The sequence below is a fragment of the Schistocerca americana genome, chromosome 9 (assembly GCF_021461395.2).
Source record: "Schistocerca americana isolate TAMUIC-IGC-003095 chromosome 9, iqSchAmer2.1, whole genome shotgun sequence".
Taxonomy (NCBI): Eukaryota; Metazoa; Arthropoda; class Insecta; order Orthoptera; family Acrididae; genus Schistocerca; species Schistocerca americana.
This window is the reverse complement of record NC_060127.1, coordinates 194,217,203-195,355,861: the sequence shown is the minus strand read 5'-3', so window position 1 is coordinate 195,355,861 and position 1,138,659 is coordinate 194,217,203. Positions and strand designations below refer to the sequence as shown.

General features: G+C 44.8%; 1 protein-coding gene, 1 long non-coding RNA gene and 1 pseudogene across 2 annotated transcripts; all 3 read left to right on the top strand.

The window, feature by feature from the left end:
• Positions 1-57,515: 57,515 nt before the first annotated feature.
• LOC124551179 (UTP--glucose-1-phosphate uridylyltransferase-like) lies at positions 57,516-146,837 on the top strand. Its single transcript, XM_047126168.1, has 11 exons — positions 57,516-57,627; positions 96,211-96,447; positions 96,730-96,912; positions 103,444-103,649; positions 103,734-103,809; positions 115,220-115,363; positions 117,753-117,891; positions 122,494-122,631; positions 133,442-133,608; positions 137,081-137,185; positions 146,309-146,837. The coding sequence occupies exons 1-11, from the start codon at positions 57,607-57,609 to the stop codon at positions 146,414-146,416; spliced, it is 1,524 nt and encodes a 507-aa protein (XP_046982124.1). The 5' UTR covers positions 57,516-57,606; the 3' UTR covers positions 146,417-146,837.
• A 115,459-nt stretch (positions 146,838-262,296) lies between these two features.
• Positions 262,297-262,414, top strand: LOC124551388 (annotated as a pseudogene).
• A 131,619-nt stretch (positions 262,415-394,033) lies between these two features.
• LOC124551318 lies at positions 394,034-927,089 on the top strand. The gene is made up of 3 exons (XR_006967813.1): positions 394,034-394,298; positions 769,630-769,667; positions 927,039-927,089. It is a non-coding gene; the product is annotated as an uncharacterized LOC124551318 (long non-coding RNA).
• Positions 927,090-1,138,659: the final 211,570 nt, after the last annotated feature.

Genomic DNA, 1,138,659 nt, shown 5'->3' with positions numbered 1-1,138,659 from the left:
ATTAGCAAATGCATTTAATTTTATTTTATAATACCAATACTGTAACAAAGCTGGAAACCAGATATCAAATGAAATAAGCAACTATGTACAAAGTAAAGCATAAAAATATCATTCAATAGTCATGTGGCATTTCATAAGTTAGTAGAAATTCTCTCAACTCTCGTAGAAAGACGCTTGTCATAATCAGGTGTGCAGATGTAAGTATCTTTCAAAGTAATGAGCCTCTGAAAGGCACACATTAATGGCTTTTTTCCAGGCGACTGTCGTGCAGCTGGGTGCTTACAGTGACCTACCTTCCTACCGAAATATTTACGACATCAGTTTCCGCTACAATGACAGTTTGATACAAATAAAATTTCACAGGTCGAAATATTTGCGTTACAAATCTGTGGAAACAAAATCCTATGAATATAACAGTGTCCAAATAATTTCGGCGGCATTCTGATACATTCACGCATTTACACAAATTTCATAACTCTTAAAGTACGATTATTGGTTTCCAACATCCTTTTTCACAAATCAGAGTCCCTAACCACTACTCATTATTCCTTACCTTATTACACATATACATATTCGTCGACACTTCTTCAATATTTCATCATAATAAATACATAGCATAATCAAATTCCTCATATAGCATCAGCTTATTCATCATAAACATACCTCAACACTATAATACACATTGTCATCGTAATAATATCATAAAAACTCAGCCAAATCTCAAAAACATCGTAGCTTCCTCCAATAATTTCAAAACCTAAAAAAAATTCTCTGCTCATGTCAAAAGTGTCATCTACCTCAAACGTACTTTGAAAATCATGATCCCATACCAAATACATCATTCAAAGCTCTCATAGCATCACAATGGTTCTGAAAAAATATGAACATTTCACAAAGTACAGACAAAATACAATTTCATAAGTGTGAAGTTATCGAACTGTGCAATTGCGTAAACATGTCACTGATGTCGTAAAAAAAATGTTTGATTCTCTGTTAAATAATCAGGTAGCTGTGTATTTTGTGTTGGAGAAATATGGTACCGATGTGTAAAGTTGTATAAGCAAATACCATATTAGCTTGGGCTCCTTGTGCTTGCCACACACATGGTACACAAAGTAAGCGTGTACCCCCCTGAGGATTAATGTAATTATACCCTCAGGTGTTAAAGATTACAGCTATGGAATGAAATGTATCACGGAAAACCTTTGTATCATTGTACTTCAAATATCTTTAAAAATAAATGTTTTAAGTACAAAATTAATCACTCAAATACGTGTACTGTAGCGCTAAACTGTGTGTCTTGTTGTAAGATAATCTCTGTGGAAGTGTCGTAGTTATCGTCCTCCAAAAGCTAAGTTCTGCAGAAGTCAATGTACTTACCTCATGATAAACAAAAGTGCAATGCTTTGCATATAGATATCTTAGTTATTACGCTTATTGCCGTGATGAAGAAAGTACTGTGCTGTAACGTATTGTTGTGCTATGGAAAAGGCTGTCTCATTATAGCTATACCACAAAAGTTACTACTAAAACATGTTTTACTTTCCAGAATAATTCAGAAAAACTGTGCAGATATAAAACAGAAACACAGCAAAAGCAATATTGTAAATTGTCACTCATTAGTAGTGTCGTGATAAAATCGTGTAGCTGTCACATAAACTATCCACTGTGTCATCTGGTATCTCACAGAAAGTACTTTAAATCCAGAATGTATTTTCAAGTAAACCAAAATGTTGCATTAAAATCTCATTAGCAGTACTGGTAAATGTTCTAAGGATGTGAGCCTTATAGTTGTTATGTAATCGTGCAACTAACAAGCAAGAATGTACAAATAACAACACTGTGTCGTCTGTTCACTATAACAATGCATTCGTAATTTCTGTTTAAATAAGTTCTCTTGGTTCTTGACTGGATATTTAACTTCAAACATTGTTGCATGTTGACAGATTGTAAGTCTGACAAAGCATACTAGTAATGTAAAGTGAAAAGTTATATGGCAAAGACAAAGTTAAAAAGCAGATTATCTTTCAATAAACGGTTTTACATGTGAAATGTGGTGTAAACCTTTACTCTTCCTAGTACGCAGAGTTTCAACTTCAACGCAATTATCATGTGGTATACGTCGGATTCTGTAAGGTCCATTGTAAACTAGAAAGAATTTGTGACTCAAATGTTTCTTCTTATGTGACAATGAATGAGCTTTAATGAGAACTTTCTGACCAATATATAATTTCTTTGCATTTGCTTTACCGTGTAGTTTTCTCCTTTTGTCTGCTGCAGATTTTATATTGTTAATAGCCATATCAATTATGTCTTTGTGTCGAAGTTTACGTGTATTCGGGAAAGGTACAAGCTCTCTGATTCTATTTGGTGGTTCTTCATTCTTCAGTACAAGAGTAGGTGGTAAAGCAGTGGAGTCATGAGGCATTTCATTCAGCATGTTTTGAAATATCTGTCCCAATGCTGATGCTTTCTGTGACAATAAAGTCTGCAAAGCTTATTGATTTCTTTCATAATCCGTTCGGAGGGGTTACAATGTGGTGAGTACAATGAAATAAAAACAGGTTTGATTTTATGATTCCGAAGCATGCGTGACCAAACAGCAGATCTGAATTGCGGTCCGTTATCTGAAATGGCTTTAACAACGTGGCCAACTTCACGTAAGAAATTTTTTACAAAGGCGTTTGATACAGACCGTCCAGTGGCTTTACGTAATGGAGTGAAAGAAACAAATTTTGAAGTAAGTTCAACAGCGACTAGAACGTACAAAAATCCATTCGATGTTCTGACAAGGGGTCCCAAGAGATCAACAGCAGCAAATTCTTTTAATTTAGAAGGAATGATAGGAAACAACGGAGCACGATGTGAGATAGTAGATGGTTTCGCCTTTTGACAAAGTTTACAAATAGACAAGACTCTTCGAATTCTCTTTTCCATATTGTTAAAATAACAAGTCGTCCGAAGAATATGATAACATTTTCGTGGGCCAAAATGTGCATAGCTGAAATGAATGTACCAAATGAGCTTATTAACAGAATCTTCAGGAATGCAAAGTACCCATAGCTTGTCATCAACAGTGCAGCGTTTGAACAGTATGTTGTTTCTAACCAGATAACAATGCCGAATCTGTGTGTGTGTGTCTTTTCATGCCATTTGCTTCTGATGTCTTTCCAAATCGGATCTTTATCTTGTTCATGAGCAATGGCCTTTAAGGATGTGGAGATGAAGTTTTCAAAGGTGACTTTCTGAATGTAAAGAATACTGAAATTTTTCTCGAGGTTGCCTTCTGTGTTACTTTTCTCAAGCTCAGCCGGTGCGCGTGACAGTGCGTCCGCAACAATGTTCTCCTTGCCGGGAATGTAGACTATTTTGAAGTGGAATTCTTGCAGAAACAATGCCCAACGTTTTAACCTGTCATGATTTAATTTTGAAGGCATAAGAAATTGTAATGCACGATGATCACTGTATACTTTTACGTGCTTACCTCAAAGAAAGAAACGGAATTTGTTAAATGCCCAAACGATAGCTAAAGCTTCTAATTCAGTAATGGAATAATTTTTTTCAGATTTTGTTAGCACTTGGCTAGCAAAAGCAATGGTTTTCTGAACAGTAGTGTCATTTTCTGTGGCTTCTGGAAATAAATGGGCACCAAGACCGACTTTAGAAGAATCCGTGCTAAGGAAGAAATCTTGTGGCAGATCCCGATGAGCTAGTATTGGCGCGTTAAGTAGCGATTCTTTGAAAGAATTGAATTCCAACTGTGCTTGTTCGTCCCAGTTCCAAATAGTATTTTTTCCAGTGAGAGAATAAATTTTTGGTGTAACTAGAATTTGCATATTCAGAAAACGACGGTAAAAATTTACGAGACCTAGAAAACTGCGGACTTGTTTTTTTTTGGATGGAACGAGAATGGCTCTGATTGCTTCTGACTTTTCAGGATCCGGCTGAATGCCTTCAGAAGAAATAATATGTCCCAAAAACTTCACCTTTGTCCTACCGAATTCAGACTTTTCCAAGTTAACTGTAATTTCAGATTCGGCAAAAATATGTAACACGCTGTTGAGGATGCGATTGTGTTGTTCCCATGAGGCTTCTGCTATCAGAATATCGTCCACATATAAGGTGATGTGACGTTTTAAGAACTCAGGTAATATGGAATTTAGCCCGTGAATGAATGCTGCCGAAGAAATGTTCAAACCAAAAGGAAGTTTCCGAAACTGATAACAATCGCCGAAACAAAGGAAAGCTGTGTATTTTCTACATTCTGGATGAAGTTCGATCTGATAAAAGCTGGATCTGAGATCAATAGAAGATAACACTTTTACACCATTAAAATTTTGAAGAAGTTCTTCTAACGTTTGCGGCCTGTCTGTTTCAGGAATGATGATAGTATTGATTTGTCTCGAATCCAAGACAAGTCTGATCGATCCATTTTTCTTCTCAACAACATGTAATGGATTGTTGTATGAGCTTACTGCAGGCTCAATAGTGCCCTCATCAAGCACAGATTGTACTTCTGTTCTAACACGGTCCCTATAATGCGCTGGAATTACGTATGGTCTAACACAAAATTTAGTATGCTCACGAACACGAAATTGGTACTGAAATCCCTTGATTGTTCCTGTTTTGTAAGTAAAAACTGTGGAATGTGCTTGTAAAATCTCAAAAAGGTCTTGCCTATCAGTGGCATTACAATTCTCAATTGTTTGAATTTTATTCTGAATTAACTCATTACTATCAAATGCGCCGTCGATATCATTCCTGTCAGTACTTGCAGAGTGATTGTTAGTGTCAAGTTCCGTCGAAAATTCCGAACTGTTGTCTAACAGGAGGTAAAGCCGATTAATTTCTTTGTCATGGTTTGAGAGCCAATCTTCAAATTTCAAAGCTATTGACTTACCTTCTTTCTCTAAATTTATTTCAGCATCATGAAAGTTTAAGATTGCTTTGTATTCATTAAAAAAGTCTACTCCCAATATAATTTCCGTCGACAATAATTGAACAATAAGAAAGTTCATAGAGAAGCAGTGGCTATCACAAAAGAATTCTAAGTTTGTTTGTTGGCGTACATCTACACTTTTTCCAACGATTGCACCTTGTAATTTAATCTTACATAACGGAAGTGTGGGGCAATTGTTCGATTTGTTGCATTTGCTAAAGGCTGTTTCACTAATTACTGAAATGAGACTGCCAGAGTCAAGTACTGCCGTAAATTTTACGTCATTTACTGTAATGTGAATCACAGGATATGCAATGTTGTTATGTTTTACGTCGTGTTCCTGGAGTAAGATGTCCCTAATGTCTTCCATTTTTACGTAATTACTAGCTACGGCAGCTGCGTCGTCAGTTTCAGAAGTCCGTTTTGTAGCTGCCAGCGGTATGAGTCATTGCCTATCGTCTCTTTGTTGGCGCGCGTCGTTGTTGGGATTTGGAGACCTAACTTCTACAAATTCACCTTGTCGAGAGGGCCCTGCCCTGTTTAAATCCCACCAGTTCTGATGCAATTCAGGTCTGTCGTTACGATCATATCGTCTGTCGTCATGTCGGTAGATTCCATAGTTTCTTTCTTGTCTGTCACGTGGGGGAGAATTTCTCCCTGAATCGCAATTGGGCGCTCGACCATTGCGTCTAAAGTTATTCTGTCTCCCTTGATAATAATTATTTTGGTTCCCATATTGTCTGTTTCTCTGATTGTCTCTGTGATAGTCACTACTGTGGAGAGGTGATCTTTCCCTGTAATTATTACTACTCTGCCAACAGTTGTCATACAGGTGGTGTCTGTTTTGGTCACGATTTGTGTTGTGAGAATAGCCTTGTCGTGTCCAGTTAATTATTTCTCTCATCGCGGAATTGTGACGGATGTGACCTGTAATTGTTGTGTTCCTGTTTCCACGTTCCGTGATCGACAGTGTCAATATTCAATTCTTGTAACAGCCCCTGAAAAGCTTCAATGTCATCTTTGCAACGTCCTGCCAAAATAATATGTCGTAAATGTTCAGGTAGTTTGATTAAGCAAATGCGGATGAGTTCTGAGGGGCTGTGTGGGTTTGATAGGTACTGATTCTTGTGCAACATGTCTTCAAAATATTTCACAAGACTGGAAAATTCAGGTTGTTCGAAATGTTTCATCATTACGATGCTACGTTTTACTCAGTCTTGTATAGCTTGAGACCAATACGCTGAGAGGAAGGCATGATAAAATTCTCCTTCAATGTGGCAATCGTGAATGACAAATCGCATTCTTACAGCAGGTTCATTCTCTAAATAGCCACACATAAATTCTAATCTGTGCTTCGTTACTCGAACTACTGCAATACAGCGAGCGCCACTACCGCCAGCTAAATAAAAGATTCAAACTACTGAAGGCACTAACTACTGATAGGCATAGTTAGCAAATGAAAGATTTTGATAGACAACAAACAATGTATTTACCTTAATAGTATTCAAAAGCCATTATATACATAGCAGTTCATGACATCCAGTCTTACAAATTTCAAAACTCCGCCATTTCTCTCCCCACATCCACCACTGCTGGCGGCTCACCTCCAACTGCACAACGCTACAATGGCCAACAACAATGCTAGCCAGCCACAGACTGCACACAGCACAGCCAGTGATTTTCATACAGAGCGCTACGTGGCGTTACCAATACAAAAACTTGAACAGCCTACTTACAACGCAAAGATTACGCGTACGCTACGTCACCGTACACATATGAGTCATCGCCCTCTGGCCGTTGCGCAACGTCGGTGCAGCCGTCCAGGTGAGTCGGTTACGTACACACACACACACACACACACACACACACACACACTTATAACTACTTAAACCTAACGAATGTAAGGACATTACACACACCCATGCTCGAGGCAGAATTCGAGCCTGCGACTGGAGCGGTCGCGCGGTTCCAGACTGTAGCGCCTAGAACCGCTCGGCCACCCCGGCCCGCACAATGTTTACAAATACAGTTTGCTTAGTGATCAAATATACTTTGATTTGTTTCTTTAATGGTCTTTAAAGCTTTAAAGGACACATACACACATACACACACACACACACACACACACACACACACACACAATGTTTACAATTACAGTTTTCTCTGCGTGTGTACAAGAAGTTAAAGTTTGCATAAAGTAATATTTGAATGCTGTCAACGCTTGCTTTCTTTGGGATTGGAATTATTATATTCTTCTTGAAGTCTGAAGGTATTTTGCCTGTCTCATACGTCTTGCCCACCAGATGGAAGAGTTTTGTCATGGCTGGCTCACCCAAGGCTATCGGTAGTTCTATCGGAATGTTGTCTACTCCCGGGACCCTGTCTCCACTTAGGTCTTTTAGTGCTCTGTCAAATTCCTCACGCAGTATCATATCTCCCATTTCATCTTAATCTACGTCCTCTTCCATTTCCATAATATTGCCTTCAAGTACACCACCGTTGTACACACTATATACTCCTTCCACCTTTCTGCTTACCCTTCCTTGCTTAGGACTGGTTTTCCATCTGCGCTCTTGATATTCATACAAGTGCTTCTCCTTATTCTGAAGGCCTCTTTCAGTTTCCTTTATGCAGCATCTATCTTACCACTAGTAATATACGCCTCTACATCGTTACATTTCTCCTCTAGCCATTCCTGCTTAGTCATTTTGCATTTCCTGTCGATCTCATTTAGACGTTTGTATTCCCTTTCACCTGCCTCATTTATTGTATTTTTTTTATATTTTCTCCTTTCATCGATTAAATTCAATATCTCTTGTGTTAGCCATGTACTTCTACTAGCCCTCATCTTTCTACGTACTTGGTCCTCCGTTGCCTTCACTATTTCGTCTCTCAAAGCCACCCATTCTTCTTCTACTGCTCTTGTCAGCCGTTCCCTAATGCTCCCTCTGAAACTCTGTACTGGCTCTTTTAGTTTATACAGGTCCTACCTCCTTAAATTCCAGCCATTTTGCAGTTTCTTCGCTTTTAATCTGCAGTTCATAACCAATAAAATGTGTTCAGAGTCCACATCTGTCCCTGGAAATGCCTTACAAATTAAAACCTGGTTCCGAAATCTCTGTCTTACCATTATATAATCAATCTGAAACCTTCCAGTGTCTCCAGGTCTCTTCCACGTATATAACCTTCTTTCTGTAACGCTATTGTTCAAATATTCTCTCCTTGTCTGAACTGTGAAATTAATTCGTAGCACTTTAAGCCATATTCGATGTACGCATTTTTTTTGTGTTTTGAGAAATGCTAATCTTGCTAACTCAAAAGTTTTCATTTCTTCTCTTTGAAGTTTAATGCCCTTTTCAAATGTCTCCTTTTTTGCCTATACTATTTGCTGAATGTACAGATACAGTATCATAGAAGATAGATTTGTTGGTATATCAACGCGGATTGTTCAACGTGCCTACGAAGCTCTAAAATTGACAGGAATTTCTGTTGTCAGTGAACGCAGATCCGTTTCAACGAGTTTTCGGGCGAACATTGCGAAGAGATATTCGTTTTATAAACAAAAACTGTCTTTTCTTGCTGCAGCGTATTTTATTTCCTTTAGACGTGTCTTGCATTTTACTTTAATGCATCTTCAGTGGGACAGTTCTTGGAATCGGCGTTTCTTCTGATCTGATCACATGCTGGAGGTGGCACTTTAACTGGACTTACGAAAAATAAGCACGTTTTCATATTCCGAATTTTTTTCTTGACAATTTTCGTATTGTGAATTTTAAAATTTTCCCGGCGAATTGACTGTTCAAACATATTTCGGGCTTCCAGCCGGTCGTCGTTCAATGCTTCGCACGATATTTCAACTGGGCGCCTGCCAGTCATCTTCAGGTGAGCCGTCGCAGACATCTACGACGGCTCACCTGAAGATGACTGGCAGGCGCCCAGTTGAAATATCGTGCGAAGCATTGAACGACGACCGGCTGCAAGCCCGAAGTTTGAACAATTTTCATATTGTTTGCCCTTATTGCTTTGGAGCACTAATAGTCTTCTGTCACTAGTAGTAGATATTTCAGTAAAATTTGTGATTTGAAGTCGTAACTTCTGTAAGTTCCGAACTCACAGCATTAATTTCGTTACACAAATTCTCTTTACTAAATGCGACTGACTTTTCGTCACTGCCAGTAGTTATGTTACGAATTTTGTCTACTTCATTGTTCAATTCGTTGCACTAGATCCTTACGTCGTTAACCATTATACTCATCGATTTTTGTCCTTTTTGCTTATATTATTGATTTTAATGATCTCATCATTTTGCTGCTGTGTTTTCGCAAGAGCTTTACTAAGCAGTTCAGTTATTTGCTTTCATTTTTTTTTTCAACGTGGGTCCGAAATTCTTGGGTTTCCGTTTCGATTTCTTCGCGTTTGACTTTACATCCCTCTCTGAGCTGATCATGTTCTTCATCGAACATCTCAGTAAGTTCGGATCGCAAATTATTGACAGTAAATGTTAACGTGTTCAATTTAGTTTTGATTTTCTCCTGAATTTCTTTGTTTTCCTCTCATATTTCTTTGTTTTCCTCCCGAACAGTTTGTAATTGCCTTTGTGATTCTTTCATTTTGTCGTCCATCATTAATTACATTTCCCCTATTACCTGAGTAGAGACGTTGTTACTAATAGTAGCGGTCCCCTTTTGTTGAGTAGCCAACGGCGTTGAACTAAGCTTGTGCAGATGTTTTCAATAAGCATCAAGTTGAAGAGAGATGCAAGCTGCGATGGCTGATGAGCATCATCGTCCTGCCCGTTGAATGTATTCTAGGTGGGCAGTTATCACTAAAGGATTTGGCAACCTCCATCAAGCACACTTAATTCACATGACTGCATATTCGAAATGGAATTCTGCTTATAAATATTTATTAACAGTGCATGAGGGCTTAATTAAAATACAATAAAAATAATTTTAGTGGCCCTGAGTAGTATTAGTACGCAATCTGACTGCATAAAATAACAATAAAGAATGAAAGGAAATTTCCGTTAACACAATTGATTAATTAAGTCCCCTGCAACTATAAAAGCTACGAAACAACAAAGCACATGTGTAACTGTTCTGTGTGTGGTAGTGTGGTTCAATGTAGATGTATCTGGCACGGTTCTTCCTCAATACGACAAGAAATTTTAAGCACCATTTACAATGAACTAATTGAAAAACCAGAAATACTGTAATTGCACATAGAAATCAGAATTACAAGTCTAATACACGAACAAGAGCCAGACGCTTTGTTGACTGAACCTGTGAGCAAGACGCATAATTATTTAGGAAATTTGAAATAAAAAATTATTTGTTACCTCCATATATATTGACGAAAAATACACTGTGATCATATGTACATTACACCAACCGAACAGCATCAACTCTCTCGGCCAGCAGAAGAACAACTGCACACGACATGCTCTCAACTAGTACTGCTCTCGACATCCTCTCAACAAGCACTGCCCACGGCAACCTCTGAACTACTACTGTTCTCGACATTCTCTGAACTACTACTGCCCCAGTGGAGGCGGCAGAATAATACTCTTTGGCGCAATCTCTGGCGCTGTGACTCAGTGTAGCCACCTTTCAACAGTGGTTGATGTTTATTCCAGTTGCGGTGTTGCAGTTGCAAACGCGCTTTAAAAAAGTTACACAGGAAGCAGGCGGGTTCCAGTACACTTTTTACAAACTGATCTTGGGAAATAATTTTACAATACTAGTTTCAAAAGTTAATGCAACATCTCAGAATCAATCATTAGTCCACTTTTTCAAATATGGAAGCTTCCGTAGTCGAACGTTTCAGCAGAACTCTCAAGAGTCCTATGTTCAGAAAATTTACTGCTCAGGGCTATTACAAATTGATTAATACTGTACAAGGATTCGTAAAGCAATATACTCACACCAAACACAGGACAATTAAAATGCAGCCAGCGAAGGTGTATAATAAAATCAAAATGATCGATCCACAGCCCTTCGAAACTTAAAATTGGCGATTATGTCAGTCTTACCAAACAGAAGACACTCTTTGACAAAGGATACACTGCAAATTTGTCAACGGAAATTTTCAGAATCAGCAAACTGGGTAGACTGGACGTTAAGTTAGTTAATTTCCCAGTACAAATGCAGGAAACAGGACTTGGCTTGAACGTTAACTGAATATTCCACTATTCATTGCAGCACAGTCAAATCAACGTGTAAGTAAAAACAGAAGTCAAATAGCAAAAGAAATGACAACATCTGCACACCTTGTAAAGAGAGCTCTGGGAAGAATTAAAGTGGTTGGATTGAGCGTTGTTTTTGTTTGTGATGGTTGTATGGAAGTTGTCAGTCCATCGATTTACCTGATGATACTGCGTTTACGTGTTATATTTGTGTAAATGTTAGTAGCAGTGACACCGATGCTTAAAATATATGAAAACTGCATTAACTGAACATTAACAATGACAAAGAAAATTTTCACGGAATTACGTATGAAGTGTCGCAAGATCACGTGTGCCATAACAAAATCAGATAACATGCTCACTTTGTTTACTACATTTTATACCTTCAACACTTTTTCATTTCTTAAATATTGTTTGTCATTGGTGAGTAGAGCAATGTATTTGCCTCTTACATGTAAAATATACAATTTGAGCCGTGGCGCCATTAAGTTAGTAGACTGTTCTGTCTGGCGCCACTAGCTCAAGAGTAGTATGGACTATCCCTCTTGGTGCCCCATTGCCAATACCTATGAGGAAGAGTTAGTATCTGTGGGTTGTATCCTTAGAAGGTCTTTTCTTGCCCTTGTATGTACGGGTTCGTTGGCCCGAGAAAAGTAGGGACCAAGTTTGGGGATTGGCGGTAGCGTCGCGACAAGAGGTGGTCACGAGGTCCGAGTGGCCGAAGCCACGAGCTGCGCAAGGAGGGCCTGCGCAGAACGGGGATACCGGAGTACTTCACCGGGGTGGTCACTTTAATCTACCCTCGATATCTTCATCTGGGCGGTGACTTTAATTTACCCTCGATATCTTCATCTGGGTGGTGACTTTAATTTACCCTCGATATCTTCATCTGGGTGTTGACTTTAATCTACCCTCAATATCTTCATCTGGGTGGTGACTTTAATTTACCCTCGATATCTTCATCTGGGTGGTGACTTTAATCTATCCTCGATATCTTCATCTGGGTGGTGACTTTAATTTACCCTCGATATCTTCATCTGGGTGGTGACTTTAATCTACCCTCGATATCTTCATCTGGGTGGTGACTTTAATTTACCCTCGATATCTTCATCTGGGTGGTGACTTTAATCTACCCTCGATATCTTCATCTGGGTGGTGACTTTAATTTACCCTCGATATCTTCATCTGGGTGGTGACTTTAATCTACCCTCGATATCTTCATCTGGGTGGTGACTTTAATTTACCCTCGATATCTTCATCTGGGTGGTGACTCTAATCTACCCTCGATATCTTCATCTGGCTGGTGACTTTAATCTACCCTCGATATCTTCATCTGGGTGGTGACTTTAATTTACCCTCGATATCTTCATCTGGGTGGTGACTTTAATTTACCCTCGATATCTTCATCTGGGTGGTGACTTTAATTTACCCTCGATATCTTCATCTGGGTGGTGACTAATTTACCCTCGATATCTTCACCGGGATGGTGACTTTAATTTACTCTCGATATGTTGGCAATAATACATGTTTAATTCCGGAGGTACGTATAAAATAACATCCGAAATTGTGCGAAACGCATTCTCTGAAAATTATTTCGAGCAGTTAGTTCATGAGCCCATGCGAATAGTGAACGGTTGTGAAAACACACTTGACCTCTTAGCAACAAATAATCCTGAGGTAATAACGAGCATCAAAACGGGTATAGTGATTAGTGAACACACGGTTGTCGTAGCGAGATTGAATATTGTAACCCCAAATCCTACAAAGATAAACGAAAAATATATCTATTCAAAAAAGCAGACAAAAATTCACTTGACGCCTTCCTGAGAGACAATCTCAACTCCTCCCAAATTAATAAGTCTAGACCAGATGTGGCTTGAGATAGTATCGGCAGCAATTGAGAGATTTATACCAAATAAATTAACAAGCAATGGAGCTGATCCTCCTTGGTACACAAGACGGGTCAGAACACTGTTGCAGAAACAAAGAAACAAACATGCCAAATTTAAACAGACGCAAAATCCCCAAGATTGGCGATCTTTTACAGAAGTTCGAAAATTAGCGTGGACTTCAATGCGAGATGCTTATAACAGTTTCCACAACGAATCTTTGTCTCTAAACCCGGCAGAAAATCCAAAGAGATTCTGGTCATATGTGAAGTATGTCAGCGGCAAGAAACAATCAATGCATCCTCTGCACGATAGCAATGGAGATACTATCGAAGACAATGCTGCCAAAGCGGAGTTATTAAACACAGCCTGCCGAAATGCCTTCAAAAAAGAAAGACGAAGTAAATATTCCAGAATTAGAATCAAGAACAGCTGCAAACATTAGTAACGTAGAAGGAAATATCATCGGAGTAGTGAAGCAACTTAAATCACTTAATAGAAGCAAGTCTTCTGGTGCAGACTGTATACCAATTTGGTTCCTTTCAGAGTATGCTGATGCATTAGGTCCATACTTCACAATCATATACAAACGTTCGCTCAACGGAAGATCCGTACCCAAGGACTGTAAAGTTGCACGGGTCACACCAATATTCAAGAAAGGTAGTACGAGTAATCCACTTAATTACACGCCCATATCATTAACGTCGATATGCAGCAGGATTCTGGAAGATATATTGTGTTCGAACGTTATGAATTACCTCGAAGAAAACGTTCTATTGACACACAGTCAACATGGGTTTAAGAAAACATCGTGCTTGTGACACACAACTAGCTCTTTATTCGCACGAAGTGTTGAGTGCTATTGACAAGGGATTGCAGATCAATTCCGTATTTCAGGATTTCCAGAAGGCTTCTGACACTGTACCACACAAGCGGCATATAGTAAAATTCCGTGCTTATTGAATATCGTCTCAGGTATGTGACTGCATTTGCGACTTCCTTTCAGAGAGGTCACAGTTCGTAGTAATTGACGGAAAGTCATCGCGTAAAACAGAAGTGATTTCTGGCGTTCCCCAAGGTAGTGTTATAGGCCGTCTTTTGTTCCTTATCTATATAAACGATTTTCGAGGCAATCTGAACAGCCATCTTAGGTTGTTTGCAGATGACACTGTCGTTTATCGACTAATAAAGTCATCAGAAGATCCAAACAAATTGCAAAACGATTTAGAAAAGATATGTGAATGGTGCGAAAAGTGACAGTTGACCCTAAATAACGAAAAGTGTGAGGTCATCGATATGAGACCTGAAAGGAATCCGTTAAACTTCGGGTACACGATAAACCGGTCAAATATAAAGGACGTAAATTCAACTAGATACTTAGAATTACAATTGCGAACAACTTAAATTGGAAGGAACATGGGCGACCATCCGGTCTGCTGAGCGTTGTTCGCAAGCGGGGTGCACTCAGCCCTTGTGAGGCAAACTGAGGAGCTGCTTGACTGAGAAGTGGCGGCTCCGGTCTCGGAAACTGACAGGCGGCCGGGAGAGCGCTGTACTGACCACATGCCCCTCCATATCCGTATGCAGTGACGCCTATGGCCTGAGGACGACACGGCGGCCGGTCAGTTCCGTTGAGCTTTCATGGCCTGGTCGGGTGAAGTTTAGTTTTTTTGTTTAAACTGGAAGGAACACATAGAATGTGTTGTTGGGAAGGCTACACAAAGACTGCGTTTTATTGGCTGGGCACTTAGAAAATGTAACAGATCTACTAAGGAGATTGCTTACACTACGCTTCTCTGTCCTCTTTTAGAATGCCGCTGGGTGGCGTGGGATCCTTACCAGATAGCAGTGACGGAGTACATCGAAAAAGTTCAAAGAAGGGCAGCATGTTTTGATTAGCGCGAAATATGGGTGAGAGTGTTACTGAAATGATACAGGATTTGGGCTGGACATCATTAAAAGAAAGGAGTTTTTCGTTGCGAGGGAATGTTCTCACGAAATTCCAATCACCAAGTTTCTCCTCCGCATGCGAAAATATTCTATTGACACAGAGCTACATAGGGAGAAACAATCACCACAATAAAATAAGGGAAATCAGAGCTCGTACGGAAAGATATAGGTGTTCGTTCTTTCCGCGCGCTATACTAGATTGGAATAATAGTGAATTCTGAAGGTGGTTCGATGAACCCTCTGCCAGGCACTTAAATGTGATTTGCAGAGTATCCGTGCAGATGTAGATGTAGATGGAATGTGGAATAGATAGCTTCAAGAGGATCATACATCCACGTAGAAACCGAGCCGCCCTACGGGGCTAGCACCTGAGAGAAGAGAGATATTGTTTGGTCAGCCGTGCAACATTGTATATCCACGTCACGTGTCATTAGTCCGGGAATGGGCTTGTTTTCAGCAAGGCAAGTATTCAGATGGAGGTTGTGATGACGTATGCAGCGCCACAAACTGTCATCACGGTGGCCACACTAGTGGCTGCACTCAGAGGGAGGGCCACCGACACTGGTGCACCCAGCGGCAGCACCAGACAACGGGACTGGCGCCACGTCGCTTTTGAGGTGAGCCGCGGTCCTGTGTTCCAAATCATGAGACACGCGTACGTGGAGTCTCCAGCGGGAGCCAAGATTGCCAGGTTGCATTCGTTGCCATCATATGGGGCCAGCAACTGGTGTGATGGTACGGGGTGCCATTCAATACACAACACAACGACCTGTCGTTCACATAGCCACTATTCCGACAGCAGACATTACATTTTTGGCATGTTAAGGTCAGTGGCTGTGCTCTATATTCGAGGTCTTTGTGACTTAATATTTCAACAAGTTAACACCAGACCACATGTGGGCCATGCTGTCTTTGCCAACTTACACGCAGGGGTGTTCGACTGTTGACCTGTCCAGAATATTCTCTAGGTCTATCACCCACAGAAAACTTCTGACCACGGGATGCTGAGAGAAACTCTGCCATAGCGATGAAGTAGGACATACCAGAAGCTCTCATCCAGGCTCAGTTCCACTCAGTACCGAGCTGTCATTGGAGGCGTTGTTACTGACAGAAGTGGCAGCTCTGTGTAGTAAACTTTGCACCCCATATATACAGGGTGTACATTAATAAAACCGACAAGCTGCAGGGACACATTCCTGACTGGAAATGAAGGGCAAGAGATCCTATGAACACGTGTCCAGTAGTGCAAGTTTCCCACAGCAGATGGCACTAATGAATAACAGTTGATAGTTATTCTGACCACATGACGTGTGTTCCTTGTGTGTTGCAGGCTGTGTGATTGACGCAGCAAACTGTAAGTCACAGAATGGTCTGATACTCATGTCGGGAAGAAGCCGAGATGGTGTTTGTGTATGGCCTAGTACATAAAGTGGTCGAATGGCAGCATGGCTATACCAAAACAAGCATCCTCACAGACACCAACTACGTCACGCAAGATTTCAACCCCTATTTGGGTTTTTGTGTGATCGTGGGTCCTTTCAGATAAACGTGCAGGGAAGCAGGGGACTGTGCATACACCAGATTTTGAGGACTGGGTTCTACAGGACATTGAGACGAACCATAGTATAAGCTCCAGATAAGTGGCCCGCCAACATGGTGTAACTCGAACTACGATAATTTTTATCCCGCTATGAAATGAAATGGAACCTCAGCCCATCATTCCTGGCTGGTGGGCCGTGTGGTGGGCGACAGTGATGCCTGTATCCCATCGCTGTCCAACGTCAACTCTGGAATCTCTCTGCAGGTTTGCCTTCAGTGACGAGTCTCGATTCGAATCGACACTCGAAGACCAGCCAACACGCAGCTGGAGATGCCACGGACAGCGCTGGGATCCCAACCCGTCTGTCGCCCTCCGTGCAGCCCGACAACCAGGAGTGATGGTCTGCGGTGCTATTCCCTGTCACAGCAGGTCGTCTTTGGTTGTCATCCACGGCAGTCTTCACCCTTACAGCACAGTGGTACATCGAACACATCGATTGCCCATTTTGTTGCCCTCCATGGCAAGCCAGCCTGAGCTTACTTCTCAGCAACATAACGCGCGCTTGCACATGACCTGAGTTTCTAGTGTTTATCTTCGTGCTTGCCAAACTGTACCTCGGCCAGCAAGGTCGCCGGATTTCTCCATAATTGATAACGTCTGTAGCATTATGGGCAGCGCTTTCCAACCATCTCGGGATTCTGACCACCTAACGCACTCTTTGGACAGAGTGTGGCGGTATTCCTCAGGAGGCCTTCCAACAACCCTATCAGTCAGTGCAAAGCCGAGTAACTGCTTGCAATAAGGGCTAGAGGTGCAGCAACGCTATATTGACTTGTCCAATTTGTGGAGCTCTTTCTGTTGAACGAATCATTCAATTTTTCTGAAATTCTAATCATTTACAACACATCTTCCGATTTCCAACCCATTCCGATAATTCCTCCCTGGTGCGTCATTTTCTTTTTGTCTAAGATATTCATCCTATAATCATGTATATGTACATACACACAAGACTGAAAATAGTGGAAACAGATACATTGAAAAAAGCCACTGCTCCTTCTCCCACATCACTCAGCTACTGGTTTTATCTAAGCTGCTGGGAAGGTGTATTCCGTTAACACAACTTCGAATCAAAGTGATGTAATCTATGAAATAAACAACTCAGTATGTTTTGCTGTTACGGGTAACTCCATGGATTCAAAGTAAATTGGGAAATCACCATGCGTGAGGTGATGAGGTCATCATTGGACACAGTGTTCGAAGTGACCCTCACGGGCGTCTAAGCATGTGTGAACATGATGCAGCAGCGATTGAAGCACACATAAGAAAATGTGACAACCTGCAACTGAATGGTATCACTGGCAACAGTGTCTGCTCCTCAGAGATGGACTCCACATAGACAATTGATTTCTGGTGTCACCACAGGAAGAAGTCTAAGGCCTGGGGGTCCACCGATTAGTGAGGCCATGTGCCTGGACAACCTCGTCCAGTTCATCATCTGCGGTAGGTGATATGATGTCCCCATTACGAAATACGGAAGTGATTTAGAACATTATCATGTAGCACCCATGTTACCGTTAGTACCACCAAGGGTAGGTCATCCAGCAGAGGAGGCAGTGTCTCCAGAGGAAGCATGCGTATGGAGTTAAAACACTAGTACAGACAGGATATTCACAATTGCCTGGTATGTTCCAATGAGTGCTTTCAATTACTCAAACCTGCACTGCCGAAGACTTTTTATTCCCATCTTCAAGTGGGTGTACCTCCCTTGAAGAGCTTTTCAAGCCAAATGCTCATTTGATTTTTTAGCGCATTATCCTCTCACGAATTGTTTCCTGCAGCTTGTCATCATTTAGCAAAATCACTTTACGTAAATAAAGTGCAAGCACCGCTTGTTTCAAAATGAATATACGGGTTTTTAAGGCCTTTCAGAATTTATTACATTCAACCAACGAACATGAATAATACACACATAAAAAAAGCTTTACATCACCCCTGTTCCCAGAACGCCTGAAGATAGATGTTGATTGTGGATATTGTGTCATAGACACAGTCCCTTTGACTGTTCAGAGATGTCACTAAACCAACCCAAAGATGTAAACAACCATGCATGAGCAACGCCTATTAGACCTAGGAGGTCAGAGAGCCGATCAGTTCGAGTCATTCCACCGGGAAGGAGGTACACTGCTCGTGTTGTCTGTAGTTCAACCATGCCTAGGCGGTCAATATCGCGGTTCGAACACATCCGCATTGTTACTTTGTGCCAGAAAGGGTACTCAACAAGGGAAGGCGTGTCGGAGTGAACCGAAGGGATGTCGTTCAGACATGGAGGAGATACAGAGGGAAAAGAACTATCGATGGCATGCCTGGTTCACGCCGCAGAATGGCTACTACTGCGGTGGATGACCGCTACTTACGGATTATGGCTCGGAGGAACCGTGACAGCAACGCCACCATGTTGAATATTGGTTTTCGTGCAGCCACAGGACGTCGTGTTACGACTCAAACTGTGCGCAATAGGCTGCATGAAGCACAACTTCATGGCGAGGTCCATCTTTGCAACCAGGACACCATGCAGGGCCGTACAGACGGGCCCAACAACATGCCGAATGGACCGCTCAGGATTGGCATCACGTTCTTTTCACCGATGAGTGTCGCATATGCGTTGACGCGTTTGGAGGCAACCTGGTCAGGCTGAACGCCTTAGACACAGTGTCCAGCGAGTGTAGCAAGGTGGAGGTTCCCTGCTGTTTCGGGCGGCTTTATGTGGGGCCGACGTACGTGGCTGGTGGTCATGCAAGGCGCCATAACGGCTGTACGATACGTAAATGCCGTCCTCCGACCGATAGTGCAACCATATCGGCAGTATATTGGCGAGGCATTCGTCTTCATGGACGACAATTTGGGCCGCATCATGCACATCTTGTGAATGACTTCCTTCAGGATAACGACATCGCTCGACTGGAGTGGCCAGCATGTTCTCCAGACATGAACCCTATCGAACATGCCTGGGACAGATTGAAAAGGACTGTTTATGGACGACGTAACCCACCGATCTACCCCGAATCGCCGTTGAGAAGTGGGACAATCTGGACCAACAGTGCCTTGATGAACTTGTGGGTAATATGCCACGACGAATACAGGCATGCATCAATGCAAGAGGAGGTGCTACTGCGTATTAGAGGTACCGGTGTGTACAGCAATCTGGACCACCACCTCTGAAGGTCCCGCTGTATGGTGGTACAACATGGAATGTGTGGTTTTCATGAGCAATAAAAAGGGCGGAAATGATGTTTATGTTGATCTCTATTCCCATTTTTTGTACAAGTTTCAGAAGTCTCGGGACCGGGGTGATGCAAAACGTTTTTTGATTTGTGTACATCATACAAAAGATCAACTCAAATATATATATATATATATATATATATATATATATATATATATATATATATATTACGATGGTTTAGTGTGAGCACCGTTCGTCACACGGCTCAGCTGAGACGGCAGTCGTGTTCTTCCCAAACCTTGACCAGTGTGCCTGCTGGAGGAATTGTTGCAAAAACTGCTTTAGTCTTGTTTCTTAATTTTTATTTGTATTTGTAGATGAACACACATTAATGAGGATTAATAGCCATCCGAAACAAACCGAAATAAATTATTTGGCTGTGAATATCAACGCGTCACCTTTGTTAGGTGCAGACATACTATCTGTTAATGTCGTAAGGGAACCTGTGCCGCTTATCGCGAGCGCTCGCCTTAACGGCTTAGGATGCCTGTGCACCGCTCCCAGACCCGCCCACACTTCCCCAAGTCACACTGTCCACATCCCGAGCCGAAGTGGTTAAGGCGATCGCTTGCAATAAGCGGGAGATCCAGGTTGGACTTCCGGTCCCACACAAATTTTCATACACCACTAGTTGTCATCTGTGCTGCCAGCACTTTCTAACGGAGGACCAGGAAGCCCTGCTTGTGCATGTGCAAAGGAATATAAACAAAACTGTTTGGGTTGCTCTTTCATCTGATGCACCGAATGCAATTAATGGTACGTATGTTAAAACCCGTATAGTCATTTTGAAACAACTGGTATATCATGAAGTAGCAGTCACATTGAGTATGATCTGAATGTGAGGCGCCGGAAACCCACTTCTGTGAGGAACGTACAGAGAGAAGCGCATCGCAACGGCCGACGACGAGTCGTCTCTCTATGCTGGCACTTCGACGCTGGGCTCAGCGACTCGCGTGGGACCGACGACGTAGTCACTGGACGGTGGAACAGGGCCGGCGGGGAGCACAGTCCGATGAAGCCTTGTTTCGCTTGTATGGAACTGATGGTTGCGTGGCAGTGCGCCGTATGCTCCGTGAAGCTGTGGACGGTGCGTGCCACCAAGGCTGTGTTCAGGGAAGAGGTGGCTCGACTGTGTTCACAGACTTACTGCAGGGCCCCATCGTACGGCTGCAGGGACTAACTGCAACTACATACAGGGTGTTTCAAAAATGACCGGTATATTTGAAACGGCAATAAAAACTAAACGAGCAGCGGTAGAAATACACCGTTTGTGGCAATATGCTTGGGACAACAGTACATTTTCAGGCAGACAAACTTTCGAAATTACAGTAGTTACAATTTTCAACAACAGATGGCGCTGCAAGTGATGTGAAAGATGTAGAAGAAAACGCAGTCTGTGGGTGGGCTATTCTGTACGTCGTCTTTCTGCTGTAAGCGTGTGCTGTTCATAACGTGCAAGTGTGCTGTAGACAACATGGTTTATTCCTTAGAACAGAGGATTTTTCTGGTGTTGGAATTCCACCGCCTAGAACACAGTGTTGTTGCAACAAGACGAAGTTTTCAACGGAGGTTTAATGTAACCAAAGGACCGAAAAGCGATACAATAAAGGATCTGTTTGAAAAATTTCAACGGACTGGGAACGTGACGGATGAACGTGCTGGGAAGGTAGGGCGACCGCGTACGGCAACCACAGACGGCAACGCACAGCAAGTGCAGCAGGTGATCCGACAGCGGCCTCGGGTTTCCGTTCGCCGTGTTGCAGCTGCGGTCCAAATGACGCCAACGTCCACGTATCGTCTCATGCGCCAGAGTTTACACCTCTATCCGTACAAAATTCAAACGCGGCAACCCCTTAGCGCCGCTACCATTGCTGCACGAGAGACCTTCGCTAACGATATAGTGCACAGGATTGATGACGGCGATATGCATGTGGGCAGCATTTGGTTTACTGACGAAGCTTATTTTTATCTGGACGGCTTCGTCAATAAACAGAACTGGCGCATATGGGGAACCGAAAAGCCCCATGTTGCAGTCCCATCGTCCCTGCATCCTCAAAAAGTACTGGTCTGGGCCGCCATTTCTACCAAAGGAATCATTGGCCCATTTTTCAGATCCGAAACGATTACTGCATCACGCTATCTGGACATTCTTCGTGAATTTGTGGCGGTACAAACTGCCTTAGACGACACTGCGAACACCTCGTGGTTTATGCAAGATGGTGCCCAGCCACATCGCACGGCCGACGTCTTTAATTTCCTGAATGAATATTTCGATGATCGTGTGATTGCTTTGGGCTATCCGAAACATACAGGAGGCGGCGTGGATTGGCCTCCCTATTCGCCAGACATGACCCCCTGTGACTTCTTTCTGTGGGGACACTTGAAAGACCAGGTGTACCGCCAGAATCCAGAAACAATTGAACAGCTGAAGCAGTACATCTCATCTGCATGTGAAGCCATTCCGCCAGACACGTTGTTAAAGGTTTCGGGTAATTTCATTCAGAGACTACGCCATATTATTGCTACGCATGGTGGATATGTGGAAAATATCGTACTATAGTTTTTGCCAGACCGCAGCGCCATCTGTTGTTGACAATTGTAACTACTGTAATTTCGAAAGTTTGTCTGCCTGAAAATGTACTGTTGTCCCAAGCATATTGCAACAAACGGTGTATTTCTATCGCCGCTCGTTTAGTTTTTATTGCCGTTTCAAATATACCGGTCATTTTTGAAACACCCTGTAGGTTGCGTGGACTTTTGCAGACCACCCACATTCCTCTCTCCTCTGACGGAGATTTCATGTTTCAATGGGACAAGGAGGCATGTCGTGTCGCTTTGTTGTGACGTTTGGCTTTGTGAACACTCCACTGAATTCACACCTACGGCTTCAATCACATATAACCCGAACATAATCCGTTCGAACATTTATGAGGACGATGTCGATATTCGTGTTCGTTCGATGAACCCAGCACTGAATTCACAAGAAAAAGAATGGACGATGCGTGGAGAAGTACCTCTCAAGAACGATTTCACTACCTAGCAAAAGCCACGCCTTGTCGCGCAACTGCGGTTTTGAAGGCCCGCTGTTAGCATCACGACCAATAGAGGTGAGGATTGATGCCCGAAGTCATGGAGTTTGTGAGTTCCACCCAAATTCTAGTGAAGACATTTAGATTTTTACATGTTCTCCAAATCATCAGCCTTCTGGCATGATGCGTCCCGCCACGGAATTCTCGCATATTGAAATTGAACGGCCTTGGCTGCCCGTGTCATAAATTAGTACGTGACGAAACTCTTCTCCTTCAGCTCAGGGTAGCACTTGCGCAGCGCCGTGCATCTTGAATTGTTTGTTGGATGTATTCCAACCTCTGGTCTCCGCTACCCTTTTTACCCTCTACAGGTCCCCCTCCTATCACGGAGGTTATTGTATGGTGTTGCAACACGTGCCCTATCAACCTGTCACTTTATCTCGTCAGCCTCCTCCTTTTCCTCCTTTCTGCGCCAATTCTGCGGAGGACGTCGTCGCTCCATATCTTATCAGGCCACCTAATTTTCGACATCACTGTTTTCATAGCAGCACTTTGGTGCAGGGTGACAACCGAAGGGATCTTACTCTAAAACGAAATAGCACTCTATAGCATCATTCCTGGCTGGCAGGTCGTAAGGCGAGCGAGAGACAGGTTGGTACCCCAACAATTCAGGGAGCGCCTCCAGACACGTCGCGGACCTGCATTCTCACTGACTGGAGTAGAGTTGTCTTCAGTGCCGAGCCGCACTTCCAGATGAGCTGCGATGACCAGCCAAGTTGTCTCTGGAGATGCCTCGACAGCGGTGGGGTACCGGCGTGAGTGACGCCCGCCATACAGGCCGATAACCACTCACGGTCTGGGGCGGCACTGCTTTTCATAGCAGGACCCCTTCGGTTGTCATCCGCGGCACCGTTACAGGACAGTGACACGCCGAGTATATTCTAGATCCCGTCTTATTGCTCCTCGTGGAAAGCCATCCCGGACCTACTTTCCAGCAACGTAATTCCCGCCTGCACGCAGCCAAAGTTTCCACCGCTTGTCCTCGTGCTTGCTTAACCCTAACTTGGGCGGTAATTTCGCCAGACCTCTCCCCAGCTGAGAGCGTTTGCACCATTGTGTGCTAACCAGCTCGGGTTTTTGACGATCTAACGCGCCAGTTGGACAGAATTTCGCACTATATCCTTGAGGAGGACATGCAACAGCTCTGTCGATTAACGCCAAACCGAATAACTGCTCGCGTAACTGCGAAAGGTGGATCAGTGCGTTATTGATTTGCTCAGTTTGTGAAGCACTTTCTCTTGAATAAATCGTCCAATTTTTGATGAAGTTGTATTCATTTGTTTCTCTGTACATGTACATCAGATCTGCGGATTTCCGTCCCATTCGGATAATTCGTTGGTGGTGCATTGACTCTTTGTTTCTTACAGTGTATTTCCAACCTTTTCAATATTATTACATAACCTCTCAATCTCACCCATACATGTTTCATACTATTGCACATAAGAAAATATTGCACAATATTATCGACTTTCGGTGGAGCACTTTACCTTGTCTCATTCCATATAACTGTGCCGACCGCGCGGATGAAACTGGAAAGGGCAAAGAATATGAAGAAGAAAAAGAAGAAGACGAAGACGAGGAGGACGGTGTTTGTCAGCTGCCAGAAGTCGCGGCCCGGCGTCCTTCAGAGAGCACTGCAGTTAGGAAATGGTGCAGATTCACCTGCTGGTCGCCCCTGCTATCGACAAGAAATCGCACACGGTTCGTGAGTCCAGATCGTGCGGTCAGACAACGGAATGCTCAGAAAGGCAAGACAGAAAGGAGAGGGAAGCCCGACCGAGGAGAAAACCGCACAAGTACGATTAGTAGTCCCGCTCTGAGGCTTCCGTACAAACTTAATTATGCGCATATACAGTTCATCTACGAGTTTCATTCAAATGAGACCTGGTCAGCGCGTCTACCTTCGCCTTACACGTAAGGCGGCACCACGTAACTGCGGGTATGGTGTCGCCATCTATTGGTGGAGGGACTGACGCGTGTGCACCGTTTGATGTTGCATAGCGCCAGTGTGGTTTCACGCCGAAGTCACACAAGTTGTCGCCCACTACCGAGCATGCAGGGGAGTAAGCGAGAACAACGAGGAGTGATCCGATTTTTGGCGGCGGAGAGAGTTGGAGGCCTCGAAATGTATCGACGGATGAAGGCTGCGTACTGTGGGTACAGCCTGAGACGTTCGAGTGTTCTGGAGTGGCGCAAACGGTTCCTCGAGGGTCGCGAATCATTGGGCAGACTCATCGTGTCGTCTGGCCGGAAATGGTTGCGGAAGTGAATACTTTAGTCTCGGACACCCGCAGATACAACCGCGGACGAGATCCACCGGTTTCTTGGTATTAACGTGGGCACCGCCCACACCATAATGCATCGACATTGGAACTTGCAGCAATGAACGACACTGCAGCAGTTTCGGTGGGAAACGTTGGAACATCCGACATACAGTCCCGACCTCTCAAAGTGTGACTTCCATGTGTTCGTACCTCTAAAACAAGCTATTCGCGGACATCGATTCGCAACGGACGACGAAGTGTGCGAGTGGGTCCAGGCCTGGATCCGACAGTAGCCTACTGGCTTCTTCGAGGATGGAATCAACCGGCTAGTGTCGCAGTGGGATAAATGTGCCAACAGTTCTGGTGACTATTTTTGAGTATGTGTATTGTGTATAACCACATTTTTGACTTAATAAAACCGTTACCGTTACTTTACACTAGTGACCGGGTTGCATTTGAATGCCTCTTATATGTTTTTTATCAGTGAGTTTGCGACTATCAAATTTTGTGACATAAATGGCCGTATCTTTTGATCTCATTGAGTTAGAAGCTTAGCTGTTCTACACTGTAGGTAGGTGGTAAGTTGCTATGGGACCAAACTGCTGAGGTCATCGGTCCCTACATAATCTAAGTTAAACTAACTTAACGCTAAGGACAACACACACACCCATGCCCGAGGGGGGAGCCCCGCGAACAGTGGCATGGCGCCTCAGACCACGCGGCTGCTTTACACGGCCAGTGCACCGTAGCCCTTAGTACTTAACATAAATTTCAACTTTATACATCTACGTGCTCCTGATAAAAAAAACGGTCTCAACAGACCGACTGACAGACGCACAACTAAATGGTCCCATAAAGGTTCTGTGTTTACCTTCAATAACTACAGAAAGACTGACATCTCGAACGTAGCCTGAAACGACGGGCAAAGGAACTCGCACTCACTCGTTTATGCGCTCACATGGCCACAGTCTGCACAACTTTGATTACAATTGTAGCGGTAAGTAAAGTACTGATAATGGTGAGTGAACATTGCCATTTTAATATTTCCATTGGTGTCCGGTGTCCTTCTGCGACTATATTACTTTCGTAAAATGAAGAACAACAGCCCTGAGTCACAATTGTGATTTTATTTCAATATACGACGTATTTTGGGCCTTGGGGCCTCATTTACAGATTCCTTTACAGTCTACATTGATTTCGTTTCTCCAAATTTAGGTTAATTCTGGTCCTGGTAAGATTGCATTCGTATATTACAGACAGACGCAATGTAAAAATCAGCTTACAATACTAAGACAAGTCAGTAAAGAACTTTCTGTTTACAGTAGTGGATACATTGTTTTGAAGTACAATATGAACAGACATTTTTGTTTGCGTACATATATACACTGTCCAATATACAGCATCTTTGTGAACACGAGTGAAAACAAGCCGAAGATTTTCAAATGTCAAGATGCTGCATTTCTACAAACACAGTTGTTATTATTTCAAAGAAGATACAGAGCTACATCTACATATATACTCCGCTAGCCACCAAGCGGCGTGTGGCGGAGGGGACAATTCGTGCCATAGTCATATTCCCCACCCCCCTCTGTTCCACTCGCGGATCGCGCGAGGGAAAAACGACTGTCTGAACGCCTCAGTAAGAGCTCTTATTTCCCTTATCTTTGAATGATGATCATTACGCGATTTTAAAGTTGGTGGTAATTATATATGCTCTACATCCTCGGTGAAGATTGGATTTCGGAATTTAGAGAGCAGCCCCTTCTGTTTGGCGCGTCATCTATCTGCAAGTGTGTCCACTTCAAACTTTCTATGAGATCTGTAACGCTCTCGCGATGGCTAAATGTACCAGTCACGGATCTTGCCGCTCTTCTTTGGACCTTCTCAATCTCTTGAATCAGACCCAACTGGTTAGAGTCCCATACAGATACAATACAACTGGACGAACTAACGTATTTTAAGCTGTTTCCTTTGTTGAAGAACCGCATCGCTTCAGGATTCTACCAATAAACCGCAATCTAGAGTTCGCCTTACCCGTTACTTGTGTAATCTGATCATTCGATTTGAGATCATTTCGAATAGTCACACCCAGATACTTGACTGATGTTACCGCTTCCAAAGACTGATCATTTGTTTTGTACTCATACATTAATGGGGATTTTCGCCTTGTTATATGCAGTAGATTACACTTACTAATATTGAGAGGTAACTGCCAGTCATTACACCACACATTTATTTTCTGCAAATCCTCATTGATTTGTTCACAACTTCCGTGTGATACTACTTTCCTGTAGACTACAGCATCATCGGCAAACAGTCTAAGGGCGCTGTCAATACCACCAACCGGATCGTTTATGTAAATCGTAAAAAGCAGAGGTCCTATTACGCTGCCCTGGGGCACACCTGAAGTTACTCTTGTTTCTGCTGAAGTTACCCCGTTCAGGACGACATACTGCTCTCTGTCTGTTAGAAAACTTTCTGTCCAACCGCATATCTCATTGGATAGACCGTAAGCGCGCACTTTTTGTAGCAAGCGACAGTGCGGAAGTGAGTCGAACGCCTTTCGAAAGTCGCGAAATATGACATCAACCTGGGAGCCGGTATCTAGAGACTGTTGTATATCATGCACAAAGAGGGCCAGTTGTGTCTCGCATGACCGGTTTCCTAAAACCGTGCTGGTTTCTGCTGGTGAGCTTGAGTCTAGAAAGGTCATGATGTCTGAACACAAAATATGATCCATGATTCTACAACAAATCGATGTCAGTGAAAATGGCCGGTAATTACGTGCATTCGATTTTCTTCCCTTTTTATAGATTGCTATGACCTGGGCCTTCTTCTAGTCCCGTGGAACTTTCCGCCGTTCCGGTGATCTCTGATAGATGACGGATAACAATGGTGCTGTATTTGTAGCATAGTCAACATAAAATCTTACGGGGATACCGTCTGGGCCAGATGCCTTTCTGGTGTCTAAGGATCTTAACTGTTTTACAATCCCAGATACACTAAACACTATGTCAGCCATCCTTTCGTTTGTTCGATAATTGAAAGGGGGAATGGTGCAGCAGTCCTCTATCATACACAAGTTTTTGAAACCTAGGTTTAGAATTTCGGCCTTCTGTTTATCATCATCGGTTACATTACACGTACTGTCAGCAAGAGAAGGTATTGAATTATTTGTAGCGTTCATAGATTTTACGTACGAACAAAAATTTTTCGGGTTATTTTTAGAATCTGAAGATACAGTATTGCTTTCAAATACGTTAAAAGAGTCTCTCATCGTCCTTCTGGTAGCTGCTTTCATTTCGCATAATTTCTGTTTGTCAGCGGGGCAGTGACTACGTTTAAAACGACAGTGCAAAATTTTCTGCTTTCTCAGCAACTTCCTAATATGTTTGTTGTACCAAGTTGGATCCTTTCCCTCCCCTTTTGCTAGGCACATACTTCCTAGCACGTGGTGAACAATACCTTTAAATTCCGACCAAAGATGCTCAATATCTTTGCCTCCCGCGGTGAATTTTCTTTTCTTTTTTTTTTTTTTTTTTTTTTTTGCAAATTCCACTGACATAGAAGCCACAACGACATTATGGTCGCTAATGCCTTCTTTAGATTAACTTCCTCAAAAAGATCAGGTCTGTTTGTCGCCAAGATGTCTAGTACGTTCCCATCTCGAGTTGGTTTTCTAACCAATTGGTCAAGGTTGTACGTTGAGAGGGTTCCTAGAATAATTTCACACGAATCTTTGCTTCTGCTCCCTGTGATAAACGTGTAATTGTCTCAGTCAAATGGTTCAAATGGCTCTGAGCACTATGCGACTTAACTTCTGAGGTCATCAGTCGCCTAGAACTTACAAATACTTAAACCTAACTAACCTAAGAACATCACACACACCCATGCCCGAAGCAGGATTCGAAGCTGCGACCGTAGCGGTCGCTCGGCTCCAGACTGTAGCGCCTAGAACCGCACGGCCACTACGGCCGGCTTCAGTCAATGGATGCTAGATTAAAGTCTCCACCTATAACTAATGGATAATTTGGATATTTTCTTCCTATCTCCCTATGTACTCAAGACTTTCCCTGAAACGTTTTGCGACGTTTGTTGCGGATGCTGGTGGTCTATAAAAACATCCTAATACAATGGTCAATCCTTGCCTGATTGACAGCTTTATCCAGACTATTTCACAGTCCGACATAGTATCGATCTCATTTATGTTTAAACAGCTTTTAACTGCAACAAACACACCACCTTCTATAGCATCAGTCCTATCCTTCCTAAACATTGTCTAATCAGAGTTCACGCTGTTAAACTGGCTGTTAAATTATTGATTATTAACTGTTAAATTATTGATTATACAATGATATCATTCATGAATTAAAGATTTGCTAATATGTCAAATGTGGCTATATATAATCATATGGTTTCAGTGCTAAGCACTTGTTTATTCGGGAAAAAATGACCTTTTAAAATTGCTGACAGAACCGTGGCTGCTAAACTCTGTTTGTTCATTCTGCATGTTTTCATCAAAATCATCACATCATCCAAACAAACACAAGGTTCAAATGGCCCTGTGCACTATGGGACTTAACATCTGAGGTCATCAGTCCCCTAGAACTTATAAATACTTAAACCTAACTAACCTAACAACATCACACACATCCATGCCCGAGGCCGGATTCAAAGCTGCGACCGTAGCAGCAGCGTGGTTCCGGACTGAGGCGCCTAAACACAAGGATGCTGTATTTAGATCCACACTGGAGAGTGCACAAACATGACCTTTGAAGCCCAAAACATTAACACAAGAAACTGATACGGTGAAAGCAATTGCAATAAGTAATGTTTATTCAGACAACCCAGTTGACGAACTATGCAACAAAATTTAGGCCAACCACACTAATGGAAGCAATAGAGGAATAACAACTAACACAGCACTTATCTTCACGAGCATTGTCTATTTAGGCATAGAATCACAAAAAACTTCCAAGTTATTCGGAAACAGCAGTATTAAAATACCCTCTCCACAGACAACAAACATGGCGACCGCTTATCTCACACAGAAAACACAAATACCCCACTAACGGAATGCAGTAGAATATATAAATAACAATCCAACAGTTGCCCTGTATTTTACATTGACAAAACAAGGAGAACTTCCCATACACATTACATGCTTTGGATACACGTTGCATGCTTTTAAACTGCATCACAAATCCATAATATCTAACTGCGTACACCTTAATGGACACAGAGTAAGTGACAACCACATTAACCAAAGTGTACTCCACACATAAAAAACATGGTAAAAAACTGTATTACTAGCACAATTTGAAGTAATGTTGCGCAAAGAAAAATATTCTGAATACACACTAATGAACAAATGCTGTGTAGCAGGAACAGCTTTATCAGAAGTTTTAAAAGTTCATTTTTTTCTTAAATAAACAAATGCTTCACAGCCACATTAGACAGATACACAAATATTAGTTTTGTAAATTATATCTATGTATGAAACTTCCTGGCAAATTAAAACCGTGTGCCAGACCGAGACTCGAATTCGGGACCTATGTATATATCTATATATAATTATAACAGCTTTATATCCACTTCGAAATGCAGCATCTTTACGAATGAAATTATTTGACTTGTACAGTATTTAAAAATCTACAAATGAGCTTTATAGTGGAAACTATTTACATGTACATAAACATTCTACTCATGTTGTTGTTGTTGTGGTCTTCAGTCCAGAGACTGGTTTGATGCAGCTCTCCATGCTACTCTATCCTGTGCAACCCCCTTCACCTCTGAGTAACTACTGCAACTTTCATTCTTCTGAATCTGCTTAGCGTAGTCATCTCTTGGCCACTCTCCATGATTTTTACCCTCCATCCTTCCCTCTAGTACTAAATTGGTGATTCCTTAATGCCTCAGAATGTATCCTACCAACGATCCCTTCATCTAGTCAAGTTACGCCACAAATTCATCATCTCCCCAATTCTATTCAGTACCTCCTCATTAGTTACGTGATCTACCCATCTAATCTTCAGCATTCTGCTGTAGCACTACATTTCAAAAGCTTATATTCTCTTCTTGTCTAAATTATTTATCGCCCATGTTTCACTTCCATACATGGCTACACTCCATACAAATACTTTCAGAAACGACTTCCTGACACTTAAATCTACACTCGATGTTAACAAATTTCTCTTCTTTAGAAACGCATTCCTTGCCATTGCCAGTCTATATTTTACGTCCTTTCTGCTTCAACCCTCATCAGTTATTTTGCTTTCCAAATAGCAGATCTCATTTACTACTTTAAGTGTATCACTTCCTAGTCTAATTCGCTCAGCATCACCTGATTTAATTTGACTTCATTCCATTATCCTCATTTTGCTTTTGCTGATATTCATCGTATATTCTCCTTTCAAGACACTGGCCATTCCATTCAACTGCTCTTCCAAGTCCTTTGCTGTCTCTGAAAGAATTACAATGTTGGTGGCAAGCCTCAAAGTTTTTCTTCCTTCTCCATGGATTTTAATTTCTACTCTATATTTCTTTTCTTTTGTTTCCTTTACTGCTTGCTCAATATACAGAGCGAACAACACTGGGGATAGGCTAAAACCCTGTCTCACTCCCTTCCCGACCACTGCTTCTCTTTAATGCCTTTCGACTCGTTTAACCGACATCTGGTTTCTGTACAAATTGTAAATAGCCTTTCGCTCCCTGTATTTGACTCCTGCCACCTTCAGAATTTGTAGGAGAGCTTTCTCTAAGTCTACAAATGCTAGAAACGTAAGTGTGCCTTTCCTTATTTTGCAGCCGTGACTTATTAAAATGATAGTTCGGTAATTTCCACACCTGTCGACACTTGCTCTCTTTGGGATTGGAATTATTATATTCTTTTTAAAGTCTGAGGGTATTTCGCCTGTCTGATACAGCTTGCTCACCAGATGATAGAGTTTTGTCAGGACTTGCTTTCCCAAGGCTGTCCGTAGTTCTAATGGAATGTTGTCTAATCCCGGGACTTTGTTTCGACTTAGGTCTTTCAGCGCTCTGTCAAACTCTTCACGCAGTATCATATTCCCATTTCATCTTCCTCTACGTCCTCTTCCATTTCCATTATACTGTCCTCAAGTACATCGCTCTTGTATAGGCTCTCTATATACTCCTTCCACCTTTCTGCTTTCCCTTCTATGCTTAGAACTGGTTTACCATCTGAGCTCTTGCTATTCATACAAGTGGTTCTCTTTTCTCCAAAGGTCTCTTTAATTTTCTTGTAGGCAGTATCTATCTTCCCCCTAGTGATATAGACCTCTACATCCTTACATTAGTCCTCTAGCCATCCCTTCTTAGCCATTTTGCACTTTCTGCCTATCTCATTTTTGAGACGTTTGTATTCCTTTTTGCTGCTTCATTTACTGCATTTTTATATTTTCTCCTTTCATCTATTAAATTCAATAACTCTTCTGTTACTCAAGTATTTCTACCTACCTTCGTCTTTTTACCTACTTGATCCTCTGCTGCCTTCACTATTTCACCTCTCGAAACTACCCATCTCCGTAAATTCCCACGTTTTTGCAGTTTCTTCAGTCTTAATCTACAGCTCATAACCTAACCTAACATAACCTAACCAATAGATTGTGGTCACAGTCCACATATGCCCCTGGACATGTCTTACGACTTAAAACCTGGTACCTAAATCTCTGTCTTACCATTATATAATGTATCTGACCCCCCCCCCCCCCCTTAAACCATGGACCTTGCCGTTGAGGGGGAGCTTGCATGCCTGAACGACACAGATAGCTGTACTGTAGGTGCAACCCCAATGGAGGGGTATCTCTTGAGAGGCCAGACAAACGTGTGATTCCTCAAGAGGGGCAGCAGCCTTTTCAGTAGTCGCAGGGGCAACAGAATGGATGGTTGACTGATCTGGCCTTGTAACACTAACCAAAACGGCCTTGCTGTAAACGGCTGAAAGCCGTAATTTTTCCCGAGGGCATGCAGCTTTACTGTATGGTTAAATGATGATGGCGTCCTCTTGGGTAAAATATTCCGGAGGTAAAATAGTCCCCCATTCGGATCTCCGGGTGGGGACTACCAAGGAGGACGTCGTTATCAGGAGAAAGAAAACTGGCGTTCTACAGATCGGAGCGTGGAATGTCAGATCCCTTAATCGGGCAGGTAGGTTAGGAAATTTAAAAAGGGAAATGGGTAAGTTAAGGTTAGATATAGTGGGAATCAGTGAAGTTCGGTGGCAGGAGGAACAAGACTTTTGGTCAGGCGAACACAGGGTTATAAATACAAAATCAAATAGGGGTAATGCAGGCGTAGGTTTAATAATAAATAAAAAAATAGGAGTGCGGTTAAGCTACTACAAACAGCATAGTGAACGCATTATTGTGGCCAAGATAGACACATAGCCCACGCCTACTACAGTAGTACAAGTTTAGATACCAACTAGCTCTGCAGATGATGAAGTTGATGAAATGTATGATGAGATAAAAGAAATTATTCAGGTAGTGAGGGGAGACGAAATTTAATAGTCATGGGTGACTGGAATTCGACAGTAAGAAAAGGAAGAGAAGGAAACGTAGTAGGTGAAAATGGATTAGGGCTAAGAAATGAAAGAGGACGCCGCCTGGTAGAATTTTGCACAGAGCATAAATTAATCAAGAATCATGAAAGAAGGTTGTATACATGGAAGAACCCTGGTGATACTGGAAGGTTTCAGATAGATTATATAATGGTAAGACAGACATTTAGGAACCAGGTTTTAAATTGTAAGACATTTCCAGGGGCAGATGTGGACTCTGACCGCAATTATTGGTTATGAACTGTAGATTAAAACTGGAGAAACTGCAAAAAGGTGGAAATTTAAGGAGATGGGACCTGGATAAACTGAAAGAACCAGAGGTTGTACAGAGTTTCAGGGAGAGCATAAGGGAACGATTGACAGGAATGGGGGAAAGAAATACAGTAGAAGAAGAATGGGTAGCTTTGAGGAATGAAATAGTGAAGGCAGCAGAGGATCAAGTAGGTGGGTAACAGAAGAGATACTGAATTTAACTGATGAAAAGAGAAAATACAAAAATGCAGTAGGTGAAGCAGGCAAAACGGAATACAAACGTCTCAATAATGAGACCGACAGGAAGTGCAAAATGGCTAAGCAGGGATGACTAGAGGACAAATGTAAGGATCTCACGATGGGTAAGATAGATACTGCCTACAGGAAAATTAAAGAGACCTTTGGAGGAAAGAGAAGCACTTGCATGAATATAAAGAGCTCAGATGGAAATCCAGTTCTAAGCAAATAAGGGAAAGAAGAAAGTGGAAGGAGTATATAGAAGGTCTATACAAGGGCGATGCACTTGAGGACAATATTATGGAAATGGAAGAGGATGTAGATGAAGATGAAATGGGAGATATGATACTGCGTGAAGAGTTTGACAGAGCACTGAAAGACCTAAGTCGAAACAAGGCCCCGGGAGTAGTCAACATTCCATTAGAACTACTGACAGCCTTGGGGGAGCAAGTCCTGACAAAACTCTACCATCTGGTGAGCAAGACGTATGAGACAGGCGAAATACCCTCAGACTTCAATAAGAATATAATAATTCAAATCCCAAAGCAAGCAGGTGTTGACAGATGTGAAAATTACCGAACTATCAGTTTAATAAGCCACAGCTGCAAAATACTAACACGAATTCTTTACAGACGAATGGAAAAACTGGTAGACGCCAAACTCGGGGAAGAACAGTTTGGATTCCGTAGAAATGTTGGAACACGTGAGGCAATACTCACCCTACCACTTATCTTAGAAGAATGATTAAGGCAAGGCAAACTTGCGTTTATAGCATTTGTAGACTTAGAGAAAGCTTTTGACAATGTTGACTCGAATACTCTCTTTCAAATTCGCACGGGTAGCATACAGGAAGCGAAAGGCTGTTCACAATTTGTTCAGAAAGCAGATGGCAGTTATTAGAGTCGAGGGACATGAAAGGGAAGCAGTGGTCGGGGAGAGAGTGAGACATGGTTGTAGCCTCTCCCCGATGTTATTCAATCTGTATATTGAGCAAGCAGTGAAGGAAACAAAAGAAAAGTTCGGGGTAGGTATTAAAATCCATGGAGAAGAAATAGAAACTTTGAGGTTCGCCGATAACATTGTAATTCTGTCAGAGACAGTAAAGGACTTGGAAGAACAGTTTAACGGAATGGACAGTGTCTTGAAATGAGGGTATAAGAGGAACATTAACAAAAGCAAAACGAGGATAATGGAATGTAGTCGAATTAAGTCGGGTGATGCTGAGGAAATTAGATTAGGAAATGAGACACTTAAAGTAGTAAAGGACTTTTGCTATTTGGGGTGTAAAATAACTGATGATGGTCGAAGTAGAGAAGATATAAAATGTAGACTGGCAATGGCAAGGAAATCGGTTCTGAAGAAGAGAAATTTGTTAACATCGAGTATTGATTTAAGTGTAAGGAAGTCGTTTCTGAAAGTATTTGTATGAAGTGTAGCCATGTATGGAAGTGAAACATGGACGATAAATAGTTTAGACAAGAAGAAAATAGAAGCTTTTGAAATGTGGTGCTACACAAGAATGCTGAAGATTAGATGGGTAGATCACATGAATAATGAGAAGGTATTGAATAGAATTGGGGAGAAGAGGAATTTGTGGCACAACTTGAGTAGAAGAAGGGATCGGTTGGTAGGACATGTTTTGAGGCATCAAGGGATAACCAATTTAGTACTGGAGGGTAGCGTGGAGGGTAAAAAGCGTAGAGGGAGACCAAGAGATGAATACACTAAGCAGATTCAGAATGATGTAGGCTGCAGTAGGTAGTGGGAGATGAAGCAGCTTGCACAGGATAGAGTAGCATGGAGAGCTGCATCAAACCAGTCTGAGGACTACAGACCACAACAATAACAACAATGTATCTGAAACCTTCCAGTGCCGTTGCCGCCTAGAGAGCTGCTGGGACAACTGTGGGGCATTGTCACAAAGGCTCCCAGATTACTCCTCTTTCCCAGTGAGATGAAATTTGTGAGTGCTATCAAGCAAAACGTTGTTTTGAGTGATGAGGCCACATACACGTTAAATGATTCAATTAATCGTCACAACTGCACTTACTTGGCACCTGAGAATCGTCACCTTACAGTGGAACACATGTTAACCTACCGGGAGTTACATGTGGTGTGGGTTATCAGTAATTGGTTAGACTGGACCTTTCGTTTCTGAGCATGCAATGACTGGTGAAAATTAGCTGAACTAACTATAGGAATATGTCATGCCACACATCGAAGAGATGTTTCGGGGTGGGGAATAATTTTTCCCAGCGGAATGTGTAACAAACCATGTGGTATTTTCTTTAAATATTTGAATCTTTTATTTTTTCTTAATTTTATAAATTTTTAAATTTCTTATTTTTTGTTCTTAAAAGTTTTATTCTTGCTTGTTTATTCACTTTTTCTTTGTACAGGGTCCGGCATAAAAAACTCCCCGATTACAAAGTAACGTGCAGCGGACAGTAGAAGGAGCAGAGTGGTGGGGGGTGCGTCGTTAAGTAGCTGCCTATGTGCCGTTTTCAGTGTACGCCATGGCGTGGTCTGGTGAACATCGTGTCTTCGTAGTGGAAGATTTTATTCAAAATGGCGAATCACCTATTAATACTCAACGTGCTTTTCGCGTTCGCTTTGCGCTCGGACTACGGGACCCTGTTCCCGATAAGAAAACAATTTATTCTTGGGTTGCTAACTTTCGTGAGACAGGTTCCGCATTAAAAAGGAAACCACCTGGACGACCACGGACTGCAACAGGCCCCGGAAATGTTGATGCAGTTAGAGCTTCAGTTCAATAATCTCCTCGACGATCCGCTAAAAAGCATGTGGCAGCATTACGGATATCTGATCGAAGTGTGAGAAGAATCTTGCATCGAGATCTTAAAATGCATCCTTACAAAATTGTAACTACGCAGGAACTGAGTGAACGAGACTGTGGTGTCCGTGTAAGTTTGTGCCAAGACCTTCTTCGGAACATTCGTCCCAACGATATTGTGATTTTTTCTGATGAAGCACACTTTCACCTTGCCGGAACAGTGAACAGCCAAAATTGCAGGTACTGGTGTGAACACAATCCCCAAGAACTTCATCAACGACCACTTCATAGCCCTAAAGTAACAGTATGGTGTGCTGTTTACAATTCCGGAGTGATCGGTCCTTACTTTGTCGAAGAAAATGACAGGAATTTAACCGTCAACAGTGAACGCTATTGTGCCATGCTCCGCGACTTTCTCCAACCGCAACTAAGGGAGCTTTTTGGTGAAATAGAGAACGTGTGGTTCCAGGAAGATGGTGCTACAGCCCACACAGCGCGGCAGTCACTGGCATTGGTGAAGGAAATGTTTCCTGGACATGTGATCTCGTTGCGTGGAGACATTGGCTGGCCCCCACGATCGCCGGACTTAACGCCCTGTGATTTCTTTCTTTGGGGCTATTTAAAAGCAAAAGTTTATGAACAACGTCCACAATCTTTACGAGCCCTGAAAGAAGCAATTACACAAGAGGTTGAAGCTATTCCACCTGAAATGACTCAAAGAGTAATGAATAACTTCAGGGAAAGACTCAAACAGTGTGTCGACAGTGCAGGAAGCCATTTAAGGGATGTTTTATTTAAAAAGTATGACCATAAGAGTATTTTCTAAAATGGCATAATATGTACTTTTATTTAGTATAAATAAAATTGTTCTACCTTATTTGGTTTTGTTTTTATTAGCTTTCCCTAAAGGGGAGGTTTTTCTGCCGGACCTTGTATTATATGTAAGTTTTGTTAAACTCAATGTTCTTTTTGCAGTAATTTGATTTAAATATCAAGTGATTATGGATTTAGCAATTGATTTAGTATCGGCATAATTCATGCCAGCAGTCATGGTTTCACGTTTGATACAAGTGAATATTATTGGTTAAAACAGTTGTTTATATTTTTAGGGTTAAAATATAAATTTGTAAGGTGAAATGTTAAAATTGATTTGTAGCTCTTTTTATGAATCTGTGAAATTTATATAATAAACTAGATACCCTATTATTTTAAATGTTAATTATATTTACCAGGTACTATTAGTTAAGGTCTTTAAACCCAAAGAATTTGGCGGTATCTCATTCCATTCAGAGGAACCTACCCCGTGATTGATAATACACGATTTACTCTACTTAATTTATTTGTTTGTACACTCCTGGAAATTGAAATAAGAACACCGTGAATTCATTGTCCCAGGAAGGGGAAACTTTATTGACACATTCCTGGGGTCAGATACATCACATGATCACACTGACAGAACCACAGGCACATAGACACAGGCAACAGAGCATGCACAATGTCGGCACTAGTACAGTGTATATCCACCTTTCGCAGCAATGCAGGCTGCTATTCTCCCATGGAGACGATCGTAGAGATGCTGGATGTAGTCCTGTGGAACGGCTTGCCATGCCATTTCCACCTGGCGCCTCAGTTGGACCAGCGTTCGTGCTGGACGTGCAGACCGCGTGAGACGACGCTTCATCCAGTCCCAAACATGCTCAATGGGGGACAGATCCGGAGATCTTGCTGGCCAGGGTAGTTGACTTACACCTTCTAGAGCACGTTGGGTGGCACGGGATACATGCGGACGTGCATTGTCCTGTTGGAACAGCAAGTTCCCTTGCCGGTCTAGGAATGGTAGAACGATGGGTTCGATGACGGTTTGGATGTACCGTGCACTATTCAGTGTCCACTCGACGATCACCAGTGGTGTACGGCCAGTGTAGGAGATCGCTCCCCACACCATGATGCCGGGTGTTGGCCCTGTGTGCCTCGGTCGTATGCAGTCCTGATTGTGGCGCTCACCTGCACGGCGCCAAACACGCATACGACCATCATTGGCACCAAGGCAGAAGCGACTCTCATCGCTGAAGACGACACGTCTCCATTCGTCCCTCCATTCACGCCTGTCGCGACACCACTGGAGGCGGGCTGCACGATGTTGGGGCGTGAGCGGAAGACGGCCTAACGGTGTGTGGGACCGTAGCCCAGCTACATGGAGACGGTTGCGAATGGTCCTCGCCGATACCCCAGGAGCAACAGTGTCCCTAATTTGCTAGGAAGTGGCGGTGCGGTCCCCTACGGCACTGCGTAGGATCCTACGGTCTTGGCGTGCATCCGTGCGTCGCTGCGGTCCGGTCCCAGGTCGACGGGCACGTGCACCTTCTGCCGACCACTGGCGACAACATCGATGTACTGTGGAGACCTCACGCCCCACGTGTTGAGCAATTCGGCGGTACGTCCACCCGGCCTCCCGCATGCCCACCATACGCCCTCGCTCAAAGCCCGTCAACTGCACATACGGTTCACGTCCACGCTGTCGCGGCATGCTACCAGTGTTAAAGACTGCGATGGAGCTCCGTATGCCACGGCAAACTGGCTGACACTGACGGCGGCGGTGCACAAATGCTGCGCAGCTAGCGCCAGTCGACGGCCAACACCGCGGTTCCTGGTGTGTCCGCTGTGCCGTGCGTGTGATCATTGCTTGTACAGCCCTCTCGCAGTGTCTGGAGCAAGTATGGTGGGTCTGACACACCGGTGTCAATGTGTTCTTTTTTCCATTTCCAGGAGTGTATATCTCCATTATCAGAGAATCTTTTTAGAGTTATAATTCTCAAGATTTATAATTATAAAATATTTCAGGTCAAGGTGCAGCTTATAGTTAAGAGGAGGTGGGTTACAATAGATTTTTGTTTATGATGGATTTGATGGTTAAATACTGATAATGAATGTGGATTTGATAGTAATTTAATTTATTTAATTTAACTGATATTGGCTCTGAGGTGTGTACACATCGCCCTTCGCTCTCATTATTGATTATTCTATTTTTATTATCTTAAGGTAGCTTCAATTTAGATGAGATAAGTCGTAACATAGTAGATGTACTGGAAAGTGTATCTAGGAAGAGGTTCAAGATATAACTTATTAGTAAAGTGTTTCACTTACACTGAAAATTTTTCTGTGCAAATCAGGATATCTTGGTTATTTATTTTATTATATTTATTTTTTGTTTATTTAATTATTTAATATAAATAATTTTGTTGAATTTTGTCTTAGTACATTTTATAGAATTGATTTTTTAAATTATAGTTTATTGGTAATGTAAGTGTATTATGAAATATAATTTTAAATTTTTTAAAGTAGATTTTATTTATTGTACCTTTTGTATCAGGGTTTATCAAAATTTTAGTATTTATCTTACTTGTCTCGATTTGGGTTGATTTATAAATAATTTATAGTTAATTTATCATAATTATTATTCAATTATTTATAGAAATGAGATGTTAATCGTTTCCTAAGATATCTAGTTTCTTAAAAAAAAAATTAGCTTTTTGAAGTTAATTGTTTTTATTTCATTTTTTAAGTATAAATATTAACTTATTTATTCTTTAAGGGATAAGCTTTGAAGTTAATAACCTATAATTTGTTTTATAAAAATATAATAGTAAGCTTTAAACCAGCTACCTTTAAGATTACGTTTTAGTTCATTATTTTTTATTTTGATTTTATAAGTATTTAAGGTTTTTTATTAAGATTATTAATTTAATTTTTGACTTTTTGTAATAATGATAGAATTAGTATATTTATTTGTATAAAATTTTTACCTTGTAAACTTATTATAAGGAACTAGGCAAAATTGAGTTCCGCCTGTTTATCAAAAACGTGTCCTCTTGAAAATACATTGAGGTCTGGCCTGCTCACTGAGCCAATTTTTAAAGAGCCGCAGTATTTTGACCGTGCAAAGGTAGCATAATCATTAGTCTCTTAATTAGTGGCTGGAATGAATGGCTTGACGAGAAATCAACTGTCTCTTAATAAATTTTTGAATTTAACTTTTGAGTCAAAAGGCTTAAATTCTTCTTTAGGACGAGAAGACCCTATAGAGCTTAACATTTTACTTTTATAAAGTTTTTTGTTTGTCTTTCTATATTTAATGATGATGTTTTGTTGGGGTGACATAAAGAATAAATAAACTCTTCATTATTATATCATTGATTTATGTTTGTTGTTTTGATCCATAATTTATGATCATAAGATTAAGTTACCTTAGGGATAACAGCGTAATTGTTTTTGAGAGCTCATATCGACAAAGCAGATTGCGACCTCGATGTTGGATTAAGAAAAATTTTGGGTGCAGGAGCCCAGTAATTAGGTCTGTTCGACCTTTAAATTCTTACATGATCTGAGTTCAGACCGGCGTGAGCCAGGTCGGTTTCTATCCTAAGACTATTAATCCATATTAGCACGAAAGGACCATATTATATTATTTTATATTAATTAATTTACAATTTTGAGAGATTAATGTGTTGAATTTAGAATTCATTTATATAGATTTTTTCTACAAACAGTACTGATACTTTATGATTTATTTATGTTTATTTTAAATTTTCTTTTATTAGTTAGTTGTGTTTTAATTAGTGTTGCTTTTCTAACTTTATTGGAGTGTAAGGTTTTAGGTTATATTCAGATTCATAAGGGTCCAAATAAGGTAGGATTTGTAGGAATTCCACAAGCCTTTAGTGATGCTATTAAGTTGATTTGTAAGGAGCAGCCAATTCCTATTATATCTAATTATTTACTTTATTATTTTTCTCCTGTTTTTAATTTAATAATTTCTATGGCTGTTTGAGTAACTTTCCCTTACTTAACTTATATATGTTCTTTTTCTTGTGGGTTTTTGTTTTTTTATGTTGCACTAGATTAGGTGTTTATACCGTTATGATTGCTGGTTGATCTTCTAATTCAAACTATTCCTTATTAGGTTCTTTTGACTTTGCCGAAGGTGACTCTGAATTAGTTTCAGGTTTTAATATTGAATATGGTGCAGGTGCTTTTACTTTAATATTTTTAGCTGAGTATACTAGAATTGTTTTTATAAGAATATTATTAGCTTTAATTTTTTAGGAGGTGATTTTTATTCTTTTATATTTTTTATTAAGCTTGCTATTATATCCTTTTGCTTTATTTGAGTTCGGGGTACATTACCACGGTTCCATTATGATAAGCTAATATACTTAGCTTGAAAAAGTTTTTTACTTTTATCTTTAAATTTTTTTATTTTTGTTTCTTGGTTTAAAGCTTTTATTTATCTCATTTATTTAGTAAAATTTTTTAAGAAAAGTTAATAGAAGAGTTAAACTTCCAGTTTTATGTTTTCAAAACATATGCTTTTCCTAAACTATCATTTTTTAATTAGCTTATCTCATGCGTTTGCAACATGGACATTAATTAAAAAGTATGTAAAGTAGATAATTGTTAAAATTTGCCCTGTTATAATGTAAGGTTCTTCAACAGATCGTTCACCGATTCATGTTAATAAGCATACAACAACTAGTATGATTCAGAATAAAATCTGATTAATAGGATAGAATTGGATACCTCGGAACAGTGTTTTATTATAAAATGGTAAAATTATTAAGATTGTAATTGATAAGAATAATGCAATAACACCTCCTAACTTATTAGGAATTGATCGTAGAATTGCATTTGCAAATAAGAAATATTATTCTGGTTGAATATGAACCGGTGTTACTAATGGATTAGCAGGTACGAAATTATCTGTATCTCCTAGGAGGTAAGGATTAATTAAGCATAACATAATTAATAATGATGTTATTAATACGAATGTAATAGAATCCTTGAAAGTAAAGTATGGGTGAAATGGAATTTTTTCACTATCTCTGTTTAGTCCTAGGGGGTTATTAGACCCTGTTTGGTGAAGAAAGAATAAGTGAATTGCAGCTATAGCTGGAATAATAAATGGTAATAAAAAATGGAATGTGAAAAATCGATTTAATGTTGCGTTACCAACGGCAAATCCCCCTCATACCCACTGAACTAAATCTGTTCCTAAACATGGAATTGCTGATAATAAATTAGTTATTACCGTTGCACCTCAAAATGATATTTGACCTCAAGGTAAAACATATCCTATAAATGCAGTTGCTATAACTAAGAATAGAATTACTGTACCAATTATTCAGGTGTGTATGTATATATAAGATCCATAGTAAATTCCTCGTCCTACATGCAAATAAATACAAATAAAAAATATAGATGCTCCATTTGCATGTAAAGTTCGAATAATTCAACCATTATTTACGTGTTGACAGATGTGTACTACACTACTAAATTCTATTTCAATATTTGATGTATAATGTATAGCTAAAAATAGTCCAGTTACGATTTGAATTACCAAGCATAACCCTAGGAGGGACCCAAAATTTCATCAAAATGAAATATTTGTTGGTGCATAACTAAAGAGTTATTAATAATTTTAATTAAAGGATGTTTTAATTGTAAGGGTTTATTCATTAGCAAATTATCTTATTTTACGAATAGGCCCCTGGTTAATATTAGTGATTTTTACTACTGCTAATGGTACTAAAAATAAATAAATTATTATTATTATTGTAATAATAAATGTTGGTCTATTATATAATTTTTCTAAAGATATTGTTATTTCTTGATAATTAATTGAATTATCAATATTTATATTTTCAGTGTTTTTGAAAAAGTCTATAAATATTGTTATATCTAGGATAATTAATGTTGATATAATAAATACTTATATTTTTAAGGTAATAATTATGGTAATTGATTGAGATTGAAATATTTCCTTTGATGCAATTCTTGTAATATAAATAAATAGAACTAATATACCACCAAGAAACGTTAAAAATAAAATATATGATAATCAATATCTTTCCATTATTGTTCCTGTTATTAATCCAACTAAAAAAGTTTGTAGGATAATGAAAAGCATTATTGATATTGGGTGTCTTAATTTAATAAAATTAATATTCGTTACATTTGATAGTAATATAATTATTATTTTTATCCTTTCAGGGGTTAGTTTATTTAAAATATCGGTTTTGGGGACCAATGATGGAAGCTTTTCCACCTCTGAAGTTTTAAAGTGGGGGCTAGACTTAATTCCGGTTTACAAGACCAGCGTTTTTTTTCAACTGTTAAAACTAATGTTTTTATTCTCTATTTTTACTTCTTTGTTGGTTTATTTTGCTGGTGTTTATGTTTTCTCTTCTAAACGTAAACATTTATTGATGGTTCTTCTGAGATTAGAGTGTATTGTTCTTTCTTTGTTTTTCTTATTGAGTTTGATTATGATTATTTCTATCCTGTTATTTTTTTAGTTTTTTCTGTTTGTGAAGGTGCTTTAGGCCTTTCTATTTTAGTTTCAATAATTCGTTCTCATGGTAATGATTTTTGTAATTCTTTTGGACTATCTATATGTTAAAGTATTTATTTATAACTATTTTTTTATCCCTCTTTGTTTGCTGAATAATTGTTGATGGTTGGTTCATTCTTTAATGTTTCTGTCGAGTTTTGTTTTTATGATCTGTGTTTATTCATATGCAGTTTTGAATATAATTAGATATTATTTTGGTATTGATCATTTTTCTTTTAGTTTGATTTTGTTGAGTTTTTGAATTTGTTCTTTAATAATTACTGCTAGAGGTTCAGTTTACTTAAGTTCTTATCATTCTAATTTTTTTATCTTTATGGTTTTAATTTTAATGATTATGCTTTATTGTTCATTTGCTAGATTAAGTCTTCTTTCTTTTTATATTTTTTTTAGGCTAGATTGGTTCCTACTTTACTTTTGATTTTGGGTTGGGGTTATCAACCTGAACGTTTACAGGCTGGTGTTTATTTAATTTTTTATACTTTGATTGCTACATTGCCTTTATTACTGGCTTTATTTAAGGCTTATGATTTTTCTAACACTTTATATTTTCCATTACTGGTTGATTTTGCTTCTTATTATTTTATATTTTATGTGTTTATAATTTTGGCTTTTTTAGTTAAGATGCCAATATTTTTGGTTCATTTATAGCTTCCTAAGGCTCATGTAGAGGCCCCTATTTCAGGTAGAATAATTATTGCTGGTGTTTTATTGAAGTTAGGTGGTTATGGTATTTTTCGTGTTACAAAGGTTATTTCTTATTTGGGTTTAAAGTTTAATTATTTTTGATTATCTTTAGGTTTGTCTGGTGGGGTTACTGTTAGATTTATTTGTTTTCGTCAGGTTGATTTAAAGTCTTTAATTGCATATTCTTCTGTTGCTCATATAAGAACGGTTATTGGTGGATTGATAACTATAAATTGGTGAGGTTGTATAGGTTCTCTTTCCTTAATGGTTGGTCATGGTTTATGTTCTTCTGGATTGTTTTGTTTATCTAATATTATTTATGAACACTTAGGTAGACGAAGATTGTTAATTAACAAGGGTATAATTAATTTAATTTTGTGGTGATTCCTTTTGAGATCCTCAAATATAGCTGCTCCTCCCTCATTAAATTTGGGAGGTGAACTTTGATTACTAAATAGAATTATGTCTTGATCTTCTTTTAGATTTTTTGCTTTAATTTTTTTATCTTTTTTTAGAGCTGTTTCTACTTTATATATATATCCTTATTCTCAGCATGGTAATTATTATTCTGGGGTTTATACTTGTTCTCTTGGTTATTTTCGTGAATATCATCTTTTACTTTTATATTGATTGCCTTTAAATATTCTTTGTTTAAAGGGTGAATATTTCTTTGTTTAATTTGCTTAAGTATTTTAATTAAAAATATTGTTTTGTGGAATCAATGATATGAAGTTTTTCATCTTAGGCTGTGAATTTATTTTCTATTTGTTCTTTGAGTTTTTTCTTTATTCTTTTCTAGAACTAATAATTGATTATAGAGTTTTTGTTGAGTGGGAACTTTTTAATTTAAATGGTTCTATGTTTGTTATAACTTTATTCTTGGATTGAATGTCTCTTATTTTTATATCTTTCGTTATATATATTTCTTCTTTGGTTATTTATTATAGAGAGGTTTATATATCAGGTGAAAAGAATATAAATCGTTTTATTATTATTGTTCTAATATTTATTCTTTCTATAGGGTTTTTAATTCTTAATCCTAATTTGATTAGAATTTTGTTAGTCTGAGATGGTTTAGGTTTGGTTTCTTATTGTTTAGTTATTTATTACCAAAATGTGAAATCTTATAGTGCTGGCATACTAACTGCACTTTCTAATCGTATTGGTGATTATGCTATTTTAATTTCTATTGCTTGAATATTAAATTTTGGTGGTTGGAATTATATTTATTATTATGATTTTATTTCTAACTCTTTTGAAATAAAGCTTATTACTATATTAATTGTTTTGGCAGCTATGACTAAGAGAGCTCAAATTCCCTTATCTTCTTGACTTCCTGCAGCTATGGCTACCCCTACTCCTGTTTCTGCTTTGGTTTATTCTTCTACTCTTGTTACTGCTGGAGTTTATTTATTAATTCGTTTCAGACCAATATTAGATACTTATAATTGTGGTCGATTTTTACTTTTGATTGGTTGTATAACTATATTTATGTCTGGATTGGGGGCTAATATTGAATTTGATTTGAAGAAGATTATTGCTCTTTCTACTTTAAGACAACTTGGTTTAATAATAAGAATTTTGGCTATAGGTTATCCAAAACTTGCATTTTTTTCATTTATTAGCTCATCATTTATTTAAGGCGTTATTATTTATGTGTGTAGGTTCAATAATTCATAATTTAAAGGATTCTCAGGATATTCGTTTTATGGGCTCAATTGTTGATTTTATACCTTTAACTTCTGTTTGTTTTAATGTTTCTAATTTGTCTTTCTGTGGTATACCTTTTTTGACAGGTTTTTATTCAAAGGACTTAATTCTTGAAATGGTTTGTTTAAGATGAATTAATTGTTTAATTTTTTTCTTTATTTTTTTCTACTGGTTTAACTGCTTCTTATTCTTTTCGTTTATCTAATTATTCAATATCTGGGGATAATAATTTTTATTCTAGATTTTCGTTTGATGATAAGGGTTAATATATTTCGTTTGGTATAATTGGTTTATTGTTTGTTGCTGTTTTTGGTGGTAGTCTTTTGTCTTGGTTAATTTTTCCTATTCCTCATGTGATTGCTTTGCCTTATTATTTAAAGTTTTTAACTATTACAGTAGTTGTTTTAGGTGCTTATTTGGGTTACCTTATTTCTAAGTTTGATTTTTCTCATGACTTATTTTCTTTAAGTATGCTTTCATTTGTTAGATTTGCTGGTACTATATGGTTCACACCTTTTCTTTGAACTAAATTTGTTAGATATATTCCTTTAAAGCTAGGTTATTATTCGTCTAAATCATTTGATTGTGGTTGAGGTGAATTATTTGGTGGTCAAGGTTTATATAGACTTTTTATTTATTTAATTAGATATATTTAGGGTTGATATGATTGTAATTTTAAGATTTATCTTTTAACTTTTATTTTTTGAATATTTATTTTAGTGATATTATTTTTCGTTTACTTAAATAGCTTATAATTAGAGCATGACACTGAAGATGTTAAGGAAGTATTTTTACTTTAAGGTATTTGTAAATATAGATATAGTATTTTTACAGTGAAAATGTAATGTTTTATTTAAACTATATACATTTTAGAAATGTTAACGGAGTTTAACTGCTAATATAAAAAGTTAGCAGCATTCATATTGGCTTTACATTTCCTTAATTGGAACTTTATAGTTCAATTATATTATTAACAGTAATATGCCTCTTTTTGGCTTCAATTAATGAGAATAAGGGTATTTTATTTACCAATCTTCCAGGTCGAAACTGACTGCAATATTTCGCTTCTTATTCCATTTACGGTTGATTGATTATATCAATACTTTTTGAATGCAACCCAAATGTTATTCTGATCATTGTAAGGCTCCTTGATTTCATTCATGGTATAGTCCTCCTAATAGGACTAGAATAAAAAATATTGTTGATAATGTTCAGATTATAATGTCTGAGGTTTTGAAAATAATTACAATTGGAAGAATTGGTGCAATTTCTACGTCAAAAATTAAAAAAATTACTGCAATTAGGAAAAATCGTAGGGAGAATGGTCTTCATGCTGATCTTTTTGGATCAAAACCACATTCAAACGGGGATCTTTCTTCTCAATCATTGATTAATTTCTTTGATAACGTTGTTGCAAGGATTATAAGAATTATTGGAATAATAAATCTAATAAAAACTCTTGTAGATAGAATTAGGATTGTTTTTCTTGATTTATATCAAGCTTTCTGATTGGAAGTCACATGTACTATTTATACTAGAAAAACAATTATCTACCTCATCAATAAATAGAGATGTATAAGAATAATCATACTATGTCTATGAAGTGCCAGTATCATGCTGCTGCTTCAAATCCAAAGTGGTGTCTTGGCGAGAATTGATTTATTCAGTGTTGAAGTAGACATGTTGTGAAGAAGATTGTTCCAATAATTACGTGGAGAACATGGAACCCTGTTGCAACAAAGAATGTTGATCCATAAACTGCATCTGCAATAGTAAAAGGTGCTTCTCAATATTCGTACGCTTGAAGTATTGTGAAATATAGTCCTAATAATACTGTAAAAATAGTCCTTGTAATGCTTGAGTATGGTTAGATTCTATTAAACTATGATGTGCTCATGTTATGGTTACTCCTGAGGCTAAAAGAATAGCTATATTAAGTAATGGAATTTGTATAGGATTAAAAGGTTGAATTCCTATTGGGCTTCATAATATTCCTAGTTCAATTGTTGGTGCTAGTCTTCTTCTGAAGAAGGCTCAGAAGAAAGAAACGAAGAATAATACTTCTGATGCAATAAATAGGATTATTCCTCATCATAATCCAAATGATACAAACCCTGTATGTAGTTCTTGATATGTTCCTTCTTGAACTACATCTCGTCATCATTCAATTATAGTTAGTAAGGTAATTCCGAATCCAATTATAAATAAGTTGATGTTGAATAGGTGGAATCATTTTGCTAATCCTGATAGTAGAACTATTGCTCTAATTGCTCCTGTTAGTGGTCAAGGTCTATAGTCTACTAAGTGGAATGGGTGATTTGAGTGAATTGTTAACATAGGTTAGTATACTTCTCTAGAATATAAAGTTCTTAGAATTGAGAAAACATAAGCTTGAATTATTGCCACTGCTGATTCTAGAATTAATAGAAGTATTTGTCCAATAATTAGTAGTGAGATTAGGTTTATTGCTATAGATGTTCCTGTATTTCCTAGTAAGGTTAACAGTAAATGTCCTGCAATTATATTTGCTGCTAGTCGTACTGCTAGTGTACCAGGTCGAATGACATTTCTAATTGTTTCAGTTAATACTATGAATGATATTAATGCAGGTGGTGTTCCTTGTGAAACAAGATGTGTAAATATATGATTAGTATGATTAATTCATCCAAATAATATGAATCTTAATCATATAGGTAGGGCGATTGCAAATGTTAATGCTGAATGTCTTGTTCTAGTAAAGATGTAAAGAAAATAATCCTATGAAATTATTAAATAGTATTATAATAAAAATTGAGATAAAGATGAATGTTGTCCCATTATCCTCTTGTGTTTTTGTTCACATCCTCCGAATTTTTATTTTTTATTTCTTTTTTTTTCATGAAGATATCGTCAATACGATCATTTACACGGAATGTACACAGCAATTAAAGATTTCGAATATTGATTCAGGGCTTATGCAAATTATGTCTGTTATTTATTACATTCTTTGGTTCACTAGAATCCATTAGTGTGACTAGGTTACCTAAAAACTGTGCTAATTACAAATACAAGTAATACAAAACATCCTTCTCATCATTCTTATGTAAACATACTCATAAGATAAAGTAGATAAAAAAAATCAAGAAAAGGACTGTAGCATTTACACAGCTAATATTGAACATATGTTAGCATCTTTTGCATTCATTTAATTCCAGAGTAAGAAAATGGTACAAATGGCTCTGAGCACTATGGTACTTAACTTCTGAGGTCATCAGTCCCCTAGAACTTAGAACTACTTAAACCTAAATAACCTAAGGACATTACACACATCCATGTCCGAGGCAGGATCCGAACCTGCGACCGTAGTGGTCGCGCGGTTCCAGACTGTAGCGCCTAGAACTGCTCGGTCATACCGGCCGGTTAATTCCAGAGTAATTAGAATTCATAACTAAAACATTGTTACTGGAATAAAATCCTATATTGAGGCAAACTAGTAGGAATAATTCAATAGAATTTATTGTTGTATCTTATAGTCCTTTTTAAAACGAATCTCCCTGTACTGTTAATGTACTCAGAAATATGGATTTTTAATTGTAGCTTAATGAAATACAGCAAACAACAGAAGCTAACTTTAGTTTTATAATTGCGATCTTATAAAAGAGGTTCCTTGGAAGCTGTAGGAAGTCGTCTATGGAAGGTTTTGATGCGAGTAATTTCTGTGCCCAAAATTACTGAAAAATGTATGCAGACGTGTTAATCCAAATTACAAGTTGTAAAACGTGCCGAGATTCATCTAAATTTCGCATTCTGGAGATCGTTCCGTAATTTAACGACTATTCTGAGTGATTAATTGGAGATTGAAAGTGTGATTATTATTATGGTTTTTGCCAGACTTCAGTTCCCTGCACTGTGGCAACAGAACTGGACTGTGAACTGCGTTGTTTCCAAATTATACTTGCTGTGCACAGCGTGTTTGTTATGATGTGACTGTCTACTTGCAAGGACAGTGACTTGAGAAGTTGAATCAGTGCCTTTGTTAGTTATACCAAGTGTAGGAGTATGAAACCGGAAGTTGCCTGTAGATGGTGCTGGCCGTTAGTACAGAGCCCGTGAGACCGCGTCTGCAGCGCCATCTGCTTCCTGTAACGGCTGACGACGAATGCCAACACACAGCAACCCAAGTTCCACACATCGGTATCTGCTTCAAACCCGTAAACATGTCGAGTTTCTAGCATACGAACTACGATTTGCGGACAGCAGTGGTTTTCTGTTGTCATTTGGAGGAAACTGCTGCTGAATCGCATCGAACGCTTGTCGAAGCTTTCGGTGAAATGCTGTTGGGAAAACACAGTGTTTCGAGTCGTTCAAAAAATTCAGAAGTGGTGACTTCGACATGAGAAACGACGTGTGCGGGAAACCACTGAGTAAGTTCGAAGACTACAAATTGCCGGCCTTATGTGGTGAAGACGATACTCAGACTCAGCTGGAACTCGCGGAACAATTGACTGTGACGCAGAAAGCTGTTTCACTTCCGTTGAAAGCTATGGGAAAGAAGACAGCAAGCAAATCGGAAGACTGCATGTGAAATGCTCGCCAGATTCAAAAGAAACTCGTTTCTCCATCGAATAGTGACAGGTAATGCAAAATGGATATATTTTGAGAATCCTAAGCGTCGTAAATCATGGTTGAATCCAGGCAGACCTTCGACATCGACTGGAAGACAAAATCGCTTTGGGAAGAAGTCAATACTTTGTGATTTGGTGGCATCTGAAGGGTGTCATATATTACGAGCTGCTAAAACCAGATGAAACCGTTAACAATGATTGGTATTAACAGCAAATGATCGATTTAAACCGAGTGTTACGTGAAAATCGAACGGAGTATGAAAAAGGCGAGACGAAGTCACATTGCTCCACGACAACGCTCCGTCTCACACAGCAAAATGGGTCAGAGGAGCGGTCGAGGCGTTCAGTTGGGAAATACTAGGGCGTGCGGCTTATTCTCCAGAGGTGGCTCCGTCCGATTATCATCTATTTGCATCACTGGGACGCGCTGTCGCTGAACAACGCTTCAGTTCGTATGAAAATGTACGAAAATGGCTCGCAGAGTGATTCGCTTGAAAAAAAAAAAAGTGTTTTTTTGGCGTGGCATTCATAGCCTGCCGGAGAGGTGGGAGATATATATATATAAATAACAATGGAGATTATTTTGGATAAAATGAGTTTCAAACTATAGACGTGTAATTATTGCAACCAAATTCCGGTTTGATACTTCTGCACTTGGTATGTTTGCCACACATCAACTTTGGTGCCACTTCTGTAAAAGGTTAATGCTCTGGAACAATCATATTATAAGAGATGTAGTATATTCTTAGCTGTTTATAAAGAATAATAAACGAGACTCGATCTGACCATAAACTGTAAGCGACTCGACATCAAAGTGCAGTTACAGTGTTTCAACCACAAACGTGGTAAAGGCATCATTTGAAATAGCCTACTTTCGAGAATCACTTTTCAGCCAGATTTGCAGGAAGCGTAGAACTGGAGGCATATTAGCACAGGTGAATACGGTTACGTTGCGTCCGGAGCACCTCCCAACTCCGATGGCGACTTAAGGGCCTAACTTGACGAACGCGTGCCAGTCAGATCGTTAGGCGATGCAGAGCACCCTCCACGCTCACCAGACTTCACCCTTGTGGAGTTTTTGTCTATGAGGACATGTGGTTACAGCACAGGACCAGCTACAGTCAATGAGATGAAAGCAGTCATTGAAAACGAATACGCCAAAATACCGAGTGCGTTATCAGCTGCGTGTGGCTCACAGTGGCCAACAATTTGAACACTTTCGATAAATGGATGGTTTCTGAATTTGTTGACATCATTCTGAATTTTGAAATTTTTCCGTGTTTTAATAAATGTTAGTGCTACAGTGATAAAAAGAGTCTCTTTTTTTGGAGACACACCGTATGTAAGGAAACTGGCCGAGTGCGAATAGGGCTGGTGCACTTAGGGTTTTGAACTACCTTAATCACGTATACACGGGTTCCGTCCGGTCGGGGATCCGAGCACCTCGACGATGTTTGCCTGTTATCGACACTGGTACTGGCGAGACATCAGTCCCAGCGATTGCGAGAATTGCGACAATGTTCTAGTTTCAAGTTTGATGTCGGATAACAAATAACAACAGAAATAATTGTTCTCGTGTGATGTAATTATAAGGTAACAAGTCTCCGATTTGTCTCCTTCACTTGTACTGTGAAACTTTTCTTCTTGCCCAATTTCGTGATTTCTACGTCAATCGTAAGTGCCTATAGGATTTAACGAGTGAGTTTATTAGTTCTTGAGGGTATTTTTGGTCTGTCGTTGCAACTAAAAAAATGCGTGATTTTTTCGTCAGAGGCGTTTCGTTTCATTGAGGTAAAGCATAATCAGTGGTGGTGATTTTTCGGCTGATTTATCGCTTACGTCGGGAAATGCGGTATGCTAGCACATCGAAGTTTTTCTGTTTTTGGCGCCAATAATTTTCGTCCAATTTTTAGATGCAGTGGTGTGCATAAAAGTGTGGTGTGAGAAACGCGTCTGATGAAAAAATGACGCATTTTTGTAGTTTCAGCGACAGACCAAAAATGGCCTCAAGGATTATAAAGCAACTACGGACACTGTGGACACACAAATGAAGAGTTTGTTAGTATCGAAATGGCTCAAAATGGCTCGGAGCACTATGGGACTTAACATCTGCGGTCATCAGTCCCCTAGAACTTGGAACTACTTAAACCTAACTAACCTAAGGACATCACACACATCCATGCCCGAGGCAAGATTCGAACCTGCGACCGTAGCAGTTGCGTGGTTCCGGACTGAGCGCCTAGAACCGCTAGACCACCGCGGCCGGCAGTATCGAAATATGTGACTTAAATGGCCGTATCTTTCGGTTATACTGACTTAGATGTCACCGCCAGGTGACTGTAGACCTCGGTATGTGACGTAGATTTCAAAGCGATGCGTCTACCCGTTCCCAGGAAAGGTGGGGTTAACTTAGGGACGGACAGATACACAGATAGAAACGGCAGGGAAGATTTTATTTCGTGTGATTTAATAAAAAATTCACAATTTTCAGATTTTATCGTTTCGTTATAGCGTGAAACCTCGCTTCTTGCCAAATTTCACGGTTCCAGGTAAACGGGAATTATCCTGTAGGTTCTGGTGAGATTTGACGAGAGCAAAGTACGTGACGTACTAAAGTCGTGGGATACGCATATGCACATATACTGATTCTGGTAGTACCACGCACACAAGCTACCAAAGGGCGGTGCAGTGGCTGAGCAATCACTTGTCGTCAGGTCATTCGTGGGAGAAGGTTCTGGACGCGGTTGACACTGCATGACGGCGATTAACGGACGTCCAACGCGGAATGGTAATTGAAACTAGACGCATGGGGCACTCCATTTCGGAAGTCGTTACGGAGTGCAGTATCCCGGTATGGGCAGTGTGGACAGTGTGCTGAGAAGGGAACCTCCCCATCGCACCCCCCTCAGATTTAGATATAAGTTGGCACACTGGATACGCCTTGGAAATCTGAAAGATCAATCGAGAAAACAGGAAGAAGTTGTGTGGAACTATGAAAAAATAAGCAAAATATACAAACTGAGTAGTCCATGCGCAAGATAGGCAACATCAAGGTTATTGGAGCTCAGGAGCGCCGTGGTCCTGTGGTTAGCATGAGCAGCTGCGGATCGAGAGGTCCTTGGTTCAAGTCTCCCCTCCAGTGAAAAGTTTACTATCTTTATTTTCGCAAAGTTATGATCTGTCCGTTCGTTCATTGACGACTCTGTTCACCGTAAGAAGTTTAGTGTGTGTGTTTTGCGACCGCACCACAAAACCGTGCGATTAGTAGACGAAAGGACGTGCCTCTCCAATGGGAACCGAAAACATTTGATTGCAGGGTCATAGGAAAATCGATTCCTCCACAGGAAAACACGTTTGATATATTCTATACGACACTGGTGACGGCGTGTGCGTCACATGACAGGAATATGTTGTCGACCCACCTAACTTGCACACTTGGCGAATGGGTAAAAAGAGTCTTCTACCTTACCCGATTTCGGTGTTCTTGTCGATGTGATAATCACTCCCAAAAAAAGTGTTGAAAACATAAGAGTTTGTCACATAAACTGAAAAAAAGAAATTAAAGTTTTCACTGGAGGGAAGATTTGAACCAAGGACTTCTCGGCCCGCAGCTGCTCACGCTAACCGCGGGACCACGGCGCTTCTGAGCTCAAATTATCCTTGATATTGCCTATCTTGCACATGGACTACTGAGTTTGTATATTTTGCTTATTTTTTCGTAGTTGCACACAACTTCTTCGTGTTTTCTCGATTGATCTGTGTTCAGTTTTTCAAGGCCTATCCACTGTGCCAACTTATAACTAAATCTGAGGGGGGTACGATGGGCAGGTTCCCTTGTGAGAATGCGACATTTCGAGCCCTGCCTCCCACCACTGACAAAGCAGCGCCCGACAGCCGTCGAGCAGCCGCCGGGAGCAGCGGTGTCTGCTGACAGACGAGCAGCACTGCGCGGAGTAACCGCAGAAACTGATGTGAAACCTACGACTGACGCATCCGCCAGAACAGTGCGGCGAAAATGGTGTTAATAGGCTACGGCAGGAGACGGCCGACTCGTGTGCCTTTGCTGACAGCACGACACCTCCTGGGCTGGAGACCACATCGTTTGCACGCTGGACGTTACCCGGTCAGATGAGTACCGGTTTCAGTTGGTAAGAGCTGATGGCAGGGTTCGAGTGTGGCACAGACCGACAAGGCCGTGGTCCTAAGTTGTGAATAATGCACTGTGCGAGTTGGTGGCGTCTCGGTAATGGTGGGGGCTGTGGGACTGCGTCCTACGGTCAACTGAGCGGATCATTGACTGGAAGTGGTTATGTTCGGCTACTTGGAGACCATTTGCATTCATCCATTGACTCGGTGTTCGCAAAAAACGATGGGAATTTTATGACAAAGTGCCACGTCAGCGGGCCACAATCGTTCCCTGATGGTTTCGAGAACATTCCGGACAAATCGAACGAATGATTTGACCACCCAGATAGCCGGACGTGAATCACATCGAATATTTAGGGGACGTAATGGAGAGGTCAGTAGGTGCACGAGACCCTGCACCGGCAACACTCCCGCAGTTACGGGCGACTATAGAGGCAGCAGAGCTGAGCATTTCTGCAGCGCGCTTCCGACAACTTGCCGAGCCCGTGCTACATCGAGTTGGCGTTCTACGCCGGGCAAGAGGCGGTCCGACAAGATATTAGGAGCTGTCTTAGCACTTTTGTCACCTCAGCGTAAACGTCCATATCTTTTCATTCTATTGACTTTGCTTCACTTTTTTACATCAACGAGGGACCGCAGACGTTAATATGTGACTTACAAGGGAACCTCCCCATCGCACCCCCCTCAGATTTAGTTATAAGTTGGCATAGTGGATAGGCCTTGAAAAACTGAACACAGATCAATCGAGAAAACAGGAAGAACTAGTGTGGAACTATGAAAAAAATAATCAAAATGTACAAACTGAGTAGTCCATGCGCAAGATAGGCAAAATCAAGGATAGTGTGAGTACACGAGCGCCGTGGTCCCGTGGTTAGCGTAAGCAGCTGCGGAACGTTGGGTCCTTGGTTCAAGTCTTCCCTGGAGTAAAAATTTTATTTTCGCAACGTTATGATCTGTCCGATCGTTCATTGACGTCTCTGTTCACTGTAATAAGTTTAGTGTCTGTGGTTTGCGACCGCACCACAAAACCGTGCGATTAGTAGACGAAAGGACGTGCCTCTAAAATGGGAACCGAAAACATTTGATCGCAAGGTCATAGGTCAACCGATTCCTCCACAGGAAAACACGTCTGATATATTCTATACGACACTGGTGACGGCATGTGCGTCACATGACAGGAATATGTTGTCGACCCACCTAACTTGTACACTTGGCGGATGGGTAAAAGGATTCTTCTACCTTGCCCGATTTAGGTTTTCTTGTCGATGTGATAATCACTCCCAAAAAAGTGATGAAAACGTAAGACTTTGTCACATAAACTGAAAATAAAAAATTAAAATTTTCGCTCCAGGGCTTGAACCAAGGACCTTTCATTCCGCAGTTTCGCACGCTAAGCCTGAGACCACGGCGCTTCTTCGTTCTCTTTTCTTTATGTTGCCTATCTTACACATGGACTATTCAGTTTGTATATTTTGCTTATCTTTTTCATAGTTCCACACAACTTCTTCCTGTTTTCTCGACTCATCTGTGTTCAGTTTTTCAAGGCCTATCCACTGTGCCAACTTATGACTAAATCTGAGGGGGGTGCGATGGGGAGGTTCCCTTGTTAGATGACAATACGTTACGTCTAGCCGTTCGCAAGAGGAAGGGTCGTGAACAGTCGGACAGACAGGCAGACAGACAAGGAAGTTCTGGGGATGGAGTTAGGGAGCCGTACAGAAGGCCTTATTTGAAGCCTCGAGACCTGGACCACGCGACTGGGGGGACCTGCGGGCGGCGGCGACGCGCCAGCCAGCATCACGCCGCCCAGATAGCGGCGCGCGTGGAGCGCCGGCGGACCGCGGTCCAGCCGACGAGTGGTAACTGCGTGAGGCGGGCCGCGCCGCCGCCGCGGCCGACCTTCGGCCGCGCTGATAGCGGAGGGCAGCGCGGGATCTGCCGGCAGATGGCGGAGGATTAGCGCGCCGTGGCGGCCGCGTGACGTCGCCCAGACATATAAGCGGCCGCCGCGGGCGCGCGCCGGCAGTCGCCAGCCGAGGAGCCGCAGCAGCCATGGACTACTTGCTGAACAGGGTGAGTCGCGGGGCCGCAACGCGCAGCGCGAAGCCGAGTCACCGCTGTGGCGTGGCGTCTGCGAGGGAGAGAGAGAACGATCGGTGGTCATCGGGCTCTCGGAATAACGTCTCTGCGTCGTAAACTGGAGGTCGCAGGTTGGCGTCCAGATTTGGTCTTTGGCGTCGCTTTGGAATGCGCCATTACTTCGTGTGTGTGTGTTTGTGTGTGTGTGTTCCCCCTAAATAAACGTACCGGACGAAAAGATTAGTCTGCCCCAGCAACCACGCTTACGCCAGTTAACACTGCCCCTCACCTAGGGGAGAGTTGCCTAACCTGTACCACTTTTTAGATTTTATTTGTGGCTGTCTCCACTCGGACACGTCTTGCAGTGACTGAGTCTGGTTACACGATAAAGGAACAAAAGAGATAGCAGACGTTTCTAAAGTGTATAGGAACTGTATATGCGTCCTAATTTCCTTCTCTCCCGTGTTCCTGCCCACCCTCTACTCCCCTTCAGTTTGGGAGAATAAACATCGCATCTCACTGACAGTATTCCACCCATTACCGAGTCCATCAGCACGTGTATGAAATACACTAACAGACGACTTACAATGTGCAAATACACAAGGACCAGAAAGGAGAGGGGTTTGTGCAGTCCCTTTCACTGCTTTATTATTAATTCTCGCAGTGCCCGACGTCCAATCGAGGCTCTTGATCCACTCGAACACAGTACCGAGATTTTATTTTGTCACTCTTACGCCCCCGGTAGCTGAATGGTCAGCGTGACGGATTGTCAATCGTCTGGGCCCGGGTTCGATTCCCTGCTGGGTCGCGGAATTTTCTCCGCCCTGGGACTGGGTGTTGTGTCATCCCATCATCCTCATCAACTGCAGGTCGCCGAAGTGACGTCAAATTAAAAGACCGGCACCCGGCGAACGGCCTGCCCGACGGGGGCCCCTACCCTTACGATGAAATAAGTAAAATTTCTTCACTAGCTCTACCTGGCCACGTCTTGCTCTGGCTCAGTCTGGTTAAACTGAAAAGAGAGAACTCAGGGAGCTCGCGTATCTAATACGTGTGGAAACTGGACACACGCTGTGACCTCCTCCTGCCCTCTGCACGTCCCTCCCCCTCTCCCTTCGTCCATCCCCCCTTCCTCCTCTGTCTCTCTCCATCTTCTCCTGCTCCCCACTCCATCTCCTTCTGCCCCCCCCCCCTCAACCCCTCCTTTCAGTCCTGGATTTTATTTTATAAATTAAGATTCTGTACAAGTAGTCTATTGTTAACTAAATCTGTCAAGAACAATTCGAGACTTTTGGTAATGGTGCTCCAGAAGATATAAAAAAAAACAGCCCGTGACCCGCGTATTTGAATGCAACGTTGTGTCAACGTTTCAAAGCAATCAATGAAGATCTTCCTGAAACTCAAGATTTTGAACAAACGAACATTTACGTTTTTGTTTACATACATACAAAATCGTTTAAGCAAGTCCATCCTCAACTGCAGGACGTTGTTATTGGTATCTGATACAAAGAATGGCTTTGTATAAGCTACTTGTCACCGAACATCATCTCTTCACATATATGATCTTCCGATTCGTTTCAGCTCCGTTCAGGAACACTTTGTTCAAATGTGTGTGAATTCATAAGGGACCAAACGGCTGACGTAATCGGTGCCTAGACTTACACAGTACTTAAACTTATGCTGAGAACAACACACATACACACACACACAGACACGAGGGAGGACTCGAACTTGCGGGGGGAGGGGCCGTGACATGGCGCCTCCGGCCGCGCGGCCACTGCGGGCGGCAGGAACACTTCACAGCGCCCAAAAATTTTAAATACCCATTTGCATTTTTCTTTTCAGTATGCCCTTGAACTGTTGACTTAGATACATTTCATATGCGTGCACATTCACTTAATCCGTGGTCCCCATTGAGATATAGTGTTATAGGTAAATGCTCCACTTTCAATAACACCTTTCTGTGGCCATACCGTGAAAAAAAATTGTTTAATGTATAACTCATGATAACAAACGCATTAAAAAATTTCACCACATCCTTCTTTAACGTTATCTCGGACTAATAATGGCCGGCCGCGGTGGTCTCGTGGTTGTAGGCGCTCAGTCCGGAGCCGCGCGACTGCTACGGTCGCAGGTTCGAATTCTGCCTCGGGCATGGATGTGTGTGATGTCCTTAGGTTAGTTAGGTTTAAGTAGTTCTAAGTTCTAGGGGACTCATGACCACAGATGTTAAGTCCCATAGTGCTCAGAGCCATTTGAACCATTTTTTTTTTTACTAATAATGCTAAACGCATTTTTAAAGCTCACTATACAAACAGGTTTCTTAAATTATACAGGTACAATATCGCAAAGTTACAGCAGTACATCATAGACAACATCGCCATTTTCTCTTTGTTAGTTCCCTCCGAAGAAATCACAACTACAGATTCGAGACTGTAAATTAACGTTATTTCACGTCTGTTGATCCACAAATGAAATCTTATAGCAACAAACGCGGCCTTCACGCGGCCTGTTGCTCAGTGTGCAGAACTCATGACTGACACCGTGGCTCCAAGAAGCGTGTGATTCACGCTGACTCCACTGGATGTCGGTGTACAGGAAACTGATGATCTGTTCATCGAAACTAGTTGTTCAATAAAGAAATTTTATCAGCAACTCTTGGCGGAAAATTATGGCGTTCTTCAAATATTTACGAACTGTGGGGGTGCCACCGACTTAAAGTATATTAAATCGTTCATCAACAAGTTCCGCAGCAGTTTTTATTGCCGGCTGTCTGGATTTCAGTGTGTCAGACATAGCAGAAGGGAAACTCGGGATTGTAAAGCTGAGGCCGGGTGGAGAGGCGCGGCCTGAAGTTGTGCGCCAGTAGAGTGGCGTAGCCTGTACTCGGCCCCTGACGGCACACACCGAGTTGGCTGTCGAGCTTCTACGCGCGTGTCTACACTATTAATCAGCAGTTCACACTTACGCGTTTGTCAGAAAATGCGTAGAAGCGTTCCGCTCTCGGGCAGCATGTGGGAAAAAAAGGAGCACGCAAGTCTTCCACTGCGAGCTCTGAAAATGTTCAAATGTGTGTGAAATCTTATGGGACTTGACTGCTAAGGTCATCGGTCCCTAAGCTTACACACTACACTAAATTATCCTAAGGACAAACACACACACACCTATGCCCGAGGGAGGACTCGAACCTCCGCCGGGACCAGCCGCACAGTCCAAGACTGCAGCGCCTCGGCTAATCCCGCGCGGCTGCGAGCTCTGGTTTCACACATCTTATTACAATGGTCAATTTATTACGATGATCATTTCTCCCCAGTTTTGTGGTGCTCAACAAAATCTTTTTTGCAATTGGAGGAGAAATTTGGTTATTGACATTCAGTAACAAAGATCTCGTCGCAACGAATAACTTCTTTATTTCATTGAGTACCATCCCAACTGCCTTATCATATACCTATTTTGTGATTACAGGAAATGACGTTCCTTTTTTTTAATTTTTTCAATGTCCTCCGTTAGTCATATGTGATACGGATCCCATACCGCACAGCAAAACTCCAGAAGACTAATAAGTTTAGTGTAGGCAGTTTCTTTTACATATTTGTAGCATCCCCTAAGTATTCTGCCAATAATATTCAATCTTGTGTGTATATTGTATTGTGTATTAAATCGGGAACCTAGAAACGATGGAGAGGCTTCGTCTCGCCGTAGGCCTCAGTGGTTCACAACCCCACAACAGGCCAGAGCAGCCCAACCACCCCACCACCGCCCCACACCGAAGCCAGGGTTATTGTGCGGTTTGCCCCCCCCCGTGGACGTCTCATACGAGACGAGTGTAATCCCAAATGTTTGCGAGGTACAGTAACTTACGGTGTACGCCTACGTAGAGACGACGTTTGCGCAGCAATCGCCGACATAGTGTAACTGAGGCGGAATAAGGGGAACCAGCCCGCATCGTCGAGGTAGATGGAAGGCAGCCTTAAAAACCATCCACAGGACCTCGACACTAATCCGCCGGGAGGATTCGTGCCGGGGACCGGCACGCCTTCCCGCTCGGGAAGCGGCGCGTCAGACGGCACGGGTAGCCGGGCTGGCTCTAACTCAGTCTTTAATTCGCATTCTCTACAAGGTATTATAAATGATGGATCCAGTTTAAGTTGTTCATAACTGTAATCTCTAGGTATTTAGCTGACTCGACAGCCTTTAACTTTGTATCATTTGGCGTTTAGCCGACCACACATTTTTTATTGTTTAGGATCAGCTGCCACGTTTCACACTGTAAAGATATCTTGTCTAAGTCATTTTGTAATTCGTTTCAATCTTCTGATGAAAAGACGGTAAATGGTAGAATAATCTGGAAACAAACTAACGTGGCTGCTGATTCTCCTAAATCGTTTATATAGATTACAGAAAACAGTGGGCCCTTAACGTTTCATTGGGGATCCCCAACTAAAACTTCAGTTGCAGTAGAGGGCTTCCCATCAGGCACGATGAACTATGACTTCTCTGACAGCAAATCACGAAAACCCAGTCGCGCAACTGAGACGATACTCCATTGATCCACAATTTTATTAGATACGGTTTGTAGAAGGTTGTCAGACCACTTCTCAAAATCTCGAAATATGCAATCAAGTTAAGATCCTCTGTCTATAGCTTGTTGGCATGGTATCTTTTTAGCTATACAGGAGCACAATGCACTGCTGAATTACACACCAGCCCCAATGGAGAGCGGCTGCTGATGCTCTTATGATAACGCAGACCTTTTGGAGGACATTATTCCTGGTGCGAACTTTCGGTGTAGCATTTGCCAATTGAGCCCTATAGGTAAAGGGTTTGTCAAGTGTGACACCCAAACACAATGGGTTCGGTTTTGTATGGATTATGTGTTCCATAAGACTTCAATCAAATATAGATCTGCTGTTGACAGTAAGCCTGTCTGTTATTGATACGCATGCACGAACGTTATGTTCTTGGCTCGTGTTTGCTACTACGATAGTACTGCCGCAACACTGAAACGCCAATGTCCTTTCATTTTCGTGTCTTGGTTACTAGTGAGTAGGTCATCTGTGTGAGCGAATTTAATACGTGACCGTGAAGAGTGAAAGCAATATATTGGTTTAAAGTAATGGACGTTAGTACAGAGTTCTGGGAGTGGATTCGTTGAAGTTCCTTGGTTATTGATTTCCTTAGGAACGATAGCTTGGAAATATCAAGCAATGAAGATGTTGTTCAGGAACTGACCTATATTTCTAGAGGGTACGAGTAACTTTAGAAACAGTTCTTGTCGTAAGCAGCAGTTGAATCAAGAAATACTACTAATGTTTTCAGATCTTCTTGAAAGCCTGCTTCAGTGAGAATGGTGAGGTCAGACATGAGTCTCAAAACTTTTGTTGAAGGAGGCGTTGAAAAAACATCTGGAAAGATCTGTAGTGTTTTTCTATCCCGTTACAGGTCGCGTTACCGTTTTGCAGAGAAGAGACAGAGTTATGAGAGCAAACTTTTTTTGGAGAAGACTTTCAAAAATATTCCAAAACATCCATAGTATTTCTCGATTCAACTGTACCTTACGATACCGTTTGGAGACAGAGACAGTTTTCTGTGTCTGGGATAATTGCCTCAATAAAAGCTGTATGACTGAAGACTTGATCTCAGAACTTTCACTGAAGCAGGCTTGCAAGAAGGCTTGAAAACATCCGTGGTACTTGTTGATCCAACTATGGCTTATGACACTATCTGCAGACAGGGACTGCTGCTGAAGTTAGTGAGGTCAGTGATTTGCTGCAGAACCATAGCCCATGTCAGATCTCTTCCGTATAGCGTTTGAAATTTCTTCCACAGTAAGTCCTGCCTGGACGTGTGTACACTGAGGTGACGAGAGTCCCGCGACGCCCCCCCATACCGTGCCGGAGCTCCTGTCGCCCGGCGCAGTGCAGCGACTCGACGTGCTGTGCTGCTGGGAGTGCCCTGCCCTGCCCTGCACAAGTACTCAGCCGTGCTGCCTCTGCAGCACTGCCGGTGCAGGATTTTGTGCTCGAACTGAACTCTCGATGATGTCCAAATGTTCGACACGATTAATTTCGGGCGACCTTGGTGGTGAAATCATTGGCTACAACTGTACAGAATGTTCTTCAAATCAGTTTCGAATAGTTGTGGCCTACTGACACGGCTTACTGCCAGCCATAAAAATTGCGTCGATGTTTGGGAACTTTAAGTCCATCAGTGGCTGCAGATGTCTCCAAGTAGCCGAATATAACTAGGACCCTGCTCATTGCATATAGAAACAGCCCACACCATTATGGAGCTACCACCAAGTCGCACAGGGCCTCATCCCCAAACTGGGTCCGCGGCTTCGTGGGGTCTGCGCCATTCTCGAGCCCTACCATCACGACATCGGGACTCGTCTCACCAGCTCGTTCTTTTCCAGTCGTCTAGGGTCCAACCGATACGGTCAGGAGCCCAGCAGAGGCGCTGCAGGTGATGTCGTGCTGTCAGCAAAGGCTGCCACAGCCCATTAACGCCACATTTCGCCGCACTGTCGTAAGGGATACATTCGTCATACGTCCCACATTGATTCCTGCAGTGTTGCTTCGCTTTTAGCACTGGCAACTCTACGCAAACGCTGCTGCTGCCTGTCATTAAGTGGAGGGAGTCGGCCACTGCGTTGTCCTTAGTGAGAGATGGTGCCTGAAATTTGCCATTGTCGGCATACTCTTGATAATGTGGATCTCCGCATATTGGATTGCCTAACGATTTCCGAAATGGAGTTAAACACTATTAATTCCAGCCGTGAGACCATAATCGCGTCGAAACCTGTTCACATGAATTACCTGAGTACAAAGGACAATTCCACCGACGCGCTGCTCTTTCGTACCCTGTGTACGTGATACTGCCGCCATCTGTATACGCGCACATCGCCACCCCGTGACTTTGGTCAACTCACTGTACACAGACTCCGCCTTGTTTCTTCGTGCTCAAGATGTGTCTCAAAATATTGCTTTGCTCGTCCTCCGACCAGATACGGGCTCTTTAGTTCTGCGCTGCATATAATGCAATAATTATCATTCTGGACATTTAATGTTCCAATTTGGCGGTCCCCGGTACGCTGTTGTTATCGTAGGCTCCCTTTCAAATGTTCAAATGTGTATGAAATCTTATGGGACTTAATTGCTAAGGTCATCAGTCCCCAAGCTTACACACTACTTAACCTAAATTATCCTAAGGACAAACCCACGCCCGAGAGAGGACTCGAACCTCCGCCGGGACCAGCCGCACAGTCCATGACTGCAGCGCCCCTGACCGCTCGGCTAATCCCGCGCGGCGTAGGCTGCCTTTCAGATATATCACAGTTTTTGCAGAAACGTACCTCCGTTAAAATCCTACCTTTATGTGTTAAAATGGTTTCGGCTTAAGTGCGAGACACAGGGTGTTGCCCATTCTAAATGACTGGTTGTCCTGAAGCAAAATACAAGTACGTCAAGAAAATCTTGTTTAGGTATCAGGGAACATTAACCAGTATGACTGCCTTCCCCGTGAGTTTGTTCGTTACAAGCTTGTGAGCAGCAGTACGAATTTTTTAAACAGCACCATGTATTTTTTATTCGATAATCCACTTGCTCTCCTCAAGACCTGTTCAGAAAAGTATCACCGTGTATCAGTCACGTAAACTACACGTCATTAAAAACGTAGCACAAAACAGAATCAGATTTTTACTCAGCAGTGGAGTGTGCGATGATATGAAACTTCCCGGCAGATTAAAATTGTGTGCCGGACCGAGACTCGAACTCGGGACCTTTGCCTTTCGCGGGCAAGTGCTCTCTCAAACGGTAGAGTACTTGCAAAGGTCCAGACTTCGAGTCTCGATCCGGCACACAGTTTTAATCTGCCAACACATAACAGAGTTTGACTTTCCCGCACTGGTGCACAGCGCAAATAGCCGAGGTAACGTAACTCGTCAGCTTGCTGCAGCTGACAGCAAACAAAGTGAAACACAAGGAAAAGCCACACCGATCATTCAGTCAACTGTTTTCAGTTGAAGATCTGTGTGAGTGTCAAGTACCCTGACGAAGAGAAAGTACAAATTCTACTCGTATGTGAAGAATGTAAGTTTTCATTTTCCTTGCGTTTCTATTTTTTTACTGTCAGCTCCAGCAAGTCGACGAACTACGTTTCTGCGGATACCTACACCTTGTATTAGAAGAGGAAAGTTAAAGTCAGTTCCCTGTTAGGTGTTTAATAGCGTCATGTTTACGTAAATGGTTCACTATGATACATTTTGGAACAGGTTTTGAGGAGAAGAAGTCGATTACCGAATAAAAAATATATACGGTACAATTTTTTAAAAATCACATCCTGACAACGAACATAGTCGCAAAAAGGCAGCTATGCTGATAATGGCCTCCTGAACAGCATTTGCTTCACAGATTTTCTTATTTTGCTCCTGGACAAAAATTTATTTGGGGTGCTCGAGGTAAATAAGACACCGTGTGTACATGATATCCCAAGAAAATATCGACAAATTTTAGGGACAAGTTCCTTACACAGAAATAAGTTAAAAAATGTGTAGTAAATATGGGCTGCGATATTATGAAACAGATCTCTTCTACTGCGAGGTATTTGCAAATTGTCTAGTAAACATGGGGTCCAAAATGCATACTTTAAGAGCTATGATCACTTTTTCACCTTTCCTATTGAGAAACACATCTCTTCTACCAAAGAAGTCTTCATAGCTCTTAAGGTACGCGTTTTAGAGCCCGTGTGTACTAGACGTTTTTCCCTTGTTTTGATTCATACTACTGTTGTGTAACGAGTGTTATTCGTGATATGATCTATGTTCCACTGGAGATGCTCATTCTGGCGAAAGATGTGTCTTTTATAAACATTGTACGTCGTATGAAAAATGTACTGTGCAGTGGCGTAACACGGCAGGGGCAGACCGCGGCAGCACTTGCCGCAAGCGGACGTTTATGCCTCGCTGACGACCCTTGACGGCGTCGCGAACACCTCAGAGAAAACATATTACAGTAAAGACGCTCGAGACAAATGAACGCTGTAAATCATAGATATTACGTGTGATCAGACGTATTGAATGATGTATATGAAGTTATGCGTCATTGATAATTGGATCTGTCTTCACAGTTAACGTACATAGCTGAAACAACACAGAAGATTATCGTGAGGACGTGTTCATCATTTAACAGCTGGTAATAGTGAGAGACTCTCTTACGGCAGCACCCTGGAGAATCAATTCGCTCACGGAGTAGCCAGACCGCGAGAGCAAAACAAAAAGGAGAGCAGAGAAAGGTAACCTAAGCCGCATCAAACTGACAGAACCGCCACCCACGCAGTCTTCTCTGATTAGGTCAAGCCACCACACACAACATACACGAAACACCGCACTACCTCCTCCCGCCGGCCGGTGTGGCCGGGCGGTTCTAGGCGCTTCAGTCTGGAACCGCGCGACCGCTACGGTCGCAGGTTCGAATCCTGCCTCGGGCATGGATGTGTGTGATGTCCGTAGGTTACTTAGGTTTAACTAGTTCTAAGTTCTAGGGGACTGATGACCTCAGATGTTAAGTCGCATAGTGCTCAGAGCCATCTGAACCATTTGAACCTCCGCCCGAAATACTAAAAGCAACCAGCTTGCAGTAGAAGCGATGTGTTTCATAGTATCGAAGATGAACAAGTCTTCGTATCTCTTAAGGTATGTATTTTAGAGCCCTTGTGTAACAGATATTTTTTCTTGTTTTCGTGTAAATAACCTTTCCCTAAAGTTAGTCGGCTTTTTTTTTTGACAGTTTGTATACCCCTGTCACAGAGGGAATGAAATTACAATAAATTACAATACATGAAAGAAACAAAACGCTTTCTAATATTACATACAGAAATACAGAGCCCTGAACTTGTTTTGAAGTACATGTATGGCGTTTCGGTCTGGGACAAACGCGCACGCTTAACCATCGCCGGGTCGCTCGCTACGTGACGGCGTAACTTGTATAGCGCGAATAGGCAGATAGCAGAGTGACGTAAGGAGGCCTTGTTGCGATGTTGTGTCCACTATCGAGGGGCCTTGACACGAACGAGTGCAGATTACGTAAAGTAGCCTCTCGTTTGTCCGGTTGTCAGAGGCGGACGGAGGAATCTGAACGACGTTCTGTGCGAACATTCAAAAAGTTATGTAGGTGGCGCAGCTCCGACTGCGAAACATTACCTAACCCATTCACGCTTTTTACAAGCTATAATCTGATTATCCGTCCTCTGCCAACAAAAACAAACACGTGTAGGTGGTCTTTATAAGCCTGTGTCGCGGCGTACTTTAAATGTGGACAGACTGCGCAATAGGGCGCAATAACAAGGAGGTAGTATCCTAAGTATGCGAGAACAAAGTTAGTAAGGAACAGAACTGTAAGCATCCTTCATACCACCTGCCAAACGTCGTGTAACACCTGAGAACTGTATTTATACTCGTATTTGTGGGTGTTCCTTACCATGTCTTTGAATTTTTTCTTATTTTGAAAATGGGAATACGCAGTAAATCATCAACAAACAACAAAAATGTTTTTCTTGGAGATGTGGACCGTTTATGCAACTAAATGAAAGGCTGTTTGTTCTCTGCCATAAGCGTGTCGCATGTGCATAATAGTTACATTATATAATGATTCCAGATAAGCTGCTGTATTAGAGTTTTCTGTTATTCTCTTGTTAGGTGAGAAACAAATTTTCGCAGCGCTACTTTCATAAGATTAAATTACTGTTTGGTTCTACTTACGATTTTAGGCTTTAATTATTCCACATGTGCTGCTCTGAAGTTATTTGTCCGACTTTCAGCGTTTTCGAACACATTCCAACCAAACATTTCGCTTTCTCTCTTTGACTGTGTGTTGGTTGTGTGTGTTTCATGTATATAGTGTTGACAAGTGTCTCCGTTTGTTTTTCGTTCGTCTTTTATTTATGTTGTAGTGTTTGTGTATACTACCCAATCACGGTGTCATTGTACTTGGTCTCCAATGGCCGTTATGGCAAACGTACGGCGACATGTCAATAAACGAAAACCATACCCCTTTTCTTTACTGTCGTATTCAGTGTGGAAGTAATAAAAGCTTGAAGAGCAAGTTGTCTGGTCGTTAAGACGGCAGGGCTCGTTCTGACCGGCTTGTGGTCGACTAATAGTCTGAAATCGTTTGTCATGGCTATTCTGTGTCTGCTCTAACATGACCAGTGAGTTTTTACCTTTTTTGATTTGGTCATTTACCATTGCTCAATACAAGGACTCTTTCTATCTATGTATTTAGTTTCCTACTCTGTAGGCTTTTTTTAATCTTACGGATATGAGTGCTACATGTGAAACATTGAAGACATAATTAACCTTCAAAAATTGTCACTGAACATGATGTACTGGAGGCTGGACTTGTGTAAACACAATGTCGTAGCGTTTTCCAGTCTGTTGTGGATATTGCTATCCCGACCTGAAGTACGTCACTGAGTATTCTACACAGGGAAACTGGCACGGTCTTACGTCTCAAAATTTTGAACTAATTTAAAGAAACACATGCGTGGGTAAATACGCACTGAGGTGACAGTAGTCATTGGACAGCTATGTGCACACATACAGATGGGGGTGGTATCGCGTACACAAGGTGTAAAAAGGGCAGGTGATTCGTGTGAAAATGTTCCCTACGTGATTATGGCCGCAAGACGTAAATTAACAAACTTCGAACGCGAAATGGTAGTTGGAGCTAGACGCATGGGACATTCCATTTCGGAAATCGTTAGGGAATTCAATATTTCACAATGCACAGTGCCTGGAGTCTGCCGAGAATACCACATTTCAGGCGTTACCTCTCACCACGGACAACGTAGCTGCCGACGGCCTTCACTTAACGATAGAGAGCAGCGGCGTTTGCGTAGAGTTGTCAGGGCTAGCAGGCAAGCGACTCTACGTGAAATAACCGCAGAAACCAATGTTAGTCGTACTACTAACGTATCCGGCGAAATTTGTCGTTAGTGGGCCATGGGCTACGGACTATCGGTTGAAACCTGGGCGACTCGAAAAACGTGATGTTCACATGAGTTCGAGTTCAGTCGGTAGGGTTCGAGTGTGACGCAGACCACTCGAAGGCAAGGACCCATGTTGTCAGCAAGACACTGTGCAAGCTGGTGGTGGCTGCACAATCGCGCGGGCTGCGTTTGCACGGATTGGTCTGCGTGCTCTGGTGCGACTAACTGGAAATGGCTGTGTTCGGCTACTTGGGGACCATTTACAGCCATTCACGTTCACAAACAACGATGGAATTTTTATGGATGACAATGCATCATGCCATTTCTACAGTTCTTTGCGACTGGTTTGAAGAACAATCTGGACAATTCGACGGAATGGTTTGACCAGCCAGATCGCCCAACGCGAATCCCATCGAACATTTATGGGACATAATCGGGAGGTCAGTTCGTCCACAAAATCCTGAACCGGCGACACCTCCGCAGTTACGATCGGCTGGAGCGACCGCGTCACTCTGGTGACTACAGTGTAAGTGTCCTTCATATTCCCAACGAGAGCCCGCATGAATATCTGTGAAGGGAGTCGGGGAGGAAGCAGACAGTATCCGGACAGAGGAGCAGCAAGTCATAGTTACGTCTGGTGGTGTTAAGTGACAAGGAATGTATAAGGCTTGAGTTTGGTTTTTCGTATTTATGTCAAAAGTACAGCCAATTGAACCCAGAAACCCATTGAGATTTACGTTTTCCGTCATTTCCCAAAATCGTTCCACTGCGTGGTCTAGGGCGCCTTGACACGGTTCGCGCGGCTCCCCCTCGAAGGTTCGAGTCCTCCCTCGGGCATGGATGAGTGTCTTGTCCTTAGCGTAAGTTACGTTAAGTTAGATTAAGTAGTGTGTAAGCCTAGGAACCGATGATCTCAGCAGTTTGGTCCCACAGGAATTTACCACCACTACCAAGATCCGAGTTTTCGCTCAGCCTCTAATGACTTCGCTGTCGACGGGATGTCGAAAAGTAACCCTCCTTCGTTCTTTCTTTTGAACAATTATGACAAGTACTACTGTCACTACAAACCGTCAACTTTTTATCTGTGTTGGACTCACTTCTTACAAACGCGGATTAGTAACGACGCCCAATGGAGGAAGTGAGAAACAGCAAGTAACGGTTAATCTCAAATTTGTGAGCGACGTGGTGTCAAAGCAAGAGGCAAGCGCTTTCCGCTCGAGCAGGTGTCGGCTGGGAGAGAGAGAGACATTCCAGTAAAAGAGACGAAATTTACGTCTTTAGCTGCCATCATCTTTACTCGAGATCGGAAGTCGCCCAACTTCCACTTACAACATTACACATCATGAGTACGTAGGCGTAATAACGAGAAGCGAGAAGCGAGCATTAGGAAAGGCGAGTAGAAGGTAGATTTGTTCGCAGGTGTAATCAGCCCGTACGCTTTTGCGGGCGTTTTTCAGCTGACATATCATCGCCATAAGATAGAACGTGAGATTCTGAACAGCTACCGTCCGCCAACAAGGGAATTGCGTGACGCTGAACTCTCAGAATCGCACGGAAATGTTATCAGAATATACATCGCTCATCACAAGAACTGTGGTATGAGCCAATTGCATGCAAAAGTGAGCGCCCTACCGTAAAAGCCGTTTCCATGGTCACCTGTGTCAGGTCTAAGAGAGGACCAAATTCACGCATATTTTATTGTCATGTCTTATTGCTGTACTTCCTCATGATTAAAACAGTTACGCTTCTCCGCAGTATTCTGCGTTCAAAGTGCAGGTCTGGCATTTCAGTGCAGCGGTTAAAACAGAGCGGAACAGAGTAATTTGCACATCTGAGCCGGCCGGAGTGGCCGAGCGGTTCTAGGCGCTTCTGTCTGGAACGGCGCGACAGCTACGGTCGCAGGATCGAATCCTGCCGAATCCTGCGTCGGGCATGGGTGTGTGTGACGTCCTTAGGTTAGTTAGGTTTAAGTAGTTAAGTCCCATAGAGCTCAGAGCCATTTGAACCGCTTCCTTTTTTTTTTGCATATCTGACTGAAGCCACGTTTTCATATGCATCATCATTTCTCCATTCAAATAGTCCAATATCAAACGTCGCATTAATTACATTTTGAAACGATGGTATTTTCTTTTGGTATATCAGTGTCATACCTTGCCTTTTGCCACTCGTAGCACAACATGGGGTTGTACTTCGGTGCAGAAAGTTGATTGTTTTATGCAGAGTGAAGTTTGACGATGAAATGACGATCGTGCAACTTGTGATTTCTCACACAGCAGTCTTTGAGTGTAACATCCTCAATCATAAAACTTTAATCTACATTCCAATTGTTAGCGCAGGTATAATATATCGCTATCGAATGGCGCTAAAAGACAACATTTCGTTCTGCGTGCATTTGGCTCAATAGCACTGCCTTAGGGACGAGCTATTTATGTATTCTAAGCGCTTCTGAGCGTCCTAGGTCACGTTCTTCCCTGGGAAGTTATTAAGTAGACAACGCTACGAATTTTCTGACATACACGTGCTAATAGTTACTGTATTGTGTCACGGATTTAGTTTCTGTCGAACTGTATCTACTGATCGGTAGAATGTGAGTGATATGAATGAAATTGGAGAAATCACTATCAGTCTTCCTGTCAGACAGGTAGTAGCAGTCAGCTGTTAAATCTGCTAGAGAGTTGCTCACTTGACATGTGTCTCATCGTCTAAGCAAGTAATTTAAAGAAACAAGGACAGAGGGAAACAATGATAGCGAGTAAAATATTTTAATTTGAGTTCACAGACACACACACACACACATATATATATATATATATATATATATATATATATATATATATATATATATATATAGCTCAGTCCGAACAGGCCTTGAAGTCTCAGCGGTACCGGCCGACCGCCGTGTCATCACAAGCTCACAGGCGTCATTCGTCGCGGATATGAAGGGACATGTGGTCAGCACGCCGCTCTCCCGGCCGTTGTCAGTTGTCATGACCGGAGCCGCCACTTCTCAATCAAGTACCTCCTCAATTTGCCTCACCAGGGCTTAGTGCACCCCACTTGCCAACAGCTCTCGGCAGACCGGACTGTCACCCAGCCAAGTGCTTATATATATATATATATATATATATATATATATATATATATATATATATATGCAATTTTTCTTTAGTTTTACTTCTACAATAACATATTAAAATACATGCATATCATAATGAATTACCCTCCCCAAGGTGGTCCATTGATAGTGACCGGACCAAATATCTCACCACTCACCACGAAATAAGCATCAAACGAAAAAACTACAAAGAATGAAACTCGTCTAGCTTGAAGGGAGAAACCAGATGGCGCTATGGTTGGCCCGCTAGATGGCGCTGCCATAGGTCAAACGGATAACAACTGTGTGTTTTTTTTTAATAGGAACCCCCATTTTTTATTACATATTCGTGTAGTATGTAAAGAAATATGAATGTTTTAGTTAAACCACTTTTTTCGCTCTGTAATAGATGGCGCTGTAATAGTCACAGATGTATAAGTACGTGGTATCACGCAAAATTCCGCCAGCGCGGACGGTATTTGCTTCGTGATACATTACCCGTGTTAAAATGGACCGTTTGCCAATTGTGTAAAGGGTCGATATCGTGTTGATGTATGGCTATTGTGATCAAAATGTCCAAAGGGCGTGTGCTATGTATGCTGCTCGGTATCCTGGACATCATCCAAGTGTCCGGACCGTTCGCCGGATGGTTACGTTATTTAAGGAAACAAGAAATGTTCAACCACATGTGAAACGTCAACCACGACCTGCAACAAATGATGATGCCCAAGTAGGTGTTTTAGCAGACAAATTGCGCGAGAATCGGGAATCTCAAAAACGTCGGTGTTGAGAATGCTACATCAACATCGATTGCACCTGTACCATATTTCTATGCACCAAGAATTGTATGGCGACGACTTTGAACGTCGTGTATAGTTCTGGCACTGGACACAAGAGAAATTACGGGACGATGACAGATTTTTTGCACGCGCTCTATTCAGCGACGAAGCGTCATACACCAACAGCGGTAACGTAAACCGGCATAATATGCACTATTGGGCAATGGAAAATCTACGATGGCTGCGACAAGTGGAACATCAGCGACCTTGGGAGGTTAATGTATGGTGAGGAAGGATAATTGGCCCCCATTTTATCGATGGCAATCTAAATGGTGCAACATACGCTGATTTCCTACGTAATGTTCTACCGATGTTACTACAAGATGTTTCACTGCATGACAGAATGGCGACGTACTTCAACATGATGGATGTCCGGCACATAGCTCGCGTGCGGTTGAAGCGGTACTGAATAGCATATTTCGTGACAGGTGCATTGGTCCGCATGTTCGCCGGCCTTGACCGGGCCACATATCTCACGAAATAAGCGTCAAACGAAAAAAAAAATACAAAGAACGAAACTTGTCTTGCTTGAGGGGGAAACCAGATGGCGCTATGGTTGGCCCGCTAGATGGCGCTGCCATAGGTCAAATGGATATCAATTGCGTTTTTTTATGTATATGGTAATTCACGAAGATATGCTTGTATTTTAATATGTTATTGTACAAGTAAAACCAATTAAAAAATTTCATACAAACACAGGTCCGCAAATGTTTAGTTACGGAGTTACGGCTAATAAAAGATTTTGCCTGCGCAACTTCGCTAATATGAAGCCATCGCAAAACTGTTCGAGGTTAAAGTAAAGCACGATTTCCATTTATTTTGTTGGTATTGGTCTTGTGAACCTAATAAAACATGTCCCAGACATGTATCTGCAATAGTTTTCCAGAACATCCAGAGAAGTAAAGAAGTAATTTCGTAAAATTTTTAATTTATTAACTATTTGGGCCAATTTGTCTTTTAATTTTCCAGACAATTGCACAAAGTTTTCAACAGAAGCTGTAGAGAATTTAATTTTGGAAAATTGATGATAATAACATTAACTGAAACTGTATGAATGTGTCAGATAATCTGCTTTTATGAATATCATAGCACACGTGAATTCATGTTAAACCGTTAAAAACAAAACTCGGTGTTAAGGACGTTGTACAGTGCGCGTACAGTTTCACAATACATTCAAAATAAATGTTCCAAAATGTCTCCTCCGGGTTCAATGCATTTAGCTGTACGTGTATGAACAGATTTTGTTGCTCGTTTCAGTTTCACAGGGTTGTTCTTAATTTCGTCTATTGCATTCATAATCCGAGCAAGCAATGCCTCACGTATATTGACTTTGTCCTCGTAAACTATGTCTTTCATCCATCCCCATACACAAATATCCATTGGTGTTAAATCGGGCGATCTGGGTGGCCACAGACGTGTAGCACCATGACCAATCGGGAGGACGACGGTTCAATCCCGCGTCCGGCCATCCTGATTTAGGTTTTCCGTGATTTCCCTAAATCGCTCCAGGCAAATGCCGGGATGGTTCCTTTCAAAGGGCACGGCCGACTTCCTTCCCCGTCCTTCCCTAATCCGATGAGACCGATGACCTCGCTGTCTGGTCTCCTTCCCCAAACCAACCAACCAACCAACCACCATGACCAATCCATTTATTGAGAAAATGTTCATTTAAATGTGTTGGTGAAATGTGCAGGTGCGCTGTCTTGTTGAAAATACATTTGCATTCGCGTAGCAAGTGGAACATCTTCGAGCAAGCGGGGCATTTCTTCTTGAAGGAATTGTAAGTTCGTCTTGCCAGTTAGACGTCCTGGGAAAATGAATGGTTCAATAAAGTGTGTATAGATTACACCACACCACACATTTGTGCAAAATCGCTGCTGGGAATTGCGTTGGACTATTGCATGTGGGTTTGCTTCAGAGCACATGTGCTCGTTATGTAAATTGTTAATATCATCTCGAGTAAACCGTGCCTCGTCAGTAAATAAAATGTATTTGTGTAACTGCCGATTAGTATTTAACCAGTTGCACAACTCTAAGCGAAGGGCAGGGTCACTCGGATGTAGTTGTTAATGGTAAGGATACAGGTTACTGTACTTCAGTGCACGCCGTACTTTAGACTGTGAAATGCCTAGTCGTTGAGAGATACGTCGTGTGCTGGTAGCCGGGCTACGTTGAACAGCATCCATAATATCCTCATCATCGTCTACACGTAACGAGCGACCGTACTGATTATGAACGCTAGGTAGATAACCCGTCTCCCGTAACATTCGAAATACTCCACTAATGGTTCGTGCATTCGGAATCCTCTGAGTTGGATAACGTACGCGATATTCGTTAGCTGTAGCCGGCCGTAGCATTACTATGACATTTGCCATAAATAAACACCATATCGGCATATTCCTATGTCGTAAATTTGAAAGGCATCCCTATTTCATAAATAATCTACAAACTGCAACAGTTACTATGTGGTTTCACTTATATACACGATTTTATTGTGTTCTTTCACAGAAAAATACAGAAAACGAACTCGTTTCAAGGTTAGGAAACGACTGAAACAACTCACTAACGGTTGCCAACAATGTCATAAACGTTTCTACTTTCTTAATAGAAAGTAAACAAATTCAGTTGTATAATAATCTTTGCTTTCTGGATGTACTGGAAAACTACTGCAAATACACGTCTGTCACATGTTTTATTACATTTACCAGACGAACAACCACAAAATAAATAAAAGTCGTGCTTTACTTTAACCTCGTACAGTTTTGCGATGGCTTCATATTAGCGAAGTTGCTAATTTTCAGGCATAATCTTTTATTAGCAGTAATTCCGTAACTAAACATTTGCGTACCTATGTTTATATGAAATTTTTCTTTAGTTTTACTTGTAGAACAACATATTAAAATATTTGCATTTCTTCATGAATCACCCGGTATATATATATATCGGTCCTGACTAAATCCTATGTAAGCGCTATATTAGAAAAAATCGCTTAGTACCACATCTCTTGTTGCGAGTATCGTTTAAAACGACGTATTTTTTGTTATATTTTTGAAGTATACATCGGTTATAGCATCCAATGTTCATTTTTGTTTGTTACGCATTTGGGGATTATTAACAACAATGTAAACTCCTGTTTTCTGTAGATCTTTCGTTTCAAATCGGTTTGTGTGTTAAACAGTCAATGCACCGCTTTAAAGGCGTCACAATAAAGAGGAAAGATGTAATACTGAAAAAAAGTCACACATAACGGGGGCGATTAGAAAACGGGGAATCAGTAGGCACCATCGCAAAGGTAGTGAGTGTCTGTTACTCAACGATTTCTACAATTTGGAAGTACAGAGAGAAAACGTAGCCTCTTTTCGAATAAAGTTCGTCAAAAACCAAGCGGGTGAGATCATCTGAGCACAAAGGACTTGAAGAAGTATTACTTACATGGTTCATGCGGCAAAGATAGAACAATGTGCCGATCAATAGACCTATTATTCAAACGAAAGTCAGTGAATTTGCGCGTCTGTTTAAAAATCCGAAGTTACAGTTTTTATTCATCTTGGATACGTTTCCGACCTCGCCTCGACATTATCACCGGGAAAATTGTGGTGTACACCTGATGGTGTGACAGACGAGTGGCTGACTTAAGAAGTGGCCCGTTTTCTCTGAGGGCTACAAACCAGATGATGCCTTGTTTTACAACATGACTCCAGATAAAACATTGAAATTTAAGGGTGAACGGTACTAGGTGGAAAAATGTCTAAGATAAGAATCACAGTTATGGTTTCTGCAAATAGTTATGACACGATCATGCGAAGAAAAGCTTTTTCTGATCGAAAATCAAGAAAACCTAACTTATTAAAAAGTCTCACTCTGTACCTGTCATTTATGAAAACAATGCAAGATCCTGGATGACCTGACATTTCTGAAAAGTGGTTGCCGATCTGGGACTCTCAGCTGGAATAAAAGACAAACCATTATCCTCGTCGATGATTCCCCGGCTCATGCAGTAGTCGAGAATCTGCAGCGGATAAATCCTGTGTTTTACCTCCAAACGACACTCTTATTCAACAACATACGGACCAGTGGGTTGTAAAATCTCCGAAAATGCAGTACAGGAGACTTCACGTGATGAACATGTTGCGAAAAATGGAATGAGGTAAAGAAACAGTTTTAATGTTCTTCATGCAATTTTAGTAGTATCGGAAGCATGGGAAAGTGTCACTCAAAAGATAATTGCCAATTGCTTCAAACATGCAGTATTTAGAGAGCCTCCTTCACCATCCCACAGTGAAGGCGACACGTTTCAGCAACAGGTGATGGTGAAGATGCAGATGACATTCCTCTGGCGGAATTAGTCCAAGAACTTTGTCCATCATTGTCAACTTTCGAAATAGAGGACTTGGCCCAGGTAGACAACAATCCTGCAGTCTACGCCTCAAGAAGTGAAGAAGAAATTGTAGATTATTCCACACCTGACACATGACTGGCTAGCTTGAAAATGCACAAGTTTGATTTTTTTGTTGTTAGGCGTGTTGGATATTTTCAATGTGTTTGGTATGGTACAGCACATTTGTACAACATTTTAAAGAGAAACATACGAGATAGTGTAGGTCTTTGTGTAATTTATGTACAGAATACAGTCTTTTCATCTTTATTTTGTTGATTAATTTATGTCATTCAGCAACTGGAAGGAAGTGGTGTCATTTATGACTATTATACCATACAGTACTTGAAGTAAGTTTTAACCATGCTCAACATTTCATCTCACTTATTATACCGGACTTTGTCCGACATTATCGTACAATTTTCATTGTTCCTGCTTCTTTCTTCACTCATTAAAGATTTTTACATTTGCTGGCTTGTTTTTGCTATACGTATTGCATAAACACGAGAAAAATTCCACTTCCGTCCCTCTCCATAAATACTGTAAAATATACCTCATTTATGCTACTTTTTGAAGTCTCAACTGTATGGCAGCGTAAAATTTACAGGTACGAAGATCGATAGATACGTGCAATTTTGTTTATCCGTCTGTAACTGGAGTCACCCTAAACAATCACTACCCACATTAGTACAGTGCGATATTCGGCTTAGCGATGTGTAGTGACAGGGACAGCAAAACACGGAGAATAACCGGTGTGCTCCGGCAGCGAGAGCACGGCCGTCTAGCAGCCGCACACAAGCGCTGCCCACTCGCTGCGGCAGATCTCGGTTTATTTCTTTTTTATTTACATGCCTCATTACAATATTTTCAATACTGCATGTATGTATTTGTGTGTGTGTGTGTGTGTGTGTGTGTGTGTGTGTGTGTGTGTGTGTGTGTGTGTGTGTGGAGTGTAAGCTGGATGATGATGATGATGATGATGATGAGAGAAGAGAGAGTGTGAAAGCCGACTCCTCTGGAAGAGCGCGAAGGGGGCCGCTAAGCTGAACGTCCCCGTCCGACGGACAGATCGCCACCAGCAGTGTAACGTGGCCCACTGCAGAGAGGTTTGGTTCTGAAACCACGACACTGGCGCAAAGTCTGGTGGTCAGGAACCTTACGCCACCACATCTGCCCCCCTTGACGCCCAAATACTGGCACTGGCAAATTTTCCCCCCACCAAAGCTCTAGTTTATTCTTCTTGTTTTGCTGTCGCCGTTAATACATATCACTAAGTCGGATGTTGCACTAATTTCGGACCGCTTCATCAAATGGAGACCTAAAATTTCAGTTTAAAAATAATTTGGATTTTAAAAGGAAACAAACCGACGCTTTCAGATGGCTCTGAGCACTATGGGACTTAACAACTGAGGTCATCAGTCCCCTAGAACTGAGAACTACTTAAACCTAACTGACCTAAGGACATCACACACATCCATGCCCGAGGCAGGATTCGAACCTGCTACCGCAGTGGTCGCGCGGTTCCACACTGAAGCGCCTAGAACCGCTCGGCCACAACGGCCGGCAAACCGACGCTTTGAGTCGACACTAGGCGTCGCATAGAAGACGTGATGAACGGTATTTGTTTAGCCTGACTCAAGTTACACATTGGGAAAAACACAACACTGCAAGTAAATTCCAAAACACCAGAGAAATTGCGGCTGGCGACTCTTAGGACTGACGTCCGTTATACATATGTACACATTGCAGGAAGACACACAAATGCGAGGCAGCCTGTCGCAGTGTTTTATAGAAAGCATCCACTATTCTGGATAGCTTAGCGAAACGCCGTCTTGCTACAGGATAAGGAATGAGACAAAAAAAGCACAGAAACCACAACAGAAACCTAAACGAGAATAGGTGCAGTACATAGAGAGGACGAAGAATATTTAACTGAAACGAATCAAGATATTAAGGGTTGTGTGCCAGTCAGTGTAGTCGCCGCACTGAATTCTCGCGATGAAAACGGCGCGATCTCTGGAAAGGAATCACCGTAACAGCCGCGAGTTTTCTAACGAGAAACCGGACGGCCATAACCCAGTGCTGCTGCCGGAGCGGTAGTAGACAACGCTTGCGTCCCCAAAATGGCAACTGCCACAATCCTGGTAGGTACCTGTGATGCCGAGATCAGCAACGGAACGAGGACGGGGAGGGGATCGGCGTCCTGTCTGTAGCTTCGGACGCCGCACCGCCAACAAACAGTTCCCCGCAGCGAGACAGACGGGGTGGGGTGGCCGTGGAACCGTTTCCTGTAGCCTCGGCCCGGCGGGGCAGCTCCTACCTTTGACGCTGGTCTTGGGACACCTGTTGGGGCGCTAATGCTCGGGAACGAGCAATGAGTGGTGAGGAATTTCTAAGGAAAATTCGCCATATTGTGTATTTTCTGTATGGAGAACGTATGAATGATGGGCTCCATGTGGTTCCCAAGTCGTGCAGCGACCGTAAACCATAAAATGACCAAATATGCAGCAACCGGTGGCAAAACTGGTTGCTGCATATTTGGTAATTAAATGGAGAACGAACAGATTACTTCGCCCCTTCCATTTGATCGTCCTCCATCTAGACAATCCGTCGGTGGTACTCGTTAGCTGGAGAAAATTAATCTAAATGGAAAAAAAAGATCGATTAAGCTTTGTGAGTTTTTAACTAATGATCCAGCCAGTCTGAGATTATCATCAGTAAAGCTCGCAATTCTGTCTGCGTACCGAATCTGTAGTTGTAAGTGAGAAGTTAATTTCATTGGGTTCTGCTTCCATGCGACGGGGTCCGGCCAAGACAGCCGTAGCGGCCGTCACGTGAGCTACAGTATGTGCGCTTAGGGGAAGTCTCTGCGTAACAGAACTACGGTCTACTTGGTGTGGCGCTGGAAACTGTCTCCGGTCCGCGCGCTAGGCGACTCCGACAGGGCTGCACGTCGCTCTTAACACTGCGGCGAGGCTTCTTCAAGAGAAGAGACGAAATAATTCAACTGCCGACGAGGGGCCATCGCATGTGACCACTGATACAGCGTACAATCTCCACCTACTACTATTTTTTAAGACTACATTCTGGCTACAAATGCATTTTACACTCTTAACAAGAAATTTCAAATCGTGAAAAATACAAAAAAAAAAATACCTCGCAGACGACTTACAAGTCAATCGGTAGTCGATCTCAAAATCTTGCCGAGTGTATTTCAACAGCAGAGAAAGCAACACGTGATATACTGTAAGAGGTGTAAGCGTTCGCGCCCGCACGCGCGCACACACACACACACACACACACACACACACACACACACATACACACACATACAGACACACACACACACACACACACACACACACACACACGCACACGCACACACAAACGAGGCTAACTTATCGCCCTCGGAGAAGTATGTGATAACAGCATCGTACAGATAAGGAGGCGTTCACGGCCTCGTACCTCCACGGCCAGTTAAAAACAAACGTACATGGAAAAAAGAATGTAATTTAACAAGAGATCTTTTACATTCCAAACAGCAACCTAAAACCGTACAGTTGTCAGATATATACACATATACCTTTACGCTGCAAAACCACTTTACGATGTGTGGCGGAGGGTATTTTGTGTATCACTTCGCTTCCACTCTTTCTCGTTCCAGTCGCGAATGGTACGCGGGAAGAACGATTCTTAGTAAGTGTCTGTCAGCGCCGGAATCTCTCTGATTTTATCTTCACGGTGTTTTTGCGGCCAGGCATTGTATTCATTCATCGTTCTACGTACGTACGCTCTCGGAATCTTAACAGCAAGCCACGTCGTGATGCAGAACGTCTCTCTCGCAGATTCTGGCGCCAGAGGTGGGTGAGCATCCCGTTAACTACATGAATTTGCTCTTCTTGGGTTCTTTTCCATTTCTTCTTTCAGTCCTACCTCAACGGATCCCAGATGGACGAGCAACACTCAAGTGTTGTAAGCCACCTCCTTTGTGCGCGAAGTAAACTCCCTGAAAATGGTTCCAGTGAATCTGTCTGGAGTCTGCAGTTATTTTTACGTTGTCGTTCGACTTGAAATCGCTCCGCACGCAAACTGCAAGGTATTTAATGTCTGTGAGTGCTTCCAGTGACTGTTCTGTAATCGTGTGATCATACAGTACCGTCTGTTATGTCACGTGTTGCTTTCTCTGCTGTTGAAACACACTCGGCAAGATTTTCAGATCGACTACGGTTTCCCAGCGTTGCAGCAGCATCATCCATCGAGAAGCTTCGCGAAACTTGGACGTTATCACATAGTCATGACATGAACATTTTTAAAAGTGGTGCTTCTGTAACACTCGTTTGGGGTATGCCTCGAGCTACTTCTATTATTATCTCCGTTAAGAATGAAATGCTGTGTTCGAAGAAATTTTCAACCCATTCTCAAAATTGGTCCACTATTCCGTACGCTGGAATGCCTTTTGAAAGCCGAGGGACACGGAAAGGACGTTTTGTTTGCTGACGATCAAAATGTATGGAACGAAAGGCAAATTGTTCTTCGCAGCGTCGTACCTACGTGTGAACCGTGAATTTATTTTCAAAATCTTTTCTTGAAGAATTTACTTTATTTACTAGCGATTCATCAAGAACATTAACACATTTAATCACACTAGGTGAGCGTGGAAGTAGTTCCCAGGGAGTAACTGATGAAAATGAAATTATCTTTAAAAAATGGGAATTTTATTCATAAAAGCCTTTCTAAAAACAGATTTAAAATTTCTAAGCAGAAAAGCACCCTCGAAAAATCAAGTTACAGTTTTATTTAGAGGCAGAAAGAACAGTATTGACAGTAGGAGCCTTCGGGCTGAGAAGCTTGCCGCTCCCTTTCAACACGGCCGTAGTCACGACCTCTCACAACAACCTCTGAAAGACTACACTGGTGCAAATTTGCAACACACTAGATTACTTTAAACTAAAAATTTTAACAACTCACACAAACACATTAACTATACACCCCGTTAAGAGCGATGGAAATGGTACAAACACTCACACTAAGAAATTATTTGCCACCGAAAGTTCAATTTGTTTTTAAAAGGACTCTTACGGTGGAAGGGTGGCCACTTTATAAAAATGACTATTTAAATAAAACCCATGAAATTCAGACTTACATAAAATGTACCAACATGCTCTACAATACACATATACCGCCTCGCAAGATAATAGGCAAGATAAAAACATTTCAGGAATTCGGCCTTTACACCTTAATTCTATAAATTCGTTAACACCGAATCCGACAAACATGACAGAGGCAGCTGTTAACGTATGGCAGATTGACAGGGGGATTACTGAACAACCCGAACCGCAGATTGCTCTAACCCTCCCCAACTCCACAAGGGAAAAACGGACCACCCAATTCACAAATAACCACCTTCCGGCGGGTGGGCAAACGGAGAAGAATGGTGGGACAACCCCAAACCAAAGCGACTGGTGACCTCACCAAGAAAACAAGTAGAATTTAACAAGTAAATGAAACCACATATCTCCAATCACTTAACTTCTAATAAACTGCGATTTCTGGCGAAGACCTGGCGCAGCACCCCCAACGCTCTCCCGAATCGTCCGCTGCCAGCCGCTTCAACGGACGCAGGAAGGCGCGACGATCTCCCGTCTCACGGCGTCGCAGCTCGCCCCGGCCAGACCGATGTCGTGGTTTGACTCCTGTTGCTCTCGTGTCGACCGCGAAGCCACTACCCCTCGCTATACGGCGCGGCCCGCTGGACTCACGTGGGGACCTCACATGCGCCGACGCTCAAGGCGGACTAGTCATCTCGTGTCTCAGTGCGCGACCGACCTACCGACCGATCCAACCACCAATGACCGTTGCCCGAGCAACTCGAGCAGACAGGCGGCCTAACGCGCAGACTCAGATGCAGGACCGGGCGACCACTAGCTGAGTTCTCTTACTGGCGGAGAGGCAAGGCTCTCATTTTCTGGCTGTGAATTGGGTGGTCCGTTTTTGCCTTGTGGAGTTGGGGAGGGTTAGAGCAATCTGCGGTTCGGGCTGTTCAGTAATCCCCCTGTCAATCTGCCATACGTTAATAGCTGCCTCTGTCATGTTTCTCGGATCCAAACGACAGACATACTCGCACTCCGACGACAGACAGACACTAACTCCCGCACAAATGCGAACGAGAGACAGACCAGCAACTGGTGACGAGAGACTGACCCAGCCTCATTCCGACGGGCCGACTGCTGAGCTGATAGCGCCCTTTTTATGCACGTGAACAGGCTACCTTTCCCCTTTCCCACCAGATGGAGACACCAAAGCTGCGATTGCCACAGCGGCGCCACCGCCAGAAACGGAGGGCGACTGCTTAACACAACGCGCTGCGGCGCGCTCTTCAAACAACATTTTTTTTTTTTTTTTTTTTTTTTTTACCACGGCTCAACGTGATTTAAGTCTTTTCCCGGAAGTGTTTCCCCCTTCTTAAAAATTGGACCTCCACATATACATTTTTTTTTCGGGCTCTCTGAGCAGCATAGTGACTTCTGCGCTCTGTTGTGTTCTAGAGTCGCTTTAACTGCAAAGACCCCAACTGTTAGTTGTATGTGGTTATCATCATCTGTGTTGTAATTCACAAGATTGGTTTTAAGCAGCTCCTCACACTCAAATAACCTGTGCAAGCCTCTTCCCTTCTGCATAAATACTTCAACCTATGTCCATTTGGAACTGCTTACTGTAGTCGTAGTCGAACCTTGAACCTCGCCATTCCTGTACAATTTTTTACCCTTAACTCTTCCCTACACTACCAAAAATCGGTTCCACGAATCTCAGGATCTGTCATACCGACCTCCCGCTTCTTTTAGTCAGTTGATGCCAAAGATGTTTGCGACACGGTTCACGACCTCTTGGAACCGCGAGACCGCTACGGTCGCAGGTTCGAATCCTGCCTCGGGCATCGATGTGTGTGATGTCCTTAGGTTAGTTAGGTTTAACTAGTTCTAAGTCCTAGGGGACTAATGACCTCAGCAGTTGAGTCCCATAGTGCTCAGAGCCATTTGAACCATTTTTTTTTTTTCACGGACAAGGAGAAGTTCGTTTGCTCGGAACACGCTGAAGTCGTTTCTTCAATTCCCTGATGGCAGCACAACAGACTTTAGAGTAGACCGTTGCACCGTCGGGGAGGCCATCAAGCAGAGTACCCCCTTCAGAGCCCCAGAAGAAATTCGCCAGGATTTTACCGGCTGAAGATGCGGCTTTGAACTTTTTCTTCGCACGAGAGGTGGTGTGGCGCCGCTCCTTCCGTTTCCAGTTCGAAGTGATAGATCCACGCTTCATCGCCCGTGACGATATTCGACAACAACTTTTCACGATATTAGCCTCGTAACGCGCAAGCACTTCCGCACAGGCGGTTCTTCGTTGCTCTTGATGGTCTTCTGCTGGGCGGCGAGGAAGCCGGCGGCCACACACCTCTGAGTACCCCTGTCTGTGTCTGACTGCCATCCGCCGCTCACCTCGAGTGAGAGTGTCCGTACGTTCCAGGAGTCACAGCCGTGTGCGACGTGCGACCGATCGGCACGCGGGAAATGCAACAGGTTTCTGCGAGCTTGCGGCAGTGACACACGCCTCGCCCAACGACTAACCGTGCTTTTGTTCACTACCACATCTCCGTAGACATTCTGTAAGCGCTCATAAATTGCTGCGATACGCTGGTTGTTCACCAAAATAATCTCAATGACATCTCTGTGGTTGGAACGCACCTGCGTTACAGACGCCAATTTGAAGGCTACGTGTAGCGCTACCACCTATCGGATCTTTATGAAACTATAGAGGCAAAGCGCGAATATTCCACGATCTCTGCACTTTGTGAACCGACACTGACCGAGAAGAAAATGTGTTCCCGTACTTATTGACCTCTCCTCGTACATGTATGAAATGATCTGATTTTCAAAAGTTATTCTGTAGCATTCCACTGATTAAGCTTTTTTTCCCTTTTTTTCTCTGTACTGTTTATTGTCGACTATTCACTTGTATATACTGCAGTCAAATACTCTCAGAAAATACTTCTCAACGCTAAAATTTATACTTGTCTTAAAACATTATTCTTTTCAGGAAGTGTTTTTTTGCGTATCAGTTGGTACGTTTATTTTCTCAACACTTGGGCGATCGTCCATTATTTTGCTGCAAAAATAGTATAGTCGATGCACTAATTTCAACACCTCGTTTCGTCGCCAATTCACTTAGTGTTGCCTACACTCTATTATCCTTGATTTACTTTTCGTTGAGTTCATCATACAAACTCTTTTCTAGATACTGTCCATAAAACTCAACTGATATTTCAAGTCCTTTGCTGTCTTTGACAGAATTTCAACGTCTTCGGCAAATCTCAAAATTTTTATTTCTTGTTCCTGAACTTTCCATTCCCAATTTTGTTCTTTGTTCTTTGTTTCCTTTACTACCTGCTTCGTGTACAGATTGATACCAAGGGGTGCAAACTACAACCCTGTCTCGCTCCCTTCTCAACTACTGCTTCCTTTTCGTGCAGTTCGACTGTTAATGACTGAAGTCCGGTTTCTGTACAACTTGCAGATAACCTTTCGCTCCCTGCATCTTATCGCTGATAACTTCAGATTTCATAAGAGTATGTTTCAGTTGACGTCGTCAAACACATTTTCTAAACCTATAAATGCTAGAAACCTAGTTTTGCCTTCCCGCAGATAGGCGTCTGTCAGCCGTTCCATTCTTAAATAGATAATATTTGTTATGGTTCTGTACGAAGTTTTTAACTGCTTTTCTTCATTGGCACATTGTTCATACAACCAATCATCGTATGCACAAAGCCTCATGCTCACTGGATATTTTACTATACATTTCGCTAATGATCATTTCCAAAAAATGAAAATAAGGCTAACTGATTAAAACTTGACACCATTAGAAACAACACGTAAAGTAACAGTGTCATTAGTTTAAGAAAGGGTAAAGAAAGCATTGCATCACACTAAATATCTACACTTTATGTGAGCAGTATCTCGAGATCTTATATTTACGTGGTTTAACGACAAATTAATTAAGACTCCACTGTCAGGTGGACACCAAGATTGCAGCCGATGTGGAAAGGCGAACCTCCACCTTAAGGGGCTCCGGAAAGGCTCAAAATCATGAAAAGTTCAATTTTTACTTTTTTGAGTTTTCTGAATCTGCAGACTATTACCTTTTAATAGATATGTAATTTATTCAATTCCGAAGACTACAACTATTTTTAAATTTTTTTTGAAATGTGTTCTACATGGGCGTGACCCACTGTGGCGCTGTTAAACTGCTGTCAAATGGTGTTATTATTAACGTCCGTGTTCATCAGGTACATTTTAGTGATGTGAGATAAAGTATGTGTTGTGGCTAACCTCTGATGGTTCAATATATATCGCTGGTGTGATTGTCGATTGTTTCATGTTTATTTACTCTGTCGTTATCTCGAAAATATTCGTAATTAATTCTGTTTCTTGAGTCTCTGTTTTGTTGAAGTATAATAGTGAGTAAAAGTAAAGTTATTAGAAATCCTCTGAAGGCTTTTAAGAAAAGGAGAAATGTTGGAAAGCCAAAGGTATGTGTTATTACTGTAAACAATAAAGACGATAACCAAGTGAGTGAACCTAACCTCTCAAGTACACCTGCCCATAGCAGTCAAAGTGGGAAAGAAAATACTTCACAGAAGAAGCTTGGTTCAATGAGTGAAAACTATGAATGTTTTATGGGCGAATCGGATGTGAATGAAATATTTGATATGTCGGTTCTCAAAGGAATTTTTTCAAACTGTGTAAGATGTATTCATTGTAGTGAGGTTGGTCTGGAACTCTCCATAATAAAGCACATAGGACTTGCTAGTGAAATACAACTGAAATGTGATAAGTGTTCATACATGACCACCTTTTGGAACAGTGTTGCAGTAACTGCAACTGAAGAAAATGGTAGCAAAATCTACGAACACAACAACGAGCGATGCTTGCTTTAGACAAGGAACGCCTTCGGGCTGCAGACAGGGCTCTAAAGAGTCTAGAAATACAAGCAAGAGTAAACAGGAGGATGAACAAGAGGAAGCTGGAGGAGGAGTTTGCAGAGGATGAAGATAATCCGTCCTATGGACCTGGAATGCACTAAAAAGTTAATCCAATCTCTGTCGCTCGATTCCCAAAACTTTTATTTTCTCATACTAATTACATGTTTTCTAAGGATCTTCCAAACATATTTGTTTCAAACTTTCAGTAAATGTTACACAGTACCTTCTGCATAATTTAACACAGCCTTTTTCCAAAAAACTGTATATTTTTGAATATATAAATAAAAAATTGCAAAAAAATGTTGTGAATTTTCATTACAATTGAAAAAAAAAATCATCTTTAATAACTGAACTAAAATTTTGTAAAATCCCTGTGTTAAGTTGTAGCCCATATTCCAATAAATAATCTGTAAAAAGTTCAACTTCCTACCTCAAATACTTTGTGAGGAAAGATGTAATTTATAAGCGTTATTTTAACATTGCAAGTATAGGGCGTTCCGGAGCCCCTTAAGCAAGGTCGGATAAAAATTTTTATTTGTGTACAGTAACTGGTCCGCTAGAGTAGTAAATGGGTCATGTCTCCTCCTTCATAGCACAAATCGGATACCGGAATTTTCTTCAACTGGATTGAGAACAGTTTGGTTGGAAATTTTCCATGATTTAAGCCCTTGCGCGTAATTGTTGTTTTGCAGCGTCTGTTTCTTTTCCAATTATTAAAGTACGAGTACGTAGGTAAAGCTATTTCAGGTGGCAGACGACTGCAAGTCATTCCTTTTTTAGATCCTGATCCAATCTATTTGTACCTTCCAGCCGTTTCTCGCGTTTTCGTTGGTTATTTGGCCCTGCTTTAAAATTTCGAGAAAACACTATTTTCGGAGTTTTTTTTCCACATAAATAATATGGATTTCGAAAGTAATGAGGTGTTTGTATAAGTGTATTTATTTAATAAAATATGAAACTTTTTCACAAGCAATTAAGTCCTAGCGCATAGAAAAGAACTCTATTTTTCTCTGTATGTTCGTCAATGGAAACGTATCTGTGTATGTTTTATAAGCGTGAGCTGACAAAGATTGCACTCTCTGGAAAGCAGAAAGCGAGTACATTGCCACCGGCTCTTCACATTTATCGCGAAACCTGAAGAATTCGTAACAGCCGACGACGAAATACGACGCTACGAATATGGGTCCTGTAAATTAGTTGTAGCCAACGAATGTGTGACAGAAACATCGTCAGTTAAAATGTATTAGTTATTACATAAATTGAAGGTGGAAGGGAGAGAAAGGGGAGGGGAAAGAACTGATGATATTAGCTGCATCGTGACTTTAATGCGGATTCGGCTGCGACGAGTGAAGACGTGGGGCGGGCTAGGAGTCGAACCCCGGGTCTGCTGCTCGCTCGGCACTGCGCCGTCAGGACACGGACCACCTCGGCGCGCTGCCTGGCCCACCCACACTCATCCCCAAAGCCACCTACGCGGAGGTCGAACGATATTGTGCATCTTCACTGAAGATTGCGGACGTGTAGGAAAACACAGCCTCGTGCAGGGTGAACAGGTATAAAACCGCCAAACCGTAGGGACGGATTCCTGACTGGAAATTGAGGAGAAAAGGTGCTACGAGCACGCGTCCGGAAGTGGAAGGTGCGCGTGCAACGACAACAAATCGTCCCGGAACACAGTACGGGGCTGCACAGCATCAACGTCACAACACAAGTTCAAAGCTGCCTCCGTGGGGTGCAGTGCACGCGTGCACTCTTTCGGACGTTCCGGAGTCTCAGGTGTAGTCAGTGTTGCCAACTCTAAAAAACCCGAGTCGCTAGATTCAATATCAAAAGTCGCTAGAAAGTCGCTAAAACTGATTTTACTAGGGGTGTACTGAAAATTTAGTGCTGTGAATGGTGCAATAAGCCAGTTGGGGGGGGGGGGGGGAGGGGGGGGAATAAAATATTAATAACAATTGTCTCATACGTAATTGCTATGTTGTCTTAATTAAATGACGCATCGCTTGCAACAACATACATATAAAATACGCTAACGTTTAATTAAACATGTTATCATAATTGACACAACACATAAATTGTTGTTTCAATCACAGTGTCAAATGTACTAGAAATATACAACTATATTTGTAACAAAAGAAAGCAAGAACTCAAATTAGGTTACAAAATATATATATACCGGTATGTGAGCTTTTCATCATCGTCACTCAGAAGACCGAATAACTCTTCTGTTTCATGCTCTGACAGAACTGTAATTGATGTAGAGGGTTGAACGTCGCCAGAAGATGATGTTGCAGTTCGACTGGTTTTGTCGCAAAAGAGAAACTTTTGTTCGTTCCAATAAGCTCCAATACGTGTGACGGTATGTCAAAAGATGCACAATCTTTATTTTGTTTCTTCAGCTGGTCTCTCAATATGATCAAGGCATTCATTGTCTTTAACGATAATTTGTTACGATGTTTGGTTTTTATAATGTTCATAGAACTGAATATTCTTTCTACTTCTGCATTTGAATGCTGTAGGCATAGAACAGTCATTGCTAGCTGTGAAATCAAAGAAAAAGGATTCTCCCCTGCAGCATTTTTATACTGCAAAACCTCACTCCAAAATCAAACAGTGGCGTTATTCCACCTAATGAAGTTGATATTATGCCATTCTTGCAGCATACCGTCTATGAAATCGTCACTAAAACCCAATTCTTTGGCTACATCCGCTACAGCATTATTTTTATTCACTTTTAGTGTTTCTTCGACATTCAGAATTGACATTTTTTTCAAGGTCGTAACGTTACTTGGCAGTTGAATTTCTTTTACGAGTCTCAGACTAAACTGAATGCATCTCTTCTTCAAATAAACTTTATTTTCTTCAGACAAACTTGACTCAGACAATTTCTGTTCAAACATAAAGCCAAGGTTCGGATTTGCGTACATACATTCGCTTGGAACTGGTGTTGTCAACAAATCAACAGTTGGAAAAACTATGTTTTGTCCGAGTGACTGCATGACAAATACAAGTGTATCTAGTAATTTAGTTGGGTCATTGTCTTCTCCTTCAAAAGCTTTTATTGCTATTTGTACGTCTTTTAAAGCATATTTAAGGTAAAACATGTAAAGATGATTTGAGTCCTCACAATACATCTTGTACAAAAGATCGGCAGTGTAACAATTGTCTTGAACCATGGCAAGTGAAAAATGTAGCTTTAGTTCTGCCCACTGCTCCAGAATTCTTCGTATTGCTGGTTCAATTGAAAGCCGACGTGTTGCACAGACCTTCAAAATTTTTAGTGACTGTTTTCCACAATTTATTGTCTCATAAACCTTTTTATCCTGTCCTGTCTTTTGGGTGAAATGGAGAACGAATTGCAGGTTTCCCGTACAATAAACTCTATGTTTCTAGGTATGGTATTCACTGAGGTGTGCGAAACTGCAATCTGAAGAGAGTGACAAATGCAACGGATCAATAGCAAATGCTTCAAACCATATTCTCTCTTGAGTTGTTCGAAAAGCACATTGTTTATTCCAACCATTGCAGAATCATTATCTGTGCCAATTCTTACCATATTAGCGTATGGACGGTTGAGATCCTTCAAAGAATTCACAAGAACAGCAGCCAGATTTCTTGCATCTGCAGTTTTTACTACAGCGAGTTTGAGAAATGCTGATCTAATGGTTTGGTTGTTTACGCTATGGTACCGTATAACGATACCTAGCATTTTGGATATTGTTACATCTGTGGATTCATCTATTAGTACACTGTATTTTTGGTTACCTATATTTTCAACCAATGATTGTGTAAAATATGGAGCCAAAACTTCAGTTATAATGTTAGTGCACTTTGTACCATGTAATTGCATGTTTTTAGCGCCCTCATCACTGGAAAACACCTTCTTGCACAGTATTCCTTAATTATCTACAGCTAAAATAGAACAATGTTCAGCAATAAATAAAGAATGGGCGCCTTCCGCTCTGCTTGCTATTCTAACTGTAGTTTTCGGAACAATTTTCACAGGTAAGGTGGTTTGTGTTTTTTTTTTAAATCAATTTTTTGTTTATGCTTAATAGTTTTCGTATGCTTTCTAATATCATTCAATTTAGCATAAAACTCTGTTGCACATACTTGACATCTTGCCTTGGATAAGTCTCCAACGATTGGTTTCAGTCACCCATTGAATTCAGGTTCTGCTTCCCACACATCCCGATATTTTTGAGCGTACTGCTTCTTCTTCTGCGGCAAATCCATTATGTAAGCCACCACAACACAAGTTTCACCAATTTATAATCACTGAAAATACATTAAAACTCAGGCAAACTAGAGGTCATGAAACAATCTACTCACTCGGTAACTCGATATCAGTCCTATTGTTCATTGTTTAAAAAGTAATAATGTCTGAGTTACTCCCACCGAATTGTTCTTGCGTTACCACTGCCCATGTGGTAATAATTTGACTGCTAGTTAACATTTCGAAAAATTAGAGGTTTTGATAGAAATGTATTTTATTATACTTAATATTACGTATGTTTTTTGTCAATTCGAAAAATAAAGGGAGTTGAAAAGTTGAAGAATTATAGATCGATATGCTGTCGACGATAAGAGGCTAGTGGATAATGAATAACGAATTGTTCTATAGTCAAGGTTTACTTACTCTGTAGACAATTCCCACATTCAGGTTTACTAAATGCTGAACAATACTACATGATCTGCTAAGAACAAAGTCAGTGTAGTACCCATTCTATAGTTAAAATCTTAGTTTTGTTAATGAAAATACTGGCCCAAAATAGTTTTGATTTGTACTTCAAAAGTCGTCAGTGCTCCAAAAGTCGCCAGATAAGTCGCCAAATAATTTTTGTCGCTAAAAAGTTTTTTTTGTCGCTAAGGCGAAGGCAAAAGTCGCCATTTCTAGCGACAAAGTCGCTAAATTGGCAACACTGGGTGTAGTGAATACGCTGTTGAAGGGTCCGCACAACACATTTTAAATGCCTCAGAGGTAAAAATCCAGACAGTTTAAGCCCGGTGATATAGCAGGGCTTCCGCGCCCTATCCATCGTCCGGGGAAGATGATGTTGAGGTGTCGGCGAGCTGTAGTACGGAAGTGGGGTGGTGTTTCGTGACGCAGAAACTGTACAGAGCTGCGTCGCGCCCATATCACAACAGATGTTCAAAGTGGCCACCACGGGATTCCAGGAATTTCCTCCGCAAAGGCGTTGCGGAAAACCACCGGCGCAAGTACGTCGTTGCCACGTGCCCTTGCCGACACGGAGGATTGTCTGTAGCCCACAGCTGACGATTATGCAGATTGATGATGCCAGTTGGGTAAAGAGGAATGATGACATAAATCTCATAATTGTGATGGTCTGGAGCAAAAACCATCTACAACATCCCTCTTGTAGAGGCAAATCCGCTGCTGATAATCCTTGCACTCGTTGCACGTGATAGAGGTAGCAGCGTGTGTCACGCGGGATACACATGATCGTACTTTGGCTTGCGCCGTGTCGGCGGCGCACCTGCCTGTAGCTTGTACCAGGATTCGTCTTCAATATACTGCAGAACCCGGTCCTCCAAATCTGGCGTACGCACAGTCCCTGCACGTTCGTCTTTCTGAAAGTGTTGTGTCTAGACAAGACAGCCTAGACACAATGAGAGGAAGCCGAAAGGCACGTGCTTAAACTCACGCAGGCTGGCGTGAGGTCTGAAACAGGATACGTAATGAATGCTATAAAGAAAAGTACGTAGCTTCTGGAACACTTAACTTTAATCCATAATTGTAGAACATCGCTCTTGATGATACATGCTTCACACTATTAATTATTAAAGCTATGGCGCCTTGCTAGGTCGTAGCAAATGTAGCTGAAGGCTATACTAATTATCGTCTCGGCAAAAGAGAGCGTATTTGTCAGTGAACCTTTCCTTGCAAAGTCGGCTGTCCAACAGGGGCGAGTGCTAGTAAGTCTCTCTAGACCTGCCGTGTGGTGGCGCTCGGTCTGCTATCACTGACAGTGGCGACACGCGGGTCCGACGTATACTAACGGACCGCGGCCACCTAGCAAGTGTAGTGTCTGGCGGTGACACCACAGAAATGACCTATGACAATAAAACTCCCAGAAAGGGCTTGAAATGTGTAATGTGGTTAGTGTCTGCGGGGGTACTTTTTTTGCTACCGCACGCAATGAGCACACGCCACGTGGTCAGAGGAACTTTCATTCGTCAGCGCCATCTACCGTGGCGGCGACGCATTTCCGGACTCGTGCTCGTAGGACCTGTTTTCCTGCATTTCCAGTCAGCTATGCCTCACTGCAGCTTGTCGGTTTTATTAATGTCCACCCTGTATTAGTTGAAAGAAGCTGCAATGTTCCCACCTCGGCTGTGGCTTTATTGAAACTCGTACGACTGCCAGTTTCCGGCTTGCACACCATTTCCGTATACCTTTGGTGCAAACATGTAATGTTATACGATTATTTAACAGCGAGTAAAAGAGTTCTGAGAACACTCTTAAGTAATCAGCTAGTATTACCACATTTTGGCATCAAGAGCACATGAAAATGGCCTGTAAGTCTGAAAATGGGCAATTGTCCGAGTTTCACTAAAGTAAATACGTATAAGCAATAGCCGAGATGGAAACTTTTCAATGTCTTCCTTGTAAAAGAATACGTAGTATTTTATGACTACACTACCAGTGACTCACAATCGCACTCGCTCTATTCGCACGTACATGTGGGTGTAAGAATTTGTGGGGATGCGAAATGGAAAGATACCACAGCCTCATCGTCAGCAGGGGGGCCGATCTGTAGTATTATGAACGCTGAAGAGATTTTCAACTGCCAAGATTCGTAGATATTACGGTTTTCAGCAATTCTCTATTGCCATCTTCGGATCTGTGATTAAATCATCTCCCGGCTACAGTAAGTACACAACGTGTAAAAGGCATTGGCGAAGCTGTCGTTTGCACTCTGAGGTCATTCATCCGACGCGATCATGGCCGCACGATGGGAATTGACAGGCAAGGCCTCAGGGAATCCCATATTCCGAGATCCACAGTGTCAAGAGTGTGCCAGGAATACCACACTTCGGGCATTACCTCTCACCACGGGCAACGCAGTAGCCGATACCTTGTACTTGGCGACCGAGAGCAAGGCCGTCTGCATAGAGTTGTCAGTGCTGACAGACAAGCAACACTGTGTGAAATAACTGCAGAAGTCAATGTGGGCCGTACGGCGAACGAATCCGTTAGGACAGAGTGGCGAAATCTGTGGCGTTAGTCGGCTATGGCAGCAGAGGACCGATTCGAGTGCCTTCGCCCTGACAGACGACTCTGCCTGCAGCGCCTGCCCTGGGCTCGTGACCCTGTCGACTGGACCCGGACTGCAGAAGAACCGTGGCCTGATCCAATGTAGCGCAGCCTCCACGAGGCCACGGACCCAAACTGTCAACAGGGCACTGTGCAAGCAGTAGGTGGCTCCATAAGGCTGTGGGCTGCGTTCACATGGAATGGACTGGCTCTTCTGGTCCAACCGACATGCTCACTGACTGACAATGCTTATGTTCGGCTAACTGGAGGCCATCGGTGTTCCAAAAGACCGATGCGCCATGTCAACACTTTTGCAACTGTGGACGGCCACAGAAGCAGCATGGCTCGGTATCTCTGCAGAGGACTTCCAGCGACCTGTTGAGTGCGTGCTCCATCGAGTTGCTGCAGTGGATGTCCGGCACGATATTAGGACTCAACCCATGACTTTTCTCGCCTCAGTGTATATGTGTAATTTATTTTAGTCTAACATCAGCATTCTTATGCATAACTTGCAGATACGAAAATGACAGCAACGTATTTCTGAAACCGATCAATTCAAAATGAATATTTAAATAATGTCTTGGCTTGAAGTACTCGTATTTCTTCAGATATTACAAACAGGGACCTGTTGATTCTTATGTGGAATGAAATGGAGTCCCGTTTACATTTCTCGAGTAATGCGCGGTGCTCAAGTTGAATCTATGGTATAGTGTCTGTCGAACATGAAACTTTGAACCTTCCTCTATCCAGTAACATGCGCAGTGTGTTTCCGTCTTTTATACTTTGTCTGTAATAAATAACTGAAATCTGTTCTTTCTTTTTGAACCACCGCATACCTGTGCACGTAACAGGCCTTTTCAAAGTATAATTAGTCACACTCAAGAGAGATCTGAGCTGGTTACTGACACCCGGTATCCGTGCCGATACGATTGCAAGTGTTGTGACGTTTGTTTACTTTTCTTTTTATTCGCGCAGGTTCGCGGCCACCAGAGGGTGCCGTCGGGCTCCCAGGAGTTCAAGGAGATGACCAAGAAGGACGCGCTAGTCCACTTCCAGAGCGAGCTGGAGAGGCTGCTGGAAACGGCTCCAGAGGCGCGGCGCTCCAGCTTCCGCAAGCAGTTCGATGGCTTCGAGAAACTGTTCGAGCGTTTCCTCAGCGAGGACGGACCCTCCATAGACTGGGAGAAGATCCAGAAGCTGCCGCAGGACGCTGTAAGTACTCGTCGCCCTCCCCCGACAATCTCCCCACAAGAAGTAACGTACTATAAAGCACGCCCCCCTCACCCCATCTCCATCACACAATTTGCCATTTGCCTTAGTAGGAACTTCACAGTTAAATCTAAATTTATTGATAGTGGAAGAAGTTCCTCTCAAAAGGGCGCAGCCAACATTCCTTGCCTGTCCCAGCGTCTGCTCCATGTCTATTTACATCTCAGTTGGGGGGATACTAGATCTCGGAGTTCCCTGATGCCAATAAAATGTGGCGCATTGCAGGTACGGGACTACAGCACGCTGTCGCAGCCGTCTGCTGACGTGATCCACGAGATGCTGGGCAAGCTGGTGGTGGTGAAGCTGAACGGAGGCCTGGGCACCTCCATGGGCTGCAGGGGGCCCAAGTCCGTCATCGCCGTCCGAAACGACCTCACCTTCCTGGACCTCACCGTCCAGCAGATAGAGGTGAGTCGCACACTACGTGTCCTCGTGGGCTCCCAGGGTCTCCACGTCTTTCTTCACTCCATCCATCCAGTCGTATTCTGTCACCTGAGAGGTCTACTCACTTGTGGTAGGCTTCACCATCCTTTCTTCCATCCATTCAGTTGCTCTGCCCTTTATCACGGTGTCTGGATTTCTGTGTTTTTCCTTTTCGAAATTCCATTTTCTGTCACCGACTGATCCAAAGATTTTTCTTGTTTTCGAAGATCAAAATTCTGTACTCCATCTTCTTTCTTGCTGAGCTTCGTGTTTCAGCGCCATACATTAATATCGGTCACACCGCTGATACAGTCATTTTTGGAAGGACCTCACACCAAAAGTTTTCAATAACTAAGGAAAAGCTTCTGTGATTGATTGTGTGAGTATATGGAATGTACAGTGGTTAAAGAACGGAATGAAATGGATATTTTTCCATTAATCAGTTGTTAAGTTTTGCAATCCCTTTGAAGAAAAAATCCAAAATCTTGGAAAAAGGTTCTTTTCCTAAGGAAGTAATTCATACACATAGTTATGTTTTTAGTACTGTTTTAAACTGTTTTCGTGTACTCATACATTTTCACAGTATTGTAACGCCAATCAAAGTACATAAAAAATTGTTTCATTGATCTTCCTCACAAGGGAACCTCCCCATCGTACCCCCCTAGGATTTAGTTATAAGTTGGCACAGTGGATAGGCCTTGAAAAACTAAACACAGATCAATCGAGAAAACAGGAAGAAGTTGTGTGGAACTATGAAAAATAAGCAAAATATACAAACTGAGTAGTCGATGTGCAAGATAGGCAACATCAAGACTAGTCTGAGCTCAGTAGCACCGTGGTCCTGTGGTTAGCGTGAGTAGCTGCGGAATGAGAGGTCCGTGGTTCAAGTCTTCCCTCGAGTGAAAGTTTAATTTTTTATTTTCAGTTTATGTGACAAACTCTTATGTTTTCATCACTTTTTTGGGAGTGTTTATCACATCCACAAGAAAACCTAAATCGGGCAAGGTAGAATAATCTTTTTACCCATTCGCCACATGTACAAGTTAGATGGGTCGACAACATATTCCTGTCATGTGACGCACATGCCGTCACCAGTGTCGTATAGAATATATCAGACGTGTTTTGCTGTGGAGTAATCGGTTGACCTATGACCTTGCGATCAAATGTTTTCGGTTCCCATTTTAGAGGCACGTCCTTTAATCTACTAATCGCACGGTTTGTGGTGCGGTCGCAAAACACAGACACTAAACTTATTGCAGTGAACAGAGTCGTCAATCAACGAACGGACAGATCATAACTTTGCGAAAATAAAGATAGTAAACTTTTCACTTGAAGGAAGACTTGAACCAAGGACCTCCCGTTCAGTAGCTGCTCACGCTAACCACAGGACCACGGCGCTACTGAGTTTACAATATTCTTGATGTTACCTATCTTGTGCATGGACTACTCAGTTTGTATATTTTGCATATTTTTTCATAGTTCCACACAACTTCTTTCTGTTTTCTCGATTGATCTGTGTTCAGTTTTTCAAGGCCTATCCACTGTGCCAACTTATAACTAAATCTGAGGGGGGTGCGATGGGGAGGTTCCCTTGTCAGCAGCAGCAGTGTTACGTATAGGCCATTTTGTCAAATACGTCAGAGTAATACCTAAATTCGTGCGGAATATAATCAGGTAAACGTTGAATGTCGTGCATTTTGTTCCTGCAATTAGCCACCGGTCCAGTGTAAGACTTTTTAAAATGAGGAACGACAGACACTTCCTGAAATACAAGGTCGAATGTACTCTGTAATCCTCCTATGTCTCCAAAAGCCACAACACCTAAATGTAATTTACTATGTTCAGAATGCATAAAGCAACATGTATGGAACTAGACCTTCTGGCGTTTTGGAACATGTCTGCCTTGTGATTCGTTCGACCCGTTCCTATAGCATGTTGGCTATCACCTAGAGAACTTTTACATATCTTCAATTTCTTTTAGCATTATGGTGAACTTGCAAGTTCTGAAAGCACTTGCAATCATTTCGTAATACACTATGTGATCAAAACATTCCGGACACCGCCAAAAAATACGTTTTTCATATTAGGTGCATTGTGCTGCCACCTACTGCCAGGTACTCCATATCTGCGACCTCAGTAGTCGTTATACATCGTGAGAGATCAGAATGGGTCGTTTCGCGGAACTCACAGACTTCGAACGTGGTCAGGTGATTGGGCGTCACTTGTGTCATACGTCTGTACGCGAGATTTCCACACTCCTAAACATCCCTAGGTCCACTGTTTCCAATGTGATAGTGAAGCGGAAACGTGAAGGTACACGAACAGCACAAAAACGTACACGCCGACGTCGTCTGTTGACTGACAGAGACCGCCGACAGTTGAAAAGGGTCGTAATGTGTAATAGGCAGACATCTATCCAGACCATCACACAGGAGTTCCGAGCTGTATCAGGATCCACTGCAAGTACTATGACAGTTAGGCGAGAGGTGAGAAAACGTGGACTTCATGGTCGAGCGGTTGCTCATAAGCCGCACATCACGCCGGGAAATGTCAAACCACGCCTCGCTTGGTAAGGAGCGTAAACATTGGTCGATTGAGCAGTGGAAGAACGTTGTCTGGAGTGAAGAATGACGGTACACAATGTGGCGATCCGATGGCAGGGTGTGGGTACGACGAATGGCCGATGAACGTCATCTCCTAGCGCGTGTAGTGCCAACAGTAAGATTCGGAGTTGATGGTGTTATGGAGTGGTAGTGTCTGCCATGGAGGGGGCTTTCAGCCCTTGTTGTTTTCCGTAGCACTATCACAACACAGGCCTACATTGATGTTTTAAGCACCTTCTTGCTTCCCACTGTTGAAGAGCAATTCGGGGATGGCGACTGCATCTTTCAACACGATTGAGCACGTTTTCATAATGCACGGCCTGTAACGGAGTGGTTACATGACAATAGCATCCGTGTAATGGACTGGCCTGCACAGAGTCCTGATCTGAATCCTACAGAACACCTTCGGGATGTTTTGGAACGCCGACTTCGTGCCAGGCCTCACCGACCGATATCGATACCTCTCCTCAATGCAGCACACACCGTGAAGACTGGGCTGCCATTCCCCAAGAAAGCTTCCAGCACCTGATTGAACATGCTTGCGAGAGTGGAAGCTGTCATCAAGGCTGAGAGTGGGCCATCACCATATTGAATTCCAGCATTACTGATGGAGGGCGCCAGGAACTCGCAAGTCATTTTCAGCCAGGTGTCGGGAATATTTTTGATCACATAGCGTGTTATTTCACCATACACACGCTATCAGCTCTTCTAGTTACCCGTTCCACCACAGAAAATTTCCTGTCATATACATTACACGAATGTCTAGGACTAAGAAAAAACTTTCCATTCTACCAAAATGTTTAGCGTCCACAGAAGACGCACACATTCGAGTTACATAGTACTTCTTATTTTGGCCAACGAATCACACGGAAAACAAACATAGCTCTCTGACACTTCCTGGTACATATTCTCTTACATTGCAGTACGAATTAGCACACCTCAATTTCTCCTTTCCTCTCAGTGCCTTCATGATATACATGTCTTACCCACTCATTGTTCTTCGTGGGCCTGCCGGAGTGGCCGAGCGGTTCTAGGCGCTTCAGTCTGGAACCGCGCTGCTGCTACGGTCGCAGGTTCGAATCCTGCCTCGGGCATGGATGTGTGTGATGTCCTTAGGTTAGTTAGGTTTAAGTAGTTCTAAGTTATAGGGGACCGATTACCCAAGATGTTAACTCCCATAGTGCTCAGAGCCATTTGAACCATTTTTGACATGTCATTCTTAAATTTATGTAACATACTAAAGTCTATAGTCCCTTGGCCATGTAATAAATGTAAGCTTCTAAACCATTGCAGTGAAAGGATACAGCTGTTTATGTCACTCACTCATCAAAACCTGTAGGGTACTTCCCGTGGCCTACAATTTGGCAAGAAGCAAGGCTTCGCAGTAGAAGTGCAATAAAAAAATCAGATAATTGTTAATGTGTAATTATATCGCACGAAAAAAATATTTCTTTCGTCATTTGTTATTTGACTTCAAATTTGAAATCAAAACATTGTCGGAAGTCGAGGAATTCCCGGGATCGATGTCTTGCCGTTACCAGAGTCGATAACAGGTAAAAATCGTCGAGAGTCTCGGCTGCCGGGATGGATGAAATACTGGGTGATGTTTTTCCACCGTGTACAAACTCTCGGTTCTAGGCGCTTCAGTGCGGAACCGCGCGACTGCTACGGTCGCAGGTTCGAATCCTGCCTCGGGCATGGATGTGTGTTATGTCCTTAGATTTAAGTAGTTCTAAGTTCTACGGGACTGGTGACCTCAGATGTTGAGTCCCATAGTGCTCAGAGCCATTTGAACCATTTGTACAAACTCTAGGGATTGATCGATGAGAGGTGTAATGGACGCGTGTCCGGAAATGCATGGTTTCCATGCTGGAGACCATTTATTGAATCATACGTTGTTACAGAAACTGCGGTCTAATATGTGCTGTACCATGCGGCCACAGTTATGCGTGGTTTCCTCGTAGAGGGTGGTACTGTTCCTGATACATCGTGCCGTAGCGCCCTCTCCTGCCATAGAAATTGGTAATGTTGTGTCCAATCCACTTCTCTTGCTGACTCACCTTGCAGTGCATGTGATTCAGCGTTGTACACAATGGTCCCACATTCGAATCGAGGGGTTGCCGATATGGTGTTTACCTTACAGACGGCAACGGGCGTGGGCAGCAAGGTTGTATCAGGAGACCTACCTATCCCCGCCGACAGCGACCGCAGTATTCAGTGTTTGCAACAGTGTTTCGCCGTTTGTCTGAGACAGGGTCGTTTCAGGAAGCAGGAAATCATGAAGGACGTACCCGAAGTGTTCGGACAGCAGACTCTGGAGGAAAATGTGATTAACACTGTGGAAGGTGACCGCCGTGTCAGTACCAGCCAGCTGGCCCGCCAGTACAGGGTAAGCCATACGAACCGTTTGAAGCATTCTCGAAGGCAATGGTTACTACCCGTATCTCTTACAGTGGGTGGAGGGCTTACTAGCGACAGACTTTCCACAGTGGCAGCAGTTTCGTCACTGGTTTCTTCACCAGGCAACCACGATTCCGGGATTTGTGACTTGCATCTTACTCACAGGCGAGACCAGCTTTACACGGAGTGGTACCTCCAATATCCATAACAGTCGTCTGTGGGATACCATGCAGAACCCCCACGGTGTGGTGACAGCGAATCATCAGCCTCGGTGCAGCCGGAATGTGTGGGCCGGGTAATTAGCGGCCGTATTTTGGGACCAGTCGCCTAACAGGCCGGAACCATCGGCGTTTCTGGCGGGTGACTTTTCCACTCCTGCTGGAAGAAGTGCCATTGATGATTCGAAAGGTGATGTGGCTGCTACATGACGGTGCTCCAGCCCACTTCGCCTTTAACGTCCGGACGCGTCTCAGTCGTGTCTTTCCTGGTCGATGGATCGTATGAGGAGGTCCAGTTGCACGGCCTGCTCGTTCACCGGATCTCAACCCGTGCGTCCACGCATGCTTTGAGGCACATGGAGACCGTTTTCAGCACACACTGTAACTGCGGAATACTAGGTGGGCCCGATTCACTTTCTAATGAGGCCCCCAATGAGTGGTCACTAGCAGCGGATGGTCCTGGAACTCCGAGTATGTGCGCTAGCAAGCGCGACAACGGCACCTCCCATCCGTCGTCAAACGCAGATTGTGAAGCGCCGTCACCATTCCGATGCTCCGGCGAAGCAACAGCTGTGTAATGTTGGCCACCTTGGGTTTGTTGTACACTACTGGTAGCAATTTCATAGTCTCTTCTTGTGTATCCCAAAGCGGTACGCAAGTTGTTCGCCATCCTGAAATGTCCAAAACGTAATAGAGTCTAGCCAACGACTGCCATCTAAAACGTAAACAATAATCATACTGACATTTGCACTGCCACCTCTCTCTCTCTTTGTGCAACTTGCGAACAAGCCTATATTTTTTGGTACCCTGAGTTGGAGACTTCACTGGACGTGAGGCCACTTTCTAGGATGGCCTACGGCTGTGTGTCTGAGAAGGACTGTGTGATTACTAGTGAGGCTCTAATAATTGTACCACAGTGGTCTGTATCTACCCTGCCTAAAATCGTAGTATCGATGAGCACATCTTACACCATTTGGCATAAATACAAATTCTGTATGCTTCTCTAAATTGCTCTATCAATTGATCGAATAAATGGTCTGTAGCATGGAAACCATGCATTTCCGGACATAAGTTCGTTAGACTTTTGTTGTTCCGTATCTTGTCATCGATCAACCCCTAGAGTTTGGACAAGGTGAAAAAAATCACCCTGCATAAATAATTAAGTTTTTACGAAACCCACAGTGCGCGAGTTCTACTCCCACCTGGCCAATTTTTTACATTGTTGGTACACTAACTTTTTTTTTTTTTTTTTAATTTGCTGGGCACGAGCTGAGAGTGGCCTCTTGTCTTCGCAGCACCTCAACAAGAGGTACAAGGCGAACGTGCCGCTGGTGCTGATGGACTCGTTCAACACGGACGAGGACACGCAGAAGGTGATCCGCAAGTACCGGGGGCTGCAGGTCGAGATCCACACGTTCAACCAGAGCTGCTACCCGCGCGTCAACCGCGAGTCGCTGCTGCCCATCGCCAAGACGTGCGACGTGGACGCCGACATCGACGCGTAAGCTCCGCCACTCGCCTCTGCCCGCTCGCCGTGTGGGACCAGCTGTTGCCCGCTATACTCACTGCGTTTCCTCCGTTGCAGGTGGTACCCGCCCGGTCACGGAGACTTCTACGAAAGCTTCCAGAGTTCTGGTCTCCTGCGGAAATTCATCGACCAGGTACTGTGCTCCATTCGCTATTCTGTCTGTCCCAAATATAATTTAAGCATTTCAACAACACAAATCGCATAGTGAATTCTCACACTACAGCTGACTGTGTGCTCATCTCCGACTTTTATGGCAGAATAAAACTCTGTGTGGGACGCGAAGGTAGGACAAGTCGGCAAGTTCTCTACTATTTGAGCTACCCAACTCACGACATATACAGGGTGTTTCAAAAATAACCGGTATATTTGAAACGGTAATAAAAACTAAACGAGCAGCGATAGAAATACACCGTTTGTTACAATATGCTTGGGACAACAGTACATTTTCAGGCAGACAAACTTTCGAAACTACAGTAGTTACAATTGTCAACAACAGATGGCGCTGCGGTCTGGCAAAAACTATAGTACGATATTTTCCACATATCCACCATGCGTAGCAATAATATGGCGTAGTCTCTGAATGAAATTACCCGATACCTTTGACAACGTGTCTGGCGGAATGGCTTCACATGCAGATGAGATGTACTGCTTCAGCTGTTCAATTGTTTCTGGATTCTGGCGGTACACCTGGTCTTTCAAGTGTCCCCACAGAAAGAAGTCACAGGGGTTCATGTCTGGCGAATAGGGAGGCCAATCCACGCCGCCTCCTGTATGTTTCGGATAGCCCAAAGCAATCACACGATCATCGAAATATTCATTCAGGAAATTAAAGACGTCGGCCGTGCGATGTGGCCGGGCACCATCTTGCATAAACCACGAGGTGTTCGCAGTGTCGTCTAAGGCAGTTTGTACCGCCACAAATTCACGAAGAATGTCCAGATAGCGTGATGCAGTAATCGTTTCGGATCTGAAAAATGGGCCAATGATTCCTTTGGAAGAAATGGCGGCCCAGACCAGTACTTTTTGAGGATGCAGGGACGATGGGACTGCAACATCGGGCTTTTCGGTTCCCCATATGCGCCAGTTCTGTTTATGACGAAGCCGTCCAGGTAAAAATAAGCTTCGTCAGTAAACCAAATGCTGCCCACATGCATATCGCCGTCATCAATCCTGTGCACTATATCGTTAGCAAATGTCTCTCGTGCAGCAATGGTAGCGGCGCTGAGGGGTTGCCGCGTTTGAATTTTGTATGGATAGAGGTGTAAACTCTGGCGCATGAGACGATACGTGGACGTTGGCGTCATTTGGACCGCAGCTGCAACACGGCGAACGGAAACCCGAGGCTGCTGTTGGATCACCTGCTGCACTAGCTGCGCGTTGCCCTCTGTGGTTTCCGTACGCGGTCGCCCTACCTTTCCAGCACGTTCATCCGTCACGTTCCCAGTCCGTTGAAATTTTTCAAACAGATCCTTTATTGTATCGCTTTTCGGTCCTTTGGTTACATTAAACCTCCGTTGAAAACTTCGTCTTGTTGCAACAACACTGTGTTCTAGGAGGTGGAATTCCAACACCAGAAAAATCCTCTGTTCTAAGGAATAAACCATGTTGTCCACAGGACACTTGCACGTTGTGAACAGCACACGCTTACAGCAGAAAGACGACGTACAGAATGGCGCACCCACAGACTGCGTTGTCTTCTATATCTTTCACATCACTTGCAGCGCCATCTGTTGTTGAAAATTGTAACTACTGTAATTTCGAAAGTTTGTCCGCCTGAAAATGTACTGTTGTCCCAAGCATATTGCAACAAACGGTGTATTTCTATCGCTGCTCGTTTAGTTTTTATTGCCGTTTCAAATATACCGGTCATTTTTGAAACACCCTGTACGAGCGGCGTTCAGTAAGTAGTACAACACTTTCTTCCGAAAGAAAGTTGGTTTCATTCGGGATTCCAATACAGCCCCACACTTTTTGGCCATAAAACCGCATTTTTCAACATAATCTCCGTTCAAAGCGACGGCCTTACTCAACCTTACTGGAGGAGCCTTTATTCCCACACAGCAACACTCCACTGGTCGACGTTGGAGCCAACTTCTTGCTGCGTCAGTAAGCTCCGCGTCACCCACGTACTGCTTCCCGCGGAGTGCATCGTTAACATAGCCAAAGAGATGGGGGTCGGAACGTGCGAGATCCGGGCTGTAGGGTGGATGAGGAAGAACAGTCCAATGAAGTTTTTGGTGCTTCTCTCGGAAGCGCAGCACTGCGAACGGAGACGGGCAATTGAACGGCGAGGTGTCTGTGGTCTGCCGATGACCTCGAATGATGGCGTCCGCACGTTCCAACATTGCAGGAGCCAGCGCTGTGTGCGACGACCTCGTTGTGATCATGAGAGTCGACTCGCCGTAAGACTCACCGTGCTTTTGTTCACTGCCAGGTCTCCTTAGGCATACGGCGAGCGGTATGGTTTCCAGCAAAAAGAAACCCAGTGACGGCTCTCTGCTTGGAACGCACCCCCGCTACAGACGCCGTTTTGATGGCTACGTATAGCGCCGCCATACGTCGGAGCTTCATGAAAATATAGAGGCTGACACAGGAGTAGCCCACGGCGTCCCGAAACAAATTTCTCATTCTTCCGAGCGAAACTGGCCGACGAAAAATGTGTTGCATCGCTTACTGAACGACCGTCGTATTCTCCACGTAAAGCTGTGAGATCGAATCGTGACTCGTGCTTGGGTAGCTTCTGGTACAGCACTTGCCCGCGAAAGGCAAAGGTCCCAGCTTCACATCCCCGTCCGCACGCAGTTTTTATCTCCCAGGAAAGTTTCAACACATAATTCGTTTAATAATCCTGTTACAACCGCCTTGTCCACAGTTATTTACAACACACAGTCATGGGTTTATTTATGAAGGACAAAATCATGCGTATGTCCACTACTCAGGTTTTGAAAGTAACGAATCCTTAGCACAGCACGTTGCATGACCATCTGCAACAGTTCTACTCTGAAAATCACATTTAAGTGGCTGGCAGAGGGCAGTTCTTATCAAAGTTCGCTGGGTACCATGTTAGTGCTGTCTTCGAGGATAGCGGGTGCCCGCGATTTATCGCTGTAGACACTAGTCTTTAGGGAAATCCAGAAGAAAAAATTATGGGTCGAGAGATTCGGCTATCTCGGCAGGCAAGTAGTGTTTCTGTTATGAGAATGAGCCGACCAGGAAACATCTGTTAAACAAGTGCCGTGGTGGAGCAAGCAGGAAGTGCAGTCTTCCCGAAGCCACAGTTAATTGGTTCCCACAGCCAATCATTGTCTCAGACAACTTTTTAACGTGGAGCACGGACAGTGGCAGTCGTTCTTCTGTATTTTCAAAAAGAAACGGGGCAAACACACGGTACGACATTACCGCACACCACACTGTAACACGTTGCTCGTGGAGGGGCTTTCTGTCGATAATTTCTAGCTGTTCTGCGACCCAAATACGGCAGTTCTGTTTATTGATAAAGCCACTGACGTCAAAATGAATTTCTTGCGGAAATTGGGTTGTTCTGAGGATAAGAGAAATTCATTTACAAACTGCATTCTTTTTGACAAGTCAGTAAACAATATTTGTTGGCAAATCTCAATTTTTAGGGATAAATGTGCGCAAGTCAGCTGTTAAAATTCTGTATAACGAGGATTTGGGTGTGCCAAGTTCTTAGGACAGACCACCAAGTCACTGATGTGTTGGCGTTGTCGATATTCGCACCGTCCCGCAAGGATTGTGGGCGTTCACAGCTGAGTCTGTTGGCAACATTACCAATGCCGTGGAGCTGCTACACGCAGCTTTCTGTGACGTGTTTTTATGGTGCAGTACAAACGTTAAATTTTCTATTGTATGCCAGTTTGGCTTGTACAGCGCTTAGTCCACGTCTGAAGTGGGCTACTGTTTAACTCCAGCAGCACGTTCTTTATGACTCCACCTATTTATGATTAGTTTCTAAGGTCAGAGTAACAAGCTGCAAATCCTTCTACTGGGACAGACGATTACAAACGCGCGGACGGTCGCACTTCGTCCGAAGTCGAGACGTAATAATTCTTTTTATTAACATCAGTCCTTTGACTGGTTTGATGCTGTCTTCAGTCTTTCCTTTCCTTCTGCTACCCTTCTTGATCTCCACGTAACTAATACATCCAATATTTTCTGTAAACCAAGTATTTACGCTTCCAAGGCATGCGTATCCAGGCATTGCAGCGACTACAGCCGTTCTGAAATACGCAAAATGCTTTTTTCAGTTGCGAATAGAAGCAACCACAGCTGTATAAGGGAAATACGTCAACTCCGTTCCTGCGTCACAGCCTGTGTCACTCGTACACACGGCAGGATCTTTTAGTAAGTCGCCGCCTGGTATCGCCAGATAAATACACCACTGCAGAGCCTATGATAACAAGGACGGTGCAACGTGCCTTCGGATACGCACGCTACTTTTCACTGTCTTCCTTCCCCTATGCTTGTTGCGGTGGGCCGGTCTAATGTTAAGCTGTCTCTATACAGCGTTTTCATGGACTCACTTGTTGAAGAATGCTGGTTCTGCTTTCGTGCAGCGCCGATGTCTTCTGCTAGCACCGGACGCTTCTCCGAAGATTTCACTGCTAGGAAGGGGAGATTTTCACTCTCTCGCTCTCTCACTCTCTTCTTATTTAAAAATACGCTACTCGTGGAATATCATTCAATGCACCAGAACATATTTATTTCCACTTTGTACAAAAAAACAACTAAACTTTATGACGTAAACCCACACATTACCGGGCACCCAAGACCAGTTAATTACACACTTTTGAACACAATTAGTACATAAGCTTTTATCGTGGCTGGCTATCCAGTTCAACGTCTACTAAAACAGTCACTATCTCGAGTCACACCATTTGTTTTTCAACAATACAAAGCTACGTTACTCTTTGCAGCCGGGCCGGATGCGTTTATTCTTGGCAGGTCGCGCTGAACATTTGCCAGCGCCGACGAACTATGTCTCTTCCAGTTTCGCCAGCACAAACAATAAATGGGTGCAGTATCCCATGCTCATCCTTACGCCCTGCTTTAAAGTAACACGTGTTCGAAACGGCTGGAACACAAGTGTCTCCAGAGTTTCGTAAAATTCTGGGGGCACTACAAGCTGACGGTTGTTTGTATTCGCAACTGCGAATACATTTCACATACTTCTGTCGGTTATTACACCGCGTCATTGTGAAATGCTAAAAACGTCATAGAGACGACTACTAATGGACATAATCTTGTGCACTACTCGACTGTATTAATGCGACACACGCACACGAAAACGTTATGCGAGTATGTCTGTACTGGCTAGTTTGTGACGTGAAACTCGAGGTTTGTGATAAATAGTAATAGCGCGGATAACAAATATGTTTGGACTATGTTTTGGGACATGTTTTCGTTCTTAAAACATGTTTGTAGCGGTCCTCTTCAGGGCGACTAGACTGATCCTCTGACTTATACATACCACCTTAGTTAGGTTGCCGGGTGACGACCGAGTCAGTTTTCTGAACGTTATCGGCCAATTCGTAGTAAAGTTTTGGATGGCTGCAGGGCACGCAGTCGCCTGTGTTGCTAAGCAGTAGGCTGCCACCAGCTCGTAGCCAGATCAGTGGTTTCCTGTCGCAGGACGTCGACACCGTCCTGTGCTCGTTTGCTCTCACGCTGCCCAACCCGTGTCTCGTGGAGCTGCTGGCTGGCCAACACAAGCGGCGCCACAGACTTGGATCACCGGCAGACAAGCCTTCGGCAGCTTGTAGCCACCCTCCCCGTTCGTACTGTTAGGGTCTTCAATCATTCCGGTGGCGTCTCTTGTTTAAATTGAAGAAAATAGATACCAACAGCCATAATTTTATTTAATAATATTATTTAGCTGCCAGTTTCGGAGGCTCATTGGCATCGTCTTTAGGCCCCTAAACACACAGCTATTACAGAGACCATAATATCCAACTGGTTTCTGTAGATTTCCTCTAGGTGCTCGTTGACCTTTCATACCTCTAACGAAACATTCTTAAATAAAATTATGGCTGTTGGCATCCATTTTCTTCCAGTCTTCGAGCAGTCGCAGTCCCATTCCACTTGCAAAAGATGGAGTTACACTACCGCTGCATCCAAAGACGTTGAGCAGGCTCACGCACTTATGGAAAACTGCTGGTTCGGCAGCATCCCTGACGGTGTTTGGCTACTGCCGATTTCCTGTGCTGCTACAGTCATACGTAGTCCTGTGATACAGGGATGCTAATGTGTTGAGGCCCACGAAGCTTTCTGTAGATGCTCTCTGCTCTCAAGGCGTTTACCAATTTCGACCAGAGTGCGGCCAAGTCCGTGGTGGCGAAACCGCAAAACTGTTTAGCGTACGTGAGTCAGACCCGTCAGGGCCAACACAGCAAATCAGCTGCACCCAAACATCGGCTGACACGCGGCTGAACTTGAGAGAAATCACTGTGCTAGCTCGGTAGCCGTGGATACAACTGTGGAGAAAAGTGGGCTACGAAATAATTAAACGTTCCAGCAGCGTGAACAGGGAAGATGGCTACAGGCTACGTATGGCATGGCTGCCAGCGATCCGAGCCGGGTTGGTAGCACGTGTTCGCCAACCAGCAGGTCCACGTGACCCAGGGCCAAGAGTATAAACAAGCAGCCACAAGAGAACCACCGTGCAGCACCGACGTCTCACTGTAGGGAAACGTTACCCCTTAGTACAAGCTGTTGCCTACCAGTTACCCGTCACAGGGACGTAGGCGGTACACTACCGTACCGCCAGCCATCAACAGCAATCTTTACTATGAACAGGCCAAGGCATACCAGAATGTGACGTCGGTGGCCACTTGACAACAGAAATAAGGCAGTATATAGGAGAAGTGTTTTGTACTACTTTGTAGATACCGCTAAAGAGAAGTGGGCTATAGAGTAATGCAACAGCTGTGGTTGATGGGAAGCTAGACACGAGAGGAAATGATTAGCAAACACGTAAATACAGTAAACATAAGTTTTACTTAATGTGTACTTTACTTCAAGCGTTGCGAAGAAAGCACGAACAGCAAAGTAGTCCACCTACCACAGAGAGCGTCGCGCCAGTGGGAGGCTCCTGCGTGAGCGAACAGTCGAAAGCTGACTAAGAGTAAAGAAGACTGTCGAAGACCGTGGCTGAGCTGTGAAGCTGCAGCCGGCGTGCAGCAGCAAACATCGCCGGTAGGTGGAACTGGTGAAGGCGTCGCGCGTCGGGCGTGTATCATTGGGTGCGCAAGGTCCCCACGAGACTGCTGTCAGCGTCCATTGGAACCGTGCACTTCCGTTCCTAACTGTGAGACGTCGTTGAGGGTGGTATCAATCTGTGATGCCACCAAAAGACCTTCACAAGAAACCAGCAGTTAGTCGCCCTGCAGATGACCGCCTTAAAGACGGTCGAAACGTCGGTATGTTCTTTGTGTTTCAGAGGATATCTAATACACAATATGATTTCGTTCCAGTCTTCTGTAGACTGTTTCGTGTATTCTGCTCTTTGACGCTACTAGAAGAATTTTTCACTTCTATCTTACGGTCGGTAGGAGCGGAAGTGCATTGTCCGTTGGCACAGGTAATAATGTTGTGGAAAGAGATTTTGTGTGTGCCGATGATAGTCGCAGAATTTGAAGTTATGCTAGTTCGTAGTTTCAGTGAATTGTGGACGGTTTTTTCGGTGGTCAGTAGTCAAGGTTACCAGGTTAGTTTTACTTCGAGAGTTACGCCGAAGTACTTGAGCGCTGCGTTAGGGTAGGTTTGAGCTTTGTGAATTGTGAGCGGAATAATACAATGGTGTTTGTGTTTTTGCAAGGTGGTTGGAAAGGCATCGCAGGTTACGGCAGAAGGTGAATTTTTTGAGATGAAGTTCATCATTTGTTTTTGGTTTCCTTTTTTTGCGTTCGGACATGATCAGACTGCCTCTGATACACGACATGTTACAAATTATACCGAGTAACTCTTATTTTAGTAAACAAAAGACATATTTAATCAAACATACATACACCCACGGCTCACATTCCAAGCATAGACTAGTCCAATTATGTTATAAATGTGTTAATTAAATTGCGGCGATTATGCCAAATAAAAGTAAGTCTGTCATGAAAGGGAGTTTAATTACATGCTATCTCATACGAGTTCCCTATCAGCAGATAACATAAATCTTGTCTGCACATCTCGTGCTCCTTTTGGCAGCATCAGATGACGACGCTAAAGCAGCTGCTAGTGATAAGATAAGGAACGGTCGGAAGACCACAAGCAAGTGAAAGACCAGCAGTAATTAATAGAATAACTATGTATTGAATTTTTAGAAACGCATTTAAATGCGAGGTATACTTTTTACAACAGGGGACGACATCAATCCACACTTCTGCACTATTCGTCAGATAGCAGTTCCGCTGTGGGGAATACCAGCAACAAAGGGCAAAACAGTTGCACAAGAAATAAAGATCGTCTAGAGCTTAGAGAGTCCTAACTAGCAGAATGTGAGAAGCCACCAGAGGTAACGAACATGAGATATACTGATTGACCACGAATATAAAGGACGGTAAACACAGCGGTTCTTACCTCCATCAGCATCGGTGTGCGACTTGTGCAGGCACTGCTATGTGCTGCGTAGGCAGGCCTTGGCTCCTATGAATGTGATGGCAACTGACTACCACGAACGCCAGTGGAAAAGATGCAGGTAGCAGCTGTGTAGACAGACCTTGCTTCCTATGAATATAATGCTCTACTGTCTTGGTGGGTGAGGGTTATCGACCCTAGTTTGCATCTGCAGTTTATTTTTCTCCTGTACGCCGAAAACCATTACAGATTTTAGACGGTCCCAGGAGAGAAATATTCAGTGGATGGAAACCAATGTCCGAAGCGATCATCCACCGAGGCAACAGTGCATCACGTTCATAGGATACGAGGCCTGTCTGCGCAGCAGCCAGCTCCATCTTCTCCACTGGCGACCGTGGCAATCAGTGGCGATCACAAAACAATAAACAACACTGCGAGACGTCCTTCCTTCGGCCCGTCAGCGTACAAAGTCACGTTTGCTGACGAAGGGTTGCCTACTGGCAGGAGCCAGCGCCTATAACTTCAACGCTCTGTAGCGTCATCGGATGACGTTTGCGGACAAGGGTTCCTATTCTCGATTTGTTCCTCGAGACACTCCCTACAATCTCTCAACGTTTGTCACAAAATTTATGGAAGACCTCGTATACTATTGACTTCCTTTTCAAGAGTAATATTTATATCTTATAGTTACACTTAAGCGCCAAAGAAACTGGTATAGCATCCGTAAACAGGCAGAAACGACGCTGAAGTCGGTAACGCCTATGTAAGACAAGTGTCTGGCGCAGCTGTTAGATCAGTTACCGATAGGTTATCATATTTGAATGTGGTAATATAGTCGAGCAATGGGACAGTTTCTACGAGGTACCGATGAAGTGGGGATTTTTCCCGTATGACCATTTCACGAGTGTACCGAGAATATCAGGTATCAGGTAAAATATCAAATCTCTGAGATCACTGCGGTCGGAAAAAGATCCTGGAAGGATGGGACCAACGACGATTGAAGACAATCGTTCATCATGACGGAATTGCAACCCTTCCGCAAATTGTTGCAGATTTCAGTGCTGGGCTATCAACAAGTGTCAGCGTGCGAAACATTCAACGAAACATCATCGGTATGGGCTTTTTGAGCTGAAAGCCCACTCGTGTGCCCTTGATGACTGCATGACACAAAGCTATACGCCTCGCCTGTGCCTGTCAACACCGCCATCGGACTGTTGATGACTGGAAACATGTTGCCTGGTCAGTACGGTCTCGTTTCAAACTATGTCGAGCGGATGGACGTGTATGGGTATGGAGACAACCTCATGAATCCATGGACCCTGTGTGCCAGCAGGACATTGTTCAATCTGGTGGCGGCTCTGTAATGGTGTGGGGCATGTGCAGTTGGAGTGATATGGGACCCCTGATACGTCTAGATACCACTCTGGCAGGGTGACAGATACGTAAGCATCCTGTCTGATCAGCTATATCCATTTATGTCCGTTGTGTATTCTGACGAGCAATTCCAGCAGGACAATGCAACACTCCACACGTCTGGAATTGCTATAGAGTGACTTCAGGAACATTCTGAGTTTAAACACTTCCGGTGGCCACCAAACTCCCCAGATATGAACATTATTGAGCATATCTGGGATGCTTTGCAACATTCTGTTGAGAAGAGATCTCCACCCCCTCGTACTCTTACGGATTTATGGACAGTCCTGAAGGATTCATGGTGTCATTTCCCTCCAGTACTACTTCAGATGTTGGTCAAGTCCACGCCACGTCGTGTTGTGGCACTTCTGCGTGCTCGCGGAGACTCTACACGATATCAGGCAGGTGTACCAGTTTGTTTGGCTCTTCATTGTGTAAGGGGCGAGGAAAAAGTTTCAATTCGATGGAGCACTGTCAATAATAGGTACGGCAGTCATGTGAAATGTCCAAGAACAATGAGGCAACCATCCCAGCAATGTATCAGGTTGAAGATAGCCATTTGGTAAAACGCTGTGTCGTGCTGCCTGAAGATGTCTGTCACTGCCGCTGCACATCGTCGTCCGACAGGAATAGTTGACCGTTCAAGGCCTTTCTCAAAGGACAAAAGTCATTATTGTGCGATGGGGAGAGATCAGGACTATACGGGGGGGTGGGAAGGGAGGGGAGGGGTGGGGGGAGGGGTTGCACGTTTGTCTCCAAATTGAGTTGGTAGAACTTCTGCGTGACACGACTACCGACACGGGACGTGCGCTACAGCATAAGCTTGTAGCAGCGTTCCACAACGGTGGTTGTCGATAGTCGTGGTGCGCCATATACGTGTTTCATTCTCCGGTGGATGGCTACCTGTTTTTGTCCTTCGGCAGTCAAGAAGAGAATAACACCCGTTGGTCCTGTTTCGCCGCATTTGGCAATAACGTAGCCGTAGTTCACGGCTCCGTGTTTACCGTACGCACGTAGGTAAGACAGAAACGCCAAACTAATCGCTGGCCTCCATTCGACGTGTCGCATTCCACCCATTCCTTCACTAAGGGCTGCTGCGCCTCTTCAAACCGTCACCAGGCCTGGCTGCTGGCTTTCCACTCCGGTATCCTCCCTCACGCCATTTTTCATCGCAACCACAGCACCTGACACTAAACTGGCTGTCTCCGTATTTATTTGCTCCAAGGTGAAATTTCAAATATTTATGTATGTTTCATCTTGTATGACGTTAACAAAAATGTTGAATAAATACGTCACGTCAATTTTATAGTGGACACATGTTCATCCTAGGTTCACTGTATGGTCTATCCTTGGGAATGTCTAAATTTGTTATTGTATTCGTGTAAACTGTCATGAAAAAGTGATGCTACGAAACTGTTGCAGTTCGGTGAAATGGAGATGATGTTGTGGGTCATTGCGATGGACCGCAAGGAAAGTGGTGTCGTCACGTTATTTGAGTTCATACATTCCGTACTTCAGTAATGGCAGCATTAATTGTGCTTCAGGGGCGAGAGTATTGCTTCATTTCGAACATCGACAACCTGGGAGCGACGGTGGACCTGAACATCCTCAACCTGCTGCTGCACCCTACGGACAAGACGCCGGAGTTCGTGATGGAGGTCACCGACAAGACGAAGGCGGACGTCAAGGTGAGAGCGCCTGATCGCCGCACAGTAAAGCTTCAGAGCAGAACTACCAAAATATATCAGTCTGCGTTTCTTTCCTTGCATTCTTCTCTTTCTTGTACATCCGTCTTACGTGAGGTGTAGACTAGGCAAACCCCCTCTCCCCCCCTGCCCCCGCCCACTTTCTCCTGCCCTGAGTTTCTTTATTCCGCTTAATAAGCTGCTAACTTCGTCCACCTTTAATGTCTCATATCATTTAAAGCCCTTTTCCTCACCTCTCTCTGTCCCTCACTCTATGCAGCAATCTTTCCTTTGCTAACGTTTCGGGCAAAAAATTAATTGTAGTTATGAAAAAAATATATGACGGTAGTTGTTTGCAGCTAGGGTGTCCATTTAATTATCATTTCATTTCTAGCAAAGCTGCATGGTCATCCACGGTAACCGTTCTTTCGGGAACAGATACTACCGTCATATATAGTTAAAATATGGCTTCCCCGCCATTGACCTTCTTGTGCTAACGCACACGCTATCCCCGAACTCGTACGGGGCTTGGTAGATTAATCTGCCACGAGTAATGAGTATGATGGGCAAACATCTATTAGGCGCACTACGAATGTAGTGGTGTGGACATGTTGGGAATGTGGATCTCACGAGGAGCGTGCAAGGGATAAGTCCCTGCAGTCGCACTATCCTCTGTGCCTGCGGTGGCTCAGATGGATAGAGCGTCTGCCATGTAAGCAGGAGATCCCGGGTTCGAGTTCCGGTCGGGGCACACATTTTCAACATGTCCCCAATGAAGTACATCAATGCCTGTTTGCAGCTAGGGTGTCCATTTAATTATCATTTCATATGAAAAAAAATGTTTTAAGTAAATTTAATTGTGTAATTTGAGAGTAAATTTATTTTTCCAAAGTGACTTCTTTCAGGTGAAGTGCATTTTTGACAAAAATTTCTCCAGTCTGTTTCAAGGACACATCATCGACTTGATCTCATATTTTAAGCAGATATCGGCCTCAGTAGTCAATCCCGCGTAAAAATTTTGGCCCTAATTCTGAAGTACAGCTTTTGAACTTGGGCGCGCCACGGATGTCCGCCACTCGCTCCGCCCCTCTGCATCCGCCTAGTGCCCTAGCGCCAAGTACTGCACAGCTGAGTGGCCAACGACGAGCTGCTTGTCAATTACTGTTTCTCACATTGTTACATACTCCGTTGTGTCAAAGAGCGCGGTTTCTAAGCTGCAGCTGGCGCCAGAGATCCTCTTTCCTTTAATCCCGTCTCCAGCCATCCTGATTTAGGTTTTCCGTGATTTCTCTAAATCGTTTCAGGCAAATGCCGGGATGGTTCCTTTGAAAGGGCACGGCCGATTTGCTTCCCAATCCTTCCCTAACCCGAGCTTGCGCTCCGTCTCTAATGACCTCGTTGTCGACGGGACGTTAAACACTAACCACCACCACCACCACCTCTTTCCTTTGCACACCTTTACGTTGCGATTCGCAAATTCAGCGTAAAAGAATGAAACGAATTAGCGTGTCCCTAAAGAATTGCGCAGAGTTATTTATTAACATCGGTCTTGCTCGTTATTTACTTTGGGTTTTAAAGCTAGCATTGTTAAAGTGAAGTACATTTGCAGGAGTGCACCCTTGGAAAATCATTAATTTCATTTCATAATAATTCTTCAGTCGCTTAGGTTTATTCATTTTTTATGTTGAGGCATGTGTATAGATGTCGAAAATATTGTTGAAATAACATACAATGCATGTATATCTGTTAGGCTGACATGTTACGTACTCATATTGGCTACTATTTTTCGCGCAGAATAATGCGTTTTCGAACAAGGTTTCAAAATTAATTTTGGGCGAAGTGTCCACCTGGCGCCTTCTGCTGCCTCGTCTTCAATATATTTCGAATAGGCGGGCCCCGGTTGTCACTCCACTGTACGCTACTTGGCGCCGTGGGCAGTAAGGGAACGCAGTGGGACGGAGCAAGTGGCAAGCAACCGATGCGCGCAAAATTTCCTTGATAAGTCACTGCAGGAGGAGGAGGAGATTGGTGTTAAAGGTCCCGTCGACAACGAGGGAGCATGAGCGACAACCTGGATTAGGGAAGAATGGAGAAAGAAAGTGGCCATGCCCTTTCGAAGTAATCTTCCCTGCATTTGCCTTAAGCGATTTAGAGAAATCACGGAAAACATAAATCAGGATGGCCGGGTGCGGGTTTGAACCGTCGTCGTTCCGAACGCGAGTCCAGTGTTGTAACCACTGCGCCACCTCGCTCGCTTAGTGCCCTTACATTTTACACCAAAGCATCTTCAGGTCTTCAAGGGGATGGTCCAAGCGCCTTTTCCCTACCAATGAAACAGACGTGCATATCCCTGTTGACTTCTCATTTGCACTGTGTGCACCTTTCGATGTAGGGTGGGACGCTCATCCACTACGAGGACAAGCTGCGCCTGCTTGAGATCGCCCAGGTGCCCAAGGAGCACGTGGAGGACTTCAAGTCGGTCAAGACGTTCAAGTACTTCAACACCAACAACCTGTGGGTCAAGCTCGACGGTAAGTTGCTGCACGAGTCTTGCAGTTTTTATAAGGAATATAAATCCGCCTTAGAAAAAGTCACGATTACTTTGTTTCTCTTAACAATTCATTAACTTGTGATAAAGGTGCTTCATAGTGTTTCCGAGATCAAGGAGTAACCAGAACGTTATGGGTCCCGGTTTGGCATCTCACCACTGCTTAAATTTTGAATAAAAATTATCGGCAACGGCAGCCGAAGACTTCCGTTCTGCCAACGGTCTTGTAAATGAGGGAGGAGGGGCGGACGGAGGAACAGGGCACTCTTTTGCCCTTGAGGTGGGAAGCGGCCCCTAAAAGAAGGAAGAACCACCAATGATCAACGGAATGAGGACGCAGAACGCAATGTGAACCCCTGCGTTAGACACACATAACGTGTGTCCATAGACAGGCGGCTTGTAATTGAAAAAGTGTCATCATGTCTCTCCACTGACAAAATATTCCCGACTAGTCCCTCATTCCGATTTTCGGAAGGGGTCTGCCAAGTGGGGGTGACCATGAGAGAAAGAGTGAATAACCAACCAAAGAGTAACGTTCTAGGAGTCGGGGCGTGGAATGTCAGAAGTTTGAAAGTGATAGGAAAGCAAGAAAATCTGCGACGGGAAATGCTAAGACTCAGTCTAGATATAGCGGGTGTGAGTGAAGTGAAACGGAAGGAAGATAACGATTTCTGTTCAATGAGTACATCGCAATACCAACAGCAGCAGAAAATCTTATGACGGGAGTAGGATTGTTATGGATAGGAAGTTAGAGCAGAAAGTGAGTTACTGTGAGCAGTTCAGTGATAAGGTTGTTCTTATTAGAATCGACAGTAAACCAACACTGGCAGCGATAGTTCAGGAATACATGCCGATGTTGCAGACAGGAGATTAAGAGTTGGAGAAAGTATATGAGGAATCGAAAAGGGCGATGAAAATCTAACACTCATTGGGGATAGGAAGGCGGTTGGGGGGGAAGAAATAGAACGAAGTTTTATGGAACAATACGGGCTTCGAACTAGAAATGAGAGTGGAGAAGACTAATTGAGTTCTGCAATAGATTTCAGATGCTAACACTGAATACTTTGCTCCAGAATCACAAGAGGAAAAGGTATACTTGGGAAAGGTCGGGAGATACGGGAAGATTCTAGTTATATTACAACATGATCAGGCAGTAACTCTGAAATCAGATATGGCGTACCCAACTTCAGATATAGACTCAGATCACAATTTAGCAGTGACGAAGAGTAGGATGAAGTTTAAGAGACTAGTCAGGAAAAAAAAAGTTCGAAAGAACTGGGATACGAAAGTACAGTGTAATGAAGAGATACACTTAAACTTCTCTGAGGATATAGATACCGCAATAATGAATAGCGCAACAGGCAGCTAAGCTAAAGAGGAATGGACATATCCTGAAAGGACAATCGCCGAAGTTGGAAAGCAAAACATAGTTACAAGGAATGTAACTGCGAAGAAACCATGGGTAACAGAAGAAATACTTCAGTTAATCGACGGAAGTACAAAAGTGTTCAGGAAAGTTCAGGAATACAGAAATACAAAACAGTTAGGAAATAAACGGAAAGAGCGGAGAAGCTAAGAAGAAAAGGCTGCAGTAAAAATGTGAAGAAATCGAAATGGTAGTGCGGACTGGCCTAGCACACAATAGTCAAAACAACTGAAACGTGGAACTTTGGGAAAGCAGGAAAAGGTGTGGACGGGGCTAATCAGTTAGAGTTGGTTCTACAGTAAACACATACACTATTTAAGGAAATAATTTTTAAAAACAATCATTTAAAGGAAATTGACTAGCACAAGCTACACTGACGGCTGAAGGCCTTATTAAGAAAGAATTCAAATTATTTGTCGGCTGAAGGCCACGAGCAATAGGAATAATTTAAACAAAACATTATTTTTAAACATTCGACACAATCAGACCGAATAAGAAGGGAGTGATCCACTGACAGTGCTCCAAGGATCGACCTGAGAAAAGTGCCTACAGCTGCGTAAGCTGTGAGACAGGCAGCCAAGAGCTATGCTCACATAACGGGATGGCAACTCAAACTAGGGACAGCTTAAACGCCGACCAACACACTCGCAAAATCCACCTACGATGAGACAGCCAAAAGCACGATAGAATAACAGTTATCATCGTCAAATGGCAAGTATTTAATTACACAAATTGGCTCCACCAAATCCTAGTATGCAAACAGGGTTAAGACCAAATTGCCTATTCAAAAACTGATTAGATGCACACGGAACCGCAAAAGACAATTCCACAAACAACTCAGACAATGGTAAAACAGTCACTATACAGCAACAAGACGAATTGGAAGTAGACATGAACGCTAAGAACACAGAAACGGTGGAAAGATCAGACACACGTCGTCCACTGAGACGACCGACCGAACGACCAACCATCGGTGGTTGCCAATCAAGCCAGGCAAGGGAAACGTCGGAGAATAAAACCGCCAACTGACAGCTTGATGGCATGAGGTCACTTCGACGGACACACACACAAAGTGAAAGTTGCACTACTCGAATATAACGATCCATTCAAGTTAAACTCGCTGAATCCGGACCTCGACGTGGTCGTGCACTCTCGCGACCACGTCCTTCCATCGGGCAGTGCACGTGTGTCGCCAGCTCCGTCGGCGAGTGCTGGCGCTGTCGGACCTCACTGCTGCTCCGTCCCGACTGAACTGAACTCCCACACACGACGACCCCGATATACTCGAGGTCGCTCCAGAGATAGTACCACAGTACTCGCTATCGATAAACGCCGCTGCTGCCACTCACGGACAGACAAAGCGAGCAAACGTAGTGGCGCCAGTGAACGGACTAACAAAATGAGAGGTCACAATCCGAATACACGACGCCAACCTGCCAACGGCACAAACACGAGCCAAAGCACGGCTCAACGACCTTCGATGAGGTTGAGAGCAAGGGTGGTATCAATAAGAGTGTAAGGGGAATTCCACAGTTAAATGCAGCGGAAGGAGTGGAAAGGTGGACAGACTACAAAGATGGCCTGTATGAGGGGGAGAACTTGTCCGATGACGTCATAGAAGAGATAGAGGATGCAGTATTAGAATCGGAACTTAAAACAGCTTTGCACGACTGAAGATCAAATAAGGCAGAAGGGATAGATAACATACCATCGAAACTTGTAAAATTATTGGGGAAGTGGCAACAAAATGACTATTCACGTTGGTGTGTTGAATGTACGAGTCTAGCGACATACCATCTGACTTTCGAAAAAACATCATCCACACAATTCCGAAGACAGCAAGAGCTGACAAGTGCGAGAATTATCGCACAATCAGCTTAACAGCTCATGCATCCAAGTTACTGACAAGAATAACATACGGGAGAATGGAAAAGTAAATTAAGGATGTATTAGATGACCAGTTTGGCTTCAGAAAAGGTAAAGGCACCAGAGGGACGTTCTGAGTTTGCGCTTGATAATAGAAGCAAGACTAAAAAAAATCAACACACATACAAGGCATTTTTAAAGCTGGAAAAACATTAGGCAGTATAAAATGGTGCAAGATGTTCGAAATTCTCATAAAAATAGGGGTAAGCTATAGGTAAAGATGGGCAATATGCTATACGTACAACAACCAAGAGGGAACAGTAAGACTACAAGACCAAGAAGGAAATGCTCGGATTAAAAAGGGTGTAAGACAGGGACGTAGTCTTTCGCCCTCTGTTCAGTCTATTCATCGAAGAAGCAATGACGGAAATAAAAGAGAGGCTCAAGACTGGAATTGAAAGTTAGGGTGAAAGGATATCAATGATAAGAGTCTCTGATGACATTGCTATCCTAAGTGAAAGTAAAGAAGGATTACATGATCTGCTGAATTGAACGAACAGTCTAATGAGTACAGAATATGGATTGAGAGTAAATCGAAAAAAGACGAAAGTAAAGGCAAGTAGCGGAAATGGAAACAACGAGAAACTTAACATCAGGCTTAGTGATCACGAAGTAGACATAGGCAGCAAAACAACCCATGATCGATGGAACCAAGAGGATACAAAAAGCAGTCTAGCACTGGCAAAAAGGGCATTCTTGGCCAAGAGAAGAATAACATTATCAAACGTAGACCTTAATTTGGGAAAGTTTGGAGCACAGCATTGTATTGCAGTCACACATGGACTGTGGGAAAAATGGAACAGAAGAGAATCGAAGTATTTGGGATGTGCTGTTACAGAATAATATTGAAAATTAGGTGGACTGATAAGGTCAGGAATGAGGAGGAGGGATATCTGGAATACACTGACAAAAGATGGGACAGAATGATTGGATACCTTTTAAGACGTCAAGGAATGACTTTGACGTTACGAGGAAGTTGTAGACGGTAAAAACTGTAGAAGAAGACAGAGATTGGAATACACGCACAAATTACTGTGAACATAGGTTGCAGTTCATTTCAGATGGTTGTCCTTTGAAAGTCCTCAAAGCTTTTTATATGAAAAGGTTAAATCAATTCAGACTCACGTGTACGTAATATCAGTTTCATACCTCTTACAGTTCCTTCCAGCGTATTACTTTTCTGCTAGTAACATTTATTTCCCCGCTAACGCTGTCTTTTACTTATGCACGCAGCCATCGAACGTGTCCTGGACGAGCAGACGCTCAAGATGGAAATAATCGTGAACAACAAGTCGCTGGACGGAGGGCTGAACGTTGTGCAGCTGGAGACGGCCGTGGGGGCCGCCATGAAGTGCTTTGATGGTGGTCTGGGTGAGTACAGAGCGCATTCCGTAGCAGGATCTCGCGACCACTAATCTTTACTCAGGAACTACTGCACTGTGTCTTGTTACGACTTCGTAAACTCCCTTCTGTCAGGTGGGCGACGCTTGCAGCAGAATACAGAACTCCAGTTACACATTTCGCGCACAGGTGAAAGACAGACAGTCTGTTTACTCGCTTATTGAGCCAGAAGCAAAAAGCCGATTTACACTTTCACTGACATAAACTGGCGTTTTGCTGAAGCACATAGTGTGCAGTGTCCCTCAGGGTTCTGTACTTTCACTTCCTCTTCCCTTAATAGGCCCATACCTGCATACCGGTGAATTACGACTAAGTATGCCATATACATTTGAACTGTGAATTTACTTTCAAAACCTTTTGTTAAAAATTTACTTTATTTACTAGCGATTCATCAAGAACATTACCACAGTTAATCACACTATGTGAGCGTGGAAGTAGTTGCCAGTGGGTAACTGGTGAAAACAGATAAAATTTCTTTCAACAAATGGAAATTTTATGCCTAAAAATCCTTTTTTTAAAAAGATTTAAAAATTATAATCAGAAAGCACCCTCTCAACATCAAGTTACAATTTATTCAGAGGCAGAAATAACGAATTTTGACAGTATGAGCTTTTGGGGCTGAGAACCTTGCCGCTCCCTTTTGACACCTCTGAAAGACTACACTGGTGCAAATCTGCAACACACGACATTATCTTAAACTAAAATTTTTAACAACTCACACAAGCACATAAACTATGCACCCCATAGGAGGGATGTAAATGGTACAAAACACTAACATTAAAAAAATTAACTTGCCACCGAAGGCGCAATTTGTTTTTAAAAGAAAAACTCTTACGGTGGAAGGGTGGCAACTTCATATACTAAAATGACCATTTAAATTAAAAAAACCATGAAATGCAGTCTTCCATAAAATATACAAACATGCTCTACATTACACATGTACCGCCTCTCAAGATGATAGGCAACATAAAAGCATATTTCAGGAATTCGGCCTTTACACTTCAAGCAATAAATTCGTTAACACCGAATCCGACAAACATGACAGAGGCAGCTACTAACGTATGACACACCGACAGACAGACAGACACCAACTGCCTAACAAATGCGAACGGGAGACAGACGAGTAAGCTGGGGACGAGAGACTGATCAAGGAAATAAGTAGAATTCAACAAGTAAATGAAACAACATATCACGAATCACTTAACTTCTAATAACTGCGATGTCTGGCGAAGACCTGGCGCAGCACCCCCAAAACGCTCTCCCGAACCGTCCGCTGCCAGCCGCTTCAACGGACGCAGGAAGGCGCGCCCATCTCCCGTCTCCCGGCGTCGCATCTCGCACCGGCCAGCCCGATGTCGTGTGTTGACTCCTGTTGCTCTCGTGTCGGCCGGGAAGCCACTACGCCCCGCTATACGGCGCGGTCCACTGGACTGACGTGGTGACCTCACGTGGGCCGACGCTCCAGGCGGATAAGTCATCTTGTGCCTCAGTGCGCGACCGACCAACCGATCGGTCCAACCGCCAATGCCCATTGCCCGAACAAACTCGTGCAGACTGGCGGCCTAACACATACTAGCACTCCGGACGACAGACAGACACTGACTGCCCCACACTGACCCGGCTGACCAACTGACCAGACTCAGCCAGACTGCACACACTCAGACTGACCCCCTGGCGGGCTCATAGCGCCCCTTAAATGCACGTGAACAGGCAGCCCTTCCCCTTTCCCACCAGAGGGCGACACCAAAGCTGCGATTGCCACAGCGACGCCACCGCCAGAAACGGAGGGCGACTGCTTCACACTACGCGCTGCGGCGCGCTGTTCAAAACAGCAATTTTTACCACGGCTCAACATTCAAGATGTTTGTTGACTTATTTTACCAGAGTAATCGATGCAAATTCTGAATATAATAAAGAAAATATTATTGCGATTTCCCGTCCGAAGCCTGGTTTGATGCTGCACTTCACGCTAGTCTATACTCTGCAGGCCTCTTCATCGTCGCACAACTCCTGCAACCCACACCCACTGACTCGCAGGAAACAGAAACCAACAGCCGTAAATTTGTGCAATAATCTGCTTATGCGTAATAAAAGTATTCCATTAATTTACGGCCGTTGGGTACCTGTTTTCTGCAAGTCGTCTACCAGCCGCAGCCCCATTCGTCCATTCACAGAAGATGTAATTACAAAAATTGCATCCACTGAAACTGTTTATCGCAGTCAGATCTTAGCCTCTCTCTACAATATTTAACCTCCACACTTCTCTCCATCATCAAATTAATTAGTCTGTGATGTCTTAAGATGTGTCCTATGAACTGAACCCTTCTTTTTGTCAACTTGCACCACAAATTTCTTTTCCTATAGATTCGATTTAGCACCGACTCATTAGTTATTCGACCAACCCATCTATTTTTTTTCAACATCCTTCTGCTGCACCGCATTTCAAAAGCTCTTTTTGCCTGTACCGTTTATCGTCTTTGTCTCAGATCCGTGCGAGGCTGCACTCGAGACAAATACTTTTAGAGAAGTCTTCCTAAAACTTTAATCTATTTTAGATGTTAAAATATTCCTATTTCTTATGAACATGTGTTCTTGCTGTTGTAAGTATGAATTTTATCGTCCTTAATTCTTCTCTAATGAGATATTCGGATTTGGTCCTGAAATAGTAAACCCCAACTTCTGGTTACTGTGTGTCATTTTCTTACCTAATTTCCTCATCTTTTCCTCATTTAATTCGACTACGTTTGAATACACATGTTTTACTTTTGTTGATCTTAATCTTATAACCACATCTGAAGACAATATCCACCCCGTTTTCAGCTGTACTCCCAGACAGTTGGTAGTCTCTGACTGAATTATAATATCATCAGAAAATTTCAAAGTTTTTCTTTGTTGTCCGTGAACTTCATTTCTCTTTCCAAATTTCTCTTTGGTCTCATTTTCTACTTGTTCAATTTACCTTTCCATAATCGTGATCATTTTAGAATAGTCCTAGGAAAATGAACCACATTTATATAAATAAAGTTCAGTTCTCTTTCTAAATTTTTCTATGGCCTCATTTGCTAGCTTGTTCAATGTATCTTTTCATATCACGATAATTTTACAATGATCCTGAGGAATATACGGTACATTTAAGTGAATAAAATTAATTCAGTTTCCTAATGATCTAGCATTAATTACTTGGCTTACAGCTAAAGCCAGTCACTTCCAAGTAAAGCTTGAAAGCCTGGTCTCTTTTCAACTTTAACATAATAATTCATGAGAGACCATGACGGATTTTATGCTCTGAAATGTTACCCCTTTATATTAAATCTGGCCCACATTTACGTAAACGATGTCTGACTGAGATCATTGAAGTTTCAGAGTGGCAAGACCTTAAGTAAAGTATAACGGAATAAAAGCTAGGCTTAAGCAGACTTAACCAAGACAAACCTGAAACTAGAATTCTCACTGTAGACCACACATGTCTACTGACTGTATATGAAGATAAATTGTCTGTCATAGATACAATCTGTGGAATGCAAATGGTTTTGCCTTCTGTGCCCTACGCTATCTAATAATCTGAAAAACCGCGAGCTTGTGTGGTAGCAGAAATTATTTCGATTACTCCATCACCACTGATTCGGGTCTCGAACTTCCACAGCGATCTGTATGGAGGAAATTCTTACCTAATATATTTGTAATCACTATTTAAGGCAGGCCCTTCTCCACAGCTTTCAATGCAAATAAAATGAATGGGGTATCTTTCGAGAACATTGTCCTTGTGTTAACATTTGTGGAGGTGTGGAGCACACCGAAATATTCATTAAACAAAGACCAGGGAGGAAGATTCTTAATTCCTAAGGTCCCAACTACATTAAAACGTAGTATACAGTAAGGCAACGAAAAGCGACACACCACGAAGGAATTATCTGAATGGGAAGGAAACTGATGGATGTGACGTACATGTACAGACAAACAAAGATTACAATTTCAGAAAAAAATGGTTTTATTACTCAAGAAAAGAAGCTTCACAAATTGACCAGGTTCATAATGCGTTGGTCCACTTCTAGCCCTTATGCAAGCAGTTGCTCGGTTTGCCATTGATTGACAGAGTCGTTGGATGACCTCCTAGGGAACATCGTGCCAGACTCCGTCCAAATGGTGAGTTGTGTCGTCAGGATCCCAAGCTGGTTGGAGCGCCCTGCCCACAATGCTCCAAACGTTCTCAACTGGGGACGGATCCGGCGACCTTGCTGGCTAATGGAGGGTTTGGCCAGCACGAAGACAAGACTTGGAAAATCTCGCCGTGTGCGAGAAATGCCGCCCCAGACCGTCACACCTCGTTGTCTTCGCTGGCCATCCGGGTCCACTTCAATATATCATTTTGAAAAAAATGAAGACTTTATCAGTAAACCGCGCCATTTTGTTTTGGTTCCTATGGGAGCATCCCACATTTCATATCCATTCTCGATTCAAACACGTAATCCGTAAAGAAAGCCAAGGTTTTGATGGGCTGAACACTGAACAAACACCGATAAAGGTAACCAGGAAGTCAATGTCCAAAGCAGGGTTAGTATTCAAATACACTACTGGCCATTAAAATTGCTACACCACGAAGATGACGTGCTACAGAAGCGAAATTTAATCGACAGGAAGAAGATGCTGTGATATGCAAATGATTAGCTTTTCAGAGCATTCACACAAGTTTGGCGCCGGTGGCGACACCTACAACGTGCTGACATGAAGAAAGTTTCCAACCGATTTCTCATACACAAACAGCAGTTGACCGGCGTTGCCTGGTGAAACGTTGTTGTGATGCCTCGTGTAAGGAGGAGAAATGCGTACCATCACGTTTCCGACTTTGATATAGATCGGATTGTAGCCTATCGCCATTGCGGTTTACCTTAACGCGACATTGCTGCTCGCATTGGTCGAGATCCAATGACTGTTAGCAGAATATGGAATCGTAGGGTTCAGGAGGGTAATACGGAACGCCGTGCCGGATCCCAACGGTCTCGTATCACTAGCAGTCGAGATGACAGGCATCTTATCCGCATGGCTGTAACAGATCGTGCAGACACGTCTCGATCCCTGAGTCAACAGATGGGGATGTTTGCAACAGAATAACCATCTGCACGAACAGTTCGACGACGTTTGCAGCAGCATGGACTATCAGCTCGGAGACCATGGCTGCGGTTACCCTTGACGCTGCATCACAGACAGGAGCGCCTGCGATGGTGTACGCACATTGGAAGCGTGTATTCGTCACCGCCATACTGATGTATAACCCGGCGTGATGGTATGGGGTGCCATTGGCTATACGTTTCGGTCACCTCTTGTTCGCATTGACGGCACTTTGAACAGTGGACGTTACATTTCAGATGTGTTACGACCCGTGGCTCTACCCTTCATTCGAACCCTACGAAACCCTACATTTCAGCAGGATAATGCACGACCGCATGTTGCAGCTCCTGTACGGACCTTTCTGGATGCAGAAAATGTTCGACTGGTGCGCTGGCCAGCACATTCTCCAGATCTCTCACCAATTGAAAATGTCTGGTCAATGGTGGCCGAGCAACTGGCTCGTCACAATACGCCAGTCACTACTCTTGATGAACTGTGGTATCGTGTTGAAGCTGCGTGGGGAGCTGTACCTGTACACGCCATCCAAGCTCTGTTTGACTCAATGCCCAGGCGCATCAAGGCCGTTATTACGGCCAGAGGTGGTTGTTCTGGGTACTGATTTCTCAGGATCTATGCTACCAAACTGCATGAAAATGTAATCACATGTGAGTTCTAGTGTAATATATTTGTCCAATGAATACCCGTTTATCATCGGCATTTGTTCTTGGTGTAGCAATTTTAATGGCCAGTATCGTAGAAACTAGACGTAATTTGTACGAGAGGAGTTCAATAAGTAAGGCAACACGTTCTTTTCTCTGCCAGTTTCTGTTGAGCAACGCGGGATTTGGTGTGGCAGATCGTCGAATGTTCCTACTCCAGCCTCCTTGGAGGTGCGTTTCAAGCAGAGAGCTGTCATTGCTTTTGGCGGAAAACCAGAGCATCGCAGATGTTCATAGACACTTTCAGAATGTCTGCGGAACCATGCGAGTGAACAAAAGCACAGCGAGTCGTTGGCGAGGCATGTGTCATCATCGCAACAGGTCACGCAAACAATTCCAATCTCCCACTTGCCGGCTGGTAACACACAGCTGTGGCTCCTACAGTGTTGGAACGTGTGGACAGTCTCATTCGACATGATCGACGGATGGAAATCAGATACCTCGCTGCTCAACAGGACGTCTCTGTTGGTAGTGCTGATACACTCGTCCCCCAATTGGGTTGAAATGAGCTGGTCGCACGGCATTAATAGCCAGGAGTCCCCATCTGGAAAGGTTCGGCCGCTGAGCTGCAAGTCCTTGCGTTCGGTACCACACTGGGCGACTTGCGAGTCGATGATAACGAAATGATGAACGGCCTACACAACACCTAGTTCCCGAGCAGGCAAAATCTCCGACACACTCGGGAATCGAACCCGGGCCAGCTGCACGGCAGCCAGACGCGCCGAGCACTCAGCTAAAGAGGCAGGCAGCAGCTGCGGGGCTCAGAGGTGTGTGCCCGCTGGTTTCCTCGCTGCCTAACACGAGACCGTAAACAACAACTATGGACCACCTGTGCAGAACTGCGTGTGCGTTATGTGTCTGATCGGGACAATGTTTTGCCGAACGTCGTCAGAGGAAATGAAACACGGGTTCATAACTTCGAACCGGAAACGAAAGGGCAATCCACGGAGCGGCGCCACACCATCTCCCCTTCAAGGCCACATCCTCAGCCGGTAAAGTCACAGTAGCGGTCTCCCGGAACTCTGGAGGGGTCATTGTCCTTGACGTCCTCCCATATGATGCAACAATCACTTCCGAAGTGTGTTTTCCTGCCCTCACAAAATTGAAGAAATGAGTTCTGCGTGTTTTTAGACAGAAAAATACAAACGAACTTTTCCTTCTCCACGATAATGCAAGGCCATACAAAAGTCTGTACACCTGACAAGTGCTTCCTTATCCAGGCCAAAAGGCCGGACCTCGCACCTTCCGAGTTTCATCTGTCTGACCCGATAAACGACGCACTCCACAGGAAACAGTACGTGGGTGACAGGAGGTTATTGCTGCAGCGAGACATTGACTCCGATATTCACCAGTAGAGTGGTAGCGTAAGGGCATCGCAGTCAAAGGTGATTGTGTTGAAGACTAGGGTTTTGTAGCTAAAAGGGTGGGGAATAATTGGTGTATTAGAATCCTGAGTAAAACCAACCTGCTTTCAGAAAAAAAAATGTTGCATTACCTATTGAACGCCGCTCACAGTAACTCATACGGCGTACTACACAAGAGTCACTCACAGCTGCTTGTGTAACCCTGGTGCTGTGAGCAGCCGGACCCATATGACACGCCTCTTAGACGTCTGATGGTGTTTGTCTGTCACATGCTGTAGCGCCTCCAAGCTGCTATCAATATTGGCCACCGACGGAGGTAATCAAACTCTGGTATTGTGCTATTTCAGTGTGTAGCACAACTGCAGAAACATCCCCGCAAAGAAACAAACCAAAGAATTACCCAACTTCATTTTGTCTGAGTGATGATTAAAACTTTATGACTATCCCACTTATACACTTGTGTCCAAAATTAAAGAAAGAAAAGGAAAATTTGCGTGGTTGCCTTTATTTTGCGACAAAACAGTATAAACAAGCGATAGTAAAGTAGAAACACTGTACAGAATACAGAACGCAAGCAACTGCAAGATGCATAACGGTAGATAAAAATGTCCTTCGTTTCTTCCAACTTGACGGATTAGTACACGTATTTCGACAACTGGTTAGTGTGCTCATTATGGGTGTGAGCGCCTCTAGCAGCAACACAGGCCTCACGGCGACGGGGCCTGCTGCGAATGACCTCGCCAGTCTCGTGTTGAGGCACTGGCGCCCACTCTTCCAGCAGCGCTGCTCCCAGGCCTTGGAAACTGGTCACGTGGATGCTGACGTGGTGCAACCCGCGCCCCTAGTGCATCCCAGACATGCTCTATGGCATTCAAATCGGGAGAGCGAGCAGGCCACGTAGTGCGTGCAGTATCTTCCGTTTCCAAGACAACATGAACCACCTGTGCTCTATGAGATCGAGCATTACCGTCAATCAATACGACGTCTAGGCACGCAGCACCTGGCAACAACCGCAGATGAGGTCCCAACCTCTCGTAACGATACCTAACAGCAGCTGAACCTTGTCGATTCACCTGTACAGTTTCATGAAGAATGCTTCGATTGGTCAGTATAATCCCTGCCCTTACCATCAGGGATCCTCCTCGATCTCTGTCTCTTTCCACAGTTTCTGGGCCCACAAATCGTGTTCTACGTTCCCTGCAGATGCGACTCCATCGACAATCACTCCACAGACTAAATGGGGACTCATCTGTGAAAGCGACATTGGCCCACTGTTCGACCGTCGAGGTGGGTTTTTGATGACTCCACTTTAGATGTGCCCTTCCGCGACGACGCCACTCAGGTAGACGTACGGCACACCTCCAACAGTTATTGTAGGAACCCTTCCGAACCCTTCTGCACACTGTCTGCCTCGATATAACACGTGCAGTACATGTCGCGAGCTCACATGGCACATGCCGTGGCGGTACTCTCTTGTCATTATACCCAAACAACGATCCTCTCTTTTGAAGTCACACGTGGTCGGCCCTGCCCTGGTCTTTGGAATACGGTTTCGGTCTCTATAAACTGTCGCCACATCCGAGAAACAACAGAACGATTCACATTAAGCCGCCGGGCCCCATCAGTTTGCGCCTGCCGTGCTTCCTTTCTTCCTATGGCTCTGCACCACAGAGAGTCTGTTAGGAATCTTCTCTGGGCCGTACTGCACCGCCTCTCACAGTGTACACAACTATTATCGATGTGGGGCTGCCTGGCAAACACTACCCTGTTTGACAGGTACCCTGACGTCATCGTTAGCACGGTTGCCCATTGACGGAGTCCATCTTCCGCGCAGAATACGATCCTACGGATATCTATTGACAGTTTGTATGACTATATCGTGAAGTAGACACAGGACGGGGAGATAGCTTTAATTTTGTACACCAGTGTATTTAGGATGCTGTCTCGGTACTGGCCGGCCGCGGTGGCCGTGCGGTTCTAGGCGCTGCAGTCCGGAACCGCGCTGCTGTTACGGTCGCAGGTTCGAATCCTGCCTCGGGCATTGATGGGTGTGATGTCCTTAGGTTATTTAGGTTTAAGTAGTTCTAAGTTCTAGGGGACTGATGACGTAAGACGTTAAGTCCCATAGTGCTCAGAGCCATTTTTTTTTTTTTTGCCTCAATACTGTTACGAGGGCAGTTCAATAAGTAATGCAACACATTTTTTTCTGAAACAGGGGTTGTTTTATTCAGCATTGAAATACACCAGGTTATTCCCCAATCTTTTAGCTACACAACACTATTTTTCAACGTAATCTCCATTCAATGCTACGGCCTTACGCCACCTTGAAATGAGGGCCTGTATGCCTCCACGGTACCATTCCACTGATCGATGTCGGAGCCAACGTCGTACTGCATCAATAACTTCTTGATCATCCGCGTAGTGCCTCCCACGGATTGCGTCCTTCATTGGGCCAAACATATGGAAATCCGACGGTGCGAGATCGAGGCTGTAGGGTGCATGAGGAAGAACAGTCCACTGAAGTTTTGTGAGCTCCTCTTGGGTGTGAAGACTTGTTTGAGGTCTTGCGTTGTCATGAAGAAGGAGAAGTTCGTTCAGATTTTTGTGCCTACGAACACGCTGAAGTCGTTTCTTCAATTTCTGAAGAGTAGCACAATACACTTCAGAGTTGATCGTTTGACCATGGGGAAGGACATCGAACAGAATAACCCCTTCAGCGTCCCAGAAGACTGTAACCATGACTTTACCGGCTGAGGGTATGGCTTTAAACTTTTTCTTGGTAGGGGAGTGGGTGTGGCGCCACTCCATTGATTGCCGTTTTGTTTCAGGTTCGAAGTGATGAACCCATGTTTCATCGCCTGTAACAATCTTTGACAAGAAATTGTCACCCTCAGCCACATGACGAGCAAGCAATTCCGCACAGATGGTTCTCCTTTGCTCTTTATGGTGTTCGGTTAGACAACGATGGACCCAGCGGGAACAAACCTTTGAATATCCCAACTGGTGAACAATTGTGACAGCACTACCAACACAGATGTCAAGTAGAGCTCTGAGTTGTTTGATGGTGATCCGTCGATCATCTCGAACGAGTGTGATCGCACGCTCCGCCATTGCAGGAGTCACAGCTGTGCACGGCCGGCCCGCACGCGGGAGATCAGACAGTCTTGCTTGACCTTGCGGCGATGATGACACACGCTTTGCCCAACGACTCACCGTGCTTTTGTCCACTGCCAGATCACCGTAGACATTCTGCAAGCGCCTATGAATATCTGAGATGCCCTGGTTTTCCGCCAAAAGAAACTCGATCACTGCCCGTTGTTTGCAACGCACATCCGTTACAGACGCCATTTTAACAGCTCCGTACAGCGCTGCCACCTGTCGGAAGTCAATGAAACTATACGAGACGAAGCGGGAATGTTTGAAAATATTCCACCAGAAATTTCCGGTTTTTTTCAACCAAAATTGGCCGAGAAAAAAAATGTGTTGCATTACTTATTGAACTGCCCTCGTATTTTGATAACTGTTTGTGACGTCCCGGTGTGCACCTCCCTCGCACGCAGCTGGTGACTGTCGTTGTGGTGGACGTTGCAGGCATCAACGTCCCTCGGAGCCGGTTCCTGCCGGTGAAGAAGACGTCCGACCTGCTGCTGGTGATGAGCAACCTGTACTCGCTGAGCAGCGGCTCGCTGGTGATGAGCCTGCAGCGCATGTTCCCCACCACGCCGCTGATCAAGCTGGGCGACAAGCACTTCGGAAAGGTACGTGCGGCGTTCAGCCGGCGGTGCAGCCTCTCCCTAACCTTACGGCGATTTCCTTCGTGGGGCTGACCTTATAAAACTTGGTTTATGCCAGAGCCGACACGAGGAAACAAGCAAAACGAACAGACTGCTTTCGGTCGTGTTAGCTTTCCATTCACAATTGCTTGCTTGTGTTCCTCTGGTTGTCAGTCTCTTAGCGAAGCATCAAAGGATCTTTGTGTTCTCTCTGCTTCGGCGCAAGCAGTACAGACAGCTTTCATGTGCTGCCTTGTCTACTTACATGGTCTGGAGAGCAGGTAATGTAGTGTATAATAACACACAGCGTGATTCAGGTGCCCCTACCGCTGGGTTTTATGCAACCTACTACGCCTTCAAATACCATCTGCGAGATTTTCATATTCTCTCGCTCACTACACGCAAACTACTCGTCCTACAGAAAAAAATGAACAGGACTTTTACAGGAAATTTAATGTAGTTAAATTTTGTATTGGGATGCGTTTCGCTGGAGGCTATAGTTTTCGAATAATTCGAGAGAAATGTAGAAAAAAAGACAGTCAAACGCGTCTTTCTTGAATAATTCGAAAACTGTGTTCTCTGGTGAAAACGTCTCCCAGTATAAAATTTAATTACATTAAATTAATGTAGAATTAATAGTTTGCGCGTAACGAACGAGACAATATTTGAAGGCATTGTGGGCTGCCCACAACCCAGTAATAGGGGCAGCTGAATCACATTGTATACTGCCCAAAGAAATTAAAGGGCCGCTTCTTTGAAACCCCTTCATTTCCTTCCACTGCGACCCATATGTTAGAAATTTAGCTCGAAAATGCCGACAAACTTCCTCTGTAAAGTTGCAGAAGCGTGGCGCGCTGCGACGTAATACTCGGGGTCAGCGACGCTTCGTAGAGCAAGGTACTGACATGTATTTTTGTACTTTCAACATTGCAGCACAGTCAGAAATCGTGATAATCTAATATATATGAAACTATCAGCCTCGATTGCGGTAATGAAACCAACCTTCGCCTAGGTTTCAGCCCAAATAATTGAGCCTTCTTTAGAACCTATACCTGAATCTCTAATTGCCCACTTAGTTTCACGTGAGCTCCCGAGTCCCACCGCACGGCGTCCATGGAGACGAGGCGCACACCAGAGCTTAGGTCTTGGTGTAGACTTAGTACTTATGTGACTACGCCTGTTCAGGCTGTTTTAGTTTTATTTCTAGATCATGCCCTTTTAGACAAATTATAAATTCAGGTATATCTTCTAAAGAAGGCTCAATTATTTGGACTGAAACCTAGGTGACTGTTGGTTCCATTACCGCAAAAAAATGGTTCAAATGGCTCTGAGCACTATGGGACTCAACTGCTGTGGTCATAAGTCCCCTAGAACTTAGAACTACTTAAACCTAACTAACCTAAGGACATCACACACATCCATGCCCGAGGCAGGATTCGAACCTGCGACCGTAGTGGTCGTGCGGTTCCAGACTGTAGCGCCTTTAACCGCTCGGCCACTCCGGCCGGCCCATTACCGCAATCGAGGCAGATAGTTTCTTATATATTGACACGTACACAAAAAGGCCAGAGGTCAGAAGTTCACGCGAGGTGTAAGGTGGTCTAATGGTGTCACATTAGCACCAAATTTCCCCAAAATTATGTCCAGTGGCACCGTGCAAGTGTCACAGCATGAAAAGGGCGTCATACCTTGCGTTACCCGCATGTGACCCATTCCTTGGAGCATGTGCGACGGAGTTCAGAACCGGGACCCCCTACGTCGAAATCAAGTGACTTTCTTATGGGTGGCGGAGGAAAGCATATCGGACACACTGCTCTTTACAACTGACACAAAAAGATCTCAAGAGGTGTCTAAAAGCGCATGAATGCAGTCATCCCTTTCCTTTGGACATTCACACATTTTGCGATCGAATACGACAGTTCGCAGTGCGATGTTCTTGACAACTTTTGACATTGCTGACACCTCCCAGACGATTCAACCCTCCCGAAGGACATCATGGAGCTGCAAGCGCAATGAACGTGATTGGGGTTAGATACCTCTTTAGAATGTAGAGTGACTCCAAGTTTTGCTCTAGTGTACAGGGTGAAACCTCTAGAAACCAGTCAGAACCATTCGACCAATGTGAACGCAATCCGAAGCAGAAAAGGATATTCATGCTTTTTATCGTTGCTTTTTCGCGCCCTCCAGTGGCGTATGCAAGGAGAGGAGGGAGAAAGGGTTGGGGCTACGCTATTGACACGTTCAGCTGGTAAAACACTTAACCACGTGAATAAACCGGCAGAGGGCCCCTCTAAATCCCCCTCTCACACTCAGTGCCACCCACGCAGCTACGTGGGGCACTTCTGAAATGTGTCTGTGCGGACACAGTCGTCCACCGATCTCTACGTGTCGGCGGAATAGACAACCTTTCGACAACCCTCCGAGTCACAGCCAGCCATCAGGCGCTACTGCAAACTGTTATGCGTAATTCGATTAGTTTGTGTCAACAGGATTTCGCTCCTTTGAAAATGGCGTACTGTTAAAAAGCGTGAAGATGAAATAAATTAAATAATTACTTGTGGTCAAGTGCAGAGTTTTAATATAGGTTCATCTTCTGTCTTCTAAACTTCGTAGTAGTTCTCCTGCATACTCTGCGGAATGAGCATTTTTTGAAGAAAGTATATTGTGGAGACATGGTTTAGCCACAGCCTGGCGAATTTTTTTCTACGGTATATTTTCACTCGCCAGTGGCGTGTGCACGGATTTGTAACTTCCTGGCAGATCAGATATGTGTGCATATGTGAACTTAAACCTGGGACCTTTGTCTTTTATGCGACAACGCTGTGAGTGAGATATTCTAGCACAACTCGTGACTCACCTTCACAGTCTCTCTTTCGAAAGTACATCTCCTGCCTTCCAGACTTCACAGAAGTTCTGCTACGTACCTTGTCGGAGTAGTACTTCCGGAAAGAAGGGCATTTGGGAGACATGACTTAGCTACAGTCTAGAGGATTGTTTACAAAATGAATTTCCACTCCGCAGCTGAGTGTTCGATTATTTGTAACTTTTTGGCACATTTAAAGATCGCTTATGAGTCCTTTCTTCTAGGAGTATTAGTCCAACAAAGTATTCAGAAGAACATCTGTCAAGTTTGGAAGGTAGGGGAAGGGGTACTGGCAGAACTGAACCTGTGAAGATGAGTCTTGACTGTCCTTGGACAGCTCAGTCATTGGAGTACTTGCCTGTGATAGGCAGAGATCCCAGTCTGACACACAGTGTTAATCTGCCAGGAAGTCTGAAAGCGGTGCACACTCCCCTGCAGTGCGAAAATAATAAGTACTGTAGAATAACGGAATATTTAGAATAATGAAATAATTAGAAATTTTGGCCATAGTTCAAGTCGCTTGCATTTCATAGACTGTTTCACTAGCCACATTTCAGTGGTATATCTCATCTGACACTCCCTTCGCTGTTTCAGGTGAAAGAGTTCCTCTCAAGGTTCGCCACCATACCGGACCTCATCGAGTTGGACCACTTGACAGTGTCTGGCGACGTAACGTTCGGAAGAGGCGTATCGCTCAAGGTAGAGTATGGCAGCGTTATCAGCATTCAGTTGTGACATATGTACCTGTTACATACACCAAGAGAACTGAAACGTAGCTTCAGAACATAACCAAAAATTGAAAGGGGATGGTTACCATATTTAGAGCTCACGTACGACAATGCTGAGCTTCCTGAAAGGAAAGGAGAGAAATCGTGGGTAGACTGTATCGCCGCGGAGCAACTGCACTAGTATCCGTGCGCCAACATTCCGTGACTGACGTACGTATTCTGAATCGCACCTGCCTGGATGATGTCGCACCGCCAGGACCTGCTGGCGACTACAAAAGTACACCGACGGTAGTGCACAGTGGCGCCTGCGTTACACAAGCAAGGGGGGAATTGAGTCAGTGACTAAATCTCGGAAGACCGAGGATGCTCGTGGATATGATGGAGTGTCTAGCAGGGTACTAAAGCAACGTGCCGCATACGTTAGCTCTGTACATAGCCACAGTTGTAATTTTTCCTTTAGGAATGCTCATTTACCTAGCCTATTAAGTTACTCATTAGTCAAACCGCTATACAAAAAAGAAGAAAAGGGGAGTGTAGACGATTTTAGACGTAATTCTATGCTATTGGTTCTTCACAAAATTATTGAAAAGGCTGTATACAAAAGATTGAAATTCTGTGAAACATTCTCGAGCACAACAGAAGATTATTTAGGTCGGCAACCGGGTTCGCTGTCTACTTTAGACCGCCCTCCGGCCGTGAGCTCCGTGTCCGAGCTGTTACGCGTGTCGCTCCGCACACCGCCGCCTGCTGGAAGTACGGCCACAAGATGGTCTAAATTATATATCGAAGCCGGCTGCCAACCAAAATAAACCTCTGTTGTGATCGAGAATGTTTCATTGGATTTTAACGTTTTATACCGATTGCTGTTGACGCTTCATTAATAGAGTGCTTTCTAAAATTTTGTATCTATAGCCATAAGGGTAACTGATCGCTTTAGTTCGCTGTCAAATGTAAAGCTTGTTTTAGACGTGCTTCAACAACTGAAAACGCTAATCAGAAAATATTACAGCAAAAGTTGGACCATTGTCGAATAAGAGATGCAGCTCACAACTGGTTCCTCTCATACTTTAAGAACAGACAGTAAAACATCATTCTGCACAGTAAAGAGAAAGAGTAGGAGGTGGCGACCGTTTGGAGCGGAGTTAACAGGGGAAGAAGGGGGGGGGGGGGGGGTGAAGGATGCCTCAGTAGTCAGCTCATGACATAAGCTTGGTAGTGAAGGATACTACGTGGGACATGGCTAATGTCTCAAATACTGCAGTCCAAGACATAACTTCGTGGCTTGAAGAAAGTAAATTCATGCTGAATCACAATAAGACTCAGTTTTTACAGTTTCTGAGACATAATTCATCTAAAACTGAGATTTCGATTACACAGAACTGGCGTATGATTAGCGAGTCTGAACATACCAACTCTCCCAGGTGGTGGCTGCCATGGAAAGCCCACGTACAGGATCTTGCTCAAAAACTGTATGCTGCTATATTTACCACTGTAACAGTCATTTTAGTAAGTCACTAGTCGAACAACAAAATCACTCTACTTTGCTACTTTCATTCGCTTATGACGCATGGATTTATACAGTATTATGGATTAATTCTTCCCCCAAACAAAATGTATTTTCGGCCACGAAAGGGACAGTGCGGGTACTATATGCTGTACGTTTGCGAATCTCCTTTCGATCCGCTTTCTTGACTGTGATAATTCGAACACTGACCTCTCTTTATATAATTATCTTTTTTTTTTTTTTTACAGTGAAATGAACACCGTTAGCTGCTTACAGGCGTTGACATACGCCAGATGAAATGTGTGCCCCGACTGGGACTCGAACCCGGGATCTCCTGCTTGCATGGCAGACGCTCTGTCCACCTGAGCCACCGAGGACACAGAGGATAGCGCGACTGCACGCCTTCCGCGAGACCCACATTCTCAACGTATTGTCCCGAACTACATTCGCAGTGCCCCCGCCCATTATACTCATTACTCGCGGCGCGTTGCCGATTCCCGTAAGGGTTCGGGCACTGTTTGTGCATTCGCACAGAAGAAGAAGATGGTCAAGTGGCCGGTGAGCCTTAGCTATATACATATACTAAGATGGTATCTGTTCTTTCTGGCATGTCCGAAAGAACAGGTACCATCGGTGACCAAGCAGCTCGTTAGAATGAAATTACAATGAAATGAACACCATTAGCTGCTAACAGGCGTTGACATACATCTGTCCTCTGTGTCCTCGGTGACTCAGGTGGATATAGCGTCTGCCGTGTAAGCAGGAGATCCCGGGTTCGAGTCCCGGTCGGAGCACACATTTTCATCTGTCCCCGTTGACGTATGTCAACGTCTGTAAGCAGCTAAGGGTTGTAATTTCACAGTAATTTCATTCTAACGAGCTGCATGGTCACCGATGGTATCTGTTCTTTCGGACATCTTAGTATATATATCTTTTTTTTATTAATGGTATGGCCTTATTCCGAAGAACTAGCAACTTTGAAGCGGTTAATACCGGGCAGAAATCGAATCTGTATTTGGATCACACCTCCTTGAGTCTTGTGCAGAATAACGTCCAGTATCCTGCTGCATCCAGTTCCAACAGGCTGCCACGAGAAGTATAAAATCTTAGCAATAATCCTCGCACTTTAAGTCTCTATTGAAGAACTTCTTCGTGGATCATTCATGTTCTGTCGGGGAGTTCCTGGAAAGAAACTGACCAAATTCCTGCGCTTTATTATTGATTATGCTAATGTATGCTGAGCAGATTGTCGTCTGCATAGCAGAGGCCCTGCAGAGGGTCGGTCTGCCTGCCACTGGCTGGCGTCCTCTTCACAGCCCCCCTGTGCCCTCTCCTTTCCGACTGGCGTGCGGAGCAGGTACGGCCAATGTTCGGGAAATACTTCCCACACACAGAGGAAGAAAATATACTGTATGGACATATGTCCGGAAACGCTTTGTTTTTTTTTTTTTTTTTTTTTGGGTACTTTGAAAAGAACAACTGTACATTGTCGAATGAATCATTATCAGACGTGTACCAGTGCAGAAAAATCAGCTGCTGATAGCGCCTACACACGTAGTACGTGGTTTTTATGTAGCACCCTCTACTGACGTGCTGAACGTTGCTCGTTTCATCTGATTGTCCCACGCCATCACTAGGGCTGTCCTCGAATGCTCCAAGAAGTTTCCCCATCCAGCTGAGGTGTCCTCGTACATCTACAAGTCCCCCAGTTTCGAGTAGAAGGCTTCAGCACCCCAAACTGCCCGAGGCGACCCTCAGTTTCATCACACGCCCTCCTGCCCCTCTGGTAATCGCCCGCGATACAAACACCGGATGCCACGGTCATCGCCATCCGCCGTTTCGTTCAGCAGACGGGCGTCTGTCAGCTCCGCATTTGAGTACACTTCCGTCGCACCGAACGACGAACTGAATCCGCGATTGACGCTAAGCTGTTGGTGCTATGTGCTAGGTGCTACTAGAGCAAAGAAGTTCATTGCATGTCCGCACGTGAAATGAAAACAGATGCGTGTCAACATTACCTTCCTTCAATTGAAACAACAGGCATTGGAGATGAACCTAAGAATTACAACTTACTGTATGTTCTAACCAAACGTATCCAAGAGGGTATTTCATGTAGGAAAGCATTTGATGCAATGCTGGTACGATCTCTTTCTGTGTTTTTCCCGTGATTAATGTGATTATGAAGGCAAGTACAAAATAATCTCTAAGACGGAAATAAAGCGTTTCCCGACCGATTTTAGTATAACACATTTTGTTATACTTCGTGAAGGTTTGACCGTGCCCTTTCGTTACACCCTGTATATTTTCTCTTTATTATTTTAACCTTAAGTCACCTCTTAGACATGGTAATTTTGATGTTAAAATTAACGTAGTTGTAATTAGTACCGTAGGCTGTAGTACTTTACAACTGTCTGGTTAAGAACCACGTGAAGCCATAGTTGCGGTTCTGAAGTACAGCTTGGGGAGAATAAAACCGGCTCGGAAAATAGACTCTAAGACAAAAAAACGACACACCACGAAGGAATTACCCGAATGGGACCGACATTGGTAGACGTGGCGTATATGTACACTGAAACATGTGACTACACTGTCACAACTACTGGATGTTTTATTCAAGTGAGAGAGCTTGGCAAACTGAGCAAGTCAGTGACGAGCTGGAACACCTCTGGCCCTTATGCACAGGCACTGATTAATAGAGTTGTGGAATGTCCTCGTGAGGGATATAGTGCCAGATTCCGGCCAGTTGGCGGGCTAGATCGTCAGAGTCACCATCTCGTTGGACGGCCCTACTCACAGTGCTCCAAAAGTTCTCAGCTAGGGAGAGACCCGGTGGCCGAGGTAGGGTTTCGCAGGCACGAAGACAAACGGTACAAGCTCTCGCCGTGTGCAGGGGGGCATTATCTTGCTGAAATGTAAGGTTACAATGGCTCGCCGTGAAGGGTAAGAAAACCTGATGTAGAGTGTCATCGACGTAACGGTGTGCTGCGAGCGTGCCCGCGGGCGACAACCGAAGGCTCGTACTGTGCAGATGAACGGCACCCCGGACCACCGCTGCCGGCTGCTGCGTCGTCTGGCGGGCGACGCCCACCGCCGTCCGGGACGCCTGCACACGCGCCTTCGCTGCTCGTGGCGGCTGCACTCGGAGTGGAACTCACCACTGAAGACAAGTCAGCGAGATTCAAGGCGTGTCTGCAGAAGCCGCCATACTGTCGGCCACCGAACGGCCCGGCAGCGGGCAGCGGTGGTCTGGGTCGCGGCTTACCTTCACCGCACAACCCCTTCCATTGCCCTTATAGCGCAGCAGTACGTCGACGCCCCTCTACGTCCTGCTTTGCTGCTTTTCTTGCCGAACCATCCTGGGCTTTATTTCAGCGAGACAATTCGCGCCCACACTCGACGACAGTTTTCACTGCTCGTCTTCGTACTTGTGAGACGGCCGACACCTCGGCCGGTAAGGTCGCCGCGTATCTCCCCGACTGAGAACGTTCGTATCGTTACGGGTAGGGCCCTCCAGCCGGCTCCGGATTTGGACGGTCTAACCCGCCAATTGGACAAAATGTGCCACGACATCCCTCAGGTGGATCAGTGCCGACCCGAATAGCTGCTTGCGTAAAGGTCAGAGGTGCTCCAACTTGTAAATGACTTGCTTAATTTGTGAAGCTCTTTATCATAAACTGTAATCATTTGTTTCTCTGTACATGTACACTACTGGCCATTAAAATTGCTACACCAAGAAGAAATGCAGATGATAAACGGGTATTCATTGGACAAATATATTACACTAGAACTCACATGTGCTTACATTTTCACGCAATTTGGGGAGAAATCAGTACCCAGAACAACCACCTCTGGCCGTAATAACTGCCTTGATACGCCTGGGCATTGAATGAAACAGAGCTTGGATGACGTGTACAGGTACAGCTCCCCATGCAGCTTCAACACGATACCACAGTTCATCAAAAGTAGTGAATGGCGTATTGTGACGAGCCAGTTGCTCGGCCACCATTGACCAGACGTTTTCAGTTGCTGAGAGATCTGGAGAATGTGCTGGCCAGGGCAGCAGTCGAACATTTTCTGTATCCAGAAAGGCCCGTACAGGACTTGCAACATGCGGTCGTGCATTATCTGGCTGAAATGTAGGGTTTCCCAGGGATCGAATGAAGGGTAGAGCCACGGGTCGTAACACATCTGAAATGTAACGTCCACTGTTCAAAGTGCCGTCAATGCGAACAAGAGGTGACCGAGACGTATAGCCAATGGCACCCCATACCATGCCGCCGGGTGATACGCCAGTATGGCGACGACCAATACACGCTTCCAATGTGCGTTCACCGCGATGTCGCCAAACATGGATGCGACCATCATGATGCTGTAGACAGAACCTGGATTCATCCGAAAAAATGACTTTTGCCATTCGTGCACCCAGGTTCGTAGTTGAGTACACTATCGCAGGCGCTCCTGTGATGCAGCGTCAAGGGTAACCGCAGCCATGGTCACCGAGCTGATAGTCCATGCTGCTGCAAACGTCGTCGAACTGTTCGTGCAGATGGTTGTTGTCTTGCAACGTCCCCATCTGTTGACTCAGGGATCGAGACGTGTCTGCACGATCCGTTACAGCCATGCGGATAAGATGCCTGTCATCTCGACTGCTAGTGATACGAGGCCGCTGGGATCCAGCGTGGCCTTCCATATTACCCTCCTGAACCCACCGATTCCATATTCTGCTAACAGTCATTGGATCTCGTCCAACGGGAGCAGCAATGTCGCGATACGATGAATCGCAATCGCGATAGGCTACAGTCCGAGCTTTATCAAAGTCGGAAATGTGATGGTACGCATTTCTCCTCCTTACACGAGGCATCGCAACAACGTTTCACCAGGCAACGCCGGTCAACTGCTGTTTGTATATGAGAAATCGGTTGGAAACTTTCCTCGTGTCAGGACGTTGTAGGTGTCGCCACTGGCGACAACCTTGTGTGAATGCTCTGAAAAGCTAATCATTTGCATATCACAGCATCTTCTTCCTGTCGGTTAAATTTCGCGTCTGTAGCACGTCATCTTCGTGGTGTAGCAATTTTAATGGCCAGTAGTGTAGATCTACCGATTTTTGTCCCACTGGGATAAATCTTTCGTGGTGGATCGAATTTTTTAATAAGACTGACGCGTAATTGACCCTTATTAATGAACAGCAGCTAGGCCGTCATAGAAAATGCTGGAAACCCTGATTTCGGCCCACCTGTTGTCTGCTGTCACATGTCTGCGCATGCGCACCTCTCACTTTTTATGTCCCAAGTATATCGCTGTGGCACTGCGTCTGAGTGGATGAAAAGAGCAGACGCGTTTAGTCACCAGCTGAATGCGACGCAAAATGGGGATCACGATAAAACATACATATTTAAGACATGTCAAGTTCTGTACTCAGTCCCCCATAGTAGTTCGATTCAACTCTCATTAGTTCTCGAGAAAATCGACTTTGAAATCTTCCAAGTGTGTTTAATAGGCAAAAGCAAAACTCACTCGGTTGAGAGGCCATGTTCCTCTTGGGCAAAATGCTCGCCTGCCCTGTGGGTTGATACGGTTGGATTTCCAGCTGTGATAAATTTTTAAACCAAGCTACGTGTTCTACGACCAGTGCCGTGAGCTGTAAAACACGAAGATTAAAAATATATTTGTATGGTTTTTTTAGTTTAAACAATAAAAGGCAATGTCCGGACTGTCTGACTCACTGACTCATCATAGTCGAGACCAAAACAACAGCGATAGAAACTTGAAATTTCGATAGGATGTCCACCTTATACTTTAGGCGTCATTAAAGAAGGGATTTTTCAGTATTCCGTTCCTAAGGGAGTGAAACATCGGATGAAAGACGTTGGGAAAATATGTCTCTGTTAAGGCAATTTTGAAGCTAGGACCACGAAAAATGGTATTTTTTTTCTCGATAGGAAATAATAAAAATACGTATTTCGACATTTTTGGAAATTAATCCTGTTACGAATGAAACGGCGGACAATAGGCTTTTTGAATACATGTGGCTGTTAAGACAATTTTGCAGCTAAACTACGAACACTGGGTTTTTTGAAAGCACGTCGCTATTAAAATAATTTTGAAGCTAGAACTACGAATACTGATATTTGGTTTCTTATTGAGAAATTTAAAAAATGTATCCGTTTCAGCATTTTTGGAAATTCAACCACTAAAGGAATAAAATAGTGGGTGAAAGTTTTTTTAAATTAACTCATTATTAAAGAACTACTAAAGCATTTTTAAACCTAAATCTATGACAATTTGTATTTGGCTCCTCTGTTAGAATCAGACGAATACATGTTTCACTGTTTTTGGAAGTTCAACCTCTAAGGGGGTAAAATAAGTAATGAAAAAAGAAAATATTTTGATACATTAAAAAAAATTGAAGCTAATTCTACGAAAATTTGTATTTCGCTTCTCGGTTAGATGCATAGAAACATGCGCTAGGGGAGGAAAGTTTCTATGGAAATATCACCATAAGAACGTAAAAGTCATGATTAACAAAAATCATGGACTCCGGCTACCAGAATCGCTTTTTCATCGGAAGTACAACCAGAAACACAATGTTTTTATGCCGTTAATTAGCGTGAAAGGTTTAAAAGGTGTTGCAGTTTGTGGACAAAAAAAAAATTCGATTAGACAAAAACAAAAAATCTGTGCAGAGCATGCAGTCTATGCGAGCAAAGCAGCGGGCGCGAAACTAGTCTTTTATTTTTAAAAAATCAGTACTTAACAAATTATGATTGCAATGATAACTGGCTATTGAGTTCGCTGCATGTAGTTTGAAATAAGATGCAAATTTTCCATAAAAGAGAAAATTATAGGCTTGTTAATAACCACATATTTGATGAATTTTATATTTAAATGACTAAGTTATTCGAACTGAATGAGAGAAAAAGGAGAAAAAGCGATGACCGAAACGAGGAGCCCGCTGCCAGTTCGAGCGCTGCCGGTTTTTCTTCCATCTTTAGGTATTTTACGATTCATGTAAATGCTCGCTGAACCTTCAGCTTAGTAAAAAAAAAAAAATTTTCATCGGATGGAAAATGAAAGTAAGCCACCTAGCTGGCAGCCACACTGTCTGTCGATAAAACTGCTGTGGGGGGGCTGATATTTGAGTTCCGAACTTCACGTACCAAAAATGGGAAAAATTGTAAAAATCGGATTAGCGTGTGGTCTTCTTGTTAGTGACAAAATGGCGCGTGACGCAGTTATTCTGTTACGTTCACTGACAAGAATCAAAACCTGCCTCGGCCTTATTGTGCATATTCTCCGTGCGATTCATTTATGCCACACTATTACGCGGGAATGGGTAGCGTGCTAATTAGCAGGTAGCTAGGACGTTACTCGCGTGTTCCGTGTGTGATAACAGCAATATCCCGGTATCATATTAGTTTATTATAGTAAAACACTTGGTTGGTAAAAAGCTGACAACACACCCATCATATACATGAGTATCTGTTGCATTAATCTTAAGCTACCTGCAATTCTTTTCTAGCTATGTGGATCTGTGTCCTCTCTGTGAAACAGTTACCCGCCTGATGGACGACTCTGTGTGTGTTGCAGGGCACTGTGATAATCATCGCCAACCACGGGGACAGGATCGACATCCCATCCGGCTCCGTACTGGAAAACAAGATCATTTCTGGAAATATGAGAATACTGGACCATTAAAGTGTCTCATCTAGTCGATGAAAGAATTTTGGGTTTACGAAATGTGTAACCAGGCGAGGAATTTAAGCGGTGCTCTGTCCAGGACAAATCATCTGTCATCCCGAATTTGTCTGGGAATTCCCAGAGTGATTACCGGTGAAAAAAATGGCGCGTTGTGGAATATGCAGGGTATGTGGTCAAGAGTACCTGATTATACTGTTCTCCGTATCTGACGATAAAACTCTAGTACCAAGTGGAAAAGAATTTATGGTGCGAATGTGAAACATTCTGACAAGGCTGTGTCTGTTTCCAGACAACGTTTATTGTAAAGTATCGGGATAATGAAACATGTAAACAAGTACATATAGAATGTGCAATTATAAGTGGTATTTAGATGTTTATAATCCAACGAAAGCAGAATAAAGAAAACAATTATTTTGTACTCAGATTTATAACCACAAAAGTGCCCATTCAGTGTTTCAATGACACAGATACCTTCTTTCATTTAACACGCATCTAAAATTGGAAATCGTAGGGGGAAAGATCGCGACTTTCCAGCGCAACTTCTTCAGCATACTCCAAACGAGAGGCGCGCCACCTCCTTTGACTGCGAGGGCCCGCTGTGGAACACGGCGCCACAGTTGACGCGCGTCGGTACGTGGGACACTCTGCAGACACTGAAACGCTCCATCGAGTCCAGACGCCCAGGGGCCTAGACGGACAGCATCGTTCAGTTGCACTTGGAGGATAAAGCCAGCCCAACAAGGCTGTATAGACTAGGCTGCAGAAGTTTCGTCCTTACACATTCCCCACAAAACTGCAATACCTCCCAATGCGATTTCCATGTTTTTGGAGCTCCTAAGGAAGAGCATTCGTGGTCGTCGATTTGCTTCGGACGAAGAGGCGCACGCCTGAATGGTTCCGTAGGTAAGCGCTGACATGTTTCCATGGCCGTCCTGTATCGCAGTCGGATAAATGTATTAACAGCTGTAGCAGCTACTTTTTAAATAATAAAGAGTTTACTTACGTTTTGTCTGCATCTGTCTCTGTTACATTTCACTGTCCCTTCATTATATATCGTGACGCAGGAAACGTTGACAGTAGAAAAGTGGCTTTTGCGGGCGTAAATCCTGAACAACATTTAAATATATTTATTAACTAATCCCAACAACTGCAAACCCGTACAAAAAACGGACGCAAAAGAGGAAATCAGCGCTCAGCTTAGCAAGAATTTAATATCTAACACAATAAAAGGCACGATAAAATAGCTTGCCCCTTTGTACCTCGCTAACTTCTACAATACGATGGCCAGAAGTACGAAGACGTGATGAAAAGTAATGCCGCCGAATTTTTTATTCTGTTCTCAATATCGGTTGAGGTATTTCTTGCCATTTACGTTATTCTGTCGACTTTCTTGCTTCCCTGACGCAAGTTGTAGCCCTCTGCCTGTGGAAGGCTCCAAATTTTGCAGCGTATCATCGAGCTGTATAAAGTAACTGTGTGGGTGGGTGAGAAATAGCGTGCTGTAATCGAGTTTCTGACCGCAGAAAACAGGCCTCCAGTTGAAATCCACAGCATTGTGAAAGCTGTGTACGGTTGTGCGCGACGGTGGGTTGTCCGTGCTCGTAATGAAGGGCACGCTAGTGCTAAACCTCAGCGTGTATGACGAAGGCCGGAGGGGAGGACAGCCGACGGGGTACACCGGGACGCTACGTGGGGCCCTTCTTTCAGCAGACAATGGCAGACGACACGGGAGCGCTGCGAAACCTGCACCAGTGCGAGGCCCTGGGTCCGCCTCGGCCAGTCTGCCGACTTTGGTGGTGGGGCAGCGCGACAAACAGAGGTGGCGTTGTGGCTCCGTCAAGTTAAACGAACTGGTCTCTCGTTGTGGGCAATGTGTTCGTGGCCGTGATCTCTAGGTTGAGACATAAATATGTGCACGAGTGCAGGACGCTAATAAATTTTGTTTTGTTTAAAAAACTACGAGAACTTCCACATACAAAGCTAGAGGGCGTTACTTTTTAGCACCCCCTCGTGTTACACTCGAAATAATAACACAACTGTAAAACAAGAACAAGGAGATGCCCAAAAACCAGTCTTAGCTCAGAATATCAAAAACTAAAATACACTCCTGGAAATGGAAAAAAGAACACATTGACACCGGTGTGTCAGACCCACCATACTTGCTCCGGACACTGCGAGAGGGCTGTACAAGCAATGATCACACGCACGGCACAGCGGACACACCAGGAACCGCGGTGTTGGCCGTCGAATGGCGCTAGCTGCGCAGCATTTGTGCACCGCCGCCGTCAGTGTCAGCCAGTTTGCCGTGGCATCGCAGTCTTTAACACTGGTAGCATGCCGCGACAGCGTGGACGTGAACCGTATGTGCAGTTGACGGACTTTGAGCGAGGGCGTATAGTGGGCATGCGGGAGGCCGGGTGGACGTACCGCCGAATTGCTCAACACGTGGGGCGTGAGGTCTCCACAGTACATCGATGTTGTCGCCAGTGGTCGGCGGAAGGTGCACGTGCCCGTCGACCTGGGACCGGACCGCAGCGACGCACGGATGCACGCCAAGACCGTAGGATCCTACGCAGTGCCGTAGGGGACCGCACCGCCACTTCCCAGCAAATTAGGGACACTGTTGCTCCTGGGGTATCGGCGAGGACCATTCGCAACCGTCTCCATGAAGCTGGGCTACGGTCCCGCACACCGTTAGGCCGTCTTCCGCTCACGCCCCAACATCGTGCAGCCCGCCTCCAGTGGTGTCGCGACAGGCGTGAATGGAGGGACGAATGGAGACGTGTCGTCTTCAGCGATGAGAGTCGCTTCTGCCTTGGTGCCAATGATGGTCGTATGCGTGTTTGGCGCCGTGCAGGTGAGCGCCACAATCAGGACTGCATACGACCGAGGCACACAGGGCCAACACCCGGCATCATGGTGTGGGGAGCGATCTCCTACACTGGCCGTACACCACTGGTGATCGTCGAGGGGACACTGAATAGTGCACGGTACATCCAAACCGTCATCGAACCCATCGTTCTACCATTCCTAGACCGGCAAGGGAACTTGCTGTTCCAACAGGACAATGCACGTCCGCATGTATCCCGTGCCACCCAACCTGCTCTAGAAGGTGTAAGTCAACTACCCTGGCCAGCAAGATCTCCGGATCTGTCCCCCATTGAGCATGTTTGGGACTGGATGAAGCGTCGTCTCACGCGGTCTGCACGTCCAGCACGAACGCTGGTCCAACTGAGGCGCCAGGTGGAAATGGCATGGCAAGCCGTTCCACAGGACTACATCCAGCATCTCTACGATCGTCTCCATGGGAGAATAGCAGCCTGCATTGCTGCGAAAGGTGGATATACACTGTACTAGTGCCGACATTGTGCATGCTCTGTTGCCTGTGTCTATGTGCCTGTGGTTCTGTCAGTGTGATCATGTGATGTATCTGACCCCAGGAATGTGTCAATAAAGTTTCCCCTTCCTGGGACAATGAATTCACGGTGTTCTTTTTTCAATTTCCAGGAGTGTATATCCAACCAAAAGCCTTAACTGACGCTAAGGATGTAATTAATCAACTAGAAAGCGAAATCAGCAACAGAGTACGTTCCGGTGGCCACAATAAATGGCAACAAGAAAACATCGACTACCAGCAACAAGGAGAGATTAACATTATACGATGAAATAAAATTTTCCAGCTTTAATACGGTATGATCTACGGTGGCCTTACTGTAGTTGAAGACTGTGCCCTTTGGCTAGCTTAATTTGGTCAAGCCGGGCGCACTCGCCTGCACAACAGGGTCACACCCACCACTACGTTCTCCGTCCGTCGCAGCCGGAGGCCCGCCACAGCTGAGAGCGCCACCCGCTGCTTGGGACCGGACCGCCGCCCCCGCCCGCCCCTCGCCGACCATCTGCCTGGCCACGTGCAGCCGCCACCCGCCTCCTGGTCACCTTCGCCCTGCCACCGATCCACCGAGGCTCGCCCTGAAACACACGGCAGGCCGCCTGTCCTCCGTCTACACTGGGCTGTTGTCACCGACTAATGCGCGGGGCCAGCACACCGTTCCACTCTCTAACAGCGCTCGAGAAGAGTGAAGATTTAAATCTTCCCGTGCGAACTCTGATTCGTCTTCTTTTATAGCGGCGATCATTTCTCCGTGTCAACAAAATATTATAGCGGTTGGATTCCATTGGAAGCCGTGTACTCAACGGCAGCCGCGGTAGTAACAATCTGAAGTCATCTATTATCACAAATCGATTTCAGTCACTTGTTACTATCTTCAGTACTAAAATAACACGAGATATAAAATCAGAATGAAAACCGTATTACATGTTGTTGTTGCGGTCTTCAGTCCTGAGACTGGTTTGATGCAGCTCTCCATGCTACTCTATCCTGTGCAAGCTTCTTCATCTCCCAGTACCTACTGCAACCTACATCCTTCTGAATCTGTTTAGTCTATTCATCTCATGGTTTCCCTCTTCGATTTTTACCCTCCACGCTGCCCTCCACTGCTAAATTTGTGATCCCTTGATGCCTCAGAACATGTCCTACCAACCAATCCCTTCTTCTAGTCAAGTTGCGCCACAAACTTCTCTTCTCCCAAATCCTATTCAGCACCTCCTCATTAGTTATATGATCTACCCATCTAATCTTCAGCATTCTTCTGTAGCACCACATTTCGGAAGCTTCTATTCTCTTCTTGTCCAAACTAGTTATCGTCCATGTTTCACTTCCATACATGCCTACGCTCCATACAAATACTTTCAGAAATGACTTCCTGACACTTAAATCTATACTCGATGTTAACAAATTTCTCTTCTTCAGAAACGCTTTCTTTGCCATTGCCACTCTACATTTGATATCCTCTCTACTTCGGCCGTCATCAGTTATTTTGCTCCCCAAATAGCAAAACTCCTTTACTACTTAGGTGTCTCATTTCCTAATCTAATTCCCTCAGCATCACCCGACTTAATTCGACTACATTCCATTATCCTCGTTTTGCTTTTGTTCATGTTCAACTTATACCCTCCTTTCAAGACACTGTCCATTCCGTTCAACTGCTCTTCCAGGTCCTTTGCTGTCTCTGACGGAATTACAATGTCATCGGCGAACCGTAAAGTTTTTATTTCTTCTCCATGGATTTTAATACCTACTCCGAATTTTTCTTTTGTTTCCTTCACTGCTTGCTCAATATACAGATTGAATAACATCGGGGATAGGCTACAACCCTTTCTCACTCCCTTCCCAACCACTGCTTCCCTTTCATGCCCCTCGACTCTTATAACTGTCATCTGGTTTCTGTACAAATTGTAAATACCCTTTCGCTCCCTGTATTTTAGCCCTGCCTCCTTCAGAATTTGAAAGAGAGTATTCCAGTCAACATTGTCAAAAGCTTTCTCCAAGTCTACAAATGGTAGAAACGTAGGTTTGGCTTTCCTTAATATAGCTTCTAAGATACGTCGTAGGGTCAGTATTGGCTCACGTGTCCCAATATTTCTACGGAATGCAGACTGAACTTCCCCGAGGTCGGCTTCTACCAGTTTTTCCATTCTTCTGTACAGAATTCGCGTTAGTATTTTGCATGCGTGACTTATTAAACTGATAGTTCGGTAATTTTCACATCTGTCAGCACATGCTTTCTTTGGGATTGGAATTATTATATTCTTCTTGAAGTCCGATGGTATTTCGCCTGTCTCATACATCTTCCTCACCAGATGGTAGAGTTTTGTCAGGATTGGCTCTCCCAAACTGTATTACATAAGGTAGGCGTAAGTCACATCGAGCAGCGTACATTAAAATTACGACGGATAGCGTACACCAGATATTAAAGTCTTGTGTAATAAAGTCTCGTGTAATAAAGGCACACATTACAACTCAACATGCCATCAATACAGAAGAGCGTAGGAGCTAACGAACAAATTCTAAACTAAGCTTCCAGTTTACAATATGAAACAGCAAGACTTAGTACATGGCACAGGCATCACACTGCCCTCTTTATTCAAATAACCCACTGGAGGTGATATATTTTACTGAAGAAAAGGGACCAAGATTTTATAGAATAGACCAGTAAAAACAAATTAAAAATTAAAAATGCATTCTTTCTAAAGCAGGAAATCAAGAACATAAAGGAAATAAAAATTCAGCATTAAGATAAATTATGCCCACTGACGTATTCGTAAAACCATCAACAGGCATAACAAAGATTACACGACTGTAGTTTAATTAATAACTGAAGAAGTCCAACAAGTGTAACACTTTGCACACCAACCTTTTATGTTCATATTTGTTTTTACTTCACTTGTAAGAGACGACTTGTAAACCAAAGGAGTCCAATTTGCGACTGTGGAGAAAAATACGAATAGTCAGGAGGAAGCTGAGCCAGGGCCGCACGGCCAGCCCGGCGCCACTGCGCGTGCCACTCTGCCACTGACCGCTCCGTGGCTGTTACACTCTTTGCTGCAGCCACAGCAGCAGGCAACTCCAGCGCTGGCGCCGGCGGCCGAGACAACCGGTAATACGACTGTGTCCTGAATCGCTAATTCACATTACATTACCAATAACGTGTGCAATAGTGTCAGTTGCAGCTCCGAGGAAAGTATTATGCGTAAACAAGTGTCACCCACAAAGAGGAGGAAACACATCCTGAAGTCACAATATTTATGTTGTTAAAAGCACAGTGTTCGAACAAGTGGCTATATCGAGGGGCAAAAAGAATAAAAGTGCACCACAAAGAAGAAGGAGAAACATGGTGAACAGTGACAAAAAGTTCGGAATGCAAAATCACGCTTATGTGTCGGAAATTAAGTGGTAGTGCGACCTCCAGACCAGATGAGAGGAAACGCAGATCACAGCAACGAGTACACGAAACAGTGTTCACTCACATCCTGATAACCTGTTACTCCCGTGTCAGTAATAGAAATTAGCCCTTAAGCAATAGAAACTTAAAGCTACGTGTCACTCGAAGCTTCCAGCAGTTACTGTTATTGTTTGCACGAACGAAGACTCACAACTGAAATCACTCTTACCGTACACGGTGGTCACAAACAGTCTGAAGAGGGCGTTACGCGGTACATTGTGCTGAGAAATAACTGTGTGAGATACAAGTCGCCAAACATGTTCTTCGTTTGATTTCCTAAAACTGAAAGAGCCCAATACAAAAACTGCATGCGAGACGATAGTAAGGATCGAATCTGAGCCAAAGGCTAAAAATTACGAGCTTCTCTGTTTCTGACCGTGCTGTGTAGCCACCTGAAGGAACTGCAGCGGTACGTCTAGGAAACATCACAGCAACTTGGTGAAGGTAAGGCATATGTCAGGCTTCACTCACTGTTAGATTACTTGAAATCTGCCGGCCGAAGTGGCCGTGCGGTTAAAGGCGCTGCAGTCTGGAACCGCAAGACCGCTACGGTCGCAGGTTCGAATCCTGCCTCGGGCATGGATGTCTGTGATGTCCTTAGGTTAGTTAGGTTTAACTAGTTCTGAGTTCTAGGGGACTAATGACCTCAGCAGTTGAGTCCCATAGTGCTCAGAGCCATTTGAACCATTTGAACTTGAAATCTGAAGCTCGTCTGCAAAAGAGTGCAGCATGAATAATCACAAGCTAATTTTACCGTTGGTAGAAAGAAACGACCAGAACTAGCAGACTCGCTAAGGGAATACCTAATAGCTCATGAATACCCGCTCAGAAAACACTGAGAATTAGTTTGAAAGTAAAATCTAAGAACGCCGTCAGTGTCTTTTGCACTGTTCACGTACTGACTGCGATGTTCGACGGCACTCTGCACTGACCACTCACAGAAGCCACGTGGCTGTGCTACCAAAAGATGTTCAAATGTGTGTGAAATCTTATGGGACTTAACTGCTAAGGTCATCAGTCCCTAAGCTTACACACTACTTAACCTAAATTAACCTAAGGACAAACACACACACCCATGCCCGAGGAAGGACCCGAACCTCCTCCGGGACCAGCCGCACAGTCCGTGACTGCAGCGCCCCAGACGCTGTGCTACCGGTGGAGGGTATACAGAGTGTTATGGGTCGTGGAAGACACAGCAGTCGTCGTCGTAATGCGAAAACGGAGCGATTTATCTGACGTCCAGAGGGGCGCAGTCATTAGCTTCCGGACCAATGCTGGAAGCATTTCCGATGAGGCTAAGTGTGTATAAAACTGTTCGTATGCCTCCGTGCTTAAAGTATACCGTGGATGTCAAAGTGGCGCTACCGGAAACAAGTGCCGAGGCAACTGTCCTCACACGTCATACACGACAGGGCCGAACTGCTGTGACGTCCAGACGAACCGAGGGGCTACCAACGGCGTGTCCTCAGCGAACATCGCTATGTCTAGGCCCCTGCAGCAGGCTCCTGGTTGGTGCACCGGTGCTGACGGCTGTTCATCTGCAGCCACAGCTGCAATTTGCAGGTCAGTATGGCAACTGCGAGTCCACTGAGTCGCGACTCGTGACCTTTCCAGATTAATCGCGGTTTGTGCACCGTCGAATAGGTGGTCGTTGGCGTGTACGGTGCGAAACGTCTGAAAGCGAACACCCTGCAACAATCGTCGCAAAGGACGGAGCTGGAGGACAATCCCTGGATGATTTCGTCATTCTGGAAAGCACAATGGATCAACACAAGAACGCATCTACCCTCGGGCACCACGTCCACCCCTGCATGCAGTTTGTTTCTTGCAGTGGCGATGGCAGCTACCAGCAGGACAATCGAACTTGTCACACAGCTGACAGTCTGCACTGAGACGATTATTCAAGCCGGCCGGTGTGGCCAAGCGGTTAAAGGCGCTACAGTCTGGAACCGCGTGGCCGCTACGGTCGCAGGTTCGAATCCTGCCTCGGGCATGGATGTGTGTGATGTCCTTAGGTTAGTTAGGTTTAAGTAGGTCTAAGTCCTAGGGGACTGATGACCTTAGAAGTTAAGTCCCATAGTGCTCAGAGCCATTTTTTGAACGATTATTCAACTAACGTAAATTCGTTACAAACTACGGCGTGCACACACTTCATTCAACATGTGAACGTCACTACAAATATTTGGATGTACGTTATGACATGTTCGATACGCCTGCCATCATTGGCGATGACGAGGGGGCAGACGAATAGCGAAATTCTGCATGACCCCCTGAAGCGTCGGAACAACGATGCTGTCGATGACATACTAAATGGCTGTTTTCAGCTTAGCTACGGTTTTCGGGCTATTGCCGTACAGCTTGTCTTTAAAGATAGCCCCCAGAAAACGCAGTCGCATTTGTTCAGATCCGCAAAATATGGCGGGCAATCGAGGGCTATGCCAGTGGCCTCTGGGTAGACCAAAGACGGAGTGCGGTCCCCAAAGTACTCCTCCAGGACATGAAACACTCTCCTGCTTCGATGGGGTCGATCTCCGTCTTGCATGAACCACGTCTTGTGGAAATCAGGATCACTTTGGATAATGAGGATGAAATCATCTTCCAAAACGTCCACGTACCATTCGGTAGTCACCGTGCCATCGAGGAATAGCGGACCGATTATTCTGTGACTGAACATTGCACACCATACAGTCACCCATTGAGGGTGAAGAGACTTCGTGAAATGTGTATTATCAGTCCCGTGAATCCGCCAATTTTGCTTATTGACGAACCCATGCTTTGTCGCTAAACCGAACCATACGGTGCATACTAATTCCCAACCGTGCAGTGTGAACGTCCTATCGCAAACCGTCCGCAAATTACGACGATTTAATGTCATATAGTTCAATAACGGTCACCCTGCATGTGTGTTGTTCGAAGAGCACCAGGATGACTTTGCCGTACTACCCTGGTCACCGAACTGCCGGGATTTAAACCCAGCTGAAAATCTGCTGAACCACCTCGTTCGGGCTGTCAGAGCCATGGACCCCAACCGACAGACGTGGCGCAGCCCCTGCCAGAGAGACACGTAGCTTGTACCACATGGCCACATTTTACAGTCACAGTAATGTGACCACCTGTCAGATGCCTGAATGACTACCTTCTGCCGGACACACCGCTGCGAGACGTGCAGGAAGAGTTTCGGTGAGCTTCTGGAAGTCACCGACAGGGATGTCGAGCCGAGCCGACCCCAGTGCCGTGCTCAGCTGTGCTGGATGTCTCAGCTGAGGATCCACGGTGCGGACAGCCTGATCGAGGTGGTCCCACAGGTTCTCGATTGGGTTCAAATCCGGGGAGTCTGGTGACCAGGGGAGTACGGTAAACTCATCCTGGTGCTCTTCGGTACACGCACGCACACTGCGAGCTGTGTGGCACGTTGCATTGCCCTGCTGGTAGATGCCATAGTGCTGAGGAACAGCAAACTGCATGTAGGCGTAGAGATTGTTCCCAAGAATAGATCCATATTTGTGTTGGTCCATTTTGCTTTCTAGAATGACGAGATCACGCAGAGAATGCCGTGAAATATTTCCCAGCCCAACGATCCCTGCTCCGGCCTGCACCCTTATGACGATTGTTGCAGGATCGTACGCGCCAACGTCCGTCTGTCCCGTGAAGCATAAAACGTGATTCATCTGAAGAGGCCACCTGTCGGCGGACGTCCAGTTGTAGTATTCGGGTACAAATTCCGGTCTTCCTCGGCGACGGAGAGCAGTCGGCACCGGTGCGTGTACCAGGCGCCTGCTGAGAACGCCCCTCACGCAGCAACGTTCGCAGAACGGCCGTCGGTAGCCCTCGGTTCATCTGTCGCACACCTACGAGACTGCGCTCATCTGCGCAACCCTGCGAGTGGTGCACGACAGTTGCCCCGATGCCAGTTTTCGGCAGTGCCATTTCGCCATGCGCGGTAAACTGTTACCACGGCAGCACACGGACAGTTTCCAAACTTAGACGTTTCGGATTTGCTTCCATCCTTCGCCAAAAGCCATTGATTGTGCCCTTTCAGACGTCAGATAAACCGCTCCGTTTCTGCATTACAATAACGATTGCAATGATGCCCGCATTCTCCCGACACGCTTTATATACCTTCCACTGCTAGTGCTGCCACCTGCCGTCTGCACATTGCAGTCGAACGTAGCTGCTGGTCGCATCAACGTGATTGAACTGCACCACTTCGCAATTTACAAGTACTTGTCGGAGGGTTCGTAGAACCAACTTCACACTATTTGTCTACCGTTCCACTCTCGAAAAGTGTGCAGAAAAAACCTAGACGTAAACCTTTCCATGCTAACTCTGTTACAACAGTGTAGAGGATATTCAGATGGAATTAAGGGAAAGAATCGTCGTATAAAGAGAGCACTGTGTTTTGGTATCGGCGCCCACTTCACCTTCTTCTGACTCGACACTCTCTTCTAAGTTCCCATTACGGGGCGACAGCAACGTATCTTGTTTAACAACATCTGCTCTCCATTAACAAGAACCTCCTCGTGCATACCCTCACGACCCACCACATGGATGCCTTCCTCCCGAACGAAACTTTTCTCCAGCCCCAACATACCGTACACACATCGCCCTACCTGCTTCACCACTCCGATAATCCCCTACCGATAGCACATCGTGGGGTAGCCATTGGCCACCACTGCCAGATCCCTGTTCGGATCCAACCCCTCCTTCCCGACCCCAAGGAACACCTGATCCTCAGTCTCTTCTTCCCAGCCTTATCGTTACCTGCGCTACCATCTACGTCCACCCCTCTGCCCCTATTCCCTTCGACTTCCTTTCCCATTTCTCCCATATCAATTGTACCTTCTCCTCCTACGTGACTGCTGCCGACCTCAATATCCGTAGTAGTTCCGCCGCCAGCTATGACGGTGGCATCAGTTCCTCACTACCCTCCAAGGTGACCTCCTTCCCATTCCCCAACACACCTGCCCCGAATCCAGTACCACTCCCGATGTTGTCCTGCCCTCACCCAACCTCCTAGGGCGCATCATGGTGGACGTTCTCGACCCCATAGGCAGTGACCATCTCCCTGCCCTCCTCACCAAATCAGACGGTCGTCCCCCCCCCCCCCCACCCCCAGACCCTCGCATCGACCCTCCCCTGAAACATGTACATGACTATTCCTGCGCCAACTGGGATGCCTACCAGGATACCCTCACTACCTGGATCGATAGCCACCTCCTCACCTACCACCAACCTGATGACACCCATGCCGCCTCCTCTCTCCAGCAGACCTTGTCTGAGGCCTTGGAGTCACACATCCCTACCGTCACCTTCCACCCACACCTCCCCACCTTATCCCCACAGTACATCCTCCTCCTTCATGAATTCCGCCGTCTGTACCGTGCTATTCTTCACACACAGGACCGGGACACAATACAACACAACCGGCAACTCTAACGACACATACAAAACTTGCTCGCGACAAAGAAACGCCGGAACTCACGACAGACATGCTCCCGCCTTAATGCTACCCTGCCTATTAACTCATCTAAGTACTGGTCAGCCTTCCTCTCCCTTTCCAGGTCCAACCCCCCCCCCCTACTACCCTCTCCTTCATGGTGACCACCCCTTTTCTGATAACCTTAGTAAGGCCAACCATTTTGCTTCCTACCTTTCCGATACCTTTATTACCACCCCTGACGATCTCCAGTTCGATTACTCCCTCTTCCCTGATGTCCATGATCGAACTATCGAACTGATACCTCTGCCCCTCCACTCGCTCCTGGCTTCCAGTACTTGGACAACATGCATTCAACATCCCAATCACCACTCAAGATATCATTGCTACACTACGCACGAAACGCACCACTGCTCCTGGTCACAACTGTGTTACCTACCATCACCTCTGAAAAGCTCCCGCCTCTCTCCTCTCCACCCTGGTCAGACTGTATAATGTGGCCTTGTCCACCAGATTCTACCCCGACCTGTGGAAAACCTCCCAGATCCTGATGTGCCTTAAACCCGACAAACCGCCATTCGCTGTCTCCTCCTACTGTCCCATCAGCCTTACCTCGGTCTTCAGCAAGGTCCTGGAATCCATCCTCACCCTACGCATCCTCCAGCACCTCCACCAGCACCGCCTCCTTCCATCTACCCAATGTGGCTTTCGGCCATCCTTCTCTTCCAATGACCTTCTCCTTCACCTCACTCACCTCCTCTCTGAACAGTTAAATTCCCGTCACTCTGCCATCTACCTCTCTCTCGACCTTGAGCATGCCTACAACCGTGTATGGCATTCCAGTCTCCTCTTCAACCTCCAAACCGTCGCCCTTCCTGTTAACTACGTCCGTCTGATCGCCTCCTTCCTTTCTCACCGTCCTTCCTATGTCACCATCCATAGCAGGGGTTCCTACACCTTCCACCCCTCTGCCGGTGTGTCCCAAGGTTCTGTCCTCTCCCCTCTTCTCTACCTTCTTCACACAGCAGACATGCCACTGCCTTCAGCCGTTTCATATGTCGACCCTTCGCCGAGGATATCGCACAGGAATCTTCTGATTTTTTCTTGTAGTTTCTGTAATTAGTGTAGCTATTGTTTTTTGCTAGCGCGTAATTACAGTAAAACAGTTGTGGCACGCATGTAGATTTGCGCCAAGTATTTCGCAGCTGCGCTTGCAATTAACGAGATATTATTTTCAATGCTATGTTAATGTGTTTCCTTATTTTGCTCTTCAAATTGTGCTTTTCTGTGCAATCGTGTGAAATACTGTGACAATAATGGCGTGTGAAAAACGTAATACTAGGCTCCAAAGTAAACTGAGAAATGACAGTGAAGACGAAAGCAGTGTGTTAGCGCCACCGTGTAATGAATTAACGATTGTTCAAAGCAGTAATTTGGTAATTGTGCATAGGGAAATGGAGCGGGCTGCAAATAATGGTATAGACAGTGAAACAATTAGTGAACAGGGAAGCATTATCGATCGATCGGTCGGCAACAGCTCGCCTCAGGAAACCGAAATGACAGGACACAATCTCGCAAATACTGTAGATTCAGGTTTTGGGTCCTCACCGTTTTCTCAAATAAGTCAAGACACATTTTCTGCTTATCATAATGTGAATGTTGCCGGTGTAAATTCACTGCCGAAAAGCACTGAGGAGCATGTTTCAGACACCAGTGCATTGTTATTACAATTAATACAACAAATGGGACAAAATCTTCAAAGTTAGACACAATGGAACAAAATCTTCAAAAGTTAGACACCACGCTTGAACAAACACATGAAGATATAACTACTGAGTTACATAACATCGAATCGACATGTCAAAAAGTCTGTAATGACGTAAAAACACAAATTTGTGAGCATCTGCAACCTATTTTTTCGCGGCATGAAAATGCGTTACAGAATCATGAAGCAGCCATAAAAGAACTGCAAACTATTGTTCATGAAAATCACGAAACCTTGTGGGCTAAAATTGACTCAGTTGCATCTACCGATTCGGTTACGCTACTTGCAAAAACTCAGGAAAACTTAAAGGACACAGTAGATACTCTGAAAATTGGTTCAGAAAGACACATGGAGGAAATTAGTTCATTATCAGAGAAAGTAGTCGAACTTTCGGGTCAGCTAAATAATTTATCTACGAAGGTAGATGATAATCTGAATGACACAAGACCGGTAGTCTTTAATGACACAGAAGAGTACGAACAAATTAGGAAATTCAAACAAAATCAGAATCAAATTAATACGCAACACCAAAGAGAAATCCGGGAAGTACAAATCAGTTGACACAGGTAATACGAGAATTACATATTTTAGAGGACACTCGCGCTCCAATACCGGAAGAGGGACATAGAAATACAGAACAGCCACAAAATAATAAGACAGGTCACTTCGGAAATTATGAAAGAAATTGGCAAGGTACACCGAATTTTGAGATGGAACCGCCGAAACGACGTAACAATGACCGACATGCGACTCGCCGACATGATGATTTTGACTACAAGCTGTTTATTACTACACGTAAATTCAACCTTTTCGGCAACGACATTCATCCACAAGCGTGGCTTCATCAATTCTCTCATTGTTTTCCTCCCAACTGGTCATTAGAGTACGGATTAGAATTTATGTGTAGCTACTTAGAGAATGAACCAGCTGTAAGAATGCGATCGGTCATTCACGATTGTCACAGTGAAGGAGAATTTTATCTTGCCTTCCTGTCAGCATATTGGTCTCAAGCTACACAAGACCGAGTAAAACATAGCATCACAATGATGAAACATTTCGAACAATCTGAATTTTCCAGTCTTGTCAAATATTTTGAAGACATGTTGCACAAGAATCAGTACCTGTCAAACCCTTTCAGCCCCTCAGAATTCATCCGCATTTCCTTAATCAAATTGCCTGAACATTATGACATATTATTTTGGCAGGACGTTACAAAGACGACATTGAAGCTTTTCAGGGACTGTTACAAGAATTGGAAATTGACACTGACAATTGCGGGACTCGAAAACGGGAACACAACAATTACAGGTCACATCCGTCACAATTCCGCGATGACCGAAATAATAACTGGACACGACAAGGCTATTCTTACAACGTAAAGCGTGACCAAAACAGACACCACCCATATGACAACTGTTGGCAAAGTAGTAATACTTACAGAGAAAGATTGCATTTCCACAGTAATGAATGTGACAGAGACAACCATAGAAACAGGTAATATGGGAACCAAAACAATTATTATCAAGGGAGACAGAATAACTTCAGACACAACGGTCCTCCGCGCAGTTACGACTGAGGGAGAAGTTCTCCACCACCTGACCGACAAGAAATTATTTACAGAAATTACCATCATGGCGACAGACGTTATAATCATAACTACAGACCTGAATTTCATCAGAACTGGCGAGATTCAAACAGGGCAGGGCCTTCTTGTCAAGGTGAATTTGTAGAAGTTAGGTCTCCTAATCCTAATAACGACGTGCGCCAACAAAGAGACAGACAATGACTCACACCGCAGGCAGCCACGTGCGCCGGCTGGCTCAGAGAAAAATAACATAGACGCTAACCTTGAGAAAAATTCCAGTATTCTTTACCGACGTTTACCGCATGATAATTGCGTTCAAGTTGAAACTCTGAGTACTATGAAGACTAATGGATTGCACCACATTTCACATGTAAAACCGTTTATTGAGAGTTAATCTGCTTTTTAGCTTAGTCTTTGATATATAATTTTTCACTTCACGTTACTAGTGCGCTTTGTCTGACTTAAGAAACTGTTAACTTGCAACAATGTTTTGAAGTTAACTATCCGGTCTAGAACCTAGGGAACTTATTTAGACAAGTAATTACAAATGCACTGTTATAGTGAACAGACGTACAGTATTATTGTGTGCACAATCTTGCTTGTTAGTTGCATGATAACGTAACGACTATAAGGCTTACATACTTAGAAGATATATTGCTAATGAGATTTTAATGCAACATTTTGGTTTACTTGAAAATACATTCTGGATTTAAAGTAGTTTCTGAGAGATACCAGATGATAGGGTGGTTAGTTTATGTGACAGCTGCACGATTATATCACGACGCTACTAATGAGTGACATTTTACATTCTTGCTTTTGCGGTGTATCTATTTTATATCTGCACAGTTTTTCTGTATTATTCTTGGAAGTAAAACATGTTTTAGTAGTAACTTTTGTGGTATACCTACAATGAGACACCCTTTTCCGTAGCACAACAACACGTTACAGTACAGTACTTTCTTCATCACGGCAATAAGCGTAATAACTACGATATCTATACGCAAAGCATTTCACTTTTGTTTATGATGAGGTGAATACATTGACTTCAGCAGAACTTTGCTTACAGAGGACGATAACTACGACACTTCCACAGAATTATCCTACAGCAAGACGCACATTTAGCGTTACAGGACACACATTTGGTGATTAATTTTGTACTTAAAACATTTATTTTTAAAGATTATTGAATTACAAAGATACAAAGAAAGTTTTCCGTGATACATTTCATTCCATTGCTGTAATCTGTAACACCTGAGGGTATAATTACATTAATTCTCAGGGGATACACGCTTACTTTGTGTACCATGTGTTTGGCAAGCACAAGGAGCCCTAGCTAATATGGTATTTGCTTATACAACTTTACACATCGGTACCATATTTCTCTAACACAGAATTACACAGCTATGTGATTATTTAAAAGTGAAACAAACATTTTTTTACTACATCAGTGACAGATTGTAACACTGCACTAATGCACACGATACTCTTTAAAGCCTGTACTATGGTAAGTTGATGGGCTTCACCTTATTAAAAAAGGATTTTGGTATATATGTTGACCGCGTGTACCTGAATGGAGGAAAAATCAGACTTTCACCCACTCAGTAACAACAATGATACGTCAAGCAAGTCTGAAGTGCAACTACACGTTAGGACGGACAAGAAACAACACAGCAGACGCTACCAAATTGTTAATAATACGGTCGCCAGCCTAATTAGGCACTAACTGAGTTTCTTCCCAGTACAAGTTGATGTACGTTCATACAAAACAAAACGTAATGACACTGCATAATATGGTAAATTTTAGAACCCGAAAATCTACTGAACTAATAATTTCACTTTCTGTACTAATATGAACAAGCCATAAATACACAACAATACACTATAATGTTTACTACAAACTTCGTACTGTCTACTGATCTGATTAAAATCGGGCATAGGTTACCCTAGAAATAGTACTTTCGAAATGTACATGTTGTTGTTGTTGTGGTCTTCAGTCCTGAGACTGGTTTGATGGAGCTCTCCATGCTACTCTATCCTGTGCAAGGTTCTTCATCTCCCAGTGCCTACTGCGACCTACATCCTTCTGAATCTGCTTAGTGTATTCATCTCTTGGTCTCCCTCTACGATTTTTACCCTCGACGCTGCCCTCCAATGCTAAACTTGTGATCCCTTGATGCCTCAAAACATGTCCTACCAACCGAACCCTTCTTCTAGTCAAGTTGCGCCACAAACTTCTCTTCCCCCAATCCTATTCAATACCTCCTCATTAGTTACGTGATCTACCCACCTTATCTTCAGCATTCTTCTGTAGCACCACATTTCGAAAGCTTCTATTCTCTTCTTGTCCAAACTAGTTATCGTCCATGTTTCACTTCCATACATGGCTACACTCCATACAAATGTTTTCAGAAACGACTTCCTGACACTTAAATCTATACTCGATGTTAACAAATTTCTCTTCTTCAGAAACGATTTCCTTGCCATTGCCAGTCTACATTTTCCATCCTCTCTACTTCGACCATCATCAGTTATTTTACTCCCTAAGTAGCAAAATTCCTTTACTACTTTAAGTGTCTCATTTCCTAATCTAATTCCCTCAGCATCACCCAATTTACTTTGACTACATTCCATTATCCTTGTTTTGCTTCTGTTGGTGTTCATATTATATCCCCCTTTCAAGACACTGTCCATTGCGTTCAACTGCTCTTCCAAGTCCTTTGCTGTCTCTGACAGAATTACAATGTCATCGGCGAACCTCAATGTTTTTACTTCTTCTCCATGTATTTTAATACCTACTCCGAATTTTTCTTTTGTTTCCTTTACTGCTTGCTCAATATACAGATTGAATAACATCGGGGATAGGCTACAACCCTTTCTCACTCCCTTCCCAATCACTGCTTCCCTTTCATGCCCCTCGACTCTTATAACTGTCATCTGGTTTCTGTACAAATTGTAAATACCCTTTCGCTCCCTGTATTTTATCCCTGCCACTTTCAGAATTTGAAAGAGAGTATTCCAGTTAACATTGTCAAAAGCTTTCTCTAAGTCTACAAATGCTAGAAACGTAGGTTTGCCTTTTCTTAATCTTTCTTCTAAGATAAGTCGTAAGGTTAGTATTGCCTCACGTATTCCAACATTTCTACGGAATCCAAACTGGTCTTCCCCAAGGTCCGCTTCTATCAGTTTTTCCATTCGCCTGTAAAGAATTCGCGTTAGTATTTTGCAGCTGTGGCTTATTAAACTGATTGTTCGGTAATTTTCACATCTGTCAACACCTGCTTTCTTTGGGATTGGAATTATTATATTCTTCTTGAAGTCTGAGGGTATTTCGCCTGTCTCATACATCTTGCTCACCAGATGGTAGAGTTTTGTCATGACTGGCTCTCCCAAGGCCATCAGTAGTTCTAATGGAATGTTGTCTATTCCTGGGGCCTTGTTTCGACTCAGGTCTTTCAGTGCTCTGTCAAACTCTTCACGCAGTATCTTATCTCCCATTTCGTCTTCATCTACATCCTCTTCCATTTCCATAATATTGTCCTCAAGTACATCGCCCTTGTATAAACCCTCTATATACTCCTTCCACCTTTCTGCCTTCCCTTCTTTGCTTGGAACCGGGTTGCCATCTGAGCTCTTGATATTCATACAAGTGGTTCTGTACATACAATGTCAATTTTGAAAAAGGTAAAACACTAATAAATTTTGGTTTTATATTGACTTTAGCTTTGCTGGTCAAATCAGTTCAGTACACTTCAGAATTTAAATGAATAGAAAAGAAAAAGGGGGGGGGGACCCTGAAACTGTTATGATCACTGTACTGAAATTTTTGATTATCGAAATAGTTAAGCACTCAAGATTTCCAATATATGAGTTACTACTCTTTTTGTCTTATTTCTTGCTCATTTAACTATCATTATTTTTGTCTCAGATTAACTAAACTTCATTACTAAACCAATTTCAACATTATCTTCCAACTTTGTCAGACCTTTGTTCTTTACTTATTGATTCATTAACAACAAAGTTCTTTAAACATCATTCTAACATAGATAGGTCTGCAGGTAATTATTATTAACATAAACTTTAAATCTTCATCCCGGGACACTCGGATTGCACAACATGTAGAAAGGTCCCTGTCTAGGTTAGTGATTAGGGTAATTAAATGATAGGACTGTTCTGGTAAAAGTTAAGTTGTTATTGAACAGTAAGGAACAAACGTAACACTGGTCCACATGAATACAGTACTAATAGTTTCAACCTGTTCGTATCGATGTGGCGGTTGGCGGGCGACGAGATGGCGAGGCGCAGAACACACATACAATCACAGCTATGGCTCTTGATGTATCGGCACTTTACTTCTTCACAGCGTCGCAATATTTTTCCATTTAGTGCCTATGGAATTTTGCCATGCTGTATAGTCGTCAGAAACGGCACATCCGAGGCTCAATGAAACTACGTCTTCCAGGAGAGCCTCCTCCATCCAGAACGTGTTTCTCAGACCGATGCCCAACTCCGACTACTACTGTTGAGCCCGTTATGCCGTGCCGCGCCCATGTGCATTTTCCCGCACTCGCCTGCCATCCACCTTTTACCATTCCCCTACAGACAGGGTATTCACCCGAGGTTTTGCATTCTACATATCCTAATACATTGCCTACGTATGGACCAGGCACACAATTACAACTTTAACATCTTACAACAGTTTCAACATTTCTTACATTTCCATTTTGTTATAATATTGCTTGCAATTTGACATAAACATTAATATTCATATCGAAAATTGTTTACAGTTTCTTCAACATAATGACATGAAAAGAAAAAAAAAAGAAATGAAATCAGAACATTGCTTACACTAATTTATCGAAAATCAAAAGAAAAAATTATTATATTGTTGTTGTTACAAGATGTCTACGTAATTACACAGTTGGATAACTTCACGATTTTGTCTGTACTGTGTGAGCTGTGTGAGCTGTTCACATTTTTTTGGAACCATTGTGATACTATGAGAGCTTTGAATGATGTGTTTGGTATGGGATCATGATTTTAAAGTACGTTTGAGGTTTGAGGTAGATGACACTATGGAAATGAGCAGAGAATTTTTTTTAGGTTTTGAAATTATTGCAGAAAGCTACGACGTTTTTGAGATTTGGCGGAGTTTTTATGATGTTATCATTAGGGTGGCTATGTGTATTATGCTGTTGAGGTATGTTTATGATCAATAAGCTAATGCTATATGAGGAATTTGATTATTCTATGTATTTATTATGATGAAATATTGAAGAAGTGTCTATGAATATGTATATGAGTAATAAGGTAAGGAATAATGAGTAGTGGTTAGGGACTCTGATTTCTGGAAAAGGATGTTGGGAACCAAGAATCGTACTTTAAGAATTATGAAATGTGTGTAAATGCGTGAATGTATCACAATGAAGATGAAATTTCTTTAGACACTGTTATGTTTATTGGTTTTTGTTTCTACACATTTGTAACGCAAATTCTCGACCTTTGAATTTTTTTATTGAGACTGTCACTGTAGTGCAAACTGCTGTCGTAAATATTTCGGTAAGAGAGCGAAGTGACCTTGACGTAATGCGTCTTGAGCGGCCAGCTGTGTCAGACGCCTGGAGAAAAAGCCATTAGGTGGAGAAAAAAGAGACCATTAACCACGCTACTGACATTCCTTTGTAGAAAGTATCCCAAATACGACACGCTCATTCCTTGGAAACATATGATTATATTGTGCTACTGAATTGCTTGTGAATTGATGGGAAATATTCTTAGATCTGCACACCTGATTATGACAAGTGTCTTTCTACGAGAGTTGAGAGAACTTCTACTGACTTATGAAATGCCACATGAATATTGAATGATATTGTTATGCTTTGCTTTACATAGTTGCTTATTTCATTTGATATCTGGTATCCAGCTGTGTTGCAGCATTGGTTTTATAAAATAAAATTAAATGCATTTGCTAATGTGAACACTTTCTGTCAACAGATCTAATAAATAATAATTTTATGATCCACATTCTTCTTGGAAAGGAAAGAACAATAAGAGAGGACTAATAACAGTAACTACATACATAATTTTCTTTTCAAGTACTTGGTATTTTTTTTTTTTTTTTGAGAATAAATTGTGGTGCACCACTTAAATTACATAGACATTAAGATGTGAATAGAGATTTCCCTTATCTGCATTGTTGTCTTTAGTGTACTATTTTTTCTTCTTGAGCTTTGTCATGTTTAGATATAAGTTACAGTATTTGCTGCTGCTGTTTGCCAGGCATAATGCTACTGAATTTCACTTTGTATTATCTGTTAAGCCAGTTTTACTACTAATTTATTTTTCTTGTTTGCTGTATAGTGCTTTATATTAGTTGTAATATTGCAATTGCTTTGCTAATTTAGATTTACTGCTGATTGCTTTGCCAATTTGTATTTTTTGTCGTTGCTGTTTGTGTTAATTTGTTGTGTGCTGCTTGTCCCTTAGAATATATATCTGAGCTCAGTAGATTTAAGTTAGCTTCAGAGGGGGTAGACTATATAAGAAACTAACTATGAAGAATAGCGAAAGAATGCATTGAGAAGTTATATGAAGAAGATTTGGACAAAAATGAGTGTTGTACAATGAGAAATATTTATTTTGAAAGAGGTTACGAACAGAACAGTAGTGTTTAGGGACAACAGGGTTAGATAGGATTTTTTTTTTTTTTTTTTTTTTTTTTTTTTTTTTTGCAAATGTTGAAATGAGAGGAAAGATCTATGGAATGAAGTTTTAGGTTGGACTGCAGTACCAAATGTTACACTGAAAACGAACCCTGTCCTTTTCTTTTGTGTTATTCCACTATGTGTATTTGTGTTTTTCCTGTCTTTATGTGTCTTACCTAATAAGGTTTATGTTGTAGAATTTTTCTAATACTAACCTACATTCACTACAATGAGGAATACTGTTATCCTCAAATATAATTTGCATTAATAATATGTTGTTTACTTTGTAAAGCTGTTTAGACATTATTTATTCTGTTCTGTTTTAATGCTCATGTGTGAAATTAATGTTTCTAAAACTATTCTCATTATTTTATTTATTTGCTTATGTCATAATTCCTGTAACACTGATGTGTATGTTTATTTCTATTCTTTTGTAAAGCCTGTATTACTACAAACGTTATTTGTATTGTTATGTTGTTTAATGATGTACTTTGTACCTTTGTTATGGTATTCTCATGTTATAATATTGTAATTGACACCAGTTCATCAAATTAAGTAACTTGTAAACATTCATTTCACTGCACACATTTCTGTTGGTCATAGTATATGCACAATATGTGAAAAAAAAGGACTGTTAGTGTTTGGACGTGTGTTAATAATTCAGCAAGGGGCTGATTAACAGCATTGCTGGTTCTACAGACAATTCCAAAAGCTTTGTGAGTGCATAAGTGGTGGTTTATGGACTTGCTATATTCTCCGCAAGACTCTTCGATGGTGATTGTGCACCTGCACAGTCGCAACAGATGGCTGCTGGCCGTCTCTACAAGGACTACAGTGGGTCTGCACCTCTGGTGGCCCACCAATACTGTAATCTCTAACGGGACTACAGTGGGTCTGCTCTGTGATGACCTACCTACCAATATTCTTCAACTTCGACTGACTCTGCTGTGGGTTTGCTCTGTTGTGGCCCATTGCCTGTCTGCATGTCAAGAGTCAGCATTGTCTTTCTGTTGGAAGGACAACATTACTTCTTCAAGACTGCATGGAAATCCACTACTTCTGTGTGCATTTTCTTTTACTGCTCAGACTTTGAGAAAAACATTGCGATTTTACTGTGATGAACGATCAGGACTGTCTTTATGGACTGTGAGAAAATTTTAGCTTTTGACATTGTATCAATAAGTGTGTGCATTTGATATCTTTGTTATTGTAATTATGAAAAACTTTTTCAAATCTGTATTGGCCACTGCCAAAAACAATTTTTTAAATTTTTTGTGGGGAACATGGGGACTATGTAAATAGGCTCTTTAGGTTTTTATGTTGGTAACGCCACGTAGCGCTCTATATGAAAATCACTGACTGTGCTGTGTGAAGGCTGTGGTTGGTTTGCATTGTTGGAGTATATGCTATTGTAGTGTTTGGCAGTTGGCTGTTAACAGCGCATAGCGTTGCGCAGTTGGAGGTGAGCCACCAGTAGTGGCAGATGTGGGGAGAGAAATGGCGGAGTTTTGAGAGTGGATGATCTGGACGTGTGTCCATCAGAAACAGTAAATTGCCATGAACTGCTATATATATATTATGACTTTTGAACACTATTAAGGTAAATACATTGTTTGTTCTCTATCAAAATCTTTCAATTGCTAACTATGCCTATCAGTAGTTAGTGCCTTCAGTAGTTAGAATCTTTTATTCAGCTGGCAGTAGTGGAGCTCGCTGTATTGCAGTAGTTCTAGTAACGAAGATTTTTGTGAGGTAAGTGATTTGTTAATGTTAGTCAGGGCCATTCTTTTGTAGGGATAATTGAAAGTCAGACTGCGTTGCGCTAAAAATATTGTGTGTCAGTTTAGTGTTGATCAGGATAGGTAAAGAGCGAAATGTCTGAGTACGTTCAGTTCTGCTCAGCTGTTTGAAAATCAAATAATGTAAGAGGTTCATCAGCACAGTAATTCATTAATTTTTCTAAGGGGACGTTTCAGGGGGTAAATTAAGCACCGTGTTTACGTATCCTCACTGGCAATGATACTGTGACATCTCACATGACGCATCAGTGCTGTTGTGAAGGAAAAGATAATAGGAAACATAGAGTAACAATGGCGACTGTGATGATGTCCATCGTCAATAGCATTCAGTTAATAGACGCTGAGCGGCACAGTGCTTCCATACACTGTTTAGAAATATCAAATCAGATACTTCTCTCCTAATGTTGTCTTCATATGCATTAATAATTTAAGAACCTCATTGTCCCACACACACCCCTCCAGGCTCCAACGTATAAGGAAAATTAAATTATATTCTTCCGATAAAATTAATTAATGTCTCCTCTATAAATTTCACTGAACAGTACAACCTCTGCAATCCATCACCTTTGGGGCAGGATATGGGGCAGAACGCAAAAAGGTCGAATTATCAGCAAGTACAGAAAAATACGGATTTACATTAAAATAAATAATCTCTGAACTCAAAATTGAATGCTATATGTAAGTGCATTATTTGTTCTCTGTAGTGAAAACATTGCAATAAACCGCACCAAAGCTTTATTATTACATATGGAAAAACAGAATTACTGTACAGTATGTACATAGTGTTCTGTACTATACATGCAGTACATATGTACAGTACCATAAGAATTGAAGATGGCCTATACATCAGTAAAAACTTACTTAGGAAGAAAGTCAGTTATAGACCTTAGTGTATCATATTAAATTCCAGACTTAGCTGCAGTGTTCCTCCATTTCTTGAGCCACAAAATGTCCATAAATGTTACGGCTGAGTTCTCGATGTACTGAAGTCTACGGTGTGTGAAATCCGGGTAGGGGATTCATCATCATCACCATACGTCCTCGTTCAGAGTTTCTTCACCATTTTTTTCCAAAACAGCGGCAAAAATCTGGTTGTCATCACTGGTTTCAATGTCTGTGTCACACCACTGGCAGGGACTTCAGTTGTAGAGTTTGCAGTTGTTTTGCTCGATTTCGATCTGGTCACTTTCGGACATAACTACTGGCCAAAACTTACGCCAAGATTTTCGCAGTATGACAGGTTTTAGTTCTTCCCACGACTCAGCAGTCGCATAGATAGCATCTTCGACGTTGAGGGATTTCACAGGTGCAAGTACGTTACCGATTTCTTTGGACTTTTCTAAAATTCAAAACTAGATGCGATACCACCTATTTAAGCATTTTATCACTCACTGATCCGTTGGTTGAATAAGTGAAGGAAGATAGCTCTTATGTCCTATTTCACTAACTCCTCCTCAGATGATGTGATGGTGCATTATTCGAAAGCAACACAGGACGAACAGCGACTTTTTGTTGTTGTTGTTTGTTTCAAATCCCTTTGAACAGTTGGAACGAACTCATCGAAAACTCAAGTTTTGTAAATGTAATAAACCAGCAGAAAGGTAACTCAGTAATGTTTTCGAATCCCCGAGGTTTCTCATATTGGCCAATAATGAACAGGGGAAGCCTGTGTGTACTATGAGCGATGCTGCAAGAAGCAACGATTGGCGCTTTTTGTTTGACAGCCTTTTACACGTTACGCCCGTCTCATCTATATTACAGACTTGGCAAGGCAAAAGCCCATTTTCTTGCACAGTTTCTTCAAACTTCACAGAAAACTCCTTAGCCGCTTCCGCACCAGCAGACAGTTTTTCATCAGAAATTGAAACAAACCTAAAACCTCAAGGGGTGTTCCAACGATGAATCCAGCCTTCAGTAACTGCGAACCTACTTCCGGCTTCTAGCTTTTTCTCCAAAGCTATTGCCTTTTCTTTTATAATGAGCCCAGATATCGATGTTACTCTCCTTCTTCCTTAGTGTAACTACATCTACAATGAGTCGCGAAGCAGTACATGTTTGGACTTTTTCGAAGTTTAGCGATTCTTAACAGCGTTTTCACCGTCTATCGTCACTGCACGTGTTTCAGTGTCTGCCCGATTTCTTCTCCAATCTTTTACCGTTGAAACGCCTACAATGAGTTCCTTGGCGATTTTCTGAAGTGATTCCCTTTTGTCCAGTCTTCGTAGCGCTGCTAACTTTTAATTTAATGAAAGAGTAACGTGTTTACGTTCCACTTCTGATATGTTGAAGAAGACACACAGCTGCACATTAGAGACAAAGTAAAAGAAATACATACAGTCTGTAACGAACAAAGAAAAACGATGTCGTAAAACCACCGAAAGATAGTAAGCAGTAAGAACTTCACAGTGCAGCACTGTACAAAAAAAACATGGATAACTACAGGAACAGTGCGACAGATGAGATGAGGGAGCACTAAAACGGAGAAGCGATAATAACAATTGCCGGCCGAAGTGGCCGTGCGGTTAAAGGCGCTGCAGTCTGGAACCGCAAGACCGCTACGGTCGCAGGTTCGAATCCTGCCTCGGGCATGGATGTTTGTGATGTCCTTAGGTTAGTTAGGTTTAACTAGTTCTAAGTTGTAGGGGACTAATGCCCTCAGCAGTTGAGTCCCATAGTGCTCAGAGCCATTTTTGATAATAACAATTACCTGTAAGCAACAACTACATGTAAATAACAATACAGTACGCAACAACGGCACGAGTCGAGGCAAGTTCGGCTCGAGCGAGGACCAGCCGAGGGCGTATGAGAGGGTTTCTACTGTATTCTAATCTTTGGCTTTCGATCTTCAGTAAACATTTATTGATGTTATAAGCTTTGTACATTACAAGCGAACAAGCTCATCTGATAAACTGGAAACGACTAAAACCAATTCCACTGACATTAAGTTACCGAAAAATCATAAAAGTCTCTCGAGAAAGACAGAGGTAAGATGTGATCGTTGCTCTTACTGACGAACAACCCCCGCCCTGTCGCAGCTCGCTGGCAAATACTCGACAGCGCAGCCCATCTGCAGAAGCATCCCACATTCTCCTTGTGGTCAGGGGTTACGTGAAAAGAGAAAAACGTGATTGTACAGTGACATAAAAAATATCTGTATTAACTCACCGCGTGATTACAATTAAAGTGCAGCTACTCACGGAGGTCCATTGTGGGTTGTAACTGTCGTATGGCAACGCAACTTTCGTTATTGTGGAACTGATTTACTTTGGGAAAAAAATTTGTTCTAGTTTCGGCCGCCAGACGCAAATTTGGCACTCCTCAGTGCCTCATATTGAATAACTTGTGTCGGCGGCAGTTCATAATAAAATCTACATTATGCCTTTCTCACTCCTTTGACCTTTTCTGCCCACGTATTGTTCCTAATCCATTACATGCAGAAATATTTCTGTACGTCTTCCTTGCATTCACAGTGCCAGATTTGCACTTGGTGGCGGAAACGAACTTTTTTTTCAGGGTAAGTCGGCTGTGCATTAGCACTGGCCCAGCGCCGGTAGCTGCATTTCGATTACAACCACCCGTCGTGACAGAACTCACGTCGGCGTCTGCAGGTGGCGAGTATCACCGGACAGTCGTGCAGCTTCGCAGCAGATAATGTTGCAGATAGTGGGACAAGGTCAGCGGAAACCCTCCAGTCGATCTCAGTCCGGTGACAAGAGAGAGGGCATGTAGTAGGTGGGCGACCTTCCGACGACCCAACACGGCTCACATTTTATGCCCATTAGTCAAAGTGCTGACTCGTCAGACGCAGCTACACTACCACAAATACTAGCTAGGGCATCTATGAAGCGTCAAAGGCTGTACGAAAACACGGTATCAATCGATCGTCTATGACACCTAAAGGCTGACACAGAGGAAAGGGAAATGGAAAAAGTTTTTTATTGTTATGAAGAATTTTTTAGATAAATTTAATGATGTCATCTGACAGTAAAAATGATGTAGTTTAACATTACATAAATATCTTACATGAAGATGAAATCTTTCAGGTGAGCTTGTAACAATCCGGCACTTCAGTCCGGAACCGCACTGCTGCTACGGTCGCAGGTTCGAATCCTGCCTCCAGCATGGATGTGTGTGATATCCTTAGGTTTGTTAGGTTTAGGTAGTTCTAAGTCTAGGGGACGGATGACCTCAGATGTTAAGTCCCATAGTGCTTAGAGCCGTTTCAACCATTTGTAACAAACCGGGATTTCTCTCTTTCGTAAATAAAATCGAATGATACAAGTATCTTTGAATTCATTTGTCCGGTACCACTGAAACAGCTCCTTAGAAAAATTTATGAATTACTGTGCTGATAAACCTTTCGCCAGCAAGTGTGGCCGTGCGGTTCTAGGCGCTTCAGTCTGGAACCACGTGACCGCTACGGTCGCAGGTTCGAATCCTGCCTTAGGCATGGGTGTGTTTGATGTCCTTAGGTTGGTTAGGTTTAAGTAGTTCTACGTTCTAGGGGACTGATGACCACAGATGTCAAGTCCCGTAGTGCTCAGAGCCACTTGAACCATTTTTATTTGATTTTCAAACAGCTGAGCAAAACTGAACATACTCAGACATTTCGCTCATTACTTATTCTTATCAACACTAAACTGACACACAATACTTTTAGCGCAACGCAATCTGACTTTCAATAATCGCTACAAAAGAATGGCCCTGACTAACAATAACCTATACCTTTCATGAATCACTTACCTCACAAAAATCTTCGTTACTCGAACTACTGCAATACAGCGAGCGCCACTACTGCCAGCTTAATATTGTTCAAAAGTCATAATATATATAGCAGTTCATGACATCCACTCTTACAAATTTACTCTTTCTGATGGACACACGTCCACATCAGCCGCTTTCAAAACTCCGCCATCTCTCTCCCCACATCCACCACTGCTGGCGGCTCACCTCCAACTGCGCAACGCTACGCGCTGTTCACATCCAACTGCCCATCACTACAATAGCGAATTTCCAACAATGCAAAGCAGCCAAAGGCTGCACACAGAACAGTCAGTGATTTTCATACAGAGCGCTATGTGGCATTACCATTACCACATCTGTTCGAATTGATAATTTCTCAGCTTTTGCTGGGGAACTTGGTTTATTGACGTACACTTCGCTTATTACTACTTTTCGTTTTTAAAGTTAATGAGGGCATTCAGTTTGTTTTAAATGGACGAATATTGCAGCGGCCTGGGGCGTCAAAAGCTACATTAGGTGATAGCGTTAAGTGAGGATCTGGCCAGAGCGGCAGCCCTTGGGCAAGGGCGAGTATTGGCTCACTGGGAGACTGACTGTGGCGTTCAGATACGGAATGAGTGCCAGTCGCTTCGTGCTACTCGTCCACTTGTTCTCTCTCACTGAGGCATGCCGGAGCGTAGCGCTAGTCGCGACCCACTCTTACAAGGGAACCTCCCCATCGCACCCCCCTCAGATTTAGTTACAAGTTCGCACAGTGCATAGGCCGTGAAAAACTGAACACAGATTAATCGAGAAAACAGGAAGAAGTTGTGTGGAACTATGGCCGGCCGAAGTGGCCGTGCGGTTAAAGGCGCTGCAGTCTGGAACCGCAAGACCGCTACGGTCGCAGGTTCGAATCCTGCCTCGGGCATGGATGTTTGTGATGCCCTTAGGTTAGTTAGGTTTAACTAGTTCTAAGTTCTAGGGGACTAATGACCTCAGCAGTTGAGTCCCATAGTGCTCAGAGCCATTTGAATTTTTGTGGAACTATGAATAAAATAAGCAAAATATACAAACTGAGTAGTCCATGGGCCACATAGGCAACATCATGGACAACGTGCGCTCAGTAGCGCCGTGGTCCCGTGGTAGCGTGAGCAGCTGCAAAACGAGAGGTCCTTGGTTCAAGTCTTCCATCGAATGAGAATTTTACTTTCTTTATTTTTGCATAGTTATTATCTGTCCGTTCGTTCATTGACGTCTCTGTTCACTGTAATAAGTTTAGTGTCTGTGTTTTGCAACCGCACCGCAAAACCGTGCGATTATTAGACGAAAGGACGTGCCTCTCCAATGGGAACAGAAAACATTTGATCGCAAGGTCATAGGTCAACCGATTCCTCCACAGGAAAACACGTCTGATATATTCTATACGACACTGGTGACGGCATGTGCGTCACATTACAGGAATATGTTCTCGACCCACCTAACTTGTACACTTGGCGAATGGGTAAAAAGATTCTTCTACCTTGCCCGATTTAGGTTTTCTTGTGGATGTGATAATCACTCCCAAAAAAGTGATGAAAACATAAGAGTTTGTCACATAAACCGAAAATAAAAAATTAAACTTTTCACTCGATGGAAGATTTGAATCAAGGACCTTTCGTTCCGCAGCTGCTCACGTTACAACGAGTCCACAGCGCTCCCGCGTTCCCAGTCTCCTTGATGTTGCCTATCTTCCCATGAACTACTCACTTTGTATATTTTGCTTATTTTTTCACAGTTCGACACAACTTCTTCCTGTTTTCTCAATTGATCTGTGTTCAGTTTTTCAAGGCCTATGCACTGTGCCAACTTATAACTAAATCTGAGGGGGGTGCGATGGGGAGGTTCCCTTGTTAGTACGGAAGGCGGGTGCACCACCTTGCTGCAGTGAAGAAGCCCTGAGAAGGCGAGAGGAGCGAAATGACTGATTATCGGGATCAGGTGGCATTTTACGAACCTGTGTTTCATGGGACTAGGTGGGGAGGGGGGGAGGGGCAGAAGACGAAAGTTAATTGATGCAGTGCAGCTAATTGCAAAGGTGTTCTATGAGAGGAGTGATGTCTAGAATTAGTTCATGCTGTAGGCGATGCTTCAGACGAAAAAGATGCAAATTAATTCATATGCAAATAAAATAGTTGTATTGCTCATTCTGTCTCCACGAAGAGAAATGTGTTGTGTCAAACAGGAATGGATACAGAATAATGTCAGTGTCACTTCCATGCTACAAAGAAACGCGCTGTTGCTGTGCGGTCCGCATCTCGTGGTCGTGCGGTAGCGTTCTCGCTTCCCACGCCCGGGTTCCCGGGTTCGGTTCCCGGCGGGGTCAGGGATTTTCTCTGCCTCATGATGGCTGGGTGTTGTGTGATGTCCTTAGGTTAGTCAGGTTTAAGTAGTTCTAAGTTCTAGGGGACTGATGACCATAGATGTTAAGTCCCATAGTGCTCAGAGCCATTTTTTTTGTTGCTGTGCGTTCCTTTGATCGCGGCAACCTGAGCTTGTGGGCTGACAGCCAGTTGTGTAGCTTATTATTCGTTTCTGTAAATTTTTTGAAAACCATTATAAATTTATTTTATTAATTAATCGCCATTTAGAGATTTTACTCCATCCTCACATCATGTTTTCTGGTACCCTCCTAAAAGACTTGCTAATGCCTTAAAAGTGTGTGTTGATCATCATACTTATAGCCTGCCAGTCGGGGAGTCACTATGCGGCACTGGTGCAGTCGGGTTGGAGCAGCAGTGAGGTCGGCATCGACATGGCTGTCCCGAACGTCGCCGCCACGCATCACTTGAGCCGGGCCACGGTCTTGGTGGATCGCCGGTCGGTCCTCCTACCGGACGCCACTTTTTGGCTCGCCGATCGTCCATGAGTCGGCTGTTTGTGTGTCTGTGTGCATCAACTCCCGATTTGTCTTCCTGCATGCATAGTTACTGTTGTGTCTCGTTCATCTCTTCGTGCAGTGTTTCTCTTGATTTGTGTGTGTGGTGTCACCGCCAGACACCACACTTGCTAGGTGGTAGCCTTTAAATCGGCCGCGGTCCGTTAGTATACGTCGGACCCGCGTGTCGCCACTATCAGTGATTGCAGACCGAGCGCCGCCACACGGCAGGTCTCGAGAGACTTACTAGCACTCGCCCCAGTTGTACAGCTGACTTTGCTAGCGATGGTTCACTGACAAATTACGCTCTCATTTGCCGAGACGATAGTTAGCATAGCCTTCAGCTACGTCATTTGCTACGACCTAGCAAGGCGCCATTATCATTTGCTATTTATCTTGTGATACATGTACCGTCAGACCGATGTTCACCAATTATGGATTAAAGTTAAGTATTACAGAAGCTACGTCTTTTATTTGCTAGTATAATTACTTTACCTGTTCCAGACCTCGCGCCAGCCTGCGTGAGCTTAAACGCGTGCCTTTCGGCTTCACCTCCTAGTGGCTTGGCTGTCTTGCCAAGTCACAACAGTGTGTAGTTGGCGTTATTTCCACTGACGACTATTTTAGATGTTGTCGGCATTCTGAGGGGAGTCGGTCGGTTGTTGCGGACGAGGGAAGATATCTCCGCGCAGTGCAGTCGGCTGGGGCCGCTGGCAGTCCCTACGCAGGGTCGGAGAGTGTGCGGAGCTGTCCGATCGCTACGAGCTTCGTGGTTAGCCGACTCAGGTCGTCAAAGTTGAGTAGTGGTTTCAACTACCTAAGCCACGTCTATTCATGTTGTGGTGGTTCGCTTCGGTGGTTTGCTGTTGGGGAGGTTTTCCAGTGAACAACACCGAGTGGTTCTACTGCTGATATTTAGCGGCCATGCGGGCAATTAACTATTTTGGTCGACTACGATTTGGGTGTAACAGCGGAATTTTCTGCCTAGTGGCCGTTAGTGTTCCGGTCACTAACGTAATTTCAGGCAGCGTCCTTTCCTCACCTGTTGTCGCTGTCCAACATGGTGTGTAAGTTTGACAGCTAATACATACTCCATTGTGGGTTATCACGTTTGTAACATTGCCGGTTGGGGTTCTCATGTACTGATTGACGGGAAGAAAGTTGTTGTGTCGGTCCGTGGCTGTCCCCTGGTTGGGTTCCGACGGATCAAGTATAGTTGGGCTCACCACCTGTCTCATCCAAGTGAACGAGGGCAGACCGACCTCCTTGGAGGCCTTCTGAGTGCTACCGGTGTTTAATTATCTGCTGTCAGCTATTTTAAATATTAGGCTTATGGTTATTGTTTGTTTCTTAAAATTTTGCAAATTAATTTTTAAATTTATCTTTCAAGCATAAACGCTGCGACATTCTGCCTTTAAAAATTGTGCTAATACATTTTGAAATTTGATTCTGGCCCTCAGCCATTGGTATTGCACCTTGTATGCGTTGCCTTTTGGGTTTTAAATTATTTTATTGCTATCTTAATTGGATTTTTATCTTCTTAAGATTTCTTGTTGGAGGCCTTCAGCCGTGAAAGAGCTGCTAAATTACGACAAATGACTATTAGAAGTAGAAACTGACTTCAACCCTTGGCCATTTCCACAATCCTATTGCCTGTTCTGCCCAGCGGGTTTAGCGGGCGTGCCATTAGTCTTGCACCATCCCTGCTTGTTTCAACCTCCGACATACCACAGTGCAATGACAGATTCTTCTCTGTAGGCTCCGTTACGTGCTGTAATTCCGTTGTGAATTCTGTCTGTGCCTTGCATAGTCCAGTTGAAAACTGCTGCAGTGGTTACAACATAGAGCCTAACTGTGCGAGTGCCATGTGATGAACCGATTCTGATAATGTTGACAGTTGCATTCTTGCATCATTCAAACTGTTCAGCAACGTGGGTAATAATCTTGCTACCATCGTCCTTCTCTCCAGACAGATCAATCTGTCCAACACTTTATCCCGATCGTTATTTATCGTTCCTATCGTAATCGATGTATACTATCCCAACACCGTACTTAATTTTCGTACTACTTTGGTCTTATTCAGTGCATTTCGTTCCAGTTTTGTGAACTGGGTACCGAGCCGCTAGGGTGAAAGGAATTTATGTCATTTCTGCTCTCTCTTTCGAAAACCACGCATTCGAAACAGGTAACAACACAGACCCCCTGCCTACTCAGATCTACAACAGCATCACAAGTCTCGCAAAACACACTATTTTGGTAGCCAAATTAAAAGTTTCTGGAGTGGGTGTAGCGTGGGTGCGCGTTCGTTCCCTTCTCTCGTCACTTTCCCCTTCCTCCATCCTTCCATTCCTCTTCTTCTACACTTCCTTGGTCCCTCCCCCGCTTGCGGCTTTGCTTGGATTTGTCCTGCGACTCCAAGTCCTCATTTCCACCTGCCAGTCTTCGTCAACAATTCCTGGCTCTTTTTGCCTCGTTTCGCGATGCAGACGTATTCTACACCGATGGTTCTGTGGTCAATGGACGCACTGGGTTTGCTTTCATCCACGGCGACTACGTTGAGCAGCATTCGTTGCCTTGTGGGAGCAGTGTTTTCACTGCAGAGGTGGTTGCTCTTTGTCGTGCACTCACTCACTTTTCCTCCTGCCCTGGCGACTCATTTGTCGTATGCAGTGGCTCCCTGAGTGGATTGCAAGCACTCGACCAGTGTTTTTCTCGGGGCCCTTTGGTGCGCGGTATTCAAGATGCTGTTTTTTCTCTCGCCGAGTGTGTTCGTTCAGCGACGTTTGTGTGGACCCCAGGCCACATCGGCATTCCAGGAAACGAACGTGTCGATCGGTTGGCCAAGCAGGCCACCACTTCGCCACTCCTGGAGCTTCGTCTCGTGGAAAGAGACCTCCGGTCAGCCCTAAATGGCAAGGTCAACGATGTCTGGAGCTCTGAATGGTCTGTCTTGAACACGCCAAATAAGCTCCACATGGTCAAGTCATCCACGACCGTATGGAACTTATCATTGAGGGACACGCATAGGGACTCAGTTGTTCTCTGCCGTCTTCGAATTGGACACACGCGGTTGACCCACAGCTATCTCCTTCGTCGTGAGAACCCGCCCAAGTGTCGCTGTGATGCAGGGCTGAAAGTGGTCCATCTTCTGATGCACTGCCCCCTTTTAGCCCCCTTGCGGCAGTCCTTTAATTTACCAGCTGCACTTCCTTTAATTCTAGGTGACGATGCCTCTATAGCTGACTCAGTTTTACGTTTTATCCGTGCAGCTGGGTTTTATCACTCGCTATAGTGTGGGTGCTCTCGCATGATTTCTCAGGCTACACCCACTCCAGAAACTTTTAATTGTGACATGGCTACCAAAATAGTGTCTTTTATGGTAACAAGTTGTGTTGGTACCTCTATCAATGCTTTCCAGCTAGAGGTTCTTCATTTGTAGTTGAGAGGTTGACCTTTTACCTGATCCATTAATCACTGTAGTCTGTTTTACTCTAGTCAACTATTTGCTCTGCTCCTTTTAAGTGTCCTCTATTTTGTGTTATTGCGGCGTTCATTTTAGCTCTGTACTCCTTGGTGTTCCCTCCCTCTGTGTGCAGAGGTTACGCTTTTACTGTACAGGCCTTTTACAGGTATGTCTGTTTGGAAGTGGGGACTGATGACCTCGATGTTTAGCCCCCATCAAACCCCAAAACCAACCAACCAACTTGCAGTGTGTGCAGGGCTTACTAGCGACAAACTTTCCACAATGGCAGCAGTTTTGTAACTGGTTTCTTCAAAAGGCAACCATCATTCCAGGATTTGTGTCATCCATCCTATTCACGGATGAGGCCACCATTACACTGAGAGGTATCTTCAACTTTCATAACAGTCATCTGTGGCATAGTAAGCAGAACCCCCCACGGTATGGTGACAGCGAATCGTCAGCATCCGTGCACCCGGAATGTGTGGGCCTGGATAATTGGCGATTGTATTTTGTGACCAGTCTTCCTCCCACGTCGCCTAACAGGTCGGAACTCTAAGCGTTTCTTGCAGGTGACTTTCCCTCCTCTGCTGGAAGAAGTGGCACTGATGATTCCGAGGGTTACGTGGCCGCTACATGACGGTGCTCCAGGCCACTTCTGCTTTAACGTCCGAGTGCACCTCTGTCGTGTCTTCCCCTGGTTGATGGATCAGACAAGGGGGTCGAGTTCCATAGCGTGCTCGGTCACCAGATCTCAATCCCTGCGATTGATGGTTATGGGTCCATCTCAAAAGTGTCATGTATGCAGAGCCCATTCCAGATGTGGAGACACTGGAGCAGCCGTATTCATGCTGCCTTTGACACAGTTCGGATGCAGCCTGGCCGATGTGAGCGTGTGAGTCAGAACATACTACGGCGCGTACACGCATGCGTTGAGGCATATGGAAACCATTTTCGGTACATACTGCAACTTTGGATACATGATACAGTGCCTGTTAGACTGCAGTCTCTGTAAGAATGTATGACTGTATAAATGGTCTCTAGCATGGAAACCATGCATTTCCGGACATTTCGTTAGACCTTTTTTAGTTCCGTATCCTTTTTATCGATCAGTCCCGATAGTTTGCACATGATGGAAAAAATCACCATGTATAAATTTGAAACATTTGTAGTGGTTTTGTTGCCCTCCACCAAAATCACACAAGTTCTCGGCAGTCAGTTGCTCTCTGTCCACCATGATCCACTAAAACATGGTCATTTGTTGGCTTCCATATTTCATCTGTAAAAGATAGAAAAACTAAAATATGTGGTGTGCCTTTCATTCTTCAATACGACAAGCCCTCGTGTGTCGTGAAACGCAACTATGACCAAAACAGTTGGCAGCCAGTGTCATCTACCTGGTCCTATTCCCATTCACTGTCGCTCCCTCCCAGCACTTGCAAAATTCCAACCTCTCTGCTTAAACTAGCAACTGCTTTCTGCACCTCTTCATACTCAAATTCGATAAACTTCAGCACACATCACGTTAGTCTATTGAACAGACCTTTTAATCCCAAAAATTATTTTAATGCTATGTGATCTGTAACCAGTTTAAACTTCCTACCACACAAATAACAACTAGAATATGTCACACCGCAAAGGACAGTCGACATCTCATTTTCTATGGCAGAATTATTTTGTTCTTTACTTGTTTTGATACGTACACCATATTTTTTTATGATCCACATCTTGGCTAAGAATGCATCCTGTGGTGTCACCGCCAGACACCACACTTGCTAGGTGGTAGCCTTTAAATCGGCCGCGGACCGGTAGTATACGTCCGACCCGCGTGTCGCCACTATCAGTTATTGCAGACCGAGCGCCGCCACACGGAAGGTCTAGAGAGACTTCCTAGTACTCGCCCCAGTTGTACAGCCGACTTTGCTAGCGATGGTTCACTGACAAATTACGCTCTCATTTGCCGAGACGATAGTTAGCATAGCCTTCAGCTGCGTCATTTACTACGACCTAGCAAGGCGCCATTATCATTTGCTATTTATCTTGTGATGCATGTACCGTCAGACCGATGTTCACCAATTATGGATTAAAGTTAAGTATTCCAACAGATACGTACTGTTTTTGCTCGTAAATTACTTTACCTGTTCCAGACCTCACGCCAGCCTGCGTGAGCTTAAACGCGTGCCTTTCGGCTATCACCTCGTAGTGGCTTGGCTGTCTTGCCAAGTCACAACAATTGGCGACGAGCTAAATCGCGTTTGTACTAATTCTGCCCTGACTTACTTGTGTAATGGCTTCGCCACAATCTCCAGATGTACTGTCCGAATTTTATCGCTTACAGAACCAGCAGACGCAGGCCTTATTGGATGCCCTTGAACAGCTCGTCCAGGGTCAACGCGCACTGCAAAACGATGCGGCCGCCGTCGCTCCACCGCTCCCGCAGCTACAACACGCAGTTGCACCACCTTTTCGTCCTTTTGATGCGGCACTGGAAAGCTGGACGGAGTGGTCACGCCAATTTGGATTCCATCTCGCCGCCTGCAGAATTCAAGGTAATGAGCGGCAGCCTTTTCTCCTTTCCGCCGTAGGCGTCCAGACGTACCGTGTGATAGTGAAGTTATTTCCCCGACGCGACGTAGTAACTCTGTCCTACGACGAAATTTTGTCTGCATTAGATGCATATTTCAAAGAATCAGTCAATGTAGTTGCTAAAAGGTATACCTTCTTTCGTACAAAACGTACGGCAGGTCAGACTAATAGGGAGTGGGTTGCAACATTGCAAGGCCTTACTAGGGATTATGCTTTTGAGTGTCAATGTGGCCTCCCTTATTCAGATACTATAGTACGTGATGCAATTGCACAGAACGTTGCTGATGTTCATATACGGGAACAGATTTTGAAACTAGTCAATCCCTCCCTTCAACAAGTGATGGACATATTGGATCGGCAGGACACACTTGACTTTGCTCAGGAATCATTTGAAACTTCGCCCCCTGTGTGTCAGGTTAATCGGCCCGCCGGGCGTGCTGCACGGAAGGGTAAACAGTCCTCGCGCCCAGCCGCGCCAAAGCCGCCTGGCTCTCTGCCATGTGTCCCAAGCCGGCAAGCAAATGCAGTGCTAAAATCATGCCCCCGGTGTGCTACTAGACATTTGCGTGAGAATTGACCGTCATGCCAGGCTATTTGCTTTTTCTGCAATAAAAAAGGCCATGTTCAAAGTGTTTGCCAGAAAAAGCTCAGAACAGCCACTCACAACCATTCCAGGCCCTTTGCTTCGCGCCGGAATCAGAATCGAACCCAGAATACTCAGGCTCGTGAACCTTCACCCATGGACATTCATGTAGTTCATTCCACTCCGCCCAGTGCCACTCTCTCTAACAGTGACTGTGTTCGTCCCACAAAAAGTGTGCGTCGACATCGACGGAAATCACGTCAGGTCGCAAGTGATTCTGTACCAGTGTCAGTTCATGTTGCACGAGACAGTCGCTCTTGTCGTCAACAGGACAATAAACTTTTTGTGGACTTGTCCATTAACAGCCAAGTGATACCGTTCCAGCTCGATACCAGAGCTGCAGTTTCACTGATCAATCACGACACGTACAAGCAGCTGGGCACACCTCCATTGCGTGCCGCAAATGTTAAGCTCAGTAGTTATTCAGGACAAGCAATCCCTGTGTTAGGACAGTGCAGCCTTCTTGCAACATACAAAGGACAAACAAAACTTGTGCCATTTTACGTACTTCGTTCTTCTGCTGCAGTGAACTTGTTTGGTTTGGATTTATTTCAGTTGTTTAACTTGTCTATAGTAAATCAGGTCCTATCAGTGAACCAGACTGTGCCTTCAGCCAGTGTTTCTCGTCTATGTGATGAATTTGCAGACATTTTTGCACCGGGCCTTGGTTGCGCTAAGAACTATGAAGCACATTTGGAACTGACATTTGGAACTGACAGTAAACGCGCCACCGAAATTTTTCAGAGCGCGCAATGTTCCCCACGCATTGCGTGATGAGGTCGCAAGAACATTAAACGATTTGGAATGACAAGGTGTAATTGAACGTGTGCAGGCTTCTCTCTGGGCATCACCCTTAGTAATTTTGCGAAAACCTTCCGTAAAATTGAGACTTTGCGTGGACTTCAAGACAACAGTGAATCTCCAACTAGTGACTGCAACTTTTATAGTCCGGTCTTCCTCAGTTGCGTGTAATATTACGGTATATTAATAATTTTTACTTATGGACATAACCTATAGGCACAATGACAAAAATGTAAATAAAATAGCTAACATATGTACATATTCCAGGCCACTGATGATGCCTTGCAGAAAATAAAGGCGAAACGCGTATGGCACTAAAATTGTGTTTTATTCAGTTGCTGTCAGACGGTCCATAAGTAAAAATTATTAATATACAGTAGTGACTGCAACTTTTCCTTTACCCCGCCCGGAAGATCTTTTTGACAAACTGTGCCCGGGTAAATATTTTTCGAAGTTGGACCTAGCAGATGCGTATTTGCAAATACCGGTGGACGAAGATTCCCAGCGCGTTTTGGTGGTTAACACGCATCTTGGTTTGTATCGATTCAAACGACTGCCATTCGGGTGTGCATCCGCCCCTGCATTGTTTCAGCAATATTTACAAACTGTTTGTGCGTTGGTCCCTACTGCAGCAAACTATCTGGACGATATTGTGATCTCCGGAAAGACGGAAGAAGAACATTTAGCCAATCTCAGAACTTTCTTTCAGGTCTTGCGACAAAATGGTCTTCGCTTGCGGAAGGACAAATGTGAGTTTTTTGCTCGGGACTTACCCTATCTGGGCCATGTACTCAATGCCCAAGGCATACATGCCAGTACAGAGCACCTCCGTGCCATACAAGTCTTGCCCTCGCCGCAGAATTTGAAGTAGCTACAGAGTGTGCTGGGAAAAATAAATTACTATCATAAATATGTGCGCCACGCCTCTTCCATTTCAGCTCCGCTTCATCGCTTACGCCGTAAAGGTGTTCCGTTCGTCTGGATGACGGAATGCGAACGCGCCTTTCGCCAGTTGAAATCGGCGTTGCTTTCCAATACTTGCCTTACGCCATTCGATCCCCAGAAACCCCTTTTGTTGATGGTGGATGCACCGGATTTCGGGATAGGTGCTGTGCTTGCGCACAAACATGGTTCGCACGATCGCCCTATTGCCTTCGCATCCAAATTGCTCTCGTCTGCGCAAAGGAATTATTCACAGATCGAGAAAGAAGCATTGGCTCTCGTATTTGGTGTTACAAAGTTTCATGATATCTTGTATGGTCGTCACTTTACCATCATCACAGACCACAAACCTTTGACATCGCTTTTTCATCCGAACAAGCCTGTACCTCCACGTACAGCGCAGAAATTCATTCGCTGGTCAATTTTCCTCTCGCAGTACCGCTACGATATCTTGTATCGGTCCACTACTACGCACGGAAACGCCGGTGCGTTGTCCCGTTTGCCTGTTGCTGAGGATACAGCATTCGATTCCTCCGAACTTGCTTGCATGTTCATTGATTCGGAAACCGATGACGTGGTCGAATCGTTTCCGATTGATTTTCGTCGTGTGGCTACGGCCACACCTGCCGACCCTGTCCTTGCTACCGTTCTGCGTTTTGTTGCAACGCAATGGCCCTTGTCAAAGTCCCGGATCGAGGATCCGTTGGTTCGCCGATTTTTTGCTCACATGGAGACTTTTTGTACGACGTGGTGTTTTGCTGTTGCGTTCCGATAATGATCAGTCCAGGGTCGTGGTCCCACGTTCGTTACAGTCCTCTGTCTTACGGCTTCTCCACCAAGGACATTGGGGTACAGTGCGAACGAAACAACTTGCTCGCCAGCACTGTACTTGGTTCGGAATCGATGCAGCGATTACGCAAATGTGCTCTTCTTGCATGGCGTGTGCTGAACAACAATCCGCACCACCGCGGAAATTCTTTGCATGGCCAAAAGCCACTTCCCCTTGGCAACGCTTACACATCGATTTTGCTGGTCCATTCTGGAATGCTCGATGGTTGGTTGTGGTAGATTCATTCAGTAATTTTCCTTTTGTTGTCCGGATGTCTTCCACGACGTCATCTGCCACCAACCAAGCGTTATCCGCTATCTTTTGCATTGAAGGTCTTCCACAGACTATTGTTTCCGACAATGGCCCACAATTCATGTCCGCAAAATTTCAGTCATTCTGCAAGGCCAATGGTATTCAACATCTGATGTCTGCGCTGTTTTCGCCACAGTCAAACGGTGCCGCTGAACGATTGGTCAGGACTTTCAAGTCACAGATGTTGAAGTTGAAAGAGTCTCATTCTCGGGAGGACGCGTTATTGCTCTTTTTGTCCTCTTATCGCTCTCAGCCCCGAGATGGTCGTTCGCCGGCTGAGTTGCTCCACGGTCGTCCTCATCGAACCTTGATGTCTTTGCTGCATCCGCCGCATCAGGTTCCTGTGCAGCGGCAGCCACTTGCTTTTGCCCCAGGCGACGTTGTATACTATTGCAACTATCGAGGTTCACGGCGTTGGTTCGCAGGGCGCATTCTTCGCTGCCTCGGCCACGCTATGTATCTGGTTTTGGGGGCCTCTGGTGAGGTGCGTCGGCATCTCAATCAGCTGCGCCTCTGTCGTCGCACGGGTTCTGCCGCTCCCCGTCTGCTTTCAGCGACGGTGCCGTCCGGTCAGCGCCCTGGGGACCCATCTACTGGCTCGCCTCATCCCCAGGTGTTACCGACGCTGCCTTCCATTTTGCCCTATGGCGACGCGCCGCCGCAGCCGCCTGTTCTCCCGCCGGCGACGCCCGCAGTGGACGCGTCGCTGCAACCGCCGGGCGCCTCCCTGGGTCACGCGCCGCCGATCGCTTCCCGTGACCAGCTGTCCTCCGCCATGGAACTCTTGCCCGCTCCGGACCACATGACGTCTTCGCCCGTCGGGTACCCCAACGCGATGGAGGTCGACCCTTCGGCCCCTCCTGTCTCTCTACGGGCGCATACACCGCATGTTGGCGTTCACCCTGGACTAGGTTTTCAGGCGCTTCCTAGCTCCCCTCGGACCGAATGGCAAGGTGCGGGTGGCACAGCCTCGCCTGTTGTTAGGCTCCCCACCTCGTCGCATACGTCAACATGGGGTCCTCCCCACGGCGGGCAGAAGCCTTATAACACAACCGTACGCCGATTTGCGGGGGAGGAATGTGATGTCACTGCCAGACACCACACTTGCTAGGTGGTAGCCTTTAAATCGGCCGCGGTCCGGTAGTATACGTCGGACCCGCGTGTCGTCACTATCAGTGATTGCAGACCGAGCGCTGCCACACGGCAGGTCTAGAGAGACTTCCTAGCACTCGCCCCAGTTGTACAGCCGACTTTGCTAGCGATGGTTCACTGACAAAATACGCTCTCATTTGCCGAGACGATAGTTAGCATAGCCTTCAGCTGCGTCATTTACTACGACCTAGCAAGGCGCCATTATCATTTGCTATTTATCTTGTGATGCGTGTACCGTCAGACCGATGTTCACCAATTATGGATTAAAGTTAAGTATTCCAACAGATATGTACTATTTTTGCTCGTAAATTACTTTACCTGTTCCAGACCTCACGCCAGCCTGCGTGAGCTTCAACGCGTGCCTTTCGGCTATCACCTCGTAGTGGCTTGGCTGTCTTGCCAAGTCACAACACATCCAATCAATAGATTGCTTGCATTACAGGATAAAACAAGTGGCTTTCTAAAATCAAGAAGTATCAGCACTCGACTAGATGTTAATGCCTATTTCATGTTCTGAAGTGCAGTTTCACAGTCAGTTGACCAATGATTTTTTACCACTTTTCTTAGCAAGCGATTCAATGGCACATCAATTTCGGCAAGTCCATCAACGAACTTCCTATAATAATTACAGAGCTCAAGAAACAACTGAAGCTGTTTTGTTGCCTGCGGAGGAACAAAATCATGAACTATAGAAATCAAATTTCAGTCAGCCTAGAAATCCTTCCAACTTATCGTTGTTGTTGTTGTTGTTGTTTGATGCAGCTCTCCATGCTACTTTATCCTGTTCAAGCTTCTTCATCTCCAAGTAACTGCTGCACCATACATCCTTCTGAATCTGCTTAGTGTATTCATCTCTTGGTCTCCCTCTAAGATTTTTAGCCTCCACGCTGCCCTCCAATACTAACTTGGTGATCCCTTGAGGCCTCAGAACACGTCCTACCAACCGATCCCTTCTTCTAGTCAAGTTGTGCCACAGTCCTCTTCACCCCAATTCTATTCAGTACCTCCTCATTAGTTAGCTGATACACATTTCGAAATTTTCCAGTCCCTACTTGTCCAAACTATTTATCGTCCGTGTCTCATATCCATACATGGCCACACTTAAATCTATAATCGATGTTAACAAATTTCTCTTGTTCAGGAATGCTTTTCTTGCCATTGCCAGTCTACATTTTATATCCTCTCTACTTCGACCATCATCAGTTATTTTGCTCCCTAAATAGCAAAACTCTTCTACTACTATGTCTCATTTCATAATCTAATCCCGTCAGCATCACCTGATTTAATTGGACTACATTCCATTATCCTCGTTTTGCTTTTGTTGATGTTCATCTTGCATCCTCCTTTGAAGACTCTGTCCATTCCATTCAACTGCTCTTCCACGTCATTTGCTGTCTCTGACAGAATTAAATGTCTTTGGCAAACCTCAAAGTTTTTATTTCTTCTCCATGGATTTTAATACCTACTCCGAATTTTTCTTTTGTTTCCTTTACTGCTTGCTCAGTATACAGATTGAACAACATCCCTTGACCCTTATAACTGCCATCTGGTTTCGGTACGAATTGTATATAACCTGTCGTTCCCTGTATTTGACCCCTTCCACCTTCAGAATTTGAAAGAGTGTGTTCCAGTGAACATTGTCAAAAGCTTTCTCTAACTCTACAAATGCTAGATACGTAGGTTTGCCTTTCCTTAATCTATCTTCTAACATAAGTCGTAGGGTCAGTATCGCCTCACGTGTACCAACATTTCTACGAAATCCAAAATGATCTTCCCCAGGTCGGCTTCTACCAGTGTTTCCATTCGTCTGTTAACAATTCGTGTTAGTATTTTGCAGCCGTGGCTTATTAAACTGATAGTTCGGTACTTTTCACATCTGTCGACACCTACTTTCTTTGGGATTAGAATAATTACATTCTTCTTAAAGTCTGAGGGTGTTTTGCATGTCTCATACATCTTGCTCACCAGATGGTAGAGTTTTGTCAGGGCTGGCACTCTGAAGGCTATCAGTAGTTCTAATGGAATGTCGTCTACTCCCGTATATTTGTTTCGGCTTAGGTGTTTCAGTGCTCTGTCAAACTCTTCACGCAGTATCATATCTCCCATTTCACCTTCATCTGCATCTACATGCTCTTCAAAAAAAAAAAAAAAAAAAAAAAAAAAAAAAAAAAAAAAAAAAAAAAAAAAAAAAAAAATTCAAATGTGTGTGAAATCTTATGGGTCTTAACTGCTAAGGTCATCAGTCCCTAAGCTTACACACTACTTAACCTATATTATCGTAAGGACAAACACACACACACCAAAGCCCGAGGGAGGACTCGAACCTCCACCGGGATCAGCCGCACAGTCCATGACTGCAGCGCCTGAGACCGCTCGGCTAATCCCGCGGGGCCATGCTCTTCCATTTCGATAATATTTCCCTCTAGTACTTCGCCCTTGTATAGACCCTCTATATACTCCTTCCACCTTTCTGCCTTCCCTTCTTTGCTTAGAACTGGGTTGCCATCTGAGCTCTTGATATTCATACAAGTGGTTCTCTTCTCTCCAAAGGTCTCTTTAATTTTCCTGTAGGCAGTATTTATCTTACCCCTAGTGAGATATGCCTCTACATCCTTACATTTGTCCTCTAGCTATCCCTGCTTAGCCATTTTGCACTTCCTGTCGATCTCATATTTGAGACTTTTGTATTCCTATTTGCCTGCTTCATTTACTGCATTTTTGTATTTTCTCCTTTCATATATTAAATTCAATATCTCTTCTGTTACCCAAGGATTTCTGCTAGCCCTCGTCTTTTTACCTATTTGATCCTCTGCTGCTTTCACTATTTGATGTCTCAAAGCTACCCATTCTTCTTCTACTGTATTTCTTTCCCCCGTTCTTGTCAGTCGTTCCCTAATGCTCCCTCTGCAACCTCTGGTTTTTTCGGTGTATCCAGAACCCATCTCCTTAGATTCCCACCTTTTTGCAGTTTCTTCAGTTTTAATCTACAGTCCGCATCTGCCCCTGGAAATGTCTTACAGTTTAAAACCTGATTCCTAAATCTCTGTCTTACCTTTATATAATCTATCTGAAACCTTCTAGTGTCTCCTGGCCTCTCCCACTTATACAACCGTCTTTCATGATTCTTGAACCAAGTGTTAGCTATGATTAAGTTGTGCTCTGTGTAAAATTCTACCAGACGGCTCCCTCTTTCATTCCTTACCCCCCATTCCATATTCACCTAGTACTTTTCCTTCTCTTCCTTTTATTACTGTCGAATTCCAGTCCCCTATGACTATTAAATTTTCGTCTCCCTTCATTATCTGAATAATTTCTTTTATCTCATCACACATTTCTTCAATCTCTTCATCGTTTTCGGAGCTAGTTGGCATATAAACTTGTACTGCTGTGGTAGGTGTGGGCTTCATGTCTATTTTGGCTACAATAACGCGTTTACTATGCTGTTCGTAGTATCTTACTCGCGTCCCTATTTTTATTATTCATTATTAAACCTACCCCTATTCGATTTCGTAATTATAACCCTGTATTCACTTGTCCAGAAGTCTTGTTCCTCCTGCCACAGAACTTCACTAATTCTCACCATATCTAACTTTAACCTCCCCATTTCCCTTTTTAAATTTTCTTACCTACCTGCCCGATTAAAGGATCTGACATTCCACATTCGGATCCGTAGAACGCCAGTCCCGTATCTCCTGATAACGACTTATCATATAACCTAAATAATTTATCTCTGTTGCTGCAAAGTGACTATTACCCACGCCGAGCATCAAACATGGAATATATAACCTCTCAGAACCTTGCAGCCACTTCAAATGTTCTTCCAAGTCCTTTGAAAACACTATGAGGTCATTAAGGTAAATCATGCTCAGAAATATTTACAATGATCTAAGTTGTCCAGCCTCCATTATATTGAGTTCAGTGTATGCATCTGTTATGTCCTTGCATTTAGATAATGGTAATCATAGCAGAATCAATATTTCCTCCTACCATTCAGTGATTTTTTTCAGCATGATGATGATGCTTGCCCCCCATGGACTGCCACCGTGCTCAATAATAACCATCTGCCAACTGCTGGTTAGTAAACTCTTCCATTATCCTGTATGGGTTTCTGTACACCAGAGCATTACCACGTGTTGGTATTTAAAGCTCTGTCACTGGCTTTGCAGCAATGGTTCCTCAGGATTAAACAGTTCCCGAAATTTTAACAACACAGCTTCCATAGCAGAGATATCTTTCCACATCATGTGTTTGACTTTCTTGCACTGTGCAGATGTATCAGTTGCTTGCTTGTGGCCCAAATGTCCACTTGACCTATCGAGGCATCCAAATTGTCACTCAGTAACCCTTTTAGCAGACTCACACTGTCCATGTCAAAACTAGAACACAAGAACCATGTTATCGCCATTTAATTCCATCACACATACTACAGATCTACGCACAAAGCAATGTAATCCATCCAATATCTCATTGTACTCTAACGGCTCCACAGTAGGCATCGTTTCACTTTGGAAGTCGACACCTCTCGAAGTTTATTACACGAATTAATCTTTATTGCATGCGTTTGCAGCTTATCTGCTACCACCTTTATGACATGTGAACTTCATGGCGATGTAACACACTACCAAAGGTCAGTTTTCCTGTGAAGTTTATCCAGAAAGTCAACTCCCAGGATCTGACAGTATCCCTCCCCGACATGTGGCGCTACTTCCATGTATTCCTGAAAGTTCCCCCCTCCTCTCTGAGTCCTCTTGGGGATTTGTCCCTCCTTCCAGGTCTGGTGGAGGCTAAGCAAAAATGCTGTTGCCCCAAAATCGCTTTGTGACTGAATTTGTTGGCACCTCTTTTGTGTTGTCGTCTAGGCTCCATTGTCAGGTTTCTCGTGTCTCCTCCACTGGCAGCAGCGCCGACAGCTTTGGTCCCCAGCAAGGACGTCCTCGAGTGCCACTGACCGACACGTGAGTCTCTGTGACCACTAAAAGCCTGTCTTCCGATCCAATAACAACATTCCGTCTTTGCAGTGACTCTTGGAGTACTCCGTTTTGCTGGGAATGCCACCCTACAGTTGAGGCAACGAAAGCTTACTTTAATGGCATTCACTCTGTTTCTGACAGTGACAAACATGCAGCCCACGGCACCACAACCAGACATTCATATCATTGCTTCTTAATATGTGCTGTGTGCCCACATCTATAACACTTCACAAAGGGAAAGAAAAATATCCCATTTCTTCCGCCTCTATGAGCCGCAATGTCGAGTTCCTCCAGCTGTGTGGCCACCTTGAGAACGAAAGCCAGGTTTTTTGGATTTTCCATCCTTCTCTTTCACCAGTCTGTGTTGGGTGATCATACAAGCACCTATGGTCAAAGCTGCTAGCGATGCTTTTCTTAGTGTACAAATTTAAAATAACAGAAAATAAATACACGCAACGAAAAGATTTTATAGCTGGTCCAACTTTTCTTGGGGCAATACCCCCTAGTACTGCTTGACACTCGTCGACGGAATTTGCAAATTTTCGTGGTGCTCGGTAATGTGCTCGTCATTGCTGCCAGTCTATACAATCAGACACTGAATCATGCTGCAGTAATTATTACTCAGTACTCTACTTATTGTTTTGCCTCGAACTGGGGCTTTAATTTAATTTCATGTCACTTTCATTGCTACAGATAGGTATCACATATGAACATGAGCGTCGCTTTAATGCACTCATATGAAATCTTGTAACTTCCGTTCTCATTTCCTTTGCAGCAAGTGGTCAGAATGTAGCGTGAGCTGTAAATGTAGTCAGTACTGCCAAAGATGTTCCCCGCTCATCGTTCGTCACCCTGCTGCCGCCGTGCTGCCTAACCCTCGGTTACCGACGCAAGCCTCTGACACGACTCAGTAGAAGGTGGACAAGCTCACAGCCATCTTACCGTCGAAATCAATTTTACAATACATACAGACAATCGTGCGACGATGACTGAGCACCACTATCGCCAAACAGTCAGAGACAAATAATCCTGGTTTTTGTAAAGATTAAATATATTTAAATATGGATTGAGCGACTTTCTAAAGTCGATTTGGTGAGAAGAATGGCATTTTTTCCATAGATAATAGGCCTACATGAATTTAGGGGCTCTAGCATTGTGACTTGGCTTTGCTTTTTCCATAAAAACGACCTTGGCAACAGTACTGAAGACCGTTGGTTTTGGGTTTGACTCTGTTGTGAGCGTGCTGATGTTTATTACATTTTCAGATTTACGTACGGTGTTTATTTTCATTTACTAAGTTAACATTAGGAGTGACAGGCGTGTGCAACTTGTTGTCTTCGTGAGAATAAGGCTTCCTTGATTGTGCAGGTACTGGCTCTGAGCACTATGCGACTTAACTTCTGCGGTCATCAGTCGCCTAGAACTTAGAACTAATTAAACCTATCTAACCTAAGGACATCACACACATCCATGCCCGAGGCAGGATTCGAACCTGCGACCGTAGCGGTCGCTCGGCTCCAGACTGTAGCGCCTAGATCCGCACGGCCACTCCGGCCGGCGTGCAGGTACTGCTGCTATCTGTGAATCTATCCGGCAATTCTATTATATTCTTTTTAATATGACGCAAAGGTACGAAATTTTAGAATTAATTTGGTACTTTTACTTTCGCTGCTATTTATAGCTTTCCTTACTTGTGTGAACATATTTTAGTAGGAATTTTGATTGTTTACTACTAGGATAATGTCAGGTTAGACACATAAATGTGGTGCACAGAAGCGATCCGAAAAACGTAAACGCGATAAAAAAAATTCGGTAAAGGGCTAGAGAAAATTAAAACAACTAATAGCTACCTACCTTTTATCAAAAGATAATCCATTCTCGAATGTAAGTAACCCCTTGAACGTCAGCAGAAGCAGAGACTTATTCGGAGCAAAAACATCAATTAATTGCATCTGATGTAGGCATTTGCCGCTTGTTGAAGAACAAGTAGGGTAGGTGAGGGTAAAAGTAGACGTTACTGGTTTTACTATTTTTTTTTCAAAAACTTGTAACAGTGTTATATCAGTTACATATCTACACCAGGTTTGACTTCTTGGTAACACTGTGTAAAAGTATCATCATTATCCAATTATTATTCTTCTTCTTCATGTGCCGTCTCCTCTAAGAAGGTTGGCTGTCATCATGGCAATTTCTGATCTTGATTTGGCTGATCTAAGGAGTTCTGACGTTGAACAGTTGTACCAATTTTTTAAATTGTCAATCCAGGATGTCCGTCTTCTACCCCTCGTTCTCTTCCCACAAATTTTCCCTTCTAGTATTATTTGCAATATTTTGTAATTTACTCCCCTAATAACATGGCCTAAATATTGTAGCTTCCTTACTTTAATAATTTTAATTAATTCTTTTTCCTTTCCCATTCTTCTTAGGACATCTTGATTAGTAATCCTCGACACCCAACTAATTCTAAGTATTCTTCTATATGCCCACATTTCAAAAGCTTCTAAACTGTTCATGTCCTTCTTTTTCAGTGTCCACGCTTCCATTCCGTATAATAATTTTGAGAATACATAGCATCTTAGCAACCTCATTTTTGTGTTTAAACAAATGTCTCTCGAACAGAATGCATTTTTCATCTTATTAAAGATACTTCTGGCCTGTCCTATTCTCGATTTAATTTCTTCTGAGCTTTCAATCTCCTCATTTACAATTGTTCCGAGATATTTAAATTTACGTACTTGATCGACTCTTTCCCTATTGATTGTAAGATTTTCTTGTTGGTGTGTTTTAGATATCACCATGAACTTAGTCTTGCTTACGTTAAGAGTCAAGCCAAATTCTTCACTTTTTTCTGCGACTTTGTCAAGAAGTAATTGTAAATCTTTGAGGTTTCCAGCTAGTAGTGCAGTGTCATCAGCAAACCTAACATTGTTAATGTTTAGCCCATTCACTTTAATGCCAGCTATTTCATCTGATAGAGCTGCCTGGATTATGTCTTCTGAATACATATTAAACAATAAGGGTGAGAGAACGCAACCTTGTCTCACACCCCTCTTTATTTCTATATCATTCGATAACTCATTTTCTACCTTCACGGTTGCGGTTTGATTGTAGTAGAGGTTATATATAATGCGGATGTCTTTCTTATCAAGTGTTTTCTTTTCTAACAATTCTATGAGATGATCATGACGAACTTTGTCAAATGCTTTATTATAATCCAGGAAGCACACATATAGTGGCTGGTTAACCTCCATACATCGTTGCGCTAATATGTTAAAAGCAAATTATTATTAGTGGAGTAATAAACGTTTCCCTAAAAAATAATTTTACACACTCTTATCCCCATGCTGTGGGGTAAGAGTAGACAGGTCAGGGGTAAGAGTTTTGCAGAGCGTACTCAAGAAAATAGAAAAGATTACAAATAAATATGTGGAAACATAAATTTGGACAACTTCAAAAAGTAATTATCGTATTGATCTGACAGTAACGCCGAAAAGACGTTTATCGAGGGAAATGCAGTGCTGCGCTGTTGCTTGTTCCTTCTCTGATGAACATGTTTCTGTGAACTTGCCGAGGTGCTCACTAACTTTGCCGGTTTTAAGACGTTTTCATAAGGCAGCCTCTGAAAAGCAGATAACTCTGGACTGAGTTCTCATTTTCGATAAGGCCAAGATCTTGACGGTAGAGCTGCTCAGTTAGACTTTCGATTTAATGTTCTCCATAGGTTTCTGAAAAAAAAAATGCCACTATGGAAGACGTGGTTATATTCGAAGTGTCTTTGACACGTAGGTATGTTTGCAAAAACACTACCCAATGGTAGAAAGACTACAGAAAATAAAAATTAATTCAAGTTCTCTAAGGTGACTAATGAGGCATCTGTAGTCGCAAATAAACACCAACAAAAAATGCTTGAATGTGCTAGAAGCTACTACACATGTCACAGAACAGTTTGTGTGAGAATAATTCGCAAATAGTTTCTATATGAGGTAAAAACATGCAATGCTAACTTCAACCCCAGTGGACCTGCGCACTTTTACTCCACTCCGCTATTTTCTTTTTAGACAATCTACAGCTAAAGTCATGGAGATCAAGGAGAATAATGGAAACTGATATCCGCCAGTACCGAATTTATCTTATTTCTAAGTAGATTTACTTTCGTCTAACATTCAATCAAAGCTATATAAATTTTACTTCGAAAACGTATAAAAGTGATTTAATACATGTTCTGAAAGCGACCGACCGCCACGAGGCTCCAGACAGAACTGAGGAGATGGTGAGCTATGCGCTGCCTGGTGGGGAAAGTTGTGGGGAAATTATGCTTTTGGGACCAAGTGGCTTGATGCGTACTTTTGCCACACGCGAGTTTTTATCCTCATCTACGATAAGCGAAAAAAGTCTGAGTTTGATGGATGTAGTGACTGCGACTGGAGTCAAAGTAACCCTGGGCAACTGCCGTATCCGTTTAACAACATCGACAGAGGCAGAACTGTTGACCTTCAAACAGTTCAAGACTTCGTAGACAAACCAAGTGGAAAATTAACTATGCATCACTTGTACTCCAAATGCTCCAACAACGAATCTCAAGTGAAAAGAAATTGCGTGTTGTGGAGTGTAAGCCAGAAAAACTCTTCTGTTCGCCATTTTTATTATTTCAGAATGATCCCAAAACATCTGTAACATCTGGTAAAGCTAACTAGATGAGGGAACTGACTACACGAAAACAACTTGGAAAGAGCTATACACTATTCTTCCTGATCACTAGAATAGTTATTTTCATAAAAATTATTATTGAGAATAGAGATGTTATGAAGAAAGCCTAGTAGGTAGCAGTGTGCAATCGACGTTCCAGAAACTATTGCTGAAAGAAAGAGACTTCTTACGTGGGCTGTTAAAAAGAATTTTATGTTACGATCTTTTTAACCTCAGGAAATTTGCGTTTTAGGAGAACTAGCAATCAGTAAGGAGACCAAATAATGGTGACTTCTCGGAATTAATTGAGTTATGGCAAAATATTACTCATTTAAGAGCATTTAAATTTGTTAAAAGCTGTTGAGAGGAACATCAAAAGATAACGCACTGCTACCTTGGAGAGCACAACATAAGCTTTCATAATTTAGTAGGGATAATATATTACAGAAAATCTTAGAAGACAGGCTGGGAGCTATGATTTTTTGTTTTTTTCTATTTATTTGTGATGCTACTCCCCGATTTTAACGTCCTTTCTATAACGAAGAGCAAAATAAATGGGAAATTCATAAGACGTTTCTGCAATATTTTGATTTGCAGAAAAGACAGGTGATGTAATTTTGTAATGGCATCATAGATTATTTGACTAGTAGGAAATTGATTTACAACACTGTCATGGTCAGTGCTCTGATAGTATATCAAATATGGTTGGACAAATAAAAGGTGTGCAAACACATATTAGAGACATTTATCCACTGGCAATATTTTCTCCTCATGGACCTCGTACACTAAACTTCGTAGGGATACACGTTACAAGAAGTAATGAAGCAATAGGTACAGTCATGCTCAAAGTATCCGAACGACCTGAATTGCATTTCGCCTTATTCGCATGCAAAACACATAATGCAGATGTCTAGCAGGTCCTCTAATCGCTCCTTGGTACAGTCGTTTCACTATTGAAAAGGATTCCAACAAGTCACCACTACAAAACACTGCTCTGTATCGCAATGACTTAAGATGTAAAGTAATACCACGATACTACAACTATCAGGGAACACCTTATCACAGATAAGACTGTCCTTAAGGTTTGTAAGCTCACATTTATTACAATAAATGACATACCTGAAATGTTACCTCTCCCATTATTACGTCAGATAGGTAATGCACGTAGTAAGGTCATCGTGTTCATGATTTCCTCTTCTAAGTAACATACCGTACTTATTATTTAACACAAAATGACGTTACTCTATTGTGCTATCTGTTTGTTGGAAACGTCGTGCAGCGCAAAAGAAAAGCTGTAACTGTCTTTCTCTCAGAAGTCTAGATCCGGCCATATGCATTATCTCACAGCACTGTGCAATGCGGAAGTTCTAGAGGAATTGTTGTTGACTTCTGGTGCTGCTGTAGCCACTTGTCAGCTAGTAGGATAATGGTAAACGATGCACACCGTAGATAAGAAGTCGCGAGTTCGAGTACATTCACGTGTACATTTTTTGAAACGCATTTCTGCTGTCTGCTGAAGTTATCAATCTAATGGAACTTTGAACCTAATTCCCTTCACTCCTCAACCCAAAATAGTCGCATGTGGAAAAAGGGCTAACTTCTGTGAAATTTTGTTCCTTTCAGGTTTAATAGATAGCCAGGCAGCAGATGCATCTCGAAACTTTTGTATTATGTATGGAGAGAGCGCATCGTGCCAAAATACGTCAGAAAAGTATTTTCTACAATAGCTGTCGTGTCGTAGTGGCATTTTATTCTTCTTCAAATCTTGTTTGACAGCTTTAAGTCAGAACAAGTTTTCTACGTGCATGTAATCAATAAACAGCATGTGCATTGCCAGACTGTTATACATAACATCAGAGAAGTCACTCATATCGTTGATGATTAATTTCTCTAATATGTTTACTATTGTTTTAACAACACTAAAAGAAACCTTACGAATATTGTGCACTGTATAATAAGAAATGAAATAAAACTACCCACGATAACCTTACGATGAAAGTCTGTTTTAACAAAACTGATTATCTGTAGACAAGCGTGCCTCTATCGGCACGAATTAGTAAAATGCTACTCACTTAAATTTCGATTGGGTCTGTGTGTAATTGGTATGCTGCGTCATACTCAAGAGGTATGCAAATGTGTCATTTCATAAATGAAGCTACGTATTGCTAGAAACCCAAAATTTGCTTGTCAGCAGCGGAAAGAGGCATTACCTGTTGTGCAGCATTGTAAGTTTTTCACCATTGCACTATGAGCCAAAAGAATTTTCTTGCGATTTCCTTATCGATGTTTGATCTGACTGCTTGTAGCTCTTTCACAGAAGGGATAAAAGCGTTACAGTCAGCGAGACTGGAACCAATTACCATTACAGAAGCTTTTTCACAGGTCACCACCTTACCATGGAGCTGGCCAAGAGGCATGTGTCTTGGCTTCCTCTTACGAGGTCAGTAGTGGTTAGAACTCGTAAACAGCTATTTAAAGGGCGAGATTAGTTGCGATTTCCACGTGCAACGACTTTCCTGGACTGAAAACCGTAAATTTACGATCTTTTGTTACAGCTCAAACGATAATACCTCAGATTATTCAATGGAAATGACAGGATAAATCAAGTGAACTTTGATACTTATTTCTGTGCATGCCAGGAAGTAACTCGTCGATTACACAGTTGCCAAACATACCTTGACTTGTTGCCAAACCTCAGTTACATTACCAACAGGAAGAAGGCGAACCGATGTGATCCTACAGCGGGCTGGGAAGTGACCAGAGCTGGCGTCTCAAAGAAGCAGCTGCTACGGCCTGGACTGCGTAATGCGTCTGATTCGCATTTCCGTAACTAGGTTCAGGGACTGGAGCGTAGTTACTAATAATACTCAGAACTAACTGCTAAGCATCATAAAGCAGTAACTCTCATAGTTGTTTTTATATTTTTTTCGTAAGTGTACTCAAAACTGAGAAACTCATTCACGGACGTTTTCGTGCCTTGCCGATAGTTGAGCACAACAAACAAATAAAAATTAAAAAAGAATGTGTGTGTGTGTGTGTGTGTGTGTGTGTGTGTGTGTGTGTGTGTGTGTGTGAGAGAGAGAGAGAGTGAGAGAGAGAGAGGGGGAGAGAGAGAGAGAGAGAGAGAGAGAGAGAGAGAGAGAGAGTAAAAAATTGTTGTAAAGAAATTGGATCATGTTACGGGTTCCAGCCATTACGTGGTGGTAAAGTGTGTGCACGATAGCTCAGCGTGTTCGGTCAGAGAGCTGCGTGCTCCCTGCAAAAACAAAAAAGAGTCAAGGAATCAGCGATCAACTTGAACTCATGTCTTGTGACGTGCGCCCAGATCAAATGCAACGAACTATATCGAACAAAATGAGAAAAATAGTGGTTAAGAGCAAGACTAAGAATGCAAAGGTCTCGGGTTCGATCCCTAGTTAGTCCCAAGATTTTTATGTGATACTTTACACATATTTCCCCTCGGGCAGTGTTTGTTGATGTGAAAAATGCCGAAAGCCACGTTAAACTGTAGGTTCCCCTGTTAACTGGCTAGGTAAGTTAACTCAGAGGTCGGAGGAAAGCAATGGCATACCACCTCGAACAAGACCGTGCCTATTAAAGCACTGTGGTGTTCAAACCAATGTTCTGACTGATGACTGCTTTACTTTACTATGGGTTCCAAAGTTAATGATCTTTGGGTTATTAACATTTTTGTGTTTCCATGCTGTAGCTTTGATACCAGTAAACGTAAGTAAACGGCCGAGCACTGTCACCGTTCGAGTAGTCAAGGTGGTAGATGACGATGCTGTCGACCCCATTTACAATCTTGGTCATGGCTATGTTTCGGTCGAATACCTCTACGTGCCTTTCTGTGTATTTCAAGATCTACTTCTATACACTTGGTGCCCATCCAGATTGATATCTGAGAGAACTGTATTTAGCAACATGTATCAGATATGTTTTCCAAGCAATATATCGGACAACACGACATTACAGCGAGATTTCGTTTGTGTGTTGCGCATGGTGCAAGAAATACTTGTTTTGCTTGCTTCTGTGATAGGTTTCACCCCACTGAATGGGAGCAAGCTCACGCATAGACTGTCAATAATTGGAATTACGCAATAATACACTTAAAAAGTGTAGTTTTGCTTTATGTATCGCGATGAAAATAACTGTGAATAGATTATATGCCTACTTCCTTATTACTCACGCTTCTCGATGCTTTCCTCAAAAAATAAAAATAAAGAGAAAGAGATAGAGAGAGACAGAGCAATAAAACAGAAATGTATTTAAAATACTATCTCGGTGACGCCATGTTCCTCTCGTGATGCAAAGCAAGGATAGCTGATAGGTAATATCTCGTTATACTAGCGATATGTATGGCTAAGGGTTCTTTCTTTTCTCTCTGAAAACAACCAGAACAGAATTCAGTAACAAAGTGGTAAGAACACCCATGCAGTGCGCCAATTAAACACTCAGCCTTTGTTGGTTATTTCGTTAATCGTTAACAATTGTCTGCAATGCAGTAAACATGCTTGATTACTGACTTGCTATTACTACCATTGTTATTGTTATTCGCCACCTCACAACAGCTTTCCTATCACTCATTGCTGCCGATGCACGTAACGAATTGATCAGGATGAATGGAATGTGTGATGTTTCGTCACGGAGAATATACAAATTTATCTCGGCGTCTTGTGTTCAGGGTAATATGAAAATCTCGGTAAGAAAAGACGACAACGGGATGCCGGTGATGCATGCAATAATACCCAACTATTTCTGTCGACTTAACACCATGACGATAGACAAATTGGCGTCTCAGTGTATTTTGATTATAATTCGTTAGCCTTCGCCGGCCTGTGTGACCGTGCGGTTCTAGGCGCTTCAGTCTGGAACCGCGTGACCGCTACGGTCGCAGGTTCGAATTCTGCCTCGGGCATGGATGTGTGTGACGTCCTTAGGTTAGTTAGGTTTAAGTAGTTCTAGGGGACTGACGACCACAGATGTTAAGTCCCATAGTGCTCAGAGCCATTTGAACCGTTAGCCTTCTTGCGACCTCGTTCTAATACCTCGTGGGAGCAGGCATAATATTTTGCTTTTTGAACACCGAGCAATAACACACAAAGATAGTAGATGGAAGGATACAAAGAAACAATCAGACTCATGGGTGTGCATCCAGTTCATCATTAGAAGACTAAACAAGAGGGAAACATTACGAAAGTAATGAATACATTATTTGTATAGACCTGAAGATGAAAAAGCTCAGATCTGCACAGTGCCCGCATCTGCACTTAAGTTTCTGTCTTAATGGGCATAATTTTTAGTTTCTTCTCTTCTGAATTTTCAAATGAATTGATTATTACGTGGCACAGAATAATTAGTTAACTGTATTTCTTACAGCTTCCATTCGCACCAACATTTTCCTACATTCTCGTGAAATTCATGAAATTCTACTTGTATGATCACAAGACTGCACATAGATGCAATCGACTTAGAGGCGCAAAGTGTTTGTTATCTTACTTTTCGTAATAGGTGGGCAAAGTTGATTTCCAAAGACTTTTTATTGTACTGAAATAATCTTTTGCCACAAAGTAACAAGGTAAGTGTTTTATACATATATATTTTGTGGGCAACTGTAATCGTGATGAAAGATTATACACCTGAATGTTTGACACAACTGGTAAGAGAAAAAGCTGCATATCAAACAAACCCCGCACCTCCTCTGCGTATCCTCCTATGACATGAGCACGAGACTCTCTTCGCATACCGCTACAGAGCTGTTCCTAGCACAGCTGAGAATTGGCAGCATCGTCACAAACATTTGGCAACTCTATGACAGTGCAATCACTTCCGCATATGGTACTGAATTGACTCGCTAAATTCACTTGATATTCCCTTTCCATTTGAATGACTCATGCTATATAATCCTCATGTAGACTAAGACAGTGAGACAGAAAATTCAATTTTTTGGCTAAAGAAATGCTATTCTTCACATAAGTGACAAGTTTTATTATCTTTCACGATGCGTTATGAAGCTGAGCGACCAATACCGTGATGAGAGTGGCGTGCTGGCAGCACTGTGTCTGTAGCCCCATGGTACCGCCCATGTGTCGTGTTGCAATGGCTCAGTGAGTCGTCAGTTCTAACTGTGATAGGGGCCAGCGTGTGCGAGCTTTCCTTTCTGATTTATTTTATGGAGCTGCGAATTTCCAGAAAAAATTCTGTAACGAAAGCGGAAGAAAACCTTTACACATCAAGTCCTCTTGGTAGCTAGACTCAGTAAGTTGTGTTAATGGTCATAGATCTCGGCTTTCTGGCTGCCAAGAAGCTTCACAATACAAGCGTCTCTGAAGAAATTCGAATAGACTATCAACAATACGAATTTCAGTATTGTTCTTCACGTAAGACTCACAAGCCAGGATGATAAGTATGAAGGAAATGAACCTCGTGATGACTATAGGGCCTCTATGCTAAATTTCCACAGTAGCAATTAGGAACACTCTGCAGACATTTGCTAACAGCGGCTCTAGCAATATGGGTAATTTTGTCGCCTTAAATCCAATTGAATGTTTTAAATATGATTTTTGAACAGCATTCTCTTCTCCATTAATTAATGTATGGACCTCAATACAAGCAATTTGCCTGAGTAGCTATAGAGCATGTTCTGAATGGTATTGACACAATGTTTCGCATCCATTTACCATAGAGAACCAAAGAAAGAAACCAAACACTTAAAATTGCATTTACTCTCTGTGCCTTGACTAACACATATGAATCCATGAAAAAAGTAAATTACTTGAAGAATCTCCTGTGAAAGCAAAAAGAACAGCATGTGATGCTTTAATTATAGTGCACTGGATCAGTTGTTGTTGTGGTCTTCAGTCCTGAGATTGGTTTGATGCATCTCTCCGTGCTACCCTATCCTGTGCAAGCTTCTTCATCTCCCAGTACTTATTTCAACCTACATTCTTCTGAATCTGCTTAGTGTATTCATCTCTTGGTCTCCCTCTACGATTTTTACCGTCCACGCTGCCCTCCAACGCTAAATTGGTGATCCCTTGATGCCCCAGAACATGTCCTACCAACCGATCCCTTCTTCTGGTCGAGTTGTGCCACAAACTCCACTTCTCCCCAATTCTATTAAATACTTCATTAGTTATGTGATCTACACATCTAATCTTCAGCATTCTTCTGTAGCACCATATTTCAAAAGATTCTATTCTCTTCTTGTCCAAACTATTTATCGTCCATGTCTCACTTCCATACATGGCTACACTCCATACAAATACTTTCAAAAACTACTTCCTGACACTTAAATCTATACTCAATGTTAACAAATTTCTCTTCTTCAGAAACGCTTTCCTTGCCATTGCCAGTCTACATTTTATATCTTCTCTACTTCGACCATCATCAGTTATTTTGCTCCCCAAATAGCAAAACTCATTTACTACTTTAAGTGTCTCATTTCCTAATCTAATTCCCGCAGCATCATCCGATTTAATTCGACTACATTCCATTATCCTCGTTTTGCTTTTGTTGATGTTAATCTTATATCCTCCTTTCAAGACACTGTCCATTGCGTTCAACTGCTCTTCCAAGTCCTTTGCTGTCTCTGACAGAATTACAATGTCATCGGCGAACCTCAAAGTTTTTATTTCTTCTCCATGGATTTTAATACCTACTCCGAAATTTTCTTTTGTATTCTTTACTGCTTGCTCAATATACAGATTGAATAACATCGGGGAGAGGCTACAACCCTGTCTCACTCCCTTCCCGACCACTGCTTCCCTTTCATGTCCCTTGACTCTTGTAACTGCCATCTGGATTCTGTACAAATTGTAAATAGCCTTTCGCTCTCTGTATTTTACCCCTGCCACCTTTAGAATTTGAAAGAGAGTATTCCAGTCAACATTGTCAAAAGCTTTCTCTAAGTCTACAAATGCTAGAAATGTAGGTTTGCCTTTCCTTAATCTATTTTCTAAGATAAGTCGTAGGGTCACTGGATCAGAAACAATGAAATTAATTCTGTGCCACATTGATGTATTGCATACTAGTGTAATAAAATACTCATCAAATAAAAAAACGGTTTTGTGCCTCTGTTGCTATCGAGTGTGAAACACAAATCGTAGACAGATTTCATGGGTCACCACTCAACAACATTAAAGTGTTTTACACCATCGAGAGCGAGGAGTGGAGCAGACGTTGTCGGCAGAAGGCGAGGCAGCGCAGTGCCTCAGCCCCCGCCGTTAGGCAGTGAAGGGGCCCCAGAGAACTCGGACGCATGCGGTGTTCAGAGGCAGATGGTCGGCCAAGAAATCTCCCACTAAAATATTGTTGAACCAAACTGTTATTACCAATGTGACAGAAAGTGAAATATATTGTAGATTCGCTTGAATTACACTCATAGCTTCAGCACCGAGAGGAAAGGGGCGATAAAAGTTTTGTCGACGTGTGCTTCCAACTGCCAGATGTCGTATTAGCTAGTCTCGCGTTTTACCCCAATACTACGGTCGTAGTCAAGAGTGATGTACTCAGACTGCAATCAAGACTTCCTCCGGGAAATGCCGCAGTCTACAATGTTGCCAGATCGAGCATATTGCCGAACATAGAATTCTGAGAGGAGCACGACTGTATTGTCCACCATTCGTGAACGACTCAGCGGTCAATTTTTTTATCTATGACTGTATCTGCAACACATATTGCACGCTGAAGACCCAAAAAAATTACAAAAACAAAATTAGTTTATGAGAGCAACGTTAACTATAGCGTTCGATGTATTCATAGTATTGTATACGTGTGTGTAAATGCCTTCCAGTGCCCACTCAAGGAAGACAAGGAAACACAGTCTAGCTTCAATATTATAAATACACCTCAGTTTATGGATGAACTCAGACTTAGGTTGATAATCATTTTGAATATTTAGCAGTACTGTACCCATCCGTGTTAAACTCGTTTTCAACCAGTGATTCCCACAGCTAAATGAACACTACTTGTGATATATATTAGACCAAATACTTACGCAGTGCTATCAGATGAAAAGATCAACCTGACACAAACTGTAGGAAGTTTGTTTTACAACCTTCGTACCTGGATAAAGAGCTTTTCCTATTTGAGATATCTGTTAACGTTGCTGCATAAGACGGTTTAAGAAGAAACTAAATTCCTTCAGCTACGACAATGTTTAAAGATATCGTCATAACGGCACTAAATCGTGGTTTGTGAATCGTTTACCGGCCGTACTCTGCCGCATTTCGCTGGCTGAAAGGCAAAAAGCTTTCTGACAAATATCACAGAAGCAAAAGGGTGGCAAAATGTCTCCCACTGGAAGGTCATGTTTTATTTAAATGATTACAAAATCAGGTAAAACGAACAGTGAGGTTGTCAGTAGAAGCACATTACTGTTGTCAGTATGATGTTGCACCGCCCAGGGCCTGTAATGATTAAGTGCCCGTTTAGGTCAGGCACATTGTATACAGAAGTGGAAGAGAGAGCACCACTAAATTCTACAAGCCGTATGCATTGCATACACACAGAAACTACTGTTACAGTGTACTTATGGAGCCCAGTGAGTGAATTGCGTATTTTCCTGTGAGAATGAGCACTGGCAGACAGTCTTCGCTACATTAGGTTACTTAAACTGGTGTCACTCTGAGCTACAATTTATGGTCAACGACTAAGTGTAAGGACAATGAGTCGGATGCGGGTTTTGCAACTGTGAAATACTTTCCTACATCATAGAAGCGAATATTAAATTTGAACTGATGTTGCGAAAATTTTAAACTTGGATAGATTACGAGGGGACCTTCTGGGAGGTGCATCGAGTTACGAGCTCCCACTTCGCCTGCTTGTAGTGTGGGTAGGCGTCTATCACAGCCTATAATTGTAGGTGCCAATGCGGCCACGTTTTTGAAATATTGCCTACTACTGTGGCAAGTGAGCGAGTAGCCGAGCGGAGTAAGTGTCGCCTTGCGCGTCGAGCGAGCGGGTCGTCGTCAACTTCCGCCTGTGCCGCAGCGCCGCTCGTGTCGTAGCTACCCAGTCTTGTTGGTGTATCGGCCGGAGACACATCGTAGTTGCGTAGCGGAGTTTGTTGTCGTTCTCCTCTTGGCGGCGGAGTTTTCTGCCCGCGCCATGGTGTCTGTCGAGTCTCCTAAATCTGTTCCTTTCAGTTTTCACAAGAGTACGCGTCGTGTTCAACCTGGCTCCTTTGAAATTCAAGATTGGTTGGCTGATGTTATCCGTGTTACACCTGATCAGGTAGATACTGCTTACTTTGATTCTGATTTCTATGCATTCTTTGTGCAGTTTTATGATCCCGTTCAAGTAGAAAGACTTCTCTCCCGGGTTGGTTCTAAACTGTTGTTTACACATCCCGATGGTACCGTTAGTCAAGTCCTCCTAGAAAATGCGGCACTCGAGTATACTCCGGTCAGAATTAATAACCTTCCGCCTGGAGTGGACGATTCATTTCTTAAAACGGCGTTGCTTCCGTTTGGAGTCACACGGCATATCCGATGGTAACGCTGGTCAGCACAAAATCGCTTCCAGTGTTACAATGGTATCCGGAATGTGAACATGTGCGTTAAAAAGAATATTCCTACCCACTTAACTGTAAGTGGTTACCGAATCCATGTTACGTATACATGGCAAGAAGGAACTTGTTTTCTCTGTAAAGAAAGCGGTCATCTCAGATCTGACTGCCCACGCCGTACTAGTGTTCTGACGTCTTATCAAAAACGCCTTCCTTTAACGTCAGCAGACACGGTAACTTCGCAGTCAGGTGTCAGTCGGTCTCCAGCTTTAAGAGCGATGTAGGGGCAACATCACCCCCGACTCCTCGCGGATTTCCGCCGTTACAATGACGCGTCCCAGTGCGGCCTCTGTCCACGAGGGGACGACGGCTCCTGCAGCGCACGTCAAACGCCGGCGGACTGAGGACGGTACAGATTCCGAGGACGCCCCACTCCAGTCTCGTTCTTCTGACGCGGCGTTGACAGAGGGTGCACCTTCTGGCGGCAATGCGTTGTCTACTGATGTTAATTGTGATTCCAGTATTACCAGAGAGGATGTAACTGCTTCTGTTGGCCGGCCAGAGTGGCCGAGCGGTTCTAGGCGCTTCAGTCTGGAACCGCGTGACCGCTACGGTCGCAGGTTCGAATCCTGCCTCGGGCATGGATGTGTGTGATGTAATTAGGTTAGTTAGGTTTAAGTAATTCTAAGTTCTAGGGGACTGATGACCTCAGAAGTTAAGTCCCATAGTGCTTAGAGCCATTTGAACTATTTTTTTTTTTTAAATACTGAAATGTGCGTTCACTCTGCGTCCCCCACTTCACCCGTCGACGTGACGGTTCCTGTGGGTTCCGTTGTTCCCGCAGAGACGTCGCCTGCTGGCCAGCCTTTACAGTGTTCCAGTGCAGTACCACCCCTCCTCCACGCTGAGACGGTCGAGCAACAGGATTCTCCGGGTTCTCTTCCTGATGTTCAGGAGATGCCACGTGACACCGGTACTGCATTACATGTCTCTTATGTAGCTGATGTTGCTGTTGGTCGTTCTGTGTTCCCTGATTTCCGATAAGTGCGGTGACGACGGCTCCTCTGTCAAATCGGAGAGCTTCACATGCCCCCAACCCCTCCACATAAAGAGTGTAGATTTTCACGGAGTGGTGTGAAACAGCGTTTTCAACCTGCCCGTGCCGCGGCGCGTCGTAAAAAGAAAAGCGAGGAATCCTCGGCGTCAGGTGGGGAGGACTAGCATTGTACCGTCTTTTCCCCGCCTCCGGACGTTTGGGGAGAGACGGACGTGATAGTGCTTTTTCCTTAATGTTGTTTCATTGACCTTACATATGTTAACGGATGCAGGCGTATACATTTCTACCCCTCAGTGTTAATACGATACGTCCCCAATTACGGCTTGCTGCGTTACGTCTGTTTATTTACGATTCCCAAGCTGATATCGTGTGTTTACGAGAGGTATTATTTGATGTGTTGTGTCTTCCTGGGTATTCTATGTTTTTCAATATCGCGCCTGAATATTCTACCGGTATGGCTTTGCTTTATCGAGATGGAATCCCGCTGACGGACTTCTAAACCCTAGATGATGGTTCCGGTATAGGCTGTAGTTTTTATGACCTCGCCTTAATTTTTCTTTACGCTCCGTCTGGATCCGGTCGTTCATCCGATCGCGCGCGCAGACCCCCAGTTATACATTTTGTCGTGAACTTAATGATATGGTGACGTCCTTGCACCTCCAGGATGCTTGGGTTTGCAGATATCCTTCATTGCTGCGGTTTACGTTCTTTACAGCTGCTTCAAGTAGCCGATTGGACCGCTTTTATTTATCTGCCCCCATATGTAGTCAGCTTCTATCGATTGCCAGTTTCACTGATCACTGTGCTGTTTCAATGACTTTGAAACACGTATGTTGTGTGGCGGCGATGGCGAGGCATTGCAAAGTCTCTGACCAGAGAGCTATTTGTCGTTCCTAGTCTGCGCTTGACCGCGCGAGTGTTCAGTTGCGAGGCTGTTCGAGAGTAGCAGCGCAGGTGAGATGACATAGTCTGTGGTAGTAGCGCGCGAGAGATAGTCGCAGTTGGGTGTGAGGAGTCGGCGGGCGTCGACATGGGACTCTGGTCAAGATTCAGGACGAGGTATATTATTTTTAAATAAGGTAATGAAGCAGCATTGCACTCAGCTAATAATGTATTATAATTGTAACTAATTTGTTCAAGAATCGCCCCAATAATAATTTTGTTTTCAAACCAAGCACTTTAACAAAACAAACATTTGATTGAAAGAATATTTGCCTTCCATTTCCTTAAAGAAAAATTTACTTAAGTTCAAAGAATATTTGTGATCCATTTCCTCAAAGTTATGGCGAAAAATAAGAGCAGATGCAGTTTTACTGAGGTAAGAATTTGAGTTTGATTATTGCACAGGGCCTAAGATCGACATTTCGATCTATTTGCGTTTTCATTATCATTGAATTGTGTTACATTTTTTGTGGGCAGCTTACATTAGGGTCAGATTGCTAATTTTAATTTAATTGTCATTGTCATTAAATTTATTTTGCTGGGAGGTTACACTTAGCAATATTCCCATTAACATTTTTTTAAATATTGACAAATTTAGTTGTGAGAAGGTTACACTTAGCTCTATGTCCATTTACATTTGAGTAATATCCTTTCATTATTTGCGGGGAGGTTACACTTGTTTTTTTTTTTTTTTTTTTTTTTTAACAAAATTATTATTGGGGCGATTCTTGAACAAATTAGTTACAATTATAATACATTATTAGCTGAGCGCAATGCTGCTTCATTACCTTATTTAAAAATAATATACCTCGTCCTGAATCTTGACCAGAGTCCCATGTCGACGCCCGCCGACTCCTCACACACAACTGCGACTATCTCTCGCGCGCTACTACCACAGACTATGTCATCGCACCTGCGCTGCTACTCTCGAACAGCCTCGCAACTGAACACTCGCGCGGTCAAGCGCAGACTAGGAACGACAAATAGCTCTCTGGTCAGAGACTTTGCAATGCCTCGCCATCGCCGCCACACAACATACGTGTTTCAACTTTTAACCACGTCCCGCAGCGGGTCCATCTCTCGCGCCCTTTATGGAAGCTAAACACTCTACCTCTCACGGACTCCTCTCTGGAAGGCATCGTCGCACACGTTTGGCGGCGGACAACCCAGTCCCTGACGCGTTATTCCTCACGTCTAGAATGGTGGATTACCTTTGCTAAACTCCGGGTCGAAATACACCGAAGCATTTTAGCGCTGAAAAAGCGGCTGAAATAAGTCGCACTATGGAATTTTATTATGCAGTCCTTCGCGGTCTTTACGATAATGTTCGTGGTGCCCCCTTGAGGGTCGTCTACGTCCGCCGTGTTAAGGCAAAACTTCTCCAACTCAAACGCAGGCAAATGGACGGGGTCCGACTGCGTTCCCAGCCTCGTTCAATCGTACAGGATGAGTTGACCTCTCTATCATCCTCTCCGGCTTCACAAGCGATCTCAAAGGACGTGTCTTTCTACCATTCGTTCTCTAGATGGGCGTGAGTGGTCCTCCCAATCTGATGTCATGCGTGAACTTTACCAGTACTATTTTGAGGTTTATGCTGAAGTGGATTCAGACGGTCCACCTTCTGTTGATTTCACCTCCCTCCTTGATCGTGTTGTTACACCAGCACTCCAGGAAGAGTTTTCCTCTGTATTCCATCGCTATGATATAGTGACTAATTCTCCCTCCCATAAATCACCTGGCCCCGATGGCCTTCCCAAAGAATTTTATATTGGATTTTGGCCCCTAATAGGAGATACGATAACGTCCATGACCTTCTCCCGCCCAGCTTTAAGGTTGCTAAAATTGTACTGATCCCCCAAAAGCCGGGACGTTTGCGTGTGGATCAGGTCCGCCCAATGACCCTCTTCAACTATGATTATAAAATAGTGGCACGAGCGGTCAATAGCCGACTATCGGTATTGTTGACTACCAACATCGCGAGTCATCAAAGTTGCCTTCCGGGTCGTACTCTCCTGACTCCCGTTGCTGAATGTCGAGACTTAATTTCGATTGCTTCCACCATTCCCGTGCCAAGCGCTTTGCTTTTCATTGATTTTCACCAAGCGTTTGACCGCGTCAATCAAGGATTCCTCATGCGAGTATTGACGACTGTTGGTTTTAACAATGCTGCACGACGGCTGTTCAGCTCTCTAATCACTGGTACTCGGGAATCCATTGACGTAAATGGCCGTCTTACTTTCACCATCGCGGTGTGTCAGGGCGTCCTTCAAGGGAGGCCATTACGAATGTCGCTCTACGTGCTGTTTCTGGAACCATTATTGCGAACTAAAGCTGCTCGTTTCAGTGGCTCGTCGCTGCTGGGAGATAGGTGCATATGCTGATGACGTTATGGTTCTTCTCCGTACCCATGATGATATACCACTGCTGAAGGAACTTTTGGATGCCTTTTGTCGTCTTACGGGAGCGCGGGTTAATGACCAGAAATGCGTTTACTCAGTTTGCGAGGATTTGACGCTGTTGAAATTCCATGTGCTTCACCCGATATCGATCGTTGGATGTTAAATTTACAGCTGTCCGCTAAATATGGCTACGATAAACTGGAAGTCTATGACGGATAAGATTCAGGGTGCAATCATTGAACACGAGCGTCGCTCCCTCTGACTTCTTCATAAGGTTCGGGCCATGGAAACGTATGTGTTAAGTAAGGCTTATTTTATTGCACAAATCTTTCCGTTTCCTGCGATTATGTCCCGCAAGCTGCAAAGTTTAACAGGCAGGTTTATCTGGAGCCACCCTGTATTTCGCGTGCGTTATGGGGCCGTGGCGCGGCCCCGTTTCCAGGGAGGTCTGGGCCTCCCTGACATTCAGGTTAAGGCTTCTGCCTTATTCATCCGTCGCACCGTGTTAACGTGTCAAAGCGCCTCCTCCCCCCCCCCCCCCCCCCAGTCACTTACAGCTCGCCTATATGACTGTATCCGACCGGCGCGTTTAACACCTCCAGTAGATACAGGTAGGATTAGTTATAAATTACGGCAGGTCAAAGAATTTTTTCTTGAGGTCCGTTATTTAGGAGTAAATATCCTTTCCCAAGAGAATCTCCCCCTAAAAATGCTGTTAAGCCGCTGGCCAGTTCCTTATAGTCTTCCCCCTGTGGAAGCCCTGTCGCCAGAAACGAACTGGAAGATTATTTGGTCTAACATCAGCCTCCCGATTTTCCCGATGGAAGTGGCGTCCTCGTGGTACCAAGTTGTTCATGGTATTGTACCTACCAACGTGCGACTTTTTCGCATTGGCCTCAGTATAACGGATCGCTGCAATCGTTGCCATGAAACTGATACATTATCTCATCGGTTGATTTCCTGCGGCCATGACCACTGGAGATCGCTTCCCCGACAACTGTCTTTTCTCCTCAGGACGTCGGAGGGGGCTATATCGGGGGAGATTCTCGTGCGTCCCGATTCCACCTTCTTTCCTCGATCGAAGAATTATACCGTCATGTGGCTTGTTGGCCATTATGTCCACTACGTGATGGTGAGTGGGTATGACGCAGATCCGTGTGCCTTTTCCCAATAAATGGCCACCGCACATTGGACGTGGCTCAGGATGCCCCGTCTGCGTGAATTTTTTTCTAATATGTTGTATCTTGTTTTTCATCGACAAGGCGTCGGATGAGTTGCCATGCCCCCTTTTTTATTTTTTATTTTTGTGGACACTTCTACGGATTTAGATGTTCCACGATGTAGAAGTGACGGAAGAAAGAATGCCTGAACACGTTAAAATTGACACCCCATTCCTTCTTACACGTTTTTTTCTGATTTCACCCTTTTGTTTTTGTCAAAATGACTTCTTTTGTTTTATTTTAATTGATTGCCTTCAATAAGTGTTTTGGAAAAAACGAGAATATTTTCGTTTTTTGAAGGAATACACTGCCATTTGAGTGTATATTTCGGTGTGTTTCCTGTGTCAAAAAAAAAAAAAACAGAAGCGGAATCGGCAGCGTGATAGATTGATAAATTATTGCATTTCATGGTTGGCTCGTTCATAAAAAAAAACCTGGTGCCAATATTATTTCTCTTTTTTCACTTTATTAAAATGTTTGTCTGTGTCGTGGTATTAAATAAAAAAACTGTTGCATGGAGGGTCGTGACTTAAAAACTCACCTGAACTGTAAAATTTTAATTTCTTTATTCGGTTCGAGTAAAAAAAAGTGGCAAGCGAGCGGGACTCCCGTCCAGGCGACCCTGGTTCGACACCTGTCTGTACTACTGTTGTTTCCTTTTTTTCAAATGCCTTAATTTATAATTAATCGTGAAAATTCCGGAAGGAATTGATTAAAAAGAATTACAAGCCTCTATAAATCAAATTTACAAATTAAATTTCACATTTTGTTTCACTCTTTTGCGGTGTTTTTTATTTTAACAGGAAATTAACCGTAATGTATTTTCTTGAAATATTTTATTATTGTTCAATTTTTTACTTGTATTTTTAATTTTGTTCTGTTCAGGTAGGGTATAATAAAAAAATACCAACGAATGAGGGATTAAAAGTATGTTTCATTTAATGAAAAGTTAATCGATATTTCCTATATTTTGACGAGTACATTCCGACGGATGATACTTGTTACAAAAACAATCAAAAGATTTGTACTTTCGACACCACGAACATTGTCCGAATGCACATTTATTTTAGTCGCAATCGCGTCTGTATTTTCTCAAGTCCGCAGGAAACACCACTGCATTGACGTTACGGAATTCATCTTTTTGCTATGGATCTAGGTTCGCGGCACGCCAGGCTTATCTGTAACAATATTAACGATGAGCTTGTAGTATATCTGAAAATCCAAGCAAGCCATCCGAAAATTGAAAATAATGTATTATTCATGTGCCTTATCATATTTTTATATATCGGAGCCTGCAGTTGGTCATGTACCAGCGAATGGATTTTTACCATACGCTCCCTGGATGTAATTTCAATGTTGTGTTGCAATAGGTACGGAGCGTTTTGGAAGTCTTCGTTGATCCATTATGGATCGTGGGACAACGGCTGGCATGAACTTCTTGATGCAATAATTTACCAACAGCGGCATGATTTGTAGAAGTTTATTTTATGTTATGAACTTCTATGTGCTTACATTGATGCCATCTTGCAAACCGCCTCAGTCTGTGTTGCCTGGCCACCAAGAGCTGTTGCGTGTATAGCGATTTTACGACTATGACGAGTGGGGCCTGAAGATGGCATCAATGTAATGCCGAAACTGGTAGCACGTACAAGTTCATAAAATAAAATCAACTTCTACAAATCTTACAGCTGTTGGTAAATTATTGCATCAAGACGTTTTGGAAGTGGCGATTGTAATTCTTTACTTGGCGATAAAAATATGCATCTCTTGATAGACAAAACGGTGTACATCGCGGTGGTATCACTGATAGAGTACAAGTTGGTAGGCCATCTTCATTGTTAAATTTCATTTGATGCAAGTCCGTCGAGGTTTCCCCACCCCACGAGTCAACGATGTAGAGGAATTGATTATTTTCCACGTATGGTTGAATTACTTCATCCAAAAACTCGTCATACGCTGGTTTATGCAGTTTCCTGGACTTTGTCTATGTGATGTGAACGTTCTGGTATTTCTCCATATATCCGTCGACGTCTTTTCGGACTCGGGAGTCGAATGTTCGTCACTTCTTGCAGGCAAACAAATACTTCAGGCAGCAGTTTTCCAGACAATGTGATCGCATATTGCGCAGTATATGAGTGCGTCAATTTAGTTATTTGTCCCACAGCAATTTCGGTGACTTTTTCACCTTTGTGGGACAAAGTGCGCCTGCTGCTTATTTTATATTCACATCCTGTTTGAGCTGTATTTATGATATAATCAGGGTTGAATCTCGTGATTATATTGCTTGTTTGCTACTGATATTTCGTAGCGATTTCCAGAAGCTCGTCCAAAGTTTGTAAGTAGCGTGAATTAAAGGACGCTATGTGCAAGAAGCATGAAGCGCCCTTTGAATGTATCCTGATAGCTAAAAGAGCCACGCGCACTTTGAATAAGAAAATGCTACTTGACACTGAAATCAATATAAAGGATAGGGTCGCCACCAACTCTAGCCACACTACAAAGATGAGGTAGCACTGAGTTGGAAAATTACTTAATTTATTAATAAGAAAAACTCACAAAAGAACATTCATTGTAAAGCCATTGATAAAGAATGGGATGTAGTTATTAATATGATCCAGGCATTCTTCCCGTGAATCAAATATTGAGTAAAGTAAAGAGGGCGTGAACACCATGCATAAGTGCAGCCTGCAGCAAGATTCGTGAAAACACGATCTATTCCAGAGCATTTGTTTCAGATAAAAAAAGGGACACTAATCACTACACCTGTGCACATGGAAACGCTATAGATGGGCCAACAAGGAAAACTACAAGGTAAATGGCGAAGGTAACGGCGACGTAACATCGATACACAAGATAAGATTGAAGGCAAAATTATTTATTCCTTAAAACATTGATGTAGTGCATCTATACACTGCTGTTTCATGCTAACTATGTACAATTGCTTGTGAAATACTATACGTTTCATAACAGACTCGCGTGCCCACTCGGTCCGCGGAGACAATTTCTATGGACCGTGGCCAAATTTTAATCACATGAGACAAAGAAAATTCACAAATACACAAAAATTACCAAGATCCGGAAAAGATTAGAAGCATACACTCACAGTTGTAGGCACATAAACATTCACACTGAACCGAGGGCACTTCAACATATGCAACTCCTTTGTGCTGCGTTCCTCTCACGGATCAAAGTCAAGACTGCATTGGGAATCAAACTGAAAGTCTACAAAAGCCTTGCATTCCCTGCTGCAACCCAGCAAGTAAATCTTTATAAGACGAAATTCGAGACCAAAAGCTAAAAGCTCCCCTCTCTATGTGACAGCGCACCACGCGGTCAGTCCAACTCACCCTTCTTCAACTGGAGCACAGCTGTGTACGCTTCCCGTACCGGCGGCAGACTGCCTCCCGCTTATCCAGCCTCTTCCACGCTCCGCGTGGACCGGAAAACCCCAGGATGCCATTTCCGCCACCAACCTAACGCAGGTGGATTTCTCCCAAGTAGCGGAAACCTCTTTGCCGACTTGACCACTACGAGAGTTGGCAATGAAAGGTGGCTACAGGACCCTTTCATCACCCCAAACGTCCCGGAGAAGACTGTGCCGCGAATTTTCTCGCCATGCTAGGAGATTCGCCAACAGTCTTCGAAACAAACATACCCTAACGAGTAACAATTGCAACAGTAAACAGCAGCACAAAGGAGTTGATTAATCTCTTATATCCAAGTGAGCTTTATCTGACCTTAGTCAATAATTGTGACCTCATGCGGTCCGCAAAGCAAGCAGAACAAATTAAATTAAGCGTGATATACTACGCTAACATCATGTCATCTGACCTACTACGACCACAACCATGAGATATTATTTTAAAATTGCTTTAACCAACTATCAAAAGTTAACATAGAGACATAAGTGAACAGGTACATAATATCTATAAATACATAAACAAATACAATGATGCAAAATCATTATCACGAACCAAAGCAGTATCATCTGGTGCTGACATATATAAAAACATGCAAGTGAAAGTGCAAAATACAATATTCACAACAAACACAGTGATACAAAATCATTAATGAACCCAGTGGTATGACAGCTGGTAAATAATCACCTATGGAAAATAAGACATGAGTACAAAAACACATCCAGAAACCAACTCGTTGACACGGTGTCATTTTTCAGTTTCGCCACATGGTTGTTTCACTGGGTATTCTCTTTAGGTGCTGGGGTGGGCGTCTCTTCTTAAGGCGACTTGGAGGATAAGCTACTAGGGGACCACAACACTGAACTGGGGAGTTCGCAGCGGCGTTGATTGTAACGTCCTTTGTAACCCAGGTTGTTCATCCTAGACAGCACCCCGCGACGTTGCCTCGTGCCCGTTTCCACCCTCTGCGTCTATACTGTGGGATGGTTCGGCGTTGCAGATTTGCAGGACATCGCCACTTGTGGGCCCTGCCTCATCATCGAGAAGGCGGCTTGGAGGTCGTCGTCCGTGTGTTGTGGAGGAATGTGTTTTACCGACACACGCCCCCGTCTCCTGTCGTGTCAATGGGGAGACACGCGCTCTTCTGCGTCGCATCGAGGTCGACGTAAACTCGTGCGGGTGTCGGGCTTGAGACCTACTTATCACCTCTTTGCACCGTCTCAGCTGATGCGTCAGTGGTGGGACCCGCGTCCCTCCGGGCAGTGGGCGTTACCTCACCGCAGCAGCCGTCTGGACTAGCGGCGCTCAGGGATCGGCGGCCTCGCCTGGTGTGCGTCATACTTTCGCTTGTCAGATGACTAGCGCATGGGGTGGAACGCCGGCCATCAGCTGGCGCTGCCGTGGTGACACGCCTGCGGGCTCCGGTGTGAGCCTGCGCCTGGGGGAAGACCAGCATCCCCTCCCCTCTGACGGGGAAACAGCTGTGACCGCTCGCCGCATCACTGCTTCGCCGTTGATACCAGGGTTCGGCAACGCCTGCCGGTGGACCAAGCCCTGTGCTTTCTGATGCGGAGGCTCCCTAGGCGGCCTTGCACCCACTTAAGAACTGCGCTCACAGGGATCGTTACAAAATATCATGTGTACAGATTACCACAAAATCTTCGGAGTTTCTCACTCCTGATCAATACATGGAATAGTGCCCAAAATTAACTTGACAAAAAGGGCCTTCTTAACATTACTAACAAAAAAAACAATGAAGAAAATTAAATAACCAATATTCAAACAAACAAAAAATCCTTTTTATAAAATATAGTTCCAGCATTACATCTGCTGTCAATCATTCAGGGTAGATCTTCTACAAGGTTTGGTCAGGATTCGGATAGGATTTGGCGCCGCTGCTAGCTACAGACACAAAACTCTACCTGCTCCTAACTACGCTCTCACAGACAATCTACACAGCTCGTACTAGTCACCATCACCATATAGCCCGACTACAATTCCCACATATAAACAAAATATTCCTTTCAACACCAATACCCATATCGTTGTTCATTGACTGCTCCTCCAAGGTTTGCAGAACATGTTTGCTGATCTGTGAAAAATTTCCGAGACTTCTTTTCTATGGACATTGCATAATAAAAGTTATGATTAATGAGACACAGAAGGTTCATTCAAGTCACATCTGGAATGGTAAACGTTTCAATATCTATTCATCAGACTAATGCAAAAGGTCAGTGGGCATAAAATGGAAATAAAAATCATCCTATCCTATTAGCAAACGCATAAACACTTCGTCCTATAAGTACATAAAAAAATACTGTCAAAAGAAATCCATTGTCCAGGGCCATGAGTACCCAACTTACTGCTATCATAAGATACTCATAATGATTACACACTTACTCACCACATGTCCCCAGGGGTCCTCACCTACCGTCATGTTATTTTAGCTTGGAGGTAGTCGCATTGATTCTCTATTAAATATCAAGCTGCTTCAGTTTATAAGCTGTTTCCATATACATCTTCTGGGGTTTCACATCCTGGTGCCCTCAACCGTACCTAGTAGTATGTGGCGGCAAGTTACACTTTCCAAATGTCTTATAAGATGGCAACTCTGAAAATCAAACACTATTAATCTCCTTTCATAAACAAATCCTTCACCTACAAGTCACCAAGTTGCTTCATCAACATCGCAGTACATTTGAAAAGTCTCACTGAATCTTGCTCACCTAAGGGGAATAAGAACACTACAACTGTAATTTCTTAACAAGAATTACCTTACGACCATTGACTCGCCACGCCAACACACCCGATACCTTTTTAGTCGTCAAAAAACGAAAGCCATCTTACTGTTAACAGGAAACGCTTCATATGAGCCTCATGATCATTCACATTCAGACGTTTTGAAGCTGCACAACACTACTCCTTTCTGCTGAGAAGAAGAAATAACTACACACATATTGGGGGACCCTTTACAATTCATAGAAAATATAAACTTTAATTTCAATCACACCAGAGTGAATCAAAACATTGGAAAATATACACTGTAATTTTACGAAACAGAGGCGACTGGGTTTACCGCGGGCACACCAATACTGTGGCCCTCCCTCAACAAATCTTCCCTAATATCGTCTTCCTTTATTCAAATGCACATCAATATCACTGGTCCTCATTAAGTTGTCGCCAACCGAGTCAGCCGCTAGTCATTGATCCCTTTGATTAGGGTCATGTGGCGGATTGTGACGCGGGTTTGCGGGACGAATTTCAACACCCAATGGCGGACCACCCGTACTGTTTACAGCACCCCTGTTGTTGCTTGTTCGATAATTATTCTGTGGTCGGTCACGACTACCGTTCCTAGGTCCGCTATAATTACTCCAATATCTCTGCTCATTACCATATCTTCTAAACTCCCGGGGGTGTCTTTGATTTACTCTCGGCGAATGATGACGATTGGCATCGTTCGTTCTGCCCGCGTTCCGTGAGGAATCGCGACGCTGCCAACGCTCGCGCCCACTGTAACTCTGAGGCGACCCGTTACGTCTGGAGTGCCACCTGTCTCTACGGCTGCGGCTTCGCTCGCGCGGCCGCTGCTCATAGGCGCTCTGACCGTAATTCTGCGTGGTGCCATTCGCATCGCACTCAAGCTCTAAAAGGAAATTGCGAAACCCCTCTACGTCATCCTTACATCGTCCTGCAAGGATAACGTGCCGCAACTGCATTGGAAACTTTCCCAGGCAAATACGAATAATTTCTGCAGGTCCATAAGGATCGTCAAGATGTTCATTCGCCTGCAGCATGTGCTCGAACATCTGCACAGGGCTGGAGAATTTTGACCTGTTTAACTCTGGTAGCATAATGAGTCCGGGTTTTACACGACTTTGCGCTGCCACTGACCAATATATCGACAGGAAGTGTTGACGAAACTCCCCAACAGTGTAGCAATTGCGTGCAATTGACCTCATCCGCGCCGCTGGCTCACCTTCGAGGTAGCCGCACATATACTCCATCTTGTGCGCACTGGGCCACGTAGGAGGGAGGGAGAACTCGAACTGCTGTAACCAGGCCCGCGGGTGAATCCCCGTAGCCGAGTTACGGAAGACTCCAAACTTCCTCACGGTCAGAAAATGTTTAAAGTCAAATTCGTGAGTTTCCCTTGGCGAACGTTCCTGAGGGGATCCGCGCCGTTCCCACCTGGTACGAGATCCGTGATCATGACGATGATCAAATTCGCCATCGTTCCCGGAATCATCGTCGGAATAATGGCCCTTTCGTTCATTTCTTTCAACTTCATGGGCCTTTAACCCTTTTAGGTGAAGTTCTAAACGGGTCATGCGCTCACATACTCCCTCGGTAACCCCTCTTTGTTGTATTTTTATTTCACACTGTCCACGCGGACATTTCGTTATCGACCGTATTTCGTCTGCATCCGCTGATGACGAGGTAATCGTTTCCCTATTATTGTCAGACTTACGCGCCACTGCGTCTGAGATCCTGGCTATTTCTTCTCGCATCTCTCGGTGGGCCGTGTCTTGTTTTGTTTGCGTAAGCCCTTGCTCTCGCTCGAGAGCTATTATCGCCTGGCTGAGGGTTTCTACCCGCGCGCGAAGGTGGACCGGGCACTTAGCCGCAGTGTCCTCTATTCGGGACACAAGAGCCGCGTGGTCACTCTGGCATTGTTCTGCTAACGCGCGGAGATCCCTGGCGGAATTTCGTCCTACTCGGGACTCAAGAGCCGCTTGTTCACTCTGGCATTGTTCTGCTAGTATACGTATATTCCCAGCGAACCTTTCTTCTTGCTCCATCACCTGCTTGCTAATGACTTGGTGCCCCTCTTCTAAGGCGGAGATGCGTTGGTCAATGATCGCCAGTTTCTCCCCAACACCCTGTACTATTTCACTACTCAATCTTTTATTTGCTTCCTCGATATCTCTTTTATTACTGTCTAGTAATTGCCGTAGCATAGTCGGTAATGAATTTGCATCTATCGACTGATTCGAAAACACCACAGCGGGCTCAGGATGGACAACACTTGTGCTTGCGTTTTCTGCGTTTCGTTCCTGGTCGGACTCGACGTTCTGATCTCGTCCTTGTTCAGAGTTGTTGTCTGACTGGTTTTTCCGATCGCGGCTCCCTGAACAGCTACGCGTCTCCATCATAAGGATAGTTACTCCGTGCTCCAAAATACAAGAATAGTACCAAAGTCTCCTAATGGACTCACAGTCCCCACAAGGCAGCCAAGATTCACTATATTACACCGATACACGACACAGGACAAGAATCGACCCACACTTGTAACACAATGGAATACCGAATCACAATGTCTATACAGTAATACATAAACAAAATAAAACATGGAAGGAAATGCACACCAATATCCTAAATTCAAATAAATTCTGTGTTGCAGAAAGACAATATACCAATTAGCACATCCAACCGAAAATGACTAATCCTCACTGCGCATCAGAAGATCTCTGGTTTACCGAAATCCGTGAGCAGGGTAAGCCATGTGCAAGTGGCGTGAATTAAAGGACGCTATGTGCAAGAAGCATGAAGCGCCCTTTGAATGTATCCTGATAGCTAAAAGAGCCACGCGCACTTTGAATAAGAAAATGCTACTTGACACTGAAATCAATATAAAGGATAGGGTCGCCACCAACTCTAGCCACACGACAAAGATGAGGTAGCACTGAGTTGGAAAATTACTTAATTTATTAATAAGAAAAACTCACAAAAGAACATTCATTGTAAAGCCATTGATAAAGAATGGGATGTAGTTATTAATATGATCCAGGCATTCTTCCCGTGAATCAAATATTGAGTAAAGTAAAGAGGGCGTGAACACCATGCATAAGTGCAGCCTGCAGCAAGATTCGTGAAAACACGATCTATTCCAGAGCATTTGTTTCAGATAAAAAAAGGGACACTAATCACTACACCTGTGCACATGGAAACGCTATAGATGGGCCAACAAGGAAAACTACAAGGTAAATGGCGAAGGTAACGGCGACGTAACATCGATACACAAGATAAGATTGAAGGCAAAATTATTTATTCCTTAAAACATTGATGTAGTGCATCTAAAGACTGCTGTTGCATGCTAACTATGTACAATTGCTTGTGAAATACTATACGTTTCATAACAGACTCGCGTGCCCACTCGGTCCGCGGAGACAATTTCTATGGACCGTGGCCAAATTTTAATCACATGAGACAAAGAAAATTCACAAATACACAAAAATTACCAAGATCCGGAAAAGATTAGAAGCATACACTCACAGTTGTAGGCACATAAAAATTCACACTGAACTGAGGGCACTTCAACATATGCAACTCCCTTGTGCTGCGTTCCTCTCACGGATCGGAGTCAAGACTGCATTGGGAATCAAACTGAAAGTCTACAAAAGCCTTGCATTCCCTGCTGCAACCCAGCAAGTAAATCTTTATAAGACGAAATTCGAGACCAAAAGCTAAAAGCTCCCCTCTCTATGTGACAACGCGCCACGCGGTCAGTCCAACTCACCCTTCTTCAACTGGAGCACAGCTGTGTACGCTTCCCGTACCGGCGGCAGACTGCCTCCCGCTTCTCCAGCCTCTTCCACGCTCCGCGTGGACCGGAAAACCCCAGGATGCCATTTCCGCCACCAACCTAACGCAGGTGGATTTCTCCCAAGTAGCGGAAACCTCTTTGTCGACTTGCCTACTACGAGAGTTGGCAATGAAAGGTGGCTACGGGACCCTTTCAAGTTCTCTTGTCTTTCTCGCTGACATATTTTGTTACATGCCGTTGAGATATCCGATGCATCGATTTGAAGCGACGAACCCAAGATTCCGACGCTTCGAAGTCAAAATTTCCATCCAGAAATTAAAAAGCAGCAACGATTGCCTACTGTTGGAGCACCTCGATAAACCGGTCGTAAACATACGAATTGATTACTTCCAGTTTATCATTTCGCGTCCCTCCTACTGCGATTTGGAATCTCCACTTTGACAACTGGGTTTTGCTTTTCAGTAATCTCGTTGAAGGTTATTGTAACGTTTTCAATGACCACGTTGGATGAAGTTCTGCCGTCTCCACGGCCTTGTCTTCCACTGCATATGGGATTCTGGTCCGCTCATTTCCATCATCCTCTTCATTAGAATACGAAGAAATAGGTGTTATTTCTATTTTTCGTTTTTTCCGTGCATCACTTTCGTCGTGGCTTGCTTCGGAAGGACTCGCAACCTCTTCATTGTCAGAAAATAACACTTCTTGGTCCGTGAATGTCATAGTCCCGTACATGTCTAGAAATCCTTTGAACATTTCTCTGTCAATTAATGAAGATCGTTCGCTGATGTTGGAGCTCACTGATTACAGTATAAAGTTGTATTTGATAAGTAACTGCCGTAAACAATGTATTGCGTCTGTTAACTCCTGCCGTTCTTCATTGTTAGGTGGAGCCCACAAAAGACCTCCTTGGTCTTCCACCAAATGTTCAATATTGTCAAAATTGCACTCACTGACAACTCGTGAACAACTTGCACTTTGCTCCATATTAAAGGATAAACGTCTGCACACTTCAAAGCCAAGATTTCAACTGACGAGTAACGTTCATTCGGCAGTTATAACCGTTGCTACTCACGTACACAGACAGTAGAGCCCCTTTTATTCGTGGAACGGCAGGTACAAGTAGGGGAACGCTCACGGTCACGTACCATAAACAGGATTAGGCGCGACGACACGTCAACGATCTGCCAGGTATAAAATTTTCTAAGACCCTGTCCCAACATTTGTATGACGGGTTTATGACTATTTTCGAAGAAAATTTTTAACAAACTCTCTCAATTTTTAGGTAAATAGGCAAATTTATGTATGCCAGCGTTTTGATTACGGTTAATTTCCTGTTAAATTGAAAAAAACGCAAAAGATTGAAACAAAATGTGACATTCAATTTGTAATTTTGATTTATAGAGGCTTTTAATTCTATTTAATCAATTTGTTGCAAAATTTTCGTGAGTAATTATAAATTAAAACAAGCATTGGTTAAACAAAAGGGACGGGAGTCTCGCCCTCGCTTGCCAGTTCCTTTTTTTTTTTTTTCATTGTCGATCGTTGTTTTTGTGCGTTGCGGACGTCACATGACATCCGTTAAAGTTCGTTTGTTGATCCTGCCACTCAGTTTTTTTTATTACCGAGGCTAACCAGCTCTCTGACCGAACACGCTGAGCTACCGTGCTGGCAAACTCGCTCACTTGCCACAATAGTGAAACTTTTCTGTATATAAAGAGCTGCCCAAACTTTAACAGGCAACATTTCAAAAATGAGGCCGCATTGGCACCTACAATTGTGGGGTGTGATAGGTTCCTACCCACACTATAAGCAGGCGAAGTGGGGTTCATAACTCGATGCACCTCCTAGAAGGTCTCCTCGTTAGAATGAAAATCTTTGTGTTTATTGCAAAGGAAAGCAATTGATTTTCTAAAACGTTATCTGTCATACACAACTTGAAACAGGTCGACAAAATCATATGGAAGAACAGACAGCGACGTATATCGGAAGGCAGTAAGATCCCTTGGCTTTTGGTTTGGCAGTGTTCGACAGCCATTTCTAGGTGCAAGTAAATGAAGACAGGCAGCGCGTTTTTGTTATCAAATAACGTCTCCATCAATTACTTTGGTTTTAATGTAATCTACGAGTAATTGCTGATGTTTGATATTAACATGAAAAGAATTCCATATACAGGGAAATAATCTGTTCTTGGGCAACTACTTCTATACTGACCAAAAGGCATTAAATGATGTTGAAGCACATGTGTTCCAGCAGCTGTATGAAGAAAATGATAGTAATAATAACGGTAATAATCGAATTATCCGGAACTTCACACTTCACAGTGGATTTTCTCGAACTAAGAAATATGCTGAATTAATGAAAATTTAAAAATGGCTTCACATCGAGGCTATGATGCCTAGGAGAGTCTTTACATCCTGCTGACATGAGAATAGCATAATCTCTGCATCGGAAGCTTCCTTCTACTAACCCATTTAATAGACTCGCATTTTTTCCACCGTTCAATCGCAATAACAATTGTTCCGTGTTATCATACGTTTCTTTCATGTAAGATGCGTACGTAATCGGAATCTATGGTAACACGTTGCCATTATGCAGTAGCTTCACTTAAGAGTGAAGGAATCGGTGAACAATATCCACTGATCATTTTTATAGTCAATGACCACAGCTGCCATTACTCCCTGTAAATCACTGCAAAATACCAAGTTCTTCACACTTCAGAAAAATGAAAGGAATGACATAGGGCGGTTACGGAACACAGTCAGTTCCACTGTTGTAGTCTTGACACCAACAGTGCAGCATTACCTTTCGCCAATCCCGGACCTCTCAGCAGGACACGTATTTTTTTGAATCTACGTGCACTCACCGTTGCACACAAAATGAGGATGTTTCGTAGAACTGGGCTTTGAAGGTGACGGTGCAGCCAGCACCAGTGCCACTGCCGCCCCTGCCACTATGGCTGTTACGGCGTGGAGTGAAGCGCCGGCGCGCCGGTCGGGGGCGGCAGAGCAGAGAGGGGGCTGTGACAAGCAGCGCGCTGACCGGACCTCCCTCCAGCAAGACTCCAGTTTCACACGGAATCTGCAGTCTCCCCTCCACAACGGCCAAAGACCGGTCGCCTGATTCCACCTCCACGAGGCGGGGCGTACTGCCAGCGCTCCTGGTTTTACTTGACTGTACTATGTTGAGTACACCATCGCAGGTGTTCCTGTCTGACTGAGTGTCTGTGATGCAGCGTCAAGGGTAACGTCGTCGAACTGTTAGTGCAGATGATTGTACTAACTTGTATAGGCGTTTACTAAACTTCGAAAATGTATTGTTGAAGGGCAGTGCCAAGAATTCGTGCTTCAAAGTCCACATTCTTTTGGGCTAGCTGCTTTGTTAAATGTAATCCGTCCAGAAGAAACTAGTTATTAAAGCGCATTTCCGTATTTCGCTATTTGAATTTCACGTAGTGTCCACCAATATTTTTCGTTTCTTTAGATAAATATAAGTGCAATTTATCGTAGATCGCTGGAAGAACGTAAAGTACCTAGCGACTGGAAGAAAGCGCAGGTCGTTCCCATTTTCAAGAAGGGTCATAAATCAGATGCAAATAATTATAGGCCTATTTCGCTTACGTCAATCTGTTGTAGAATAATGGAACATGTTTTGTGTTCTCGTATTATGACGTTCTTAGATAATACAAATCTCCTTCATCATAACCAACATGGATTCCGCAAACAGAGATCATGTGAAACTCAGCTCGCCCTATTTGCCCAAGAAATTCACAGTGCCGTAGACACTGGCGAGCAGATTGATGCCGTATTCCTGGACTTCAGGAAGGCATTTGATACGGTTCCGCACTTACGTTTAGTGAAAAAAATACGAGCTTACGGAATATCGGACCAGGTTTGTGATTGGATTCAGGATTTCCTAGAAGAAAGAACACAACATGTCATCCTTAACGGTTCAAAATCTGCAGATGTAGAGGTAATTTCGGGAGTACCGCAGGGAAGCGTGATAGGACCTTTATTGTTTACAATATACATAAATGACTTAGTTGACAACATTGGTAGCTCCGTGAGGCTATTTGCAGATGACACGGTTGTCTACAAGAAAGTAGCAACATCAGAAGACTCGTACGTACTCCAGGAGGACCTGCAGAGGATTAATGCATGGTGCGACAGCTGGCAGCTTTCCCTAAACGTAGATAAATGTAATATAATGCGCATACATAGGGGCAGAAATCCATTCCAGTACGATTATGCCATAGGTGGTAAATCATTGGAAGCGGTAACGACCGTAAAATACTTAGGAGTTACTATCCGGAGCGATCTGAAGTGGAATGATCACATAAAACAAATAGTGGGAAAAGCAGGCGCCAGGTTGAGATTCATAGGAAGAATTCTAAGAAAATGTGACTCATCGACGAAAGAAGTAGCTTACAAAACGCTTGTTCGTCCGATTCTTGAGTATTGCTCATCAGTATGGGACCCTTACCAGGTTGGATTAATAGAAGAGATAGACATGATCCAGCGAAAAGCAGCGCGATTCGTCATGGCGACATTTAGTCAGCGCGAGAGCGTTACGGAGATGCTGAACAAGCTCCAGTGGCGGACACTTCAAGAAAGGCGTTACGCAATACGGAGAGGTTTATTATCGAAATTACGAGAGAGCACTTTCCGGGAAGAGATGGGCAACATATTACTACCGCCCACATATATCTCGCGTAATGATCACAACGAAAAGATCCGAGAAATTAGAGCAAATACGGAGACTTACAAGCAGTCGTTCTTCCCACGCACAATTCGTGAATGGAACAGGGAAGGGGGGATCAGATAGTGGTACAATAAGTACCCTCCGCCACACACCGTAAGGTGGCTCGCGGAGTATAGATGTAGATGTAGATAGATGTAAGTGTGTACTAGAAACGTACTTCTGCGCAATGTTATTCGAAAGAACAAGTTTCCGAAACTAATAAGACACATATTTTGGATATGCAATAGATACATAAGGTAATTCATAATAATGGCAACAGAGTTTGTAATGGCAGCAAATATATGTGGTTATTGTACAATGCTTTAAAACCATTCAGCAGTTTGCTGAGGACGACTGTATGGAAAATATTGACAGTTTAATAATTATTGTATCCTATTTGAGCAGCAAATGGACAAAATGTTGGAAACTTATTCTTCAGACGACTGTAAAACTCTGAAAAGTGATATCCCATGCATTGCCAAACTATGCAATAAATGTTATATCAGCCTAAGACACGGATATATTATGAACATAATGCTTGAAGTATGCGGAATAAAATCTCACAAGAACGACAGCAGACAGCAATTTTAATAAAGAAACGAAACGAACAATGAACTGTTTGCATCTGCTAAACGTTTATGTACAAAGAAATGGCCAACTCGTTACAGCACGTTAAAGTGGAAATTTCACGAACTTAAGCCTTTTTAATTGCCTACACGAAATTAAAGCCGACTCCTTCGGCAATTTTGTCACAGACATTTTATTTTGATCAATAAAAACATCACAGTAGAAACTCATGTTCGCTACACACGAAAGTTTATAAGAAAAATATTTATTTTGAGAAACAAAACGGAAAATGGGGGTGCACACTTTTGTTAAGTTACTTAATCTTCTACGCTCTTTTTGGGCTGTGCGTTTTTAAACAACTCGTGGTTAAAACCTGAAAAGAATCTGTGCAATCTGGCTGTAGTGCACTTTGCTGGTTTTGCTTGCGGACACAAAGCAGGCGAAAGTGTTTGTTTTCTGGCGGGTAAGGCAACTTGGTACACTCAAGTAAAACCAGGAGCGCTGGCAGTCGTGGAGCTGGAATCACGTGACCGGCGTGTGGCCGTTGTGGAGGGGAGACTGCAAATTCCGTGTGAAAGTTGAGTCTTGCCCTCCCTCCAGGACAGCAGCGGCCCCTGTGTGCGGGTGGAGAGGACGCGAGCGCCGCGACCCGACCGACTGACTGGTGACGGCCCAGTTCGAGAGCAGCTTCGAGGTGAGCGGCTCGGGTAGCAGCGTCAACGTTAACCACTTGGATAGCAGTTCAGGAAAGGCTTTTGTCACTTACAGATCAGCAGTCACTGCAAAGACTGATTGTTTCATATGTCGCCCTTTGCTTGCTACTCACCTGTGTAATTGCCAAATTTAGGTGTTGTATTTGATTAGCTGTAATAAAACTCATTAATAAGAGTCGTTTGATCGTTTGCCTAGGATTCCTACAGACTACGACGACAGTCAGTGGCGGGGCAGGAGCAGGCCGTGTGTCTCCGTGCCGTGTGCGACTAGTCGCGTGGCCGACGCCATGTTGGCTCCTACGTCACGGAAGAAACACTGTGTGCTGATGGAGTTGTCACACAAAAGTAACAGTCACTCACACGGTTTGATCGCTTTCGCCAGGTTGTTGGTATAGCAAAGCCCACGGGCGATCTTTTGCGGTTCAGCCACTAATGCAGATTGCAGACACAAGATATGCAACATGCGCAAGGAGCCTAGGGTTTGTCCTGGTCCCCGATTTCGCAGTCAAAGTACAGTCTGTTCGCCCTCCTCGGACACGGCGTTATTGGCCTCCTTAGCGATCCCACCGTATCGAGTCCGCAAATACAGCCGAACTGTCGGCGCCATTTACGACACGTATTGAAACTCGGCAATCACGATGACCACGCGCACTAACTATTCTTCAGTAACTCTTTCTTCCAGCAGAATACAACTCGTAACTGACAAACTACGCTTAGATGAGATATATGAAGATGGTGTCCGTTCTTTTGGAACCTGTCCGAAAGTGCAGATGCCCTTACCATTATCATACAGATAAGGCTTACCAGCCAATGATCCTCTTCAGAGCGGATGCACTCATATTGCCCGAGCTCTTACTGGAGTCGGTACACTGACTGCCGCGAGTAATGAGCATAGTGCGCAGGGCCACTACACATGTAGTGTGTGGACAGTAAGTTGAAAACGTGGGTCTCACGGGGAACGTGGCAGAGATAAGACCCTGCAGTCGCACTATCCTATCTGTCGTCGATGGCTGTCGGATAGAGCGTCTGCCATGAAAGCAGGAGATCCCGGGTTCGAGTCCCGGTCGGGTCACACATTTTCAACTGTCACCATTGATGTTTATCAACGCCTGTGAGCAGGTAATGGTCTGGATTTCATTATAATTTCATACATGAAATATGCTCCGCTCCTTCCTTCCTCTTCCCCTCTCGCTTGTCTCTACGAGCCCGGGCTAAGGACAGCGGGATTTCGAAGCGTATGTGGAAAGCGATTGACAATGAATGCCAATAGGATATAATTAGACTCAGGTCATTATTCGGACCCTCATTAGTAACTGCTTTTGCGACACTCTGGTCCTACGGTTCAAAGGAAGTGTGCAGGCAAAATGGCTGTAAAAATCCCTGGTCGAGTGAGTCAACATCACGGCAAAATGTTTACGTTTAGGAAATGGGGAGAACCAGTGACCCTGGGACCTCCGACCGCCGTTAACGTGTGTCAACAAATGTATTCGGACACACGCAGTTGTCGTGCAGCGCAGCCAGGGACAGAGTGCTGTGCGTAGCTGGAGTAACGATGGGCCGCGGAGGAAAAGAGATCGCATTCGAAGAGGGGCAGCTAATAATTTTTCGCCATGCTTGAGGGAAAAGTTGTCGTAAAATTGCTGAAATGTTCAAAATGAAGAGAAGTACACTTTCAGATATCATCAGAAGATTCCGGGAGAAAGATAGGATTGACAGTCTACTACGTACGGGACGTCCAAGAACGTTTCCTTTGCGAGAATAGTATTATATCATCGGAAAAACTCAAAAAGGACCCCAAGTTAAGTGCTCCAAAACTCACGACTGAGTTTACCAAATACACCGGAAAGGAAGTGTATACCGAAACGATACGGAGAGTGCTCAAAAGAAGTAACTTCCACGGCCGTATTGCAAGGCTGAAGACCATCATAAGTAAAATAAATCAAAGAAAGAGAAAGCTGTTTGTCAAAGAGCGTTATAGAGAGAACACCATGTGGTGGAATGACGTTTGATTTGCTGACTAGGCTAAATTTAACATATTTCAATCTGTTCGTTGTTGTTGTGGTCTTCAGTCCTGAGACTGGTTTGATGCAGCTCTCCATGCACTCTATCCTGTGCAAGCTTTTTCATCTCCCAGTACCTACTGCAACCTACATCCTTCTGAATCTGCTCAGTGTATTCATCTCTTGGTCTCCCTCTACGATTTTTACCCTCCACGCTGCCCTCCAATACTAAATTGGTGATCCCTTGATGCCTCAGAACATGTCCTACCAACCGATCCCTTCTTCTGGTCAAGTTGTGCCACAAACTTCTCTTCTCCCCAATCCTATTCAATACTTCCTCATTAGTTATGTGATCTACCCATCTAATCTTCAGCATTCTTCTGTAGCAATAATTTCAATCTGATGGAACGATAACGCTTCGACGGCGACCTAATTCTGAGCTTCAAGAGAAAAATCTCTAAGCGACTGTGAAGTATGACGGTGGACATGCATGCCGATGAATGGCGTTGATGAACTGGTTGTCGTTAAGGATAAAATCGACCAATTTCAGTACCTCAGAATACTGAGGGACAATTTGCAACGGTCAAAACATAAGGATTGGAGAACATTTTAAGATTCATAGGGACAACGCCCGAAAAATACGCCCTGGAATGTGAGGATGTGGTTATTGTTTAACTGTCGAAAGGTGCTTCATCCGCTCCGTCAGACACCAGACTTGAATGTGATTGAAACTCTTTGGGTCAAACCTGATAAAGAAATAAGGAAAACACCAGACTCCAAGGAAAGTAGCAGAAAATATCTTCTGAGTACATCTCGAAATTAGTGGAAAGAATTCCAGGTCGTCTAAAAGAAGTAATTAAATTGAAAGTATTGCCTACCAGACACTGAACTTTTGTACCCTAAGTAGAAAGAAAGGTGTCTCAATAATTGTTGTGCAATATTGGTTTTGTTTTTGTATCTTTGTTATCTCATGTTTGTATTTGCAGTGTTGTTTAGAAGTACGGTGGACATTTAGTTTTTACATTCCTTACAGGAACTTGTATTTACTTCGTACTAGTGCTTCATTATTACTGAAATCACTATTAGGAAGGGAAATAAAATACCTTATGTCTGTCTAGATAACTGCATGAGTTACTGTATAATTAACTGTGCCCCCTTTCTCTTCGGAACGAGAGCTAATTCGTGGTTTTCATCGTCGTTTTCGTTATCAGCGTGGTCGATAGAGTAGACAAAGATTTATTGATCTCAGTTACATTTCTCCCGTTGGCTAGTGTTAGCTACCCCCCTGGGATGAGAGGCTTGGGAGGCGACCACGAGTTTGTCTGGAGAGAGAAGAGACGTGACAGCTGGCAGCGCAGTGTGCTGCACCACGCAGCAGCACCAGCATTCGACCACGAAGTGCAGTGTAGACTTGGCCACTGTTTCTATGTTTCGATACAGTGTACCGATACGTGGAACTGTTTCAGTGTTTCGGAACGGCTGTGGTTCACTGTTTCGAAACAGTGGTGTTCCATTCCGCCCCTGTCTCGGATAACCGGACCAGATTCGATCTCGAGCCAGACACAGAACCCGTATCGTTGTTTCAAAATAAGGCTTTTTCAGTCCACCTGTGCTTGGAACGGACTAATTGTATCGAAACAGTGATGTTTAATTCCGCTCTGTGTCGGACGAGATTCGGGCTCGGCACAGGTACTGAAACACAACGTACCACTTAGTGAAACACTTTCAAGAGTGTCGAAATCTTTTTGACAAGCAATAGCATGAAGCTTAAGATATCCGAAAATAAAGCTTCGTTTCTAGCTGACTGTCCTATTCCGAAATGGCGTAACATCTGCTTTATAAACACTAACCAAACAATAAAACAACGCATACTATTCACATTCAAAATAATAAATATGTGAAAATCATTCACTTAAATTACACTTTTTTTATAACATACGCTTCTCTGTTCATGTACAGTAATTATATTAAGAAACGCAAGTAAGCCTACAACATTTTGAATAAAAAAGGCATAGAGTGACACTTATTAGACATATACATAAATTTGATGTAGGTATAATTGCAAGCAATCTATTTGACATATCACTGATAGTGTAATGGTGAACGGGAAGGTCTGGGAAGCATGGTGAATTTATTGTAACGGTTCGAAACACCTTGAAAGACACATATTTTTCTGTTATATTTTGTTATTTATTCGAATTATTTGCATTATTTGTCAGTCTGTAGTTACTGTGCCTATTATCCACAATGATTCCCTTTGTGTGCATGGAAATTAGCAAGATGGGTATATTACCCATACTAACGGAATGTGGGAATTCCAGTAGCATATCCGTTGTTTCTGCAGTTTGCTCCCACCTCCAGTTCCGTTCGTGGTGGTTCTCCTGTCTTCAGCTATGGCTGTCCTCAGCCAATTGAAAAATATGAAAGTCACACGACACGAAAGCAGCGCATTTGGTGCAGGAAATAAAAAACTGCCAAGACGCCTAAGTGACAGTTTCATACTTTCTGCGATATGATCAGCGTTCTCGCACCTCATTTGTGTTTATATAAACATACTTATACAGTAGACATTCAAGGTGATAAAATGTGTAGGTTTATGAGATTACAAAGCTCAAACTGTTTCACTGTTTCGAAACAGCGTATCGAAACATTACAGTGTACGGTTTCATTTGTTTCGAAACAGTTATGTGTTTCAGTTTGCCCATCTCTAGTGCAATGGGCTGCGCGCCGACACACACGCTCCTCTCCCGCCCCGCAGCCACGCGGCAGCCGGGGCTGCAGGACCTCAAAGGTGCCTGCCGCACCAGCAGGCTTCTGTGGCATTCTTGTCGTCAGCGTTCCACTGAGTGATGACTTCCGCGATCAGATGTTTTTTCTCATGTGCTACCACTGTTTGTCTTCTTACACACACACACACACACACACACACACACACACACACTCAGAATTTCGATCCCCCCAGGGGATCCACAACTCTTTTGTGGATACGTGCGTAGCGAGCACGGGACCCCGAGCTAATGTGGCCTTCCTTCCTTTCCGGGCTGCATACCTTCCCTTTCCGCATCCTTCCCCATCCGCCATCTTCGCCCCCCCCCCCTCACCTCTGGCTCTTTCCTTCCCTTTCTCCCCCTCTGGGAGTATGGTTTGTGCCTACGTCCGGAGACGGACGCTTGTAAATGTACTGCATTCTTCGCCTTCCTTGCTTGTATGTCTTCATCCTTCCTTTGTCCTTCTCTTTTCCTTACCTCTTCTCTTTACCCTTTTCTCCGCTGCGGCGTTTGAGACCCCTCTTCTTTCCTTTCCCTTTCTCTTTCTTCCTCCCTGTGCGTGTCTGAAGGCCGTCCCACGCACTTCCATGCGTAGCCGGTGACGGGGTAACGCGTAATTCCCCGCCCTGGGTAGACAGATAGGACACGTACGTACCCCCTGGTAACGGCCAGGCCCAGGGAGGGGTGATTACCCGAGCTGATACCTTCCGAAAGTGCCGGTTGGTCCCTCCGTCCGTTTGTCGGGAGGTGTGACCTGAGGTGTGAACAATCACCTAAATCGGGAGTGCCCTCAGAGAGGGCCCCCACAAGGGAGGAGCGCGCCATCGGAGACGCCGGTAATCATGGGGGATTCTTCCGCAATGGTTTACTCACCTTCCACTATGTCTGCCCACAAACGTAAGTTCACTGAGTCTCAGCCACAGTCAGTTCTTCCATCGTTGCCACAGTTCCTTCTTGTTTCTTGGTCTGACGAAGGTCACGACTTCTCCACGGTCAACCCTTTCATTATTCAGAAAGGTGTCGACGCAATTGCAGGTCCTGTAAAGTCTTGTTCCAGATTACGGAATGGCACCCTGTTGTTAGAAACAGTCAGTGCCCTCCAGGCACAAAAATTGCTGCGTACCTCTCTACTACACACCTTCCCTGTCCGGGTGGAACCGCACCGTACTTTAAATTCCTCACGTGGAGTCGTTTATACATGCTCCCTCGATGGCTTGTCTGACGAAGAAATTCAGCACTACCTGTCTGACCAGGGCGTAACGGCTGTTCATGGGGTTATGAAAAGGGTTGACACGAACATCATTCCAACCCGCACTGTCTTCTTGACATTTGACAAAGTTCAACTCCCATCGAAAATCAAAGCAGGCTATGAGATAATTTCCGTTCGCCCTTACGTCCCAAACCGTACGCGTTGCTATCGGTGTCAGCGGTTCAATCACACCAGCCAGTCCAGTTCCAATCTGGCCAAATGTGTTACGTGTGGCAAGGATGCCCATGAGGGTGCTTGTCCACCTCCATCCCCTCGCTGCATCAACTGCATGGGTGACCACGCTGCTTCCTCTCGAGATTGTCCCGTTTTTAAGGACGAAAAGCTCATCCAGGAAATTAGAGTAAAGGAAAAGGTGTCGACCATTGCTGCTCGAAAATTATTCGCCAGTCGACAGCCCACCGTGCCTCAGAAAGGAAAATACAGCACTGTCCTTGCTTCTCCTCCGCCAACAAAGGAGGCGGCCACGCAGACTTGCGACCTCACCTTTAGTGCCACGGTCGTCAGATCGGCCAGCAAAAAGATCGCCCGTTCAACCTCACCACTTTCGCCTGCCCACTCTCTGGCTCACCCTTCGTCGGGTTCTGCTAAATCTCGAGCCCAAAAGTCAGACACCAAGACTTCGAAAAAAGAGCATACTCTTGAACAGTTTTTACGTACGGCAACTTCCCAACCATCGGTTCCTCCTTCCTCTAAACATCATACTTCCAAGAAGGCTACAAAGAAACCCAGTTCCTCTCCTTCTCCACCAAGGCGTGTCCCATCTACAGCACCACCTGGCGGAAATTGCCCTCGGCCGTCTTCTGTGTCGCCGAGGCGCACTGCTGGCGGCCGATCAACCGGCCGATCGCTGGTGGCAGGAGCTGCTCCTGACCAACCTATGGATCAGGATCTTCTGCCTTCGGCTGAATGCCATTCCATGCTGTCAGTCGCAAGCTCAGAGCAGTCGTTGAGTTGACAGTGAACTTGGTCACATTCCTCCATTTTCTGTTCACCCTATGTCCATTATCCACTGGAATATCCGCGGTATTCGAGCCAATCGGGATGAATTGTCGATCCTCTTACGATCCTACTCGCCGGTCATCTTCTGTCTTCAGGAAACAAAGCTGCGTCCCCATGACCGCTTTGTTCTCCCTCATTTTCAGTCCGTCCAATATGATCTCCCCTCTGTTGAAGGCACTCCAGCACATGAAGGACTCATGATTCTTCTCCACGAAACTCTCCATTATCACCCAATCCATTTAAACACTTCCTTCCAAGCTGTCGCCGTCCGTCTTTCCCTTTCCGGATACACGTTCTCTCTTTGTACTGTATACATTCCATCGTCCACACCAATGGCACGAGCTGATCTCCTTCATCTCCTGGGCAGCTTCCACCCCCACATTTGCTGGTTGGGGACTTCAATGCCCACCACCCACTTTGGGGATCTCCACATCCTTGTCCACGTGGCTCACTATTGCTAGACGTCTTCCACCAAGCAGATCTAGTTTGCCTCAACACTGGGGTCCCTACATTTTTGTCAGCCTCCACGACAAATTTATCTCATTTGGACCTTGCGGTCGGTACTGTCCCGCTAGCTCGGCGCTTCGAATGGTTCGCCCTTGATGATACACACTCGAGTGACCACTTTCCACGTGTCCTTAGACTGCAGCCTCAACTGCCATATATGCGCCCGCGACGCTGGAAGTTTGCCCAAGCCGATTGGACACTTTTTTCGTCTCTTGCGACATTCGATGACCGTCACTTTCCCAGCGTCGACGATGAGGTCACACATATTACCGACGTTATTCTTACAGCTGCGGAACAATCAATACCACGCACCTCCGAATTGCCCCGGCGCCCCCCAGTTCCTTGGTGGAACGAGGCATGCCGTGACGCAATACGTGAGCGGCGACGTGCTCTCCGCTTTTTCCGCCACCATCCTACTTTGGCCAACTGTATCCGCTATAAGCAGTTCCGTGCGCGATGCCGTCGCGTCATCCGCGATAGCAAGAAGGCAAGCTGGAAATTCTTTATTAGCTCATTTAACACCTTCACTCCCTCCTCGGAAGTTTGGAGTCGGCTTCGACGGTTCTCAGGCGCGCCTAGTTTCTCCCCGGTCTCTGGGCTCACTGTCGCGCATGATACATTAGTGGACCCCGTCGCAATTTCTAACTCATTGGGTCAGCACTTTGCTGAGATTTCGAGCTCTTCAAATTACCCGCCAGCGTTTCTCCCAAAGAAACGTGCAGCGGAAGTGCGACCTCTTGCTTTCTCCTCTCAAAATCGCGAAAGCTACAATACTGTTTTCTCCTTGCGGGAACTCCAACATGCACTCTCTTCTTCTCGCTCCTCCGCCCCAGGACCAGATGGTATCCACGTCCAAATGTTGCTGCATTTATCAACCCATAGTCTGCGTTACCTCCTTCGCCTTTATAATCGAATTTGGACCGACAGTACTTTTCCCAAATGATGGCGGGAAGCTATCGTCGTTCCCGTTCCGAAACCTGGAAAGGACAAACATCTCCCCTCTAGCTATCGCCCCATTTCTCTCACGAGTAGTGTCTGTAAGGTTTTGGAGCGTATGGTGAATTACCGTTTAGCTTGGTGGCTGGAATCCCGCAGTCTTTTAGCACCTGCCCAATGCGGATTCCGAAAGCATCGTTCTGCAGTTGACCATCTTGTTGCTCTCTCCACAATTTTCTCCGGAAACGCCAAACGGTAGCAATATTTTTTGATCTGGAGAGAGCATACGATACCTGTTGGAGGACAGGCATCCTCCGCACACTGTTCTCTTGGGGCTTTCGAGGTCGGCTGCCCCTTTTTCTTCGCGAATTTATGGCAGAACGCACATTTAGGGTGCGGGTGAACACTACTCTCTCCCGTACTTTCTCCCAAGAAAACGGGGTACCCCAGGGCTCCGTGCTGAGTGTTGTACTGTTTGCCATTGCCATCAATCCAATTATGGATTGCCTCCTTCCTGATGTCTCGGGCTCCCTCTTTGTGGACGATTTTTCGATCTACTTCACCTCTCAACGGACCAGCCTTCTTGAACGACGTCTTCAAGGATGTCTCGATCGCCTCCACTCTTGGAGCATTGAAACCGGCTTCCGTTTTTCTCCCAGTAAGACCGTTTGTGTTAATTTTTGGCGACGTAAGGAGTTTCTTCCGCCCTCCTTACATCTAGGTCCTGTCAACCTTCCGTTTTCAAACGTCGCTAAATTCTTGGGTCTTATGTTTGACAGAAAACTGTGCTGGTCCTCCCACGTTTCCTATCTTTCGGCTCGCTGTCTGCGATCCCTCAACACCCTCTGTGTCCTGAATGGTACCTCCTGGGGAGCGGACCGAGTGGTCCTTCTCCGCCTCTATCGCGCCTTAGCGCGCTCGAAATTGGACTATGGAAGCATAGTCTACTCCTCTGCTCGGCCGTCTATTCTTCGGCGTCTCGACTCTATCCACCACCGTGGATTACGTTTAGTGTCTGGAGCTTTTTACACCAGCTCTGTGGAAAGCCTTTATGCTGAGACTGCTGAACCTCCGCTGTCCAATCGGCGAGCAGTCCTTCTGAGTCGTTATGCTAGCCACCTGTATTCCATGCCTGCTAATCCAGTCCATGACATTTTTTTCGACGCCTCCTTTGATGTAGGGTACGCAGACCACCCCTCCTCCCTACTACCACCGGGAGTCTGCTTCCGTCAACTGCTCCATTCTCTTTCCTTCCGCTTTCCTAAAACCTTCTTGACAACTTGGGGTACAGCACCGCCTTGGCTCCGTCCCCGGATCTGCCTGCTCCGTGACCTTTGTCAATTTCCCAAAGATGGTACCCCTTCACTTGTTTATTGTCGGGCATTTGCTGGTCTATGTGCACAAATAACGGATGCCACATTTATTTACACCGACAGCTCGAAAACATTGTTAGGTGTAGGGAGTGCCTATATTGTTGGCGACACCCCAATCACTTTCGGCTTCCCGACCAGTGTTTGGTTTATACTGCGGAGCTTTACGCTGTTCTCCAGGCTGTCCACTAGACCCGCCGCCATCAGCGGATACAGTACGTTATCTGCTCAGATTCTCTCAGCTCTCTCCTCAGTCTCCAAGCTCTTTATCCTGTGCACCCTCTGGTCCACCGGATTCAGGACTGTCTGCGCTTGCTCCACCTGGGGGGCGTCTCGGTGGCGTTCCTCTGGCTCCCGGGACACGTTGGTATCTGTGGAAATGAGGCTGCCGATATTGCAGCCAAGGCTGCAGTCTCTCTTCCTCGGCCAGCTATTCAATCGCTTCCCTTCGCCGATCTACGGAGCGTTCTATGTCGACGTGTTGTTCATTTATGGCACACGCATTGGTCGACACTTAGCCATAATAAATAGCGGGACATAAAAGCTCTTCCTTGTGCTTGGACCTCTTCCTCCCGAACGCGTCATCAGGAGGAGGTAATTTTAACTAGACTCCGGATAGGGCACTGTCTTTTTAGCCATCGACATCTTTTAAGCGGCGATCCTCCCCCCACTCTGTCCCCACTGCTCTCAGCTGTGGATGGTAAGACACCTTTTAACTGAGTGCCCCTATTTTAATCCGTTACGCTCCCGTCTACAGCTATCGCCTGATATATCGTCGATTTTAGCAGATGACACGCGCTCAGCCGACCGCGTTCTCAAGTTTATTACTGCCAGTGAAATGATGTCAGTCATTTGAAGCTTTTTTTGGGGACAACCAACCCCTTTCTGTAGTGGATTTTTAAGCCTTCATTCTGCTTTTAGTTTCTCCGATTTTATGACTTTCGTTCCCATTGCTGCTGGTTTTCAATTTCGGTTTTTTACTGGTTCCTAAGTCACGGACCGGGCGCTAATGACCATAGAAGTTTTGCGCCCTAAAACCAAAACAGAAAAAAAAAAAAAGATTTTCGACATTTAACAAGGTACAGCAAAATGAGTATAAATATTCAGTGAAGACGTTACCTTTATTTTTCGTGAGTGAAAACGGAAAACCCAAGACCATCGTCATCTTAATGATCATCTCTATTCGTGACCACACAGGCTTCGGTATATTCGCTGCTGTCTTCTATGCTCGATCTTGTAATCTGTTTCTATATATGGTTCGCAACGTTCTTCCAATTTTTTGGCGTTTTTCGCGTGACAGCTTAATGTATCAGCCTTTCTGTGTCTCGCAACGAAAAATTTTATTTCACTCCACGACATGTGCTTTTATTTGGGCCTAGACCAGTTCGATCGTGTTGTAATGGCAGATATATGGATGAAGACGTACAACTTTTTGGGAATGGTTCTCTGCTACCGTATCTATTACATACTGCGTGTTTTGTGGCTCCCAGAACTTTATTATTATCTCTCAAATAGCTGACAATTTCGTCTCTGCTTGTAGCAGCCGTTGGGGCCTTATTTAATTGTACAGGATGGTATGGCGCGTCATCCATTACAGAAACAGTACCAGCAGGTTCATCGATCTAAATTACATTCTCCGGATTCAGTGCTAGCAGCTCACGCGGGAAACATCTCCATGCCGGCCGGTGCGGCCGATCGGTTCTAGGCGCTTCAGTCAGGAATCGCGCGACCGCTGCGGTCGCAGGTTCGAATCCTGCCTCGGGCATGGTTGTGTGTCATGTCTTTAAGTTAGTTAGGTTTAAGTAGTTCTAAGTTCTAGGGGACTAATGACCTCAGATGCTCAGAGCCATTTGAACCATTTTGAACATCTCCATGCTTAAATGTCTCCGCATTTTTCCTGAGACCTTTTTCCACAGGAATTCAATTTTTCAAACAATGGAGAGACTTGTCATTCTGCCTGTGAACAAACCGCAGTCCGACAGTGGTGCCATCAACTTCAAAGGTGTCGAATGTTCAAATGTGTGTGAATTCGTAACGGACCAAACTGCTGAGGTCATCGGTCCCTAGACTTACACACTACTTAAACTGACTTACGCTAACACACACACACACACACACACACACACACACACACACACGCCCGAGGAAGGACTCGAACCTCCAGTAGGAGGTGCCGTAACGTGTCGAGTACTCCTTCATGTTTCAGTACGCATATATGTGTTGTCTGAGAGCACTTTCGTCGAAGTTGTCTGTTTCATTCACACGACATGATTTGCGACGCGTCACAATAACAGGGCTCCCAGCGTCTTTTATCATTTGTGGCTCTCTTTATAGTTGCTATAGAGATGTTCAAAGCCTGTCAGCCACTTCACTAACTGGTATCAAGTCCCCACCATTATCCCATTCTCTCTGAAACTGAACACGCAATATGTACAGAAATTCTCGAGCTTGAGATTTCAGCGTATCTCCTTTCCCAAAAGTCGTCTTCTCTGCACTACTGGAAACTATTTTCCACGCTCGACAGAAAACCCACAGAATTAGCGGAATGCACAAGTGCACACACCGACGAGCACAAAGGACATGGCACCGGTCTGAAAGCAAGGATCGCCTTCGCACTACGGCAACACTGGAGCATTACCACAGAAACGCAAACAATATCACACGATACGACTGGCCGTCGTGCACGCGCGAAGCACGTCTGCCAGTGCCGCGTTAACTGTCAGGAAAGAAGTCCTCACTCGCCTTACGGAATACAGGGACCCAGGAAATCTGTAGAGACCCTGCCCGGGGGTACATGAAGACGTCGGAAGGTTGTATTCTAGTCTAGTTTTTATTCCTGTCTGAATAATGAATTAGTTCTTGAATTGGAAATATTTCTGACTTTTAACTCTGAATTATTAAAGGGAACGTAAGTGAATGCTTTTACAGCCAGTTGTCAAATAGGCACCATCAAACATATCTGAAATAAATTTTGTAGGTAAGAGTAAATGTCTGTAGTTACATTTTACTACTCAGTGGGAATTTTTACCTCTTCTTTCTGCTGCTATGGTCGTACCGAACACACCCGTCGTCTCGAACACACCCACCGTAGAAATTGCTAATTGTAGACCGTGTCTGTTGTGTCGGCTACTGTGGCAGTCAGCACCGATACAAACGAGGAGCAAGTTGCGATGGTCGGTGGCAGGAATCCAAAACCGTCCGCACAAAACACTGTCTAATTAATAGGAAACTATATTTCTGTGAAGGGACGAAACAATACTTCCTGTGCTTCCTGTTCCTCCTACATGCAATTACATTGGAAATTTACACACATCAAAAAAAGTTTTGCATCACCCCGGTTCCCAGAACTCCTGAAGATAGACGTTGATATTATATCACATACACAGTCCCTTTGACTGTTCGGACATGTCATTAAACCCACACAAAGATGTAAACAACCGCATATGAGCAGCGCCTATTAGACGGAGGGGGTCCGACAGCCGATCAGTTCCAGTCATTCCACCAGGAAGGAGGTACACAGCTCGTGTTGTCTGTAGTTCAACCATGCCTAGACGGTCAATACCGCGGTTCGATCGCGTCCGCATCGTTACTTTGTGCCAAGAAGAGCTCTCAACAAGGGAAGTGTCCAGGCGTCTCGAAGTAAACCAAAGCGATGTTGTCCGGACATGGAGGAGATACAGAGAGGAGCATCTATGACATGCCTCGCTCAGGCCGCCCGAAGACTACTACTGCAGTGGATGACCGCTCCCTACGGATTATGGATCGGAGGAACCCTGACAGCAACGCCACCATGTTGAATAATCCTTTTTGTGCAGCCACAGCACGTCGTGTTAAGACTCAAACCGTGCTCAATAGGCTGCATGATGCGCAACTTCACTCCCGACGTCCATGGCGAGGTCCATCTTTGCAAACACGACGCCATGCAGCGCGGTACAAATGGGGCCAACAACATGCCGAATGGACCACTCAGAATTGGCATCACGTTCTCTTCACCGATGAGTGTCGCCTTCAACCAGACAATCGTCGGAGACGTTTTTCGAGGCAACCCGGTCAGGCTGAACGCCTTAGACACATTGCCCAGCGAGTGCAGCAAGGTGGAGGTTCCCTGCTGTTTTGGGGTGCCATTATGTGGGGCCGACGTACGCCGCTGGTGGTCATGGAAGGCGCCGTAACGGCTGTATGATACGTGAGTGCCATCCTCCGACATATAGTACAACCATATCGGCAAAATATTGACGAGGCATTCGTATCATGGACGACAGTTCGCGCCCCCATCGTGCACATCTTGTGAATGACTTCATTCAGCATAACGACATCGCTCAACTGGAGTGGCCACCATGTTCTCCAGACATGAACATGCCTGGTATAGATTGAAAAGGGCTGTTTATGGGCGATGTAGCCCACCAATCACGACGACTGCCATTGACGGGTGGGACAATCTGGACCAACAGTGCCTTGATGAAGTTGTGGATAGTATGCCACGACAGATACAGGCATGCATCAATGCAAGAGAACGAGCTACTGGGTGTTAGAGGAACTGGTGTGTACAGCAATCTGACCACCACCTCTGAAGGTCTCGCTAAAAAAAGGGCGGAAATGATCTTTATGTTGATCTCTATTACAATTTTCTGTACAGGTTCCTGAACTCTCGGAACCAAGGTGAAGTAAAACTTTTTTTGATGTGTGTATATTCGAGTAACACTCGCTGGAACCACAAGTACTTGGAAATGGTGTTTCAGGGAGTATTGTTTGAGATTAACCATGATACTGAAAATCAGAATGTAAATATGATCAGTTTTGTTAGTCGCACCTGACAGAATGTGAATAAGCTTAGCCGCGCGGGTTAGGGCGTCTTGTCACGGTTCGCGCGGCTCCCCCCGTCGGAGGTTCGAGTCCTCCCTCGGGCACGGGTGTGTGTTGTCCTTAGCGTAAGTTAGTTTAAGTTAGATTTAGTAGTGCGTAAGCTTAGGGACCGATGACCTCAGCAGTTTGATCGCATAAGATCTTCCCACAAATTTCCAAAAAATGTATAAGCTTATTCCGTAACCGGGCTTGAAGGACTCACAGTACTGCGGGCATTCCGCAAATAGCACTACTTCCTATGGGGAAATGTTACCAACGTATATCGTGATCATCAAGCACTTTTGTTTTTACTGACATGTAAACTTTTGCACAAAAGAATAACCAGATGATATCTTTTACTTCAAGAGTTCGATTTTGAGTTAATTTATATCAAAGGTGAACAGCATATTTTGGCAGATGCCCTGTCTAGACTTCTACAGGGATTGAATGAATATGCAGAATTAACAGAGCAAACATACGACTTTAGGTCTGCACTCGTGTATGATGCTACATATAGTCTCTATTATGTGAAAATGTGTAAATATGTGTCAGCTTCAAGGTGAAGATACTCAATGGGACAACTGACAAGTAGTGACGATGAAGACTTGAAGAACACATTTTAAGTTACATAACAGAGTTGTAACTGGTGTGTGTTTGTTCACCCGAAGCTTGTAGACAGTTTTATCGGGTATACACATAACTCGTGGGGTCACTATGGCGTAGCCAAGTCTGCTCAGAAAATAATGCCTTGCTGCTGTTTCCCTAACATTAGAAGTAGAGTGGAAATGTGTACTCTGTCAAACGACCAAACACTTAAACAGATCACGATTCAATGCGTTACAACCTTTTATACCTGTAAAGTTCCTTAACCTCATATTAGTCGATGTCACAGGACGTTTTCCGATCAGTGATGAATTCAGGGGATGGCCTGGGAGGGGGGGGTGATAAGTCCCCACCGGAAACTGGTAATCCCCCCCCCCCCACGAGAAATTTGTATCTATAGTTGTGGTGTGTGGTCAAACATAAAAATTATTAACCTGGTCTGTTAACTTGTACCGTTGTGACAAAATTTAAACTACGCCAGCTGCTGTTGCTAACGAAGTTTGGAGTCAACTATGGAGAAGTCGTGATGAAAAGCAGTTTTTACAAGCAAAATGAATTCAGTAACACAATAGGTGGCGGCTGGGTCCCTATAGTTTGGTTTCGTTACTTATCGGTTGGGTTTGGAACACTTAGCGTCGATTGTTCTGTTATTATTATTATTATTATTATTATTGCCAACACCAACAAATTAGCAGTTGCTGTATAATACGTGTGCGGTAAAGCTAAGCGTTGCAAGGTGTGTTGGCAAGGCCGATTGTGGAATAAGTCAGCCTTTCCCCCCCATGTCTTCCCTCACCGCACCTCCAATCGGCCTAACGTGTAAGCTAATCCCTTAGCTACGCAGCCCACCTTCGCTGCGAATATTATTCTTATCCGCCATTCGTATCTATACTTTATTTGCCCTTAGAATAAACCTGATGTCGCAAAACACGTCCCCGGGTATTGCTACAGAATTGGAAGTAGCATCTGACATTATTAAAGATTGTTTTAAATTTTTTATTGTATTACTGGGAATATTTCCAAGATATAATAGCCATATAGATTTTTCCTAATCGATGAGTCCAAAGCTCACACTAAATATTTGTGTACACTTGACAATGATTTTCGTAGTGTCAATGGGGATACACAATTTTTGCCTATAGAAGCGGTACATTCCACCATGAGTGGGACGTTTGGCAACGCTGCTCTACGAGTATAATCTAAGCTTTCATTGTTGTATAAAAACTCAATGCATTGTTGAAACTGTTGTAAGGTTGTAACAGTCAGTCGACAGGCTCTATGGAGGTGTGATGTGGTTATGTACTGTACTACGTGCAGTCTTCGTCAGTTTATGACATAAAAAGAAGTGTATTGCGAAAGACAAAGACGAGTGTGAGTCTACTGAAAGAAGTGCTAGTTATTGTGACGATGAATTGCGTAGGTCTACCAAATCTTCAGTTTCCCTTCCACAGTTTTCAAAAGATAAATGTGCTATTTCTGGCCTATCCGTAAATTGCAATTCTAAACGAAGTATTGACCGCGAGATTAAGTATCAGCAAAAATGGGAGTGTAAGTACAATTGGTTGTACTTTGATCATGAGCGGGTGGGGCTTTCTGCAAATTGTGTGAAATGCATTTAAAAAACGATATCGAAGCTCTACAGAAAACAGTAGTAGTATTCATTTCTGTACCTTTCAATAAATTTAGAAAAGCTACTGGAAGCTCGAGAAAACTAGAAAAGCACGCCAACTCAGAAAAACATGCAAGAGCTGTTGCACTTGAAAATTGTAGATTGCAGAGAGTAAACGCTCCATTTCATACACAGATATTTAAACAAAATGAAAATGAAATAGCTTTAAACCGCTAATCATTGTCATAATTAATTCGAAGTCTGTATTTCCTTAGTAAGGAAGAAATACCCCACACAACAAAATATGAACCTCTGATTCGTAAGGTAGTACTGAAAAGCGACATCAATCTTGTAAAGTGGTTAAAATTTCAGAGCGAAAGGTCCACATATCTTAGTAAGTGTACTGCGTCAGAATTGTTGGCTTGTTTGGGAGAAAGGAAAGGTTTTTATGTCTCGTTGAGTTGAAAAGCACTTCAGCTGAATCCATATTTACAGCAATTGATGCTAAACTAAAGAAAAGAAAACTTTCTTACGACAGCTTATTATCTTGTCCTTTCGACGGTGCTGCTAATTTTAGTGGTTCTATCTCAGGAGTCCGCGATCGGTTGTCAGAGAGAAAGGGCCCAAGCTGTCATACATTCACTTTAGAGCACATGTTTTGTCAATTGCTGCCACCAACTCTAGGAATAAACATCCCATTATAAAACGCTCATTACATGTTGTTAAAGACATTTACAAACTTTTTCATGGTTCTTCCAAACGAGAAAATGTTTTGCATGAAATTCAGTGTGCTTTAGAGTAACCTGTTTTAAAAATACCCGATGGTTAAGTAGGCCTACCTATCGCACAGTTCATGCTATTTTCCTAACCTACAAGACCATTATAATGGCATGTGAACATATACACAAGGATGGCGCGGATTTAACAATTTTAGCTGGAGGAATCTTGTTACAAATGATGAATTCCAATTTCATTGCAGGTTTAGTGATTTTAGACGATACGTTAAATGCAGTCTCAAACTTATGTAAAGTTTTGCAGAGACAACCACTGAAAATTTCGCAAATCCCTCTACTTGTTTCTGGAACACTGAAGACACATTGACTGTCTTTGTGACTGCAATGGAAATAGTGCAGAAAATGAAACTCTTAATCAAAATAAAAAAACTGCAGGAGGATGCAACAGAAGTTAGAGGTGTGCTATTCACGAACGTAGAGGAGCAGATTCAAGCTATGAAAGGCGCAAGGAAATTTGTTAAAAGTATGATTGATGAAATTGAGCAACGATTTGATGAAAAGGCAATAAAAGTGTTAGAACTAAGTGCATATTTTGAAAGTTTTAGAAAATTTCTAGAGATTAGTGATAATGATTGTAAAGAACTGTGCTTTATTTTGGGACTTAAAACATCGACGCTGTTGTTGCAGACCTGCAATCTTTTAGGTACGTTGTTAGTAATAATCGGCTACGAAGCACTACGGACACTCGCTGAATGTGTACTGTGCAGTCCCGTTTCGACTTGCAGTGTGGAAATGTCATTTAGTACAATGAACAGGATGATGACAAAATTAAGGAATAGGATGGGTCAGGAAACGCTCCAAGCTTGTGTGAAGATTTCAACTGAAGGGGACGACGAGTCAACAGAAAGTTTTATTGATGACGTCATCAAGAGATACGCTGTAAAATAGCCTCGACGTATTAGTTTGATGTAAATGGTGAGTTTTTTCGCAAGCAATAAAATTATTTTATTATTTAACATAATTAACTTAGGCTTAGCCTAACAGCTTAGTACTTAACCTACATATTATTTAATTATATATTAGCTATTCATGAAAAATTTTAAATATTAACAGCGCTGCTACGTCTTTAGAACACTGTCACATAAATTTTAAGCCTGTAACTTTGTCCTATTCCCCCCCCCGGGGGAAAGTGGTTGTATTCATCACTGTATTCCGATTGCCGAAAGAGGAGTTAAATATGTAAGAGCCTTGTATGATGTGTTTTCTAAATTTCTGCAAATGTATGCCACAAAACTCTAGTGGCACAACCCTTAATCAAGCCAATCATGAGAATATTTTGAGTAGCCCAGTTGGAAAAGCGGCTAAGTAAGTTTTAAAAGATTTTTGGAAAAAGCCGAAAAACGTTGTCTTGCTCTCATAGCGTTATTACAACGGTGGTTAAAGCCTCAAAAAAAAAAAAAAAAAAAAAAAAAAAAAGGAAAAAAACATAGCGACCTACATTAACACCGTCTTAGTATTTTTATGTAAAAAATTGTACTTAGCCCATTTTGCAACCGAATGGGCCATTTAGCCTCTTCTGCAACCGCTTCGGCGGCCGTAATGGAATGCAGTCGGTTGCAAAACCGGCCGAAAAATTAGTTCCGGTGTTTATCTGGCTACGTCGGTAAGAATGGTAGACTACAGTAGTATAATAAAATAATGCGAAAGGACGAAAATTAAACGAACGAAATGCTAAAATACTGTTTTATTTTAAATATTTAAACATATTGAGACCATTATATAAAAAAACTAAACATGAACTAGTACAAGGTACAATATTAATATTACTCGGATTTAATTACTGAATTCACTCTCAACACCTGACATGAAAGTGAGAAATCTTTGGAAACAAATCTTTGGAAAATGAAAGATTGCAAAGAAACGATCACAAGGTAAAATGTAGAATACAGCGTTTAAGCTGTGTTCGGGGAATCGTCGTCGTCCAAGAGCTCAAAATCAAGTCTTTCATCCCCACCGTTTTGACATTCGTCTGTTTCCATGATCTTCTGCTTCTTAGAAACATCAATGTAGAATTTGAACTGGGCCATGTCTCTCCCCAGTGTAGTTCTAAGAGCCGCTTGACGTCCATAATTTTAGCTTTTCTCAGTGGGACGCCTTTTGGAATCTCCTCAGGAAGAGTTTCTTTCGTGATACGTTTGCTTCTTTTAAGAATAGATTTCGGCTCTCTCTTTTCAAAATTGAAGAATGCTTTCGCCTTGCACAAGACATGATTTTCTGTTTGCTGTCTTCGTTATGAAAATTCTCTTCGACTTTTGAAGTGCCAGGATCAAGGAGCTTTGATGAGGTCAGTGGCGACCTTCTTCCAGTCTCTCACTTTGCAGTCGTCCGACCCCAAATGCACCACTGTGGCGAATTTTTCCATTATGCCGACGTATATGCAGGGTTTTCGATTACGCTCAATTTTGAAAATTTTCTCTCCATGTTGTTAAAAGCTCTATCAGGAGGTATAAAAGAAGGGTATAAAAGCTTTCTACGAGTAGTGGAGCAACGTACAGGAACCAGTATATCAACATCCCAATCATTGTTGTATTCTTGTTTTGCCCACCGCATCCATCCGAAAAGAGGCGTAGTTTGGTGACACCATGCAGATTGGTGTTAAGCAGTTGATGATGAAGAGGTAAAGTAATGTTATTCGACCCCTTTGCAAATTCGTTCTCCAGCCAAACATACGAGGTCACATTGTCTTTCGTCTGACTGCTCTTAGAGGAACTTCGGCAAACCGTGAAATTATATAAGTACATTTGTGTGGAATAATAAGCTGCCTGATCTGGGGCTTTTGGAAGCACTAAATTTTTCCGGCAGTCATAACTTAAAATTAGTTGACCTTCGATGTCTTCTTTCAGTCTTTCATAAAAAACATCGCTCCGAACTTTGTGACCTGATGTTCCAAATTTTTCTTTTTCATTGGCCGATTTTCCAAGGAAATCGTGCTTTTTAGGGACGAGCATGTAGAGCATGTGTCATTATAAGGTGCTCCGAAGCCAATATCAAAATTATTGCAGAATATTGTCCGGTAGTAGCCATACTTTACGTCCATATCACGATGTTTGTCACAGAACATTTCCCACATCATTTTTACATTCGATTCACTGCGCAAATATTGGCGATGTAGCATTTTTCCTCTAGAATTGTTCAATGTGTCTGACAACTATATTTTTCCTAACTTCCTACTACTTCGTTCTTCTGTCGCCACCTCTTCTTTCAGCGGTTGCAGGTGAGGAATACTTTTTTTTTTCTGGGAGCACAAACTCCGTAATAAGTTGCTTTCTTGATACTTTGTCTCCTGTAAATTAGATGTTCGAGGGGATGAGACAGCGACATGCTGTCGAATGTAATTGCTCTGCCATTGTCGGTTATTTTATTCGTAAAACGGTTATTTTATTCGTAAAATTTTTGATGGATCCGTCTTACGTCCCGTATAGTGAGTTCTTTACATTTCAGCTTTCCAGCAGAATGTTTACAGTTTGGCATCTGTGGAAACCTTTCCGACTGGTACCTACAGATAAACGAAAAATAAAATTGAAAACCAAGTAATAGTAGTTTTATGTCAATGCAATCAGAAGTTCAGTGTTTCCATTTCCAAGTACGTTGAATTTACATGAAATTTGTTCCAGAAAACGTTAGGTAATGTCATTAATTCCAACAACATTTAACCTGTAATGAATATTTGAATATTACTATAAGCAGTGGTCTTCCCTACCTCTTCCTTTTCTCGAAGTTTCGTTTCCATTGCTGTACATTCCATCTTCTCTTTCTAGAAGTAGAGTTTCTCGTGGCATCTTCCCTCTCATCAATAACGCTAATCTCAGCTCTATTGTCGTCGAGTTCGTCGAAATGCACTTCAATTGTAGAAATTTCCTCTTCATTATGCTTGTCATTTCGAACTGTGCTACAATAAAACTGCCTACAAAGTCGTTTTCAAATACGCAGTGGAACGAGTTTGCTGGCAGGTCTTTTTGTCGCATAACAACGCCTTCTCACACTTTCCTTCCTACAATGTAGCAATAGAAGCAGAAACATCTACCCTATACTGCCAACCCAAACATTTTAGTCATTGTTGTTGTTGTGGTCTTCAGTCCTGAGACTGGTTTGATGCAGCTCTCCATGCTACTCTATCCTGTGCAAGCTTTTTCATCTCCCAGTACCTACTGCAACCTACATCCTTCTGAATCTGCTTAGTGTATTCATCTCTTGGTCTCCCTCTACGATTTTTACCCTCCACGCTGCCCTCCAATACTAAATTGGTGATCCCTTGATGCCTCGGAACATGTCCTACCAACCGATCCATCATCATTGAATCATACAGTAAAGCTGCATGCCCTCGGGAAAAATTACGGCTGTAGTTTCCCCTTGCTTTCGGCCGTTCGCAGTACCAGCACAGCAAGGCCGTTTTGGTTATTGTTACAAGGCCAGATCAGTCAATCATCCAGACTGTTGCCCTTGCAACTACTGAAAAGGCTGCTGCCCCTCTTCAGGAACCACACATTTGTCTGGCCTCTCAACAGATACCCCTCCGTTGTGGTTGCACCTACGGTACGGCTATCTGTATCGCTGAGGCACGCAAGCCTCCCCACCAACGGCAAGGTCCATGGTTCATGGGGGAGGATTTTAGTCATATGCAGCTAAAAATCAGAACTTTTTAAAAAAAGTGTTACGTGTGACAAGACGATATGTCCGGTACTGCAACCGTACCCTTTTTCGGCGGCCATTATCCAGCTAAGACTGCCTCTTTTGCGACCGAAGAGGATTTGGCCGCTATTGCATCCTAACGCGTAGGAAACATAGCCGCCTTTGCACCCGCACTCGATTTTTGTATCTCATTTAGAACTGTTTTTGAAGCCTGATAGATCGTGAAAATCTGTACATGAAAGTGCATCTAACTCAATTTCCGATTTTTGGTCACATAGACGCTTTTGCAACTGGGCTACTCATTTGTGATTCTGGATAAACCAAAAGTGACTGATAATGCGACTAACTTCACAAGTGCGAAGTGGAAAGAATTTCTCAAGTCACGTAACATAAAACATATTTATATATTCAAATTCCATTCCGAGGCCAGTCCAGTACCACGGGTATTTTGAGAGTTTAACGGGTTTATATGAATTGCAATCGAGCGTACCCTGGGCAACGCCAGAGTCCTATTCAGAATGAACTGGCGGCTGATCTTTTCGCACCAGAAGTATCAGAGACATCGAATCAACGGTCCTTTTTAGGACCAGTGGTGACTATAGTATCCGTGAATATCGAAGGAATATCTCCCTGCAAGCAACAACTCTAGCGAGACATGTGCCGCACTAAGCACTGTGATGTTTTGTGTGTTCAAGAAATACTCAGGGATACCCAGCAGAGGCGTCGTTCTGTTCCTGCAATGAAACTGGTTGCTGAAAGACCTCATGCACAGTATGAAAGCGCAATCTTTATAAGACCTGATCTTGAAGTCTGTAGTGTTTGTCAGTCAGACGATAACAATATTGAAATTATTGCTATTGAGTTAAGTACCGGTACAGTCATCTCAGTATATAAATCTCCAGGAACAGATTTTCCCTTCACCCCGCCTGAAAACTTTATTACAGGGAAAGCTTCTACAGTGATTTCAACAGTCACAGCCATGTTTGGGGGTACACTCGAGAGGATCAAAACGGTGAGGCTGTCCTTTTGTGGGCTGAAACTTTCCATCTCTCCCTCCTTCATGACAGCAAACTATCTCACTCTCTCTACAGTGGACGCTGGGAACGTGGCTATAATCCGGATCTGATTTTTGTAAGTGAAAGTATTTTTCATACCTGCACTAAATCCGTCTATAAGCCCATACCGAATACACAGCATCGACCCATTATGTGTCAAGTTCTCCCACAAGTAAGACTTCAAGAAATCCCTTTCAGTCAGCTTCGCGTAGTTGTCAGTCATCTGTTTTTGTTTTGAACTGCCAGCGTCGGTTGGTCACAGACAGTGAGCTCCCTGCCGCCGTTGGGTAAGCAGCAGCCAGCAGCAAGGCGCACTCTTAACTCACTAATTTGTTACATAGTTTAATTCTTAATTTCTTCGCGTGTTTTTGGGTTCTTGCATAGTTTAATTCACAAATTTCGGGCGTATTATAGTATTTGAGAGTTGTAGCATCGCGTTTTAATACCCGTATAGTGTAAATTCGCGTCGTCGTCAGTCATCTGTTTGTTTTGAACGTCTTGTGAGATAAAAGAGGGGGAAAAAAAAATTAGGGATGGATAGGGACTGCGCCTGTTGTGTACGGATTCAGGGGAAATTGGCCACCGTCCGTAAACAGCTGGAAGCTGTGTTGGCCGTGATCGACAGGCTCCAGGCTGTTGCCCTGGGCCGCGGTGACATTGGGACACCCGAGACGAGCGCTTTGGAGCCTCTGGAACCTGTAGCATCGCCAGGGGATCTCTGATGCCACTGCGCCCTCGGATTCGGACGTCCCTGCCGGTCGACACTTGCGAACCGTGGCGGGGTCGCGAATCCCTGGGCGGAAGGCGAAAGTTGGTGCTGGCCGCAAGGCTGTACCCTTACGCCTCCGTAACAGGTTTGAGGTACTGCCCACTGCTGAAAGTACTTCTGAGCCAGCAAGGGCGGCCTCGCCTGTTGCGGCAGTGGCCGGTCCTCCTGAGAGGTCCGGACAAGCGCAGAGCGTGGGACTGCTTGCCATTGGGAGCTCCAATGTTAGGCGGGTGATGGAGCCCCTTAGGGATATGGCAGTTAAGGACTGGAAGAAAGCCAATGTGCACTCTGTGTGAATACTGGGGGAGGCGGGAGTCATCCAACATGTGGAAAGGGTTCTTCCGGATGCCATAAAGGGTACAGTGTACAGCCAACTGCAGGTGTTGGCTCATGTCGGCACTAATGACGTGTGTCGCTATGGATCGGAAGAGATTCTCTCTGGTTTCCGGCGGCTGTCTGAGTTGGTGAAGACTGCCAGTCTTGCTAGCGAGATGAAGGCAGAGCTCACCATCTGCAACATCGTCGACAAGACCGATTGCGGACCCCTGGTACAGAGCCGAGTGGAGGGTCGGAATCAGAGGCTCAGACGGTTGTGCGACCGTGTAGGTTGCAGATTCCTCGACTTGTGCCGTAAGGTGGTGGGGTTTCGGGTTCCGCTAAACAGGTCAGGTGTCCACTACACACAGGAGGCGGCTACACGGGTAGTAGGGGCTGGGTGGCGTCGATTGGGCGGTTTTTTAGGTTAGACAGCCTCGGGAAAGATCAAAAAGTGTTCCAGTCTCAAAGGGCATAGGGCAAAGAAACGACGAGAATCGACCAAGCAACAGTCGGTATTGTAGTTGTAAATTGTCGTAGCTGTGTTGGAAAAATACCAGAGCTTCAAGCGCTGATAGAAAGCACTGAAGCTGAAATCGTTATAAGAACAAAAAACTGGCTAAAGCAGGAGACAAATTCTGCCGGAATTTTTACTCAGGCGCAAACCGTGTTTAGAAAGAATAGGTTAAAGAAAGGTGGTGGTGGTGTGTTTGTGTGTGTTGGTAGTAGTTTATCTTGTAGTGAATTTAAAATAGATGGTTCCTGCGAATTACTATGTGTAGAGGTTATACTCAACAGCCGTACCAAAATAATAATTGGCTCCTTCTACCGACCCCCCGACTCAGATGATATAATAGCTGAGCGGTTCAAAGAAAACTAGAATCTCATTACAAATAAGTACCCCACTCATTCAGTCATAATTGGTGGAGACTTCAATCTATCCTCGATTTGTTGGCGAAAATACATGTTCAAAGCCGGTGGTAGACAGAAAACATCTTCTGAAATTGTCCTAAATGCTTTCTCTGAGAATTGCTTTGAACAATTAGTTCATGAGCCCACACGAATTGTAAATGGTTGCGAAAACACACTTGACCTCTTAGCCACAAATAATCCTAATCTAATAGAGAGCGTCATGACGGATACAGGGATTACTGAACTCAAGGTCATTGTAGTGAGGCTCAAAACGATATCAACCAAAACCTCTAAAAATAAACGCAAAATATATCTATTTAAAACAGCAGACAAAAATTCTCTTGATGCCTTCCTAATAGGGAGTCTCCATCCTTTCCAAGCTAATTATGTAAATGTAGGCCAGATACGGCTCAAATTCAAAGATACAGTATCGACAGCAGTAGATAGATTCATACCGCATAAGTTAATAAGAGACGGGACTGATCCACCATTGAACACAACACACGTCAGAACACTGTTGAAGAAGCAACGAAAAAAGCATGCCAAATTCAGAAGAACGCAAAATCCCCAAGACTGGCCAAGTTTCACGGAAGCTCGAAATTTAGTGCGGACGTCAATGCGAGATACTTTTAATAGGTTCCACCATTGTCTCAAAATATGGTAGAAAACCCAAAGAGATTCTGGTCGTATGTAAAGTACACCAGTGGCAAAAAACAGTCAATACCGTCACTGCGCGATAGCGACTGAAATGTTAACCGATGATGGTGCTACTAAAGCGGAGTTACTAAATATAGTTTCCTTCACGAAAGAAGACGAAGTAAATATTCCAGAATTCGAAACCAGAACAGCTGTTAGCATGAGCGACCCAAAAGAAGATATCTTAGGTGTTGCAAAGCAAATCACTTAAGAAAGGCAAGTCTTCCGGTCCAGGCGGTATACCAATCAGGTTCCTTTCAGAGAATGCAGACACAATAGCGCCTTTCTTAGCAATCATATACAACCTCTCACTTGACGAAAGGTCTGTTCCTAAAGACTGGAAAGTAGCACACATCACATCAGTATTCAATAAAGGAAATAGGAGTAACCCATTGAATTACAGACCCATATGACTGACCTCAATTTGCAGTAGGATTTTTGAGCATATACTGTACTCGAACATTATGAATCACCTTGAAGAAAGTGACTTATTGATACACAACCAACACGGATTCAGAAAATATCGTTCTTGTGCAACACAAATAGCTCTTTATTCCAATGAAGTAATGAGTGCTGTTGACAAGGGATCTCAGATCGATTCCATACGCCTAGATTTCCAGAAGGCTTTTGATACCGTTCCTCACAAGCGACTAGTTATCAAATTGCGTGCGTGTGGAGTATCGTCTCAGTTGTGTGACTGGATTCGTGATTTACTCTCATACAGGTCACAGTTCGTAGTGATAGACGGTAAATCATCGAGTAGAACAGAAATGATATCTGGCGTTCCGCAAGGTAGTGTCATATGCCCTCTGCTGTTCCTGATTTACATAAATGATCTAGGTGATAATCTGAGCAGCCTCCTTAGATTGTTTGCCGTCTAGTAAAATCATCAGACGATCAATTCCAATTACAAAATGATCTAGAGAGAATTTCTGTATGGTGCAAAAAGTGGCAATTGGCGCTAAACAAAGAAAAGTGCGAGGTCATCCACATGGGTACTAAAAGAAATCCGATAAATTTTGGGTATACGATAAATCGTACAAATCTAAGGGCTGTCAATTCGACTAAATACCTAGGAACTACAATTACGAGCAACTTAAATTGGAAAGACCACATAGATAATATTGTGGGGAGGGCGAAACAAAGACTGTGTTTTGTTGGCAGAACACTTAGAAGATGCGACAAACCCACTAAAGAGACAGCCTACATTACACTTGTCCGTCCTCTGCTGGAATACTGCTGCGCGGTGTGGGATCCTTACCAGGTAGGATTGACGGAGGACATCGAAAAAGTGCAACGAAGGGCAGCCCGTTTCCTGTTATCGCACAATTGGGGTGAGAGTGTCACTGATATGATACGCGAGTTGGGGTGGCAGTCACTGAAACAAAGGCGGTCTTCTTTGCGGCGAGATCTATTTACGAAATTTCGATCACCAACTTTCTCTTCTGAATGCGAAAATATTTTGTTGACACCCACCTACGTAGGGAGAAATGATCATCATTATAAAATAACAGAAATCAGAGCTCGAACGGAAAAATTTAGGTGTTCCTTTTTCCCACGCGCCATTCGAGAGTGGAATGGTAGAGAAGTAGTATGAAAATGGTTCGATGAACCCTCTGCCAGGCACTTAATTGTGAATTGCAGAGTAACCATGTAGATGGAAAACATATCAGAAACCATAGGAAACACCATTCCACGCCCCCCGTCCAAACACACGAAACATAAAGACTTAAATTGGAAATTGGTCTGGTCAATTTTGCAGACAAATCCATGAGTTGCGCTCCACCGCTTACATGTTTATACATGATTTAATCCCAACAGCTGCGCGACGCCACAAAATAAAGTTGACTAGTCTTTAGGCTGCACCAAAATTGCAGATCTATGGAAGTGGATATAGTTTAAATCGGCGAGACTGTTATCAACGAATGCTAATGAAATCAACAACAAGAAATTACTGTACATGGTCGTTGAAGCTTTACCAGCGTGCAAGACAAGAACACTCACCTGGTCTATATATTCTTTCCTCTACTACGTCTTTAATGAGGGAGGAGAGTCAATACGTCACTTTCAACAATACATCATTCGTGAAAAACAAGCGATTCTCACCAATCCGTGAACAAGAGAAAAGTTTTTGCCATTTATCTACCTTATCTAAAAATTACCAGGGAACAAAGCAAACCAAAGTAATGAGTCCAAAGACACCGTCGCCAAAGGCGTATCTCATATTGTCGCAGAAGAGGCTGAGTGGCATAGTTGCTGTAGTGTAGTGGCTATTATACTAGACTGTTGCATGGAGGGTCGTGAGTTCATAACTCACCTGCACTGAACAATTTTAATTTCTATATTCGGTTCGTGTACATTCCAGAAACATCCACTAATGGCAAGAATAACTGTACTGGAATGTTCTGTAGCTGTGTATATACCGTATGTGCTCTGGCGGGAGACGGTTCGCTCCGCGCTTCATGTATGTGCAAGTTCTGAATTAACCGTTAAATGAAGTTAGTGTTCGTCATTCATCTACTTACACCCTCTTCTGCGTGACAGTATGCACTACCGATGCATACCAATTTCTACATGTAAAGAATTTAATACTCTAGAATTGTAACTGTCTTGTCCTTCGGGGAAAACAAAAATCACCTTTACAAATTCCTGTGGTTTAACCACAAGTCGCAACTGCGTTCCAGTGGATCAGCGTGAGCTGATGAAGAGAGAAATTTACTTTAATTACATATATTAAAAAGTGATTCAGACGGATGCCACGTAGGTACTGCCTTGAAAGCAGGCGATCCCAGGTTCGAGTCCCGGTTGGGGCACACCTATTTTCGACTGCCCCGTTGATATTGATCAAAGCATGTAAGCAGCGTAAGGTCTGGATTTCATTGTAATTTCATTTTTCGAGAGCTGCAGGATCACCAACGGTATCATTAACCAAACGTATGTGAAGATGGTATCTGCTCTTTCGGACATGTCCGAAAGAACAGCTACCATCTTCAGACACGTTTGATTGTTTTCAAACAGTTCTTCTTCACTTTTGTCATGATCTGACTTGGGCAAAAGAAGTTCGTGTGACTGCTGTCTAGTACTGCTTTTTTCTTTTAATCGTTCACTGATAAGTTAAGCACGAATGTAACCTCCGCTGTTGTCATCTCGCAGTCCATTTTAGCGAGAGTTTTATGTTCACTTTCTTTTATGATCTCTTCAACTGCTTCAACATAAGTTTTCTTTTCCCGTGCTCACTTTCCAGCTAGGGTGGTTTCGCCGTCAAATGCGCCGCCCTCAGCTGCCTCATTTAAGCTTTTTGTATCCTTACTGTTGCGGCCGTACTCGGTTTTCTAAAAGGTTTGTCCTAAGGTCAGAATCCTTACGTCTTGCATGAGTTTTCGCACATCATCCGACGAATTTTTGCAGGCAGACAGCATTTCAGATAGCTGTGTTTGAACTGTTGTTTCCACTTGAGCTATGCTTTCATGTGCGCCTCGTAAACTACCGTGCGCCGCTGCAGGTGCCTCAACTAGACGTCCACTTCGACCTTGCCCTCTCTTACGTATTAGAAAGTTTTTTGTCTAGCTGATTGCACGTGCCGTAGTAAATGTTGTGTGTATTTTATTGGTTGCATCTATCAACTGTGTTTTCAACTTAGGACGCAAATTTTCGAAGTCGTTCGAAAGTGCCGTTACTTTGTGGTCTAAGGCACTGAAACTTTCATCTAAATTGCCGAGCTAAATAGACACGTTCGTGATTTTGTACTCAAGTCTGTACATAACTCAGAATTCAAAAAATGGTTCAAATGGCTCTGAGCACTATGGGACTTAACTTCTAAGGTCATCAGTCCCCTAGAACTTAGAACTACTTAAAACCTAAGGACATCACAAACATCCATGCCCGAAGCAGGATTCGAACCTGCGACCGTAGCAGTCGCGCGGTTCCCGACTGTAGCGCCTAGATCCGCTCGTCCACCAAGGCCGGCAACTAAGAATTCATTTATATTAATTTCTGTAAGTATTGTTCTATGATTGATACCTGCAACGATGATTGTCTAATGTGCGTGTAGCCTGAGTATGTACGTATCCGTTCTGTTCTCTCAACATCGATCTTGGACACTTTCCGACGTCTGTTGCATTGTTTTGAAAAGAGACATTTCCTGTTGAGGATTGTGAATTAACCTCATCGATTGTTAGCCATGTAACGTCATTTCGTCTGACTTTCTGTCTATTCACTGCAGTTGAGTTCAGTTGTATATTGCTTTCGATTGTGACATTGTCATCCTGTTGCGACGCATTATCAGTTTCATTGTCTAATACACGAGATAATGATTCAAAATATTCATGATCACTACCTGTTAGTCTTAATTTTCTCGGCAATAAAAGGAACGCACTGTAACTGAAGTCCGAAAGAACAGATACCATCTTCATATATAGTTGAGGCTTACCGGGCATTGACCTCCTTCTTCTGTGTGGATGCACACGTATTGCCCGAACTCTTACAGGACTCGGTAAGGTTGTCTGCCGCGAGTAATGAGTGTAATGTGCAGGGGCACAACGAATGTAGTGTGTCGACATTAAGTTGGGAATGTGAGTTGCAGTATCCTCTCTGCCATCGGTGGCTCAGATGGATGTTGGCACGGTAGCTCAGCGTGATCAGTCGGAGGGTTAGCTGCCCTCTGGAATAAAATAACTGAGTTAATGGATCAACGATCAACTTGAACAAGCGTCATGGGACGTCAGCCCCGAAGAAATACAACAAACAATATCGAACAAAATGAGATCAACGAAAAAAAAAAGCGGGATAGAGCGTCTGCCATGTAAGCAGAAGATCCTAGGTTCGAGTCCCGGTCGGGGCACACATTTTCAACTGTCCCCGTTGGTGTATATCAACGCCTGTCGGCAGCGCAGGGTCTGGACTTAATTATCATTTCACATGTATTATGTATTTTGTATTATAGTTTGTGCTCATAGCAGAATAACGACCTGAGTAGGCCTATTTTTGATATAACCCATATTGTGTGCGAGCTCAAAGTAACTTGTCTGCTAAGTATTCAGTGAAGATCCATTGTGAATAATGTACCACGTCTTCTTGAAAGAAGAGAGAGAGGGAAAAAAAAGAAAACACTGTTCTGTTGTTACTATACTTCAGCTATTGATTCGTTTTCTGTCTTAGTTTTAAGTGAAAATCAGTGGAAATATCAGCTTTCTCTTATACTGATCATCAGCCTGTAAGAATTGTATCAAGGCCATTATTTTCTGCTTATGGCTGTAGAAGTTTTTGGCACTAAGTATTATTACTGCATTTCTTTCACACAGATTACATGTAGGGCAGTTGAGCTGAAAAGTCAAAGCATTGTGAAAATGTGTGTACAGTTCTTTTGCCAGTTAATGGGCCTAACAACTGACTTGAAAGTAATTACCACAAGCAATATTGGTGCTCATCTGCTGTCATCTAAAAACTAATGCTAAACACTTCTGTGATTTATGGGAAACCGATGTCCAAGAGTACTGCATGCAGTAAGATACTGTGAACAATTTCCAAGAAATCCTGCACATAATAGCAACGGCCTTGCCACAGTGGACACACCGGTTCCCATCAGATCACCAAAGTTAAGCACTGTCGGGCGTGGCCGGCACTCGGATGGGTGACCATCCGGGCTGCCATGCACTGTTGCCATTTTTAGGTGTGCAGTCAGCCCCGTGATGCCAATTGAGGAGCTACTCGACCAAATAGTCAAAGAAAACCATCATAATGGCCGGGAGAGGGGTGTGCTGACCACATGCCCCTCCTATCCGCATCCTCATCTGAGGATGACACGGCAGTCGGATGGTCCCGATGGGCCACTTGTTGCCTGAAGACAGAGTGCTGTACATAATAAAATAAATATACTGCAAATGGTGGCTTCCAATATACTATGTGGAGTTGAAATTATCACTTGAATTTTTCATTTCTTCTAGAAGTCTGCTGGGTTAATATTGTAGCCTGAAAAACTGCAACATCATTGTCTGCAGTGATTAATGTAAATAGTTTGTTCTATAGTCCTCTAACTGAATGCTATATTTTCTTTTGATGAGTCCACATCACTGATACTGTAAACCCAAGAGGGATGATCACAAGCGGATGGCAATATTACAATTCCTAATGCTTTAAATGCTGTCCACACATTTTTTGCTGTCATGACTTCTTGAGTTCCTCTTTTACAAATGTTCAGCTTCATTCAGTTCACTACATTACAGCAGAATATTTTATTGCTTTCGTAATATTCCATATTGGAGCTTAGTCAGGAGATTGGTTTACAACTGGTTTCCAAAGCCTTAGAGCTTTAGAGAGAGTTTTGTGATGCATTTTATGCCTCTTATGAAATTATCTGCTGGGTCAAGTACAATATTTATTCAGCATAAGCAACCAGTTTGAATACTGTGCAAAACAGATACCTGAACATGCTGCTAAGGTTTTTTTTTAAAGATATTGGAATTCTTAAACTCTTTTCAGAGTATCATTACAGATAATGTTGTTATATGCAAGTCATACTTCTTGCCACTGCAGCGCAACAAACAACTGAAAAGGTGCCTTCTGAAGGGATCTTTAATGTTGTCTTTCATTGACCCCTGCTTTTGTAATACACAACTATGAAAAGCACCAAATAGCGCAAGTTAGCATTGGGAACACGGAAACCGACAAGGTAGCTGCTCAGTTTGCTTGTGTCAACCAATCACAGCACAGGACATTTTAATCAGCCAGTCATACTAGGGCAAAGTTAGGGGTCAGTCTGTCACAACAACCAGATTTTTGCTTTCACATTTGTTGGCTTCGCCAGTTCACATATAAACTGTTACCTTCCAGCTAACCTAGGCCTTGGGCTAAGCTGCGTACTGGTCTGTCACAATTGCCAGGTTGTTTAGATAAAATAGTTAAATATTTGTTGAAATAATACACTCCTGGAAATGGAAAAAAGAACACATTGACACCGGTGTGTCAGACCCACCATACTTGCTCCGGACACTGCGAGAGGGCTGTACAAGCAATGATCACACGCACGGCACAGCGGACACACCAGGAACCGCGGTGTTGGCCGTCGAATGGCGCTAGCTGCGCAGCATTTGTGCGCCGCCGCCGTCAGTGTCAGCCAGTTTGCCGTGGCATACGGAGCTCCATCGCAGTCTTTAACACTGGTAGCATGCCGCGACAGCGTGGACGTGAACCGTATGTGCAGTTGACGGACTTTGAGAGAGGGCGTATAGTGGGCATGCGGGAGGCCGGGTGGACGTACCGCCGAATTGCTCAACACGTGGGGCGTGAGGTCTCCACAGTACATCGATGTTGTCGCCAGTGGTCGGCGGAAGGTGCACGTGCCCGTCGACCTGGGACCGGACCGCAGCGACGCACGGATGCACGCCAAGACCGTAGGATCCTACGCAGTGCCGTAGGGGACCGTACCGCCATTTCCCAGCAAATTAGGGACACTGTTGCTCCTGGGGTATCGGCGAGGACCATTCGCAACCGTCTCCATGAAGCTGGGCTACGGTCCCGCACACCGTTAGGCCGTCTTCCGCTCACGCCCCAACATCGTGCAGCCCGCCTCCAGTGGTGTCGCGACAGGCGTGAATGGAGGGACGAATGGAGACGTGTCGTCTTCAGCGATGAGAGTCGCTTCTGCCTTGGTGCCAATGATGGTCGTATGCGTGTTTGGCGCCGTGCAGGTGAGCGCCACAATCAGGACTGCATACGACCGAGGCACACAGGGCCAACACCCGGCATCATGGTGTGGGGAGCGATCTCCTACACTGGCCGTACACCACTGGTGATCGTCGAGGGGACACTGAATAGTGCACGGTACATCCAAACCGTCATCGAACCCACCGTTCTACCATTCCTAGACCGGCAAGGGAACTTGCTGTTCCAACAGGACAATGCACGTCCGCATGTATCCCGTGCCACCCAACGTGCTCTAGAAGGTGTAAGTCAACTACCCTGGCCAGCACGATCTCCGGATCTGTCCCCCATTGAGCATGTTTGGGACTGGTTGAAGCGTCGTCTCACGCGGTCTGCACGTCCAGCACGAACGCTGGTCCAACTGAGGCGCCAGGTGGAAATGGCATGGCAAGCCGTTCCACAGGACTACATCCAGCATCTCTACGATCGTCTCCATGGGAGAATAGCAGCCTGCATTGCTGCGAAAGGTGGATATACACTGTACTAGTGCCGACATTGTGCATGCTCTGTTGCCTGTGTCTATGTGCCTGTGGTTCTGTCAGTGTGATCATGTGATGTATCTGACCCCAGGAATGTGTCAATAAAGTTTCCCCTTCCTGGGACAATGAATTCACGGTGTTCTTATTTCAATTTCCAGGAGTGTATAAATGTATGATGTGATTGGCTGATGAGATCACATGTCATGTGCTGTGATTGGCTGACAGAAACAAACAGAGCAGCCGCCACTTTTATTTAAGCATCTACAATGCTAAGATGCCATATTTGGTGGTTTTTTGTTTGTACTTCATACCACAAAAATATGCAGTTTCTATGATGGACTGAATTAGAGATCTCTCCAAAACATGCCATTTTCAGTGCAGTTTGTGGAGCTATGGTGGAAGAACGTGCAAGTTCTTTTGTATAAAGACCTGGATAAACTGAAAGAACCAGAGGTTGTACAGAGTTTCAGGGAGAGCATAAAGGAACAATTGAAAGGAATGGGGGAAAGAAATACAGTAGAAGAAGAATGGGTAGCTCTGAGGGATGAAGTAGTGAAGGCAGCAGACGATCAAGTAGGTAAAAAGAAGAGGGTTAGTAGAAATCCTTGGGTAACAGAAGAAATATTGAATTTAATTGATGAAAGGAGAAAATATAAAAATGCAGTAAATGAAGCAGGCAAAAAGGAATACAAACGTCTCAAAAATGAGATCGACAGGAAGTGCAAAACGGCTAAGCAGGGATGGCTAGAGGACAAATGTAAGGATGTAGAGGCTTATCTCACTAGGGGTAAGATAGATACTTCCTACAGGAAAGTTAGAGAGACCTTTGGAGATAAGAGAACCACATGTATGAACATCAAGAGCTCAGATGGAAACCCAGTTCTAAGCAAAGAAGGGAAAGCAGAAAGGTGGAAGGAGTATATACAGGGTCTATACAAGGGCGATGCACTTGAGGAAAATATTATGGAAATGGAAGAGGATGTAGATGAAGATGAAATGGGAGATACGATACTGTGTGAAGAGTTTGACAGAGCACTGAAAGACCTGAGTCGAAACAAGGCCCCCGGAGTAGACAACATTCCATTGGAACTACTGACGGCACAAAACTCTACCATCTGGTGAGCAAGATGTATGAAACAGGTGAAATACCCTCAGCCTTCAAGAAGAATATAATAATTCCAGTCCCAAAGAAAGCAGGTGTTGACAGATGTGAAAATTACCGAACTATCAGTTTAATAAGCCACAGCTGCAAAGTACTAACACGAATTCTTTACAGACGAATGGAAAAACTAGTAGAAGCCAACCTCGGGGAAGATCAGTTTGGATTCCATAGAAATACTGGAACACGTGAGGCAATACTGACCTTACGATTAAGAAAGATTAAGGAAAGGCAAACCTACGTTTCTAGCATTTGTATACTTAGAGAAAGCTTTTGATAGTGTTGACTGGAATACTCTCTTTCAAATTCTAAAGGTGGGAGGGGTAAAATACAGTGAGCGAAAGGCTATTTACAACTTGTACAGAAACCAGATGGCAGTTATAAGAGCTGCGGGACATGAAAGGGAAGCAGTGGTTGGGAAGGGAGTAAGACAGGGTTGTAGCCTCTCCCCGATGTTATTCAATCTCTATATTGAGCAAGCAGTAAAGGAAACAAAAGAAAAATTTGGAGTAGGTATTAAAATCCATGGAGAAGAAATAAAAACTTTGAGGTTCGCCGATGACATTGTAATTCTGTCAAAGACAGCAATGGACCTGGAAGAGCAGCTGAACGGAATGGACAGTGTCTTGAAAGGAGGATATAAGATGAACATCAACAAAAGCAAAACGAGGGTAATGGAATGTAGTCGAATTAAGTCAGGTGATGCTGAGAGAATTAGATTAGGAAATGAGACAGTTAAAGTAGTAAAGGAGTTTTGCTATTTGGGGAGTTAAATAACTGATGATGGACGAAGTAGAGAGGATATAAAATGTAGACTGGCAATGGCAAGGAAAGTGTTTCTGAAGAAGAGAAATTTGTTAACATCGAGTATAGATTTAAGTGTCAGGAAGTTATTTCTGAACGTATTTGTATGGAATGTGGCCATGTATGGAAGTGAAACATGGACGGTAAATAGTTTGGACAAGAAGAGAATAGAAGCTTTCGAAATGTGGTGCTACAGAAGAATGCTGAAGATTAGATGGGTAGATCACATGACTAATGAGGAAGTATTGAATAGGATTGGGGAGAAGAGAAGTTTGTGGCACAACTTGAGCAGAAGAAGGGATCAGTCAGTAGGACATGTTCTGAGCCATCAAGGGATCACCAATTTAGTATTGGAGGGCAGCGTGGAGGGTAAAAATCATAGGGGGAGACCAAGAGATGAATACACTAAGCAGATTCAGAAGGATGTAGGTTGCAGTAGGTACTGGGAGATGAAGAAGCTTGCACAGGATAGAGTAGCATGGAGAGCTGCATCAAACCAGTCTCAGGACTGAAGACCACAACAACAACAACAACAACAACAACAACAACAACAACCAGAAGTACCACGTTTGTCATTTTTGACCCATACGCAGTTTAACACAGTTTGATGTCGATAACTCCAGCTTACAGACTCTTAAATAGTTGCTGGATGCGTTTCGATGTTATTCGTGTATTGTTGGAATATATTACAACAGTTTAAGACAAAAGTAATGTGAAAGTCATAGATCGAGCAATGTTTTATATCAGTGCAACAGTCATCTTAGGTTTGACTCTATGTCATCGAAGAGTAAATGCAAGGAAAATGAGAAATTTTGCCTTGCTTCAGAAGTAGGGAATCTATTTACTGAAGCTGCACTGCATGCTACAAGCCAGGCAAGAATATGACTGTCAACAAGCATCTGTATCCTTGCAAGTGCAAGTACCCGTTCATACAGTATAAGCCGAGAAAACCTAATAAGTACGGGATAAAATACTGGTTTTTGTTTGAGGCTGACAGGCGATATTCCTGAATGGATTTTCTTACAGTGGCAAATGTGAAACTTGTGATCTGGGCAAGGGTCTTGGTTACCATGTTGTTACGAAGTTGGCACAGCCAGTTCTCAGCTGTGGTCATAACACCAGGACTGGCATTTCCACCTCCACAAAACTAGCAGATGAGCTGAAACAAAGAGGAACACATTTAGTTTGGGGTCACTCGGGGGCCTCTCCTGTGGTACAAAGTGCTGATGACGTGTTATATGCAACACACCTGTCGAGTGACAAGCTTCTCTCAGTCTACCAAAGGAAGAACTAAGAAAAGTCTTTATCTCGAGTAATATGCACACTGGATGTCATGTCAATAAGAACACTGAGAAGAAATTTCAAGAAACTGCGAAGTTTTATTGTGAAATTAAAGGTGGAGTCGATATAGTTGACCAAAACACTAGAATCTACAGTATCTTAGCTGCCAACCACCAATGACGTGTCCATGTCTTTTCAGCACTCTTGATCTTGCCTTGATCAATGCTCACACAGTTTTTAAGTTACTTATCTCTAAGATTTCCTGATGAGACTTTATCCTCAGAGTAGCAGATGAGCTTGCTGGCACCTACAAACTGCAGAGAGGAGCCAATCTGTCCTTGGAAGTAGCTAGAAATAGAAAGTGTTGTCAAATTCAGATTTCCTGAAAGAAAAAATGGAAATAAAACATCACACATATGTTTCAAGTGCAACAAATTTGTGTGCAAAAGCTGCCAAGCCAAAACTTGTGTCAAATGTTTGAACTGTGGCCCCATCCCAGGTTGGACCGTTCTGTTCACTTCTTTGTTTCTAAATGTTTCCAAATATTTATAATACTAGAGTGAAATTGTTTGTTCAATGAGCAATAAAACATGCAGAACATATTAGTCACCTGCTGAAACTAAGAAACTCTTACAAATTCTTGGTACTTACCTTAATTGTCTGCAAAAGTAAAAATACTCTTAGTGCTCATGAAACAGTATGTTTTGACTCTTTTTCAATCTTTTTATAAAGAAAAACCATCTAACATTGTTTAACTTACTTGTTTTAATGATGCTTGATGAAAATAAAAAACCAAAATTAAAGAAATATTTATTTCCGAAAATTTATTTTTGACAGTGTATTATTCATTTTAGCGACCAAATTATCGTTTGGTTACACTTTAAACAGACATCCTGAGTGTACTTTTAACATGGCGGCACCCAAAGCACCATCCAAATGGCATTAAAATGGTGGATTCCTGCTGTGGGCCAAAACTGAACCATGTGGTACCTCAAGGGATGTGGCAAAGTCCAGTACTTCTAGTGTTAATGCAATAGTTAACCGGGCCTTTCCAACTGGTGGAGGGAGGCAGCCTTAGTGCCCCTTCTAAAACCGGGGTCAGACCACATGTTGCCCAGTAGTTACCATAGTGTGGCCCTCACTAGCTGCACGGAAAATAAACTAGAACAAATGGTCAGCCCCTTAGCCGTTCCCTTTTAACCTGCCTCATCTTACAATGAGGGACACTGTTTTTAATTTTAAAAGTTCAGTGAAGATTTTGGTATCACTTTCTATATATGCCTCATGCGATTACCACAACTAAAGGCTTTTGGGGCCAAGAGTTTAAAGGCATTGAATATCTTTAAATGCCTCAGCTGAAGGACACTGGGAGCAAACCTAACATGTCCGCTTCAGTTTTACAAGATGTTTTAGTGGTCCCTCATTGTCTATAGTTGTACAGTTTGTGACTCAGCACTACTATCTTAAGATAACTTATGCTGTTCATCACGAGGAGATTCAGTTGGTGACAGGAGTGTACAGGATGAGCCCAATTCGTAGTCTCTGTATTGAGGCCGGTGAACCACTGCTTGTCATCTGACGGTGGGTCTTCACGGTGCATCACGCGCGAAGCCTACTGTCCACACCACAACTGCCAGCATTCCGTACTGTTGCTCACCCTCCACTGGACCAACTATAAACAGGCCACAAGCAATGAAGACATTCGGCACTCGTACGAGGGAAGACAATATCTCTGTCATTTGTCGCAGTTGGAGTCGTTGCCACTCTGGGTTAATAGGGAGACCCAGCATTATTTTAGATCTATCAGTGTAAAAAAAGATTTTTACCCTGCCCTCTGTTTTTGAATCAGCGTTTTCCAGAATTTTAGCTGAGCACTGTGACTGTGGTTGTTTACACTGATGGGACTGTTGTTGTTGTCTTCAGTCCTGAGACTGGTTTGATGCAGCTCTCCATGCTACTCTGACCTGTGCAAGCTTATTCATCTCCCAGTACTTACTGCAACCTACATCCTTCTGAATCTGCTTAGTGTATTCATCTCTTGGCCTCCCTCTAAGATTTTTACCCTCCACACTGCCCTCCAATGCTAAATTTGTGATCCCTTGATGCCTCGGAACATGTCCTACCAACCGGTCCCTTCTTCTTGTCAAGTTGTGCCACAAACTCCTCTTCTCCCCAATTCTATTCAATACCTCCTCATTAGTTATGTGATCTACCCATCTAATCTTCAGCATTCTTCTGTAGCACCACATTTTGAAAACTTCTATTCTCTTCTTGTCCAAACTATTTATCGTCCATGTTTCACTTCCATACATGGCTACACTCCCTACAAATACTTTCAGAAACGACTTCCTGACACTTAAATCTATACTCGATGTTAACAAATTTCTCTTCTTCAGAAACGCTTTCCTTGCCATTGCCAGTCTGCATTTTATATCCTCTCTACTTCAGCCACCATCAGTTATTTTGCTATCCAAATAGCAAAACTCTTTTACTACTTAAAGTGTCTCATTTCCTAATCTAATTCCCTCATCATCACATGACTTAATTCGACTACATTCCATTATCCTCGTTTTGCTATTGTTGATGTTCATCTTATATCCTCCTTTCAAGACACTGTCCATTCCATTCAACTGCTCTTCCAAGTCCTTTGCTGTCTCTGACAGAATTACAATGTCATTGGCGAACCTCAAGGTTTTTATTTCTTCTCCATGGATTTTAATAACTACTCCGAATTTTTCTTTTGTTTCCTTTACTGCTTGCTCAATATACAGATTGAACAACATCGGGGAGAGGCTACAGCCCTGTCTCACTCCCTTCCCAACCAGTGCTTCCCTTTCATGTCCCTCGACTCTTACAACTGCCATCTGCTTTCTGTACAAATTGTAAATAGCCTTTCGCTCCCTGTATTTTAACCCTGCCACCTTCAGAATTTGAAAGAGAGTATTCCAGTCAACATTGTCAAAAGCTTTCTCTAAGTCTACAAATGCTAAACACGTAGGTTTGCCTTTCCTTAATCTTTCTTCTAAGATAAGTCTTAAGGTCAGTATTGCCTCACGTGTTCCAGTGTTTCTACGGAATCCAAACTGATCTTCCCCGAGGTTGGCTTCTACTAGTTTTTCCATTCGTCTGTAAAGAATTCGTGTTAGTATTTTGCAGCCGTGACTTATTAAACTGATAGTTCAGTAATTTTCACACGTGTCAACACCTGCTTTCTTTGGGATTGGAATTATTATATTCTTCTTCAAGTCTGAGGGTATTTCACTCGTTTCATACATCTTGCTCACCAGATGGTAGAGTTTTGTCAGGACTGGCTCTCCCAAGGCCGTCAGTAGTTATAATGGAATGTTGTCTACTCCGGGGGCCTTGTTACGACTCAGGTCTTTCAGTGCTCTGTCAGACTCTTCACGCAGTATCGTATCTCCCATTTCATCTTCATCTACATCGTCTTCCATTTCCATAATATTGTCCTCAAGTACATGGCCCTTGTATAGACCCTCTATATACTCCTTCCACCTTTCTGCTTTCCCTTCTTTGCTTAGAACTGGGTTTCCATCTGAGCTCTTGATATTCATACAAGTGGCTCTCTTTTCTCCAAAGGTCTCTTTAATTTTCCTGTAGGCAGTATTTGTCTTAACCCTAGTGAGATAAGCCTCTACATCCTTACATTTGTCCTCTAACCATCCCTGCTTAGCCGTTTTGCACTTCCTGTCGATCTCATGTTTGAGACGTTTGTATTCCCTTTTGCCTGCTTCATTTACTTGCATTTTTATATTTTCTCCTTTCATCAATTAAATTCAATATTTCTTCTGTCACCCAAGGATTTCTACTAGCCTTTTCTTTTTACCTACTTGATCATCTGCTGCCTTCCCTACTTCATCTCTAAGAGCTACCCATTCTTCTTCTTCTGTATTTCTTTCCCCCAGTCCTGTCAATTGTTCCCTTATGCTCTCCCTGAAACTCTGTAATGCCTCTGGTTCTTTCAGTTTATCCAGGTCCCAATTGACAGGAATGGGGGAAAGAAATACAGTAGAAGAAGAATGGGTAGCTTTGAGGGATGAAGTAGTGAAGGCAGCAGAGGATCAAGTAGGTAAAAAGATGAGGGCTAGTAGAAATCCTTAGGTAACAGAAGAAATATTGAATTTAATTGATGAAAGGAGAAAATACAAAAATGCAGTAAATGAAACAGGCAAAAAGGAATACAAACTTCTCAAAAATGAGATCGACAGGAAGTGCAAAATGGCTAAGCAGGGATGGCTAGAGGACAAATGTAAGGATGTAGAGGCTTATCTCACTAGGGGTAAGATAGATACTGTCTACAGGAAAATTAGAGAGACCTTTGGAAATAAGAGAACGACTTGTATGAATATCAAGAGCTCAGATGGAAACCCAGTTCTAAGCAAAGAAGGGAAAGCAGAAAGGTGGAAGGAGTATATAGAGGGTCTATACAAGGGCCATGTACTTGAGGACAATATTATGGAAATGGAAGACGATGTAGATGAAGATGAAATGGGAGATACGATACTGCGTGAAGAGTCTGACAGAGCACTGAAAGACCTGAGTCGTAACAAGGCCCCCGGAGTAGACAACATTCCATTATAACTACTGACGGCCTTGGGAGAGCCAGTCCTGACAAAACTCTACCATCTGGTGAGCAAGATGTATGAAACAGGTGAAATACCCTCAGACTTGAAAAGAATATAATAATTCCAATCCCAAAGAAAGCAGGTGTTGACACGAGTGAAAATTACTGAACTATCAGTTTAATAAGTCACGGCTGCAAAATACTAACACGAATTCTTTACAGACGAATGGGAAAACTAGTAGAAGCCAACCTCAGGGAAGATCAGTTTGGATTCCGTAGAAATACTGGAACACGTGAGGCAATACTGACCTTAAGACTTATCTTAGAAGAAAGATTAAGGAAAGGCAAACCTACGTGTTTAGCATTTGTAGACTTAGAGAAAGCTTTTGACAATGTTGACTGGAATACTCTCTTTCAAATTCTGAAGGTGGCAGGGTTAAAATACAGGGAGCGAAAGGCTATTTACAATTTGTACAGAAAGCAGATGGCAGTTGTAAGAGTCGAGGGACATGAAAGGGAAGCACTGGTTGGGAAGGGAGTGAGACAGGGTTGTAGCCTCTCCCCGATGTTGTTCAATCTGTATATTGAGCAAGCAGTAAAGGAAACAAAAGAAAAATTCGGAGTAGTTATTAAAATCCATGGAGAAGAAATAAAAACCTTGAGGTTCGCCGATGACATTGTAATTCTGTCAAAGACAGCAAAGGACTTGGAAGAGCAGTTGAATGGAATGGACAGTGTCTTGAAAGGAGGATATAAGATGAACATCAACAAAAGCAAAACAAGGATAATGGAATGTAGTTGAATTAAGTCATGTGATGCTGAGAGAATTAGATTAGGAAGTGAGACACTTAAAGTAGTAAAGGAGTTTTGCTATTTGGGGAGCAAAGTAACTGATGATGGTCGAAGTAGAGAAGATATAAAATGTAGACTGGCAATGGCAAGGAAAGCGTTTCTGAAGAAGAGAAATTTGTTAACATCGAGCATAGATTTAAGTGTCAGGAAGTCATTTCTGAAAGTATTTGTATGGAGTGTATCCATGTATGGGAGTGAAACATGGATGATAAACAGTTTGGACGAGAAGAGAATAGAAGCTTTCGAAATGTGGTGCTACAGAAGAATGCTGAAGATTAGATGGGTAGATCACATAACTAATGAGGAAGTATTGAATAGGATTGGGGAGAAGAGAAGTTTGTGGCACAACTTGACCAGAAGAAGGAATCGGTTGGTAGGACATGTTCTGAGGCATCAAGGGACCACCAATTTAGTATTGGAGGGCAGCGTGGAGGGTAAAAATCGTAGAGGGAGACCAAGAGATGAATACACGAAGCAGATTCAGAAGGATGTAGGTTGCAGTAGGTACTGGGAGATGAAGAAGCTTGCACAGGATAGAGTAGCATGGAGAGCTGCATCAAACCAGTCTGAGGACTGAAAACCACAACAACAACAACCACCTTCTAGTATCTCCAGGATTCTTCCATGTATACAACCTTCTTTTATGATTCTTGAACCAAGTTTTAGCTATGATTAATGATGGGACTAAGCAGGATAATTCTGTCAGCTGTGCTGTATTATTTCCAGACTGTGTTGTGAAGGTTCACTTCGCTGAATTATATGTGATCTTGAGGGCACAGGAGAAGACACATTCCTGACACCCAAAGTGCCCTTCAAGCCTGGCCATTCAGGGTAAAGAAGCAGCAGATGCGGCAGTGAAGGATGGCGGTTTGGATGATACAGTTTCCAAATGTGCTGCCCTCTCTGTGCAGTTACCTCACACATCCAACAATGGAAAATCCAGGATGAAACAATATTATGAAAAGGGAAGTTGCTATCGTGTAGGCACAATTCCTTGTTCCACTATTGTAAACGTGAAGTTATAGTCTATGTATATTACTCACTCACTGCCTTGGCACCCACCTTTTGCTGTTTTGTGTGACAGTGCAAGTGAGAAAATCCCAAAATGGCTGCAGATTAAATGTTTTAATTTATGTTTTATTGCATGCTCCTCACAGCTAGTACTCTTTTTATTTGAGTATGGGCATTGACGACTCGCTGTTGAGCACCCTACACGTACCACCACCACGACTACCACCACTGTACACGACCTCCTTTATAGATTAGCAGCACATTCCTTACAATGTTCACAGTAAAACAGTCAATCAGTCGCTTTCCCTACAACCGACCATAGGTCCTTGTTCCATTGTGTCACTCTGAGCAATGTTATGCACAGATATTTAGTCAACATGAGTGTTTCATATACTGTATTCAAACATTACAGAATTGTTCTTTCTACTGATCCGCATTAACTTACATTTTATCGCATTTAGAGCAAGGTTTCATTCTTCTGAACATCCGGTCTGCCAAGCGCTGTTGGCAAGTGGGGTGCACTCAGCCCTTGTGAGGTAAACTGAGGAGCTGCTTGATTGAGAAGTAGCAGCTCTGGTCTCGTAAACGGACATACGGTCAGGGTGTGGTGCACTGACCATGTACCCCTCTGTATCCACATCCAGTGACACCGGTGTGATGAGGACGACAAGGCAGGTGGTCGGTACTGTTAGGCCTTCCGGGGTCTGTTCAGACAGTGTTAAGTTTTTTTTTTTGTTTTTTGTTTTTTTTTTTTCTTCTCTCCATTCTTCAACAAATTGCATCCTGCAACCTCCTGCAGTCACTCAAATACAACATTGTCCTGTACACTATTGTGTAATCAGCAAAGAATCACAGATTGCTGCTCACCCTGTCCTTGAGATAGTTTATGTATATGGATGACATGAGCACTCTTATCACACTTTGTCTCCCTGATAACACACTGCATTCCATTGCATAAGAAGTGTTTGAGATACTCGCAGTAGCATTTGCACCAGGGTGGAGTACAATGTGCAGCACTGCACACGAGCACGACGTGTCGCACGCGTCGAGGCTGAGGCTCGGCGGTGTTCAGTTCTTCTCAGAATACTCGGTGCAGTGTGACATATCTTTTAGCATTGCGGTGTGGTTCAGTTCCGTCGACACGATGTTCTTCGATCTGGCTGAATAGTGGTGTGGTGTAAAGGAAGTTGGCAGGCCCAGTGGCTGTCCATTTCCCTAAGCTTGCAGATGTTGAAGAAAAGCAAGTTTTGAAGTATTCACTATGGTCTTGAAAAATTCCAAGGATAGTTTCCTAAACATTGTGAAGACAGGCCTTTAAAAATGAATCAGAATGACAGAAGAGAAGATTTAGAATTCCAATATCTATTACAGAATTGCATAATTAATGGTTACCACAGATTTCTTATATAACGATGTTACATCTCTGTGCAGAAAGAATTTATAGATTTAGTTATGATGAAAGAGCAAAATATTATTCTTTTTTTCTGTACGTCAAGGACTTTGTGCTAGATTGGCAGGCACAGAGCACACAAATCATTTGATAGTACAAATAGTAAATTTTCTGAACTCGTGTGCATTATTACACTGTCAGTTACAACAGTTTTGGATGGAACTAAACTAAGACTATGGAGAATTTATATGTTACTGAAAGTATGCCAGTTAAGTCAAGGGGCATGCCTGGAGCAATTTTTTAATTTAAAACCCTCTATTGTTGAATTTATGAAGGAAAAAGGAGCAGAGACATGAAAATTAGAATATCCGGAATGGATTGTTGGAACTGCATCGAAGTGGACTTGACTACTCACTGCTCACAGTAAGACACTGCAAGGTGAGAAACAACTTATTTCTGGTTGCATGGGGATGCATTTAAAAAGAAAATCACGTTGTGCAAGGGAAAGATTCTGACAAAAAAAAGAGAGAAAAAAAGACACTGTCCATTTCCCTAAGTTTGCAGATGTTAAAGAAAATGCAACTTTTGAAGTATTCATTATGGTCTTGAAAAAATTGCAAGGATAGTTTCCTAAACGTTGTGAAGACAGTGCCAACCTTGTGTGTTTCCATGACCATGTGCCCCCCTGTGCAGATGCAAGTAGTTTCCCCTTCTCGCTAATGAGAGTTCAAGCTGTCAATGTTTCCATCAGCATAAGTGCACTGAAAGGCTTTTTTCAATAACCAAACTCAATAAGTCACAGTTTCATGGCAGCCTGAGAGCAAAAATCTGTGAAATTATTGTCTCTCTCCCTACCAGATAAAAATTGTATTGTGTCTTTGGCATGACAAAAACAATAATACTGAAAATTTGTTTTGTTTGTAATCTATGTTGCTGAGAAATGAGATATGATAGCAACTTGTATACAATAACATTGCCATCTAAATGCAGTCTGTTCACAGTTTGCCCTTCTCCTTGCTCGGTGTGACGTGACGGTGAGGGAACTATGGAGCCAGGTGAAAGAGTTGTGCACAGGTGCAAATGCACTATTCGCATGCCAAATTCTCGGTTGTCTCTGACACCCAGCAGCTCCTTAATATGGTATAGGAAGTAGGTTTATTTATTTATTTAAAGTAGCAGCTTTGCTGCTAATTTACTAGGGTGCATTTTTCAAATGTAAGGTTATAGATAATTCTAAGCAGTATAGTGATAATTTATTGAAAATATCGTTCACAGAATAAGTCAGCAGTTGCTGCCTCTCTTATTAATGGAATTTTGACTCATTTCTCTCTCTTGTAGGCTTTCCTCCTTGATGGAATCTGTGGAACATGATGAATGAATGAACTAGTGTCTGTATGTATGTATGTACTTACCAGATTCAGTATAAATCATCCCATTAAATGAGCACACCGCTAGCTTTTGAGTGCTGTATGCCAGGCAGCTGTGTGACAGCCATTTATGTAAGCCTTGGTAGTGAGATGTCATGTATGTGCCAGTAAGGTGGGTCAAAATGGAAACACGACAGACGGGAGCTGCCATTCTGTATGTGTCCATGTCCATGAAGTTGCCTAATTTGTCGGTGCGTAATACTGTCTCTACACGGAATGGTGCACCACTTGCGGCCATGTAAAACAGAATAAGAATAGTGGGTGGAAAAAGATGCTGACTGGCAGGGATGGAGACAATTTTTGTGCCTTGGCAATGACCGTCAGCTTCAAACCCAGCAGGATTTGATGCTTTTAGGTTCAAAATGGCTCAAATGGCTCTGAGCACTATGGGACTTAACATCTGAGGTCATCAGTCCCCTAGACTTAGAACTACTTAAACCTAACTAACCTAAGGACATCACACACATCCATGCCCGAGACAGGATTCGAACCTGCCACCGTAGCGGTCGCGCGGTTCCAGACTGAAGCGCCTAGAACCGCTTGGCCACACCGGGCGGTGATGCTTTTAGGGACTGCAGGTTCATCTCAACTAGTTTTCAAATGAAACTGTGTGCAGTGGATATTTGTAGTCTGGCACATAGTGGAAGACCATTGCTCACAGTGGCATGTAAAGCTGCATGTCTTCATTAGGCTAAGCAACACAGAAATCGGAAGGTGAAGGGAGACATTTAGTGTGGCCTGAAAAGCCTCTTTTTAAATTATACAACAAGTGCACAGTCTACCCAGTAAGGCACTTACCCAAAGTGTGTCAAATGGTTAGCTCATGTCACAGGTTGTCGTATGATATTTTTTTTTTTTTTTTTTTTTTTTTTTTTTTTTTTTTTTTTAGAGAGGGAGAGGGGGGAGGGGGGAGGGGGGGAGAGGGTTCTAAATTGATAAAGTGCTATCCGACATTTATCCCCTTATCGCATCTCGACTGGCCCGGTGAACTGATCGATCTTAATCCTACAGAAAATGCCTGGGGCATTTGAACAGTGGATGGAACATTGCAACTGACATCCTCACAGTTTGGTGTCCACAAGATCTCATCAAGTGGCGTCAACTGGATTTGGCATACTTGAGGAAACTTGTGGACTCTCTTCATCTTTGAATTGATGCCATTATCAAGTCTAGAAGGTGTGTCACATGGTATTAGTGTCATTTCTCTTTGGGGGGGATTAGTTTTTGGACTGTTGTTCTTATGAGCAGTAGTATCAGGATCAATAAATTGCTTTGAAGTCCATAGAGTGCTACCTTTTGTTGGATTGTTGTAATGTCTGAGACTAAGCTACTTTCTAAATATTTGCAAGTATTTATGGTATGTTTTAACAATTGGATGCCCTTATGCTCTGACCCCAAATCTTTTGTTCCACCATACAGTGTGCCCGCTTGTCTCATGCAGACTAATTGGATGTCAACAGTCTAAAGGAATAGGGCAGATATTCATCCAACAATTATATTTCACTTGCTATTAAATCTTTGTGTGCCAAGTATCAAAGTTGTTGCATGATATGCAAATGTAATGGACTGCTTTGTTCTGTGGTGTTATCTCATATCTTAGTTGGCAGGAAATAAACATGTGTAGCATTTATTATTATTAAGGTTTCTGTACTATATTGTACTACAGATTTTTCTCCAACAAGTAGTACGTGTTATACAGGTCAAATTTTTACACTGATGCAAGATCAACTATTAATTTCCTAAATCGGAGCTTTAGTTCACATGGAAGCAACTACGAATGTAGCCGCAGTTAATTTTGCACTAGACCGTGTAGCATCATGATGAGTCTGCTGCTGCTTGCTTGTTCCTGCATGTTTTGTAGGCTTAATTTCATCTAGCCATCTACTGGTATGTTTTTATCTCTATATTTTCTTGTCCTCGGAACCAATCAGAGATCTGCCTTTAGCCACCTGGTTACAAAGTAGGTTCCCAGATACGAGAGTGGCTTGAAGACCTCTTAAGCAATAGAACACAGTATATTGTCCTCGGTGGCAAGTGTTCATCAGGGTCAAGGGTATGGCCGGAAGTATCCCAGAGAAGTGTGATAGGACCACTGTTATTCTCTGTATATGTACTAAATGATCTGACGGACAGTGTCAGCAGCAATCGGTGACTATCTGTCGCTGATGCTGTGGTGTGTGGGAGGGCATCATCATTTAGTGACTCTATGAGGAGAGAAGTTGATTCAGACAAAGTTTCTAGCTGGTGTGAGGAATGGCAGCTTGCTCTAAGTGTGGAAAAATATAAGTTAATGCAGATGTGTAGGAAGAATAACCCTCTCATGTTCAAATACAGCATTAGTAGTGTACTGCTTGAAACACTCCGGGCATAATGTTGCAAAATATGACCCGGTACAAGCATGTAGCGACTGTAATAAGTGAGGTCTATGGCTGACATTAGTTTTTACATAAGTACAATTCATTTGCAAAGGAGTCCACACGTAGAACACTAGTGTGACCCATTCTTAAGCACTGCTCCCTAGGATACCCACCAGGTTGGATTAAAGGAAGGCCTCAAAGCAGTTCAGAGGTGGGCCACTCGATTTGTTACAGGTAGATTCGATTGATGTGCAAGTACTGTGGATATGCTTTGGGAACTCAAATTGGAAACCCTGGAGGGAAGGCAACATTAGTTTTGAGGAACACCACTGAGAAAATGTAGAGAACCAGCATTTGAAGCTAACTGCAGTGTACATTTAGCTTAAGGACCACAAAGATAAGTTAAGAGAAATTAGTGCTTAGATGGAGGCATATACACAGTCATTTTTATCTCACTCTTTTTCCAAGTGGAACAGGAAAGGAAATGACTATTACTGGTACGAGGTACCCTCCACCGTGCACCGTACAGTGGTTTGCAGAGCATGTATGTAGATGTAAATTTGTGTGTCTCCCAGCACCATTTCATTTGCATTACACCAATAAATGCCTCTTCTATTCCTGATCCAGAAGTGTTTGACTGTTGTAACTAGCAGAACTTATTCATCCATTCTTGGACACGATGGAGCAGCATACATCACAGTTAGTGCAGCCATATTATGGTTACCTGTACTAATGTTTTTAACCTACAATCTCTGTAATTAGAAAACATCAGCCTATTTTAGTTTATAAATCGTATTCCACTTTTTTTTTATTTTTATATATTTATTTATCTATTTTTCCCTAAGATGGACCAACTACAGACCACTTGCTAATTTCAGTTTCTTAATTCTAATTTCAGTTTCTTCCAGTGCTCTTTCATCTGTTCACTATGCTTCTTGTTTCTGTCTTCTGACCCCTCCAGACCAGTTATTTTCACACTCCTACCCTGGAGTCCTTTCATTCAACACTCTTTCCTTAAAAATTACTGTCAGTTATTTCTTCAGATTTTCTATTAGTTTTATCTAAATCTTTTTTACTTTGTGGATCCAACTTCTTGTTGATTTCTTATCCCAGAAATATTTGAAGATCTTCTTGGTTAGTCTACTGTCTTGGATTCTGTATAAATGTCAAAAAAATATCAATCTTCTTTATCTCATTACCTCTGATACGTTCTCTATATTTCACTCAATTTCGTTGTGTAATTTCCAACCTTCTGTAGTTTTTGTAGGTCTAATATTGTCTTAATGATTCACCTTAATAATAATTCTAATTTATTAATATTATAGGTTAATGCTAAACATTCACTTGGATATAGACATTCTGGCTCTACTGTTGTATTGTAATGCCTTATTTCGCATTTTTAGACAGCCATTATTTATTGTAAAGGTCTTTAGCAATACCATATGCCCATCCCATGTTATGTATCCTTATCCTTATAGTGGCATTTTTGAAACTGTTTTCTTGGATTATCACTCTAAGATATTTAAATTTATCAAACCTTCTGTATTTGGCCAATAACTGTTTTTTACAAATATTGGTGCATTTTTAATGTTCATTAAATTTCCACCCCCACCCCACTACTTGCAGAAATTCTAAAGTTGATCCAAACAGTTATTTCTTCTGAAATGTTAATATGTACTATAGCAGATATCACGTTTTCATAAGTATAGCAAAGCCATTTGTGAATGCAAGACAGTTAATTCCAGTATTTTTGTCTTCCCACTCTATTTGGTGAAAAGTTATATTCATCAGTATTTCATTCCAAATTCTCAAGTTTTTCAAGTATTTTACAGAACACAGTTAACAAGAATTAAGGATAAGCCTCAAACTGAGGTACACTTGTTTTTATTTTGAATGGCTGAGATACTTCTCTAAATTTCACACTAAATACTATCTGTTTGTGTTTCAAGAATTGTTGTTGTTACTCTTACTGTTAGATCTTCAGCCTGAAGGCTGGTTTGATGCAGCTCTTCCTGCTGCTCTATCCCATGTAAGCTTCTTCATCTCTAACTAACTGCTGCAACTTACATCCTTCTGAATCTGCATGCTGTGTTCAACTCTCGGTCTCCGTCTACAATTCCCGCTCCCCCACCACACACACACTTCCCACCAACACTAAATTGGTGGTCCCTTGACGCCTCACAACGTGTCTTATCAGTTGGTCCCTTCATTTAGTCAAGTTGTGCCACAGACTCCCCTCAGTTCTGTTCAGAACCTCCTCATTAGTTACCTGATCTGCCCACCTAATCTTCAGCAGCACAAATTATACTTGCTAGTATAGACTTTACACCAAATTCTTGAATTATTTTATCTATAGTTTCCCTGCAAACACAGTGAAACGTCTTTTTGAAATCCACAAACATTACCACAATACGATCCACAATAGTAAGAAGGGCACAGTTGATTGTAAATTTTTAAATTGTGTATTGCATATCGATTTCAGCTATTGTGTAGCTGTCTTCAGTGCTATATCAATACAAGAACATGATGAGAATTGGGCTTTAAGCAACAACTAAACCCATATTGCAATTATATCAGCTTGCACAACATAAATACATACCATATTACTTTAACATAATAGTATGCACAGAGATGAATCGGGACATGATAAGACATCAAGCAAATTGAAATGTAAAAAAACAAGTTACATAGCTACTTTCAATGTAAACTCTCTTTTAAAAACAGGAAAATTAAAACATCTTACAGATACCCTCAAACATCATAGAATACTCATAACATCACTACAAGAAACTCGATACATAGATGAAAACAATTTTGATTCCGGAGGTTTCAGAATATACAAAGGAAAGGTAGGCAAAAGAATAATGAAAAACACACCCCACCTCGGAACGGGCTTTATAATAGATAAAAGTATTTTAGACTCCATTATCAGCTTTCAATCACAATCGGAAAGACTCTCCACACTCACTTTTAAATCTGCTAATAGAGTATACACAATTGTGAATGCACATGCCCCCATAAATGAAGACAATAGGAAAAATAAGGAAAAGGTGGAACGTTTTTGGGAACAACTAGATGACGCGGTGCAAAAGATCCCAGACAAACACAACATCATACTTACGGGGGACTTCAGTGCTCAAGTAGGAAAAGAGAAGAAATACAAAAATATTGTTGGAAACTACCCAGCGCACAATAGAACTAACCAAAATGGAGTCAGATTAGTAGAACTCTGCCAAGCGCATGGCTTGATCCTGAAATCCACAGCCTTTAAGAGACTACCCAGAAAACAGAAGACATGGACCTCACCAAACCCACACTTGGGTGAATTTCAACTTGATCATGTGGCGATAAAATGGAAACACCATACAGAAATACAAAATGTCAAAGTACTCAGAGGAGCAAACTTGGATTCTGATCACTATCTTTCTAAAATAAAACTCAAAATTATCCCCAAAAGGAAAGATAGAAACAGTAAACCCAAAAGCAGAAGATACGATCCAGAAAAGATAATGAATTCGAAGGAGTTTCCCCTCGCGACTCAAGATATAAGGAACCAAAATTGGGATCAAATGAAGGAAAGCCTACTAACCAAAGCTGAACAAATAGCACCTATAACCAAAATCAAAAAACACGCATGGTGGACAGAGGAATGTGACAAACTTATTGAGCAAAGAAAGAAAGCATGGCAACAGATGCAATCTCAGAAAAATGAATATAATAGGCAAAATTTCCTGAGTGTAAGAAAACTAGTGAGTAAAAACCTCAAAAGAATTAAAAAAGCATAAGAAGATCAACTCCTTTTGCAGATCAACAAAGACTTCAACAAAAACAAGACTAGGAGCTTTTACAGAACTTTTAAACAAAAAATAACCAAGTACAGCCCACCGACACTCCAATTACAAGATAAAAATGGTAATATTGCACACAACAACAGGGATAATTGCAAAATTTTGAGGGAATATTTCAGAAACCTTCTCAACTGTAAAGAACCAATTGAAAAAATGGATTTCAGCAACTCAACTTCAACAAGTCCTAACTCAGAACCACCCACCGTCGAGGAACTACAATCAATCATTTTGAATCTCAAAAACTATAAGGCTTCGGGAGAGAACCAAATTACAGCTGAACTGTGGAAAAATGTCAATAGAAATGCCATAGAATCTCTCCAAAACATATTTGAAGAAATATGGAAAACAGAAAGAATTCCGGATGAATGGAAGATGGCCCTCATTCACCCAATTCATAAGAGGGGATCCAGAACAGACCCCAACAATTACAGAGGGATTTCGCTCCTTGACGTAACATACAAAATACTGTCTAAAGTCCTTTTGAACAGAGCAGAACCCCAGCTAGATTGTCAACTTGGAGAATACCAGGCAGGCTTCAGAAAGGGAAGATCCTGCCCAGAACAAATTCTAAACCTCAAAAATCTTATGGCCTACCAAAAATCGAGAGCAAAAGCGTATGTCATCACATTCATTGACTTTCAAAAGGCGTACGACTCCATAGACAGGGAATCTCTAATCTCCATATTAAAAGAATTGAACCTAGACAATAAAACTACAAACCTAATTAGAGAAACCATCACCAACACATACTCCAAAATTAAATTTATGGGAGAACTCTCAGACCTATTTGAGATAAAAACTGGAGTACGACAAGGTGATGGACTCTCTCCATTGTTATTTAACTGTGCCCTAGAAAAAATAGTAAGAGAATGGAACAAGAAAATCAATAGTGGAATCCGACTAGGAACAAAAAACAAAGGCATCAAGGTTAATTGCCTAGCATTTGCAGATGATATGGCCCTACTAGCTGAAACATGGGAAGAAGCCAAAGAACAGATCCTCGAATTACAGAAACAAGCAGAGAAAATAGGCCTTAAAATTTCCTTTGAAAAAACCAAAATAATCACAAATATAAAAAAGCCAATGAAATATCTTAAAGTAAGAGACCAAAAGATCGAAATTGTTAAAGAATTCAAATATCTTGGTGAATGGATTAGCTGGAACGCCCTTGAGAAAAAAGCAATAGAATTAAGAAGAAACAAAGTTGAACTAGCCTTTCAGCTTACTAAAAATACTTATAATAAAAAGTCCCTCTCATGGAATTCAAAAATAAAACATTACAACACTGTCATTAAACCAGAAGCACTATATGCAGCTGAGACATTATCTATCACTAACCATGGCCCAATTGAAAGGCTAGAGATCAAAGAAAGAAAAATATTGATAAAAATTTTAGGCCCCAAATTTCATAACGACAAACTAATTCATACCAAAAATGAAACACTCTACAAAACCACAGAAAAACTTTCGGATACAATGAGGAAAAGAAGAATTGAGTTTTATGGGCACATTCTCAGAATGAACCCAAATAGACTTACAAAAAGAATGTTTGACTACTTCAGGAATAAAAAATCCAAACCAAATTGGTTTATCCAAACAGAGAAAGACTTAAGAGAACTACACATCACAGAAAAAATGCTCACAGACAGGACCGCAAAAATGATAAGCAAAGACAGAAAAGAGGGATTCCAGCTCCAAAATAGAAAGAAAAGAACGATTGTCATCTCTGATGAGGAAAGAAAAGCAAGATCAGAAAGAATGAAGCAGTACTGGGCGAAAAGAAAGGCACAGAACACACAGAAGTGATTGATTCAACGTACCCCAAAGTTGGGTGAAACGAAGAAGAAGAAGTATGTGGTACCACTTCACATTACAGATAACAAACATCAGTTATACTGAGCTCGCTACTTACATTTCTGTACAGCTAACCTCAGCATATGATGTCGCTAATAACTAGCTTCCTCTTTACTGTGCCATTTGTGTTCCATATTTTTTTTAAGTTACGTAGAAGGTAAAATGTAATGAAAATACATAAAATTACAATGGTCTCTTTCACTACTAAAATACATTGAGTAATTATGTTAAAATGAGAGGAAGATACATCTGTAAGTGGTACTAAATAAATTATAATAATCTTTTCTTTTATAAAAACTATAACAATACTAATATTAAAAACAAGTTATGCATTATGCTTATATACACCACATGCAGAGTGTATGATTATCTGGACCAAATTGGCTTACATTATGAAAGAAACTTACGTTCCTGTCAAGTATAAACCAGTATTATGATCTCAAGGAAAGTGCAGTGTATAAAACAGCTTGTAAAATCTTATCCCTAGTTTTTCTAGAAGCTTATGTAACCTGGTTTGGAAATATAAGTAGCAAGCTCAGTTTAACTGATGTTTGTTATCTGTAAAGTCAAGTGGTACCACATGCTATTATATTATGGTAAGTCGTCATGACTTGGATATAATCGTACATAAATTTATGTTGTACAAGCTGATATAATTATGATATGGTTTTCATTGATATTTAAAGCCCAATTCTTATTATGTTCGTGTATTCATGTAGCACTGAAGGCAGCTAAACAGAGGCAAAAAATTTACAGCCAATGCTGCCCTCCCCCCTGGGGGAAACAAACCTGAAGGCTACTATAATAGCTTTTGAATTCAGTAATTCATGGCAAATAGTTAACTTAAGATAAAATATATGTTCACAACATGATCTGCTCTTCCTAAAACCAACTTGATATTCAGCTGACCAATTAGCTAGTGTTGTTTCTACTCTGTTTAGTAGAACCTTGTAAAAGTGTTTTGTATGCAAGTGGTAGCAAGGGCATTCCTCTATTGCTCTTGTAATGTTTATTATCTTTCTTAGGTACTGGTTGTATCAAAGCTGCCTTCCATTCTCCTGGGATTTTCAAATACTTAGCAGGCTATAGGGAATGACCTGCACAACCTCTACACAGATTTCATGTACTTTACATATGTTTACAAAGGAGTCAGACACAAAGATGTCTAAACATTTACGTATATTAACCACTACCTCACAATATCTCCTCTCACTCACGGCTTTCACTCTTCTCAATTCCTCTGAATATGAAACAAATGAGGCATACCATCATTATAACACAAGGCGGAAAGGTGATGTGCACTGTGAACGGAAAAATCTCTCTCTGGTGCAAAAAGGGGTAAAGTACACAAGTACTAAAATCTTCAACGCACTCCCGAGTAATATAAAGTGTCTTAAAGAAAATAAAATGCTATTCAAAAAAAAAGCTAAAGGAATTTCTATTGGAAAATGTTTCTACTCTTTAGATGAATTCTTCAACAGAGATCAGTAATTTGAGTAATAATTCAGATTATTTCCTTTGTCATTGTTATCTGTATTGTTTTTTATCACTATTGTATTTTTGTATTGTATTGTTTATTATCTTGATTATATTATTGTATTGTACCAATTCTGAATCATTCATCCACCATGTGTAATGTATCAGTATGTTTTATGTTGTATGATATCTATATTGTATCTGCTTTGACTCATTCCACATCCAAGCGTAATCACGCCATACTGGATCTATGGAATATGTATCTCAAATAAATGAAATAAATAATTATTTCCAGCACAGTTTCAGAGAATATTTAATGGCTTCATGAAAAGTGAAATTTAAAATAGAATTAAATTTTATTGGCTCACTTCTGCTAGTCTCCTGAAGAGAATGCCTAAAAAAATTCTAGTTTATTATAGTTCATGTTATTGTTGTTGCTTTGATCATCAGTTGGAAGACTGGTATGAAGCAATTCTCTATGAATATCCATACAGTAATTATACTTTATGATGTTCAATCAAAATGTGCAACTTTAGTTTATATACATATTTTAAAATTTCTCTTTTTGATGGATTCCATAATGGGATTTGTTGTTAACAATATTTATTCATGTTTTAAAATTGTCAAGAGTGGTTAATTTTTAAAAGGCTCTTGATGATTTAAACTAGCTTTTTATCTGCAGTTGTATTTGTTGTGGAATCACAGTCCTGTAGAATTTTTGACTTAACATAATATTTGCCACTGACTGCTATTTACTGCAATTTCCATGATTGCTGTTTCAATTTCAGGTCATTTTGAAGTGGTTAAAGCCGTTATGTCTGTTTTTAACCAGTGTGATGATCATTGCTGACAGGTTCAATAAGCACAAATTTACTTTAAAGAATTTTAATTCCATATGTAACATACCAGTAAAATTGGTTAATTGTGCTGGATTTATCTGCTTATTTTATGACATGTTTTTGTAATGAGATGTTTGCGACATATCATGACCTAGACCATAGAGGCTCATGTCCACTTTACACATTTTTTTAACATTGATAACTGCTGTGTGTTCAGCATATGAGTAATTTTTAGTATATTCTTAATCCAGATTTTTCTTGGATATACTGTGAAATACATACATATTTTTGTTAGTGGTGTATATATTGACTGCAGCATTATGACTTAAAAGTGACTAAATGTCAAAACTGCAGGTGTGTGAATAGTTAAAATAGTGCAGTTGCTGACGAATATGATGTCATTTAAAAATACTTTCTTTTGTTTGTTACTTCTCATGCCTATCTGTTTTTTTTTGTTTTTTTTTTCTCCTCCAGAGAATGTTGTAGTCTTCATAACGCAATCATGGGTATCTTTCTTTTAAATAACAGCAGAAATAGATCATATGTATTGTGAAACCTCCCTTTCCTGCTTCCTGACTCAGCAAGCATTTTTGTTGTTCCCTTCCTTGCTTCCCAGCTTAGCAAGCTTATCATACCAAGTAAAGTAATTGGATATATAAAAAAATCTACTCATCAAGTGGCAGTAAGAGAACACAGATATAAACATATATTGAAATTTGCAAGCTTTTGGAGTCAGTGGCTGCTTCTGCTGGCAGAAGGAAGGGGAAGGAAGAGAAGTGAAGGATAGGACTGGTGAGCTTTAGGACACGGGGAGAGTTCAGAAAATTTGCTCAAGGGAGACTTACTGGACAGGATGAGAAGGAAAGACAGATTGTGGGAGATGGCACTGGATGAGATCTGAAAACCTGAGAGCTAAAAGGTGGAAAATAGGGTAATACGCAAGACAGGCATTACTGACGTTGTATGTGAATTAATAAGAGATGAAAGCTAAGTGCATTTTATGTGGTAGAGACGGGGAATAGACAGGTCAGAATATAGAAGACTAAATGGCAGAAGTGAGAGCAGAAAGGAATAGTTGCCGAGAAGAAATGTTGAGTCGGAGAAAATTAGTGATTAAAGCCAGAACAAAGAACATGGTGTAATGCCAGTTCCCAACCTCTGAAGAACTGGTGTCCAGGGGAAGAATCGAGACAGCACATGTGGTGGAACAGGCACTGAGGTCATGACTCACATTTTGTAGTGTGTGCTCTGCAACAGGATATTGTGTGTTGCCAGTATACACCCTCTGCCTAGATACATTAATCCTAATTGATAACTTGGTGGTAGTCGTGCCGATGTAAACAGGCAAACAGTGTTTACATAACAGCTGGTACATGACATGTGTTGTTTCATAAATGGCTCTCCCTTTGATACTGTGCATTTTGCCAGTTGCAGGACTGATACAGGTGATTGTAGGAGGATACATAGGGCAAGTCATACAGTGGGTACAGTCATAAGCATAGGAGAAAAAGGGTAGTGATAAGGTGCAGAAGGAGCACAGGGTCCGACGAGGATATTGTGAAGATTGGGAGGGTGATGAAAAGCTGTGCTTGGCGTGGTGGGCAAAATGTCAGACAGAAGGGACCTCACTTCAGGGCATGATTTTTTTAGAAAGTCATAGTCTTGTTGATGTAGCTGATTAATACATTCAAGTCCTGGATAATACTGAGTGACAAGAGGAGTCATTGTAAGTTGTTTTTTGGAGGGCTCAGCAGGACCAAGATTGGATGTGATGGCCCGGGAAATCTGATTTTGACCTAGGTTCGTGGTGTAACTACATAGTGTGGAGGCTGAGATGAGAATGGACCAAGTGACATGGCACAGTGGCTGTCACACTTGACTCACATTTGGGAGGACGACAGTTCAAATCCGTATCCGGCCATCCTGATTTTGGTTTTCCTTCTCCAAACTTCCCTAATCTAATGGGAACAATAACCTCACTGTTTAGTCCCCTCCCCCAAACCGATCAGTCAACCAGCAGACTGGTGCAATTTGAAGCACAGGAAGCAGATGAGGTGGTGTATTGCTGTAAAGAATCTGCATCAGAACAAACATGTTTGCCTTGGATGCCAAGTCTGTATAGGAGGAAACATTTGTCATGGAAAGGATGGCAGCTGACAAATTTTTAGTTGGTTTAACCTCTTAATCATATTTTCCACAGCGTGTTACAGAAAATATATTTTTTATTAATGAAAAACATCCTATAATGAATGACATTACATACATAAATTCGGATGTGTGACCCATTCAGTTGATTGTGTGACAGCTCTTACATGCATCTGCAATTATTTACTCCTGTAATCTTCAGGATTCAGAGGGTGATATTTTTCTGAAGGTACTATGGTACTGTCCCCAGGCTCATAGATTCTACGCATCATTCTACATTCTGAAGGAATGTTATTTATTCCTTCTGCTTTATTTAACAGTAAGTCTTCCAATGCTCTATTGTACTCTGACTTAAATACTGGATCCCCTGTGCCTTACGTAGGACTCCTCTTTCTTATTCAGTCACATCTACAGTCAAAACCTCCTGCTCGTAGGGCTTGCATTTAATTTCACCAAAGATTTTATTGACTTTTCTACATGCTGAATCCGTCCTACAAATGACCTGGACTATGCTGCACTGGACTTTGACTAAAATATTGTGAAACTTGGAAGTCACTTTTTAGCTTCTGTGGAGCTGCAAAGTGTAATCGTGTATCTCACAAGAGTTTCCTGTACACATAAATCTTGTAGGAGCTGGATGGAACATAGTAGATGTATTTATTTTGTACCAATGGCGAGCACTTGTCACTCAACTGGGGAACTGTTGTCACTTTCAGTCTCTAACGAAGTAACATCATATCCTTCTTCACTTTCTGAGCTGCTATATTCAATGTCAAACTCAGGGTCACTATAGTAAAATTAAAGCAATAATAGCCCTCAGTTGCAAAAAATAAGTCATTTTACATAGTTTCAACACTACTATGAGTGTCTTCATCAGAAGTAAAACATTCAAACTCCCATGTCACATATAAAATAAATATCAAGTGATAAAGCTTTAGTCACAAAATTTTTGATGTAGAATACATGGAAATCAAGCTGCTATGGGCTGCTCACAGATGTCAAGCTACAGGTAGCATCAGACTATAGTAATCATTTTCTGAAAGTATTGCCTAAAGGAGAGAACCTGAAAGCATACGTTTTGTTGTCAAGTATCCCGAGTTGCATACAGTAAAAAAGCATTATCTAGTGGCAACCACCTCAACCAAAACACAAGAGCCAAGCCTGTAGTACCAGATGCTCAATAGTGGCTGAACACATAACTGTCAATTTTGAAACAGATATAAATGGGATTTTACTATTGCCACAGGTCTCTTCTTAAGTTGCCAGAGTGTACTTGCGATTTTAAGTTTCTGTCAGAATAATAAAAACAAGATAACTTGGAGCTTTAAATTAAGGGGTTAATGTGAATGGAAATGCGTGGCTGACCCCCAGTGAGGATGTCAGTGTCAAGAAAAGTGGCATGGGATTTGGAATAGGACCATAGGAAACTGATTTGGGAGAATGTGAGTCTATATGGCAAAGATGTCATCAATGTATCTACGTCAAACCACCCCCCTCCCCCTGCCACAATATCTCTCTCTCTCTCTCTCTCTCTCTCTCTCTCTCTCTCTCTCTCTCTCTCTCTTCTATTAAGTGTTCTGTAAATGCAATGACATGAGCACCATCAACCTGTCCCTTGTTTTATTGAATTTGTCTTATACTCCCTGATTCTATTCAGTGCCTCTTCATTGATTACTCAAAAAACCCATCAGTCCGTCAGATCTTCCGCTTTATTCTGTATCACCATATTTCATACACTCCTTCTTTCTGGCTTTACTGTTATTGTTCCATGTTTCACTTCTGCACAATGCAACACTCATGACAAATACCTTCAGAAAACCAGTCTGCATTTTATATCCTTGTTATTTGTTATCAGTTATTTTGCTGTTCAAATAGCAAAACTTGCCTGCTGTATTTAATGTTTCATTCCCTAATCTAATTCTCACACCATCATGTGGTTTAATGTTACTACACTCCATTATCCTGGTTTTTCTTTTGTTGAGGTTTATCTGATAACCTATTTCCAAGATACTATCAGTTCTATTCAACTGATGTTCCAAATCCTTTGCACTCTCTGACAGATTATTACAATGTTATCAGCAATCCTTAGAAGGATTTTAGTTCTTGTCCCAAAATTTCTTCTTTGAAATTGCTCCTAAGTATCTTTTGCAGTCTGCCTCCATAACTCAGTGGTCAGCATTTCTGGAGAACCCAGATTTATTTACTGGCACTGCCAGAGATTTTTTCTTAGTGGGAGAACTGGAACAAGGTGCTAATTGAGGAGCTGCTTGAGTGACCAGTAGCAGCTCAAAGTGAAGAAAGCTGACAGCAGCCGAAAGAAAAGTGTTCAACGGATGGGAGAAAAGTGTTCTGAAACCACACCCCTCAATACTGCATGTGAATGATGCCAGTGGCAGAGAATGACATGGTAGTCAGTCAATCCCAATTGGGAATGAACTTTGCTTTGCTGCTTTCCTTTGCAGCTTTCTCACTGTACATATTGAATGACAAGGGAAGGAGGGTACAACAGTGTCTCATTCCCTTCTCAACTAATGCTTCCCTCCCATGTTCTTTGACTGTTATAACTGTAATTTTATTTCTGTACAAGCTGTAGATAAACTTTAACTCCCTTTATTTTATTTCTGATGATGTCAAGATTTCAAGATTTCAAAGATTGCACTCCAGTCATCATTGTTGAAAGGTTTCTTAAATCTACAAATGCTGTAAATGTGGACATACCTTTTTTCAAACCAACTTCTAAGGTGAGTCATATGGTCATTATTGCTCACTTGTTACTGTACTTCCCCAGAAACCAAACTGATCTCCCCCCCACCAAATTTCAGTTTCCATCAGCAGTATTGTTTTTCCAGTTTTAATGATTCAGTTTTGACTCTAATCTGCTAAACATATGAAAGATTGTAATATTGGTTACAGAAAGCACCATGAAGCTGGGTTACATAACTATACAGCAGTTGCTATGAACCTGACAAATGAATATAATCACTTTGTAAGGTGTGGTGTTTGTGTGACTAAAATTTCTTTTAGTGCATCAAATTTACACTAAAGTATATTGGAGTGACACATTGGCTATCTCCATGTATCTGTTGCTTTCATCACCATGTTTTTAATTTATTTTACTCCTCCTCCTTCTTCTTCTCCTCCTCCTCCTCCTCCTTCTCCTTCTTCTTCTTCTTCTTCTTCTTCTTCCTCCTCATCTCCATCTCCTTCTGGCTAAGAACTCAAAACTTCCTACTTCAGCTTCACATGTTGCCTCCAAAATGCGTCTGTCTCGTGCTACTTCCTGCCAATTAGTTATGCTCATCCTGTTGCATATCATTTTAATTACATTTACTGATGTATTCCTTAGTCTCCTCCTTAGTCTCTCACCAAATGTCTTCCCATAAATATTTTTTAAACCATTTGATGCTCTTACATTCTCATCAGATGACCTGCCATTGACATTTCCTGCAATTTATCATGCTCATTATTTGTGCTTTTCATGATAGCATGTGGATTTTTATGTTGTCTATTCTCTTCCACCTTCACTATTCATTAACATAATGTTTTTCTCTAAACTTTGTTTTCAATTTCTTCTTACTGGTGTTGTTCAGTTTTGGTCATAGGTTAGGTCTGATCTCATGATTGTGTTGTAGAGTGTCATTTTAGTTTCCCTTGTCAGTAGTGGAGCCCCTAGAAGTTTCTGCACGGAAAAGTAGGCTCTGTCAGCATTTTGTAGTGTCACCTTCACTTCTGCTTGTCTCTGATTTTGTTGTATCTTCCTGTGTCCAAAAATTTATAAATTTGAATTCATTGAACAGTTTGTTTGCCGATTATTGGATATGATTGGTTGTCTTGTTCATTTCTACATCTTTGAACTAACATATTTTTTGTTTTCTGATCATTTACTTTTAGTCCAAGTTCGTTCTTCTGTGAGCTCCAGTAATAACTGTCTAATCTCTATTTCACTTTTTCCAGTGATCACCATATCATCTGCCTTTACTAAAACCTTAACCTTGTTTCTGTGGAAGATCCCATCAGGTACTACTTTGAGTTTCCTCACAGATGTCTTCAAGGATACATTAAGGTGAAGCATCTCTATGTCTTAGCCCAGTTTTATTTTTAAAGTGGACAGATTTTATTCAGTTTAGCAAAACCCTGATTATATTATCATCCAAGCACATTTTACAAAGATTTATGAGTTTAATTGGAAAACCTAAGTCTGTCATCAGTGACATTCCACAGGATTTTCCTGTGAATGGAGTCATGAGATTTCATAAAATCACTGAAAAGGTAATGTATTTTTTGTTGATGTTCGCATACTTTCATTTATTTACCTGATTACAAATATATTGTCAGTAGTGAATCTATTTCTGTTAAAACCATTTTGATACTCTCCAGTTATTTATTCTGCACATGGTTTCAAGTGATTTAACAATCATCATCATCATCAGTGTTCTGCCTAAAGGCAGGTTTTCACATGGTAGTTCTCCAGGCTGTCCGGTCTTCTGCCATCCTCTTCAGGTCTGCATAATTTCCTCTTCCCTTTATGTCGTCTGTCATCTTGTATCTCTTTCTTCCTCTCAGTCTTCTCCCACAAACCAATCCTTCCGAAGCATCTACTAGCAAGCACTCCCTCCCTTCTCAATGAATGTCCCAACCAGTTCTTTTTCCTTTCTCTCACCAACCCTTTCCAATACTCTTTCATTACTCACTCTTTCCATCCAGCTTATTCTCTCCATTCTCCTCCACATCCACATCTCAAATGCTTCTAACCTTTTTTCATCCTCTCGTCTCACTGTCCATGTTTTTGCCCCATATAGTGCCACACTCCAGACAAAACGTTTGCCAAGCCTTTTCCTTAGTCCTTTATCTAATTTGCCACATAAGAGTCTCCTCTTTCTGTTGAATGCCTCCTTCGCTATGGCAATTCGAGTTTTCACCTCCTGGTGACATCTCAAGTCTTCAGTTATTGTGCTTCCGAGATATTTAAATTCACTTACTTGGCTAATGGTAGACTGTCCTATTTTAATATTGGACAGTCTGCATCTTGTACTGATGACCATACTCTTTGTTTTTGCTGTGTTTATTTGCATCCCATATTCCACACAAGCTTCATTCAGATCTTTGAGCATGTTATTCACTGTCCGCTCACTTTCTGCCACTAATACCATGTCATCAGCAAATCTTATACATTCTAATCTCTTTCCACTAATACATATTCCTCTTTTCCCAGAAAGTAAGGATAAGGATAAGGATAAGGATAAGGATTAGAAATGAAATGTCAGAAGGGAGCAGCATTGGACGAGGTGTTAGACAAGGTTGTTGCCTTTCCCCACTGTCAATATTATTTTGTGAGTGATGTAAAAGTGTTTCACAAGAGCACCTAAAGAACTGGCCTCCTTCAATTTTCTTCATATTTGCAGGATGTGAAGCACAGTGCCTTCACATCACTTTCCTAAAGCTATGCAGCACAATTCTGTGTGTGTGTGTGGGGGGGGGGGGGGGGGGGGGGGGGGGGGAACCTTTTGATGTTGAAGGTTTCTGTGTGCTGTTAAATACAATTTGGCCTAATTAATACAGTCACCAATAGCTGAGTTGTAGCATAAATTTCTAGTCATTGTAAAGATGCTGCTTTGAACCACTTTGATAGAAATTATTTTCCTTTTTTATTTTATTTTAGTTCCATATTTATTAACACAGGGAAACATAAATTATCAAATAATGAATCATAATTTCTTTAGTAAAAATATTATTTTTATTTTTTTAATTAGTAACTGTATGAAAATCTGGGTACTTACAATAAATAAAAATTTGGGACAAAAACGCAAAACACTAGATAGAAAATAAAATAGCATTTTGCATGTCTGTATCAAAAATTGCTTTGCCTTCATAGAACCAGTATTAAAAAATAAGACGTTCTTTTCATTAAAAATTATTATTGAGTATTTGTTGCTTCACATTTTCGTTCGATAATGAACATAGAATTAGTGAAGTTCATAGTAATTGTAAGACTTTGCAGTCAGCTGCTGGTAGTTATGTTGATGTGAATGAAATGTTATTTACTTGACAATGCTCAGAAACTTTCAGACAGTACAGCCCTCATAAGGTCTGAGGGTTGTCATCATGAATTACTCTTGCCTAGCAGCGGTTTTGTTGTTCCTTGTTGTGGTAGCATATTGCTGTCTAGTGTAGTCCAAGGTCTAGGTTAGGTGGAATGCAATAAAGTGCTTGTGATTTGGCAAAGCCAACAAATGTGAAATCTGAAAAATGATTGTAGAAAAAGATTGACATATAGTATAGTCTGAGGTCTATGTTCATGATTTCGGTCACCTGCTTGTGTGTCTCACTTCCGAATTTGCAACAGCTTGTGTGGATGTACTTAACTTGGCACTTAATAGTGTCATAAACTTCATTTACGACACATAGAAAATTGTGAAAGAGAAGTGTGATTACCGACCGACATCTCAGTCATCACACACATACACTGGAAGCACCACACATGCTGTAATTGCGTATTTACAGCAGATGTAGTCTCTCTAAATAAATAAATAAATAAAAGAAAATAGAAAAGAATTAAATATTGAATGTTATTTGCTTCAACAGTTTTCTGATTGAGTAATTGAAGCTGGTTAATGTGTCCAGATTTGTCTAGATCTTGTGTCTAGATTTTTCAATGCTTTATATGTAGATGTAATGTTTGTGTTTTAATTATATATGTTCATTCCATAGTGAAAGGGGCATTCAAAAAGAAATGATCCAAAGTCTGGAATGTGCAAACCAGTGACAGAAGAGTAATACCATTGCGTGTGTAATGAGGTGTGGTTCCGACCAGAGTGTGGAAGTTCACAGCCCGTCGCTATAGGGCACGCGTGCACGTCACGTGACTATACAGAGCTAGCAGCACCATGCATCAATCGTCCAATGCTGCCACTTGCATTGCAAACAGTGACACGGAGGCATCAACAGAAGAGCAAAGAGGTGTTGTTCATTTTATGACAGCAGAAGGAGTAGGAGGAATGGACATTCATCGACAAATGTAACAAGTGTACGGCGAACGCTGCACGTCCCTTGCAAGGGTAAAGGCGTGGCACAAGCACTTCAGGGAAAGACGGGTGTCGACAGCCAATGATGCACAGTGTGGAGCACCACACTGCATTACCGTTGATGTTGTTCAGCTGGTGGATTCACTCATTACCCAGAATTGCTGAGTGACGGCAGTCCCCTTAAAAAAAGCTCTGAGGGGCATATAGTTCACGGCCTTGTGTCACAGTGGGACAAGTGTCTCAACAGCCAGGGTCAATACTTATAATATACAGGTACTGGTATCTGTAATTTTGACTCCGGGTCATTTCTTTTTGAACACCTCTTATAAGTTATGGAATTGCTGCTTTTTTTGCATAAATCATCATACTTTTTTAATGTTTTTGCACCTCAAGATCCGAAGTCTAGTTATCAGTAAGCATTGTATTTATGAAGCAGCTTTTTGATGTTACCAGAATGAATTTCTCTCTGCATTGTGAATGAAGAAAAAGGTCATTTTGGAAAAACTTGACTTGCTGGGACAATGTTCCTAGAATACCAATGTTTATTGAATAGCATCTGATTTATCCTCAAAATGTCATTCAGAACTGTCTTATAAATAAAAGAAACCTTTTTTCAACTGTTTCGTAGTAGGCAATACCCCACGAAATCTTTCCTGTCATCTTATTTTCTCTTTCTGTTTTTGCAAGTAGTTTCACTTTGTATTCACCTTCTCCTCTTTACCGAATCTACCATACAATTTGATCCCGCCTATATATGCTCAATACTACGTAACCCAAAAAAAATTTTCCGCTTTCAACACTACCGCTGCTATAAAATCCACCGTTTCCAGTTCACAAACAGTTCCTTTCAGCTATTAAACAGCCATTTCGGCTAGTTCTAATAACTTTCGCTTTTTTCCCATTTCCGTTTTTACCACATCACTGATCTTTTTTAGCCGCTTCCCACAGGTTTTAACGTCATTATTTCTTCTTCAGACAATAATTAGCCTCATTTTCACAATCTGCCACCACAAAACCACTCCTTTTAATACATTTACACGCAGTTTTTTCGAAATTTTCCCGAATTGCTCCACCCTTCAACGTGTTTTGGCGGCAACACAACCGCCCAACCTTTGTGCACATCGTTGTCTACCAACCCAAGTTCACCACAGGATCAACATAGCCCAGCTATAACCAACACTTTTTCGCCTTTTTTTCACACCAGATCTCCAGTTGCTTTCTAGTTCACCTTTATCTCTCCCCATATGTTTTTATTTTCATTTTCATTTCAGCCTCATGTTACACTTTCCACCTTCTAATACCATGTCACCCTCACAACATCCCCACAACGACCCCATTAAGTTTTATTTACATTCCCTCCGCAAACGTGCCTTCGCCCTAGCCAGATTACACTCCTATATTTTATTTTCTCAGGCTTGTCTGACATTTGACATTACCCCCAAACGCCTCACACTTAAAGTTCCCAACTCTGGCTGTAACCCTTCTTTCCATCAGTCTCTATACCAGTTCCAAACTGAACAATCCATTGACCTCACCCACCTAATCCTTCACCTACACATCAACTCAGCCAATGAACACACCCGTCAACTCCTATTCTTAATAAAAGTCCTCAATCTTTCCCACATCCACACCGGCTGTTCAGAGCATCCTCCTACAGGCCAACCGCAAATTAGAACAGCATGCCACCCTCCACCTCAAAAAACTATCCAATCTCCTGGTTTCCCACCTCGGGAAAGGCACCTCACTCACCCTTCACAACCTTTCCAGCAAACCTCAACCTCCTCTCATTGCACACAAGCCCAGTCTCTCCCATCTACTCAATTTCCCACTTCCAGCTCCACTCCCCCCAAAACCTCAAAATTCCAATCAACACAATCTGGAACCACAACACCCTAATTCAGTAGTTAACCTTTCCTCCAAACCTCTCTCCCAATCCGAAACCTCTGTCCTATCCAAAGGCCTCACCTTCAGGCCCACTCCCAGATTCAACCAAACAGCCCTTGTCAAAGATTTACTGTCCTACACCCGTACTCTCTGCTGGAAATATCACTTTGCCACGAACAAAAATGATCCTAACCCTACTCCTAATGATCCAACTCCCCAAGACACTATCCAAATTGAACCCTGCCTGGAACAGTTCCATCCCCCGTCACAGCGGGACCCACCTCCTCTTCCTCAAAATCATCCTCTCAAAACGTTCCATAAATTTCTGACTTCCAGCCTTGCCTCTCAATCCTTCTTAAAAAACCTTAATCCTACTCCCAACATCACCACTGCTGAAGCCCAGGCTATCCGTGATCTGAAGGCTGACCGGTCCATCGTCATCCTTCCGGCGCACAAGGTTTCCACGACCGTGGTACTTGATCGTCGGGAGTATGTGGCTGAGGGACTGCATCAGCTTTCAGACAACACTACATACAAAGTTTGCCGAGGTAATCCCATTCCTGATGTCCAGGCAGAGCTTCAAGGAATCCTCAGAACCTTAGGCCCCCTACCAAAAACTTTCACCTGACTCCATCAACCTCCTGACCCACCAACACCCCGCACCCCTACCTTCTACCTTCTTCCTAAAATTCACAAACCCAATCATCCCGGCCGTCCCATTGTAGCTGGTTACCAAGCCCCCACAGAACGTATCTCTGCCTACGTAGATCAACACCTTCAGCCCATTACATGCAGTCTCCCATCCTTCATCAAAGACACCAATCACTTTCTCGAACGCCTGGAATCCTTACCCAATCTATTACCCCCAGAAACCATCCTTGTAACCATTGATGCCACTTCCTTATACACAAATATTCCACACATCCAGGGCCTCGCTGCGATGGAGCACTTCCTTTCACGCTGATCACCTGCCACCCTACCTAAAACCTCTTTCCTCATTACCTTAGCCAGCTTCATCCTGACCCACAATTTCTTCACTTTTGAAGGCCAGACATACCAACAATTAAAGGGAACAGCCATGGGTACCAGGATGGCCCCCTCGTACGCCAACCTATTCATGGGTTGCTTAGAGGAAGCCTTCTTGGTTACCCAGGCCTGCCAACCCAAAGTTTGGTACAGATTTATTGATGACATCTTCATGATCTGGGCTCACAGTGAAGAAGAACTCCAGAATTTCCTCTCCAACCTCAACTCCTTTGGTTCCATCAGATTCACCTGGTCCTACTCCAAATCCCATGCCACTTTCCTTGACGTTGACCTCCACCTGTCCAATGGCCAGCTTTGCACGTCCGTCCACATCAAACCCACCAACAAGCAACAGTACCTCCATTATGACAGCTGCCTCCCATTCCACATCAAACGGTCCCTTCCCTACAGCCTAGGTCTTCATGGCAAACGAATCTGCTCCAGTCCGGAATCCCTGAACCACTACACCGACAACCTGAAAACAGCTTTCGCATCCCGCAACTACCCATCCGACCTGGTACAGAAGCAAATAACCAGAGCCACTTCCTCATCTCCTCAAACCCAGAACCTCCCACAGAAGAACCCCAAAAGTGCCCCACTTGTGACAGGATACTTTCCGGGACTGGATCAGACTCTGAATGTGGCTCTTCAGCAGGGATATGACTTCCTCAAATCCTGCCCTGAAATGAGATCCATCCTTCATGAAATCCTCCCCACTCCACCAAGAGTGTCTTTCCGCCGTCCACCTAACCTTCGTAACCTCTTAGTTCATCCCTATGAAATCCCCAAACCACCTTCCCTACCCTCTGGCTCCTACCCTTGTAACCACCCCCGGTGTAAAACCTGTCCCATGCACCCTCCCACCACCACCTACTCCAGTCCTGTAACCCGAAAGGTGTACACGATCAAAGGCAGAGCCACGTGTGAAAGCACCCACGTGATTTACCAACTGACCTGCCTACACTGTGAAGCTTTCTATGTGGGAATGACCAGCAACAAACTGTCCAGTCGCATGAATGGACACAGGCAGACAGTGTTTGTTGGTAATGAGGATCACCCTATGCTAAACATGCCTTGGTGCATGGCCAGCACATCTTGGCACAGTGTTACACCGTCCGGGTTATCTGGATACTTCCCACTAACACCAACCTGTCAGAACTCCGGAGATGGGAAATTGCCCTTCAGTATATCCTCTCTTCTCGTTATCCGCCAGGCCTCAATCTCTGCTAATTTCAATTTGCCGCCGCTCATACCTCACCTGTCTTTCAACAACGTCTTTGCCTCTGTACTTCCGCCTAGGCTGACATCTCTGCCCAAACTCTTTGCCTTTACAAATGTCTGCTTGTGTGTGTGTGTGTGTGTGTGTGTGTGTGTGTGTGTGTGTGTGTGTGTGTGTGTGCGCGCGCGCGAGAGTGTATACCCGTCGTTTTTTCCCCCTAAGGTAAGTCTTTCTGCTCCCGGGATTGGAATGACTCCTTACCCTCTCCCTTAAAGCCCACATCCTTTCATCTTTCCCTCTCCTTCCCTCTTTCCTGACGAAGCAACTGTTGGTTGCGAAAGCTTGAAATTTTGTTTGTGTATTTGTATGTTTTTTTATTGTGCCTATCTACCAGCACTTTCCCGTTTGGTAAGTCATGGAGTCTTTGTTTTCAATATATTTTTCCCATGTGGAATGTTTCTTTCTATTTTATTTATATCATTAATGTGAACCCAACAATTACGTTTGTTATTGTCACTGTTGCATTTCGAAATCTTTTCTGTCATCTTACTTTCTCTTTTTGTTTGTACAAGTAGTTTCACTTTGTATTCATCTTCCCTTCTTCTGTAATCTACCATACATTTTATCCTGCCTAAATATACTCAATAATACGTAATTTACTTCCAAACCATAACCTAAAAATTTTTAACGCTTTTAACATTACCGCTGCTATAAAATCCACTGTTCCCAGTTTACAAACATTTCGTGTAAACTCGTGAATACTATTTCACAGCTTCAGTTCCTTTCACCCATTAAACAACCATTTCAGCTATTTTCAACAACTTTCGTTTTATTTCCATTCCCGTGTTTTCCCACATAACCGATCATTTTTTAGCAGCTTCCCATAGGTTTAAACGTTATTATTTCTTCGTCAGACAATTGTTAGCCTCATTTTCATAATCTGCCAGCACATAACCAGTCCTTTGAATACATTTACACGCAGTTTTTTCGAACTTTTCCTGAGTTTCCCCACCCTTTAACGTGCTCTTTCCTGATGAAGCAACCGTTGGTTGCGAAAGCTTGAATTTTGTGTGTATGTTTGTGTTTGTTTGTGTGTCTATCGACCTGCCAGCGCTTTTGTTTGGTAAGTCACATCATCTTTGTTTTTATATATGTTGTTGTTGTTGTGGTCTTCAGTCCTGAGACTGGTTTGATGCAGCTCTCCATGCTACTCTATCCAGTGCAAGCTTCTTCATCTCCCAGTACCTACTGGAACCTACATCCTTCTGAATCTGCTTAGTGTATTCATCTCTTGGTCTCCCTCTACGATTTTTACCCTCCACGCTGCCCTCCACTGCTAAATTTGTGATCTCTTGATGCCTCAAAACATGTCCTACCAACCAATCCCTTCTTCTAGTCAAGTTGTGCCACAAACTTCTCTTCTCCCCAATCCTATTCAATACCTCCTCATTAGTTACGTGATCTACCCACCTTATCTTCAGCATTCTTCTGTAGCACCACATTTTGAAAGCTTCTATTCTCTTCTTGTCCAAACTAGTTATCGTCCATGTTTCACTTCCATACATGGCTACACTCCATACAAATACTTTCAGAAACGACTTCCTGACACTTAAATCTATACTCGATGTTAACAAATTTCTCTTCTTCAGAAACGCTTTCCTTGCCATTGCCAGTCTACCTTTTATATCCTCTCTACTTCGGCGATCATCAGTTATTTTACTCCCTAAATGGCAAAACTCCTTTACTACTTTAAGTGTCTCATTTCCTAATCTAATTCCCTCAGCATCACCCGATTTAATTTGACTACATTCCATTGTCCTTGTTTTGCTTGTGTTGATGTTCATCTTGTATCCTCCTTTCAAGACACTGTTCATTACATTCAACTGCTCTTCCAAGTCCTTTGCTGTCTCTGACAGAATTACAATGTCATCGGCGAACCTCAAAGTTTTTACTTCTTCTCCATGAATTTTAATACCTACTCTGAATTTTTCTTTTGTTTCCTTTACTGCTTGCTCAATATACAGATTGAATAACATCGGGGACAGGCTACAACCCTGTCTCACTCCTTTCCCAACCACTGCTTCCCTTTCATGCCCCTCGACTCTTATAACTGCCATCTGGTTTCTGTACAAATTGTAAATAGCCTTTCGCTCCCTGTATTTTACCCCTGCACCCCTGCCACATTCAGAATTTGAAAGAGAGTATTCCAGTTAACATTGTCAAAAGCTTTCTCTAAGTCTACAAATGCTAGAAACGTAGGTTTGTTTTTTCTTAATCTTTCTTCTAAGATAAGTCGTAAGGTTAGTATTGCCTCACGTGTTCCAACATTTCTAGGGAATCCAAACTGATCTTCCCCGAGGTCCACTTAAGGAGTTTTCAAGCCAGTTATGAATTCAGTTTGCCTTCAAAATGATTTTTATCCAATATTAAATGCTACATATCACTCGATAAGTGGTCAGAGATTTTATAGGGCTGAATATTTTACTGTTTTGTGCCACACCAAGGTTGAGCAATGGATTGCCAAAGTCAGTTCTCCTCTAAGTATTAGTTGAACAGATGCTGTTTTTAATTTCCGATTAGTTGTTGACAACAGACTTTGTGAGTGAGTATTAGTCGACCACAGTATTATTGCACCTAGGAGTGAGGGCACTTCAGTCGGCTTATCGCGAGTTTTTATCACAATATTGCATGAGGACACACTGAATCGTTTGATAGTACATGCACAGCTGCCTTGAGATCCTTGACAGTGTGATGTGCTTTCCTTAGTCACCAATGTACTTGCTTAATGAAACTTTTTTTTTTCTGTCTGTTATCACAAAACATGTTGGTTCTTGGAGTACCGGTTTGTCAGTCACAACCATCTTGAGATTGTCCTGTTACCAGTGCTACTATTTATAACATAACATTATTACTGTGCCTAATTTGCACACTATTTTAAATATGTGCAACAATGATAAGCTGATTTTATGTGTATTTCTGATGATGATTACAACATGTTTTAAGACAGCTTGTGATGATAGATGGAAATAAAATAACTATAGAATAGTTCTTCAGTGTGGAGTTAGCCAAGAACATAATTGGATAAGACATAGATAAATGAAAGGAGAAATAGTTAATCAACTTTTTGAGCATTTTCATGTTGAAAATCTTCTTGTTTTACATTTTACCGGTATTTCACAGTTGTTATGAATTCTTAGTCCTAGTTTTCCATTTTAATCTCTGAAGCCAATGCTTGATATTTTGTATCCCTTGAGTTTATTTTTTTCTCATTTAATTTTTTTGTACTTTTTCAAATTAAATTGTAGTTTGGTGGCTTACATTTGCTGTTTCCTTTCCTTGTTGTCTATGTTTGAGCGTTTAAATTTTTCAAATCCAAAGATGTACTTCTTAGCTGTGAACCTTATGTTTCATTTGGCCCTGTCTTCCTTTTATTCTCAACCAATTCTAATGTTTTCTTTGCAGCTGCCTGATTTGTTCTCCTGAGGAGATAGAAGACTCACATAATAAGTACAAGGGGTAGTCATAAAGTGTTAATTATTGCCTAAGAAAAATCAGTCATGAAATATGTTGACATTCTTAGTATTTCTCAAAGTATTCACTATTTGATGCAGCACAATTTTCCCAATGGTGGGTGACTCGTCACAGAACTTGGCTGTAGAAATCTACGTTTTGGCCAATCAAGAAAGGTTTCATTGTTAAAGCAATGATTATCCTGCAAATACATCAAACACGGTGTTTCTTCATTTGCGGAAATAAGAAGTCAGTGGGTGCCATACTGGGAGGTTATGGGTATGAGGTGAAAACATAGTAATCTGAAGGAACAGCCTCTGTGACATTTCAATTTACAGAATGAGTTGGGGTGTTGCCTTGCACCGCAAAAACAGCTTTCCATGACAGTTTTCCTTGACAGTATCCCTGTAAACTCACCAGTAAATCTGTGTAGTGTGCACCTTACAAGCACAATCCATTAGATATACAAAAACCTGTGAACAGTCACTTTTTTGACATTTTCATTTATTCCATTAATTAGTTTTCAAACTTTTTCAGCTTCATCTTCAGATGGTGTAGGTGGAAGTTACATGTTTATTTCCATAGCATGGTTTTGGGTACTGGCTTTGTGACAAGAATATAGATTAAAAGGCTTTGATGTATCCCCATGAGTAATGTTTGTACAGGCAGTTGTATCAAAAAATGCATTATGTTACTGCTTTGTAATTGGAACCAATGGCCTTGCGTCAATGGTAACACTGGTTCCCATCAGAACACGAGCATTAATGCTGCTGGGCTTATCTAGCACTTGGATTGGTGACCGTCCAGGATCTGCCATTTGCTTTTGGAAGTGGGGTGCACTCAGCTTTTGTGAGGCCACTCGAGTAGCTACTTGACTGAGGAGTGTTGGTTTCACTCACAAAAGCTGATAACAGCTAGGAGAGCAGTGCGCCTCCAGATGTTGTGTGTCTCAGGGGCTGGGGACCTTGGCTTCACTTCCTAGCTCACAAGGACATTACAAACCTCTTTAAAGAAACCCTCAATCTTAAGGTGTGCTGTGTGCACAGACCTAGCTTTCTGTTCTGCTCTTGTCAATGCTGCTTGCTGGGAAATGTTCGATGACTTGCATTCCAGTGACCACTTCCCTATCTGAATCCACCTCTCAGACAGACCTGACCACGAATGGAAACTACCAAAACGGATACTTAGAAGAGCAAACTGGACACTGTACAGTTAATTAACTGTTTTGGAACATCAAGGTAGTCTTCAGGACTGGGTGGATCACATTACTAATATGATGTGTCTGATGTGTCTGTCCCCGAGTCTTCAGACCAACTTTGGAGGCAACGTGTCTTACAGTGGAACAGTGGGTATATAGGATGAGTCCAATTCGTAGCCCTCTGTATTGAGGCTGGTGAACCACCATTTGTCATCTGGTAGTGGGTCCTCATAATGCATGATGTGATGTGTGAAAATCCTACTCTCCATGACACAGTCACCAGCATTCCATACTGTTGCTAGCCCTCCACTGGTACAACTATTTAGAAATAGGCACGAGCATCAAAGCCATTCGGCATTCACGTGAGGCAGGACTTAGTGGCTCTTGATGCAGACAATATTTCTGTGCTTCATCACAGTTGGGGTCATCGCCCCTCTGTGTAACACCGAGTCCTAGGATCATTTTACATGTGTCGGTGTAAAAGTAGTTTTTGCTCTGCCCTCTGTTTTTAAATCGATGTTTTACAGAATTTTAGACAAGCACTGTGATTGTGTGGTTGTTTACACTGACAGGTCTAAGCAGGATAAGTCCGTTGCCTGTGCTCTGTTATATCCAGACTGTGTCATTGAGATTCATTTATCTGGTTCATTCACAGTGTATGACGCTGAATTATATGTGATCTTGAGGGCATCAGAGAAGATGTGGTGCCTTCCTGTTACCAAATTCCTCATCTGCGCTTAAGTGCCACATGGGCTATCGATCACAGGCTGTCTGGGCTATCCAGGTGAAAAGTACCTTCAGCTGACTCATGCCATTTACAGAGGAAGGGAAAGGATGTGTCATTATGCTGGGTACCAGGACAGTGGGACATTCAAGTTAATGATCAGCAGATGCATCAGCTGAGGATGCCTGTTTCAAAGCGACAGTTTCTGAATGTGCTGCCCCTGTCTATGCAACTACATCACTACGGAAACAAAACATTGTGCATCTGTGAGAGGAGGAGCAGCTAGGGTTGGAGAGTGAGCAGCTGAGGCCCGTGAAATCAAGAACACGGCCATGGCATTCCTCTTTCCAGTCACTGTGGCGGGAGCAAATACTTTTGTCATGCCTCCAGGTTGGGTACTATCTGATGCGTGGATTCCTCCTTGGCAGGAAGACCCACTGGCATGCAGTGCTTGTGGTGTACATGTTTCTGTATGCCACATTTTAACTGAAATGTTTTATACCAAGCTACAAGGCCTGCAACTCACTTACCAGTTGATCTGCCCCCTATTTTAGCTGATGATGAATCAAATATGGTGTCTTAGGTAGGTTTGGATGTGTTCCTTGGGTGGTTGCTTCATCATTTATTTTCCAGTTGATTGTGTGGGCTCATTTGCTTGCTCCACTAGTTTAGATGTTATGTGCTTATAGTGTATGGATTTTACTTACACACTGCCTTGAGGCGTACGTCTTTTGCCGTTTTGTGTCACAGTGTAAGTGAGAGAGTCCCAGGTTGGCTGCAGATTACCTTTCCTATTTTACATATTGTTGCATGCTTTTTACAACTCATAACATTCAGTTAATTGAGTACAGGCACTGATGACCTTGTTGTTGAGTAACCTATACATATCACCACCGCATCAGTGTTTGGTGCCTCTCAGAACACTTGTTAAGGGGTAAGAACATGAAAATTGGTCAAACATACGAATTTTCAATTTTGAATCTATGTTACAGAGAATACCTTTCTGAACTGAATTATGTGTAATACATAAACATTTATTTTTGTCGCCCTAACGTTATTTGAAATATTTATGTATTAGTGATCTGACAGCCAGTTATTGGCAAGATCCTCCTGCCGAGCTCTGTAGACATAACAGAATAAACCCAAAGGCCCTGGAAGAAACTGTCAGATGTGAAGGCTATCAAAGAAACGGGAAGGCTGATAACTCCATCCAAACAGGCCGCAGAAGGTCCGACGAGCGACTGACCACCGTGCCATCCTCAGCCGATAAGCATCAGATATGAAGGGGCACGTGGCCAGCATACTGCTCTCCCGGCCATTGTCAGCTTTTGTGACTGGAGCTGCTACTTCTGAATCAACTAGCTCCTCAAATGTCCTCACAAGGACCAGGTGCATCCCGCTTGCAAATAGCGCTCAGCAGACCCAGACAGTCACCCATCCAAGTGCTAGCCAGGCCGGACAGTGCTCAACTTTGGTGATGTGATGGAAACTGGTGTTACCACTGAGGCAAGGTCATTGGCAACTGAAATAGATAAGCTTCAGACATATTATTGTATGGGCACAACAGCTAATACTGGAGATCTAAAGATGGAGGAGGCAGTGTGGGCTATTTATTTCCATAAGTTTTCCACAGAGGAGAACCCGATACCTGCATTGTGTCAAAAAGGTTTAGATTCTTTTGTTCACACTAGGACCAGATTTATGGAGGAGATAAATAACACAAATATTCCTGACCAGCAGCTGTGATGGATGTAATAAAACCTATATACAGAAACCTTGCAAATGAAACTTTCCTCTTTAAGGGTCTACAGGGTTGAACGCAGAACCAGAAAGAAAGCTTCAACCAGCGTATTTGGGAAAGGCTGCCAAAAACAGTGTTTGTGGGAGAAAATACTTTAAAAATTGGTGTGGTAGAGGCTGTTATTTGCTTCAATGATGAAACTCAACCAAGGAAATTTATTTTGGTACAGTGAAACCAGGAAACAATTGCTCTTTAGCATTGCTACTCTTTGATCAAGAATGTGTCATGAAATCTGAAAGAGACCTTCTACAAGTATCTAAAGTAAAATAATGTGAAAAAGAGTAAACAAGAAGAAGAGGAAGAAGGAGAAGAAGAAGCAGGACCAGGAACCAGAGGTGGTGAAGGCATATGATCCTGTAGCATTTTGTATGTGAATATTGCATTTAACTTTAAAGTACTTTTCTGAAAACTAATTTTTATAACTGTAGATGCACATAAAAACTGAAAGTATACTCCTATCAGACTGCAAGTTTCAGTAGTTGTTATATGTTAGAAGGTGAACCAAAACAATTATTTGTTTTGATGAAGTATTTTGAGAAATGCGTATGATTGTACCAGATAAAATTAATATTTTCAGTGCACAGTGACTTCAAAATGCTGTGACAGATTCGTTTATATTTTAATTGAGAAATATCTGGAATTTAAGTTAGATATGTATGTAACATAGGTTGAACAGAATTTTTCTTAGAGAAATATGTTAAAAGTTAAATGAATAAACAATCTTAACTACAGGTAACAACTGTTCAATTTTCTTAGTGGTAAATACCTGAGCTCCCATCTCTAAGTTCCAATTTTCACTGTTGTGGCATTAATTTTGAAAAAATATATTAAAATATATAAGATAGCAGCTGGCATCCTTACCCCCTTAAAGGCAGATCAGATTGTTTCATTTTTGATATAAGGCCACACCCTTCCAAATTACTTTTGTAGGAGATATCACAAAAATGGAGGCACTGCCTTCTTAATTTAAAGTGGGCTGAAATACAAAACTATTGACAGTTTCCAGTATTTAAATGGAGAAAGAGATTTTGACGCAACAGTCACAGAAATCAGTGGTGTAAATACAGTTGTGTGTATCTGTTGCTCTCTTAAGTGGGTACGGAGTCATTTCTCAACAAGCCTCGAACATTACTAAATAGTACACATGTAGGCAAGAAATTGACAGAACTATGTGGGATATCTACATTGATGTTCATGGGGCTAGCAGGAGAAAAGAGCTATTGCTGAGCTTAACAGATACCTTTGACTGGAAACAAACAATAACATCCCATAAAAAAAATAGAAAACCTGCTACTACTACTCTGGACCAAATATGTGTAGACACAACTTGTATTGCAAAATGTGTAAATACAAATTTCAGTGATCACAAATGGTAACCTTCTAAGGCTGTTTCCTACCCAGTCATATCGATAAAAGAACTGTGATGGCAGGAAGACTCAAGTCTCAGAGCATCGGAATATTCCAGCACTCATCAAGAGAAAGGAGGGAAAAAGTTTCTCAGACGTGTGACACAACGAAAAGTTTCGAAAGTTCCATATTATTTTCAACTATTACTTTGAAATAGTGTTCTCTCTTGAAACGTGAGTGGGGAGATGTTCGTACAAGAGCCATAAGAATCTCAAGTAACTCATTATCATTAGTCTACTGTTAATTTGAAACTTGAAAATAAATTGACAGTTTAATCTTTACTTAGCACACATTGACTCTGACTCGGACTGAGTGATGAAATGAGTGCCATTACATATAACATCAAATTAATTGGCATTGCTGTGCTTTGAGCAGTGAACCGTGTGAAGGTCTCTTTGCTGTACTTGTGATGACATCAGGTGCAGCTTGACTATTCTTGCTGTAGCATGAAGCCCAAAAGGAATACCTCAGAAAGTATAACAGAATGTGATATAAAGTAACATTGCTTCCAATTACTGATAACTGTAAGTCTTGAGATGATCTTATCTAACTTCCAACCAACTTCCCAGTAATGTGAAATCAATCATGCTTGTTCATTTATAGACAACTACAGTATAGTAGTTTCTAGTCAACCAACTAACTTTAATCAGAATTATTGCAAAGGAAACTCTTGTACCTTCTCATCTGCCACCCTTTGTAAGTGAGCAACTGTCAGCCACTTGGTCAAATAAGGTAAACTATAAAACTACACAAAACTTTGATCCTCTACTTAATAACCATCACACAGTCATCAAACATACATGTTTTCTTTCCACAGCCCACTTTTTACTTTTATTTTCATTTTTGCCAATTTTAAATTATCCAAATGTCATATGTACAAGTGGTTACACAATAATGATTAAATAATAATTTAGTTCACTTTAACTTTGCAAGCCTTTTACTCTGATTTCCATAAGCTTACATTCGCCTTAATAGCGGATTACTAAAAGAAACAGTAGGTTTATTTCTTTTCGAATAATCCTCACCACTGAAGCTGTCTACATCCACATCTAAATCTACATGCTCCGCAAACCATTATACGGTGCATATTGGAGGGTACTTAGAACCGCTACTAGTCATTTCCTCTCCCGTTCCACTCACAAATAAAGTGAAGGAAAAATAGCTGACTGAAAGCCTCCATATGAGCCTTAATTTCTTGCATCTTATCTTCACAGTCCTTAAATGAAATGTGTGTTGGCAGCAGTAGAATCATTCTGCAACTGGCCCTGAGTGCCAGTTCTCTAAATTTGAGCGTTAGTGCCCTGCAGAAGGAGCATCTTCTTCCCCGCAGGGATTCCCATTTGAGTTCATGAAGCACTTCTACAATGCATGCATACTGATTGAATCTACTGATAATGGATATCTGTTACGGATGAGTTACACTTTCCCAAAATTCTCCTACAAAACATTCCCTAGTACCAATCTGACATGCTCATTCCATTTAATATTGCTTTGCAAAGTTACACCTACATATTTAATTGAAGTGACTGTGTCTAGCTGTGCCCTACTAATGCTGAATTTGAATGTTACAGGACTGTTTTTCCCACTCATTGGCATTAATTTACATTTTTGTAAATTTAAAGAAAGCTGCCATTCCTCACACCTTCTGGAAATTTTGTGTAAGTTATCTTACATATTCCTAAAATCACTCAACAATGGCAACTTCCTGTACACCGCAGCATCAACAGCAAACAGTTATAGATTACTGCTCACCCTGTTTGGTTGGTCATTGATGTATACAGAGAATAAAAGCGGCCCTATCACACTTCCCTGGAGCACTCCTGATGACACCCTTGTCTCTATTACCTAAAAAGTCTTCAAGCCACTCACATATCTGGAAACTTAAACTGTATGCTTGAATCTTTATCAACAATCTGCAGTGGGGTACCATACCAAATGCTTTCTAGAACTCTAGGAATATAGAATCTGGCTGTTTCCCTACATCCATAGCTTGGTCCTTTTTTCTTTCATTGTAAAACAGTAATTAGTACAAAATTCTTCTTCATCCATCCATCATGAGTTAGTAAAATTGTACCACTCAACTGATTATCTGAATTGTGCAGTGTTCAACATATGAGTTCATATTTGATTGCATTTCTTAATTTAGTTATGTTTTTTATACACAGAAATAATGAAATTCAGCTTAGGATCAGTCAATCAGTTTTACTATCATTAGTGGAATGAACCAAGATATGTGGAATGCCTATTTGTCCTCTTAGTAGGTAACCCAAAAACTTTTTTCTTGTTAAACCATCAATAGTGTAAAAATAATAGTTAATGCAGCAGCCTTTTCAGTAGTTGCAGGGGCAACAGTCTGGCTGATTGACTGATCTGGCCTTGCAACACTAACCAAAACAGTCTTGCTGTGCTGGTACTGTGAACGGCTGAAAGCAAGGGGAAACTACAGCCATAATTTTTCCCGAGGGCATGCAGCTTTACTGCATGGTTAAATGATGATGGGATCCTCATGGGTAAAATAGTCCCCCTTCAGATCTCCAGGTGGGAACCACTCAGGAGGATGTCGTTAGCGGGAGAAAGAAAACTGGCATTCTACGGATCGGAGCGTGGAATGTCAGATCCCTTAATCGGGCAGGTAGGTTAGAAAATTTAAAAAGGGAAATGGATAGGTTGAAGTTAAATATAGTGGGAATTAGTGAAGTTCGCTGGCCGGAGGAACAAGACTTTTGGACAGGTGAATACAGGGTTATAAATACAAAATCAAATAGGGGTAAGGCAGGAGTAGGTTTAATAATGAATAAAAAAATAGGAGTGCGGGTAAGCTACTACAAACAGCATAGTGAACGCATTATTGTGGCCAAGATAGACACGAAGCCCATGCCTACTACAGTAGTACAAGTTTATATGCCAACTAGCTCTGCAAATGATGAAGAAATTGATGAAATGTATGGTGAGATAAAAGAAATTATTCAGGTAGGGAAGGGAGACGAAAATTTAATAGTCATGGATGACTGGAATTTGAGAGTAGGAAAAGGGAGAGAAGGAAACATTGTGGGTGAATATGGATTGGGGGAGAGAAATGAAAGAGGTTTGGTAGAATTTTGCACAGAGCATAACTTAATTATAGCTAACACTTGGTTCAAGAATCATAAAAGAAGGTTGTATACGTGGGAGAATCCTGGAGATACTAGAAGGTATCAGATAGATTATATAACGATAAGACAGAGATTTAGGAACCAGGTTTTAAATTGTAAGACATTTCCAGGGGCAGATGTGGACTCTGACCACATTCTATTGGTTATGAACTGTAGATTAAAACTGAAGAAACTGCAAAAAGGTGGGAATTTAAGGAAATGGGACCTGGATAAACTGACTAAACCAGAGGGGAGAGCATAAGAGAACAATTGACAAGAATGGGGGAAAGAAATACAGTAGAGGAAGAATGGGTAGCTTTGAGGGATGAAGTAGTGAAGGCAGCAGAGGATCAAGTAGGTAAAAAGAAAAGGCTAGTAGAAATCTTTGGGTGACAGAAGAAATATTGAATTTAATTTATGAAAGGAGAAAATATAAAAATGCAGTAAATGAAGCAGGCAAATGGGAATACAAACGTCTCAAACATGAGATCGGCAGGAAGTGCAAAACGGCTAAGCAGGGATGGTTAGAGGACAAATGCAAGGATGTAGAGGCTTATCTCACTAGGGGTAAGATAGATACTGCCTACAGGAAAATTAAAGAGACCTTTGGAGAAAAGAGCCACTTGTATGAATATCAAGAGCTCAGATGGAAACCCAGTTCTAAGCAAAGAAGGGAAAGCAGAAAGGTGGAAGGAGTATATAGAGGGTCTATACAAGGGTGATGTACTTGAGGACAATATTATGGAAATGGAAGAGGATGTAGATGAAGATGAAACGGAAGACACGATACTGCGTGAAGAGTTTAACAGAGCACTGAAAGACCTGAGTCGAAACAAGGCCCCCGGAGTAGACAACATTCCATTGGAACTACTGACGGCCTTGGGAGAGCCAGTCCTGACAAAACTCTACCATCTGGTGAGCAAGATGTATGAGACAGGTGAAATACCCTCAGGCTTCAAGAAGAATATAATAATTCCAATCCCAAAGAAAGCAGGTGTTGACAGATGTGAAAATTACCGAACTATAAGTTTAATAAGTCACGGCTGCAACATACCTACACTAATTCTTTACAGACGAATGGAAAAACCAGTAGAAGCCGACCTCGGGGCAGATAAGTTTGGATTCTGTAGAAATATTAGAACATGTGAGGCAATACTGACCCTAAGACTTATCTTAGAAGCTAGATTAAGGAAAGGCAAACCTATGTTCCTAGCATTTGTAGACTTAGAGAAAGCTTTTGACAATGTTGACTGGAATACTCTCTTTCAAATTCTGAATGTGGCAGGGGTGCAGGGGTAAAATACAGGGAGCAAAAGGCTATTTACAATTTGTACAGAAACCAGATGGCAGTTGTAAGAGTCGAGGGGCATGAAAGGGAAGCAGCGGTTGGGAAGGGAGTGAGACAGGGTTGTAGCCTGTCCCCGATGTTATTCAATCTGTATATTGAGCAAGCAGTGAAGGAAACAAAAGAAAAATTTGGAGTAGGTATTAAAATCTATGGAGAAGAAATAAAAACTTTGAGGTTCGCCGATGACATTGTAATTCTGTCAGAGACAGCAAAGGACTTGGAAGAGCAGTTGAATGGAATGGACAGTGTCTTGAAAGGAGGATAAAGATGAACATCAACAAAAGCAAAATGAGGATAATGGAATGTAGTCGAATTAAGTCGGGTGATGCTGAGGGAATTAGATTACGAAATGAGACACTTAAAGAAGTAAAGGAGTTTTGTTACTTGGGGAGCAAAATAACTGATGATGGTCGAAGTAGAGAGGATATAAAATGTAGACTGGCAATGGCAAGGAAAGCGTTTCTGAAGAAGAGAAATTTGTTAACATCGAGTATAGATTTAAGTGTCAGGAAGTCATTTCCGAAAGTATTTGTATGGTGTGTAGCCATCTATGGAAGTGAAACATGGACGATAAATAGTTTGGACAAGAAGAGAATAGAAGCTTTTGAAATGTGGTGCTACAGAAGAATGCTGAAGATTAGATGGATAGATCACATAACTAATGAGGAGGTATTGAATAGAATTGGGGAGAAGAGGAGTTTGTGGCACAACTTGACTAGAAGAAGGGATCGGTTGGTAGGACATGTTCTGAGGCATCAAGGGATCACCAGTTTAGCATTGGAGAACAGTGTGGAGGGTAAAAATCATAGAGGGAGACCAAGAGATGAATACACTAAACAGATTCAGAAGGATGTAGGCTGCAGTAGGTACTGGGAGATGAAGAAGCTTGCACAGGATAGAGTAGCATGGAGAGCTGCCTCAAACTAGTCTCAGGACTGAAGACAACAACAACACTTAATGCCTAAACATTGTTCCAGCTGGACATTGTTGCCCCATAGCATGGAATTCAAAGTGCAGAGTCTCAGGTATGGTTCATGCTCCAACAGCTCTGATAATTTATACTATCAGGGCCATTGCCTATTAAACAAACATTCCTCACTGTAAGGGATGCCTTTGAGATTCCTTACACAGTTCTAATAGGTACAGTGGCCTCAATAAGAAGCACAATCTTCTTCTCCTGCAGCTGATACTCCTACACATCCTTCATAGATAAACCACCAAACACCAGTATCACTTCAAAAGTGCTTCTTGGGTAAAATAAATAGAACGGATTGGTTCACTGCCCAATCTAATATTCTCTCTCTCTCTCTCTCTCTCTCTCTCTCTCTCTCTCTCTCTCTCTCTCTCTCTCTCTCTCTTACTTACTACAAAGTCAGGTGGCGTAGTGATTAGCACACTGGACTTGCATTCGGGAGGACAACGGTTCAAACCTGCGTTTGGCCGTCATGATTTACGTTTTCCATTATTTCCCAAAATCACTTCAGCCAACCCCTAATGGGACTCATGACCTTGCTGTTTGGTTCCCAATCCCAAATCAAACAACTAACTTACTAGTACTGTAATACATTGTTAGCAACTACATACCTTATTGCTTCACTATGAGTAAGTATAGTTTATTGTTCATGCCTGAGGTCTGCGTAATTTAAGTAAAGTTAAGTACTATGTTTAAATCTTCTAATTACAACAGTCCAAAATGTGACCCACTGCAAGCACCCAATAAGCTGTCAGAAGTACTACAGCACACTTCTTAAATCATAAATTTTGAAGAACATGATTGTGGTGCTTCATTTTACTTTAATCTGTTAAGAATGGTTGTTGAATGTCCTATTTTCATGTTCTCTTTACTGTTCCCATCCCTGTATGGAACACAAGAGTTCTAGACATAGCTTCTTCTGTGCACTATCACATCAGGGCTGTGGTTTTAAAGCGATTTTGAATTCTTGGTAAGTTTTAAAATCTAATTATAATATTCCCCATTGTATTGTGTCCCTAGTCAGAGGACTTATTACAAATCTTATTTTGTTGTAATCCATCCACATTTCAGGTAACATACCTTTAAAAGACTTCAGAAATAAAACTGGACAGTTATCCACTGATGGTGTAAATTTTGGATATTTGTGATTTAGTTCTTTACATAATCCAGCAGTAAAATCATCACACCTACTTCTTACCATTTTTGTCTTCTTACTTCTTGTTTGCATCCTCTACATCTAAATTATGTGATACCTCTTTTGTAATATTAATGCAACTGTCATTGGTATCAGTTGTTGATCCTCTGTCACCTTAAAGTGTGGTAACCAACAATGTGGAGTTATTCTCAAATGGATCCATAGGTGACTCTGTTTCATCAACAACTGATCACTGCACTTCTTTCAGAGTGGCAGAATGGGAGGCAGCCAACACATGACATCAAATAACTTGCAGGAAACAGTACACAATCCTTTGATGTGCTATTTTCCTTTCTTCCTGCAACCTCTCAGACTTGTTTCATACATACACTCCCTGATAGTAAACAGTTTTATTGTTAAGCTTCCAAATCTGACATGTGTAGTCTGTAGCACCAATGTATCTGAGGTACCACCTGTCTCTTAATACCTGGTGTCATCTATATCATCTCCTACAGGGTATTTATAAAAAAAAAAAAAACTACTTGAGCCAGTATTGGCAGAAAACTATTTACTGTATGGGTTCCTAACTTTACGGAAATGATGTGCAGATTGTGCACTGGTAGATTTGTGTTGTTAGTAGTGTTAGTATTGTGAACTGGGGTTGGGGACTAGTACAGGTACGGCGATGCAGGGTTGAAACACAAGATCGGTGTGCATTACAGCTGCAGGCAGTCAGCATGGGTCTGGACAAGATGAACATTACTTGCAATGTTGTTTTGCCAAAACAACAGCAGTAGTGCTGTTGCTCTCCGTGATTATCAATAAATTAAAGGTGTGCAGAGAGGTCCTCATTCTACACCAGGATTCGGAAGCTGGAATTAACTGGCAGTTTGAGAATAACTCATAGAAGAGGCTGAATTGTTGGAGTTACTGTTCACATCACTGTGAATACTTGATGCAATGTGCAGTCTTCAAGTGCTGCATGAGCTGTGTCGTAACAGCTGAACATTCCGCAGTCCACTGTTGTTGTGGGCAGCAGTAGAGCAATCTCTATCATGTTTCCAAGCTCTCAGTGCAGATGAAGGTGGTTGTCTCACAGAACAATCATCTGTGACCTGCAACATAAACATGATGCACAATTAACAAATGTTACCATTTCATACAGAAATTAAAATGTGTTAAAATGTGGTTAATTAATTATTTCTCATCTGAATGTCCTAAGATCACTCATTTCTCAAGGAGGCCCTCTCAAGTAGTGAAAGTTTAATTATAACCCCCCCCCCCCCGGCAGATTAAAACTGTGTGCCGGTCTGACACTCGAACTCGGGACTTTTGCCTTTCGTGGGCAAGTGCTCTACCAACTGAGCTATCCGAGCATGACTCATGCCCTGTCCTCACAGCTTTACTTCTGCCACTATCTCGTCTCCTACCTTCCAAACTTTACAGAAGCTCTCCTGTGTACCTTGCAGAACTAGCACTCCTGAAAGAAAGGAAGGTAGGAGGCAAAGTACTGGCAGAAACAAAGCTGTGAGCATGGGGCATGCGTCATGCTTGGGTAGCTCAGTTGGTATAGCACTTGCCTACAAAAGGCAAAGGTCGTGAGTTCGAGCCTCGGTCTGGCACACAGTTGTAATCTGCCAGGAGGTTTCATATCAGCACACCTTCTGCTGCAGAGTGAAAATCTCATTCTTATAACCCCCCTGTATATTACCATTGTCATCAGCTGGATAGAGGCTGTTCCTACACTTGTTCTTGTGCTGCACTCTTAAGCTTACACAGCCATGTCGCTTGTTAATCACAAGTAAGTTCTTAACGATAACATGCAAAGCTTCAAAATGACAATGCACCAATCTGTGAGTGGGCCTGCCATACAATTTTGTTGTCTTCTTGTTTTGCACTAAATAAATTTCACCACTGTCACACTTTTTCCTTTCCTGAAAGCTCATGTTGAGGAAGATAAATATTTGAACTTTACGAGGTGCTGTGGTGTCCCTCTCCTCCTCCAATGGTTTCTGTTTCAAATGAATATTCGTTTCTTGTCAAGAATGTTCTACTGAACATGTATGCACTCCCTCAGCCCCCACCCCCTCCCGCACACACAAACACACACTGTCTTTTTTATCTTCTCTCCTAGAGCCAAAAGCCCTGATATTCAGACTGTTGTGTTGGAACTGAGTGGCTTGCTCCAGCTCCCACTTCTTCCAGGCTGCTGTTGCCATTCTTTGCAGCTGCAGCTCGGGCTGTCTGTGCTACTGCAGCCCATCTTGTAGTGATGTGAAGTACTCCAAACCTACATTGTTTTTGCTCAAAACGCCAGATGTGGTAGTGGAACTCATTGTCTCACTGATTTATTATTCGGTATTGTGATTGTGCCTACAGTTGTGAATGTAGCAGAGTATTTGGCAAATCTTGGTGGTTTGTGTGGTGCAAAAATGAATTCCGACTGATTCAACCAATCAGCTAGTGTCAAAGTGTTACTTGTCTCATCAGTTTGTCTTGTGAACCAGATACCAAGTTTTCTTCTTTCATATGTATCTTGGCATTCAGTTACTTAGGAACCTGTTGTTTAATGCATATTAAAATATAGTCTTCTAAAAATCTTCTCAAATAATGATACATTGTCAGCATATGTTTTAAACAAAGTTTACATCGCTTTCTTGATGTTCTTATAATGGTGTAAAAATGTTGTGTTTTAAAGTTGCACAACTGTGGGCACTGTATTTCCATGTCACTGCTTCTAATTAGACTTGTGAACTGTTTCGATATTTCTTTTTGGTATTATTTGTTTTCTTGTCAGTAGTGATTGATTGATGTTAAAATTTTGATTAGTTCTTGTTGTTGCATTTTGCTATTGTTTATACAATCATAATTTTGATACCATGTATTATCTATGGTCTGGACATCGTTCCTTACAACAGTGTCCTCCACCAAGGGATCACCAAGTACGAGAGTCTTGGACTGAGTCAAACATTTAAGTGATGAAATGAAAACCATTACAAATGGCATCAATTTAGCTGACATTATTGTGCCTCAAGTATGCACAGGTCAGAGGTCTCCTTGCTGTACTTGTAATGACAACAGATGCAGCTTGACTACTTCCATCACCATACAAAGAACAAAAGGAATATCTCAGATGGACAAACACAACAACAGAATGTTATCTACAGTAACAGTGATGCCAAATCAAGATAGCTTTAATTCTCAAGAAGATAATGTTATCTAACTTTCAATCAGCTTCTCACTAATGCAAAATTCGTCAAACATGTTCATTTAAAGGAAACTACAATACAGGAGTTTTGGAAATCTACAATACAGGAGTTTTGGAAATCTCATACCATTCGATATACAGAAAATTCAAACATGTGGCAGAAATAACAGCTAATGATAAGCTTTTATCAGAGGGAGAAAATAAAACCACTGCAATGTAGAAAGTAATAAAGTAGGAAGGAAATAATTTAAAAAGTAAAATGTCTCCCTGAATTATGACAACAAGAGTGTTGGTGACTCCCAACAGAATCCAAATCTCTTCAAATAATATGATGCAGACGATATGAAAAATACGATAATCAATAATAACAGAGGTAGTGTAAACAACTGGAAGAACAAAGTAATTTCTTGCCTCCATACAGTCTGTATGAAACACCCCCAAATGAAATCATTCACAGAGCAAAAACCTTCAAAAATATTCTTGGAAACCAATGGTATTTCACACTTAATTATAAATAAATTTATTATTAATATTACAACAGCCTTCACAGACCTAACCAACTCATCCTTTTTGACAGGAACCTTTCCTGATTGTCTTGAAATTGCTAAAGTTGTCCTTAATTATAAAGAAGGTGACAAAGGAAATATAAAAAAACTGTAGACCACTCTCTTTATTATCAGGTTTTTCCAAAATCACTGGGAGAATCATGTTTAACAGGTTAATGAAATTTCTGAACAAGAACAAAATCCTCAGCAGCTCCCAGCACAGTTTCTGGAAAAATAAATGTACGACTAGTGCCATGCAAATTTTTTACGAAACTCTCTAGATGCAATGGAAAAATAACAAAATGCAGTTGGTTTTTTTGAGATTCAACAAAAGATCTGGTCCTTTTAGAAAAGCACCAAAAGTACTGCGTTAGAGGAACTGCATTCCAATGGTTCCCCTAATATGTAACAAATCAGAAATGGAAATTAGTGTAACTCATGAACTAAATGACATTAAAGGAACGTATTTTTTAAGATGCAGGAAAAATAAAAAAAGTTGAGTCACCAAGGATCCATCCTTTGGACTACCCTTTTTCTTCTCTGCATAAATGACCTAGACCTAAGAATTGCTTGTGGATGACACTGTCATCCTTCTTACAGAGGAAATGCAAAGACAACAACAGATAAACATAAATAAAGTTACAGACCATGTTATTGACTGGTCTGAAGGTAATAAGCTAATAATACTAATAATAAATGCATGTAAAACATTGTTTCTAAATTTCTGTATAAAGGGGGAACCCTATAACAGCTCAGTGACAACAAATTCCAGCAGAATTACACTCACTGGAAACAAAATTTTTTCGCATCTAACTTCAACTTAATTTTATATGTCATGCCACATAGCAAAAACAAATGCGACGCTAAAGGAAGTATGCTATAGCCCACACTTACTTGCACACACAACCACCTTCCATAGTGCTCGAATTGCATACTTTGCCCAGTTCCACAGCTTTGTACAGCATGGGATTATGTTCTGGGGTAGCACAGACAGATTCCTATAATAAGGAAGGATAGCAAATCAACCATCAATCACAATCCCATTTTTCAAAATTATTCTTGCATACTCAGATTTCAACTATAAATTGCCGTCTTGAGTGTAACATACTACAAAATTACAGAATCAAAACTGATTCCTTATGGACACAGAGTTGATTATGACAGATCCTGCATGCTCCTCTTTCAGAAGTCTTCGATCCTCTTATTTTCCTGCACTGGGCTAGCAAATTTTCAAATTTCTGCAGGAAGAATATGTTTCTTTCTTTAAACTTAATGGTGAAATGCAATTTTTTTGGGAACATGTATAGTAATGTTATTATTAATTAGGTCAAGATGTATGTAAACCATACTCATTCATGCACTAAGAGACTAATGAAAGATAAAGATTATGGAAGGAAGTTTTTTGAAGACAAGATATTGTAGAGAAACCTAAGATAGCCCTTAGTGATAAGTTAGAACAATTTCCTGTTCAAGGCTTTGGTTCAGCTGCCATACCTTGGCACACATATACTGGAAAGAATCATTCGATTTTCACTATACCTTCCAAGCTGAAGGAATCTGTTGGAACAGCAGGTTATGAATTGGATAAATTTAGAGAAAATTTCTGAGGTACAGATCAAATTAGATTAGATTCAGTTTTCATTCCATAGACCTGAGCCGCAACAAAGCTCCAGGAGTAGACAACATTCCATTAGAACTACTGACAGCCTTGGGAGAGCCAGTCCTGACAAAACTCTACCATCTGGTGAGCAAGATGTAAGAGACAGGCGAAATACCCTCAGACTTCAAGAAGAATATAATAATTCCAATCCCAAAGAAAGCAGGTGTTGACAGATGTGAATATTACTGAACTATCAGTTTAATAAGTCGCGGCTGCAAAATACTAATATGAATTCTTTACAGATGAATGGAAAAACTAGTAGAAGCCGACCTCGGGGAAGATCAGTTTGGATTCCATAGAAATATTGGAACATGTGAGGTAATACTGACCCTAAGACTTATCTTAGAAGCTAGATTAAGGAAAGGCAAACCTATGTTCCTAGCATTTGTAGACTTAGAGACAGCTTTTGCAATGTTGACTGGAATACTCTCTTTCAAATTCTGAAGGTGGCATGGGTAAAATACAGGGAGCAAAAAGCTATTTAAAATTTGTACAGAAACCAGATGGCAGTTATAAGAGTCGAGGGACATCAAAGGGAAGTAGTGGTTGGGAAGGGAGTGAGACAGGGTTGTAGCCTCTCCCCGATGTTATTCAATCTGTATATTGAGCAAGCAGTGAAGGAAACAAAAGAAAAATTCGGAGTAGGTATTAAAATCCATGGAGAAGAAATAAAAACTTTGAATTTCGCCGATGACATTGTAATCCTGTCAGAGACAGCAGAGGACATGGAAGAGCAGTTGAACGGAATAGATAGTGTCTTGAAAGGAGGATATAAGATGAACATCAACAAAAGCAAAACGAGGATAATGGAATGTAGTCGAATTAAGTCGGGAGATGCTGAGGGAATTAGATTAGGAAATGAGACACTTAAAGTAGTAAAGGAATTTTGCTATTTGGGGAACAAAATAACTGATGATGGTCGAAGTAGAGAGGATATAAAATGCAGACTGGCAATGGCAAGGAAAGCATTTCTGAAGAATAGAAATTTGTTAACATCGAGTATAGATTTAAGTGTCAGGAAGTTGTTTCTGAAAGTATTTGTATGGAGTGTAGCCATGTATGGAAGTAAAACATGGACGATAAATAGCTTGGACAGGAAGAGAATAGAAGCTTTCGAAATGTGGTGCTACAGAAGAATGCTGAAGATTAGATGGGTAGATCACATAACTAATGAGGAGGTATTGAATAGGATTGGGGAGAAGAGAAGTTTGTGGCACAACTTGACTAGAAGAAGGGACCGGTTGGTAGGATATGTTCCAAGACATTGAGGAATCACCAATTTAGCATTGGAGGGCAGCGTGGAGGGTAAAAATCGTAGAGGTAGACCAAGACATGAATACACTAAGCAGATTCAGAAGGACGTAGGTTGCAGTAGGTACTGGGAGATGAAGAAGCTTGCACAGGATAGAGTAGCATGGAGAGCTGCATCAAACCAGTCTCAGGACTGAAGACCACAACAACAACAGACCCAAAAAATTAGATGATTCTCGTGGGTGTGGAACATGTCAGAAAGTATAACATAAAATATTTGAATATAGTTTTATCTACTCTCATCATTTGTCAGGAGATTGTTGAAATATGTGAATATAATGCGATAAACTGGAACAGCTAATATTTACAGAATTAACACGCTGTCAGAATGAAACACTGCTATGCGTTATACCTAATCTTGACTGTTGTGACCAAGTGCTGTCAAAACTGAAATCTAACAGATATTTTTACTTAAGCTGGCTTAACAGTCTCTGTTAAGATATTCATCAATGGAGTAGAAGGAGTTGCCTATCAAAAAGTCTTTCAAGCTGTTTAAACCTTGCTTTATCTGAAACTAAGTTTTTAATGTTTGCTGGAAATTTATTGAAAATGTGTGTTCCTGAATATTGAATCCCTTTTTGGACCGAGGTAAGTGATTTTAGGTCTTTATGTAGATTGTTCTTATTCCTAGTATTGATACTATGTATTGAGCTACTGGTTGGAAATAGAGATGTATTACTTGCAACAAATTTAATTAAGGAATAAATGTACAAAGAAGCAGTGGGTAGAATACAAAGTTCCTTGAATAGGTTTCTACATGATGTTCTTGAATATACACCCCAAATGATTCTTATCACATGCTTTTGCACCCTAAAAACTTTTGCTCGGTTCAATGAGGTGCCCCAGATTATGATCCCATATGACATAATAGAATGAAAGTAAGCAAAGTATTAACAAAGAGATAGAGGGGCTGGCCAGTACTTACCTCAGCTCGGTACAGCCGATAGATACACATAAAACAGAACTGAAAATTTACATTCCTAGCTTTCGGAACAAATGTTCCTTCATCGGGGAGGAGAGAGGGGAAAGAAAGGAAAGAAGGGAAAGGAGATTCAGTTACTCACAACCCAGGTTATGAAGCAACAGGGAAAGGAAAATGGGAGGGTAGCAAGGATGGAGGCATGGTTGTCAGAGCGAAGCCAAAGATATTCTACTGTAAGTACTGTGCCAGCTTCAAACCAAAGAGGATGCATACAGAAGTAAAGAGGTATATAGTATAAAGATAAACACAACTACGTTGGATGAAAAGATGCGTGAATGGCTAAAGAGGAAAGGAAAAGAGGAGAAGACTGAAGAGTGAATGGGAGTGAGGATGTTTAATGTAGGTTCAGTCCAGGGGGATGGCGGGATGAAAGGATGTGTTGGAGTGCAAGTTCCCATCTCCGCAGTTCAGAGGGACTGGTGTTGGGTGGGAGAAGCCAAATGGCACATACGGTGTAGCAGGTTCCTAGGTCCCTAGAATTATGCTGGAGGGCATGCTCCGCCACTGGGTATTGGGCATCTCCTAGGCGGACAGTTCGTCTGTGTCCGTTCATGCGCTCAGCCAGTTTAGTTGTTGTCATGCCGATGCAAAAGGCTGTGCAGTGCAGGCATGTCAGTTGATAAATGACATATGTAGTTTCACACGTAGCCCTGCCTTGAATTGTGTGTGTTTTACCAGTAGCGGGGCTGGAGTAGGTGGTTGTGGGGGGATGCATGGGGCAGGTTTTGCAGCGGGATCGGTTACAGGGGTAGGAACCGCTGGGTAGAGAAGGTAGTCTGGGAATATTTTAGGGTTTAACAAGGATGTTACGGAGGTTAGGGGGGCGACGAAGGGCAACTCTGGGTGGTGTGGGGAGAATTTTGTCAAGGGATGATCTCATTTCAGGGGTTGACTTGAGAAAGTCATATCCCTGGCGTAGTAATTTGTTGATGTTTTCGAGGCCAGGATAATATTGAGTGACAAGGGGGATGCTTCTGTGTGGTCTGGGGGTAGGAACATTGTTGTTGGACAGGGAGGAATGTATTGCTCAGGAAATCTGTTTGTGGACAAGGTCTGCAGGATAGTTGCGGGAGAGCAAAGCACTGGTCAGGTTATTGGTGTAATTGTTGAGGGATAGGCTGTAGGGAAGGGAGCGTTTGATGTGGAAAGGATGGCAGCTATCAAAGTGAAGGTACTGTTGTTTGTTTGTGGGTTTGATATGGACAGAGGTGTGGATGTGAGCTTCAACAAGATGAAGGTCAACATCCAGGAAGGTGGCTTGGGTTTTGGAGAAGGACCAGGTGAAATTCAGATTTGAAAAGGAGTTGAGGTTATGGAGGAAATTAAGGAGTGTTTCTTCACCATGAGTCCAGACCACAAAGATGTCATCTATAAACCTATACCAGGCCAGGGGAAGCAGCTGTTGGGTCTTCAGGAAAGCCTCCTCCATGCGGCCCATGAAGAGGTTGGCATAGGGCGGAGCCATCCTGGTTCCCATGGCCGTTCCCCTGATTTGTTTGTAGGTCTGGCCTTCAAAAGTGAAGTAATTATGGGTGAGGATGTCCAAGGTCCCTCACAAGGCCTCACAACGGCTTCCATAGACTTACTCACTCCAACTGAGCCACGTACCCCTACCTTCTACCTATTACCCAAAATCCACAAAGAGAACCATCCTGGCCATCCCATTGCAGCGGGCTTCAAAGCCCCAACCGAACGTATCTCAGCTCTGGTAGACCAGCACCTACAACCTATCACCCACAGACTCCCATCCTACATCAAAGACACAAACCACTTCCTAGAACACCTCAAATCCATTCCCACTCCTCTCCCACCTGAAACCTTTCTTGTCACCATAGATGCTACATCCCTTTACACAAACATCCCACATACCCATGGTCTCTCTGCCCTTGAGCACTACCTCTCCCAACGCCCACCTGAAGATCTTCCAAAAACCTCGTTCCTTATCACACTTACCAACTCATCCTCACCCATAATTACTTCACTTTTGAAAGCCAGACCTACAAACAAATCAGGGGAACGGCCATGGGAACCAGGATGGCTCCGTCCTATGCTAACCTCTTCATGGGCCGCATGGAGGAGGCTTTCTTGAAGACCCAACAACTACTTCCCCTGGCCTAGTATAGGTTTATAGATGACATCTTTGTGGTCTGGACTCATGGTGAAGAAACACTCCTTAATTTCCTCCATAACCTCAACTCCTTTTCGAATCTGAATTTCACCTGGTCCTTCTCCAAAACCCAAGCCACCTTCCTGGATGTTGACCTTCATCTTGTTGAAGCTCACATCCACACCTCTGTCCATATCAAACCCACAAACAAACAACAGTACCTTCACTTTGATAGCTGCCATCCTTTCCACATCAAACGCGCCCTTCCCTACAGCCTAGGTATTCGTGGCAAACGTATCTGCTCCAGCGACGAATCCCTCAACAATTACACCAATAACCTGACCTCTCCCGCAACTATCCTGTAGACCTTGTCCACAAACAGATTTCCCGAGCAATGCATTCCTCCCCGTCCAACAACAATGTTCCCACCCCCAGACCACACAGAAGCATCGCCCTTGTCACTCAATATTATCCTGGCCTCGAAAACATCAACAAATTACTACACCAGGGATATGACTTTCTCAAGTCAACCCCTGAAATGAGATCATCCCTTGACAAAATTCTCTCCACACCACCCAGAGTTGCCTTTCGTCACCCCCCTAACCTCTGTAACATCCTTGTTAAACCCTACAATATTCCCAAACTACCTTCTCTACCCAGCGGTTCCTACCCCTGTAACCGACCCCGCTGCAAAACCTGCCCCATGCATCCCCCCACAACCACCTACTCCAGCCCCGCTACTGGTAAAACATACACAATTCAAGGCAGGGCTACGTGTGAAACTACACACGTCATTTATCAACTGACATGCCTGCACTGCACAGCCATTTACATCGGCATGACAACAACTAAACTGGCTGAGCGCATGAACGGACACAGACGAACTGTCCGCCTAGGAGATGCCCAATATCCAGTAGCGGAGCATGCCCTCCAGCATAATTCTAGGGACCTAGGAACCTGCTACACCGTATGTGCCATTTGGCTTCTCCCACCCAACACCAGTCCCTCTGAACTGCGGAGATGGGAACTTGCACTCCAACACATCCTTTCATCCCGCCATCCCCCTGGACTGAACCTACGTTAAACATCCTCACTCCCATTCACTCTTCAGTCTTCTCCTCTTTCCCTTTCCTCTTTAGCCATTCACGCATCTTTTCATCCAACGTAGTTGTGTTTATCTTTATACTATATACCTCTTTACTTCTGTATGCATCCTCTTTGGTTTGAAGCTGGCACAGTACTTACAGTAGAATATCTTTGACTTCGCTCTGACAACCATGCCTCCATCCTTGCTACCCTCCCATTTTCCTTTCCCTGTTGCTTCATAACCTGGGTTGTGAGTAACTGAATCTCCTTTCCCTTCTTCCCTTTCTTTCCCCTCTCTCCTCCCCGATGAAGGAACATTTGTTCCGAAAGCTAGGAATGTAAATTTTCAGTTCTGTTTTATGTGTATCTATCGGCTGTACCGAGCTGAGGTAAGTACTGGCCAGCCCCTCTATCTCTTTGTTAGTATTTGTTTCACATCTTTATATGAGATTTTCCATTAATCATTTAGTAAGCAAAGTATCCAAGTTTTTTTATATTTATATCTCCTGCATCATTCTTACTGCAAATACAGACTTGTTTAGGCACTTAAGCAATTCTATGGTATGCCCTTCCCAACTGATTCATAATCCCAGAAATTTAAACTGTCAACCTCTTTGATCTGAATGTCTTCATATGTTATGCACATACTGGAAGGAAATCTCTTACAGGTTCTGAACTGCATATAGTGGATCTTCTCAAAGTTTAATAACAGTGAATTAGCTTCAAACCACTTATTAATGTCAGTGAAAATTTGATTACCAGCTATTTGGACAGTGTTTTGAAAGGAGGGTACAAGATGAACATCAACAAAAGCAAAACAAGGATAATGGATTGTAGTCGAATTAAGTCGGGTGATGCTGAGGGAATTAGATTAGGAAATGAGACACTTAAAGTAGTAAAGGAGGTTTGCTATTTGGGGAGCAAAATAACTGATGATGGTCGAAGTAGAGGGGATATAAAATGTAGACTGGCAATGGCAAGGAAAGCGTTTCTGGAGAAGAGAAATTTGTTAACATCGAGTATAGATTTAAGTGTCAGGAAGTTGTTTCTGAAAGTATATGTATGGAGTGTGGCCATGTATGGAAGTGAAACATGGACGATAAATAGCTTGGACAAGAAGAGAATAGAAGCTTTCAAAATGTGGTGCTACAGAAAAATGCTGAAGATTTGATGGGTAGATCACATAACTAATGAGGAGGTATTGAATAGAATTGGGGAGAAGAGGAGTTTGTGCCACAACTTGACCAGAAGAAGGGGTCAGTTGGTAGAACATGTTCTGAGGCAGCGTGGAGGGTATAAATCGTAGATGGAGACCAAGAGATGAATACACTAAGCAGATTCAGAAGGATGTAGGCTGCAGTAGGTGCTGGGAGATGAAGCTTGCACAGGATAGAGTAGCGTGGAGAGCTGCATCAAACCAGTCTCAGGACTGAAGACCACAACAACAACAACTATTTGTAAATCTGTACTTGACTTGCTACTTATTGCAATGTTTGTATCATCTGCAAACAAAACAAACTTAGCATCAGGTAATGTAACATATGAGAGGTCATTAATGTATACAAGAAAAAGCACTCTTTGATTAACTTTGTTGGTATATTATCATACCCACTGGAATACTTAGATTTTAAGGATTTTATGATGGGTGCTACTTCTTTGGGAGACGAGAATGTCATTTCCATTTTACTGAAGTTATTTTTAAAGACTGTTCTCAGATAGTCCATTGCACTGTTCACCGAATCTGATAACGCCAAGCTGTCAGAAACAGAAATGAAGTACTTGTTTAAGAGATTTGAAACACTACATGTACTTCTTACCAAAGTCCCTTTTGTTTTTAGAGCTTCCTTTTTGGCCCCACCAGTCTCTTTCTTCACTATATCCCATACAGTTTTTATTTTGTTGACTGATGTAATTATCTTTTTCTCATAATAAAGCTGCTTTAATTTCTAGATTATTTGCTTCTATTTTTCTGTATTCTTTGTAATGCATTACAATTCTAGCATCGGAGCTGTTTGTAGATAGTAGATTCAGTCTCCTTTTTGTCCCACATGATATCTTTATACCTTTTGTAATGCATAGCTCATTTTTTGACTTCTGAGTGATTTGAGTTACCTTTAGGGAAAACAATTTTTAAAAAGTGGAGGTAAGTTTATTAACGAATGCTTGGTACTTTTCCATTTGTGTCAGAAGTATTGTAAACATCCATCCAGTTCATGTCTTTGTGCAGTTTCCTGAATTTCTCCATTTTTAACTTGTACTCAGATTTAATAGATACAGCGTACTGTATGTCAAGAACCTCACCTGTTTTACTGTGTCAGTTCCAGAACCTAATATACATGATGAAATATGTTCAGTAGTTAAGTGTTAATGGTTAAAACAAAAGTATATATGACATTTTATAAAAAGAAATCAAACATTATGTTCTAAATAAAATGCTTCATATTGCAGATCAAGTGAGCTTTGGTGTATTATTATTTTAATAGGATCATATTCATTACAAGCCTGCATCACTTAAGAGATTCATCTAGGTATCCACTGATGAATGTATACAGAAGCTTGTTTTAACCTTTTATGGAAACAAAATAAATTGTCCAGCTGTTGCTCCTGTTATGCAAGAGTTATACTATTACAACCGAGACTGTAAGAAATTTCCAAGCATATTTAGTGAAAGATATCAGTGTTTATGCTAACGCAAAATGGACATAGGTGCTGCTATGATATTAAGGCATAAGAAACGTAGATACATGTATCTGTGGTATAATTACTAAGATCTCAATATAAAAAGGGTCTCTGGAGGCACAGAGAAGCAAGCATAAGAAATGTGCTCGAGAAGTGAGGTATCTCACACAGAGTAAGGAATGTAGGTTTACATTTGATTTTTATCTAATTTGGGAGACAATAGAGAAGGTAGTGGATCTTGTATTCAAGATATATCATCAAACAGGCAGGTGAACAATGTTTTCCTGACAGGATATGTAGCACAGGATTTTCTGCTCTCAAAGCCTGCCTAGGTACCTATTTGACCTCGGATATATGAAACACGCTGCAACAAGTGGCTGTGACTTGAGGCAGGTCTGCCTGCATAGGGATAGACTAGGATGTTGTATAGGTTGGGCGGGTAAAAGAACACCACTTCATGAGGAGTGGGAAGGATCTGGGTTAAAATGTCCCTTGTTTCATGGTAGAATCCATCCCTATGCTACTCCCATTCCCAATTCCTTGCCAGAGCGATACGAGCCATATGGCAGACCAAGGTGCCAGACCTGCTCAATCCCCCACCCAGCCATCCTACTCCAGCTCTGTCACAGGCTTATCCTGCCCCATAAGAAGCTGGACCACCTGTGAAAGCCCGATGTCATATACCAACACTGCACAGCTTTGTATGTCAGTATAACTACCACCCAGCTGTTCACCAGGATGTCAAACTGTGGTCAAGAACAATGTTGACCACCAGGTGTCACAACATGCAGCTCAGCACAACACTCTCAATTTCAGTGGCTATTTCACAAACTGATCCATCTGGATCCTTCCCACCACCACCATCTTCTCTGAGCTACACAGATGGGAGTTATCCTTACAACACATCTTCCACTCTCATAATAGTCCTGGCCTCAATCTCAGGTAACACACTGTCACCACATCCTTCACAAGATAATTTCCCTTCCTCTGTCCGGTGGTCCGCTACCAGTTCACGTCCACACATTGACTTTAGTGTGTGCCGCTCCCAGCAGGCACTACAATCGTGCATCACGTGCCTAGGCCATATACGAAAATTGCAGACAACAGCCCCTATTATATGGGGATCAAATTTTATAACAAACTTCCGAAAAAAGTAAAAAGCTTAAGTGGAAGCTGCCTTGAAATTGCCTCGAAGGAGTTCCCCACCAATAAGTGTTTGTATAGTATTAAAGAATTCCTCTCAGAGGAGTAGAATACTTTCATTTGTATAACTAGTATTTACATGTACAAAAAAAATAGAAACATAATTTTTTATCTGTTAGACCTATTTTATATAATTGTTTCCCACAATGTTATAAGGGGAACGATCATTATGTAAACTATCCAAAACAAATCCTTGTATTTGTACATGGAGAATAAATAAATAAATAGCTGCCACCCTTTCCTCCCACGTTCCCAGTTACAAACTGGCTGCCAGCCACCCGCCCCCAGTCCCTCTCTCTGCCTCCCTCTTCCCTCTCTCTCTATCCACCCTACCTGTCACCAGCCCCAGCACAACCAGTCCACTGGCACTGCTAGTCCAGTAAAGGCATAGGCATCTGTGTGTGTGTGTGTATGTTTTCTGTGTGCATGTAATTCTGACTTTTCAAATTATAACTCTGAAAGCTAGAAAGTTTTCTTTCTCTCGTGTATTCCTCTCAACAACTCAACATATCTGCCTTTAGTTGAGCGGTGTCCTTTAATCCAAAAGTATTTACTTATGCCGTCGATAATAAACAGAAAGCTGAGGGTGAAAGAGGAGAAAGGGCAAAGAAGAATATCTTGGTTAGATAACATAAAGTAGTGGACGGGATTACCAAGTGCAGATCAAAAGAAGAGAAAGAAGTTTATAAACCACTGATATTCTCTGCACTATTGTAACTCTATTATTTTTTGCATTTACTTTAGCACCAGTTTAAATCAAAGTATTTGCCCACACATTGTATTATATGTACATAAAATCAGATAACTGTCTCTGAGCAAAGTATATAATATCTCTGAGTGAAGATCTTTGCAACATGTACCAGTTGTACACCACATGCTGGATGGTGGCAGACTAATCATGACAGTCAGTAAATATTTACATTCATAGTTAAAACTGAGTCATCTATGGTCAACTGGCAGTCACAATGGCAGCCATCCAGTGAATACCAATTACAAAGGCACACACGCTTTCACAGGAAATAACAGAGTTAATTTTTTGGTAAAACTCAGAATATAAACATTACTCATGGTGACACATTAAAGTCTTTTTATCTATCTTCCCTCACACAGCTCTTACCCAGCATCACACTATGGAAATAAACATATACACCATCTGAAAATGAGCTTGAAAAGGTTTGAAAACCAGTTGATGGAATAATTGAATATTAAAAAAAAACGTGACTGGTTGCAGTTCTGTATTTATATTCATTACACAGTGAAGGATTCTAAAACACCCATTATGGATATGTTTAATCATAGTTCATTAGCATCACACCATGGCAGTTGGATCCCCCCCCCCCCCCAATCAATAAATAAAAATAAACACATCACCTTTCTCGATGATGGATGAGTCTTCACATTTATCATCTACTTGACCTCAAGGCCATTAGGCCATCTGACATGACATAGCACATAGCAGAGCTGCAGAAACTGCTTATAAACCTAAGACTGATTCTTTAGGGGGGAACGCTGGATATAAAAACAGATACAGCTGATGACTGACAATGGATGAACTTGCTGAGAATAAGAACGTGTTTGTTATTAAAACATTTGTTTTACAGAAAATAAATAGAAAGTTTGCTTAGCAGGGCTCAAATGGGATTATGAAATGAGGTGGACTGCATTTAATCAACCAATAAAGAGAGTTTTTAACTTTATTGTGTGTACTTCTTTAGATATTGGTTTTAGTCCCTTATTGTCTTTTCTTGTTGCTTATTGAGACAAAAAGAAAGAACAACCAAAAAAGAAACACAAACAAAAGATAATGCTGAAATTGCAAACAAGTTTGTTTTTTCGTTTTTTCTTTCCCTCGGGGACACACATGTGTAATTGTGGCTTAACACTGTCTATACTCACTGCATGCTTTCTGGTGAAGTCCCCATCTAATTGGGCTCAAGTTTGACACAAACACACAATCTGTTTGTGAGACACAATAACCCCAATGTTTGTCACTCAATGTGTGGCTGGGGATACAAGGTGATTGTCTCATTGGGTCACATATACTTCCAACAAAACTTGTTGAATAATAGTATCTTCAGTTTCTGGGACAGGATCTTCCAGTATTGCTTGATGATGTTCCTCTTCCAAACACTGGGAAATGCATTATGGAGCATCAGCACAATTTGCAGCAGTTGTAACTTGATATATAACTTGGCAGTATGATCCAAGAAGAGTAGGCCAAGGAGGACCTATATTTTTGCCTGCAAAATCACCTGACCTTAATTTTCTAGATTTATCTACCTGGGGTCATCTTAAGTTAAATGTATGATACCTTTATTGATATGACTGAGGAACAGGGGTAGTAAGTTGTACAAAATTATTTAGATTTATGAGACGATCTGGGGCCATTTGAAATATTTTGTAGCTCATTGCAGAGATGAGTGCAGCATTTGGAAAAACTTCCTCACACTTGAACATGACACTTACACTAAATTCAGACAGATGGTGTACACAAATTCCATTTTGGACAGAGTGGTGATGTCAGGGAGGCCATCCTGTCACCAACTGAACACTAACAATGCCAAGACCCACGTAACACTGCCGACCCCTTCTTTTAGTCTGGTTGTGGCATGAACTCCATTTTACACTAATTTCACTCAGTACCTCATCATTAATTATTCGACCTCCCCATCTAATACTCAACAATCTCCTGTAGCACCACATTTCAGATGCTTCTATCCCTTTTCTTGTCTTAACTGTATATTGTTCACATTTCACTTCCATAAAATGCTACACTGCAGACAAATACCTTCAGAAAAGACTACCAAGAAAATTGAGGTTTATGAGAGATCTCAACAAATTTCTCTTTTTTTGGAAATTCTTCCTTTGCTACCACCAGTGAGCATTTTATATCCTCTCTACTTCACCTGTCATTAGTTATTTTGGTCCCCAAATAAAAAACTCACCTACTGCTTTTAGTATTTCATGCTAATCTAATTCCTTCAGTGTCACCTAATTTAATTCAACTACATTCTGTTGTCCTTGTGTTGCTTTTGCAATGTTGATCTTATAACCTCTTCTTGAGACATTATCAGTTCCTTTCAGTTGCCCTCCCGAGGCTCTTACTATCTCTTACAGAATTACAATCCCATCAACAGACCTTCAAATTTTTACTTGTCCTCCTTCTCGTTCAAAAGTTCTCCCTTGTTCTCTTTACAACTTACTGAAGGTCAACTTCAAGAACACTGGGTGTAAGTGATAACCTTGACCCACACTGGTCTCAGCTACTACTTCATGCTTCCTTGTCACGTAATTTGACTCTTATAAATGCAGCTTGGATTTTGTAGAAGTTGTGAATAACCTCTCACACTCTGTATTGTACCCCTGATCTCTTCAGAATTTCAGAGTGAGTATTTTGGTCAATACTATGTCCTAAATAGGCCATTGCACTTGTATTGCTTCATGTGTTTTTACATTCCCACATTCATCCAAAACATAAAACAATATTCCCAAGGTTGGTTCCTACCTGTTTTTTCCATCCTTCTGTAAATATATCTTGTCAGTATTTACCAAGCATCACTTCTTAAAGAGATATCAACAATGTAGAAAAAAGGTTGGTTCCTACCCGTTTTTTCCATCCTTCTGTAAATATATCTTGTCAGTATTTACCAAGCATCGCTTCTTAAAGAGATATCAACAATGTAGAAAAAGATAGAGTGCTACTTACCGAAAGGAAGACACACCAAGTTGGAAACACCTCACGCAAACACAATCGCCAACTTCAGCATCTCAGACCAGAATCTCGGGACTATCACTTAAAGTGAATGTCTGGTAATATTCACGCTTGACAACACCTGACTTTTTTTGTAACTACATTCTTAATGAAGTCTGAGATTATTTCCCCCCGTCTCATATATCGTCACACGAGGAGGTTCTTTTACATACTTGATACATATGCCACACATCCAGAAAATGTCAGAATTATTTGCCAGTTATAATTATGTAAATCTTTTTATTCATAGCATAATTTACATATTTCTGATGGTAAGGCTGTAAATAGTTGCACAGAAATATTTTCTTTAAGGAACTTCTGTTATTCAAAACTGCAGACTCATGAAAGCTACATGCCCTCAAAAATCTGATCCCACTAATAATTGTTTTAGGGTTAGTCTACCTCTTTTAAAAGTCCTATTTCCATGCCATATAACAAAGATCTTATATTTTATCTAAATTTGACAAGTAAAGTAATATTACTGCTAAAACTTTAAAATTCAAAACTTTGACACACCAAGTTTCGTTGACTTGTGGCCCTAATTAAAACCTGTTAGTTTTTTTAAACAATACAAATATAAAATTTGCATTTCTGGAAATTTCTTGCTGGACTTAATAGTGAGTAATCTGTAACAGGAAGACATCTCAAACTGCTAAAAGCACAGATCACTGATCAACAACTTTACGGGCTTCCACGATGGGCAATAGCAGTACAATGTGTGGACAGAGAAGAGAAGGCAAGCAGCTAGAGAAAAAGGGTTCCAGAAATGTGTTGTAATACTTAAGATGGTCCCTAATGGCACTAAAACAAAACAAAACAAAAAGCACAGAAAGGGATGTGTGTGGAAAAATGCACTCCCAAAGTTCTACTCCAGTTATTATTGCCATTTTGCTAATACATATATAAAGCTGTGGTCTAGGAGTAGCATATTTGACTGTTAATCAAAATGTCATTGACCAAGGTTTCAAACACAATCACGAGTCATCAGCATGGTGGGCAAAGGCTTCCACTATTCGGATCCACTCTTGTTCTGCCAATGGCTGTGTCCAAATGGCATAGAGCGGACAGAGGTTCAGGGACCTCCTTGCTCTTGGACTGGGAAACTGCCCCTACAAGGCAGTAGAAGTACCAACAATCAATGGCACATATATGCAGGAGACAGCGGAAGGAACTGCGTTAAAGTCACATAATGTGTGTCCAAAGGACTTGTGACCCATAATTGAAAAAAATGTCATGATGACCTTTCTACTGGCAAAAGATTCCACATTTGTCCCCTCCCCTATTCAGGTCTTCCAGAGGGACAGAGGGAACTGCCTGGGAGGGGGGAGGGGGAGGGATGAGGGAAGTTAGAAAATCTTAAAAGGAAAATACAAAGGCTCAATATAGATGTAGGAGGGCCCATTAAATGAAATGGAAAGATGCTGATGGTTTCTGATCAGCCTAATTTAGGGTGACATCAACAGCAGCACAGTGTGGTATGATGAGAGAAGGATTTGTAATGAATAATTCAGAGAGTGAGTTACTGTGAACAGTTCAGTGTTAGGGTTGTTCTCATCAGAATCAACAGAAAACTGTTGCGAACAATAGAAGTTCAGGTATACATAGTGAAACTACAAGCAGCAGATGAAATGCCGGAAGTATATGAGGTTACAGATCAGGTAATTCTGCAGGATATGAATGCATTGTAGGGGAAGGAGTAGAAGAAATAGTAGTGGAGAATATGAGATAGATAGTAGGAATGAGAGTGGGAGAAGGTTTTGTTCTGCAGTGCAATAATTTTTGGCCAGTGACAGAGAATACATTGTTCAAAAATTGCAAGAAGAGGAGGCACAATCGCAAAAGGCCTGGAGACACGGAGAGCCATCAGATAACAATGGCTAAAAGTAGACTGAAGTTTAAAACAATTGTCTGGAAGAATAAATTTACAAAGAAATGGAATACTGTAGTACTGAGAAATGATGAGATGCATTTGAAGTTCTCTGTTGCTATAGATATTGTGAATGAACACTGTAGCAACCAATTCAGTTGAATAGGAATGAACATCTCTGAAAACAGCAATCAAGAAAGTTGGACAGAGAAACATAATGACAAGGAACATAACTGCAAAGAAACCTTGGATAACATTAGAAATATTGTAAATGATTGATGAAAAAGAGGAAGTAAAAATATGTTTAAGAAGAGACAGAAGTAAAGTAATATAAGGCATTTGGAAAGAAATAATAGGAGGTGCAGAAAGGCAAGCCAAACTCAGCCAGGAAAAATGTGAAAAAATCAAAAAACAAATGAATGTTGGAAGACGGATTCAGCATATAGAAAAATCAAAATAGCTTTCATGAAATGAAAACCAAGGTTGGCAACAAAAAGAGCGCAACAGGAATTCCACTGTTTAGATACAGAGAGAGCAGACAGGTAGAAGTAGTACACTGAAGGTCTCTGCTAGAGGGAGGCCTTGTCTGATGATGTGATAGAGGAAGAAATATGTGTCAATGTGGAAGACATTGGGATCCTGTATTGGAATAAGAATTTAAATGAACATTGGCAGACTTAAGATCAAATAATGTAGAAGGTTTAGGTGAGATTCTTTTGTAATTAGCTGAGTGAGGTGGAGACCAATGGCTATTCAAGTCAGAAAAATATCATCCACACAATACTGACGGTAGCAAAGGAGGTAAGTGTAAGAACTAACCACACAATTACCTTAACGGTTCAAAAAATGGCTCTGAGCACTATGGGACTCAACTGCTGAGGTCATTAGTCCCCTAGAACTTAGAACTAGTTAAACCTAACTAACCTAAGGACATCACACACATCCATGCCCGAGGCAGGATTCGAACCTGCGACCGTAGCGGTCTTGCGGTTCCAGACTGCAGCGCCTTTAACCGCACGGCCACTTCGGCCGGCCCTTAACGGTTCATACATCCCAGTTGCTTACAAGAGTAGATACAGAAGAATGGAAAATAAATTGAGAATCTGCTAGCTGATAATCAGTTTGGCTTAAGGGAAAGTAAGGGCTCTGGAGAGGTAGTTCTGATAATAGAAGCAAAACTTGCAAAAAGTCGAGAAACATTCATAGGACTTGTCTTTCTAGAAAAAGTGTTTGACATTGCAGTATAGACTAAGATGTTTGAAAATCTGAGAAAAATAGGAGTAAGCGTTAGGGAGAGATGAGTGATATACAATATTTACAGTAATAAAGAAGAAACAATGAAAATGGAAGATGTAAGACAGGGATGTTGTCTTTCATACTATGGTTCAATCTGTAAAGCAACGAATCAGTGGCAAAAGATATCAGTAATAAAATTCACAGATGACATTGCTGTCCTCAGAAAGTGAAGAAGAATTGTGGGATGTGTTGCATGGAATGAATGGTCTAATGAGTACAGAATACCTATATGAATGTAGAAGAAACCAAAGAGAGCGTTTTCTCAGCATTAAAAGAACAATGAAGTGAATTCTGAGAACAGAGAAGAGAATGTATCTAACCACTCTGTTAGGATAAGCTGAGGTAGAGAGGCACAACAAGAGTTCATGACAATTTTTCCACTGCATCAAAAATTGGAAATGTGGAGTTCAGAGCACAATCTTTTTCAGTAGAGATAAGAATCACAACTTGATAAATGAAATGGAAAGAATTGTAGAAAGATGGAAAGAATACTTATCAGAATTCTTGAATCTCCCAAACCCTGAAGAAATTTTACTTGCAGACATCTTGGAGGAAAGGAAAGATGAGAATCAAATGATGAAGATGCAAAGACTGCAGTCAAAAGACTCAGAGACAACAACATCCCTGGGGAAGACAGAACAATAGGAGAATTAATCAATGAGGGAGATGAGACCTTCCACTTATACAGAAACTGATAAAGTTGTTATTGAAGATTGAGACATTGTCAGAAAAAATGGAAGTTGCCCATAATATGCTAGTATACAAGAAGGGAAACAAAATGTAATGCAACTGCAGGCATATCAGCTTGCTGAATGTAATCTGTAAGGTACTATCACTATCCTCAGAAAATTACAACTATTTGTAGAGAACAACATAGAGGAATACCAACCTGGCTTTGAACCAAACAAATCGACAACCACATTTAAGTCAAAGGCAATTACTAGATAAAAACCGGCAATAAGATAAAGATATCTACTTTCCGTCAATTGATTTCCAGTGTGTGTATGACAGCATCCACAGGAATAGCCTATACTATGCACTGTGTGACTTCAGAATTCCTGAGAAGCTAATGAGAATCCCACAAACTTGTGTGGATACATCAAGGCCAGCAGCGCATTTCTGAGGGGCCAGATCGTGAACATTTGAGTTTGAGACAACTCTCTCTCATCAGTTCCATTAAATGTCTCATTAGAGAAAGTAATAAGGGAATGTAGGCAACAGGTATGGACTGAAGTATAGACGGATGGTAATTTCAGATGTCTGTCACATGCATATAATATAGTCTACAAAGTGCATCAAACTATGAGTTGACAAAAATACATCAGAAAAAGGACAACTACTGATAGAAGGTTGGACTGAAGGTGAATCTAGACCAGTGTTCCCACCCTGGGGCAAATTACCCCCTGAGGGGTAAAATGAATTTTATGAGGGATAAAAACAAAAAGGTTCTTCCAGTACATCTCTCTGTAGTGACATTCAGCAGTTCACTGAGCCCACCAACCTTAAATCTGTTCTCCTCCTCCTATAAAATTTCCTTTTTTATCTCTAAGAATACAGTATGTGGTTGAAAGTGTTTCTTCAATTCCTGAACTCTCTTCTTGAGTTTCCTTACTTCTTGGTTATGGTATTCTTCTTCTAGCTGTATAATGCATTTCTGTTCTAATTCTCGTTTCTTTCTTCTACAAATTCTATCTCCCTCTTTCCTTTTATTCATGAATTCTTCTGTATTAGCTTAGTTGCCATGTTTATCATTTTCTTTCTTGCCTCATTTCTCTCTGCCACCACCTATTTACAATCTTCATCAAACAATCCTGCACTTTCCACCTTTTCTTCTGTACCTAGAACTACTTCTGCAGTTTGTTATAGAACATCTTTCATCATACTCCACTTCCTTCCATGCTTTCCATGGTCCAGATTTGTTTTGCCTCAAACTTCTTCTGCAGTCATGTTTCATATTTTTAGGATACTTCCTTGTCTTTTAATTTGGGAACATTGTACCTTCGTAGAACTTTTCTCTTTCCTGTGGATGTGTGGAGGACAGGTAAAGAAGGTACTTAAGAGGAAACCAAACATCGGATGCCACATAGGATAAGGGGCCCACACAGAGGCCTACCGGCAGCCATATTTCCCACGAACCATATTCGACCGGGACAGGAAAGGGGGAACTGACAGTGTTACACAGGGTACCCTCTGGAACGCACTGTCAGGCCGCCTGCAGAGTATAGATGTAGATGTAGATAGGGCGACAAAGGCAGCGCCAGGTGGATGACCTCTGTAGGTTCCATGTTGTTGCAAAAACATACTTGGTCTCATTGCAACAAATAATCCTGAGAAAATACGGAGCATCACGATACAGGGATTAGTGACCACAAAGTTGGTGTGACGAGACTGAAAACCATAACGTCCGAACCCATGAACGGTAAACGCAAAATATATCTATTTAAAAAAGAAGATAAAATTGGATTGACACCTTCCTTACAGTCTCTGCTCCTTCCAGTGTGGCTATGTAAGCGTAGACCAGATGTGATTTAAATGCAGAGAAATAGTGTCGACAACAATTGAGAGACATGTACCAAATAAATTAATAAGAGATGGTATTGGCCCCACATGTTTCACAGAACAGGTCAGAACACTGTCGCCAGAGAAACGGAAAAACTTGCTAAATTTAAAAGCACACAAAATCTCCATGACTGGCGAAGTTTTACAGAAGCTCAAAACTTAAATCGGACGTCAATGTGAGGTGCTTTTAATAGATCCCATAACTAAACTCTGTCTCTAAATGTAACAGAAAACCGAAAGAGATTCTTGTCGTATGTAAAGCACACCTGCAGCGAGACGCAGTCAATGCCTGTACTGCGCGATAGCAATGGTGACGTTACTGACGACGGTGTCATTAAAGCAGTTACTAAATACGTGTTTTCGAAATCTCTTCACCAACGAAGACGAAATAAACATACCAGAATTTGAGTCAATAATATCTGCCAATATGAGCAACTTAGAAGTTAATATACTCGGTGTAGCGAAGCAGCTGAAATCGCTTAATAAAGGCAAGTACGCCGATACAATAGCTCCTTACTTTGCACTCATATGCGAACATTCGCTCGTCGAAAGATTTGTACCTAAAGACTTGAAAGTTGCACAAGTCACACCAATAGCCAAGACAGGAAATTCTAGAAATCCGCGGAATACATACCTACATCAGTAACACAGATTAGCTGTAGGATTTTGCAACATACACTTGTCTTCGAACATTATGGGTTAACTCCAAAAAAACGATTTACTGACAAATAGCCAACACGGGCAAGAGAATTTCGTTCTTGTGAAACACAACTAGCTGTTTATTCTCACGAAGGAATGTTTGTTATCGATCTCGGGAGATCTCAAATTGATTTCATATTTCTAATTTCCAGAAGGCTCTTGACACCATTCCTGAGAAGAGATTTACAGTCGAATTGCTTGACTATGGAGTATAGCCTCAGTTATGTGACTGGATTCGTGATTTCCTGTCACAAAAGTCACAGTTCGTGGTAATAGACGTTAAGTCGTCGTGTAAAACAGAAGTGATATCTGGTGCGTTCCCCAGGAATATTTCATAGCCCCTCTGCTGGTCCTAATCTGAATAACCGATTTGGGAGACAATCTGAACAGACCCCTTAGACTGTTTGCAGATGATGCTGTCATCTACCATCTTGTAAAGTCATCACACGATCAAAACCAACTGCAAAATGATTAGATAAGACAGCTGTATGGCGAGTAAAGCGGCAGTTGAAAACTGCCAAGTGATCCATGTGAATACTAAATCTGCTAAATTTCAGTTACATGATGAATCGCACAAATCTAAAGTGCATAAAACCAAATAAATACTTACGGCCTAGAGTTACGTTAACTTAAACTGGAACGATCACATAGATAATGTAGTGGGGAAAGCGAACCAAAGAACCTGATTTATTGGCGGCACACACAGAAAATACAGCAATCTACTTAAGAGCCTGCTCACACTACGCCTGTGCGCCCTCTTCTGAAGTAATGCTCTGCACCCTGGGATCCACATCGATAAGATTGACGGACGAGGTCAGTTCTGTCTGTATTGTCGCGAAATATGGGAGAGTGTGCCACGGGCATGAAATTCGGATCGTACCAATTAAAACAAATGCGTTTTTCGTTGTGGCAGTATTTTATCAAGAAATTTCAATCACAACTTCGTCCTCAGGGTGTGAAAATATTCGTTTGGGGCCCACTTACAAAGGGGGGAAATAATCATCGTGATAAAATAATCGAAATCAGGCTCACGAGGAAAGATTTAAGTGTTCATTTTTCCCGCGCGCTGTTCGGGGGTGAAAATTTACAACGCTTTTAGAGAAGTGTGTGAGAATAGCGTAGTAGACCGTAGGGCAGTATCACGGTGGTCTGTTCATTTCCGGCCACTGACCCGCACACCCTGACAAGCGCAGCGCCATCACACCACACCTCTCAGATCAATTTTAATGGCAGTTTGAGAGCGGGTCGACGAAAAACATGTGGGGAAATTGCAATTGAGGCCAGATTCTCTGTCATTTCAGTTCGCAGAATTAAAGATGAGAAAAGTTGCTGCCACATGGGTCCCACAAGATCTGAGCGAAGATCAGAAGGCAGATCATAAAAGAATTGCGGAAGAATTGCTCCAACGTAATCGGAGACCGGTTTCTGGAAAGGATTGTTGCACTTGGTGAAACCTAGATACGAGATTGAGTCAGAACTGAAGTCTCAGTCGTCACAATGCAAAGGTTCCGGCTCTTCACGCCCGAAAGAATTCCGTCGCCAACAATGAAAGGTGAAACCGATGATGGTGACCTCTGCGCATGACATGTGTGGTGTCATAGCTGCAGATAGAGTGCCCAAGGTGTGGGGCGACGGCTAATGATCAAATGGCCGTTACTTTCGTATGAAAAGAATCTTAAATTGTCTGTGTGTGCTTTCCGCCTGCCTTCGCCATCTACAAGAGCCTGAAAACTGTTTTTGCTGCCAACCAGAAAGCGATAGGAAACGTACTGTGGCTGCAAGTCAAAATTACTCTTTGCGATCGGTGAAAGAAAATGTTCCTACTTGCCTTACTCAGCGGGATCTGGAATGAAGTTTTGAGTTTTAACTGATCGATATATTCTGTAAAAGTTCATACGCACAAAATTTAAGTCTGAGTCAATAATCACTAAAGTGAACTAATACACCTATCGGAAACAGCGCTATTAACTCTACAGGAAGTTCCAAGAAAAATGGTCTATCGCAAAAAGCTAATTGCTCGCCTTAAAAGTGGAAAATAATCTCGCCACTTGCCATGCGATTTGGAAATTTGCAGTAAGGTCTTATGGGACCAAACTGCTGCGATCATCGGTCCCTAAGGCTATACACTACTTACTCTAATTCAAACTAACTTACGCTATGGACATCTAGTGTTTAGTGAAAAGACAACATTCCATTTAAATGGAAAGGTGAACTGTGATAATGTAAGAATATGGGGTACGGAACGACAATATGAATCTCCAAAATTTAATGTGTTTTGTGCAGATTCATGGGAAAAGGTGAATGGTCCATTTTTCTTTGCCGAAAACACCGTTACAAAAAGCACATACACTATGTGATCGAAAGTATCCGGACACCCCCAGAAACATGTTTTCCGTATTAGGTGCATTGTGCTGCCACCTACTGCCAGGTACTCCGTATCAGAGACCTCAGTAGTCATTAGACATCGTGAGAGAGCAGAATGGGGCGCTCCACGGAACTCACAGACTTCGAAAGTGGTCAGGTGACGGCTGTCACTTGTGCATACGTCTGTACGCGAAATTTCCACTCCTAGACATCCCTAGGTCCACTGCTTCCGGTGTAATAGTGAAGTGGAAATGTGAAGGGACACGTACAGCACAAAAGCGTACAGGCCGACCTCGTCTGTTGACTGACAGAGACCACCGACAGTTGACGAGGGTCGTAATGTGTAACAGGCAGACATCTATCCAGACCATCACACAGGAACTCCAAACTGTATCAGGATCCACTGCAAGTATTATGACAGACGGGAGGTGCGAAAACTTGGTTTTCGTGGTCGAGGGCTGCTCATAAGCCACACATCCGCCGGTAAATGCCAAACGACGCCTCACTTGGTGTAAGGAGCGTAAACATGGGACAATTGAACAGTGGAAAAACGTTGTGTGGAGTGACGAATCTTGGCACACAATGTGGCGATCCGATGGCAGGGTGTGGGTATAGCGAACGCCCGGTGAACGTCATCTGCCAACGTGTGTAGTGCCAACAGTAAAATTCGGAGGCGGTGGTGTTACGGTGTGGTCGTGGTTTCCAGGAAGGGAACTTGTAACCCTTGTTGTTTTTCGTGGCACTGTCACAGTACAGGCCTACATTGATGTTTTAAGGACCTTCCTGATTCCCACTGATGAAGAGCAATTCGGGGATGGCGATTGCATCTTTCAACAGGATCGACCACCTGTTCATAATGCACGGCCTGTGGCGGAGTGGTTACACGACAGTGACATCCCTGTAATGGACTGGCGTGCACAGAATCCTGACCCGAATCCCGCAGAGCACCTTTGGGATGTTTTGGAACGCCGAATTCGTGCCAGGCCTCACCGGCCGACATCGATACCTCTTCTCAGTGCAGCACTCCGTGGAGAATGCGCTGCCATTCGAGGAAACCTTCCAGCATCTGACTGAAGGTATGCCTGAGAGAGTGGAAGCTGTCATCAAGGCTAAGGGTGGGCCATGCTGAATTCTAGCATTACCGATTGATGGCGCCACGAACTTGTAAGTCTTTTTTAGCTAGGTATCCGGATACTTTTGATCACATAGTGCATCTCGATATGCTTGATAACTTTCTTTTCCCACAGTTAGAGACTGAATTCGAAGGACTTGATTTGCCAAGAAGGTGGGGCACCGCCACTCCGGCATCTGGAAGTGCGGGAGTTTTTAAATCTAAGTCTCACTGAACGATAGATCGATCGCACTGGATCAGTGAGTCAGCCTTATATTATTGGCCCCCAAGGTCACCGGACTGACTGTATGTGATTATTTCTTGCGGGGGGTGGGGGGGGGGGGTTATAAAAGACTCTGTTTATGTGCATCCCTTACCAACAACAACTAATGGACTGAGACATGTTCGCTGCAGTGTGGGAACTACTTTCTGAGTAACTAAAGCAAATTTAACTGTATTTATATAAAAATTAAGAAGATCGTAAATTGTCAGCCGAAAGAGCTATTTATTAATACGTGTCGTAGATATAGTAACATGTGTCTAGGGTGGTTCGTACCAGGTGTTCAGTTAGGCTGTCCGCTGCCCCCCTGTATAAATATAGCCAGGGAGGCAGTGGTAAGAGCCAGTTGGCACCGTGATATCAAAATGTCGACGTCAGTCAAACGCCCGCGAGCGTTGTGTCTCGGATGACTTCAGAGCTGGGCAGACTTGAATGTGTTTTCGGTAAAAGTAGGAAGTGAACTCGCGAGGACTGTACGCCATCCTGCATCACTCAGATTTCACGGCCGCGCTGTGTAGCCGCGCAGTCTGAGGCGCCTTGTGACGGTCCGTGCGGCTGGTCCCGTCGGAGGCTCGAGTCCTCCCTCGGGCATCGGTGTGTGTGTTTGTCCTTAGGATAATTTAGGTTAAGTAGTGTGTAACCTTAGGGACTGATGACCTTAGCAGTTAAGTTCCATGAGAATTCACACACATTTGAATATTTTATGCCAAGTTTAGAGACAATGTATCTGTAAAAACTTCTTTTACAATTCTGATAGCACTTGATTCATCGCTATCAAGCTCACAGAATATTGTCTTTATCTGGGTGTAGTTGGTGCAGTAATACTCAGCAGCATTAAGCCAAGAGCTGCATCGTGTAAGAACAGGTTTCCTCGAATTTCTGCACCCGTAGCGGAGCCGTCACATAGATTTTCTTTGGGTAATTTGATCGCACCTCTTCGGCAACTCTGTGCAAGGCATGTGCAAGGCAAGTGGCGTACACCATACTGGGGTAGAGAATCTGAAGCCCTTTGGCTGCTTCAGCTGTTACAAGCAGCAAAACGTTGTCTCTCTTCACACGATCCGGCCACATTAGCTTCAGAGAGTAGTCAAACAAAATAGCAATCGCCGAATTGTTTGCTCTATCGAGAGCTTCACACGTTAGTAGGAACATATCTCCAGGGCTTAACGACGCCGTTTCACGGCTTCAGCCTCGGGAATAGAAATAAGTCGCAGAGTGCCATGTCCAGCGAATAAGATGGCTGACGAGACGTAACTGTTTTGTTTTTTGCCAAAAAATACGAACAAGCAGTGAGGTGCGAGCGGGAGCATCGTCGCGATGGAGTTTCCACGAGCGGTTTTGCCACAATTCTGGTCGTTTTCTTCGGGCTGCTTCACGCAAGGAGCGCGTAATTCCCAGGTAGTATTCCGCACTGACCGGAACTCATGACGCACCTTCCCATTGTTATCGAAGAAAACAGTGAGAACAACGTTCACGTGTGATACAACTTGTCGACGTTTTTTCGGGCTTGGCTCTTCAGGCAGATTCTATTGGGGGAATTTGGCCTCTGTTTTGACGCCACACCCGTATATCCACGTTTCGTCACCTTCTTCAGAAGTTGTGGCTCGTTGTCGGCATCATTCAGGAGTTCCTGGGCGATGTCTACGCGACGTCGTTTCGGTCTAAATTCAACAGTTTCGAAACAAACTTTGGTGCTACACGTTTCAGTTCCAAAACATCCGACAAATTTGCTTGGCATGTGCCAAAGGATATGCCAACATCATCACCAACCTCTCTGACTGTGGTTCAGCGATTTTCCACAACCATTTTGCATTTTGTTTACCTCATCCACACTTTTGTCAGCAATTGATGAGCCAGGGCCGTCGTCGTCTTCTGCGACTTCTCGACCCTGTTTGGAACGTTTACGCCACTCGTAAACTCTTGTTTCATCCATACTGGATTCACCAAAAGCCACAGTCAACATTTAAAACGCGGTGTTGCACTTCATTCCATTTTTCGAGAAAAATTTAATACAAATTCTCTGATCCACCTTTTTCGAAAGTAAAAAATCGACGAGCACTCGAAAACACGTGTAACGTTTCCGACTGTCAACAAGAAACTAAATATTCAAAACAGTTGAAAATGCAAATACTCATCAGGAACACGTGTACCAAAAAGATAAAAACAAGTTCTGAAACTAAAAAGATTCACATTATTCTTTGACCACACCTCGTACGTTAAGACATCAGAGTGTAACATCCATAGTACCAGAGGGAGATGTAGATGGCAGGCACTGTAGGGGAAGGTAGAGACAGGAATACATTCAGCATATAACTTAGGACGCATGGTGTTCGTGAGATGAAGAGTTTGGCAGGAATGGAATTCATGATGAACCGTGTCATACCAGCCAGAATAATGACCGTTAAAAAAAAGTCGATTAGTTAAATGGAGTGAATTCTTGACCTACTGTGTAAAAGTATTGCTTACACATGTTTGACAAAGAACTTTTATAAAAACCGTTTTGTAAACACTTCACTGAATTCGAAGTATAAAGAGTATGAGATGATACAGAACCTCAAGCAACCATATTACAAAGGCATGAACACGCAGTTAGAGCCGGCCGCGGTGGCCGAGCGTGTAACCTCCCCCCTCACTTATCGACCTTCATGGAGTGAAAAATTAAACCGCGTGTACCTAATGGAAATTTGGGAAAAGCAATCGTCACCGAAGTTAATCTGTCGGTAAAGAGGGAGGAAAGGGTTACATCTTAATGAAAGGAAAAATGCAAATGAAACTGGTGGAAATTAATTTTGAAAAGGGGTAAAGTTAATAAAGAAAGTAAATGTGCGGCCGTTACGTTAACAATTAACTAGCAGTAATTAGATATTTGAGATTTGGGGGAAATCACGGTCGCCAGTCCTAAGGACAATTACTATAGTAACTGAAAAAGAAAGGTTATTACACATATAATTAACACTAGAAACGTGGAAACTGAAGGTTGACACGTGTAGTGTGAAAACTGAAAGTTTGTCAGAAGTAATAAATTTCGCTACACTCTGACTTAATTTAGCAAAAGAATTAATAAAACCGGAAAATCGAAAGTTAATTTAGTGACTGAGGTTAATAGTGAGCTTTCTTGCTGAAGCACATCGAAATCCAGTAAAATACGGTTAGTCTTGGACTACCTCAACAATCATTTCAAAAGCAACTTGACTCTACGCAATTTAGAAACAAGAGATTTTACTTTGAACTTGAATTAAATGATTCTGAACTATTAACAATAGTAAAATTTAGTACGTACCAAGCTGAGCTGCAGTCACAGGTAAGCTAAAATATGCTAACAAAACTCGCACTCTAAATTTGTGCTCGTGTAACCTAAATATTGTAGCCAGCTACTGAACTTTGAAATTAAAGCAGTGAAATCTAATTATATTATTTTAATGCTGGCGTTTGAATTTCAACGACACTCGGGTTCATTTCGGAAAAGGAAGGGACCCTGCTTGGCAATGCAATTGGGACAATGAGCAACAAAGGTTCATGCTAAGTTGCTGTAATTTTGCGAGGCAAATGGAACAATTTGAAAAGCTGAGGTCTGCCATACAGTTCTGAAACTTTACGTGCTTTTAGTCTTCCTTGTTGGTTGATTGAAGGTTTGAAGCCGTCGATCGAGGAGGTGGCGACAGTCACTCATTGTCGGCCGTCGCTGTTGCAGAAGCTGGATGTTGGCGCGCCTTCTTCTCGACACGGTCACCAGGCGAAACGGGCTCTTGATGTGCGCCAGCTAATGCTTCCCGTCCGCGACACCATGTCAGAAATTATCATCGCGAGTCGAGCGCAATTACATGCTGCCAAACCCCGAAAGCGCGGCAACTCGCGGGAGCGTCACACAACACCTGCTCCATTCGCTACTCCCGCCAGACTCTTACTTGCTCTGCCCGCGCTCCACGCGGCAGAGTTAACCCTACCAAAGATCCTACACACTTTGATTCTTCACACGACCTATCGATGTAATCGTTCGATAGCAGTTTTCCCTAGGCAAGACCCAGCGTAAAAATACAAATGATATTTACGAAACAAACCAATTATACATCGACATAAATGCATAAATATATATATATACAAACAGTAAAACAATTACAATATATAAAGAGACAGAAATGTCATATATTCAGGTAACAAAAATAAGGAAAACAAATTATAGTACAATAGATGGAAATAGGAGGATATGCATTTCCGGCGTTACAAGCGGTTCTAGGCGCTCAGTCCGGAGCCGCGCGACTGCTACGGTCGCAGGTTCGAATCCTGCCTCGGGCGTGGATGTGTGTGATCTCCTTAGGTTGGTTAGGTTTAAGTAGTTCTAAGTTCTAGGGGACTGATGATCACAGATATTAAGTCCCATAGTGCTCAGAGCCATTTGAACCATTTTGAACGCAGTTAGATTTGTATCTGAAAATAGCTGCAACTGTCAACTACATTGACAAAGGCTGCAATGTGGATTATGTTAGTAAAAAATTAACGGATCCAGTATTTGGCATAGGAGTTAAAATAAATGCGTGGAACTGAAATTAATAGTAAGTTGTTGTTGTTTACAGATGTTTGATAGCAATCTGCTAGGAGTCCGCACACAGCAATTACGTTCCAAGCGCTCGTAACGAGACATATCCAGTTATAACTGCTACAACTGGTTGTCTACGACTAATCTACCATCTTATAGGCGTATCACACTGAGAACATCGGCGGAGGTTGAGAAAAAAAGTAAAAAATAAATAAAAAACAGGAAAGCACTTCAAGGTATCCGACGGCTACGAAGTCTTTCGCGACGTATATCTTGAATAAAAATCTCTCGGTGTACATGCCGCGTCAATTCAGGATAAAACTCCAAGCTTTCGACCACTACCTCCATGGTCGTCGTCAGGGCTAAAACTGACTGTCGTGAACTAGCGAGGTTCCCACTTTTATATGCCAAGGACGGCTTCTGATTGACTGGAATACGTCATAGCAACAGCGATATGGCTCGTAGTGAAGTGGTGCCCTGTACTTCCATAGATGTAGTTTCTATCCTGCGTTGCTCGCAGCGCCATCCCTTGAATTAGGAGGTAAAGTGCGGGAAGTTTTTCTCTGCGATTTTTCTTTATCCAGTGCACTCTTACAAGTGTTGCTAATTGCATAGCCGTTGTCTCTGTTAAAGTTATTATCGCTAAGTCTAATTTCTCCTGCTTCCCGGATCACAGGGTCCCAATAATTCGATGCGTGGGCTATTACTCTGGTTTCTTCAAATAAAATCTTATGCTTGTTAAGCACGCTATGTTCAGCCACCGCTGGATCTAGAGGGTTGGATCTCCTCCTTCGAAAGCGTCAGATTGCAAAGCCTGGGCTACTCTCAGGGTGGAATCTCCGTCTTCGAAGATTGTGTCTGTCTGTCTGTCCGCCCGCCCGCCGCTTGCTGCTGTAGCTGTTCGTCCGTCCGCCTGCTTGCTTGCTTTCCATCCCCGTCGCCGTAACCGCCGCCTGCTGCTCGTCCGTCTGTCCGTCGCCGTTCATCCACAATGAGCACTCCCACCTCCACTGTCATCTACACCTCCCCCTCCCCCTCTCCCACAGTCACTTCCTGGAGTGCAGCCCCTGGCCTCACTCCTTACAGCTCACCTCCCCTTCCCCCACTTACCCACTCCCCATCTCCTCCCCTGCTGTATACCCACACCTCTACATCCTTCCTCCAGCCTCCACACCCTCAACAGCTCCCACTACTACCCCCGCCCTCACGTACGCTTCTGTTGCCGCCTATGCTGCCGCCCCTCAGGCGGTCGGCTTCCCCTCTCTCACCCACCCTGTCACTCCGTCACCTGCATCCCCCGCATGCGTCACTTCGCGCCGAGCCACCGTCGCCACCACTGAACTGGCCGCTTCTCCTGGCTCCTCCACTACACCACAGGGATCTGCCACCCGCCACCTCCCTCTCCTCCCCGTCCCTCTCCCCTCCTCCCAACCTCCAGAAGCTCCCGCCACTTCCCACAAAAAGTCAACACCACCTCCCCCTCCCCCTGCCGTCTGCATGGACACCACCCCACCTCCTGCCACCCATACCTCGGTCCCCACCCTCCACATCTTTGTCCTGTCAACTCCCAATCCTAAGTTCCTCGACGCTTGTACCCTCACCGTGGAGATACGGAAGTACTTACCTGGTGCTCCCATTTCCCAACTCATTCCCTGCAGGGACTCGGTGCTTATCGAGTCCCCGTCCCCATCCTTTCACACAGACCTCCTGCGAAAACTCCCACGAGTTATGTTTGGCCCCCACGCCTCTCTGACACCCTTCCTTTCCACTTCCACTCCTCGTCAGCCCCAGCCTCCCCGTCGCCCCCCCACCTACACCGCTGTGATCACCAAGCTCAGCCCGGTGATCGCAGAGGATGAAGTGTTGGTAGAACTGAACTCCCACTCGGACTTGGAAATCCGCTCTGCCCACCGTATCCACAATGCCTCTGGTCCCACCTACCTCATGTGGGTGTTCTCTGAGTCCGCCCCATCCACTGACCATCTCCTCACCCGAGGTGCCCTGATAGAGTAGCATGGAGAGCTGCATAAAACCAGTCTCAGGACTGAAGACCACAACAACAACAACAACAACAACGTTGAGCATTAAATACCTGGTTGGATTATTTTGAACAAGAGCAGTAGATTGATTTATTTGAGATCGTTCGGAAGAAAAATTATCATTTCTGTGCATTTTTATAGTCGCGATGTAGTCATACCCGGAACAACACTAAGGGACCATAAGATTTATAGATTTTAAAAGAAATGCAACACTACACAGTTAAAAAAAAGAGCTGATTCAGAAATAATAGGAAAACGATAATGTTCCTTCTGCCTCATGCTGCGTTCGGTCCATCAGCGTGATCGTAATTTCTGGTGATGAAGTAACACAAAATAATTATCATTCAAGTAAATGAGGAGATGGAAATCATCAAGGTGAATTTACTAAAATATGCACACTTATCTTTAACACACATTTTTTAATGCTACGTACCTTTTATATTAAATTACAATAGATGACCACTGTGGTTAAATACTTTATACATAACAGTCAAAATGTCCTCTTGATGCTGTCTGTTCGTAATCAATTACAAGAAACTACATGTTTTCTTATTGGAAAAATAACAATTAGCATATTTACTGAATATTTTCACATAAATTATAAAATACCGATGCGGATCCCAGCAAGCCCGCGTCCGCCTTTCATTGAATACAAACAGAAAAGGTGAGGCGCCCAGTGCCTCATTTGTCTTGAAACAACAGAATTCTTTTTTATATAATTATTCGATACATGTACATAGAGATTTACAGGCACCGCGCAAGAACGGCAAAGATAAAGAATAATAGATTCTGTCGCTGCTATGCGATGGTCCATTTCTTTTACTTTACAAATGTTCGATAACTTCAGGCCATCAGGCGTTTACTATTGAGCGTATATTAATGTTTGTGAGGCGAAAATTACTAATATTACAATATATTTGTAAACTGTTCTGTACCGTCCTGGATATGAAAATAATAATTGTAAATCTGCTTATTTCACGAATCAAAATTACATTGCTTTACACACAGCTCCTTTCTTACGTACTGGTAATGAAAATAATAGTGATGATAATAATAACAATAATAATAATAATAATTGTAAATCTGTATTTAACGAATCAAAATAACTTTGTATACGTACGATACGTAACTCGTTTATTACATTCACGCCGGTTTCTAGATCGTATGAAGAGTGATGCGAGCACGCTACATATTACAAACCGAGCGTGTATTCATTTATCAAGTTTCCATGGGAAAACCGCAAACGCTACTGAGAGTGTAAATGATGACGATTATGAAGAACATTTTCGAAACCAGTGATCTGCAACGATTCGCAAAAGACACTTCAGCGAAAGTAATCGTCTACTTTTAGGTCACACACATCTGTCACGCCAAGGAACTTCTGCAACACAATTGTAAGAAGTTCTAAGTTTTTCTCTTCTTTTTCGTCAGTTACACTTCGTCCTGCATTGTTTGGTATCCAATAGCCTGCATATCGCTTCAATATTTTCAGCTGCAGATGAAACTTCCTGCCGAGTGTACAAATGTTTCCAGCTTGTCCAGTGTGCATGCTGCATGTGTAATAGATGTCAAGTTTTCTGGACATAAATTAATGCTTCTCAGGAGCACTAAATCTGCTTGCCAAAATTCGAAATGTGCTTTCTACTGTGTGACAACTAACAATCCACGATCCGCGGGCAGCATGTGGTCCACAACAAGCATCAGGAAGCGAGCATCTATTACGTGATTGGCAAAAAAATCCATAAAATTCCGTTTGTGTAAAGTTACGAAAATGGAATATTTTCGATTTGAAACGCCCGTCACACGACGCTATTCTCTCATTGATCCATTCCGTTTTTTTTTTTCCCCTCTCTCTGTGGTTATTGTTTGTGTGTAGCCTAGGTAGGGTAAAAAGATGGAGACTCCTGTTTTAAGGGACAAGACTTCATTGTATAACAGAGACGGAGCGGAAATGCAGAATCAGTTAAAACAACCAAACAGTGGTGACCCCATTGGAACCTAAGTTCCCTGCAGTATGCCGTTTCTAATACAGATCTGTCCGTGAGGTATCCACGTAATTTACTTTTCTCGTACACGCTACATGCAATTTCACTGGAATAGCATACTAGTTAATGAAACAATTCAATTAGAAAATTTAAGTCTTAGACAATTCGTGGTGGGATTATCTAGATCCTGGGGATAAAAATGTCCACTCAAAGTACAACTACATAAAATAAAACCTATTATGTACAGTATGCCATTTGAAGAACATCCAGCTTATAGATAAATGATGTAACTTACTTGTCTAATGAAGGTACATATTATCATTCCTGTCTTAAACGCTTGTATTGAAAATGTAATAATTTCGTATGTTCAGGTTTCGTTATAATGTCCTAATCATTTCTTTAAACACGCGCCGTGCATAAATCCAAAGTCAGTTTACATTATGTGTTCATTAAGTTATATTCAGTCAGTCAGTCCAGAATATGGTTTCATTACGTACGAACACTATGTTAGTCAGTCGGCGTGCAACATTACAAGAGTGAAGGTAGTATATTAGTTGGTAGAGTTTCATGTCGGCAGCCTGCGAAGAGTCACGACGGGGTATAGTTAGTATAGGTTACAGTTGTTGCCAAGCTGTGGTTATATACAGTCATTATGTAAACTTCAGAAAACATATACTTAGCACAGACCACGCATTGATGAGACTCACTGTTGTCTGATGGCCTGTTTACTACAAGTGCGAGTTTAACACACACAAGCTAGTTATAGTCCACCAATGGTAAGAAACGAACATAAACTTAACAGTATACTTCAACAGTACTGTGAAAAGTTATTTAAGATTTACTCATAGCATGAAACCACCACTAACCGAACAATGAGGGAAGAAGAAACGTTGTGAGATGGCTATTCATTCAGGTTAGTACTTTTACAAGCCTGAGAGTGTCCTGTGACTGTAAATGTGTTTAAACTGAAATGTAACTGTCATGGTGCATGGAAAATGATTAAAAGTATATATACACTCCTGGAAATGGAAAAAAGAACACATTGACACCGGTGTGTCAGACCCACCATACTTGCTCCGGACACTGCGAGAGGGCTGTACAAGCAATGATCACGCGCACGGCACAGCGGACACACCAGGAACCGCGGTGTTGGCCGTCGAATGGCGCTAGCTGCGCAGCATTTGTGCACCGCCGCCGTCAGTGTCAGCCAGTTTGCCGTGGCATACGGAGCTCCATCGCAGTCTTTAACACTGGTAGCATGCCGCGACAGTGTGGACGTGAACCGTATGTGCAGTTGACGGACTTTGAGCGAGGGCGTATAGTGGGCATGCGGGAGGCCGGGTGGACGTACCGCCGAATTGCTCAACACGTGGGGCGTGAGGTCTCCACAGTACATCGATGTTGTCGCCAGTGGTCGGCGGAAGGTGCACGTGCCCGTCGACCTGGGACCGGACCGCAGCGACGCACGGATGCACGCCTAGACCGTAGGATCCTACGCAGTGCCGTAGGGGACCGCACCGCCACTTCCCAGCAAATTAGGGACACTGTTGCTCCTGGGGTATCGGCGAGGACCATTCGCAACCGTCTCCATGAAGCTGGGCTACGGTCCCGCACACCGTTAGGCCGTCTTCCGCTCACGCCCCAACACCGTGCAGCCCGCCTCCAGTGGTGTCGCGACAGGCGTGAATGGAGCGACGAATGGAGACGTGTCGTCTTCAGCGATGAGAGTCGCTTCTGCCTTGGTGCCAATGATGGTCGTATGCGTGTTTGGCGCCGTGCAGGTGAGCGCCACAATCAGGACTGCATACGACCGAGGCACACAGGGCCAACACCCGGCATCATGGTGTGGGGAGCGATCTCCTACACTGGCCGTACACCACTGGTGATCGTCGAGGGGACACTGAATAGTGCACGGTACATCCAAACCGTCATCGAACCCATCGTTCTACCATTCCTAGACCGGCAAGGAAACTTGCTGTTCCAACAGGACAGTGCACGTCCGCATGTATCCCGTGCCACCCAACGTGCTCTAGAAGGTGTAAGTCAACTACCCTGGCCAGCAAGATCTCCGGATCTGTCCCCCATTGAGCATGTTTGGGACTGGATGAAGCGTCGTCTCACGCGGTCTGCACGTCCAGCACGAAGGCTGGTCCAACTGAGGCGCCAGGTGGAAATGGCATGGCAAGCCGTTCCACAGGACTACATCCAGCATCTCTACGATCGTCTCCATGGAAGAATAGCAGCCTGCATTGCTGCGAAAGGTGGATATACACTGTACTAGTGCCGACATTGTGCATGCTCTGTTGCCTGTGTCTATGTGCCTGTGGTTCTGTCAGTGTGATCATGTGATGTATCTGACCCCAGGAATGTGTCAATAAAGTTTCCCCTTCCTGGGACAATGAATTCACGGTGTTCTTATTTCAATTTCCAGGAGGAGTTTATATATATATATATATATATATATATATATATATATATATATATATATATATATATATATATTCAGACTTGTGAATTTATATCAGCCGTACGATCGTTGTGTCACAGCAGGACACATTGCCAGCATTCTTGGCAATTTTCACCAAAGTGTAGGTTTCATCTACTCTACATTAGTGCATGGAATATATACTATGTGATCAAAAGTATCCGGACACCCCCAAAAACATACGGTTTTCATATTAGGTGCATTGTGCTGCCACCTACTGCCAGGTACTCCGTATCAGAGACCTCAGTAGTCATTAGACATCCTGAGAGAGCAGAATGGGGCGCTCCACGGAACTCACGGACTTCGAACGTGGTCAGGTGATTGAGTGTCACTTGTGTCATACCTATGAACGCGAGATTTCCACACTCCTAAACATCCCTACGTCCACGAAAGCGTACAGGCCGACCTCGTCTTTTGACTGACAGAGACCGACGACAGTTGACGAGGGTCGTAATGTGTAATAGTACGAGGGTCGTAATGTGTAATAGGCATCCACTGCAAGAACTATGACAGTTAGGCCGGAGGTGAGAAAACTTGGATTTCATGGTCGAGCGGCTGCTCATAAGTCACACATCACGCCGACAAATGCCAAACGACGCCTCGGTTGGTGTAACGGGCGTAAACATTGGACGACTGAACAGTGGAAAAACGTTGTGTGGAGTGAAGAATCACGGCACACAATGTGGCGATCCGATGGCAGGGTGTGGGTATGGCGATTGCCCGGTGAACGTCATCTATCAACGTGTGTAGTGCCAACAGTAAATTCGGAAGCGGTGGTGTTATGATGTGGTCGTGTTTTTCTGGGAGGGGGCTTGCAACCCTTGTTGTTTTGCGTGGCACTGTCACAGAACGGGCCTACATTGATGTTTTAAGCACCTTCTTGCTTCCCACTGTTGAAGAGCAATTCGGGGATGGCGATTGCATCTTTCAACAGGATCGACCACCTGTTCATAACGCACGGCCTGTGGCGCAGTGGTTACACGACAATGACATCCTGTAATGGACTGGCCAGCACAGAGTCCTGACCTGAATCCTGCAGAACACTTTTGGGATGTTTTGGAACGCCGAATTCGTGCCAGGCCTCACCGGCCGACATCGATACCTCTTCTCAGTGCAGCACTCCTTGAAGAATGGGCTGCCATTCCAGGCAACCTTCCAGCATCTGACTGAAGGCATGCCTGTGAGAGTGGAAGCTGTCATCAAGGCTAAGGGTGAGCCATGCTGACTTCCAGCATTACCGATGGATAGCGCCACGAACTTGTAAGTCATTTTCAGCCAGGTGTCCCGATGCTTTTGATCACATGGTGTACGTTTGGGCAAGCATGGGCATAACTTGTAGTTACTCGGTTGTGCCACCATTGCCTCGGTTGCGTGGTCTCATTGTTTCTCGTAATTTTTGTCAGATGTATGTTCAAAACCCCATTATGTATGCTCCAAATGATGTTTTACATTTGAAAATGACGACGTAGTTCGTTGAAACCGGTACTGTAAGCCTTTCTTTCTAAGGAAAAAATTTTTGTACTGTGACTATGGCTTCACTATTGTACTCTTTTGGATTTTGTTTAGTGACCCGTTACAACCAGCACTGATATCTGATCAGTGTTGCATTAGCTGGTACTTCAGTGACTTTCACATATATCTGAGGACTTCTGCCAACGGGCTCTTGGTTGCTTGTGAGCGCCGACCTCATTACAAGCGCTAATAACTTCGTGAAGAGCAAAGAACTGGTAACCGTCCGAACAATATGACTTTATGGCTAATAAATGTATAAAAATTGCAAGGTATAGTGTGGTGTTAGGTACATTTTTTAAGCAAATACTATCAAATCTGTATTAGATTTTCAACTTTAAGAGAACAGACTGACTTGTTACCGAGGATGCGACGGAGAGTAAAGAAAATGAGGTTGTGCGCTAAATCGCCCCCAGGGACGGCCGATAGTATTGTGCAATATTATTGAAGTTCTCCCTAGACTGCACAATGATACTGTGTAGTAGTGCTGTGGTTCGGTATGTTGGATGATGAAGACGCTGCTGTGATGATAATTGCTCTACTTTGTTGCAAGCAGAATAAAAAGTAGGTGAAAAATTGGTTCAAGGAGCATTAAAGGTCACCCACGAAAACTGGTGCAGAGAAGGTTGAAGGAAAAGGAAGTTTACTATACAGGGTGAGTCACCTAACATTACCGCTGGATATATTTCCTAAACCACATCAAATACTGACGAATCGATTCCACAGACCGAACGTGAGGAGAGGGGCTAGTGTAATTGGTTAATACAAACCATAAAAAATGCACGGAAGTGTGTTTTTTAACACAAACCTACGTTTTTTTAAATGGAACCCCCTTAGTTTTGTTAGCACATCTGAACATATAAACAAATACGTAATCAGTGCCGTTTGTTGCATTGTAAAATGTTAATTGCATCCGGAGATATTGTAACCTAAAGTTGACGCTTGAGTACCACTCCTCCCCTGTTCGATAGTGTGTATCGGAGAGCACCGAATTACGTAGGCTCAAAATGGCTCTGAGCACTATGCGACTTAACTTCTGAGGTCATCAGTCACCTAGAACTTAGAACTAATTAAACCTAACTAATCTAAGGACATCACACACATCCATGCCCGAGGCAGGATTCGAACCTGCGACCGTAGCGGTCGCTCGGTTCCAGACTGTAGCGCCTAGAACCGCACGGCCACCGCGGCCGGCAATTACGTAGGGATCCAAAGGGAACGGTGATGGGCCTTAGGCACAGAAGAGACTGGAACAGCACATTACGTCCACATGCCAACACCTTTTTATCGGTCTTTTTCACTAACGCACATGTTCATTACCATGAGGGGTGAGGTACGCGTACACACGTGGCTTCCGTTTTCAATTACGGAGTGGAATAGAGTGTGTCCCGACATGTCAGGCCAATAGATGTTCAATGTGGTGGCCATCATTTGCTACACACAATTGCAATCTCTGGCGTAATGAATGTCGTACACGCCGCAGTACATCTGGTGTAATGTCGCCGCAGGCTGCCACAATACGTTGTTTCATATCCTCTGTGGTTGTAGGCACATCACGGTACACATTCTTCTTTAACGTACCCCACAGAAAGAACTCCAGAGGTGTAAGATCAGGAGAACGGGCTGGCCAATTTATGTGTATTCCACGTCCTATGAAACGCCCGTCGAACATCCTGTCAAGGGTCAGCCTAGTGTTAATTGCGGAATGTGCAGGTGCACCTTCATGCTGATACCACATACGTCGTCGCGTTTCCAGTGGGACATTTTCGAGCAACGTCGGCAGATCATTCTGTGGAAACGCGATGTATGTTGCAGCTGTTTGGGCCCCTGCAATGAAGTGTGAACCAATGAGGTGGTCGCCAATGATTCCGCACCATGCATTTACAGTCCACGGTCTCTGTCGCTCTACCTGTCTGAGCCAGCGAGGATTGTCCACGGACCAGTAATGCGTGTTCCGTAGATTCACTGCCCCGTGGTTGTGAAACCCGCTTCATCGGTAAACAGGTAGAACTGCGACGCATTCTCTGTTAATGCCCATTGACAGAATTGCACTCAATGATTAAAGTCATCACCATGTAATTGCTGATATAGCGACATATGAAACGGGTGAAAGCGGTGTATTCATCTGTGGGTTCATGGCAACAGCAGCTAACATACTAACTGCACCCGCTTCTCCTGTGACGGGCCTGTTACGGACCCGTTTGCGTGCTACGACCATACCTGTTGCATACAGTTGGCGGTAGATGTTTTGCAATGTGCGGCACGTTGGATGCTCTCTGTCCAGGTACCGTTCTGCATACACCCTGCATGCTTCAGCTGCATTTCGTAGACACTCGCCATAGATGTGTATCATCTCCGCCTTCTCAGAGTTCGAATACACCATGGTCACAGTTCCTACAACACCACACTATCACAGACGTCTGGTAACACGGTGTACTACAGTTGGTCTGCGTGCGGAGACGAATGCAGAATAACAATAACAGCCAGCGCTACATGCGGACACTGCGACAGCTAGACCAAACCACAACAGTGCACTACAGCCACACTCGTAAACGCGGTCGTCATCGTAAATATGTCCCTGCAGATGCTGCTCGCCGACCGTGGCCCGTGTTTGTTACAACACGCAACTGAACGTCGGAGGTTTCAAGCGTCAACTTTAGGTTACAATATCTCCGGATGTAATTAAGATTTTACAATGCAACAAACGGCACTGATTACGTATTTGTTTATATGTTCAGATGTGCTAACAAAACTAACGCGGTTCCATTTAAAAAAAACGTAGGTTTGTGTTAAAAAAACATACTTCCTTGCATTTTTGTATGGTTTGTATTAACCAATTACACTAGCCCCTCTCCTCACGTTCGGTCTGTGGAATCGGTTCGTCAGTATTTGATGTGGTTTACGAAATATATCCAGCGGTAACGTTAGGTGACTCACCCTGTATATTTTTTCCGTGCTGATGGTTCCATACGTTCGTGGAAGTGTTTGCCCCCACACATAGTGAGATCTGCATCACATCGCTACTCCGCATCCCCCTTACGTCGCGTGGCAGAGGGTACCCCTTACCGCTGTTAGCCATTTCCTTTCCTGTTCCACTCGCAAATGCACTGTTGTCCAAAATTAAAGCAACAGACCGCTGTTTCTCCGTGTCTATCTCAAGATATAGTCATACAAACTGTCAACACATGTCCGTACCATATTGTGCTGCACGGAAGATGGCATTCTGGTCGTCAACGGACAACCACGGCAACGATGACGTTAGGGCACCTGTCGAACGGCGTAGTGTTTGCCGCGTAGCCCCACATCCTCAACCGATGTGCACACAGTCACAGACGGTGCAATATGGCACAGAGAAGGCACTGCAGTGGAGAGCCATAGTAAGAATGGAAACAGGGCTGATGGCTTAATGTCAATCGTTCTGTTGTTTCTCCGATGTTGTGACGGTTTATACAGACCGAGACTGCATCCCGAAGGCCAGGGCAGGGCCGACCACGAGCGACCTCTGAAAGAGAGGAGCGTTATTTGGCGGTAAAGGCACGACGGTACCGCCTCGGTACTGCACGGCGACTGACATCTGACCTTGCAGCATCCACTGGACGTGTGGCATACGGTGTGCAGAAGGCTTCGCCAGAGTGGCCTTTACTGTTGGAGACCTGGTGCATGTGCACCTCTGACGCGGCTTCACAGAAGGAAGCGTCTAGAGTGGAGTCTCAACATCACACCTGGACGATTAAACAGTGGGCCAATGTGCTTTTCACAGACAAGTCTCCATTTGGTCTGGAGACCAATTCTCGGCGGAGTCGCATCTGGGGGAAACGCGTAACACGATTTCGGAACCCATACATTGTCGAAAAAGACCGATATCGAGGAATATCCACAATAGTGTTGGCAGAGATTATGTTGACCACTCGAACACGCCTTGAAGCAATTGTACGGGTGGATCAGCAAGTTTAATTGCTGTTAGGTATCGTGACGTGATCTTGGGACCGCGTGTAAGTTGTTGCGAGATGCTATGACCCAGATTTCGTACTGATGAATAATAATGTTCGACCTCATAGGACAAGGGTGGTTGTTATTCTCGCATGCATGGCGTAGGCAGCTCGCTCGCTCTATTTGAATCCCATAGACCATGTCTAGGATGGACTAGCGAGATGGGTTGCATAACGCCAGCATCCACCATCACGCTCGAAGACTTGCGAGCAACTCTGCAGTAAGAACGGGCGTTACTGCCTCAACATGAGATATATGACATCATTCACAGCATGCCCTGTCGTTGCCAATGTTGTATTGCTACCAGAGGTGGGCATACCCCATACTGAACATATTAACGAGCTGTCGGAATGGGTGTGGAAATCCGTCAAGTTGGAAACAAAGAAGAGCATTTTTGCCTACCGTTACGCATGTTACAGTTGTTTATGTTCTGTCTTCTTTACATTGTTCCTACTTGACTGTCTCCTGTTCATACCGTCACGTAGCAAAATAAGCAAAACCTTGCAAAATTTCCGTTTGTTGCTTTAATTTGGGCACCAGTGTAGAACGAGGGAAAAATGACTGCCTATATGCCTCCGTATGTGCCCCAATTTCTCGTATCTTATCGTCGTCTTCCTTACGCGCAATACATGTTGGAGTCAACAAAATCATTCTGCAGTCAGCTTCAGATGCCGGTTCTCTAAAATTTCTTACTACTGATACTCGAAGATAATGCCGCCTTCTGTCTGGGGTCTCCCATTTGAGTTCCCGAAGCATCTCCGTAACACTTGTGTGTTGTTCGGAGCTACCAGTAACAAATCTGGCAGCCCTCCTTTGAATTGCTTTGATGTCTTCCTTTAATCCGACCTGGTACGGAGCCCAAACACACGAGCAGTACTCAAGAATAGGTCGCACTAGCGTCCTATATGCGGTCTCCTTTACAGATGAACCACACTCTGCTAAAATTCTCCCAATAAACCGAAGTCCACCACTCGCTTTCCCCACCACAATCGTTGCCTGCTCGTTGCATTGCAACGCTACGCCCAGATGTTCAAAAGACGTGATTGTGTCTAGCAGGAAACTACTAATGCTGTATGCGAAAAGTAAGGGTTTGTTTTTCGTACTGATCCGCATTAACTTACATTGTTCTACATGTAGAGCTAGCTGCCATTCATCACACCAACTAGAAATTTTGTCTAAGTCATCTTGTATCCTCCTACAGTGACTCAACTTCGACACCTTACCGGACACCACAGCATCATCAGCAAACAACCGCAGATTACTGCCCACCCTGTCCGCCAAATCATTTACTTATACAGGGAATAACAACGGTTCTATCACTCCACTGGGGCACTCCTGACCACACCGCTGACGAACACTCGCCGCCGAATGGCTTGGTTCAAATGGCTCTGAGCACTATGGGACTTAACATCTGTGGTCGTCAGTCCATTAGAACTTAGAACTACTTAAACCTAACCAACCTAAGGACATCACACACATCCACGACCGAGGCAGGATTCGAACCTGCGACCGTAGCGGTAATGCGGTTCCAGACTGAAGCGCCTATAACCGCTCGGCCACACCGGCCGGCTACTCGCCGCCGAGAACAACATACTTGGTTCACCTGCTTAAGAAGTCTTTCGTGCCACTCATGTTATCTGTGAACCTATTCAAATGCTAGTACCTTCTTTAACAGCCTGCAACGGGGTAACGTGTCAAACGCTGTCTGGAAATCTAGAAATAAGGAATCTGCCTGTTGCCCTTCATCCATAGTTCGCAGTATATGTGAGTAAGGGCAAGCTCAGTTTTGCACGAGCAGTTCTTTCCAAAACCATGCTGATTCGCAGACATAAGCTTCTCGGTCTCAAGAAAATTTATCACTTTCGAACTATGTTCAAGAATTCTGCAGCAAATCAATGTTGGTGGTATTGGCCTGTAATTTTGCGAGTCCGTTTTATTGCCCTTCTTATTCACAAGGATCACCGTCGCTTTTTTTCAAGTCACTTCGGATCCTGTGCTAGGTGAGAGCTTCACAATAAATGCAGGGTAAGTAAGGGGCCAATGACGTAGGCTACTCTTGGAAGAACCGAACTGGGATTCCATCCGGACCTGGTGATTTATTTGTTTCAATACGCCAGGGATGTTTATTACTATATCGTCCACACGGGAGTCTGTTCGATGATCAAACGACGGTATGTTTGTACGACTCTCCTGTGTGAACAATTTCTGAAACGTGAAATTTAAGACTTCGGCGCTCGTTTTGCTGTCTTCAACTGCCTCGCCAGACTGGTCAACAAGTGACTGGATGGCAGCCTAAGACCCACTTAGTGACTTTACACAGGACTGCCAGGTACGACGGTGGCAGTAGTCGAATGCTTCGCGCTTAGATCTCTTCACAGGCTCAGGAATCATTGCCAACTTTTGCTTGTCATTTGCGCGTTCTCTTTTGAACCGAGAGTGCGACTTCCCACGCTTCCTCAGAGGGCACGCACCACGCACCCTCACCGCTGGAGTCTGGAGTACACAGTTTGACATACACTTCGAGAAGTGGGTTCCCGTGATTCCGCTAAATCTCTCGTTAAGCAAAATGTGGCACTGCGTCACTATCAAATGGCTCTGAGCACTATGCGACTTAACTTCTGAGGTCATAGCCGCCTAGAACTAAGAACTACTTAAACCTCACTAACCTAAGGACATCACACACATCCATGCCCGAGGCAGGATTCGAACCTGCGACCGTAGCGGTCGCTCGGCTCCAGACTGTAGCGGCTAGAACCGCACGGCCACTCCGGCCGGCGCATCACTATCACAGCGAGACTATACTACCAGTATGGGTGTAGCATTTACTGTATAACTGTTTTTGTTTTTTGGTTCTAATTATCAAAGTAATGAAGTTACAACCTATACGGAGTGCATAGCCATCACTTATCTGTGATATAATAAGTTCTTGTGTCAACAATAAAATCTAGTTATTGCGACATAACACGTCCCGAAACTGACCACCTCATTTACATAAAAAATAGCAATAATGGAGTGTTGACTGCCCCCCTCCCCCTCTCAGATAAATTTCTGGTAACGCACATATTACAATAACCGAAAACGAAGTACTACAATGAGAGACACTATTGAAACTACGACATCCTTTTACTGGTAATTCTTTTGAAGACTTAAAATGTACAAGCGCATTTCGCCTTAAAGTATTTGAGACATACTTACGGACACCTGTCATGCAACAATCATGCACTACAGCAGGCTCATCCAAGGCGCGGGCGCAAGACGGTGTAGTTCAGCGCCCCGTCCGCGACCGTGTGTCGCCAGAGAGAGAGAGAGAGAGACAGAGAAACAGCTGCAGAGCGAGTGAGACCGCGCAGCACTGCTCTGCGCTGGACTGCCCCGCGGTCAGATCTAACGTAAACAAAATATTCTATCTTAGAATTAATTTTATGTAAGGGCTACAGAGTCTCATTGTTACTGTTAGTAGTTACAAGTAAGTATTTTTGGTTATACTTCGTGCTACAATTTTTGTATCCCTTTTCAGAGTTTAGAAATCGGATCCTTAGTTTGCTGTTTTGTACGTAATGATTTTAACTAACCAAGTTTGAAAACTTATTAAAATAGAATTAAGGTTATAAAGCTCTTTAATTCTTACAGTTAACATTGTTAAAGAAGACAATTAACATTTTACTCGTTTCTCTTTTTCGAGGAAACAATTTTGTCTGGGCTTGGTACAAAATTCCGTGAGACTGCTAACCTCAAAGAATTGGTCAAATTTTTATCGCCAAGGAATGAACGGTTCTTAATTGTAGCAAGCTTTAAAAGAGAGAAAAAGCGCTCACAAATATACGTGGAACCAAACATTGAGAGAACTTTGGCCGCGTGCTTGTGCAAAAGAGACAGCTGTGGAAGACAGCTGTAAAGGTCATCCAAAGTTTTACAGATGAGAAAGCGGTCCTTCAGGCGGATATGGCACTGTAGGTCAATCAGCTCTAGTTGAAGCACTTGTGAGACGCCCTCTGCCCGAAGGGATACGGGCGAACAAATATATGTATCGGCTGGCGTTCGGGCGGTCCGCACGGCCAGCTAAGCGGCACGGCTCGGCCACTGCAGCAACGTACGAATTCGCCCGGGGCGCTGGCCGCGGGCGATCGCGGGCGCTAGCGTCCCAGGGCCACAGTTTGGACGAGCCTGCAATACAGCATTATATTCTTGTAAGTAAGGTACACACACACACAAATATGTGTATACTTTTATTCATAACTTCGCATTTTTTTTTTTTTTTTTTTTTTTTTTTTTTTTTGTAGAAAAATTCCTGAAGGCGTGTTGGCTATTCGTCAATACATCGTTTTCTTCTAGGTAAATCATAATGTTCGAATACAGTATAAGTTCCAAAATCCTACTGAAAATCGACGTTTGTGATATGGGTCTGTAATTGAGCGGATTACTCGTAATTTCTTCCTTGGGTAGGGTATTGGCGTGACTTGTGCAACTTTCCATTTGATAGGTACGGCTCTGTAGACAAGCGAGTGGGTTATATGATTGCTGTGTATGGAGCTGTTGCATCAGCATACTCTGGAAGGAACATGACAGGCATATACCCGCGACTGGAGGCCTTGCCTTTATTAAGTGATTAAAGCTTGCTCTCCTGCATCGAGTATATCTGTTTCTCTGCTAGTCATGTTGGCAGTTGTACCGACTCGAATTCTGGAATATTTATTTCGTTTCCTTTAGTGAAGAAATTTGGGAAAACCGTATGTTATCACGCAGTAAAGGTATTGATTGCGTCTTGCTGCTAGTATGCTTTACTTACGCCCACACACTCTTTGGATTTTCTGCCACATTTCGAGACGAGACAGGGTTTAGTTGTGGAAACTATTAAAAGCATTTCGCATTGACGTCCGATCCAAATTTCGAGTTTCTGTAAAACTTCCAGTCTTGGGGATTTTGCGTTCTTTTAAACTCGGCATGCTTCTTTCGTTGCATCTGCCAGAGTGTTCTGACCTGTTTTGTGAACCACATGGGGACAATATCATCTCTTATTAATTTATTTGGTACGTACCTCTCTTTGAATTTAAATCACATCTGGTCTACGCTTACATAGATTGGGAATGGAGACTGTCTCTTACGACAACACCAAGCGAATTTTTATTTGCCTTTTTAAGTAGATGTATTTTGTGTTACGGTATTCAGTCTCGCTACAACGCCCTTGTAGTCGGTAATCCCTCTATCCGTTATGATGCTTGCTATGTGTTTTATAGCAAAGAGGTCAAGTATGTTTTTGCATCAGTTTAGAACCTTCCCAGGCCGTCCATCCAGCGCTGCCTTTGCGTCCTGTCTACATCTACATCTATACTCACCTAACAGTGAGTGCCGGGTGTGTCACTTCCCCCTTTCCCTTTCTCAGTCGTGTGTGGTTCGCGGGAAGAATGATTGCAAGTAGACCTCCGTGTGAGCTCCATATCATATGGGGCATCTGATGTTTGGTTTCCCGCAAGTGCCTTCTTTACCTGACGTTCTTCTGACACGCGGGCTACATGGCCTCCCACTGGATTCTTTTGCTCTTAAGTGTCTGCAGGATTGTTACCTCAAGAGATAGATTTCCTTACTCCCCTACTGCTCCATTCTCCTTTATGTGAGATCGGTCTTCTCACTACTTTTCAAGTATAATTTTTTTTTCCTTTTCTAGTTTAGTCATGCTCCACGTTTCTGAATATTACTGTGCAGCCCCTTAAATTTCACCGTTACACGTTCAGTATTATTGCACAATAGGGAATGTTGCACCACATAATTGACTGTGTAGACTTCACTCTACAGTTGGTTCGGCGGGCCTTTTGAATGGGCGTGAGCACTCAGAGGCCAGCGGGTGGTGGCCTTTTTTATGGTCAAATTGTGCAAGTTGCTGAAAGAGGATCCATGACTGATTTCCAGTTTTTCCACTGTCACCGATTGCAATACAGATGTCTTCGAGCACTAGGCCTCCACTTGTCTTGCAGGTCTCAGTTGTTCGTAGTGAGATGTTCTACCACTTTGTTCTTGTTTTACCGCCCTGGAAGCATCTGTGCCACCTAACCATTGTGTCAAGTGATGGTACATTGTTGCCATAAACTGTCATCGACTCGGCAAGTGCGGATCAAGGGGCTGGGTAGTCATGATATCTGCCCCTCTTCTTTTCCCAAAGAACAATGTGTTCATGTTATTAAGTATATCTGTTGTGGATTGGCAAGAGAGCCAACACACGAAGTTTAGAGGAAGCCAAAAGGCACGCGTTTAAGCTCACGCAGGCTGGCGTGAGGTCTGGAACAGGACAAGGAAATTAGAACTTAGAAAAACGGACGCAGATGGTGGAATACTTAACTTTAATCCATTAATGTTGAACGTAGCTCTTGTCTGTACATTATTTACAATATCAATAGCAACTGATAATGGCGCCTTGCTAGGTCGTAGTAAATGACGTAGCTGAAGGCTATGCTAACTATCGTCTCGGCAAATGAGAGCGTAGTTTGTCAGTGAACCATCGCTAGCAAAGTCGGGTGTACAACTGGGGCGAGTGCTAGGAAGTCTCTCTAGACCTGCCGTGTGGCGGCGCTCGGTCTGCAATCACTGATAGTGGCGACACGCGGGACCGACGTATACTAACGGACCGCAGCCGATTTAAAGGCTACCACCTAGCAAGTGTGGTGTCTGGCGGTGACACCACAATATCTCTTTTCAAATTTCTGAGGCAACTTTCGGAGAACAAAGTAGTGTGAAAATCAGGAAACTCGGAAGTGGCACGGATTGTAGAAAGCTGCAAGGTATGTTTAACACCGGACGCTTGCCGTTTGCTCGACTGAGCTGCAGTCCACGTGGATGAGTTACCGCCCGACCAGCTCCAGACGACATTCCAACCAGTCATTCCCAAGGCTGAATGAACCAGGTGCTGAAAACAACATATCTGACGCGTTTTGAGAGTTACGATTTTAGGCATTTTAACTGCATCATCGCAATACATATACAGTGACGAAGAAACTCGCAAGACAGTGCCGCTGAGAATGCAAATAAGGTTTGATTTAAATACGCGCTGCAACGGTCGTAGTCCTTAGTTACCTTTGAGTTTGGACGTGGTGAGGTAATGTTTGTCAGGAATGCCTTTAAGGCGACAAAGATGCCATTATCAACACCTCACTAAATTTGAACGAGGTCGTGTAACAGGGCTACGAGAAGCCGAATTTTCCTTCAACTGTACTGCAGAAACACTTGACAGGAATGTGGTCAGTGTGTACGACTGCTGGTAGCGGTGGCCAGGAGAACGTACGGCCGCAGGAAGGCTGCGCTCCGGACGGACACGCGGGGACTGCTTACTGACAGGCGATGGTTGTGGCGAATCGTCCTGCGCCTGCAGCAGCAACTGGCACCACAGTGGCGCAACCAAGTCGGTTACTTCAAGGACAGCTCCAGACGGCCTGTAGCGTGCGTTCCACTGGCACTTCAGCGGTGCCAAAGGAGCGCTCTCTGGAGGGCACGGTGTTTTCTGATGAAAGCTGGTTCTGCCTCGGTGCCAGTGATGGCCGTATCTTGGTTTGAAGGAGACCAGCAGCGGGCTTCCGACCAGCCTACACCTGGTCTGCAGTGCGATTTCATATGACAACAGCAGCACTCCCTTGGCTACACCACCCGCCACGACTGCAAATGTTTACATCAGTCTGGTGTTTCGGCGTGTTGTGCTGCCGTCCCAGGGGGTGCTTTGCGACGGGACAGCACTCGCCCACTCGTACAGAGTGTCGGCATGTTTCCTTGGCCTGCTGTCATCAGCTGACGCCAGTCGAGTACATCGTGGGACAGCATCACCCACAAACAGCGTTAACCGTCCCTATATAAGCCGGCCAAGTGCAACAGGCATGAACCGCATCCCACAAATCGACATACGGCAGCTGTACAATACAATGCACGCTCGTTTGCACGCTCGTATTCAACATTCTGTCCGTTACAGAGGTTATTATTGTACCAGCATTTCACATTTAATTTCACCTGCGATCTTTCAATGTTAACCACTTACATACCTTACCTAAATAAATGTATTCTCAAAATTTCGTTACTCTACATTAACTAATTTTTGTTGTTGCGATTTTTTTCGTCAGTGAATTTACAAATGAAATTCGGCATAAACAGTTCATCACGATTTGGGAAGAGTAGTGATGTCTGTAGCAACAACACTAGAGGAAAAACGTGACTTTTTGTTATCCATTATTAAGACTCTCAGTGGCTCAAAAAAGAAGTTCAATATGTAGCAAGAAAACTTGTTTATCATTTTCCCAATATTTTAAAATGTCTCTCAGATATCAAAGAAACTTTTAAATTTAAGGTAAAATCATTACTTGTGGACAGCTTTTGTTCCATGGATCAATTTGTATTTAAAAGAGTGGTAGCCCGTGTACATGGCACACAATTAATTTTTGATTTTAGTTGCATGGGTAGAACTACAAAATAGTGTGTTCAATAATGTTAACTCTGATCATGTACGTATATTCTGTAAAGTGACTTATTCATTATCATTTCGAGAGATTTTACACATGTAACTAACTACCTAACTAAGTATTAGTACTATTATCTGAAGTTGCTGCCATAGTTTCCTGACATTACAGATTGTTACTCATTTACTTTCTTCTTCTTCTTCTCCTTTTCTTCTTCTTATTCTTTCGTTTTGGCCATCTTAGGGCCACGTTAATTCGCTTCAGCTTCGTTTCTTCTGGTCTTTTTTCTTTCCCAATATTCTTTCATTCTTGTACTTTGCAACCTTTTTTGTTTTTCTGTCCAAGATGATTCTGTTCTAAGTCTCGTTCTGTCCTCGAAAGCTTTGAAGGCCTGAATGTTTTATTTAAAAATCACTCTGTTGTATATCTCTGGTTCTCCTATTCTCATTTCTTCTAGATCTCTTAGTAACTCTTCGATCCGTCGTACTTTGGTTTTCTTGTTCATCAGAAATTGTGTGATTCGCCATGTTAATCTGCCCTGGTCCATTCTGGGGATGTGTCCGAAGACCATGCTCCTTTTCGTGATGACATCAGAAATTTTTTGTATCTTGGTATACAGTACCTGGTTGGCTCGGTTTCTAAATTTACCAGCTTCTGTTCTTCGAGGTCCTAATACTCTCCTGAGAATCTTTCGTTCTATCAGTTCTAGCTTCTTGATCACTACGGTTCTTGCTAATGTGAGAGCTTCTGCTGCATGTAGAGCTTCAGGGCGCATCACTGTTTGGTAGTGTTTGAGTCTTGCGTTTATGGAAGTATTCTTCTTATTGTTGGTGTTGGTGTTGATAGTTTATATGCTAAGTTCATTTTGTTTATTCCTGCTCCCATTGCTTCTTTTTCTGTCAGTCCAATGTGTACCCATTCTCCAGGGTATTTGAATACCTCCACCTTCTGAATTTTGCCTCCTTCTATTGTCATCCATCTAGGAGATGTGGTGATGTTTGTTATATATTGTGTCTTCTCGATAGAGATCTGTGGGCCTGCTTCAGCTGTGGTTTGGTTAACTGCCTCTTCTACTGACTCGGAGAAGCTCACAATATCATCCGCGAATGCTAAACAACCTACACGTACTCCTTTGTTCTTATACCCCAGTCGTATTCCGCCCAGTCCTTTCATTAGTCGTCGCTACTCTCTGATCGCCTTATCGAGTGCTCAATTACAGAGCAAAGGGGAGAGTCCGTCTCCCTGTCTTACCCTGGTTTTAATCTTAAATGCCTCCGACAGCTTTCCTCTGAACTTGACCTTGGATGTTGAGTTGCTTAGGGTCTGTTTAACCAGTTCACTGGATTTTCTGTCCAAATTTATCTCCCCTAAAATTTGGAACAGTGCTTGTCTGTCTACAGAATCATAGGCTTTCTTGAAGTCTATGAATGTAAGCGAGAACTTTTTGCTTCTCTGTTTTTGATAAGCGATTATCAGTTTTAGATTGAGGATCTGTTCTGCGCATGATGTCTTCTTTCTGAAGCCTCCTTGGTACTCATCAGTTTGTGGATTTAGTTGTTCTTCCACTCTATTTAGCAGTGCTTCTGAGAATACCTTATGGTTCACAGTACTAAAGTCCCCTGTAGTTCCCAGGTTCCGTCTTATCGCCTTACTTGTGAACAGGATGTACTAGCGCCGATGCCCAACCTTCTGGAAGCTGCTCTTCTTCCCAGATTTTTCGTAAAAATTGTGTTCGTTCTATGATCACATTCTCGTTCGCATACTTTAAGAGCTCTGCGATGATCCCGTCTTCCCCAGGTGCTTTGTTAGTTTTCAAGGTTCTTACAATGTTCTTAGCCTCTTCTGTAGTTGGTGGTTCAGAGCAACACCGACTCAAAGGAAGGCCTCGGCGCTTGTTGGTGACGTCACGTCAGCTAGGCACGGCCAACGCCAGGTCTGTTGCAGGCAGAAACGCCTGGACGTGCTTATCACTATAAATCTCTTAATTTTGGACAAAATGTTTGGTATTGTTTTGGATTCTGCAGTTTTATTTAGATGAAAGATTTTCTTACTATCGTAAAGCTACAAATGAAGATCATATCATAGTTCTGTATTACTGAATCCTGTCGAAACAACCGTAGATCAATATGAGAAGATGGTTTGCCCCACTGCAAGCTTCGGAAATTTTACATTCAAGTAACTATATTTACTTGATCCATTTTGCTATCGAAACTTACCCCAACCCCCTTACAGTGAACTCGTTTCTTTTATTTATTTTCGTTTGGCATCGTCACTGGAAATGTGAACTAATTTACATGTGTAAATGTCCAACTGTTGCCAGTTATTAGATTACAGTCGTTTTCAACGAAAGGAATTCTAAACAGGAAACAAAATAGCTTCATACATCGAAAATACTGCTGAGCTTTTTTTAAACATGCACATTAGAAAAGGTAAATATTCCCCTCTTGCAACTGAAAGGAGAAACTTCATAAGATAAAAAAAATTTTATTTGATAAAACAAGTATCTCTCTTTTGCCTCTTCTTCTGTCCCCCACCCCCTCCCCCCAACGTGTATAATCGCAAGATATTTCATTAACATTCAGTGCTCCTCACCCCATAGTCAACCGAGATACCTAAAGAAGAGCATCAATATGTTCACAGTTTCTTGTAAAAGCAACCTAGTACAAACGTAACTTCCTCACATTTACAAATAAGGTAAAGAAGTACGAATTCTGTTGCTGATGGTCCATGATGTTGTTTTTGTATGTCAATCCTTAAAACAAGTGGAAATTTAAGTTCAGGAGTACACTATTTGTTAAGAAGTGTAATGAGTTTCACAATTAACTGATTACAGGAATCTCTCAGAACAATGTGTGTTGGGCAACTACCGCTAAATGTTTCACATTTTCCTGTGTCAGAGAGGGAGACACCACCATTATGAGTATGCCTGAAACAGACCTGGCGTTCGCCGTGCCTAGCTGACGTGACGTCACCAACAAGCGCCGAGGCCTTCCTTTGAGTCGGTGTTGTTCCGAGTCGGGGTTTGGTTCTTTCTCACTGTAATTGAATGTCTCGGATGGCGCTTCACACAATGTTCAAATGTGAGCGAATTTCTAAGGGACAAAACTGCTGAAGTAATCGGTCCCTAGACTTACACACTACTTAAACTAACCTGTGCTAAGGACAACACACACACACGTGCCCCAGGGAGGACTCGAACCTCCGGCGGGAGGGGCGGCGCTTCACAATTCAGGAGATCTTCAAACTATTCCGCCAAGATCTTACTGTTCGCGTTGAGTGATGCTACCAGGTCTGGTAGGGGGTGTAAGGGGAGAAGAACACGGACATGCCGCGTACTCTTGTGAGACAGCATTATCAGCACCCGAATAATTTAATAGGGGCCTCACTAGGGGTGTCTGTTTGGCTGGAGGGTCGACTCGTGGAATACCCAGACTGGGGCATTCGGGTGCGTCAGTGGCCCCGTCTTGGACTGCGTGGTGTGCACGTCACGGCAGCCATGCTGGTCGTGAAGGATCTGGTCGACCTCGTCTGACCGTACTGTGCACCGAGCCCGTCGCAAGCCCTTCCCACCTGCGGCCTCCGTCCGAGAACAATTGACGGACTCCTTGCAACGTTTTGTGTCGTCCCACACCAATGGCCGAACACGAGCAACGGCCAGACAAAGGAGTCGGCTGCCTCTTCCAGCACGACGGCCTTTGGGGTGCAAGTGTGGACTGCTGATGAATGGCGCCAAATTACCGCCCAGCGATGAATCGCGGTCGTGCTGAACCCCGGATGATCGTCGCCGTCGCGTGTGGGACACCTCCCATTCGTCCTGTGTTTCGGCAAGGCAGAGTGGTGCTTACCCTGGCGTCGTGGATCTGTCTCCGACAGGACTTCAAGTCTGTTCCAGTACCAGTACGCATAATATCGAGGTCCACTTAGAACAATCAGCCAGCTTCCGCCAGGAATGCCGTATGACGCCCTTTCCAACCGAATGAGAGCATGCATCCAGGCGAGAGAAGGTGCAACGCCTACTGCTAAGTAGTCTCACACGGCTGAATTATTTGTAAGTTTGGCTCTATTTTGTGTTCACCTAAAGAACATCACATACCTTCTCAACCCCTGAAGTTTCATTTCGTTTCCTTCTCCCCATTTTTGGTAAGGCAGTCTAAATTTGTGACACACCTTCACTAAAAAGGGGTCGCTTTGAGAGGACAAACCTTGAAGCATCTTGGATACCTAAATGTTGTACTGGAGGGGAGTGGGGTGAGGGCGAGGCGAGTTAAAACTGAAAACTGACGCCTAGGCATGAATACACAAGCAGATTCAAGAAGATTTTGGTTGCATTACTTGTACATGATAGGCTAGTGTGGAGACTTTCATCAAAACAGTCTTAAGACTGATGATCGGAATAACAACATACTTGTTATCATCAGTACACTGTAGCTATTCTTTGATTACAATAACACTTGATCTGACGGCAGAAACATTGTGTTTCGTCGTAGTTAAAGGGTAATGGTGAAGAAAACGCCCAACACAACAAGGTGGAAGCATAAAAAAAGTAGCTGAACAGTTGTTCACTTACGAGTTCCGTGGATCGCTTCAACGACTCTTTTGTCGAAGTGATGTAGAATGAGTCGCCTTGCGAGATATGTATACATCATTAGTGATACCATTTATGGAGACATTACGTTTTTATTCGTTGCCATGCAACAACACATACTTTTTTCAACAGTACAGTATACCAGTTTTTAAACAGAACTTCGCCCTTGGAATAGGAGGAGTTGTCCAGAATAAATAATTTTATGTTAGATTTTAGCTCTCCAGCGACTGATACTTTCCAACATTCTTTGAATTGTTTGTGCAACAACGTACCATGACTGCACACAGCGGTTAGGTGACGCAGACAGCTGCAATGTAGCCATTCAAGTCCGAAAGACGATAATAAAAGATTTGTGCTCATCTCGTGTGTCAGCACAAAATAGCCGATAGCGAAATCTGAGGCAGAATAATAAACAAAAACTCATTGACGATAGCACAGACTGTTCGGGATCATGTGTGGCTGGAAACAAACAGAAAAAATGAAAATAAGCAGTGTTTGCATAAAGCGTGAATTCTCTCCAGTTTGTCGTCGCAAACACGGAAAGTTAAGAGGACCTATTACGTGTGAATGCAAAAAAATTGTTAAATCTGTAGGCTGTTGACTACAAAATCACTTGAATTAGGATGTGCACTGATACACAAACATACAGCCAGCATCAGAACAGGCAATTAATTGGCTGCCTGCACGAAATTGCCTTGTTATCGATAAGGGGAGAACACATGTAGGAAAAGTTTTCTAATTTACTTCATTCTGTTCATTTAGCCGAGCGCACTGCTGGCTTCTAGGTCGCAGACAGATCCATTGTGGCGCAATTCCAGACGACGGCCGGCGTGAAGAGGGCGCCGACCCGACCCGACAAATGGCTCTCTAGACTCATTCTCTTTCCTTTTTTCCAGTGGGTAGGGGCAGGCGAGGAGTGTTAGCACATTTGCCGATGCGATTACACTGGAAGAGGAAGATCGCACACACAGTAGAGCTCTATGTACAGACTTGGCAGAAAATCCTGAGAAATTTTGGTCTTACGTCAAACCTGTTGGTGGATCAAAACGGAATGTCCAGACACTCTGTGACCAAAATGGTACTGAAACAGAGGATGACAGACTAAAGGCCGAAATACTAAATGTCTTTTTCCAAAACTGTTTCACAGAGGAAGACTGCACTGTAGTTCCTTCTCTAGATTGTCGCACAGATGACAAAATGATAGATATCGAAATAGACGACAGAGGGATAGAGAAACAATTAAAATCGCTCAAAAAAGGCCGCTGGACCTGATGGGATACCAGTTCGATTTTACACAGAGTACGCAAGAAACTTGCGGCCCTTCTTGCAGCGGTGTACCGTAGTTCTCTGGAAGAGCGTAGCGTTCCAAAGGATTGGAAAAGGGCACAGGTCATCCCCGTTTTCAAGAAGGGACGTCGAACAGATGTGCAGAACTATAGACCCGTATCTCTAACGCCGATCAGTTGTAGGATTTTGGAACACGTATTATGTTCGAGTGTAATGACTCTTCTGGAGACTAGGAATCTACTCTGTAGGAATCAGCATGGGTTTCGAAAAAGACGATCGTGTGAAATCCAGCTAGCGCTATTCGTCTACGCGACTCAGAGGGCCATACACACGGGTTCCCAGGTAGATGCCGTGTTTCTTGACTTCCGCAAGGTGTTCGATACTGTTCCCTACACTAGTTTAATGAACAAAGTAAGAGCATATGGACTATCAGACCAATTGTGTGATTGGATTGAAGAGTTCCTAGATAACAGAACGCAGCACGTCATTCTCAATGGAGAGAAGTCTTCCGAAGTAAGAGTGATTTCAGGTGTGGCGCAGGGGAGTCTCGTAGGACTGTTGCTATTCACAATATACATAAATGACCTTGTGGATGACATCGGAAGTTCACTGAGGCTTTTTGCGGATGATGCTGTAGTATATCGAAAGGTTGTAACTGTAAATTGTACTGAAATGCAGGAGGATCTGGAACGAATTGACGTATGGTGCAGGGAATGGCAATTGAATCTCAATGCAGACAAGTGCAATGTGCTGCGAATACGTAGAAAGAAAGATCCTTTATCATTTATCTACATTATAGCAGGTCAGCAACTTGAAGCACTTATTTCCATGAATTATCTGGCAGTAGGCATTAGGAGTGATTTAAAATGGAATGACCATATAAAATTAATCGTCGGTAAAGCAGATGCCAGACTGAGATTCATTGGAAGAATCCTAAGGAAATGCAATCCGAAAACAAAGGAAGTAGGTTACAGTACACTTGTTCGCCCACTGCTTGAATACTGCTCACCAGTGTGGGATCCGTACCAGATATGGTTGGTAGAAGAGATAGAGAAGATCCAACAGAGAGCAGCGCGCTTCGTTACAAGATCATTTAGTAATCGCGAAAGCGCTACGGAGATGACAGATAAACTCCAGTGGGAGACCCTGCAGGAGAGACGCTCAGTAGCTCGGAACGGGCACGCATCGCGAACCTTCCCCGGGAATTACCGACTTGAGACTCTCACGGAGGTAACCCACAAACTCACCACAAGGCTACACAGAAACTCTAGGCATTCGCAGAACCCGTTCATTCTGAATCTGGGGAACTACGACCACAACCATAGATGGAAACATAAAAGACCAAAAGACATACTTGTAAGACATCTATGGCCAAGTACACGCAAACACAACGGTACATGTGAGCCCCCGTTAATCAGCCGCCATTACTGTATATCCAATTGGAACACACTGCCGAATAACTGGCATCACACAGGGAAGCCGTACCGTACACAACATGCAGACAAGCTCCACACCCCCCCCCCCCCCCCCACACACACAGTGAGATGATCTACGGCCAATCTCTCACTAATATATAACGATCCTGATTGTTCCAGGATTGCAGCGGCTGCAGCAAACTTGGATACATCGCCATCGCCTGCCACGGTAATGATGCATAATACCCATACTAACAAACCCAACCTTGCATGAACTATCGCATCTAGTAAGCTACTACTGCTCTTACTACCCATCCCACTGTCGCAGAGGTTTTTTTTCCGACAGCACGAGCCTTTGCACTTTTTTCCCCTCTGCTCTTCAAATCGCTACCCTCCTTCGCGTCTCGTCCACTATTTATGACCTGATGGACCGTGTTAATGCGTAGCCTTACCCAGACGCACGGACAACATCACAGCCCAGCATCCTGTGATCACGTTGGTGCGGGCGTGGAAGGGCCCCATCTCTATTTTTTGCCAACAGGGGATACAGGGCAGGTTGTCACACGTAGGGATGTTCTGATAACATCAAAGTTGAGCAGTACTCGAGTCATCTTGTGATACCACTCATATGAGCACCACAAAAGTATTGAAACCTGCTCATACCGAAGCTTTTTTTAATTTTTTATGCAAGTGAGGTAATGCTCGCTAAATATGATGTTTAACTTGACTGCCTATTTTATGTAGTCTAATAAAACGCATTAAATACTTCCATTTTTTATTAATGGTAACACTTAAACAAAAAGGTCACCTTTTGGAAGGTTTCTCAAAAACACCAATTGCTGTAAATATTGAAGAGACAAGTAGTCGGTTCATACTATCACAGAAAATGCCAGCAGGAAGAAAATGGTACAAAGTCGAGCCAGACAGCGAGTAAGGACATAGCATTGTTGTATACAGTATCAGGAAGATAATTTTTAGCACTGATCGAGGAGGTTTTATGCATGGACTACGAATTTGTGCCGTAAATTCGGAAAATACGTAAAATCGAAGTTTTACTTTATTTGTCGAAAGGCGACACTTCCCAGCACTATACTACGTTATAATTTTACTGTTGACATATTATTTTCTCAAAGCATCTTGTAACTTCGAAATTCAAAACTACAGTTACTCGTAGCTACATAGTGAATGAAATTAAATTGCTGACATAACAATTTTGTATCAGACGATACCAAAAGAGAATTGTTATAAAGTTCACGTGTGCCTTTCTCTTGTTTCATCAGGATCAGGGACACTGTTAACTTTCTGTTGTTTTCTTTTTAGAACAGTTCAGTGAGTATTGGTGTAGTTCCATAAATTGGACACATTGTCACAAAACTTCACTGTTTTAAAACATCGCTTGCACTTTGCTGTTGTGTCATTCATTTTAGTAAAATACGTCCATTTCGGCAACGCCATGGCACAATAAAGTCTAACAAAATTTTAACGAGAAGCACCCACTGCACGATTGCAAACAATCACAAACAATATGGCTGACGAGTAAATGAACCGGCCTGGGATGAAGGGCAGTGCGGGGGTGGAAGGCTGTACCATAGCGGCACTCACTCACTACTCGAATCGATTCGATACAAGAACTTTTCTTTGGGTACCAAGCAAATATAGAAAGAATGATGCAGTTGTAAAATTACTAGGTATCGAACCAAAAATATTGAATGCTTACTTTTATTTACTTTCACCGGAACACCCCTATACTGTGATCCCTGGTCATATGGGTTGGCTATCACGAGTCTCAGTTCCCAGCCGCTGGTGGTTCCTAGCGGTCTAAACTAGAACCAAAGTACGTACGAACACAGTATTCTTAGTAGGGTGTAGGCAGTTTCTAATTCCATGCGCTAGTTATATGGATTTCATTGGTGTTTTTGAGTTTTTGCGACTATAAATGTTCATTTTTTTATTTCATTTCAGGACAGTAAGGACCACGTCGAGATAACTATTCATTATCCTTTTCCTTCTTCTTCCTCCAAAACTCTTTTACTTTCTCAGAATGAGCTGACCATTTGACTCCAATCGTTTTCTTGTTTGTTTCATCTTCCTGAACACCTCAGAATTTATTTACCGTCATACTCTCTGCATGTCCATAGAGTATAATATATCTTTTTAAACCACATCCGTTATTTTAGGGCACAATGGATATATAACATTATTTGGTCTCAAAACCGATCTGTATTCTTGATTGGACGTAATATTTTTCACAAGATCCTTCTTCCTACCTTTTCCAAATCTTCTAACGTCATTTGACATCCAGATAAAAGTAGTGTTTCTGACCCATAGAGGACTTCTAGTTTTACAACTGTATTATAATGCCTCAATTTAACGGCTTCAGAAAGAAAATACTTTATCGTACAGATTTCTTACTTTCTTGTATCCTCTTTTCATTTGTTCAGTTCTGATTTTGACCGGTTTACTTTTTATGTTCATATTTGCATCCAGATATTTAAAGTTGCGTGTGTGTGTGTGTGTTTTTTTTTTGGGGGGGGGGGGGAGGGGGGTGCAATAGTTGCTTCTTAAAATTCCTCAATCATGTATTCTGTCTGTTCAAACAATATTTGTGGACATGGCTTCTCTGCTATTTCCTTCAGAAGCTCTAGTCTTTTCTTAGCGTTTTACAAGATCGTCTGTAGAGGCCAAACAATTTATTGCTTCTTTCAATCCACCCAACGTTATGTTATTAACTTTTTGTTTTTCTTCCTCTATCTTCCATTCTCTTACAACATTTTCAGCACAAAACTTAACAACAGTGGTGACGAAACTTCTCCTTGACTGACTCCTGATATAATTTGGAAGAGACTAGAACTTGTTTCAAGAAATTTAACTTTAGTCTGCGTGTTTTCGAGAGTTTGTTTAGTTATTATCCGTGCTACCCATTTATTGTGAATTCTTTTACGTTTTGATGTGGGGTCTCTCTGTCGAATCATCAACACAGTATCAGCAAAATGTCTTTATTTGACATTTTCATATACCTGATTATTTGTTTAAGGTCTAGGATATGCTATGAGACAGGATCTCTTCATTTATTGATATAATTAACTGTCATTATTTTCTCTTTATTCCGTGAAGTCTATAGCTCAACAATTATCTATTATTTTATAAGAGTGGCACAATGTTATTCTGTATAAAAAATGAAGTTAGATTCAAGGTCTTTTTCCTCAGATCAGATTTTGTCTGAAATGTCTGCTTGGAGTTGGTTGGCACAAAAATATCTGGGGTGGTTGCCACATGTGACAACATATCCCAGCAGAATTTTCGGTAGTTTCTTCGATTGTTTCAGATCAAGATACCGAGAAATCATTGAAAGAACACAAACCAGAAAGACGTTGCTCCTTACATCATGCTTGCGGCAGTGAGGAAAGTGAAAAAAAAGGAGATGATATCGATTCACAAAGACGCTTTGATTATCAGATTCCCCAGAATGGAAATGACATTGAAAAGATATTTCGGCTTTCCACCACCTTTGGTCATTTTCCAAACCGAAAAAAAGTCGGATAACAACGAGAAGGAATTAAAACAATACATTCCACAAGCTGCCGAGATTCTACTGTGCTTTAACGCAAACAAATCAAAACTTTGGCTTATGATCTCTGCGTGATAAAGTCTATTAAACGTCCTAAATCTTGAAAGGATAATTATTTTGCTGAAATGACTGCTTCCCTGATTTTTACAAATAAATCCAACGTCTTCGTTTCGGGCAGCGTATGGGAAAGGCTTAGCACGAGCTTCTAGCTTCAACAGAAGTGATGTGCAATCGTTTTTCAGTGACCTGATAACAGTTCTTTAACCTCGTGAAATTTGGAACGTGGCCGAAATGAGCGACATCGATGAAGACGCCAGACAGAACTGTTACTAACACTAACATAAAAAAAATGGATCTATTGTACAGAACGTAACAAGTGGGCACATAGACTATTCCCCCCCCCCCCCCCCCCCTCATGACCACCGTCTCACTGCACACCTTATGATGTATCATGCAGCGTAACTTGCTGTGACAGTGCGAGAGAGAGAGAGAGAGAGAGACAAAGATATTGTTTATTACTCTGTGGCGGTCAGCGCTCACATAATTATTCTTAGGATATAGAGCTTTTGTTCTTGTTAAGGGTAAATTTTTACAAGAAGAGAGCCATTCTTGTGATGTAAAAACCGACGCCATTGCGAGTTTTTGATTCATATTGTAAAATATATGTGTTTATGGAAGGAAATCAGTTAATGGAACAATAAAATATTGTTCATTTCAAGAAGGTACGTGTTATTCTACACCCAGCGTATACTTCTATTGTGATTTAATAGTAAATACCAGCTTGAGAACAGTTCCGACGGGAGCGTTCAGTTCTAGTGAAATAGTTCGATGCTTTCTTCGGAAAACAAATCACTTCATGGATCATTCCAATCCACAATTGTACCTGGACATTTCTCAGAACTGAAAGCAATCTGATTGCTATGCAACAGAGCCCCGAAGAATATTTCCCCGTACTTTGGTTACCACTTTCAGCTCAACACGGTTCTGCGGCATCTGGAGCAGGTTTCTACAACAGCGGAAGCGTGTAATCGCTATCAGTTTCACACATCGCTCTGTGTACGCTGTATGTATTTACCCACAACAGTGAACATACAGTTACACACACACATAGAAAGACAATACAACGTGGTCTGGGAAACATTTCAGTATAAAGGTCCTGTAGAGCTAAACAGTAATTAGCCTAGTAGTAGCAGTAAACAATTTTTTTTTTTCAAAGGAGCCTTTATAACCTTCACCCCCACCCTCTCTCTGTCGGCGTCCTCCTCCCCTCTCCGTCAGCCTAGTAATACCACCTACTAAATGTTTCCAAGGAGGCGCACGTAAGAGAAAAGTAAGCTATGCGCTGCACCAGAGATGCTGTTAGATGAGAGGGATGTGACTGTTGCTTTTGTTTAAGTCGCCAGAGGGGGAGGAGTCTGTGGCGTCTTGAGGAAGATAGGACGCGAAAATTTTTATCGCTCTTCCTGTTGTCACAGTTTTCTGAATAAAATTGTATTTTGAGTTAATATAAAGTTGAAGTATAACAAAGTCCCTGTCTATTTTTTTTTTTTTTTTTTTGACAAACAGTTCATCTCACCGCGTAGAAATAGAAGTTTCTTTCATTAGCCGACGCGGTCAAACAGCAACTTTAACAGCTGCTGCATTCGAGACGACCATCGCAGCAGAAAGAAGAGGTAGCATTTCCCACTGAGAAGAAAACACACCTAAGGACGTTTACTATTAAATTTCCCACAAAGTTTATTTCAGATTTGTTTGATAGTGTCTCTTCGGCAGTCCGCTGTAAAAACATTTCATTAACTTCCATTTATGACTGCATTGTTAAAAGTCATAAAACGTTTTCAACTCAAAGACTAATTCATTATACACCCAGCATGTAGTAAAAATATCTACATCTGCATGGACACTCTGCAAATCACATTTAAGTGCCTGGCAGAGGGTTCATCGAACCACCTTCACAATTCTCTATTATTCCAATCTCGCATAGCGCGCGGAAAGAATGAACCCCTATATCTTTCCGTACGAGCTCTGATTTCCCTTATTTTATCGTGGTGATCGTTCCTCCCTATGTAGGTCGATGTCAACAAAACATTTTCGCATTCGGAGGAGAAAGTGGGTGATAGGAATTTCGTGAGAAGATTCCGTCGCAACGAAAAACGCCTTTCCCTTAATCATTTCCAGCCCAAATCCTGTATCATTTCTGTAACTCTCCCATATTTCGCGATAATACAAAACGTGCTGCCATTCTTTTGACTTTTACGATTTACTCCGTGAGTCGTAACTGCAGTGTTCTTTTTAAGAGGACGGAGAAGCGTAGTGTAGGGAGTCTCCTTAGTAGATCTGTTACATTTCCTAAGCGTCCTAGTTAGCCTTCCCCAAAACATTTTATATGTGTTCCTTCGAATTTAAGTTGTTCGTAATTGTAATTCCTAGTTATTTAGTTGGATTTACCGCCTTTATATTTGACTGACTTATCGTGTAACCGAAGTTTAACGAATTCCTTTTAGCACTCATGTGGATGACCTAACACTTTTCCTTATTTAGGGTCAAATGCCAATTTTCGTACTATTCAGATATCTTTTCTAAATCTTTTTGCAATTTGTTTTGATCTTCTGATGATTTTATTGGTCGATAAAAGACAGCGTCATCTGCAAACAACCTAACACGGCTGCTCAGATTGTCTCCCAAATCGTTTATACAGATAAGGAAAAGCAAATGGTCTATAACTGTCCAGTGGGGAACGCCAGAAATCACTTCTGTTTTGCTCGATGACTTTCCGTCTATTACTACGAAATGTGACCTCTCTGACAGGAAGTCATAAACCCAGTCACATAACTGAGACGATATTCCGTAAGCACGTAATTTCACTATAAGCCGCTCGTGTGGTAGAGCGTCAAAAGCCTTCTGCAAACACAGAAATACGGAATCGATCTACAATCCCTTGTCAACAGCACTCAACACTTCGTGCGAATAAAGAGCTAGTTGTGTTTCACAAGAAAGATGTTTTCTAAATCCATGTTGACTGTTTGTCAATAGTGAAACGCCCGCTAAATCACGTATGGCTAACAGGTAATTAGGGTTGTGGAAAGGGCCAAGGAAGTTGCGGTCGGATTCATTTCACAATTGTAATTTATTATCATTTAGTTCACAAATACACTTTTGAAAGAATTAAATTTGATCCGCGGCTGAAGGCTTCCAAACAGATGCTTCAGAATAAGTTCAATTTTGAAAAGACATGAAACACACTTAAATTTACGGATAAAATAAATCGTATACATATATGAGATCAGCATGCGGAGCGGCTGAAGGCCGCATGGAATAAATCTTCAAAATTCCAAATATACTATGATGATTACTGAAGGCAGAAGGCCACAATGTTATAAGATGCTAAAAGGGCTGATGGCCCACAAGGTACACAGAAAGAGATAAACAAACGCAATAAGTTGGCTGAAGGGCGCAAGGTTAAATTATGAAAATTAAGGAAATATATACAGGGTGGTCCATTGATAGTGACCGGGCCAAATATCTCACGAAATAAGCATCAAACGAAAAAACTACAAAGAACGAAACTCGTCTAGTTTGAAGGGGGAAACCAGATGGCGCTATGGTTGGCCCGCTGGATGAAACTGCCACAGGTCAAACGGATATCAACTGCGTTTCTTTTTAAATAGAAACCCCCATTTTTATTACACATTCGTGTAGTACGTAAAGAAATATGAATGTTTTAGTTGGACCACTTTTTTCGCTTTGTGATAGATGGCGCTGTAATAGTCACAAACGTATAAGTACGTGGTATCACGTAACATTCCGCTAGTGCGGACGGTATTTGCTTCGTGATACATTACCCGTGTTAAAATGGATCGTTTACCAATTACGGAAAAGGTCTATATCGTGTTGATGTGTGGCTATTGTGATCAAAATGCCCTACGGGCGTGTGCTATGTATGCTGCTCGGTATCCTGGACGACATCATCCAAGTGTCCGGACCGTCCGCCGGATAGTTACGTTATTTAAGGAAACAGGAAGTGTTCAGCCACATGCGAAACGTCAGCCACGACCTGCAACAAATGATGATGCCCAAGTAGGTGTTGCGGCTAATCCACACGTCTGTAGCAGACAAACTGCGCGAGAATCGGGAATCTCAAAAACGTCGGTGTTGAGAATGCTACATCAACATCGATTGCACCCGTACCGTATTTCTATGCACAAGGAATTGCATGGCGACGACCTTGAATGTCGTGTACAGTTCTGCCAGTAGGCACAAGAGAAATTACGGGACGATGACAGATTTTTTGCGACGAAGCGTCATTCACCAACATGAGTAACGTAAACCGGCATAATATGCACTATTGGGCAACGGAAAATTCACGATGGCTGCGACAAGTGGAACATCAGCGGCCTTGGCGGGTTAATGTATGGTGCGGCATTATGGGAGGAAAGATAATTGGTCCCCATTTTATCGACGGCAATCTAAATGGTGCAATGTATGCTGATTTCCTACTTAATGTTCTGCCGATGTTACTACAATATGTTTCACCGCATGACAGAATGGCGATGTACTTCCAACATGATGGATGTCCGGCACATAGGTCGCGTGCGGTTGAAGCGGTATTGAATAGGCCGGTATTACACTATCAAATTTCTTTGTCCAATATCCTTGTCCAATATCTTTGTCAAAGAAATTTGATAGTGTAATAGGGACTTTGTCAAATGTCGTCCAATATTTGATCAAATCTAGGGCCTCGCTGTATATTTGATCAAAGAAACCGCTTGTCTTCTGTTCACTGCAATGTGACATGTTACCACATGGAGCGCTAGCATCGCTGCAGCGTTCTGTCGTCTGTAGTGTTTTTATAACCATTGCCGGTAAATACAATTGGTGTGTGCCGACAACTACAAAATTAATAGAGATGTCTGAAGCTGATGAGGCGCTTTACAACGTGAGGCACCCTGAATACAAAAATAGATTAAGAAGATTGGAGACTTAACCTAACCTAACATAACCCTCCTGTAGCAAGGAATCGGAGTGTTATAGTGAGCCTGTCTTCTGAAGATGTAGCAGTTCTTAAGCGAATATTGTGCTTTGTGATATGAGGATACACTTCATTGAGCACATACAGAAATGTATGCTCATCCATTCTTAAGTAATTGATGTACGACTTGACGTCTTCCACTGTAAGCTCACGTAACAAGTTTTGTTGAATGCTTTTATCGTGTCGTCGTAAAACCCACGGCTTCACCCAGATTAGATTAGTTTTTTCGTTCCATAGATCCTGATGAGGAGATCCTCGTGGATGTGGAACATGTCGATTTTTTTTAAGCTGAAATACCAATACTAATAGTATGAATAAATACATCATTTGTTTCTATTAAAAATTTCGCCAATGGAGTAGAAGGAGTTGGCCAGTAGTATGTCTTTCAGGCTCCTTTTAAACTGATCTTTATTTCTAACTAAATTTTTTATGTTTGCTGGCAAATTATTGAAGATGAGTGTTCCTGAGTAGTGGACCCCTTTTTGAACTAAAGTAAGCGCTTTTAAGTCCTTGTGCAGATCATTTTTGTTCCTGGTATTGTATGTATGAACTGAGTTGTTTGTTGGAAAAAGAGATATATTATTTACGACAAATTTCATTAAGAAGTAAATATACTGAGAGGCAGTAGTTAGTATACCCAGTTCTTTGAAGAGGTTTCTGCAGGAGGTCCGTGAATTTACTCCACAAATAATACGTATTACACGCTTTTGGACCTTGCAAACTTTTGTTTGACTTCCAGATTTACCACCAAAATATTATCCCATATGACATTATGGAATGAAAGTATGCAAGCTTTTTCATTTTTATGTTGCCTATGTCTGCTAACACTCGAATTGCAAATACAGATTTGTTAAGGCCTTTCTGCAGTTCTGTGGTGTGCTTCTCCCAACTGAATTTATTATCAAGTTGTAATCCCAGGACTTTTAAGACTGTCAACCTCGTATGTATGGTTCCATTTTTCCCCCCACTTCTTTTCCGCATGTGCACACAATACGATTGGAGTACGTAGAACTGCTGCGGTTAAATAACAAGTTGTTGTCAGCCATCCTGAACTTTGACGAAAAATTTGATGACAGTGTAATACCCCTTCTAGCGCTACATCAAAGATCTTTGTCAAATATATTGGACGGAATATTGGATCACATCTTTGATCAAATCTTTGACAAAGAAATTTGATAGTGTAATACCGGCCAAAGCATGTTTCATGACAGGTGGATTGGTCGTCGAAGCACCATACCATGGCCCGCACGTTCACCGGATCTGACGTCCCCGGATTTCTTTCTGTGGGGAAAGTTGAAGGATAATTGCTATCGTGATCCACCGACAAAGCCTGACTACATGCGTCAGCGCATTGTCAATACATGTGCGAGCATTACGGAAGGCGAACTACTCGCTGTTGAGAGGAATGTTGTTACACGTATTGCAAAATGCATTGAGGTCGACGGACATCATTTTGAGCATTTGTTGCATTAATGTGGTATTTACGGGTAAGCACGCTGTAACAGCATGCGTTCTCAGAAATGGTAACATCACAAAGGTACACGTATCACATTGGAACAACCGAAATGAAATGTTCAAACGTACCTACGTTCTGCTGGCCGTAGTGGCCGAGCGGTTCTAGGCGCTACAGTCCAGTGGAGGATGTTTGAAACACACACACATTCATTTTTACAGTATGTATGGTTAGGTGAGGGAGTGACAATATCGCATATATATATATATATATATATATATATATATATATATATATATATATATATATATATGTGTGTGTGTGTGTGTGTGTGTGTGTGTGTGTGTGTGTGTGTGTGCAGTACTTGGGGATATTCCTATACGTGGCAGATAGTTTAACGTTTTGATGATGATGATGATGATGATGATGATGATGATGATGATGTTTGGGGGAGGCGGGGGGCGCTCAACTGCGCGGTTATCAGCGCCCGCACAAATTCCCAACCTTTGCTCAGCCCAGTCTCGCCACTTTCATGAATGAGGATGAAGTTATGAGAACAACACAAACACCCAGTCATTTCGAGGCAGGTGAAAATTCCTGACCCCACCGGGAATCGAACCCGGGACCCCGTGCTCGGGAGTTCAACTTTTTGAGAACAGAATTACACCGAGGTGACCGAAGCCATGGGATAGCGATACGCACATATAGAGATGGCGGTGTCATCGCGTAGGCAAGGTACAAGAGGCCACTGGTGAGAAAGTCTCCGACGCGATTCTAGCCGCACGACGGGAAATAACAGACTTTGGACGCGGAGTGGTAGTTGGAGCTGGACGCAGGAAACATTCCATTTCAGAAATCGTTAGGGATTTTAATATTCCAATATTCCGAGATCCACAGGGTCATGAGTGTAACAAATTTCAGGCATTACCTCTCACTACGAACAATGCAGTGTCCGACGGCCTTCACTTAACGACCGAGAGCAGCGGTGTTTGCGTAGAGTCGTCAGTGCTAACAGACCAGCAACTGTGTGTGCAATAACCGCAGAAATCAATGTGAGACGTTTGACGAACGTATCCGTTAAGACACTGCGGAGAAATGTGGCGTTAACGGGCCACGGCGGCAGACGGCGTCTCGAGTGGCTTTGCTGACAGCACGACATCGCCCGCAGCGCCTCTGCTGGGCTGGCGACCACATGAGTTGGACCCTGGAAAACCGTGACCCGGTCATACGACTCCCGCTAAGCGCTGAAGGTAGGGTTCCAGAGTGGCGCAGACCCCCCGAAGCCACAGGCCGACGCTGTCAACAACGCACTGTGCGAGCTGCTGATGCCTCCGTAATCGTGTGGGCTGTGTTTACATGGAGTGGACTGAGTCCTCTGGTCCAACCGAACCAGTTATTGACCATTTCCAGCTATTCGTAGACTTTTCTCAAACATCGATTCTAACATTCTGCGTGGTGTCTGTTTGTTCTGAGTCGTGTCTCCCTACCACTTTCGCGCAACGACGCTCTGAGCATGTTTTTTAGGGAATTGACTAGTTTGAACCTGGGACCTGTTGCTGGTAAGGAGACGCCAGACCACACATGACATGTAGAGTTCAGAAGAGTTCAGTGAGACTAGCCATGATATAACCAAATACTTAATGATTTCAGCGTCAGCTCCACTGCACTCCCTGTAAAAGAATCTTAATACTAACTAAATTTAGTGGAAGGGGTTCAAGGTTTTCCTATTTTTAGTTAGCTGGTAAAATAACGCCGAAAAAGCAGTTAAGTTTATCATTGGAAATTTTATTCTACTCACAAAACATTGTTTATAAGTTACACTATTGATAAAAGGAAATATTTTAATACAGGATGATAAAAACCAACTGCGTTCAACAAAAATGTGAACGAATATTCCCTGAATGGGTTTCCAAGTTCTACAATGGATCGAAGGATGACCTATGCCATATCACATCTATAATCTAGGTTTAAATTAAGTTTCACAAAAGAGAAAACTATCAAAATGGTCTACAGTGACCCTCAATTATCTTTAATTACTTATCTAACTTGTCGTAAATTACCGTGGCTGATGTGGCTTCTCAATAATTATATAACAGAAAAATCATCGCGTTTCAGATTTTAACTTACGTATCAAATGTGAATACCATGAGCTTCAATTGACGATCGACACTAGTATTATGTAAAAAGGGGATGTAACGGATGAGACTTCTGCAGTTCTGAGTGAAGCCTTATGCGCTCAAAAATGCGGCATCGCGTGCGTTCATTACCTTGTCGGTGTCGTCAGGGGGTGGCGGGCGGCACAGCTCCACGCACCTCGCTGTCTCGGAAGCAACTCTCTCCTAACTTCTCCTTACTACAATTTACCGAAGTTGGTTTAAAAAAAAAACTATCTGGCTGTGTTTTCATCTGACCAATCAGGGTCTCAGTGTTAACCTTAAGCTCCGCCTACAAAAATTCTGTCTATCCAATGAGAAACGTTATACTTTTCGTGGTGGGGCAATGTTTTTAACGCTTGCAATGTAACAGAGACGCGAAAAAGTCTCACGCTAAAACTTGCGGCTGGTGTGGCCCTTTTAGTGTTATCGTAAGATCTATACTGTTCTTCTGGAGGGCTCTAGCTTTTAACATGGGCTGGGGGTTGGTTCAAATGGCTCTGAGCACTATGGGACTTAACAGCTGTGGTCATCAGTCCCCTAGAACTTAGAACTACTTAAACCTAACCAACCTAAGGACATCACACACATCCATGCCCGAGGCAAGATTCGAACCTGCGACCGTAGCAGTCGCGCGGTTCCGGACTGCGCGCCTAGAACCGCGAGACCACCGCGGCCGGCATGGGTTGAGGGGGGGGGGGGGGGTGGTCCTGGTGGTTGGCTGGAAACGTGGGTGTCCGTCCCTTATCGTAGGGCCTTCTAGCTTAACACGGTTCTGCTCTCGACTTCTGTTCTCGTTTCTTCCCTCGGAACTGCGTCTGTTTCACGGTGGGAAGGTATGACATGCATTTAGGCGTTCTTGTGTTAGTCTGTGGTATTCCATTTGCTCACTCGTTGATCGTATTACTTTGGTTAATTTAATGTCAGGATTTATTCGGAGCTATGTGACATACTGCCGGATTTGCTTATCATGTCAGGGTTTTCATGGAAGGTGTTGGATTTGCCTGACACCTTACACGATGGAATTTTTATGTATTACAATGCGCCGTGTCACCAGGACACAGTCGTTCGCGATTTATTTGAAAAAGATAGTAGACAATTGGAACGAGTGATCTGGCCAGCCTGCACCACAACACTTTGGCAGTTATGGGTGGCACGGCTCAGTATGACTACAGTGGACTTGAGACGACTGAACTCCGTGCCACGTGGAATTGCTGCACTAGGCCGGGAACATGGAGGTCCGACACGACATTAGCGAGCATCCCGTGACTTTTGGCACCTCAGTACACGTAGGACCCGTTAATTAAATACGTATTTGTGTAAGTAACTACAAAAACGCTTTTCCCAAAAGCTTGCGGGTGTGGTGTTAATTGGCATACCTCTAAGGATGATTTGACATAACTTGATATGGATAGGGATACTTAGGCAGAAAATAGCAAATTTCGAAAAAAAAAGCATTTTACTTTATCAAAACTCTGAGTACGAGAACTCGAAAGTGCACTGAAGTCTGAGGTGGAACGTACGAAAACCAACTGTGAACTCAAGAATTTGTGTTTGTGTAACACCTTCTGTGTAACATTCTAAACAGCTGTATCTCTATATCCAACACAAACTGAACACTATTTTATGCTTACACGTGTGTACTACCGCCCCCTGAAACATTTACTGCTAGCACATAATCTCGGCGCTCATACACAGCCGTTCCACGTGGCGTCCGCTCCTGTGCTTCCCGTCACATCTCCTACACTGCACCTCGTACGACGACATTTTGCAGGCACATTCAGCGCCGATGCGGCAGCTTTTCAAGCATCTCACTTTTTATGACGTCATATATCCTAAATTATGTGTCCTACAATTACATAATTTTGCAGTTACATTCAGTGCTGTATGTGCACGACGTCTGATAAAAATGTTGCATATGCAGTTAGTACTAAAGAAGTAATAAATTGTAGCGTCATGCCTCATGGGGTACTTTTACTGGAAGAACAGCGGAAAATCGTAAGCGATAAACATTTTTCCTTTCATCATTTTGCAGGGATTGTCAACGGAGAAATGTATCGTAAAGGTTTTACAAAACTGTCGAAAGTTGTTGCAAGTCTGTGTGTGGTCTCGTTCTCAAATACTGGATGAATGAGGTCTGGAAACTGGAGCGTTGCAAGCGATGCTTCTCTTCAGCGACACCTCCACCCCTTTGATAGGTAGGTGGTTGTTACCCCCACTGAAATTGTTACCTCACAGTAGGGCATATGTGTACCAAGTTTGGCTGAAACGGGCCGAATGCTTTTAGAGATGTGGAACACACACACACACACACGTACATAAATATATACCGCGCCGTGGCGCTCGTTACTGGCGCGCCAGTCTCTTGGATGTCCATTATCGATCCTTCGATGTTTCTTATCTTTGCTTGCCTTGTTGTTTACCGAATTCGCGGGGCGAGTGGCAGTTGACGTTTGCTCGGGCTACCTGCTGAGACGCTGCGAGGTACGAGGTGGAAGCAACCACGTATATGTGGAGTTGGTTGTACGCGGTCTGCCGGTTCAGTATGGAGGATATGAGTTGGCTGCCTGCCTGTCTGCTCTCCTGATTTTGCTCGCCGTGCCTTGCGACCGCCTAGCTTGGGTTGCAGCCTGGTGTATCCTACACGAGCCATACCGGACGTCCAGCAGAAGTTACGCAGCCTTGTGTTTCTTTAAAGAAAAGGAGCAAATGTGTAAGACCTTTTGTAACCAATTTTGGTGGCCTCTTAAGTGTGGCCTTCGCGTTTACACTGCCTTTGGGGAGAGCTAATTCTTTTAAATTTAAATATTTGGGGTTCCCTGCCCTTTATAATCTTTTGGGGGTTTTATTTGAATTTTCTCTTTGGTTAAATGTTTGCTTGTATAGCGGGAAGTGACTCCTGGTTAAAACTCGGAGAAGGTGTTTGGTGCTACTGCCGCTTCCGGCATTTGTCTCTTCAATTAAGTGTTGTCATCCGTTCGAGCGACCTGGTGTCACTCCTCGTTAATTAATGCTGCTTTATGTGTACTTAATTTTGAATTGGCCATTTGAATTAATATTTTGGAGCGCAGTATAGCACTAAGGTAACTTTACTGTATACCACCTTGTGCCCCGGTCTAGTACCTTTATTTTCAGAGGCACGAGTTAGCTCCACTACCGATTTTACTCCCTTCAAAATCTTGTCTTGTATAAGTTTGCCCCATGTGTGTCTGGGAACACAGAGATGAGCTTTAGTGTGACTTCAGTGCTAGTCAGTTAATGGAATATTCATTTTGGCTTGGCTTCCACTGAAGAGTTTGAGTGGAGCGTAGTGTGTTTGATTTGTTATTCATTTAATTACTGTAAGTTTGTTTGTTTAATGGGGAGCAAGACATTTAAAGACTGCTGACACTAACTCCCCTAGTTGCGAGGTGTTGCTAATTCGTTCTAAATGGCGTACTACTTATTCAGTGGCAAGGCTGTTGATTAGTTGGTTACTGTGAGTACAAATTCGCGCTATTTATTTGTTACCGAAATTGTTGAAGGGTCTGTGTCGTCATTGAATCTCTAGCTACGTGTTTGAGCTAAATTGATATAAACCTTACATTGCCTCCTTAAAATCTATTGCCAGCAGAAACCCTTAAGACAACTAAGTTTTGTCACTGCTTATGTTAACCTTTACTGGGAGGAATATTTCATGTAGTTAAATTTTGTCTTAAAATGTGTATTTCTCGGATGTAATAAACGAGTGATAAAAGAAGGCAAAGGGGCCTGGTCCTTCCCATTGTATCTGGTTTGTAACACGTATCATATACATTTTTATAATATGTTTGCCGCGGTTAGAGGCGCCACTAATTGCTCGGTCCCTACCGCCGGAGGTTCGAGTCCTCCCTCGGGCATGGGTGTGTGTGTTGTTCTTAGCTTAAGTTAGTTTGAAGTAGTGTGTAAGTCTAGGGACCGATGACCTCAGCAGCTTGGTCCCACAGGAATTCACACACAGTTGAACAGTATAATATGTTCGGATTCCTCGTACAACACACTGTATTCAAAGAATAAAAAGATCTTTAGCGAAATAATTTCTTATAGTATTGAAAAATTGAAGTAAAAGTGTTCTGTTAATATTATTTTCAGATTCCCTCCGGGGCTACATGCAAGGCCTGTGAGTAGCGAAACGCAGCAGCGACAACCCGTTTCGAATGCATTTTAATTGTCGCTAGCCGTAATTCTTCTGTCAAAGGTCTCCCGCCGCGAAATGAGAATCGAGATTTGGAATTACGTCACTACTGCTCCTTTTGCCTGAAGCGTGCGTGATTCCACCCTCAGGCCAGTGTCGCGAAACCAGCGTAAACGAGCCACGCAGCGCGAGACAAAAACAAAACGGAATAAAAAGAGAAGAGAAAAATACGCTGGAATGCGTTGGATTTGCAAGCGCCACACGGGCCACAGATCGTTACTCGCTCAGCGATGCGCACGCAGTACTCGCCCGCGGCGGGCAGATGGCAGCACGGTCTCCCGACGACGCCGGCCGGTCGGAGCTCAGTTGGCTGCAAACAGCGGCCGCGTGCGGGTTGAACGTCTCGGATGTGAGCAACACGCTGGCCCCACGAAGTGCTTCGCGAAAGAACGCTGGCGTAACAGAGTCGCGTGAATATCGCACGTTCCACGTCAGCCGGTGAAAGCGTAGAGTGTTTTACAGCCGCTGTCAGGTGTCATTGCTGCCATTATCAGTTGGCGGCAAATTCAAATAACTGTGTGTGCGCCGGCGTGGTGTGCGGCGCGAGTAGCTGGAGCAACACGCCGCCGGGAGAGGTCTTTGGCCGGTGAGTGGCGAATCAATATATACCGACGCTGCTGTAGTGCGTGTGGGTACGCGCTCGTAGTACTAGCCGTAGTATTTGTACTACGTAACGTACGATGCAACGCCGCATCGCAATTTAGCCCTTGGCAGTTGTGCTTGCGGTAGGGCGTCTGCTTGCTGGCTCCAGACAAATGGGGGAGGGGCCGTGCTGAAGTTGCCTCGCTGCCAGCGACGCCCAATGTCAAGGTTAATGCCAACCTGGAAGGCGACTTTCTTGAAGTTTCAACACAATGTTGCTTACTTTGTCTGTGCTGTCGTTTCTGGTTCGTGTGTTATGCTTTGTACTTCCTAATTCTATGGCATAAATTTCTTGTATTAATAATATAAGCAGTAGAAATGAAAAACGAAGTGCCATATCTGACATTCGTCAGGAGAATGAAAAAATTAATCTTTGTTTTTACATAACTGATTTGTATCAAAAAGCTTGACGAGGTATTCTAATACCACAGAATTATGCCGCTCACCCCATCACCGCCAAAAATGAGACAAATTAATAAGTAAATCTTTATTAATAACTTCTAAGCGTCATACCAGGTAAGTGACTGGTTCTAAGTGCCAATAAGATTTCTTTCGGAAGTTGCTTCTTGCAAAGAGTTAGTTTGTTTTCTTGTTTCGTGCACCTGTTTGCACAGTAAATCATAATGATGTGTAACAAGTAGTTTTACATTCATGTCGCAAATTAATTTGTAAATATAGCTACGAATCGAATATTTTTAAGTTAAAAAATATAAAATTTAGAAGGGCTATTATTATTATTACTATCATCATTAAATACACACATATGAGTTTATAATTCGTATCCACCTCCTTTTACACGTTAGAGTAGGAGGACTTTAAAGTCAATACCGCCATTAGACTGTTTTTTATTTGCAGTGTTACATTTACACGATCATGATTTCGGCTTTAAAGCGCCATTATCAAGTATTTTAATGTTGTACAGTGCCTAAGATGGCATACTGTCGTGTTTAAAATACACTTTTAAACACTTTTTCAAGGAGAAACTTTGTTCGGTTTGATTTAGAATTTTACTAAGCCATCTGTCAGACATCATATGTCCCCGGGTATGTGATCCAAAATTTTAGTTGCAGCATTGTGCATCCCTTTTTGTGCTAGAGATAACCTTAATGTGGGGTAATGAATGACATTTTTCCTTCTGATACTGTAATTATTTACATCATCGTACCTTTTGAATTGTAGTCGGTTATCTATAATAAACTTCACAGGGGAATAAATACACCGTGACACCGATTGTCCAACTCCTTAAACAGATCAGTACATGATGATCATGGGTGAGCACAACGAATTATTCTCAGTACCTTTTTGAGCTATAAATACTTTTTCTTTCTTAAAGATGAGTCGCCCAAAAAAATTGTCCCTTATGGCATTCAAATGGCTCTGAGCACTATGCGACTTAACTGCTGAGGTCATCAGTCGCCTAGAACTTAGAACTAATTAAACCTAACTAACCTAAGGACATCACACACATCCATGCCCGAGGCAGGATTCGAACCTGCGACCGTAGCGGTCACGCGGTTCCAGACTGAAGCGCCTTTAACCGCACGGCCACACCGGCCGGCCCTTATGGCATTACTGCATGAAAATACACAGGAAGAAAACAATATCCAGCCACTGTTGGTAATGCTATTTGTTCACACAATATCGCCGTTGCTGGTTTCGAGCAGACAGATTCATCTTCAGACGGCTATTCACGTTTATATTAAGTTTGTTGTTTACGTTATTTACTGATTTTTCTTGCTAACAACTAATAGAACACACCAAATTTTCGAAACCGGTTACGGGGCTATTGGTGTAAGTAAACAGCATTATTAACGATAGCCGGTTGCTGTTCTCTTCTTCGGAAGAATCAACTTTTGTTTTGCACACAGGCACGGTCTCAAAAACGTCAGTTTCGGTAAAACTTTGGGAAGAAAGTTTTTCTACCAAGTGCCATTAATATTGAGGCTCAACGCTTCACTTCCAACAAGCGAGTGCGACAATGCTACGCATTTGCTAAGTATGTGAGGGAATTGGAGATAGGTTCTAATCGCCTTCTTATCCATGTCTCTGGCCATCACCTCCTCCTCTCCATCTGTTAATCAGGCGCCAATAGCAGCTGCTGAATTAGGCTACAGGCGTTCGTAGCTTCGCTGAGCATCCCAACTACCGTGTTCTTTTCCATGGAAGGGAGCTCCAGCTCCCAAAGCAGCGATCCAGAACTAGGTTTAAAACTACTGCACGCCTCCAGAGTCTCTGTTCGGAACTCAAACTTCCTCCACTATCGCCTCTGGTTAGGGAGATATCGCATTTGCCCCCATTGCTTGAGCCCCGACCTCGAATTTGTTTCCTTTGGTCCAAAAGATTCCGTTTTCCGCCGCCTGTTCTTGGCGAACCTTGTATCCGGGTTCGTAAGTGGTTTTAACCGATGGCTCGACGGACGAACAGGCTTTGAATACACGCGTGCACGGTGCAGCGAACTCCATTCTCTGACAGATTGCCGCAGTATCTTCGCTGCTGAATTGACGACCATTAAACTAACCCATCGTTCCTGCACTGGCAAGAGTATCCAAATTTGTAGCGACCCGCGTAGCAGCCTTCAGGCTGTAGACCAATGCTACTTTCCTCACCCACAGGTTACAGCTATCGAGGACCTTGTCTCGGAACTCCATCAAGCTGAACGGCCAGTCATTTTCGATTGGACCCCCATTCGTGTTGATATTTCGAGAAACGAACGAGCTGACCAGTTGACCAAGCTGGCCACCAGGATACTGATTCTCCAAATGGAGGCCCCAGAATCGGGCTTCCGGTCGTTTATACGCCATAGATTGCCGGCAGTCTGGAACTCAGAATGGTCTGCCCTGATCTCCACAAACAAACTGAGGACAATTAAGGAGACCACGACCACGTGGTAGTCTTCCCTGCGTGCTTCTTGCAGGGAATACCCTGTCCTCTGCAGACTCTGCGTCGGCCGTAATTGGCTGACCCGAGGCCATATTCTCTGACGTGAGGATCCCCTCACTGCCGATGCGGAGCCCCCCTGATGGTGGCCCACTGAGAGTGCCCTGATTTGGCTGCTTTGAGCCGACATGTTAATCTCTCTGACACTACCTCTGGTGCTAGCAGAAGACACCGAAGCGGCTGACCAGTTGTTATTCCTTTCCATTCCGTCCCTTGCCAGCCGTCAGGAGGAAGAAATGGGCGGAGAAAGGGAAGAAGTGGGGATGGCCAGAGAATGAGGGGAGAGGGGGTGGACAGATAGAGGGGAAGGAGGAGATGAAGTAACAGAGAACTGGAATAAATACATACACGGGAAATGCCTGGTACTATGCTCGTGCTTTAATGAAATACTTCCGAAAACTTAAATTTTTATTTTCTGTTAACACGTGTCTTGCTATTGCTCCAATAAATCAAACAAAAGTAAACCGCCTTCTCTTTCGCCGACTCAGAGATCGTTGCGTCGCCACGCGATACTCTCACGCAGCCGACCTCCGTGTTGCAGGTACGCACCTACAGTCGTTTTTCTGCCCCAGACTCCACAGACCGACAGACGGAGAATGCCGATACCTCTGTAGATCTCATACAGCAGGTTGCTCCAGCTCTGCGCCCCATAGCAGGGAGTCTTTGAAGGTTGGCACTCGGCAGCTGCCGAGATGACGCCCCTTTATTTTTTCCCACCTCCCCTTTCATCGTTGTGAATCTACTCCAATGCAACGTCGGCGGCCTTAGATACAACAAGGATGAGTTACGGCTGCTCTTGGAATCACAGTGTCCACTTGTTCTCTGCCTCTAGGAAACAAAATTGCATCCTCACGATCGCTTTGACCTCTCGCAATTCTTTGCAGTCCACTTAGACCTTCCCTCCAAGAACAGCATTCCATCTCATGAAGTTGTCATGCTGCTAATCTGGGACGCCATTCGTAGTTAAAGCACCTCTCTGACTACCCGGCTTCAGGCTGTTGCAGTTCACATTTTCCTTCCCCACTTCACCTCTTGTCTTTGTACCACTTACATCCCTCCTTCATTCGGCGTCACTAGGCATATTTCCTCCAGCTACTTAGCAACTCCATCTCCTGCTCGGTGACTGTAATGCGCACCACCCCCTTTGGGGCTCTCCCAGGACCTGTGCGAGAGGTGCCCTCTCGGCTGACCTTCTCAATGAATTTAACCTCATTTGTCTTAACACGGGAGCACCCGCATTCCTTTCAGACTCCACACACTCCTATTCCCATTTGGAACTCTACTTCTGCACTGCGCAGCTTGCCCATCGCCTCGAGTGGTATGTTCTCTCTGACACGTACTCGAGCAACCATTTCCCATGTGCTATCCGTTTGCTGACCCCTATCCTACCTACATGCGTACCCAAATGGCAGCTTTCTAAGGCCGACTGGAGCCTTACTCCTCCCTGACCACCTTCGACGAACAACATTTGCCCAATTGTGATGACGAGGCAGACTTTACGAACGTTATCCTTACCACCGCAGAACATTCCATTCCCTGCACTCTGTCTTTACCTCGCCGTGTCCCTGTCCCTTGGTGGGCTGGGGCACGCCGCGACGCAGTCCACGCGCGGAGACGCGCTCTCCACGTTTTTAACCGTCATCCTACGATGGCGAACTGTATCCGTTATAAACAGTTGTGTGCACAGTGTCGTCGTGTTCTTTGGGATAGTAAAAAAGCTAGCTGGATTTCATTTGATAGATCTTTTAACAGTTCCACTCCGTCGTGCGGGTAAACCTCTGACTGTTCTCTGGGACCGAGGTCTATTCCCCACTATCCGGCCTGATAGTAGCAGATGATGTCGCAGTGGACCATATTTCTATTCCCAACGCCTTGGTCAGCTATTTTGCACAGGTTTCGAGCTCCACCCACTATTACCCTACTTTCCTCCGTCGGAAACAAGTAAAAGGGGCTAGATTCTCAGAATCGTGAGCGCTACAATGCTGCCTTTACTATGACGGAGCTAGACCACGCTGTGACTTCATCCCTGGCCGGATGATGTTCACATTCAGATGTTTAAGAACCTTTCTGTTGCGGGCAAGCACTTTCTTCTTCATATGTACAATGGCATCTGGGTAGAGAGCACATTTCCCTGATGCTGGTGTGATCGCACTGTCACACCTATACCTAAGCCCGGTAAGAACACAGACCTTCCTTCTAGCTACCGCCCCATTTCTCTCACCAGTTGTGTTTGCAAGGTGATGGAACGTGTGATTCGTGCCCGTCCGATTTGGTGGCTCGTGTCTTGCAATTTACTAACCACTGCACAATGTGGATTTCCAGCGCGCCGTTCTGCAGTTGACCATCTCGTCACTTTGTCAACCCGTATCGTGAACGTTTTTCTGCGGAAATACTACACTGTGTCCGTGTTTTTTGACTGAGAGAAATATTATGACACCTGCTGGAAGACTAGTATCCTCCGTATTCCCTACACGTGGGTCTTCTGAGGCCACACGCCCCATTTTCTTCACGAATTTTTAAAAGACCGAGTTTTCAAGGTACGTGTTGGTCCTGCCTTGTCCGACAGCTTTATCCAGGGAAACGGTTCGCTTCAGGGTTCCGCTCTGAGAGTCGTCCTGTTTGCTATCGCCATTAACTGTGTTATGGCATGTCCAGTGTCCCCCACCAGACATCTCCGGATCCCTTTTCGTGGATAATTTTGCCATCTATTGCAGTCCTCCTTGAACGGAGTCCTCAGCGTTGTCTCGATCGTCGACAAAACCGTTTGTGTGAATTTCTGGCGGCGCAATTGGTTTCTTCCACCATCTTTACATCTTGGGCCTGTTGCTCTTCCGTTCGTTGAAACTACGAAATTTCTGGGACTCGTGCTCGATAGGGAGGTTTCTCGGTCCTCCCACGTGTCTTACCTGGCCGCCCGCTGTAGGCGGTCCCTGGATGTCCTCGGTGGTACTTCCTGGGGAGCGGATCAGACCACCCTCCTCCGTTTGTATTGGTCTCTTGTCCGTTCGAAACTAGACTATGGGTTTTTCGTTTATGCATCTGCCAGTCTATCCATCTTGCGCTGTGTCAGTACAACCCACCACCGTGGTGTCCGCTTGGCCACTAGCGCCTTTTACACTAGTCCAGTTTAGAGTCTGTTTGCACAAGCTGCCGAACTACTGTTGTCAGAGCGGCGTGATTTTCTCCTCAGCAGATACGTATGCCATCTGTCTGCCACGCCTGGCTACCCATACTATGCCTCCTTCTTCGACGACTCTTTCGATTGCCGGTATGGGACGCGTCCCTCTTGTCTGTTACTTCTTCGAGTTCGCCTTCTGCTGTTACTCCGGCAGCTTAACTTGACGCTACCTGCCCCTTCTGCTGTTACTCCGGCAGCTTAACTTGACGCTACCTGCCACTTTCACAGTGGGTATGAACCCTTTATCAGCTTGGCTTCGTGTGGCGGCCTGTGTTCACCGAGGACTTAATTCACTTCCTAAAGACACTACTCCAGGCTCGCTGCAAATTTCTCGACCTTTTCCCGGAACTTTGCGATAGTGCCTAGATAGATGGCTCTCGGACTGACCGTGGTGTCGAGTGTACTTCGTCAATGGCACCGACCATTTTCGTCATCGACTTCCGGCACACTGCTCGGTATTTACAGCAGAACTCTTGGCCCTTTATGAGGCCACGCAGTACATTCGGCTTTTCAATTGCGTCAACTCTGTCAGTGCCCTGCAGAGCCTCTGCGTCCTCCCCACCGTCAGTCCCTTAGTGCAACTCTCGATGGAGCCACTGTGATGGCCTTGCGGGTTCCTGGCCGCTGACGCTGCTGCCGAGGCTGCAGTCCTCCTCCCTCGGCCCGCTGCTCACTCCATTCCTTCCGACGACCTCCGTGTTGCCGCGTGTCATCAGGTGGTGTCACTTTGGCATCACCACTGCTCTTCCTTTCATGGGAAGAAGCTCCGGGGAATTAAACCCCTACCAGCGGCTTGGTCGACCTGCTCTCGGCCTTCACGCCGCGAGGAGATCATTTCAGCTAGGTTGCGTATTGGGCACTGCCTTTTCAGCTATCGCCATTTAAGTGGTGACTCCGCAGCAGTACGTGTTCATTGTCCTCAGTTTTTGGCGGTTCGCCATTTCCTGAGCGAATGTCCTTTTTTTAACCACTTACGTTCTAATTTATGTTTGCCGTCTGAGTTATCGGCCGCTTTAGATAACGACGCGCAGGCTGTCAACCGCGTTTTACTTTTTATCCGTCCTACCAACATGGCGAAGGACATTTAATCTTTAGTTCAGGACCTCCGTCGTCTCTATGGCGTATTTTATGGACACGTCTCCTGTTTTTAGCTGTCTTCCCTTCCGCCGATTGGCCATAACGTTTACTCGCTTTTAGCTCCTTTTTCCTCTTCGTGTTTTACGGTTCTGATGTGGGCGCTTATGACTCCAGTTGTTTTTGAGCCCCAAAATAAAATAAACAAACGAAAACTACGACTGAAAATTTGGTGTCCGCACAGTGCAAAGTGCGTATGTACGTATTAAACTGAATGAACGATGGGAATTTTAACTAGTAAGAAACGACTTTTGACAAAATTTAAATGAAACCCTACATTCAAAAGTAATGCTTCAAAGCCAACTAAATCTTCGCAGAAGTATTTACGCAACATGACTTTAAGAAATAGCTTCAGGCAAGGGGAATCTCATCTTCCTATCAGAGCAATCCACACAACAATCCTGCTATCTGAGCTTCGTTACTACAATATCAGTAAAACAAAACAATGCTATGCACTTGCATGCTTATCTCAATCTCTCAACATTCCATCAAAAATCACAAATAATCTCTTTAGCTTCTCTCTCCATAATTGCATCAAAAATATTGTCACGTAGAAGAAGATGTAATTAGATGAATGGCGAACACTAACTTCACTTAACGAATGTTTCAAAAACGGTTCAAATGGCTCTGAGCACTATGGGACTTGAAATCTGAGGTCATCAGTCCCATAGAACTACTTTAATCTAAGTAACCTAAGGACATCACACACATCCATGCCCGAGGCAGGATTCGAACCTGCGACCGTAGCGGTCGCGCGGTTCCAGACTGAAGCGCCTAGAACCGCATGGCCACTGCGGCCGGCCGAAGCTTCTCACATATCTAATACTTTTAGGCATAGGAAATTCCGTTTTAGATCTCACCTTTTCTGGGTCTGGCGACGCACCTTCGTTTGACACAAGGTGTCCAAGTATTTTGATTTCTTTTGCTCCAAAGAGACACTTTCTTGGATTACGTTTCAGTCCGCCTTGTTGGAGATACTTAAGAACGGCCCTCATTCTTTTTATATGTTCATCAAATGTCTCTGAGAACACTATAATGTCATCTAAATAACAAAGACATATCGTCGACTTCAGGTGCCTTAGAAAATTATCCATCATCCTTTCAAAAGTTGCTGGTGCATTACACAAACCAAATCGTGGAAGACAGTAAACGTTCTTTTTAGTTATCTTATTAAGCTTCCTGTAATCAACACAAAAGCGCAAACTGCCATCCTTCTTCCTGACGAGGACCACTGGTGACGACCATGGGCTCTGCGGAGGCTGAATGATGTCATTCTCCATCATTTTCTCTACCTCGTTACGAATTATTCGACGTTCCGTTGCTCACACACGGTATGCTCTCTGGCTTATTGGATGATGGTCTCCAATGCTAATCCGCTGCTTCACCGTCGATTTGTCTGATTTGCTCTTCACCTGTGGATTGAAGAATTCAGAAAACTCTTGAAGAATGGCAAGTATCTTCTTCTGTTGTTCCTTAGTGAGATCTGGTGATAGTCGAGATAGAAGATCTTGTAGTGGTAGCGGTAATGTCACCCCCAGACTCGGCATGGGAGGTTTCTATGACGCTCAGCTGTTCTTCAATTAACGGCTCAGCGTTTGCTACGCACATGCGTCTTGGAAGGATCTGTGGTTCTCCGCGACAGTTGACTATCCACAGTTCATCAAATCCGTTCTTAAACGAGACGACAGAGGCATGGATGACCAAATTATTCTTCAGTGGTATGCTTCTCTTACATTCCACTACAAGATCCATGGGTTGATGCATAGCATGATACATGACAGTTACCTTTCCAGCGCTGACTGCAGAAATGATCACTTCATCCAACACACATAGTCTCCACACACTCGGATGCGCATCTTCCTTTCCACAGTATCTCATCTCGTCTAGCATAATCTTCGAGCGACCACAATCTATAATTGCCTGAGAAGGTTTCAAAAAGTCCCATCCGAGAATGACTTCATAACTACACTCTTGTAAGACGATGACTTCTAAGGGCTGTGTATGGTCATTTATAGCCACACTAACGGTACATCTTCCTGTAGGTTTTACATATTTCCCATTAGCCACCTTCAGCAGATATGTTTTGCTGTCGACGAATACGGTTTTCAAAAGAACGGTTCAAATGGCTATGAGCACTATGCGACTTAGCTTCTGAGGTCATTAGTCGCCTAGAACTTAGAACTAATTAAACCTAACTAATCTAAGTACAACACACACATCCATGCCCGAGGCAGGATTCGAACCTGCGACCGTAGCAGTCGCTCGGTTCCAGACTGTGGCGCCCAGAACCGCACGGTCACTCCGGCCGGCTACGGTTTTCTGCAACTGGTGACGGTACTTCTCCGAAATGACTGAATATGATGCTCCAGAGTCAACAAGAGCTTGGGCTGGTCGGCCATCCATGAGGATATCGACGTAGTTTCCTATCATTTTTGTAGTGATGGACGGCGGAGGATTTTTCTCTTCAGCGGCCTCACCTCCAAGGAAGGTCGCACCCTTTAGTTTTCCAGGTTGCGGCTGCTAGGTGATCGGCTGGAGCTTCTAAACGTCGATGGAGACCTCGATCGGCGTGTTGGGGAGCGTCCTCTCCAGCGGCTAGATTGCCGCAATGGTGACCTACGTCGTCCTGCACCCGTATCTTCTTGTTCATCTTCGTCGTCCCGGAGTTGGCGTCTGGTAAGAACTGTCTGCTGTCTTCTGGTGCGGGCGTCATCAAATATCCGCCGCCTTTCTCGACAATAGCGCACCACATGTCCCGGTCGTCTGCAGTGGAAACATAGTGGTTGGTTATCCTGGGTCCTCCAGACGTCAGTCTTCCTTGGTGCCCAAACAGGTTCCTCATGCGGCATTGTAGGAAAGTAACTCCGCCTGGGTCTCGACTTTTTCACCGTTTTAAAGGGAAACGAAGGACGAGAGATTGGGTTCAATGTCTGTTCCACTTCCTCCCTTATGATCTCTTGAAGCGTCTTTTTTTGTTTTTTTTTTGTTTTTCTTTTACTGACTGGTTTGATGCGGCCCGCCACGAATTCCTTTCCTGTGCTAACCTCTTCATCTCAGAGTAGCACTCGCAACCTATGTCCTCAATTATTTGCTTGACGTATTCCAATCTCTGTCTTCCTCTACAGTTTTTGCCCTCTACAGCTCCCTCTAGTACCATGGAAGTCATTCCCTCATGTCTTAGCAGATGTCCTATCATCCTGTCCCTTCTCCTTATCAGTGTTTTCCACATATTCCTTTCCTCTCCGATTCTGCGTAGAACCTCCTCATTCCTTACCTTATCAGTCCACCTAATTTTCAACATTCGTCTATAGCACCACATCTCAAATGCTTCGATTCTCTTCTGTTCCGATTTTCCCACAGCCCATGTTTCACTACCATACAATGCTGTACTCCAGACGTACATCCTCAGAAATTTCTTCCTCAAATTAAGGCCAGTATTTGATGTTAGTTGACTTCTCTTGGCCAGAAATGCTTTTTTTCCCATAGCGAGTCTGCTTTTGATGTCCTCCTTGCTCCGTCCGTCATTGGTTATTTTACTGCCTAGGTAGCAGAATTCCTTAACTTCATTGACTTCGTGACCATCAATCCTGATGTTAAGTTTCTCGCTGTTCTCATTTCTACTACTTGTCATTACCTTCGTCTTTCTCCGATTTACTCTCAAACCATACTGTGTACTCATTAGACTGTTCATTTTGTTCAGCAGATCATTTAATTCTTCTTCACTTTCACTCAGGATAGCAATGTCATCAGCGAATCGTATCATTGATATCCTTTCACCTTGTATTTTAATTCCACTCCTGGACCTTTCTTTTATTTCCATCATTGCTTCCTCGATGTACAGATTGAAGAGTAGGGGCGAAAGACTACAGCCTTGTCTTACACCCTTCTTAATACGAGCACTTCGTTCTTGATCGTCCACTCTTATTATTCCCTCTTGGTTGTTGTACATATTGTATATGACCCGTCTCTCCCTATAGCTTACCCCTACTTTTTTCAGAATCTCGAACAGCTTGCACCATTTTATATTGTCGAACGCTTTTTCCGGGTCGACAAATCCTATGAAAGTGTCTTGATTTTTCTTTAGCCTTGCTTGCATTATTAGCCGTAACGTCAGAATTGCCTCTCTCGTCCCTTTGCTTTTCCTAAAGCCAAACTGGTCGTCACCTAGCGCACTCTCAATTTTCTTTTCCATTCTTCTGTATATTATTCTTGTAAGCAGCTTCGATGCATGAGCTGTTAAGCTGATTGTGCGATAATTCTCGCACTTGTCAGCTCTTGCCGTCTTCGGAATTGCGTGGATGATGCTTTTCCGAAAGTCAGATGGTATATCGCCAGACTCATATACACTCCTGGAAATGGAAAAAAGAACACATTGACACCGGTGTGTCAGACCCACCATACTTGCTCCGGACACTGCGAGAGGGCTGTACAACCAATGATCACACGCACGGCACAGCGGACACAGCAGGAACCGCGGTGTTGGCCGTCGAATGGCGCTAGCTGCGCAGCATTTGTGCGCCGCCGCCGTCAGTGTCAGCCAGCTAGCCGTGGCATACGGAGCTCCATCGCAGTCTTTAACACTGGTAGCATGCCGCGACAGCGTGGACGTGAACCGTATGTGCAGTTGACGGACTTTGAGCGAGGGCGTATAGTGGGCATGCGGGAGGCCGGGTGGACGTACCGCCGAATTGCTCAACACGTGGGGCGTGAGGTCTCCACAGTACATCGATGTTGTCGCCAGTGGTCGGCGGAAGGTGCACGTGCCCGTCGACCTGGGACCGGACCGCAGCGACGCACGGATGCACGCCAAGACCGTAGGATCCTACGCAGTGCCGTAGGGGACCGCACCGCCACTTCCCAGCAAATTAGGGACACTGTTGCTCCTGGGGTATCGGCGAGGACCATTCGCAACCGTCTCCATGAAGCTGGACTACGGTCCCGCACACCGTTAGGCCGTCTTCCGCTCACGCCCCAACATCGTGCAGCCCGCCTCCAGTGGTGTCGCGACAGGCGTGAATGGAGGGACGAATGGAGACGTGTCGTCTTCAGCGATGAGAGTCGCTTCTGCCTTGGTGCCAATGATGGTCGTATGCGTGTTTGGCGCCGTGCAGGTGAGCGCCACAATCAGGACTGCATACGACCGAGGCACACAGGGCCAACACCCGGCATCATGGTGTGGGGAGCGATCTCCTACACTGGCCGTACACCACTGGTGATCGTCGAGGGGACACTGAATAGTGCACGGTACATCCAAACCGTCATCGAACCCATCGTTCTACCATTCCTAGACCGGCAAGGGAACTTGCTGTTCCAACAGGACAATGCACGTCCGCATGTATCCCGTGCCACCCAACGTGCTCGAGAAGGTGTAAGTCAACTACCCTGGCCAGCAAGATCTCCGGATCTGTCCCCCATTGAGCATGTTTGGGACGGGATGAGGCGTCGTCTCACGCGGTCTGCACGTCCAGCACGAACGCTGGTCCAACTGAGGCGCCAGGTGGAAATGGCATGGCAAGCCGTCCACAGCACTACATCCAGCATCTCTACGATCGTCTCCATGGGAGAATAGCAGCCTGCATTGCTGCGAAAGGTGGATATACACTGTACTAGTGCCGACATTGTGCATGCTCTGTTGCCTGTGTCTATGTGCCTGTGGTTCTGTCAGTGTGATCATGTGATGTATCTGACCCCAGGAATGTGTCAATAAAGTTTCCCCTTCCTGGGACAATGAATTCACGGTGTTCTTATTTCAATTTCCAGGAGTGCATTTTACACACCCACGTGAATAGTCGTTTTATTGCCACTTCCCCCAATGATTTTAGAAATTCTGATGGAATGTTATCTATCCCTTCTGCCTTATTTGACCGTAAGTCCTCCAAAGCTCTTTTAAATTCCGATTCTAATACTGGATCCCCTATCTCTTCTAAATCGACTCCTGTTTCTTCTTCTATCACATCAGACAAATCTTCACCCTCATAGAGGCTTTCAATGTATTCTTTCAACCTATCTGCTCTCTCCTCTGCATTTAACAATGGAATTCCCGTTGCACTCTTAATGTTACCACCGTTGCTTTTAATGTCACCAAAGGTTGTTTTGACTTTCCTGTATGCTGAGTCTGTCCTTCCGACAATCATATCTTTTTCGATGTCTTCACATTTTTCCTGCACCCATTTCGTCTTAGCTTCCCTGCACTTCCTATTTATTTCGTTCCTCAGCGACTTGTATTTCTGTATTCCTGATTTTCCCGGAACATGTTTGTTTTTCCTCCTTTCATCAATCAACTGAAGTATTTCTTCTGTTACCCATGGTTTCTTCGCAGCTGCCTTCTTTGTACGTATGTTTTCCTTCCCAACTTCTGTGATGGCCCTTTTTAGAGATGTCCATTCCTCTTCAACTGTACTGCCTACTGCGCTATTCCTTATTGCTGTATCTATAGCGTTAGAGAACTTCCAACGTATATCGTCATTCCTTAGTACTTCCGTATCCCACTTCTTTGCGTATTTATTCTTCCTGACTAATGTCTTGGACTTCAGCCTACTCTTCATCACTACTATATTGTGATCTGAGTCTACATCTGCTCCTGGGTACGCCTTACAGTCCAGTATCTGATTTCGGAATCTCTGTCTGACCATGATGTAATCTAATTGAAATCTTCCCGTATCTCCCGGCCTTTTCCAAGTATACCTCCTCCTCTTGTGATTCTTGAACTGGATATTCGTTATTACTAGCTGAAACTTGTTACAGAACTCAGTTAGTCTTTCTCCTCTTTCATTCCTTCTCCCAAGCCCATATTCTCCTGTAACCTTTTCTTCTACTCCTTCCCCTACAACTGCATTCCAGTCGCCCATGACTATTAGATTTTCATCCCCCTTTACATACTGCATTACCCTTTCAATATCCTCATACATTTTCTCTATCTGTTCATCTTCAGCTTGCGACGTCGGCATGTATACCTGAACTATCGTTGTCAGTGTTGGTCTGCTGTCGATTCTGATTAGAACAACACGGTCACTGAACTGTTCACAGTAACACACCCTCGGCCCTACCTTCCTATTCTTAACGAATCCTACACCTGTTATACCATTTTCTGCTGCTGTTGATATTACCCCATACTCATCTGATCAGAAATCCTTGTCTTCCTTCCACTTCACTTCACTGACCCCTACTATATCTAGATTGAGCCTTTGCATTTCCCTTTTCAGATTTTCTAGTTTCCCTACCACGTTCAAGCTTCTGACATTCCACGCCCCGACTCGTAGAACGTTATCCTTTCGTTGATTATGCAATCTTTTTCTGATGGTAACCTCCCCCTTGGCAGTCCCCTCCCGGAGATCCGAATGGGGGACTATTCCGGAATCTTTTGCCAATGGAGAGATCATCATGACACTTCTTCAATTACAGGCCACATGTCCTGTGGATACACGTTACGTGTCTTTAATGCAGTGGTTTCCATTGCCTTCTGCATCCTCATGTCGTTGATCATTGCTGATTCTTGCGCCTTTAGGGGCAATTTCCCACCCCTAGGACAAGAGAGTGCCCTGAACCTCTATCCGCTCCTCCGCCCTCTTTGACAAGGCCGTTGGTAGAATGAGGCTGACTTCTTATGCCGGAAGTCTTCGGCCGCCAATGCTGATTATTTATCAAAATTTAGGCAGTGGCGGGGATCAAACCCGGGACCGAAGACGTTTTGATTATGAATCAAAGACGCTACCCCTAGACCACGGGTACAAAATATAATACCGCACGACATAAACGAATGAAAATAAGCAAAGTAGACAAATTTTCGTGTCGAACCACCACTCACTTCAGATATTGTCCGAATAGTAAAAATGGGAGAATTAAGTCTTTGAACAAGATCCTGAACGTGGGCTTTCCACGACAGTTTACTATCTACCAGAACATGTAGAAATTTAAACTGTTCGGTTTCACCAATCATATGCCCATTCTGTGATTAAAACGTCGGGTTTTGTTGGACTGTGTGTTAGAAACTGTAAAAACTGAGTCTTACTGTGATTTAGCGTTCGTTTATTTTCTACAAGCCATGAACTTAGGTCATGTACTGCACTATTTGAAACCGAACCAATGTTGCACGCAACATGCTTCACTACCAAGCTAGTGTCAACAGCAAACAGAAATATTTTAGAGTTACCCGTAATATTAGAGGATTTATCATTTATATAAATAAGAAACAGGAGTGGCTCCAACACTGATCCATCCCTGGGGCAGCCCCCCCCCCTCCCCACCTACCACTTCTCTATTTGACAATACCCCACTCAAACCCCACATGACAGCCGTTATCAACACTGTGAATAATGACCTTTTGCTGCCTGTTGCTAAAGTAAGAGGTGAACCAATTGTGAGCAGCTTCCCGTATTCCGTAATGGTTCAACTTCTGGAGCAATAGTTTGTGATCAACACAATCAAATGTCTTAGTTAAATCAAAAAATATGCCAAGCATTCGAAATCTTTTGTTTAGCCCATCCAGTACCTCACAGAGAAAAGGGAATATAGCACTTTCAGTTTTTAAACGACTTCTAAAGCCGAACTGTGCATTTGATAGCAAATCGTGTGATATAAAATTATCAATTATCCTTACATACACAGCCTTTCTAATAAATTTTGCAAACATTGATGGCATAGAAATTGGTCTAAAATTATCTACATTCTCCCTTTTTATAAAGCGGCTTTAGTACTGAGTAGTTTAATCGCTCAGGAAACTGACCATTCCTAAAGGAAAAATTACAAATATGGCTAAATACAGGGCTAACATGTGCAGCACAGAACTTTAATATTCTGCTAGACACTCCATCATAGTCCGCAGCTCGTGGTCGTGCGGTAGCGTTCTCACTTCCCGCGCCCGGGTTCCCGGGTTCGATTCCCGGCGGGGTCGGGGATTTTCTCTGCCTCGTGATGACTGGGTGTTTTGTGATGTCCTTAGGTTAGTTAGGTTTAAGTAGTTCTAAGTTCTAGTGGACTGATGACCATACATGTCAAGTCCCATAGTGCTCAGAGCCACTCCATCATAACCATGGGAGTCCTTAGTCTTCAGTGATTTAATTATTGACTCAATCTCCCTCTTGTCGGTATCATAGAGGTGTATTTCAAACGTCAATCTCGGAAAGGCATTTGACAAGAAAGTTTTATGATTTCCTGTAGAAACTAAGTTTTTATTTAATTCGCCAGAAATGCCCAGAAAATGATTGTTAAATACTGTACATATATCTGATTTATCAGTAACAGAAATATTTTTACTACGAACTGACTTTTGATCGTCTGTCTCCGATAGATTGCGATGTGTTGAACATGGCTCTATCTCGGGTTTCTCGCCACGTAAACGGCGGCTCTGTCGTGGCCTGATGGGAGCCACTGTGTCGTCGATAATGTGCGCTGTCACAAGTTCCAGTACCCAGCGCCTCCACCACAATAATGTCACGTAGAAGAAGCTGTAATTACACTAATGGTCATTAAAATTGCCACACCAAGAAGAAACGCAGAAGATAAACGGGTATTCATTGGACAAATATATTATACTAGAACTGACATGTAATTACATTTTGACGCAATTTGGGTGCATAGATCCTCAGAAATCAGTACCCAGAACAACCACCTCTGACCGTAATAACAGCCTTGATACGCCTGGGCATTGAGTCAAACAGAGCTGGGATGGCGCGTACAGGTACAGCTGCCCATGCAGCTTCAACACGATACCACAGTTCATCAAGAGTAGTGACTGGCATATTGTGACGAGCCAGGAGCTCGGCGACCATTGACCTGACGTTTTCCATTGGTGAGGGATCTGGAGAATGTGCTGGCCAGGGCAGCAATCGAACATTTTCCGCATCCAGAAAGGCCCGTACAGGACTTGCAACATGCGGTCGTGCATTGTCCTGCCGAAATGTAGGGTTTTGCAGGGATCGAATGAAGGGCAGAGCCACGGGTCGTAACACATCTGCAATGTAACGTCCACTGTTCAAAGTGCCGTCAATGCGAACAAGAGGTAACCGAGATGTGTAACCAGTGGCACCCCATACCATCACGCCGGGTGATACGCCAGTATGGCGATGACGAATACACGCTTCCAATGTGCGTTCACCGCGATGTCGCCAAACACGGATGCGACCATCATGATGCTGTAAACAGAACCTGGATTCATCCGAAGAAATGACATTCTGCCATTCGTGCTCCCAGGTTCGTCGTTGAGTAAACCATCGCCGGCGCTCCTGTCTGTGATGCAGCGTCAAGAGTAACCGCAGCTATGGTCTGCGAGCTGATATTCCATGCTGCTGCAAACGTCGTCGCACTGTTCGTACAGACGGTTGTTGTCTTGCAAACGTCCCCATCTGTTGACTCAGGGATCGAGACGTGGCTGCACGATCCGTTACAGCCATGCGGATAAGATGCCTGTCACCTCGACTGCTAGTGATACGAGGCCATTGGGATCCAGCACGGCGTCCCGTATTACCCTCCTGTTCCCACCGATTCCATGTTCTTCTAACAGTCATTGGATCCCGACCAACGCGAGCAGCAATGTCGCGATACGACAAACCGCAATCGCGATAGGCTTCAATCTGACCTTTATCAGTGTTCAGATCCGGAGAATGTGGTAGTCAATCGAGGCCCATGCCAGTGGCTTCTCAGTACCCCAGAGCCAAAATGCAGTCCCCAGAGTGCTCCTCCAGGATATCAAACACTCTCTGCTTCGATGGGCTCGAGCTCCGTCTTGCAAGAACCACATCTCGTCGAAATGATGGTCACTTTGGAAAATGGGATGAAACTACCTTCACGTACCGTTTGGCAGTCACTTTGCCGTGACTGGGTATTGCATACCACGATTCGCCCGTTGAAAGTGAAGACACTTCCCGATCACGAAATGCTGATTCTCAGTCCCCCAAATGCTCCAGGTTTGCTTGTTGGCGATCCCATCCAAATGAAAGCGGGCTTCGTCGCTAAACGAAACCGTGCATTCGCATACCAATTCCCATGATGGCCCCCGTCGAACCGTGTTGTTTGAACATCCTAATGGAAACCGTTCAGAAGCTGTGACGCTTTTATGTCTTATAGTTCAATAAATGTCACACTCTATCTGCATCGTGTACACAGGACTTTGTACATGTCAAATTGAATGTGAGGTCCAAAATTCGGCGTTCTTGATTCCTGGAACGTTTGCTGAAACCAGGTTCTCCAGTGTAAAAGCTGCGGGCGACTTGGGACTGATCGAGACGTGTTCACCATCTCGAAATTTCTCACGTTCGCAGCAATTTAGCTCCAGCGCTTAGAGTTTTGTTTGCAACTCGTCGCTCCAGTTGGCGGTCTGTTGAGCTACTGCCCGTCTGGTAGAGTAGTCGGAAATCAGCAGCGGGATTATTACTTCCAGTTGCCTTGTTTCGGCGAGCTTCAGTTGTTGGAAGAAAGTTCCTTCTCGACTTCAGCCTAGGACACGATTCCTCGCCTCCAGACGTGGGTGGCCAGGCACCTTTTCCCTGTTTTTACGGTGCCGTACCTCGGTCGGTGAAAGCGCAGCGCTCAGAGGATGACTCCGTTGTCCGCCCGTCTTCTGTCTGCCTGTCCGACTGCTAAAATACTCTGTCTCAGGAACAGGTGGACGCAACAACCTGAAATTTTCACGATATACTGTAGTCTGTGGCACCTTGACGGTGTACAAATTTCGAGCTTCTAATAGAGTGGTTCCCAACCGGGAAGTAATTACCCTTGGAGGGGTAAAATTAAATTTTCTGATGGGTAAAAGCTAAAAGATTTCGTTATGTTTCAGTCACGAAACTAAATTATTTTGAAAAGATCATTACTATTATCACAATTCTGTAACACTGGAATACTAATTATATAAGTTACCAATAATTACTTCTTCTCAGTTACTAGCATCAACGCGGTGGAGTGTACAGGTTCCTTACATAGTCCACCCACTACACACATATACTCTGCTTTTTCCCGTACATCACTGATGATAAAAGTGAGATATATGCGTTGCAAATGCTAATTAGCTCGAGACAATGACTTCTCCAAGTCGGAGATAGTACCTGCAGTAGTCCAGAAATTCTTTCGCTACTCGCTTCTAAACAGATGAATTAACTGCACCACGACACAGCAGTAACTGCATAAGGGCTACTGCAGAGCTGTACACAGTTTTATTATTATTACGTATTATCAGCATCATTATTATTATCGTTAGAGTGGTTAGACCCAAAGCACTGACAGCCTGAAGTCGTCCAGTTTCTGCAGAGAAGTACGGAGTGCTGCAATGAAGTGGTTTACTAACAGTAAGTATAGTGGACACTTCTGAACTTGTTTGAATTTAAATGGGGTTGCAGTGTGCAGGTCAAGCAAGTGCAGCAGTGGACTTGCGATGTACCATGAATTTTTCGTCATACATTCTAAAGCACGCACACACACACACACACACACACACACACACATTAAATATAATTCATCTTTCATTATTTTAAAAATAAAAGTATTCCAAGAAAAGTCTGTCATTCTGCGGTTTATTTAGGTTCTAAGGTTGGTGATAATGTAGGGGTGGGAGGGAGGGGGGGGGGTGGTACTAGCTACTGTCACGTTGGACTCAGGAGTACCGGTCTAAGGAAGGTTGGGATCCACTGTTCTAAAACAGTCGTGCTCTTTGAAGTGTTTGTACCTGCGACGTACACTTTTGTAGCGATCGCATATGCAGTTTTAACAGGCAACTGTCTTGCCAATTGAAACGGCATGTTGGGATCGGATGGCGTGTTAAGTTTACCCGTACTACCGCAACAGTCTTCCCGATCCCAGTCAGTGGATCGTTAACTGTAAATTCATGGAGTTTTGTTCCAACCGCGTGTCCTCCATTGAGCAAGCCCTGTTTAGCTTTCAGGTTTCGCATCATGACAGTAGTGTTCTGCTTTAGTATTAGTACATGTGGCAGTAATCCTTACGGATATGATGAATTCTACGGGATAAAGTCACCGAGGCCACAAATCCTCTAACTGTATTCTGAAATTTTAATTGCACTTCACGCTTTATATAAGCACGTCGGCCAGTAGTGGCAAGAGGTACCCCACAGTTCCAGGCGACAATGGCAAAATGTATGTCCGTCATTTCGGAAAGTATACTCCTTTAGAAAAGTCAATTTGTACGACGGGCAGAGGTAAGCAACTACAACAGTGGTCACGGTTTTTATCTATGACAATGCTGTGTTCAAATTATTCAGTTCATAAGTACTTTAAAACAAACATAATGGTATTTGTAATTAAGATAATATCAGAAAAGAATCTCTTATTTCTTCGAGATATGAATTAAAAAACGCCTTCAGTCACAATTTCGTGTTTTATTTAGTACACGATGCGTTTCGGACCCTGTGGGTCCATATACAGGTGTAATTCGTCTTAATACATGATTTATTTGTTCTCTTGAATGAGATGAAATGCATATTCCTGTCACGAAAAGGTTTGATGTTAGGTTACGAACTTCGTAAGTCAGACGCGGAAAATATGTGTGAAATACTGGAAGAGATGAACAGTGTGAACTTAGCAAATAATCCAAGACAAGCGTCTTTAACTTTTTAGTAACGGTATCAGTTTTTTCCTCCATCGTTTTCAAGCATATCACTTCATTCAAGAGACACATTCGCAGGGACATGTTTATAAACACTTAACAGATGTTTTTGTACATTGCGTGGTCAAAGATGAATTTTTCATAGTGCTAAAAGATATAATTACTAAACAATTGACATATGCAGCAAATAAGTTTAGAATAGATCTTTACTATTACTGAAATAGCTATGGCTTGCGAAATCTGTTTCTTCATCGATTCTGGTTTTTTGATTTTGTGGAGGTACATCTCCAGTTGTTCGAATAGATTTAGGGCCTTACCATTGGCTTCATTATGTGATACTACCAGATTGTATTCTAGATTGTTGATGATATACTTTGTTTCCAACGTATGCTGTGCAATGACTGGTTTTTCAAAGTGGTTCAGTCTGAAAGCATTTACATGTTCTTGAAAACTGGTTTTGAAGTTTCTGCCTGTTTTCCCTACATAGTAGGCAGGACAACTGGGGCATGATAGCTTGTACACTCCGCTGTTGCATGTTTGTGTATTTGATTTTATGTTATGGATCAATAAGTTTTCTAATTTATGATTAGTTGAGAATGAAACTGATACATTTGTTTTTTTGAAAAGTTAGCTGTTTTTTGTGATATGGGGCCCAGGTATGGGATACTGGCGAATATTTTCTCTTCTTTCATAATGTTGTCATTCTTTGTCTTGCTTTTGATTATTTGTCTGTCTAAATTGTCAATTGTTTTGGATGTGTAGCCATTGCTAATGGCAATGCTCTTTATTGTATCTATCTAATTCTTGAGGGTGTTTCCTTCTAGATCAAGAGAATGTACTCTGTGTAGCATGGACCTAAATGCAACATGTCTCTGTGTTATGGGATGCCATGATGAGTTGTCCAGTGTTATGTCTGTGTATGTGTTTTCTGTGTATCCTGAACTTATGTTTTTGTTGATGATTGGTGAATTTAACGTCCAGGAAATTTATGCTTTTGTTGTCCTCATGTTCTGTTGTGAAATCTGTGTTTTTGTGGAAAGAATGGAATAGTTCTTCGATATCATCTTTTGTTCCATCAAATAGAAGCAAGTTATCATCAACATATCTCCAGTAATATATTATTTTACTTTTCAATCTGTTGTTTTCATTAAAGAACTTACTTTCCAGATGATTGAGAAATATGTCTGTCAGAAAAATTGTTATTGCCTATGGCAAGACCCTCATTCTGTTGGTAAACTTTCCCACTGAATGTAAAGTAATTGTGAGACAATATTAGCTGCAACACGTCCTTGACTTCATATATTTCTGCAATTGACAATTTTGTATGTGTTATTAAGTTTTCAAAAATTGTCTGTTGTTTGTTCAGTTGGTACATTTGTAAATAGGTTAGTTATATCAAAAGAGGCAACCTGGGACCTGCAGGAATGTTTATGTCTTTGATTTTAGTTGCTAATTCCTTTATGTTCTTAACTGAGTATGATTTATCAAATGTAGAGTACTGTTTCAGAATTTTGTTCAGTAATTGGGAGACTTTGGAAGCAGGTGTATTTCTAGAATTGACAGTAGGCTTCAATGGAAGTTGCGGTTTATGGGTTTTAGGTTGAACTCTGTCTTGAGGCTGTGGGATTCATTAAAATTCGTGTTTTTCTGTGAAGAGGAAATTGCATTTATTAACCATTATTTTTTATTTTGTTTTGGAATTCTATAGTTGGATCTTGCTTGAGTTCTGTTTATTATTTTCAGAAAAGAAAGTTAGTGTTTTAGTGATGCATTCATCTTTTTTCATAATTACTACAAAATTGCTTTTGTCATCTTTCAGAATCATGGCATTGTTATCATTGAGTGCTCTGAAACAAAGGCAATTAAGGCGATTCTTACGACGGGCTAAGGTGATGTTTTACGTGTGCCTTCCCAAGTGCAATGGCGGAAGAGCGGCTGATGCATATCGGAGAGCAGGTATCCCTTAAGAGTGGCATGAAAGCCAGAATAGGCAATAGCGATTACCATAATGTTATTTCTATTTTGTCGTAACGTCACGGGATCTCTTCAGCCATATACCTCACAGAGAGCTACACAATGCTGATACATGTACTACAGGACAATAAAAAACTGAAATTTTGTATCGACTATGACACAACATTGAGTTACGGTTTTATTTGTACTCTATGTGCATCTGAACAAAATGGTTCAAATGGCTCTGAGTACTATGGGACTTAACAGCTGTGGTCATCAGTCCCCTAGAACTTAGAACTACTTAAACCTAACTAACCTAAGGACATCGCACACATCCATGCCCGAGGCAGGATTCGAACCTGCGACCGTAGCAGTCGCGCGGTTCCGGACTGCGCGCCTAGAACCGCGAGACCACTATGGCATCTGAATAGATGCGAGAAATAAAGTATGGAATTGACCTTTGACCGTACGGATATCTCACATCATAATTTTTTTTCAAATCCGTTGTTTTTATCTTCTCTTATTTTTTGGCATCTACATCTATAGCTGTAACAAAAAGCTATGGCCAAACGTTTAGTTAACAAGTATTTTTGTGGACGTGGGTCCGGAAACGCTTTATTTTCCTGTTAGAATTCGGTTTCTGCAACTCTTAGACATTAATTATCTAGTTCGAAATAAAGCCTTATCCCTGAACAGCACATTTGCACTTCTTGAATGAACGATTCGCAGAAGTGCACCGGTGGAGGAAAATCAGCTACTGATAGTGGCTGCACATTCTGTGCATGGTGTGTATAGTTCCTCATGTTGTGGTCTCCAGAGGGTCGGTGGTCAAGATTACTTGTTGCAGTTAAGTGTCGCGCTTACACCGCAGGAAGAAGTGTCCCCAGTCGCGAGTAGTAAGCTCGGTGTCCCACGCTGTCAAAGACAACAATGGATAGCTTCAAAAGCCCTATCAGGCACCGTCGTTCTGGAAATCTCACCCGATACAAACGGTGAGGGCCACGATCAGTACCACGCACTGATCCGCACAGCAAATGAGCGTATTCCAACCCCCACATCTGAGTACACTTCCGTTGCGTTGTGCCCGAAAACAAGTCTGTTACGGACACTAGCCAGCTGATGGTTGCAAGATAAAAAATTTTTTCTATTAAAACATTGGGAAAAGGTCGTCTACTTTGAGAATCCAAATTTTGTGTTATGTTCTAGAAGTATTATAGGCATTACTTTACCAGTTTGAGGGATTAAATCTTTCTTTTAAGAAAGAAAGTGCATTCTACAGCAAGATTCACCTGTATTAAGGAACCAAATTTGCGTTGTGGTGGTGGTGGTTAGTGTTTATCGTCCCGTCGACAACGAGGTCATTAGAGACGGAGCGCAAGCTCGGGTTAGGGAAGGATTGGGAAGGAAATCGGCCGTGCCCTTTCAAAGGAACCATCCCGGCATTTGCCTGAAACGATTTAGGGAAATCACGGAAAACCTAAATCAGGATGGCCGGAGACGGGATTGAACCGTCGTCCTCCCGAATGCGAGTCCAGTGTGCTAATTTGCGTTGTGTTCCAAAAGCATTAAAAAAGCAATTTCCTAGCTTTAGCCATTAAGTGCAATATATGTATTCTAAATGCTTCAAAAACTTCAAGCAATGTACTCAGAGAGGTTCCTTACAGCTCAGTCAGTAAATTACGAGGGACCAGCCGGATGTGCTGTCAGGGTGCCAGCCTGCAGACGGCAGACGTCGGGCACGCGATCAGCGACGACAACGCGTCGAGTTAACACTGGCTCAGCTACGAAGCACACAAACCGCTCTTCAATAAAACGGGAGTAAGACATCGGTTTTTTGGCCCATCTCAAAAGACACTGTACACGAGAAAATGAACAGCGACAGAGCGCAGACATTAATCTCAAAACAGTTTCCTACTGAAATTATACGAGCGTGCCACAGAATGCAAGGCACCTTCCCAGGTGCAACGCACCTCCTACAGGTTACCTCAGCCGAGAATAAAAGCTCGACTAGAAAAATCAAGTTAAACACTCCAATAAGTAGCAAGCACTTCAGCAGGATTAATCAGGCAGCTATTGAGTAAAACTTGACAAAATTACAAATTACTAATGCTTCTGCACAACAATTATTACTACTACCAAGTGGAGCCACCTTCTTGATAAACAAAAGCCGAAAAGTTTAAAACAACACATATAGATCGTAACACCTTGTAAAAGAAATTAAACACCAATAACACTAAAAAGACGCAATCTAAAATGATCTCTCTGCGGTATTTACCTTTTCTAGATTAAGAGGAATTGGACTACGAGGGAGAGGGTCGAGCACACTTGACGAAAGTTCAGAAACAGACATTAGCAAAACAGGCAGCAAAAGGGACGGCGGAGAGTTGAGCACCGAGCGGTCGACAATCGCTAAACCGTTGCAGCACAGACAAAAGCCACCGGCCGGAAAGGGTGACACAGAATGCTCACCAGGAAAAGAGGTAGCGGCAAATCCCAAGCTGTATCTTCGACGAAGCTCGGCAAACAAACGGGGCAAATGTCCGGTCCAAGTACTCGTCAGGCGGTCGGAGTGCACCAGCAGCGGCTGGCGCGCCGCCAGCGCAAACACACGCTGCCGCTGGAACACGCTAACCCCAGACAAGCGCGCCGTCCGCTTTCAAGACTCCCCCCAAAACGCGAGGCCCGACCGTTCCACCGTCACTGCCACTGTTCCCCAGGTAGCCAAAGATGGTGCTCTAGTTCGCCGGGTACGAGGTATCGTGGTGCCTCCTGTTTCAGGGCGTTTCCTACGAATACGAGGAGTGGTACGAAATAGAAATGGAGCGTTTCCCGATCCTTGTTCATAGAACACGTTCTATTCCTCTATGTGCGAGGAATGTTTCCCGAAAGTTTGACCGTATCTCCTTGTTACAACTGTAAGGTTCTCATATGTTTTCTGCTATTGTAAATAATTCAGCTTTACTGTACTGGGACAAAGATGAATGAGCGCACTGCACGAGTAGTGAATAAAGTCCTCGACTCTGTGTTTAGTTTTTTCTGTGCTTGACTTGTTGGTCAGTCTGTTCTGTAGCACTGCACATTCTTATTTGGGTCATAGTGGCGTGCAGCTGACTTTTTCAAAGAATGAGAGCTGCTGGGACAAGCTACCTAGAATACTTTATAATGGGCATGGAAACTGATATAATGTTCATTTTATTTATGTGGAAGAAACGTATGTTTGTAACTTCTGTAATGAGAGAATTTTGTAATTCTTAGAGTCTTCTTATCTCAACAATCAGAGTTTGATTTGTCAAAGGCGATTCTCTTTAAAGTGATAGCCACCTCCGTGATGCGTAGTAAAGCTTTAAGGTTTTGCCATGTGTGCATTGCATCTTACGCCACACGAAGTCACAGATTGTTTCTGACAAACAAATTTACAGTAGATTATTTACTTTTACCTGCTGCATCTGCTGATTTGTATTTGCTTTCGAGCCGGCCGCTGTGGCCGAGCGGTTCTAGTAGCTTCAGTCCGGAACCGCGCTCCTGCTGCGGTCGCAGGTTCGAATCCTGCCTCGGACATGGATGTGTGTGATGTCCTTAGGATAGTTAGTTTTAAGTAGTTCTAAGTCTGGGAAGTCTAGGGGACTGATGACCTCAGATGTTAAGTCCCACAGTGCTCAGAGCCATTTGAACCTAGAGTCATCATTCAAAACTGGTTCTTGAAACTTTCCAAGTGGGTTCCATTTATTGGATTCAAAAAAAAATCCTTTCTCGATCAAGATCGCAGTTTCTTATCTTTACTATTCCTAGTTTCGCTTAAAGTTGTTAGCCATCTTCAGATTAGTAATTACACAGAAAACAGCGTATAAGGAAAAATGGTATCGTGTGAATTGCCAATAAAATAGTTCAATGATGTAAATACATACAGCATGCAAACTTTTTCGTCGTAAATTTTGTGCAAGCCGCATAGCTCATTGTCTTCTCGGCATAGTGTTGCATCTATCTTCAAGTGTCTGCCATGTCAGTTTCTTCAGCATTTCTGCGAGGCCATCCCTTTTAGACAAAGAGGGTATAAGAAGACAGAGATGGCGCTACAGACTTAAACTGGACGTTGCTTTGAAGTCGGCGCCTCCAAAACATCATCAATTTTCTGCGATTACTTCTTCTTGCACTCTACAACTGTTTTAAATAGCAAATGTTACAGTGCATTCGTGAATGACACAGGGTCAGGAATGCATTTTTAGAAGTTTTTCTGGTCTTAAATGCCTATTTTGTCCAGTAATACAACGCGTTTGGCCTCGTAAATATTTTTATAAGTTTCGAATAACCAAGAAGAGAAGTACGTGATGTCAAAAGACAGCTTTCGTAATTTAGCGTTTTTGTTAATACGGACTGACGAAACAGATGTTGGGACTGCGTTCTCTTCCCGAAAATGCTAAGAACATATTTTAGATAGCTACGTAGCCCGAAGAAAACACGCTAAGTTGCGGACAGGCGCAGTCGAAAGACACGCACATAAAGCTTTATGCCACAGCCTCCATCAGCAAAAGAAAAACACACACCATTCATACACATAGGCAAGTTACATCGTACACACATGACCGCCAATTCAAGAATCTTGAGCTGGAATGCCATTCCAGCCCAGTCGTATGGGAAAATCCCCATTACATCGCTACCTCGGAGATGCTGTGTCCTATCACTCGAGCGCTGACTATAACACCACGTTCAAACTCACTTAAATCTTGGTAACCTGCCATTGTAGCAGCGATAACCAATTTGACAACTGCGTCAGACACTTGTTGTCTTATATAGGCAGCCGGCCTCTGTGGCCGAGCGGTTCTAGGTGCTTCAGTCCGGAACCGCGCTGCTGCTACGGTCGCAGGTTCGAAGGCTGCCTCGGGCATGGATGTTTGCGATGTCCTTAGGTTAGTTAGGTTTAAGTAGTTCTAAGTTCTAGGGGACTGATGACTCAGATGTTAAGCCTCATAGTGCTTAGAGCCATATGAACAGGCGCTTCCGACTGCAGCGCCGTATTGTGCATGTTTACATATCTCCGTGTTTGAATACTCACGCGTATACCAGTTTCTTTGGCGCTTCAGTTTATTTTGCTATGTTTCGTTGGCTTCCAGTCTTCCCTTCTCACAGCGCTCACCCAGAGAGGTTTCGAATGATATTGACCGGAGTTCTAAATCAACTTACAGATATAAATCTACGACAGTAAAGGAGAGTGGAGAAGGAGGAAGAATAAGGAAATCAACCTCTTCATGCAACGACCAACGATACTATAGAAGCTGAAGAGCAAAAGAATCCAGTGGGCCAGTTGAAAGACAGGTGAGGAAAGCACGTGAGAGGAAGGCAGCCGCCAGACGCCCATAGGACGACCAGGGCGGCGATGGATGGACTATCTGGCAAAGGAGCTGCCAGCCCTGCGGACTGAAGACACCTGGAGGAACCGGGCACAGAACAGACAGAGGCGGAGGCGGAGGCAGCGCGTGGTCTGCAGGACATGTGACCACTACACGTCTGGGTATGTGTGTACAGTAAAAGCAAACAGCGCACCCACACTGCATGATACAAGAAAATATCGCTTGAACGACTCCACTTAACGATTGAAGCTTTTGGACTCTAGATTATGGTCAGACCGGTTAGTAGACTCGTAAGTGGCGCAAGCTGGCATTTTTGATTAAAACTCTTCCATGATTCCCCACAATCACAGACCCAGAATCTAACATCTGGGGCCAGTGACATGTGAGCTGTGTGGAATGAAGCGGTTTTTTAAGCTAGACAGTCTCAGAAAAGAATAAAAAGGGTTTCAGTCTCAAACGGTGCTGGTCAAACACAGGAGAAAAATATGGAAATTTGTGGAAAGTTCCTATGGGATCAAACTCCTGGGGTCATCTGTCCCTAGGCTTAGACAATACTTAATCTAACTTCAGCTTACTTACGCTAAAGACAACACACACACTCATGGCCGAGGGAGGACTCGAACCTCGGACAGGTGGAACCGTGCGCACCGTGGCAAGGCGCCGCCACAGACCTCGCGGCTACCCCACGCGGCCAAACATGCGAAGAGATTTCATGTGGAGCCACAGGTACTGCAGTAATAAACTGTCGTGGCTGTGTTGGGAAACAATGACAGTTCCAAGAGCTAATAAAAAACACTGAAGCACAAATCGTTACTGGTACTGAAAGTTGGCTAAAACCAGAGATACGTTACCCGAAATTTGACACTAGACTTAACGGTGTTCATAAAAGACAGATTTATGTACAACTGGCAGCAATTTGTTCGTTGCTCTTAGAAATAGCCTATGTTGTAGCGAAATTGAAGTAGATTGTTCCTGAAACTTCCTGGAAGATAAAAACTGTGTGCCGGACCGAGAGTCGAACTCGGGACCTTTGCCTTTCGCGGGCAAGTGCTCTCATGTGTGTGTGTCTGTGTGTGTGTGTGTGTGTGTGTGTGTGTGTGTGCGTGTGTGTGTGTGTGTGTGTGTGTGTGTGTGGTTTGAGGTTTTCGGGCGCTAAACAGCGCGGTCATCAGCGCCCAAACGCATAGAAACAGGAACACATGCAGTGAAGGGACGAAGACGGACAGCGAACAAGGAGAACGGCTAAAAGACACAGACCTAACGCAGTTACAAATCCTCACATACAGAGGCAAAACAAGAGGAGAAGAAACGCACTAAAAAAGGAAAGGAAACACAAGGAAAAGAGAACAGAAATCGAACTGAAACAAGTAGGTAATCGTGACTGGCGGACCTCTTACCTAAAGCCTGGGTGAGCCAGTCACCCAGCAGCACATTAAAATCCTCTCCCTAAAATCCGAGGCAACAAATTGGACAGGACACAAAACCGTAAGACCTTAACCACAGTCGTTGCGTCGTCTTGCAAAATAGAGGGCAAATCCGGTGGCAAGGAAACCACCGCCCTCTGGTCAGAGAACAAAGGACAGTCAAGTAAAATGTGGCGGACAGTAATCTGGACGCCACAAGCACTGCAGATTGGGGGGTCCTCCCGCCGGAGTAAAAAACGGTGCGTTAAGGGACTGTGCCCGATGCGGAGGCGAGTGAGGGGAACCTCATCCCGCCTGCACGACTGGTAGGACGTACGCCATGGCCGCGTGGTGGCCTTGACCAAACGCAGCTTATTTTCACCGACTGCCAGCCACTCCTCTTCCCATTGACGCATAACACGAAAACGCAAAAGGGAGGTAACAGTATGGAGGGGGACGGCACATTCAACAACTAGAGGGAGGGAACATGCATCTTTGGCAGCCACATCCGCCAGTTCGTTTCCCCTAATACCCACGTGCCCCGGCACCCAGCAGAAGGAAACCTCATTCCCCTGTCGTTGCAGGTGAAGCAGGGCATCATGGATGTTCTGGACGACCGTATCCGCTGGGTACAAGTGTTGCATGGTCTGAAGGGCACTCAGGGAGTCAGAACAGATGAGAAACTTAAGACTGGGATCACATCTCATCTGCTCCAATGCCCGCAAGATCGCAAACAATTCGGCATCAAAGATGGTAAACGCCGCAGGAAGCCGTAACTTGACGACTCGATCAGGGAAAACAACAGCACAACCAACAGTCCCCCTGTTTTGAGCCATCCGTAAATACTGGTACATGGTCGGGATGCTGGTTTAAAATATCGTAAAATAAGGAGGTAAAAACAAACGCAGGAGTGCAGCTCCTCCGGTGCTCTGACAAGTCTAAAAGGACGCTGGGCCTCTGGAGCAACCAGGGAGGCAGGCGGGTAAAACCCTGGAGTTGGGGTGCCACACGCTCCACACCAAGGGACTCAAGCAAATGCTTGGCACGAATCCCAAGTGGTCTCCTTCCCCTGAGACTACTGGAAAAGAGACGTTCCATAGGAGATCGGGCAACAGTAGGGTACGCAGGGGAGGTAGGACAGGCAAGGAATTGACACACCCGTCGCACCGTGAGGAGTTTCCGCCGGATGGCGAGCGGCGGTTCCCCTGCCTCAGCACACAGGCTGGGGATGGGACTGGTACGGAAGGCACCAGTGGCGAGCCTGATACCCTCATGGTGTACTGCGTCAAGAATCTTCAGATACGAAGGCCTCGCTGACCCATACACGGTACATCCATAGTCAAGACGCGACCGGACGAAAGCCCTATAAAACTACAGCAGACGCGCCCGATCTGCTCCCCAGGACCAATGGCTCAGACACTTCAAAATATTCAGTGCCTTCAGGGCCCGCACCTTGAGGTCTTTAAGGTGCGGCAACCACGACAACTTGGAATCAAAAGTGAGGCCCAGGAACCTCACAGTGTCTGTAAAAGGAAGAATGGTGTCCCTCAGACGCAATTCAGGGGAGGTAAAAGCACGTCGAGAACGATTAAAATGAACACACACACATTTGTCTGCAGAAAAGGTAAAACCGGTCTTCGCAGTCCATGCCTCTAATCGCTTTATCGTAAGCTGCAGCTGCCGACTAGCAGTGACAAGACTGGAGGAAGAACAGAAAACAGCAAAATCGTCCACAAACAAGGAGCACTGGGCAGGACTCCGGATAGTGGACGTGATACTGTTAATGGCGACGGCAAAGAGGGTGACACTTAAAACGCTTCCCTGAGGTACACCATTCTCCTGCACGTACAAATCAGATAGCACATTACCAACCCGATATCGAAAGAGGCGGCGGGAAAGAAAGGACCGAATGAAGATGGGGAGATGGCCACGAAAGCCCCACTGATGGAGTTGACTGAGGATAAGGCGGCGCCAAGTAGTGTCATACGCCTTATTAATGTCAAAGAATACACCTAGACAATGCTGGTTACGTAGGAAGGCCTGCTGGATGGCCGCCTCAAGCAGGGTCAAGTTGTCTATAGTTGAACGACATCTCCGAAAGCCACACTGAGAGTGGCTAAGGAGCTGCCTGGTCTCGAGCAGCCAAACCAGGCGACGGTTGACCATGCGTTCCAAAGTCTTCCCGACACAGCTCGTCAAAGCAATACTCCGATAACTACTGGGATGCATTCGGTCCTTCCCCGGTTTGAGGAGGGGAATCAAAATCGCCTCCCTCCACAAGTCAGGGAACGTGCAGGATGACCATATCATATTAAAACAAATCAGGAGTACTTCCTTGGATGGCAGCAACAAGTGCTGCAGCATGCTGTACAGGATTTGATCATCACAATCATCACCTGGCGCAGTATCATGAGCCACAGACAGCGCCGAATCCAGTTCCCACATTGTGAAGGGGCAGTTGTAGGGTTCAGAATTTGGAGACCGGAAGTCCAAGTGATCCCTCTCGATGGCAGTGCGGTAGCGGCAGAAATCTGGATCACAGTTAATAGTGGCAGTAAATTCGGCAAAATACAAGGCCAGTGTCTGGGCAATGTCTCTCGGCGCCGTGAGTAGACAACCCTCATGCAGCAATGCCGTGACAGGTAGTTGGCTGCGTTTCCCAGAAATCCTCCTGATGGCTTCCCATACTTTTGTAGAACTAGTGGAGCGGGAGATGGAGTTCAGGAACAATTGCCATGACCGTCGTTTGCTCTCTTTAATCACTCGCCGCGCCTTGGCCCTTGCCACCCGAAAGGCCGCAAGATTGTCAGCTGAGGGACGGCACTTGAAGCGGCGCAGAGCTGCACGGTGGGCTCGGATGGCTGAGCGGCACTCAGTGGTCCACCAAGGGACAGGGCGCCTCTTGGGATGACTTGAGGACCGTGGGATCGACAATTCAGCAGCATGGGAGATCACGGCTGTAACATGGTCGACCCATTCGTGGACGCTGGCACGGTGTTCCAAAACAGGTAAATCGCTGAAAAGTGTCCAGTCAGCTCTGCAGAGGTGCCACCTGGGCGGCACTGGTAATGCCACAGTCTCATCCAGGAGGCGAATCCAAAGGGGGAAGTGGTCACTAGAATGGAGGTCAGCGGCAACCTCCCACAGAGCAGAATCCGCGAGTGCTGGAGAGCAAAAGGAAAGGTCAATAGCTGACGACGACCCAGAAGCAGTACAGAAATGAGTAGGAGCACCAGAGTTGAGGATGCACAGTTCTTCGGATGCCATGAGGCTTTCCAGAATGCGACCCATGGGGAAAGTAGTCGTAGAGCCCCATAAGACATTATGAGCATTGAAGTCCCCCAGAAGGGGAAATGGGCGGGGGAGTTGGCTAATAAGGTCTGTGAGAGCCTCAGTCTATTGCATCCTGAGGCGGTAAGTAAACGGAACAAATTGTGAGCCTCCGCCCCACAAGAAGGTCAACTGCAACTGCTTGCAAGTCCATAACGAGAGGGAGCTCAGATGAGTGGTGCATGTCACGGACAAAAACCGCAACACCACCCTTTGCCCTTTCCCCCATCAGATCATCTTTTCGATGCACGGTATAGCCCCGTAAAGAAGGATCATCAGTGGCCCGGAAATGTCTCTTGGAGACATAAGCACAAGGGGCGCTCTCGTACAAGGAGTTGTAATTCGGCCACATGCTTCCTGAACCCATTCAGGTTCCACTGTAATATGGGAGCCAGGGATCAGGGTGGCTGTATTTTCACCCTGCCCCTGTGGTTTGGAGGAGAGCCCATACTGGCCGGAGATCTATTCCTGGGGCGAGAAGATCGCCCCCGGTCGACATCAATGTCCATCAGCTCCCATGGCGACCCAAGGGAGATGTCAGACAGTACGATGGCATCGTCATCGGACTGACCCTGACTAGTCTCCTCAGGTGGCAAAACCTTCACCTTCGGCGTCTTCGTCTTGGGGGGCTTAGAATGCAGAACCTTGTCAACAGTTGGAGCTTTACTCGCCTGGGCAGAAGGTGCCATATGGGGAGGTGCAGGAAGTACCCCAATGTCAGCAACCACGGCCTTGTCCGACGTTGTGGGGAGAGCTGCAGGTTGCAAAACAACCGCAGCAGCACAAGTGCACCGGCAAACGCAGGTATTAGTGCTGACACTAGCAACCTCCGTTTGTGTAGCAACAATGGCCAACTGTACCGGTTTCTGCAGAGTGGAAGCGAAAGATGTTGTAAACACAGGAGGCTGCATGGCCTTAAAGAACTTCTTGGCATCACCATAGGGGATGCGCTTAGATGTTTTGATCTCCTGTATCTTCCGTTCCTCGAGATAGATGGGGCAGACCCGGCTCCAGACAGGGTGACTCCCAGAGCAATTCACGCACTTCACAGGCGACGAACAATCGGCTCCTTCATGGGCAGGCTGACCACATTTACCACAAGTGGCTATCCCATTGCACCCCACCGTAGTATGCCCAAAGCGCTGACATTTAAAACAGCGCATTGGGTTGGGGAAATATGGCCGTACTGGCAAACGTAAGAACCCCGCTTTAACATGCTCTGGGAGTCTCGGGCAATTGAACGTGAGAATAAACGAGTCGGATTTGACTAGGTCGCCATCAACTCGTTTCATAATATGCTGCACGTTGACAATACCTTCGTCAGCCCACTCAGATTTCAACTCGTCCTTGGGGATATCCACCAAGTCCCTACATGTCACAACACCCTTACTATAGTTGGAGTGGAGCTCGGTCTCGATAGCGTACTCTCCGAGACAGGTTGCTTTCCTAAGAGAAGTGACTTGACGGGAACTAGAAGTTTCAACTAACAGAGTCCCATTGCGCAGACGCTTCACAGATTTCAGTGTTCCTGCAATTCCCTCAAGACCCTTGCGGATTTAAAAGGGAGAAACTCTCTCAAAGCTACCTTCCTTCCGTTTGACAATCAAACACACATTCTGGATATCAGCATGTGCTCTGTTACGACAGTCTGATAAATCTCTAATAACACCAAGCGCTGGAGGACTCCCAGCACGAAGTCGCTTTTTCGATTGGGTGTGTTTTCCTACCAGTGGCCCACCCAATCCACTGGTAGGGGGAAACGTAGAGGTCGAAGGGTCCATTGTGGTCCCACGAGCAGCTAGGGAACTAAAGGTCCGCTCAGACAGAGCCCCGCGTGCCTGAGTAAGCCTTATACAACTGGGGTGCGGCAGGTGCCCCAGAGGTTGCCCGCTTGCGACTGTTCCACCCCAACAGCCATGCATCTTATAGGCGCGCAGCACACCGTAAGATTGAGGGGTTTTTATAGAGGTGTACCTTCCTCGCAATCCAGGCGGTCAAGCCAAGATTACCATTCCCCGCAACACACAACATTCCACCGCCGCGCCATGCGGTGGTCGCTGAAGCACGTCCGGGGTTACGGTGACAGGAGACTGGCGGCGCTGACCAGTCCCCAGCTCAGGACCCCGGGGTCGCCAAGCGCGTACTCAACAAATGAATGCTGAGACCCTGGGGGGAAGTGCTCTCATTCTAGATTGTTCCTGTGAGTTAGTATGGGTACATGTTATGCCTGACAACCGGAATAAATTAATGACTTATTCCTTTTACCGACCTTGCAATTCAGGTGATACTGTTGCTGAACATTCCAAAGAAGACTTCTTTCATTTCAAATAAATACGCCATTCGTACAACTATACTTGGTGGTGACTTCAATCCTCTCTCAGTATGTTGGTGAAATGGCATTTTTAAAGTTGGTGCTAGGCATAAGACATCGTCCGAAATCTTAGTAAATGCTTTCTCCGAAAATTATTTTGAACAGCTAGTTCATGGACTCGAAGTCTGAATGGTTGCGAAAACATACTCGACTTCTTTGCTACAAATAACCCCAAGTAAGTAGGAAGCAGTATGACAGGTACAGGGATTAGTGACCACAAGGACGCTGTAGCAAGACTGAATACCAAAACACCCAAACCCATCAAAAATAAATGCAAAATACGTCTGTTAAGAAAGCAGATAGAAATTCACTTGACGCCTTCCTAAGAGACAGCCTCCATTCCTTCCGAACTATCTACGAAAATGTAGAGCAGATGTGGCTTAAATTCATAGAAATAGTGTGGACAGCAGTTGGGAGGTTTACACCAAATAAATTAATAACAGGTGGAACTGACTCCAACATGGTAGACAAAACAATTCAGAACACTGTAGCAAAAGTCACGAAAAGCACGACAAATTCAAAAGAACGCAAGACTGCAGAAGTTTTATAAAAGGTCGAACTTTAGCACGAACTTTAATGAAAGATGCTTTAAGTAGTTCCGAAAACGAAACTTTGTCTCGAAATTAGGCAGAAAATCCAACCATTCCGATCGTATGTAGATAACAACAGCGGCAGGACACAATCAATACCATCACTGCGCAACAGCGAAGATAATGTTACCGATGACAGTGTCACTAAAGCATAGTTACTAACTGCAGTTTCCCGAAATTCCTTCGCCAAAGAAGTCGAAGTAAAAACTCCAAAACTCGAATCTCGAAGTGCTGTCACCATACGTAAGTAACATACAAACAGATATCCTCAGTCTAGCAAAGCAACTTGAATCACTTAATAAAGGCAAGGCCTCCAGCCCAGATAGTATGCCAGTTAGGTTCCTTTCAGAGTATGCTCATATAATTACTCCTTATTTAACAATTGTACACAAACGATCGCTCGACGGAAGATCCGTACTTAACAACTGGAAAGTTGTTCAGGTCACACCAACACTGAAGATAGGTAGTGGGAGGAATCCGACGAATTATATACCTATTGGCTGACGTCGATTTGCACAAGGATTCTGGAACATACACTGTTTTCGAACATTATAAATTACGTCCCTTCAAACCTTTAAGACTTATTATTATGATGAGTACCGCTAATGTAAAAGATTCCGGATTAGTCCCCCAACTATCGGATCTTCAAGAAGGGACTGCTTTAGCGTCACACACACAGAAAACGATTAAAGAGGGAGACACCAGATCTCTGTACATCTGCACATGTAACTGCCGGTCACTTGTGGGTGAATACAAACTAAGCGAAACTGAAGAAGAAATGAAGAAAATAAAATGGACTGTAGTTGGTCTGCTCTGAAGTCAGGAAATGTTCTGTATCACCTCGGAGAAGATGATGGTAGAATAAAGGGTGTTGGTTTCCTAATAAATAAAGATGTAAACGACAAAGTATCAATAATGGAAGGAACATCAAGTAGAGTAGCAAAGCTTGTTATTAAACTATCAAAAAGATACAAATAGTCAAAGTATACGCTCCTACAGCAAGCTATTCCGATGATGAAGTAGAAGCATTTTACGAAGAAGTAAAAAATGCACATAACAAAGGACGAGACTGCCACTTTAAACTGGTAATTGGGGACTTAAATGCCAAGGCTGGTATCAAAAAACAGGGTGATGTCTCAGTAGGCTGCCATGGAATCGATGAGAGGAACGAAAGGGGTGAAAGGCTAGTTCAATTTGTGGAAGAAAATAAATTATTCATCATGAACACCTTTTTTAAGAAACACCATAATAGGAAATGGACATGGAGAAGCCCAAATCATGAGACCCACAATGAAATAGATTTAATCATCTCAAATCACACCAAAATAATCAAAGATGTTTCCGTTTTAAGTCAATTTAATATTGGTAGTGACCATAGACTGGTAAGGGCGAAAATTAACATTAATACTCAACAAGAACGAAGAAAACTAACATCACAGAAAAAAGAAATAATAGGTATGGATAAACGAAAGGAAAAAGGATTTTCAGTATGCCCTTCGAGTGAGATTAATAGTGTCAACAGAAGAAAATCTAGCTGAAACGACAATAGAAACTGCAAAACGAATAGGTGGTCTGACAACAATTTCTAAACAACCAGGAAAGTGAAGGGCGGAAACCAAAGCTTTACTCGTAAAAAGACGAGAGATGAAAATTAAAACTTCTTGTGACAAGATAGAATATTCAGAAATGTGTAAATGTATAAGGAAGAATATGAAAGCCGACATACAAAAATACAATAAAACCACCATAAAATTAGCATTAGAGAATAAAAGGAGCTGCAGGCAAGCTAAACAAAAGCTTATGATTCATAAAAACTAAATCATAGCAATTAGCGGTGATAATGGGCGCATTACGGAAAATGAAGAAATTCTTAAGCATATAAAGAATTTCTATAGTAAATTAGAATAGATGAACCACAAGGAAAACCTTACACAGATGATGATGAAGTCCCCGAAATCCTCCCCGAAGGAATAAGAAAAGCTATAAACGAGATGCAGAATGGCAAAGCAGGGGGTCATGACGGTCTGACAAGTGACATACTCAACCTTACAGGGGAAGAAACAGAGAAACATGTGGCTAAAATCTTTACTTCGTGTATACAGAATGGCAGCATCCCAACCTGCTGGATCAAAGCAAACATAATCTTACTATATTAGAATGGAAGTATTCACGATCTGAAGAACTACCGCCCCATTAGCTTGCTTTCTGTTATATATAAAGTGTTCACTAGAGTCCTGATAAATGGCATTAAAATGTTAGTGGAGACTGCACGGCCCATAGAACAAGCTAGATTCCGCAATAATTTCAGTTCAATTGACCATATAAACATACTGCGTGAGGTAATTAGTCGAGCTAATGAGTATGAAATGCCACTCTGCATAGCCTTCGTTGACTTCGAAACAGCCTTTGACTCTGTCAGTAACACTGGTCATATAAGCACTGGCCGAGCAAGGAGTGGAAACAAAATACATAAACATATTGTGCAAAACTTATGACACGTCTGGAGCATCTATCAACATAGGAAAAACCCAGTAAGTAAAGCAGAGCAGATCCTGTATCTGCGAAGTTATTTGTAGCAGTTTTCGATATGGCTATGTCCAAAATTATTTGGAACAACAGAGGAATATGGATAAATGGTAAAAGGCTCACCAACCCGAGATTTGCTGACGATATAGTGGTCGTAACTAACAGGAAGATGGAAACGCAGTCCTCTATAAAAGACTTAACAGATCGTTGTCAGGAATTGGACTTCAAATAAATCGTTCTAAACCAAGGTGGGCAGCTGCACGACAAGTAACACTGAACGGCAACATCCTAAACAATGTTACAGAATACGTCTATCTGGGGCAGTTAATTGACACAAAAGGGGATTTGATACCTGACATTTTTCGTCGAATTAAACTGGATTGGAGGGCTTACGGAAGGAATGCAATAGCTTTCAAATCTAACATGCCAGTCTACTTAAAGAAGACAGTTTTTGATTATTGTGTACTACCAGTTTTAACGTACGGGTGTGAAACTTGGACTTTAAATGAATTTTTCAAAAGGAAACTTAGAATTGCTCAGAGAGCTATGGAAAGGTCAACGTTAGGTCTCACTAAGAAAGATCGACGGAAAAGTGAAGACATTCGAGCAATAACAGGAGTAAAAGATATTATAGAACGGATTAACACTCTAAAATGGCAGTGGGTAGGACATATTTCACGAACAAAGGATGGAAGATGGACAAAATCAGTTTTAGAGTGGAGTCCCAGAGAAAAACGAAGACCACCAGGGAGACCACCTGATCGGTGGGATAAGGAACTCAGCAAAGTTGCGGGCTTAAAAATGTATTTAATAACTTAAAGAGGCTACATCTTGTATAGATTGAAATAGCTGAACAATAAATAAATTTCGTCGAGGAAACCGATCTGTTGATTGAAATAGCTGAACAATAAATAAATAATAAATAAATTACGTCGAGGAAACCGATCTGTTGACACACGATCAGCACGGCTTCAGATACTATCCTTCTTCTTCGCCTTTCCTGTTATGGTACTCCACTCTTACGTGGACTTTCTACATTTCTTCTTCCTTCTAGATAGTTAAAATGTTTAGCTGGCTCCAAGATTTTATTATCCAAGATTATTTTAGATCTTTAGTGTTGTCTACCCTGAAGTGCCATTTGCAATTTGAAGACACCTGCTGCAACTAATACACTTCCAGCTGAAGGTCACCTTCATTCTCTGTAATCAGAGTTAGGTCATCTACATATAAAATTACCCATAGTGTAGTGTCGATATCTGAAATAACTCCTTTTATTGAATGATTTCTTGAAGCCTTCAGCAGCCATTTTCTTTATTTCCTGTGCGATTGTACAATTTCGGCCTTAGGCCATTTCCAAGTATTTTATGGATGATTTTTTGGTAACAGATCATGTCATATGCATCGTTGCTCCTATGACATCATGTTGTGCTTATAAATTAGAGGTGTTCACGCTATTTTAGGAGCACGTTACTTTCGAGCAGTTGTTGCAAAGCTATCTTTTTGCTAATATCTATATTTATTGAAGAGTATGGAGAAATACAGCAGCCTTGTCGTACTCCTTTGTTTGTGTTCATAGACTTTGTTGTTATATTTCCCTTTTTTTGTGTCATCAGTCTTCTGACCAGTTTGATGCGGCACGCCACGAATTTCTCTCCTGTGTCGACCTCTTCATCTCAGAGTGGCATTCGGGAGGACGACGGTTCAATCCTGCGTCCGGCCATCCTGATTTAGGTTTTCCGTGATTTCCCTAAATCGCTCCAGGCAAATTCCGGGATGGCTCCTTTCAAAGGGCACGGCTGACTTCCTTCTCCGTCCTTCCCTAATCCGATGAGACCGATGACCTCGCTGCCTGGTCTCCTTCCCCAAGAACAACAACAACAATCAGAGTAGCACTTGCAAACTACGTCCTCAATTATTTGCTGGATGTATTCGAATCTGTCTTCCTCTACAGTTTTTCCCTCTACAGGTCCCTCTTGTACCATGGAAGTCATTCCCTGACGTCTGTAACAGGTGCTATCATCCTGCCCCTTCTCCTTGTCAGTGTTTTCCACATATTACTTTCCTCTTCGATTCTGCACAGAACCTCCTCATTCCTTATCTTATCGGTCCATCTAATTTCCAACCTTCGTCTGTACCACCACGTCTCAAATGCTTCGATTCTCTTCTGTTCTGTTTTTCCCACAGTCCATGTTTCAGTACTGTACGATGCTGTACTCCAGACGTGCATTCTTAAAATTTGTTCCTCAAATTAAGACCTATGTTTGACACTAGTAGACTTCTATTGGCCAGGGATGACCTTTTTGCCGTTGCCAGTCTGCTTTTGATGTCCTCTTTGCTCCGTCCGTCATTGGTTTCTGTACTGCCTAGGTAGCAGAATTTCTTAACTTCGTCTACTTCGTGACCATCATTCGTGACGTTAAGTTCCTCGCTGTTCTCATTCCTGCTGCTTCTCTTTACTTTCGTCTTTCTTCGATTTACTCTCTGTACTCATTTGATTGTTCATTCCATTCAGCAGATCATGTAATTCTTCTTCACTTTCACTCAGGGTAGTATTGTCATCAGCGAATCGTATCATTGATATCCTTTCACCTTGTATTTTAATTCCATTCCAGAACCTTTCTTTTATTTCCCATGTTTATAACAATGAACCTTTCTTTTATTTCCCATGTCGATACCAGTTTCGGTGATTGTGTAGAGACTCTTAATAGCATTTATGAGCTGAGATGGATAACCACGTTTAGCGATGATATTCCATAGCATTTTTCAATCCACATTATCGAGTGCTTTTTCAAAACCCAGAAAAGCAAGATGGGTTTCCTTACTGAACTCTCGTCTCTCTTTTATAACTTGTTGCAGTGTAAAAATACTGTCAGTAGTTGATCGTCCTTTTCTAAAACCTTATTGTTCCTCAAATATTTGCTTTTCCATTATATTTTTACGTCTTGCATTCAGGATTTTGGCATATATTTTATAGGCTGAATTTTTGTCGCCAATTTTGAAGATTGAGATTGCTTTAAAGCCAGTCTTTTGGTACTTTCTTATTCCTCCAACATTGATAATGGCAAGAAGTCTTCGATGTAGGAAGAATCGTCTATATTTCCGCGGATCCACATTAATATCATCTAAACCAGTGGCTTTTCTATTTCATGAAGGTTTTAGAGCTTGCACCAGTTGTCTCATACGAGTATCGCCCAGGGCTTTTGTGTCATTTAGTTCAGGTAGCGACTGATTTAAATCATCATCGTACCACATTTTTTTCTAGTGAGCTGTCCATTCGTTCTCTGCCATATGGTAACATACATACGATCATTTTCTTGTCTGTTGAGTGATTTCATAACTTTATAAGCGATAATCTGTCTTCCATGTAATATGAACACTGAATAAGTTCTCAACTTCCAAGATCGCTAAAAATATTTATCGGCAATTCTCTGTTGCCATCTTCGGATCTGCAAAAGACGGGGCCGAAAATGCTAGGATACGGTTACTAACATAACAGCAAGATAATTATGTCCAAAATTTACAAAACATGCAATAGCAACATACTTAGGTTCACATCGTTACACGGTCTCCTCTGTCAGTACAGTAGGTGGTTCTGTACAGTGTATGTCCTTGTCGGTGTCGTGAGCCACTCCAGACGTCGGCATGTCAGTTTTAAAATAACAGCTACGTACGCACATACTACTGCGCCGATTACAAGTGGTCGCATTCATCACCTCGTTACAACTGACGGATTGATTGATTTGGGGGAGATCATCGGTCCCATCGGATGAGGGGAGGATGGGGAAGGACATCGGCCGTTTGAAGGAAACATTCCGACATTTGCCTGAAGTGATTTAGGGAAATCACAGGATGGCCGGAAGCGGGTTTGAATCGTCGTTCTCCCGAATGCGGATCCGGTGTGCTGACCACTGCGCCAGCTTGCTCGGTGCGGCTGGCAGATCCCAGCGTAAACATTCTTATCACTGTGTAGGTACGTCAGATGGCACAGTGGTAGTACAAATCGATATCATCATCTCACATCACGTTAAGGCATGGATCTAGTATTTCATATAATTACATATGCCTAAATTATTATCATAACACATAGCGAAGTCAGTATTCTACTTATTTAAAAAACTATCTGTAAAACAAAGTGCAACATTGGTAAAAAGTAATTTATACTTAAACCTTTTTATATTATTTCTGAAATTTTCCAAAATCATTTTATAAACATTATTTTTACGAAGTTTTCCTTGTAGCTGTAACCACTTAAAAACTCAGATAACGTAAAGCTAATGGTGCCACATGTAGATAGATTTTAGTACATCCAGGAATAGCCCGATGTCTACAGGCAGAGATACGATATTTCATCAAGAATACATTCAAGGTATGTGTACCAACAGTGGAGCTACTATTCATCACAAGAAATAGAAATTCCGTCCAAGTGTCGTCGTACAATCGGTCAGCAACGACACTTTAGTGCACAGTACTCCACGACCAGCAGGCAGTCCCAGTCTGCTGCTGGCCACTCGTCAGGTCGTTTGTGTGTCCGGAGCAGAACAAGAGCGCCACCGCCACATCAGCCTGCTGCGTTCTGTCAGCCAGGGGGGAGGGGGGGGAGTACGTATAAGCTAACATAACGTTGACTGTTTTAGAGATAACTGGACCAAATTTTGTTCATATTGTCATTATGTTATTGGCTGTAACCTGGATTTTGTAATTTTTTCGTCAGGTAATTTTATCACAACTTTGCTGGATACTTTTTGAATACATACTATCACATGTGAACATTTTCTCAAGGGTTATTTAAGTTATCACTTTCAAAATGTGGTAAATCTTCCACAGTAATTACATAAACAAACCTGTGTACCCGTTCTTTTATATTACTCTTAGAACTCTCGATTCAATTCTTTAAATTTATATGTGATACACAGCAATTTCTATTTCGCAAAAATTTAAATATAGTTGGCAGTAATGCACTTTGAAAAATGTGTATACTATTTACAAAACCAGTACAAAATTTCACCTTATTATCTGCAATGGTTCAGCTGCAAATGTTCCTTTAACACTGAAAAATGGAAGTTGCAGAAAAAAACGTTATTACCATTTAAGGCAAAAACATGTATCCTAATGTTGTCCGTAACCGTACATTTGATCATTTTGGTCTTCACGTAGCTATTTTCTTCTAGTCTGATCCTTTGGCGTGTCCTTTTTGCAATACCCTTCACTGACACTTCAGTAAGTTTTCATTGAAGAAACCTGCATCAAATCCTAGTCTCATAGGGGTACTGGTTATTGTAGAGCCACCGCTATAGAACACCAGACAAGGGTGATATGAAGAAATTCTAACAACAGTAGATGAAGAAACTGTCGTCTTTGGGCGTCTCTCCTAGGTGAGGTTATTAAAGATTTCCTTTTCGTTTTGTGTTCTACCATATGTGCATTTCCTTAATAAATTGTAATGAAGCGCATCTTCAATGGGCTCGCGTCCCCATATACTCTACAGATGGTCTTCCCTGATGGCAGGAAATGATAAAATATCGCAAACAGGTATAGAGTATGTAGAAAAGGAGGCTTGTCATTGCGCGGAGGCTGAAACAAGATGGTTGTTACATCACTTGTAGCACGAATTAGACTCTGAAAATTGGATACAATGTACAACTCAGGTGGCAAAAGAGATCAACATTTTGAGCAATTTTACATGCATCGCCCCTTTAGGGATGTTGGTGTGTAATTTTGCGGGTACAATCTTTTAGCCTTCTTATAAAGGGGAATCACCTGTGTCTCCTTCCAGTCGCTTGTGACTTGCCACTGAACGAAATCTAAGTATGCGGCTAATACCAAAGGCTAGTTTCTGTAAAAACCGAACTGAGATCCCACCCGGGCCTGACGATTTATCTGTTACAAATTATTTCGGCTGCTTTTCAGTGCCAGGGATACCTGCGTAGCAGAGCAACGCTTCGCTTCTTGCACATCGAAAGTCTGGTAACTCAATCGTTTCTGGATACTGTTGCAGCAAAGAATCGGTCTGAGCCACAAGGTCTTGGCGTGTGTGTCAGAAGCCATGCAGGTCACGCACTTGTAAAGGCCAGACTATTGTCCATTGTCCCCAGAAACAATAAATGAAGGCCTGCCGCCGGTTTAGAGAGGCACTTTTTATTCATCCCTGTGCGCAGCGCACTATGAAATGATCCCTGGCTGCGCCGTGGACCATTGTTCGCATCAGATACGACACAGATGTGATCCTCCTGTAATCTGCTTATTGCGTAGCAAGCATTTTCAGCAGTCATACTCACTTATCCTGGTATGTTGCAAGGCACCACTTTTCCTCCTGATCTCAGTGGTTGTTACTAGTACATTTCTACCGCTCAGAATGTCGAGCCGTTAAATAAATCTTTTTTGAAGAATTAAGAAAAGAAGGATACCATTGATAAGATTCACTGATGCCATTGCTATCCTGAGTGAAAGTGAAGAACAGTTAAAGGGTCTGTGAATGGAATGGCCAGTCTAATGAGTACAGGGTTCTGCTGAGTGGAGTGGCCAGTCTAATGAGTACAGAATGTGGAGAGTAAACTGAGGAAAGACGGAAGTAATGAGAGGCAGTAGAAATGAGAACAGCGAGAAACTTAACATCAGGATTTGTGGCCACGAAGTAGATGAACGGAGCAAGGGGGATATAAAAATCAGACCATCACTGGCGAAAAGGGCATTCCTGGCCAATTGAAGACTACTAGTATCAAACAAAGACCTTAATTTGAGGATGAAATTTCTGAGAATGTACGTTCGGAACAGGGCATTGTATGATAGTAAAACATGGACTGTGGGAAAACCGGAAGAGAAGGGAATCTAAGCATTTGAGATGTGGTGCTGCAGAATAATGTTGAAAATTTGGTGGGCTGGTTAGGTACGGGATAAGGAGGTTGTCCGAAGAATCGGCGAGGGGAGGACTATATGGAAAACACTGTCAAAAGCGACAGAATGCTGGGACATGTGTCGAGACATTAAGGAATGACTTCCACGGTATAGAGGGTAAAAACTGTGGAGGAAGACAGATTGTGACATACCAGCAAATAATTGAGGACGTAGCTTGCAGTTGCTACTCTGAGGTGAAACGGGCCGCATGAGGCCAGTCAGAAGACTGATGACAGAACAGAGCCCATTCTGAATTATTTCGTGCGCTGCGCTACGCCTTATTTGTTAATTTTGTTCCGACGTCAGGTCCTAGCACTGCTCGCACCCGTACGGGCCGCACCGAATCAGTCAGGAGACTGATGAGTCAAGAAGAAAAGAAAATAACGAGTTGATATATTATTATTATTACTTGTAGTCGTGATTGTTGTCATACATCTACTGTACGATGCCAGAACGAGATGTGGTGATAGCAGAGGAACGTATCAAACAGAACCTGCACCACAAACTCTGACCAAAAAACGATGTCAGACGCGATTCTTACAATGACTGTGAAGGAGTTAAAATATGCTGCTTGGTTTACAGAAACATAGTCGGTACGAGTTTCTTATTTGCTGTATGCAACATGGGACTTTGGTAATGTACAAAACTGCAGCCTTCCACGTAAATTGGGAAGAACATATTAAGAGGAGCGTATTTAATTTCTCACCCCAGACATGGTGTGTGAGCACTAGTAACAGTCTCGAATAATGTTGTCTTGGAAGTTATTTGACAATGGTTAGGTGGCAACCCCTGAACGGAAACACTTGCTTTCTTGTGGTAGATTGTCAAGTGGCGGTGCCACGTAGAGACTTTGTGAAGATTAAGCTTACTTTGGAAAGTATATAGACGCAGATTTTGACTCAGCACCACGCCAACGAGTGTACGGATTGGGCAAAGAAAAGCTCCAGTGGTCCAGCAGCAAGTATTTCGTAACTGAAGCTGGAGCAGTTTACATGGCCCAGTCACAATGAGAACACTACAGCTACCACAGAGCAGAATCAATTTCCCCTCTAGCAGTGTAGAACAGTGTTCGGGTATTTACGTACATAAGCCTTACCTCCGTTGATATTATTAGTAACTCGTATCTTCTCTCGATGAAGAGTTGACGCACTTTGGGGAAAGCAAATACCCCGCTGGCATCTATATGCGTTGTGTCGTCACTGATTCATAAGGCGCGGTTTAGTGTCCGTATAACTGTGTGAAGCACCCAGCAGTTGCGTCTTGCGATGTAGTGGGGTAGACTGAGAGCAGAATCAACTGCTCGGCCTTCAACTTGCAGACCTATGAAATAGGGACGACGTACCTTCCCTCGCACTTCTACCATCCATCCCTCTCCACCTTGCTACAACTCTATTACATAATTTGGTCCTTAATACTTCTTTACGCAGTTACAAGGAACTCTGTGATTGCGAGGTCTCAAACGCCAATTATTTTTACGCCATTCGATGCCCCACGTATGTAATCAAAATGCTGCTAATGGCAACAGGGGGCGTGACTGGAGGTATCCAATGGTGAGCACAGCATGGGGCTACGAAGCATAGCTGAACTGCCTGGTCGGCGAGTAAGTCACGGCATTGCTACAGTGCTAGTCGTGTTGATACAAAGCAGAGCAATGGCACCGATAAACAAAGTAAACATCGCGTTATATCTACAACAACAGTTGCCGAAGTTGACGTTTCGTCAGAAAGGAACCCAAGGAGTTTAGCAGAGTGAGAAAGAAGAGGTGCGCGAAACATTAGTGTTTATGCAAGGTCAAGAGAGTTGTACCAAGATCAACTAACATAAATTCCTGAACGCATTCATATACAATTACGAAGGCTGTTAATCTGGATGGTAGAGTGGCTGGAAAGTTATTTATTGTGCCGCGAGAAGTTGGTGGTACTGTGCCCCTGACGGTTCTTTCTAGTGTGCTTGATCTTACAAGGGCAGGAGGGAATAATTACATCATAATAAGCAAGAGTGGCAAATGAGCGTAAGAGAACTATAGCTGTGGTGTGAGTACTGCTTTTGGCCAACAGCTGGTCAAAATAACTTGCTTTTGCTCGATTGCTAGTCTGCGTATAAAAATCGTACTCCTTTGGAGCGAAATGTCCCTCCTAAACTGTGTGTAACATTGCAGTTCATACCACCTGGAACGACTGCACTAATTCAGCCTCTGGATGTCTGTTGTGTCCATAACACATATTATCGCACTACGCCTTAGAGAACAGACAGTTTCACGATAAGCTCCACGACAGAGCATTTCGCAATCGGTTGCGTGCCTTAACAATCCACCATTTCTCATCTGCCCGTTACAACTATACAATTCTTGCATATGCTTTCTTTAAGAACGGATACCTGGCTGAACGTCTTGCACGGTTTGTAAGTCACAAGGAGCTCGCCTTCGAACTCGATGGTGCGCCATTTTTCATTCGGTGTTCATAGTGCAAGTTAATCGTTCGTTTTGAACACTTCTTGAATGTCGAAGATGTGTAATACATACACCCCATGGAAGGTTGATCTCTGCACATCCCAGCAGTCATTTTCTGTCGCCCTCCTGACACACATAGTGAGTCATTATTAGCTAATATTTTTTCTGTCATAATTGTTTACACAATGCTTTCAAATGAGCTCTACTAAAGACTGAATTCGCAACGTCGCACTCAAGCACTCAAGCAGTTCCCATATGGACGTGGTACATACACTTAAAATTTGTTCTTAATCCACTTTATTTAACAATAAATCTTAATTCTATACTATTAAAACCCTGTTTTTGGTGATGTGTGATTTTTCCATCTCCTGCAGCGCGGGAACTGTTTGCCCTAGAGAAAATCGAATTCCACCTTTTTACACGAAATTTAATGTTCAGTTTTGCGCTGTGAAACATTTTCGCTAGATACCGCGCTTTTCGAGTTACTCGAGGAAAATGCTTCTATTGCTTCGAAGTTGTTGTTTGCATTAGCTCAGTTGTTATTTCTTTACTGCCTTATTATTACATGTTTATCTATTCTGCTCTTAGCGGTCAACAAATCGTGCATAATTGGCGAGCAGTCTGTACTCGGGGCCGGTGTTTCGTGCGCCACCTTATACTCGTATTATTTCACTGCGGTCAGCCACATAACGCTACAGTTGGCTAGACGATAGGTTTTGCAGAATCACGAATTCAGTAATGAATAAAATCTCCAGGGGGGAGGCAAGTGCCCGTCTTGGCGCCTTCCATCTTCAGCCACCTATGCTACTACTTTTCAGTTTCTCATAAGAACCATATGCCATGCACAAATGAACGGTGAACGAGTAAAAATTAACGGTTCCCAAAAAAGGGCGATCACCAGCGAACTGATTCCCAAAGATAAACGAGTTTGCCCATCTCTAATGTGCTGCGCTCTAGCAGGATTTATGCCACACAAAGTCTGCTGGAGTGGCGCTGACGTAAAGCTTGTGGTCGAATAGTGAGGGCAAGCTGTGCACGCCGTCAACCGTGCACGTTGCTTATCAAATCCGAATGTATTTGGCCCATAAGGCAATAACGTCACGCCAGTTGCGCATGCGCTAAAGCTCCTTACAAAGTGCACAAGTGGAGGTGTGCTCGCGACCCTGAGTCGAGAGCAGCAATGCAGCATAGTGCGGTGGAGCTAGTGCAGCGTATTTCAGATTACCGCACCTACGTCACGTATAACAGCATTCAAAGAAGAATAACCAATGAATTCACAAGGTGTCAACAGTTAGTGTTCACATGGCCAACAAGCTCCTCAGCTGCGTACACCCCGTACCCGTTATCACGCCGAGGTAAACTCCTTGGAGTACTGGGAATCGAACAGGGGTCCTCCGCATGGCAGCCAATTGATAGTAGTCGACTTCTTTTATGGAGGAAAGCACTCTTTTCCTCGGCTAATCTGGTTACCATATTCACCTTGTGTGTCCGTCAAGCATTATTTTGCTTCATCCACTTCGTGGTCCTCTGTCTTCCTTCGGGTGCACTATCTATCTAAATTCTGTTCTCAGTAGACTCTTCTATCCGTCCAGTGTATCCTGTTTTAATTCTTCGTCACATTCACAGAGGACAGCAGTGTCGTCCGCAAATCTTATAACTGACACCGTTACAGTCAATCCCACTGCTTAACCTTCCATGTGTTCCTATCATTGCTTCTTCAATGCACCTGTTGGCTTTTACACCCTTCTTAATCTGTGCTCTACGTTCTTGGCCTACCCCCATGAACCATGGACCTTGCTGTTGGTGGGGAGGCTTGCGTGCCTCAACGATACAGATGGCCGTACCGTAGGTGCAACCACAACGGAGGGGTATCTGTTGAGAGGCCAGACAAACGTGTGGTTCGTGAAGAGGGGCAGCAGCCTTTTCAGTAGTTGCTAGGGCAACAGTCTGGATGATTGACTGATCTGGCCTTGCAACACTAACCAAAACGGCCTTGCTGTGCTGGTACTGCGAACGGCTGAAAGCAAGGGGAAACTACAGCCGTAATTTTTCCCGAGGGCATGCAGTTTTACTGTATGGTTAAATGATGATGGCGTCCTCTTGGGTAAGATATTCCGGAGGTAAAATAGTCCCCCATTCGGATCTCCGGGCGGGGACTACTCAAGAGGACGTCGTTATCAGGAGAAAGAAAACTGGCGTTCTACGGATCGGAGCGTGGAATGTCAGATCCCTTAATCGGGCAGGTAGGTTAGAAAACTTAAAAAGGGAAATGGATAGGTTAAAGTTAGATACAGTGGGAATTAGTGAACTTCGGTGGCAGGAGGAACAAGACTTTTGGACAGGTGATTACAGGGTTATAAATACAAAATCAAATAGGGGTAAAGCAGTAGTAGGTTTAATAATGAATAAAAAAAATAGGAGTGCGGGTTAGCTACTACAAACAGCATAGTGAACGCCTTATTGTGGCCAAGATAGACACGAAGCCCACGCCTACTACATTAGTACAAGTATATATGCCAACGAGCTCTGCAGATGACGAAGAAATTGATGAAATGTATGATGAGATAATAGAAATTATTCAGGTAGTGAAGGGAGACGAAAATTTAATAGTCATGGGTGACTGGAACTCGAGAGTAGGAAATGGGAGAGAAATGAAAGAGGAAGCCGTCTGGTAGAATTTTGCACAGAGCATAACTTAATCATAGCTAACACTTGGTCCAGGAATCATAAAAGAAGGCTGTATACATGGAAGAAGCCGGGAGATACTGACAGGTTTCAGATAGATTATATAATGGTAAGACAGAGATTTAGGAACCAGGTTTTAAATTGTAAGACATTTCCAGGGGCAGATGTGGACTCTGACCACAATCTATTGGTGGTTATGAACTGTAGATTAAAACTGAAGAAACTGCAAAAAGGTGGGAATTTAAGGAAATGGGACCTGGATAAACTGACTAAACCAGAGGTTGACAGAGTTTCAGGGAGAGCATAAGGGAACAATTGGCAGGAATGGGGGAAAGAAATACAGTAGAAGAAGAATGGGTAGCTCTGAGGGATGAAGTAGTGAAGGCAGCAGAGGATCAAGTAGGTAAAAGACAAAGGCTAGTAGAAATCCTTGGGTAGAAGCAGAAATATTGAATTTGATCGATGAAAGGAGAAAATATAAAAACGCAGTAAATGAAGCAGGCAAAAGGGAATGCAAACGTCTCAAAAATGAGATCGACAGGAAGTGCAGAATGGCTAAGCAGGGATGGCTAGAGGACAAATGTAAGGATGTAGAGGCTTATCTCACTAGGGGTAAGATAGATACTGCCTACAGGAAAATTAAAGAGACCTTTGGAGAAAAGAGAGCCACTTGTATGAATATCAAGAGCTCAGATGGAAACCCAGTTCCAAGCAAAGAAGGGAAAGCAGAAAGGTGGAAGGAGTCTATACAAGGGCGGCGTACTTTAGGACAATATTATGGAAATGGAAGAGGATGTAGATGAAGATGAAATGGGAGATACGATACTGCGTGAAGAGTTTGACAGAGCACTGAAAGACCTAAGTCGAAACAAGGCCCCGGGAGTAGACAGCATTCCACTGGAACTACTGACGGTTTGGGAGAGCCAGTCCTGACAAAACACTTCCATCTGGTGAGCAGGATGTATAAGACAGGCGAAAAACCCTCAGGCTTCAAGAAGAATATAATAATTCCAATCCCAAAGAAAGCAGGTGTTGACAGATGTGAAAATTACCGAACTATCAGTTTAATAAGTCACAGCTGCAAAATACTAACGCGCATTCTTTACAGACGAATGGAAAAACTGGTGGAAACCGATCTCGGCGAAGATCAGTTTGGATTCCGTAGAAATGTTGGGACACGTGAGTCAATACTGACCCTACGACTTATCTTAGAAGAAAGATTAAGGAAAGCATTTGTAGACTTAGAGAAAGCTTTTGACAATGTTGATTGGAATACTCTCTTTCAAATTCTGAAGGTGGCACGGGTAAAATACAGGGAGCGAAAGGCTATTTACAATTTGTACAGAAAGCAGGTGGCAGTTAAGAGTCGAGGGACATGAAAGGGAAGCAGCGGTTGGGAAGGGAGTGAGACAAGGTTGTTGTAGCTTGTCCCCGATGTTATTCAATCTGTATATTGAGCAAGGAGTAAAGGAAACAAAAGAAAAAATTCGGAGTAGGAATTAAAATCCATGGAGAAGAAATAAAAACTTTGAGGTTCGGCGATGAGATTGTAATTCTGTCAGAGACAGCAGAGGACTTGGAAGAGCAGCTGAACGGAATGGACAGTGTCTTGAAAGGAGGGTATAAGATGAACATCAACAAAAGCAAAACGAGGATAATGGAATGTAGTCGAATTAAGTCGGGTGATGCTGAGGGAATTAGATTAGGAAATGAGACACTTAAAGTAGTAAAGGAGTTTTGCTATTTGGGGATCAAAATAACTGATGATGGTCGAAGTAGAGAGGATATAAAATGCAGACTGGCAATGGCAAGGAAAGCGTTTCTGAAGAAGAGAAATTTGTTAACATCGAGTATAGATTTAAATGTCAGGAAGTCGATCCGAAAGTATTTGTATGGAGTGTAGCCATGTATGGAAGTGAAACGTGGACGATAACCAGTTTGGACAAGAAGAGAATAGAAGCTTTCGAAATGTGGTGCTGCAGAAGAATGCTGAAGATTAGATGGGTATATCACATAACTAATGAGGAGGTATTGAATAGAATTGGGGAGAAGAGGAGTTTGTGGCACAACTTGGCTAGAAGAAGGGATCGGTTGGTAGGACATGTTCTGAAGCATCAAGGGATCACAAATTTAGCATTGGAGGGCGGCGTGTAGGGTAAAAATCGTAGAGGGAGACCAAGAGATGAATACACTAAGCAGATTCAGAAGGATGTAGGCTGCAGTAGGTACTGGGAGATGAAGAAGCTTGCACAGGATAGAATAGCATGGAGAGCTGCATCAAACCAGGCTCAGGACTGAAGACCACAACGACAACAACGTTCTTGGTCTCCTTTCTGAGAATAGCATTTCCAACCTATGTCCTCAGTTATTTGCTGGATGTATTCTAGTCTCTTTCTTCGTCTACAGTTTTTATCCTCCGCAGCTCCCTCTAGAACCATGGAAGTTATTTCCTGACGTCGTAGCAGACGTCGTATCATCCAGTCACTTGTTCTTCTCAGTGACTGGAATACTCCTTCCTGGCCGATTCTCCGGAGAACCTCCTCATTTCTTACCTTATCAGTCCACCTAATATGCAACATTCTTCTGTAACACCACATCTCAAATGCTGTGATTCTCTTCTTTTCCAGTTTTCTGACAGTCCATGTTTCACTGCTATAAGATGCTATGCTTACATACAATGTTATATTCCCCCAATTAAGGCCTATGATTCTAGTGGAGTACTCCTGCCCAGGAGCGCCCTTTTTCCCTGTGGTAACCTGCTTTTGATTTCCTTCTAGCTGCGTCTGCCATGGATTATTTTACTGCCTACGTAGCAGAAGTCCTTAATTTCATTTACTTCGTGGTCACCAATCTTGAAGTTAAGTTTCTCGCTGTTCTCATTTCTGCTACTTCTCATTACTTTCGTCTTTGTTCAGTTTATTCTCAGTCCATTTTCTGTACTCATTAGACCGTTCATTCGGTTCAGGACATCCTGTAATTCTTCTTCACTTTTAGTGTTAATATCAATGTCATCAGCGAATCTTTTAATTTATATCCTTTAACCTTGAATCCATCCCTTGAACCTTTCTTTTATTTCCCTCATTGTTTCTTCGATATATAGGTTAAACCGTAGGGGCGAAAGACTTCAATCCTGTCTTACATCCATTTTAATCTGACCACTCCGTTCTTAGCCTTCCAGTCGTACTGTTCCGTTTTGGTTGTTGTACATATTGTAGAAAAGCTGGTAATAAGAAGGGTTGTTGGTGTCTGGCTCTGTTAACTTGAATTTCTCTATCTTCGGAATTGTGGTGTGTGTGTGTGTGTGTGTGTGTGTGTGTGTGTGTGTGTGTGTGTGTTCTCCACATTTGTCACCTGCAACCTACCCTGAACAGGACAAACTGTCCGTAACTTGTCAGTATATGATTAGTATACGTAATAGTCCCGCTCGTAGATAAAGATAAATCTACCACATACCCCTCGAATAAATAACCGTGCCCACCGGCTGAAGGAAGCACAGGTCAAACCTTTCTACAACATGAGTAACGGAAGTAATCCGCAAAATGGCCGGCCAGTATCCTTGACAGGCATTTATTGTAGAATCTTTGAACACATTCTGAGCTCAAACGTTACGAAGTACCTCGAACGAAACGACCTTTTCCATACTAACCAGCACGGATACAGAAATCAGCGATAATGTGAAACCCAACTCGCAATTTTCACACATGACGTCGTAGAAGTCTGTGATGAAGGCCGTCTCGTAGGTGCGGCATTTGACTCAGTGCCGGACCTACGCTTCTTATCGAAAAGTACGCTCGTACGGAGTATCAAGTGAAATCTGTGGCTGTGGATGCTTTGTGGATTTCTTGGTAGGAAGGACACAGCAGGTCGTCTTGCACGCAGAGTCATCGACAGATGAAGAAGTAACTTCGCGTGAACCCCAGGGAAATGTGTTGTTCATGTTCCATATCAGTGATCTGGAGGTCAATATTAACTGCTGTGTCATCCAAAGAAGACGCAGCCAGGGCAAAAGCACCACAGGCGCAGAGATACGAGCTGGTGCCGTAGAGACTCGCCTGCGCGACTTCCACCCGCGCTACGGAAGGCGCTGAGGATGAAGTTACCGACGTCACCTCGGCCAAGTGCCGGTGACCGGACGACAAAGGACAGAACTGTACTCGGAATGCACAAGAGCAGCTCTCGCCCAGGCCCGACTTGGACAGAGAACGTCGTTTAGTGAACTCTTAGAAGTGAACAGATAGTTGTAAATTGCGTTTGCTATGTACAGCGAAGTTTACCTACGATTATTTGCACTTAGCCATTAAGGGCCTTTTTTCTTATATTACAAGTAATGTTTCAGTCACAAAGATAAGTAAATCTTTTTAAGTCATTTGTGTGACTTTGTTGGAGTGCTGTAGAACCTTCGTTCTCCTATGCTGTTGCCTGACCCTGGGGCATTGCTGTGTAATAGTGGCAGGGAGAAATTGTCTTAGCGGTGTACTGCACCGGAAGCCGCTTCACGAACTCTCAAACTCGGCCTGCCATAACAACAGTGGCAACTCTTGTCTCCAAGCAGTAGCGACGAGGCCTTTACAAAACTAACGACGAGGGTTTACAAAAATTAATAGTAATCTTAGACTTTTCGCAATTGGTGCGGTAATCTACTACGAAGGAAGCTGTACAAATATTTAGTCACACCTTGATAACATTTGAAAGCTTTGCAATGTTTGGCAGCTTGCTTTAAATCTTCAATAATGTAAAATTGTGCACTTCACAAAGCGATCGAAGATAGCATCCCTTGAACGTATAATAGTGAGCGACGGTTGGAATCTGTAAACACATAGAAATACTTGGGTGTAACACTTAGTAGGGACATGAAGTGGAGCGATGGCGTAGGCTCGGCCGTGGGTACAGCAGGTATCAGGTGGCGTTATATGGCAGAATACTGGGGAAATGCAAACAGACTACAAAGGAAATTGCTTACAGACCACTCGAGCCAGCCACCCTACTATATTGCTCAAGTGTGTGGCACTCGCACCAAATAGGACAGGCGACGGATATTGAACGTATACAGAGAAGGGCAGCACGAAAGGTCACAGGTTTGTTTGATCTGTGGGAGAGTTTCACAGAGATGCTGAAAAAACTGAACTGGTAGGCACTTGAATACAGATGCAAACTATCCCCTCAAAAAGCCTACTTATTAAGTTTCGAAACCTGGGTTTATACGATGGCTTTCTGAATATACTAAAAAGCCCTATGTATCTCTCACGCAGGGAGGCATTTAAACAGTCTTCTTGCGCTCCACGCGTGAATGGAACGGGAAGTAGCCGTAATAACTTGTTCACTGGAAAGTCAGCTCTGTCAGGCACTTCACGATGGTTTGCAGAGTACAGATGTAGATGTAGAAAAATCCAAAGGTAGAAGAGATGTAGGGAAATAAGCAAAGAGATGTATTGAAATCGCAGCAGGCCATTAAGGTTAGTACTAGACAGAAAGAAGAAGCAGAAGACCAAAATAAAGAATGGCTATGTTTGCCCATCAAACTTATTTACAAAAAATGCTCTATTTAGTTCTGCAATGAGTATCTCTATCGTCAACTGTATTCGTTATTTCTCGCAGTTTTTTAGATTCATGGATATTATAAACCCCTTGGGGTCAATATCAGTTTCGTAGGCGTCGACATAAACGAAAACTGATTTTAGGAGTCGACGAGGAACCTTAGTACCTAGGCATTTTGTATCAACAGGTAAAAATTAAAAATGGCCCCTTATTCGTGATAGTCTGCTGACTTAAAGCACTGCTAATTCTCACTCTGTCTTCTCCTATTGACCTAAGTCAGAATGACAAATAACACTCTGTAGCAGCTGTTTTAAGTTAGCGGACCATTCTAAATAAGGGGGTTGATCTTAAAAGTAGGTAATTTGGCCATGGGGGTCTGAGGTAACAGTTCATTTTGGAAAAGGGGTCACTTGTCGAAAATAGTTTGGGGATCCCTGATTTAGGGGATATGCTGAGTTGCAGACAGGCGTAACAGAAAGACTGTCACAAAGTGAGCTTTCTGCCAACAATGACTTTGCCAAAATTATACGGCAGACACACACTCACGCAAACGCAACTCGCACACAGATGAATACAGCCGAGTCTAACACAGATATGAATAATAGAAAGATGATAACGATATTTGCTACAATCCAATACTGGGGTTCTAAATATCGATATATACGTGGAATCGAACAGGAATTATCAGTATTTCTATGTAATGTTCAAGAAGTCAGATTATGACATATGATTTCACATGTTATTTAAAACTATGAGAAATGGTTTAAAAAACGCACTCAAAATACGGATAATATAAATGAAACTTGTTCCCTAAAGAACTCAAAAAAGTTAATTTTTTTAGTATGTTCTACTTTTAATCTACTTCTCTGAGCAGAAATCACTTCACCGGATTTTGAAAATTGTTTTCCTTCCGGAACAGTAGTCCCTTCAACCGATAAACATGTCCTAGTTATCTGATACAGACTCGAGCTTGGTTGAGGTATTTCCCTCCCCACTGGAGGGGGTTCTCTCGCAGCTGTCCGGGGGAAGCCATCCGTAAACGCACTGATAGTTCTACAGAAGCGTCTTCAATATCTACACTTATTCTCTCTCTCTTTTTTTACCTTCCTCTTTTCGAGAATAAGATTTAAAACTTTTCTACCAACCTTATTTTCCAGTGTGAGAAGATTATCAAATACACAAAATTTCTCTAAGAACTTCAAAGGAAAAACAGTGTAGGTACCATTCTTATGTTTTAACTATTTCAATATTAAAAATTAAGTTTCTCTGTTACGAGTTACACGAAGAAATAATATTTTCTGATCATATCACCACAAAATATCAATACTGCCTGAATAAATATTGATCGAAAATATGTGTTACTTATTTCGATATCTTGTTGTCGGATATCCCAACCTTAGTCTAATGGCTAATATGTTTAAAATTAAAGCCTTGGTTCCGGCGGACCTCAAAACATTTTGAAAAAATTCAAAACTTATTAATTACTGTGTTTTGAATTTTAAGCCACTGTTAAGCAGTACATGCATTCCGATGTGCTTCAAACTCTCCTCTACCAGTATTGTAGAAAGACCGCCGCAGCCGCTCTTGGAACACATTTCAGTTTCCTCTGCCGCTTACGTTTGCTGAACATCGTGAGCTGACTGACTGGTGCGTAGGGCCTTGCAGAGTGCTCCCGTTTCACGTTTCTTCGTGGGAGGCTGAAATACGACTTCACCAGTGGCTCACGGCCTTACTGTCTTGGTGGATAGTAAAACTGTTCCATTCGACAATGATGTCATTCCAAAGACATCACTGGAGTTCACATTGAAGGTGTGGCGGTGGAACTTGAAGTCCCATACCACCCTCCGACGGTGGAAGTTCAGGTCGCAGGCAAATGTTCACTAACTACGAACTACATTACGTGTCAACAAGGCTGGTTGACGATACCCATCGAGTGGTCAACACTTTAACGCTTCGTTAGTGGCCGTAACAGTGCTATCGTTAGGCAAGTCCTTAAGGATCGTGAGAAGCACAAGGTGTCGGTGCCAGTGCCGGGGAGGCGTTGTGCCAATGTTTTGTAAGCCAGCGACCGTGTCGCTGAGGGGTTCTACTTTGGCATAGAGACGCCTTGCCGTCTCTCGCACGGACGCCTTGCCGTCTCTCGCATGGACGCCTTGAGAGTGGCCATGTCCGTTTCTCGTGAGGCTCCACCAAAGCACCTTATTCTGCAGGTGCTGGAAGATCTACGTCTGGGACGGACTAACCGTAGCCCACGCAGTGGAGCCATAGGTGAGGGGAGGCTGGACAACCATCCGGTACAGCCGAAGCTTGGTGTCGAGGTTCAGTTCCCTGCTGGTGAACATTGGGTATAACGCTTTTATCAGCTTCAGTCCTTTTTGGGTTACAGATTCTGCATGGCGATGGAAGAGCAGTTATTTATCCATCCGGACACCTAGGTATTTGGTATCAGAGGACCATGGGACCGGGACGCCTGCAGTAGTGATGTTGTGGCGGAGGATGGAGCGCCTTTTAGTGAAGTAAACTGCCCTAGTTTCGGCGGCATTGAGGGCAATCTTGTTGAAACGACACCAGATCACTGTCGCGTCCACCTTCCTCTGGAGGCGAGCAATGAGCTGGTCTGTGTTGTGGCCGGTGGTATAGAGCGCCATATAATTGGCATATTGCGCCAGGTGGCAGTGTGGGAGGACTGGCTTATCGTTGACCCCTTGAGGGGTACCCATCGACATGTGACGTAAGCTGGACCGTTGACCTTGCTGAGTAACCAGGAGAGTCCTATCATGGAGGAAATTATCCACGGTCTTCACATAGATGTCGTGGTTGATCGTCTGTTTCAGCATTTTGTACACAAGATTGTCCTGCCAGGTCCAGGAAAACCGCTGGCGTGGACGTGGTGGAGTTAAAGCCCTTGCTGATATGTCCTGTGATCCTAAGGAGTTCGGCCGACAGATGGGAAGCGAATCCAAACTGTTCTGGCCGGATTGTCCCAGCCACCGCCAGAGGCTGAGAAATGTGATGGAGGATCAAAGATTCCAGAACCTTGGCCATGGTATTCAGAAGACTAATGGGCTTGTTGTTAGCAGGGACCATAGATTCCTTTGAGGGTGTGGTGATGGCAGCTATTTTGGCCTGCTTCCACTGTGGGGGAAAAACACCAGGTGTGAGACAGCGGTTCAGGATGCTGGTAAATAAGACCAGAGGCTTGCGTGGGCGGCTGGTGGAAGTGATCGCTTAAGATGCCATTCATACTGGGAGCCGACTGCCCACGCTTCCGACGGAGGATCCGTTGGATTTCTGCCAGGGACGTAAGGTGAGGGGCGGTGAGAGGTGGTCTTTGTCCGAAAGTGGCAACGGCCGCTAGAATATCGTGTTCATCTTGGAGTTTATCAGGCGTAGGGTCCTCGATGAGCAATTGGTTTTGTTCCTCAGACGCATCGGCCAGAGTTTCTATCACACGGAGGGCATCATAAGTTAAGCCATCCACTGTGCGGATGGGATGATTGGTAATCACTACGGAGGACCACAGGGCTTGGACAAAAGCCCATTCGGATTTATGTTGGAGGAGGAAGGCGGACATCTTGTTCTCCCATCGTTCCGTTTTCCAATCGGCGAGCCGGTGGTAGGATTCGCGCTGGAGACGCTTCATGCAATACTTATCCCGAGGATCACGAAACTGCTTCCACCGCCTGCAGTTGCGGTTCTTCTGGATCTTGAGTTCGCGCAAGAGGGGAGGCAAGTCATCGAGTGGGGTTAAATCCCTTGGGACAATGGAAGTAGAGGCATTCATCGCCTTTTGGAGTTTTGTGGTTAGGTAATCAACAGCACTAACCAGATTGGCAGGCGTTGTCAAGTCGAGATGTTGACGAGTGGTGTTATTAAGGATCCCGGAAAATTTTCCTCAGTCCGTGATGATCAAGGCACAACGGACGTCTAAAGACAGAGCGACGTCGGTAAGGTGCAGGAGCACGGTGAGAGGGGTCAGTTCGTGGAGTGTTTCCCATCAAAACTGCTCCGCAATGTTCTTGAGAATGGCCACATTTAGAGCGTCCGGCTGGCAGTCAGAGCGGACTGGTATGTGGATGGGAGAGTGGGGGCCACAGGCCGAGAGCGCCAGGGAATCTTCTGGGTACAGGAGGAGTCTGCCCTTGGGATTAGCTGCGCGATAATGCTGAGGGGCATTATAGAATACTACGATGCAAAAATGTCACTGCGAGATAAAGAGAATTAGCCAAGCCAAAGTAATCAGTTACTTGTCCTCAACTAACTTTGTGTTCGTGTACGTGGCTGAATACGAGTGGTAAAAATAAAACCATATCGTGACAACATATGAGAAGATGTATTACCTTTGCCTTCAAATATGGCAGCACAATATAGAACATTCAAAAATTATTACTTGGGCTGGAGCGTCTATTTATGCATATGTACACGAAAATGAAAATGACGCCGGTGCAGAAATTGACACACATCTACACTATGCGATCAAAAGTATCCGAACACCTGGCTGAAAATGACTTACAAGTTCTTGGCGCCCTCCATCGGTAATGCTGGAATTCAAAATGGTATTGGCCCACTCTTAACCTAAATGACAGGTTCCACTCGCAAGCATACGTTCAGTCAGGTACTGGTAATTTTCTTGGGGAATGGTAACCCATTCCTCACGGTGTGCTGAGCTGAGGAGAGGTATCGATGTCGGTCGGTGAGGCCTGGCACGATGTCGGCGTTCCAAAACATCCTAAAGCTGTTCTATAGGATTTAGCTCAGGACTCTGCCCAGGCAATCGCTATCCCCGAATTGCTCTTCAACAATGGGCAGCAAGAAGGTACTTAAAACATCAATGTAGACATGTGCTGTGATAGTGCCACGCAAAACAACAAGGGGTGCAAGCCCCTTCATGAAAAACACGACCACACCATAAGACCACGGCCTGTTGGCACTACACACGCTGACAGATGATGTTCACCGGGCATTCGCCATACTCACACCCTACCATCGGATCGCTACATTCTATACCGTGATTAATCACTCCACACAACGGTTTTCCACTGTTCAATCGTCGAATGTTTCCGCTCCTTACACCAAGCGAGGCGTCTTTTGGCATTTACAGGCATGATGTGTGACTTATGAGCAGCCGCTCGATCACGAAATCCAAGTTTTCTCACCTCCCTCCTAACTGTCACAGTAATTGCAGTGGATCCTGATGCAGTTTTGAATTCGTGTGTGATGGTCTTGATAGATGTCTGCCTATTACACATTACGACCCTGCTCAATTGTCGGCGGTCTCTGTCAGTCAACAGACGAGGCCGGCCTGTACGCTTTTGTGCTGTACGTGTCCCTTCACTTTTCCACTTCACTACCACACCGGAAACAGTGGGTAGGGATGTTTCGGAATGTGGAAATTTCGCGTACAGACGTATGACACAACTGGCACCCAATCACCTGACCACGTTCGGAGTCCCTGAGTTCGGCGAAGCGCTCCAATCTGCTCTCTCATGATGTGTAATGACTACAGAGGTCGCTGATATGGAGTACCTGGCAGTGGGTGGCAGCACATTGCACCTAAACTGAAATACGTATGTTTTTGGGGGTGTCCGGATACTTTTGATCACATTGTGTATGTCGAGGTACCACATTACAAAGTGATAAAAGCTAAAATGACCTGTCGTGAATATTAATAGCTTCTTAATTTCGACGAAATTTTACTGCCCTGGTGAGACCAAAGTTTTGATCTTGAACGAATTCTTAGCGACGGTGGAAGCAAACGTAAAGAAAATGATTGGTGGGTTGTAGTGTTCGCTCCTCGCACAGTTCAAAACTTCAATTAGTTTATTCACAAAATGACGTTGTTTCGTTTTCATTGTGATGTAGAATTTTTTCTTCAAGTTCAGTAGCCACAGTTTCAGAATACTGAACGGTTGCATCTACGAATTTAATGAGATATTTACCTACCAACCCGCGCAAGTTGTGCAGTTACGTTACACCCTTTAGTTGTTAGCTGACAAACCCGGCATTACGTGGATAATCATTTTGCAAATTTTCTATTAGAAACGAAAACAAAAGATGATTTTTGTAGTAAAATATCGAATAGATTGGTATGTATTACTGAAAATACCTCTGAAATTATGGAATATTTTCCGTACGCTGCACGCAGCTGATCCGCGTGTACGACGCGGTTTTGCAGCCCCTCTTCACACGTCTGTAGGCGGCTGTGGTTTCGGCCTGCAGCCCTTTGCACTTGGCTTTCCAAAGCTGCCAAAAGCGCTACCAGGTCAAAGCGATAAAGTTGACGCGACTGTTGGGGTGTCTTAGTATTAAAGAATAAATGCATTAAAACTTGATGGATGATGCGGCATTTTTTCACATATCTCAGTGTTTATGACAACATATCTCTTGAGCTGTGTGTCGTACAGTGACGTATTTGTGTGGGTACATTCATCGGAATATATGGATACTGTCAGCGAAATATGTGCAAGTACAGATAGTAGCAAAGAGGTAATAAATTTAAACGTCATGCACAATGTGACAGTTTTTCACGCATCTCGGTTTTTATGACGTCTCATCTCCTGAAGCATGATTGGCTGGTGGTTTGTTACTCCCACACAGCGATTGTTGGCTGACCAAGATGTAATGTAACTAGAATCTTTCTGTACCTCCTCGTCGCCTTGTGATTCTTGAACAAAGTATTTCCCATTACTGGTTGAAACTTATTGCAGAACTCAAGTAGTCTTTCTCCTTTCTTCTTCCTAGTACGAAGCTCATACTTGCCCGTAACTCTCTCTTCTCTTCCTTCCCTATAGGCGCATTCCAATCCCCCCACGACTATTAGATTGTCATTTCCTTATACGTACTGAATTATCCGTTCAGTATCCCCATATACTCTCTATCTTTCGATCTTCTTCTTGCGAGGTCGATACGTATACCTGATTCTGATGAGAACGTCTGTATCACTCAATTATTCACAATAACTCACTTTCTGCCCTACTTTTCTATCCGTAAGGAATCCTACGGTTATATCGCTTTCTGCTGCTGCTGCTGCTGCTGCTGATATTATCGTATTGTCGTCTGAGCAAAAAACCTTGTCTTCTTCCCGTTTCATTTCACTTCCCTATCTGTCTGTGAACGAATATCGAGATTTGCAGTGCACCGCTGCCTCCTCTTTGTTCAAGGAATAAGCCTGGGATCTGCGTCATCTGAACGTCGAATAGACGCCTGCAAAGTGTCAGTGGGGTCTGTAAAGAATCAGACGGACAGTACTCGCAAGAGATTCGCGTCGGAAGCAAGTCGTGCAGCTAGCACAGTACGCAGATTCATCAAAATTAGTGGGGTGTGAGAAAAAGAAAGAGGCCAGAAAGGAAATGCAGAGGAGAGGAGATTAAAACAGCAAATGAGCAGCAGATGGACGGCGGAGCCGAGAGAGGGAAATGGCCCGCAGAGGCATCTGTTAGCAATTTGTCTGCCCCTTCCCACTAGCCGGGCCTGTGCGAGAGTTACTCCTGAGATGGGCCCCAATTTGGCAGCGGATTGGATTGGTGGGTAGGGATGGGGGAGGGAGGAGGCTCTGTGAGTGTGTGTGTGTGTGGCGGCGGCCCGCCGCGCTTACGTAATCCGCGGCAGGCAGGTCGCTGTCCGGCCGTTAACGCGCTTCCTTATGCGTCCCGCAGTTGCGTCCGAGCGCCGCAACACTGCGCCACTCGTACACTGAGATCTTAGCGATACGAAACCTAGAGAGAGTGAATGGGCGACATCCGTATTGGCTGACATTGCGTTTGTCAGTTAAATTAATTTTTGTTTCGGTAAATGTCTTTTGCTGCAGTCATGGCCGTGCTTCTCCACCTGCTTGTTTCATTCTATTCTACCGTAATCAACACGCATGGTAAATATCGTTGTCAATATCATGCGTCATCAGTATGATCTCCAATATTAGAATCATGATCATCACCATCATGATTGTGATCATGATCATCACCATCATGATTGTGATCATGATCATCACCATCATGATTGTGATCATGATCATCACCATCATAATCGTGATCATGATCATCATCATCAACAACAACAACAACAAGAGCGTCTATGCAGACTGAAGCGATGAATTAAAATTTGTACCAAGGCCAGGCTCCGGACCAGGATGTGCTGCTCAGTAACTGCTACGACCCCGTGCCACAGCGGCTCTGCGCAACACTCGCTACCCTGGCACGCCTCCCTCCTCAGTCCAAACGCCCATTCAGGCCTCAGCCTATTTAGTGTGCCCCCAAAACTGGAGCAGCACTGCAGAGGGTCCCCAACTGTATTGGAACAGCACTTCAGCATAGAACGAAACGGGGGATCCCGCCTGAAACTGTGGCAAATATGCTTTAATTAAATGAAACTATATGGTTCCCTAGACCTTTCCAAGTATCAGACAGATTGAGGTGACTGAGGTGAAGTTACGAATGAAGATTTTTACCGAGACTGCTTCAGTCTGCGTATACGAGGCCTGTCTAAAAACTATCCGACCTTTGGCCAGAAAAAATATTTCGAATACCGGACGGGGTTGGGACCCTAATCCCCTTCGAGGTACGCCCCTTGTGCTTGCACACACTTAGCCCACCGATCCTTCCACTGCTGGAAACACCTCGGGAAGTCTTCTTGACTTCCGTCGTCGCGTTTAAAAAAAAAATTTCACGGGATAGATAAGGATGGTTTGTTTTATTAAGGATGATAATATACAGTTACATCTCCTTGCACTTTAATGTAATTTGTTAGTGCACCATCAATCTTAACCCAAATATTAACTCTTTCATTAGCATTAACACGTCTCCTGTTCCTTGTATACAAAGAAAATGGCTTGTCAGTAACTACAATAGCTGTGCCATAATTCCTGTCCGCCTGAACTCCAATGGAACAGGTACGGTAACAAATAATGTCTCTATCGTAATAAGACTCCAAACCTAATTGAGCCTTATCACTGCCCCTTACAATAGAAATAGTTATCCAACTGTTACCAGTTACAACCTCTGTAGTTGTACAAGAAAAATGAATCGTAGCTCCTACAAAAGTAATAGGTCCATTTAGTAGCTCTTCTTGTGCTACATTATTAGGAGTAAGACTAAATGTATCCACTGTCTTGTACACAGGCAATCTTGATCTTCTTGTATATCTCCTCCTCCTGTACGGCATGGCTGTGTGCTCAGTGCGGCTGCCTCGAGTCGAATGAGCGTGCAGCTACCTGCCTAGCGGATGTTCCCACCGATAAGAACTGGGCGCGGCAGGAAGTAAGGCGCTCGAAATCCAAGATGGCGGCGCCGGAAGCTGAGTTTTCCAGCGGATCGCGCTCTGTTAAAACTAGAGCGCGATCCGCCGCGGCGCTGCGGCTGCCAGGCGAAGCTCGTACAAGGTCACCCGCCAATATGGCGGCGCACACTTCTCAAAACGGGATCCTTTCAGTAGCGTCTTCAATTTTGGAAACAGAGCCATGTCTGGAGAGTAAGGAGGTTGCCGAACGGCTGTAATTCCATGTTTGGCGAAGAAATTTTGTATGAAGTGGGATGAATGTGCGGGGGCGTTGTCGTGATGCAGTTGTCAGTTTTTCGACGTCCACATTCCTAGTCTTTTGCGCAGAACTGCGTCGCGGAGAACATCTTGATGGTAGTCCTATGTCACTGTTTGTCCTTCCGGTGCTTATTCGTGATGCACAATTCAACAACAGCTGCACTCGGAGGAGTTTGGGGCCTGCCAGGACGATGGTCTCTCTCCGCTGATGTGCGGCCACTTTTGAATCGCTTGAACCACTCCTTAATTTGTGTTACACTCACCGCATCTTCTCCAAACACCTGCTGAATCTTACGAATTGTTTTCGCTTTGAGAATCACCAAGCTTTTGACAAAATTTGATGCAGTATCTTTGCTCAACACGTCCAGTCATCTCGAGAGAATCGTTAATCCAAGGGACACGTTGTGTAGCTCGTCAGTCGGCGACAGACAGGCAGCGACAGACGCGCCGGAAGGCGGGGAGACTATTCACGCATGCGCATAAAGGTGTCGTTCACTGTGTACAGTGGCGCCGCGCTATCGTCTCTATTCTGCGCAGGAAAATCAGAGGTCAGATATTTTTTAGACAGACCTCGTCTACATCATAGCTTGAAAAGGCCTCTGGAACCTTATACACTACTGTCCCAAATTAAAGCAACGAACTGAAATTTTGCAAGCTTTTGTTTATTTCACCACAAAACAGTGAAAACAGGTGATAGTAAAGTAGAAACAATGCAAAGAACACAAAATATAAACAAGTGAAATATACGTAACAGTAGACGAAAACGTTCTTCGTTTTTTCCAAGTTAACAGATTTGCACACACATTGCGACAAGTGGTTAATGTGCTCATTGTCGGGTGTGACCAGCTCTGGCAGCAATACAGGCCTGAAAACGATGGTGCATACTGTGAGTGATGTCTGATGTTGGGGCCATTCTTCCTGCAGAGCTGCTCACAAGTTTTGGGAAGTGGTTGGTGGATACTGCCGTGATGCAGCCTGTCTCCCTAGTACAACCCAGACATGCTCGATGAGATTCAAATCGGAAGAGCGGGCAGGCGTCCACTATCTTCCGTTTGCATTGTCGTCCATCAGCACCAAGTCTGGACCCACACCACCTCGCAACGACCGCACACGAGGTCTCAAGTAGTTACAACTTGCCGATTGACCCGTAAAATTTCGTGAAGGGGTGTTCGAGTGGTCGACATAATACCTGCCCACACTGTTAAGGATCCTCCTCGATATCACTCTCTTTCCACGATTTTTGGATTCCGAAATCGTATTTCACTATTCCTCTAGACAAGAAAGCGTGGAGAATTACTCTCCAGACCAAATGGGGGCTGATCTGCGTAAAGGACATTGGCCCACTGTTGGACCATCCAGGTGGCATGTTGACGACATCAGTCTAGACGTCAACTTCCGTGGAGGCGCATCACAGGTACACACACTGACGTTCTCCGACAAGAAAGACTACCCTACCGAAGCCTTGCGTCCAGTGGACGCTGCGAGTTGCCGTGCAGGACTACGGCGTTACCGCCGACCCCTCATGGCCAAATAACAGTCCTACGTATCATACGTGGTCGCCCCTGTTCGGGAAAGAACATAACGATTCACATTATGCCTTTCGGTCACATCATATTGCGACTGTCGTGCTTCCATTCTTCTTATGGTCCTCCACCACAGAGAGTCTGGTGTCACACTCCACCGTCTGTGACTGTATACACGACGATTGTGGATGTGGGACTACCTGTCAGACACTACCCCGTTTGATAAGTGTCGTGACGTGATTGTCCATTGACCGGAATGCCATCTTCCGTGCAGAACACGATTCTACGGATATCTGTTCTACGATTATACGGTGAATTAGACACAGGACGGGGATATAGCGGGTTGTTGCTTTAATTTTGGACACGACTGTACTTTCATTTGGAACTCCGTTGAGAGGTGGCATGAGCCCCCTCTCATATTTCTATCTTACGATTCTCCTCTCTAATTGCATGCGGTGGAAAGTTGCTATTCCTTCACACGCGGACTTCCCACGCAGCGTCTCTCGTCACCCGGGTGGTCCGGTGACAGGCAGGCTCTCTGATTTTGAAAGGGTGTTAGGGAGTCGAGTGAATGCTTTCCAGACGCCGACATTGTCAAAAGACACGCCCGGAGGGGCCTGAAGTAGCGGCTGGGCTAGAGGTTCCATTACTTCGCAGAAACTTAGCGAAAACACTTTCTGGCGGGCTACCAGCGAGGCGTGGGAATGACTTGTGTACCCAGGCAGTTGTGGCGGGAAAATTCCCGCGCTTTCTGCAAAATAGTAACTGTGATTGGCTTGCTCAGGGCATAGCTCCGTGACGTAGCAAAATCAGCGCAGAAATTGGCGCCAAGAATCTCCATTGGTGGAATGGTAGTGCTCCGGCAATGGAGTGGAATTTTCCGCCGGTTTTCGAGTTGCTGATTGGAACGTTTAACCACGGCCACTGTCGTGGGGGCGGGAATGTTCGGTGTTCCGCATGTACGGGTGCTCTAGGGTAGTCGGCTCTCGTTTTTCGGTCGAGGACGTCAAAGCAACCAGCCATCGCCTCCGGTACGCCAGATCGTGTTCTGGCAGTTAAGAAGACAGTTTGGTAATGTATGTCTGCAGCACCGGCAGATAGGAATTTTCCTAGGTGATAATCAGAGCTCAGCAGAGCGCGCTGTTCGTCTTTTTCTAATTTTTTTCTGTCTTGGGTAGCAGCAATTAATGTGGGGTTAGCTGTGTGTCTCTCTTAAGATTTGAGTGGCAAGGAATTGGCTCCACATACCACTTCGTCATAAACCTCACAATCTAGTTTAGGGACAACTTCACCTTCACAGCGTTTGTTTGAGTATCCAATATGAGCCAATTTGATGTATTATAAATGTTTCATGTGTTTTTGTTTATTATTTTGTGTTTAGTCTTAATAAATCATATTGTTATTTTGGACAGAACTTTCATTCTGTTAAACGGTAGAGCAACCCATCATTTCTCACTACGTTAATGAAACCTTCCTTTATTTAACTTATTTATCAAATTAAATTATTGCAGGTGCCAAACTCTTTTCTACTCCACTTGCAGGGTTGATTACAGTCAGTTCGCGTATATTTTTTAATCCATGTGCAACAGCAAAAGTCGGAGTTAGAATAGGGGGGGCTTAGAGCATCATTTACATATGTAGATTCTAGAAGAATTTAGTGTTAAATACACTGCTTGCCCCGGCACCTCGCACCGTATTAACATCATCATCTTCCATAATCGTCATCGTCGTCACCATGATCATCGTCATCATCATCATCAATATCACTGTAATCAATATCATTATCACTGCCATCCATGATCAAGAACCTTCACTAGCACCACTACAATACGTTTATCGTGTATAAGGGGCAGTCGGATGAAAATGGGCCAGATTGAAAGAAAAGTAAGCAAACTGTTCATTATTTCAAAAGGAATCGTTATAACGGTTCACACGCCACTACGAGACAAAACGGTCAGTGACTTCATCGAGAAACGTTTTCTGTTGCCTATGGAACCGTGATCGTACCAAGGCCTTTACGTCCGAAGCAAATCAACGATCACGAATGTCTTTCTTCAGGGTTCCTAAAACATGAAAATACATCATAACTATGGAACATGTGTGAGGGCTTCACAGCTAAACTTCACTGAAGCTCGTGATCCAATCGAAACGCCGAGCAATGTTGACGGAAGGCGTCCTTCTGTTGCAGGGTAATACCTGCAGATATGTTACCGAGGTTGTTTCGAGTAACTTGCAGAAGGGGGACACCGGTTCATTGGCTTTTCCCAAGCTGGTACTGTCGTCTTGCACACACATACGTGGCAACCAACTGAAGGTGAAAACTCTGCAAGATTGTCGCCCAGTTATTTGAACACAGTTCACCCCTGCTGAGATGGACGGACGCTCTGCGTAATAGTGATGCAGAATTTATCACGTTTACGGCTCAGACGTGATAGGGTTTCTCCCTCTCCCTTCTCTCGTCATCAGCAAAGCTTAACGTGGCACTAATACTCGACTCAGACGCCAGTCACCTACAATCAGCAAGCGTGGCTATGACGGAAGACCCCCATTTTGGGTAGAAAATTGGCCATTGTTCGGGATGGTAGAAACATTTCCGCTTTCGCAAGCAAACCTACGACCTCTCGCGATCTCCTATGCAGTAGTAGCACACATTTCACTACTACAGATCCTTCTGACCGCTCCTTCAGGGCTACGATTTTATTTTTTATTTTTGGGTTTCCGGAACTCAGTCATTAAAAACGGAACTCTCGTAGGACCATAGAGAGATGTTGTCATAAACACTGAGATATGTGTCTGTCTGTCTGTCTGTCCGAATGTTAAGGACGCTGTTTCTCAGAAAAGCGCAGACGTATCAAGTTGAAAATTTCATATACGAAGTGACCTGTGGTCACTTGGCGATGAAAAAAACTTAAGCTTCTACGTAAATTTTATCAACAGATACGGAAATTTATGTAACATTCTTTGATACTCGCAGATTCACTCATCAAAGTCTATAGCGTACTTAACGTTGACCTAGAATCATGAAATTTGGCAGGAAGCTAGGTTCCACGATACAAGCAAAGGAAAAAATTTCAAAAACTGTCAGTTTGTAATTATATGACACGAAAAATTTTTTCTTGGCTATTGTAATCCGACTGCCCGTGTGTTCAGAGCCCATTTTCTTCTGAACAGGTAGACGTATGAAGCTGATGCCACGTTGACATGCGTGCGCCTTGCGGCTAGTCGCCGTGCGGCTGGAACCAGAGGCAAGCGTGTAGATTAGATTAGATTAATACTGGTTCCATGGATCATGAATACGATATTTCGTAATGATGTGGAACGAGTCAAATTTTCCAATACATGACATAATTAAGTTAATTTAACAACATACTTAAGTTAATACAACAACTTTTTTTATTTTTTGTCTTTTTTATTTTTTATTTTTTTTAATTTCTTTTATAATTTTTTTTTCTTAATTTATATCTAAAAATTCCTCTATGGAGTAGAAGGAGTTGTCATTCAGAAATTCTTTTAATTTCTTCTTAAATACTTGTTGGTTATCTGTCAGACTTTTGATACTATTTGGTAAGTGACCAAAGACTTTAGTGCCAGTATAATGCACCCTTTTCCGTGCCAAAGTTAGATTTAATCTTGAATAGTGAAGATCATCCTTTCTCCTAGAATTGTAGTTATGCACACTGCTATTACTTTTGAATTGGGTTTGGTTGTTAATAACAAATTTCATAAGAGAGTATATATACTGAGAAGCTACTGTGAATATCCCTAGATCCTTAAATAAATGTCTGCAGGATGATCTTGGGTGGACTCCAGCTATTATTCTGATTACACGCTTTTGTGCAATAAATACTTTATTCCTCAGTGATGAATTACCCTAAAATATGATGCCATATGAAAGCAATGAGTGAAAATAGGCGTAGTAAGCTAATTTACTAAGATGTTTATCACCAAAATTTGCAATGACCCTTATTGCATAAGTAGCTGAACTCAAACGTTTCAGCAGATCATCAATGTGTTTCTTCCAATTTAATCTCTCATCAATGGACACACCTAAAAATTTGGAATATTCTACCTCAGCTATATGCTTCTGATTAAGGTCTATATTTATTAATGGCGTCATACCATTCACTGTACAGAACTGTATGTACTGTGTCTTATCAAAATTCAGTGAGAGTCCGTTTACAAGGAACCACTTAGTAATTTTCTGAAAGACAGTATTGACAATTTCATCAGTTAATTCTTGTTTGTCAGGTGTGATTACTATACTTGTATCATCAGCAAAGAGAACTAACTTTGCCTCTTCATGAATATAGAATGGCAAGTCATGAATATATATTAAGAACAACAAAGGACCCAAGACTGACCCTTGTGGAACCCCATTCTTGATAGTTCCCCAGTTTGAGGAATGTGCTGATCTTTGCATATTATGAGAACTACTTATTTCAACTTTCTGCACTCTTCCAGTTAGGTACGAATTAAACCATTTGTGCACTATCCCACTCATGCCACAATACTTGAGCTTGTCTAGCAGAATTTCGTGATTTACACAATCAAAAGCCTTTGAGAGATCACAAGAAGTCCCAATGGATGATGTTCGGTTATTCAGATCATTCAAAATTTGATTGGTGAAAGCATATATGGCATTTTCTGTTGAAAAACCTTTCTGGAAACCAAACTGACATTTTGTTAGTACTTCATTTTTACAGATATGTGAAGCTACTCTTGAATACATTACGTTCTCTCTTGTATAAAGCTGTTAGAAGGGAGATTGGACGGTAATTGTTGACATCAGATCTATCCCCCTTTTTATGCAAAGGTGTAACAATAGCATATTTCAGTCTATCAGGGAAAATGCCCTGTTCCAGAGAGCTATTACACAGGTGGCTGATAATCTTACTTATCTGTTGAGAACAAGCTTTTAGTATTTTGCTGGAAATGCCATCAATTCCATGTGAGTTTTTGCTTTTAAGCAAGTTTATTATTTTCCTAATTTCAGAGGGAGAAGTGGGTGAGATTTCAATTGTATCAAATTGCATAGGTATGGCCTCTTCCATTAACAACCTAGTATCTTCTAATGAACACCTGGATCCTACTATATCCACAACATTTAGAAAATGATTATTAAAAATATTTTCAACTTCTGACTTTTTGTTCGTAAAGTTTTCATTCAATTTGATGGTAATACCGTCTTCCTGTGCTCTTGGTTGACCTGTTTCTCTTTTAATAATATTCCAAATTATTTTAATTTTATTATCAGAGTTGCTGATTTCAGACATGATACACATACTTCTGGATTTTTTAATAACTTGTCTTAATGTAACACGGTAGTTTTTATAATGTTTGATAGTTTCTGGGTCACTACTCTTTCTTACTGTCAGATACATTTCCCTTTTCCGGTTACAAGATATTTTATACCCTTAGTAAGCAATGGTTTGTTACAAGGTTTCTTACGAGTATATTTAACTATTTTCTTGGGGAAGCAGCTTTCAGATGCATTTACAAAAATGTCATGAAATAAATTATATTTTTAATTGGCATCAGGTTCACGGTACACCTCATTCCAGTCTAACTGCTGTAGGCTTTCTCTGAAATTTGCAATTGTTAAATCGTTGACTGAACGTACTACTTTGGAGGACTGTTTAGTATTGCTGAATGGAGCTATGCCATATATTGTAACTAGCTGTGCACCATGATCAGAAAGACAATTCTCAACAGGCTGAGCATTTATCTGGTTAAACTTATCTTGGTCTATAAAGAAGTTATCTATCAGTGAGCTGCTATCCTTTACCACCCGAGTAGGAAAATCAATAACGGGTGTAGGCCAGTCGTTTCGTTAATAGTCGTAGTTCTTGTGGCGTTTAGGGATTACGTTGGACACGACACGAAATTCGAATAGTCTGCAATGAAAAGCAGGGGTCATATGAGTTTGCCTTTGGTGCCTGTAAGGTTCTATATTACCACGTATCAGATGTCGCTAACATATTGAATTCTTTCTTACACTTCGGACTTGGGACGTCTGTATCTGTCTCCAATCTTGAGAAAACTGATAATATGTATCACACTCACTTCTGCCTGTGCAGCTGTTCGGAGTTACTCGTATCATCCATTATGTCTGTTAAAGATACCGAAACGAGTTTTTGGCAAACGGTAGAACACAAAGAGAAGAGTATTTTGGAATGTCGTTAATACGAGAAACTGTTATATATATTGCATCAGAAATAAGAACATTGTTTTTACAAGAGATATTTTTTTCGTTCATTGTAAATACCTACATCATTTTACATAAAATTCATCGAATGTATACTAATTAAGATAAATATAGCCATTATTTTTACGAAAATTGCATGTATTTATGTTTCTAATTACATTTTAACATGCCCTTAGAAAAGTTTATGAATTACTGTGCTGATAAACATGTTACATTATTTCATTTTCAAACAGCTGAGCAAAACTGAACGTACTCAGACATTTCGCTCTTTACCTATTCTGATCAACACTAAACTGACACAATATTTTTAGCGCAACGCAATCTGACTTTCAATAATCCCTACAAGAGAATGGCCTTGACTAACATTAACCTATACGTTTCACAAATCACTTACCTCAGAAAAATCTTGGTTACTCGAACTACTGCAATACAGCGAGCGCCACTACTGCCAGCTAAATAAAAGATTCAAACTACTGAAGGCACTAACTACTAATAGGCATAGTTAGCAAATGAAAGATTTTGATAAAGAGCACACAATGTATTTACCTTAATAGTGTTCAAAAGTCATAATATATATAGCAGTTCATGGCATCCAGTCTTACAAATTTACTGTCTCTGATGGACACACCTCCAGATCGTCCGCTCTCAAAGATCCGTCATCTCTCCCCCAACATCCACCACTGCTGGCGGCTCACCTCCAACTGCACAACGCTACGCCCTGTTAACATCCAGCTGCCCATCACTACAATAGCCAACAACAATGCAAACCAGCCACAGACTGCACACAGCACAGCCAGTGATTTTCATACAGAGCGCTACGTGGCGTTACCAACATAAAAACCTAAACAGCCTACTGACAACATGTCAAACGCAAAATTCCAGAGTTCATTGGAAAGACAAAATCTTTATTATCGATATTCTATAAAAGATCGTTACTAAATATATAATCTATCTTTATCAACATTCTTTTATATAATATCGATACTTAAGAATTTATATTTTTAACTGAAATTGGAATTTTGCGTGTGATATGTAGTTGGAAGCAACATGATGTGCATTTCTCATGAAAATAACAATTAGGTATTTGTTAAGGGGCATATATTTGAGGAATGTCATATAAAAGGATGCACGGATTCGAAAGGAACGAAGAAGAAAAGAAAAAAGGAAGACCTCACCTAGATTTGAACCGGCGATCCATGGATTATCAATTATTTACGATTCTAGAATAATACCGAATAAGCCACGCTCTCCGTTATGCATGTTCCGTTGATTTCAGAGAAAAACTTCATAGCTTATTTCCTCTAGAATCTTGGGAGCTGCATCGACCTGTTTTGAAAAACTAATTTTTGCGTTTGAACTTCACGTACAATAAACATAAAAAATTACAAAAATCCGGCTGCCAGGTGGTTTTCCTGTAAGCCACAAGCATTGCAAAGTCAAATTCGTGAAGCGGAGTGTGGCAGGTGCATGCCTCCTTCTGAACATGTGTGCATGCGGGATTCCATTCACGCCTGGAGAGACTGTAGATGTATGCTTTGCTAGCAGCAGCTGGCGCCTTTGCCGACATTATTTTGGCAAAACAACGAAGTCGCAGAAATAAGCGCAAGTGCTGCGTCGAGTGAAATCGAGGTAATACTTCGTCTTGTTCGACCACCGATAGCAGAGAAGAATACTAAACACAGGGGCGCTATACCAGTAGCCACAAGACTAGCTGTGACAGTGATTTCTGGCTACTGGTAACAATTACCACAGTTTGTTGTTCCAGTTCGAGATATCTACTAATTCGATATGCAACATAATATCAGACGTTTGTCAGGCTGTGGTGAAATCCCCAGAACGCTACTTTAACGTAGGTTGACGGCCACTTAACGTTTATTTATGTGGATAACAAACAACTTAGTTGATGCTTAATGCTTACGTTTGAGAATATGCGAAGGTTGGTGTGTGCTCGCGCCCCTGTGTGTGTGTGTGTGTGTGTGTGTGTGTGTGTGTGTGTGTGTGTGTGTGTGCGTGCGTGCGTGCGATAGCGCTCGCCCGGAAGGTGGAGACTGCCGCCCGCTGCGACGGAAGCCCCACCTCGTGGCTGCTGCTGGCACCTCCGTCGCGCAGACCCCTGTAAGACGCGGTGGAGCAGCTGCGCTCTGGATGAAACTGCCCACCTACTAGAGCAGGTCGCTGCTTCTAATCGCGTTCTTGGCAGCACCACTGGACCCCCTCAGCGGACAAGTCCGCTCGCCTGTGCAGTGCATTACCACTGCCCGCGCAGGTTTCACCGAGCGAGCCCGGCCCTTCTCGCGATAATTCGAGAGCCCTATTTCTGGTGTGACGACACGCTGCGCTCACCGGCTACGAGCAGCTGCTGCAGTACTCTGTCAGACATTCCCACAGATTTGCCCATAAAATGGTGGCGGCACTGCCCTCTCGCTCTTACCGACGTGCCAAATGAGGAAAAAAATTCCAGCCTTGGGTCATTTCGTTTAATTTCACGGTTGGTGAGATTGTATTCTGTAATTGTATAATCTGTATTCTGTAAAGTACTAAGGAATGACGAGATACGCTTGAAGTTCTCTAACGCTATAGATACAGCATTAAGGAATAGCGCAGTAGGCAGTACAGTTGAAGAGGAATGGACATCTCTAAAAAGGGCTATGACAGAAGTTGGGAAGGAAAACATAGGTACAAAGAAGGTAGCTGCGAAGAAACCATGGGTAACAGAAGAGAGACTTCAGTTGATTGATGAAAGGAGCAAGTACAAACATGTTCCGGGAAAATCAGGAATACAGAAATACAAGTCGCTGAGGAATGAAATAAATAGGAAGTGCAGGGAAGCTAAGACGAAATGGCTGCAGGAAAAATGTGAAGTCATCGAAAAAGATATGATTGTCGGAAGGACAGACTCAGCATACAGGAAAGTCAAAACAACCTTTGGTGACATTAAAAGCAACGGCGGTAACATTAAGAGTGCAACGGGAATTCCACTGTTAAATGCAGAGGAGAGAGCAGATAGGTAGAAAGAATACATTGAAAACCTCTATGAGGGTGAAGATTTGTCTGATGTGGTAGAAGAAGAAACAGGAGTCGATTTAGAAGAGATAGGGGATCCAGTATTAGAATCGGAATTTAAAAGAGCTTTGGAGGACTTACGGTCAAATAAGGCAGAAGGGATAGATAACATTCCATCAGAATTTCTAAAATCATTGGAGGAAGTGGCAACAAAACGACTATTCACGTTGATGTGTAGAATATATGAGTCTGGCGATATACCATCTGACTTTCGGAAAAGCATCATCCACACAATTCCGAAGACGGCAAGAGCTGACAAGTGCGAGAATTATCGCACAATCAGCTTAACAGCTCATGCATCGAAGCTGCTTACAAGAATAATATACAGAAGAATGGAATAGAAAATTGAGAATGCGCTAGGTGACGATCAGTTTGGCTTTAGGAAAAGCAAAGGGACGAGAGAGGCAATTCTGACGTTACGGCTAATGATGGAAGCAAGGCTAAAGAAAAATCAAGACACTTTCATAGGATTTATCGACCTGGAAAAAGCGTTCGACAATATAAAATGGTGCAAGCTGTTTCTGAAAAAAGTAGGGGTAAGCTATAGGGAGAGACGGGTCATATACAATATGTACAACAACCAAGAGGGAATAATAAGAGTGGACGATCAAGAACGAAGTGCTCGTATTAAGAAGGGTGTAAGACAAGGCTGTAGTCTTTCGCCCCTACTCTTCAATCTGTACATCGAGGAAGCAATGATGGAAATAAAAGAAAGGTTCAGGAGTGGAATTAAAATACAAGGTGAAAGGATATCAATGATACGATTCGCTGATGACATTGCTATCCTAAGTGAAAGTGAAGAAGAATTAAATGATCTGCTGAACGGAATGAACAGTCTAATGAGTACACAATATGGTTTGAGCATAAATCGGAGAAAGACGAAGGTAATGTGAAGTAGTAGAAATGAGAACAGCGAGAAACTTAACATCAGGATTGATGGTCACGAAGTCAGTGAAGTTAAGGAATTCTGCTACCTAGGCAGTAAAATAACCAATGACGGATGGACCAAGGAGGACATCAAAAGCAGACTCGCTATGGCAAAAAAGGCATTTCTGTCCAAGAGAAGTCTACTAACATCAAATACCGGCCTTAATTTGAGGAAGAAATTTCTGAGGATGTACGTCTGGAGTACAGCAATGAATGGTACTGAAACATGGACTGTGGGAAAACCGGAACAGAAGAGAATCGAAGCATTTGAGATGTGGTGCTATAGACGAATGTTGAAAATTAGGTGGACTGATGAGGTAAGGAATGAGGAGGTTCTACGCAGAATCGGAGAGGAAAGGAATATGTGGAAAACACTGATAAGGAGAAGGGATCTGCTAAGACATGAAGGAATGACTTCCATGGTAGTAGAGGGAGCTGTAGAGGGCAAAAACTGTAGAGGAAGACAGAGACTGGAATACGTCAAGCAAATAATTGAGGACGTAGGTGGCAAGTGCTACTCTGAGATGAAGAGGTTAGCACAGGAAAGGAATTCGTGGCGGGCCCCATCAAACCAGTCAGTAGACTGATGACCAAAAAAAAAAAAATTCTGTAAATTGTATACCGATTCCTTCCGTAACCAAGAAGCCTTGGCTTGTAGATCCCAAGAATCAAAAATAAACAAATAAATTTCTTTTACTTATCAATTTCTATCCGACGTTCGCTGCCAACTTATTAGATTTTTACACCAGTGTATATGAGTCAATTGTGAACGTCAGGCGGGGATGCGTATAGCAAATATTTTTTCTTGTAGTATTGACAATTTCACGTTACGTCCTAATATCCGTATCAAAGAGCACGTACTGAAAGTAGTGACTTCGTACTTTTCATGTGAAAATGTCTGTGAATTGTGTATGTGCTATCGTATTTCTAATTGTTTCTGCACCGTGTTTCCGGGATGGAAATTGAGGATGAGCCCACCATTTTTGCGAAAAAAGCGTGGAGAACCGCCTAAAAACCCGGCGCTCAGGCTGGCCGGTGAAACAGCCCGTCGGTGGTTAATACGACGCCCGGGTTCGGTCCAGGTGCTGCAAGCCAGGGCGGTGTGCCTTACGGCCACCCCACCTGCAGTCACCATTCTTTAAAAAAAAGTCGAATTCCTGTGCGCAAAACAGCTTCAAACGTCTGGGTCCTTTACAAATGAATTAATGTGTTCAGTATTTGACGTTAAGAATGTGAAACATTTGAAGTTCAAGATACTGTAGTTTTTCACGCATCTCAGTATTCATAACGTGACGTCTCCTGTACTTTGTGTTACACAGTAATACAGGGTGATTCAAAAAGATTACCACAACTTTAGGAATTTAAAACTCTGCAACGACAAAAGGCAGAGCTAAGCACTATCTGTCGGGGAATTAAGGGAGCTATAAAGTTTCATTTAGTTGTACATTTGTTCGCCATTTCAGCCAATAAAGTTTTTGGTCCCTTTATCTTCGAAGGTGCTACTGTAACTGCTCTGGAGATGTTAGAGAATTGGCTGTTCCCTCAGCTCGAACAAGAAGCACAACAATTCATATTTCAGCAGGATGGAGCGCCACCACATTGGCTCTTATCTGTCCGTAACTACCTGAACGTCAACTACCCGAGGCGATGGATCGGCCGCCAGGCAGCCCGTGACAGAGCACTTCATCACTGGCCTCCAAGAAGCCCTGATCTTACCCCCTGCGATTTTTTCTTATGGGGGTATGTTAAGGATATGGTGTTTCGGCCACCTCTCCCAGCCACCATTGATGATTTGAAACGAGAAATAACAGCAGCTATCCAAACTGTTACGCCTGATATGCTACAGAGAGTGTGGAACGAGTTGGAGTATCGGGTTGATATTGCTCGTGTGTCTGGAGGGGGCCATATTGAACATCTCTGAACTTGTTTTTGAGTGAAAAAAAAACCTTTTTAAATACTCTTTGTAATGATGTATAACAGAAGGTTATATTATGTTTCTTTCATTAAATACACATTTTTAAAGTTGTGGTATTCTTTTTGAATCACCCTGTATAATTCTGCAGCTACATTCAGTGGTATATGTGAATACTGTCTGCAGAATGCATGTCGAAGAGTGTAACCGAAGTAATAAATTAAATCGTTATGCCTGAAGAGGAAGTTTTACTGCTTGAACAGCAAAGATATAGTACGTGATAAAGTTTTTTCCTGTGTGTGTGTGTGTGTGTGTGTGTGTGTGTGTGTGTACACTGATCAAGCAAAAAATTATGACCACCGACCTACTATATAAACACGTGCAGGCGATAGCAGCGTCACCTGACGAGGGATGACTGCCAGTCAGACACACGCACGGTGCATGTAGTACCAGTGAGCGCGTCGTCCGTGTGTAGAATGGGGAAGCCGTGCGATCTATCTGAGTTTGACCGAGGGCAGAGTGTGGTGCCCAGGGGATCGGCGCGAGTTGTCGGGTGCTCGGGGAATGCCGTTGTGAGCATCTTCAACTCGTGGCGAAACGCAGGTGAAATCGCGTCCAGATGTCCTGGGGTTGGGCGGTCGCCCCTCGTTACAGATATCGGACGTCGTTGGCTGTGCAGATTAGTGAGACAGGCCAGACGGCGAACTGTGGCGGAAACAGCAGCAGACTCTAATGTTGGGCAGCGTACGAGTGTGTCTGGACACACAGAGCACCCGACACACACTGCTGACGACCGGCCCCTGGAGCCGACGGCCCGTGCTCGACTTGGGCAACTGTCTCAGATACGGGCACGTGGCCGTCGGCACTGGACATTCGCGCAGTGGCAAAGCGCTGCAGAGTCTGACGAATCCCGATACCTTCTTCATCGTGCGGATGAGAGGACGCGGATCCGTCGACTTCCAGGGAAACTGCTCCTCGACACTTGTACCGTGGGAGAGAGAGACAAGCTGGTGGCGGCGCCGTTACGATCTGGGGAAGATGGACCTGGGGGATCCGTGGGTCCAGTGGGCAAGGCACCGTGGCGATCATGTTATTCAGCAAGATAATGCACCGTGTCACAAGGCCAGCAGCGTGGTGGAGTTGTTCCAGGAACGAACGCCTCGGCGACTTCCAATTGGTCTGCCGGGCGCCCAACTCGCCAAATCTGAACCCGATCGAACACAACTGCGATGTGATTGACTGATCGTGGCGTCAGAGCTCAACGCCCCCTCCCCGGAATTTACGGGAATCAGGTGACTTGCGTGCGCAGATGTGCTGCCAACAACCTACCGGGGCGTCACTTTTCCCATACCACGACGCGTCCGCCGTTGTTAGCCGTGCCAAAGGTGGACATATGTTCCGGGTGTTGAGTGTATTTGCAGGGGGTTGGAAAATGTTTGAAAACATATTTAAAGCTTATTGCAAGTCGTTAAGTGGGTCTCATTCTCAACTACTGGATGAATGTAGTCTGCTTCGAGACACACTTTCTGAATTCAATACTTGCCGTTTTATGTAAAACTTTAACGCAAGATTATAGCCTTAATGAGTAGACTGACAGCATTTAAAATTTTTAAATTCAGTCTATAATTCTACGAAACACTGAAAATGTAATTTTTGTGACCCGTGGAAGTCGTGAGATAGGCAGCTTGCAAGATGGAATGCGTGACCTTTGAGATACCATTAGGGAATAATGTAATGGCAAGTGAATGTAAACGTCCTGCAAAATGTTCACCTATAAGCTTTACGCAATATTCTTACTGCATGCTTGTGTAGAATACTATGTCTGTGGAAACTGTTGCCGCATTGTGTCACAGTAATAGAGGGGTGGCAACAGACATTTCAAGTGGAGACGGTCTTTCTCGATCTGCTGAGTGTGGTGCAAAGTGAGCCGGGGGCCGGAGTGCGCAGTGTGCGCTTGAGGCAGGGCGCGGCGGCGGTCCGACTGCCCATTGACCCCGGTTGACACCTCGACGCGCATACTTGGCCTGATTTAGCGTCGCTGTCTGAGGCCGGGAAAACTTCCTGAGCCACCGCGACTCCATCTTCGTATGCTTTTTCCCCCTTTGGGATTCCATAGTTAAGAGCTGCAGCGCTCTTATACAGGATATCCCGAAGGGTTGAAAGTTACGTGTACGGTTGTAAGTTGTGCGCAGAAACTGCGTTTGATTGAATTTCTCGCAAACAGTCTGAACACTATCTGACTTCTAAACTTCCGATTGCAGCTCCAGATCTTGAATCGGCGTAGCTACCCCACTTCTGCACATGAACTTATTTAAGAAAATTAATTTTTATGAATGAGATTTTAATGAATCTAGAATGCATCCAGCTGTAAATTTGATTACATAAAAGAATAATTCAAGAAAATACTCACAATGACTAACAAGAGGAGGCCGCCAATTGTGAAATTCAGATTCGATTTATACTGCTCATAATAAAAGCTCATGGCCAGAGGTGTAATGTGGCAAAGCACCAAGATGCACTTCTCAGCCGTTGTCGAGAAAATCTACAGTTAAAAGAAACCGTTGCAGTGAAATACTCTCTATGATTAGTAATTTTCTACAGCGTCGTGGCGCAGCGGTAAGCGCTCGGGTTCGTAATCCGAAGGTCGCCGGATCGAATCTCGCCCTATGCAACTTTTTTTTTAGTATTTGTTTTTTGTAATTCAAATGTGTATATATACACACACACACACACACACACACACACACACACACACATATATATATATATATATATATATATATATATATATATATATACATATATATAATTCCCGGCAATCAGTTGCAACAATTATGCATATAATAAGTTGTTGAAAGTCGTTTGTCGTGGAAAAACTGGCGACTTCGAACATCATTATGTTTTCCGCAAACAAAGTTGTATTTCACAAATGTTATTAATTGTCTTCGTAATGTTTACCACGTATAGTTAACGGAAGACGTAGAAACGATATTCCGAAACGAATACGTATAGCGTAAGTCAAACGTTCGAATTAGAATAGATACCCAAGAACACAAATTTGCTGTGGCAGGTATGAAATATGAACTCCGTTACTCGCTCGTTACACTTGAAGGACAGATGTTGAATGGGCCGAAACGAGCCGCCGCATAACAGCGTAGTTGCCTGCTAACTTCGAACGAAGGTAGATGCGGTCCCTAGCGCAACTTATAACATCGTCGAAAATCAGTGCGGACGGAAGAGCTTTGGTACACCCTCTTAAAAAAAACGGAAAAATGGAAGCGGTACAATTGGAGAGCGATCCGCCTTCACCAACATGCATAAGCAATTCATTAATAGTTTATGTGTGTGTGTGTGTGTGTGTGTGTGTGTGTGTGTGTACATTTGAATTACAAAAAACTAATAATAAAAAAAGTTGCATGGCGCAAGATTCGATCCGGCGACCTTCGGATTACGAACCTGAGCGCTTACTGCTGCGCCACGACGCTGTAGAAAATTATTAATCGTAGAGTGTATTTCACCGTAACGGTTTTTTTTAACCGTCGATTTTCTCGACAATGGCTGAGAAGTGCATCTTGGTGCTTCGCCACATTACACCTCTGGCCATGAGCTTTTATTATGCGCAATATGAATCGAATCTGAATTTCACAATTGGCGGCCTCCCCTTGTAAGTGTTACTGAGCCGTGCTGTGGCTGATGTCGGCGCTGTCTGCAGGTTTCCGTCCTCTGTCGGAGGCCAGACTGTATCGTTAAGTTGGCAGGGTTGCGGTTGTTTGTCTTCTTCTTGTCTTGACTGGCTCCACTCGGTTTCGCAAGCGTTGCCTGTCCGCTAGTGGCAGCAGCGGCGTCATCGATATGTAGTAACTGTAGCCGTATCTTTGGGGTGACGTCGTCGTACTTGCGTGTCGTGTGAGTGAGCAGTTCGGTTGGGGACGCAGGAGGAGCCAGGTCTGCACGGAGCGACGGCACACCGGGACGGCTGGCGGCGCGCGCGGACTGCCGGCTGTGGTCACGCGGGTGCACGGCCTCGTCGAAACCGGATCCTGCAGGTGTTGAGTCTAGTGCATTTCAGTTCGGCTAGAGAAACCTCCACCATTGTGAAGTCTCGCGAGTCTCCAGTGAGTCGGGTTCGTGTTGCTGCTCGTAGTGTCGCCGAGGCAAAGAGGGCCTGGGGAAGGCGGATCTGATTTGCTTCCCTGGGCTTCTAATAACTGTTTGCTACCTTCAGCTTGTTGCAATGGTCAAGTTCAAGCGGCGGTATTTTCGTGCCTGGTGGCCTCTAACGCCCCAGTTACCTGCCCTGTTGGTTAGTGTATGTAACGGTTGTGTACGTTTTCTCGCTTTGCCGCTGCTGTCCGGTGAGGCGTGTACGTTTGACAGCTTTCTTGATTGTATGTTGGTTGGCGATTCTTCTACCTTGGTGGTAGTGATTCCTTTCTTGTTCAGGGCGCTCTAAGCACTGCATTCTGCAGGCGGAGTCCAGACCGCCGGTTCCGGCTATGGCGTATGTTTTTTCATCTTTGCATTTGGTTGATTGGACGTCAGGTAGCCCCACCAAGATTATTATTAGTCACTCGTTGGACTGCCACTAGTCAGTGCAACTCTTGGCTGCCTTCTCATTGCTGACCTACTCAGAGGCCGATTCCTGGATCGTCTGTGACTGGCCCTTGTGTTTTTTTTATTGTGTTATTATTTTATTATGGTATTTCCATCATATGTCTCACCTGTTTGGTGATCAGTTGCTTGTCCTTTTGAATTAACCTTTGTTATTATATTTGCTGTTTTATTGTATGTCGTTAAACTTTTTTAATAATTTTCGTTCTTGGCGTTGAAGGCCTTCAGCCGTGACTGTGGTTACTTGCCTTAAAATTCTAATTGCGACCACATTGGCTTGTTTTCAAAACATTATTTCCCGTGTATGTATTTTATGTATGTTTGTTAATTTTTTTAAAATAATTGCCATTCTTCGCGTTTAAGGCCTTCGGCCGTGAAACAATTCTTAATTTATTGCCATTAAGGCCTTCAGCTGTGAGCATGGTTACTTTTTTTAAATCCTAATTTGGTAATTCTATTTTAGCAGTGAGCTTTAAGATCTCTGGTGATTTGTCTTTATATTTTAATAACCGTAGTTGTAACTTACAACAAGTTTAAACAATTCTTAATTTATTCCCATTAAGGCCTTCAGCCGTGAAACAATTCTTAAATTGTTGCCATTATTTTAATTGGTTGTTGATTTTAAATAAATTGTGTGTGATTAAAAGGGAGGCCAACCAACAGTAACTGATTACGGCGCAGTCCACAATCGTAACCGAATCCTGCCTTCCCTGACTACCAGGTTTCAGTTACGTAATTTAAATGTACCGTAATACAAATACGCATCTGTTGAATTTAATGAAATTTCACTAATTGGAAACTGTTCGTAATATTCTATCACAAGTGTTCATTTAGGCCCTAGAATAAATTCTTAGCCGCGCGGGATTAGCCGAGGGGTCTAGGACGCTGCAGTCATGGACTGAGCGGCTGATCCCGGCGGAGGTTCGAGTCCTCCCTCGGGCATGGGTGTGTGTGTTTGTCCTTAGGATAATTTAAGCTAAGTAGTGTGTAAGCTTAGGGACTGATGAGCTTAGCAGTTAAGTCCCATAAGATTTCACACACATTTGAACATTTTTTGAACAATAAATTCTTAACTTGCTACGAATAACTTAATTCTGCTCTGGCTACACTGCCAATGATGATCTGAAATAACTGAATTTACGACAGTTTGCTTTCCTATTCTTATTTTAAGTTGCTGTTTTAGCAGATCAGTTTTTTATTGTCTTTTCAAAACGATTATTTATTCTTCACGCAAAAGTGAAATTTTACCGAACACGTTTCTTTGAAGAGAGGGGATCTGCTTTGTGAAAGATAGATATTTATAAATGACAAAAGGAAGAGCTTTGAAATTCAATCTTTTTAATGACAGAAACATGAACTGCAGCTAATACGAACAATCAGCAGTCTCCCTTTCTCCGCATTCTCATACTCGATAATGTCTGCTTCTACAAAATATTTCTACTGCAAAAATTAGTTTTCTTGTCTTCCTAATATAATATTATTCGGATAACCGAAATTGGATTACTGAGCACATGATTGATAGTTCTTCCTAGTTACCAGCACGTAGATATTACTGGACAGGATGAAATCTTTGCGGAGCATTACTTGCTGAATTCCCGCTTGCAGCTGACAACTCAGAATAAGTCGACTTTTTGTCAGGTGCTTCACAGAATCACCCTTCATCTGCAGGTTTCACACGACGGAAAATCTCAAACAGGAGTGTGCGTGCGGCACCTCCACAGACCGCCATGCGAGCTGCTCAGCACGCAGCAGCCCCTCTCCACTGCTGCGACTACTTCTACTACGGCTGCGGCTCCCGACTGTTACCTACTAGTCTGCCCGCGCTTCTCTTGATAATGCAACCTCAGCAAACCAGAGATTGTGTATCGCTCACGTGCTCGGTATGCAAAGATGCTTAAGGAAATAATATTCCGAAGAAACATATAATTTTCATATATTTGCGTACAAGTGACAATATCCCATACTATGATTTACTACTGTTTCATGTAGTGTATAAACCTTTCAGGTTAAAATTATGATAAATGTAAACGTGACTTGACCGTGTGTGTGTTTATACCCTCCCCGCTCAGTCCTCGCTGCCCCATCTGGGTTATATGACGTGGTAGTCCTCTGTTCCCCATCCGTGAAGGAGGTTTTGGTTTGGAACTGCAACGGTTCAGTAGGTTTAATAATGAAAAGTGGGAATCGCACCAACGGACTTCTGATCTTTGAGGTCAACAGACTGGAGTCCTCCCAAGACTGTACCGCCTGCCGAAGAGACTTTCAGACGCGACTCCTCTTCGCCCAATAATGAGCAACGTACGATCTCTTTCCTGTTATCTGGCCAAACATCTGCGAAATGCAGAGGATTTCAAAGGACGCATGAAGACACATAAGCTACAACCGTCGAATCTTATGGTTAGCTTTGACGTTGTATCTTTATTTACGAAAAGTACCTCTGCGGAACGCGTTACAGCTTATCAGCAGCCAGTTTGAGAAAGACATTGTGCTTACCTCAACTTGTTTCTTATTCAGTGACCAGTATTTTGAATAAGTGGACGGTGTCGCCATAGTGGCCAACTATTTTATGGAAGACTTTGAGGAAAAAGCACTGCAGTCGGCAAGTCTCAAACCTTGCTCCTTCTGGCGGGTATAAAGACGAAACATTTGTGATGTGGCCCCACGGAATAGAGACATGACCTGTGTTTCTCCGGCGCCTGAACTCGATCCATCCCAACATACAGTTCACAGTAGAAGTGGAAAAAGATGGAATTTCACCATTCCTGGACGTCATAGTCAGAAGAAATCTGTTGGTAGACTGGGACGTAGTGTGTATCGCAAACCACCTCACACGGTGCTACATTTGCAGGCCACAAGTTGTCATCACCCGGCCCAACGTGGCACTGTCTTACGTTCTGTGGTACACAGAGCGCGTGAGGTCTCAGGTGCCGACCGTCTGCCTGGTGAGCTACAGCACCTAAGAACGGTACTCCAACAGAATGACTGTTCTGATGGGCAGATACACCACGCATTCCGTTCTAAGCAAATTCAAAGCAGGGATGTAAATGAAGATACGGAGGCACCCACTGCAACAGCGTTCTTGCCCTATTTCGGCGGCATGTCTTCAAGAATAGGAAGAATCCTCAAAAGACGCGACATCAAGTGTGTTTTTCGGCCACCAGCAGTTGAGGTCAAAGACGATCTTGCCCTTAGGAAACGTGGCTTGTATAAGCTCCCGGGACAATGTCGAAAAACTTATATTGCAAAAGCGTTGCGTCGAACACCATCGTCAACCCTCCTGGGGCACAAAATAAATCAGCAGTAGCGGAGTATTGCCTGGACATGGGGCACCACTTTTCTTACGAGAACCGAGCGAGGTGGCGGAGTCATTAGCACACTGGACTCGCATTCGGGAGGCCGACGGCTCAATCCCGCGTCCGGCCATCCTGATTTAGGTTTTCCGTGATTTCCCTAAATCGCTCTAGGCAAATGCCGGGATGGTCCCTTTGAAAGGGCACGGCCGACTTCCTTCCCCGTCGTTCCCTAATCCGATGAGACTAATGACCTTGCTGTTTGGTCTCTTCCCCCAAACAACCCAACCCCCCAACCTCTTACGAGAAGGAGGAAATATTGTCGCCAGCAATAGTTTTCAGCAACTGTGTTGTTACTGAGGCCATACATAATCCGTACGGCGGACTATGTTATCAACATGGATTCAGGTTTTCAATTAAGCGCCTCCCGGAATTCAGCTGCTATTAAATCAAAATAGGGCAAACAAGAACTTCCGATTCGTGATTCGACGCAAAGCTCTGCTGATTCAACTCAGGTGCCACCGCAGAAGCGCCGTTGCCCACGGCGCACAAGCGGAAGGCCCTGCCTCCTGCCGCTGCCAGCAGGGGCCGCCAGGGGCGCCGGTCTCCTTCCTCCAGCTGCGAGCGCCTTCCCGCGCCGCCCACCCCTACTGCCTGCTCCCTGCCTGATCAACTTCGACGCTGCCGCGCGATTATCATCAGTCGCGTCTTGTAGCAGTGACAGCAGCTACTACCACCACCCGAAGATATCGAGCACTTGCATCGATGAAATACTGTGGGATTTACACAATCGATCCGGCGGCAAACCCGAGAGGAGTATTTGCAACACATCCGTCGGGAAAGCCAAAAAAGTCGCGTGTTCCCAAAATGTTCGAGAACGTTGTCAAATGTTTCCGTATCCTGTTCTGGTGAGGAAAAGTTCCATCTCAGAAGCGAATATGAGGGCGATGGCGAGACATATCTGTCAGCATACTTCTGAAAATCGATTAGAGCGAATCAAGGAAAAGTAAAAGTGATACAAAAGTGAAATAAATAAATTTGAGTTACAGAGCACTTTACGACAAATTTGTATTGCCATCCTTTACGATGAATTTCGATTTCTCCATATTCACTAAAATGATTGTATAGCCGTACCGTAGGTGCAACCACAACGGAGGGGTATCTGTTGAGAGGCCAGACAAACGTGTGGTTCCTGAAGAGGGGCAGCAGCCTTTTCAGTAGTTGCAGGGGCAACAGTCTGGACGATTGACCCATCTGGTCTTGTACAATTAATCAAAACGGCCTTGCTGTGCTGGTACTGCGATCGGCTGAAAGCAACGGGAAACTACAGCCGTAGTTTCTCCCGAGGGCATGCAGCTTTCCTGTATGGGTAAAATATTCCGGAGGTAAAATAGTCCGCCATTCGGATCTCCGTGCGGCGACTACTCAGGAGAAAGTCGTTATCAGGAGAAAGAAAACTGGCGTTCTGCGGATCGAAGAAGCGTGAAATGTCAGATCACTTAATCGGGCAGGAAGGTTAGAAAATTGAAAAAGGGAAATTGATAGGTTAAAGTTAGATATAGCGGGAATTAGTGAAGTTCGATGCAAGGAGGAACAAAACTTCTGGTCAAGTGACTGCAGGGTTATAAATACAAGATCAAATAGGGGTAATGCAGGAGTAGGTTTAATAATGAATAAAAAAATAGGAATGCAGGTAAGCTACTACAAACAACATAGTGAACGCATTATTGTATCCAGGACAGACACGAAGCCCACACCTACCCCAGTAGTACAAGTATATATGCCAACTAGCTCCGCAGATGACGAAGAGATTGAAGAAATGTATGGCGAGATAAAAGAAATTATTCAGGTAGTGAAGGAAGACGAAAATTTAATAGTCATGGGGGGACTGAAAAAAGTAGCAAAGGAAAAGTAGTAGGTGAATATAGAATGGGGGTAAGGAATGAAAGAGGAAGCCGCCTGGTAGAATTTTGCACAGAGCATAACTTATAGTTAACACTTGGTTTAAGAATCATGAAAGACAGTTGTATACGTTGAAGAGCGGTGGAGACTCTGGAAGGTTTTAGGTATTATATAATGACAGAGATTTAGGAACCAGGTTCTAAATTGTAAGACATTTCCAGGCGCAGATGTGGACTCTGACCTCAATCTATTGGTTATGAACTGTCGATTAAAACTGAAGAAACTGCAAAAAGGCGGGAATTTAAGAAGATGGGGCTTAGATAAACTGACTAAACCAGAGGTGGCAGAGAGTTTCAGAGAGGGCATTACTGACTGACTCACAAGAAGGGGGTAAAGAAATACAGTAGAAGAAGAATAGGTAGCTTTGAGAGATGAAATAATAAAGGCAGCAGAGCATCAACTAGGTAAAAAGACGAGGGCTATCCTTGGATAACAGAAGAGATACTGAATTTAATTTATGAAAGGAAAAAATATAAAAATGCAGTAAATGAAGCAGGCAAAAAGGAATACAATGAGATCGAATGGACTGCAAAATGGCTAAGCAGGGATGTCTACAGGATAAATGTAAGAACTATCACTAGTGGTAAGATAGATACTGCCTACAGGACAGTTAAAGAGATCTTTGGAGAAAAGTGAACTACTTGTTTGAATATTAAAAGATTCTCGCGCATAACACTAGTGCCCTCTCTCGGTGAAACTGCCTGCCCTAGGGGTTCCACACCATCTTATCGCTAGTTCACAGGCGAAGTACTGTTGCTATGCCGTGTTTGCATCGACCTTCTCTTCATAATTATGTTGTATAAATGGAGATTATGTTTTAACTACTGATGACGCCTTTGGCACAACTGTTTTATGTATCTCCATTGCAGGATGTGATTTTAGTAAGTGACTAAAAGTGTTGTGCTTGTAATACTTTGGTAATTTTATGGTTACTTAAGCTATAAGTGTTTTTTTTCTTTCTTTCTTCACACCCTCCATACCCTTTCCCAAGGGGCTTCTGCCAACTCCTCTCCCTGATAATGTCCTTGTCCCATCCATCTACCTCTCCTACCAGCTCTGACCCTCCCTCCCATTCCCCCCCTTTTTCCCCCGGGGCACCCTCTCTCCCACATCTCCCACTTACACCCCTCTCCCCGGGCTTCCAACACCCCCCCCCCCCCCCTCGCTCTCTCTTCTTTCACCCACTTGCTCCACCCCCCACCTTCCTGCCCTCCTACCTCTCCCTTTGACCTGGAGGCAGCCCTCCCCCCCCCCCCCCCCCTTTCGTCAGTGGTGTGAGTGCTTCACCAGTGATCATTGCCAGTGTTTTCCGTGTGTACAGTGTCTTTGTCAGTGTTTTCTACTACATTCGTGTCTCCACCTGGACGTCTTAATCTGTTTTCAACTGGTGCTACCCTTCATTACAGTGTCTTCCGTCGAATGACTTCTGATTTCTTGTGCAGTATTTACCATGTTTTTTATGTTTTCATTGCCTTCCATGTATTTATGTTGTGTCTTTTGGCTGAAGAGCACACGTAGGCCGCTGGTGGCCCGCCTCAGCTGAGGTATGAAATCGCCTCCCCCTCCCGGATGATGAACTTTGCTGTGGCATATACCCTTCCTTCCAACTGTAATCTGGCCTTGTTCCCTCCCTCCCCAGGGCCCCCTTTTCCCTCTCCCCTCCTTCTGCTAGAGCGGATTTTCCTCCTTTCCCCCCACCCGCCCTAGACCATGCACTCCATCGTCACCTCTTTCCTTTGCCCTCCCCCCCCCCTCCCGGAGACCCTGCACCCCATCATCACCTCTTTCCCTCCCACGTCTCTTCCTCCCTGGCCCTCTTCGCTGCGCTCCCCGCCCATCTCCCCTCTCTCTTCCCCACCCTCCCTTCTTACCTTCTCCCTCATCTCCTTGTGCCTGGCAGATCCTCGTTTTTTGATCATCGTCATCACGTGCCACGTCAGTGTTGTGTTTGGTGCTGTTCTCCAGTGCGTCGAGAGGTGTGATTTTAATTGTGTGCTGGCCTTGTACTTAGTGCTACTGTCAGTGATTGTTATGTGGTGATACTTTTATGCTCTGGTCATACTTCGCCTTGTGTTATTTTCATTGTCCCAGTGTGTGGTTTCTTGTGTGCGCTACTTTTTTTACGGTTTTTATCTCCATTTTACAGTCGCCCCTTCTTGTCTATTGTCTTCCATAATGCTACTCTCTTTTTTATATGTGCAACATGTTTTCTCCGTTATGTTATTTTTAAATGTCTTCTATTGTATGTTCTATGTCTTTTGGCTGAAGGGCAGGCATATGCTGCTGCCAGCCTGCCCTGATGGGGAATTGAAATAAAATAGAGAAAAAATTTCTTTCTCCGTTATAGTGCCAAGTTTTTGCTAATGAAGGTGTCTTCCTGTTCAGGTGTATTTTTGTTTCTGATGAAGGTATGTTTAGATATACCAAAACGGTGGTCAAGGATTTCAATAAATCTTTATCCTGCAACTGTTCGGCTGTTATCATTTATTGTGAAGAATTTCAATAGTTGCTGTTTCAGCCATGTTTAAAATCTTGAGATTCATTGTTACTGTCATTGCACAAATTTCAAAAATTCGGATTCCTGTTGCAGATTAACATTAAACACACTTTCCTTTGCCCATTGACAAACGCTGAGACAAAACTGAATAGGGATAAACTGACCAGAAACGGGTAGATGGGTCATTTCACAAACATAAACAAGATAAACAACCTTGCCCCTATCGTCTTGCCAAATGACTAAGTGAAAAGTTGTGACGGAACGGGTAGCCAGTCTTCTACATCGACGTTAGCGCTTGCAGACAAGGGAAGAATCTGACATGTAGGACATCGATTCTGGTCAAGTTTAGCAAGGACGATCTACACTGAAGCGCCGAAAAAATTAGTATAATGCGTATTCAAATACTGAGATAAGTAAGCAGGCTGCGCTGCGGTCGGCAACGCCTATATAAGTCAACAAGTGTCTGGGTCAGTTGTTAGATCGGTTACTGCTGCTACAATGGCAGGTTATCAAGATTCAAGTGAGTTTGAACGTGGTGTTATTGTCGGCGCACAAGCGATGGGACACAGCATCTCCGAGCGAGCGATGAAGTGGGGATTTTCGCGTAACACCATTTCACGAGTGCACCGTGAATATCAGGAATCCGGTAAAACATCAAATCTCCGACATCACTGCGGTCGGAAAAAGATCCTGCAAGACCGGGACCAACGACGACTGAAGAGAATCGTTCAACGTGACAGAAGTGTAACCGTTCCGATAATTGCTGCAGATATCAATGCTGGGCCATCAACAAGTGTCAGCGTGCGAACCATTCAACGAAACATCGTCGATATGGGCTTTCAGAGCCGAAGGCCCACTCATGTACTCTTGAAGACAGCACGACACAAAGCTCTACGCCTGGCCTGTGCCCATCAACACGACATTGGATTGTTCATGGCTGGTAACATGTTGCCTGGTCGAACGAGCCTCGTTTCAAATAGTATTGAGCGGATGGACGTGTACATGTATGGAGACAGCCTCATGAATCCGTGGACTCTGCATATCAGCAGGGGACTGTTCAAGCTGGTGGAGGCTCTGCAATGGTGCGGGGCGTGTGCAGTTGGAGTGATACGTCTAGATACGACTCTGACAGGTGACACGTAGGTAAGCATCCTACCTGATCACCTGCATCCATTGATGTCCATTGAGCATTCCGACGGACTTGGGCTGTTCCAGCATGACAATGCGACACCCCACAGGCCCAGAATTGGTACAGAGTGGCTCTAGGAACACTCTTCTGAGTTTAAACACTTCCACTGCCCACCAAACTCCCCAGACACGAATACCATTGAGCATATCTGGAATGCCTTGCAACGTGCTGTTCAGTAGACATCTCCACCCCTTGTACTCTTACGTTTTTATGGACATCCCTGCAGGATTCATAGTGTCAATTTCCTCCAGCACGACTTCAGACAATAGTCGACACCATGCCACATCGTGTCGCGGCACTTCTGCGTTCTCGCAGGGGCCCTACAGAGGTGTACCTGTGTCTTTGGCTTTTCGGTGTACTGTATAATGAAAATAAAGAGAAACGTCTTTCGGCTTTTTGCCAAACGCTCACTAGTTTTGAAATAATCGATGTCATAGTTGATGACGGAAAATTTTCAATGTTGTACATCGGAAGATCGTCTAAAAGCACATTTTATTAATATATGGAGTACAAAGTTAATAATGTTACTAATGTTTATGTGTTTTCATGCCACAGGTTGGGTATCCGACAGTCTACACATCTACCAGAGCGAGGTCGGTGGTCGAGCGGCCGAAGTATTAGACTACGAATCTGATGGTCCGTGTTCCATTCTTGATGGTGGCTTTTTCTTCCATTCGACATTCTTTTTTCGATATATCTGATAATATTTTGGTGATCAGAATACTTTTCTTTATCTTTTTTAAATAAAACATCTGGAGGTGTGTATAATGTTTTGGCAGCCATTTTCATCGTGACACACAGTACAAAAATACAGCTAAAGTAATTATTGCGTAATCGTAAGTGATCGTCTATTCATGAGCGATGTCACAATCCGTGGAGTAAGCTTAACATAGAAGGAGACAAAATATAATTTTTTCTCGCACCTTCCGCAACAAAAGCTCGTCGCATTGATATGTTTCCGGTAATTTGTTCGCGAAGAACATATCTGACTCATGTTGCTAACAACAGATCTGTGCTACATCAGTTTAGATGCGTACCAAACGTATAACAGTGTATGTTGAATGACGGGGGTGGGCAACTGGTTATGGACGAACGCACGAATTTTGACAGCATCCGCCCAGTCATGTAGTTCTGTGCTCTGCTGTGATGTCGCATGATTTTGAAGTCGTGCGATGAAACTCCCTATCTGTCCGAAAAAGTATACGTCACGCGGTTGACGTAGAGAAGTACATTCCGGTGGTCTCACTTCAACGGTGGAGGTCGGTTGAGCAGCATCATCTACGAAAGTCCTATCGTAACGTGTCAACTGGCACCTTATCATACCTCCCGGTGTTTTACTTCACAAAAAGGAAAGAAAGGTTTTTGCATTATCAGAATACTATCAGACACACCGAAAAAAATATCTAGTGAAAAAAAAAGCGACGAGCAAGAATTTACACACAAGAGCAGTTTGGTAGGCTAATGCCTTGACAGTTCGACCGCCAACGCCGCTCTGCTAGGTGTGCAGAAGGACGGCTGCCCACACTACAGCACCAACACACAAAATCCTTAAAACCGAAGACTATTAACCTTGTTGTTGTTGTTGTGGTCTTCAGTCCTGAGACTGGTTTGATGCAGCTCTCCATACTAATCTATCCTGCGCAAGCTCCTTCATCTCGCAGTACCTACTGCAACCTACATCCTTCTGAATCTGCTTAGTGTATTCATCTCTTGGTCTCCCTCTACGATTTTTACCCTCCACGCTGCCCTCCAATGCTAAATTTGTGATCCCTTGATGCCTCAGGACATATCCTACCAACCGATCCCTTCTTCTAGTCACGTTGTGCCACAACTTTCTCTTCTCCCCAATTCTATTCAATACCTCCTCATTAGTTATGTGATCTACCCATGTAATCTTCAACATTCTTCTGTAGCACCACATTTCGAAAGCTTCTATTCTCTTCTTGTCTAAAGTATTTATCATCCATGTTTCACTTCCATACATGGATACACTCCATACAAATACTTTCAGAAAATACACTTAAATCTATACCCGATGTTAACAAATTTCTCTTCTTCCGAAATGCTTTCCTTGCCATTGCCAGTCTACATTTTATATCCTCTCTACTTCGACCATCATCAGTTATTTTGCTCCCCAAATAGCAAAACTCCTTTACTACTTTAAGTGTCTCATTTCCTAATCTAATTCCCTCAGCATCAGTCGACTTAATTCGACTACATTCCATTATCCTCGTTTTGCTTTTGTTGATGTGAATCTTATATCCTCCTTTCAAGACACTGTCCATTCCGTTCAACTGCTCCTTCAAGTCCTTTGCTGTCTCTGCCAGAATTACAATGTCATCGGCGAACCTCAAAGTTTTTATTTCTTCTCCATGGATTTTAATACATACTCCAAATTTGTCTTTTGTTTCCGTTACTGCTTGCTCAATATACAGGTTGAATAACGTCGGGGAGAGGCTACAACCCTGTCTCACTCCCTTCCCAACCACTGCTTCCCCTTCATGCCCCTCGACTCTTAAAACTGCCATCTGGTTTCTGTACAAATAGTAAATAGCCTTTCGCTCCCTGTATTTTACCCCTGCCACCTTCACAATTTGAAAGAGAGTATTCCAGTCAACACTGTCAAAAGCTTTCTCCAAGTCTACAAATGCTAGAAACGTAGGTTTGCCTTTCCCTAATCTTTCTTCTAAGATAAGTCGTAAGGTCAGTATTGCCTCACGTGTTCCAACACTTCTGCGGAATCCAAACAGATCTTCCCCGAGGTCGGCTTCTACCAGTTTTTCCATTCGTCTGTAAATAATTCGCGTTAGTATTTTGCAGCTGTGACTTATTAAACTGATAGTTCTGTAATTTTCACATCTGTCAACACCTGCTTTCTTTGGGATTGAAATTATTATATTCTTCTTGAAGTCTGAGGGTATTTCGCCTGTCCCGTACATCTTGCTCACCAGATGGTAGAGTTTTGTCAGGACTGGCTCTCCCGAGGCCGTCAGTAGTTCTAATGGAATGTTGTCTACTCCCGGGGCCTTGTTTCGACTTAGGTCTTTCAGTGCTCTGTCGAACTCTTCACGTAGTATCGTATCTCCCATTTCATCTTCATCTACATGCTCTTCCATTTCCATAATATTGTCCTCAAGTACATCGCCCTTGTACAGTCCCTCTATATACTCCTTCCACCTTTCTGCTTTCCCTTCTCTGCTTAGAACTGGGATTCCATCTGAGCTCTTGATTTTCATACAGGTGACTCTCTTTTCTCCAAAGGTCTCTTTAATTTTCCTGTAGGCAGTATCTATCTTACCCCTAGTGAGATAAGCCTCTACATCCTTACATTTGTCCTCTAGCCATTCCTGCTTAGCCATTTTGCACTTCCTGTCGATCTCATTTTTGAGACGTTTGTATTCCTTTTTGCCTGCTTCATTTACTGCATTTTTATATTTTCTCCTTTAATCAATTAAATTCAATATCTCTTCTGTTACCCAAGGATTTCTACTAACCCTCGTCTTTATACCTACTTGATCCTTTGGTGCCTTCACTACTTCATCCCTCAGAGCTACCCATTCGTCTTCTGCTGTATTTCTTTCCCCCATTCCTGTCAATTGTTCCCTTATGCTGTCCCTGAATCACTGTACAACCTCTGGTTCAGTCAGTTTATCCAGGTCCCATCTCCTTAAATTCCCACCTTTTTGCATTTTCTTCAGTTTTAATCTACAGTTCATAACCAATCGAATGTCGTCAGAGTCCACATGTGTCACTGGAAATGTCTTACAATTGTAACTCTGGTTCCTAAATCTCTGTCTTACCATTATATAATCTATCTGAAACCTTCTAGAATCTCCAGGATTCTTCTATGTATACAACTTTCTACAGTTGCGAATATGGACAACCGTCAGCTGTGTAATGGAATGACGAGAATGAAAATTTATGCTGGACATGGATACATGTCGGATGGAACATCGTATCGTAATTCGTAATAACACAGGCACTGCAATATCATATCGTATCGTATTATTAACTTTGCACCCCTTATTATGTTATTAATAAATATATTGCTTTCAGGGTATCTTTCGATGTATAGCAATGAAAATATGATTTTGCGTCATTAACTTTCACCTTATTTTTTTCGAAATCTGAGGAGGGACTAGCAGAAAGACGAAACAATTATTCGTTTTTCCTTCTCAATGCAAAACTTGATGAAAATGGATGACTCACATGTGAGACCCTCCTCTTGTGAGAGGGGCAAAGCCATCAGAGAATGTTTAAAAACGCGATGTCGGACGCAGAGGTTTGAGATTTAAAAAAAAATAAATAAAATAAAATAAAAAACTCGCCAGTCACAAAATTTTCAGAGTTGGCGCACAACTGTAAGTGCGGGCACTTTAAAGCTACTTTGAGAATAATCTGAAGCCTGAACGTTTCCCACAAGATTAACGTATACGGTCAGTTTTACCTATGTGGAGCAGTAAAGAAGATATTCATATCCTGTCCCAGTCGAGCTCCTTTATCCTCTCCTTCCTCTTCGAGTCACACCACGTTCTTTTTCTTTCTATTCGTTAACTGTGTTTCATCGCGCGCCTCCTTCTCCCACGCCCGTTGCTGCTAGATCTTATAATAGAAAGCATCCGTACCTAATTTCTACCTGTTCTTGTACGAACGAATACATACTGTGTGCTGCAGTGTAGTGTCTGAGACGCTGACGATCGACAGCTGCATTCAGTTAATAATAAAGTCGCAAACTGCGGTTACGGTACGAGCACAAGGGAGAGCGGACACCGGGACAGAGGGAGACTTGGCCGCTCCTGGGAGCTCGGTCGGGTAGCCCAAGTGTTTATTTTAAGGCGGCTGCTCGCGGCCTGCAGTTCCCATCCTGTCCGGCATGAGTTCCCGTCTGTTCTGACATAACCTACACGACTGTAGGACTATCGTAGTCGCGGTTTGCGCGTTCATTCTAATCTGTGAGTGTTTTTCCATATCGGTACTACTGTAATTTTTAAGTGTGGCATGACATTCTTATCGTAATATACGTACTCAAAAACATGTAGAATACCTGGTTAGATGTAAGAGAGCGCCTAATGGCCCTTATCTTGTCAAATTACGTAAATCAATGAATAAAATACAGGAAATCTGATCAATGGTTCTGTTGCACATTGTTACACTGAATTCAGATATGTAGTCAGAATTTTTCCATCAGGTGACAGCTAAGTTTTAAAATTTGGTTTTACATTCTGTTTGACCTGTCATAGGAACCTCTATATCATATGTAGCGTTTTTATTTCCGCCGGATTTAAGGAAATGATACGCAATACCGTGCCGAAGCACCAAACGACAAGACTGCGCAGGTTCATTCGTATTTTGACTGCCGCAGGCACGTGCACACCTGTTAAGCAAATGACGATTCTGAAGATTTTTTTGAAGCCGAATAATTGCTAGTATAAGAGCCAGAGGTGGACCAAAGCGTTTACTTTACGAAGCTCTTTGTTTCCAATAAATTATCCAATTTTCTCTTAAACTGTAATCGTTTGTTTGTCTGTACACACACGTACATCAGATCTTCCAATCCCCGTTCCATTCGGATAATTCTTTCGCAGTCAATGCTAACAGAGAAGCGACACTGCGTTAAATGACGGCAGAAGTCAGTGTGGGAAGTTACGAGTGGGGGGAGTGCGGCCAAGTGTGGCTATGACGTGCTGCGGCAGCAGGCGACCGGCGAGTGTGAGCTGCCGACACCGACTCAAAGGAAGGCCTCGGCGCATGTTGGTGACACCACGTCAGCTGGCCACGGCGAAAGCCAGGTCTGTTGCAGGCAGAAACGCCTGGGCGTGCTTATCACTATAAATCTCTTCTTTTTGGACAAAATGTTTGGTATTGTTTTGGATTCTGCAGTTTTATTTAGATGAAAGATTTTCTTACTATCGTAAAGCTACAAATGAAGATCATAGTTCTATATTACCGAATCCTGTCGAAACATACGTAGATCAATATGAGAAGATGCTTTGCCCCATTGCAAGCTTCGGAAATTTTACATTCAAGTAACTATATTTACTTGATCCATTTTGTTATCGAAACTTACCCCAACCCCCTACAATTAACTCGTTTCTTTTATTTATTTTTTTATTTTCGTTTGACATCATCACTGGAAATGTGAACTAATTTACATGTGTAAATGTCCAACTGTTGCCAGTCATTAGATTACAGTCGTTCTCAACGAAAAGAATTCTAAACAGGAAACAAAATAGCATCATACATCGAAAACGTGCACATTAGAAAAGATAAATATTCCCCTCTTGCAACTGAAAGGAGAAACTTCATAAGATAAAAAAAATTTTATTTGATAAAACAAGTATCTCTCTTTTACCTCTTCTTCTGTCCCCCACCCCCTCCCCCCAACGTGTATAATCGCAAGATATTTCATTTACATTCAGTGCTCCTCACCCCATAGTCAACCGAGATACCTAAAGAAGAGCACCAATATGTTCACAGTTTCTTGTAAAAGCAACCCAGTACAAACGTAACTTCCTCAGATTTACGAATAAGGTTGCTGCTGGACCGTGAAGTTGTTTTTGTATGTCAACCCTTAAAACAGGTGGAAATTTATTCAGAAGTACACTATTTGTTAAGAAGTGTAATGAATTGCACAATTAATTGATCGCAGAAATCTCTCAGAACAATGTGTTTTGGCAACTACCCCAATAGTTTCACATTTTCCTGTGCCAGAGAGGGAGACGCCACCATTATGAGTATGCCTGCAACGGACCTGGCGTTCGCCGTGCCCAGCTGACGTGGCGCCACGAACAAGCGCCGAGGCCTTCCTTCGAGTCGGTGTTGGTGGCAGCAGGCGGCGTCGGGCGGCTGGCTGCACACGCAGCGCGGCCCAGCATGCGTGCGGGCCGGGGCACTCCGTCACTCCCTGACAGCGGCTCGTGGGGTGCACGCGGCGGCCAGCAGCAGCTGCGGCACTCACGTCAACTCACTGTCCAGGGTGGCCATCAAATAATTCTCCGCTTATACATTTTAAGAGTATCACATGTAAGCGTATCACAATTACAGGGAGATTCAAAAAGTACGCACGCGCGAGTACTGCTTTGTTGTTTTCCCACTTTCAGCCCCATATGCACAAAATGGAGCATCCTGAGCAGAAAGCGCTTTGTGTTCTGCTGTTTGCTAAGAGCTAATCCGTACTTTCATTTCAACGTGCGTTTCGTTTAAATTTTCATTGTGATCTCCCATGTGCTAATAACATCCGGCGACGGTATAGTCAATCCGAAACGACCAGATGTGTTTGTATGAAGGGTACGGTATGGGACGACCAAAAGTGTCTGGACAGGATGTGGACCGCGTCGGAGCGTCTTACTGGCCGCAAAGGGACTCTTGGACTGCCGACGCCGAAGACGAGAGTGTCGAATATTTTAAGAAAATTTAAGAAAATATTTACACATGCGTCCATACCGGTTACAGTTGGTAAATCCTTTAAAATCACATTACTACCGTGTACGTCACAACTTTCCGACCCAAGTGTTGCATTGGGAAGATGACTTTCTTGCTCCTGTGGTATTCAGTGAAGAGGCAACTATTCATCCCGGTGGAAAGGTAAATACCTATAATTTTCACATTTGAAGTTAGAACATTCTCAAACACCTGTACAGCATCAAACAGAGTCGCCAAAATTAAATGTTTTCTGTGCTGTGGCCCGACCTCAAGTGTAGGGACAATTTTTTTCGCTTAGAGGTACCTTAGCTGGACGTGTTTCGAGGACGGCTCTTTCTCCTTTTACAAGATGAATATGAAAACTTCATTAGATAACGAGATGAAACCCTCCCTATTGGCATCTCTGTACGAGAATGCTCAAACGCCCAAGTTCCTTAGTGTCGGATTGGTCGTAATGGTCAATGCGACAGGGCACTTTTCCGGTGGTCTCCACGTTTACCAGGCATCACGCTATGGTATGTTTTCTTTTTGCGCTTTGTAAAAGATCGTTTCTACTGCAGATAGTGTAAATTAAACTGTTGTAATATACCCTGTGACATTCTTTTATGGACTCTGTACTGTTCAGCGAAAATTATCCTCTGCTGGGAACTCAATACTGATTTCTAGATGGTAAGTGTAGTTAAAGAATCGAACATATCAGAAATATAGCTATTCCAGCAATAGTGAAAGACCAGTAATTGCTATTGTAGCAAAAATACAATCTGTATCTGTGAATAGTTTAATGATAGACATTATTTATAGATACGAACTTTTAGAATTTTGGGCTGTGAATCGTGGCGGCGGTTTCGACGAGAGAGAGAGAGAGAGAGAGAGAGAGAGAGAGAGCCGAGGGGGAGGGGGAAGAAGTAGTCGAAGACGCAATTAGGAGAGAAAAATAATATAACCTGACATAAAAACAAACATTTTTATAACCAGAGTGAGAACTAAGCATCTGCATTACTGTTGACTGGGAGATTATCACGCAAATTGTATATTGAAAGAAAGATCATTATGACAAACTAAGTGGACATATGACTTTTCATAACTACGACGTTATTGAATTGTGTGTTGTGTGTACCATGCAGATCAGCTTGTTCCAGAGGTGAAAAGTAGCAGTGGGCAAGAACTTTGCAAATAGTTATGTTGTGGGAATGTCCGCAGGGGGCTCTTGGCTTGGGAGTATGTGGGTGGCAACCACACGTGCCCTTAGCTAAGCCTGGCATTACTTCCACTTACTTGCGTCAGGCTTCTCCTGTTCCCTTTACTATCCGACCTCCCTCGGCCAACTCTTGGTTTCTTCGACCCCAATGGTATTAGGTTTCCGAGGCCCGAGGGTGTCTTTCACTTTCCTCTCTAGTATCTATTATCTACCCTTCGAACCAACGGCGAAGCGAGCGGAAGAAGAATCTTATACCTAAGGTTCTCTACGATCGTGGAGGCGGAAGAGGTCATGCCAGACGAACTGGCTGTAAAGGCGCCGCTCAGCCATCATTGAGCTCGCGGCAGTTCGTTGCAGTTCTGGTACCTGGAGTCACATGTCACATACATATGTGCCGTGATGAATTGTTCCAGAATCATAGTGCGTGGGTCACTTCCTCGCAAGCTGTAATCCACCTTAAACAAATTCACGCAAATAGCAATTTCTCCTGTCATTTTCTCTAAAGACCAATGGCGATGGGATAAGGACGATGGTAGCAGGCTCGGAGTGAGGCTGGAAGCTACTAGTCTAGACCTGCACATCGGCGGCAGTCGTGTGATGGTCGCCTTCCTGAGAACCCGTGACTGCTCGGGAATCCCGTCCTGCATCTGCGACTGGGCAGGCCTATTTAGGATGACCGGTGCCCACCCTGAATGGGGAAGGCCATAGAAAATGTGGGCTAAACATCGGAAGTCACACTTGAACCGGGCTGGGAATCCGCACCCAGTAGGTCTACATCTACATCTACATTTATACTCCGCAAGCCACCCAACGGTGTGTGGCGGAGGGCACTTTACGTGCCACTGTCATTACCTCCCTTTCCTGTTCCAGTCGCGTATGGTTCGCGGGAAGAACGACTGTCTGAAAGCCTCCGTGCGCGCTCTAATCTCTCTAATTTTACATTCGTGATCTCCTCGGGAGGTATAAGTAGGGGGAAGCAATATATTCGATACCTCATCCAGAAACGCACCCTCTCGAAACCTGGCGAGCAAGCTACACCGCGATGCAGAGCGCCTCTCTTGCAGAGTCTGCCACTTGAGTTTATTAAACATCTCCGTAACGCTATCACGGTTACCAAATAACCCTGTGACGAAACGCGCCGCTCTTCTTTGGATCTTCTCTATCTCCTCCGTCAGACCGATCTGGTACGGATCCCACACTGATGAGCAATACTCAAGTATAGGTCGAACGAGTGTTTTGTAAGCCACCTACTTTGTTGATGGACTACATTTTCTAAGCACTCTCCCAATGAATCTCAACCTGGTACCCGCCTTACCAACAATTAATTTTATATGATCATTCCACTTCAAATCGTTCCCCACGCATACTCCCAGATATTTTACAGAAGTAACTGCTACCAGTGTTTGTTCCACTATCATATAATCATACAATAAAGGATCCTTCTTTCTATGTATTCGCAATACATTACATTTGTCTATGTTAAGGGTCAGTTGCCACTCCCTGCACCAAGTGCCTATCCGCTGGAGATCTTCCTGCATTTCGCTACAATTTTCTAATGCTGCAACTTCTCTGTATACTACAGCATCATCCGCGAAAAGCCGCATGGAACTTCCGACACTATCTACTAGGTCATTTATATATATTGTGAAAAGCAATGGTCCCATAACACTCCCCTGTGGCACGCCAGAGGTTACTTTGACGTCTGTAGACGTCTCTCCATTGATAACAACATGCTGTGTTCTATTTGCTAAAAACTCTTCAATCCAGCCACACAGCTGGTCTGATATTCCGTAGGCTCTTACTTTGTTTATCAGGCGACAGTGCGGAACTGTATCGAACGCCTTCCGGAAGTCAAGAAAAATAGCATCTACCTGGGAGCCTATATCTAATATTTTCTGGGTCTCATGAACAAATAAAGCGAGTTGGGTCTCACACGATCGCTGTTTCCGGAATCCATGTTGATTCCTACAGAGTAGATTCTGGGTTTCCAAAAACGACATGATACTCGAGCAAAAAACATGTTCTAAAATTCTACAACAGATCGACGTCAGAGATATAGGTCTATAGTTTTGCGCATCTGCTCGACGACCCTTCTTGAAGACTGGGACTACCTGTGCTCTTTTCCAATCATTTGGAACCCTCCGTTCCTCTAGAGACTTGCGGTACACGGCTGTTAGAAGGGGGGCAAGTTCTTTCGCGTACTCTGTGTAGAATCGAATTGGTATCCCGTCAGGTCCAGTGGACTTTCCTCTATTGAGTGATTCCAGTTGCTTTTCTATTCCTTGGACACTTATTTCGATGTCAGCCATTTTTTCGTTTGTGCGAGGATTTAGAGAAGGAACTGCAGTGCGGTCTTCCTCTGTGAAACAGCTTTGGAAAAAGGTGTTTAGTATTTCAGCTTTACGCGTGTCATCCTCTGTTTCAATGCCATCATCATCCCGTAGTGTCTGGATATGCTGTTTCGAGCCACTTACTGATTTAACGTAAGACCAGAACTTCCTAGGATTTTCTGTCAAGTAGGTACATAGAATTTTACTTTCGAATTCACTGAACGCTTCACGCATAGCCCTCCTTACGCTAACTTATACTGCGGACGTAAACAAAAGAAGAATGAAATGATTATGACAATAGGGACATGGAATGTCAGGACCCTCCTGGACGAGAACAATTACAAAATAATGGCTCTGAGCACTATGGGACTTAACATCTGTGGTCATCAGTCCCCTAGAACTTAGAACTACTTAACCTAACTAACCTAAGGACATCACACACATCCATGCCCGAGGCAGGATTCGAACCTGCGACCGCGGTTCCGGACTGCGCGCTGAACAATCACAGGCCAGAGAGAAGAACCGCTCTTATCACCCAAGAACTAGCCCGTCTAGATATAGACATAGCTGCCTTGAGTGAGACAAGACTCTCAGGTGAGGGACACATTAGTGAGGTACGTTCAGGGTACACCATCTTCTGGAAGGGAAAGGATGCAGGAGAACCACGCATCCATGGTGCAGGATTTGCCGTAAAAACGAAAATAGTGAAAGATCTTCGACTTACACCTGTCTCAATTAATGAAAGACAGATGACTCTTAGAGTACCCATTGGTTCAGACAGATTCATCACCTTCGTCTCCGCATACGCTCCTACTTTAGACAGTGATGAAGACACAAAGAATCAGTTCTACCACCAACTGAACAGCACTCTCTCTAAAATACCCATTAAAGATAAATTAATTTTGCTTGGTGATTTCAATGCCAGAGTGGGAAGGGACAACCGTTTCTGGGGAAACGTCATGGGTAAACAAGGAGTCGGAAACTGCAATGCAAATGGGTTGTTACTTCTTGGTCTATGTGCTGAGCACGAGCTTTTCATCCCCAATATCCAATTCCGCTTGCCTAACCGCTATAAGACCACATGGATGCACCCACGCTCCAAACATTGGCATCTTGTAGACTACGTTATTACTCGACAGCGTGACAAGAAAGACGTTCTCATCACAAAATCAGCACTAAACATCGATGAGTGCTGGACTGACCATAGACTTTTAGTCAGCCGTTTGAGAGTACCAAAGTATCGCAAGCCACAATCCCACTTTTCAAACCCACCACGCAGAAAATTCAACATAAGCAACCTGAACAACAAAAACGTTCGCTCACACTTCCAAGACACACTGTCTGAACAAGTTAACAAAGCTCCAGCAACCACAGATGATGTCGAACAAGAATGGACCACATTAAAGAAAATCATCAAAGAAACTGCTGAGAATGTTGTTGGTTTTAGTGCACGGAAAAGAAGTGACTGGTTTGATGACAACCATGGAGAAATCCAAGCCATCATCAATGCAAAGCGGGATGCTTACCTATCCCATGCTCAAGATCCGTCCTGCGCAGAAAAGATAGCACACTTTCAGCTACTCAAGCAGAAATGTCAAAGTGAAATACGAGCAATCGAGAACAAATGGTGGCAACAGAAAGCCACAGAACTCCAAAATCTTTCCGATGCAAGGAAGCTGCGTGGCTTCTAAGCTGGTATTAAAGAGCTGTATGCACTTATCCGCTCCTCATCAGGAACACTGAAAGGTGCTGATAACTCCACCATTCTTACTGAAAGTCAGGACATCTTAAATCGTTGGAAAGAGCACTTCAGCTCACTGTTAAACCGCCCTTCTACTGCAGCTGGAGATTTTCTCAAAAATGTCCCACAACATCCTCCACAACGCTGGATGGCTGATCCTCCAACTTCTCAAGAATTTTGCAAGGCACTCAAGAGTGTGAAACCTGGGAAGGCTCCTGGACCTGACAGCGTCCCGATGGAGCTTATTGAGGGTGGCGGCTGGCCTCTAAACACGAGACTCTTCTCACTCATTCTATTAATGTGGGAAACCCGCAAGCTACCAGCTGACTTGAAGAACTCCACAATTGTCACCATCTTCAAGAAGGGCAACAGAAGCGTCTGTGGTAACTACCGGGGAATATCTCTACTCTCTGTCACTGGCAAAATTTTTGCAAGAATTCTTTTAAGTCGCCTCCAGACCCTTTCAGAGACTATACTACTTGCGTCTCAGTGCGGGTTTTGACCTTCAAGAGGGACAATTGACATGATTTTCTGTGCACGACAACTACAGGAGAAGTGCAGAGAAAAGCAAAAGCCTTTACTACTCGTTTTCTACGATCTACAAAAGGCCTTTGATACAGTTCCCAGAGAAGCCATGTGGATGGTCTTAAAACGCTTCGGCTGCCCTGAACATTTTGTTGACTTGATTGAAGCTCTCCACGATGATATGGCTGGACAGGTCCTCTGCCAGAATGAAACAACTGGTGAATTCCCAATAACAAGTGGGCTTAAACAAGGATGCGTTCTTGCACCAACATTATTTGCATTGTATCTGGCAGCTATGCTTTACGAGACATCCGTAAACAATGAAGGAATAGAACTAAAGTACAGGTTCGATGGAGGATTATTCAACCAGTCCAGACTCCATTCAAAACGGTTCACCAGTACCACTCGTGTGTCAGAGCTGCAGTATGTTGATGACAATGCTTCTCCAGCTCATTCACCTGCAGAGTTGCAGCCGTCAGTTGATTCCTTCAGGAGGGCGTACGAACGATTTGGTCTCTCCATCAATATTTCAAAGACAAAGGTGATGGCGCAGCCAACTCCTGGCTCCTCCGTTCCTGATTTCCGCATATCCATTTATGATACACCCTTAGAACAAGTGGACCATTTCCTCTACCTAGGAACCATATTGTCATCTAACTGCTCATCTGGAAAAGATGTGGTGAATAGATTACGTGCTGCCCATGTAGCATTTGGACGTCTTACAAAGCGTGTCTTCCTGAATAAAGACCTAACACTGTACACCAAACTGATGGTGTACAGAGCTGTAGTCATTTCCACCCTGCTAGATGGTTGCGAAACCTGGACGTTATATTGCTGTGATCTGAAGAAACTAGAATGCTTCAACCAACAGAAGCTAAGATATACCATGAACCTGAAATGGGATAACATCATATCCAACACGACTGTTCTTGAGAAAGCAAAAATGTATAGCATGGAAGCTCTTACCATTGGGCATCAACTCAGATGGATCGGACATGTCCAGCGGATGAAAAATGACAGACTTCCACGCCAAATGCTGTACAGCGAAGTGAGCACAGGTAAAAGGCCACGAGGTGCCCCTCTCAAGCGTTATAAGGATCAGTACAAGAAAAATCTGAAAAACTTGAGCATCGATCCGAGTAACTGGTCCACAATAGCAGAAGATCGAAGTTGCTGGTGCTCAGTTACCTAAAATGCTCTTCAAAACTTTGAGCTGCAACGTCAAGGAATGGAGAATGACAAACGCCAGAGACGTAAACTCCTCCAGGCTCAAACACGTCCTCCACCTTCCATCAGCTGTAATGTCTGTGGCCACCTGTTCCACGCTAGGATTGGATTGCTAAGCCATCAACGACACTTCGGCGCCTGAACCGTGACAAAGGAAATCTCAGGAGAGAAATGAAAACTCGGATACGAGTATCAGCAGACGACGGGGTGGTCACAGCTAGGAGACTAGATTAGTGAGACCTGGTGTTGCGATTGCGACGAGATAACAGGTACTCAATGAGTGACGGGAGGTACGAAAATGTTAGCGCACAAAGTGGCCGATGAAGTGCACAGTGTGTGTGGTAGTCTCAAAGTCTCGTCGCAACCGCCCTAACTCGGTGTACAAAGGACAAACAATGCATAGCCATTTCTAACCGTCAACGGTACACCTTTTGTCGCCATGTTGCATTATATCGCCAGAGTCTGCAGGACGAATGACTTACCCCTAGACATATATACCTCTACATCCTTACATTGGTCCTCTAGCCATCCCTGCTTAGCCATTTTGCACTTCCTGTCGATCTCTTTTATGAGACGTTTGTATTCCTTTTTGCCTGCTTCATTTACTGCATTTTTATATTTTCTCCTTTCATCAATTAAATTCAATATCTCCTCTGTTACCCATGGATTTCTACTAGCCCTCGTCTTTTTACCTACTTCATCCTCTGCTGCCTTCACTATGTCATCTCTCAATGCTACCCATTCTTCTTCTACTGTATTTCTTTCTCCCATTCCCGTCAATCGTTTCCTAATGCTCTCCCTGAAACACTCTACAATTTCCGGTTCTGTCAGTTTATCCAGGTCCCATCTCCTTAAATTCCCACCTTTTTGCAGTTTGTGCTGTTTTAATCTACAGTTCATAACCAATCGAATGTCGTCAGAATCCACATGTGTCACTAAAAATATCCTACAATTGTAACTCTGGTTCCTAAATCTCTGTCTTACCACTATGTAATCTATCTGAAACCTTCCAGTATCTCCAGGGCTGTTTCATGTATACAACTGTCTTTCATGATTTTTGAACCAAGTGTTAGCTATGATTAAGTTATGCTCTGTGCAAAAACCTACCAGGCGGCTTCGTCTTTCATTTCTTAGCCCCAATCCATATTCTCCTACTACGTTTCCTTCTCTTCCTTTCCCTACAGTCGAATTCCAGTCACCCATGACTATTAAATTTTTGTCTCCCTTCACTACCTGAATAATTTCTTTTACCTCATCATATATTTCATCAATTTCTTCTTCATCTGCAGAGCTAGTTGGCATATAAACTTGTACTACTGTAGTAGGCGTGGGTTTCGTGTCTATCTTGGCCACAATAATGCTTTCACTATGCTGTTCGTAGTAGCTTACTCGCACCCCTATTTTTTATTCCATTATTAAACCTACTGCTGCATTACCCCTATTTGATTTTGTTTTTAAAACCATGTAGTCACCTGACTAGAAGTCTTGTTCCCCCTTGCATCGAACTTCTTTAATTCCCAATATATCTAACTTTAAACTAACCATTTCCGTTTTTCAATTTTCTAACCTACCTGCCCGACTATGGGGTCTGACATTCCACGCCCCGATCTGTAGAACACCAGTTTTCATTCTCCTGATATCGATGTCCTCCTGAGTGGTCCCCGCTCACAGATCCGCATGGGGGACTATTTTACCTGCGTAATATTTTACCCACGAGGACGCCATCATCATTTAACCACACAGTAAAGCTGCGTGCGCTCGGGAAAAATTACGGCTGTAGTTTCCCCTTGCTTTCAGCCGTTCGCAGTACCAGCACAGCAAGGCCGTTTTGGTTAGTGTTACAAGGGCAGATCAGTCAATCACCCAGACTGTTGCCCCTGCAACTACTGAAAAGGCTGCTGACCCTCTTCGGGAACCACACGTTTGTCTGTGCTCTCAACAGATAGTTCCCGCACCTACGGTACGGCTATCTGTGTAGATGAGACACGCGACCCTCCACACAAACGGTAAAGTCCATGGTTCATGGGGAGATCGCTACTTAAGAATTTGTATTTGCAATGGAAACCAGAATTCTACGTGCGATGTATAATTAGAGACGAGAAAACGTGCAATTTTGTTGAAAAATTATGCATAACTTCGAGTTCACAAACATATATTTGATGAATTTCATATTTATGTGATCTAGGTATTCTGTCCGAGTAAAATATAACTACAACAAAATTCGAACTGTCACCAAAAACCATACTTGATTTTCGTTTAACGGCGCTACCTATTAGGCCACGCAGTTGTTTTGAAGAAGATCTACAATTTATTACATAGTGTTTCTCGAAAAGCGTCAGAGCTCATTTGTACCTATAAAATTGTGAGAAGCAGAAGCACAACCTTTTTCGCGTCGTTAACAGTGTTTAGCGCGTATGTGTCGCTACGAACTTTAGTCAGTATTTAAAACTAAAGTAGTTTTTGACAGTTACAATTTGATCAAAGACATTATCTACGAACATACGACTGTACTGCATTAGTCACACAAAGACGAGAGAAAAGAAAGAGTATTCACCACATAACCTCTTTAATGATAACACTCTCTTTTTATAGTATTGATGCAACTAAGCGACTGCGAGAAATAACGAATGCAGGTGACCGCACTCATATCTCATAACATTCAGCCTTGTATAGAAGACTAAATGCGGCATTTTCACCCCATTTTCTTTTTTTTTTTTTTTGTGACTGACGCGTAGACAATCTTTACTAGTTTAAACTATCACAACCTAATATTTTGTTCTGGTAAGTATTCATTCTTAGCTATTTGATTTATGAATTTAGACCATTACTAACCATTGCAAAGAGCAGAGAACCTTTTGCACATTTATTTATTGCAATTTTTTAAACGTTTTGCGTGACAGCCGGTCTTATTTATTTATTTATGCATTTCCAGTGAATTTCACACTTGACAAGTTGCCGTTAAGTGGACTGTGATGAAGAAAACCGTCAGAAACAATGCTACAAAAGTCAGAATTGAGAAATCAACAAAAGGGTCAGTAAGGTAGTTCCTATAGGGTTCAGAGTACTTTCGTCAAAGTAGAATCATAAAGAAAAGGCTTCTGCGAAACCAACAACAAGAAAACGATGTTGTTGTTGTTGTGGTCTTCCGTCCTGAGACTGGTTTGATGCAGCTCTCCATGCTACTCTATCCTGTGCAAGCTTCTTCATCCCCCAGCACCTACTGCAGCCTCCATCCTTCTGAATCTGCTTAGTGTATTCATCTCTTGGTCTCCCTCTACGATTTTTACCCTACACGCTGCCCTCCAGTACTAAATTGGTGATCCCTTGATGCCTCAGAACATGTCCTACCAACCGATCCCTTCTTCTAGTCAAGTTATGCCACAAACTCCACTTCTCCCCAATTCTAATTAATACCTCCGCATTAGTTATGTGATCTACACATCTAATCTTCAGCATTCTTCTGTAGCACCACACCTCGAAAGCTTCGAATCTCTTCTTGTCTAAACTATTTATCGTCCATGTTTCACTTCCATACATGGCTACACTGCACACAAATACTTTCAGAAACGACTTCCTAACACTTAAATCTATATTCGATGTTAACAAATTTCTCTTCTTCCGAAACGCTTTCCTTGTCATTGCCAGTCTACATTTTATATCCTCTCTGCTTCGACCATCATCAGTTATTTTGAACCCCAAATAGCAAAACTCCTTTACTAATTTGAGTGTCTCATTTCCTAATCTAGTTCCCTCAGCATCACCCAACTTAATCCGACTACATTCGATTATCCTCGTTTTGCTTTTGTTGATGTTCATCTTATACCCTCCTTTCAAGACACTGTCCATTCCGTTCAACTTCTCGTCCAAGACCTTTGCTGTCTCTGCCAGAATTACAATGTCATCGGCGAACCTCAAAGTTTTTATTTCTTCTCCATGGATTTTAATACCTACACCAAACTTTTCTTCTGTTTCCCTTACTGTTTGCTCAATATACAGATTGAATAGCATCGGGGAGAGGCTACAACCCTGTCTCACTCCCTTCCCAACCACCGCTTCCCTTTCATGTCCCTCGACTCTTTATAACTGCCACGTGCTTTCTGTACAAATTGTAAATAGCCTTTCGCTCCCTGTATTTTACCCCAGCCATCTTCAGAATTTGAAAGAGAGTATTTCAGTCAATATTGTCAAAAGCTTTCTCTAAGTCTACAAATGCTAGAAACGTAGGTTTGCCTTTCCTTAATCTATCATCTAAGGTAAGTCGTAAGGTCAACTGGTTCAAATGGTTCTGAGCACTACAGGACTCAACTGCTGAGGTCATAAGTCCTCTAGAACTTAGAACTACTTAAACCTAACTAACCTAAGGACATCACACACATCCATGCCCCCGGCAGGATTCGAACCTGCGACCGTAGCGGTCGCGCGGATACAGACTGTAGCGCCTAGAACCGCACGGCCACTCTGGCCGGCCGTAGGGTCAGAATTGCCTCACGTGTTCCAACATTTCTATGGAATCCAAACTGATCTTCCCCGAGGTCGGTTTCTACCAGTTCTTCCATTCGTCTGTAAAGAATTCGCGTTAGTATTTTGCAGCTGTGACTTATTAAACTGATAGTTCAGTAATTTTCACATCTGTCAACACTTGCTTTCTTTGGGATTGAAATTATTATATTCTTCTTGAAGTCTGAGGGAATTTCGCCTGTCTCGTACATCTTACTCACCAGATGGTAGAGTTTTGTCAGGACTGGCTCTCCCAATGCTATCAGTAGTTCTAATGGAATGTTGTCTACTCCCGGGGCCTCGTTTCGACTCAGGTCTTTCAGTACTCTGTCGAACTCTTCACGCAGTATCGTATCTCCCATTTCATCTTCATCTACATCCTCTTCCATTTCCATAATATTGTCCTCCAGAACATCACCCTTGTATAGACCCTCAATATATTCCTTCCACCTTTTTGCTTTCCCTTCTTTGCTTAGAATTGGGTTTCCATCTGAGCTCTTGATATTCATGCAAGTGGTTCTATTTTCTCCAAAGGTCTCTTTAATTTTCCTGTAGGCAGTATCTATCTAACCCCTAGTGAGGTAAGCCTCTACATCCTTACATTTGTCCTCTAGCCATCCCTGCTTAGCCATTTTGCACTTCCTGTCGATCTCATTTTTGAGACGTTTGTATTCCTTTTTGCCTGCTTCATTTACTGCATTTTAATGTTTTCGCCTTTCATCTATTTAATTCAATATTTCTCCTGTTACCCAAGGATTTCTACTAGCCCTCGTCTTTTTACCTACTTCATCCTCTGCTGCCTTCACTATGTCATCTCTCAATGCTACCCATTCTTCTTCTACTGTATTTCTTTCCCCCATTCCTGTCAATTGTTCCCTTATGCTCTCCCTGAAACACTCTACAATCTCTGGTTCTGTCAGTTTATCCAGGTCCCATCTCCTTAAATTCCCACCTTTTTGCAGTTTGTGCTGTTTTAATCTACAGTTCATAACCAATCGAATGTCGTCAGAATCCACATGTGTCACTAAAAATATCTTACAATTGTAACTCTGGTTCCTAAATCTGTCTTACCACTATGTAATCTATCTGAAACCTTCCAGTATCTCCAGGGCTGTTTCATGTATACAACTGTCTTTCATGATTTTTGAACCAAGTGTTAGCTATGATTAAGTTATGCTCTGTGCAAAATTCTACCAGGCGGCTTCGTCTTTCATTTCTTAGCCCCAATCCATATTCTCCTACTACGTTTCCTTCCTTTTCCTCCTACAGTCGAATCCCAGTCACCCATGACTATTAAATTTTTGTCTCCCTTCACTACCTGAATAATTTCTTTTACCTCATCATATATTTCATCAATTTCTTCTTCATCTGCAGAGCTAGTTGGCATATAAACTTGTACTACTGTAGTAGGCGTGGGCTTCGTGTCTATCTTGGCCACAATAATGCTTTCACTATGCTGTTCGTAGTAGCTTACTCGCACCCCTATTTTTTATTCCATTATTAAACCTACTGCTGCATTACCCCTATTTGATTTTGTTTTTAAAACCATGTAGTCACCTGACTAGAAGTCTTGTTCCCCCTTGCATCGAACTTCTTTAATTCCCAATATATCTAACTTTAAACTAACCATTTCCGTTTTTCAATTTTCTAACCTACCTGCCCGACTATGGGGTCTGACATTCCACGCCCCGATCTGTAGAACACCAGTTTTCATTCTCCTGATATCGATGTCCTCCTGAGTGGTCCCCGCTCACAGATCCGCATGGGGGACTATTTTACCTGCGTAATATTTTACCCACGAGGACGCCATCATCATTTAACCACACAGTAAAGCTGCGTGCGCTCGGGAAAAATTACGGCTGTAGTTTCCCCTTGCTTTCAGCCGTTCGCAGTACCAGCACAGCAAGGCCGTTTTGGTTAGTGTTACAAGGGCAGATCAGTCAATCACCCAGACTGTTGCCCCTGCAACTACTGAAAAGGCTGCTGACCCTCTTCGGGAACCACACGTTTGTCTGTGCTCTCAACAGATAGTTCCCGCACCTACGGTACGGCTATCTGTGTAGATGAGACACGCGACCCTCCACACAAACGGTAAAGTCCATGGTTCATGGGGAGATCGCTACTTAAGAATTTGTATTTGCAATGGAAACCAGAATTCTACGTGCGATGTATAATTAGAGACGAGAAAACGTGCAATTTTGATGAAAAATTATGCATAACTACGAGTTCACAAACATATATTTGATGAATTTCATATTTATGTGATCTAGGTATTCTGTCCGAAAAAAATATAACTACAACAAAATTCGAACTGTCACCAAAATCAATACTTGATTTTCGTTTAACGGCGCTACCGATTAGGCCACGCAGTTGTTTTGAAGAAGATCTACAATTTATTACATAGTGTTTCTCGAAAAGCGTCAGAGCTCATTTGTACCTATAAAATTTTGAGAAGCAGAAGCACAACCTTTTTCGCGTCGTTAACAGTGTTTAGCGCGTATGTGTCGCTACGAACTTTAGTCAGTATTTAAAACTAAAGTAGTTTTTGACAGTTACAATTTGATCAAAGACATTATCTACGAACATACGACTGTACTGCATTAGTCACACAAAGACGAGAGAAAAGAAAGAGTATTCACCACATAACCTCTTTAATGATAACACTCTCATTTTATAGTATTGATGCAACTAAGCGACTGCGAGAAATAACGAATGCAGGTGACCGCACTCATATCTCATAACATTCAGCCTTGTATAGAAGACTAAATGCAGCATTTTCACCCCATTTTCTTTTTTTTTTGTGACTTACGCGTAGACAATCTTTACTAGTTTAAACTATCACAACCTAATATTTTGTTCTGGTAAGTATTCATTCTTAGCTATTTGATTTATGAATTTAGACCATTACTAACCATTGCAAAGAGCAGAGAACCTTTTGCACATTTATTTATTGCAATTTTTTAAACGTTTTGCGTGACAGCAGGTCTTATTTTTTTATTTATGCATTTTCAGTGAATTTCACACTTGACAAGTTGCAGTTAAGTGGACTGTGAAGAAAAAAAAAACCGTCAGAGACAATGCTACAAAAGTCAGAATTGAGAAATCAACAAAAGGGTCAGTAAGGTAGTTCCTATAGGGTTCAGAGTACTTTCGTCAAAGTAGAATCATAAAGAAAAGGCTTTTGCGAAACCAACAACAAGAAAACGATGTTGTTGTTGTTGTGGTCTTCCGTCCTGAGACTGGTTTGATGCAGCTCTCCATGCTACTCTATCCTGTGCAAGCTTCTTCATCCCCCAGCACCTACTGCAGCCTCCATCCTTCTGAATCGGCTTTGTGTATTCATCTCTTGGTCTCCCTCTACGATTTTTACCCTACACGCTGCCCTCCAGCACTAAAGTGGTGATCCCTTGATGCCTCAGAACACGTCCTACGAACCTATCCCTTCTTCTAGTCAAGTTGTGCCACAAACTCCACTTCTCCCCAATTCTAATTAATACCTCCTCATTAGTTATGTGATCTACCCATCTAATCTTCAGCATTCTTCTGTAGCACCACACCTCGAAAGCTTCGAATCTCTTCTTGTCTAAACTACACTCCTGGAAATGGAAAAAAGAACACATTGACACCGGTGTGTCAGACCCACCAAACTTGCTCCGGACACTGCGAGAGGGCTGTACAAGCAATGATCACACGCTCGGCACAGCGGACACACCAGGAACCGCGGTGTTGGCCGTCGAATGGCGCTAGCTGCGCAGCATTTGTGCACCGCCGCCGTCAGTGTCAGCCAGTTTGCCGTGGCATACGGAGCTCCATCGCAGTCTTTAACACTGGTAGCATGCCGCGACAGCGTGGACGTGAACCGTATGTGTAGTTGACGGACTTTGAGCGAGGGCGTATAGTGGGCATGCGGGAGGCCGGGTGGACGTACCGCCGAATTGCTCAACACGTGGGGCGTGAGGTCTCCACAGTACATCGATGTTGTCGCCAGTGGTCGGCGGAAGGTGCACGTGCTCGTCGACCTGGGACTGGACCGCAGCGACGCACGGATGCACGCCAAGACCATAGGATCCTACGCAGTGCCGTAGGGGACCGCACCGCCACTTCCCAGCAAATTAGGGACACTGTTGCTCCTGGGGTATCGGCGAGGACCATTCGCAACCGTCTCCATGAAGCTGGGCTACGGTCCCGCACACCGTTAGGCCGTCTTCCGCTCACGCCCCAACATCGTGCAGCCCGCCTCCAGTGGTGTCGCGACAGGCGTGAATGGAGGGACGAATGGAGACGTGTCGTCTTCAGCGATGAGAGTCGCTTCTGCCTTGGTGCCAATGATGGTCGTATGCGTGTTTGGCGCCGTGCAGGTGAGCGCCACAATCAGGACTGCATACGACCGAGGCACACAGGGCCAACACCCGGCATCATGGTGTGGGGAGCGATCTCCAACACTGGCCGTACACCACTGGTGATCGCCGAGGGGACACTGAATAGTGCACGGTACATCCAAACCGTCATCGAACCCATCGTTCTACCATTCCTAGACCGGCAAGGGAACTTGCTGTTCCAACAGGACAATGCACGTCCGCATGTATCCCGTGCCACCCAACGTACTCTAGAAGGTGTAAGTCAACTACCCTGGCCAGCAAGATCTCCGGATCTGTCCCCCATTGAGCATGTTTGGGACTGGATGAAGCGTCGTCTCACGCGGTCTGCACGTCCAGCACGAACGCTGGTCCAACTGAGGCGCCAGGTAGAAATGGCATGGCAAGCCGCTCCACAGGACTACATCCAGCATCTCTACGATCGTCTCCATGGGAGAATAGCAGCCTGCATTGCTGCGAAAGGTGGATATACACTGTGCTAGTGCCGACATTGTGCATGCTCTGTTGCCTGTGTCTATGTGCCTGTGGTTCTGTCAGTGTGATCATGTGATGTATCTGACCCCAGGAATGTGACAATAAATTTTCCCCTTCCTGGGACAATGAATTCACGATGTTCTTATTTCAATTTCCAGGAGTGTATTTATCGAATGGCTCTGAGCACTATGGGACCTAACAGCTATGGTCATCAGTCCCCGAGAACTTAGAACTACTTAAACCTAACTAAACTAAGGACATCACACAACACCCAGTCATCACGACGCAGAGAAAATCCCTGACCCCGCCGGGAATCGAACCCGGGAACCCGGGCATGGGAGTGTATTGATCGTCCATGTTTCACTTCCATACATGGCTACACTGCACACAAATACTTTCAGAAACGACTTCCTGACACTTAAATCTATATTCGATGTTAACAAATTTCTCTTCTTCCGAAACGCTTTCCTTGTCATTGCCAGTCTACATTTTATATCCTCTCTGCTTCGACCATCATCAGTTATTTTGATCCCCAAATAGCAAAACTCCATTACTAATTTAAGTGTCTCATTTCCTAATCTAGTTCCCTCAGCGTCACCCAACTTAATCCGACTACATTCGATTATCCTCGTTTTGCTTTTGTTGATGTTCATCTTATACCCTCCTTTCAAGACACTGTCCATTCCGTTCAACTTCTCGTCCAAGACCTTTGCTGTCTCTGCCAGAATTACAATGTCATCGGCGAACCTTAAAGTTTTTATTTCTTCTCCATGGATTTTAATACGTACACCAAACTCTTCTTTTGTTTCTCTTACTGCTTGCTCAATATACAGATTGAATAGCATCGGGGAGAGGCTACAACCCTGTCTCACTCCCTTCCCAACCACCGCTTCCCTTTCATGTCCCTCGACTCTTTATAACTGCCACCTTCTTTCTGTACAAATTGTAAATAGCCTTTCGCTCCCTGTATTTTACCCCAGCCACCTTCAGAATTTGAAAGAGAGTATTTCAGTCAATATTGTCAAAAGCTTTCTCTAAGTCTACAAATGCTAGAAACGTAGGTTTGCCTTTCCTTAATCTATCATCTAAGGTAAGTCGTAAGGTCAAATGGTTCAAATGGTTCTGAGCACTACAGGACTCAACTGCTGAGGTCATAAGTCCTCTAGAACTTAGAACTACTTAAACCTAACTAACCTAAGGACATCACACACATCCATGCCCCCGGCAGGATTCGAACCTGCGACCGTAGCGGTCGCGCGGATACAGACTGTAGCGTCTAGAACCGCTCGGCCACTCTGGCCGGCTGTAGGGTCAGAATTACCTCACGTGTTCCAACATTTCTATGGAATCCAAACTGATCTTCCCCGAGGTCGGTTTCTACCAGTTTTTCCATTCGTCTGTAAAGAATTCGCGTTAGTATTTTGCAGCTGTGACTTATTAAACTGATAGTTCAGTAATTTTCACATCTGTCAACACTTGCTTACTTTGGGATTGAAATTATTATATTCTTCTTGAAGTCTGAGGGAATTTCGCCTGTCTCATACATCTTACTCACCAGATGGTAGAGTTTTGTCAGGACTGGCTCTCCCAATGCTATCAGTAGTTCTAATGGAATGTTGTCTACTCCCGGGGCCTTGTTTTGACTCAGGTCTTTCAGTACTCTGTCGAACTCTTCACGCAGTATCGTATCTCCCATTTCATCTTCATCTACATCCTCTTCCATTTCCATAATATTGTCCTCCAGAACATCGCCCTTGTATAGACCCTCAATATATTCTTCCACCTTTTTGCTTTCCCTTCTTTGCTTAGAATTGGGTTTCCATCTGAGCTCTTGATATTCGTGCAAGTGGTTCTATTTTCTCCAAAGGTCTCTTTAATTTTCCTTTAGGCAGTATCTATCTAACCCCTAGTGAGGTAAGCCTCTACATCCTTACATTTGTCCTCTAGCCATCCCTGCTTAGCCATTTTGCACTTCCTGTCGATCTCATTTATGAGACGTTTGTATTCCTTTTTGCCTGCTTCATTTACTGCGTTTTAATGTTTTCGCCATTCATCAATTTAATTCAATATTTCTCCTGTTACCCAAGGATTTCTACTAGCCCTCGTCTTTTTACCTACTTCATCCTCTGCTGCCTTCACTATGTCATCTCTCAATGCTACCCATTCTTCTTCTACTGTATTTCTTTCCCCCATTCCTGTCAATTGTTCCCTTATGCTCTCCCTGAAACACTCTACAATCTCTGGTTCTGTCAGTTTATCCAGGACCCATCTCCTTAAATTCCCACCTTTTTGCAGTTTGTGCTGTTTTAATCTACAGTTCATAACCAATCGAATGTCGTCAGAATCCACATGTCACTAAAAAATTTTACAATTGTAACTCTGGTTCCTAAATCTCTGTCTTACCACTATGTAATCTATCTGAAACCTTCTAGTGTCTCCACGGTTCTTCCATGTATACAATCTTCTTTTATGATTTTTGAACCAAGTGTTAGCTATGATTAAGTTATTCTCTGTGCAAAATTCTACCAGGCGGCTTCGTCTTTCATTTCTTAGCCCCAATCCATATTCTCCTACTACGTTTCCTTCTCTTCCTTTTCTTACAGTCGAATTCCAGTCACCCATGACTATTAAATTTTTGTCTCCCTTCACTACCTGAATAATTTCTTTTACCTCATCATATATTTCATCAATTTCTTCTTAAAAAAAAAGGTTCAAATGGCTCTGTGCACTGTGGGACTCAACTGCTGAGGTCATTAGTCCCCTGGAACTTAGGACTAGTTAAACCTAACTAACCTAAGGACATCACAAATATCCATGCCCGAGGCAGGATTCGAACCTGCAACCGTAGCCGTCTTGCGGTTCCAGAGTGCAGCGCCTTTAGCCGCACGGCCACTTCGGCCGGCTTTTCTTCTTCATCCTCAGAGCTAGTTGGCATATAAACTTGTACTACTGTAGTAGGCGTGGGCTTCGTGTCTATCTTGGCCACAATAATGCTTTCGCTATGCTGTTTGTAGTAGTTTACCCGCACTCCTAGTGAAGCAATAGCGAAGCAAATTGAACAACTTTCTACCCCGTTTTATGTGTGAAAACAAGTAGGGGTATTGTAGGACAGTGATATAAAATACGTGTCAATTAACTGCGAAATATCATGCAAATGTCCATGTTTCTGCAATTACAGGGAGAAACCAGGCTACTGCTGACTCTAGCGTGCTGTCACTTGATAAACGTCGTCTTGCACCAGCGACACATTCACACACATACTCTTGAACTAGACGAACGACTGAGAATGAAAATACCTGGTATGAAAGTTTCAGTTTCGATCCTTCTTCTTGTGCGTCCTTTAGTACAAAAAAGATGTACCCAGTAAAGGAAAATTCCAAAATTAGTACGCGATAACTGTAATCCACAATTTCGGAAAACCGAGTTTACAGAGAAACGTGGAAGAAGAACGTATTCTTTTATATAAATTATGTGTAACGTCTTAAAATTTGTATTTAATTTGAAGTGAATTGTCTGTTACATTGAAAAATACTGTATCAGCGAGTGACAGATCACGTACCTTGTGATTTAATCCACCCAGCCAGTCTGGTATGCAACGAAATTTTTAGCAGATATTGAGTGTGTGAAATTAATACTGAAGACGCCACATAGCTAAATTGTCTTCATTCCGGAACAGTTTATCATCTACTCATTGTATTGGTCTGAATTTTGCAACATGACTACACAAGCACAATACGGTACCAGGATCGTTTTGTAGAGTAATTTACGCTCTGGACATCTTTCTTTCTGTAGAATGGGTTCTCATTATAATTTGAAATTATAATTTAAAACTAATTACTCTCTGCTCACAGCATGGACGTCAGCATGAATTTTTCCAGGACGCCTCTAGACTTTAAGAACGCAAACTCGTACCGTGTGTCAAGCAAGTGATAGGTGCACTGTGTTGTGTCGACCGAAGAGAGAGATCCCAAGTTGATGTTGGTACCTAAGAGCCGTATGTGCACCTTCGACACGTATTAAAGCGGCGACGCGTCGTGTCACGGAAGCAATGAGGCAGTGGTAGGCCTCTGGAGGGAGCGGGCACCACACAAGTCACGTAATTACAGTAATTTGCGGGGAGGGGGCGGTCGGCTCTGACGCCACGTTCAATCACACCCCACAGGTATTCGATTGGGTTCAGCTCTGGCGAGTTGGGGGCAGCTCATCAATTGGAACTCGCAACTGCTTTCCTCGTACCACTCTATCACACTCCTGGCCTTGTGACAATTCGCATTATCTCGATGAAAAACGCGACGGGAATCGTGATCGTCATGAGGGGTCGTACGTGACGTGCAATCAGCGTAAAATACTCCTGGGCCGTTACCGTGCCTCGCGCGACCTGCGCTGGACGCATGCATGTCCACGTGGATGCTGCCCAGAGCTCGAGGGAGCCGCCGCCAGCTTGTCTCCGTCCCACACTACAGGTGGCGGCGAGCTGTTCCCCTGGGACGCGACGTATCCGCGTCCTCCCATCGGCACGACGAAGAAGGTGTCGGGGTTCATCAGACCCTTCAGCGCTCTGCCACTGCGCCAACGTCCAGTGTCGATTGTCACCACGCTCCCATTTCAGTCTAGTCGTCTGCGTCGTGTTGTTGACATTGGCACTTGCACGGGGCATCGGCTGTGGAGGCCCATAGTTAGGAGTGTCCGGTGCACTGCGTGTTCTGACGCACTTGTATTCTGCGTTCTTTAAAGTCTGATGTTGCATACGCTACAGTTCGCCGCCTGTCTTGTTTTACCTGTGTGCCGAACCTGTGAGGTCGGACATCCGATGGAACAACAACCTAAGGACAGCCAAGACACACAGGAATTAAAGACATTAGGTGCCAGTGGGCGCTGATTTATATTAATGGGACAGGTTGAAAATTTGTGAAGGACTCGATTTCGAACACGCGTCTCCTGCTTAATAGGCAGAGGCACTGAACACTACGAATCCGGGTGCAGTGGTCACCACAACCGCAGGGATTACTCCAACGCGCCTCCCGGCAGACGCAAATTCTCAACTCGCCCCACACCACACCACACACTGCTGCTGTATGCCCCTGGTCATTAGCCTCATTAGTGGCGGCATCATGCCGATTCGCATAACAGCCTGAGCTTAGTATGCATCCGCACTGAAGGGGTCAGTGGCCGTTTTGCCATAATTATACACATGTGATGTCTTTTCCGAAAGAATAGACACCTCGTATACACAATGTGATCAAAAGTATCCAGCTACCCCCAAAAACCTACATTTTTCATATTAGTTGCATTGTGCTGCCACCTACTGCCAGGTACTCCACATCAGCGACCTCAGTAGACATCGTGAGAGAGCAGAATGAGGCGCTCCGCGACACTCCTAAACATCCCTAGGTCCACTGTTTCCGATGTGATAGTGGAAACGTGAAGCGACACGTACAGCACAAAAGCGTACAGGCCGACCTCGTCTGTTGACTGACAGAGACCGCCGATAGTTGAAGAGGGTCGTAGTGTGTAACAGGCAGACATCTATCCAGACCATCACACAGGAATCCCGACCTGCATCAGGATCCACTGCAAGTACTGTGCCAGTTAGGCGGGAGGTGAGAAAACTTGGATTTCATTGTCAAGCGGCTGCTTATTAGCCACACATCGCGCCGGTAAATGTCAAACGCCGTCTCTTTTGGTGTAAGAAGCGTAAACATTGGACGATTGAACAGTGGAAGAATGTTGTGTGGATTGACCAATCACGGTACACCATGTGGCGATCCGATGGCAGGGTGTGGGTATGGCGAATGCCCGGTGAACGTCATCTGCCAGCGTGTGTAGCGCCAACAGTAAAATTCGGAGGAGGTGGTGTTGCGGTGTGGTCGTGTTTTTCATTCTTTGTGCCTGGCGTGGCACTATCACAGCACATTGATGTTTTAAGCACCTTCTTGCTTCCCACTTTTGGAGAGAGATTCTGGGATGGCGATTGCATCTTTTAACACGATCGAACACACGTTCACAATGGACGGCCTGTGGCGGAGTCGTTACACGACAATATCACGGACTGGCCCGCACGGAATCCTGACCTGAATTCTATAGAACACCGTTGGGATATTTTGGAACACCGACTTTGTGCTATCGATACCTCCCTTCGGTGCAGCACTCCGTGAAGAAGGGGCTGCCATTCACCGAGAAACCTTCCAGTACCTGATTAAACGCATGCCAGCGAGAGTGGAAGCTGACATCAAGGCTAAGGGTGGGCCAACATCATATTGAATTCCAGCATTACCGATGGAGGGCGCCACGAACTTTTATGTCATTTTCAGCCAGGTGTCCGCATACTTTTGATCACATAGTGTATAGAAGCCAAGAGGTTCCGTTCGCCGGCACTGTAGCAAGTCTACTTACGTCAGAGCGCAGCGCCGATCGCGCCCTGTGGACCGTGCTGTGATAGCCGACTCCGACAGCAGGCTCATCTTTGTTCAGGTAGAAGAGCGGGCCTGTTCGTGCAGTGTACTAATGTTCATAGTTAAATGGTACGCGACCGTCACGTAAGGCTGAGAATATTTCTGTGTAGAACAACTGTTTGTGACAAGAATTATAATCACTGCGACAGTCGCAGTACTATGATTCTACCAACGAAATGTTCGTCATTTTACTCCGAGACTGTATTATTCGTTAATCCGAATTCCTTTGTAGTCTTACGTATTGGTTGAATTACTCATTCATTATTTTGAGTGAAACCAGTCTGCGGGAGCAACCGGAAGATAGCGGTCGCCGCAGCCCGGCGCTCTCAGTTCTGAGCGGGAACATTCCTTCGTTTCCCTAGTGTCAAATCATCATTGTTGACTGCACTGTGTTATCGCCCGTGTTACTGCCGCAGCGATGTGTGCTTTTACTGAGTGTCAAGAAGTAGCTGCTCAGTTTTTCGTCCGTGTTTATGAATAGGCGTTTCCTGGATAGTGAACTTTGTGTCTTGCTCAGAATGCCGAAACGTTCAGTGGCGCGGGAACGAAAGAAATTATATGACTGGATAAAATATAATGAAGACAAATTGAATCCGAAGTACAGCATCTGCAAAGATGATTCGTATTATGAAACTACAGTAACTGAAGAAATTCAAAGAAAATTTAGAAATGACAAATATTTCTGGCAAAGTGCGTCACCAAACAACTGGAAAAATTGTGTTTTATATTACGGTATATTAATAATTTTTACTTATGGACCGTCTGACAGCAACTGAATAAAACACAATTTTAGTGCCATACGCGTTTCGCCTTTATTTTCTGCAAGGCATCATCAGTGGCAGGTTGCGTGGACAGTTTCTTACATATTACGCTCCCGTTGCATTTTTGGTGTTGTTCTTCTTCCTATGAGCGCCAATTTGCTGTTTTTTCCACATTCCACAGCACTATGCACTGAACGCTTGTTTTAATGCAATGTTTTGGTTTCTGTAGGTTCCTTAGTCAATGTTCGTGTAGGGTCTATAACTGCAAAGGCTGAAAAAGAATGTTACTGAAATCACTCAAACGCAGACACTGAGTGGAAAACATTCATACAGCTGGCATGTCCGCAGACTACTTTCATTCATATTTGTTTTGTAAATAAAACTGCCTTATCTTGCTGCAACTGTAATTAATTTCTCCGACAACGTTTCGTCTTTTTTTACTCTTAAGGCATCTTCAGTGAGATCTAGAACCATACAGTTTATTTTGATATGTTATTTTTAGATTGTCAACCGGCCACGTCGCTTTTTTTAAAAAAATAAGTAGATACTTACTGTGCTGGCGTAAGCTATCGGCAGCAGTCCTGTTGGTAAAGAGACTGCGAGAAGATCGATAGTAAGGACTAGGGCGGGCGAGCTATCAGGAGAGAGGTCGAAGACAAACTAAAGAGACGACACAAAACTTGCAGTTTGTTGTCATCTGTCTTTCCTCTCATCTGCTGTGGAGGTCGCACTACCACTTTACTTCTATTCCGAACTTTTTCTTTCACACTGTTCGCCATGTTACCCTTATTTTTGTGGTGTACTATTATTCCTTTGCGACTAGTTTTCGAACTAATATCTGTAACTAGCGGCCAAAGGGTAGTAGTACACTACAAAAGTAAGGGTAAGCGCTGTGAACAGCGTAAAAGAAAAAGTTCGGAATATAAAAATGTGCTTATGTTTCGGAAATGAAGGGATAGTGCGACCTCCAGAGCAGACGTGAGGAAACGCAGGCGCCATCAAACTGTAAGTAATTACTTATTTACATAAAAACGCGATGTGAGCGGTTTGATAATCGAGAATAACAAAACTGTATCGTTCTAGATCCTACTGAAAATGCCCTAGAGTGAAAAAAGACGAAACGCGTCTGAGAAAAAACAATTACAGTTGCAGCAAGAAAAGGCGGATTTACTAGCAAGACAAATATTTCTGCGCTTGCTGTGAAGGGTGGCCACGCAGACAAACTCGATACTTTCATTTAGTTGTTTCATCGCTCAGAAAAAACCGACTGACAGAAAAACACTCGACTGGCTAATCGGTTTTTAAAAGCAGTCTCTACTCGTGTACAAAATTTATTCGCTGTCACTAATCTGAAAGGTGTGAGTGCGTATAGTGCAGCCTGCCGGTCCGTCGCACGCACTTACACGCTGCGTGTGTGTGGCTGTGGCGCTCCCGTTAACCGAGCGCGGCCGCGCCGTTCACCGTTACCGAGTCCGCGTGGCGCGTGGTGGGGGAATCAGCTGTGCGGTGGCGGGGGTTCGGCCACACACACACTAACACACACGGCTCCGCGGAGACACCTCTCACCGGCGCAGAGGGAACGGCCAAGCTGAACGTCTTTTAGATCTGCTGCTTCTTCGCAATATGGAGAGATGAGAACATTGATTCTGCACAGATGTGCAGGATAACACTCGTGTCCATTTCGTATTTTTGCAAGCGATGTTGTATGTCGTCGTGAAAGTTTTAATTTTGAATACCATGTTCTTTCGAATGCATTGTTGAATCCGTGCCAAGTTTTGTCCTTTCGTCAATGGAGGTTTCCCAAACTGTCCAGCCATCAGATACCTCTTTAGTTACAATGTGCGCGGAGTCTAAACAAGGCCGTCGTGCAAAGAAATGTATTCCTTCGCTGCGGCTACACTCTGCTAATTGGCAAACAATTCCGGAATGCCCTTTGACCCAGAGAAGCTGCACTGTCCTCTTCTGTTTGCCGCACGGACGGATCATTTATTGTACATCGAAGAACTACCAGTTCGTTTTCAAGTCCCAGCGCAGATATTCTAGTTTTTCGATGGCGCTTCGCGAATCCGTTACTATCAGAACATCACTGGTACTATGCAATGCGTATCTCAGTGCCTCTCTTACTACTAGAACCTCAGCCGTATTTTGGATCTGCGAAGCTCTAGACACGCCATCCTCAGCAAACTTAGGACCAAACAAATAGGTAACGAAGGTGTGACAATCCGGACTAGGTTTCCAGATGCGTCAGTGGCTTGCAGACCTTTCAAGTAGTACAAGCCTGTACGTTGTCCTCGACGCCGATTGTTCATCGGAGACAAGGCTATTGTTAGGGGTGTAGCGCGATATTCTGACAGGACAGCTCTTATCCTCTGCGTACTGTACATAAATGATGTGACGGCCAGGATGAGCAGCAATCTGTGGCTGTTTACTGTGGTGTACGGGGAGGTGAGTGGGTGTAGCAGGATAAGGTGACTGACAGGATTTCTAGTTTTTTATTTTTATTTTGAGCTTTTCACATTACAGAGGCTTATCTCCAACATAATAATTTACTTGGATATTACAATACAAAGAATAAACGTTCTTAAACTTTATTTTCAAAATATTCCTCCAGATGTTTCGATCTTGTGTGTCCTCTTGCTGTGCGCCCATTCTCCTCGTTGTGTGCTGTACATTTTGGCGCGAGGTGGTCATAGGTCGTCCTCTTCTTCTTCTCCCCTCTGGTCCCCACTCCAGCATCAGTTTTGGTATTCTGGTTTTCTCCATTCGTCGTACATACCCGTACCACTGTAATTTCTGCCTATCCATTACGTCATATATTGTGGTGTCACCGCCAGACACCACACTTGCTAGGTGGTAGCCTTTAAATCGGCCGCGGTCCGTTAGTATACGTCGGACCCGCGTGTCGCCACTATCAGTGATTGCAGACCGAGCGCCGCCACACGGCAGGTCTAGAGAGACGTCCTAGCACTCGCCCCAGTTGTACAGCCGACTTTGCTAGCGATGGTTCACTGACAAATTACGCTCTCATTTGCCGAGACGATAGTTAGCATAGCCTTCAGCTACGTCATTTGCTACGACCTAGCAAGGCGCCATTATCATTTGCTATTTATCTTGTGATGCATGTACCTTCAGACCGATGTTCACAAATTATGGATTAAAGTTAAGTATTCCAGAAGCTCCGTACTTTTTTTACTAGACTCAACTCCTTTAACTGTTCCAGACCTCACGCCAGCCTGCGTGAGCTTAAACGCGTGCCTTTCGGCTATCTCCTAGTGGCTTGGCTGTCTGGCCAAGTCACAACATATATTCTTTCTTTTATTTCTATTCTCCTTATTATTTCGGTGTTCCTTATCTTCTCTTTCCTGGAGATTCTTGCCGATCATCTCCAGAAGTCCATCTCTAGAGCTTGTAAATTTTCAACGTGCTTCAGGTTAATTGTCCAGGTCTCTCTAATATGGATTTGTGTATTAAGTTTTTAGTTCTGCTCATTACATTCCCGCTTCATAAGACTGAGTTAAGCATCCCAATGACCTTCCGTCCGCTACTAATTCTTTTATTGACTTCTGACTCTGATTTTCCCTCGATTTCTAAAATGGATCCCAAATAATAGAAAGTGTTTATCTTTTTGATTTTCTTTCCTTCAGTGTATAGCTCGTCTGAATCATTAGTCAAGTATTCTGTTTTTTGGTAATTAATCTTCAAACCCCAAGTTTTGCACGCTACTGCTAGTTGACTGCACATGTAGTTAGCATCCTCCCCATCTTGTGCTAAGACTACTTGATCAACAGCAAACAATAAACGATGTAGGTAAACTCCATCTCTTATTTGTAATCCCATGCTATCACATTTACGAGACCATGTTCTAAGGTTAATAACTATATATGTTTTAAATAATGATGGTGACATGGGACAGCCCTGTAAAAGGCCTTTGCTTGTTTAAATTTCTGTCAAAGTTTATTACCAAGTTTCATTTGGCGAATGTTGTCTATATACATCTGTTGTATTATTTTAATCAAGGAAGGGTTTATGTTTGCCATACGTAGTGCTCTCCAAAGTAATTTTCTTGGAACATTATCATACGCTTTTTCTAGATCTATGAAAATTAATCCTACATTTTTTGATTTTTCCCTATCCTCCAAAATCTGTCGTAATGTGAAAAGATAGTCTACACATGATCTCTCAGCCCTGAAACCACATTGTTCTTCTTGGGTCCTAAATATTTTTCCAGTTTGTTTTTAATTAATTTCGCAAAAATTCTCATTAATGTGTTTGTGACACAAATTCCTCGATAGTTTGAACAAATTTTGCTATCTCCTTTCTTAAACATGCTATTAATGTTGTGGTGTCACCGCCAGACACCACACTTGCTAGGTGGTAGCCTTTAAATCGGCCGCGGTCCGTTAGTATACGGCGGACCCGCGTGTCGCCACTGTCAGTGATAGCAGACCAAGCGCCACCACACGGCAGGTCTAGAGAGACGTACTAGCACTCGCCCCAGTTGTACAGCCGACTTTGCTAGGAAAGGTTCACTGACCGATACGCTCTCATTTGCCGAGACGATAGTTAGCATAGCCTTCAGCTACGTCAATTGCTACGACCTAGCAAGGCGCCATAATCCTTTGCTATATATATTGTGGTTATAACATGTATCGTCAAGAGAGATGTTCTACAATTGTGGATTAAAGTTAAGTATTACATCATCTACATACTTTATTTGCAATTCTCGAGATATTGTCCTGTCCCAGACCTCACGCCAGTCAGCGTGTAATTAAACGCGTGCATTTCGGCCTCCTCTAGAAACACAGTGTTGGCTCTTCTGCCAACACTACAAATGTAACCTAGATTCATCTCGTTGGGTATTGAATCTCCTTCTGTCATTTTGTTGAAGAGCTGTGTTATCAGTTTCACAATTTTGTCATCACCATATTTCAGACACTCCAGATTGATATTGCCCGGTCCCGGTGATTTACCATTCCTTCCTGTTCTCAACGTCTGAAGTACTTCACTTTCTAAAATCTGGAACTCACCATCTTCATGTCCAGTTTCTTCCACTGTTCCTTCTTCTAGTTATTCTTCTCTGTCCTCATTTAATAATTTTTGGAAATACTCTTCCCACTCCTTTTGTGTTATCAGTTGGAGATTGGTTTTGCTTTTTGTATCTTGTCGAAGACCTTTTAATACTGACCATGCTTCTTTTGCTCTCCCAAATCCTAATTTGCTATTAACCTTGGCACATGTTCTTTCCCATGCTTCATTTTTTGCCATCCTTATTTTTTTCATCACTTCATTCTTCTTTTCTTTGTATATTGATCTTGTTTCTTCTGATCTATCATTCAACCACTAAAGGAACGGATTTCGTTTTTCTCTAACGAGGACCTCTAGTTCCTCTGACCACCACTCTGCTGCACGGTTGTGGTTGCTATCTTTTTTACCCAACACCTTTATTGCTATGATTTTCACATTAGTTTTTATATAGTCATATATTTCCTCCGTACTTCCTTCAAATGATTCAACCAGTTTCCTTTCCATCCTGGCCGCAAAGAGTGTTCTGATACTTTCGTCTTGTAGGCTGTCAATATTAAAAAGTAAATTTTCATCTTTCTCAGTCTTGTTCGTTTTATTTATGTTGCTTGTATCATTCCTTGCATTCGTCCATGACCAAAACGATTTCGTGATTTCGTTTTTACTAGATAGTGGTCTGATCCACACTGGCTCCTCTATAAGATCTTACGTCTACTGCCATGAAACTACTTGTTTGCCTAATGATAATATAATCTATTATAGGACGAAGTTCTTTAGTGTTCTGTTGCCAAGTATATTTATGAATGTCCTTCTGTTTGAAAAATGGATTGATAATTTTTAGATCAAATTGTTAACAAATTGCAATCAATCGTTCCCAATTGACATTATTTTCGTCCTCTCCATGTTCTCCCACTATTGTACAGGATTCTCTAATTCCTATCCTTCCATTCATGTCTTCCATAATAATCTGTTCCTTTCTTCTTGGGATTTTTTCAATAGTCTCCCTGAGGGTGGCCCAGAATGTATCTTTCTCCTTATCTTGTGTGTCGTTCCTGGGTGCATATACGCCAATAATCACAACTTCCCTAGCAAATAATGCCATTTCAACAGTTATTATGAGTTGATTGATGAATGTCCAATTTGCGATTCTCTTTTTTCCATGATTTCTTTATCATAATGAGGACTTCTGCTTTGTCTCTTACTGCTTTTGATACCCCACTCCAGATATGTAAATAATTATCCAGCTCTTCTTCTCCTTGGCCTTTCTTCTTTGTTTCAGAGAGTACGACAACATCCATGTTGAACATGTCAAGTTCTGCAGGTATTAAATTTATTTTAGTGGAAATACCTTGCACATTCCAGCATCCAAACATCATTTTCAGTTTCTCATCGGCAGTTCGTCGTTCAAAGTTTCAATGTTTCCGAGGCATATTATTAGGTTTTTTAGCATTTTTATGTTTTTATGTGAGAGCGGAGCTGGCCCACTGCACAACCCCCAAACCGGAGGACCAGGTAGTTTTTACTCAAGGTTTTCTTCCTATAGCTTTTGATAAGCCACTATCACACTACAAGGCTGCAGTTGCTTGTTTTGCTCCACCCAGGGTATTTTATTTCCCCGGTACCCACCATATCTCGTGAGCATTCCCCTATCCGCCACCTGGGGAGGCGCCGGATGGGAGACCAGCAAACTCCACTCGGGGAATTTCTAGTTGCCGTGATGAATGGCAGTTAGCTCTGAATGTAGGATAATGTAAGCTAAAGCGAAGTTGGAAAAACAATCTTGTAACATTGAAACAAATGGAAAACCAGTCCTAAACAAAGAAGGGAATGCAGAAAGGTGGAAGGAGTATATAGAAGGTCTGTACAAGGGCGATATACTCGAGGGCAATATTATGGAAATGGAAGAGGACGTAAGTGAAGATGAAATGGGAGATATGATCCTGCATGTAGAATTTGACAGAGCACTGAAAGATCTAAGTCGACACAAGGCCCTGGGAATAGACAACTTTCCATTAGAACTGCTGACAGCCTTGGGAGAGCCAGCCCTGACAAAACTCTACCATCTGGTGAGAAAGATATATGAGACAGGCGAAATACCCTCAGACTTCAAGAAGAATTAATAATTCCAATACCAAAGAAAGCAGGTGTTGACAAGTGTGAAAATTACCGAACCATCAGTTTAATAAGCCACGGCTGCAAAATACTAACACGAATTCCTTACAGACAAATGGAAAAACTAGTAGAAGCCGACCTCGGGGAAGATCAGTTTGGATTCCGTAGAAATGTTGTAACATTTGAGGCAATACTGACCCTACGACTTAACTTAGAAGATAGATTAAGGAAGGTCAAACCTACGTTTCTAGCATTTGTAGACTTAGAAAAAGCTTTTGACAATGTTGACTGGAATACTCTCTTTCAAACTCTGAAGGTGGTAAGGGTAAAATACAGGGAGCGAAAGGCTATTTACAATTTGTTCAGAAACCAGATGGCAGTTATAAGAGTCGAGGGGAATGAATGGAAAGCAGTAGTTGGGAAGGGAGTGAGACAGGGTTGTAGTCTCTCCCCGATGTTATTCAATCTGTATATTGAGCAAGCAGTAAAGGAAACAAAAGAAAAATTCAGAGTAGGAATTAAAATCCATGGAGAAGAAATAAAAACTTTGAGGTTCGCCGATGACATTATAATTCTGTCAGAGACAGCAAAGGACCTGGAAGAGTAGCTGAACGGAATGGACAGTGTCCCGAAAGGAGGATATAAGTTGAAAATCAACAAAAGCAAAACGAGGATAATGGAATGTAGTAGAATTAAAACGGGTGATCCTGAAGGAATTAGATTAGGAAATGAGATGGTTAAAGTAGTAACTGAGTTTTGCTGTTTGGTGATGGTCGAAGTAGAGAGGATATAAAATGTAGACTGGCAATGGGAAGGAAAGCGTTTCTTAAGAAGAGGAATTTGTTAACATCGAGTATAGATTTAAGCGTCAGGAAGTCGTTTCTGAAAGTATTTGTATGGAGTGTATGGAAGTGAAACGTGAACGATAAATAGTTTAGACAAGAAGAGAATGGAAGCTTTGGAAATGTGGTGATACAAAAGAATGCTAAAGATTAGATGGGTAGATCACATAAATAATGGGGAGGTATTGAATAGAATTGGGGAGAAGAGAAATTTGTGGCACAATTTAACTAGAAGACGGAATCGTTTTGTAGGACATATTGTGAGGCATGAAAGGGTCACCAATTTAGTGTTGGAGGGCAGCGTGGAGGGTAATAATTGTAGACGGAGACCAAGAGATGAATACAGCAGACAGCTTTAGAAGGATGTAGGTTGCAGTAGGTACTGGGAGATGAAGAAGCTTGCATAGGGTAGTGTAGCATGGAGAGCTGCATCAAACCAGTCTCAGGACTGAAGACCACAACAACAACGGAGGCATATAGACAATGGTTTTTTCCTCCCTCACCTATTTCCGAGTAGAACAGGAAATGAATTGTAGTGTTACAGGGTATACTCCGCTGTGCACCATACGGTGATTTGCGGAATATTTATGTAGACGTGGATGTAGGTAATCAGCACATCACATCATTCGACCAGCCGGCCAAGTGGCAACATCGTGCAGGCATAGAGAAAGGCGTCTTCCCGTGGGCAGGTGATAGGGACATGAAAAGAACGTTCTCCATCTTTCTTTCTTTTCTTCCGGTCGGTTTTAGCGCCCACTCTGCGTGCGCCCGTAACGAGGGCCTGTCTCGCCACAGTCCCAATGTGGGCCTGTCTGGGTCTCTTACTGATTTGTAAGTTCTGGCTTTGTTAGTATTTGGTCTGACGGCTTGTTCCTGTGAAAGAGGTCAGCACACTGAACTCGCGTTCGGTAGGACGATGGTTCAGATCTGTGGCTGGCTATACAGACTCGTGAGCTGAGTGATTTTCCTAAATTTCTCCAGGCAAATACTGGAATGGTGCCTTTGAAAGGGCACGGTAGATTTCCTTCCGGATCCTCGAAGCACTCTGAGGCTGTGCGCGCTCACTAATAACATGGATGTTCAGATGGCTCTGAGCACTATGGGACTTAACATCTGAGGTCATCAGTCCCCTAGAACTTAGAACTACTTAAACCTAACCAACCTAAGGACATCACACGCATCCATGCCCGAGGCAGGATTCGAACCTGCGACCGTAGCAGTCCCGCGGTTCCGGACTGCAGCGCCTAGAACCGCACGGCCACACCGGTCGGCACATGGGTGTCGACGGGATGTTAAACTGTTCGTGTATTCCTGATGAAGTGTGAAATTTAGGAAAACTGTGCCTGTATGAAGAAATAATGTTCCGCTTACACCTAACGGTTTGAAACAATCTCAACAGGTTCTGTGCTGTTTGCTGGCACACTGAGGCGGCAGAAGGCGCGGGACGCCCCCTGACGCCGCGCCGGGCCGCCTGTTGCCCGGCGCGGAGTCCACGGGTTGTTGGGAGTGCCCTGCAGAAGTAGCGAGCACTGATGCCTCTATAGCCGTCCATAATTGCGAAAGTATTGCCGGTGCACGATTTTGTGAGGAAATTGACCTCTCCATTATTTCCCACAAACGACTGAATTCAAGTCGGACGAACTGGGTGACCAAACCGAGTGCTCGACATGGCCACAATGTTCTTCAAACCAGCTGTGAACAATTGTGGCCCAGTGACTTTGCGCTTTGGAGCCACAAAATTCCATTGTTGTTTGGGAACATCAAGTCCTTAAAGGGGTGCAAATGGTCTCCAGTAAGCCGAACACAACCTTTTCCAGTCAGTGACCGTTTCAGTTGGACTAGAGGATCAATGCGTGTAAACTCAGCCCACACCATTATGGAGCCACAACCAGCTTGCACAGTACCTCGTTGACGACTTGAGCCCGTGCCTTCTTGGCGTCTGCGACACTCTAAAATCCTACCATCAGCTTTTACCGACTGAAATCGGGACTCACGTGACCGGGCCACGGTTTCCTCGTCGTCTAGGGTCCGACTGATACGGTCAGGAACCCAGCAGAGGCGCTGCAGGCGGTGTCGTGCTGTTAGCAAAGGAACTCGGGTCGGTAATCTCTTGCCGCAGCCCATTAACGCCAAATTTCGCCGCTCTGTCCTAAAGTATACGTTCTTCGTACGTTCCACACTAATGTTTGCAGTTAAATCACGCAGTGTTGATTGTCTGTTAGCACTGACAACACTACGCAAACGCCGCAGTACTCGAAGTGAAGACTGTCACCCGCTCCGTTGTCTGTGGTGAGAAGTAATACCTGAACTCTGGTTTTCTCGGTAGACTCTTGACACTCTGGATCTCGGAATAATGAACTCGCAAACAACTTCCGAAATGGAATGTCCAATGCGTGTAGCTCCGCCTCGTTCAGAGTCTGTTAATTGCCGTCGTGCGGTGGTAAGCACAGCACGTCGGAAACCTGAGTACAGACGAGTACACGTGATACTACAGCCAGCTGTCATCTGAGTGTAGTTCTGCGACTGGCGACCCCAATTACATGAAGTCGGTGTTTAAACGCTGGTATCCCCTGGTTAGAGGGTACAATAATTCAATGAACATCCTGAGGTGAGCTACCAGAGTGGTCTGGTAAACGTGGAAACAGTTTTAGCTGCCCTAGTGTCATCATAAAAGACTAGCTTGTAAAAATGTCTCTGCAGCATAACGGGAAAGAGTCAAGCCGAAGTAAACAGTGACAGACAGAACTCGGTGTACAAGGCGTGTCAGGTAAGTAACGAGACTGGTCTTCTACCTACCGATGTTTCTCTTTCGAACAACAATATTGCCCCTTTCAAAGCAGTCCCCTTCGTCAGCTGTACACTGGCCGAGTTCTTTCTCTCAGTCTAGGTAGCAGCGCTGCAAGGCTTCCACTGTTTTTTTTTCTTGTTTTTCCAGCCATCAGTCTTCTGGCATGTTTGATGCGGCCCGCCACGAATTCCTTTCCTGTGCTAACCTCTTCATCTCAGAGTACCACTTGCAACCTACGTCCTCAATTATTTGCTTGACGTATTCCAATCTCTGTCTTCCTCTACAGTTTTTGCCCTCTACAGCTCCCTCTAGTACCATGGAAGTCATTCCCTCATGTCTTAGCAGATGTCCTATCATCCTGTCCCTTCGCCTTATCAGTGTTTTCCACATATTCCTGTCCTCTCCGATTCTGCATAGAACCTCCTCATTCCTTACCTTATCAGTCCACCTAATTTTCAACATTCGTCTATAGCACCACATCTCAAATGCTTCGATTCTCTTCTTTTCCGGTTTTCCCACAGTCCATGTTTCACCACCATACAATGCTGAACTCCAGACGTACGTTCTCAGAAACTTCTTTCTCAAATTAAGGCCGATACTTGATATTAGTAGACTTCTCTTAGCCAGGAATGCCCTTTTTGCCAATGCTAATCTGCTTTTGATGTTCTCCTTGCGCCGTCCGTCATTGGTTATTTTACTGCCTAGGTAGCAAAATTCCTTAACTTCATTACTTCGTGACCATCAATCCTAATGTTGAGTTTCTTGCTGTTCTTATTTCCACTACTTCTTATTACCTTCGTCTATCTTCAGTTTATTCTCAGTCCATTTTCTGTACTCATTAGATTCTTCATTCCATTCAGCAGATCATGTAATTGTTCTTCACTTACACTCAGGGTAGCAATGTCATCAGTGAATCGTATCATTGACATCCTTTCACCCTGAATTTTAATTCCACTCCTGAACCTATCTTTTATTTCCATCATTGCTTCCTCGATGTACAGATTGAATAGTAGGGGCGACAGGCTACATCCTTGTCTTACACCCTTTTAATACGAGCACTTCGTTCTTGGTCGTCCACTCTTATTATTCCCTCTTGGCTATTGTGCATATTGTATATTACCGGTCTCTCCCTATATCTTACCCTTACGTTTTTCAGAATTTGAACATCTTGCACCATTTTACATTGTCGAACACTTTTCCCAGGTCGACAAATCCTATGAACGTGTCTTCATTTTTCTTTAGCCTTGCTTCCATTATTAGCCGTAACGTCAGAATTGCCTCTCTCGTGCCTTTACCTTTCCTAAAGCCAAACTGATCGTCACCTAGCCCATCCTCGATTTTCTTTTCCATTCTTCTGTATATTATTCTTGTAAGCAACTTGGATGCGTGAGCTATTAAGCTGACTGTGCGATAATTCTCGGACTTCTCACCTCTTGCTCTTGCTAAAAAGCAATAGTCAGAATTTGGAGCAGCTGTGCTCAAGTCAAAAGTAAAACAAAACGCCTTGGCCTTTCGCACGTCTGCCCGGCTGGGACAGCGCCGCACTGGCCGCCGCCGTGGCTCACACTGCAGTACGGGCCGCGCCGCCTTCGGGTGCGGCCAGTGACGTGCGCCCATTTCAAACACTGCAACGAAAATAATTGAAAAAAAAAAAGAAGACAGTTACTTTAAAAAAAATTAAAGAGCGTTTAATATCTATTTGAAATTGCACAGTAGTCAGATTAAGTATAATAGAGCCATATGTTAGGCTATTACGTAAAGGACAGAATGACATAGAAAAATTTTTACAAACATCCCAGAAAATATTTGCGTGAAGGTAACTTTAGCAGAGTTTAGAAGAAAATAATTTTTCGAAACCAGGTGCAGGAAAAATATAGTAAAAAACAGAGGAATTGCCGCGCGGGATTTGCCGAGCGGTCTGAGGGCGCCGCAGTCGTGGACTGTGCGGCTGGTCCCGGCGGAGGTTCGAGTCCTCCCTCGGGCATGGGTGTGTGTGTTTGTCCTTAGGATAATTAAGGTTAAGTAGTGTGTAAGCTTAGGGACTGATGACCTTAGCAGTTAAGTCACATAAGACTTCCACACCTTTTTGAAGAGAGGACTCAAAATTCCGCCAGCAATGGATTGAAACCGTTGAAAAAAAATTTGTTATGTAGTTGTAGCTGTCCATTGAGGATGAGGCCATCGTTCTTAGAAATATGCTTGAAAATATCTAGCTCCTCGAGTACATCGAGCCTATCAGCCTTCCTTTCTCTGTGTAAAATGTAAACTAGTGAGCGGTTGCTGGATAACAGCCATGTTCAGAACTGAAAGAACTCAGAATGATTACGTCGTGAAAAAGCATAGTGTTCGAACGAAGGGCTACAATTAGTGGCAAAAGAATAATAGTGCAGCGCAAAGAAGAAGGAGAAACATGGGCAACAGTGCGAAAGAAAGAGTTAGGAATACAAAATTGTGCTTATGTGTCGGAAATGAAGTGGTAGTGCGACCTCCAGACCAGATGCCAACAAACTCTAAGTGGTTACTTATTTACATAAAAAACGCGACGTGAAGTGTTTGACAATCTAAAAATAGCAAAACTGTATCGTTGTAGATCCCACTGAAGATACCTTAGAATAAGAAAAATACGAGACGCGTCTGCGAGAAATAAATTAAGCTGCACCAGCAAAAAGCGTTCTTATTTTAAAAAACAAGTATTTCTGTGCTTGCTGCGGAGGATGGCCACGCAAACAAATTTGTTATGGACACGTTAGTTCTTTTTTCGGTCTAACTCACGCGCAGCATTCAGTGCCAGCACCAAAGCCCAATTGCATCAATACGCCGTTTGTCTCTAGGCTTAAGGGTTCACGCTTCGCAACCGTAAAAGAAAACGGAAACCATGAGTGTTTCCTCAAGCTGGATCTCTGTGCCGTTCGCTATCGCTCTGCTCTGTTAGACCTCGGCGAAATTCTTCATAGCCACCTGCCCTCCTCCTTATTTGATCTTCACAACTTGCCCTCTCGCATATGGTTGATCCAACATACAGGATCGTGCACTGTACCAGTATGTTCCAAAAAGCGGCGCTTGAAAATGGGATTTTTGAGGGGGTCGTATTTCGGGTTCAAGTACTTTCTATAGGGCTTGGCCTAGCAACCATTTATATGCCTATCGGAAGAACGGATAACTATCCTACAGTACAGCGTCAAAATTTGAAAATTGCGTACTTCCGCCAGCAAGAGCAAACTGAGAAAATGTATTTGTTCTTTCGCATTAGGTGTGGTCTAGGCTGGGCCTTATGTTTATTATAAACGCACGGGTTGTTCGTGGGTGGATCTTGAGACAATCCAGAAAAACTATGATTTTTGGATACCAAAAGTACCAGTAATTTCTATTCGTCGGAAATCGTCGAATATTTTACCATATGTTGTTCAGATGATTATCTAGAATAACTTGGAAACGTTTTTCCAAATCATTATCTGTTAGCGAGATCTGGAGGTTCAAAGTTACCGTACTTACGCACGTAAAATATGCACGTAATTTCCGGTCTGAGCCGTGATTGTATTTTAAATGACGCAGTGATCGCACGGTAAGGACCCTAGGGTCGTCGCAAGCGTTGTGAGGTTAAAAAACCGTGTCTTCAGTCGCTATTAAAACTTGGCGACGCGTTGTCTGCGACCCGACGGCCAGCAACAACTTCCGCCTGCGAGCACACTCCGCGTGCTCTGCCAGGTGAAGCGCACCCGGCCAGAGGGGCCGCGAACTCAGTCGAGAGGAGGAGTTGCAGGAGCTACGGCCAGTACAGGCGGCCGGTGCCATTCAGATCAGGAGGTACTGATTAGAACTGGCGAGAAAAGTAATGTAGTGCACAATTTGACGGAAAGAAGGGCTTGCTTGGTGGGACATACGAGTATTTAGAGGCGTCGAGGAATTTTCAAGTTACTATTGAAGTTAAGTCTTGGGGTGGGGGTGGGGGGGATAAAAACTTTAGAGGGAAAATAAGGATAAACACAGTAAGCAGTTTCAAAAATGAACTTAGAGTACAGGAGTTATGCAGAGATGAAGGGGTTCGGACTGAAGAAAACATCGGCAAAAGGGACGAAATTGTAACCGACTTACTTCAGAGGCGTGGAAATACTGGAATATGAACTTGGTCGCTGTCTGTCAAGGCGCCCATGACGTTACTCTTGCCGTGTCCACGTGTATTTGATACGCCAGCAGAGCAGCTACTAGCAGTGCTCCCACGTGGCCTGTAATTATCGTATGGGAGCGAAACTTGGTGCATGTTCTAATGCCTTAATGTCGCACCGATTTACACTGGTCAAAAACGTTAGTTCCAGTTTTGGCCACCAGATGCAAATCTGGCGCTGTGATTGCAAGTAAGATGTACAGAAATGTCTGCATATGTAATGGATTAGAAACGGCACATGGGCAGAAAAGGTCAAACGAGAAAGAAAGGCATAATGTTGATTTTATTATTAACCGTCACTGACACACTTTGTTCAATATGAGCACCGGAGACGCTGACGAGATGCTGCGTCGGTAAAAAACAGCGGTTCCGGTGGAAGGTGAGCGAGGCCTTCCTGTACAGTGGCCTTCAGATCAGGTAGAGACCGAAAGTGTCCTCGGTAGACGCGTTCTTCCAGGTATCCCCAGAGCCAAAAGCCACATGGATTCAGGTCAGGTGATCTGGCAGGCTATGCATGTGGGAAACCTCTGCAGATAACATGTTCGGGGAAGGTTGCATTAAGCAGTTTTTTCACTAAGCGGACGACATGAGGTGTTGCCCCGTGCTGCATGAAAACAGTGGTTCCTACACACTTGCGCTCTTGCAAAGCAGAAATCACATGCTGTACAAGGAGGCCTCGATAACGTGCAGACGCCTGACAGGCTCTCTGTGTGTATGCCGGCCGTTGTGGCCGAGCGGTTCTAGGCGCTTCAGTCAGGAACCGCGCGACTGCTACGGTCGCAGGTTCGAATCCTGCCTCGGGCATGGATGTGTGTGATGTCCTTAGGTTAGTTAGTTTTAAGTAGTTCTAAGTTCTAAAGGACTGATGACCTCAAAAGTTAAGTCCCATAGTGCTCAGAGCCATTTGAACCATTCTCTGCGTGTATTCTCATCGAAAATTAACGGACCGAGAACAAAGGTGCTCGCGAATCCTCATCGCATGTACACAGCGAGTACACTGGCTCGTCGTGCACAAAAGGCGATTTAACAGTTATGTTTACTCATTGCGCGATGTAGTGTAAAATGTGCCTCGTCACTCCTCACAATATTGTCCGGCCACATGTCATCAACCTCTGTCTGTGCCACAAACCGAAGAGAAAATTCACGAAGTAGCTGCAGCTCACGACGTTTCGGCTGCTGCACGGTCTGGATCTGGTGCGAGTACCGTGGTCAAATAGACGGCCAGTCTTTCCGTACAGTCGACCCTGGGATGGGCACTGCACGAGCCCACCACTTGCCGGGGCGCTCGCTGCTCGGTCTGTGAAAGCAACAGCGACCTCATCTGTGACGTCCCCCGCGATAGGACGCCTTCCTCTTCCAGCTCCCACATCGATCCCAACGTGTTTGCATATTTACTAGTCATCTTCTTTAAACCTTTTAACGACGTCGGCCCTCTCCCCAGAACTGTCAGTCGGCGGTACTCTGTCAGTGCAGCACAGTAGCTGCTGCCGTTCATGTAGAACTGAAGAAACTACAGAAAGGTGGGGATATAAGTAGACGGGACTCCTATAATCTGAAAGAACCAGGGGTTGTAGAGGGTTTCAGTGGGAGCATTAGGGAACGACTGACATGAACAGGGGAAAGGTATACAGTAGAGGAAGAATGGGTAGCTATGAGAGATGAAATAGTGAAGACAGTACAGGATCAAGTACGTAAAAAGACCAAGGCTACTAGAAATCCTTGGGTAACACAAGGGATACTGAATGTAATCGATGACAGGAGAAAATACAAAAATGCAATAAATGAAGCAGGCGAAAAGGAATACAAAGGCCTAAAAAATGCCATTAACAGGAAGTGCAAATTTGCTAAGCAGAGATGGTTAGAGAACAAGTGAAAGGATTTAGAGGCATAATTATATCACTAGGGGTAAGATAGATACTGCCTACAGGAAAGTTAAAGAGACCTTTGGAGAAAAGAGAGCCGCTTCTTTGAATATCAAGAGCTGAGATGGAAAACCAGTCCTAAGCAAAGAAGGGAAAGCAGAAAGGTGGAAGGAGTATATAGAGAGTCTGTACAAGGGCTGTACTCGAGGGCAGTAAGATGGAAATGGAAGGGAACGTAGGTGAAGATGAAATGGGAAATATGGTACTGTGTGAAGAATTTGACAGAGCACTGAAAGATATGCGTCGAAACAAGGCCCTGGGAATAGACAACATTCCATTAGAACTATTGATAGCCTTGGGAGAGCCAGCCCTGACTACCATCTGGTGAGCAAGATGTATGAGGCAGACTTCAAGAAGAATATAATAATTCCAATCCCAAAGTAAGCAGGTGTTGACAGATGTGAAAATTACCGATCAGTTTGCTAAGTCACGGCTGCAAAATACTAACACGGATTCTTTTACAGAAGAATGGAGAAAGTGGCAGAGACCGACATCGGGGAAGATCAGTTTGGATTCTGGAGAAATGTTGGAACACGTGAGGCACTGCTGAGTCTACGACTTCGTATAGGAGACAGGATAAGGAAAGACAAACCTACGTTTTTAGCATTTGTAGACTGAGAGAATGCTTTTTGACAGTGTCGATTGGAATACTGTCTCTGAAATTCTAAGGTGGCAGGGGTAAAATACAGGGAGGGAAAGGCTATTTACAGTTTGTACATAACCAGATGGCAGTTATAAGAGAGGAGGGACAGGAAGAGGAAGCAGTGGTTGAGAAGGAAGTGACATAGGGTTGTAGCCCATCCCCAATGTTATTCAAAAATGTTTCAGATGGTTCTGAGCACTATGGGACTTAACATCTGAGGTCATCAGCCCTCTAGAACTTAGAAGCGGCCGGCCCTGATGTTATTCAATGTGTATATTGAGCAAGGACTAAAGGAAACAAAAGAAAAAATTGTGCTAGGAATAAAAGTCCAGGGAGAAGAATTAAAACTCTGAGATTTGCCGTGGACATTGTGTTTCTGTCAGAGACAAAGGTCTTGTAAGAGAAGTTGAACGGAATGGACAGTGTCTTGAAAGGAGGATATAAGATGAACATTAACAAAAGCAAAACGATGATAATGGAATGTAGTCGATTTAAATCAGGTGATGCTGAGGGAATTAGATTAGGGAATGAGACAATTTAAGTAGTAAGTGAGTTTTGTTTCTTGCGAAGCAAAGTAACTGGTGATAGTCGAAGTAGGGAGGATATAAAATGTAGACTGGCAACAGGATGAGAAGCATTTCTGAAGAAGAGAAATTTGTTAACATCGAGTATACATTTAAGTGCCAGGAAGTTCTTTGTGATAGTATTTGTATGGAGTACAGCCATGTATGGAAGTGAAACATGGACGATAAACAGTTTAGACAAGGAGAGAATAGAAACTACTGGAGGGAAGCGTGGGGTGGGGTGGGGGGTGGGGGTGGGGGGGTGGGGGGTAAAAATCGCAGAGGGAGACCAAGTTCTGAGGAATGCAGGTTTCAGCAGGTATCGAACATGAAGAAGATTGCACAGGATAGAGTAGAATGGAGAGCATCAAAGCAGAGTGAAGACCACAACAACAAGAATAACACATAAAACACTTTGACTAAAAGTGCACAGTATCTCTCCTCGATGGTCATACTATTCCTTTACGTTATGGTTTGTCAAATCACGGTGTTGATGTCATACCATCATGCAGGTTTGCACCTGGTGGCCACAGTTGGAACTAATTTTTTTCCAGCGTCAAACGGTTCGACGTTGACGCATTAGCCTGTCTACCAAGTTTCGCGGCCCTACAATGATGACAGCCCACACTGAACCTGTGTGAGTGGCTGTACTTTAATACACTCACCCGGTGCTGACAGCCTTCTGTTCAGTAGAACGATGTCGTACTGACGGGCGAAGCCAGGCTGCGGGGCCCGCGGTGTCGCGCCTTCTGACCCCCCCCCCCCCCCTCTCGGTGTACCCAGCGTGTGCCCTCTCCCTCCCCCCTCCCCCGTCCTCGTGTAAACAGGGCAGGCAGAGTCTGTGGCACGCGCCACGGCGGCACACGTGTTGACGCCTGCGTCCACCGCTTCAAAGGCCCCGCCCCGCCGGGAACAGCACACACCCGTGTGTGTTGACTGTACCGGCGAGCTTGAGGACTTGCTCTCGACATTGGCAGGTGTCTGGTTTCACCGTGCAACGATATTAGCTGGAGGGCACAAGTAGGAAACACAAGCGGCGGGGAAAGGTTACGAGATGACTTTCCTTTGTATTTTATTGTGGACAACAAACCTCTTGCAACTTTTCTTCCAATCCTCCTACTGATCGACTAGGACCACGTAACAAATTCAGCTCCTCTTTCTAGTTGTTTTCTATTTTTCCGTGTGTCCGTTTTCTCCCTATGTTCTTTTTTTCTTTCTTCCGACAGTGATGTTCCCCATTTCTTGAAGGACTTCTAAACTTAATCCAGTGAAAGTATATGGTTCTAGAGAACTTCCCAAGTCTCAAACATTTATGATCCATAAATGCAGACTGAAAGTAACGAATGAAAATTTGTCCTAAGACTGGGATTTGAACCCAAGTCTTCCGCTCACTATGCAGATACGCTAACCACACAGTGGCTCTGCACAACGGCACGGACTACTGGCGCACGCCTCCCTCCTCAAACGAAATTCCTAGTCGTGCCTCAGTCCACTTGGTATTAGTCCGTGCAGTTGCGCACAGCAACTCTGCCAAGGCGGTTAGCACATCTACCTAGTGAACAGGAGACCCAGCTTCGAATCCCGGCCTTGATACAAATTTTCATTCGTCGCCTCATTATGCTTGTATACGTCCGACTGTAACAACGGCGGCGCGAGACTGGTGCGTGAGCGACTGGGATGGGTGACAGTTCTGGTCCACGGCCGCACCACGGTATCGACTCTGAAGACGGCGTCACGCAGAAGACAGCCCTGCGACGAGGGCCGTGGGCCCACGTATACTACCTGGATGTAGATCTCTGATTTCAGAACACGGAACTTCAGCGTGCCGTCAGTAATGCTGTCGATATAACATCGATATACTGGGTGATCAAAAAGTCAGTATAAATTTGAAAACTTAATAAACCACGGAATAATGTAGATAGAGAGGTAAAAAGTGACACACATACTTGGAATGACATGGGGTTTTATTAGAACCAAAAGAAGACAAAGTATTACTAGACGCGTGAAAGATCTCTTGCGCGCGTCGTTTGGTGATGATCGTGTGCTCAGCCGCCACTTTCGTCATGCTTGGCCTCCCAGGTCCCCAGACTTCAGTCCGTGCGATTATTGGCTTTGGGGTTACCTGAAGTCGCAAGTGTATCGTGATCGACCGACATCTCTAGGGATGCTGAAAGACAACATCCGACTCCAATGCCTCACCATAACTCCGGACATGCTTTACAGTGCCGTTCACAACATTATTCCTCGACAACAGCTATTGTTGAAGAATGATGGTGGACATATTGAGCATTTCCTGTAAAGAACATCATCTTTGGTTCGTCTTACTTTGTTATGCTAATTATTGCTATTCTAATCAGATGAAGCGTCATCTGTCGGACATTTTTTGAACATTTGTATTTTTTTGGTTCTAATGAAACACCATGTCATTCCAAGCATGTATGTCAATTTGTACCTCTCTATCTACATTATTCCGTGGTTTATTCAGTTTTCAAATTTATACTGACATCTTGATCACCCGGTATGTATCCTACCTGCAAATGATATCGATATATACAGGCAACAAGGTTCCTACCGATATCGGAGGTGGAATGTCGAGAGCTTACGTTTTTATTATATATTACTTTTTTTCGCAATTTTCCATAACTATTTCAAATTGTTCTTTTGAAATTGTAGTAGAACATAATTTTACTTTCACTGTGTGGAGTCTTACTACTTTTTGAGCTTTCGTCCCGTCTAATCTTTATTTTTGACAGTGCGCAGAAAAGAAGTGTGAATGGAGTAACAAGAATTTCGATGCGAAGAAATAGCACATCAGTTGCTGGAAATGATGAACAGAAACCTAAATGACGAGACTGGTCTTTGCCGTGGGCGGAGGCGTATGAGGGGAAATGCTGACGTGCTCGGCGCTAAAAACAGAAACTGCACCGTTTGGCCTCACCACGTAGTTTTGACACTACAGCTGCCGGGTCGCTGGCGTTGTCAGAAATGAAAAAACAGGGAAGCCCACACGAAGAGTTCCGGACAAGTCCCGCACGTGACGAAACGGAACAAGAGACCCAACGGACATCCCTCTTTGCGCCACTTGGGTGCAGTTACCGTCGTTAGCAGAGTGTTTAGCGCGAACGTGCGTCCTTTTACTTTCCGTTCTTGCTCTAAGGGCTGCCAGCTTGTCGATGTACAGAATATCTAATAATACACTCCTGGAAATTGAAATAAGAACACCGTGAATTCATTGTCCCAGGAAGGGGAAACTTTATTGACACATTCCTGGGGTCACATACATCACATGATCACACTGACAGAACCACAGGCACATAGACACAGGCAACAGAGCATGCACAATGTCGGCACTAGTACAGTGTATATCCAACTTTCGCAGCAATGCAGGCTGCTATTCTCCCATGGAGACGATCGTAGAGATGCTGGATGTAGTCCTGTGGAACGGCTTGCCATGCCATTTCCACCTGGCGCCTCAGTTGGACCAGCGTTCGTGCTGGACGTGCAGACCGCGTGAGACGACGCTTCATCCAGTCCCAAACATGCTCAATGCGGGACAGATCCGGAGATCTTGCTGGCCAGGGTAGTTGACTTACACCTTCTAGAGCACGTTGGGTGGCACGGGATACATGCGGACGTGCATTGTCCTGTTGGAACAGCAAGTTCCCTTGCCGGTCTAGGAATGGTAGAACGATGGGTTCGATGACGGTTTGGATGTACCGTGCACTATTCAGTGTCCCCTCGACGATCACCAGTGGTGTACGGCCAGTGTAGGAGATCGCTCCACACACCATGATGCCGGGTGTTGGCCCTGTGTGCCTCGGTCGTATGCAGTCCTGATTGTGGCGCTCACCTGCACGGCGCCAAACACGCATACGACCATCATTGGGACCAAGGCAGAAGCGACTCTCATCGCTGAAGACGACACGTCTCCATTCGTCCCTCCATTCACGCCTGTCGCGACACCACTGGAGGCGGGCTGCACGATGTTGGGGCGTTAGCGGAAGACGGCCTAACGGTGTGCGGGACCGTAGCCCAGCTTCATGGAGACGGTTGCGAATGGTCCTCGCCGATACCCCAGGAGCAACAGTGTCCCTAATTTGCTGGGAAGTGGCTGTGCGGTCTCCTACGGCACTGCGTAGGATCCTACGGTCTTGGCGTGCATCCGTGCGTCGCTGCGGTCCGGTCCCAGGTCGACGGGCACGTGCACCTTCCGCCGACCACTGGCGACAACATCGATGTACTGTGGAGACCTCACGCCCCACGTGTTGAGCAATTCGGCGGTACGTCCACCCGGCCTCCCGCATGCCCACTATACGCCCTCGCTCAAGGTCCGTCAACTGCACATGCGGTTCACGTCCACGCTGTCGCGGCATGCTACCAGTGTTAAAGACTGCGATGGAGCTCCGTATGCCACGGCAAACTGGCTGACACTGACGGCGGCGGTGCACAAATGCTGCGCAGCTAGCGCCATTCGACGGCCAACAACGCGGTTCCTGGTGTGTCCGCTGTGCCGTGCGTGTGATCATTGCTTGTACAGCCCTCTCGCAGTGTCCGGAGCAAGTATGGTGGGCCTGACACACCGGTGTCAATGTGTTCTTTTTTCCATTTCCAGGAGTGTAGGTCAATACTTAAATATACAGCTCTAAAACCGGCAGTATATTTACAATGTGACCCGATATTTTTCTAGGTCAATATATCGGTACATTGTACGTCGGTTCATCGACATATCGATGTTATTAGATATATCGGTGGCATGTAATGACACATTTTTAGTTTCGATGTATCGGATTCCAGGTATTTTCAAAAATATCGACATTCCTAGCCGACAGTCCTGCATAGTGCGCCACGTTGCAGTTAGGCGAAATAATTTCCATTTGCCTATTTCTGGTTTCGAGCTTTATTCGATATATTGTGTTGATTTGGGAGCAGAATCGAAAAGTGATTTTGCGTTTTCCTGACATTTCGTGGCAACCATGTTCTAGTTACGCAAGATACGAATATGCGCCTCTTCGACTGGCGCGTTCAGACGGCTGGAGTCAGACATCGAAACAGTACGGAGACGCTTCACTGTGTAGCGCATACAAGTCAGAGCTCGTTGTCTCCACTGCGTGCGTGCCGTGGAGCGAGAGATTTGAAAGAGATCCAGTGCTGAAACTTACTTGCATCCAAACTGTATCTTTCCGGACATGGATTCTGTATCCAAATTTTGTCTGCCAAGGCCCATCTACAGCCTAAGGAGCACGTAACAGAAATTCTGAAACTCTCTGTCCAGTGGCCCAGCTGTTTTACGAAAAAAACTATTATACTGAAATTCATCCGAAACAGATACTCTGCAGCACATTATAGAATAACAGTGCTCGCTACCTTGACTTCAAGAATCTGAGTTACCGTCTCGACTTCAAGATGTTGATACAGTTTCACATAACCACACGTTTGAGATGTGAGACGCATCCACTTCAGGGCCCGGTTTCTTCTGACTTTGCTTACACAAACGAGTTATCAATGCCCTCATATATCTGGTACAGCTACGTTTCCGAGTTTTAATACTCTTAATGTTTACAAATACGTAACGTAGACGGACAAGGCTGGAAAAGACTGCGGCTCCGTTGCTCTCGTGGCCGCGCACCCTGACACGTCGCCGTGACGCAACCTTCCGAAAAGTGTCGTAATAGAAGAAATAAGATTTATTGATGAAGCAAACTTTGCGAAACGTGTCGGAATGAAAGAAATAATATTTAGAGACTCGTTACGTCGTATTTGTTATTAATTTAAACACGCCGTCATTTAAGTAAATAAATGGTCTATGTGCTTCTGTTACAGGTGAGTCATACAAGAATGTCGCCTGTTCTTCTTACGCTGCCTTGTGCCTTCGTTGGACCTTATCCTCGGTAATGTTGCACAGCTTAACTATTATTATGTCCTCAGACGTAGACCTATACACTTTAAACTGAGAAACTACAGCCAGTGGTTCTCCACGGTGTGTATTTTCTTGTTATTAAAGAGACCATTATTGTCTGCAGATGTTTGAAATCTTCTTGCACTTTGCGTTGTTAAAGATATCCACTTCTTTTGTCCGGAGCGACCCAAAGTTAAATGGCAACAACAAATCAGCTGTCGAAAAGCCGATACCGGGATGTCGTTTGCGGCATCCTGCCCACTCGTCTCTTGTGGGGAAGCTGCTTTCACGGATAGCTAAACAACAATTCAAGCAAATCACATTAATGGTTTTCATTACAATAAAGTAGATTGACAATACATTGGATTTGCAACGAGTTATGGCAAGCGATGGGCGATACGCAGATAAGCAGTGTCCCTCGACATAATCGATGTCCATGCAAGCAGCTAGTATGAGGCACAAGCCCGAGGATGGCGGCGCCTTCTACTGTGCGGCTCCTTGTGTCCTCTCCTCGTACAGGCCGGTCCTGCCGCGGCAGCGGGCTACTGGCGGACGCCGTCTCACAGCCTTCTCTGCTTTTGCGCTCTTCACCTTCGTCACGGCGCTTTCTTTACGCCGCAACATCATTCGTGCAAGGAATCTTAACGAAACGCAGTACACCTACAAGAGAGCCTCTTTAGACCGATTCGTGACTGTTCGTCAGTCTTTAAAGAATCGAAATGCCGTGTATGAAACAGCTTTAAACGTCTGATTACTTTACATATGGGTTAAAGTGCTACATATCTGACGTTAAGCATGTGAACGAGAAAACTATAGAAAAGGTTTCGGGTCATACGGGTACTTAAAGCTAGTCGGAAGACGAGAAGTGCTGTCATTATCAAATACTGGACGAGTATGATGTTGCGATGTGCCGGGGCTAGCAGTGTATGTAACACTAAATTCTTCTACAATCTACATATGTAAATGATGCTCTAAGCCCCCCCCCCCCTCTTCTAACTCCGACTGTTGCTGAACTGACTGTAATCGACCCTGCAAGTGGAGTAGGAAAGAGTTTGGCACCTGCAATAATTTAATTTGATAAATAAGTTAAATAAAGAAAAGTTTCATTTACCAAAATAATAAACAAAACACATGAAACATTTACAATACATCAAATTGGCTCAAATTGGATACTCAAATAAATGCTGTGAAGGTGAGCTTGTCCCTAAACTACATTGTGACATTTATGACGAAGTGGTATGTGGAGCCAATTCCTTGCAACTCAAATCTTAAGAGAAACACACAGCCAACCCAACATTAATTGCTGCTACAGTAGTGAGAACTCAGACAATGAACACCCAAGACAGAACAAAGTTAGAAAAGTCGAACAGGCGCGCTCTGCTGAGCTCTGATTTGCCGGTGCTGCGGACGTACATTACCAAGCTGTCTTCTTAACTGCAAGGACACGATCTGGCGTACCGGAGGCGAAGGCTGGTTGCTTCGACGTCCCGTCGTGGTGATGATAATGTCGCGAGAATAGCCCGAAACAAATTATCCTGGTCTGGTTGTTCCAGACTAAAGACTTCATAGCAATACAAATGCGCCTCTGAGGGAGACGAAGAAGGCTCGCCATACAATCACTGACGGTACAGTGATTGATTTTAACAAGCGAAGTCACACAGTACTCCGATACAGTCAACTTTAGCCAAAACTGCTCAAGACAGACAACATAGGCCGCTTGTACTCAGAACGCTCAATTGCCAACTGTACACGGAAAGTTACGTTGAAGTCGGAACTTCAGCAACTTCGTCAAACAGTTTCAATTAAATAAAAGTATATTAGACAGCCAACGGAAGGCAGGCTGTCCAGAGCAGCGAGAGCTCAGTTTTGTAACCTACTCTGACCGAAAGGCGAGAGCCGACTCCCCTGAGCACCCGTACAAACAGAACACACAACATTCCCGCCCCCACGACGGTGGCCGTGGTTAAACGTTCCAATCAGCAACTCGAAAACCGGCGGAAAATTCCACTCTATTGCCGGAGCACTACCATTCCACCAATGGAGATTCTTGGCGCCAATTTCTGCGCCGATTTTGCTACGTCACGGAGCTATGCCCTGAGCAAGCCAATCACAGTTACGATTTTGCAGAAAACGCGGGAATTTGCCCGCCCATACTGCCTGGGAACACAAGTCACTCCCATGCCTCGCTGGTAGCCCGCCAGAAAGTGTTTTCGCTAAGTTTCTGCGAAGTAACGGAATCTCTAGCCCAGCCGCTCCTTCAGGCCCCTGCAGTCGTGTCTCCGCCGCTATTATGATAATGTCGGCGTCTGGAAAGCATTCACTCGACTCCCTCACTCCCATCGGCTTAACCCTTTCAAGATCAGCGGAACCCGCCTGTCACCGGACCACCCGGGTGACGAGTGACGCTGCGTGGGAAGTCCGCGTGTGAAGGAATAGCAACTTTTCACCGCATGCAATTAGAGAGGAAAATCGAATTACTCAGAGTAAGATAGAGAGAGGGGGCTTCTGCCACCTCTCAATGTGAGTAATTTGCGCTCAGTTTTAACCAAAACCTAGTTTTTTACACATCTCAGTGTTTATGACGTCACATCTCCCGAATTATATTTCATATAATGATACAGTTTTGCAGTGGTGTATATAGTTCGTGATGTGAATGCAGTTAGTACTGAGAATAGAATAAATTGGTACGTCATGCCTAATGCTGCAGTTTTACTGCATCAACAGCCAAAAAGTCTTAAGCGATAAAATTTTTGTATTCTTCTGGGCCCACTGCGTAGTATATGTCTTTTAAGGACACTGTATAATTATAATTCCAAGTGGACTGCTGCTTTTATTTCGCAATATGTCTATTCTCATCATCAAGTTCTCTGTAAGTAAACGATATTTAGGTTCGCTACATCATTTCTAGTTTTGTGGGTACTTATCAAATGGATTTCACTACTGTACATAGAACTACTTCTGATGGTTTTGACATCCATGCAGTATCAGAGGTTCTGTCACTATCTATCTACTTCGTAGTTACATCTGCGTCTACATCTACATGGATACTCTGCAAATCACACTTAGATGCCTGGCAGAGGGTTCATCGAACCGCGTTCACAATAATTCTCTATTATTGCACTCTCGAACAGCACGCGGAGAAAGTGAACACCTTCCGTACGAGCTCTGATTTCCGTCATTTTATTATGATGATCGTCTTTCTGAATGTAGCTCGGCGTCAGGAAAATGTTTCAGCATTCAGAGGAGAAAGTCGGCACTGAAATTTCGTGGTAAGCTCCCGCCGCAACGAGAAACGCCTTTGTTTCAATGAATCCTGTATCACGTCCGTGACACTGTCCTATTTCTCGATAAAACAATGCGTGCTGCTCTTCTTTGAACTTTCTCGATGCGCTCCGTTCGTCCTGTCTGGTAAGGATCCCACATCGCGCAGCACTACTCCCAACGAGGACAGACAAACCTAATGTACGCTGGCTGTCGCTTTAGCACATCTGTTGCATCTTCAAAGTGTTCTGCCACAGTCTTTGGTTCGCACTCCCCACAACATTTTCTATGTGTTCTTTCCAATTTAAGTTGATCGTAATTCCAATTTCTAGATATTTAGTTTAATTTACGGTCTTTAGGTTTGATTGATTAACGGATTCCTTTTAGCACTTACAGTGATAACGTTACAGTTTTCATTATCTATGCTTCCGTTGGTGTCGTTGTAGTAGTAACGTTTGGTGATCACCTTATCTATTATAACTGTACGTAGTTGTCAGGTTATACTCTTTGTACAGGCATTTTCGCGACACCTTGTTTGACATATAATCGAACGTTACTGTTTTGTTACAGGCTGTACTCTTCAACATTACTGTTACGTAGACGCTGATCTTCTCGTGTCTATATGGCACTACTGGATGTCGTCATGGTAATCTATTTTCGCAGATAAATTGCTGTATAGGCTCTGTTTAGTGCTATGTACTCGTTTGTATTCAATTACAAAAGGAATTAAACATTTCTTTCTTGTTATTTACATAATATGTTATTTTTAATTTTAGTAGGTGCGTCTTTCTATCTGTATAGTTACAGTATTGTTTGTTCGAAACTTTTCCTGTGTGAATTTAGCTGTGATGTACTCCCTGGTTGTCTCGCATTATTTGTTTAATGCATCTGTTCGCTGTCGTGATTGATAATTTCAATAAAGTACTCTATGTATTGCTTGTGTTTTAGGTCGATTGGCTCGTTCAGTTCATTAGTGGTACTTTCGGTGTTATATGTAAAATTTGGAGCAAGCTGTCCAGATTTTACGTATTAAAATATAAATGTTCGGCAAAAGAGGCAAGTACACAAGGTCTCTTGCACAACTCCATTAACATATGCGAGAGTGTCAGGTGCATAGGTCTAGGTGCCGAACAGCGGAACACTGCATCACAACGTGCAGTGAGAATAATGAAACGGTCTGGAAGATACTAATTTAAAAATTATGCTTCAGATTCACTGCGCTTCCGCAACAATCCAAATTATAAACTTTGTTTTGCATTCTTTGTAGTTCTTATCGGTGAATTGCTATGCAGTACATAGTTATGGGCAGCTGTAATAACTGCATTCATTCTGAATTACCTGTAAATCCTGCAAACATACCCAAGTATATTCTAGTTCAGGTACACATGCCGACGTCGCAAGCTGGAGATGAAGAAATAGAGGAAGTATATGAGGATACTGAAAAGAGTAATACGGTACGTAAAGGGAGATGAAAATCTAATTATCATGGGGGATTGGAATGCAGTTGTAGGGGAAGATTACAGGAGAATATGAGCTTGTGACAGCCGGCCGTTGTGGCCGTGCGGTTCTAGGCGCTTCAGTCTGGAACCGCATGACCGCTACGGTCGCAGGTTCGAATCCTACCTCGGGCATGGATGTGTGTGACGTCCTTAGGTTACTTAGGTTTAAGTAGTTCTAAGTTCTAGGGGACTGATGACCACAGATGTTAAGTCCCATAGTGCTCAGAGCCATTTTTGAGCTTGGGACAAGTAATGAGAGAGGAGTTCTGTAACAAATTTGAGCTAGTAATAGTGAATACTCTGTTCAAGAATTACAAGAGGAGTAGCTATACTTGGAAAAGGCCGGGCGATACGGGAAGATTTAATTTAGTTTACATCATGACCAGACAGATATTCCGAAATCAGATACTGGATTGTAAGGCGCACCAAATAGCAGGTATAGACCCACATCGGAATGTAGTAGTGATGGAAAGTAGGCTGAAATTTGAGAGACTAGTTAGGAAGAATCAATACACAAAGAACTGGGATACGGAAGTACTAAGGAATGTTGAGATAAGCTACAAGTTCTCTAAGGCTATAGATACAGCAATAAGGAATAGCTCAGTTTGCAGTGCAGTTGAAGAGGAATGGACATCTCTAAAAAGGGCAATCATAGAAGTTGGAAAGAAAAACATAGGTGCAAAGACGGTAACGGCGAAGAAACTATGGGTAACGGAAAAGATACTTCAGTTGATTGATGATAGAGGAAAGTACAAAAATGTTCAGGGAAATTCAGGAATACAGGAACACAAGTCGCTGAGGAATTGATTAAATTGTAAGTGCACGGAAGCTAAGACGAAATGGCTGCATGAAAACTGTGAAGAAGTCGAAAAAGAAATGTCTGCCGGAATGATTGACTCAGCACATACGAAAGGCAAAACAAGCATCGGTGACATTACAATCAAGGGTGGTAACATTAAGAGTGCAATGGAATTCCGTTATTAAATGAAGATGAGACAGAAGATAGGCGGAAAGAGTCATTGAAGCCTCTATGAGGGGGAAGGTTTGTCTGGTGTAATAGAGGAAGAAACAGGAGTCGATTTAGAGGAGATAGGGGATCTAGTATTGGAACCAGAATTTAAAAGAGCTTTGGAAGACATAAGATGGAATAAGGCAGAAGAGATAGATAACATTCCACCAGAATCTCTAAAATCATTGGGGGAACTGGTAACAGAACGACTATCCACGTTGGTGTTTAGAATGTATGAGTGTGGCGACATACCATCTGACTTTCGGAGAAATGTCATCCATACAATTCTGAACACTGGAAGAGCTGACAAGTGCGAGGATTATCGTACAATCAGCTTAACAGCTCATGCATCGAAGTTATTTACAAGGATAATATACAGAAGAATGGAAAAGAAAATTGAGGATGTGTCAGATGATAATCAGTTTGGCTGTAGAAAAGTTAAAGGCAAGAGGGAGGCAGTTCTGATGTTGCTGTTGAAATGGAAGCAAGACTAAAGAAAAATCAAGACACGTTCATAGAATCTGTCTACCTGGAAAAAGCATTCGACAGTGTAAAATAGTGCAAGTTGTACGAAATCCTGAGAAAAATAGGGGTTAGCTGTAGGGAGAGACAGGTAATATACAATATGTTCAAGATCCAAGAGCGAATAAGAACGAAGTGCTCGGACTAAAAAGGGTATAAGACAGGGACGTAGCCTTTCGACCCTATCGTGCAATCTCTACTTCGAAGAAGCAATGATGGAAATAAAAGAAAGGTTCAGACGCGGAAATAAAATTCCAGGTGACGCGATTCGTTGATGACATTGCTATCCTGAGTGAAAGTGAAGAAGAATTACATGATCTGCTGAATGGAATGAACAGTCTAATGAGTACACAGTATGGTTTGAGAGTAAATAGGAGAAAGACAAAGGTAATGAAAAGTAGTAGAAATGAGAACAGCGAGAAACTTAACATCAGGATTGATGGTCACGAAGTAGATGAAGTTAAGGAATTCTGCTACCTACGCAGTAAAATAACCAATGACGGACGTAGAAAAGAGGACATCAAAAGCAGACTCGCTATGGCAAAAAAGACACTCCTGGCCAAGAGGAGTCTACTAGTATCAAATATTCGCCTTAATTTGAGGAAGAAATTTCAGAGAACATACGTCTGGAGTACAGCATTGTATGGTAGTGAAACATGGACTGTGGGAAAACCGGAACAGAAGAGAATCGAAGCATTTGAGATGTGGTGCTATGGGTGGATGTTGAAAATTAGGTGGACTGATAGGGCGGAGACTTCAGTCTACCCTCGATATGTTGGCGCAGATACGTGTTCAAAGCCGGTGGTGGACAGAACACATCTTCCGAAATTGTACTAAATGCTTCCCTGAGAATTACTTTGAACAATTAGTTCAAGAACCCACACGAATTGTAAATGGTTGCGAAAACACGCTTGACCTCTTAGCCACAAATAATCCTGATCTAATAGAGAGCGTCATGACGGGTACAGGGATTAGTGAACACAAGGTCGTTGTAGCGAGGCTCAAAACCATATCAACCAAAACCACTAAAAATAAACGCACCGAGCGAGGTGGCGCAGTGGTTAGACACTGGACTCGCATTCGGGAGGACGACGGTTCAATCCCGCGTCCGGCCATCCTGATTTAGGTTTTCCGTGATTTCCCTAAATCGCTCCAGGCAAATGCCGGGATGGTTCCTTTCAAAGGGCACGGCCGACTTCGTTCCCCGTCATCCCTAATCCGATGAGACCAATGACCTCGCTGTCTGGTCTCCTTCCCCAAACCAACCAACCTAAACGCAAAATGTATCTATTTAAAACAGCAGATAAAAAATTCGCTTGATGCCTTCCTAAGAGTGAGTCTCCATTGCTTCCAAGCTAATTATGTAAGTGCAGACCAGATATGGCTCAAATTCAAAGATGCAGTATCGACAGCAATAGATAGATTCATACCGCATAAGTTAATAAGAGACGGGACTGATCGATCATGGTACACAACACAAGTGAGGACACTGGCTAAGTTTCACGGAAGCTCGAAATTTAGTGCAGACGTCACTGCGAGATGCTTTTAATAGTTTCCACAATGAAACATTGTCTCAAAATGTGGTAGAAAACCCTAAGAGATTCTGGTGGTATGTAAAGTACACCAGTGGCAGAAACAGCCAATACCGTCACTGCGCGATAGCGATGGAAATGTTACCGATGATGGTGCCACTAAAGTGGAGTTACTGAATACAGTTTTTCGTAATTCCTTCACGAAAGAAGACGCACTAGTGGAAGGTATTTCTCTTTCTGCGTCAACATATCAAAGGTCCAGTGGTTTGGCGATTCGATCGGTGTGCTCACAAACTGTACCGGGGTAAACGAAATAAAAATAATATTTAGCAGATCTCACTGTCACAGTGTTCTGGTTAGTGTGAATGCTTCTCAACATCTTCAGAAGCAATAACAGACAAATACTAGAAATTTTTCGAATTTAAAGCTGAATATTTGTAATTTTTCTTCTTACTTAACTTTTATTCGTTGTCCATTGTTTGTTGCTGACGTTGTTGGCATGTTTGCCAGAAGGGGTGATACCCCTATTTGTAGAAGACATTGCAGGGCTCAGTTTTGTGTTACATATATCTGTAAATGAAGTGGTGACAAGATTTTTCTTTCCATGCTCCAGCCTTTGATGGACACGTTCAGTGTTATTCTTTTAAAATTACATCAAATCGACACGATGTCGACTTTGTTCACAATTCAGTTTTTATGGCTGGATCCAAAACACGTCTTACTGCCATCACAGCTCAGCGTTGCTACTGGCAACTCCCCATCAACTGGCCAGAAACGATTAAAGGTGTTAGCCTACATTTTATTAGCAGCGACTGTTGCACAGGCGAACGCAACTTTGAACAGGCTACGTTTACAATTCATTTTTGATATTCAAAGTACGATCTGGTGAACAACCGACCACAGCTGAGGAAGATGTTGACAAGATTGTGGAATCCACTTCAGTTGTAAATGGCATTTTGTTAGCACGAGTAGTTTCGGAGGCGACTGTCCCATCATACGGTTTGTGAAGTCACGAGTGAGGGACGAGTGGGCCAGTTAATCGCAACGAATGTAGCACACATACGAGGGTTGGACAAAAATATGGAAAGACCGCGAGAAATGCACGAATGCGTGCTGGAACACGGATGAAGCCAGCAGACTGCGCTGTCGCACTTGACCACGAACGGCACCCCTGCAGCGTCCTCAGTACGTCGCAAAGTGTCTGCCGTGGCCACAGCAGTGTGAGCGAACTGTGTCACAGATCAGTCAACTCGAACGTGGGCAAGTTGTCGCTGCTCGCATCGCAGACATTTCAGTAACGGCGGTAGGCCAGGTGTCGGTGTTTGGAGAGGCCTGTTCTGTTCGTACATCGCGTACACCACATCATCAACGCGGACCAACTGTGTGTCGAGTGATAGTGACGGACGGTCATTGAAGATGACTGTGACTAAAAATAAGAGGGCTATAGCTGCGAAAGCAAAAGTCATTGTAGAAGTGGACGTCACACTCGCGAACCCTGTCAGCACTAAAACAACGCGAAGGGAGCTCGACAAGTAGGGAATTGCAGGCCACGTTGGAATACCAAAGCCACTTCGTAGCAGGAAAACCTGGACTCTGGACCATTGGGAGAAGTCATTTGGTGTGGCAAGTCTTGCTGCACGCCTTTGTCGACTTCTGGCCGAGTTTACGTCCCAAGAGTGAAACATGGTGGGGCTTGGGTAATCATTTGGCAAACCTGCCGTGAAATTCCCTGGGACCCACGAGTGCTCTGTATTGCCGAGGATTACGTGACCCATCCTGTGGTACAATGTTTCTTCTCCAATCGTGGTGCGGTATTCCAGGTCCTCTGGCCCCCTGTTCACACAACAGGACTTTTTGAATTGTCGCATTGCCACTGGCTACCAAAGTCACCAGAGCGCACTATCATTGAGCCTTTGTGGTCTACTTCGGAAAGTCTGCTTCGTGATCGCTGTCCACCTACGTCATCGTTACCTCAAGTTGCCACTATAAGAATGGTCTAAGATTTTCTTGAAAACCATGCGGCACCTGTATTTATCCATTCCGAGACGACGGGAAGCTATTTCCAATGCAATCGGGTTTCCTAAATCGTATTAGGCATGCTAATGTGGTGTGTTTTTTGTGTTTCCATTTCTTGGTATGTGAGGCATTACGATGCGCAGGAACTGCCAGAGAACGGACCGTCTCGCCAGTACAGAGGGAACACGTATCATTGGGTAATTTAGTGAGTTCAAATGTTGCGATTAACTGAACCGCCCATCACAAACCCACGACTTGACAAACTATATGTTGTGTAGCACCCGATGATGGAGCAATGGTCTCCGAAACTACTCGTGCTACTAAAAATACCATTTATAACTGAAGTGGGTTTCAAAATCTTGTCAGTTTTTCATATTATTATTTCAAAACTCAGTATTAATACTGATAATAATAATAATAATAACAATAAGAAGAAGCAGAAGAATAGGCCTCCAGTATGTTCTGCCAGTCGTAAAAGGCGACGAAAAGAACAAACCACTAATAGGGCTAACCCCCCCTTTTAGTGTGATTAGTTGGTTCAGGACAGAACTAATGAAGCCTCGAACAAGCGCTGTCGTGGTCGGGGACGACGCTTGAACCCTATGCCCGTCCACAATGGTAACGACACTGCTAGCCACACGGAAAGTGATTTAAATCCAAATTGTTTTGCAGGATATCCTTCCTGCAACCACTCTAGAAGGAAAACAAAGACAGAGGATGAGATGGTCAGATGAAGTTAATCGACACCTCATGTTCTGTTATTACCAAGCAACAAACCTAGGAACCAACACAACTGGATACAGATCACAAGTATACACAACATTCATTACCAGATACCCAGAATTAAAATTTTTAACAGAACAACGACTAGCTGATCAGATCCGTGTAATAATCAAAAATAACAGGATACCCCAGTCAGAATTAGAAAACATCAAACAACAAGTACAACAAACACTGGAACAAAATAATGTGCAATCAGAAGAAGAAGAAAATACAGTAATGGACTCAAACATCCCAGAGCAAACAAACAAAGAACAACACGCATCAATTAAACAATCAGAGGAAAACGAAATCTTAAGACAGCCACCAGAACAAGCACAAATAGAACACGAAGTGACACACATGTTAGATACAGAAGAAAAAATTCAGCTGACATATATAGAATACAAAGAAACAAATGCAGACATTAGGCCATTCTTGCATAGACCACAAGTCGAAACAACAATAACAACTATCAACACAATCATACACAACAAAATAAATGAAAATACAACTGTGGAAGAGTTACAACTACTGGTTTAAATAGGAGCACTCACTACACTAAATATATACACTAGGTAGAGATCAGAACCAACCAACACACAGAAGAAACCCACAAAACCAGCATGGCAACACAGGCTACAGATCAGAATAGAAAAACTGAGAAAAGACATCGGACAGCTAACACAATTTATAAGAAATGAAATATCAGACAAAAAACGAAAAAGGTTAGGTAAAATCTCACAAAAAGAAGCGATGGAGCAATTAGGTGAAAAGAAGCAGAAACTACAAGCATTGGCCAAACGACTTAGAAGATACAAAAAATGTGAAAATAGAAGGAAACAAAACCAAACATTCAACACAAACCAAAAGAAATTTTACCAGACAATAGATAACACACACATTAAAATAGACAACCCACCAAACATAACAGACATGCAACACTTCTGGAGCAACATATGGTCAAACCCGGTATAACACAACACACATGCACGGTGGATAAAAGCAGAAACAGACACATACAAGATGATACCACAAATGCCTGAAGTGATAATTTTGCAACATGAAGTCACCTGAGCAATTAATTCTATGCACAATTGGAAAGCCCCTGGAAAAGATAAAATAGCAAATTTCTGGCTAAAGAAGTTCACCTCAACACATTCACATCTAACTAAATTATTTAACAGATACATTGCAGACCCATACATAGTCCCTGATACACTTACACAAGGAATAAATTATCTGAAACGTAAAGATCAAGCAGACACAGCAAACCCAGCAAAATATCGCCCCATAACATGCTTACCAACAATATACAAAATACTAACTTCAGTTATTACACAGGAATTAATGACACATACAACACAAAACAAAATTATAAATGAAGAACAAAAAGGCTGCTGCAAAGGAGCACGAGGATGTAAAGAGCAACTGATAATAGATGCAGAGGTGACATACCAAGCTAAAACTAAACAGAGGTCGCTGCTCTACGCATACATTGATTACCAAAAAGGTTTTGATAGTGTACCCCACTCATGGTTACTACAAATATTGGAAATATACAAAGTAGATTCTAAATTGATACAGGTCCTAAACATACTAATGAAAAATTGGAAAACCACACTTAATATCCAAATTCAAATAATATCACATCACAGCCAATACAGATTAAGTGTGGAATCTACCAAGGAGACTCATTAAGTCCTTTCTGGTTCTGCCTTGCTCTGAACCCACTACCCAACAAATAATACAAATTATGGATATAATATTACTGGAACATACCAACACAGAATCACACATTTGCTATAGATGGATGATCTAAAACTACTGGTAGCAACAAATCAACAACTCAACCAATTACTAAAGATAACAGAAGTATTCAGCAGTGATATAAATATGGCTTTTTGGAACAGATGAATGTAAGGAAAATAGCATAGTCAAGGCAAAACACACTAAACAAGAAGATTACATATTGGATAACCACAGCGACTGCATAGAAGCGATGGAAAAAACAGATGCCTATAAATATCTAGGATACAGACAAGAAATAGGAATAGATAATACAAATATTAAAGAAAAACTAAAAGAAAAGTATAGACAACGACTAACAAAAATACTGAAAATAGAATTGACAGCAAGAAACAAAAGCTAAAAATACTTATGCTATACCAATATTGACCTACTGATTTTGAGTAGTGAAACGGAGTAACACAGACCTAGAAGCACTCAATACACTTGTACGATCACAATGACACAAATATAGATTACATCACATACATTCAGCAACAGAAAGATTCACATTAAGCAGAAAGGAAGGAGGAAGGGGATTTATCGACATAAAAAACCTACATTGTTGACAGGTAGACAATTTAAGAAAATTATTTATAGAACGAGCAGAAACCAGCAAAATACACAAAGCAATCACTCACATAAATACATCGGCTACACCAGTGCAATTTCATAACCACTTCTACAACCCTTTAGATCACGTAACATCAACAGATATGAAGAAAGTAAATCGGAAAAAACACTACATGGCAAGCACCCGTATCATCTAACACAGCCACACATCGATCAAGACGCATCCAACACATGGCTAAGAAAAGGCAATATATACAGTGAGATGGAAGGATTCATGATTGCAATACAGGATCAAACAATAAACACCAGATATTACAGCAAGCATATTATTAAAGATCCCAATACAACAACAGATAAATGCAGACTTTGCAAACAACAAATAGAAACAGTAGATCACATCACAAGCGGATGTACAGTACTAGCAAATACAGAATACACCAGAAGACATGACAATGTAGCAAAAATAATATATCAACAACATGCCATACAACATAAACTAATAAAACAACTCGTTCCCACATACAAGTATGCACCACAAAATGTACTGGAGAATGATGAATACAAATTATACTGGAACATAACCATTATAACAGATAAAACAACACCATATAACAAACCTGACATACTCACCAATAAAACGAAGAAATTAACACAACTAATCGAAATATCCATACCCAATACAATAAATATACAGAAGAAAACAGGAGAAAAAATTGAAAAATACATCCAACTGGCTGAGGAAGTCAAGGACATGTGGCATCTGGATGAAGTTGACATTATACCAGTTATACTATCAACTACAGGAGTCATACCACACAATATTCACCAATACATCAACGCAATACAGCTACATCCAAACGTATATATACAACTAAAGAAATCTGTAATTATTGATAAATGTTCAATTACCCAAAAGTTCCTAAATGCAATGTAACATATAGCGTACAGTTAAAAGGAAGTCACGATTGATCAGGGTCTGCGTCACTTTCCATTTTTAACCAGACATAACGTCTGAGAAAGGAAAGAAATAATAATTATAGTAATAATAATAAAGTTGTTAGTTACACAGGTGCACAAAATATGTATGACAATTTCAGTAAAAGCAACTTTTTTTAATTTTCTTTTGTATCTGCTCATAAGTGAATAATACATAAATATCTGTGTGATTGTAATATAAAAATGAAATAATACTGTGTGAGAAATGTTATTGGATTACAAAGTGAGTTAAATGTCAATATCACATTCCTTAGCACACAACGACAGTGTACCATTTACCTGTTCGGTTACAACGTACACTAAGCCTATGAGTGAATGGCTGGCTTACCTAGCTGGAATGTCCCCGATAAGGTCGCAGTCACAGTCACATAGCCAAGCCCTCAACAGATAACTGAAAAATGTTCATTATTAATAAATTACAGCCTGTAGTTAATAGGACTCCATACCATTCTCCAGAAATTCTGCTTTCATCCTACTTTAATCTCCAAATTTTAGTTGTGAAATTTGGGAATTGGTATAGGTAAGAAATATAAATGCTATTACTAAAATGTATTCTCGGTGTGTGTGTGTCGGGGGGGGGGGGCGGGGGGGGGGGGAGGTTCCCATGATATCCCCATGATGCCCCTTTGTTTACCTCGAGAGATCAGCGCCTGCTTCGATACTGCAAATAGTTCCAAATCTATGTGTGTTGCACTAGTTGTGCAAAGATGGACGGACTTGCCCTGGATATGCTACAGTTACCAGTGTGTGGGCGGAACATTACAGGAACGCTTCTTAGTTTCGCAGTTTCCTTGAAACGTTGCTTCGTACGTCACTGGATCACTGTTAGGCGGAGAATGGTAGTTCTGGAGGGAGAAGCGGTCTTCCTACAAACTCTCGCCCTCGTGTACCACCCTTTTCTGGTCTGATTTATTTTTCCTCCCAGCCTTTTCTTTCCCCCATTCAAAAATAGCAGTGGGGAGAGTCGAGGGGGCGGTTGCTCGTGGAGATATATGACCACAGACGCCACCCTTGCCGAAACGCGTAACTCGTCATGGGGGTAGCAACAGAGAAAAATGAAATTCCCCCGGCAACTTTAGGCGTAAAAGAGGTAAGGGAAATTAGCTACACGTTTTTTGTCAATGGTACCCTCAAGAATGCAGGGACACGATAGAATCTGAAATGGTTGTCAATAAATACACTGTTGTAATAGTAATTAAAAAAAAAGTAGTGCAAGGCCAAAGGCTGATTACAGTCAGCAGGTTGTAACATAACAGGCGAAACTGTCCACCTAAAACGAAGTCATCCACAAGTCATAATGCTACTAGCCTCTCTGTGGGTAATCTGTACCGATATTTCATTTTCTATGTTCATATAATAACAATTTTATGTATTAATAATTGAAAAAGGATTTTAATAACATAATGAAAAACGGGAATGAAAGAATAAAGTAGTTGTTTTGACTAGGGATTGTTGTTCCGGTTCGTGCTATACATTAAAAATAAAAATAATTGTAACGAGAAAACACAATAGTATGTGATAGAATAAGTCAAACTGTGTATGTATTTGGTTTAAGTATTTGTATATTGTGAAAAGTGTTTGTAAACGAATGGCGGTCAGGTGTACGGATGTTAATTTGACTACAGCAGTGTGTCACGTGACAAAACGCGGGACAAGGACGCAAGTGAGGGATCGTGGTTCTTTTGTGTGCTTGGAGCCGTGCGGGTGGCGTGGGCAACAACAGCCTGGGGACACACGTTTTCATTCCGAGGCAGGATCACGCCTACAGGGTTATTCGTAAGCTATAAATTAACTGGTCGCAAATGTATATAAAAGATTACAAACGTTAAATGTCCATATGTACAGCATATAAATAACATATTTTGTTCAGAGAAAAATTCAGAAGATTTCGCTTGGCTTCACCGTTATACACATACTCGGGAACATCCCTTATGACAGTCCAGCAGTAATCTGCTAAAATAGTAGGGCTCCACTTTCTGGCTAACCTCGTCTCAAATTTAGCAATATCTTGATGAAATCGCTTCCCATGTTCATCACTTTCTGCACCACAATCTTTGGAGAAGTCAAGATGGCTATGTAAGAAATGCATTTTCAATGACATGTTGCAACCAAGTTTTTCATAAGATGACAGCATGTTCTCTACAATCACCTTGTAATTTATTGCTTGTTTGTTCCCTCAGAACTCTAAACAGACTGTCTTGAAACATTCCATGCATACTTCTCATCACCTTGTATGATTCCATCAAAAGTATGGTCTCTAAAAAGCTCTCGAGTCCGTGGGCATACAAAGATACCCTCCTTTACTTTGGCATCACTTAAGTAAGCGAGTTTTTTACTTAAGTACTTAAGTGCGTCACCATCTTTGTTCATTTCCTTAACAAAGATTTCCGTGAGACACAACTTCATGTACAAGGGTGGGTGTAGAATCGTTTTAGGGTCTACTAGAGGTTCACACTTAATGTTCTTTATACCTGACTGAAGAGGTTTTCTGGAGGGCCACTCATGTTTACTGAGATGCACGAGCTCGGTTATCCCATTCACAGGCCGCAGTACTCCGTCTTCAGGCCACAAGTGACCCATCGTGACCATCCGACCGCCGTGTCATCCTCAGTTGAGGATGCGGATAGGAGGGCTGTGTGGTCACCACACCGCTCTCCCAGTCGTTATGATGGTTTTCTGTGACCGGAGCCGCTACTATTCGGCCGAGTAGCTCCTCAATTGGCATCACGAGGCTGAGTGCACCCCGAAAATGGCAACAGTGCATGGCGGCCTGTATGGTCACCCATCAAAGTGCCGGCCACGCCCGACAGTGCTTAACTTCGGTGATCTCGCGGGAACCGGTGATCCATTGCGGCAATGCCATTGCCCCCAGTCTCAGAGAAAGCAGCAATATTTAAAATGCCCTGAAACGTCCCCTTAGAAAATTTATGAATGATTGTCCTGGTAAACCTCTTACGTTATTTGATTTTCAAACAGCTGAGCAAAACTGAACGTACTCACACATTTCGCTCTTTGCCTATTCTGATCAATACTAAACTGACACACAATATTTTTAGCGCAACGCAATCTGACTTTTAATAATCCCTACAAAAGTATGGCCCTGACTAACAATAACCTATACCTTTCATGAATCACTTACCTCACAAAAATCTTCGCTACTCTAACTACTGCAAAACAGCGAGCGCCAATACTGCCAGGTAAATAAAAGATTGAAACTACTGAAGGCACTAACTACTAATACGCATAGTTAGCAAATGAATGATTTTGCTGGAGAACAAACAATGGTATTTATCTTAATAGTGTTCAAAAGTCATAATATATATATCAGTTCATGACATCCAGTCTTACAAATTTCCTTTTTCTGACGGACGCTCGTCCGGATCGTCCGCTCTCAAAACTACCATTTCTCTCCCCACATACACCACGACTGGCGGCTCACTTCCAACTGCGCAACGCTACACGCTGTTCACATCCAACTGCCCAACACTACAATAGCAAATATTCCAACAATGCAAACCAACCACAGGCTGCACCCAGCACAGTCAGTGATTTCCATACAGAGCGCTACATGGCGTCACCAACATAAAAACCTAAACAGCCTACTTACATAGCCCCCATGCTCCCCACAAAAAAATTTACAAATTGTTTTGAGCAGTTCCCAATAATTATTTGGTAAGTTTTTTTTGTATTAGCCATAAAAATATATCAAATGCACACACTTATTGATACAATGATGGTCAAAAGCAAAAATTGTTCTCATAAAGACAGTCCTGATCATTCATCACAGTAGTAATTGCAGTTTTTTTTCTCAAAGCCTGAGCAGTAAAAGAAAATGCAAACTGAAGTAGTGGATTTCCACGCAGTCTTGAAGAAGTAGTGTTGTCCTTCCAACGGAAAGACAGTGCTGACTCTTGACATGCAGACGTGTAATGGGTCACAACAGAGCAAACCCACAGCAGAGTCAGTTGAAGTTTTGAAGAATATTGGTAGGTAGGTCGTCACAGAGCAGACCCACTGTAGTCCTGGTAGAGAGTATGGTATTGGTGGGCCACAAAAGGTGCAGACCCACTATACTCCTTGTAGAGATGGCTAGCAGCCATCCGTTGCGACTGTGCGGGTGCACAATCACCATCGAAGAGTTTTGTTGATAATATAGCAAGTCCATGAACCACCACTTGTGCTATCACAAATAAAATTTTTGGAATGTCCTTAAAAATTAGCAATGCTATTAACCAGTGCCTTGCTGAATTATCAACACAAGTGCGAGCACTAACAGTCCCCCTTTTTTTTTAACTTCTCACATATTATGCACATAGTATGACCAAGAGAAATGTGTGCAGTGAAATGAAACTTAATCTGAAGAACTAGTGTCTATACAATTAAAAATTTACGACATGAGAATACAATTACAAAGGTACAGAATACATCATTAAAGAACATAATAACACCAATAACATTTGTAGTAATACAGGCTTTACAAAAGAACAGAAATAAATATATACATCAGTGTTACAGGAATTACGACATAAGTAAATACATAAAAGATCAGAATAAGCTTCGAAACATCAACTTCATACATGAGCATTAAAACAAACCAGAATAAATAATGTCTAAACATCTTTACAAAGTAAATAACATAGTATTAGAAAAATTCTACAACATAACTCTTATCAGATATACACATAAAGACAGGAAGAACACAAATACACAAGGATACACACACATAGCAGAATAACACAAAAGGAAAGGACAGGGTTTGTTTTCAGTATGAAATTTGGCACTGCAGTATTTATTGTATATGATTTGCAAACAAAACTTTCTTTACGTCTTGGAGATCTCTCTCAGTTTATCATTATTCCCAAAAACTCCTATCTATACCTGCTTTCTGTATTCTATTCATATCCTCATGCAAAATAATTATTCTTCATTGTGCACAACTTTTTTTTTTCTGCCAAACCTTTTTTTATATAACTTCTCAATGCATTTCTTCCAATTCATCGCAACTCATTCTCTTATATAACCTACCCCTCTTAAGTTAACTTAAATCTACTGAGCTCAGAGATATATATATATATATATATATATATATATATATATATACTAAGGGACGAGGCAATGCAGCAGCACAAAACAATACAATTAACACAAACAGCAATGACAAAAAATGCAAATTGGCAAGGCAAGCAGCAGTATATCTAAATTAGCAAAGCAAATGCAACATTACAACTAATATGAGACGATGTGCAGCAACAAGAGAAATAAATCAGTAGTAAAACTGGCTTAATACAACATAAAATTCAGTAGGACAATACCTGACAGTTAGCGGCAGCAAATGCAATAACTTATACCTAAACATGACAAAGCTCAAGCAGAAAAAATACTACAGTAAAGATAGGAAATGTGTAATATCTATGTCAGATCTTAACACTAGAGTGATGCATCACAAAAACTTAGTCTGCAAAAAAAGTTACCAAATGGTACAAAAAATTATGTATGCAATTCCTGTGAAGGGAAATGTCTATTTGTGCTGCTTTTTTAAGAAAGTCGATCACAAAATTATTATTCACTGGGTCTGTAGACATAAAACGTTTCTATTAGTACATCTATTAAATTTTATTTTAACCAGTGCTGCAGTGCAACTAGAAACTAGATATTAAACAAAATGAGCAAATATGTACATAAAGCAAGACGTGAAACGTCATTCACTAGCCATATGGAATTTGATGTGGCAGTAAAGAAATCTCTCAACAAGCAAGTCAATAGACGTGAAATGTTTCTCATCATTTCATTAGGCATTTCAGTAAATCAATTATTCAAAAACAGCCTTAATCGCATTTATTATTATTATACCGCCAACCGCTTTCAACCGGACATAGGGGTCATTTGATAGTTTCCTGCCGTTATGTAGACAGGAGCGACACCACCAGCAGTCGACCATTGGTGTACATGCCCAGAAGGTGACCCCTACGTCGGGTTGAAACTGGTTGGCGGTATAATAATAATAAATGCGATTAAGACTGTTTTTGAATAAGTGATTAATCATACTAATCTCTGCTTTATCTTCACAACCATGTTGTCCAAAAATTTCAGTAAATATCAGAAATTACGAGCTCCAAAGTGTAATCATATGTTTTCAAGTATGAGTGTGTCATATTTGCGGTGCTTTCTACAAAGAAATGTCAGTAGTGAGGTTAATGGCCTCTCCTTTTTTTTGTTGTGCCTCTGAAAGGCACGGTTTCTTTTTCCCAGGCGACTGTCGCCTTGCTGGGCACCTACAGCACATTACATCAAGGTCACTTAGCTTTCTTACCGAAATATTTACGACAGCTACAGTGACAGTCTCATATAAAAAAAATTTCACAGGTCGAAAAATTACAGTAGAAATGCGTAGAAATGAAATCTCATGAATAGCAGTGTTGTGATACTCACATTCACGCATGGACACACATGTCACTCTTAAAGTATGATTCTTGGTTTCCAACATCCTTTTTCACAAACCAGAGTCCCTAACTTCTGTTCATTATTCATATACATATAAACACATAATCACATTCCTTATACAGCTTATTGATCACCTCAACAGCATAATACACATCGTCGTCGTAATAACATCATAATCATCTGCACAAATCTTCATTACTATTGCCAATTTTTCTCATGTTTATCATTATTATTTGATTTTTTTTACTGTTACTATTATTGCTTTTATCATAATTTGTATGTATAGCTCCTGTTGTAAGAATACTGCCAGTACTTACTTTATTAGGTCTTAGTCATTACTCTTTATCCATATTGTGGCTAGAGTAACCTAATTTTCTTATTTAAACTATTGTCATGATGTAACTCTGATGTGTGAAATGCTGCATGTGTGAAACACTGGTCAGATGTAAGAGAGGGCCTGATGGCCCTAATCTGATAGGGTTAAATAAATAAATAAGTAACACCTCAGTCAAATCTCAAAAACGTCGTAGTTTTCTTCAGTGGTATCAAAACCTTCCAAAAAATGCTCTCTGCTCGTTTCAGTGAAGTCATCAACCTTCAGCGTACTTCAAAAATCATGATCCCATACAAAATACATCATTCAAAGCTCTCATAGTATCACAATGGTTCTGAAAAAATATGAACAGTTCACAAAGTACAGACAAAATACAATTTCATCAGTGTGAAGTTATCTAACTATGTAATTGCGTAAACATGTGTCACTGACGTAGTAAAAAATGTTTGTCTCTCTCAGTTAAATGATCAGATAGCTGTCTGTTTTAGAGAAATATGGTACCGATGTGTAAAGTTGTATAAGCAAATACCATATTAGCTAGGGCTTCTAGCGCTTGCCACACGCATAGTACACAAAGTAGGTGTGTACCCCCTGAGGATAAATGTAATTCTACCTGCAGGTGTTACAAATTACAGCAATGGAATGAAATGTATCACGGAAAATCTTTGTATCTTTCTAATTCAAAAATCCTTAAAAATAAATGTTTTTAAGTACAAAAATTAATCACTGAAATGCGTGTCCTGTAGCGCTAAACTGTGTGTCTTGCTGTAAGATAATTCTGTGGAAGTGTCGTAGTTATCGTCCTCCGTAAGCAAAGTTCTGTAGAAGTCAATTTACTTACCTCATAACAAACAATAGAGAAATGCTTTGCTTATAGATATCGTAGTTATTACGCTTATTGCCATGATGAAGAAAGTACTGTACTGTAACGTATTGTTATACTACTGAAATGGCTGTCTCATTGTAGCTATACCACAAAGTTACTACTGAAACATGTTTTACTTTCCAGAATAATACAGAAAAACTGTGCAGATATAAAACAGATACACCGCAAAAGCAACAATGTAAATTGTGTCACACATTAGTAACGTCGTGATATAATTGTGTAGCTGTCAAAGAAACCAAATACCAAGTCATCTGTAACCTCACAGAAAGTACTTTAAATAAAGAATGTATTTTCAAGTAAACCAAAACGTTGCATTAAAATCTCGTTAGCAGTACCGGTATATGTTCTAAGTATATAAGCCTTATAGTCATTATGTAATTGTGCAACGAACAAGGAAGAACGTACACACAATAACACTGTGTTGTCTGTTCACTACAAAAATGCATTCATAATTACTGCCTGAATAAGTTCCCTAGGTTCTTGCCTTGTATAGTTGACTTCAAAACATTGTCGCGTGTAAACAGTTTCTAAGTGTGACAAAGCGTACTAGTAATGTGAAATGAAAAATTTTATGGCAAAGACTAAGTTAAAAGGCAGATCATCTCTCAATAAATGGTTTTACATGTGAAATGTGGTGCAATCCATTAGTCTTCATCGTACTCAGAGTTTCAACTTGAATGCAGTTATCATGCGGTATACGTCGGTAAAGAATGCTCAAATTTTTCTCAAGGTTAGCGTCTTATGTTATTTTTCTCTGAGCCAGCCGGCGCACGTGGCTGGCTGCGGTGCGAGTCATTGTCTGTCTCTTTGTTGGCGCGCGTCGTTACTGGGATTTGGAGACCTAACTTCCACAAATTCACCCGGTCGAGAGGGCCCTGCCCTGTTTGTATCTCGCCAGTTCTGATTAAATTCTGGTCTGTTCTTAAGATGATATCGTCTGTCGTCATGTCGGTAGTTTCTGTAATTTATTTCTTGTCGGTCATGTGGTGGAGAACTTCTCCCTGAGTCGTAACTGCGTGGTGGACCGTTGCGTCTGAAGTTATTCTGTCTCCCTTGATAATTATTTTGGTTCCCATATTGTCTGTTTCTATGGTTGTCTCTTCCTTAGTCTTTACCGCGGAGAGGTGATCTTTCCCTGTAATTATTACTACTCTGCCAACGGTTGTCATACGGGTGGTGTCTGTTTTGGTCATGATTTGCGTTGTAAGAATAGCCTTGTCGTGTCCAGTTATTATTTCTGTCATCGCGGAATTGTGACGGATGTGATCTGTAATTGTTGTGTTCCTGTTTTCGCGTCTCGCGATTGTCAGTGTCAGTTTACAGTTCTTGTAACAGTCCCTGAAAATCTTCAATGTTGTCTTTGCAACGTCCTGCCAAAATAACATGTCGTAAATGTTCAGGCAATTTGATTAAGCAAATGCGGATGAGTTCTGAGGGGCTGTATGGGTTTGACAGATACTGATTCTTATGCAACATGTCTTCAAAATATTTCACAAGACTGGAAAATTCAGATTGTTCGAAATGTTTCATCATTATGATGCTATGTTTTACGCGATCTTGAATATCTTGAGACCAATATGCTGAGAGGAAGGCATGATAAAATTCTCCTTCACTGTGACAATCGTGAATGACCGATCGCGTTCTTACAGCTGGTTCATTCTAAGAAGCCACACATAAATTCCAATCTGTGCTCTAATGACCAGTTGGGAGGAAAACAATGAGAGAATAGATGGAGCCATGCTTGTGGATGAATGTCGTTGCCAGAATTCTTAAATGTTTTGAATTTACGTGTAGTAATGAACAGCTTATAGTCAAAATCATCATGACGGCGAATCGCATGTCGGTCACTGTTACGTCGTGTCGGCGGTTCCATCTCAAAATTCGGTGTACGTTGCCAATTTCTTTCATAATTTCCGAAATGCCCTGTGTTATTATTTAGTGGCTTTTTCGTATTTCTAAGTCCCTCTTCCCGTGTTGGAGCGCGAGTCTCCTCTGAAATATGTAATTCTTGTATGACCTGTGTCAACTGATATGTAAATCTTCTATGACGTGTGTCAACTGATCTTGTACTTCCCGGATTTCTCTTTGGTACTGTGTATTGATGTGATTCTGATTTTGTTTGAATTTTCTAATTTGTTCATACTCTTCAGTGTCCGTGAAGGCTATCGGTCTTGTGTCATTCAGATCATCATCTACCTTTGTAGATAAGTCAGTGAACTGATCCGAAAGTTCGACTACTTTCTCCCATAATGAACAGATTTCCTCAGTGTGTTTTTCTGAACCAAGTTTCAGAGTGTCCATTGAACCAGTTTTAACTTGCAAGGTGTCGTGATTTTCATTAACAATAGTTTGCAGTTCCTTTATGGCTGTTTCGTGGTTCTGTAATGCATTTCCATGACGCGAAAAAGTAGGTTGAAAATGCTCACAAATTTGAGTTTTTACGTCATTACAGACTTTCGGCATTTAGATTCGAATTTAAGTCACTCAGCAGTTAAACCTTCACGTGTTTGTTCAAGCGTGGTGTCTAACTTTTGAAGATTTTGTTCCATTGTGTCTAACTTTTGAAGATTTTGTTCCATTGTGTCTAACTTTTGAAGCTTCTGTCCCATTTGTTGCATTAATTGTAATAACAATGCACTGGTGTCTGAAACATGTTCCTCAATGCTATTCGGCAGTGCATTTGAACCGGCAATATTCGCATTTTGAAAAGCAGAAAATGTATTTTGACTTATTTGAGAAAACGGTGAGGACGCATAACCTGAATCTACAGTATTTGCAAGATTGTGTCAGATTACTGAGGTGAGCTGTTGCCGACTGATCGATCGATAATGCTTCCCTGTTCACTACCTGTTTCACTGTCTACACCATTATTTGCCGCCTGGTCCATTTCCCTATGCACATTTACCAAATTACTACTTTGAACGTCTATTAATTCATTACACGGTGGCGCTGATAAGCTACGCTCGCCGTCACTATCATTTCTCAATTTACTTTGGAGCCTAGTGTTACGTTTTTGACACGCCATTATTGTCACAATATTTCACACGATAACACAGAAAAGCACAATTTGAAGAGCAAAAACAAAACACATTAACATTGCACTGAAAATAATATCTAACTAATTGCAAGCACAGCTGCGAATTTTTTTGGTGCAAATCCACATGCATGCTACAACTGTTTCACAGTACAACAGTGAAAAACTACAACATACAGTAACATCTTTGACAGTGTGGTGGTAATCCAATGAAAAAATACAAAATTGAACAGTATATATACACTCCTGGAAATTGAAATAAGAACACCGTGAATTCATTGTCCCAGGAAGGGGAAACTTTATTGACACATTCCTGGGGTCAGATACATCACATGATCACACTGACAGAACCACAGGCACATAGACACAGGCAACAGAGCATGCACAATGTCGGCACTAGTACAGTGTATATCCACCTTTCGCAGCAATGCAGGCTGCTATTCTCCCATGGAGACGATCGTAGAGATGCTGGATGTAGTCCTGTGGAACGGCTTGCCATGCCATTTCCACCTGGCGCCTCAGTTGGACCAGCGTTCGTGCTGGACGTGCAGACCGCGTGAGACGACGCTTCATCCAGTCCCAAACATGCTCAATGGGGGACAGATCCGGAGATCTTGCTGGCCAGGGTAGTTGACTTACACATTCTAGAGCACGTTGGGTGGCACGGGATACATGACCGAGCGAGGTGGCGCAGTGGTTAGACACTGGACTCGCATTCGGAAGGACGACGGTTCAATCCCGGGTCCGGCCATCCTGATTTAGGTTTTCCGTGATTTCCCTAAATCACTCCAGGCAAATGCCGAGATGGTTCCTCTGAAAGGGCACGGCCGACTTCCTTCCCCATCCTTCCCTAATCCGATGAGACCGATGACCACGCTGTCTGGTCTCCTTCCCCAAAACCAACCAACCAACCAACCAACCACGGGATACATGCGGACGTGCATTGTCCTGTTGGAAAAGCAAGTTCCCTTGCCGGTCTAGGAATGGTAGAACGATGGGTTCGATGACGGTTTGGATGTACCGTGCACTATTCAGTGTCCCCTCGACGATCACCAGTGGTGTACGGCCAGTGTAGGAGATCGCTCCCCACACCATGATGCCGGGTGTTGGCCCTGTGTGCCTCGGTCGTATGCAGTCCTGATTGTGGCGCTCACCTGCACGGCGCCAAACACGCATACGACCATCATTGGCACCAAGGCAGACGCGACTCTCATCGCTGAAGACGACACGTCTCCATTCGTCCCTCCATTCACGCCTGTCGCGACACCACTGGAGGCGGGCTGCACGATGTTGGGGCGTGAGCGGAAGACGGCCTAACGGTGTGCGGGACCGTAGCCCAGCTTCATGGAGACGGTTGCGAATGGTCCTCGCCGATACCCCAGGAGCAACAGTGTCCCTAATTTGGTGGGAAGTGGCGGTGCGGTCCCCTACGGCACTGCGTAGGATCCTACGGTCTTGGCGTGCATCCGTGCGTCGCTGCAGTCCGGTCCCAGGTCGACGGGCACGTGCACCTTCCGCCGACCACTGGCGACAACATCGATGTACTGTGGAGACCTCACGCCCCACGTGTTGAGCAATTCGGAGGTACGTCCACCCGGCCTCCCGCATGCCCACTATACGCCCTTGCTCAAAGTCCGTCAACTGCACATACGGTTCACGTCCACGCTGTCGCGGCATGCTACCAGTGTTAAAGACTGCGATGGAGCTCCGTATGCCACGGCAAACTGGCTGACACTGACGGCGGCGGTGCACAAATGCTGCGCAGCTAGCGCCATTCGACGGCCAACACTGCGGTTCCTGGTGTGTCCGCTGTGCCGTGCGTGTAATCATTGCTTGTACAGCCCTCTCGCAGTGTCCGGAGCAAGTATGGTGGGTCTGACACACCGGTGTCAATGTGTTCTTTTTTCCATTTCCAGGAGTGTAGAAAAAAAAACCTGTCCTGTCTTGGAACGGTGTGGGGACTGCGATTTATTGCCAGAACACTTACAAAATGCAGCAGGTCTACTGAAGCGACTGCTTGCACTAGCTTTGTCCGCTCTCTCTTATGGAGTGTGGGATGCGCATCAGACAGGATCGACAGAGGACATCGGAAAAGTTCAAAGAACGGTAGCTCGTTGTGTATGATCGCGAAATAAGGGAGAGAGTGTCACAGGTAAGATACGCTAATTGAGGTGTTTCTCGTTGCGGCAGGATCTGCTCGTGAAATTTTGGTCACCAACTTTCTCCTTTGATTGTGAAAAATGTTTGGCGCTTCGCGCGAGAGCACTGGCGGTCCCGCCGCGTGTTTACCGTTCCCAGCGCTCGTGTCCCTCCCTCTCCGTGTCCTCCGGCCGCCCCCAGTGCCGCCCCCGCTACGTGCTTCCTGCCTGCTGCTGTCTCGTTCTGCAGCACTGCTTAATGCAGCCAACTGACTTCCACTGTCTGCCGAGTTCCAGTAAACGCAAAATTTCTGAAAATAAATAGCCCTGAAAACAGAGGAAACCGTACACAATAAATCTGAGAAAATACCCTTCGAAATGGGAGAACCTTGCAAGAAGCGCCTGTACTAGGTGGGATAAACGCCAACGAAAAGAAATAAACTTTTAGTACTTAATAACTGCAATCAAGTGCACAATTACACCACGGTCTGTTTTGTAGTAAAAAAGCAGAGTAGCGATGAGTCGCATGGCAGCGCCCACTGTTGGACGTGGTGTGCCGTTGCCCCCCTCCGACCTTTGAGCCAGTTACAGCAGCAACTGCACTTTAACGTGGATTCCAAACCACGGTGCAACGCGTCATTTTCCACAGCGATAGCCGACCGCTGTGGCCGTGTGGTTCTAGGCGCTTCAGTCGGGAACCGCGCGGCCGCTACGATCGCAGGTTCGAATCCTGCCACTTTACCATTTTCCTCCCAAAACTTTATTTAAATAAATAAATAACAAGTAAATCACAATAACATGTGAACAACAGAATGATCCATTTCCGAACCGTTTTGCACTTTGCCACGTATCGCACTTTGGTCTTAAGTTTGGATAATTTTGGGGATACACCTTTTTTTTTTTATTTCATCAGGGTTCGTGCGTGTAAAATATCGTCAACTTTTAATGTATATTCATTGATGATGAACTGTCAGGCTTGTTTATATCTCTTAAAACTTTGCAAATTAACTTTTATTTACTTTTCTTTTTTTCCTAGTCAGTTTCAGTGAGTTAGTTTTTTTTAATACGTAATCACAAGTTTTAATAAATTTGCGAACTTTTCCGTATATTTTTGGTTGTCATTAGGTTGTATACTGTGTGGTGACATGCAGCCAGAAATCGTGTTTGCTTTTATTTTCTTCTGTCAGAATGTAGTGAATTGCATGTCCTTTGATCCAGTTCACAGCATTGCGTTTTGTGATTTGGTACGGATGGTCATTTGGGTTTACGATATCTGCCGATGTAGTATATTTGGGATCTGTAGTTTTTAAATTCGCTAGCTTCTGCCTGACAACCTGACACATTTAATTTACTTTCTTACAGACAAACTTGTGTTCTTCGCTGTCAATTAAACTACAAGACGAACACGAATGTGAGTCCAATAGACGGGCATCATAAAGTATTGAGTTGGTCGATAGTTTTCTGTTAACTGCATTATACCAGGTTGCCGTAACATTTGATGGTATATTCCGGCAACTGATATTTCTCCCGGTGGCTTTCGAATCATATGCTGGGAATTTTAATTCGGTCGCATTTTTACTTTGGTTTCCCGTCAGTTTAAGATATATTTCTTCGTCATATTCTTCTCCGGAATGTTTCTCTGTATATAGCTGAATTCGAATAAGAGTTGTTTCAGGTATGAAATCCCGGTGGATTACCTTGTACGTTTATAGGTGGGTTCATACTGGAATAATTTCGTTCAGCAAGTGAGATGTTAATCTGCTAGACGATCTTTCCCACAATTCGTACATTTTATATAGAAATAAGGCTTTAGACTTGACGCTGATTTCCACGATGGTTATTGGAACGCGTTCTGCAGGGAGAGTTTGATTACGTTTCCACGGGTTGCAGAGTGACCTAAGACCGACGTAATTCCAGTAGCCGTGTCTGTAGGAATGGGTATTATGAATTGCGGCAGTGATATTTGGCTTGGGTGCCGTCTGAAATCCGTCGAGTATCCTTGTGCTATGTTCTTGTAGACTCGCTCGTACGCTTGCGGGTTTTTCTTACCTCTAGTAGTGACGGTGTGTGTTATGTTGGATCTGTAATCGATACCTAACGTTTTCATGTGGCAGACGACCTTTAACTGTCCTGAGTTTTGCATACATCTTCCGAAACCGACATACACGATATTTGATTGTATTTAGCTTTCCTCCAGACGCCAGTTCTTACTGGCCTCGGTTTGCAGGGCCTCGTCTACATCAGTGAGCCACCGACTCAGCGCCAGTTACTGAACCAAGCAGTGTGGGAATGCGGTTAGTTTTGTGTGGATCTCAAGAAGTGGGGTCCGGACGAACAGAGCGAGCAAGTGGAAATGCAGTGACGTTTGTGCCCCTCCCCCGCAGAACGGACACGGTGGTAGCGCCTTAGGACAGTCAGGGCAGCTACACGGTCCCCGCACAAGGCGCCCTCGCCGAGGTCAGATACAGCCCTCCCACACCGAGGCACACACCCCGTTCCCCCTTTCTGCCTCGCCTCGCCTCGCCTCGCCTCGCCTCGCCCCTCCCGCCATAAAGAGGGCTTCGGGCTTTTCGTGCGTAGCGGCGCGATTGGCGTGTATCGGGTAACACACGGCAGAACAGCCCCTCCCTAGCCGACACGGCGGGTCGCGTGCCGGCGCCGCGGCTCAAGTTTTGTTCGCCCAGGACGCTGGCTGAACTCTTCCTGAGTGCCTGCTGGTCCACCGTGACTCTGGACGATTCCCAAACTAACATCCCCACAGCAGATTCTTAATTAATGCGAGACTATTACTGGGAATCTTATACTTGATTTCGCACTCTTGTTATTGTTGTGGACTGACAAGATAGCCAGTCCACAGTGACGGGTAACCGAAAGGCACGCGCTTAAACTCACGCAGGCTGGCGTGAGGTCTGAAACAGGATACGTAATGAATGCTATAAAGAAAAGTACGTAGCTTCTGGAATACTTAACTTTAATCCACAATTGGTGAACATTGGTCTTGTTACTGTACATGCTTCAGTAGGTACATAGCAAAGGATAAATGGCGCCTTGCTAGGTCGTAGCCATTGACTTAGCTGAAGGCTATGCTATCTATATTCTCGGCAAATGAGAGAGTCTCCGTCCGTGTAGTCGCTAGCAAAGTCGTCCGTACAATTGGGGCGAGTGCTAGTAAGTCTCTCTAGACCTGCCGTGTGGTGGCGCTCGGTCTGCAATCACTGATAGTGGCGACACGCGGGTCCGACGTATACTAATGGACCGCTGCCGATTTAAAGGCTACCACCTAGTAAGTGTGGTGTCTGGCGGTGACACCACAGTTATTATTATTATTATTGAGACCGGATTATATGCATTTGCATGTTGCATATGGATTTCCATATTTGGTTCGTTTTCACCGGTTATTGCATATTTTAACAAAAAACTAGTGACGCTGCATATTTTCGCTCTATGTTTACAACATTTTTAAAATTTAGACGGGCGGTCCGTAGCTCGATCTAGTTTTGACGTCTCACAGATTGACCGCGACCTAGAACTGCATACAATCGCTAACCGAGAGGACTAGCGAAATCATTACAGACCATAATTACTGAAGAGAAACAGGAACAGGCAGACAAGCCGGCCGCGGTGACCGAGCGGTTCTAGGCGCTACAGTCTGGAACCGCACGACCGCTACGGTCGCAGGTTCGAATCCCGCCTGGGGCACTGATGTGTGTGATGTCCTTAGGTTAGTTAGGTTTAAGTAGTTCTGAGTTCTAGGGGAGTGATGACCTAGGAAGTTAAGTCCCATAGTGCTCAGAGCCATTTGAACCAGGCACACAGAGTCAATGCTCCTGCGCCCGCGCCCTCGGTTAATCCCGTCCGCTGTCATACCCTACGCCTTGGCAACAAATAAAACTACGCAAGCTTTTAGTCCGGCGTCCATTATTTCAGTGTAGCTTTCTGCGTGTATACTTGTACACAGTTGAACGTGTTTACGACTTGTAGTGTGTAATGTGTTGTGCACACTGCGATTCGAAAAAAGAAACGTCGTTTCGTGGATAGCTGACCATCCTGAGACATTTACATGTATCGAAACTATTTTATATTGTGGAGTTTGCGCAAAAAACGTTTCGTCAAAAAAGAAAAGGTTCAATGTCCCCGATCGGGAACGCGTGCCGGTCCCCGTCAGGGGTCCGCCCGGCGGATGAGTGTGGAGGTCCGGTGTGCCGGCCAGCCTGTGCATGGTTTCTGAGGCGGTTTTCCACCTGCCTCGGCGAATGCGAGCTGGTTCCCCATATTCCGCCTCGGTTACACTGTGTCGGCGATTGCTGCGCGAACACACTTTCCACGTACGCGTAACCATCATTACTGTACCACGCAAACATTTGGGGTTACTTAAATATTTTCAACATGTCGCGGCGCTGTCAGCAACTGTATAAATATTAATTTTACTTTTAAAATGGCTATGCAGTGCTCGTGGCTGTCGCATCGCGGTCGCGAAGTGGGGCCGAGGCAGTTTCAGATAAGTGTTTAAAGTCTGACGATAATTTATGGATTTGTAGTTTTAGCTTGACGGTGTCCGCTATGGACAAACCGTGATTACTTTTATTCTGAAGAAGGTTGGGTTATCCCGACGGCAAGCTAGGTAAACTCTGCAGCTGAGGCTGCTGATTTCTAAAATTAAAATTAATAACTTGGGTTTCACTCGTCTGGGTGGGAAAGGGGGGGAAAGGGGGTCCACTGGAGGCCGAACCGCACAATAACCGTGGGTCCGGTGTGGGGCGGCGGTGGGGTGGGTGGACTGCTGTGGCCTGTGGTGGACCACTGAGGGCTACAGAGGGGACGAAGCCTCTCCGTCGTTTCTAGGTCCCCAGTTTAATACATACATACATGTCGACACAAGTCTTCATATCGCAGGAATGCAGAAGAAAGGACCACGACGACAACTTCTGACAACAGCAAGTTGCAGTAGCAGGGATTTGTCTAAAGGTAACCAAAAAAGTCGCTTTAACATAGATCAATGTGAAGCATTCGTTGTAAGCAATATTCCTCTCTACAAACTTACAAACCGTATCCTCAGGCCGGCGCAAATATTGCTTAAATCAAAATGTACAAGATGAATCAACATTGCGTAAAAATTACATACCGACAATTTACGTAAATTTTCTGGAAGAAATACGCAATCAACTCAAGAACAGCGTTATCTGGATTTCAGTTGACGAAAATACAGACTCTTGTGGCCGTTACATTGCACATTTAATTGTTGCTGCTATAAAATAAGAGCTTTCTTCTTCCTATTTAGCGGCCTGCAAAAAACTGCAAAAAGTAAATGAATGAGGGTATTAGAAAAATATTTCCAAAATCTTCTACAAATGAAAGGGTGCTTGTGTTTCAGTTGCTGCTCCCTATATGATCAAAGCCGAGAAAGCCTTCCAAACATTTTATTCCAATTTGATTCATGTGACGTGCTTTGCTCGTGGAGTACATCGCCTTGCTGAAGAAGAACGTTCCTCGTTTTTGAATGTAAATAAATTGAGTTCATTCACAAATAAAGTGTTTCTAAAGGCCCCTGCTTACATCAAGACCTACAAACAAAAACTACCAAATGAGGTTTTACCTCCCGAACCAGTGGTCGAAGCTGGGTTGTTTTACAGAGAACATTCCGAGGCCATTAGACGTGTAGTAAACGGCTTCGATAGTGCAGAGCCAGTGCAAGGAAGCTTTTAATGATTCCGGTATTAACACATAGCTGTGATTAGCACTTATTTTTCCCATATACCTGCAAGTATTAAAAGGCTTGAAACTCAAGGTTTGGCGTTGAATGAATCTATTTAGTTAATGAATAAAATTATTCTCAATAACCTAGGCTTTGAGCCCTTGTGCCAAATTCATAGTTTTATTAATGGACGGGTGAACTTTTACCGGAAACAATAAGTGCCAACATAGCACCCAAATGCAAATACTGCCCAATTACTTCAGTTGATATAGAATGGTCCTTTTCTGCTTCTAAAAATGTTTTGAGTGATCGAACATTTGGAACAGTACTTGGTCGTTTATGTTTACAATAGTAAAAAAATTTAAAATAAATTGTAAATGACGTCGTGGTCCAATAGTATTAATTAAAAGTTAATGCTGGTCAAAAAATTCAGGATTGTATGTTGTTTTTTAAATAAAATATTAAAGAGTTTTTGAGTGTGCCCCTCTGTGTGCGATATATCTCGAAGTTGGTACTGTACACATCGACTGTTTCGCTGCGACTAACTCGCATCGTATGCGCTTGTTACCAACAACAATAGCAAAGAAGGAACAATTCTTGAAACACGATGTGCGTCCCCATTTTGCAAATTTTTAGAAAATAATCCCAGAAAGTCCCCCTTCCTAACTTCTACCAGAAAGTATTCAGAGAACGATATCAGTGTTCTACACGTATCGATTTTTCGCGTGGCCGTCTCTCTCCCTCGTAACTGATGTGCACAGGTTCGACTATGAGATATAATGCACGCAGTAACTACCATGCTTTTTTATTTTTTGATCTTGCGTACTTCGGGAATTTTCGTGCATTTCTTAAGCATTTTTCATGCATATTTTAAGGTTTTTATAATGCAGATAATCCGGTCTCTAGTTATTATTATGATTGCGCCTGTCTTGCTCTACGCCAGTGAATCCTGCACAGAAAAAAGAGAGCCAAAAAGCAGGATGTACAGTCGGCTGAATGAATTATTAAGATCTTTACAAAATTTATAAATGCTTTAGTTTTCTGTTTCAGTTCCTTTTTTTTCTTTTTTTTTCGCCACTACCTAGACCGAGGATGGTCACATGTGAGAAACTAGTCATACTGTAAAATCATCAACAGAGACGCAGTTGCTGAGCTCTCTCGCCACCAGTACATCGACTATAGTCATTTTTAAGCTCTGTCAAAGGTCGCACGAGAAGGTATCTTATAAGAAATGAGAATATCTTCTTCTTTTTCTTCCCCAAGCATCAGACCTATTGGTCCTTTGAGACTTCTTGATCCCTCCATATCTCTTGGATCTGCCAGTTTTTGTTCTTCCTTCAGGAATGTACCCTGTTAGTTGTTTTGGAATATGTCCATCGTCCATTTGGCTATATGTTCTATTCATTTCTGTATCTCTTAAACATTTCATTTTAAGTTCTAAGTTCGTACATTCCTCCAGGTAATCTCATCTCTTAGTATTCCTCTTCTCGTTACTCGCTCGACTCTTCTCAAAAATCTCATCTCGTCTGCTACCAGTCAACTACGTGCTGCAGAGTTCATAGCGCAGAATTCACTTCCGTATGACCCAAAGGCAGTGTGCACGACTTTATAAAATTTTAGCGATGTGTCCTTTCGTGCTTTTCTTCTGAGCGTCCTTCTAACGGTGCCACTCTTCATATTGAATCTGTCAATCTTTTTTTTTTTTTAATTTAATCTTTGCCGAGATATGATATGTCACAACCGAAGAATTGGAAGAGGTTAACTGGTTTCGCCTTCTAATATAACTGCTCTGAGTTTTTGAATGTCATGGATTTGGTTTTATTTATCGATATCCTTAAATTTTGTAGCTTTGCTATTTCATATAGCACTCTCCATACCTATATTGGTTATCCTCAACCGGAATCGGTTGAGCAGAGGTAAGAATTTTGATAACATTTCTTCCTTTGAAGCTACCTTCTATCCTGAATTGTACAATCCGTTGTATCCATCACCTCACAACTTCTCCTAAATATGAATTTCAAAATATGAAGTGAAATACATTAGCGTCGTGTGACCCATTTATTAATATTTCCTTGGGCGAAATTTCCAAGTTCTAGCTGTACATTTTCTGTGTTCGTGTGTTTAAATACTGCAGATAATTTCGATCGGATGTACTCGTACTACTCTTATTTCCACTGTGTTCAATTGATCTGCCTCTGTGCACACTACTACAATTTATAAAGGCTGTGTAACTTTTTAAGTTTTAAATGTCTATCGGAATTCAAATTATAGGACAAAGTAGAAGATTATAAGGAAAATTGAGACAGCATCTTAAACGTATGAAAGAGGAGAGAATGGGAGTCATTTTTAAGAAGTATTCAATAAAAGGAGAAGTTGGAAGGCCGAGGAAAAGGTGGTTCTGAAAATGTGAAGTTGGAACAGCTAAACCTTAAAGTGAAGAAGAACAAGATTATTATTGTTCCACAAAACTTTTCGGGCGTCCAGCCACATAAATTCCTCTACTACTTCTGATATTTCGTCCGGTCATCTTCAGAGTGAGCCGAGGTGACAGAAGCTCCATCACTTCATCCGTCCTTTTAAAGCTGCGGACCGCGCTACTTAGCATGCGGCGGCCACAAATACACAAGGCGCCACAGACGTTGATCGGCGGAAAAGAGGTACAATATATGGGTGAACTTAGATGCACGGCTACACGCTCGATCCACACGGTGATATCGATGTGTCACTGCGAGCTGCACCCTTACAGAAAGCGTCCGATTCCACAATTTGTCCAGGCTGAAGCCGCTACCTCTATTCATTAAGTTCGTCGCCAATCGAATTTCAGTTTCTTGTTTCACTACTGAGTTCCGGAAAGATGAAGTCGAGGCTTAAATTTCGACGTTATCGTGAACTCTAGGCGACAATCAATTTCTGTCCATGTCTTGGCCAAACATCTCGTACGTCACGGCATCTAGAGCATCTCGTATTCGTCCCGCGAGAGTTTGCACGTGAGGAACTGATGAAGTGGACACTCGACCGTTAACGTAACCGCACAAAAAAAAGGCCAAGAGCCATTATGTCAGGTGCAAGAGGTGGTAATGCAGCTGGCCGAGCTCCACTGATCCGTCAGTCCGGAAATCTCATCCAGAAACTGGCGAACAGTAACCCCGACTGCGGAGGTGGCCCGTGTCGTTGAGGTGGAACGGCCAGGTAGACTGCTGCCGCAGTGGTAGGCCCTGTGGGAACCAACACTCCAGTAACTGTGTTTTGCGTCAAGTCACTGCATCCCTTATCCACCAGGTTCTCCGAACCCCAGGTCTGGACACAATGCCTGTTAACTTTGCCGGCGATGTGAAAAGTCATCTCATCGGAAAAAATAGACTTTATTAAAATAGCCGTTCTCAGTATCGATTCTTTCGTAAACTCAGCACGCCTGGGCCCGTCAACCGGCTGCAAAGTTTGCACGGGTGGCCCTCTGTATGCACCGAGATGCAGGCTTTTGCGTAAAACTAGCTCCACACTGCTCTGAGGTATTACTGGTGCTCTGATTTGCGCGGAATGAGGTGACGCGCTGCACGCACGGCATCAACATTGCCGTCACTCACTCCAGGTTTACCGCTTCTTGCCTTTTCACCAGCACTGTTAGTCTTTTTAAACTCTTCACACCCTTCTCTGGCGCTCGTGACATCCGGAGGATCTCTACCGTAAGCTGTCGCTGAACCGTAATAATCATCATCAGCGTTCTGCCAAAATGCAGGTTTTCACATGGTAGCTCTCCAGGCTGTCCGGTCTTCTGCCATCCTCTTTATGTCGTCTATCATCTCGCATCTCCTTCTTCCTCTCAGTCTTCTCTCACAAGCCAATCCTTCCAAACCATCTGCTAGCAAGCACTCCCTTCTCAATGAATGTCCAAACGAGTTCTTTTTTCTTCCTCTTACAGCCTTCAGCAAACATCTTCTCTCATCAGCTCTTTCCGATACTCTTTCATTACGCACTCTTTCCATCCGGCTTATTCTCTCCATTCTCCTCCACATCCACATCTCAAATGTTTCTAACCATTTTTCATCCTCTCGTCTCAGCGTCCATGTTTCTGCCCCATATAGTGCCACACTCCAGACAAAACATTTGCCAAGCCTTTTCCTTAGACCTTTATCTAATTTGCCACATAAGAGTCTCCTCTTTCTGTTGATTGCTTCCTGGTGACATCTCAAGTCTTCAATAATTGTGATTCGAAGATATTTAAATGCACTTACTTGGCTAATGGTAGATTGTCCTACTTTAATATCAGACAGTCTGCATCTTGTACTGATGACCATACTCTTTGTTTTTTGCTGTGTTTATCTGCATTCCATATTCCACACAAGCTTCATTCAGATCTTTCAGCATGTTATTCGCTGTCCGCTCACTTTCTACCACTAATACCATGTCATCAGCAAATCTTATACATTCTATCCTCTTTTCCCATCTAAGCCTTTCGCAATAATCTCTTCAAGGTATGCGTTAAACAACAGTGGGGAAAGGCAACAACCTTGTGTAACACCTCGTCCAACGCTGCTTCCTGCAGACATTTCATTTCCAATCCTTATCCTTACTTTCTGGTGTAAATGTAGATTCTGTATCAGTCGTCTCTTTTTCCAATCTACTCCTTTCCTCTTCAAGATATGCATCAGCGTGTTCCACTGAACTCTGTCAAAAGCCTTTTCTAAATCTATAAAAACAGCAAAGATTTCTCTACCTTTTTCCATATATAGTTCTTAACAGGCCAATAGCATCTCTTGTTCCTTTCTTGTTCCTTTTCCTCTTCTAAATCCGAACTGCTCCTCTGCAGTCTCTCTATCCAGCTTGCGATATATCCTTCTATTCAACACTCTCAGCTAGATTTTAGCTGCATGAGAAATTAGAGTGGTCGTCAGATACTCTTTACATTTTTTAGTGTTTCTCTTTTTCTCTGTTGGTATCGTAACTGTTGCAAGGAAGTCCTCAGACCATTCCCTTTCGTCATACATCTCGTTACAGAGGTAGACTATTTCTTTTCTTGCCTTGTTTCGCAGACTCTTCAACAGTTCTGCTGGCAAATCATCAATTCCACAAGCCTTCCTGTTCTTCGTCTCCTTCAGCGCCTTTTCTACTTCTGCTTCCAAGATGGTGAATCCCTTTCCATCTTCCGGCACATATTGCCTCTCTTCAACCTTAATTTCGCTTTGCATTTCATCCAACTTATACAGACATTCAATATATTCTTGCCATCTGTTCAGAACCTCCTGTCGTTCTTCTGCCTATTTCCATGTTATTCCTCTTTCTTTTCAGTTCAAAAAATATCTCACTAGCCAGTCTATACAACGTTTCATACTTTCCCTCTTCCTCCATTTTCTCTATTTCGTCCCATTTCTGTTTCATCCATTTTTCCCTTGCTTCTTCAGTTTCTCTTCTTAATTCATTATTCAGTTTCCTGTACCTCTTTTTGACTTCTTCAGTTTCTACACTTTTCCACTTTCTGCGCTCTTCCATCTTTTTCAACATGCTTTCTGTTATCCATTCTTTCCTGGTGCTTTGGGATACTCTAATTCCTAGTACTTCTTTGGCAGAGTCCATGAGTCCTTCCCTCATTTTTATCCACTTGTCATTAACACTTTCATCAACAGTACCTCTTTGCCATTTTTCCATAAATCTGTTCTCCAAATCTGATGCCTTTCCTACCTCTTTGAGTCTTTCTATGTTTAGTCTTTCCTTTGCTTTACCTCTCCAGACTTTTTTCAACTTCACTTGTATTTCTCCCATTACTAGGTTGTGGTCTGAATTTATATGCGCTCCTGGATAAGCTTTAGCATTCCTCAAACAGTTCGTAAACCTTTTCTGTATCAGGATGTAGTCTAACTGATATCTTTCCCTATTCAAATTTGTATCCATGTGTAACGTCTCCTTTCGTTGTGTTGAAATAATGTGTTACGCAATGCTAATGAATTTTCTTTACAGAAACTAATTAGTCGTTCACCTCTCTCATTTCTTATTCCTAATCCAAATTTTCCTACTGCATCTTCATCTCTTCCTTCACTCACCACTGCATTCCATAACGCAGGCATTTCTATTTTCTTTCTCGATGAGTCCTTGTATTTTCTCATAATATTCTTCCACTTCCTCACCCCTATGCTGGCTGATTGGCATATATACCTGTATTAACACCAAATCTTTTGAACTACTCTTCAGTCGTATCATCACCAGTCTTCCATCAATATATTGTACCTTCATTACCTTATTTTTCAATTTTTGCCCTATCAGTATTCCTACTCCGTTTTCACCACTCTTGATTTCCCCTGAGTAAAAGGGCTTATAATCTCCACTTTCTATCTCCCCATTCTCTCCTCATGTCATTTCACACAAACCGAGGGCATCTAATCTGTTCCTTTTCATCTCCTGTTTTACATTCTCTGGCTTTCTTGCTTGCAGTAGTGTCCTCAAATTCTATGTTCCAATCTTTATCTTGCTTTCCTTCACTGTCCCTTTCTTCCTTTCAAATATGTGTACTTTCAATGTGTTCCCCTCCCGGAGATCCGAATGAGGGGAAGTTTTAATTCCGGAATCTTTCACATGGAGAGACATACCATGTACTGGTTGGGAATGTAATGTGGTAGTTTCCCGTTACTTTCCACATAGGCAGCAGGATGCCCAGCGTAAAGTCAGCCGCTCACAATGAGTCAGACGCTGTCTGTAGCCGCCCCTCTGGGGTACAGTCGCGACTTGTACTCTTTTGTACCCAAAGAGGAAAGGTGCCTCTTCCGCCATCACCGCCGTACTGAAGTCCATCTTCTCCGCCTTCACCGTATCCCTAGCAAGGGGCCGTCACGAGGTACTATCACCCGGGCCAGGTGAACCAAGGTTTTTTAACGAGGTGTTACTCCTCCCCCTCCTCCTTTCTCAACCGGGCTTTGGACCGGCTATGGCGTCCGTTTTGTGTGAAACCACAAAAACAGTTTGCGCTTACTCCTGGATTGACGCCGCAGCCCTCCCAAATTACGCTACCTGCGACAAGAGCGGCAGAGAAAAGAAATCAGACGCTATCAGAGCACATGTACATCCATAAAACACGAGTTAAGCGACCAATTGCAAGAAACCGCACAGCTGGATCAAGCACAGTTTCATAGAAATAAACTTTTGTAATCAGCGAAAGTGTTCGTGCTGTGTGGACCTGGTTACGTGTAAGACTGGGCCTTACGGTCATATTTTGCCAGCATAAATAAATAAATGTGTTTATCAGTAGGGGCACAGCGCATGTTGCCGAGTGTACTTATGTACGATACTGCTACATACAAGTTTGTCGCGAACGGTTCCCTTCGAAATTCATGCGCGTTGAGACAGATTCGTTACGTATAAGAGACGTGAGGCCGAACCAGAGAGCGAAAGAGCTTATTGTGATAGCGGAGCAAATATCGGACGAGATTAACGTAATGGAAGAGCCGCGGAGGCGGGAAGCGTGCGGCAGTGGGTAGAGGCAGCGGTAAGCGCGCGAGTGCCTCCGTGGGGGCCGCAGCGGCGGCTGCCGCGCTGGCACGGCTGCCGGCCGGCGTCATGGCGTGAGCTGCGTCAACTGTCGCAGACTGCTTCGGTCTAATATCACTAATCATTTTCATTCGGTGTTCGCAGGGCGTGGAGTTCTGCACAGTTCAGTAATTTGGAGGAAGGTACTGGGAGACAGAAGCTTCAGGCGAAGCTTAGGTGTTGCGGAAATAACTCGTCTCATTCGAGAACTGACCGATAAATACGAGGACCTGGGCTCGGATCCCAGTCCACCCTATCTTTTTAGTTTTTCAAGAATTACGATTTTGCCGTGTCATTTGTGAGGTATAAAAACGTACTATACATCTACGTATATCCTCCGAAAGTCGCTCTACAGTGACTAACGGTAATTTGTACGGACGTTGGCTTATTTCTGTCCTATTCCATACGTGGTTTGAGCCGATCGGCATCCTTATCTCTCTTTGCGCGCCCTAATCTCTGTTACATTACTCTGACGATCCTTACGAGAGATACACTAATCAAAACTACTCGGACACCTCTAGCGTCTCTCTGGAGGAGTGGTCACTATTCAGAGATATCGAGGGAACGATCATTCGAAGCACGAAAGTCTAGCAAACGTGGATTCTAAATACATACCTTAAGAGCAATGAGAATTTCTTCATCTTGGATACTGCGAAACAAATCTCTCCTACTACAAGCTTTTTGCTTTCCATATTTTAGGAGAAATTAGTATAACATCAAAACAAGAAAAATATGTCTAGCAGGCATGGACTCTAAAATGCATACATTAGTAGCTATGAGCACTTGCTCAGTAGAAGAGAAGAGTTTCACGGTAACGAACAACAGAATCTCAAACTGTGGAAAGCAGTGAGCTGTTGCTCAGCATCGAAGGTGCCGGACTTACACTACAGCGGCTACACCGTACAGCTCTCACCCTTTTCGTTTCTTTTTCTTTTTTTAAACATTAACAGTCGTTACGTTCACCGTATCCTTGTTACACGTTTGTGGAACATATTGCGTTCTTCTCTTGCACCTACTATGACGTTTTGCATTTTCTGTCGGCCACAAAAGAAAATGATTTATTCAAAAATTGGTTCAAATGGCTCTGAGCACTATGGGACTTAACATCGGAGGTCATCAGTCCCCTAGAACTTAGAACTACTTAAACCTAACTTAAGGACATCACATACGTCCATGCCCGAGGCAGGATTCGAACCTGCGACCGTAGCGGTCGCGCGGTTCCAGACTGAAGCGCCTAGAACCGCTCGGCCACATCGGCCGGCTAACGATATATTCATCTGATTGTTTTTTTCCTTGTAAGTATTCGTTAACAGATTATGATTACGCAATTATTACGAATTTAGTATTCTATACTTTTCTTGATGTACATTTCTTGCTGCATTTTGTACATTTGGTAGATAACCTGTGAAGTTCGTACAAATACAAATAAAAAATAGCTGATGGTTGGAATGCGTTTTTTCAGCTTCTTTAATTGTCCGCCCCCGGTGGTTGAGTCGTCAGAGCGACAGAATGTCAATCCTAAGGGCCCGGTTCGATTCCCGGCTGGATCGGCGATTTTCTCCGCTCAGGGACTGGGTGTTGTGTTGTCCTAATCATCATCATTTCATCCCCATCGACGCGCAAGTCGCCGAAGTGGCGTCAAATCGAAAGACTTGCACCAGGCGAACGGTCTACCCGACGGGAGGCCCTAGTCACACGGCATTTATTTAGCTTCTTTAACTGATTTGAAACTAGGTACCTTCGACCGCTGGACGAGAATGGTGTCCTTGAGGTCCAAACTAACTACAAAATACACAGTCAAGCAAACATTTTGTGTTATTTACGCAGATAACGGGTTTCGACTTAACAGCAATCATCGGTTCTTGTAGAAATTGTTTTTTTCTTCCAGTGTATGACCACAAAAAATTTTCTTCGGACCTTAGATTTCGGTCGATTTTGACCTTCAGATCCGTTTCAGAAAACTAAAACCGTCTGTTTTCTTAATGAAAGTTTAAGTAATCAGTAACTCAACTTAAGTCCAAAGGTTGATATGAAGGATAGCAGTTCAGACCTTTCGAAACCATTCTTGTTTGCTTGTACCGTGCATCATCGAAAGAGTGACCTATGTGGCCTCGTAAACTGTCAATAGCTGCATTCGTACAACTTTGCTCTAAGCCGATATTTAAATACAAGCAAGCGGTCTACACTTGAAGACCGTTCGTATTTTACACACCTAACAACTGCCGAGACGGAACAATAAGACTGCAAGACCAAAACTGCTCGGATTAGAAGGGTGTAATACAGGGATGTAGTCTTTCGCCCCTACTCTCCAATACATTACAGAAGCAGCAGTGACGGCGATAAGAGGAGGGTTCAAGACGGGGATCGATACTCAGGGTGGAGCGATGCCAGCGATGAGATTCGCCGATGACACTGCTGTCCTCAGTGAAAGTGAAGAAGAGCCGTTACAGTAAGTGTCGAACGGGATGAACCGTCTACTGAGTACAGAATATGGATTGCGAATAAATCGTAGAAAGACGAAAGTAAGGAGAAGTAGCAGAAATGAGAACAGCGAGTAACTTAACGTCAGGATTGGGAATCACGAAGTAGATCAAGTTAAGGAATTCGGCTACCTTGGAAGCAAAAACACATAACGGCCGAAGCAGACTAAAACAGACAGGCTTCCCTGGCCGAAAGAAGCTTACTGGTATCAAACATTGAAATTATTGAGGACGAGCGTTTGGAGTACATCGTTGTATGGTAGTGAATCTTTGACTGTGGAAAAAAAAAGAGAAAAAATCGAATCATTTGATATAGTGGTGCTGCAGAAGGATGTTGAAAGTTAGATAGACTGATCAGTAAAGGAATGAGGAGGTTCTCCTCTAAAAAGGAACATATGGAAAACACTAAGAAGAAGAAGGGTCAGGGAGACAGGACATACGTAAGACACCAGGGAATAACGGCCATGGTTCTAGAAGAAGCTACACTCCTGGAAATTGAAATAAGAACACCGTGAATTCGTTGTCCCAGGAAGGGGAAACTTTATTGACACATTCCTGGGGTCAGATACATCACATGATCACACTGACAGAACCACAGGCACATAGACACAGGCAACAGAGCATGCACAATGTCGGCACTAGTACAGTGTATATCCACCTTTCGCAGCAATGCAGGCTGCTATTCTCCAGTGGAGACGATCGTAGAGATGCTGGATGTAGTCCTGTGGAACGGCTTGCCATGCCATTTCCACCTGGCGCCTCAGTTGGACCAGCGTTCGTGCTGGACGTGCAGACCGCGTGAGAAGACGCTTCATCCAGTCCCAAACATGCTCAATGGGGGACAGATCCGGAGATCTTGCTGGCCAGGGTAGTTGACTTACACCTTCTAGAGCACGTTGGGTGGCACGGGATACATGCGGACGTGCATTGTCCTGTTGGAACAGCAAGTTCCCTTGCCGGTCTAGGAATGGTAGAACGATGGGTTCGATGACGGTTTGGATGTACCGTGCACTATTCAGTGTCCCCTCGACGAGCACCAGTGGTGTACGGCCAGTGTAGGAGATCGCTCCCCACACCATGATGCCGGATGTTGGCCCTGTGTGCCTCGGTCGTATGCAGTCCTGATTGTGGCGCTCACCTGCACGGCGCCAAACACGGATACGACCATCATTGGCACCAAGGCAGAAGCGACTCTCATCGCTGAAGACGACACGTCTCCATTCGTCCCTCCATTCACGCCTGTCGCGACACCACTGGAGGCGGGCTGCACGATGTTGGGGCGTGAGCGGAAGACGGCCAAACGGTGTGCGGGACCGTAGCCCAGCTTCATGGAGACGGTTGCGAATGGTCCTCGCCGATACCCCAGGAGCAACAGTGTCCCTAATTTGCTGGGAAGTGGCGGTGCGGTCCCCTGCGTAGGATCCTACGGTCTTGGCGTGCATCCGTGCGTCGCTGCGGTCCGGTCCCAGGTCGACGGGCACGTGCACCTTCCGCCGACCACTGGCGACAACATCGATGTACTGTGGAGACCTCACGCCCCACGTGTTGAGCAATTCGGCGGTACGTCCACCCGGCCTCCCGCATGCCCACTATACGCCCTCGCTCAAAGTCTGTCAACTGCACATACGGTTCACGTCCACGCTGTCGCGGCATGCTACCAGTGTTAAAGACTGCGATGGAGCTCCGTATGCCACGGCAAACTGGCTGACACTGACGGCGGCGGTGCACAAATGCTGCGCAGCTAGCGCCATTCGACGGCCAACACCGCGGTTCCTGGTGTGTCCGCTGTGCCGTGCGTGTGATCATTGCTTGTACAGCCCTCTCGCAATGTCCGGAGCAAGTATGGTGGGTCTGACACACCGGTGTCAATGTGTTCTTTTTTCCATTTCCAGGAGTGTATATAGGAGAAAAGCTGTAGGGTGAAGCGGTCGTCCTTCTCTCTCTAAAGACAGAGATTTTTTCAGTAAAAGGTTATCTCAGTAAGTATCGATATGAAGGGGCCACGAATACCAAGAACTTATGGATAACTCCAATATCGTGACGAGAAAGAGATAGCTACAATGACGATAAATAAAGGATACTCTCTTTTTAGACAAAATGACGTAAACTCTGAACGATTATGTGTCAGCATTCATTTCTGAAACAATTCATTGTCAAAACTAAATTGTGGAGCTGTGGAAATCAGACCATTGAGGCGATTGACAAAGTTATTCTTTGGCGATAGCTGACCAATCAGTTCGACAAAATTCTTACTTAAAAATGAAAACGACAATGAGGAAACGATTGGCAAATAAATATCTGATTGGTTCTGCTTTGTAATAAGAAGTAAATACGAAAGAGCGCGTGACGTGTCCGGCCGTTATACCATCGAGCAATCCACCCGCAATTCTTTCGATGTGGTCACCGAAAAAATAAAGAAACATATACAAAATTATATTCATTACACAGGAAACGAGGAAGGTAAAGCGATTTTAAATATATACAATTTGTACTGAGATTACAGTATAATATATTTCGACTCGGTAACAGGAACTGCCACTTTCATGTTCACAAGTCGACATCAAACAGAAAATGTGCGGAAGGAAAAACTAAAGATTGCTAGTTTCACTTCTCAGAAAATGAACGTATACCATAGTTGCCGAATACTTTTATAGATGTGTCTCATTACTTAGAGTGTATCAAATGTATGTACACTCACTTATCCCGTTGATTCGCTCACCTAGGCTGTATAGCCTATACAGATTCTTTTCTTTAATCCAATTTCTATATTGTTTAAAAATTGCAAAACCTAAACTTTCCACGCTGATTAAGGCGGTAGAAGCGCGGTCTTTTCCGAATGTACTTCTGACCAGAAAGCGATCTGGTAGCTGGAGTCCGAGGCTTTTGTTGATCACGTCTTCTGCTTTCTTGTGGTGATACTTCTATACAAACTTTCATCCACTGACACACATTTCTTTATATTTAACCGCGAAGTGAAATAACAGTTTTCATAGATTTAGCTTTAATGTTTGTTTAATATATAGAAATATTTTCTTAAAACCTTTCATCCCTTATTTCAGACCATTAGGGATTGAATGTCCAAGAACAGTGAAATAATTTTTTTAAATTTCTAACAGAGAAGTCAAATACAAATTTTGAAAGTGCTTTAGTGGTTTTTAACAATGTGTTTTGGACTGAGTTTCTAAAAATGTTAGACACGTATTTTTTTATTTCTGACTGAGAAACCAAATACCAATTTACAGTACTTGCTTCAGAACTGCCTTAATAGCGACATATTGTCAAAAAGCCTATGTCCTTCTATTCTGAACCCCGTACCAGTGGATTTTCGAATAGTCCCTTCTTAAACGATGCTACAATACGAGATTCACACCGTCTCCAAATTTCAAGTTTCTATTAAGGTAGTAACTGTTCTTGAAAGAACAGATACCATTGATGACCGTGCAGCTTCTCTAGAATAAATTATAATTAATTGAAACCTTCAGCTGTCGACAGGTGTTGTTAATATACCTCGATGGGGACAGGTGAAAATGTGTGCCCCGACCGGGACACGAACCCGGGATCTCCTGCTTACATGGCAAACGCTCTATCCATCTTTTTTTTTTCATTTTGTTCGGTATTGTTCGTTGCGTTTGGTCTGGGCCGATGTCACAAGACATCCGTTCAGGTTGATCGTTGATTCCTTTACTCAGTTTTTTTATTACCGAGGGCAATTCCTCTGCATTTCATCCTCAGGGATCAAATTTCCAAAAATTATGAAATCCGTATTTCTTTACATCCGACAGAGGAAAAAAATACCAATTCTCGTAGGTCTAGCTTCCAAATCGCCATAACAACAACATATTTTCAAAAAACCTTTCATTCATTTAGGGCTGAAATTTTTAAAAAAATCAGTATGATATGAAACTCTCTCCAAATTTAAAGTTTCTGTCCTTAGTGGTTTGGGCTGGGCGACGTTAAGTCAGTCAGAGTCAGGACATCGCAATATATAACAATTGAAGGCGTAGGTTGCAGGTGCCACTCTGAGGTGAAGAAGTCGACACAGGAGAGGAATTCGTGGCGGGCCTCATGAAACCAGTCGCAAGACTGATGACTCAGAACGTAACCCGTGTCTGGGAAGACGGCTGCGCCCCGCCGTGTGTGTGTGTGTGTGTGTGTGTGTGTGTGTGTGTGTGTGTTGGTGGGAGCCGCAGATCAAAGGGAAGGGACAACGCCAACACGTATCGGGAGCAATACTGTGTAGCTGGGTGCCGGAAGCAATCAAACACGGCCGGCGAGGCGTTGCTTGTATAAGGCACCACGTGTTAACTTCCAGGTCGGGAAGGTTTACGCTCCGCCCCCACAGCAAGGCGGTGTGTGTAGTGTACTGCCAGAGAAGCGACGCACGCCTGCTGCATTAATGACGTGAGGAGGGCGGCGTGGCAGCGACAAGCGGGCCAGTACGAGTTCCGACGTTGTGCCGTAGTCAGCGAGGGTATCTGCGATAAGGTAGAGCCGCGCGCACCTGCTGGTACATTCGGCAGCACAGCTGGCGGTAACAGTAGCACGTGCGAAAACAATAGACGGCTTCTGGTACACTCAAGTCTGATTTAAAAATAATTGGAATTACTTTTAATTTCCTATTACTATTATTTGGCTTGGGTTTATTGAACCACTAGCATTGTCACGGTCCGTGCGGCTCCTCCCGTCGAGGTTCGAGTCCTCCCTCGGGCGTGGGTGTGTGTGTTGTCCTTAGTGTAAGATAGTTTAACTTCGATTAAGTAGTTTAGTCGCATATGAACTGACAACCTACCACTAACGAATCCTGCAATGTTTAGCAATTTCTAAATACTGTATGTGTGGTAATTGCATGCACAGCATAAATTCCTTCCTTCGCCTGTCACTCTCCTTCCCCCCCACCATCTCTCTCTCTCTCTCTCTCTCTCTCTCTCTCTCTCTCATCCTCCACCCTCTCTATGCCCATTTTCTCACCCCGTCTTTTCCATGCCCTCTTCTCTCATTGACCTTGACTCTTGCTTATTCTTATTGGAAACGAAACCTTGATTGAAATCGCTTAAAATGAATGGGAGGATTGGTATACGGGCGTTACGAGAGACGCCTCTCCAGCTGCTGGTCTGTGAGGATAGACTTCAGTGATACTATAGTGTAAATTTGCGAAATAACCTACATGTATCTTCGACAGTATAGAAGTCCGATTACATTAATTTTTACATTTATGCGGTGTAACAATGTTGCTAAATTTCAACGGCCAGGAGTCACTGAACAACGACGACAGACACACACGACGCACTGGCCTCAATCTTCGGTGAAGGACCGTGGAAGAAGACTAACAAACGTTTTCACTTTTCAGGTAACTGAATTCTCTTACAGGTGCTATTCAAACAAACTATAAGGATGAGACATAATCCCATTGCCGTTTGCGTATGCTTTCTTGTAGCGACTAAATATGCACTCGAAGCCTACAGATTTTTCAGAACTTATGTGTCGCTTCGCTTGAGGATCTTTTCCTTTGCGTAACTTAATCTAATAAGAAGGAAAAGTTGAGGAAAGCGGTCATAGACCGAACAGATTCGTCAGTCCGCATCGAGAAAAATGGTTGACTACGGGAGGAGGAGGGAGGTAGGTTAGTGTTGAACGTCCTGTCGACGGCGGGATCATTAGGGACGGAGCACGAGCTCGCATCAGGGTAGGATGGGCGAGGAAAGCAGCCATACACTTTCGAAGGAACCATCCCGGCATTTGCCTTAAGCGATACAGGGAAATGACGGGAAACCTAAATCAGGATGGTCGGAAGAGAGTTTGAAGCGTCGTCCCCCCGAATGCGAGTCCAGCGTGCAAACTATTGTGCTACCCGCATCGATGTGGTGGACTACAGAAGCAACTTTGCCACGTTACATACTTCTGTTGTTTCGAAACGTATAACAACAACAAAACTACATTACGAGGCCAAATGCTTCGTATTACTGGATCAAATACGCATTTAAGACCATAAAAACTTCTGAAAATGTCTTCCTAACACTGTTTTATTCGTGAAAGATCTGTAAAATTTACTTTTGGATTGGCGCATAAGTTTGTAGAGTTTCTCCGTAAGTTTAATAAATATAACAGACGCTCATATCAGACACTATAGCCATCAATAATATATTCTCCTTCACTATTTACCTCTGTCTGACAACGCCGGTGTAACTTTTTGATTCCACTAATGTAGAAATCATGCGGTTTTGAGGCGCATAACTTGTCGGGACATGTTCGGAGAGAATTTCTATCCGGAATGGCTGTCCCTTGAGGGTTGTTCGACAGCGAAAATCTGAGGGCGCAAGAGTGAACAAGGTGGGTGCAGAATGACTTCATAACCCAGCCCTGTACAGCTTTTTTTTTTTTTAAGTCTACCAGAATGCGGGACGGCGTTATTGCGGGGTAACATCGCTTTATGCAATATTCCTGATCGTTGTTCTTGTATTGCATCTGACAGAAGTTTCAGTTGTTGACAAAAAATGTCAGCAGTGACGCCTAACAATTGCGGATGCGTCCAGTTCTCTTTGTACGGGGAGTTGCTGCTCTGTTTAGTCTCAGCCATTCCTTTCCTTTCCGTATGTTGGCATAAAGATAAAATTTCTCGCCACCAGTGACGCTAAAGTTTAGGAATGGTCGGTGTTGTTCGCCACCCGATTGATGACGAACAGAGGTGCACATGAGGCCACCCGCTGATTTTGGCTTAGAGCATGCGGTTCCTATACACCCTGTTTTTGAACCTTCCCCATTGCATGCAAATGTCACGCAATAGTGGAGTGATTGCAGTTCATCACATTTACCTGTTCTCGAGCTCAATGACGTGGATCGTGGATAATTGTCGATTAATGCGTTTAAACGATCTTCTTCAAAGCCCGTAGGTCTCTCTGAACGTGGAGAGTCAGTAACGTCAAAACGATCCTCCTTAAAACCAGAAATTCATTTTCTTGCCGTGCTCTGTCCAGTCGCATCATCCCCATACGCGGCGCAAATGTTTCTGGCAGCCTTCGTTGCTGTCACGCCTCTATTGAAGTCGAACAGAAGAATACGTCGGAAATGTTCCTATTTCTCCATATGGCACTCCATTTTCTAGCGTCCACAGCTCCACTCACCATACCCAGATGACAAAATAACTCTCGAAGAGAGTCAGGTAAGACAATGAGGAGGGTACGTTGCATGCTGTGCATTACGCGCACATCCACTCGGCGGTAATGGTTCAAATGGCTCTGAGCACTATGGGACTTAACATCTGAGGTCATCAGTCCCCTAGAACTTAGAACAACTTAAACCTAACTAACCTAAGGACATCACACACACCCATGCCTGAGGCAGGATTCGAACCTGCGACCGCAGCGGTCGCGCGGTTCCAGATCGAAGCGCCTAGAACCTCGGCCACTGCGGCCGGCTCGGCGGTAATACGGGACAACAGCTTTAGCGGCGCATCTAACTTGGACGGCACTGGTCGTTCAGCTGGTACAGCTAGCCTGCAGTTCACACGTAAAAAGAGACGAGCAGAGGAGCAATACAGCTTCGAATGTCATTTAATTTTTAAGCAGAATGAAATAATACACTGCAAAACTCTCAGATTCTTAGACAACTAGACGGAAAACGTAACATGCTCTCGTTCTTAGCTAACATAGTATTGTAATTAAAAACAACAGTGATGAAAATTCCTGACTTGAACACAGGATAATTTTTCTGCGTAAGCTGTGCGTGACGTAAGAGAGTACTGAAGGGGTTTCATTGTATAGTTATATATTGAAGCCACTGAAGGTATCACTTAGTCAGTCGTCTGGTAATCTCTCAAGTCCTTCCATATACGAATCCGAGAAGTACATTTCTGTGCTAGAACCGTCGTCTGCGACGCTGATAACGAGGCTATCAACAACTGCATCCACGAAACCACCCAAGCGCCACATTTTTCCCTCTTCTTTACAGACGTGTTGTTCCGCACGCCGCCAGCTTTCGGCAGTGACGCGTGACAAAGCTTCGTGCCTTAGTTCAGTACGTTGGCAGCTTAAGTGTCTCGTTATTTCTGGAGACCAGACCCTTAACCTGGCTCCAGATCAGTTCCATTGGGTTCATGTTGCGGTGGTAACTTAACGACAGTGTGACCTGCCGACTTGGCAGCTTCATCAACAGCCTGTTGTAGCAATTGAACCTTAACTGCCGTAGGATCGACTTTGGCTCCCTTTTCTACCAACCAGTTTACAACATCTTGCTTTTTCCAAGAATTCTGCGGCCTACGTTCAACTTTCAAGCTGTAATAACATTACAATAATGCCGGAGGGCTTTAATATGGACAGAACATCTTTCTTTCTTTCTCGGGGCCTTTGCCCCGCTCCAACGCGGGGTCGGCTTTGTTATGACGCATGTGGCAGGGTTAGTAGCAGAGGCTGGTCGGATGCCCTTCTTGACGCCACACCGAACCCCCCCCCCCCCCTCCCCCCCCCCCCCGGAAGTCATGAAATAGTGCAAACGTTTCCAAATGTCTGTGTGTCGCGTAACTGAGGCAGAACGTGGGAACCAACCCGGTATTCACCTAGCGGGATGTAGAAAACCGCCTAAAAACCACATACAGGCTGGCCGGCATACCGGCCCGGGCCTTAATCCGCCGGGCGGATTCGATCCGGGGCCAGTGCGCCTACCCGAGTCCAGGAAGCAGCGCATTAGTGCTATGGGCTACCCTGGCGGTTATGGGCAGAACGTCTCTAAACCAGTTAAGCAACCCTTCACCATTCATTTCTTCGTGATAATCTCCTGTTTTTTTAGATTCCAAAATTAAATCACCGCCTTCCACAAAACCGCAGTTGCTACCTATATGCACAATAATTAACCTCTTTCCGTTCCCTGTCGGGTTTTTTATCCCCCGTGACAAACCTGCATCAGGAGCTTGCCTCTTAAGAGTACCTGTTGTGTCAGTCCATATCTTTTGCGTGACATGTCCCGCATTAACCCAAGTTTCATCGACGTGATAAACATTACGTTTCTCGTGTCTAAATTTGCAAATCTGACGAAGATAACGTCTCTTTCATAAAGAAATCTCACCTCTTGTCAGTTTCTACACTATTTCGTTTCCTTTTTCCAAACTGGAAACCAATGTCTCGCAGTAGTTTGTAAAATGTTGTCCTTTGTGTATTGGACAGAGTCTACTGTATTCTTTCCTTGGGTAAGTAAAATAGAGAGACGTCGAAAGAATTTCCACTACTTATACGCTGATGAGGCAAAACATTATGACCACCTACTTAAATGCGCGCTGGTCGACTTGTGGAACGCGGCTCAGCAGTGACTTTGCCTGCCATGTATTGGACAAGTACTTGGCAGGTTTCCAGAGCTTTGCGGCCACAAATGCCTACGCACAGGTAATTTACGGACGGTTGGTTTGTGGGCGCGGAGCTGCCCCCAGACTGCGTCCCAGTTGGGTTTCATCGGAGTCAGATAAGCCGACTGTGATTGCAAAGACATGAACGTGAGTTCACTATCGTGCCCCTCAAACCGTTGCAGGACGATTCTGGCCTTCAGGCACGGACACTTATCTTGCTGGAAGATGCCATCGCCGTTCGGGAAGACATCGAGGATAAGGCGTTGCACAGCCGCCGTGGTGCCTTCGACTGCTCCTCCAGGGCCCCCTGGAAGCCCGGCTGAATGCTGGTGCCGGCGGCCTGCGTCCGTGTTCACAGCAGCCGCTCGCCCGCATGACGGCGTGTCTGGACGCAGACGCAGCCGTCGGCGTTGTTTGACAATAAACGGGTTTCATCCCATCAGGCGATAAGATTCCATCGACCTGCGGTCCAACTCGATGATTCCGCGCCCACTGTAATCGTAACTGACGACATTGATGCGTCTACCCGAAAACACGCGGGGGGCCGGCAGTGCGGCCTCCAGATAGACGGGACGCTCTGCCGCTCTGCCGCCTCGCCAGCGCTGCGCTCTGCCTGCCCTGTTTCAGAGACCGGCCGAGCCGCCCGTCCCTGCGTCCTGTGATGATTTGCGGACGTCCAACTTCTCGCTGCCTACTCGCGGTTGGAGTACTCTTCGGCCACTTTCCATACACGCTCACGGCAGGAGCCGAACAGCTTCGCCGTTTCCGAGGTGCTCGCTCCCAGGCATTGGCCACAACAGTCTGCCTTTTGTCGGCCGGTTTCCGCATTCGCGCCACTTACCGTCGTTAGCGCCACCAGGGAGCGTACAGCCTCGCGGTGCGGGGCAGTCACAACGTTTTGGCTGCTCGCCATATGATCTCAGAGCGAAAGCCTCTATATAGAGCAGCGACTTCAGTACTCCGTCGTGGTTTCTTTGGTTATTTCGTTGGTGTTTAAAGTTAAGTTACACGGTTAAATCTTCAGTAGACAGCTATTGTAAGCACATAGTGCCTCAGAACATGTCCTACCAACCGATCCCTTCTTCTGGTCAAGTTGTGCCACAAACTTCTCTTCTCCCCAATCCTATTCAATGCTTCCTCATTAGTTATGTGATCTACCCATCTAATCTTCAGCATTCTTCTGTAGGACCACATTTCAAAAGCTTCTATTCTCTTCTTGTCCAAACTATTTATCTTCCATGTTTCACTTCCATACATGGCCACACTCCATACAAATACTTTCAGAAACGACTTCCTGACACTTAAATCTATACTCGATGTTAACAAATTTCTCTTCTTCAGAAACGCTTTCCTTGCCATTGCCAGTCTACATTTTATATCCTGTCTACTTCGACCATCATCAGTTATTTCTTCTCCATGGATTTTAATACCTACTCCGAATTTTTCTTTTGTTTCCTTTACTGCTTGCTCAATATACACATTGAATAACATCGGGAAAAGGCTACAACCGTGTCTCACTCCCTTCCCAACCACTGCTTCCCTTTCATGCCCCTCGACTCTTATAACTGCCATCTGGTTTCTGTACAAATTGTAAATAGCCTTCCGCTCGCTGTATTTTACCCCTGCCACCTTCAGAATTTGAAAGAGAGTATTCCAGTCAACACTGTCAAAAGCTTTCTCTATGTCTACAAATTCTAGAAACGTAGGTTTGCCTTTCCTTAATCTTTCTTCTAAGATGAGTCGTAGGGTCAGTATTGCCTCACGTGTTCCAACATTTCTACGGAATCCAAACTGATCTTCCCCGATGTGGGCTTCTACTAGTTTTTCCATTCTTCTGTAAAGAATTCGCGTTAGTATTTTGCAGCTGTGACTTATTAAACTGATAGTTCGGTAATTTTCACATCTTTCAACACCTGCTTTCTTTGGGATTGGAATTATTGTATTCTTCTTGAAGTCTGAGGGTATTTCGCCTGTCTCATACATCTTGCTCACCAGATGGTAGAGTTTTGTCAGGACTGGCTCTCACAAGGCCATCAGTAGTTCCAATGCAATGTTGTCTACTCCGGGGGCCTTGTTTCGACTCAGGTCTTTCAGTGCTCTGTCAAACTCTTCACGCAGTATCGTATCTCCCATTTCATCATCTACATCCTGCTCCATTTCCATAATATTGTCCTCAAGTACATCGCCCTTGTATAGACGCTCTATATACTCTTTCCACCTTTCTGCTTTCCCTTCTTTGCTTAGAACTGGATTTCCATCTGAGCTCTTGATATTCATACAAGTGGTTCTCTTTTCTCCAAAGGTCTCTTTAATTTTCCTGTAGGCAGTATCTATCTTACCCCTAGTGAGATAAGCCTCTACATCCTTACATTTGTCCTCTAGCCATCCCTGCTTAGCCATTCTGCACTTCCTGTCGATCTCATTTTTGAGACGTCTGTATTCCATTTTGCCTGCATTTTTGTATTTTCTCGTTTCATCAATTAAATTCAATATATCTTCTGTTACCCAAGGATTTCTACTAGCCCTCGTCTTTTTACCTACTTGATCCTCTGCTGCCTTCACTACTTCATCCCTCAAAGCTACCCATTCTTCTTCTACTGTATTTCTTTCCCTCATTCCTGTCAATTGTTCCCTTATGCTCTCTCTGAAACTCTGTACAACCTCTGGTTTTTTCAGTTTATCCAGGTCCCATCTCCTTAAATTCCCACCTTTTTGCAGTTTCTTCAGTTTTAATCTACAGTTCATAACCAATAGATTGTGGTCAGAGTCCACAATTTAAAACCTGGTTCCTAAATCTCTGTCTTACCATTAGATAATCTATCTGAAACCTGTCAGTATCTCCAGGCTTCTTCCATGTATACAGCCTTCTGTTATGATCCTTGAACCAAGTGTTAGCTATGATTAAGTTGTGCTGTGCGCAAAATTCTACCAGGCGGCTTCCTCTTTCATTTCTTAGTCCCAATTCATATTCACCTACTATGTTTCCTTCTCTCCCATTTCCTACTACCGTATTCCAGTCACCCATGACTATTAAATTTTCGTCTCACTTCACTATGTGAATAATTTCTCTTATTTCATCATACATTTCTTCAATTTCTTCGTCATCTGCAGAGCTAGTTGGCATATAAACTTGTGCTACTGTAGTAGGCGTGGGCTTCGTTTCTATCTTGGCCACAATAATGCGTTCACTATGCTGTTTGTAGTAGCTTACCCGCATTCCTATTTTCCTATTCATTATTAAACCTACTCCTGCATTACCTCTATTTGATTTTGTGTTTATAACTCTGTAGGTACCTGACCAGAAGTCTTGTTCCTCCTGGCACCGAACTTCACTAATTCCCACTATATCTAACCTTAACCTATCCATTTCCCCTTTTAAATTTTCTAAGCTACCTGCCCGATTAAGGGATCTGACATTCCACGCTCCGATCCGTAGAACGCCAGTTTTCTTTGTCCTGATAACGACATCCTCTTGAGTAGTCCCCCCCCCCCCCCCCCCCCGGAGATCCGAATGGGGGACTATTTTACCTCCGGAAGATTTTACCCAAGAGGGCGCCATCATCATTTAACCATACAGTAAAGCTGCATGCCCTCGGGAAAAATTACGGCTGTAGTTTCCCCTTGCTTTCAGCCGTTCGCAGTACCAGCACAGCAAGGCCAGATCAGTCAATCATCCAGACTGTTGCCCCTGCAACTACTGAAACGGCTGCTGCCCCTCTTCAGGAACCACACGTTTGTCTGGCGTCCCAACAGATACCCCTCCGTTGTGGCTGCACCTACGGTACGCCCATCTGTATCGCTGAGGCACGCAAGCCTCCCCACGAACGGCAAGGTCCATGGTTCATGGGGGGGGGATGGGGGGGTTGGAGTTTCCAAAGATCAAAACATATTTCAGGTATTAGGCCGTTGCACTGCAAGCAATAACTTCGTTAACACATCAAATCCGACAAACAAGACAGAGGCAGCTACTAACGTACGGTAGATTGATAGGGAGATTACCAAACAACCCGAACCGCAGGTCGCTCTATCCTGCCCCTATTCCACAAGGGAAAAACGGACCACCCAATTTATTAACAGCCACCTTCTCGCGGGTGGGCAAACGGAGAAGAACGGTGGGACGACCCCAAAGCAAAAAGGCTGGTGACCTCACCAAGAAAACAAGTAGAATTTACCAAGAGTAAATCAAACAACATATCACCAATCACTTAACTTCTAATGAACTGCGATTTCTCGAGAAGACCTGGCGCAGCACCCCCAAATCTCTCTCCCGAACCGTCCGCTGCCAGCCGCTTCAACGGACGCAGGAAGGAGCGCCGATCTCCCGTCTCACGGCGTCGCAGCTCGCACCGGCCAGACCGATGTCGTGGGTTGACTCCTGTTGCTCTCGTGACGACCACGAAGCCACTACCCCTTTCTATACGGCGCGGCCCACTGGACTCACGTGGCGACCTCACATGCGCCGACGCTCAAGACGGACCAGTCATCTTGTGTCTCAGTGTGCGACAGACCAACCGATCGATCCAACCGCCAATGACCATTGCCTGAACAAACTCGAGCAGACTGGCGGCCTAACGCGCAGACTCAGATGCAGGAACTAAACCCCGACCAGGCGACCACTCGCTGAATTCTCTTACTGGCGGAGTGGAAAGACTCTCATTTATCCGGCTTTAAAGGTTGATCCGAACGAAAGACATACTAACATTCCGGACGACAGACACAAACTAACTGCCCCACAAATCCGGACGAGAGACAGACTAGCAAGCTCGGGACGAGAGACTGACCCGAGACTGACTCCAGACTCACCCAGACTCACCGACTGGCGAGCTCATAGCGCCCCTTAAATGCACGTGAACAGGCAACCTTACCCGTTTCCCACCAGAGGGAGACACCAAAGCTGCGATTGCCACAGCGGCGCCACCGCCAGAAACGGAGGGCGACTGCTTCACACTACGCGCTCTTCAAAACAGCAATTTTTTACCCCTTCTCATCTTTATTGCTTTTCAAATTTTCTACTCAGCACAATGAAAAAAGAAAATGGCCAAACTAAACACAATAACAGTTCAGAAACAAGACCAAGGAAACGTGGAGCAGCTACGCACGGTTCAAGGAAAACATCTGTCGCTCTTTAGTTTACACGTTCTATTTAAACAACATCCGAGATTTTTCAACTAAAAAAATTCCAGGTGTTTTAAGAAGTACGCTCAAGAGCCAAAGAAACTGGTACAGCTGCCTAATATCGTGTAGAGCCCCCGCGAGCATGCAGAAGTGGCGCAACACGACGTGGCGTGGACTCGACTAACGTCTGAAGCAGTGCTGGGGGCAACTGACACCATTAATCGTGCAGGGCTGTCCATAAATCCGTAATGGTACGATGGGGTGGAGATCTCTTCTGAACAGCAAACGAAGCATCCCAGATATGGTCAATAACGTTCATGTCTGGAGAGTTTAATGGCCAGCGGAAGTGTTTAAACTCGGAAGAGTGTTCCTGGAGTCGCTCTGTAGCAAGTCTGGACGTATGGGGTGTCGTATTGTCCTGCTGGAACTGCCCAAGTGCGTCGGAATCCACAATGGACATGAGCGGGTGCTGGTGATCAGACAGGATGCTTACGTACATATCTCCTGTCAGAGGCATACCTAGACGTATCAGGGGTTCCATTACGCTCCTACTGCACACGCCTCACACCATTACAATGGCTCCACCAATTAGAACGCTGCTGACATGCAGCATCGGTGGATTCATGAGGTTGTCTCCATACCCGTACACATTCGTACGAGATTCGTGCGACCAGGCAACACGTTTCCAGTTGTCAGCAGTTGAATGTCGGTGTCGACGCGCCCGGGCGAGGTGTAAAGCTTTGTGTCGCGCAGTCGTCAAGTGTACACGACTGGATCATTCGCTCCGAAAGCCCATATAGATGATGTTTTCTTGAAAGTTTCGTACGCTGACACTGGTTGATGGCCCAGCATTGAAATCTGCAGCAACTTGCGGAAGGGTTGCACTTCTGTCACGCCGAACGATTCTCTTCAGTAGTCGTTGGTCCCGCTGTCGCAGGATCTTCTTCAGAACGCAGCGATGTCGGAGATTTCTTGTTTAACCGGATCGCTGATATTCACGGTACGCTCGCGAAATGGTTCTACGAGAAAATCCCCACTTCATCGCTACCTCGAAGATTCTGTGTCCCATTACTCGTGCGCCAGCTATAACACCAAGTTCATACTCACATGTTTGAATACGCGTGCCTATACCAGTTCCTTTGGCGCTTCAGTGTACAATTTAACTAAAAACACGTAGCATATCCCACATCCCAACTCAAGCGCGTGAGAAAGGTTTACAATTACGAGAGAGAAACGTTAATCATCAAAATGTACACTTTTCTGTCAGTTAAAAGCAACATTTTTTTTACAAAGGTTTTGACCATTTAAGAAAAACAGCTATTTAAAAGACACCGCCAACATACTTTCAAGACAAGCTTCAAATTATGTGTGATTACTTTAAAATATTAAAGTCTTCATGATTCCACCGTACCTAATAAAATCGTACCATTTCTTCCAGTTAAGAAACAACAATAAAACCGTTAAGTCTTAATCTTTTGATATAAGGAAAAACAAAATATTTGAGAGGCTCTGGCCAAAGTACTCCTTCAAGGCAAGTTTTCAGTTATATGCAGTGTGTAAGATGGCAAGAACTATGCCCCTTACATGAAGTCATTAGAGATCACCGAACTCACGTTGAGCAAACAGTAGGGCTGAACAAAATGACTGACAAGGCACAATGCATCTTGTAGAGGGTATAGTATGGGCGTATTGGAACAATTAATGTTGGGTGATGGTTTTCATGTTGTGGTGTCACCGCCAGACACCACACTTGCTAGGTGGTAGCCTTTTAAATCGGCCGCGGTCCGCTAGTATACGACGGACCCGCGTGTCGCCACTATCAGTGATTGCAGACCGAGCGCCGCCACACGGCAGGTCTAGAGAGACGTCCTAGCACTCGACCCAGTTGCACGGACGACTTAGCTAGCGATGCAACACTGACAAAGCCTCGTTTATTTGCAGAGAAGATAGTTAGCCTTCAGCTAAGTCAATGGCTACGACCTAGCAAGGCGCCATAGCAATTGATAGTTATCGTATGAAGCATGTCTCATCAAGAACGATGTATACAAGTGATGGATTAAAGTTAAGTATTCCAGCAGCTACGTACTTTTCTTTATAGCATTCATTACGTATCCTGTTTCAGACCTCACGCCATCCTGCGTGAGCTTATAGCGTGCATTTCGGCTTCCTCAAACAACACGGTGTTGGCACTTCTGCCGACACTTAATATGTAATTCACGCAACATGAAAACTTTGTGGAAATGCGTCGATTTACTGGAGGCTAGTTTATCCCAGGGAAGTATTCAGAGTTGAACGTGGCCGGGTGGCGGCGCGCGGCTGGGGAGCGGTGAAGGGAAGCGACAATAGGCAGCTTAGGGCGGCTCAAACTCTGGGTAAGCGGTAACGGGGCGCGGCCTGCAGCTGCCTTAAGATGAGTGACAGTGAGGGGGTGGTTGACCCCATGCTGGTGTACCGGGAAGCAGACGGAGAACTTGTACGCCTGTTGATAAATGTCCGTCGTCCCGTTTTCAGTGAAACATGCGAGAAAGCCGCGCAAAGCTACGGTGGAGCGGTCAACAGAGGCCGAAGTATGCGTGTTCGTGACTACAGCAACTTAATGCTGAATTCACAGTCCGTAGAATCTGAAGTAAATCAGGTGAAGAGTGACAGAATGAAATATGCCGGCCTCCGATGGGAATGTAGGACCGAGGAACTTGAACTACTCTCTCAGGAGTCAGAATTTCGGAAAAACTGGTGTTTTATGCAGATGCTAACCTTGATGGGTGGCCTGGGAGGAGCTAAATAGCAGTAGTTGAGAGGAAGGGATATTTTGTGGGAATTTGTTCACTTCCCAGAGCAGGCATTGGTTGGCACTGGGAAGCGACGCATAATTAACGCGACTTGCGCTGCAATTGGCGTAAGTGATTTTGCTGGAGGGGAAAGCTAGGCGAAGAGTGGACTGGGAGAAGTCTCCTTAGAGGTCTTCTGTTCCCAGCTTGCCTAGAGTGCGGACGTGGCGCTCTTTACTCAGCTTGCCTGAGAGAGAGTGAGCATCTCTGCAATTTAGGACAACAAACGGAACGATGGAGATATGAAGTTTTGGTTCAGCTATGTACTGAGCAAGATAGCTAGGAGTGAATAGACGAGCGCAGCCTTGCAGCACCACGAGGCCGGCCGACGTCCACACAGCGTCGCCGCCCCGCCCCGCCACGCTGAATTCGGTGATATTGCGCCCGCTCCGGCCACTGATTAATTTGTTGGATCACGTCGGCAAAGTTCCCACGAGGGTTTCATGGGCCGAGTATTGTAGAACTCTTCTCGCACTTCGCATTACACCTGGGTCAGTCGATAGGAATAAATTTTGATTTATCGCGTTTTACTCCACGTAAACGCAATTTATTCCCACTGCCTGCTAGGAGAGTCATGTAATGTGATGATTGAAGGTCGTGAGTTAAAATAAATTTGTGCTAATCGACTGCATCTGTTTTCAATCAAGTAGTTGAAATCCAAAGTCACTTTCTTAATTAATTTAATGTTCGACATTTGCATCTGGTGTTCAATAGCTGAATATAACATCAATCTGCACCCCTTTTTTAATTAAAAGGGATCAATTCTGAATCAATTAATGTCAACACTGCCACCGCAGTTCAATCAGGAGTCACAGGGCCTTGTTACTTTCTTTGCGTTATCCGATATTGCGGCAGTTTTGCACTCTCTGTTGATCTGTTAGTCAAGTAGCTGGGGTGAACACACGCCAAAACCAGATAAGTGACGGGTGGGGTGTTACACGTGCTTCACAAAAGTCGTGATTCGCTGAGAGGTCTGGCGAGCCGCCGTCCCTGGGTTGCCGCAGGTGCGGGCGTCCTTCCACCCCGTCACGCTGGCGTCGTCTTCTACAAAGCGTGGCCCCCACGCCGGCGAAGCTGGAACACACGAAGCGAACCACAGTCAATATGGAAACACCGAAGTGTCAGGGGCATGACAGGCAACGGGCAGAAACCGAGTCTCGCAACTCCTCGCGGCAGTATCGAACTCAAAACACCAAAGAGTCGTCACGGTGACCCAGAACGACCCCCGATGTGGCCGACAGATGCAAAGGTTAAACCAAACAGCCGCGCAATTTAGGTCAACTCGGAGCAGGGAGAAACTTGTAGATGTGGAGTTGATGATATACACCCGGTACCCCGAAGACATCAGGATAGAACACCGAAAAATTAATTTGATAAATATAGCGGAACTGCCAGTAAGACGACACTATCCAGGCTCATTCTTTTAGGAATTCATTTGAGCATGCAGGTGAGCCATCAGTCATTCTCAGATGCGAACAAACAAAAGACAGACAGACGAGCCACACGGCTCAGAAAACTTGAGAATATATAAAAGCTTTCGTTTCGTGGAGGTACTGTTGCACGAGTATAAAGTCGTTTTCCGAACTACCAGTTCCTGAATGAGCAACAGACAAATAAGTCTTAAGTGCAGCTAAAACTGACGGCGGGGATGAAAACAAAACGACACGTTTTCACAACGCACCTATCTGAGGAAGATAACAAAAGGGTGAAGATTAATAAAACCGACAAACAGCAGGAACGGATACTTGACTGGAAATGTAGTGAAAAGGTCGTATGAACGTGAGTCCGGAAGTGTCTCAGTGATGGCGCTGACGAATGACAGTTTCTGTGGCCACGTTCCGTGCGTTCCTCGTGAGGTGCAGGCTGTGTGGCTGACGCAGCGTGCTGTAAGCGGCAGAATGGTCCGGCGTTCACGCTGGGAACAACGTGTGTGTGTGTGTGTGTGTGTGTGTGTGTGTGTGTGCGTGCGTGCGTGCGTGTACGGGCAAGCAGAAGGAAACGGTTGAGAAGCAACACGGCTGTAGCGAAACAGACAGCAACCACGTCACACAACATTTGAAGCCCTTTTTGAGCGTTTGCGTGATCACGGGTGCTTTCAGAGCGACGAATGTGCCGGGAGGCGGCGGATTGTGCGTACACTAGGTCTGGAGGACCGGCTTCTGCAGGGTATTGAGGCGAACCCTTTTACAAGCTCCAGGCAAGAGGGCCGCCGTCATGATGTAAGTGAGAGTACGACAACCGCTACTATCGCTGTCACCTGCAATCTCACGGAGGCATTTCAGAACGTGTGTTGTGGCGTGGATGCGATGCACTTCCGTGTACTGCCTTTCGGGACACTTTGTTGTCGTTGCACGCACACCGACCATTTCCGGACACGTGTCGATAGGATCTTGTTTCCTACATTTCCAGTCAGGAATCCGTTATTGCAGTTTATCGGTTTTATTAATGTTCGTCCTCTCTCTCTCTCTCTCTCTCTCTCTCTCTCTCTCTCTCTCTCTTGTCCATTGATGGTGACCGAGCCAAATATCTCACGAAATAAGCATTAAACATGCTTATTTCGTGCGATATTTGGCCCGGTCACCATCAGTGGACCACCCTGTATATGTCGACATGGAACCCGCTTTATTGTTGTGAAAGCTTGACTCTCTGACACTGACTGGGTGAATCGGTTGGATCGTTCGTACACGGGGTATAAGCTGCAGCTGCAGATGCTGGCTCTGTGAGGACAATGGCTTCAGTGAGACTATTTCACATAGTCTTAACCTGTGCGAACGGGTAAAATCACAAAAATCCAGAGAATCGCGTTGCGTGGCAGTATTCTAATCATAATCCAGGAAGCCATAAATACTAATTTCCTAACGCATATTTTTTCTGTTAGAGCCCTTTCTTAAGGGAAAAAAGAAAAAGAAACCAGGTTTTCGTTGTGTATACGACTTTTGTTTAAAATTATTTATACAGAGGGATAATATATATGGGAAAAACAAGTTGTCTAACGGTTTAAATGCCCTGTTGTCATATTTAAAACGCACTCCAAGGACGAAAACGAAACCGCGTATGCGACTCTTTATTTGAGTATGACAAAAAAATCTTAAGTAAATCCGTTAATAACTTTTCGATATTTTGGAAAGAACGTTGCCCCTTTATACAGTGGTACACATAACGACGTATTTTATAGACGAAAGAAGTCCACTTCTTGTAGGTAACGTGCTATCAAACTGTTTATTTCGAGAATGCTTGATCCGTCAGGGTTTTTATGCTTGTAACTACTGGAATCTTGAATGGCCAAGCAGTGGATGACAAAGTACCACAAGCGCGCCGTTAAATGTGCGCCAGACGAATTATTCTTCATCTACATCCGTGCCGTAGTCTCATCTGGATACGCAAACATCCAGGAGAACCGCTGCTGAAGGCGCGCCCCGCACCACGAACGCAGCCCGGTGGGGGGCGGCGTTACGCCGTCGAGGGACGCTCACCTGGGCTGCCGTGAGGGCGTGGGGCGGTAGTCGAGGGCAGCGCGGCGGCCGTGCAGTGCGGCAGCGCCGTCTTCCAGCAGGACAACGGTCCGGGTCACGAAACCAGGGCCGCGCTCGAACGGTGTCAAGAAGCAGGCGGTGAGCTCGCCGTGTTCTGGCCGCCTGCTTCGCCTGATGTGAGCCAGATGGGAAGCAGCTCAGCGCCAGGCAGCTCCGTCCCACGGCACGGACTCGGCGAACAGAGAGATCTCTCGGAACTCAGCTCCCTCATTTCATACAATGTTGTCGGGTTCCGAGCCGCGTCACATGTTTAACCGCCCACGAGCTCTCGGCAGAGGTCTCGCCTGCTGGCTGTGGTGAGACCGCCGCTGCCCTGCCCCACCCAGGGACTCGTGCCTCGGGCCCCTCTGTTTCCGCATCAGATCCCCAGGTCTGCCGACAACGGAGCTCACGTTGATGCCGCGCCCCTTGACTTCAGGAAGGCATCCGAGACCGTCCCGCACTGCCGGCTACTGAACCAAATAAGAGGTTATCGAGTGTCGGAATATATTTGCGACTAGAGACTTCCTTGCGGACAGAACTCAACGCGTTGGCCTTAACCCTCTGAGCCCCTACGGTTTCTGCCTGAAACCACCTTTTTATTAATTCATTTAGATATCAGTGCTTTTTATGTGAAACCGCCGATGCTATTGCAATACAGAGACTTCTAGTGGTAAATGGGGTACGATGTAGCACTCACTCGAGTTATAGCTCTCAAAGCAACAGCCAGCGCGGAGACGACGACACGTGACTGTAGGAGATTCTGACATGCAGGTTCTTTTTTAATATAGTGGACACACTGAGGAAATCATTGACAGTGAAAGTGTGTGCATCTAAGTTATGGTAACGTAAATTTGAGTCTGCCTACTGCTTTTACGATAAATATCGAAATGAAACCACTGGGGGATAGTATGTAGTTGTGATGCGAAATCTGTTGAATTTTAAGCCCATTTTTGCTTGTTGGTTAGGCCTATAATTTGTTCTAGGCATTGTGGGTTCATGGAAGTTTCGGGACATCACATTTTGTGTAGGTAAAATGGCAGTTTCTTTCAAATATATTACATGTAAATGATGGTCGGTATAAAGCTGTATGTCCCAGTGCCTACAAAGTAAAAACACTTCCTTAAAACAGCTGATTGTTTACCTTTTGCGAATTTCATCTTCTATTCGTTGCAGACTGTAATAAAGAAGATTAATTGTGTGCAAAATTTTACATTTGTATTCCAAAGTGCGACCCCCTCCTTAAAAGAACTGATTGTTTACTTTTTGCCAATTTCTTCTCGTATTCATTGCATACTATCGTAATAAACTTTAATTGTATGTAAAATTGTATATTTTTGATATTGTTGGGACTCGGAGAGATGTAAAGGTAATTTCCGGAGTACCCCAAGGAAAGGTGATAGGACCGTAGCTCTTTACAATGTATGTAAATGATCTAGTAGAAAACGTTCGGAGCTCTTTAAGACTATTCGCAAATGATGCGGTTCTGTACCAGAAAATAGCGACGCCAGAAGACAGCATCGATTTGCAGAATGAGCTGCAGAGGATTGATGAACGGTCAGTCTACGGCAGTTGACCCCGACAAACAATAGATGGACATCTTGCGCACACACAGGTTAGGAAATTCACTACCGTATAACTACACTGTTGACAGCAAATTACTGGAAAAGGTATCTGCAGTAAAATACCTAGAAGTGACCACGCAGAGCGGCCTTGAAGCCTTTGACTACTGCAGAAACGCCCTCAGCGTTCCGTGCTGAGCGCGGCTTTGTTGTCCTGTGCTGTTTGCCTAATAACGTTGCTACCTGCGCTGAGAGATAGCTCTCCTGTCGCTAGGAATTACTTATCAGCCGTTTTTGAGAAAACTAATCCGCAAAAAAATGATTTTTGCGCCTCTTAGTCTCTTGTCTTTGTTCGATAAAGGACTGAAATCTTTTCTTTATCCATTATAACAGTTACTGTGCTGCATCAAATTAAGCGACGCATTGCAACTTTAAAGAGTATGGAGAGTTATAAACGCATGGCATAAACTTAGCGTATGGATGATTTTAACCCTTTACTGTATATGTAATGTAGATACAACATAGAAATTTTATTTACAATTGCGAGCAGAACAATATCTCATTTTATTCTCGACTTTTTGCTTTTCACATCCGGCGGATGGCCGCGTAAGGCGCACCCAGTTCCGTCCCTGCACATCGAGAATCATGTGATCGTAACAATCACCATACTTCACAAACGGTTCAAGATGTCGAAACGATGATAAATACTCGAATCTTTTTTTGTCCAGGGAGTGAGTAACTTCTCTGCAGCAGTGAGAGTGTTAGCGGAAAGGGATGTATAAATACATCAATAGCACTTTAAGGAAAACCCAGGGGCCGCGTTTAAACGTGTCCAAAGTGAATGGAGAGCGGCGTAGCACGACGAGTTAACTCGTGCACAGCACACAGTGGGTTGACCGGCATGACCAAATGAAACAAATAATAGGAACAGCTGATGCCAGTCTCAGAATGTCAAGCAAATGTAACTCATCCACGGCGGAATTGGCTTTTAAGGCGCTTGTTCGACCGATTATTGAGTATTGAGTACTGCTCATCAGTCGGGCTAAAGGAAGAGGTAGAGAAGATCCGACGAAGAGTGACGCGTTTCGTCACGGGGCCGCTCGGCCGGCGCGAGAGCGTTACAGCGGCAGACGGTACAAGAGAGGCGCCGGGCACCACGGAGAGAGAAAACATTCTGCAAAGAGTCCGACATTCTCGAGTGGGTCAAGGAAGGGGGAATCAGTTAACGGCAGCAGGAGTACCGTCCGCCACGGAGTCTCATGTTGTTGTTGTTGTTGTTGTGGTCTTCAGTCCTGAAACTGGTTTGATGCAGCTCTCACGGAGTCTCATGTAGATGTACATTTACGGGAATTGCGTGGCCTGTGAGTAGGCGCTCGGTGCCTCAAACCTACAGAAACGTACCGAGGATTTCCGGAATCCGTGCCACGGAGGATCGCTGCTATATCGCTTTCCAAAGACAGGCCGACACACACGTGTCCACAATACTTCGGCTCCTCATTGTATGCGCAAATGTAGATGAACCTCTCACGTATGTGGTGGAGATTATTCCCTCCGTTTCCCACGCATTCATGTTTTCCCGGAGCTACATTCGCCAGGAATTGAAGTAGTGGACGCATAGAGCCAGTTTTCTCTAATGGAGGCTGCCGCGCAATCGTGCGTCAGTGCGGACCGAAGGTAATGAAAGCTGACGCTAACAGCATAGGACCAGTCCCGCGGCTAGGCCGTGCGATAGCCCCGCGCACTCGCCAGCCTGCGGATTGCCACGTTCGTCGCAGACAGCCGGCTGTTACGTCTGACCCCAGTTACCCCTGCTCGCAGGTGCGCGACCCCGCATACGAAGCACTGATAGTACCTGTTCCGTTGTCCTGTATACACAGCGACCGCCCTTCACTGTTCGCTGAGGTACGTCTGGACTTGCAGTCGTTTCTCACGAGTAGACTGCTGATGACAGCTTGATGTTTGCTGATTGGCTGCCATTAGCAAGTTGGACACTAAAGCATAACCGACACACTCCACCCGTAAGAAGAAAAAAAAAAGCGGTTATTAGGCCGGGCTGAAAACTAATGCCTCCAAATGTTTTATGTGAAAATTCTTAACGCTTTTTAAATAAAACAAATGTTATTAACATTCTACATCTTTATTCCTCATGGCTACATATTTATTTCTCAACATAGTGAACCCGGCGGCGAACGCATTTCTCCCAACTGCTTTGTTGATACCGTCGCTGCAGAGTGTCTCGTTTTGCTGACGGCGCCACAGCCTCACCTCTGCGTGCACTGCTTCATCACTGTAAAGTGAAGCCCTCGAAGGTGTTCCGAAAACAGACAAAAATCGGATGGGATCGAAACGGGACTCTATGGATGATGATGATGATGATGATGATGATGATGATGATGATGATGACGGACGACAGTGAATGCGAGGCGCCGGACGGTTGGTCGCAGATGCCGCGCTCTGGCACTGTGCTGAAGAGGAGGCACCAAGCCTTCGAGTTCGCAACTCGAAACCCCGTTACGTTACACACTGCCGTGTTACACGCCCCTCTAGCTGCAGAGGGTCGCAGGTATGTACACATGAACCATAAGGATCTAAAAAGCTAATTTCGTTTATATGATTTGAAAAGCTTTAAGGGTTTCAACACAAAAAAATCACTTTACTCCATAGCAAGCCCTCGTTTTTATAAAGTCTGAGGTTTGCCAGTGACCTTATAATTCTGTCAGAGACGCAAACAACATTAAGTATTTTTAAGGATATAGGCAGAGTTATGGGTTTCCTTAAAAATACATTGGCTACCGACTACTATGTTCTTTTTATTTTTCACGAGGAATTACGTGAATTCCCATTTAAAAGTGCATATTTCATGTTTATTAATGACATTGTCGATGTGTGACGTTCTGCATAGTTCTGTTATCTTAACCGTAATAAATAAAAACACAGCGAATTTTTAATTAATGATCACTGTTCGTGCAGAACTAATGGCGAATCTGGAATGGAATTCTATTTACTGTTTCGTTGTGTTCGACTTGCGCTGAAACTACACATGCAATTTTCTGTGCACGGTACACAGTTACCGTTACAGCACCAAACGAACAAAAACAAAACAGTTTCAACAGCAGTCGATACAGGTAACGCTGTAGGTCACACAGGGAATGTTTATCTTAACAATCTGTATCTCTACTTGTTATATACGAGGTAAGTCCGAAAAGGAAGTACAGTTCTGAAAAAAAAACTCCTAAAACATTTTATGAAGCCAAAATTTATTCTTACAGAAAAGGGCATGAGACGTGGGACTTAGGGAAGGCAGGAAAGGGTGTGGACGGGGGCTAATCAGTTACCGTTGGTTCCACAGTACAAATGGTTCAAATGGCTCTGAGCACTATGGGACTTAACATCAGAGGTCATCAGTCCCCTAGAACTCAGAACTACTTAAGCCTAACTAACCTAAGGACATCACACACATCCATGCCCGAGGCAGGATTCGAACCTGCGATCATAGCGGTCGCGCGGTTCCGGACTGAAGCGTGTAGAACCGCTCTGACACAGCGGCCGGCTGCACAGTACACACGTACACTTTATTTAAGGAAATAATTTTTTAAAACAATAATTTTAAAAAAATTGACTGTAACACAAGCTACACTGATGGCTGAAGGCCTTATTAAGAAAGAATTCAAATTATTTGTTGGCTGAAGGACACAAGCAATAGGAATAATTAAAACAAAATATTATTTATAAACAATTGAAAGAGTGAGACCAAATAAAGAAGGGAGTGATCCACAGACAGTGCTCGAAGGATCGACCTGAGAAAAGTCCCTTCAGCTGCGTAAGCGGTGAGACTGGCAGCCAAGAGTTATGCTCACCTAACAGGATGGCAACACAAACAAGGGACAGTTTAAACGGCGATCAATCCTCTCACCAAATCGACGTAACGATGGAATAATTCAAGCGAGGACAAAGTGACAGACAGCACTGCGTCTTCAGAATCCGGTGTTTGAAAGATCGAAAGGCAGAAGGAACCACTACAACCGAGGTGGACAAAAGAAACCGCAATCCGAGCCGCAGTCAAGTAGGCTGTCGAACTACACGTGATGCCGGACAGCATCGGCAAGACGAGGGAAAAGTACACTGCCGCAAAAATGCGCTAACCTCCAGGGCAGGTAACTGGGACGTTAGCGGCCACTAGACAGTAAAATACCGCTGGTTGCACTTCACCAATAATAACACAAAATTCAAAAACTAATAATAGGCGGTAGAAGTTGGAATACTGGTGCCTGAATGTCGATACATTGTACATTATACAACGGAACAAGTGAGCCGGCACGTGTGGGACAAGCCTGCTAGATTACTGGTTGCAGTTTATCAGGATCACACACACACACCACGTTCACACAGATCACTCGCACAACAAAAGATGGCATTAAGCAGCAAGTTTTCCTACTCCACGTGTTGCTCACTGGGTCAGAGCGCGACTGGCTCACTAGTTTTGTAAATAAATTTATCAACCGTGAGCACATCTACTCCGCGATGAAAATGAGGATTCAGTTCAACCATTAGGGGGGTTTACGTGTTGGTTTACAAGGAGACGCACGTGTTGATGCAGGAAAATTTGGAATTTTCTGGTAAGTTCCTAAGGAACCGAACTACTGAGGTCATCGGTCCCTAGGCGTACACCTACTTAATCTAACTTTAGCTAAGTTACGCTTAGAACAACGCACACAGGACTCGAGCGTCCGACGGGGGCAGCCGCGCGGACCGCGGCAAGGCGGCCTTGGAGCGCGCGGCGTGCAGCAAGATATGGGCTTCTAAGTCCGTGGGACAGAAGCACAAGTCGGACGGTGAATTAAATAAAATTTAAGAGAAGCATTCCACAAAGCTTCCGAGATTCATACGTGGCACATGAAACTAACTAAAACTGTGCATCACGTGGCGAAGCCGCTCGTCCACGCCAAGTTGCAGTTAAGTGAAAGATCTCATCGAGTAAACTAACAGTTTAGTGAAATTGGTGCCGTTCCCTGACTGAACTACTTGTCTCACACTAGAGTGATTGCCGGAAACTCAAACGAAGCTAACTCTTTTAAACACTTGAGCTTGTCAATTACAGATGCTACTCAGAGCATGTTGACTTACCGGGGCCTACGCAGCAACCCGAAAGGGCTGAGAGAGCGTAAGCGGTTTCTGCCTGTACCAGCCTCATGGTCGGTGCTGACCAGTGGCCGCTAATGCGTCTCTGACCCAACGTAGCCGTATTCAGAGCTCTACACAAAGACTGGCTAAACAGCCCTTAACGTTGAACGAAACCTACAGACATGCTAGTAGACGACAGTGGAGACACGAAAGATATGACGTGATACATGATAACGAATTACACAGATACATACAGGACACAGTTATGAATTTGAAATTGAAAAAGACATTGTCCTTTGGCGTTGAAATGCCGCTTGAATATCACGCACTGTCGTCCATATTTCTCTCCAGGCATAGTCATACCGAACATATGACTCATTAAGAATTGTAGCACAACCGAAGATTGCTTTCTGAGATCAATGGAGCGGCTGATACGGAGACGTTTCAACCGTCAGTGCGGTACAATACTGTGAAACATTGAGAGAACTTCGGCGTTCAGTTCGACACAAGAGGCGCGGGATGGTCAGTGGGGCCGCTGTGCTGTTCCACGACAACGCACGCCCCCACCCTGCCGGTCTCACCCAGAACCTTGTCCAGCTATTCGGCTGGGAGCACTTCGATCGCCCGTCGTACCGCCCCGACCTCGCGCCTTCCGACTACCGCTTGTTGTCGCAGTTGAAGCGTATTTTGGAGGAAGGCGCGTTGACAGCGGTGACGACGCAGAAGAGAAAACCCTGTTCACCAGTGCCTGTCTGCACTAGCACCATCTTTCTATGAATCGGGCATAGAAAAGTTGGGTTCTCACTACGACGAATGTCTGGATAAAGGTGGCACCTATGCAGAAAAATTGTTCAAGTACTTCTTTTTATTTTCACACGAAACCTTGGTTGTACGTGTTTTTTCCCAAAATGGTACTGACGTGCATCGTATAGTTACAAGGATACACATCTTTGTATATTTTAATTTAATTACGTTATCGAGGCATCTGAAGAAATTCACTGTTTCTCTTTCCATTTTCTCATTTAATGTTTCGTCTTCATATGTTTTGTAATTTGAATCTAACCATTTCCTCCAACAGGATCCATTTTATGATTTTTAGCAGACAAAGGAGTCTGCTATAGATTTGTAAATGGGTATCCTGTATTTCGTATTTCTGTGTGTGTGTGTGTGTGTGTGTGTGTCTGTGTGTGTGTGTGTGTGTGTGTGTGTGTGTGTGTTTTGTGGGTGGAGGATGAAGTGTGCTCTGTGTATCTGACGAGGAAATCATTTCCTGCGTGTTATTTTGTATATTCCGGAATGCCAACGTAGGTATGACTACATTTTATATTATGTATTGGTTGCTTCTGAGGTTTATTAGATGTAGAGAATCCAATTTTTACTTTGCAATTTTTAAAGTTGTTTGCAGTCTTTTGTGATGCGTTGCCGGTGTATGGCATCTAGGTATACACTCGTTTTTGTCCTGGTTTTCTGTGGTGTTGTTTCGGTCTGGGTCTTTCTTTACTTGGCCTAGCACTGAGTCAAGCGCGCGACCCGTGCATTCACTGGCTCCCGACTGGCTGCATGTTTTCTTGGCTCAAGGGTGTTTTAGTTGGCAGCACTGACCTATATGCCGCTTGTTTGCAAATGTTTGGGTGGCTCAGAGTTACACGGATTGTGGTGTTGGTCATAGTCTTTTCTGCTCTGAATTTTTAATACGCGTACATTGTTGTGTCTTGTGGCATTTAGGTCCATTTTCTTCATGTTGCGCTGTAAATGTGATGTTCTGGTTCAGTCTACTTAAACAATTTAGAATGTCCACTATGCCTTTGGCATCCCCATTTACTAGCAGTAGTGTGTCATCTGTATATCTACCATAAAATGCAGTTTACGTTATGTATGTTCGTAATGATTTATGTATACTGCATTTACTAGCAGTAGTGTGTCATCTGCATATCTACCGTAAAATGCAGTTTACGTTATGTATGTTCGTAATGATTTATGTATACTGCATTTACTAGCAGTAGTGTGTCATCTGCATATCTACCGTAAAATGCAGTGTACGTTAGGTATGTTCGTAATGATTTATGTATACTGAGTATTAGGAAAAGTATTCGATGTTTTGAGAGGTGGTAGTGAGAACGAAAACAAGAAAAAATATTCAATAAATATGGGCTTAACTTAAGAGCTATGAGCGCGTGCCACCTAAGCTACTGTGAAAGCAAGTTCTTTGTTATGACGAACGACCTCCAGGTTGCTGTAAGCACAGAGTCAACAAATGAGAACAGACTCGTGTGTTAGTCTGAAACAGAAGAGCGTCTAATGTATCTGCTTGTTGTTACACACGACCTGCACTAGAGAGCCATAACTGAAGGAACAACTCAATAAGGTGTCCATTCATAGTGAGACAGGATTCTGTCCGACATCGTAGAGAAACATGCACACTCTGAAAAACTCAAAGTTGGTCACGGATGCTCTGGTAGACGCTGGTGGCGCGTTCCTGCAGTGCTCGCCCGTCATTAACGGAGCTCGAGCACAGCCCAGTTTTCAAGGGAGCAAGGCCGCGGGGGACGAGTCGGCCAGCGTACTGGACACCCCGACCAATCCGCTGTCCGTTGAACGCCTGTATGAGGTGTTCTCGGACATTTCGGAGAATATAGGCTGATGCTCCAACTACAAAAAAATGTTCAAGGGTGTGAAATCTTATGGGACTTAACTGCTGTCATCAGTCCCTAAGCTTACACACTACTTGACCTAAATTATCCTAAGGACAAACACACACGCCCATGCCCAAGGGAGGACTCGAACCTACTCCGGGATCTGCCGCACAGTCCATGATTGTAGCGCCTGTGACCGCTCGGCTAATCCCGCGCGGCTCTCCAACTACATCTTCAACCGTTTCTGGAATGGTACTTTTTCGAGCAGGACGGGAAAATCATTCGATACGCTCTGAAGATACTTTGCACCAGTCAACCAGCCTGGTAGTATGTGAGGTTCTCTGAGTGTATCGCCAATAGTTCCCGCCCACACATTTCGAAAATCGGCGCTGATGCCTTGCTTCTTGAACTGGAGTCTCACGCTGCATCCGTGGGCAGCAGTAGATGAATACTCTTTTCACCATCGTGTACGCAGTACTCAAATATGGGCTAGTCTTTTAACAGACTGTCTGTCAGCTGTGGTACCAGATATACGTGATCCCACTGCTGGATCTCTGGCTGCCTGTAAATGTTGGCACAAAATGTAAAATAGTTGTGCGTAATTTATGTGTTGCAATAAAGACAACACGACAATGCAGCACCTCAAATATCGGAAACATCAAGAATAAACGCCTTAGCCCAAGAAAACCACATCATTTCCTAAGAGCGTCGTGTAAAATACACGGTGTCCATAAAAGAATGTTCCAGTTAAAATTGTAATAGTATCAGTATGTAAGCGTTGTAGAGCATTTGCTCAAGGTCACAGAGGGTGACTGAAACAGTTTTAGATGAGCACGTAAGCCAGTACCGCTTCTTTTTTTCCCACTTGCAGTGCCACATACGTAACATTGCGGCTCCTTAGTGTAAAAAAATTTTTACTGTACAGTTTACTTAAGAATGAATCAGAAATTTCAGTTCAACGTACGTTACATTTTGATCCCCTATGTGCCAAAAAAAACCGCCAACAGTCCGGTCAGTCCGAAACGTCCGCACCGTGCGTGTGTGTAAAGAGAAAAGCGCGCGACGACCAGCAGCCTCACGTCAGAGCAGTTTACTTTTCTACTCGTAAGAAGTCTTTTCGGAAAACAAGACTTGAACTTCAGTTGTCAAAGACGACAGTGTGGAAGGTTTGAAGGAAAGTTCACATATGCGGCATACCGGTTACAGTTGGGACATGATAAGCCAGCTGACTATGGTTACGTTATGAGTCTGCAACGGAAAACGACTTTCTTGATCGTGTGGTGTTCAGTGATGAGGCAACATTTCATCTATGTGGGAAGGTAAGTAACCATAATGTTAGTATCTGGCTATCAGAACATCCCCATGAACCTCTAAAATATCAAAACATGCCCCGAAATAAAACGTTTCCTGCGCTGTGTCCCGAAGCGGAGTGTAGGGGCCCTTTTATGTTTCCTCGCTGAAGTTACCGTAACAGGGCAGGTTTATCTGGATATGTTGAAAGAAAGGCTCTTTCCTCGATCAGAACGTGAACCTGGAAACTTTATTTGGTGACAAGGTGGAGCTCCTTCTCATTAGCACCTCTTTTTACAAGAGTGGATGAACGTCCAAGTTCCTGACTGATGGACTGGCCGTAATTATCAATACGGCAGAGCTCTTTTCTGCTGGCCCCCATGTTCATCTTATCGGACCCCTTGCAATTTTTTCCCTTTGTGGCTTTATAAAAGACAGTACCTAGGTTCCGCCGCTAACTATAGACAGATGTACTACCTAAGGCGGACGTATGAAAATCTGCACCGGGCCGGGACTCGAACCTAAATGTGCCGCTCGTCGGGAGCGGTCGCCTTACCAGTTGGGCTGTCCCAGCCTGTTCCCCGTAGCGACCCAAACTCCCATATGACACAGATCTCTTCTCACAGATTATTAATTCATTTCCCGTGACTCGTACATCTCGTGACTCCCCTGTGAGAGTTTTAGAATCAAGACAACGAGAAATCGTAGACCATCATTTTCGTCACTGGGCCGTGAAGAAACAGCTAGGTGAGTGACATGTGGAAGTTTGACTCGGTCTGAGAAGCATGCTGGGCTAGCCTAAGTGGTAAGAGGACCACTCGCGATAAGCGTTATCCGGGTTCGAGTCTCAGTGAGGCAATGTAGTTCATTATTAGATACAAATATCTAACGATTTGGCAGAGCTGAGACACAGAACTGAAGACGGTTTTGCTTGCATTATTCCAGACTTGTTAACCGAAGTGTGGGAGCAGTTGGGTTTTAAATCTACTGTGTACTGTATAACTGAAGCTGCACGTACTGAACGTTAGTTAGAAAACCTAGGCTAGTTTAGGATCAGTTTCGTGTATGGTCTATTGTAAATACTGTAAATTAAAAAGTCGTAAGATATCACTGAAACTGGGTCATCCCTTTATGGACAGTCTTTACGAATAGAAATAAAGTTGTGACTGGTAGCAGCTAAGTTACTTTATAAATAAACCCATTATTTTTACAATGGCAGGCTTTCATCAGCCGTTTGTAATGGATAGAAGCAGACTATGCAGACATACCTTTGATTAATTAGTTTAAAGATTTAAGAAAAACTGTGGTAATGTCTTCAAAAAAACTATAGTGTCCTCTTGTAGCTGCTAATCCTCATCTATTGTGGGACCAACGTTGAACCGGTTTCGCGATAATGAATCGTATCTTGATATTAATCAATAACCACATACATACGAATTAGAGGTCATTAAGTGCATAAACTACTAATAGTGCAGGAAGGAGATAGAAAAGTACTCAGTTGGCTGGATTACATTACACCATTAAACCAATACGTTCTCCCAGTGTTCTATAAGCCACATATCGTGACAGCGTCAAATACAGCGGTTGCTGGAAGATCCATAAATAGTCTTACATAGTCACGGTTCACCATCGAGGCACATACTAATCTGCGCCTGAAAAATGGCCGGATGATCAGGAAAGTGTGTTATCAGAATCCTGTTAGAACGGTAGCAGCGGAGTTTTTGATGGTACCTGGAAAAACAGCTGTCTCGGTTTCGATGAGGATGTGATGACGTCGTGTGCCGATGCAGCCGCTAGTGAGTCGTAGCGGTAACTGACGCGGGTAAAGCGCCGTACCCACTGTAAGCGTGCTAGTAGGTGCTGATAGAGGGCGCGAGGGTTCTGTAAGGCGTGGTCCCTTATTTCTCGAAGGGTGGGACTCATTTTACAAGTGAAATAGACAACCGAAGGTAATTTACACAATGACAACAGCTGTTGCTCGTAGCTGGTACCATTACTAGGACTTTTAGGACACTCGAAAAATTTTGGGCAAGGTGCTTAATATTTTAGCTAATTAAAACTTAAAACTGATGAAAATGTAAATTATTGAAATTGTCTTTCGGTCCCAAAAACAAATAGTTTAACTTCGATAATTACTTTTTAAAGGAACTTTCAACTACTTAGTGTTCACGCTGCGTCGGCGCACATAGAAGAGTTATATATCTGTGAATATCCGCATCGGCGCAAGTTTTTATCGGCAGATCAATGATTATTGCGGATAAACGCAGATTTTCGCGGCCCCTGCGGACCACTGGAGGCGACTCGCGGCCGGCCGGCAGATGCACGCACGCGCGCACGCACGGCGCGCCGTGTCGTGTCGTGACTCAGCTGGGGGGATCGGGCGGGCCCAGGGGGGTCGCATTTCGCCGCTGCGCCACCCCACCCGGCCGCAGCTGGCGGGAAACCCCGCCGCTACTGCTGACTGCTGACTGCACACGCCAGGGGCTTCCACCCCCCACCCCCCACCTCCCTCTCTTGTCCTGTCCTGTCCCCAGCTACCATACCGCCACACCACGGGGCCGTCTCGTGTCCTACAGCTGGCTGGAGGGAGCTCTAACGCCAGCACTGCAGCGTATAAAGCAGCGGTCGCGGTTTGCTGTTTAATTGTCCTGCTCAGTTAAGAGGTGACCGTGATTGCATCGGACTACCCAAAGCCCTGTTATCACGAATATGCTGCAAGTATGTAGATTCATACTTTTGCATGTGTTTGCGGAATTTTGAGATTAAGATCTTTAATCGGAAAGAAAGCACTATCGATAACTGGAAGTGCGACAGAGATAACACTAACGACGTAATATATTGTTCCACAGACTCACACAATAATATGGCATAACAATAATAATAATAAGCAAATACAGAATACACCAGAAGACATGACAATGTAGCAAAAATAATACATCAACAACTTGCCATACAACATAAACTAATAAAACAACTCGTTCCCACATACAAGTATGCACCACAAAATGTACTGGAGAATGATGAATACAAATTATACTGGAACAGAACCATTATAACAGACAAAACAACGCCATATAACAAACCTGACATCATACTCACCAATAAAAAGAAGAAATTAACACAACTAATCGAAATATCCATTCCCAATACAACAAATATACAGAAGATAACAGGAGAAAAAATTGAAAAATACGTCCAACTGGCTGACGAAGTCGAGGACATGTGGTATCAGGATAAAATTGACATTATACGAATTATACTATCAAGTACAGGAGTCATACCACACAATATCTATCAGTACATCAACGCAATGCAGCTACATCCAAACGTATATATAACTACAGAAATCAGTAATTATTGATACATATTCAATTACCCGAAAGTTCCTAAATGCAACGTAACATATACCGTACAGTTAAAAGGAAGTCACACTTGATCAAGGTCCGCGTCACTTTCCATTTTTAACCAGACATAATGTCTGAGAAAGGAAAGAAATAATAATAGTAGTCACCATCATCATAATCCTCAACATTCAGTGGATGATTCGTGCAAACTACAGGGTGGCTGCAACTGAACTTCCGCTGTTTGAGAGAGCCCCCATAGGAAAGAGTTATCTTAGGACACAAACTTTCTAGAAACACTTGAGAGAACATGCGGAAGGCAAATAACGAAAAACTATTGAATGAAACACGGTTTAATTTTCACGTGCGAGTTTAACTTTTGTTAAAAGCGTATCGTGTTTACATTCCCGGCTAGAAACGTTGCTCAGTGTGACGACCATCTGCGTCCATAAATCTATTATACACTTACACTCCAGTTCCTTGCATATCATGTAATCTAACTCTCCTTCATACAATTTATAACAAGAGTTACAGTAATCAGTAATGCTGATATTGACAGTATGTCTACAGACACATCGAGTACATTGTGTAAATACTTGCATTTAAATCACAAGTCTAAGGTATAAAGAAGAAATTGAGGACTGTTAAACTTAAAACTTTGGCACACTGGAAATAAGTACACAATCCATTTGGTGTCAGTGAAAAATGTAATATATTTTGTAAAGTAAACTACAGTTCCCAAGAAAAGCGATTCGAAACATGTGTAATAAATTATAATTCTCGTAAATTTTAAATTTAAGTTGCGCAAGTATTCGTGGGGATACGGAAATCAGCCGCAACTGGCCCTAAACAGAGCACGACAGCGGTTCATCTTCCACAGCAGAACTTGGCGGCGCTTACTGACTGAAATATCCCGGCGAGTAGTCCGCGCGTGTGTCGAGGCGAGCCGTCGCTCCCAGGCGGCGTCGCGGCAATCCGCCGCTCGGGCGTGGCGAAACAGAATGTTTACATAGTTCTCCTTCTCTCACTACACGTTTTACTGTTTCTGTACTGTTCAACTCCATACAGAATGCATCACATAAACATAATAACAATATTCAGAAAGAAAACGGAATGATTTGTGCAAACAGTTCCTTAAGCCACTAACAGATGGTCTCACCTGCTGCAAGTACAGGACAATGGCGCGTCCCTCAAGGTACCTCGAACTGAATTATCAAATGAAATTATATTTTTGTGTAAGTCTGGGTTGTCACCGCTGTCTCGTATATCTTGCGCCGCAGATTGAATAGTTTTTTCACAGCTATTAAGGACATCAGTAATCCTGAAGGTATGCCGTCTATCCACAAACGACTTAAATAGACTTAGTCGTTTCAGTGATCTCTCAAATTCTTCTCACAGTATCACATTTCTCAGCTGACCTTCACTCACTTCCTCGCCGGCCGAAGTGGCCGTGCGGTTAAAGGCGCTGCAGTCTGGAACCGCAAGACCGCTACGGTCGCAGGTTCGAATCCTGCCTCGGGCATGGATGTTTGTGATGTCCTTAGGTTAGTTAGGTTTAACTAGTTCTAAGTTCTAGGGGACTAATCACCTCAGCAGTTGAGTCCCATAGTGCTCAGAGCCATTTGAACCATTTGAACCACTCACTTCCTCGTTTCCGTTACTGTAATATCCCGTTCAAGTTAATTTTGTCTGAACAGAACCCCTATCTATTCCTTTCACCTTTCAGCCTTCAGTTCTTCCCTTAGTAGGGGTTCACATGTGAACTTCTATTTATTTACACAGTTGCTTCTCTTTTCTGTAAAGATCTCTTCAATTGTCCCATCGGCGGCGTCTTTTTCGTTAGTCATTCATGCTTCTGCAGCCTTTCCTAGCCATTCCAGCTTAGCCATTTTACACTTTCTGGGAATCTCATTGCTTGGACGTTGTCTGCGTTCTTCGTCAGTTGGATTCAGTCACTAAACCCCCACACACCGAAACTTTAAAGAACTTCACTTCCAAGTACAAAAGAGTCAATGTGTTAAAAATTGGACATTAAGTATGTTTAAAGTTTAAGGTAGAAGAGGCAAAATCCTTATTATGTTTGCTTTATTAGTTTCGCGATATTCAACCATAGACTAATGAAAATGGTCCATTCTGAAGTTTCACCACATGAGCAAGAAAACGATAAACTGTTTCCCTTTCATTATCTTATACAGCTGTAAGGGAGAAAAATAGAAAAGGTTTGTAATTATGTTTGAAGTTCGTTGATTGTCGTCATTCTCCTGAATTGCGTGTTAAATGATACAGTTTTGCAAGTACATTCAGTGGTATATGTGATTGCAGTCAGCATAATGTTTCGCGAGTAGAGTTAGTGGTGTTTAAGTAACAAGTTAAAACGTCATTCCTGATGCTCGAGTTTTACTGCATCAACAGCGAACATGTAGTGAGCAACTAATTTGTTTCGTTTCTTTATTTAATGCGGGGCTGTCGTCGTTGACAAGTTTCTAAAATACACTACTGGCCATTAAAATTGCTACACCAAGAATAAATGCAGATGATAAACGGGTATTCATTGGACAGATATATTATACTAGAACTCACATGTAATTACATTTTCACGCAATTTGGGTGCATAGATCCTGAGAAATCAGTACGCAGAACAACCACCTCTGGCCCTAATAACGGCCTTGATACTCCTGGGCATTGAGTCAAACAGAGATTGGATGGCGTGTACAGCTACAGCTGCCCATGCAGCTTCAACACGATACCACAGTTCATCAAGAGTAGTGGCTCTGAGCACTATGGGACTCAACATCTTAGGTCGTAAGTCCCCTAGAAGTTAGAACTACTTAAACCTAACTAACCTAAGGACATCACACACACCCATGCCCGAGGCAGGATTCGAACCTGCGACCGTAGCAGTCCCGCGGTTCCGGACTGCAGCGCCAGAACCGCACGGCCACCGCGGCCGGCATCAAGAGTAGTGACTGGCGTATTGTGACGAGCCAGTTGCTCGGCCACGATTGACCAGGCGTTTTCAGTTGGTGGGAGATCTGGAGAATGTGCTGGCCAGGGCAGCAGTCGAACATTTTCTGTACCCAGAAACGCCTGTACAGGACCTGTAACATGCGGTCGTGCATTATCCTGCTGAAATGTAGGGTTTCGCAGGGATCGAATGAAGGGTAGAGCCACGGGTCGTAACACATCTGAAATGTAACGTCCACTGTTCAAAGTGGCGTCAATGCTAACAAGAGGTGACCGAGACGTGTAACCAATGGCACCCCATACCATCACTACAGGTGATACACCAGTATGGCGATGACGAATACACGCTTCCAATGTGCGTTCACCGCGATGTCGCCAAACATGGATGCGACCACCATGAAGCTGTAAACAGAACCTGGATTCATCCGAAAAAAGTGACATTTTGCCATTCGTGCACCCAGGTTCGTCGTTGAGTACACCATCGCAGGCGCTCCTGTCTGTGACGCAGCGTCTCCGAGCTGATAGTCCATTCTGCTGCAAACGTCGTCGAACTTCGTGCAGATGGTTGTTGCCTTGCAAACGTTGTAAGACGTTGTGGTCTCCTGAACTTCATTGCTTACATGTTCCGCCCTCACAATCATATTCCGCACATCAAGACGCTTCATTCGAACCCAAACTCGATAAGACAAAGTGAATTTTGTATGAATTCATGTAAACGATATGCAATTGACAAGTGAGCGCACTTTGGTTGAAATACTCGAGGCTGGCGTGCACACATACATTCCAGACACGACGGTCACAGAGGCTTTTAGTGAGGGAGAGAGGCCACACAACGGGACGCCAGGCCCTTCAGAGGACGACCCAGCCCATGTAGGCCGGTGACCACCAGTAGGGGACAGCGTGGGCCCAAGTGGAAAGGGGGAACGACCCCGTGTTCAGCTTAAAAGCAAATTCCGCTACATTGTGTGGGAGCGGCCAGCCTACGCATTCTTTACAGATAGCACGCAGTTTCAGAGATTTACACAGGGAGACAGCAAACGCCAAACGCCCAAGCTACAAGCTTCCGGATTGGTCGCCTTAAACGAAACGTCATTCTCCCGTTTTAGAAGAGCAATGCTGATTGGCAGACGATATTTCTGACGCCTTGAGCTGAAGGAATAATGGAAGAGACCGAAAGATATACCCCTTCACGTCTGACGTGGAGAGGCGCGGTTCCGTTGTCGCTCTTGGAGTGAGGAACAAGTCTCTCCTCAGTACTTCACTGGGAGAGCACCTCTGTCGAGAGCGAATCGAAGTGCGACTCTATATTGAGTCCTTGCGATTAAGCGTTGTTCACTGTGTTGGCCGACACACTTATTGTGCAGAGTGAACAGACAGAGTTATAATTAAATGCCTGCGAGCGAATTTTGAGTGGCATCACGGTGGACTGGTTATCTGACCGGTGTACCACGCCAATAGATAGACTAGGGGCGAATAGGAATCCTTGACTTCATCAAGGCATAGGAAGAATTTGATTGGCGAAGGTCAATCCAGGTAGAACGAGAGTTATCTTATTTGCCAGCAGCGAGCGGCGCAGACAGCAGTCATCGCAGCTTACGGTATTGTGCGCTACAGCTCTTGCGAGCCCCATATTTCCTCCACAACAGTACACTTCACTGCATTTCACACGCGACTGCCTCGACCATACCTAGCAACATTCTAAAGGATAATTATTCAAGCTGAGTAGGCACGCCTCTCAGCCATTCTGCCAAGGCAACAAGTATCTTAAACTCTGTATAGAAATTTCATTAGCGAATCCTATCCTTAAAAGGCAACTTCACATTCCGAAAAGAACCAGGATATAACTTGTTCAATTCATAACTAAAAGGGCCATTGTGATTTCTCAGAATTTTTACAAAATAAATAATAACTCTCGATAGTTTCATGTTTTTCTTACACTAACTAGCACTACACCAGTACCGAAGTATTCCACTAGTTACATAAGAAATTTTGTGAGTTTTTGTGTCATTTCCTTACAGCGGGCGACTACAGAAGATATTTATTGCTGAAAGTTTTTCAGGCATTTCTCTTTAGAACGTTAGGAGCGTCTGTCTGACTTCTGTAGTAGTGTGGAGGTGGAAATTGCATCTTGCAGGAGCCACAGGGTAAAGGGTACATCTCAGATTAATCCGTTGCGCAGAATAACAGAATAGCAGATCAGCCCCACACGCTCAGAACGTCCCCATCTGTTGAGTCAGGGATGGAGACGTGGCTGCACGATCCGTTACAGCCATGCGGATAAGATGCCTGTCATCTCGACTGCTAGTGATACGAGGCCGTTGGGATTTAGCACGGCGTTCCGTATTACCCTCCTGAACCCACCGATTCCATATTCTGCTAACAGTCATTGCATCTCGATCAACGCGAGCAGCAATGTCGCGATACGATAAACCGCAATCGCGATAGGCTACAATCCGACCTTTATCAAAGTCGGAAATGTGATGGTACGCATTTCTCCTCCTTTCACGAGGCATCACAAGAACATTTCACCAGGCAACGCCGGTCAACTGCTGTTTGTGTATAAGAAATCGGTTGGAAACTTTCCTCATGTCAGCACGTTTTAGGTGTCACCACGGGCGCCAACCTTGTGTGAATGCTCTGAAAAGCTAATCATTTGCATATCACAGCACCTTCTTCCTGTCGGTTACATTTCGGTTCACTAGCACGTCATCTTCGTGGTGTAACAATTTTAATGGCCAGTAGTGTATTTGAAATTATGTGTAAAGTTTCTCACCGGTCTCTAAATGCTCTCGTTTCCAACGAATATAGTCCGGGTAATTTGCACGGCCTGGATTACTCTGTTAGAGCAGAGCATGCCAGCATTTAAATTTTTAAATCGCCCCATAATTATTCGTAATAGTGTCAATCAGATTTTTTTTCCCTAGAAGCCCTTAGATAGGCAACATGGAACTGGTTAAATGACTGTTTTAGCCGTTTAATGATCTACATCTACGTCTATACAGCAGAAGCAACTTTACGGTGTGTGGCGGAGGGTACTTCGTGTTCTACTGCCACTTTCCTCTTACAGTCGCGGATAGTTAGCTTGATTTTCGATAGGCGTCCGTGTGGGCTGAAAGCTCTCTGATTTCTTCTTTGTGGTCTTTTCGCTTGATGTACATAGGAGAGTGCATTTTCTTTGCTAATTCATCCAGGATCGTACGCCCTGGACACTTGAACAGTAAACTACGACGTGATGCAAAACGCCTCTCTTGTAGCGGCTGCCACTGTAGCTCTGTGACCCCCCGGTGCTTACTATATGATCCTGTAACGAAACGTTGTGCTCTTCTTTGCATCTCCTCCACTTCCTCTATCAGTCCTATCTCGTACGGATTACATAATGACGCACAATATTCGAGTTTTGTAAGCCACCCCGTCGGTTGACGGACTACATTTCCCGAGGATTCTTCCAGCAAATATCAGTCTGGCATCGGCCTTCACTGCGATGAGTTTTGTGAGGTCGTTGCACTTCAAATCGCTCCGCGCGCGTCCTCCTGGATAATTTGTGGAACCACATTTGTTGATGTTCAGTGTTAATTGGCACTCCGTGAACAAAGCGTCGAACTTCAGTTCGTCCTGCATTTCGCTAAAGTTTTCTAGCGTTGCGACGTATCTCTATACAACAGCACCGTGTGAAAAGCCTCGTGGAACTTCTGCGAAGATTTACTGGTGAAGCCAAGTGTACGAGGTGTGGCTAGAAAAAAAACGGACTAGTACTGGTGAAACAATAAAACGAATGCAATAAGGCTGAAAGTCTCGTGGCCTGTCACGTGACTCTCGCTCCGCCTACTGCTCGAGTTTCATCCGCCTCCTGCACTCAGTCTGCCCGTGGCGTCTGTTTTAAGTAGTTGACGTTTTGTCTGTGCGTCGGAAAATGTTGAGTGTAGAGAAAGAACAGCGTGTTAACATCAAATTTTGTTTCAAACTAGGAAAATCTGCAAGTGAAACGTTTGTAATGTTACAACAAATGTACGGCGATGATTGTTTATCGCGAACACAAGAGTTTGAGTGATTTAAACGATTTAAAGATGGCCGCGAAGACACCAGTGATGACACTCGCACTGGCAGACCATTATCAGCAAAAACTGATGCAAACATTGAAAAAATCGGTAAACTTGTTCGACAAGATCGCCGTTTAACAATCAGAGCAGTGTCTGAGTTAACAGGAGTTGACAAGGAAAGTGTTAGGCAGATTCTTCATGAAAGTTTCAACATGAACAAAGTGTGTTCAAAAATGGCTTAAAGTGTCTCACAATTGAACAGAAGGAACGCCGAAGAATGATTTGTTCTGACATCCTGGAAAACATTGAAAGTGATCCCACCTTCTTACAAAATGTTATTACTTGTGATGAATCGTGGTTTTTTACTTACGATCCCGAAACTAAACGCCAATCGATGCATTGGAAAACTCCTGGTTCTCCACGACGAAAAAAAGCACGAATGTCAAAATCGAAATTCAAGACAATGATGATTGTTTTTTTTGACATCAAAGGGATTGTGCACATTGATTGGGTACCAGAGGGACAAACAGTGAATCAGCATTACTACATTAGCGTCCTGGCTACCCTACGTGAGCGAGCACGGAGAAAACGGAACGATTTGTGGAGAAAAAAGTCATGGATCCTTCACCAAGACAATGCCCCAGCTCACAGTCCGTTGTCAGTGAAGACGTTTTTGGCAAAACACAACATTCCCATCTTAGATCATCCACCCTACTCACCTGATTTGGCCCCCTGTGACTTTTTTCTTTTCCCTAAAGTCAAGTCAGCTTTGAAAGGAACTAGATTTGAGACTGTTGAAGCAGTAAAAGAAAAAGCGACGGAAGTAATGTATGGACTTACCGAAAATGATCTGCAGCATTGCTATGAACAGTGGAAAATTCGTATGGAGCGGTGTAGAGACCGAGGAGGAGAGTACATTGAAGGAGATAACATGAAATTGTAAATAATTGTAAATAAATGTTTTTTCCAGCATCAGTCCGGTTTTTTTCTAGCCGCACCACGTAAGTAAGGCAATGAATTCAGTCGCATGTCAACATTACCTTCGGAGAAGTGGACCCAAAACACCGGGGATGAAAGTGCGAAATTAAGGATTTGAACATCGGATGTAAAGCAAAACACTAAGGATGAAAGTGCGAAGTTAACGAGACGTGAGAATTTGAACAGCGGATGTGAGCAAGAGTTTCGTGTGGTACGCTAGTGTGTACTGTTTATGTCGAATAAATATGATACTGTAATATAGGGATAGGAGAACTAATTTTTTTTTATTTTGTGGCCGAACTCGGTGTTATTTTCTTGTCAAACTTGGTGTTATTTTTTGCCAAATTCGGTGTTAATCTTTGTCAAACTGGGTGTCATTTTTTTAATCAAACTTAGTGTCATTTTTCGCCAAACTTGGCATAATTCTTTGCCAAACTCGATATCATTTTCTGCCAAGCTCGGTGTCATTTTTGCCAAGTTCGGTGTCATTTTTGGGAAGCTCGGTGTCATTGTTGCCAAGCTGGCAGTCATTTTTTCGCTAATTAGGCGTTATTTTTTTCCAAAACTCTGTGTTATTTAGTGCCAAATTCGCTGTTACTTGTTAGCAATTCTGGTGCTTTTTTTGCCTCCTGGGCTGCTACTTTTGAAGTAAATTCATCGTTTCGCGGGCAATGAAGTGTCATTTTACAATTATACACGAACATAAGTGTTAAGGGAAAAAGAAGGCAAAACGCAGTTTCAGTAACGATTAGTCATGAATATTGCTAAACTGTGGCCCCTGAGATTTAAAATACTTCTTGCACGGGAAAGTTACAAGTTTCACGACATTTCTTAAAAATCATCGATTTCGCTAAAACCCGTCCATAAAGCATAAGACTGAGGATCGTGTATAATCTTGAAATGACATTTCATTTCCCACGCACCTAATTATGAGGTGACTTTAAAAGCACCACCACAGTTGGCAGAGAGTAGAACGTAAATTGGCTGAAAATAATAACGAAATTGGTACAAAATAACAACCAATTTGGCAAAAAAGTAATATCGAAACTGGCAAAAAAGTAACACCGAATCTGCCATATCGAAACTGCTTAGAAGTAGCACGGAAATTGCAAAAAGGTAATGCCGACTTTGGCAAGAATTCTTCCAACGCCATCCCCTTTCTCTGTCCCATTTCGTCAGCACCCACCCACCCATGCACACAGTTTTGGTGTCCCCGTCGCGTGTAACCCAGCTCGCCTGCGCCGCTGACACAGACCCGTTTTATGGGCACTCAACCTGGAGGGCGGCGCGGTGTAAAGGCGACGCCGAAGCGGGCGCCGCTTTCGTAACAAACTGGACGGCCGACGGAATGGCTGCAATAGCGCAGTCTAGGCCAGCACGAGGAGAAAAAGGACAAACTTAACTTCCAAGATTCTACTCCAGGCGGGTGTAAAATGCATGTGCGCAACGGGAAGTACTGAACGCGAAAGTGAAGATTTGGCGCTGTCTGACTACCCCCTGAAGCAGATCATAGGATCTCTTAATGGTGATCTCATCTCCTCCTTCTTGCTCTTTAACATGTAAATTACAACATAAACATAAATGAATGATTAAGGGAACTAGTAACTACAAAATGATAAATGCTGTTTCTGCTAATACATTTATTGTTGATTAAAACCCCTTTATATATTACAAATGTTTATACAGGGTGTCCGAAAAGTCCCTTTCAAATTCAAAATTTTATTACAACGGCAGTTGTTGAAATATTTTAACAACGTTTCTTTTATTGTAAAAAAAGTTTATAAAAGTTTTTTTGACATTGTTTAATAGACCTCTATATGGGCGCCTTTAGTTGCGCGAAGTACATCAAGACGGTACTCGATTTCTTGCCACGTTCGTTGTAGCATAGCGTCATCAATGGTGGCAATCGCATTACGAATCCTTTGCTTCAAGTCAGCAATGTCCCGTATCTGTGTTGTATACACAATATCTTTTAAATAACCCTATAAACAAAGTCCAAGGGATTGACATCTGGCGAACGCGGTGGTCAAGGAATTGGCCCATCGGTCCCAATCCATCTGCTTGGAAATGTTTCATTGAGGAACCGACGAACATGCAGTCCCCAATGTGATGGTCCACCATCTTGCTGCAAAATGATAGTTGGTTGTAAGTCAATCAATTGTGGGGCTACATATTCGGTCAGAAGGTCGAGGTAAACATCTGCAGTAATTGTTGACTCATTGAAAAAAAATGGACCAGTTATTCGGTTGCACATGATTCCACATCGCACATTTACTTTTGAACTATCCCAGTGAAGCTCCCTAGTCACATGGGGGTGTTCAGATCCCCAGATTCTCACATTGTTTCTGTTTAGTGTCCCAGAAATATGAAAAGTCGCCTCGTCACTGAAACAAACTCGCTTGAGGAATGCTTCATCCTCTGAAAGGCGTTCCAGCATGCTGAGTGCAAACTCTGTCCGTTTTGGCTCGTCATTTGCCTCAAGTGTCCGTAACAGTTGCACTTTGTAAGCGTACAGCCGTAGCGTCTTGTGGAGGACGTTATGCACAATTGAACGTGGTAGTTGCAACCGTCTGGCAGCAGTGCGGATGGACTTCGTAGGTGAACGAGTGAAGACGTTTAAAACGCGATCGATGGTTTCGTCGGGTGTTCTTGGTCGCCCGCTCCCCCACTCCTTCATCCAACACTGTCCCTGTGCCATGCACGGATTGAAGGTGGATCTCTTCCATACTTTGTTTTAAAGTTTCGTTGAGTCTGAACATCCGATTTTGTCTCAATAAACCAGGACACACATTGTGCCTTCTCTTGACTAGTTGCCATCTTATAGAGGTTCAGCTCCTTCCACAACAGAGGATCTGAAACAAAATTTTGGTATATATAAAAACTTCAGTAAACGGTGAATACAGTAAAAGAAATTTTTTTTAAATATTTCAACATCTGCCGTTGTAATAAAATAATGAAGTTGTAAAAGGACTTTATCGACACCGTGCATATCAATGCCCAATGGACATAAAGAGATACAAATGAATTTCCTAACTAATATGATTGGTCAATTGCCAAATCTGCCCCTTTTTATGGCTACGCTATCTAATATAAATAAAGCGAGATGGCTGACATCATCTACGTACCAAACACTAGAAGACAATACTTTCAAAGATGTGCAACCTCAGTGGAAATAAAATTTACGTGATCACAGCTGTTTAGCTTTATAGTCCAAATAAGGCGAAGCAGTTAGCAATACCACCACATGTACTACGTCCGGTGCGTCGGAGTGATGGTTCTCGTACATGTCTGCGACGATGGAAGAACTCCAGCCACAAAATAAAAAATTAAAAAAAAACCCTCATTTAAATACTAGGACGGCAGAAAGCGGTCCTCTAACTAGTGTAATCTAATACTGTCTCCTCCTCTCTGTGTTCTACAGACAAGAAACGCGAACTCCCAGCCACAAGGACGGAATTCGTGTAACGTCTCAACGTGAGTATAGGCAGAAGAACTGCTCTCAGTCACTGAATGTTGCATACTGAACGACGACTCCCTACCCAGAGGCAAAGTCCGGAATCGATAAGTTAGCAACAGTACAGTGCCTAACTGTTCTATCTATAAAATCTGATGAGAGCAAAGACAGCAAGTCCGTCTGTACCTACAAAAGGTGATACTGAGCGACCATCAGACACGGGCGCTCAGAGTGGAAGACTCTTCCTCTCTACTGTTGGCTTCCCAGCAAAGCTCGGCTCCCCTCCCTCGTAAAAGCAGAGGGCGAATCATATTCTCGAAACCACGGATTATTCTCCCTCTCTACAGATTCTTCCGAACGCCGACCAACCGTATTTTAATCTTTTGTGGTCGAACGCGGAAAGCTTGCAAGGAAATACCTCTACCCGTTAATTAGCAATTCATACAATGATACGCTTCCTCGGAAATAGCCCAGCCTGCGTGATTTCCGAGGTAACGCTTCCTCGTTCCTCTCTGCTGTGTCCAAGATTTTCAGAGTTTCTGAAGTATTATCCGGTTATCGTTCTGGCCTCGCCACAACACTGACCGGTCGCCGCTGTATTGTGCTTCAGGGCTCGGATGCCCCGACCGTCCGTCTTGGCTGCTTCCTGCGTTTAGCACGACCAACACACCTAAGCGGGCTTTTCCACCCAGGGCCTGAGGTACGCCTGCCGTTTCGTTTCCACTGGCGGTCCAACCTCTACCAGTATAGGCAATCATTCATTATGCCGTTACGATATTAAAGACATTCCATTATCTTTCATGCAATAAGCGGTAACATCTATTTACAAGGCGTACGTGACAGTTCCGGTCTTTTCTAAATATTCGTATGTACCTATCAAATGATACCTAATCCCGGTTGTAAATCACGGCAAAGTATGTAGATGAGTGCTTGTAAGGCGCGAAATTATAAACACAGTAGAAATTTTCCCTCAATGTAACCTCTTTGTTTGCTACGTTATGTTTTCGAGGTTCTTTACATTCAGTCAAAAAGTAGAAATCAGTCGCATACTCAACAAATTAGCATTGGGGGCGGATGCGGGAATCCCGCATTGGTGCAAGTGCTCGGTAAGGCTGTCTGCCGTTGTCTTCCTCCAGCCTGTCGCGAAATGCCGAGCGCGTTGTCCGTCCCGTGCCGTCGTGTCTTGTGGATGGCTACGACGGGCGCCGGTACAGTGTGGCGCTGCCTCAATTCTCAGCACAGTGACAGAGGCTGGGGACCGTACGGACGCTTACAAACACTGCTTACCCTGCACAATTCGCTGTCGAACACGTAGTAGCCTTCGCCACACAATATAGGTGGCTTGGGAAGTATTCAGGGTGGGTAAAAAGTCCTCAGTACCCCTAGTAGCAAATGCTATTTGTTTTAGAACAAGTATTTGCGAGGTGCCGGGGCTAGCAGTGTATTTAACACAAAATTCTTCTAGAATCTACATATGTAAATGATGCTCTAAGCCCCCCCCCCCCCCCCCCATTCTAACTCCGACTTTTGCTGTTGCACATGGATTAAAAAAAATACGCGAACTGACTGTAATCAACCCTGCCAGTGGAGTAGAAGAGAGTTTGGCACCTGCAATAATTTAATTTGATAAATAAGTTAAATAAACGAAGGTTTCATTAACATAGTGAGGAATGATAGGGTTGCTCTACCGATTAACAGAATGAAAGTTCTGTCCAAAATAACAACATGATTTATTAAGACTAAACACTAAATAATAAACAAAAACACATGAAACATTTATAATACATCAGATTGGCTCAAATTGGATACTCAAACAAACGCTGTGAAGGTGAAGTTGTCCCTAAACTGGATTGTGAGGTTTATGACGAAGTGGTATGTGGAGCCAATTCCTTGCCACTCAAATCTTAAGAGAGACACACAGCTAACCCAACATTAATTGCTGCTATTCAAGACAGAACGAAGTTAGAAAAAGACGAACAGGCGCGCTCTGCTGAGCTCTGACTATCACCTAGGAAAATCCCTATCTGTCGGTGCTGCGGACATACATTACCAAACTGTCTTCTAAACTGCCAGAACACGATCTGGCGTCCCGGAGGCGATGGCTGGTTGCTTCGACGTCCTCGACCGAAAGGCGAGAGCTGACTACCTAGAGCACCCGTACAGGCCGAACACACAACATTCCCGCCCCCACGACAGTGGCCGTGGTTAAACGTTCCAATCAGCAACTCGAAAACCGGCGGAAAATTCCACTCTATTGCCGGAGCACTACCATTCCACCAATGGAGATTCTTGGCGCCAATTTCTGCGCTGATTTTGCTACGTCACGGAGCTATGCCTTGAGCAAGCGAATCACAGTTACTATTTTGCAGAAAGCGCGGGAATTTTCCCGCCACAACTGCCTGGGTACACAAGTCATTCCCACGCCTCGCTGGTAGCCCTCCAGAAAGTGTTTTCGCTAAGTTTCTGCGAAGTAACGGAACATCTAGCCCAGCCGCTACTTCAGACCTCTCCGGGCGTGTCTTTTGACAATGTCGGCGTCTGCAAAGCATTCACTCGACTTCCTCACACCCGTCGGCTTAACCCTTTCCAGATCAGCGGAGCCCGCCTGTCACCGTACCACCCGGGTGACGAGAGACGCTGCGTGGGAAGTCCGCGTGTGAAGGAATAGCGACTTTTCACTGCATGCAATTAGAGAGGAAAATCGTAAGATAGAAATATGAGAGGGGGCTCATGCCACCTCTCGTATTTACTTACGCATTAAGTCCCCAGTATACAGGCACGATCCCCATCGTGCTGTGAACACATTTTCATACGCCTCCGTGTTCTTCTTGACATATTTTCGAGCATTTCCGTGTTATAGTGCGAAATGCATCCTGAACAGCATTGCGCATTTCTTTGTTTGTAACATGACGACGTGCAGATGCGTGCGCCTTGATGATCCCCATAACGAGCTGTCAGCTGTGGTGAGGTGGGGAGAGGAGTTGTCGGGTGGGAACTTGTGTCGCACATGAGCCGTGACCTGTCCGCCTTCCTGGGCGATGTTCTTTTGGCAACTCGCGCGCTGCGATAGCGTAGTGGCGGGGCGCTCCGTCTTGCTGCAGGCGCGTGCGCTCTTGGAGGCCCCTTTCCTCAAGCTGAGACATTAACCGTGTTTGTAACGTGTGTAACTATGCTGCGCCATTCACAGTCCCTTAAAAAGTACAGCTGAAGCAGATGTTGTGATGACCTATCATTGCGTTGGACGGGATCCTTTCTGACTGTGTAATAAGGATTCTCTTTGGCTCAAACGACAGTATTTCGAGCACGCGAGCTCCGATAAAAGACTCGTTCATCTGAAAACGTAACTTTGGAAGGTTCACTGCATTTCGAAATTGAGTTAACATAGCACGGCATTCTAAAACTTGCGTATTCTAGTCTGTGTGCGCGAACTCGTTAATGAACGTCGGTCGCAAAGTCTGACGTTAAGGTCTTTTTTTTTTCCTGTGTCGTTTCTCCATCGTTGTCTTTGGCATACCGGGTTCCGCAGCGCGTTTACGTGTAGACACGGCAAGAGGCGGTCCAATCGGAGCAGAGACTCCGGCAAGCGTTCCTCCTCCACCTCGAGCCTCCTCCCCCGCTGCCGCGGAGCTGAGCGTCACCTGCACAGGCTACTTCAGAGTCGAATTCCATCACACAGGCGTGAGTTCGTAACCTCTGCTACGCAGATGAGGTCTTTACATTAATTGCCCGTGGAGTGTAGAGTGTCACCAGAAGTAAAGTGACAAAAAGTAACAAGTACGAGTAATGTCATTTAACTGTACAGTCCCCGGTTCCTTTCCGACACATAATGCACCTCTACGCCTACGCTCTGCTAGCCGCCTTACGGCGTGTGGGCGAGGGTACTGCTGTCACTTCTCCCCCTTTCCTGTTCCAGTCGCAGGTAAGTCTCCGTGTGAGTCCGAATGTCTCTGATTTCACCTTCACAGTCCTTACGCGAGACAGACGCGGGAGGCAGCAACATACCGGTTGACTCACGCAGCAACGCAGGTCGCACCGTGATGCAGGACGCCTCCCTTGCAGCGCCGGCCACTCGATTTGGCCCAGAATCGCCGTGATACTTTCGCGCTTACTAAGTGGACCTGTTCTCTATTTCTTCTTTCCGTCCTATGTCGTGCGGATTCCAGAATGACGACCCGTCTTCAAATATTGGTCGAACGAGTGCTTTGTAAGCTATCTCTTTCGTGTTTGGAGTACATTTCCTGGGCGTTCTTCCACTGAAACTCTGGCATCTTCCTTAGCGGCGATTGTTTTTACCTCGTTGTTCAAATCCCTCCGTAAGCATACCCCTAGATATTTTACGGAAACAGTCGCTTTCTCTGTTCTTTCTGCAATCGTGTAATGATAAAATAATGGCTCTTTCTGCTTTACATTTGTTTATGTTATGAGGGCGAACCGCCAATCTCTGCAAAACCTTTGCTGCATTTCCCTACAATCCTCCAGCGTCGCGACTTGTCTGTAGGCAACAGCATCAGCCGAGAGAAGTGGTTCAAATCGCTCTGAGCACTATGGGACTTAACTTCTGAGGTCATGAGTCCCCTAGAACTTAGAACTACTTAAACCTAACTAACCTACGGACATCACACACATCCATTCCCGAGGCAGGATTCGAACCTGCGACCGTAGCGGTCGCGCGGTTCCAGACTGAGCCGAGAGAAGCCTCACGGAACGTCCACAAAGACATTTGTATGTAATTCCTAAAATTAAATCTAACCAGGGGTGCCACCCAAGTTACTTTTATGCGTATAGCTTTATACCCGTGTTCTCCTGCTATAAAGTATTCATTTCAGTCCCATTTTTGAACTAGAATTGGAAAGTTAAACGTAAATGAACCACTTTACAGAAAATGAAGGGAAATTATGGACTATAATGGAGTTCCATTTATCAGTGATTTTCTGTTCTAACAAATGCAAGGTGAAGCGTAATTGCGTTCCCAGTCCAGCAACGGCCCACCTTACCAGTTTGCCCAGCCGCTTAAATAAGGTAGCGCCAGCCTGCCTCTTTCAAGGTCGCCACATCCACGTTTCCTTTTGAGCTGCCAGTAAATCACCGAGGGTTCACTAGTATACCTTCCTAATTAACTTTCCACCTTATGCTCTGATCAGCAACGCCTTGATTCCTTAGTTATTGAGTACCAATTCAGAATATTTTTCTTTTTAATCACGAATGTCCGTGTCGTAACTTCTCAATTTTTATTTCTTTTCTTCTGTGCGTTATTCCAGTCAATCTCTTATAGTCGAGAAATCTCAGATTCTTAACTGATTCCTCTTGATAACAAAACCTGATATGTTTTTCGTTTATAAATCACTGATTAATAGCTGTCACATTTATTCGGCCGTGTCTCTTTCAGAAATGTAATTATCATCATATGTAGAAATGTAATGGTGGTGTATGCTGGATCGAGACTCGAACATGGGACCTCACCTATGGCGAACATTACTCATACGGACTTCTTTGTAATTTTTATTGGCCTCCTTCCTCCCCTTCAGCCCGTCCTTCCCTTCAGCCTTTCCTTGTCCTCACCAGTATTTATATTCTCGACGTGGCTGCAGACGCCATTAAAGAAAGTATTATTTTCTGCGATTCTGACCGATTATCAGCTAGACAAGTTTCAATAAACCTAATTGTTTCTTTATAAAAACGTAATTGCCTCTTGATGAAATAAAGAATTGCTTTTTCACTTAAATAACTGCCATAATTGAAATAAATGCTTCTTTTTGAAATAGTTGTGTCTTAAAAAAAATAACGTTTGTTCGTTTGTGTTCTTAAGAAAGAGTAAGTAGCATTATATTATACTGCGACTTAAAGAAGAAAAGAAAATTTATATAAAAAAACTAAACTCCGTCCAAACAGGTCTCGGAAGATCCTAACGGTACTGACCGACCGCCGTGTCATCCTCAGACCCTTGGGCGTCACTGCTCGCGGATACAGGGGTCAGCACACCGGTCTCCCGGGCATTAACAGTTTTCGCGACCGGAGCCGCTACCTCTCAGTCAAGTAGCTCCCCAGTTTGCCTCACGAGGGCTGAGTGCTCCCCGCTTGCCAATAGCGCACTGCAGACTGGACGGTCACTCATCCAAGTGCTAGCCAAGTCCGACAGCGCTTAACTGCGGTGATCTGGCGGGAACCGGTGTTGCCACTGCGTGAAATGACTCCATCAATCAAAGTGGCTTGTACGAGGGACATATCCGTTAGGGCACTGAGGCGATTTGTGGCGTCAGTGGGCTATGGTGGCAGACAGCTGAAGCGGGCGAGCAGCACACCGCCGCCTGCAGCGCCCCTTCTGGGCTCCTGACCGCATCAGTCGGACAGTAGATGACTGGAAAACCGCGGCCTGCTCAGCTGAGTCCGGATTTCAGTATGTAAGAGGTGAAGGAGGGCTTCGACTGTGGCACTGACCCCACGAAGCCCTGGACCCAGGTAGCCAACAAGCCACTGTGCAAGCCGGTGGTGGCTCCGTAGTGGTCTGGGCTGTGTTTACATTGAATGGAGTGGTTCCCCTGGTGGAACTGAATCTCTTTAGACCGTTTGCAGCCGTTTGTGGACTTCATGTTCCCAAACAACGATGGAATTTTTATAGATGACAATGGACCATGTCACTGGGCGAGAGTTGTTCGCGAATAGTTTGAAGAAGATTCTGGACAATACGAGCGAATGATTTGGCCAACATTTATGGTACATACTAGAGGCCAGTTTGTGCACATTACCTTGCACTGGTAACACTTTCGCAATTACGACGGCTCTAGAGGCAGCGTGGCTCGGTACTGCTGCAGGGGGCTGCCGACGCCTTGTTGCGCCCGCGGTACTCTCCAGAGGAGAACCGAGACGATACTAGGAGGTGCCGCAACACGATCTCCAGATGCATTACTGCCGTTTCCACGTTTTTTATGTGTTACGGTGCTGCTTTCGGTAGGAGAACTGAGCAGTTCTCGGCTTTTTCTGTAGGTCTCATTTCCTGTCGACTTTTGTTTCTTTGGGCCTTGTCCCGCTTCAAAACGGGGTCGGCCGTGTTATTAAGGATTTGGCAGTGTTGGTCGCAGTGGGTGGCCGCATGCCCTTCCTGACGCCACATCTCATTTCCCGTTGACTACGATCGGTTAAGTTTTCTGTCGGCGAGACATTCTCGCCTTCTGCTTTCCGGGGAGTTGTTTGTCGTCGCCGGCCGTACCGGCACACGTCTGCGGCATGTGTTGTTAACAGCCCCGGTCGTGCGCTCGAGCTAGTCGGTGGCCAGTAGCAGGGGCACACAACCACTGCTCGGTGGAAAAGCACGCTGCCCAGGTCGTCGGCTTTCCGTCAAAGGTAACTAGTGCACTGTAGCCAGACGCATTTATAAAAGACGGAACGTTGTTTCAATAAATCAGTCTTAACTTGCGTAACAGGCAAGGGAACTCCGTTTCATCGTGGCTTATCGCGAAATAAAATAGATGTGTGGCATAATTGGCAGGGGACCTACATGTTCGGCCGCCAACCGCAATTTTATTTTACATCACTCCGGTGACTTGCGCGTGAGGTGAAGAGGAGATGAAGTAAGTAGAAGAGCAGTAACACCCAGTTCTGAGTGAAGAGAATCTCCTACCCAGCCGGGAATCGAACCCGGGGCTCCGCAATAAAGAGATTGCGATACTATCCACTAGACCACAAGCTGTCGATATCTCTCCATAAACAGAAATATCTCGTCCAGGTTCACTTGAAACATGACTTATATGACCACAAGGAGTTTCAGAGAGGATCTCAAATACTCTTACGTGCCCAATCCTAGGCCAGCATAATTACACGATCTGAACCCCTCTTGTACACATCAATGTAAAAAAAATGATGCACCACGAAGGACGGCTGGGACGGAAATGGATAGGTGTGGCGTAAGTATACAGACAAGCAAATGATAACATTTTCTTAAAAATTAGATGGGATCTTCAAGAGAAAGAGCTTCGCAAATTAAGCAAGCAGAAAGACAACCAGTAGAAACTCTCGCTGTGTGTGGGCGGGAATTATCTTCCTGAAACGTAACCGAAAGACGGTTTTCCATGAAGGGCAACAAAACGAGGGTGGAATATCGTCCAAGTCCCGCTGAGCTGTAAGACTGTCGCGAATGGCAACGAAAGGGTTGCTGCTACGAACTGAAGTGGCGCACCAGACCGCCACTGCCAGATGTCAGGCAGTGTAGCGGCTGACAGTCAGCTTAGCATCCGCTGGTCATTAGGGCGGGCAATCTCGCTGACTCGAGTAGAAGTGTCATCAGTGATGAGTCTCGTTTCTTCCAAATGGTTCAAATGGCTGTGAGCACTATGGGACTTAACATCAGAGGTCATCAGTCCCCTAGACTTAGAACTACTTAAACCTGCCCGAGGCAGGATTCGAACTTGTGACCGTAGCGGTCGCTCGGCCACTCCGGCCGGCTCGCTTCTTCGAACTAACTGCCAGTGACCAGCGTGCTGGCCACCTGCCGTACAACCCACCGACCAGGAGTGGTCTGGGGTGCCGTTTCATTTCACAGCAGGGTCCGTGGCACCGTCACATCCCAGCGGCACGTCGCTGATGTTTTACGGCCCATTCGTGGCAAGCCATCCTGGGCTTCCATTTCAGCAAGATATTGCCCGCCCACACACGGCGAAAGTTGTCTTCGTGCTTGCTAAACCCTCCGGTCGCCCGATCTCTTTCCAATTGAGATCGTTGGGAGCATTGCGGGGGGGGGGGGGGGACTCCAACCAGCTTACGATTTGGCCGATTTAACTCTATCAATCAATAGCAAGCCGAAAAACCGCTGCTCGAATAGGGATCAGAGGTGGACCAACGCGTTATTGACGTGCTTAATTTGTGAAGCTGTTTCCCTTGAAAAAATTGTAACATCCATACCCGTTTCTTGTCTGGTGTTCGCGTGTGTTCGCCCCTGACAAACAACTTACAGGGAAATCGGGAGTGGAAATGTATGCAAGAATGCTTAACGCTAGATTTAAATCTCCCCCTGTCACCCCTAATTAATCTGCGGTGGTAGTGTTGACAATAAATCAAACCTATTTTTACTCTAAACGTGAACCATAACGAACACTTACGGTGTTCAATGACTTCAGACAATTATAGAGAAATAAATATGAAACAAAGGTGAATTCAGGGTCAATACTGAAAGTAACAGCTCTACTAATCACAATAAATTTCTTTATTATAACGTTTAGATCAATACTGAATAACAAAACGAACAATTTACAAATTATCCTCCTAACTGGCATTGGCAGTGAACTGTGACAAAATCGGTACAAGACGCGATCTCTTATAAATTGGCTGACCAACTGACATCGACACAAACGTAAACTACGAAGAACCCCTACACCCCACAGTACCGTGAAACCTCTGTGGATACAGCAATTGCCCGTGATCCAACTGTTTAACGTTACTCCTAACACAGGCCGAAGCGGGAGCCATCTCACCGTAATGTTCCTGTTGCAGCGGCGGTCTCCGACGGCGACGGCGCGGCCGTGCGGTCGGCGAGTGGGGTCTCGGAAAGTGCAGTCCTCTAGTATTCGGACAACAGACTGCTGATCGTACACTTCTCTAACTGCGACAATATTTCCGTCAGCAACGAGCTGGCGCGGCTGACGTCCTCGCAGAACGAAAGACCGAGAGGGGAGACGTCTTGGCTAACGTCCTCTCAGTACAGGAGCCCAGAACGGAAGAGAGTCGAGCAAGATCGCTCTTCACCTCTTTTCTCCCACCTCAACTTTTACCGAGCGAATCACATCACTAGAAGCTCTCAAAATACCCAGTTTGCCAGTGCCGACCAATGTACGGCCTGGGAACAGAAGTCTTCTCAACAATTCTTCCCTTTCTACAAAATTTCACAATGGCTCTGAGCACTGTGGGACTTAACATCTGACGTCATCAGTCCGCTAGAACTTAGAACAACTTAAACCTAACTAACCTAAGGACATCACACACATCCATGCCCGAGGCATGACTCGAACCTGGGACCGTAGCGGTCGCGCGGCTCCAGACTGAAGCGCCTAGAACCGCTCGGCCACACCGGCCGGCAGCAGAGTATGCGAACGGGAAAAAGGTACAGTAGAAATCGTGTGATAAAACGTGATATATTAAATATGACAAGAGGGAAAAATATAAAAATGCAGCAAATAAAGTAGGCCATGGGAAATAGAAATGTCTAAACATGACGTTGACAGAAAGTCCAAAATTGCAACGCGATTTCGCATTTGGAAAACATAGGAGAATGAAAATGACAAAGAAGAAAGGAAACTTTGCTCAAAGGAGAAGCAACTGTCAAGAACTAACGTGGCAAGCCAGAACTAAGCAAATAAGAGAAGGCTAGAGAGTGGAATGGCAAGGAAAGCGTTTCTGAATTTGTTAACATCGAGTATTGATTTAAGTGTCAGGAAGTCGTTTCTGACAGTATTTGTATGGAGTGTAGCCATGTATGGAAGTGAAACATGGACGATAAATAGTTTAGACAAGAAGAGAATAGAAGCTTTCGGAATATGGTGCTACAGAAGAATGCTGAAGATTAGATGGGTAGATCACATAACTAACGAGGAGGTATTGAATAGAATTGGGGAGAAGAAGAGCTTGTGGCACAACTTGACTAGAAGAAGGGACCGGCTGGTAGGACATGTTCTGAGGCACCAATTCAGTATTGGAGGGCAGCGTGGAGGGTAAAAATCGTAGAGGGAGACCAAGAGATGAATACACTAAACAGATTCAGAAGGATGTAGGTTGCAGTAGGTACTGGGAGATGAAGAAGCTTGCACAGGATAGAGTAGCATGGAGAGCTGCATCAAACCAGTCTCTGGACTCGAGACCACAACAACAACAGAAAGTGGAACGAATATGTAGAGAGGAGAGCGGGAGGGGGTTGTACAAACTAACATAAGCACAATGTTAGATTCCTGTGAAATATCTGAACACGCAAGGCAATACTGATCCTACCACTTAGCCAAGTAGACAGACTGAAGAACTGCGAAACTGTGTCTTTAGCATTTGCGTGTTTACAGAAAGGTTTTGACAATCTTAATTAAAACATTCTTTGAAACTCTGTAGATGTCATCGATAAAACACAGGGACACAAGATTATCTACAACTTGTACAGAAACCAAACTGCATTTCTAAGACTTCAATGACTTGAAAGGGAAGCAGTAACTGAGAAGGCAGAAGTAGAGGATATAAAATGAAGACTGTCAATAGCAAGAAAAGCGTTCTGAGGAAGAAAATTCACATCGAATATAAATTCTAATGGTTGGGTACTATTTTACAAAGGTATTTGTGCAGTGCAGGCTTGTATGCAAGTGAAACGTGGACGATGAACAGTTCTGTCAAGAAGACAATGGACGCTTTCAAAACGTGGTGATCAATAAGAATGCTGAAGATTAGATACGAGGATCGTGTAACTAACGGAATTAATAAGAGGAGAAAGAGGAAATTACGGCGAAACTTTGACTACAAGAGGGATTTGTTGACAGGATATATTATGAGGCGTCAAAGAGTGAGGACAAAGGGGTTCGGTGATAGTACTCTGATAATAAACATCTGCTCAAATGCTATTCTACTATTTTGTCTATTAATGTAAGCAGTGAATTTACTCCTCCATGCACTCCTGCACAAAACATTTAAACCAAAACTGAAATCAGCTGAACACCAAACCTTTCAACCAGTGTCTGACAACTACTGCATTCACTTTCAACTTTCTATAACTATCACTGGCTAGCCACACACACATACAAATATAAGGAGAACAGAAATAAACAGACATTAGTTTTCAGCATGTAATTCATTAGCTCGGAAACATGTACATAAACAAACCAAACAGGAAGGGACATGAGGTAAACACACTGTAGTTACGACTTCAGATCAGAGTTTTCAGTAAACTGTCTACAGCTAGTGACAAGAAAAAAGAAAGAACGTGAAAATGTGATTATGTTCCATAATCTAAGTTTCAGTTCAACCTCCTGCATGTGACTAGCTGAGGGGTAACGCAGATGTCCGCCAAAAACTCGATTCACTGTAAGTAATCATTTATTCACGTAAAAAAAGATGTGAACTGTTTTATAATCTGCAAGTATTGAGAGGCACCCACATGCCTTGCTCATACTGTGGCATCAAGCAGTCAGGCCTGCAAGATGAGTGGTCTGCCAAGCGAGTGGATTCATTCTTAATTTATCGAGTAACATGAACTCTCGTACTCACAATTTAGTTACAAATTATCCTCCTGTATGAATAATACGCAACGGAAACACGATTCTGACTATCAGTAATTTACAGAACTCTGACTGTACACTACGCACTGGCAATACCACATTTTCTTTTTGTCTTTTATTTAACGGCTTTTGTCACCACGTGGCCACCGCACTGAATATGAATGGCGCACACATTATAAATTCGGGACATTGTGACAACATACAATTCGAAGGAAAAGTCCACCAATCTTTTTCTTTTCACTATCTTATTTATTCCGATAAATTCTCTAACCTAAACACACAAATTCTACAACCTACAACAATAACACATGAGAAATTCCGCCCAGTGGGCATGGCTTTACAATGGTGAATCGCTATATTATGGTCTCGTAATTATTTTTAACGCTACAGTGCACTTTCTGGATAGGATGGTGGATCTTTTATTATACCTCACACTTCGACTCTCACAATCATCATCACTAAACTTTCCTCCAGACCGAGCGGTACCGAAGGAACAAGCATAACCCACTAATCTTTTGAAACTACCTCGCTACTCTCCCATGCAAACCACACATACCCAAATTACATGACATACACCACACTACAACATGAAATACTACACAGAGAATGGTCACAACATTATCACTTTCAGCTTTCCCACTTCAATTAATATTTATCCCAGTTTCACACGACACTGTCCCATTTCATAATTCCACTTTGCTACTATGAACTCTGGAGATATATGCACGTCTTCCTGTGCAATGCAAGCCAAGTGGCGTTGCTGGATAGACGGCCGACTCACCTTGCTTCTCTCTCAGAGTTTGAATCTAGCTTCACACGGAATCATATCACGCAAAGTAATATTAAGAACGTATTCATCACACACGCGAGTCCTCAACTGATACCATGGACGAGTACTTCTCTTTATCTTTTATCTCATACACAGGTTGAGACTCACGCAGTACTCACCACGTGGAAGTACTCGTCTCTAATTTCAAGTCCTCCACACGCCATTTCTTGAATATTTCAACTTATGGTACACACGCTATTTCTTAAATATTTCAACTTATTGTACACACGCTAGTAATTCAGCTTAGCTTAAGCACACGGAAGTATTTCAACTTATTGCTACACGTGGTTTCATTGTGACCGTTGGTCACTTCCGAAGATTACTACGATCCCATCAATATTACCTGCCTGACATTTAATTCTCCCCACAAAAGTTCCTGAAATATTCCACATGCATACCATGCCTTCACTATTTTGTCATTACGGAGCACAACTAAAACAGGTCTTAACAGCACAAGATCCAGCGGCAGAGTGCTGAAACATGGCCGTTCTTCAGGTCATCTCGCATCTCTGTCGAGGTGGGGGAAGACCATGCTACCGTATTGGTCAGCCACATTTCAGGTGCTCAAAGCTCAGGTAAATTTCATCTCTTTGGTCCCACCAAAGGTGGCAAAAGGATCGACTCAAAGATGATCATATATTCACATTCACTATCTGCGGTTAGCAGACGACCATACATTCATTCATTTCACAGATCTCACCAAACTGGATGTAGGGATTTACTTTGTGGGAGTGCACATGTGATCAATTAAATAAATAAATTGTCATTCTCTCCCACACTGGTATCTGGCTTTCTGTATTAATTGAAATTGAGTTATTTTACAAAAAAAATGTGTTGTTCTGACAAAAATAGTGAAGTATGTTGTACCTATTTTCAATGTCGGGAGGTTCTGTACCCTTTCAGTATCACATACCAAAACAAAACTGAATCATTCTAGATTCCACTGAAGATGCCTTAAAGTAAAAGGCGAAAGACGTCTTTAACCAATAAAGTACACTGGATCAAGGAAAAAAGTTTGTTACTTACCAAAGGAAATAATCAATAGCTGTAGATACTTAGCAAATAACGTCTTATGACATACCAGCAAATTAGTTTCGGTTTAACTTCTCATTCCACATGCTGAAACGTCCCCTTAGAAAATTTATGAGTCACTGTGCTGATAAACCCCTTACGTTATTTGATTTTCAAACAGCTGAGCAGAACTGAATGTACTCACATATTTCGCTCTTTGCCTATTCTGATCAACACTAAACTGACACACAATATTTTTAGCGCAACACATCTGACTTTGAAAAATCCCCTGACTAACAATGACCTATACCTTTCATGAATCACTTACCTCACAAAAATCTTCGTTACTAGATCTACTGCAATACATCGAGCGCCACTACTGCCAGCTAAATAAAAGATTCTAACTACTGAAGGCACTAACTACTGATAGGCGTAGTTAGCAAATGAAAGATTTTGATAGAGAACAAACAGTGTATTTACCTTAATAGTGTTCAAAAGTCATTATATATACAGTCTTACAAATTTACTGTCTCTGATGGACACACGTCCAGATCATCCGCTCTCAGAACTCCGCCATCAATCTCCCCACATCCACCACTGCTGGCGGCTCACCTCCAACTGCGCAATGCTACGCGCTGTTAACAGCCAACTGCCCGACACTACAATAGCGACTATTCCAACAATGCCACCCAGTCACAGACTGCACACAGCACACAGTCAGTGATTTTCATACAGAGCGCTACGTGGCGGTGGCGTTACCAATATAAAAACATAAACAGCCTACTTACAATGCTATTACATGTCGTTTAAAAAAATTCATCTATCCCTTCTGAAAAACTGTAGTTACTTTCATATCTCGGTAGATAAATAGATTTTGGATGTTATCATGCGACAAAATACATGAGTTTTTACAAGTCATCGCTTGGAAAAAAAACACGTTTCGATTTCTTGAACTGTTTACGAAATTTGCGGTTGATACAACCACATGATTTACGACGAGCAGGACAAAGTATCGGTCGCGTCGCGAGCGACCCGCGCGCGGTCACCGCACAACCCGTCCGCCGACATATCATTCAATATCTCGAGAACAGTGATAGCTATCGTTCTGCTCTCAGCTTTAAAAACAATTTCGATATGTTGGCTAAATTTCATACGCAATAATGTATTACCTAAAATGAACTGTACGCAGAGTCCACGCAATGCGTTTTTACCTCTGCACACTCATTAAAATTTCGTGTAAAGGTTTACGTAAATGCGATACAGCAAGTAACCACGACGAATAACGAAAAGAAATTCGGCCCTTTATCGAGAGAAGGTGCGCAAAAATCAAATTTTTCTACCGAATAGTTTCCCTGGAACCGGATGATAGGTACTTCGTAGCTGCCGCCGCGTCCGCGCCAGCGGTTCGGCGGAAGTTCGTGTGGCCCGGGGTTCCGTACCTGACGTCACGCTCAGCGCGTGCTGTGATTGGCGGCGCGGACCTGGAGCGCGGCGCCGGCAGCGGCAGCGGCAGCGGTTCGACATGGGCAAACGCCGACGCAGACTCCACCGCGCCACGCCGCTGACAGCGTTTCCATGGCAACCACGCCGCTGCCGCGCGGTTCAGGCTGTGGCCTTCGGCGGCTAGCCGGGGAGGTAGCTGAGCCGAGCTCTGTCTCACATACTACATCTCCTCAAAATCTTATAATTACAAAATCGCCTAATTCTCGCTGTATTACCTAGCCAGCGTGCCGATGCGTTTCCACGTAGATTTCCTACACTGTAATCGAGAGTATTACTCCCACAAACACCAACTACTCATCTACAAAACGATTGCGCCGCTGTCAGTCGTTTTTATTGAGCTAAAGTGCTCGCAAAGTGACTACAGTCACGTTAAACGGACTCATGTAAGGTGCAAGACCGTCGGCACCTTACAAAATCATCCATTTTTTCTGACATTGTAATCATTTTTTCTCTGTATATGTACGTAACATCTACCAATTTCCGTCTCAGTCAGATAATTCCTTCGTGGTACGTCGTTTTCTCAGTCATGGAGAGTACTTCCCTTAACGTGTGTAAATTTCTTAGTCACTCCTGTCTCTTCAGTTACACGACCATAATTCGCGAGTCTTTCATGAATAGCAAAATGCGCACTCGAATAATATGATGCAAAGAAATTTTAAGCTTCTCGAGAACAAAACTCGTAGAACTACTGTAAAACTATTTGTTATACCCTAGAAAAACACATGACAAAAATGAACATCTAAATCTTTCCTTACGCGCTCGAGTTTTTCTCATTTTATTACGATGGTCGTTTCTCCCTATGCATGTGCCAGCCAACACAATATTTTGACATTCGGAGGTTATAGTTGGTGTTTGAAATTTCATGAATACATCTCGCCACAGTGAAAAACGCTTTTATTATATAATTGCCAACCCAGTTTACGTATCATACTTTCGACACTCTCTCCCCCTCGCTTTGTGGTAGTAGACTACTAAACTAGCTGCACTTTTTCTACTTTTTCGAAATCATCCATCAATTCTCTTTCGTAAGGACCCCATACAGCGCAGCAATACTCCACAGGAGAACGAACAGAAACAGTGCAGTCAGTCTCCTTAGTAGATTCGTTGCATTTTCCTGCATTTTCCAAGTGTTCTCTCAATTACACGCTGTCTTTGGTTTTCCTTCCTCATAACATTTTCTGTAAGACGGTTTCAGTGTGTTATTCGTAATTGTAATCCCTACCTATCTGAATCGACAACCTTTAATTCTGTATTATTTATCGCGTAGCCTAAATTCAGCGTAATTGTTTTACTACTCACTTCAACCATGAGGACGTCACGTTTCATATTGCTCACGGACAATGCGAATCCTTTATAATTCGCTTTGATGCGATGTCTTAACGACAGCACAATCTGCCAACAGGGCAGGGCTGCTCAGATTGCGCCATAAGTCTTCTACATAGATTGAGGAAAGCGGGGGATCTAAAACACTTTTGGACAACTTCATATATCGTTTCGGTTTCATTAGATGACTTTACGTCAGTTCCTGATAGGAAATCTAGTCGCACTACTGAGACGATGCTGTATAGGCACAAAATTTTATTACATGCCAGTTACGAGAAACTGTGTGAAAAGCTTTCTGGAAATGCAGAAATATGGGACCAAGTTCAAACACTTTGTTGATAGCACTCATTCCTTCGTACGAGTAAACAGCCAGTTGCCTTTCACATGAATACTATTTTCTGAATCCTTGCTGATTATGTGGCAATAGACGGCCGTTGTGGCCGAGCGGTTCTAGGCGCTTCAGTCCGGAACCGCGCTGCTGCTACGGTCGAATCCTGCCTCGGGCATGGATGTGTGTGCTGTCCTTAGGTTAGTTAGGTCTAAGTAGTTCTCAGTCTAGGGAACTGATGACCTCAGATGTTAAGTCCCATAGTGCTCAGAGCCATTTGATCCTTTTTTTGTGTGGAAATACATCATTTTCTTCCAGATATTTCATAGTGTTGGAACGCAGTAATGTTTTAAAATCTTGCTGGAAATCGACGTCAACGATATGGGTCTATAATTGAGCAGATTGCTTCTACTCCCTTTCTTATGTATTGTAGCATCCTAAAGGCACAAGCACTCCTGGAAGAATGGATATTACGGATCACTGGGTAACCCACGGCCCAGTATGAATATTTTACTTTGGCAACGTATGTTGCTGTTATCAAACATTGTAAACTGTGTGCCTGACCGAGATTCGAACCCGGAACGTTGCAATGAGTGCACGTCGTAGTCATGGGTGGGCAGCAGGTGTACATCTAACATAGTAAGTGCATGTTAGGTATAAGTATTTACCAATCTTGTATTACCTAAATAATCCTTTCACTAGCACTGGGACGTACAGAAGTTGGACAAAAATGTAGAAACACCGTGAGAAATGCACGCTTGAACACGAACGCAGATGCTTGGCTACCTGCAGGACCACAAACGCCACCTATGCGATGTCAGTCGTTGTCAACACAGTTTTCTATTTGGTCGTGAGTGCAATATATCAGAGCTAAGTAAATTCGAATGCGGCTAAATTTTCGATGCTCGTATTGTGGCTGCTTCCGTAAGCAAAGTAGCCGATGCGTTTGATCTATCTAGGGGCGCCGTATCGAAGATTAACGCCGCATTCAAGGTGTTGTGACTTGGCAAGACAGCCAAGTCACTATGAGGTGAAGCCGAAAGGCACGCGCTTAAGCTCACGCAGGCTGGCGCGAGGTCTGGAACAGTTAAGGGAATTAATAGTAGCAAATAAAGTACGTAGTTGATGTAATACTTAACTTTAATCCATAATTGGTGTACATCGCTCTTGACGGTACATGCTTCACAAGATAAATATCAAATGATATGGCGCTTGCTAGGTCGTAGCAAATGACGTAGCTGAAGGCTATGCTAACTATCGTCTCGGCAAATGAGAGCGTATTTGTCAGTGAACCTTTCCTAGCAAAGTCAGCTGTACAACTGGGGCGAGTGCTAGGACGTCTCTGTAGACCTGCCGTGTGGCGGCGCTCGGTCTGCAATCACTGACAGTGGCGACACGCGGGTCCGACGTATACTAACGGACCGCGGCCGGTTTAAAGGCTACCACCTAGCAAGTGTGGTGTCTGGCGGTGACACCACACAAGCAAACCGGAAAAATGCGATTCCCTAAGTCACAACGTGGACTAAAGTGTGTGCCGAGTGATCGTGGCAGACGATCATTGAAGACAATTCTAAAGAAAAAAAATGAGATAACAACAGCTGCAAAAGTCGCGTTCGGGAAACCCTTGAGAACCAAAATAACAGGACCGGAGCTCCGTACATTGGGAACTGCCGGGCGAGCTGGAATTGCAACAGCAGATCGGGGTCGAAGCCATAAAACCTGCACAGTGAGCGAATGGAAGAAAGTCGTTTGATCGAATGAGTCTTGCTACAGACTGTTTCCAGTTTCTAACCGAGTTTACGTCCCAAGAGTGGAACATGGTGGGGGTTCGATCTGGGTCTGGACAGTCGTGCCGTAGCATTTCATGAGCCCCATGGTTACTCTGCAAGCTCACTCTACTGCCATTCATTATGTGACCATTTTGGCTGATCAGGTCCATTCTGCAGCACAATGTTTGTTCCCCAATGGTGATGCTACGTGGGTCTTTCAATAAGTAAGGCCCCACGTTTTTTTAAAAAAAAGCCACTAATATACATAGGCAAACGTCCCTGTTGGTGCCTCACATTTCATGTTTGTTCTGTGCGCCGAACCGTAGTACAGCGTCAAAACGACGTCTACATACGACTCTCGTTGAAAGCAGCGTGCTGTTATTGAATTCTTGTGAGCATAAAAAGAAACCGTGGTGAACATCGGTGTGTGCAGTGTATGGCGATGCTGCAGTTGATAGTAGTACAGTTGGGCGATGGGTAGGGAAAGTTGCAGCATCAGGAAATGCAGAAACACAGCTCCTGATCAGCGACGCTCGGGACGTCCTGTCACAGCCAATGCTCCAGGCGTTGCCTAATCCACCCTACACTCCAGACCTGGCACCCTCCGACTTCCATCTCTTTGGCCCGCTTAAAGATTCTCTACGGGGAACACACTTTGGAGATGACGAGAGTGTCAGTCAAGCACTGAAAACTTGGCTACCCTACAGGACGAGAGCTTCTACCAGCAGGGAATACACTCCTGGAAATTGAAATAAGAACACCGTGAATTCATTGTCCCAGGAAGGGGAAACTTTATTGACACATTCCTGGGGTCAGATACATCACATGATCACACTGACAGAACCACAGGCACATAGACACAGGCAACAGAGCATGCACAATGTCGGCACTAGTACAGTGTATATCCACCTTTCGCAGCAATGCAGGCTGCTATTCTCCCATGGAGATGATCGTAGAGATGCTGGATGTAGTCCTGTGGAACGGCTTGCCATGCCATTTCCACCTGGCGCCTCAGTTGGACCAGCGTTCGTGCTGGACGTGCAGACCGCGTGAGACGACGCTTCATCCAGTCCCAAACATGCTCAGTGGGGGACAGATCCGGAGATCTTGCTGGCCAGGGTAGTTGACCTACACCTTCTAGAACACGTTGGGTGGCACGGGATACATGCGGACGTGCATTGTCCTGTTGGAACAGCAAGTTCCCTTGCCGATCTAGGAATGGTAGAACGATGGGTTCGATGACGGTTTGGATGTACCGTGCACTATTCAGTGTCCCCTCGAAGATCACCAGTGGTGTACGGCCAGTGTAGGAGATCGCTCCCCACACCATGATGCCGGGTGTTGGCCCTGTGTGCCTCGGTCGTATGCAGTCCTGATTGTGGCGCTCACCTGCACGGCGCCAAACACGCATACGACCATCATTGGCACCAAGGCAGAAGCGACTCTCATCGCTGAAGACGACACGTCTCCATTCGTCCCTCCATTCACGCCTGTCGCGACACCACTGGAGGCGGGCTGCACGATGTTGGGGCGTGAGCGGAAGACGGCCTAACGGTGTGCGGGACCGTAGCCCAGCTTCATGGAGACGGTTGCGAATGGTCCTCGCCGATACCCCAGGAGCAACAGTGTCCCTAATTTGCTGGGAAGTGGCGGTGCGGTCCCCTACGGCACTGCGTAGGATCCTACGGTCTTGGCGTGCATCCGTGCGTCGCTGCGGTCCGGTCCCAGGTCGACGGGCACGTGCACCTTCCGCTGACCACTGGCGACAACATCGATGTACTGTGGAGACCTCACGCCCCACGTGTTGAGCAATTAGGCGGTACGTCCACCCGGCCTCCCGCATGCCCACTATACGCCCTCGCTCAAAGTCCGTCAACTGCACATACGGTTCACGTCCACGCTGTCGCGGCATGCTACCAGTGTTAAAGACTGCGATGGAGCTCCGTATGCCACGGCAAACTGGCTGACACTGACGGCGGCGGTGCACAAATGCTGCGCAGCTAGCGCCATTCGACGGCCAACACCGCGGTTCCTGGTGTGTCCGCTGTGCCGTGCGTGTGATCATTGCTTGTACAGCCCTCTCGCAGTGTCCGGAGCAAGTATGGTGGGTCTGACACACCGGTGTCAATGTGTTCTTTTTTCCATTTCCAGGAGTGTATATGCTCTTCCACAACGTTCGGGTACGGCCATAGAACGTGACGGAGACTACGTGGAAAAATAAGACATGGACAAGACATGTTGATGTATATTGTCAACAAATTCTGACTCTGAACAATAAATATGATCTCAGAAAAAAATGTGGGGCATTACTTGTTGAACGACCCTCGTGTGTTCACACAGCTCGCGTCGTCCAGCGATTGGTTTTGTGAGTCGAGAGCGAAGTGTCCCCGCCACCACAGTTAGCAGACCTCAACGTTACTGAGCCCTCTTGGTCTGCTGTAGGGAGGAGAGTGGGTGATGGCGACCCACCTGCTGCGTCGCTACCTGGACGTGCCCTTATTTCACAATCAGAATGGTACAAGATTTCACTGAGAACCACACAGGTTCTGTTCTTCCCCATTCCGAGAGGAATGGAAGCTGTTTTGAATGACAGGGGGTTTCCTGTACCGTGGTAGGCAAGGTAATGTGTTGTGTTTATAGGGTTTCCACAGTTCCCTCCACCCCCTGTATGTGTCCCACGATCAGAAATCCAGAGGGAATCTGTTGCGTGTTTGCTATGTACCAATGCCCCACTGGTAAAGGGAAGCCTGCTAATGGTTTCCAAAATTCCTACAATTACAGCTTGCACCAGAAGGTTCCTATGTCTCCAAATTCCAACGCCTTCCGTCCCTTAAAAAGGGCGAAGATGTGCAGCAGGCAGTTACGCAGCTGAACACGGCGTCTTACCCAAAGGGTACTTTCAACCTGGTGCACCGGTCGGATGATTGCCTCGGTGTTCACGGCGATTTTGTCTCATTGGCATGCCGATTGTGGGCTGTACGGCCTTCTAACGGATACGTTTTGATTGCCCTTATAGTTCCCGCTCCAGATAGGCAGCTGAATGAACAGATTTGGAAAGCGGACTACAACACGCTTTCCCGGACAATTCTTGTCAATGAATTGCAGGCGCCTGCTGCCGTTGCATGGGGGTTTAATTAATTTTTTATTATACAAATAATTTTAATTTTAGTAGCTGTATGTACGATTACGCAGTCTCGTAACCGGTTGGCCCTGACTGGTAGTAGTACGTAATCTGACTGCATAGAATAACAACAAAGAATGAAAGAAAACTTCCGTTAACACAATTAATTAATTAAGTCCCCAGCAACTACAAAACCTACGAAACAACAAAACACAAGTGTAGCTGTTCTGTGTGTGGAAGTGTGATTCAACGTACACATCTGGCACGGTTCTTCCTCAAAACGACAGATATTTTAAACACCATTTATACTGAAGTAATTAAAAAAAACCAGAAATACTATAATTGCACATAGAAACCAGAATTACACTCTAATACATGAAGCCAGATGCTTTGTTGACTGAACCTGTGACCAAGAGGCATTGTTATTTAGCACATTTGAAATAAAAAATAAAAGAATTTATTACCTTCATATATATTGACGAAAACACACTCTGATCATTACAGCATCCCCAATCCAACAATATCTGGTGTCTAGCCCATCAAAACAATATGACAACATCTGAACAAGCACTCTCCATGGGAACTTCTCAACAACGACTCCACTGCTACATCTCAACAAGCACTCTCCACTACCACATCTCAACAAGCACTGCCTACTGCTACATCTCAATAAGCACTCTCCACCACCACACCTCAACAAACACTGCCAGTGGAGGCGGCTGAATAATACTCTTTGGCGCAATCTCTGGCGCTGTGGCTCAGTGTAGCCAGCTTTCACCGTTTGCCGCGTCACGTATGGCGTCTACATTGACCAACTGCAGTTAGAAACCTGGAGAAATGGTCAGTCCACCGATGTGTGTCTGTTTTCTGTATATTTTGTAGAAAAAAAATGGCTCTGAGCACTATGGGACTGAACATCTGAGGTCATCAGTCCCCTAGAACTTAGAACTACTTAAACCTAACTAACCTAAGGACATCACACACATCCAGGCCCGAGGCAGGATTCGAATCTGCGACCGTAGCGGTCCCGCGGTTCCAGACTGAAACGCCTTATTTTGTAGATTTCGCTCACTTACTTTGTGAAACCCCGGTGGTACCTATACATCTTTTTTTTTTCATATTACTACATCTGACAACAACATTAATTAAATGTCTTTCACTCCGAAAAAATTAGTAGTGAAGGGGTTAGCATTGGCAACAAATAATTACAAATTAAATATGTTTTACTCCAGTTTCTCTCTTAATTAACACTTTTTCTCCAAGGTTGGTTTGTGATGTGATGGGTGAAACACTCTTTCGTCACTTATTGACATCAGACCACCTACTCATAACACAACTTCTACACACGAGTGAAAAAATCACAAACGACTTCAGGCGAGTGGCACAGCCTCTTCACGAGTCGCCAGCCAAACACAGAACTGACTAGCGTGGTATCTACAAAGACCTGTTCCCGCACAATGACAATACTTATAAGTATGCATTTACAGTGAAAAGTTTTGCGAAGCAGTAGCTTTTTAATTGCAGTTATTTAAACTAGCACAGAAATTTTGACAAAAATATTTTTAAAAACCTTAGAATTAGGTTCGCAAGAAGAATCCTATTGGTGATTCAAATCTTTTTCAGTTATAGAAAGGAATATTGTAGAATGCGAATGGCTTAAGCAATATCTTAGGAGACAAAATACTTTTCGAAAGAGAACTGATGTCTCAGAAGTGGAGAAAAGGAGTTGTCAACTGAAGTATGTTAAACAAAATGAAATTAAGTTTTGCCTGTGGTGTAATTAAATGCAGAAAACACACTGAAGACAGCGTAAAATCAGCATATTTCTTTAAATAAAACATTTTCAGCAAAATTGTTTACACTGTTAGAAAGACGAGACTGATAACTAAATAACGTACTGAAAAAAAAAGTTTAATGTAATACATCTTTAGTAAAATGCGACAATTTCTGGAATCTACTTAGTACACATTACGTATTTAATAGACAGTATAAAAGAAATCTTAAGTGCTAGTTGGGTCATTAGTTTCTGCTATATTTAATCTACTTGTTTATAATACAGAAAATCATGCGATGACGCAATTTTATTAAACATGCGCGTTTTACTTGACTAGAGCTGAAAATAAATCGTTGTAGTCGGTACAATAATTACTTACATGTGACCACATGTATCACGTAAGCGAGATATAAGTTACTATCGACAGTTTAACTAAACACTGGTATCGACTACTACAGTAATGTAATCAACTTCTGCTGCAATGGAAGCTTACTGCATTATCGCTGTTCACGCAATAAGACTTCAGCGTCAGGAGTGAGGTTTTGATTTGTTACTTCCTTACTACCAACTCTATTTGCGACACCTTTTGCAGACTCTTGCCATATATACCAATGAAAGTAGCTGCAAAATTATATCATTGCACGATACATAGTTTAGGAGTTACGTCCTTATGAACATTGAGATGCGTGAGGAACCAGCTTTTGTTAAAACGGAGGTGTTTTATACTTACGAGTTCCATTCGTTAAACAGTTAGGGGTGTGGTGGGGGTTAGAGGGTGGGGTACGGGTTGTATTTCAAATCTGTCAAATCGAGTATGTCCCTTTATCGTAAATAGATTTTGGTAAGAGAGATGGGGTGATTGGAGCTGATAAGATTACGTTAATTTTTAATCAAAGATGGATGTCCGTACCTCAAGGTGTCGATAGCTTTCTTTCGAGACTTTTACGATTTGGATATATTTCTCGCGATATTACTCACGAGTGTAGTAACATCGACAGTTACCGTTTCATACCGTATCTCTACGTGTCAAAGTTTAAACTGTTCCCCACGAGAATTTTTTGACGCTATTGTTCATTTGCACCACATTCACAAGCGACCACAACTGGCGAATGACGGAAGCATTGCTCGGGGAAACCCTTGTGGTTTGGCGCACCACACAGTAGGTCCCTCCCCTGCAGAGCTGCCTCAGTGACCCCACTGTGCTCAGCCGGAGGCAGTAAACGCCTTCCGGTGTGGCGAAGCCCATTGTGTGTGGGCGTGCCCGACCCGGCAAGCCAGCCCAATATCCGGGCCTTGCCGCGCCGCCCCACCCCGCCTGACCTTCCTACCGTCTTATATATCCAGCACACACACACACACACACGCTGCCTCGCCGTTACACTTAGCTGTCTGCCCGTTCCCCATAGCTCTAGTCAAACATAAGGCTCCACTTGTCTTTATTTCTACTAGAGCGGATCAAAACTGTTTTTTTTGTCGTTGATAATTTCCCGTTTGTACCACGAAAATCTGGAAAGAGCTGGTTTTTATTAAAATGTCCACAGCGGGCAGCACTCTCGCATCGGTAGGCTGGTAGTAACTGCTCTACTTTGTAGATGCTCTTTGCCTTTCGCATGCCTAATTACAGAAGTGACGCGAGAGGAACAGTTCGGCGCACTAAAATTCTGTGTTCGTTAAAACTATTCAGCCACTGGGACTTCCGGAAAGCGTACGGTGAAGATGCACTGCCTCGTGCAACAGTATTTAGGACGTCCGAAGACTTCAAAAGAAGGCAGCCATATCTGTGTTAAAAGCAAGGTGGTTCCGGTGTTCCGTCTTCCGCTGTGACTGAAGTCAACATCAACACAGCTGCCGTGGCTGTGAGGAACGCCGGATGACGTTACGTAACCTCAGCGGAGTGTTCATAGGTCTATCGCAATGTCTTTATGGTCATCTCCATGTGGCCCACGTTTGTGCCAGTTGCCTCCCACGTCCATCGGCTCCCGAAGATAAGGCTCTGCGAGTGGAGAGAAGCTTCTCCCTGCTGAAGGAGGAGGTGCGTTTCTGGTACTGACCACCACCGGCGACGAGCCGTCGCTGTGTCATTACGATCCTCAAGGACAACCAGTCAGCACAGTGCGGTTCTCCAACACCAACTTGCACCTGCAGGGAAACTGAAGGTGATGACATTTTTTGATTGTCGTGGAGTGATTTACCAGCGTGCAGTTCACCCTCAAAGTATTCCTACGCGTCCGTATTGCCTAAACTGAGGAAGAACATTGCATGCAGACCAGCACAACTTTCTCAGACTGCGTGGCGACTTCATCATGACAATGCGCGGCTTCACGTCGCAAATCGAGTCACGCAGTTTCCGGCCCGATTCGGGATTACGTGGGAGCAGCATCCGCCTTGTAGCCGCGATTCTGCAACCTGTGATTTTTCAATTCCCATCGCTAAAGGCAAAGTTTCGGGGCATTCGATCTGAGAATTTTGAAGCAATTCTGAAGAAAAGTGAGGCGGTGCTGAAGCACCAGTCAAAGAATGGCGTCTGCACCGTGTGTGCGAGGACTGGCAGAGACACTATAAGAAGTGCTTTCAACTATGGAGGGAGTACTGTGAAAAAGATCATGTAGACAATAAATGGGGTAATAAACGCGTCTGAGAAAAAAGTCAGTCTCACTCTTTATTGATCAGTCCTCGTATACCTACATCCACATCTATACTCAGCAAACCACCTCACGGTGTGTGGCGGAGGCTATTTCGTTACTTCACACTTTTCTTTTTCCAGTCGCGAATGATTCGCGAGAAGAAAGATTGCTGCTGCTCCTCGGGGGTTCAAATGGCTCTGAGCACTATGGGACTTCACTTCTAAGGTCATCAGCCCCTTAGAACTTAGAACTACTTAAACCTAACTAACCTAAGGAAATCACACACATCCATGCCCGAGGCACGATTCGAACCTGCGACCGTAGCGGTCGCGCGGTTCCAGACTGAAATTCCTAGAACCGCTCGGCCACTCCAGCCGGCGCTCCTCGGGGGCTCGAATCTCGTTTTATCTTCACGATCTTTTCGTGAGGTACCCGTAGGAGTAAGCGCTGTACTGGTCGACTCTCCCAGCAACGTACGCTCTTGCAACTTTTTTTTTTAAAAAAAAAAAAAAAAAAAAAGACCACACAGCGATGCACAACGCGCTTCCTGCACTTTCTACCACTGGAGATGACTTATCGTCTATGTGACGTTTTCGTGCTCACTAAATGAACTGTAACAAAACGCGCCGTTCTGCTTTCGTCTTGTGTTTTTCCCCTGCCAGTCCCATCTGATGCGGATCCCAGACTGCGGAGCATTATTCAAGTGTTGGTCGAACGAGTGCTTTGTAAGCTGCTCCCATTGTGATGGATTACACCTCTTAACGATCCTTCCAGTGGATCTCAGTCCGGCATCTGCCTCAACCGACGAGTAATTTTATGTCGTCGCACCCCTTCAGATCGCCCCGTGTGCGTACTCCTGCATATTTTGTGGTAACTGCTTCTAGTGACTGTTCTGCAGTCGCGTAATCACACAATAAAGGGTCTTTGATACTATCGTGGCTTTTGCTGTCTGGTCTGAGAATATCGAAGAACAAACAAACAATAATAAGTAGTGATAATAGTATGTGATCGGTTTGTACAAACTTTGCGCGCTTGACAATGGCTTTTTTCGTAAGGTCCGTTCATTGTAAGTTTGACGGTGAGTGATCTTTCTGAAAATATTTCTTTATCCGGCATCAAACATTGAAAGATTCGAAAGCTTTGGTTCGTACTGGACCTTCGATATAATTTGAAACACGGAACGTTTAGTCTTGCCGAGACGCCGTTTAATTGGAACATTAACTTGCAACATAAATGAAACCTAAGATTAAATAATATCGCTGTGTACACTAAATATTATACTAAATGAAACCACATATATATACTTACATTAATTCTGTTGCTGTGTGCAACTATGAGTACACCTAGTGAGATTACGTCTCATAGAATAATGGCAGTGTGACAAATAATTATCTGCAGCGATGGCCCATATGCGTCCGATCAGGACGGGTTCCAGCACAAAAAAGGGGCCATCTTCTCGGCAAGACAGCTGAACTGCGTAATTATTCTAGTGTTTCAGCGTTTGCACGCCACAATCGATACAACCGCTTATACTAATTAATATCTTGTGTAATTCTTTATTTATATTCTGAACTTATATCTACGGTTTTGCTATGTATCCACGCCCATCCTGTAAATGTGCCTTTAAAGGTTTTTCTCTCTACCTATTCGTAACACATTATATTTGTTTATGACGAGGATCAGTTGGCACTGACTGCACCAAGCGGGGATCCTCTGCTCTTCTCCCTGCATTTCACTACAGTTTTCTAGCGTTGCGACTTGACTGCACACAATAGCGTCATCCGCGGACGGCCTCACGCAGCTTCCGACGTTGTCAGTTACTTTTACGTCTCGAGACCCCTCTCCATTCAGAATGTCACGCTGCGCCCTGTTCGCCAGTAACTGCTGAGTCCAGTCTCCCGGCTGGTCTGGTACTCCGCACGCTCGTATTTTGTTCGTTAGGCTGCAGCGTGGACCTGCATCGGACGCCTTCCGGAAGCCGACGACGCGACACCTACCTGGGCGCCAGCAGGTACTGCTCTCCGGGTGTCTTGGACGAACACAGCGAACTTTGTTCCACACGACAATTTCGGAACCCATCTTGACTTCCACGGAGGAAATTTTCGATCTACAGAAATCTCAGAATACGCGAGCGCAAAACATGTCTATAATTCTACAAGAGACCGACTTCAGAGATACAAGCGTACAGTTCTGTGCGTCCGTTCGACGACCCTTCCTGACCTCTGCTTCCAAGATGCTACTCCAGGTGGGTGTAAAACGAATGTGCGCAACGGAAAATAATAAACGCTAAAATGAAGATTTGGCCCTGTCTTATTAGCCCCTGAAGCAGATCTTAGGATCTCTTAATTCTATAAATTACAATCTGAACATAAATGAATGATAAAGGCAACTAATCCTATGTTGTTGTTGTTGTGGTCTTCAGTCCTGAGACTTGTTTGATGCAGCTCTCCATGCTACTCTATCCTGTGCAAGCTTCTTCATCTCCCAGTACCTACTGCAACTTACATCCTTCTGAATCTGCATAGTGTATTCATCTCTTGGTCTCCCTCTACGATTTTTACCCTCCACGCTGCCCTCCAATGCTAAATTGGTGATCCCTTGATGCCTCAAAGCATGTCCTACCAACCGATCCCTTCTTCTAGTCAAGTTGTGCCACAAACGTCTCTTCTCCCCAATCCTATTCAATACCTCCTCATTAGTTACGTGATCTACCCACCTTATCTTCAGCATTCTTCTGTAGCACCACATTTCGAAAGCTTCTATTCTCTTCCTGTTCAAACTGGTTATCGTCCATGTTTCACTTCCATACGTGGCTACACTCCATACAAATACTTTCAGAAACGACTTCCTGACACTTAAATCTGTACTCAATGTTAACAAATTTCTCTTCTTCAGAAACGCTTTCCTTGCCATTGCCAGTCTACATTTTATATCTTCTCTACTTCGACCATCATCAGTTATTTTACTCCCTAAATAGCAAAACTCTTTTACTACTTTAAGTGTCTCATTTCCTAATCTAATTCCCTCAGCATCACCCGATTTAATTCGACTACATTCCATTATCATCGGTTTGCTTTTGTTGATGTTCATCTTATATCCCCCTTTCAAGACACTGTCCATTCCGTTCAACTGCTCTTCCAAGTCCTTTGCTGTCTCTGACAGAATTACAATGTCATCGGCGAACCTCAAAGTTTTTATTTCTTCTCCATGGATTTTAATACCTACTCCAAATTTTTCTCTTGTTTCCTTTACTGCTTGCTCAATATACAGATTGAATAACATCGGGGAGAGGCTACAACCCTGTCTCACTCCTTTCCCAACCACTGCTTCCATTTCATGCCCCTCGACTCTTATAACTGCCATCTGGTTTCTGTACAAATTGTAAATAGCCTTTCGCTCCCTGTATTTTACCCCTGCCACCTTCAGAATTTGAAAGAGAGTATTCCAGTTAACGTTGTCAAAAGCTTTCTCTAAGTCTACAAATGCTAGAAACGTTGGTTTGCCTTTTCTTAATCTTTCTTCTAAGATACGTCGTAAGGTTAGTATTGCCTCACGTGTTCCAACATTTCTACGGAATCCAGACTGATCTTCCCCGAGGTCGGCTTCTACCAGTTTTTCCATTCGTCTGTAAAGAATTCGCGTTAGTATTTTGCAGCTGTGACTTATTAAACTGATAGTTCGGTAATTTTCACATCTGTCAACACCTGCTAAATCATAAACGTGGTTCGTGCTTATATACTTATTTTAGATTTAAAAAAAAACCCTTTATATTACAAAGTTTACATTTCGTAAGTAAAATTACTAATCAATTGCCCAACTCTGCCCCTTATGACTGCGCGATCTAATATCAATAATGCGAAATGGCTGACATCATCTACGTACCAAACACTAGAAGACACTACTTTCAAAGATGATCTACGGTGGTGTGGAACCTCAGTGGAAATAAACTAACGTTACCACAGCTGTTTAGCTTTATAGCCCTAATAAGCCGAAGCAATTTGCGATATCAGCGTACATACTGCATCTGGTGCGTCGGCGTGCTGGTTCTCGTACACGTCTGCGTCGATGGAAGCACTCCAGCCACAAATAGTCTCCCTCTCTACAGATTCTTCCGAACGCCGACCAACAATAGTTTAGTCTTTTGTCGTCCAACGCGGAAAGTTTGCGAGGAAAAACCTCGTACAATGGTACGCTTCTGAGTAAAAATCCTTGGAAATAACCCGGGCCGGCCGCGGTGGTCTCGCGGTTCTAGGCGCTCAGTCCGGAGCCGCGCGACTGCTACGGTCGCAGGTTCGAATCCTGCCTCGGGCATGGATGTGTGTGATGTCCTTAGGTTAGTTAGGTTTAAGTAGTTCTAGGGGACTGATGACCACAGATGTTAAGTCCCATAGTGCTCAGAGCCATTTGAAATAACCCGGCCTCCGTGGTTTCCGAGGTGCCGCTTCTTCGTTCCTCTCACTTGCGTCCAGGATTTGCAGAGTTCCCGGTTATCCCTCTGGTCCTGCTACAACAGCGGCCGGCCGTCACCCTATTGTGCTCCAGAGCTCAGGTGCCAGGACGTCCGTCTAGCTACTTCCTGTTTTTAAGCAGGACCGACACGCCTGTGCGGGCCTTCCACCCAGAGCTCGAGTTCTGCCTGCCGTTTCACCTCCACTGGCGTTGCAACCTCTACTGGTATAGGCAATCATTCATTACGCCGTTCTCATAATGAAGACACTGTCACTTTTCATGCAATAAGCGTTAACAATTATTTACAAGGCGTACGTGACAATGTCAGTCTCCTTTATGTATTCACGTATACGATGTACAACGTATCACATGATACCTAATTGTGTTTGTAGATGACGGCAAAGTATGTGGATGAGTTCTTGTAAGGTGCGAAATTATATCCACCTTACATGCTTTTTGCAGTCATTGGTAAGTCTTTGCTCGTTCCGAAATCTGTGGTACACTGCTTCTGGAAGAAGTAGTGTCAGTGTCGTCCTAACCGCCGTCTGCTTCACGTCTGCTGTGCAGCGAGCTACCTTAATTTAAGTATTAACTGTATTTTTCTTACTTGTCACTTCTTCTTCAGTGTGTTTTTGCTTGTAGGAAGCTTTAATTGTCGAGTGCTAGTAATAGTGTTCCATAGATTTCGTGTTTGTTTTGAATACAGTCAGAGAGAGTCCCTTTAGTCAACAATTGTGCCAGTAGTGCTAGTGTTTGTTTTCAATACAGTCCAGAGACAGGTAGTGCTATTTTCATTGTTTTCAACAAGAATTGGCTAGCAATCGCAGTTTAGTCAATAATCAGCCGCATTTAGTGAATTAGCACTCTAGTTAAAAGTTGATTAACTCTCTTCAGTAAATTGATTACTTAGGATGGATAGGATGTGTGACTGCTGTGCACGGACGCAGGAGGAGCTGGCCACTGTTCGCGAACAGCTGAACGTTGAAAGGTGGCTACACTGAGCCACTGCGCCAGAGATTGCGCCAAAGAGTATTATTCAGCCGCCTCCACTGGCAGTGCTTGGGGATAACTCGTAGTAGTCAGTGCTTGTTGAGATGTGCTAGTGAAAAGTGCTGGTCGAGAACTCGTAGTAGGCAGTGCTTGCTGAGATGTGATACTGAAAAGTTCTTGTTGAGATGTGGTAGTAGCGAGTCGGTGTGGAAATATTGTAATGATTAGAGTGCTTTTCGTCAATATATGAAGGTAAAAGAAAAAAAAAATTCCTTTTCTTTTTATTATCTCAATGTCTTAAATAATGCGTCATTACAGGTTCAGTCAACAAAGCATCTGGCTTGTGTTCTTGCATTAGAGTGTAATTCTGGTTTTCTTGGGCAGTTATAGTATTTGTATTTTTTTTAATTACTTCAGTATAAATGATATTTAAAATTTCTTGTCTTAGTGAGGAGGAACCGTGCCAGATGTGTACGTTGAATCACACTTCCACACACAGAACAGCTACACTTGTGCTTTGTTGGCTTCGTAGGTTTTATAGTTGCTGGGGACTTAATTAATTAATTGTGTTAACAGGAAATTTTCATTTCATTCTTTGTTGTTGTTCTATGCAGTCAGATTGCGTACTAAAACTAGTCAGGGCCAACCGTTTACGACACAGCGTAATCGGACTAACAGCTACCAAAAATAAAAATTATTTTCAAATTTTAATAATTAAGCCCCCATGCAACGTGTTGATGGCAGCGGTCAGCCGTCTTCGGCTGCTGCCTCGGAGTGTAGCGGCAGTGGGGAGTCCGGTGCGTCGCAAGGTACACCCCAGGTGTTACATGCTTCACCCACTGTCCCTGCTGTCGAGACATCTTCGCGGGTACCGGGCGCGGTTGGGCCACCCTCTCCCCAAGCGGAGTGGCGGGTTCAGCGGCGTTCGCGGCGCACGAGGCGGAGGGTAAATGTGGAGGCTGGCCGTGTGGCATCGCCCGCTCTGCCTTCAGCAAGGTCCGAGCACGCACACGGGGGGAGGGGTTTATTAGTTATTGGGAGCTCCAACGTTAGGCGGGTGATGGAGCCCCTTAGGGAAATAGCGGAAAGGTCGGGGAATAAGGCCAGTGTTCACTCTGTCTGCTTGCCGGGGGGTCTCATCCGAGATGTGGAGGAGGACCTACCGGCGGCGATAGAGAGCACTGGGTGCACCCGACTGCAAATGGTTGCTCATGTCGGCACCAATGACTCCTGCCGTCTGGGTTCAGAGGTCATCCTTAGTTCGTACAGGCGGTTGGCGGAATTGGCGGAAAGCCTCGCTCGCGGGGTGGAATCAGAGCTAACTATTTGTAGTATCGTTCCCAGAACCGATCGCGGTCCTCTGGTTTGGAGCCGAGTGGAAGGCTTAAACCAGAGGCTCAGACTATTCTGCGGAGATCTCGTGGAGAAATGTAGGGTCCCCCTGAATAGGTCAGGCATGCACTACACGCCGGAAGCAGCTACAAGGGTAGCGGAGTACGTGTGGAGTGCACATGGGGGTTTTTTAGGTTAGAGAATTCCCTCCCTAGGCCCGACAAGACGCCTCCTGAGACGCGGCAAGGTAGGAGTAGGCAAAATGCAACAAGGAATAACAATATTAATGTGCTAATAGTAAACTGCAGGAGCGTCTATAGAAAGGTCCCAGAACTGCTCTCATTAATAAACGGTCACAACGCCCATATAGTGCTAGGGACAGAAAGTTGGCTGAAACCAGACGTAAACAGTAATGAAATCCTAAACTCAGATTGGAATGTATACCGCAGAGACAGGCTGGACAGTGAAGGGGGAGGCGTGTTTATAGCGATAAGAAGTGCAATAGTATCGAAGGAAATTGACGGAGATCCGAAATGTGAAATGATTTGGGTGAAAGTCACGGTTAAAGCAGGCTCAGACATGGTAATTGGATGTCTCTATAGGTCCCCTGGCTCAGCAGCTGTTGTGGCTGAGCACCTGAAGGATAATTTGGAAAATATTTCGAGTAGATTTCCCCACCATGTTATAGTTCTGGGTGGAGATTTTAATTTGCCGGATATAGACTGGGAGACTCAAACGTTCATAACGGGTGGCAGGGACACAGAATCCAGTGAAATTTTTTAAGTGCTTTATCTGAAAACTACCTTGAGCAGTTAAACAGAGAACCGACTCGTGGCGATAACATATTAGACCTTCTGGTGACAAACAGACCCGAACTATTTGAAATAGTTAACGCAGAACAGGGAATGAGCGATCATAAAGCGGTTACGGCATCGATGATTTCAGCCGTAAATAGAAATATTAAAGGTAGGAAGATTTTTCTGTTTAGCAAAAGTGACAAAAAGCAGATTACAGAGTACCTGACGGCTCAACACAAAAGTTTTGTCTCAAGTACAGATAGTGTTGAGGATCAGTGGACAAAGTTCAAAACCATCGTACAATATGCGTTAGATGAGTATGTGCCAAGCAAGATCGTAAGAGATGGAAAAGAGCCACCGTGGTACAACAACCGAGTTAGGAAACTGCTGTGGAAGCAAAGGGAACTTCACAGCAAACATAAGCATAGCCAAAGCCTTGGAGACAAACAAAAATTACGCGAAGCGAAATGTAGCATGAGTAGGGCTATGCGAGAGGCGTTCAATGAATTCGAAAGTAAAGTTCCATGTACTGACTTGGCAGAAAATCCTAGAAATTTTTGTCTTATGTCAAAGCGGTAGGTGGATCAAAACAAAATGTCCAGACACTCTGTGACCAAAATGGTACTGAAACAGAGGATGACAGACTAAAGGCCGAAATGTCTTTTTCCAAAGCTCTTTCACAGAGGAAGACTGCATTGTAGTTTCTTCTCTAGATTGTCGCACAGATGACAAAATGGTAGATATCGAAATAGACGACAGAGGGATAGAGAAACAATTAAAATCGCTCAAAAGAGGAAAGGCCGCTGGACCTGATGAGATACCAGTTCGATTTTACACAGAGTATGCGAAGGAACTTGCCCCTTTCTTGCAGCGGTGTACCGTAGGTCTCTAGAAGAGCGTAGCGTTCCAAAGGATTGGAAAAGGGCACAGGTCATCCCCGTTTTCAAGAAGGGACGTCGAACAGATGTGCAGAACTATAGATCTATATCTCTAACGTCGATCAGTTGTAGAATTTTGGAACACGTATTATGTTCGAGTATAATGGCTTTTCTGGAGACTAGAAATCTACTCTGTAGGAATCAGCATGGGTTTCGAAAAAGACGGTCGTGTGAAACCCAGCTCGCGCTATTCGTCCACGAGACTCAGAGGGCCATAGACACGGGCTCCCAGGTAGATGCCGTGTTTCTTCCTCAAGGCGTTCGATACAGTTCCCCACAGTCGTTTAATGAACAAAGTAAGAGCATATGGACTATCAGACCAATTGTGTGATTGGATTGAGGAGTTCCTAGATAACAGAACGCAGCATGTCATTCTCAATAGGGAGAAGTCTTCCGATGTAAGAGTGATTTCAGGTGTGCCGCAGGGGAGTGTCATAGGACCGTTGCTATTCACAATATACATAAATGACCTGGTGGATGACATCGGAAGTTCACTAAGGCTTTTTGCAGATAATGCTGTGGTGCATCGAGAGGTTGTAACAATGGAAAATTGTACTGAAATGCAGGAGGATCTGCGGCGAATTGACGCATGGTGCAGGGAATGGCAATTGAATCTCAATGTAGACAAGTGTAACGTGCTGCGAATACATAGAAAGATAGATCCCTTATCATTTAGCTACAATATAGCAGGTCAGCAACTGGAAGCAGTTAATTCCATAAATTATCTGGGAGTACGCATTAGGAGTGATTTAAAATGGAATGATCGTATACAGTTGATCGTCGGTAAAGCAGATGCCAGACTGAGATTCATTGGAAGAATCCTAAGGAAATGCAATCCGAAAACAAAGGAAGTAGGTTACAGTACGCTTGTTCGCCCACTGCTTGAATACCGCTCAGCAGTGTGGGATCCGTACCAGATAGGGTTGATAGAAGAGATAGAGAAGATCCAACGGAGAGCAGCGCGCTTCGTTACAGGATCATTTAGTAATCGCGAAAGCGTTACGGAGATGATAGATAAACTCCAGTGGAAGACTCTGCAGGTGAGACGCTCAGTAGCTCGGTACGGGCTTTTGTTAAAGTTTCGAGAACATACCTTCACCGAAGAGTCAAGCAGTATATTGCTCCTACGTATATCTCGCGAAGAGAGCGTGAGGATAAAATCAGAGAGATTAGAGCCCACACAGAAGCATACCGACGATCCTTCTTTCCACGAACAATACGAGACTGGAATAGAAGGGAGAAGCGATAGAGGTACTCAGGGTACCCTCCGCCACACACCGTCAGGTGGCTTGCGGAGTATGGATGTAGATGTAGATGTAAACGATATCACCCAGGGTATGTCACGAGATCATTCCCCAGACTATAACGCTCCCACCTCGTTTGCTTTCAGACTTCTCACGCCGTAAAGGCTTTCGGACATTTGTCCGATGGAGCAAAAAACGCGACTCACTTGAGAAGCCCACCAGCCGCCATTCACTGGATGTCTGGTTGTGGTACTGGCGGGCAAACTCCAGACTTGGTCGCCGATGTCCCGCAGTCAGCGTCGGTGAATGCAGCAGGGCCTGCTGCGAGGCCCGTACGCAGCAACGTCCGCTGAACCGTTGTTGAGGAGACACCTGGGCGATCAGTTGTTTACCAACTGCGCGTCTGTTCGCCCGTATACATGTCAGCATCCTGCAATCTGTGGCTCGTGGTCCACTGCAGTTGGCTCGGCGCCAGCTTTGGATAGCGCCATTTACCTATAGGCGTTCTACTTTAAGTGCGGCGGCAGGTGAACAGTTTAGAAACTTAACCGTTTCGGAAATGATTCCACGCTTGGCCCGGGAGCCAATGATCATGCCCCTCTGGACGTCAGAATTTCGTCAACGACTCTCAGTTGTACGCGTCCCCCCCCCCCCCCCCCCCTCTCCCGCGCGCCAATCCAGACACTCCATGTATACGCTCCATTGCTAATGCAGTGGTTACTGCACGTTGACGTCAAACATAGGTGGCTGGTTACGTTAATGTGACGGGACCGTGTGACATCGGATGTTGTAGCACAAAATATTAACATGTCGGAGGACGACACCGTACACACAAGACCACGCCGTTCGCATAAAACTCTCTGCATTACTATAACTTATCTCGGTGTTTCGCAAAGGTCTTTCACCGCTGACCTACATCTACCTCTACATGACTACTCTGCAGTTCACAATTAAGTGCCTGGCAGAGCATTCATCGAACACTTGCACGCAGTGACGTTTGCACGGAGCCTGGGGCCCTTGACGGGCTAACCGGCGCACTATGTAGTCCGGCAGTTGAGAAGAGGTGCGAAGTAAGAAGCATAGTATTTCTTAGGACTGTTGCGGCCTTATGATGACTGTTGTCTTAGGACGAAATTTCAAATTGACAAATTTATATTACAATATCATTTCATTTAAACGTTAAACATAAAAACACACGAGGTCGATGAATACTACTTATTACTTTCCATTAAGGGATCAACATCAGGTACTACATTTCGAGTAATGCTAATTCGAAGACACGCACTTACGCTGAAACTCTGCCACTGAGCTTCTGTGGATAGATTTCCTTTTTTTCATTGCATACAAAAGGGGGCATGTACGTGTTTAAACGTGGACACAGTCGTAGCTGCAAACTTACAAGGTCATTAAAATTTACTTTGAGGAAACGGAAGTCTACGAGAGTAATCTTGCTGTAAAACTGACCACACAATCGCCACGCAGTAGTTGTACAAGTCGTAACTGTAGCCGGGGTTCCACACCGTCAACATAACCCGAAGATCAAACCAAACGGCGCAACCCTTTGCAAGCTGAAAAACAGTGTCGTAACTTGAACTAACTGCTAATTCATTCGTTGAGTGTTCCTCCTGAAAATAAAAATTCATTTTTGTAGTAAACTGTTGGGAAAATTATTGAGGTATTTTCTCTGCCTCCATATGATGAATACTTTCCTCAGTCACGTGGCTTAAAAGCTTTTTTTCCCGGCTTCTCACTGTTCACCTTCCTAGTGTCCATAATGTTTCGCACGTAATCTATTGTGATGGTGTTGTAAACCGAATTTTTTCGTTATGTTTGAATTTTTGAGGTACATTAATAGAACACGAAGCGTATCAAGATACCATTGCATACAATAAACATACATACTAGGCATCGTGCATATGTACGTTGATGTTGACGTGTCTGAGCACTTTGAAGTTCCTAACCCGAGTATTTTCATTCCTTTAAAAACTGATACTTTCCATTTTAAGGGGAGACACCACCCTAGAACTTAAATTTTTTTTCAAAAATAATTTAGTGACTGTTTCACATCTGTGTAGTGTTTACTCTTATTTCCCAAAACGATTTGTCTGTATTCGAATTACAAGTACGACTAAAAAGTTTTGGATACGGACTGCGTAAGGGGCTCTGGCACACCGAAAGATGCCAAAGATAATTATTGATCTCTGTCACCATAAAACAGAACCATCTTTGGTCCAAACTTGGCATAACTCAAACTGGGAAAAACAAGCTGCAAGATTTCCAGGAAAAATGAAGCGACACGATTGGCAGCCAGTCACTGGAAATCAGTTACTTTTCCTGTTCACTGTGTGAATATAACTTTAGGCAATACACTCAAGTCCTGTTTAGTACAGTCAACAAGCTCCCAGGAAATAGGCTTGATATCCCACCGCTGCGCCTCCTCAAGACACTACGAGAGCTTCTGTACTGACGAAATTTAACGCTGATCTTGATATTACAAGAAGCAGCCTCGTGTAAGCAGGAAGGGAAAACATTATGCTGCCGATGAATTTTAATGCATAAGTGTCTTGTAGCAACATTTTTTTTTTTTTGATAAAATGTTAAAGTCAATTTTGCCATAAGTTTGTTTTTTATCAGAAATATTAACTAGTCTGATTGAAAGTTTTACATGAAGTAGTTTGATGTGTTTGCATGCTTCTATGCAACAATCGAAAATGTAATTTGTTTGTTATTATCATCACATTTATGTATCGATAATTAAAGAAAATTTAAGGTTGAAATATTAAATAAGCACTTAAAACAGATTACTAATATTGAAAGTTATCTACATGAATAAAAATAAGACCTGAAATACTCTGCTTGTAAGTCAGATCTGTGATAGTAAATCAATTGTCATAAAGTGAAAGCAATATGACTACGAAGTCTTTCGCGACGGAGTCCTTGCATAAAAAGTTCTCGGTTTACTTGCCGCGTCAAATTTGGATAAAATCCCAAGCTTTCGATGACTACCTCCGTCATCCTCGTCAAGGGTAAAACTGACTGTCGTGGACCGGTGAGGCTTCCGCTTTTATAAGCAGTGGACGGCTTCTCATTGGCTGGATGACGTCACGGTGAAACCGATGCGTACTGAGGTGGCGGCCTCTATATCCATAGATTTTGTTTGCACGCTTTATCCAGCGTTGCTTGCAGCGCCATCCATCGGAACAGGTGGAGAACTGCGAGGAATGTAAGAAGTCTCCCTCTGCGCTCTTTCTATATCAATTGCGCGCTTCCATGCATTGCTGAGTGCATAACCGGAATCTCTGTTGAAATTATTTTCACAGAGTCTAATTTCAACTGCTTCCCTGATGACAGAGTCCCAATAGTTTGAAGCGTGAGCAAGTAGTCTTGTTTCATCGAATAAAATCTTATATTTATTTAACAAACTGTGCTCAGCCACAGCTGATTTTTCTAGATACCTGTATTTCAGGTGACGCTGATGTTCCACACTGCGATCGACGACAGTTCTTATAGACTGGCCCACATAACTTTTGCCACACTCGCAAGGAATGCTGTAAATTCCCGGTACTCTCAGGCCAAGATTATCTTTCACGGGTCGCAGCATTTCCTTAATCTTCCTGGGTGGCCGGAAGACTGGTCTGATTCCTTGACGGCTCAGGACTCTGCCGATCTTGCTGGTCGTTGCACCGCAGAATGGTAGCCGCGCGATGTGTTGGTCCTCTTGATCTGTTCGAACAGCGTCCTTTCTTGGTTTCTTCGGCAGAGTAGATCTGATATCACGAACAGAATAACCATTTTTTGTGAATACCGTCGTCAGATGGTTAATCTCGGAGCCGAGATGATCCTTGTCCGAAATAGTCCTTGCTCTGTGTACCAAGGTGTTCAGCATAGCTCTCTTCTGAGCTGGGTGGTGAAAACTACGCGCGTTTAGATATAAATCTGGATGCGTCGGTTTTCTGTGCACAGAATGTCCGAGACGTCCATCTGATTTTCGCTCCACCAGTACATCTAAGAAGGGTAACTTTCCATCCTTCTCCACCTCCACTGTAAATCTTATGTTCTGATGTATACCATTCAAACTGCTGCAGTGCCTCATTGCCATGTGGCCAGATTAAAAATGTATCGTCAACATACCTGAAGAAGCAGGATGGACGTAAGGGAGCACTGTTCAACGCTCGTTCTTCGAAATCCTCCATGAAGAAGTTGGCTATGGCTGGTGACGGTGGCGAACCCATGGCTGTTCCGTCAATCATTCCATAATATTTTCCACCATACAAAAAATAGGTGGTCATCAAAGTGTGTCGAAATAACTTCAGTATTTCAGGAGAGAAATGAGCAGCCAACATTTTTAACGTATCTTCCACTGGAACCTTTGTAAACAAAGAGACCACATCTAGGCCGATCATGATGTCATTCGGACCTATCCTCATCTGCTTGATAATGTCAACAAACATTTTTGAGTTAGTAATATGATGGCTACAGTGGCCGACTATAGGTGCTAATAATTTGGTTAAGTATTTTGCCAACCGATATGTAGGAGACCCAATAGCACTAACAATAAGTCTCAACGGAACCCCATCCTTATGGACTTTGGGTAGACCATGTAACCTGGGTGGCCTTGGTGCTCTTGGTCGCAGATTCTTGACTAGTTCTTCTGTGAGGCCAGAGTTCTTCAATGGCTCCCCTGTCTTTTCCTACTAAGTGCTGCTGTGGGATCCCGTTTAAGAATACGGTACGTGGCATCTTCCAATAATATGGCCACTTTCTTATGATAATCGGTAGCATTGAGGATAAGTGTGGCATTCCCTTTGTCGGCTGGTAGTACAACTAACTCTTCATCCGTCCCCAACGATTTCAATGCCAGTTTCTCCACTCTGCTCACATTGGGCTTAGGAGGCTTGGCTGTTGCTAAAATCCGACTAGTTGCAAGCCTTACCTCATCTGCTGCCTCTTCAGGAAGGTGCCGAACCGCTTGTTCTACTCCACTGATAATCTCGGCCACTGGTAGCTTTTGTTGAGCGGGAGAAAAGTTCAGCCCTTACTGAGAACCGAGATGGTGGCGTCGTCAATTTCCTTGTCGGAGAAGTTGATAACAGTGCGATGTGCGTCGCTGGACCCAGAAGTTCCTTTTCCCCGGTTTAGGCGCACAAATTTATCAGCCTGTTTTGCTGTAGTCTTGCTTAAATTAGCTCGCTGATGTGCAGCCAAGGTCGTGTCTACCCATCCCCAGTCCCACGGTGACAAAACTGCAGACGAAAACAGATGGCAACTATATAAAGACCGAGCGTTGGCATCCAGTTCATACCTCGTATGATGTACCCTCTCCCTGACGATCGCATGACTTGTCTTTCGCAAAATTCTATTCACTGCAGCAGTTCGGAGGTGACGTTTGACAACTGCGAAATTTGGTACAACCTCCTTGTCACGACAACGTTGTAGAAAAGCCAGATTACTCAGCAGCTGTGGCTGTTTCCAGCGCATTGAAATCGTTGGGGACGGATGAAGAGTTAGTTGTACTACCAGCCGACAAAGGGAATGCCACACTTATCCTCAATGCTACCGATTATCATAAGAAAGTGGCCATATTATTGGAAGATGCCACGTACCGTATTCTTAAACGGGATCCCACAGCAGCACTTAGTAGGAAAAGACAGGGGAGCCATTGAAGAACTCTGGCCTCACAGAAGAACTAGTCAAGAATCTGCGACCAAGAGCACCAAGGCCACCCAGGTTACATGGTCTACCCAAAGTCCATAAGGATGGGGTTCCGTTGAGACCTATTGTTAGTGCTATTGGGTCTCCTACATATCGGTTGGCAAAATACTTAACCAAATTATTAGCACCTATAGTCGGCCACTGTAGCCATCATATTACTAACTCAAAAATGTTTGTTGACATTATCAAGCAGATGAGGATAGGTCCGAATGACATCATGATCGGCCTAGATGTGGTCTCTTTGTTTACAAAGGTTCCAGTGGAAGATACGTTAAAAATGTTGGCTGCTCATTTCTCTCCTGAAATACTGAAGTTATTTCGACACACTTTGATGACCACCTATTTTTTGTATGGTGGAAAATATTATGGAATGATTGACGGAACAGCCATGGGTTCGCCACCGTCACCAGCCATAGCCAACTTCTTCATGGAGGATTTCGAAGAACGAGCGTTGAACAGTGCTCCCTTACGTCCATCCTGCTTCTTCAGGTATGTTGACGATACATTTTTAATCTGGCCACATGGCAATGAGGCACTGCAGCAGTTTGAATGGTATACATCAGAACATAAGATTTACAGTGGAGGTGGAGAAGGATGGAAAGTTACCCTTCTTAGATGTACTGGTGGAGCGAAAATCAGATGGACGTCTCGGACATTCTGTGCACAGAAAACCGACGCATCCAGATTTATATCTAAACGCGCGTAGTTTTCACCACCCAGCTCAGAAGAGAGCTATGCTGAACACCTTGGTACACAGAGCAAGGACTATTTCGGACAAGGATCATCTCGGCTCCGAGATTAACCATCTGACGACGGTATTCACAAAAAATGGTTATTCTGTTCGTGATATCAGATCTACTCTGCCGAAGAAACCAAGAAAGGACGCTGTTCGAACAGATCAAGAGGACCAACACATCGCGCGGCTACCATTCTGCGGTGCAACGACCAGCAAGATCGGCAGAGTCCTGAGCCGTCAAGGAATCAGACCAGTCTTCCGGCCACCCAGGAAGATTAAGGAAATGCTGCGACCCGTGAAAGATAATCTTGGCCTGAGAGTACCGGGAATTTACAGCATTCCTTGCGAGTGTGGCAAAAGTTATGTGGGCCAGTCTATAAGAACTGTCGTCGATCGCAGTGTGGAACATCAGCGTCACCTGAAATACAGGTATCTAGAAAAATCAGCTGTGGCTGAGCACAGTTTGTTAAATAAACATAAGATTTTATTCGATGAAACAAGACTACTTGCTCACGCTTCAAACTATTGGGACTCTGTCATCAGGGAAGCAGTTGAAATTAGACTCTGTGAAAATAATTTCAACAGAGATTCCGGTTATGCACTCAGCAATGCATGGAAGCGCGCAATTGATATAGAAAGAGCGCAGAGGGAGACTTCTTACATTCCTCGCAGTTCTCCACCTGTTCCGATGGATGGCGCTGCAAGCAACGCTGGATATAGAGGCCGCCACCTCAGTACGCATCGGTTTCACCGTGACGTCATCCAGCCAATGAGAAGCCGTCCACTGCTTATAAAAGCGGAAGCCTCACCGGTCCACGACAGTCAGTTTTACCCCTGACGAGGATGACGGAGGTAGTCATCGAAAGCTTGGGATTTTATCCAAATTTGACGCGGCAAGTAAACCGAGAACTTTTTATGCAAAGTGAAAGCAAAGCTGGGCTGCTTTGTCATAATGAAACTAGAAGCGTTTCATATTGTACAAGTTAGCAATGTGACTGCAAGAAATTTGAACAGTATAAACTGCCTGAATAACTTCGACATGAAAGCCAGATTAATTAGTTTAGAAAAATTTTATCACAAAAACTGTCTCTGAATAAGGTAAATTTGCCCTGATTGAATAAATAAAACAATCTAAATGTTTTCTCCTTAACTTTATTCTGCGCAAATCTGGATACCGCGTTGCAGTACTGCTCTGTCTTGCGTGCCGCTATGCTAAAGCTGCAGATTACCGTATCTGCACTAGAGTCCTGATTAAGCGAGCACAAAATACGGGATGGGGCGAGCACACCCTAACTGGATAGGCTGCCCGCACTAGTTCTAGTGACCGAGCATAGAAGCCGTGACCGAATACGTAGCACGTTACTTCAAACACATTACACGTGTCATTATCCGTGTGGCACTGCAGCCAGTATGGGCTTCTTATTAGTGGTGTGTCTCTCTCTCTCTGTAATCATGCAGTGCGGGGAAGCCAGCGCAGTAACACGTAAGATTGAAACCAATGTTTACACATTGAAGAAACGGGAAGGTCTAAAAAGCCAAGTATGGAGCACATGTTTGTTGGTTGTAGACGAAAACAGTGCGTCTACTGGGTACGTATCGTGGATAAACTGCTCCACATTATTGTGTTTCCAGTCGGGAACCACTCATTTATAGAAACACAGTTGCTAGAAACCTCACAAAGATACAGGTCCTTCAGGCATACAGGCAGTAATAAGAAATAGTATTACAGCAAAGTGTGTTGCAATGTGTGCTAAAGATATGAAACCTTTTAATGCTGTTTCCGGTGAAGGTTTCAGAGAACTAGGCCGAGAATTAATACATCTAGGTGCGCATTATGGAGACGTTAACGTGGCAGATGCATGCCAAAAATATGGTTCAAATGGCTCTGAGCACTATGGGACTTAACATCTGTGGTCATCAGTCGCCTAGAACTTAGAACTACTTAAACCTAACTAACCTAAGAACATCACACACATCCATGCTCGAGGCAGGATTCGAACCTGCGACCGTAGCAGTCGCGCGGTTCCGGACTGAGCACCTAGAACCGCTAGACCACCGCGGCCGGCGATGTCATGCCACATCCGTTTACTATAAGCAGACATGTCAAAGAACAAGCTGATGCAATATGAAACAGCACAATGCCTTCTGTTATTGCGTAAGTTATTAATAAAACATGTGCTGCGACAGTTGATATGTGGACTGATTCGCATAATCAGGTGCACTATTTGACGCTGACAACACATTACATTAACACAGATTGGTTACTTGTGAACAATGTTTTATTTACAACAAAATTCCCGGACGTTAAGAAGGCGAGAGTAAATATTATAAAAGAAAGTGCTCTATGAATTTAGCTGTGTTGCGTACCCGTCCTGGGAAACGTTACTTTTGTATTAAAAGAGAGAGACAGAGATAAATACATTGTGTGTGTCTGTGTGTGTGTGTGTGTGTGTGTGTGTGTGAGAGAGAGAGAGAGAGAGAGAGAGAGAGGCGTTGGTTTTGCACAGTACAGTGCAGCGAGCCGGGGCGAGACGTCGTGCGGTGAGCGGCCATGCTCGGTTATCCGCGTGTCCGGAATCCGGACAACAGACATGGGGCGAGTACGTGGCCGAGCCGAGTCGTGTGGGGCCGGACACGGGCGGCTCGGTACCCCTGTCAACAGGCGAGCAGTGACCGGTCAAACATTGAGCGTTCCCGCACTCTAATCTGCACGTAGACACTCGAGAGGTGCAATGAGTTCTCTGTTAATTACAAATCATCCATTAAAAAGAATTGTAAGAGAAAGGCTGGTAAGAAAATGAAATACGCGCATAAATGACAAGACACCGTTTTCTTTTGTGTAATGAGAAAAATTGCTCAAAGCAGATTTTAAATGTAGGGAACTTCTCAGCATCCAAACAATGCACTTTCCTATCTCTCAGATCTAACAACTTTCAGTACAGTAACCAAGTTCGTACAATGGTACAGCAGTAGTAAAAAATAATGTCATTATTGTATTTATCTGACATTCCATTAGATTTCTTCATTCATTCACAGATCGATTTCATAGTCATGTTGATTGAACAAATGATACATTTCAATTTGAATGATAATATCGCCATAGATTCCTCATTTACACTGCTTAAAATTATCAGCTTAACTCCAACACAGCTGTACTTCGACTGTACTCGCTACCAGAGGTAAACATTGTCTGCTTTACTCGACCACAGTTACTTAACTTCTGCGACACAGCTTACCACATCGCTGCTTGCTTACAATCGATTCAGATTCGAAAAATATACGTGACACCTATCAATATTCCTCGTAATATGAATGCACGAATCGTTGAACTGTGTCTTGTCACTACCTACAACATCTGTCGTGTCAAAATTGTAGTGTGAGTACCGAAAGTTGTTTTTCAAGAATATCATTAAAATCATGTAAAACATTCAAAACTCGAAAAGTAATTAAGTTATGTTGTAAACTTCTAAACTTTACGTAATAGACACGATTTTAAAATTTGGTTGCGATCGGCAAAGTAGAAGAAAAGTTAAGTTTTTGGGTGGAGTCCAAGGCTACGCCGAGCGTGGTGATGATCATTCCTCTGCAGACAGCACGCCGTGTGTTCCTCTGCTGAGCTCCCAGCAGGCCATAATATTACGCTACGCAAAGACGTCTCGCCGACCCATTTTACCGGCGAGCCTGGTCGCATCAGCAGGACTGCTGTAGCCTGACGTGTGTTGCTAGAAACTAGTTTTAACAAATCCTGGAAGGTTGCAAAACTGCGACCAGTCATATTTTTCATTCTGGTTTGGTCATCTTCTAACGGAAGGAGGAAGTATGGATTTAACTGCATGTCATTTGCCTGCGTTTCCGCTCTAAAGATTTTGTGTCCGGTGCCTGCCTATACAGATTTTGATTCTAAGAACCTCTCAAGACTAATGCTGTGAATATTTCCTAGAAAAGCCTTGGCATTTGAGATACCCATGTCAGTCCTCATTAGGGAATATTTTACAAATTTCAATAGACATTTAGCGGACTTTGTGTAGTTTTCAGGGAGCAGCACTACAAGGTAGTCTCTTTCAGTCCATATAGAATTTATTTACAATATTTACAAGATTGCCCGCCATTAAATTAAACCACTTTTCAATATTTACAAATTTTTCTATGATTCTGACGTTCTTTTGTCATTGCAACTTCTGTATGTAGGCCACGCAAGTCAGAAATAATTTTAAGTTCCCATTAGTTTGGAATTTCTTTAAAGCCTTTGCAATCGTTTCGTCAGTCTTTATGCTGACTTTGCTTTCTTCTTTTCCCAAAAAAGTGTAAAATCAGTCGGTCGAACTTGTGGCCGTCGTGCTCTAAATCTTCTCGAAGATTTTTCGCTAGTGAATAAACGTTCGGTCGAGCTTTTGATAATACTATATTTATTCTTCGGTTCAATCCTTTTGAGACGATATTAGTGCTATGGCGCCTTCCGCAGCATTTTCACATCTCTCTTGGCATATGTTCGTAATCGAGCCTCTGGTCTGAAAAACAGGCACGAAAGTCGTGAAGGTGTTGGTTTTCAGGAGTGCTCTCCTGAATACACCGCCAACCATCGTCCCGACATCTCCAGGCGAAGATGTGCTAGGGCAGAACACATTCTTGTGTGACAGGGTATTTTGTCGTTTTCTTATAGGCTGGAACAAGGCCGCAGCACTGAATTTGTTTTCACAGACATTGAATAAAATGATAACTGCAACCAGTAATATCTGTTCCAGGAAACAAACGTAATTGATTCGACAATGGCAATTTGGAAGTCCATCGTCAGAGATGCATTGGTTTCCTCCCAAGAACTATTAAAGCCGGCGTGGAGTATAAACAACTGTCGAAGCTGCTTGCTCCAAGTCTCGAACGTTCCACTCACAAATAATGATTCGGAGTTTGATGAACATACTTTTCACTTTTCGCTGGCAAACACCAGTATTCTGTCGTTCGGGCCTCTGCTATAACGTACAAGTAAAAAAGTTTGGTCGTCTCGACGAACTGTCAGAGGTCAGCTGCATTACTGAACTCGGGCAGAAGGCCACGCACGCTACCAACTGATGCGGGGACAGTGAGTTTTGTGCAGAGACGTGCTTCGGCCCTCCCCAGAGTACGTGGCACGTAGCGGAGGGCGGCCAGTGTGTCCTACTTCTACTTCTGGAACACCCTCTCCGCTACCTGCATTCTCCCGGGCTCAACGCAGTCTCTCCCCGTACACGATTCACTCTGTGCAAGTGTCACAAACCCCGCACAACCACCTGCACGCTATACAGGAAAAAAAAAAAAAAATCCGTTCGAATGGTCAAATGGCTCTGAGCACTATGGGACTCAACTGCTGTGGTCATAAGTCCCCTAGAACTTAGAACTACTTAAACCTAACTAACCTAAGGACAGCACACAACACCCAGCCATCACGAGGCAGAGAAAATCCCTGACCCCGCCGGGAATCGAATCCGGGAACCCGGGCGTGGGAAGCGAGAACGCTACCGCACGACCACGAGATGCGGGCAAAAAAGATCAGTATTCAAGTTTTTCCGTGCGAGTTCTCATTTCTGTTATTCCATAACGATTATCGCTTCTCCCTAAGCAGGTGGACGCCAGATAAATATTGTCACACTCTGAGGAGACAGCTGATGACGGAAACTTCGTGAGAAGATGCTGCTGCAACGAAAACCGCCTTTGCTTTAGTAATCACCACCGTAACTCGCGGATCGTATCCGTGCCACTCTACCTCGAATTTCGCTATAGTAAAAAAAACGATCTGCCCTTCTTTGAACTTTTATTATCCCCTGTCAATTGTACGTGATGCGGACCCCACACCGCACAGCTGTAGTCCAGAAGGGGCCAGGCAAGCGCAGTGAAAGCATGTCATGTGTAGTTAAGTGACATTTAATTGTAACTAATAGTACCAGAGTAACGCGTGTGATAAATCTTCAATGCGCCATTGCCGCGAAACGGCATAACTTGCAAGTTTACAATACAGAAGCAACAAAATTTGGAGTCTCGAGAGCATCAAGCGAGGAACGTCACGTGATCTGACCGACCGAACGGTTTGTACAGCGGCCGGCACGCGGCCGTTGAGCGTTTAGCGTGCCGTCTCGCCGACCCGACAGCGTGGAGAAAGCAGGTTGCGGAGGTTTTCCGAACGTGCCGAACGATGTCTAGCGTGATAGATATTTTGAACGTTGAGCAACGAGGTGGAAGGAGGACACCTCTCTTCAGTACAGAGTCGCGAGACGCCACATTGCCTTTCAGTTCAGGCCTGTATATATGAGTGTGTGTATATTTGTACGATGTGTTGCAATAAAACGACGGGAAACGCCATGTCGGTGGTTAAAGAATTATTGTGACTCGCGTTTTGTGGAAGCATGCCGCTTCAAGGCGACGACATGCAATGTTCTTGATACAGCACAGTTTGTTATAGTTAAATGTCAGCTACCAACATATCTGTGTCGCTCGTTCGTGTCTCAATGGATCTAAAAATTTCTTTACTTGCCTTTGCGTTTTCTGATAGGTTCTGGTATTTTTTTTAAATAAAAGTATATTGTATAATATTGAATGTTATGTAAATATAAGCGCGCCCTCTCTCGGGAGTCCATTGTCTTTATCCACAAGGCAGTTTGCAGCAAGACGTTTTGCACTTTCTTGTTTTATGTTTGGTGCTGCTCATGTTCTGAAGATTCTACTACTGAGTAGGAACAGTGATCAAGTAAGAATGAGCTCAGACTCTTACTAAAAAGCGAGAGTGCCTTGTAACATGTCCATGGATATTGAAGTTTTTAATTGTGCACACTATAGACACAACAGTACGAGTAGCATATGGACAAGGGAGGAAATGTACGTTTTAATAGAGGACTTGTGCGCCCCTGCCTTTGGTAAACTGTGTGATTTGAGAGCCGGACACAGCCGACAACTGCGGCTGGAGCGCGTGTTCCACGTTGAGGCGCACGTACCGTGTGCACAAGTCTCGTCGCCTCTGAGTGTCCGGCGACGCCGTGAACTCGGCACGCTCAGCGTTCGCGTTCAAAGGCGCGGTCAGTGTGCCGAAGGCTTAACCATAGTGTGAAGGACAACCAAACAATTTAAAATCGGAGATGGTAAAATTATATTAAAACTGAATGAAACCCAAACCCGCAATAGTTGTTTATTGTGTTTTCAGTGTACGATGACCTGCTTCAGCCCGTGCAGGTATATCTTCAGGCCATATCTGCAAATAAAATAAGACTACACAAATAAAAGCACAAGCAGTCAGCATAACCTATCGAACAAAGTAGACAGTAAAGCGATGCACTCACAAAACTAACACTTCATGTCCCACGAATTCCAAGGTACAAGTGCGTGTAAAAACGTGTCAGTTCTTGGAAAACCCTTGGGTGAAACAGCAGACGGGCATCCGATCCGTAGCATGCATCATCAGCAATACATCTGCAAAACACAGTCAAAAGACGAGCCCAGACAGCACGTGACAGTCCACGTATGATATAATGAAACCTGTGAGCGCAAAACGTCGCAGAGTGAACGTGGTGTAAATTGAAACACAGCCCGCAGTGTCGGTAGAGTATGAAAGAGGAGAAACCTAGCATCGTCAAAACCCGCAGGAGGAACAAAGAATGAAAAGACAGAATCGTTCCATTCTTTGCACACAATTTGGACTTGCCGTTTTAATATACACTGTTTGACAATCTCTGATTTTAAATTGTTTGATTGTCCTTTGTTTCACGTACAAGGTTTTTAGCTGTGGTTGCCCGACCTACGAGGCTGTTTGTAGGTAAGTGTAATGTGCAGGCAGACGGCACAGCGACCTAGGCACATATCGTGTGTGTGCTGTAGCGCGCAGTGGCTGAGCCGCGCCCCGGGCACGCTGCCTGCCCTCTGACATCAGTCTACACACACACAGCCGGACAGACAGACAGACAGCTGCTAGGGCGGACATCTGCTGGGCGCCCGTGCCCTAAACGGCACGTGGTGCGGCGGAGGGCGCAGGGCGGAGGGCGCAGGGCGCAGGGCTGCCAGCAGCCGCCGGCACGCCGTGCCCAGGACACAGCGGCCGCCCGCCACTTCACCTCACTCCACGTGTTCTGAATGCGGCGGTCGGCGCCCCTCAACTGGACCCGCTACTAGCTGCTTTCGCTACGTATTACATTATCTGAAAGGCCGCCTAAAATGCGGTGGCGTGTTGTCTGCTTCCAGGGACAACAAATACTTGGTTTTCAATATGTCGTGCCGTTCGGAGTGGCCGTGCGTTTCTAGGCGCTACAGTCTGGAACCGACCGACCGCTACGGTCGCAGGTTCGAATCCTGCCTCGGGCATCGATGTGTCTGATGTCCTTAGGTTAGTTAGGTTTAAGCAGTTCTAAGTTCTGGGCGACTGATGACCTCAGAAGTTAAGTCTCATAGTGCTCAGAGCCATTTGAGCCGATATCTCGTGTAAAAATTGACCGAATTAAAAAATTTAACCTTTCTTGATCGAATTAATTTAAATTTCCCCTATTACTGTAAAAACTGTTGACCTCCATTTGAAATGAATACTGAGGTAGGCCGTGTTTCTAAATTTCGGTTATTTGTAGTTTTTATTTTTTATTTATTTATTTATTTTTATTTTTTATTTATTTATTTATTTATTTATTTTTTTGCGTCAGACGCTTATGTTCCGCAGGAATCGAGGAGGAATAAATGCTTCTCTAAATTTATTCTACTTCCAATCCAACGAGACATATGCGTTCGATTTAAAATAATTTTTTACTACGGTCCTGGATCTTTAAAAAGAAGAAAGTAACTACCATTATTATGTCAAATAAATTCCAAGATAGAAAGTGAGTACCATTATTATGTCACATAAATTCCAAGACAATGAGCCAGCTACAGCTTTGTGTCCTGCCCTGCAAGCGTGCCGTTACGGGTTCTGCAGACCGACTCAGCCACCGTGGACAAAGACCTGTCGCCGGCAGCAGCACACTCAAATGGTGGCTGGCGCCCTCTATGTAATTTTCTTCTGGACGTTACAACAGTGAACAGTTTCATCACGTGGAGCTGTAATAACGCAGAAAATGCGACCAACTTTGTTTCCACCTTGCTCTTGTAAGGCCGCTTTGAACTGGGAAAAATGTAAATAGAAGGGGAACACCAACATACATCATAAAAAAGGAACATATCGTGAGTTTGTGGACTTCTCCGTTTCATATCACATCGAGGGTAACAAAATAAGATTGCAGCACCGAATAAAATATCTAAATGTGAAAATTTAGACAAATATGAACAGAAGGCACAAACAGAAGTTCTCTACACACACTGACCAAAAGGTGACACCACTAACCAAATTAAAAGTGTTTTGTCAATAAATATGTTCGCCGATCTGCATACCAAACAGTGTAAAAAAGACAATAAATACCTTTGCTGAGCTTACCTGTTGCAGACAGGAAAAAATTACATAAAAGCACAAAAGACACGCAATGCACAACTGAAATAATTAAGCGATATCTCGCACATTAAGTGCAAAACATCGAGCTTGTTAGCTCCAAACAGTTAATACATTCAACACCAGGTCGCACCACCACACACATATGGGGCCTTCGCATCCCCGTGAAACCAGAGAAATAAATTTGCATGTGCGACACCCATGTCCCGCTGGTCACGAAAGGGTCATAACATATTCCTTAAGAAGTATTCTTGCCGTAAACGTTTAAAGTAAGATTATACAAGTTACACTGTAGGAAATACTGCAGGCAGCCACAAGATTTTTGGAAATAGTTTTATTGTACCGTTAGTAGTTTCGGCCCAAAGCCCATCGCCAGATCGTAGCGTTGATTTCTTGGCAAAACACTACATTTGTGTCCTAAAATATGCCAAAGGTTTTTGCGATTACGTAGTTTACGAAATGTGTTGTGTTGTTTGTAACTCATGAAATGGCTCAAATGACTCTGAGCAATATGGGACTTAACAGCTGAGGTCATCAGTCCCCTAGAACTTAGAACTACTTAAACCTAACTAAACTAAGTACATCACACGCATCCATGCCCGATGCAGGATTCGAACCTGCGACCGTAGTAGTCGTGCGGTTCCATACTGAAGCGCCTAGAACCGCTCGGCCACAGCGGCCGGCAGCTGCTACTGACTCATTATGTGCACCGTGAAGGCGACAGGAAATGAGTGTCCAGGGAGTGCAGAGACCTCTATGGGATGTACGTATTACATTTCACAGAATGGACATCGTCGACATTCAAGAAATGTTCAAAATAAACCATTAACTTGCAGTATGAACACTGAATGAAAAATGGCGTGCCAAAGTGATCACAAACGTTCGCACCATCAAGATCGAAGGGGAACTCTTTGGGAGGTACAAACCGTGTGGGAACTACAGCTAGGTATCCATACTTAAAGAACGCATATAGAATCATATTGATGTAACGGGGTCATGCAAAATGGTGGAATGTGATGGTGTGCAGCCGAATACGGAACGTGTAATTACAATGAAATAGAGACTTTTAGCTGCTTACAGGCGTTGATAAATATTAACAGGGACAGTGGAAAAAGTGTGCCCCGACCGGGAGTCGAACGCGGGATCCCCTGTTTACAGCAGACGCTCTGTCCGTCTGAGCCACCGAGGACACAGAGGATAGTGCGACTGCAGAGACTTACCTCTTGCACGCTCCCCATGGGACCCACATTCCCAACTTACTGTGCACACCCATTTGCAGTGCCCCTTTCGGACATGTCCGAAAGAGCAGATACCCTCTTCAAATATATGAGGCTAACCGGCCAACTATCTTCTTCAGTGCGGATGCAGTCACGTTGCCCGAACTCCTGCGGGAATCGGTAGGTCGACTGCTGCGAATAATGAGTATAGTGGGCAGGCGCATTACAAATGTTGTGTGTGGACAGTACGTTGGGACTTTGGGTCCCACGGGGAGCGTGCCAGAGATACGTCCCTGCAGTCGCACTATCCTCTGTGTCCTCGGTGGCTCAGACGGATAGAGTGTCTGCCATGTTAAGCAGGAGATCCTGAGTTCGAGTCTCGGTCGAGCGCACATTTTCGACGGTCCCCGTTGATGTTTATCACCGCCTGTAAGCAGCTAAAGGTCTGGTGTGGTGTCACCGCCAGACACCACACTTGCTAGGTGGTAGCCTTTAAATCGGCCGCGGTCCGGTAGTATACGTCGGACCCGCGTGTCGCCACTATCAGTGATTGCAGACCGATCGCCGCCACACGGCAGGTCTAGAGAGACTTCTTAGCACTCGCCCCAGTTGTACAGCCGACTTTGCTAGCGATGGTTCACTGACAAATTACGCTCTCATTTGCCGAGACGATAGTTAGCATAGCTTTCAGCTACGTCATTTGCTACGACCTAGCAAGGCGCCATTATCAATTGCTATTTATCTTGTGATGCATGTACCGTCAGACCGATGTTCACCAATTATGGATTAAAGTTAAGTATTCCAGAAGCTACGTACTATTTTTGCTGCTATAAGACCTTGACCTGTTCCAGACCTCACGCCAGCCTGCGTGAGCTAAACGCGTGCCCTTCGGCCTCCCGTCCTCGTGGATTGGCTGTCTTGCCAGTCCACAAAATCTGGATTTCATTGTAATTTCATTCTTCGAGAGCTACAAGATCAGCAATGGTACCTGTTCTTTCGGACATGTCCGAAAGGACAGATACCATCTTCATATAGAATACGGAATAGTCTGTCGTCTAACTTATCCTGTAAGGCGTAGATCCAGATAATGCGATAATATGTTTTATAGGCACGGAAAAACAAACATGCATTTGTCCAGTGGTTCCAGGCGGTATGTCATACACTTTTTAGGAGGGGTAGGTTGATCTAAAGGAGTATGATTTTTATACGCAGACCAGAAATCAAGCAAAAGTAAGTTATTTTGAACAGTTGTTGGCCAAAAGCAGTGGTCTTACTATAGTTGTACTTATCTTACTGCCATTTTCCCATTGTTGGTTACTGTGACGTAAATATTCCCTATTGCACTTACAAGATCACGCACACGAGAAGGAATCGTAACGGTAGAGCACCTCCAGGTTCTCGCAGCGCAATAAACACATTTCCAGCCAATTTACCATCCAGATTAACAGGCGGCATAGCATTCAGACATTTATCTTAGTTGATCTTAATAGAACTCTCTCGGTGCGTCTAATTTCCAGGATCCCTTTCATACAGATTTCCTCTTCAAATCATGGTTGGTCGGAGTTGAAAACAAATTCCTTACTGAACGATGGAATAAATTTTCGAACCGATTGCACAGTTTGCTGTGCATCGTCAAGTTGGCGCTTGGTTTGAAATTTCCTTATCTTACGTCTTGCAATTCCGTGGCTCTGTTTGAAGCCGTGCAACCATCCACTGCTTCCCTTGAAACCGCTGTAATCCACGTCGCGCGCAATCTGATTATCATAACTTAGTAGGTCACTGCCATGCACATCCCGTACGCTGTATGGAGCATCCTCGAAACGCGAAAACACCAATTTTTGTAAAAAGTGCGCCTTGTCCCCCTTGAATGTCAGTAGTTTTGTTATTCATTACACGGTCATATTGCTGGGAACGCATCCGAAATGTGTTCATAATTGTCTTTTTACTCCGCTGCGAATGATCTTCCATGTTCCCAATTATGTTCAGCATGTCCTCTTCAGACGACGACTCTCATTTACTTCGTCTCACTGGAGACAGCACCTGCGGCTTCCTGCCCAACAACTGTCTCGGACTACACGGACCGATACCTGTTTCACTGTCACCTTCACTTGTTCAGCACGTATCGCCATGTACACTGTCCGCACAGTGGAGCGTCTACGACACCACACATTCCAAAAAAATGGTTCAAATGGCTCTGAGCACTATGGGACTTAACATCTTAGGTCATCAGTCCCCTAGAACTCAGAACTACTTAAACCTAAGTAACCTAAGGACAGCACACACATCCATGCCCGAGGCAGGATTCCAACCTGCGACCGTAGCAGTCGCGCGGTTCCGGACTGAGCGCCTAGAACCGCGAGACCACCGCGGCCGGCACCACACATTCCACTGAGTCATTTTGCAGAAACGCTAATATCTCATCTGTCATTTCTTTCTCATTCTGCGAAATTCTTTGGGTTCCATTTTAACGAAATGTCAAATTCGGCAACTGTTGTCGTTGATGTAATGCAATATTTACTTTTTTCATCGTTGCCATTGCTCAGCTTTGCATCAACGCGACTAGCACTGTAGCAAAGCCGTGAGTTACTCGCCGACTAAGCTGTCGCGCTTCGGTCCGTTGCCTCGTGCTGTGCTCACCACTGGATACCTCCAGTTCCGGCCCCTGTTGCCCATTAGTGGCCAGTATTGTGGTTGCACGAGGCAATATGTGGCTCGTCGAATGGCGTTAACATTCTTTGCCTTTTGCTTGGCACTCAAACGGGTCCTTGCTAGTGCTATCAGCGCGAAGCCGGGACCAGGTCGCTAGGTTTACAGAAACTGGTCTTCTACGGAAAACAGGGAGAAACGTTTCAGAGGAGAAACATTTTCATTTTGTGTTCAAATTCGTCTGTACTAACTGTCATTACTATTATATCATTTTGCAACTTGCTGGAGACACTGAGCGTCCCTTTTGTGCCCGTGTGGAATAGTGAATATAATGTTTTTCTTCTGGTATCGTAATTATGTACATTAACCCAGTCACAAAGGGGTGCAGGCATGGAGAAAGCAAGACTGTACGGTTTGAACAGGGAGCAGAGACCCGCCCGCTCCCGGGTGAGAGTGCACTGTGTCAGCCGCTGTTGCACCTGCCCGGCTCTCCGGTCCCACACGCGACACCGTGTGTAGCGGCAGAGGCCCCCTGCAGCGCCCGGCTTGTGGTCCGGAAATAGCGAGCGTCCAGACTGCACGGCCGCTAACTTTAGCCCCGCCGGCTCCACTCAGCGCCACCGCACGCGGCCGACTGCCTCCAGCAGGCTCCGCGAATCTTGACAGCTGCGCTGGGAGCGGGTAAACACTGGCACTACCACACACACACACGGAAGGGACTGACACGTATCAGCTCTATAACATACTCACTTTATTTACTACTATCTTGGTTTGAGAATGGCCGTAGTCCTAAACCGGTCGCCGACTAAATAAACATCCATTTTAGTTGCAACTCTAGATGTCTGTTTTTACAGCCGGCCCGAGTGGCCGTGCGGTTCTAGGCGCTACAGTCTGGAGCCGAGCGACCGCTACGGTCGCAGGTTCGAATCCTGCCTCGGGCATGGATGTGTGTGATGTCCTTAGGTTAGTTAGGTTTAAGTAGTTCTAGGTCTACGAGACTGATGACCACAGATGTTAAGTCCCGTAGTGCTCAGAGCCATTTGAACCATTCGGGCATGGATGTGTGTGATGTCAGGTTAGTTAGGTTTAAGTAGTTTTAAGTTCCAGGCGACTGATGACCTCATAAGTTAAGTCGCATAGTGCTCAGAGCCATTTGAACCATTTGTCTGTTTTTCATAATAATGGTCGGCTGCCTCCTGGCTGACTATATGGCACATTTACATTACTGACAGTAAAACATTTGAAATTCTTCATGTAGTGTAATTTGAAGATATGCATCGCGCAAATCAATTTTTGAAAAGTAGCGACTAGTGCCTAATTTGTCCACGAGATCTTCTAGGCGTGGCAATGGATAAGTATCAATCGCGGTTGAGGGTTGACCGTGAACTTAAATTCAACGACCTGAAGGTTTGGGGAGCAAAACTAGTGGCCCGCTAACTAGCTTGTATGGGCGCAAAAGCTCCGATATCTTCCAATTCCTTAAGTGCAGCAGTGACTTTGTCTCGAAATGAAATAGGAACAATTCTGGCCCGGCAAAATTTCGGCCGAGTATTGTCCTTCGTGGTAATATGTGCAACAAAATTGTTAGCCTTGCCTAAACCTTTAGAATAGAGTTCAGGCAATTGTTACAGCAAGCTAGCTACAGTATTTTAGCACTGATTGCTCTGAATTTTAAAGCCAAACAGATCAAACTAATCGTATTAAAGAGTATTAAAACGAAAAGTAAATGACAATAATTAACTTTGAGAATTACATAGATATGTTGGAAGCAAAGTGCGACATACGAAATAAACAAGCGTATTCTAAGTCGCTGCTATATAAGTGCCTAATGATGAAGCTACTCCTCAACTCGCTAGTCTCCAAGTGGGCGACAACCAGTCCGGCGTGGCGCTTTTGTCCTCTTGCATAGAGGCCGCTGCTGTCGCGTTGTCGTCCTGGAAAGGGGTCGGCCAGCGTGCGATTGGCTGGCGTCTTTCCACAGCTCTCCCTGCGTGCCGCCACTTGACTTTACGCCGTAGCACTCACTGAGAGCAAACAGTTTCACTAGGAGTGCACGGCGCCATTCAACCGCGCTTCTGTAGCCTTCGAAATGTTGATACAGCTGTGTTGTGTATTCTTTCCATGTTTCCTTCGTGTCAGGAGGCGGAGGCGGCAGTGAATTCCACCTCTGTGGTGTACTGAACCGGGAACCTAGAAGCGATGGAGAGGCTTCGTCTCGCCGTAGCCCTCAGTGGTCCACAACCCCACAACAGGCCACAGCAGTCCACCCACCCCACCGCCGCCCCACGCTGAACCCGGGGTTACTGTGCGGTTCGGGCCAAGACAAGTGTAACCGCAAATGTGTGCACGGTAGAGTAATTATGGTGTACGCGTACGTGGAGACAGTTCTTGTGCAGCAATCGCCGCCGGAATAAGGGGTTCTGACCAGCATTCGCCGAAACAGATGGAAAACCGCCTTAAAAACCATGCACAGCCTGGCCGGCACACCTGGCCTCGGCACTAATTCTTCGGGCAGATTCGTGCCGGGGCCCGGCACGCCTTCCAGCTCGGGAAGCGGCGCGTTAGACCGCACGGCTAGCCGGGCGGGCATTCCTCCTGCAGCTTCTGGCGCCTTTTGCTGCTGGGCTGCTTGTGCTTGCACGAGACAAGAAACTGCTGAGAGCACTTCCACTACTTGTTCACTCTCAAAAATGAACCAAGACGCTCCTCAGCAAGTAGATGTTGTTCTCCTGGTTTACCATGATTCCTTAAAAATTTCGACTTACATTTCAACGTAATATATGCACACACACACACACACACACACACACACACACACACACACACACACACACACACACAAAAGAAGTCAATCGCAAGAATAAATTATGCTGCTCTTGTGTGCAAAGCTCTGTGTTCCACAAGGAACATATCCCATTCATGAACAGAGAATTCAGATATTAATTTATGCTACATCTAATATTAAACAGTAAAAATAACACACACACCAAAAACGTTTTGCATCACCTCGGTTCCGAGAGCTCCGGAACCTGTACAGAAAATTGGAATAAGATAACATAAACATCATTTCCGCCCTTTTTATTGCTGATAAATACCACACATTGCATGTTGTCCCACAAGGGGTGGTGGTCCAGACTGTTGTACACACCGGTACCTCTAACACCCAGTAGCATGTCCTCTTGCGTTGATGCATGTCTGTACTCGTCGTGGCATACTATTCACAAGTTCATCAAGGCACTGTTGGCCCAGATTGTCCCACTCCTCAACGGCGATTCGGCGTAGATCCCACAGAGTGGGTGGTGGGTCACGTCGTCCACAAGCAGCCGTTTTCAATCTTTAGCAGCCATGTTCGATAGGGTCCATGTCTGGAGAACATGCTGGCCTCTTTCGAATATGCTGCCGATATGGTTGCACTATCGGTCGAAGGATGTCATTCACGCATCGTACAGCCGTTACGGCGCCTTGCGTGACCACCAGCGTCGTACATCGGAAAACATAATGCCACCTCAAAACAGCAGGGAACCTCCAGCTTGCTGCACTCTCTGGACAGTGTGTCTAAGGTGTTCAACCTGACTGGTTTGCCTCCAAACACGTCTCCCACGATAATCTGGTTGAAGCACTTGCGACACTCATCGGTGAAGAGAACGTGATGCCCATTCGGCATGTTGGGCCCATCTCTACCGCGCTGCATTGTGTCGTGGTTGCAAAGATGGACCTCGCCGTGGACATCGGGAGTGAAGTTACGCATCGTGCAGCCTATTGCGCACAGTTTGAGACGTAACACGACGTTCTGTGGCTGCACGAAAAGTATTATTCAACATGGTGGCGTTGCTGTCAGGGTTCCTCCGAGCCATAATCAGTAGGTAGCGGTCATCCAACGCAGTAGCAGCCCTTGGGCGGCCTGAGCGAGGCATGTCATCGACAGTTCATGTCTCTCTGTATCTCCTCCATATCCCAACAACATCACTTTCGTTCCCTCCGAGGCGCCTGGACACTTCCCTTGTTGAGAGCCCTTTCTGGCACAAAATAACAATGTGGACGCGATGGAACCGCTGTATTCACAATCTAGGCATGGTTGAACTACAGACAACACGAGCCGTGTACCTCCTTCCTGGGGGAATGACTGGAACTCATCGGCTGTCGGACCCCCTCCGTGTAATAGGGATGGTTGTTAGATCTTTAGGCGGGTTTAGGGACATCTCTGAACAGTCAAAGGAACTGTGTCCGTGATACAATATGGACAGTCAACATCTGTCTTCAGGAGATCTGGGAGCCGGAAGGATGCAAAACTTTTTTTGATGTGTGTACATGACGTCGTTGCTGTATTTGCAGCATTAATTGCTGACAGCACATCTGAATGTAGACATATACAGATACAAAACATTACTAAATATGTCACTTCTGAATACAAAGTCTATTCAGATGATATGGAGCCCTGGCCACGATGAAAGTCTGTAAATGTTATTCATCTAGCAAACTCACAAAATGGGCTCAGTGCACGAATGTTCGAACTTAAGTACATCCTCCGCTGGCGCTCCGGAGAGCGGATGCTCACATCTCATCGCCAGCGAAATAGACGTTCGTGGCAGGCAGCGCTCTCGTGCGGCGTATCTGGTGGCGCGCGTGTTTTAGAAGTGTGGCCGGCCGGATGGCGGCTGATACTGCAGCAGTTTTGGCTGTTAAGTTGTGTACGCGCTCCTAATGGAATTAACTTTGCTCTCCACCTGAGATAGCGCTGCCTCAAAAGACGGTAACGCGTCGCTGCCTTTTTTTCTGGTGCCAACGTCATTAAAATCCCACTAACACCCGAGCATAGCATAGCATAGATTTCATCTTCTTCTTTTTTCTGAAAGTTTTCTGCTTATGCAGGTCGTTCACAGAGCCACTTCCAAGCTTCTCTCTTTCTCCCACAGTCTCTCATTCAGCATCATCCCTCACCTCGTCTCTTCCTCTAGTTCGTGCTCTTTCAATTGGTCTTCGTCCGGATTCTAACCGTTCTGTGGCTCTTCTTCGAAGTCTTTCTCGTCCCATTCTTTAAATGTGGCAATACCATTTACGTTTGTTTCTCTGCGTAGTTTCTTTTAGCGGCTTGCTCTGCAGGATGTTTCGTATTGTCTCATTGCCTCGTAGTTCGTTCATCTGTGTTTCTTGTATTCTGCTCAGATCTTTTTTTGTCCAACATTCTAGCCCATGTGCCAAAACTGGCAGGCAGTGTGACTTGTATATCATGGTATTTGCTTTGGCAGGTATTTTCCAATTTCTAAACGTGTCCAATACACGATAATAATGTGGTGTCACCGCCAGACACCACACTTGCTAGGTGGAAGCCTTTAAATCGGCCGCTGTCCGGTAGTATACTTCGGACCCGCGTGTCGCCACTATCAGTGATTGCAGACCGAGCGCCGCCACACGGCAGGTCTTGAGAGACTTCCTAGCACTCGCCCCAGTTGTACAGCCGACTTTGCTAGCGATGGTTCACTGACAAATTACGCTCTCATTTGCCGAGACGATAGTTAGCATAGCCTTCAGCTACGTCATTCGCTACGACCTAGCAAAGCGCCATTACCAGTTACTATTGATGCTGTAAAACATGTACCGTCAAGAGCGATGTTCACCATTTACGGATTAAAGTTAAGTATTCCAACAGCTACGTCCTTTTTTTGCTAAAGTCTAACTTCCTTGTCCTGTTCCAGACCTCACGCCAGCCTGCGTGAGCTAAAACGCGTGCCTTTCGGCTTCCTCTCATAGTGGGTTGGCTCTCTTGCCAATCCACAACAAATAACGCTTCAAACAATTTTAGATTCTTTTCGAATTTTCCTTCTTGATGATTCCTTTCTTGGTTACATCCTGGATACATGAAACCATCTACTTTCTTAAGAAGTTTTCCATTGCATACAATTTAATTTTTTGCCTTTTGTCGATTCTCATCTTTCACTTTCTGTTAAGCTTATTTGCGTGCTTGCTTCTTTAGTTATTCTCTGACAAGTATTTAGTTCTTCTTCCAATTTGTGTTCATTTTCTTCCCAATTCATCGCGCCATCTGTAGATGCTATAATTTTCATACCACCTGCTGTTGACTCTCGGCGGACTTTCCTGATGATGATGTTCACTACTATACTGAAGAGCGCTGGTGAGAACACACTTGCTTGCCGAACACCTCTGTCCCTCATAAACTAATCTTATTTCTTGCCGTTTATAATAACAATCTCGGGATTTTTTTTTGCATGTTTTTGATTCTCAGTTGTACTCGATTTGACAGTTCCAGTCTGTGTTGACCTTGCAACATCTCTTCTAAAAGTCTCATAAGCCCTACTTGTATCTGTGTATGCCACTACAATCTCTGTTCCAAACTCTCATTTCTTTTCCACAACCTGTCTGGATGTAATTATGCCTTCCAAGCTCCTTATCGCTTTTCACTTAATTTCCCCACTTCGTATTTCGCTTCGTTGACTCGCCAACGCGACACCATACCGCAAACCACACGCAAGTACTAGTTTCCTGTTGCCAAAGCTGGAAGGAGCCGAAATCGTTTATTTTCGCTAGCGCCTTGCGCAGCCGCGCTCCGCGCCTCAGAAGTGACTGGCAGCGCAGTTTCGAAACTTAATTTCGCTGTTTGGTGTCGTCGTCGTGTGAACCAGCTCGTCCGACGACGCCGGAAGGTGTCGCTCTGGGCGCGACTGTCGTCCCTAGTGGATCAGTTGGACCGTCAACTAATAATAACTTACGTTTTTCTTCTGCACCAAAACAATCAAGTAACTTAGTTTCTTTCTTTTGTAAGCTAGTTTTAATGTTCGACAACAGCAACTCGAAATATGCTACAGACATATAATAATAGTCGAACATGTTCTCTGGACAGTCCCCAAGTTTTTTTGTAACAGCGCATAATTTCCTACACTTCTTCGATTTGTAAAAACGACTACATTTTCGGAAGCGTTTACGTCTTCTGGAACGACGGAAGAACGTATAATGCTGCTGACGTTAAATATTTAAGTTTAGAATGATAGCTCTTCTCAGAAGGCATGGTCTCGTAGGCTGGTTGCAACACAGTTGGAGAAGATGCAGATTTTTGTCGGCAAGTGTGCCATCCAATTTTTATTTTGCCGCGACTTGATCCAACTCGATATTGCGTTTATAATACAACGGTCGGCAAAGAGAAGTAACAATATGGCCAAGACCGTACAAAATCCATAGGTTTGATGATCCTAAATCGAAAAAATACTAATTTAAAAAATATTTACCGCGACGCATCTGACCAAACCTCATTTTCAAATACATGTCAACAAATTTTACCCAACTGTATCATAGCAATATGTCTGAATTTTTGAAATGTGGTTGAATAATAGATCCAAGATACCAAAAACACGTTTTACAGACGCCTGTGGTGTAGGAGAAACCCAGGAAGCATTTGAAAAAACACATCAAACCGTTTCATAATCTGTTTTAATGCTACTTTGGGTCAAATAACGTGGAAAGAATCAGTCATTTTTCAGAAGCAAATCTTAGCTCCTTCTATTCTGAGACCGTTTTGAAAATGTGAAAAATTTTACCTATCAGCAACAGATCAGTATGTCTGCTAACTGTTGATAAAAAGTGTAGATAAAAAAAGTTGATATCAAAAGAATGTAGTGCAACACCTTACTAATCAGAGAACTTCTCTATACTCGAAAGCCATTAAAAATCGTAAAGTGTTTTAAGTCTACGTCACCAGCCAATGAATAAGTTGCAACCCTCAAATTCTAAGATGGTTAATAAACAGGTAACTCGAAACCGCCGTACTGAAGTTGAAGATTTTTTGAAAATAAGTTGCACAAAAGAAAACTGGGATAAAGTATGAAAGATACGGTTTATTAAAAGTGAAGAGTGTGAGCAGTTTTAATCAGTGTTTGACTCATCGTCAAGATCGTCGCCATTATCGTCGTCACCAAATGACTCTCCAGGTCACAACCAAGATCTTCTTCTTCTCCAAAACAAGTATAATTACAGAAAATCGCTCATTTATTTTTTAAAATCTTACATTAAAATCCTCGTGAACTATTTCTTTTTGTGGATGTTCATTCTTAATTCAAAATGACGTCACTCTTTCATGGTGGTTGGCTACCGGAGAGCCACGAAAAATTGCAACGGCCCTCGTTGCCGTACCGTTCGAAGTACGTGGGGTTTTATCTGTTAGATTTTTCGAATGTGCGGAATATATTTTGTTCGGAACGCGTACTATTCCAATTCTGTTTTACACGGTCTTAGATTACAGGCTGCAGAAGAATGTCCACTTTGCATTTTCCGTGTTTTTGTAAAACAATTTAATGTAGGCGGATCGACGTGTGTAGTAAGTGTTAAACATTAAAAGATCTTAGATTATCTCATAAAAAAAACAAGACATCAGAGGATACTCCAAGAGCACAGGAATTTTGTGGACCATACTAAAGTTCGGCTTAAATGTACATTCATAAGTCCAGATTCAGATGTAAATTTGCTTGGAGTACCAGTACTGTATTTTCTCATTTTTAGTTCTTTATTATGGCATAATACCATAGGTGTTTTTGAAAATGTGCACCTGAAATGCAGCGAACGGTGGAAACTAGACAATAGCGCAGAATTAAACACTCCGTTTTGTATAAATTGACCGCCCAGCGGGAAAGATTAATCAAAATCAAATTTATTTAGCAAACCGACAAAAAAACTTTATTGTTCTGCAGGCTCTAACATTCTGCGTGGTTTCTGCGACTGTTGTTCTATATCTTGTCTCCCTACCACTTTCGCGCAACGACGCTCTGAGCATGTTTTTTAGGGAACTGACTAGTTTGAACCTGGGACCTGTTGCTGGTAAGGAGACGTCAGACCACATATGACATGTAGAGTTCAGAAGAGTTCAGTGAGACTAGCGACGATATAACCAAATACTTAATGATTTCAGCGTCAGCTCCACTGCACTCCCTGTAAAAGGATCTTAATACTAACTAAATTTAGTGGAAGGGGTTCAAGGCTTTGCTATTTTTAGTTAGCTGGTAAAATAACGTCGAAAAAGCAGTTAAGTTTATCACTGGAAATTTTATTCTACTCACAAAACATTGTTTATGGCTCTGAGCACCATGGGACTTAACATCTATGGTCATCAGTCCCCTAGAACTTAGAACTACTTAAACCTAACTAACCTAAGGAAAGCACACAACACCCAGCCATCACGAGGCAGGGAAAATCCCTGACCCCGCCGGAAATCGAACCCGGGAACCCGGGCGTGGGAAGCGAGAACGCTACCGCACGACCACGAGATGCGGGCCAACATTGTTTATAAATTGCACTATTGATAAAAGGAAATATTTTAATACAGGATGATAAAAACCAACTGCGTTCAACAAAAATGTGAACGAATATTCCCTGAATGGGTTTCCAAGTTCTACAATGGATCGAAGGATGACCTACGCCATATCACATCTATAATCTAGGTTTAAATTAAGTTTCACAAAAGGGAAAACTATCAAAATGGTCTACAGTGACCCTCAATTCTCTTTAATTACTTATCTAACTTGTCGTAAATTACAGTGGCTGATGTGGCTTCTCAATAACTATATAACAGATAAATCACCGCGTTTCAGATTTTTACTTCATGTGGCAAATGTGAACACCATTAGCTTTAATTGACGATCGACACTAGTATTACGCAAAAAGAGCGTGTAACAGATGAGACTTCTGCAGTTCTGAGTGAAGCTTTATGCGCTGTTATGCGGCATCGGGTGCGTTCATTACCTTGTCGGTGTTCGTCAGGGGGCAGCGGGCAGCACAGCTCCGCTCACCTCGCCGTCTCGGAAGCAACTCTCTCCTAACTTCTCCTTACTACAATTTACCGAAGTTGGTTTAAAAAAACTATCTGGCTGAGTTTTCATCTGACCAATCAGGGTCTCAATGTTAACCTTAAGCTCCGCCTACAAAAATTCTGTATATCCAATGAGAAACGTTATACTTTTCGTGGTGGGGCAATGTTTTTGAAGTTTGCAACGTAACAGAGACGCGAAAAAGTCTCACGCTAAAACTTGCAGCTGGTGTGGTCCTTTTAGTGTTATCGTAAGATCTATACTGTTCTTCTGGAGGGCTCTATCTTTTAACATGGGCTGTGGGGTGGTCCTGACGTAACAGAGACGCGAAAAAGTCTCACGCTAAAATTTGCGGTTGGGGTGGCCCTTTTTGTGTTATCGTAAGATCTATACTGTTCTTCTGGAGGGCTCTAGCTTTTAACATGGGCTGGGGGGTGGTCCTAGCGGTTAGCTGGAGACGTGGGTGTCCGTCCCTTATCGTAGGGCCTTCCAGCTTAACACGGTTCTGCTCTCGGCTTCTGTTCTCGTTTCTCCCCTCGGAACTGCGTCTGTCTCACGGTGGGAAGGTATGACATGCATTTAGGCATTCTTGTGTTAGTCTGTGGTATTCCATTTGCTCACTCGTTACTCGTTTTACTTTGGTTAATTTAATGTCACGATTTATTCGGAGCTATGTGACATACTACTTGATTTGCTTATCATGTCAGGGTTTTCATGGAAGGTGTTGTAATCGGGAGAAGAATTCTTCAGAAAATTTGCACTTTTTGTTTCCTATTACCTAATAAATTGCTGTTTTGTGGGACATCAAATTAAATATAGGACACATACAAGGTGTTTCAAAAATGACCGGTATATTTGAAACGGCAATAAAAACTAAACGAGCAGCGATAGAAATACACCGTTTGTTGCAATATGCTTGGGACAACAGTACATTTTCAGGCAGACAAACTTTCGAAATTACAGTAGTTACAATTTTCAACAACAGATGGCGCTGCGGTCTGGGAAACTCTCAATTGTTTCTGGATTCTGGCGGTACACCTGGTCTTTCAAGTGTCCCCACAGAAAGAAGTCACAGGGGCTCATGTCTGGCGAATAGGGAGGCCAATTCACGCCGCCTCCTGTATGTTTCGGATAGCCCAAAGCAATCACACGATCATCGAAATATTCATTCAGGAAATTAAAGACGTCGGCCGTGCGATGTGGCCGGGCACCATCTTGCATAAACCACGAGGTGTTCGCAGTGTCGTCTAAGGCAGTCTGTACCGCCACAAATTCACGAAGAATGTCCAGATAGCGTGATGCAGTAATCGTTTCGGATCTGAAAAATGGGCCAATGATTCCTTTGGAAGAAATGGCGGCCCAGACCAGTACTTTTTGAGGATGCAGGGACGATGGGACTGCAACATGGGACTTTTCGGTTCCCCATATGCGCCAGTTCTGTTTATTGACGAAGCCGTCCAGGTAAAAATAAGCTTCGTCAGTAAACCAAATGCTGCCCACATGCATATCGCCGTCATCAATCCTGTGCACTATATCGTTAGCGAATGTCTCTCGTGCAGCAATGGTAGCGGCGCTGAGGGGTTGCCGCGTTTGAATTTTGTATGGATAGAGGTGTAAACTCTGGCGCATGAGACGATACGTGGACGTTGGCGTCATTTGGACCGCAGCTGCAACACGGCGAACGGAAACCCGAGGCCGCTGTTGGATCACCTGCTGCACTAGCTGCGCGTTGCCCTCTGTGGTTGCCGTACGCGGTCGCCCTACCTTCCCAGCACGTTGCATGGGGGCTTAATTTTTATTAAATTTGAAAATCATTTTTAATTTTGGTAGCTGTATGTCCGATAACGCTGTTTCGTAATCGGTTGGCCCTGACTAGTATTATTACGCTATCTGACTGCATAGAACAACAACAAAGAATGAAAGAAAATTTTCGTTAACACAATTAATTAATTAAGTCCCCAGCAACTATAAAACCAACGCAACAACAAGCACAAGAGTAACTGTTCTGTGTGTGTAAGTGTGATTCAACGTACACATCTGGCATGGTTCTTCTTCAATAAGACAAGAAATTTTAAATATCATTTATACTGACATGATAAAAAAAATTAGAAATACTATAATTGCGCAAGAAACCCAGAATTACACTCTAATACAAGAACACACGCCAGATGCTTTGTTGACTGAACCTGTAATGACGCATTATTTAGGACACTGAAATAATGAGAGAGAAAAGAAAAAAATTTTTTTTTTACCTTCGTTTATATTGATGAAAAGCACTCTAAACATTACAATCTCTCCACACCGACTCGCTACTACCACATCTCAACCAGAACTCTCCAATATCACATCTCAGCAAGCACTGCCTACTAGCACATCTCAAAAAAAACACTGACTTCTACGAGTTCTCCCCAAGCACTCTTCACTAGCACATCTCAACAAGCACTGACTACTACGAGTTCTGCCCACGCACTGCCTGTGGAGGCGGCTGAATAATACTCTTTGGCGCAATCTTTGGCGCAGTGGCTCAGTGTAGCCACCTTTCAACGTTCATCCGTCACGTTCCCAGTCCGTTGAAATTTTTCAAACAGATCCTTTATTGTATCGCTTTTCGGTCCTTTGATTACATTAAACCTCCGTTGAAAACTTCGTCTTGTTGCAACAACACTGTGTTCTAGGCGGTGGAATTCCAACACCAGAAAAATCCTCTGTTCTAAGGAATAAACCATGTTGTCTACAGCACACTTGCACGTTGTGAACAGCACACTCTTACAGCAGAAAGACGACGTACAGAATGGCGCACCCACAGACTGCGTTGTCTTCTATATCTTTCACATCACTTGCAGCGCCATCTGTTGTTGAAAATTGTAACTACTGTAATTTCGAAAGTTTGTCTGCCTGAAAATGTACTGTTGTCCCAAGCATATTGCAACGAACGGTGCATTTCTATCGCTGCTCGTTTAGTTTTTATTGCCGTTTCAAATATACCGGTCATTTTTGAAACACCCTGTAAGAGCAGTGAAGACAAGAGACAAGAGACAAGCAAGACAATACACATTTCTTCAAAGTCCGAGAATTTTTTTCTCTCTAATCTTGCTACAGCTTTACATGGCGTGCCTTCCTTTCTGGGAAAGGATTACCTCATCGAAGGCCGTCAAACGGTTTGCTACACGAAAAAACGAAATGTCTTTGTCTAAAACTGAAAAAGCTGTTAATACATACAGTACCCGAGACTGGAGTGGTTTCTCGATTTGATTACGTGTATTTTGTCACTGTATGTTAGATAAAATGAAGCAGGTCTGCCTAATATTGCATCAGTAGTAACACACAGACAGTTTTGGCACAAATGGTCATTTTTATAACACGACATAATATAATTGACGAAGTACCAATATCAAATGCCTATTACGTCTACTACAAGCAAAACATTTTATATTAGGAAATAGTTTCACATTTATTCACACGCTCTAGCTTCTGAAGCATGAGCTCGAAAGGTGATCGTACGAAACGTCTATGTAAATTTGGAATCGTCGTATTCTTCCATAATTTGTGTGATGTCCAGGTTTCTTCTCCATCCTAGTTCTAACAAACGATCTTCTCATCACTTAATTCTGTAACTAAACCCGGCAGTGTCAAAACTTATTCTCCGGTTAACTTCACTAACGCTGTCACAGTCACTGGTTTAGTTAGCCCGCGTTTCTACTCCGGTAGGGCTTTATTAAGTGTTCGTACAAAGCGTTTTCTGCGCTGCTCCCAGAATAGAACTATACCGGCTGCTAGCCGGGGACTGTACAAGTGGCTCTTACTAGTGTATTGGTCTGGCCAAACATTTATTAAAATTTCGTTTTCTAGGCTATACCGAGAAGTACGTAATATTTCTTACCTATTATTCTTGTTAGGTGTTTATTTCTACTCTGATAGCCTGAATATATGGATTTTCCAATAATTATAACAATGCTGATCATTCGCAAACCGTCAAGCACATTGGCGTTCACCCGTTCGGCTTTATTCCGCTCTGCTCGTATAGCCCCGTCCCCTTTTGCTGCAGCAAAGTTTATTTCTGGATGGGACGGGGATCCCCCTGGCAGACACATCATGTACACTACGTGCGCATTCAAAAATCAACTTACGATTCATTCAGAAATCAACGTAGAATTTGTTCAGAAATGTTCGAAAACCAACAGGGATACGTTTCAAAATCATACGAATAATCGATAGACCAACGTGCGCTGGATGCTAGGCGCTTTGTGAAACGAGGTCTTTTTCCTCGAGAATATGGATTTGGCGCCTCCACCCCCTGAAATTGCCAACCAGGGCAGATACTCCGGTTTGCCCACCGCCCCCTAGATCCGGGCCTGTTGCCCGTGCGTGAATCTGGCAGCTTAGGCGCGCCAGTAAAACATTTCCGGGTGGCATCTTGCTGCTGTGGCTTATACAGCTAACTGCCACACTCCTTTAGCCGGAAGTGGGGGAAGATACTGCTGATACGCGACTCTACAGCGCATGCGCATCAGGTCGCTCGCAACTGCTCAAACGAATCTCATGTAAGCAGTTGTGACGTCGCACTCATCAGAGGCAATCTGTTGTTATGAAGCACTGCATAGTCTTCCTAAAGCCTTTGACACATTTTTCTGTTGGCAGACGCTTGTATGAGCAGTGTGTTTTGTTGTATATGGCGCATCTCCTTTGCAACTTAACTTTTATTTTTTTTTCTCTCGTTCATGTTTTATTGCTCCAGTATTATGCTGCAGTTGTGAGATACAGTAATATCCTTTTGGCCGTGGCTGGCTCATGTTGTGGTGTCACCGCCAGACACCACACTTGCTAGGTGGTAGCCTTTAAATCGGCCGCGGTCCATTAGTATACGTCGGAACCGCGTGTCGCCACTGTCAGTGATAGCAGACCGAGCGCCACCACACGGCAGGTCTAGAGAGACTTCCTAGCACTCGGCCCCAGTTGTACAGCCGACTTTGCAAGGAAAGGTTCACTGACAAATACGCTCTCATTTGCCGAGACGATAGTTAGCATAGCCTTCAGCTACATTTGCTACGACCTAGCAAGGCGCCGTATTCAATTGATAATTAATATTATGAAGCATGTACCGTAACGAGAGATGTTCTACAATTGTGGATTAAAGTTAAGTATTGTGTCAACTACTTACTGTATTTGCAATTCTCAAGATATTGTCCTGTTCCAGACCTCACGCCAGTCAGCGTGTAATTAAACGCGTGCATATCGGCCTCCACTAGAAAAACGGTGTTGGCTCTTCTGCCAACACTACACATGTTATGTGCTCGATTAAACCTCCGTTGAGATTCTGTGTTGAGTGTCGTGCGGTTATCGCGATTATGCTTTTATCCTCTCCTTCCACGGGTAGCAGCAGCGGTGTGTATCGATATTCGCACCTTGGACTATCTTTGACCTGGCGCTTATACAGGGTGTTTCAAAAATGACCGGTATATTTGAAACGGCAATAAAAACTAAACGAGCAGCGATAGAAATACACCGTTTGTTGCAATATGCTTGGGATAACAGTACATTTTCAGGCGGACAAACTTTCGAAATTACAGTAGTTACAATTTTCAACAACAGATGGCGCTGCAAGTGATGTGAAAGATATAGAAGACAACGCAGTCTGTGGGTGCGCCATTCTGTACGTCGTCTTTCTGCTGTAAGCGTGTGCTGTTCACAACGTGCAAGTGTGCTGTAGACAACATGGTTTATTCCTTAGAACAGAGTATTTTTCTGGTGTTGGAATTCCACCGCCTAGAACACAGTGTTGTTGCAACAAGAAGTTTTCAACGGAGGTTTAATGTAACCAAAGGACCGAAAAGGGATACAATAAAGGATCTGTTTGAAAAATTTCAACGGACTGGGAACGTGACGGATGAATGTGCTGCAAAGGTAGGGCGACCGCATACGGCAACCACAGAGGGCAACGCCCAGCTAGTGCAGCAGGTGATCCAACAGCGGCCTCGGGTTTCCGTTCGCCGTGTTGCAGCTGCGGTCCAAATGACGCCAACGTCCACGTATCGTCTCATGCGCCAGAGTTTACACCTCTATCCATACAAAATTCAAACGCGGCAACCCCTCAGCGCCGCTACCATTGCTGCACGAGAGACATTCGCTAACGATATAGTGCACAGGATTGATGACGGCGATATGCATGTGTGCAGCATTTGGTTTACTGACGAAGCTTATTTTTACCTGGACGGCTTCGTCAATAAACAGAACTGGCGCATATGGGGAACCGAAAAGCCCCATGTTGCAGTCCCATCGTCCCTGCATCCTCAAAAAGTACTGGTCTGGGCCGCCATTTCTTCCAAAGGAATCATTGGCCCATTTTTCAGATCCGAAACGATTACTGCATCACGCTATCTGGACATTCTTCGTGAATTTGTGGCGGTACAAACTGCCTTAGACGACACTGCGAACACCTCGTGGTTTATGCAAGATGGTGCCCGGCCACATCGCACGGCCGACGTCTTTAATTTCCTGAATGAATGTTTCGATGATCGTGTGATTGCTTTGGGCTATCCGAAACATACAGGAGGCGGCGTGGATTGGCCTCCCTATTCGCCAGACATGAACCCCTGTGACTTCTTTCTGTGGCGACACTTGAAAGACCAGGTGTACCGCCAGAATCCAGAAACAATTGAACAGCTGAAGCAGTACATCTCATCTGCATGTGAAGCCATTCCGCCAGACACGTTGTCAAAGGTTTCGGGTAATTTCATTCAGAGACTACGCCATATTATTGCTACGCATGGTGGATATGTGGAAAATATCGTACTGTAGAGTTTCCCAGACCGCAGCGCCATCTGTTGTTGACAATTGTAACTACTGTAATTTCGAAAGTTTGTCTGCCTGAAAATGTACTGTTGTCCCAAGCATATTGCAACAAACGGTGTATTTCTATCGCTGCTCGTTTAGTCTTTATTGCCGTTTCAAATATACCGGTCATTTTTGAAACACCCTGTAGTTTCCGGCTGGTCGGTGTCCGACAAGTCGGTCGGTTGGCGTGGAGCAGCGAGGATTTCTCCGCGGGACGCAGTTTGGCCGGGGCCGCTGGCGGTCTCTACGCGGTGTCGGAGTGTGTGTGGGGCTGTTCCCACTGCCACGAGGTCCGTGGCTCACCGACCCTGGACACGAAAGTTGAGTTTTGATTTATTCCACCAGCAAGTCAAGATTGTTAACATTGTGTCCTTTCGAGTTCGTTGTCAGCTGTTGGGATATTCCCGCGAGCAACGACGTGGTTTTCAAGTTGAAAAGCTCTAGCTACCCTCCGGTGGTGTTTTTCTGTATATGGTTATTTGAAATGAAGTGCACCAGCGGAATGTTCTGCCTTGTGGCTGTGAACGTTCAGGTTACCTACCCCGGCCGTTGACGTAATTTTCGGGCAGTGTAGTTTCTTCATCGTGTTGTTAAGTCCAGCAAGGTGTGCGGTCTGACAGCTCCATGTGCGATCGGTTGTGGGCGCCGATGTCTTCTACGTTGAACTCCCTTGTTGTGCTCTGGCCGGGTGAAGTGGAAATTATGTTGCCGGTGGGTCCGTTTTTGAGCTGGTAATTAAGTCTCAAGGATTAAAGCTGTGTTAAAAAATGTTTTTTGGGCTCTTGTAATGTTTGATCAAATAATAAATTTGTATGTTCGAGTGTAACTGGCAGCCCCTTGTTTTGGCCCCTTTCAACAATTTAAACTACCTGTCCTGTCGTACAGGTAAAGCCGGGCGTTTCACGTTTGTTAAGAGTATTGGTTCTTACTAGTTAAAGTTACAAAAATGTAAATGAAAACTAGAACAATAAAAAATTCTAAAAGAAATACCGGGTATTTCCCGGCTTTCTTCCGAAGGAAAAAATTTCCGGGATTTTTCCCGGATCTCTCGGCTGTCCCGGGTCGTATACACCCTGCAAGCACCAAACACACTCATAACGATCCACGTTTTTGAGTGCGAACTTTTTCGAATTTCGCGCAGTGTCTCGGTTAAATGAAATACCATTAACGACCATTAATGAAATAATGGACACGTTATCGTGAAGCTGAGATATAAACCCATAAGTAACGCAAAAAAGAATTATTTCGCCGAATACTTTGTGTGAAATTATTAGAGAAAGAGTGAAGGGCGCGCGCCTCGGCTGTGCCGTCGCCGACCGGCCGGAGGGCTCAGGCAGCGGCGGCGCCGGCCTCCCCTGCCGAACAACAAGCGGACCAACAGCTCGGCCCGAGCGTCGGACGGAAGCCGGAAGCTGGCCGCCTGCGCCGACTGCGAACTCTAGCAAAATCACTCCCTATAACCACGATCGAATAAGTCGGTTGGGTCACAGAAAATGAGTACTGCCGACACAGTAAACTGTAGCAGGACAGCGGTGCTGCAAAGCGTTGGGGTCAAAATCTTGCAGGGCAATCTGGCATGCGGACCGTTAGATGAGCCACTATCCGCCGGAAATCTTTCAGGAAGCGCAAGTCGGTAAATGAGCTCTGCTTATTTGTGAACTGTCTGTTTTCCGAGAAACAAGTGCCCGAGTGTCGTATCAAGCGCCGTGCGCCTGTGCTGCAAGTTTTTGCGGGTCGTTGGCCACTGCTGCCGGTAATTGGCGTGTCCTGGAGTCAGCTATTTTTGTCGGTCCGGCGTTTGCATGCGGCCGGAGCAGCAGTAGCCATTACCCTCGTCCCGCAGGCCAGCGTGTGACGCGACGCGTTCATTAGAGCGAGTGCGGTCGTGCTGCACGCAGCGCCGCTCCACTTACACGAGGTCTCAACAGACCGTAGTCCAAGACTGACCCCGTCATTTCAGGATATCCTCTGAAAATTTAGATTGTGCTCTAATCGTCGTTCCCATTCGTAATATGTTAGGTGATATGAAACACTGGTTCACTCGTATTTCCCTAATTTATTTCAGTTCTTAAGGTACGTCTTACATTGAGCAAAATCATTTTTCGATATTGCCAATGTGAAGTTTACACCCTCTCCTGTTTGCCGTCATCAATTACTTTGCTCCCCCAGCAGCAAAACTCAATTTTTTTTTGTGGTAAGGTCTTATGGGACACAACTACTGAGGTCATCGGTCCCGAAGTTTACGCACTACTTAATCTAACTTACGCTAAGTACAACACACACACAAGTACCCAACTACCCGACGGAGGACTCGAACCTCCGACGTGGGGAGGGGGGCAGGGGGGAGCCACGTGGACCGTGAAAGGCGCCTCTGACCGTGCGGCTACCCCCCGCGGCAGGAAAAGCCGTCTACTTCGTTTTGTATCTTATTTCCTAATCCAATTTCGTTACCGTCACCAGATTTACTTCGACTACATTCTAGTATAATGTTTTCCTTTGTTGATATTCATCTTATAATCTCTTTTCGAGACATAATCACGCTGTTCAACTGATTTTGCAAGTCCTTTCCCCTCTGTGACAGAACTACAATGTCATTGGAAAGCTTTTGTTTGTTCTCCGTGACTATTGAATTCCTTCCCAAATTTACGCTGGCTTCCCTTTACTGTTTGCTCCTTGTACAGGTTGAATAACATTGGGGATAGGCTACAGCCCTGTCTGAGTCTCTTCTCAATCACTGTTTTTACGTCCGTCGACTCTTATAACTGCAGCCTGGTTTCTGTACAAGCTATAAAATAATGTTTAACTCCTTTCATTGAAACGCTGCTATTTTCAGAATTTCGAGTAGTGTACTCCAGTCGACGTTATCAAAATCCTGTCCATAAACCTACGTGAACTATAAAGGTAGTTCTGCCTTTCTTCAGCCTGTATTCTAACAGGTGGAGATTCCTAGCGGTGGGCTGGACTTCTCGAAACCATCTACATGGTGTCGTAGGTTAAGGTGCGAGGTCTCACACCCTGCAGCCGTTCACAGTGATGGGACCTCGTGTGCGAGTGTTCGATGAAAAAAGTTTCGGAATTTAGGATGGCGCTTTACAGCTTTAAAAAAGAAATATATACAGACTGGTTGCTTAGCCTCATATGCAAGACGTTGTGGGTAGAAACTCACAAGTGCTTTGAAATTTATTTTTATATCATTAGCACAATAATTTAAACTATTATTTTTATTTTGTATCAAACGTACTTTTTATTTATATATCTTGGTTACATCATTTTAGTCGTATTTTCCCTCAGTTTTTCTCCTCCTATTCTTTTTTCAGTTGGAAACTTTGTGCGTGTGAATGTGATTATTTGTATTTGCCTGTCGTAAGTTTTAAACATCTGAAAATGCCGATCTGTTGGTTAAAAAGAAAAAAGACACTCTTTGAAATAAAACTCGACCGGCGGCCGGCCGCTTCAGAGGCTAAGTCCGCGCAGATCGCGACATGGGACAAATAAACTGGCCAACTCGCTAATTCTCTACGTCCGGTTATCTGCACAATCTGGCAACTGCGGCACTTCCTCGAGGAAAACTTATCCCATGATAGAGAAACCATATGCTGATTACGCCTGTGGTCTAGCGGTAGCGTCCGTTGTTTCAGTTCACAATGTCAGTGGTACGAAAGCAGCTGGCATAAAATATTTTTATAGCCTCTTCTGTCTGAATGCTGAAGACGTGAATGTAATGGTAGCGCAGATTCAATCTATTTCGCTTTCTGACACACCGATGTCAAAATTTTATCCAGCAACCATTTTGCCGCAGATTTCCTGCAGACTGTCTTCCTCTGGACGCCGTATGCGGCAACGCTCCGGGATCCACTTGCTGGCTACCGGCGGCGGCCGTGGTGACAGCAGCGGCAGTGCACTCCCCCGTTCTCTATCGAAAGCGCCTGCTACCGCTCATCGCTTTTGATGACTTAAAACGCTTTATTATTAAATGTTGCTCCATAGAAAATTTCTACGATTTCCGTTCACGCTCGAAAGCAACGGAGACAGACGCCGTGATTAGTAGGCGGGTATTATATTACATTAATCGGCAAGAGTTGAGTATGGCCCGAAATTAATTTTATAGACTGGGACGAAATTAAACCACCTCACTACAATCGACGAATTTATAAATGCTTCATACCTCGTTTCTTTTCCTTTCAAAGTCCATTATTTGTGCAACTTTTGGTCAATGTTCAGATGTTTTCGTCAAGCCAGAGTGAGCGTATGTGGTGTAAAGTGTATTACAGTTCTTGTTTCATTCCTTGTGGTAAGTCTGTGCGATAAACTGTGTGAATACCTTGCAATGCATGCTCTGTAGCAGTGCAGGAACACTGCACATTTGGAGTTCCATGTATGGATTCATGAAGTATTTGACCTTGATCGAAAGTGATAGTTAAGATCATCAGATTTAAACCAGAAGAATTTATCGTTTTGGAGGTTTCAGAGAACGGAAAGGAATTGCTAACGCCGGTGTCAGAAAACGTCTACAGTTAAATCCTATTGCAAAAATTTAGAAGAGGGGAACTATATTAATCAACATGCGCACTTCATAAACAACCTCCTGACAAGTTAGACCTATATGACGAACAAAGCTCAAATTTATATCGTTGACAGTCGGTCTGAATCTTTTCAGGATATATTTTACTGTGAAGCACCTTGGCATTTGCAAAGCAGACATCCATGATATTAACATAATTTACTAAGTCGAAATCGGACGAAGATTGATGTTTAAAGGCATTCTTCAGATTTCGTTCAAGGAATTTTTTCTATCAGTTTACAACTCCATTAATTAAAATGGAAAATAAAAGGTTGTGTTCAGCGGTTTCCACCTGTATTGGAACTGCTATGTCATATATATATATATAGTACGAGCACCGCAACGGACAAGGGAACCTCGGAGCTAACGACCCACTGGCGGCAACAGGCGGACTATGGTCACGCTGCGATGTTGCCTGAGCCTCAAAACGCAACCTTAAAACACACAAACAGGTGTTACTTATGTGAAGAACGCCGTTCTTGGAGTCCAGAAATTAAATATACTTGCCGGCCGCGGTGGTCGTGCGGTTCTAGGCGCTGCAGTCCGGAACCGCGGGACTGCTGCGGTCGCGGGTTCGAATCCTGCCTCGGGCATGGATGTGTGTGATGTCCTTAGGTTAGTTACGTTTAAGTAGTTCTAAGTTCTAGGGGACTGATGACCTATGATGTTAAGTCCCATAGTGCTCAGAGCCAATTGAACCATTTAAATATACTTTCTTAGTGGATTATATCGTATGAGTCCTCGATGTGGAAAACGAATGTCAAGTGAATTTAGCGAGGTACTGCCGACCTACACCTGGAAGTAAATGCACTATCACAGTGTTGACAATTCTCGGCTCTCTTACGAGGCAGCTCTTCAGCGAAATGCTTGTCGTGATTGTCCGATACGGTTCTTCAGAGTGGAGACGCACGCGCACGTTTGGTTTTTATGCGGCGCTCTGCCCTTATAGTTTCTGACTTCGCCTTGTGGGCTATGTATACATTTGAGACATTCAATTATCATTAATCCAGAATGATACAAGTTTCAGCTTCCGGCGTGGAAGAAGGCTGTTGACGCCGACATTATATAATTTCAACGTAGGGAAAGCAAAACGGATGATTCAGTGTTTCTCATTCAGCATAAAGCATGTGAGAAAATTTTCCGTAACGTTGTTGTTGTTGTTGTTGATGTTGTGGTCTTCAGTCCTGAGACTGGTTTGATGTAGCTCTCCATGCTAATCTATCCTGTGCAAGCTCCTTCATCTCACAGTACCTACTGCAACCTACATCGTTCTGAATCTGCTTAGTGTATTCATCTCTTGGTCTCCCTCTACGATTTTTACCCTCCACACTGCCCTCCAATGCTAAATTTGTGATCCCTTGTGCCTCAGGACATGTCCTACCAACCGATCCCTTCTTCTAGTCAAGTTGTGCCACAAACTTCTCTTCTCCCCAATCCTATTCAATACTTCCTCATTACTTACATGATCTACCCACCTAATCTTCAACATTCTTCTGTAGCACCACATTTCGATCATCTAAAAATACAAACGAAGTAAAAATACATCGGAAGCTCATTTGAATTGAATATAATGTAAGATATCAAACGCTTTTGCACCTCGATGTCGAATGTGTCCACGTGCAATCTTTTGCTGCAACATATACAATGTCAGATTACCACGAGAATGAAGAAATATGTTGGTAGGGATGGAAGCAAGAAGACACGCACTCAACAAATATTCGATTGCTCGTGGCATTCATTTCATTTGAGATGTAAGAAGAGGTAAAGCGGGATATTACTTTCGTTAACACGGTAGATATGCCGCACATATTGATAACGAGTAAGTCTGCGTCTTCATACGTCTCCTCCTTGAAATATGTACGCTCTATTACATACTAAGTAGCCTGATCATTGTTTCAGTAATGTTACCCTCTTGTTTGACCCCGTAACGATGAACAGATTCCAAATGCATGTCTCTGCATGAAATTAGTTGTTCGAATCCTTCCTGCGTTGTTTTCTGAGTTATATTGCTTGGAATTCCTGAAGCAGACCACTGTGCCTCCTCCCCCTCCACCCCCCCCCCCCCCCACCCTCGTGGGTTAGGTCTCAAAACGAAACCGCTTTTTATCTAATGGCATAATTTATTCAGAAGACAGTATCGGCACAAGACTATCAAACGAAGCCTTCCATTTACAGTTGCAACACTCTAACCAGCAGCTGACCCAAGGGTAACCCACGGTCATGGTCCAAAATTAGCAGCTCTCGGCTACTGTGGCAAAGTCCGTCCTGCACTTTCGATTCCGCAGCATCATTTTATCGGGTAACACGGTGTAGTTCCAAAGTTGTGCCAGCATGTCTGTCCTCACACTGTCAACTTTATGTATCTCACTTCTCCTGTAGCGTTCATCAAAAATGGTTCAAATGGCTTTGAGCACTATGGGACTTAACATCTGAAGTCATCAGTCCCATAGAACTTAAAACTACTTTAACCTAACTAACCTAAGCACAACACACACATCCATGCCCGAGGCAGGATTCGAACCTGCGACCGTAGCGGTCGCGCGGTTCCCAGACGGTAGCGCCTAGAACCGCTCGGCCACTCTGGCCGGCCGATAGAGAAATAATTCCTTCATTTATTTAGGAATGGTTCGAAATGGAAGGTGTAATTTTACTATTATAAAAACTGGCCTCGATTGAGTTGATTAGTTCCAATTTTTTGATACATTACAGCCCAATAATCAATACAAATGGAATAGAATAGGAATATAACGTCTGGAAATGAGTAAGCGAGGACGTCCTTTGTCTACATATCTGCTACGAATATAGGGTATTAAAAACAAGTAGTCCATATTTCGAGAGCTGATAGGATGGACAGAAACGAGACAAACATACCCAGTAAACAAGAGCAGTCAGTCTGGAATGAATATCTTAAGAGCAATGAGCATTTCTTCACCTTTACCACTGTGAAACACATCTGTTGATCTACTTAAAACACTTCTCTTGTACTGAAGAAGTGCGTGTAGCTCTTCCGATATGCATTTTGTCTTGTTTTAGTCCGTACTACCGAATCGCAAAGTATGGAATACCACTTTCATTAACACCGTGTATATATGTATTACAGAAGCAATACAAACAACGGAACAGTTAACATTAACAGTTAAATTCAATTGCGAAAAGATACGCTGCATCACACTTGTTAACAATTTCGTAATAGTTCCATATTTAGAAACAAAATGAACAACATTTTGCAGGTATTATCCGAAAATCGAGAAAATAATAACACTGGAATGTAAGGACAACAACAAATAGTAATGGCAATGAGAAAAAGTAATAAACATATGAACACAACAATAAAAACTGATGCCGTTACAAGTATAGTACTTCAGCCACGTCAGGAGCAGAATGAGAGAGAAACAGATGCTTAACAAAAGTAAAACGAAGAACAGCGCTAGCAAACCATTTACGTTTACGAATAATGTTTTTTCAAGTAAACATACAAATCACAGAAATATAGAAACACACTGCAAAATGGATTATGTAGAGTACTCTTTTCTTTGTAAGTGAGAGATGGGATCTGAAAAAATGAAGTATGGTCCGCCTACAGGTAACAGGGTACTGAATGTAGTGGAAAATGACCAAAACAGGGTAGAAGGAGATAGAAACGAATCGCAGAGTCGTATAAGAAATAACTGTGGAGAGAAGCCTAAGAAGAGAAAAGGTAGGTAGGAAAATGAAATTTATATATATACGAGGCCTGTTCAGAAAGTAAGCTCCGATTGATTGCCAAATTGAAACCACAGTGAACATCAGAAATGTTTTACTTCTAACAATTAGCTACACCTTTCAGCTACTTCTCTACGTAGTCGCCGTTCTGACTTAGACTTTTGTCATAGCGTTGTACCAACTTTTCACTAGCCTCATCATAGATGGCAGCCGCCAGTGCTTTCCGCCAATTCTCCACGCTGGCCTACACCTCGTTGTCTGTGTCAAAATGTTGTCTTCAAAGACAGCGGTTCATGGGACCAGAGATGAAACTCAGGGGGAGACAATTGCGGACTGTATTGTGGGTAATCTAACATTTCCATTTGAAAACGATGCAGGAGCATCTTCATTGCCCCTGCAGAATGCGGCTGAGAATTGTCTTGAAGAAGAAACAGCACGACAGTTATGTAATGTTAGCTGCATAGCTTCAGGCGAAATTTCTCACCAGGCCCTCGTACTTGGCGGCAGACACTATTTTCTAGACATCTTTACGCACTCACTGCGAGCTCAGAAATGAGAAGAGCGACGTGATGCTAACTGGGGTTATACTAGAGACACTACCCAACACATCTGTGCAAAGCTTTATCGGATTTTCATAGTCGTTTCCATTTCGCGACCGATCGGAGCTTACTTTCTGAACGCCCCTCGTATATCAGTTATTTATACACGGCGTCTTCCTTACACATACAATTATGGAACGAGGCACTAAGGAAGAAACTAAGATGATGCCCGGGAAAGCTGTATTTCACGGCCATCAATGTCAAAGCAAGGTGGAGAAATCAAAATTATACAACTGACAAAGTAGAGCAGACGCTTCGATAAGAAGTAGACCTTATCAAAGTAATGAATAAATCGTAGGAAAAACCGGAAATACTCTTAATTGTTCCACACGTCCACTGTTCATACCTGCAGAAGATATATTTCACAGTCTGGGTAGGGCACTTCAGCACTTGGCTTCATAATGGGATTCAGTATGTTAATGTAGGCCTCTCCGTTGAGAATTGCCTCTGTTCTCCAGAGAGGACCTGCCCCATGAGCCGAAGTATAGCTCCATACAGCTACAGAGAACCGTCCACTTCTTTAAGATACATTGGCTGGAAGCATTGTCCTCGTGGGCGGTATACCTAACGCAAAAATCATTTGCGTCTTAATGCAAATATTCACAAATTCAGGGGTCATATTTACTCATCAGGTGAGGGACGAACTACTAAAATTATGATATAGGAAACTGTTTACATTTGTAGCAGGCACAAAATAATAAATATAAAGTCACTAACAGCATAAACTAATAAATTTATGGAGAAAATTTAGTGTGTCTCCTGAACAGGGGCGTCGCTACAGGAAGAAAATATTTTTTATCCGCAAAGATTACTCTAGTCCAGTCGAAGTGGATATATTCTGCTGCAAAAGCCATGCGGTCAATCCTCTGATAGTCGGTCAGTGGTTGCTTCGTAGCAGCTCTCCGACAATATAATCCGGCGTCTTTGTCTCCTCGCAACAGTCTTTCCGCTTCCGGGAAACTGAGATATCTCTTTCAGGCCACGGCAACTGAGGAATGGATTAGCACGTATATCCCCCAAAACACGTTGATCATCTGCTGCAGTAGACACACGGGGCCGGCCACTTCCTCCTTTCCGCCCTATATAGCCCCTTTCCTGGTATTCTTTCCACCAGCGTCTAGCTGTTCTTGCCGGTACTCCACACTTTTCTCCAGCTTCTGATGCCGAGTAGTTGCCACGCTCAATCAGTGCAACCACACGCACCCTACTCTCTCGATTCCGCTGCGACTGCATTGCGAATGTCGCTCCTGTGACGTTATCACGCGTTTTGTAAAGAGAACCATTTACAGCTCAGTGGAGAAGCAAAGACTGACAAAATGAAATATCTTTTTTCAGTTATCTGACACACAAAAATATAAACTTCGTTAAAATGCTTTGTCAAGAATCACTGTTAAGAAAGAAACGACAATCATTAGGGGAGATATTAAACGATGCTGTTGTTCATTTAGGTCAGACCACAAATAAGCAATAAAAGGTAAATGAAGGTTTCTGTCCCATTCATGTAATCCATTTGACTTGTTACTTGAGTAACATGTTGAATAAACACCGCGCCCTCTTGACACGGCCACTCGCAGCACAAAAAACACCCTTCCCATACAGCACCAGACTCGAAAGCATTCATAAAATGAGTTTTTCGAAAAGTATATAAATCACTTCTGCATCTTGTGACGTAAAACATGGGTATTATTACTGCCCACTGGTCTAGCGGTTCTAGTCGCTCAGTTCGGAATTGCACGACTGCTACGGTCGCAGGTTCGAATCCTGCCTCGGGCATGGATGTGTGTGATGTCCTTAGGTTAGTTAGGTTTAAGTAGTTCTAAGTTCTAGGGGACTGATGACCTCAGATGTTAAGTCCCATAGTGCTCACAGCCATTTGAACCTTCTTTTTACTGCCCACAGTGTTGTATTCCAAGACCTGGTGACAGCAGGCCCTTCTTCAGAAGTGGTCTTTTGTATTTTCTAGTCGCTGCTCAAATGATTTGATGCTCTAAAGCAAGTCAGAGCTTTATGGGTGTCTAATATACGGTGTGACTAACACTCGATATAACGCTTTCAGAAATCTCTGAGGCCGAAAACAATCAGAAAAGTTCGAAAACATTTCAGTGCGTCATCAAGGAATGGGCTGAAATTAAAATCAATGATGGCCGCAAGCGAAACTCTACCTAACGTGACCAGGTATTCTTTCAATTACACGTTGGAAGTAGTTCCCATATGAGTACATTGATGCTTTTGTATCAAGATCATATTTTGGTCTATCACGAACTAAATTCGACGGAAAGTGGTCCAACTTCAAGGCACTACATCAAACCCTCCCCACGCTCGCTATGGTCAGCTTGCTCCTCTTAATATTATTTTCTTTCATTCGGTCTGGTGTGTGCTGCAAATTGAAAGGCTCGTTCAGAGATTCTGAGCGCTTTTATAAGCACAATTTTCTGATTTCATCACGGTAAACATTACATATAGATGTTATTTATCTTTCCTTGGTGTATAGCCTTTAATAAAAGGGTAATGGACAGCAGTAAAATTAAGTAACGCTATGCAGAGGGTATGAGGTCAGGAAATGAGACGATGGTAGTCTTAGGCGTGGTTTCCAATGTGGGCAGCAAAATAACTGCTGCGGCAGAAGTAAGAAGGATATGAAATGTGGTCTGGAAATAGAAACAATAGCTTTATTGAAAAAGAAAACCTGCTACATCCAAAAATGAATTCAAATATCAAGGCTTGTACTCCGAAAGTATTTCTCTCCGTTTCTGCTGTTATTTGATGATGTTGGGACGCACGAACAGTGGTAATACATGGGCTTTAACCATGATACAAGTCACAGACGTGGGAATATTACTCAGAGGGTTAACAATAAGGTTTTCTGCTCTTTTTAGACATGTAGGCGTACCGCCAAGTCTGTCATTCGGACTGCATTGTATCCGCATCCGTTCGTGAAGAATTCCTGCTAAGAAAACAGAATCTTCTTGCCACTAACGTAGTCATGGACTCACGACGTCGTAAGCCCTTCTTGGAAACTGTGTTGGTATGAGAATGACATGCGGTTGTGGGACTACATTGTATCTGCTACATCCATTTAATATTTTCTTGTCATCTCGATCAAATATTGTCAATAATTATCGCAGAAGAAGTGGTTTTGAGTTAGGAAATATATTTCAGTTCAAAATGGTGCTTCATGCAAAAGGTGGTCGTACTCTTCATGTTCACGTTTGGAGCTGTATACGTCAGCTGCGATTATGGTAGGGGTAGTATTTACTACTAGGCGAACAAGGCACTGCTGCAGTAAAGTGCTCAATTTATATAACTATAGCTGTTTTTTTCATTAGTTGCAGTTTTTCTGCAGAAGCTTGATCTTATCAATTCCTTCCGCTAGTGCTCTTTTTTAAGTTCTAATGCCTAAGGGACCAAACTGCTAGGGTCATCAGACCCTAGACGTAGAAACTATTTACACTAACTTAAACCATCTTATTCGAAGGACAACACACACATCCATGCCCGGGAGAGGACTCGAACCTCCGGCAGAAGCGGCCGCGAAATCTGTGACACGTCGCACTAGACCGCGCGGCAACTGCTATTCTAAAGGTCAAAACTGTGAGACTATTCTTAACCCTCCGTATCATATGGGTTTTGAAAACCTCTCAGGATTTGCCACAGTAGTATTCTTCGCGAATGCCAATTTACAACAACAACAAAACAAGACTAAGGCGCTGAAGAGATTAGAATTATCTGTCAGGGACCCGAATTTGTGTTGTTTACATCATCTCGATGTGAAACAAGACGGTAACAGTCACTGAAGCAATAAACGAGGTATGATGTATTAACTATGTATGGTGTATTAACTATGGCAGGTATATGCTAGTGATGTATAACAAATTTCACTGAAGCTGATGAGTGTAAGTACATACAATTCTTTGGTATGTAATGTAATATAATACCCGCCTACTAATCACGGCGTCTGTCTCCGTTGCTTTCGAGCGTGAATGGAAATAGTAGAAATTTTCTATGGAGCAACATTTAATAATAAAGCGTTTTAAGTCATCAAAAGCGATGAGCGGTAGCAGGCGCTTTCGATGGAGAACGGGGGAGTGCACTGCCGCTGCTGTCACCACGGCCGCTGCCGGTAGCCAGCAAGTGGATCCCGGAGCGTTGCCGCATACGGCGTCCAGAGGAGGACAGTCTGCAGGAAATCTGCGGCAAAATGGTTGCTGGATAAAATTTTGATATCGGTGTGTCAGAAAGCGAAATAGATTGAATCTGCGCTACCATTACATTCACGTCTTCAGCATTCAGACAGAAGAGGCTATAAAAATATTTTATGCCAGCTGCTTTCGAACCACTGACATTGTGAACCGAAACAACGGACGCTACCGCTAGACCACAGGCGTAATCAGCCTATGGTTTCTCTATCATGGGATACGTTTTCCTCGAGGAAGTGCCGCAGTTGCCAGATTGTGCAGATAACCGGACGTAGAGAATTAGCGAGTTGGCCAGTTTATTTGTCCCATGTCGCGATCGGCGCGGACTTAGCCTCTGAAGCGGCCGGCCGCCGGTCGAGTTTTATGTCAAAGAGTGTACATTGGACTTGCAATGGTGTCAAAAATGTTGTTTCGTTGAAAGACGTACATTTTCTTCGATGGTAATCGTCATACAAACATTTACAATATAAATGCTGTCATTGTACTGTGAACAGAACAATGCAGATACAGTTTTAATCGATTGTAGGTATCATAAGTGAAACGAAATTCGAGCCAAATGGGGAATATAAATAATGAATACAATAACATGGACGGAAATACAGAATGATGAAACAAAATAAATTAATTCGATTTAATACATGGAAACAATTAAAATCACACGTATTGCAACGAGAAAATTTTTATAGGAGGGGAAAATGAGAGCAGTTGAAAAAGTTAATACAGTAATTAAAATGATGTGCCAAAGCTAAAGAAACAGAAAAAATACATTTAATCTAATTAATTGATTAATAATAACGATGAAACACATTTGGATGAAGATTTAAAAATAAAAGATTTCAAAGCGCTTGATGAGATTTGAACCCCCAACCTCCTGTATATGCGGCATGTGCTACAACCGTTACGCTACACAACCAACCTATAGGAGATTTTTTTTTTAACTGAGGATCATCACGCGAAATTACGAAATTTTTTTCGTCGTTTACTCAGAAGCGCGGGTTAACGAGACTGAACGGCCACAGGGTGTGTGACACCTGAGATCTCAACCTGCGTCATCATACAGATGGTTGCAAGAAATCCGTGCCACCGTTATGGACGCCTCCTTGTAAGAGCTTGCTATTGCCGCGCGTGTCTTTGGAACGCAAACTGACCTTTTCTGAGGTCGCCGTCTACCAGTTTGCCGTTCTACCTTGTACTTACTTCAGAGATAGCGTACGTGTCATCTTATCATAATCGAGACACGTGGCCGCACTTACCTAATACGCTAGCTATGCTCACCCGTAAAAGAAAAAGAAAATGTGCTGGCTCCTTCGCCGTTGCTGCCGTCCGCCGGTGGAATGCCCTGCTGCCTCTAAGGAAAAGATGGAGCACTTTCTTCTGTCATTTCCCCGCGTGAAACAGAAAAGCTAAATTTCCCACCTTATCTCACTTACGCTTCCCTCATTTCATTTCTCTCTCAGACCCACCACTCTCCTTTCCCCTTATTTTCAATTTTTCTCAGCTTCCCTCCTTGTCTCCTTCTTAGGCCCCTTCTCCCATGATACTGTCGCTAACTCTCGTAGTTTAAAAGTAAGTTGCTGTGACTTCTCCCTCTTGTACTCCAAAGCTAATGTAAACTGTTAATTTTACGGATCCGTACTGGTAAAAACGGAATGGTTGTAGGGTCACTTTGTTGTCTGTCTGTCTCTCTGGACGACTTCCAGAAACGTTTCTTTCAGGAACGGGTAGACCTATCAATGAAATTTATGTCACACACTGAGGTCTATGGTCCCCCGGCTGTTTAAGAACCATGAAATTTGGCAAAAAGGAAAGTTTCAGAGTACAATAAAATAAAAAATGCGAAAACTTAATTTTTAATTATGTCACGCGAAAAAAATGTTTCTTTTGTGATTTGTTACCCGACGTCAAACTTTAAAACAATCAGTAGTTGTGCATTCAGACAGACTGGATCGCAACGTTAAAAGTCAAACATCAGGCAAGGAATGACTTTGTTGGTCATACGACGCGTTTCGAAATTTATCCGTCGTCAGATATCTAGGAGCGATTACTGCGCGTAGATATGGCGTTTTAAGTTGTATGCGAAACGCCGTATCTACGTAAAGTAATAGCTTCTACATTTCTGATGACGGATAAATTCCGAAACCCTTAATATGAGAAATACAGTCATTTCTTGCTGATGTTTCGCTTTTATCACTGCGACCCAGTCAGCCTGAATGGGGACCGAGTGAGGTGGCGCAGTGGTTAGCATATTGGGCTCGCAATCGGGAGGACGGCGGTTCAAACCCACGTCCGGCCATCCTGATTTAGATCTTCCGTGATTTTCCTAAATCGCTTCAGGCAAATGCCGGGATGGTTCCTTTGAAAGGGCACGGCCGACTTCCTGCCTCATCCTTGAAACAACCCGAGCTTGTGCTCCGTATCTCTGTGTCGATGTGAGATTAAACCCAAATTTTTCTTCCTCCTTAAGTTTGTAAGAAGTTGCACTCGCACGTGGCCAGTTTTTTCATCTTTCTTCACTGTAGCATATACAAAATGACTTACTGTGATCTACATAGGATGGAAGATATTACATGCTTATTGTCACGAATCGAATGCAAAATATGCAGAATGCCTCATTAGATGTAAGAGACGGCCTGGTGGCCATCTTGGCAGCTTAATTGTACCGGTAACGTGGGGAGTACCTGTGCCGTAAGTGCGGAAGTGGTGTGGGGAAGCGCAGACCGGCGACTTGCGCTTAGTTTCGGACGTGCCGTGCGCTGGCCGTGCCTCCCACGCGGCGTGAGGTCGCGGCGTGCCTTATCTGTTCTGCGTTCCGCATTGGTCCGACGGGCGGCAGCTATCTCTGTGTGGCGTGGGGCCTTCGTGGAAGGCGGCGCGTGGGCTGCGGGACGGTCAAGGTAGCCGCGGAAGTCCCTGCCTGATAGCGGTCTCCACTCCACTCCACTCCACTCCGGCCCCCGCCGCTGGAGCCCAGGCCACGTCCTGTCCCGGTATCTCTGGTCGGCAGCAGGATCCGCAGAACTACTGCCTTACACTGAGGTGGCACAAGCCGCGGGACAGCGGGCCGCCTAACACCCAGCCTAGTGCTGCAGTTCCAAGCGGCGCGGACTCGACAAGCCGTTGCAAGTCCCGTGCAGAAATACTGAGCCACGATGCGTCTGTAGCCGTCCATACTTGCGAAAGCATTTTGTGCACAAACTGGTGTCTCGATTGTGTCCCATAAATGTTCGATCAGATTCACGCCGGACCATCTGGGTGGGCAAATCATTCGCTCGAATGGTCCAGAACAGCCTTCAGACAAATCGCGGACAATTGTATGCATAAAAATCCCGTCTTTGTTTGAAAACATCAAGTCAATGAATGGCTGCAAATGATCTCCAACTAGCCGAACATAACCGTTTGCTGTCAATGATCGGCTAAGTTGGACCATACAACGCAGTCCGTTCCATGTAAACACCATACCATTATGGAGCCTTCACCAAATGGTTCAAATGGCTCTGAGCACTATGGGACTTAACATCTATGGTCATCAGTCCTCTAGAACTTAGAACTACTTACACCTAACTAACCTAAGGACAGCACACAACACCCAGCCATCACGAGGCAGAGAAAATCCCTGACCCCGCCGGGAATCGAACCCGGGAACCCGGGCGTGGGAAGCGAGAACGCTACCGCACGACCACGAGATGCGGGCAGCCTTCACCAGCTTGCACATGGGACCACGAGTTCGTGGGGTCTGCGCAACGCTCGAGCCGCACCATCAGCTCTCCCCAAATGACATCAGCCTCCGTGTGACCACGCGACGGTTTCCCAGTCACCTGCTGTCCAACCGATACGGTCGCGAGCGCAGCAGAGGCTCTGCAGGCTGCCTCGTGCTGTTAGAAGAGGTCATCTGCTGCCACAGCCGCATTTTGCCGCACTGTCAAAGCGGACACGTTCGTCCTACGTTCCGCGTTGATTTGTGGGGTTATCTCAAACGGTATTGCTTCTCTGTTATTACTAACAACTCTACGCAAACGCTGCTTCTCCCGGCCGTCAACTTAAGGCCGTCGGCCAATGCGTTGTCTGTGAACACAGTTAATGCGTAAAATTTTGTATTCTTGGAACACTCTTGACGCTGTGGATCTCGGAATATTGAATTCCCTTACGATTTCCGAAATGGAAACTACCATTCCGCGTTCAAAGTCTCTCAATTTCAGTCGTACGGCCGTAATCACATCGGAGACCGTTTCATACGAATCACTGGAGTACAAACGGCAGCTCCGCCAATGCACTGCCCTTTTATACGTTGTGTACGCGATATTACCACCATCAGTATGTGTGGATATCGTTATTCCTCACCTGAGTACATATCACTCGCACGTTATCATATGAGGGTACCGTAAGGTATTCTGAACTGACGCATTTTGATCTACCTGGAATAAAACGACTTCCTCCACGGAGATCAGCCTGTGTACCTGAAACGGCCACACGTTGAACTAAACTCGTGCTCTTCACTCACGATAGCTTCACTGGCACTGATACAGGGAAACAGATGGGTTCCTCAACGTTCCCTTGTCCTTTATGAATGAAAATGCACTCAAGACTAGAGTAATATTCTACAATATTTATTATTCATTTTTCAAACCGGTTTTCGGCTTCCCCTCCAAAGTAGTTCGCTTCGGCTTCTGTACAGCGCTCAGTCGTTGTTCCCAGTCTCGGTAGGCCCTCCGACAGTCTCCAAATTATGTCCTTTTAAGACGTTCTTCAATTTCGGTAAAAGGAAAAAGACACAAGGACTCGGATTACATAAACAGGTTGGCTGGGGAGCAACAGGGACGTCTTCTGAGGCCAAAACTTCCGTGATGGCAGCGGCCGTGTGCCACGGGCCGTTGTCGAGGTGTGGCCGGCCAGCGGCGCGCGTTTGTCTGCAGGGTGCGCGCTCTTCCGTCTCACTCCATTCACCACAATCCTCACCCTTTCGAGGACATCTTCGTAAAACACTTAGTCGCCAGTTTGTTACCGAGGAGCAAATTATTTATGCGCGGTACCCCTACTGTAAAAGAATCGGCGTTGTTTTGATATTTAATTTACTCCTTCAGTTTTCTTCAGTTAAGGAAACGTTTCACGATTCTTCTAAAAAAATCAAGGATTCGTCACGGCTTAACGATTCGTGGTCATTGGCAGTCCTCTCAAGAAGATCAAGGAGCACGTTTCTTCGGTTATTCTTCTGCTCAGTTGTGAGGTTTTTCGGCACCTGTTGGCGCAAACTTCTCACACGTGCAAGACGTCGGTCAAAATTTGAGTACGGTGAAAGTGTTTTAATTTAACAACAGGACAGCCGTCATCCGTATTGTTAAACGTCGGTCTGGTGTCAGGAGAGCACGCACACGTTCGGAGTTTTCTTCGTTTCTTGAAGTTGAAGGTCTCTCTGAGCGAGGTTAATCTTCAGCTGTTCTCGGTCTTCCAAAAGTGACACCGAATAGCTTCTGCTCTAGATACGGAGTATTCCCATACACCTGTTTCAACTTTTCAAAGGTCACACTGACCGATTCCTCAAGTTTAACACAAAACTGGATGATATAACGTTGCTCTAAATTTGGCTGTTCCATTTTCGTAACAAAGAACAAAAACACAAGTGGACTATTGGCACTCTAAAAATCACGTGGTTGCTGTACCGAGCTGAAACTCGGTCTGAGCGTCTGGAACACGCCTCGTATGTTGTGCTGTGAAAGATTTTGAACAAGTGTGTCTACACAGTATCTCCATTCCCAGAAATGAAAACATTCCTACATCTAACATTAACATTTTCAAGTCTGGAAATGTAGGCACTGTGCAGATGCACTACTTTTAAATGTTTGATCCAACAAGATGTCAATGCACGACACATTTGTCTTTGTACCTGATGATGATACAACAACCAAAAACCGATTTGTGGAACAGATAACGAAGAATTGATATTGTGATCAAAGACCGGAATAAAAACATTTGACAGTATAGGATCACTGTTTGTGTGGTGTCACCGCCAGACACCACACTTGCTAGGTGGTAGCTTTAAATCGGCCGCGGTCCATTAGTACATGTCGGACCCGCCTGTCGCCACTGTCAGTGATCGCAGACCGAGCGCCACCACACGGCAGGTCTCGAGAGACTGACTAGCACTCGTCCCAGTTCTACGGACGACTTTGCTAGCGATTACACTGACGAAGCCTCGCTCATTTGCAGAGCAGATAGTTAGAATAGCCTTCAGCTAAGTCAATGGCTACGACCTAGCAAGGCGCCATTAGTAACATTGCATGTATCTACAGAGTCTCCCTTGTATCGTCAAGAACGATGTATACAAATGATGGATTAAAGTTAAGTATTCCAGAAGCTACGTACTTTTCTTTATAGCATTCATTACGTATCCTGTTTCAGACCTATCTCTAGCCTGCGTGAGTTAGCGCGTGCCTTTCAGTTACTTCCGAGTGGCGTGGCTGTCTTGTTACGCCACAACAGTTTGTATACCCGACTACGTCGCAGTTGGTGAAGATAATGAATAGTGTAGAATGTTACACCATTGTTGTGTGTCTTTTCGTTCATAATGTACGTGTAAAATATTGCACTAAGAACAGGCGGACGAGTCAATCAATGTAATTCCCATTATAGGTGCTGCCGGTGTTTACATAGAGGGAGAACCGTTCACACGTAGGAAGTCTCGTCGTTATTATGATATGAGCAGTAGTGCTGCATAAAGGCCGGGTTGGTCGGTAATCAGAAAGACGTGTTTAGAAAAATGGAATGAGTTTCTTGCTCGTGATACAGGGCGAGTCACAATATTTTGACGATTTCAAATTTGAATAACACACAAAATAATCGCGAAACAATGTCCAAGCTACAATGTTTGTCAAGCTTGCTTAAGAATTACTACATCGGACAACTGACAACCATTCACGGCTACACACTTCGAACACATGTTTCGTAGTTGCTGGATGAATTCGAGAAATTTCATCGCGAATTAGATCTTTCGACTGTTGCAAGCTTCTCTGCCGGTCGGAGCGCACACTCGCCGCGAATACTGTCGGTACAAGCGGGCTTGTAAATTGTGCGCTCAGCGAAAGCGTCTCGGGCGACTTGGCCAGGGCCTGTCCGATGTGCGAGCGGCACGTGTCCGCCCCAGCACGTGGCCAACCGGGGGGTCCGAGTTTCATTCCCGTCCGGGTCAAAGACATTCTCCGCTGGGGGACTGGGTATTTCCTTACATCCGTATAGTCGTAAGCGACAGGAAAATTATCTCCAGCACGCTACCGTCTTTCGATTGCTGGGATGCGTGAATGGGAACGACCTGGAAGCCGGTAAATTGAAATAAAGAAATGTGTGGCGTATCACGCCGTCTTCTTGCAACGTTTTCGTAACGAAACTGCTACGTTCGGCGTCCACGAGACTTCGGGCAGTTTTCCGAGGGCCGGTTGACTTTCGATTCGACACACTGGCAGTTGCACGGAAGTTTTTCTTACCTAACTCAATATTGTTCCACGAGCAGGAATTCGGCATCGCCGCTGAATCTTGAAATTTTTACGAAACTCACTTTGCACAGCACGACAGATTCGCTTTACTGAAAAACGAGAAATTCACCATCTTAGCCGGCCGCGGTGGTCTAGCGGTTCTAGGCGCTCAGTCCGGAGCCGCGAGACTGCTACGGTCGCAGGTTCGAATCCTGCCTCGGGCATGGATGTGTGTGCTGTTCTTAGGTTAGTTAGGTTTAAGTAGTTCTAAGTTCTAGGGGATTGATGACCACAGATATTGAGTCCCATAGTGCTCAGAGCCATTTGAACCATTTTTTCACCATCTTACGGCCTGTACAGGGAGTGAAACTGACAGCCGCCGCCACGGTCGCTGTCTCTTACTTTTAGCGCGCGTTACCCAGATTTCAAATATTGTAAGCATTGTGGAACACCTCGTATTACGCGTTTCACACTTGGTCACTTCAGATGTCTAGCAGCAACATGATGTATCTGGTAATAAAGGCAACAAGATTTGTAAGTAACAGTCACAATCTGTCCATTTTCAACACGATAGCCCGCCTCCTGCGCGACATGGTGTAAATAGTGGGATTCCGTTGGCTGTTCTATTGCTTTTTCCTGACAGTGTCCCAAAGATTCGGTTACTTCAGGACTCGACTCTGTTCGATGCGGATGATGCGGGATTTTGACGTTACTGGAGCAGATGTAATTTGTCACGCCTGCTGAATTTCTCGCCTACTGCGATTCCCTGAATGTCCTTCACTATCTACAGTGCTTTTACCCGAGAGAGAAGATGGTGCAGAATGTGCAGGCCGCTCTCCTACAACTACAGTGGCTGGGGAAGGAGGCGTGACAGGTCACGTGGGTGTCGCGGGGAGCGGAAGGGAGCACGTGGCGGCCGCTGTCCTCGTACAGGCTCGTGCGTCGTCAGGAAGAAGAGTGCTGGATGTTATATTGCTAGAGAAGGCCGAAAAGCACGCTATAAGCTCACGCAGGATGGCGTGAGGTCTGAAACAGGATACATAATGAATGCTATAAAGAAAAGTACGTAGCTTCTGGAATACTTAACTTTAATCCATCATTTGTATACATCGTTCTTGATGAGACATGCTTCATACGATAACTGTCAATTGCTATGGCGCCTTGCCAGGTCGTAGCCATTGACTTAGCTGAAGGCTATTCTATCTATCTTCTCTGCAAATAAACGAGGCTTCGTCAGTGTTGCATCGCTAGCTAAGTCGTCCGTACAACTGGGGCGAGTGCTAGTAAGTCTCTCGAGACCTGCCGTGTGGTGGCGCTCGGTCTGCGATCACTGACAGTGGCGACACGCGGGTCCGACATGTACTAATGGACCGCGGCCGATTTAAAGCTACCACCTAGCAAGTGTGGTGTCTGGCGGTGACACCACACTGGAAGTGACGGGCAGTAGGCTGCGTCTAGCAGACAAAGCGCAGAGTGCCGCCGTGGCAGGCGGCGCGGGGTCCTGCTCACTCGTCTTCGCACGGGCCGGCCGCCGCCCCGTGACGCGTGGGCGTGGCTTCATTCTCCAGCCAGCGAGAGGACACCCCCCCCCCCCCACCCCCCACCCAGTGTGTGGTACACGTGGCGTGCGGGTGACTGCGTTTTGTATTCACAAAAGAGGGCAGCGGCTTATTCGCCGATTGATTTGTCGTCTATTGTAACTGACAGTGAAACAAATGTGGTACGTCTTTGATGTTTTTGTGGAATGTCCGACTTGTTTCCTAAAATTTTGGAGTGACGTTTCCGATGTCTTGTCAGGGTGAGTGGCTCATCCGTGCGTTTTCTTGTAAGTGAATAACCAGCCACATATTCCTGTGAATCTGTTGGTTTGGTGCATAAGTTCGTTGCACTTTTCCATAACTTTAATAAACACAACAGATACACATAAGAGAGTCTTTAGTCGTTGCTAACATAGTCAACACAACAGATACAAGTAACAGTGCCTTTCCTCATCAATAATATATTCTCCTTCTCTGTTTACAACGGTCTCCCAACGCTGGGCTAACTTTTACGTTCCACAACTGTAGAAATCGCGTGGTTTTGAGGCAACGAACAAGCTCGGAGTCTATTTTGATCCGGATAGGACGTTCCTTGGAGGTTGTTCGATAGAGATGTAAAGAGGTGAAAATTGAGGGTGCTAGGTCAGGTCCTGAGTGACTTCCCAACCCAACTCCTGTGGCAGTGTGGTCCCTGAGAGTGCAAAAAAAAAGGTTCAAATGGCTCTGAGCACTATGGAACTTAATGTCTGAGGTCATCAGTCCCCTAGAACTTAGAACTACTTAAACCTAACTAACCTAAGGACATCACACACATCCATGGCCGAGGCAGGATTCGAACCTGCGACCGTAGCAGTCGCGCGGTTCCGGACTGAAGCGCCTAGAACCGCTCGGCCACCGCGGCAGGCTCCAAGAGTGCAGTCGTGTGTGTGTGTGTGTGTGTGTGTGTGTGTGTGTGTGTGTGTGTGTGTGTGTGTGTGTCTGTCTGTCGTCTATTGTTGCCGAAGGCCAATGGCCGAAAGCTTTAATTGTGAGAGTCCTTTTGTTGTGCCTATCCGCGACTCAGCATCTCTGCTATATGGTGAGTGGCAACTTGCCTTTTCGTAGTATTGTTTGTTACAACTCCTGTATAGTGTTTTACGTGAGTCTGGCAGACTGCGGGCGGGGGTTATTGTGGAGTGGCATCACTTCACGGAGTCATGTTGGTCATTATTCTTGGACTGCGTCTGCAAGGCGTCTCTCACTTGTCAACAACAAATATCAGCAGCAGTGGTTACACCTCGGAGAAGCAATTCGTAGTGTAGCACACCGCTGCTGACCCACCAGGTGCACAACACTTACCTTTTGTGGGTGCGGTAGGGTCTTTGTACCGGGGCCTGCTGCTTTGTTCGGTCTGAAGCATTGTTCTCTTCTCCTTATGTTAAGACAGTCACCGTGCTGTGCATATATACCCGATTTTTGAACCTTCTCGGTTGCTTGCAGATGTCACATGATGGTGGAATGATCACAGTCGATTGTATTTGCCAGTTCTCAAGTACACTGACGTGGATAACTGTGGATTAATGCGTGTAAACGATCTTCATGAAATCCTAAAGGTCTTCCTGGACGTGGAGAGTCACTAATGTCAAAACCGTCCTCCGTAACAGAGAAAAGCGTTTTGTTGCCATTCTCTGTGGGGTGGCGTTCTCCCCACACGCACCGCTGCCTCCGCTGCTGTCACCCCTGTGTTGATCTCAAACAAAAGAGTATGCCGGGAATGTTCCGATTTTTCCTCTTAGCACTCCATTTTCTAGCTTGCACAGCTCAACTCTCTATCTTTGAAGGACAAAATGACTATACGTAAATTCAAATACCAACAGTAAACTACAAACAAAAAATGACTTTAAATACACTCCTTGAAATGGAAAAAGAACACATTGACACCGGTGCGTCAGACCCACCATACTTGCTCCGGACACTGCGAGAGGGCTGTACAAGCAATGATCACACGCACGGCACAGCGGACACACCAGGAACCGCGGTGTTGGCCGTCGAATGGCGCTAGCTGCGCAGCATTTGTGCACCGCCGCCGTCAGTGTCAGCCAGTTTGCCGTGGCATACGGAGCTCCATCGCAGTCTTTAACACTGGTAGCATGCCGCGACAGCGTGGACGTGAACCGTATGTGCAGTTGACGGACTTTGAGCGAGGGCGTATAGTGGGCATGCGGGAGGCCGGGTGGACGTACCGCCGAATTGCTCAACACGTGGGGCGTGAGGTCTCCACAGTACATCGATGTTGTCGCCAGTGGTCGGCGGAAGGTGCACGTGCCCGTCGACCTGGGACCGAACCGTAGCGACGCACGGATGCACACGCCAAGACCGTAGGATCCTACGCAGTGCCGTAGGGGACCGCACCGCCACTTCCCAGCAAATTAGGGACACTGTTGCTCCTGGGGTATCGGCGAGGACCATTCGCAACCGTCTCCATGAAGCTGGGCTACGGTCCCGCACACCGTTAGGCCGTCTTCCGCTCACGCCCCAACATCGTGCAGCCCGCCTCCAGTGGTGTCGCGACAGGCGTGAATGGAGGGACGAATGGAGACGTGTCGTCTTCAGCGATGAGAGTCGCTTCTGCCTTGGTGCCAATGATGGTCGTATGCGTGTTTGGCGCCGTGCAGGTGAGCGCCACAATCAGGACTGCATACGACCGAGGCACACAGGGCCAACACCCTGCATCATGGTGTGGGGAGCGATCTCCTACACTGGCCGTACACCACTGGTGATCGTCGAGGGGACACTGAATAGTGCACGGTACATCCAAACCGTCATCGAACCAATCGTTCTACCATTCCTAGACCGGCAAGGGAACTTGCTGTTCCAACAGGACAATGCACGTCCGCATGTATCCCGTGCCACCCAACGTGCTCTAGAAGGTGTAAGTCAACTACCCTGGCCAGCAAGATCTCCGGATCTGTCCCCCATTGAGCATGTTTGGGACTGGATGAAGCGTCGTCTCACGCGGTCTGCACGTCCAGCACGAACGCTGGTCCAACTGAGGCGCCAGGTGGAAATGGCATGGCAATCCGTTCCACAGGACTACATCCAGCATCTCTACGATCGTCTCCATGGGAGAATAGCAGCTTGCATTGCTGCGAAAGGTGGATATACACTGTACTAGTGCTGACATTGTGCATGCTCTGTTGCCTGTGTCTATGTGCCTGTGGTTCTGTCAGTGTGATCATGTGATGTATCTGACCCCAGGAATGTGTCAATAAAGTTTCCCCTTCCTGGGACAATGAATTCACGGTGTTCTTATTTCAATTTCCAGGAGCGTAAATCCATAGCAACCGGAATGCAAAACAAAACGCTACGGTCTTATGCACCGACCTTCTCCTCATGTCTCATTTGTGTTTTATCCTGCAGTTCTAGGACAACTGGCCGTTTTAGAGCTATCTCACAGGATGTGAGCTGGTGCGATCGTGGAGGTGGCCGAGGTGAGACCGGCTGAAAGTGAGTCTAATTTTATCTCAGATTGCTTCTCGCTTCTTTTGTAGCATATTCTAAATTTGACCGTATTGGTCTAGAGAATTCTCTGCAGTGGTAAATAAATTGTGTGTTACGTTGAGGTGGCCGGCTGCGAGATCTCGCTACCACTACTACCAGCGCTACCGCAGCTGCTGTCATCTGCACGACTCAGGTCACGTGACTGACGTATCCGTGTGTGGGGGCGCACAGCAGAACAGACGTTGCCAGATTGCATTCGATATTATTCGGGCCTCGCACCTGGCGTGGCAGCATTTGTTGGCACGGGATAGACAATACCACCACCTCTGCTTGGCATAATCGGTAATATGGACGGCTGTCGTCAGTTTTGTGGCGCGTTACGGCCGGTGGCCGTACTGTGTCTTTGAGGTCTGCGTGACGCCATCTTCAGCGAGACAGCACAAGACTGCGCGTTGCCCGTGCAGAGGGTCGACCTGGCTACCACGTTCTGCGGACGTCTTACCCAACCACAGACTGCCCCGCCACTACTCGGCTGCCACCACTGCCACTCCTGAACTCTGCCGTACTCTTCGAGCACCGCGAAATAGTGTGCCCCAGTATGTCTGCCCAACTCAGCTGAGTTAGAGCCGTGTTTGCTCCCACAGTCGAGCAGCTCTGTTCACTAAATTTGACACCGTGTATCTCCCAAATCACCGTGTATTCTCCCAGGTGTACAGGTAATACTTCGTTATTCGCTGCACTTTGTGGTGCTGCTGTTTTGACGACTATCAGTGCAAGTTGCGGCCGTATTTTTCCCGAGCACGGCGCGCGGTGCGTTTACGGTTCGCGACTGCGACAGTCGGCTGGCCGCGTGTTGACTCAGCTGTGGACTCGCCGCGCCAGGCGGGACGAGCTGCGGCTGGGAACGCAGGTCGGCGAGGTCCGCGACTCGCGGCAACCGGTTCCCAGTCCGAGCCACCGGCCCAGACAGCTAGTGCCTCTGTGTGCTCGCGTGTGCCGGCCCCCATTCACGGGGAAACCTCCCGTCCTCAATGGAGCACTCTGGGTCACGCTCATTGCTCTCCACATCGAGCTGTTTCCCTCTAGGCGTGCCCTCCTAATCGGCAGCACGTTACGTGCTTTTGGTAGGAACGCTGCAACTTCTTCTTCATTTTAGACGACAGTAGCTTGTCCAAAAATACGAGGGGCGCTCAGTAAGTAATGCAACACATCACTTTTCTCGGCCAATTTCGGTTGACAAATTTGTCGAGAGACATCGTAGAACATTCCCGCTTCGGCTCCTGTGTTTCACGAACTTCAGGCTCGTGGCGGCGCTATGCGTAGGGTTCAAAACGGCATCTGTAACGGAGATACCATCCGTGTAGAGAGCTGTCGTTACGTTTCTCTCGGAGTAAAATGAGAGCATCGCAGGTATTCGTAGGCGCCTGCAGAATGTCTAGGCGACCTGGCACTGAATAGAAGCACGGTGAGTCGTTGAGCGAATCGGCTGTCATAATAGCAACCCGGTCGCCCAAACCCGTCCGACCTGCCGCGTGCTGGGTGGCGACACACAGCTGTGACTCCTGCCGTGTCGGAACGTGCGGGCACTCTCATTCGATGTAATCGACGCATCACAATCGAGCACCTCGCTGCTCCGCTGGACGTCTGTTGGCAGCGCTGATAGCCTCGTCCACCAGTTGGGGTACTCAAAGAGCAACTGACATCACACCGGCCCAGTGGAGGACGCGGTCCACGGTAAGCACTGTGTGATGGGGAGGTCACTGATGCAGCGAGGCGCTGGCTGCGACGTCGGCCAGTAGCGTGGCGCCGTACTGGCACACGAGCCCTCCTACCAGCAAGCTGGCGTCATCGTGAAAAACGGGTTTCTCCAGCCAAAAGACTGGGCAGTAACGTGGTATACTGGAATTCTGAATAAAACCAAGCCCCTTAAAAAAATAAAAAGTTTTGCTACTTATTGAACTCCCACCGTGTAGAACATCATATGAAATTAATTTTAATTTTAATAATGAACAGCCTCAGTTGCACCGTTTACCTAGAATTTGTCTAGGTTGTAGTCAGGATGACCCAACCTTCTTCAGAATAACAGTATCTACCGTTTGTCCATAGTGGACATCGTCAAGCTAAAACTACAAATCCATAAATTATCGTCAAACTGTAAAACTTATCTGGCACTGCCTCGGCCCCACATCTCGACCGCGTTGCGGCAGCCACGACAGCTGTACCGAGCGGCAGCCACGAGAGCTGCACTGGAACTCAATAGAATATCAGAGGCCTTCAGACAAACTTAGAACGAAATCTGTAGTAGTTAAAAATAAAGAGGGAATGTTACTGATAGACAGTGATGAGATATGTGCTCGTCCGAAAGAAAAGCTAGAAGAACTGCACTATGGAAAGGACTTCAGGAACGAAAGTAATCTAATTGAAGACATCAGTGAGTGGGAGAGAAAAGTGCATGACCCTCCAATAATAAGACTAGCATTTGAACAGGCTCCCAAAGAAGGAAAAGCAACTACTGCTGATGACATTCCTGCATACTTTTGGTAACAATAATAAGACCAGTTACTCAGTTACTCAGAGTATAAAAGGCTCCTATAAACGAGAAATCGTGCCAGAAGACTTATCACAAGGTTGAACGATTACCGTACCTGAAATAGGGAAGGCTGTTGAGTGCACCAATTACAGAACACTAAGAATATTGTCACATGCCTCCAAAATACTCATTAGTACAGGTGGAAGCGAGATAAAAGAGAACTTAGGTAAGTATATTCGAGGAGACCAATTTGGATTTAGAGGAGGCAGAGGAAGAACAGAAGCAATTTTGGCCTTGAACCTGCTGTCGCAGAGGAGTGATATCAACAGAGGAACATGTCTTACGTTCAACGATTTAGAAAAATCTTTTGACAATGTCAACTGGAAGACTGAGAAAAATGTTTTGATAATGTGAACTCGAAGTTACTCTATAAATATCAAAAAATAGGACTTGACTGTAAGGATAGAAGAACGATTAATCAACTACATCAGAACTAATGCACAAAAATAACCATCTTTAGGGTAGAGGAAGAGGTCAGGATTAGAAAAGAAAGTAGACAAGCATGACCCCCATTCTCACATTTATTTAATATGTTCCTTGAGGAAGCTATTCAGTTCATAAAGGAGAAGACGAAGGCAATAAAAGCCAATGGTGAAAGGATACATCGTATTGGATTTGCTGATAACATCGTGGTAGTTGCAGACTCTGAAAAAGAAATGAATATAATGTTGCAAGTCCTATCAGACAGCCTTAAACTGCGGGAGTAATCTCAACGCGCATGATCATTTTTCCGGCCGACTGCGGGAACATTTTGAAGCTGTAGGAGACAATATAAGATGCTGACGTTATGGATCTGGATCACTCATCGATTTAAAAAAATAAAAATAAAAAAAACAGTGGTATTGCAGGGAAATATATGAAGATTTTTTCTACGATTCATAAACTGCGGAACACTACTCTGAAATGTAAAGAACGTACTGAACAGATGTTCAGTCACTGAAACCCGAAGTTCTTGTTGAAGTCGATGTGACGACACTGTGTTGGGAGACACCTCACCAGGTGGGAGAACAGTTTCTCTCAGAGGAGGAACAGGTCTGCAGGCTAAATCGAGCAGGAGGAGGAGGAGGAGGAGGAAAAGGAGAAAGCAGACGACGACGACCGCCACCACGACCACTGCCGTGTCTGTACAATTACGACTAAACAGAGCGGAAAGATGGCCAAGCTCTCATAAATCGGAAGCCCGATTTGAACACAATAGTCCTTTACTAGGCATGGTCTAGGGGGGGGGGGGCTACAGTTTAAAGTGGAGTCCGAACCACTGTGCAACATAATTTGTCACATTAACAAACACTGCCAGAAGTGACAGAAATAATAAGAGACAGATAAAAAAATCATAGGACTGATCGACAAAGGCTTTTTGATTTGTGGTCTGGTACTGCAGCACCGAGCCCAGAGTGTAACACCGCACAATATGTAAAGAAAACTACTAATTTTTGAGTTAAGCCCTTCTAGAGCCCACGTTTTAATTTTAGTTCTTGATCTTTAATTTTCTTTCCTTTTCTTCAGGTATTCTTTCATTGCTTCTCTAACTTCCTTTTTCCCGTCTTCAGACCATTTTGTGTCGGTCACATTTTTACTTCTGCGTAGTGGAATCCTTCCAGTTTTAAAACATTTACCCTAAAAATATCTCTTCCCAGGACTTCCTTTCCTATTATGATATTTCATTCCCAGTCTTTCATACTTTCTTGAATCCAGGTCATTGTTAATTTCTTTTCCGTGTTTCTGTTTGTGACTAAGGACGGTTTAAATAATATTACATGACTGTTTACTTCATTTGCATACTAATAATTATAGCTATTACAAGTCGTATGTTTTTGTGTTGGGTAGGACCTTCCTGTGCATGCGACAAGAGCAATCCATTAATGTTCATTTTCCCCTAGGCAGGAGGTCAGGTGCTAAAGTGAGGAGTCATGGACGCAAAAAAGTTAGTCTGTACTGACAGGCGCCGGCTGGAGTGGCCGTGCGGTTCTAGGCGCTACAGTCTGGCACCGAGCGACCGCTCCGGCCGCAGGTTGGAATCCTGCCTCGGGCATGGATGTGTGTGATGTCCTTAGGTTAGTTAGGTTTAATTAGTTCTTAGGCGACTGATGACCTCAGAAGTTAAGTCGCGTAGTGCTCAGATCCATTACTGTTTGTGATGTGTTTGTGGGAAGACTGATACAGAGAGAAAACAACCGACGCACTGAAGTGTATAGATATTGAAGCACCACACTGAAAGTATCTACTCTTACACTCGTTACACACTGTATGCTTCTATGTTATGATAAATTTCGTCATTATTTCTTAAGTTCTAAAATGCTGCGTTTTTCTGACGACCTAATATTAGCCGTGCAAATCTTCTTTCTAATAGACACATCAGAAAAAGTTTTGCATCACCTCGGTTCCGAGAGTTTCAGAACCTGTACAGAAAATTGGAATAGAGATCAACATAAACATTATTCCGACCTTTTTACTACTCATGAAAAGCACACATTGCATGTTGTACCACCATGCAGAGGTGGTGGTCCAGATTGCTGTACACACCGGTACCTCTAATACCCAGTAGCACGTCCTCTTGCATTGATGCTTGCCTATATTCGTCTTAGCATACTATCCACAAGTTCATCAAGGCACTGTTGATCCAGATTGTCCCACTCCTCAACGGCGATTCGGCGTAGATCCCTCAGAGCGGTTGGTGGGTCACGTCGTCCACAAGCAGTCGTTTTCAATCTATACCAGGCATGTGCGATAGGGCCCATGTCTGGAGAACATGCTGGCCTCTCTAGCCTCGCGAATATGCTGCCGATATGGTTGTGCTATCGGTCGGAGGATGTCATTCACGCATCGTACAGCCGTTACGGCGCCTTCCATGACCACCAGCGGCGTACGTCGGCCCCACATAATGCCACGCCAAAACAGCAGGGAACCTCCAGCTTGCTGCACTCGCTGGACAGTGTGTCTAAGGCGTTCAGCCTGACTGTGTTGCCTCCAAACACGTCTCCTCCAATTGTGTGGTTGAAGGCATATGCGACACTCATCGGTGAAGAGAAGGTGATGGCAATCCTGAGCCGGCCGCGGTGGCCGTGCGGTTCTAGGCGCTGCTAACCTTAGGTTAGTTAGGTTTAAGTAGTTCTAAGTTCTAGGGGACTGATGATCTAAGATGTTAAGTCCCATAGTGCTCAGAGCCATTTGAACCATTTGGCAATCCTGAGCGGTCCATTGAATATGTTGTTGGGCCAATTTGTACCGCGCTGCATGGTGTCGCGGTTGCAGAAATGGACCTCGCCATGAACGTCGGGAGTGAAGTTGCGCATCGTGCAGCCTATTGCGCACAGTTTGAGTCGTAACACGACGTCCTGTGGCATCACGTAAAGCATTACTCAACATAGTGGCGTTGCTGTCAGAGTTCCTCCGAGCCATAATGCGTAGGTAGCGGACATCCACTGCAGTAGTAGCTCTTTGGCGGCCTGAGCGAGGCATGTCATCGACAGTTCCTGTCTGTATCTCCTCCATCTCCGAACAACATCGCTTTGGTTCCCTCCGAGGTGCCTGGACACTTTCCTTGTTGAGAGCCCTTTCTGGCACAAAGTAACAATGCGGACGCGATTGAACCACGGTATTGATCATTTAGGCATGGTTAGACTATGGACAACACGAGGCGTGTACCTCCTTCCCGGTGGAATGACTGGAACTGATCGGCTGTCTGACCCCCTCCGTCTAATAGGCGCTGCTCATGCATGGTTGTTTACATCTTTGGGCTGGCTTAGTGACATCTCTGAACAGCCAAAGGGACTGTGTCTGTGACACAATATCCACAGTTAACGTCTATTTTCAGGACTTCTGGGATCGGGGGTGATCCAAGACTTATTTTGATGTGTATATTTGTAATTTATGAAGCTGATGATGTAATACTAGAAATTCGGTAGCAAGCAGGCGATGTGGTTTCATTGCTTTATCGTATTGCTTTAACTTTCTTTACTGAGCGAGGTATCGCATTACGGAAAACGACGGCTCCAATCCACGTCCAGCTACTGCTACACACTTACCCTGCAGACCGCGCGCCGTTTCCACGCTCTGCCTGCTTCCCCTACTGTTTGTGCCCGGTTCCTCCAGGTGTTTTCAGCCCCCAGGGCTGCCGGCTCCTTTCCCCTCAAGAGATTTCCTCACCGTCTCTCTTCTGACTGGATTTTTTGCTCTTCGTCTTCTGTATCTCTGTCGGTCGTTGCTAGAACTGTTGATATTTTTAAAAATGCCGGGAATCCGATACATCGATATTAAAAAATATCACTATCGGACTTCGACTTACACAAAGGCAGTGTCGATATATCACTATAATGTCGTCGACAAATATTATCGACGTACCGGCCTATAAAAATATCGGCTGCACATTGGAAATGTATTGCCGATTGTAGAGCAGTACATTTAAGTATTGATTTATTATTAGATATTCTGTTCATCAACGAGCTAACAGTCTGATTATCTCTCTTAGTACATGAATTGGAAGGAAGAAGATGCACCTTCACGCTTGGCGATAACTACTATGCCGACCATAGTAAAATGTGTCCGATGAGTCCATCGTTCGGTTTCGTCACATATCGGATTTTCCGGAGCACTTCATGTCGACTTAACTGTTATTTTGTTTCCAAGGCCAGCGACCTAGCAGTTTGTTGGTAGTGCCGAGTGCCGATTACGTCAACATCTCCCCTCGCACGTCTCCGCCCAAAGCAAAGACCAAAGTCGTCATTTAGATTTTTGTATATCATTTTCAGCAATTATTTTTGAAGAATGCCGATGTGAAGAAATAGCACACTAGTTGCATAAATTTTTTTTTACGCAACTGGTGTGCTATTTCTTCACATCGGAAATGTTGATGTTGTTATTCCGTTCACACTGCCAATCCCCCAGAGCAATCTGACTTCTTCTTCGTGCCACCTACATTTGTTTCACACAGTCAAAGAGAGAGACTGGACGAGACGAAAACTCAAAAAGTAGTAAGATTTCTTCATACAGTGAAAGTAAAGTTATGCTCTACTATAATTTCAAAAGAACAATTTCAGATATTTTCCGAAAATGGCAAAAAAAAAAAAAAATTAATGAAAAATCATCAGTGCTCGAACTTGGTATTTCGATATCGATATATCGGTAAAAAAATTAACGGCGTCATATATAGGTATTTTCTGGAAAAATATAGATACATCGATACTTCATAAGCAGCCATAGTTGTTGCGTCGAGAGGTTTATTTCTCACTTCTTCCTCCTTCTCCTTCTCCTTTATCTAAGATCGGTCCACGTATCTCCCTCCTCACTCTTCTTTGAAATATTAACAGTTTTTACTTTTGTCGTTTAGCCATGCTCCAGGTTTCTCAACTATACAAGACTGCTGGGAATATCTCTCTGTTATAGATTCTCATCTAGTATTCGTTGATATTGATTCAGAGCTGAGCGTTTCACAAAGGGAATTTCCCAGCCTCGACGCAGTCCGAGTTTGTGCCCCTTCTGTAATGAGCTACATCTCAACGGGATATTAAGTCGCACTGTTCCTTCCATAAGTTTTTTAGATAAGCTCTTTTCGCTGTAAGTATTCCTAGTTGTACTATACGTCTCTTCCATGTTGTCTATTCTTTCGTGTAAAACAGAGTTTTCTAATTGTTTTTTCGAATTGTGTCCCACGAATATTTGGATTTTCTTTACCTTTTCTATCTGCCCAATATTTGTCACGAAAACTTTTCCAGCACTTTTTATATTTATTATAAATTTTGTTCTCCCCGCGGAGATTCTTGAGCCTTTCATGTTGGCTGTCTCCTCCAGAAGAGTGAGTTGCTCTACTGCATCTGTCAGGCTTTCAGAAAATTTGACGAAATCGTCGGTAAATGCTAGACTGTTTACTGCAGCACCTTCGCCTTCAGAGCAGGAGGGGCGATATTTTGGATTCCTCCACTGATCCACTGCAAATTCTTACAGTTTTCTCCATGACACAATTGAAAGAAGTGAAGATCCCATACACCTGTCTTTATTTTCAAAGATCGAAATTTTTCCCCCATACATGTTACTTCAGAGTTTGTCGGATTAGGTTTGCCTACTGTTTCAACTCTGTGCAGATTACTTTATGTATGGTCTCTGTATCAGCATGGAAACTTCATTCACAGTATCAGGATGTATGTTTTCCATTTCCCACTAGGTACTTGTGTGTGTGTGTGTGTGTGTGTGTGTGTGAGAGAGAGAGAGAGAGAGAGAGAGAGAGAGAGAGAGAGAGAGATCAGCATGGATGCGCCTCACGACGAGACCCCCTCCTCTGCCAGCCTTCTGCTCTCAGAGCAGCACTTGCGACGTACCTCCTCTGTTATATGCAGAATATATGCCGACCACCGTCTTCCTCTGCGGTGTTTACCCCCTAACACGTGTCCTGCCAGCTTGTCCCTTCCTTGTGACAGTGTTTTTTTCCTCGTGTTCCTTTCTTCGCCGATTCTGCGGAGAACTATGTGATTCCTTACCGTATCATTTCACGTAATTTTCAACATCTTTCTGGAGCACCACATCTCAATCGCTTCGATACTCTTCTGTTCCGGTTTTCCCACTGTCCGTGATTCGCTACCATGCATTGCTGTGCTCCAAACGTATATTCTCTGAAATTTATTCCTACAATTAAGGTCTATGTTTGAGACTGGTATCCTTCTCTGGACTAGAAAATCCGTATTTGCCAGTGTCATCCTCCCTTTTATGTCCTGTTTGCTCAGTCCGTTATGGGCTATTTTGCTTTCCGCTGCAGAGTTTTTTAACTTCACGTACTTCGTGATCAACAAATCTGATGTTAAGTATCTCGCTGTTCTCATTTATGATACTTCGAATTGCTTCTGTATTTCTTCCATTTACTCTTAAACAAACCATATTCTGTATTCACTAGAAAATTTTAAAATTGATGGTGAATCCTTCGAAGAAAACCAGTCAATGATGCTTTCAAGACCATTGGTCCCCATTTGTTCTGTTTCTGTATGTATGGCTAGATTATTTACAATACTGATGTCATCTGCAAAAAGAACTATCGTTTAAAATTGTTTTTTATCTTTTCTGTTTTGTCATCAGCCTTCTGACTGGTCTGATGCGACTCGCAGCGCTTGCAACGTACGTCTTTAAACATTTGCCGGATGTGTCCTCTCCTACGTTTTTTTATGCGGTCCCAGTTCACGCTGCTGCCCTTCCCTTCCCTTGCAGTTTGGGTGGCGGCACGGCCCTCGAGACGCCGCACTGGCCGAGCCCTTATCCGGCTGCCACCCTACCTACCTACCCACCCACCCCCCCCCCCCCCCCCCCCTGTACGAGGCAGTATATTTAGTCCGGGCCGGTCCGACACAAAGCGCCCCCGGAGATGCTCACAGGGGCGGCCGATACCGTGGCCCGGCAGCAGGTAGGAGCGGGTTGCGTGGGAGGATGCGCTCGGCATGCACGCCTACGCAAGCGCTACACCCTGCCTTGTAAGTTGTGCTCCAATCCCTGGTCACACTGAAAAGTCTGCACGTACACTCCCCCTGCCCCGGAAAACTGGGTCCCTTAGCTGTGTGAAAATCTGACAGATTCCTACAGAAAAAAAACAGCAGCCACATACTGTTAATCGCAAAGGGTGAAAACTGTTTAAACGTACAAACTCTCGCAGATTACACGGGACATAAAAATAAATATTTTCTCTTATGTCGTGTTGTCATGTGAACATTTTTTGAAACTAATAGAATGACTCTTCACTGGTTGAAAATTAATTAAATTAACACACTCTGGAAGGTTGTATGGGCCACCGAAAACACGTTTTCTAATGTGTTTTCCTGAGAGGCATCATTTTACGAGGATATCAGATCTCACTTGCAGTACACAAAAAGTGAAACAAAAATTTTTTAATTCCTTATTATCGAGAGAGAACAACATTAACACAACACAACTAAGGTTACACCGTTGGGATATGTTATGTCTAACACGGACTGCAGGAGTGTCCTTATTTTCTCCTGCTGGTGCTGGTATCCGTGCAGCTAGATCCCCTCCTAATTCAACAGCTGTAGTGTAAACAAAGTTGGATACCTTTCCTCACGCCAAAAAAATTCAGAGAAGGCGAACAACACCTCTGCCAATCCACTTTTCTAAAAACTGTCGGTTCAAGAATCGACGCACAGGACGACTAAAATGTGCCGGCGCCCCGCCGTGCGGTCTCTTGTAGCGAGTGCCACGTTATCCCACAATTCTGGCAATGCTCTGGCGAGGGAATTATCGAAATGACTACCATTTAGTGTCCTGGGTATGGTATGAGATTTCGACTATAAGGCGTACCCAGCAGCAGATATAGACTCTGGTCACAATTTAGTAGTGATGAAGAGTAGATTGAAGTTTAAGAGGTAAGTCAGGAAGAACCAATATACAAAGAGGTGGAATACAGAAGCATAAGGAATGACGAGATATGTTTGAAGTTCTCTATGGCTATACATACAGAAATAACAAATAGTTAAGTAGGCAGTACAGTTGAAGAGTAATGGACATCTCTATAAAAAAAAAGCCACTTGCAGAAGTTGAAAAGGAAAACCTAGGTATAAAGAAGGTAACTGAGTAAGAGAAGAAATACTTCATCTCTCGGATGAAAGAAGGCTTGTACAAGACTGTTCAGGGAAATTCAGGAGTACCTAAATACAAGTTGCCGAGGAATGAAATAAGTAGGAAGTCCAGGGAAGCTAAGGCGAAATGGCTGAATGGAAGATATGAAGGAATCTAAAAAGATTTGACTGTCGAAGGACTGGCTCACAATATAGGAAAGCCGAAACAACCTTTGGTGAAATAAAAGCAAAATTTGTAACATTAAGAGCGCAACGGGAATTCCTCTGTTAAATGCAGAGGAGAGAGCGAAATGGCTCAAATGGCTCTGAGCACTATAGGACTTAACATCCTAGTCCCCTAGAACTTTTTTTTGGTCATCAGTCTACTGACTGGTTTGATGCGGCCCGCCACGAATTCCTTTCCTGTGCTAACCTCTTCATCTCAGAGTAGCACTTGCAACCTACGTCCTCAATTATTTGCTTGACGTATTCCAATCTCTGTCTTCCTCTACAGTTTTTGCCCTCTACAGCTCCCTCTAGTACCATGGAAGTCATTCCCTCATGTCTTACCAGATGTCCTATCATCCTGTCCCATCTCCTTATCAGTGTTTTCCACATATTCCTTTCCTCTCCGATTCTGTGTAGAACCTCCTCATTCCTTACCTTATCAGTCCACCTAATTTTCAACATTCGTCTATAGCACCACATCTCAAATGCTTCGATTCTCTCCTGTTCCGGTTTTCCCACAGTTCATGTTTCACTACCATACAATGCTGTACTCCAGACATACATCCTCAGAAATTTCTTCCTCAAATTAAGGCCGGTATTTGATATTAGTAGACTTCTCTTGGCCAGAAATGCCTTTTTTGCCATAGCGAGTCTGCTTTTGATGTCCTCCTTGCTCCGTCCGTCATTGGTTATTTTACTGCCTAGGTAGCAGAATTCCTTAACTTCATTGACTTCGTGACCATCAATCCTGATGTTAAGTTTCTCGCTGTTCTCATTTCTACTACTTCTCATTACCTTCGTCTTTCTCCGATTTACTCTCAAACCATACTGTGTACTCATTAGACTGTTCATTCCGTTCAGCAGATCATTTAAATCTTCTTCACTTTCACTCAGCATAGCAATGTCATCAGCGAATCGTATCATTGATATCCTTTCACCTTGTATTTTAATTCCACTCCTGAACCTTTCTTTTATTTCCATCATTGCTTCCTCGATGTACAGATTGAAGAGTAGGGGCGAAAGGCTATAGCCTTGTCTTACAGCCTTCTTACTACGAGCGCTTCGTTCTTGATCGTCCACTCTTATTATTCCCTCTTGGTTGTTGTACATATTGTATATGACCCGTCTCTCCCTATAGCTTACCCCCTACTTTTTTCAGAATCTCGAACAGCTTGCACCATTTTATATTGTCGAACGCTTTTTCCAGGTCGACAAATCCTATGAAAGTGTCTTGATTTTTCTTTAGCCTCGCTTCCATTATTAGCCGTAACGTCAGAATTGCCTCTCTCGTCCCTTTACTTTTCCTAAAGCCAAACTGATCGTCACCTAGCGCATTTTCAATTTTCTTTCCCATTCTTCTGTATATTATTCTTGTAAGCAGCTTCGATGCATGAGCTGTTAAGCTGATTGTGCGATAATTCTCGCACTTGTCAGCTCTTGCTGTCTTCGGAATTGTGTGGATGATGCTTTTCCGAAAGTCAGATGGTATGTCGCCAGACTCATATATTCTACACACCAACGTGAATAGTCGTTTTGTTGCCACTTCCCGCAATGATTTTAGAAATTCTGATGGAATGTTATCTATCCCTTCTGCCTTATTTGACCGTAAGTCCTCCAAAGCTCTTTTAAATTACGATTCTAATACTGGATCCCCTAAATCGACTCCTGTTTCTTCTTCTATCACATCAGACAAATCTTCATCCTCATAGAGGCTTTCAATGTATTCTTTCCACCTATCTGCTCTCTCCTCTGCATTTAACAATGGAATTCCCGTTGCACTCTTAATGTTACCACCGTTGCTTTTAATGTCACCAAAGGTTGTTTTGACTTTCCTGTATGCTGAGTCTGTCCTTCCGACAATCATATCTTTTTCGATGTCTTCACATTTTTCCGGCAGCCATTTCGTCTTACCTTCCCTGCACTCCCTATTTATTTCATTCCTCAGCGACTTGTATTTCTGTATTCCTGATTTTCCCGGAACATGTTTGTACTTCCTCCTTTCATCAATCAACTGAAGTATTTCTTCTGTTACCCATGGTTTCTTCGCAGCTACCTTCTTTTTGCCTCTGTTTTCCTTCCCAACTTCTGTGATGGCCCTTTTTAGAGATGTCCATTCCTCTTCAACTGTACTGCCTACTGCGCTGTTCCTTATTGCTGTATCTATAGCGTTAGAGAACTTCAAACGTATCTCGTCATTCCTTAGTACTTCCGTATCCCACTTCTTTGCGTATTGACTCTTCCTGACTAATGTATTGAACTTCAGCCTACTCTTCGTCACTACTATATTGTGATCTGAGTCTATATCTGCTCCCGGGTACGCCTTACAGTCCAGTATCTGATTTCAGAATCTCTCTCTGACCATGATGTAATCTAATTGAAATCTTCCCATATCTCCCGGCGTTTTCCAAGTATACCTCCTCCTCTTGTGATTCTTGAACAGGGTATTCGCTATTCCTAGCTGAAACTTGTTACAGAACTCAATTAGTCTTTCTCCTCTGTCATTCCCTCTCTCAAGCCCATATTCTCCTGTAACCTTTTCTTCTGCTCGTTCCCCTACAACTGCATTCCAGTCGCCCATGACTGTTAGATTTTCGTCCCCCTTTACATACTGCATTACCCTTTCAATATCCTCATACACTTTATCTATCTGTTCATCTTCAGCTTGCGACGTCGGCATGTATACCTGAACTATGGTTGTCGGTGTTGGTCTGCTGTCGATTCTGATTAGAACAACCCTGTCACTGAACTGTTCACAGTAATACACCCTCTGCCCTACCTTCCTATTCATAACGAATCCTACACCTGTTATACCATTTTCTGCTGCTGTTGATCTTACCCGATACTCATCTGACCAGAAATCCTTGTCTTCCTTCCACTTCACTTCACTAACCCCTACTATATCAAGATTGAGCCTTTGCATTTCCCTATTCAGATTTTCTAGTTTCCCTACCACGTTCAAGCTTCTGACTTTCCACGCCCCGACTCGTAGAACGTTATCCTTTCGTTGATTATTCAATCTTTTTCTCATGGTAACCTCCCCCCTTGGCAGTCCCCTCCCGGAGATCCGAATGGGGGACTATTCCGGAATCTTCTGCCAATGGAGAGATCATCATGACACTTCTTCAATTACAGGCCACATGTCCTGTGGATACACGATACGTGTCTTTAATGCAGTGGTTTCCATTGCCTTCTGCATCCTCATGTCGTTGATCATTGCTGATTCTTCCGCCTTTAGGGGCAATTTCCCACCCCTAGGACAAGAGAGTGCCCTGAACCTGTATCCGCTCCTCCGCCCTCTTTGACAAGGCCGTTGGCAGAATGAGGCTGACTTCTTATGTCGGGAGTCTTCGGCCGCCAATGCTGATTATTTATCAAAATTTAGGCAGTGGCGGGGATCGAACCCGGTACCGAAGACGCTACCCCTAGACCACGGGTGCACCTAGAACTTAGAACTACTTAAACCGAACTAAGCTAAGGACATCACACACATTCATGCCCGAGACAGGATTCGAACCTGCGACCGTAGCAGCAGCGCGGTTCCGGACTGAAGCGACTAGAACCGCTCGGCCACAGCGGCGGGCGACGAGAGAGCGGATAGATGGAAAGAGTACATTGCAGGTCTCTATGAGGGGGCAGAGCTGCCTGATGTTATAGAAGAAGAAGAAGAAAAAGGAGTCGGTTTAGCAGAGATAGGGGATCCAGTATTAGAATCAGAATTTAAAAGAGTTTTGGAGGACTTAAGATCAAGTAAGGCAGAAGGAATAGATATTATTCCATCAGAATTACTAAAACCGTTCGGAGAAGTGGCAACAAAACGACTATTCCCGTTGGTGTATACAATGTATGAGACTGGCGATATACCATCCGATTTACAGAAAAATATCATCCACACAATTCCGGAGACTGCAAGAGCTGACAAGTGCGAGCATTATCACACAATCAGATTACCATTTCATGCATCCAAGTTGCTGACGAGAATGGAAAAGAAAATTGAGGATGTACTAGATAACGATCTGTTTGGCTTTAGAAAAGGTAAATACACCCGAGAGGCATTTCTGACGTTGCGGTTGATAATTGAAGCAAGACTAAAGAAAAATCAAGACACGTTCGTAGGATTTGTCGACAACGTAAAATGGTCCAAGATGAGAAAACTAGTGGTAAACTACAGGGAGAGACGTGTAATATACAATATGTACAAGAGCCAAGAGGGAATAATAAGAGTGGACGACCACGAATGAATTGCTCGGATTAAAAAGGGTGTAAGACAGGGATGTAGTCTTTCGCCCATACTGTTCAATCCGTGCATCGAAGAAGCAACGATAGAAATAAAAGAAAGGTTTAGGAGTGGAATTAAAATTCAAGGTGAAAGGATGTCAGTGATACGATTCGCTGATTACATTGCTATCCTGAGCGGAAGTGAAGAAGAATTACATTATCTGCTGAATGGAATGAACAATCTAATGAGTACAGAATATGGACTGAGAGTAAATCGAAGAGAGACGAAAGTAATGAGAAGCAGCAGAAATGAGAACAGCGAGAAACTTAAGGATTGATGGTCACGAAGTAGATGAAGTTAAGGAATTCTGCTACGTAGGCAGCATAATAACCATTTGGTTCAAATGGCTCTGAGCACTATGGGACTGAACTTCTGAGGTCATCAGTCCCCTAGAACTTAGAACAACTAAAACCTAACTAACCTAAGGACATCAGACACATCCATGCCCGAGGCAGAATTCGAATCTGCGATCGTAGAGGTCCCGCGGTTCCGGACTGTAGCGCCTAGAACCGCTCTGCCACTCTGGTCGGCCCATGTGTATCGCTTCATTAGTGAACAAGTACTGTGTTTGGTCAAGACGTACAGCTAAATGTGAATGTGAGACACCTACTGTAACTGACGAGTGAAGTATGCTCTCTATCGGTGGAACAGGAACCGTTAGAACAGCAGATCTGTCATTATAACTGAAGAGCGAATATGCGCTCTACCGGATTAAATAATGCTCACAGAAAATTATGACATTAGAGAAATATACTTGTTTTGATGTCCCGTGCAGCCACCCAGAGTCTGCCGATTTAAATAATTTTCACCCCGTAAAATGACATGCTATAAACTTGAAGAGGCTCCTGAAAATGAACGTGTCGGTTCGAAACCAGTGATTCTGCTCAAGTAATAGTGCTTGGTTGCTGTTTTTACTTTCTCTGAGTGTCCTCTTGAATGAAGATGTTGAGGATCACTTGCAGCTATCCGCCTCTAACTGAATTACGAAATGTACTGTAGTTTTTACTAGTTTATTTATTACTAGTTTCGTTTTTTTTCCAGCTCCATCTACGGAAAGTATAAACACAAACAGTAGATCTAATATCTATTCACGGCGCTTGCTTTTTCCTCTTACTTACCCAAATAGGTACTGACTTCAGAAAGTGAAACAATTCACCGCACATTAAGACCAGTGCGCTAAAAGGGTGTTACATTGTTATAAGTGAGTACATTTTCCTGGACTGCTGCGGACACAGTTCTGCTGCAGACACGGATAACAGGCGCATCACTGTGTGCTAGTGAAACGGAGCGCCAACTGGAGATGTACCGCAAAGTTGAAGTATGCGGAACAGCACGAGTCTTGTGGAAAAAACCGCCGAACTGCACACAGGGCATGTCGCGTCCAGCCGTAGTGAAGTGAACGAGGGCGATTTCTACTGTTAAGGATGGCAGACCGTTCCCGCCATTGTTCACAGCGACTTGGTGATTAAACTGAAGAATAGTGTCATGTATCTGCATGCGTAGCAGGATTCAATTAAAGATACTTGGCCTGCCACAATTACGTATAACTTACTTTTTCAAGTCCCCTCGTGTTAACACAGTTACGAAAAAAAATCCGAATGTTTAGAACAACTATTAGAACCTCTGTATGTCATAACGTTAAGTATGCACCTTACTTAGTGGTAGGGAGGGGGAGGGGAGGAAGACAAAATCGGCCGAAATCCAGAAAGGAAAATAAAATAAATTTCATAGCATAAATAGTGTCTGTTATTCAATCTGTACATTGTGCAAGCAGTAAAGGAAACCATAGAAAAATTTGGACTAGGAATTAAAGTTCAGTGAGAAGAAATAAAATCTTTGAGGTTTGCTGATGACAGTGTAATTATGTCAGGGAGAGCAAAGGAGTTGGAAGAGCAGTTGAATGGAATTAACAGTTTCTTGAAAGGAGGTATAATGCTAACACCAAAAAAACAAGACAAGGATAATGCGATGTAGTCGAATGAAATCAGATGATGCCGACGGAATTGGATTAGGAAACGAGACACTTAAAGTGTTGTGGCGTAGCAAGACAGCCACGCCACGGAAGTAGCCGAAAGGCACGCGTTTAGCAGGCAAGAGATAGGTCTGTAACAGGATACGTAATGAATGCTATAAAGAAAAGTACGTAGCTTCTGGAATACTTAACTTTAATCCATCCTTGTTGTATACATCGCTCTTGACGATACAAGACTCTTTAGATACAAGCTATGTAAGGCTAATGGCGCCTTGCTAGGTCGTAGCCATGGACTTAGCTGAAGGCTATTCTAACTATTGCTCGGCTAATGAGCAATGCTTCGTCCATGTAGTCGCTAGCAAAGTCGTCCGTACAACTGGGGCGAGTCCTATTCCGTATCTCGAGACCTGCCTTGTGGTGGCGCTCGGTCTGCGATCACACAGTGGCGACACGCGGGTCCGACATGTACTAAATGGACCGCGGCCGATTTAAAGCTACCACCTAGCAAGTGTGGTGTCTGGCGGTGACACCACATAAAGTATCAGATGAGAGTTGCTATCTGGGCAGCAAAATAACTGATGAGGCCCAAAGTAGGGAGGACATAAAATTCAGACTGACAATGGGAAGACAAGCGTTTCTGAAAAAGAGAAATTTGTTAACATCGAGTATAGGTTTAAGTTTCAAGAAATCCTTTATGAAAGTATTTGTATGGAGTTTAGCCATGTGTGGAAGTGAAATAAGGTGCTGAACAGCTTAAACAGGAAGAGAAGAGAAGTTTCTGAAATGTGCTACAGAAGAATGCTGAAGATTAGATGGGTAGATCACGTAACTAATGACGAGGGACTGAATACAATTGGGGAGAAGAGAAACCTGGGGCACGACTTGACTAGATGAAGGGATCGATGGATAGAACACATTTCGAGACATCAAGGGATGACCTATTTAGTATTGAAGGGAAGTGTGCGGGGGTAAAAATCGTAGAGGGAGACCAAGAGATGAATACAGCAAGCAGGTTCAGGAGGATGTAAGCTGCAGTGGTTACTGGGAGAAGAAGTCTCTTGGACTGGACAGAGAAGTGTGGGGGGCTGCATGACAGCAATCTTCGGACTGAAGATCGCAGCAACGACAAATAGTATCTGACTGTTGCGGATCTTTTATCAGTGATATGCTATAAAGTCACAACGTTCCTTAGTCTCTTATCGAAACAAACATGTAAATACTAAGTTTTGTAACTCATCATCAGCTGAAAAAGTTCTAAATTTCATAAAAAATCAAAGAAATAAGTGTCTTACGGAAAACCATCGTAAAAAAACCTGTGCTTTATTTGGCCGCATGTGACTTCAGAAACAATAGATGAAACTGAAAACATATCTTAGTAAAATGTAAGCAAAATCTTCGTTTATGAAAGGCACAAGAACTAAACGTGTATAATCCAAAGAGATCAAATGTCGTATGTAACTAACCTGGGGCACTTCTTCATGAAACCAATCTTTTTATTTGACAATATACAGAGGGGTCCAAAAAATGTATCCACTGTTTGCAAGTTCATAACTTGCAAACTAATTGACGGAGTTGTCTCATTTTTGGCGAAAGTGTAGCTTAAAGTCCAACTTAAAGATATTACTGTAGGTGTTCGAAATGGTCACCATTAACATCCACACACAAACGAAGCCGCCGAACTGCAGCACGAACCACTGACTGCAACGTGTTCAGTTGGATATTTGCGCATGAATGTACGATGGATTCTCGAAGTTCATCCAATGTGCGTGGCTTTTGTCGATAAACGACGTCCTTTAGTGTTCCCCACTGGTAAAAGTCCAGAGGAGTTAAGTCTGGGGAACGTGGTGGATACTCCACAGCAGCTCTACGGCCTATCCATCTTCCTGGTAGATTTTCGTCGAGATAAGCCCTAACACGGTTTTGGTAGTGGGCTGGGGCGCCGTCTTGTTGAAAGTAAACTCTTCCGTCTCCATACAAGTCTCGGATGGCAGGTAAAATGGACGTCTGAAGCTTCTGAAGGTACACCTCCCCGGTAACTGTGCCGTCATAGAAGAATGGCCCACTCAAGCCCCAGTTGGACAACCCACACCACACATTTACTCCTGGCAAATTCACGGCTTTGTCTACATGGACGTTCGGATTTTCAACGGCCCAGTAGATGCATTTGTGGCGATTTACTGTACCATTGAGTTTGAACTGTGCCTCATCAGACTACACAATCATCTCTGTAAACTCGTCATCGTTGCGCACCATGTTAGTAAACAACTCGCAGTACTCCATTCTACGATCTGGGTCGTCTTCGTTCATTGGGTGTAGCAATCGTGGGATGTAGTACTTCCTCTTTGCTCCAGTTTCACGGGCACACTGTCTCACAGACTTCTGTGGTGAGCGAGTGAATTGTTGTAACACACGACGGGAGTTAGCTGGACTTGTTAACTGTTACAGGTCGTCCAGATCGTTGTTTCTGTACATCTTTAACACAGCCTTCGGCTTCACATTTGTCTCGAAGGCGACGAATCGTTAAACGTGTCGGAGGCTCTGTTTGATACTCATTTCGCTATTGCCGTTGTATGTCATTAATGTTTTCGTATTTAAAATACCACTTCAAAACTGACTTCCTTTCATCGAATGTAAGCCTTGCGCCAGCCATGTTTAACTAGGTGCAACTAAAAACAAAACACTGACTATCTGGCGACTGTCATCTGACAAAACAAAATAACGCAATACAACGCTTGTGTGGCGATTACCGGAACTACAAACTATTACACTAACAAAGATGAGACAACTCCGTCAATTAGTTTGCCAGTTATGGAATTTTAAACTGTGGATACATTTTTCTGGACCCCTCTGTAGAACACAGTATAGCAGCACACGAAACAGGGAAGTTGACCTTCTGAAAGCAGATTTAAGAAATATCGAAGTCTAATTTTGCAAAAAACTATTAGAAAGTTATGAACAACATAAAAAATGCCCCAATGAGTGGATCTCCATAATGAATCTTGAGATCAAATCGAGAGATCAGACATTTATGGCTTTCCCTACGCATCGCCTGCATACATTTCTCGAGCTTTCCTCCACGATTCTCGAAGTCGTGCGACAGCTCCAGGCCGTTAGGGAAGTTGCTGCAGCGAATACCGCCAGTCGCGCCCTGCAACAGTGAGCTTCGTAAACCGAATGAAGTTGTCGAACAGCTGTGTGGAAGAAGTACTGTGTGACTTAAATACTGTTGTTAAGTGTAAAATGGTTCAAATGGCTCTGAGCACTATGGGACTTAACATCTGAGGTCATCAGTCCCCTAGAACGTAGAGCTACTTAACCCTGACTAACCTAAGGACATCACACACAACACACACCAGGTGTACGAGGACCAAGTGAGGGCGCACGGTAGAACGGACTTTGACTACACACAGACAGGCAGTAAATTTTATCTACACGTGAAGCAACCATGAACATACTTGAATTAAACGTGAACAGAAGCACCCTTGTAAGCGCAGAACTGCCGCGGGTTGCACTGGACTTGCAGACGGACATTCTCTGTCTGCAGGAACCCTACGCAACGACCCAGGGTAAACTAACAAACCTGCCCTGGGACGGTGCCGCAATATCTGACAGAATTGCGAGGCTGCCCTAGTCGTTTTAAACAGAAAGATAAACATTATGAAGATCTCTCAGGTGTGCAATAGTCATCCGGCCACAGCAGAGGTAGCTAAAGTTGGAGATACATGGGTGGTCGCGTCACTGTACGCACAGTATAGCGATGGTATAGAACCATATATAGAGATGATTAAGGACATAGCTCTGTACTCTAGTCATAAGAATCTAGTTATATGTGCGGACATTAACGCCAGATCCACACTATGGCACTAGGACGAACAGATCACAGGGGACGCCATACAGGAGAGACAGCTACATATAATAAATGGAGACGGACCTACACCTACCAACAGAGGAGCAGACGGATCCAGTAATAAAATCGACATTACCCTAATGAACGATAAAGCACTAGGACCGTTGTTCGCAGCTCGTGGTCGTGCGGTAGCGTTCTCGCTTCCCGGGTTCGATTCCCGGCGGGGTCAGGGATTTTCTCTGCCTCGTGATGACTGCGTGTTGAGTGATGTCCTTAGGTTAGTTAGGTTTAAGTAGTTCTAAGTTCTAGGGGACTCATGACCATAGATGTTAAGTCCCATAGTGCTCAGAGCCATTTTTTGAACTAGGACCGTTACAAAGATGGACCACTCATGACTCTTTGACTACAAGTGATCATAAAGTAATTGAAATCAAACTCACAGCAAACAATAAACCAACTAAATACAACACAACACATTTCAATTTCAAAAGGGCAAATTCGAATGGACTACAGCAAATGGTTCAACATGAAAATACACAGAACATACAGGGAAGCGTGGACTACAGGGCACATAAACTGACAGAAATAATACAAGAAGCCCAAGAATCAGCCGTACCTAAGATCACAACCAGCAAAGAACGGGAAACTCCATGGTCAGACGACCTAACCAGACTAAAAAGGGACATGACAAGAAAGCGAAGACTGTATCAGAGGACTTGGATACAAAGAGACAAACCAATAAGACTGGCTGCATACAGGGAAGCTAAATACCTTTTTAAAAAGACCTTGTTACAAACCGGACAACAACAATGGGAAAGCTACGTGGCTACACATACACAACAAAACATCTGGGGGGGAACAATACAAAATATTGACATACAAAATTAAAGACCCCATTGGCACTAGGCACGCTACGGCAGGATGATGGTACGATGACAACGGGGTGGAGAAACACAGCACAACATCTGCTGAACAACTCCCGGAGGACGTCATCGACACAGACACACAGGAACAGACTGCGCTAAGGCACAACCATACAGCACAATTACTGTCACCTGTCCCATTGCGCACGAGGGAGTTGCGGTAGCGATAAGAGAACTGAAAAATAAGAAAGCACCCGGACCGGATAGGATCCGTGCAGAGGCGCTTAAGAGGCCTGCACGACGCATCACCCTATACTTAACAGAACTATTAACCCCAAGCGCAGTCATTACACGAAAGTCAGCAGACTGAGATCCAAAATAATATAGACCAATATATCTAATAAACAGCATGGCAAAAGTCCAGGAGAGGTTACTGTGTGACGGTTTGCAGGCTCACAGAGCCCTCCTTGGACTAAACCCACACAAATTTGGATTCAGAAAAGGCAAAAGCATTGATGACGCAATTAACAGAGCACTCGAAACTACACAAAATACAGACAACACATACACCTTGGCAATTATGATAGACATTGCAGGGGCATTTGACAACCTATGGTGGCCAGCACTGTTTCTGAGGCTAGGCCAGATGGAAGTTCAAATGGTTCAAATGGCTCTGAGCACTATGCGACCCAACTGCTGAGGTCATCAGTCGCCTAGAACTTAGAACTAATTAAACCTAACTATCCTAAGGACAGCACACAACACCCAGCCATCACGAGGCAGAGAAAATCCCTGACCCCGCCGGGAATCGAACCCGGGAACCCGGGCGTGGGAAGCGAGAACGCTACCGCACGACCACGAGATGCGGGCAGATGGAAGTACCCGCAGCCCTATACAGCAGTCTATTAGACTACTGCAGGGATAGAATAGTGGAATGGTGTGTGGGAACCGGAAAGTAATAAGGAAAATTACCAAAGGTTGTCCCCAGGGTTCGATCTGTGCGCCCATCTTCTGGGACAAAATCTTCGAACCCCTTCTGCAACTGCTGGATGGGGACGATAGGACAGATGGAGTTCTCGCATATGCAGACGACCTGCATGTGGTCATCTCAGCAAACACAAGAGCCCAGCTAGATGAGAAGGTGAGTGGCACACTGCAAACAATAACACAATGGCGCGACACAAACAAGCTCAAGATAACGGACAACTCACACACTTTTGAAAGATCAATTAAGACGCAGCCCATCAGTCGAAATAGGGAAAAACAACATAAAAAGAACTAAAGTAACCCGCTACTTGGGCGTACACATAGATGAAAAACTGAACTTCCATGAACAGCAGACAAGGCAGGAAACACTGGAATTTATTCTTGCCAGCTTGTGCAGACAATACAGACTTCCTTTTTCAGTCACACGAACCTACCACTGCGCACTCTTCGAATCAGTACAAAGTTTTGCGGCCAGTACATGGGCGCACAGGGTCAACCTCGTTACAGCGGTTAGGCGAGGACGGAGAAGCCTCCTAATGCGACTGTCTGGAGCATTTGGCACGACATCGGTCGAAGCGCTGTGTGTAGTGCTTGAAATCTTCCCGATAGATACAACAATTGGGCATCGGGCCGCACTGTACTGGTTAAAGATGGGTAGACTAGACCAGGTTACTATAATAACTGGTTCACCGCTGAACAAGAAGCGGGACCTCAGAAAATGGAAAATTGATGCAAGGCAAGAAGAATGGGGCACAAGCGATAAGGGACGGAGAGTACACACATTTTTTTCCGGGTATCACGGAAACGTTAAGAATGAAACATGCCGGTCCTGGCCGAGGCATGGTGCATTTCTTGACTGGGCACGGACCTTATCCCACGCACTTGAACCGCGTGAGTCTAAGAGACACATCTACATGTACATGCGGAGGTTTGGGAACCCCCGAACACGCAGTCCTATTCTACGGGAAATACAGACAACACAGGAACACAACAGGAATACAACACTTACAAACTGAACGACACATGTACGATACCATTAGAACGCCAGAATTATGGGACGAACAAAACGTACTGACAGAAAAAATTTCACATGAATGCCATAAAGAGTACAGGCGCGAGAGACCGTACAGACGACAAACCTACACCTACACAGACGCCATAGTGTGGAGGATGAAAACCAAGACCCGACAGAAATGCACGAGTCTAAACATAATGTAGCTATTACAATAGATGACACACAACTAGACCTGTACATTATCATAGATGTAAACAGTGTCGGCGCACCGTCGCAGTTGCAACATGGAAACACGGCAGGCACTTTAAACCTGTCAATAACGTAACTATTTTAGTAGTAGCTTTAGTAATTAGTTTGGTAGTTATAGTTTAGCATAGATCTTCCTAGTTTAAAGGTAATTAAAGGTATTAGAGACTGAGGATCAATGGCTTGACGACAAATTCCGAGGCTTTCATCCTCAGTACCCCAGGGTGGCTGGACTACAAACTTCTTCCTTTCCTGTCTTCTTTCTTCTTCTTCGTTTTCAGATTTCAATTTTCTTGTAAATATTAGTTAAATGGTTTGGGAAAGATGCCAAAAGAAAAGAGAAGAAAGAAAACAAAGCAAACAAAGATAACAAAATGAAAGGAAACAAAAAATAAAAAGACAAACAAAGTATGAACAACTATGAGCCGCCTCCACGTGGCGGTACACGGGCAACGATCGGATGCGGGAGCTGGTGTAGAGGTTCTGGCCACGTCAGCGCAGCGGCTAAGTGGTCAGTAAAGACCCACCTTAAGCAGTTAGGTGGTGGGTCGTAAAATCAGGGCGGCAAGTGAAAAAAAACATTGCCCTGGTATTTATTCTGCCAATTTCACCTGTGAACGAGACGAACGGATTCCTTTCCTAGGGCGCAACTGCTTCGCGTGTGTACAACGCGATTTTGCAAACGTCTCTATGGCAACGCGTCTCCGCAGCCCTGTAGCCGGCTGGTGTTTTCGCCTGCAGCAGTTTGTGCCTCGCGGTTGAAAGCTGTCAGAAGCGCTACTTCATGTCAGGGATTACCTTGAGTCCATTGTAGGATTGTCTTAGCAGTGAAGGATAAATGCACTGAAGCTTCATCCATGATGCGGAATTTTTTCACGCTCTCAGTGTTTATGACATCGTATCTATGTGTTGTATTATGATATATTTGTGTAGGTACATTTGGCGACATATGTGGATACTGTGTCAAATACACTCAACGAAACAAAGAAAAGAAACAACACTGCTCATCGTGAAGGAATTATCCGAAAAGGACGGAAATTTGTGCATTTACAGACAAATGATTGCAATTTCAGAAAAATTGGATGATCTATTGAAGAGAAAGAGCTTCATAAATTGAGCAAGTCAATAATGCGGTGGTCCACCTCTGGCACTTCTGCATGCAGGTGTTGGTCTTCGTGCTGACTGGTAAAAGTTTTGGAAAGTACGAAGACAAGTAGTAGAAACTCTGACCGTGTGCGGTCGGGTATTATCTTGCTGAAACATAAGCTCACTATGGCTGGCCACCAAGGGCAACCAAACGGGGTGTAGAACATCGTCGACGTACCGCTGTGCTGTGCTGTGCTGTGTGAGTGCAACGGCTGACGTCAGCCAGAGGCGTTCTGCTACAGAAACAGACGGAACCTGGCGACAGGCCGGTCAGCGTCCCGGACACGTCTTCTGTGGTCACCGGGGCTCAGTTGGAAGCTGGGCTCTTCACTACAGACAATTATACTCCAATCAATGAGATTCCACTACCAAGTACTGCATCTTGCGGTACATAATATTCAATTTTCCCACAGTCCGAGTTTAGTTTTTATTCTTCTGATATCTTCAGTTCCTCTAATAAAAGGGAACAAATGCAGAGCCATTCTGCGCCTGTTACTGCGGGTAGGATATCCTCGAAGCACTGATATGTTATCTCGTTCCCGCGCGCACGTGTCCGATTGGCGCAAGATTGTGGTCGCCGCTGCAGTTTTAAACCTTAACAGTGTTGGCACGGCTAGTCAGGAAAATGGGACAAGAGACAAGAGTGGAGTAGAGTTAGAGTAACCTAGTGATGGGAGCTCCGAGAACCACAAAGTTCTCAATTCTGAAAACCGACCTCTGTTCTCGCCTCTAAGTTCTCGCTTTTTAGTTCCCTGTTCTCGTTTGTGAATTTTAATTTCTCTCTTGTTTCCAGTGTCCAAAACGAGACCAAAGTCATAGCATTTGTTTCTCTTTTGTGCATACTGCTTCTTACTACAGGAATTATCGAGTCACTGATTTGTTCACACCTTATACAGAACAGTCTAGACCGTTGTGCTCGATCACGTATTGAAATATACGATGTGTTACAGAGGATGTCGCAGGAGCAATAGCCACATTCAAGAACATGACGAGATCGGTCATTGGAAGCAAAGTAAACATGTCTAGTAAACATATCTAGTAAAAATGGAACTAAGATGCTTGCCTAAAGAGCTATGAGCACTTCAACTTTGATACTGTGAAACAAATGTCGTCTACTGCAAGCTCTTTGCTTTCCGTATTTGGAGGCGTGGTAGTATGGACCAAAACATGAAAAAAATTAATGTAAACACGGGCTCTAAAATGCATACGTCAAGGGTTATCAGTACTTGTTCATCTTCGCTACTGTGACACACCTCTCGTCTAACTCTTAAGGTATGATTTTTAGAGGCCATGATTAATGGACATTTTTTTCTTGTTTTTGTTCGTACTACCTCCTCCCAAAACATGGAAAGCGAAGAGCTTGCAGTAGAATAATTCGTTTCACACTGTCGAAAATGAAGTATTGATTACGAACTCTAAAATGTATTGATTATGAAAACAGTACTCGTAGATCTTAAGGTGTATAGTATTTTAGAGTCCTTGTTTACTAGACTTCCTTGCTTCGAGTGATCGCTCCCCGTCATATCGCTGGTTATTCACCGTTCCTCTTGGGGCACCCTGTATTTGCAATTGAAGTGAAATGAAATGACGGAATACATCAAATACGTAAAATTTTCACAAAATATTCCATTAACATTCAAAAATAATTATGAAAATTTAAGAAAGTAAAATAATCCTAAAAGAAATTGTGACGAAGATAATGAAGCTGTTGAAGCATTAATGGTCTGGATGGTGGCAACAATATGTGTTCGCAACGAAAGTACGGGGAGATACCACCAAGGAACGTAATGGCCGTTGGTTCGTGATCTACCGAAGCATAGTAAGCTATCAGCGTCTGTATTGTGGTGTAGTGTCATCGCTAATATTTATTAAACCGGAACAAATTACTTAAAATACACGCCTTCCAGAAACTACTGCTAGTAAACTTACAACTAAACGTAGTCAGCGTCGATCATTCTTCGTGCTTTACTGTTCCTGTTAATACGTAACGGTAAAACGAGTATACCACTAATACTGTAGCGCTCTATTAAACGGTGACGTAAAATTCAGATATAAAAATCATTTAGTTTGAACTGCGAAACAAACGGACGCATTCGGGCGACGCTGGGGTGTCAAGCAAAAGTCGTGACGAGCGGAATTTGTTTGGACCGCCACCAGCTACACGTTGCAAAAACAAAATTGCAAATGTCTGCTGAAACACCAGAGAAATTGCGGCTGACAACCAATAGGAGAGACATCCGGTATACAATTAACATCCTCGAACTCGATAAATTCGATTATGCCACGGTCCCCAAAAATCCTGTAGAACGAAGGTTGTTCTTTAATTTTTCATTTTTTCTGCATCATCAATATTCAGTTACTGTAAGTTTATTGAGGAGCTCTATGTAATCCATCTTCCCTTTGGTTCAGATGTCTGGTTCCACAATTGTGGAACACGAATGTTCGTCCAACCTTTATCCGTGCTCTTCCTAATTTCGTAGGCTGCTGCTTCTCCGATTTCCTGCTTCGAGACTTGTATTTTTCTTTACAGTCATCATGTCGATGACTAGTTATCTAATACTTGACGTTCAGGGCATCACATATTAAATTTGTCTTTAGAGTCGGCATTCCATATGACTTATCTTGTAATCTACATGACTATACAGGGCGATTTTTTTTCACCATGTACAAACTCTAGGAATTGATCGAAGAGGCGATACGGAAAAAAAGGTCTAATGAACTCATCTCCGGATACGCATGGTTTCCATGCTAGAGACCATTAATTCAGTCATACATTCTTACAGAGACTGCAGTCTAATACGCGCTGTATCATGTATCCTAAGTTGTAGTATGTACCGAAAATGGTTTCCATATGACTCAGTGCGTGCGTGTACGCGCCGTAGTATGTTCTGACTCACATGTCCACATCGGCCAGGCTGCATCCGAACAAAGGCAGCACGAATACGGCTGCTCCAGTGTCTCCACATCTGGAATGGGCTCTGCCTACAAGATACTTTTGAGACGGACCCGTAGTCAGCAATAACAAGGATTGGGATCTGGTGAGCGAGCAGGCCATGGAACTCGACCCCCTCATCCGCTCCATCTAACAGGGAAGAGGCGACTGAGATGTATCCGGACACTAATGGCAAAGTGGTCTGGAGCACTATCATGTAGCAGCCACGCAACCCTCCGAATCATGAATGGCCTTCTTCCAGCAGGGGAGGCAAAGTCACCTGCGAGAAACGCCGATTGTTCCGGCCAGTGGAAGGAAGACTGGTCCCAAACTACAGTGGCCAATTATCCCATCCCACACATTCCGGCTGCACCGATGCTGATGATTCGCCATCGCCATCGCCATCGCGATACCATACCATGGGGGGCTGTGCATACTCTCCCACAGTTGAGTGTTATGATAGCCGATGATACCATGCCGTGGAAAGGTGGCCTCATCTGTGAATAGCATGGAAGACACAAATCCCGACATCGTGGTGGTTGCCTGGTGAAGAAACCAGTGACAAAACTGCTCCCGATGTGGAAAGTCTGTAGGTATTAAGTCCTACACACGCTGTAAGTGATAGGGGTAGTAACAATTGTTATGGAGAACGGTTACTCTGTACTGGCGGGCCAGCTGCCTGGTACTGACACGGTGGTCGCCTTCCACAGTGTTAATCACATTTTCCTCGAAGTCTGGAATCGGAACATTTCGGGTACGTCCTTCATGATTTCTTTTCGCAGTTAGTTTCATCTACCATGGATGGTCTTTGAAACCATTAAACAAACTGTTTATCTGGTACATAGGCTTATTCTTTCTCCTTATAACCGCGCGGTCAGGGGCGCCTTGCCACGGCTCGCGCGGCTCCCCCCGTTGGAGGTTCGAGTCCTCCCTCGGGCATGGGTGTGTGTGTGTGTGTGTGTGTGTGTGTGTGGTCCTTAGCGTAAGTTAGTTTAAGTTGGATTAAGTAGTGTGTTAGCCTAGGCACCGACGAGCTCAGCAGTTTGGTCCGCTAGGAACTTAGCAAAAATTTGCAAAGTTTTTCTCCTTATAAATAAAATAAAAACAAAAATTGTATACATAGCAATTTGCTGTTTATTCTTTCTCGCTGGAGGTTTTAACAGTAAACAGGTAAGTGGTATTTATGGCTTATCGGTTTATGATTAGAATACTGCTACGGAGTCTGAACCGTCCGAAACTTTGGCGTCCTATCCGTTCTCCGATTGAAACTGTGCAAAATTCTCTCATCGAAGCTACCATCCTCAAACAGATCCAGGAGCTGGAAAAGTCTCTCTCATATCCTGTATACATGTGATGCTTAGTTCACAGCCATTCATTGTAAGCGCGTCAGTTTCCACTCGTGGTTTCGTTCGCAGTAGCAATAAACAAATTTCAGGGTCATAGAAACGGGGGCATGAGGAGATGGACAGAGAGAGGGTGTAGGAGGAGATTAGGGTATACGAGCAATTCAGAAATGAAGAAGCGTTGCCGGGTTCACAAGTCTTCCATAAAGTTCAGCGACTTTGTACGGAGCCAACACACACAGCTGTGCCGTGCGGGCACGCTTCGACATCGACAGGGCCGGCGTTTGGGCGCTGTCGGGGCCGGGAGGTGCTCCCAACGTGACGGTCGGCTGGGCCGTGTGCGTTCCTGACAGTGGCCGCCAGTATCCCAGGCCCGCTGCTCAAAGCTGCGCTTTTGGTCAGTGTGGGTTCTGCGGGACTGAGTGTCGGCTGGGACCGTGAACAATGCTCGTTGAAAAAGCTGTCCTTGCGCGATGCGCAGACTCGACTTATAGGCATCCTAATTTGCAAGGAGCCTGTGTCCACTGTGGTACCGGGTTGGGTTCCTGTCTGACAGTTTCAAGAACCGGGTGAATAGCCCTCTTTAGTTCCTGCTCCGCAGCTAACTCGTCATAACGCCTAACTGATGGCGGACGTTGGTCAAGAGGCTCTCAGCTTTACACTTCGATCTGCAAGAAATTATGGTGACCGTCCATTACCGTTTGGACGATTAAAGATTGGCGCTGCCGCTTGAGCTGTTTCAGTTTGGCCGCACTTGTAATTAAAATTTATTTTGAAATCAGGTGCTTCACGCGCAACGTTCACCTTTTTCGAGTGTATTTTAAGTGTCTACTTGTCCTGTAAATGCAAATTGTTAATCAGTAGTTCGTATGTTACAGGATAACGTGTTGTATCTGTTGTTTATACTGTGGGTCCAGCTGAAGAGGCCTGGGCACGATAAATGCCTTTACTGAGACTGTCCGTGTCTCTGGTGGCGATCGCCATCCACACTTACGTGAAGAAAGAGAAATTTCTTGGCTCTGAAACTCCCACTTTTATCGTTGTTTGAATTTGATGTTGTCAGGTTATTCCGCTTGTCTCAAATCAGTTGTCTTCCCTCGAATTATCTGCAGAAAGGCACGTGATACTATATGACTTATGGTAATTGCCTGTTAGCTGTTTTAAATATGTTTTTGAAACTTGTAATGTGGAATATGTAGGTTAATTTTATAGACTTGTGATCTGATTACACCTCTGTGCTAAGCATCTATCAAATTTTTGTAATGTAATGTTCCTCTCAGTTTCATTCAGTCATTTCTGAAATGTTTGCAATATGTACTAACAGCTGCGCTGCCGATAATTCATTCAATTAATTCCGGACGTAGCTGCACAGATTATTGTCTCGCATCATTTTCCGTGTTTTAATAAACAGGTTTGTGTTCTTAATTAGTACGTTATAAATTTGTCGCCCAGTATTCCTCCACTTAACAGCAGCTCCCTACCGTATAGCAATAAGTGCACGTAAATCTCGACACCCTACACAGTGACCTCGGCTGCCTGCTGCCCTCTATGGTGTGTAGGTGAACGACGTCACAGCCACGTCCGACCGCCTCGCCTCACTGACTGTGTTTTTTGGCCAGATGGTGTAACTGTGCTGTCGACACGCTCAAGCTGTTCCCACCGAGATAATGAACATGTGCTTTCAGTATGTGGAAAGTAACATCGCATGTAAGGTCCTTGTAGGACTACTGAAAGCCTGATGATAAGATTGTCACCTCAAACTGTACAGTGGCTAACGAAAACACTTATTGGTTCAAATGGCTCTGAGCACTATGGGACTTAACTTCTGAGGTCATCAGTCCCCTAGAACTTAGAACTACTTAAACCTAACTAACCTAAGGACGTCACACAAAACCATGCCCGAGGCAGGATTCGAACCTGCGACCGTAGCGGTCGCGCGGCTCTACACTGTAGCGCCTAGAACCGCTCGGCCACTACGGCCGGCAAACACTTATTGAAAAGAGTAGATCAGTACAGGTTTTGTTATGATGACATGCATTTACTGCACTTTCTCGACATGCCAAGAGTAGCGTCTATGGCTACCACGAAAAGATGGACTTTAGTCGCCGATTTATCACTCAAACACCTCTCGATGATCATTACACTGTATAAGAGCAGTACGTGAGCGTTAATAGATTAAACATGAGTTCACGTAAAAGTTTCTAGAGAATAGTACCGCGTCATAATGCAAAAAAAAAACTATGCTGGCCATGGTTACAGTGGTCTTCTGCGTCACCTAATGTGTTTAAGCTGAGTAAGAGTCACTTATACAAGGGCGGATTGAAGCTAAACTAAAATCGAATGGTAATTCTTCTAACCTGAACCAAAGGTAAGCACGTCGATCAGTGGATTTCGTTATTTAATTCAGTTATATTACTTTGTGTGCCCAAGAGAACGTAGTGCCGCGCGGGATTAGCCGAGCGGTCTCAGGCGCTGCAGTCATGGACTGTGCGGCTGGTCCCGGCGGAGGTTCGAGTCCTCCCTCGGGCATGGGTGTGTGTGTTTGTCCTTAGCATAATTTAGGTTTAGTAGTGTGTAAGCTTAGGGACTGATGATCTTAGCAGTTGAGTCCCATAAGATTTCACACACATTTGAACATTTGACAGTACTCACTAATCTGTTCTCGTTCTCGTCCGTAGTCGAAAGTTTTTGATGCTGCGACTGTAATGTTAAATTGGAAAGTACAGAGAATTTTTACATTAGTCGTTTTACTTGATAAGTGGGAAGTATTTTGATATTCACACATCATCTTCAGGTGGTATATATATCAAAGTAGTTAATGAAAATAAATTAGATTTACTGTATTCACTTAGGAAGCGGAAAATGAGCTTTCTGTATAGACGGACTTGTTAATGTAATGCAGTTGAATGTTTACTGTTTTGCACTCCAGAATTTTTTCCTACAATTAGATCTTCGATTTTGATCCTTTCTTCTCTTCCTTTTTCAACTGCAGAAAGATCATTTTCGACACTCACATTCATTAAGAATTGGTTGAGGAACTGTTGTGGGCAAAACAGCTTAACAGACCTTCCCTTGTTGTATGTCAATAGAGACATCATTATTAACAAAGATAAAATTATGGGTAGGTATGTTGATTGTTTTTTGTAAAAATATCTTCTATGCCAGATTTTTAACCACTCAGTGCATCAAAGAAACACAAGATTACATTCAAAACTACGGCTTTATGTGCCTGAAACTAAACTTTGAGCTACTGTAAAGATGTAATGTTCTCACTGTTTATATCGTACATCTTTGGCGATATTAGTGTCAAATACATTGTTTTGATAACATAATTCATATGGACATTGCAATTTTATTCCTGTTACGTTTGTTTCAAAACATATATTGTGAATTGCATTGAAAATGAAAATTAGAAAGAATGTTTGAACATCTATTCAAAACTTTACAATTGTTATTTTCAAAGTATAAGTGTTTAATATTTATGAACTAAACTGGGAAAAATATAACTGTCAACAAATTAAGAACTACAGTTTTAAAAGATTTTTTTTCTGCTTTCAGTTTATGTGCTTTTAATTCGCTTATCTACTGTGTTATTAAAAGTCTTACAGGTTTGTTGCCGTGTGTAAACAATAATGTAAAAGAAGTTACTCAGAAAAAGCGTGTTTACAGTTCTTAAAAATTTTAACATTATGTGAGTAGTAGGACAAGGGGGGGGGGGGGTGGCCCCACATTCAATTGTTGGCAGATGAATCCAGGATGGCGGCGATGATGTTATCCAATTTAACGGCATGTAGACTTGACAACAGCGCATGACATCATTCCAGATGGCGGATTTTGGCGGGAAGTTCGAATTTTAGCGGGAAGATAGGTCAATTGGGCTACCTCCACTAACCTAACCCTCCAGAAAAAATTTGGCGGTAAATTCAAATTCCAGCAGGATAATGCATCACACCACGAAAATGGCGGGAAATTAGAGCAATTGGACTACGTCTACTAACCTAACCACCCACCCCCTAGAAAATGGCAGGAAGTTCAAACTCCAACAGGATAATGTCTCGAAAACTGTACTTGCCTTTATTATTATCATTTATTATCATTTACTATCATATATCGTCATTTACTATTATTATTTATACCATGCACATATGTTCGCTACGCGGTTCGGAGTCCAGCTGTGTTAGTTCATACCCTGCCACCAAAGAGCGCCACCGTGACGTTATTCAAGATGGCGGATTTTGACGGGAATAATAGGCCAATTGGGCTACCTCCACTAACCTAACCACCAGAAAATTGGTGCAATATTTGAATTTTGGCGGGGAAAAAGGTCTGTTGTGCTATGTCCACTGTCCTAACCCTCCAGAAAAAATTAGCGCCAAATTCAAATTCCAACACGATAGCCGTACTTGTCTTTGTTATTAATCATTGTTATTCAGAAGACTATGTCCGGCGCTGGTATGGAGGTGGGGGCTGAGGGTGTGTGATGCAACAGTCGGACGCCCGCGGGGCGGCGGCGCGGCGCGTGTCCGGTTATAACGTGGGAGCGCGCGTGATAGAGAGCAGATGATCTTGTGTCAGTTAACTTACCGAGAGCGTTCTTTGTCGAGCGAGTCACGTGGTGGACTGGCGGTTGTGTGACGTTTGGGAAGACTCCACTCTCGGATGAACAATTTTGGCGCGAAACGGGTGGGAGGGACGAAAACACGTGGTGAACGGACAACCTACCGTTGTGACGTCAGAATCGGCAGGTTCGAACGAGCAAAACATGTTTATGCCACTGGACCAGTGGCGTGCGCACGGACTACCGCTGACCGATGACGCCAGGGGTAGCCTCTGCTGGCGATGATTTGGACTTAGTTGCAGTCTGGACCTAATGGCGAGCGCACTGGGTGTGGCCATCTCGAAGATGTGTACTAAGTCTGTTTGAGAACAAGTGATGAAGGTACTGCTTAAAATAAAGACTTCACTACTTTTTCCCTGCAAAATTAGAGGATGTGAATTACATTAGTACAAGTGCAGTTTATTATTTGACGCGATTTTGATAGTTGTTGTTGTTGTTGTGGTCTTCAGTCCTGAGACTGGTTTGATGCAGCTCTCCATGCTACCCTACCCTGTGCAAGTTTCTTCATCTCCCGGTACCTACTGCAACCTACATCCTTCTGAATCTGCTTAGTGTATTCATCTCTTGGTCTCCCTCTACGATTTTTAGCCTTTACGCTGCCCTCCAATGCTAAATTTGTGACCCCTTGATGCCTCAGAACATGTCCTACCAACCGGTCCCTTCTTCTCGTCAAGTTGTGCCACAAACTTCTCTTCTCCCCAATTCTATTCAATACCTCCTCATTAGTTATGTGATGTACCCATCTAATCTTCAGCATTCTTCTGTAGCACCAGATTTCAAAAGCTTCTATTCTCTTCCTGTCCAAACTATTTATCGTCCATGTTTCACCTCCATACATGGCTACACTCCATACAAATACTTTCAGAAACGACTTCCTGACACTTAAATCAATACTCGATGTTAACAAATTTCTCTTCTTCAGAAACGCTTTCCTTGCCATTGCCAGTCTACATTTTATATCCTCTCTACTTCGACCATCATCAGTTATTTCTTCTCCATGGATTTTAATACCTACTCCAAATTTTTTTTTTCCTTTACTGCTTGCTCAATATACAGATTGAATAACATCGGGGAAAGGCTACAACCGTGTCTCACTCCCTTCCCAACCACTGCTTCCCTTTCATGACCCTCGACTCTTATAACTGCCATCTGGTTTCTGCACAAATTGTAAATAGCCTTTCACTCCCTGTATTTTACCCCTGCCACCTTTAGAATTCGAAAGAGAGTATTCCAGTCATCATTGTCAAAAGCTTTCTCTAAGTCTACAAATGCTAGAAACATAGATTTGCCTTTCCTTAATCTTTCTTCTAAGATAAGTCGTAAGGTCAGTGTTGCCTCACGTGTTCCAATATTTCTACGGAATCCAAACTGATCTTCCCCGAGGTCGGCTTCTACCAGCTTTTCCATTCGCCTGTAAAATATTCGCGTTAGTATTTTGCAGCTGTGACTTATTAAACTGATATTTCGGTAATTTTCACATCTGTCAACACCTGCTTTCTTTGGGATTGGAATTATCATATTCTTCTTGAAGTCTGAGGGTATTTCGCCTGTCTCATACATCTTGCTCACCAGATGGTAGAGCTTCGTCAGGACTGGCTCTCCCAAGGCCGTCAGTAGTTCCAATGGAATGTAGCGTACTCCTGGGGCCTTGTTTCGACTCAGGTCTTTCAGTGCTCTGTCAAACTCTTCATGCAGTATCGTATCTCCCACTTCATCTTCATCTACTTATCTTCCCATTCTATAATATTGTCCTCAAGTACATCGCCCTTGTATACACCCTCTATATACTCCTTCCACCTTTCTGCTTTCCCTTCTTTGGTTAGGACTGGGTTTCCATCTGAGCTCTTGATTTTCATACAGGTGACTCTCTTTTCTCCAAAGGTCTCTTTAATTTTCCTGCAGGCAGTATCTATCTTACCCCTAGTGCGATAAGCCTCTACATCCTTACATTTGTCCTCTAGCCATACCTGCTTAGCCATTTTGCACTTCCTGTCGATCTCATTTTTGTATTTCTTTTTGCCTGCTTCAATTACTGCGTTTTTATGTTTCCTCCTTTCATCAATTAAATTCAATATTTCTTCTGTTATCCAAAGATTTCTACTAGCCCTCATGTTTTTACCCACTTGATCCTCTGCTGCCTTCACTACTTCATCCCTCAGAGCTACCCATTCTTCTTCTACTGTACTTCTTTCCTCCACTGCTATCAATTGTTCCCTTATGCTCTCCTTGAAACTCTGTACAACCTCTGGTTTAGTCAGTTTATCCAGGTCCCATCTCCTTAAATTCCCACCTTTTTGCAGTTTCTTCAATTTTAATCCGCAGTTCATAACCAATAGATTGTGGTCAGAGCCCACGTCTGCCCCTGGAAATGTCTTACAATTTAAAACCTGGTTCCTAAATCTCTGTCTTACCATTGTATAATCTATCTGATACCTTTTATAATCTCCGGGATTCTTCCATGTATACAACCTTCTTTTATGATTCTTGAACCAAGTGTTAGCTATGATTAAGTTATGCCCTGTGCAAAATTCTAACAGACGGCTTCCTCTTTCATTTATTAGCCCCAATCCATATTCACCTACTATGTTTCCTTCTCTCCTTTTCCCTACTCTCGAATTCCAGTCACCCATGACTATTAAATTTTCGTCTCCCTTCACTATCTGAATAATTTCTTTTATCTCATCTTACATTTCATCAATTTCTTCATCATCTGCAGAGCTAGTTAAACTTGTACTCCTGTAGTAGGCGTGGGCTTCGTGTCTATCTTGGCCACAATAATGCGTTCACTATGCTGTTTGCAGTAGCTTACCCGCACTCCTATTTTTTTATTCATTATTAAACCTACTCCTGCATTACCCCTATTTGATTTTGTATTTATATCCCTGTATTCACCTGACCAAAAGTCTTGTTCCTCCTGCCTCCGAACTTCACTAATTCCCACTATATCTAACTTTAATCTTCCTTTTTAAGTTTTCTAACCTACCTGCTCGATTAAGGGATCTGCTGACATTCCACGCTCCGATCCGTAGAACGCCAGTTTTCTTTCTCCTGATAACGACGTCCTCCTGAGTAGTCCCCACCCGGAGATCCGAATGGGGGACTATTTTACCTCCGGAATATTTTACGCAAGAGGACGCCATCATCATTTAACCATACAGTAAAGCTGCATGCCCTCGGGAAAAATTACGGCTGTGGTTTCCCCTTGCTTTCAGCCGTCCGCAGTACAACAACAGCAAGGCCGTTTTGGTTAGTGTTACAAGGCCAGATCAGTCAATCATCCAGACTGTTGCCCCTGCAACTACTGAAAAGGCTGCTGCCCCTCTTCAGGAACCACACGTTTGTCTGGCCTTTCAACAGATACCCCTCCGTTGTGGTTGCACCGACGGTACGGCCACCTGTATCGCTGAGGCACGCAAGCCTCCCCACCAGCGGCAAGGTCCATGGTTCATTGGGGGGGGGGGGGGGGGGTTTGATAGGTTATCAATTAAAAAACATAAGTGACAGTCAATGTTCGTAGGATGTGGACTATTTCGTATGTGTGATCGATTATGGTGTTGGAATTTGAGCTCGTAACAGTTTTTTTGTTATGGATGTAACGCAAACGGCTTTCTTCCCGCCGAAATCGGACATCTTGAATAAATAATAAATGGTAATAATAAATAGGACAGTTTTCGAGAGATTATCGTGTTGGAATTTGAATTTGGCGCAATTTTCTGATAGAGGTAGGCCAATAATAATAAATAACAATGATAATAAATGATAATGAATGATAATGAATAATAATGACAATAGTCAAGTACGGTTTTTCAGCCATTATTGTGTTGGAATTTGAATTTGGCGCCAATTGTTTCAGGAGGATTAGGATAGTGGACATAGCACAACTGACCTTTTTCCCCGCCAAAATTCAAATTTCGCGCCAATTTTCGGGGGGAGGGGGGGTTAGGTTGGTGGAGGTAGCCCAATTGGCCTATTTTTCCCGCCAAAATTCGCCATCTTGAATAATGTCGTGGAGGTGCTCTCTGGTGGCAGGGTATGAACTGACACAGTTGGACTCCAGTTCTCGTAGCGAACACATGTGCATGGTATAAATAATAATAATAAATGATAGTAAATGATAATAAATGATAATAATAAAGGGAAGTACAGTTTTCGAGACATTGTCCTGTTGGAGTTTGAACTTCCCGCCATTTTCTAGGGGGTGGGTGGTTAGGTTAGTGGACATAGCCCAACTGGGCTAATTTCCCGCCATTTTCGTGGTGTGATGCATCATCCTGCTGGAATTTGATTTTACTGCCAATTTTCTTCTGGGGGGGTTAGGTTAGCGGAGGTGGCCCAATTGACCTCTCTTCCCGCCAAAATTCAAACTTCCCGCTAAAAATCCGCCATCTTGGATGACGTCGTTGCCACCATCTTGGATACATCTGGCAACAATGAAATGTGGGGCCGCACCCCCACGTCCTACTACTTATGTGCTAAAATAAAACACATTTTTGCAATTGTTTGATATCTGTAAGTATCAAAACAACTTAAAATATTAGATCTGGAAAGTTATTTTCCTTAACTTCAAAGGTAGGACCGCTGGGTCTTCTTTCCCGTCCACGCAACAGCCCCCATCCACAAATGGTCATAAATCGGTCCCTGCACTTACATCCTGTCACTTAGTGGTCACCTAGCATGACATTGCGTCTTGTTGTAGTTACTTACTACTGCAGGGGGGTGCCGCTGTCTATTCCTTCTTGCACCGTGAGCCGTGGTCGGTGGTCGTCGGCGAATGACGCGCGGGTTCCGGCAGTCGTCCCGTTTGAAGCGCTACCTGCGCGCCACGGGGCTGCTGGCACCCAGCAGAGGGAAAACCTGCATCCCTCCATTCTGGTCACGTGCTTAGGGTGGTCAGTATATTTCTATGGCTTCTCTGACCTTGTGGTTTACCAAACCCGGCTGTTCGGCAAGTACACGTGTTTTGGTAAATTCTGTTTGGTTGCCACAGTCTTGCGACTATTCGGCCACTGCAGATTTCCTGCCCTGCCACAGACGAATGTAGCGCTCGTGTTCCCGTATGCGCATTATTTTTGCCTTGCCGATCTGTCTGATGCATTATTTTCCACGCTGACATTCCACTTTGTAGCTGTATCGTGTAAAGCATCTACCTTGCCCCTGACGGAGCGTAGCAGATCCTGAATCTTACGATTACTGTACACGTTAGGCTCGACTGCAACCGCCCGAAGGTGTTAACTGGTCCGGTGAATGACGTCCTTCTTATGGGGTAAGCGCGTCACTGGCTGCAGTTTGTTGATTACTCGCCTATTTCTTGTGTTCCGATGACTGTGTGAATCGATTTATGTTTGCAACCATTGGCCACGGTTGTTGTACGCAGCCTTTTGAGGTGATATGTTACGTTGTGAGAATCACTTAGGCGCTGCGTGCGGACAGCTAAGGAATGGATAACCGAGTTCTCGTGCACTGAGTGGCGGCTGGATTGGACGTGCAAAAAATCTGTCCGTATGTCGAGGCTTCAAGTATGGTCTGTGTCCTAGAGTGCCCTCCGTTTACATTTCCACGTCTAGCAATGGAATTGCTCCTTTCTTCTTTGTCTCTAGTGTGGACCCTATCTTCCCGTGCATTTTACTCATTTATTCTTGAAACCTGCGTAGCTCCGTTTCACCACGAGGCCATATAGCGACCGTATCGTACACTTATCAGAACCAACGTCATGGGCATAAAGAATCGGAACAAATTGCCACGGTCCGCGCGGCTCTCTCCGTCGGAGGTTCGAGTCACCCCTCGGGCATGAATGTGTGTGTTGTGCTTAACGTAAGTTAGTTTAAGTTAGATTAAGTAGTGTGTAAGCTTAGGGACCGATGACCTCAGCAGTTTTCCCCCATAGGCTCTTACCACAAATCTCCAAACAAAGTGCCGTTGTTTCAAAGGCCTCCATATCATATGCTAACGAGGGGGAGGGGGGGGGGGGGACGTGGAATAAGGGAGACCCCATGGCTGTCTGTTCATAGTATTTATCCTGCCATTTGCAGTTTGTTGAAGACTGAAGAGTTATGCTTCGTTGTTTGACATTCTGTTTAACACATCGCACAGCATTTCGCTGTTGAAGAATCATCGTTCCAAACCTTGACAAATGTTACCTTACACCTGTTTTGTTGAGCCGTTGAGTGTCTTTAGGAAGAGCAGAAATCGCTTGCAACAAAGTTACGAATTTTAATGATACAGTAGAACCGTCCCCTCCCCTTCACCCCTCTACCTCACTTTCATGATGGTTGTTCATTTTATTTTGCTGTTATGAAACTGTTCCTACATTTTCTTGTATCTGTTGACAGGTGGTGCCGGGTGATGGAGCCATTTGACAATCGTTGTGGTAAGTAATTGGCTCTCCTTTTCGTTTACCGTGTGCTGTCACAATTTCTAACGACAGAATCCACGTTCGTTGCATCTTCAGAAATTTTCTGTTATTATTGTGTACAGTTGACTAAATACTTCTTTGCTTCAGGCACGTTCTAATACCGATATGTAGTTTGGCACAACGCTGTTCGGATTCATACTGTCGTCAGAGGGTGTCATTCAACTGATTGTACAGTTTATTCTCTCATTACACAGCAAGTCTAAAGAGAGTTAAAGATATCCGACAGGAGCAATTACCGGTTAAAACTAGGGGAAAAGTCCCTATAACGATAGTACGGAAATGAATACTTGTTGAGGTATGGGTCAATCTGTCCTCTCATTCCCGCCTGTGGCTCATATAGAAGTAGACACTGCAGGCGGTGGTGCGTGTGGATACCACGCATCCTGACAAGTCCTTTAACCCATCGACGCAGTGAATCACGCGCTCTTTCAAATAGATCTGGCTCGGCTCGCAATGCGACACGCGTATCGTTTGCATACGTCTGTAACGCCTCAACAATGTCCACAGGTTGACATGCGACAATGCCTTTAAATGTCCACACAGACAGAAATCTAACGGATTCGTGTCCGGTGTGCGGGCTGTTAGAAACATTATTGAGAAAAAAAGAAAAAAAAAACGGGCATTTGAAGACGACTGTCGAACGATTCTACTGCGGCCAGCATACATTGAGCGCAAGTACCACGAAGATAAGGTTCGAGAAATTAGGGCTGATGCGGAGGCACGCAGACGGTAGTTTTTCCCTCGCTCTGTTGGCGAGTGGAACAGGTGGGGAAATGACTAGTAGTGCTGCAGAGTACGCTCCGCCACGCACCGTACACGGGCTTGCGGCGCACCTGTGCAGAACCACGCCACAGGACTGCCGGCCGTGAGGCGAGTGGGGCAGTGCCGCCGCAGGACGAGTCTCTGCCCCGCCCCCCTCCCCGCCCCGCCGCTACACACACCGCAGCTGCGCGGGATGTCGTAGTGTCTCACACACGTGACACTGGTTTTTCAGCGTAGTCAACGCTGTGAACAACGGTCCGAACGTTCCAACACTCGTCCACTTCCTCGACGGTAGAAGTCCGCTTCTTGGCCACGGAGCTACTGTATTCGACAAGCAATGACTGAACGCACCGTTGGAAAATCGTTTGCTCTAGCTGTTCTGCAAGCTTCCCGAAGAGATGGAAAACATCGTGGTGCAAGGTCTGGACTTCCCGGTCAGCAACACCGACGTGTGTTCGGCCTTCGTCAAATCGTTGGTTCCACATAACTGCGGCTGAACACGGCACTGCGGTTGTTCTGTGTAGCAGCAAAGTGCCATGGTAGACCTGTGCCTATGTCTGCTGGGCATTCTTTCCTTGTTTTGGTCCATGATGAAATGGTTCAAATGGCTCTGAGCACTATGGGACTTAACATCTATGGTCATCAGTCCCCTAGAACTTAGAACTACTTAAACCTAACTAACCTAAGGACATCACACACATCCATGCCCGAGGCACGATTCGAACCTGCGACCGTAGCAGTCGCGCGGCTCCGGACTGAGCGCGTAGAACCGCTAGACCACCGCGGCCGGCCATATTGATGAAGACTGGAAGTCTGTTACTGAGTTTATCAAACGGTTACGTTGAGCTACTTTTGCTCTTCGTATAATTAACGAACAAACGAATAAATCTCCTGACATATTTTACATATTTCGACTCAGTAAAGATGTACGGATTAGTTTTATGTGAAGAAAGTATTGATTGCACAAAGGCGAGTAGTAACATAAACGTGTGACCATCCGTGATCGTCATGTAGGTACCTGTTCAGGGAGTTACGCATTTGAACTAGACGATCACAATATATTGTATAGTTGCTAATGAAATTCGTCGTAAATACGCCATCACAATTTGAGAAGAACAGCGAAGTCCACACCCACAACACGAGAGGGAAAAAGACCTTTAGCACCCATTACTGAAGCTGTCAGTAGTTCGGAAAACAGTTCAGTGTACAGCAACAATAATAAAGTGTGTCACAGGCAGCAAATATAGTGTCAAATCGAAAATAAAATCACTTCTCCCACACAGCTCTTCTTATTCCATGGACGAATTTCTATTTGAAAACTGATAGCCTGTATATAAAAAGAACCTTGTTTTTTTATTACACCAATATAAGTAGTAGCACTAAAAACTGTGTGAATAAATGTTAACATTAAACATGTATAAGTATCCTTTAAGCTAACCCTTTCCACGTTATTTCGATGAAAAGATCGTTCCAATTATCTATATTTCACGTAACTAATTTTCTAAATAAATTATACTACGCTCCCTGAAAATATGGGAAGACAAGAACTTGCATTAGAAGAGATTTGTCTCAGAGCATTCAGATGCATTTTACAGACAATTTTTACCACACTATTTCCCTTCCAGTGATCGTTCCTATCTCTGAATATTGTTCATCCATCCTGGGAAACCCCAGATACTCCTCGTAATATCGTGTTCGACCTCCTTTTACCCAGCGTATTACGAGAACTCGACGTAGCACGGATTCGAAAAGTCGCTGGAATTCCTCTGCATAAGTAATGAGGTACGCTCCCTATATAGCAGTCCACAATTGCGAAGGTGTTGCCGATGCACAAGACTATGTGCACGACTGACCTCTCGACTATGTCCCATAATTGTTTGATGGGATTTACGGTGGACGATCTGGGTGGCCAAATCATTGGCTGACATTGTGCAGAATGTTCTTTAAACCGATCACAAAAAATTGTGGCAAGGTGACACGGCGCATTGTCATCCATCGTCGTTTGGAAATACAAAGTCCGCGAATGGTCTCCAGGTAGCTAAACACAACCAGGAGCCAGTCCACTCCACATAAACACGGGACACGCAGTCGTGGAGGCGCCGCTAGCTGCACGGCCTCTTGCCTGCGCCTACCGTCAGCTCTTACCGACCCCTCTTAATAGGCCGCGGCCTCTTGCCTGCGCCTACCGTCAGCTCTTACCGACCCCTCTTACCAGGCCGCGGCCTCTTGCCTGCGCCTCCCGTCAGCTCTTACCGACCCCTCTTACCAGGCCGCGGCCTCTTGCCTGCGCCTACCGTCAGCTCTTACCGACCCCTCTTACCAGGCCGCGGCCTCTTGCCTGCGCCTCCCGTCAGCTCTTACCGACCCCTCTTACCAGGCCGCGGCCTCTTGCCTGCGCCTACCGTCAGCTCTTACCGACCCCTCTTACCAGGCCGCGGCCTCTTGCCTGCGCCTACCGTCAGCTCTTACCGACCCCTCTTACCAGGCCGCGGCCTCTTGCCTGCGCCTGCCGTCAGCTCTTACCGACCCCTCTTACCAGGCCGCGGCCTCTTGCCTGCGCCTGCCGTCAGCTCTTACCGACCCCTCTTACCAGGCCGCGGCCTCTTGCCTGCACCTACCGTCAGCTCTTACCGACCCCTCTTACCAGGCCGCGGCCTCTTGTCTGCGCCTACCGTCAGCTCTTACCGACCCCTCTTACCAGCCGCGGCCTCTTGCCTGCGCCTTTCGACAGCTCTTACCGACCCCTCTTACCAGGCCGCGGCCTCTTGCCTGCACCTGCCGTCAGCTCTTACCGGCCCCTCTTACCAGGCCGCGGCCTCCTGCCTGCACCTACCGTCAGCTCTAACCGACCCCTCTTACCAGGCCACGGAATCTTGCCTGCGCCTACCGTCAGCTCTTACCGACCCCTCTTACCAGGCCGCAGCCTCTTGCCTGCGCATTTCATCAGCTCTTACCGACCCCTCTTACCAGGCCGCGGCCTCTTGTCTGCGCCTACCGTCAGCTCTTACCGACCCCTCTTACCAGTCCGCGGCCTCTTGTCTGCACCTACCGTCAGCTCTTACCGACCCCTCTTACCAGGCCGCGGCCTCTTGCCTGCGCCTTTCGTCAGCTCTTACCGACCCCTCTTACCAGGCCGCGGCCTCTTGCCTGCGCCTGCCGTCAGCTCTTACCGACCCCTCTTACCAGGCCGTGGCCTCTTGCCTGCGCCTACCGTCAGCTCTTACCGACCCCTCTTACCAGGCTGCGGCCTCTTGCCTGCGCCTGCCGTCAGCTCTTACCGACCCCTCTTACCAGGCCGCGGCCTCTTGCCTGTGCCTTTCGTCAGCTCTTACCGACCCCTCTTACCAGGCCGCGGCCTCTTGCCTGCGCCTTTCGTCAGCTCTTACCGACCCCTCTTACCAGGCCGCGGCCTCTTGCCTGCGCCTTTCGTCAGCTCTTACCGACCCCTCTTACCAGGCCGTGGCCTCTTGCCTGCGCCTACCGTCAGCTCTTACCGACCCCTCTTACCAGGCCGCGGCCTCTTGCCTGCGCCTACTGTCAGCTCTTACCGACCCCTCTTACCAGGCCGCGGCCTCTTGTCTGCGCCTACCGTCAGCTCTTACCGACCCCTCTTACCAGGCCGCGGCCTCTTGCTGCGCCTTTCGTCAGCTCTTACCGACCCCTCTTACCAGGCCGCGGCCTCTTGTCTGCGCCTACCGTCAGCTCTTACCGACCCCTCTTACCAGGCCGCGGCCTCTTGTCTGCGCCTACCGTCAGCTCTTACCGACCCCTCTTACCAGGCCACGGCCTCTTGCCTGCGCCTACCGTCAGCTCTTACCGACCCCTCTTACCAGGCCGCGGCCTCTTGCTGCGCCTTTCGTCAGCTCTTACCGACCCCTCTTACCAGGCCGCGGCCTCTTGCCTGCGCCTGCCGTCAGCTCTTACCGACCCCTCTTACCAGGCCGCGGCCTCTTGCCTGCGCCTTTCGTCAGCTCTTACCGACCCCTCTTACCAGGCCGCGGCCTCTTGCCTGCGCCTACCGTCAGCTCTTACCGACCCCTCTTACCAGGCCGCGGCCTCTTGCCTGCGCCTACCGTCAGCTCTTACCGACCCCTCTTACCAGGCCGCGGCCTCTTGCCTGCGCCTGCCGTCAGCTCTTACCGACCCCTCTTACCAGGCCGCGGCCTCTTGTCTGCGCCTACCGTCAGCTCTTACCGACCCCTCTTACCAGGCCGCGGCCTCTTGCTGCGCCTTTCGTCAGCTCTTACCGACCCCTCTTACCAGGCCGCGGCCTCTTGCCTGCGCCTTTCGTCAGCTCTTACCGACCCCTCTTACCAGGCCGCGGCCTCTTGCCTGCGCCTGCCGTCAGCTCTTACCGACCCCTCTTACCAGGCCGCGGCCTCTTGCCTGCGCCTTTCGTCAGCTCTTACCGACCCCTCTTACCAGGCCGCGGCCTGTTGCCTGCGCCTACCGTCAGCTCTTACCGACCCCTCTTACCAGGCCGCGGCCTCTTGCCTGCGCCTATTGTCAGCTCTTACCGACCCCTCTTACCAGGCCGCGGCCTCTTGTCTGCGCCTACCGTCAGCTCTTACCGACCCCTCTTACCAGGCCGCGGCCTCTTGTCTGCGCCTACCGTCAGCTCTTACCGACCCCTCTTACCAGGCCGCGGCCTCTTGCCTGCGCCTACCGTCAGCTCTTACCGACCCCTCTTACCAGGCCGCGGCCTCTTGCTGCGCCTTTCGTCAGCTCTTACCGACCCCTCTTACCAGGCCGCGGCCTCTTGCTGCGCCTTTCGTCAGCTCTTACCGACCCCTCTTACCAGGCCACGGCCTCTTGTCTGCGCCTACCGTCAGCTCTTACCGACCCCTCTTACCAGGCCGCGGCCTCTTGCCTGCGCCTTTCGTCAGCTCTTACCGACCCCTCTTACCAGGCCGTGGCCTCTCGCCTGCGCCTACCGTCAGCTCTTACCGACCCCTCTTACCAGGCCGCGGCCTCTTGCCTGCGCCTACCGTCAGCTCTTACCGACCCCTCTTACCAGGCCGCGGCCTCTTGCCTGCGCCTTTCGTCAGCTCTTACCGACCCCTCTTACCAGGCCGCGGCCTCTTGCTGCGCCTTTCGTCAGCTCTTACCGACCCCTCTTACCAGGCCGCGGCCTCTTGCCTGCGCCTGCCGTCAGCTCTTACCGACCCCTCTTACCAGGCCGCGGCCTCTTGCCTGCGCCTACCGTCAGCTCTTACCGACCCCTCTTACCAGGCCGCGGCCTCTTGCCTGCGCCTACCGTCAGCTCTTACCGACCCCTCTTACCAGGCCGCGGCCTCTTGCCTGCGCATTTCGTCAGCTCTTACCGACCCCTCTTACCAGGCCGTGGCCTCTTGTCTGCGCCTACCGTCAGCTCTTACCGACCCCTCTTACCAGGCCGCGGCCTCTTGCCTGCGCCTGCCGTCAGCTCTTACCGACCCCTCTTACCAGGCTGCGGCCTCTTGCCTGCGCCTGCCGTCAGTTCTTACCGACCCCTTTTACCAGGCCGCGGCCTCTTGCCTGCGCCTTTCGTCAGCTCTTACCGACCCCTCTTACAAGGCCGTGGCCTCTTGTCTGCGCCTACCGTCAGCTCTTACCGACCCCTCTTACCAGGCCGCGGCCTCTTGCCTGCGCCTACCGTCAGCTCTTACCGACCCCTCTTACCAGGCCGCGGCCTCTTGCCTGCGCCTACCGTCAGCTCCTACCGACCCCTCTTACCAGGCCACGGAATCTTGCCTGCGCCTGCTGTCAGCTGTTACCGTCCCCTCTTACCAGGCCGCGGCCTCTTGCCTGCGCCTACCGTCAGCTCTTACCGACCCCTCTTACCAGGCCGCGGCCTCTTGCCTGCGCTTACCGTCAGCTCTTACCGACCCCTCTTTCCAGGCCGCGGCCTCTTGCCTGCGCCTTTCGTCAGCTCTTACTGACCCCTTTTACCAGGCCGCGGCCTCTTGTCTGCGCCTACCGTCAGCTCTTACCGACCCCTCTTACCAGGCCGCGGCCTCTTGCCTGCGCCTACCGTCAGCTCTTACCGACCCCTCTTACCAGGCCGCAGCCTCTTGTCTGCGCCTGCCGTCAGCTCTTACCGACCCCTCTTACCAGGCCGCGGCCTCTTGCCTGCGCCTACCGTCAGCTCTTACCGACCCCTCTTACCAGGCCGCGGCCTCTTGCCTGCGCATTTCGTCAGCTCTTACCAACCCCTCTTACCAGGCCGCGGCCTCTTGCCTGCGCCTACCGTCAGCTCTTACCGACCCCTCTTACCAGGCCGCGGCCTCTTGTCTGCGCCTACCGTCAGCTCTTACCGACCCCTCTTACCAGGCCGCGGCCTCTTGCCTGCGCCTACCGTCAGCTCTTACCGACCCCTCTTACCAGGCCATTGCCTCTTGCCTGTGCCTGCCGTCAGCTCTTACCGACCCCTCTTACCAGGCCGCGGCCTCTTGCCTGCGCCTACCGTCAGCTCTTACCGACCCCTCTTACCAGGCCGCGGCCTCTTGCCTGCGCCTACCGTCAGCTCTTACCGACCCCTCTTACCAGGCCACGGCCTCTTGCCTGCGCATTTCGTCAGCTCTTACCGACCCCTCTTACCAGGCCGCGGCCTCTTGCCTGCGCCTACCGTCAGCTCTTACCGACCCCTCTTACCAGGCGGCGGCCTCTTGCCTGCGCCTACCGTCAGCTCTTACCGACCCCTCTTACCAGGCCATGGCCTCTTGCCTGTGCCTGCCGTCAGCTCTTACCGACCCCTCTTACAGGCCGCGGCCTCTTGCCTGCGCCTACCGTCAGCTCTTACCAACCCCTCTTACCAGGCCATGGCCTCTTGCCTGTGCCTGCCGTCAGCTCTTACCGACCCCTCTTTCCAGGCCGCGGCCTCTTGCCTGCGCATTTCGTCAGCTCTTACCGACCCCTCTTACCAGGCCGCGGCCTCTTGCCTGCGCCTACCGTCAGCTCTTACCGACCCCTCTTACCAGGCCGCGGCCTCTTGTCTGCGCCTACCGTCAGCTCTTACCGACCCCTCTTACCAGGCCGTGGCCTCTTGCCTGCGCCTACCGTCAGCTCTTACCGACCCCTCTTACCAGGCCGCGGCCTCTTGCCTGCGCATTTCGTCAGCTCTTACCGACCCCTCTTACCAGGCCGCGCCCTCTTGCCTGCGCCTAGTGTCAGCTCTTACCGACCCCTCTTACCAGGCGGCGGCCTCTTGCCTGCACCTACCGTCAGCTCTTACCGACCCCTCTTACCAGGCCGCGGCCTCTTGCCTGCGCCTACCGTCAGCTCTTACCGACCCCTCTTACCAGGCCGCGGCCTCTTGCCTGCGCCTACCGTCAGCTCTTACCGACCCCTCTTACCAGGCCGCGGCCTCTTGCCTGCACCTACCGTCAGCTCTTACCGACCCCTCTCACCAAGCCGCGCCCTCTTGCCTGCACCTACCGTCAGCTCTTACCGACCCCTCTTACCAGGCCGCGGCCTCTTGCCTGCGCCTACCGTCAGCTCTTACCGACCCCTCTTACCAAGCCGCGCCCTCTTGCCTGCAGCTACCGTCAGCTCTTACCGACCCCTCTTACCAAGCCGCACCCTCTTGCCTGCACCTACCGTCAGCTCTTACCGACCCCTCTTACCACGCCACGGAATCTTGCCTGCGCCTACCGTCAGCTCTTACCGACCCCTCTTACCAGGCCGCGGCCTTTTGCTTGCGCCTACCGTCAGCTCTTACCGACCCCTCTTACCAGGCCGCGGCCTCTTGTCTGCGCCTACCGTCAGCTCTTACCGACCCCTCTTACCAAGCCGCGGCCTCTTGCCTGCGCCTTTCGTCAGCTCTTACCGACCCCTCTTACCAGGTCGCGGCCTCTTGTCTGCGCCTACCGTCAGCTCTTACCGACCCCTCTTACCAGGCCGCAGCCTCTTGCCTGCGCCTACCGTCAGCTCTTACCGACCCCTCTTACCAGGCCGCGGCCTCTTGTCTGCGCCTACCGTCAGCTCTTACCGACCCCTCTTACCAAGCCGCGCCCTCTTGCCTGCACCTACCGTCAGCTCTTACCGACCCCTCTTACCAAGCCGCACCCTCTTGCCTGCACCTACCGTCAGCTCTTACCGACCCCTCTTACCACGCCACGGAATCTTGCCTGCGCCTACCGTCAGCTCTTACCGACCCCTCTTACCAGGCCGCGGCCTTTTGCTTGCGCCTACCGTCAGCTCTTACCGACCCCTCTTACCAGGCCGCGGCCTCTTGTCTGCGCCTACCGTCAGCTCTTACCGACCCCTCTTACCAAGCCGCGGCCTCTTGCCTGCGCCTTTCGTCAGCTCTTACCGACCCCTCTTACCAGGTCGCGGCCTCTTGTCTGCGCCTACCGTCAGCTCTTACCGACCCCTCTTACCAGGCCGCGGCCTCTTGCCTGCGCCTACCGTCAGCTCTTACCGACCCCTCTTACCAGGCCGCGGCCTCTTGTCTGCGCCTACCGTCAGCTCTTACCGATCCCTCTTACCAGGCCGCGGCCTCTTGTCTGCACCTACCGTCAGCTCTTACCGACCCCTCTTACCAGGCCGCGGCCTCTTGCCTGCGCCTTTCGTCAGCTCTTACCGACCCCTCTTACCAGGCTGCGGCCTCTTGCCTGCGCCTGCCGTCAGCTCTTACCGACCCCTCTTACCAGGCCGTGGCCTCTTGCCTGCGCCTACCGTCAGCTCTTACCGACCCCTCTTACCAGGCCGTGGCCTCTTGCCTGCGCCTGCCGTCAGCTCTTACCGACCCCTCTTACCAGGCCGCGGCCTCTTGCCTGTGCCTTTCGTCAGCTCTTACCGACCCCTCTTACCAGGCCGTGGCCTCTTGCCTGCGCCTTTCATCAGCTCTTACCGACCCCTCTTACCAGGCCGCGGCCTCTTGCCTGCGCCTTTCGTCAGCTCTTACCGACCCCTCTTACCAGGTCGCGGCCTCTTGCCTGCGCCTACCGTCAGCTCTTACCGACCCCTCTTACCAGGCCGCGGCCTCTTGCCTGCGCCTACCGTCAGCTCTTACCGACCCCTCTTACCAGGCCGCGGCCTCTTGCCTGAGCCTACCGTCAGCTCTTACCGACCCCTCTTACCAGGCCGCGGCCTCTTGCCTGCACCTTTCGTCAGCTCTTACCGACCCCTCTTACCAGGCCGCGGCCTCTTGTCTGCGCCTACCGTCAGCTCTTACCGACTCCTCTTACCAGGCCGCGGCCTCTTGCCTGCGCCTTTCGTCAGCTCTTACCGACCCCTCTTACCAGGCCGCGGCCTCTTGCCTGCGCCTTTCGTCAGCTCTTACCGACCCCTCTTACCAGGCCGCGGCCTCTTGCCTGCGCCTACCGTCAGCTCTTACCGACCCCTCTTACCAGGCCGCGGCCTCTTGTCTGCGCCTACCGTCAGCTCTTACCGACCCCTCTTACCAGGCCGCGGCCTCTTGCCTGCGCCTACCGTCAGGTCTTACCGACCCCTCTTACCAGGCCGCGGCCTCTTGCCTGCGCATTTCGTCAGCTCTTACCGACCCCTCTTACCAGGCGGCGGCCTCTTGCCTGCACCTACCGTCAGCTCTTACCGACCCCTCTTACCAGGCCGCGGCCTCTTGCCTGCGCCTACCGTCAGCTCTTACCGACCCCTCTTACCAGGCCGCGGCCTCTTGCCTGCGCCTACCGTCAGCTCTTACCGACCCCTCTTACCAGGCCGCGGCCTCTTGCCTGCACCTACCGTCAGCTCTTACCGACCCCTCTTACCAAGCCGCGCCCTCTTGCCTGCACCTACCGTCAGCTCTTACCGACCCCTCTTACCAGGCCGCGGCCTCTTGCCTGCGCCTACCGTCAGCTCTTACCGACCCCTCTTACCAAGCCGCGCCCTCTTGCCTGCACCTACCGTCAGCTCTTACCGACCCCTCTTACCAAGCCGCACCCTCTTGCCTGCACCTACCGTCAGCTCTTACCGACCCCTCTTACCACGCCACGGAATCTTGCCTGCGCCTACCGTCAGCTCTTACCGACCCCTCTTACCAGTCCGCGGCCTTTTGCTTGCGCCTACCGTCAGCTCTTACCGACCCCTCTTACCAGGCCGCGGCCTCTTGTCTGCGCCTACCGTCAGCTCTTACCGACCCCTCTTACCAAGCCGCGGCCTCTTGCCTGCGCCTTTCGTCAGCTCTTACCGACCCCTCTTACCAGGTCGCGGCCTCTTGTCTGCGCCTACCGTCAGCTCTTACCGACCCCTCTTACCAGGCCGCAGCCTCTTGCCTGCGCCTACCGTCAGCTCTTACCGACCCCTCTTACCAGGCCGCGGCCTCTTGTCTGCGCCTACCGTCAGCTCTTACCGACCCCTCTTACCAAGCCGCGCCCTCTTGCCTGCACCTACCGTCAGCTCTTACCGACCCCTCTTACCAAGCCGCACCCTCTTGCCTGCACCTACCGTCAGCTCTTACCGACCCCTCTTACCACGCCACGGAATCTTGCCTGCGCCTACCGTCAGCTCTTACCGACCCCTCTTACCAGGCCGCGGCCTTTTGCTTGCGCCTACCGTCAGCTCTTACCGACCCCTCTTACCAGGCCGCGGCCTCTTGTCTGCGCCTACCGTCAGCTCTTACCGACCCCTCTTACCAAGCCGCGGCCTCTTGCCTGCGCCTTTCGTCAGCTCTTACCGACCCCTCTTACCAGGTCGCGGCCTCTTGTCTGCGCCTACCGTCAGCTCTTACCGACCCCTCTTACCAGGCCGCGGCCTCTTGCCTGCGCCTACCGTCAGCTCTTACCGACCCCTCTTACCAGGCCGCGGCCTCTTGTCTGCGCCTACCGTCAGCTCTTACCGACCCCTCTTACCAGGCCGCGGCCTCTTGTCTGCACCTACCGTCAGCTCTTACCGACCCCTCTTACCAGGCCGCGGCCTCTTGCCTGCGCCTTTCGTCAGCTCTTACCGACCCCTCTTACCAGGCTGCGGCCTCTTGCCTGCGCCTGCCGTCAGCTCTTACCAACCCCTCTTACCAGGCCGTGGCCTCTTGCCTGCGCCTACCGTCAGCTCTTACCGACCCCTCTTACCAGGCCGCGGCCTCTTGCCTGCGCCTGCCGTCAGCTCTTACCGACCCCTCTTACCAGGCCGCGGCCTCTTGCCTGTGCCTTTCGTCAGCTCTTACCGACCCCTCTTACCAGGCCGTGGCCTCTTGCCTGCGCCTTTCATCAGCTCTTACCGACCCCTCTTACCAGGCCGCGGCCTCTTGCCTGCGCCTTTCGTCAGCTCTTACCGACCCCTCTTACCAGGTCGCGGCCTCTTGCCTGCGCCTACCGTCAGCTCTTACCGACCCCTCTTACCAGGCCGCGGCCTCTTGCCTGCGCCTACCGTCAGCTCTTACCGACCCCTCTTACCAGGCCGCGGCCTCTTGCCTGAGCCTACCGTCAGCTCTTACCGACCCCTCTTACCAGGCCGCGGCCTCTTGCCTGCGCCTTTCGTCAGCTCTTACCGACCCCTCTTACCAGGCCGCGGCCTCTTGCCTGCGCCTTTCGTCAGCTCTTACCGACCCCTCTTACCAGGCCGCGGCCTCTTGCCTGCGCCTTTCGTCAGCTCTTACCGACCCCTCTTACCAGGCCGCGGCCTCTTGCCTGCGCCTACCGTCAGCTCTTACCGACCCCTCTTACCAGGCCGCGGCCTCTTGTCTGCGCCTACCGTCAGCTCTTACCGACCCCTCTTACCAGGCCGCGGCCTCTTGCCTGCGCCTACCGTCAGCTCTTACCGACCCCTCTTACCAGGCCGCGGCCTCTTGCCTGCGCCTGCCGTCAGCTCTTACCGACCCCTCTTACCAGGCCGCGGCCTCTTGCCTGTGCCTTTCGTCAGCTCTTACCGACCCCTCTTACCAGGCCGTGGCCTCTTGCCTGCGCCTTTCATCAGCTCTTACCGACCCCTCTTACCAGGCCGCGGCCTCTTGCCTGCGCCTTTCGTCAGCTCTTACCGACCCCTCTTACCAGGTCGCGGCCTCTTGCCTGCGCCTACCGTCAGCTCTTACCGACCCCTCTTACCAGGCCGCGGCCTCTTGCCTGCGCCTACCGTCAGCTCTTACCGACCCCTCTTACCAGGCCGCGGCCTCTTGCCTGAGCCTACCATCAGCTCTTACCGACCCCTCTTACCAGGCCGCGGCCTCTTGCCTGCGCCTTTCGTCAGCTCTTACCGACCCCTCTTACCAGGCCGCGGCCTCTTGTCTGCGCCTACCGTCAGCTCTTACCGACTCCTCTTACCAGGCCGCGGCCTCTTGCCTGCGCCTTTCGTCAGCTCTTACCGACCCCTCTTACCAGGCCGCGGCCTCTTGCCTGCGCCTTTCGTCAGCTCTTACCGACCCCTCTTACCAGGCCGCGGCCTCTTGCCTGCGCCTACCGTCAGCTCTTACCGACCCCTCTTACCAGGCCGCGGCCTCTTGTCTGCGCCTACCGTCAGCTCTTACCGACCCCTCTTACCAGGCCGCGGCCTCTTGCCTGCGCCTACCGTCAGCTCTTACCGACCCCTCTTACCAGGCCGCGGCCTCTTGCCTGCGCATTTCGTCAGCTCTTACCGACCCCTCTTACCAGGCCGCGCCCTCTTGCCTGCGCCTACCGTCAGCTCTTACCGACCCCTCTTACCAGGCGGCGGCCTCTTGCCTGCACCTACCGTCAGCTCTTACCGACCCCTCTTACCAGGCCGCGGCCTCTTGCCTGCGCCTACCGTCAGCTCTTACCGACCCCTCTTACCAGGCCGCGGCCTCTTGCCTGCGCCTACCGTCAGCTCTTACCGACCCCTCTTACCAGGCCGCGGCCTCTTGCCTGCACCTACCGTCAGCTCTTACCGACCCCTCTTACCAAGCCGCGCCTTCTTGCCTGCACCTACCGTCAGCTCTTACCGACCCCTCTTACCAGGCCGCGGCCTCTTGCCTGCGCCTACCGTCAGCTCTTACCGACCCCTCTTACCAAGCCGCGCCCTCTTGCCTGCACCTACCGTCAGCTCTTACCGACCCCTCTTACCAAGCCGCACCCTCTTGCCTGCACCTACCGTCAGCTCTTACCGACCCCTCTTACCACGCCACGGAATCTTGCCTGCGCCTACCGTCAGCTCTTACCGACCCCTCTTACCAGGCCGCGGCCTTTTGCTTGCGCCTACCGTCAGCTCTTACCGACCCCTCTTACCAGGCCGCGGCCTCTTGCCTGCGCATTTCGTCAGCTCTTACCGACCCCTCTTACCAGGCGGCGGCCTCTTGCCTGCACCTACCGTCAGCTCTTACCGACCCCTCTTACCAGGCCGCGGCCTCTTGCCTGCGCCTACCGTCAGCTCTTACCGACCCCTCTTACCAGGCCGCGGCCTCTTGCCTGCGCCTACCGTCAGCTCTTACCGACCCCTCTTACCAGGCCGCGGCCTCTTGCCTGCACCTACCGTCAGCTCTTACCGACCCCTCTTACCAAGCCGCGCCCTCTTGCCTGCACCTACCGTCAGCTCTTACCGACCCCTCTTACCAGGCCGCGGCCTCTTGCCTGCGCCTACCGTCAGCTCTTACCGACCCCTCTTACCAAGCCGCGCCCTCTTGCCTGCACCTACCGTCAGCTCTTACCGACCCCTCTTACCAAGCCGCACCCTCTTGCCTGCACCTACCGTCAGCTCTTACCGACCCCTCTTACCACGCCACGGAATCTTGCCTGCGCCTACCGTCAGCTCTTACCGACCCCTCTTACCAGTCCGCGGCCTTTTGCTTGCGCCTACCGTCAGCTCTTACCGACCCCTCTTACCAGGCCGCGGCCTCTTGTCTGCGCCTACCGTCAGCTCTTACCGACCCCTCTTACCAAGCCGCGGCCTCTTGCCTGCGCCTTTCGTCAGCTCTTACCGACCCCTCTTACCAGGCCGCAGCCTCTTGCCTGCGCCTACCGTCAGCTCTTACCGACCCCTCTTACCAGGCCGCGGCCTCTTGTCTGCGCCTACCGTCAGCTCTTACCGACCCCTCTTACCAAGCCGCGCCCTCTTGCCTGCACCTACCGTCAGCTCTTACCGACCCCTCTTACCAAGCCGCACCCTCTTGCCTGCACCTACCGTCAGCTCTTACCGACCCCTCTTACCACGCCACGGAATCTTGCCTGCGCCTACCGTCAGCTCTTACCGACCCCTCTTACCAGGCCGCGGCCTTTTGCTTGCGCCTACCGTCAGCTCTTACCGACCCCTCTTACCAGGCCGCGGCCTCTTGTCTGCGCCTACCGTCAGCTCTTACCGACCCCTCTTACCAAGCCGCGGCCTCTTGCCTGCGCCTTTCGTCAGCTCTTACCGACCCCTCTTACCAGGTCGCGGCCTCTTGTCTGCGCCTACCGTCAGCTCTTACCGACCCCTCTTACCAGGCCGCGGCCTCTTGCTTGCGCCTACCGTCAGCTCTTACCGACCCCTCTTACCAGGCCGCGGCCTCTTGTCTGCGCCTACCGTCAGCTCTTACCGACCCCTCTTACCAGGCCGCGGCCTCTTGTCTGCACCTACCGTCAGCTCTTACCGACCCCTCTTACCAGGCCGCGGCCTCTTGCCTGCGCCTTTCGTCAGCTCTTACCGACCCCTCTTACCAGGCTGCGGCCTCTTGCCTGCGCCTGCCGTCAGCTCTTACCAACCCCTCTTACCAGGCCGTGGCCTCTTGCCTGCGCCTACCGTCAGCTCTTACCGACCCCTCTTACCAGGCCGCGGCCTCTTGCCTGCGCCTGCCGTCAGCTCTTACCGACCCCTCTTACCAGGCCGCGGCCTCTTGCCTGTGCCTTTCGTCAGCTCTTACCGACCCCTCTTACCAGGCCGTGGCCTCTTGCCTGCGCCTTTCATCAGCTCTTACCGACCCCTCTTACCAGGCCGCGGCCTCTTGCCTGCGCCTTTCGTCAGCTCTTACCGACCCCTCTTACCAGGTCGCGGCCTCTTGCCTGCGCCTACCGTCAGCTCTTACCGACCCCTCTTACCAGGCCGCGGCCTCTTGCCTGCGCCTACCGTCAGCTCTTACCGACCCCTCTTACCAGGCCGCGGCCTCTTGCCTGAGCCTACCGTCAGCTCTTACCGACCCCTCTTACCAGGCCGCGGCCTCTTGCCTGCGCCTTTCGTCAGCTCTTACCGACCCCTCTTACCAGGCCGCGGCCTCTTGTCTGCGCCTACCGTCAGCTCTTACCGACTCCTCTTACCAGGCCGCGGCCTCTTGCCTGCGCCTTTCGTCAGCTCTTACCGACCCCTCTTACCAGGCCGCGGCCTCTTGCCTGCGCCTTTCGTCAGCTCTTACCGACCCCTCTTACCAGGCCGCGGCCTCTTGCCTGCGCCTACCGTCAGCTCTTACCGACCCCTCTTACCAGGCCGCGGCCTCTTGTCTGCGCCTACCGTCAGCTCTTACCGACCCCTCTTACCAGGCCGCGGCCTCTTGCCTGCGCCTACCGTCAGCTCTTACCGACCCCTCTTACCAGGCCGCGGCCTCTTGCCTGCGCCTGCCGTCAGCTCTTACCGACCCCTCTTACCAGGCCGCGGCCTCTTGCCTGTGCCTTTCGTCAGCTCTTACCGACCCCTCTTACCAGGCCGTGGCCTCTTGCCTGCGCCTTTCATCAGCTCTTACCGACCCCTCTTACCAGGCCGCGGCCTCTTGCCTGCGCCTTTCGTCAGCTCTTACCGACCCCTCTTACCAGGTCGCGGCCTCTTGCCTGCGCCTACCGTCAGCTCTTACCGACCCCTCTTACCAGGCCGCGGCCTCTTGCCTGCGCCTACCGTCAGCTCTTACCGACCCCTCTTACCAGGCCGCGGCCTCTTGCCTGAGCCTACCGTCAGCTCTTACCGACCCCTCTTACCAGGCCGCGGCCTCTTGCCTGCGCCTTTCGTCAGCTCTTACCGACCCCTCTTACCAGGCCGCGGCCTCTTGTCTGCGCCTACCGTCAGCTCTTACCGACTCCTCTTACCAGGCCGCGGCCTCTTGCCTGCGCCTTTCGTCAGCTCTTACCGACCCCTCTTACCAGGCCGCGGCCTCTTGCCTGCGCCTTTCGTCAGCTCTTACCGACCCCTCTTACCAGGCCGCGGCCTCTTGCCTGCGCCTACCGTCAGCTCTTACCGACCCCTCTTACCAGGCCGCGGCCTCTTGTCTGCGCCTACCGTCAGCTCTTACCGACCCCTCTTACCAGGCCGCGGCCTCTTGCCTGCGCCTACCGTCAGCTCTTACCGACCCCTCTTACCAGGCCGCGGCCTCTTGCCTGCGCATTTCGTCAGCTCTTACCGACCCCTCTTACCAGGCCGCGCCCTCTTGCCTGCGCCTACCGTCAGCTCTTACCGACCCCTCTTACCAGGCGGCGGCCTCTTGCCTGCACCTACCGTCAGCTCTTACCGACCCCTCTTACCAGGCCGCGGCCTCTTGCCTGCGCCTACCGTCAGCTCTTACCGACCCCTCTTACCAGGCCGCGGCCTCTTGCCTGCGCCTACCGTCAGCTCTTACCGACCCCTCTTACCAGGCCGCGGCCTCTTGCCTGCACCTACCGTCAGCTCTTACCGACCCCTCTTACCAAGCCGCGCCCTCTTGCCTGCACCTACCGTCAGCTCTTACCGACCCCTCTTACCAGGCCGCGGCCTCTTGCCTGCGCCTACCGTCAGCTCTTACCGACCCCTCTTACCAAGCCGCGCCCTCTTGCCTGCACCTACCGTCAGCTCTTACCGACCCCTCTTACCAAGCCGCACCCTCTTGCCTGCACCTACCGTCAGCTCTTACCGACCCCTCTTACCACGCCACGGAATCTTGCCTGCGCCTACCGTCAGCTCTTACCGACCCCTCTTACCAGGCCGCGGCCTTTTGCTTGCGCCTACCGTCAGCTCTTACCGACCCCTCTTACCAGGCCGCGGCCTCTTGTCTGCGCCTACCGTCAGCTCTTACCGACCCCTCTTACCAAGCCGCGGCCTCTTGCCTGCGCCTTTCGTCAGCTCTTACCGACCCCTCTTACTAGGTCGCGGCCTCTTGTCTGCGCCTACCGTCAGCTCTTACCGACCCCTCTTACCAGGCCGCAGCCTCTTGCCTGCGCCTACCGTCAGCTCTTACCGACCCCTCTTACCAGGCCGCGGCCTCTTGTCTGCGCCTACCGTCAGCTCTTACCGACCCCTCTTACCAAGCCGCACCCTCTTGCCTGCACCTACCGTCAGCTCTTACCGACCCCTCTTACCAAGCCGCACCCTCTTGCCTGCACCTACCGTCAGCTCTTACCGACCCCTCTTACCACGCCACGGAATCTTGCCTGCGCCTACCGTCAGCTCTTACCGACCCCTCTTACCAGGCCGCGGCCTTTTGCTTGCGCCTACCGTCAGCTCTTACCGACCCCTCTTACCAGGCCGCGGCCTCTTGTCTGCGCCTACCGTCAGCTCTTACCGACCCCTCTTACCAGGCCGCGGCCTCTTGCCTGCGCCTACCGTCAGCTCTTACCGACCCCTCTTACCAGGCCGCGGCCTCTTGTCTGCGCCTACCGTCAGCTCTTACCGACCCCTCTTACCAGGCCGCGGCCTCTTGTCTGCGCCTACCGTCAGCTCTTACCGACCCCTCTTACCAAGCCGCGCCCTCTTGCCTGCACCTACCGTCAGCTCTTACCGACCCCTCTTACCAAGCCGCACCCTCTTGCCTGCACCTACCGTCAGCTCTTACCGACCCCTCTTACCACGCCACGGAATCTTGCCTGCGCCTACCGTCAGCTCTTACCGACCCCTCTTACCAGGCCGCGGCCTTTTGCTTGCGCCTACCGTCAGCTCTTACCGACCCCTCTTACCAGGCCGCGGCCTCTTGTCTGCGCCTACCGTCAGCTCTTACCGACCCCTCTTACCAAGCCGCGGCCTCTTGCCTGCGCCTTTCGTCAGCTCTTACCGACCCCTCTTACCAGGTCGCGGCCTCTTGTCTGCGCCTACCGTCAGCTCTTACCGACCCCTCTTACCAGGCCGCGGCCTCTTGCCTGCGCCTACCGTCAGCTCTTACCGACCCCTCTTACCAGGCCGCGGCCTCTTGTCTGCGCCTACCGTCAGCTCTTACCGACCCCTCTTACCAGGCCGCGGCCTCTTGTCTGCACCTACCGTCAGCTCTTACCGACCCCTCTTACCAGGCCGCGGCCTCTTGCCTGCGCCTTTCGTCAGCTCTTACCGACCCCTCTTACCAGGCTGCGGCCTCTTGCCTGCGCCTGCCGTCAGCTCTTACCAACCCCTCTTACCAGGCCGTGGCCTCTTGCCTGCGCCTACCGTCAGCTCTTACCGACCCCTCTTACCAGGCCGCGGCCTCTTGCCTGCGCCTGCCGTCAGCTCTTACCGACCCCTCTTACCAGGCCGCGGCCTCTTGCCTGTGCCTTTCGTCAGCTCTTACCGACCCCTCTTACCAGGCCGTGGCCTCTTGCCTGCGCCTTTCATCAGCTCTTACCGACCCCTCTTACCAGGCCGCGGCCTCTTGCCTGCGCCTTTCGTCAGCTCTTACCGACCCCTCTTACCAGGTCGCGGCCTCTTGCCTGCGCCTACCGTCAGCTCTTACCGACCCCTCTTACCAGGCCGCGGCCTCTTGCCTGCGCCTTTCGTCAGCTCTTACCGACCCCTCTTACCAGGCCGCGGCCTCTTGCCTGAGCCTACCGTCAGCTCTTACCGACCCCTCTTACCAGGCCGCGGCCTCTTGCCTGCGCCTTTCGTCAGCTCTTACCGACCCCTCTTACCAGGCCGCGGCCTCTTGTCTGCGCCTACCGTCAGCTCTTACCGACTCCTCTTACCAGGCCGCGGCCTCTTGCCTGCGCCTTTCGTCAGCTCTTACCGACCCCTCTTACCAGGCCGCGGCCTCTTGCCTTAGCCTTTCGTCAGCTCTTACCGACCCCTCTTACCAGGCCACGGCCTCTTGCCTGCGCCTACCGTCAGCTCTTACCGACCCCTCTTACCAGGCCGCGGCCTCTTGTCTGCGCCTACCGTCAGCTCTTACCGACCCCTCTTACCAGGCCGCGGCCTCTTGCCTGCGCCTACCGTCAGCTCTTACCGACCCCTCTTACCAGGCCGCGGCCTCTTGCCTGCGCCTGCCGTCAGCTCTTACCGACCCCTCTTACCAGGCCGCGGCCTCTTGCCTGTGCCTTTCGTCAGCTCTTACCGACCCCTCTTACCAGGCCGTGGCCTCTTGCCTGCGCCTTTCATCAGCTCTTACCGACCCCTCTTACCAGGCCGCGGCCTCTTGCCTGCGCCTTTCGTCAGCTCTTACCGACCCCTCTTACCAGGTCGCGGCCTCTTGCCTGCGCCTACCGTCAGCTCTTACCGACCCCTCTTACCAGGCCGCGGCCTCTTGCCTGCGCCTACCGTCAGCTCTTACCGACCCCTCTTACCAGGCCGCGGCCTCTTGCCTGAGCCTACCGTCAGCTCTTACCGACCCCTCTTACCAGGCCGCGGCCTCTTGCCTGCGCCTTTCGTCAGCTCTTACCGACCCCTCTTACCAGGCCGCGGCCTCTTGTCTGCGCCTACCGTCAGCTCTTACCGACTCCTCTTACCAGGCCGCGGCCTCTTGCCTGCGCCTTTCGTCAGCTCTTACCGACCCCTCTTACCAGGCCGCGGCCTCTTGCCTGCGCCTTTCGTCAGCTCTTACCGACCCCTCTTACCAGGCCGCGGCCTCTTGCCTGCGCCTACCGTCAGCTCTTACCGACCCCTCTTACCAGGCCGCGGCCTCTTGTCTGCGCCTACCGTCAGCTCTTACCGACCCCTCTTACCAGGCCGCGGCCTCTTGCCTGCGCCTACCGTCAGCTCTTACCGACCCCTCTTACCAGGCCGCGGCCTCTTGCCTGCGCATTTCGTCAGCTCTTACCGACCCCTCTTACCAGGCCGCGCCCTCTTGCCTGCGCCTACCGTCAGCTCTTACCGACCCCTCTTACCAGGCGGCGGCCTCTTGCCTGCACCTACCGTCAGCTCTTACCGACCCCTCTTACCAGGCCGCGGCCTCTTGCCTGCGCCTACCGTCAGCTCTTACCGACCCCTCTTACCAGGCCGCGGCCTCTTGCCTGCGCCTACCGTCAGCTCTTACCGACCCCTCTTACCAGGCCGCGGCCTCTTGCCTGCACCTACCGTCAGCTCTTACCGACCCCTCTTACCAAGCCGCGCCCTCTTGCCTGCACCTACCGTCAGCTCTTACCGACCCCTCTTACCAGGCCGCGGCCTCTTGCCTGCGCCTACCGTCAGCTCTTACCGACCCCTCTTACCAAGCCGCGCCCTCTTGCCTGCACCTACCGTCAGCTCTTACCGACCCCTCTTACCAAGCCGCACCCTCTTGCCTGCACCTACCGTCAGCTCTTACCGACCCCTCTTACCACGCCACGGAATCTTGCCTGCGCCTACCGTCAGCTCTTACCGACCCCTCTTACCAGGCCGCGGCCTTTTGCTTGCGCCTACCGTCAGCTCTTACCGACCCCTCTTACCAGGCCGCGGCCTCTTGTCTGCGCCTACCGTCAGCTCTTACCGACCCCTCTTACCAAGCCGCGGCCTCTTGCCTGCGCCTTTCGTCAGCTCTTACCGACCCCTCTTACTAGGTCGCGGCCTCTTGTCTGCGCCTACCGTCAGCTCTTACCGACCCCTCTTACCAGGCCGCAGCCTCTTGCCTGCGCCTACCGTCAGCTCTTACCGACCCCTCTTACCAGGCCGCGGCCTCTTGTCTGCGCCTACCGTCAGCTCTTACCGACCCCTCTTACCAAGCCGCGCCCTCTTGCCTGCACCTACCGTCAGCTCTTACCGACCCCTCTTACCAAGCCGCACCCTCTTGCCTGCACCTACCGTCAGCTCTTACCGACCCCTCTTACCACGCCACGGAATCTTGCCTGCGCCTACCGTCAGCTCTTACCGACCCCTCTTACCAGGCCGCGGCCTTTTGCTTGCGCCTACCGTCAGCTCTTACCGACCCCTCTTACCAGGCCGCGGCCTCTTGTCTGCGCCTACCGTCAGCTCTTACCGACCCCTCTTACCAGGCCGCGGCCTCTTGCCTGCGCCTACCGTCAGCTCTTACCGACCCCTCTTACCAGGCCGCGGCCTCTTGTCTGCGCCTACCGTCAGCTCTTACCGACCCCTCTTACCAGGCCGCGGCCTCTTGTCTGCACCTACCGTCAGCTCTTACCGACCCCTCTTACCAGGCCGCGGCCTCTTGCCTGCGCCTTTCGTCAGCTCTTACCGACCCCTCTTACCACGCTGCGGCCTCTTGCCTGCGCCTGCCGTCAGCTCTTACCGACCCCTCTTACCAGGCCGTGGCCTCTTGCCTGCGCCTACCGTCAGCTCTTACCGACCCCTCTTACCAGGCCGCGGCCTCTTGCCTGCGCCTGCCGTCAGCTCTTACCGACCCCTCTTACCAGGGCGCGGCCTCTTGCCTGTGCCTTTCGTCAGCTCTTACCGACCTCTCTTACCAGGCCGTGGCCTCTTGCCTGCGCCTTTCATCAGCTCTTACCGACCCCTCTTACCAGGCCGCGGCCTCTTGCCTGCGCCTTTCGTCAGCTCTTACCGACCCCTCTTACCAGGTCGCGGCCTCTTGCCTGCGCCTACCGTCAGCTCTTACCGACCCCTCTTACCAGGCCGCGGCCTCTTGTCTGCGCCTACCGTCAGCTCTTACCGACCCCTCTTACCAGGCCGCGGCCTCTTGCCTGAGCCTACCGTCAGCTCTTACCGACCCCTCTTACCAGGCCGCGGCCTCTTGCCTGCGCCTTTCGTCAGCTCTTACCGACCCCTCTTACCAGGCCGCGGCCTCTTGTCTGCGCCTACCGTCAGCTCTTACCGACTCCTCTTACCAGGCCGCGGCCTCTTGCCTGCGCCTTTCGTCAGCTCTTACCGACCCCTCTTACCAGGCCGCGGCCTCTTGCCTGCGCCTTTCGTCAGCTCTTACCGACCCCTCTTACCAGGTCGCGGCCTCTTGCCTGCGCCTACCGTCAGCTCTTACCGACCCCTCTTACCAGGCCGCGGCCTCTTGCCTGCGCCTTTCGTCAGCTCTTACCGACCCCTCTTACCAGGTCGCGGCCTCTTGCCTGCGCCTACCGTCAGCTCTTACCGACCCCTCTTACCAGGCCGCGGCCTCTTGTCTGCGCCTACCGTCAGCTCTTACCGACCCCTCTTACCAGGCCGCGGCCTCTTGCCTGAGCCTACCGTCAGCTCTTACCGACCCCTCTTACCAGGCCGCGGCCTCTTGCCTGCGCCTTTCGTCAGCTCTTACCGACCCCTCTTACCAGGCCGCGGCCTCTTGTCTGCGCCTACCGTCAGCTCTTACCGACTCCTCTTACCAGGCCGCGGCCTCTTGCCTGCGCCTTTCGTCAGCTCTTACCGACCCCTCTTACCAGGCCGCGGCCTCTTGCCTGCGCCTGCCGTCAGCTCTTACCGACCCCTCTTACCAGGCCGCGGCCTCTTGCCTGCGCCTACCGTCAGCTCTTACCGACCCCTCTTACCAGGCCGCGGCCTCTTGCCTGCGCCTACCGTCAGCTCTTACCGACCCCTCTTACCAGGCCGCGGCCTCTTGCCTGCGCATTTCGTCAGCTCTTACCGACCCCTCTTACCAGGCCGTGGCCTCTTGTCTGCGCCTACCGTCAGCTCTTACCGACCCCTCTTACCAGGCCGCGGTCTCTTGCCTGCGCCTGCCGTCAGCTCTTACCGACCCCTCTTACCAGGCCGCGGCCTCTTGCCTGCGCCTGCCGTCAGTTCTTACCGACCCCTTTTACCAGGCCGCGGCCTCTTGCCTGCGCCTTTCGTCAGCTCTCACCGACCCCTCTTACCAGGCCGCGGCCTCTTGTCTGCGCCTACCGTCAGCTCTTACCGACCCCTCTTACCAGGCCGCGGCCTCTTGCCTGTGCCTATCGTCAGCTCTTACCGACCCCTCTTACCAGGCCGCGGCCTCTTGCCTGCGCCTACCGTCAGCTCTTACCGACCCCTCTTACCAGGCCACGGAATCTTGCCTGCGCCTGCTGTCAGCTGTTACCGACCCCTCTTACCAGGCCGCGGCCTCTTGCCTGCGCCTACCGTCAGCTCTTACCGACCCCTCTTACCAGGCCGCGGCCTCTTGCCTGCGCTTACCGTCAGCTCTTACCGACCCCTCTTTCCAGGCCTCGGCCTCTTGCCTGCACCTTTCGTCAGCTCTTACCGACCCCTCTTACCAGGCCGCGGCCTCTTGTCTGCGCCTACCGTCAGCTCTTACCGACCCCTCTTACCAGGCCGCGGCCTCTTGCCTGCGCCTACCGTCAGCTCTTACCGACCCCTCTTACCAGGCCGCGGCCTCTTGTCTGCGCCTGCCGTCAGCTCTTACCAACCCCTCTTACCAGGCCGCGGCCTCTTGCCTGCGCCTACCGTCAGCTCTTACCGACCCCTCTTACCAGGCCGCGGCCTCTTGCCTGCGCATTTCGTCAGCTCTTACCGACCCCTCTTACCAGGCCGCGGCCTCTTGTCTGCGCCTACCGTCAGCTCTTACCGACCCCTGTTACCAGGCCGCGGCCTCTTGCCTGCGCATTTCGTCAGCTCTTACCGACCCCTCTTACCAGGCCGTGGCCTCTTGCCTGCGCCTACCGTCAGCTCTTACCGACCCCTCTTACCAGGCCGCGGCCTCTTGTCTGCGCCTACCGTCAGCTCTTACCGACCCCTCTTACCAGGCCGCGGCCTCTTGCCTGCGCCTACCGTCAGCTCTTACCGACCCCTCTTACCAGGCCATGGCCTCTTGCCTGTGCCTGCCGTCAGCTCTTACCGACCCCTCTTACCAGGCCGCGGCCTCTTGCCTGCGCCTACCGTCAGCTCTTACCGACCCCTCTTACCAGGCCGCGGCCTCTTGCCTGCGCATTTCGTCAGCTCTTACCGACCCCTCTTACCAGGCCGCGGCCTCTTGTCTGCGCCTACCGTCAGCTCTTACCGACCCCTGTTACCAGGCCGCGGCCTCTTGCCTGCGCATTTCGTCAGCTCTTACCGAACCCTCTTACCAGGCCGCGGCCTCATGCCTGCGCCTACCGTCAGCTCTTACCGACCCCTCTTACCAGGCCGCGGCCTCTTGTCTGCGCCTACCGTCAGCTCTTACCGACCCCTCTTACCAGGCCGCGGCCTCTTGCCTGCGCCTACCGTCAGCTCTTACCGACCCCTCTTACCAGGCGGCGGCCTCTTGCCTGCACCTACCGTCAGCTCTTACCGACCCCTCTTACCAGGCCGCGGCCTCTTGCCTGCGCCTACCGTCAGCTCTTACCGACCCCTCTTACCAGGCCGCGGCCTCTTGCCTGCGCTTACCGTCAGCTCTTACCGACCCCTCTTTCCAGGCCGCGGCCTCTTGCCTGCACCTTTCGTCAGCTCTTACCGACCCCTCTTACCAGGCCGCGGCCTCTTGTCTGCGCCTACCGTCAGCTCTTACCGACCCCTCTTACCAGGCCGCGGCCTCTTGCCTGCGCCTACCGTCAGCTCTTACCGACCCCTCTTACCAGGCCGCGGCCTCTTGTCTGCGCCTGCCGTCAGCTCTTACCAACCCCTCTTACCAGGCCGCGGCCTCTTGCCTGCGCCTACCGTCAGCTCTTACCGACCCCTCTTACCGGGCCGCGGCCTCTTGTCTGCGCCTACCGTCAGCTCTTACCGACCCCTGTTACCAGGCTGCGGCCTCTTGCCTGCGCATTTCGTCAGCTCTTACCGACTGCTCTTACCAGGCCGCGGCCTCTTGCCTGCGCCTACCGTCAGCTCTTACCGACCCCTCTTACCAGGCCGCGGCCTCTTGTCTGCGCCTACCGTCAGCTCTTACCGACCCCTCTTACCAGGCCGCGGCCTCTTGCCTGCGCCTACCGTCAGCTCTTACCGACCCCTCTTACCAGGCCATGGCCTCTTGCCTGTGCCTGCCGTCAGCTTTTACCGACCCCTCTTACCAGGCCGCGGCCTCTTGCCTGCGCCTACCGTCAGCTCTTACCGACCCCTCTTACCAGGCCGCGGCCTCTTGCCTGCGCATTTCGTCAGCTCTTACCGACCCCTCTTACCAGGCCGCGCCCTCTTGCCTGCGCCTACCGTCAGCTCTTACCGACCCCTCTTACCAGGCGGCGGCCTCTTGCCTGCACCTACCGTCAGCTCTTACCGACCCCTCTTACCAGGCCGCGTCCTCTTGCCTGCGCCTACCGTCAGCTCTTACCGACCCCTCTTACCAGGCCATGGCCTCTTGCCTGTGCCTGCCGTCAGCTCTTACCGACCCCTCTTACCAGGCCGCGGCCTCTTGCCTGCGCCTACCGTCAGCTCTTACCGACCCCTCTTACCAGGCCGCGGCCTCTTGCCTGCGCATTTCGTCAGCTCTTACCGACCCCTCTTACCAGGCCGCGCCCTCTTGCCTGCGCCTACCGTCAGCTCTTACCGACCCCTCTTACCAGGCGGCGGCCTCTTGCCTGCACCTACCGTCAGCTCTTACCGACCCCTCTTACCAGGCCGCGGCCTCTTGCCTGCACCTACCGTCAGCTCTTACCGACCCCTCTTACCAGGCGGCGGCCTCTTGGCTGCACCTACCGTCAGCTCTTACCGACCCCTCTTACCAGGCCGCGGCCTCTTGCCTGCGCCTACCGTCAGCTCTTACCGACCCCTCTTACCAGGCCGCGGCCTCTTGCCTGCGCCTACCGTCAGCTCTTACCGACCCCTCTTACCAGGCCGCGGCCTCTTGTCTGCGCCTGCCGTCAGCTCTTACCAACCCCTCTTACCAGGCCGCGGCCTCTTGCCTGCGCCTACCGTCAGCTCTTACCGACCCCTCTTACCAGGCCTCGGCCTCTTGCCTGCACCTACCGTCAGCTCTTACCGACCCCTCTTACCAGGCCGCGGCCTCTTGCCTGCACCTACCGTCAGCTCTTACCGACCCCTCTTACCAGGCCGCGCCCTCTTGCCTGCGCCTACCGTCAGCTCTTACCGACCCCTCTTACCAGGCGGCGGCCTCTTGCCTGCACCTACCGTCAGCTCTTACCGACCCCTCTTACCAGGCCGCGGCCTCTTGCCTGCGCCTACCGTCAGCTCTTACCGACCCCTCTTACCAGGCCGCGGCCTCTTGCCTGCACCTACCGTCAGCTCTTACCGACCCCTCTTACCAGGCCGCGGCCTCTTGCCTGCACCTACCGTCAGCTCTTACCGACCCCTCTTACCAAGCCGCGCCCTCTTGCCTGCACCTACCGTCAGCTCTTACCGACACCTGTTACCAGGCCTCGGCCTCTTGCCTGCGCCTACCGTCAGCTCTTACCGACCCCTCTTACCAGGCCGCGGGCAGGCAGCGCTCAGCCGCCACGTCACAGGCCCAGGGGGGGCACAGCCGGCCGCGCCGTGCTGAACTGCTGGCAGGCACGCTCGCGTCCGTCGTCTGCTGCCATTCCCGGTTAACGTCGAATTTCGCCTCACTGTCCTAATTCGTTTCTCGTACGTCCCACATTGATTTCTCCTGTTGTTTCGCGCAGTCTTGCTTCTCTACCAACACTGACAGACGCCGCTTCCCTCGGTCGTCAAGTGAAAGGCGTCGGCCAATGCGTCGTCGGCGGTGAGCGGTAATGTCTGAAATTCGATATTCTCGGCGCACTCCTGTCACTGCGGATCTCGGGGTATCGAATTCGCTAACGTCTAACCGCAACTACCATTTCGCGTTCGAAGTCTGTTAATTCTCGTTGTGCCGTCGTATTCGCCTCGGAAAACTTTACAAATGGCTCCGCCATTGCACTGCCCCCTTGTAGCTCGTGTACGCGATCCTACCGCCATGTATATCGCTATCCCACTACTTTCGTCATTTCATTTATATTCGAATATGAACTCATAGAGGCACGATTAGCCTTGTAGATCCGAGCTAGTTTCAGATGAGAGCCACTGATATGTCTGCGTAAGCAGAAGAAACTAACTATCAAAGTCCGAAAACAATTTATTGGACTGTTCAATTAAGTACAACAAATTCTCCAAGTATAACACCAACACAAAAGAGTGACCCGTCTTCGAATCACAACTACATACAAGAATAAGATAGAAAACAACTGAAATAATTTCCTACTAGTCTGCGCCAGAGACTTCTCCGATATACCGAGCCTAATCCAGAGATCAGCGAGAAGATCCGAGCTGGGCTGCCGGGGCGGCACCTATCCAAGTCTGCTGGCGGTCGATGAACTGCCGATGTGCACTGCACTGCAAATCTCTGGTGACATCAACCAGGAGTGAGACAGGCTAAGCAGCGAAGCTGCTGTTCCTGTGTGGACCGCAAGAACGATTTCTGGCCTCACGGGTGGCATTGGCCTATGTGAGCTGCCGCGTGGGAGCGGACGCTTCGTCAAAAGCGGCATCGGGGCTGCGGAAGAAACTACTCCCGCAGCAGATCAGGCCAGCGTGTGGTCCGCCTGTGGTGGACTTGATGTCCCAGTCCACAAATAAGACGACTGCCAGAGTGTTCGGCAGAGGCATAGAACACCCTGGCGGACTGCCTGAAGCGATCCCTCAGCAGCGCGACGCCTGCTTCCTCGTGAAGGAGCCTCGTCGAGTAACGAGGCGGCTTGTGGAGAGCGAGTCGGAGCGCCCGGTTCTGGACGCGCTGGAGCATCGCGACGTGCGAAGGAGCTGCATTCCCCCACACTATGGCGGCATACTCGAGCACTGGCCGGACAAGGGCCAAGTACACGGTCAGGCCGTGCCGAGTTGGGAGGGTGGCTGCCGATGTGCTGCCGAGCGCCGGCCTTTATAGCGCTTCGGCAGATGAGTACCTCGGAACTACGAGTATTTTCCATCACGTGGTTTGACGTGTGAAAATAGTTCCGGGATCTGCAGTGACCTCTTCCTTATGTTTACATGGGCCGGTAGTTGCCCGTGGTGGCCGCTGGTGTCTTTGCTGTGGTGTTATTGTGGTTGTTGTTGTGGCCGTTCATCAATATTGCCTATAGGTTGTGTAGTGCTTCGGTGCGCCTGCGAGGCGGGTAACCCGCGGCTGCAGGTTGTCAGTTTGGTTGCTGATACTCTAGGCGCCGTGATGTCTTGGTGGAGAAGGCCACAGCAGTCACAAAACGTCTTTCTGCGTTTTTCTACATGGCTTACAAATGAGTTTAGTGACCTCGCGTCGTCGTCATCTCTGTCTCTTCGTGCTTTGGGCGTCGTAATTTTCTGATGTGGCTGTGCCTTCCTCGGACTTTGACTCTTCTGAAAGCAGTCCGGCTGCCAAGAGGTCAGAGAGGAGGCGAATCTGCCCGTGAAATTGTAAACGCGGCCCAGCGGGCTGCAGCGGTGCCTGGTTTTTTTCTCTCGGCGTGTGGTGTGGCGTGGTGGTGTTATTGCTGCTGTGAACCGCGAAATGGAAAACGCGCCAACTACGCTGCCGGCGTTGCGAGCTGTGCAGTTTGCACCCGTGACCCTGGGCGTTATCACGAGTCTAGTAGTCTATCGAGTACGTCAAGCACGAGCATCTGGCGGTCGATTAAATTAAATGTGGTATGGTATTCTTAGCCAGGATGGTCCACAGGGCTCGTTCAGCGGCCGAGTGAAAAGGCTGTTCTGTCTGAGCACACATGGGCCCATTTTCTTGTTGATATGTGATAGCTGTGTCCTATGTGTATTTCTTGAGTGCAGGTCAATGTAAAAATGATGAACATTGTCCTTACCTTTAAAGGAAATGGGAAACGTGCACTTTTATTTGCGGTATCGCTACTGAAAGTAATGAAAAATACGGTAAATGGTGTTAACTCTTTAATACTGGAATAAATATCTACTTGAAATAAAAAATGAAGAATCATGTTTTTCAGCCAGTAACGAAGTGTTGTGAAGTAGAGGAAAGGTGCCTATTATGCGATAGTTCTCTAATATGAGACACCCCAACTGTGCTCACTTTAGGGGTTGTACTCCGTTGGAGAGTTTCTTAAACACGTCTATTGCGTGCCAGACGACGACACAGCGAGTAGGACGCCATAGTTGAGCCGGACACAGTACTTGGAGGTTGACACAAAATTTCTTGTGTTTGGAGTTTTTGCGACATCGGTGTTGAGACAGTATTTCACCTTAAAGGTTAGTGGGTATTACTGTACTCTTTTGTTGTTGTTATTTGTAATGGTATTACCTATAATTATTGGCAATTAGGTGCATTTTCCAACGAACGTTGTTAGCGAGTGCGTCATTCTTTGTGTAAGATGGCGAAATTCCTAATATGCGATAGTATGGGGATCCAAATACGCGACAGTGTCGCATATTACGATACCTGTCGCATATTGGGGGAACTCGTTCTCTCACGATTTTTTATGCGTAATTTACGCAATACTATCATGAGATAATAATATTTCATCGTTTTTTGTAGTAAAATTTTGGCAACTGCGTTTATTTTAATTCGATTACATTATCATAAACAGGGATTACTTTGACTATTCTTATGATCAGAAATTGGAATGTTTTCTGGAACTTGATGGACGGTGCACCTGCAGGATCATAATCAGCTAGTCATCCAAGTGGCTGGATACAAACTCACATTTTTAGTGGTTTGGTCATTTTCTGAGTCATGTAAAGAAAGCCATCTTCAAATGACCCTGTCATTTTGATTCTTGATGGGCATTATTCCCCACAAAGAATCTCGATGTGTTAGATAAAGCACGTTAAAACAATGTTCATATTGTGTGTTTGCCACCTCACTCAACGCATAAAATGCAGCCACTTGACGTCGGATTTATGGGGCCTTTGAAAACCTACTATGCCCAAGAGATAGAAACGTGGTTGGCAAGTAAACCAGGTCGTGTTATCACCCCATTATTAATAGCCAAGTTATTTGGGGCAGCTTACAACCGAGCAGCAACAATGGCAGCATCTGTTAATGCCTTCAGAAAAACAGGTCTCATCCCATGCAACAGAAACATCTTTCAGTTCTTTCAGTTCATCGCCGTGCTGACGCTCTTCAAGAAAGAGATGCCAAAAACGAAAATGAAACTACTGATGGTGATGGTCAAGCTGTCAGCCCGGCAGACATCAGACCTCCCCCACACATCGCAAAACCACCTGGAGTTAGTCAAATAGTCAAACATCGCCTTCGTGCTCTGCTGCGTTACTAACTTCAACTCCTTATGTGAAGCAACTGCAAGAATGTAAACAGAAGAAATCAGAGGCTGAAGCTTAGAAAGCAGCAAGAAAGTTATTAAGGGAGAAGAGTGGAAAATCTTCCAATCGTAGACCTAAAGCAGAAGAATCGTCTAGTGACTCGGCATCCGATGTCCATCTTGATGACAGTGGGGATTCAGAGAGCAGTGATGACGATGCCGCAGAGTGTCTGTTCTGTACTGGGCGCTCTTCTGAAGACAAACACGGGGAGAAGTGGGCACAGCGCACGACATGTTATCGCTGTGCTCACGAAGATTGCGGTCTCACAGACGACAGTTTTGTTTGCCCCGGATATCGTTAATATAAACCTAAGTAGTGAGAAGTGAGTGAAGGATAACATAAATGAATGAACATGTAAAAATTGTATATTTATTATGTAATTAAATAATTAAAGCAAAATATTATTACTGTCTCATATTAGGAAACCTTGATCTCATTTCCACGAAATGCCTTGTTTGTGAAGATTTAATAACTACTCTGAAAGATTGTTTATTACTGCAAATACGACAATTGTATGATAAAATTAAATAATGCAACATCTTATTACCACCATAAAAAATACAATTGCACTTACTTTTAGGTCTTTCAAATGGGTTTACAAAAGTGTGTCTCATATTAGGCACCTTTCCTCTACATCAGGTTAATTCTAAGAAATGTTGCACCTATCTGGTATATCTGGAGGAAGTCGCATATTAGCGACAAGAGGCATACCCGGAACCGACTCTGTTGGACCCCGATGCTTCGTGGATAGTAGCTCTGCCTCAGTGCTGGCTGCAGGCCTATCTCTCTTTTTGCCACGTCTTTTATCTGCTTGCAAAGTTCCTCGGCTGTTTAGGATTTAAACTGTAGTAGATCATTTCGCTTACTACCGGAATTTCGAAGCCGTCACAGTACCTCTCTGCAAGTGGCACACCAGCATGGAAATGTCAACTTGCATTCCGTGGAGCATAAAACCTCAGAGATCCACCGTTAACGAAATAAAAGCTGCAGAGTGTTAACAGTTCATTAAAACTTCTACATCGCAATAAAAACGAAATATAATCAATCAAAACACGAGATCGGATATTCATATGAATTATTGGGAACAAGTAACAAAGTATAGTATATGCACGTAAAAAGTGAATACTATTGGTTATTGAAATATTGTGGTGTTTCAAATCAACAGAAAAATTTGCGCACACTTCTTTTGATTTCCTCTCTTGTATGCGCCCACAAAGCTTCACAAACGCCTAATGATGCGTATTTTACTCGAACAGTATTTGCGAATTCACTTGCACGTGGAACTAATTTATTACACCAAAACATGATTTGCGTCACGTCACAGATACTGCAGAACAAACAAATAATTTGTTTCAGACCTGAATGTGTGTGTGTGTGTGTGTGTGTGTGTGTGTGTGTGTGTCGAGAACAAAGGCGCGAACAGTACGTGCCACTAGAAGTACGCGGAAAGGAGACGGAAGCACATGTCAAAGGTGCTGACTGACAGCTTCGCGTAGAATCTACAACAGTCGTCATTGGCTTCAAGTTCCCCTTCAGTTTCTTCTTACAAAATCCACGTTTCGACTTCCTCTGGTGGCATCTTCTTGTAGCCACGGCTAGCACGAATTTGCGATAGTTGTTCGTGGTAGTGCGGACCGTGCCACTTTTCGCCGGAGCACTTTTGTCGGGAAGCATTAGTGCTAGAGCGCTACCGACTTTGGAAGATTAGTACTGCCATCTACAGAGACTCTCACAAACTATACGACACTAGCCGATTGAACGCCTTGGAGCGAAGAACTTGTGAATTTCTGTACAACGTGAGTAAATTTTATTACGTAAATATCGAAGCTCCTTGGAATCGTACATATTAGAATTGAGAATAGCCCAAAAAATCTAAGTTCAAAGGAGATTATTCTACTTTACACTGTACATTTACATAATCTGAAAGCTTAAAAGTTACTACTGTAGTTAAGAAACTAATTGAAAAGTGGAGATCGGGTGTGTTTAGACAGTTCGATTGGGTCCACGGTCACCTACTATTTTGTATAAAAAATCCCAGGAGAAGAAACTCTATTTGAACCCAATGAATCCCAAGCAGAAAGAATTAATTGTCTGAGAGCAAGGTCTGATAAACAGAAGAAATAGCTGAAAGCAAGAACAAGGAAAAGTAATGACAGGCCCACTTCTGATGTCGCAGGCACGTTTTCACGTGGTAACTTTCCATGCTCTCCTGTCTTCTGCCATCCTCTTCAGGTCCGCGTAATTTCAGTTTCCCTTTACGTCGTCTTTCATCTTGTACATCCTCCTGCCTCCCAATCTCCTCTCACCAACTAGTCCTTCCAAACCATCTGTTAGCAAGCACCCGCGTCTCAACGAATGTCCAGTCCAGTTTTTCTTCCTTTCAGTTATAGCCCGCCGCAGTCTGCTGAATATCACGAAAACTGCCTTTGTATTTACTGTTCGACACGACGCAATTGAAAAGAAATCGAGATTGGCACCAGTGCCTCAGATGTAAAAGGTGGTCTCACAGCGATTGTGCCACAGGGAACGCATTATTATTTTTTTTTCCTTTCTGCAGGAGCACAGTCATATAGATTTTTTTTTTTTTTGAAAGAAACTCCCATCATTTGACTGTTAATTGCTCACTTATGAAATCGGTAGATGTGATCTACAGTACAGACCAACAAATAATTAGGATTTCAGAAAAACAGGACGATTTATTCGAGAGAGAGAGAGCTTCACAAACTGAGCAACTCAGTAAGCCTCGGTCCACCTCTGGGCCAAGATGGAAGTAGTTACTTGGATTGGCATTAGTAGGTAGAGTTGCTGGGTGTCCCTCCTGAGGGCTATCGTGTCAAATTCCGTCCAATCGACGCTTCAGATCGTCAGCATTCCGAGCTGGCTGGAGGGTCCTGCCCACTGTGCTCCAAATGCTCTCAGTTGAGGAAAGGTCCGGTGACGTCGCTGGCCGGGCGTACAGTTTGGCGAGTCTCGCCACTTGCGGGCGGTGCTGAAATGTAAGTCCAGGATGGCCAATAAAACGGGGCGTGGAATACCGTCCGCGTACCGCTGTGCTGTGAGGCTGCTGTGGACGCCAACCAGAGGGGGTCCTGCTGCGGAGTGAGGTGGCGCCCGAGGCGTGGCTGGCGTGCGGCGTTCAGACTGCTGTCTCCAGGTAGGTCATCGATGCTCGTCGGGGCAGTTCGAAGCGGGAATCACCGCGGAAGACAATTCTACTCCAGTCAGTTCGATTCCGGGCCGAAGACGTGAATAGAGACCCATCGGACAGCAGTGGGATATATATGAGTAGGACCTATACGCACTTTCCGGAACCCTTACGCAGTGACCACTTTTTCCAGCCTTATGGGGTGACGTGGACAGTGCGTACATGCATACACCGAAAGTCGAACACAGCCCTCCTTCGGCTGAAGCAACGCCACCGATTTCTCGTCTTGCTTTTGGTGTAAACACTTTGCTGTTCTTTCAACGATTTCTTACACATGAAAAATTTGATGGGCTGACTCCAGTTTTTTTCCTTGCACTGTTCTAAGGATATGGGTAAACTAGTCTACGTTGATCTTGTCGAAAACTTGTCGTATAGCCATTGCGGTGGGCTAGTATTAAGGTGCTGTATTCTTCTTGCCATCTACGACATGTTTGTTAAAACAATGTAGTATTTTTTCCATTCTGCCAACTGGAATGCTAACTTACATAGATCATTCACTGTAAAACAGCAAGATCATTCACCGTAAAACAGCAATATCACCTTTCCGTTTTCATATCATAATGAAGTATTTCTTGTTCGTTATTGAATACACTCCATAAGCTTTCCGTAATCTTTTTACAATCTATATTATTTTTTCGTGGAAATCTTATTTTCTACATTTTACGGGGCACCCTTTTCCTGCTGTAGAAGACGTCATTATTTACCGCTTCAGTCGCATTACCCATCGCAACGGTGTCCGACATTTGTTTCTCTGATTTCTGTACACGCTTTCAAGGCATCTCGATGCCCAAGGATCTGAACGAATACCAACTGGCTGTAGGCTAAATGTAACACACGAAGTTGGTTTTAATTACTGTATAAAGACAAATCGTTGTTCAACGTTGCTACCGAAACTTTCGAAAAGGTCGTGACCTATATACTTCAAAATGATATCAATACGTATGTGGTACATAAATGGGAAACGGGGGAGCAGGATGAGGAGGACAGAGAGAGAGGGGGAAGAGGACACGAACAGAGAGAGAGGCGAGGAGGAGGAGATTAAGGCGTGCACCCAGTTCCTGCACGTGCTTAGCTATTCAAAAGCGTTACCAAATTCGTTACTTAGTCAATCCTCCTAGTGACAGAATGACGGATGACAGTTTTCCATGTAACAGGATTAGAAGTTAGTCTGTAGTGTTACGCGTGAAACATGAAACTACCTAACCCTTCTTGGAGTAAAGAGAATAATAATGAACTGTGCCGACGAGTAGAGTTGCCACTTTTCCGGATCGGTATCGGCATTGATGGTTCACTGATGAAGCTATCAAATTGATGCAACAACAAGGAACTACTTATGTAAATTAATATGTTGTGTGAATATTTATACTTTTTATGTAAATTACACTCCTGGAAATTGAAATAAGAACACCGTGAATTCATTGTCCCAGGAAGGGGAAACTTTATTGACACACTCCTGGGGTCAGATACATCACATGATCACACTGACAGAACCACAGGCACATAGACACAGGCAACAGAGCATGCACAATGTCGGCACTAGTACAGTGTATATCCACCTTTCGCAGCAATGCAGGCTGCTACACTCCCATGGAGACGATCGTAGAGATGCTGGATGTAGTCCTGTGGAACGGCTTGCCATGCCATTTCCACCTGGCGCCTCAGTTGGACCAGCGTTCGTGCTGGACGTGCAGACCGCGTGAGACGACGCTTCATCCAGTCCCAAACATGCTCAATGGGGGACAGATCCGGAGATCTTGCTGGCCAGGGTAGTTGACTTACACCTTCTAGAGCACGTTGGGTGGCACGGGATACATGCGGACGTGCATTGTCCTGTTGGAACAGCAAGTTCCCTTGCCGGTCTAGGAATGGTAGAAAGATGGGTTCGATGACGGTTTAGATGTACCGTGCACTATCCAGTGTCCCCTCGACAATCACCAGTGGTGTACGGCCAGTGTAGGAGATCGCTGCCCACACCATGATGCCGGGTGTTGGCCCTGTGTGCCTCGGTCGTATGCAGTCCTGATTGTGGCGCTCACCTGCACGGCGCCAAACACGCATACGACCATCATTGGCACCAAGGCAGAAGCGACTCTCATCGCTGAAGACGACACGTCTCCATTCGTCCCTCCATTCACGCCTGTCGCGACACCACTGGAGGCGGGCTGCACGATGTTGGGGCGTGAGCGGAAGACAGCCTAACGGTGTGCGGGACCGTAGCCCAGCTTCATGGAGACGGTTGCGAATGGTCCTCGCCGATACCCCAGGAGCAACAGTGTCCCTAATTTGCTGGAAGTGGCGGTGCGGTCCCCTACGGCACTGCGTAGGATCCTACGGTCTTGGCGTGCATCCGTGCGTCGCTGCGGTCCGGTCCCAGGTCGACGGGCACGTGCACCTTCCGCCGACCACTGGCGACAACATCGATGTACTGTGGAGACCTCACGCCCCACGTGTTGAGCAATTCGGCAGTACGTCCACCCGGCCTCCCGCATGCCCACTATACGCCCTCACTCAAAGTCTGTCAACTGCACATACGGTTCACGTCCACGCTGTCGCGGCATGCTACCAGTGTTAAAGACTGCGATGGAGCTCCGTATGCCACGGCAAACTGGCTGACACTGACGGCGGCGGTGCACAAATGCTGCGCAGCTAGCGCCATTCGACGGCCAACACCTCGGTTCCTGGTGTGTCCGCTGTGCCGTGCGTGTGATCATTGCTTGTACAGCCCTCTCGCAGTGTCCGCAGCAAGTATGGTGGGTCTGACACACCGGTGTCAATGTGTTCTTTTTTCCATTTCCAGGAGTGTAATATGTTGTGTGAATATTTATACTGTAAAAAAGTATCATTCTACGGTGAAGTTAGGTGACAGTAATGATATAAATGACTTTCACCTTACATCAGACGACAGAAAATGAGAAGAACTTTTATTGATAAGGAACGGAAGAAGTTTCCTCTGTGAAACTCACTGACGACAGTGATGGGGTACATTAGAACTACTTTGTCCGTTTCCCCAGAGACAGCAGAACTGGCACGGCAAAAAATATGCGTTTTCCCCGTCCTGGCCCCTTCACTACATACTACCCTACATCATCCCACTGTGCTTGCTCAGTCACAATCACAAGCACTCCTAAAGCATTCTCAAACATTTTTATTCTGTATTGTAAGTGCTTCACGCATAATCTATCCTCGCTTCGATGCGATTTATCGCCATCGAGTACGATTGAGACCTGTCCGTAGGTGGGATGGCGTGTTTCAACTCGAATAATGGGGCGGCTCTGTTAATTCAGAGATGGGAGTCCGTTCTGAGTTGTACAGAAGGCAGAGGCGTGAAGCACAGTGATGACTGAGTGGAAGGTGTTGGAATGTTTTGCACTTTTTGAGAATGAATATTTTTATTTTCTTACGTCTACCAAGAGAAATGTGTCATTTACTTTCGTTCACCAGTTCATTTTATTTATTTTCTTACGTTCACCAATCATGTTTTTTGCGTGCACCTTTGATGAGAAATTGCATTAAATTTATTTTCTTATGTGTACCAATCATTTTTTTACGTGCACCTTTTACAAAAACAGACATTAGTATTCATTTTTCTTTCGTGCACCTTTTTAAAAAATATATTGTTTTGAATGAAAGTGGGTGAGTTAGACTTGAACTATTTGGAGTATGGTAGTAGTGGGTAACTGGCTCACTTTTTGGCTCAGCCGGAGGGTGAGGCAGAAAGTGAGCTACAATGCCCCTTTTGCTCCTAGTACAGTGTGGGATCTGTACCAGATGGAAGAGCAGCATATTTCGTGACAGGTACGTTTAGTAAGTGTGGAAGATGACAGAAGCGCTCAGCCATTCCAGTGGCAGACGGCGCAAGAGAAGCGTTCAGCATAACGGTGTGGTCCACTGTTAAAGTTCCGGCAGCGTACCTTTCTAGAAAAATCAACCAATATATTGCTAACTCCTTCGTAGCTTGAGGTGAGAAATCATGGGACAGCGATATGCAGATATACAGACGGCGGTAGTACAGCGTACACAAGTTATAAAGGGGCAGAGCATTTGCGGAATTGTCATTTGTTCTCAGATGATTCGTGTGAAAAGGTGTGTGACGTGTTTACGGCCGTAACAGGCGCCGGGACTCAAGACTTTGAACGCGGAATGGAAGTTAGAGGCAGACGCGGGGGAGATTCCACTTCGGAAATTGTTAGAGAGTCCGAAATTCCGCGACCCAGTGTCAAAAGTGTATCGAGAATGCTAAATTTCAGGCATCAGGTCGACGGTCCTTACTTAAGGACCGTGAGGAGCGGCATTTGCGTAGAGTTGTCAGTGCTAAGAGACAAGCAACACTACGTAAAATAACCGCATAATTTGGCGTTAATGGTCTATGGCAGCAGAGGAGTTGCAGGAGAGCGTTTGCTAACGGCACGACATCGTCTGCAGTTCGTGTTCCGGTTTCAGTCGGCAAAGACCTGACGGTAGGGTTCGAGTGTGGCGCAGACCCGACGAAGACGTGCTGCCAGGTTGTGAACAAGGCACTGCACAGGCTGGTGGACTGCGTGTTCTGCTCGGCTACTGGGAGACCGCGTGCAGCCATTCGGGGACCTCACGTTCCCAAACAACGGCGGAATTTTTATGAACGCCAATGCGCCATGTCAGTGCGCCACGGTTGCCTGCGATTGCTTTGAAGAACATTCTGGACAATTCGAACGATGGACTTGGCACCGCGGATCAGGAGACACGAATGCCATTGGAGATTTGTGAGGCATAATCGAGAGGTCGTGCACCGGCAACTCTTCCGCAACTGTGGACGCCTGTGAGGCCGCGTGGCTCGATATTTCTGTAGGGCACTTGCAACGCCCGGTAGGAGGAGGTCCGGCAGGATGTTGGAAGCAGCCCACGACTTTCGTCCCGTCAGTGTACATCTCGCACAAAGACCATTAACGTGAAATTGGAGAGATTCGAGTCCCAACGGCTAGCCAACAGTCGTAATTCCTGGGAACCCTACGCCACTTGAGCAGGAAAAGGGACGCACGAAGTACTCTCCGCTATACGGTGCAAGATGGCTTGTATTGAAATGTAGATGCAGAAGTAGAAAGTTGAGAAGATAGCCAATTTTTTTTTCTCGTGTCATTACAATGCGTCACCAAGAAGCCACGGAGAGGTACTAGTTTCGTGGACGCCTTTGCCACATCGGTGCCAACTGGAGAGTTGGCCCCGTATTCCCTCTCACCTTGCCGTGCCCTCGAGCATCTACAGGCAGTTAGTGGGCCACGGCTGCGTCCGGCGTCTCGCAACCGCTATGTTATCACGTCGGGAAGCGGTAGGCCTGGCTGGCTACCTTCCTGCGAATTTCCGGGAGCGGAGTTCCTACAGCGCAAGAAGGGACGGGGCGGCGCGCGGCCGCGTGTTGCGCTGGCGTCCGCTTCCGGGGGCGACTGTCTGCCCCCAGCTAGCTTGTCTTCTGTCACAGCAGCAACTACTACCACTATTGCACTGAGGTGACAAAAGTCACGAGATACATCCTCATATCGTGTCCGACCTCCATTTTCATGGCGTAGTGCAGAAAATCAACTCGTTCGGAAGTCGCTGGAACTCCCCTACACTAACATTGAATCACAGTGCCCCTGTAGCAGTTCATAATTATGCAAGTGTTGCGGATTTTGTACAAATTAACCTCTCGATTAAGTCCGAAAAATGTTCAATGTGATTCACGCTCCTTAAACGTTGGATGAGAGTAATGTCAGGTGATCTGGGTGGCCATATAATTCACTGGAACTGTTCAGCGTGTTCTTCAAAACAATCGCAAACAATTGTGGCCCGCTGACATGGCGCGTTGTCACCCACAAAAGTTCCGTCGTTGTTTGGGAATATAAGTCCACGAATGGCTAGACATGGTCTCCGAGTAGCCGAAATAATCATTTCCAGTTGAGGTGGACCAGAGGATCTGTCCATCCCATATAAACACAACCCACACCACGATGGAGGCACAACCAACTCCCACAGTGCCTTGCCCTCAAATTGCCTCTGTGGCTTGGTGAGGTCTGCACCACACACAAACCCTGCCGTCAACTCTGACCAGTCGAAGTCGGGGCTTCTTTGACCGGACGACGGCTAACCGATGTCGTCACGAGCCCAGGAGGGGTGCGGCAGGCGACGGCTCCATTAATAAGGAAATTTCACCGCACTGCCCTAACGGACACGTTCATCATACGTCCCACACTCATATCTGAGGACATTTTACGCAGTGTTGCTTGTCTTTTATCACTAACAACTCTACGCGAACGCCGCTCCTCTCGGTAGTTAACTTACGGCCGTAGGCCACTGCGCTGTCGGTGGTGAGTGCTAATGCGTCAGTTGTGGTGTTCTCAGCACAGTCTTGGCACTGTGCATCTCGGAAAACTGAATTACCCAACGATTTACGAAATGGAATGTCTTGTGCTCCAAGCTCCAACTACGATTCCGCATTGGAAGTCTGTCAATTGCCGTCGTGCGGCCGTAATCACGTCGGAAGTCTTTCCACTTGAATAACCTGAGGAGAGACGACAGCGCCCCTAATTAACTGCCCTTTCGTACCGTGTCTACGCAGTACCACTCCCAGGTCGCTGTCCCGTGGCCGCGAAGTTTGAGGCATCGTGTCACGTACTGTGCGGCCCCTCCTGCTGGTGGTTCGAGTCCTCCCTCGGGCACGGGTGTGTATGTCGTTCTTAGAATAATTTGGTTTAAGAAGTGTGAAAGTCTAGGAGTAGCGGGACTACACCGATGCCACCCCACATTCCATTGTTGGCGAATTTGTTCAAGATGGCGGCGATGATGTCATCCAAGATGGCGGATTTTGGCGGGAAGTTTGAATTTTGGCTGGAAGATAGCTCCACTAACCTAACCATCCAGAAAAAAAATTGGCGGGAAATACAAATTCCAGCAGGATAATGCGTCACACCACGAAAATGGCGGGAAAATGTCCAGTAACCTAACCCCCCACCCCGTAGAAAATGGCGGCAAATTCTAACAGGATAATGCACCACACTGCTCTTATCTCTATTAAGCAAAGAAAATCAAAGGAAAATAGCTCACTTGGCCTACCTCCGCTAACCTATCACCCAACCACCACCTCTTCCTATAAACTGGCACCAACTTTTAATTTTTGCCATAAACAAAATTCAATTCCCATATGTCTGCTAAGCTAAAAAAATGGCGCCAAAGGAAAGACGCTTTACTAAACTCAGTCGCCACGAATCCTAAGGATTCGTGGGAAAAGGACCTTCACATAAGATTTTATTTAAACAATCCCATGCAGTTGTGTTCACCACAAGGTCAGGACTCCAACTGACTTAGTACACATCGCCGCCACTAGAGAGCGCTCTCATCTGTGATGTAATCTAAGATGGCGACACCCAGTGTATTCATCACGAGGTCTGGACTCCAACTGACTTAGTACATATCGTCGCCACCAGAGAGCGTCACTGTGATCTCACCCAAGATGGCGACTACGACATCAATCAAGATGGCTGCACCCAGTGTATCCTCCACGTGGTGTAAGATTGTACACTTGGCCTACCTCCACCAACCTAATCCCCTACCCAAGAAAAATGTGATTCACTTGTGGTAGTGATCCTTCTCAATCAGTCATCGCCTTTAACTCAATGGAACCTCTGTCATGTTATCGAGACAGAATACGTTCCACATACTGGATAAATATCTAGCTGCGTGAGGGAGTTGCAAATACCGGTCACATACCGCGTTCCTTAGCCGAATGACTTTGAAAATTCACCGATTTTATCACGAGGTTCCATCGTGGGCTACGTGTTGGTCTGATAATACACATTCCTACGATTACTGGCTCGGTATTTGTCTGGATAAAAAACGACCTCATTCAGAGGTAATGTCGTACCTAGATTTATAAAGCAAGTATATGACTTTTAACACGGATGCTAGTGCACACCTGTAGAACGAGGAGCGCTTGTGAGAGTAACATGCAGTAGTTGTTGGGATCGTGATTTTTTTGTTTAACATGTGCTCGATTACGTCTATGACACGGTGGTATGACTCACATGATGAACATAAGAGACATGCACACCCATCGTTGATTTTCGGTCAGTATTATTTTGGTGTCGCATGCATCCAGTTATTGAGGATGTAATATTAGTATTAGTTCCGGGTGTGTGATATGTTCGCATTTCAGCATCCGGTTTATGAAGTATATCTGTTTGTGTAAACAAAATGTCTATGTGCTGTTGTAGGGAGGGTATGGATTTGACTTGTGGTACTGTGATAGTGAAGGGAAGAGTATGTCAAGTCATAAGAATCGTAGTGATATTTCTGTTTCCAGGGCAACTGCCGACAGCAGGGTGTGTTTCCAATACTTCGGTCATTGCCGAATACACTTCAGTTGAGACGGCGATCGTAAGATTTAATTGTATGTATAATGATAGAAGATATATGTGAGGATCTTTCTGGAATGCGTCCGTGTATGCAAAGTCTGTGGCGGTAGTGATTCGGGTTCCCCTGTTAATGGTAGCAGTCTACCTGTTGGAGTGTAGGAACGTATTAGAGTTAACTTTAGCATCTTCTAGGCGAATGAATAGTGAACTAATACTTAGTATGTGCTGAGCGGCTTTCGTGATCAAGTGTAACTTTGTGAAGATGGTGCGTTTGCGGTGGAGCATTATTCCCTCCCGTGGAAATTGTTTGGTCCACTGCATCTGGACATTTGGTGTCTTTATTTAGTTGAGGGAAGATCGATTGTGGAGTGTTGGAAACACCTTTGCCTGTTCTGTAGACGTGGGAAAGACCATAGTTGGTTTGTAGAGAATCTTCGGTATTCGAGAGTGCGAATATCAGTTTACTCTACTTGTTTCTAGTTAGTCAATGGTTTACAGCACGCTGCACATCGCTAAAGTTTGGTGTTTGTGGAGAACTAATTTACAGTGTATATGTTGTTCATTATGTTGCGCTAGTGATGGGGAGACTAGAGCGGTGTTCTTGATATCGAGAAGTACAGCGAAAATTGACGGTACTCGGTGATATAGTCCCTGGTTGGAGATCGGTTTGTCGGTGCAATATTCTTGCGAATATGGTTTGTATTTAACGACCTGTACACAACTTCGCGATGCTAAGTTGTCTGTGAAAATGGTGGTCAGTGTAAAATAGTTTATTACCACTGAGTGTAGCGTCTGTAGAAAGAAAGAACAGGTTGGCGGTGTATAGATTGAGGGAACTGTCCGTGCAATTTAGCAATCTTTGCAAAATAACGAGAGAGAGGCCGCGAGAAAGAAAAGGTGGATGGTGCTTCGATGGCGATGGCGTTAGTAATTCGACTGGTAAATTCGATAAGAGCAAATGAGAATGCTCGATTGATTGTGGTGGGATATAGGAGCGGTGAGAACATTTGCGTATGTTGCGAGCAGGAAGGCTATCATTTTATGTCCGGGAGGAAGACTGGATTAGACGATATTTTGGTAAACAGGTTCTGTTATGGGAAGAATTTCCGTGCATACAAGCTGAGGCACGAAGAAAGCAAGCGTTAACTATTTCTGTGATACTATACAGTCCCCTAGAGGTCGACTTGGCTCTTATTTTTTGCAAAGAGATGTGATGTAAGAATAATGTTGAAAACGTTTTAGATGGTGAGTAGTCACGCAGACGTGCTGGGTAGTTAGGTGTGGTTAAGCGTGTGTGTTTGTGTCAACACGCCCTGCCTTCAATGGCAGAGGCAAGCGGCACCTGGAGATACTGGCATATGAAAAAAATGGCTCTGAGCACTATGCGACTTAACTTCTGAGGTCATCAGTCGCCTAGAACTTAGAACTAATTAAACCTAAGGACATCACACACATCCATGCCCGAGGCAGGATTCGAACCTGCGACCGTAGCGGTCACGCGGTTCCAGACTGAAGCGCCTTTAACCGCACGGCCACACCGGCCGGCATACTGGCATATGAGATTGGGTGTGAGTGATGCTTGGAATGCAACTTTCACAGGTGTTACGTATGAATGGAAGGTGCCGCCAGCTCACGCTTGCGGAAGCCCAGCAGGGGCTGTGCACGGTTTGATATCTGAGGTATACGTCACGTATCGCTACCTCCTGTGTACTCAATGGACTGTGCTTGCGTGCGTTGATTGCATTATTTCGGGAGCGGTACTGTAGGCCTTCATATGCGCTATTTGAATAGTTTATGAGTAGTTAACTGTCTACACATCATTGTGTTGTATTATTTAGGAGCAGTTTGCAGGTCAGCGCTGAAATTATTTCCGAAAATTGGGAGTTGCTTGGCTATTTGGACTTAAATGTCTTGCATTATTTATGAGCGGTTCGCATGTCTGTAGGCTGTACGATGTGTTATTTTTGATGGTTTACAATTAGCAAGTGTGTGTGTAGAGCATTGTAAATGAGTTATGTAGGAGTGGTTTGCAGGTCTGTATGCTGTGGGACATGTCAGTGCGTGTGTTCTGTGATACATATACTCCATCCCTAAACAAAGTACATTCGTTCCTCCATCCATGGGCACAGTGCAGGCTGAGCCCTTTTACCAGAAAACCCTTGGAAGAGGTTGCGTCCTGGAGGCTTACGTTAGTGATGGTGGGCTTCGTTTGCAACAATTTTCTTAGGTTGGTGGCGGAAGTGCAAGTGACCTTTCTTTACTGCCAGAATTCAAACTCGGCGCCGGTTCCTGGGAAGAGGTGGCGGTCGGGTGGCTGAGGTTAGTACAAGTGTGCTTCCTTTGCCCCAATTTTCTTAGGTTGGTAGCGAAAGCGCAAGCGGCCTTTCTTTACTGGCAGAATTCAAACTCAGTGCCGGTTACTGGGAAGAGGTGGTGGTCTGGACATTGAAACGTAGTTGAAACTAGACATTTGAAAGTATAGTGAACACGTTTTCTTACCTATATGAGTTTTTTTTTTCTAGATCGGAATTTGAGTTGGGAACTTTGTGTTAGATTGACTTGCTGAGGTAGGTAGCTTGGCGCGAGCGATGGCTCACGCATACGCGCGTGTTTTCGCAACGATCTTGGATTAGGTAATTGGGCCGTGTGGGTTGAAGAATGAGACTTGCGTGATCAGTTAACTTAGCGAGAGCACTCTTTGTGGAGCAAGCCACGTGGTGGAGCGGCGGTTGTGTGACGTAAGGGCAGTTTCCACTGTCCGGCAAAACAACTTTGGCGCCGTCCGACCAAGGGCTGTGACTTGAGCGGTTGCTGGACCAGTGGCGCGTGCGCGGGCTACCGCCGACCAGTGGCGCCAGGGGTAGCCTCCTCTGCTGGCGATGATTTGAACTACGAGTAGGTCAACTGAAGTCCGCACCCAGTGGCGGGCGCACTGGGTGTTGCCATGTCGAAGATGTGTACAAAGTCTGTTGGACCATAAGTGATGACCGTACTGCTTGAAATAAAGACTTCAGTCCTTTTCCTACCAATCGACAGGAGGTGACTTAAGTTAGTACAAGTGTTATTTATTTGACACGATTTTCATAGCTTAGCAGCAAAAACATAACTGACAGCCAAAATTCAAACTTGGCGAGAATTTGTAGTATGAAGTGGTTAGTAGATGTGACCCAATTGCCTATTTCGGACCATTTTTACGTAGGTGTGACCGGTTGTTGTTGTTGTGGTCTTCAGTCCTGAGACTGTTTTGATGCAGCTCTCCGTGCTACCCTATCCTGTGCAAGCTTCCTCATCTCCCAGTACTTACCGCAACCTACATCCTTCTGAATCTGCTTAGTGTATTCATCTCTTGGTCTCCCTCTACGATTTTTACCCTGCACGCTGCCCTTCAATGCTAAATTTGTGATCCCTTGATGCCTCAGAACATGTCCTACTAACCGGTCCCTTCTTTTTGTCAAGTTGTGCCACATACTCCACCCCAATTCTATTCAATACTTCATCATTAGTTATCTGATCTACCCATCTAATCTTCAGCATTCTTCTGTAGCACCACATTTCGAAAGCTGCTATTCTCTTCTTGTACAAACTATTTATCGTCCATGTGTCACTTCCATACATGGCTACACTCCATACAAATACTTTCAGAAACGACTTCCTGACACTTAAATCTTTGGGATTGGAATTATTATATTCTTCTTGAAGTCTGAGAGTATTTCGCCTGTCTCATACATCTTGCTCACCAGATGGTAGAGTTTTGTCAGGACTGACTCTCCCAAGGCCGTCAGTAGTTATAATGGAATGTTGTCTACTCCCGGGGCCTTGTTTCGACTCAGGTCTTTCAGTGCTCTGTCAAACTCTTCACGCAGTATCGTATCTCCCATTTCATCTTCATCTACATCCTCTTCCATTTCCATAATATTGTCCTCAAGTACATCGCCCTTGTATAGACCCTATATATACTACTTCCACCTTTCTGCTTTCTCTTCTTTGCTTAGAACTGGGTTTCCATCTGAGCTCTTAGTATTCATACAAGTGGTTCTCTTTTCTCCAAAGGTCTCTTTAATTTTCCTGTAGGCAGTATCTATCTTACCCCTAGTGAGATAAGCCTCTACATCCTTACATTTGTCCTCTAGTCATCCCTGCTTAGCCATTTTGCACTTCCTGTCGATCTCATTTTTGAGACGTCTGTATTCCTTTTTGCCTGCTTCATTTACTGCATTTTTATATTTTCTCCTTTCATCAATTCAATATTTCTTCTGTTACCCAAGGAGTTCTACTAGCCGTCGTCTTTTTACCTACTAGATCCTCTGCTGCCTTCATCCCTCAGAGCTACCCATTCTTCTTCTACTGTACTTCTTTGCCCCATTCCTGTCAATTGTTCCCTTATGCTCTCCCTGAATCTCTGTACAACCTCTGGTTCTTTCATTTTATCCAGGTCCCATTATATAATCTATCTGATACCTTCTAGTATCTCCAGGATTCTTCCATGTATACAACCTTCTTTCATGATTCTTGAACCAAGTGTTAGCTATGATTAAGTTATGCTCTGTGCAAAACTCTACCAGACGGCTTCCTCTTTCATTCCTTAGCCCCAATCCATATTCACCTACTATGTTTCCTTCTCTCCCTTTTCCTACTCTCGATTTCCAGCCACCCATGACTATTAAATTTTCGTCTCCCTTCACTACCTTAATAATTTCTTTTATCTCATCATACATTTCTTCAATTTCTTCATCATCTGCAGAGCTAGTTGGTATATAAACTTGTACTACTGTAGTAGGCGTGGGCTTCGTGTCTATCTTGGCCACAATAATGCGTTCATTATGCTGTTTGTAGTTGCTTACCCGCATTCCTATTTTCCTATTCATTATTAAACCTACTCCTGCATTACCCCTATTTGATTTTGTGTTTTTAGCCCTGTATTCACCTGACCAAAAGTCTTGTTCCTCCTGCCACCGAACTTCGCTAATTCCCACTATATCTAAATTTAACCTATCCATTTCCCATTTTAAATTTTCTAATCTACCTGCCCGGTTAAGGGATCTGACGTTCCACGCTCCGATCCGAAGAACGCCAGTTTTCTTTTTCCTGATAACGACGTCCTCTTGAGTAGTCCCCGCCCGGAGATCCGAATGGGGGACTATTTTACCTCCAGAATATTTTACCCAAGAGGACGCCATCATCATTTATCCATACAGTAAAGCTGCATGCCCTTGGGAAAAATTACGGCTGTAGTTTCCCCTTGCTTTCAGCCGTTCGCAGTACCAGCAGAGCTAGGCCGTTTAGGTTAATGTTGCAAGGCCAGGTCAGTCAATCATCCAGACTGTTGCCCCTGCAACTACTGAAAAGGCTTTGCCCCTCTTCAGGAACCACACGTTTCTCTGGCCTCTCAACAGATACCCCTCCGTTGTGGTTGCACCTACGGCACGGCCATCTGTATCGCAGAGGCACGCAAGCCTCTGCAGCAATGGCAAGGTCCATGGTTCATGGGGAAGGTGACCGGTTATTGTGTTGGAATTCGAACTTGTGACTAATTATTTCATGGAATGTTAGGTTAGTGGACGTACCCCAATTGGCCTTCCTGCCAAATTTAAACTTCCCGCCGAAATCTGCCATCTTGAATAAAGTCATGACCTGTTGCCAAGTCTACACTACGCCATCTTGTATGACGTCAATACCGCCATATTGAATAAATTGGGCAACAATGGAATGTGGGGTGGCATCGGTGTAATCCTACTACTACTTTTGTACCGTGTGTACGCGATACCACACCCACCTGCATGTGTGCGTGCCAATGTTCTGTGGCCGGGAGGAGTGGCTGCGTGGTTTGAGGCGTCACGTCACGGACTGTGCGGCCCCTCCCACCGGAGGTTCGAGTCCTCCCTCGGGCATGGGTGTGTGTGTTGTTCTTAGAATAAGTTAGATTATGTAGTGTGTAAGTCTAGTGACCGACGACCTAAGCAGCTGGGTCCCTTAGGAATTCACACACATTTGAACATTTGCTGCCCCATGACTTGTCACCTTGTTTACTGTTACTACTTGTATTACATGAAATGTATTCCACCGTGAAGCACCAGTCCGACATATGTGTCACCCTCTGTGGAGATATTCATGAAAAGGCGGCTACTAAATCTCATCACCAGCGTCGCGTGTTGCCCCCCCCCCCCCCCCCCGCCCCGGTCCAGAAACCAGTAACTACCAGGCGGTTGTTGTTAAATTGGAGCTGCTGCTCACAGATGTCCAGTGTGGGGTGTAGTTAGCGTGTAGCAGCGAAACTTGATAGATATTCTAATGCGTGAATGCGGAACCGATTTACGCTGGAAGAAGTTAGTTCCTATTTTGGAAGCCAGGTGCAAATCTTTTACTGTGAATGCAAGAAAGACGAATAGCTGCCATTTACACAGTCTGCTTAATATGAGCACCGCAGGCGTGGACGACGGGTTGTAAAAAATGGTTCATATGGCTCTAAGCACTACGGGACTTAATATCTGAGGTCATCAGTCCCCTAGAACTTAGAACTACTGAAACCTAACTAACCTGAGGACATCTCACACATCCGTGCCCGAGGCAGGATTCGAACCTGCGACCGTAGCAGCAGCGCGGTTCCTGGCTGAAGCGCCTAGAACCGCTCGGCCACAGAGACCGGCAGATGTCTGAAGAGGCGAACCTGCCAGTATAAAAGGACGCTTCTCAGTAGAGGAGCAGTGACAGCAGATCTGGTAGGAGAGCCTGCACTGTGTGTAACCTGGGAATCAAGTCTATCAGGGACATTTCAACCCTTCCGAAGATGTCCAGGTCGGCTGCTGGTGATGTGGGCAACCGAGACCAGGCAGGCATGACGTACTAGCGGCTGGTTGGTCGATTCGGGGCAGGGAACCAAACAGCGTGGTCATCGGTCCCATCAGATTAGGGAAGGATGGGGAAGGAAGTCGGCCGTGACCTTTCAAAGGAACCATCCCGGCATTTGCGTGAAGTTATTTAGGGATATCACGAAAACCTGACGCCGGTTTGAACCGTCGTCCTCCCGAATGCGCGTCCAGTTTGCTAACCACTGCGCCATCTCGCTCGGTATGTACTATCGGACGGGGACTATCGGCCGTCGTGTATGGTGGCTGCGAAAAAAAAAGAGCCGCGTGAAATCAGCGGAGGGAATGACTGGCGAGTTCCGGACCGCTGCCAGCTGCCCAGCTAGCGCCGTGACGAAGTGTAGAGCGTCAAACAAAGAAAAGGGGGTACAGTTGCCGAGCAGCTGCTCGTAAGCCATACGTTTTGTAATCACTGCTGAACGACACTTGAGGTGGTGTAAAGGGAGACACGTTTTTGGACAGTGGGTGACTGGAAACTAGTGACTTGCAGTGATGGATCACTGCGCGCGAGCGCTAGCTTATGTCGAATGTCTAGAGGACACTACCTACCATCGTGTGCAGGGCGGCTGATGCTGCCGTGTGCTTCCGTGATTAGGGCGTGGTCCCCTTGTATGCAGAAGTATGTGAACACACTGGACAGCATTGTGCGCTGCCTCCAGCAGAGGAAAAGCGCAGGAGTGGTGATTGTTCGTGGAAGCGTGACAGTACACCTGCCAGAGAGCAGCATTCCTGAAGTGGGCGGACCTGCCCAGAGTCCCCACCTGATGCCGATGGAACACCTTTGAGATTAATGAGAACGTCGACTTCGGTCCAGACCACGGCGTCCAACACGGCTACCTTGAGGGAGGATGGATTGTCTGTCATTCCCCTACAAACATTCAGGCGGCTCTCTGGAACTGTCCCCAGCACAGTTGCAGCCGTCATAAAGGTGAAGGGTGGACAGATCCCATATCAATGTCTAGTAACAGCTGTCCGTATACTTTCGATCAGGTAGTGTAGAGTTCAGGCTCAGACCACACAAAAGGTAACATTACCAGTTTCCACCTCTCACAAGTCCTCAGCGTATACAAAAATGTGGGATAGCGAAATATTAGGATATTATACTACGGTATCAATTTCTTTAGGCTCGAATACGGCATGTATTCTTCGTGTAGTTGCGTGTAGGAATTCGTTTCGTTTCGTAATTTAATTTTTTGGTAGTTTTGTATTTCCCTTGTTTATACATATCATCTGATCGAAGAAATGATCTGATCTAACAGTTCGAAACAGATAATGACACCATTTTCGTCTGCAGTATATTTCCCATTTCATCTTCATTTTCTTCCTCTTCGGTTTTTATAATACACCTACACCGTCGTGGTGACCACCACAAAAGATCTTCTGTCACCTCCGTATCTGTTAGTTGCTAATCGAGGACTTCACGGGATACGGGTCGGTGATGTTATCGGTGCGGCTGGGTAGGATTATCCACTAATACGGTCGCATCGAGTAGATAAATTTTGGACGAAAAGCGAACGGAGGGTAGCGGTTTCAAGAGACAGGTAAAAAAAGTGCCAAGGCAAACGCCAAGGGGAGGGAAAAACCCTCTGTGACAGTATGGTCGGGTAGTAATATCGGTAGCGGTTTCTTGCTATCTGCGACAGATGGTGCAAGGCTAGGGCGGGTGTTACGTACGGGTGTCGCGCGGTACTCGGTACCGCTGACACAGCTTAGGCCGTCATAAAGAGCGTCACTCCCTTCGAGGAGGGCTTCTGCTGGGCTGGGCACCTGCTACCTCTGCTGGGCACCTGCTAACTCTTGTGGGCCAGCTGCAGCGTCTGTACCTGTGACATGCCGGGACTGCCATATAAGTGGTCGATTGCTCATAAATCGATCACTGTGTAATGGTTTTGGTTGGTTTCTTTGCGCTTAGTGTGCGATACTGTTTCCCTGCGTTTCCAGTTGGTCGGCTAGTTTGTACTTGGCAGCGCCAGTTAATTTTGTTGTGCTGCAGGGGTTCACCAGTATTTGTCATGTTTGTGGTTGGTGTTATCCATAGGTAGTTAATTGTCCATAAGTAGCATTGCCTTAAAGTTGTTTTCCCCTATATAGGGATCCGCCGTGATATTACGCCCCGCCCCCCCCTTCCGGGACGGGGATACGCTCCGGCCCCTTTTTCGGTCCTCTTATGGAGGGGCGGTGGGCTGACGAGCGTGGATGTGGTTCGTAGGCGGTTTATCATATCCAACTAGGTGAATACCGGGTCGATACCCACATCCCATATATATACGCTGCGCAAACATTTAAAAAATTTTTCCCACTTGCACACGGTATTTACTCTAGACGCAGACAGACGGGGTGCCCTGATTGCGTCCTGGTTGTGAACAGGAGACCGATGACCTCAGGCGTTTGGTCTCCTTAAATCCATAAGAAACAGCAGCAGCACTCTTATACAGACATGTATGTATTCTTTCCACCATTCAGCCTTCCTGTCTTTGCTGATTGCCTACTCGACACCTGAGCTCTTAATGTCCATACAATGTGCTTCTCATTCTCGAAACGTCTAATTTTCCTATTTGCTGAATCTATCTTTCCCATATTCAAGCGAACCTCTACAGCCTTCCGTCTTTTGTCTAGCCCCTCCTGCTTTCCACTTTGCATACCATAGTAAAATTTCATGACTTCTGCATTCCCTTTTTTTGTCTGCTTTCTTTTCCTGCGTTTCTATATTATCTCCTTTCGTCAGTTAGGTCAAATATCCTGCGTGGTATCCAAGGATTTGGACCTGGGCCTTTTCTTGTTAACTGTTTGATTTCTACTGCCTTCACTGTTTCGTCTCCCGAGGTTACCCCTTATTGTCAATCGCTGCCTAACCCTCCCTTTAAAATTCTCGACAACCGCTGGTTCTTTCAACTAAACCAGGTGTTATGTTCTTAATTTCAAACCTCTCTGTTATTTCTCGATTTCTAGTCTTCAGTTCGTAACTGAGAAAATGGTATCAGAGCGATGTATTACTCTGAAAACGCTTTGCAGTTCAAAATCAGGTTTCGAAATCTGTTTTACCATCTGCTCTCTGAAACTCTCAGGGGTCTCCATGTATCTTTCACGCATGTAACTTTTTTCATGTTTCTTAGTTGCTATTATTACAGATTTTGTAGCAGTTCACTCTAGAACGCGTTAAGAAGATGCCTAGCTATGTAAAAACAAAACAAAAAACTTCTATGTAAATAGAATGAGATTTTCACTCTGCAGCGGAGTGTGCGCTGATATTAAACTTCCTGGCAGAGTAAAACTGTGTGCCGGACCGAGACTCGAACTCGAGACCTTTGCCTTTCGCGGGCAGGTGCTTTACCAACCTTTTTTTATCACATTTTGATCGCTTTTGTTCGTTGTATCTGCCCGGGGCTGATGTCGTAAGACATCCGATTAAGTTCGGTGGTGATCGATTAATTCACTTTTTTTTTTTTATTACAGAGGGTACGTAACCCTCTGACCGAACACGCTGAGCTACCGTGCCGGCATCCAACTGAGCTACCCAAGCAAGACTCACGCCCCGTCCTCAGAGCTTTACTCCTGCCAGTACCTCGTGTCCTACCTTCCAAACGTTACAAAAGCTCTCCTGCGAACCTTGCAGTACTAGCACTCCTGAAAGAAAGGATATTGCGGAGACATGGCTTAGCCACAGCCTGGGGGATGTTTCCAGAATGAGATTTTCACCCTGCAGCGGAGTGTGCGCTGATTTGAAACTTCCTGGCAGATCTGCCAGGAATTTTCTATGTAAATAAACAATCATAGACCTTTAATGCAGGAGATTCCTATAACAGTATATTCCGGTCTAAAAAAAAAAGAAAAAAATTCGAGTAAAATGTCGAGGTTGATCGGTTGATTTGGGGGAAGGGACGAAACAGCGAGGTCATCGGTCCCGTCGGGTTAGAGGAGGACGGGGAAGAAAGTCAGCCGTGTCCTTTCACAGGAACCATCCCAGGATTCGCTTGGAGCGATTTAGGGAAATCACGCAAAACATAAATCGGGACGGCCAGGCGCAGGTTTGAACCGTCGTCCTCCCGAATGCAAGTCCAGCGTTCTAACTGTTGCGCCACTTCGATCGGTAAAATGTCGAGAACCTCACATATCGAAAAAAGCGATATCGCGAAGAAACCCGTGCATCGCAGCAAAACCCATATATCGAAATAAAACCCAGATATCGAAACAAAAACCATGTAACGAAGAAACCAAAATGTTCCAAAGTACTGACCGAAGATCTGATGCATCTAAAGATCTCATTTTTCGGAAATTTCATGTACCGGATACTTCACGTATGAAAAGATCCACGTATCGAAATTTTCTTTCACCGAAAATTCCATGTATCGTAATTTTCATGTCGTTAATTTCATCTGTCGATAATATGACATCAAATAAATTTCATCTATCGATATATATCGCCACATACCTCTGTAGTACTGGAGGAGTTACTACAGGGAGATTGGTATCTCTAATTAGGGGAGTTCTGACTTGCAGACTTAGAAAGGGGAGGTTTCCTTGACCGCTGTTCGAATTGAGTCTCCTCTACTGACACACATTCCACGTACGGATGCCGGGGGCGGTGAACTCTGCTGACGTGTGGTGTAGGGTGGCGCGTGCGAGACCCCGCCAGTGGCCAGTGCGCATGCGCGACGCGCCTGTCAGACGGACTCACGGAGGGTGCGTGGCGGAGGGGGATCGCACCGTAGCAAACTCTGCGTTGCCGGAAGCTGCGAATCAATATCCCGCAGAGGTGCTCTCTCATCTCTCCCCCTCCTCGCAATTGTACAGCCGTTCCACCCTCCTGGCAGCAACCCCTGCGCGCTCTGCACCCCTCCACCCTCCGCCACACACTGGAAGCTGCGGGGGACGCCGCCGCCGCTCAGTCTGGTCCGGGGAGGTGCGCGCTTTGGCTGCCTGCGTGCGGCAACCCTGCGACCCTGTGGAGCGCCAGCGGCGTGCGCGCGGCCGGGACAGCAGGCAAACTGCTCAGCGAGTGACTGTTCCAGCATTCGGCTCATCGCAGCGTGTGTTTCAGTACTGCCTCGTCCAAAGTACAGGATAATCACAGTGCGCTTTTGAACAAGAAGAAGGCTGCAGAAAGCTGCTCTTGAGAAGAGTCGACATACATATTACTGGAGATTTGACACCCTGTTTCGATTACGACGGATTTATCCCACTAGCACTGTCAGATAAAGTGAAGACTATATAGTGTTGGGACTGTTCCCTCTGGGGAATGACCCAGTGTGCTGTGCTGTAGGCGAAACTCTAAAATACCTGCTCCGTCGCTACTGCACTGCTTGCAAGTAAGAAATTACACGGTGAAACTGAAAGACTTTGCAAACGCTTCGTCTTCGGTGCAGGAGAAATGCGTTGCGTCGTTGCGGACTGAATCGCGTCAGTGCTTTTCTCAAACAAATCAAAACACGGCACTGTGACAGACTTTTTTTCTTCCTGCTATTTTGCTTCAGTTTGTGTGAAATTACTGTGCGTTATCGTCACCCCATGAAGATAGCATTTTTCCTAACATAACAGAATTTTCAAGGCATTCTGGCCTTTTGGTGAGCGAGATTTTGCTTAACTGCACATATGTGAAAAACTGATCTTTTAGAGGATATGAGGAAGCAATTAACAGAGAATTTGGATGTTCTGTCTGAAGACATATAAAGTCTGCTTTGGGACGTGTTTCTAAAGGGATTTAATGCAGCATCTGGCAATGGGAAAAACATAGTGTCGTCGGTAGCTGACTGCTAAACCAGAGATTTGAAGTGTATCGTCGGAAATCTGCAGTGAGAAGACGTCTGGGAAGTAGCCGCATTTGATCCTAGCAACATACGACAATGTCGGTAAGCGTACGAATATTTCAATCTGTAATATTTTATCCTGCATGATGTCTCGCTGTTACTGTTGGGATAAAATCCTCCTTTTATTTTGTATTATTAACTACGACGTATTTTCGGTTATGTAATTTACGTCGGGTGTGGCGTATAACACGTTAAATGCACGGACTTGGATTACTGCCAACTTGCTCAGCATCGTTACACACGGGTCAACGGCGCTGCCTAAGATGTGAGACGAAAAGGTGTCTCCCCATTTGTCAGTGCGTCCACGTTCTGCTTCTAAAATCGTGCGACGCTTACAAGTACACTGGCTGTGAGACTGAATTAGCAGAAAATGGAGAAGAGTTAAGATGGCAGGTGTTTTTCATAGTCTCCCCCCACTTGAGTGCATACGCGATACTGTCAGAAAAGTCGTACTTTGGAATTTTACCCAACTCGACATAAGGTTGTCCTGAATGTCTATTATGACGTCAAAGCGCTGACGCTGCATGTGAGTTTCTGCGGTGATAGGTTGGTATCCATAACATAGTCTAGTAAACCGTGACGATTTTTTCCAGAAAAGAATTGTCGGCGTTTTTCTTTGCACTCAAATCTCGGCAGCCGTCCAAGAGTCGTTTTTGCTGAGGAGTGAAGGTGTGCGAGACAAAATTTGTACATAATTTTCTCTTCATTCTGTAGAATGCCTGGAACACTTGATTTAGAGATGTTACTACATTGTGATTTGTGACATAAAGTTGATTCACTGAAGCCACACTTCCGCTACTTGACAGTGCCAGCTCACAACTGGCTACTCGAATGAGCGTTTGTTGTGTACAGTTGTTATTTCTCCACGCAGATACATGTATGCTACACGGATCCACCAACTGAACACCCACCCCCACCCTTACTCAGGCTGTAACTGACTTTACTGTGCTGATTGCTGATGTCACTCACTCATCAGGACTAAAATCATTCCCCGGAACTTGTTGGACGGACGTTGTATATGGCTTTAACGACTTACGCTTTACACTTTAGAGGGGTTGCATAGTCGGAGCTACGAAGCAGTGAACAACATGGAATAAAACGATAGTGTAATCCTAACGGAAACAGACAATGCGGCATACTGATACCATTCGAGAGATTTATCAAGGGTTTGCAACCCCTAAAAAAAATGTTGGAGGTACGCAGAATGGCAAAAATATCTATGTGTTCGAAGTAAGTTATCTCTATTGATTTTTAACTGCAAATGCTCTTGGTATAGAGTTACAAAAGTTGTAAAAAACATTTGTGAATTTTTGTGAACTAATACTGATTTATTGATGTACTTCGATTATCATCCGTCGATCACGTCGGATACGCCGGTTCCCGTGAGATTACCGAAGTTAAGCGCTGTCGGGCCTGGCCGGCACTTGGATGGGTGACCATCCGGGCCGCCATGCGCTGTTGCCATTTTTCGGGGTGCACTCAGCCTCTTGTTGCTAATTGAGGAGCTACTCGGCCGAATAGTAGCGGCTCCAGTCACAGAAAACCATCATAACGGCTGGGAGAGCGGTGTGCTGACCACACGCCCCTCCGATCCGCATCCCCAGCTGAGGAAGATACATCGGTTGGATGGTCCCGATGAGCCACTTGTGGCCTGAAGACTGAGTGCTTTATATATATACATATATACATATTATACATATTATACATATTATGTACCTGAGAGTGTAGCAAGACACTGGCGCAGTTGTTCCTCTGTCTACTGCCATTCTTATTGGATTTCTGAGAGTTTCTACCATTATGCGAGGGGCGTTAAGTAAGTAATGGAACGCACTTTTTGTCTCTGCCAATTTCAGCTTAACAAATACGGATTTTGCTGTGAGACGTCCTGCCGTTCCAAGCAGAGACCTACCATTGAGTTTCTTTTGGCAGAAAACCAGGCATCACAGATATTCATAGACGCATGCAGAATATCTACGCACACCTGGCAGTTAACAAAAGCACGGTGAGTCGTTCGGGGAGGCGCCTGTCATCAACGCAACGGGGTCGCGCAAACCTGTTGGATCTGCTGCGTGCCGGCCGGCCGCACACAGGTGTCTAATATTGGAACGTGTGGACACTCTCATCCGAAGTGATCGAAGGATCACAAACACCTCGCTGTATAACTGTGTTGCGAGTGCTGACACACTCGTCCACCAGTAGGGGCACTCAAAGGTGTGAGCCCGCCGGGTTCCTCGCCGCGCAACAGAAGACCACAAAGAACAACAGAGGCCCGTCTGTGCGGAAGGAACTGCTTACACGTGTTTCCAGGCTGATCGTGACAAACACGGGTTCATCACTTCGCTCCGCAAACAAAGCGTCAATCCGTGGAGTGACACCGTACCACTTCTCCTCCGAAGAACGAGTTCAAAGCCGTACCGTCAGCGGCAAAGCATGACGACTGTCTTCTGGGACACTGAAGGGGCTATTCTGCTTGATGTCCTCCTTCAAGGAGCGGGGAACAAGTCTGTAGTGTATTTGCTGCCCTTCGGAAATTGAAAACACGATTTCAGAGTGTTAGTCGTCACGAAAGTGCAAACGAACTTCTCCTCAATTGCAACGCAACGCCTCACACAATTCTGCGCACCCGAGTGGAGGTCACAAAACTTGTTCCTGATCCACGCTACAGACCGGCTCTCGCACTTTCCGAGTTCCATCTGTCTGGTCCAATGAAGGAGGCGTACCACGGAAAGCAGTACGTGGGTGACGTGGAGGTTGCTGGTGCAGCAAGGCGTTGATTCCGACACCGACCATCGGAGTGACACCACATCTCCCAGTAAGGTGGTGCGAGGCCGTGGCATTGAGCGGGGATTAAGGTGAAAAACATGGTTCAAATGGTTCTGAGCACTATGGGACTTAACATTTATGGTCATCAGTCCTGAAAAACATGGTTTTGCAGCCAAAGGAGTGGGGAATAATACGATGTACCTGCTTTCACAAATGACTTAGTGAACGCCACTCGCATGTAATTTATCGTACTGAATATTGTTCATCAATCTGGGCTCCTTACCAAGTAGCACTAGAGGAGGAATGGAAAAGCTCCGAGGAAGAGCGGCTCGTTTCTTCACCAGACGGAATAGGCGATGCGAGAGCGTTACGGGGGAGATCCTCATCAAACTCCGGTGGCAGACACGACAACAGAGGCGAGTGCATCTGCGGAAGTGTACTTCTGAAATTTCGAGAGCATACATTGGAAGAAGAGTAGAGCAACGTTTTACTTCCTACGTAAGTCTACAGGGTCTCGCGGCCATTGTCACTGGACGTAAAATCTTCAATGCTGTTAGCCCACGTCATATATCTTCTGTACGATCGATGTTTCGACTCCTCTGTTGCGATGTTTTACAGGATCTTCTGGCGTCCGCGGTTGACTGAACGCTCAACTGTCGACCTTGGAGACCAAAAGACCCCGAAGAAGATCCCAGCAGAGGAGTCGGAACGTCGATCGTACAGAAGATATATGACACGGCCTAACACCCTAGAAGATGGTTTTACCTTCATATTCTCGCACATGTGTCTAGCAAAATGAGCACGATGAAAAGAAGCAGAGAAATTTAAACTCATGCGGAAGTCTATTGACAGTCCGTCCTCCGACATCCTATTCGTGAATAGAGACGGGGAAGGGGGGACTACTCTACGAGATGCAGCCCACGCCATAGCGGCAAGGCCGCTGAGAGAATGGAGGAAAACGGGCGCACATTTGGGGAGGTAACGGCTGGATGCTCTGTCTGGCCATCCATATTTGAGCTTTCCGTGGTTACGCTAAATCCCTTATAGGAGATGCTGGTCTACTTCCATTCAAAACGAGATGGTTGGTTTCTCCCCCCCCCCCCCCCCCCCCCCTCTCGGATCTTCTCACCACCAAGCTTGAGTTGTGTCGCTAATGACCATGTCGTCGACGGGATGTTTAACGCGTAGTGCCCCTTCTTCATTCTGTCAACGTTCGCCGATGTTAGACTGTACTCTTTGAAAGTTCATGACACAAATTATTACGTAAACAACATAGTGGCCCACAGTGCTATTGTTACTGTAGTGTTTCTGTGGGTTGATTCCACCGACGTATTGCAGTCTTCTCAGATAAATGTGCCTGTGTACACTGTGTCCCAGAAACGTTGCGACAGACTTCGAGGAATTGTAGAGGATATCTTGAGGAACAAATCGAGAGTAGGAACCCGTGTCCGGAAACGTCATCCAACTACTTTACAGAACGCCGAATTTACACACCATTACGCCTGCCTTCGCATGCTGACGGTACATAAGAGAGACGCCTTGCAGTGCTGTCTGTTATCCAGGGATCGCCGCTGATCGCCAGTGCAGAAGCTGGAGCTCGCTGTGGCTTGTCTCCTATGAATCGGACGCTCTGTTAGTGGATTACACGAGTTTCCACCTGCAGTTCTGAAACCATCTAATATCTACAACGGTTTTCGGTGTAGAGAATAAAAATAAAATGCAGACAGAAACTCCTGTCTGAAACTGCCATCCACCAAGGCGTCATTGGATGACGTTTCTGGACATGGGTTCCTGTCCTCGAAGTGTTCCTAAAGACACCCTCTACAACTCGAAGTTCGTAGTAACATTTCTGGGACACGCTGTGTGTGTACGAGTGTGTGTGCGTGAGCGCGCATGCGTGCGTGCGTGCGCGTGCGTGCAGTAGGCAGCTCCTAAGTTCGCCTGCGAGGGGTGAAGCAACAACGGTGATTCCGCTGACTCCCCTCTGCGCCTACGGTCTATGTTATTGTTCTCTCAAGAGATATTGTCGTATCATTGGAATTCACCGTCAACCATTTTGGGTGTCGTTGTTCCCCGATTTTCTTTTATTTTTTTATATACTACCACAGTACCAAAAGAAGAATAGGCTAGTTCGATGTAATGTAAATATCAAATCCTCATTTTAAACAAATAAGTAGACAGCAAATCACGGTTTTTAATTGGATAATAGACGCAGACGGGAGAATATGACGGATACTATTGCGGACGCATCGGTGCACACAAGACTTGAAACGATGTAGAACACAAACGTCGCTCGAACCTCGTCAAGTTAGTCACGTCGACATACGGGGAGAGAGAATGACGGCGTGGGGTTTAGTAGTGGGGCGATTTGCCGCGAACTTCACTCTACCCACAATCAGTTCTTCGTCATCCGAACAAAGCGGAGCCTCTAGAAGCGCGTCATCATCTACATTCGGTATTTGACACTCAGCTCATAGCCCGCATCTCGTGGTCGTGCGGTAGCGTTCTCGCTTCCCACGCCCGGGTTCCCGGGTTCGATTCCCGGCGGGGTCAGGGATTTTCTCTGCCTCGTGATGGCTGGATGTTGTGTGCTGTCCTTAGGTTAGTTAGGTTTAAGTAGTTCTAAGTTCTAGGGGACTGATGACCATAGATGTTAAGTCCCATAGTGCTCAGAGCCATTTTTGAACTCAGCTCATAATACGACGAATGAACACAGGAAGCCACACGTAAATCGGGATTTCCACGCAGATTAAAACTGTGTGCCGGACCGAGACTCGAACTTGAGAGCTTTGGCTTTCGCGGGAAAATGCAGAGGTCCCGAGTTAGATTCTCGGTTCGGTACAGAGGTTTAATCTGCCTGGAAGTTTCGTATCAGCGCACACACTGTTGCACAGTGAAAAGTTAACTCTGGAAACATCCCCCAGACTGTAGCCAAGCCGTGTCTCCGCAAAATCCTTTATTCCAGGAGAGCGAGTGCTGCAAGTTTCGCAGGAGAAGATTGGAAGGTGGGGGTCGGGGTACTGACGGAAGTAAAGCTGTGAGGACGGGGCGTGGGTCGCGCTCGCGCAGTTCAGTCGTCACAGCACTCGGCCGCGAAGACACAGTTCGCGCCTCGGTCCGTCAAGCAGTCTTAATTTGCCTGGAAGTTTCATACCAGCTCATACTCGGGTGCAAACTTAAATTTATGCAAAATGAGTTACATCTAACGTTGCTTTGGTTAGTTTATCAAATTTGTAGCCTAGACTACCAAGTGCCGAAGTGGGTGCTAGTGAATTATTATAGCTAGAGTTGTAAAACTACCATAGGCTACGATACACTATCATAGTAAGGTAGTTTTGCTAGTAGCCTTGGTCAACTAACATCGTAACTGCGTGTGTTGCATACCAATCGAACATTACCTCATTTCGATAGCTTTGCTTGCGTATGCGACCAGTGTCTCCCCGAGAAACTGGTACCGGTGAGCCGTCTACAGATTGACTGAAGGATCGCGTAAACTACGTAGCATTTTCTTTGTTGGACACAATTATCCTGCTTTCTGTCAATTTTAACGATATTTATAGCGGAAATGAAATCGTCAGTGCTAAATTGTTCATTTGTAACGTGAAACAGAGGGATGGTGTAGCAAAAACGAAAAAGAGCAATAGAGATTTATGATGTAGTGCTCAAAAAAGATAGAATTTGAAAAACGCAAAACAAAACATCGCATCAATACTTCGTCAAGGTTATATAAACCTTGTTTGTGTTCTTCATTAACAACTATCGTACTTAGCAATAATAACAGGAAACTTTTGCCTTTCGTCATGATCAAAATCGTTCCATAAAGTATAAAATAACAACAACAATTTTATAGCTTTCTTTCTTTGTGCCTGGAAACTGTACTTGCGCCATGATTAGTTGCTTTGGTTACATAAAAGCGTGGAAGTTATGCGATCAGGTATTTTTTCATACTTACAAAACCCAGTTTATGTTTTGTAATAAAATCACCGTCATTCTGCCAGCGGCCTTGTCAAGCAGGGCGGAGGAGCGGACAGAGGTTTAGGGCACTCTGTTGTCTGTGGGATGGTAAATTGCCTCTAAAGGCGGAAGAATCAGCAGTAATCAACGGCATGAGGGTGCAGAAGGCAGTGGAACCACTGCATCAAAGACACGTAACGTGTATCCACAGGACATGTGGTCTGTAATGTGTCATGACGATCTCTCCATTAGCAAAGGATTCCGGAACAGTCCGCCATTCGGATCTCCGGCAGGGGGCTGCCAAAGTGGAGGTGACCATGAGAAACAGATTGAATAACGAACGAAAGGATGACGTTCTACGAGTCGGGGCGTGGAATGTCAGGAACTTGCACTTGATAGGAAAGCTACAGGATCTGTAAAGGGAAATGCAAAGGCTCAATCTAGATATAGTAAGGGTCGGTGAAGTGAAATGGAAAGAAGACAAGGATTTCTGATCAGATGAGTATAGGCTAATATCAACAGCAGCAGAAAATGTTATAACGGGAGTAGGATTCGTTATGAATAGGAAGTTAGGGCAGAGAGTGTCTTACTGCGAACAGTAAAGTGATAGCGTTGTTCTTACCAAATCGACAGCAAACCAACACTGACAACTATAGCTCAGGTATATATGCCGACAGCGCACGCTGAAGATCAAGATATACAGAAAGTATATGTGGATATTGAAAGGGAAACACAGTACGTAAAGTGAGATGAAAATCTAATAGTCATGGGGGACTGGAGTGCAGTTGGGGGACGAAGTAGAAGAAAAGGTGACAGGAGAATATGGTCTTGGGACAAGGAATGAGAGAGGAGAAAGACTAATTGAGTTCTGTAATAAATTTCAGATAGTAATAGCGAAAACTCTGTTCGAGATTCATAAGAGGAGAAGGTATACTTGGAGAAGGCCGGGTGATACGGGAAGATTTCAGTTAGATTACATCATGCTCAGACATGGATTTCGAAATCAGATACTGGATTGTAAGGCGTACCTAGGAGCAGATACAGACTCACATCACAATTTAGTGGTGATGAAGAGGAGGCTGAAGTTTAAGATATTAGCCAGAATGAATCAATACGGAATGTATTGGGATGCGGAAGTAGTACGGAATGACGAGCTGTGGATAAAAGAAAAAATACTTCAGTTTATCGATGAAAGACGGAAGTGCAAAAATGTTCAGAAAAATTCAGGAATACAAAAATAGAAGTCGCTGAGGAGTGAAATACGTAGGTAGTGAAGGGAAGCTAAGACGAAATGGCTGCCTCAAAAAAACTGAAGAAATCGAAAAAGAAGATAGAAGGGATCGATACCATTCGATCAGAATTTCTAAAATCATTGGGGGAAGTGGCAACAAAACGACTATTCACATTGGTATATAGAATGTATGATTCTGGCGACATATCATTTGACTTTCGGGGAAATATCATCCACATATTTCCAAAGACTGCAAGAGCTAACAGGTTCGAAAATTATCACACAATCAGCTTAAGAGGTCGTGCATTCGAGTTGCTGACAAGAATAATATACAGAAGAACGGAAAAGAAAATGACGATGTGTTATATGACGATGGCTTTAGGAAATGTAAGGGCACCAGATAGGCAATTCCGTCGTTGCGGTTGATAATGGAAGCAATACTAAAGAAAAATCCAGACACGTTCATAGGCTTTTAGTCACTATTCTCATTTCTGCTGCTTCTCATTACTTTCGTCTGCCTTCGATTTACTCTGAGTCCATATTCTGTACTCATTATACTGTAATTCTTCTTCACTTTCACCCAGGATTGCAATGTTATCAGCGAATCGTATCATTAATATGCGTTCGGCAACGTAAAATGTTGCAAGATGTTCGAAATTCTGAGAAAAATAGAGGTAAGCTATAGGGAGAAATTGGTAATATACATTATGTACAAGAGGTGAAGTGCTCGGATTAAAAAGGGTGTAAGTCAGGGGTGTAGTCTTTCGCCCCTACTGTTCAATCTGTACATCGAAGCAACAATGGTAGAAATAAAAGATAAGTTCAGGATTGGAATTAAAATTCATGGTGAAAGGTCTCTGTAATACGATTCGTTGATGACATTACTATCCTGAGTAAAAGTGAAGAGGAATTGCAGGATCTGCTGAATGGAATGAACAGTGTAATGAGTACATAATATGGATAGAGAGTAAATCGAAGAAAGATGAAAGTAATTTGGAAGCAGCAGAAATGAGAATAGAGAGAAACTTAACGTAAGGATTGATGGTCACGAAGTAGGTGAAGTTAAGGAATTCTGCTACCTAGGCAGCAAAATAACCAAAGACGGACGGAGCAAGGAGGACGTCAGAAGCAGAGTAGCACTGGCAAAAAGAGCGATCCTGGACAAGCTAAGTCTACTAGTGTCAAACGTAGGCATTAATTTGGGGAAATTTCTGAGAATGTACATTTGGAGCACGGTATGGAAACATAGACTGTGGGAAACCGGAACAGAAGAGAATCGAAGCATTTGAGATGTGGTGCTGCAGACGAATGTTGAAGATGAATCGGATGGGAAAGGAGAATGTGGAAAACACTGACAAGGATGAGGGGCAGGATGGTAGGACATCTGTTAAGACATGAGGGAATGACTGCCATGGTACTAGAGGGAGCTGCAGAGGGCAAAAACTGTAGAGGAAGACAGAGATTGTAATACATACAGCAAATAATGGTAGAATGTTGCAACGCTTGCTATGACACTAAAACATCCGATAGAGTACAGAAATATTCATGGTCCAGCGCATATTATTAGTGAATGTGTTGTCACTATCCACCGTGGCCATTGCTACGAAAAGAATAAGCCACCTACGCAGAATATCTAGTTACTCTTTGCCGATGTTGCTGTAATCTACAGGAAAGTAATATTCCACGAAAGTTGTGAACAAATAAATGAGGATTTGCAGAAAATAAATGTGTGGTGTAATGACTGGCAGTTATCTCTCAATATTAGTAAATGTAACCTACGGCGTGTAACAAGGCGAAAATCCGCATTAGTGTAAGGATACAAAATAAATGCCCAGCCTTTGGAAGTGGTAACATCCGTCAAGTATCTGGGTGTGACTATCCGAAATGATCTCAAATAGAATGATCAGATCACACAAGTAACGGGTAAGGCGAACTCTAGATTGCCGCTTATTGGTAGAATCCTGAAACGATGCAGTCCGTCAACAAAGACATTGCTTACAATACTTTAGTTCGTCCAGTCTAGAGTATTGTTCGTCTGTAAGGGACCCTTACCAGTAGGGTCTGATTCAAGAAATCGAGAAGGTCCAAAGAAGAGGAGCAAGATTCGTGACTGGTACATTTAGCCATCACGAGAGCGTTACAAATCTCATAGAAAGTTTAAAGTGGGATACACTTGCAAATAGACGATCCGCTGAACGGAAGGGGCTGCTCAATAGATTCCAAAATCCGATCTTCACCGAGGATGCAGGGCATATACACTACTGGCCATTAAAATTGCTACAACACGAAGATGACGTGCTACAGACGCGGAATTTAACCGACAGGAAGAGGATGATGTGATATGCAAATGATTAGCTTTTCAGAGCATTCACACAAGGCTGGCGCCGGTGGTGACACCTACAACGTACTGACATGAGGAAAGTTTCAAACCGACTTCTCATACACAAACAGCAGTTGACCGGCGTTGCCTGGTGAAACGTTGTTGTGATGCCTCGTGTAAGGAAGAGAAACGCGTACCATCACGTTTCCGACTTCGATGTAGATCGGATTGTAGTCTATCGCGATTGCGGTTTATCGTATTACGACAATCTGCTCGCGTTGGTCGACATACAATGACTGTTAGCAGAATATGTAATCGGTGGGTTCAGGAGGGTAATACGGAACGCCGTGCTGGTTCCCAACGGCCTCGTATCACTAGGTAATCTTATCCGCATGGCTGTAACGGATCGTGCAGCCACGTCTCGATCCTTGAGTCAACAGATGGGGACGTTTGCAAGACAACAACCATCGGCACGAACAGTTCGACGTCGTTTGCAGCAGCATGGACTATCAGGTCGGAGACCGTGGCTGCGGTTACCCTTGACGCTGCATCACAGACAGGAGCGCCTGCGATGGTGTACTCAACGACGAATCTGGGTGCACGAATGGCAAAACGCCATGTTTTCGGATGAATCCAGGTTCTGTTTACTGCATCATGATGGTCGCACCCGTGTTTGGCGACATCGCGGTGAACGCGCATTGGAAGCGTGTACTCGTCATCGCCATACTGGCGTGGTAGTGTGGGGTTCCGTTGGTCACACGTCTCGGTCACCTCTTGTTCGCATTGACGGCACTTTGAACAGTGGACATTACATTTCAGATGTGTTACGACCCGCGGCTCTACCCTTCATTCGCTACATTTCAGCAGGATAATGCACGACCGCATGTTGCAGGTCCTGTACGGGCCTTTCTGGATACAGAAAATGTTCGACTGTTGCCCTGGCCAGCACATTCTCCAGATCTCTCACCAATTGAAAACGTCTGGTCAATGGTGGTCGAGCAACTGGCTCGTCACAATACGCCAGTCACTACTGTTGATGAACTGTGGTATCGTGTTGAAGCTGCATGGGCAGCTGTATCTGTAAACGCCATAGAAGCTCTGTTTGACTCAATACCCAGTCGTATCAAGGCCGTTATTACGGCCAGAGGTGGTTGTTCTGGGTACTGATTTCTCAGGATCTATGCACCCAGATTGCGTGAAAATGTAATCACATGTCAGTTCTAGTATAATATATTTGTCCAATGGATACCCGTTTATCATCTGCATTTCTTCCTGGTGTAGCAATTTTAATGGTCAGTAGTTTATTATTACCACTAACTTTCATATCGCGCAATGATCACCATTCAGAGATAAGGGAAATTAGAGCTCGTACTGAGGCGTTCAGACAGTCTTTTTTCCCTCGCGTGACCCGCGAGTGGATGAGAGGGAGGGGGAATATGACCTTGACGCGAATAGTACCCTCCGCCACACACCGCTTGGTGGCTAGCAGAGTATATACGTAGATGTAGATGCCTATCATTTCCAAAGCCATTTATGTATGTCTTATAAAATACGTAAAGCAAATGTTTGCTTAGTAGAATGTTACACTTTCTCCTTGGCTACATATAAAATGGATCTGTCCATATTACTCAATATTTTCGAAATTATTTTGGAACCTGACGTACCAAAAATGGTTGTGCGTTGAGACTGGGAGCTAATATCGACTAATGATGAGGAACTCCGGCAGCTTGTAAGCTATTGTCGAAATGTATGATGCAGTGTTCAAATGGGTGTTTTGTTTGCGTGAAAACTGAATTTGGGTTCCCCTCCCACTTACACTTAACAGCGAGTTATAAGGGCAGCGGTACCGTTCTCGTGTACGGGAATCGTGTCAAGCACGTGAGAGCTCTACGGAGGAGCGACTGTCCCCTAACTGGAGGGTATCGTCGCAGTTTGGACTGCGCGGCCTTGTGCCACGCTGTCCATATAAGAGCACGGCAGGGCAGCGTCATATGGGCGACCTGCAGGCGGCCACACCGCCTGTTTTTGCAGCTACTGTACCAGACAGACAGGCCTTGTTAGCAGCGACCGCAACAGCAGGTGGACGCGCGGCGGAAGGGTTGCCTACACGGCAGGTGCTGCGCACGCTCCTAGTGCTGCAAGTAAAGTTGGGCTCTACCAAGGCCGCGGTTCCGCAGTTTTGTTACAGTGCATAAACGACATTGAAAAAGGATTACCGGTAATATTCGCAGCATTGGTAGGGAAATAAACATAAATGAAACTAGGAGCGACGACTTTTCTTTGTTTTATGTTTCTTTGTTTGTGTGTTGGGTTTGCACGTAATAACCACGCATCGTTCAGTGTTAGCTCATTGCGTGTTTTATATCCTTTTTTTATCCTCAACGTACGTAGTTTAGGTAGGTAAATAAAAGTTATCAGCACGCTATTAACCATAGATACGATTTAAACCTTTTCTTCTAGCACAATCACTTCCTACTCTTTAGCGCCTTCTCCTATTCCCTAACCCCTTCCCCCTCCTCCTTACCCACTTCCCCATCTATCTTACTCTCTTCCCCCCCCCCCCCCCCGATTCTCCCTCTTCCGTAACTTCTTCCCCCTCTTCCTTACCCCCATCCCTTCTTCCTTACATTACGAAAGTGCTGATAAACTCACTTCACCATGCAGATGACATCCGTTAATGGATTTACTAGCAGCAATTGAGTAATTCGAACAGGCGGATGGATAAGCGTTATTATGGTGCAACGGCAAAATCGATGCACTTGTCACATCTAAATACGAGAGCTGGAAACGAGATGGACGATCTCTATATTCGGTTTTCATCTTCTGCAAGTTCTCCGACGCCCTAACATGTTGCATCTCTGAAGCAGCTAAGACAACCTCAGTGAGGGATTAATACATTACGCTATCACCGTCCTACAAATATTTTGTGAAGTAGTTCCCTTTTGTTGTTTCTCCTTTTTTCCCTCATCCTCCTGACCGGCTAGACGTGACCCACAACGCTTTGCTGTACTGTGCTATTGTATTCAGGTCAGAGCGGGATTCACACAGATGCTACGTACAACAACTCGCTCTAGTACCTTGGAAGTTGTTATCTGACGTGGCACCACATGTGCTGTCATTGTGTCCCTTCTGTGTTAATGTTTTCCAGACATCCGTCGCCTCGTCGATTATACGGCGAACTTCCTCATTCCTCACCAGTCCCCCAAACTTCCAACATATCAATGTGGCACTACAACTCAAACACTATTCTTTCCAGTTAAGCCGCAGTCCGTGATTCACCACCATACAATGCTGTACTCTAAACGCTCATCCTCACAAATTTATTCCTCAAATTGTGCCCTAACTTTGACACTAACAGACTTCTTCTGCCCAGAAATGCCTGTGCTAATCTACTTTTTATATCATCCTTGCCACGTCCGTTATTGTTTTCTAATTTATCAGAAATTGTTCACTCCGCCTACTTCATGGTCCCTGGTTCTGATACCGAGCGAGGCAGCGCAGTGGTAAGCACACTGGACTGTCATTCCGGAGGACGACGGTTCAAACCTGCGTCCGGCCATCCTGATTCAGGTTTTCCGTGATTTCCCTAAATCGCTTCCCTACTCCGAGCTCGTGCCCCGTCTCTAGTGGCCCCGTTGCCGACGCGACGCTAAACACCAATCTCCCCCTAATCTCCCCCTCCTCCTCTTCCCTAGTTCTGATGATAAGAGTATCGCTAATCTCATTTCTGGTGCTCTTATTACACTCATCCTTCTTCGGGTTACTCACAATCCATTAGACGGTTCTTTTCGTAGAAAAGGTCCCGAAATTCTTCATCACTTTCACTGAAGATAGCCATATCGTCGACGTATCGTATCATTGGTACCCTTTTACTCTGAATTTTAGTCAGACTCCTGAAATGTGGCGAATACGTAAGGACGGTCGTAGGAAAGGCGAATGGTCGACTTCGATTTGTTAGCAGAATTTTAGGGAAGTGTGGTTCATCCGTAAAGGAGTTCGCGTCTAGAACACTAGTATGACACAGTCTTGACAGCTACCCGAGAGTTTGGGATCCTCAGCAGGTAAGACGAAATGCAGACATCGAAGCAGTTCGGAGGCGGGCTGCTAGGTTTGTTACCGATTGTTGCTCAAATAGCAAAATTCTTGTTTTGCTTTTAGTGTCTTACTTTCTAATTTATTTCCCTTAGCAACGCTTGATTTACTTAGACTACAATTTTACGTTTGTTGGTGTTCACCTTACAACCTCATTTTAAGACATAATCATTTGATTTTCCAAGACTTCTGCTGTTTGAGACAGAATCAGTGTCATTCACAAAAATGGTTGAAATGGCTCTGAGAACTATGGGACTTAACTTCTGAGGTCATCAGTCCCCTAGACTTAAAACTACTTAAACCTAACTAACCTAAGGACAGCACACACATCCATGCCCGAGGCAGGATTCGAACCTGCGACAGTAGGGGTTGCACGGTTCCAGACTGAAGCGTCTAGAACCGCTCGGCCACAGCGACCGGTCCACAATGTCATTCGCAAATGTCAAAATTTATATTTCTTTTCTCCGAATTTTAATTGACTTCCAAATGCCTGCGTTTCTTGTGCTTGCTCAGTGTACAGACTGAATAACACCAGGGATGGGCTACAATGCTGTCTCACTCCATTCTCAACTACTGCTTTCCTTGCGTGTCCTTTGACTCATAAATGCGGCCGGTTTCTGTAGAACTTGCTAATAATCTTTCACATTTTGTATTTTATCCATGCTGCCTTCAGAATTTCGGAGACTACAAAATAAGAAAAAAAACATGAATACCACGAATGGCCGATCGTAAAGATGCACTAAGGAGATGGCTGCGTGCCGGAGCTCCTGTCTCCTCCAGCGTTCGCGTGTCTTCCCGTATGTGATCTGCCTGTTGTCCACGAATCCTGGGAGCGCTTAGCCGGGGTAATAGTCCCAGGGTCGGCACCACTCGACGTGGGAGACTACCTTTTAATCTCGGTTTCGTAATCACTGCTAATCCCTGAATACTTTAAATGTCTCGGACTGCTCAGAGGAATATAGAAGGAAAAATTGCAACTACTACTAACATTAGCAAAAAATCAGAAACCCTTAGGAAAACATTCATTATTCAAAGAATAAACAGAATATCAATTGTGTAAAAACATTCTCCAATCTGTCAAAGTCATACTTCGTCATCCTGAAAGCAAGTAGATGCTTAAATCACCTACTAGAATATTGCCAAGGTTTCACTGTTGTTGTTGTGGTCTTCAGTCCAGAGACTAGTTTGATCCAACACTCGATGCTACTCTATCCTGTGCAAGTTTCTTCATCTCCCAGTACCTACTGCAACCTACATCCTTCTGAATCTGTTTAGTGACATGGACTGACGGTCACGAAGTAGATGAAGTTAAGGAAATCTGCTACCTGTGGACCAAATGAGCCACGACGGACGAAGCAAGGAGGACAACAAGAACAGACTGGCACTGGCCAGTGGAGTCCACTAGTATGAAGCAGGGGAAGAAATTGCTGAGAATTTACGTTCGAAGACCACCACTGTATGCTTGTGAACCATGGACTGCGAGAAACCGGAAAGGAAGAGAATCGTAGCATTTGAGGTGGAGTGTTACAGAGAAATGTTGGAAATTAGGTGGAGTGAGGTGGAATGATGAGGAGGTTCTCCGCAGAATCGGCGAGTAAAGGAATATGTGGAAAACACTGACAAGAAGAAGGGACAGGGTGTTCGGACATCAAGGAATAACTTCCGTGGTACTAGAGGGTAAAAACTGTAGGGGAAGACAGGGATTGGAATACACGCAGGAAATAACTGAGGACGTACATCGGAAGTCCTACTCTGAGGTGAAGAGTTTGGCACAGGAGAGGAATTCGTGGCCGGCAGTTTGAACCAGTCAGAAGAAGAAGAAGAAGAGCAAATAAATAAATAAAAACACGTCGTGTGGCACTACAGTCTGATGCAGGTCTCCATTGGGCGCCACTTCGGCGACATGTGTGTCCTTAAAACCAACGGTAACAAGTTTTCCCCTAATGGTCACCTATCCAGGTACTAGTTGGGCCCAAAGTTGCTTAATTTCGGTGATGGGGCTGGAACCGGTGGTCTTGTAAATACAAAGAAATAAAAAATCTTTACAGTAGTGCGCCGTTTTAATTATGACTAGCAGTAAGAATCATACGGCATCGACTGTCCATTAACTTCAGAATAATTCAAAAGTAAACATCATGACACACAGATCAGAAGGTTACGTGAAACTGAACATTCGATAAAATATTTCAGTATTTTCAGGCCCTAGCCGGCGCCAGTATTGTTTGCCAGCCGCGTCGTTACAACCCGTTCAAAAATGGCTCTGAGCCCTATGGGACTTAACGTCTGTGGTCACCAGTCCCCTAGAACTTAGAACTACTTAAACTTAACTAACCTAAGGGCATCACACACATCCACGCCCGAGGCAGGATTCGAACCTGCGACCGTAGCGGTCGCGCGGTTCCAGACTGTAGCGCCTAGAACCGCTCGACCACTACGGCCGGCGATCACGCCACAGTGACACCTTTTAAGATCGTGTTCTGAAATTCCCTGTCTGTACAACAACACGGTAACTGACACCAGCTGGTAATTTCTTGTCACACATACACATTCATCCAAAGACTTTAAGATTCTCGATAGCACGTATCATAAGCACGTTACGTATGTTGCTGGCACGCCAGACTTATCTGGTGTCATGTATAAAAACCGTCAGCGACCAAGTAATACATTGATGGCGTAGAAATGGACATAAAATATTCTGTACAGTACATGGCATATCATCGGACAAACTACATTATTTTAAACATCATATTAACAAAAACACATATGAGGTGCGTACAAAATTCCACAAATAATTGAAATAGAATACTGCAGAATTGCTGGCGTGCCGGCTATAAAATGGTTCAAATGGTTCTGAGGACTATGGGACTTAACTTCTGAGGTCATCAGTGCCCTAGACTTAGAAATACTTAAACCTAACTAACCTCAGGACGTCGCACAAATCCATCCCCGAGGCAGGATTCATACCTGCGACCGTAGCAGCAGCGCGGTTCCGGACAGAAGCGCCTAGAACCGCTCGGCCACAACGGCCGGCGTGCCAGGTATAACTACTGCCTTATACCGTAATGTGTCAAGTAGTATTGGAAACATCAAGTTCTTTCTGACTTAAAGTGTATGATGGTACCATAACACAAGTGCAGCAGCTTCTGAAACTTGTGTAACGAAATGTAATTCTTTATTACTGTACCGAAGACTAAGACTTTCGCTGTCTTTGAGGTAAAGTTAAGTGCGCCGTTACTAGTTCCCCAGGAGGTATTAGGGGCATTCAGCGGGAATTCTGTATGTCACGATCGGGGGTCGGAAGTCGGGGCCCTTAGCTGGAGCGCTGCCCAAGGCTAAGTTGGAACTGGAAAGTATTTTTGCGAATACCCTTGGATTCGAACGTTTCTTGACGTCGGTCCCTCAAATCGGATTGATACATTTGCCCTTCTCCATCATACCGGAAAGTTTGTAATATCATCACAGAATCACCCTGCACAACCAGCCCGTCAAAGCTTTCGCTATTCTTTTTGACTACTACCATAATCAGAATGATCTCATGTCAGTGAGCTCATTTGTTCCTGTATTCCGACATAATTGTCTACTAATTGCAGATGTTAAAGCAATGAAGTGCGTTTGGTGCGGAATAATTATGTTTTGCTGCTGGTACTAGCTTCATAAAACGCAGTTTTCATTGTACAGTTGTGGACTGTGCGTCGCCTGACATGATGGCAAATTTCGTACCACGTATTCACAACAGTACCGTTGCCGCGGGTGTAGCGGGTTCCCTGTTGACGCCATTGGCTGCCGGGATGCCCTGCCTAAAACTTCGTACAGACAGCTGGGGAGGACACACACACACACACCACACACACACACACACACACACACACACACAGGGATAGGCGCGTGCCACATCGAGGGCCTTTGTTGGCCTCAGGACAAAAGGCCAATCACCCGAGCCGAGCCTAGGGCGCGAGCCCGGGGCTGGGACATTCGCTTATTGTGGGACGCCTCCTGCTCTTTACTGTGTGTGTGTGTGTGTGTGTGTGTGTGTGTGTGTGTGTGTCGGACAACTGGGGGTGCGCGCCGGGACAATAAAAAGCCGGCTAACGGTCTCCCCTTTTCGCGGAGGGCAAATGGCCGAATTTTCTGCCCTCTTGCTAACTTCATCTGCACGAAAAATATGGCATGACTTTCCTGCGCTATCCTGGTCTATTACGGACATTTCCCAGTCGGCACTAATTTATTTTCGTCTTCCCCAGACGGGAATACTTTTTTGACGGGTATTTTCAGAGGATCGTGTTCAGCAGATACTCTCGACATGGACGTGAATATGTGGCAGGAGGGGAACCCCCTGCCGCCGATACGCGACGACTATCCCCGGCACCAGGCCGTCTGTGGGAGAAACGCGGCCACACGCATTAGCAACAGTGTACAGTAATGTGTTAATGCGGCAAGGTTTACATAACGAAGCAATGAACTGAAGCTTCTGCCAAGACCGAGATACGTATCGTTCAGTGCTAAGGTATTAATCCAGGGTTGGAGAGTTGGAGAGCAATAGTCACCATATTGGATTCAGAGGGAACGATTGTGCTCCCTGATGGCGATATAATCCAGGACAGAAAGAAGGTCAGCATCTATTGTAATGTCGTCTGTCTTTTTTATTGCATTGCAGATGTAGATTCCAACTGACAAAACAGCTATCATCAGCACGTTATAAGCAGTCATCTAGAGTGAATGTAATTATAACGACTCATATTCTAACGTAATTCAGTCGTGTACAAGCATTACTCCCATATGCTTGTATTGCAATATGTGTCGTTATAATTGCGTTCAGTCTAGATGACTACCTACAATGTACTAATGATACCTGCACTGCCAGTTCAAATCAAGGTCTGCAGGGCAATAAAGAACAGATCACGTTACAACTGGTGCTGACCTTTTTGTCCTCTGCATTACTGATACGAGTTAAGATGTGCTGAGTCGTGATTTGGAAGGGAAGGGAGACGTTGTTCGGTAACTCGTGCGGCTGCAGTGCCGGAATGAGGCAGCGGTTAGCGCGCCTGCCTAGCCAGCAGGACACCCGCACTCGAATCCTGGCCTTGGTACAAGTTTTCATGCATTGCTGCGGCCTGTATTCATTATCATAGATAAAGCTGAGCCTTAATATGTCTCTCGAACATTTAATTTCATCCGATTAATTTGTTAATCGAAACCTTACATTTTATTCGTGGCGGTACCACAGCCGTGTATACCGTGACGGACACCTCGACTGTTGTTTGCACACGTCTGTTTGACTTACTAATAGACAAAAATACTTTAGAAGTAGGACAGCCTAAAATTCGTACTTACAGATGCTGTCATGTTGTTATTTACTCGATGTTTCAGCAGCTGATATGGCAGTTCTGAAAGTGAGGGCATATGCGTGGAATAGTCATATTTTAAATGAAATATTGACTGAATACATGTACCGCTCATAATAGGAACTATTTTCATGTGTCGTCGTAAACTTGTTGCATCCCTGACATGCCTTTTTTTCTTAGCCAGCACTTGATCGCGGCCTATAAGACTGAAACTGGCCAGTCATTCGAAATTAAAGTGGATACGTGTACACGACAACTGTGACGGAACGATGACGGCGTCCTTTAAGAAGCTCTGCAGTACTCGACGTACTGTGGAGACGGCGCGTGTTGGCTTGCTGCGGTGTGTGTTGGCGGCCCCAGCCGGCTCTGCTCGGCGCTGGCCGTGCACGTGGTCCCCGGCTGTCGACGTGTTGCTCGTAGCGTTCAGCACTGGCCGGATATTCACTGTTCACTAGGAAACTATTTGTGTGACGTTAAGGTGAAAGCGTAAAACTGTTCTAGCCTTCGGCGCCACTCGAAGCGTAAATGGTTGCGGAAGCATACTTGACCTCTTAACAGCACATACTTCTGGACAAACGGGCAGTGTCACGACGAATACACGAATGTAGGGATTAGCGACCACAAGGCAGTTGCTGCTAGGCTGAATACCGTAACACCAAAAACCGTCAAAAAGAAACGCCAAGTATACCTGTTTAAAAAAGCTGATAAAAATGCTCATAACGTCTTCCGATCTGATCGTGTAACCGTAGAAAATATGTGGAATGATTTCAGGGAGATAGTATCGACGGCAATTGAAAGATATATACCAGATAAATTAATAAGTGATGGTACTGATCCTCGAGGGTACACAAGACGAAAAAAGCGTGCCAAATTTAAAAGAACACAAAATCCCCAACATTAGCAAAGTTTTGCTCAAGTTCGGAAGATAGCGCGTACTTCAATGCGAGATGCACTTAATAATTTCCACAACGAAACTCTGTCTCGGAATCTGGCAGAAAACCCAAAGAGATTCTGGTCGTACATAAAGCACACCAGCGGCAAGACGCAGTCAGTGCCTTCACTGTGCGGTAACAACGCTGAAGTCACTGATGACAGTGCCACTAAAGCAGAGTTATTAAACACGGTTTTCCGAAGCTCCTTCGAAGTACATATTCCTGAATTCCACTCGAAAACAACTGCAAAGATGAGGAACATATAAGTAGAAAAATGGTTCAAATGGCTCTTTCTTTTTTTTTCTTTTTTTTTTTTTGTAATCTTTATTATTGAACAAACGGAGAGTACATATATATATATATATATATACACAAAGCAAAAGTTCTTCAAGGTACCAGTTAAACATATACAAATGAGTGTTAGGTAAACAAATTATTAGAATAACATGAAATACAACAAATTAGAACATATCCTGTTTTCCTTTCTTTTTTTTTTTTTTGTTTTGTTTTTGTTTAAAAATTTGTATTGAACAAACTAAAAGTACATATATATTCACTATGCAAGAGTTCTTCTAGGCACCATTTAAAAATATACAAATGACTGTTAGTTAAACAAAAAAATATTAAAAAAGAAATACATTAAATACAACAAAATATAACATATTCTGTCTTCTTCCATTAAAAAAAAAAAAATTGTGTTTGTGTTTGGTCGATGCATGAGAACGTGGATAAGGGTGTTGCATCATGTGACAGGTAGGCATGGTACACCCCAACTTTGAGGGGGGTCAAGGAAGACGCTGCGGAGATAACCGGCAAAAGTTTGTCGGTAAGATGGTCTTCGGGTGAGGGTGCTATGCGCGGTCACAACTTTGTACCAGAAGTCAAGGACTGTATGCGGACCACTCCGAAAGAGATATTCTAAAGCCTGTCCTCGAAACCAGATTAGGGTATGGTGCTTAGCAAGAGGGTAGTGAAATGTCTGGGGCAACAACAGGAAATCCGGGGTTACCGTCGTTGGCGGGGCACGGAGGTAAAAGCCCACGATTCGTTGGATGAGGAGCCATACGTTTTGTTTCAGGGGGCACGTAAGACGCTGCTCGTCGGTGTCTTCAAGCTGACAGTCAGGGCAGAATGGGGAGGTGGCCAGTCCTATGCGATAAAGTCGACTATTAGTCGGGAATTTTCCATAGACTAAAACATACCAGAGTGCAGACACAGACGACGGTAAAAAGGGTGCATGCACACACCCCCAAACCGTGCGCCAGTTAATGTCAGGATGCTGTAGCACCATGGGGTCGCAAGGGTTGGACAGCATAAACAAACGATAATAATCTTTTGTACGGGGAGGACGGGTGACTGGAAGATCGGCCCGAACGTAGCTGAGTTCTACGAAACAATTGGCGACGTAGTACAATAATGGAGAAATAGGTGCCACATTGATCGGTGGATCGAGAGAAGCTGGTCGGAGGATATCTAAGAGACTGCGTGTTAAAGACGGGACCGGCTCCTGCCAGTGCCGCAACAGAGTGTGGACAAAGAGTGCAGAAGAGCGTGCCCGCACGTTGATGAGTCCGAGGCCACCTTTTGCAGGAGGCAGTGTTAGTGTTGTAGCGGACTTTGAAAAGTGCCCCTGCTGGCACGAAATATCCAAAGGCTGATTGGATGCGGCGGCCAAGGAGTAACGGCATTGGGAGGATCTGGGCGACGTGTACCAGTTTAGGGGCGACATAGATGTTGACATAGGACACACGTTGGAGTTGGTTTAAGTTACGGTGCACCTGACCACGGACATGGTGCCGAATCGACTGCAAAAGCCGCCGGTAAGCCAGGGCCACTGTGCGGTGTGTGGAGCTCGTGAATTCGATACCCAAGTAACGAAGGGTGGTACTAACTGGGAGTGGGGTCGGCACCATAGCCGGGAGGCCGCGCCCAATGTGCATCATAGTCGATTTACGGACATTAAGAATGCTACCAGAAAGACGTCCATACTGGTGGATCCATTGGATGGCGTCATTGAGTTCCGTGGAGGAGCAGGTGAGAAAGAGGAGATCGTCCGCATAAGCCCTACAGTGAAAGGTGTGGTCACGCAAAGTGAGGCCCTGCAGTCTAGAGGTAAGTCCAGTGATGAGGGGCTCAAGTGCAATGGCATATAGTAAAGTAGACATAGGGCATCCTTGACGCACAGAGCGGCGTATAGGAATCGGTCCTACAAGCCTCCCATTGACTTGTACCATCGTGACCGCGGGAAGGAGTAACCGGCGAATGGCATCGACAAAAAGCAATGGGAACCCCATACGTGTCGCCACCATGAGGAGGAATGGGTGTCGAACGCGATCAAAGGCACTCGTGAAATCGACGGATACCAGTGCTGCACGAAGGCGACAAACCGACGCCAGTGCAATGAGGTCACGACATTCTCCTAGGGCTGTTTGTAAGGTGGCCCCACAACCACGTGCAGTCTGCTCAGGTGAAAGGACCGTAGGTAAGACGGTGCGTATGCGCGCTGCTAAGAGGCGTGCATAGATTTTATAGTCTGCATTCAGTAGTGTAAGGGGGCGATATGCAGAGACATGAGACCCTCCCTTCGGTTTAGGCACCGGTAGAAGAATGCCAGTGACGAATTCAGGTGGAATTGGGAAGGACGGAGTAAAGAGTTCCTGAATCATTTCCGTCCAGCGGGGAAGCATTAACGTGGTGAACGCCCGGTAAAACTCCACTGGGAGACCATCTGGTCCGGGTGATTTGTTCTTGGCCCCTTTGTTGATCGCATCTACCACCTCTTCTGCGGTGATTGCAGACATCATGGACGTTGACTCCGCTACGGTGAGGGTCCGATCAGGGGAAGGACGGAGGTCATCAGGAATGGGCGTCGCCATCGGTTCATCATCATAAAATTGGCGATAATGTTCAGCAAAGGCGGACACGACCGCCGCCTGTGTTGTGTGGTGAACACCATCGGAGGTCGTGATGTTGGGGACGAAAAGCCGACGTCGACGACTATGGTCGGATGCGGCATGGATTGTGGATGGGGTTTCGTCGTGGAGGAGGTCTTGTCGTCGGGAACGCACCACGACACCATGCAGTCGTGCACGTTGGAGAGAGAGGAGGCGAGCTTTAGTACGTTGTCGTTCCCTGTGGGTGTCAGGTGATGGAGGGAGCGCATCGAGCTCACGGAGGACAGCGTAGTGAAAATTTGTGGTGTCTCGATGCCATGCTGCTGCTTCCTTGCCACATTGTATGAAGGCCTTTCTGATCGCAGGTTTGGCACATTTGAGCCACCAATGGAACGTGGATGTGTACTGCGGAAGGCGTCTTTCGCAAGACGCCCATGTAGTGGCAATACATTGTCGGCAGTGTGGATCATTAAGGAGGGAGGTATTAAGCTTCCAGTAACCTCTGCTGCGCCACACTGACTGAGGTGGCAGAGCCAGGGAGCAAATGACGGCGCAGTGGTCCGAAAATGCAAGGGGCCATCGTTCAGCTTGGGCGACTTCATTGCCGAGGTGAGCAGAGACATAAAACCGGTCCAGTCTGCTCGCAGAATGTGCTGTATAATGGGTAAAACCGGGGGTATTGCCATGAATTTTCTCCCAAACGTCCACTAGATGAAAATCTTCGATTAAGGTGAGCAGCGCCGGGCATGGCGAATAACCAGGTACTTGGTCCTGCGGATGGAGAACACAGTTGAAATCGCCTCCCATGATAAGGCGATCATAGCGTCCAGAAAACAGGGGCGCCACGTCATGTCCGAAGAAAGTGGACCGCTGCCGACGGTTCGTGGAGCCAGACGGAGCGTAGATATTGATGACGCGCGTGTCGAAGATGGTAACAGCCATGCCTCTTCCACAGGGAAGGATTGTCGTGTCCGTGAGTGGGATTCCTTCGCGTATGTAGAAAGCCACTCCACGCCCTGATTGATCACATGTGGACGCGTATGAGTCGTAGCCGTAGACTGGTGGTAGTGCGGCAACGCGTACTTCCTGAAGTAGGGCGACGTCAACGTCAGAGGCCCGAAGCATGTCACATAGGAGTTGCAGCTTGGGTGCAGTGCCGATCATGTTGATGTTCAGTGTGGCAAACCGGTATGTTTGTTTCAGTGGTGGTGGACGCGCATCTACCATCACCAAGGGAAGTGCCCGCATCTCGTGGTCGTGCGGTAGCGTTCTCGCTTCCCACACCCGGGTTCCCGGGTTCGATTCCCGGCGGGGTCAGGGATTTTCTCTGCCTCGTGATGGCTGGGTGTTGTGTGCTGTCCTTAGGTTAGTTAGGTTTAAGTAGTTCTAAGTTCTAGGGGACTGATGACCATAGATGTTAAGTCCCATAGTGCTCAGAGCCATTTGAACCATTTTGAACCAAGGGAAGTAAGAGGAGGGCACCGACAGGAAGTCCCGTCCCATCAGCTGCAATGCCTCGCTTTTGATGTTAACAGGCAGCCTCGTCCGGCGGAGGTAACTCATCCGGAGGAGGGGGTGTACCTTCCTCAATGTCGTCGGCCCATGCTCCTGTGCCGTGGGTCTGTCCAATGTCCATGGGAATTGCGTCGTGGTGAGAGAGATCTGGAGTTGTCGGCGGGGAGACAGGCGTCTCAACCGGCGCACCGATCGTTACATTGTGCGTGGCGACCTCCATAGTGGTCCCGTCCTGCGAAACGTCTTGTTCATCGTGAAAGTTGTCCGCCGACCTCTGCGTGGAAATGTCGGCTGCTTGGGTGTCGTCTTCGTCGTCGCGGGTGGCAACGCTCTGAGAGCCCGTGGGTGAACGGCGACGGCGTTTGCGCCTACGTGGCGAGCGTTGTTTGCGCACGTGTTCCTCAGTGTCGGACGACGGTAAGGAGGAGCGTCGACCTGGTTCGAAGGCGTCGGTGGGTACAATGAGATTGTCAAACAGGTGTTGTGAAGATGTACTGGTCTCCTCAGCGTCCGGTGCGGGAGCCTGTTCGGCGGCAAGGTTGTCAGGTGGGACGTCTGTACCGTCCGTTGGTGACTGGGACGGTGGGACGTGCCGATCGGAAAGACCGGGCGACGGACTGGACGAAACTGTAGACGTGGCAAGAGCCGCTGCGTAAGTGACCGGTAGGGCGGTCATCGTGGGTGTGACGGACGCTTCCGACAACGGGAGCTGCGCGACACGTCGTTGAATGCATTCAGACCGTAGGTGACCTTCTTTCCCGCAACCGGAACAGGTCCGAGGTTGGCCGTCGTACATTATAATGGCACGGCAGCCTCCGATACGTAGATAGGAAGGCACGTGTTTCTGCAACTCGATGCGGACCTGTCTAACGCTGTTTAAAACGGGATAGGTCTGAAATTGTACCCATCGTTCGGCAACATGTTCCAGAACGTTGCCATAGGGACGGAGCGCCTCGATGACGACGTCTGCAGGTAGTTCGAAGATCCTTATCGTCCGTGTGCCGAGACCTGCGTGATCGACGGTAACGGGTCCGACGTTGCCGTCGGAATGACAGAAGCGCAGTCCACGTTTTGCCTCTTGAAGCACCTTGTCGCACGCCGCATCGTTGATCATTTTGACGTAGACGGTACTGCTAACTATGGACAAGTGGATACCAATTAGATCCGTTGGTGGTATTTTAACTTCATCGCGTATAAATCGTTCTACCTCCAGGGCCTTGGGTCGGGCGAAGTCGGAACAAAAGTTGAAACGTAATGTCATCTTCCGATAGTTGTGCGCCATGGTGGTCTAGAAGGAAAACGGCACTTACAGCGGCCGAAGTAAACACAAACACACCGTGCGCGCCTCGCCCGCAGCGCTCTGGCGCGTGACCGCCTCGCAGCACTGCCGGCGGCAGACTGCTCTGAGCACTATGGGACTTAACATCTATGGTCATCAGTCCCCTAGAACTTAGAATTACTTAAACCTAACTAACCTAAGGACAGCACACAACACCCAGTCATCACAAGGTAGAGAAAAATCCCTCACCCCGCCGGGAATCGAACCCGGGAACCCGGGCGTGGGAAGCGAGAACGCTACCGCACGACCACGAGCTGCGGACCATGTAAGTAGACATCCTCGGTGTAACAAAGCAGCCTAAATCACTTAATAAAGCTTGTGTACCAGTCAGGTTCCTCTCAGAGTATGCTGATACAATAGCTCCATATTTAGCAATTATATAAAACCGCTCGCTCACAGAAAGAGCCGTACCTAAACACTAGAAAATTGCTCAAGTGACACCAATACCCAATAGGGAAATAGGAGTAATCTGCTAAATTACAGGCTCATAGCACTAACGCCGATTTGCAGTAGGGTTTTGAAACATATACTGTGTTCGAACATTATGAAGTACCTCGAACAAAACGATTTATTGACACATAGCACTCATTCAGAAAATATCGTTCTTACGAAAAACAAGTAGCTCTTTATATCCACGTAGTAATGATTGCTATCGATTTCCAGAAGGCTTTCGACACCGTTCCTCACAAGCGTCTTCTAACCAAACTGCGTGCCTATGGAATATCACCTCGGTTGTGTTACTGGATTCGTGATTTCCTACCAGAAAGGTCAGTTCATAGTAATAAACGGAAACTCATCGAGTAAAACAGAGGTAATATCCGGCGTTCCCCAAGGAAATGCGCAGTGGTTAGCACACTGGACTCGCATTCGGGAGGACGACGGTTCAATCCCGTCTCCAGCCATCCTAATTTAGGTTTTCCGTGATTTCCCTAAATCGTTTCAGGCAAATGCCGGGATGGTTCCTTTGAAAGGGCACGGTCGATTTCCTTCCCAATCCTTCCCTAACCCGAGCTTGCGCTCCGTCTCTAATGACCTCGTTGTCGACGGGACGTTAAACACTCACCACCACCACCAAGGAAATATTATACACCCTCTATTGTTCCTTATCTATATTAACGACATAGGAAACAATCCGAGTAGCCCCCTTTGATTGTTTGCAGATGATGCTGTCATTTACCGTCTTGTAAAGTCATGAAGTGACCTAAACGAATTGGAAAATGATTTAGATAAGAGATCTGTATGGTGCGAAAAGTGGCAATTGACCCTGAATAAAGAAAAGTGTGAAGTTATTCACATGAGTACTAAAAGAAATTCGCTAAATTTCGATTACGCGATAAGTCATACAAATCTGAAGGCTGTAAATTCAACTAAATACTTAGGGATTACAATTACAAGTAACCTAAATTGGAACGATCACATAGTTATGTTGTGGGTAGAGCAAACAAAGACTACGATTCATTGGCAGGACAGTTAGAAGGTGCAACAGGTCTACTAAAGAGACTGCTTACACCACGCTTGTCCGCCCTATTCTGGAGTATTGCTGTCCGATGTGGGATCCGCATCACGTGGGACTTACGGATGACATTCAAAAAGTTTAAAGAAGGGCGGCTCGTTTTGTATTATCGCGAAATTGGGGAGATAGTGCCACACACATGATACGTGAATTGTAATAATTAAAACAAAGGCGTTTTTCGTTGCGACGGGATCTTCTCTTAACATTTCAATCACCGGTTTTCTCCTTCGATTGCGAAAACATTCTGTTGGTACCCACTTCATAGGGAGAAATGATTATCACGATAAAATAAGAGAAACCAAGGCTTGCACAGAAAAATTTAAGTGCTCATTTTTTCCGCGCGCCGTTCGAGAGTGGACCGGTAGAGAGACATCTTACAGGCGGTTCATTGAACCCTCTGCCACGCACTGTATTGTGAATAGCAAAGTACTCAGGTAACGTATATATATACGTGTTCGATTCAAACCTCAATTGTACCTGGTATCTAGGCAGTTCGATCCTCTTCTATGGATGTCAGTGTGCCGTATCCTCCACAGAACACGACATACAATTTTTAAAGCACATGTAAGTCTTACACTGTTATTCAATGTCATATCTGTACTACCTGAGAAATAAACTGTAAATGTATAGCAGAGGATACTTTTGTTATGAGTGACTTATTATGGTGTCCACCTGCTGCGTTCAGTGATGGATTGTGGGGGGAAAACGATTATTTGCAAGTTTCGGTGTGAACTGTTACTAACTCTCGTTTTATTTTGTCTCTGTGGGATACATAGACTTTACCGCGCTGTTATTGGTTGTAATTTTCTACGTTTGTAAGATACGGGATTAAACAAGCAGGTTGCTTCTCACACAAAGCAGACGGAAATATTTTATGTGACCATAGTCCGGAATCTCCGTTTTCTCTACGTGTCTCTTCATAGTGCGTTAACCACCGGAAACACAGACTGACGCAGCCTACGAGGACACAGTGTTAAATTCTCCCTTATACGAAATCTTCAAAATGCCCTGTTGATTACCTACGGGCTGCGAAAGTGTGGGATACATTAAAAAAATGGGCGAGGGAAACGAGTTTCTCGATAGCTTCTCAGTCGTTTGGAGAATAGGGTCCCAAACAAAATTTAGAATTTAAAATTTTAAACTTCAAAAATGGTATACAAGTAAAAGCACAAGTGAACTGCCGTAGAATGTTACATGTTAAAGGTTCGAAATGAAGACGAAACAACAAGAGTATGTCAGCACAGAAGCCAGTGGGACGTTCTCGTTAGGATAAGGGGCAGGTCAGTGGGACATCGGCAACGGCATCCAGAAAGGAACAGTAGACAGGGGACAACTGAGCTGGCGGGTACTTGGTCACTGGAGCTATGCGTGATGATAGATTCAGGCGAAATGAACATGCCACATCAGAACGTGAATCACTACAATAAGTACAGCCACTTCATGCAGCAACTGGTGAACGTGGCGAATGGCATCCTGTAATAGACCGTCCTAACCAACTTGTAGCTTTTGTTGCGATGCCGGCGCAGTGGCCGAGCGGTTCTAGGCGCTTCAGTCTGGAACCGCGCAACCGCTACGGTCGCAGGTTCGAATCCTGTCTCGGGCTGGTGGTCCTTAGGTTAGTTAGGTTTAAGTAGTTCTAGGGGACTGATGACCTCAGATGTTAAGTCCCATAGTGCTCAGAGCCATTTTTTGTTGCGATTCGGCAATGGTTTTTGCAGGCCCTGTAGAACGAGTAGGTTTCCGCGTCACCATGTCCAGTAGGTGTCCAACTGGCGACAGGTCTTGTGAGCTCGATGGTCAGAACAGTGGTTGTAACCCACGAAGAGCTCCTGACGTCACATCAGCCGTATGTGGACGTGTGTTGTCCTGTTGGAAATGCACGTCGCCTTCCTGTCGAACAAATGGCATTACCGTGGGGATTACAGCCTGCTTAATGTAGCAGGCACTGGTTAGTTTACGCTGCAGAAACACCAGATGTGACGACGAGTTACAGCTGGTGCCTCCGCACAGCACGAAGCCTGGGCTGTACACGTGTGTCGCGGGCGAACGCACTCTGAATAGGCCGCATCCGGACAGAACTTGCTCCCACCACACTGCTTCACGACACCACAGTAGCCGGACTTGTCGGTGTTGTGGTAGCTTGGCCAGAGGCACACCTGCCTCAAGCCGACAGCTACCAGCGGCGCCAGATGCGTCGCGGTTCCAGCCGTGTAGTGGGCTGCAACTGCTCTCACACGGTGCCGATCTGTATATACGCCTGCACTACTCGGACGTCCAGAACCTGGTCCACGTGTTCGGGAATGTTTCACAGACCGCCGCTGAAAGCAGAGTCCCGCCATCGATGCACTGTTGCCAACTTGTGCAGCAATCCGTCCATCCAGGTACCCACAGGCTCATACTGCATACCTGTACCTATTCAGCAGTGCTACGTTCTCGTCAGTCGGCATGTTTGTATCCTAGAATGAATGTTGCGAACACTGTTCACCTCAAAACTCGGCACACTTATTGCCCGCAGAGTCAAAACAGACAGGCGTCCAGAGCGCCAGCTGATCGCCGATGGCCGTGACGAATGAGTCAGGAACACTGCAGCCTCTCAGTATACACACGGTGACACTGGACACACTCCTTCAGTGTGTTGAATTTTTTTTCCGGTAGTGTGTTAGCAGAGGCAGAAAGAGATTAAGATACACAAAACAAATGGCAAGTCCAGGATTTACAAAATAAAAGTGGCCCGGAGACACACTTGCTAGGTGGTAGCTTTAAATCGGCCGCGGTCCATTAGTACATGTCGGACCCGCGTGTCGCCACTGTCAGTGATCGCAGACCGAGCGCCACCACACGGCAGGTCTCGAGAGGGACGTACTAGCACTCTCCCCAGTCGTACGGACGACGTAGCTAGCGATGCACACTGACGAAGCCTCGCTCCTTTGCAGAGCAGATAGTTAGAATAGCCTTCAGCTAAGTCAATGGCTACGACCTAGCAAGGCGCCAATAGCCTTACATAGCTTGTATCTAAAGAGTCTCACTTGTATCGTCAAGAGCGATGTACCACAAGGATGGAGTAAAGTCAAGTATTCCAGCAGCTACGTACTTTTCTGTATAGCATTCATTACGTATCCTGTTTCAGACCTATCTCTAGCCTGCGTGAGTTTAACGCGTGCCTTTCGGTCTCCTCAAACCACACTGTGTCGGCACTTCTGTCGACACATCAGTTAAATTACACTTTCTCTACCTGATATGTCAGCCATGCAAAATGAAACATTGTGGGAACATTTATAAGGACACGCGGGGAGAGAAATAACGAATAAACCATTGAAAGAAACACATTTAAATTTCCTCCGTCTCCTATGATCACTCGTTTTTCCTGCCGGCCCTGCCATGCAGCGAAAGCTAATAATGCCCACAGTGCACCCTAAGATAAACAACCAAACTTCCACCATCCATCTGAGGTGAGGATGATATAAGTGGATTGCCTATCTTAAAGTGCATGAAATACTTTCGTTGCCAGTTTCATTTTGCAGAAACACTGTACTTACGTAGAGATGAGAAGATTAGTGCAAGATGGAAGAAGATAGAGGTCGACAGCCTCGTAAAGGGAGGACTTGAAAGAATTCTAAATTACGGTACTTCATATGGAAGTGTAAAAATGTGTTTGCGCCGCACCTCAGGTCCGAGGTCTGTTGCCTGGCAGACGTAGCGCTCTCGCCTAGCCTAGCTGTGCCAGTTGCTGGGAGGCAGAAGACGGCGCCCCTGTCAGGCCGCGCGTCGGGCGCAAGCTTCCATGCACGGCCGCCAGTTTGAGCTGGTGTTGGTCCGCTTATGGCACGACCGGGTCTGGCGACGGGAAAGGACGGGGCGCCGAGCTAATCACGTCCGAAGGCCTACCAGGTCTCCACAAAGGTTTCCAACCGCTGGAACTCAGTGCTGTCCCGTTCTTAAAACAACATACACTCACAGGGTGGTCCATTGATAGTGACCGGGCCAAATATCTCACGAAAGAAGCGTCAAACGAAAAAACTACAAAGAACGAAACTCGTCTAGCTAGAAGCGGGAAACCAGATGGCGCTATGGTTGGCCCGCTAGATGGCGCTGACACAGGTCAAACGGATATGAACTGCGTTTTTTTAGATAGGAACCCCCATTTTTTATTACATATTCGTGTAGTAGGTAAAGAAATATTAATGTTTTACTTGGACCACTTTTTTCGCTTTGTGATAGATGGCGCTGTAATAGCCACAAACATATGGCTCACAATTTTATACGGTTCCAGGCTGTCGTCGACGCAGGTGGTCGTCACTCTGAGCGGCGTTTGTAACCTCGAAGCCAGCCGTGCAAGGCAGTTAACAAATTTTACCCTCTCATGTGCAAATCAGGACTTTCTTTCAATCCTTTATTCGTTATCTCCTCCGCGTGTCCTTACAAATGTTTCCACAAAGTTTCATTGCCCTACGTTGTTGTTGTTTTTGTGGTCTGCAGTTCAGAGACTGGTTTGATGCAGCTCTCCATGCTACTCTATCCTGTGCAAGCTTCTTCATCTCCCAGTACCTACTGCAACCTACATCCTTCTAAATCTGCTTAGTGTATTCATCTCTTGGTCTCCCTCTACGATTTTTACCCTCCACGTTTCCCTCCAGTACTTAACTGATGGTCCCTTGGCGCTCAGAACGTGTCCTACCAATCGATCCGTTCCTCTAGTCAAATTCTGACACAAATTTCCCTTCTCCCCATTTCTATTCAGTACCTCTTCATTAGATACGTGATCTACCAGTCTAACCTTCCACATCCTTCTGTAGCACCACATTTCAAAATCTATTCTCATCTTGTCTGCACTGTCTATCGTCGATGTTTCACGTCCATACATGGCTACACTCCATACACATACTTTCAGAAAAGACTTCGACAATTATTTTGCCGTCCAAATAGCAAAACCCATCTGGTACTTTTAAATGTCTCATCTTCTAATCTCGCTCTCTCAACATTTAAGTCGACTACATTCCATTATTTTCCTTTTGCTCTTATTAATGTTTATCTTCAGCCCGTATTACACGATCCACCTAATCTGTACACCTACGCACCAGCGCCCCAAGCGTGCAATCTGTAACTACGTACTGCTTCACGTAGACATACACTCCTGGAAATTGAAATAAGAACACCGTGAATTCATTGTCCCAGGAAGGGGAAACTTTGACACATTCCTGGGGTCAGATACATCACATGATCACACTGACAGAACCACAGGCACGTAGACACAGGCAACAGAGCATGCACAATGTCGGCACTAGTACAGTGTATATCCACCTTTCGCAGCAATGCAGGCTGCTATTCTCCCATGGAGACGATCGTAGAGATGCTGGATGTAGTCCTGTGGAACGGCTTGGCATGCCATTTCCACCTGGCGCCTCAGTTGGACCAGCGTTCGTGCTGGACGTGCAGACCGCGTGAGACGACGCTTCATCCAGTCCCAAACATGCTCAATGGGGGACAGATCCGGAGATCTTGCTGGCCAGGGTAGTTGACTTACACCTTCTAGAGCACGTTGGGTGGCACGGGATACATGCGGACGTGCATTGTCCTGTTGGAACAGCAAGTTCCCTTGCCGGTCTAGGAATGGTAGAACGATGGGTTCGATGACGGTTTGGATGTACCGTGCACTATTCAGTGTCCCCTCGACAATCACCAGTGGTGTACGGCCAGTGTAGGAGATCGCTCCCCACACCATGATGCCGGGTGTTGGCCCTGTGTGCCTCGGTCGTATGCAGTCCTGATTGTGGCGCTCACCTGCACGGCGCCAAACACGCATACGACCATCATTGGCACCAAGGCAGAAGCGACTCTCATCGCTGAAGACGACACGTCTCCATTCGTCCCTCCATTCACGCCTGTCGCGACACCACTGGAGGCGGGCTGCACGATGTTGGGGCGTGAGCGGAAGACGGCCTAACGGTGTGCGGGACCGTAGCCCAGCTTCATGGAGACGGTTGCGAATGGTCCTCGCCGATACCCCAGGAGCAACAGTGTCCCTAATTTGCTGGGAAGTGGCGGTGCGGTCCCCTACGGCACTGCGTAGGATCCTACGGTCTTGGCGTGCATCCGTGCGTCGCTGCGGTCCGGTCCCATGTCGACAGGCACGTGCACTTTCCGCCGACCACTGGCGACAACATCGATGTACTGTGGAGACCTCACGCCCCACGTGTTGAGCAATTCGGCGGTACGTCCACCCGGCCTCCCGCATGCCCACTATACGCCCTCGCTCAAAGTCCGTCAACTGCTCATACGGTTCACGTCCACGCTGTCGCGGCATGCTACCAGTGTTAAAGACTGCAATGGAGCTCCGTACGCCACGGCAAACTGGCTGACACTGACGGCGGCGGTGCACAAATGCTGCGCAGCTAGCGCCATTCGACGGCCAACACCGCGGTTCCTGGTGTGTCCGCTGTGCGTGTGATCATTGCTTGTACAGCCCTCTCGCAGTGTCCGGAGCAAGTATGGTGGGTCTGACACACCGGTGTCAATGTGTTCTTTTTTCCATTTCCAGGAGTGTATTACACCAGCTACGCGGGATCTACCTGGCGCACATGCGCAGTAGACAGTAAGAACGCGCGAAACGCGAACAGAACACTCTGTGATATCTTGTCGTTCGTTCTACCGCGCGAAAACAAGGGGCGCCGTGTGCATTCTGGAACGTCATTCGTTTAAAGTATTTATATGAGAACAATTGTTTTTATGATTATTTGTTAAGTGATTGTTTTGTTATTCTCTTATGTAGGATACAACTGTTCCGAATTACAGAATCAACTGTTACTTTTATATACGACACTTTGTTACACACGTGTAAGTATATATACATTTATACACCAGTTTGCACATGGTGGACCCACATGTTTTTGGAGCTATTGCTCTGGCAGTGGCAGTAAATCTTATTATTAGAGCAGAACGACGACGAAAACGAAAAGCCAGACGTTGTGAAGTTCCACCCTGGCTGAAAAGAAGGAACGATAGCAGGGGATTGGATTCACTGCTTATGAAAGAACTGATGCACGAAGATCCGCAGGAACTTCGGAACTTCGTGAGGATGGACATGGCCTGTTTTGAGAAGCTGCTGTTATGGTAGAAGATGGATTTAGCAAGTGTGACACAGCTATGAGTGAGGCTGTCTCACATTCTCGAAAGTAAGAATTAAATCATAAGTTTATACGGGATGTTCAAAAAAGTCCGCAGTGCCGTATGATTTTTCGCCTGCCTGGGTTACTTCCCTTCAAGTGGACTCTCCCAACATTCCACTCTTTCGTTTATCTCAGCCAGCGTCAGTAGTATCGTACGTGTGTGTCGTTACGTCTTGACCTGAACGCTTAAGTTTAGTTACTTTGCTCGTTTGTTTCGTTTTTGTCACTGTTCAAATGCTAATCATTGAATAACGTGTGTTTTTAGTCGAACAAGTGTTCAAAGCTGGGGGGTAAATACACAGTTTCAGTGTGTCAAACATTTAATTCATTTTACCCGGAGACAACACTCCCACATCGCGATACTGCGCGAAATTTGATTTACAAATTTCGATGTGCGGGTTCAGTGACAGATGCACCGAGAAGTGGTCGTCCTAGCGTTTTGTCTGAGGATAAAGTACTCGATATTTCCGATGAAATGTCCGTGAGCCCGAACAAGTCAGTAAGAAAACTCGCCCAGGAAATCGATGTTAGTGTCGGAACGGCCCACACAGCTGTAAGGAAAAAATCAGCAAGAGCTGAAAAATACTGATCATGGCAAGAGACTGCATTATTTTTGGTTCAAAAATTTCGTTCAACAAAATGGAAGGGATATCCTTAATGAAACGTTTTTCACTGATGAGGCGTCGTTTCATTTATCCGGGTACGTGAACTCTCAAAATTCTCGTATGTGGAGTACTGCGAATCCATTGCGTATTCATGAGGAACCACTTCATTCTGTGAAAACAGGAGTTGCGATTGCAATTTCTAGCCGTCGGATTGTGGGTCCCATATTTTTCAACGAAACAATAAACGCACAACGATACTGCAGTGATATTCTGTACCCATTCATAAGAGAACTTGTGTTAAGTGAAATACTGAACGGTTATTTTCAGCAAGATGGTGCAACCGCGCATACAGCTCGCGTTTCAATGTCACTGCTTGCTGATGTTTTTGGCGATGGCATAATTTCGCAGGGACTTTGGCCTCCACGATCGCCTGACCTAACACCATCTGACTTTTTCTTCTGGAGTGCAGCGAAAGCAACTGTGTATAAAAACCGTCCAAAATCCATCGATGAATTGAAAATTGCAATATCAACTTTCACTGCTTGTGTTGCAGATGAAATGTTATAGCTTGTGTTTGGAAACTTGATTAGACGAATTGAATTGTGTATTCAGCAACAGAGGGACAGTTTCAACATTTAATGTGAAAATTTGTAGATAGAAATGAATATTCAGTAAATGAATAACTTGTATTTCACTGTGTTTCATTTCGGTATATTCACTGCGGCATACGGCACGCGCGGCTAACAATCATACGGCACTGCAGAGAGACTTTTTGAACAGCCCGTACCTTTGGTGACCATACCAGCCTAGATCACTGATAAATTACCGGTAAGCGCCCTGTTATGTTGCAGGCTGGTTGTCACATTACGTTTCCTGGCGAACGGGGAATCTTTTAAGAGTCTGGCTTTTAGCCACAGAACAGCACAGCCCACTGTTTCAGAAGTTGTTGAGGATGTATACGCTCCAATTTGCGGCACTTGAGAGAACCAATACTTAAAGATGTACTTGTGTTATTTTTTGGGGTTTTGAATAAACGGTATATAAGTGCTACTTAGAGTTTTTCAGTCCCCGTCCATCGCACTGGGCGAAACTGCACAGACTTTCTCGCCTATCACTGCCAGTATCTCTTCTCTGGCGTACTGAAATAAAGAAGTGGTGGAATCGAAACAAACATGAACTTTCGTAAGATAAGGCATTACGATAGAAATCGAAAATCAGCGTGTGGCGTTATATGCATATTACTCAGACAGAAACGATTGTGATTGTCTGAATTAAGAGGCTTAACGCCTCTTTGCTCCATTTCATTTCTACAATACGAAATAATCAATAGAAATAAAGCTTTCACACGCAGTTATTGTAGAAGAATATTTCCTGGCAGAAAAAAGGTTTTTTCTCTGTATTCATGAAAATTTACTTACTGGAAAAAAAAGGAGGAAAACCCCCAACACGAAAATCTGAAATGAGCTGCTAGCCACGAAGCAGTAAGCAAATAACAAGCAGGAAACACTGCGATTAGCCCCTTCTGCGCATGCGCGCGTTGTCACTGCGTAGTGCGCATGCGGGGATTGACGGCAGTTCAGAACTGCTCTCTACCCTGGCGCGCGGCTAATGTGTCTGCTAATTTTCGTGGTTTCACCCGCTCTACCGCTAGATGGCTGTAGTGCCAGACCAGTACGGTTCGCGGCGGATCGTCCTGAATACCCGCTGTATACCCTAACTATTCCATTCAACTGTTGTTCCAATCCTTTGCTGTCTCTCACATAATTACAGTGTCATCGGGAAACCCCAGGGCTTTTATTGCATCTCCCTTGATTTTAATCCCTACTCCAAATTTTTCCTTTGTTTCCTTTACTGCGTGTCCAATATACTGACTAACATCGGACTGAGGCTACAACACTGCCTCACTCCCTCCTCAACCACTGCTGCAATTTCGTGTCACTCGACTCTTGTAACTGCCATCTGGTTTCTGTACAAACTGTAAACAGCCTTTCGCTCCCTGTATTGTATCGGCGCCACATTCCGAATTTGAAAGAGAGTATTCCAGTCAGCATCGTCATAAGCTTTCTCTAAGTCGACAAATGCAAGAAACGTAGGTTTGCCTTTCCTTAACCTATCTGCTATGAGAAGTTGTAGTCTTAGTACTGCCTCGCGTGTTCCTACATTTCTACGGAATACAAACTGATCTTCCCCTAGGCCGGCTTCAACCACTTTTTCCATTCATCTGTAAAGAATTCGTGTTAGTATTTTGCAGCCCTGACTGATAGTTCGATAATTTTCACATCTGTAAGAACCTGCTTTATTTGTAATTGGGATTATTATATTCTTCTTGAAGTCTGAGGGTATTTCGGATGTGTCATACATCTTGCTGACCAGATGGAAGAACTTTTTCTTGGCCGGCTCTCCCAGGCCTATCATTGGCTCTAATGGAATGTTGTCTTCTTCTGGGGATTGTTTCGACTTAGGTCTTGCAATGCTTTGTCAAATACTTCATGCAGTATCATACCTCCATTCCATCTTCATCTACGTCCTCTTCCATTTTCATAATATCGCCCTCAAGTACATCGCCCTTTTATAGATCCACTATATACTCCTTGCACCTTTGTCCGTTCTTTGCTTAGGACTGGTTTCATATTCTCCAAACGTTTCTTTAATTTTCCTGTGGGCAGTATCTATCTTACCCCTAGAGATAAATGCTTCTACATCCTTACATTTGATCTCTAGCCATTCCTGGTTAGCCTTTTTTTTTTAAGTTTGTGTTCCATTTCGCCTGCTTCATTTTTTATTTTATGCTTTCATCGATTAATTTCAATATGTCTTGTGTTACCCAAGAATTACTACTAGGACTCGTCTTTTTACGTACTTGACCTCTGCTGCCTTCACTATTTCATCTCTCAAAGCTACCCTTTCTTCTTCTACTATATTCCTTTCCCCTCTTCTTGTCAGTCGTGCCCTAATTCTCCCTCTGAAACTCTACAACCTCCGATTCTTTCAGTTTATCCAAGTCCCATCTCGTTAACTTCCTACCTATTCACAGTTTCTTCAGTTTAATCTACAGTTCATAACCAATATATTGTGGTCAGAGTCCACACCTGCCCCTGGAAATGTCTTACAATGTAAAACATGGTTCCTAAATCTCTGTCTTGCCACTATATAATCAATCTGAAACCTTCCAGTGTCTCCATGTCTCTTCCATGTATTCTGTGGAATGCTGCCCAAGCGTCTTTATAGAGTGCCAAGGGAGCTGTTTTCTCGGATGGCTAGACAACAAACAAGCAAATCATATTAATGGAGTTTATTACAGTAGTTGGATTGACAATACTTAACTTTCGTTTCTACACGATGGGTCGCAAGCAGTTGGCGACATGCAAATAACCGATGTCCGTTGACAGATACAGTTTCCACGCAAGCTAATCACTCGTGTTCGTGTCGCCGGCGCCGTCAGTACCGCCGCGCTGCGGCCCTGGTAGTGCCGCTCTCCTGGCCCGCCTGCTGGTGGCGGGCTGCTAGCGTGGCCGGCGCGAGGCGGCGCGTCGCTTCCATCCTCTCCGTGCAGGGGCCGCTGTTGCCGTGGCGACGCCCTGGCCAGCGTGCCACTGACCGACGTCGCCTCACAGCCCTCCCTGCTGTTTCCTTCCTGATCTTTGCGTCGGCGCTCGTGGTTACGCCGGAACATACACAACCATCTCTCATGATTCTTGAACCAAATGTTAGCTATGATTAAGTAATGCTCGGTTCAAAATTCTACCAGGTGGCTTCCTCTTTCATTCCTTGCCCACTGTACATATCGAGCTACTAAGTTTCCGTCTCTTCCTTTTCTTACTACCAAATGCCAATCCCCCATGACTGTTTATTTTCGTCTCCCTTCACTATCTGAATAATTCCTTTTATCTCTTCATACATGTCTTCAATCTCTTCATTATCTGCGGAGCTAGTTGGCATATAAACTAGTACTACTGTGGTAGGCGTGAGCTTCGTGTCTATCTTGGTCACAATAATCCGTTCACTATGCTGTTCGCTGTAGCTTATCCGCGTTCCTATTGTTTTATTCATTATTAAGCCTAGTCCTGCATTACCCCTATTTGATTTTGTATTTATAACCCTGTATTCACCTGACCAAAAGTCTTGTACATCATGCCACCGAACTTCACTAATTCCCGCTATATCCAACTTTAGCCTATCCATTTCCCTTTTTAAAGTTTTCAACCTGCCTGCCAGATTAAGGGATCTGACATTCCACGCTCCGATCCGTAGAACGCCAGTTTTCTTTCTCCTGATAACTACATCCTCCTGAGTAGTCCCCGCCCGGAGATCCGAATGGGGGACTATTTTACCTCCGGAATATTTTACGCAAGAGGACGCCATCATCATTTAACCATACAGTAAAGTTGCATGCCCTCGGGAAAAATTACGGCTGTAGTTTCCCCTTGCTTTCAGACGTTCGCAGTAGCAGCACAGCAAGGCTGTTTTTGGTTAATGTTACAAGACCAGATCAGTCAATCATCTAGACTGTTGCCCCTGCAACTACTGAAAAGGCTGCTGCCCCTCTTCAGGAACCACATGTTTGTCTGGCCTCTCAACAGATACCCCTTCGTTGTGGTTGCACCTACGGCACGGCTATCTGTATCGCTGAGGCACGCAAGCCTCCCCACCAACGGCAAGGTCCATGGGTGAAACTGGCCTACGATCACTCGCTTTTCTTAGGGGCCGTCTCTAGCAGCGAAACTTTACTTATAACCGTCTTCTATTTCTGGATATTTTCTGTAGACTCAATCTCATGTTCACATATGATGTTTCCTATATTGATGCCTGACATGGTTCAAGTTCCAGTTATTCCTTACTATACCTCTTATTATCTGATAAATATTCCTACTGTTATCATTAAATACTGCTCACGCACTACGCTTATTGTAATATTAGCTAAGAATGTCTGGTCGCACAAACTGTGTGAGAGAAGTGTCACGTTTCTACAGCATGAAGTATTGTTCAAAACTAGAAGAACGTCCGATAATTATATCTGCGGAAACCAGTGTCCGTTGAGACACGGGACTAGGTTTGCCCTCAGCCCCATCCGTCTGTTACTCAGAAGCAGAGACTGCAGCAGGTGCCGCGTGTGATCACCACGCGTCCTCACCCATCGTCGAGTCCTTCTGCACAGACACACACGGATCCACACAGAATGCGTCACTGCCCCTTTAACGTCTGCACATTGTGGGTCGGTTGGCCATACGCCAGTGTCTCTAAACGTCCCCATAGCCAGGAATCCGACGGATTCAGTCCCTGTGAGCGGGCTGGCAATGCTACTGCTGCTCCCCGACCAATCGGCTGCCCGTGAAACGTCGGTGTGAGGTGTTCTAGTGGCGCGGGTAATTCGTCGTGCAACAGTCGGCGATGCACAACACATGTTAATCTGTTTGGAAAAGTGATGTTCAAACATTTTGCTGGTGTGGTAACGCTTTATTCTTTAATTATAAACTGTAAAGTCAATATTTGGACCATATTTGAAGGGAGTCGCTCAGGGCACTGAAGCGACCCCGGTGTTTTCACCTCCGCGAGTGCTCGCGAGTTGGGGAGTTTACCGTGCCATCTCTTGAGAATCCACCTCATCTTAAATACTTGACGTATATTTAGTTATGGTGCGAGGTAAGAGGAATTTGTCGGTTTGCGATCAGAGAGTTAGAGAAATCGATGTCATGCGGAGGCTCACACACCTGACGCATGGAACATCAACGTCTGCATCAGCATCCATGCAATTCATAGTTACGTGCCTGGCACAGGATTCAGACACCCACTTTCATAGTATTTCTCTACCATTCCACTGTCGAAGAGCAGGTGGGGAAATGCAAACTCCAAAGTATACCCTTGCGACCTCTGATTTCCGTTATTTTAGGACGATGGTGTACGATGACCATTACTTGCAGTCTCGGTGCGAAGCAACAAAATATTTCCGCTGTCGCAGGAGGAAGCTGGTTATCGAAATTTCCTGAAATGATTTCATCGCAACGAGAAACGGCTTTGTTTAATGGTTACCACCCCAACTGGTGAAACTGTCTCCCTTACTTCTCGATAGTACAAAACGAGCTACTCTTCACTGACCGTTATCGATGTCGTCCGTCAACTGGCCCTCTGTGGCTCGGCTCCCCTGCCGGACAGCGGTACTGCGACACAGAGCGGACAAGCGTTGTGTAGGCGGTCCCTTCTGTACACCTGTTGCGTCTGCTCTTAAGTACTCCACCGATATTACTCAGTCTTTGGTTCGCCTTCACGACAACGGTTACTATGTTGTCGTTCCAATATAAGCTGCTCATAACTGTAATCCCCAGTTATTTAGTTGAATCCACAACATTTAAATTTGCGTAATTTATCGTGTAACTGAAATATTTTTAGAACTTCTTTGGAGGACCTCTAATTTTTTTAATGTTTAGAGTCAGTTGCCTTTTTCGACAGATAGGAAGGGGAGAGAGAGAGAGAGAGAGAGAGAGAGAGAGAGAGAGAGAGAGAGGTACAGTACGACGCCCGTCATACGGACACTTGCGGAACACAGACGTGGATGACGTCGCGGCCCACCCGGACGGCAAAACTGTAGGGCCGGAGGCGATGGCGCAGGCAGTTAGCGCGCGTCGGCCGGCCCTGAACACTAAACACTGACTCACTCACGGTGCTTGGCGGTCGACGCGGCTGCTGGGCTACTCCGCGCCCTCCCTCCCACACGTTGTGTTCGCCGGCGATGCCACGAGGGGAGAAACCAGTTATAAATACTTCAGGTGAGTCGCAGAATCATGGTTCTCACCCACCGACACGTGTATTTCGACGCGTTTCCAAAGACCGACTTTGCCGGCCGGAGTGGCCGAGCGGTTCTAGGCGCTACAGTCTGGAACCGCGCGACCGCTACGGTCCCAGGTTCGAATCCTGCCTCGGGCATGGATGTGTGTGATGTCGTTAGGTTAGTTAGGTTTAAGTAGTTCTAAGTTCTAGGGGACTGATGACCACAGATGTTAAGTCCCATAGTGCTCAGAGCCATTTGAACCATTTTGAAAGACCGACTTTCGCTGGGTTGCGTTGTTTTGTGGGAGGAGACCAGACAGCGACGTCATCGGTCTCGTCGGATTAGGGAAGGAAGTCGGCCGTGCCCTGTTTTTGTGGTGCGCGTACTGTAAGACCTTCGGTACACACACCATCAGATTATTTGACTTGTCGCTCTAACGAAGTAGGCGAGTGTCAGCAATATGTCTCGTGGTCTTATCGTGGCGTGTTTATCTTCTGCCGTTAGGTCAGATGATAGAAATGCCACTTGCACGCTTAGGGTAGCAGATTGAAGGTGACCAACTTTAAACAGAACTTGATTAATTTTCACACACATTTATTAAAATAATAAAAAGCATAGACATTACTTAACTTGATTCTGGATGCTATTTACAATTGACAATCTGAAGTTCCTTTGGTCTTGGTACGTTAATCTTATTCTCACATATCTCTGATACTTGACAAAAGTGTCTATACATTTATCTTCATGGCTATGTACAGCAATATGATAATCTTCTTAGGTGCAGACTGAAACTTGACTATAGACTGGTACAGACTAATGCAGACAAATGCAGACTGACTGATCGGAGGTCTGTACACTCGTTTTAATACCTCGCGCGTTCATGTATCACTGCGCGAGTGTGATCCGCGAGGAGAAAAGGTTCTACGTTAGCAGCAATCTCATTGGCTGCGTTCGTTTATTAATACACGGATCGGTGGAAGCAGAATTTGGTTCGTCTCTATGACAGCGCCATCTCGTAGTGCGGAGACGGACGAGCGCTGCGCCTGCGCTGTTGTGCTTAGCGGGGCGCGCTCTAGTGGGAAAGTTGTGTACGCGCTGACTACGCGGAACTATGTACACAACAGTTTTAAAAAGTGAAGTGTAGTGAATTTTATTTTCACAGGAAAAGGATTTTCGAGTCCACCTATCCCGTAGATAAAGTATTTCGTTATTCCGTTATCTGGGTACGAACCACTGAGTAGGATATATTTTGGATTAATGGCAGTATCGTCGTAAATATTGAAATCCTTTATTTTACAGATCGATTTCGGTAACTATGTGACCATGTTGAGTGGCCGAAATCGTTCTGTAAAATAAAGGATTTCAATATTTACGACGATGCTTGGTTCAAATGGCTCTGAGCAGTATGGGACTAAACATCTGTGGTCATCAGTCCCCTAGAACTTAGAACTACTTAAACCTAGCTAACCTAGGGACATCACACACATCCATGCCCGAGGCAGGATTCGAACCTGCGACCGTAGCAGTCGGTTCTGGACTGACGCGCCTAGAACCGCTTGGCCACCACTCTCGGCTTACGACGATGCTGCCATTTATCTAAAATATATTGACAATAATATGGAATTAGACATCGTGCAGTAAGGTGTCCTCATCAGGAAACAATCTTTGAAATTTTGAAAATAGCAGTGATGCAATACAGCGACCGTAAGGTAATTTACAAATTGTACTGCGACGAGACTGAACTGCAAGAATCGAACGACATGAAAGGGAAGGCATAATTGAGAAGGAGTGAGACACTGTCCCCGATGTTGTTCAGTTTGTAAGTTGAGCCGAGCAATAAAGGAAACCAAAGACATGTATGGAAAGGCAATTATAGCTCACGAAGAAGAAATAGAGGTTTACCGATGCCGGCCGCGGTGGTCTAGCGGTTCTAGGCGTTCAGTCCGGAGCCGCGCGACTGCTACGGTCGCAGGTTCGAATCCTGCCTCGGGCTTGGATGTGTGTGATGTCCTTTGGTTAGTTAGGTTTAAGTAGTTCTAGGTTCTAGGGGACTGATGACCATAGATGTCAAGCCCCATAGTGCTCAGAGCCGTTTACCGATGACATTTGTATTTGTGTCAGACGCATCAAAGGATTGGAAGAGCAGTTGAACGGAATAGACAGTTTCTTGAAAGAGATTACATGATGAACGTGAACAAAAATGAAATACGGGTAATGGTGTGGACTGAGAAGTGAATGAGCCGGTTCTGAATGAATGAGATTAGGGTAAGAGACACTAAAAATAATCTATGACCTTTTTTATTTGCGTAGCAAAATAACTGATGATGGCCGAAGTAGACTAGAAATCGCAAGAAAAGAGCTTCTGTAAAAGTGGAATTTGTTAAAATTTAATATAAATTTCTTACAATCTAATATAAATTTAAGTTTTAAGTTATGAAGGGATTTTCCTTGTGTGTAAGTAGAGCGTCTACGATAGGTACCTCAGGCAAGAAGAAGGTAGAGTGTTTTGAAATGTAGAGCTATGGTTAGGGCGCTCGTGGAATCGCGGTCTGGGTGGGGGGTCTCGGTGCTGGGTTCCTGTTTGACCCAGAAACGTGGAGTAGCAAGTTTTTGGTTTAGTCCGGACCAGCGGCCATTTGCGTAGCCATTCGAACATCTGTCTTACTGTAGCTATCTTACAGTTTAAGCAACGCTTGAACGGCGAAACGCAGCTGGCAAATTATACGAATTGCTTAATTCCTTTGCAAAATATTTAAATTGAGTTGAAATTAATAATCAGCTAATGTCATCATTTGCATGTACAACGTTCGAATTTTATGTGCAAACACATCCAAGAAAAATATTTTTCTGGAAGGTTTTCCAAACGTGCCACTTCTATACTTCAAGCTTCTACAGATCGGTTAAAACTTCACACGAAAGTTTTTTTTCCACTAATCTGTATCCGTTGTCGAGATACGATGGTTTAAATGCGAGCCAGATGTGGCACATAAAATTCGTTCTTAAGTGAATTGAATACGTGGGAACGGCCTGAGGTGAACAAAAAAAAAGGTGTTGTTACCATAAAGTTGAAAACTCATTTTCAAAAAGATCCCTCCTTTCTCATTTTACACGCAAAAACATGTTTTTTGTGAGTATTTTTACGCGCGCTGCTTCCATGCTTCACACTTATGCGAATTGGTTGTTATTTTTTAACAAGGTAGATAAATACGTGTGATTCATGGGCGTTCTATTTTGTGAAAGTTCTATGCGTTGAAACGATATAAGCGACATAGTTAGAAACACAATAACAAAACCTATGTCGCATCAGCCAACAAAAGTCTTCATCGGTTGCCAAGCAATGGCAGTCTGATGTCAGAACTATGGTAGACTAAAACCAGAATGACAGACTCTATTATCATAGCACAAGAAAGGAGAAAATGCCCTGCAAAGAGTTAAGGGTGTGAAAGAAGGGAATTATCTTTTCGACTTAGCCGGCCACTGTGGCCGAGTGGTTCTAGGCGCTTCAGTCTGGAACCGCGCAATCGCTACGCTCGCAGATATCTAATCCTGCTTCGGGCATGGATGTGTCTGATGTCCTTAGGTTAATTGGGTTTAAGTAGTTCTAAGTTCTGGGGGACCGATGACCTCAGAAGTTAAGCCCCGTTAGTGCTTAGAGCCATTTGAGCCATTATTTTTCGACGTATCTTGATATACTTGCCTTTTTTACGAGTTAACCCTACTTCCTCAGTGCAGTGAGCTATCTTAGCTACAAGTTGGTGGCGCAACTACATCTCGTAATTTGTAGACATAAGACGCCGATGCTCTACCCAGAATCTAGAAGGTTCACCAGTCGTAGCAAACAGTATGTAATAGCAAAAGTTTTTCTTGAGGGATAAAAGTTCTGGGGGTGCATTTCTCTGCCGGCCGGGGTGGCCGAGCGGTTCTAGGCGCTACAGTTTGCAACCGCGTGACCGCTACGGTCGCAGGTTCGAATCCTGCCTCGGGCATGGGTGTGTGTTATGTCCTTAGCTTAGTTAGGTTTAAGTAGTTCTAAGTTCTACGGGACTGATGACCTCAGAAGTTAAGTCCCATAGTGCTCACAGCCATCTGAACCACTTTTTTACATTTCTCTCCAGAGGACGGTAAAACATTATTTTGATTTATGGGTGGGATCGGGGGTTTATAATTTCTCCCGAGGGGACATTTCTCCCCCAGATGCATCCCCCTGTTACATCTATGGCTAGGCGTATAACAACAAACAGACAAACATTTATGTACTTCTAGAGAGTGGAGATGCATGCACCCTAAACTTTAATGACACGTTGTGTCGTATTGCACGATGTGACAAATGCCATGTTGGATGATATGATTGCATGTGTCGTGTTATACTTCATGACATATTTATGATGTTACTTTACCTGACACGATGTATATACTCGCCTTTTTTGTGCTGTGATTGAAGCGTTTCACATTACGGTAAAATAATACTGTAGATTAGTCTGATAGAGCGAATAATAAATGGATGAGACACATCCCTGAAACATCGAGGAATCGTCAGTTTTTTAGTTGTGTGTGCGTGTGTGTTTGGTTTGTGTTTATGGAGGGGGTTTACTTACTATAGACGGAGAGGTTTTACTACAATAAGCAGGTTGCAGTGGATGTAGATTGCGGTAGTAATGAACGAAGAGGTGAAGAGCTCGCGCGGGCTAGAGTACCGTGGAGACCTGGTCTTCGCACTGAGGACTACGCCATCTGCTTGCGAGTGTCCCCTCTGAAGTCGAAGATGACACTGCTTGCTGAACAGTGAATCAGGTTCATCATTTTTATTTGCGTTCAAGGCCACTGAAACTGCGCAAAGTACTCAGAGGTGGCATTTACCTACCTTTGTACCCATGGCTCCCTTTCTCTCTACAATGTTGTTCCATTTTTCTTCTTCGGATTCTCTTTTCGATAAACTTGCCATTTCTGAATTTTGCAACTGAAGGTTTCACGGCTTTTGACATCTTATTGAGTAATTCGTGCCAATGTCAGATCACTTTTGCAGTATTATGTAAATGATTTTTACGTTAAAGTAAGCGTACCACTCACTTCAGCGGAGGCGGTGGTCTTCTCGTTGCGTTACTTATCTACGAACTGCAGCACGCCTATTGCGGGCGAAGGGCATTTAGTGAACTGTATGGATAAGCTGAACTGTTGCTTTCGAAATAACAGTGATTTCCGTCAATGTTAATTTTCGGTAACTGATGTTTTTAGCTGTGATGTGTTACAGTTTTAAATCACATGTAACGAATTCACAACCTTTATCCCTCCGCACTGCATTAACGTCGAAGTGTTCCAACTGTCTTTTATCACCTTAGCTGTTACACTGGTCACCACTGACTGAAATCGATAGTATGAGGACAACAAATTTGATCACAGACAAAAAGAAAGAAATATATACACTTCCTGGATCTGTTTCATTGGCGACTATGTTGCAGCTTGTGCACAAGATAAGTGTAAACATGCAAAATACAAAATAAAACTTCAAATATGTTAAACAGTTAATTGCTATAATTACCTCTCTATTTCGACTATCATGAGTTTGCTGTCCAAACGGTGAAGTTCATCGACTTTGAATATTTAATTTCCTAATCTATTTCCCTCAGCATCGCCTGATTTAATGCGGCTACATTCCATTATTCTCCTTTTACTTTCCTTGACGTCTTTAGCAGAATTGCGATGTCATCGACAAACCTCAAAGATTTGATTTCTTTTACGTGCACTCTAAATGTAGAGTTAGCCTTCTTCAGACTGTCTTTTAGGATAAATCGTAGGGTGAACATTATTTGGCGTGTTCCTACATTTCTCCAGAACCCAAACACCAGGAAGGTGTCTTCGTTGAACGACTGTAGCAGGATACAAGATTACTTAGACAGAATTTCTTCTTGGTATGATGAATAACAGCTTGCTTTATATTTAGAAAAATTTAAGTTGATGTGGATGAGTAGGAAAGAAAATCGTCTAACGGTAGAGTACAGCATTTGTAGGGTGGTTCTTGATTAAGTACCTCGGCGCAACGCTGCAAAGCCGTAGCCGCGTGGAGTGGAGTGGAGTGTGGGATGACCACGTCTGGTCGCTAGTAGGGAAGATGAAAGAATGGCCGACGTGGTTTGGTTGGCAGAGTTTTGGGAAGGTGCAGAGTCAGTAGAGTTCGAGTGTTTGGGATGTCCTTCACGCCATATCAAAAGGAAGACGTCGAGGCAATTCAGAGGCGTGCTCCTAGACGTGTTAGCGGTAGATCCTATCAACCACGCAAGTATTACGGAGATGCTTTATGAGCTCAAATGGGAATCCTTGGAGGGAAGACGACGTTCTTTTCGCGAGGCATTAGTAATTAAAGATAGAGGATTGGCATTTGAGGCCGACAGCAGAACGATTCCACTGACGTAACGTACATTTCGCGTAGAGACTACGAAGGTAAAATGAGAGAGATTACGGCTTGTAGACGGTTGATTTTCTCTCGCACTGTTTGCGAGTGGAGTAGAAAACGAAACGACTGGTTCGAGGTACCCTCCACCGTGAACCGTACTGTGGCATGTGGAGTATGAATGTAGACGTAGATCGGTTTCTTCCAGTCTGCCAGTCATGCCTTATATAAATGGTACTGGCGCTTTTGTAATTCTGCTACCACGCCCCATACAGTCTGGAAGCTGGCTGCGCCGTCCAGTGTGTCGTGTTGCGCTGTTCGCGCCTCTTGTGGGGCCTCAGAACTGTTTGCGGTGACCGGAAGCGACCAGGGCTGACTGCTGACTCTCCCATTAGCAAGCAGGCTCTCGTTAGCCCGCCTAGAGTGTCGTCAGCGGCAGAAAACACTGGCCTCTCCTGTTTCCTGTGCTGCTTCCGGGTCGTTAGGAAGCATCGCCTAACTACTAGCGCATTTTCCTTTGAAAAAAAAAAAGTGGTAACTACTAACCTTTATGGGAATAGCAGAGTACCTTACACAGCCATTCAGAAATCTGAACAAAAGCCGAGAAACAGCAGTTAAAATAGAGCGAGAATATCCAGAAACTTTGAAGCTACAAGGAGAGGGGGACTACAACTTCGAAAAACCGCTACAATTAATTTAAGGAGATTGCTTGTTGAAAGGAAACTGTCAGTACCGATCAGAGTAAAGACGACTGAAATTTAGCCCTTTCCTACAGTTTTTACGGACGTCAGTCGTGGACAATCGAAACGGTGGATCGCGGATCGCACGAAAATCGATCCTTTTGAAATGCAGCTTTCGGGAAGTATGCTGAGAATTTCATGGACGGAAAATATAGAGTCCAAACTACTCCAGATGCCACCAAGGTAATTTGAACAGGTCACGAGAGCAGAAGATTTACTAGAAAAAACTGTAATGCTCGGAAGGAGGTCAAAAATGTGGAGAAAACAAAGGAGAAGGTGGAAAGATGACCTCAAAGAAAGCACAGAAATGACCCTTGAAGAAATGAGCAACAGCAGTGAAATGACGGACATTGTTCGTCATATCACCAGGGGTGTTGTGCTGTTGGAAACCATTTGTCATATTGGGACGGGGGCCGGGGACTGGGTGTTTGTGCTGTCCTCATCATTTCATCGTCATCATCCTCATCATTCGCTAGACTGGACTGTGAAAAAAACTGGGACTTGGTGCGGGCGCCGATGACCGCACAGTTGAACGCCCCACAAACCAAACATCATCATCATCTCTGGCCGCAGTAATGTGTGAGGGAACTTCACAAAGTAAGCTACACATTCTTATGGCAGACCAAATAACGGATGTATTCTAGTCGTCTTTTGAAAACCAATTTATTGTCCTAGATTGCTATTAAACACAAATACTTAACTACTAGCTTCAGCGCTATGTATTATCATCATCAGATCTATAAAACCGGGCAGTGTTAGTTACATCATACAGTGCTTAAACCATTCTGTCACATGAGGACTATACAACATGCATGAAAATGTCGACGCAGTACTGTGACATGTCAGGTATAATGCCTAGACTTTCTTTATTCATACTGTATAATCCTCATATGACAAGAGTGGTACAAGCATTGTATGGTGTAACTACCACTGCCCCGTTTTATGGACCTGAGGGTGGCAAGACATATCGCCGAAACCAGTAATCCCGTAATTTTGTTCACATTGCAATCTTGGCTAATAAATTGGTATTGAAAAGAAGATTACAATACAAAATTATAAATCAGCTCTGCTCTGATTGTGTTAGGTAACCAGAAATAGCTTTTATTAAATGCTGGACTACACTTAAAAGTAACACAGATACATGACATTGTTTTTTTTAACACATCAAGTCTGTGTAAACAACGTTCGGAAAGTTGTACCAGTCATTCAGTTCCTCGACGGTAGAAACCCGCTCGTTGCTTACGGAACTGTGTGAAAGCCCTCATCGTTGGAAACTTCCTTTCCGTACAGCTGCTCTTTCAGCTTACCGAAAAGATGGAAATCGCAGGGTGGAACATCTGGATTTCCCCGTCATCATCATCTACGTCTGTGCGTCCTCGGTCACATTGTGGTCACTATCTCGCTACTGCCGCAGGCGATATTGCATTTGGTCCATATACCGGCAGGATTTCACGCTGAATCTGTGTTCAGTTTAGATGTTTTGCTCACAACAGTCGTACTTAAACTGTTCAGTACGTTACCAGCTACTGCGCCATTTGACTTCCACACTGTGACGCCCCGTGTCACACGTGTGTCTGCAAGTTCAAAAATGGTTCAAATGGCTCTGAGCACTATGGGACTCAACTGCTGAGGTCATTAGTCCCCTAGAACTTAGAACTAGTTAAACCTAACTAACCTAAGGACATCACACACATCCATGCCCGAGGCAGGATTCGAAGCTGCGACCGTAGCGGTCTCGCGGTTCCAGACTGCAGCGCCAGAACCGCGCGGCCACTTCGGCCGGCTGTCTGCAGGTGAACCGGAACGTGTGCTCTCAACCGACAGCACGCCACTCTTGCTGCGCGATGGTCTCAGGGTGCGACATTGTGTGTAACTCATTTTCCGAAGTCCTTACGTAGTTACCAGATTTCGTCATACGAGGTTCACAATCGAAGTTGTTAGCAATGCTTTGTTACAGCAACAGTTCGAACAGTATAATTAACACGACTGCATTAACGTAATCTACTGACTTTAGCTGTGTGTCAACACATTAACGTATGCCACCTGACTAGAGTTAGATTTGTAAAATGGCCAACACCGTGCTGTGTTCGCTATGTTGGGAGGCGAGGCGAGACTTGACCGTGCACGGGTGGCAGCAGTGGCACGGACTGTGTGCAATTCTGCAAAGGTGGGAATGACAAAAAGTAGAAAATGAAACGTAGTGCCGGGCGGGAAATAATTCCGAACCTGGGCTTTTTTTCCTCTCATCAGTCTTCTGACTGGTTTCATGATTTTCGTCACAAATTCTTCTCATGTGCCAAATTTTTCATCATAAATTACCACTTCCAACCTATGTCCTATATCCGTCATTTCCATGATGTATTGCAATCTCTGTCTTCCTCTAGAGTTTTTACCCTCTACAGCTCCCTCTAGCATCATGGACGTTATTCTCTGATGTCTTAACAGATCGCCTGTCGTCCTGTTCTTTCTTCCAGTCAGTGTTTTCTATATATTCCTTGTCTCGCCCATTTTGCGGAGAACCTTATCATTCCTGACATTACGAGTTCATTTAATTTTCAACATCTGCCTGTATTACAACAACTCAAATACTTCGATTCTCTTCTTTTCCCCATGTTCCACTACCACTGTGCTCGAAACGTACATTCTCAGAAATTTCTCCCTGAAATTAAAACGTATGTTTGATACCAGATGACTGCTCTTGGTGAAGAACGCTCTCTTTGTCGCTGCTAGTCTCCTTTATATGTCCTTCTCGCTCCGTCCGACGTGTGTTATTTTGCTACCTAGGTATTTTGATATACTTCGTGATCAGCAACTCTGATGTTAAGTTTCTCGCTGTTCTCATTTCTACTAATTCTTATTACTATCGTCTTTCTTCGGTTTACTGTTAATCCGGGTTCGGTGCTTATTTAGAGTGTTCATTCCGTACAACAGATCCTGTAATTTTTCTCCGTCTTTACCGAAGATAGAAATTTCATCAGGAATCGTATCACTGATATCTTTTCATCATGCATAGTAACCCCTGTCTCGAACCTTTGTTTCATTTCCATGATTGCTTTTTCAATGTGTAAACTGAACAGTAGGGGAGAAAGACTGCATCCCTACGTTACGTCCTTACTAACATTACCATTTCGTTCTTCGTCTTCTGTTCTTATCATTCCCTCTTGGTTGTACAGTTTGTATATAACTCACCTTTCCTTATAGCTTACAAGTATTTTCCTGGGAATTTGGAACGTGTTGCACTTTTTTCATTTTTGTAGGTCAACAAGCCCTACGAACGTGTCTCGATTTTTTCAAGTCTTGCTTTGATGATCAATCGCAAATTGAGAAATGCCTCTCTGGTACCTTAATTTTCCTAAAGCGAAACTGATCGTCACGCAATTGCACGTAGGCGCGAGGACGTTGAAGCGTCCGGGCGACGGCGCGGATCAGGGCCGCCCGTCCCTGGGACCGGCGGGCAGGCAGTGATTTGGGGGGGGGGGGGGGGGGGCAGCGGGGAAGCCGCAGAGCCCGACCGGCTGCAGGCTGCGTGTCGTGTCGTGTTCTCAGGTGTCGACGCGCCGGAACTGGCGGAGCTGGGGCTGCCCGTAAATCCTCCCGTCTGCCAGGACGGAACGTTACCAACGCACACGCACGGAGACGTGACGTACTATCCTAGCACAAGCGCATACAGTGTCGTGCTTAAATCCATTTGCAGCGGTATTTTTTACACCAGTAAATTGCAGTGTACACTGATGCGTCAAAGGAGGTGGATTTCGTAAATTGAGGATTTCGTAGCTTGCTCTGAGAATTTTCCTCTCACAAAATCACCTGCCAACCAAGTTTACGTTGTCTAGTGCAGATATTCTTCAATATAGTCATAGATGAAGTGATCAGTAAACGGAAAATGGTGTATAAAAATGGATTTCTTCTGGATCGTGCCCCTATAGTAAATGCAATCCCATACGGAGATGGCCTGACACTAGTAGCAGAGAATCAAGATGACCGGCAGAAAAAAAATGGTTCAAATGGGTCTGAGCACTATGGGACTTAACATCTGTGGTCATCAGTCCCCTAGAACGTAGAACTACTTAAACCTAACTAACCTAAGGACATAACACACATCCATGCCCGCATCTCCTGCTCGTGCGGTAGCGTTCTCGCTTCCCACGCCCGGGTTCCCGGATTCGATTCCCGGCGGGGTCAGGGATTTTCTCTGCCTCGTGATGGCTGGGTGTTGTGTGCTGTCCGTAGGTTAGTTAGGTTTAAGTAGTTCTAAGTTCTAGGCGTCTGATGACCATAGATGTTAAGTTCCATAGTGCTCAGAGCCATTTGAACCATTTGAACCAATGAGAACTTCAGGAACGCCATACAACATATGGACTACCATAATAGGTGATGTGCCTGATATGTGAAAGGAAGAAGAACAAGTAACTTTCCACCATCCGTGGCCTGAAAATGAAAAGTCCTGCCAGGAAGCAGCAACTTATTAGCGGGATCAGAAAATGACTGCGTTCTTTTTTTCATTGGATTGGCTAAAGGGCGTAAATGTTGAATAATTACTGGCTCTGGCTCCCTCAACGTGGAGGTGCCGGCAGGCAGGCGTGTGCCCTGTAGGGTGGACTCGATGTTTTGGCTGTGTATTTCTGAGTTCCTGGGTGATCAGCAAATCATTTCTAGCAATGTGAAGAATCCGTCAGTGCGATCCCAGGTGTTAATTAGCAGCAGGTAGCAAGCGAGTCCGCAGCTCGTGGTCGTGCAATAGCGTTCTCGCTTCCCACGCCGAAGTTCCCGGGTTCGATTCCCGGCGTGGTCAGGGATTTTCTCTGCCTCGTGATGACTGGGTGTTGTGTGAAGTCCTTAGGTTAGTTAGGTTTAAGTATTTCTAAGTTCTAGGGGACTGATAACCATAGATGTTAAGTCCCATAGTCCTCAGAGCCATTTGAACCATTTTTTTAGCAAGCGACACGAAGGTTTTACTTCTGTTGTTTGACCAGGGAGAGAGCACAATTTAGGCATTTATAATGTCACTCTCAGACGGACTTGCTCACCCATTGGTAATTAACATTCACTATCGATAAATCCTAACGTCGGCCATCATTACTTGTGCGGTGGCTCTAACTCTTCCCAAAATGTAAAATTAAAAACACCTTCAGCCTACCATGTTTTTAATCTCATTTATTTATGCGACCATTTCCGGCGTTTCACTACGTGATCTTTAGGCTCCTGTGTTAAGAGAACAGCACTAACTACAGTTTAAAATACATAATAAAAGGGTGGTGTAAAATTTAAGAAGTATAAGTTATACACAGAGCTAATATATTCTAAACATTCAACAAAACTCAAACTACACAAGATGTGACCTCAATGTCCATCATCAATTAAGGAATAAAACGAGAGAACTGTCGCACACTGTATGATATGAATAGAAAGCAGAGGACAAGATAAATCATACAACAATAAAGTGAACCACCTGATCGAATGTCAAAATTACGTGTCCGGTAGGTAACTACGATGTCACATGTTGACATACAACTAGTATGAAATGCTAATGTCAATATCCGTGAATCGCTTGCAGCAAAACAATCACAGTTGTATACTGATGAGTACAATGTGAAGCTGAAATATTTTTTATACGTTGTCGTGTAGTAGTAAAATGTAAAACCATTTATCAGATGCACGTTAATTACCTGTATCACAATGTAACATGTACTAATAAAAAGTAGAATTTACTCTTACGTCAAAATAATGTGTCAGTCACAGATTCATAAGGTACCGCCTATTAAATAATGACTTTCTAATGAAACAAATTGTGAATCTAATGTAATACACCGTAACGAATTGCCACTAAAGAGGAAGTGTTAAAATATCATAGGCAAGCGGTCGCGACCAACATTATCAGGAAGTGCGAACTCTTCTGGCAGGTAGGCGGGATATAGTGTGCTGAAGTCTAAAGAAATGTACCCGTAATAGTGACAGTATATCAAAAAAGATTCACTTGAATCAGAAAACTGAATACACGTGCCTCTATACGACACGAAGCACTTACTCAGGTAACGCAGAGGATAGTGTGACCTACGATCATAAAACAAACGAGCAAAGCGTAGTAAATACCAGATTCTGGTGTGGGGTATATAAAGGCGCGTAGGAAAGCAAAAGAATATCCATACATGTGGGACAGAACGAGTTATGTGTAATTAGCTGCGTCGTAATTTAAAAAAAATAAATGTAAGCAACACGTTACAGGTGATGGCAGTGAAGATGTACAAACGAATGTATCCAGTAGATATAAAATGCATATCTAGTTCGTATAGAATCAAGAACTCTGTAGAAACGTCTACATGCTGTCCAACAGAACAGAATGCAAGGAAAGAGTGAAGGCTGTAACGAGGGAAACCAATAGATCATTCGTTTTCCAACTACGTCATCCAGTGAACCCTAAAGCAGATAACTACGTTAGGGTGTGCGATGAAGTACGGTGAGGCGGCCAGAGTCGCGGGACGCCCCGTAACACCGTAACCTCGTGCGCGGCGTAGTGCAGCAACGTCTATAATTGCCAAAGTGTTGCAGTTGCAGGATTTTGTACACGATTGTGCGGCTTAAACGCTGGATGACACTAATGTCAGGTGATCCATTCGCTCGACTCGCCCAGATTGTTCTTCAAACGATTCGCGAACAATTGTGGCCCAGTGACACGGCCCATTGTCATCCATAAAAATCCCATCGTCGTTTGTGTGGCTAAAAATAGTCAAAAAATTGGGTCAGTTGGACCAGAAGATTGTTGTGCAACGACCAGCTTGCCACAATGTATTGTTGACAATGGCTTCGTGGGGTCTGCGCCACACTCGAACGCTACCAACTGAAATCGGGGCTCATGTTTGCAGGCCACGGTCTTCCAGTCGTGTAGGGTCGAACCCATATGGTCAGAAGCCCAGGAGAGCTGCTTCGGGCGATATCCTGCTGTTAGTGAAGGCACCCGCGTCGGTCGTCTGCTGCCATAGCCCATTAACAGCAAATTTCGCCGCACTGACTTAAGAGATACGTACGTCGTACATCTCACATCGATTTCTGTGGTTATTTAACGCGGTGTTGCTTGTCTGTTAGTACCGACAACTCTATGCAAAGACCACTGCTCTCGGTCGTTACGTGAAGGTCGTGGTGAGCCTGAAACTTGGTGTTCTAGGCACGCTCTTGACTCTGTGGATCTCGGAATACTGAATTCTCTATTTCCGAAATCCGCGTTCATAGTTTCTCAATTCCTGTCGTGCGTCCATAATCACATTGGAAACATTTTAACACGAATGAGCTGAGTACAAATGATAGCTGCGCCAGTGCACTGCCCTTTTAAACCCTTACTAAACTAAACTCGGTTCGAACAGGCCTGGGAAGGCCCAGCGGTACCGACCGGCCACCGTGTCATCCTCCGTGACAGGCGCCACAGGATGCAGATATGGAGGGGCGTGTGGTCAGCACACCGCTCTCCCGCCCGTATGTCAGTTTACGAGACCGGAGCCGCTACTCCTCGATCAAGTAGCTCCTCAGTTTTGCCTCACAAGGGCTTTGTGCACCCCGGCAGACCGGGTGGTCACCCATCCAAGTGCTAGCGCAGCCCGACAGCGCTTAACTTCGACGATCTGACGGGAACCGGTGTTAGCACTGCGGCGAGGCCGTTGGCCCTGTTATACGCTGTGTATGCGATATTAGCGCCATCTGGATGTATGCATATCGCTATCCCACGACTTCTCGCATCTCAATGTATTTCAGTCAGTAACATCGTAAGTAGGTGGTTAAAATTAGAATGTGATTGTCAAGGAATATACCAGAAACACTATGCCGGGTAGTAGTAAGGGATAAGAGGTACAAGTGAGTAATTGGAAACAACATAACATCAACTAAGAAGGGCGTTGACGCGCGAAAACAGACATCCGTGATGTACTATAAAGTCAGGTTAAGGAGCAAGGAACCCACTATATGAATACCACGTCAACAAATGTAATGTAGCAAGCATCATGGTTACAACTCAAAGAATGAAAGTAAGCCAGTGCGTAGGTCAAGGCATTGTTAACTTTACATCGTACAAGACTTGGGAAAACCGCAAGGGTACTAAAATGAAACATAAAACACGCACGATATGCCATGAATACTAGAACCGCGCGGTTGCAGTGCAACCTGGAGAGTTGACGTTGATAATGAAGAAAGACATATGTGTGAAGAAATATTCCTTTATACATCGAAGACCATTAAAACAATGTCACGTGTCGTTATACACCTGGTATAGTAAGCGAAATTGCATGAATCACAACCTACTATTATGTACGGTTCGTAAAGTTGTTTCCCATATTTTCAGTCCACATGAAAGCACTGCATAATATCAGTGTTAAGGCATAACCAGGAAGCTATGTTAATTTATGCTCATGTACAGACAAACACAGATGCAAAGAAGGATCATACTGCAATTACAAATGAAATATGGTTCAAATGGCTCTGAGCACTGTGGGACTCAACTGCTGAGGTCATTAGTCCCCTAGAACTTAGAACTAGTTAAACCTAACTAACCTAAGGACATCACAAACATCCATGCCCGAGGCAGGATTCGAACCTGCGATCGTAGCGGTCTTGCGGTTCCAGACTGCAGCGCCTTTAACCGCACGGCCACTTCGGCCGGCTACAAATGAAATAAACGATCAGAAATTTAAAAGCTCTCAAATATGTTGCACATTAGTCTGCAACTATAATTGGGAACCTACTTTATGTCTAATTTATGTAGACCAATAATAAAAGAAAGGAACTGGTTCCACAAGGCACCAACAGTGGTCATCTTATATATTCAACCTATGTGAATAAATACTTAAGACACTGACATGAACCGAAAAGGAAAGATCAGAAAACAAAATGTATCAGACCGCGAACAACCTGTATAAACAGCATACCTGTGTTGGAAAAATATTAATAATACATAAACCGTTCCAATATAGACCGGTTAAACCAGAGTAATTAAACTCATATCATCAACACGGAAATGTATTGTTGCCGAGTCAAAAAGTGCTAAACGTCAGCAAGCCCTGTGGAAACACGGGCGACGAACTAAGGAACATCTGTTAAAAGATAGGGGGAGTACGCAACATGTAAACGTGATGTCACAGTTGAGGTTGTAGTAAAAAAAAATTGGAGATTGTAGAGAAAGTGAGAATAGTTACATTGTAGAATGTCAAACGGCAAACTGAAACTCATACAATGTATTGAAAATCCTCGAAGAACAGCAAGCTTGACTATGTGAGTATCATGTGGGAACGTACGACCTCCTGTAGTATGTGCCGTGTTTTACCTGTAGACCTACGTAAACCGTCCAAAACATATAGCTATAAATTCTGAGACCATCGAAACCCAAGCCTCGGCAACACGTGTAGGCTAATATTGAGAAGGGACATAGTTGCAAATCTGAGTATTCAAAGCTTAGAATCAAAAGCGTACTCTGACCCAACAACTAAAACTGTTAGGGACTCGAGAACAGTTCGGGAGAGAGGCAAGGGAACAAAAAAAAGTCAGTTAAACATAACTTATTTGACTGTACTTAATCAAATTAGAATACAAAAAGGTGTCCGCAGCCTATACGTCAACAGTGGCGTAATGCGGCGGAACCTGGCAAAAGAGTGCTAGGTCTAGCAAGCCCCATAGACTGTAGATAAGTTCAAAAGGAAACAAACCACTGTATCTTAAGGATCTGCCTGTTGCAGCTTTGTTCCGCTTGACAGCTAGAAATAGAATTATCGTAGCGATACTCCACGTCATCAATACTCTACACCATGTTTTAGCTCCATCTAGCGGCCTGCTACGGTAATGGAGAGCGCGGATTTCAGTGTGTGCGAAAACTGCGGCCATTGTACCGACAAGAAAACGTAACTTTATTTTTTCAGGTTTATAATTAAAGGCGTTGACTGTCCTTCGTCGAATGTCTCGATAGACATGGGTTAATGGCCTTGTTCTTATCGGGATAAATATGCAGATAATTTAAAAAAAAATATATACCACTACAGTCATGCTACCTTCTGTGTAGTTGTGACTGTAACAGCGTTTAAATTTATGAACGCAGTAATTAATTTGAATGGAAAAGAAAACTCAGGATCTGTTGCATGACGTATCAGTTTGTTTTGGGGAAAGCTAAAGGCACCAGAGAGGCAGTCCGGACGTTGCATTTGATAATAAAAGCAAGACTTAAAAAGTCCAGACACGTTTATACGATTTATCGACCTTAAAAAAAGCTTTCAGCAACTAAAATGATATAAGATGCTCGAAATTCTGAGAGAAAGAGCTGTGAGCTATGAGAATGGACGGATTAATGTACGATATATACAAGAACCAACAGGGAATAACGAAGTGCTCGATTTAAAAAAGGGTGTAAGACAGGGATTTAGTCTTTCAGCCCTACTGTTTAATCTATACATTGGAGGGGCGAGATTAAAGTCAGGTTGTGAGGATATCAATAATAAGATTCGCTGATGAGAGTGATATCATTAGCGAAAGTAGGGAACAATTTCAGGACGTGTTGAATGGAATGGACAATGTAGTGCGTGTAGAATATGGATTACGAGCAAAACGAAAAAGGACGCAAGTAATGAGAAGTAGCACAAACGGGAACAGCGAAAAACTTGACATCAGTATTGGGGACTACGAAACAGACAAAATTAAGGAATTCTGTTTACCTTGGAAGCAGAATAATCCATGCCGCGGGACATCAAAAGCACACTAGCGCTGGCAAGAAGGGCATTCCGTGCCAAGAGATGTGTACTTTGAGGAAGAAATTCCAGAGAGTGTACGTCTCAAGGATAGCATTGTATGGTAGCGAAACATGGGCTCTGGGAAAACCGAAACAGCAGAGAGCCGAAGCATTTCAGATGTGATTCTACAGGAGAATGACGAAAATTGTGTGGAGTGATAAGGTAAGGAATAAGGAGGTTCTCCGCAGAATCGCTGAGAAAAGGAATACGTGGGAAAATCTGCTAAGAAGAAGGAACAGGATGGTAGGACATCTGTTAAGACGTGAGGAAATAACTTCCATGCTAATTGAGGGAGCTGTAAAGGTTACAAACTGTATGGGAAGACACAGACTGGAATATATGCAGCAAATTGGGTAGGAACTGGTGTGTAAGAGCTAGCTGTTCCGAGATGAAGAGGTTGGCGCAGGAGAGGAATTCTTGGTGGGCCGCATCTGAGCTGTCAGAGAACTGCCAGAAACACGGTGTGCTTCTGAGCGACGCCCGTGACTGGTTGCACGACAGCGCTTCGGTGCTGTGAGCTTTCGACAGTCACCATCCAGAATGGCGCCAGTGCGGCGTTTTAATGCACTGCGCTGTGGGATTGTGTAGGACGCGTGCCTTCTACCTCCTGCGGCCGATGGTCCGGAATGCTTTGTGGAGACGGCCGCCGCCGAAACCCAATGCCCGGGGGGCGGCCCACCGCCCCCGCCCCCAGCGCCCCCCACGTCTTCCGCCTGCAATCGATGGTCAGGCGGGCGGCGCGTCCACTCGGGCGCCCACCGCCCGCTCACTTATTCATCGGCCGCGCCTTCGATCGAGATGCCCAAAATTCCTCCTCGAGTTGCTTCGGACGCGCTCGCTTCCTAACTGAATATGACTTCGGTTGGGCAGTTCTGTTGCAGTAGCGAATGTTTTATGTACAACGATAATTCCATTATCGACCCTGGCTGTTAATCAGTTACTGCAGTGATACTCCGATCAGTTGTTTTCGGCTATCTGGCATTTTGAAGTGTGTACACCAGAAGAACATTGCATATTCGTCAACGCTTTAAAACAATGTTGCTGTCGTAGCTGCACACGTACGTGAACAGAAGAATTCGTAATACGTATACTGCACAGAACAGCGTTCTGGCTGGGCTGATGCGACGCTGTCTGGTTAACAGAAAGATACACCGACGAACAGCCATCACTGTCGACATGCGCTGGAGGCTTAGCACCTGACTTTTCATGTATCTATCGTCGGTGTCATTTTTGCACGTGTGTCTGTACATACAGAGTGACCCAAAAAAACATACATACTTTACGGACAGCTTTCTTATACAGAAATAAGTAAAAAGTTCCAGTAAACATGGTGTTCAAAATCCATATCTTAAGAGCTATGAGGACTTGGTCGTCTTAGCTAGTGTGAAACACATATCTGGTATTGAGCACGTGCCAGTAGCTCTTAAGGTGTGGATTTTAGAGCCCATGTTTATCAGACATTTTTTCTTTTTTCGGTCCATACCACCTTCTCCCAAAAGAGTTCGCAGCAGAAAGAGATGGGTTTCATAGTACTGGAGATGAGTACCACTTAAGCTATGCTCCTTAGAACCTTTCTTTGCTAGACAGTTTCCGTGCGGTTAAAGGCGCTGCAGTCTGGAACCGCAAGACCGCTACGGTCGCAGGTTCGGATCCTGCCTCGGGCATGAATGTTTGTGATGTCCTTAGGTTAGTTAGGTTTAACTAGTTCTAAGTTCTAGGGGACTGATGACCTCAGATGTTAAGTCCCATAGTGCTCAGAGCCATTTGAACCATTTTTTGCTGGACAGTTTCTTCTTGTTTTGGTGTAAGGAACATGTCGGTAAAGTTTCACGGTGTTTGTTTGGACACTCTGTACACATAAAAAATAGCAGGAGAATATGCTGAACGAACAGATGACGTAGCATAAGGCTTTAACAGAATTTTAGACGAGTGTTACGTAAAGCGGAACGCTGTAAATGTAACAAATAAATGCTCAGACAGTGCGCAATTACATGCGACAACTTAACATCTCGTCAAGTTTGTGAAAGTTTTAATTTCAATGCATGAAAATGTTTGATTTTAAAGTTTTGACTTCATTTTGTACAGTTCGTTAGTAAATAACATTACGTAAGCGTCGACATATTTGGTGGCGGCTATTGGGGCGGATGGTGTGTCAGGCGGCGCTGTCCCAGTTCACCAGTTCAGGGAAGAGGAGGTGGCTGTCACCTGTGTACGCCGGTGGACGCAGTGAAACAAGAGGTACTTTCAGCCCTTAATTTCCGCCACTACATCTGTCCTTAAGCGATGCTACGGCAGTACGCGAGCGCCCGGCAGCTGCTCAGGAAGTCTCCACCCTAAGCACTCGAAGAAGGTGGCACCGCGTGCGTTTCCGGCCCACACTCGCCGGCCTCGGTCCATTCCTGTAACTCTCCTCTCTGAACCGCGACGACGGCTGCCGCGTGGTCGAGAAGTGCGCCGCGCAGGTAGGCTCCGTGGCTCCGCTGAAATGTAGAGAACGCCGGCGTCCCGACCCCAGTCGACACGGAGCACCCCCAGGCCTTCTCGTCTGCGTCGCAAGCCGTTTCCTAATACGAATGTATCAGCGATCCATGTCGCGCCTTGTTTGCTTAACGCATTTGTTATACCGACAGAGTGAACCGTGACGACAATCAGTACGCCTTCTTGCATTAGCGACTCGGCTTCTTACTTCACGCAACGAGGTGACGCCGTACTTGTCGGTCGCACTGCTTTACTGACCTCCTGCTACCCAGTTCGCGCAAAGCGCTGGTGTCCTGTTTTCCGCCTGACCTGCTGACGTCACGAAACGCTGTCGTTTCGTTTCGCACTTGTTGAAACTCCCGCAAGGGACGCAAAGTGAACAAGGTCTCGCCAGCTGCGTGATACAGGGTTGATACGTAACAATACATTCATACTTGTCGTGTGTGTGTTTTCGCTCTACATCTCCTCCTAAACAACTGGACGATTTCAACAAAAATTGGTACACGTATACCTTACCGTTACGCAACAATCTCTGTGGGAGTGGGTACTAACCACCTATAAAAGGGATGGGGATGGAAAAAGAAGCGTAACCCGTGACACGTGAATTCCAAGGCTTTATTCCTCCAGTATGCGAGACTTGGAACAAACTTTATACATAATTTCAAACGTTTAAGTAAATTTTTCCCTCTCACAGTCCGTACAAAACGATGAAAGCAAAAAACTTTATCGTTCACTACTTTTCCCTTGTTCGTGCAGTAAAAGTACTGCAAGAGGCATGACGTTATGTAAGGTGGCAAGAACCATGCCCCTTAATGAAGTCATTAAAGATCACCGAACTCACGTTGAGCAAACAGTAGGGCTGAACAAAAATGACTGGTGAAGAGCGACAGAATGAAATACGCTGGCCTCCGATCGGAACGTAGAACCGAGGAATTTGAAGTACTCTCTTGGGAGTCAGAATTGCGGAAAAATTGGTGTTTTATGCAGACGCTAACCTTGATAGGTTGCCTGGGAGGTGCTAAATAGCAGAAGTTAGGAGGAAGGGATATTTTGTGGGAATTTGTTCACATCCCAGGGCAGGCATTGGTTGGCACTGGGAAGCGACGCATAATTAACGCGACTTGCGCTGCAATTGGCGTAAGTGATTTTGCTGGAAGGGAAACCGAGGCGAAGGGCGGACTGGCAGAAGTCTCCATAGAGGTCTTCTGTTCCCACCTTGCCACGAGTGCGGACGTGGCGTTCTTTACTCAGCTTGCCTGAGAGAGAGTGAGCATCTCTGCAATTTAGGACGGCAAACGGAACGATGGAGATATGAAGTTTTGGTTCAGCTATGTACTGAGCAAGATAGGTAGGAGTGAATAGACGAGCGCAGCCTTGCAGCACCACGAGGCCGGCCGACGTCCACACAGCGACGCCGCCCCGCCCCGCCCCGCCACGCTGAATTCGGTGATGTCGCGCCCACTCGGCTCGAGTTGGGCCACTGATTGATTTGTTGGATCACGTCGGCAAAGTTCCCACCAGGGTTTCATGGGCCGAGTATTGTAGAACTCTTCTCGCACTTCCCATTACGCCTGGGTCAGTCGATAGGAATAAATTTTGATTTATCGCGCTTTACTCCACGCAAACGCAATTTATTCCCACTGCCTGTTATAGTTAAATTCTTTTATCTTGGCGGCTCGCGCATGCCCGCCCAGACGCGGGAGATTGCTGCGTTGCCAGTTGCACACGACGCACGCGCCAATAGGAGCAGCAACATAGTATGGCATAGTTCGCAAGCTTACGTTTAGGGGGAGCGCGCAGTTCATGAAGTAAAGCCACCACGGCCACATTAACCCTTTCGCTGCTACAAAGACGTACTCCCTGCAATCCGCGCCGTGCGCGATTTTGTCATCATTGCATTGCGCGCTTGTGCAGACACATGGTGTTCGGACTGCTTTGACACACTTATCATTCGATTTCACAAAAACTATTTGGCCCAAAAATTTGATTTTTACACATCTTCTTGACTGATACCTTCCCCCCATAAATGACTTAATTTTGTTTCGATGTTCAACGCAGTTATTATGCAGCATTAAATACAGTAAACCATTGCACGAAATTTTGAAGAGATTGCAGAGGTAAAAGTCCATAGAGTATACTTTCCGTATGGTCGATTTTAATTGCCACAATGTTGAGAATGAAATGTGGACAAGATACCTAAATTTCATATAAAATTTACTGTATAACAATATCTCACTTAATTTATGAACCACATAGGTGTCGTATGTAATATTGAGAAATATTTCGTCTTTCGCGAATGATAAGTGTATCAAAGCAGTGGGAACACCATGTGTCTGCACAGGCGAGCAGTGCAGTGATGAAAAAATCGCGCACAGCGCGGAATGCGGGAAGCACGTGTCTGCAGCAGCGAAAGGGTTAATGAAGAGACAAAGCACTAGAAATTTCAAAGAAATTACATTCAAACGAATATAATTCGTGAAGTAAGGCACTTCGATATTTTTTTGAATAATGAAAATGTTAAGCACTGCTCAAGGTTTGAACTCATAACCTTCCGCGTAGTAGCCCAACACCTTATCCGTTGCGCTAACGTAGCTCATCTGACTAGAACACGCCATGAGGACTCTAACGCGTCACGCAAAATACTGTCAAACACTGTTGGTATGACTATGAATTACTCACGCTTCGTCGAAGTACAATAGGAAATAAACAATTACCGCTGTTCTTTATTGCGAAAAAGCGGTTCGTGAGAATGAGACAAACACCTTTCCTTGCTATCGCCTGAATTAGGAGTCTTATTGCTAGTTTGGTTTAATTAATTAATAGAATATGAAGCAATTGGTACAAACAATGCTTTTTCCAAACTTTCTATAAAAGAAAGTCAGCTATCAAGACATTGCTTTTGTTCTATTACTTTATTTATGACTGAACATTTCTAAAACTGAAGACACTCGTCCGTGCTCTGCACTGCAGTAGAGCTCTGGCAACGTCGTTTTCTGTTCATTGGCTGACTGTGTTTTGTGACGTCAGATGCGCAGAACGAACCTAAACTCGGCCGCCAACATAAATGACGCGCACTTTAGGAGAGTCATGTAATGTGGTGATTGAAGGTCGTGAGTTAAAATAAATTTGTGCTAATCGGCTGCATATGTTTTCAATCAAGTCATTGAAATCCCAAGTCACTTTCTTAATTAATTTAATGTTCAACATTTGCATCTTGTGTTCAATAGCTGAATATAACATCAATGTGCACCCCTTTTTAATTAAAAGGGATCAATTCTGAATCAATTAACGTCAACACTGCTACCGCAGTTCAATCAGGAGTCACAGGACCTTATTACTTCCTTTGCGTTATCCGATATTGCGGCAGTTTTGCACTCTCTGTTGATCTGTTAGTCAATTAGATGGGGTGAACACACGCCAAAACCAGATAAGTGACGGGTGGGGTGTTACAGTTATAATTTATTACTTCTTCACTACTAACACTATTGATGATATATTTCGCAGACGGTAACGATGTACGCCGCTGATGCACCCTGCAATGTAAGGTCATTGTACGACTCACAGTTCACGAAATGTGACGTCATAAACCTGGGGACGTTTTAACAACTGGCACATCGTGCGTGACGTTCAAACGTATTACTTCGTTGCTGCTGACTCGATATGCAGTACACTTTGCAGACAGTATCGACGTATGCCGCAGAATGTACCCAGAACATCGCATCCCACTGAACGACACACATTTCAGGAGACGTGACGCCGTAGACATCGAGCAGAACGCCAGCCGCCGCGTGGTGCGGGCGTCGACTCACAGCTGCCAGTGAATACCTGGGCAGCGCCTACTCTCTCTGCTGCTGCGGTGGTAACCTTAACCACAGCGACGAAACCTACCTGACGGTCAGGTGCTACGTGTACGTCTCAGATTCATAGGCGCCATCAGATGCCAATTTATGACTGTTCGTCGCATATCTCTGAGTAGCTGTTTCCAGTAGACTGGACAGTGACAAATCAACCACTGTAGAAAAACGTTCTGTGCGATGCATTAGAAGTCTTTGTCTTTACGTTCGTATGGTCCTAGTGTTGTTTTGAAGCGTTGACAAATATGGAACGCTGTTCTCGAGAAAGCACTTGAAAATGGCAAACTGCCGAGATCGACTGATAGTGGTACGAATGACAGTGATTATATTAACAGTCAGGGTTTCTAAGGAAATTGTCTTTCAATAAATTTGTCGCTGTTGCACCCGATACTACAAAAGTTATTGATATGTATTATGTAGGATTACAAAGTCAAGATAATAATGGCAAGAGAAACTCCTAAGTATGCACATCACCATCCAGTTTGTAATGCGGCCATCAGATTTTGATACGTCAACACTTTTCCCTACTTTTCCCAGTAAGAAATATTGACTGTTGGCTGTTCGGTTATCCAATGTCGTGCAACAGTAGATATACACATCAAAAAAAGTTTTGCGGCACCTCGGTTCCGAGAGTTCCGGAACCTGTTCTGAAAATTGGAATAGAGATCAACATAAACATCATTTCCACTCTTTTTATTGCTTATGAAAACCACACATTGCGTGTTGAACCTCCATACAGCGAGACTGGATTAATTTTTTAAATGACCGGTTTCGGGTCAACATGAACCATCCTCTGATCTGACTGTATCGGTTAAAAGAGTAAACCGTCCAACTATTAGCCAAATTTTCAATCTATGTCCGAAACATTCATTTTAAAAATTCAATCTAATCAGGACGAATAGTAAACCTGTTTTACTGTTCTACTGTCCAAAGGCCATTTTTAATGACGCCACACTGCTTCATTATACTGATGTCAGAGCGACCTTCAGGTCCCATAAGCATTAAGAAACTCTAAGACGGTCAGTAGTTAATGTCGCCTTGTAAGACACACAGTACAAAGTAAACGAATCTGAAGGTTTCACGCATATAAATACTAAAATATTATATTGCTGACCGTAGCAATGTTTGGCATTCAGGAAGAAGAAGTACAAGGAGATGAAGAAGAAGAAGAAAATGAAGATGATGATGACCTTCTACTACACGGGTACAGTTCGTGCTAGTAAAATTTCGAGATCAACATTGTAATTAAAAACAATGAGAAAGTGGCAGGCGAACGAAAGGTGAATGATGTCGATAAAGGCCTGCCTGGGAAAAGGTAGTCTGTTCTTTTCCATTCTTTTGTCCTTCGCTGCACCGAATAATTAACCCTAAGGCCCTTATTCTAGACAAGGAATCCCCTAGAGATAAGTGCTACAGCGAAACACCGCTGCCAGATGGGTTGCCGCCACATTCAGGGGCCAAGCGCTGCACATATCTTCGACCTATGTGATATCTCATGCAAACGGTGCAGTTTTACAAAGACCTGTAAAATCGTAAGGAAGACTTAGAAAAGCTGTAGAAAAGAATGGATACTGAACTTAAGGGGCCGACACAAACACTGCAAAGACGAAAATTACGTGTAAAATGCAGCGTAGTGGGTTGACTTTTAAAAAAATCAGTCTGTGGTCACGGTACACCAAAAAACTAATGCACAATCGGCGCCAGGGACCATTTTAAGGTAACTGCATACTGACTGACTGAATTGCTGCTAACTTCAACTTGATCATGTACCACCTCACCATATTTTACACACATCAAAAAAAGTTTTGGATCACCTCGGTTCCGAGAGTTTCGGAACCTGTATTGAAAATCGGAATAGAGATCAACATAAACCTCATTTACGCCGTTTTTATTGCTCATGAAAACCACACATTGCATGTTGTACCACCAGACAGTGAGACCTTCAGAGGTGGTGGTTCAGATTGCTGTACACACCGGCACCTCTAATACCCAGTAGCACGTGCTCTTGTGTTGATGCATGCCTGTATTCGTCGTGGCATACTACCCACAAGTTCATCAAGGCACTGTCGGTCCAGATTATCCCACTCCTCAACGGCGATTCGGCGTAGATTCCTCAGAGTGGTTAGTGGTCACGTCGTCCATAAACAGCCCTTTTCAATCCATTCCAGCCATGTTCGATAGGGTTCATGTCTGGAGAATATGCTGGTCACTCTAGTCGTGCGATGTCGTTATCCTGAAGGAAGTCATTCACAAGATGTGCACGATGGGGGCGCGAATTGTCATCCATGAAAACGAATGCCTCCCCAATATGCTGCCGATATGGTTGCACTATCGGTCAGAGGATGGCATTCATGTATCGTACAGCCGTTACGGCGCATTCCGCGACCACCAGCAGCGTACGTCGGCCCCACGTAATTCCACCCCGAAAAGGCAGGGATTATCCACCTTGCTGCACTCGCTGGACAGTGGGTGTAAGGCGTTCAACCTGTCCGGGTTGCCTCCAAACACGTCTCCGACGATTGTCTGGTTGAAGGCATACGCGACACTCATCCGTGAAGAGAATGCGATGCCAATTCTGAGCGGTCCATTCGGCATGTTATTGGGCCCATCTGTGCCGTGCTGCATGGTGTCGTGTTTGCAAAGTTGGACCTCGCCATGGACGTCGGGATTGAAGTTGCGCATCATGCAGCCTATTGCGCACAGTTTGAGTCGTAACACGACGTCCTATAGCTGCACGAAAAGCATTATTCAGCATGGTGGCGTTGCTGTCATTGTTCTCCGAGCTATAATCCGTAGGTAGCGGTCTTCCACTGCAGTAGTAGCCCTTGGGCGGCCTGAGCGAGGCATGTCGTAGACAGTTCCTGTCTCTCTGTATCTCTTCCGTGTCCGAACAACATCGCTTTGGTTCACTCCAAGAGTCCTGGACGCTTCCCTTGTTGAGTGCCCTTCCTGGCACAAAGTAACAATGCGGATGCGATCGAACCGCGGTATTGATCATCTAGGCATGGTTAAACTACAGACAACACGAGCCGTGTACCTCCTTGCTGGTGGAATGACGAACTGATCGGCTGTCGGACCCCCTCCGTCTAATAGGCGCTGCTCATGCATGGTTGTTGCATCTTTGAGCGGGTTTAGTGACATCTCTACAGAAGAATGCTGAAGATTAGATGGCTTGATCACACAACTATTGAGGAGGTATTGAATACAATTGGGGAGAAGAGGAGCTTGTGGCACAACTTGACAAGAAGAAGTGATCGGTTGGTAGGACATGTTCTGAGACATCGAGGGATCACCAATTTAGTATTGGAGGGCAGCGTGGAGGGTAAAAATCGTAGAGGGAGACCAAGAGATGAATACACTAAACAGATTCAGAAGGATGTAGGTTGCAGTAGGTACTGGGAGATGAAGAAGCTTGCACAGGATAGAGTAGCATGGAGAACTGCATCAAACCAGTCTCAGGACTGAAGACCACAACAACAACAGTCCGCAGCTCGTGGTCGTGCGGTAGCGTTCTCGCTTCCCACGCCCGGGTTCCCGGGTTCGATTCCCGGCGGGATTAGGGATTTTCTCTGCCTCGTGATGACTGGGTGTTGTGTGATGTCCTTAGGTTAGTTAGGTTTAAGTAGTTCTAAGTTCTAGGGGACTGATGACCATAGATGTTAAGTCCCATAGTGCTCAGAGCCATTTGAACCACAACAACAACAACAACAGAACAGTCAAAGGGACTGTGTCTGTTATACAGTATCCACAGTCAACGTCTATCTTCAGGAGCTGTGGGAACTGGGGTGATGCAAAACTTTCTTTGATGTGTGTATTTTGCCGGCCAGAGTGGCCGTGCGGTTCTAGGCGATACAGTCTGGAGTTCGAATCCTGCTTCGGGCATGGATGTGTGTGATGTCCTTAGGTTAGTTAGGTTTAATTAGTTCTAAGTTCTAGGCGACTGATGACCTCAGAAGTTAAGTCACATAGTGCTCAGAGCCATTTTTTGATGTGTGTATTTTAAGAACGCTTACTACGAGTAATGTACCCTCACGTTTGTATTTTTTCGGAATGAAATAATTCAGTGAATTCATATAATGTAATCGAGGTTTAAGGAAGTTATCATTAAGCACGCACAGAAATATAGCAAGTTGTGAGAATAACCTACTATCGGAAATATTAAGCACCTAATACAATACTGCAGGATGACTGTGATAACTTTTTGTGTACGTCATGCTATCAAATTTCTCACTCTCTCTGCCTCCGTAGAACGCAACTCGAAAGGCCCAAAGGTACCGACCAACCACCGTGTCATCCTCAGACGAAGGCGTCACTGGATACGGATATGGAAGGACACGTGGTCAGCACACCGCTCTGCCGGTCGTTGTCGGCTTTCGTGGGCGAAGCCGCTGCTTCTCATTCGAGTAGGTCCTCTGCTGGCCTCACAGGGCTGAGTGCAGCCCGCTTGCCAACAGCTCTCGGCAGACCTGTACGATCACCCATCCGAGTGTTGGCCGAGCTTAACGGGAACAAGTGTTAGACCGCGACACAAGCCGCTGGCACCAAACTACGCTATCTGCACAAACGTACCCAGTATTGACCAGAGACTGATCCACCTACATAAAAGAAAGCAGGGAGTTTGTGTTCTCATTAGAGATGGTCGGTCAGACAGCTAGGTGACTTGGAACGCCTACTAGAAACTGGATTACTCCAGCATAACTAACGCACGAGGGACATTTAAAGCTTTCTAAAACTGCCCAGGGCGCCTGTTGGTGACGTGATTGTGAAGTGGAGATGTGCAGCAAGAACTGTAACCAAAGCAACACCGTGCAGAAGTCATATACGCTGCGGAGAGTGACTGTAAAAAAGTCGCACAAAACCAGCGGGAGAAAACACTCGTGAGTTGCTAAGGGCGTAGGGAAACTACCTGCTGACAGTGAAGTACGGCAAAGGTGGTGTTACGGCGTCGCTGTGTGTTCTTCTTCGTTAAGATGTCGTTCGGCGATGGAGGTTAAGGAAACGCTACACATATCACAGCGTCGTGTGCTGTGCTCGGTAGAGCAGCGGGTCGGACACGGCCGCTGTCTGTATCAGCACGGCGCGGCACCCAGTGGTGAAGCACCAGCTGTGAGCCAGTGCTTCGCGGGCGACTACATCCCGGAGACGGACTGCCCTGTCCAGAACCCCGACCTGGACAGCGACCCCGCGCCACACCCCGCCGTCCAGCAGTACCGCCTTGCCTGGTTTCGGCTCCTTAGCCGTCGGCACGCGGGACGAGGTACAGTAGCTAACGTCGGCGTGGCGCTCTGCCAGTCTTGTGGCGTTACTTTGTGCTACCGTTATTTCGCGCTGACGAGCCGTTTACTCACGTGAAACATGACATAAGTTCTGCGCCATTTTGCCAACGAACGACCTAAAGCAGAACCTTTAGGGACCACAAACGCTCGCTACGTCACAAGTTGAAATAAAGACGCCATATTGTATTTGTCGTTTTCATTAAAAATCCATATCATTATTTATGCAATTTGTTGTAGTAAAACTACGGGAAACGTCATATTGTTGTTTAGAATTTTCGTATGTAGTTATTTTAGCGGTATAATCGCTTATTACCAGCATTATTCGTTTTAAGGCAACGGCCCATTGAAGATTCATGAAAATGTGTCATTCTTGTTAGCATTTGCTAGAATTAATGTCAGTGAATAACAATTCGGCCATTAAACCTTTTAGAATATTGTGACATAAAATACGAGGTCGCTAAAAACAATTTTGTCAGCGTAGTGCGGTTGATTGAGGCGCTACCTCGTGGAACCGTGGGTAGATCTCTCGAGGGTTGTCGCCCTGGCCACCGAGCGACGTGGCGCACACGTCAGCACACTGGAATCGCATTCGCGAGGACGACGGTTCAAACCCGCGCCTCACCAGCATGGTTTAGGTTTTCCACGGTGTCCCTACATCGCACAAGGCAAATGTCTGGACGTTTCCTTTGCAAGGACACTGCCGCTTTCCTTCCCCGACCTTGACACAATTCGAGCGTCTGTAATGACCTCGATGTCGACGGTAAACCAGATCTTCCTTCCTTCGTCTTCGTGTATACCATTTTAAAAGGTTTTAAAAGCTTGTGCTACCGTCCTATGAAATTAATAGAATTAATTTCTCCAGTATTTGATGTTACGTAAATACAAGTGTGCCAGTCTGTCAAGCTTTTTATAGCCTGATGTCCTTCCTAAGTGGACACGTGTCTTATTACACGTTCACGGATATTGAAGTTTTTATTAATGTATACCACTGAAATTCCCTGCTAAATCCGCACGACAGGACAGGTAGTGGGAATTGTGGAAAGGGGCCAAAATGAGCGGCTGTCAGTTACACTCGAACTTTACTTATTTGACCAAACATTACAGTATAAATTCTTGAACTTAGTTATCGGCTGAATACACCACAATATCTTATGCCTTAAGATCACAAACACTTTAATTAAAAAAAAAACGGCCTAAAGCCATTAACTCAAAATTCAGACGCCAAAGAGAATATTTAGAATGCAAAAGGCTTCGCGTTAAGGACGTTCTATAACTTGGCTGAAGGCCCAAAAATCTAACACTCGAAACGCAACAACGTTAATTTAAAGACGGCCGAAGGCCCATCATTTAAGACTCAAGGTAAAATTAAATAAAAAAAACACAAGGCAGAACGCCTTATCTTCAATTAGGCTGAAGGCCCCAAACAGTCTGATGCTCGAAAGACAAAGATCCTTAATTTAAAAACGACTGAAGGTCCCATGACTTAAAACTCAAGGTGAAATAAATTGAAACAACAGAGCCTTATCTTAAATTAGGCTGAAGGCCTCAAACAATCTAAGCAAGGAACTTTAATTTTAAAGCGGCTGAAGGCCCATGACTTAAAACACCACTAAAAACAATTGAACTTCAATTCAAAACCATCGGCTATGAGCCATACAAATACACACAACAGAAAATAAGAAAAGGCAGTGCAGCCATCGGCGCTTAGAAGTTTCGGGGGTCGGCCAGCACTTGAAATACTAACGATCACTTAGGTGAGACAGGCAGTCGGCCCAACCATTCTCGATCCGACGAAAATCCAACCAACAGACAGTCAACGGACCCACCGACAATGTGACTTGCGCTCCACTCCACAGCACACTTGTGGTGTCACCGCCAGACACGACACTTGCTAGGTGGTAGCCTTTAAATCGGCCGCGGTCCGTTAGTATACGTCGGACCCGCGTGTCGCCACTGTCAGTGATTGCAGACCGAGCGCTGCCACACGGCAGGTCTAGAGAGACGTCCTAGCACTCGCCCCAGTTGTACAACCGACTTTGCTAGCGATGGTTCACTGACAAATTACGCTCTCATTTGCCGAGACGATAGTTAGCATAGCCTTTAGCTACGTCATTTGCTACGACCTAGCAAGGCGCCATTAGCAGTTTATATTCAGTGTAATAATGTCTAAACAAGAGCGATGTTCTCCAATTGTGGATTAAAGTTAAGTATTCCAAGAACTACGTTCTTTTCTTTACAGGATAATTACTTTACCTTGTTCCAGACCTCACGCCAATCTGCGTGAGCTTAACGCGTGCCTTTCGGCTTCCTCCGAGTGGCTTGGCTGTCTTGCCACGCCACTACAACACTCCCGGGAGTTCAATGGAAAACGTAAAAGGCACGGACGCCCACAACCGAGCATACATTAAGCTGTCAAACTACACACCGTGCCGGACAGCGACAACACGGTGAGGGAAGGACACTTCCTGAATTTACGTCGACGGGCAGAGCAGGTAACCGGAACGTTAACGGCCACAAGGCAGAAAATTCCGCTGGTGCACTTCAATTGCAAATAACGAAATACAGAGTCCACCAGACGGTGGCTACACCTTCGCCAACTCGAACACACACACGTTGATGCTCGCGGGAATGTCACAACAGCCAACAACGATAACCGAACGGCACAATGTGAACAGTCTCGACTGGCCGGTAAATTAAATCCAAACTCAACTTTGGTGTCCAGGGTCGGTGAGCCACGGACCTCGTGGCAATGGGAACAGCCCCACACACTCCGACACTGCTAGAGACCGCCAGCGGGGCCGGCCAGACCACGCCCCGCCGAGAATTCCCCGCTGCTCCGCGCCAACCGACCGACTGCTCGCACACCAGCACGGAGACACCGCTAAAATAACTGAGCAGTCGACACCACGAGCTGCACACAGTTTCACAAACACTAGGACGAAGAACACAAGCAGTGCTGAAAGCGGCGACCGAGCGATGACAAGGCCGAACCACGAGTTGAGACACACACCGCCAACCCGTCAGCGACCGGCGAGCAAATACACGTCGTCCGGTAAGACGACCAATCGACGATCAACCGAGACCGTCCCCAGTTCAGGTCGCGTGTGCCGGCCACGGTCGGGCGAGTCACGGCTCCGCAAGGCTCGCTTCTGCTCCCCTGCCAACACACGACAACCCGCAAGTAGTAGCGGTCAGCAAAGATAACACGCCAGGGATTATATCGATAAGCGCCGCTGCTGCCGCGGCAGCTCAGTGGCACCAGTAATTGAAATTAACATAACGAGGTGGTAGTAGAGTAAAAACAGGATGTCAAATGAGATTTGGGACGAATATGAGCCACGCACGGCTCAACCACATTAAGTCGAGACCGCAAATGTGTGTTTTACTACAGCTAAAATAGGAATTCTATGAACAAACTGCATGGTTTGTGAGCCAAATAAAAGTGGTAACGCTGAGAGCGAAAAGTCACGTTAACCTACTCGTGCCGTTGGCTATCCCGTCTGCGAGCATATCGATATTAACTGCCTCGTGCCGTTTTCTGACGGTTTCAGACAGGATTGCGATGAGCCACCCCACACTATCTGCTCCATGGTTTTAGTACCTTCTACTACTTTACCTTGTGGTGTACGTTTTTTCTTCGTTCCATTTTATTTTTTTTATTTCTTATTTTTATTTTTTTCGTTGAGCCTTGCGTGCGTCAGGAAAAAGGGACTGATGACCCTGTAGTTTGGTCCCTTTATACCCCAAACCAACCAACCAACCCTCCACAGACATTGACACTGCCTCGAAAGTGTTTTTGCAGTTGAGTTGAAACCGTTACAAACGTATGGAGGATGGACACACCCCTAGTTAATGTCGGCTAATAGGTGTCCGGATATTTTTCATCAGATAGTGTGTTGCAAAATACTAACGAGAATTCTTTACAGACGAATGGAAAAACTAGTAGAAGCCGACCTCGGGGAAGATCATTTTGGATTCTGTAAAAATGTTGGAACACGTGAGGCAATACTGACCCTACGACTTATCTTGGTTCAAATGGCTCTGACCACTATGGGACTCAACTGCTGTGGTCATAAGTCCCCTAGAACTTAGAACTACTTAAACCTAACTAACCTAAGGACAGCACACAACACCCAGCCATCACGAGGCAGAGAAAATCCCTGACCCCGCCGGGAATCGAACCCGGGAACCCGGGCGTGGGAAGCGAGAACGCTACCGCACGACCACGAGATGCGGGCGACTTATCTTAGAAGCTAGATTAAGGAAGGGCAAACCTACGTTTCTAGCATTTGTAGAGTTAGAGAAAGCTTTTGACAATGTTGACTGGAATACTCTCTTCCAAATTCTGAAGGTGGCAGGGGTAAAATACAGGAAGAGAAAGGCTATTACAATTTGTACAGAAACCAGATGGCAGTTATAAGAGTCGAGGGACATGAAAGGGAAGCAGTGGTTGGGAAGGGAGTGAGACAGGGTTGTAGCCTCTCCCCGATGTTATTCAATCTTGAGCAAGCAGTGAAGGAAACAAAAGAAAAATTCGGAATAGGTATTAAAATCCATGGAGAAGAAATAAAAACTTTGACGTTCGCCGATGACATTGTAATTCCGTCAGAGACAGCAAAGGACTTGGAAGAGCAGTTGAACGGAATGGACAGTGTCTTGAAAGGACGATATAAGATGAACATCAACAAAAGCAAAACGAGGATAATGGAATGTAGTCGAATTAAGTCAGGTGATGCTGAGGGAATTAGATTGGGAAATGAGACACTTAAAGTAGTAAAGGAGTTTTGCTATTTGGGGAGCAAAATAACTGCTGACGGTCGAAGTAGAGAGGATATAAAATGTAGACTGGCAATGGCAAGGAAAGCGTTTCTGAAGAAGAGAAATTTGTTAACATCCAGTATTGATTTAAGTGTCAGGAAGTCATTTCTGAAAATATTTGTATGGAGTGTAGCCATGTATGGAAGTGAAACATGGACGATAAATAGTTTGGACAGAAAGAGAATAGAAGCTTTCGAAATGTGGTGCTACAGAAGAATGCTGAAGATTAGATGGGTAGATAACATAACTAATGAGGAGGTATTGAATAGGATTGGGGAGAAGAGAAGTTTGTGGCACAACTTGACCAGAAGAAGGGATCGGTTGGTAGGACATGTTCTGAGGCATCAAGGGATCACCAATTTAGTATTGGAGGGCAGCGTGGAGGGTAAAAATCGTAGAGGGAGACCAAGAGATGAATACACTAAGCAGATTCAGAAGGATGTAGGCTGCAGTAGGTACTGGGAGAAGAAGAAGCTTGCACAGGATAGAGTAGCATGGAGAGCTGCATCAAACCAGTCTCAGGACTGCAGACCACAACAACAACAACAGTATGTGTGTGTGTGTCGGTCTGCAGGCCGGCGACGCCAGCTGTCCAGCGCCTCCGGCCGCCCGCCTGCTGCACACAGACTCCCCCCTCGGGGCGGCCGTGCCACGCCGCTCGCCGGTCGCTGGTCCCCCACATAATTTATGCGCCGCGGTCGGACAGATTCCGCCGGCTCGCCGATGCGTGTCGCAGCCCAGAGCGGTGGCTCCGCCCACAGCTCGGCCGCACGCACCGACACGCACCTCACGTACGCACAGGCCTGCCTGCTCACCCGTCCCACAGCTGCTCATCTCGTGACCGTTGACCAGTCGCCATCGCATTACGTTTAGCAGCGGTGTTCCCGATCCGAGTGCCTCCATTACCCGCAATAACTTCCGTTCTGGCGGCACACCTCGCCTACACCCTACTCCGTCTAACACGTGGAACAGGTGAAATGTCATTCCGAACTGTCAGGCCTGGAAGTGATCACCCAGTGTCCTCCTGGAGGCCCTGACCCTGCCTAAAGCATCGAATTCATCTCCTGCTGCAGTCGTGATTCGACCTTTTCTTCACAATGACAATGAAGTCGGTAAGGTGTAATCGTAGTCCCGGACGGAAAGTGTTCTTCCGAGAGAAAGAGTACCCCAGGGAAGTGTGGTAGGACCGCTGTTCTCTTTACGCAGGGTGTCCGTAGTTAAAAGCCCACTTTCAAAATGCTGTAGATAGAGAACCACTGCTCACAATCACACCAAATTTGATCGGCGTTTTATCGACGTAGGCGAAACGTCACAGAACAAGAAACAATTTAACGAAAATTTTATCAACACTTGACGCTGTAAGCGTCGTAACTTAAAAGGGGGTCGGCTACAAATGATAAACGAATCGAAATAGTCCGCAGCTCGTGGTCGTGCGGTAGCGTTCTCGCTTCCCGCGCCCGGGTTCTCGGGTTCGATTCCCGGCGGGGTCAGGGATTTTCTCTGTCTGTGTTGTGTGATGTCCTTGGGTTAGTTAGGTTTAAGTAGTTCTAAGTTCTAGGGGACTGATGACCATAGATGTTAAGTCCCGTAGTGCTCAGAGCCATTTGAACCATTTGAATCGAAATATGACGGCTACAGTTTGAGTTCTACATCACACTATCCGTAATGTTCAGTGCGGATGACTACAGTGAAGTTCGGCAGTCAACAGTTGCGACACTGTTAGTTAGGTAAGCCCATCACCCACGGCAAGGCCGTATCACATTGAATGAGACAAATCGGTTTCTGATCGTCCTGGGGCGAAAAAACGCATAAACAGCAACACGACATCGGTCTCTAATTGTCGCGAGACTGGCACAAGACGTGCTCCATACGTTTGCGAACGTTTTCCGCCACAAGTCGAGAGTACGTTCAGAAGCCGTTGCGCAATGCGTGCCTTCACTTCCGCTACTTCCGTAATTGGAGCACTCAGATCATCGCACAGCCAGGAACCACACGAAGTAAGACTGGGTGGTCTCGACGGTCAGGCTGCACGGAAACAGGGGCTGAAAAACGCCGCTTCACTGTGCGGAGGATCACCAGCTCGGAACGACTTTGGTGCGCAAGAGAGTCTCGAGCATGTATCGGTCACAGTACAGGTAACAGCACACGCAGAGCTGATGTCCTCCAAAACATACGGCTCTACGATAATAGATACCGTCAACCTGCACCACACAGCCTCTTTTCTAGTACTACTGCTTGATGTGCCTTCTGCGGATCTGCGTATGCACATGTCCTTGGAGATAGAAATGGGCTCGGCCTCTATACGGAATGTTACGAGGCCACTCGGAGCAAGAAATTCCAGAAAGAACGTTTGTCTTTCTGGCAGGTCAACAGGAAGCAACTCTTCAAAATGGGTGATTTTGTCTGGATAGCGGTGTAGGATGTTTCGTGCCATTTTATGCACCCTTCTCGCAGGCGTGTCCAACGTTCGGATACCTCCCCTTCTTCCCCTTGCGTGGCACGTTTGCACGCTACCGCTCGACCCCTCCTGCAATGCTGTGGCCACATACTCGACTGCTTTCTTGCGCCTGCCACAGTTCACTTCGAAAGAGCCTGTCTTTTCAAACTGTCGAATAATTTTCTGCCGGCGCTCAGCAGACATCGGACCAGTTCTGTTTTTTCATACCCTTCAGCGTTCGGAGACATCCTTCGTGGAGATAGCCACGTTGAGCGTGTCGACTTTTTTTCTGGTTGGTTTGGTGCGGCCCGCCACGAATTCCTATCCTCAACCAACCTGTCCATCTGAGAGTAGGACTTGGTGTTGCTGGATGCGTTGCAGCCTGTCCTCCTCTACAGCTCCCCTCCCCCAGGGCGCCAGTAACGACACCCCTGTGCCTCTGCAAGACAAGGGGAGAAGGGGACCCTTCCCCAGGTGACCGCCTCGTTCACCGCCCAATACGACGCGCCGCCGCCAGTCACCAGTCCGTGCCTCCCAGGCGCGGCAGCGCTCCACACACAGTGTGCTGCGGCGGTGCGAGGTGGCACACGAGGCTGCAGGGAGTTCACTACTTGTTCTCGGGTGGCAGGCGCAGAAGTGAAGGCGAAGGCTGCGTTCACACTGCCGGTCGGGTCGGGCCGGGCTGACGCGTACTGGCTCGGCTCGTGCCTAGCCAGCTCAGGCCGACGTGTAGTGCATTCACACTGCGCGCCGCGCCGAGCCGGGTCGGCGAAATGGGGGAAAATCCACTTCTCCGATTTTCATGTTCTAAAAATTCTTAGCGGCATATAAGACTGCGCCACATCGTTTTATAAACTCATTTTTTCCTTAAAAGCGTTACTTACGTCGTGAAAAAAGAAAAAGTCTACTTTTCGTTTCGCGTGATTTCTTAGTTTCGTAACGCTTCCCAACCGATTTTGAAGAAAGTATGCGGCTAAAAAATCTGATTTTTGTACACGTGCTAGTGTAACATCTTAGCTTCGTATTGAATCATTTATCTTTTCATATTTCTTAACAGTCATTGTGAAATGATGCTATTTGTCAACGTTGTGCACTTGATTTACAAATCTTGTAGTGAAAAAGTTATGTAGCGGGTAGCTTACTGTTAGATGCGTTTTACACCATACACTGTTGCGAATGAAATGTAGCTAAAAGTACCAAAAAGTTTTTGAAATGATAATGACACTGATATCTGTCTCTGGTCACAAGGAATGCGAGATATTCAGTGGCGTCAGTGCCGCGTCCGCAAGCCACGGAGTTCGAGCGGTTACAGCTTGGTTTAATGTAGTCATATAATGCAGGACAGAAAAAAACTAATTACTAGTGATGAGTGGTGTAAAACTAATCACAAAAACAAACTGGAGATTTGTGATACGTTTACTGCAGAAACTGAAGCGCAATTCTGTAGTCTCGTTGTCTACTTTGACAGAAAAAATAATGGAGAGTTAATGAAACTACTGTACATCGACACAGATGTGCGTTTCATTGTTCTTTTTTTCTTCCTTGGCGGGCTGCGCTGCACTGTCAAGGTAATACCCACTCTTTGGCTAAATGGATGTCAGCTGCCGGAGGCCAAATAAATAAATTTTAAAAAATCCCCACCCTTCGACAGCTGACAAGCAAGTCAGTAGAAAACGCAGCTGCAGCCAACAGCCGCTCGCCTTTAGCTAGTCTGTCCTGTCGTGTAGAACAATGTCTTCACTCTTTTATTCGTATTGTTTTGAATCTGCTGTAACTCGTCGAGTTTTGAAGTACAGAAGAACTAGGAGGTTATGGATTCATCCCATAAATAGCGACAGACATTTAGAAGAGTTTTTTTCTTTGCATGAAGAACTTAAAAACTATCCTGAAAAATTTTATTCATATTACAGAACGAATCATAACACATTTTAGTATGTGCTGCAGAACATTCAAGACAAAATTTCGAAACAGAACACAAATTTAAATGTAAATACGGTAGATTAAATAAATGAAATAAAAGTAATTTCTCATGTATCATTATAATAAACGTAATTTTTCCTCACTGATTGTGAAATGGGAGGTAACATCTTAAAATAAAGGACGTGTGCAGTCACACTTGTGATGAACGCAGAAGGGAGACGTGTGATGCGTATAGCGAGGTTCGATCAGCCGGACGAAGTGGAAACCCACAAGCAGTCCCCTTCCAAACTCCCACCTGCCACGGGTATGGGGCGCGTCCGTGTCCTTCAGGCCGACGACATCTAACGCCGTCGGCGTCCCTGTCAGCGGCAGTAACACACTCTGGTGGCCGTTATACGCCTCACAAAGAACTGCAACTAACCGCCCACACAGCCTATGATGACGCGTCCGTGCACGTGCTTACACTGACTTCTAACTATGTCTCCTGAATACTTCACTTTTATGCCCAGGCAGTGTGTTTGCCGCATTACAGTATGCTGTGGTATGGCAGCAGAATATGCACTCCGAGACAAAAAAGCGACACACCACAAGGAAATTTTCCGAGTGGGACGGAATATGGGTAGAGGTGACATGGATGTACAGACAAACAAATGAATACCATTTCAAAAAAATTGACTTATTTATTCGAGAGAAAGAACTTGACAAATTGAGTGAGTGAGTAATGTATTCATCCACCTCCTGCTCCAGTGCAAGCAGTTATTCGGCTCGGTATTCATTGACAGAGCTACTTGATGTCCTCCACGTCCTCCTGAGTGATATAGTGCGCAGATTGCGTCTGACGGGCCCGTCAGATAGTCACAGCCCCGAGCTTGTACGAGGGCCCTGTCCATATTGCTTTCAAACGTTCTCAAGTGCTGAGATTTGGCGACCTGCCTGGGCGAGGTAGGGTTTGACAAGATGAAGACAAGCAGTAGGAATGTTCGACGTGTGTGCACGGGCATTATCTTGCTGAAATGAAAGCCCACGATGACTAACCGTGAAGGGCAACAAAGTCGATGTAACGGCTGACAACCAAAGGGGTCCTGTTATCAAATGAAACTACACTGCGCTCCTTCTTTTATGTGTGGCATTGTAGCGAGGAGGGAGCGACTGTGCCTTCCGTCTTTGGTTTCTTTACTACTAACCTGGTGTCTTGCCACTTCGGTTGTCCCTCGTCGCAGTACTAGCGCTGAGGCGCCAGATTCAATGTAGGTTTGCGCTCCTGCTGAAATGGTTTGTGTCGGGATTCCAATTGTTAAAGGTTAACAACGTTTTGTAATGTAACCGTTTTGATGAAGAAGACTTTAAAACACACGTCACAGACTTTCCAATATGGCAGCTCTTGGCTGCGCCGTTACTCTCAACACTTTACAACACCGTTATCACTTTCAGTACGCGTTATAGACCCGTGGCGTTCACTCATAATTAACACCGTCCACTTTAACTTTGTATCTTGTTTATCACTCCTGTATTTGTGGTCAGTGGTGCATTCTGCTGCTGCCACCGCCTACTCGCGACCGTCCTTTCGGAGCCGCCTCCGGTTACTCGACCGTGCATTTTGAGTGGCACCGTCTTCCCGACGCACAGTAGAGACCCCACCTTTCTCCCTCAGCCAATAGGGATACTCCACTCGTCTCCGATGCATATAGATATCGAAACTCTCAACCAGTGGGCGCTCAGATCGCTGTTGCCAGGCGGATCTGACGTCACGTTTGCGGAGAGTGTGACGGAAGTTTGTCTCGGAACACTTTCTCAGATTGTAAGATCTTACTCCCGAATAGTCGGATGTTGTCCCTACTAAGGTTGCACAACAGTGTCTCTTGTGATGTCATCGTTAATGCTCCTTGCTGACACATAATTGTCAGATGGAGATGTGTCTTCGCTGCTACAGAGCATTCCCGAGCGTTTAGATCTCGCAAAGGTTCATCATCGTGCGTAACGGTTAGCATAAACACGTGAAGGGAATGCACGGATGCATTACAAAACGGCACTCTAGACCGTCACTCCCGACTGCAGGATGGTGAGGTAGGTGAGCGTCAGCCCGGCGTGCCACCACTCTGTGGGTCGTCGGGGCTCCATTCGAAGCAGAATTCAGGAACTGCATTCGGTAGGATTCCAGGCCGAATGTGCCGGACCCCACTGCAGACGGGTTGGTCGGTGTACGGAGGTGGCGCCTGTCTGTCCTCTCGCCGGGTCGGCCGCTTCCTCGTGGACGCTGTGTCCGGCACGGTCCCCCCACTCCTGCCAGCATCGTCGAATAGTCCCATCGCTGCTGTTCAAACGTCGAGCGGTTCCACGATTACTGCAGCCGGCTTCTGTGAGCCGAACTACACGTACTACCTGAGATGCTGTGATCTACGTGTATTGTTCACGCGCCTGTCTGTGGGGATTACTGCCCAACCGCGTAAAGGGAATGAAATTGGCGAACACTTTATGCTCTGTGATCGACGTGCCCCCTGTTTACTAACCTTGCCGCCTGTGCGGTGAAATTGAGCTGCAGCGTCAAACACGCATACACTGTTCGCCACAGTGTACATTCAAATTTCCGTCTGTACCGGTACGAATATCAATTCGTGATTAGTTTGCATAACTCCTTACAGTGTACTTACAGATGTCTTTAATAACGATGACTATGCCGTAAAAGGCTTGCAAGTCGGATGCAAATGAAATATACACTACTGAATGGAAAATAATTCGTGCGCCGAAAAACAAAATATTATTCACCCGATAATTGAGTAATTGCTGAGGGAATTAATTTAGGAAATGAGACACTTAAAGTAGTAAAGGAGTTTTGCTATTTGGGGAGCAAAATAACTGATGACGGTAGAAGTAGAGAGGATATAAAATGTAGACTGGCAATGGCAAGGAAAGCGTTTCTGAAAAAGAAAAATTTGTTAACATCGAGTATAGATTTAAATGGCAGGACGTCGTTTCTTAAAGTATTTGTATGGAGTGTAGCCATGTACTGAAGTGCAACGTCGACGATAAATAGTTTAGACAAGAAGAGAATAGAAGCTTTCGAAATGTGGTGCTACAGAAGAATGCTGAAGATTACATGGGTAGATCACATAACTAATGAGGAGATATTGAACAGAATTGGGGAGAAGAGGAGCTTGTGGCACAACTTGACTAGAAGAAGGGATCGGTTGGTAGGACATGTTCTGAGGCATCAAGGGATCACCAATTTAGTATTGGAGGGCAGTGTGGAGGGTAAAAATCGTAGAGGGAGACCAAGAGATGAATACACTAAGCAGATTCAGAAGGATGTAGGTTGCAGAAAGTACTGGGAGATGAAGAAGCTTGCACAGGATAGAGCAGGGTGGAGAGCTCCATCAAACCAGTGTCTGGACTGAAGACCACAACAATAATTGAGTCAGGCGGCCTTTCGCGGCGGCGCCCTTTCGCCAGCAGTCGGTCCCTGGGGCGGAGGGAGACGTACGAACGAGTGCTGTCGTTCCGGACGCGGCCCCGGGCCCTGGTGGGCTATCGAGCGACAGCTGACTCACGGCGGCCGCCATAATCCGGGCAGCCCACCTCCTCTCACTGCCCTTCGTGATCACCAGTTCTGATGTTAAGCTTTTCGCTATTGTCAATTCAGGTACTTCTCAGTACATTCGTCTCTCTTTGATTTACTCTGTCCATATTCCGTATTCAATACACTGCTCATTCCATTCAACAGATTCTCTAAATCACCTTCTCTTCCGTTAGCAATGTGTCTACATGTATATGGATATTTTGCAAATCACACTTAGGTGCCTGGCAGAGGGTTCATCGACCCACCTTCACAATAATTCCCTACTGCTCCAATTTTGAATAGCGCACGGAAAAAACGAACACCTATATCTTCCGTGCGAGCTCTGATTTTCCTTATTTTATTATGATGTTCGTTTCTCCCTATGTAGGTCGGCGTCAACAAAACATTTTCTCATTCTGGGTTGGTAACTGAAATTTCGTGAGAATGATCCGCCGCAAAGATAAACGCCTTTGTTTTAATGATGTCCACCCCAAATCCTGTGTCACGTCCGTGACACTCTCTCCCCCATTTCGCAATAATACAAAACGTGCTGCTCTTCTTTGAATTTTGTCGATATACCCCGTTAATTCTATCTGCCAAGGATCCCAGGCTACGCGACAGTACACCAAAAGAGAACGGACAAACGTAGTGTAGGCAGTCTAGTACATCTGTTGCATCTTCTAAGTGTTCTGTAGTGTCTGATTTTGCCTTCCTGTGAGTAAAGAGCTAGTTGTATTTGACAAGAACGATGTTTTCTAAATCCGTGCTGACTTTGTGTCAATAGACAGTTTTCTTCGAGGTAATTCGTAATGTTCGATCACAATATATGTTCCAAAATCCTGGTGCATATCGACGTTAATGATACGGGCCTGTAATTTAGTGTATTGCTCCTACTATCTTTCTTCAATTTTCGTGTGACCTGTGCAATCATCCAGTCTATGGTACCGGTCTTTTGTCGAGCGAGCGGTTGTATATGATTGTTGAGTATGGAGCTATTGCACCAGCACTCTCTGAAAGGAATCTAATTTGTATACAGTCTGGACCAGAAGACTTGCTTTCATTAAATGATTTAAGTTGCTTCACTACTCCAGAGATATCTGCTTCTAAGTTACTCATGTTGGCAGCTGTTCTTGATTCGAAATCTGGAATATTTACTTCGTCTTCTTCGGTGAAGCAATTTCCTAAGGCTGTGTTTAGTAACACTGTCATCGATAGTATTTCCATTGCTATCGTGAAGAGAAAGCGTTTATTGTGTCTTGCTGATAACATTCTTTACGTACGATGAGAATTTATATCGATTTTCCGTCAGGTTTCGAGACAAAGCTTCGTTGTGGAAACTACTACAAGCATCTCGCACTGAAGTCAACGCTAAATTTGGAGCTATCAGTAATAGCAGTTTGTTCTTGGCCTTCCAGTCAAAACAAAATATACGTTGGTACAGTGGTGATTTAGCGTGAAATTTCACGGTACAATTTTGTTTTGATGAAAGCATGAAAGCCGTCTAATAACGAATTGTGTAAATTCGAAATCGATAACGGTACCATTAGAATAAAGTAACGTAAAATGAATTTGTGGATGGTTGCTCTACACCGTCATCAATTAACTGCATATAACAGCTACGATCACCAACCATGTCTCTTTTTGAGAAAACTGCTCTTTTAAATTCTGACTTTAACACTGGATACGCTATGACTTCCACTTCGACTTCAGTTTCTTCTCTTACCTGGTCAACAGACAAGTGTTCTACCTCACGAAGGCCTTCACTGTACTTTTCCGCCTATCTTAATGTTACCGCCGTTGCTTCTAATTTCGGCGAAAGTAGTTTCGACTTTTCTATATGCTGAGTCAGTCCTTCCGACCTTCATTTCGTTTTCAATCACGTTTTTCCAGCAGCCCTTTCGCTTTGGCTGCACTGCACTTCCTATTTACTTCATTCCTGAGGCATTTATATTGCTGTGTTCCTGTCTTTTCCTGAGCATTCTTGTAGTTCCTTCTTTCGTCGATCAAGTGAAGTATTTCTTCTTTTACCCACGTTTCTTCATAGTTACCTTCTTTGTACTCTTCACCTACTCTGGTGTTCTCTATAGCGATATCCACATCCTAAGCGAACTTCAAACGCGTCTCATCATGCCTCAGTACTTGAGTGCGCTACTTTCTACCACAATGATTCTTCTGGACAGTTCTCTTCATCTGAGTTTCTACCTGCACCTGGTTGCAATCAATTTATTTTGATTCGGAATCTCTGTCTGACGATGATGTGGTCCAGCTGGAATCTTTCCGTGTCTCCGGGACTTTTCAGGTGCGCCACCATCCCTTGTGCTTCTTGAATAGGGTATCCGCTGTTCACCATTTGAAGTTTATTGCAGAACATGCCCATATTCTCTCCACTGTTCCTTCCCCTACAATCGCCTTCCAATCCCCCTTGACTATTAGATTTTCATCTCACTTTACATACTGAATTACCCAGTCAGTATTCTCATGTACTTCTCTCTCTCTCTCTCTCTCTCTCTCTCTCTCTCTCTCTCTCTCTCTCTCTCGCTCCATTTTCTGCATGCGACGTAGGTATGCATATCCGAAATCTCGTTGGCGGTGTTGGTTTGGTGTCGAATCTGTAGAGAATAAAGCTATCAATCACTTGTTCGCAGTAACTGACTCTCTGCTCTATTTCCTATTCATAACGAATCGTATTTCAGTTACACCACTTTCTGCTGCTGTTGATATTGCCCTCTAGCTTCTCCATTTCACTTCACTGAGCCCACAATATGTGGGCAGAGCCTGCGTGTTACGAGCTACCGGCCACCTGCTCGCGTAAGCTGGTAGTCGCTACTGTGCATGCCGCCCCTTGCAACCAATCTCTAGAATTTCCTGTGTGTTGTTTTTCTTCGAGTACATTTGAAATTTGTACTATTTTCTTTCTTTCCTGCTCAAGCAGGGTGGTTATTTTGTCTGCTGCCATCTAACCGTTCCGTTTAAAGCTTGCCTCTCTTTTCTGCTGAAGAATATACCTAAAATGCGCCACAGTTGTTCTGTTTCTTGTCTGTAACAGTCCCACCTGTCCCAATATAAGTACGCAGCAAGTTTCGACAGGTATCCCCGTAGTTAACATGTACTTCTACATTTATATCCGCAGACCACCTTTCGGTGTTTGATGAAGAGTACTTCGTGTGGCACCGTCGCTCCGCCCTCTTCTTGTTCCAGTCGCGTATGCTCCGCATGAAGAACGACTGCTGGCAAGCCTCCATGTAGGCTCGAATCTCACTACTTTTGGCTGTATGCTATTTTCGCGAGAGAGTCGCAGGGGGTAGCGATAAATACGAGGCTACTTTCCCAGCAACGTACGCTCTCGGAGTTTTGACAGTAACCCACGCGGTGAGCAGAACGCCTCTCTTGCAGCGTCTGCCATTGGAATTGTTGAGCATCCCTGCGACGCTTTCGCGCTTACTGAATGATGAACCTGTAGCGAAACGCGCTGCTCTTCTTTGGATATTATCTACTTTCTCTGTCAGTGCTATCTGGTACGGAACCCATACTGACGAACAGTATTCCCGTATTGTTCTAACGCGTGTTTTGTGGGTGGACTACATTTCCTTGCAGTGAATCTCAGTCTGGCATCTGCCTTGCTCGCGATTAATTTTATGTGGTCGTTCCACTCATAAATCGCTCCGTACGGATGCTCCTACGTATTTTCTGGAAGTACTGCTTCCAGTGATCGTTCTGCAATCGTGCAGTCATACAATAAAGGGTCTTCTGTCTACGTATTCGCAATAAGATACATTTGTTTGTGCAGAGAGTCGGCTGTAACTCCCCGTGCCAAGCGCTGGTCCTCTGCAGGTCTTCCCGCACTTCGGTACAGTCTTCCAGCGCCGTCACTTCTCTGTACATAGGACTTCATCGAACTTTGTCAAAAGTATTTGTCCTACAACACTCCTTTGGGGCACGCCCGAAGTTAACTGTACGTCTGAAGACAGTCTCCGTTCAGAATGTCATGCTGTGTTGTGTTTTCTAGAAACTTTTCAATCCAATCACACAGGTGACCTCGTATTCCGTAGTTCGTGTTTTGTCCACTAGGCCACAGTGCGGACCTGTATCGATCGCCAAGGAACACGGTACCTACCTGGGGGCCTAGTATCTGTTCCTTTCTGGGTCTCGTGGACGAACAGAACGGGCTACATTTCACACAATCATTGTTTCCGCAACCCGTGTTGGTCCCTACAGATTTTATTTTCTGACATCAGAAATGTCATAATAAGCAGTTCTACTACATGTTCCAAAATTCTACTACATAGCGGCGTCAGAGATATAGGCCTATAATTTTGTGAGTTTGTTCGACAACTCTCTTTGGAAACGGGTATGACTTGTATTTTTTCTAATTACTAGGAACGCTTCGCTCTAGAAACCGACGGTACACTGCTGGTAGAAAAAGGGTTAAGTTATTCGGCATACTCTGCGTAGAATCGAACTTGTATCCCTTCAAGTCCTCTGTTGAGCGATTTCAATTGTTTTTCTATTCCTTGGACACTTGTTTCGATATGTCATTTTGTCATTCGTGCGACAGTTTAAAGGAGGAATTACAGTATATTCTTCCTCTGTGAAAAATTGTTTTTGTGCTTCACTTAGCATTTTCTGTCCAGTCGATAGAGAGAAATTTGCTTGCATATTCATTGAATGCTTCGTGCATTGCCCTCCTTATTGTGATTTTGGCTTCATTAAGTTTCTCTTTGTCCGTGATACTTTGCCTACTTTTAATTTTGCAGTGAAGCTCTCTTTGCTTTCGTAGCAGCTACCTAACATTGTTGTTGAATCACGGCGGGTCTTTCCCATCCCTCACGATTTTGCTCGGCACATATCGGTCTAAAGCGTATAGTACGACCTCTGTAACTGTGTCCATTGGTGGTCAACATTGCCAGTGCTGGAGATGACCTGTCAGGCGATCTGAAATCTGTCTCTTGTCGCTCTCTTGTCATACCCTTTACATGTATAATGGCCTTATGATTGTTCATTTCAGGTTTCACGCCAAGTCTAAAACTACGGGTCTGTTTGTTACCAGAAGGTGTACGATGTTATCTTCACGAGTCGGTTCGCTCAAAGCAGTTTTCGGATAAGGCACTAAGATCGATTTCATATGATTGTCTGCCCAACTGCTGGTCCTAATCACTTGACTCTCCCAATCTGCAGCTGGTAGGTTAAAATCGCCACCTATAACTACGACATGACCAGGAAATTTACGCCAAATAAACTCGAAGTTTCCCCTCAAATGTGCGGTCGCTACTGCTACTGAGGTAGGGGGTGTATAAAAGCATCCGATGACCATGGACAGCCCATATTCAGCACTGCGACACCCCCAAAACAAGTCCTACGCTGCCATCGTAATGACGACAGGAGGAAAAAAAAAGGAAATTAGGGAAAGATCTTAAAAAAGGTTCATAATGTCCCATTTACAAACATAAATCATTTTATGAAAATGATCTTAGCACATTTAGCGCAATTGTTACTTACAGAATTTAAAATAGTGTAAATTAATTACTCACAAAAGGAAACTGTTTTCTTGAAATTATAGAGGTAATGTAAAACATATCTGAAAATCCAGTGCATAAGAACTACACACATCAAAAAAAGTTTTGAATCTCCCCGGTTCCCAAAACACCTGAAGAGAGACGTTGACTGTGGATATTGTACTACAGACACAGTCCCTCTGACTGTTCAGAGATGTCGCAAACCATCCCAAAGATGTAAAGAAACATGCATGAGCAGTGCCTATTAGACGGAGGGGGTCCGACAGCCTATCAGTTCCGGTCATTCCACCGGGAAGGAGGTACACGGCTCCTGTTGTCTGTAGTTTAACCATGCGTAGACGATCAATCCGCATTGTTACTTTGTACCAGGAAGGGCTCCCAACAAGGGAAGTGTCCAGGACTCTCGGAGTGAACCAAAGCGTTGTTGTTCGGATGTGGAGGAGATACAGAGAGACAGGAACTGTCTACGACATGCCTCGCTCAGGCCGCCCTATGGCTACTAGTGCAGTGGATGACCGCTACCTAAGGATTATGGCTCGCAGGAACCCTGACAGCAACGCCACCGTGCTGAATAATGCTTTTCGTGCAGCTATAGGCCGTCGTGTTACGACTCAAACTGTGCGAAAAAGGCTGCATGATGCGCAACTTCACTCCCGACGTCCATGAGGAGGTCCATCTTTGCAACCACGACACGATGCTGCGCAGTACAGATGGGCTCAACAACATGCCGAATGGACCGCTCAGGTTTGGCATCACGTTCTCTTCATCGATATGTCGCATACAGCTTCAACCAGCCAATCGTCGGAGATGTTTGGAGGCCATCCGGTCAGGCTGAACGCCTTAGACACATTGCCCAGCGAGTGCACCAAGGTGGAGGTTCCCTGCTGTTTTGGGGTGCCATTATGTGGGGCCGACGTACGCTGCTGGTGGTCATGGAATGCGCCGTAACGGCTGTGCGATATGTGAATGCCATTCTCCGACCGATAGTGCAACCATATCGGCAGCATATTGTCGAGGCATTCGTCTTCATGGACGACAATTCACGCCCCAATCGTGCACATCTTGTGAATGACTTCCTTCAGGATAACGACATCTCTCGACGAGAGTGGCCAGCATATTCTACAGACATGAACCCTATCGAACATGCCTGCGATGGACTGAAAAGGGCTGCTTATGGACGACGTGACCACCAACCACTCTGAGGGGTCTACGCCGAATCGCCATTGAGGAGTGCGACAATCTGGATCAACAGTGCCTTGATGAACTTGTGGGTAGTATGCCACGACGAATACAGGTATGCATCAATGCAAGAGGACGTGCTACTGTGTATTAGAGGTGCCGGTGTGTACAGCAATCTGGACCACCACCTCTGAAGGTCTCACTGTATGGTGGTACAACATGCAATTTGTGGTTTTCATGAGCAATAAAAACGGCATAAATGATGTTTATGTTTATCTCTATTCCAATTTTCAATACAGGTTCCGAAACTCTCGGAACCGAGGTGATCCAAAACTTTTTTTGATGTGTGTAAAATATGGTGAGGTGGTACATGATCAAGTTGACGTCAGCAGCAATTCCGTCAGTCAGTATGCAGTTACCTTAAAATGGTCCTTGGCGCCGATTGTGCATTAGTTTTTCGGTATACCGTGACCACAGACTGATTTTTTTAAAAGTCAACCCATTTCATGTTCCCACTACGCTGCATTTTACACGTAATTTTCGTCTTTGCAGTGTTTGTGTCGGCCCCTTAAGTTCAGTATCCATTCTTTTCCACAGCTTTTCTAAGTCTTCCTTACGATTTTACAGGTCTTTGTAAAACTGCACCGTTTGCATGAGATATCACATAGGTCGAAGATATGTGCAGCGCTTGGCCCCTGAATGTGGCGGCAACCCATCTGGCAGCGTTGTTTCGCTGTAGCACTTATCTCTAGGGGATTCCTTGTCTAGAATAAGGGCCTTAGGGTTAATTATTCGGTGCAGCGAAGGACAAAAGAATGGAAAAGAACAGACTACCTTTTCCCAGGTAGCCCTTTATCGACATCATTCACCTTTCGTTCGCCTGCCACTTTCTCATTGTTTTTAATTACAATGTTGAGATCGAAACTTTACTAGCACGAACTGTACCCGTGTAGTAGAAGGTCACCATCATCATTTTCTTCTTCTTCTTCATCTCCTTGTACTTCTTCTTCCTGAATGCCAAACATTGCTACGGTCAGCAATATAATATTTAAGTATTTATATGCGTGAAACCTTCAGATTCGTTACTTTGTACTGTGTGTCTTACAAGGCGACATTAACTCCTGACCGTCTTAGAGTTTCTTAATGCTTATGGACCTGAAGGTCGCCCTGACATCAGTATAATGAAGCAGTGTGGCATCATTAAAAATGGCCTTTGGACAGTAGAACAGTAAAACAGGTTTACTATTCGTCCTGATTAGATTAAATTTTTAAAATGAATGTTTCGGACATAGATTGAAAATTTGGCTAATAGTTGGACGGTTTACTCTTGTAACCGATACAGTCAGATCAGAGGATGGTTCATGTTGACCCGAAACCGGTAATTTAAAAAATTAATCCAGTCAAGACAGGTAATAAATCTGTTGTAAAACCAGCGTTTGCAGATTTTCTCTCCAAGGACATTATGTGTATGTTTGCAAAGATAGGAAGATTCCCGAACGTTTTTAAATATATTTGGACGGTCTTAACATAGCCTCCTATAGTTGAGGGTGTAATGAAAAAAACTGGTAATTATAACATGCTGCTTCGAGTCTCGCAAGTAGCAACATTTTTAATTTTATGTAAATTCCATATTTTTAAACAAATAGAAATATTAATTAACAAATATTGAATCAATTTTTAATAACTCATTGCAGAGAAATATATTAAAATTTCTTACAGGCAAGAGAAATGCATTGTTAAATGGAGAAAAGAAACTGTGTGGGCAGTTCAGATCTGCGCCGTAGATTTTTCATTATACTTTTGGGATAAAATCGTAACAAGTGTTTCATATTAATATATAATTTAATTACCAATCTCTGTAATACAACGATTGCAGTGTAGCGTACCGGCTACTCAAGAAATAAATCACAAGTTTACACTTTCACTGACTGCTGTATGCCCGATGGTCCTGCTACGTAATCGCTTTGCGCCGTCTTCTCGTTTCGTTTTCGACGCTGCCATTGCTCTCAGATTCTGGACTTCGTAGGCTTTTTAGACTCTTTTCGTCACGAGCCTGTGATTTGACTTATGACTCTTGCGAGGCATGTTTCCTTGTTATTTTCTGTTTAATGCCAATTTTCACTTTTATTCAGGCGAATGTTTTTCTCTTAGATTGTGTCCTAGTACATGTCGGTAAGCTGTCCCAGCTGATGGCGTATCCAAGCTACACCAATTTATAGCTCTACGCGAAAGGTGATGGATTAAACCACACGCATGTGCGTACACTGCTGCGATGACGTCACAGGCCAACATACTGCGCGACAAACACCTACAGACATCGTCTATCTGTTGTGGATTCAACTATTGTTTACGCTTTGTTAGTCTCGTAGTTACTAGCGATTCAAACCTGACGGTGTTTTGTCACAAAAGAAAATTCGGCCGGCCAGCGAATGGACGTTTTCACGTGAAAATTTATTTACATCAGTAATACTGTTCGATCTCTCTATATCTCTACATCAATTTTTAAATCAGTGGGAAGATTGTCATTTCCATGTGATTAGGAATTGAAAATAAACAGATTTTATATTTATTTAAAATTGACCGATACTTGTTTACGTGTTTTTTAATAAATACTGAATTGAAGTAGAGGAAAAAAGTTAGTCACAGTTAGATTTGAACCATTGACTTTAAAGTTACAGTACGTTTATGCTACACCCTTGGTCACGTGTTCTCTCCGTTGCTGTACTGGTTATCTGTAGATGGTTGGTTGCTCGAAACAGGTCGCTAATAAAGATGCATTTCATTACCGGTGCTTGATGGTCCATAAATACGACTTTTTTCAAGTCAGAAGAGAGGCGTTGTGCCTCAAGGAAAGTCGCAATGTCAGTCAATATGCGTCTCGCGAGCTGGAAAGGAAACGTTCAGAAGAAGTAGAGGTCGTTATGAGACTTCCCGTCAGTCAGTCTGTCCACGCATCACTCACTAGTCTTACAGGAAACGGAGGAAAACGAGTGTGCTACCAAAATTCGGTTCGTACGCACGGTGGAAACGTAGATGAAGCTGTAGAAGTTAAACTGACGTAATAGATTTTTGCCTGCCACAAATGGGAAGTATACAAAAAATGCTCGTGGGTAATTTTGCCTGGAGAAGAGGAGGACAGAGAGCATACACAACGCGGCGAGCAGCTACGTATGGTGGGTAGCGTGTGTGTTAGGCGCTCAGTTGACCATGTACTAGGTGGCGGCGTACACTTCAATCTAGTGGTCCACTAGAGTCTCGCTAATCCAGCTATTCCTTGGACATATAGACACGAGATTACCGGAAGTATAGGATTATTTGAGAGTGTCTGAAATTTTGTTCAAACCCCAGAGACTGACAGCTGCCCCAAGGCATGTCGGTTTTTCCAGTTTGGTAGCTTGTTACGAACACGTTACAAGTTGTGTGTTGAATTCAGTTGCTTTTTCCTTCATTATCGGGCCTCTCATTGTAATTACTTCACTGCGTTGTTGTAAGAATCATGTATAAATAGCTACGCCCAGTTCTTCATTCTCAGTCTTTAGTTATTCGCCCAACTTTGCACTCTGCAGCAAGATCTTTCCTCGAAGAACTTCGGTTCATCTTATCTAAAATTTCGAGTTTCTGCAGAGGTCTAGTGTAACGTTCTTGTTTTTAGAAGCCATGATACTGAACTCCAAAGAAATCCATAATTCCAATCTGAATAACACTGTTTAATATAGTAATTAACAACACGGTTCCGCATGATGATCCGCCGTTGTGTAAGTCATTTCTGCTTGAGTGGCTAGAGGCCGGACTACTGCGGACCGCATCTGCGGGAGTTTAGTGTATTCCTTTACAGCTGCAGAGCTATGAAGCAAACACTAACCAAAGTAATGTGACCAGTTGCAATATTTTATCAAATCAGATTTTTTATACATATCCATGAAATGAAGTAATTTGCAGATTAAGCGAAATATTTTTGAAAAGTCATCTGTGATACAATAAAATTCTTAAGATAGGATGAAATATATGGGATGAAACAACTTGTACGGAAACTGGGCTGCCGTAAGGCTTGTAGGACATTAAACTCACAGAATATGAAACAAGCAGCTGTTGAGACGAGAGTGAGGGTTGCACCCTATTCGTGCCCCACGTTATTCAGTCTGTAGCTGTGAAGGATACCAAGGAGAAATGTAAGTTCAGTTTGAGTTTTGCCGATGACATTACCAGACTCACAAAAAGGACTTAGAACAGCATTTGAATGCAACTGATAGTTCATGTGCACCTTACAACTCATTTTAAAGACACTAATATAACACAAGGGTAAAGGAATGTTGTCGAATTAAACCAGGTAAATCAGGTGATGCTGAGAAAACTAGATTAGGAAATGGGATGCTGAAAGTAGTAATCGAGGAGATTAGTTTTTTGGGCACCAAAATAGCTGACGACAGCCGAAGTAGAGGGCGTAGTGTGTGCGTGCGTGCGATCGTGTGTGCGTGCGCTTTCGGTGCTGCCCTTGGGAGCTGCAATGGTTGTACAGTGACAGCTGTTGTGGAGATAAGAGGGTTAGAATTGGTCGCCATCACGTCTTTGCGATCACCACATCTTCTGTCTCAATCGCGGAAGTGTATTTTTCATGGGAAAAATTCGAGTTTGTTCTATAATGATCTCTAGCTTTTCTGAATATGCCCGAATGTTTCAGAATGTTCTGGAAGATTCCCGAACGTTATAGAACACAAATTGTAAACGGTGCAAAAAAAATGGTTCAAATGGCTCTGAGCCCTATGGGACTTAACTTCCGAGGTCATCAGTCCCCTAGAACTTAGAACTACTTAAACCTAACTAACCAAAGGACACCACACACATCCATGTCCGAGGCAGAATTTGACCTGTGACCGTAGCAGTCGCGCGGTTCCAAACTGAAGCGCCTAGAACCATCGGCCACCGTGGCTGGCTTTGGATCTTCTCGCTGATCTCTGGATTAGGCTTGGTATATCGGAGAAGTCTCTGGCGGAGACTAGTAGGAAATTATTTTACTTGTTTTCTATCTTATTCTTGTATCGTGGTCTAGAGGTAATGTCGTATACAGGTAATCAGAACGGTCATGATCTCGGGCTCGAACCTCGCCATTGCTTGAATTTTGAGTAAACATCATCATCAATGGCGGTGGAAGACATCTAACATAAGAAATTACCCTAGAGATGCGCGGAACGGACTGAGATTCGGGGTCCTCTTTTGCTTTTGGGAAAGGAAACAGCTTCTAAAAGGCGGAAGATACAACAATGATCAACGGCATGAGGATGCAGAATGGAATGGAAGCCCCTGCATTAAAGACACATAATGTGTGTGGTCTGTAGTTGAAAAAGTGTCACGATGATCTCTCCATTGGCAAAAGGTTCAGAAGTAGCACCCATTTGGATCTGTGGAAGGGGACTGCCAAAGGAGAGATGACCGTGAGAGAAAGACCGAATAACTAACGAGACGCGGTTCCAATGGTTCAAATGATTCTGAGCACCATGGGACTTAACATCTGAGGTCATCAGTCCCCTAGAACTTAGAACTACTTAAACCTAACTAACCTGAGGACATCACCCACATCCATGCCCGAGGCAGGATTCGAACCTGCGACCGTAGCGGTTGCGCGGTTCCAGACTGTAGCGCCTAGAACCGCTCGGCCACTCAGGCTGGCTAAACGGTGTATATCACATTGAACCGCACTCCAGAAAAATCGTCTTAACCGATGAGTTCCTGTAGCAGAGACAACGGGAGAGCTCATCGAAAACAATGCATCTGCTTATAGAGAGAAACTATGTAAACAAAGAGTGGTTGTGCAAGAACACAATTTTTGGTGACAAAAATGGCTTAGTTCAACAGACAAATCAGTGAATACGAAATATGATACAAGGGGAAGAAGTGCTTCAGTGATGAGCCAAAACGAAAACGAATTCCATTCATTTTAACTTCTGCTTTAAAACGCTCCGATTTCCGGTAAGACCGTTGATAAAACACAACGGCAGACATTCCAGTATTCGGAAGTGAATTTAAAAGAATCTTGCTTCTCTCGCGAACAAGACGCCGACGCTGAATATATTTTGAAACGGACGTCTTGATTCCCATTAGCTGCCGCCATGCTTATCCGACAGAGGACGCACTGATTCCCTTTAGTTGCCATCTTATTTCTCCTCAGCGTAAGTGTTGACTCCAATCGCTATCAACAGTACCATAACATTTCCCTTCCAATTTTACACGGACATAGGACTGTCTACATTCAGTAGGGATCGTTAAAAATAACTGAAATGACTGGATTTTCCTCCACCATGTCTGCCCGAGTTGAACTATGCAGCCCTTTATATTCGTTTGGGGTCAAACGTAAGCGATTGATTCGTGACATGCCGTCTCTGAGTCAGCGTACATAATGTCCGTATTGGTGTCACTTGCAACTGAAGACAAAGCTTCTTTATATGCTCCATTTTTTGTTGGGTAGCAAAAAAAATTCCAATGGAATTTACCTCATGAGTTATAAATGTTTGTTGGAACAGCTTAGGACAATTCATGAACGTCTCATCTGTAAGTAAATATAAATTGCTTTGGCAGGAGAAACTAAGAAAACTCCTTTAATAGACGTTCAGAAATAACAAAATTTCTCCTCTGCTTGTGTGGAAAACATTTCTCGGCAGTGTTTCAAGTAATTCTGGTAAGCTATTGTGGAGCTTGAAAATTCACGTAATCGATTGGCATTTATTGTTTTTCCATATTAGAACCAAATATTCCGTTGTGAGACAGTCAACATCAACGTTAACCGACTTGAAGTGCATAAGTTTGGAGGGGCGCTCACACAAATTTTTTTCAGCCTTGCTCTTCACAATATTGGTGTAATATATCGGAGTCGTCTTTTTCATGTCTGTGGACTAATTGCGAAGAGAAAGGAATTTTATTTCACAAAACACTACATCTTCTTCTCGTACATTTGTTTCTATCAACGTCATCGAGGAGAAACTTCTGGAAACAGAAGTTATAACCATGCGTCATCAAAAGTTTCTTGCCATTTTCACTTGTCACTGTACCTCAGTCGCCGACATACAGGGCTCAGTGACCACTCACGAGGCTGACTGTCCTGTGTGCGCCAGCCGAACATCACCGAGGATGCTGTTGCTCGGCGAACTTACCGAAAGTGGGAATCAAATCGTTCACTACTCGTGCGCAGGGCGACGTGAAACGGAAGCAGCCGGACAAGTATACCTAGCCAGATCGCGTGTTGGACTACGACAAAACAAGGCAGTAAAAAGTAAAATGGAGTTTATAACAGAACTAGGAAACCCTACAATGCTTCGCAATGGCTAAATATGCATTAGAATTGGTATATGTCCCGATATTCTCCCCACTCTCTCTGCCCATCTCCTCCTCTTCCCCCCCCCCCCTCTTTTTGTCTATCTCCCTCCCCTTCCCACGCCCTCTGTCCATATCCCTCTCTTCCCCCCTCTTTTTGTTCATCTCCATGTGACTCTCTCTGCCCATATCCTCCTCGTCTCCCTCTTTTTGTACCTCCCTCTCCACACAACTCTCTGTTCATCTCCCCCCACTTTTTGTCCTTCTCCTCCTCTTACCCCCCCTTTAATTCATATCCCTCTCCTCCCCACTCTCTCTGCCCATCTCCTCCTCCCCCCCCCCCCCCTTGTCTGCCTGCTTTGCCGAGTGCTTGCCTGCCATACAGTGGGCCTGGGTTCGATTACCGGCTGGGTTGCTGGTTTTCTCTGCTCGTGGACTGGGTATGGTGGTGTCCTCATCATCGTCTCATCATCACCGACGCGTAAGTCGCCCAATGCGGCGTCACCTGAAATACAACTTACTCATGGCGGCCGAACCTCCCCGGAAGGGGCCCCCTAGCCAACAATCACACGATCTATTTTTTTCCTCCTCCCCCCGGTCCCTCTCTCTTTTTCTCTCTCTCTCACCTTGACACTTGTTTATTGTTATTGCAAACGAAACTTAGACTGGGAATGAAATCGCTTAAAATGAATGCGTAAATCGGTTGGGCTCGTTAACATCAGGGGTAAGGGAGAGACCCGTCCATCTCCTGGGACTGTGTTTATACTAACTTAAATGACAGTATTAATCTGTGAACGAGTACGATTGCAAAATTTCGTAGTAGTATTCTACTCATAAGTCGATAATCCGCAAATACAACATTCCTCTTATCTCTTCAGACTGGCTGCGACGGAAGTAAACAAAACAGCACACTTCTGTGTGTACAGCTTTTGTTTAAAATTATACATATGCATGAAGAATGTGTGTGGGAGAAGCAATTTGTCTGATGGTTTAAATTAATGATATCTGAAATAAAACTTAGTGCGTGAAGGAAAACGAAATCGCTCATTTTCACGTTACAGCATTTTCTCTCTCAACAGAAATTCTGTACAGTATCCTAGATAGGTAGTAGAATATCGTGCACAAATTAGGTTTATTCGTCAAGAGCTTTACATGACTCGTGTTGAAATGCCTTGCACTTTATATATTTTAATTTTTTAAAGGAGTGTAGGTAGTATATAGTGTATAAATTTGATTGGCCAAGAACATTACTTGGCCTTTGCTGAGAGCATTTATATATATTAATTAAAAGAAGTTGTAGCCTATGTCCGTCGGAACGTTTATTAGAGTATCGTTCTTTTCCAGATTTTTGGTAACATCGTTAAACTGCAACTCCTCTTCATAAAGCAGTACAGATTAGTAAGTTAGATGCTATACTAGCGAGATGATCAACTGCACATTTTCTTCCAATTAAAAAGATAAGGGAAAAAAGAGAAACCGGTCATTTTCGCTTGTACTGAAAAATTTGTGGTAAGGACTATGGGACCAAACTTCTGAGGTCATCGGTCCCTAGGCTTACGCACTACTTAATCTAACTTAAACTAACTTACGCTAAGGACAACACACACACCCATGTCCGAGGGAGGACTCGAACCTCCGTCGGGGCTTGTATTGAAAGCAGATTTAAATGTTAGGCAGTATTTAAACTACTGGCCATTAAAATTGCTACACCACGAAGATTACGTGCTGCAGACGCGAAATTTAATCGACAGGAAGAAGATGCTGTGATATGCGAATAATTAGCTTTTCAGAGCATTCACACAAGGTTGCCGCCTTATGGCGACAACAACAACGTGCTGACATGAGGAAAGTTTCCAACCGATTTCTCAAACACAAACAGCAGTTGACCGGCCTTACCTGGTGAAACGCTGTTGTGATGCCTCGTGTAAGGAGGAGAAATGCGTACCATCAGGTTTCTACTTTGATAAAGGTTGGATTGTAGCCTATCGCGATTTATCGTATCGCGACATTGCTGCTCGCGTTGGTCGAGATCCAATGACTGTTAGTAGAATATGGACTCGGTGGGTTCAGGAGAGTAATACGGAACGCCGTGCTGGATCCCAAAGGCCTCGTATCACTAGCAGTCGAGATGACAGGCATCTTATCCGCATGGCTGTAACGGATCGTGCAGCCACGTCTCGATCCCTGAGTCAACAGATGGGGACGTTTGCAAGGCAACAACCATCTGCACGAACAGTTCGACGACGTTTGCAGCAGAACGGACTATGGCTTCGGTTACCCTTGATGCTGCATCACAGACAGGAGCGCCTGCGATGGTGTACTCAACGACGAATCTGGGTGCAGGAATGGCAAATCGTCATTTTTTCGGATGAATCCAGGTTCTGTTTACAGCATCATGATGGTCGCATCCGTGTTTGGCGACATCGCGGTCAACGTACATTGGAAGCGTGTATATGTCATCGCCATACTGGCGTATCACCCGGTGTGATGGTATGGGGTGCCATTGGTTACACTTCTCGGTCACTTCTTGTTCGCATTGACGGCACTTTGAACAGTGGACGTTACATTTTAGATGTGTTACGTCCCGTGGATCTACCCTTCATTCGATCCCTGCGAAACGCTACATTTCAGCAGGATAATGCACGACCGCATGTTGCAGGTCCTATACGGGCCTTTCTGGATACAGAAAATGTTCGACTGCTGCCCTGGCCAGCACATCCTCCAGATCTCTCACCAACTGAGAACGTCTGGTCAATTGTGGCCGAGCAACTGGGTCGTCACAATACACCAGTCACTACTCTTGATGAACTGTGGTATCGTGTTGAAGCTGCATGGGCAGCTATACCTGTACACGCCATCCAAGCTCTGTTTGACTCAATGGGAGGCATATCAAGGCCGTTATTACGGTCAGAGGTGGTTGTTCTGGGTACTGTTTTCTCAGGATCTATGCACCCAAATTGCGTGAAAATGTAATCACATGTCAGTTCTAGTATAATATATTTGTCCAATGAATATCCGTTTATCATCTGCATTTCTTCTTGGTATAGTAATTTTAATGGCCAGTAGTGTAATTTCTCATGACTTTAGCCTTGTTCGGAAGTGAAACGTGGACGGTTAAGAGTTAAAAGAAGAAGAGAATAGAGGCTCTTGAAATGTGGTGCCACAGGAGAACGCTGGAGTTTAGACGGATAGACCGAACAGGAGATGAGGAGGTACTGAATCGACGTGGGGAAAAACCAAATTTGTAACGCTATATGTCTGAGAGTAGAGACCAGCTTATAGGCATCGAGGAACCGTCAATTTTGCAACGGAGGGGTGTGAGTGGACAAACTGCAGAGGTAGTAAGGAGATTGATGAAGGTGTAGGGTGCCGTAGAGATGACGAGGTGGAGAGAGGGTCGCACAGGGTAGACCAGCATGGAGAGCTCGCAACAACAACAACCGCCGTGGCATTTCGCAAACAGAAATTCGTTATTCTGACACTCCTTTGTACAAATAACAAAAGCGGGGGGAGGGGAGGGGGGGGCGGGGAGCTTGAGATGTGTCGTCTGGGATCTCTCATCGTCATCATCTTCTTCTGTCTGCCCCTGTTATTCTTTTGCTTCTCACTCCTATAATCTTGTCTCTCTTTTTCCTCCGCCGCATACTCTTCTCTTTCGTCTTTCTTTTCGACATCGTCTGTACAGCGAGGTGCCGGAGAATGAAGTGCATTGCTTACACGACTTGTTTTGTTTCAGACGCGGAGGGTGAACGGCGCCCATGAGGAATCTTCCATCTTCACTATCAAGGTAAAGTACGCCGCATTTTCTGATGTCACCGCATTACGATGTTTGGGTCAATCAATCAAAATTCATTTCTTTTCATTTGTTCATTAGCAGATAACTTTTACCGCGTGTTTATCGCCCACTGCCCACTAGATGTACAGAAGTTACATATTTTATGACATACAAGGGAATTAACCGAACCTATTCTTATAAATGGCCATACTATTTACACCGTATGCAAAATCGAATTACAGAACTTATTATATACGCCGAATAATATTAAATCGTACGGAGTTCACACGAGATTGTATTACATAACAATAACAGTCTTTAACCCTGTGGCGCATACCGTCCAGTAAAGTGGGGAGCTGTTGATAGTCGCTTCTTTGGCGTTATCTATCAGACCTGAAGCTGAAAGCGCACATACTCCACCAGTGTGGGCACTCCCTGCTTGGGTAGTGCCCTGCGTCCGTTCACAGCCTCGTGAGTGAGTGAAAACGCCAGAGAAATGACCAGTACAAGACGTCAACTGCAGTGAACATCTTGCGCGACAGGTTTAATATGCTGTATAACAAAAGTACCTTCGCAGCAGTAAATATCCTTATACGTATAAAATATGCCTGCGCTAGCACACAGAGCACGTTGACAGGGAAACGTTTATTTATTTTCCAATTTTCAATTAAGATTTTTTCTATGAATTTGTCTGAAAAAGTTCTTTCACCTCATATCAACTTAGAAGGTTGTCGTTCGCTTTACTTTTGAAGACGGTCAGTTGTCATACGCTCTTTAAAGTATCACCGTCCTGAGAAGTGATGGAAGACACTTTTAAAAGAATAACTGTATTTAAGAAACACGAATCTCAGTTACACTGTGCTCGGATGAATATTCACACAACGACAGAGAACAGGAGTGTCTGCGACGTTCCACCACGAGGGACCCCAGTGTCCAGCGGGTGGCGCCGAGAACACGTGGGACGGCTGGGCTGGTGCAGACCACGACGACCTGGGCCGAGGCCAGACTGCGGCTGCTGCTCTAGATTGACTTTGCGCGGTCCGGCGGTGGCCTAAATAGTCAGGCGCTGAGGGATGCTGGCGTGGCGCTGCGATGGCACCTCACCTGGCAGTGCCCTGCCGGCAGCACTCTCCACTGTGGGAGGCACGCTGCCTGTGGCGGCGACGCGTATAGTGCGCCCAAAGTGCCGTGGCCGCTGTACTCTGTTCATCATGGGAATAAACCTGATGTAGACGAACACAAACGCGATGATTGGCCAGCAGCCGTAGCACACGTACACGGGTGTCTTTACGCTCTTTCAAGTAGGTTCCACTTATGTGTTAGGTATCTTATTACTGAGTTACGTTAAATGAAAGTTTAAGGTATTCTAATGTATCAACAGCCATCAATCTATTTTTAATCACTCTTTAGCTATGTAGTTCTCATTTCAAGAATCGTGTTCAGTCACAATCTTTGTACTGATGCGCTCCGATTGTCGCGCTGTTAACACGCAGTGTGAAAATGGCTGAGGTTGCTTCCTGCTCCGTAGTGAAACACGCGTGTGGAACCCGATTAAAAAGTACCGGGAAATGGGTTGTTCTTAGTGTTTTTCATAAATTTACTGAAAAAATCGCCTTTCAAGTTTTTCGAGCGGGACTATCCGATCACTTGAGATACAAACCCACACACAATGAATAGCGGAATCGGTAGCGTAGTAGGTCTGTGGGCATGTGCAGTTCAAGGATCGTGGTTTAATTCTCGTCTTACTCTTTTTTTTTTCATTCAGTTTGAAATACTTACACCTCGTAATTGTAAAATTCATAGATATTTTTTTATGAATAATGCACGTCCGTTTGTTCCTAATTACATATTGCACGTGTAATTCCTTTTTCCACGTCAAACATAAATTGTTCATTATCGATATTTTATGAAAGATTCCTTAAATTCAGAAAACATAACAATTTCTTTTTAGGCCAAAAATGAAAAACCAAATATTTGTTATTCGGACTACGTCCATTATTTTATACCACCGATGAAGTCTCACACGAACCAGAGGAGAAAATGCGGCGCCTGGTTGGCTTCCTGGATTCTGTTGCTGATCGACTCTTTATCAACGCAGCACATGACAGTTCCATAACTGAAATGTATTTCTCGGATTCGGATAAGGAAGGAGCTAAGAGATAGTTAATACCTTCAATGGCAACAGTATTTAACAATACGGTAAAGTCCCTGCAGTAAGCTTTTGCATCACACATAGCTCCCTCAGAAAAATTACCCTGTGTTCGGAATTTTCGTCGCTCTTGTTTGTAATTGGAATACTATGCAAGTTGAGGAGGAGAGCAAATCCTCGCTTTGCCTCTGCTCATTCAACAAGCGTGCGGTAGTGCTGCACTTCCGCCGAATATTATTTCATTATCTTTAAAAATTAAATGACATTTGAAGATATATTATTTGTCTGCTCGTGTCTTTTTACGTTTTGAACTGCAACTGCTCACTTTATTGCAGCTTAGTTGGACCAGCTGGCTGACCAATGCTGTCCGAGTTAAATGCGCCGGTGAAGCTGTTGTCTCGCATTATCGCTCAGTCTATATGTGTGTAATGCAGCATGAAACGTATCCTTACGAACGCACTTGACTGTACCGGCTACACCTTGACTTCCGCTGCACGCGAAACTAAATCCAATGAGATTCAATCGCTGAAGAATACAAGGCGTGATGTATTACGTAGGCCGGGCAAGTGGTGGGGGGTTGCTCAGACCGATGTAGGGGAATTGCCGTTCTAAACTGAGGCCTACGCTCATATTTTTGGTAAATATTAAGCGGGGCCCCTGCACGCCCTTCATGTTGACCATTCAAAAATATCTGTCACGTCTTCTTTGTATAGTATCTAAAAAGAATTCTGCGGAAATATAGCGACTTATTTTCGCGTGGTTTGTTAACCATTTGTAACTTTCAGAATAGAGTCACGATTGGGGAACTCTGAGTAAAACCTACGCATTTCACTTTTTTCCGTGTTAAAATTTGCTTCTTTTGGCAAAACACAGCGGAATTTACACAGTCTCACCTGTCTAACAGACACAATTGCGAGAGAATTGTGAAACAGTAGTTTATTAAGTTTATTAGGTGAGGAACTGAGGAAAAGTAAGGTCAGTACGTTACGGAAAAGGACATCATCGGTACAAAATGAACGCATAATGTTGTTCCAAAACCGATAACTTTTCTCGTTTCACCAGCTATCGATTGTCCGTAAAAATTACATTTTTTCATCGGAACAATCTGTAGTTATTGGAATAACATAGGAGATAATGAAGTTTTGCATAATAACGATACTGAAAAATGCTCCCCTCTTTGTGCGCCATCGTTTGCCAAAATCTCATTTGGATATCTGAAACGATTTATGAAACGTGAGGAATGTTGTGGATATTTCGCTCTCGCTTTATCGCTGGCGCTGTGCGATCGCATACGAGTGCGCTACGTCAAGTCAATTTTCTCGAGACTGGTGACAAGTAGAGACCTCCAGTGAAGTCTGTAGAAAAATTCAATATGTTAGCTAAATTTCTTACGCAGTAAGATATTATGTAATGTGCGCCAGACGCAAAATGATATCGACTCCTATTTTTCATTGCAAACTTTCCGCCCCAGGTAGCTGCATGGTCAGCACGACAGAATGTCAATCCTAATTGATGTGTCGACAGAAGTGCCGACACAGTGTTATTTTGAGGGGGCCGATATGCACGCTATAAGCTCACGCAGAATATCGTGAAGTCTGAAACAGGACGCTCAATGAATGCTATAAAGAAAAGTACGTTGCTTTTGGAATACTTAACTTTAATCCATCCTTGTTGTATACATCGTTCTTGTTGAGACATGCTTTAGACGATAATTATCAATAGCTATGTAAGGCTAATGGCGCCTTGCTAGGTCGTAGCCATGGACTTAGCTGAAGGCTATTCTAACTATCTGCTCGGCTAATGAGCGAGGCTTCGTCAGTGTAGTCGCTAGCAAAGTCGTCCGTACAGCTGGGGCGAGTGCTAGTCCGTATCTCGTGACCTGCCTGGTGGTGGCGCTCGGTCTGCGATCACACAGTGGCGACACGCGGGTCCGACTTGTACTAATGGACCGCGGCCGATTTAAAGCTACCACCTTGCAAGTGTGGTGTCTGGCGGTGACACCACACTAATGACCCGGGTTCGATTCCCGGCTGGGTCGGAGGTTTCCTCCGCTCAGGGACTGTGTGCTGTGTTGTCCTAATCGTCATTATTTCATCCCCATCGACGCGCAAGTCGCCGAAGTGGCGTCAAATCGAAAGATTTGCACCCGGCGAACGGTCTACCCGGCGGGACGCCTTAGTCGCACCACAGTCAGTCAGTCATTGCAAACTTTTTCGAATTTTGCGCAGTATCTAATTCCAGGTAAATATCACGATAAGTATGATCATTAACGAAATGATGGGCACATCATAATGAAGCTGAGACATATAGCTACAAGCAAAGCAGAAATGATTTTTTTTTTACCGAATAGTTTCTGCAAAATCGTTTGACAAAGATTGCAGCGCATGCGCGCCCATTGTGTCATCGTCCGAAAGGTGACGAACGCTCGTCGGCTACGCTCTCGGACAAACGAATGAACCCGCGCAGCTCTGTGGGCGGAAACCGGTCACTGCGCATTGGCCACCGCATCCTGCGTGAGCTGAGCTGCTGAACATCCGAGGCCGTCCGTACTTGAGAGGGATCGTGTGGTTGCTGGTGAGAGCCTGCTGGCGGGCCGGGGCGGCTGCCCGCGGAGGACACGGTTGCCGGCCACGTGTAACGCACAGCGGCGGTCTGCACTTCCAGAATCTCACCTCTTGTCTTGCACGTACGGTAATCGTGAATAGTTCCGCCGTTGTTTTCAAAAATCTCTCTCTCATGGCGCTTCAAAATTTATTATTAAGAACAGAATTTCCTCATGTATTCAAATTAGCTATCAACATTTTAAATTCTTTAAATTGTTTTAACAGGATTCCCGTGGTGCTCGTTCCTCCTCCATATGATGTGTCCCTTTGAAATTTTAAAATTCTCTTAATATGAACATCTGCTAGTCCTCTCGAAGTTGATATACAATACATGTGGCAAGATGATGCATTTGAAGTAAGGTTTGTGTGTCCCCAGTGTGAGACATTTTCATCAAAAATATATTTGAACTTGATCGGTCAGGTTTTCAGTGCGCGATTAATTAATAGTGTGCCTCCGGGAGTTCTGCTGAGCTGTTGTTTCCGCTTCGCACTGAGGAGACAAAAAGTTACGGAATAGCGATACGCACATACACACATGGCGGTGCTATCGCGTACACGAGGTGTGAAAGGGCGGTGCATTGGCGGGGCTGTCATTTGTACCCACGTGCACGATGTCGAAAGTTCCACAGACTTTCAACGCGAAATGGTAGCTGGAGCTAAGCGCATGGGGCATTCCATTTCCGAAATCGTTTGGGAATTCAGTATTCCGAGATCCGTTAGTGTCGAGTGTGTGCCGAGAACAACAGATTTCAGGCATTACCTCTCAACGTCGCACCATCTACAGCGCAGTGGCGACGACCTTCGGTCAATGGCCGACCGGGAGCAACGGCGTTTGCGTAGAGTTGTCAGTGGTGCAAAAGGGTTCAAATGGCTCTGAGCACTATGGGACTTAACTTCTGAGGTCATCAGTCCCCTAGAACTTCGAACTACTTAAACCTAACTAACCTAGGGACATCACACATATCCATGCCCGAGGCAGGATTCGTTCCGGACTGAAGCGCCTAGAACCGCTCGGCCACAGCGGCCGGCAGAGTTGTCAGTGCTAATAGACAAGCATAAATGTGGGAAATAACCGCAGTGAACAGAGTATGGCACGTATGACGGACGTAGCGGTTAGGACTGTGCGGAGAGATTGGCCGTTAATGGTTTTGTGGCAGCAGACGACCGGGGCGAGTGGCTTTGGTAACAGCGGGACACGGCCTGCTGCGCCGCTGCAGGGTACAGAGTACGTGGCCACTTCGGTGGGACCCCAGACGACTCTCAAACCGTGCCCCGGTCAGAGTTGGTGGTAGGGTCGGTGTGTGTTGCAGACTCCACGAGGCCACGAACCCAAGTTGTCAACAAGGCGCCGTGCAAGCTGTTGGTGGATCCGTAATGGAATGGACTGTGTTCACATAGATGTTCGCCTACTCGGACACCATTTGCAGCCGTACACGGACTTCATTTTCCCCAAAAACGATGGAATTTTTGTGGGTGAGAATACACCGTGTCAGCGGACGACAGCTGTTCGCGACCGACCTGAAGAACATTCTGGACAATTGAAGTGAATGATTTGGTGACCCAGATCGTCCGACACGAATCCCACAGAAAACTTACGGGACATAATCGGGAGGTGAGTTGGTGCACAAAATCCTGCAGCGGTAACACTTTTGCAGTTGTGAACGGCTGTAGAGGCAGCGCGGCGCAGTGTGTCTGCAGGGACGTGCGCCTACTCGCCGGGTTGCCGCACTGCGCCGGCCGGGACAGAGGCGTGCCGTGGCTCTCGCCGCCTCAGAGTGAGCACACCGTTCGGACGAGCGACCCAGCCGCGTGTGCTGTGACGTGTGCCCGCTGCCACGCTGTGAACTGCTGCTGGCCTCCTGCCGCTGTTCGTAGCCGAGTTCCACTCCCGACGCCCGCTGCCTCCTTTGAGGGTGTAGTGTTATTCAGAACACGTCCTGATATTCCGTGAAATGCAAATTCTGTCGGCGTTTTCCGGCTCTGATACGTGTGGTCGCCGGGGCGAGGTTTTAATGAACTGAGCGCCGGATCACGAGCCTTCTTTAAATTAAAACCTTCTCGAGTCTTTATTAGGTTTCCAGACATCTTTGTGTATATAGACTCCTTACTTACGCTGTCCCAGATATTTGGCGTCTGCACGATGACACTGGTCAAATCGCGTTTTATTTCGTGATTACAGTTTAGACGCCGGCCGGAGTGGCCGAGCGGTTAAAGGCGCTACAGTCTGGAACCGCACGACCACTACGGTCGCAGGTTCGAACAGCTCAGTCAGCCTTCGGCGGCGCAGCGGTTCGGACGGTGTTTACGTCCCTGCCGCACGTCTGCGCGAGAGGTGTTTACGTTACGTGTGTAGCGGTGTGTCGCGGTAATACATAGACCGAATCATGGCCTTGTCCTTCCGCAAATCGACACTGAAATTTAGTTTTGTTACCGAATATGCTCGACCGAAGGCTTACGAGATCGAACGTTATTTACGGGACGAGGTGAAAATCGAACCTGACGTTCTAGTTGGAATCCACTTATCTATAGTCAGCAGCGTGGTTTATGTCAAGCTTATAAATGAAGCGGCATGTGACAAACTACTACTTCGACACAGACAAGGACTTCGTTTCTGTCATTCGGACGGGAATGTTGGAGCGGTAACAGTTGAACACGCCGGCATGGGACTCAGAACGATCCGCGTCTTTGAGCTTCCATTCGAAGTGCCAGAAGAATTGGTGACAGACGCCCTGCGTCCTTACGGAACGGTCCTATCCCACGTGGCTGAAAAATGGGCGAGCTTCAAGACGTATCCTGTCCTCAATGGCGTCAGACAAATACGGATTGAACTCCGAAAACACGTCCCGTCATACTTGTACATCGCCGGTTGTAGGGCGATTGTCATTTACGACGGACAACCAAGGACGTGCTCTGGATGTGGGAAGGAGGGACACATACGTTCTGAGTGTGCTCAACGAAGGTTATTACAGCTGCCACGGGATGATCCACCCCTCACGCCGCATCCGACTGTGCTCCCCATGACTTACGTCGCCGCATTACGCGATGACGTGGGCCGCGAGACAGACGCGTACCAGAACACACAGACAGCGGCGGATCGTGGCGAGCCACAGAAAGACGACGTTGCGCTGGACCGCCTGCAGCAGTCACAGGACGCCCTCTCTTCGGTTGCGCTTGAGGCCCCTTCAGATAAGGCACTTGGAGACGTCGAAAATACGACGGCGCACGATTCTGACGTCCCCCACGAACAACTGGAGACCATGCTGACCTCTGATTCCGAGGCCCGGCAACGTAAACAGCGCTCACCAAAACGCCGGAAGAAGCGCCGCCTCACGGTGGAGAACGATCACTCTGATCTAGTAGATAATTCTGAGAAGTTTACGGGTACAGAACAGACGACCATGGATACAGAAGAACTACCTCGCGTGGATGCAACGGTGGCCAGCGGGACGGCGGCACGACCTACTGCTGACGATGCTCCAGACACAGCGAAGGAGCTCGATAGACGGCACCAGGCTACTGAGGAGGCTACGGCGCCTGCATCGCACGACAACGATGGGACACTAGGGGACTGGTCAGAAGAGCCACCCCCTTGGGGAACAGATGATGCCGGAGGAACTGCTCCCACGCACTCTCCCGGTGTAAGACCGGCAGGGTGCACGGAATAATGGCAGACTATATGAGGGGACGGCGGGGGACGTTAGTCCGACAGCAGCCTATGTACGGCAAAATTAGCGACCGTACCGTACCCTATCTACGTTGACCGCCATGCACCAAGCTTATCGGATAGGGTCTGTTAACATCAATCGCATTGGGACGCCGGTGAAAATCAAGATGCTCAGTGACATGATAAAGGCTGCGGATTTAGACATCGCACTATTGCAAGAAGTTCGGGTACTTCCCCCCTCGGACTTTTACGGTTACGACATTTACTGTTCCCCGTGTGACGAGAGAGGCGTTGGTACAGCTATACTATTAAAGGAAGGGATACGTGCAGACGAAGTAGAGTATTTGCCTTCTGCCCGTGGTACGGCCGTGACGATAGGAGGAATACGTTTGATCAACATATACGCACCGTCAGGTTCGGATAAGAGAAGGGACAGAGCAGATTTTTACGCCCATGAGGTTGCACCGTTGTTCCAGGGACGATACGATGGTTGCATACTCGGCGGAGATTTTAATTGTGTGCTTGACAGAAAGGACCAACAACCTAACTATACTACTAGCCAAGAACTTAGGGAACTGGTCAACGGGATGGAATTAGTCGATACATGGGACCTGAAGTATCGCAACCAACCAGGATATACATTTTTTACTAGCCACTCCGCGGGCCGTTTGGATCGAATCTACGTTTCAAGGGCGTTAGCAGTGTCGACGGTGGACGCAGAAATATGGCCGACAGCGTTTACAGACCACGAGGCATATATTTGTACAGTTAACCTTGATAGACAGCAGGTGTGGAGACGGAGGGGTAATTGGAAGATGAACGTCTCCCACCTGCGAGATGCAGAATGCCGACGCATGGTGGAGGACGCGTGGCATGGCTGCCTCCGTCGACGAAATTCTTTCGGTTCTATCCTGCAGTGGTGGATCGAGTGCGCGAAGCCAGCTTTACGGAGGACGTTAATAAGTTATGGGAAGGAGGTTTCTCAATGGCAGCGCACGACCACTGAGTTTTACTTTACGGCTCTCCGGGAACTGTTAGCTCAACCACCTACACCAGAACGCCAGACGGCCGTCCACCGAGTTAAGGCGAAGCTGGTACAACTTGCGACGCAGAGGATGGCAGGTACGATGATACGCGCGAGGTCGCAGGATTTCCTGCCCAACGAGGTTCCCTCGATGCATTACGTGATAAAGGAAAGACGAAGAAGACGCAGGAATTTAATACATGAGATCGATCTCGGCGATGGACGTCGTTATACAACACAAAGGGGCATAGCACAGGCGTTCACGGATCATTTTAGCAGATTCTATGCGAGCAACGGGGAGGGTCAGAGGGAGCTGGGGAACGTCCTGGAAGAGATCCCTGACGCGACGACTGTGTACGGAGAAGCAGACGGGTTATCCGAAATTACGTGTGAAGAGCTGGAAGAAGCGATTACACGAGGTGCTTGCAACAAGTCCCCAGGTCCAGATGGATTCCCGTTGGAATTTTACCGTGCCTTCGTGACCATTATGACACCGATGTGGCTATGTATGTTTAATGAGCTTCTGCGGCAAGAAGTACCGGTTCACATTCAGTTCACGGAAGGACTCATGATACCGATACCGAAGCCCCGTGGTGGAAAACGGCCTTGTGATTATCGCCCCTTGACCCTCCTTAATAGTGACTACAAGATCTTCATGCGCATCCTGGGAAGTCGTATCAAAAAGTCGCTGGAGCATCGAATACATGCCGATCAGACTTGTCTTGGCGGCATCAGTAATATCCACACAGCCTTGGGAGACTATCGTGACGTCGTCGCCCTCGCGGCTGCATGCCGCCTCCGGGGGGCGATGGTTGCTGTAGATTTCGATCATGCTTTTGATCGCGTGGATCATGTGTACCTCGCGGCGGTGATGAACAGGATGGGTGTCTCGCCGTTACTGACCAATGCTGTGATGCGGCTGTTGCACGGCGCCAGATCAGCGATGGTGGTCAACGGAGGGAGAACTGAGTATTTTACGATCTTAAGATCAGTGAGACAGGGTTGCCCCTCGTCGATCCTCCTTTATGCGATTGCCTTAGAACCGTGCCTCGCAGGCCTTCGCCGCCGTCTTACCGGGATCTCCCTACGGCATTTATCATTCAAATGCAGAGCATATGCGGATGATATTGTGTTCCTCGTACGGAATGAGAGGGAGACTCAAACAGCACTGGATTGGCTACAGACGTATGGGATGGCAGCTGGAAGTGTGGTCAACTACCGAAAATCACAATTCATGCATGTGGGGCGTGGCCTAGAACCAGGAACGGAAGGACCCTTACCTGCGGTGGAAACCCTTCGCTGTTTGGGTATCACCTTTCATAAAGAGACAGCGGGAACGGCTGCGGACAACTACCGAAGACTGTTACTCAGAGTCCGCACGGCAGTACGACTAAACGCCCTACGGTCGATGGATATGCTGCAGCGAGTGTTACTCGTCAACCTTTTTCTCGCGCCCATGATGTGCCACCTGACACACCTTATCCCCTTGACGCGTACGATGGCTATGAGGATTCAGGCGGCTTTTGGGTACTATGTGTGCCTGGGACAACTCTTTAAGGTACAGTACAACACGCTTACCCTCCCAGCGCGAGAGGGGGGCGTTGGTTTAGTGAACGTGCACGAGAAGGCGCGTGCCATGTTTATTAATACTATGCTCAAACGGTGGCGCAACAGGAACCACTCGCTTACGGGGACGATTATCGAAGAACTCGTACCAACATCGCATCTTCCTCCAGTCAGTGTCGGCCATATATCGCCCCCTTTAACGTATGTGCGCACGTTCATCGTGGAACACAGTTACGTTCGAGAGCGTTTACCGACGACCCGACAGTCGACATCGAAGGACGTGTACCATCTGCTCCTTCGACAGATCGCCCGGAATAGGGTGGAACGCAAACATCCAGCTGTTAATTGGCACGTGGTGTGGCGCACGGTCCACCACCCCCACCTACCTACATCAGTCAGATCAACATGGTACCTTGCGTCAACCGAAAATACCCTACAAATGCTAAAAAGTACGCAATACATTTGGCGGATTCGCCCTTGTGTCAGCAATGCGGCGTGCTGGATACGGACGACCATCGGCTGGTCTGCGGCGAGGCATTGGCTGTCTGGACTCTCGCAAGAAAGATAATAGCGTTCATGCGGCGCACTATCTATACAGCAGTCTCTTCTGACATAGTATTTTTTCCAGAGGAAACGTATTTTCCGCGTCATAAGACGAACGCGGTGGCGTGGATCACAGGTATGACGGTCCATTACATCTATAGAGACACACGTACGAACTTACTGAACGTCCTGGATTACTGGCAATACTTGCAAGATGGACACACAAAACTATTACGGCTACAAAAGTACAAGGCTTGGTATGCCAATTTCCTAGTAACAGTTTTTGCGGACCCGCCATATACCTGGGGTGTGCCGGGTGCGCGAAGATGAGCGGCGGTGCTGTCTTGTGAAACCGACCAAGTTAAAGTGATCGACTAAGAACACTATGCGAGTATGCGACTTGCGAAACACTCACGCTTGAACAGTTATCAAATGGATGTATTTCAAATTTTGTTTTCATATCCAAAATACTTTTCTTTAGGGTGCCGGAGGTGGCCCCACTTCGATTTTGTTGTTATTTCATGCTGCATGGTAGGACGGCAGCAAGGATCCTTCCAGAACAGTTATCATGTGACAGGATGTACTATGTTTATTTTGTGAATAATAAAGGTTTCTGTTTCTCCTACCTTCCTTCATATCAATAAATAAAAAAAAAAAAAACCCCTCACTCAAAAAAAAAAAAATAAAAATAAAAAAAAAATAAAATAAAAAATAAAAAAAAAGGTGGCCAGCGAGAAAAAAAAAAGAAAAAATAAAAAAAAAATCCTGCCTCGGGCATGGATGTGTGTGATGTCGTTAGGTTAGTTAGGTTTAAGTAGTTCTAAGTTCTAGGGGACTTATGACCACAGCAGTTGAGTCCCATAGTGCTCAGAGCCATTTTGAACCATTTTTTGAACAGTTTAGACAGTGCTCGGCGACGACTAATTAGCTTCGTTGTTTCAGTCGAGTTTGCGGCTGATGTTCTTTGCATCTGTCAGTGCAGGCAGGGAATGGCTAATGAAAATGCTTATGTTTTGCTCCTGATTATGATTCACTAAAGGGCGTAAATATTAATTCCTGGAGCGTTTCGGGATCTTGCCAAGTTGGCAGTCAGACGGCAGCCTCTGTGGATTTACTGCGGTGGTATTTCAGAAGTACGGAAGTACAGAAAGCAGATGGCAGTTATAAGAGTCGAGCGGCATGAAAGGGAAGCAGCGGTTGGAAAGGGAGTGAGACAGGGTTGTAGCCTCTCCCCGATGCTATTCAATCTGTATATTGAGCAAGCAGTAAAGGAAACAAAAGAAAAATTCGGAGTAGGAATTAAAATCCATGGAGAAGAAATTAAAACTTTGAGGTTCTCCGATGACATTGTAATTCTGTCAGAGACAGCAAAGGACCTGGAAGAACAGCTTTACGGGATGGACAGTGTCTTGAAAGGAGGATATAAGATGAACATCAACAAAAGCAAAACGAGCATAATGGAATGTAGTCGAATTAAGTGGAATGTGGTCGAATTAAGTCGGGTGATGCTGCTGGAATTAGATTAGGAAATGAGACACTTAAAGTAGTAAAGGAGTTCTGCTATTTGGGGAGCAAAATAACTGATGATGGTCGAAGTACAGAGGATATCAAATGTTGACTGGCAATGGCAAGGAAAGAATAAGAAACCATGGAAAAAACCTTGGCTTACTAAAGGAATAAAAATATCTTGTAACCACAAAAGGGAATTGTATCTAACAACACGAAAGAATAATGACCCAGAAACAGCCAAATATTATAAAAACTACTGTGCTACACTAAGAAAGGTTATTAAAAAGTCCAGAAGCATGTGCATCATGTCTGAGATTAATACCTCTGATAACAAAATTAAAACAATTTGGAAACTTCCTGCCAGATTAAAACTGTGTGCCGGACCGAGACTCGATCTCGGGACCTTTGCCTTTCGCGGGCAAGTGCTCTACCAATTGAGCTACCTAAGCACGACTCACGTCCCGACCTCACAGCTTTACTTCTACCAGTACCTCGTCTCCTACTTTTCAAACTTTACAGAAGCTCTCTGGAATTTGGAATATTATTACAAGGGAGACAGGGCAACCAAGAGTACAGGATGAGGACATCACCATCAAAGCGAATGGAAACTTGATAAACAACAAGCCGGAAGTCGAAAACATTTTGAATAATCATTTTAAATGTTGTAGAGAAAATAGGATCTAAATGTTCATTAGAAGAAGCAAGGCAGTTAATGGAAGAGGCCTTACCCACACCATTTGATAGAATTGGAATTCCACCCACCTCTCTTTCTCAAATTAGGAAAAAAATAAACTCTCTCAAGAATAAAAGCTCACTTGGAATTTGTGACATTTCCAGCAGGATAATAAAAGCTATTTCCCAAGAAGTAAATGGGATTCTTAGCCACATATGTAATAGCTCTCTGAAGCAGGGTATTTTCCCAGATAGACTGAAGTATGCCTTTGTTAAACCACTGCATAAAAAACGGGATACGTCTGATGTCAACAACTACCGCCCAATCTCTCTTCTGACTGTCTTATCGAAAATACTTGAAAAAGTAATGCATTGTAGAGTAGCTTCACACCTTTGTAAAAATAAAGTTTTAACAAAATGTCAGTTTGGTTTCCAGAAGGGTTTTTCAACGGAAAATGCTCTATATACTTTCACTGATGAAATATTAAATGCTCTGAGTAACCGGAAGTCGCCCATTGGGATTTTTTGTGATCTATCAAAGGCTTTTAATTGTGTAAATCATTGAATACTTCTAGATAAGATCAAGTACTGTGGTATGAATGGGACAGTGCTCAAATGGTTTAAATGATACCTAACTGGAAGAGTGCAGAAAGTTGAAATACGCAGTTCACATAAAAAAACTGCTGGGGAACAAATCAAGAATGGGGTGCCACAAGGTTCGGTCCTGGGTCCCCTGCTGTTCTTAATATATATTAATGACTTGCCACTCTATATTCACGAAGATGCAAAGCTGGTACTTTTTGCCGATGATACAAGTATAGCTATCACACCCACCAGACAAGAATTAACTGGTGAAATTGTAAACTATGTTTTTCAGAAAATCATTAAGTGGTTCTCTGCAAATGGGCTCTCATTAAACTTTGACAAAACACAGTATATACAGTTCCACACAGTAAATGGAATGACACCATTAATAAATATAGACTTCGATCAGAAATCGGTAGCTAAGGTAGAACATTCAAAATTTCTAGATGTATGCATTGATGAGAGGTTGAACTGGAAAAAACACACTGAAGATCTGCTGAAACGTTAGAGTTCAGCTACTTATGCTATTAGGGTCATTGCAAATTTTGGCGATATACAACTTAGCAAATTAGCTTACCATGCCTATTTTCATTCTCTGCTTTCGTATGGCATCGTATTCTGGGGTAACTCATCATTGAGTAAAAGAGTGTTCATTCCAGAAAAGCGTGTAATCAGAATAATTGCTGGGGCTCATCCAAGATCATCCTGCAGACACTTATTAAAAGAGGTAGATATCTTCACTGTAGCCTCACAACATATATATTCACTTGTGATATTTGCTATTAACAATCCGAATGAATACAGAAGTAATAGTAGTGTACATGGCTACAACACTAGGAGAAAGGATGATCTTCACTACTCAAGGTTAAATCTAACTTTGGCTCAGAAGGGGGTAAATTAAGATGCCACAAAAGTCTTTGATCACTTACCTAATAACATCAAAAGTCTGACAGATAGCCATATAGCATTTAAAAGGAAATTAAAAGAATTTCTTAATGGCAACTCCTTCTACTCATTAGATGAATTTTTGGATATAGTAAGCGGGTAATTTCCCCAACCCCCACAAAAAAATTAAAAATATTGTCATGTAATATTTTGTGTAATTTAATATCTTGTATATACGTCTTTATTAACCTGACACGTTCTTCAGTATTACGAAGTGTCATATTCATGATCTATGGAACAAGTACTAATCTAATCTAATCTTTCTGAAGAAGAGAAATTTGTTAACATCGAGTATAGATTTAAGTGTCAGGAAGTCGTTTCTGAAAGTATTTGTATGGAGTGTAGCCACGTATGGAAGTGAAAAATGGACGATAAATAGTTTGGACAGCAAGAGAATAGAAGCTTTCGAAATGTGGTGCTACAGAAGAATGCTGAAGATTAGATGGGTAGATCACATAACTAATGAGGAGGTATTGAATAGAATTGGGGAGAAGAAGAGTTTGTGGCACAACTTGACAAGAAGAAGGGACCGGTTGGTAGGACATGTTTTGAGGCATCAAGGTATCACAAATTTAGCATTGGAGGTTAGCGTGTAGGGTAAAAATCGTAGGGGGAGACCAAGAGATGAATACACTAAGCAGATTCAGAAAGATGTAGGTTGCAGTAAGTACTGGGAGATCAAGAAGCTTGCACAGGATAGAGTGGCATGGAGAGCTGCATCAAACCAGTCTCAGGACTGAAGACCACAACAACAGCCGGCCGAAGTGGCCGTGCGGTTCTAGGCGCTGCAGTCTCGAACCGCGAGATCGCTACGGTCGCAGGTTCGAATCCTGCCTCGGGCTTGGATGTGTGTGATGTCCTTAGTTAGGTTTAACTAGTTCTAAGTTCTAGGGGACTAATGACCTCAGAAGTTGAGGCCCATAGTGCTCAGAGCCATTTGAACCACAACAACAACATCATTTCAGAAGTCGGGAAAGGATGATCATTCTTGATCAGCTGAGCTATTGCCCGCAGTACGGGAAACGGAGATTCGGAGAAGCGCGTTTTTTCGGATGAGTCCATGTTCTGTTTACAGCATCATGATGGTCGCATTCGTGTTTGGCGACATCGCGGTGAACGCAGATTGGAAGCGTGTATTCGTCACCGCCATACTGGCGTATAACCCTGTGTGATGGTATGGTGTGCCATTGATTACACGTCTCGGTCACCTCTTGTTCGCATTGACGCCACTTTGAGCAGTGGACGATACATTTCAGATGTGTTACGACCCGTGGCTCTACCCTCCATTCGATCCCTGCGAAACCCTACATTTCAGCAGGATAATGCACTACCGCATGTTGCAGGTCCTGTACGGGCCTTTCTGGATAGAGAAAATGTTCGACTGCTGCCCTGGCCAGCACATTCTCCAGATCTCTCACCAATTGAAAACGTCTGGTCAATGGTGGCCGAGCAACTGGCTTGTCATAATACGCCAGTCACTACTCTTGACGAATTGTGGTATCGTGTTGAAGCTGCATGAGCAGCCGTACTTGTACACGCCATCCAAGCTCTGTTTGACTCATTGCCCAGGCGTAACAAGGCCGTTATTACGGCCAGAGGTGGTTGTTCTGCGTATTGAATTCTCAGGATGTATGCACCCAAATTGCGTGAATATGTAATCACGTGTCAGTTCTAGTATAATATATTAGTCCAATGAATAACCGTTTATCATCTGCATTTGTTCTTGGTGCAGCAGTTTTAATGGCCAATAGTGTAAATGTTTACTCGTAACCGGGTCTCAGGATAAAGCAGTTAGAAACATAAAAATTAAATTACACACACGGTATATAGCAATTGTATTGCCTCTACCTGACAGAACATAAATTAAAACGAATATAACATAAAGTACATCCCATACACGAGCATAAGATGCGTCGTCGTAGTTATTATAAGGGCCTTTGTACTGTGCGTGGCATAAGCTGTCCTCTTGGCTTGGAGAGGGTGTGCTTCAACACCTCACCTCGGTTGTGCGAAACCCAACTCGAACTTTTCACGTGACTTCCCGAAAGTCACAAATAAGGGCAATCAGTTGGATGCTTTATTTCTTTATATCCGAAAAAAAACATGCTGTTATATGGGAGCAATTGTTGTGCTCTTGCGCCTAAGACTGATCTGATGTAGCTGTCCACGCTAATCTCTTCCGTGCATGCTTCTTCATTTGAGCTTACCTAATACACTTACATCTTCTTACGGTAGTGAAGCTTTCAACAATTTTTACCCCTTCATTACCATATCGACAATTTCGTGATGTCTCAAGATGTATCCTATTATCCGATCCCTTCTTTCAGTCAAGTTGTGCAACAAATGTCTTTTTCCAGGGTAGCAGAATTCCTTAACTTCATTGACTTCGTGACCATCAATCCTGATGTTAAGTTTCTCGCTGTTCTCATTTCTGCTACTTCTCATGACCTTCGTCTTTCTCCGATTTACTCTCAAACCATACTGTGTACTCATTAGACTGTTCATTCCGTTCAGCAGATCATTTAATTCTTCTTCACTTTCATTCAGGATAGCAATGTCATCAGCGAATCGTATCATTGACATTCTTTCACCTTGTATTTTAATTCCACTCCTGAACCTTTCTTTTATTTCCATCATTGCTTCCTCGATGTACAGATTTAAGAGTAGGGGCGAAAGGCTACAGCCTTGTCTTACACCCTTCTTAATACGAGCACTTCGTTCTTGATCCTCCACTCTTATGACTCCCTCTTGGTTGTTGTACATATTGTATATGACCCGTCTCTCCCTGTAGCTTACCCCTACTTGTTCAGAATCTCGAACAGCTTGCACCATTTTATATTGTCGAACGCTTTTTCCAGGTCGACAAATCCTATGAAAGTGTCTTGATTTTTCTTTAGCCTTGCTTCCATTATCAGCCGTAACGTCAGAATTGCCGCTCTCGTCCCTTTACTTTTCCTAAAGCCAAACTGATCGTCACCTAGCGCATTCTCAATTTTCTTTTCCATTCTTCTGTATAGTATTCTTGTAAGCAGCTTCGATGCATGAGCTGTTAAGCTGATTGTGCGATAATTCTCGCACTTGTCAGCTCTTGCCGTCTTCGGAATTGTGTGGATGATGCTCTTCCGAAAGTCAGATGGTATGTCGCCAGACTTATATATTCTACACATCAACGTGAATAGTCGTTTTGTTGCCACTTCCTCCAATGATTTTAGAAATTCTGATGGAATGTTATCTATCCCATCTGCCTTATTTGACCGTAAGTCCTCCAAAGCTCTTTTAAATTCCGATTCTAATACGGGATCTCCTATCTCTTCTAAATCGACTCCTGTTTCTTCTTCTATCACATCAGACAAATCTTCACCCTCATAGAGGCTTTCAATGTATTCTTTCCACCTATCTGCTCTCTCCTCTGCATTTAACAGTGGAATTCCCGTTGCACTCTTAATGTTACCACCGTTGCTTTTAATGTCACCAAAGGTTGCTTTGACTTTCCGGTATGCTGAGTCTGTCCTTCCGACAATCATATCTTTTCGATGTCTTCACATTTTTCCTGCAGACATTTCATCTTAGTTTCCCTGCACTTCCTATTTATTTCATTCCTCAGCGACTTGTATTTCTGTATTCCTGAGTTTCCCGGACGTTTTTCTACTTCCTCCTTTCATCAATCAACTGAAGTATTTCTTCTGTTACCCATGGTTTCTTCGCAGCTACCTTCTTTGTACCTACGTTTTCCTTCCCAACTTCTGTGATGGCCCTTTTTAGAGATGTCCATTCCTCTTCAACTGTACTGCCTACTGCGCTATTCCTTATTGCTGTATCTATAGCGTTAGAGAACTTCAAACGTATCTCGTCATTCCTTGGTACTTCCGTATCCCACTGCTTTGCGTATTGATTCTTCCTGACTAATGTCTTGAACTTCAGCCTACTCTTCATCACTACTATATTGTGATCTGAGTCTGTATCTGCTCCTGGCTACGCCTTACAATCCAGTATCTGATTTCGGAATCTCTGTCTGACCATGATGTAATCTAATTGAAATCTTCCCGTATCTCCCGGCCTTTTCCAAGTATACCTCCTCCTCTTGTCATTCTTGAACAGGGTATTCGCTATTACTAGCTGAAACTTGTTACAGAACTCAATTAGTCTTTCTCCTCTTTCATTCCTCGTCCCAAGCCCATATTCTCCTGTAACCTTTTCTTCTACTTCTTCCCCTACAACTGCATTCCAGTCGCCCATGACTATTAGATTTTCGTCCCCCTTTACATACTGCATTACCCTTTCAATATCCTCATACACTTTCTCTATCTGTTCATCTTCAGCTTTCGACGTCGGCGTGTATACGTGAACTATCGTTGTCGGTGTTGGTCTGCTGTCGATTCTGATTAGAACAACCCGGTCATTGAACTGTTCACAGTAACACACCCTCTGTCCTACCTTCCTATTCATAACAAACCCTACACCTGTTATACCATTTTCTGCTGCTGTTGTTACTCATCTGACCAGAAATCCTTGTCTTCCTTCCACTTCACTTCACTGATCCCTACTATATCTAGATTGAGCCTTTGCATTTCCCTTTTCAGATTTTCTAGTTTCCCTACCACGTTCAAGCTTCTGACATTCCACGCCCCGACTCGTAGAACGTTATCCTTTCGTTGATTATTCAATCTTTTTCTCATACTAACCTCCCCCTTGGCAGTCCCCTCCCGGAGATCCGAATGGGGGACTACTCCGGAATCTTTTGCCAATGGAGAGATCATCATGACACTTCTTCAATTACAGGCCACATGTCCTGTGGATACACGTTACGTGTCTTTAATGCAGTGGTTTCCATTGCCTTCTGCATCCTCATGTCGTTGATCATTGCTGATTCTTCCGCCTTTAGGGGCAATTTCCCACCCCTAGGACAAGAAAGTGCCCTGAACCTCTATCCGCTCCTCCGCCCTCTTTGATAAAGCCGTTGGCAGAATGAGGCTGACTCCTTATGCCGGAAGTCTTCGGCCGCCAATGCTGATTATTTATCAAAATTTAAGCAGTGGCGAGGATCGATCCCGGGACCGAAGACGTTTTGATTATGAATCAAAGACGCTACCCTTTTTTTAAAAAAAAATCTCATTTTGTTCACTTTTGTTTGTCGCATCTGCTCGGGGCGGACGTCGTAAGACATCCGTTTAAGTTCGTTGTTGATCGATTAGCTCAGTTTTTTTTATTACAGAGGGCTGCTAACCCTCTTTTTTTCTTTTTTTTTTGTTTTTTTTATGCCAGCTGCTCTTTTTTTTAGACGCTACCCCTTTTTTTATTATTATTTTTTTTCCAAAAGAAAACAAAGACTCCAATTCTACTGGTTTCTCCGTCCAGTAAACAAAAATGAGTCTCCTTCGTCTTGTTGGCGAAGAAGCAATCTTTTGGAACAAAAAAAACTTTTCTTTTCCAAAGCCAAACTCAAATTTCTTTTTCCTTTAAGAACAAATTGTGAGGAATAAATAAGGAAAAGTTTTTTTTTCCAAAAGAAAACAAAGACTCCAATTCTACTGGTTTCTCGGTCCTGTAAACAAAAATGAGTCTCCTTCGTCTTGTTGGCGAAGAAGCAATCTATTGGAACAAAAAAAAGTTTCTCAAAGCCAAAATCAAACTTCTTTTTCCTTTAAGAACAAATTATGAGGAATAAATAAGGAAAAGCTTTTTAAGTCGTCGTGCGACTTGTAGTTAAAGTCCAGTTCTTACAGGAGCTCCTGAAGTGTATCCGCCTACAGCATGCCAGCTCGTCCAAACGTGTCTTCTCATGGCGTAGGCGTGAGTTCTGGGTAGCAGATCTATTCAGTTCGGCTCGGTTTACACAGTTTTCAGCTTCTCAGGGCTTGGACGTTCCAGCTACTAGGTGGGTCATCGAAAGTGCTCCGTAAGAAATTGGAAAAATATTGTTTATAGCGTGGGTTGCGTATCAGGACGCAGTGTCGTTCGTTGAGATAAGTCCAATATCCTAGCGTAGACTTGTCGCCAGAAGTAAAAAGATAGCGGATCGTGTGGCCACAGATCCAATTCACAGAGTTAGTTTTGGCGGAGGGGTAGAAAGTCTTATCGGGGTACAAAAGCATGTGGACGTCGATCTGAGCCGGTGTCTGGCGAGTAAGAAACGCCAAAATTCGCCGCGCAAGTGTCCAGACGTCTAGCGCTGTGCCACAGTGGAACCGGTGGACATCCGTGTCATCCACTCCACAGTAGGTGCAGAGGGATGAATCGGCGAGATGGATGCGGTGCAGACGATCTCGGTTAACTTGTTTGCCATTCACGGTGATGTACCACGCTGATGGAACGTCTGATTCGAGAAAACGCGCATGGATCGCCTTCCATATGTGTCGCCACACGTACTGTGGATACTTACGTTCGATGGGGTTGGACGGGCGGCACTGTTGTAACAATTCGGAGACTGTTTTCGTGAGGTACAAACGTGTAAGTGGTAAGGATCGGTAGATATAACTGAACTCCAGGAAAAATCGTTGGATGTAATAAAAGGGGGTTGGAATGGTCGATACCAGTACTGGGGCGGACAAGGAGGCCGGTGCAAAGTTGTGAAGCAGGAGGCTAGTAAGGCTCTGCGGGCGACGATGCCAAAGTTTTAGTTGGGAGCTGACGTATAGTGCCTTGACACGAGTCGGCACGTGGATGAGTCCCACCCCGCCACGATCTCGTGGCAGCGCAAGGGATTCATACTGCACCTTGAATAACATCCCCGAGCTGACGAAGGAGCCGAAAGCCATCAACAGTCGTCGCGCCAGGAGATTTGGGACTGGTAGTACTTGAGCCACGTGTGGTATACGGGAAGCATGATACATGTTCACGTATTGCGTACGTTGGATAACGTCGAGAGCTCGTAGCCGGCGATCTGCGAGATTTGTTCTGATTGTCTGTAGCAAGCGTCTACCACTGATAGTCGCTGAGCGGCGCAGGTCTGCTGTGAAATCAAGTCCAAGACACCGTATGGTGGCGGCGACACTAAGGGGGGCAGCGCATCTCTCCGGCAAGCCCTCACCAATGAGCAGGACCTTGGATTTTGACACGTTGAGGCAGCTCCCCGACGCTTCTCCGTAAGTCGCCACCCATGTCAGTGCTGCTCGTACTTCATCTTCACTGCGCAGATATAGTACTATGTCGTCTGCGTAGGCTGTACAACTAAAACGGTGGCCTTGCACAGCAGTGCCTTCCAAACGTTGGCGCATGCCCTGGAGCAGGGGTTCCAAGGCGAAAGCATACAAAATCGTGGAAAGAGGGCATCCTTGTCGTACAGATCGTGCGATGACCAGGGACGGTGTAAGACGACCATTGTACATGATTTGAGAGGTTGCACTACGCAACAGGCGCATAACCACTGTGACAATATCGCCAGGAAAACCCATATGCTGAAGAACTGTCCGTAAATAGAAGTGGTCAACACGGTCGAAAGCCTGGCTAAAGTCCAGTGAAGCCAAGGCGCCAGGGAGACGCTGATGATGCGCTAATGCTATCATGTCTCTGTAACGGCAAAGGGCCGTAAGGATGTTGTTGTCGCCTCCTAGGGAAGTCTGGTCGCATGATGTGACGTAACGTGCGACCTTCTTGAGTCGCGATGCCAGTAGCCGTGTGAATATTTTCATGTCGCTGTTGAGCAAAGTAATTGGTCGATAGTCCTGGACCCTCGATGACCCGCGCGGTTTATGTACGGGGATAATAATTCCTTCTAGAAAGGCGCTCGGGACCACTGTCATCGGTGACATCAGTTCTTGTGCGATTGCCGTCCACGTGGAAGCCAACAAATAGTGAAAACTTTTATAAAATTCGATGGGTATACCGTCAGGTCCAGGAGACCTGTTATCGGAACCCGCCTTGATAGCGTCTACCACTTCATCTGTGGTTACGTCGTCTTGGAGGTCATGCACTGCATCCTCCGGAAGAGTGTTCGTAGTAAGCTGAGCGACTTCTGTGACCAGTGCTGCAGAATGCGGTACGGCTGCGTAGAGCCCGGCAAAATGAGCATGGAGAGCACGACCGATGCTTTGTTGGGTGTCGTGCCGGCGCCCTTCCACATCAGTGAGGACTTGGATCAGAGCTCGTCGTCGTCGTTGTCTTTCCTGAAGGAGGTGGTACATCGACGGACGTTCTTGAGGGATTCGATTAGAAGCTCGAGAACGGACTACAGTGCCTTCCAAGTTACGCCGCATGATAAAGGAGATCTGCGCCTTCGTGCGATGGACCATCGACTGCCGGGCTGGCGAGAAAGGCATCGTCGTACAGTCACGTAGAATGGTGTAGTAGAAGTGCAGGGTATTAGTTTGCCACGCCTTTAATTCCTTCCCATAACTCATCAGAGTCTTCCTGAGGGTCGGCTTTGCACAGGAGAGCCACCATGATAAGGTGGAGTCATAGGCTTCTCGACGATGGTGGCAGCGTGCCCACGCTTCTTCGACCATACGGCGACAGTCTGAGGAGGTCAGGTGAGCGACATTGAGTTTCCACAGACCACGACTATGCCACACTTGCTGTCGGGCGAGAGTGACGTCACAGAGGTACGCATCATGGTCTGAAAAGGCCAAGGGCCAGACTTCCGCATGACGTGTGCCATCAGCAAGGGAGCGGGTAACGTAGATGCGATCTATGCGGCTTGACGAGTGAGAGGTGTAGAATGTATAGCCCGGTTGAATTCCGTGGAGCTTCTTCCATGTGTCAACAAGTCGGAGACGGTCGATGACCACTGAGAGAGATGCACAAGGGGAATGTCGCGGGAGTTGGTCCGCGGGCTCTTGTGTCGAGTTAAAATCCCCACCGAGTACCAAATCGTCCTGCGAACCGGTGAAGAGGGGTGTGACGCTTTCGGCAAAAAAAGTTTGTCGGTCGTGACGGCGGCCAGTGCCGGACGGAGCGTAGACATTAATAATACGCACGCCGAACAGTGTGAGGGCCATACCTCGCGCAGTGAGGAGGTAGATGACGTCCTCTGCAGGGAGTCCGTCGCGTAGCAGGATGGCGACGCCGCTACCGGTATCGGATGCGGGGGAAACATGGGCGTTGTATCCGGTGGGAACTAGGAAGTCAGCCACAAACACCTCTTGTAAGAGTGCTATATCCACATCCGCAGAGTAAATAGTGTCTCTGAACATGGCCAGTTTATGGGGGGCACGAATGGTGGCAAGATTCATCGTGGCGATACGATATTGCTGTGTACGGCCACCCTCAGTATTTGCAGAACGTGCGGTAGATGTAGCCGGCAGGTGGAGACCCGCCGGTGGTCCCGCCGTGGTGATAATTACTGGCGGGGCGCCAGCCCCAGTGTCGCCGAGGTGGACTCATGTGCAGACACGCTGGCAGTCTGTTCCACTTCTTCTTCAACGTCATCGGCCCAGGAAGCTGACGACGTGGACATGTGACGGTCACGTACTTCCGGAACGGGTGTTGTGGATTCCGGAACATGAGTGGCAGGGGGACCGCCGTCATCATTCGTTGACAACGGCGAGGACACGTCCCTGGCTGGGAGAGTAGCCGTCACAGGAGGGGCGCCTGTTGCTGCCACATCGCGTGACTGGACGCAATGTGGGAGATCACCGTCAGACATCAGGTCGACATCTCGTGGGGCCGTCTGAGAAAGGGCGTCATCGGAAGGCGTTCGTCGTCGTTTCCTGTGTTTGCGAGGCGACCGCTGTTTTCTGATGTGGCCTTCTGAATCAGAATGTGGTCGCCCGTCGTCTGACGCCGAACCCGTCTGGACAAAGGCAGACGGCGGCACGACACCGAGGTCGACGTCCATGGTTCCAACAGGAACATCGGTTTCGATCTGCAAACCGCGCGGTCCTGAAGCGAGCACTGGAGGCGACGCCGTGCTTGTGTCCTCGGCGCGTTGTACTGCGGCGGGTGGCGTTGACGATGCTGCTGGCGCAATCGAGATTGGTACGACGGGGTCCTGCGCAACCTTGGCGTAGGTGATGGGTAAGGACGTGACCGTCGAAGCCTGGGTCTCTTGACGTAACGGCGTCTGTATTAAACGGCGGTGTAAGCATTCGGAACGTACATGTCCCTCCTAGCCACATCCTGCGCACGTTCGTGGCTGTCCATCATATATGACGATGGCCCTCACACCGCCAATCAGCAGGTACGATGGGACATGTTTCGTCACCTCAATTTTTATTTGTCGGACGCCATTTAATACGGGGTAGGTCGTAAATGTTTGCCACTTCTCCGCGACGTGACCCGAGACGGTGCCATATGGTTGGAAATCGGCTATGACCACATCCTGAGGCACCTCGAACGGGAGCTCAAACACCCGCAATGTCCGGAGACCGAATCCAGCATGGGCGACCGTCACAGCTCCCATATGTCCATCAGAGTGTTTAAATTTCAGTCCGGTGGCATGACGGTGAATTATGTCATTGCAAATTTCCTCCGTCGACATCTTGATGTAGACAACACTTCCTGTGATGGAAAAATGTATGCCGATTACGTCCTGGGGTTCAAACGTAGATCCTCACGTAGGAACTGTTCGACTTCGAAAGCTCTGGGTCGTGGATGTTCGGCCTGAAACGTTACTTTGATCATTGCACGGCGGTACGAGTGCGCCATGGTGTACGTTAGTACTGGACTCCACAGACACAAACACCGCGACGCGGAAGTAAACACCGCCGAGAGCGGAGCGTCGGACGGCGCGCGGAGCAGCTCCGCACGCTAGCACGGCTGAGAGCCGACTGTCCCTCTGACCGAACACGCTGAGCTACCGTGCCGGCTACCCCTAGACCACGGGTCCAGGTTAGTTAGGTTTAATTAGTTCTACGTTCTAGGCGACTGATGACCTGAGAAGTTAAGTCGCATAGTGCTCAGAGCCACTTGAACCATTTTTGAACTGGACGGGGCGCGGTAGACTGGCGGCGCGGCCTGCGCTTTCCCCCGACTTGACGGCCACTGATTCTTTTCTTCTGAGGCCTCCTGAGGCCTCTTGAGATCCATAGCACGCATTGTGGCAGCCTCCGATGCCTTGACTTTGCCAAGAGTGTACGAAAGAGTGCGACAGTCGTTGGACGGCGTGCATTCGTGCAGGAGGGCGTAATTTTGGTCACTTTCTTCAGATAAAGGTTATAAAACGTCATCTCGACTTCTCGTTTACCTTGAGAAATCGTTGCCCTGCAGACCTGCTACCATGATGGCCGGATGGCATGTTGTGTGTCTACCCTCGGGAATGCGCGTGACACTGTCGAACGACCCCTACCACCGTACGATGTGTGAAATGTGCTCGTTATGTGAGCCATTTTACCATTCGTTTCAGATACACCCTGTATATATCCTGTGTATCCATCAAAATTTTTTAAAATTAAATAATTTTTATTTGGTAAATTACATGAAGACCGCCGTCTCCTCACGGACAAAATTTCTCTTCTTCAGAAATGTTTGTCTTGTTATTGCCGGTTTGCATTCTCTTTCCGCTGTACCTGGGCCAAACTCCGTTATTTTTATGTCCAAAAGGAAATACTTATTTTCTACATTTAGTGTTTCATTTCCTAAATTCCCTCAGTATCACCTGATTCGACTACATTCCACCAGCCTCGTTTTACTTTTGTCGATGTTCGTCTTATAATCGTACAGCTGCTCTTCTCAGCTCTTTGCAAAATTTGTGCAGAGATGAAGAGCCTTGCGGAGGAGAGACAGGGCAGCATCAACCGGTTTTCATACTGAAAACAACAGAACAGCAACATCAACAGATCCAATCTCCCAGGAGCAGTTCTCCTAATCGCATACTTCAAACAACACCGACGGAACTACGGCTTTTTATTTCCCGTTACAGAATAAAACGTTTATTTTTTAAGTGAAATTTAAAAAGAAAAGGGTTCAGAAAAAGGGTGCTCAGTGGCCTGGTATGATTCAGTGTAACGACATGTGTTAACCGGGACATCAGAACAAGGAGGAGGGCCAGCTGTACGGCAGTATGTGTAGCAGACTGTTCGGCGCCCGTGGCGAGTGGAACAGGCGTTCATCGACTCTTCGGTACCTGCTTTTGTCACCGACTGGGTCCACAGCAAGCACCGCTGGCGCGGGTCTGTTTGTCGATCGGAGTCAGTGACTGCGCTTTGTGTTCGCAACCGCCGTACAGCTGTCGGGAGTGCTGCTTTCAGAATCGTGAATTTGTTATTTCAGGCAGGCAGCCTTGTACGTAGGGAAACCACAGCAATGAGTAGTCATCTTGGGCACTAATAAACCGCTGTATTTAATCCTTTTATTATTGGATCACTACCGGTTTCGTGGCACTAAAATACATATCTTGACCTTTCTGCCCAACATTCGTTGTCCGTCAGAACAAAACACCGCTAAAACGCGGTACGTCACAGATTAAAACAGCCCAGTTCGCATTTTCCGTATAGAACGGAGAAGGGGACCCATCTATTGGAATCCGGCTGTTTTATTCTAAGACATACCGCCTAATGTTTTAGTCATATGTTCACATAAAGATGTGGCTTTTAGTGGCACGAAACCGGTAGTTATCCAATATCAAAAGGACTAAATAGAGCTGAAGTGGTTACTAATACCCGAAGATATTACTTCATGGCTGACGTACATGTATCATTGATTTGATGTACAGGAGACTTGTCAATATAAGTAACCTTACTGAGACACACACAATGTGTCAAAAAAACGTAAACTTAATCTTAGTGTACCCAAACGCCAATACAAGTTTATTACGTTACCGTAGAAAGAAAGCTTTATAATAATTAAAAAATTAGTGACTGAATAACATCGTTTTTGCGTAAGGATGGCTTGTGGTTTTAGTTTCAGGAAACCTAGTCCCATACTGTGAAAGTTTTTCACTTTTAATTTAGTATAAATTCCTGTCGCCATGTACTGAGGAATGTATGAAGTAACAACACAAAATTGTCCTTGTTTCTACTATCATACCTGTGTTGAAAGTGGTTTCCTATAAATAAATACGTATTGTCACATATAAAGATAAACAGTTCATAAATATAAATTCACAAAATAGTTAAAATACTTGGCTACCTAAATAGTGGTTGGTATGAATCCTTAGGCTCCACATTACTCGTTTTTCTAATACTAGTTCTTTTTGTAGTGCTGATATTTATTTTTTCTGCTTGCACACAGTCAAAAATTATTCTGTATCTTTTATAACTGACTCAAAGTAACTGCGATAAACTGTCGTTATATTGTCCACCTCCGTTGCTTCGGCGACTATCGTCGCTGCGAATGCAAGACTGTTCAACTTGTTTCCCAGTTAGCTTATGTGGGATCGCCACGATAAACTATTTTCGAGAGATATTCCAAGGAATTTGCAGGGTTTATTTTCAAAAATTTGACTATTTACTTTTAACGCTGGTGCAACTATTATTCTATCCTCACCACTGAGATTTCTTGCAAACACAGTGCACATACTGTGCACGCGCAATTGTACAAAGACCGTCCACCAACATTAGAGAAAAAATGATTTCGCTGTTAGGCCGCGTCACTATGAAACACTGAAACAACTACTAGGGGCGTTCGATAAGTAATGCATTTTTTTTCTCGACCAGTTTCTGTTGAAAAAATGAGGAATTTGCCGTGGGACATCGTGGAGTATTCCTGCCTAGGCCACTATGGTTCCATGAAGTCGAGACAGGTGGCGGCGCTTTACGTAGCCTTCACAATGGCGTCCGCAACACAGGTGCGTTTCACGCAGAGACCTGGCACTCAGATACTCTCGGTGCAAACAAGAGCATCGCAGATATTCATAGACACTAGCAGGGTGTCTGCGGAGACCTGGCCGTGAACAAAAGCACGTTGAGTCGTTGGGGGAGCCGTCTGTCACCATCGCAACGGGGTCGCGGAAACCGCGTGCCGGCCGGCCGCACGCAGCTCTGACTCCTGCGGTGTTGCAACGTGTGGACACTCTCACTGGAGGTGACGGACGGATCACAGTCAAACACCTCGCTGCTCAACAGGTCGTCTCTGTGGGTAGTGCTGACACATTTGTCTACCAGCGGGGGTCCTCGAAGGTGTATGCGTGCGTGTGTGTGTGTGTGTGTGTGTGTGTGTGTGTGTGTGTGTGTGTGTAGTGTGCGCCCGCTGGCTTCCTCGCCACCTAACAGAAGACCATACAGATCAACGAAGGACCACGTGTGCCGAATTGCTTTGCGTGGCACGAGGCTGATTGTGACAACGTTTTGTCGAAGATCGTCACAGGCGATGAAACGTGGGTTCATCAGTTCGAGCCGAGAACAAAACGGCAGTCCGTGGAGTGTCACCACTGCATCCCTGCTCTGGAGAAAACGTCGGAGCCGCGCCCCCAGCCAGAAAACTCATCACGACGTTCTTCTGGGACTCTGAAGGAGTTACAGCGTTTGATGTCCTTCCTCACGGTGCACCGATCAACTCCGGAGCGTATTGTGCAACCCTCAGGAAACTGAAGAAACTACTCCAGCGTGTTCGACGACAAAAAAATCCAAACGAACTTCTTGTTCGTGAGAACATAAGGCGTCACACCCGAGAGGAGCTCACACAATTTTACTGCACGGTTCTTCGGCATCCTCGCTGCAGTCCGGATACCGCATGCTGCGACTTCCACCTGCTCGGCCCAATGAAGGATGCACTCCGCGGGAAGCAGTGCGTGGATGTGGGAAGGTTGCTGCGGCAGTGGGGCGGTGCCACGGGGGTGAACAGGCCCTGCCAGTGCGGTGGCGTGGGCCACCGCATTGAGCGGAGTTTTTGTTGAAAAATACGGTTCAGCAGCCAGATCAGTGGGGAGTAATATTCTGCACTGGAATCCCGAATCAAAGCGAGCCGTTTCCACAAAAAGTGTTGCGTTACATACTGAACGCCCCTCGTATAAAGCCAACACTGCAACAGTCTTTGCAGACGTTCTCTCCAGTGCGACTCATCATCATCATCATCATCATTTAAGACTGATTATGCCTTTCAGCGTTCAGTCTGGAACATAGCCCCCCTTATACAGTTCCTCCAAGATCCCCTATTCAGTGCTAACATTGGTGCCTCTTCTGATGTTAAACCGATTACTTCAAAATCATTCTTAACCGAATCCAGGTACCTTCTCCTTGGTCTGCCCCGACTCCTCCTACCCTCTACTGCTGAACCCATGAGTCTCTTGGGTAACCTTGCTTCTCCCATGCGTGTAACATGACCCCACCATCTAAGCCTGTTCGCCCTGACTGCTATATCTATAGAGTTCATTCCCAGTTTTTCTTTGATTTCCTCATTGTGGACACCCTCCTGCCATTGTTCCCATCTACTATTACCTGCAATCATCCTAGCTACTTTCATATCCGTAACCTCAACCTTGTTGATAAGGTAACCTGAATCCACCCAGCTTTCGCTCCCGTACAACAAAGTTGGTCGAAAGATTGAACGGTGCACAGATAACTTAGTCTTGGTACTGACTTCCTTCTTGCAGAAGAGAGTAGATCGTAGCTGAGCGCTCACTGCATTAGCTTTGCTACACCTCGCTTCCAGTTCTTTCACTATGTTGCCATCCTGCGACTAAAAAGTTTTAATCGTTCTGGAAAGAACCACTGCAAAGCTGGCCCGAACTCTTTTAGTGTTGCTTAATGACGCGGTCTAACACCCGAAAAAACTGTATCCAAATCTGACACTGACCGTGAAAGCCTGCGCTCTCATGATATTAAAAATAGGTAGATAACTGTAAGAGTACCGGCAGTGGGTGTAGCCTGGAATAACAGCACTGTCCCCACCACCTGTATTACTAAATTGTTATCCCGAAACCCCCTAACAGTTTCAGGTAGATTATCCGATGGCATCCAGACGCAATAAAATTTTGATTTCCAATATTTCGCATTATTATTGACCGAATTTAAAAAGTTGAAATGCTGTTATATTCTACTCATTAAGAGGGATAATCTTATGGTAAAAGTGTAACCCAGTAAGACAAGCATTACAGTCAGATACTTGAGGCGGGCAGATTACCCAGACTGTACTCATACAGCATTTAAGGAGGAGAGCACTTTGCAACTTGCAAAAAACTTTACACATAATTTCAGACCTTCCCTAAACTTTATCTCCCGTACACGGTTAAAGTTAAATATTTAACCTATTAACTCATTTCTAAAGTAAACAGACGTTTGAAGCTGTTTCATACAGGGTGAATCACTAACTACTGCCACCTAGAATAACTCCGAAATTATGATAGCAGCTGAAAAGTTTGTGGGGCAAATGTTGCATGGTACAACGGCGCCCATTATATGACGTTGGTTTTTTGTTGCTAGGTGGGGTCGCTTCAGAGACATGAAGGTCAACGTTTTTTTTTTATTAATGGGGTGCTGTAGTTTGGTACTTATTTTTTGATAGCGGCTATCGAGACGAATCCAATGACGTGTAACCGTAAGGTCTACGAAGGTAAAAAAGGTGGCATGAACGTCCATTTACAGAAGGTGTTCGAAGTGATTATCATGAATTATGTGGTGCTCATCACATCGGCACTTATCTAAGCACATGCTCTGACAATTCTGTCTCGAATATCTTCAGATGTAGTTGGAACGTCTTTATAAACAATGTCTTTTACGAATCCCTACGAGAAAAAATCTAGAGGTGTCAGGTCTGGCGAACAAGTCGACCACGACACATCTCCTCCGCGTCCAATCCAACGATTTGGGAATTGTCTCTGCCGGACACCCATCCTGTTGATACCATATTCTGTTCCTTGTTCCTAAAGGTATTTCTATAAAAAACAGACCTAATGTTTCTTGCAGGAATGTCGTGTACTTCCTACCATTAAAATTTCCTCCGATATAATAGCGGCCTATAATTCTGTCCACCAGAATCCCAGACCAAACATTTACCGACCACGGCTTTTGGTGTGCGACTTGCCGCAGCCAACATGGATTTTCAGTTGCTCGATAATGCATGTTATGCAAAACATTTCCGTGGTTCGTGAATGTAGCCTCGTCAGTAAATGAAATCAAATTAATAAATCTGTCTCCCTCTGAATCCGAAGTTGAGCCAATCGGCAGAATTCAATGCGACGCATACATTCCGTACCAGTTAATTCTCGGTGCTGAGTGATATGGTAAGGATGATACTTAGAGCTACGCAGAACACGAACAAGAGTACTATGGCTAATGCCAGATTCCCTTGCGAACTAACACAAGGATCTCGAACCACAGTAGGAAGATTACCAATTTTCGTTTCCTCGTGAGTAACTTTCCTTTGCAGGATATGTTTCCGATGCGTTAAAGATCTAGTTGTTCTCAATTTATCACACACATATTTAAATGTACGACGTGTAGGGTGAGTACGTTGAGGATATCTTTCAGCGTGTAAGTCTCCAGCTCTCACTCAATTTCGTTGATATTCTCCGTAAATGAGAAGCATAGTGACTTGTTCTTTGAAGGAATACATCATTCACATTCTTACCGTTCCTATTAGTGTTGTATTGAGAAAACCGTCGACTGGTGTTTACATGTCAATGGCACTTTAGATGGATACGCTGTATTTGGCGAATATTTACTATCTGCACGATATACGAGAGAGAAGTGTCAGATCATGTGCTTCGATAAGCGCCGAAGTGATAAGGAATACCACTCAATCCATGAGAAGATGATTGCAGCACTCCACTGGTGCCAATGGTCATCACTTCGAACACCTTCTGTAAACGGACGTTCTTGCTACCTTTTTGACCTTCGTTGGCCTTCAAAGACCTTACTGTTACACGTCATTGGATTCGTCTCGATAGCCGCTATCAGAAAATAAGTACCAAACTATAGCATCCCATTTAAATAAAAACAAAGTTCACCATACTTCTGACGGGGCCCGACCTAGCAAGAAAAAACCAACCTCATATTATGGCCCCCGTTGTCTCATGCAACATCTGTCCCACAAACGTTTGACCTACTATCATACTTTCGGAGTTATTCTAAGCGGCAATAGTTAGTGACTCACCCTGTAGATGGGAGTTCAATTGTGTACAGTATCCGGGGGAGTTACTGTTGTATATCTCGCGTAACGGTCTTGACTCGTGAGTAAAAGATGAGATAGACTGGGACCTGAACGTACGTATATCGTCATTCGCTTTTCCCCCTCGCTACATTCTCCAGCTAAACAGCGCAGAGTGGGTTGCATTGCTACCAAGTAATGTGTACCATCCAATGTGCGATCATATTAAAAAAAATAGTCTTTCCATGATTTCTTGCTGACGTGCGTGTTTTCCTATCTGGTACTATACTTTTTTATGCATTACTTCATTTCACACACTACCTGCGCACTTAATTTTTGACCCACAGAGAACAATTGCGTACTGATCACCATTGCCTGCGGCAGCTAAATTACAGCCATATACTGGGTATACCATAATCGATGGGGCAGAGGCATACAACTGAAGTTACAAGATACTAGAAGCAAAAAGGCTAGTACACATGGGCATACCTTAAGAGCTGTAACACCGAGCGAGGTGGTGCAGTGGTTAGACACTGGACTCGCATTCGGGAGGACGACGGTTCAATCCCGCGTCCGGCCATCCTGATTTAGGTTTTCCGTGATGTCCCTAAATCACTCCAAGCAAATGCCGGGATGGTTCCTCTGAAAGGGCACGGCCGACATCCTTCCCCATCCTTCCCTAATCCGATGAGACCGATGACCACGCTGTCTGGTCTTCTTCCCCAAACAACCAAACCAAACCAAACCTAAGAGCTGTAACGAAGATGAGCAGCCAGTGCCCATAGCTGCTAAACTACGCATTTTACAACCCACTCCTTAATATAGTCTATTTTCAACTGTGTGCTTTTACGCCATTAATTACGGTATTGTCCGTAGCACGGATCTCCTGTGTTGCTGTTCTGTTAGTACCTGCAACTTTCTCGAGCGTGGGACGTGGGATGTATTTGGTATTTTATGGTAACGTATATTCAGTGTTAAGAGATAAATTCGCAATCAGTAGTCTGAATGATAGTGATGAGCACTAACTGTCAGCGCGTTTCGTTTGATATCCTGTGTTGCTGTGTGGCAGCGCCTGTTGGGAAGAATTTTATGGCGATACAGTGTCGCCTGCCGGCCGCTCCATTGTAGTTTTCACAATACTCGAGGCGAAGGGGGGGGGGGGGGGCTGTTCCGTGTCGTGGCTGCAATGCCAGTTGTGTCCTCACTTGTGGACCACTGTGCCCCTTCTTTTGGCCACTAATGCTTTTCTTTACTTGCGCTAGTCTGCTTTTCATGTCCTGCATGCACTGTCCGTCATGACTTATTTTGCTTCCTAGATGGCAGTAGTCGTTAACTCTATCTTCTTCCTGGTCACCGACTTGATGTAAAGTTTCACGCTATTTTCATTTCTGCTACGTCTCACTCCTTTTGTCTTTCTTCAGTTTACTCTCATTCCATTCAACAGTTCCTGTACTTGTTCGTCACTTCCACTGGGGATAGCGATGTCATCGGCGAACCTTATCGTTTATATCCTTTCATAATTAGTTTTAGTCACACTACTGAGATTTTATTTCCGTCATTCCGCCTTCTGGAAGAGTAAGGCCGTAAGACTGCGTGCCTTTTTAATTCGATCAGTTCCTTCTTGGTCTTCCAATCTTATTGTTCCCTCTCGATTCTTATTCATATTTATGTTACCCGTGTTTGCTAGTAGATTAGTCCTGTTATTCTCAGAATTTCCTACATCTCGCACAATTTTACGTTGTCGAACGCTTTTTCTGGGTTGACAGATCCGTCGAGTGTGTCTCGATTTCTCTTCAGTCTTGCTTCCACTGTCGAGCGCACCGTCAGAACGGCCTCTCTGGAGAGTTTACGTTTTCCAAAAGCGAAACTAATCACCACCTAACACACAATGTGTTTTCTTCCCCATTCTTCTGTATATTATTTCAGGCTGCTTGAGCTGTCAAGCGATAGTTTTCGCACTTGTCTACGGGATTATGTGGAAGAAGTTTCTCTGGCAATCTGATTGTATCTCAACAGTCTGAGTAGTCGTTCGGCTGTCACTTTCGCGCAGTGAAACTACAGAGGAATTTTGCGTGTGGCAGCAGTAAGTTTCATTCCTGACGATAAGGGTCTAGATGATGTCGGATACGTCGAATTATTTAATGCCGGCGTCGCTAGAACCCTACGACTGCCTGCTGTATCAGAAGCGGCGGTGTTGCCGCTTTCTGATGAGCGCGTGCCGTGATCGCTATCGTGCTCGAGGCTGTTATTTTCGCCGCCCCCGGAATGCCCTCCGCTCAGAGCGCTGTACGTGTGTCTGAGTTATTAGTTTCCCCCGGCCGGACTCTGGGTGCGTGCCTAACCCGCCGCAGGCGCGTGAGACACGGAGTGAGCAGTCGCTGGGCTCCACGCAGGGCCAGGGCCGGCTCGCACTCCCCACTCACACGGCTCTCGGCTGTCGGTTACTTAGTACACGTCAGTAGCAACTCTGTGCTCTCTGCAGTCAGCCGGCCGTGTAGCGATTTAACCAAATTACAGTATTTTAATCCTCAGCAAACAGAATGGAATCTGACGGTGCTGTAAAGCGGGAAGCACTGAATCGTCCTGTTATGGATCCGTGGCTGACTGTGCGGGACACGTGCTGTATTACCGTGGCATGCAGTTTTAGTCGATAATGAAAGATCAAAAAATTACAACTATCGACGTATACGATTCATTACAACTATCGACGTATACGATTCATTGTGTCCGCCCCCTGTAGCTGAGTGGTCAGAGCGACAGACTGTCAATCCAAAGGGCCCGGGTTCGTTTTCCGGCTGGGTCGGAGATTCTCTCCGCTCAGGGACTGGGTGTTGTGTTGTCCTAATCATCATCATTTCATCCCCATCGACGCGCAAGTCGCCGAAGTGGCGTGAAATTGAAAGACTTGCACCAGGCGAACGGTCTACCCGACGGGAGGCCCTCGTCACACGACATTTCATTTCATTTTTACGATTCATTGTTCCGTGCATCAAGAGGCACTTGGTGCTACATGTACAGGCATGCAGCACTTGAAGCTATTGGTGGTACAAACAGCAAATTTCTCAAGTCGCAGCTATTATTCCTGTGACAGTTGCAGCAGTTTTCGATGGAGAAGAAAAGCGATCTACTGAACATGACGAAATACGTGGAGCCAAAATACAGCAACTTTTACGAAAACCTGCAGTGAGACAACTGAGTTCCATGTACCAGATTTGTGTCTTAACTTGATAGCAAACTCACGTTCTATTACTTTTTTAAGAGCAAGGTAATCAGTTTACAATAAATTTCAATTTGCATTTGTTACTATCTTCTTACTTACAACTTTTGGATTCTAGGCAACCACATCATTACCCATTGTAGAGCACCCGAAAATGAGAAGACAACGGAAATCTTTTTACTTCATGTTCACAACCGTGTTTCACAATGCAATGTCTTTCCCATGGACAGAGCGCGTTGTGATTACGACATACGCTTATGCCTCGAGGATCGTCACTACATACTTTCAGCCAGAGCACACCAGTAATTTTCAAAGCGGATGGCGTTTTGAGAACCTTGAAGTCTTCCATCATTATCTCCTGAGTGGCCAGTTTTGAAAGATCGACAAAGGCCTAAGTAATGACATGCTTCAGTTTTAAAGGAACCATAACTTTTAACACATTCTTTCTTTTCTCGATCATTGCGAAGATCCTGTCACAAGGTGGAAAACTGTGACTCAAACATAAATACTTTTGATGTATTTTTGTAAAGTACTTCCAGCTGACGAGATAGAAATAAAGCTCTAAAAGTCTCCAGTTATTGTTCTGCTCGACACAGCGGTCAGACTATACAACCAGTTTTCGTTGCATATCTTCTTCAAGCGTCTCAAATTTAAGCAGACAGGAAACTATTTTGGCTGAACCTCTCCTTGCGACAGATTCATTCCACAAATTTACTGTGTTCTTTCCAGTACCAAAGTCATGAACCGCGAAATTATATGAGGACAGCTGTCTCTGCTAGAATACCGTGGAATGCGTCAATGCGGTACAAAGTAAAACCTGTTGTAGATCGACACGCGTAACATGTTCCTTTTAGCCATTTCCGTATCGTTTGTATGCTTAGTCTACTTTTGCATGAGGCAACTGGACCTCAAGTTCGATGTTGTACATCTCTATTTCGTCTGAAGCTTCGATCATAAGCAATCGATACATTCTGCAGACGTTGAGATCAGGATACAGACATGCTTTTGAGGATTTATTCCTGCTGTAATGGCTCATGTGCTTCGGGAAACTCGAAATGTGTTCCCGAATCAGAGCCCTGTCGTCATTTGATATGGGATGTGGCCTACTGAAATGTTTCCCTTGTCTGTCTTTTGGAGTGGTCAATTTACCTTTCAATTTACGTTGAATAGTCTGTACCCGTTGCTGTGTGATGCAGAATATGTCAAGCAATGTTTGTCGACACACTTTATGTTACTGGACTCCGTATTTGAAAGTAGCTTGTGCCCGTGAAGTATCGTCTGCCTTACTTTCCTTTCGTCTGGCTGACACTCCTACTTCACATGGATTTGGGTTGGGTTGTTTGGGGAAGGAGACCAGACAGCGAGGTCATCGGTCTCATCGTATTAGGGAAGGACGGGGAAGGAAGTCGGCCGTGCCCTTTCAAAGGAACCATCCCAGCATTTGCCTGGTGCGATTTAGGGAAATCACGGAAAACCTAAATCAGCATGGCCGGACGCGGGATTGAACCGTCGTCCTCCCGAATACGAGTCCAGTGTCTAACCACTGCGCCACCTCGCTCGGTACTTCACATGGAGTTTATCAAGTAAGTGGACTGCTCGTCACGCGTCAAGACACGATGATCTTTGTACAGCTTTAACTTAATTTCCAGGTTTGTGTCCTCGCATCGATCTTTTGAACACACTTCTGTATTGCTTACATGACGTTAAATCATGCAGTCAATATTACTACCTAACATTCGACTGAATTATCATATTTCACATTCTCCTTTAGCAATATAGCAGCGCTCAAAGTGTGTATTATATTTTTCCGTAGATGATAAAGACAGAAGTGCAGTTAAGTTTATTGGCTCTGAGCGCTATGCGACCAAACTTCTGAGGTCATCGGTCGCCTAGAACTTAGATCTAATTAAACCTAACTAACCTAAGGACATCACACACATCCATGCCCGAGGCAGGATTCGAACCTGCGACCGTAGCGGTCACTCGGCTCCAGACTATAGCGCCCAGAACCGCACGGCCACTCCGGCCGGCAGTTAAGTTTATTCATATTACATATTTTTACTGTAATTTTTTCACATAATGTACATCGTAAGACCCATGCACTCTACAAGGCACATATGCCGCTACACATATGCTACTCTGTGGACATACGCCTTTTTACAAAAACAATACAGCGCTATTCCACTCAGCTGCGATGGAGGTTGTTTCACAGGAACTACCTTTCCTTTTCGTGATGTATGTAAGAATCCAGCATCATGAAGTGTTTTTCTGTTAATATCCTGCCAGTCGTCGAAGTTAATCTTCCTTTTCCGTCCATTGTTTGCACGTTCCAAACCGTCACCTTGCTGCAGTCTGCCGTTCTTCTTCTAACACACAGCCTGTCTCTCTCCCCGCTGTCTGTTGCTGTCCTCGGATGGTAAACAAGTCAGCTGTTAGAGCAGACTGCCGTGTACAACATTACGGTATAATTATAAGTTCTGAGTGCAAACTATATGAACTGATAACTATACGTAATCACGTCTGAACAATGAATCGCCAGCCTCAGTGGCCGAGCGGTTCTAGGCGCTACAGTCTGGAACCGTGCGACCGCTACGGTCGCAGGTTCGAATCCTCCCTCGGGCATGGATGTGTGTGGTGTCCATAGGTTATTTAGGTTTAAGTAGTTCTAAGTTATAGGGGACTGATCACCTCAGAAGTTAAGTCCCATAGTGCTCAGAGCCATTTGAACTATTTTTTGAACACTGAATCTAAGCAACCCGAAACCGATAAACAAAAATTCCAGTAAGACCTTCCGTCAGTCAAACACACCACAACCGCGCGCAAGGAAGCAGTGCAGGAAGAAGTCTTCACATCTGACGCTAATCTGTAGCAAATCGCGTTTCACAGTCCACCCTCCTCTGTATCTTTCTGACTGTGCCCTGCACGCTATTCAGTCCTCTCAGGAGCACAGCCAGCGCCCCTCTCTCTGACTAGCCTCGCTTAGAATGCCTACTGCAACAGTGCTTCTGACAACCAAAGATCGCACTGCTTGTGCTCAAACCGCTGTGGCGCGACATACGGACTATCGAAAAATGTTTGCCGTACAACTACGAAATATGAAACATTCGGTGAAAATATAAAGCTGACATCACTTTCGTCGAATACCAAAAATAAAGTAAAAGCCTTAGAGACTCCACATCTTATGCATCGTGGAGATGTTTAGTGCTTAAATTCCAAAAGCGTGCGTTTCAGGAAGAGTCGGGCAGGACAACGTGTTACTTCGTTAACTCGTGTACCGCGAAATGACCGCGACGAGAGAAAGAGACGAGTCAGAGCAGTCGGAGCTCCTGCGACAGTTTGTCGGCCGCCGTTCGCGCCACGCTCGATTCGCGAGTGGAACAGAGAAAGGTGTGCTAGAAGTACCCGCCGCCACACACTGCTAGGCGACCTGCAGGCGGTATAAATGTAGACGCAAAATGCGTCCCGCGTCGGAGGCAGCTGGCTCGCAGTTCACAACTCGGGGTCAATATTTGGTCTACGGGACTGGCTGTGGGCCAGCGCGAGATAATTGCTCCGCTAATATTTGCCGACCGCAAGACTGAAGGAGAAGCGGCCCAGTCCCTGGCAAATACTGAAATACTGGCCACTGTGACGTGCGGGCGCGGCCGGCTGCCGCTGCAGGTCGCCCCTCTCACATCGTTCTGGACACCTCACTTGTGTTTACAATCTCTCTCCACCTAGACGATTGGTGGCCGGATAGTCGCAAAACTAAACACGAACGCATTTTTCTGAATCACCAAATCATACGTCAGACTTTTTCCATTTAATTTGAAATTGTATTTATTGCCATAGAATAGCAGACAAATTAAGCGACTTAACTTTTTTTAGAGTAAAAATCCATTGAATTAAGGGACATTCGTGTTGTTGACGGTGCAGTTTCAATGGTCCGCCATTTGGAAATCAAGTTTACTGTTAACGCTGCTAGGCTGAGGCACTAAGTCGTACTTTAGCCCCAGACTTAAATATGTCCAACCATTTTTTCTGCGAAACACAGTAATACATCGTTGTACGATATTAATCCTTATATATGTAAGACCACGAAGAAATTATCGGAATGGGTTGAAATCGGTAGATGTGAAGTACAAACAAATGATTACAGTCTTTAGATTAAAGTTCAGTCTTGATCACGTTATGTCTGTTTTAATGAGTAACCGGTTTCGGTTTTTTCTATAAAACCATCATCAGACCTGTGAATAAATTTTAAGAAATACTAGATACCAATCTTTAAATGAATGAAAAAGTCTAATGATGTCAAAATTTTTAACAAAATAAAATAAAATTAGTTATACCCATTGGCTCCCTTGGGTTGGTAGGTGGAGCTCTCCTTGCTGCTGTGCAGTCAACTGATGGTTATGAGTGCTGAGCACGAGCTTAAATATGCAGAGGCTCCGCCTACTTCCTGTCACACTACTTCATAACTGCCAATCAGCGTTCATAATATGACGCCATCGTCAAAGTATAAAAGTAGGAAGTACACTAATAACATATAATTGATTCATTTAAATATCTGATTAACAGATAATAGTTGTGTCTACAACTTATTTATATTTTGGATAAAAACAGTGAATTACGATGGCGTCATATTATGAACGCTGATTGGCAGTTATGAAGTAGTGTGACAGGAAGTAGGCGGAGCCTCTGCATATTTAAGCTCGTGCTCAGCACTCATAACCATCAGTTGACTGCACAGCAGCAAGGAGAGCTCCACCTACCAACCCAAGGGAGCCAATGGGTATAACTAATTTTATTTTATTTTGTTAAAAATTTTGACATCATTAGACTTTTTCATTCATTTAAAGATTGGTATCTAGTATTTCTTAAAATTTATTCACAGGTCTGATGATGGTTTTATAGAAAAACCGAAACCGGTTACTCATTAAAACAGACATAACGTGATCAAGACTGAACTTTAATCTAAATATAACAATTAATTGATCACTGTATTCCAAAAATGTTTACCAAAATTGTGCAAATGATTACAGCTTCAGAAAAATTGGATGGATGATTTATTCAAGAGGAGAAAGTACTTCACTAATTAAGCTAGTCAATAAAACGGTGGTCCTCTTCTGGCCGTTAAGCAAGCAGTTATTCGTACTGGCACTGGCACATTTGTTGCACGTCCTTCTGAGGAATATTGCGCCAAGTTCTGTTCAATTGACACCGTCAAAATTTCGAAGGCCTTGTCCATAATTCTCCAAACGTTGTCAGTTGGGGAATGATCCTACGGCCTAGCACAAGGACAAGCAGCGGAAACTCCCGCCGTGTGCGGGCGGCCGTTATCTTGCTGAAATATAGGCCCAAGATGTTTTCCCGTGAGGGTCCACAAAACGGCGTTTAAAATATCGTCTAAGAACCACTGAGCTGCAAGGCTACTACGGATAACAACCAAAGGGCTCCAGCTAAGAAATGAAGAGGCAAACCAGACTATCACACGTGGTTGTCGGGCCGTATAGTCAGGTTGGTACCCCTCACTCTCGAAGGTTTTTCCTTTGTCCTTTGGTGATATTTAGTGTGGAGTGCGTCAGAATGCCGACAAACCAGGAGAAGGCACAATATAGCAACTAATGAGCAGAATCCAAACCTGTGCGCAATTATCCAGGGTGGGAGGGCATCACCGGGACAACTAAGAGTAACGATATGGTACAAAAACTTGAGGCGTCCACTTCAAACGGAGTCTTTGACACTGACTGTGTAGAACAAATATTGAGAGAATAACGCTCTAGGGGTTTACTATAGCTGCTAATCCACCCTGTAATGTTACGCCTTTGACAGGATTTTAGATTTACCTCGATCGTGTATTAACACACTAATTCGTCACACGACTGGTCACGCACTGAAACAACACAACACGGGGAATCGAACCAACGATATTATAGTTGAGAAATAAAAGCTGTGGCCATGCCAACAAATGCGATCCCCAGCCTAATTAGGCACAAGTAACTTCAAATAAATGTACACAAACGAAGTAAATAGTCGCTCTATCAAACTTAATTTCAATTACAAATCTGTTTAGAAAATGGACACAAAAACTAGATTCACTCTACCATGCAGTATCAAAATGACTAGTCATCAGGAGAACTGCTATCTGTTTAAGTTTAGTGGCGACAGACTACGTCACATTGACCTAAACTGTGTGGTTTAGAATGTAAATGATAATGACAATTAGAGTGTGCCGCTCAAGGGAGAGAAAATACTGATAATTTGGACTTGAGGTGGCTCTAAAACTTCGGTGCCGAATGACAGCAATTTTGAAATAATTACCAACCTTTTACTAACTAATATGAACACCAATAGCTTTCATAGAATATGTGTAAACTTTTGCATACCATAGAATAAGAGTTATACTTGGGGATCCTAGGCCTGTTGTAGCTTAAGTAAGGCACTGCACATAATATTTTCGAGCCCACAAATGTTTCAAAATTAATTACTGAACTGCACATATTTTTAGACTATGTAATTACTGGCTAGACAAAAAGGGGGCGGTCTACTAGCAAACTTCTTGATCACTACTTTTCGCATTAAACAATCAGAATGAATAAAAAATAGATATACAAAATCACCGTTTACAAACTTGGGATGCAAGCAAGATCGTTGTAGGGTCTTGAACTGTTGTGGCCTAGTACTGATCTTGTAATCGCTGTTTCACTATGAAATTAAATATATTGTGGAATGATTTTAATAATAATACGAAATTACCACTTGAAATAGTAACTTCAATCATTTGTTCTTTTACTACGTATTGACGTATCAGCTTCGACCATCACCTGAAGCACTTCACACAAAGAACATTTGCAAAACAAAAAAAAAAAAAAAAAAAAAAACTATTGCTACACCAAATTCTTTTAATAAATGCAATGATTCATTGAGACACTTTCACGTGGTTTTAAGGTAAAAACATGAAACATTTCTGTAACAGGCTTAGGATTCCATCGAGGCAAATGACTGTGGTTCGTTGCAGAATGTTACGTTCTTATTATCTGAATCGTTTAGCACAACCTGGTCCATGCACGTAAGAGCGAATTCAATTGCTGCTTTGCGTGAAGGTGGTAGAAGTGGCGATCTCATGTGGCGGTGGAACGAAACTGTATGACGCAATACATGGCTCTTGAGCACGACTGCTGTGTACAATATCTTCTTGGCGTCAGAAATGTTAATCTCGGAGCAATAGTAAATTCCACGGTATAACACCAAACAGTAACATTCACTTCACTTTTTGTGTAATCCTAATCACCGAATACTCGAGGTGACACCTCACCGGAAGACGCGCACAGGTCACATGTGCCACGAGGGCTTCTCGCGTCACATCGTTGCAGAGGACATCCACCCAGCTCTTCTGTCGTGTAGTGTTACATGCAGGGGAGTGAGCGGATAGGTGAAAAGAGTGCAATGAGGGCCTCTGTTATGGGGAGGACTTAACTGATGGTGTGATGGAAAACGAAACAGGATTCGTCGGGGAAGAGGTAGGCGATATTGTATTATAACGAGAATCTAAAAGAGCATTGACTGACTTGATATAAAAAATAAGGATGAACCGGTTCATAACATTCCATCGGAATTTCTAAAACCATTGGGGTAAGTGGCCAAAACGACTGTTCACGCTGGTTCTAGAGTCGCGATAAACACTCCTGGAAATTGAAATAAGAACACCGTGAATTCATTGTCCCAGGAAGGGGAAACTTTATTGACACATTCCTGGGGTCAGATACATCACATGATCACACTGACAGACCCACAGGCACATAGACACAGGCAACAGAGCATGCACAATGTCGGCACTAGTACAGTGTATATCCACCTTTCGCAGCAATGCAGGCTGCTATTCTCCCATGGAGACGATCGTAGAGATGCTGGATGTAGTCCTGTGGAACGGCTTGCCATGCCATTTCCACCTGGCGCCTCAGTTGGACCAGCGTTCGTGCTGGACGTGCAGAACGCGTGAGACGACGCTTCATCCAGTCCCAAACATGCTCAATGGGGGACAGATCCGGAGATCTTGCTGGCCAGGGTAGTTGACTTACACCTTCTAGAGCACGTTGGGTGGCACGGGATACATGCGGACGTGCATTGTCCTGTTGGAACAGCAATTTCCCTTGCCGGTCTAGGAATGGTAGAACGATCGGTTCGATGACGGTTTGGATGTACCGTGCACTATTCAGTGTCCCCTCGACGATCACCAGTGGTGTACGGCCAGTGTAGGAGATCGCTCCCCACACCATGATGCCGGGTGTTGGCCCTGTGTGCCTCGGTCGTATGCAGTCCTGATTGTGGCGCTCACCTGCACGGCGCCAAACACGCATACGACCATCATTGGCACCAAGGCAGAAGCGACTCTCATCGCTGAAGACGACACGTCTCCATTCGTCCCTCCATTCACGCCTGTCGCGACACCACTGGAGGCGGGCTGCACGATGTTGGGGCGTGAGCGGAAGACGGCCTAACGGTGTGCGGGACCGTAGCCCAGCTTCATGGAGACGGTTACGAATGGTCCTCGCAGATACCCCAGGAGCAACAGTGTCCCTAATTTGCTGGGAAGTGGCGGTGCGGTCCCCAACGGCACTGCGTAGGATCCTACGGTCTTGGCGTGCATCCGTGCGTCGCTGCGGTCCGGTCCCAGGTCGACGGGCACGTGCACCTTCCGCCGAACACTGGCGACAACATCGATGTACTGTGGAGACCTCACGCCCCACGTGTTGAGCAATTCGGCGGTACGTCCACCCGGCCTCCCGCATGCCCACTATACGCCCTCGCTCAAAGTCCGTCAACTGCACATACGGTTCACGTCCACGCTGTCGCGGCATGCTACCAGTGTTAAAGACTGCGATGGAGCTCCGTATGCCACGGCAAACTGGCTGACAGTGACGGCGGCGGTGCACAAATGCTGCGCAGCTAGCGCCATTCGACGGCCAACACCGCGGTTCCTGGTGTGTCCGCTGTGCCGTGCGTGTGATCATTGCTTGTACAGCCCTCTCGCAGTGTCCGGAGCAAGTATGGTGGGTCTGACACACCGGTGTCAATGTGTTCTTTTTTCCATTTCCAGGAGTGTAGTATCAGACTTTCGGTAAAATTTCCTCCACACGGTTCAGACCATTCCAAGCCGATAAGTGCGTGGATTATCGTACAATCAGCTTACCAGCCCATGAATCCAACTAGCTGGCAATAATAATACACATAGGAATGGAAAGGAAAATTGAGGATCTGTTAGACGACGATCAGGTTGCCTTTCGGAAAGGGAATGGTACCAGAGAGACAGTTCTGACGTTGAGCGGTTGGTAATGGAAGCAAGACTGCAGAAAACTCAAGACACTTTCATAGGATTTGTAGACTTGGGAACAGCGTTCGACAATGTAAAATGGTGCAAGATTCCGAGGAAAATATGGGTAAGCTATATGGAAAGACCGAAGCGCCAAAGAAACTTATATACGCATGCGTATTGAAATACAGTGATATGTAAACAGACAGCATACGACGCTGCGGTCGGCAATCCGTATATAAAACAATAAGTGTCTCGCGCAGTTGTTAGATCAGTTACTGCAGCCACAACGGCGGGTTATCAAGATTTAACAGAGTTTGAACGTGGCGTTATAGTCTGCGACCGGGCGATGGTGCACAGCATCTCCGAAGTAGCGATCAACTGGGGATTTTCCCGTTCGACCATTTCACGGGTGTACCGTGAATATCAGGAATACGGTAAAACATAAAATCTCCGACGTCGCTGCGGCCGGGAAAAGATCCTGCAAGGGCAGGACCAACGACGACTGAAGGGAATCGTTCGACGTGACGGAAGTGCAACCCTTCATCAAATTGCTGCAGATTTCAATAGTGTGCCATCAACAAGTGTGAGCGTGCCTACCATTCAACGAAACGTCGTCGATATGGGCTTTCGGAGCCGAAGGCTCACTCGTGTACTCTTGATGGTTGCACGACACAATCTTTGCGCCTCGCGTGGGCCCTTCAGCACGGCCATTGGACTGTTGATGACGGAAAACATGTTGCCTGGCCACACGAATCTCGTTTCAAATTGTATCGAGCAGATGAACGTGTACGTGTATGGAGAAAACCTCACGAATCCATGGACCCTGGATGTCAGCAAGGGGACTGTTCAAGATGGTGGAGGCTCTTTAATAGTGTGAGGCGTGTGCAGTTGTAGTGATATGGGACCCCTGATACGTCTATATACGATTCTGACAGGTGACACGTACGTAAGCATCCTGTCACATCACCTGCAACCAGTTATGACCGTTGTGCATTCCAACGGACTTGAGCAATTCCAGCAGGACAATGCACCACCCCAGAAATCCAGAATTGCTACAGAGTGGCTTGAGGAACACTCTTGTGAGTTTAAACACTTCCGCTGGCCACCAAACTCCCAAGGCATGAACATTACTGAGCATATCTGGGATGCCTTGCAACGTGCTGTTCAGAAAAGATATCTACCCCCTCGTACCATCAGATTTATGGAAGGCCATGCAAGATTCATGGTGTCAGGTCCTTACAGCAGTACTTCAGACATTAGTCGAGTTCATTCCACGTCGTGCTGCGGCACTTCTGAGGGCTCGCGAGGGCCCTACACGATATTAGACAGGTCTACCAGTTTCTTTGGCTCTTGTCACAATTCGATATATAAAATGACATAGTTTCAGGAAAGACATTTACTAACAAAGGAGACTCCCCGTCGCACCACCTCAGATTGAGTGCTGAGATGGCACAGTGGATGGCCCGTCAAAACCTGCATGAAAACAGGAAAAGTTACTGAACTGTGAAAAAAGAAGCAAAATAGAAACAATGAACGGTCCAAGCACTAGATGTGCTCATTGAGCTATTAGCAAGAACCATGGCATCGCAGGTACGTGGTCACGGTGCTGAATTCGACGGGGCTGATCCGGGCTCATATATCGCTCGTGCCCTATATTTTTTTTCCAAAATTGTAAACTGCACGTCCGGTCATTGACATGTTTGTTCGCTGCATTGAAATTTGTGGCTCTGTCGTGGAGTAATGTCCGTTTGCAATAGCGAGGTGTAAGGAAGGGACCTCCTGACGTATATTCCTCCTATTTGTTCTGTCCAAGTATCACATGTAATGGCACTTGCGTTCCGTTTTGGAAGTTCTGATTCTTGAATTCCATTGTCGTAACATAGTTCTCATCCATTTATTTATTTTATTTATTTACACGTCAAGTTCCGTAGGACCAAATTGAGGAGTAAATCTCCAAGGTCATGGAACTTGTCAGTACGTGAAATTTCGACATAAAAGTAATAACAGATAAAAATAAAATATTTATAAACCCAAAAAAGGTTTAAGTAAACGCAATCAACAATACAACAAGATTCAGCTTAATTTTTCAAGGAACTCCACGATAGAATAGAAGGAGTCACCCATGAGGGAACTCTTCAGTTAAGATTTAAAAGCGCGTGGATTACTGCTAAGATTTTTGAATTCGAGTGGTAGATTATTGAAAATGGATGTTGCAGTATACTGCACACCTTTCTGCACAGGAGTTAAGGAAGTCCGATCCAAATGCAGGTTTGATTTCTGCCGAATATTAACTGAGTGGAAGCTGCTTATTCTTGGGAATAAGTAATATTGTTAACAAGAAATGACACTAAGGAATATATATATATATATTGAGAGGCCAATGTCAAAACACCGAGACTTGTGAAAAGGGGTCGACAAGAAGTTCGTGAATTTACACAACTTATTGCCCGAACCGCCCATTTCTGCGCCAAAAAATATCCTTTTAGAATGGGAAGAGTTACCCCAAAATATAATACTATACGGCATAAGCGAATGAAAATAAGCAAAGTAGACAAATTTTCGCGTTGAACTATCACTCACTTCAGATACCGTGCGAATAGTAAAAATGGCAGCACTAAGTCTCTGAACAAGATCCTGAACGTGGGCTTTCCACGACAGTTTACTATCTACCTGAACATCTAGAAATTCAAACTGTTCGGTTTCGCCAATCATATGCCCATTGCCGGCCGAAGTGGCCGTGCGGTTAAAGGCGCTGCAGTCTGGAACCGCAAGACCGCTGCGGTCGCAGGTTCGAATCCTGCCTCGGGCATGGATGTTTGTAATGTCCTTAGGTTAGTTAGGTTTAACTAGTTCTAAGTTCTAGGGGACTAATTGTGGTGTCACCGCCAGACACCATACTTGCTAGGTGGTAGCTTTAAATCGGCCGCGGTCCATTACTACATGTCGGACCCGCGTGTCGCCACTGTCAGTGATCGCAGACCGAGCGCCACCACAAGGCAGGTCTCGAGATACGGACTAGCACTCGCCCCAGTTGTACAGCCGACTTTGCTAGCGACTATACGGACGAAGACTCGCTCATTTGCAGAGCAGCTAGTTAGCATAGCCTTCAGCTAAGTCAAGGGCTACGACCTAGCAAGGCGCCATTAGCATTACATTGCATGTATCTACCGAGTCTCACTTGTATCGTCAAGAGCGATGTACAAATGATGGATTAAAGTTAAGTATTCCAGCAGCTACGTACTCTTCTTTATAGCATTCATTACGTATCCTGTTTCAGACCTCACGCCACCCTGCGTGAGTTAGCGCGTGCATCTTGGCCGCCTCTTTCTATTAGTGTACGTAGTGTTGGCAAGTCTGCCGACACTACACTAATGACCTCAGAAGTTGAGTCCCATAGTGCTCAGAGCCATTTGAACCAACCATATGCCCATTCTGTGAAATTAAAACGTCGGGTTTTGTTGAACTATGTGTTAGAAACTGTAAAAACTGAGTCCTGAGTCTCCCTGTGATTTAGCGTTAGTTTATTTTCTACAAGTCATGAACTTACGTCATGAACAGCACTATTCGAAACAGAGAGAGTGTTGCACACAACATCCTTTACTACCAAGCTAGTGTCATCAGCAAACAGAAATATTTTTGAGTTAACTGTAATACCAGAGGGCATATCATTTATATAAATAAGGAACAGGAGTGGCCCCAACACTGATCCCTGGGGCACCCCCACACCCCCCCCCCCCCCCCCAATTGACTGTACGCCTCTCAGACCCCACATCACAGCCATTATCAACGTTGTGAATACAACTTCTGGAGCAATATTTTGTGATCAACACAATTACACGCCTTAGATAAATCAAAAAATATGCCTATCGTTCGAAACCTTTTGCTTAACCCATCCAATACCTCACAGAGAAAAAAGAATATAGCATTTTCAGTTGTTAAACGACTTCTAAACCGAGCTGTACATTTGATAGCAAATCGTGTGATATAAGATGATCAATTATCCTTACATACAAAGCCTTTTCAATAACTTTAGTAAACACTGATGGCGTAGAAATAGATCTAAAATTGTCTACATTTTCCCTTTCTCCCTTTTTATAAAGCGGCTTTACTTCTGAGTACTTTAATCGTTCAGGGAACTGACCATTCCTAAAGGAAAAATTACAAATATGTCTAAATACAGGGCTAACATGTGCAGCACAGTAATATTCTGCTGGGCACTCCATCGTAACCACGAGACTCCTTAGTCTTCAGTGATTTAATTCTTGACTCAATCTCCCCCTTGTCTGTATCACAAAGTAGTATTTCAGACATCAATCTCGGAAAGACATTTGCCAAGAATGTTATATGATTCCCAGTAGAAACTAAATTTTTATTTAATTCAGCAAATGCTCAAAATATGATTGTTAAATACTGTACATATGTCTGATTCACGAGCAACAGAAATATTTTTACTAAGAACTGACTTTATATTGTCGACCTTGTGCTACTGACCAGACGCTTCCTTCACAACTGACCATATGGTTTTAATTTTATCCTGTGAATTAGCCGTTCTTTTGGCATACCACATACTCTTTGCCTTACTAATAACATTTTTAGGCACCTTACAATACTGTTTACAATGGGCTACTGTAGCTTGATTGTGACTACTTATAACATTTTGATATAAATCCCGCTTTGCTGTACATGATATCCCTATCCCACTAGTCAGCCACCTAGGCTGCCTATTGCTGCTAGTACCCCATTTAGAACGTTCTAATGAAAGGCAACTCTCAAAGGGCTAGAGAAATGTCTTAAGGAAATCATTGTATTTATCATCTCTGTCATTGGCACGATAAACATCCTGCCACTCTTGTTCCTTGACAAGGTTTAAAAACCTCTCTGTTGCTGCTGGATTAGCTTTCCTACATGGTTTGTAATAACACCCTACTGGCCATTAAAATTGCTACACCACGAAGATGACGTGCTACAGACGTGAAATTTAACCGACAGGCAGAAGATGCTGTGATATGTAAATGATTAGCTTTTCAGAGCATTCACACAAGGTTGGCGCCGGTGGCGACACCTACAACATGCTGACATGAGGAAAGTTTCCAACCGATTTCTCATACACAAACAGCAGTTGACCGGCGCTGCCTGGTGAAACGTTGATGTGATGCCTTGTGTAAGGTGGAGAAATGTGTACCATCATGTTTCCGACTCTGATAAAGGTCGGATTGTAGCCTATCGCGATTGCAGTTTATCGTATCGCAACATTGCTACTCGCGTTGGTCGAGATCCAATAACTGTTAGCAGAATATGGAATCGGTGGGTTCAGGAGGGTAATACGGAACGCCGTGCTGGATCCCAACGGCCTCGTATCACTAGCAGTCGAGATGACAGGCATGTTATCCGCATGGCTGTAACGGATCGTGCAGCCACGTCTCGATCCCTGAGGCAACATATGGGGACGTTTGCAAGACGACAACCATCTTCACGAACAGTTCGTCAACGTTTGCAGTAGCATGGACTATCAGCTCGGAGACCATGGCTTCGGTTACCCTTGACGCTGCACCACAGACAGGAGCGCCTGCGATGGTGTACTCAACGACGAACCTGGGTGCACGAATGGCAAAACGTCATGTTTTCGGGTGAATGCAGGTTCTGTTTACAGCATCATGATGGTCTCATCCGTGTTGGGTGACATCGCGTTGAATGCACATTGGAAGCTTGTATTCGTCATCGCCATACTGGCGTATCACCCGGCGTGATGGTATGGGGTGCCATTGGGTATACGTCTCGGTCACCTCTTGTTCGCATCGGCGGCACGTTGAACAGTGGACGTTACATTTCAGATGTGTAACGACCCGTGGCTCTACCCTTCATTTGATCCCTGCGAAACCCTACATATCAGCAAGATAATGCGCGACCGCATGTTGCAGGTCCTGTACGGGCCTTTCTGGATAGAGAAAATGTTCGACTGCTGCCCTGGCCAGCATATTCTCTGTATCTCTCACCAACTGAAAACGTCTGGTCAATGGTGGCCGAGCAACTGGCTCGTCACAATACGCCAGTTACTACCCTTGATGGACTGTGGTATCGTGTTGAAGCTGCATGGGCAGCTGTACCTGTAAACGCCATCCAAGCTCTGTTTGACTCAATGCCGAGGCGTATTAAGGCCGTTATTACGGCCAAAGGTGGTTGTTCTGGGTACTGATTTCTCAGGATCTATGCACCCAAATTGCTTGAAAATGTAATCACATGTCAGTTCTAGTATAATATATTTGTCCAATGAATACCCGTTTATCATATGCATTTCTTCTTGGTGTAAGAATTTTAATGGCCAGTAGTGTATGTGACATTTGTTTGAGTACAAATGCCTTTTAGTGTTAAAGTTTGTGCATCATGGTCAGACTGGCGATTCACCCTTTTACTGACAGAATGCCCATCTAGTGATGAATAGTGAATGAAAATATTATGTACGGCTGTGCTACTGTTCCCCTGCACCCTAGTTGGAGAAAACAGCCTGCATCCGTTCATATGAATTTAGGAGATCTACCAACATACTTTTTCTGGCACCATCATATACAAAATTAATATTGAAGTCACCACATGTAACTAATTTCTGGTGCTTCCTACAAAGTGAATCAAGAGCCCTCTCTAGCTTGAGCAGAAATGCTCTGAAGTTAGAATTAGGGGACCTATAAACTATTACAATTAGAAGTTTAGTTTCACTAAATTCAACTGCCCCTGCGCATCATTCAAATATCTGTTCAGTGCAGTGCCGTGATATGTCTATGGACTCAAATGGAATACTGTTTTTTACGTACATGGCCACTCCCCCACCCCACAAGGAACTCTTTGAAAAACAGCCAGCTAATATGTATCCTGCTAAAGGAATCCTCTGAACTGTCAAATTCTTTAAGTGGTGTTCCGACATACCAATAATTTCAGAGTCAACATCTTTAAGCAGTTCACTATCTCTAGTACCTCTTATATTTTGATGAAATATGCTAATTCCCTCTCTACTTGGAAACATGACGTCGTCTGAAGGTATGCCCTTAGTTAGAGGGACGTCCTTTAAGCAGGTATGCCTATCAGCTGACTTCAGTCTAAAAACGGTGCAGCTCTAATACCAATACTACAGGAATTTTTCCCTGAGTGATTCCACCAGCACCCACTGTACTGTCACCTATAAGCTTTGCCAGACTCTTTTCCTATACCTCTCGAGGTGCAGGCCATGCCTAGTGAAACCCGATCTACTAATAGACCCAACTGGCACCACTTAAATGTGACGCTGAAACAGTTGCACGAAATTCACATTAGTGTACCCAGTTTGCGTAGCTATCTTCACCAGGTCACAGCCTACATCATATTCCCCGTCTCTATGAAGATTGTTCCCTGCTCCACCCACTATCACTACCTGATCCTCCTTCGTAAAATTCCTGCATAACTCCCCAAGGCTGTCAGTCACCTGAGACAACCCTGCACTAGGCTTCACAATGATGGTGACATAGTACTCACTCCCCAACACCTCCTGCAACTGCTGGCCCACACCTCTACCGCGCGAACTACGTATCAGCACAAATTTCTTCTCGTTGTTTTCATTTCTGTGAGTGGTCTATGCTGAATCTCGCCTGCTCTCACTATTCGTCACATATACGTGACACGGTAATATATCCTTCCCACATGACTCATGTTCTATATCCAGTTGCCAAGACTACAGAAGGAGAACAGGCATGTCTATGAACGGACGGACCGTTTATAATTTTGTGAAAAAAGGAAACGACGGGGCACGAAGGGAGATTTGAATACGGATCTGCCCTTTCGCAGACTAACCCTGTAACCACATAACCACAATACCGCTGCTCTGCTGTTCGCTGAATGAGCACATCTTGAACTTTGATCGTTCACTGTTTCACAGTTCAATAAACCTTCCTGTTTTCGTGATTAATCTGTATTCTGTTTCTGACGGGTTATCCACGGGCCTACTTACCAATAAATCTGAGGCGGTTGCGATGGGAACTTTTCCTTGTAAGTATTCCCAGATTACCTCAAATTATAGAACAAGAAAAAAATATTTCCATACATTTCATGTGAAGGAAGTTATACTAGTATAATACAGCTGTTGAAGTATCGATAGTTAATATAAGAATTACAGGCGCAAACAGCATATCAACAGAGCCCCCAGAAGAGAGGAGTTTGAGCGTTTGGGATGTACTAAATGATACATTTTCTGAGAGTTGAGCAGATCGTGATCGCCCCATCGTAGGACGCTCTCACTTTTCTGCGTGGTTACGTCAACTATCGCGGATACTCAACCTCAGTCAATCACGTTGCTATCTTTCGTGCACGAACCAATGAATGAGAACTGTTGATACAGCAGTGATGACCATTATGTAGGGGGAAATCGAATATCGCCTCGGTATTCTACGTGTCACGAGCGGGGACACACATTAAAATTCTGACATAACGGAAAAAACTTTGAGAATTGTTAAAAGTTCTGATACAAACAACGATGCTCAATCTCTAATAGTTTCGCAGTTACGAATTTTTGAAATGAGAATGGAATTTTATGGACGCCCTGTATATACGTTTACTACGAGCGGGATAGGGTTTTCCCGATCTGTCTCTCCACGCCTCCTACTCTGTGGCAGTTCGACCAGAAAACTACGTCTTCACGTCATTACGCGTTGTTCTGCGGGACGTTCTCGCACGCATGCCCGCGGGCTGCCGTCCTGGCTTGCCCGTTTCGCCCTCGAGTGGGGGTTACAGCCGCCTATTGCCGCTCGGCTCGTTGCATCTCCGGCTTGCTTGTTGCCGTGTTACGTGGATGGCTGACTGAGCTAACTGCCAATCCGATTTGCCGACTCGAGCGGAAGGCAGCACCCGATTGCCAGCGAGCGCGGCCACCCAAACTACACGACGGTTAGCGGGGTTGCCTGCACTGCAGGGGAATTCTCGGCTGCAATGGTGCCGTCGCGTCGTGCTATTGTATTGTGACGAGTGGTCAGCTGCCCAACACTGTGCTGCTGATTCTGTGTAACACTCGTTGTAGACTAGCATACTCGACGCGAAAGAAGTTTCTACCTTGTTCTTAACGTATAATCCATTAAACTCAACGAAATTGGGAATTTTTTGTTGTATTTCATCACATCTCCCTCCATACCAAACTGACGATTCTTTGATGCTTCGGGATGTGTCCCATCAACCGATTCCTGTTTTCAGTGGAAAGAGTCTCGTCCCCCCCCCCCCCGGCCACCCCCGCCCCCCCCCTTCCCCATTGATCCGATACCTCCTTTCATTTCTCATCCCAGGTACCCATTTAATCCTGAGTATTCTTCTCTAACGCCACGTTTCAAAATCTCCTTTTCTCTTTTGCCGGGACTGGTTTGTTCTACACTTCTGTCCGAGGTTACGCTTCAGATAAATATCTTCAGAAAGGACTCCATAACACCGTAATTTCTATTTCATTTTGACGAATTTCCCTGTTTTTCAGAACAGATGTCCTTGCTATTGCCAGTCCACTTTCTGTTTTCTCTTTACTGTTTCTGCAGTTATTTTATTCGCCCGCCAGATGACAGAACGCATCTCAAATTCACTATCTCATTTCATAACATAATTCCTCCAGCATCGCCTGAATATAACACCGGCACGTAGCTCGTTAATGTAACGGCAGAGTGGTGACTCTACTACTCTGAGTACAAGCTACACGAGCGGAAAGTTTTGCTTAATCTCTTCTCGACAATGAAACTAACTGACCCGAATCAATAAAAAAAAAATCATGCCGAGAATAACCTTTCTCAAACCCATCATAAATTACGGGCGTGGAAGCAGTGCAGCGGCAACATTATCTATCTTCCCACTTCTAAAATCAATATTTACAAAACTACTTTTCTAGAAACCAACATCCCGTGCATCTGTTCTGTTGGTTATTTTCCCAACAGTTAAGCAGTGTGACCAACACCAGACTGTCCTTTAATACATGCGAGTGCTACACTGGCAGTGACAACCCTAGGCCTCTCGTTCCCAAAACCTCTGTGGCGTAACATGCCGAATATTGCAGGCATTTGTCTGAAAAATATCAAGTGCACAAGTGTCAAATAAGACTCATCCAATAAACAGAGAACTAACGTCACTCTCATCGGTTACCAAAACTGAGCTAGAGACTTTGCCTACACTGCACGCGTTGTCCTGACGTAGCGCCCACAGACTTGTTCGTATTTCGTCGGATGAACAAACCTTTTCACAATGACGGCAGGGGCAGTTTCGAGTGAAACGTTCCCTGGACGGCCCAAATGTGGACTCGAACAAGCGAGGTCTTCAACCATTCACTAGTCGGGAAGCACGTGTCGCATTGAAGACTAAACGTGAGGAGAAGGCTAACACCACCATCATATTTCGTGGTCGTAACTTCTTTTCTAGATGACGATTACTCCGAGCATGCAGCTCGCTACTGTGAACAGTCCCCCTATGGGCCATTGTTTCCGGCGCAACACCGGAGGGTGAGCGGACGTCCACTCGGTCACGTCTTCCCCCGCAGTGGAGGCTCTGATACCGCAGGGGCGCCACTTCGATCCTCGACGCTGCCCCACCCCTCAATTTATCCCTCTCGATACGTGCTCCAAGTGCTGAGTGCGAAGTCAGGGAGAGGACACAGGCGCCGCCACCCTTCCTATGGCAAACACTATTCTGAAAGGGAGGAAGACTAAGGTCCAGAGTTCTCTCCTGGAGGTCGTCATTGGAGACGGAGAAGAAACTCAGACTGGGTGAGGATGGAGAGAGAAATCGTTAGTGTACTTTTAAAGCAACTACGCGCCATTCCGCTTAAGCAGTTTTGGTTGACTGCAATGGCGTCCCACAGCTGTACACAAAGCCTCAACGCACAACAGATTCCTTCCAGTGGGTATGGTAAGGCAGGGGTGGCGGGGTGGAAGTGGGGGGAGGGGTGGGGGGAACGACTACTTGGGAGCGGGGGGGGGGGAGGTTGTTAAGTCAATTACTAACTGGTCTGGACCATTAAATCCTCTTCTGTGCCAACCTCTTCATCTCAGAGTACTACTTGCTCGCAGCATTGGATATTTTTGGATATTTTCCGTCTTATGGGCTGTTGAGATATATACCTTTATTCGCTATCAGTTTCGATCGACACAATCATCTTCAGGCAACGTGCATGTCTGTTGCGACACAGTGACAATAAGATACGGCATTGATTCAGGAATTATTTCTTTTTTTATAAATATAGTCACAGATCACAAATCTTTATAATAAAGATTAATAATTTCGGTCAACAATAACTATCTTCAGACTTCAACAGATGCAGTATACCTAGATATACATTGTGTCATACATACACACATGAAAAAAAGTTTTGCACCACCTCGGTTCCGAGAGTTCCGAAACCTGTACAGAAAATGGGAATAGAGATCAACATAAACATCATTTCCGCCATTTTTATTGCTCATGAAAACCACACACTGCATGTTGTACCACCATAGAGCGAGACCTTCAGGGGTGGTGGTCTAGATTGTTGTACACACCGATACCTCTAATATCCTCTTGCATTGATGCATGCCTGTATTCGTCGTGGCATACTACCCACAAGTTCATCGAGGCATTGTTGGTCCAGATTGTCCCACTCCTCAACGGCAATTTGGCGTAGATCCCTCAGAGTGGTTGGTGGTTCACGTCGTCCATAAACAGCCCTTTTCAGTCCATCCGAGGTATGTTCGATACAGTTCATGTCTTGACAACATGCTGGCCACTCTAGTCGAGCGATGTTATCCTGAAGGAAGTCATTCACAAGATGTACACGAAGGGGGTGCGAATTGTCGTCCATGAAGACGAATGCCTCGCCAACATGCTGCCGACATGGTTGCACTGTGGGTTGGAGGATGGCATTCAAGGATGGCATTCACGTATTGTACAGCCGTTACGGAGCATTCCATGACCACCAGCGGCATACGTCGCCCCGAATACAGCAGGGATCCTCAACCTTGCTGCACTCGCTGGACAGTGTGTCGAAGGCCTTCAGCCTGACCGGGTTGCCTCCAAACACGTCTCCGACGATTGTTTCCTTGAGGGCATATCTGACACTCATCGCCCATCTGTACCGCGCTGCATGGTGTCGTGGTTGCAAAGATGAACCTGTACGTCGGGAGTGAAGTTGCGCACCATGCGGACTATTGCACACAGTTTGAGTCGTAAGACGACGCCCTGTGGCTGCACGTAAAGCATTATTCAATATTGTGGCGTTGCTGTCAGGGTTCCTCCGAGTCATAATCCGTAGGTAGCGGTCATCCACTGGAATAGTAGCCCTTGGGCCGCCTGACCGAGGCATGTCATCGACAGTTCCTGTCTATCTGTATCTCCTCCACGTCCGAACAACATCGGTTTGGTTCACTTCGAGACGTCTGGACACGTCTCTTGTTGAGTGCCCTTCCTGGCGCAAAGTAACAATGCGGACGCGATCGAACCGCGGTATTGACAGTCTACGCATGGTTGAACTACAGACAACATGTAACAAGTCCGATTTATGTATCCCGCTCGATCGGGATCTGAATAGCAGCCCAAATAAATATTAATTAATGTGACCGTGTACCTAATGGGGCTGGCAATCGGATTTTGACTGCTACGGAGTTGTTACATTCCATTTTGTCCTTCTCAATGCTGTAATAATGAAATGTCTGGTGACAAGAAGAACGCCAACACAGCTTCACTAATCAAGACCTATATTCGTCTCAAAAACACAAGAAAAAGGAGACAGCCACTGCCTTCGTCATACATAATTAATTACGGCTAATCTCAGCACATGCCTCTTCGTTATTCATTATTGTCACACGCAATTCAATCACTGCAATCCAACACTGCAATCCAACACTGCAATCCGAATGATGCCGGCGCGGTAGACGCGAAACCAAAAATATCGGCACAGAAATATCACTGATCACTCTAGTAATTATACATCTTCACTTTCCCGTATTATTCTAACACAAAGGGGTTAAACTGCGGCGATGGCCACTCCCTTTGTCGGCAAACCCTTGGAATATAGCAACAGGCCTCCACACGGCTCGGCCCGCAACCTGGGAACTGACTCAACTCACACTCGCTCTCGCAACCCGACACTATCTATTGTTTGCCCTGTCGACCTGTGCCGAGTGCAAACGTATAGTAAGGGCCTACGGACCCCTTACAAACACGAGCAGTGTACCTCGTTCCTGGTGGAATGACCGGAACTGATCGGCTGTCGGACCACCTCCGTCTAATGGGCGCTGTTCATTTATGGTTGTTTACTTCTCTGGGCGGGTTTAGTGACGTCTCTGAACAGTGAAAGGGACTGTGTCTGTGATACAGTATCCACAGTCAACGTCTATCTTCACGAGTTCTGGGAACCGGGGTGATGCTGACCTTTTTTTGATGTGCGTATACAGACGCTGCAGTCATAAAAATTACCCTTGCAAGACTACCGCCTATACACGTAATGACACGATCTGTTATTACTCAGGTTTGAAGATGTTCATCGCTGACCGAAATTAATAACCTGACATAAATATTTCCGGTCTGTGACTAGATTTGTAATAAAAGAAATGTGGGGGTGTCTACCGTCCGGCTGTGCTGGCGACTCTTACAATGAAGTGTCTGAATATCTGTGAAGAACCGGCGGACCATTTTTGCTCAAGAGTCGAAACGAGAGGAGGTAGCGATGTCGGAAGCTGAGGTCTGGAGATGATGTTCTAACTCACGCCAGAGGTCTTAATGTAGCAACCCTGGGCAGACCAGTCCATCTGAGTGATGTTATTGTAAACAGTCATTGCCTCGCAGACGGTGCTTTATGACGGGATGCAACGTCATGCCGAGACAGTCATCGTCTGCCAACTGCACATCTAATGAACGCGGTGCACAGGCTGTAACATGTACTAGTACGATTCCGCATTCAGCTTCTGCTTCATCGGAGTGAGGGGGTCACGCTCTCTAACCACGAAAACTAGCGCCTCCTCTGTACTCCTGTTGGCACTGCACAGGAAGGCAGGAAACATTCTCGAGATATTCGCAAACCCCATACCCGAGCCTCGGATTTCTCAGCCGAACCGCGAGCTTGCGGCCGGCCAGTGTGTGGCGGCGCCGCTGCCCACAGCGCCAGCCAGCACCTGGAGCGCCGCCCAGCAGAGTGTTCACTGGCGAGTTGAGAGACTGAACGAGAATGTGGCTTGTTGCGATTTGTGGAAAAGGCCAGATACGGCAATGGCGTGTGTATGTGTTGGAGGATCTTCCAAGTCTGACATTTCCCAAGCCTGGCATGTGCTGAAGCGCAGTCTTCTGATTAACTGCAGTGGTGAAAATGAATAGTTCCTTCAGGCAATGGCGAATATGTCGCCTTTTAATATGTGTGAAGAGTACTTCTGCAGCAGCAACCGCACCCATGTTACGACCCACATGTGCAAGCTACGGAGCCAAATCATCTTGAAACCTCAGTGCAGTTATGTCAGTGGATTGCGTTGCAATGCGTACATAGTCACTGTCGATCATCACATAGTAAGTTCGTTTCACGTTCCGTGGATCATTTGCCAGATACATCATAATTACGTGGAATGAATCATTTTACATTCACGTCACAAATTAATTTCTAAACATGCCTCCATGCCGAACGTTTAAATTTTTTTTTTTATTATACAGACGTTAGTAATTTCTAGGCACCACCTTTTATACAAAGCAATAAAAGAAATTCTTCTACAGAATAGGAGTAGCTGCCGAGGACAAACTTTTTGAGTTTGTTTTCAAATCTTACTTTGCTGTCGGACATTTTATGCCGCTAAGTGATGAAAAGTTTTGCGTGCGGGGCTGTGCACACAACCGTATTGTGGAGTAATGAATGTAACGTTTTCTCGTATTGTACTCATATATGTCATTGTTTCTTGGTATAACAGTGAAATATTTACAACAAACTTCTTGAAGGAATGAATGTATCGTGAAGGAGTAGTCAAATGTCCAGATCATTAAACAAATATGTAGAACGTGATACTCGGTGAGGACGAGATATTATTCTTACAGCACCCGTATGACTGATGAAGACTTTGTCTTAAGTATCCCAGAACATTATCCCATATGACATCATCGAATGAAAATATGCAGAATATTTTAGCGTACTGGTTTCTCTTTCCCAACGATTTGCCATGATTCTAAGTGCAAATATGGCTAGGAGTTGCAAAACGCGCTTTTTCCAGTTACATTCTTATCAATATGGACAGCTTAAAATTTTTAGTATCCGCCCTCTATATTATTTAGTTACCGTATGCTACACTTACTGGTGTAGCACCCATAGTCATGCAGAAGTCGTTATATTGTGTCGTCCTAAAATTGACAGCGAGACATCCGAAGAAAATCACTCAACGGTATTTTCAAGAACATTGTTTACTATTTCTTGTGTGGCCGAATGTATGCTTCGATTGAGTACAATACTAGGATGATCCGTAAAAATAACTAATATTGCTTCTTATACATAGCGCAATATCATTTACATAATATGTGAAGAACAGTGGCTGATGGAACATTGACCCATGGCGAACCCCACCATATTATCTCTCTCCAGTTAGAAGAAACTCCGTTTGTTTCATTGGTTGAATTACTAATTACAACTTCCTCCGCTCTTTTGCTTGGGTATGACATTATCCATCGGTTGGGTATAGGCCTACTCTCAGTTCGATAAAAAAAATTGCCGTGAGCTAAAGTTGTTACTGTAAGGGTCATTTGTCTGAATCAGAGACTAAGTATTCATTTCCGGGCACCAATGTTCCTTAGCTAATCAGTCGTTCAGTACGCTGCACGATTTGTCTGGAACAAATATCCAGTATGCCGCATAATTTGTCCTGCGCAAATGTTTCGTAGCTAATCACTTGCACTGTATCACCGTAATTTTTCTCGCACAAATATCCCATGGTTTCTGTGTGGTTTAGTCTGCTGTGTGATTTGTCCCGCACAAACGAGCCGCGGTTAGTGAGTGGTCCACTTCTTTGCGTAATCTGTCGTGCGCAACCGTTGCCCGGCTGGCCAGTGATTCAGCGTGTTAGTCCTGCGCAAATAATCCCTGGCTAATCAGTGGTTCAGTGTCGAGCATAGTTTGTTGTGCGCAAATATTCTGTGGCTGGTCGACAGTTGAGTAAGGTGCGTAATCTGTCCCGCACTAATTTCCTCGCGGTGGTCTCGCGGTTCTAGGCGCGCAGTCCGGAACCGTGCGACTGCTGCGGTCGCAGGTTCGAATCCTGCCTCGGGCATGGATGTGTGTGCTGTCCTTAGGTTAGTTAGGTTTAAGTAGTTCTAAGTTCTAGGGGACTGATGACCACAGCAGTTGAGTCCCATAGTGCTCAGAGCCAGCCACAAATTTCCTCTGGCTAATCGGTGCTTCAGTATCGTGCATAATTTATTTTGCGCAAATGAACACTCTCTACTCAATGGTTCAGGTTGCTGCGTAATATTTTTCCCGCAAATGCCCTCTGGCTAATGAGTATTTCGGTATGGTGCATAGTTACTTTTGCATAAATGTTGGCCGGCTAATCAATGTTTCAGTACGCTTTGTAATTTGTCTCGCACAAAAAAGTCTTATCCTAATGCGTCTTGGCTTATGAATGGTTCATTACGCTGCGTAATTAGCATCACGCAAACGCTCATTTCTTATCAGTAGTTGAGTATGTTGCGTAATTTCCTCGCGCGAAATACTTGCAGGCTTATCAGTGGTTCCGTACACTTTGTAGCTTGTCTCGCACAAACGTTCCCCGGCTGACCACCGGTAGTTTGTCGCTGCCGGCACGCCCGGACACACTCGGCCCGGGCCGCCTCTGTCTCTGAGAGCCTGGCGGCCGGCCAGCTCGCCGCGCAGGTGCGTGGTGCGTGGTGCGTGAGCAAGGTCGCGGGCCGGCTGGCGACACGTGAGCGGCGCGGCCTGTGTGTGTGGGGCGCGGCTTATCGGCCGGTGCGGTGCGCTGCAGTGGGCGGGTGGGCGTGCACAACTCGGCGTTCCTGCGCGGGTCTCGGTCGCCGGTTAGTAGGACGGGGGACCCGAATTTAAAGTGCAGTGGCAGGTGGTTCAGTCACCGGTTGGGGATGAACGGGGGTCTAAACTGTCCCTGCCCTTTTTGAAGGAACCGTGTCTGCAGTTGTTGTAATTTCAGGAGTACTCGAAGGGAGTGTGACAGGGACCATCAGATTTTGCACTCGTAGCCAACCGTGCTGTGGGCTGCCAAATAAATGTACTGAGGACGCAGATCAGGTAGTTTCGAGTTTGGACTGCAAGTAGTCTACACTAAACAGTAATTCGTGAGCCGTTTTGCTTTTAAAGTATTCTACAATAGTGAATAAGCCTGTATCGTTTGTTTGGCAAGAATTTATGCCCATTCGGTAACGTATTCACACAGTTACTTCATATTTTCTGAAATACTGAATAGTTGTGGCTGCCACAACTGCCTCTGTGATGTGATGTATACCGTACTATACCCAGAAAGTCGCTGAGTATTTCAATTATTATCGAACTTCACGTAATTTGTTAAATTTTTATGCTGTATATTCCGCGTTTTAACGCTTACAAGTCCCCTAATACTGAATATGGTTTCTTTGTGACTGTTTCCAGATACTGGTAAAGGCAATCTACCGGAAATGGCAACAATATCGACTCTCACACCATCAAAATAGTTAAAAAAATAATGAAAGTCTGGAAACGCATTAGCAAAGCAATTGCCGTCGAGAACGTATTGCATCCCCTGGAACCTGCAAAGGAATAAGACGAATCGTAGTAGAAAACCGGCGCTGGCCGGAGTGGCCGTGCGGTTCTAGGCGCTACAGTCTGGAGCCGAGCGACCGCTAAAGTCGCAGGTTCGAATCCTGCTTCGGGCATGAATGTGTGTGATGTCCTTAGGTTAGTTAGGTTTAATTAGTTCTAAGTTCTAGGCGCATAGTGCTCAGAGCCATTTGAATCATTTTTTAGAAAACCAGCGTAGATTGATACGGGTGACTGAGAACGTGGAGGATGGTCGAGTGCCTGTATCTACCGGTGTTCTGCACCGAAGGTCCAGTGAAGTGGGGCTGCGGTGCCGTCGCGCTGCCAGCGATGAAACAAACACGACTAGAGTACAGACATTGGACCGTGGATGACTGACCATAATACCATTCTACTCCTTCTTTTACGATAGTTGAGATTTCCAAACGTGACCTGATTTCATTACACGTTTGCTTCTCTGACGAAACAAATATCCAAACTCTGCAAGACAAAGCGGAATTTCAGAGACGCAGCAGTCCTGAAAAGTTCCACGAAGACTAGATAGTTCAGTGACTCAAGCATCCTCTGTTAATAACGGTTTGGTCTACAAAAAGTACCAAAGGAATTGGACGCCTTCAGATTGTGAAAGGGACGGTGAAGAACAGTACAGGTGTCAGCACAGCAAACACGACTTCTTCCCCAGGCAAGGGAATGGTTTCCCGACAACAATTACACGTCGATTCACGATTCTGCAACATGCCACAAATCAATATATGTGACTGAATATTTAAATGAGAGTGGGATTCACGTTTTGTACGGGGCAGGGATCTCCCCAGATGTGAAACCAATTGAAAACATCTGGCAAGGACTCAAGGGGGAAATTGCAAAATGAGATATTTCCACGAACAAGGCTATGCTGCTGCAAGATCTTGTCAAAACGTCAATATGGAGAATTTGTAGAAGAAATGCATTATGAGTACGACCTGTAGAATGAAAGATTTGACAGTTGCCGGAGCATGACATATCAAATAGTGAACACTTCGTTCATCTTACTGATTTCAAAAAGAAAATGTGTTCTAAATATTTTTTATTTTGCTTTAAAGTACTTAAGTAAGTTCACAAAAATGTTTTCTTAGTTATACAAAACATAACATTTCACAAAAAATGGGAGAATAAAGTTGCATAATAAAACAGCCGTGTCCACTCACTGAGTATAACAATTTGGCACACGAACGTTACGTTGGTCTCTCGTTTCCCTCTATGTTCAAATGGTTCAAATGGCTCTGAGCACTATGGGACTTAACATCTGAGGTCATCAGTCCCCTAGAACTTGGAACTACTTAAACCTAACTAACCGTAGAGGTCGCGCGGTTCCAGACTGAAGCGCCTAGAACCGCTCGGTCACAGCGGCCGACCCCTCCATGTTCCTCTGTTTCCGAATTAGGCTGCTGCTATTTATTTCGCTCACAAGAAGGGTATCATTTCTATCTTTTTCTGATCTGCCTTCAGACATCTCCCGTATCACGTTATCTAGGAGGCTTCTGTCGATTTGCTTACTCGTCGTTCGTTTAATACGGTATACAGGCCACTGTTTTCCGTGACTTTAGTTGACGTTCCTTTTAATGGAAATCACGTGCGAGATTAACTTTCCTGTCGGTCCAGGACGCGTGCACGCTATTATTTGGCGTGTCTTGTGGCCGCACAGAGCAGGCGAGGGGATCGCTCGTGCTGACCAGCTCCTCCACACAAGTCGGATCAATGATTGATGTACCGTTACCGGTATGAAACGTTGTGGCCTTTAAGAATGCGAACAGCAGCCGGAAATATTGAAGAACAAGGATATGATATCCTGGGGATTTATGGATCATCCTTTCACGTTTATAAACTCTCATCTGTATGTTCTATGAGCACAGTGCACTCTCTCTCACTATTTCCTTTTTCACTTTCTCTTCTCCTTTTCCTTCTTTTTTTCTTACAATTTACCAATGTTTTGGTTGATCTGACGTCATCCACCTCATCTTATCAGAGTAAAATTTTCCTGCAGCGGAGTGTGCGCTGAAATGAAACTTCCTGGCAGACTTGAGCAGGAGAACTTCTTTGAAGTTTGGGAGGTAGGAGATGAGGTACTGGCGAAAGTAAAGCTGTGAGGACGGGTCGTGAGTCGTGCGTGAGTAGCGCAGTCGGTAGAGCACTTGCCCGCGAATGTCAAAGGCCCAGTCTCAGTTCCAGTCTCGTTCCAACACACAGTTTTAATCTGGCAGAAAGTTCCACCACATCAGTTATTTAGCAGAGGTCTTTATTTCTCAATTCCAACAACACCAAAAACATTCGATAATCTTTTTTACTTGTTCTAAATGTCTCCACTGCTGCTATTTCTAGTATACGGGGTTTTAAAGAAACTGTGATGTGTTGCTGTAGGAGGTACTATTGATCAAAATTTAGACGAAAATTTCCTATAATGCTATTTCCGAAAATGAATAGCTATATAGATATGGGCCATTGTGTCTGTTACGTGGGGCTGCACGTGCATACCATACATCCCGACACGTCGTTCAGCCCTTCTTTTTTTGATGAACCACGCACTCTTTCGAATACACTTGGCTCCCTATGGACTGCGTCACATGCATTGGTCACGACTTCCTGCACCATCGACACAATGTCGATGAGTTGGGCATACCCCAGTGCCTTCACACAGATCAGCGAGGACATTATGACCACAGACTTGCTATAGCTACAGACCCGTCCAGGCGGTGGCAGTGTCACCTGCGGAGGAATGACTGCTAGTCACACACGCCACACTGCACGGTGTATCAGTGGGTGTGCGTGTGCTGACCGTGTGTACATTGGGGATGGCGCGCGATCTATCTGAGTTCGACCGACGGCAGATAGTGATGGCTCGGAGGCTCGGCAAGAGCGTTTTGAAAATTGCACGACCTGTCGGGTATTCGAGGCGTGCTGTGGTGAGTGTCTTCAAAAAGTGGCAAAACGTCCAGACGTCGTGGGATTGGGCGGGCTCTCCTCGTTACAGACGTCGGACGTCGTAGGCTGGATAGATTGGTAAAATAGGACAGGCGGCGAACTGTGACGGAACTAACATCAGACTTTAAAAAATGTTCAAATGTGTGTAAAATCGTATGGGACTTAACTGCTAAGGTCATCAGTCCCTAAGCTTACACACTACTTATCCTAAATTATCCTAAGGACATGCCCGAGGGAGGACTCGTACCTCCGCCGGGAGCAACCGCACAGTCCATTCAGACTTTAAAGCTGGGCAGAGTACAAGTGAACACAGAGTGCACCGAATACTCGTAACGCTGGGCCTCCGCAGCTGACTATCCTTGCATGGGTCAATGTTAACACCACGACATCGGTAACTACGACTGAATGGAGCAAGTGACGTTGGCGCAGTGGCGGAGCATTGTATGATCTGACGAATCCCAAAACCTCTTCCATCATGTCGACGGGAGGGCTCGAATCGATCGCTTCCTGACAGCTGTACTGCGGGACGGAGACAAGCTGGCGGCTGCTCTGTTATGCTCTGGGGAGTATTCGGGAGTTCATACACAGGCCCAGTGAAGCTTGGGCAAGGCACCGTTACGGCCAAGGAGTATAATACACTGGTCGCAGACCACGTGCACCCCTTATGTTTCTCGGCGGCAGTGGCATTTTTCAGCAAGATAATGCGCCATGTGACAAGGCCAGGTGTGCGATGGAGTGGTTCGAGGAACACAGTGGCGGGTTCCAATTGTTGGTATGAGACTGAACGTGGTGTCGGAACTCATCATCTCCTTCCCCCGAAATTTCGGGAAGCAGGTGACGTGTGTGTGAGGTTGCGGAGCCAGCTCCTTCCAGCAGTCGACCGAGGTCTCATTGCTACCGTGACACAACGCGTCGCCGTTGTTAGCCGTGCCAGAGGTGGACATACGGGCTATTAGGCAAGTGGTTACAGTGTTCTGGGTGACCAGTGTAAGTGTTGCCATAGTCAGAAATGGAATGGATTCCGGTCGGGTGAATGGGGAGACTACGCTACCGATCCTCCTCTGCCAATAAATCGCCCACGGAAGGACACGGTCAGGTACTGTCATGCGATCTGTAGAAAACGGGGTGGTGCACCGTCGTGTATAAAGCACAGTCGCCGTTTTTCTGCAGTGGCCACGTTCTCTAATAGCGCTGGTAATTCGCCACGTAGCTTACTGCAACAGTGAGAACACCATCAGGTGTAAGCGGCAGGCATATAAAACGAGACCGACGGAAAGAAAGTAAGTAAACTGTTCATTATTTCAAAAGTAATCGCCATGCCTGTCGATACATTTATCCAGCTGTGAGACAAGACGGTCAGCGTCTTCACGGAAAAATGTTTCCGGTTGTCTCCGAAACCGTGACTGCACCCGAGCGTGAACGTCTTCGTCCGAATCGAATCGACGGCCACTAATGTCTTTCTTCAGGCTGCAAAAATATGGAAACTGCATGGGGAGAGATCGGGACTGAATGCAGGATGTGCAAGACCTTCCCAGAGAAACGTCTGCACCGTAACCGAAACAATCTTGTCAACGAGGTAGCAGCTGGAGTAGGGATTGTCCGAAGTTAATCTCCGAAGTCAGGCCGGCATTTACCAGGGTCCTACAAGAGCCAACTCGTAATAGGAGGCTGCTAGAGAGGAGACGGGGGGGGGGGGGGGCAGGGGGGGGGGGGGGTGCGCGGCGTGACGCACTCCCCGTCGCCGCCACTGTCGCCCCACCACACCGCGCTGTGGTGTGCAGGCAGGCCCTCACAACACCGGCGCACTTGTTCCTCTGTTTTCCGCCACTCTCGTCGGATTTCTGAGCGTTTCTGCCGTTATGAGAGGGGGATTCAAATAGTAGTGGAACACACTTCTTTTCTCTGCCTAATTCAGTTGAAAAAGTGTCGGTTTGTTGAGTCACATCGTGCTGTTCCAAGCAGAGACCTGTCATTGAGATTCGTTTGGTAGCAAATCAGCACATCGCACATATTCGTAGGCTTTTGCAGAATGTCTCTGCAGGCTTGGAGGTGAACAAAACCGCGGTGAGTCGTTGGGCGAGAAACGGGTTTGCAACAAGTTCCCGCAGATCTGGCCGCACACAGCTCTCACACCTGCAGTGCTGGGAAGTGCGGACACACTCATTCGAAGCCGGCGGAAGTGGCCGTGGGGTTAAAGGCGCTGCAGTCTGGAACCGCAAGACCACTACGTTCGCAGGTTCGAATCCTGCCTCGGGCGTGGATGTTTGTGATGTCCTTAGGTTAGTTAGGTTTAACTAGTTCTAAGTTCTAGGGGACTAATGACCTCAGCAGTTGAGTCCCATAGTGCTCAGAGCCATTTGATCCATTTTTGAACGCTCATTCGAGGTGACGGACAAACACCTCGCTGCTCAGCTGGACGTCTCTGCCGGTAGTGTTACTTAGAAGGCGTGCGCGCGCTGGGTTCCTCGCCACCCAACAGGAGACCGTAAAGGGCAACGGAGGACCAGCTGTGCGGAACTGCTTGCGCCTTACGAGGTTGATCGTGACAAGTTCTGTCGAACATCGACACAGGCGATGAAACAGTTCTGCACTTGGAACCGGAAACAAAGCGGCAGTCCACTGCGTGGCGCCACACGAGCTCTCCTCGGAAGAAGAAAGCTCTCTGCCTTATTGTCAGCTGGTAAAATCGTGTGAACGGACTTCTGGGACTGTCGAGGGGCTGTTCTGTTTGATGCCCTCTCTCTTGGTGCAACGAGCAACTCTGAAGGGAATAGTGCTGCCCTCGGGAAATTGAAGAAACGACTTGAGCGTGTTATTCGCCATAAAAATTGAAACGAACTTCTTCTCCAGCACAAAGCAAGGCCTCAAACGAGACTGCGCACCCGAGAGCAGCTCACAAAACTTCATCGGGCAGTTCTTCCTCGTACACACTAAACACAGATATCGCACTTTCTTATTTCCATCTGTGTGACGCAATGAAGCGTGCACTTGGTGGGAGGCAATACGTGGACGACGAGGAGGTTACTGTCGTCGCAACGTCGACCGAGAGAGTGGCAGCTGCAGGCACACAGGGCCTCCCGGTAAAGTGGCGTAAGGCTGTGGCAGCGAATGGAGGTTATGTTGAAAACTAGGGCTTCGTAGCCAAAAGTGTAGGGAATACTGTAGTGTATTGCAGTACGGAATAAAAACAACAGGCGTTGCATTACTTACTGACCGCCCCTCGTAACTCGTAACTGGTGTACCGAAATACATTAGGTGTTTTTTTTTTTTAATCGAGCCAGAAAAGCTCCGTGTTATGGCCGCGGTGGGCCGATCGGCACCTACCGACTGGCTCTGAGGTCAGCAGCCAGCCAGCACACCGCCCCCTCGCTCTCTCACCTCGGAGCCGATTCTTCTCAGTCTAGCGGCTCCTCAGGTGGCACGGCGAGGGTGGGTGCGCCCCTTCCCAGTCCTGACACGGGGAAAAGTCCTTAGCAGATCCAGGAATCGAACGGGGGTCCCCCGCATGCCAGGCAGAGACGTTCGCAACCCTTACAGTGGATTGCGTGATGGCACTCCCGTCTTTTTGCGGCTCTGGAAGGGATCGTCAGTCGCAATATTATTTCATTCGTGGCTGTAATTTTCACAATATTGCCGTACAACCGTGCAAAAAATGGTTCAAATGGCTCTGAGCACTATGGGACTTAACATCTATGGTCATCAGTCCCCTAGAACTTAGAACTACTTAAACCTAACTAACCTAAGGACATCACACACATCCATGCCCGAGGCAGGATTCGAACCTGCGACCCGTACAACCGTGCAAATACAGGGTGATTCAAAAAGAATACCACAACTTTAAAAATGTGTATTTAATGAAAGAAACATAATATAACCTTCTGTTATACATCATTACAAAGTGTATTTAAAAAGGTTTTTTTTCACTCAAAAACAAGTTCAGAGATGTTCAATATGGCCCCCTCCAAACACACGAGCAATATCAACCCGACACTCCAACTCGTTCCACACTCTCTGTAGCATATCAGGCGTAACAGTTCGGATAGCTGCTGTTATTTGTCGTTTCACATCATCAATGCTGGCTGGGAGAGGTGGCCGAAACACCATATCCTTAACATACCCCCATAAGAAAAAATCGCAGGGGGTAAGATCAGGGCTTCTTGGAGGCCAGTGATGAAGTGCTCTGTCACGGGCTGCCTGGAGGCCGATCCATCGCCTCGGGTAGTTGACGTTCAGGTTTCATAACTAACCTTTTTCGTAGGACTCTCCATACAGTTGATTGTGGAATTTGCAGCTCTCTGCTAGCTCTGCGAGTCCATTTTCCTGGGCTGCGAACAAATGCTTGCTGGATGCGTACTACATTTTCATCACTCGTTCTCGGCCGTCCAGAACTTTTCCCTTTGCACAAACACCCATTCTCTGTAAACTGTTTATACCAACGTTTAATACACCACCTATCAGGAGGTTTAACACCATACTTCGTTCGAAATGCACGCTGAACAACTGTCCTCGATTCACTTCTGCCGTACTCAATAACACAAAAAGCTTTCTGTTGAGCGGTCGCCATCTTAGCATCAACTGACGCTGACGCCTAGTCAACAGCGCCTCAAGCGAACAAATGTACAACTAAATGAAACTTTATAGCTCCCTTAATTCGCCGACAGATAGTGCTTAGCTCTGCCTTTTGTCGTTGCAGAGTTTTAGATTCCTAAAGTTGTGGTATTCTTTTTGAATCACCCTGTATAATCGCAGCGATACCCTTTGACCTAAACCATTCCGATTAACATGTGCGGTTCGTCTTTCAGAGGACCCGTAACGTTACCCTGACCTGGCGACTGTGTTTTGTACAATTTTTTCAGCTGCCGTGACAGAGACAGCCGGTGGCACGAGTCAGCCGGAGACCGACACACTCGTGCTGCCACAACATCGGTGCACGTGCACGACCACCTGCTGTGGACGTTGCCGGCCGTAGTCTGGGCTGCGCCGTAACCGGGAAGACTTGCGCAGGGGAACGTGTGATCCGATACCAGGATGATGCGACAGCTGGCTGTGCACGAAACATGGTGACACCATTTGCTATCGACAAAACAAAGGAAAAGCCAGGAATGTAGAGATCCGTCCGCAACGAGACAACAGAAGGTCCAGACTTCTGCCGTGGCCGGCAGTGTCGTGCTGCTTCCGTTCCAGGTGTGCTGGGCTGGATGTCGGAGTGGACGCTTATGAGGATAAGACTGAACGCTACGGCGACAGTATAAAACTTCTGGAGGCCAGACAGGTCGTCAACGCAAGGCGGGACACGACCAGTGCAACACCGGACCAACTGAGTTCTCTGACACGGCAGTTGTTCCATTACCCATCCTACAGCCCAGCGCACGGTTATGATTCCTCGAAGAAGGCCCTCAAAGGTCAGCACTTCACTGGGGATCAAGTGGTCTGTGATGGTGGGGAGTTCTCCATAAGAAGCCTTAGTCGTAATTCACGGTAATGTATAGGGAATCTTGTATCGCGTTGCGACACAGTACTGAACAGTGCGGATGATAGTGTGTAGATCCACTCAGAATCTCGTTGCTATGCTCCTACAACGGTGAAGTCTTTGTTTCACAATAAAATTCTGTAATTTCTCAATGACGTCTAGGTTTGATCTCAACAAGCTCTGTACAGTGGCGGCTCGTGCAAAATTTTACCAGTGTACTGGAGTATTATTATAGAAGTAAACAAATTGTGTTTCGTTATATCTTCATGATAGGCGCGATTTATTATTGTTGCGATATTAGTACTACCTTATCAACTAAGATCTTCTGTTAATGATTTCCTCTACGCTTTTTATTAACGCATTAACATGACCTAGACCACGCACCTCTCTTCCTGAATAACAAACATGAAAACCAAAAAAGTGTATTGTAAACATCACACGCGTAAACACTTTCGTACCAGATTTCCTCGTATATTCCTTTTCTTACGAGCACTGTAGCCATTTGACTTACAAGGATAGAAGTTATTGAGGAATAAAATAAAATGAATAAGAGAAGATGGCAGCAGCGAGAATTGTATCTGAGTCGGCGAATTGCCAGTCGGTGCCCTTACGAACTGTTTCACCGTTCCGGTAAGTCTAGTATTGCTCAAAAATCCCTCGCACTCTACTCAGAAACCATTAGAGCGCATATTGCCTTTTCCTACGACCCACTCCGGCCAAGTATTCCAGAACCTTGCAAGGGACAGCAACCTGCTTCCACTCGCATAGTCTCAGACAAGTCGATGAGCCCCATCCTACACGGTCCGCTTATTAGATTTAAATTTGGAGTAGTCTGCCCAACTCTTTAACTCTCACTTTCTATTCCAAAGATCTGCTGGGAAGGGACCTGTTCGGGAGAATAGCTGCAGCGTTAGGAATGTTGACTGTACAATACTGTACCCTCAGATTCATAGGCGCTGTGAACAATGTAGGATCCTCAGCGGCGGCAAAGATGACGCCACACCGGAGCACGTGGAGGCCAAAGTCACAGCTCGCTGGCCTTCTCCGCGTCGATCGTAGAGCGGCTGCCCTCAACAACGGTTTCTAATTATCGCGGAAAAAGCGCTAAAAAAACATGTCTTCGTCCCTTTTATTTTATACCAGCGAATAGAAATTGCGCAATTTTAGTGCCATTTTCGGCTGACATTCGAAGAGAAATGGTATAATTTTAGTGTCATATTTTCTTCGTGCTGTAGCACATTAGCAGGTGATCAGCAGCCGCCGCTATCGTTATACATTGTAAGGAAGCTAAGGCAGGCCATCTCAAATATACGTAGAAGGTAGTAGGATATTATAGCATTTTTTAAAAGGATGCTGTAAACTTTTCCCGTCGCATTGGAAAGAGCAGTTGAAGGATCACACCAGCACCGTAACATTGGCGGATCTTGATCACTTAATGGCGCCAAAAAATGTCCTGGTGTCAAGAGAAGAGTTGCCAGGAACTTTGCCCTACTGTACCAAACATAAGCAATCACGTGTCTCAGGTGCGTTTCTGCAGTCCTGTGTTCTGCAGTTGTACCGATCAGACTGCTCGCTCGTCAAGCTACCAAACTCACACAAGTCATGATTCTGCAGCTGTAGCCGTTGAAACTATTACCGTACGCCAGAAAATTCGCCGCACAGCTCACTACAACTTAGCGAATTACGGTGTCATCGGTAAACTTCGAAGTTCTATTATTACTTCTCGCTGCTGAACTTGAATTCCTTCAAATTTTTCCTTACCGGTTTCTCAGTGTACAGATTGAACAACATCCTGTCTCAAGTTTTTCTCAACTACTACTTCCCTTTCATGTCCTGTTATAGCTGCAGTCTGGCTTCAATAACCTTTCGCTCCCTGTTCTTTATCCCGCTACTTTCAGGATCTAAAACGGTACATTGTAAAAAAGTTTCTCTAAATCTGCGAATGCTGCAAATACACGTTTGCCTTTCTTCAACCTATCCCCTAACACTTATAATTAAACTTCGTTACTTGAGAGGGCCCGCATGAAAAAGAAAAGTAGTTGTAAGACAAGGGAATTCTGTGTAAACATTTGTAAGAAGACGTGGAGGAGAAATAACAAGTAAACTATTGAAAGCAGCACATCTTAATTCCCGCATGAGAGGGTGCAATGCGTTAACTGCACGGCCTGTTCACGCCCAGGTCACGAACGATGCTCCTGCGTCCACGACAGCCTGCAAGTATATAAGGGTACCATTTCACAACAAAATGAACATGTAAACAGTCTTGACCGCAAGAGACTTTTACTTCTGTGGCTACCGGTTTCGGTCAGTTTTTGACCATTTTGAGACCTCATAAGGTGACGGTAAGCGGTAGCGGTGAACGGAGCAGGTTCCGCCACCGCCTACCATCATCGTGTGAGGTCAAAAACTGACCGAAACCGGTAACAACAGAAGTAAAAGTCTGTTGCGGTCAAGACTGTTTCTGTTCATTTTAAAGTACGAAAAGATCCTCAGTTCTCCACGAGAATTGTTGTCAAAAATTACAATTTGACAATTGTTCGCAGTACTTTCCAAGTGGTGGACCGTGAATGTTCAGTCGTGGTGACACAGCTCGTGCGCTGCACTGCGTCCAGCATTCTCTGCCGTGGCAGCGGTAACTTTTTACACAATGATTGGTGCAAGCGGCCGCTGGCCTCTCCCAGGAGCAATTCCAAAATCTCCGGTTGTTTCGCACGTCCGAATGACGTTCTTCAGTCCAGTGCGGAGACAACATTGAGTATTCGTTTTCCTTTAATGCGTCGATACTCGAGAAGAACTCCAGCAGAACTGCTGCTGCTGTTCTGATAAAACAGCTCTGCGAGTACAGACATCGCTGCTCGCCTCGTCCACAGCCACGCCGGCTGTGTTCCATCCAGCCGGACTTGTCCGCAGCAGCGCCGGCGCGTCACGGCCCAACCCTGCTGACAACGCCATCCCTGTAAAGTCGGGTAGACAGTTTCCCGCCTACACTGGCTCTAGTAGCCAACGGGCCTGCATCTTCCACGGTAGGTGGTTCAGCTTTGTCTTGGCTGACTCTCCCAAAGACCTCAATAATTCCGAGGGAATGTGGTCTACTCCAGGGACATTACTTCCACCTACCTTATAACCCTACCACTACTACTGTAATTTAGTATGCTTTTACCTAAATAACCGTAAACTCTCTCTATGCTGCCACATATAACCCTCCTATCAAATTTAGTTTAGTTTCCAAGTAAAGTACACTATGGGAGGATAGTCCTGTTAATAGGAAAAGTTAATCAATAGAGTTACCCTATTTACACGTGTTGACCGTGTGTTGTGTCTAATGGATAAGTAAATCAGATTATTCAATTCTTTTCGTAAGACCTTACCCAGTGGTTAAATAAAATGGTTCAAATGGCTCGGAGCACTATGGGACTTAACATCTATGGTCATTAGTCCCCTAGAACTTAGAACTACTTAAACCTAACTAACCTAAGGACATCACAAACATCCATGCCCGAGGCAGGATTCGAACCTGCGACCGTAGCGATCTTGCGGTTCCAGACTGCAGCGCCTTTAACCGCACGGCCACTTCGGCCGGCGGTTAAATAGAAACGCAGTATGGATAATATTATATTGAAGCTAGGAAAACTCAGTTCAAACTTCATTGGTGGTGTAAAACATGTACTAATGATCGCCAGCCTACGCAATTAATGAAACAGTGAAGTATTGGAAAAGCAGAAGTATGAATTTTTGCCTACTTTCTTGCTACTGTTTAATTTGGTTCTTCAAATAAATATTACTCCACTTAAACAATGTTGGACTACATCCTAATACATTACGTTTTTAAAAGAGAAAAAGCGCAGTACATAACTTCAAGGAAAAATTTGGCCAGGGGGGACCCCTACGAAAGCACTTTCCATAATAAACAAACTTGAACACTAAAATACTTATAGACACTAAAGCACACGCTTATTATACTGATCATTTCACTTCAAAAAAATCTCTTTCTTACAGGAATTTACTTTCAAAAGCTGTTATTCTTTGAACTAATTCTGTATAGTCATTTAACAGATTCCAGTAACTAGCCATCACTCTGATTGAATTTTATGTAAGCAAACTTTTACTATTACACTTTGAAATAATTAAGAATTTATTTTTATTTACACAAAAAAATTTAAATGGTGCCACTTTATATTAACTTAGCACTTCATAAGTCTGTAAAACAGGATACTCGGATTAATCAAACACGAGGAAGGAATCCTACATAGGTGTATGAGTGGGATGAAACGGCAAGGTGAATCAGTTTCTTTAGAATTCAAGAATGGTTATTAAAACACAGTTTAAATCAATGGTTCAGGCTGTACAGAAGTAAAAATACAATAAAAATCTTATCTGGAGGCTGTAGGTCTGGGTGTGGCGAACAGTTACGACGGCTGCACTACCCTCAGGACGGTCTGCAAGTATCTTGCTGTACGGGCTCAATTTCTCTTCTTGGCGTGGTTCTGTTTTACATACAGTAGCCCAACGACTCCCAGCTATGCCGTAAGCCGTTTGCAGCCTACATACGAGGCATTTTTGTGCGAATTTGCAGGCAAAGTTTCTCCTCATCCGCAAAGGCGTCGCCTCAGTCACTGCTGCCTACAGATTGTGTGACTTCCCGCGCTTCCCCTAAGTAGCGCGCCAGTTCGCTCTTGCCACCTTTTCCACCCACCAGGGCCACTTACGTTTCAAACAAAAGCACACTGGCTTTTACATAACACCTGTTTCTTACACTGTTCCTAAGCGTGACCATTTCTTACAATTGTCAAATTTACATCAACAGGAACAGTTCTGGATAAAATCTCGAGCTTTCGACGATTACCTCCATCGTCATCGTCAGGAGCTGACTGTCTCTACTGCTGCTATGGTAGCCTCTATATAGCCCGAAGACGGCTTCTGATTGGTCGGATTCTGATTGGTCGGCGATTACGTGCTGCTATCTCAGACGGTGTCACTGTGTGCGCCGGTGGCGCCACCGCTTCCGTTTAAACGTAAACCTTGGAAGGAACGTCTCTGCTGCTTCTCTGCATCAAGCGCTCGTTTCCACGCACAGCTCAGATGGTATCCGCTATCGCGGTTAAAGTTCTTTTGGCTCATTCTGATTTCAACAGCCTCCTTAATAACAGAATCCCAGTACGTGGAGGCATGGGACAGAATTTTAGTTTCATCGAACAATATTTTGTGTTTGTTCGTGAGGCTATGCTCCGCAATTGCCGATTTCTCAAGCTCTCTATTTTTAATGTGGCGTTGGTGTTCTGCACAGCGGTCGGAAACGGTACGAATAGTCTGACCTATATAATTGCTTCCACACTCACAGGGTATATTATAAACACCGGGGACCCTGAGGTCGAGATTGTCCTTAACAGGGCGCATCATCTCCTTAATTTTCTTAGGAGGACGAAAAATCGGTCTAATACCACGTCTACGCAGGACTCTTCCTATTTTGCTGGAAATTGCGCCACAAAAAGGAAGAACCGCAATCGGTGTTTCATCCTGTGAGGTTGCAGCATTATCACGTTTCCTTCTTTTGGAGAACGCTGCCTTTATATCGCGTGCACTATAGCCGTTCTTTCGGAACACGTTCTTTAGGTGATTAATCTCGAACCTTAAGTGGTCCTCGTCAGAAACAGTTTTGGCTCTATATACCAACGTGTTCAAAACGGCTCTCTTCTGAGCAGGGTGATGGAAACTCTGTGCGTTAAGATATAAATCGGTATGCGTCGGCTTACGGTATACAGAGTGGCCAAGACGCCCGTCCGTCTGTCGTTGTACTAAAACGTCTAAGAAAGGCAGTCTCCCTTCCTTCTCCATCTCGACAGTGAACTGGATGTTCGAATGGATGCTGTTCATGTGTTCAATGAATTCTTTAAGAGCTTCTTCGCCGTGTGGCCAGATCATAAATGTATCGTCAACGTAACGATAAAATAAGGACGGACGGAGGGGAGCCGAATTTAGTGCACGTTCTTCAAAATTCTCCATAAAAAAGTTAGCCAATGATGGAGACAACGGAGAGCCCATTGCCATGCCATCTGTCATTTCATAAAATTTATTACCATACAAGAAGTAGGTGGTCGTCATCACGTGCCGGAACAATTTTATAGTTTCAGGAGGAAAGAGATCCGCCAGCATTTTCAAAGTGTCCTCCACAGGAACTTTTGTGAACAGCGACACCACATCCAGGCTGACTAAAATGTCATTAGGACCAACTCTAATATCTTTGATTTTCTCAATGAACATCTGGGAGTTTTTGATGTGATGTTCACACCGGCCAACTATAGGAGTCATCAACTTTGTTAAGTATTTGGCCAGCTTATAAGTAGGAGAACCAATTGCACTGACAATAGGTCTCATGGGAACATTATCCTTATGGAGCTTCGGTAGTCCGTACAACCTAGGCGGTCGAGGAGCTCGGACTCTGAGATTTTTTGTAATATCGTCTGGAAGCCCGGAATTCTTCAGTAACTTCATGGTTTTTCTGCTGTACGTCAAAGTTGGGTCCCGTTTAAGACACTTATACGTACTGTCCTCCAACAGTGAAGTCATTTTTCTATGATATTCGGTAGTATTAAGGACCACGGTGGTATTTCCTTTGTCAGCTGGTAATATGACAAGATCTTCATCCTTCTGAAGTAAACGGAGCCCCTCCCTCTCCTCTCTACTAATATTAGACCTGGGAGGCTTAGCTGAGGCCAAAAAGCGACTGGTAACAAGTCTCACTTCGTCGGCGTCGTCCTGTGCAAGATGCCGCACAGCCTGTTCTACTCCACTGATAAGATCCACGATGGGTATAGTACGTGGTGTAGGAGCAAAGTTCAAACCTTTATTAAGGGCCGAGATGGCTCCTTTGTCCAGGTTCTTGCCCGATAGGTTGACGACAGTGCGTGCTGTTTCATGCGCTGACTCTGATCTTTGCACAGCAACAAGACGCTCAAATTTGTTTACTTGTCTAGCAGATGTATTACCTGCAACATGCGGTCGTGCATTATCTTGCTGATATGTAGGTTTTCGCAGGAATCAAATGAAGGGTAGAGCCACGGGTCGTTACACATCTGAAATGTAACGTCCACTGTTCAAAATGCCGTCAATGCGAACAAGAGGTGACCGAGACGTATACCCAATGGCACGTCATACCATCACGCCGGGTGATACGCCAGTATGGCGATGACGAATACAAGCTTCCAATGTGCATTCACCGCGATGTCACCCAACACGGATGAGACCATCATGATGCTGTAAACAGAACCTGGATTCACACGAAAACATGACGTTTTGCCATTCGTGCACCCAGGTTCGTCGTTGAGTACACCATCGCAGGCGCTCCTGTCTGTGATGCAGTGTCAAGGGTAACCGAAGCCATGGTCTCCGAGCTGATAGTCCATGCTGCTGCAAACGTTGACGAACTGTTCGTGAAGATGGTTGTTGTCTTGCAAACGTCCCCATATGTTGCCTCAGGGATCGAGACGTGGCTGCACGATCCGTTACAGCCATGCGGATAAGATGCCTGTCATCTCGACTGCTAGTGATACGAGGCCGTTGGGATCCAGCACGGCGTTCCGTATTACTCTCCTGAACCCACCGATTCCATATTCTGCTAACAGTCATTGGATCTCGACCAACGCGAGTAGCAATGCTGCGATACGATAAACCGCCATCGCGATAGGCTACAATCCGACCTTTATCAGAGTCGGAAACATGATGGTACGCATTTCTCCTCCTGACACGAGGCATCACATCAACGTTTCACCAGGCAGCGCCGGTCAACTGCTGTTTGTGTATGAGAAATCGATTGGAAACTTTCCTCATGTCAGCACGTTGTAGGTGTCGCCACCGGCGCCAACCTTGTGTGAATGCTCTGAAAAGCTAATCATTTACATATCACAGCATCTTCTACCTGTCGGTTAAATTTCACGTCTGTAGCACGTCATCTTCGTGGTGTACCATTTTTAATGGCCAGTAGAGTGTTATTACAAACCATGTAGGAAAGTTAATCCAGCAGCAACAGAGAGGTTTTTAAACCTTGTCAAGGAACAAGTGTGGCAGGATGTTTATCGTGCCAATGACAGAGATGATAAATACAATGATTTCCTTAAGACATTTCTCTAGCCCTTTGAGAGTTGCCTTTCATTAGAACGTTCTAAACGGGGTACTTGCAGCAATAGGCAGCCTAGGTGGCTGACTAGTGGGATAGGGATATCATGTACAGCAAATCGGAATTTATATCAAAATGTTAGAAGTAGTCACAATCAAGCTACAGTAGCCCATTGTAAACAGTATTGTAAGGTGCCTAAAAATGTTATTAGTAAGGCAAAGAGTAAGTGGTATGCCAAAAGAATGGCTAATTCACAGGATAAAATTAAAACCATATGGTCAGTTGTGTAGGAAGCGTCTGGTCAGTAGCACAAGGTCGACAATATAAAGTCAGTTCTTAGTAAAAATATTTCTGTTACTGGTGAATCAGACATATGTACAGTATTTAACAATCATTTTTTGAGTATTTGCTGAATTAAATAAAAATTTAGTTTCTACTGGGAATCATATAACATTCTTGGCAAATGTCTTTCCGAGACTGATGTCTGAAATACTACTTTGTGATAAAGACAAGGGGGAGATTGAGTCAAGAATTAAATCACTGAAGACTAAGGAGTCTCGTGGTTACGATGGAGTGCCCAGCAGAATATTAAAGTACTGTGCTGCACATGTTAGCCCTATATTTAGACATATTTGTAATTTTTCCTTTAGGAATGGTCAGTTTCCTGAACGATTAAAGTACTCAGAAGTAAAGCCGCTTTACAAAAAGGGAGAAAGGGAAAATGTAGACAATTTTAGATCTATTTCTATATAAAAAAAAAAAAAACATGTTGGCAGGAGATCCCGTGTTCGAGTCCCGGTCGGCGCAAAAAAAAAAAAAAAGAAGTGGTCAGAGCGACAGACTGTCAATCCAAAGGGCCCGGGTTCGATTCCCGGCTGGGTCGGAGATTTTCTCCGCTCAGGGACTGGGTGTTGTGTTGTCCTAATCATCATCATTTCATCCCCATCGACGCGCAAGTCGCCGAAGTGGCGTCAAATCGAAAGACTTGCACCGGGCGAATGGTCTACCCGACGGGAGGTCCTCGTCACACGACATTTCATTTTATTTTTACGATTCATTGTTCCGTGCATCAAGAGGCACTTGGTGCTACATATACAGGCATGCAGCACTTGAAGCTATTGGTGGTACAAACAGCAGATTTCTCAAGTCGCAGCTATTATTCCTGTGACAGTTGCAGCAGTTTTCGATGGAGAAGAAAAGCGATCTACTGAACATGACGAAATACGTGGAGCCAAAATACAGCAATTTTTACGAGAACCTGCAGTGAGACAACTGAGTTCCATGTACCAGATTTGTGTCTTAACTTGATAGCAAACTCACGTTCTATCCTTTTTTAAGACCAAGGTAATCAGTTTACAATAAATTTTAATTTGTATTTGTTACTATCTTCTTACTTACAACTTTTGGATTCTAGGCAACCACATCATTACCCATTGTAGAGCACCCGAAAATGAGAAGACAACGGAAGTCTTTTTACTTCATGTTCACAACCGTGTTTCACAATGCAATGTCTTTCCCATGGACGGAGCGCGTTGTGATTACGACATACGCTTATGCCTCGAGGATCGTCACTACATACTTTCAGCCAGAGCACACCAGTAATTTTCAAAGCGGATGGCGTTTTGAGAACCAACTCAATGGATCTTGTGTCCTTGAAGTCTTCCATCATTATCTCTTGAGTGGCCAGTTTTGAAAGATCGACAAAGGCCTAAGCAATGACATGCTTCAGTTTTAAAGGAACCATAACTTTTAACACATTCTTTCTTTTCTCGATCATTGCGAAGATCCTGTCACAAGGTGGAAAACTGTGACTCAAACATAAATACTTTTGATGTATTTTTGTAAAGTACTTCCAGCTGACGAGATAGAAATAAAGCTCTAAAAGTCTCCAGTTATTCTTCTGCTCGACACAGCGGTCAGACTATACAACCAGTTTTCGTTGCATATCTTCTTCAAGCGTCTCAAATTTAAGCAGACAGGAAACTATTTTGGCAGAACCTCTCCTTGCGACAGATTCATTCCACAAATTTACTGTGTTCTTTCCAGTACAAAAGTCATGAACCGCGAAATTATATGAGGACAGCTGTCTCTGCTAGAATACCGTGGAATGCGTCAATGCGGTACAAAGTAAAACCTGTTGTAAATCGACACGCGTAACATGTTCCTTTTAGCCATTTCCGTATCGTTTGTATGCTTGGTCTACTTTTGCATGAGGCAACTGGACCTCAAGTTCGATGTTGTACATCTCTATTTCGTCTGATGCTTCGATCATAAACAATCGATACATTCTGCAGACGTTGAGATCAGGATACAGACATGCTTTTGAGGATTTATTCCTGCTGTAATGGCTCATGTGCTTCGGGAAACTCGAAATGTGTTCCCGAATCAGAGCCCTGTCGTCATTTGATATGGGATGTGGCCTACTGAAATGTTTCCCTTGACCGTCTTTTGGAGTGGTCAATTTACCTTTCAATTTACGTTGAACAGTCTGTACCCGTTGCTGTATGATGCAGAATATGTCAAGCAATGTTTGTCGACACGCTTTATGTTACTGGACTCCGTATTTGAAAGCAGCTTGTGCCCGTGTCTGGCTGACACTCCTACTTCACATGGATGTGGGTTGGGTTGTTTGGGGGAGGAGACCAGACAGCGAGGTCATCGGTCTCATCGGATTAGGGAAGGACGGGGAAGGAAGTCGGCCGTGCCCTTTCAAAGGAACCATCCCAGCATTTGCCTGGAGCGATTTAGGGAAATCACGGAAAACCTAAATCAGGATGGCCGGACGCGGGATTGAACCGTCGTCCTCCCGAATGCGAGTCCAGTGTGCTAACCACTGCGCCACCTCGCTCGGTACTTCACATGGAGTTTATCAAGTAAGTGGACTGCTCGTCGCGCGTCAAGGCACGATGATCTTTGTACAGCTTTAACTTAATTTCCAGGTTTGTGTCCTCGCATCGATCTTTTGGACACACTTCTGTATTGCGTACATGACGTTAAATCATACAGTCAATATCACTACCTAACATTCGACTGAATTATCATATTTCACATTCTCCTTTAGCAATATAGCAGCGCTCAAAGTGTGTATTATATTTTTCCGTAGATGATAAAGACAGAAGTGTAGTTAAGTTTATTCATATTACATATTTTTACTGTAATTTTTTCACATAATGTACATCGTAAGACACTTATGCTACTCTGTGGACATACGCCTCTTTACAAAAACAATACAGCGCTATTCCACTCAGCTGCGATGGAGGTTGTTTCACAGGAACTACCTTTCCTTTTCGTGATATATGTAAGAATCCAGCATCATGAAGTGCTTTTCTGTTAATATCCTGCCAGTTGTCGAAGTTAATCTTCCTTTTCCGTCCATTGTTTGCACGTTCCAATCCGTCACCTTGCTGCAGTCTGCCATTCTTCTATCACACAGCCTGTCTCTCCCCCCGCTGTCTGTTCCTGTCCTCGGATGGTAAACAAGTCAGCTGTTAGAGCAGACTGCCGTGTACAACATTACTCGATGCGATCCTATAAAATGTCAAAGTGTACCCCACAGCGTTATTCGTGAGCACACTTCAAAACTGAAAATTCGTTTTGTTTTTGATCTGTGTTATCAAGAAAGGTGAAACATAAAACCGTGTCGTATGCAGTGCGCCTGCACTGCCATTTAGATGCCCCATGTTTGCAGTTCCCCCTCTTCCCCCTCAAACAGCGTGGGGTGGTGGTGGGGGGAGTGTGCGGCGATGCTGAGCGCTACGGCAGGAATCACAACAGCTCGTCGGCCTCACGGCTGCATGTTCCCCACACTCGCTGCTTGTTACACCAACAGGCAGTTCTAGGATGTTTTTTGTGAACAAAACACTTTAATGTTAATTATTGACTAAATAGTTGGTCAGGCAAAAGATGGAAGAGAAATTTTGGCCTGCAGTTTATCTGCACTGTCTGCGGGGGACTTTTCGTATATATCAACAGGTGATACTGTGTACCTCATCGTTAACAGGATGTGTCAGTTGGAAGTGAGAAAGGTGTATCATTATGCACAACTGCCCATCGAGACGTTTCCCTATAGCAGATCTCTGTACTGCCAAACATGACACTTGGACTTGGCTGCAACCACAGGAAATGGCTCAGTTTTGCAAATACGATACTGCAAGGATCTGTTATTGTACACTACCTGGGGTACACTGCTACACTGAGGGAGTTGACATGAGATTGTGTCACAATTCTTGATTTTTTTAATCTGCTCATTTCGTTGTTTTTCAGTTTCTCTGCTTCTCACAGTGTTGATTCTCGATCGTTGGGAACTGGAACATGCTCTTCGTGGCCGGCCGGTGTGGCCGAGCGGTTCTAGGCGTTTCAGTTTGGAACCGCGCGACCGCTACGGTCGCAGGTTGGAATTCTGCCTCGAGCATGGATGTGTGTGATGTCCTTAGGTTGGTTAGGTTTAAGTAGTTCTAGGGGACTGATTACCTCAGACGTTAAGTCCCATAGTGCTCAGAGCCATTCGATTTGAACCATGCTTTGTGCTCCTCGTATGTTTCATTTTTTCCCTGTTCTTTTTGTTTTCGCCGGTTTGCTTCAGAACTGGCAAGATCTCCACCTCTTTTACCTTTGGGCATTGTCTAAAATGTAAATCAGATCAACTGTTTATTAACAAATACACTAAGTGCACTTTACACACTGTATTTTAGATTTATATGCAATCAATCACTGCATTACTGTGATTACACACACTTCAGTTCACTGTTTGTTTGTTTTCATTCAGTGCTCTACCTTTTCGGTTCCTCCCTTCATCACTGATAAGAAACTGACGTTCGCACAGATGATGGGTCTTGTTTTATATACTCCTACCAATAGGCAGCCCCTCTAATGGCTTTGGAATGACCACAACATTCACCAATATTCGAGAGTGTTTTCGAATGTTCCACAATGATCTAGGATGTTCCCTAACATTCTGGGATCTTCCCCAATGTTCCAGACTATACGCGAACATTTCAGAATTATATAAAAAAGACGTTGTCTCTCACCTTGTAGTGTCTTACTGTGAACGTCTATTCCGGATGTGCTGATTTAATTAATGCATCCCTCTTTCCCTCATAAATACAACAATAACAGGTATTAAATGGAACAATCGTTCTAGACATGCCTCTTGACATAACCAACGTGCTTTGCAGTAATATACAGGGTGATTCAAAAAGAATACCACAACTTTAAAAATGTGTATTTAATGAAAGAAACATAATAAAACCTTCTGTTATACATCATTACAAAGAGTATTTAAAAAGGTTTTTTTTCACTCAAAAACAAGTTCAGAGATGTTCAATATGGCCCCCTCCAGACACTCGAGCAATATCAACCCGATACTCCAACTCGTTCCACACTCTCTGCAGCATATCAGGCGTAACAGTTTGGATAGCTGCTGTTATTTCTCGTTTCAAATCATCAATGGTGGCTGGGAGAGGTGGCCGAAACACCATATCCTTAACATACCCCCATAAGAAAAAATCGCAGGGGGTAAGATCAGGGCTTCTTGGAGGTCAGTGATGAAGTGCTCTGTCACGGGCTGCCTGGCGGCCGATCCATCGCCTCGGGTAGTTGACGTTTAGGTTTCATAACTAACCTTTTTCGTAGGACTCTCCATACAGTTGATTGTGGAATTTGCAGCTCTCTGCTAGCTCTGCGAGTCGATTTTCCTGGGCTGCGAACAAATGCTTGCTGGATGCGTGCTACATTTTCATCACTCGTTCTCGGCCGTCCAGAACTTTTCCCTTTGCACAAACACCCATTCTCTGTAAACTGTTTATACCAACGTTTAATACACCACCTATCAGGAGGTTTAACACCATACTTCGTTCGAAATGCACGCTGAACAACTGTCGTCGATTCACTTCTGCCGTACTCAATAACACAAGAAGCTTTCTGTTGAGCGGTCGCCATCTTAGCATCAACTGACGCTGACGCCTAGTCAACAGCGCCTTAAGCGAACAAATGTACAACTAAATGAAACTTTATAGCTCCCTTAATTCGCCGACAGATAGTGCTTAGCTCTGCCTTTTGTCGTTGCAGAGTTTTAAATTCCTAAAGTTGTGGTATTCTTTTTGAATCACCCTGTATATTACTGCAAAGCACGTTGGTTATGTCAAGAGGCACCCTGTGATGTGGGGTCTGAGAGGCGTACAGTCAATTGGGGGGGGGGGGGGGGGGGTGCCCCAGGGATCAGTGTTGGGGCCACTCCTGTTCCTTATTTATATAAATGATATGCCCTCTGGTATTACGGTTAACTCAAAAATATTTCTGTTTGCTGATGACACTAGCTTGGTAGTAAAGGAAGTTGTGTGCAACACTGTCTCTGTTTCAAGTAGTGCAGTTCATGACGTAAGTTCATGACTTGTAGAAAATAAACTAAGGCTAACTCACAGTAAGACTCAGTTTTTACAGTTTCTAACACACAGTCCAACAAAATCCGACGTTTTAATTTCACAGAATGGGCATATGATTAGTGAAACCGGACAGTTTGAATTTCTAGATGTTCAGGTAGATAGTAAACTGTCGTGGAAAGCCCACGTTCAGGATCTTGTTCAAAGACTTAATGCTGCCATTTTTACTATTCGCACGGTATCTGAAGTGAGTGATAGTTCAACGCGAAAACTTGTCTACTTTGCTTATTTTGATTCGCTTATGCCGTATGGTATTATATTTTGGGGTAACTCTTCCCATTCTAAAAGGATATTTTTTGGCGCAGAAATGGGCGGTTCAGGCAATAAGTTGTGTAAATTCACGAACTTCTTGTCGACCCCTTTTCACAAGTCTAGGTATTTTACATTGGCCTATATATATATATATATATATATATATATATATATATATATATATTCCTTAGTGTCATTTCTTGTTAACAATATTAGCTTATTCCCAAGAATAAGCAGCTTCCACTCAGTTAATACTCGGCAGAAATCAAACCTGCATTTGGATCGGACTTCCTTAACTCCTGTGCGGAAAGGTGTGCAGTATACTGCAACATCCATTTTCAATAAGCTACCACTCGAATTCAAAAATCTTAGCAGTAATCCACGCGCTTTTAAATCTTAACTGAAGAGTTCCCTCATGGGTGACTCCTTCTATTCTATCGTGGAGTTCCTTGAAAAATTAAGCTGAATTTTGTTGTATTGTTGATTGCGTTTACTTAAACCTTTTTTGGGTTCATAAATATTTTATTTTTATCTGTTATTACTTTTATGTCGAAATTTCACGTACTGACAAGTTCCATGACCTAAGAGATTTGCTCCTCAATTTGGTCCTACGGAACTTGACGTGTAAATAAATAAAATAAATAAACGGATGAGAACTATGTTACGACAATGGAATTCAAGAATCAGAACTTCCAAAACGGAACGCAAGTGCCATTACATGTGATACTTGGACAGAACAAATAGGAGGAATATACGTCAGGAGGTCCCTTCCTTACACCTCGCTATTGCAAACGGACATTACTCCACGACAGAGCCACAAATTTCAATGCAGCGAACAAACATGTCAATGACCGGACGTGCAGTTTACAATTTTGGAAAAAAAATATAGGGCACGAGCGATATATGAACCCGGATCAGCCCCGTCGAATCCAGCACCGTGACCACGTACCTGCGATGCCATGGTTCTTGCTAATAGCTCAACGAGCACATCTAGTGCTTGGACCGTTCATTGTTTCTATTTTGCTTCTTTTTTCACAGTTCAGTAACTTTTCCTGTTTTCATGCAGCTTTTGACGGGCCATCCACTGTGCCATCTCAGCACTCAATCTGAGGTGGTGCGACGGGGAGTGTCCTTTGTTAGTAAATGTCTTTCCTGAAACTATGTCATTTTATATATCGAATTGTGACAAGAGCCAAACAAACTGGTAGACCTGTCTAATATCGTGTAGGGCCCCCGCGAGCCCTCAGAAGTGCCGCAGCACGACGTGGCGTGGACTCGACTAATGTCTGAAGTACTGCTGTAAGGACCTGACACCATGAATCCTGCATGGCCTTCCACAAATCTGATGGTACGAGGGGGTAGATATCTTTTCTGAACAGCACGTTGCAAGGCATCCCAGATATGCTCAGTAATGTTCATGCCTTGGGAGTTTGGTGGCCAGCGGAAGTGTTTAAACTCACAAGAGTGTTCCTCAAGCCACTCTGTAGCAATTCTGGATTTCTGGGGTGGTGCATTGTCCTGCTGGGATTGCTCAAGTCCGATGGAATGCACAACGGTCATGACTGGTTGCAGGTGATAGACAGAATGCTTACGTACGTGTCGCCTGCCAGAATCGTATATAGACGTATTAGGGTTCCCAAATCTCTCCAAATGCACACGCCTCACACTATTAAAGAGCCTCCACCATCTTGAACAGTCCCCTTGCTGACATCCAGGGTCCATGGACTCGTGAGGTTTTCTCCATACACGTACACGTCCATCTGCTCGATACAATTTGAAACGAGATTCGTGCGACCAGGCAACATGTTTTCCGTTATCAACAGTCCAATGGCCGTGCTGAAGGGCCCACTCGAGGCGTAAAGATTGTGTCGTGCAACCATCAAGAGTACACGAGTGTGCCTTCGGCTCCGAAAGCCCATATCGACGACGTTTCGTTGAATGGTAGGCACGCTCACACTTGTTGATGGCACACTATTGAAATTCGCAGCAATTTGATGAATGGTTGCACTTCCGTCACGTCGAACGATTCCTGTCCTTGCAGGATCTTTTCCCGGCCGCAGCGACGTCGGAGATTTTATGTTTTACCGTATTCCTGATATTCACGTTACACTCGTGAAATGGTCGAACGGGAAAATCCCCAGTTGATCGCTACCTCGGAGATGTTGTGCCCCATCGCTCGGTCGCAGACTATAATGCCACGTTCAAACTCTGTTAAATCTTGATAACCTGCCATTGTGGCTGCAGTAACTGATCTAACAACTGCGCGAGACACTTATTGTTTTATAAACGGATTGCCTACCGCAGCGTCGTATGCTGTCTGTTTACATATCACTGTATTTCAATACGCAGGCGTATATCAGTTTCTTTGGCGCTTCGGTCTTTCCATATAGCTTACCCATATTTTCCTCAGAATCTTGCACCATTTTACATTGTCGAACGCTGTTTCCAAGTCTGCAAATCCTACGAAAGTGTCTTGAGTTTTCTACAGTCTTGCTTCCATTACCAACCGCTCAACGTCAGAACTGTCTCTCTGGTACCATTCCCTTTCCGAAAGGCAGCCTGATCGTCGTCTAACAGATTCTCAATTTTCCTTTCCATTCCTATGTGTATTATTGTTGCCAGCCAGTTGGATTCATGGGCTGGTAAGCTGATTGTACGATAATCCACGCACTTATCGGCTCTTGGAATGGTCTGAACTGTGTGGAGGAAATTTTACCGAAAGTCTGATACTATATCGCGACTCTAGAACCAGCGTGAACAGTCGTTTTGGCCACTTACCCCAATGGTTTTAGAAATTCCAATGGAATGTTATGAACCGTTTCATCCTTATTTTTTATATCAAGTCAGTTAATGCTCTTTTAGAGTCTCATTATAATACAATATCGCCTACCTCTTCCCCGACGAATCCTGTTTCGTTTTCCATCACACCATCAGTTAAGTCCTCCCCATAACAGAGGCCCTCAATGCACTCTTTTCACCTATCCGCTCACTCCCCTGCACGATAGAAGAGCTGGATGGATGTCCTCTGCAACGATGTGACGCGAGAAGCCCTCGTGGCACATGTGACCTGTGCGCGTCTTCCGGTGAGGTGTCACCTCGAGTATTCAGTGATCAGGATTACACAAAAAGTGAAGTGAATGTTACTGTTTGGTGTTATATCGTGGAATTTACTATTGCTCCGAGATTAACATTTCTGACGCCAAGAAGATATTGTACAGAGCAGTCGTGCTCAAGAGCCATGTATTGCGTCATACAGTTTCGTTCCACCGCCACATGAGATCGCCACTTCTACCACCTTCACGCAAAGTAGCAATTGGATTCGCTCTTACGTGCATGAACCAGGTTGTGCTAAATGATTCAGATAATAAGAACGTAACATTCTGCAACGAACCACAGTCATTTGCCTCGATGGAATCCTAAGCCTGTTATAGAAATGTTTCATGTTTTTGCCTTAAAACGACGTGAAAGTGTCTCAATGAATCATTGCATTTATTAAAAGAATTTGGTGTAGCAATAGCTTTTTTTTTTTTTTTTTTTTTTTTTTTTTTTTTTTTTTTTTTTTTTTTTTTTTGCAAGTGTTCTTTGTGTGAAGTGCTTCAGGTGATGGTCGAAGCTGATACGTCAATACGTAGTAAAAGAACAAATGATTGAAGTTACTATTTCAAGTGGTAATTTCGTATTATTATTAAAATCATTCCACAATATATTTAATTTCACAGTGAAACAGTGATTACAAGATCAGTACTAGGCCATAACAGTTCAAAACCCTACAACGATCTTGCTTGCATCCCAAGTTTGTAAACGGTGATTTTGTATATCTATTTTTTATTCATTCTGATTGTTTAATGCGAAAAGTAGTGATCAAGAAGTTTGCTAGTGGATCGCCCCTTTTTGTCTAGCCAGTAATTACATAGTCTAAAAATATGTGCAGTTCAGTAATTAATTTTGAAACATTTGTGGGCTTGAAAATATTATTTGCAGTACCTTACTTAAGCTACAACAGGCCTAGGATCTCCAAGTATAACTCTTATTCTATGGTATGCAAAAGTTTACACATATTCTATGAAAGCTATTGGTGTTCATATTAGTTAGTAAAAGGTTGGTAATTATTTCAAAATTGCTGTCATTCGGCACCGAAGTTTTAGAGCCACCTCAAGTCCAAATTATCAGTATTTTCTCTCCCTTAGCCGGCCGAAGTGGCCGTGCGGTTAAAGGCGCTGCAGTCTGGAACCGCAAGACCGCTACGGTCGCAGGTTCGAATCCTGCCTCGGGCATGGATGTTTGTGATGTCCTTAGGTTAGTTAGGTTTAACTAGTTCTAAGTTCTAGGGGACTAATAACCTCAGCAGTTGAGTCCCATAGTGCTCAGAGCCATTTGAACCATTTTTTTTCTCTCCCTTGACCGGCACACTCTAGTTGTCATTATCATTTACATTCTAAACCAGACAGTTTAGGTCAATGTGACGTAGTCTGTCGCCACTAAACTTAAACAGATAGCAGTTCTCCTGATGACTAGTCATTTTGATACTGCATGGTACAGTGAATCTAGTTTTTGTGTCCATTTTCTAAACAGATTTGTAATTGAAATTAAGTTTGATAGAGCGACTATTTACTTCGTTTGTGTACATTTATTTGAAATTACTCTTGCCTAATTAGGCTGGGGATCGCATTTGTTGGGATGGCCACAGCTTTTATTTTTCAACTATAATATCGTTGGTTCGATTCCCCGTGTTGTGTTGTTTCAGTGCGTGACCAGTCGTGTGACGAATTAGCGTGTTAATACACGATCGAGGTAAATCTAAAATCCTGCCAAAGGCGTAACATTATAGGGTGGATTAGCAGCTATAGTAAACCCCTAGAGCGTTATTCTCTCAATATTTGTTCTACACAGTCAGTGTCAAAGACTCCGTTTGAAGTGGACGCCCCAAGTTTTTGTACCATATCGTCACTCTTAGTTGTCCCGGTGATGCCCTCCCACCCTGGATAATTGCGCACAGGTTTGGATTCTGCTCATTAGTTGCGATATTGTGCCTTCTCCTGGTTTGTCGGCATTCTGACGCACTCCACACTAAATATCACCAAAGGACAAAGGAAAAACCTTCGAGAGTGAGGGGTACCAACCTGACTATACGGCCGGACAACCACGTGTGATAGTCTGGTTTGCCTCTTCATTTCATAGCTGGAGCCCTTTGGTTGTTATCCGTAGTAGCCTTGCAGCTCAATGGTTCTTAGGCGATATTTTAAACGCCGTTTTGTGGACCCTCACGGGAAAACATCTTGGGCTTATATTTCAGCAAGATAACGGCCGCCCGCACACGGCGGGAGTTTCTGCTGCTTGTCCTTGTGCTAGGCCGTCGGATCATTCCCCAACTGACAACGTTTGGAGAATTATGGACAAGGCCTTCGAAATTTTGACGGTGTCAATTGAACAGAACTTGGCGCAATATTCCTCAGAAGGACGTGCAACAAATGTGCCAGTGCCAGTACGAATAACTGCTTGCTTGACGGCCAGAAGAGGACCACCGTTTTATTGACTAGCTTAATTAGTGAAGTACTTTCTCCTCTTGAATAAATCATCCATACAATTTTTCTGAAGCTGTAATCATTTGTTTGTACTTCACATCTACCGATTTCCGTCCCATTCCGATAATTTCTTCGTGGTCTTACATATATAAGGATTAATATCGTACAACGATGTACTACTGTGTTTCGCAGAAAAAATGGTTGGACATATTTAAGTCTGGGGCTAAAGTACGACTTAGTGCCTCAGCCTAGCAGCGTTAACAGTAAACTCAATTTCCAAATGGCGGACCATTGAAACTGCATCGTCAACAACACGAATGTCCCTTAATTCAATGGATTTTTACTCTGAAAAAAGTTATGTCGCTTAATTTGTCTGCTATTCTATGGCAATAAATACAATTTCAAATTAAATGAAAAAGTCTGACGTATGATTTGGTGATTCATAAAAATGCGTTCGTGTTTAGTTTTGCGACTATCCGGCCACCAACCGTCTAGGTGGAGAGAGATTGTAAACACAAGCGAGGTGTCCAGAACGATGTGAGAGGGGCGACCTGCAGCGGCAGCCGGCCGCGCCCGCACGTCACAGTGGCCAGTATTTCAGTATTTGCCGGGGACTGGGCCGCTTCTCCATCAGTCTTGCGGCTGGCAAATATTAGCGGAGCAATTATCTCGCGCTGGCCCACAGCCAGTCCCGTAGACCAAATATTGACCCCGAGTTGTGAACTGCGAGCCAACTGCCTCCGACGCGGGACGCATTTTGCGCCTACATTTATACCGCCTGCAGGTCGCCTAGCAGTGTGTGGCGGCGGGTACTTCTAGCACATCTTTCTCTGTTCCACTCGCGAATCGAGCGTGGCGCAAACGACGGCCGACAAACCGTCGCAGGAGCTCCGACTGCTCTGACTCGTCTCTTTCTCTCGTCGCGGTCATTTCGCAATACACGAGTTAACGAAGTAACACGTTGTCCTGCCCGACTCTTCCTGAAAAGCACGCTTTTGGAATTTAAGCACTAAACATCTCCACGATGCATAAGATCTGGAGTCTCTAAGGCTTTTACTTTATTTTTGGTATTCGACGAAAGTGATGTCAGCTTTATATTTTCACCGAATGTTTCATATTTCGTAGTTGTATGCCAAACATTTTTCGATAGTCCGTATGTCGCGCCACAGAGGTTTGAGCACAAGCAGTGCGACCTTTGGTTGTCAGAAGCACTGTTGCAGTAGGCATTCTAAGCGAGGCTAGTCAGAGAGAGGGGCGCTGGCTGTGCTCCTGAGAGGACTGAATAGCTTGCAGGGCACAGTCAGAAAGATACAGAGGAGGGTGGATTGTGAAACGCGATTTGCTACAGATTAGCGTCAGATGTGAAGACTTCTTCCTGCACTGCTTCCTTGCGCGCGGTTGTGGTGTGTTTGACTGACGGCAAATGGCTCTGAGCACTATGGGACTTAACTTCTGAGGTGATCAGTCCCCTAGAACTTAGAACTACTTAAACCTAAATAACCTAAGGACACCACACACATCCATGCCCGAGGGAGGATTCGAACCTGCGACCGTAGCGGTCGCGCGGTTCCAGACTGTAGCGCCTAGAACCGCTCGGCCACTAAGGCTGGCGATTCATTGTTCAGACGTGATTACGTATAGTTATCAGTTCATATAGTTTGCATTCAGAACTTATAATTATACCGCTCCTTTGCCAATTTAATAATTCATTTCGAGGCACAATAACATTTGTTGCCGAAGAATAATTTTTTTCGAAGATCATTGTAATTGTTGAGGAACGACTGTCGGTTTCCGTAATACAGTTCTAAAAGGACATATTACTTTCAATCGTTTAGCAAGTTCAGATTCTGCCACCTTTTCCTCACGAAAGAGTTTCACGTGTCGCCGCGCTGCACTCTGCGCAACACTGACGAGGGAAACTCCGCGTCGCTCTCCCCTCGGATTTAGTGGTAAGATAATTCAGTGGAAAGCCCGTCAAGAACTGAACACTGATCAGGTGTGAAAACAGGAAGAAAGTGTAGTGAAATGTGAAGAAAGAAGCAAAATAGAAAGAATGAACGGTCCACGTGCAACACTGAGCGAACTGCAAGGACCACGGCACAGTCGGCTGCGTGGTCACCGTGGTGGACTGCGAAGCGGCAGATCCGGGTTCAAATCTCCCTCATTTCATTTTTCTCAGACGATTATGAACCGACCGTTCGGCCACTGACGTATCTGTTCGCTGTATTCAAATTTGCGCCTGTGCCGTGATGTAACGTCCGTTTGCAATAGCGAGGTGTAAGGAAGGGACCTCTAAACGTGTATACCTGCTATTTGGTCTACACAAGTGCCACGTGTTATGACTCTTGCGTTCCGTTTTGCAAGTTTTGACTCTTGAATTCCTTTGTCGTAACATAGTTCACACTCGTCTATTTGTTGTTTCCATATCTGTCAGAGGTCCGTGCTGAATCTCGGTTGCTCTCACTATTCATCACTTTTTTTTTGCGGCTGTAATATATTCTTACCGCATGACTCCTATTCTATAACCAATGTGTAGTATGACAATTGCCAAGTCTACAGAAGGAGAACAGACACGCAGTGACCGGACGGACAGTTTATAATTTTGTTGAAAACAAAGAAAAATATGCTGCTCGAGGCAGACTTGAACGCGGATGTTGCGTGACCACAGAACGACGACGCCGCGCCGAGGTCCCGGCACTTCACTCAGTGGTACACACGTCTTGAGCACGGACTCTTCACTGTTTCTAAAAAAAATGGCTCTGAGCACTATGGGACTCAACTGCTGAGGTCATTAGTCCCCTAGAACTTAGAACTAGTTAAACCTAACTAACCTAAGGACATCACAAACATCCATGCCCGAGGCAGGATTCGAACCTGCGACCGTAGCGGTCTTGCGGTTCCAGACTGCAGCGCCTTTAACCGCACGGCCACTTCGACCGGCGTTCACTGTTTCTGTTTCGCTTCTTTTTTCACAATTCACTATAGGTTCTTCCTATTTTCGTGCTGGAAGTACTTTTATTTTTTGACGGTCTATCGCCTCGCTTTTAGGGGCGCCACGTCACGGACTGCGCAGCCCCACCCGCCGGAGGCTCGAATCCTCCCTCGGGCATTTAGCAGAAGTCAGTTCAAGTAGTGTGGAAGTCTCGGTACCGATGACCTCAGCAGTTTGGTGTCTTAGGAACTGACACGCATTTGAACATTTTCGACGGTGTATCCACTGGGCCAAACCTGAGGGGGCGCGATGCGAACTTTCACTAGCACGACACGATCTCTTTAGTTGCACGTCCTTGCACTACGCTGCGCAACGCTTTTCTTTTATTTAGCTTGCTTTCTGCTACTCTGTATATTTTGTGTTCATAAATTGGAGCAGTACCGAGTCTCCATTGACACCTGTAAACCGTACGAAATTTGTCAGTGGCAGTTTTGCATTCCAGTCAAGATAGCTAGATGATTCATTGTTTGGTGTTGTTTTGCAAAATTTCTATCAGGTCAGTTCGGGCCAAATTCAGTTCGTATTTCGTTTCACACGCAGACAGTTGTATTTCAGGATGCAGTGCTACTTTTGCGTGAGCTGGATTCACCGTTTGCAATTTGTTTACTCTGATTGTGTTCATAAATTCGTAGAGACTCGTTGGTGATTTATTCCTTCCAAACTTGATTGGTAATTTCATAGGGAACTTTTTTTGTTATGCTGTTAGTTTTATGTGTTGAAATTTGAAGTCACGCCTTCTAGCAAATCACTGTAGTGTAGAACAGAATGTCACAGAACAGCTTCTATAGTTACGTTTTCTAATCACTTTGATAAAGTTAGTTAAAAATACTGTTACACAGTTTCAGACAAATTTGGCGAGTCATTTTATAAGATAGCGTTTGCGCAACTACACGACTTGCGTTGTTAAGGCCTACAACACAAATACGCGAGTTATACAGGATATCACTTGAGCTTCAGACCACAGAACTGGAAGCTCGTGGCGTTCCTCCAGCGCACGGCACCTGCGCGCGCTCACTGGCCAGTCGCGGCCGTGGCGCCGCCCGCCGCCTCTCTGCTGCCCGCCTCTCGAGGCCCGGCTTCCGCGGCTCACCTGCATTTCCTCGCCAGTCTTCGGGCGCGACTCAGCCTGGCGTCTGCTTCCCTGCTACCTGCTTATGTTGTCAGGTTGCTACGGACGGTTACTCACCCGTCTTCCACTATCGTCACTACTTAGATATTTTTTACCGACACCGTAATCAAACAACAGGGCATCTCTCGGTTTATTCGCGCACTTTCTGTGACATTTATTTACGTTCGAGGTGGTCGTACCCGCACCACCTATCGATGCTCTGCAAGTCTTCCTGTGTTTTGGTGCAGTCTACTGTCGCTGCTGCCTTCCTGTAAAATAAATACATCGTCCGCGAATAGGCTCACAAGACAGTTCACTTACAGCGGGAACAAAATACGGGAGCACCAAAAATACCAGTGAATTGGAAACAGCTTGCAGTGATCTCGAAACCGTCCTGTCCGGCTTTCGAGCGAACTTTATACCATTTTCCCCGGAAAACAGTGTTCAGTTCAGCTAACGGGTGTCGAGAGTAATCACACACCCTTCTCTCCACAGTAGAGCACAGAGGCTCAATAATACTGATTTTTCGCGACTGTGGTGGGGTGTCCGAGACGCGATAATTGGGGAACGACTGGGGACAAACATTGTATCACGGGGTGGCCCTGGTAGGCCAAAATGTCCAGAGAATCGTTCGCAGTCATGTGGTCTTTGCCGCGCGGGATTAGCCGCGCTGGTCCCGGCGGAGGTTCGAGTCCTCCCTCCGGCATGGGTGTGTGTGTTTGTCCTTGGGACAATTTAGGTCAAGTAGTGTGTAAGCTTAGGGACTGATGATCTTAGCAGTTAAGTCCCATAAGATTTCACACACATTTTTTTGATGTGGTCTTGGCGATGAACCCTGGGGCCCATGGGATACAGGGTTACCGTTGCTCCAACGCGTCCAACAGGCCTCTACCGTGTTTGACTCTCGGGACGCAAGCTCAGCGGCTGTCGTTGTCCAACCAAATGACTTCCTTCCGTTCCTCTACCGTTTTATTTTCCTGCTACGGGCATTTACATGACTGACGTGTACTTTTGTAATTCCATCTCGTCATGTAATTGCTGCTTCTTAACCTCCTTTCGTTTTGTTTTCATACTGACAAGGTTCTGCTGGGACTTTTGCGTGTTGTCTTATTTTTCGTCACAATCCTCTTCACTGGCCGTCCCTCACTATCACTCAACTCCCAATTTCTTTCAAAGATGATATTTTCCCTCTCTTCGTATACAGGCACAAATCTTCGATATATTGCCTATGGGAAACACCAAACTCTTCAACCTCGCTCGATACGGAAGCGCCCACAATACCAGGACCGACAGTTTTCTCGTTGTTCACATTCCCTGCTCTCACAACTGTACAGAGCACTCTTCCGGCCACGACTGACGCAGCGTGCGCCGTCGTCAGGGGGACGCGGGATTTCAACTGAGCACAGCCTGGGACCCTGCGCTGGCTGCTATTAAACCACGACGCGAAAATCAAGATTCTTCGCTAACAGGGCCGTCATAGCACTGGCCCGGTACGGCCGCTGGCGAGTAACGCCTGGCCGCACTGCTGGCGAACGCAGCGTACAGCGCACGCGCAGGAGAGCCGCTCTGCGGTCTTCGGCAGAGCGCGTTCGAGTGAGCCACCACCGATCTGCAAATCATGCCACACGCTCCATTTCCGCGGCTGCGCATTCTTCTCGCGCGTGTTGTAGAAACGGGGCGTCGACGTGCGGATGCCGTCAGTCGTACGTAGCCACCAGCAAGGTGGAACCACCTGACCATGTCGGACAGTTGCTCCGAGGAAATGTCGTGGAATTTGCGCAACGTGGTCTGGCGGCAAACCCGTGAAGACTATTTACAACATACCCGCCGGGAAAGCTTGGAGACTCACACCATATACAGGGTGATTCAAAAAGAATACCACAACTTTAGGAATTTAAAACTCTGCAACGACAAAAGGCAGAGCTAAGCACTATCTGTCGGCGAATTAAGGGAGCTATAAAGTTTCATTTAGTTGTACATTTGTTCGCTTAAGGCGCTGTTGACTAGGCGTCAGCGTCAGTTGATGCTAAGATGGCGACCGCTCAACAGAAAGCTTCTTGTGTTATTGAGTACGGCAGAAGTGAATCGACGACAGTTGTTCAGCGTGCATTTCGAACGAAGTATGGTGTTAAACCTCCTGATAGGTGGTGTATTAAACGTTGGTATAAACAGTTTACAGAGAATGGGTGTTTGTGCAAAGGGAAAAGTTCTGGACGGCCGAGAACGAGTGATGAAAATGTAGCACGCATCCAGCAAGCATTTGTTCGCAGCCCAGGAAAATCGACTCGCAGAGCTAGCAGAGAGCTGCAAATTCCACAATCAACTGTATGGAGAGTCCTACGAAAAAGGTTAGTTATGAAACCTAAACGTCAACTACCCGAGGCGATGGATCGGCCGCCAGGCAGCCCGTGACAGAGCACTTCATCACTGACCTCCAAGAAGCCCTGATCTTACCCCCTGCGATTTTTTCTTATGGGGGTATGTTAAGGATATGGTGTTTCGGCCACCTCTCCCAGCCACCATTGATGATTTGAAACGAGAAATAACAGCAGCTATCCAAACTGTTACGCCTGATATGCTGCAGAGAGTGTGGAACGAGTTGGAGTATCGGGTTGATATTGCTCGAGTGTCTGGAGGGGGCCATATTGAACATCTCTGAACTTGTTTTTGAGTGAAAAAAAACCTTTTTAAATACTCTTTGTAATGATGTATAACAGAAGGTTTTATTATGTTTCTTTCATTAAATACACATTTTTAAAGTTGTGGTATTCTTTTTGAATCACCCTGTATATTACTGCAAAGCACGTTGGTTATGTCAAGAGGCATGTCTAGAACGATTGTTCCATTTAATACCTGTTATTGTTGTATTTATGAGGGAAAGAGGGATGCATTAATTAAATCAGCACATCCGGAATAGACGTTCACAGTAAGACACTACAAGGTGAGAGACAACGTCTTTTTTATATAATTCTGAAATGTTCGCGTATAGTCTGGAACATTGGGGAAGATCCCAGAATGTTAGGGAACATCCTAGATCATTGTGGAACATTCGAAAACACTCTCGAATATTGGTGAATGTTGTGGTCATTCCAAAGCCATTAGAGGGGCTGCCTATTGGTAGGAGTATATAAAACAAGACCCATCATCTGTGCGAACGTCAGTTTCTTATCAGTGATGAAGGGAGGAACCGAAAAGGTAGAGCACTGAATGAAAACAAACAAACAGTGAACTGAAGTGTGTGTAATCACAGTAATGCAGTGATTGATTGCATATAAATCTAAAATACAGTGTGTAAAGTGCACTTAGTGTATTTGTTAATAAACAGTTGATCTGATTTACATTTTAGACAATGCCCAAAGGTAAAAGAGGTGGAGATCTTGCCAGTTCTGAAGCAAACCGGCGAAAACAAAAAGAACAGGGAAAAAATGAAACATACGAGGAGCACAAAGCATGGTTCAAATCGAATGGCTCTGAGCACTATGGGACTTAACGTCTGAGGTAATCAGTCCCCTAGAACTACTTAAACCTAACCAACCTAAGGACATCACACACATCCATGCTCGAGGCAGAATTCCAACCTGCGACCGTAGCGGTCGCGCGGTTCCAAACTGAAACGCCTAGAACCGCTCGGCCACACCGGCCGGCCACGAAGAGCATGTTCCAGTTCCCAACGATCGAGAATCAACACTGTGAGAAGCAGAGAAACTGAAAAACAACGAAATGAGCAGATTAAAAAAATCAAGAATTGTGACACAATCTCATGTCAACTCCCTCAGTGTAGCAGTGTACCCCAGGTAGTGTACAATAACAGATCCTTGCAGTATCGTATTTGCAAAACTGAGCCATTTCCTGTGGTTGCAGCCAAGTCCAAGTGTCATGTTTGGCAGTACAGAGATCTGCTATAGGGAAACGTCTCGATGGGCAGTTGTGCATAATGATACACCTTTCTCACTTCCAACTGACACATCCTGTTAACGATGAGGTACACAGTATCACCTGTTGATATATACGAAAAGTCCCCCGCAGACAGTGCAGATAAACTGCAGGCCAAAATTTCTCTTCCATCTTTTGCCTGACCAACTATTTAGTCAATAATTAACATTAAAGTGTTTTGTTCACAAAAAACATCCTAGAACTGCCTGTTGGTGTAACAAGCAGCGAGTGTGGGGAACATGCAGCCGTGAGGCCGACGAGCTGTTGTGATTCCTGCCGTAGCGCTCAGCATCGCCGCACACTCCCCCCACCACCACCCCACGCTGTTTGAGGGGGAAGAGGGGGAACTGCAAACATGGGGCATCTAAATGGCAGTGCAGGCGCACTGCATACGACACGGTTTTATGTTTCACCTTTCTTGATAACACAGATCAAAAACAAAACGAATTTTCAGTTTTGAAGTGTGCTCACGAATAACGCTGTGGGGTACACTTTGACATTTTATAGGATCGCATCGAGTAATGTTGTACACGGCAGTCTGCTCTAACAGCTGACTTGTTTACCATCCGAGGACAGGAACAGACAGCGGGGGGAGAGACAGGCTGTGTGATAGAAGAATGGCAGACTGCAGCAAGGTGACGGATTGGAACGTGCAAACAATGGACGGAAAAGGAAGATTAACTTCGACAACTGGCAGGATATTAACAGAAAAGCACTTCATGATGCTGGATTCTTACATATATCACGAAAAGGAAAGGTAGTTCCTGTGAAACAACCTCCATCGCAGCTGAGTGGAATAGCGCTGTATTGTTTTTGTAAAGAGGCGTATGTCCACAGAGTAGCATAAGTGTCTTACGATGTACATTATGTGAAAAAATTACAGTAAAAATATGTAATATGAATAAACTTAACTACACTTCTGTCTTTATCATCTACGGAAAAATATAATACACACTTTGAGCGCTGCTATATTGCTAAAGGAGAATGTGAAATATGATAATTCAGTCGAATGTTAGGTAGTGATATTGACTGTATGATTTAACGTCATGTACGCAATACAGAAGTGTGTCCAAAAGATCGATGCGAGGACACAAACCTGGAAATTAAGTTAAAGCTGTACAAAGATCATCGTGCCTTGACGCGCGACGAGCAGTCCACTTACTTGATAAACTCCATGTGAAGTACCGAGCGAGGTGGCGCAGTGGTTAGCACACTGGACTCGCATTCGGGAGGACGACGGTTCAATCCCGCGTCCGGCCATCCTGATTTAGGTTTTCCGTGATTTCCCTAAATCGCTCCAGGCAAATGCTGGGATGGTTCCTTTGAAAGGGCACGGCCGACTTCCTTCCCCGTCCTTCCCTAATCCGATGAGACCGATGACCTCGCTGTCTGGTCTCCTCCCCCAAACAACCCAACCCACATCCATGTGAAGTAGGAGTGTCAGCCAGACACGGGCACAAGCTGCTTTCAAATACGGAGTCCAGTAACATAAAGCGTGTCGACAAACATTGCTTGACATATTCTGCATCATACAGCAACGGGTACAGACTGTTCAACGTAAATTGAAAGGTAAATTGACCACTCCAAAAGACGGTCAAGGGAAACATTTCAGTAGGCCACATCCCATATCAAATGACGACAGGGCTCTGATTCGGGAACACATTTCGAGTTTCCCGAAGCACATGAGCCATTACAGCAGGAATAAATCCTCAAAAGCATGTCTGTATCCTGATCTCAACGTCTGCAGAATGTATCGATTGTTTATGATCGAAGCATCAGACGAAATAGAGATGTACAACATCGAACTTGAGGTCCAGTTGCCTCATGCAAAAGTAGACCAAGCATACAAACGATACGGAAATGGCTAAAAGGAACATGTTACGCGTGTCGATTTACAACAGGTTTTACTTTGTACCGCATTGACGCATTCCACGGTATTCTAGCAGAGACAGCTGTCCTCATATAATTTCGCGGTTCATGACTTTTGTACTGGAAAGAACACAGTAAATTTGTGGAATGAATCTGTCGCAAGGAGAGGTTCTGCCAAAATAGTTTCCTGTCTGCTTAAATTTGAGACGCTTGAAGAAGATATGCAACGAAAACTGGTTGTATAGTCTGACCGCTGTGTCGAGCAGAAGAATAACTGGAGACTTTTAGAGCTTTATTTCTATCTCGTCAGCTGGAAGTACTTTACAAAAATACATCAAAAGTATTTATGTTTGAGTCACAGTTTTCCACCTTGTGACAGGATCTTCGCAATGATCGAGAAAAGAAAGAATGTGTTAAAAGTTATGGTTCCTTTAAAACTGAAGCATGTCATTGCTTAGGCCTTTGTCGATCTTTCAAAACTGGCCACTCAAGAGATAATGATGGAAGACTTCAAGGACACAAGATCCATTGAGTTGGTTCTCAAAACGCCATCCGCTTTGAAAATTACTGGTGTGCTCTGGCTGAAAGTATGTAGTGACGATCCTCGAGGCATAAGCGTATGTCGTAATCACAACGCGCTCCGTCCATGGGAAAGACATTGCATTGTGAAACACGGTTGTGAACATGAAGTAAAAAGACTTCCGTTGTCTTCTCATTTTCGGGTGCTCTACAATGGGTAATGATGTGGTTGCCTAGAATCCAAAAGTTGTAAGTAAGAAGATAGTAACAAATACAAATTAAAATTTATTGTAAACTGATTACCTTGGTCTTAAAAAAGGATAGAACGTGAGTTTGCTATCAAGTTAAGACACAAATCTGGTACATGGAACTCAGTTGTCTCACTGCAGGTTCTCGTAAAAATTGCTGTATTTTGGCTCCACGTATTTCGTCATGTTCAGTAGATCGCTTTTCTTCTCCATCGAAAACTGCTGCAACTGTCACAGGAATAATAGCTGCGACTTGAGAAATCTGCTGTTTGTACCACCAATAGCTTCAAGTGCTGCATGCCTGTATATGTAGCACCAAGTGCCTCTTGATGCACGGAACAATGAATCGTAAAAATAAAATGAAATGTCGTGTGACGAGGACCTCCCGTCGGGTAGACCATTCGCCCGGTGCAAGTCTTTCGATTTGACGCCACTTCGGCGACTTGCGCGTCGATGGGGATGAAATGATGATGATTAGGACAACACAACACCCAGTCCCTGAGCGGAGAAAATCTCCGACCCAGCCGGGAATCGAACCCGGGCCCTTTGGATTGACAGTCTGTCGCTCTGACCACTTCTTTTTTTTTTTTTTTGCGCCGACCGGGACTCGAACACGGGATCTCCTGCCAACATGTTTTTTTTTTTTTATATAGAAATAGATCTAAAATTGTCTACATTTTCCCTTTCTCCCTTTTTGTAAAGCGGCTTTACTTCTGAGTACTTTAATCGTTCAGGAAACTGACCATTCCTAAAGGAAAAATTACAAATATGTCTAAATATAGGGCTAACATGTGCAGCACAGTACTTTAATATTCTGCTGGGCACTCCATCGTAACCACGAGACTCCTTAGTCTTCAGTGATTTAATTCTTGACTCAATCTCCCCCTTGTCTTTATCACAAAGTAGTATTTCAGACATCAGTCTCGGAAAGACATTTGCCAAGAATGTTATATGATTCCCAGTAGAAACTAAATTTTTATTTAATTCAGCAAATACTCAAAAAATGATTGTTAAATACTGTACATATGTCTGATTCACCAGTAACAGAAATATTTTTACTAAGAACTGACTTTATATTGTCGACCTTGTGCTACTGACCAGACGCTTCCTACACAACTGACCATATGGTTTTAATTTTATCCTGTGAATTAGCCATTCTTTTGGCATACCACTTACTCTTTGCCTTACTAATAACATTTTTAGGCACCTTACAATACTGTTTACAATGGGCTACTGTAGCTTGATTGTGACTACTTCTAACATTTTGATATAAATTCCGATTTGCTGTACATGATATCCCTATCCCACTAGTCAGCCACCTAGGCTGCCTATTGCTGCAAGTACCCCGTTTAGAACGTTCTAATGAAAGGCAACTCTCAAAGGGCTAGAGAAATGTCTTAAGGAAATCATTGTATTTATCATCTCTGTCATTGGCACGATAAACATCCTGCCACACTTGTTCCTTGACAAGGTTTAAAAACCTCTCTGTTGCTGCTGGATTAACTTTCCTACATGGTTTGTAATAACACTCTACTGGCCATTAAAATTGCTACACCACGAAGATGACGTGCTACAGACGTGAAATTTAACCGACAGGTAGAAGATGCTGTGATATGTAAATGATTAGCTTTTCAGAGCATTCACACAAGGTTGGCGCCGGTGGCGACACCTACAACGTGCTGACATGAGGAAAGTTTCCAATCGATTTCTCATACACAAACAGCAGTTGACCGGCGCTGCCTGGTGAAACGTTGATGTGATGCCTCGTGTCAGGAGGAGAAATGCGTACCATCATGTTTCCGACTCTGATAAAGGTCGGATTGTAGCCTATCGCGATGGCGGTTTATCGTATCGCAGCATTGCTACTCGCGTTGGTCGAGATCCAATGACTGTTAGCAGAATATGGAATCGGTGGGTTCAGGAGGGTAATACGGAACGCCGTGCTGGATCCCAACGGCCTCGTATCACTAGCAGTCGAGATGACAGGCATCTTATCCGCATGGCTGTAACGGATCGTGCAGCCACGTCTCGATCCCTGAGGCAACATATGGGGACGTTTGCAAGACAACAACCATCTTCACGAACAGTTCGTCAACGTTTGCAGCAGCATGGACTATCAGCTCGGAGACCATGGCTTCGGTTACCCTTGACACTGCATCACAGACAGGAGCGCCTGCGATGGTGTACTCAACGACGAACCTGGGTGCACGAATGGCAAAACGTCATGTTTTCGTGTGAATCCAGGTTCTGTTTACAGCATCATGATGGTCTCATCCGTGTTGGGTGACATCGCGGTGAATGCACATTGGAAGCTTGTATTCGTCATCGCCATACTGGCGTATCACCCGGCGTGATGGTATGACGTGCCATTGGGTATACGTCTCGGTCACCTCTTGTTCGCATTGACGGCATTTTGAACAGTGGACGTTACATTTCAGATGTGTAACGACCCGTGGCTCTACCCTTCATTTGATTCCTGCGAAAACCTACATATCAGCAAGATAATGCACGACCGCATGTTGCAGGTAATACATCTGCTAGACAAGTAAACAAATTTGAGCGTCTTGTTGCTGTGCAAAGATCAGAGTCAGCGCATGAAACAGCACGCACTGTCGTCAACCTATCGGGCAAGAACCTGGACAAAGGAGCCATCTCGGCCCTTAATAAAGGTTTGAACTTTGCTCCTACACCACGTACTATACCCATCGTGGATCTTATCAGTGGAGTAGAACAGGCTGTGCGGCATCTTGCACAGGACGACGCCGACGAAGTGAGACTTGTTACCAGTCGCTTTTTGGCCTCAGCTAAGCCTCCCAGGTCTAATATTAGTAGAGAGGAGAGGGAGGGGCTCCGTTTACTTCAGAAGGATGAAGATCTTGTCATATTACCAGCTGACAAAGGAAATACCACCGTGGTCCTTAATACTACCGAATATCATAGAAAAATGACTTCACTGTTGGAGGACAGTACGTATAAGTGTCTTAAACGGGACCCAACTTTGACGTACAGCAGAAAAACCATGAAGTTACTGAAGAATTCCGGGCTTCCAGACGATATTACAAAAAATCTCAGAGTCCGAGCTCCTCGACCGCCTAGGTTGTACGGACTACCGAAGCTCCATAAGGATAATGTTCCCATGAGACCTATTGTCAGTGCAATTGGTTCTCCTACTTATAAGCTGGCCAAATACTTAACAAAGTTGATGACTCCTATAGTTGGCCGGTGTGAACATCACATCAAAAACTCCCAGATGTTCATTGAGAAAATCAAAGATATTAGAGTTGGTCCTAATGACATTTTAGTCAGCCTGGATGTGGTGTCGCTGTTCACAAAAGTTCCTGTGGAGGACACTTTGAAAATGCTGGCGGATCTCTTTCCTCCTGAAACTATAAAATTGTTCCGGCACGTGATGACGACCACCTACTTCTTGTATGGTAATAAATTTTATGAAATGACAGATGGCATGGCAATGGGCTCTCCGTTGTCTCCATCATTGGCTAACTTTTTTATGGAGAATTTTGAAGAACGTGCACTAAATTCGGCTCCCCTCCGTCCGTCCTTATTTTATCGTTACGTTGACGATACATTTATGATCTGGCCACACGGCGAAGAAGCTCTTAAAGAATTCATTGAACACATGAACAGCATCCATTCGAACATCCAGTTCACTGTCGAGATGGAGAAGGAAGGGAGACTGCCTTTCTTAGACGTTTTAGTACAACGACAGACGGACGGGCGTCTTGGCCACTCTGTATACCGTAAGCCGACGCATACCGATTTATATCTTAACGCACAGAGTTTCCATCACCCTGCTCAGAAGAGAGCCGTTTTGAACACGTTGGTATATAGAGCCAAAACTGTTTCTGACGAGGACCACTTAAGGTTCGAGATTAATCACCTAAAGAACGTGTTCCGAAAGAACGGCTATAGTGCACGCGATATAAAGGCAGCGTTCTCCAAAAGAAGGAAACGTGATAATGCTGCAACCTCACAGGATGAAACACCGATTGCGGTTCTTCCTTTTTGTGGCGCAATTTCCAGCAAAATAGGAAGAGTCCTGCGTAGACGTGGTATTAGACCGATTTTTCGTCCTCCTAAGAAAATTAAGGAGATGATGCGCCCTGTTAAGGACAATCTCGACCTCAGGGTCCCCGGTGTTTATAATATACCCTGTGAGTGTGGAAGCAATTATATAGGTCAGACTATTCGTACCGTTTCCGACCGCTGTGCAGAACACCAACGCCACATTAAAAATAGAGAGCTTGAGAAATCGGCAATTGCGGAGCATAGCCTCACGAACAAACACAAAATATTGTTCGATGAAACTAAAATTCTGTCCCATGCCTCCACGTACTGGGATTCTGTTATTAAGGAGGCTGTTGAAATCAGAATGAGCCAAAAGAACTTTAACCGCGATAGCGGATACCATCTGAGCTGTGCGTGGAAACGAGCGCTTGATGCAGAGAAGCAGCAGAGACGTTCCTTCCAAGGTTTACGTTTAAACGGAAGCGGTGGCGCCACCGGCGCACACAGTGACACCGTCTGAGATAGCAGCACGTAATCGCCGACCAATCAGAATCCGACCAATCAGAAGCCGTCTTCGGGCTATATAGAGGCTACCATAGCAGCAGTAGAGACAGTCAGCTCCTGACGATGACGATGGAGGTAATCGTCGAAAGCTCGAGATTTTATCCAGAACTGACGTGGCAAGAATACCGAGAATATTTTATACATAAGTGCCGCCGCGAAAAACTTCGTTCTCATCAACAGGAACAGTTTATACACACAAATATTTTAAGTACAAAATGTCATCAGGAAATTGTTTAAAGTAACAAACATTCTACATAGTATTTTATATACATTACTCACATACAGTACAAAGAACTTCAACCTCTAGTACAGCACACTTTATATACACAGAAAATATAGTACCAATATGTGAAAATTTTAAAGGAAAAAACTACAAAAATTTAGATGAATCATAAACAAATATTGTTATAACCTGTGTGAGAGCTCTGCCCAATTCTTCCCGCAGTATCCGATCTACCGTCTGCATTCACTTCTGCTCCGCCTTTTTCTGTAATATTTTTTAGAGCGTTTCCCCTGTAAAGACCCTCTATAAATTCGTTCTACCTACGTCTACATCTACATATACATCCATACTCCGCAAGGCACCTGACGGTGTGTGGCGGAGGGTACCCTGAGTACCTCTATCGGTTCTCCCTTCTATTCCAGTCTCGTATTGTTCGTGGAAAGAAGGATTGTCGGTATTCTTCTGTGTGGGCTCTAATCTCTCTGATTTTATGCTCATGGTCTCTTCGCGAGATATACGTAGGAGGGAGCAATATACTGCTTGACTCTTCGGTGAAGGTATGTTCTCGAAACTTTAACAAAAGCCCGTACAGAGCTACTGAGCGTCTCTCCTGCAGAGTCTTCCACTGGAGTGTATCTATCATCTCCGCAACGCTTTCGCGATTACTAAATGATCCTGTAACGAAGCGCGCTGCTCTCCGTTGGATCTTCTCTATTTCTTCTATCAACCCTATCTGGTACGGATCCCACACTGGTGAGCAGTGTTCAAGCAGTGGGCGAACAAGCATACTGTAACCTACTTCCTTTGTTTTCGGATTGCATTTCCTTAGGATTCTTCCAATGAATCTCAGTCTGGCATCTGCTTTACCGACGATCAACTTTATATGATCATTCAATTTTAAATCACTCCTAATGCGTACTCCCAGATAATTTATGGAATTAACTGCGCTGACTGCTATTTTCTAGCTACATGATAAGGGATCTATCTTTCTATGTATTCGCAGCGCATTACACTTTTCTACATTGAGATTGAATTGCCATTCCCTGCACCATGCGTCAATTCGCTGCAGACCCTCCTGCATTTCAGTACAATTTTCCATTGTTACAACCTCTCGATACACCACAGCATCATCTGCAAAAAGCCTCAGTGAACTTCCGATCTCATCCACAAGGTCATTGATGTATATTGTGAATAGCAACGGTCCTATGACACTCCCCTGCGGCACACCTGAAATCACTTCTCTCCATTGAGAATGACATGCTGCGTTCTGTTATCTAGGAACTCTTCAATCCAATCACACAATTGGTCTGATAGTCCATATGCTCTTACTTTGTTCATTAAACGACTGTGGGGAACTGTATCGAACGCCTTGCGGAAGTCAAGAAACACGGCATCTACCTGTGAACCCGTGTCTATGGCTCTCTGAGTCTCGTGGACGAATAGCGCGGGCTAGGTTTCACACGACCGTCTTTTTCGAAACCCATGCTGATTCCTACAGAGTAGATTTCTAGTCTCCAGAAAAGTCATTATACTCGAACATAATACGTGTTCCAAAATTCTACAACTGATTGACCTTAGAGACATAGGTCTATAGTTCTGCACGTCTGTTCGACGTCCCTTCTTGAAAACGGGGATGACCTGTGCCCTTTTCCAATCCTTTGGAACGCTACGCTCTTCTAGAGACCTACGGTACACCGCTGCAAGAAGGTGGCCAAGTTCCTTCGCGTACTCTGTGTAAAATCGAACTGGTATCCCATCAGGTCCAGCGGCCTTTCCTCTTTTGAGCGATTTTAATTGTTTCTCTATCCCTCTGTCATCTATTTCGATATCTACCATTTTGTCATCTGTGCGACAATCTAGAGAAGGAACTACAGTGCAGTCTTCCTCTGTGAAACAGCTTTGGAAAAAGACATTTAGTATTTCGGCCTTTAGTCTGTCATCCTCTGTTTCAGTACCATTTTGGTCACAGAGTGTCTGGACATTTTGTTTTGATCCACCTACTGCTTTGACGTAAGACCAAAATTTCTTAGGATTTTCTGCCAAGTCAGTACATAGAACTTTACTTTCGAATTCATTGAACGCCTCTCGCATAGCCCTCCTCACACTACATTTCGCTTCGCGTAATTTTTGTTTGTCTGCAAGGCCTTGCCTATGTTTATGTTTGCTTTGAAGTTCCATTTGCTTCCGCAGCAGTTTTCTAATTCGGTTGTTGTACCACGGTGGCTCTTTTCCATCTCTTACGATCTTGCTTGGCACATACTCATCTAACGCATATTGTACGATGGTTTTGAACTTTGTCCACTGATCCTCAACACTATCTGTACTTGGGACAAAACTTTTGTGTTGAGCCGTCAGGTACTCTGAAATCTGCTTTTTGTCACTGTTGCTAAACAGAAAAATCTTCCTACCTTTTTTAACATTTCTATTTACGGCTGAAATCATCCATGCAGTAACCGCTTTACCTGCTGTTGGAGGTAAAAATTGTAGACGGAGAGCAAGGCTCGGGTACAGTAAACACATTAAAACGAATGTAGGCTCAATAGCTATTCAGAGACGAACAGTCTTACACAGGATTCAGCAGTGTGGAGAGCTGCGTCAAACCAGTCTTCGAACTGAGGACCACAACAACGACGACAACAATGCGCATGCCACATCGCGATACCTTCACTCGTTCTGCGTACGTAAGAGGCACTCAAATGAAAACGAGACACACGGAAAAATGCAAGTAACCAGATTATTATTTCAAAAGTAGTCGTATAACTATTAATACAGTAATCCCGCCGTGAGACAAGGCGGCCGATGCCTTCTTGGGAAAATGTTTGCAGTTGCGTAATGAACCGTGGTTGTACCCAGACGTACACCTCTTCTTCCGAGGCAAATCGACAGCCGCGAATGTCAAAGCAGGGAACTCGCACTGGGAGAGACCGGGACAGTATAGAAGCCAGGGGTTCCCACTGAAATTCCTGCAGCGTAGTCGTAGGTCTCGACAACATGTGGGCGTTGCGTGGGTTATTCTGCAGCAGGAAGACGCCGTCCGTCTGCATCCCTGAGCGTTTGGACTCGATGGCGCGCTTCAATTTTTGGAAAGAGCCCACGCACGGATTTGCTTTTAACTGTGGGAATTCTGGAAAGTCAGTGAACAACGGACCGTTGCAGCCATAGGAGAAGGTCGTCATAACCTCCCCACACCTCGTGTACCTGTTGTTTCAAATAAGCAGCAGGAGTTTCGCTGGAAAGCCCGTACCCTGACCTCTGCCCGTGCGATTTCCATATTTTTGGAGCCCTGTGGAAGGACATTCGTGGCCATCGGTTTGCTTCGGACGAAGAAATGCGTTAGCAACTATGGCGACTACTTCTGAAACAATAAACAGTGTAGTCACCTTTTTTCCGTGTGTCTCGTTTTAATGTGACTGTCCCTTATCACAGGGGTGGCCCGTGGAATCGGGAGTGTGCGCGGGGCAGCCGCATTACGGGCCGCCCTGGCGCGGGCGGACTGCTGGGTTTGGGAGCGGCTAGGACGGGCGCACACGGCGCGCCTCCCGTTGTGGGCGCGTGGCCAGCCGGCAGCCGGCAGGCGGCGCGCGGCGCGCTGCACGCACGTGCGTCGTGCCGAGCGCATGCAGCGCCCACGCACGAGCAGCGGCAGCCTGCGGGACGGCAGCCGGCTCGCGACCAGCGCCGCAGCGCCGTGGAACGTGCGGGCCGGAACTGAAGGAGCCCAAGAAGACACTCCGTAAAGGCATAAAAAAATCACCTTCTATAAAAAAGCACTTAAAGTGCATGTTTTCTATTTTTACATTTTTTTTCAAACAAATGCTTTCATTCTAAATACCTCACATTGTCAGCTGGGGAGCGATCAGTTAATGCAGAGTAAACAGAGCTTCTGAGATGACACTTTCATTGCCTTGATCCCGTGTATGTACGCTGCATTACTAGTTGCGACAGGACAAAGCTGCCATCTTCAGATTCGTAAGCTTGCAAAAATAACAAAAATATTTACACTGTAGGGGATATAAAATCAAATAACAATTTTAAATAAGTTTTGACTGTATCAAAAAGAACCTGCGTTGTTCTCCACGGCTTAGAATGGGACAAGACAATTTTTTGTGAAATAATTGCATAAACGTTAAAAATATTGGCGTATCAGCATATAATTAAGACGTAAAGTAATTCAATAACAATCTTTAAAAAAAACGCTAACACTAACAAAATATTTTAATCTCGTTTTCAAAAATGTACAGTACCAAGCTACTGTTACTTTACAGAACTCCATCGCTAGTGCACCAGGTGTATTTTCTGGCTTGCGAATAGAGAAGTAATAAATCCTATATAACCGAGTCCTACCCAGTTAGAGACGTTTCTTTGCCAAATCTGTGTGCAAGCCATTTCTTTGTGCGAGCTCCTACACTAATTTCACAATGAGATGTTTCGTCGCTCCAGTAAGAGTTCTGGTCTCGAGGGATCAAACTGTGCTGAGGTCACACACACACACACACACACACACACACACACACATGCCCGTTTCTCAGCTCTGTATCTGGGATTATTCTTAGTTTTACGAACGAATCTTTCTAACGTCGAATTGGGTACGTTAAACCCCTTACTTGCTTCTAAACTCCCATTTCAGAAGCTAAATGGCTGAAACTGCGATTTCCATTGATCTAATATCCAATCGATGTCTATCGGTCTTCCTAATATAACTAAACACCATTTGGAAAAGCGAGAAAAAACAAAGAAACAAGAAGTCGGAAATCTGCTTGCATCAAAAAATGAAACGGCAGAACGGATCACCACTGCCCCATTCTGCCCCCACCCTTTCCACCCCAAAAAGAGATCTGACGTTAACAACTTCTATGTAGCACAACAACTCGCGGTTTTAACGTGTTGGTTAACTAACGTATAGCGAATGGTGTGCACTTTAAATTTACACGTCATTTAAGGATGTATGATTAAGAATTAACTGCTTACCTTCCGTTGAAATTCACCAAAACTTACAAAAACACAACAGGAAACGTGAAGGAAAACCGTTTATTTAAAAGTCGCGGTCGACAGCAAGTCCAAAGCTCTGTCGCGCCTTTCATTCCATTCAGATACATACCTACATGTCTCTACAAGACGTTGCAGCTTTTTCCAGCATAGAAAACAGTACAGAACCCTTTGTGACACGCTATCCCATTCCGCCCCGACTTCCCATACTAGATGCCTTCTTCCAAAATTGTTTCCCCCACCTAGCGAAGAATGTACTCAGAAAACCAGTGCGTGGCAGAGGGTACTCGCGTTGAACCAATTTTATGTGCCCCACACCGTTTCATTCGCAAGTGGACCGCGAGAATATCGTTGCTGAAACGCTGTACGTGGGATATAATTCAATTTTGTCCTCGCGTACCCTACGGGGGCGATACATAGCGCGTATTAGTGCACTGAAGAGCCAAAGAAACTGGTACATCTGCTTATGTCGTGTAAGGCCCCCATTAGCACGCAGAAGTGCCGCAACACGACGTGGCATGCACTCGACTAATGTCTGAAGTACTGCTGGAGGGAACTGACACTATGAATCCTGCAGGGCTGCCCACAAATCCGTAAGAGTACGTTGCAAGACATCCGAGATATGCTCAATAATGTTCATGTCTGGGGAGTTTGATGGCCAGCGGAAGTGTTTAAACTCAGAAGAGTGTTCCTGGAACGATTCTGCAACAATTCTGGACGTGTGGGGTGTCGCATTGTCCTGCTGGAATTGCCCAAGTTTGTCGGAATTCGCAATGGACATGAATGGTTGCAGGTGATGAGGCAGGATTCTTACGTACGTGTCACCTCTCTGAGTCATACCTAGACGTATCAGGGGTCCCATATCACTGCCACTGTATACGTCCATTACAGAGCCTCCACCAGCTCGAAGAGTCCCCTGCTGACATGCAGGGTCCTTGGATTCATGAGGTTGTCTCCACACCCGAACATTTCCACCTGCTCACTAGAATTTGAAACGAGACTCGTCCGACCAGGCAGCGTGTCTCAGTCATCAAACGTTCTGTGTCGGTGTTGACGGATCCACGTGAGGCGTAAAGCTTTGTGTGGTGCAATTATCAAGGGTACACTAGCGGGCCTACGGCTCCGAAAGCCCATATCGGTGACGTTTCGTTGAATGGTTCGCATGCTGACATTTGGTGATGGCCCAGCATTGAAATCTGCAGCAATTTGCAGAAGGGTTGCACTTCTGTCTCGCTGAACGATTCTCTTCAGTCGTCGTTGGTCCCATTCTTGCAGCATCTTCTTTCGGCCACAGTGATGTCTGGGATGTGATGTTTCACCGAATACCTGATGTTGACGGTTCACTCGTGAAATGGTCGTACTGGAAAATGCTCACTTCATCGCCAGCTCGAAGATGCTGTATCCCATCGCTCGTGCGCCGAATATAACACCACGTTCAAACTCACTTAAATCTCGACAATGCGCCGCTATAGCAGCAGTAACCGATCCAGCAACTGCGCGGGATACTTGTTGTGTTATACAGGCGCTGCCGACCTTAGCGCCGTAGTCTGCCTATTTACATATGTCTTTTTTTGAATAAGAGTTTCTTTGGCGCTGCAGTGTATGTTCCTAGAATCGTCAATTAAAACTGGTTCCTGAAACTTACTAAGCAGACTTTCCTGAGGTTGTTAGTGTCTGCCTGAGGTCGTGTGACTAGGGCCTCCCGCCGGGTAGACCGTTCACCGGGTGCAAGTCTTTCCATTTGACGCCACTTGGGCGACCTGCGCGTCGATGGGGATGAAATGATGGTGATATAGGACAACACAACACCCAGTCCCTGAGCGGAGAAATTCTCCGACCCAGGGCCCTTAGGATTGACATTCTGTCGCGGTGACCACTCAGCTGCACGAGGTGGCGGAAATCATGGGATACCTCTTAATGTCCTCCTTGGCGGAGGAGAGCAGCTCTACACGGCACGGACTCAACGAGTCGTCCGAAGTCTCCTGCAGAAATATCGAGCAGTGCTGCCCATATCTGCGAAATGGGCAGAATTTTGTGCACCCCGAACTGTTATTATTATTCTGGATTTACAATGTGAGTACATTTTTCCAGCACCTATTCTAGATTACAGTAAGTCACTAATTATTGTTCTCCACTCTTCTCTATTTGTCCATAAATCTTCAGGAATGTTGTTCTTCCTCGTTGCTGACTGAACTCCCTGTATCCATGTATCAGGTGGTCGTCCCCTTTTTCTTCTTCCAATTGGTACCCAGTCGATTATGCATTTTGGTAGCCTTTCCTGTTCCATTCGTCTGATGTGTCCATACCATTTAAGTTGTTTGTGGTCGATGAAATCAATAATTGAATTTTTACATTTCATCTTGTCTCTGATTACTTCATTTCTTATTCTTTCTCGTCTTGATATTCTTGCTGAACGTCTCTAGAAATCCATTTCTGTGGCTAATAATTTTCATTTCAGTTGCCATTTTGTTGTCCACACTTCTGAACCATATGTAATAATGTTCCTAACTATTGTTTTAAAAATCCTTATTTTGTTATCAGTTGTTATGTGTTTGTCCCAGAGAATTCCATTCAATAAAGAGATTGTCGTCTTTCCAGAATTTATTCTTGATCTAATTTGTAATTTTCACACCTAAATATTTATATTCCCCAGTAGCTGTTATTGTTCCCATCCCTTCTTCTAATATTAAGTCTCCATTCATGTACTTTGTTTTATTCATGTTTACATTTAGACCCGATTATTTATATTCTTGAATCAATTTTCTGGTCATATACTCTATGTCCTCATAGTCTTGGGCTATTATCAGTTGGTCATCTGCAAATTGTAACGAGTATATTGTTCTATCATTTATTGGTATTCCCGTAGCGTGACATTTTTTCTTCCAATTCTGTAAAGTTACTTCTGTATATATTTTATACAATGTAGGTGAGATGCTACATCCTTGACGTAATCCTTTTGTGACTTGGAATCCATGTGATATATATTTACCAATTTTTATTTTTGAAATAGAATTTTTATATAAATTTTGAATTGCTTTAATTATTCTTGGACTTATTCCTACTGATATTAAAGCTTTCCATAAACTGGATAAAGGCACACTATCATAGGCTTTTTCTATATCTATGAATACTAAATTTATAGGTTGTGCCCGAACCATATTTTTTTCAATAGTTTGTTGTAGGCAAAAGATATGATCAATTGTTGATCTTCCAGCTCTAAAACCTGCTTGTTCTTCAGCTTCCTTTTCTTTGTATTCTTGTTCTAACAAATATTTAATAATTCTACCATATAATCTACTGAAGGTATTGGTCACTGTCATTCCCCTATAATTTTTACACTCATCTTTCGCTCCTTTTTTATGTATCACTGAAATATATCCTGACTGACCTTTGTATAATGTCGTATGTCGGGCGATCTGGGTGGGTAAATCATTCGCTCGAATTGTCCAGAATGTTCTTGAAACCAATCACGACGAGTTGTGGTGCGCTGACATGGCGCTTTATTATCCATAAAAATTCCATCGTTGTTTGGGAACATGAAGTCCACGAATGGCTGAAAATGGTTTCCAAGTAGCGGAACGGACGACAGCCGAGCATTCCGTGTTTACCCACAGCGTTGCGGAGCGACAGCTCGACTGCATAGTGCCTCGTTGACACCTCGGGTCCACGGCTTCGTGGGGTCTGTCCCCAACTGAAATCGGGACTCGTCTGACCAGACGACGGTTTTCCAGTCATCTAGGGTGCAACCGGTATCTCCACGAGCCCAGCAGAGGCGCTGTACGCGGTGTCGTGCTGTTAGCAAAGACAGTTGCGCCGGTCGCCTGCTGCCGTAGCCCAGTAACGCCAAATTTCGCCGGATAGTCCCAACGGATACGTTCGTCGTACGTCCCTCGGTGATTTCTGCGGTTATTTCACTCAGTGTCGCGTGCCTGTTGTCACTGACAACAAAGCACATTCTGCCGCTCTCAGTCGCCACTGCATTGTCTGTGGTGTAAGGTAATGCCTGAAATTTGTTATTTTAGGCACACTCTTTACACTGTGGATCCCAGAGTGTTGAATCCGTCGACGATTTCTGAAACGGAATGTGGCGTACCTCTAGCTCCAGCTACCAGAGTCTGTCAACTTCCCTCGTGCGGCCGTAGTCGTGTCGGAAACCTTTCCACTGCCCTTGTTAAGCTCGTGTACGCGACATTGTCGCCACTTGTACACGTCGCTGCCCCGTTACTTTTGCCACCTCGGTGTCTAAGGGGTAGTCAGATAAGAAGCAGGCACAGGTGGGGAGAGAATCAGTGCAGTGCTTATTATTTCAAAAGTAATCGCTACACCGGTTAATATTTTCATCCCGCTGTAGGACAAGACGGTGATTACCTTCAGGGAAGAGTGTTTGAGGCTGGACATGAGACCGTGTTCGAACCCAGGCATGCAAGCCTTCATCCGAAGGAAATCGACGGCCACATATGTGTATCTTCAGGGCCCCAAAAATATGTAAATCGCGTAAGGAGGGATCGGGACAGTACGGAGGACGCGTTAAGTGGCTCCTAGTGAAACTTCTGCTGCGTAGTCGAGACAACATTGACAACATATAGACAGGCATGTTGTTTGGAGTACGCTGCAGCAGTTTCGTCTTATACATCCCCCATATAGTCCCACTCCCCGCCGCGTCGCATTTCCATGTTTTTGGGCCCGGAAGAAACACATTCGTGGCCGTCGATTTCCTTCAGACAGAGAAGTGCACGCCTGGGTACAATCATCGTTCCGTAGCCGACGTCGAACATTTCTCCTTGCAGGCATTGACCGTCTTCTCCCTCAGTGGGACAAATATTTTAAGTTATCGCGGTTACTTTTGAAATAATAAACAATTTATTTACTTTTTCCCCGTTCGTCTCGTTTCGTTTGACTTTCTCTTACACCTTCCAGTGATTGTCTGTTTAGTTTTTCAGCATCTCCTCGGGACTGTCTTACGGGTCAAACAAACCTGTTACGATAACTGCTGTCCTTCTCTCTAGACGTTCAGTACCAGTTATCAGTCCAGTTCGGTACGGGTGCCTCATACTCTATGATTCGTCGCACGAGTGATTTGTAAGCAATTTCCTTTGTAGACTAATAGCAATTCCCTAGTATTCGACCAATGAAGTCAAGTTTCTCACTTGCTTCGGCTTCGACCCAGCCCATGTGTTCATTCAATTTGATACACCTAGAAAATTTTACACCTAGGTTTTTCTATGAGTTCACCTTTTCCAGCAGGGATTCATTGCCCATCGAGGAGTATCAGTTATATGAATACGTCGTGTCTGTTCCTTCGGATGGCTGTGATACGTATTAAGTAAACTGAAGGTGGCGGGGGAAGAAAGGAAAGGGCAGAGAAGGAATTATTGATGTCAGCTGCGTCTGGACTTTGGACTCAGCAGTGGTATGTTCGAGAGAACAGAAGCCACGCGGTCGTATAACTGATTGGCCTCCGTGGGCAGCGAGTGCACTAGCTTCAGTGCGGATGCACAGACGCTTTTGACCTCTTTCGGTAATCTCAGAGTAGCGAGCGGGGGACATGGGTTTGGCCTGGGGACAGGTGGCGCCGGGTGGGAATCTGTGTCGGTCGAGGGGCGCACCGGAGACGGTTCGCACAGCTGCGATAAACGCTGCGCCCAGCCGGCGCAGTGGTCAGCGCAACAGCAGCAGATCCCCGGCTCGAATCCTGTTCTGGCATACATTTTCACTCTTCGCCGCTGATTCTGCAGAAACTGCCGGTGCGACTGACATCAATAGTTCCTATTCTTTCCTTTCTCCCCCGCTCCACCGTCAATTAACAGAACAGACGCCAACTGCCGAACAGCTGACCACCCAGGTGAACCAAGGGGCTGCCAACACTGTCCCCTCAGCAAGCGGTCAGTGACTGTTTCTGCATATGGGCCTCCCCAGGAGGTTGAGTTGGGTTGTCGTGGGGTAGGAGACCAGACAGCGAGGTCATCGGTCTCATCGGATTAGGGAAGGACGGGGAGGGAAGTCGGCCGTGCCCTTTCATAGGAGCTATCCCGGCATTTGCCTGGAGCGATTTAGAGAAATCACGGAAAACCTAAATCAGGAGGGCCGGACGCGGGATTGAACCGTCGTCCTCCCGAATGCGAGTCCAGTGTGCTCCCCAGGAGGTTCCCAGTTCGTGTACCAATGCTGAATGCTGTTCAGTAGCGACGGAAGCTGGAGTCTGCCCGCCAGTGCCACGACTGGACGGCTACTGAGTGGCGACACGTGGCCTCTCCAGGTGAACCACATTTTCTGCTCCATCGGACAGGGAGTGAAACGCCTCAAAGAAAATACCCTGCACCTATCGTCCAAAGTGTCCATGTCGGAGAGGGAGCGTCATAGTCCGGGCAATGTTTTCGTGCCACTACCAAGGTGATTTCGTCATTCTGAACACAGTTAATCGACACAAGTATGCATCTATTCTTGGCGACCGTGTCCATTCCTGCGCGGAGCTTGTTTTCCCTTGATACAGTGGCATCCTCTAGCGAGACTCTGCAACGTGTCACACAGTTTGCAGTCTATGTGCGCGACTCGAAGAGGACCAGGACGCGTTTACCGTACTCCGGTGGTCACCAGGCTTCCCGCATTTAAACCCAGTCGAGAATTTGTGGGACCACCTCGACTGGGCTTTTCGCATCACCGATGCCGAAGTAGTCCACATCCCTGTCGGTACCGTCCAGAACCACACTGACACTCTTACTGCGCGCGTCTCATAGCTGAGGCTTTTGACATGTAAGCACATCAACGTAAGTGAACAGCTTGAATGAAACCACCAGAAGAAATAAAGCTTACCAACAGCTGAGCAACGCAACAAAATATTCCGCTGTTTCGTGCAAACGTTGGCGCAGACTTCACATTGGTCCCTCGTATGTTGCCACAGTTGCTTCCGAGCCGTCATCCACTACGTCCGAGAGGAACAGCCGTCTCGCTGCGACAGGTTTACGGTCACAGTGGGACGCCTGCTCGCCTCTCCTGGAAGCGAACGGCGAACGACCACGCGCTGAGCACGGCCAGCGCCTTCCACCTCGTGCCGCACGCCACTACACAGGCAGGCCGTCGTCCGCGCCCTTGAGACTGCCCTAGTCCGCCTCCCACACGACTGTCTCCTGTCAATGTCGCCATCACCGCACGCTAAATTACACACAGCTAGCTGACTCTTAATGCCCCTCTCTCTCTCTCTTTTTACACACACACACACACACACACACACACACACACACACACACACACACACACATAATACATACTTGGTGCGACAATAAAGTAATGAGACTGATGTGAAAAAAATGTTGCTTACCGTTTTAGTCAAGTTTACTGTTGTCTCCTTCAAAGTAGTACCCTTCTGAATGCACACACCTTTTCCACCGCTTCTGCCATTGATGGTAACATTTCTGGAACTCATCTTCTGTAATATTCCCCAAGACCCTCGTCACAGCTTTTTGGACATCTTGTGTTGTTTGAAAATGTTGTCCCTCGACCGCCGTTTTGACTCTTGGAAATAGAAAAAAAGTCGCACGGAGCTATATCTTGTGAATAAGGTGGCTGTGGTAGTACTGAAATTTGTTTTGAGGTTAAAAATTGCTGTACTTACAGAGCAGTATGGGATGGCGCATTATTGTGATGCAGAATCCAATTATCAGCAACGTTGGCACGGACACGAAGAACTCTTTTACGAAGTCCTTCTAAAATTTCTTTGTAGTAATATTGGTTAACTGTTTGTCCAGGAGGCACCCACTCTTTATGAACAATTCCCTTGGAATCAAAGAAGCACACAAGCATGCATTTCAGTTTTGACTTTGTCAAGCGAGCTTTTTTTGGTCTGGTTGATCCCTTTGAGCAACATTGCGAACTTTGGCGTTTTATTTCTGGATCGTACTGAAAAAAACCAACTTTCATCAGCAGTGATAATACGGCTCAACAATTCTGGATTGATTTCCGTTTGCTCTAACAGATCGGCTGCCACATCTTTCCGACTTCCTCGCTGTTGTGGTGTGAGATTTTTGGGGACCATTCTTGCACAAATCTTTCTCATGCCAAGGTCTTCAGTAATTATTAGAGGAACCGTTCCTCGAAAGATGTTCAGATTTTCTGCAATCATTTTCACGGATAATCTCCGATCAGATCGTACGAGTTCACGCGCCGTGTCCAAGTTGACATCCGTCTGTGAGGTTGACGGTCGTCCACTGCGGTCGTCACCTTCAACATTCGTTCTGCCTTCAGAAAACATTTTATGACAACGAAAAACTTGAGCTCTTGATATAACCTGTTCCCCAAAAGCCTTCTGAAGCTTACCGTAAGTTTCGTCGCGTTTTCACCCAATTCAACGCAAAAAGAAATTGCATACCGTTGCGGAATATTATGCGGTTCCATTTCTGTGACGAGAGGCACAAACATGTTAACTTATTACAGCACAACTCATGACTGAGCAGTTGCATCGATGTTCCACTTGGACTAGAAGCAGCTTATAGACCAAGGTCAAAGATATTGTGCCTACAGAAGCCTACAGGGTTGCCACATCTTGCAAAGAAAATCAGTCCCATTACTTTATTGTCGCACCTCGTTATTTCAATAGTGGTACAAGTGTATAGTGGTACAAGTCCATTACCTCCACTTTCCTGTCTATAATGCTTCTGAAGTTAATGAGACAAACAAACGGAAAGAAAGGTTCATCTCTAGCAAGAAGCCATATGCTTGAATATTTCTATTATCTCAACTGCAGATTTTTGAGCGCTCATTTAAGTTTAGGACTCTGTATCTCAATATGAACAAAAATGGACTTGTACCACTATTGAAATAAGCCCTTCATATGATCCAAACATTCTGAACAAAAGACTCACGTCTGGAATAAGCGCTATGTGTAGTTAAAAGACGGAGACACTTCCGTAATGAGTCAGATGTGATCCAAAAGCTGGCCTGCAAAAGGTATGAGAGTAAGATTTTATTGGTGTTAGTTGGAGGCTGGAGCGCAGGATCGTAATTACGCTCTTCCAGCATGGAAACTTCTACAGTTGACGGACATATTGCTTCCTCCTGCATACGAGTCCACTGATGAGGCACATCACCGCGGCACTGAATGCCGCGTATACGATGTTGCAGTGCTTGTGTTATTCTGAATTACGATGCAAAATTCCTTTAGACATGCCTGCATGTCCAAAGCAACAGGCACTGCGGCGACTACAGCCGTTACGAAATACATTGAGTGTATTTGCAGTTGCGAATATGGACAACCGTCAGTTGTAGAATGGAACGACGAGAATGAAAACTTCTGCCGGACCGGGACTCGAACCCGCATTCGCCGCTCGTCGCGGGCGGCCGCCTCACCGTTTGCGAATACATGCGTGACTCACGGCCCGAGCCAAACTTCCATCTGCCGTCAACCGCGCGTCTACAGCCTGTGCTCGTTCGTCCATTAAGTGAATTCCCGTACAGGTGAGACCTTTTCACTCGAAAGTCGCTCGCCCGGTGTCGGCGGATAAATAAAACTCCGGGCGATCATTTACTGTACAAACTGCTTTCCGGAAATCTGGGAATTTGCAATTCGCGTGTTGCCATTTGTCCACGGTTCGGCTTATGTAACGCGACAAGAGGGCTAACTAAAGTATTGCTCGGGCGATGTTTTCAAAATCCGTGACGTGTATAGAAGCTTTTTCTCTCTGGTGAGGCAGTAAGTGACGCTTTGTGCCGTAGCGGGGCAGGGCGGTACTGGGGCGGCTGGCGTGTGGCGTGCAGTGGTGGTGGTGGTGGCCGGGCCACCCCCCCCTCCCCCCCTCTGCCCGTACCACTCTCTGTGTTGTGTACCGAGCGCTATTAGCCGGCTGGGCCGGCCTACCCCGGGGATTTCTGACCGACGCGCAAACAGAAGCGGCCGCAGTGGGTTACGCAGAGAATGGCTGATAATTAAAACACGGGACGTTACCCCTCCCACAGCGGCGGTGGCGATTTATGGCATCGCGCGTGGTTACCGCTCTGACTCACCGGGAGGGGAAGGGGGGGAGGGGGAGGGGAGAGAGGTGGCGGAGGGTGCTTGACGACGACGAGTGGCGGCCGTTGCCGCAGCACCCAGTGTGGAAGGGTAGGCCAAGCTCCTCGTGCGTTAGTATTCGTGAGGCAAACGTCAGGAAAACCGCCAAGTACCGCACACAGTGTAGGCTGCAAGGTCCGAAAATTCTAAAGCCGGACTCGGCATTGTATTTAGCCTGACGTTTTGCCTTAAAAGCCAATTTTAAATAGAAATTAGCTGGGTATTTTCAGTCGTTTATTAATAATCGATTACAGCTCGTTTATTTGCGAGATCGACCTTAAACTAAAAAAATCAATAGCTAGATAGTTACACTGTTCCACTTTTGCGCCAGAGCCGAGCAGTACGCAGATCTGTCCTGCAACGCCATTCGCATGAGGTGTCGATCTTCTGAGGGGGCGGTATGGGTGGCGCGACGTTCCGCGAACCATTCTGCACACACCCAAATGGTATAATGTGTGTAACGTGGTTCCTTACGTCGAAGTTAGTCTGTGTCTACATATGGCACCTTGTTCGTACGTCTTAGCTCTTATGACGTGCTCCATATGACGTCTTGGAGCATAAATGTCGCTTTCTTTTTGTTATAAATGTCGATTTTTGTTTTACGTGGTATGATCACGTTACTTATATGTTTGCATTGTATTTGCCTCCGGTTAAATGGAAAATCACACTGACACAGGACACTACCCAGAAGCAGCCCCGGATCTAGAGGGGGGACCAGGAGGGAGGTGGGGCAGGGGGGGAGGGGGGAGAAAGCAGACCGGAATATCTACCTCCGGCGGCAATTTCAGGGGCGCCAAATTCATATTTTTGAAGAAAAGTACAGTGTTTCACAAGACGCCTATCATCCAGCGCACGTTGACCTATCGATTATACATATGATTTTTAAACACATTCCTGTTGGTTTTTGAACTTTTTTGAACAGATTCTAATTTGATTTCTGAACGAAACTCGTAAGCGGATTTTGGAATACGTGCATAGTGTACGTGACGTTTCAGCCAGGGTAATCTTCGTCGCATCTAGGAACAAAAAACTTCCCCGCAGACAAAAAGAGACGGGGCTATACGAACTGAGCCGAATAAATCCGAACGGGTGAATGCCAGTCCTGATTCTTTATGCGATTGATTGGGTGTGTGAATGATAAGCGTTATTATGATCACCAGTGAAATCCGTGGACTCAGACTACCAGAGTGAAAATAAACGACTAAGAGGAATAACGGGTAAGATAGATTACATATCCTCTTCCCAGTGTATTCGAGAAACTGAAATTTTGACATAAAAATTTTGCCAGTTGTACAGTCCCCGGTTTAGCATCCGCTTAAATTCTGTTGTCTGAACAGGGCGAAAAACGTGCGTCGCGCGAACACGAAATAGCGCTTAACTGGAGAATAAACGCGGGATAACTGAACAGGTCGGTAATCCTGGCAGGGTTAGTGAAGTTAACCGGAAGTTTTTGACAATGGCAGGAAGAATTACAGAATTAGTGATGACAAGATTGTTTGTTACATCGAGGAAGGAGAAGAAACGTGGAGGTCACACAAATTATATGGAAGAATATGGCGATTCCAAATTTATGTAAAAATTTCATGCTACTGCTTTCCGATCTCATGCTTGAGAAACTGAAGCAGTACGATATGCGCTACGAAAGTACACATTTTTGAAAAACTTGTTTTCTTTTTAATTTCTGGCGTCCTACATCAAATTCTCGAGTGGGAGGGGGGTCTCGACTATCAAGTTTTTGCCACGTTTCTGGAGTATCGCAGGTCCGGGGCTGCCCAGAAGACATCCTCAACGAGCAGATTTTAAATATAAAAAGACACCTCGAAAATTTTATAACAGAAAAAAGATAAATTATCGCCATAAACATAAAGCATTAGAACACTTATCATTTACATAAAAACTACAAAAATACTATTTCAAAAAGTAAACGTGATCTCTAACTTTCCACGAACTAGAAATTCCATTGCAAACATATAGCATAAATGGAGTCGAAAGTGTAGAAAGAGCTGCCCAAAAAAACTTTACAAGATCACGCAAACAAAAAGTAAACGTATAAATAAAGTGATTTTATCACAACAAAAAGACAACAGACGCTTACGGACCAAGATTCCATGTAGACCACGTCACATCTGCTAAGAGGTAACCACAAGGTGTCACATGTAGACACAGATTAATACCTTAGTCTTATTTCTAAAATAGTCATAAGTCAAAATAAAGTAAAAATCTTTGATCAAACAAAATAAATAATTGTGTGTTCGTCTAGGACAGAAGGCAGAAAGATATTTAATAACTTTGGTCATTTCAGTTAGTCAAATAAACAAATAGAAATACACTTCTCGTATGAGCCCACTTTATCAGGTACTTATGTTTATTGGAAATAATTTTGCCACATTCTTTACATGATAATTTTCAATTACACAACAATGTACTTGTGGCTGTAGCAGTTTGCGGTTTATTTCGTTCCTTTCTACATTGGGCATTTACGAAAGGGAACACCCTTTCAACTTTGGCATTATGGCCTGACATTGTAAAGTAATACTCTCCTAAATTTTAATAATTCAGAATAAAATTCTTCACTCTTCCAGACACGTATTGCTTGCACTGGCGTCATTAACTTGGAAGGGGCCTCTGTTGTACGTTCTCTACTTTATCGCTAAGAAGCCCAACAAAATGCAGGCAGACCGGACTTGTACAGAGCTGGGCAGACGCGATCGTAAAGAGCCGGACAAGTGTGGGTAAATGCGGACACGTGGCTGACTCACTCGTAAGAGCACTGATGCGCCACTGGCTTCAGACGTATGTGCAACACGTCTCGCCCGTATTTGAATTCTGTCAGTGCATGCGGTACACCTGTTGTATGCGCTGTTCCAGCAATACTTGGCCTTTGACAGCTATACATGGAACGGCAGACGATGTCATTCCATTCCCTGACGAAATACTACACGGGTGAACGGCTGGATCTTAATGTTCCAATGCCACCGTGTTTCGGCCAGTGACCCCGTTGTCATCATCAGATGCGCTTATGAACTGATTGCTGACCTGTCGATATATCTAAGTAACTCACAGAAGCGCCACGGGGCTTTCCCTATCATACTTCTAGCAGGGCTGAATGACGTTTGAAAAAGGCGGTTTTTGTTTCTGTGCATGACTGTTTGTTTATATGTATGACTGACTATCTGTAATCTGTTACTGCCTAAACTGTCCGCCGTGTTATTGTGTACTTGACTGGTGAATGAGTTTGCTCATTGAGGTTTTCTGACTTGGTTTTGAAGTATCTGAGAACTGAAGGTCCTTAATGTAGGTGGTGGGAGTGTACCGGTCTGGGTCTGCAATGGTGCGGAGGATCCTACGCTTTGTATAGTCGTAGCTTCCTCATTATCGGTACCCCCCCCCCTCCATCCTTGAGGAGTGTGTAAAGTTGATTATAAACAGCGTAACCTCTACGTCGTGCCCTATTTAATTGCTTAGCAAAGGTTGAACGTCAATCTATCTGAGCTTGTGCTCCGCCACTTATAATCGGGCTGTCGGCGGGACGTTAAAATCCGAACTGACTTCCTTCCCCTGTTTATCGGCGTCACATCGGTGAGAATCGCACCCTCCACGTTCCCAGAGTATCAGGCTGCACGACGTGGTCCCACCTCTCGCCGTTCTAGGGTACGTGCAACACTGTCGAGCACGATCGGCGGCGTGAGGAGGTTGAAGTTCCAGGTCTCGGCTCGGAACACGGTACACTCGCCGTCGACGTTACGCACGAAGGCCTGCTGAAAAGTGATGTCCCCGAATTTTTTATGTGAAAACTCTACAGGCTTCTCAAATAAAAGAAACGATCTTAACATTTTACAGCTTTACTCTTCGTGTCTACACATTTGCAGACATCTGAATTGTAGCGCGTAACGTATCGGTGTGTAACGCAACTATGTCGGTGCGTGAGAAACAGCATTCTGCAGTCGAGTTCTGAGTTGGAAGTGTTGGTCCAGCCGTGGAGCTCCCTCTCCCTGACAACGCCAGACGACACACGAGCGCCGCACCCGGCCCTCGCTTCCGGTTCTCCGCCACCCGCCACGCTCCTTGCAGTTCCGAATTGGCCCCATACGATTTTCATCTGTTTTCAGAATTTAGAGAACTTGTTGGACGACTTGGTTGTGATAGTGTCAAGCGGTGCGAGCAGAGCTGGTGATGGTGTGGCTCCGTCAACGACGTGACACAGCCTACAGTAACTGTGTCAACAAACTGGTGTCTCGTCAAGAGAAATGTGTAGACATGAAGAATAAAACTTCCTGGCGGATTAAAACTGTGTGCCCGACCGAGACTCGAACTCGGGACCTTTGCCTTTCGCGGGCAAGTGCTCTACCAACTGAGTTACCGAAGCACGACTCACGCCCGGTACTCACAGCTTCACTTCTGCCAGTACCTCGTCTCCTACCTTCCAAACTTTACAGAAGCTCTCCTGCGAACCTTGCAGAACTAGCACTCCTGAAAGAAAGGATACTGCGGAGACATGGCTTAGCCACAGCCTGGGGGATGTTTCCAGAATGAGATTTTCACTCTGCAGCGGAGTGTGCGCTGATATGAAACTTCCTGGCAGATTAAAACTGTGTGCCCGACCGAGACTCGAACTCGGGACCTTTGCCTTTCGCGGGCAGGCTCAGTTGGTAGAGCACTTGCCCGCGAAAGGCAAAGGTCCCGAGTTCGAGTCTCGGACGGGCACACAGTTTTAATCTGCCAGGAAGTTTCATATCAGCGAACACTCCGCTGCAGAGTGAAAATATCATTCTGGATGGAGAATAAAGATGTAGAATGTTACCAAAGTTATTTAAAATTCTTTGAGAGTTTTCACATAAAAAATTCGGAGGCATTAGTTTTCATCACGCCCTCGTGCAACGTAGTTCTCCATTGCGCCTTTTCAGTCGTACATGCGGCCGTGACTTCATTTTCATGGATGACAGTCCGTCATCACATCGAGCAGCGCAGGTGGAGCAGCTTTTGGAAGGAGAGGATATTCTCTGCCCGTTTCCCCGATTCCAGTCCCTAAGAGCAAGTGTGGGATGCGTTGGCGAGTCGTACTGCCTCGCGTCCACGTGCGCCGACGACCGTCCAGCACTGGACAGCCGGCCTACTGGAGCGCTGGGGCGGCCTGCGACAGGAGCTGCCGGCCGACCGCGGAGACGCCGCTGTGCGCGCTCCGCACTCAGCCCATTCACAGCCGGGTCCTGCCTCCTGCAGTGTCCACGGAAGACTTCAGTGCAAGCGTCACCACTGCATGTTTCTTTCAGTTACCTTCTGCGCTGTACTGTACTCTGCTGTACTGTACTGTAGCAGTTCCTCCTGTGCGTGGTGCAAGTGTCATCGAGCTACCCTACTTGTCAGAGACACGTCGTGCGAGAGCGACGTCCGCGCTGAAGCTTTGCAGACCGGTCCAGCGCCTGACTCAGGTATTTCGTGCAGCTGTGTTACTGACTCTGGCCGCCGACCTAGGCTGTAGCTGGTATTCCGTGTACAGAACGCGCGGGCACTGTGGAAGGGCCTCGCGACTCCATCACCCCATAATACTCGAGGCGTCCAGGCCTGGACGTGTGGCAGGACACGACCGCGGCACGTGGGTTCGCGCGTGCAGTCGGCGACGGTCACGTGGACAGGTGTGCTGCCTGCCGCGAGGCCGTCTCCAGCCGGGATCAGATCGGACACCTCTCTACCGTACGTTATGCTCTGAGGTTGGCATGCAGCCGTTTTCAGCTGCCTACAACGGTGTTTCGAACTACTTTCTATTGTTGCGACGAAAAAGGAAATTGAGCGTCTGGTTTATTTTTTCTTCCCGTATACTTTATTTAACGCTTTCACATAATCACATCAGCTACCAGAACGATTAGAAAATAAAGCTCATTTAATAAATGGCTATACAGGGTGTTCGGAAGTTCCCGTTACAGACTTCTTAGACCTCGAATACCATGTATACTCTACATCACGTTCTCCTATGTTTTCAATATCGAGATCTTTAAGAAACTGTCATTTCAATACATTCTTACGCGGTACTTGCGTAGCATTCACATATAGTTCTTTTGCCGAAGACTACACATTTCTCACAATAATTCTTAATTTGTTGTAGTCCGTGGGTTCTGTAGTAATATACAACCACACACCCTCTTCACAACTGTCCCTTTTTGAGAATATGTAAAATATCGTATGTTCGTTTAACGAATTGATGCTATTTTTCTTCATTTACGGGTAAGTTTCTACATCTTGATGTGTACCGCTCGTTGGTGGCGTTATGTTCTGTGGGTCTCCTTTGTTACTGCCTAATTCTTTTTTATTGTGGACAGCTGTACGCTGTTTGCATTGCCACAAACAAACTGGTGTTTGGATTGAAGGTGTCGCGCGGTGGAGAACCTGGCAGATGAATGGAGTGCAGTCTCGAGTTTATTGGAAATTTTCTGTTGACAACGGTAATACCACATTGCCCTTACGTTACTGGGTAACAAGCGGGTCGTGTACATTCTTGCAGATTTTGTGCCAGTTGAAACGACGATTGCTCTGCCTTTCGGAGAGGTGAGGTCACCAGAGGAGCAGTTCTGTCGCTACGCTTGACGGTGGAAGTATGGCGTTCATAGGATTTGTCGGCTTGGAAAATAGCGTTCGACAATGTAAACTTGCGCAACACGATCGAAATTACGAGAAAAATGGGTGTAAGCTACTGGGAAAGCGAGACAAATATACATTCAATACTACAACCAAGAGAACGGAAAACTAAGAACGAACTACTCTGATTTGGAAGGAATCTACACCTACGCCATACGCCGCAGCCCACCTAGCGGTGTATGACGGAGGATGCTTCTGGCACCACTAAATGACCCTCCCCATCGTCGTGGTCATTACTGAGGTGTATGTAGGAAGAAGCAATATGTTGTCCGACTGTTAAAGTGCTCGCTCGAAATTTCAGTAGTAAACCTCTCCTCGATGCACAACGCCTCTCTTGTAACGACTGCCGATAGAATTTGTGGAGAATCTCTGTAACGATCTCGCGCCGGCTAAACGATCTCGTGACGAATCGCGCCGCTATTCGTTGGATCTTCTCTGTCTCTTCTATCAGTCCTATTTGACGGGGATCCCATTTCGAAGAACAGTACTCAAGAATCGATCGAACAAACGGCTTATAAGCCACTTCCTATGTCGATGAGTTACGTTTCCTTAAGGGGCTCCGGAACGCCCTATACTTGCAATGTTAAAACAACGCTTATAAATTACACCTTTCCTCACAAAGTATTTCAGGTAGGAAGTTGAACTTTTTACAGATTATTTATTGGAATATGGGCTACAACTTAACACAGGGATTTTACAAAATTTTAGTTCAGTTATTAAAGATGATTTTTTTTCAATTGTAATGAAAATTCACAACGTTTTTTTGCAATTTTTTATTTATATATTCAAAAATATACAGTTTTTTGGAAAAAGGCTGTGTTAAATTATGCAGAAGGTACTGTGTAACATTTACTGAAAGTTTGAAAGAAATATGTTTGGAAGATCCTTAGAAAACCTGTAATTAGTATGAGAAAATAAAAGTTTTGGGAATCGAGCGACAAAGATTGGATTAACTTTTTAGTGCATTCCGGGTCCATAGGATGGACCCTCCTCCAGCTTCCTCTTGTTCCTCCTCCTGTTTACTCTTGCTTGTATTTCTAGACTCTTTACAGCCCTGTCTGCAGCCCGAAGGCGTTCCTTGTCTAAAGCAAGCATCGCTCGTTGTTGTGTTCGTAGATTTTGCTACCATTTTCTTCAGTTGCAGTTACTGCAACACTGTTCCAAAAGGTGGTCATGTATGAACACTTATCACATTTCAGTTGTATTTCACTAGCAAGTCCTACGTGCTTTATTATGGAGAGTTCCAGACCAACTTCACTACAATGAATACATCTTACACAGTTTGAAAAAATTCCTTTGAGAACCGACATATCAAATATTTCATTCACATCCGATTCGCCCATAAAACATTCATAGTTTTCACTCATTGAACCAAGCTTCTTCTGTGAATTATTTTCTTTCCCACTTTGACTGCTATGGGCAGGTTTACTTGAGAGGTTAGGTTCACTCACTTGCTTATCGTCTTTATTGTTTACAGTAATAACACATACCTTTGGCTTTCCAACATTTCTCCTTTTCTTAAAAGCCTTCAGAGAATTTCTAATTACTTTACTTTTACTCATTATTATACTTTATAAAAAAAATTTAAAAATAGTTGTAGTCTTCGGAATTGAATAAATTATATATCTATTAAAAGGTAATAGTCTGCAGATTCAGAAAACGCAAAAAAGTAAAAATTGAACTTTTCATGATTTTGAGCCTTTCCGGAGCCCCTTAAGATTCTTCGTACGGAACACAGTGTGGCGTCTGCTTCTCCTGCTACTTGTTTTACACGGTCATTCCACTTACGGTTGCTGTGGATAGCTACTCCTAGACGGTTTACCGTAGACTGTGTTTCCAGCAGTTTCTCGTCGATAGTGCAGTTTCAGAGTAATGGCTTTCTTTTCCTACGTACGCGCAATATGTTACATTTATTTACGTTCAGGGTCAACTGCCAGACCCTGGACCATTCGTCAGTCCTCTGCTGATCATTCTGCAAATCGATGCTGTCTTCTGGCATTGGCACTTAGTTACAGACAACCGCATCACCTGCGAACCGTGTTAAACCGCATCCGACACCCTGGACTACATCATTTATATACATTGTAAACAGCAACGGTAGTATCGTACTTCCTTGGGTTACTCGGGAAATTAGCTTTACATCTGTCGATTTTGTTCCGTTAACAGCGTCGTGCTGAGTTCCGCCTGCGAGGGAGTCCTGAATCCAGCCGCAAATCTGGGCCGATACTCGTTAAGCTCGTACTATCGGCAGTGCAGGACGGTGTCGGATGGCTGTTTGAAGTTAACGAACAGGGCAGGGCGCCGTTGTCCATAGCGCTGTGGATCTCACGGAGGAACAGAGCGAGCAGAGTTTCGCAGGATCTCCGTTTGCGAAATCCATATTGATTTCTATAGAGGTGGTTTCTTTCTCCACAAGTGTCATAATTTTTGAAAAAAAAAACAAACGTGTTCCATGATTCTACAGTAGACTGAAGTCAGCTAGATATGTCTGTAAGTAATTGTGTGCATCTGTGCTGCTGCCCTTCTTGAAAACGAGAATGACGTGAGCTTTTTTTCGAGTCCCTAGGTACCCTTCATTTCTCCAGCGATCTACGATAAATTGCTGCTAGAATGGGATCAAGTTCATTCCCATAATCTTTGTGGAATCTTACAAATGTATCGCCTGGTCCTGAACCTTTTCCAGTACTACGGTTATCTCAATATCCGCCATTTCAACGTTCGTAAGATGACTGAAGGGAGGGAATGTGTTACGATATTCGGAGGTGAAACAATTTAGGAAGACCGCATTCAGTATTTCGGCCTCTTTCTGTCATCTTCCATTCCGGTGCCAGTAAGTAATCGGCGAAGCAAGGAACGTACGAAAGACACGGGGGAGAAAAAGAGACTGGATGGCAGGACATGCGTTAAGATATTACGGGACAGTCCCCACGGTACTAGAGGGACCTGTAGAGGGTGAAAGCTACAGAGGAAGACAGAGGTTGGGATGCATCCAGCAAACGATTGAGGAGGGAACGTTGGTGCAGCAGGGGAATTCGTGGCGGGCGGCATCGAACCACGCGGGAGCCTGACCACTCAGAGAATCCTCTCAGGCATAGTTTACTGTAGTCAGCCACCATTTAGCAAAATCACCCCGCATATATTAGGGGCGTTCAGTAAGTATTACAACGCATTATTTTCCTCGGCCAATTTCGGTTGAAAAAAATGCGGAATTTGTTGTGGGACATCGTGGAATATTCCTGCTTCAGTCCCTACGGTTTCATGAAGTTCTAATACGAGGCGGCCCTATACGTAGCCTTCAGAATGACGTCTGTGGCACGGGTGCGTTCCAAGAGGACAGTTTTCACCGAATTTCTTTTGGAGGAAAACCAGGGCTTCGAAGATGGAAATGGAAATGCCGTGTGGCTAGGGCCTCCCGTCGGGTAGACCGTTCGCCTGGTGCAAGTCTTTCCAGTTGACGCCACTTCGGCGACTTGCGTGTCGATGGGGATGAAATGATGATGAAAGACACATAACACCCAGTCATCACGAGGCAGAGAAAATCCCTCGCCCCGCCGGGAATCGAACCCGGGAACCCGTGCGCGGGAAGCGAGAACGCTACCGCAAGACCACGAGCTGCGAACAATACTCGCAGTCGTTTGCGGAATCTTTACGGGGAGACCTGGCAGTGAACAAAAGCACGTAGAGTCGTTGGTCGAGGCATCTGTCATCATCACAACGAGGGGGAGCAAATCTGGCCATTCTCCCGCGAGCCTGCCGGCCGCACATTCCCTCAGGAAATTAAAGAAACGACTTCAGCGCGGTAGTCGCCACGGAAATACAAACGAACTTGTACTTCTCGATGACAAAGAAGGCCTGCGCACCCGAGGGGAGCTCCCAAACCTTCCTCTTCCGACCTACAGTCCGGATCTCGCATCTTTCGACTTGCACCTGTTTGGCCCGTTGAGGGATGCACTCCGCGGGAAGCAGTGTCTGCATCACTTGGAGGTGATGGATGTAGTAGTGGATTGGTATCACACCACCATACAGGCCCTCCCACTATGTTCAAAAAGAGGGTCTCATAGCCAAAAGAGTGGGTAGTAGTACGGTGAATTGGAATACTGAATAAATCGAACGTGCTTTCAGAATAACATGTGTTCCATTAATTTTGATGGAATCACGGACCCAAAAATGTGCCACACGTGTGGCAGACGGGGCATAAGCAGTGCAGATGCGCAGCTGCACCCCACAGTGGCTGCAGCCTGAACTGCACGCACGGGCTCCAGAGGAATTTCCGCCCGGAGCCGAGGGGAGCGGCAGTTTCTCGTCCGGTCCCGCGCCGCCTCCCCGTCGGAAGCGGACGGCGCCCGCCGTCTGCCGCGCGGCTGATCGATGCGGCCGCGGTGTGTGGCGGAGGGTGCGCGGTGCGCGGCGCGCGGCTCCAGCCACGCAATTACTCGCCGGCTCCAGCGGTGCGCCGCGGCGCCTCCTTTTGTGCGTGCCTGCCTGCGTACGCGAATGCGTGCCGACCCTCCCCTCCCACTGTTCTTACGTTCTTTTTTTCTTTTCTTTTTTGCGTTTCTAGTGCGCGCACGTGAAGAGCACCTGGCCTTTCTTCACCCCTGCCACTGCCTTCGCGGCCGCTGTTGAAGAGATACGGGGGCCGCTGTGGCATTGTGTGGAGACGAGACTCCAGCGGCCGTACTCGCTGCCGCATTGGCCCTCTGGAGTGCGCCACATTCGTGTACGTAGCTTACTTGCCATCTGGCCGCGGGAAGCTGGGTGTATGGGTGGATACGCAAACAGCGAGGCACTAGCAACTGCCGCACCACCGAATTCTGTAAATCCGCTCGCGTAGCCGTGTTTGTAGCAGTAAAAAGCCGCGTGACATTCATCTTCTTGCGTCAAGGCCAAGGTACCACGTCCCAGCTTCAAACCTTAATCTTTTGTTGTTCTTTCCTTTTCTTTCACTACCCATCTATACCTACATACATACTTCGGAAGCCCACGTACGGTGCATGTAGGCGGGTACCTTGTACCACCACTGGTCATTCCCTTTTCTCTTCCACTCGCAGATACAGCGCGGAAAAACGTACGAGCCCTAATCTCTCTAATCTTGAAGGTCCTCGCACGAAATATACGTTGCCGGCAGTAGAACCATTCTGCACTCGGTTTCAAATGCCATTTCCTTAAATTTTTCACTAGGGTCCCTTCATAACATACGAACGTCGTCTTCCCCTCTACGAATTCTCATTTGAGTTCACGGAGCATTTCTGTAAAACTTGCGTGCTGGTAGAATCTACCAGTAAGAAACAAACATAGCAGCCTATCTCTCAACTGCTTCGTAGCGTTCCTTTAATCTGACTCAAATGTGGATCCCAAACGCTCGAGCAGCCCACAATAACAGGTCGCACCAGTGTTCTGTTCCCCATCTCTTTTGCAGATGAATAACACTTTACTAAAATTCTCCCAATAAGCCGAATTCGAGCATTCGCCATTCCTACTGCCGTCCCAACGTGTTCCTCGGATTTCATATCGCTTTGCAACGCTAAAACACGTCAAATGGAAAATCCGTCCAAGTCAGTCTGTATCCCCCTACAGTCCTTCAACGACAACATTTTTCCGTGCGCTACAGCGTCATCAGCAAACAGCTGCAGGCTGCTGCTCACCCAGTCCGTCGGATCGTTTGCGCGTACAGTATAAAGAGCGCCGACACGATGTCTTCACTTGTCGTCTTCCTTCTTCATACCTTACTGTGTTTGTACAGACACTACGAACCACATGACCTCGGCATACTGCTGTATGCGTCTTATTGTTGACACTCGCAAATAATGCGATAGGTATAAAGCTCTGAAGAATGGCGCCAAGTGCCTGAAACCCTTAAAGATTATTAAATTTCTTTTACGCGACTGGATGTTTATTATTTCGTCATATCCTCTATCAGCCGTATCTGGTACGGATCCCATACTGGCGAACAACACTCAAGTACTCTCTTCTAAGCCACTTCCTTTATTGATGGCCTACTTTCCTGAGAATTCTTGCAGTGAATATCGGTCTGGCATCTGCCTAACGTGACTAATTTTATGCAGTCGTTCCACTTCAAAACGGCTCCGTGTGCATATTCCTAGACATTTTACGGATATAATTGTTCCAGTCATTGTTCTGCAATTTTGTAATCATTTAATGAAGGGCCTTTCCGTCTATGTATTCGCAGTACGTCAGATTTGTTTACGTCGAGGGTCAGTTGACACGCCTTGTGCCATGCGTCGATCTTCTGCAGGCCTTCAACTGCATTTTGCTACAGTTTCCTAGCGTCGCGATTCCCCTTTACACAACAGCATCGTCCCCAAAAAGCCTTATGGAACTTCCGAATTTATCTAGGCGGCAGTGAGGAACCGTATCGAATGCCTTTTGAAAGTCTAGTAAAACGGCTCCTACGTCGTTGCCTGTATCTAACGCTTCGTGTGTCGTGGACGAACAGAGCGAGCTGGGATTCACACGATCGTTGTTTTAGGAAACCATGTTGGTTACTACAGATGAGATTTTCGGCCTCCAGAAATATCATAATACGCGAGCGCAAAACGTGTTCCAGAATTCTACAACAGACCGACGTCAAAGGTACAGGCCTACAGTTCTGTGCATCCGTTCGACGACCCTTCCTGAAAACGGGAATGACCTCTGTTTTTTTCCAGTCATCAGCAACGCCTCGCACTTCTAGAGATCTACAGCACGCTGCCGCTAGGAGGAGACCAAGCTCTCACGCGTATTCTGCGTGGAATCGCACTGGCATTCCGTCAGTTCCAGAGCCCTTCCCTCTGTTGACCGATTTCAGTTTCCTTTCTATCCCTCGGTCACTTATTTCAATATCTCATTCTGTTGTTAGTGCGACGATTTAAAGGAGGAAGTACTGCGTGATCTTCATCTCAGAAACAGTATCGGAAAAAGACGTTTAGTATGTCCGCTTTTTGTGTGTCATTCTGTATCAGTGTGGCTATGGTAATATAGTATCTGGACAGATGGCTTCGATCATTACACTGACGTCTGGGCGAGCGTCGTAAAAGAACCGTTTGGGACAAAAGTTTTCTGACGACACCCTCAATAAAGATGGCGGCCAGCAGCTGAGCACAGTGGAAGATTGATGCAGTAGCGGCGGGTGCGCAACGAACACATTGCCAGATACGGCGCTGGACTGGGTGCTAGTGACGTCACAGAGGGCAGCGCAGCGTGGCTGCCAGAGGTCGGCAGCGGCCGCTACACGGCAGTCACCAAGCGGCCGAAAGCTCGTGGGTCTTGAACCACGTGACACGGGTGGAAACTCGGGAGAGTTTTATCATCAATTTTGCTGTATTTTCTGGCTATACGGAAGGGCCTGGTCTAAAATAACCGCTATGTATTAGAGAGTACAGGCTATCTTCGAACACTTCTTTTCCGAGATAGTCAAGAGTCTACAAAGTGGATTTAGAGTTTTAATAACCAAGATCTCACTTACATAACATTCATTGATTACTGGTTTGGGCTAAATGTTCAACAATCTTCAGGTCTAAAACGAGAACAAAAAATAGCACATAATAAGGAAAGACTATAGCGAATTAATTCAAATTACCAAAAATATAAACGACTCAAATACAGACCAGTTATGAGTCCGATCGTAAAATTAGAGAGAGAGATATTTTTATCAACATAGCAGTAGCCCATACATAATATTGACCACAATGAAATAATCGCCTGCAGCACTGAAATGAAACATTATGTATGCAAAATCTATAAATAGTGAAAGAAATACAATACATGACACAAAGAGCAACCACTCCAGCGTAAATACATTAGGAACAAATCTTTCTTACAAAAATAAATTATGTTCCGTACACAACCTCATTACAACAGTAACTTGTCAACAATCCGTTGACGGCCGGCCCGAGTGGCTGAGCGGTTCTAGGCGCTTCAGTCTGGAACCGCGTGACCGCTTCGGTCGCAGATTCGAATCCTGCCTCGGGCATGGATGTGTGTGGTGTCCTTAGGTTAGTTAGGTTTAAGTAGCTCTAAGTTCTAGGGGACTGATGACCTCAGCTGTTAAGTCCCATAGTGCTCAGAACCATTTGAACCATTTTTTGAACAATCCGTTGACGAGACTGACAGGCAATGTGCTCCCTTGTTTGAAGGAAAGCAAAATGCCGACAGGTAGCACTCGAGCAGACACAATTAAAAGAATAAACATACAAATAAAGAAATGTAACAAACGAAGGAAGTAAAATGTAAGTAATACGACAATAAGTTTGACGTCAAAACCTTAAAAATTGACGTTTAACAATACACGTAAATGTGCAGTCAAATGAAATCGACAAATATACACATCGAAAAAAGTATTAATCACCCCAGTTCCCAGAATTCCTGAAGATAGACGTTGACTGTGGATACTGTATCACAGACACAGTCCCTTTGACTGTTCAGAGATGTCACTAAACCATCCCAAAGATATAAAGAACCATGCATGAACAGCGCCTATTTGACGAAGGGGGTCCGACAGCCGATCAGTTCCAGTCATTCCACCAGGAAGGAGGTACACGGCTCGTGTTGTCTGTAGTTTAACCATGCCTAGACGGTCAATACCGCGGTTCGATCGCGTCCGCATTGTTACTTTGCGCCAGGAAGGGCACTCAACAAGGGAAGTGTCCAGGCGTATCGGAGTGAACCAAAGCGATGTTGTTCGGACATGGAGGAGATACAGAGAGACATGAACTGTCGATGACGTGCCTCGCTCAGGCCGCCCGAGGGCTACAGCTGCAGTGGATGACCGTTACCAACGGGTTATGTTGATCTCCATTCCAATGTTCTGTACAGGTTCCGGAACTCTCGAGGTGATGCAAAACTTTTTTTGATGTGTGTGCATATCGAACTGTAGGCTTTGAATGAAGGTATAGATTCCAACATTGTAGTTGCGCAAAGTTCACTTCTGCCTCTTGAATTTACAAATGTTGACCAGTAAGATCCTGCATTCTGAAAAAGTGCGTCGTTTGAAATTGAAAGTTCTCTCTTCCTTCTTCATAGAGTTGAAAGAGGAGAATCTTGATTGATGCTTTTTCGGCATTCCCCCTTTTTTTGCACATTTGCTTTCCAGGTGTGAGTAGCCCAACTGTAGTTCTACGTTGGAGCCGGCCGCTATGGCCGAGCGGTTCTAAGCGCTTCAGTCCGCGCTGCTGCTACGGTCGCAGGTTCGAATCCTGCCTCGGGCATGGATGTGTGTGATGGCCGTAGGTTAGTGAGGTTTAAGTAGTTCTAAGTCTAGGGGACTGATGACGTCAGATGTTGAGTCCCATAGCGCTCAGAGCCATTTGAGTTTTCTACGTTGGAGTTGTCCATTTTACATCACAGTATTCACAAGGATCATTTTCACCACTGTGTAAAACCCTCTGAGTATGTTTCAGAAAGAGCCCTCACCATGTGAGATTTACCTACGCCACCCACGCGTTCATTATAGGCTTGTGCAACTGTGAGTGTCCCCATTTCAATCTTTGTTCAATCTTTCTGTGTTCTGGATACACTGCGTACTTCATTTCCATGACAAATTTGAAAGAAAATGTACTGGACGATTGTCCATCCATAACCTGTGAACTACTAGCACAAAGCTTAAGAGATACAATTCGAACATTTTCTTCACTGTCTGATTCCTCTTCGTCATTTACACTCAGTTCGGGTGCTCTAACATTTTGTGATATACTACACGGCTGAAGAGTTTTTTCATTATTATTCCACGGAGTATTACGTATCATTTGATTTTCACTGTCATCACTACATCAGATGGTGTATGAACACCATCTGCAAACTTTTCTAGTGAAGTATGGGTTTCTTCGCTTGTGAGGCCTCTTCTGTAGTAGGTAATGATAGCCTGGAACAGAAAAAAATCTTGCAAAGCTGATTAAAGTTTTACGAGAATATGCATTATTTCTAATGATCATTTTATCAAATGAAATGCCCTATTGTTCTCAGCACGGATATATTTTTATTTACAAAAGCTCCTGAAAGCAGAAAGAATTGTAAACATCGAAGCAAAGCAACCAAAAGTCAATACAACCTCAATTCGCGAAGTGACTTCCACCGAACTGACGGGATTGCGGAGTCCCGTTCATATTTTACAACTGAATGTTACTAGGATACTCCTCTGATATTTGATGCAAATTAACAGTATGTATAAATAGAGCTACATAAAAATTATCGCTCATCTCATTTCACATCTGAGCCTTACTTTTATTGACGTAACCTTGCAGCGTTCTTCCACGCTCCAAGCCGCCATTCGCGGCACAACTGTTGACATTTCAGGCTGATTTACAGGCTTAGAAATGCCGCGCAGGCCGTACTGACATCCAGCGTAGGAAGCACAAACTGAGCAGAATGGGATGTTTCGGTCCCTAGAGGTGTAACAGCCTTTCGAGTTAGATAATTCCACAGAGAATCTTCCGGGACTGTCCCAAGCGCCGCCAGTAAATAAATTGGTGGTATGGTAAGCTCTTACCTGTGGTTTAGACGGGTTTGCCTTGTGTCTGCAGTTGTCGAAGTAACCACCCGTTACCCGCAGCGGTCTTCCGCTAGAGGCGGCTACGCGCCGGCCTCTATTCTGCTCACACGCCACGCGCGGAGACGCGACCATAGCGCGCTCTAACAGTACACAAGTCGACACAACAGTCGACACGGCGACACAGGAGGCGGGCCCGCGGCGATATTCAGGCCGGGCGGGCCGTGAGCGGACTTGTGCGGCGGCTGCACGGGCGCCACGCCGCGTCGCCAGTGGTTCCGTGCTGGAGACTCGAGCCCAGCGAGGCGCGCACGAAACTCTGCGAAATGTTCACACGTGTCTGAACTGACAAGGCAACAAAATGCTGAGGTCCTCGGCCCCTAGACGTACACACTACTTAAACTAACTCCTGCCTAGAGCAACACATTCACGCACCCATACCCATGCCCGAGGGAGGACTAGAACCTCCTGCGGGAGAGGCCGCGCAGTCCGTCACATGGCGCCTCAAACCGCATGGCCATTCTTTGCGACGAAACTGTGGAAACTCACTTTTTGAGGCACTACTCGTAATTACAGCCCTGCCCAATAGATGTACTAATGAGACACAGGGCGCCTCTCCATAGGCTGACGAACCAAAATTATAATAAAGTAAGCCCAATTATGGAAGGAGAGTTCGGGGGCATCAGAGAAATCAAAAACAAAACGGCCGAACTCTGAAAACAGCGAAGGTATCTTTCGGAGACAGGAGGACGAGACAGTGTTAAAGAAGGGTGAAACAAGAAACACGTTAAACCGTCGCAGGGCAGTACGCATTTCGTTGCCAGTGATGGCCCCCTTCTGGTGTAACTTGATCGGAAAGATAAAATTACAACGGCAGCATGTGTGCGTGTACGCGTGGGCGCGTGCTCCCCCTGACCACGTGACATTGTGGCTGCCGCACCAGACTGTCTTCCACAGCCCTTGCAATAACAGGAGCTGAGAATGCGAAGAGCCCGTCCTAGTTTGCGGGCGCGGTAACTGTTAACAGGTGGTTCAAATGGCTCTGAGCACTATGGGACTTAACTTCTAAGGTCATCAGTGCCCTAGAATTACTTAAACCTAACTAACCTAAGGACATCACACACATCCATGCCCGAGGCAGGAGTCGACCTGCGACCGTAGCGATCGCGCGGTTCCAGACTGTAGTGCATAGAACCGCTGGGCCAACCCGGCCGGCAACTGTTAACAGGCAGCCAGGGTTTTAAATTCGTTGCTGGCGATTCTTCCTGGCTGTATGGCAGTGCTCGAAGAAACTTTTCGGTTCCGGACGTTCCATCCAAAGCTGCGCTGGACGTTTTTGGATGTACCCCTGCCGACGTTGAGTCTTGCTGACTGACCAATTCCCAGAAGCAACTATGACATCCGGTCGTGAAAGTCTTCATTTTAAACTGATTACCTACAAGTATTCAGTCGTGTAAGGCGTCGGAATGTTCCTACTTGCAGGGGGTCCCTGATTTATTGCATTCTGGGAAAGGTAGGAGTGTGTCCATCTCTAATAAGAAAATAACAAAAAGTAACAAAAATATTCATAAATCCTCAAGTTAGAACTAATGAGAACGCAACACAATGTTATTACAAATGACTGAAGCGATTTCACGTATTTGCTGTAGCTATACTGTTTGACGTATTGTCAAAGTGCTTTGCACACTTAGAAAAATTGAAAAAAAAAGTCACATTACGAGTGCTCCATAAGTGTCCCCTACTGACTTCGCAGATATCAACTTCTTGTCACGTTCGCAACGCCACGTCCCTATAAGTCTGCTGATGCGGTCTGAATCTTTCACATAACCCCACACAAGAAAGTCCCATAGGCTTAGGTTGGCAGAACGTGGAGGCCGTGTCACGAATTGCTGATCAAGACTTAACCACCACCGACACATCAGTCTCAATTTCCTGTTTAAGAATTCACAAACAACATGATCTAAGTCGCGTGGAGCGCCATACTGTTGGTGGACGAAGCCTCGCGTTTGTGGCACGAGCCACTTTTCCGGCATGTCCAGACACACGTGTCCCGAAACGGTCTCCTCACAGTTCAAGATCGTGGGACTGCACACAACACACTAACTTTTGGTCAGTGTACAATGTGCGCCACGATTCTCCGTCCCCCGGGTTCGCGCACCGTGCGTGTTCATTGCGTCATTGAAATCACTGACGATGAATTTCCCACAGAGCCGTCCCTCTTCTGTAAGCTGCTGTAACGGTGCCGAAAATTCGAGGCGTCTGACTTTGTGACTGGGAGTCAGAGCCTGTAGCAACTGGAAGCACCAACGCCTCAGCTTCGGTAGTTTCCGTAAGGCGTTCCGAACGGTCGCTTGTGGTGCGTTCAGTTCCCTGCTTGCTCTGTTCGTCGACTTGGGTGGGCTACCTGTGAAATTCGCCCGCACGACCTCAACCGTTTGTTCACTCGCTGCAGAGCGACTCGCTGATTTTCCCTTGCGCAGAGGCGCTCTAAACTGCGCATACCATCGCCGAATGAAGTTGGCAGTCGGTGGATATTTATAGAATCGTTCTGATGTGTCATCGCACTGTTTCTGCAGACTGTTGTGAAGGCATTTGAAGCACTGCACACGCCTCTACGCCTGTCGCCATCTCGCCTATTGTTCGCCTCATGTAAGAGGGCGGCCCAATTTTCAGCCCTTCTGCGCATCCCCCTCCACTAACCACTGGTGGCCAATAATATTCATTCTCTTTCCGAGCAGCTAGCAGCGAGTTACAGCTAGAGAGAGAGAATCTCGCTCGTACATGCTGCACTGTTACCGCACTTCGCGACAGCCGAGTTTTCATTCGACTGTCAATATTTTTGTTTCCTTTTTCTTCTTGCGGCAGTATAGCTATGAAAGTGTATCTTCTAAATGTTTAAGGGCGATTTTTAAAAAAAGTCACGTGACGGCAATAAACGTGAAGTGCTTAACAAGCAGGCGAGGCGGATTATTTACCGCATTTATAACTTTTTCAAACGTGATTTTAAAAGCAAGTCTCCTACTTTTGGCATCTGAGAACACAAGAACGGACTCCAGAACCCCAAAATCTCAAAAACGTGTTACTGTTTTACAGGCTACAACGATAAGCGCTTCGTTAAGGTAAAGAATTTTTAAAGTCGTTGGTTCCAGACATGTTAAGAACAGCGTTTTTACTTCAAAGAAGTGACCTAGGTGCAGCATGAACTATATCCCATGTAAAGATTCACGGTACGAGAGATTAAGGTAGTTCACCCATTATGAAACGTGGGTGAATTGGAATAATTCCAAGAAGATCTGCTACAAAATAAGTGATGGTACAGGCGGTTTTAAAGTTCTCATAGGGATAGATTCTCGAATAATAATTATTTTGCATGGAGACTCTTCTTCTGGTTTTATTTTTGAGAATAAACTTCTACTTACGTGCAAGAAAAACAGCGGTGATTACCAGTCAGCATTGAGCGCTGTCAGTTTCGTGACGTGATTCGCAATTCTTGTTATACCTTGCTTCGAAGTCGGTCATTGCTAGTTATAATTCAACTGTTACAGACAAAACATCGAGTAAAAACACCAGAAAAGCGGATATTTTTCCCCTGCAGCTCGTTAATTTATACTGTACAGGTCATGTGACAGAACGTTAATTTATACTGTAAAAGTCACGTGACAGAACGTTAATTTATACTGTACAAGTCACGTGACAGAACGTACAAACTTGACTTCCTTGCACGTGAATGGCGTCACACAGTTTTGCGTTCACTCACGTGTCACTGTCATTGTCGCCCCATGGAATTAATTTGGGCAAAGGGTTTTGGGATAAAAAAACAAAACATTCAAGACAACATACAATGAATCGCTTGTACATGGGACAATACACAATATCCCGCCTTTAACGCAGGCACAGTCTGTGTGGCATGCTGAAAAGCTTCAGAAAGAAGAATTTGAGAGTGAAGTGATGGTGGATATAAGCCTTGAACCTATCATCGTAAATTTAAAATCAGATTGTTCGGAAACAGACTGAAATAGGAGTGACGACGGTGTAACGATGTAGACTTTGGAACAAAGTAATAATTCTTATTAGTTTTAAAGACTTGTGCTTAAAAAACTGTGTTTGTCAGCATATCTGTGGCACAGATAATAATGAGAACTTCCTAACCTTTCTGATTAGGACTTTGTATACTTTTAATTGTGCAGAGTGTAACATTCAACATATTGCCCCCACCATGTTGTAAGTAGGGGGACAAGGGGGACACGGCCCCACATTCCATTGTTGCCAGATGTATCCAAGATGGCGGCGATGACGTCATCCAAGATGGCGGCAAGTAGATTTTTCAACAGCGCATGACATCATGCAATATGGCGGGTTTTGGCGGGAAGATAGGTCAATTGGGCTACCTCCACTAACCTAACCCTCCAGAAAAATGGCGGGTAGTTGAAATTCCATAAGGATTTTGCAAACTCGGAAAAGTGACAAAACTGCACTTTATAGTGAACACATTTCCCTTGTTTTCAGCCTGGGTCGAACATAACAAAGTCTGCCTTTTCATTTGCATCGTCATTCTGCCCTAATCCGAAGATTTACTCTCACTGCCAAAGCAAAACCTCCAAAAATAAGTAGGTCAAAATGCTGTACAAATGTAAATTTAGTTATGCATATACTTGCACAAGCAAGTATCGTAGTATAAAACTAACTGTTGAATCTGCAATCCAGAACAGTAGCACCCTAAATAAGAGAATAATAATTAATTAACAAATAATGATGAGAAAACAGTCTCCTGTGAAATAGGAACCTTGAACTCACAGAAATAATTTTAACGAATGGAGTTTGAATACATCACACAGTCCCCCTAGAGTTTCGCGCGATAGAATGAACGACTTTACAAGAGACCAGACAGTTCTAATTGCATTTGGTGCATTCAATAATGCTCACTCACGCCAGGTATATCCCGCGTGCATCGTGTAATAGGTCTGTAGTTACGGGTATACGGGCGGCACTGCGCCGCGCTTTGGAGGCGCCCACCCACACTGTGATGTTCCTGGCTGTGGCCGCCAGTGTGGTATTTTGCTGGAAGCTCGCCTCGATGGGGCTTCATACACGTCAAGCAGCATACGGTACAAAAGTGGAGAGAGGTACAGGCGACAGGTGGTCCCTTTGGAGACTCCGCCAGTGGTACTGAACTTGCTTCTGATTAGTCGGCACGTTCGGATGCTAGGCGCCAAAACGCCTAACTTCTCTTATTAATTGGTTATATAGTTTTCATTGTATTTGACCCACTTTTTAGTATGATAATCTCTGACTCTTAACCCACGAGTCTATCGTTTTCGTTTTATAAATATGACTGGTTTTGAGAAACGTAAAGAGTAACGATACTGCAACGGAAGTGCTACGGACAGCTTGGAATCGCTTTGGCGCGCCCGGGAGGCGAAGTACTTGGGCTGCGCTAGTCACTCTGTTTCGGGCATGCTGGAGGATCGTAACTTAGTTGTGCATACGTAACACTCAGTGTCTCTAGCGCGTACCGGAGAGCCGGACCTGTGTATTATATTTGGAAGCTGGACGGAAAAGTTAGCACACCATTGAGAAAGCTGTGTCGAGTGTTGTAAAACATAGTGTAGACATGTGGATATTTCAAAATGGTTCAATTGGCTCTGAGCACTATGGGACTCAACTTCTGAGGTCATTAGTCCCCTAGAACTTAGAACTAGTTAAACCTAAGTAACCTAAGGACAACACACACATCCATGCCCGAGGCAGGATTCGAACCTGCGACCGTAGCTGTCTCGCGGTTCCAGACTGCAGCGCCTAGAACCGCACGGCCACTTCGGCCGGCGTGAATATTTGAATGATAACCAAACAGGATACATCGATGACAAGTGTCGCCTACCACTGTTGTCGGTACTACAGACGTTGCCCTCTGTAGGTACAGAGGCTAACCTGGGCAAGTGGCACCCACGGGAAGCACCGTCACAGGTTCGAACTGACAGTACTGCCGCCTCCGCCGAAGAGGATCGCACGACCGACGAGCTGCCTTCTACGCTGGGGACAGGTTGCTGGAAGGAACGATCACACACTCTTATTCAATCTCTACACATCTCTCCAACTTCCAGATGTGACTTCCAAAAGGCGCACAATTTATAACACGAATGCTTTGCCAGTGTAAGAGTCACCGAGAAGCGCATTTTTTTTTTTTTTTTTTTTTTTTTTTTTGTGGGAATTCGTGGCAACGCCATATGGGACTAAACTGTTGAGGTGATCGGTCCCTAAGCTTAGGCACTACTTAATCTAGCTTCAGCTAACTTGCGCTAAGAAGAACGCACTCACCCGTACCCGGAGCAGCAATCGAGCTTCCGACGGGGGGAGCCGCGCGGACCGTGCAGGGCGCCCCAGACCGCGCGACTACCCCGTAGAAGCGCATTGTCACTGGCTCGGTACGAAAGGACTCTAAATCGTGTTGGCCCACATCGATGACGATTCGGAAGGAGAAGTAAATTTTCGTGTGCTGCGTAGTATTTTGCCCTTTAATTTTGTCCCGGTCTAGGGTCCGTACAGTGAACGTCAGTTGAACATAACGCAGTGCTCGGCATACAGAGCGTGTGCTGCGGTCGGCGCGCCTCTGGTCGTCGAGCGCAGGAGGCCGGGGGCGGGCCCGCCGCTGCGGCGCCGCGCATCTGGCGTCTGGCGTCTGTCGTGCGGCCATTCCGGGCCCCCCAGGCTCCGGGAAGGAGGGAGGTGTGTTTTATGGCCGCCTGATGCGGATTCCTCACGTCAAAATCCCCGCCGAGTGGGGGCGGGAAGAATCGCTGCCTGCCTGAACGCCCCAGAGGGGGGATGTGGACGCCGTCCCGGCGACGCTGTGGGCAGGCGTAGCGTCTGCCGATACGGCCGACCGAGGCTCCGCTTCCAGTAACGGCATACAGCTGCAGAAACGCCCACACGTTTCTGTTCCTGAAACGGCCGAGGAGAGAGCAAGACACAGCTCTAGATAGTCACTTTTCTTGCCTGACAAACAAACTACACTGGCGCGCAAAACTTGAGAGACGAAAGTGCACCGAGCGAGGGGGCGCAGCGGTTAGCACACTGGAGGACGGCGGTTCAAACCCGCGTCCGGCCATCCCGATTTAGGTTTTCCGTGATTTCCCTACGTCGCTTCAGACAACTGCCGGGATGCTTCCTTCGAAAGGGCACGGCCGCCTTCCTTCTCCATCCTTCCCTAATTCGGTGGTACCGATAAACGAGTAGTTCGGTCGCGGCCGTATCATACTTTTTCACCACCGCACGTATTCAATAGGATTTCAAAAAAATGGTTCAAATGGCTCTGAGCACTATCGGACTTAACTTCTGAGGTCATCAGTCCCTTAGAACTTAGAACTACTTAAACCTAACTAACCTAAGGACATCACACACATCCATGCCCGAGGCAAGATTCGAACCTGCGACCGTAGCGGTCGCGCGGTTCCAGACTGTAGCGCCTAGAACCGCTCGGCCACGCCGGCCGGCTCAATAGGATTTAACTCTGTCCTAAGTGACTTATTTTTAGGAAAGTAGTTTCAGTGCATAAAATATCTGGGGCTAGGATGTGACGCTAAGAATACTATGTAACACGTAGAACGTGCAAATTTTGATTCTTTAAATGTTTTGTCATATACCAGCAATATTACAGACTCACGGGAACATAATACGTGCTATATTTAAGGATCATTTTACCTACCTTCAAGTCTTCCTGGGTGTGATCTAACAAGGGAACCTCCCCATCGCACCCCCCTCAGATTTAGTTATAAGTTGGCACAGTGGATAGGCCTTGAAAAACTGAACACAGATCAATCAAGAAAACAGGAAGAAGTTGAGTGGAACTATGAAAAAAATAAGCAAAATATACAAACTGAGTAGTCTGTGTGCAACATACGCAATATCATGGACAGTGTGAGATCAGGAGCGCCGTGGTCCCGTGGTTAGCATGAGTAGCAGTGGAACGAGGGGTCCTTGGTTCAAGTCCTTCCTCGAGTGAAAAATTTAATTTCTTTATTTTTGCAGTTATTGTCTGTCCGTTCGTTCATTGACGTCTTTGTTCACTGTAATAAGTTTAGTGTCTGTGTTTTGCGACCGCACCGCAAAACCGTGCGATTAGTAGACGAAAGGGCGTGCCTCTCCAATGGGAACCGAAAACATTTGATCGCAAGGTCATAGGTCAACCGATTCCTCCACAGGAAAACACGTCTGATATATTCTATACGACACTGGTGACGGCATGTGCGTCACATGACAGGAATATGTTGTCGACCCACCTAACTTGTACACTTGGCGAATGGGTAAAAAGATTCTTCTACCTTGCCCGATTTAGGTTTTCTTGTGGATGTGATAATCACTCCCAAAAAAGTGATCAAAACATAAGAGTTTGTCACATAAACTGCAACAAATGACTGCAACAGTCGCACAGTTTTCCCTGTGCTCTGTCAAAACATATGTTTTTAACGTTTTCAAATTTTTCCGTGTGTAGACCGTCAAATCCTGCATATGTCCAAGCAAATCTGAACATGTCCTGGAATTTTGGAGAGCGAAGTTGATTGTGTGTGTGTGCCTGAAATTTGATAATTGTCTGAAAATAAAAATTAAAATTTTGACAAGGGGGGAAGATTCGAACCAAGGACCTCTAGTTCCACAGCTGCTCCCGATAACCACAGGACCACGGCACTACTGAGGTGGTTCTATCCTTAATGTTATATATGTTGAGCATGGACTACTCAGTTTGTATATTTTGCTTATTTTTTTCATAGTTCCACACAACTTCTTCCTGTTTTCTCGATTGATCTGTGTTCAGTTGTTCAAGGCCTATACACTGTGCCAACTTATAACTAAATCTGAGGGGGGTGCGATGGGGAGGTTCCCTTGTAAGTGCCGGAAACAGTTCTGCCTTCTCGCTGCTTTCGTCCGTGGTTGCCTACACGGGACCTTTAGCGGAACTAACAGATTTTCAACGGTGTTTGGCAACATTACGGCGCTAAACACCGCATGCATATGCTGAGAAGGCCGCTCCTGAATTGGGCTCCTCTGACGACAGCGCTCAACCGCATCGAGCAACGCAGGAGCAGCAACCGCCGGAACGAGCCGATGTTCGGCGAATGGACGACCTGTCCGTGCCCGACGCCCCCCCCTCCCCCCTCACCCCTTACTGCATTGTGCTCTCAATTGGCGACAAACCGTAGCTTTAAGTATAATGTTAAGGAAACCACTCGTATGTGCACGATCTTGTCGTCTGGCAACGCACAGAGTCTGACTGCATGGAGCTACACGGTGTTTAAATGACAGCACAACGCAATAGGGGAGGGGGGGGGGAGGGTGACGGACGGACAGGTCCGTCCGTTCGACGAGCGTCGTCTCGTTCCGGCAGTCGCTGCACTGCCGCACCTGCGCCGCTCGATGCGGCTGGGCGCTGTCGTCCGAGAAAGCCAAGTCAGGATGGAATGCGTCGCTGAGAAGGCCGCCGATGCGACATTGTACCTTTCCAGGCCGTAACAACAGGGCCACCAAAACAATCGTGTTCGACAGTTCGTGTTACAACCTCTCGCCACGCGAGGGGGCGCTACAGCATACATTTCGAGAAACAGATTTGTACTACTTATACCTAAAGTGTGTAAATTTATTAATTAACCAAACAGGTTTTTTTGCACTCTGAGAACCTGATAACATCACATCAGATGTCTTGTTTCATTGAAACTTCCTTATATGTACGCTCCTTACTTAATAACGGTCGGGCCTGAGTTGTGAAACAGTGTTTTATTTTGTAGAAATATTTGAAAATACTATAATTCCATGTTACTAAATAATCAGAAGTGTGAACTGATATTTTCACAGAATGTCGTCTTCAATAGGATTGCAACCGCATTGATCAGTGGCGGAATGATTAGGGCTCCGTACCGGCCCTTTCGTCCGCCACTCCTGCTTTAGAGGCAGAAGCTTGTCTTCCTCAGAACTGAAGTCAGACTGTATTAGTGCTACATTTTGCACGGTGTGAGACTTTCACTCAAGTTTCGCGGTCAAAATCCGCTGAATCTGATGGAAGCTTCTACATCCGTCACTTATATATAAACGGCGATCGGAAAATAGTGATACAAATTTTTATATATATTAAAATACTGGATTTTTCTTCCAGAAGCGGCTCACTAAAACTATAGCTGTTGGACAAGTACTGTCTTGACGCGGCTAAACACCTTTACGTGCGGCACTTTTCCCTTACGTAAGTTTCTGTAACAAGGAGGCACATTTGGACGGCCAGCAGTGTGCAGCTGTCCAGCTGCTGCCCTGCTACGTGGGCCAGTGCAGGCCGGAGGGCGCAGCCGCCGGACTGGACGGTCTCGAGCCGCCTGCTCGGCCGGCGACCGCCGTTCCGTTCCGACTGCCGCCAACCAGTCTTCTGACGCTCACGCTATACGCAGCAACTAAAATGTAGATTTAAACGTAACACACTTGTAAGCTAGCGTTGGCTTAATTCGGGAGAATTTCCTTGATAGATACGCTATTAACATAATAAACTACCTGCCGTCGTCCATCTATATCGTCGCAAAAGAAGCTGAGTACCACCGTGGTGCAGTAGATATGAGGCTCGTGAGTTCACACCGTGGTGTAGTGGATATGATACTAAACTGTTGTATGGAACGTCGTGAGTTCAAAAATCACCTGGACTGTACAATTTTAATTTCTATATTCGGTTCGAGTACAATCTAGAAGTATCCACAAATGGCAAGAATCATTGTACTGGAATGTTCTTTAGCTGTATATAAACTGTATGCGTTCCGGCCAGAGGCATTTCGTTCCCCGCTGTTGTGCGTGCAGGTGCTGAATAAACCTTCGTTAAGTGAAGTTAGTGTTCGCCATTCATCTACTTACAACTTCCTCTACGTGACAACATGGAAACAGTAGTTCTAAGAGACTCCGAGGAAAAATAAACCTACAACTTACTGGTTACAGTGATTGTTCGTCGTATTAATAATCTGTCTAGAAAGTACATATAATAGAGAAAAATATTTTTAATATCTGAAATGATGGTGGCAAAGTACAGCCCGCTACATGTTTACAATTCTCGTATATAAATACACACAACTAAAAATGTTGACAATCGATTGAGAACCTTTAGAGCTGTACGTAATTGATCCAAAATCGCCATTTCATTAAAATAATTAATTATAATCATACAGTAGCATGTTGAGAGTTAGTCCGCAGGTCGTGGTCGTGCGGTAGCGTTCTCGCTTCGCACGCCCGGGTTCGATTCCCGGTGGGGTCAGGGATTTTCTCTGCCTCGCGATGACTGGGTGTTGTGTGCTGTCCTTATGTTAGTTAGGTTTAAGTAGTTCTAAGTTCTAGGGGACTGATGACCATCGATGTTAAGTCCCATAGTGCTCAGAGCCATTTGAACTTTTTTTTTTTTTTTTGAGAGTTAGTACAAACAAGATTGCTTGAAAGTTTCGCTAGAAATATAAGCTTGCTTATTAACTCGACCATATGCTGCACCTATATGTACTGTGTAATAAATTAATTTTGTCGTACAATCAACTGCTATGCCGAGATATATGTGTATCCTTTATCTTCACGTATAAGAGTCGATGGATCAATTTGATTGTTCTTTAATATGAAACAAAGGAATTTCCTTAGAGTCCTACTCACCTTCTACCCCTTCTTCTCTGCAGATGCATTGATACAGAGTTAAAAGAACTTGCTATTTACTGAAAATGTGCCTTAATTATCAGCGACTGTGTGTGCAAGCTCGGTAGATGTTTCAGGAACTAAATTCCACTGGCAAGCGGAAGTTCCGTGATGTGACTATTATGCACCATCGGTGCGCCGTCGTGTGCGTATTCGCACACTTCCTCTTAGCAACCGCTGTCTGCACGTGCTCACTGAGATGTGCGCTGAGGTGACGAGAGTCGCGCGTGTGCAAAAAAAAATGGTTCAAATGGCTCTGAGCACTATGGGACTTAAGATCTGTGGTCATCAGCCCCCTAGAACTTAGAACTACTTAAACCTAACTAACCGAAGGACATGACACACATCCACGCCCGAGGCCAGGATTCGAACCTGCAACCCTAGCGGTCACGCGGTTCCAGACTGAAGCGCGTAGAACCGCACGGCCACACCGGTTGGCCCACCACACTCACCAGACCTTGCCCCAAGTGATTTGCGTATGTTTGGACCACTCAAAGACGCAATGGGAGGAAAGAAGTTCCATTCTGATGAAGAGATACGCCACGCGGTGCAGGAGTGGTAGCGCGAACTACCAAAAGAATTTTTTTTTCTTTTTGTAAGCGGATTGAGTGTGGGGGAGATTATGTTGAAAAGTGATACAGGTTTGTACTACTTCTGCACAAAGAATAATGTGTAAAAAAAAAATTTAAGGTGTTCATTTGACTCACCCTCGTATGTGGGACGTACGACGGACGTATCCATTACGCCAGTAGGGCGAAATTTGGCGTTTGATGGGCTATGGCAGCAGACGACCGACGCGAGTGGCTTTGCTGGCAACACGACAACGCGTGCAGCGCCTCTGCTGGGCTCGTGACCGTATCGGTTGGACCCCAGACGGCTGGAAAACAATGAGCTGGTGAGACCCGATGTCCTGATGGTAGGGTTCGAGAATGGCGCAGACCCCACGAAGCCGCGGACCCAGTTTGGGAATGAGGCCCTGTGCGACTTGGTGGTAGCTCCATAATGGTGTGGGCTGTTTCTATATGCAATGAGCAGGGTCCTAGTTATATTCGGCTACTTGGAGACATCTGCAGCCACTGATGGACTTGAAGTTCCCAAACATCGACGCAATTTTTATGGCTGACAGTAAGCCGTGTCAGTAGGCCACAACTATTCGCAACTGATTTGAAGAACATTCTGGACAGTTGTAGCCAATGATTTCGCCACCAAGGTCGCCCGAAATTAATCGTGTCGAACATTTACGGGACATAATCGAGAGTTCAGTCCGAGCACAGAATCCTGCACCGGCAGTGCTGCAGAGGCAGCGCGGCTAAGTGTTTGTGCAGGGCAGGGCAGGGCAGGGCAGGGCAGGGCACTCCCAGCGGCACAGCACATCGAGCTGCTGTACTGCGACGGGCGACAGGAGCTGCGGCACGGTACGGGGGGGCGTCCCGTGACTCTCGTCACCTCAGTGTACGTCATCGCGTAATGCTACATTTTAACAAGGTCAGTCATCACCCAACATACCGCGTACCTGAGCGATGTCTCGTCCTGGTTTCATCACAACGGGAAGAGTAGTTTTTACACCTGCAGAATCAGGTACCGGAGAGTCTGTTCAAATTATATCTCAACTTGAAACTAAACAAAATCGTTTCCACTTGCGCTGCACCTTTTGTGATTTTCTCACCTCAGAACAATTAGTATTCTGAGGCACAATGCAGACTAGGATTCTATCTTTATTCTGACAACATTTTCTATGGGAAATTCACACGGCACGAAGTATAAAATTCAGACACAGGACAGCAGGATAACTACGCAACATGATGATTAACCTGCCACTACAGATAGGGTTAAAAATGGGACTGATGACTGTGGCTGGGATGATGGTGCCTCCGCGTGACATCAGAATATCACACTAAATATATCCTAAAACAATCCTGGGATTTGACAGAATCTTAAAACATGACTCACACATGTGTCATTATTGGTTAAAATGGAGGTCGGCTCCTGTGCAAGATTTGCCCATAGATCGTCGTGGAAAATACATTCAACTGAAATACGTCACATAGACAGCTATCTGTGACACACTTTGGGGTCCTCGCAACGGAGGAGAGAAGTCTGTGTCTCATTCTAAGCCTAGTAAGGGGTCGGTATGGTGGGAAGGAGTTTAGGCACGGTCGCCCTCGAGGTTTCACTGAACGCAGCTCCTTAGTCCTCATATCCAGCCACGGAGCCTCCCTCCAGCACGCGGCCTTCTCAACACGTGTGTGGCTGACAGCCTGAGCAGCGAGCAGGAGGGGGGGAGGGGGCGAGCCTCGTCGGCAGCCACGTCAGCAACCGCCTTCCAACCCGGCACGAAATTATTTCCCTATCCTGACTCTGCAAGGGAAGAATAGCGTCTTCCACTTCTCGCACCGTCCGAAATGCCGAACACATCTGAACATTAGTAAGAAGAGCACTTGGGAATCTGACAAAATGAACAATGACCGAGCAAAGACGTAATTATATGCTAAACGAGAGTGTATGGAATAAGCAAGCATCTGTAATCAGACACAAACTCTAAGCAGACGTATACTCGTAAACGGACTGTCACGCATGTAGCCTGGCATACCTGTTGACTCGCTGGCCAGTAAGCTCGGAGACGTGTAGGTTCGCAGACATAGACGTCTAATTTCGACCTGTCTCGTGGCTACACTGCTCGGAATGTAGTTTCCGCTGTGTCCTTACATACCCTCCGAGCTTTGTTGTGTCTTTACCTCGGAAACCGAGCGTTCTATTGTTGCTACACTGACATTTAAACAATAATGACCAATACGTTTTCCATTTCTTGGTGCTATTATTTCTATTCGGATACACTTTTTATTAACAGTTCGGAGTGTGGCGCTGTTATCTTAAGTGATGATTTCAAGTAGGGAATGGCAACTGCAAAAAGACGACTGACACGCATTCTCCAAAGTCGAAGGTCCTGTTGTCAGTATTACTAGAGCCGCTAGGCACTCGACGACGAAAACATTTGTGTCTGACGGAACGGTGACGTCAGCAGTTTGGCCCAATAGGAACTCTAACCACCACCACAGCTCTGCATCTAGATGGATACATACTGCGCATACGATGCACCGCCAGAGGGTACTTTGTACAGTTGCTTGTCACTCCCTTCTCTGCTCCATACGCAGATGGTGTGAGGGAAAAACGACTATCTGTTCCCTCCCTCACGATCCCTGATTTCTCTTGTCATCGCGTCCTTACTGAAAATGTACATTGTTACCACCAGAATCATTCTAGTACAGGCTGTCGCAGATGCCGGTCATCTATACTTTCTCAATAATCTTCCGCAAAAGAATCGTCTTTTCTCTGCAGGGATTCCCACTTGAGTTGACGGAGCATTTCCGTAATACTGCTGTGCTGACCCAACCTAGTGGTAGCAAGTCTAGCAGCACAACTGCGGACTAATTGGAAATCTTCCTGTAATCCGAAGTGACGGAGAACCCGGGCACTGAGGCAGTACTCGAGAATGAGTCGCAGTAGCGTGCTGCCCTGGGGTGATGAAAGTCACGGGACAGCGACACGCACACGTGCACAGGTGATGGCAGTGCTACGTGCACGAGGTATTGGAGGAGCTGCCACTCGTACTCGGGTGATTCGTGTGAAAAGGTCTCCGACCTGCTTATGGCCACACGACGGCAATTAACACACTCTGAACGCGGAATGATAGCTGGGAGCTAGACGCATGGGACGCTGCATTCCGGAAATCGTTAGGGAATTCAGTATTCCGAGATCCGCAGTGTCAACACTGTGCGGAGAGCATCACGCTGCAGGCACCACCTCTCACCACGGCCAACGGAGTGGCCGGCGGCTAACACTCGACGACCGAGAACAGCGGCGTTTGCGTAGAGTCGTCAGTGCTAACAGACAAGCAACACTACTTGGAGACCACCTGCAGCCATTTGTGTACGTCACGTTCCCAAACAACTGTGCAGTTGTTAGCGGATGACAGTGCTGCGTGTCACCGGGCCACAATTGTTCGCAGTTGGTTCGAGAACATTCTGAACAACTCGAGCGAATGACTTGGCTACCCACATCGCCCGACACGAACCGCATCGTACATTTATGGTACATAATGGAGAGGTCAGTTGGTGCACAACATCCTGCACCGGACGGCACGGTTCAGTATTTCTGCTCGCTCTTCCAACGGCCCGTCGAGTCGATGGCACACGGAGTTGGTGCACATCGCCGGCCAGGAGGAGGTACCCCGTGACCTGTGTCCCAATAATCCGAAGGCGGTCACTCGCCTCCCCTGCAACCTAACTTGCGTGCTCGTCGCATTTCGTGTCGCTTTGCACACGTTACGCCCAGATATTTTATTGACGCTGCAGTGTCAGGCAGCACTGTATTCGAACATCACATCATTCTTTTTACTACTCGTCGGTATTAATTTTCATTTACCACATTCAGAGCAAGGTGCACGCTAGAGAGAAACTCTGAGCCACTCATCGCGTATCCCGCCACTGCCGCTCGTAGACAGTACTTCGCAGTACGTTGCAGCGTCACGAGCAAAGCAGTTGTGGTTTACTGCTCACGCTTTCCGATAGTACGTTAAGTAAATAGAGAACGAACCTACTCATATCACATTCAACTCCTGACGATGCTCTCGTCCGTGACGAACCGTCGCTGTCCAGATGACCGCGCTGCATTCAAAAACCCTTCCAGTCACCAACTCACCTGACAATCAGTTCCGTACGCCCGGACCTGCGTTGGCAGTGTGCAGTGTGCCACTACTTCCAGTGCTATCCGGCAATGTAGGTACGTGCAATCTGCCTGTTGCCTTTAATTCACGATACGTTCGGGAAAAGGGTGGGATGAGGTTCGCATAAGCGACGCTTTCTAAACTCGTGTCGATTTGTGGACACAATCTTCTCTCCCTCAAAGAAATTTTTGTATTTGAACTGAAAATAAAGTCAAAAAGTTTTCAGTAAACAGACGTACAGGACATTGGTCTGTAATTTTGAGGGTTCCTTTTACAATTGTTATAGACGAGAGTTATCTCAGGTTTTCTTTTCAGTCCTATTGATCTGTGCCTCACGCGAAGGCCTTAGCATTTTGTTTTTTTGGGTGAGAAACGGATATAGAAATCGATTTGTAACTTTCTGTAAAGAAACGACCTACCGTTATAAACATTCTAATATCTGTTGTTCCACTCTGAAACTGGATATCGTGCAAGTGGGCAAATTTGTTACTGAGGTATTGCTTTGCGACAAAAGCGCCCTCTATCTTCTTATTTTTAACCCTTTCATGCTTGAGAGGATACGTATGTCCCACTAAAGGAATGCGCAGTTTCGAGCGTAGGTATGTCTATATCCTTACCTGTCTAATGGTATCCTGTAGGGTGGCGGAGCGGCCTAGGCGCTTCAGTCTGGAACTGCGCGACCGCTACGGTCGCAGGTTCGAATCCTGCCTTGGGCATGGATGTGTGTGATGTCCTTAGGTTAGCTAGGTTTAAGTAGTTCTAGAAAACGAGACAGTTAAAGTAGTACAGGAGTTTTGCTATTTGAGGAGCAAAATAACTGATAATGGTCGAAATAGAGAGGATATAAAATGTAGGCTGGCAATGGCAAGGAAAGCGTTTCTGAAGAAGAAAAATTTGTTAACATCGAGTATAATGTCAGGAAGTCGTTACTGAAAGTATTTGTATGGAGTGTAGCCATGTATGGAAGTGAAACGTGGACGATAAATAGTTTGGGCAAGTAGAGAATAGAAGCTTTCAAAATGTGGTGCTACACAAGAATGCTGAAGATTAGATGGATAGATCACACAACTAATAAGGAGGTATTGAATAGAATTGGGGAGAAGAGGAGCTTGTGGCACAACTTGACTAGAAGAAGGGATCAGTTGGTACGACATGTTCTGAGACATCTAGGGATCCCCAATTTAGTATTGGAGGGCAGCGTGGAGGGTAAAAATCGTAGAGGGAGACCAAAATATGAATGCACTAAGCAGATTCAGAAGGATGTAGGTCGCAGTAAATACTGGGAGATCAAGAAATTTGCACAGGATCGAGTAGCATGGAGAGCTGCATCATACCAGTCGCAAGACTGAAGACCACAACAACAACAACAACAACAAGTTCTAGGGGACTGATGACCTCAGATGTTAAGTCCCATAGTGCTCAAAGCCATTTTTTTATCCTGTAGCGGGATGCTTTCGGAACTTGTATAAAAGTACTACAGACCACGGGATGGATATATAGAAAGCTGAGAGCGATCAAATGGGGCGGTGTATGTTTACAGGAAGCACAGTGCATCTGTTTAACGAAAATCACATCAAATTACCATCTTCCCCAGTAATTCTGCTGATTTGTGAATTATTTTTATGTATTGGGATGCATATGATCCAGATGTAGAAAATGTCTGTATGCTACACGTCAAAGTCATTTTCAAATGTTATGTTGAAAACTTGTGTGGAATGTTTTCGTTTTTCATTGTCAGGGGAGTAAATGTGCTTTGGTTTTTTTCCATCACTGACATCTTCATAAAATCATTCTAAGAGAAATTAGTCTGAAAATCCTCGGTTCACATAAAAACAGGAACGTATTTAGGTATGTTCCACTTCACCGGTTTTCGAAATTTGTTAGTTTCAAATTTTTTGACCTTTTTATATTTCAGATACATGCAAAATAAATTTTAACCATGAAAGGGTTAAAATACTATAATTTGGATCAACATTGAACATGTAGCTCTGCTGCAGCGTTTCCTCGCACAGCACAGGAGTGCCGCCAGCCACGTACGTGCGGTTTGTATTCAGTGTGTGGTAATATTTTTTTTTTCCTTATACTACTGAACTTGTAGGTAAATGTTAACTGTTGAACTCCTTACCTCGCTTAGGGTGCTGCATTAAATGTAAGTGATGTGACCTGTTTTTCTCATACGGTTTTGCTGAGCAGATGCGAAATGTTTCGTCTAATTACTTTGACTAATGCAGTACACTTTTTTTATTCTCATTTTGTTTCAATGAGGATAGGATTAGGTTAATACATTTCACCTGATTCACCAAAAATTACATTTATTGATAAAAGAAAACTCATAACACTGTGCACATTTGTAACAGAGTTAAAGCTATATGTCAGAAAGAAACGCTAGGTCCGCCGCACTTTATGACACGTGACTTTAACTCTACTTTCCCTGTCATAGACTATGTCTCATAATGTTCTTCTGAGCTGGGCGGCAGGGAGGGTGGGCGATGGGGTAATATGTCACATTCCATATACACAAAAAGTGCTAAAAGCGTTACAAACTTGGCCACTTTTACGGTACTTCTTTTATGGATGGGTCGATGTTGATAGTTCCTTAATCAGCAATGGAACATACATTATCTCTATAGTTCCCGTTCTCAACGTTCGAGAAGTTTATAGGAATTTGTGCGTGAAGAATGGAAAATCTACACTGTTACCGTTAAGCACGATGTGGTAGCGTGTTCAGCTACTAATCGAAAGTCATCCTGGATCTCCCATACAAAATTAGTAACTGCTTAAATTTGGACTTAAATTGGCCTGAGACTTCAGGCGTAACAAGTCCCCCCCCCCCCCCCCTCCCCGATCTGCCAGCGGCATTACCGAAGAGGGCGGAGGTGCGGACAGAGGTTCAGCGCACTCTTTTGTCCTTCGGGTGGGAAGCTGCCCCTAAAATTCCGGAGAATGAGCAATGATCAACACCACGAGGATGCAGAAATCGGAGGAAACCACTTATTTAAAGACACCTAATTTGTATCCACAGGTCGTGTGGCCTGTAATTGAAAAAGTGTCATTCCATTGGCAAAAGGTTCGGGAGTAGCCCTCATTCGCATCTTCGGGAGGGGACTGCCAAGGGGGAGGCGACCATGAGAAAAAGATGCAATAGACAGAGAAGAGTGAAACTCTACGAAACGAAGCGAGGAATGTCTGAAGTTTCAACATAGTAGGAAAGCTAGAAAATCTGAAAAGGGAAATGCTCAGTCTAGATATAGAGGAGGTCAGTGAAGTGAAATGGAAAGAGGACGAGGATTTATCGTCAGGCGAATACAGAGTAATATTAACAGGAACCGTTATAAACAGGAAAATAGGACAGAGAATAAGCAACTGTCGACAGTTCAGTGATAGCTTTGTTTTCATCAGATTCAACAGCAAACAAACGTCGACAGCTGTAGTTCAGTTATAAATGCCAATGTCGCAAGCAGAAATGATGAGGTAAAGAAAGTATTTGAGGATTCTGAACAGGTAATTCAGTATGTAACGGAAGATGAAAATCTAATATTTTGGGGACTGGAGTACGGTTGTCCGGGAAGGAGTAGAAGAAAGGGTCACAGAAACTATGGGCTTGGTGCTAAGAATGAGAGAGGAGAGAGACTAATTGAGTTCTGCAACAAATTTCAGCTAGTAACAGCGAATACTCTGTTCAAGAATCACAAGAGGAGGTGGTATACTCGGAAAAGACCTGAAGACACAGTATAATACCAGCTGGATCGTATTCACGGTCATACAGAGATTACGAAATCAGATGTCGGAAAGTGAGTTGTACGTAGACTATGTGCAGATAGGTACTCGGATCATTATTTGGTGGTGATCAGGAGCAGACTAAAGAATCGCCCGGAAGAATCAGTGCGGAAGGAAGAGGGATAGTGAAGTACTGAGGAATGATGAGGCGCGCTGAGCAGAAGTGGGGGAGTTGAAGGGGAGAGAACATCTCTAAAAATGGCAGTCACAGTTTTTGGGCAGACAGATAAGATAACTGCGAAGAAACCTTGAGTAACAAAAGAAATAAGTAAATTGATCGACGAAAGAGGGGCGTACAAAATTGTTCATGACAGGAATACAGCAATACAAACCCCTTCGGGGTGAAATAAGTAGGAAGGCGAAATAGTTGCTGGAAATATGTGAAGAAATCTAAAAAGAAATGATTCTCAGAAGGCGTGACTGAGCATATCGAAAAGTCGAAACAACCCTAGGTGAAATGAAAACCAAAGGTGGTTAGACTGGGAACTGCAATGTGATGTAAAACGCAGAGGATAGGGCGGGTGGGTGTGAAGAGTACATTGAAGCCCTATATGAGGGAATGGACTTGTCTGATGTCATGATAGAAGAACAAACAGAAGTCGACAGGGAAGAGATAGGGGTCCAGTGTTAAGTCAGAATGTAAAAGAGTTTTATACGACTTAAGATCAAATAAGCAAGAATGGATACTACCATTCCATCTGAATTTCTAAAATCATTGGGGAATTGGCAACTAAGACTATTCACGTTGGTGTGTGTAACTTATGAGACTGGCGACAATACCATCGGACTTTCGGAATGACATCATCCACAAAATTCCGAAGAAGCAAGCGCTGATAAATACGAGAACTATCGCACTACCCACAGATCACGCATCCAGGCTGCTGACAAGAAGAATTCACAAAATAATGGAAAATAAAACTGAGGGCTTTTTAGACGGTGATGGCTTTAGGAAAGGTAAAGGCACCAGACAGGCGTTTCTGACGTTCCGGCTGACAATGAAAGCAAGACTGAAGAAAAACAAAGATAAAAACATAGGATTTGTTGAACGTCAAGAAGCGTCCAACAGCTTCAAATGGTGCAAAATGCTTGAAATTCTGAAAAAAAAGAAATAGGAGTAAGCTATAGGGAAATATGGGGCTGTGTAAAGCTTCCCAGATAGACATAATGGAAAAGTGAGGGATCTCGCGAATTACGTCGCCGCCAGTACACACACACACACACACACACACACACACACATACACACAAGTAGATTCACAACTGCTGGACTGTGGTGAAATGCTGAGCGGTGTTGACTCCAATTGCGGACGGATGCTGGTAGCAGATAGTGTCGCCTTCTGGCGCAGTCAGCACATTTTAAGGAGACGGCCCAGCTCTTTGGTGGAGAAAGTGCCGGAGTTCCGCCCTGAAACACGGTTAGCATGCGGCGATGCGGCCAAATATTCAGAGCAGGTGCCACTGCGGGCTAGGGCGAGGGCATCGAACCCTGGACTTCTGCCAGCGCCTCCTCCCCCACACGCAGCTAAAGAGTACGGGCGAGTCCTGTAGCCCCGTGCCTCATCTGCTCTGTGGTGGGTGATAGCTTAAGAAAACTCTGCAAGGAGCATATCGGTATCAAAAAAACAATGTCCATTCTCATTGACGTGCACTTCTTCTGTAAAATCATATAACACATTCTACCTCAAAGGTAATAAAGTATCTCCAACTCAATGACCTCCTCTATTCCAGCCAGCGTGGATTCCGAAATCCTGCCACGAAAAACCCAACTATTGCACTTATCACATGACCTTACAGCCGTAGATCACATCAGCGTTTCTTTACTTCCAGAATTGTTTGACATAGTACCACAACAATATTTGTTACTCAAAGGTTTATATATTGTTTAAAATGTTCAAGAGTACATCAGTCTACATGAATGAAGATAAAAATTTGAGGTGAATTTTGGCTCAAGCCGCTATCACGCGCAGACGAGGCCGCTGACGGTGAGGGGGGACTTATCTGGCGAGAACTTTTTTTCGCACCGGCCTTGGGTTTGCTTGGTTGTTAACGGATTTGTCACGATTAATTGGAGGGGCAACCAAACGCCCGTCCTGTGGGCAGTCCATTACACTCTCCTCTCCCTTTCTCTTTGTTTGTAGCTATTTTGATACACTCCGTGTCAAATCTGCAACAAAGAACAAAGAAATATCTTCCAGGGCTATTAATCGTGTAAAACATACCGGGGTTCTCCGACTCAGTTTCCAACTTATGATTTTTTTAAGTTCTTGTATTTTTTACGAGGCGTACGGAAACATGACCTACAGAAAGTGCATGTAATTTTCAGACGAAGAAGTACGTGCTTATTTTTTGCCATCGATGTAGTCAAAAACATAGGTCAAAGGCTCTTTGCCAGTGGTAAAGGCAAACTCCATATGGAGCTTTAGTACGTGATCATACACGATGCATATACCTAAACGAACGCTCTGCATCACCCTCTCATTTCGAAATTCATGATACAAAAAAAAAAAAAAAAAAAAAAAAAAAATTACTTCTGAGGGATGAGTATATATTTATTTTCAAAGTGCTTAGATCACCAAATCAAAACAAGAATTGTGTAACGGCAAAATCACATGTTTCTTCAACGTCAGTGCGTGATGGAACGTGCCATTGCTCGTATGCAGGGCTGAAACCTGCTTGTGGCTTACGGTCGATGACATCGTGAAAAACCAGCACTGATGCAGGCTGTCCCACTCTTCAGCGGCGAACCTACGTATGTCGCGCAGAGCACGTGGTCGTTGGCGTCCGCAAATGGCTCGTTTTCATCTGTGCCACACGTGTTCGATTGGGTTCCATGTCCAGGGAGCAGACGGGCCACTCCAGTTTGGCGATTCTTGCATGCTGAAGGAACGTGTCCACGCGAGTTATTCTCCATAAAGATGTAATTACCACAAAACTGTTCGCGTTACGGACCCACTAGTGGTTGCAGAGCAGTGAGACTACCGCCGACAACCACGAAAGCGTACAGTGGCGCCGTGTAATGCCGCCCCAGGGCGTCACTCCTGCACCACCTCGTTGGTCGTGTGTGACACAGGGTTGCAGCCGTTCGATATTACAGATTTTTCTCCAAATACGTCATCTCTGATTATCAGGATACAAGCAGATCCGACTTCCGCCCGTACAAAACGCGCTACGTCAATGCCGGAGCGCCTATTGTGCGTGATTTCGTGCCCATCTGTAGCGGAGTCCGTGTACGACGGAGTGCTCGTCACGGTCGTGGGGAATGGACAGTCCGATGCGTCCTGTAGCCTCCTCGAATGGCGAATTCAGTCCACGCTTCCTTTCACATAAAAGTCGAAGATACTGGCGGTGTAAGTTCCCACCAACGCTTGTCAACTGGAACTCATTCTCTGGCCGCACGACGTCACTTTGACTCTGGTGCACCCGTCGAGCAATTTCGCTGCTTGACGAGCGTTCTGCACGTGAGGTGCTAATCCGGACCTGATCATTGCTCGCGATTGCCCTTAATGGTGTGACGGCTGTTCACGTCTCTAATGCGTCCCTACTGGTGGTTTGCTTGTAACTGAAAAGATGCAATCCCATTCGAGTGCACCGTTCTCCGGGAGGTAGCGATAATGTTTTCACAAACAAACTCAGAAGCGACCTTCCGATGGATACAGAGACAGTGCCAATAGCAACACGCTGCGCAACGTATAGGGAGATGCAAAACTTTTGTAGATGTTATGTATACAGTGACGGAAATAATCGCAATACCAAAAAACGTTTAGTGTAGAATAATTAAATTTAGGGAATACATTTGTGTAAGTAACATATTCAGTTGATTAAGATTGTAAGATCACAAGTTAATGTAAGCGCGAGATAAGCCATTCAAATGTGAAATGCTGGAACATTAACAACCGATATAAGCGCCAGAATGTTGAATGCAAGCATGCAAATGTGTGTACACTGCGTTGTACAGGTGCCGGGCGTCCGTTTGTGGGCCAGCGTTCCGTGCCTGTTGCACTCGGTAGGTCAACGAATGACAGTTAATGCTGTCTGTGCGTTACGCTTGCGTTTTCGTCCACTGATGTCCTCGACTGGAGAGAGATCCGGTGATCGAGCAGGATAAGACAACATGTGGACAGTCTGTAGAGCACACTTGGTCCCAAATGCAGTATGTTGGTGGGCGTTATTCTGTTGGAATCGTGTTCACGAATGGCAGCATAACAGGTCCATTCGCCGGCCGATGTGGCCGAGCGGTTCTAGGCGCTACGGTCTGGAACCGCGTGACCGCTACGGTCGCAGGTTCGAATCCTGCCTCGGGCATGGATGTGTGCAATGTCCTTAGGTTAGTTAGGTTTAAGTAGTTCTTAGTTCTAGGGGACTGATGACCTCAGATGTTAAGTCCCATAGTGCTCAGAGCCATTTGAACCATTTTTGAACAGGTCCATTCACCAGACCGACCTACAGATTCGCGAGCAGGGTGCGTCGGATAACCACAAGAGTGCTCCAGCTGTCATACGAAATCCCACCGTCGACGGTAACTGCAGAGGCACGCCCAGCGTGTCTCGCACGCAGGCGGGTTGGATGCAGGCCGGCAGCTGACCACCTCGGCCTCACTGCACCGACGCAGAACAGCTTTCGTCAGAAAACACAGCAGACCTCGTCCCTGCTCTCCAGTGAGGTCTCGCTCGACGCCACTGAAGTCGTACACGACGGTCGTTTGTGCTCAGTGGAGTGCACGCTACTGGGCGTTTGGAGCTGTCCAGGAAGTAAACTGTTTTTAAGAATTCTTTGTGTCACTGCGGTGGCAGCTGCTGCTCAAATTGTTACTGCAGATGCTGTTACGACGCCGTACACAATGATCTTCCTAGACGTGGGCGTCCGGAACCCCACCTCCTCGTGACCGTATACAGGGTGAATCAGCTAACGTTACCGCTGGATATATTTCCTAAACCACATCAAATACTGACGAACCGATTCCACAGACCGAACGTGAGGAGAGGGGCTATTGTAATTGGTTAATACAAACCATACAAAAATGCACGGAAGTATGTTTTTTAACTCAAACCTACGTTTTTTTAAATGGAACCGCGTTAGTTTTGTTAGTACATCTGAACATATAAACAAATACGTAATCAGTGCCGTTTGATGCATTGTAAAATGTTAATTACATCCGGAGATATTGTAACCTAAAGTTGACGCTTGAGTACCACTCCTCCGCTGTTAGATCGTGTGTATCGGAGAGCACCGAATTACGTAGGGATCCAAAGGAAACGGCGATGGACCTTAGGTACAGAAGAGACTGGAACAGCACATTACGTCCACATACTAACACCTTTTTATTGGTCTTTTTCACTGACGCACATGTACATTACCATGAGGGGTGAGGTACACGTACACACGTGGTTTCTGTTTTCAATTACGGAGTAGAATAGAGTGTGTCCCGACATGTCAGGCCAATAGATGTTCAATGTGGTGGCCATCATTTGCTGCACACAATTGCAATCTCTGGCGTAATGAATGTCGTACACGCCGCAGTACATCTGGTGAAATGTCGGCGCAGGCTGCCACAATACGTTGTTTCATATCCTATGGGATTGTAGGCATATCACGGTACACATTCTCCTTTAACGTACTCCACAGAAAGAAGTCCACAGGTGTAAGATCAGGAGAACGGGCTGGCCAATTTATGCGTCCTCCACGTCCTATGAAACGCCCGTCGAACATCCTGTCAGGGGTCAGCCTAGTGTTAATTGCGGAATGTGCAGGTGCACCATCGTGTTGATACCACATACGTCGACACGTTTCCAGTGGGACATTTTCGAGCAACGTTGGCAAATTATTCTGTAGAAACGCGATGTATGTTACAGTGCTCTCTGATACACACGATCGAACAGCGGAGGAGTGGTACTCAAGCGTCAACTTTAGGTTACAATATCTCCGGATGTAATTAACATTTTACAATGCAACAAACGGCACTGATTACGTATTTGTTTATATGTTCAGATGTGCTAACAAAACTGACGTGGTTCCATTTACAAAAAACGTAGGTTTGTGTTAAAAAACATACTTCCGTGCATTTTTGTATGGTTTGTATTAAACAATTACACTAGCCCCCCTCCTCACGTTCGGTCCGTGGAATCGATTCGTCAGTATTTGATGTGGTTTACGAAATATATCCAGCGGTAACGTTAACTGACTCACCCTGTATTCTCGCAAACACGGCTGCCAGCAGTCGTGTACAGTGGCTACGTTTCTGCCAAGTCTTTCTGCAATATCGCAGAAATAACATCCAGCCTCTGACAGCCCACGACCTCGTTCAAACTCAGAGTGGTGTCGATAATGGTGCCTTTGTCGCTTCGAAGATATTCTCGACTAACATCGACTCACCACGTCCAGTCTCAGAGGTAACTAGCACTCGCGACCGTTACAGCGCGTATTCAAAGCAAACGTGACTCGCATCCTGACAGTGCCGCTACTTTGCGCCACTTTTACCTGACTCGCGCGAAATTTGAATAGACGGCATCTTTCAGATGAAGAAACACGCTGACCCACTTTCTTTTATATCGCATAACTCCTTCTCGATTTCGCGATTTTTTTCTGTCAGTGTATAAAAAAAGGAGTAGGAGTGGACCGAAAACTGAACCCTGCGGAACTGCGTTCCCGGTTTCTGCCCGCCACCGATGTCGTCTGCGGCTGGTGTGGAGAAGACACACCTGTTCTGTAGCGTGCGTTCTCCCGGCTTGCCGAATCCGCCTCGGGCTTTCCCCCTTGGCGACGCCACACGAAAAGACGGAGGTGTGGCCAGACAACAGGGTCGCCAGGCAGCCGGAACAGAAGGCGGCGGAATAGGACAGGGCAGAGCAGCGCGGGCGCGGGCGGCAAGTAAACCGGGTCCCCTGGCCCGGGCCGTGCGCCCGCCCTGCCGCTCGGCACGCAGCGCACGGCCGCACGCGTGCTCTGGCTGCGCGAGGGCCGGACCCCGCCAGGATCCGCCTCGCCTCGCCTCGAGCGACTGCGGCCCCGTCCAGCAGGTGAAGGCGCGTACACCTCCCAGTCGGAGGTCGTCCAGGGATACTCTAAGTGTCCGTCCTCCTCAGTCAGCGTATGAAACACACCACTTTTACTTTTAAAACTAATGAAACAATCAATGCAAGTCTATTTGCTCGTTGTTTATTGATTCTTGGACAACATTTCCTGATTTTGTTGTTAAAGAAATTCAGTAAGCATTGAGCCCACAATACGATGAATTAAAGTTGCTCTGTCCGAAATCAGGTGTCTCCAATTAACGGAAGATCTGAAATAAAAAAAGGAAATTCTTCATCTCTAGGGTATTCCGCACGGAGTAATAGTTTTTTGAAATTTGATAAATTAATAAAATGGGAGATCAGAGAACAGTGGAAGAAGAATGGGGAGATTTTAAGAGGGCTCTAGTTGAGGCTGCTGAGACTGTGTGCGGACGAACTAGCACAAAGAGGAGAAGTAAAGAAACCCCATGGTGGAACAACATATGTAAAGAGGCAGTACTTCGAAAGAACAAAGCCTTCAGAGAATGGTTCCAGACCCGAACAGAGGAAGCTAGGGTAAAATATAAGGAAAGCAAGAAAGCGGCACAGACCATAGTAAGGACGGAGAAGAAGAAGTGGATGGAAAAATGGACAAGAATGTTAGAAGAGGACAGTGAAGGGAACAAAAAAGTACTTTACACCATGGTAAGAAATAAGAGGAACGACAGAAGCGAGTGCCTGAGGATCATGGATAATAATGGAAAAGTTGTGGAGGAAATGCATGAGCTCAAAAAGATTTGGAAGGAGTACTTTGAAGATCTGTTGAATGCCGCCAAGCGGGTAACTAACAGCGATGGAGAGCCTAAGGCAGCAGACGATTATAGTAGTGGGGAAATTGATGATCTAACTTGGAATGAAGTGGAAGAAGCCATAAAGAGGATGAAAGGGGGCAAGGCACCAGGTTGTGACGAAGTAACAGTGGATATGATACGAGCAGCAGGACAAGTAGGAACCCAGTGGCTATACAGAGTGCTGAGGGTGGTGTGGAAGGAGAACAGAATTCCTGAGGATTGGAAGAAAGGAATTATAGTCCCGATCTTCAAGAAAGGGGATAAAAGGAGATGTGAGAACTACAGAGGAATCACCCTGCTATGCCACTGTGGAAAAATCTATGAAAAGATCCTGGAGAAGAGAATAAGAAGCAGTGTTGAAAGTAGACTGCAAGAGGAGCAGTATGGTTTCAGACCGGGAAGATCAACAACGGACCTCATATTTGCGGTAAGGCAACTGCAGGAAAGGCACTATGAGTACGGGAAGGACTTAATCATGGCCTTTTTAGATATTGAGAAGGCGTATGACAGTATCTGTAGGGACAAGCTCTGGGATGTGCTGAACGCAAAAGGGATAGATGAAGAGATAACACGAAAAGTCAGAAAAATGTATGAGGGAAGTGAGAGTTGTGTGAAAGTGGGGAGGGAACGTACTTCATGGTTCAAGCTGGAAAATGGGCTGCGACAGGGAAGTGCACTTTCGCCTTTTTTGTTTATTATTGTTATGGATGAAATCCTACAGCAAGTATCAGATGCAATTGGAGATCATAAAATGAAAGCAGTGCTTTTTGCCGATGACCTGATGTTATGGGGAAATTGCGAGAAGGAGGTGTAAGAGCAGTTAGATGTATGGGAGGCAACGGCAGCACAATATGGAATGCATTTCTCTGCAAAGAAAAGTGAAATAATTGTCACAACAAGGAAGAAGAATAGGCCAAATGTGGATATAACTTGTGGAGGGGAAAAACTACAAGTGGTAGAGAACTTCAAGTACCTGGGAAGCATGATTGAAAGTAAGGGGGGAAACGCAATGGAAATAAATGAAAGGTGCAGAAAAGCAGGGCAGTTCTACAAATGCATTAGGGGGCTTATTTGGAGCAAGGAGGTGCCACAGAAATCCAAGGGAATTATAGACCGAACCTACTTTGTCCCCATATTGGCATACGGAAGTGAGACATGGGTAATGCACAAAAGCGACAAAAGTAGAATACAGGCTAGTGAAATGAAGTTCCAGAGGAGCAGATTGAGTGTAACAAGACGAGACAGATTGCGAAATGTGTATGTGAGGGAAAGACTAAAGGAGGAACCAGTACAGGACAGGATAGAAAAATCAAGACTGCAGTGGTATGGACACATGAAAAGAATGGATGAGGGAAGAATTCCAAAGAGGATGTTTGATCTGCAACTGGAGGGGAAGAGGCCCAGAGGAAGACCAAGAGATAGATGGTTGAAGGGAGTGAAGGAATGTGTGACGAGAAGAGGAGAGAACTGGACGAAGGTGGAAGAGGGGGAATGGTGGAAAGACAGAACACGATGGAGAGGCTTGTGTTCCCGACCGACCCAGCCAGTGGCTGGAAACTGTCCAAGATGAAGAAGAATGAAATGGTGGACGTTTGAAACAAAGATGTATGTTTGTCGTGTGGCTCCGGTCAAGATTTTTTTCAATAACTAATGAATAAATTAAAATAAAACATAGCCTGTTACTTCTTGTGGACACGCCGAGAAGTAATACAGACAAATTTGAGAACACCTGCCATGTCATTCTAATACCTCAAATTTTTATGTATATTGTATAGTCTTCATTTCAAAGAGTGGCGTTAGCATTGTGCCCGATGTATCTCTCACCGCTCGTTTTTATGGGTCTGAGGATGGAAATACATATTGCCGAAACTAGTAACCCAGTAATTGTGTTAGCATACCGTTCTTGGATCTGTCGAATGGATAGAACGATCTAATGAGCACAGAATACGGATTGAGTAAACTGGAAAAGACAAAGGTAATGAGACGTGGTAGAAATAACATTACCAGAAAACTTAACATCAATATTGGGGACGACGAAGTAGACGAAGTGAATGGATTTTGCTGCCTTCGAAACAAAATTACCCGCGACGGACGAAGCGAGCAGGACATAACGAGGAGACCAGCAGAGGCCGAGAGGAGTCTACTTATATCACACACAGACTTTAATCTGAGGAAGAAATTTCTGAGAATGTAGCACAGCGCGGACCACCGGAAAACCGGAACACGGGAGAAACGAAGCTTTCGAGATGTGCGAGAGGATGATGCTGAAAATTAGGTGCACTAATAAGATAAAGAATGAGGAGTTCCTCTTCAGAATCGTCCAACAATATGGACGTCACTAACAAGAAGGATGGACAGAACGACAGGACATGTGTTAAGAAATCAGGGGATTACATCCTTGGTACTCGAGGGACATGTAGAGGATAAAGTCTGTAGGGAAAGACAGAGATTGGAATACAACCAACAGATATTTGAGGACGTAGGGTGCAAATCCTATTCTGAGGTGAAAAGGTTGGTGCAAGAGAGGAATTCCTGGCGGGCCGCGTCAAACCGGTCAGAACACTGAAGAAGCAAAAAGTACAACGTTAATCCGGAATACACCGACAAAACTTCATAGGTTATTCGGGGATATTTTCTGAGTCTTTTGCTATCAGACACAGAAAATGCGGTCGCCGTATTTTGTAGTTTAAATTTTGTCTAATTTTATGTGAGAGTTGAAAAACAGCATGTTCTGCGGAGAGGGGCGTGTTATAGTTCTTGCATAAATAATTTCTTCTATTACCTTCGAAGAGGATGTACGCAGTGAAGTAGGTCGGTAATTACTCTTCTTGTTAAGGGGTCTGGCGATAACACATTTCTACAGTGATACCGATGCGCTCCCTAAATGACTGAAACCATTGTATATACTTGAAGGACAGAGTTTTGGAACTGTACTTGATATATTGTCACTCCTGTGATAGTTTTTGGCTTTGAACGCGTTAATTTCACTCATTATTTCTTGGGTAGAGCATGGAGTTATTTCTAGTTTGTCCGTATCTAGTTTTCTGCTTGATACAGTGAAGACGATGTTTGAAGTGACCGCCGTATCGAGCGGAAATCCGGAGACATCAATCTTGAAATGTCGGCTACTATTTTGACCGGAACCGACGTTGGAAATCCTCCTATACGTAGGGCGGGGTCATGAAGATGGTGTAATATATCGTCGGAAGTGATAGCGCAATAAAATAACACTTCCGAAGTTAGACGGCTGAAAGTTGTTTCATTTGACATTCTGATTCTGTAAGGGTTCCGTTTTTACCAATTGCCGACCGGAACCCTAAAAACTATTATTTTTGGCGCGTGTCGGACGAAGCATCAACCATCTATGTGAACGCAGGTGCCAGGCAGCGGTTGGCGCCGTGGGAAGATTACAGGACGGTAATCCGAGGGTCGTGGGGTCGAGTCTCGGTACGAGAACGTTTTATTTTCAAATTTTATCTTACATACACTGCAAATAAACCAAAATATTGCTCAGTATACTGCATGTATTAATATTTTCGCAGAGAGACTCGATTCTACGGTCTTCGGATCTGTCCTTTCGCTGCGCCAACCACTGCTTGGAAACTACGCCAACATAAATGCCTCGTGCCTCGCCCGACCCCCTTCAAATTTTCCGTTCCTTCTAAACCCTTAGCCGTCTGGAACTCTCGCTTCTACCACTTTCATTCCTGGCTACGGCCTGGATAGACCGCAAATTTGAACGAAATCGGAAATGGCGAGAAATTCTAGAAAAATATAAGGCATAATGGGCGGTCAAATAAAATGAGACAGATGGAGAAAAAGTAAGTAAACTGTTCACAATTTCAAACGTAATTGACATATGTTATTGTTGTGGTCCCTGTTCTGATCTTCAGTTCGCAAACTTCTTTGACGCAGCTTTCCATGCTGCTCTTTGCAGTGCAAGCCTCTTCATTTCCTGGTAACCACTGCAACTTACATCCTTCTGATCTGCTTACTATATTCATCTCGTCGTCTCCCTCAATGATTTTTACTCCCCACTCTTCCCTCCAACGTTAAGTTGGCGATTCACTGATGTCTCTGGACGTGTCCTACTAATCAGCCACTCCTTCTGCTCAGGTAGTGCCACAAGCTTCTTTCCTGCTCAGTTCTATTCAGTACCTCCTCATTAGTTACATGATTTACTTATCCAGGCTTCAACCTTATTTATAGCACCACATTTCAAAAACTTTTATTCTCTTATTGTCTAAAATGTTGTTTGCCCATGTTTTACCTCCATACATCGCTACATTCCATACAAATACTTTCACAATGGACTGTCTAACATTGAAGTCTACATTCGATGCTAACAAGTTTCTATTCTTCAGAAACGTTTTTCTTGACTTTGCCAGTCTACATTTTATGTCCTCTCTATTCCTGCCATAATCAGTTATTTTGCTACGCAAATAGCAAAACCCATTTACCACTTTCAGTGTCTCGTTTCCTAGTGTAATTCCCTCAGCATCACCTGATTTAATTAGACTACATTCCATTATCCTTGTTTTTGTTGATGTTCACCTTATAGCCTTTGAACAGACTGTCCCTTCCGTTTAGCTGCTATTCAAATTTCATAGCTGTGTCTGGCGGAATTACACTGTCAACGACAAACATAAAAGTTTTTATTTATTCTCCGCTAAGTTTCTACTCCAAATTTTTCTTTGGATTCCTTTACTGCTTGTTCAATGTACAGATTGAACAACTCGGTGGAGAGGCTACAACCCTGTCTCACTCCCTTCCCAACCACTGCTTTCCTTCCGTGCCCCTCGACTCTTATAACTGCCACCTGGTTTCTGTACAAATTGTAAATAGCCTTTCGCTCCCTGTATTTTACCCCTACCATATTCAGAATTTGAAAGACAATATTCCATTCAACATTGACAAAAGATTTCTGTAAATCTACATTCGTCGGAAACGTAGGTTTGCCTTTCCTTAACCTATCTTCTAAGATAAATGGTGGGGTCAGTATTGCCTCGCGTGTTCCTACATTTCTACGGAATCCAAACTGATCTTCCCCGAGGTTGGGTTCTACCAATTTTTCCATTCTTCTGTAAGGAATTCGTGTTAGTATTTTGCAACCACGACTTATTAAACTAATGTTTCGATAGTATTCACAACTGTCATCAGCTGTTTTCTTTAGAATTCTAATTATTATTGTCTTCATGAAGTCTGAGGGAATTTCGCCTGTCTCATAGATCTTGCACAACAGATTGGAAGAGTTTTGTCTGCCAAAGCTGTCAGTGGTTTTTAACGGAATGCCGTCTCTTCCCAGGGCCTTGTTTCCCTTAGGTCTTTCACTGCTCTATCAAATAATTAAATTTATTTCCGTGTGAGATAAAACTGTCAATGTCTCTATGGAAAAATGGTTCAAATGGCTCTGAGCACTATGGTACTTAACATCTATGCTCATCAGTCCCCTAGACTTAGAACTACGTAAACCTAACTAACCTAAGGACATCACACACACCCATGCCCGAGGCAGGATTCGAACCTGCGACCGTAGCAGTCACGCGGCTCCGGACTGAGCGCCTAGAACCGCTAGACCACCGCGGCCGGCGAAAAATGTTTACGATTGTCTACGGAACGATGACTGTAATCGGCAAACCGACGTCCGCGAAGGCCACTGAAAACACGGCGCTGTGTGTAGGACAGTGTAGAGGCGGGTCCACAGTGAGCGCGCCGTGCTGCTGCACCCCTGGCACAGCTGCTACAGAAGGCTTTCCCAACGAAGCACCTGCAGCGCAGTCGAGAGAACGTGTGCAGCGCGTGGGCCGCTAGTTTGCTTCCTCTACGCTGGGCAGCCCTTATACACGTCTCTACGCCTCCTCGTGCTGTGGTGGCCGTCGATTTGCTTCGGACCGAGAGGTGTACGCCTGCTCTGCTTCGGTAGGCGACAGCAAATATTTTTCTATGAACGCAGTTCCCGTTTTATCTCATCATCATCATCATCATTTAAGACTGATTATGCCTTTCAGCGTTCAGTCTGGAACATAGCCCCCCTTATACAGTTCCTCCATGATCCCCTATTCAGTGCCAACATTGGTGCCTCTTCTGATGTTAAACCTATTACTTCAAAATCATTCTTAACCGAATCCAGGTACCTTCTCCTCGGTCTGCTCCGACTCCTCCTACCCTCTACTGCTGAATCCATGAGTCTCTTGGGTATTCTTGCTTCTCCCATGCGTGTAACATGACCCCACCATCTTAGCCTGATCGCCCTGACTGCTACATCTATAGAGTTCATTCCCAGTTTTTCTTTGATTTCCTCATTGTGGACACCCTCCTGCCATTGTTCCCATCTACTAGTACCTGCAATCATCCTAGCTACTTTCATATCCGTAACCTCAACCTTGTTGATAAGGTAACCTGAATCCACCCAGCTTTCGCTCCCGTACAACAAAGTTGGTCGAAAGATTGAACGGTGCACAGATAACTTAGTCTTGGTACTGACTTCCTTCTTGCAGAAGAGAGAAGATCGTAGCTGAGCACTCACTGCATTAGCTTTGCTACACCTCGCTTCCAGTTCTTTCACTATGTTGCCATCCTGTGAGAATATGCATCCTAAGTACTTGAAACCGTCCACCTGTTCTAACTTTGTTCCTCCTATTTGGCACTCAATCCGTTTATATTTCTTTCCCACTGACATTACTTTCGTTTTGGAGATGCTAATCTTCATACCATAGTCCTTACATTTCTGATCTAGCTCTGAAATATTACTTTGCAAACTTTCAATCGAATCTGCCATCACAACTAAGTCATCCGCATATGCGAGGCTGTTTATTTTGTGTTCACATATCTTAATCTCACCCAGCCAGTCTATTGTTTTAAACATATGATCCATAAATAATATGAACAACAGTGGAGACAGGTTGCAGCCTTGTCTTACCCCTGAAACTACTCTGAACCATGAACTCAATTTACCGTCAACTCTAACTGCTGCCTGACTATCCATGTAAAGACCTTTAATTGCTTGCAAAAGTTTGCCTCCTATTCCATAATCTCGTAGAACAGACAATAACTTCCTCCTAGGAACCCGGTCATATGCCTTTTCTAGATCTATAAAGCATAGATACAATTCCCTGTTCCACTCATAACACTTCTCCATTATTTGCCGTAAGCTAAAGATCTGGTCCTGACAACCTCTAAGAGGCCTAAACCCACACTGATTTTCATCCAATTGGTCCTCAACTAATACTCGCACTTTCCTTTCAACAATACCTGAGAAGATTTTACCCACAACGCTGATTAAAGAGATACCTCTATAGTTGTTACAATCTTTTCTGTTTCCATGTTTAAAGATTGGTGTGATTACTGCTTTTGTCCAGTCTGATGGAACCTGTCCCGACTCCCAGGCCATTTCAATTATCCTGTGTAGCCATTTAAGACCTGACATTCCACTGTATTTGATGAGTTCCGACTTAATTTCATCCACCCCAGCCGCTTTATTGCACTGCAATCTATTGACCATTTTTTCCACTTCCTCAAATGTGATCCTATTTCCATCATCATTCCTATCCCATTCTACCTCGGAATCTGAAACATTACTGATCGCATTTTCACCTACATTGAGCAACTCTTCAAAATGTTCCCTCCATCTGCCCAAGGCATCCACAGGATTCACCAACAGTTTTCCTAACCTGTCCAAAATACTTGTCATTTCCTTCTTACCTCCCTTTCGAAGACTGCTAATTACACTCCAGAATGGTTTTCCAGCAGCTTGACCCATAGTCTCCAACCTGTTTCCAAAGTCTTCCCACGATTTCTTCTTGGATGCTGCAATTATCTGTTTGGCTTTGTTTCTTTCTTCAGCATAACTTTCTCTGTCTACCTGGGTTCTGGTTTGTAGCCATTTTTGATACGCCTTCTTTTTCCTTTTACAGGCTGCCTTGACTGTATCATTCCGCCAAGCTGTTTGCTTCATCCTACTTTTATACACTACTGTTCCAAGACATTCTTTAGCCACTTCTAGTACTGTGTCCCTGTACTTTGTCCATTCCTTTTCCAATGACTGTAATTGACTACATTCAACTAACTGGTACCTTTCTGAGATCGCTGTTATGTACTTGTGCCTGATTTCCTTATCCTGAAGTTTCTCCACTCTTATCCTCCTACATATGGACCTGACCACCTGCACTTTCGGCCTCACAATCCCAATTTCACTGCAGATTAAATAATGATCAGTGTCATCAAAGAATCCCCTGAATACACGTATGTCCCTCACAGCCTTCCTGAATTCCTGATCTGTTATTATATAGTCAATGACAGATCTGGTTCCCCTGCCTTCCCAAGTATACCGGTGAATGTTCTTATGTTTAAAAAAGGAGTTTGTGATAACTAAGCCCATACTGGCACAGAAATCCAAGAGTTGTTTCCCGTTCCTGTTGGCCTCCATATCCTCTCCAAATTTACCCATAACCTTTTCACACTCTTCTGTTCGATTTCCAATCCTGGCGTTAAAATCACCCATGAGCAGAACACTGTCCTTGTCCTTTACTCTAACAACTACATCACTGAGTGCCTCATAAAAACTATCCATCTTATCTTGATCTGTCCCTTCACAATGCGAATATACTGACACAATCCTAATTTTCTTGCTAGACACTGTCAAATCTATCCACATCAGTCGTTCGTTTACATTCCTTATTGCAACTACGCTGGGTTCCATTTCTTTCCTGATGTAAAGCCCTACACCCCATTGTGCTATTCCTGCTTTGACTCCTGACAGGTAGACCTTGTATTCTCCCACTTCCTCTTCTTTCTCACCCCTTACCCGAATGTCACTAACAGCTAAAACGTCCAGCCCCATCTTACTTGCAGCCTCTGCCAGTTTTACCTTCTTCCCAGAGTAGCCCCCATCGATATTAATAGCTCCCCATCTCATTACCATTTGTTTTCCAAGTCGTATCTTTGGAGTCCCTGGTTTGTCAGTTAGACACCTCCAAAGGTCCGAGGCATTTTGCTCTGATTGTTGCCAGCATCATATTTAAAGTACCAGGGAAGCAGGTTGCTAGCCTTACTTGCCCCGAGTCCCATTGGGTTTTACCCCTAACGGCTGAGGGACTAACCGGTGGATTTGGTAGTCTTTGCCGTATGAGCACAAAGGTGACCACGACTCAGAATATGTCCGAGATGCCCAGCCTTATTCCAAAGTAACTGGTATCCCGACTGTTGGGACCACTTACTTGGCCACTCATACGTTGCCCGTGGTTCATGAACTAGGACATGACTACAGGAACCCACACCATGAACCACCGTTTTATCTCACAGTCGGATAAATTTATCAACAGTTATGGGGATCACTTTCGAAATAATGAGTAGCATACTTAATTCTCGGGGTTGCGTACATCAATTGGTGGAAACAGGACCCTTAAACGTAGGATCGTTTTGTTTTTTGTCTGCATGTCGGTCTGTCCGACTATTAAAAACCCCCTTTCTCAGGAAGGGATAAATGTATCAAGTTCAAATTTGTGTCGCACACTAAGACAGATTGTTCCTTGGTGGTGTAAAAAATTGAAGCTTCTATGTCGAAGTAGTTTAAAGATACGTCAATTTATATCACATTTTGACACTCGCAAACTCACTGATCGAAGCTTTAGGGTACTTCTTGTTCACCTAGAATCCTGAAATTTTGCAACAAGCGAGGTTGCACAGTACAACCAAAGGAAAAAATTGAAAACTGTAAATTTGTAATTGTATCAAAGGAAAAAAATCCGTCTGTTAACATTTCTTTTCTCAGGAAAAGTTAACCGTATGAAGCTGAAATTTGTGTCACGAACAAGAGTCGATGGTCCATCGATCGTATGTCAACCGTTAGCTTCTTAGCCAATGCAGTCGAAAGGTACAGCCATTCGTCACATTTTTGATATTCGAAAACTCACTCATAGAAACGTAAAGGGCACTTCCCGCTGATCTAGAATCGTGAAATTTGGTAATAAGCAAGGTTTCGCAGTACGATAAAATGACAAAATCCGAAAATTGTTAATTTATAATTATGTGTCACGAAAACTATTTGTTTTGTCACGTTTTATCCAACTTGAAATTTAGTGTTAAAACAATCGGTAGGTCTGCTTTCATACTAATTGGGCCGTAATGGTGAAAATAAGATATGAGGCAAGCAATCACTTTATTCCTGATACAACGCATTTGTCAGAGTATGGTTCAAATAGCTCTGAGCACTATGGGATTTAACTTCTGACGTCATCAGTCCCCTAGAACTTAGAACTACTTAAACCTAACTAACCTAAGGACATCACACACATGCATGCCCGAGGCAGGATTCGAACCTGCGACCGTAGCGGTCGCGCGGTTCCTGACTGTAGCGCCTAGAACCGCTCGGCCACCCCGGCCGGCCTTTTTCAGAGTACTCTGTGAATGTCTGTTTCGGACACAACTCGAAAGGCCATATCTGTTTGCAGCAAACACTCCTGGATATCCGACGCTGGATAGATCACGAACCGCGTCATTCGGGCCTGATGTTTGGACTTTACCACTGCGACCCTGGCTGCGCCGCGCCGCGACCTTCCCGCCCGGCCGACTCCCTGCCTCACGCACGGTGCGCCGCTCCCCCCCACCTCCCCCCCCTCAACGATAGCCACCTCACCGTGTGGCGGCGGCGCTCGCAGACGCGTGTTTACCGCGCCCGTCCGCCGCTCGCGTTGCCGGACAGCATTCTGATTTCCCTCGCCGTACTCTCTGATCTCACCGCCTCTGTCCGTGCCACACGGAGCTCGTTTCGCCCCGAGTCTGTCTGACGGCGGCCTCCCTGTTACAGGCATTACGTTACGGGAATGCAGGCTTTATCGGCGAATTTGACTGGCGAAGTCTCCAGTTCTCAGCCGAGTCGTGCCGTCATCTTGTCGCAGTATCTGGACTAGTTTCGTATCCGTAATTTTCATCGGATCTTCGCCTGAAGATGAAGAATAGGAATCGCGTCGAAACGTTGGCACCCACGTCAGAACTCGGCTGAAAATGTCAGAATATTTCATCGATTATCTTGCGTTTATATGCATCCAGAGTGAGCGTCCCTTCACGGCACCGAGCAGAAATATTAGCCAAGTTTTTCTGTACTCCCTTATGAAGCTCCAACGGCAATACGGCGCTCCAGAGAGCTGCTTATCGGTACTGGAACTGTGGATGGCACGTATCCCACAATCATAATGGCGGCCATCTAGCGGCCGTTCAATCGGACTTCCCTTCTCGCTTCTCGGCAATGGTCCACCTCGGTGAAGCTTATATATATATATATATATATATATATATATATATATATATATATATATATATATATATATAGACTTCTGACTGGTTTGATGCGGGCCGCCACAAATTCCTCTCCTGTGCTATCCTTCATTCATCTCAGAGCAGCACTTGCAACCTTCGTCCTCAGCTATTTCTACATCTACATCCATATTCCGCAAGCCACCTGACGGTGTTTGCTGGATGTATTCCAATCTCTGTCTTCCTCTGCAGTTTTTACCCTCTACAACTCCCTCTAATGCCATGGAATTCATTCCCTCGTGTCTTAGCAGATGTCCTATCATCCTGTCCCTTCTCCTTATCAGTGTTTTCCACATATTCCTTCCTTCTCCAATTCTGCGCAGAACCTCCCTATTCCTTACCTTATCAATCCACCTAATTCCAGCATTCGTCTCTAGCATCACATCCCAAATGCTTCGATTCTCGTCTGTTCCGGTTTTCCCAGAGTCCATGTTGCACTACCATATAATGCTGTACTCCAGACGTACGTCCTCAGAAATTTCTTCCTCAAATTAAGGCCGGTATTTGATACTAGTAGACTGATCTTCGCCAGGAATGCCCTTTTTTACATTGCTAATCTGCTTTTGATGTCCTCCTTGCGCCGTCCGTCATTGGTTACTTTAGTGCCTAGGTAGCAGAATTCCTTAATTACTTCGTGACCATCAATCCTAATGTTAAGTTTCTCGCTGTTCTCATTTCTACTACTTCTTATTGCGTCTTTCTTCGATTTCCTCACAACCCATACTTTGTACTCATTCGACTTCATTCCGTTCAGCACGTCATATAATTGTTCTTCACTTACACTTAGAATGGCAATGTCATCAGAGAATCGTATCATTAATATCCTTTCTCCTCGAATTTTAATTCCACTCCTGAACCTTTCTTTTATTTCCATCATTGTTTCCTCGATGTACATATTGAACAGTAGGGTCGAAAGGCTACATCCTTGTCTTACACCCTTTTTAACACGAGCACTTCTTGGTTGTTATTCACTCTTGGATGTTGTACATAGCCGGCCGCGGTGGCCGAGCGGTTCTAGGTGTTATAGTCTGGAACCGCGTGACCGCTACGGTCGTAGGTTCGAATCCTGCCTCGGGTATGGGTGTGTGTGATGTCCTTAGTTAGTTAGGTTTAAGTAGTTCTAAGTTATAGGGGACTGATGACCTCATAAGTTAAATCCCATAGTGCTCAGAGCCATTTGAACCATTTTTTGTTGTACATACTGTATATGACACGTCTCTGCCTTTAGCTTACCCCTTCTTTTATCAGAATTTTGAACATCTTGCAGCATTTTACGTTATCGAACGCTTTCTCCGGGTCGACAAATCCTATGAACGTGTCTCGAGTTTTCTTTAGCCTTGCTTCCATTATGGACCGCAACGTCAGATTTGCCTCTCTCGTGCCTTTACCTTTCCTAAAGCCAAACTGATCGTCATCTAGCGCATCCACAATTTTCTTTTCCATTCTTCTGTATATTATTCCTGTCAGCAACTTGGATACATGAGCTGTTAAGCTGATTGTGCGATAATTCTCGCACTTGTCAGCTCTTGCCGTCTTCGGAATTGTGTGGATGATGCTTTTCCGTAAGTCAGATGCTATGTCGCCAGACTCATACATTCTTCACACCAACGTGAATAGTCGTTTTGTTGCCACTTCACCCAATGATTTTAGAAATTCTGATGGAATGTTATCGATCCCTTCTGCCTTATTTGACCTCAAGTCCTCCAAAGCTCTTTTAAATTCGGATTCTAATACTGAATCCCTTATCTCTTCTAAATCGACTCCTGTTTCTTCTTCTATCACATCAGATACATCTTCCCCTCATAGAGGCTTTGAGTGTATACTTGCCACCTATCCGCTCTCTCCTCTGCATTTAACAGAGGAATTCTCGTTGCACTCTTAATGTTATCAGCCTTGCTTTTAATGTCACCGAAGGTTGTTTTGACTTTACTGTATGCTGAGTCTGTCCTTCCGATAATCATTTCTTTACCGATGTCTTCACATTTTTCCTGCAGCCATTTCGTCTTAGCTTCCCTGCACTTCCTATTTATTTCATTCCTCAGCGACTTGTATTTCTGTATTCCTGAGTTTCCCGGGACGTTTTTGTACTTCCTCTTTTGATCGATCAATTGAAGTATTTCTTCTGTTACTCATCGTTTCTTCGCAGTTACCTTCTTTGTACCTACGTTTTCGTTCCCAACTTCGGTGATGGCCCTTTTTAGAGATGTCCATTCCTGTTCGACTGTACTGCCTACTGAGCTATTCCTTATTGCTTTATCTGAAGCCTTAGAGGACTTCAACCGTATCTCGTCATTCCTTACTACTTCGGTATCCCACTTCTTTGCGTATTGATGCTTCCTCACTAATGTCTTCAGACTACTCTTCATCATTACTTTATTGTGATCTGAGTCTATATCTGCTCCTGGGTACGCCTTACAATCAAGTGTCTGATTTCGGAGTCTCTGTCTGACCATGGTGTAACCTACTGGGTGGCGCACGAAATGTGTTACCAATTGGTTCTTTCATAATTTACGACGCTCATTAGATATCCCGTGGGATCTCTACAGCAGTAATGTCGTGTAATTCACGATACTGCCGCTAGGAGACTAGTAAGCAACAATGGCTGACAATGGAAGACTGACGACACAGCAACGATCGGCAATTGTGTTACTTCACGAAACGAAAAGCCTTGTTGTCACTCAGAGGCGTTTTAGACAACAGTTTAAAACACGATGGGTCCTTTGCAAGAAGACCATCCACAGGTTGTACGATAAATTTGTACAGGAAGCAACAGTATTGGAAGCGAAGCCACTTCGGTCTAAGCCTGTTTGTTCGCCGGAGAATATTGAAGCGGTACGAGTTGCTGTACAGAGAAGTCCCGGGAAATCGTGTAGAAAGGCAGCAGTGCAACTGGGAATATCCAGGCGCTCCGTTCAACGCATTCTTAAAAGTGACCTCCATATGTACTCATACAAGATGACCTGTGCACAGAAGCTCACTGAAGAACACAAGCAGCAGAGACTACTGTTTGCTCAGTGGGCGGAGGATAGGGAAGAAACTCTCAACAACGTTTGGTTTTCAGACGAGGCGCATTTTCATTTAGACGGTGTGGTTAACAAGCAAAATGTACGCTTTTGGGCCACTGAAAACCCACAAGTGCTTCATGAACGACAACATTATGCTCCGAGGATTACAGCGTGGGCAGCAATTTCCAGTCACCCTTTTTCTTTGAAGAAACTGTGAACAGCGAGCGTTATTTGAGCATGCTTCGCAATAGCTTCATTCCACAGCTTGTTGCTACTGTCTTGCTCTTCAAGACGCAATGTTTCATGCAAGATGGAGTAAGGCCACATACTGCAAACACTGTGTTTTTACACGAGCATTTCTACATGCGGATCATTTCACTCAAGTTTCCAGATCGCTTCAATGACGGCCAAAACTGGCCCCCCAATAGTCCAGAATTCAATCCATGTGACTTTTTTCTTTGGGGGTACCTAAGGGAAAAAAATTTTCCCGAAACGTTCACGTGATTTAAAGGAGCTCAGAAGAGTTATTCTTCAAGATTGGAGTGAAATTACGGAAGACATGTGCCGTAGGGTAATCACTAACTTCAGTGTTCGTTTGAAGGAAGTTAGGAAACGAAATGGTGGACATATTCAGCATGTGCTGAGTTAGAACAAATCTCCATGGACGGCTCTTCATTGTAGTAAATGTTCCTTTCATATTGCATTGACAATAAAGTTTATATTAAAAAACAAAATGGTAACACATTTCGTGCGCCACCCTGTAAGTGAATCTTTCTGTATCACCCGGCCTTTTCCAAGTATACCTCCTCCTCTTGTGATTCTTGATCAGAGTATTCGCTATTACTAGCTGAAGCTTGTTACAGAACTCAATTAGTCTTTCTCTCCAATCATTCCTTGTCCCAAGCCTACATTCTCCTGTAGCCTTTTCTTCTACTCCTTCCCTGCATTCCAATCCCCCATCACTGTTATATTTTCATCCCCCTTTACACTCTGTATTACCCTTTCAATATCCTCATACACTTTGCCTGTCTCTTCATCTTCAGTTTGCTACGTCGGCGTGTATACCTGGACGATCGCCACGCGGCACAGCCGTGCGGTCTGATTGGCGCTTTGTCACGGTTCGCGCGGCTAACCCTGTCGGAGATTCGAGTCCTCCTTCGGGCATGGGTGTGTGTGTGTGTGTGTGTGTTTTCTTTAGCATACGTTTCTTTAAGTTAGATTAAATTGTGTGTAAGCCTAGGGACCGATGACCTCAGCAGTTTGGTCCCATAGGACTTACCATAAATTGCCAATTTCTCCGAACTATCGTTGTCGGCGTTGGTTTGCTGTCGATTCTGATAAGAACAACCCTGTCACACTCTCTCTGTCCTACCTTCCTATTCATAACGAATCCCGCTCCCATTATATCATTTTCTGCTGCTGCTGATATGTCCCTATACTCATCTGACCAGAAATCCATGTCTTCTTTCCACTTCACGTCACTGACCCCTACTATATCTAGATTTAGCCTTTTCAGATTTTCTAGTTTCCCTACCACGTTCAAGCTTCGGACATTCCACGTCTCGACTCGTAAATTATTCAATCTCTTTCTCATGGTACCCTCCTCCTTGGCAGTCCCGTCCCGGAGATCCGAATGGTGGACTATTCCGGAATCTTTTTCCAATGGAGAGATCATCATTACACTTTTTCAATTACAGGCCACATATCCTTTGGATACATGTTACGTATCTTTAATGCAGTGGTTTCCATTGCCTTCTGCATCCTCATGTCGTTGATCATTGCTGATTCTTCCGCCTTTAGGGGCAGTTTCCCTCCCCTAGGACAAGATAGTGCCCTGAACCTCTGTCCGCTCCTCTGCCCTCTTTGACAAGGCCGTTGGCAGAATGAGGCTGACTTCTTATGCCGGAAGTCTTCGGCCGCCAATGGTGATTATTAATCAAAATTTATGCAGCGGGGGGATTCGAACCCGAGACCGAAGTCGTTTTGATTATGCCCACCTATACTGGTTGAAAATCGTCGCATTTGGTGAGGACACAGCGTCAGTGGCGGATCTGAACTACCTTATATTGGCGGGTACCAAGTATTTGGCCGCACGGGCGGTTTTGTACAAAACACTGATGCGAGAGGCTACCCCCTCTCTAGAAGTGTCACTGCCTTACATCACCAGTTCGGTATATATAGATATTATTTGCTCACGAACTGTTTAAAAGGCTTCAGTATCCGGCATTGACACCAGTTGTCTAGTTTTTGTCCTCCCATGGATCTAGCCCGGTTCGAAGACTGGTACGTCTGTCTGAGTTCTGACTTCGCTTTAAGAACTTATCTTTGTAAACGAGGCTGTTGTCCTGTTTTCAATTATAAGCTACTGTGGATGTCATTCTCCTCTTGAACCGGCGCCGTTCGAACCCTGGGTCGTAATTTTGTGATTTTCAATTTATGAAACGAACTCAACATCGTACTTCACTTTTAGCGTTGTACTGTTGTGAAAATCGCGCCAATATTAAAGTGGCTCTGTTGTTACTACTGCTGTCTGTTTTGTGCTCTTCTGTTACTGCTTTTACTTCCCATTAAGAATTTGTTCTGCTGTGGAAAAATTGCAGTTATGTTAATATGGCACTTTTGGTCAGCTGATTTGGGGGATGGGACGAAACAGCGAGCTCATCGGTCCCATCGGATTAGGGAGAGATGGGAGAGGAAGTCGGCCGTGCCCTTTGAAAGGTACCACCCCGCCATGTGCCTGAGGCGATTTAGGAAAATCACGGAAAACCTAAATCAGGATTGCCAGACGTGCGTTTGAACCGTCGTCCTCACGAATGCGGGTCCAGTGTGTTAACCGCTGCACCACCTCGATCGGTAACATGGCGCTTTTGTAACTACTGTTGGCTGTATGGTCCTTTCTGCCCAAAGTCAAAAATAAATATATATTTAAAAAATTTCGACGACTATATTTTTCTGCACACAACAGCGAACAGCGATTATAGTACTGTTGACGCAATGTACTATGTTGTTTATGTGAATCGAGAACACTTGACTCGCTATTACGTTTGATTGGGATACGTTAGTCGTTCCTTTTGTTTCTGTGCAACATTCGGCACCCTATATTAAGTACTGAGCCCTATTAGTCACTCATTTTCCAAAGATACTCCCTAAGATCGTACCATGGTTAATTTTTTTTTCCAGAACAAATTTCAGTCATCATTTGCAAATAAGTTGTATTATCTTTAAAAGTTTCGACTAATTAATTTGTCATGTTCAGAAGCTTAGTTTAGCAGATATTCAATATCTTCTTTGTTGTTGTTGTTGTTGTGGTCTTCAATCCAGAGACTGGTTTGATGCAGCTCTCCATACTACTCTATCCCGTGCAAGCTTCTTCAGCTCCCCGTACCTACTGTAACCTACATCCTTCTGAAACTGTTTAGTGTATTCATCTCTTGGTCTCCCTCTACGATTTTTACCCTATGCGCTGGCCTCCAAAACTAAATTGGTGATCCCTTGATGCCTCAGAATATGTCCTACCAACCGATCTCTTCTTATAGTCAAGTTGTTCCCCAAATTTCTCTTCTCCCCAATTCTATTCAATACCTCCTCATTAGTTACGTGATCTACCCATTTAATCTTCGATTCTTCTGTAGCACCTCCTTTCGAAAGCTTCTATTCTCTTTTTTTCTAAACTATTTATCGCCCACGTTTCGCTTCCCTACATGGCTTCAGTCCATACAAATACTTTCAGAAAACACTTCCTGCCACTTAAATCTATACTCAGTGTTAACAAATTTCTCTTCTTCTGAAACGCTTTCCTTGCCATTGCCAGTCTACATTTTATATCCTCTCTACTTCGACCATCATCAGTTATTTTGCTCCCCAAATAGCAAAACTCATTTACCACTTTAAGCGTCTTATTTCCTAATCTAATTCCCTCAGCATCACCTGACTTAATTCGACTACATTCCATTATCCTCGTTTTGCTTTTGTTGTTGTTCATCTTATATCCTGCTTTCACGACACTGTCCATTCCGTTCAGCTGCTCTTCCAGGTCCATTGCTGTCTTTGACAGAATTACAATGTCATCGGCGAACCTCAAAGCTTTTATTTCTTTTCCATGTATTTAAATTCCTACTCCGAATTTTTCTTTTGTTTCCTTCACTGCTTGCTCAATATACATATTAAGTAAGATCGGGGAGAGGCTACAACCCTGTCTCACTCCTTTCCCAACCACTGCTTCCCTTTCATGCCCCTCGACTCTTATAACTGCCATCTGATTTCTGTACAAATTGTAAATAGCCTTTCGCTCCCTGCATTTTAACCATGCCACCTTGAGAATTTGAAAGAGAGTATTCCAGTCAACACTGTCAAAATATTTCTCTAAGTCTACAAATGCTAGAAACGTAGGTTTGCCTCTCGTTAATCTATTTTCTAAGATAAGTCGTAGGGTCAGTATTGCCTCACGTGTTCCAACATTTCTGCAGAATCCAAACTTATCTTCCTCGAGGTCGGCTTCTACCAGTTTTTCCATTCGTCTGTAAAGAATTCGTGTTAGTATTTTGCAGCCGTGGTTTAATAACTGATAGTTCGGTAATTTTCACATCTGCCAACACGTGCTTTCTTTGGGATTGGAATTATTATATTCTTCTTGAAGTCTGAGGGTTTTTCGCCTGTCCAATACATCTTGCTCACCAGATGATAGAGTTTTGTCACGACTGGCTCTCCCAAGGCTATCAGTAGTTCTAATGGAATGTTGTCTACTCCTGGGGCCTTATTTCGTCCTAGGTCTTTCATTGCTCTGTCAAACTCTTCACGCAGTATCATATCTCCCATTTCATCTTCATCTACATCCTCTTCCATTACTATAATATTGTCCTCAAGAACATCGCCCCGTATAGACCCTCTATATACTCCTTCCAACTTTCTGCTTTCCCTTCTTTGCTTAGAACTGGGTTTCCATCTGCGCTCTTGATATTCATGCAAGTGTTCTCTTTTCTCCAAAGGTCTCTTTAATTTTCCTGTAGGTAGGATCTGTCTTACCCCTCGTGAGATAAGCCTCTGCATCCTTACATTTATCCTCTAGCCGTTCCTGCTTATCCAATTTGGACTTCCAGTCGATGTTTTTTTTGAGACGTTTGTATGCCTTTTTGCCTGCATCATTTACTGCATTTTTGTATTTTGTCCTTTCATCAATTAAATTCAGTATCTCTTCTGTTACGCAAGGGTTTCTATGAGCCCTCGTCTACTTACCTACTTGATCCTCTGCTGCCTTCACTATTTCATCTCTCAAAGCTACCCCTTCTTCTTCTACTGTATTTCTTTTCCCCATTCTTGTCAATCGTTCCCTAATGCTCTCCCTGTACCTCTCTACAACTTCTGGTTCTGTCACATTATCCAGGTCCCATCTCCTAAAATTCCCACCTTTTTGCAATTTCTTCAGTTTTAATCTACAGTTCAGAACCAACAGATTGTGGTCAGAGTCCACATCTGTCCCTGAAATGTCTTACAATTTAAAACCTGGTTCCTGAGTCTCTGTCTTACCATTATATAATGTATCTGTAACCTTTCAGTATCTCCAGGCTTCTTCCATGTATACAACCTTCTTTTATGATTCTTGAACCAAGTGTTAGCTATAATTAAGTTATGCTCTGTGCAGAATTCTACCAGGCAGCTTCCTCTTTCATTCCTTACCCCAATTCCACATTCGCCTGCTACGTTTCCTTCTCTCCCTTTTCCTACTATCGAGTTACAGTCTCCCATGACTATTAAATTTTCGTCTCCCTTCACTATCTGAATAATTTCTTTTATCTCATCATACATCATATATTGAGGTTACGGATATGAAAGTAGCTAGGATGATTGCAGGTACTAGTAGATGGGAACAATGGCAGGAGGGTGTCCACAATGAGGAAATCAAAGAAAAACTGGGAATGAACTCTATAGATGTAGCAGTCAGGACGAACAGGCTTAGATGGTGGGGTCATGTTACACGCATGGGAGAAGCAAGGTTACCCAGAGACTCATGGGTTCAGCAGTAGAGGGTAGGAGGAGTCGGGGCAGACCAAGGAGAAGGTACCTGGATTCGGTTATGAATGATTTTGAAGTAATAGGCTTAACATCAGAAGAGGCACCAATGTTGGCACTGAATAGGGGATCATGGAGGAATTTTATAAGGGGGACTATGCTCCAGACTGAACGTTGAAAGGCATAATTAGTCTTAAATGATGATGATGATGATGATACATTTGTTCAATCTCTTCGTCATCTGCGGAGATGTCGGTATATAAATTTGTGCTACTGTGGTAGGCGTGGGCTTCGTATATATCTTGGTCATAATAATGCGTTCACTATGCTGTTCGTAGTAGCTTACCCGCATTCCTATTTTTTTATTCATTATTAAACCTACTCCTGCATTACCCCTATTTGATTTTGTATTTATCACCCTGTATTCGCCTGACCAGAAGTCTTGTATATCCTGCCACCGAAATTCACTAATTTCCACTATATCTAACTTTAACCTGTCCGTTTCCCTTTTTCAATTTCCTAACCTACCTGCCCGATTAAGGGACCTGACATTCCGCGCTCCGATCCGTATAACGCCAGTTTTCTTTCTCCTGATAACGACGTCCTCTCGAGTAGTCCCCGCCCGGAGATCCGAATGGGGGACTATTTTACCTCCGGAATATTTTATCCAAGAGGACGCCGTCATCATTTAACCATACAGTAAAGCTGCATGCTCTCGGGAAAAATTACGGCTGTGGTTTCCCCTTGCTTTCAGCCGTTCGCAGTAGCGGCACAGTAAGGCCGTTTTGGTTAGTGTTACAAGGCCAGATCAGTCAATCATCCAGACTGTTGCCCCTGCAACTACTGAAAAGGCTGCTGCCCCTCTTCAGGAACCACATGTTTGTCTGGCCTCTCAACAGATACCCCTCTGTTTTGGTTGCACCTACGGTACGGCTATCTGTAACGCTGAGGCACGCAAGCCTCCCCCCTCCCCCCCCCCCCCCCCAACGGGAAGGTTCATGGTTCATGGGGGTGATATCTTCTTTATAGAAGGATAATGCCATAGGATGTAGGTAGCGCAAAAAAGGCTATTATGTCCTGGACAGAATTAGGGATTTAAAAGAAGGGAACTAGCATTTTGACTTATCTGGAGGGTTCAAAGACATTTAAATCAAACATCTTTTTTTTAACATATTCGCACTTTTTTCACGTTAAACCTTCTCCCCCAGTGCCATTAACTCTCTTGGCTGCAAGACGTTGGCACACTCACATCTTGCAGTTTATACGCTAAGTCCCTGACATAGTGCCCAGCATCCAGAAGATTTGCCAACGAGACTAACGATGTAGATAATCATATGGTTGAAGAGCATACATGTAACAGCTAAAAACTTTTTTCTGAGAGGACAAAATTTCTTGGGAGACATTTCCGAAGGTGTACTCCTTGTAGACACTAAAACAAATTTTTTATTTCTGCGTGGGGGATCGGGGAGTTACTTTTTCACAGAGGGGGGGACTATTTCTTCCACAGACCCACTTCTGTAAGAACAAATGAACACAAGTTCATGTGATCTATAATAGGAGATATCCCATAGTGGGGATGCGTGCGTCCTACGCTTTAGTGACAGGTTGGGTCAAATTGCACGACAGACAAATGTCATGTTGGGTGACATGTTCTCGGGACCTTTGCCTTTCGCGGGCAAGTGCTCTACCATCTGAGCTACCGAAGCACGACTCACGCCCGGTACTCACAGCTTTACTTCTGCCAGTATCCGTCTCCTACCTTCCAAACCTTAATCACACTGAACTGGCATTCGGGCGGACTACGTTCGACCCTGCGTCCGGCTGCACTGACTTTGGTTTTCCGTGATCCCCTTAATCGCCTCAGGCTGATGCAGGGATGGTTGGTTCCTTTGGAAGGGCACGGTCGACTCACTTCCCCATCCTTCCCTAATCCGAGCTTGTGCCCTGTCTCTAATGACTTCTTTGTCGACGGCACGTTAAACAAGTCACCCCCTCCCTCCACTCATGTGATAGCAGTGTATACAATGTGCCTCTACAGAACAGGACGGCCATTAAATACATGTATTTGTGTAACTTCTTACGAAATTTGAGCCGATTCGCAGTAGTTTTAAACATAGAAGAGGCGCACGTAAAAAAGATCAGAAAAACGTGTTTTTGCACGGAAAATCCGAATGACGCTGGATTTTTGAAGGTGAGGTTTGAATAGAGGTGGTGCGCTTCAGAAACCTCCAGAAAAAACTTTCTGTGCGTGTTTCCGTACGTAAAATTCGATCGTTGCACGTGAAAATGGTGCCATTAGCTGAGGTTTAATTTCAGTCCAGTTAAAATTTTTTGCAAAAGCAACTAATCGCTACGCACAATTTGCCTGGGCGCTAGCTCCGGTCCGTCGTTCTAACGTTGCTCAGTCAGATATTCGACTGGCTATGCGAACGGCCACTGGTCCGTGATAAATCAAAAACTTTTCATCCTACGTTCGTAGCTCAAATGGAAACCAAACACACCAAGCATCCGCCACGCACACCCCCTCCCCCCCCCCCCCCCCCCCCCCTCCGCGAAATCGCGATTCTGCGGGCGGCTTTTTCAGAGACGTATGTTACAGCGCTCCTGCATTGATTATTTCGTTGATTACAGTGTCGAGACAGAGTTTCAAATAACTTGGCAGTGCTAGCCCACTTATCAGTATGACACTGCACCCCATCTGACCTGGACGTTGGCACTGATTCGGTTGGGAAAGGTGTCAAAGAGCCACCGCATCGTCTCCTGAAGCGAGCTGGACCGCCGCTGTTGAAACTGGACAGTGACTCGAGGGCAGGCTGGACGTCGGGGCTGGTGCCACACGTGAGGGCGGGCAGAGTTCCGCAGAGCGCTGCCTGCCCGCGACGGCTCCGCACACCAGACGCGAGGAGTAACGCCGCTGTGCCTACTAGAGTCCTGCATGACCGAGTAAGCGAGCACAAAATACGAGGTGGGGCGAGCACAGCCTAACTGGATAGGCTGCCCGCAATAGTTCTTGTGACCGAGCATAGAAGCCGTGACCGAGTACGTAGCACGTTACTTCAAACACATTACACGTGTCATTATCCGTGTGAGACTGCAGCCAGTACGGGCTTCTTATTTGTGGTGTGTCTCTCTCTGTAATCATGCAGCGCGAGGAAGCCAGTGTAGTAAGACGAAAGATTGAAACCAATGTTTACACATTAAAGAAACGGGAAGGTCTAAAAAGCCAAGTATGGAGTACATTTCTGTTGGTTGTAGATGAAAACATTGCGTCTACTGGGTACGTATCGTGCATAAACTGCTCCACTTTATTGTTTTTCCAATCGGGAACCACTCATTTAAAGAAACACAATTGCAAGAAACCTCACGAAGATCGTTTCTTTGGCCGTCCTTCCGTTATCTTAATATGCTTGAAATAAGTGAAAAAGCAGGAAATTCTTAACAATGTGCGACAAATGTGTGCTACGTACGGAGGTACAACATTCAATCATTAACATAATCGTTTTTGCATAGTTAGTGGAAAGTGTAGTATAGAGAAACGGGAATGTTGTGACTCGTATAATATTTCATTAACGTAAAACATCTCGTTTTTATGGGAATGGGGGTCGGGTTGTTTAGGGGGAGAGACCAAACAGCGAGGTCGTCGGTCTCTTACGGGAACGTTTCGACGATTTCCATATCAGTTCTGTATTACTTGTCTCTTTTGTTTATTATCATAGATCCTTCAAGTAGTGTGTCATCACCACCCAGAAAGAGAGCTCGTTTCAAGGAATGGAGGAACAACAGATCATCCGCAGCAGATGAAGTAGATCTGTACATTTTAATACACCCCGATGATGGTGACATCTTAAAGTGGTGGAGCAGACATGAAACAGATCTGCCAGGTTTGGCTGCAGTTGCAAGACGTATTTTATGTATCCCAGCAACAAGCGCACCTAGTGAAAGGTGCTTTAGTAAAGCCGGCGTGTTACTAACAAATCGCCGCAGCCAATTAAATCCGGAACGCGTTAGTGATTTCCTGCCGATCAACAATAACTATAATTTTGTTTATGTTGCAAACAATTGAAACGTATGACAAGTTACGTCTGTAAATGTTTAATGTTCTTTGTATGCTTTCTTTATAAAGATGGTTGTCTTCTAGATTACAGGAAAAGCACTTATTTAATGTTTCCTATAAATGAAAGGAAAAATATCTCTTGTTTGAAAATGAGACTCGTCTTCTGTCCGCGATTGTATTGAAATATCATTTTACTTTCCAGGTGCTTTATGAATTTAGATGTGTCACGTACCCGTTCTCGGAAATGTTACTTTTGTATTAAAAGAGAGAGAGAGAGAGAGAGAGAGAGAGAGAGAGGCGTCGGATTTGTACAGTACAGTGCAGCGAGCCGGGGCGAGGCGAGGTGAGACGTCATGCGGTGAGCGGTCGTGCTCGGTTATCCGCGTGTCCGGAATCCGGACATCAGACATGGGTCGAGTACGTGGCCGAGCCGAGTCGTGTGGGGCCGGACACGAGCTGCTCGGTCCCCCCGTCAACAGGCGAGCCGTGACCGGTCAAACATTGAGCGTTGCAGCACTCTAGTGCCTACCCAGACCACCGGCAGAGGAGGACCTCTCACCATTCGCCGACTACGGTCATCCATGGTAGCGCAGAACCTGGACTCATCGCTGAGCACAAGGCGACGTCATACTGGAGCGGCCCGTGCTTGTCGGTCAGCCGTTAGTGTTGCGGTGTTAACGGCAGGCAGCCTCGTCCTGCTGCTGGTGTCGGTCTCCGACCGATGGCTCGGAAAGACACACAGAGTTGCACGGAGTCCGTTACTTATTCTCTGACAGCAAGCGAACATGTGATGGTGTTATGGTGTGGTTGGTCCAAATCCTCCCTTGGTTGATCTGGGGGAGGGGACCAAACACAACTCCACCTGGAGAGACGGCCTGTGGGCTGAACAGCTCGCCTGCCAAGAGTAGTCATACGTGTTCCGTCCATCCAAGAGCAGCTTCTACTGGCAGGCACTTCTAGAAACGCTTTCCTCTGGCTACATATTATGTTTCTAGTGCCATTTCTCGCTATTTCAACAAAATTTCTCTTATATAAATTATTTCAGAGGCTAATACGTTAAAACTTACCTGTTTTTACACTGCAAATACAAAACTTATAATGGGATTTATGGCTTCATTAGGCCTATACACATGTTTATAACTACACAAAAATTAGCATATTTAATAATGAAAACATCATGTTCTTTCCGTGTGAAATACATCAATACAAAATTTAATTTGAACATTGATGATTCGAAATTTTGCACATTTCATTTTATTATATCAAAATGAAGAAAAATCCAGAATTGAATATTTTTGGACTATTTATTTTAGAGTTCTTAATTTTTAAAATGTACAAAATTCTGCCATATTTTTTCATAATTTGAAACCTAAAAAAAGCTGCAATCCCAAAACCATTTGAGTTACAGACCTGAAATTTGTTCCCTCTTTATTCAGATCCCTCTAAGGTTTAAAAATGTGTGCTACTTTACTAGATTCACAAAAACGCTGAATTCTTCCAACCCCATTTCGTTTAATTCTTACAATTTCAAAATTATAGTTTTTTGAAACTATTTTTAATGTATGTGCTACATCTCATGATGGTATTCCAGTGGAAACATATTGAAATAAATTTTATTTTACTACAATTTGCTTTGCCAACTGTATTACAACTTTTGCAGACTAGTTCACGAGAGTTAAGTTAAAATGAAATTAACAAGTTACAATGGTTCATGAGAGTTAAGTTAAAATGAAATAAACAAGTTACTTGTGGTAGCAGTTTCTGCAGAGGCTGTATATAAATTTCAGTAGTTTAAAAGAAAAAGGCCTTTTGCAAACTGCACACTAAGTGTTTCTTATTTAACTTGTACACACAGACCCATTTTGCCTTATTTACAAGGCGTCTTCAGTGAGTGCCAGATCAGTGTCTAAAGCTGTTTTGCTTAAAAATTACAACTAACACAACAGAAAATAAATACTATGAATAAATAATAACAAAACAAAACCATTCAGTTTCTTGACACAATAATGAGCTTCCGGAGAAATCAACTGTTGAAAGAAAATTAACGAAGCACTGGAGGGAGAATGCGGAGCAGGTTGCAGCAATGCGACACATGTAATGCACGAGTCAAGCATACATATAGCAGGCTATTTAAAATAGTAGTAGTGGTATTTTACACAGAATGCAATAAGATTCAATTCAGTACATTATGGAGACTCCAGCGCCAAACTTCACTGGCAGGCATACTATGTTTGAATAATGGTATTTCAGAAAAGTGTTGCTTTAAACTAACGAATTTTAACTTTTTGTATCTCTTGTCAGTTTCATCTTTTTCATGATTGTGATTTATCCTTCTTTGATTTCTTAAGAAGACGAACTATGCATAAAAAGTGGTTAAAATTTTGTTGTAATCCCATAAAAAGAAACTCACACTGCATGAGTAAATGTCTTGGAAATGTAACTTATCGAAGATTGATCTAAACTCAGATATTTAAGAAAGATTGAAAATCTGCACTTCATGGGGAGTGAAATTGTCTAATGAAATAAAACCTGAACTACTGATAACTGAAAGATTAAAAATTTTATTGAAAGGTACAACTGAGATAAAGCACGTCTAATGGCCCTGAGTTTGTGGATGCTGAAGAAGGCTTGTATTTCTTGAAAGCCTCTGCCTTCATTACAGTAATGAAATGTATCAGCTCCAAAAAAATAGTGTAAAGATAAAGCTGACAAAATTACATTGAAATTAAGTGAAACCCTCTTTCAGGAAGAAACCGGTGAAAATCAGGAAATATTTGGCTCTGATAATACACAAGTTTAAAGACAAGTTGTAAAAGTGAAAATTTTTCAGTGTTGGCTTTCCTACCCAACTCATACAGAAAAAGAGTTTGGAGTAAGCAACTGCAAGGTATGAAAAAAACAGTGGAAGAAAAGACCCTAAACCTGGACAGTTGTTATCTGCCAAAGCTGTTCTGTTAGTGAAAGAGTAATTATTGTAATGATAATTCTAGCGGGTGAATACCTGACGAACATGATTACGTTTCTATGGGAAAAGATGGTGGTAGCAAACCTGTGTATGTTCAAAACAGATAAATGTTACGAAACCTAAGAGAAGTGTACAAACTTTTCAGATCAAATTGGATTCTAAAAATTTGCTGTATGAAGGCCAAAAAATTGCATTATAGCTGGAGCTGGTGGATACTCACTGTTTGGATTTGTACAAATTATCAAAATGGAATGAGGTGGATGTATATTGTTGATGAACTGTGTAACATTGTCATACTAAAACTAACTTTCTGCCCTCGGAGAAACGTTTTGATAGGTGCTACACAATAATTTTTTATTTCGGTTACAAATAATCACAGAAACAAACAAAAAGTGAACTGTTCCGGTCAAGAATCGTAAGTCTTAGTTTACAGGTGGTGAACAATATGTACATGACCTACGTTAATGATTATAATAAATGAACATTTCCATGTTACAAATGAGAGTATCTTATCATATATTAGCGGTGGTCTTATGACACAGTCGGAATTATTTGGTGCTGAAGGCAATACACAAAAGCATTTAAGAAAGGTGCTAAGTGCCATCAAATTATGTAGGTGCTATGTCCTTAGTCAGTCTCCACAGATGTGCATAGCCTTTAAATCTTTCTTCTTTCCAATTGTAATTAAATGGGTTGAGGAAATAGATTCAAAGGTAGCAGATTCATGTTTCTTGCATGTTTCCCTTTTTTGGGATCATTCACCTTACGAATCCTTTCCATGTCAATGTAACATTCTCTTATTTCTACATATGTTACATCTGTTGAATCGTATGTGATGCTGACAGCTTTTGAAATGTTCACCTTTTCTCTAGAGAGTATCTCGTCTGCCACAGTTTGAACATTAAAAAAATAATCGGAAGTATTCAAATACGTTATTTTGAAAAGTCTAGCAACTTTTGCTTCCTCGACCATTTTGCGTAGGTCGCTGGGTACAAATGCCTTCATCAACGATTTCCCTCTCTCTGTCAGGGCAATCACAGGGGAGGAAGTTGTGCCCACTAACAAGAAACCGTTGTTCTGTTCGCGTGAACAACTCATTTGCCACCAGAAAAAGAATAAGAAATACCGTCAGTCATTTCTTGTTTTGTGCAGCACAGTTGTCACTCCGAACAATGAGGTTTTTCTTCGTTGTTATTCCGGTATTTAACACTTTCAGAATACATGACGCGATTTCATTTCCACCCCTATCAGCGATACTGTCACCCCACATGCACACGTAAGACTGAAGGGTGTGACCTGCGGTGTTGTAACAAGGTAACTGGCGGCGATAAAACATCTCGGAGTGCGTTTGTGTGGGCGCAAACATAACCTACTGCATATCAATCGATATGCAGCAAAGTGAGGCAAACACAGCGGAATGGCACGTTGCACCAGTCTCCAGCAGGCAACGTAGCACCGTTGCGATCTGATGGTGCCACATGCACCCAGTTGCAGTTCTCGGTGGACGCAGCACTTCTCTCATGCAGCACTCCTCGGCATCCTGCACCTTTCAAACCACTCATCACATTTTTCGTGAATTTGACACTTGGCACCTTTCTACACTTACGTATCCAATTGTTGAGAAACAATCCCCTCTCCGCATTTGGTCCGCGGGTTAGATAGATTGTCAGGACTCCTGATCGCTAACGAAGGGTCCGATTTTTTTAAATTTTGCCCTTTGTGTTGTTTACGCGATATGTGTGATTTAGGAAGTAATATATTTCTCCCGTCTTGTTGGTAATGAGTCTGGCATGACCTGAGACTACGTTTCTTCTGTTACAGGTGAGTCTCGTAAGCTGGCAAACACTGCACCCGTCAAGGGCGCCACTAACGGCGAGTACCAACTAGGAGAGCTGCTCGTGCTGTGGATTTACGTATTGTGCGTAATTAGGGTATGTCTTATTTGCAAAAACACATTACGAAATTCTTAAGCTAAGGGCTTGCAGACCCGGTTATTTCGGACTGCTGACGAGACTCGGTCCTCTGGCATTGCTCTGTGAGTGATAATACATCGCGTACACCGCGGTCGCGATTGTGCGTTAAGCAGTATGTCGCCTTGTAACTGTGTAACTTGCTTTAATTTGCACTGTGCACAACCTGATTAAAAATATCCGCAGACCTATTAGTCGACATTAATACGAGGCCTCGGACTTTTAGTGAGGTGAGGTGTCTCAATGCCTGTACAGTGATGGCAGCCCAGTCTTATGCCTGTGGAGGAATGCTAGCGATTCCTCTTAGAGAGCAGAAACCAGAGAAACTAGCCACGATGGAGACTGTGGCCTGGACCGAAGTCGACTTTGTGGGTACTGGGTTCAGGTTGGGCGTCTGGGTAGTAGAGTCCGTTTCAGAGATGCTGGTGCCCACAAACAGTTGCTTCACAGATGTCGCTGTGTGCTGTGTGTTGAGGTGCCAGGTCATGCTCATACAGTCACCCTCTCCGAACGATTTCTGTACTGTAAGCAGTACATTATATTTTACGATATGTGTGCCGGCCGAAGTGGCCGTGCGGTTAAAGGCGCTGCAGTCTGGAGCCGCAAGACCGCTACGGTCGCAGGTTCGAATCCTGCCTCGGGCATGGATGTTTGTGATGTCCATAGGTTAGTTAGGTTTAACTAGTTCTAAGTTCCAGGGGACTAATGACCTCAGCAGTTGAGTCCCATAGTGCTCAGAGCCATTTGAACCATTTTTTACGATATGTGTACATCCTTCCCCATTTGCCGTTTTCTTAAGCGAAGTAAGTGGACCACACCGCAACACAATCTCCTCCGATCTTCTCTCCTGGCACAACACATGATGGCGGGCAGTGTTTTCCAGGCATCGGTTTGCCACTGGGCGTAGCGTGGTTCGTCGCAGGTCGCTCCAGACCACGCGTGTCCAGCCGCCCACCGTCGAGAGGTGTCGCCCTCTGCGCCATGCCAAGCGTCGCGTATCACTGGCTACAGGCACGTGTTGTGGCGTGTGGCGTGAGAGGACCGTAGCGGCCCGTTCTCTTAACTCCCTGCACTGCTGGTAGCAGACTGGTTCCCCCCGCCGAGTTATGCGGCTCTTTAGAGCCGTCCTGCCCCTGCCAGACAGTATATAAGAGGTCTACGCGGTCGTGGTTCAGCTGCGGTTGTCCACTTCACAGCCAGATCGCCAGGTCGCCCTGGGCAGTCTTAGAAGGCTGCTGACATCGAGTGACCGGTCCACCTGTTCGTCAGGCCGTTACCGCTTCTCTGCTGGCAACACAGTCCTCGCCGCACACTCTTACACTGACGGCTGCGCTTCTCGTCACATCTGGTGGTGTCCGAACACTTTTGATGTAGTAGTTACTGAGAGGTGAAGAGGTCTAGACAGCTCCACCAGATCAGTCTTTCGACCGAAGACCCCAGCAACAACAACAATGACAGTAACCACTACTACTACTACTACTATTTCTACTTCTGCTTTCAGTACCCGTCGAAGGTACCGCCATAGCTGCTGGCGATTGCTCTGCCTTCAATTACTTGAACTGTACAGATGTCAGCCGTGTGGGAAGCATAGAATCTGGACAAGCTTGGGCTTGTAAATTAAGGTGACACAAAAAACAAAAAATAAAAAGGGAGAAAAGCGGTTAGGAGAGTATATTGCACCTTATTGGCAGTTTAGCGCTGCCCGTGTTGTTGGCCTGGTTTGTTCTGCTCATCTACACCGACTGTTGCTGCAAGCGCTTTTATGTTCTCGTTTCGTCTCTTATGGCGGCAAGTTTAAGTGAACGACGTGCAGCTGCGAAATTTTGTTTTCTACTCGGTAAAAATGCTCCTGAAACTGTTTTCATGTTGAGAACAAATGGTGCAAATGGCTCTGAGCACTATGGGACTTAACATCTGACGTCATCAGTCCCCTAGAACTTAGAACTACTTAAACCTAACCAACCTAAGGACATCACACACATCCATGCCCGAGGCAGGATTCGAACCTGCGGCCGTAGCAGTCGCGCGGTTCCAGACTGTAGCGCCTGGAACCGCTCGGCCACGCCGGCCGGCTGTTTAAAACAACTTTCCAAGATTACGTTATGGGAAAAACTCAAGAGTACGAGTAATCCGCTCCATTTAAAAATGGCAACATGTCGATTGATTCTGTCTATCGTTCTAGACGTCCATCAACAGTCGAAATCGACGAAAATATTTAAAAAAATTCGAAAGTTTGTATGCTCACAGACCAACGACAGACAATTTGGAAGTTGTAAGAAGATTGGGCAGATTTATGGCAGACAAGAGAGTGGTTCGTAGCCCCCTGACAACGCGCCTGCTGGCGCAGCCATCTCTGCCGGGCAGTACGTGGCTAAGAACGGCACGGTTCCGCTGCCCCGCGCGCCTTACTCGACTGACCCAGCTCCGTACGACTTTTCCTTATTTCCACGCATGAAAATGAGCATGAAAGGACGTCAGTTTCACAACATGCAAGAAGTCGAGAAAAAAACGAGAGAGTAGCTGTCAGACAGCTACAGAAAATTTTTCAGCAGTGGAGCCACCGGTGGGAAAATGCATTAGGTGTACGGAGTGTAATTTGAAGGGGATAAGGTTTTTTTGTCAACAATTTTAAAACACACTGAAGAGCCAAAGAAACCGGTTCACCTGCCTAATATCGTGTAGGGCCCCCGCGTGCAAACAGAGTGTGTTTCAACACGACGTGGCGTGGACTCGACCAATGTCGGAAGTAGTGCTGGTGGCAACTGACACCGTCAATCCTCCAAGACTCTCCATAAATCCGTAAGAGTAAGAAAGGGTGGAGACATCTTCTCAACACCACGTTCCAAGGAATCCCGGATATGCTCAATAATGTTCAATGTCTGGGGAGTTTGGTTACCAGCGAAAGTGTTTAAACTCAGAAGACTGTCCCTGGAGCCACTCTGTAGAAATTCTGGACGTGTGGGGTGTGGTATGGTCCTGCTGGAATTGCCCGAGTCCGTCGGAATTCACAGTGGACATGAATGGATGCAGTTGATCACACAAAGAATGCTTACATACATGTCACCTGTCAGAGTCGAATCTAGGCGTATCAGGGGCCTCATATCATTCCAACCGCACACGCCCAACACCATTGCAGAGCCTCCACCGGCTTTAACAGTCCTCTGCTGACATGCAGAGTCCATGGATTCATGGGGTTTTCTCCATACCCGTACACGTCCATCTGCTCTATACAATATGAAACGAGACTCGTCCGACCAGGTAACATGGTTTCAGTCATCAACAGCGGATTGTCGGTGTTGTCGCGCCCAGGCGAGGCGTAAAACTTTGTGTCATCAAGGGTACACGAGCGGGCCTTCGGCTCCGAAAGCCTATATTGATGATGTTTCGTTGAATGGTTCGCAAGCTGACACTTCTTGATGGCCTGGGAATGAAATCTGCAGCAATTTGCGGGAAGTTTACACTTCTGCCACCCTGAACGATTCTCTTCAGTCGTCGTTGTAGTCGTCCTTGCAGGAGCTTTTCCCGAGCAAAGCGATCTCGGAGATTTGATGTTTTACCGGATTCCGGATATTCACGGTTCAGTCGTGAAATGGTCGTACGGGAAAATCCCCACTTGATCGCAACCTCGGAGATGCTGTGTCCCATCGTTCGTGCGCTGACTGTAACATCACGTTCAAACTCGCTTAAATCTTGATAACCTGCCACTGTAGCAGCAATAACCGATATGACCTAGACACTCGTTGTCAGGCGTTGCCGACCGTAGCGCAGTATTCTGCCTGCGTACATACCTCTGTATTTGAATAACCATGCTAACCAGTTTCTTTGGCGTTTTAAAAAATAATTTCGGTTTTTTTTGGTACCCCCTTGTCCAGCTTCGTAAATCCCTACACCGGTGCATATGCGAACTACGGTTGTCTGGAAAATTTTGCTAAATTCGACGTCTAGTAACGTGCTGTGGTCTTCTGAATTTTTGTATCATCGCGCAAGCACGTTTATAAAAAATTTGCAATAAATAATATTTGGGAAGCCCACGCCTACCACAGTAGTACAAATTTATATGCCAGCTAGCTTCGCAGACGACGAAGATATTGAAGAAATGTATGATGAGATAAAAGAAATTATTCGGATAGTGAAGGCAGACGATAAGTTAATAGTCATAGGGGACTGGAATTCGATAGTAGGAAAACGAAGAGAAGGAAGAGTTGTAGGTGAATATGGAGTGGGGGAAAGGAATGAAAGAGGAAGCTGCCTGGTAGAATTTTGCACAGAACATAACTTAATCATAACTAACACTTGGTTTAAGAATCATGAAAGAAGATTGCATACAAGGAAGAGGCCTGAACCACTGGAAGGTTTCAGATAGATTATATAATGGTAAGACAGATTTAGGAACCAGGTTTTAGATTATAAAACATTTCCAGGGGCAGATGTGGACTCTGACCACAATCTGTTGGTTATGAACTGTAGATTAAAACTGAAGAAACTGCGAAAAGACGGGAATATCAGAAGATGGGATCTGGATAAACTGAAAGAACCAGAGGTTACAGAGAGTTTCAGAGAGAGCATTAGGGAACGATTGACAAGAACGAGGGAAAGAAATACAGTAGAAGAAGAATGGGTAGCTTTTGATGAAATAGTAAAGACGGATGTACCTGAGGGTAACATTAAGAAAATGGAAGAGGACGTAGATGAAGATGAAATAGGAGATGTGGTACTGCGTGAAGTATTTGACAGATCACTAGAAACCTTAGTCGAAACAAGGCCCTGGGTGTAGACAACATTCCAATAGAGCTACTAATAACATTGGGAGATCCAGTCCTGACAAAACTCTTCCATCTGGTGAGCAAGATGTATGAGACAGGCGAAATACCCTCAGACTTCGGGAAGAATATAATAATTCCAATCCCAAAGAAAGCAGGTGCTGACAGGTGTGAAAAGTACCGAATTATCAGTTTAATAAGTGACGGCTGCAAAATACTAATACGAACTCTCTACAGGCGAATGGAAAAACTTATAGAAGCCGACCTCGGGGAACATCAGTTTGGATTCAGTAGAAGTGTTGGAACACATGAGGCAATACTGACCCTACGACTTATAGATTAAAGAAAGGAAAACCTACGTTTGTAGCACTTGTAGACTTGGAGAAGGGTTTTGACAATGTTGACTGGAATACTCTCTTTCAAATTGTGAAAGTGGCAGGAGTCAAATACAAGGAGCGAAAGGCTGTTTACAATTTGTACAGAAACAAGATGGCAGTTATAAGAGTCGATGGGGACGAAACGGAAGCAGTGGTTCAGAAGGGAGAGAGACGGAATTGTAGCCTATCCCCGATGTTATTCAGTCTGTATATTGAGCAAGCAGTAAAGGTCCAAGATGCTACTCCAGGCGGGTGTAAAATGAATGTGCGCAACGGAAAATAATAAACGCTAAAATGAAGATTTGGCCCTGTCTGACTACCACCTGAAGCAGATCTTAGGATCTCTGAATTCTATAAATTAGAATCTAAACACAAATGAATTATGAAGGCAACTAATCCTACTAAATGATAAACGTTGTTCTTGCTTATATATTTATTGTAGATTAATGAAAACCTTTATATTACAAAGGTTTTGATTTCCTAAGTAAAATTACTTATTAATTGCCCAACTCTGCCCCTTATTATGACTACGCGATCGAATGTAAATAACGCGAAATGACTGACATCAGCTACGTACCAAACAGTAGAAGACACCACTTTCAAAGAAGGTCTACGGTTGTCTGGAACCTCAGTGGAAATAAACTAGTGTGATCACAGCTGTTTAGCTTTATAGCCCTCGTAAGTCAAAGCAGTTGGCACCGTCACCGTATGTACTGTGTACGGTGCGTCAGAGTGGTCGTTCTCCTACACGTCTGCGTCGATGGAAGAACTCTAGCCACAAAATAAAAACGCTTCCAAACACTAGGACGGCAGAAGGCGGTCCTCTGACTAATATTCTCTAATACTGTCTTCTCCTCTCTGTGTTCTACAGACGAGAAACGCGAACTCCCAGCCACAAGGACGGAGTTCAGATAACGTCTCAGCGTATGTATAGGCAGAGGAAGTGCTCTCAATTAGTGAACGCTGCGTACTCAACGACGACTTCCAGCCTGGAGGGGATGTCCAGAATCGTATAGGTTGGCAACAGTACATTGCCTGTCTGTTCTAACTATAAACTCTCCTCAGAGCAAAGACAGCCATACTAACAAAGCTGATATCGAGCGACAGTCACACACGGGCGCTCACAACGGAAGAACACCTCTCTCCACCGCTGGCTTCCCAGCAAGGCTCAGCTCCCCACCATCATAATTCCGGACTCCCTTTCTACAGATTCTTCCGAATCCCGACCAACCATATTTTAGTCTTTTGTCGTCCAGCGCGGAAAGTTTGCGAGGAAAAACCTATACTTTTACAATGGTACGCTTCTGAGTAAAAATCCTTGGAAATAACCCAGCCTACGTGATTTCCGAGGTGCCGCTTCTTCGTTCCTCTCATCACTTGAGATCGGGATTTCCAAAGTTGGGAAGTATTATCCGGTTATCCTTCCGTCCCTACTACCAGAGCGGCCGGTGGCGGCTCTATTATGCTCAGGTGTATCAACGTCCGTCTTGCTACCTACCTCCAATGATGAAGCAGCACCGACACACCTATGTGTGTTCCGCCTGCCGTTTCATTTCCACTGTCGTTGCAACCTCTACTAAAGTGCGCGTCATTTAAGACGGCGGCCGAGTTTAGGTTCGTTCTGCGCATCTGACGTCACAAAACAGTCAGCCAATGAACAGAGAACGACGTTGCCAGAGCTCTACTGCAGTGCAGAGCACGGACGAGTGTCTTCAGTTTTAGAAACGGTCAGTCATAAATAAAGTAATTGAACAAAAGCAATGTATTGATAGCAGACTTTCGTTTATAGAAAGTTTGGAAAAAGCATTCTTTATACCAATTGCTTCATATTCTGTTAATTAATTAAACCAAACAAACAATAAGCCTCCTAATTCAGGTGATAGCAAGGAAAGGTGTTTGTATCATTCTCACTAACCGCTTTTTCGCAATAAAGAACAGCAGTAATTGTTTATTTCCTATTGTACTTCGACGAAACGTGAGTAATTCATAGTCATACCAGCAGTGTTAGTCGGTATTTTGCGCGATATTTTAAAGTCCTCCAGGAGATACATTGAATGACGAGCTGCGTTAGCGTAATGGTTAACGTGTATGGCTGCTAAGCAAAAGGTTCTGAATTGAAACCTTGTTTGGTGCTTAATATTTTCTTTATTTAAAAACAATATCGAAGTGTCTTACTTCATGAATCTTATTCGTTTGAATGTAATTTTTTGAAATTTCTAGTGGCAACTAAAATCGACCATATGGAAAGTATACGCTGTGGGCTTTTACCTCTGCAAACTCTTCAAAATTTCGTGCAATGGTTTACTGTATTTAATGCTGCACAATAACTGCGTTGAACATCGAAACAAAATTGAGTTATTTATGGGGGGAAGGTATAAGTCAAGAAGATGTGTAAAAATCAAGTTTTTGGGCCAAATAGTTTTTATGAAATCGAATGATAAAGTGTGTCAAAGCAGTCGAAACATCATGTGTCTGCACAAGCGAGCAGTGCAATGATGACAAAATCGCGCGCATCGCGGAATGCGGGGAGCACGTCTCTGTAGCAGCGAAAGGGTTAATGCGGCCGTGGTGGCTTTACTTCATAAACTGCGCGCTCCCCCCTAAACGTAAGTTTGCGAACTATACTAAGGCGCTGCTTCTCTTGGCGCGTACAACTGGCAACGCAGCAATCTCCCGCGTCTGGGCGGGCATGCGCGAACCGCCAAGATAAAAGAATTGAACTACAGTATGATAATAAAGATATCCTGTCACCTTTCATGCAATAAGCGTTAACAATTATTTACAAGGCGGCGTATGTGAGACTGTCTGTCTCCGTTAAACATTCATATATACGATGTACAACCTCTCACATGATACCTAATTGTGTTTGTACATAACGGCAAAGTATGTGGATGAGTTCTTGTAAGGTGCGAAATTATAGCCACTTTACACAAAGGAAACAAAAGCAAAATTTAGAGCAATAATTAAAGTCCATGGAGAAGAAATAAAACTCAGTTGATCAGAATAGACAGTGTCTTGAAGGGAGGATATGAAATTATCATCAACAAAAGCAAAACTAGGATAATGGAATGTAGTCGAATTAAATTAGGTGATGCTGAGAGAATTAGATTAGGAAACGAGAAACCTAAGATAATATATGGGTTTTGATATTTGGGGAGCAAATTACTGCTGATGGTACAGTACAGAAGATATAAAATGTAGACTGGTAATGGCAAGGAAAGCGTTTCTGAAGAATAGAAATTTGTTAACATCGAGAATAGATGTAAATGTCAGCGGGTCTTTTCTTAAAGTGTGTAGCCATGTATAGAAGTGGAACATGTACGATAAATAGTTTAGACAAGAAGAGAATAGAAGCTTTCGAATGTGGTGCTGCAGAAGAATGCTGAAGATCAGATGGGTAGATCACGTAACTAATGAGGAGGTAGTGAATAGAATTGGGGAGAAGAGTAATTTGTGGCACAACTTGACTAGAAGAAGGGGTCGGTTAGTGGGACACGTTCTGAGGCATCAAGAGATCACCAATTTAGTACTGGAGGGAAGCGGAGAGATTAAACATCGTAGACGGAGACCAAGAGATGAATACGCTAAGCAGATTCAGAAGGATGTAGGTTCAGTAGTTACTCGGAGATGAAGAGGCTTGCACAGGATAGAGTAGCATGGAGGGGTGCATCAAATCAATCTCTAGGCTGAAGACCACAGCAACAACAACGACAACAACAAGATTTGGTCTGACTCGTTCTGAGATATTGCGATACATCGCATTGATGCCCGGTAGGTAATGTAATCAACGAACTAACGATGTTCCAGTCAGTTCATTTGATTTGAGCGTTCAAAGTTTACTAAACTAATACGAAAGCTACTTTCACTAGCAATGGCGCAACCCACGGTCTAGGTGTCTTGGACGTCGTTCTGTAAAAGTTGTCCCGGGCACTGGTTTATATACGGTCGTAATAGCGACGCGGATGTAAAACGCTTTTCTAGCAGGAGATGGTCTGACATCTTAGCCACGCTTGTCCCATGTTCGAGGTGCTTAATGTCCATGGCACATTAAGCCCTAGTAAAATAGAGAGTTGTACCGACAGTAAAGTAGCGAAAGAAATTGTGTGTGTGTAGGGGCGCGCCTTGAATGAAGCGATTGCGTGGGGCTGGAATGCGGTGCGTGTGCGGCCGTCGTTAATGTCAGAATGACAAGGGCGGAGAGGAGAGGAAGCGGGCGACACGCACGGCACGACAGCGGCTGAGTCCCGCCTTCCTGGGCGGCTGGGAGCTCCGGTGTCGGCGGGTGAAGCTGAGTTTTGCTACCAATCTGCGACTGACACAGTTCACACTATCTCTGCGGTAACAGTTTATCCTCCAAACGTAATTCATAACACAGCCAACAGATGGCGACTGGTTTCATTTGTTGCCTTCACTGAAAGCGAGGATCTCGGGCCACGCAACAAGACCACAGGTGCCGTAGTATGAAGATGTATCAAACATACCGGACGTTGAAACTCGTGTTCCCCTAGACGTGTTCAATAGTGTGTTTGTCATCAAGGCAATAAATAAAAAAGTAAATGTACCTGTTCATCGATTTTACAAAAGGTAACGGCTCCAGAAATGTAATGACGGAATTTGGATTTCCAGTCAAACTTAAAAATCTTTCTACAATATACGCATGTAATACTATAAGCACGATTTTGTTAAATGGAATAAAATCTGACTTTTTTTAAAAAATATAACTGGAATACGAGGGAAGATGCCGTGTTCCCTCTTTTCTTTAATGTAGACATGAAGAGAGTTGTGAGGAAATTCAAACTAGTACCTTCTGGTTTTCTCCAAAGAAATAAAGTTTAGATATTAGCGTATGTAGATGACTACTCATCGGGAAAAGTGAAACAGAGATTAGACAAGTATTTTGTGGCGCACGCACAAAACAGCCGCAAAACACAAATTAGAACGCACTGAACAATTCATATCTCTGTCGTGGAGATAGGCAAACAAAATTGGAAAGTAAAAACGAAACTGCAAAATAGTAACAGCGCCTTCTGCTACACACAAAGATTACTAGGATCTCAACTACTGACAACGAAGAATTGAAACTACTATACAACAGTCATCAGACCCACCCTAAGCTGTGGAATAGAAACACGGACGTTAATTAAAACGAAAAAACACCGCTTTTAGGGTCCTGTACCTTAATCGGTAAAAACAGAACCCTTTCAGCATGACTTTTCTGTCCGTCTGCCTGCCTTTTCAGGAAGGGGTAGAGGTTGTCACGAAACTAAACTTACCTGTTGGGTTATAAGCATTTAGTAGCTGAGCAGTTTCCCTGGATCATCACCCGAAAATACTGATGTAGGCTCTATCCTGAAGATCAATCACCAGAAGCTTCTTTGTAAGTTCAAAATTCAAAGTTCACCAATCTTTAATCAAGTCCCTCAGGTCATACTGAGGTCTCGTGTACCGTCTCTTATAATGTTTACAACCAGGATATATGCGGAGCTTTATACGAGGGTTGGAACTTAATTAGCGGCAACTATTAATTCACAACTGATACAAAAGAGTTGCATGTTTGCCTGTCCTTCAAAGTAGTCACCAGCGTTGTGTAGAAACCGTTGCCAGCGATGTGGAAGGCGTAGTATACCGTTAGCAGAGCCTGTTCTGTTGATCGTGCGAATGGAACGGTCTACTGCCTGTCGAATCTCTGGAACAGTTCTGAAGCGAATGCCACGACGTGGTACCTTCATCGTCGGAATCAAATCCCAAGTGTGGTGGGTGGCACAGTACTTCCCAGTCCTATCGACCGAACAGAGCAGCCACAGCTTGCGCTGTATGCGCCCGCGCATTGTCGTACAAAATGACGGGTGAACTGCTCAGAAAATGTCGCCGCTTCTTTCGCAAAGCTGGTCGCAGCTGATGCTCCAAAAACGAACCGTAATACTGTGCATTGACGGTCTGCCGTGGAGGAACGTAATGCGTGAGGATAACACCGTCACAGTCGTACACGAGGATCACCATAACTTTAGACCGCTCCATTCGCAGTATCAACAGAACAGGCTCTGGTAACGGTATACTACGCCTTCCACCACGCTGGCAACAGGTTCTACACAACTCTGGTGGCTACTTTGAAGGACAGAGCAGGTGCAAAAATGTAACTCTTTTGTATCGGTTGTGAATAAATAGTTGCCACTATTTAAGTTCCAACCCTCGTAGTTGTTATCTCTTCCGGGAGTAACGGTGCGCTTTGTGCAGATGAAGTGGTGATAAATTGCTTCACATGCAGTTAAGTTAAAAAATGTCACTGAACTGCTACTACACTCACAAATATTATTTAAGCGAACAAAAATATTATTCAAACAAACAAAACCACACGTAACTATAAAATATGTTCTCACAGTCTAAATTAAACGAACCTAGAGGCAGCAAAAACTGTCCTCGAGGCTGGGTCATAATACAGACTATCAAGTCTGAAGCTATACTATGTGATCAAAAGTATCCGGACATGTGGCTGAAAATGACTTACAAGCTCGTGGCGCCCTCCATCGGTAATGCTGGAATTCAATATGGTGTTGGCCCATCCTTAGCCTTGATGACAGCTTCCACTCTCGCAGGCATACGTTCAATCAGGTGCTGGAAGGTTTCTTGGGGAATGGCAGCCCATTCTTCAGGGAGTACTTTACTGGGGAGAAGTACCGATATCGGTCGGTGAGGCCTGGCACGAAGTCGGCGTTCCAAAACATCCCAAAGGTGTTCTGTAGGATTCAGGTCTGACGCCATTTGTCACATCGAAAAATTCCGAGTATCCACCACTTACTTGAATGGTTGCGGTATGGCTATTATAAAGACCTTTTAGTAAGGACACCGGGTGTTTTGGAACCCCAGGCTCGTTGAGCACATGCCACATCTCGTCCCACAGACACAATCAAAGGCCTTTTTATAATCTAGGAAGCAGATGGAGGCAGGGACGCAGAACTCATAACATTTTTCAATTATCTGCCTTAAATTGAAGACTGCCTCTCGAGTACCTTTACCTGACACGCAACCCGCTTGTTCTGCGGAAATCTGAGACTGCAGAAAATTTTTTAGGCGTTATTATATACAGGAGGACTTTACTAGCATGCGATATTAATGCTATGTTCCTATAGTTGGAGCAGTCCCTAACTGATCCTTTTTTGTCAGAGGAATTATGAAAGATGTAGTCCAGTCTTTAGGCCATTCATCCGTTTCCTACACCTTATTACAGATTAAATGTAGGGCATGCATGCTTCCTCTCCCATCGCAGTTAGCAGTTCTCTGGAAATACCATCTGTACTTGGGGATTTGTTATTTGTCAGATGCTTGATGGCTTCTTCGGTTTCACTGTACAGAACATCAGGTTCTTTATTTGATTCCATACAAATGTTCTGTCCTTCGATGTTGTTTCTTTTGCAGTACAGTGTTTCACAGTGTTGTTTGCACCCAGCTATTGTTAGTTGCTTGTCACTAATAGTAGTGCCATCTATATCTTCTACCATCCACGTGCGCGGTTTGAACTCCCGGGTGATGCTGTTTATATTCAAGTCGGTGTGCGTTTAATCTAGTTTTTGATGTTGTTCTACGTCATCACAAATACTGGTGAGATAGCGTGTCCTGTCATTTCGGCAGCTGCGCTGTATTTTGCGGCAAAGTTCTTTGCATGCTTCTTCATTTCGAGCGGTTTGTAGGCCACGTTTCTTTAGTGTGCTCCGTTCTTCGATGAGTAGTAGAGTATTGTTCGGAATCCAGGGATTCTTCGCTTGAGGGTCTTAGTAACCTGTTCAGGGACAGATGAACTGGTCATTTCTTTCATTTTGTCCCATATTTTCGGAGCTCCTCCTTCCTCTGTTAATTTTTGGAGTTTGGGTCTTATTCTTTCTCCAAATTCTTTGGGGCTAGTTTTATCTGACAGACGAACCTGCCTTACTCTTTTCTTTTTGGTCATTTTCAGTTTTATCTTCACATACAGCATGATATGGTCACTGGCACAGTCTGCTCCAGGATAGGTCTTGCAATCTAGGACCGAAGTACGCCAACGTTGTCTCACCAAAATGAAATCGATCTGATTTCTAACCCTATCACCTGGAGAAATCCATGTGTATCGACGCCATGTCTGATGTTGAAAGAGGGTATTACAGACAGGTCAGTTGTTGTTCACGGAAAATTCGAGTAGCAGCTCACCATGTTCATTTCTCGCTCCCAAACCGTAGAGTCCAACCACGGATCTCATGTGTCCATTATCTACAGTCTCACCTACCTTTGCATTAAAGTCACCTCGGATGACTAATATTTCCTTTTTTGGGTATCTTTCTGATGGTATTTTCTTGCAGCTCATAGAGTTCGTCTGTGTCTGATGAAGCTGCTGTGGGGGCATAAACCTGAATGGTGTTGATGTTGCACGGAGTAGTTTTCATTTTAATGGGCTCATAGCCCATGACAGCGATACAGATGTTCTTAGGAATCACTATAGCAACGTCATTTCTAGTCGTATCCTCACATCCGGAAAAATATATGCTACTGCATTCTTTGCTTGAGTCATGAAGTGTCTTCCTCTGCAGCGTGTCTCGCTAAGTATGTCTAGCTCATGAAGGTCCATTTCTCTCTCCACGATAACAAGCGTTCCTGTCTGCAAGAGACCTCACACATTCCAGGTTGCTATCCTTTTAACGCTTCGCAAGGATGGTTTAGAGTGATCTTAGCATCATTCCCTGACTCCCACCTCCCCCCCCCCCCCCCCCCCCCCGGAGGTCCGACTGGGGCACTGGCACTTACTCCGGAATCCAATTTAACATCGAGTAAAGCCATGAGGTTGTCTTGGGAAAATAGCATTGGTGGTTTCCCGTTGCCTTCCGCTCTTTAGATGAGGCCGCCCCTAACATGGAGTCAGACGCCTCTGGGGTACAGACGCCTCTTCCGCCATCGACGCCGCAGATGCCGTTGAGGTCGTCGCCGTCACTGGCCCTGTGACAGGGCCAGAAGGAGCCTGGCTTCTTACGAGGTTGATACTCCTCCCGCTCCTCCTTGCTCATCATTCAGTTTCCACACAAACACCGAAATACAAAACAAAATAACTCGTAACTCTACAACAGCCACGCCACTTTTTCACAAATCTGTTATACATAAATTAATCTGCGATAGCTGGTCCTGCTACTACGTAAGGCAAACAGGACGAAAATCGATGCAAAGAACACACACATGCAGCATGTTTACGAAATTTAGGTACATCTAGTTCTACAGCTCACCTAGAACAAAACAGTCATTCAGCTACAAACATCAGAACAAACCACCATATCCTACACACTGCAGACAAAGGAATAAAAATGGACCTCCTGGAATCT

Bases quoted from the DNA above. Each gene is read 5' to 3' on its own strand.
- LOC124551179 (XM_047126168.1), top strand. From the start codon at position 57,607: ATGGACTACTTGCTGAACAGG. The intron at 96,448-96,729 runs GTAAGTACTCGT...GGCGCATTGCAG, and splicing joins AGAAGCTGCCGCAGGACGCT to GTACGGGACTACAGCACGCT. The intron at 137,186-146,308 runs GTAGAGTATGGC...TGTGTGTTGCAG, and splicing joins GAAGAGGCGTATCGCTCAAG to GGCACTGTGATAATCATCGC.